General features: G+C 46.5%; 2 protein-coding genes and 1 long non-coding RNA gene across 4 annotated transcripts in view; 2 read left to right on the top strand and 1 right to left on the bottom strand.

Annotated features, from left to right (window-relative positions):
- Positions 1-353,183, top strand: part of BRICD5 (BRICHOS domain containing 5) — a 530,375-nt gene extending 177,192 nt beyond the window's left edge. The window contains exons 4-7 of the mRNA XM_069646484.1: positions 141,499-141,598; positions 278,623-278,630; positions 319,651-319,804; positions 352,824-353,183. Coding sequence (XP_069502585.1) covers positions 141,499-141,598; positions 278,623-278,630; positions 319,651-319,804; positions 352,824-352,918 — 357 coding nt within the window. The 3' untranslated portion in view covers positions 352,919-353,183. The remainder of the gene's footprint in view (positions 1-141,498; positions 141,599-278,622; positions 278,631-319,650; positions 319,805-352,823) is intronic.
- A 39,311-nt stretch (positions 353,184-392,494) lies between these two features.
- MLST8 (MTOR associated protein, LST8 homolog) lies at positions 392,495-1,062,967 on the bottom strand. The gene is made up of 9 exons (XM_069647345.1): positions 1,062,834-1,062,967; positions 1,022,691-1,022,828; positions 1,022,009-1,022,060; positions 823,287-823,449; positions 755,277-755,352; positions 599,960-600,112; positions 599,432-599,556; positions 508,923-509,086; positions 392,495-393,202 (listed from the first exon to the last, which is right to left on the bottom strand). Exons 2-9 carry the CDS (start codon positions 1,022,817-1,022,819, stop codon positions 393,084-393,086), a joined length of 981 nt encoding a protein of 326 aa, XP_069503446.1. The 5' UTR covers positions 1,022,820-1,022,828; positions 1,062,834-1,062,967; the 3' UTR covers positions 392,495-393,083.
- A 16-nt stretch (positions 1,062,968-1,062,983) lies between these two features.
- LOC138569401 (uncharacterized) lies at positions 1,062,984-1,128,410 on the top strand. Of its 2 annotated transcripts, none has more exons than XR_011303234.1 (5): positions 1,062,984-1,063,101; positions 1,075,202-1,075,302; positions 1,122,396-1,122,528; positions 1,123,419-1,123,622; positions 1,127,945-1,128,410. It is a non-coding gene; the product is annotated as an uncharacterized lncRNA (long non-coding RNA). The 2 variants fall into 2 exon arrangements; XR_011303233.1 differs by having other exon boundaries at positions 1,062,987-1,063,101; positions 1,123,531-1,123,622; positions 1,127,945-1,128,408.
- The last annotated feature ends 25,023 nt before the right edge of the window (positions 1,128,411-1,153,433 follow it).

Raw genomic sequence — 1,153,433 nt, 5'->3', positions numbered from 1 at the left:
AAGACTGGCATTTTAATGCAGCCAGTCTAGCCATTTCTTATTGTGGTATGACATTTTATATTGGGCAGCTTTGATAAAGCAAGCATGACAAATGTTATTATGTAGCGGGACTTGCATTTTAGTGCAGCCAGTTTGGATATGTGTTCATACTTTGGCATGCCTTTTTAATGGTAAAGCCAACTGGAGTATGATTGTACATGGGGATACTGCCATATATTGGAAGAACAAACATGGACATGTTTTCTTATAGTATCATTACTGCCATTATGCGCAAAGCAAACATGGGTATGTTCTTATATGGGAATACTAGAGTATAATAGTGCAGTCATCATGGAAATGTATGGGCACAGCCAGTGTGAAAATGTTTTATACAGGCACATATTATGCGAAAAGGCATCATGAAAATATGTTGTAGAAATGCTCCTTTGCACTGTCAGTGACTTGCATCTATTGGATTTGTTCATGAGTTACCCTACAAAACCAATTGCTAACTGTTTGGCTTTTTACCCAATTTTTCTAAAAAGTATGCTTTACAATGCACCATTTTAACTTATTATTTAAACAAAACCCTTGATTGGCGTGGGGTCTCTCGCTAAGCTTGGTCGCTGTGGCATATCTGGGACAAATATTTACGCCCCTCCAGTTACAAAATTCACCAGCCGTCACTGATCGTAGGGTTGCCCATTTTCCATCATATTTTCCTCTTGTCATGCATTCTGCTAAATGTCTTAGACACCTCGCATCATGTATAGGTATTTCTCTTGCTATACATGTTCTGGCTGTGCTCATGGCATAAGGGATGAGAGAACATACATAGCAGCTATCATCTGATGTTCCTCTCTCCACCTTCCCCATGGGCTGGTACCATAGGTTATTTTTTTAAATGGGCTGACTTATCAAGATATGCATGTATATCCTAATAATCTTCTCCAGCATCCCTCTTGAGCTGATTAATTTGTTTGGAAATATCAGGAAAAATGTCACTCATGCTTTTGTTAGGGATACAAATAGATATATCATTGTTGGGTACTCCATCTATGTTATTGTACAAAATGCAGTTAAAAGAAATATTGCAAAAGAATTTATGCGTCATACTTTGTTTTACACATTAAGTGGCCTTCTTGCTAACAAGGTGTATCTTACAAAATGGAAGATTCTCATTCTCCTTTATCAACCTTTAGTTCCTGTTACTTTTTAGAATAACCACATCATTTCATTAAAGAAATTATAATAATATTGCAATGATAATTCTGAGAATAATGTGTCCTGTCTTAGGATTTCCCAAAAAAAGGTGACAATATCAATGTTTTGTCTCACTAGAGCTGGACAGGATCAAAGTGTGTGTGTGTGTATATATATATATATATATATATGTGTGTATATAGAGAGAGAGAGCATACAACAATGTGTGCAATGTTATAGTCAACATAAAGTGTTGTTTGCTCTTCTTTTCTTCAAAACATTACTTAACAGGAAAACATTTGTGAAGACTGAAAAGTTGTTTCCCTTTACACTTGGGAATGATCGTTCGAATTGTTTCGTTTTGATGACTCTTTTTGGCTCTTGGTAGTTGACCAGCTCTGCATGCGTGGAACTTATTCTCTTGCTGCACTGTTAATGGGTGCTGGAGGGGTAGGTGTCTCCTCTTTGTAGAGCTTTACGCCATTCAGATGCAGCCGGGCTCGTCTTCCTTGAATCTTCATGACAGTGTGGGTGACCTCTTCTACTAGGTACAGTCTTTCGAAACTGGACTTATTACAATTGCAAACATGTTCAGTCTCCAGGATACAAACTAAGTGGCTTTCAAAAGTTTGATAGGGTTGATCGTTTGGCTGTCTTCTTCAATCTTCTTCAATCCTTCCCTCCGATTTGTGGTCATATTTGTCAAATAATCATGCATCAAATCCCCTAATGTTTTTGCTACATTATGGGCATCCGTTTTTATTTGAGTGGGAGGAGCAAGGAGTACTCTCATGCGGCGTCCAGTCACCAACTCATGAAGAGTTAGGAGGTGATTGAGCCAGGCTGGTTTATCAGGGCAAATAGAGCAAGGGGTAGGCAATATAGCAATCCCTTCTTCAAAGACATCTTTATCTTGGCTATCCTCTATTTGAGGAGTCATTTTAAACACTCACAAATACCATTTGTGCGTGGGTGATAAACAGATGAAAATGTATGCTTTATGCCTAATAGAAGTTATCTGTTCAAAACCTCTCATTTACAAAATTCGGCCCATTATCAGACCGCAGGACTTGTCATACACCCTATTTAGATAATACCTCACGTACGAGGAAATTGGCAGCACATGTTTCATCAGGGAGCGTGCATGGACCTGCTTCAGTCCATTGAGAAAAAGGACATACTACTACTACTAACATATATCTGTAGCCATTGCATGTTTGCAACATATCCACATAATCTAAATGCAGATGCTAAAAAGGACCATTGGGACGCGGCATTGCTCCTCTCAATGTTCACAAGGTATGCCCTGTTGTGAATTTCTGACAGACAACACAGTTCAGTATAAATTATGCAACTTGTTCTAAAAAATTTGGTAAAAACCAATCTTGTGCGGTAATGGCAGCAAGATGTTCACAAGGTATGCCCTGTTGTGAATTTCTGACAGACAACACAGTTCAGTATAAATTATGCAACTTGTTCTAAAAAATTTGGTAAAAACCAATCTTGTGCGGTAATGGCAGCAAGATTCTCGCTGCTTATATACGCAGGATAGTAAAGTGGATCCAGCGCAACTTTCAATAATGATAGAGGCTGTAACGCTCACCTGGCTCCCACGGAGGCGCTGGTCTGGTCGGGGTTGCTGTGGCCTCTTCAAGCGTGATGCGCAGAATTCGGACCACCGATTGAACAGGACCCCCAAATCTTGCTTGTCTGGCCCGTAGGAATATCCTTCTGCAGATGAGAAAGGGGATTAACTGTCTGCTGAATAATGTGCTTGCTCCCCCCTTTCCCCCTTCGTTCTCCTCTGACTTCCTCCAAAACCCCCGGTTTAAGTTCACCTTATAGTTTGGAAGGATGAACTCTCCATCCTGCTTCTGGTGCAGGGGCGCGCGTTCGTCCAGTTACTTCACTGGTTTTCAGAATGGCGCTGGCAAATCCACTTGACTTTACTGAGCGATACGCCGTAAGTATGAAGATGCAAAAGTTCAAGTGTGAGCCTCCTTTTATGTTGTCTTTTTCTGTCCTTTATTTCAGGTGCAGAACAAAGGCGATGCTGCATTGAGGGGTTAAATTGCCGGGGTAAAATCAGGTGAGTTAGTGATGAGGGCGACCCCTCTAAATGTCTTTATAATTCCCCAGTAATGTCTTTTGTCCTTTCCCCATAGGGGCCGGGGTGCAGTAGCTGCCAGAGATGTGGCGCCGACCCGAGATGTGGAATGGCCCACCAAGAATAGCCGGTAAGTAATATGGCTGAAAATCCGGCTTTCCTCTTGTGTTCCCTTGCTCACCTTTTGTCTCTTCTTCTCTCCCTTAGGTGCGGTGCAGAGATGTGGCGACCGGCACTGAGAGCCGCGATGGAGCCGGGCGGCGTCTCGGCAACAGGTGAGTGAAGCGCGGCGCTGCAGCGAGCAACGTGGTGCTTTTAAATGGAAGTCTTACTTCATGAATGCTGGCGTGAAGATTCCGGATGCAGGTAAGAAGGTTGAAATAGTTCTTGGTTTTCCCCTTTCCCTTCTCTTATTCCCTTACAGGTGTTCCAGGTTCGAGGCGGGCGTGGCTGGAGTCCAGGTGCAGGAGCAGACACGGTGAGCGTTCAGCTGCTGGGATGCAGAACAACACGAAGCACGTGTGGCTTAAATAGCCTTGGAAGAAGTTCCAGGTGAGTATTCTTCCACAGCCCCACCCAAGTAATAAAATAGTTCCTTCAGAAAAATAGTCCCTCCTAAGCCTCATTTGGCTTGGTTCTTCACGCAGCATGGTCTGCATCAGGTGAGTGTGCAGCATGGTCTGCTTCAGGTAAGTGCACCAAACACTTCCCCTTATCAGCCTGGCGCCTATGGCGCCAGGACTGATGTCCAACATGAGCCTGGCGCCAACGACGCCAGGACAGAGTCCAAAGAGCCCCTATAAAGGGCCGCTGGGCTTTTACCCGGGGGCGTGATGCCTGCTCCCGGGGGTGCTGGGCCTGGCCTGGTGCTCCGGGGGTAGGCATCATGACAGCACTCCCCCCCAAGGCCCCTCCCAAGGCCTTTTCCACAGGAGGTTTCGGTTTGTTCGGGAAATTCCGATGGAACCTTTTTACTAGCCGAGGTGCATGTACGTGGTCGCTGGGTTCCCAAGATCTTTCCTGAGGCCATACCCCTTCCAATCAATTAGATAGAAAAGTTTTGATTTTGAGAGTCCAAAATGTTCTTCACCTCAAATTCAGGCTACCCATCTATCTGGATGGGTTCTGGTGGCTTTATTAATCTGGTTCCTGGTTGCACTGGTTTCAAAAGCGACACATGAAAGACGGGATGAATCCGCATGTTAGCTGGTAGATCTAGCTTGACTGCCACTGGGTTAATTATAGCTTTGATCGAGCAAGGGCCTAAATACCTTGGATTAAAAGTCAACCATACTTGATCCCCTATTTGGTATGGAGGCGCCTCCTTGCGATGCAAATCCGCATTCTTTTTGTATTTCCCTTTCGCATGTTGTAAGTGTGCAGTAGCATCCTTGAAGGCTTGAGTAATCGTAAAATGCAAATGGTCCACTGCGGGCATTTCGAGGCTCAAAGGTGAGTCCAGGTCTGAAGTACGAGGGTGATGTCCATATAGGGTATAAAAGGGGCTCTGACCAGTTCCAGAGTGTATCGAGTTATTGTATGCATATTCAGCCACCCATAAAATGTCCTTCCAATTACCCTCCGATTGGTGCAACTTACATCGTAGATATTGTTCAAGGGTCTGGTTCGTTCTCTCCGCCTGACCATCGGTCTGTGGGTGGTGGCTGGTGGAGAGTCTTACGTCGATTTGTGTCAGTTGACAACACTTTTATCAAAAACGAGAAATGAACTGGCTTCCCCGATCGGAGATTAGTATGGACGGGAATCCATGCAGACGGATGACATTTTCGAGGAATTCCTTGGCAAGAACAAAAGCTGAAGGTAATCCTTTCAATGGAATAAAATGGGCCATCTTGGAAAATAAATCCACCACAACCAGAATAGTATTGTATCCATTACAAGAGGGCAGGTCTGTGATAAAATCTAGTGGCAAGGTGTGCCAAAGTGCTGGTGGAATGTCTAAGGGTTGAAGAAGACCGGCGGGTTTTGTTTTTTGACCTTTGTTTTGGGCGCAAACTCCACAGGACATCACGAAAGATTTAATATCCTTTCGCCAGGACGGCCACCAGAATTGTCGTTTAATTTTTTCCTCTGTTTTGGCAATGCCAGGATGTCCTTCCATCAGAGTATCGTGATGACGGGAAATAACCAGTTCTTGCAATTCCTTTTCTGGCAAAAATAAACGTCCTTGGAAGTAAGGTAAGCCATCGATGATTGAAAAGGCAGACCCCCTTTTGATCCAATCCTGCAAGGCTGAAGAGTCCAGGAATAGTTTTACCCGTGCTTGAATGTCTTCAAGGGTTTGTAAAGTGGTTATCCCCAATATTCTTTGTTCGGGAATTATCGGCACAGGTTCTGAGTTTGTGTCCATTTCTCCCATTCCAATTTGAGATAGCGCGTCCGCTTTGCCATTCTTACAGCTAGGACGGTAGGTGATTACAAAATCGAACTCAGCAAAGAATAAAGCCCATCGGAGCTGTCGTGAAGACTGAGCCTTGGCAGTTGTTAAATATTGTAAATTTCGGTGATCAGTGATCACGGTGATGGTATGCCTGGCGCCAAGAAGATAATGCCGCCAAGCCTTAAAGGCGGACTTAATGGCTAATAATTCCTTATCGGTGATTGCATAATTTATTTCCGGCGGCGAGAACTTTCTGGACCAAAATGCTACGGGTGCAGTTGTTTGCTTTCGGGGTCTCTCTGAGACAGGACAGCTCCCATGGCTAAACTGGATGCATCGGTTTCGACTATATATGGGAGATCAGGACGCGGATGTTTCAAAATAGGTGCGGACGTAAATTTAGCTTTTAATTCCTGAAAGGCCTGTTCAGCTTCCTTGGTCCATTCAAAATGTTTATTCTTCCGCAAGAGTGCAGTGATGGGTTGCACCACCCGTGAAAATTCTGGGATAAACCTGCGATAAAAATTGGCAAAACCAAGCATGCTTTGGACACCTTTCACCGAACTAGGTGATGGCCATTTGAGGATGGCATCCACTTTCCGTGAGTCCATTCGGACCCCTTAAGTGTCAGGATGAATCCAAGAAATTCAACCTCGGTGGTATGGAAAACGCATTTTTCCAGCTTTGCAAACAGTTTGTGCTGGTGCAATTTCTCAAGGACGGCCTTGACATGTTTTCTGTCATCAGATTCCGAAGACCTGCCCTCTTGTAATGGAGTACACCAGAATGTCATCGATATACACGACAACACAGACGTCGATGAGTTCCCGAAGGACATCGTTCATGAAGAATTGGAAAGCAGCAGGCGCGTTGCACAACCCGAAAGGCATCACCTGGTATTCGAATAGTCCATATTTTGTACAGAAGGCCGTTTTCCATTCGTCGCCTTCTTTAACTCGTACCAGATGATAAGCCCCCCGGAGATCTAACTTGGTGTATATGCAAGCGTCCTTCACCTGGTCAAGGAGTTCAGGGATCAAAGGCAGAGGGTAACGATTTTTTAACAATTATCTGGTTCAATGCGCGGTAATCGATACAAGTTCTAAGGTCGCCTTCTTTTTTGGGCACGAAGAACAAAGCCGAGGATGCCGGAGACTTTGACGGGCGAATGAAACCATTGGCTAGGTATTGATCTAAATATTGTCTCAAATGCAGATTCTCCGGCTCAGTAAGGGCATAAATCCTGCTACAAGGGGGTTGTGCACCGGGCACCAGATCGATTTGGCAATCGTACGATCTGTGAGGAGGTAACGTGTTGACCTGTTTCATTTGGAAGACGTCCTGAAAGTCTTGGTATTCCGGAGGTAGTTGCATGGAGACAGAGGTTACTGATGCTAGACTGACCTTCAGATTTTCTGGGTAGCAGGTTCGTGCACACTCTGGAAAGGTTATTCTCTTTGCTCGCCAATCAATTCGAGGATTATGTGTCTCTAACCAAGGAATTCCAAGTATAACCTGAAACTGTGGAGCCTTGATTACATCAAACACAACTGCCTCCCGATGGCCGTCCGGACCTACAAGTGTTACCTCAGCTGTGGAATGTGTTACCGGTCCCGAGGCAATTTCGGTTCCATCGACTGTGGTGATGACATCTTTGCTGGTTTTAGGACGCAGGGGGAGGTTAATCCTGGAGACCAATTCACGATCCACGTAGTTTCCTATAGCCCCACTTTCGATGTATGCCTTTATTGCATGCAACCGCTTAGGCTGTTCCGGATCTACGAGGACCATTGGCACAGTGAAATGCGAGGTCTGAGAGTTCGTTTTCAAGCTCGACAAGGGGACCCCTACGCTTGTCGGGCGGGGTCGTTTCCCGATACAGAGGTTTCATGGATTTTTTCAGCGGCTCCTACCACCTTCCTGGGCGGCCTTGCCGGACAATCTCGTAGAAAGTGTCCAGAGGATCCACAATAAAGACATAAGTGCATCTGCCGTCTTCTTTCACGTTCCTTTTGCGTTAAAAGTCCTTTAACTCCTCCGATTTGCATTGGCTCTGAGGCTTCAGCCCCCTTGAGGTTAGCGTGGGTCTTGACTAACACCCGGGTCTTAAACTTGGACCGATCTGCTTTTCTGTTTTGCAGTCTGTGATCCAATTGGACCACTAAGTCTATATATTCTGAGCACTCTTGGGGCGGATTTACAACTTGGGCCAGGACATCGTTAAGTTCTCCGTGTAGACCTCGATAAAATAATGTGATTCTTTTATCCTCTGGCCACCCAGTTTCCACAATTAGTCTATTAAAGATTGTAATGTAGGAAAGGAGGTCTTGATTGCCCTGTCGCAGAGATAGAAGTTCGTCATCTAGAGCCTGCCCCTTGGAGTGACGAGCAAATAACCTTTCCATGCTTGCTTGAAATCTTTGAAAATCACGAAGAATTGGGTCATCTTGAGTTACCAGTGGAACTGACCAATCGGCAGCACTGCCGCTGAGATATGACAATACAAAGGCTACTTTGGTCTGGTCATTAGGGAAGGCCCCAGGTCTGCACAGGAAATGCAAACGACACTGATTCATGAATACGGCGAATCGTTTGAGGTCCCAAGCAAAGCGTTCGGGAGGGGCCAGCGGCATGTTTCCAGGTAGATTAATCTGCACCGGGTTACTGGAAAGCACAGAAGCGGGGTTCCCTCTGGAACCGGGTCAAGGAGTTTGTCCAGCTTGACCTTGCAAAAGCTGTCTAGCCAGGTCATCAGCTCTTTCCTTTGTTACAATCACTTCCCTCCTGAGAGCATTAGTCTCTTGACGAGCGGCGTGTACTTCGGCCCGTAATTCCCCCAGTAGTTGGGCCAACTGGTCAGTCTCGGAAGTTTCCATAGCGCCTGGGTGGGAATTTGTAGGAAGGCTTTGCGTTCTGTAACGCTCACCTGGCTCCCACGGAGGCGCTGGTCTGGTCGGGGTTGCTGTGGCCTCTTCAAGCGTGATGCGCAGAATTTGGACCACCGATTGAACAGGACCCCCATAATCTTGCTTGTCTGGCCCGTAGGAATAACCTTCTGCAGATGAGAAAGGGCATTAACTGTCTGCTGAATAATGTGCTTGCTCCACCCTTTCCCCCTTCGTTCTCCTCTGACTTCCTCCAAAACCCCCGGTTTAAGCTCACCTTATGGTTTGGAAGGATGAACTCTCCATCCTCCTTCTGGTGCAGGGGCGCGCGTTCGTCCAAATACTTCACTGGTTTTCAGAATGGCGCTGGCAAATCCACTTGACTTTACTGAGCGATACGCCGTAAGTATGAAGATGCAAAAGTTCAAGTGTGAGCCTCCTTTTATGTTGTCTTTTTCTGTCCTTTATTTCAGGTGCAGAACAAAGGCGATGCTGCGTTGAGGGGTTAAATTGCCGGGGTAAAATCAGGTGAGTTAGTGATGAGGGCGACCCCTCTAAATGTCTTTATAATTCCCCAGTAATGTCTTTTGTCCTTTCCCCATAGGGGCCGGGGTGCGTTACCTGCCAGAGATGTGGCGCCGACCCGAGATGTGGAATGGCCCACCAAGAATAGCCGGTAAGTAATATGGCTGAAAATCCGGCTTTCCTCTTGTGTTCCCTTGCTCACCTTTTGTCTCTTCTTCTCTCCCTTAGGTGCGGTGCAAAGATGTGGCGACCGGCACTGAGAGCCGCGATGGAGCCGGGCGGCGTCTCGGGAACAGGTGAGTGAAGCGCGGCGCTGCAGCGAGCAATGCGGTGCTTTTAAATGGAAGTCTTCCTTCAGGAATGCTGGCGTGAAGATTCCGGATGCAGGTAAGAAGGTTGAAATAGTTCTTGGTTTTCACCTTTCCCTTCTCTTATTCCCTTACAGGTGTTCCAGGTTCGAGGCGGGCGTGGCTGGAGTCCAGGTGCAGGAGCAGACACAGTGAGCATTCAGCTGCTGGGATGCAGAACAACGCGAAGTACATGTGGCTGTCCGAGTGTGGCTTAAATAGCCTTGGAAGAAGTTCCAGGTGAGTATTCTTCCACAGCCCCACCCAAGTAACAAAATAATTCCTTCAGAAAAATAGTCCCTCCTAAGCCTCATTTGGCTTGGTTCTTCATGCAGCATGGTCTGCAACAGGTGAGTGTGCAGCATGGTCTGCTTCAGGTAAGTGCACCAAACACTTCCCCTTATGAGCCTGGTGCCAGGACTGATGTCCAACATGAGCCTGGCGCCAACGGCGCCAGGACAGAGTCCAAAGAGCCCCTATAAAGGGCCGCTGGGCTTTTACCCGGGGGCGTGATGCCTGCTCCCGGGGGTGCTGGGCCTGGCCTGATGCTCCGGGGGTAGGCATCATGACAGCGGCATAACTGAGTTTCCAGTACTAGCTTGTCTCCATGCAGCCTCTGTGGGGGATAAAGAACACCCCTGTCTTTTCCATTAATCTTGTTCTTCCTGTGGAGCTCGAACTTGCAGTTCAATTAACTATACAATGGATAACATATTAAAGCCTTAATTTATCATACATCGTTCTGACATTTGCTTAACATGTTCTACTTCAAAATTAGAAACATTGAGAAAATATGCTGCTCTTTTTGCTTCAATGTCTGCTGCTTCGTTACTGTGAGACATCATGTCTGCCCTCTTAGTATGGGCTATGCACTTCACCACAGAGATAGCTAATGGGAGCTTTTTAACCTTAATAGGTTTGTCCAATACCACCACATGTTGCAATAGTGTGCATTCTGCGTGGAGGAAATGCCTCCTTTTCCAGAGTGACAATCCTACGTGTATGGTTAATGTCACATAGGTAAACGGTCACTTCCTCATCCTCATATCTCTGGAGTGCGGCGATAAGTGCTACTAATTCTGCAGCCTGTGCTGAACAATGTGAAGGCAATCTTGCACTTGTCACTACTTCAAATTCACCATTTCTGTTTCACCTTCACTACTGCTGATCTGGTATGTCTTTCTCCTGTTTGATCAATTTTCAAAGAACCATCAATGAATAGAATTTCCCCCACCTAGACCTTTTTCTCTAAAGTGTGGAATATCATCATAAAACTCTGTATACGTTGTCCAGTAATGTACATAATCCTCCTTTTCTACTGGTTCTACTATAAATGTTGCTGGATTCACTACTGTACATCTAACAATTTTAATTGCTTTGTTTGAAATAATCACTTCATAGCCTGACACACTTTGTGGAATCAACGTGCTTTGAGGTATCTCCAAAATGGCGAATAAGGAATGATTGACAAATAACGTCATTGAGCACCACATTGTAATACTTGCAGCGTTTTCAATCGCGAAAGCAGCAGCAGCTAATGCTTGTTTACAGGGGTGATGCCCTCTCATTACTGGATCTAAAATCCTACTCTAGTAAGCTAATGGTTTATGTCCATGCCTTAATGTTGTTTTCTGTGTAAAGGCTGCTGTCATCACCACTCCATTTTAATGTGAGAATAAATACAACTCATTATAGGCTGGAATCCCTAACACATGAGCTGTACAAATCACACTTCTTAGCTCTTCAAATCCTTCTCTCATCTCGTCTGTCCATATTATCTCAATTTTACTTATCTGTTCTTCTTTGAGTCCTTTTAAAAGTGGTCTAATATATGTACTGTAATCAAGAACCCAAGCCCTACAATAATTGCATAGGACTAAAAATTGCTGCATTTCCCTCACTGTTTCAGGTCTTAAAGTTTTCATGATTGCTTTTGCTCTGTCAGAGGTGTCACTTTTCTCCCTTGTATAGAGGGATTAGCTGCCCTATATACAGGACCTCTTCCTGCCAATATTTTAGTTTCACCTTATCCACTTTGTATTATTTTCCTGCCAATACTGTCATTATAACTTTACTGAATCTTTTCTGCATTCTTCTTCTGTCTCACTACACACATCTACATAATGAATTATTGTGCTGTCAAGTTATATGTTACCCAGGTCCATCTGAAGGACCCCATTAAAGACTAATGGGGACTCACAGTACCCCTGTGGTAATCTTGCGTATTTCTACCGCTGGTTTGTATACGTATGTGAGGTCAAATATTGGGGGGAGTCATGATGGGGAATTCAAAAGAAGGCATTTTTTAAATCTACTAGTGTAAAATATTTGGCTGTTGCTGGGATATTACATAAAACAGTAGCCAGATTTGGAACTAGAGGAAACACTGCTTGAACAATTTTGTTTTGCGGGTGTAGATCCTGAATCTCCATGACCACCCGTTGATTTCTTTACTGAGTACAAAGACGTGTTACATAGGGAATTTGATGGTACCAATATTCCCTGCTGTATCAAAGCAGAAATGGTTTCAAATGTACCTTGATCTGCTTCTCTGGACGTGGGGTACTGTTTTGCTCATGGTAAAATTGTTCCTGGCTTAAGCTTTATTTTAACTGCTCCTGCTCCACTAAATAGACCCACATCATATGGACCATTGGTACATACAATGCTTGGCACCCTTTCCAAATCTCCCTGAAAGAATGACGGTTTCTTTTTTACCAGTGACATTCTCTGTGGTATTTCCCCATTCTCCATTTTTATCCAATATGTAAGACTTATGAAAAATGTTAATTCATCATCTGAATTATCATCTCTAAACAACTCCTTGTCCATCAAGTCTGTTAATCTATACCCTTCGTCAAGGGCTATTGCTGTTCTACCTGTGCTTCCTTCATCATCCATCCCATGAACAGCCACCCTTCCTCTCTTACTATCACTGCCTCCAGTTCTATGGGAATATTCTGTCCTTCCTCGTTATCCATAGGAAATTCTGGCCTAAACAATCATTCATCAGGTATCCTCAGCAATTTACCTATCAATCAAGGAAGCCATGTCAACAAAATATTTACTCCATACAAAAATACTTCTGGATCTAAAGGGACACCTTGTAATGCTTTTTGGCCTTTAAATATAAATATAAATTCTCTTACATTCATATAATGTATCCCTGAAGTGGAACATATTATCCCTTTGTCAGTAAAAGATATTTGGCCGAGTAGGTAAGTAAGCTTAATGGCACCCTTGTTTCTCGACCGCCACACTACGAGTCTGTCTGCAGGGGCCATTGCACCCGGCAGGGTCACACCTGCCGGGCGCTACTGCCCCGGCAGGCAGACTTTTCACAGAAGCACCGGCACCGTTTGCCGGTGCTTCCGTCTCCGTCTCCTCAAGGACTCCACGGGAATGGGGAGTTACTGAATCTGCCGCCTGACTTCCTGTGCCGCCGAAACTTGTAATGTCCTGGTGGCACCGGGAAGTCTGGTGGTGGATTCACCGTTTCCGGGTCGGTGGCGACCTCGAAATGAGGCCCATTGCCATATTGCGTTTTGTCATCGAGTCACGTCTTAATATGTTAACTGGCGTCTGTCGAGAATCCCGTAATGGTATAGATACGTCATGCTCTACTATTGAAAGTGGTAATTCATCAGTAAAAGGAACCCATCTCATAGCCCCAGAGAATCCCTGCGTATTAATGGCGATGCCAGACATTGGATTTTTTCCCTCCCAAACACAAGAGGGAGTCGCTCCTGTGTCTACAAGAAACAAAAATGTCTTGCCTCCTATCGTTGCCGTGACCCTCGGTTCTTCTTGTGGGTCTGGTGTCACAGATAGTACTGAACACATCAGGTTACTCTGTGTCCTTTGCTTTTGTGGATATAAATTCATCCCTGTAGCCATAAAAGGATTCCCTCTCAGTACTGTCACACTCCCTATCCTGGGTGTAGGTGTTTGTGGGGCTCCTGTATTTGCCTTCCATTGTGGCATCGTCGCCTGTTGCATTGGAGTGTACAGTTGGGTCTGTGCTTGTTGTGTTTGCATAGGTGCTTGTTGAGGTTCTCCTTGTAGTGACTGTGATTGTACCGGAATCTGCTGCCTTTGCTGTATTTGCGGTGCATTTGTCTGATACTGCGTGAGATCTTGGGCAAACCAATCCAGTGTTTATGTATTTTAGGGTGGAACATAGCACATCCCCCCTTCTCAGAGCTTGCAGGTTCTGCTGCATGCCCCCCTACTTCTACACGTGCAGGCTATATGTCTCATCCTCCCACAATTCCAGCACTGTTGTGGCTGTCCACCAAATCCTCCTCCCCTTGAGGGTTTTGAAATCCACCTCCTCGTCCTCAACACTTTTTTATGAACTAACTTTGCTTCCTCAGGGTTTCTGTTTTCAGCTTTTTTCTTCTTCTCTTGTAACAATCGACAGTGATGTACGATAGTGGACCGTATTTCTGGCCATGCCTTTGCTTCCATCCCTACCTGTTTTTACATCTGCCTTTGCACTGGTTCGGGGCAGCAAAGTAATGCTACAATTTTATCACATCGTTCCCTTGACTCAAGTCGGCAATTTTCTTGAATATCCTGAACATAAGCAACAGGATCTTCGTTCTCTCCCATTTTTCGTGTCATAATCCTGCTCACGCCTGACGTATCACGATATTGTGCTCCAAGTGCCCTCCATATGTCTGCTCCACAACTATTCAATGGCGCTCTATCATGTCATGTTTTGCACTGTCACACACTCATATCCTGCTCATCTCCAAATGTCATCTGCTCTCTCCCCTAGAATAGCTGTGAGTAGGCCTTTTATGTCACCCACTGCTAATGTAATTCCCAATGTCGTTCTTTCCAACTTATAAATCATTGTTCCCGCTACTGCAATCAAACCGGGTAATTTACATTTCAGATTATCTTTATCCATTTGTGGCCACGGTATGTATTGTGGTCATCCTCCCCTTTCTCTAATAACGGGAACCATGCTTCTTGTCTTCCAGGTGGGACTAGTTTCACCCGCTCATCTTCTACCTGGAAATTACCTCAATCTACTTACATAAGGCGGGGACTTTTCCCCTACGCTATGCAACCGTCCTTGTGGTCATTCGGGATATGATACAGGTTTTGGTGTTTCTCCTTCAGACTCTTCTAAATCTGACCACTTTACCCCTCTTTCTTTGTTTGGGTCTGTCGAGGAGCCACATGCGCCCTCTCCTCATGCTATCTCATTTTGTTCCCTTTCTTTGTCTGACATCATTATACCCCAATCGGTATGGCTTTTATCCCTTCCCTGGTCATCCAGATCTGGTCTGCTTAGGGACAACGTTCTATGCTTATCCATCATTACGTCATCCAATCTACCTCTGGTTTTTCTCAGTGGAGATCCTTCGATACTCCATCTCGTCTCATAACCCTCATTTTTCCTCATCTGCCTATATAGTTCTCAAATTCTTTTTCCAATGCCTTCTGCCTCGGGGTAATCAGCCCATGTTGGTACTCTAGGTATCTCGTACAGCTCCCTGTGGGGCGGGCTTTTGTGACCTCCTCTCTTCTTCTCATCATTCTCGTTCTTCAACTGGTATTATACATCTATTAATGATGTGATCAATTTCATCATCCCTTTGTCCTCCACTTCTCATGTCCTTCTCTTCTTCCTCTTCCCATCTTCTCATCCCCCTCTTCTATTCCTCTTCTCGCCTTCTCTGCAACCTTCTTTCTTTCAATCTTTGTGTTTCTATTTCCTCACGTTTCTTTTTCTGCCCATCTTTTCTATTGCCTTTATCGGCTCTTCATACCTTCTTCGTTATTCCTTTCCCTCCTTTTCCTTCTCATCTTTATATGCCTTTTCTCATTCTTCTCTTTACCATCGTTAATACCCTTTCCATCTAATTTGAGTAGAATCTGACCTCCCATCCATTCATTCTGTACAATTGTCACTTTGCTGACTATCTTTTTCTCCTTTTTGTCTCTTGTCCTCTTCTTCTATCTCTATTAGTCTGTCCCTTCTCTTGTTACGCTCTTCATATTTACTACATCCCGACAGATATTTACTTCTTTAATCTTACTTTCTTTTGTACTATCTTCACTCCTTTTTGTCTCTTGGCCTCTTCTATCTCTATTAGTCCGTCCCTTCTCTCATTACGCTCTTCATATTTACTACGTCCATACAGATATTCATGTTCTTATATCTTACTTTCTTCTATTCTACCTTCACTACTATAAGCGGGGGGTGCATAAATCAAATTAATACATACAGTTGCTGCGTTTAACTTCTTTAAAGGATAAAATCCATGTTTCTCTGTGGTTGTTCTATTGTCTTCAGACGGAACAGAGGGCGCTGTGCCTTCCCCTTCATGGTGATTAAGCATCCACTCCTCCTTTGCTGGGTCTTCTTTCTTGCTCTGATATGTTTTCCATAGTTCTAAAATAGCTAACCTTTTTTGTTACCTTTTCCCTGTGTATGCAACATGTAAATATGTTGTTATATGTTGTAATACTGTTCTTGATGGGGAATCCTCTTGAGGCCATGAACATTTTGTCAGCCGTGCCTTTTACCCATTCAGCAAATTTCCTAATCTTCATTGTGTATCTCGGTAATGTTTTGCAAAAGTGTACAAGGGGCGTGTCCCACATGATGACAATTTGCTTTTAACTGTCAATACCTATTGGATTTTTTATTTTGATATTTATATCACAACAATCAATTCAGGCATGCACCATCAATCACTGCCCATTCCTCAAAACCAATTCTCCAAACACCTTTCCAAACCTATACAATAATATTCTCTTCACTTCTTTGTTACAATTCTATTGAGTCTCACTAGCCTGTTGTTTTATTATGGACTATCTAAGAATCTTGTTTTATTATGATATTCCTTCTCAACTGTTACCCTCCTTTGGTGCCAATCACTTGTTTTTAGGGTCTGATAAGCAGTCAAATTATTACTATCGTTGTAATATGTTTTAATATATATCTTATTTATCGCAACTAAGAAAAGTCATTTGTCTACTTCAACCAAATCAACTTCTTACACTAGCATATTCATACCCCCCAAATAAATGTTCACAACAAATTCTACGATTGTCTTTCTCTAGTAAAAGTATCTCATCTCCATTTTACCGCATATCAGTGACCATTGCATAGTTGCATAGACCCTCATGATTGGCACTCTCTTACCAACCTTGGACATTCGGCTCGCTAACAGCACGTAAGCAACAAAACCAGGTGTGAGGGAATGTCAGACAAACTGCCCTGGTTAATTAATTAGCCTACCATTTCTCATCAGTTAGGCCCTAAGCCAAGGCTTCTTCTTTGTAGGTGACCTTGCTGACTATTCTCTTCCTCAGAACCTTAAAGGGAGTGAAGGTACATTGCTATCTTCATCTGGAGCCTTATGAATAGGCCTTGTTTTCCAATCTTGAATCACATGTGAGGAGTGCATGATTTTGTCAATTTTGCCCTTCCAGTGAATGTTATTTGATTATATTAGGTGCTATTACTCTTATTGGCCTCTGGAGACTTGATTGCTCCATTCTGCATGTTCTTTCTGCATCTTTGATTGAACAATACTTGGCACTTGCAATTGTTCACTCCTTTTCTTAATCTAAGAGAAATATGTACTGCGTACATAGCTTATCCTCTTCGACTCGTTTAGAGCCTTGCAGTTGCCTCTTGCTGTGGCATCCTTTATTCTGAGCCAAGCAGATACCCTTTGTTCTTGCACAAATCTGTATTCCAGTGTCTGTCAGCTCTGCAGCCTTGGTCTTTCTCCTCTCAAGACTTCTTGCTTAATATTACATGATGCTAATGTTCATTTTCTTAAAATGGCTGCTTTACCCACATTCTATTTCCAACTTTAACAAGCTTATACCTTGTCTTATCTACCTTGCGTTTCTGCGTGTATACATTTATCACATCTCTTGTCACTTATCTTCTTAGGGTATATGATTCTTCTTTATATTCACATATATGTTTACTTTGTCACTTCAGTCACATCTTCATTCTTTAGATGTCCACACATTGAGTTCAGTGCATCTACGCGTCTTCTCTTCTTTATGACATCACTTCACATATGTCGACCGTTCCTTATAGTTCTTCTAATTCCAATGGTATATGCAGGCTTATGTCTACTGCATCTGTTTGGGAATACATTCAATACGGTTGTCTGAGCGTATAACGTCTCTCATATCTCCCATGTGGAATTGGGATAATACCTGGTGTCATGCACATTGTTCTATTGCTGTTTTTCCAATATGACGGAGGTGAGGAGATGGGCTCTATAAATGATGTGTATGTATGCGTCTCTACAGTAGTAGGTGAGAGAAACCCAGGAACTGCTTTCCTTTCAATTAAATAAGATGCTATCCCTTATTCCTAGGCGACGAGCCAGAGTGACCTCTTTGTAGTCAGCTTGGTGCTGCATTTATGAGAATATGTGGGGAGTCGAAGCAGGCGCTTATCTGTGCCTGGGGCTAATGAATAGAGAGTGTTCTTGAATTATGGGTCATGTGTGACAGGACCATGTTCTGAATTATTTCACCCTGCATTTATTGAGATTTTAGCTAATGTCAATATTATTACTTTGCTGACCACTAGAGACCTGGTCGATCCCTTCTTTATACAGTTTTGGGCTCATAATTATTCTGCACCTCGCATTCATAGGCTGGTTGTTCTTTAATGAATCTCGGAGATATATGTCTTGTGCCATGGGAATTTCTTATCTGGTGTTCTTCATCAAGCCATCCCTACACTCCCTAATTTCTCAATAACCTTGGAGCTATTGTCTGTGCCCTGCACTGATCTGTATTTCAGTAGGTTCAGCAATTTGAGTCTCCATGAAGCCTCAAGGCCTCTGATTCATTTCAATGCATGCTGCGACTTTCATTTTGGAAAATATGGCTGATACTGCTGTTGCGTTTCAATGTTAGTAAGCTACGTGTATCAATCGTGTTGCATTTCAGCTTATACATTGCTTATGTTTTGTTGTTCATGTCTTTATGTTTGAAAGTGATTTTCTTTGTGTATAAATGCATATTTAACCTGATGTCTGCGTTTCTTCACAGTGAGTGCATATTTGCTTCAGGTTTATTGCATGTGCATGTGTAAATTAACAGTGAATTTGTTTATTCTTGCCATCTTTAGTACATCAGGTCAATTTCTATCTGTCTAGGATAAGGCTGGTATGGTTGCTTTAATGCGTAGCGTTTGTCACCAGTGCGACATTGGGGCCGGGGGCAGTAGCCATGATTGATGCATTCATTTGCCCATCAACATTCCCCCCTCTGGTCGAGTCCTCAACTGCACATCTTTTAATATCTTCTGTGATGAGTCAGGATGGAAGGGGGGCACAAGTTTGTATTATTTTTAAAATCAACAAAAAAATGGGTTGGAAAACACCTCTCTAGCCCTATTCTACAGGGGAATTTCCCTGCCTCAAAACTAGAACTAAGGATCTGTCTGGGTCAAGTAATCAGTAACTTAAAAGCCGTCCTTGTGTCCAAAACATTCTAAGTTGACCCTAACACTAGAACCAAAACAACCAATGGGTTGGTCTAGCCCAGCATTTTGCCGAACCCACACACTTTTTGGCTAATACTCTAGAGCTCATATTTGCCCCTGAGGCACTAACCTCCGTTTTCTGTGCTCTCTGCTGCTTGATCTGATCATCATAGTGTGCCATTTTCTGTCTGATTTCAAGCCTCCTTTTCTAATATTAAGAGACAGAAGATTTGTAATCATAGATGTCATTCTGCCTCCCGGCAAGATTTAGGCACTCATATTGCTTCATTCTGTGCTGATGTGGACCCTTGTAGTTTAACTACCATAACTCAGGGGCTTAGTAACGCTGCTGACTCTATTATTCCTCGTAAGCTGTGCACATTAAAAAAAAAACTGCATCTGAACCATGGTATACCGATGATTTGAAACGTCTTAAACTCACACCAATTTGAATTTTCTTAAGCTCAAGCACGGGCAGGCTGAAAGAAAATGGAGAGTCGGCTGCAGGCCGGTTCACAAAGCATTATTTTGTCAAGCCACAATTATATATCAGAAGGCTATTCTTGCTGCTAGGCAATCTTTTTTCAGGGGGAAATTTGAAGGCGCAATTAATTAACCTAAGGTATTATTTAACTTATTACAATCTGCGTCTTCTCTGTGTTAGACACAATCTGGCATCACCGCTTCACAGACTCTCTGACTCTTTATCCGATTTCTTTGTAGAAAAGATTGTAACCATTTGGAATCATATTTATGACTCTTGCTCTCACTCAAGTAGTTTTAACACTGCCCCCACTGACAGTAGGTCAGGTGTGTTGTGGTCTACTTTCCCTGTCTTTACCCTGCAGGATATACTGTCAACATTAAACAAGTTAAAATCCACATCCCCTCTTGATCCCATTCCTCTCTCCATTCTTAAAGACATCTCTGTCGCCATCGCATTGTGGATTAGCAGTTAATAATTCTCTTACCTCTGGACATATTCCTGATGAATTGAAGCATGCGTTAATCATCCCCCTGTTAAATAAGCCTCTCCTGACTCCCAAGATGGCCGCCATGAGTAGTGGACGCAACTGAGAGCCTCTCCCCACAGGGCCGCAAATGTAGCTTACAAATCAGCCTCAGATGCTTCCAGCAACCATCCCGAAAAGCAAAAGAACCCCAGGCAATATCACGGCTCTGGCGAAAATGGCAGCCACTCCATTACAGAAGAAATAGGCAGCGCGCCCCGTGGTGAGGGATGGGCCAGCTCAACGGGAGGCAGTGCCCGAAAAGGGACAGGACCAGCAACGTGAGCAGACCACACCAACGAGACTGGGAGCCCATGGTGAGCAGCTCCCCCCCGTCCGAGGCTCCTGTGGCATTCACATTCCAGTGACAGCAGCCGTCTGCCACTGAGGAAACGCACAGGGGGAGGAGCAACCAGCACAACCCCTAGTGAGGGACGGGCCGGCGCACCAAGAGGCACCGACCAGCGAGGGACAAGACCAGCAGCACAAGAGGCACCACACAATTGGGAGTGGGGGCCTGCGACGAGCAGTGCCCCACCCCAATGCCCCGGTAGCACTACCGGCCCGAGCCAGGCAATATCTGGAATACCGGCCCGCCCGCCACGGAGGAAACTTTTGCATAAAAGGGAGCGAGGCACTCCTCTCTCATGGGGAAGGTGCGAACCACCAACAACATAGCAGGCACGCCAGTAACAAAACACAAGCAATAACAACAGATCAGGCTCATTTGATTGAGACCCTTGGCGGACCACTGCAGGCAGCCAGACAATGGTAAGGAAGGCGGGCACCCAGGCACGAGGACAAGCCAACTGAAACTCTGCAGGAGTACCTACAAGGAGACAAAACCAGCTAGATCGAGACGGGGAGCCACTCACTAGCAGGGGAAGCAGGGGCCCCAATCCACATACAGGGCACACAGAGAAGACATCAAAGAGGGCAGCCCAGATTGAGACCAACCAAGGACGAGAGGAGCAAAGGCATGAAGAACCTCCAATAGAAGCCAGGGGAGAGCATTGCAGCAACAGCTGAGACGTGGGTTCCCGAACAGGAGAGAGGGCGCGTCAGGAGAAGAAAACCACCAGGAGACAAAGGTGGGAAAAAGCCTTGAAGAGTGAACTGCAACCCGGCAGGCTAAATAATATGGAGATCCAATAATGGACACCTCGGACAAGGGTTACTAATATAAAGGCAACAGTTCCCGGAAGAGAAGCCCCCACCAAAGAAGGGACGGAGATCCGGTAGGGCACAGCAGTACCCTCAAGGGACTCAAACCTGGGTGTACGACGGCCCCCACGGAGAGCAAGTTACGAGTGAGGATGTGCTTGCAAATGGAGAACACACAAGACATTGAAAACGCTACAAACCAAATAGCCCCATGTCTAAGACCAGAGGGAAAACGATAGCGGTGCCACCATAACATACACCCCCCGCAAAACAAACCTCGAGTATAAAGGATTGGTGGGGCACAGACCCAGCGACAAGCTCAAGGGGCGTAAGAAACAGCCAGAGCACATATCACCAGGATACCAGCTCAGACGTAAACATGGCAATGCAGAAAGAAGATATGCAAAGCATAAGGAGTTCCAGGACCAATTTATGGCCTCCTTCCAAACGCAATTTGAATAATTGAGAACAGAAATAAAATAAACAGTACAGGAACTGAAAGTGGACATGACCAAACTGGAAGAAAGGACGGGCACAGTGGAGAGGGCCATCCAGGAGCTGGAAGAGGAATCCAGGAAAACAGAAGAAACCCTGGAACACTTCACGCGACTAACGCACAACTTGGAAATACAATCCGAGGATCTCGAAAATCTGCCACAGAGGTCAAATGTCAGAATCAAGAACCTCTCGGAAAAAGTCGAAGACAAGGATCTGAAAAGCATGCCCCAACAACTCTTCGCAAAAACATCCTAGCGACAGACTTAATACCAGGGGTTCAGATCAATAGGATACATAGAGTGGGCTCAAGCAGAGCAGGTGAACCTGGGGCACGCCACCGAGATGTCCTGGTGGCGGTCACCTCATATGAACAAAAAGAACAAATCCTGCGCAGGGCAAGGCTGGCAGGCCAAGTCTGAATCAATGTGGAGGAAGTCTAGCTCTATTAGGATTTAGCACAGGTCACCCTGCAAAAGAGAAGACAGGTGGGTCCTATAGTGCGCTTTTTAACTTCAAAGCAAATATGGTACAAATGGACCTTCCCCTTTGGGCCACTCTTCACGCGGGAAGGTACTCAGCACAGAATCACCACATGTGACGAGGGAGAGCTCATTCTTAATCTGCAAGGAGACATCCAGGGGACAAGCGAGGGCCCATGGAGAGGAAAAAAAACCCACAGGAAACCGTGGCAATGGAAAAAGGTCACAAGTAGCGGCAAGACACCCAACAAGAAATGACAGGACAAAGATGCTGGAGTCTGAGAACACTAGAACATAAGGCGGTCAAGTAAGAAGGGCTATGGTAACCTACAGTATAACAGTGAGGAAACACAGACCGTTATAAGGGAAGGCGGCCCAAGGAGGGGCGGGTTGGGAGACGGTTGATGGAACACACAGTGGGGTTTAGTAGCTCACACAACAAAATATATGTTATGTTATGTTACTTGGCATTTATATAGCGCTTTGTATATCATTGGTATGACCCCAAAGCGCTGGTAGGTTGAACGCCCCCAGGAACTGCAGTTTAGGTCAGTAGAGAGAGATGGTGTCATAGGGTGCGTGGGTGCACCAGTTATGTGTGCATCTGATGTAATTATTGGATGGTAGCTGCATCCTAGCGTTAGGTGTGATGTTGAAGATATTAGTTGGATGTGTAAGCAGTCTGGTGGGTAGGACATTCAGACTGGGTTTGGCTGCTTTAGGCCTGATGGGCGCTTATGTGAGCAACTAGGCTGGAATGTCATGGGATAGCTGCGTTTTATTAGGGTGATAAGATGTTCATGGGGTAGTGTTCGTATGTGAACAGCTAGGCCGAATTTATCAGGGGTATAGTTGTGTTCTAGTAGTGATGGTGTATAGTAGAGAGTAGACGTAGTGATGTAATTTGATATGATGGTTCATCTTTAAAGTGCCCGAGACCAGGCACGTGAACAGGATGGCAGGCAACATATCGACACATGGGCATACAGTGACAGTGAGGTGGTCTTACGTTGACATATGAATATATAGCAACAGCATGGGGGAAAGCAGAGAACCCAGTGACACATGGGCACAGCGGGCATACATGGTGACGAGAGGGTTAGGTAATACATTGGGATACATAGCGATATCACAGGAACAGGATGGCAGGGAACTCAGCGACACACGGACACACAGTGACATGGGGCTGGGCTTACAGCGATAGGATGGGACAAAGGGATATATAACAACCGCATGGGAACAAGAAGACAGGGTACACAGAGACACATGCACAGTGGACACACACAGGAACTAGAGGGTAGTGTAATTCCATATATCTATTCGATCACTGCATCCATCCATTTCTTCCATTTCTTCATCTATTAATTCCATCAACCATCTATTCCATCGATGCATCAATACATTTTTTTCATTTCTTCATCCATTCATTCCATTTATCCATTCCATCAGTGCATCCATTCGTTTCTTCCATTTCTTCACCCATTCATTCCATCCATTTGTTTCATCCATCAGCTGCCTTCCATCAATTCCATCACTTCCATTCTATCCATCTATTACATCCATTCCGCCCATTCCATCCATCAATTCCATATACATCCATTCCATCCATCAATTCCATATACATACGTTCCATTCATTCTGCGTGCATCCATTCCATTCATTACATCCTTTCCATTCATTCCATCCATCTATTCTGTCCATCCATCCATTCCCTCCATCCATTCCCTCCATCCATTCCATCCCATCCATTCCTATCATTTCCTCCATTCTATCCATTTAATCCATTCTGTCCATTTCATCCTTTCTATCCATTATATCCATCGAATCCGTCCGTCCATTCCATCCATCCATTTCATCCATTCTGTCCATTTCATCCATTCCATCCATCTATCCATTCCATCCATCTGATCCATCCATCTATTCCATCTATCCATTTCATCCATTCTATCCATTTCATCCATACCATCCATTACATCCGTTCCATCCATTACATCCATCCATTCTATCCATTTCATCCATTCTATCCATACCATCTGTTCCATCCATTTCGTCTGTTTCATCCGTTTCATCCATCCATTTCATCCATCCATTCCATCAATCCATCCATTCATCCATCCATTCCATCCACTCTATCCATTCGAGCAAATCCATCCATTTCATCCATTCTATCTAGTTCATCCATTCCGTTCACTCCATCCGTTCCATCTATCCATCAATTCCATCCATTCCCTTCGTTCTATCCATTCCCTCCGTTCCATCTATTTCATGCATCCCATCCATCCATTTCGTCCATCAATTCCATATACATACTTTCCATTCATTCGACATGCATCTGTCATCCATTCCATCCATTCGTTCCACATGCGTCCATCCATTCCATTTTTTCCATCTACTCCATCCATTCCATCTATTCATTCATCCATTGTATCCATCCAATTCCTTCCATTCATCCATCCATGCCATCCATCCACCCATTCCATCTTTCCATTCTATTAATTTCATCCATTCTATCTATTTCATCCATATACATACCTTCCATTCATTCCTCATGCATCCATGCAAGATATTCCATCCATTAATTTCGCATGCGTCCATCTATTCCATTCATTCCATTCTTTCCATCCCCATCCATCAATTCCATCCATCCCTTTCATTCATTCATTCCATCCATCCACTCCACTCCACTCCATCCGTCCATCCACTCCATCTGTCCATCTATCCACGCCATCCGTTCAATCCATCTTTTCGATCCTGTTGGTAGGATCTAAAGATCATTGTTCAGTGTTCGTATATGGTTGTCTATAGCCCAATCAGTGGGCGTATTCATTGAAGACAGGTTGAGAGTCCCATTGTGTGTTAGTCATTCGGTTGTTGGGATTTCAGACGCCTCTTTAAGTCTGTTGTTGGTGCTATGGAAAGAGCCATGTTTTAGTAGTTTGCGGAATGTCATATAGTCTTGGGTGTGATGGATGTGTGGTGGAAGCAAATTCCACAGAGTCTGGGCCGAAGCTGAGAAAGAGGATCCTCCAATCCTTACGGAGTTAGTGGTTGGGATCTCTGAAATGAGGGCAGAGCTTGATCATAGGGCCCGGGGCGGGAGGTAAGGTTTTAACTTATTTTGCAGTATAGTGGGCCGGTCTTGTGCACTGCACGATGAGTGATGCACAGGGTCTTGAAAGTGGCCCTTCGTCTGACTGGGAGCCAGTGGAGGGTTCTGAGAGCTGGAGAGGTGTGGTCTCTTGGACCGAGGGCGAGGAGCAGTTTAGCAGCAGAGTTTGTGCTCTTTGGAGTTTATTAAGGTGGTATGCCAGGCCTCCTAGGTAAAGGGAGTTGGCATAGTCCAGTCTCTACATTACAATAGACATAACAACGGCAAGTCTGTTCAGGAAGGAGAAGTAGGGAAAAATGTGCCGGAGAATTTGGAGATGGTAGTGACATCATTTAGATACGTTTTTGACCTGTCGGAAGATGGTTAGGCCAGAGTCCATAGTGCATCCAAGGTTTTTTACTGTGATGGAGGGGGAGGGGGGATGACCTATGGAAGGGGGCCAAGGAAGTGGATGAGGTAGAAGCTTGGTGTTGCGGCACACCTTGATTTCAGTTTTAGTGGGGTTTAAGAGGAGGTGCTGATGGTCATCCAATGATCGATATCTAGGAAGCAGGCTGCGAGGTTGGGCTGGAATGGAGTCTGAGTTGTGGATTTTAAGGATGATTTGGGTATTGTCAGTGTAGTTGTAGTACAAGATATTGTGCAGGCGGATGATTCCAGGGAGGGTGGACATATAGAGGTTGAATAGGAGAGCAGATAGACATGCGCCTTGCAGTACTCTAGTGTTAACTGAGCGAGCAGCTGAGTCAAAAGGGGAGAGGAGGGTTATTTGTTTCCTGTTGTTGAGGAAGGAGACAATCCATTTGAGAGCAGGTCCACGGGTTCCAAAGGTGTATAGACGGTCAAGGAGGATTGAGTGATTAATCGTGTCGAAGGCTGCAGACAGGTCGAGGAGAATTAGTGCAGCGCATCCTGCAGTGTCTGCTGTGATCTTAAGATCGTCCCAGATTGTGGCCAGAGTGGTTTCGGTTCCACGTCGTAGTCTGAAGCCTGATTGGGTGGAGCCGAAGAGGTTGTTGAATTCAACAAAGGCGTTTAGTTGGGTGTATGCTGATCGGTCGATGAGTTTTGCAAGGAATCTGTTGTTCGAGTTGGGTCTGTAGTTTTTGGGGTCAAGGGGGTCAATGGATGGTTTTCTAAGAAGAGCCTTGACATGTGCAATTTTGAAGGTATCCAGAAAGATTCCAGAGCTGAGGGAGTCATTTACAATGGTTCTTGCATGCTCTCCTGCGCAGGTGGACGAGAATATTTCTTTGAGAACTGAGGCGGGGTAGGGGTCTGGGGGAACCAGATGGTTTGCTAGCAGATAGAAGGTCAAGCCATTCTTCTCTGGAGATCGGTTTGAAGTATTCAAAGGTGGGGGTTGCAGCAGCGTGGGCTGGTTGTTGGAATGGTCGGTATTTGGGGCGGGGAGAGGAGGGACAGTTTGTTGTTAAGGGAAGTCGTCCTGTCGAGAGCGATGGTGTAGAAGTGGAGAAAGAGTCGCAGAGCGATTTGTGTTGGGGCCGTTTGGGAAGCGGTGCAAGTGGGTTTGACGAATTCAGTTATGATTCTGTGGAGTTCTTTGCTGCGGTTTCCACGGTTGAGAATTCGATTGTTGTGGTAGGCTTTTTTGGCTTTCCGGATTTCTGCTTTGTAGTTGTGATGGTGCAAGGCGAAAGTGGATCTGCTGAGACTGTTTTTTTCAGCTCGCCATTTGCGTTCAGTTCGGGAGTAAACCATTTGGGAAATGGTCTGAGGCGTGAGGAAGAGGGGCCCGAGGGGGTGAAAGGAATTAGTGAATCATTGAGCCATGAGTTGAAGAGTTGACGGTTAAGGATCTTTCAAGGGGGTTTAGGGGGGTCTAAGAAGAAGGGCTTCGGCTAGGTCAGGGACGATCTTTAGTTTGTTCCAGCATTTGCGATGAAAGGGAGAGGTGGGTTGGGGTGGGGGGTGAGGGGTCGGGAGAAGGGAGGGGATGTAGAAATGAATGACTAAGTGGTTGGACCAGATGAGTGGTAAGGGGGGGGCTAGATGTAACGGGTCATGGGAGCTGAAGATAGCATCTAGGGTGTTAACTTTAGAATGCGTTGGACCGTTCATATGAAGGGAGAGGTTGAGCGCATCAAGAATGTCGACCAGTGAATGGGTCATGGGGTTGGTGGGAATGTCCAACCAGATATTGAAGTCTCCTAGGAGAGTCAGGGAGGGGTGATTTACTTGAATGGTGGCTCGAGAATCACAGGGGTTGGTTGTGAAATGGCTGTCGTAACCAGGGGGTCTGTAAATGATTAGGAAGCTGTGGGAGAAAGTCAGAGGTAGTGAGAGTTTAACAAGAAGGGATTCGCATGATGGAATGCATGTCTGAGAATCAACAAGTAAGACGGAGAAGTGAGATTTGAAGAGGACTGCCATGCCGCCTCCTCTTGAGGGTCTGTTGAGAGGGATGAGGGAGTATCCGGGGGAGGGGGGACTGCCTCATGTGCAACATGGGCAAAGTCATCGGAGAGCCAGGTTTCAGTGATAAAGACTATGTCAGGTTTGTCAGAGGAGATGAGGTCGAAGATGTTGTGTCTGTTTTTCGCTACAGATCGGGCATTAAAAAGGATGCACTTAACTTTGGAGTGGGGTGTGGTCATGGCAGATGTTGGGGTGTGAGTAGGAGGTGTGCGGGGGACAATGGGGAGACGGGAGGGGTGGGGCGCTCAAGGTCAATGAGGCAGGGAGAGGAGGGGTATTGGGATGTTAGGGTGTCAGTGGGCTCTGGGTGACGAAAGGTGGAGGCAAGTTGGTGGCGGCAGGGAAGAGTAGGCAGGCGGAGGAGGATATGTGGGGGGTGTGGCTAGAGATTAGGAGGGGCGGGCGAGTGGACAGATGGTCAGTGGGCGGGGTGGAAATTGGAAGAGAGAGTCTCGAGTGAGTCTCACAGGATTGAGGGAGTCCGGTGTCCAGGAACAGAAGTCGAGGGAAAGGGGGTGGAAGCAGGGTGAGGGCAGGGGGGAATGTAATGGGGAGGGAGAGATTGGGAGGTTGGGTAGAGGTAGAAGTGGTGAGGAGTAGACAGTCATGGAGGGGGACCAGTCTTGTTTTCTACTTTTTAAGGGTTTCTGTGCAGTAGGGGTGTGAGAGAGGGTGGGTGGAGGGAGGGTCGGAGGCTGAAGGAGATGCAGCTACTGTTCTTGCGAGGGCGAGATGTGCTGTTTTTAGAGAGGGGAAGGGATATGGTGGGGGGTTGTTGGCATGTGTCGAGGGGAAGTTAAGTGGGGGTGGGGGAGGGAGAAAGGGGTTGTGGGTGGGAGGGTTGGCAGTTCTGTGATGGGTTAGTGGATAGGGACTGGGGGGAAGAAGGGGAGGGATGAATGCTGGTGGGTGGGAGGAAGGGTTAGAAGAAGGTGAGGGTTTGAGCTGTTTGGAGCACCAGCGGGCTCCTCTGGCTTGGGAGTTTGATAGGGGGTGGGGTGTCATGGTGAGGGATGTTAAGGAGTTCTCAATAGTGGTCAGAGGGAGGGGGAAAAGGGGTTCAGGGGAGGGTGGGAGTTTGGGTTGGAAGGGGGGAAATCGGCTTCCGAGGAGGGAGGCGGTTGGCGTGCCAGAGTGCGGCTCTGATTTTAGAGTTTGATGCAGGGTGGTGTTAGGGGATTGGGTGAGTGGCGTTATGCTGAAGTGAGGTGGGCGGGGGGATTTCTCCAGATGTGCTCAGGGAAGGAATGATGGGGGCTCGAGAAGGAGGGTGCTAGTGTGCCGGTGGCAAGCCGTGAGGACTGAGTGAGGATGGGATGGAGGGAGCAGGGGGTTCTTGGGATCTGGACGGGTGTGAGAGGTGGATACTTGCGAGATGGGGTCGCCATTTAGATGTGACACATTGTCACTAGGTAGAATTCAACACAGTAAACTTTCAGTGCACTATCTAAGAGGGTGGAATGTGACACAATATCACTTGGGTACAACATCTAGGTGTGACACATTCTTAAGAGGCAAAGTACAATACAGGAATCTTTGAGCGCACAATCTAGATGTGACACAGTCTAAAGCAGTAGAATGTGACACAGTATTAAGAGGTAGAGTAGAACTCAGTAAACTTTTCAGCATTCTATCTAGATGTGATACAGTCTTAAGATGCAGAATACCACACAGTAAAGCTTCAGCACACTATCTAGATGTGACAGTCTTAGGAGGCAGAATATAACACAGTAAATTATTCAGTGCACCGACTAGATTTGATAAGCTGAGAGTGTGGTATGCAACACAATATCTCGATGTGACACAGTCTAAAGTGGTAGAATACAGCACAGTAAACTTTCAGCCCACTATCTAGGTGTGACAGTCTCAATAGGCAGAGTACAACTCAGTGAACTTTCAGCCCACTATCTATACATGACACAGTCTTAAGAGGTAGAATATAACACAGTAAATTATTCCCAGGTCCAACTTGGGTCCTTCCTCTCCGACATCTTTTTCTCTACCTGTGGTGTCCCCCAGGGATCTAACCTCTCGCCCTGGCTGTTCAACCAATACCTGTCACTCCTTGCCCACTGCATCGCCTCTCTCTGTCCTAACTTTCAGTGCTATGCGGGTGATACCCAGCTCAATTTCAGGCTACCTTCGGCCTCCTCCTCTCCTTCCCTCATCTCTGAATGTCTGTCTGCCATCCAGGAGTGGTGTGCCGCCAACGACCTCTGCCTTAATGCCAGTAAGACTGAGATTCTACTCATTGGCACACTCTCTCCTTCCCTGCAGTTTTCTGGCCGGCCTCTCTTGGCCCTCTTCCTACTCCCACCTGCAAGGCTAAAAGCCACGGGGTCGTCTTCGACTCCGCACTCTCCTTCTCCCCTCACATCTCTGATGTCTCTTATAAGTCACACTACTAGCTGCACCAACCTAGAGGTATTCTTCCTTTCCTCTCCTTCCCCCAGAAGCTCACTGTCTCTAGAGCCCTGATCCTTTCTAGGCTGGACTATTGTAACAGCCTCTATCTAAATCTGCCTGCCTCTACTCTCCGCCCTCTGAAACTTATCCAGAACAGGGCTGCGACACTTGTCTTTGGCCTCAAGCCCAGGGATCGTATCTCTCCAGGACTGAAACCTCTGCATTGGCTCCCAGTGGCTGCAAGGATTAAATTCAAACCCTCTGCATTGTCCACAAGGCCTTCTGGGGCCGCAATACCTTCAACTCTCTCTTCTTAAATATCTTCCTTCTTGAGCTCTTCACTCATACGCCTCCAACTCCCTCAGGGTCAGTCGCTTCTCCAAGCAACGAGTTGGTGGCAGATCACTCTCTTCGCCAGGGGCCTCTCTCTGGAATAGCCTTCCTGCCTCCCTGAAACTCGAGGAGAACCATCTCGGGTTCCGGAAGCACCTCAAAACCTTCCTCTTTGCTTCTGCTTTCTCTCCCCCTCTCCCCTGCTGAATTCTTGACTGAAACTGCACTGGTTACCTGGCCACCCTTTCTGATCTCTGGCCCAGGCCCCGTCATTTGCCCACCTGCACTGCCTCCCTGGCAACCCCTGCACCTGGGGACTGTTTTTCTGTATCCCTACAGTCCCCCTACCAGCACATATGTCTGCACTTCCTTGCACTTGTCATCAGCTGGCTGTTTTATTTATCTCATTTATTCCACTTTCCCATGTACTGCACTTCCCCTCTTGCTTCCCCCTCGCACTTTTCCTTTTCCCCCCTTCCCATGCACTTGCGCAATCTGAATGACACCTGGCCTAGTAGGATCGTTGTCTGTCTCCCCGCTGTCCCCCCTCTTGCCTTGTCGCGCCTTGAAACACTTGTGTATAGGCGTGTTATAAATGCCATATCATATATCATATCATTCAGTGCACTGACTAGATTTGATAGGCTGAGAGGGTGGTATGCAACACAATATCTCTTGGGCACAATATCTCGATGTGACACAGTCTTAGGAGGTAGAGAAAACACAGTAGGCTTTGGCAAGCAAGCAATGCAGTAGTTTTAAGGGTACGCTATCTAGGAGTGGAGAAGGGGCGCAGTTTTAGGGGTCAGGTGTGTATACCTATTAGCACAGGTCGGACTGAAATACTCAGCAAGGTGGCTGGCTACTGGCTTCCCCTGCTGACACCTGCAGACACAGTCAGGAGCCCCCTCTGAAGGACGCGCCCTTTGCCTTGGACCCTTAGCCACGGGGGCTGCCGGACAGTGGGCTGCCCTGGGGAGTCAATTAAGACCAGATGAATAGGCCAATCAGGGACGATGGGTGGGCATGGAGGCGGGAGGGAGAGGGAATCCAGGAAGAAAAGCAGCGAGTGGATGCGGCACACACAGGCTCAGAGAAGCCTTTCCTCACAAATTCACGGGCCAAATTATTTTCTTAAGGGCGACAAAGGGGCACTGCTCTCACCTGCTCCGGTGGTTCATAGGAAGGAGCAGGCTGGCAAACACGGGTCACTAGACTCAGAGCTCAGCTGGAACAAGCCAATCAGGGACGGTGGCCGGGCAGCATGGCGGGAAGGAGAGGGAAACCAGGAAGAAAAGCAGCGAGTGGATGTGGCACACCGGGGCTCAGAGAAGCCTTTCCTCACAAATTCACTGGCCAAATTATTTTCTTAAGGGGCACCAAGAGGCACTACACTCACATGCTCCGGTGGTTCGTAAGAGAGAGCAGGCTGGCAAACGCAGGTCACTAGACTTGGAGCGCAGCTGGAAAAAGCGAATCAGGGACGGTGAGCAGACACGGAGGCGGGAGGGAGAGGGAAACCAGGAAGAAAAGCAGTGAGTGGATGTGGCACACAGGGGCTCAGAGAAGCATTTCCTCACAAATTCACTGGCCAAATGATTTTCTTAAGGGGGACAGAGGAGCACTTGCCTGCTCCGGTGGTTCGTATGGGAGGACAGAGGGGCAAGCACGATGTACGCTTCGTCCGAGCGGTCATAAGAACCTGGGCCTTCCTCAGTGAGTTGGGAAAGGGGGGTTAAAAAGTTGGGGGAGTGAAGGGAATTTGGAGTTGGAGAAAGTTGGGAACTTACTAAGTGGGGCGAGGGGGGATGTGGAATCTGGACACATGAACCAATAGAGACATTATCTCCAAGTAGATAGGATGGCACCATCACAAATCCTCACATATAACATGAGAGGGCTAAATACCCAAATAGAGAGGAAAAAAGTTGCACAGGTGACTAGGAGGAAGAAGGCGAACATTATAACGTATCGGGAAACTCACATCAGGGTAGCAGACAAAAAAACTCCTGAAGATAAGAGTTTTCTCAGACTTACCAAGCAAATGCAAGGGAGAAAAGGGCAGGTGTGCTGATAGTGATACAGGATGGACTGGGAATACAGTTGCAGGAAAACCCTACAAGACGGGGAAGGTCGCTATCTCTTTTTGAATGCCATTTATGGTAACCGGAAAATAAATCTGGCCACGATATATGCCCCCAATACAGGGAAACACAGGTTTTTGAGGGGGACTCTCTCACAAATAGAAGGATTTGCTATGGGCGGGGTGGTCTTAACAGGGGATTTCAACATAGGTTGGGACCCACTACAGGACAGAAGCACCACCACACACTCTGGGACACCGGTACCATCAAAAGCACTGAAACAGAAAGTGGAAATGTTAGCACTACATGACATATGGAGGGAGATCAGGGGACAAGCACACAGATTCACTCACTACTCCAACGTCAACACCTCTCAATCTAGAATAGATTGCATCTTGGCTGGCACAGGGTTGGTGAGGAAAGTTACGGACATATATCTAGGGTCCATCTGCCTATCGGACCATGCCCCAATAATGGCAACGTTCAACTGGGGGCACAGCAAGGGGGGGCCTATGGAAGTGGAACTTTCCCTTGGAATTGCTACATGATCAGGTGACAGTGGACACCTTAGGGAAAAGATAGACCAATACTTTACCGAAAATGATACAGGGGAAACACCACTAGGCACGGTCTGGGACTCATTTAAAGGAGTGATAAGGGGGGACCTAATAGTCCTAAAAGTGGGTAAGGATAAACAGAGACACAAATGGGAGCAGGAATTGGAAGGGAAGATGAAAGAGATCCAAGGAGAACTCTCCATGAAACCGAGCAAAAAACCGCGGCTGGCACTGAGACACGTTCGGGGGAGCTGAGTGTCCTCTGCACTAAAACGGCAGAAAAATCACTCCTAAACCTGAAACACTGGTATTACATAAGGGCAAACAGGGCAGATAAACTCCTGGCTTGACAGCTCAAATCTACGGAGCGGAATAGAAGCATAATGGAACTCCGGGTCAAAGACATACAGCTTAAGACAAAGGACGAAGACATGGGGGATATCCTAAGCGCGAGTATTTCCAAACGTACACTTCGGACAGCAGGACGAATACCTAGGGAGTCTCATCCTCCCTGGATTTCGGGGGAGGAAAAAGAATCCCTAGAAGGTAACATAATGGTGGAAGAAGTGACAAAAGCAATTAGAAACCTACTGAGAAATAAAGCACCGGGACAAGATGGATACCCGAACAGCTTTTACAGGAAGTTTCAAGATATACTGGTCCCTAGACTAATTGCACTTTTTAATACATTTACCGCACAAGGCAACATTACCCAAACGATGAACGAGGCGAAACTGGTAGTCTTCCCAAAACAGGGAAAAACCCATAACTCCCAGGTTCATACCGTCCTATTGCCCTAATAAATCTAGACCCAAAGCTGTACACGAAGATACTGGCAGAGAGAATCTCGCACCTACTCCCATCACCCATAGCTCCAGAACAATCAGGCTTTGTACCGACAAGGCAGACATTTGACAACACACATAGTCTGTCATCTAATGGAAATAACACAAACACCGGCCATCTTAGTCGCACTAGATGCAGAGAAAGCATTTGACAGGGTAGAGTGGACATTATTGTTCCATATTATGGAACAAATGGGATTTGGACAAAATGTCCTCAAAACGGTTAGTACTAACTACAGATCGCCCCTGTTGCGGGTGTCCCTTAACGGAATAGTCCCGGGTCTGGTAACTTTGGGGAGGGGGACGAAGCAGGGATGCCCACTCTCGTCACTGCTGTAGAAGTTGGTGGCATTGACAACCCCAGAAAACTCCTTACCAACACTTACGGTAGAACTGGAATGGTTTGGGGCAATTTCTGGTCTTAAAGTCAATAGACAGAAGTCAGAGGTGCTAACCTGATCAGCAAACCATGACACAATAGAGACATTAACCCAAAACTTACATCTGCAGCTGGCAAAACAGGGTATAACCTATCTAGGGGTAACATTAACAACATCACCAAACACAAAGTATAATGCTAATTACCCGACCCTGCTGGAACAAATCAAATTGGACATTAGGAAATGGAACCCACTAATGACATCCTGGTGGGGGCGCATGGTAGCAATCAAAATGGTCGTCCTGCCAAAACTGTTTACCTGTTTGAATTCCAAAAATATTCTTCAAATCGCTGAATAAAGCCATCAAAACCTATGAAAACCTATATATGGAAACACAACCCACCAAGAGTAGCAATAACAATGCTGACGCCGCTCAGAAATGAAGGAGGCTTATCACTCCCCCACTTCCGCAGATACTACGAAGCGTCTGAAAGAGGGTAGTGAAAGAAAGGGTAGCAGACACCCCAACTCGAATATGGGCAAAACAAGATAGGGCGGTGGTGGGGATCCCACTTCAGGGCCTGTTATGGCTAACAGGACAACATAGACATGCGAATATTAAGATCTGGGAGGTGATGAGGCGAGTGTGGAGGCATGGGACGAAGCGATAAAGAAAGGGGCCCTGTCGACTCAGCCCTCCCCCTACCATCCGATGTTTGGGAACCCAGAATTCCACCCACGGATGGCCACAACATTTTAAAAGGGGACAAAAGCAGGATGCAAGACGATAAGGTATATGTATTAGGGACAAGACTTACTGACTTTCCAAGTTTGCAAACGGAACCTATGACTTACAAGTAAAGACACATTCAAGTATACAGAACACACGCATTGGCTCTCTCCGTCCCACACATAAGGCAAGACACTTGACACCATTTGAGCAGTATTTAATGACAAACATGGGTTCAAGTAAGCAAGCCTCGAGCCTCTATATATTCCTAAACACCCAGGGGGAGGAGATTAAGTAGGAACTATGTGGTGAAATGGGAAAAGACTCTGGGTGAGGTGATTACCAGGAAGCAATGGGAGTACATATGGGGGAATTGTCCCCAAGCTAACGTGATCCATACAACTCAGAGAGATGTGGCAAAAAGTACTACTCCAATGGCATTACTCACCGGAAAGACTCCATGCAATGTTCTCGACTGCATCCGATAAATGCTGGAGGGGTGTGTGCAGTAAAGGGGGACTGGAAACACATTTGGCGGAGCTGCCCAGTGATACAGCTCTTTTGGGAAGGGATAAAACAACAGGCGGGCAAGATGGTCAGAAGTTCAGAAAAACGTAAGGCAAGGGTCTGGTTAGTGGGGATGTGGGAACCTGTCCCGAGAAACGTCACTATACCACAGAAAAGGGGCTTTATGATGCTTATTATAGCATCTTGGCTGATGATAGCTCAGCACTGGAAGAGAGGCATGCCACCCTCAACTTACGAATGGCTACAAAAGGTGTGGAACTTGGTTTTCCTGGAATGGATGACATAATGTACAAGGGGCCCAAGACACATTCACAAGAGACTGGGGATACCTGCTGGCACACCTCCAAAGTGACTATATGCAACAGTGGTGGCCACACAACATCAAAATAATGGACATAATACACTGAAAAATAGACTTATTGGAGTGTCCGGAATTCTACTTTAAGGGGTGGGACTGGAGGGTTGGGGGGAGTTTAAGACTGTTATATAATCAACGTGTTGAAAAATTGTTGAAAATCAATAAAAATGTTTTTTTTAAAAAAGCCTCCTGGATCCTTCTGTTCTGACTAATTTCCATCCTATCTCACTTTTGTCGTCCTCTATGAAGCTGCTTGAATCTCTGATTCCCCCTCTACTTGGCTCCTTTCTTGAGTCCTCTGATTTTTTCAATCATTTTCAGTATAGCTTTTGACCTGGCCGAGCTACAGAATCTGGTGTTGTCTCTGTGGTTGATGATCTTGCCCACCTTGTGAATCAGGGTGGCCTGAGTGCTTTGATTTTGTTAGACCCGTCAGCTGCTTTTAACGCTGTCAAACACACCCCCTCTGATCACTCGGCTGTAAGCAGGTCTATCTGGCCAGGTGCTTGCCTGGTTTTCCTCTGTTCTTTCTGGCCACACACAGTCTATCTTCCTTTCTCTTTTCTGCTCTAAACCTATGCCTCTGACTTGCGGAGTCCATCAGGGCTCCGCCTTGTCTCCCATCCTGTTCAACGTTTGTATCCAGCTGCTCGTCGGACTCATTAACTCCCACAGTTTCATGTGCTACTTCTATGCCGACGATACGAGAATCATTCTGCGGCTTGACCTGCCTCGGCTGGAAACGGCTGTACGGCTTAGGATTTGTCTGGAGGCCGTGGGAGGCGGGGCGGCCGAAAACTGGCTCAGGTTGAACGGCACAAAGATAGAGGTACTGGTTGTGGGCTCTGCTCTCCCCTTATCTTTTTGGACTCTGGATTTTTCCCGTCCTGTGCTTGGGCCGTGTCCACTTCGAGTAATTACAGTGACAGACCTAGGCATCAGAATCTCTGGCTCTTTAAAAATGAAAGATCAAGTGGCTTCAGTCTGCCAAGTTGGGTATATTAAACTGAGGACCCTCCGTAGGCTCCTTCCATATATTCCCTCACATTTTCATGCCCCTGTGGTCTCATTCTTGGTGATGAGTGGGATTGATTACGGCAATGCACTTTATCTGGCCCAGCCTGCCATCTAATTCACCATCTTCAGCTGCTGCAGGATATGGCATCCATAGTTGTGTTGCACCCCCAGCGGCACACATTTGTCACTGATTCTTCACCAGTTACACTGGCTTCCTTATCGAGAAGCGTGTTATATTCAAATCCCTGTGTATTGTACAAAGGACTTTAAATAAGTTAGAGGCTGAATAGCTCTGTACTAAATTCTGTCCTTATGTTCCTCCTAGAGCGCTTTGATCCCACTCTTTCTTGACCATCCAGGTCCCTCGAGTGAAGCTCTCCCATGTAGGGGGGCGGGCCTTCTCTGTATCTGCAGTGAAGGCATGGGATTCTCTCCCGTTTGTTCTTCAGGCTATTGAGAACCATCTTTCTCTCCATCGCTCCCTGAATAGCTTTTTGTTCCAGTTCATAGGTCTCTGCTGTCTCTGGTCAATATCTGTTGTGTTAGCGCCAAGATGCCTTCAGGTGGATGTTGCGCTCTACAAATTTACATAACATAAATGGTGCAAGGAAATGTTGTTGACTTGATACCAGCAAAATGGGTTCACACTCAAAATATATTGATTACTCCAAATAATTACTTCCAAGAAAACATCCTTGGGTCCAGAGGGTGGTTCTCTTTCCCTAGATTTTTAGGTAGGATGGCAAAAGTGTCTGTTTATGCAACAGTTCGTTTTGGGGTCTTTACTGGGTTCACAAAGTTCTTGTTCAAATAATGAATTCCAAAACAGTCTTTCTTTAACTTGGTCAAACAATACATTCCTTGACAGTCTTTCTTCAACCCGATCAAACAGAAAGTTCCATAACAGCTTTTCTTTTCTTTAGCTTGGTCAAACAATAAATTCCATGACAGTCTTTCTTCAGGTCTTCTTGTAACTTTTGCGGATTGCCTGGTATACTCACCTGCCAGGACTCCTTCTATGGGCTTTTCATATCGCCTGCTATACTCCACTGCCAGGTATCTTCCCACAATGTGTGCATTTCTATACAGGGTTTCTTTATACAACTTCAGGTGCTTGGTATTTTTGCCTTGCCAGGACTTTCTTTGTGGACTTCTCAGATCTCCTGGTATACTCCCCTGCCATGTATCTTCCCACAATGTCAGAAACTTTATACATCTTCAGGTACCTGGTATTTATGCCTGCCAGGACGTTTTTGGTGGACTTCTCAGATCCCCTGCTTTACTACCCTGCCAGGTATTTTACCACAGTGTCAGAGACTTTATTCAACTTCAGATGCCTGGTATTCTTCTCGGCCAGGACTTCTTTCATGGGCTTCTCAGATCCCCTGTTAAACTCCCCTGCCAGAGGGTGGCCAGGTGACCAGTGCGTGGAGCAGACGGGTGATCAGCAGGGGAGAGGAAGACAGAAAGCGGAAGTGAAAAGGAAGGTCTTGAGTTGCTTCCGGAACCAGAGATGGTTCTGCTCAAGTTTGAGAGAGGCAAGGAGGCTGTTCCAGAGGGAGGCCCCAGCAGAAGAAAGATCTTCTCCCACCTCTGTGCTTGGAAAAGCGACTGACCCTCAGAGAGTTGGAAGTGGATGAGCAGAGAGCTTGAGATGGGAAGAGAGAGTTGGAGGTAGTGCGGTCCCAGGCTCCAGAAAGCCTTGTGGACAATTCAGAGGATCTTGAACTTGATCCTTGCCGCCACTGGGAGCAAATGAAGAGATTTCAGAGCTGGAGAGATACAGTCCCTGGGCTTGAGGCCAAGGGCAAGTCTTGCAGTCCTGTTCTGGATAAGTTGTAGAGGACGGAGAGTAGAGGCAGAAGGATTTAGAACAAGGCTGTTGCAGTAGTCCAGCCTTGAGAGGAACAGAGCTCTGGAAACAGTGAGCTTCTGGAGGAAAGTGAGGAAAGGAAGAATACATATGAGGAGGTGCAGCTGATAGTTTGACTTCTTAGAGACATCGGAGATGCAAGGAGAGAAGGAGAGGGTGGAGTCGAAAATGACCCGAAGGTTCTTAGCCTCACAGTTAGGAGCAGGAGGAGGGCCCAGAAGGGGTAGCCAGAGAGAGAGGGGGGGAGGGAGCTGGTGTTCCAATGAGGAGGGTCTCCGTCTTACTGGCATTAAGGCAGAGATCATTGGCAGCAGACCACTCCTGAATTGTGGACAGACAGTCTGGAATAAGAGAAGGAGTAGAGGTGGCTGGGAAGAGCCTGAAGGAGAGCTGGGCTTCATCCGTATAACACTGAAAGTTGCAGCAGAGAGTAGCAATGCGGTGGGAAAGAGGTGCCAGGTATTGGTTGAACAGCCAGGGAGGTAGGTTAGGCCCCTGGGAACACCCCAGGTAGAGAGAGAGAGAGAAGAGAGGAAGGACCGCAGTTGGACCTCGGAGGGCCAGGCAGTTAGAAAGGAGGTCAGCCAGGCAAGGGCCTGATCAGTGATACCTAGGTGATCACAGAGGCTCTTGAGCAGGATGGCATAGTTGACCATGTCAAAAACAGAGGAAAGATCGAGGAGAATGAGAACAGAAGGAAAGTTAGAATCAAGGTTAGAGAGCAGGTCTTCACAGATGTTCAGGAGAGCAGTTTCCGCTCTGCAGCCAGACTTATGGTCATGGAGACAACCAACAGATTCATTGTGAAGGTTAAGCTGGGAAATGGCCAGCTTTTCCAAGTGTTTGCCCAGGTAAGGAGTGATAGAGATCAGGCGATAGTTAGCCAGAGAGGAAGGACCAGCAAAGGGCTTCTTTAAGAGCGGGTGAACAACGGAGTGCTTCAGGTGGGAGGGTAAGGTTCCAATGGCAAAAGAGTGATTGCAGAAATCGGCCAAGGTTGGAGCAAGGATGTCGATGTGGTCCTTGATGGTTCTGGAAGAACCGGGAAGAACCTGTTTTGATGAGACTTTCATAGATTGGACTTGTCTAGAAACATTGTCAGAGGTGTACAAGGAAAAGGAAGAGAACTGGGGAGGAGAGGCGGCAAGCAGGCCAGCAGTGGAGCAGGAGGTAGAAGAGGAAGATAGGGTGGACAGGATGTCCTGAGTTTTAGTGATGAAATGAGAAGTCAAGGCAGTCCAGAGGGCCTTGGAGGGAACATGAGAGGTAGAGACTGCAGCAGGATTTGCCAGCTCCTTGCGGATTTTGCAGTGTTCGGCCAAGTTGTTAGATGCCGCAGAGACACGGGCCTGGATGTGAGCTTTTTTCTAGGCGAGGACAGAGAGTCTGTACTGTCTTTGGAGCAGGTGGCAGACCAGTTTGTCAGAAGTGCACCTGTTGCCCTCCACTTCCTCTCTGCCACCCTGCACTTGTGTTTCAGGCTGTTGAGGTCAGAGTCATACCAAGAGTTGCACTTGGATCTGGGCTTCAAGCGGATCCTCATGACAGGGGCAAGTACATCAGGAGTGTCGGATAGAGAAAGATGAAGGTTGGAAAGCGCTGTGTCAGGGTGTGAGTCAGCCAAAGGTTAAGAAGGAGGAGAGAAAGTAGAAGCAAAAGCCTTCACTGACACTCGCTTCATGGGTCAGATGACCGAGAAGGTAGGTGGCATTGCTGGAGTCGACTTGGTCTGAGGGGTAGAGAGAGAGAGATGGGAGGATAGGAGAAAGGAATCACTCCGGGAGAGGGGAGTGGTGAGAGGGTTGGAGAGGGGGAGGTCTGAGGAGATCAGAACATCCAGGGGGTTTATAGTCATAAAGTCAAATGTCATAATGTCGAAAGTCAAAATGTCTAAAAAATAAAGTCGAAAAAAAATGTTGAATTTCTTTTTTTGGTTGCTTTTTGTTCGAAATGGGGGGTTCCCCCACAACCCCTCTTTTTTGTTATTTTTCTTTTTGTTTTGCCCCCTTTTTTTACCCCCAGAACCCAAAAAAACCATTAAAAATTCTTTTTTTTTTTTCGACATTATGTTTTAGACATTTTTGTAATTCGACATTATTTCTTTGACATTATGACTGCACACCCATCCAGGGCGTGCCCTGCAGAGTGAGTCGGGCCAGAGGGAAGAATCGAGAGAGAGGGTGTTGCAGAGTTTGTGAAAGAGTCCTGCAGAATGACAAGAAGCATCAAAGTGGATGTTAAGGTCTCTGAGTAGGAGAAGTTGACAGGTAGGTGCTTGATATATTTGCCTAGGGTAAGACTTGCTTTATTTTTCCCCCACGTTGGCATCTCATGCACCTGTACTTGTTTGTGGTTTGTTTTTGCACTTTGTCTCATCGTAATTCGAATATTCTGCTTCTTAGATATTTGAAACAGTATTGCTTTTTGTCTGCATTCAACCACTTTTTAATATTGTCCGTATTTGCAATTTCATAACACGTAGTCACTTGATTCCATGCACGTCAGTATGTCCTGGGGTCCCCAATGACTTTGGGCAGACTCACTGGTTTTTCACATCATCACCAACTCTTGGCGTGCCTTTATGATGATGATGATGATGATGCTAGCTTGCTGGGTCGGCTTCTTACATGGTGCAGACATTTTCCCAGCATTTCTTGCAGCTCTGCAATCACTCGCCGGCTTCCCTCTGTGGCCTGGACCAAATAATGCTTCTTCTCGGCACAACCGTACCTCCAGGAGCTCTGGCTGCGGCTCCCAGTGCTTCCATGGTCCTTGGGGTGTGCCTGCTGTAACTCTAACCTTTCTCGCCATGCCTGTATGTGTGCCTCGTGTTTGTGAGCTGCAGTAAGGATTTGGACATCCTCTCGCTCACTGCTTTCCTCTGCCCAATCTTCTCTCATTCTGCCTCTGCCATTTTTAAATGTTCTGTATACTTTAGGTCTAGTAAAACAGCTTGCCTGCATGTTAGACTTCGGGCTTCCCTTGATCTGCATAGACTCCTTCCTCCTCTTCTTCGTCTCAGTACTTGAGGATTTGTGGGAGTTGAAGTACATAGATGTCCTTGGATTTCTTCGATGTTGTTCAAAAGTCTCACATAAAGATGCATCAAAACCAGAAGATTTATTTTATTTATTTATTTAATACATTTGTTACTCGCCCAGACCCTGGGGTATCACGGCGAATGGATACAGAAGGTAGTCAATTAATACACAATGTTACAGTTTCAAGACAGTAATATTTTTACAGACGTTACAATGGAAAATATGGTCCTAAATCAGATTACAATTGGTGAGATAGTTCAATATTTATTGAATAACCAGGTTTTCAGAGCTTTTTTAAAGTTTTGTAAAGATTCCTCCTTTTTGATGCTTAGAGGAAGGGCGTTCCAATGCGAAGGGGCTAGAACTTTGAAACTACTTCCTCCTGCTCTCCTATATTTGAATGTGGGAACTTCTAAGAGGGCCAGATTGTTGGATCTCATTGATCTGCAAGCCATTTTGTTTTTGATAGAGTTGTTGAGGTAGCTGGGCGCTTTGTTAGTGGTGCATTTGTAGACAATGCTAAGGGTTTTGAATATGATCCTTGCTTCAATAGGCAGCCAGTGATTTTCTCTTCTAATGTTAGAGATATGTTCTGATTTCTTTATCCCTAGAGCCGCTCTAAGGGCTTTATTCTGCAGTAATTGGATTTTGTTTATATTGGTTTTGGATGTTCCCAGGAAGAGGATGTTACAGTAATCTAGTTTTGTTAGGATTAGGGCTCTAGCCAGAGTGATACAATTTGCAGGGGTGAGAAATTGGCGACTGAGAGCAATAAGTTTTGCTGTGTAAGCTGTGGATGAGGAGAGGGCTGCTATTTGTTTGTGCATGGAGAGGTTGGCATCGATGTAGACACCTAACGTTTTGACTTGTTTAAGTACTGGGATCCGGGTACCGTCGATGTTAATGTGGGAGTAGTCCGGCTGGAGGGTGCTTAATCTTTTTTGGGAGCCCACAATGAGGATCTCCGTTTTCTCATCAAGATGTTATATAAGGTGGAACTGTTAATGACAACAAACCATTAAGGACTTAGGTAATATAGGATCTTCCGCAGGGGAGGGTGGGATATATACAGTGTCTCATCCAATGGAGTCATCTCCTCCCCCAGGTAGTTGTCTCCTCCCATGTGATCCTCCCTCAAATACCCGCCCCCAGGTGTAATAGGGTTTTCCCTCACTTGGGCATGATCTGGGACTTCTGTTTGGGTATATTCATGTGCAGGAGCATTTAAATCTATTATTATTTCCATTCCAACTACACCTTTGGCAGCCTTTTTACACCCATTTAGTACTATTCTTAGAACACAGAAGGCCCGTAGTATGAATACTACTACAGCAATTAGTATCCTAAATGTATAAGCCTGCCAGTAGGGTATCCTAGAGAACAGATAATCCCACCAGAATCATTGTCAGGTTCACCCACCTCCTCCACCATATTTGTTTGTAATTCTGTTAAGGTGGCTATGGCCCCTGTGAGGGTTCAGTTTTTCACATCGCAGGCAGGTGAGTATGTGCAGCAAGAAGACCCAATTTATATGCACACATCACCCTCCATGGCCGTTTTTAAATCAAGGACATACCTGCTCTGGAGGGTCATAAGCCTGATGGCTCATAGCTCCTAACATATGGCACTGAAGCCTTTCACGGTTGCATTCATTGTTTGCAACAACTCCCATCTTATTATTTGCAGCATTTTGCATTTGTGGATGCCTGCAACCTGGAAGTGAAGAGGGAAGTAAAGAACACTACCATCTTACTGAACAATTTATGCTAATCTTTTATGTCATCATAGGCCTCTATTGATTTAGCCGAAAGATATTTTTCCCTTTTATTGCATTCAAGAATAAGGGACCTTTTCTTTCTTAAAAGCGCATTCATTTGGGTGAAATCAGCAATTTGTATGTCACTCTGGGTTACCACCAGTTTCACTGGAGCATCTTATTTTGTTCTATTCTAATTCCTGCCCCATTTGTTTCAGGTGGTATATGTCTTATCTGCTTGTGGCGTGTCTCTGCCTTTATCATCATTTTCATCTTTTGTATGTCATTATCTTTAGATTTTGCTTTGTTTACCGATACTAGCGATACAGTCTGACATTGGAACTGTCCTCTGGTCAGGCAAAGTGCAAGGTGTGTTAGGCAATGCGCTGCGGTAGTGGGTACTTATGTAGCTAGTAAAACTCTGGATGCGCTCATGGCATAGGGGATAAGAGAGCATACATAACAGCTGTCATCAGACATCTCTCTCCCCATTCGGGTCATGATACTGCTGACAAATCAAACAATTCACAACAAAGTAGGCAACATGCTCTGCCAGATTCAAAGCTGCAAAACACTGTTGTGTTGCATGTGCTGGGTGGTGTAGTTGATATAATTCTACTTTAATCCCAAGGGCATAACTGGTTTTCCCTGTGCTGTCCTGCCACCACATTGCATCTGTGGGGAACAATAAGCACCCCCCTTTCTTTCCTCAATTCTTACTCCTCTGGTCGGGCTCATCCCTGTAATTATGTGATTTGGGCTATGGGTAGTGTATTAAAGCCTCATTTCATTACCACGTTTCATACTTGTGTGTATTTATTTGGTGCAGTGTCGAATTCAGATATTTCAGGGAAATACACTGCCTTTTTTGCTTCTAAATGAGCACCCGTGAGAAACTAAATCTGTAACTTTTAATATGAGCTGCGCACTTCACCACGGCGATGGCCTATGCAAGCTGTAGTACATTTATGAGCCTGTCCAATAATAGTGCATGCTTCACTGGTATGCGTCTGCACGCAAGAAGCCACGCCTCTTCCAACGTGACAGTCCTGCATGTACTGTTGATGTCATGTAGGCGGAGTTAGAATGCCTTGTTACCGCCTCTTCATGTGTTTTAAGTGCAAAATGAGCGCTACCAATTCTGCTGCTCGTGCCCAGAGGTGTTGTGGCAATTTCATCATACTCACTACTATTTCAAAGCTGTCATTCAATCTTGCTTTTACCAGTGCATAACCAGTATCCCTTTCACCCGTGCTCTAATCGATTGACAAACATTCGTCAATGAAGAGGATTGTCCCTCCTTGTAGGCATTTTCGATAATGTGTGGGATCTCGTCATGTTACTCTGTATTTGGTGCAGTCAAGTACATTGTCTCCGTCTTCTACTAGCTCGGCTGTGAATCTCGCTGGATTCCCTTCTTTACATTTGATCATTTTGATAACTGGATTTCATATAATTACTTCATAACCAGAGGCTCTCTCTGTGGTTAATGCGCTTTAAGGCTTTTGAAGGATTGAAAACAGGACATACTCAACATATGATGTTACTCTACAGCCCATTGTGATACTAGCAGATTTATCAATTGCAAAGGCTGCAGCCGCCAATGCTTGTTCACATTAAAAATCACCTCTCATTAGGGGATCTAAAATCCTATTGTAAACTGCTAGTGGTTTGTGTCCCATGGTAGTTTTTTGCACAAGGACTGCTATCATCACTACTCCATTTGAATGAGAGAATAAGATCAATTCTGCACTGTAATCAGGGATCCTTATTGCCACTGTTAATTTGTCAACGTCCTCTATTATTTCACCTGTCCAGGCTATGTCACTGTTATCCTTCTGCGGTTCCTTGAGGTCTTTTAAAAGTGGCCTGACATATGTACTGTAGTCAAAGACCAATGCCCTGCAGTAATTGCAGAGACCAAGAAATTGCTGCATTTCCCTCACAGTTTTTGGCCTGGCTATTTTTATAATCTGTTCTGCTCTCTCAGGGGTCACTTTTCCACCTTATTGAGATATTAACAGACCTATGTACAGCACTCCTTTCTGACACTATTGTAATTTCTCCTTGTCTACTTTGTACCCCTTCTCTGCCAAAACTGTCAATGACCGTATTTACTGCCTGATTCATGGAATTATTTGCATGAAAAATGCAGATTTGCACGCCTTTCTGCCCAAAAAATATATAAGTCGTCAGTGAAAGGAACCATACTTGTCAGCCCTGAAAAACCTTGTGCATTCATGGCAATGCCAGACATTGGGTACTTTCTTGCCTAACACAGGGCCGGGTCGTCCCTGTATCTACAAGGAAAGAAAATGTGTTTTCACCTATAGTTACCCTGACTCTCGATCCCTCTTGTGGGTCTGGTGTAACTCTTTGTGGGCTGTCATATTTTGGATATAAGTTAATTCCTGTACCGGTAAAATGATTCCCTCCTACCAATGTCACACACCCTATTCTGGATGTGGGAGTCTTGTGGCACTACATTTGTGTTCCATGATGTGATTATATTCTGTTGCACAGGTGCTTGTGGTTGTGTCAGAATTTGCTGTGTCTGCATGGGGGCTTGTTGTGCTTACACTGGTGCTTGCTGCATTTGCATTGGCCTTCCCTGTTGTGCAGGTAGCATTTGCAGCACTTGTGTTTGATACTGTGTGTGATGTTGGGCATAATATTCAGGTGGCTCTGTGCTATACGGTGGGGGAAATGCTGTACCGCCTCTTTGATCTGGCCAATTCTGTTGCATCCCTCCTATACTTTTGCACATTCCGGAAATGTGTCCCATTTTTCCCCATGTCCAAAACAGCTGGACCTGTCCTCCAAACCTACATTGTCCCCCCCCCCCATTCAATCCTCCTCCTTGCGGAGACTAAAATCTGAACCCTCTGCCTCTGGGTGGACCCCCTCTTCCTCGTGGGAATTAATTATATTCTCCCCTTCCTGCAAAGTTTCCACCGCCTATTGGCTGTACCTGCTGTGCTTCCTGTGTAATCACTCCCTCCCAAATGGGTAACACTGCTCCTTGCACTGAAAACTTTGATACTTTTTTTCTGAACTAGTTTTGCTTCGTCCAGATTTCTATCCTCAAGTTTCTTTCTGGCATTCTCTTGTTTCAACCTACAGTGGTGAACTATGGACGACATACTCTGGCCATGGCTTCGCCACCATACCAACTATCTTTTTCAATTCTCTCTGTATTGCATCAGACAGCCCCTGGCACAGTATGTATTAAAAAATAGATATAGTTTTATCCCACAGCTCTCTCATTTTGAGCCACCATTTCTCTGGAATATCCATAATATAAGCAACCGGGTCTTTGTCATCACGTATTTTGTGTGTCATGATTGTGATGCATCAGGATACTGCACCCTAAGTGCTCTCCATACATTTGCTCTATAATTATTAAAAGGGGCTCTGTCATGAGTGGTGTTTTGAGCCATCACTCCAGAGTAACCCGCTCATTTCCAAATGTCGTCTGCTCTCCTATTATAGCAGCAAGCAAGATCTTTGTCACCCAGCGCTAATGTCATTCCCGCTGTCATTCTTTTGAATTCATAAATCCATTTGCCTGCTCCTGATGTCAACATTGGTAGCTTACAGACTGAATACTTTGTGTCCATCTGTGGCCATTGAATATATTGCGGCCGTGCTCCGCCTTGTCCAGTAATGGGAATTGCGTCAATTCTATGTTCTGCCCAACCGCAGTAAGTCCCTGTGTCTTGGGTGTCACGTCTGTCAAGTTCATTTTCTTCCACCCTGTTAAATTTCTCAACCTGTTCACATAAGGTGTTCTGTCTTCTAGACTTCTTGATCACATTTTCAGAAGCCTGGAGTTTTCAACAGGCTGCAGCATCCTCTCTGATCCTTCCAAACCTAACCATGTTCACCCTTCCCCTGTTCTTAGGCCTGTGGAAGGGGTTTGTGCAGACTCTTCCTCCTGCTAGTCTCAATCTCCCGCTCTTTCCTCATCAATAAACGTATCGCCACTTTCATAACTTCCATCATCTTCTCTATCCTCAAAGTCTAGTCTCCTCAGGTGAATTGTCCTGTACAATCCACTCGTCACTTCTTCCAATAGACTCCCTTCCCCCTTTGTGGAGATCGTTTTGTACTCTTTTTTTACACTATGGACACCTCTGTCCCTCCTGCTTCTGTACAGATTACTAATCCTCCTTCGCATGGCTTCTCCCTCATCTTCATCGCAAAGGGTATGTGTAACTTTAAGCTACTGAACCAACCCTACCTTGATAAAGCCTTTCATAGGTCTTTCTGGAGGCCCACAAAATACACAATGTAACAGTATAATAGCAGTTCCTACCTTATCTTCACCCTGACCGGAAGAGTAAGAGAATCCTCCTGGAACTCCCTGCGTGGTCAGCTCTAAAAGGCTATCCCCCGGAGAGAGCCCCAGGGAAACCCTCGAGGGGGGGAAAAAAACCCTGGGCTGAGCTGCTAGGGAGCGTGCGTAAACACCCTCCTTATCTTGGACAGTGTCGGGATTAGTCTTGCTTTCCGGACTCTGGAATGACTGCGTTCTATATCTTGCCCAGCTGTAGATGAGTTAAAGGACAGGCATTACCTAAATGGACAGCCCAAAGAGTAGATAACAGATATAAATAGAAAGCTCTTTACCCCTTACCGAAAATGCCAAAAAAGACTGTCAATTCAATGGTGTAGCGCGGAGAGGCGGTTCCTAATCACTGCGCTTCCTAAACAAACAAAACAAAGGTTGCAAGTCGTCGGCCACCAAAGATACTAAATACTAAATCAAATAACAAAGAAAAGCCTCTTAACCTGAAAAGGGGAAAAAACCCAAAACCCTGGCTAGAGGCCAACGGATTTTGAATGGTATGATGCTGGGGATTCTGGGAGTAGTAGTTCTTATTGCTGAAAGGAAAGCTTCAGTGACAAATGCTGCCTTCTAAACAACAAACAAAAACCACAGAGTAATGTTAAACTTCAGCGCCAGCGATTAAACCAGGAACTATGTGAATACAATTGCGATCAAGCAGCGCCTACCACAACACTGAAAACCAAGCCTCAACAACGAATCTAACGGAGCCAAACTGAGGACAGATCGTAAGCGACCCCCGATGCAAGCACAAATTCCTACAGGAATGCGGAAAGAAGAGAGAGTAATTATACCAAAGGGAAAAGATTTGAGTCAAAGCTTAAACTGGAAAAGAAATTCAGAATAGCCCTGGAGTGTACTCACGGAGTGTCTCGCAACCTATAGTAGAGTAGTGATGCAACGTGCAGTCCGCTCTCATGTCTTTTAAAGAAACCACATCCCTTGTTGTGGGCGTGACGGCGTTCTCCCGACATACTGCTACTTCCGGTGAACAAGTAAGGAACATGTTAACAACTAGTCCGGTAACGTCTTCCGTCGTAACCAAGGTAAAGCTCCGATTCCTGCACTCATCGCGTGATGTAATGGAAGAAACCATTACAGTATGCCCCTTCTTAGGCCGAATCCCAAAAAACATTATGTCGATCTATCTCTTTATCTTCGCAACTCTAGACATATTCTAAATTTGACCACTTTCCAACCCCACAGCATTTCTGAAAACTCGCACAACATAACAGGATCAGTATAAAGTGGCTCTCCTTTCTTTGTGATCACAACTCTTCTTATCCGAACCCAATCTTCGACTTCTACTACGGTTCTTTTTCTTGGATGCTTTTCATTAATTTTTTCTACCCATTTGTCCTTGCAAGCATCCATCCTTCTTCTCACAACATCCACAACAACATCCGTCTCTCTTGCTCTGCCCAGCCAAGCTGGCGATACCAAAGTGTTCGCCCTTTGGCCTCTCATCAGTTCAAAAGGGCTTACTCCTGTTTCAAGACCTGGAGCCATCCGCAATGCGTATAACCTTTCTCTCACAGCCACTCTCCTGTCTAGACCACAAACATTCGCTCCTCGGATAGCTTCCATGATACATCGATTAACCCCTTCGATCATACCATTTCCCTGGAGATAATAGAAAGGCGTTCTTTTGTGCCCAATCCCACATTTATCAAGATATTCTTGGAACAGCTTCCCCGTAAATTGCGGACCATTATCTGTGAGAATACTCCTGGGGTAAGCCTTCCCTCTCAAACATACTTTCCAGAAATTCTATGATATTCTTACATGTCACTTCTCTCATGATCTTGAACTCAGTCCACCTCGAGAAAGTGTCAACCAAAACAAGGACAAACCTTCCTCTACCCAAACCCATGTCAACCGGCCCCAAAACATCCATTGCTAAATCCTGCCACACCCCCTCAGGAGCATTAGCCTTCCCCATCGGCTGGGACACCGCCAATAAATTCTTTCCCGATTTGACACAATCAGCACATGCACCAACCACTCTCTCAATTTCGCGGTCGATCCCTGGCCACCAATAATGTGCTTTTATAACTTCTTTAATCTTACACATACCTATGTGTCCTTGATGAGCAGATTTTATCAACCTTTCCCTCAGACAACCGGGAACAACCAATTTGTCCCACCGATACAATAACCCCTCCTTCACTGATAGTTCATTCCTCACTTCCCATAGTGATCTTTCCTCCCCAGACAGTAACCTTTTCTCTGGCCATTCCTCTTTTACAAAATTTATAATGCGTTTTCACATTTCGTCAGATTCCAAAACGCGAATCCATTCTTGCTTTTGTATAATACCTTCCACTGTAGCAAAAACCATATGACTCTCGCCACATGTTTTGTTACCTCCTTCACTTTCACAATTTTCCAATTTTACTCTGGAAGCATGATCAGCTTGCACATTCTCTTTACCAGCAACCACTTCTATATTAAATGTGTGGCATTGTAATCTTGTCCCCCAACAGGCAACTCTCCTTGAGACTTTGTCAAGGCCTTTACTCTCAAATATCGACTTTAACGGCTTATGATCAGTTCTTAATGTAAACTCCTGACCCCACACAAAGTTCTTTAATTTCTCTACGCCCCAATGGCACGCCAAGGCCTCTTTTTACAGAACCGAATAATTAAGTTCCGCACCTTTCAACATGCGAAATGTGTGCATCACCACCTCCTTTGTGCCATCAACATCGGGCTGTACCATCACAACACCTATGCCCGTATCGCTGGCATCAACAGAAAGAATAGTCCTCTTCCTCGTGTCAAACATCGCTAAAGGTTTCGCCATATCAATCTTCCTTTTAATTTCTTCGAATTCTCTCACACACTCCCTGTTCCAGTCAAAATCAACACCCTTTCTCAACAATGTCCTTAAACTAGTTACACAATCGGCATAATTCTCAACAAACCGATGATAAAATTCAATGGTACCCAGAAATGACCTTAATTCTGCTTTATTCTTTGGTGGTTGGGTTTTCATAATGGAATCAACCAACTCCCTTTTTGGTTTGAGTCCATGCTCTGAAATCTCATGACCCAGGTATTTGATAACCCTGGCCATAAAAACACACTTTTCTCCCTGCAACGTTAGGGCGCACACCAAGCAAGTACCACAAGTACCTCTTTGCCTCAGTACTTTGGACGCGGATTAGAAACGAACGCTGCTTCTGCCTCTTTTCTACTGCAACATTGTATTCCATAAGCTGCTGGAGTGACGTGTGCAGAGCCACGCCTCCTTTGTGCAGTTCCCTTAAAAATGGACGTGCGCGCGCACCTGCGCGCGCGCACCAAGCAAGTACCACAAGTACCTCTTTGCCTCTTCGCCTCGTCGTTGAGACTCGAGGCAGGCCTTGTGGTATGTTAACACCATTTGCTTGTATAGACAGGTAACAGTAACGTGGCCCTGCACATTTTGATTGTCTGTGCCGGTTGGTAACGATGAGAACTTTCGGCCTCAAAACTGGAATGCCGCTGTCCCTCATCACCCGCATGAACTCTGAATCTGCTGTTCTTCAACAAGTAAGCACAAACTTGAATTCTACACCTAACAGGACTATAGGATTCAAAGGGGGGTTGCCTAACATGGACATACGGCAATTTTGTAGTGGTTCTTTGTCAGCTCATAGAGATAAAACTCTGCGGGCAAACAAACAGCCAATTCTTGATGAAGAGAATTATGTCACTATGCCCGCTGATTCTGTACTAGCCAAAGACCTATGTAATGAGCAGTCAGCGAATGCCTTATCTTGCCATTCTATAACGGATACCATATTGCTTGAAAATATACCTGCGACTGCGCAGCACACAGCAAAGACTCAATCAGTTTCATCCTCTAAAGATGTAGTTATAATTGATTTAGATCCTAATGATTCTGCATTTTCAAACAAATAAATGTCTGAAAACCTATCTAAATCACCAATAATGTTCTCTGACGTGTCATCTATCATGACAGAATCTAATACCTCCATTTCAATATCAGAAATAAGTGTCGTTCACACCAAAACACAGGGATTGAACACTTCATTCTCTTATGAAACACCAGATTCATCTTTAAACATCACGTTACAAGCTATGAATCTAGCCATTCAGGCATTAGGCCATATATATCAAACAACAGATGCACGGCTGGTGACACAAGAGGCCTGCATGCAAAAAATGTTATTATTACATGAAATGTTAAGGAGCGACAGTCAGTTGAATAATGCTCAGAGATCTGTGAGCCCAGTGCCAAGCACAACTACCAGCACCATAGCTTCTCAAACTGACCATGACTATGAGTCCAAAAATCACAGTCCCACCCTCCCTGTGAATAGGTCAAGTAAAGGTATTACCAGTGTCCTTCCCCATATAGCTACCATCATATATGATCCGTGGGGGAGCACCAAGAGCTTATCTCAAGCAGAAAATGTGATCCCGTTGGGGAAATCGAACGTGCCTCCAAAAGGGGCTCTGTATCCGCACATCGGCAATATCGAGTGCAAGTAAGCAAAACAATAAGAACAATATTGATGCAATAGTTGTATGTGGAGAGACCCCACAACAACCGAAGAGCAAAGCATCTCAAAAACCTAAGACAGGGAATGTGAAATTACCTAAAAACGAGCACTCTATGAAGCACAAGGGAAGTGCTGCGACAAAACGTTTTATAAAAGCAATCACACTTCCGAAAAAAAATCAAATACTTATTTCCCAGGCAATCAAGAAAAAATATGTGCAACAAATTCGCAATAAGAGAAATGAGGATGCATCCTCCACTCAATCTGCCCAAGTTTCGGATTATTCCCCCTTGAATGAACTCATACAGGCGTTATGCCCTCAAAATGCAACTTGTCCTCTGCCAGCTTGCAATTCGACAGACATTAACAACCTGAAGTCAAATGCGAGCAAAAATATTGGTGATAATATACAAAACAGTTATTGTGATAGATCTGATATCAGGAAGGCAGTTGATGCCTATATGTCAAACCGTCAACAAGTCCTAATAGAAATACCCAGGAGAGCTTGTGAATGTATCCAAAATAAAGATAAACAAGATCAGACTAACTCAAGCTCGACACTGAGTCAGGAGCTGGTAGCTCAACCCAATCAAACAAACACACCCACGAACATCCAAAAAAGAGATCAAGAGGAGTCTAGAAAAAGTAAAAGTTGTCTTAAAGAATCCGCTATAGCAGAGGATAGCGTCTTAACGAGTGACCTGTCGGATACTATTAAGCGAATGATTGAAAATGCTCTGGGAAATTCACATCCCACTCCCACATTAATGAGGGAGTCGGCCTGTACGAAGAAACCCGGGAATAAGATCGAGACAGGGAAAAATATCTCTATCAAAGCGAATCCAGCTCCTCACTCATTGATTTTAGCATGTAAGCCTCCGCCATTCACCCAATACGACCTAAACCGTAGGGCTGTTATGGCGATATTCTCAGACATCCAACAGCTTGAAGACGTTGTGTCAGGTGATTTGGCTCTGGTGGAATTTGTGGAACGCAAAAATGTGAATATGGTGAGACTCTGGATACAGTCGAGGGTGGTGCAAAATCTAATCTGGCAATCAAAGGATGCTTTAAACTCATTGGGTTTTGACCTTAGTATTGACCGTATCATCCAAGATGCAACCAAAAATCAACAATTGCATGTGGATCAGTCAAAATCTATAACACATGCTAAAACACAAAATCATGTCTCATTTAATCTACCCTGTTCTTGCACACATAATAGTGAGCGTAAATAGCTAAGCCAAAAAGTTATCCAATCCCTCACTTTAATCAGCTGGAATACCAGAGGTCATAAACATCTTGCCAACAATGATTCACATCATTTGAATAGTTTTGACCTAATACTTCTGCAAGAAACTTGGTTGATTAATCCCCCAATTTGGGACAGTTATGAAGTACATTTGAATCTGCTATTAAGACACAAATGGGTTGGCCAATGTCGGGTCTCCTTACAGCAGTCAGGAAAAGATGTGGTCTTCTGTCACAATTATGGGCAATACCGAATGATTTCATGATGTTGGTCAAGGTTTCCATTTCCAGTGATGTTGCTTATGCCGTGCTAAACTTGTACTGGAACTCACTCGCAATTACTGATGACTGCTTCTTCAGAGATCTAAACAGTCTACTAGATATGGTGGCTAGTGATCGGCACACAAGCTCACTCATACTCGCCGGCGACCTAAATTTGAGGTATCTGGAGAATACGAGTGAGCCGGTTAATCAAAGACATAGACGTTGGCTAGCCCTAGTTCAGCACAGAGGGTTGCATGTTTTGAATGGAGCTTTCTCAGCAGACATACCGCCGGCTGCAACTTGGCACAGAGGTCCCAAGTCATCTATTATAGATTACATCTATGTAAACACGGTTTTATGGCCGGCTGTCCGTAATTTTTCTGTCATAGCTTCAGAAGCTGGTGACCATAACATGCTGACTGCCGTTTTAGGAGACCAAATGCAAAATGAAATTGCCGCAATGGGGTCAACGGAGGGTTGCTTGGTTGTAAACTCAGGAGGATGTCGTCTATGATGGTCGGAGGATGCCCTTATACATTTTAGTGATCTCCTTAAAGAGTCAAGTTTTAGCAATAAGAATACAATAGATAATTCGGGAATTGCATATAGTAATATGCTGCAAATATTTCGACAGACAAAAAATATTACAAGTAAACAACAAAATGAAAAACATTTGCACACATTTGACAACTTGGTAAGCGCAAGGAGAACAGTGTATCGTGCGGAATAGAGGAAACTTGTAAAGCATCCCCCCGCCATTCGATTACATCTTCCTGGGAAGTTACGCAATGAATATAAAAACTGGATTAGGTGTCATCGAAGTGCGCTCTATCAGAAAGATGGAGCGGAAATGCAAAAAATACTTGCTAGTAAGAATATTTCAAAAATGTGGGCAGAAATGAATCAATCTGTTGGTCTACGTCAGGTCTGTGGTCAGTCAACGACTGTGGATACACAAACTTGGGTCTCGCATTTTACTAAACTTTATGCTGCACCTCGAGGTAGCTTCCCTCCTGGTAACCCTGACAGTATTATCCCATTTAACCTGTTGTTTAACAAGGCTGGGATATTCCAATTGATAACAACTGCTAGTAAATCAAAAGCAGTGGGGCCAGACGGACTGTCTAACTTTGCTATGCAAAAGCATCCTGAAATATGGGCAACTATTTTGCATTGCATTTTTACTGCAGTTAATTTTCATCAGAAACTTCCTCCAACATGGTCCCAGGCGATCACAGTTCCAATCTATAAAAAGGGCGATCGTCAGTCTCCAGATAGCTACCGCCCGATATCACTACTAGATGCCCCAGGCAAAATTTTTTGTTTTTTGTAGGATTATACTGAATGAACTTAATGATTGGGTTGAAAAAAAATCATTGCTAGACCCTTTCCAGTCAGGATTCGTTAGGGGACTAGGAACAATCCCCAATATATTTGGCCTCGCTATGATACAGGCTCAGCAGCTAAAGTGGGGTTTACCATTTTACCTTGGATTTATAGACTTTAGAGCCGCTTTCGATTCAATTGATCGGGAGCGACTCTACAGTAAACTCAAAAAGCATAATAGTCCGAGCACTTTACTTTCCTTGATAATCTTGCTTCATTCGAATACATCTATGCAAGTACGTACAACCCTTAATGGCCTGTTATCGCCGAGGATCATAACACAGAGAGGTCTAAAACAAGGATGTGCCATGGCATCCTTTTTGTTCAATTTCTACATACTTGAAATGGGTGTATTTCTGAACAACTGTGTAGGGGACCCACCGAGAATAGGATTACAGCGAGTCCCATATTTATTATATGCAGATGAACTCGTCCTCCTGTCACAGACTCCAGGGGGATTGCAAAACATGCTAAATCGATTAGGTGAATATGCTCAGGACAACAATCTAAATATCAACGTACATAAATCCCAGATAGTTTATGTAATTCGAAGAGACACTCAAGAGTGAGCAACTTTAAATGGCACCTGCAGCAAACTAAAATGGACATTGTTAGTCAGTATAGATACTTAGGCGTTATGGTGCAACACAAAAAGAAACTGGAGCAATATAAATGCGAGATAGAGATCAAGTTACAATCTCTGGTGTCTCAATCCCGAATACTCCTACGAAAGTTCGGGAAGTTTCCAGTGATGCACATCATCACGTTTTATAAGATGAAAGTTACACCCATTTTACTTTATGGAGTTGAAGCCTGCTCACACAAGAAACGCATATCGTGGGATAGTATAGAATCCTCCTATTGGAAACAAGTATTGTGTCTTCCGGATTGTGCACCGATGGCGTTAATTCGCTTTGAACTAGGACTCACATCACTCTACTCACAAGTAGTGTGGAAACAATGTGCATTCCTACGAAAAGCATTAACAGGCCTGGAGAAACCAACTATTTTGAAGGTTGTAGCTCACATCAAATTGCACCTTCCCTCGAAAATGGCGCAACCATACGTTAGATGCACTTAGTGATGCGGCAATAACCATTGATTTATTGATATCAAATCCTGATCGGGCCAAGGTAAAAATATTTCGGCATGATTGGTCTGAAAACATCATTAAATGTTCGACCTATAAGGATTTTAACATTGCCCTTTTCGGGTTGAAGAAGCATGGCATAATTGCATCCTATCTTATAAAACATCCAAGCTCTCACTTTAGGAGAAAGTATATGAGGTTTAGGTTGAACCTATACAGCACTGGTGATACTGCACAGAAGAAAGATCATTACAAGTGAACAAAATTATTGCAGACATTGTAAGAATAGAGAACAGATTGAAACTATACAGCATCTGTTAGTTGATTGTGAAGCTGTAACAGAGGCAAGAAATAGGTGTTTTAAGAATAAACTGACATTTCAGAGTCATGTAACACAATTTCAGAAATGGCAAATGCTTTTCTCTAGTCCAAGAATTTCAATTCAAATAGCAATCACGCAATTCTTGGATTTAATTCTACTAGATGATCACTCAAATGAGCTTGAAAAATTTGATACTCATAAAGTGTAATCTATCTATGCTGTATTTAATCTAATGGGAAAGCATTACGTATTGCAGACATAGAAGAAGTGTCGAGGAGAGTTGTATTAAGAGTTTAGATTCATTCTTTCCTACTTTTCTCTATGTTTTTAATGACAAAATTGATGAAATAATGTTGATTTGTATCATGTAATTGATTTGAAAAGTTGTTTTACGACTAAACAAATTAATTAAAAAAAATAATTAAAAAAAAATACCTCTTGCCTTGAAAATTCCCAGGACTACCTCAAGCCTTCCTTTCAATTCTTGCTCATCCTTACAACATATGAGGACATCGTCTTGGAAACACCATACTCCACTGACATCCCTTAACAACTTGTCCATAACCTTTTGAAATACAGAGGATGCTGATATCAATCCAAAAGGCATGCGCCGAAATTGATATATCCCCTCATATGTAATAAACGCAGTTAGTTTGCGCGATTCGACATCCAAACCGATTTGGTGGTACGCACTCGCCATATCTAGTTTTGCAAAGAACTGCTCAAAATTCTGCTCAACAGTTCTCCCATGTTTGGAAGTGGGTGGCGATCAGCCACCACACACCGATTGAGTTCCCTTAAGTCAACACACATTCTCAAATCCCCATTACCTTTCTTCACCACCACCACTGGAGAAATCCACTCCACTGCCTTTGCAGGCTCAATGATGGCTTCTTTTTCTAGCTTCACAAGCTCCTCACACACAGCCTTCCGCATTGACAACGGTAATGGTCTGAGTTTAGCTGCAGCTGGTCTACTTCCCTCTTTCACAACAATCTTGTGCACCATCCCTTTGAGACATCCTACACTTTTCCTAAAAACCTCTGGGTATTTCCCTATCATCTCATGACCTTTAGAATGGTTTCTATTTGACCCCGGTATATTGGCCACATTAAGTACTTGTTCCTCACTATTGGGATCCAACTTAATGCATAACCCCTTCTGCTCCCTCCATCCAAGCAAAGTTTCCCCTTTCTTAGTAAGATAGATTTTTCTGTGTGTCACTCTGCCTTTAAACTTGAACTCAACATTACAACATCCCAAAATATCTATTTTGTCTCCATTGTACCCAGCAGGGGTCTTGCCAGAGGGAAACAAATGTTTCATAGAACCACCTATCACATTCTCAAATACCACTCTGGACATCAATGTGATTTTTGAACATGAGTCTGCTAACATTTTCACCTGATGTCCATTTACTTCTATCCAGGCAGAAGGGTGTTCACATTCATCAGACCCGGTGCATCGTACCATGTGCACAGTAACAATTTCATTCTCTGACAAATCACCTTCCTCAGACGACACACCATCATACTCTTCAATTAGAAGGGTCCCTTTTCCACCACCAATACAATAATTCTTACAACAGTTTTCAAAATGGCCCCATTTGTTACAAATACCACAATTCACATGCCTTCCAGGACATATGGGAGATGTGGACAAGTGGCGTGCACTACCACATCGAAAACACAACCTATCCTCCCTTTTTATATTAACTTGGGTGGTATCCTTCTGGAAGCGTCTATTTCCTTGTTCGCCACCCCACCTTTGCTTTGATTAACCTCATACCGTTTACTAGGTCTGAATTTCTGTTTCTTTTTTTCTTTTGGAATAGCCCCTTTTTTATCACCCACCCTCAAAACCTCAGTACTTTGAGATGGTTTACTCTCCTTAACTGACAATTTGGCTACACACTGTAAAGTATGCTCAATCCTTTTTGCAATACTTATAACCTCCTCCAAATTTGGATCATCTTTCAACCAAATGTCTTCACGAATTTTATCATTTGAACAGTGGAGCATAAACTAATCCCTTATGTGTTTATCTAGTCCACCACCAAATGTACAATTTAAAGACAAATGCCTTAGAGCTGTAATGTAATCTTCAACAGATTCTCCTTCGTGTTGGCACCTAATGGTACCGTTCCAGCACAGTGCTGGTTTTGGATTCAAAATGTCTGTCTAATTTAGCCAAGGCTTCATCAAAGTCATTTGATCCCCCATCCACGTCCAGTTCAGGAATGTCTGGGAGGGTGTCATATATCCTCTGACCCTCATAGCCAAGAAAATGCATCAACATTGCTACTTTACGTTCCACTGACATCCCATTCCCATAAGTGGCCTTGACATAGTGCAGGAAACCCTTTTTCCAGGGGGCCCACTTGATTCTGGGTGGGCCAGGAACTCCAGAAAGCGCCATAACTAGAACTTCACTCCAGAAAGAAATTGCAGTACGTGACAGTAAGATCAAATACCTCTTCTCCTGTACACAATTATCGCTGCAATACTTTTCCAGCAGGTAGCAAACAACCAAGTTCACAACTTCCTGTAAATTTCTGTGCACTCCCACCAATTTGTAATACCGAATGCGGTGCAGAACGAGATTGGAAGTAAACCACTTCCAGCCGTACTCAATCTCACCTGTAGAAATCAGCACAAACGGCCTCTGCACACCGCCTTCCCGGTTGGGCCCTGGGCAGATAGTTTCTCTCACCTACTTTCAATTGCCGTCCGAAAAAGCAGACGAGCAGCGGTGGCCGTACCAACAACGCAGAATCACACGCTCCTTCCGCAGTGCTCTCCGCAGTGCCTGTCTGGCCCTGGTGCACGTGCCTTGATCACGTGACAGGCGTGCACCACGTGAGCAGGTGAGCAACGGTGTCCGTACCAATAACGCGGAACAGGTGCTGCTGCTTCCGCAATGCCTGCCTGGCTCAGGTGCACGTGACTTGGTCACATGGGAGGCATGCACCGCCTCACGTGTAGCTCCTATTGGATGGCCGAAACCATGAAAAACTCTGATCCTTTGTTATTGGAGCACTCCTCTAAATGGGTGATGGACACCCACAGGCGCCCTTGTCGCAGGACGGCATGCACAGTGTCTCCCTCCCGTGTCCGAAACAACGGAGCGTTTTCCAATCTTCTGATCTGTTCTGCTGCAGTAAGCCAGGGACAGGGGAACACACGACCTGATCCACACAGCCGCTGCCTGGACTTCAGTTTCCACCTTCGGTACGACACTGGAGGCAAGTGTCGTCCTCTCCCGACCTGGTGTTGGGGGTCTCGTTCTGGGGGTCTCGTTCTCGTAGAAGCATCCAGGGAAGCTGTGCTCACATCACAGGGACTCACATCCCATCCTCGTCGCCATTGTGATAAAGGTAAACAGGCCGGTAATGTTTACAAAGTGCTTTATTAAGTCATATGAAGAGCAATAGATAGAGACCCCCAACAAACCCAACAACCAAAGCGCTCAACTGACAAAGCTTGAGCAAAAACAAGATCAGGAACACTGCATTCCAGAATGGGTTTACCTCACAGGCTCACTCTAGAATGAGCCTACCTCACCCATCCATAGTCATTTCTTCTCATCAGACCTACTGCACAACTTGTCATTTATACAACAGTCTTGTCAGGATGACTTCGATGAAACGCCCTTACCAATCGTGGAGCATGAATATCTTCCGCTCTTTCCCAAGATCTCTCAGCTGGGGAGTACCCTTTCCAGTCTATTAGGTACTGGAGCTTCCCGTAATGATGTCGGGAATCACAGATTTTAGCTACTTCAAATTCAGGGCCAGTGGAAGTCAGAAGAGGAGGAGGATTGACAGTAGTTTTAGGATGAAACGTACTCCTTTTGTCCGGTTTTAGTTGGGAAACATGAAATACCAGATGAATCCGTAACCAGGAAGTGGGAAGCTGCAACCGAAAAGCTGCTTGTCCAATCTTGGAGATAACTCAAAAAGGTCCAAAAAATCGAGGTGACAGTTTCGAAGATACCAGATGCCTAGGGAGGAATCTTGCTGATAGCCATACACAATCTCCCGCCTTAATATCAGGTGCAGAAATGCGATGGCGATCTGCATACTTCTTGATTCGTACTTGAGATTCATGAAGGGTCTTCCTGGCTGCAGTATGATATTTGTTCAGCTGATTAACCAAATGATCCATATCAGGAAACTGTGAAGAGGAATGACTGGAAATTGGAAAAGATGAAGGATGAAATCCATAAGTGCAAAGAAATGGGCTCATCTTAATTGAAGAATGAAATGAATTATTATACGCATATTCTGCGATAGGTAATAACTCTTTCCAGTCATCCTGCGCTGCTGATATATACATCTTCAAGTATCCTTCAAGTGTCTGATTCAAACGTTCAGTTTGCCCGTTTGTTTGGGGATGGTATCCTGAACTCATTGCTCTTGAAATTCCCAATTGAAGACAAACTTGTTTCCAATATTTGGAAGTATACTAAGATCCACAATCAGATATAATCTTTTCAGGGAGACCATGCAGAGAAAATATTCTCTCGATGAAAAATCTTGCCATATCTGAATCTCCCGCCTTAATATCAGGTGCAGAAATGCGATGGCGATCTGCATACTTCTTGATTCGTACTTGAGATTCATGAAGGGTCTTCCTGGCTGCAGTATGATATTTGTTCAGCTGTTTAACCAAATGATCCACATCAGGAAACTGTGAAGAGGAATGACTGGAAATTGGAAAAGATGAAGGATGAAATCCATAAGTGCAAAGAAATGGGCTCATCTTAATTGAAGAATGAAATGAATTATTATACGCATATTCTGCGATAGGTAATAACTCTTTCCAGTCATCCTGCGCTGCTGATATATACGTCCTCACGTATCCTTCAAATGTCTGATTCAAATGTTCAGTTTGCCCGTTTGTTTGGGGATGGTATCCTGAATCATTGCTCTTGAAATTCCCAATTGAAGACAAACTTGTTTCCAATATTTGGAAGTATACTGAGATCCACAATCAGATATAATCTTTTCATGGAGACCATGCAGAGAAAATATTCTCTCGATGAAAAATCTTGCCATATCTGATGCTGATGGAAGTTTACTCAGGGGGATGAAATGTGCCAATTTTGAGAAATAGTCTCTAGTGACCATTATTGTAGAACATCCCCCAGAGGAAGGTAAATCTACAATAAAATCTGTGGAGATTATTTGCCATGGTCGAGATGTTAGGGACAATTGGACTAATTTTCCCACTGGGGGATGCCTTGTGGTCTTAACCTGCAGACAATGCAGACAAGAATTAACATATTCTATAATGTCCTTTTTCCAGGACAGCCACCAAAAATATCAGGCTAATAGTTATTGTGTAGTAATTGTCCCTCAGTGTCCTGCTACCTTAGCATCATGAAATATTTTTAGGACTTCCCTTCGCAAGGAGTCAGTTGGAAGAAAAATCTGATGCCCAAAATAGTAACATCCTTGTTCCTTGACCATCTTCCAAGAAGTAAGTTCTTCTTGTTGTTGTCTTGTCATCCTTTTAGTTTGATCCTGAATTTCGAGTTAAGAAATCTTTAATGACCACCAGGGCCACTTGAGTTTGAGGAAAGATTGATTCAGATCAGAACTGCTTCTGGGGTAAAATCTCTTTTCGCGAAAGAGCATCTGCCCGTAAATTGTTGGTTCCAGGAATAAAATAAAAAAGAATTCTGAATGGAGAAAAAAAATGGGCCCAGCGGGCCTGTCTACTGTTGCAGGTTTGGGCATGCTGGAGTGCCCTCAAATTATGGTGGTCTGTTCTGACCTCAATGACCTGTTTGGCACCTAATAGTAGGTGCCTCCACTCTTCAAAAGCCTGTTTTATCGCTAAAAGTTCTTTTACCAAAACGGAATAATTCAGTTCTGCAGGAGACAAAGTTTTGGATAAATATGCGATCGGGCGTTCTTGATCCTGGGTGTCCTTCTGTAATAACACAGCTTCTAGTGCATAATGAGAAGCAACGGTTTCCACTATGAATGTATTATTTTGATCTGGATTCATTAATACTGGAGCAGATGTAAATCTTCTTTTCAACTCTTCAAAGGATCTTTGAGTGGTATCTGACCATTGAAATGGAACCCCCTTCTTCAAAAGTGAAGTAAGAGAGTGAGTTAGAGTGGAGAATTGCGGAATGAATCTGCGATAGAAATTGGCGAATCCAACAAATCGTTGGATCTCTTTCACCGGGGTTGGCGCCGGCCATTCCTGAATGGATCTTAGAAGGGTCCATCACAATACCTGAATTTGATAATATGTACCCCAAATAAGAAACTCAGGACTGATGAAATTCACATTTGTCGATCTTGCAATACAAATGGTTATGTTGTAGACTGGAAAGTACTTCCCTAACATGCTTCTGATGTTCTGGCAGAGATTAAGAAAAGATTAGAATATCGTCTAAATAAACAATGACATAATGGAGAAGGACATCAGCAAATAGATGGTCCATAAATCTTTGGAATATTGCAGGTGCATTTGACAATCCAAAAGGCATTACCTGGTTCTGATAATGACCGAAGGGAGTGCGAAAGGCGGTTTTCCACTCATCACCAGGTCTGATGCAGATGAGATGATAAACCCCTTTTAGATCTAACTTGGTATACACCTTAGCACCCTTGACTGCTTCCAAAATATCGGGTATTAATGGCATGGGGTACTTGTCTGGGACAGTAATTTTATTGAGATCCTGATAGTCAATGCAAGGACGTAATTCCTTTGTATTCTTTTTAGGAATGAAAAACAGCGAAGCAGCAGCAGGAGAGGTGGACTCCGTAATCAGGCCATTCTTTAAATTAGCCTGCAAATAATCTCGCAGAGCCTCTTTTTCGGATGGTGATAGTATGTACATTCTGCCAAAGGGTAATGGTTGATCTGGAATCAGCTCGATAACACAATCATTCCTTCGATGGGGAGGTAGCTCTGAGTATTCTGATAATGTGAATACCGATTGAAATTCCTGTTACTCCTCTGGTAAACCCGCTACCTGGTTAAGTAAGAGAACCTTTGAAGGAGTCTGCATCGAAGAGACCTTTCCAGTGGGTACCGCTGAATGACTCTGTATACAATGTTCCAAACAATATTCAGAACCCAAGAAAAATGATCCAGTCGACCAATTAATGAACGGGTTATGTCTCCGTAACCACGGTAAACCAAGAATAACTGGATAATGAGCCGCTCTTATAATGTCTAGAGTGAGTCTCTCGGAATGAGAAGAAATAATCATCTCAATAAGATTTGTCTGATCCTTGATAGGGCCGGAGACTAATGGACTTCCGTCCACATTTTCGACCGGGATGGTCACATTCTTGGTGGATCTAGGGATCCCTTGTTCCTTAGCCCATAGATCGTCCACAAAGTTTCCTGCAGCCCCACAATCAATTAAGGCGGGAATATTTTGAACCTCTTTATTCCCAAATCGTAAGGATACCTTCAAAACGATCATTCCTGTATCTGAAACCCCTGCAGATATAGCTACTGGGGGGTAGTAAAGCATGTGATGAGGAACTGGTGTCCACCAAAGGTTCCCGAACCGTAGTTCCTCTTATGGCCAGGCACTGGCTTTTCCCAATTTCCTAAGAGGAGCAATTGGGGAATCCTGGACAGTGTGGGTATTTGCCCCACAGTACATACATAGTCCCAGGGAACGTCGGCGAGACCGTTCTTCCGGAGATAATGGACCCCTAGAAGCTGCTCCCAATTGCATCGGTTCTTCTCCTGAAGAGGAAGGCTTGGATGATGAGGCAGTCTCCAAGGACGGTCTATAAATCTGTCTCTTCTTCCTTTCTAGTTGTATTTCTTTAAGGCGATAATCTATTTGTAAAACCAATGCAATTAGATTCTACCAAAGTCTGCGGTGGAGGTACTCGGGACAACTCTTCTTTGAGGTCCTCAGAGAGTCTTCTGCGAAATATGGTGAGTAAAGCGTCATCTGACCATCTGGTTTCTCCTGACATCTGTTTAAAACGAGTAATGTTAGACAAAATGTCTTGATTTCCCTGTAAGTGTTCTTGCGCAGCTACTGTAAGTTCCTGGCGACCAAACATAGTTTTGATGCTATTGCAGAATGCTGTATAAGAATCCAGAATTGGATTGGTGGAGGTCACCAAAGGAGTAGCCCAGGCTAAGGCTGGCCCCGTCATCAGGGAAATCATGTAACCAACCTTGTCACAGTCAGTGTGAAAATAAGCTCCCTTAAAAGCAAATTGTATAGAGCAGGAGTCTAGAAACTCGTTTACCTTGTGGGGGTTCCCATCGAACTGCCCCCCAGGTAAAGGACCTGATGGTACTTCCGAACAATGAGGTGTTCGATTTCCCTGAGGTAACTGTAACTGCTGTTGTCTTAAGGCCGCTGTATCCTGTTGCTGTTGTTGCCGAAGATTTACATTCTCCTGCTTCAACTGCTGGACCTCTGCGGTCAAGGACTGAACAGCAGCAATAAGCTGCTGAATTTGTTGGGCTTGTTGTTGTTGTGGGTCCATCCTTAGAAATTAGATCTTCTAAGTGATCTACGAATACAATGGGCGTCACTAACTGTAACTTTAAGATACTGAACCAACCCTACCTTGGTAAAGCCTTTCATAGTCTTTCCGGAGGCCCACAACATACACAATGTAACAGTATAATAGCAGTTCCTACCTTATCTTCACCTTGACCGGAAGAGTAAGAGAATCCTCCTGGAACTCCCTGCATGGTCAGCTCTAAAAGGCTATCCCCCGGAGAGAGCCCCAGGCAAACCCTCAAGGGGGGGAAAAAAACCTGGGCTGAGCTGCTAGGGAGCGTGGGTAAATGCCCTCCTTATCTTGGACAGTGCCGGGATTAGTCTTGCTTTCCGGACTCTGGAATGACTGCGTTCAATATCTTGCCCAGCTGTAGATGAGTTAAAGAACAGGCATTACCTAAATGGACAGCCCAAAGAGTAGATAACAGATATAAATTGAAAGCTCTTTACCCCTTACTGAAAATGCCAAAAAGACTGTCAATTCAATGGCGTAGCGCAGAGAGGCGGTTCCTAATCACTGCGCTTTCTAAACAAACAAAACAAAGGTTGCAAGTCGTCAGCCACCAAAGATGCTAAATACTAAATCAAATAACAAAGAAAAGCCTCTTAAACTGAAAAGGGAAAAAACCCAAAACCCTGGCTAGAGGCCAACGGATTTTGAATGGTATGATGCTGGGGATTCTGGGAGTGGTAGTTCTTATTGCTGAAAGGAAATCTTCCATGACAAATGCTGCCTTCTAAACAACAAACGAAAACCACAGAGTAATGTTAAACTTCAGCGCCAGCGATTAAAGCAGGAACTATTTGAATCCAATTGCGATCAAGCCGCACTTACCACAACACTGACAACCAAGCCTCAACAACGAATCTAACGGAGCCGAAAAGAGGACAGATCGTAAGCGACACCCGATGCAAGCACAAATTCCTACAGGAATGCGGAAAGAAGAGAGAGTAATTATACCAAAGGGAAAAGATTTGAGTCAAAGCTTAAACTGGAAAAGAAATTCAGAATAGCCCTGGAGTGTACTCACAGAGCGTCTCGCAACCTCTAGTAGAGTAGTGACACGACATGCAGTCCGCTCTCATGTCTTTTAAAGAAACCACATCCCTTGTTGTGGGCGTGACGGCGTTCTCCCGACGTCCTGCTACTTCCGGTGAACACGTAAGGAACGTGTTAACAACTAGACCGGCAACGTCTTCCGTCGTAACCAAGGTAAAGCTCTGATTCCTGCACTCATCGCGTGATGTAATGGAAGAAACCATTACAGTATATCATTTGAGTATTCCATCCACTTCCTTACAACGTCTTTCTTTTCATTTCCACTCCAGTTCCTTGTCTTTCTCTTGGAGCATATGCCCCTTAACAATCTCATCAATTTCTTTTTGTTGCCTTTCTTACTCTTTTCTATTTCTAGCTCTATCCCTCTATCTTTTTTCCTTCCTTTTCTTCTCCCTTTCCCTTTTTCTGTTTTCTCGCCCTTCGCTTTTCCTCTTCATTCTGCTCTTTTCCACTGTCTTTCTCCTCTTCTTCCCTTCTCCTTTCTTCTTTCCGCTTTCTCTCCTTCTCTGTCTACCACTCATTCCCCTTCCTTCTCTCTCTTATACCTTCTTTCTCATTCTCTTTCTTTCTTATCCTGTTCTCTCTTGTTCCAATTTCTGTTGTTCTCTTTTCTCTTCCTCTTCTTTTTCCCCTCTTTCTCTACCTTCCCTGCCTCTTTCACATTTCTTCCATCTAATTTAAGCATTATTTGTCCTACCCTCTCATTGGGGCAATCGCCATCTCCTCCCTATCGTCCTGCCTGCCACTCGGACCCCGGATATCCTCTTCAGCCTCTATCAGTTGCAATTCACAGCTTTCATGGTATTTGTCACGTATGGACACTGAATTTGGTTTAATTATTTTTCTGCTGTAGGCAGGGAGGCATATGTGGGGTTAGTGTATCCTGCCGCTGCTTTTAATTCCTGTAATGGGTACAACCCTTGTGTTTCGGGAGATGGGTTGATTCTCTGGGGAGGAGGAGAAGCCGACGGTGCTGTGCCCTCTCCTTCATGCTGATTAAGCATCCATTCTTTTACGGGTGGCTCTTAAGTCTCTTCCCCATACAATTTCCACAGTTCTAGAATAGCTAATCATTTTTCTAACTTCTTCCCTTTGTATGCGGCATGCAAATATGTTGTCATGTGTTGTAGTACTGATCTCGTAAGAGTGCCTTCCTGCGGCCAAGGCATTAACATCTTGCCCACAGTGCCCTTCACCCACTGTCCATGGTACTTAGTAATTTTGTCCTTGTACCGGGGTAATGCTTTACATAAATGAATTGTCATGATCACTGCTTTCAAGGAGTCAGGACCTACCCAACACCCTTGGAAACAGGCTCATAACATGCCTTATCGGCACCAGCAAGTCCCAATAGGGACCTTTTGGACCTTGTCCTGGCACCGGTGGTGCCAGGCTCATAGTAAGGACCCGTCCCGGCACAGGAAGCGCCGGGCTCATATCAAGTGTAAAAGTGCTTGGGTGAACCTACCTGAAGCAGACCATGCTGCTTACTTACCAGCCAGATGATGCTTTACTCTCTTCTAACAGGGACTACTTTTCTTTCTGGGTGGGGCAGGCACCACTCCCTGGATTACTGATGCTGGAACTCTTCTGGAAGCAGGAACTCTTTTACCTGGGCGCGGCTGCGGTGGAAGAAGACACCTAAGTACTCCTATGGGCTATTTAAACCACACCCGATTGGTACCACATGCTTCGCGTTATTCTGCATCTGCAGCAGGACGCTCACCGCGTCAGCTCCAGCGAATCTTCAGCTCCGGATCCTGTAGTTACGAAAATTACCTGCTGGGAACCAATCTTCAATCTTCAGCAGCTCCTGCAAAACAAAAGGCACAGGTTAGACAAAGGCAAAGTTAGCGCTTCAACTCACCCGAGCCATCGGCAGCATCCAAGTCGTTTTCTTTTCTGCATTCCGCGTCCGGCATCGGGCCTGCAAAGACAAAGAACATTGGTTAGTAACGTTCAGTTACAATACTGCTTACCTGTGTTGCGCTTGCTCCAACTTTGTTCGCGCTGCATTCCGGCACCTGTAAAAACAAAAGGGGACATTAAGGTGCATTCTGCGGCCCTAAAGCAGTCTTCCTACTTACGTGCCTTCGAATTCACCATCTTCTTGTTACGCTCTCTGCCACGAATCTGGGAGAGCATCTTCTTTGGCATCGACAGCATCCTAAAAGCAAAAGACATAGACATAAGGAAAAAGACATTTAAAGAGAGCAATCCAAGGAGAACTTTAATACTTACAAGTCACGCTCGTGCAGCAAAACGGCGGCATCGCTCTCACCTTCCCTCTGCAATCAAGAGGGGGAACTCACATCCAGTGAAGTAACTGGACCCCGCGCCCCTGCACAAGACGCAGGATGGAGAGCTCAACATTCACTTATTTAAGACACCTCACTCTGCAGGTCAAGCTTTCGGTGAGCAAGGGGCCAAATCCGGGAGCCAAACGAACCCTACGCCTAACTTTGAAGACGTTTGCAGCGCCCAGCCCAAGACCAGCGCCTCCGAGGGAACCAGGTGAGCGTTACATGAATAAGGGGAGAGTCTCCCACGATTGCAAGTCACAATTTAGTCTGCCGATACCAGTCACCCTTCCTTTACACTTTTACCCCAACAATATTTCTCTTTTCTGCCCCCCAACACTTCTAATTCTCCTCCCCACACCACACTTTCTACAAAAAAACAACTACCCGGGCAAGCACTACAAATGCCGCCCACGCTCCAGACCACACCCTTTGGTCCAAACCACAGCTTCCCGTCCTCCACAATATACACTAATATACCAAAACATATCTTTTCACAAACCTAAACTACCTTTACACCCAACAGCTGGCACCGCAATCACTACCTAAATGAATATATTACAATTACACTACGGCCATCTTTCCAACACCTGGTGAGGTAATCTTCTCTTTTTATCATTCCCTGGAAGGGGGTTTAAAATGTACTCTTCTGTGACCTTGGCCTGGGAAATCCCACTGTTAATATTTAGTGTGATGTTTAGTGCGTTGTCTTCTGCGACCTTGTTGCAGGTATCCCACTATATCAATTCTTTATTATTTCACAGTTCCCCAATATACAAACAATTCCCTCCCCTGTTTTGGCAAACCAATGCTATATACGTACATCCGTGGATCAGCGAAGACCTTCGGTATCGAACTTCCCCAATCAGTCAGCCGCCTTCCAACTTGGGGGCGCCGACGCACGTGGTACCGTTTGCACAGAAGAAAAGAGTAGACTCCTCCATTAGCCTCGGCCCTGAAGTCCCATTTAAGGATGCTTCCTCGGTTGCTAGGCTGGTGGCACCATTGATTAATACATCTCATAGGGATTTACATCTCAAAAAACGTACAATGGCAAAAATCAGCAATCCCACTTTGAGTAGTTTTGTACTGGACTCTAGAAACTTTATAATAACCAACGTAGAGAAATCAACTCATCATGAAACAAGGGAGGCCCTAATGAATAAAATCTTAGCTTAGCTTAACATTAAAGTGGCCCCTAACTTTGTAAAATCCTCAGATTTCAGGGTCCTTCGAAAAATTCACATTGATGATTGGTGTAGTGTGGACAATACCGACTGTATTGTGTTGGGATGCGGATCAAGTAGCTTACCTATGTTCCTTCACAGACTCTCTAAATTGAACCACTTATCATCGATCTCAAGGATGAATATTGTATTGAACTGATTTCCCAGATGTAGCCATCTGTTACTGGCCTTCCTTACAAACTCTGGACTGTATTTTCTGGATAGTATTAGCGCCTTTGTTTGTTACCTGTTTGTGATTCTTTGTATTAGTTGCGTATTTATTTATGTATTGTATGTTTTGTTGCACCATCCATGCCTATAGGTTTGTTGTGCACGGTATGAATATAATAAAGTAAAGTAAAAGTGTTACATGTCTTTACATCGAAAACTTTCCAACTAAATGAAAATGCATTGAAAATTATCCAACGAAAAAAAGTGCATCAAATGCATTTTTTTTGTATTTTTCTTTTTTTTGGGGGGGCCCTCCAACCCCCCTGTTTTTTACCCTTAAAACCCCACCCCAACCAAAATTAACCCTTTACCCCACACAAATATGCATTTGATGCATATTTTTTCATTGCACAAGTTTCGATGGAAAAACTGCATACTGCCCCTCAGAGATTGGACAGGGATTTCTCAAAGGGGGCTCCTGTCGACTTCTCTCAGTTCATGTGTGAAACCAGTCTCCAGAGATCACCATCTAGTCTTCAGGCCAAGGCAAGGAACTTTGATGATCTGAGTGTCCTGGCCAACCATTCGTCCCGCTACCAAATATATAAAGATAGTCTGGAAAACCCCAGTTTAAGCAGAAATGATAGGCTGGGAATTACCAAACTCAGTAACGGAAATAGTCAAAGTAAATGGCAAAACCTGCTTTATGAACAATCTACAAAAAGCAGGGACAGTATACAAGCATCAAGGATTTTACAACACTCTAAGAGCTTCTCATGCCGAACAATGGATTACAATGGTTCTCTCTAGGCTAGACTACTGCAGTAGCCTTCTCTTGAACCTATCCTCTTCCTCTCTACGACCCCTCCAGCTAATCCAGAATAGGGCAGCAAGACTTATCCTTGACCTCAAGCCGCATCTCTCCTGCCCTAAAAACTCTTCACTGGCTCCCGGTTGCTGCAAGGATCAAGTTCACATCCCTCTACATCATCCATAAGGCTATCTGGGGCTGGGGACCACTCTATCTGCAACTTGCTGTTACTAAATACTCTCCCTCTAGACCTCTACTTTCTTCTGGTACCAACTCTCTGTGGGTCAAGAGTATCACTAAACAGAGGGCAGGAGGCTGATCTCTTTCCACAGCTGGCTTACTCTTATGGAACAGCCTTCGCCTTCCTCTTTGTCTTTTGCCGGACTGTCTAAATTTCAGAAGCTCCTCAAGATTTTCCTTTCAACTCCTCATTCCCTTCTTCCTTCCTCTGCTAATCTCACAGTCACTGTGATTGGTGATCAGGGCCGTTGTGTCCTTCAGGGACCTGGCCTCCCACACCCAATCATCTTTAGCCTCTGTCTACACACAGCACTTGCCTGGCACTTTCTGGCCTTTGTAACTGTAGGCCTGCACATACCCATACATTTATTTATTTTTATAGATGAAAGCTCCCTAGCACTTACTACTCTGGGCACTTACACCTGCTGCTCACCGCACCCCTGCACTTATCCCCCATCTCCCTCTTCTCCTCTCCGCTCCTCTCTCTGCAGTCGCACGCTCTGAATGCTCACAGGCCCAGCAGGTTCGACCTATCCCCCAGTGTATTATTTGTTTTCTATCACATGTTCCCTCCCTGTTGCCCTATGGGTGCTTTGAAACAGAATGTACTTGCTGTATAAGCACGTAACAAATGCACAATAAATATATAAATAAATCAAAAACACGTCATAACTGACGTCGTACTACAATCTTAGTTACAAAAACCTACGGGGTATGGGGATTGGTTAAAGGAACAGTGTGCGCAGAAATATTATTGTCCCCAGGGTTCGGGCATGTGTTTTTAAGCATACGTTGATCGATCGTACAAACATTTCCTATGCACCTTACTGTAGTTTTTCACTTTTGTACACATGCGAAATCAGGCTGCAGGGTGCAGCCATTTTGTAATAATCTGATCCGTTGCCGCATCGCCCAAGCAGGACTGCCCTGGTGGCACTAAATCATATCCCCCTAGTGATATTCTCTGCCTTTCTCCATGACGTTACTGGGCAGCGTAGCCAAACGCGCCCTCATCACCTACGTGGCGTGACGCAGAACCCGGAAATCAACACACATCGTCTCACAACACAGCACGTCACAATTCGGAATATAAAACTGTACTTTAAAATGAAATAGCAAGATTGTACAATTTGTAAAGTACTTTTATTTCACAATAAACGCTGAGAGAATATCCGACGATTGCAATATTCAATCAAATGGGTAATTTATTTCTTTTTTCTCGGTCCACAAATGTTTATCGTGAGTCACGCAGTGTTCCTTTTTGGTACACAAGGTGTTTGTTTTGGGTAAAAGAAGCGCTTTGGTCACACAGTGAATTGCATCAACTTGGCGCTAGACCACCGTAAAGGATGTTATGCTGCTCCTAATCACTGGTACCGCGTAAGGGCACATCGGCCCTTGGCGGTCATCCTAAAAAAGAGTCAAAGATATCCAGCTATTGACATGTATCTGCAGCTGCCGGTTGAAAAAGCCATTAGTTGGTATCTGGAATCGATGACAATCGCAGAAAGGCAGGATGTACCTGTTTGGAAAACATAACAGAAATGTGTCTCATTAGCCAATCTTTATTACAATTAATCATTTTAATTATTAATTTGGCATCGTGTTAAAACGAATGATTAGCACAGACGTGAAACAATGTGAACAAAGAGAAAACAACGTGGAAAGTACTCCACAATTTGCTTCGGAGGATAGTGCGATGGCGTATGTTCAGCTCTAAATGGGATACAGAAGCTGACGCTAAAATTTGAGGTGCACATAGATGGCATTTAAATAAAATATTAGCGTTCAACCTGGGGGAACCGAGTGTTGGTCTACATGCATCTCGATGCTGGACTGCCCATGTGCCCGGTAGAAAGACCAGTACACAGAAAGGTTGTACTTGCGTTTCATTGCAATATGCATTAACTGACATTACATGTTCCTTAGTCCAGTTTTGGAATGGAGAACCTTATCATATCTATGTTATTACACCCTTCCTTTAATTCAATTCCTTTCGGAATGGTCCCTTTCTCTCAAGGTCAAAAAACAATTGAACCTTATACTGTGTGCGATGCATGGGCTTCCTTAGCTCGCAAACAAAAATTCAAAGCTGGTGACCTTCACTCAGAATGAAGATATATTCTTAGTTTGCAAAATCTTATCTCACCACATCCAGGAGAACTGGAATTGTGAAGCACAGGCACAGGAGGAAAAATGTGGGGGCTGTCATTGCTCGTTGCTCGTGGCGCTGCTGAGGGGTAGGGGAAACTTCGCAATGACAGAATACGCCCTACTCCAAAATTGTAGTCGAGGGTACACAAAATGGAGTCAAAGTGTGTCTAGCAATAGCCTCACCACTGCTTATGTCAGGGCCTCCGTCCCCATGGCAGTAAATTGGCAAAGGAGGCACCCAACGCGAGTGCAAGATCAGGATGCCACTTTCACATATAATGTATGTTGGCCGGGGGCTCAACCGACCGACCCCTTCCTTACATTAGAAACGACCCCCAACACATGCCCCCATGAATATTGGTCAGAGTGCTTCTATTTCTCACCAACAACGCACTTTGATGCGCTGTTTTGTTCACAGTAAGTACTTCTTGCATGCTGAGTATCTTATGTAGCCTAGGTCTCATCCCTTTTGTGGGACAAGTAGTTATTCAGCTATTTGGCCAACTGTATGGTAAGGCAACTGCCGAACCCCAAAGTTTCTTTCACACTGTTATCCATCTGGCCCTCCCACGATCAGTGAAGGTCCCACAGTAGCTCGACGAAACTGTGAATTGTGAAAGCACAGCGTTGCATTGTATGTCAATCGTAAAAATGGCCCTAGTTGAAAAATAAATTGACAAAGAGGATACATTTTAAAACCGGGAAGTCAACTGATCATGTGTAACGCTCACCTGATTCCCATAGAGGCGCCGGTCTTGACTGGGCGTATACCGTATCTTCAAAGGTGATGTGCAACACACGGCTGGCTCTTTGGGCTGGACCTCTGTGCACTGTATGTCTGACTTGAAGGGTAAGATGTCTGCAGATAGAAAATATGGGATTAAGGAACTGGGTTATTGAATGTCTCTCTCTTCTTCCCTTTCTCTTCTCCTGTAGAACCCCAAAGGTTAACGCTCTCACCTTAGGTAAGTGAACGCCGTGCTCTCCATCTGCCTCGGGGCAGGGTGCTGTAACCAGTTTCTTCACTGGATAAGGGGAGCAGGCCTCTTGACTTCAGAGGACTGCTGTCCGTCGTTTACTGCACGAATGGTAAGTTTCGAGTAACTCTAATGTCTTTAAAGTCTTTAGTAATGATGTTTCTTGTTTTGCAGGGTTCCGGCGATGGCGGATGACGGGCTGAAGTGAGTTGAAGATGGAGCCCGTGTGATGAATAGAAGCGCCTGGAAGCACGTAAGTAAGCGCTTGTTGCCTGCTTCACGATGCGCCCTAACTGTCTTTTTATTTTGCAGGTACAAGTTCGGAGCGGCTGCAGGGTGCCGGAATACCCACTGGGTTAGATGTGGAAAGGAGTAATGGCACGTGAGTATTAAAGTTCCCCAATGTCTTTAAACGCACCTTGTTTTGTCTTTCAGATGCGGGATGCAGCGCCGAAGGCCTCCGGAGCGTGCGAAGAGTTGGTAAGCTTTTTGTCTTTCAGATGCCGGAATGCAGTGTGAAGACCTCCGGAGCGCACGAAGAGTAGGTAAGCCTTTGTCTTTCAGATGCCGGAATGCACCGCGAGGCGTTGGTGACAGCCGATGGACCAGGTAAGTGAAGAGCTGTCACTGAAGACCGTAATGCTAACCTGTTCTTTCTTGTCTTTATAGGTGTTGCTGAAGACTGGATTCAGGATGGTAAGCCTTTTTCCTTAGGCCCAGGATCAGATGCAGAAGACACGATGAGCGTTCTGCTGCAGAGGATGCAGAATAACGCAAAGCAAGATTCATCCATCGGGTGTGGTTTAAATAGCCTCCTGTAGTGCTTAGGTGTCTCCTTCCACAGCCACGCCTAGGTAAGAAAAGAGTTCCTGCTTTCCAGAAGAGTTCCAGTGTTCTGAATCTAGGGAGTGGCTCCTGCCCCACCCAACAGGAAAAGTAGTTCCAAACAGAAGAGGATCAGAGGCTCAACTGGCAGGCAAGTAAGCAGCATGGTCTGCTGCAGGTAAGTCCACCCAAGCATTATGAGCCCGGCGCTTCCAGCGCTGGGACTGGGCATATTTATGAGCCTGGTGCCACTGGCGCCAGGACTGGGTCTAAAAGGTCCCAATTGGGACTGGTTGGCACTTGGAACCTGGGTTATGGATCTGCTTCCAAGGGAGTTGGGAAAACCCTGACCTTTTGGAAGCAGAGATCATGACATCATGAGCTCTGCTTTAGGTGGACAGGGCACTTTGGCAATGTTTTGTGGCAATGTATGTGTACTCGGAACAAAATTGTGCACAATTCTGCGATTATGCATCTCCAAAACATTAATAATAAGATATTTCACAAAATCGAATTCCATTTCATCATATACTGGCTTGACCACCCATTTTTTTGCTTTTTTTGGTAAAGGCCATAGTGTAGCGAAGCATCCCAAAGTATCCCGCAGTCCTCGATTGTTCACGGCCTACATTCTTGTTATGCGCTAATACCACTAGTAATGTCCTATACTTCATCACTTCTATGCCGAAATGCAATCTCTTTGGCCTGTACTTTAGGCACATATTGTGGAACACCTCCAAATCTCCCGTGTGACAGAATTCTGTGAGTCCCTTCAGATCTCTTTGCTGAAAATCCGGGGCTGTCACACTGTCCATCGCCAGCTAGCATGAACCGTTTTTCGGAGAATGTACTTTGAATAGACAATTGTTCAATTTTCCAAGCTTCACTAATGGCAGGGAATAGATACTGATGTTGATATTTGTAGTAATGCATTTTAGAAATGAAATGGAGTCCCACAAATTGACAGAAACTGGACAACTTAATGAAACTAGAGCCACTGAAAAGTAAAGCTGCTGCACACAGTAAATTCCCACTTGGCAGTTTCCCCAGCATCGGTTGAGCGGACCATGAACATTTTTCATGGGACATTTCACAGGTGGCATGTATTTTGAGGTTACTGCCTTGTGATACATGAGTCACATTCACCAATGGCTTCCCACATACTTCCCCTCTCACTGAATGCACGCATTTCAGCATCATTATAATCTCCATCAGGCTGCTGTTGAATACTATGTATTTGGCCTCCTTTAGCCTCCTTTATTAGACTGTCGTCCTGCATTAATGTTTTTTCTGACTGAACTGTGGTTGACATATCAGCCAAAATGGATATACTGTAGTCGAGATCTTTGTCTAGTTCCTTGGTCAATTGTATTGATGCTTTAATCTCTGTTATTTCAGCGTCTGGTACTTGAACGTGAATCAGAGAAATCATCAATGTCGATTGATTTTTGGTTGCCCTTTTTTGGTGGGTGTCGATTGTGTCAAGTGGTCTGCGACTAATTCAAAAGCATCTTCAATGCATTCAGTTTCATCTTCATCTGATGGAGCAATCGCATTCTAGCAATGGTCCAAAAAAACTTTGCTGGCTTCGCCCGACACATTAAATTAATTTTCTGGCCATTGGGCAAAAGCATCTCGAGTCTGCTTATTGATTCGAACACGCTGTGCCTCAATTAATAGGTGCTCCATGGTGAAATCAGTTTGGCAAGCAGCATCTCTCATTTCTGTCGCTGTCTGTGTCTGCATAGTTCGTACACCATCGGGCAACTAGAAGACAGGTTGGAAAACGATGTTCAATGTAAATCCAACATACAGTATTGGACAATTTACATTTAAAAAAAGCATGTTATGAAGGCGCCAGCAAAAAACACTGTTTAAAATTGAAATTGTTTGTAAATTACCTTATCTTTCTTGCTTTTATTTGAAACCTTCTTTACTGTAACGTCAGCAACAGCAAGCCGGTTCATGTTCCTCCTCTTCTATATCCCGATCTTGTATACATCCCTAGAAAAGAGTATCCATTTAAAATAAGTCATTTGTATTAGAAATCAAATTATTCCTTTGCACACATAGCTTACACAGATAAACTCATACATCGTGTACGTCATTTAGTCAAAATATACCTTTAGAATTTCACCTGAATGATGGCTAGTTTACTCGATCAAAGTTGACTGTGCGAAATGTTGCACTCAAGCAATTTGCAAAAACTGCTTGTTTCTAATATTGTCACTGTCTAATAGTATTAGGTCTAGGACTAACTTTCTTTCATTCGAGGGAACTGTCAGTACGCATACCTCTGGCTCTGGATCAACTACCAGGGATGATGTAATTGTACTTGTATTAGTATGGATGAAAACATTTGAAATTTAACACACACAATGTGACAGAGAGAATGGTACATATCTATAAAAAACCATGAATTAAACATTGTGTAAATGAACGACACGATATGTAAATATGATGAGATTATCTCATTCGAGGGTACGGTCAGTAAGCATACATCGGGCTCTGGATCAACTACGAGGGATGATGTAATTGTATTTGAAGCTTCAGCATCTCTCTGTAACACAGTACTTGTATTAGGATGGATGAAGATATTGAAATTGAACACGCACATTGTGACGCAGACATTGGTACATGTCAATAGCAAACCACGAATGAAACATTGTGTAAATGAATGACACGATGCGTAAATATGATCAGATTATCTCAAATTCCATGCATAAAACGATTCCGGAACTGAATAGCTAAGTAAGACTACCTGATATGCGCTCAAAGTGGTTGTTGACTCCAGGCAAGACATGGATGCTGAATCTTGCTCCTTCAGTCATGGAGTTGTAAAGGGAACATTTGATTTGATTTAGAAATGCTAATCTTAAAAATTGGCATGTAAGGAGACAGATTCCGAAAACATTATGCTTATTTGAAAGGGCTGTATAGCATAGTTATCTGTGCCCATAAATCGTTTTCTATGATGCTCCTAAAACCAAGGACAGATGTTTAGCAAAATGGTCTTTATTTAAAAAGCAATACAATCTTGTAACTATGAAAAGTATTATAAGGGACATTTACACCTAAAACACCAATCCGTCCATTTAGTTACCTGTTCACTACCCCAAGGGCTACAGCTAAATCCGGAACCGTGACTCACCTGAGGCGGCCTGTGAACGAATAGAGTCGGAATTGCATTTGGGAGCAATTTACGAGTCGTTCTGAGTCGATTCTTCTTTGTGTACATGGATGGGTCATACATATTCGTGGTAAAGTGCAGGCTGCAGACGCGGAATCGATCACCTCTCGTATCCTGCAAGACTTCTGCCACTCTACTTTCAAGCTCTGCTGGCGCAATTCCGCAATATCTGACCCATTCTCTTATTGCATCTATAGTCATGCAATGTAGTGCCTTTGGATTTCTCATGGGTCTTAGAAGTGCAACTGAAAATCGCACATGCAGGCATTGTTGGAAATTCTGCAAAAAAAAAAGTCTACTTTATTCGAAAATTACTATGCATAAAAATGTGAGATAGAAGGAATTATACCATACATTCTTCTATGCAAGCTATGGTTTGGTCACCGCAGGAAAACCAGTGTAGCGTGGCCTGCTGTATTATAGGATAACTTTCATAAACAATTAATTGATGTGACGAAAATCAGAACATGTTAATCGTCCCTTGAATGTACTATCGTGCATCAATAGGAAACATGCTTATAGACACGATCCGCGAAGGATGCAATTCGATCCCAATTGACACTGATGACAGTTGATATATATCGATAACATAACAAATTAAAATCAAGCCAATGAGATGAATGAACATAACACTACTGGGTACGTTCGTTCAAAATAGATAGCAATTTAGAGATCAAGGAGATACGAATAGTTGACCTGCCCTTACTTTGACCAACAAACAGTTAGATTCTGCAAGCAGGGTAGTTAGCAGCAGGAGAACAGGGAGATGTTCACAGTTAGCACGACGACGAGCTGACTCGTAGTGGTCACAGAAGTTCTCAGGTAGCACCTTCACTAGTTGACTTGATGTTCTCATGATAAATATCAAGTGGTTTATAAAGAATTAGAAAAGAGGGTGTGTATGTGAATGAATGATGTGTATATGTCGTGGTTTTATGTAGTCTTATGTGGATTGTAGGGGCACGGCCTGCTTCAGGGGATCCGGCCTGGAGACACAGGGTCTGAGGAGGGCATGTGATCAATGACCCCTGCGCGTAAGATACCTTTTGAACTGTACATGGTTTTTGGGACCTTGGCTGCTCCAACCCCTGCCAGCCCCATTTGGCAGCGCACATCCACTGGTGCCATTTGCCTTTGATAATGGAGGGGGATGGACGTGCCTGAGGGGTGCAGACAAGGCTCGGAACACTGCTGAATCGAGACACACTTATGTGGATTGCAGGGGCGTGGCCTGCTTCAGAGGATCTGGCCTGGAGACAAGGGTCTGAGGAGGGCATGTGATCAATGACCCCTGCGCATAAGATACCTTTTGAAGTGCAGATGGTGTTTGGCACCTTGGCTGCTCCAGCCCCTGCCAGCTCCCTTTGGCAGCGCACAACCACTGGTGCCAACTGCCTTTGATAATGGAGGGGGATGGACGTGCTTGAGGTGTGCAGACAAAGCCCGAAAACACTGCTGAATGGAGACACGCGTATTTGAATTGCAGGGGCTCGGCCTGCTTCAGGGGATCCGGCCTGGAGACACGGGGTCTGAGGAGGGCATGTGTACAATGGCCCTTGTGCGGAAGATACCTTTGAAGTGTACATGGTGTTTGGCACCTTGGCCGCTCCGACCCCTGCCAGCACCCCTTTGGCAGCGTACATCCCCTAGTGCAAACTACCGTTGATAATGGAGGGGGGATGGATGTACATGAGGGGTGCACACTAGGCCCGGAGCAATGCTGAATGGAGACACACTTGATTCACTGAAAAACTGAAACAACCATTGATAAAAGTTCTGTTGTGCTTTATTTTGTTTCTTATTTTGATGGCACAAATGTACTACACATTGTAAAGTTCTGGTTGCAACACAGTGGGGGAAAATCCCCTATACTGACCGCTGTCACTGGAGAAAGTTTCTTTAATGGCACCAACGACACAGATGGGTGTTACTCGTCTAACGCGGTTTCCAAGCCTCCCATGAAGCCACCATGTGTACGAACGATAGGCTACCAGCCTGTACCACCTGTGAAAGAGAAAGATACAAACTGTTTTTAAATGACCAAGATAAGTGTATTAAACATTAGTTGCAAATGACAATTCCACACAGAACAAACCAGTACAATGTAACCCAGCAATAACGGTCAGCTAATGATAAATTGACTCGTTCGGGTATAAAATCGGCGAAAGTCAAACTTACATTATATTTGGCATTTCCATTCTCTTGGCGTAACGCAGACCGTAACGCAGACTCAGTTCGGATCAACGATTTTTCATTAACTGACATTACATGTTCCTTAGTCCAGTTTTGGAATGGAGAACCTTATCATATCTATGTTATTACACCCTTCCTTTAATTCAATTCCTTTCGGAATGGTCCCTTTCTCTCAAGGTCAAAAAACAATTGAACCTTATACTGTGTGCGATGCATGGGCTTCCTTAGCTCGCAAACAAAAATTCAAAGCTGGTGACCTTCACTCAGAATGAAGATATATTCTTAGTTTGAAACATCTTATCTCACCACATCCAGGAGAACTGGAATTGTGAAGCACAGGCACAGGAGGAAAAATGTGGGGGCTGTCATTGCTCGTTGCTCGTGGCGCTGCTGAGGGGTAGGGGAAACTTCGCAATGACAGAATACGCCCTACTCCAAAATTGTAGTCGAGGGTACACAAAATGGAGTCAAAGTGTGTCTAGCAATAGCCTCACCTCTGCTTATGTCAGGGCCTCCGTCCCCATGGCAGTAGATTGGCAAAGGAGGCACCCACCGCGAGTGCAAGATCAGGATGCCACTTTCACATATAATGTATGTTGGCCGGGGGCTCAACCGACCGACCCCTTCCTTACATTAGAAACGACCCCCAACACATGCCCCCATGAATATTGGTCAGAGTGCTTCTATTTCTCACCAACAACGCACTTTGATGCGCTGTTTTGTTCACAGTCAGTACTTCTTGCATGCTGAGTATCTTATGTAGCCTAGGTCTCATCCCTTTTGTGGGACAAGTAGTTATTCAGCTATTTGGCCAACTGTATGGTAAGGCAACTGCCGAACCCCAAAGTTTCTTTCACACTGTTATCCATCTGGCCCTCCCACGATCAGTGAAGGTCCCACAGTAGCTCAACGAAACTGTGAATTGTGAAAGCACAGCGTTGCATTGTATGTCAATCGTAAAAATGGTCCTAGTTGAAAAATAAATTGACAAAGAGGATACATTTTAAAACCGGGAAGTGAACGGTTCATGAGCTCTGCTTTAGGTGGACAGGGCACTTTGGCAATGTTTTGTGGCAATGTATGTGTACTCGGAACAAAATTGTGCACAATTCTGCGATTATGCATCTCCAAAACATTAATAATAAGATATTTCACAAAATTGAATTCCATTTCTTCATATACTGGCTTGACCACCCATTGTTTTGCTTTTTTTGGTAAAGGCCATAGTGTAGCGAAGCATCCCAAAGTATCCCGCAGTCCTCGATTGTTCACGGCCTTCATTCTTGTTATGCGCTAATACCACTAGTAATGTCCTATACTTCATCACTTCTATGCCGAAATGCAATCTCTTTGGCCTGTACTTTAGGCACATATTATGGAACACCTCCAAATCTTCCGTGTGACAGAATTCTGTGAGTCCCTTCAGATCTCTTTGCTGAAAATCCGGGGCTGTCACACTGTCCATCGCCAGCTAGCATGAACCGTTTTTCGGAGAATGTACTTTGAATAGACAATTGTTCAATTTTCCAAGCTTCACTAATGGCAGGGAATAGATACTGATGTTGATATTTGTAGTAATGCATTTTAGAAATGAAATGGAGTCCCACAAATTGACAGAAACTGGACAACTTAATGAAACTAGAGCCACTGAAAAGTAAAGCTGCTGCACACAGTAAATTCCCACTTGGCAGTTTCCCCAGCATTGGTTGAGCGGACCATGAACATTTTTCATGGGACATTTCACAGGTGGCATGTATTTTGAGGTTACTGCCTTGTGATACATGAGTCACATTCACCAATGGCTTCCCACATACTTCCCCTCTCACTGAATGCACGCATTTCAGCATCATTATAATCTCCATCAGGCTGCTGTTGAATACTATGTATTTGGCCTCCTTTATTAGACTGTCGTCCTGCATTAATGTTTTTTCTGACTGAACTGTGGTTGACATATCAGCCAAAATGGATATACTGTAGTCGAGATCTTTGTCTAGTTCCTTGGTCAATTGTATTGATGCTTTAATCTCTGTTATTTCAGCGTCTGGTACTTGAACGTGAATCAGAGAAATCATCAATGTCGATTGATTTTTGGTTGCCCTTTTTTGGTGGGTGTCGATTGTGTCAAGTGGTCTGCGACTAATTCAAAAGCATCTTCAATGCATTCAGTTTCATCTTCATCTGATGGAGCAATCGCATTCTAGCAATGGTCCAAAAAAACTTTGCTGGCTTCGCCCGACACATTAACTTAATTTTCTGGCCATTGGGCAAAAGCATCTCGAGTCTGCTTATTGATTCGAACACGCTGTGCCTCAATTAATAGGTGCTCCATGGTGAAATCAGTTTGGCAAGCAGCAACTCTCATTTCTGTCGCTGTCTGTGTCTGCATAGTTCGTACACCATCGGGCAACTAGAAGACGGTTGGAAAACGATGTTCAATGTAAATCCAACATACAGTATTGGACAATTTACATTTAAAAAAAGCATGTTATGAAGGCGCCAGCAAAAAACACTGTTTAAAAATGAAATTGTTTGTAAATTACCTTATCTTTCTTGCTTTTATTTGAAACCTTCTTTACTGTAACGTCAGCAACAGCAAGCCGGTTCATGTTCCTCCTCTTCTATATCCCGATCTTGTATACATCCCTAGAAAAGAGTATCCATTTAAAATAAGTAATTTGTATTAGAAATCAAATTATTCCTTTGCACACATAGCTTACACAGATAAACTCATACATCGTGTACGTCATTTAGTCAAAATATACCTTTAGAATTTCACCTGAATGATGGCTAGTTTACTCGATCAAAGTTGACTGTGCGAAATGTTGCACTCAAGCAATTTGCAAAAACTGCTTGTTTCTAATATTGTCACTGTCTAATAGTATTAGGTCTACGACTAACTTTCTTTCATTCGAGGGAACTGTCAGTACGCATACCTCTGGCTCTGGATCAACTACCAGGGATGATGTAATTGTACTTGTATTAGTATGGATGAAAACATTTGAAATTTAACACACACAATGTGACAGAGAGAATGGTACATATCTATAAAAAAACATGAATTAAACATTGTGTAAATGAACGACACGATATGTAAATATGATGAGATTATCTCATTCGAGGGTACGGTCAGTAAGCATACATCGGGCTCTGGATCAACTACGAGGGATGATGTAATTGTAGCTGAAGCTTCAGCATCTCTCTGTAACACAGTACTTGTATTAGGATGGATGAAGATATTGAAATTGAACACACACATTGTGACGCAGACATTGGTGTACATGTCAATAGCAAACCACGAATGAAACATTGTGTAAATGAATGACACGATGCGTAAATATGATCAGATTATCTCAAATTCCATGCATAAAACGATTCCGGAACTGAATAGCTAAGTAAGACTACCTGATATGCGCTCAAAGTGGTTGTTGACTCCAGGCAAGACATGGATGCTGAATCTTGCTCCTTCAGTCATGGAGTTGTAAAGGGAACATTTGATTTGATTTAGAAATGCTAATCTTAAAAATTGGCATGTAAGGAGACAGATTCCGAAAACATTATGCTTATTTGAAAGGGCTGTATAGCATAGTTATCTGTGCCCATAAATCGTTTTCTATGATGCTCCTAAAACCAAGGACAGATGTTTAGCAAAATGGTCTTTATTTAAAAAGCAATACAATCTTGTAACTATGAAAAGTATTATAAGGGACATTTACACCTAAAACACCAATCCGTCCATTTAGTTACCTGTTCACTACCCCAAGGGCTACAGCTAAATCCGGAACCGTGACTCACCTGAGGCGGCCTGTGAACGAATAGAGTGGGAATTGCATTTGGGAGCAATTTACGAGTCGTACTGAGTCGATTCTTCTTTGTGTACATGGATGGGTCATACATATTCGTGGTAAAGTGCAGGCTGCAGACGCGGAATCGATCACCTCTCGTATCCTGCAAGACTTCTGCCACTCTACTTTCAAGCTCTGCTGGCGCAAATCCGCAATATCTGACCCATTCTCTTATTGCATCTATAGTCATGCAATGTAGTGCCTTTGGATTTCTCATGGGTCTTAGAAGTGCAACCGAAAATCGCACATGCAGGCATTGTTGGAAATTCTGCAAAAAAAAGTCTACTTTATGCGAAAATTACTATGCATAAAAATGTGAGATAGAAGGAATTATACCGTACATTCTTCTATGCAAGCTATGGTTTGGTCACCGCAGGAAAACCAGTGTAGCGTGGCCTGCTGTATTATAGGATAACTTTCATAATTAATTAATTGATGTGACGAAAATCAGAACATGTTAATCGTCCCTTGAATGTACTATCGTGCATCAATAGGAAACATGCTTATAGACACGATCCGCGAAGGATGCAATTCGATCCCAATTGACACTGATGACAGTTGATATATATCGATAACATAACAAATTAAAATCAAGCCAATGAGATGAATGAACATAACACTACTGGGTACGTTCGTTCGAAATAGATAGCAATTTAGAGATCAAGGAGATACGAATAGTTGACCTGCCCTTACCTTGACCAACAAACAGTTAGATTCTTCAAGCAGGGTAGTTAGCAGCAGGAGAACAGGGAGATGTTCACAGTTAGCACGACGACGAGCTGACTCGTAGTGGTCACAGAAGTTCTCAGGTAGCACCTTCACTAGTTGACTTGATGTTCTCATGATAAATATCAAGTGGTTTATAAAGAATTAGAAAAGAGGGTGTGTATGTGAATGAATGATGTGTATATGTCGTGGTTTTATGTAGTCTTATGTGGATTGTAGGGGCGCGGCCTGCTTCAGGGGATCCGGCCTGGAGACACAGGGTCTGAGGAGGGCATGTGATCAATGACCCCTGCGCGTAAGATACCTTTTGAAGTGTACATGGTTTTTGGGACCTTGGCTGCTCCAACCCCTGCCAGCCCCATTTGGCAGCGCACATCCACTGGTGCCATTTGCCTTTGATAATGGAGGGGGATGGACGTGCCTGAGGGGTGCAGACAAGGCCCGGAACACTGCTGAATCGAGACACACTTATGTGGATTGCAGGGGCGTGGCCTGCTTCAGAGGATCTGGCCTGGAGACAAGGGTCTGAGGAGGGCATGTGATCAATGACCCCTGCGCATAAGATACCTTTTGAAGTGCACATGGTGTTTGGCACCTTGGCTGCTCCAGCCCCTGCCAGCTCCCTTTGGCAGCGCACAACCACTGGTGCCAACTGCCTTTGATAATGGAGGGGGATGGACGTGCTTGAGGTGTGCAGACAAAGCCCGAAAACACTGCTGAATGGAGACACGCGTATTTGAGTTGCAGGGGCTCGGCCTGCTTCAGGGGATACGGCCTGGAGACACGGGGTCTGAGGAGGGCATGTGTACAATGGCCCTTGTGCGGAAGATACCTTTGAAGTGTACATGGTGTTTGGCACCTTGGCCGCTCCGACCCCTGCCAGCACCCCTTTGGCAGCGTACATCCCCTAGTGCAAACTACCGTTGATAATGGAGGGGGGATGGATGTACATGAGGGGTGCACACTAGGCCCGGAGCAATGCTGAATGGAGACACACTTGATTCACTGAAAAACTGAAACAACCATTGATAAAAGTTCTGTTGTGCTTTATTTTGTTTCTTATTTTGATGGCACAAATGTACTACACATTGTAAAGTTCTGGTTGCAACACAGTGGGGGAAAATCCCCTATACTGACCGCTGTCACTGGAGAAAGTTTCTTTAATGGCACCAACGACACAGATGGGTATTACTCGTCTAACACGGTTTCCAAGCCTCCCATGAAGCCACCATGTGTACGAACGATAGGCTACCAGCCTGTACCACCTGTGAAAGAGAAAGATACAAACTGTTTTTAAATGACCAAGATAAGTGTATTAAACATTAGTTGCAAATGACAATTCTTGGATCCAATGGCATTGTTGCCAGTACAAATGCTACCTAGACACTGTACAATATTGAACGACTATTATACGACTATTACTAGAGAATTGCAAGACTAAATTTGTTTGGCAGTGATATATTAAAGTTACGACAATATAAGAGACCACCATGAAATAGTAATGGCCTAAGTGACATCACGACTAAAGTACACTTTCGTTACTTGGATTCCGAGGGCGAACTGTTGCGCGAAGTTCGTGCATAAGCACCATCATAATCCTCAACACAGACCTTGTGAGGCAGGCTGCCCTGAAGTCTGGCAGTTCGGTAACGCATTGCGACCGTGTCTCGGCTTCCGATATGTAGGACAAGCAACCAGAGTTTTCTCGGCAGCAGCATTTCTCCTCCTCGGTTGGCATTAGCTCGCACCGATTGCATGTGCACCAGGTGGAAACGCTGTCCATGCGACTAGGCTCAGGCTCTTGATCTATTGAATCATCCTCCCCACTGTCGTCCGAAGCCACATCGTTTCTGCATCTTTCTCTTTCGGGTAATTCCGCCTTGGAATACTCCGGCTCGTACTGGTAGGACTGTATTGTTGCCATTGTGGGTGAAACGAAAATAATATATAGTAATGGTACTGGTATCTGTTCACCCGGGCTACATGCAACGAAGGTAGCTGACCAGAGCACAGAAACGAGGCATAGAATACTCAAAAAAAAGACAGTGAGAGGAATGGAAAACAAAATCTGATGTTGTCTGTTGTGAAGCGGTCTGTTTATACTTTTAAAAAAAAAACTTTTTATGAATTTTATTCAAACCAAACAACAATACAAACAAACCCAACATGCAGTGCAGTTTACAACAATTCCATTAAACACCATTTGTATTTCCATTTTGCCACTACTCCCCAAATCCCGCCCTCCATTATGAGCCTATTTGTTCTTCGCATTCAGTATCTACTACATGTGGCCGGGTCTCACTATCCTCGGATTCCGTTGGGTCTGATGTAGATCCGAACAGTTCCGCTATTAATAATTTCCATGCCATCAGGGCACCCACTTCTTCCTCCCCACTCATGTTGCTCGCCTCCTGACATACTACCGTTTCGGCCTCCGCCCATTTCTGTAACTCCTTCCACCATACCTCCACCCGTGGCTTTAGGCACTTCTTCCATCCCATGGCGATCCTCCGTTTTGCTAGCACGTATGCCAAGTCTCTCAGTTTCTCAACATGTTTAAGTTTCCGTCTTCTGGGGAACCCTCCCAGCAAGCAAGCCCAGGCCGTATCTATGACGAGCGTGACCCCCTTTGTCGCTAATTTTTGTACCACTTCACCCCAGAAACATTCGATTACTGGGCATGACCAAAACATGTGTGGCATGTAAGCGTTTTCCATGTCGCACTTAGGGCACGCCTGTCGCCCAGCATTTCGGAACTTGGATATCCTCAGAGGGGTCATGTATGCTCTATGCGTTATGTACAGCTGTATTTGTTTAAGTCTGGCGTTTCATGACTCTTTCTTGTGATATCCCAGGGCGCGCTCCCACATCCCATCTCCCATTGGGGCCCCCACCTCCTCCTCCCAATGAAGTCTCAAATGTGTCAATTCCTTCCCCACCTTGGTCATCACCATCTCATACAATCTAGAAATCTCATGCCCCCCTTCCGATATGTCATATATTGCCCCCACAGTAGCATCTGGTTCCTCTGCCAACACTGTTTCAGGCCACGTTTTCCGAATTTTCTGAACCATCCTATGGTATGTAACATATTGGCCAGTATGTAATCCCACCTCCTCCCCAAGTTATTCAAAATCTCTAATGGTCCCGTCATGCCAGATGTCCCCTAACGTTACCAGCCCCACCGATTCCCAGTAGGTTCTGATAATCACCCTCAGCTGCTTGTCCCCTCCTGCTAAAACGACCAGCGGTACTTGCGGGGAGCAGGGTAATGGGTCCTCCATCATCCGACACGCTCGACGCCACATTTTCCACCCCAACATCATCATCATCCTAAGGCGCTCCTTCATATCTGACTCAGGCAACCATATCATTTCCCTTAAGAACATGGGGTAGAAACCCGCCCAAACAACCTATATTCAGGGGTCGCTTCGTTGGAGAGGCAATTGGCCACATATTCTAATTGGCTTGCTACATAGTAGACCTCAAAATTTGGCAGCTTGATACCCCCCTTTTCGTAGAAGTTCTGCAACTTCCATAGCGCTACTCTATTCCGGGTACCATGCCATAGGAAGTCCCTGCACCCACTATTCAGTTTAGCGAAGAACTTCTTGGGTATCATATCTGGAACATTACTAAAATAATGTAAAAGCCTAGGTAGGACCACCATCTTAAGCATTGCCCCCCCGTCCCATCATAGCTAGGGGCAACTTCTCCCCAAAACTTCATGCATTTCTGGATTTTCTCAACAGCTACCTCGGTGTTGTGCTTATGTTCCTCTTCTGCAGTGTGATACACATCTATGCCAAGGTAACGGAAAGAACCAATCACCCATGGTATCTGTAACACTGGCAACCTTTCCTCCGGGGTCCCCTTATAGCTACCTAGCGGGAATATACTAGATTTTTGAGGATTTACCGCTATGCCGGGCAACCCCACATACTCCTCCATCACTTCAAGGATATATTGAAGATTCTCTTCTGGGTATTTCAAGTATAGTAATAAATCATCTGCATATAAGGATATTAGATGCCGCTCCCCCCAACCTCAATACCTATCGTATCATATTGCTGCCTGAGGTATATCGCTAGGGGCTCCAGGGCTAGAATGTAAAGCATCAGGGACCAGGGGCACCCCTGCCTGGTGCCTCTACTAAGCTGCCATCTCTCGGATATCAGTGATCCCGTTTGAACTCTGGCTAGCGGCTCACTGTATAGCATTTTCGCCCACCTGATATAACCCGGCCCTACTCCGTAACCTCCCAGGACCGCTAGCAGCCATGGCCACTTAACGGAGTCAAAAGCTTTTACTGCGTCTAGGGATACAATCGCCATTTCGCCTTCATTCCTATCCGCCCATTCGATCACCCGGTGGAGTCGCCTATGATTGTGGGTTATATTCCTATTCGGGACATAGCCTGTTTGGTCTGGGTGGATTAATTTGCTAATTACTCTCTGCAATCTGTTTGCCAGGACAGCCGTCAGTATCTTGCTGTCCTGGTTCAGCATCGACAAAGGCCTGAAGGAGCTACAGCTATACCCGGTTTGTTGGGTTTAGGGAGCGGTATTATAATCGCTTCTCTGAGTGACTCCGGCAACCTTCCCATCTCAAACGCTTCGTTAAGCATGTCTAGCATTGGGGGGAGCACTTCTTCTCTATATACTTTATAAAATTCGCTAGGGAACCCGTCTGCTCCTGGGGTCTTACTGGGGGCAACTGCCTCACAACCTCCTCCAACTCCTCCAAGGTAATTGGTGCATCAATCGCTTCTCTTTCCTCATCACTTATCTTGGGTAGCCCTATATCTTCTAGTGTTTAGGTTATCTCCTCTTGACTACCCCCCTCCTTGTCCCCGTATAGCACCCTATAATAATCCGCAAATTCCTTGTTGACTCCTTCTTGAGTGTCTACTACATCGCCATCTTCTCTAGTTATTGTCCTAATCGGGGGTCTAGGGGTTTCGCTCTTGTACAGCCACGCTAAAAGCCTACCCGTTTTATCTCCTCCCGTGTGCTGTCTTTCTACATACTTTTTATAATTGAGGTTACAGAACCTTTCCCAGTGTTCCGCACATTGCTGCTGTAGTTTAGGTACTAGCTCTGTGTCCACACTGCCATTTTCTAATGTTCTTTCTAGTTCATCTTCAACTCTTTGCAGGTCAGCCAGAACCCCTCCTTGCAGGCCCTTTGATTTAGCTATCGCTGCCCCCCACATCACCACCTTAACAGCTTCCCATAGTGTACCTGCCGAGTCAACACTACCAGTATTCGTCTCAAAATAGTTAATGATCTCATCTCTTATGTCCTCTCGAAAGACCGGATCTTTGAGTGCCTCCGCTCGGAGGTGCCATGTCGGGATCCGCGCCCTCGGGGGGCAGTATTGCCACCCGAGGACCAGGGGCGAGTGATCTGAGAGGACCCTCGCCTTGTATTCTATTTGAGTGCTCTCTGCCATTACATCCGGCGTGGCAAAGACATAGTCCAATCTCGTGTGTAGCTGCTGCGGGGCTGAGTAATGCGAATATTGCCTACCATTGGGATGTTTTGTTCTCCATACATCTACCAAGCCGAAATCATCTAATAACACCTGCAATGCTTTGGCCGCTGGGGTGGGCCTGTCAATCCTGCTATCAGATCTGTCCACCTTCGGGTTCATTACACAATTGAAATCCCCACCCCAAATAACTGCGTTTCCCACACACATACTAAGGTTGGTGCACAGAGTCCTGAAGTATGCCGCCGTGTTATGGTTGGGGGGGTACGTATTTACGATGCATACCTCTTTATTCTCCACCAGCCCTCTCAATATAACCGTCCTACCGTCATTTTCCGCCACTTCCTGTAGTAGCTGAAACGGGACATGCGGCGCCACCCAGACAAGCACTCCCCTAGTGTAAGCAGAGTACGACGAACCCACCACAATCCCTTTCCATTTTTTCCCAACTAGCTCCAGCTTCTCCCACGTCAAATGCGTCTCCTGTAACAATGCAACATCTATCTTTTGCCTTTTCAAATACAGCATGACCTTATTCCTCTTCATATAACTGTTAAGTCCCCTGACATTCCACGTTAATATCCTGAGATCTCCCATAGCGCACTGATATCTTCCTCCCCCATTTCCAACCGAACCCTCCCGGTCATGCTATGCAGATGCAACCCTTCATCTCTTCCATGTAGGCTCATGTTTAAACTTAAACTCCCCAAAACTATGTACACCCCAAACTTCCCATCTCCCTTCCCTCCCCCACCCAACCCTTCCGCAACAACGCCCCCTCCAACTGTTGCCCAGCTCCATCCCTGGATCTCAGGCACCCCCACATCTAGCCCTGTCCAGCACAAACTTATGCTCAGGGCTCAGTAGGGTGAAGTCGCCCTAATGGCCACTTAACTATTAGTATTTCGGGGGGGGGTTGCTTCCATCCTATTGCTCTTATTTCCAAATTTATTACGCATTGTGTTAACCCTATGCAGCTTCCAATTACATTTTACCCGCTATATTTCAGTCCATGCCGAGCACAAGGCCTAAATGCTATCAAGTGTTCAACCAGTCTTGCTTCCCGGTATAATCCGGTACCCCCTCCCACTTACCCCCCAATGTCCGTGGCACCAGTTTTTCAGTCGTCCTGTTCCTGCCGGTCACGGTCCACTTCTTGTTCCGGGCAGCCTTGCAGATCCAGCCACGTTACCATCTCCTCAGGAGTGTCAAAAAAAGTGCTCTGCTCTTAAGTAGCACTTTCAGCTTTGCCGGGTACAGGAGCATGTACTTGATGCCTGCTCCTCGCAGCCTCCTCTTGACGGCCACGTAGCTGTATCTCAGTCTCTGCACCAGCATTGTGTAATCCTGGTATGCTGTAATATTGGCGGATGCTTTCCTGTATTGTTCCACCTTTACGAAAATATTCCAGGATCTTCTCCCTATCTCTTTAGTTCAAGATCCTCGCGATGATAGGTCTCGGCGGAGCCCCAGGTCGTGGGTTCCTCATTAAGGTGCGTTGCGCCCGCTCCACCGTGAATCCCTACGAAAGCTTGTCTGCTCCTATTTCCTGTAGGATCATGTTTTCCACGTAGTTTGTAGGATCTAAGCAGCAGATGCATCCCAACCCTTACGAGGCTGCTTCACGGTCCACCAGTGTAATCCTTTGTTCAGGGTCGGTCGCCATTTTGTTTCGGGCGGTACAGGTCTCAGCGTCACTTGTTTTGTCCGTGTATGCTCTTTCACTCCTCGGTGCGGCTTCGGGATGTAATCCCTGCGTGCCCGTCGCTTCCAACCTATTGTGGGTACGCTGTCATTCCTCTTGTCCATTTCGTGTATACATCGTCCCGGTTCAGTGGGAGCGCCGAGGACGTGTTGCCTCATGGCCAGGTGACCCGACGCTATATACGTCCTCTCGTCAGTCCGGGCTATTCGTGAGCTTCTCTCAGGTAGTCGGCCACTCACTGTTCCATCAGCTGCTGCACGCCTGCAGCCCATTCACTACCCGCCTGGCACTCGATTTCAAGTGCCGCCGGGGGTCTCTTTGTGTTGGCACGCCGCCATCTTAGTATCGTTTCGCTCCTGGATCAGGACACAAAGTAGCCTAATTCCCTCTGCTGTGTCCACTTTATCCCGCTGATACGCTCATCTGCTGTCTGAGGTATTCACACAGATACAGTATCTTTTTTCTGCTGGAATCAGCCGTCAACACATGCGTTTTGCTTCGGATCAATAAGTCGGATCACAGAGCTCCAAGGAATCGCAGCCTACTCCATGGCTGCTTGGCCACGCCCCGCTTAGCGGTCTGTTTATACTTATTGAGGAAAGAGGCGTACTGCCATTTCCATGGCGACACGTCATTAGCTGAAGCGCAGAGAACGTTGACACAAGGCGTTCTTTGGCGTTGTGAAATGGGCGCTACGCGTCTAGTGATGTCAGGCTCAGGGGCGGGGGATATGATTTAGTGCGCCAAGGTAGTCCTGCTTGTCCGATGCAGCAACAGATAAGATTATCACAAAATGGCAGCGCCCTGCTGCCTGATTTCGCATGTGTACAAAAGTGAAAAACTATGGTACGGTGCATAGGAAATGTTTGTACGATCGATCAACGTATGCTTAAAAACACATGCCCGAACACTCAGGACAATAATATTTCTGAGCATACTATTCCTTTAAGGGAATTTTATACATATAGAAAATATAGGGATTAGTCTTTTTATTGGTTACAACCTATCTGATGGCTCCACCTGAAACCACCTCTAAATGACAGTTTATTGTTTGAATGGTTAATGCAACATGTACTGGGCGGCACAGCATTGAGAGAGTCTATTGGTTGGCACCTTACTTACCAACTTTGAGAAATTGAAAGGTCATCAACACATGAGCCAAAATGGGATTAGGGTGAGAGAAGCCCATGAACTACTTTCCATTCAATTAAATAAGATACTATCCCTTATTCCTAGGTCATGAGCCAGAGTGACCTCTTTATAGTCGACCTTGCTTGGCACCACATTTCTGAGAATATGTTGGGAGTCAAATCAGGTGCCTATCTGTGTCTGTGGCTAATGAATAGACAGTGTTATTGAATTATGAGTCAAGTCTGAGAGGACCATGTTCTGAATTATTTCACCATGCATCCATTTAGATTTTAGCTAGTGTGAACGCAAGTGTTATTACTTTGATGACCACTAGAAAACTTGGTCGGTCCATTCTTTATACAGTTTTGGGCTCGTAATTGTTCTACACCTGGCATTCAGTGGCTGGTTGTTCTTTAATTAATCGCTGAGAAATAGGTCTTGTGCCTTGGGAATTATTATCTCATGTTTTTCTCAGAGCTGCCCCTGCATTCCCTAATTTCTCAATAACCTTGGAGCTACTGTCTGTGTCCTGAACAGATCTGTATTCAGTCAATTCAGCAGTTTGGGTGTCCTTGAAGCCTTGAGGCTTATCAATTACTTCAATGCATGCTACAACTTCTATTTTGGAAAAGATGGCTGCCTATTACTGTTGCGTTTCCATGTTAGTAAGCTATATACATGTATTGTACGTGTTGCATTTCAACCGATACATTGCTTATGTTTTGTTTTTCATGTCTTTATGTTTGCAAGTGATATTCTTCATGTATAAATGCATATTTAACCTACTGTCTGTTTCTTCATGGTGAGTGCCTATTTGCTTCATGTTTTTTGCATGCATGTGTCAATTAACAGTGAATTTGTTTATTTTTGGCATCTTTAGTACATTATGTCAATTTTCTCTGGTATCTGTTGCGATAAGGCAAGTATGGTCGCCTAAATGCGTAACGTTTGTCGCCAGTGTAATACTGGGGTGGGTGAGGTGAGTAGCTATGAATGATGCACTCACCTGGCTGACAACACTTTATTGATCATTCTTTTCTGTACTTTAGAACTTGTTTTGGAACTCTTAAAAGAAGCTGCAAGTGTACAGCTCGCAGACATCCCTATTTCCACATTTTATTAAGTTTAGTGTATGAGGGTCGGTTTAGGATTTTGGACACAGGACAGAGAACTTTCCTGATTTAAAAACATCCTTAGTTTTGTTGAGTCAGGGAAACCCCTCTTAGAGTTAGGAATAGGTAGGATTTCCAAAACCCCTTTTTTCTTTTGTGATAATAAGTCTGTATCCAACACCAAAACATGTCACTGTGTCTGCGCCTTACTCTTGACCCCTTACAATACGCTAAGGCAGCCTTTGTATCTGTTAGAAAGTGTGGCTTGTCATCAAATATGACCTTCAGTTTGTTGGGTAAAGAATAGCATATTTCCCCCTCTTCACTGCAGTATCATTTTAACTTCATAAAAGTTATTTTTGTGCTTTCTGATCCACTAATGTAAAGTCAGAAGAAAAGCTGATTTTGGCTTTTCCCAGCTCCACATTTCCCTCCTCATTGGCCACCTTCAGCACTGCATCTCAATCACAGTACCTTACAATTTTGGACACAATAGATTTTCCCCTGGTGGAGGCATGGGTCTCAGTGTTTCCTTTAAATGATGAACACTTTTGATGATCTAATGACAAGAAGCACTTTTCTCAACCTCTTTTCCACAAACAATAGGTTCAAAGGCTGCCTTCTTTGACACAAGTAGGATGCAGAGATTACTCTAGTGTTCTCTCCTCTCCTGGTCTTTTAGCCTGGGTTGCACTCACCTCTCTGGTAGAGGTTCATATTCAGTCCTCTAGTATGCCGATTGTGTCCTCAGTGGCTCTTACTCGGTCGCCACTTTTGCCATCCTGCCACTAAGATCATCCGTCTGCCACTGCATACGATCCAACTTCATGCCCATGTGTCTAATTGCACGGATAACACATCTTGGATTGATCTTATCTTGGCCAGTACAACTGTCAACTGTGAGGAGGTGCCATCAATTGCCAAGTTGGTCTCTGCAGCTATATTCCCTGCTATACACCCACAGTTTTGGGAGAGTTATTTGCTGCTGTGAATTACTCTATGCTCTTTTGTCTTTGGGTAGATGTACCCATTAGGGCAGTTGGTATGCAATGTATATGTAGCCTGTGATACAAAGTTTACAGAGCAGTTGGATCTGATCCTGCACTGATCCTCTTACATGTCTATGTTACGTATACAAAGTGCTGCTACCATTTCTCCAAAAACATCATACCTTTTAATGATGAAACATGCACTAAAACACCTACTTTGTCAGAACAGGTGCACTTACAAGTAAGTTTCATGAATAATAAGTCATTAGAAAACAGTTTTACAAAACATTTTTACAAAATTGTTTTACAAATTACAAATTTCTGGTATTAATTTCAAGGAACATCTCCTATAACATTTTTGTTTTAATTTCTTAAATTGCACTTATTTGGGAATTATCATAACCTATGGTAGAAACCAGTATTTGTCATTTCTATCTGTGACCTTTTTAGCTATTGTTATAGATCTAAATGATAAATCTTTTATCTTGGCAATTGAAAAATCTTGTTTTGCCTTTGTATTTGTTACTGATTTTTTACATTTTATTTTCCACAATTTCCTTTGTCTCTTTTGTTGGTGAGGGTGAACTCATTCATTGAAATTGCTATGGCTTGATGAGAACAGCAATAGCAATAAGTTTATCTATTGCAAGAACATATTGTTTCTTCCGTTTGTTATGTAAATGTCCTTTACGTAATGAAGATCATGAAGTTACATACTATGTAGAGCGGTACTTTATGAATACACATTCACTTTGTTGTCCTTGCTTAATCCCATGATTGTAGTCTTGTATTTAAAAAATAATTTTTGACTTTCTCAATCATTTCTCTTTATCCCCACCTATTTCATTAGGGTTAACTTTCTCCAAGCCAAATAATCTTATTTTTGAGATTTCTTCAAGATGATGATCCTCCTTCCAATGTTCTACTTAGAGAAATCTATCATCCTTCTGATGTGTTCTGTAATTCTTTCTCTGAATCTCCTCTTGGTGCTACCAATATATATTTTGTAGCATGCACAGACAATTACATAGATGACATAGGTTGAGTTTCAATTAATAGACTGTGTGATTTGATATGTGTTATTGTGTTTTTACGTGTATGTTATCAATTTGTCCATGGTATATTTACAACTTGCGGCACCACCCGGTGTTGCCCGGGTCTGTAGTTGACATGCATGTGGGTGTCTGCTATAGCCTTGTGTATATTTTATTTTGCCATAATTTCCTATGATTGAAAAATCACAAAATCTCCCGAAATCACCTACATGGATAGCACAGGCAGGACCCCACTCCACCCCTGTGCAGGGCGAATGGGTGGGTTTGGTGACATTTCACTATCGCCAGTGCACCCCAGACTGGTATGTCGACCTTGGGCCAGAATTTCCGCCCACTAACTGTTATGGGACAGGAGCCAACCCCAAGCATACAAACACACTTTCACAAATATATATATATTGTTATATTTACCATATTTATTGAAGTCCTTCCCCTCCATTCTCATCCATGTTACATTGTGTGCTTTTTGTCTAACAAAATGACTCAGAGGCAGTATCTTTCTCAAAGTCTTTGCTTTTTTAAATGTGAATTGTGGTGTCATTTGTAAGATATCCTTAACCACTTCATTGAGTATCAAAACATTCCAGTGTTTCCTTAGCCATGTATATATAAGTTTGCTCCCTGAACTATACTTTTTAATGAACCTAACTTTTTGCACACTGCCTCTTGTTCTTGTCGAACATGGAATAACTAGTTTTGATCTTGGATTACTGTCCAGACTCTATTCTGCATGCTTAAAACCTTAGGTTTGTACCGTCTGTGTCAAAATCTTTTTTGAATAATTTCTTTCTCTTTAGAGTATTCTTCCTGTGTGCTCCAAATTCTTTTTGCTCTGGTTTATTCTCCCTTTGGAATATTATTAATCATGGATAATTGATGGCTATTTGTGTTGTGTAATGTTGTATTAGCTTCCATATCTTTGCAATATGCTTTTGTGTGTAATATCCCTTGCTCTTCAAAGATCAATAGATCTAGGAATGACATATCTTTCTGACTTTAATTAATGGTGACTATAATTATAAATATAATCCCAAACCAATTATTGTTCAAATATCTAAAGTATTGCAATAATTCATCTTTCACACCACTCCAAATTAAGACAAATGTCATGTATATATCTGATCCATTTTTGAATGCCTGTAGTGTCATATGTGAGTGCATGGGTCTGTTCGACTTCGGCCATAAATAAGTTTGCCATTGAAAGCACACATTTCAAGCACATAACTCCTAAGATTTGCTGAAAAACCTGTCCATCACATAAAAAATAATTATTTTTTAGAACATGATCTAAAATGTCACATATCGTTAACTTTTCATTGTAGTGAGATGCAGAGAGAGCATTATAATGGTACTGTAACTTTATAGTGTTTTTACTAATTCATGCTCAACTGATGTGTAGAGAGTCATTACATTTAAAGTCACTAGCCAATAATTATTTTTCCATACATTTTTCTGTATGATTTTAACAACATGCATTGAAGCTCTTACATACAATAGTATTTTATTCACAAATGGATTTACGAATGCATTGGCGAATTCAGATAAAGATTGAGTCATTGAATGTATACCACTCACTGTTGGTCTTCTCCAAAGTTGTTTTTCAAATGCCTTATGCAGTTAAGGTAAAAAGTTAATTGTTGTAACCACTGGACGTGTTACCCATAAATATTATTTTTCTTGCTTTGTAATGACACAGCTAGTGAGCCAATTTTGTAAACGTTCCTTGTACATAGCTTTACATTCTTGAAAATCATTCCTATTAACTCTTCTATACCATCTTGGTATGTTCAGATGAATAAATGCTGAATTGACATACTCTATTGTACTCATTATAACACTATTTCCCCTCTTGTCTGCCTGTATGATTACAATGTGTTTATCCTTTTGCAGATTAAGTAATGCTCCACGTTCTCCAATAGATAAATTATGATAACATCTATTCTTTCTCTTCACTGATTTATCCTTGTATTTGTAAATATCTTCTGCGACCAAATCATAAACATGTTTATAACATTGCCTGCTGGGAAAACGAGAGTGCATTTTGATCTCTTCTTCTTTTCATAGGATTGTGTAGTGCCTTGTTCTGTATTTAACTCTTCCAAGATTCTAACCTGATTTATCAGTTTCCTCTTCTAAAGATACTAAAAGGTCTGTATTTTTTATATCTGTAAGTGTAGATATTTCTGGTATAGGCACTATTTCCTCTATAGTGCATGTTATTTTGAGAACATATATTTTTGTTAAATGTTTTGACAACATTTATAAAGGTCCACATGACAAATCCATGCGATTTATACCTGTATTAGGGACAACACTTAAGGACTCATTATGTGTTTGTGGGTATATGGTAAAGGTGACGGTAATAGAATTACTGCCACTTTATCACACTGATGAATAAGAAGTTGGCGCTAATTTTGTGTGTGGAATTACCACCAAAATATGGTGGAATTCGCCCCGGCTCTAATTCTGCCAATAGAATTAGCGTCAAGAGTGAAAACAGTATTTCCGCTGTGTCACAAGTCAAAGTACCACCGAAATACTACTGAAATTGGGCAGTAATTCCACCAAAAACACAGTGCAGTTACCAGCACCTAAAAGGTGAAGGTAAATGCATGCAGGTGATGGAAAACAAGTCAAAGGTGCACCCAATCCACTCTGAAAGTCTACAAAGGGTCTGCACCTGACCAAAACACACTTACCAATACCATGCTGCCGCTAGCTGTCACTAACCGGGACATGCAGCTCCCCACACACAGAGGACTACAGGAACCACAATGCAAGGGGGCACATACCTACAAATCGGATGCCACAGCTCAACACTCCACTTATACAATGTAACACTAGCAGAGTAATGCCATGTAATCTGGTAACCATATATGTGAAGCCATAACTGAAAGAATGCAGACACTGCAAATATGCACAAGAACAAAAATCACCCATAAACGCACATGCATGAGAGCAACGTACAGGCCCAACACATGCCACATGCACTCTGCTATGCCAGTCACAGACCACAAGAGTGATGACTGCTATTTGTGAGCTGTGCGCATAGTGTAACACCACAATGCATATGTTCCCCCATAGTGAATGGCTCTGTATCCAATAAGTGATGGCAACCATGTTGTAGGAGAATACATGGAAAATGCATGCACAGGTTATCCTTCAAAATGTCAATAGAAAAGGCAACATCTGCACAATGCACTGACTGACACATGTGACTTTTGCCCTTGCAGGCGACTGTGGATACCCCGAGCTACTATGGCTAATGGCACCTGTGTGCAATCCACATACACCACAGGAGATGGCTTACAATGTGGCACACATCAGGACCAGGCTGTGCATTCAGTAGACCCTTGGCCTACTGAAGGGCAATTTTCGGTGACTACAGAGGATCGGAGGGGGATTGATGGACAGGCCAGAGTAGGTTGGACACATAATTCTTGCCTGTGCCATGCTGCACAACATCTTCCTCAGGCGAAATGTCCCCCTACCTCCTGATAAGGCCATGCATCCCCCATAAGACATTGACTCGCCACCTGCAGGTGCAGTGCTGCCACACTGTGAGCGGGAGGAGGAAAAAGATGGTTGTTTGGTGCGGCAAGAACTAATTTATAATTATTTCTGAACACATCAATAATCACCTGCTGCTCACCTTTGTATATAGCCATGCCCTGAATACATCACATTTACACAATAAGGATTGTCCTTGCATTTCCACCTCATCCCCAACACACCATCCACAACACCCCTCCCCACCCACCTCTCCCATCCCCTACACCCTTCCATCGACCCCTTCATCCGAAACACACCATCCCCAACACCCCTGACCACCCACCTCCCCAATCCCCACCACACCGTCCCCAAAACCCCTCCCCACCTACCTCCCCCATCCCCAACACCCCTCCCTAAAAATCCTTACCATAACCCATGCCATGACACTTCTGTGGCCTCTTTCCCTTGCCAGCTTGCTCTTGCACTGTTGGGGTCAGATGACTCAAGGAGCAGCGCTTTGGGTGCTGGGCAATGATCTCTATGTGGGAGTAATGGAGATGGAGGGCTCAGACTCATGGCCCAGAATGTGCTGCAATGTCAAGAGAATGCAGGAAAGGAGTGATTCAGAAAAGGCTGACATTACCTCAGTGTGCTCCCTCATCCTCTACCCAACATTGGTGATGACAGCAGTAGACTGTGATAGCTGCCGGCACTGGCGGTGCAGGGACTGGGAAATCCTTCGGGATGGTACCGGACACGGTCCCTAATTGCCTGCAGGTGCTGCACCTGCTGCCCTGCAAGTGGTTCAATGGATACCTGGCACTGGTCCATGGCATCCAGCCTTGCCCATATTGCTGCCAGTGAGTGCGTTGGCACTGGCTCTGGGCTCTGGAGAGGACCAGGGCTGAAGCAGGATGACCTGAAGCATGTGTCTTCCTCCTCCTCATCTGGGGAGTGTGAGGGACCAGAAATGTGAGGCAGACAACTTGGTAAAGTTTGTTGATAAGATGCCACTTTATTAATTCAACAGGGTTTGACAAATGCCTCACTATCCCTACCCTGAAGAGGATTTCCCTGCCTATCAAAATAAACTAAAGGAAACACTCTAACAAAACGAATCTGTCCCTCACACATGTGAATATATATGGCGATTAAAATATAACCGTAATAACAGTTATGGTCAACATAAACCTGATAACTGTTTCTCCTTGTAACCGGGGTGAGATCCCCCTTTCCCAGATTTAAAGCAGGATTTTCAATCAACAGTTCACAATTAGAAAAGTTCAGTTCACAACCAAGGTCTGAGTAGAAATGTCTTCTTGCTCCAAAAGTCTTTCACTTGGAATCTGACCAACAGTTCAAACAGACGACAAGTCTTTATCTATCAGCTTGCATCAGAGAGTTGAACACTATTTCTTCTTAGGAACCAAGAACACTTCCCCAATTCGTCTGTATCGTCAATAATGATGTGTCAGGATGATTCCACAACAGTCCACAAAATACTTTTAGTGATCTTGCCACTTCTTCTTCACAGCCGTCAACCACAATGCAGTATTTCAATGACTTATTCCTGGTCCACCCACCTGGCAAGACTACCACTACAAAGTCCCTGCCTTGATATACTCGCTTGCCAGGACAGAAAACAAACTCCTAACACTACTACAAGTATGTCTGTGGTAATGTTTACTTCAAACAACTTAGCAAAGTCTTTTGACATTTCAACAACATCAGTATTGACTACTTCTTCTGGGAAGACATGAGACACATTGGTGCTGTGTGGTCCACTCTTGTGATTGCCACATGCAATGCAGGTTATGCTCATCTCCTGCATACTTTCTATCAGAAGAACTGCTCTCCTGCCACTCTTGTTTTCACACTCTTACATCAACCAAATGCTGGTAATGCTTTTCTCTCACACTTGCTCTTCTTTGTCTTAGACAATACTTGGTTAGGTTTTTTCCAACTATCGCTCTTTGTCACTCTGGCAATAGCGGTTACAATCAACTTTCTTCGAAGGAATTGTGTCCTCTGACATATTCCACATCTATGACAGTAGTGTCCACAGCTGTGCACTTTGGAAACTTTTTAGCAGAGGACATCTTGCGTCGATGGCGTCGAGCCGACGTCCCTCGAGGGCCTTCTTCGAGGGTCGACGTCACCGGATGTTATATATAGGACACACAGCGCCCGTTGCCTCAGTTCCGTTTTTTCCAACAGCGAATGTGTTGTCTTCATGAAACTCGGCACGCCTCGTGGATTCATTGATTGCTTATGATGTCTATTTCTTCGACCCCACTGACTCCAAAGTCCGGGTTCAAGACTTGCGGGGACTGCAAGTCCAAGATGTCGTTGCCCGACCCGCACCGTATTTGCTTATGGTGCCTGAGTGAGTCGCACGACACCGACGACTGCTCCAAATGCCAGTCTCTAACAGCCAAGGCCTTGCGTGAAAGGAAGGGGAATCTCCGTGCAGGTAAGCTAGGGTTTCCACCAACGACTCGAGGGGCGACTCTCCGCGTCGGGAGGAAGTTCGAGGTTCTCGGTCTCGGAGTGGTTCCCGGCAAGACCGTTGCAGCCTGTGGAGGTATCGACGCCGGCGTCGACTCGTTCCACGCCAGGCCAGTCAGACTCAGGACGGAACAGCATTGTCCATCAGCCCACGCCTGAAGCAGCGTCGATGCTTAAGGTCTCGGCGTCTACACCCTCGGCGCGGATTTCGGCGTAAAAGCCCTCATCGGTCTCGATGTCGATGTTCTCCATGTCCTCGGCGTTGATGTTTTCGATGCCTTCGGCGTCGGCACCCTCGGCGGCTAGGCTTTCGGCACCCTCTGTGCTTTTTGGGGGTAATATGTCTGATGAGTTTCCTGGGGCTTCCTTGACATCTGGGAGGCCGGTATCACTTTGGCTGGGTTTTCCAAACCTTTGCCTGGCATTTTTGAAGAGGAGGAAAGGTCAGACATTGAAGATCCTGTTTCTCAGGATGAGGCTCCGGGATTGTTGGGTGACAGTCCATTGGAGGAGTTGTGGCAGTCCCTACATGATGCCAGTGGCCTGGATAGTTGAGTTTGGTAGGCCTGAGCCGGGGGCTCATGCAGACTCTTCCTACAGGTGGCTCATGTCTAAGGTCTCCAAATACCTGGGGTGGTCCAGTCCTCCTGAGGATTTTATTCAGGATGACCTTACTGACAGCTTGGACCAAGGTCCCCCCTCTGACCTGGTATTGCCCTTCCATCTTACATTACAAAAAAGGGTGTCATCGGCTTGGCAGGCCCCGGAATTGCTTCCGGCGGTCAATAAGAATTAAGTAGAAAAAGTACTGCCCATCTGTTAGCGACCCCAGCTATTTGTCTACTCACCCCACTCCTGAGAGTTTGGTGGTTCAGGCGGCTACGCCCACCTCAAGGCAGCAGGCGTACCCTACCATCCCACCGGAAAGGGATGACAAGCGCTTCGACGGATGGGCTTGGAAGGTCTTTTCTTCAGGGAACATGGCACTGAAAGTTGTCAACTCCACATGTGCCTTGGCAAGATTTACACACACTCTGTGGACCTGTGCTTCCTTCGCGGCTGAGCATATTCCCAAGGGGGAGGAAAGGGATGGCTTCCTAGCCCGGGTGCATGACGGCACGGATGCATTGTGTGAATCCCTTCATTCGGGGTTGGACACGGCAGACTGTGTCAGCCGGTCCATGGCTGCGAGCACCGTCCTACGCAGGTTTGCGTGGTTGCGGAAGTCAGGGTTTGCTCCTGATGTGCAAGTATGTCTTCTGAACATGCCCTTTGATGGCATTCATTTATTTGGCAGCAAGGCTGACGAGAGCCTTGAGAGGTTGCAGACCTCCAAAGCTGCAGCGAAGTCTTTGAGCACTGCAGTACGTCAACCTCCTCCTTTTCGTCCTAGGGGACAGCAATGGAGGGGAGGTTCCTTTTGTTTCTACTCCTCTTTTGGTAGATCGAGAGGAGCTAGGGGTAGGGATACTTGGGGTGGCACAGCCGCTTGTGCAGTTGCCTCTTTGCCCTCAGGCACTGCCGCAGCCGCTCAAGCTCAGTCATGAGGCCATGTCCCATGGTTCGCTGGTTGGGGGCAGACTTGCGCAGCATCTTGGAGAATGGCATGCTATTACTTCAGATGTGTAGGTTCTGGATATCATAGCCCATGCCTACTGCCTTCCCTTCCTTCAGCGGCATCACGACAATCCACCGGAGAAGCTATCTTTGAAACGTATGGATCCGCTCCTTGCGCAGGAAATCTTATCCCTTCTGGAGAAAGGCACCATAGAACTGGTGCCTGTAGCGGAGAGGAACAAGGGATGGTATTCCCCTTATTTTTTGATCCCAAAGAAAGACGGGGGATTGAGACCCATCAGGAAGGACAAGTTCAAGATGGTCACTTTTTCTCAAGTCCTGCAGGCCCTGCAACTCCAGGATTGGATGGTGTCTCTGGACCTCAAGGATGCTTACTTTCATGTGCCGATTCATCCCAAGCACAGGAAGTACCTGGGGTTCGCGGCTGGCGACTTGCACTTTCAGTTTCGGGTCCTGCCATTCGGATTGACCTCCGCCCGGAGGGTCTTCACCAAGCTGATGGTGGTTGTGGCAGCGTACCTGAGGAGAGGGGGGATTCACGTCTACCCTTACCTGGACGATTGGCTGATCAGGGCGCGTTCTCCCGAGCAAGCCCTGGATCATCTATTTATCACCTGCCATTTCCTTCACAAGCTCGGCTTCTCCCTAAATTTAAAGAAGTCGCATTTGACACCTCCCCAGCGGCTCCAATACATCGGAGCAGTGCTCGACACATCCCTGGGGCAGTGTTCGCCTCCCCAGGTGAGGGCTCATCACATTCTGCAGATGGTGGACAAGTTTCAACGTGTCCAGAGTCTCACGGCTTTAGAATTTTTAAGGTTGCTCTGCCTCATGGTATCCTGCATTTTTCTGGTGCCAGAGGCCAGACTGCGGATGAGATCCCTGCAGTGGGCTCTCAAGATGCAGTGGTCGCAGTTCTCCGGCAAGATGTCGGATCCCATTCAGATTCCGCTCTCGGTCGCACAGGATCTTCTGTGGTGGACCGACACAGGAAATCTGATGAAGGGGGCACCGTTTTGGCAACCATGGCCGGAGGTGACAATCGTGACGGATGCCTCCCTCACAGGATGGGGCGCTCATGCCAATGAGTTGACAGCCAGCGGCCGTTGGTCTCCGTCGGAGCCACCCTTTACTGTTTTCCATAAGGACAGGGTTGTCCTGCGGGTTCGACCTTCTTTTCTTCCGAAGGTTGTGTCCGAATTTCATTTGGGCCATAAGGTGGTTCTTCCGGCTTTTTATCCTCCTCCGCATCCTGGTAAGGAAGAGGAGAGGCTCCATTGGTTGGATCCTAGGAGAGCTTTGAGCTTTTATCTTTCATGGATGTCCCGAGTCAGAGTGGACAATCAGCTCTTTGTAGATTATGCTGGACACCGCTTGTGTCAGGCTGTTTCCAAACAGACCATGTCCAGATGGATTGTTTTGACTATCAATGAGTGCTACTGTTTGGCGGGGAAGGACCCTCTGGTAGGCTTACGGGCTCACTCGAGTAGGGGTGTGGCTGCCTCCACTGCTCTACAAAGGGGTGTTCCTATTTGGAATATTTTTGAAGCAGCCACATGGCCCTCTGTCTATACTTGTGTTAAAGACTATTCCCTGGACTCCATCCATGGGCAGGATTTGGCCTTTGGTAAGGCAGTCCTCTATTCAGCCATTTCATTGAGTACTCTAAATTTCACATTCTAAATTCTTTCCCTCCTCCATAGTGTGGTACTGTTTTGGAAGTCTGTCATAGATGTGGAATACATCGGCGGACACAATCCCTTCGAAGAACAAGTCACTTACCAAACCGGTAACGTTCTTTCGAGGGACATCGGCTCGACACCATCGACGCAAGACGCCCTCTGCTGAAAAGTCTCCGAAGTGCAGAGCTGTGGACACTACTGTCATAGATGTGGAATACGTCAGAAAAACATCTCATCGAAAGAACGTTACCAGTTTGTAACTTGTTCTCCTTAATTGCCTTCCCTCTGCTTTGGCATTGTTGGCTCTTATTAACTTGATTTGGTATTGCCCTCCCTTAACTTTGGAAATAATAGTTCTTGTTACCTTCTTGTAATATTGTCCTATTTTGTCTTTGGCAATTACTTTGGGAAAGTTGGTTAAGGTATTATCCCATTGCTCTTGTCTTGATCCCTCTGCCCCCATGTGATCCTCCCACAGAACACCACTCCCAGAGTCACGATCAGGAAGCATCTGCATTTCCCTGGCCACATAGACAAGGGTCTCAGGCCAGGTGTCCTATTGGAATCATCTCTGATTCATCACAGGACCCTGGCCTTGAGGTAATTCCACCTCTTACAGCAGTATTCACTGTACCGTGGGACAATGGCCACTGCCACCGCCTTATTCATGATGGTGGTCCAGATGGCAACCGTCCTCTGGCCAGAGGTGCTGCGCTGCCTGCTTCCATAGAACTCCTGAGTGTGGCAGACAACCTCATCAAGTTCTGCCTCAGTGAACCTTTGATTTCCACAGACTCATCTCTGGCACCTTAAGCTTCACCTTTTCCTGTGGCATGATTGTGGCAAGTAGTGTCGCCGGATGGCAACAGGAAATGGGAGATTTAGAGTGGATTGTACTTTTAAAGATGGCCTCCAGGCTTCCTGTTCTATTTCAGCCAGCAGTAATTCCACTAGCTGTAATTCCGCTGGTGGAATTACCACAGAATGGGGCATCTGTTACGGTAATTCTGCAGTTTCTTGGCAGGAATTACCATCAGAAATTTATTTTCAGCAGTAAATGTGCCAGAATGAATTACCGTTACCGCCAGTGGTGTGTGCATGCTCCCACCAAGTTGTAACACAGCAGTAATTCTGCCGGATACCATACCACTAACTGTATTACTGCCTAACTCATGATGACGGCCTTAATCAAGACCTTAATTTAATGCACCATTAATATTTTATACGATAGATTGACTACTGATTGTTCTAAAGAGTTTTCCTGGATCTCATAATCATTCCTGTGTCTGCCCTGTGTTCGTCTATGCTTGCTCCTCTTGTTCCTCTATTGTTATGTCCACTTGTCTGGAACTTATTTCTATTCCCTCTTGAAATGTGACTCTTTTTGTTTGATATTGTTGTGTGTTTGTTCTCCTGTATCTTTTTAATACTGATAAAAACTGCTCTTTCTTGATGGTTGAATTTTGATTTCCTCACTACTCCTCGTCATTTCTCCTCCACTCTGCACTTTCTGGATCAGAGCTAATTGGTGAACTACCTGGGTGCTTTCTCTGGAGCTGTGCTTGGAAGTTCTATGATCATGTTTAGGTTGATAAGTCTATCTTTCTCATAGTCCCATTGGTCCCTAAAGATGTATTGCTTCAATTTGACTTCATCTTGAAATATGATTCATTGTGGCATGGATTCCAGAGAATCAATTGAACCTGTGATATATAGACAAGTGTTATATAGAAATGTGTTATTTTAGTCCATTGTAGACTTTGTTTGTGGCTTGTATCACATTATACTCCCATTGTACACAAACTTCATTATCATCTACCACAGAATTAGAGAACAACAATATTCTAAAACCACTCGGAAAACGCTCATTTTCCAAATATTGTTTAAGGGAAACTATCTCCCAATATTTAGAGTTTTCCCTTTTGGACAGTCTTTTCCAATTTTACCAATGTTTCCCTTAGGGTTTCAGTGTGAGATGCTAAATTACAAAAAAGGGGTGGGCAGTTGAGCCCTTTGGTGCAAACAGTGCCCTTATGTCTTCTTCTCAACATTCTCTATAAGTTACCATCCTGAGGATAGCTGCTAGAGGTTCCATGTCATTTTGCGACCATTGATTACTTCAAAGTAATTTACAACAAAGTATTTACTTTGAAATGTTACTTCAATTTTATTTTTTTAATTGCGTTGGTCCTCCCCATACCTCTCATTTCCCTACATTACGACCCCTACCCCAAGCCCCCAACCTCTTTTTTTACCCCTTTACCCACAACACCTTATTAATTTCCAAAGTATTTTCAATGTAATTACATCAAAGTAAATTACTTTGAAGTAATTACTGCCGTTGCAAATACGGGATACCCTGCTAGATATTAGATACATTTCTTGAAAATAATACAATGTTTACAGATAGATTGTATCTAATTTTGCACTGAACCTCTTACATGTGTTTGTTATGTATACAAAGAGCTGCTACCATTCCTCCAAAAACATCATAGCTGTTAAAGATGAAACTTACACTAAACAAAACTTTCTTTTGGAGAACAGGTATGATTACAAGTATGTTTTATGAAAACTAAGTCATTCGAAAATGTGGAGCGGGGCAATCCCATAATATTTCTGGAGATAACACCAAATACTCTACTCAACTTGGATCCTAAAACACCCTTGGAAATGGAAAGGGCTCACAGATTACTGAGTCAAAAACCTGCACTGGGTGGGAGACTGAGACACTTCATTGTGAAGTTTCAGAGATTCCCCATTAAAGAGATGATTTTTAAAGAAGGCTTGTGAAATTGCTGATCTCTCTTGGGGTGGGAGGGGTCTCAAAATAACGATATTTGAAGATCTAAGCAGAGATGTATTGGAAAAGTGAAGAACATTTGATGTGGCGAAAGAAAAGGCTAGAAACAAGAAGTTAAAATACTACACTGTTTATTCTACAATATTCTTTATTATTTTGGATGGAAAATTGCACTCTTTCACAGATTACAAAGGTACAGAAGCCTTCTTTTCAGATCTTGATACTGAACCCATGGAGGCAACTTCAGATGTGTAGAAGAGCACTCACACCAAAAAGAAGAGATAGCGAGTTTATATCTATGTTTCTGCCACGAGGAGTTGGGGAGTGCCACGTGGAATTTGAAGATTTGTAAAGACTTTTACTGTGTTTTCATATGCGGTATCACTTTGTGGTACTACCTTTATTATTACCTTTATTATTTAGGTCTCATTTAGCAGTTTAGGTAAAAATGAATAGTGCTTACTTTGGTGACCGTTGCCTTTGACGGTTGTCATGTTTGTTTTTATAACTTGATCAGAGCATGACGATGCAAGCATTAGAGAAAAGTACTTATCTTGCATGACACGAGCCGTTGACTGGAGTTCCGATTTGATCTCTGCTACATTCGCTTTCTACTAACTTGCATGGCACACACCCAAGACTTATGTTTTCAGATTGAGTCATGATACTGCAGCTTATGAACCGGCTTTCGGAACGTGATGGAGTAAGTAGGATATGCTGGGTAAAGCTCGGAACGGCAGATTGAGTACACAAGGACTAATGATGTGATCTAGCACACTCTGGAATAAAGGAGCTTCTGGGATTAAACTGTGAGGATGTGCTATTGGTGAGGGAGGTAAGGGTAGTTGGGGATGTACCGACAGAGCGCTAAGTGAGAATTTAACAAGTTATTACCAGGTGATCTTTGGACATGGCATTTAGCTTTACATTTAGACATTGACGCATCTCAGAATTGAGGCACATTGGCATTAAGCTCAGATAATTGGGCAAAGCGTGTCGGAAGCGGCCACGTTACGCGACACTTTGCGAGTAACTGTTGGTGCGGCTTGACGCGCGGCCCGATGCGATCTAACGCGATCTAACGTGAGAGCGTAGGAGCGGCTGTGAGTGCTGGGTCCGCTCCTCTAAGGCCGCGCAGCTGGAAGCGGCGATCGGCGGTGCTCGCTGGTGCTCGGCGAGACGCGGAGCGAAGGACAAGATTGCGCGGACCATCGAGGAGCCGAGGAGAGGCCCTGGTCGGAACGTGAGGAAATAAAGACTCGAGGGTGAGGTGTAAGGCGAGGTGTGATGCGAGTGCGGCAAAGGGGAGAAATTGCGAGTGGCGAGCTGAGATAGTGATCTCCCCCTCCGCCTTGCAACATCTATCCCCTCCCGCAACGCCTATCCCCTCCCGGGTGAGCGAGTGAGCAGGAGGCCTCATGCAGGGAGATTGAGGCGTGCAGGGCTGACTTGGCAGCCCAAAAGTGAGAAGCGGGTTTTGGAGCCAGAAGAGCGAAAGCACGCGGAAGCTAGCCGCGCTGTATACAGCCGTGGAATTTCTTCCCCTGCTGTAATACAGCGCGGCGCGGTGGCTCCCTGTGGCTTCTTGTGACACTTCTTGAAGTGGGCTTGGAGTGGACCCTGAGAAGAAGGAGAACTTGTAATCTTCTACCGGAGACTGCGGGCCGTAGCCTTTGATCCGGGCTTGTAATTTTTACCGGAGACTGTAAGCGGTAGCCTTTGATCTGGGCCTACAAGCCCCCTGGGTCATTATATTGGTGGGGGGGGTTCCAGTAAAAGGTGGGGAACTATCCATAGTCACCTCACCAGGGCAGTTCTAGAGGTAAAACTTTTCCTGGCCTCTAGTAGCAGCCCTTACTACCTTACTACCTTACCTGCCTGGACTAACCTGCACCTTCGGGAAATAAACTCTCGAAGTGAAGTGAGCCTTAACGTAGACATGCAGCGGGGAAGAAGAGCACCCCACTCGATTTATAATCTACGTAAAAATAAATCTCAACCCATAAAGGAACCTAAGGAATCCCACAAGAAAGGGGGCAAATCCAAAAAGAATGCCAAATATGCTACTCCGGTGGCGCAAGGGGCTATAACTGAGTTCTTTCCTGTGAACCCTCCCCCGGCCACAAATTCCACTGTAATTGAGGAAATACCGGCACCGATAGAGAGTGACGGCATTTCTTTAAATACCTCCAATTTTGACGACATTGACAATAATTCCCTCTTAGACCTATGTCTAACGATACAGAGAGGGATGCGAACACAAACGCCCCTGAGGTCACCCAGTGGCATAATGCCATTAAAAGAAAACAGCATGAACAGTGTCTCAGGGGTGCATACCGGTGGAGGAATTAGCGGACGTCTGTCTGCTTCTCCAAATCTGGTAATGGCGTCAATGGAGGACGAACCGGATAATGTGAGGGAAGATAATATCGAATCACAGCCAAGCTCATTACAGATAACTGAACTACAATCATCGGTGGCTGCTCTTCAATTTGCCCTCAAAATACTCCTACAAATGTCATGGCGAATTTTGGCCAATACTAACACCATCACATTGGCTTTAGAGAAAAAGGATCGCCTCCGAGAAGAGACGGAAATGAATCTATCTGATGCTTGACAGATAGTCGAGGAGAGTGAAGGACAAGAGGATGTGGTGGAGGGGGTGAAGCACAATATGTGCCCAATAGTGAAAGCATAATTGAGGAAATCCCTGTGGAGGCTGGCGATCCAGAGCATGAGCTAAGCCCCCGGTGCCCTCCCTCACGGAAACAACAAAGACTGGCAAAAAAGGCACTTAAAAACAAGTCAACTGCAAAAGGGGCCCAACCACCTATAATAGTGCCCAAACCGGCACCTGAGACCGGCTCAAAAAAGGCCAGGAAAAGACTGGTGAGAGCAGCTCAAAGGGCGGCAAAGGCTAAGGGACCATTAACTGACTGGCTGATACCGGAAGAGAAGACAATGGGAATGGACCCAGATGATGATTCAGTTATGACCTTTGAGCCTGAGTTGGAAACCAGTATACATAGGCAGCCGGAGCCTCTCCCTGAAATACGGGCGGTGGAAGAACCTACCGAGCCCTTACCAATGGACCAGAAGAAGGAAGTGAAGGACATAAATCCGACCCGTATTTGTTTCATTAAGAATTTGTACCCAAGCAGCAAAAATCCCTTGTTATCACGCTCAGAATTATTAACAAGATTATATCATATACCTCAACTTCGTGTCCTAAAATCAGAGGAGTTCTTATTTGTAGAACCCCTGTCGGGCCCCAACCCTAATGTCTCTGCCTTACATTGCATTTTTCCGACTACGGCGCAACTCATCAGAAAATACAAAGAAGATCGGAATGCAGTGGACATTGACATTGATGTGGACCCGCTGGAGAAGGTACGCTCGGATCAACCAGAGGACACTATGGTAACAGCTCCTGTGGCTAATGTGCTCAAATCGGGACTAGGGGACAATCCTGCGTTAAAGGAAATACAGCAAGTCCTGAAGTCACTTTTAGAATCCATCCCGCAGCTGTTACAAAACCACTGATGTGTGTCTTTACTTTCTTGGAACTGCAGAGGCTTTTCCCATCTCTTGAGGTCGGAAGGCTCAGTAGACTTACTGTCCCAGCATAGTTGTATATGTCTACAGGAGACATGGTCTCTCGACCCTTTACTGTTAGATGGTTTTGTTATACATCAAGCGTTTGCTAAACGGGGCAGCAAGGGACGTCCATACGGTGGTTTACTCACGGGGGTATCGAATATGTTTATGTCCCGAAAGATTCAATGCAAATTTGAGGAGCTGCTATTGGCATTAGAGGTCGAACATCATGAGGAAAACGGCTCGGGAAGGTTCCTTTTAATTAATCTGTATAACCCTCCAGGAGAATTGTTTCGGGATTCACTGCAAGAGGCAATACAAGATCTATTGTCTATATGGCTGCTAAGAATGGGCAATGTTGCAGTGGTGGTTATGGGTGATTTTAATTGCCATATGACGGACGAGACTCTTATATCTTCTAACCCTGATCTCAATGAAAGATGTTGGATGTCCCATAGAAAGAGGGAGGCCGAAGGATTAGGCTGGCTGCAATAGTTTGAAGCCTGGGATATGGCTATGATTAATGGCCGTACTCCAGGAGATCGACCGGGGAGACACACGTGGGCGAGTGGGACATCCATGAGCACATTAGATTATATATTCATGTGCCCCGTGATGCAGAGTAAGCGACATGATAGTCAAGCCTAATAAATGGAGCGATCATGCGTCGCTACAGTGTATATTTAGTATACCTATACCATCTCCCTCCCCTGCTAACATGGGTACCATCCAAGCTAACCAGGCAGGATCTAGAATAGTGTGGTCTGAGAAGAACATAAGATTGGCCACAGAAGCTCTGGAATCCATCTTAGAGTGGGGCTCCTGTGACTTTAAACATATGACGGCAAATGAAATTGAAGATTGGATATCGGGGTTCTCAGGTCAGCATGCCACGGCCAATAAAAAACATATGCTAAAAATTGGGGGTGCAATACTCCCCTTTAATAGGGAAATCAGGGATGCCAAGAGAGAACTAAGAAGGTTAATCAGAGGCCTGAAACACATGAATTTATCGGGAGCTTTATACTGCGAAAAATTAAGAAATATCAAAAACCGCTATAAAGCGAATAGTAAGAACATTAAGACAACAGAGAAAAATACCAGATATCAGCAACTGATACAAACGATTTGTACGAGAAATTCTCGTAGTATTTGGCTATTACTCAATGAGAATAGAGAGAAGGCAAAAGGCCCTTTAATTAACCCTATATGTGAGGAGACATGGGTAAAATTCCTACTAAGCCGAAATTCAGGGGGAGTGAAACCCATGAGCAGAGTATTGGAGAGGGCTCCTATCCATCCGCCTTTTGATGTATCAGCTGAGGCAATTCTGAATAAAATAGCTACCCTCAAGTCCTCCAGAGCCCCTGGCCCGAATGGCCTAGCTAATGTAGTGATTAAGAACCACCCTCTTTTTTTGGGCCGATTTGCTCTCTTTATTATTCAATAAGGTCCTAGTGCAGGGGATAATCCCCCGGTCCTGGCAGACAGCGATTCTTATTCCTGTATTCAAAAAAGGCAGCCGTTCTGATCCTAATAACTACAGGCTTCTATCCATGCTTGATATTTCAGGCAAACTTTTTGCCTCACTATTGCTTTGTGAGATGCAGAAATGGGTAGAAGATGCCAAAATACTCAGCAGATTCCAATGTGGCTTCAGACAAGATTTTTCCACCTCACATAACCTCTTGGTCATGGAAATACTTCTAACACGGGTGCTTAGTAAGGGGCAGCCCCCGTTGTACGCTCTTTACATCGATTTCCAGGCCGCATTCGACTCCATCCCACGCAAGAGGTTATGGATTAAGCTAGAGAAATTGGGATGTCCGCCCGGGTTATTATACTACCTTAGATTACTCCATCAAAATACTACGGTGCGCCTGAGGTTAGATCAGGATGGAAATATGACCAGAAATGTGTCCCAAGATAGGGGGGTAAAGCAGGGATGTGTCACTGCCCCCCTTATTTATAACCTATATGTATACGATATTCCTGCAGTATTAGCTGCGGTTGACAATTGCACTCCTAAAATTGGTGATGTATCGTGTGCTGTATTAGCATATGCGGACGATCTGGTTGTATTTGACAACACCTTAGGGGGTTTGAGACATTCCGCTACTGCCCTATGGGATCATGCCAGGATAAACGGATTGACCATCAATCTGGACAAAACAAAAGTCCTTAGATTTACGAGAAGAAGAGTTTCGCGAGTAAATTTGATAGTACACCATAATCTTATACCCTATGCTCCATCCTATCGCTATCTTGGAGTCGAAATTGAGCCCCTTGGTGATTACTTATTATGCAGACAGGGTCGCATTACTAGGGCGATGCAAGCGATAGCATTTATTTCTGCCTTTACAAACAAGCAGGGTGGCTTTACCCTTTGGGGAACGCGCCACCTTTATATCCAAGTGTTTGCCCCAATGATTATATATGGCCTGGAGTCGTTGCACACATTAGACCTAGCATGGCTGCAAGTGCTGGAGGGCAAGTTCTGGCGACGGATATTGGGGCTATCCCCTGGGGTACCTATGGCCCTGATTAGACTGGAACTGGGCCTCCCCTCTCTGAAGGCTATGGTATTGAAGAAAAGAGCAGGGTTTTACCTTAATATGATAGGTAGCACTACGAACCCCTTACTAACGGTGATACATCCGGAGGTGACCAAAAAATACACTACATCTCCCCTACATAAAGATATGACAACATTTTTGGCGGATATTGGATGGACACATAGAGGGGCTACTATTACCAAGGAAACCCTAAATGCGCTAAAGAAAAAAGTAGACCTCTGGGATTGGCTCGAGAATTTTACACATATAGACAGTCTGAAGACATATCAATTTGTGAAATATAGATTATTCAATTTTATGAAACCACAAGCCTATCTATATCTATGCCCCTCTAGAAGACTCAGACGCTTCATTATACTGTTTTGTTGGAACAATTGCCTACCCTGTACATCAGAGGAGCATGGGACAATATCCTGGTTGCTGAGCGTATATGCCGTCTGTGTAAATCCTCAGAATGTCTGGAGACAGCTAGACATCTTCTTACGGAATGTCTATCTATGAAGAATACAATCCTACGCTACCTGGGGGAATTTGCGCACGACCCTAAAACTATATGCGAATTAACATTCTGGCGTTATTGCACTAACACCTGCAATATGCATTTATTCATTGCATTATATAACGTTTGGCAACAGGTAGAAATTAGTCTGGCCCGTGAACTGTAATTATTCCAAACACTAGGGGTGTCAAGGAACTCACTGAGTAATCTTTATGAGATAGATATTGTTTAAGGCCTAAAAATACTTAATTTAAGTACATCTGAGATGTTGGCCGTCTTATGTAACATATTTGGATATGAATTTTTATGTAAATAGCTTAAGGAAAGTTGTTTAATTGTCCTTTTTAGTTGATTTTATGCTATATGATTATTAATTCATGCTTTTGGTATATTTATGAATTATGTATAATGTTTGTAATTTGTAATATGTGTAAAGTTTGAATTTATTTTCAATCTATACCACATTAAAGAATTAATTAATTTAGCTTTACTGAGCGCAATGTACATACTGTAATATGGGCTACCTTTATCTCGATGTGAATAACCTTGTCTATGGAGGGAAGTTCTAATGTATAATTGTATTGCAATAGACTGGATACTAACATGAAAAATACTATGAACAAGGATTTGAATATGTATGTTTATGCAAGTAGAGTAACAAGGGTTTGGAATACATTACAGTAGTCATGCAGTGGGCATCATACGTGCACATTGAGGGGGTTCCCTATAATGGTAGAATTGCCTTCTTTCACCATGTGGATTGGGATCTCACATCTAACACTTCTATTGTTACATTCAGAGGGCTGCGCTGTCCATGAATTGAATGGTTCAAGGGGATTGTGACTTCTATGGTGGTGCGATAGTGGTAGGTGAAATGCTCTCTCATAACGGAAGAATTGTTAAGTGAGCTGATTTGATTGTCATTGGTGTATGCACTATATGAAGTTGTCATGTTTACTAGTGGACAGGCTAGAGGGAGATGAATATGGGTGACATCGCTGAAGATACAGGGCATGGAGGTCTGGAGGGATAGTTCAAATGAACAAATCAAATGTATATATTTGTACTGACAAGCAAGCAGTCCATTGAGTTATGGATTGAATTTGTTGTAAATGCATGTGTGTGTATATGTTTTTATGTTGTGTGTTTGTCTTCCATGTGGGGAAATAGAACTTGCTCCTATTCTGCTACATATCTAACAAATGACCACAATGTATTATATTTAAAACTTGCATTGGAATATGGACAGAAATATGATGATAGAAAGACTAGACCCTGTAAAGGGGGGATGCAAGTTCTTCCAAGGGCTGATTAGATTCTCTTTATCGATGAGGCAATCTCTGCATGTAATGGGCATGAAGCCATCTGTTATGCATAGGTATATGCATGTGGAAATGTATGTTTTTGAAGGAAAATATTTTCAAAGGGGTTTTCTCTAACAAGTTCATTGCCACTAGAAACCTGCAATGTTAAGGGGCTGAATTGTTTGCGATGGAGAATGGAGGTATTGTCAAAAGTTTGGAGAGAAAGGGCAGATGTGGTGTTTCTACAAGAAACGCACCTAGTAGACAACTCTAGAGGGCCTCTTGAAAAATCAAAGGTATAATAAGGTGCTCTTGAACTGTCATTCATCAAATTCAAGAGGAAAAGGCTGGGGATATCAGTGGAAAAGGTTGCAGTGGATGATGAAGGCATAATCATCCCGGTAGATGTGAGCTCATTGCTACGGGACATGTGTGGGGAATACATGATTTTACGAGGGGATTTTAATTGTGTACTTAATCATAGGGTGGACCGGTCCTCTTGATGCAGGTTCACAAACTCGAGAGGAAGTAGAGAATTTCAGAGTGTTAGATATATATTTGATCTGGTTGCTGCATGGAGGGTTCTTCTTTGCAGGGAAAGAGTATATTCCTTCTACTTTCCTGTACAAGATTCTTCTTCAAGATTTGACTAATTCCTGGTCTCAGACAGATTAGTGGAGAAAATGATTCATGTGGACATACGGGAATGAGGTTTATCAGATCATTCTCTTAGTAGCATGAAGTTGAACATGGATAATCGAAGGTGTGACTTCCTTAGATGGCGTCTCAAGCTATTTGTTGTGAATGATGATGAGGCTTTGAAACATTTAATTATGTTATTCTTTGAGGAGAATAATGCATCATCATATTCTCTGATAGTTTGGGATAACTTCAAGGCTTCTATTTGTGGAGAATTGATGAACTGGACATCGCGGATAAGGAAGTCAGGGTTAAAAGACTTAAAGAGAATAGAGAGTGCCCTTGGAGAATTACAAAGGCAATATGAGTTATCAAGGAATAGAGTAGACACATTGAAGATGGATAGGGCTAGGGAGACACTTAAATGCCAAATGGATTCACAGGCAGAGAGGGGAATATTTGTTCTTAAAAATATTGGGAAGATGGAGACCATGGGGGTCGATTTATGGCAAATAAATGAAAAGGCATGGTGGAGAGGTTATATGTCTACAAGATAGATAATGATTCAGGAGAAACAGTGGTCAAAAGGAAATACATTTGTGAGTGTTTCCAATCATTTTTTGCAACTCTATACAAGGAAGAGCTCTATCCCTCTTGGTTGGATCTAACTCGTTTCTTCGAGAATGTGAACATTCCTTGTTTGCCCAGTAAGAGTAGAGATTTGCTGGATGCCCCTGATTAATGTTGCAGAGGTGTTGATGGCTATAAATCATCTTATTTTTGGGAAATCACCCTGTATTGGTGGATTACCTGTAGTATTTTACAGATCGTTTAGTTCTGAACTTGCTCCAATTCTATGTGGATTATTTAACAGCTTCATGATGGATGGCATTTTGTGTCCGTCCATGAGGGAGGCTATGGTCACGTTGATACCAAAGCTGGGAAAGGATAGAACTAAGTGCAGTAATTATCACCCAATCTCATTGCTTAGCGTAGACTCTAAGCTGTTCACATGTATTCTGGCTAATAGATTAGACACATTTATGGGAGAACTAACAGACCACTCACAGGTTGGATTCATGAGACAGAGGTATGGGTATGATAATACCAGGACAATCATAGATATTATGGGGCTTCCAAAGGGTGAAGTGGAACACGTAATATTAATATTTATGGATGCTGAAAGAGCATGGGATTGGGTTAATTGGACACTCTTTAATTTTACGTTGCTTTAATGGGGTTTGGGTCTCTCAATCACATATTACTGCTAGAATAGGGGTGAATGAGGAAGTTCTACATCATTCCCGTTATTTAGGGGTACTAGATAGTGGTGTCCATTGTCACCTTTTCTTTTCAATCTAGCATTGGAGCCCTTAGCAGCCTATATTAGGCAGGAGTCTAGCATTCATGGTCTACTAGTAGGGGACAGAGAGGTTAAAGTGCTTTCCTATCCAGATGACATGACAGTAATTCTGGCAAACCCAAATGAGGGGGGACTTTACTGAAAATCTTATTTGAGGAAGTCGGTCGACTTTCGGGACACAAAATTAATTGGGGGGCAAGTCTGTGGTTTTTCCGCTTAAAGAATCGTCTGTATGTAGTGGACTGTCAAATTGGAATTGTCAGCAGGTCAATTCTAGTGTGAAATACCTAGGGATCTATCTAGTTCGTGAAGTGAAAAAGGTAGTTGAGTTTAATACGAATAAGTTGATAGAGGTACTTCAACAGGATGTCTGAAAATTAGAATGTGTAACCTTAAGTGTCTGGGCAAAAATGAATGCTATTAAGATGTTGCTTCTTCCCAAAGTATTATATATTATCCCTCCCTTCCACTGAACTTCCCCAAGCTTATGCTTAAGCGTATTGACAACGTTTTTCAGGGATTCCTCCAGGGGTACTAGGAAAAGACCAAAAATTCCAAAGCATATTATGGTTAGAAGTGTAAGAGACGGTGGTTTGGGTTATCCGATATTGGAAAACGTTTTGCAAACGTACCAGGGACAACCAACCTGGCCGTTCGCTTTGATCAGCCGATCAGGCTAGACTCCAACAACCTAAATTCAAACTGAAACGTTTTGCCAGTACCTCATTTAATGTCCAGGCACCCTTGGCGTGGAATACACTCCCTCCTGATTGAAAAAGACGGCTTCGCTGTCGGACTTCAGGAAAAAAAGTTAAGACTCATCTTTTCAACCTTGCATAAATTGAACCTCTCCTCCATGTTCTTCTTCTGATTTATCTTTTGTATGTGTTGTGCGCCCTGAGACCTACAGGTGTGTGGCGTGTTATGAAAATTTAAATAAATAAAGGTTTCTTTTTGAAAAAGTCTGCCAATTACTTTACGAATACAAATGGGCCCGAGCCGTTGTAGATGGTAATACAGAGGGAGAAGTGTTCACCATATTACCTAGATAGCTTGTACTCAATTGGTAAAATGCCCAGATTACCAGCTAGATTGCTGTCTATTTGTGCTACCGAAACTGCACTTGAATCATGGATCAAAGACTGTAGTCAGAGTCTTTATATGCACTATGTAGCATCTATCTGGCATAACCCAGTTTTACAAATAGATAATAGAACGTTAATATGTCTAATCTGGGTTAATAGGGGTATTATGAAGGTTAAAGATGTATGGCAGGATGGTAAAATTGAGCAATTTACAGTTCTCGTTCATAAATATGGACTAAACAAAAGAGAATTTAGGAGATATAAGAACTTAGAGGTGCTGATGCCAGAGAGACAGAAGATGCTGAACACTCTCATGGGAAAAAGGCCCGAGGCCTGTGACCTGTTTGACACGTATGCTGTTGACCTATCTCACGATGATGCCGACAGACAGCTTGTATTTAGCTTAGAGGGAAAAATGGGGGCATGCCTGGATAGAAGAGCTGGATAGAAATGTAACGACAAACTAGTGCGAAGGGTTGTGTAGAGTAACTATGAAAGTGAAAATGGACCTAAAACTACTTTATACACATCAGAGAATCCTAGGTCGCCTAAACGGAACCCTGGTCAGGATGTTTGGGCTGGGTATGATTGATAATGAGTCATGCTGGGGATGTGGTGGGGGAAGAGGCACCTTTCTGCATATGTCATGGGACTGTCTGTGGGTTGTCGATTTCTGGAGGGAAGTGTTGAATAGGCTTGATGGGTGTGAGGTTTCTGAAGTTCCCTTCTACTGTTATTCTGCTTTCAATCCAGGGTAGAAGTGAAGTTTCCTGTGACCGATCAGGCTGGATTGATAGAGCACTTCGGGTGGCGACGAAGAATATCTTAAGCGTGTGGAAAACGAGGAAAAAGCCTTTACTTGAAAACTGGGTGACAGATTTGCAAACACTTTCCAGATATGAAAATTATAGGATGAGGAAACAAAATCGGGAGGGAATATATCTGGAATCTTGGGGACCCTTTAATGACTTATATGGCTGAGTGCAAGTTATGAGCAAAAAGTGAGAAGGGAAGTTGATCGTTGGTATATGCTGTTGGTGCGTAGTGCGGATTGGCGGGTTTATGTTTGTGATATGTTTGATTGTGTTTGTGTGGTATCTTTTTGTGTTGTCTACGTTGTTTGTTCTGTTACATTAATAGACACAGTGTATAGTATATGGTGGTGCTGGGGTAAACTATTTGCAATGTATATAATTGATTGTATATCATTCTTATGGGACTGTTTATCTCATGGTGTTTAAAAATCTAAATAAATTGAAAAACATTACAAAACATTTTACAAGTTACACATTAGTTTGGCGCCAGCCCCATTTTCACTGAGTCCCATAGGACCTCACGGAAATGGGGACACAGAAGCACTGGCACTGTTGCTTCGTGACAACCATGCCGGTAGGGACCTGAACTCCGGGCAGGTCAGGCCTGCTGGGAGATCCGTGGCCCTTACCGACATCTTTGTAGTATGGCGGTTTGGAATGGGTGCTGGTACATTGCTACCGCCACCCTTATTCCCAGACCGCCATACTTGGAATGAGGCCCATTTTTTGAGACTAATTCCATGAAACAATTTATTTCCTGAGATCACAATATTGCTTGCTTAAATCACATTTTGAAATTAAACAAAATTTTCAGTAAACTCGCTGAGACTTGTTTTGCACTAATGCAGATAATGGTATACTGTAGGCGTGCTTCTTAAGAGCCAATGCTTTAATATATCATTCTACCAAATGTATAATTTCTAAAAAATTTCTGTAAAAAATGTTTGTAAAAATTATTTCTTATTTTTCTTAAAATATACTTGTAAGCGCACCTGTTCTCCATAAGTAAGCTTTTGTTTTTTGTGTATGCATTCTACATTTGATTTTTGCTCTACAGGCACTCAAAAGAATGGGAAACTTGTACTTATTTTTTTAAATAGAGTGGGTATATTCTCACAACCTGCTGCCTCTTCACATGAGTGCTACACATGACCCCACCTATGACTTGTCCTTTCAACCCAGATCCATGTATTGGTAAATTCCCTGGGTGCTAACGTAGCTTTCCTTGCATTGTATTCAGCCCTTTTCACTCCAACCATGTGTATTATTGACCTTGCTTTTCTGGAAAGTACTAGTGGATATTTCAAAGCTCTGAAATGGTTTCTTTGGAACTCTTCTCCCTTGGAACTGCAGGGATAATGTGCTGTACCTCGATATGGTACGGTGTATTCCTTTCTAAACTTGGGTAGGTTTCCAATTTGCAGCATTTTCCGCAGAAGTATAGTGATAGGCTGTATGCTATATTGTTTTTTGTGTCGTTTGCCTACGTTTCTTTCAGTGGGGGTGGTATTGTGAGCCATGTCATTCACCACATCCTTCTGTTGATCCACTAACCTGATGTGGCTCAGTGGATCTGGGGTTGGGGTGGTGGACCTTGCTTCATTGAGGCACACAGGCATGGCAGCTGCAGGTTTAAACTAAACGTAGGATGCGTCCAGCAAGGCAAGGCCCGTAACACGGAAAACCCAAAGGTTCCAAAGTTGTTACTAATTCCGATATTCATTGTCGCATATAGTGTTCATCCGGAGATCAGTAGGGTCTTTTGAGAGCAGAATTGTGTGGTCAAGCCAAGGTTATTTGCCGAGAGCAAGTGAGACTGACTTCCAGTTTTCACTTCATTTTTAACCAAAAAAGGATAATTTTTGTGTGGTCTCCCCAAAATCTCTTCAGTCAATGAATTTCAATTACAATGGTATGTTCGATCAGCATTTCAGTGTTGGAAGACTTCATTATTTATTTGATTGGTAATGTGCTTAGATGCGGAATAAAGTAAAAAAAGACCATCAGAGTGATTCTTGTACTCTTGGTGTTTGTCTCCTTTACAACTTCTTGGGAATGTCTGCACCCAAAGGCATGACCAAAAAGGTTCGCCAAAAGATTCTGCGCTCCCAGTGTGGGGATTACTTCATCTTCTGAGACCATGCCTACCACCAGTGAGTCACCAACCATCACGTTCCAGTGCCTGCATATTTTTCCCTGCAGGCAAGGTTGTAGCACATCATATGCAGTGAGGGGATTGGCTAAGAGAGCATTGGAATGAGATAGAACAAGGACTAAGAGCAGGGGTATACTGGGAATCAAAAGAGCCCGGAAATAGTTTTCAAAGTTGGCCACATATTACACATTTTCAGCAAGCCCAACCCTTCTTTGAGAAAATGTGGACCTAAAATAGGTTACCTGACAAAAAAAAAACGATGGTGCAGAGGCCCACAGGGAAATCTCCAGAGTTCACTGTAGGACAGTCCACCCCTGACTAAGAGTACCATAATCACCAGGAATGCAGGAAGCTTGTTTTTCCTTACTCGTATATCTTGCTCTCCCTCCTTCACAATTGGTTGGGAATCTGATATTAGAGAGCAAAAAGGGGTTTGCAGGATGTCAGGATATGCCCTGACCAGGGTCAAGCAAAGAGGTTGTGCAAGATGTCCTGGTCAAATGTGACACCAGTCCTGGAAGAGTCATCCAGTGCTCTGCGATGCATTACAATACTTACAAGAAGCAAATGTTGCCCACAAAGCTGCAGATAGCCACGTGTCTTTGAATGGTGACTGATGCCGCCTTAACTTTGAAGGAATGGGTTTGAAGCTCCTGAGGAATCTGAACCCTCTGATTTTGAAATACAAGAGACTGTCCTTCTGGAAATAACAGGCCTAGCTGCCTTAATACCAGGAGAAAGTCCATTATATGTGACAGAAAGATGATCAGATTTTCTGAAAGATTTAGTCCTACGTAGGTAGACTTTGAGGCCCCTGAAAACATCTAGATTGTGGAATGTTGGTTCAGCTGAAGAAGCACGGGCCTAGGCTGATTTTACTGATTTGTGGTTGAATTCCTTTAACACACAAAAACAAACTAAGGCCTTTTGTCTCTATGGAAAATGAAGCAGGGACCTTCCCAGAGGTAAATCTTGAAATTCCCAGTGTGCCTGGCAGAAGAAATAGCTATCAGTAACACAATTTCCAAGACACAGTTCTAAGTCACAGGATGCTAAAGGCTCAAAAAAGGTCTGGGTATAATAGAAGCAGGAACTGTATTTAAGTTCCAGGGAGGAAATTGAGACTTAAGTGCGTCACTCGCACCCACACTGGCTCAGCTCCACTTACCGGTCAGCGCCCAGACCCACACGTCATCACCCACCCAGTTCCAACTCTCAGGCCATGCTTACACACACACTTATCTGCAAGGAGGTGGTCCCTAGCATATGTATCGCCGCTGGAGGTTGGGCAGACCACAACAATGCATGGCGGACCGCCGTGCCCAAACACTGGGTGCCGTCATCTTGCCTGAAAACCCCCATGCATGGGAGACCAGCATTAGGTCTCTGCGCATGCACGATGCAAGGCACGCTTGTGGAGAGCCATGGCAACCATGCAGTGACGTTTGTTTCCCGGGCTGGTTTCAGTATTTACACAACCCGAGAACCTTGGTCCTTGCGTAGTATCGCTCCATGTCGGTAGTGTTCTTCTACCTCTGCCCTCCACATTCCCCTGGTTCGCCTGTTCCTATTCCCCCTTTCTGCTTTCTTGTTTTCCTTGCCTGGCAGTCCCTGCTCCAATGTCCTCCTGTCACTCCCTTCACTTTACTCCCTCTACTATCCTTGGTTCTTGTCCTTCTGCTCTAGCATTCTCTGGGATTCCCTGCCAGTTCTTAACTGCTCAGTATGCTAGTTTTTCCCTCTCTCCCCCCTTTCTATTCTCACAACTAATTATTTATTTTGTGAGTACATGTGTCCTGTTAACATTATTTCTCATATGACTACCCGTTAAACTCTCTATCCCACCTTAAGCACATTCAACCCTAAATGGGCACTGTCAGATGACAAGGCTCTCAATGTGATACCTCACTTACGGTGCAGTGCATTGAGTGAAAACAGCAGCAGCAGAATAAAATGGCATGTCAACTTGCCATTTCAGCATTGGTAGAAATGAGTATGGACTCAATAAATGCACCGACTATTAACACTGTATTTGAATACATTTTATTATGAAAATGAAAGTCACTTCCCAGCCTACTCTTTAAGAAAATTGCCACAAGTCAAAGTCAAATCTTTTCTAATACAGTTGAAACATTTATCAGTGCATCAACCACAATTATTGAGCATATACCTTTCTCATCACTTTCAGAGGAGGTGCTAAAAAATAAAAGCCAGCCTTCCATATTAAGACACAAGTAGCTGCTCTCTGACGAACTCCCACAATGGGCTAATCACAACCTTTTGGTATTACCAAGTCATGGTAAAGTCAAAACACCAGGATGCTTGCAAAACGCTTGTCTATCCAATATGGTGAGTCGATCCTAAAGCATATATCCCGTTCACAATGCTAAACCCAATGCTAAAGAAAGCTATCTCCAAAGAGCATGCCTTATAAGGCAGTTCCATTTACCAGTGAACCTAATAAAACCAAAGCATCAGCAATGAAAACCAGCAATGCAGAATAATGCTAAAGCATTCAACGTGTAAGGCAAATACATTCACTAAATAATTAATCTAATAGACCCAAAGCTTCAGCAATGGAAATTGGAAGCACCCCTCTCCATTTCAGACATGTGCTCTATTCAGAAATGCAGGTTCATAATGCTTAAAAATCTAACACAAAATAATGCTAATGACAATCGTTGCATTCAGTTCAACCTTTAAATACTAGAGCACATTTCTAGATTGGAACATATTGGACATTGTATGGGCCATTGATCAATTCAAGAGCCTATACCCAGCAGATCACTTAGTGAGTGTTCCCTGTTCTTTTAGCAGAAACACCCCTGAGAGTCTGTCATGGAAGGACAGAGTCATTAGGACTGCTTCTCCCCATCAGCACAGCCGTCCTCCCATCTGCTTGCCTTCCAGTCTGCTGAATAGAGGCTGCTGGCCATTTGTATGCCTTCTTGATAGAAGTCCCCCAAAACACTTTATTTGATGGGCAGTGATGGGCAGTGATGGACAGCTGCCTGTGCAATGTAATCCTGTGAAGCAAGGCTTCTGACACCCTACCCTGTCCAAATTGAATTGTCACACCCCTAATCCGTAAAATGTGTTCACCCAATTTATATTGTTGTTGCATGAATCTCTTACTAGTGTCACTTCAGCTGATGCAAGCCCTGTCACAAATTTCTATGTGCGATTTTAGGTGGCACATATTATCGCTTTACCACTCGTTTTTACTGTGTACAGAGTGCAGGAAGAAGCATACCCTGCAAGTCACTGTATGGATCCCTTTTTGGAAGGAATTAAAATGAATTGTTTTCCAGTTATTGCTTGGTGCTTGTTTTAATGTTCAGTGCAAGATTACAATGAGGGCTTTTGCTTAAAAGGCCCAGGTTAAGTTGCAAAAGTGCGAAGTACTCTTCAAGAGTATAGCGCTTTCATTGTTTACCTGTCTATGCAAGGTGCTATAGTATTTGTATCACTAGGCACTTGGTTGCATAAATCATATACGTGTAGCAGGAATTTAGACACCATTGCCTTTCATTAGAAACTCCCAAGCTTAGCCAGTTGAAAGATGAGGGGAAGTCCGACAGGAATGGTACCTCATGCGCTCATTACCCCTCTTTTGGTAGACTGGGTCAAATTGCATGTCAGTAGCACGCAAATCAAGGGAAAGCTTGACTGTGGTACAGGGAGTCAGTCCAGCGTACCTAGGTTATCACCTCCTAGGTACGTTGGGTTGGCTTCCTGTGTCCGCATAGCAGGTCAACTGTTTTGAAGTGTCAGGTATGCAGCACAGGCATAACGCAGTGCGTGACTAAGTGGCAGAAAAAGGTGTAATAAACCATCAAAATATCACTTAACAACCAATTTCTCACTGATAAATACATTCCTAGGTACCATTCAAGTAAACTGAAAAAGGGTAAAGGTTAGTGTTTCCATCATGATACCTCTACTTGTAAGTTAAGCACATAATTAATGGTAAGAGATCATCCAGTGATGCTTTCATGGTTTGATTTCCGGAGAGCCCAGTGAAAAATTCTTAAGTCTATGCTCGTCTCGGTTCTATCCTGGCCCTGCACCTTATGCTAGGGTTCTCCTCTGAATCACACAATTTTGCATAAGCTAGCTTTTTTGGTACCCGGCCCACCCATTATGCAATGGGAGGGGTGAAGAACTAAGGACTCCTGATGAATTAAGAGATTCAGAATCTGATGAAGGATCTGCTATTTGCCATTCAATAGAATGGTGAGTTCTGAAAGCATATCTGGCGAGTCCAGGCCAGAGCTATCATAATCACTAATGTGCTATGGACTTCTGCAATCTTTTATGAGTTAATGGAGGCAATTCTTGGAGGAATTACCATAACCAGACTAAAAATAGAGTATCCCTTAGAGAAGGTTCCCCTATGCCGTGGTGCGAAGATTACTGCTGCCATTGGGAATTGAACTACTTCACACAGAGGTCTCTGGGGAAATCCCAGTTCCAAAAGATCTGACAAAACTGATGCATGGTAGATCCATCTTACATGTGTGAAGGCATCATGAAGCAAGACACAGTCAACAGATTCACTTTTCTTAACAAAAGTATTTTTTATTTTAAATGTCAGGATGAAGTATGGCCCAACTTGCCCTATGATAAGGTGGGGTTTCCCTACCTAAAGAAACAATGTGCAGGGATGTCAGCTCCAAAAGAAACAGTGGCCAAAATAACATTCTGAGCTTCTTCCAGCTCTGGTTTGTTTCACCTTCCTCTCCCCCAAGTTCAAATAGTTCCACAAAAAGGCTTGGGGTTCGCTTCCCCAAGTGCAATACAATTCCAGTATATGTTCTGGATTATACTCCCAAGTTTAACACAATTCCAGGATATCTTGGGGTTACTTGCCACAAGTTGAACACAGTTCAAGTCTCTTGACTTTCAATAATACTTCCAGTCTCACTTTATAAGCCTTTAGACTTTGTAACAGCTCGAACAGATGCTTTCCTTTTACTTCAACACTTATACCACAGAGCCTTTGTCTCTTGGCTTCTCTTGGGTCTTTCCCAAGTCAGGCTACTCGGTCTAGGCGCAGTTGTCGGAACACACGGTCCACCCATTACAGGTCACGTAACTGATAACCCTTGGCACTTTATGTGCTTGGCTTTTCTTGACCAACACAGGTTTTCCACTTTGCACCTTTGTCAGTAATAAACATATTCTGTGGTATACATGTTGTATTTTACAGAATACTTGGCAACATGCTCATAATTCAATGTTCTTTCATTCATGTTTCAAACCCCATTCTTATACGTTTTGGTTTGTTCGATACCAGCAAATGTCCAATCCCCACACCTGGAGTGCCCCAATATGAGTGTTCCTGTCTCGCACTCCCCGGGGCTTGTCTGCTCCTCCAGGCATCTTCCTTCTGTTCTCCGACTTCCACTTCACTCCCGGGTATGCGCTGGGAGCTCCAGCGAGCAGCACTCACCACCGGTGCACGTCATGGCAGCAGTCCACAGTACTTCGAAGTCTTCTGTGTTGCCCAATGCCACGTGTGTGGCATAGGGGATTGCAGGGGCTCTGACCTTCTCAAAGCCCGTTCGGGTCATAGTGCCTCTCTCACCCCTCTGCAATTCCCAACGTCCCCTCTATCGGCCCCTCTCTAGCATGCTCCTCGCCTCACAGCTGCGTCCTTCTCACCAGAAAGGTTCCCCTCTGCATGCTGCTGGGCTCTCCTTTTAAGCACCTGTGTCCTGTCAACGAGTTACAGGTACGAGTTCTTTGCCTGGCCACAATTGTACCAATGAACTGGACATGTCTGACCCTCCACAGTCATCTTCCTCGTCTCAGTACAATAGTGGTGACATTGACTAGAAGTGTGCATCACTCCTAGTTGCCTCTTCCTCGCCCTTATCTTAATGGCATATGATTGTGGAACAGTGGGTGTCTGTGGAAGGGATAACGACTTACAATACCTTATGAAGAAGGACAATACTCCCAGGGGGAGGGGAGGACTAATTCCATTATGGGAAAGCAGGATACCATGTCTCACCTGAGGACACCCACTTCCCACTCTCTTAGGACCACTTAGGTAATCCTTGCATCGCAAATCCACCCCAGGATCAGGATCCAAAAGCAATGGCCTTTCCCTGGCCACCTGAGAGGAGTAGATGGGAGGATGCCCTCAGGTTCCTCACCTATGTATAACTAGTCTCCCAGTTCATCTCCCATTTGTGTGGAACATGCTGAAGCCTGCTTACGGAGTCTGCATCCATAGCTGTCTTCCTCGAACGGTGTGAGGTCATAGAAAAAACCTGGTTCTAAAGGGCCCAACCCCATAGTTGTTTTGTAAGAAGAAAACAGGAATGAGATTATTTGCTTGCTTGTTTGTTCAAATAAAACCCTGCTCCTGTGTTGTCCATAAGAACTTGAGCATGCTTTTCAGGCTTGAGAAGGAGGAAAGAGATGAAATCCAAAAAATAGGCTTTCAATTCCAGATGTTTAATATGGTGCTTTATTTCTTGGATTGGTCATAGACTGTCAATTTGCATATGATGGAAATTAGTTCCACAATTGAAGAGGCGGGAATCTGTCATCATTATGATTTGAGGAGAAAGAGGATGGAATAATGAATATCTTAGAGGATTTTCATCTCATCTTGTACCCACCGCTGAACGGAATTCTGAACTGATCGAGAGATACGTATCTATTTGTATTCTGGTTCAAATAGCTGATTCTAATGCTGCCATAATGCACCAGCAGAGGTCTTGTCCTTGATCTGGCAAGTGGTACCACATGAATACATGAAGTCATAAGATCCATGAGCCTCTGGAACCACCAGGCTGATGTTTCACTGTGCATGAACTGGGATTTCATTTGATTTATTGAAAACTCCAGGCTGGGGACAATCCTGTATTTCAGTTGAATCCTGGTCCAATTGTGACCAAGTGATGGGGCTTTGATGAACCAGTTGCCCAGGTACAGTAAACTGGGAATTTCCATCCACATAATAGCTCACAGGTTAAGCACTCGCCTTTTTCATGGGGCCAATCTGCACTGCGCAAGTTCAGATCCCTGACCTAGGTGACTCAGTCCTTCATCCTTCGTGGTCAATAAATTGAGTACCATTAAGTTGAGTTATAGCAAAAGCAATTATTGCAGTTCTTAGAAACAGAATTAATCTGGCACAAAATGTTAAAACAAAATCTTTAAAAAATAGTATTCACAGATGAGTAGTTACCACAGGAGTACCTTTACAAACACCCTTAAGGCATGCTTTCATCCAAGAGGTAGAAACTTGTAAAGGCACTGCTGACCTTCAATTGTGAATGCTCTTTCCCAACGGGGATGTGAAGGCTGGCATCCTGGAGATCCACTGAGTTTAACCAGTTGTCTACTTGCAAAACCTCAGGAATGTGTGCCAGGGTTGCCATATAGTCAGTGTTCACTTGAAGACATGGGTTCAGGTATTACAGATCTAGAATAAACTCCATGTTCCCCTTCCCCTGCTTCTTGAGCACAATGAAGAAGCAGGAATTGAATTGGTTGCCTGTCTTGATCTCTAGCATAAGCTCTCTTGATCGCTATTGAATCTTTTGCAGAAGTTCCAGAGAGTGTAGGTCAGCCTTCATAGTTCCACCGTCAGCATCAGCTGGCGGGGCACTGGGCCTCGATTCTAACACCCCTTTATTCGGCAGAACTTGTCTATCAGTTTGTTTCCTTTCCTTACAAACTTGTCCCAGTTTCACAGAGAGACCTTCATGTGTAATTGACCTCCCCACTATTGGGAGTAGGGGATGGCCAGCCATGTAGGCATCCACCGCTCTCCTAATTTCCAGACGATGTAGGTAAATGGAATCTAGGTTCGCAGATGGGTTACAAGCAGGTTTGATGGAGAGGTCCTTTCTAGATGCATATGTTTCATTAGAACTACTGTTAACTAATTCTCGAGCAGAAACAGCTTCAACTAATTCATCCAATGGGGCATAGGGGATTATCTCCTTATTCATGGTAAACGAATAATGACTAGCTCTAGCTTGAGCTTGTAGCTGATATTTTTTTGAGACAGCATTAAAAGCTATTACAGAACTTTTGTTAGGTAGTTTTATAGATTGAAAAAATTGTTTCGTTTTTGTTGAGAAGTTTTTCTTCACATCTTTTTGAATTTTGGGCAACTTCATCTGTGGAGGTACTCGGGATTTCTATTTGGAAGGGTTCGCAAAGATTGTTTGTGTATTTTTAGAAACTCCCAACGCCACAGGTGTGTGGAGGGGGTCATGTTGTCATCAACCCTAGGTTGGGCGGGCTTTTTCGTAAATAATTCCATCATGCAAAGGTACCGGAAAACACAATTTGGGATGTATTTGCAATGGTGCTACATCAAGCACATTTGTTTGACTATCTACACATGGTGAGGTTTGGCAGGAAACTGTAGCACACACAATACTCACATTAGATTCAGCCTGAACTTTTCTCGACTTCTGGCTCAACAAAATACCCGTTTCTTCTTGCCATAACAACATTTTTTTCAATTTGAGTGGATTGGGATGTTAATTTTATATCAAGAGACTCATATAATTTACTCAATGAGTGTACTGTCAAATTCATGGCATTCAATGTTATTTGTAGTAATTTCGAGGCAGAGTCCATTTGCAGTGGGGTGGAGAGGTCCAATATGGGACCATTCGCTCTCTGCGGTGTTGGCGCATAAAATGAGGCCACCGATTCAGAGTTCGATTGCCCATTTTCATCAAACAGAATGGGCGAACCTGAAAGCTTTAGAGACAGGCGGTGAGCCGAAAATCGAGAGACACTCAAATCCAAATCAAGTATGGCTACATCTGGCGGGACATTTGTGCACGGTATGTTAATTTTGCCCGTTTCAGCAGTAGGGGCATTCTGCAATAGGGCACTATCAGTCAATGAGGAATTAAGTGCATCTCTTATACCCTCTGCCCTCTCCTTTTGGGCAGTTGCAGGGTATGCCAGGGTTTCATCTATGGAAATTTGTGGAGAAGCATTAGGGCACTTATCAAGTGTTCTCATAGGTGACTGACTTTTGTCCAAAGCCGTCGGAAACAGTGATTGAGGCATCATGTTAGAGATTGACAAATTTACTGCATTTGACATCGGGGCAGTCGCAGGTTGAGCCTCTTTACAATATTTGCATATGTCAGGCGATGGACCTTGTTTAGGGCCAAATTTTGCAGCTTTACATGTTCGTTTCTCAGTTGGTGTGAACGTCGAGTGATTCAAAGGTCATTTCCGTGAGCCAAGCGACTGTGACCTTTGTCTAGACGCTCTTTCCGATGGACTATGTATAACAGGCATGCCTATTTTCAAGGTAGGCACCTTGAACTGCAACATAGTGAAACGAGACAACGGAGCTTAACAGGAAGTAAATGGAGACGTACCTCTCCGCCGCCTCGTCGCAACTTCGCGGCAAAGAGGTACTTCCAGGTACTTGGTGCACAATTTTAACTCCTTCACGCCCTAAAGGGGCAGGGATTCTGATATTTAGCCGTACAACAGCGATTATCCACACTAACCAGAAAAGAAAAGGATGTGAATATAAATAACAAGATGACACGGCCCATATTAATATCTTGAGTCTCTGCTGTTATCTGTGATAGATATACTGTGAATAGTAGATGCAGGTCGAAGTTGTAGCAAATATCCACGACAAGCAACGAGCGAGGCAAAGAGGTAATTCCAGGTACTTCGCCTTGTGTGCGCGCGGGCACAATTTTAACTCCTTCACGCCCTAAAGGGGCGGGGCTTCTGATATTTAGCACTACAACAGCTATTATCCACATGTGAGGAGTAGATGCAGGTCAAAGTTGTAGTAAATATCCACGACAAGCAGCGAGCGAGGCAAAGAGGTACTTCCAGGTACTTCGGGGGATTAATAATCTGGTTTATGTGTGCAGACAATCCTATGTAGCAATGTCATCTCTACATTACGATATCCAGGACAAAGCCTTGGATTTACCTTTCAATGGCAAAACTGTTTTCTCCTTCGACTTACAAATGTCTAAAATGTATTTAGTAACAGCTTACAACTTCAAAATTAGGTATGCATTAGCCTTCTCAATCTTTTAATGCTCCATAGCTAGCTAGACAGGTGTCTAAAAATAGTCCACCTACTACTTCAACATCCAAACAAAAGAAAAGATTTTGTTCAAAATCCAGATTTTTAACTGCCAGAACCGACCCTTCCCAAAAGTAAGCAAGAACACCAATTTGAGTTATTTTCAACAATGTTCATGGGTTTCTACATTCAACAAAACAGGTTGAAATTCGGGCTCATTACAATACCGGGGGTAGCCGTGCCGGTATAACAGGCAGGGTTGCCGCCGGTTTCCTTTTTTTCCGGCGCCCGTGAATGGGCAATTACCAGGTCATTAATTGCCATTTACGGGCACCAGAAAAAAATGCTCCCCATTCCCATTGAGCCAGAGAGGTTCCTTTTTCAATCAAGGAGCATGCAATCATTTTGGAGGAAGGATTTTGGCTTTTTCCCCATAAACACTCATCCATTGTCCAGGACCATTGGGTTTTGAATATCATAAAAGAAGGGATTTCTTTTTAATAACTGTTCTGTGCTAGTCACCAACAAGGAAATAAGCATGCCCTTTAGTAGCTCTCTGAATAAACAAGGGGAGTCTATACTCAAAAATGACAAAAAGATCTCACAGCACCTAAAACGGCCTGTCGCACATTACTTAAATCTGGCATGCAGACCAAGTCCATGCAAGCAGTATGACTTAAATCGACGATCTGTCCTGGCCATATTCTCAGATATTCCTCGACTTGAGGACATTGTCTCTACTGACATTGCATTAGTGGAATTTCTAAATGTCTCTAGGTTGAACTCTGTTAGAATTTGGATGAACTCACAAGTAATTCAAAACACTATATGGTTGGCAAAAAACCATCTACATTCACTGGGGTATGAAATTTCAATAAAGGCTCCTTTGTCAACTTCCCCTAATAGCCCAAAGCTAGAACTGGAAAACAAGGGACTAGATCCCTTTCCCGCATCTAACAGAAATTCGTCCATGAGAAATCAAAATGTGTGTGTTTGCAAATGCCTTGGATCCTCCAATTAACTAGACGTAGCCATTACTGATGTGGAGGTTTCCTTGCTTAGCTGGAACACCAGGTGTTTTAAGCATCTGTTAAACAACAATGAAAATTCGCTGGATGGTTTCAATGTCATACTATTGCAAGAGACGTGGCTTACAAAGGTCCCGATATGGGACAACTATGACATCTATTTGAATCCTGCCAGTAAAACAAACCGAGGAAGACCAATTTCTGGTCTACTTACTGCAATAAAACGGGATTCAGATTTAAAATCTGAGCACTGGGCTAACCCAAACATCTATATGCAATTGATAAAAGTATACGATATTAAATGTGCTTTGATTAATTTGTACTGGAACCCAGTGGGAATATCTGATCCTTGCTTCTTTAAAGATCTGAATGAATTGTTTAAGTTGATTACTCTCGAGCCTGCAGTCTCTTATACATTAATTGCAGGTGATTTAAATCTTAATTGTATAACTGAGAAATTGGCAATCAACAAGAGCAGATTGCTAAAATGGTATCATCTCATGAAATCACATATCTTGTGTAGGCTTAACGGAGCATTTAAATCAGATATTCTCCCACACCCAACATGGCGAAGGGGAGTGAGTCATTCCACGATTGATTATATCTATGTTAATGCCACTCTTTTCTCATTAATCTTGGATTTCTGTATTTTTGAATCAAATACAAGTGACCATGACCAATTAACAACCAAATGGGTCATACCCAACAGCAATCCATCTATTGGGAGCTCTCACCAACAGGGCTTTCTCACATTGAACACTGGCCATAATAGGCTATTGTGGTAGGAAGAGTCGTTGGAGAATTTCAATCAATTACTGTCTGAATTGAATAGAAAAAATGTAGGAGGTAACTTGCATAATGTTGTGTACTATGATATGATGTGACTCTTTCAAAATAAACCTTCGAAGTCCACTAGTTGTAAAAACCAACTTCCCAAGCTACATGTTTACAACCAGGATGTGAGAATGCAAAAACATTGTTTAGATCTCAAAAACGAGAAGCCTTAAAACAACCCTTATCGGTGAGAGCAGCTATTTTAGCTCGCCTCCGAACTAGGTATAAGAAGTGGCTTCGATCCAGACGGGCTGAGTTATATCAGGGATATGGAGCAAAAATGTTAAGAGTGCTTCAGACCAAAAACATTGCCAAGACACGGTCCTTACTAAATCAGGCTTTACAAGGACCACAAATTGTCATGCAAGCTAATGGTGTTATGGAGCAGAACTGGATTCAGCATTTCTCTGGGCTCTACTCTATTCCTGAAGGTTGCTTGGGCCTTGAATCTCTCGAGGCACCCAGAGAACTTTCTGTTAAATTTGATCTGGATGATGTGCGACTTTATATTAAGAAGGCGAGTAGTTCCAGAGCTTGTGGCCCAGATGGCCTATCAAATCAAACTTTGAAAAAGCATCCAGAAATCTGGGCTAACATATTGTTTAACATCTTCACTGCAATAAGTAAAACACAATCACTACCGCCTTCTTGGAGAAATTCCATTATTTTCCCCATTTATAAAAAGGGCGGCCGGCAGCTCCCAACGAGCTACAGACCCATAGCACTTCTGGATGCTCCCGGGAAAATATTCTCCCGATTAATACTAAGGGACTTCAATGAATGGACTCAAAGAGCCCAGTTAAGAGATCTGTACCAATCTGGCTTTGTTATTGGTCTGGGCAAAGTTCCTAATATTATCACTTTAAACATGATCAAATCTGATTTTGCAGCTTGAAATCAACTGCTATATTTAGCGTTCATTGATTTTTGAGTCGCGTTTGACTCCATCGACCGCTCTCTTTTGTATCATAAATGAATCTCCTATAATTGCCCTCAATCACTTTGTACGCTTATCTTGCTCCTACATACTAAAACAACAATGCAAGTCAGATTGACAACAGACGGACATCTCTCTTCGACATTCTCAACACATCGTGGCCTCAAGCAGGGTTGCATCCTGGCATCCACTATATTTAACATGTTTATATTAGACATGGGTAAATCTTTTCTAAAAGTGGTAAGTGATCCACCAAGATTGGGTGAACAGAAAATCTGTTATCTATTATACGCCGATGATCTCGTGCTATTATCTCAAACACCAGTTGGCTTACAAAATATGTTAAAAGTACTTGATATTTATGTAAGGAAAAATAATCTTGTGATAAATATAGACAAGACGCAAGTCATGGTCTGCAGACCAAACTCCAGAGCTAAGTAGAGGCTCTATAAGTGGAAACTGCAAAATGTGGAATTTGCTAAGGTCACCCAATACAAGTACTTAGGTATCACTATAACTGACTCTATGAATCTCGATGCAAATGAGATAGAATTGAAATGTAAACTGCAGACCATAATTTCACAAGCCAAAATAATAACAGGGAAATTTGCAAAATGTTCACTTAAACATACCACTCTATTCTATCAACAAAAGGTGATCCTGACTCTGACCTATGGAGCAGAAGCTAATATCCCTAAAGGTCAATAGTGGTGGGATAAACTTGAATCCCGCTTTTGGAAACTAATTCTATGCCTTCCCAACTGTACGCCTCTCCCACTGATACGGTTTGAAGTAGGGTTGATATCCCTCCATGCCCACTTGGTGTGGAAAATGTGTGCTTTTCTAAGAAAAGCACCTGCTGGGCCTTAATGCTTTGAATATTTTGGGAGCAGCAGCACAATATTTACTAACTGCGCAGCATATGTTTCCTAAAAAATGGCTTAAGTACACTGCAAATGCATTGACTGATGCAGCGGTTGATTTAGCTCTGCTAATTCAAAATCCTGATCGTGCTAAGATAAAAATCTATTAGCATGACTGGATCATGAATCGAAGCTGCTGCTTCACATATAAGAATTTTAACACCCTACTGTTCGGCCATAAAAAATGTCGAGTAATGGCTGACTATTTGCTTAAGTGTCTGTCTCCATACATAAGCACACAGTATCTACGATTTAGGTTAAATTTATGGCCAACGCAAGATGTGATGACAAGAAGAAATCAAATATTACCTGAATAAAATTATTGTCGATTCTGTAAAAATCTAACAGAGAGAGAGAGACACTTCAACACTGTATCATAGCTTGTCCCGGGTTAAAGGATAAGCAAGACATGTTTTTTAAGAATCTTATTGTTAAACACTGCTATATGGAGCCAGATGAAATATGGTATTGTCTTTTTACAAGTACGAAATTAGCTGTCCGCATTGCGATAGTTCAATACCTAGACTCTATATTTCCCAAACCACCAAAGCAGCATAACTAAGCCCTTTAGTGATTGTATTTCTGTTGAAATAATTTCTATATAAGTTCATGTAATTTTAATATGATTTTATGTAAGAAATGTAATCATCCATTGATTCAATTGTAAATTGTATACTTGTAATCTGTCAAATGATGTTTATAATTCTGTATGTATATTTGAAAGGTTGATTTTTATCGACCAACCAAATAATAAAAAATAAAAAAATAATCCCCTTGACAACAGTATCTCTAGGGTCCTTATGCACCATAACTACTGGTGGACAACATGTTTACCAAATGATAATAGTGACATTCTTCTGCTGCTTTAGGAGGAAGAATATCTGAGAATGTATCCAGAGTATCCCAGTTTTGGAGATTATGATATGATAAAATAAGGCATTTATAATGCGCCTATACACAAGGGTTTCAAGGCGCGACGAGGCAAGGGAGGGGGAACAGAGGGAGGACAGACAACGATCCTACTAGGCCAGGTGTCATTCAGATCGCGCAAGTGCATGGGAAGGGGGTAAGGGACAGTGCAGTACATGGGCATAGATAAATAACAATAAGTGAAAGTAACGACCAGCAAGTGGCAAGTGCAAGGAGGTGCAGACAGCAAGCGTCAAGTTCTGGTAGGGGGTCTGTAGGGATACAGAAACAGTCCCCAAGTGCGGGGGTTGCCGGCAGGCAGTGCAGATGTGAGAGAGTGGTGGGGGAGGGACCTGGGTCCGAGATCAGAGGGTGTCCAGGTGATCCAGTGCAGATCCGGTTACATTCAGGCGGTCAGCGGGAGAGAGGAGGAGAGAAAGCAGAAGCAATGAGAGGTTTTGAGGTGTTTCCGGAACTGGAGATGTTTCTCCTCAAGTTTAAGGGAGGCAGGGAGGCTGTTCCATAACCTACTGGAGCTAAAGCAATATTAATTTGGCTCAATGCAGAGTAAGCAATCAAAAAGGACTTCTTCCCTTGCGATTCCTTTACTTATGGTGCAGAAACAACCAGTGTCTGGGATGAAACATTTCCTGAAAGAACGGAGGACTCATCTTTGGGAATCTATATTAGGAATCTAAAACCTTTGAAATAGAGAACTCATCCAGATTAGAATAGCTTGTTCCATGATGGACGTCTCTTCAGATAAAAGAGGCTTTTCTGGAGATGTTAAGGAAAGTGTTCAAAATTATCCTGACAATAAAGGTCTTTGGAGCTGCATAATGTTCATGGCCTGCATTGGTTTTTGGATTGCACCAGAGAGCTGTCGATCTAGATGGACTGGTTCTGATTCATCCTACGTTGCAGGAGAATCAGTGTCAACCTGCACCATAGCTATCTTCTGAGGGGCTGGATCTAAATGGATGCCTCAAAAGGAAGATGTGCCACCAGTATCGGGTATTTTCTCATGGTCAGTCAGCAAGACTGTTAAAAATAGTCTGCAAAATATACCGTATGACTGTGTCTGTTATTGGCTTAGCTCATTTGTATTCCTGTATATGTAGAACTATGAGATGAGTCTTCTCAACTCGACATGTGCAGCATGGGAGATGTCCCTGTTTCAATAGTAATTGGCTGGGCAGAAGGAAGAGAAGATGAATACCCTACCTACAGAGTATTATTGTAAACAATTACCATAAGAAATCTTCGTTTCTTAAATTTTATTAAGAAGAATAACCCAAATTCAGAGATACTTCAGGTCAGGGTCTGGAGCAATTACAATCCTCACAGGAATAGTAGAATATGCTTGTGGTGGAACAATAAACAAGTTTGATGGGTCAAAATTCGAACAAGCCTCTAAACCATAGATGCTAATAGGCTCAGATGAAATCCATTACCTTTTGCCACACCTTGTGACTCAGTGCATTTCTCCCCAAGAGAGACTCGTACGTACGTACAATTAGTGTGTCCAACTCCACTCCTAAGTATGTAATAGGAGACCCCAGAACAAAGATGGTGACCATCTCACTGATAGCAAGAGACTTTCCCGACTCAGGAACCAAGTCTGCTCCCGAATACCCCTTTATTGAAAGATAAGATGATCCTCATTCTTGTTTAAAGTCCAAAGTGGCCTATGGAACAGGACATTTCTTCATCTTGGACATGGGACTATTTCTCAGTGACCTCATATTTCCACCACATACATTAGAGGAACTCACTAGATGTAATTTTGCAAGACAGTCAGGCTTGGTCAGAGTGAGACACTGAGAACTCCTTACTGCATCCAGTACACTGCTTAACTTCTCTGGTCATCGACGTGCATAGCAGAGTGGGGCACTTGTTTTTGAAAAAATAGGATAAATAGACGGATTTCTTCTAGAAACTTATTTCTTTGAGAAAAGGTGTACACAGCAATGAAAAAGGGCACTGCCCAAAAGGTGTGGCAATACCAGGAGAAAGGTTCCCTGAGACCAAATAAAAGGTAGACAAGTAGGAACTGGGAGTTGATGCTTGGTGATATACATGAACAGGTTGAGCTCCAATTCACAGAAAAATTACCTCACTTGGAGCCCAATACCACAATATTGAAAGTGACGCTATTATTTAGAGAAGCTTTCCAGTCCTGACTGTAGAGTCAGACATTCCCATCTAGTTGGTAAAGAAAGAGAGCAGGAGTAAAGGATGGCTTAATATACAACTGTCTAGGTCTGACTTCAAAACATTCTGTCAATAATAGATTCATTAAGAGAATAGTTATCATCTCATGCTTCTGCTTTGTGATTTGCCAGGAGAGAACACAGAGATCTAGCATTTCTGTGATTGCACACGGGGTCATCAGGGAACCTACTACTTCTCAAATAAAACAATTCAGAAGATGCATTTGCTCTCAGCCTTGAAGTGTCTGTTATGTTCTTGAACTCAGAAAGGCAATCGGAGCACCTGCAGCTGGTTTGAGATTTTGTAATCATGGTGATATTCATAGCACCTGCAGTTGGTCTGATTATAAAGGCTGGTGAAAATGTCCAATGGTGGAGATTTCCTGGTGGGCTGCTGCACCATGAGCCTCTTTTGTGTGGGGGTGCCCTGTGTCACAGATTGCCTGAAAAAGTCACTGAGTCTCAGGGATGTTTCAAGGGATTTATTAACAAATGTAGCAAAGGTGTTGGTTGATTCGTGAAATAAGGAGATTTATCAGGACAGAGACAGGTCATTGTAGGATCGAAAAGGCACCGGCAGGAAAAGGGGTTTGGAAAGTGACACTGGGGTTGGCCCTCTCTCTCTTGCCTACCATGGGACTCCCTCCCTTCCCCAGACATCCTTAAACTCTGGCTAGTGATACTGACACTAGCCCCGACTGCCTAATAGCTAAGTGCAACTAAGAATGGGTCTATAATACGCTGGCTTTCTAATCTCCCTTCTCTCTCTCTCCCTTCCGACATGGACCTGCACTATTGATGGTGTTAGTACTGGAGGATGGTACATGTGTGCTGTTAGAGCTTCAAACTCTCTATATCTGCTTACTACTCTCTGCCTTTGTCCGACGCCACCCACCTCTTCTCCTCCCCATGTCTTTCTCCTCTATCTCTCTGATGTTTCCGTCTCTCTTCTTCTCCCACCTACCCCTGCCTTCTGATGTTGCTACCTACTTTCTCACAATCCTCCTCTCCTTACTCCACTTGACTACTACTCTACCATCTCTGTACAACTACTACTCTCCCTGCACTACTACTACTATTCCCAATGCTAATACTCTCCCTCTCTGCACTTCCCTCTGTTGACATACACACCTCTAAACCTCGCCTCTACCCTTTGCTTTTACTACTCCATCTGTCCTACTATTACCACTCACTCCACACCTCTACTGCTCTCCTTCAATCTACTAACCTGTTTCTCTCTTGTACTGTGGGCTGGAAAGTTATGTATCTGCTTGGATGGTGAGTTTTCTGCTTTTCTGGGGTCCTTGTCACTGTTGGGTTGTGGTGCTGGTTTGCCAACGACTGCATTCAGATGGATTCAGGGACAGAGTGGCACTAGGGTTGATATTTTCAGCACATGTGCGGATTTTGGCAGGGACTGAGGACCACCAAACTCCAACTTCACAAATCTGTGACAGTGATGGTCCTGACCTTTGTTTTAGTGAGCATTCTGCCCCAGGTTGAGAAGAGGCCCTATTCACAGGGTCATAACCTGGTGCTATGCTCCTCTAACCCCCCTCTCTTCCTCGCACCAGACCCCTTCCTCCCATCCATCTCTCCTCATCCCCCACATCCCTTTGAAGTAAATAATGTGTTATTTGCTATAAACCTTCCAGTTTGTTATTCCTCACTCTTAACACGTTATATGTCTCTTTTTTGTTATACTTAACTACCTTAAATCCCCTATGTAGGAATAAATGTTCTTTAACATTTTATTTTCCTAGTTCGACCCATTTCTTCCAAACATTCTTCTGGGAGAACTTCCCAAAGCCAACCTAAAGGGGTTGGGTTTGGTTTGCTTGCATGGTGTAATATGGGGCCACTCTGAAAAAATATTCCAGGAGCACTATTGTTTCCCAGTACACCCCTGAAAATGTCTGAGAATGCACGCAGAAGTCAGATCTCTTGCAACTGCTGTGTGCTTGTACCTGGGGCGAGGTGGCAGGGGGTTAGAGGCAGGGCGAGGGTGTCACAGTGCATAATTATGGGATCTCTGTCGCTCACCCTCATCTCACTTTCTACCTCACAGAGCCTTGTATGCTATAAGCCAGCAGAGGAGAAAGCCTGCTTCCTGCGGAAGATGGAGTCTCGCGACGTTGAAAACATCAAAACAAGTGTAAACATCTCGGGTCATTGGGTAAGGTTTGCCATCCTGGCTGGAAAATCATTCACACTGCTTCAAGGTTCCAGAAAAAGCCTGGCCCCAAGAAACATTTTTTAGAGCAATGCCATGTTCCCTCCATAATTCTAACCCCTACACATTTTTAAATCACATGACTCAGTGTACAGTGATCATATCCACCCTTTATCACTTTCTACTGGTCTATTGCACCCTCCAGTCACTTTAAATCTAGCCTGCTATATTGTCTTTCCCCAGTCTATTTATCACCTCATGGCATGAAACCACTTGTTTTTCACACACCCACCCAACCAGCAATCTCTACACTTAATGCTCCTGCTTTACCGTGTGTTCCAACATTTTCCAACTCTTACAGGATTCCTCTGAGTCTTACAACACTCATAACAATCTGCACAGCAGATCAAGTCTACATGTAACTCTATTCTCTCGATTCACGTCCCAGTTGCCCCATGAGACTCCTGGATTCAAGCCCAGTCACAATCTCTTTAGCCGCTCGACTGGCGAGTTATTGAATGCCTTCTTGCCACCCATCAATATTCCTGTCTCACTTTAAGTTACTCAGCAAAACCTACCTTTTCAATAAAACCTTGAACCTCCATTATCAGGCCTCTTAACAATTCTGCTGTCTCATTTAATGTTTGTGTGTATATGTAATTATGAGACTTAAAAAGCTCAAACCTAGCTGGGAGGCAACTGAGCAGTGTACACAAGGGGCACACACAGAGGGATACAAGGAAGGGTCCGGGGGAGTAGGCGGGTAAGAGAGGAGTTAAAAAAAATTGTAGTTATTCTTGCCAGTCGTTAATTTACTGAGTAAAGTGCCAAGAGTCCTAAGGGTGAACATGTACACTATAAATAACACATGCACAACCATAATTATGTCTGTATCATGCTTGCTATGACCTGTTTCCACATGGGAGTGGACCTCTCTTAGAAAGTGTTCTTCATTACTAGCATTTTCGGGTGGTGCATGTGTCTTGGGTGGACTTTTGTTGCTGTGTGGTCCATTGAGTACGGTTTTAATGACTCTTTCCAGTGTGGCTGCCAAGAAAAGCGGAGTATTCTGGCTCTAATGGTAGTTTGAGCGGCTTCCGGGGCTTTCAAAGGTGGCCACTGCTGTGAGAGCTCGTTCTTGAGTCGGGAGATGTTGGGTTTGTTATGGTAGTATGGGAGAGTACCTTTAGATGTGATTTGAATGGTATCTTTCAATATAGTCATATTGGGGGTGAGATTAGTGATTAGTAGACATGGGCAGTGCTGTTGACTGTCCCATGTGTCAAGAACTTGAGCTTAGACCATTAAAGTAGGGGTTTTATTGATTTTATATTTAAAAAATATGCGTTAAGATATGTGTCGGGGAACTTGGTTTCTTAAGGCTTATCTCTCAGAGACTCATCTTCCCCCGTGTGTAACAGTAGAATTATGCAGAATTTCCTACAGGCTTATCATCAGCCTCTTGTGGCATTATTGAAATACGCTTTCTGGCAGAGACTCACCATCAACTCTTGTGGGCATTAGTGCAATATCCAGTCTCTGAGAGGCTTACCATCAACCTTCTGTAATACAAAAACATTTTAATTGGGTTTTCAGTGCCCCATCTTGCAGGCGGCTTCCAATGATGCCATATAAAAATTGAGAATTATAAGATCATACGAAATAGGGTGAGGAGCAGACACTGTATACACAATATATTTAATTCTCTGTGTCCTTATTTGAACATTTCCACTCTACTTTTGTTGAAAAACAACCCTGCGTGGTTTGCCAGTTGCCCAATTCTCTCCCTAGCCACAAACCTCCTTTCAAATGTGGCATACAAGCGCACTGTTAGCCAATGTTCTTGGAACTCCAGAATATCTGCCTTGCTGGCCCATTCCTGAAATTCCTGATATGATTTCCGAAGAAAGAATCCTTAGACTGTCAAATTGCTGGTAATACAGATAAGGTATCCTTCCAACCCAGGCAAACTAAAAATGTCAGCTTCCCCCTTTTTTCAAAAAGCCATACATTCCATCAGTAGTCATTCAATCTAATCCAGCAACGATCCAGCGTGGAAACATCCATTCAAGTGGGGCAAGTCAAAAGGCTACTCTTTATATCACCTGCATGCCCCCACTGGGTGTCCTTGCTGAAATGATCACTGGATCGGTTTGACTGCTAGCCTCCTTCATTGTCAAAGTTTCAGCCTGGGCTTCTATTGCCATCTGTAAAATTGTGGCCGTTGGGGAGGGGCGGTTTATCTGAAATTGGAGGTCTTTACTATACCAATTAGGATAGCTTTTTATGGGGCGATATGACCTAGAATCAGATGTTAAAAACAGTCTCGCTTTTTCATTATAATGTCATAGGCTACCAAGATTCTAATATCTGCACCCAGAGACTTCTATGCTGCTTAGGCAGGCACTAATACATTTGCCAGTGATACTTTTCTTGTCAGAAGTTGACAAGAAGTCAAACGAAGAACCAGTATTACCCAAGCCAGTAGATCAAACCCTGGTAAAGTGAAGCCATCTCAATTAAGGACTGAACACCATTGTTTCAAAGATGCTGAAGCTGCTGTAAATGCAGAGTCCTCTGATACAAGGGCGACAAGGTTATTCAAGGCTGGAAGAGTGGCAAAAAGGCTTTTGGGTAGCTACTGAAGACAAGGAGGTATATATGAAGCTGGGGAAGGGAGCTGGGTACTTCTTAAAAAGAACTCATTCACATTAGTAGAGCTGAGACTGTTAAAGTTAAGAAGCAGCAGTCTGGGAGCTAAAGACAGATTTTCTGGTAACTGCAAGACAGAAAGTAAAGGCAAAGAGGCTGCCATTTCTGGCCATAGAAGAGGCAAGAGTGCCTTGCCAACCTGTAGAGGTCGAAGAGTTGTTGAAGTTGTCTAAAATACAAAGTCGCCGTAGAACTGTTGTTGTCGATACTTTTGTCAGAACATTACTATTTGAAGGTAGTAGAAGCAGAAGCAAACTGTGGGGCAAGAGAGCCTGCTCTCACAGTATGCTATGTTATGTTAACAGAATTTATAAAGCACAGCAGCCACCCAACGGCGGCATGGCGCTAGAATCAAAGGAATGGAAACAGAATGTACACATAAATTTAGAACAGAAAAGTCTTCAAAGCATGACTAAAGGACAAATCTTTCTCTGTTCCACGGCGGACGAGAGCGAGAGAATTCCAGGCCTTCGCTGCAACTACAGAAAAAGCATGCCCACCTACATGAGAAAGACATATACGGGGAACTTGAATGGTTAAGGAGTATTGAGAGCGAAGTGTTCTTGAAGGGACATAAGGACAGAATTTTATCTGAAGATTTAAACAGCACACGCTTCTCAACAGGAAGCTAGTGTAACTGGCATCGAATAGGAGTAATGTGGGAGACATAGGGAAGTTGAAACACTGCATGTGCCGCCATATTTCACAAGAGTTTTTTTTTTTTTTTTTTTTAAAGTTTTTTATTGATTTTTCAACGCAAACAACAATACAAACCAAACAGCAGTGCAATAAACAATATTCCAATAAACATATAACCATTAGTGCGCACTACTCCCCTGATCCCTCCCCCCTCGCGAGCCATTTTCCATGTCTTGTTCCGCTTCTGTTGCACATGAGCGGGCATCGTCATCATCTGGATTTCCCAAAACCCCTGTCCCGAATATGCAGGATATCAATGTCTTCCATGCCATCAAAGAGCCCAGTTCCTCCTCCCAAGACATACAACTCGCCTCTTGCCACACCGCTGTCTCAGCCTCCGCCCATTTCTGTAGGTCATTCCACCACACCTCAACCCGTGGCTTGCTACATTTTTTCCAGCCCATGGCTATTCGTCGTTTGGCCAGCACATACACTAAGTCTTTCAGTTTGCTTACATGTTTCTGCTGCCGAGGTCTGGGAAACCCACCCAGAAGGCATGCCCAGGCGGTGTCTATGGCAAACGTGACCCCTCTCTCTCTCAGCTTGCGCGCCGCCTCCCTCCAGAACCCCTCAATCACTGGGCACGCCCAAAACATATGCGTCATGTCCGCATTTTCTTCGTCGCATTTGGGGCACGCCTGTCTGCCTGCATTCCGAAATTTGGATATCCTCAGAGGGGTCATGTACGCTCTGTGCGTGACGTACAGTTGTATTTGCTGCAGTCTGGCATTTCGAGACACTTTCCTGTGGTACCCCAAAGCCCGTTCCCACATCCCATCTCCCATTTCGATCCCCACCTCACTCTCCCATTCCAATCGTAGGCATGTCAGTTCCTTCCCGACTTTCGACATCACCATCTCATACAGCCTAGAAATTTCATGTCCCCCTTCCGTTGTATCATATATCCCCGCCATCGTAACCTCCGATTCGTCTGCCATGATATTCTCAGGCCACAGTTCCCGAATTTTCTTCCCCAATCTGTGGTATGTAACATATTGGCCTTCGTGCAATCCAATCTCCTCGCTAAGTTCCACAAACCCCTTAATAGCACCCTCCTGCCACACATCGCCCAATGTCACCAACCCCACCGATTCCCAGTAGTTCCTAATAATCTCCCTCAGCTGTCCATCCACCCCCGCAAGGGCAACCAGTGGAATTTGCGGAGAACACGGAAGTGGGTCCCCCATCATTGTACATGCCCGTCTCCACACCTTCCACCCCAGCTTCACCATCGCCGGGTACCTTCTCGTGACAGCCTCGGGCAACCAAATGACCTCCTTTAAGAAAAATGGGGCACAATCTTGCCCGAATAGTCTGAGTTCTGGGGTCTCTTCGTCGGACAGCCATTTAGACACAAACTGTAGTTGGCTCGCTATGTAATACGCCTCAAAGTTTGGGAGTTTAACTCCCCCCTTTTCATGAAAGTTCTGTAACTTCCAGAGCGCTACTCTGTTACGAGTACCATGCCACAGAAACTCTCTGCAAACCCCATTTATTTTAGTGAAAAAACCCTTAGGGATCATGTATGGGAGGTTGCTAAAGTAATGTAGCAGCCTAGGCAGAACTACCATCTTGATCATCGCCCCACGCCCCATCATCGCTAGGGGCAACTTCTGCCAAAAGCTCATACATGCGCGTATCTTCTCAACAGCCATCTCTGTGTTGCGCTTGTATTCTTCCTCCACCGTGTGGTAGATGTCTATTCCCAGGTAACGGAATGTATTGACTGACCAGGGCACCTGGAGCACCGGCAGCCGCTCCTTGGGAACACCCCTATAGCAGCCCAACAGGAAAATGTACGATTTCTGGGGGTTGACCGCTATGCCCGACAACCTCGCATATCTCCCCATCACGTCCAGGATATATTGTAAATTCTCCTCCGGATGACTCAGGTACAATAACAAGTCATCCGCATACAGGGATATCAGATGGTTTTCTCCCCCCACCTCAATGCCCACGATATCATACTGCTGCCGTAAGTACAGTGCCAGAGGCTCCAGGGCCAAGATATACAACATCGGGGACCAAGGACACCCCTGTCTGGTGCCTCTACTAAGCTGCCATCTCTCGGATATAATCATGCCCGTCCGAACTCTAGCCAGCGGAGCGCTGTACAGCAGCTCCGCCCATCTAATATATCCTGGTCCCAGTCCGTATTCTCTCAAGGCCGCCAGCAGCCACTTCCAGTTAACCGAGTCGAAGGCTTTAACAGCGTCCAACGACACTATCGCCATTTCCCCATCACTGTTAGATCCCATTTCAATCACCCGGTGGAGTCGTCTATGGTTTTGGGCAATGTTTCTCCCCGGGACATATCCCGTTTGGTCCAGGTGTACCAGTTTGCCTATCACCCTCCGCAGTCTGTTGGCCAGGACAGCCGTTAGTATTTTGCTGTCCTGATTCAGCATAGATATTGGTCTGTACGACCCACAACTATGCCCGGGTTTATTAGGCTTAGGGAGCGGTATAATAATCGCTTCCCTGAGCGATTCCGGCAACCTCCCCTTCTCGAACGCCTCATTAAGCATATCAAGCATCGGGGGGAGTACTTCCGCTCCAAAAGTTTTATAAAATTCACTGGGCAGGCCGTCCGTTCCTGGGGTCTTGCTAGTGGGTAGCTGCCGGACGACCGCCTCCAACTCCCCTAGTGTTATTGGGGCATCTAGTTCCTCTCTTTCCTCCGTGCTTATCCTGGGCAGCCCGAAATCTTGCAGGGTCTCCACCATTTCCTCCCGGTCGCCGCCGCCCGGATCCCCATACAATGCTTTATAGTAATTTACGAATTCCTCATTGACACCCTCCTGGGTATCTATCTGCTCCCCATCCTCTCTAGTTATTGTCCTAATCGGGGGCCTCGGGGTTTCTCTTTTATATAACCATGCCAAAAGACGACCCGTTTTATCTCCTCCCGCATGTTGCCTTTCAATATACTTTTTGTAATTTAGATTACAGAGCCTCCCCCAATGTTCTGTACACTGCTGCTGCAGTTTAAGCACCAGTTCGTTATCTATATGCTCGCTCTTCAGCACCTTTTCCAGCTCTCTCTCCGCCTTCTGTAAATCGACCAGGGCCCCATTCTGCAAACCTTTCGATTTAGCAATCGCCACCCCTTGTACCACAACCTTAAAGGCCTCCCACAGAGTTCCCGCCGAGTCAACGCTGCCAGTGTTGGTATCGAAATAGCTAACTATTTCCTCCCGCATGTCTTCCCTAAAAGCCTGGTCTTTAAGCGCCTCTGCGCGCAGGCGCCACGTCGGGATCCGCGCTCTGGGGCGGCCATATTGCCATCCCACCACCATAGGCGAGTGGTCCGAGAGGACCCTCGCTCTATATTCCGCACTAGACACATCCCCCAAGACGTCCGACGTGGCAAAAATATAGTCTAGCCTAGTGTGCAACCGCTGCGGGGCCGAGTAATGCGAGTACTGTCTCTCATTGGGGTGCTTGGTCCTCCACACGTCATCGAGCTCAAAGTCCTGCAGCAGCGTCCGCAGCACCCGGGCTGCCGGGGCGGGCCTAATCACCTTATCGTCGGATCTGTCCATCCCCGGGTCCAACACACAGTTAAAATCCCCTCCCCAGAACACCGCACTCCCCACACACCAACTCAAGTTGGTACTCATGGTCCGGAGGTACTCTGCCGTGCCCTGGTTCGGGGCATACGTGTTCACTACACACATCTCTCTGTTCTCGACTACCCCTCTCACCATAGCCAGACGCCCCTCAGTATCCACACGTTCCTGCTGCAGTTGAAACGGGACATGCGGCGCCACCCAGATCAGCACGCCTCTAGCATAAGCTGAGTACGCGGATCCTACCACCGTTCCACCCCACTTTTTCTTCACCAGCTCTAATTTGTCTCGGGTCAAATGCGTCTCTTGCAGTAATGCGACGTCTATCTTTTGTCGCCTCAAGTACAACATAACTGTATTCCGTTTAAGATAGCTATTGAGGCCCCTGACGTTCCATGTCAACAATTTTAGCTCCCCCATGATGTACTGATATCTTGCACTCTTCCCCCCGACCATCCCTGCTCGTTCATGCTATCCAGAAGTCTCATCCAAAATCTTCCCTCAGGGCTCGCGATCCCGTTCAAACCTCCCAACACTATGTACACCCCAACTGCCCCCACACCCCCCATTCCCCCTGCCCATCCCCTCCCCCCCAACTCCCTCCCCAACTGTTGCCCAGCTCCGTCCCGGAAACTCAGGCCCCCCCACATCTAGTTCCGGCTGTTACACACAGAGCCCAGTAGGGTAAAGTCGCCCTAGCGGCCACTTAACTAAGAAATACTAAACGGGGGTGAATGGACCAGCCCTGAAAGGTTCCCATGTACGACAACAATTACAGTGCAAACAGTGCATTTAACATCCAGTTCCAGGCCCGACCTCCCCAGGCCATAGCAATAACTATAGTCAAGTCCCATAGTCTCCGGCAACACCCTCTCTCGTCGTAGAGCACTTATCTCTCATTGCCACCTTCATCCGCCCGGACCTCCGACTCCTGGGGGCTGCCCTGCATGTCCAGCCAACCCATGGCTTCCTCCGGTGACTCAAAAAACAGGGATCTATTATTGTGGATCACCTTTAATTTGGCCGGGTAGAGGAGCATATATTTCTTCCCTGCCTCTCTCAATCTTCTCTTGACCGCCCCGAAGTTCATCCGACTCCTCTGCACCATCATGGTGTAGTCTGGGTAGGCCGTTATAGTGGCCTCCCCCCTTTTAATGGTTCCTCCTTTACGAAAATGCTCCAAAATCCTTTCCCGGTCACGGTAGTTGAGGATTTTGGCTATCATTGGCCTGGGCGGACCGCCCGGTGGAGGCCTCCTAGCCAATGCTCTATGTGCTCGCTCCACCGCAAAACCCTGCGACAGCGCACCCCCGGTGATCTCTTGGAGCAACATATTTTCAATGAAGTCCGTGGGGTTATGACCCTCCAATCCTTCCGGGATGCCCACAACACGGATATTGTTCCTTCGGGCGCGCCCCTCCGCTTCTTCGGCCCTGTTCTCCAAGTTGCGTACTTTCTGTTCCAAAATATGCAGGTCGGCCTTGTGTGAGGCACAATCTGCCGTGTTGGCGCTGCCCTCCTTTTCCAGACTCTCTGTGCGCTCCGATAGGGCCTTCACATCCTGTCGAAGTAGGTTCACCTCCTCCCGAACCTCTCCGACTTTGAGGTCGAGCGCTGTTTTCAGGTCCGCCACCACCATTTCAAGCTTGGCCTCCCAAGCGCTTTTCAAGTCCGCTTTCAGTTCAGCGAGAGCAGCCAGCACGTCCTGGTTTGGGCTAGCCGCGGCCATGGGTGGCTTCTCCTTGGTCCGAGCACTCTCTGGGCCCGTCGGTGTCTTGGTAAACTCGTCCAATGTGGGCTGTTTTGCTCTCTGTCTGACGGCTTTATTCGCCATTCCTCAGCCGCTGTAAGCCGTGGGCCCGTACACGCGACCCCGTCGTAGGATCAGCCACTATCCGAGTGTCCCCCAAAGGTCAGGGCCAAAGCACGTAGTCCGTTGCACCAGTCAGCTCAGGCGGGTCCTAGTGCCGACCGCCGACCGTCGCCGACCGTTTCCCAGGCCCGCGTTAGGTCATCGGTGCCCACAGAGACGCGCTGACGCTCTCCCAAAAGCTTATCTGTATCTCCACGGCCTGCACCGCCCACGTCGCCGCCGATCACCGCGAGGGTGTTCCTTTAAACGCGTTTGTGTCCCCTCCATTGTCCGGTGTGGCCGCCATTTTCACTCCGTCCGGTCCGCGACTCCAGGAACTTCGATGGCATTTATCTACCGTTGCCGGGCTTGTGGAGGTTTCAGCTCTTCCATAGTTGTGCAGCTCACATTCATGGACAGGTGCTCTCGTTTCTGGCCTGCGGGAGTTAGTGCCAATGCCCTATTGCACAGGATAAATGTAGGATCTCCGGGAGCTCTCCCAAGAGCGCGTCCTCTCACATGGCTTCCAAGCCACGCCCCCTCCATATTTCACAAGAGTTGAAGCCGATAAGTAAAATGGGCAGGTTGGCCCAGACAGAGCATGTTGCAGTAGTCAATTCCACTCATCACCAAGGAGGATATAACAGGGGCATGGAATTTAGAGGGAATGTAGGGTAGGACCTTGCGAAGGGTCCTTAGCTTGAAATGACCAGCTTAGCAGACAGAAGCCACCTGATCCGACATTGACAAAGAAGCTGAGATTTTAATACCCAAATCTTTCACTAGAGCAACTGGAGACGGAAAAAGTCCAAAAGTAGAGGGCCAGAAATCTGCAGTCCTAAAGGATGAAGGGTGACCAGAACCCACAACCAGTACCTCTGTCTTTTCACTGTTCAAATTAAGCCAGTTCTTGGTCATCCAACCACCCACAGCCCCTAGGCACTCCCTAAGGCGTGAAACCATCTCAGGCCGAGACAGATCAAGCCGTAAAATGATCTGTGTATCATCAGCATAGGAGTAGCACAGGAAGCTGTGGGAATGGATGAGACCAAGAAGTAGCTGGAAGTAAATGTTGGATGTAAATGTTGAACAAAATGGGCGACAAAGCAGAGCCTTGAGGACAGAGGGGCTGGTTTAGAAGAAAAAGGAGAAAGAAAAATAGGTTGTGTACAACCAGAAAGGAAGAAAGATAACCAGGTAAGCACTTGGCCAGACAGGCCTGCAAGAGACACTCGGGTAACCAGGGTAGGGTGGTCCACAGAGTCAAATGCAGCGGAGAGAGCTAGAACTATAATTGTATTTCGCAAATTATGATGGTATTCTGCACTATAATTGCATCCTATCTCTAAAGGCCTCCTGCACTATGACTACATCCCAAATGTATTCCTAAACGTATTCTGCACTATGATTGCATTCTATCCCTTTATGTCAATACGTCTGCCCAGACTGACCCGTGCCTTGCCTATAATCTGCAACTGACCCGCAATTAATTTGTATCCTAGTGCCAGCTCAGTCGTGTTTAATCAGTACATTTAAGCAATTCTGGATACTAGGACATCATCCTTGCATGGCACATTACCGCCCAGCTGATATACTAAAGAACTATTGGGCAAGCCTTAGTTCGTGTCGGACTTGCCTGACCTTGCCAGTTTCCCGCATTAGAACTCTCACCTGACACCCCACACTGAGATCTGTGTCACCGCACCTAGACCCCACCTTGAACATGAGCTTTATAACGCTTTCCACGCCTAGCCACCTCCCAGACTCCAGCACCATCCCACCTACTTGCTTCCTCCCACCTGGCTACACTCACCACCCTGCTCTATCACAGCTACGATGCACCCCAACCCACCCAGACAACAAGAGGGGACCTACCCACTTGTATCATGCCACAAAAACTAGCCTCCCGTGTCTACCAATGGCCAGAAACCAGAGACTAGCTGTAAAAACCAAGATCAGTAGGGACTCCCTCCATACTTCCACCCCACTGACCTCCAGAACGAATGCGCACCTCACCTACAGAACTACTTATTGCCTGCTAAGAATACTAAGTACAACAGCGCCGCCAAGAACTGGACACCACAAACTTCGAACTGAATCATTCTAACCACAAAACTTAACATGCATGCCTCCCTCAAACTTAAGTCCTCATTAAACTCTACCGAAGCCCCTGATCCTAACACTATGAGCAAGCAAACACAGATCAAAGGAGCTCTAATCAATGCCAGATCACTCCCCGCCCATGCCCTCGACATTGCTGGCATCATCTCTACACATAAGGTGGACTTCATGACGATTACAGAAACCTGGCTCCATGCAGCGTCAGGCCCCGCACTTGCGCTTGCAGTCCCAGAAAACAACATGATCCTCGGGACAGACAGACCCACGGCAAAAGGAGGAGGAGTACATATCATTGCAAATAAAACTCCTTTAGCATTAGAGAGACCCCAAACACCACCCCAACATCCGACAAACTACTCTCAGCGAAACTGGCCCTCTCCCCCACTGCCACACTTAGCATTCTCCTCATTTGCAGACCACCCAGCCTCATACTATAATTCGAGGAGGATATATCCCAACTCCTCTCATTCAACACCAAAACCAACTCCCAAATCCTACCTCTGGACAACTTCAACCTAGGCCTCAACGATCCGCTGGACAAGAAAGCGCGCTCCCTGGCCAAAGCCATCTCAGCTTCTGGCTTCTCACACCGCATCCAAAACCCTACACACACCAAAGGGGGATCCTCAACTGGATAGCCGACCTGAACTGTAAAGCTGACATCACCTCCAACACCCAGTGTCCATGGTCCGACCATCACCGTATCACCTTCAACATCACCAAGAGCGCTGAGCCCTACAACCCCCGGCTGGTTGCTCCAGCAGCCCTCTTGAGAAACAAAAGAAACATCATGGCAAATATTATATCACCCTTGCTGCACCCTATACTGACAGACCAAGACTCAGGAACCAATGACCCTTCCATGATGGTGGAACTCTACAATAAAACTGTTCTTGCTGCAATCAACAAACTAGCCCCTCTTTCCTTGTGCATAGCCAAACCAGCAGCACACATCAGTTCATGGTTCACGCTGACACTCAAAGCACTGTGCAGTTCTAAGAGAACAGTCAAAGCCATCTAGAAAAAATACCCTAGCGATTTTAACAAAACTAAATTTGCCAATGGAGCTCACCACTACAAACAGGCTATCCTCCAAACAAAAAGTTTCTCCTTTAACGATAGAATTACCAACGCAAAATCAGGAACCAAAGAACTCTTTGCTATCCTGAGAGAGCTAGAGTCCCTGGTACCTCCAGTAGATGTCTGCATTAAAGACACAAGCTGGTGCATCAACATTCAGAATGCTCTTTGATAAAATCTTGCTACTGCAAGCCAAAATCGAATCTAAAAAGACCACTATCTTACCTGACCAACCACTGCATCAAATCCCGACTCCCCTGGGCAACAATACCATTCAACAATTTTCATTCTCCCCTGTCTCGGAGTCAGAAGTACTCAAAATCATCACCAGCCTCAAACCTTCAAACTGCCAAGGTGACCCCTGCCCTGCAATGGTCATCAAGGATTGTGCCACCGAACTTACTCCCTTCATTACTAGCCTTATCAATGCCTCATTTGGTAACAGTACTGTCCCCAAAAACTTAAAAAATGCCTGGGTACTTCCGCTGTTAAAAAAGCCATCACTTGACCCCAATATACCAACCAACTATCGGCCTATCACCACAGTGCCCTTTCTACTCAAAATACTGGACAGAGGAACTGTAACGCTCACCTGGTATCCACGGGGACGTCACTCAGCCTGTTCTGACCTCTTACGACCTCAAAACCTTCCCTGGAGACTCTTCGACTGGAGACTGGGCCTGAAACACAGGATTGGTAGAGTTTAACTCCCTATTGTCTCTGTGTGCTTGAATCCCTTCTTCCCAGGGGTCCAACCCTTCCCTTTGATCCACAGCTCACCTTGTTTTCTTGATAGTGTGCTCTCCGTCCTGCATTCAGCGCAGGGGCGCGTTGATTGATGCAGGCTTGTTGCTGCCTAGTTACTTCACTGGCAAGAGTCTGACAGGTAAGTATAATGAGTCTTTTGAACAGTTCTCTAACTTCGTTCCTTTCCTTCCTTAGATGATGGCCGGCGTCCGGGGATGGCGGCGTGCTGCTGAGATGAGTAGCGCTGAAGGTGACTGAGAGCGCGATGTGCGATGCACCCCTTTTGTATTTGCATTGAACTGAGTTTTTTTTCTGTGTCTTTTAGGTGCTGCGACGTTTTCAGCGTGGATGCCGGTTATGAAGAACAAATGCGGTTGGTAAGCGCGGTATGCAGCGCCTCTAGATGTTTCTACGCTAACGTGGAGTGTCTTTTCCCTCTTGCAGATGGATGAGAAGTTCCAGAGAGAGAGATCCCCCAGAGCGGCTGGGATTCAGGTAAGCGTTTGAAGCTCGTACAGTATTAAAAAATAAGCGAAGATTTGCACAATGCTTACTAATGCCTTTTTTCTGTTCTTTTCCCTTTTTCTTAGGAAGCGGCGTGCCGGGATGGGAATGACACCGCCGAAGATGCCCACAGAACAGAAGGAGCGATGAATGATGGGCAGAAACGCCGCAAGGTAAGGCTGTTCCTAACAGTGTTCTTGTTCTTGCAGGAGCTGAGCGCAGAAGGAAGATGCAGGCCTACTGGAGACCGATCAGAACACGGTGAGTGTCACGCTGCAGGTGCAGAAAACGCAAAGCTTGTTTCTCAGCCAGGGTGTGGCTTAAATAGTCTCTGGATATCCCAGGTGTCTCTGGGTTGAACCACACCCAAAAGACTAGACTGCACATGCAGTTCTGGGAACCGAAATATGTGGGGGCAACCATCTTGTCCCCATCAATGCGCTACAAGTCCAATCCCCAATGTTATCCTATGGGAGTGAGTGAGTCTGGTGCCACAAGCGCCAAGTCTGACTCCAAGTGGGTCTTTGGAGGGATGGAGAGGCCCTTGAGGGCCATGTAGGTGATCGTGGCCTGGCTCCAGGCTGACATCTTGGAGGGCTGGGGACATGAGGGGCAGGAATCATGACAGGAACCTATCTCCAGATCCAAAACTATCTGGAAGTTAACAAGTTCCTCTGCCTTTGCCAGTCGGGCTTCTGCCCAAGACACGGGGGGGGGACTGCACTCCTGGATTTGAAAATGCAGATGGATGAGTGCATTGACAAATGCAAACTAGCATTGCTTCTCCAATCGACCTCTCTGCAGCATTTGACCTGGTCAATCATAAAAATCTATGTAGTCATTTGGAATCAGCAGTGCACTTCTCGCCTAAAGCTATTCAGTGGATTCCATCATTCCTCTCGGACAGAACGAGAGTCTTGTCCCCACGTGCAGCAGCCCAACCTAGTCCTGTCACTTGTGGCATCCCACAAGGCTCTTGTGTCTTCCTGACGCTCTACAATATTTTTACCAGACCCCTATTTGACCGACCTTGACGACTTAAGTGTCACCTACACTAATTATGCAGACGACACCCAAATCCTCATTCCCATCACTGGCTCTCATGACCTTGAATCAGCCAACCTCAACGTCATCTATCAAACTATCCAAACTTGGATTGCACACCACGGTCTATGCTTAAATGACGATAATACCGAACTCCTCCTCCTAGGATCTCAACTCCGCCTAAAAAAACTCTAGGACTCCTTCAAGGCCTTTAACATAGTTGGCAACATCATAAAGGTCTCGAAAGAAGTAAAAACCCATTTTTACCTAGACGCTTCCCTGACACTCTCCAAACAAGTTAATGCAACTTCCTCAGCAGCAGCCTACACCTCTAAGCTGATTAAAGCCTGCAGGCTCTTCCTATCTCCTGACAGCTGCACCACACTGCTAGAGCTCTCATTTTGTCCAGACTGGACTTTTGCAATGCCCTCTATGCGGGCACTAAGAGTCAAAACATCAAAAAACTCCAGGTCCTACAAAACAATGCCCTCAAAGCCGCTTTGAATGTACCTAAAACATCTCACATCTCCAACATAAGTAGCAATGCATATTGGTTTCCTGACCAATAGCGCATTATCTTTAAAACTCTCACACTGATACACAAATGTCTAAATAACCAAGCACCTACCTACCTGTTTGCAAAGGTAGCGGGCGCCCCTCTCTCGACAGAACAAGGCCTGATAACCTGTTCAGTGGTTATTAACCACTTGAGAGTTCGCAGCCACTGCTTTTACTCACTGTGCCTTTCACAGATGGGAAATATCCATTTGCATATCAGTCTTTGTCCTTCCCAGGGGCAGTCCAGCACCGAAATGCAATGGCAATTCCAACCTGAATGAGAGTACCACCAGCAACCCCATACACGTGTTTCACCCTTGTTGGGGATCATCAGTGAGGTGAAGCTGATGCCTCTCTAAGCACAGTGAGAGGGAGACCTAGGGTTACCAATCCCAGGTTCCTTGAAATTTAGTTTGCAAAGGTAGCGGGCGCCCCTCTCTCGACAGAACAAGGCCTGATAACCTGTTCAGTGGTTATTAACCACTTGAGAGTTCGCAGCCACTGCTTTTACTCACTGTGCCTTTCACAGATGGGAAATATCCATTTGCATATCAGTCTTTGTCCTCCCCAGGGGCAGTCCAGCACCGAAATGCAATGGCAATTCCAACCTGAATGAGAGTACCACCAGCAACCCCATACACGTGTTTCACCCTTGTTGGGGATCATCAGTGAGGTGAAGCTGATGCCTCTCTAAGCACAGTGAGAGGGAGACCACGTCTGGTTGCCCCCAGGAGACCTAGGGTTACCAATCCCAGGTTCCTTGAAATTTAGTTTGCAAAGGTAGCGGGCGCCCCTCTCTCGACAGAACAAGGCCTGATAACCTGTTCAGTGGTTATTAACCACTTGAGAGTTCGCAGCCACTGCTTTTACTCACTGTGCCTTTCACAGATGGGAAATATCCATTTGCATATCAGTCTTTGTCCTTCCCAGGGGCAGTCCAGCACCGAAATGCAATGGCAATTCCAACCTGAATGAGAGTACCACCAGCAACCCCATACACGTGTTTCACCCTTGTTGGGGATCATCAGTGAGGTGAAGCTGATGCCTCTCTAAGCACAGTGAGAGGGAGACCACGTCTGGTTGCCCCCAGGAGACCTAGGGTTACCAATCCCAGGTTCCTTGAAATTTAGTTTGCAAAGGTAGCGGGCGCCCCTCTCTCGACAGAACAAGGCCTGATAACCTGTTCAGTGGTTATTAACCACTTGAGAGTTCGCAGCCACTGCTTTTACTCACTGTGCCTTTCACAGATGGGAAATATCCATTTGCATATCAGTCTTTGTCCTGCCCAGGGGCAGTCCAGCACTGAAATGCAATGGCAATTCCAACCTGAATGAGAGTACCACCAGCAACCCCATACACGTGTTTCACCCTTGTTGGGGATCATCAGTGAGGTGAAGCTGATGCCTCTCTAAGCACAGTGAGAGGGAGACCACGTCTGGTTGCCCCCAGGAGACCTAGGGTTACCAATCCCAGGTTCCTTGAAATTTAGTTTGCAAAGGTAGCAGGCGCCCCTCTCTCAACAGAACAAGGCCTGATAACCTGTTCAGTGGTTATTAACCACTTCAGAGTTCGCAGCCACTGCTTTTACTCACTGTGCCTTTCACAGATGGGAAATATCCATTTGCATTGGGCAGGACAAAGACTGATATGCAAATGGATATTTCCCATCTGTGAAAGGCACAGTGAGTAAAAGCAGTGGCTGCGAACTCTCAAGTGGTTAATAACCACTGAACAGGTTATCATGTCTGTTCTTGCGAGAGAGGGGCGCCCGCTACCTTTGTAAAACTATTATTTAAGGAACCTGGGATTGGTAACCCTAGGTCTCCTGGGGGCAACCAGACGTGGTCTCCCTCTCACTGTGCTTAGAGAGGCATCAGCTTCACCTCACTGATGATCCCCAACAAGGGTGAAACACGTGTATGGGGTTGCTGGTGGTACTCTCGTTCAGATTGGAATTGCCATTGTATTTCGGTGCTGGACTGCCCCTGGGCAGGACAAAGACTGATATGCAAATGGATATTTCCCATCTGTGAAAGGCACAGTGAGTAAAAGCAGTGGCTGCGAACTCTCAAGTGGTTAATAACCACTGAACAGGTTATCATGTCTGTTCTTGCGAGAGAGGGGCGCCCGCTACCTTTGTAAAACTATTATTTAAGGAACCTGGGATTGGTAACCCTAGGTCTCCTGGGGGCAACCAGACGTGGTCTCCCTCTCACTGTGCTTAGAGAGGCATCAGCTTCACCTCACTGATGATCCCCAACAAGGGTGAAACACGTGTATGGGGTTGCTGGTGGTACTCTCGTTCAGATTAGAATTGCCATTGTATTTCGGTGCTGGACTGCCCCTGGGCAGGACAAAGACTGATATGCAAATGGATATTTCCCATCTGTGAAAGGCACAGTGAGTAAAAGCAGTGGCTGCGAACTCTCAAGTGGTTAATAACCACTGAACAGGTTATCATGTCTGTTCTTGCGAGAGAGGGGCGCCCGCTACCTTTGTAAAACTATTATTTAAGGAACCTGGGATTGGTAACCCTAGGTCTCCTGGGGGCAACCAGACGTGGTCTCCCTCTCACTGTGCTTAGAGAGGCATCAGCTTCACCTCACTGATGATCCCCAACAAGGGTGAAACACGTGTATGGGGTTGCTGGTGGTACTCTCGTTCAGATTGGAATTGCCATTGTATTTCGGTGCTGGACTGCCCCTGGGCAGGACAAAGACTGATATGCAAATGGATATTTCCCATCTGTGAAAGGCACAGTGAGTAAAAGCAGTGGCTGCGAACTCTCAAGTGGTTAATAACCACTGAACAGGTTATCATGTCTGTTCCTGCGAGAGAGGGGCGCCCGCTACCTTTGTAAAACTATTATTTAAGGAACCTGGGATTGGTAACCCTAGGTCTCCTGGGGGCAACCAGACGTGGTCTCCCTCTCACTGTGCTTAGAGAGGCATCAGCTTCACCTCACTGATGATCCCCAACAAGGGTGAAACACGTGTATGGGGTTGCTGGTGGTACTCTCGTTCAGATTGGAATTGCCATTGTATTTCGGTGCTGGACTGCCCCTGGGCAGGACAAAAACTGATATGCAAATGGATATTTCCCATCTGTGAAAGGCACAGTGAGTAAAAGCAGTGGCTGCGAACTCTCAAGTGGTTAATAACCACTGAACAGGTTATCATGTCTGTTCTTGCGAGAGAGGGGCGCCCGCTACCTTTGTAACACCTACCTACCTGGCCTACAAAATCATCAGATCGCAATCGATCAGGCCCACGCGTACCGCACACAGAGGGCCTCATTACAAGTCCGACGGTGACCGTGGCGGTAAAACCGGCAGGTTGCTGCCGGATTTGCAAATTTTTCCAGTGCCTGACTTCACGGAAACACTGGGGCATTACAGCCCCGGCAGTCTGTGAAGTCAGGCACCAGAAAATGTAGATCCCCATTGCCATTTGAGTCCCATAGGACTCAAAGGGAATGGGGAGCACCAAAGCACCGGCACCATGTGCAACAGTGCCAGTGATTCTGTGAAAGTCTGGGGGCAAGTGCCGTTCCGCTGGCCCGGTCTGACCCTGATAGGTGGGACGGCACCCGCCCGCATACTAGTAGTGTGCCGGTCCGGTAACAACAGTGCCGGTAGGCTTACCAGCACCATTGTTACCGGACCAGCACACTTGTAATGAGGCCCAGACACACACTAGTCACACCTAGATTCAAGTTTCAAAAAGCAGGAGGCAGTAGCTTCCCCACAATAGCTGCAAAACACTGGAATACACTACCAGCTAGATTAAGGCCTGAAGACTCCGTCTGGACCTTCAGAAAACAGCTGAAAACACACCTCCTTTTACTGTTATCCAGTAATTAAGGTATACGCCCTGCTCGCAATCACATACTGATGTGGCTAAAACGGCATCCTGTCCTCTACCCTCTAAGTTTGTCTCTACCATCAATTTTGGCGTTTCATATAACTGCAATGTATATATATGTTACTCTCTATATTTGCTGTATACTTTATATTTGTTACACTGTCTTTTTGGTTCCATGTACTGTCGTCACATGTAAAGCTCAGCGCCCAGATGTCCCCGGGTTAGGCACGCTATATAAATTGGTAAATAAATAAATGATAGAATAAACGCCCCTACCCCACCCAGGTCCGCCAAGCGTGCAAGGTCATCCATCACTGAAACCAGGACAGATTCAGTACCCCAGCCGGGCCGAAAACCAGACTAACAAGTGCCTTTTCATCAAAAAAAGTAGACAAATAGTCACACAGATCTTGTGAAGGAGTAATACTCAAATGTATTTTGGCAGGCGAGGAGAGGGACTGGACCAGATTAAATAGTGATTTGGGTTGGTTAATCAGTGGCAGAAAGGATTTGCTAGAGAGAAAGTAAGCCCTAAGAAGAGTCATCCTGACAAACTGCATTCAAAGACACTGGAGAGGTTACAAGAAGAAGAGCTGTTGCTAAGCAGAAGTAGTACTATTGTCTTAAACATTACTCATTCTTTCCTGAATGGGCGATATCCAGGAATATCATTGATGCTGTTGTTTTCTTTGTGGACGTTGGAAGGGGAATCAACTGTTACCAGTGGATTTTTGATTGTGTGAACTTTTTTTCTTTTGAACTTTTCAAGACTTGATTTAAGACTTTCTTTTCCTTGGAGAAAATTGACTTTGGGCCATTCCTGGGGGAGCAAGATCTGCCCAGGACAAGTAGAAGTCATCTAAGACACTGGTCATGTTTCTGTTTAGCGTATGCAAGGAGGGTTTTCCTTAGATCCTAGACTAGGTAGGGAATCCTTTGGCAGAGTAGGTTTAGTTGGGGTTTATTTTCTATTTTTGTGTAAAATAAAATGTCAAATCTTGAGAAAACTAAAAATGTTCCTGAGTCTCAGATTACTGACCCCTCACAGTTAATGCATTCACATACCTTGTAATATTTTAGCGCTAAACACCTGTTCCAAGGTTTGGAATGGGTGTTAACGGCCTGGGGCCTGAGTTAAAGGCCCAAGTGAAGCAATTGAAAATACTGTCTAAAGATGACCGCCATGGATGTGGAAGGCGGGACTCCATATGGAGCCCTCTTCCATTTCCATGGCGGCCACGGATCAGCAGTGTGGCGGCAGCAGAGGGGCCACCGCGGGGAAAAAAGAGGTAGGTGGGGGGAGGGCAATGAAGAAAAAAAAGATAACGGAGGGTGGGGGGAAGATGGCAGTGCGAGCCAGGTGAAACAGCCTTCAGGTTCCATGGAACGCAGGCTGAGATGAACAGTTTCAGCCGGTGATTCAATGAACCTGATTGGGTTCTCCCCTGCCCTGCGTACTAATATAGCATTAAGTACCATTCTATGGGCTATACTGGGGGTGGAGGGTAATGGCCTGAGGCCCGAGTTAAAGGCCTGAGTGAAGAGAAGGATGCCCTGGGATGTTAACACCTGGTCCAGCCCTTGGAACGGGTGCTTAATGGTATTAGCATCCCGGGTTTCAAATCCAGAAACCCGGGGTGCTAAGACAGTTGTATTTTCAGTCAATGTACAGAATGCCGCGTGCGTCCCGTTCATTGACTGAAAATATGGTGTAAAGATGGCCACCAAGGATGTGGAAGGTGGGGCTCCATACATAGCCCTTCTTCCATGTCCATGGTGGCCATGGAGCGGGGGTAACAGGACAGCAGAGATAAGTAGGAGTGGGAGGGATGGGGGAAATTAAGTTAAGGGAAGGGAGGGTGGGTTGCAGAGCAGGGGAAGCAACCGCCATGTTGGTCAGAACGTTGCCTTGGATTGTGGGATTCAGTCTGCGATCCGAACATCCTGATTGGTTGTTTCCCCCTCCCCAGGTACTATTGCAAAAAACGACTTGTGTTCTGTGCCGGACAAATTATTTGCTTATGATGTATCATTTTTTATCGAAGGAGCCTTAATATTGAGTGGTAAGTGTTCCCCAAAGTAACTAATTTATTTTACTTCTCATTTCCTTGTATGTGTTTTATTACTGTTGTTTCTCAGAATATTTGTTTTTTTTTCTTTGTACTGTATTCATTATTCTTTTATGATAGTTTTTGACCTTCACAATAAAGATAAGTATTAGTATTCTGTTTTCTCTCTCCACTTTTTCTCATCTTTTTCCTACCTCCTCGATTTCTTTCTGTCTCGTTGTCTTGTCTAGGTTCTTCTTCTTCCTTCGCTCTTGCTTCACTTTTTGTTTCCTCGGTCTCCTTCTCCACTCTACCCTTTTTCTTCACCGATCGCCCCTTTCTCCTTTTCACCTTCTCCCAGCTTCTATTTCCACTCTTCACGGTCTATGCGCCCCTCTCTTTCCTCCTCACTTCCTCTCCCTCTCTTTCTCTCTCAACCTCCTTCTTCGGTCTGCTCTCTCTTTGCTTCCTCTACTCCTCACTCCTTGCCTTCTACTCCCTTCCCACTTCTGGCATCCTCAGCACCTGCCTGATGCATTGCTTCATTCTCTCCTTTCTCACTCTTTGCCTTTCCTCCTCTCTTCCCTCAATCCTTTCCCCCTTCTCTTGGCTAACTTTGTGCCTCTTCTTCTTATGGTCTTTACACTCTCCTTACTTCCTCCTCATTGATGTGCTGTGCCCTAAATTCTTCTCCAAATTCTATACTCTCAAATACTAAAACCATCCCACTCGGGACCCTTTTTTATAGCTCTGTATGTTCGGGTGGGATGATTTGAAACCACTGCCTGTGTGTGATGCATGCGAGGAGCCTGATTCGATTGGGACTCTACAAACTAAAAGTCAATCAGCTGAGTACCATTAACAAGCATACCACCTCACAGATCCTCAAGGAAGGTTACTGTAGAAAATGCAGTTGCCATTTTGAATTCCTACAGATCGTTTTTTCTGTTTATGTGTGGAGGGCCGGGCCTCCCCTCTACCAATCTGGCACCCACAAAACTGGTATTCTTAGTTTCACATGTGAAATGTGCAAATCATAGGGACGGTCTTACAATTGGACCCCAGGAAGCATCATTTGCGCCCTCCCCAAAACCCCCACAAAATGACAAGTGAACAGGACTGGGACCGACAGAATGGAGTGATTACATTGCAGGAACAATAAAAGCTTGGGGACCAAGGAAAGGTAGTATAAAAAATAATGATAGGTACTTCTCCCTCTGTATCCGATTACCACAACCATGTTCCCTTTAATGGCTCCATGAACAGGTATGTATTATTGTTTTCATAAATTGTTTTGTCAAATTAAATATAAATTTAAAAAATCCAACCCTGTAATGTAACCCCACCATTTTGCTAAGAGGCTCAAACCTCCCCATTTACAACTCCCCCACTCCTTTCTGCAACAAATGGTTTGCCCTGGCTACATGGGGGGTCTAGCAGTGCACAAGGACCAAACTAATATATGCCTTTACTAACACGCAAGTGTAGCATTGCAAATCGGAGACAACCACTGGCATCAACAGGTACAAGGTGGAGGCAAGCAGTGTGAGACAAACATGTTTGTCATTAGTCAAAAAAGTGAATTTTAATGAAGGGATATGTATACTCACAATCTACACCCTCCGCCTCGTCGCCTTATATGCTATAACACCCTAAACAATATTCTGACGTGAAGCTGGATTGTGAACATTTCAACTTGCGTAACTGCACGTCTGACCGGCACATAAAAGCAATAACAGGGACAAAGGCCAACATGACAACTCAGAATGTACCAATGCTCCCAAATACCCTGAGGGAGAAGCAGAAGGCCCCTCCTTGCTGCCCAATTACGTTTAACGAATGCCACATAACGTAAGCCAAAACTGTGCTTGTATTTTATGTCAGCATTAGCCAGGTACTGCCTTAATTACTACCTGGCCGTAAAAAAATAGCAACAGCTAAAAAAATTATGCAAGAACATGGGCATATGAGGTCAGTTCTTGGCATGTACCTTCGAATGCCTATTCAAAGGAGGTCAGAGCAAGGAATAGATGTGAGGACAGATTGCTTATAGATTACGATGATCAAGGCACACTTACCATTCATTACCACTGAAGCTCATTTACTGCTGCAATTAACTCTCAGGCGTCTGTTAAGAAACAATTCGAGCAGGCCATAAACAGCAAAAAGCTTGACGTTACCGCTTGTTAGAGCTACCTCTAAGGCTAAGAGATCCCAGCAGGGTGCATTCTGGGTAGGAAAAAACAGGTAGTTGGTGGGACGGGCCATAGGGATTAGCAAGGCCAGTCAATGGGTGGGTTAAAAATCTAAACATCCACAAACTCTGTATCTTTGCAGGCCATGCTTGGGGTACAGTGCTGATGGCACTGTGCTTGGAGGCTACGACCCTGGGCTTAGCTCCATGTCTAGATGCAGTGGTAGAAGTGTACGAAAAGAAGTAGTGCAACTATGTTTGCTGCTGGCTTGCCCCTCCCCCCACAAACCCCATCGCCACACCCCCTCCCATGTGCAATCCAAACCCCCAAACAAACACGCCTGCTTTTTAAGGGAATTTTCAGTGCAGTGCACTTAGTTTCAATTTCTTCCTACAATTTTATTTTAAAACGAAAACATTCCAAAACCGTTTCTTTTTAAAATAAAAGTATAGGTAGAGTAAAACCTTTTTTTGTAAAGCACCGCTCGCAAACGCTCCTGCCCACTTCGACCCCCGCCTAGATGGCAGGGCAGCCGGTGAGGCCGTGCAGGCGCATTTTGATGATAGGCTGCTGCGGACAGTCACTGCGGCTAAGGGCCGTGCATCAGTGCAGGCAGCAGCCCTTGCCTGGGGGGGGGGAGTGTCGGCTGTGCTAGTGCATAGCCATGCCCTCCTGGCACTGAAGCGAAGGTCACTTTCTCGGGGATATAGTTAATGGTCATGCTGTGAGGAAACAGTGCAAAAGAGACACTGTGCTGACGGCACGGCTAAAGGCCACCCTGGCGCATAGTTCTCGCTGGCCAAGGCCCTCAGATATGCCCTGTGAATGCTGCAGCTTGATTGTACGTAGTAGATGGCTTTGGACGCTTTCAGCATTTGACTTAAGGCTGCATACTTCTCTAGGGCCCATCGACGTCTACTGTGAACCTCAAGTACACTCCATTTCCCCCCCATAATATTAGTCCATATTATTTCTATTATCAAATGCCACAAATTATATGTACCATAGTTATATACAAATATGTGTTATTTATTGTTTTGCTTCTATTTTATTTAAAGTTGTTAAATATGTTGATTGCTAAAGCACATGCATTACAGGTACCCGACTCACTCAGCAACTGTATGAAACCATCGCTACAGCCAAATGTCATTCCTTAGTCAGCGTTTAGACATTTCAGGCGAAAATACAGGCTTGACTTTTCAGAATCTGCCATCGCTGATAAAACTCAAGTGCTTCAACTACCAAATTACCTTCCAGTCACTTCTTTCAGATAGGTAACGCCTCACATTTAGTTCACTCCCAGGCGCTACAAACTCCAACCCAAGAATGTCTTCTGCTCCTCAAAATCGTCAGAGCCAGGGCCACTCTGCATGCAAATCAAACCTTTGGCTTGCAGATGTATCAAAGATATGTTTGCTTCTGACCTCACCTTTTGCATCAACAAATCCTTACAATGACAATTTAGTTGCATAATGCCTCGAGAATGCACTTGTGGCAGAAATCATCTCTCAACAGTGAAAATGGCCACAAACCTCAGACCCATTTTAAAACGTCCCCTCAATGAAGAGATGCTGTTTCAAAGAGATCAGTCTGCTTGCGTCCTAGGCACAGCACAGAATCAGCCCTTCGTGATGTCAGCAAATTCATTCTTGATGAATCAGGTAGTGATCCTTTTCTTTCTTGGTTTATCTGCAGACTTTGACAATGTAACCCACACAGTATTATTGACAATCCCAAAAGATTGGGTCAAATTTACCAGCACAACACAATCCTGCTTTAAATGTTTTCCCACCTACACCCCAAAGTGTATAGAAAAGAAATTTGAGCGGACTAAAGGCCTATTTATTCGAGGTTGATGGGTCTATCCCGTTTGCAGGTTGGCCAACACAAACTAATGGTTGGTTGTGGATGGGGTGAGACAAGCCCATTTAGTGTGGCTCCTGGTGTTGAATCTAATACCTCAGTTATTATGGGTTAATTCCAAAAGTGCTTGCATTCAACAGTGATATTCACTCAATTTTTCACAGTGCCTAATCTGTGTACCCATTTCTGTTCCAATCTGGTCAAAGATAGATTGATGTCTCCCCCTCACTTTTGGGGGGTCAATTGTTGTATAATTGTCCAAGTAAACTTTTCATTGATGTGTCTTTTCTTCGTGAAATGTTTGACAAGTGGTTTGTCAGCCACTGCATTCTTGATGCATGACCTGTGTTCCCCGATCCGTTGTTTGATGGGCCTGATTGTCTTACCAATATAGATGAGGTCACACAGGCATCTAATAACATAGATGACAAATTTACTTTCGCAGTTGGTATAATTCTTCAGAGTCCAGTGGAAGTCCTTGTAAGTGAAGGTTTTGCTGGATTTTGTGTATCTACATGCCCACATCGGCCGCAGCTGAAGTGTCCAACCACGGGTGGTAGATTCCACATTTCTTTCTCTGGTTCTAAAAAGTGTGTACCAGTTTGTCTCGCAGGTTTTTGTTCTTTTTGAAAGTAAAAAGGGGCTTTTTCAAGAGGGTCCCCTAATTTTTGATCAGGTAGCAATGTTTATTGATTGCGGCTTTTGTAAGATTGATGATGGGATTGAAAGTAGTATGATATGATATGATATGATATGGCATTTGTAACGCGCCTATACACAAGTGTTTCAAGGCGCGACAAGGCAGGGGGGGGAACAAAGGGGAGACAGACAACGATCCTACTAGGCCAGGTGTCATTCAGATCGTGCAAGTGCAAGGGTAGGGGGGAAGGGAAAAGTGCAAGGGGGAAAGGGAGAGGGGAAAGTGCAGTACAGGGTTATTAGCATACAAGATAAATAACAAGGGCCAGCTGGTGGCAAGTGCAGGCAAGTGCTGGGAAGGGGGGCTGTAGGGATACAGATACAGTCCCGCAGGGCAGGGGTTGCAATGGAGGCAGTGCAGGGGAGAGTGGCTGGTCCAAGGACCGAAATCGGTGAGTGGCCCAGTTGCAGATTCAGTGCAGTTTCATTAATTTTAGCAGGGGAGAGGGGGAGAGAAAGCGGAGGCAAAGAGGAAGGTTTTGAGGTGCTTCCGGAACCGGAGATGTTTCTCCTCAAGGAGACGCAAACCGTTCTGTTGATAGGGTTCTTCTCTTTGAGGGTAAGGCAGATGGTGCGGTCTCTGTGTTGGCTGCTCTCTTTTTCGCCATTTTTATCGATTTGTTTTTTCGGGTATCCTCTCTCTGTAAGACGTGTCTGCAGTTGTTTGGCATGGTACTCAAATGTATCTCTTTCAGTGCAATTTCTACGTACGCGAAGGAATTGGCCGTACGGTAAGTTAAATTTAAGTCCTTCGGATGGTAGCTTGTAAAATGCAGAAGGCTGTTCCTGTCTGTCGTCTTTCGAAAGAGTTTGGTCTTGAGGTTGCTGACAGAGCGATATATATGTAGATCCAAGAAATTGATTGTCTGGAAATACCATTCAAGGGTGAATTTTATGTGTTAGTTCCGTAGATTGAGCCATTGATGTAAGGCTATATATAAGTTGTTCCTTGCCAAATGAGGAGGACATCATCTATATAGCGTCGCCATACTTGAATGTTGTTTTTATAGGGATTGCTGTTGTTGTAGATGTGGTCATCCACATACTGGTCCATGTATAAATTGGCCACATCCGGAGCAAAGGTGGCACCCATACCTCCCTTTACTTGTTGGTATATTTGTTTTTCGAACAAGGAGAAGTTTTCAGACATGGCTAAACGGATGCATTCAAGGATGAAATTGGTCGGTGTAGTGGCAATGTCAGGTCTTTCGTTGAGGCAGGTGGTTAATGCTTCTAATCCTTTTTGTTGTGGGGTGGAGATATATAATGACTCTACATCCATGGTCACCAGAATACAGTCTGGGGACAGATCGAGAGTCTGTAAAATCTTGATGGTGTCGGTGGTATCTTTTAGGTACGACTTCATTTTTCCAATGAAGGGTTTCATGAAGAAATCTGTATATAGTGAGAGTGGTTCCAGCAATGAATCGCAGGCTGAGACAATTGGTCTACCAGGAGGTTTGGTGTCATGTTTATGTATCTTTGGTAAGATGTAAAATGCAGGAATCCTTGGGTGTGTTTTGTTCAGGAATCTGCGTTCATCCTCGCAGATCCAGCCCTCTTCTTCCGCATGTCTTGTAAGGCTTGTGATCTCCTCTTGCAGTCATTGTGTGGGATCGCTATTTCTTTTTTTTTAGGACTGGTGTATCTGCTAAGAGTCGTAGACATTCTTTGTTGTAATCGGTGGTGTCCATGAGTACTATCCCGCCTCCTTTATCAGCTGGTTTGACAGTGATGGATCGATCAGTATTCAGTGCACTTATAGCTTTTCTTTCTTCCTGGCTTAGGTTGTCTTGGTAGAAGTTTTTTTGGGATAGTCCTTCTGTGACAGTCTTCATAACTATCTTTTCAAAAGTGTCGAATTCCACAGGGATGGTGTGAGGTGGTGGCATGAAAGTGGATCGGGGTTTTAGGCCAGTGACATTGTGTTTTTGTTGTGAAACACATATGTTCAAAGTAACATTATCGACGTGGTTCAGATGATGCTGAGTGTAGAGTACAGAATATTTAGATACACCAATTCATTTACATAAATAGGTTCAGAATTCGGCTATACCAATTCATTTCCATAAATAGGTTCAGGTATACGTACTACAGTTGCCGAAACACAACAGTGTTGATCTGTGACACAACGCCTTGTCCTACTATTCTCTTTATACATGTTGTGTGTTATTTTTTCGAAAACCCATGGACTACCAGCAGTCCTGAGCAGCACTTACTCTTTATTGTATCAAAATGTCTCAATCTTTTGCTAGAGACTGTGCACTTATGTGAGGTAAATACCCTCGATATTGAAGAGGTTGGTACTCAGCAGTACCCACATTGTTAACTGAAAAACCTGTCCGCTCACTGTTGTTTCGTGAAAAAGTTAAAACCTATCAGTTTGCTACCATTTTGAGATTAAATAAATTAATCCATAATTGTGCTGTTTTGATCTCCCAGCCTGATTTTCTTCTTCATCATTAATTGCCCGTCCTATAGTCCTATTGAGCGGCTAGCAAGATCAGATCCATCGCATTCTATTTATTGACCCACTGGTTGATTTGGGGTAGAGACCACTGGCACAATACACACGTATTTTAAATGCATTATTTGTCTATGGTAAAATATCCATGATTCTTTGGCACTGTCTGTCACTACAACCAAATGATCTTACTTACCCAAATAATCATGGAGCACCGTATGGGCAGCAGCTTCTCCCTCACTGGAGCAGAGCTGCTGGGCCTCCCACTGACCTGCTGTCCCCCGGCCCCCTGTGGACCTGCAGGCTGCTCCTATGCCTGGGCAGCTGCTGTGCTGGGCCTTGATCCTCTGAACCCAATGATGCTGAATTGGTGTGGCATCGCAATTAATCTAAAGTGTCTTTAGAGTGTCCGTCCAGTTCCTGGTGAAGAGCTCTGGAATAAACACATCCCCCCCTCAGACTGCTGCTGCACATTATGAATTGGAATGATGCTGGTGCAGCAGCATCAAGCATCATGACGCAGTGTGTGTTTATAATGCATTGATCCTCTTGGCGCCCCCTAGAGGCTGGCACATCAGGTAGCTGCCTGCATGGCCTTATGCAAAGACCGGCCCTGTGCAAATGCAATCATACAGAGTCCACTGACCTGTTCACGCACAGGGAATGCAGACATTTACGTCATAGATATTATGATTTTCTCAGTGCTATTGTGGGCGTCTGGGTACCCGCAGGAGCAGCCTTTGAAGCACAAGTCTCACCTTTTTAATGCTGGCATCTTTCCACTGATACTCATCGTTCCCGAGTAACCCTAGCTGCCCCCAGTGATTGGTGCAATGTCTTCACACAAGGCTGCGGATAGAGTGGGGACTTGTAGATTACTCTGTGTACTGCCTCCTTGGCGTACATCAAGGAGTGGGTGGTGGCCTTTGCTCCCAAGCTCACCCTACTCCTATCCACCAGCCTCTAATAGTGACTAGTAGTGACGTCCTCACAGTCAGTAAAACCCATTTATGTGTTAACCAATGCAGGCATTTGGCCTCGAAAGAGTACTCAGACTATAAGAATTGGATCCTTGATGCCCTACCTTAAGGTAGTATTCATCCACAATGTTTTTTTTTTCCCTCATGTGCCGGTTAAGATTAACTTACGAGTTAACCAACAGAGTTTTACCTTGAGCGAGTCCTCAGACTCTATCTGCCTACCATTTTTGTCAGCAGCTCTGTTTTTATAAGAACCACTGTTCACAGGCCAAGGAGAAACCTAAGCTTTATGGCTGTTGTCTGGGTCTGCCTTCATTGCATTCCTAGGTGGACGTTCTGACAGTAGTTCTAATATTTTAAGTTTGCCTCCATACCTGGGCTTGAAGCATGAAGTTATTTGCTTTGCACAGAATACCCCCTTCATAACTACCCTTTGTTATAGAATGCCCTCACAGTGCTAGTAGCTTTAGTTTGGAGATCTTCCAGATTCCTGGTGCCCTGGTGTGGAGGCCGTGGAAGATGCCTCGCCCCATAGGTCGGCAGTCAGAGCGGGCACGGATGGTAAGAGTGGATCCCCATGGCGGGAGCAAACTACAGGGAGAGGGGTGCGATCTCTATGGGTGCGGTGAGAAACCTGAGCGTATTCTCACTCCTAAACCCCTGGGATCCTCTGCGCAGGTGGTCAGGGAAAGGTCATCACTATTGGATGCCGACCCTGGGGGCGGAGAAGCCAGGGAGGATCTCCTCAGTATGGGATCCTTGAGAACTGGGAGTAGAGTGCCCTTGGGCGAGACATGGTATCCCCATTCCCCAAGGAAAGCCAACCCTTCTACAACCTTCATGGGTTATTGTGAGTGAGTTCCCTTATTTCTTCACACATGACCATTGACAGTACTGGGACGAAGAAGTAGCAACTAAGAGCAATGAAGACTATACATTTTTTACCACTCTGGTACTGGGATGAGGAAGATGCCTGCTGAGAGTTGGAAGTGTCAGGCATGTCCCTTTAATTGTGCTCAGGCAAGGCTAATTGTACAGTCACACCTACAGCCTATGAAAGGGCAGCAGGTGTATAAAAGGGACCCAATTCCTTGTGTGAAAAGGAAGGTGGAAGCAGAGACAGAGTAGAAGAAGCAGCAGCAGAGAGGCCAAGAGAAAGCTGGGAACCTTGGTGAAGAGGCACGCTGAGACGCTGAGGTCTTCCGAGGGAGAAAACCAGTGGAAGCGCAGTGTGCAAGCTGAAGCCCTACGGAGTGGAGTGAATGCTGGAAAGGGAGCCATGCACAGAGGCTGTCCCTTTTCGTGGAATTTGAAGTGCTCATTCCCCCCCTGTGGTCAGAAGGTGACACAGGACTGTCTGAGGGGCAGGAATTTGATCACTGATGTGTAAAGCTGAGGGCCGATTGATCTGCACTGCTGGGAGGTTCTTAAGCACAAACAGGAGTTTCGAGCAAAGGAGAAACCCGGTATGCAAGTGTTTGAACTTCCTGCGAGGAATACATTGTTTCAAAGTGGTCGTCTGTGAGATCAAACATGTTATCGAAGGTCTCTGAGCATTGGGTATTTCCTTTAAAGCTGAACAAGGAAGTATTAACCTTTTTAGAGGAATACATTGTAGCAGAGTGGTTGCATGCAAGAAATACCACGTTTTCGAGCATTGGACATTTTCTTTTGATGTAAATAAAGAAATATTAACAGGCTGAAGAGAAAAAGGGGTTTGAGGGCAACCTGTGGTCGTAGAACACCAAATTTACATCACGGGTGAAAAAGGTAAGCTGTGTGCTGAATACGACCCCTGCCCAGTGAACTCTCAACTAAATGAAACCTTAACAAATACAACTCCACACGTATTGAATACCAAACAGGGTGAAATCTTTGTCAAAGTAATTTAAAATTCCTAATGAAGCCATAAAACTGTATCTTACAATGAAGTACCATTTGAAGCATAACTAATTAAGACTCTGACGTTGTTTTGAGTAAATTTCACACTTTATATCAGATCCTTTAACTATACAGAGAAGACCCACGAGTGGCAAAGACCTATACAAAGACAAAAGATAATTTTGGGTGTTGCTGAACTTAAGTCTTGGGGAAGGGAACCCTGAGGCTGGAACTATTACTATGTTTTTGTGTGTGTCGAACTTAAGTCTTGGGGAAGGGAACCCCTCAAGATTCATTGGTACATGGATTTGTGTTACTCAGGACTTGGAGAAGGGAACCACATGCCCTTGTGAAAACTACATTATTTTAATTTCACGAGAGGTTACTTTGAGACTTTTGCTTAAACTGTTTTATACATGGGGAAGGGAACTGGTGGGAAGCTGCAAGCGCAAAGAGGCTCTGAACTGTATGTTGGACACTGTTCCTTTTGGATGCTGACATCCCTGCACATTTTATAGATTAGCTGTGAGGGCAAGTATAGGTTTTGGACACAGATAGATTCTTCATTTGAACTCTTTGACTCAGACTTTCCTTAGTTTTATCTAGGTAGGGAAATCCCAATTTAGCATAGGGCAAGTTAGGCCTTCTTCCATCCTGACATTTACGTTAATAAAACTATTTGTTTTGAATTCCAAATCTGTTGTCTGTGTCTTTCCTCATGATTCCTTCACAGTGCAGAGGAGCGGCTGCCAAATATGGACTCATTGGAGCAAAAGTGGATGAGATGTGCAGAGCCCTGAGTGCGTACCTCAGGTAAGAGAGGTTATACTGCGGATTGATCTAGGCCCAGGTAGAGCCATCAGACAGGCGAAATTTGGACTGAGGCTGATGGTAGTGACCTAGTGGCAGGGTTCCATCCCTGGTGAGGGTGGCAAGTGCAGGTCCCTAACAGCGACAGGACATCCGTGCTAGTGTGGGTGCTGTATTAGAGGGGCCTCTGTTGCAGGTCTGGATACTGGGTGGAGGGGTGAGCAGACCTTGAGGTGGTGCTGGACTCATTTGCTAATGGTACACACTTGGAGGGAGCATGACGCTTGGCCCCCATGCCAGACTTGATGCCAATGGGCAGGGCCTAACAAACCAAAATGGATTCCTTTTCACAGAAATGTGCCCTGAAGGCTGAACATGTCACTGCATCAGGGGTGGGCCAGGCGCCCTTGCAACATGCTGTGAAGGTAATGACAGCCAGATCCTGGAGGTGATAGCATCCTTGAGAACCTCAGTGGAGACCAGAATTGATCAGTTCAGAATAGATGTGAACCTACTGAGACAGTATGTCCGGGCACGTTGCAGAAGGTAACATAACTGAAGTTACGCATAGTGCGAAGGACCCCCAATCTACGGTGCAGGACCTTACCACAAGGATGAAGATACTAAAGCACAGAGCTGAAGATGCGGAAGGGAGGGCCAGCAGGAACAACATCAGGATACTAGGACTACCATAAGGAGAGGAGGGTAGAGCCCCTACTAACTACATTGAAAATATGCTGCTGCAAGAGACTGGACCTGGTTTGCTGACTAAGGGTTTTACATTGGAGCGGGCACATTGAGCGTTGTCTACAAACCATCTCCGGGGGGCCCACAGAGGCTGATGATGGCAAAGATCCTGAACTTTATGGACAGAGAGAGAATCCTGGCATTCTCTTGAGAGGGTGGATCCATACACAGGGCGTCGTCTACGCTGGCTGTTTACCCAGACTACACAATGCAGGTCCAGCGCAGGAGGAACATGTTCAGCCCTAACTAAGGAGCGACTCTGTCAACAAGGCCTACAATATATGCTCATCTACCCGGCATGCTTGAAGGTGCTGCACAACGGAAAATCCTTCGTTTTTGACAGGCCAGAGGAGGTGCAGAAATGGATGGATACTAATGAAATGAAGCCGCTGAAGGAAAAACATAGGAGTAGATGTTGATGTGACTATGTATCCTGTGAGGTCGCACTGCCGGGGTTCCAGGCCCTGAATGGTAGACACTCTGGCATAGACATAATGCACATGGAGTTTATTGGGTTTGTCAGGCCGGTTGCAATGTGACTTTTCCTTTTATTTGTGTTTCATTAGTATAAGCTAGGTTTGACCTCCCCCTAGGAGTATTTGTGCTCCAAATTGGCATGTACGCTGAGTTGGGTACTCCAAAGCCTACCGCTACTCATGTTTTTGGTTAGGAAGGATAGGCCTACAGGCTTGAATAACGGGGTACTGTTGAGCTTAATATTTGTTGTAATTTTTTGGTTGTTTTGTTACTGTTGTCTGTCTCCACTTCGCTATTTGCACACACTACAGCATGGTGGAATATTGGGATTAGCTTCCACAGCCCCATAAATGAGAATGTTAGAGGACATGTTATTTGTTTTTACACAGGGTGAGGAATCTTAAGGTCAATGTGTAAGGCTAAATACGATGCGTCTTCCAGAGCATGGTGCGACTCATTAAGATGGGCGGTGGGAGGCCAGGTGGACAGTCTTCGGGCATACACTAATACAGTGGAGTTGAATGTTGCAACCTGGAATGTTAAGAGGCTGAAGAAATACCTTAAACAAAAAAGGGTAGAGCTGGAAGAGAGTGGTAATAGCGCTTCTACAAGAAACACACCTCACAGAGGCCAGACAGGATGCGCTGTTGCGTAGATGGGGAGGAGTAGGGTATGGGTGGTGCTGCAGTGCTTTTTCAACTATTGGAAGTTTGCAAAGATCGGGAGCATAGGCTGGTGGTGGTATGCGGATATGTAGAGCGCAGGCAAGGGTGTATAATCAACACATCCTCCTAATCATGATGCACCCAGTTTCTTTCAGTCCCTTGTGACACAGCTGGCTCCATTTAGAGATGCTTTATGGATTTGGGGAGGTGATTTCAATTGCACATTGGACCTTTTTCTTGACAGGTCGGATGCTAAGCACGCACGTCCATCTCCGATGGCACAGATTATAGGTAAGATGCTAGATGATATGGACCTAGTGGATGTCTGGAGATCTGCGAATGGGCAAGATTGGTTTATTCGGCTGTGCATCCTACTTACACAAGCATAGACAGTTTTTCACTGGGTCAAACATGCACAGGACTTCTCCAATGCAAATTATATGGGCAGAACACTTTCGGACCCTGCTATGCTGCTTACCACCTGGCGGTTGCATGCTGGTCTACCCCAGATTCCAACATGGAAATTGAGGGCTGAGTTACTGACTGATGTGGTGTTTAGGGAACATATCTGGCGTTGCAATTGGTGCATTTTCGGAGGAAAATACGGGCAGTGTGCAACACTATGGAATTTCTTTAAGGTTGTGATTAGGGGGGAAGCAATAGTCATGGCAGGAGGGGTCAGGAAGACACTGCTAAAGGAATTGTCCAATATTGAGGCAGAGATAGGTCACCTAGAGAGTAAAGGCGGGGCAGAAGGGGACTCTGAGAGGACACTGGTGGACCTCAGAAAGAAATGCCTTTGCGCTTAGGAGAGGTTGAGAAAGTATGATTTTGCAGTATATGCAGAAAATATACATGAGCAAGAGGATAAAACCAGTATGTCACTTGCTTGGTTGTGTCGCGGGAGACGCCATCTTATAGGATTAGTGAGATAGCAAATGAATGTGGGGTGGATGATACAGATGAGATAGAATATACGCCGTCAAAGACTAGGCTGCCTCGCTTGGCGCAAGAAGAAGCAGATATACTGGAGGTCAGGGCTGATGGACTCCCTACAGAGTTTTATATAAGGAACGGGTGGGCCGGGACTGTTAGAGGCGTTTCAGTGGGCGTTTGTCTGTGGGGTGCTCCCCCCCGAGTATGAGGGAAATTAGTCATAGGGCCTGTGTTGAAATCGGAGAAGCCCCCTGACAGATGTGAGTCACTCAGACCCCCTCTCCATGCTGAATCAAGACAGCAAAATTATTACTGCAGTACTAGCAGGCAGACTGAGGCCGGCGACTGCGACACTAGTACACCCAGATCAGACAGGATTTGTGCCAGGCAGAGTACATCAGGATCAGGAAGGAGTTTGCAGAGGTGGGGCTGACAGTGGACGGCTCTGCACACATCATTTCTGTTAATGCAGATGAAATGTTGTATGTTCGTAACCTGGAGTGTAATTTGACAGAAATCCTTGAGGTGTATGATTCTATTCTATTCAAAAGAATGTGTATATAGTGCCAACCCACCCGCAGGCCTCAGGGCGCTCACTTGACCAAAACAACAGAAACACAAAAAGCAGTATAAGGGAGTGCGAGAGTATGAGAGAGGGGGATGGGAGAGAGGCAGAGTCCTAGACTCCTGCATCAAACAGATGTGTTTTCACGTTTTTTTTTAAATTGGGCGATTGATGGCAACTTTTTCAGGTACTGTGGAAGATCATTCCATACCCTCTGCGCCCCAGCATTAAAGCTCAGGCCTCCAAAACATTTTAAGGAGAATCTAGGCTGCATCAATAGATCCATGTTGTTTGAGCGTAAGGTGCGCCTATGCGGAAGCCTCATAATACGTGAGGTTAGGTAGCCTGCGGCATCAACTGCTAAACATTTCTACACCAAACAGGATGTTTTGAAGCAGATCCTCTGATGGACAGCGAGCCAATGTAGCTTCCTGCGAGCAGCAGTGATATGATTGGTGCGCGCCAGTCCGCACACGGCTCTAACTGCACCATTTTGAATGGTTTGTAGTCTCTTCACGTTTGCTTGTGAAGAGCCAACCAGTAGCCCATTATAATAAGCCAACCTGGAATTTATTGTAGATGTCGCTATCAGAGCCCTATTTTCTTCCGATAGATACAGACGTATCTGCCAAAGTAAATGTGTCATGTAAGCGCAGTAGGAACTAAGGTAGGACACGTGTTTGCTAACATTCAGGTTGCTATCAAAGATGACCCCTAGCGTTTTCACATGGTTGGAGACTGATATTTTAGTGCCCCCAATTGCAAAGGCTTCATATTGGGCATTGAGTTTTTTCAGCTTTGCAGCACTCCCAACGATCAGGATCTGTTTTCTTGTCATTAAGAGCGAGACAATTCTCCACCATCCACACCTTAACAGCACTGAAAACCTTGATTTTTAGTGCATCTGCTTCATAGGATCCAGTAAGCTCCACATTGATCTGAGTGTCATCTGCATAATTGGCGAACTTAACACGCAGGCCATCGAGCAGATCAAATAAAGGTTTGGAATAGATGTTATAGAGCAGAGGTTGAGACACAGGGGCCCTGTGACACTCCACAACTAAGTAAGAATTGCTGTGACTGGAAGTCCCCTCTAACCACCCGGGCCATCCGTTGCCCTAGAAAGGATCTGAACCAGTTTACTGCTAACTTAGAGCAGTTACCGTCCTTGGCCAGCCTGTCCGCAATCATATCATTCATATCATGATAACTTTGCTGCACTCTCTGGGATCACACTAGTCGTGATAAGTCATGTATTTTTGTGCTTGGGGCGTTAGCAGGAAGCAGAAGGTTGCACCTGCCTGATTTGGGGCTGGCTTGTCTACCGAAGCATTTAACTACTTAGGAGTAGATATCTGTCAGGATATGAGGACCTCACATGAAAGTAATGCTGTAAATGTGGTGAAGGGTATAGAACAGTCCATCAGGTTTTTCAGGAAACCTCCCTTATCCGTGATGGGTCGGGCTGCATTGTTTAAGATGGTGGTAGTTTGTTTCTTGGTGGCTGGATGACGAGAACACACTGGACACAAAACGGTTGCTGCCAGCCATTCGGCCGTATATGCAGAAGGAAGCACTGTGGGTGTATACTAATAGGTTCCGGGAATGTCTCTCAAATTACTTGGTATACAGGAACCTTATTCACCCAACATGCCTTTCACTTCCTCTGTGCAGCAGACGAAGGGTGGCACTCAGATGCGTAGACCCCACTGGGAGCCAAGAGGGTTGCTGTGTGCGTAGATATGTTCCGGGGGATCTATGTGAAAATACTGTATTTTTTACTGCAAGATTGAAAACCTTCAAAGCAAAACAAAGGTTTTAGGTATTTTAAATGTGGGGAGACCCTCTGCAGCCCCAGCCCCACCACAGCCCCCTGCTTCGAGAAAAATACCCCAACCCCCCCCATCTATTTTTGGGGGGAAATTTGTTGTTTTCCATTTGAGGTTTCTACCTCGCAGTAATAGGCTTCAGTATTTTGGTGTGATACCTGTTCCAGGACGGGAAACTACTAGACTTCCTGGATGTTATGGGGGAGTGTGGACTACATGCTGGACATATTCTGACATATATGGAGTTGGTGAATGTGGCCAAGTCGCGGTGGTAATGCCTGCCAACTGAACTGGGGGCAGTTGAGACCCTGTCACTGCTGAATGATTTGACTGAATGGGGGCATGAGGTCCATAGGATGTACAAGAAGATGCCTGAAGGCATGTATAAGGAGGAGCAGAAGGTGATGGCTAAGTGGAAGAAAGATCTAGGTCGGGAGCTTGGGGAAGTGGAATGGAGACATGCATTGCTATATGTGAGTAAGGTGTCCAGAAATGCACACCACAAATTGATCCAGTTACTTATCCTCCTCCATAGGTAGTATATTGCACCTCTGAGGATTTCTAGGTTCGCACAGAGGGTGTCTCCTGGCTGCCCCAGGTGTGCTGATGACAATGCTGATTTAATGCCCATGTTCTGGTCTTGCACAAGCGTGCACAAATTCTGGTTCCATATCTGCTCATAGCTGGAGGCGGTAAGAATCAGCCGGTTTGCTTGGCATATTCCCTCGCCCGAAGACCAACAGACATGTAACTAAGCTACTAGATCTGGCATGTAAAGTGGCTAAACGGAGAATAGCTATGGCGTTGAAATCACTGGAGGGGCCGAACTATAGTGCATGGTGAGCAGATTTACTGATCTGGTCTCTGGCTGAGACTAAGGTGTGTTGCAGGTGTGCGTGCAAGAATAGGCAGGAGGTGAATGATAATATACTGGCCTGGAATTTCCTCATGCAATCGATGTTCGCCCGTCCGATGACATGCCCCCGTGAATGTTAGGGCGGTCGAGAGATGAGCGATTAACCGAATAGACGGGATGGCCATGGGGAATATGGGTCTGAGATTGTGAAATGTGGTAAGAGGTAGATGTGTATGGGAGAGATCACAGGCAGTTGGATCACTACGAGTTGGAATGGGCTTGGATATGCGCAGGAATATAAATAGGCTGTTTTGTTTGGGTGAAGTTGCATATGTTTGCTTTTAAGAGTAATTGGAGAAAGATCCAGGGAAAACAAATTCCGATGATAGTAACTTTCCAAGGAAAAGAATAGAAGCACTATCCGGCTAAGGACCCCCACCTCTCAGTCATCTGGACATTCAGAGGATGTTTGCCAATTATAGCATCACCTCCACATGTTTTTTGCCAGTTTGCCACATGCTACCTCAGCCACTTGTAAGAACCAGGGCTAGCCACCATAGTCTTCTGAGCTTCTCAGGATGATGCAGATATGGAAAAAAGCCCAAAGAATTTGAATAGGCATGCAGACAGATCGGTCCATGCAGACAAAGTGAAATAGAATCAAAGAGCACAGATTGTAGCCACCTCTGGCCAGAGAGTGGCTATCTGGTAAGTTATCCACTAGGCCAGTTTACAACCTGCCATACTGACCTGGGCCTCTTTGCTTCCTACGATAACCTTTATGAGGCTGGTTCCTCCCACCTCTAAACAGAACTCGAGTTGGTACTGCAGACTAGAAAACATATCAAACAATGCTAGCGATACCCCTACAGACATGTCAGCACCTACAATATTAAGCAAATATCAAAAGTAAGGCCCCGGCAGAACCCACTTACTTCATATTTCTACATTTCCCCCTTTCTCAACGGATCAGTGATTATCAGTACTGGGCGCTCAGCTTACTGTAGCATTCTGGGTTCTGCATTTTGAGGTTTTTGGCATGCTGTGCATAGTCAGCATGACAACTTCCAAGCAACAATAAGCAAACAGAAGCCTCATGTGCATCCTGTGTTTCACCTCAAATGGACTGGATCAGGTCCACACCACAAGCCAAAAGCCCCATGCACGCATGTATGTGTAGTCCCTTCTCCGGCTCCAAATAAGATAACAGGGATAGCTCTTCGGATTATTGCATCCCAAATAGGACGTACCTCTGCAAAGGTGTCTCCTCTTGCATTCGGAATAGGACACACCTCTAAAAAGGTGTATCTCAGTGGATACCAACTACCCTCAGCAGTTCTCATAAAATACCATATGACACCTTAGAGTTGCGCATACTGACCACCTTGGGTATTCTTAGGAAAGCTTCAGAACCCAGGTTTGAGTTAAACGATAAAATAAACCCCGGAAGTACATTGGTGCAGTGGGGCATAGGAACTAAACCAGTGTCCAGTGAGGAGGTGGATGCTTACTGGCAGGTATGCAGGATTTAGGTGTGTTTCTGTCAACCATTATTGTGGAAGTGTGATATCCCTAAGCAAGTGAACCCATTTTATCTTATGTCTTTCAAGCGGTCCTGAAGGAGGACAGCACCTCTCCCCACTGAGGAGGAAACAACCTCTATCCGTGGTATCATGCACTGATAACAGGAACTGTGGCCATATCTTTTTTACGAAACGTGTGACACCAACAGAATTGAACTATATTGTATGCAATGTGAAAGATGGAATCAAATTTTCAATGTTTGCAGAGCCCGGAAGAAGAGCGTAGCTCGAAACATGTGTAGGCTCAGTTAGCTAAAACAGATCAGCAATCGCTAAACTTATAGCGTAATAAATCACGCTGTTGTAAATCTTAAGGTGTGTTTGGTTCGAATTGTTTATCAATCATTACTTCACAGCATAATAGATAATTTCGTTAAAAAAATTAGAAAACAAATAGAGAGTGTGTATCACATGATCTAATGGGAACGCGCTTTTAGAAACCAACAAAAAAACCTTTTTATGTCCATCATTAATGTCTTTCGGGTAGCTGAGACTTGAGTGCAGGGTTATCACTGGGCAGTTGCTATTCCTATTCCGGACAGAAAAAGAGGTTGTTCACAAAAACCAAACCATACGAGTATGAGGCAGTAATGCATTCTTCCTTTCATTGCTGATTTCTTTTAAATAACTTTCTGGTCTTTCTGCAAAAAGGGCTTGGGGGGAACAATACCTGCGCTGTGTACCCAAAAAACAATCTATGTGGAATTGCCTTCTAGTCTCCAGTACTCATTGGCGTAATGTAAGCTTTTCCAAAATTTCTCTGGAATGACCTAACCCCTCAGATGTTTTTAAACTCTCCATTATTTATTATTATTGTGCGTCTAATTAAGTGTGACAAATATTCTGTAATGGGTTAACAGTTAGAAAATGTAAAACATTGTCCAAGGTCAGAGCCACAGAAGCTTGCCTCTGATGGAGCGAGGCAAGGCTGGGAATTAGGAAGGAGAGCTGGCAGCATTGGCGGGCCGGATACCGGATCCTCCCCTTCACCGATTAGGACTCCGTGTCCGTCCTCGCCCGACAGCCCTTACACATTCCTCTCAAAGCCCAGTTACACATTAATGAACCAGCTTTGCTTCATTGAAGAACAAGAAGTCCTTGTGTGGGCCGCCCGGAACTGTCCTCCAGAAAGTAACAGAATCTGGTCGGGTGCTGGCAGAGATGCCGGAAACGTCACCAGCTGCCGGAGCAAGGAGCAGGTGCTCACCTGCACGACGCTATCCCGGAATTCTATCTGCGACATCGCATGCGAAGTGCAACACGAGCAACGCCACCTATCCATCTCTGGTGCCAAATAGCTATAAAACCAGAGCCGAGTAATGTGACGTGATAGGTCATCCTGACAACAAATAGGCACATTGGCGCCACTAAGCCTCTCCTGTGTTCGTTGTCATACATGCGTTGAACTAATTAGCCTGCTTGGGCTACCGTTGTTATACTGCTTCCTTAAGTTAGGATGCCATGTATAGGGTCAAAGCCTCACCCTGGAAGCCTTTATGATATATCACAATCATGAGGTCCTATAGTTGTGCTTGGGGACTTACTATTTGGAAAAGTCCATAGAGCATACCCCGTCTAAGTGTACCCTTTTCGGTTGCCGGGCAGACATTTCCGGAAACCTTGTTTCTTTGTGAAATGTGAAATATTCTGGTTAGTCTGACCTGGTCATTTGCAGAATACGTTGCCAAATACCTGAGCCATGTAGACGGAAAGAAGCGAGAAATAAGCATTGGCGGTGCCAACAGTTTGGGCTTTCGTGTAGGCATGGAAAAGGTGCTTGCCAGGCACTGCCGTAGTGGTATTAACGGGCCATTGATGGGAGCAGGTGCAAAATTGTGCGAGTACCTGGGCATATAATAGCAGTACCTGCAAATGCCTAACACGTATACACAAGCCAAACATGTTGGCTTTGCCAATGCTTGTTTTTAACAGGACGTCAGTGAAGGGCACCCAGAGTGCTTGTGTAAATCGAGAGACTGAAGGCAAACCTGATTAAGACATTTTCATCATTAACTATTACAAGACTGCTTTGAAAAAACACTGGCAGGCACTTCTAGTGCAAAGCATGATGGGAAGGCTTGATTTAAGCGAGCTCAAAGAGTTCCCATGAGGAGGTGTTTCGGGTTGGGGGGTGGGGGGACCATAGTGATTAGGGAGGCCACGGGCGGTCAATGGATGGGCAACTAACCAAACAACACCTACAGGCTGTGCCCCCCCCCCATATGCCATTTCTACCTATCTGTAATCCAGTGCAATAGTTTCGTGCTTATAGGGGTCGCAAGCAACACCTAATAGGTCAAACAAAAAAAGGCTTTGAAAGTATATTAGTGGCACAAATTCCATCGAGTCTGCCCATGCCCCTGCATGCTTTAAAATAACTAGCCAGTTGATCTTCATTTGTCAGAGTCACAACACAAAACACCCTGACATCAGCTAATAATCTACCATCCACTTTAAAAATCTTCATGATCTATGAACTCCTTATAACATAACAGGCGTATTTGTAAAGCGCACGTTCACCCCCCTAAGGGCATCTTGGCGCTAATAAAAGATGTTATTGTTACCCAACTTAATGGTACTCATTTTATCGGCCTCGGAAGGATGAAGGGCTGAGAGGACCTGCTGGAATTCGAACCTGTGACCATGAGATCAAACAGACGCCTCTGTAGTGGATGCATTAGTCCACTGAGCCACAGACCTGGCATTAATTCTGTCCCTGGCCTTTTAACATTGAGCGAGTGGCCAGGGAATGGCCCTCTCAGGTACCCCACCTCTGGCATTGCAGAAGGTTCCCGGTGCATTTGGACACTGTACGTTTGTCACAATAATTTGAGGCATACTTTCTCCTGTTCTTTTGAGCGTTTGACATATTTTGGTTGTCCTCATATGTATATACGCAAACTATGTGGTAATCTTGTTAAGGGTATATTGTACTGGAGTGCGACATTTGAACATATCACCATTGTTTACGGTTGTAACACAGACATATAGGAGCTTATGTTTTTGGGGAGCGTAACATGAATAAAAAAAGGCGTAAAAGGCTGGAGTAAAGCTTTAACGCCTTTCATTTACGTCACGCCCCATTTTCAAGCATTTGTATGGTGGATAGGAGGGACCAAACGCAACTTGCATAAAGCAGGCGGACCCCAATGGGATGCACGCATGGCAGGCAACGTGTGCAATTACAACTAAACCCTCCCGACATACTCGCAATCACAATTGAAATTAACTGCTCACCATGCGTGCATGGTAAACAGCGTTCCCAGTGGAAATCAAACCCTCCCCAACGAGGGTTGCATTTTGATTGTGAGTGCCGCCTGCCAGGCAGCGTTTACTCACTTTGCACTGCAGAGTGCAAATGTGAAGGGCAAAAGGCGGCATACACGCTTGTAGGCTGCCTTTTGCCCTTTGCATTTGCACCCGCAGTACAAATGACGAAAATGTTGCGGCCGGGTGCCTCTTACGTTACAGTGTAAACGTAATGGCTCCCCACTGTCAAATTACGGTTTTGGGTAACATGAGCCCCATAGTGCTTTTTGCTTCCAGAGTCTCCTCGAGGGGTGGCTAATGCATCATTGGGATGCACTCCACCCCTTTCCCAGTGTGTAGCTCGTTGTCATTCAACAGAACCTCTCATGCCTGCACATGGATATGTGCCTCTCCACTACACGCGAATGCGTTCTGAAGCAGATTCAAATGCGCTCATCTAGGCCTCTTTGCAGACGTAGTGGCCAACAGGTTAGAACACGCTGTGGGAATCCAGCAGCACCAGGAGCTGTGGGTTGGACCCCCCACCAATCATCTCCTATTTTTCGAAAGGTTATTTTGATTGGGCAACACAAACAGGGTCGGACTGGGGCATAACATTGTCTCGGACACCAATGAAAAAGTGGCCCATAGTTGCAAAAGGCAATTCATTCCTGATGTGACAGAGTGTTTGAATAGTACCCAAGGGGGTGGTTTTTGATAAAATGTGATGAAAATAGAGCATTTTAAAGAATATTCATTCAGTAACACTGGTCAAAACTACTAGCCGCTTTGGGAAGTAACTTATCAAAGCAGCACACTTTGACCCAAAAAACGGCCGCACAATTGCATTTTGCATTTCTGGTTCGGGGATTGACCTATTGCACTAGAGGCCAGTCCGAGCCTGAACACAAATCATTTTCGAGTGTTTTGCAATTCTTTTTTGAAAAGCCCTGTCTCCACTGCGAGATAGTATTTCTTCCATTTCCATGTTATATGTAATTTATTTGCACATGCAATCTGCTACGACAGTCTCCAGACTTTCAGGCTCACTTATCTAATGCCAATGTGCTGTGTGCATGCTGTGTCGTTTTTTTTTATTCCGGGGACAATCCTACTCTTAGCGCTTTGCTTGTCTACTGCATTCATCCATGGACGATACTACCAGCTGGCAGCTGCCTTATGTAGCAGCTGAACGGTGGTTAGCCCTTAAACATCTGCCTCCACCCCCACCCTCTCAGAATAGCTATTTTGGAAGCAAGCTCGTATATCAGCCCTGCTCTGAGGACAGCTAGCAATGTGTAAAACCTCCAGCGGCTCTCTTGCTCTGTCCACCATGCCCACAGATGCACGATTTTCATGTCCATAAGCACACGGACATGCACCATGCTGAACGAGGCGGTGCCCCAGAGTTTAGCACACTCACCTGCGAAGCGACCAGCCCTAGGGGCTGTTGGTTCTATCGTCTCCATTAACGATGTCCTTTTTTCCTAAATTTGATTGCAATAATGTTATTGTGTCACACTTTCTAATGTATATTATTTGCCAAGTGTACAACCGGTGTTTTTGAAAAGACCAATCCCCAGTTGCGAATCACTGGGTTTTCTCTTTTAGTGAAAACGACCCCGTTTTACTCTTAGTCCCGGGTTTTCCTACTGTATTCCCCCATAACATCCCCTGGCGCAGCAGCCACCCATGAGCCGTGGCTCATGGGTGGCTGCTGGTTGCTCGTCTGTCCCCTCAACCACTCTGAGAAGTGAGAACAATAGGAAAGCGGACAGATGGCTTGGATAATCATAACCACTTGCCTCTCTCCTGAACTATCCTTTCTGTGGTCATTATTTTCTGGGAGGTATCGTTTTGGTTCACCTTGATACGTTGCACTAAAGTAAAAGAAGTGGCCAGGACTAGAATATTTTCTCCTTAGCAGCGGGTGTCTTCTGTAACTTAATGTCAGACTCCTGAGTGAATACCCCACACTCCTCCTCACCTGTATCCTCTATTCAACTGTCCAATGCTTCTGAAGCCTTCTTTCTTCGCGGTTTCCTTTGTTCTGCAGGTTTTTTCTCCTTCTTCTGATGAAGATAAGGACGTGCTCCCTCGGAGGCCACTTTCACTGAATGTTTTAACCAGACCAGGTGAACCCCAGGGAGCAGGACCCAAAAGTCTCAGGGAAAAAGCCTCCTGGCTGAAAAAACCCTGGTAGACGGAAAATGGATGTTGGTTCCAAATCTTGACTTCAGATGGAATTGTTAAGCACTGTGATAATTCGGTTCTTGGCAAGTAGAGATGAACTGTGGGAATTGTGGTCCCACAGGAAGTAAGGTCTTCTGACTGTCTTCTTTGTAACAACCCGGGTCTTGGTAAGTAGAGATGAACTCTGGGAATCATGGTCCCACAGGAAGTAAGGGAAACTGACTGCCTTCTCTATACTGCAGAAGGATAGAAGGCTTGCCGCAAGGACAGGTAAGTATACTCAATAGGATAAAGGGAAAGCGGTAAGAGAGAAATGAGCCTAGTTAATGGATACTGTAAGAAAAAGGTAATGTCTGAGAGCTAAGGTGTTAAGAGAGAAGAAACAGAAGTAAACGGCTCTGAGGACGGAGATGAACAACTGGAGCCGAAGAGCAGAAATGAAACGAGGAAAGAAAGAGTGTTCTCGTAAACGCCTGATATCGGAGGTAATGGCGGAGGAAAAGTCGTTGCGAGAAACAGAAATACAGAACGGCGCAAACTTAAAGGTAAGGAAGTTCGAACGCCGAGCAGATCAGATATACAGCCACCGGAGTCAGAAGGCTTCGGTAGCTATAGGAAAAAGCAACAGGGAAATAGAAAAGGAGTTCGGCAACGAGTTCCCAGTCTGCCCCAGTCCCATTGTGATTTTCTCAGAGGAGCTGCACGACGCGAGTTGCGAGTCCTGCGTTTGTGTTTACTACATATATTGACTGTGGGCGCGGAGCGCGGCGCAGAGTTCGGCAACGAGTTCCCAGTCTGCCCCAGTCCCATTGTGATTTTCTTAGAGGAGCTGCACGACGCGAGTTGCGAGTCCTACGTTTGTGTTTACTACATATATTGACTGTGGGCGCGGAGTTCCCAGTCTGCCCCAGTCCCACTGTGATTTTCTCAGAGGAGCTGCACGACGCGAGTTGCGAGACCTGCGTTTGTGTTTACTACATATATTGACTGTGGGTGCGGAGCGCGGCGCGGAGTTCGGCAACGACTTCCCAGTCTGCCCCAGTCCCATTGTGATTTTCTCAGAGGAGCTGCACAACGCGAGTTGCGAGTCCTGCGTTTGTGTTTACTACATATATTGACTGTGGGCGCGGAGCGCAGCGCGGAGTTCGGCAACGAGTTCCCAGTCTGCCCCAGTCCCATTGTGATTTTCTCAGAGGAGCTGCACGACGCGAGTTGCGAGTCCTGCGTTTGTGTTTACTACATATATTGACTGTGGGCGCGGAGCGCGGCAACGAGTTCCCAGTCTGCCCCAGTCCCATTGTGATTTTCTCAGAGGAGCTGCATGACGCGAGTTGCGAGTCCTGCGTTTGTGTTTACTACATATATTGACTGTGGGCGCAGAGCGCGGCGCGGAGTTCGGCAACGAGTTCCCAGTCTGCCCCAGTCCGCACCATGACGGACGTAACAAGCAAAAAGGCAGGGCCTCAGACCCGCCACAAAACGCTTCAGCAACGTCGGATGTTGAACCCATGGACAACCCTGAGCAAGGACAAACCATGTGAAGGAAAGGTAAGCAAAGAAACTGAAACTGTAATCTTGCAGATCCCGGTTTCTATAGGCGAAATGACAATTCTGCAGGATATGAGCACTGAGACAGGGCTCAGTGTCGGTGCCACGAAATTTCAAAAGCCAAACACTGCCTCTTCCAGTAACATAAATGGAGACACATCTATCATTGCTACGTCCCCAATTATTGCCCAAAAAGATGCGTTAGTACATAGTGAACAATTTGAAATTCTATCTAACTACAACAATGGAATTCTGCCGAATTCAGAGTCTGGCGAAAAGCTTATCACGCCAAAGGCAATCCAGCCTGAGATACGATATGTGACTCCATCGGTGATAACATCGCCAAAAATTGTCTTATTAACTCTAGACAATTTAGAACCCATATCACAGTCAATTTGTGAGTCTCATGAGAAAAATTGCTGCATGACATCGCAAGAAACGTTCTACTCACCATTTGAAATCACAGACGCCGACATGATGGCTGCCGCACATGTTCCCTCTTCCGCCCCAAATATGTGCGCAAAAACATCACGCAATCTTGTGAACGTCAGGACGGTTCAGAAAGTGCCCTGATTATTGAGCGTGAGCCTGTGGAGACAACACAATTGTTAGTCGGCAATCAAACAGAAGATCAAACCGATGTGCCAGAAAAAGTAAATCAGACATGCACTCAGTCCAAAATTAAAACCAACGCAGATGTGAGAGAGTTGCGAGAAGTGAGAGCGACGAAAAGTGGCCAAGCTGGAAGCTCAAAAGAGCCCCTCTGTGAGTTTCCAGACGTAACAATGCGTAATCTGCATCGAGTTCAACTTCATGGAACTCACGGGGGTTTGACTCCAACTGGAGGCAAGGTGATACGCTATCATCCCCCGCCAATTGGACAGCGATTTGACAAAGGTCCAAACCATATCTCTACTCTCTCATCTCTGCCAACATCTTCCGTGGACGAATTTCTTCGAATTCCTATGTTGGAAAGCATAGCTTTAACTTCTAATGGAACTCCTATGTCTCCAAGTCAAGAAAATAGCATTGCCAAGATCACTCAGACGATGAATAGGAACTCCCTGAAAGGAGTAATAGCGGATTCACGTTTGAAATAAACAAACCAACTACAAGCACCCCTGTGGTGCCAACACGGAAAAGCAGAAATAACAAAGGGCCGGAGGCTGCTCGAAAAACTGATTTAACAAATGAAACAAATGCTCAAAACAAAGACGCTTCAGGTCTTTGAACTAGTGGAGGAGAGACTATTGGACTAACTCCAGCCAAAGCCAGCATTTCGTCAGCCGCAGCAATGCAAATCCATAATAAGGTTTTGGCAGCATCCTCCCTGGCAATGATTCCTTTAATTAAATTATATGAAGCATTAAATGAACGGATACAGGACCAAGGGGCACTACTATCGAACCTGATTCAGAAAACGACAGAACTACAAAAATCTAACATCGATTTAAATGAAAAAATTCATGTTGATGCAGAACGCATGGCAACATGGCAAAGAAGACAAAACGACTTGGCTACTCGTAATAGCAGTCACCAAGAGAAATTAGTAGGAGGCTTGATTGAGGCCCTGAATTTAACGCAAAAATGTCATTGTTGTATGACACGCGAAAATGATAGTGTAAGGACATTGTCGCAAAACACGGATTTCTTTAAGGCAAAAGAGGTTGGAAACTCAGTAAAAAATAATGCCGACAAAATGGATGAGGACTGTGTGATTCTATCTGAGGCAAAAGGGGGCTGAAAAAACTGCAACAACCCAGTTATGGCTGAAAAATCAAAGTCTCAGCCTATCTCCTTGGAGGTCGCGACCACGTCTGGGAGTACAAACTGCAATGACATCCATGGATCCCAATCAAGGGAAAACAACCCAGAAGAGAATATCAATGTACCGCATAAGGCTGACACTCAAGTGAAAGTGGCTCTACCAGGATGTCATTTTTCCTCATTTGGTATCTTTTCTGGTACCGCAAAAACAACTACAACTGCTATAACAACAGATGATATTAAAACTGTGCACAAAAAGGCAAGTGGTAAAACCAAAAACCTTGGAAAGGATACCAAACCAACTGGCTCTTCCAAGAAAAAAGCGTTTTTAAGAAACTTATCAACTCCACCATGTTTGAGTTCATTTAATCGCAAAAACGTCCAGAATAAGACCAAACCCGAGGCTGCCTCAAATCTGGCTTCCCGTATGCCTTTGACTCAAGCGTTCCATAAACCATCTTTGAAACGGAGAAAAATCATTTCTGATTCTGATAGCAGCTCGACCACAACCGCATCCACCTCCATAGACCTCTTCGACCTATCCACGTATTCAATTGCTGAGGTTCAAGATGCCGAAAGCAGTCAAAAGGGTAACAGAGAGACACCTATTCAGACCTTTGCCGATGTTGTAAATAAACGATCTGCAAAAAAGGTGAAATCAGTAGGTCAAGACTCGCAATCGTGTAATGTGGGTGCTGGAAAATCCACCCAGGCCCAGTCTGCAGATATTCAGCTGAATCCGAAATTCACACAGAAACAACGAACACAGGGTGTTCAATTCAAAAGCAGAGTTCATGAGAATACTTACTCTCAAAACACCCGCGACTGCCAAAAACTACGCCTGCAAAACATTCAAAGCGACGATGTTGAAGTAAACCTGAATAGGGCAAATATTATGAAACTCTTTCAATGTGTGCCGTCGCTACGCACAATTGTTTATGAGGATATACGCACAGTTGAGTATGCAACCGAAAAAACCTCTGTTCAGGTGTTACTGCACATTAATTCAGCAAGTGTTCGTAGTACACTTTTAAAGGCGTGTGACGAATTGTTGTTCTTTGGTTTCGAACTCTTGCCCGAACTCGATCAGGATGAGTGTATCCGATCAGAAAGAACAAACGTGGGAAAAAGTTCTTCAAGGAAACCTGTTGACGCAGATGTATTAAGACAGTCTATGAGCATTTCCTCGTCATCTAGCCCGGTCCAGCTGTCGCAAAAAAATGCGTCTTTCAAAAAACAGAATCCAAATCATTATAGGAAGCAGCATTAGCCATGACTAACTAAAGGAGAAAATCCAACTGAAATCATCTCCTGGAACACACGTGGCTATAAACATCTATTCAACAAGTTTGAGACACCATTAGAGAACATTTTTATAATATGCATGCAAGAAACCTGGCTTTGTACATGGCCCATTTGTGATGGATTCACGGTTTTATTGAACGCAGCAGTCAAAAATGTCAAAGGCCACCCGAGTTCGGGACTTATAACAATGGTGAGGATCACTCAAACTTGGTCATCGCCGATTCCAATAAATCCAAATCCATATGTGCAAGGAACCATCATGCACACAATGGAAAAAAAGATCACAGAGCGACAATATTTACTAATCATAAACATCTACTGGAACCCAACAAAGATCAGTACAGACAGGATCATCTCTGCAGTCTCACACCTAATTGATGAAGCGATGGTAGCTTATAATAATCTTTCAGTTATTTGCTGTGTGGACATGAACTGTACGTGATTCCAGTTTAATCAATCTTTGAAAAGCTACCAGCAACTCCCAAAGGAAGCGCTTCACGAAAGAGCGAAAAGATGGGAAACTGCCATGGGTGTATGTGACTTTCAAATTTTAAATGGAAACATGAAAGGAGATGTTCCAGCAAACCCAACATGGATTCGAGATCTTACACATAGAATTCTTGATTATATATGGATCTCAAGTAATCTGGTACATAAGATAGTCGACTTGAAAATAAAGAAAATGAAATACAGTGACCACTGTCTTGTTAATTTACGCATCATGTTAGACATCAATCTGCTGACGAGGCCATGTCAGGTAAACCTAGAAAACAACTGTCGCGGAAATCGTATACAAGTAAGTGGTAGGCAAATTGAGGGGCTTGGGGTAAAGCTAATGAATAAGTCAGCCCCACATGCGCCTAATTATAGTCCACTTTTGACTGATTTCACTATCTCTGGAAATTCGTTCCAAAACTTAGGGCGGACTAATCGACATATATACTGCAAGGTGCTACATGATGCCAAAAAGGCCTTGCGAAAAGATCTGAGAAGCCTAAAGAAACGCATTCCTAATATGGAAATTCAAAAAGCCATACATGAAAGGCGCAAGAGATATCGAAATTGGGTAAAGTCTCATGCAGTCATAATTGAGCAAGAGCGCGCTGAGCACATGTTACAATTGATTCTGACTAAGAATACACGCGAGATTCGGAAACTTTTGAACATGGAGCCCGTAAACGGCACCCTAAACATAATCAACACCATAACTAATGACGTATGGAATAGGCATTTCTCTTCGGTCTTCAAAAGACCAGATTCCGAGATTGCGTTACTAGTGAGCTCCAATGAAACTAAGTGGGACGTGCAGATGGAACATGAGGAGATCATTCGAGCAATCAAAGTCCTCAAGAGCTCACGAGCTGCTGGTCCTGACTTGATCTCGAACATCGATCTAAAAAAACACCCATGTGAGTGGGCAGATTTCATTGGAAAACTATTTAGAAAAATTAGATTTCTGAAAAAATTGCCCGAATCTTGGAAGTCTGCAATTGTAGTGCCAATTCACAAGCGAGGCAGTTGGGACGATCCCAACAACTATCACCCAATTGCTCTGCAAGATACGATCGGAAAAATCTTCGGGGCAAACCTGCGCCTTAAACTTGCAAAATGGGCTGAATCGTCACAGATAAGCGATATACGGCAAACCGGATTCACGAAAGGGACTGGAGTGGATGTAAATTTGCTTATCCTGACGATCTTAAAATTGGAAACCTTAAACAAGAACGGCAAGATGCATTTCGCATTCATTGACTTGAAACAAGCGTTCGACGGAGTGAATCGAAGCTTATTATGGGCTAAATTGGCAAAATGGTGCTGTCCGCCTGCAATTCTAGAGCCAATTATTGCTATGCACGAACATACGTCAATTAAAGTACGGCTAAATTGCAGCGGTGTATTGTCTAAAGCCATTTTTACCCACAAGGGCGTCAAGCAAGGTTGCCCCCTAGCCGCAGAACTATTCAAATTATTCTTGGCTGACCTTCCAATCCATCTGAACAAAATTCCATGTTTCCCACCCAAGATAAACCAAACATCAATTAAATGTATAGTGTATGCGGACGACCTGGTCCTGATGGATAGAACCCAAATTGGGCTACAGCGTCTCCTATCGGGCCTGAAATCATACATGGATTTAAACCAATTGTCAATAAACACCTTGAAAACCAAAATCATGTCGATTGGAAACATAAGAAGTAAAAAAGATAAAGCATTCAGGTGGAAAATTGCCGAAACCAACTTAATAACTGTTGACTCGATAAGATATCTGGGTATACAATTTAATAACTCCATTTGCGAGCAACAATGGGCTGCTGAACTAACATCCAAAATGACAAAGTTAGCTTTACAAGCTGCAAAAATCAACAGGAATTTTGGAAAATTTTCATTAGAACCAGTCCTCAAATTTTATCTACAAAAGGTGACTCCAATCATAATATTTGGGGCTGAGGCAGGTTGGAACATAAGTGTCCAAACTTGGCATCTCTTAGAAGGCCGCTTCTGGCAGAAAGTACTGCGAGTGCCGCAAGCAACGCCAATTACCGTCCTGCGACATGAACTAGTGATCAACTCGCTGCATATGAAAATGGTTTGGAACTCTATTGCAATAATGAGAAAAATGGCCTTAACATCATCGGCCCCGGCTTACAAAATCTTTGCCAACAACCAGACTTCGAACAATCACGATCTTCTCAGCATATGGTTTTGTAAATTGTCGGCTTTCCTTTTTGCAGCAAATATTACCAACAAGGAGATGATAAATCGCCCACAACATGCAAAAATAAAATTTGATAACTGGGCATGGATTACTAACAATGATGCGAGATCTAAAATAAAATCGATGAAATTAATGGAAGGTGTGCATAGGAAGCTAAATGAACCAGCACGTTACTTGCTGCACTGTCCCTCGAGGCATCACCGAGACCAATTTCTTAGGTTTCGAATTAATGCTTTAAAGACCAAAGAAATTCTTTGGCAAAGAAAGGACAAATCCATTAAAGATAATCTTTGCCGCTTCTGTAATCAGTCGCCCGAATCAGCTAAACACCTGTTAATTGAATGCACTCAGACTGTTACTCAACGCACACTACATCTGGGTAATTTTGCACCGATAGATGGAGACATGGAGTGAAGGTGGGGCGGATCATCTCTGGACACAATACAAATCTTGTATGTGCAACTGTGAATTATTTTGACTCGATTCTGAAAGCGGAGAGCTAAAGCTAAACTTTGGTATCAGGTGGGAGGCCGGTGTGGAAGCCAGACGGAGTCAGTAACTGCATGCTTTCATCTGTATGTTTGCCTGCTTTTCTGTCTTCTGTTTTCTTCTCCCTGCTTGTTTTTCTTCTTGGATTTTGATTACTCTTATGATGTGAGAATTGAGGTCTTGTTTGAAACAAAAGTTTGTCTCTTGAATTCAAACTGTAGTTTTTCAATAAAATAAAAAAAAATAGAAAAGGATTTGTGAAAAAGTAAGCAAAGCGAAATGAAAGTAAATAAACACTATACCTCAATGAGATGAAACGATCACCCGAGTGCACAGAGAGAAATACAGAGCGAAGGGAAAACAAAACAGAGAGGAAGTAGCAACCAGTCACTGGAACAACACAGAAACTCTGAGTAGGAACCATAGATGATACAACGCAAGGATTGTATCCCAGATCCTCGTACATAAACAGTAGGCAGCCATGTTGGAAATAGACTAGAGTGTCACTGTGGAACTCTGGACCACCATGTTACGTGTATTTCCACTTTTGCCAGCACTTCCAGGGGCGGTGTATGACAGTATGCCCCATTCTGTACCCGACTCCACCCGGTTTGCCAGGGTATCTGCTGTGAAACTGTTGTAGAAGTCGGGGAGCATGAATATACCTTCTGGGTTCCCAAGACCTCTCTGAATCGGGATAGCCCCTCCAATGCACCAGATATTGAAGAGTGCCTTTGTGGTATCTGGAGTCGACTAACCTGGCAACCTCATACTCTTCAGGCTCCTTGGGCTTGGGAACAAAGCTTCTCTGAACAGCCCTTTTAAAAGGGTCTTCCATGTAAGCCTTCAAAAGGGAAACATGAAACACTGGGTGGATTAGGTAATAACATCTTGTAAGTAACTGGGTTGATCTTAGAAAGAATCTTAAAAGGACCCAGATATCTGGGAGAAAACTTTCCCAGGTGAGTCCAAAGTGGAAGATAGTGGGTGGATAGCCATACCTTCATCCCTGGTTTCCATTCAGGGTTGGACCTGCATTTGAGATCTGCATATCTTTTATACTCTTTCCGACTTTCTTTTAAGCTATCCAAGGCCTCTTTGTGTGTCTTGTTTAACTCAAACTAAAGTTCTTCCACCGCTGGGATCTTGGAAGCTGCCAGGCCTGACATGGGTATGAAACTAGGATGTATACCATATGTACACTTCAACGGACTTATTCCTATGGCATTGTGGAACGTGTTATTATAGGTGAATTCAGCCAGGGGAAGCAACCCGGCCCAGTTGTCCTGTCTTTTATTGCAAAAGCATCGTAAATATTGTTCAAGGTTGGCATTGAGACGGTCGGTCTGACCGTTAGTCTGCGGATGATATCCTGATGACAATGCCCTATGAATGCCAAGTTGATTGCATAGTGCAGACCAATAATGAGAGGTAAATTGGGTGCCTCTATCGGTCACTATAGTACCAGGAATGCCATGGAGTCGAACAATGTCCCTTAAAAAAACCGAAGAGGTTTCAGAGGCAGAAGGAACTCCGGGTGGGGCTGAGAAGTGTGCCAGTTTGGAGTATGAATCCACTGTCAACATAATTGCTGTCTTTCCTTCGGAAGGAGGAAGTTCGACTACAAAATCCATAGAAATATGTTCCCACGGTCTAGACGGCAATTCACCTTGTTGTAACAAACCCAACGGTCTCTGTCTAGATATTTTGTGAGCTGCACAGATGGGACAAGCGGATACATATGCCTGTATGTCTCGCTGCATGGACGGCCACCAGAAGACTCGAGACAACAATTCTGTTGTCGCTTTTTCCCCTTTGTGACCTGCCGTGGGTAGATCATGACAAAACTGTACGGCGTGAAGTGTCGGAAGGGAGAAATAGTGCTGATATGTGAAAGAGAAGTCCATCTTTTCGGCTAAGGGCGTACGCCGAATCTCTGTCGAGCTGAAACCAGATGCCGCTTCTGGACCTCTTTAAGAAACACATTGCATAAAGCCAGTATCCTTTCTTCAGGAATCAAACGTTCAGATGTCCGTAGCTTGTCAATTTTCTTCAACCAACAACGAGATAAAGCATCTGCTACTATGTTCTGTGAACCAGGAATATAGGTGATAGAGAAATCGAACCCAGAGAAATAATAAGCCCATCTGGCATGTCTGGCATTCCGACACTCCATCTGTTTAAGAACCTTAAGATTTCGATGGTCGGTTTGTACTACAAAAGGATTCAAAGCGCCCTGAAGTAAGTGCCTCCACTCTTCACAAGCCAACCTGATGGCTAGCAACTCTCGCTCCAGAACAGAATAATTATTCTCGCTTGTTGTCAAAGGCTTGGAATAATAGGCGATAGGATGTTCGATACCAGTTTGATTCGTCTGTAGTAAAACTGCACCCACAGCACCATCCGAAGTGTCAGCTTCCAAAATGAATGGCTTGGATTGATCCAGCTGCATCAATATAGGAGCCGTCGTAAACAACTCCTTAAGCTGCTTCCAGGTTCCAAGAGAATATCACGTCCTTCTACAACAAGGAGGTTAAGGGTAATACCACGTTGGAGAATGCAGGAATGAAACGACGATAAATGTTTGCCAACCCCAGAAACCTTTGGACCTCCTTAACAGACTTTAACTCTGCCCATTGTAGTATTGCCTTAACCTTATCCGGATCCATGCGAACACCCTCTGCGGAAATAACGTACCCTAGGCAAGAAACCTCAGTGGCTTCAAAAATGCATTTTTCTGGCTTAGCGTACCGTTGATTAGTCTTCAGCCGATGGAGAACCTCCTGCACATGATGGGGCTGTAGATCAGAAGAAAAGACTAAGATATCATCCAGATAGATCACTACGGAAATATACAGCATATCAGAGAATATTTTGTCAATTAATCTCTGAAAAACAGCTGGGGCATTCACCAAGCCAAACGGCATCACTCAGTATTCGTAATGACCCAGTGGGGTCCGGAAAGTGGTCTTCCATTCATCTCCATCTTTTATCCTAAGCAGATGATAAGCACCTCTCAGATCCAGTTTGGAGAAGATCCGAGCACCATGTACAGCCTCCAAAATATCACGAATCAAGGGCATGGGGTACTTGTCTCGAATTGTGATACTGTTAAGACCTCTATAGGCTATCCATGGACGTAACTCTTCAGATCCCTTCTTAGAAACAAAAAAGAATGAAGTACTACCAAAGGATTTGGATTCTTTGATGAGTCCATTCTTTAAATTGACCTTTAAGTACAGTCTTTTCTCGTTGGGAAAGTGGGAACATCCTGCCAAATGGAAGAGGTACATTTTCCTTAAGATCGATGGCACAGTATTCGAGATGGTGAAGTGGGAGGAGTCGGGAATGACATCTTCAAAGACTTCAGAGTAAGCTTGATAGTGAACTGGTATTGAGGAAATAGAAGTCTTTGATAATTCAATAAAGCAACTCGCGTGTGTCTCTCTCCTGGGATCCTTTATACAATTCTGACCACAAAATTCAGAATCAAAGCTGAGTCAGTTGGCACTCCAGTCAATCCTGGGATTGCGTAGACGGAGCCAAGTGATTCCGAGAATAACTGGAAAGTGAGTGGCTCTGATCACATCGAAGGTGATCTTCTCAGTGTGACCCTACATCACACTTTGGACAGGATAAGTCTCCATCTCTATGGGTCCACAAGATAGAGGCCTTCCATCAACTCCTTCTACAGGAATGGCTTGGTCCTTTCGCACCAGAGGAATGTCATGATCCTTGGTCCAAATAGCATCTATGAAGTTGCCGGCGGTCCCACAGTCCAACATGGCAAGCGCCTTAATGGACAACCCGGTAGATGTGGATAAAGTAATTAGAAAGACCATTAAGTGGTTGTCCCCTTGGTTTCTGGTACAACTGCAAGTGTTTGAACCTGCCTTCCCGTTGCTTCCCTTGCATAAGTACGTGGGGTTGCTCGTTTCCCTGACGGCGTGGAGGGACATCAGGGCAATTGTGCAGCAAATGTTTTGAAGAACTGCAATACCTACAGAGGTTCAACTCTCTTTGCCTCCTTCTCTCTTCAGAGGTTAGAGGACCCCTCGTGACACCAATCTGCATGGGTTCCTCAGTGTTCGGTCATTCCTTAGTAGTGGTCGGATTGTTGAGAGGAGGTGGAAACCCACAGTTCTTCCGTTTCTCAAGTCTTCTCTCGGTTAGCCGGAATTCTATCTGCAAGGACAGCGTTACCAATTCCTGAAATTAATTTGGGCGAGCAATCCGGGCCAACTCATCCTTGATCTCTTCCTGTAACCCTCTCCTGAAGATGGTCTGCTGAGCAGTGTCGGGCCATCCCGCATACTGTGCCAATCTCTGGAATTGGGAAACATACGTCTGGACATTCTGATTACCTTATTTTACGTCCAATATTGCTTCAAAGGTGGAGAATTGGACCTCAGGACTCTCAAATCGGTCTTTGAAACTCTGGATAAATTGGTTACAATTACCAATCAGTGGATCATTTCCGGTTACCAATGGTGAAGCCCATACCAATGCGCTACCAGCCAGATTTGACACCAAGAACCCCCCCCGGGCCCTGTCTCTCTCAAAAGCTTTAGGTCTCAAGGAAATGTAGACGGAATAGGCATCCAGAAATTCTTTCAATTGTCTTAGGTTACCATCATATTTGCCATACGAAAAAGGCATAACTGGAAGGTCGCTCTTACCCTCCTCCCGGGCAGCAACCTGTTGTAGCATTTTCAGCGTGAACAGCCTGCATCTCGACTCGTAAACCTTGAATGGCATTTCACAACTCTTGATACTGTTCAAATGAGGCCATTTGGATTTCTGGGCGTTGTATACTGTCAGACTCCTGAGTGAATACCCACACTCCTCCTCACCTGTATCCTCTATTGAACTGCCCAATGCTTCTGAAGCCTTCTTTCTTCACGGTTTCCTTTGTTCTGCAGGTTTTTTCTCCTTCTGATGAAGATAAGGGCATGCTCCCTCGGAGGCCACCTTGACTGAAGGTTTTAACCAGACCAGGTGAACCACCGGAGGCCACCTTGACTGAAGGTTTTAACCAGACCAGGTAAACCCCAGGGAGCAGGACCCAAAAGTCTGAGGGAAAAAGCCTCCTGGCACTGTGATAATCCGGTTCTTGGCAAGTGGAGATGAACTCTGGGAATCGTGGTCCCACAGGAATTAAGGTCTTCTGACTGTCTTCTTTGTAACAACCCGGGTCTTGGTAAGTAGAGATGAACTCTGGGAATCGTGGTTCCACAGGAAGTAAGGGAAACTGACTGCCTTCTCTATACTGCAGAAGGCTAGAAGGCTTGCAGCAGGAACAGGTAAGTATACTCAATAGGATAAAGGGAAAGCGGTAAGAGAAAAATGAGCCTTGTTAAAGAATACTGTAAGAAAATGTATGAGAGGTAAGGTGTTAAGAGAGAAGAAACAGAAGTAAACGGCTCTGAGGACAGAGATGAACAACCGGAGCCGAAGAGCAGAAATGAAACGAGGAAAGAAACAGTGTTCTTGTAAACGCCTGATATCGCCTGATATCGGAGGTAACGGCGCAGGAAAAGTCATTGTGAGAAACAGAAATACAGAACGGCGCAAACTTAAGGGTAAGGAACTTCGAATGCCGAGCAGATCAGATATACAGCCACCGGAGTCAGAAGGCTTCGGTAGCTGTAGAAAAAAGCAACATGGAAATAGGAAAGGATTTGTGAAAAAGTAAGCAAAGCGAAATGAAAGTAAATAAACCACTATACCTCAATGAGATGAAACAATCACCCGAGTGCACGGAGAGAAATACACAGCGAAGGGAAAACAAAACAGAGAGGAAGTAGCAACGGGGCGCTGAATAGCCGAAGTGAGTCACTGGTACAACACAGAAACTCTGAGGAGGAACCATAGACCATACAACGCAATGATTGTATCCCAGATCCTCGTACATAAACAGTAGGCAGCCATGTTGGAAATAGACTACAGCGTTACTGTGGAACTCTGAACCGCCATGTTACGTATATTTCCACTTTTGCCAGCACTTCCAGGGGCGGTGTATGACACTTAACTCTTGCTCACCCCCTCTTCGGAATAACACACTTAATGTACAGTAGGTATTTAAAAGCTGAGATGCAGGCTCAGCCACGGCCTTGGTAACCTCGGGAACTGACAAAAGCACAAACATGTGTTTTGTTCAGTGGCATTTGTAGATCATTCAACATCCATTGGCATGGCCTTAAACCTCTGGAGCAGACTGGGTTTTCTATGACAATAGGGACTCTGGTCTGCCTTTACTAATTCATAGATAATCAGTAGATTACATATAGAATCACATTTAACAATTGTAAAGAAGTGCTATACAAGCATTACTATTATCAGAATGGAGAGTATTTGCCTATGTTATAGTGATTGAAGGCATGATGTGTTACATAGGGCATAACCCTATTGGTTGATTAGGTGGCAGTGGGCTTACGGTGGTACATGCAGAGTCAGTTATTGTTACCTTTGTCTATACCGAAGCAGCTGATTACAGCTGTGGGCTCTGCATAAGGTCTGCACCATGCTAAATAGTTTCATTTACTTTTTTCTTTCTTGGTGTACTCGAAGCAGGGAAAACCAGGACAGCTGCATGTCACTTGAGGGAATGTAAAGCTATGGGATTGGAAACACGCAGGGAAACAGGAAGCAGTAGATAGTAGAATGATTCAGATGTTTTCTGTAAGGCAAAGCATTTATGTATAGAACAGTTAATTGAGATCTTGGTGGATAGGTAGGATCACACAGATGGTCAGGATAGTTCAGAGTGATTCTAAAACAGGGCCAGGGATTTTACCCTGCCAGGGGGGGGGCGGAGTACATGAATGCCTCCCAACCTGGGGTAGGGGCTCCACCAAAGTGTATACCAGAGCTGATCCTACCCCAGAGGCAGAGTAAATGAGTTGGGAGGGCCCCAACCCCTGGACACCCTCACTGTTTCAAACATACCTGTGATCTTGGTAGTGTTATCTATTGAGACCCGACCCCTGGGGAAAAGAAAGTAACAGATTGACCCGAAAGGTCACATGGGGGTAAGGAAAAATGGGAATGGGAGGAAAAGGTACGGGTATAACAAACTTGTGGCCAGAGAAGGGCAAAGGCTGTTCTGGTGAGGCCAGAAGGAGAGACCAGGTGGAGAATAGAAATTGGAGTGTTGTACTGAGGAGCTGTTGGAGATTGTGGAATAGAGTGCAGGGTGTGTATTGTGTGTGTGAAAGAGTGGTACCAAGTGTGAGAGTTTGGAGTGACTGTGGTGAGAGTGAGTGTCAGTCTGAGTGAGAGGGAGAAAGAGGCGAAGGTCAGGAGAGAGTGAGAGTACAGGAAGAGTAGAAGGAGAGATTGGTCTGATGAGAAAGTGAGTGAAAGGAAGAGAGCGGATGTGAGGATGAAATGGAGAGGAGACAGATGTAGAAGGTGGAGGTTGGAGAATTGGAGGTAGTAGAAGAAGGGAGAGAAGGGAGCAAGGAGGAGAGTGAGACATATCAGAGGGACAGAGAGAGAGGGAGACAGCATGATGAGAAAAGGGTAAAAGGAGGAAGAGGTAGGAGAGAGAAAGAGTAAGGACAGGAGGAAAGTGAGAAACCTCAGAAGGACATGGAGAGGGAGCGAAGAGAGAAAAGTGAGTAAGACCTGAGGGAGATGTAGTAGAGAGTAAAAGAAGGGGAACAGAGAAGAGGTGGGTAGAAGTGAGAGTAAGCTAAGAGTAGGTGGGATCAATGATGAGGAAGAGAGAGGGGCAGACCAGGAAGAGAAGAGGGTTGGAGTGAAAGAGAATGCAAAACGTGAGAGGAATAAAAGGCATACCTTTGCGCATCAAGTATACGCTCTAAGTAGCGCTGTTTGCTGGCACCAGACCCGGACCCTGCATGAGACCAGAGTGAGAAAAACACATTGTTCAAAACAGTCAAACAAGCAACATCTGCATCCATACGATCCTACCTGTAAAGCGATGAAGCGGGAAAAAAACAAAGCGCTAAGACAGCTGAGAAATAAAATGTTTACTGCAGGGAATTACCAAATACTGCGAAATCGGATCTTGGGCGCATACAGACAAAACCTCAAACATGCACAGATATTGAGATACAATGAAGAGAATTGCACACTAATAAGAGCCATAACGGCACATTTATTACGCACACAATATTGCGCACAATTAAAAGCAATCGAAATCAAGTGACACTAGCAATGCCTAACTGCATATCAGAACTGGTATGGCATGATTATATGAAATTTCAGCTCCCGTACAAATTTACAAATGTCCCTGGAACATTACTGTGTTACAGTGAGGTTCGCCGGCTGGATTGGTCAATTGACGATATTAAGTGGGCTATTTCCAGACTTACCTAATCCAAATCGGCAGGCCCTGACGGTTTCCACCATGCTTGTTTAAAGAAGATCCAGACTTGTGGGCTGTATTCTTAAAAACAGAATTCCAAGCCATTATCAACTCAAGAACCATGCCGCCATCCTGGGTAACTTCCAACATTGTTCCTATATTTAAAAAAGGAGACCCTGCTCTCCCACAGAACTATCGCCCTACCTCCTTGATAGACACGGAGGCGAAGCTCTTTGCGATTTTGCTGCTATATGACCTGGAAAAGTTTATTGAAACTAATGCCCTATACTCAAAATATCAAACCGGCTTCCGGAAAGGGATGAGCACCACGCTAAATGCCACAATAATGGCGCATGTAATAGCAGGAGCAAAAAAGAAAACCTCGAACCCTGTGTACATCGCCCTGATTGACATGACATCAGCATTCGACAATGTAGTGCGTAACCTGCTGTGGAAGAAATTGACTACTATGGGAATTCCAAAGGTGCTACTGTATTGGTTTATTGAACTACACACCAATACCTCCTATAAAATCAAAATAACAGCAGAAGAAAGAACCACCAAGCCAATTACAACATGTTTGGGTCTAAAACAAGGAGGCAATCTTGCTGCAACCTTTTTTAATTTATACCTTGCGGATCTCAATAAGACATGGCAAAAAAAAAATGTATTCTCTGTGAAAGTTGGTGCTATCCAATTAAAATGGATTGCTTTCGCTGACGACCTTATTATATTCGACTCAACCCCAGCAGGACTCCAATTAAAACTACATCTATTTGAAGAGTTTGCCAGGGATCACAACTTAGTTCCTAATCCTCCCAAAACAGCCATTATGAAATTCAGTGCCCAGCAAAAACATGGAAGATATCAGTGGAAGATTTTGGAAACTATGATACCCTGCATTACAAACACAATCTATTTGGGATACAAGCTATCGGAACAAAATTAAATTAAGGCATGGTCCAATTTTATAAAATGTAAGAGTAGACCACTCCTATCGCAATTGAAAATTATATATTATAAATATTGTACATTTTCACTAATTCCTTTTATCGATTTTTTAACACTCAAAATTGAAAGTGTGATTTTATATTCATTGGATATATGTCTATGTGAAATGAGTGCAATACTTAATCAATTGCAGGATACCTTGTTGAAATCCGCTATGCGCCTTCCAATGTCTGTACCTAATGCTTTTCTACGCCACGAGTTGGGGTTGGTGGCGTTATCTTGTCGATGGAAATGGAGACTACTTACAAACTATGCAAAAATATCCTTTCCTCCAAAGAACTATTTAAACGTTGATATGAAAAAAACTCTAGAATCTACCAATTCTGTTTCAATTGCACAATACCACTCCAAATTACAAACAATATTGAATGAATTACATATCACGGTGGATGATGTGTACTATCGACCAGGTTATGCAAAGAAAAAATGGTTTGAAATGGATTGTTGCCTAACTATAGAACAAATTGCAAAATATAAAATGTATAAGGAGTATTATTTGTTCACTAAGAAGCGTATTCCTAGATACGACTATATTAACCTATTTCCATGTAATTGTACGAGAAAAGCATTCTTATGGTACAAACTGAACTTATATTATACAAAAGAAAGGACTGCAAATTGGAAGGAGAATGAGAACAAAATAAATAGAAGTAATTGTCGTTTTCCTTTATGCACTGAATCCAATCAAACTATGAAACATTTGATTTTATATTGCCCCTATTTTAAGAACATGAGAACAAAATGACTGATGAAATTTGTGGATATCCAATATGTAAGGCATAGGAAGAAATCCTTCTGATCCTCAGGTTAAACCATCTTCGGGACCTAAGGCCAGCATGTGGAAAGAGTGATTAATAAAAGATAATGGGCCTCATTCCGAGGCTGGCGGTAAGGGTTAACGGTCACCGTTAATGGCAACGGTGACCGTTAACACTTACCACCATATTCTGAGTTCCCTTTTGCGGGTTGGCATTTAACGCCTGCTTTTAGCAGGCGTTAAAAATCCAACCCGCAAAGGGACCTTGGAGTAAATTACGGCACCGTAATTTACGGTGCCGTAATTTACTCCTTCCCCATTCCCATTGAGCCCTATGGGGGCAGGAATGGGGATGGGGAACCGGTATGGTGAATGGGGAATTACCGGTCCCTCCAACCTTGGAATGGACCGGTAATTACTCCATTCACCATGCCGGATTTCCATGGAGTAAATAGCTCCATGGTTGCTTACCATTGTGCTCTTTACTCCATGGATAGCGCCAGCCTCGGAATGAGGCCCATTGTTGTTGTATTTTATTGAAATATAAGGAAATGCAATGAATTATAATGTTTGTTTTAGGAAGTTTTAATAGAATTGTAATTTTATGATATATGACATAAATATGGATTTGTGATACATATGGCAATTTTGTAAAGGTTCTATTTTATGTAATTGAACCAACAAATAAATAAAATAAAAAAAAACATACCTTGGCCATCAGTGTCTTGGGAGAATATCAGGGTGGCTGGCCTTTGGGACTTCTTGGAGGGAGTGAGGTAGAGGCGGCTGTGGCCTCTGGGTCCTCACCTATAGAACAGATTAGTAATAGATAGTAGGGGTTCTCCAGCATGGGGTCTGGCATGGATTCACATGCTAATGAATATTCCCTGTCGTCAGGCTAGGAATCCTCATTAAAAGAAAAAACTGTTTCACTTTCACCTACAAACTGTATTTCTCCTCTAAACCAATACCTATCCTCTGGGTCATACTGTCCCATCCAATGCCAGTCCTCTCCCTAATCCTAAACTCCTCCTCTGGCACTCATCTTCAGATTTTTACTGCACGCTTCAGTGTTGGGAGTCCTCGAGTTTTCTCTGCAAGCTACTTCTATGTTTTTGTGTGATTTTGACGGAGAAAGGTTCTATTTTTGTTCCGAAAGAGCCTGTGTGCTCTCTTCTCCATCTGCTGACATCAGGGATCCGTTGTTGGTGAATTTCAGAGCCCCTCGAGGGCAAAGATCGTTGAAGGTTCAAGAAGGCATCGCGCCTACTTCACGCCCTCTAGTGCTTTAAGTGGGGTAAGAAATGGAGGGTGGGGGGCCCTCATTTGGGGGTGGGGCTTGTCTGATGGACGTGGCCTAAAACCTGAAGGCGTGGCCTAAAGAAGAGCATGTAAAAATGAAGAGGGGTGGTCTCGTCTACATAACTAAGCACATACTGCAACACTGCTGGTAGAACCAAAACGTGTGGTCCTGGGCAAATCATTTAATTGCACTGTGTCTCTGCAGCACTTAAAGTCCTGGTGTAGTAAATAGTGACAGAGTTCGATATAAGGCTACACTATACAGCAGTGTAGCCACACATAGTACAGTAGCACCTCCTCCATGTGAGATTATTTTGTGAGTCTCCTCTTGTGAATGCAGAAATTACAAGAACCAGAATGCAAAGTTAAGGGATCATAGAATCCAATAGTGGCTGGTCCTTTCTTACCTGAAATGGGACAGGTTGTGTTTTTGATAGCGGTTTGCTCATAGCTTTTAATCCCCATCCTCTATAGCACATACACCTTTCCAACTGCTTCACATCTCTGGGGTTTGTCCATGCCAGCGACATTAACGTTCCTTGTGGCTTCTACACTCATACAGTAACTCAGAGCACAAGCTCTGCTACATACACATTCCTTGTGATGTCTAATCTGTGTTTGCGTCTACACTGGGGTATGTACCTTGTTCCTATTGCTGCTGACCTGTGTCCGGTATCTATGCCACAGCCCATATAAACTCTTTGTGACTACTACTGTTAACACATGGCCGAGCCGTATGCTAGAATAGAGTACCATCATTGCGGACTGCTAATGCTACCCTTAAATTACACTTTGGGCAGGTGAAAGGGGGTAAGGGCACTTCTGCGCTTTGCCATGCACTTTAAATCGCTGCCAAGGCAGTTAATACCAGTCACTGTGCGTGGCGACTAAAACTAAAGGGGGAACTGGAAATCGCAGATTCTAGGATCACTCATTTTCTTTGCTTTGGTTGGGGCCCAAAATGTGTCCATTAACCAGAAGTACTGTCTTCCTAAGTCACAATGTGGTTCTGGATGTAGTTTTAGTTTATTTTGTCCTGGTCATGCTTTTCCATCTGGCGTCCTTTATGCTTGTTTGATGCTAGTGTTCTTGTTCAGTGAAATAAGAAAACAAATATTATGATATTTTAGACGTATTGTCAGTCAGTCAAACAAGTTTATTCGGATTTAAAAAAAAATCCATCAAACACAAGAAATACAAAATCACAACACATAAAAATTACCATCTGTGCTCCATATCCAAATTTGATAAATCAAAGGTTCTAGGAGGGAGAATAGGATCAACCATAGGCCCCCCTTACATTCCATAATGTCCCTTTAATAGTCCAAAGAGACACAAGACTAACATTCCTAAAAACCAGTTTAACAGAGTCGGAAGAGTTTATACCCTCACCAGCCAATCTAACACACCCCACCATAGCTTCCCTGGCCACAAAGGGACAATTCCCAGCTGTACGAAGCCAGTGCAGGCATTTATTAGAGAGGGCATCCCTTGGTTCTCTCCTGCCCAAAAGCAGTTTTGGTACCCCATGCAGAAAAACAGTAGCGGTTCTATTCCCCCCAGATACATGGCTCTTGGGGCTGCGCACCCTTGAACAGTTTCCATGTGCTCCTGTATCTCCCTCCCCAAAGGGATTTGTTCTCAGGGAGCTAGGGGTACCCTCCACCGGCATACTTGGCCTGGTACACCCAGGAGGGTGACCTCGAGCAGCGTTAGAGTACCTCAACTGCACATCCGGAATGAGGCTCGTTAGAGCAAGAACAGACCCTTCGCAGGATACAGTGTTCAGAGGTTGCTGTGGAGGGTTGGGTCCGTTATTAGCAAAAGGCATGCTGGAAGACTCCCCCAGCGAAACCGCTCCACCGTTCCCCTCCCCGCTCCTCCCCTGGGCATCGATCAGTACCAAAAGTAGATTTTTAATGACAGCTAGTTCGGAGAGCACCTGTGCGCAAGGGCAACTTCCGACAGTATGCACCTCCTTGGGTGTTGGACCAGAGGAGGGATGACTGCCGTGGGTGATGGACTTGAGCGCCCTAAATGATGGTAAATTAAGAGAGGAACTGGACCCTAAGGTCAATGCAGGTTGGTTCTCATTCCAGGAGCTGCAGATGGACCTGGGAGGGTGATTGTCTTCGGTTGCTCTAACAGTTTCTATGTTCATTGGCTCCAGGGTAGCAGCAACAGTGATTCGGGGGGGACAGTCAAGAACAGAACCCAAGAAGGACGGGAGATCAAGGGGCAAGCATGGACTTGCAAGGTGTGGGCTGAGTGGGGTGGTAACTGGTACAACAGGTGCCAGGGATGCTGATGAAAGAACTAACACATCATGAGCCCCCTCTATGCAAGTCCCAGGAGCTTTAGCCAGCAGCAAAGTATCTGGATTCCCAGTTTCGGCGAGCAAAGTCTCCTTGCAGGCAATGGTTTTGTATTCCAGACTTGGGGGACTGACATTGCAGCTCAGTGCTGGGAAGCTAGCAAGATTGCTGCAGGCCCCCACCCCACATTGTGATCCTGGGGTGGATGCTTTCATACCCTCCACAGTGTGGATGGGCCCTCGGAGGTCCAGGTCAATGTCCAGGTCAATGTCAGGGCATGAAGATGTGAGGGTCTTTGCTTTGGCTGTTACTCCCTGTTGGCATCTTCTTTTGACAGCCAGGAGCTTTTGCGCTGTAATATGTGTGGAATGGTTGGTGGCGGGCTCGCACTCAGACTCGGAACAGTTCAGGAGTGGGGGCGGGGTGGATGGCAAAAAGCTGTCTGTTTTCCTGGCCGGTTTCCTTGGTACGGCACGGCCCTTAAAGGACCTCAAGGATTTTAAAAGGGACATAACGGAGGCCCCCCACAGCTGGCCTGATAAAGCTGGGCTGATTTACTGAGTGTGGACCCCAACAAACTTCTCAAGCTCAACCCCTTGTAGGAGACAATCACGAACAGTCAAAAGGTGTGTAACACTTGTCGGCACTTACTTTTCTTGGCGCCCCGTCCAACAGCCCTCACAGAGAATGCCTCTCTCTGCGGCCGCCGAACACCTGCGGCGCCAAACACCGCGCCCTTGCCCCGCCGCGGGCTTCACCGCTGCGGGGCTAGCGGCCGCGGGATAAGTCCAAGGGGGCGTGGCCACAGCAACAGGACGTCCCTCCGGGGACCAGATAGGTGCCAAACACCGCGCCCTTGCCCCGCCGCGGGCTTCACCGCTGCGGGGCTAGCGGCCGCGGGATAAGTCCAAGGGGGCGTGGCCACAGCAACAGGAAGTCCCTCCGGGGACCAGATAGGCGCCAAACACCGCGCCCTTGCCCCGCCGCGGGCTTCACCGCTGCGGGGCTAGCGGCCGCGGGATAAATCCAAGGGGGCGTGGCCACAGCAACAGGAAGTCCCTCCGGGGACCAGATAGGCGCCAAACACCGCGCCCTTGCCCCGCCCCGGGCTTCACCGCTGCGGGGCTAGCGGCCGCGGGATAAGTCCAAGGGGGCGTGGCCACAGCAACAGGAAGTCCCTCCGGGGACCAGATAGGCGCCAAACACCGCGCCCTTGCCCCGCCGCGGGCTTCACCGCTTCGGGGCTAGCGGCCGTGGGATAAGTCCAAGGGGGCGTGGCCACAGCAACAGGAAGTCCCTCCGGGGACCAGATAGGCGCCAAACACCGCGCCCTTGCCCCGCCGCGGGCTTCACCGCTGCGGGGCTAGCGGCCGCGGGATAAGTCCAAGGGGGCGTGGCCACAGCAACAGGACGTCCCTCCGGGGACCAGATAGGTGCCAAACACCGCGCCCTTGCCCCGCCGCGGGCTTCACCGCTGCGGGGCTAGCGGCCGCGGGATAAGTCCAAGGGGGCGTGGCCACAGCAACAGGAAGTCCCTCCGGGGACCAGATAGGCGCCAAACACCGCGCCCTTGCCCCGCCGCGGGCTTCACCGCTGCGGGGCTAGCGGCCGCGGGATAAATCCAAGGGGGCGTGGCCACAGCAACAGGAAGTCCCTCCGGGGACCAGATAGGCGCCAAACACCGCGCCCTTGCCCCGCCCCGGGCTTCACCGCTGCGGGGCTAGCGGCCGCGGGATAAGTCCAAGGGGGCGTGGCCACAGCAACAGGAAGTCCCTCCGGGGACCAGATAGGCGCCAAACACCGCGCCCTTGCCCCGCCGCGGGCTTCACCGCTGCGGGGCTAGCGGCCGCGGGATAAGTCCAAGGGGGCGTGGCCACAGCAACAGGAAGTCCCTCCGGGGACCAGATAGGCGCCAAACACCGCGCCCTTGCCCCGCCGCGGGCTTCACCGCTGCGGGGCTAGCGGCCGCGGGATAAGTTCAAGGGGGCGTGGCCACAGCAACAGGAAGTCCCTCCGGGGACCAGATAGGCGCCAAACACCGCGCCCTTGCCCCACCGCGGGCTTCACCGCTGCGGGGCTAGCGGCCGCGGGATAAGTCCAAGGGGGCGTGGCCACAGCAACAGGAAGTCCCTCCGGGGACCAGATAGGCGCCAAACACCGCGCCCTTGCCCAAGTCCAAGGGGGCGTGGCCACAGCAACAGGAAGTCCCTCCGGGGACCAGATAGGCGCCAAAGACCGCGCCCTTGCCCCGCCGCGGGCTTCACCGCTGCGGGGCTAGCGGCCGCGGGATAAGTCCAAGGGGGCGTGGCCACAGCAACAGGAAGTCCCTCCGGGGACCAGATAGGCGCCAAACACCGCGCCCTTGCCCCGCCGCGGGCTTCACCGTTGCGGGGCTAGCGGCCGCGGGATAAGTCCAAGGGGGCGTGGCCACAGCAACAGGAAGTCCCTCCGGGGACCAGATAGGCGCCAAACACCGCTCCCTTGCCCAAGTCCAAGGGGGCGTGGCCACAGCAACAGGAAGTCCCTCCGGGGACCAGATAGGCGCCAAACACCGCGCCCTTGCCCCGCCGCGGGCTTCACCGCTGCGGGGCTAGCGGCCGCGGGATAAGTCCAAGGGGGCGTGGCCACAGCAACAGGAAGTCCCTCCGGGGACCAGATAGGCGCCAAACACCGCGCCCTTACCCCGCCGCGGGCTTCACCGCTGCGGGGCTAGCGGCCGCGGGATAAGTCCAAGGGGGCGTGGCCACAGCAACAGGAAGTCCCTCCGGGGACCAGATAGGCGCCAAACACCGCGCCCTTGCCCCGCCGCGGGCTTCCGTACGTATTGAAGTGTTTGGGTGTTGAAATGTTACAGCGAATAGTAAAGCTGATATGAAGACAGCAGTTCAAGTTTTGGGGAGTGATTAGTGTACAAGAGAACACAACATTAACACATCATTAACACAAAGAATGGAATTTCTAGAGAGCAGTCGGCAAATAAACCCGTTCTTAGGTGCATAATACCCGTTAGTGGGCCACAGAGAATGTAATGATATGAAACAGGCTTTCCGGGAAGTCAAGGCTTTCAGAAGCTAATGTCTCCGCCATGGGGTTAATGGGTCAAACATGAACACCCTTTTGTCTCCACTCCTGTTGTGCCTGTTACAGTGCACAGTTGAAACTGAATTCTTACTCTCAGCCTTATGCTGTAAAAGGCACAACAGGGAGTGGAGACAAAAGCGTGTTAATGGTGGGGACGCTGTGCGTTTACTGAGCTGTGACTAACACAAGTGCCAGCCAGCCACACCTTCACGCAAACTAGTTTGAGAAAAGCTGTGACTGCCCTGCACTTCTGTTAGTCACAGCTGCCTGACTTAATGACGGTGGGCTCATCTCCCGTCGCGGCTGCGGCGGTGGTGGGACAATGACCTGCCGTGAAGTGGTGGAACAGGGGGGCCCCGGCAGGGCTCCGGCTCAGCCTCACCTTTTGCAGACTGCCAGGGCCCGACCACAGCAGGCCCTGCCCCACTTAAAACACTGGCGCTCTCCAATCATGATGGAGGAGAAGAAGGAAGTGAGATCCCTCAGACAAGGGATGTTCTTTGTTCCTCTTCACTTAGCGGGAGTTAAGAATACCATTGCAGACTGCCTCAGCAGGGAATTGCGCTCCTGCCACGAGTGGGAACTTCGGCAGGACCTGGCGAACCGCATCTTCGTCAAGTGGAGCAGGCCCCAGATCGATCTGTTTGCGACTGCGGGAACTCCAAATGCCAGAAGTTTGCCAGCAGATTCCACCAACCGAGGAGCCAGGGGGACGCGTTCTCCTTCCCGTGGGAAGGCCTGTTTCTGTACGTGTTTCCTCCGTTGACTCTCCAGCTATGAGTCATCAACACACTCAGACAGTGCCAATGCAGGATGATACTCACTGCCCCGGCGTGCCCGAGGCAGATTTGGTACCCGGACCTTCTCAGCCTGTCAGTGTCATCTCTGGTGAAGCTGCCAGTGGTTCCAGATCTTCTCACCCGAGAAGGAGGTGTAATCCTTCACCACGACCCAGGATCGCTGAACCTCAGGGCTTTGCTCCTGCGCCCTAGAATTTTGAGGATATGAGTTGCCTGTGGACTGTAGAGAGGTCCTCGCCAAGGCCAGGGCATTGTCAAATTTTAAGTGCTATAGTCTCAAGTGGAAGCATTTCGCTACTTGGTCCCGGTCTGAGAAGATTACCCCGCTGAGGGTCACAGCCCTGCAGATTCTTCCATGCTTCCTATCCTTGGCCAAAGTCGGACTGGCGCACGCCTCTATCAAGGTGCATCTGGCGGCTATCTCTCGCTACACCAGGTCCCCAGGAAGATCTTCAGTTTGGTCTCACTGACTCATCAAGGAGTTCCTCAAAGGACTATTTAGATCTTTCCCGCGATTGTAGGCTTCTGCCCGTGGTCGGAACTCAATGTGGTGCTGATGAGGCTCATGGGAGCCTCTTCGAGCCTATGCATCAGGCCCCTCTCAAGTTCCTTTCGTAGAAAACGGTTTTCCTTGTGGCCATCACCTCTGCCAGAAGTGTAGGTGAGATCCAGGCCCTATCCAGAAAACGGCCATATCTGACATTCCACGAATCGAGGGTGGTGCTGTGGATGCACCCCTCCTTTATGCCGAAGGTTCAGTCGGAATTCCCCCTCAACCAGCCTTTGGTGTTACCTATTTTCTTCCCCAAAGCCTTCATCCCCGGCTGAAAGGGCCTTGCACTTGCTGGACGTTGCTCATGAAGTTGTACCTGACACGCGCAAAGAATTTTTGGAAGACTTCTGGACTGTTTGTGAACTTTGGTCCTGTGCACCAGGGGAAGGCCTTGTCCAAGGTGTCCATCTCAAGGTGACTCTCCGGCTGCATCATGCACTGTCATTGGTCGGCGAACTGACTGCTGCCCGGTCATCCGAGAGCCCACTCTACCAGAGCCTATCACTGCGATGATGGTGTTCCTGTCTGGTGTGCCCCTGCTGGACATCTGCAGGGCGGCTACATGGAGGTCCACGCACACCTTCACGAAATGTTACTGCGTCGACAGGGATTCCAGGGAGGAGTCCAGAGTCGGCCAAGCAGTGGTACGCAACCTGTTCGCTTGAGGTGAGTTTGTTCCAGAGGTAAGTGTTGATTGCTTCTGTTGAGCCTTGCCACCTACTTTAGTGGTTTGTAACGCTCACCTGGTATCCACAGGGACGTCACTCAGCCTGTTCTGACCTCTTACGACCTCAAACCCTTCACTGGAGTCTACAAGACTGGAGACTGGGCCTGAAACACAGGATTGGTAGAGTTTAACTCCCTATTGTCTCTGTGTGCTTGAACCCCATCTTCCCCGGGGTCCAACCCTTCCCTTTGATCCACAGCTCACCTTGTTTTCTTGGAAAGTGTGCTCTCCATCCTGCTTTCAGCGCAGGGCCGCGTTGATTGATGTGGGCTCGTTGCTGCCTAGTTACTCCACTGGCAAGAGTCCGACAGGTAAGTATAATTAGTTTTTTGAACAGTTCCCTAACTTCGTTCCTTTCCTTCCTTAGATGATGGCCGGCGTCCGGGGTTGGCGAGGTGCTGCTGAGATGAGTAGCGCTGAAGGTGAGTGAGAGCGCGATGCGCGATGCGACCCATTTGTATTTGTATTGAACTGAGTTCTTTTTCTTTGTCTTTTGGGTGCCACGATGTTTTCAGCGTGGATGCCGGTTATGAAGAAGAAATGCGGTGAGTAAGCGTGGTATGCTGCGCCTCTAAATGTTTCCACGCTAACCTGGAGTGTCTTTTCCCTCTTGCAGATGGATGAGAAGTTGCAGAGACAGAGTTCCCCCAGAGCGGCTGGGATTCAGGTAAGCGTTTGAAGCTTGTACAGTCTTTAAAAATAAGCGAAGATTTGCTGAATGCTTACTAATGCCTTTTTTCTGTTCTTTTCCCTTTTCCTTAGGAAGCTGCGTGCCGGGATGGGAATGACACAGCCGAAGATGGCCGCAGAACAGAAGGAGCGATGAATGATGGGCAGAAGCGCCGCAAGGTAAGGCTGTTCGTAACGGTGTTATTGTTCTTGCAGGAGCTGAGCGCAGGAGAAAGATGCAGGTCTACTGGAGACCGATCCGAACACGGTGAGTGTCACGCTGCAGGTGCAGAAAACACAAAGCATGTTTCTCAGCCTGGGCGTGGCTTAAATAGTCTCTGGGTATCCCAGGTGTCTCTGCGCTGAACCACACCCAAAAGATCAGACTGCACATGCAGTTCAGGGAACCAAAATATGTGGGGGGATTCAACTTGTCCCCATCAATGCACTACAAGTCCAATTCCCAATCCTATGGGAGTGAGTGAGTCTGGTGCCACAAGCGCCAAGTCTGACTCCAAGTGGGTCTTTGGAGGGATGGTGAGGCCCTTGAGGGCCATGTAGGTGATCGTGGCCTGGCTCCAGCCTGACATCTTGGAGGGCTGGGGACATGAGGGGCAGGAATCATGACATGGTTGTGTAATGTTATATTGCTATGTATTCGTTATTCATGAGCATGTGAATCCATGGCAGACCCCATGCTGGAGAAGATACAAGTTACCTACCTGTAACTATTCTCCAGCATGGGTCTGGCAAGAATTCACATGCAAACCCTCCTTCCGTCCCCTCTGCGGCTCTTCTTGGTCATACTGCCAGTTTGCGTGCTTACCATATCTGAAAATGGCTGCCAGTGGAGGGGCTTAGGGAGAGGACTGTGTTATTGGATGGGGGCAGTATGACCCAGAGGACAATGATTGGTTTAGAGGGAAAATACGATTTGTTAGTGAAAGTGACCAGCTTGACGATGGGAAATATTCATGAGCATGTGGATCCATGCCAGACCTATGCAGGAGAACAATAGTTACAGGTAAGTAACTCGTTTTTGACCTGTTTCTAGTCCTGATGTACAGACCTCTGATGAGTAGGGAAATCTGAGCATGGGCAGAGGGTGCCTACAGCGGATTGAGTCTTGGTTGGGGAATCCCTACATTTGGCCTTCGTGCCGTCCAGTACTGTCCAGTATCGGAAAACTGCTAATAAAATCCTTAAAAAGATCTAACAGAATTGTGAGTTCTAGAGGCCATCCGTGACAGCCACTTTATTAATTTATCATGCGAAGGAGTGCTTTAATCAATATTGGGACTGAGAATGGGTGATATGAGGGTGATGTAGTGAGGCTGAATGAGCCTGTGTTCCTGCCTGGGCTTTTAGGGTTTGGTTGGAGTGCTGAAGAGAAACGAGTTATGCAAGGGGGATTGGATGAAGGCTCTGGAGATTTTTCATTCCCTAATGTTATTTAGGGAACACAGTTCACAAATTTGAACTAGGTAGGTTACCTTACCGTCTACTTTCTCGTGATTTCAGTATTATGGTGATTAGGGACTGTGGTGTTCGCCGGTGAGCGGAGTTGGAGTGGCTTCGTCTACTTCCTTCATCTTCTAGTTTATTTAGGGGATGCGCTTATCATGTAGCAACGGTAGTCTGTGCTCATCTGTCGCAAGTGATGGTTGTCTTTTCAGTCCAGGATTGTGGAGCAGGTGGTTGTGGGCTTGAGTGCCTTTTCAAGACCGTGCCCATCTAGATTAAAGAAATGGATAATAGACGTTGTAGGAGAGGGAATAGCCAGATTTTCAGTCTCTTCACAAAGGAATCATAAACGTCAAATGAGCTGATGTTGGCGGGGAGCTAATTCCATTCAGGACAGAGAGGATCCTTCCAGTTGGGCGGATCTGTAAGTGGGATAACCACATAGTTTGCTTTGCAGGATTTGAGGTTATAGCTAGGGATGCACTTGGAAATGTTTGTCTGGAGCAGGGGTCCCCAAACTTTATCTCTCTAGATGTTTTGGACTGCAACTACTGTCACCCTAGCCAGCATAGCAAACAGTGCATTTGCAAGGGTCCAGTCTGGCACTCCCTTTTACACATCGCACTTATCCACAGACAACTCTGCTAGCATGTGCATGTTTATCCTTGACTTGACCAGCGCAGCTACCCAAATGCTGCCTCTCTGTGTGCTGCCAGCTGTGCTGTATCTTCAAGCACGAGCCTGCCTTCATGGTTCCACTCCTTGCTGGGTAGCAAGATCCTTAAATGCAATGCCACTTGGAGAAATAACTCTGATAACTCAGCTTCACTGCTAGATAAACACATTCAATAAACAATAACAGGGGTCCTGGACATAGCTGCCACCATGACCCATTCCAATCTGTAGGTGCTTATCCAGTCCTGTTTTTTTCTTTGCATTCTGAGACCTGTAGTCTGAGTTTTATAATGGGAAAAGCAGAACTACACATCCCAGACTACAAAGAAAAAAACAGGACTGGATAAGCAGCTACAGATTGGAATGGGTCATGTTGGCAACTATGGTCCTGGATGCTTTATGGTGCTATCTATAATGCTACAGCTTGCATAGTGTTTCAAGAGCTGCTTCGGTGCTGACTCGCCCTTTGTTCACCATATCAGGAGAACAAGACTAAAGTGTTGATTTTTTAAAACTATAAAATGCAAATAATTGACAGTACATCAGCAATGCCATTGTCACTTGATGTTTGCATCACAAACATGTTTCAAATAAACATCTTGCTATGTACCTTTTCCTATGGATCTTCTTTCCGCACCCATTAAAAAAGAGTAGGAAAATAATGGCTGCCTGGCCATATTGTGTGTTGAAATGTAAGGGAAAGTGCAAGTGGTATAAAGATGACCGTAAACACGTGTCCAAGCATTTTTAAACTCAACTCATGCCTGAATGCTTGAAGTGCTAAAGTTGACGTTTCCCAAGAAGGGGAAAGTCTAGTATCTGTTGTGGTCTATGCTCTTTTCACATGTGCATACAATTCACATCTAAGCGCAGTAAAACACAGATTTAAATCCCAGGCTTATTGAGAACTCAATGGGTTGCACCCTCCGCTGAGATCTTTTACAACCTGAAAACCACATGTTTGAATACAGGCACAACCATTTTATTATTCTAAGGTGGAGTACCTTACAACGCAATATTAGTAACATTTGTGGAATTGTTGCACACCACAAATCCCAAGCACAACATTGAACTGTTATGTTGCATTGTGCAGCTTTTTTTAATTTTTATTATCAAAACTTCCTGTCAGTTGTATTGAAGGTGCCAGTGCAAGGGTAATTAGGGATAGTGACAAGAATGAGGGATGCTGTAGGTAAAGGTGGGCTAAGACTAGGATGAGGGATGCCTGGGTAATGAGGGACTGTGATGTGGATGAGGAATGCTGGTATTATGAGGGTCTTTAACAAGGATGAGGAATGCCTGGATAAGAGTAATGCTGGACTGTGACTTTGATGAAGGATGCCTGGGTAAGGATATTAGGGACGGTGATGAGGATGAGGGATGCTGGTATTATGAGGGTCTTTGACGAGGATGAGAAATGCCTGGTTAAGAGTAATGGCGGACTGTGACTTTGATGAAGGATGCCTGGGTAAGTGTATTAGGGACTTTGATGAGGATGAGGGATGCCAGGGGTATTGAGGGACAGCGACGAGGATCATAGATGCAGTGTAAGGGTAATGAGTGACGAGGATAAGGTTTGCCGGGTTAATGACGGACTATGCAATGGTAATGAGGGACTGTGATCTGGATGACGGATACTGGCCTAATGAGGATCTTTCACAAGGATGAGTGATGCCGGGGTAGGGGTAAAGAGGGGCTATGACTTTGATGAAGGATGGCTGGTTAAGGGTAATTAGGTGCTGTGATGAGGATGAGGGATGCCAGGGGAAATGAGGGCCTGCAGCGAGGATCATAAATGCAGGGTAAGGGTAATGAGTGACGAGGATAAGGAATGCTGGTGTTAATGAGGGACTGTGAGGAGTAGTAAGGCTGCCATGGTAAGGTAATGAAGGACTATGATGAGTATGAGGGTTACAGTGGTAATGATGCACTGTGACAAATGTGAGGAATGGAATGGTAGCACAGGCATCCCTCAACCCCAGGTTGGTAAATACTGATTATTGTAGATGAAGACCTAAAGGCTGTTCACGTTTTTATCTATACTCCTTCAGACTGCCACCACCTCTCACTATACTTCCTACGTCTTTCTCTTTCATCCCCCCAATGCCCCTCTTTCTAAGTCTCATCTCCACCCTTCGATGTTACTACTCCCTCCTCCACATTACTACTCCCTTCTCCCCAATACTTCTCCCTTCTCCATACTACTACTACAACAACTCGACCCACCTTTTATTTGGAAACCCTCCTTTCAATCACACACAAACACTTCATAGTGACTCCTTACACTGTCTCACCTAACCACACTCGTTACTCTTCCACACACGCTCACAATGCAGTAACAGTTGCACTCACTAACCAATAATACACAACAGGTCAATTATTGTTATCTCGCCTCAACGATAACACTGGGGTTCCTCCACCCATTGGGCGTATACATCTATCACAACAATGGGGTGGAACAGTCCAATACTTTATGAAAATGCCCTATTTCTGAACTTTATCTATCCCCCAGGAAGAGCTCTGCTATCCCTTGGACCAGCTTGCCCTAGGATACACTGGTGCGCCACCTGTCTAATAGGGATAACAAGAAGAGGAACCTCCCTATTTCTAAACTGCACTAAGCACAATTGACTGTTAAACATGTTTTTGCTGGTTTTCTTCCGCATCACGAAAAATACTTGTTTCCCAAATTGTACTAATAAAACCACCAAGCAGGCGTGTCGCAGTGCAAACACCTCTGTTGGTCTGCCAGTTCTCAGCTATGTATCCCTATATTTCAAAATGGATATCAGTTATCATGGTCGGTCGACCAGTTTCGGTGGGCCAACTAGTTTATGCCACCTTCTTCAGGACTGATATTGATATTTTATTTCTATCGCACTCATACACAAGTGTTTCAGAGCGCGACAAGGCAAGGGAAGGGGAACAGGGGAGCACAAAAACAACGATCTTACTAGGCCCAGTGACATTGAGAACGCACAAGTGCAGGGTAGAGGGTGAAGGGGGAGAAGTGCACGGAAGGGGGAACAAAAGTAGAGTGCGGAGCGAGAAGGAAAAAACAAAAATAATAATAAATAATAAATAAAAAGGCAACAAACAATGTGAGTGCAGCCAGCAAGTGGCAAGTGCTGGGTTTATGGCAGCAGGCCGTGTAGGTCTGAAAGTGCAGGAAGAAAAGGGGAGGGCTGTATGGGTACAGATGCAGACCCCAGTGCAGGGGGTGGCCCGGAGGCAGTGCATGAGGGTGGCAAGATGAGCAGGTACCTTGGCCCGGAGGACAGAGGGTGGCCAGGTGCATGGTGCCGAGGGAGAGTAGAATCAACAGGGGAGCGGAGAGGAGAAGGCAGAAGCAAAGAGGAAGGTTTTGAGGTGCTTCCGGAACTGGAGATGGTTCTCCTCAAGTTTTAGAGTGGCAGGGAGGCTGTCCAGAGGGAGGCCCCAGCCGAAGACAGAGATCTACCACCAGCTTGTTTCTTTGAGAAACGACTGACCCTGAGGGAGTTAGAGGTAGAGGAGCGGAGTGCTCGAGTTGGGAGGTATTTGCAGAGGGATAGCTGAAGGTATGTTGGACCCAGGCCCCAGAAAGCCTTGTGGACAATGCAGAGGTTTTTGAATTTAATATTTGCATCCACTGGGAGCCAGTGGAGAGATTCCAGAGCTGGAGAGATACGATCCCAGGGCTTGAGGCCAAGGACAAGTCTCGCAGTCCTGTTCTGGATAAGTTGTAAAGGACGGAGAGCAGAGGAAGGTAGATTAAGAAAGAGGCTGTTGCAATAGTCCAACTTAGAGAGAACCAGAGCTTGGGAGACAGTGAGCTTCTGGGGGAATGAGAGGAAAGGAAGAATACCTCTGAAGAGGTGCAGTAGGAAGTTTGACTTTTTTGATACATCAGCGATGTGGGCGGAGAAGGAGAGTGTGGAATCAAAGGTGACACCAAGGTTCTTGGCCTCGCATGTGGGGATAGGAGGAGGGCCAAGGGAGGCCGGCCAGAGAGTGAGGGGAAAGGAAGATGATGGTGTGCCAATGAGGAGGATCTCTGTCTTGCTGGCATTAAGACAAAGATCGTTGGTGGCACACCAATCTTGAATCGCAGTTAGGCAATCAGTGATGAGAGAGGTGGAGGAGGTGGCCGAGGGCAGCCTGAAAATGAGTTGAGTGTCGTCTGCGTAGCACTGGAAGTTTGAGCAGAAAATGGCAATACAGCAGGCGAGAGTTGCCAGGCATTGGTTGAAAAGCCAGGGCGAGAGGTTAGACCCCTGGGGAACACCACAGGTGGAGAGGAAGATAGATGATAGGAAGGACCCAAGTTGGACCTGGGAGGGTCGATCAGAGAGGAAAGAGGTCAGCCAGGCCAGAGCCAGATCGGTGATGCCTAAGTTATCCCGGAGACAGTTGAGCAGGATGGTATGGTTTACCGTGTCGAAGGCAGAGGAGAGATCAAGTAGGATGAGAACAGAGGGAATGCTAGAGTCAAGGTTGGAAAGCAGATCTTCACGGATGTTCAGGAGAGCAGTTTCCGTGCTTCTGCCAGATCTGAAGCCAGACTGATGGTCATGGAGACAGCCAACAGAATCAGAATGAAGGTTTAGCTGAGAGATGGACAGCTTTTCAAGGAGTTTGCCTAAGATGGGGGTAATGGAAATTGGGCGATAGTTGGCCGGACAAGAGGGATCCGCTGTGGGTTTCTTGAGGAGAGGATGCACAAGGGAGTGCTTAAAAGGGGAAGGATCCAGAGGCAAAGGAGTGGTTGCAGAAGTCGGCAAGGGCCGGAGCGAGGGTATCAATGTGGTCCTTGAGAGTTTTAGAGGAACAGGGATGAACCTGTTTTGACAAGGCTTTCATAGATTGGACTTGTCTAGCGACCTCATCAGGGGAGAAGAGAGGAAAGGAAGAGAAGGTGGGTGGGGGGGTGGCTGGAGGAGGGTCAGTGAGTACCGACCGAATGCTTACTAATGCCTTTTTTCTGTTCTTTTCCCTTTTCCTTAGGAAGCTGCGTGCCGGGATGGGAATGACACAGCCGAAGATGCCCGCAGAACAGAAGGAGCGATGAATGATGGGCAGAAGCGCCGCAAGGTAAGGCTGTTCGTAACGGTGTTATTGTTCTTGCAGGAGCTGAGCGCAGGAGAAAGATGCAGGTCTACTGGAGACCGATCCGAACACGGTGAGTGTCACGCTGCAGGTGCAGAAAACACAAAGCATGTTTCTCAGCCTGGGCGTGGCTTAAATAGTCTCTGGGTATCCCAGGTGTCTCTGCGCTGAACCACACCCAAAAGATCAGACTGCACATGCAGTTCAGGGAACCAAAATATGTGGGGGGATTCAACTTGTCCCCATCAATGCACTACAAGTCCAATTCCCAATCCTATGGGAGTGAGTGAGTCTGGTGCCACAAGCGCCAAGTCTGACTCCAAGTGGGTCTTTGGAGGGATGGTGAGGCCCTTGAGGGCCATGTAGGTGATCGTGGCCTGGCTCCAGCCTGACATCTTGGAGGGCTGGGGACATGAGGGGCAGGAATCATGACATGGTTGTGTAATGTTATATTGCTATGTATTCGTTATTCATGAGCATGTGAATCCATGGCAGACTCCATGCTGGAGAAGATACAAGTTACCTACCTGTAACTATTCTCCAGCATGGGTCTGGCAAGAATTCACATGCAAACCCTCCTTCCGTCCCCTCTGCGGCTCTTCTTGGTCATACTGCCAGTTTGCGTGCTTACCATATCTGAAAATGGCTGCCAGTGGAGGGGCTTAGGGAGAGGACTGTGTTATTGGATGGGGGCAGTATGACCCAGAGGACAATGATTGGTTTAGAGGGAAAATACGATTTGTTAGTGAAAGTGACCAGCTTGACGATGGGAAATATTCATGAGCATGTGGATCCATGCCAGACCTATGCAGGAGAACAATAGTTACAGGTAAGTAACTCGTTTTTGACCTGTTTCTAGTCCTGATGTACAGACCTCTGATGAGTAGGGAAATCTGAGCTTGGGCAGAGGGTGCCTACAGCGGATTGAGTCTTGGTTGGGGAATCCCTACATTTGGCCTTCGTGCCGTCCAGTACTGTCCAGTATCGGAAAACTGCTAATAAAATCCTTAAAAAGATCTAACAGAATTGTGAGTTCTAGAGGCCATCCGTGACAGCCACTTTATTAATTTATCATGCGAAGGAGTGCTTTAATCAATATTGGGACTGAGAATGGGTGATATGAGGGTGATGTAGTGAGGCTGAATGAGCCTGTGTTCCTGCCTGGGCTTTTAGGGTTTGGTTGGAGTGCTGAAGAGAAACGAGTTATGCAAGGGGGATTGGATGAAGGCTCTGGAGATTTTTCATTCCCTAATGTTATTTAGGGAACACAGTTCACAAATTTGAACTAGGTAGGTTACCTTACCGTCTACTTTCTCGTGATTTCAGTATTATGGTGATTAGGGACTGTGGTGTTCGCCGGTGAGCGGAGTTGGAGTGGCTTCGTCTACTTCCTTCATCTTCTAGTTTATTTAGGGGATGCGCTTATCATGTAGCAACGGTAGTCTGTGCTCATCTGTCGCAAGTGATGGTTGTCTTTTCAGTCCAGGATTGTGGAGCAGGTGGTTGTGGGCTTGAGTGCCTTTTCAAGACCGTGCCCATCTAGATTAAAGAAATGGATAATAGACGTTGTAGGAGAGGGAATAGCCAGATTTTCAGTCTCTTCACAAAGGAATCATAAACGTCAAATGAGCTGATGTTGGCGGGGAGCTAATTCCATTCAGGACAGAGAGGATCCTTCCAGTTGGGCGGATCTGTAAGTGGGATAACCACATAGTTTGCTTTGCAGGATTTGAGGTTATAGCTAGGGATGCACTTGGAAATGTTTGTCTGGAGCAGGGGTCCCCAAACTTTATCTCTCTAGATGTTTTGGACTGCAACTACTGTCACCCTAGCCAGCATAGCAAACAGTGCATTTGCAAGGGTCCAGTCTGGCACTCCCTTTTACACATCGCACTTATCCACAGACAACTCTGCTAGCATGTGCATGTTTATCCTTGACTTGACCAGCGCAGCTACCCAAATGCTGCCTCTCTGTGTGCTGCCAGCTGTGCTGTATCTTCAAGCACGAGCCTGCCTTCATGGTTCCACTCCTTGCTGGGTAGCAAGATCCTTAAATGCAATGCCACTTGGAGAAATAACTCTGATAACTCAGCTTCACTGCTAGATAAACACATTCAATAAACAATAACAGGGGTCCTGGACATAGCTGCCACCATGACCCATTCCAATCTGTAGGTGCTTATCCAGTCCTGTTTTTTTCTTTGCATTCTGAGACCTGTAGTCTGAGTTTTATAATGGGAAAAGCAGAACTACACATCCCAGACTACAAAGAAAAAAACAGGACTGGATAAGCAGCTACAGATTGGAATGGGTCATGTTGGCAACTATGGTCCTGGATGCTTTATGGTGCTATCTATAATGCTACAGCTTGCATAGTGTTTCAAGAGCTGCTTCGGTGCTGACTCGCCCTTTGTTCACCATATCAGGAGAACAAGACTAAAGTGTTGATTTTTTAAAACTATAAAATGCAAATAATTGACAGTACATCAGAAATGCCATTGTCACTTGATGTTTGCATCACAAACATGTTTCAAATAAACATCTTGCTATGTACCTTTTCCTATGGATCTTCTTTCCGCACCCATTAAAAAAGAGTAGGAAAATAATGGCTGCCTGGCCATATTGTGTGTTGAAATGTAAGGGAAAGTGCAGTGGTATAAAGATGACCGTAAACACGTGTCCAAGCATTTTTAAACTCAACTCATGCCTGAATGCTTGAAGTGCTAAAGTTGACGTTTCCCAAGAAGGGGAAAGTCTAGTATCTGTTGTGGTCTATGCTCTTTTCACATGTGCATACAATTCACATCTAAGCGCAGTAAAACACAGATTTAAATCCCAGGCTTATTGAGAACTCAATGGGTTGCACCCTCCGCTGAGATCTTTTACAACCTGAAAACCACATGTTTGAATACAGGCACAACCATTTTATTATTCTAAGGTGGAGTACCCTACAACGCAATATTAGTAACATTTGTGGAATTGTTGGACACCACAAATCCCAAGCACAACATTGAACTGTTATGTTGCATTGTGCAGCTTTTTTTAATTTTTATTATCAAAACTTCCTGTCAGTTGTATTGAAGGTGCCAGTGCAAGGGTAATTAGGGATAGTGACAAGAATGAGGGATGCTGTAGGTAAAGGTGGGCTAAGACTAGGATGAGGGATGCCTGGGTAATGAGGGACTGTGATGTGGATGAGGAATGCTGGTATTATGAGGGTCTTTAACAAGGATGAGGAATGCCTGGATAAGAGTAATGCTGGACTGTGACTTTGATGAAGGATGCCTGGGTAAGGATATTAGGGATGGTGATGAGGATGAGGGATGCTGGTATTATGAGGGTCTTTGACGAGGATGAGGAATGCCTGGATAAGAGTAATGGCGGACTGTGACTTTGATGAAGGATGCCTGGGTAAGTGTATTAGGGACTTTGATGAGGATGAGGGATGCCAGGGGTATTGAGGGACAGCGACGAGGATCATAGATGCAGTGTAAGGGTAATGAGTGACGAGGATAAGGGTTGCCGGGTTAATGACGGACTATGCAATGGTAATGAGGGACTGTGATCTGGATGACGGATACTGGCCTAATGAGGATCTTTCACAAGGATGAGTGATGCCGGGGTAGGGGTAAAGAGGGGCTATGACTTTGATGAAGGATGGCTGGTTAAGGGTAATTAGGTGCTGTGATGAGGATGAGGGATGCCAGGGGAAATGAGGGCCTGCAGCGAGGATCATAAATGCAGGGTAAGGGTAATGAGTGACGAGGATAAGGAATGCTGGTGTTAATGAGGGACTGTGAGGAGTAGTAAGGCTTCCATGGTAAGGTAATGAAGGACTATGATGAGTATGAGGGTTACAGTGGTAATGATGCACTGTGACAAATGTGAGGAATGGAATGGTAGCACAGGCATCCCTCAACCCCAGGTTGGTAAATACTGATTATTGTAGATGAAGACCTAAAGGCTGTTCACGTTTTTATCTATACTCCTTCAGACTGCCACCACCTCTCACTATACTTCCTACGTCTTTCTCTTTCATCCCCCCAATGCCCCTCTTTCTAAGTCTCATCTCCACCCTTCGATGTTACTACTCCCTCCTCCACATTACTACTCCCTTCTCCCCAATACTTCTCCCTTCTCCATACTACTACTACAACAACTCGACCCACCTTTTATTTGGAAACCCTCCTTTCAATCACACACAAACACTTCATAGTGACTCCTTACACTGTCTCACCTAACCACACTCGTTACTCTTCCACACACGCTCACAATGCAGTAACAGTTGCACTCACTAACCAATAATACACAACAGGTCAATTATTGTTATCTCGCCTCAACGATAACACTGGGGTTCCTCCACCCATTGGGCGTATACATCTATCACAACAATGGGGTGGAACAGTCCAATACTTTATGAAAATGCCCTATTTCTGAACTTTATCTATCCCCCAGGAAGAGCTCTGCTATCCCTTGGACCAGCTTGCCCTAGGATACACTGGTGCGCCACCTGTCTAATAGGGATAACAAGAAGAGGAACCTCCCTATTTCTAAACTGCACTAAGCACAATTGACTGTTAAACATGTTTTTGCTGGTTTTCTTCCGCATCACGAAAAATACTTGTTTCCCAAATTGTACTAATAAAACCACCAAGCAGGCGTGTCGCAGTGCAAACACCTCTGTTGGTCTGCCAGTTCTCAGCTATGTATCCCTATATTTCAAAATGGATATCAGTTATCATGGTCGGTCGACCAGTTTCGGTGGGCCAACTAGTTTATGCCACCTTCTTCAGGACTGATATTGATATTTTATTTCTATCGCACTCATACACAAGTGTTTCAGAGCGCGACAAGGCAAGGGAAGGGGAACAGGGGAGCACAAAAACAACGATCTTACTAGGCCCAGTGACATTGAGAACGCACAAGTGCAGGGTAGAGGGTGAAGGGGGAGAAGTGCACGGAAGGGGGAACAAAAGTAGAGTGCGGAGCGAGAAGGAAAAAACAAAAATAATAATAAATAATAAATAAAAAGGCAACAAACAATGTGAGTGCAGCCAGCAAGTGGCAAGTGCTGGGTTTATGGCAGCAGGCCGTGTAGGTCTGAAAGTGCAGGAAGAAAAGGGGAGGGCTGTATGGGTACAGATGCAGACCCCAGTGCAGGGGGTGGCCCGGAGGCAGTGCATGAGGGTGGCAAGATGAGCAGGTACCTTGGCCCGGAGGACAGAGGGTGGCCAGGTGCATGGTGCCGAGGGAGAGTAGAATCAACAGGGGAGCGGAGAGGAGAAGGCAGAAGCAAAGAGGAAGGTTTTGAGGTGCTTCCGGAACTGGAGATGGTTCTCCTCAAGTTTTAGAGTGGCAGGGAGGCTGTCCAGAGGGAGGCCCCAGCCGAAGACAGAGATCTACCACCAGCTTGTTTCTTTGAGAAACGACTGACCCTGAGGGAGTTAGAGGTAGAGGAGCGGAGTGCTCGAGTTGGGAGGTATTTGCAGAGGGATAGCTGAAGGTATGTTGGACCCAGGCCCCAGAAAGCCTTGTGGACAATGCAGAGGTTTTCGAATTTAATATTTGCATCCACTGGGAGCCAGTGGAGAGATTCCAGAGCTGGAGAGATACGATCCCAGGGCTTGAGGCCAAGGACAAGTCTCGCAGTCCTGTTCTGGATAAGTTGTAAAGGACGGAGAGCAGAGGAAGGTAGATTAAGAAAGAGGCTGTTGCAATAGTCCAACTTAGAGTGAACCAGAGCTTGGGAGACAGTGAGCTTCTGGGGGAATGAGAGGAAAGGAAGAATACCTCTGAAGAGGTGCAGTAGGAAGTTTGACTTTTTTGATACATCAGCGATGTGGGCGGAGAAGGAGAGTGTGGAATCAAAGATGACACCAAGGTTCTTGGCCTCGCATGTGGGGATAGGAGGAGGGCCAAGGGAGGCCGGCCAGAGAGTGAGGGGAAAGGAAGATGATGGTGTGCCAATGAGGAGGATCTCTGTCTTGCTGGCATTAAGACAAAGATCGTTGGTGGCACACCAATCTTGAATGGCAGTTAGGCAATCAGTGATGAGAGAGGTGGAGGAGGTGGCCGAGGGCAGCCTGAAAATGAGTTGAGTGTCGTCTGCGTAGCACTGGAAGTTTGAGCAGAAAATGGCAATACAGCAGGCGAGAGTTGCCAGGCATTGGTTGAAAAGCCAGGGCGAGAGGTTAGACCCCTGGGGAACACCACAGGTGGAGAGGAAGATAGATGATAGGAAGGACCCAAGTTGGACCTGGGAGGGTCGATCAGAGAGGAAAGAGGTCAGCCAGGCCAGAGCCAGATCGGTGATGCCTAAGTTATCCCGGAGACAGTTGAGCAGGATGGTATGGTTTACCGTGTCGAAGGCAGAGGAGAGATCAAGTAGGATGAGAACAGAGGGAATGCTAGAGTCAAGGTTGGAAAGCAGATCTTCACGGATGTTCAGGAGAGCAGTTTCCGTGCTTCTGCCAGACCTGAAGCCAGACTGATGGTCATGGAGACAGCCAACAGAATCAGAATGAAGGTTTAGCTGAGAGATGGACAGCTTTTCAAGGAGTTTGCCTAAGATGGGGGTAATGGAAATTGGGCGATAGTTGGCCGGACAAGAGGGATCCGCTGTGGGTTTCTTGAGGAGAGGATGCACAAGGGAGTGCTTAAGAGGGGAAGGATCCAGAGGCAAAGGAGTGGTTGCAGAAGTCGGCAAGGGCCGGAGCGAGGGTATCAATGTGGTCCTTGAGAGTTTTAGAGGAACAGGGATGAACCTGTTTTAACAAGGCTTTCATAGATTGGACTTGTCTAGCGACCTCATCAGGGGAGAAGAGAGGAAAGGAAGAGAAGGTGGGTGGGGGGGTGGCTGGAGGAGGGTCAGTGAGTACCGACAGAGAGGGGAGAGGAGAGGGAGTGGAGGAGAGTGTGGACAGGATGTCCTGGGTTTTTGAGATAATGTGTGAGGCCAGGGCATTGCAAAGAGCCTGAGAGGCAAGGGGAGGGATAGAGACTGCAGCAATGTTGTCCAGCTCCTTACACATTTTAAAGCGTTCGGCCGAGCTGTTAGATGCCACAGAGACACAGGCTTGAATGTGGACTCTCTTCTTGGTGTGGACAGAGAGACGGTATTGCCTTTGGAGCAGGCGGCAGGCCAGTTTGTCAGAGGATGAGCAGGTATCCCTCCATTTTCTCTCAGCCGCCCTAAACCTACGTTTAAGTGTAGATAGGTCGGAGTCATACCAGGAATTGCACTTGGCTTTGGACTTCAGGCGGATCCTCATGACAGGGGAAAGAACATCAAGAGTATCAGAAATAGAAGAATAGAGAGAAGACAGGGCTGTGTCAGGGTGTGAGTCAGCCAGAGGAAGAGGGGGTGGGGAGAAGGTAGAAGCAAAAGCCTTGACTGACACACGATTCATGGGCCGGATGTCCAGGAAGGTAGGTGGCAGTGTTGGGCTAGGCTTGGCTTGGGGGAAGAGAGAGAGAGATGAGAAGAGGTAGTGGTCACTCCAGGAGAGGGGAGTGGAGAGATGGATAGATAGGGGGAGGCTAGAGGAGATCAAGACATCAAGTGTGTGCCCTGCAGAGTGCGTTGGGCCAGAGGGGAGGATAGAGAGGGAATCACAGAGGTCGCGAAAGAGCAAAGTTGAAAGACAGGGAGAATCAAAGTGAATGTTGAGGTCACCAAGGAGGAGGAGTTGAGTGGTTGAGGCCAGGAGAGAGGAGGAGAGGTCAGCCCACTTAGAGAGAAAAGAGGTGATTTGACCAGGGGGCCGGTAGAGAGTGGCAACAGTAAGAGAGTGGCTAGGACAGATTGAGAGCCTGCAGATGAGGCATTCGAGAGAGGAATAGACCTGAGTGGGAATTATAGTGGCAGGAATCCACTCAGGAAAGATCAAGGCTACACCCCCTCCAGGGCGAGTGGATCTGGGTGTGGAGAGGATCTTGTGAAACTTCAGGGAGGAGAGCGTCAAAGTTTGTGACAGAGCTGGCTGTGAATCATGTGTCGGCATTGCAGATCAACTGCCCGTTGTCTCCAAATTCTTTTAGGGTGCCACAGGGTATTACTCTCTACCACCCAATCTTCTTCTCTGGACCTTATTTGAAAATGGAAAAATCTCTTTTTTCAGTGATGCGTATGAAAACGATCAAAAACTCACACAGTAAAAGAAAATGTAACAGTCAATTGTGCTTAGTGCAGTTTAGGAATAGGGATGTTGCTCTTCTCACTAACCAATGCCTCGCCTCCTCCAAAAATTGTCTTCTCCGTCCACTCCATCATCTTTCCTTCTGCTGGTCCCTTGGTCGGACATCTCCACTTCCCGTGACTTCACTCAAGCAACCCACAGCTTCCTGGGGGCTTTCTTATCCCCCTCCCTGACCTCTGATTGGCGGTTTGCCCATATCCAATTGTACCCTGTCTTCCCTGCCCGGGAGGTTTTACAAACAAAGAAAGTTTTAAATGGCCGGTTAATCCCTGCCCCTTTCCTCCACATAGGACGGATGGGAGATAGCAATGGCGGCCTGTTCAGGTTTGTGGCGGGCTCCCCTTTGGGCGTCCCAAGTTTGACGAGTGGAGGGTGGCTGACCGCTCGGCCATGTAGGAGCTTCAGCTCCACTCTCAGTTCCTCCTGCGGTGCTGACAACAAGGTGCGTGTACTCTTGTAGTTGCAGGAACTGTGTCTGTGGTAGTGCATCTTCTTGCATCTTCATATTTTTTAATTTAGAAGAGCACTCTGTGCCAGCTTTTATGTTCACAGGAATGGGATGATGCAATTCAGTACTGCACATAAACAGATTGGCACTTGTAGGGGCGGGCATCGGGGCCCTCTCAACTGCCACTTTCCTCCTCATGGGTAGTACTGGCCCTGGATTTCTCCCTGGTAGGCATCCCACCCCGAGCTGAGAGGGTTTCTCGCCCCCCACCCCCAACCCCCTTGACAAGGCCAAATTACAAACCTTTCACAAGGGGGTAATGATGGACTGTGTTGAGAATGGAGGATGCAGGGGTATTGAGGGTAATGAGGGACTGTGACCAGGATGAGGGTTTCAGGCGTAAGGAGGGACTGTGATTATGATGGGGGATATTGGAGGATGCAGGGACAATTAGGGACTGTGATGAGGATGGGAGATTCCAAGCTAGGGCTACTGAGGCACTGTGACAGGATGCAGGAGTATCAAGAGACTGTGACAAAGATAATGGATGCAGTGGTAATGAGAGCCTGTGATAAAGGTGAAGGATGCTGTGGTAATAAGGATGGTGAGGAAGATAGGGGATGCAGGGATAATGAGGGACGGTGACGAGGAAAGGTAATTCTGGGGAAAGGGTACTGAGAGACTGTGACAGGATGTGGTGGTAATGGTAAAGGTAATGAAGTACTGCGACGAAGAAGGAAGGATGAGGGGTGCAGCAGTATTAAGGGAATGTGAAAAGGATGCGGATGCCATGGTAAAGGTAATTAAGTACTGCGACGAAGAAGAGAGATACTGGGGTAGGGGTAATAAGGGACTGTAATGAGGATGAGGAATGCCAGGCTAAGTGTAATGAGGGACTGTGACCAGGTGTAGGGAGGACAGGTTAATAAGTGATTGTGATATGGAGGGGAAAAATGTAGGTACATTCCTGCTTTTTACAACTTAATATCTTGAGTTTGGCTGAATCGACTTTTAACATTTTTGTAAAATAACCCTAATTCACAGTGAAGTGTATATGTGTGACAAAAGCTTTGCAAAGTGAAGTTTTGCAGAACTGTGTTCTAAACTTTCCATTTCGCAATGAAGATCTCCATCTTAAGAAAGTGAAGACAAATAATTTCAACTTCTAACATTTGGTCAAGTTAATGGATTGTTACCATATTCGGCATGCTAAATTGTTTCTTTCAGTAGTTTTTGAAATTTGGTGAAAAACTATCCACAACTTGAAAAGTTATAGTAGGAGAAAGTGTTTTTCCGCTCCCCAGACTGGAAATTTTGTGAAGCATTGGTTGAAAGGTGAAATAGTTTCAGCCTAGTCCCATTCATTTTCCCATATAGAAAAAATGCATCGATTAAACACCTGCAGCATGAAAAACGCTGTCCGGATTTGGACCAAATAAGAAACAACTTGGACACAAAGTGGTGCAGATATGCCTTTTGCTGGGTTAGGGTAAATCCTTCCAGTAGTTTTTACAATATTCAGCTCCAGAAGACTTTGATATATCTCTGAGGTTCTTTGCAGCAGAGGGGCTGCTAGGCTTTTCAGAAATGAAAATGTGTCATTTTTTATTTGCTTGAAGCAAGTGATTCCTGCAGAGACGTAATTTCACCAAAATGCCAGGGGTAGCAGAAGTAAATACAAACAATAGGTGTGCCCCAGTGTGCATGCGTGGGCAGGGGCAGTATCAACATTCAAAACAAAGAACCTAAGAAAGGAACCCACGCCGATGACAGTCCTAAATTCTGTCAATAATTTTGGTTAAATCTCCATATTATTATAAGGTGTGTGCTTTCAAAGAAAGTCACAGGAACAACACAACCAAAGGAAAATCCTAGGAGTTCATGAAAATAAATTTATTATACAAAAAAACATATTTTTTAAGAATTTCAGAATGCATTTTACACAGGTTTAAAAGACATAGCAAAAAAATGAAACAAACATAAAGCATAACATTCATCATGTGTACATTATAAGTTCGTCAGAGAAATGAAATAGGATATTATGCAAAAAAACAATTAATGAAAGAACAGAAGCCCAACAGGAAAGCAATTGTACCTGTGGGCTGAATATCACCCGGGTGTGTAAAAAATTACCCTGGTTTAGACAGAGTGAAATTATTCACAATCAACTTATGTCATATGGTTATTTTGCCATATAATTAACTGCCAACATGTATTGAATATCGAAGATTTGTTCCCAAAGTGCTTCCAGAAGGGAGGGGAACAAAGCGCAAGGAGAAACAAGTTTCGGCGGGCCTATACAGGCTAGTGTGGTCGAAGCCTTCTTTAAGGCAGAATAGATGTAATATGGTGATTAATCCCCAAAGGGGGCAGAAAAAAATTGAACATGATTGGTACAACTAGTACTCTATAGGGAAAATTACAAAGGAGTGTCAAGGTTTTTTGATACTGTTGACAAACGGACGCGGGACACTCACCCTATGAATATATGGAGGGCAGGGGAATGCCGCGTGGTTGCTATCCCGGTGTGCCAGGACTCTTATACTGCTTGTGAAAATGGCCAGCTGGGCAGGGCCAGGGCCAGGGCCAAGACTTCTGCTTGCTGTGCTGGAAATCCAACAACTATAGAAGCAAGCACATGAAGAAAAGTAGATCTCAGAAAAGAGAGAAGAGGTCATTATGTTTAGTATTGTACAAAAATGCATGCAGGCATCAAAGGATGGTGTGATGGATTATACTACTGTACATGCACCATGTGTCAGAGACTGCCTGAAGAGAGGATACGGGCACGGAGGTGACCATATGCTATTTAAGGAAATAGATGTGTGAGAGAGACTAGAGAACGGCAGACACACTAATAGGTTCCATGTGCAGGGTGGCAGAAGAGGGAAAGGGGCGCTACCCGTGAAAAAATGGTGGCCGGTGTGAGACACACTAAGTATACAGGGGTACGGACAAGATCATGAGAAGATTACCTTGGAGCACGGTATCAATCAGTGCTGGGTGGAGAGAAGCTGTGAACGCCGCAGGTCAGTCCAGGAGAAACTGATGTGGCGCGGTCGACATTCTGCAGTACAGAGATTACTGTGAAAAAGAGAAGAACAAAAAACGCCTGGGTCGAGCAGTTACAAACGGGACATTAGATGCACGTTTGCATGGGTGGCAAAGACAATATAGTTGCAGCGCTTATAAAATGGAGGGTTGGATCGCCTGTAAGAGTAGAATTGAAGGCGGCCTCATGTTTGCATAACAAGAAGAAATGGTTCGTGGGGAACGCAATGTCTTCCACAGAGCACACAGTAAATGTCCCTTTACAAAAAACGTGCTTGGTATGCTTACCGTTCGCGCTTAGAGCAGGAGTGTAGAAGACGAAGGCACACGGCGAAAAACGGAAATGCCGTGTCATGCAGGAAACTCACAACGAGGGAGCTTGCACCTGGCGAGCAGCTGAAGCCGAGTAACGCTGCCTAGCGTACTCGCGTGGTGGTTGTCATGACAACCTGCCTGCAAATAGCTTGGAAGGGGGTGTGACTGGCGCCAAACAGTGCCTACGTCTCCTGGTAGGAGCATATCTAGTTGCATCGCGGCCAATGGAGAGGGGGGTGGGGCACGTATTGTGTCACAGTGCCTCAAGACCAATGGTGCAAGGGGCGAGGCAGCTGCCTCGTCGAGAGTGAGCACGGAGAAATCGTGGATACGTAGCTCAGTAAGGTAAAAGGGCTGCGTAGGCGTTTGTATGAAAACGGCAAGCAGAACCCATATGTGAAATGGTGTGTAAACAAGGGGAGGAAAGATGGAGCCTGGTAGAATGTTAGGCTCAAGTTGCACACGGACCCTGCACAGGAGGGGAACAGCCGTAGTCACAGCCAGGGTTAGTGGAGCACCCTGAGAAGGGGGATCCCCGTCCCTGGTGGCAAGGGCTGCTACCGACGACAGGATCGTCTAACAGGGTTGTACGTGAGGTCAATCACGGAGGCGGGGGCTGCACAGTCGGATGAACCAGACATGGCTAGAAAACAAATCCCCAGAGTCAGTGGAAAAACCGGGGTAGCTGGCAGATCAAAGGGCAGGAAAAGGATGTCCCAAAAGTAAGGAGGGCCATGAAAGGCCAACTTACATGGGGGAGGATATATGCAGAAATGTCGGCCAGCTGGTAGGCCGGTCAAGAGGATCATATTGGAGGTATGAATTCCTCATTGAGTCCATTGTGAAAAGAGTCCAAGCGATGGATCCAGCGGGCTTCTTTAGATAGAAGACTTGCAAGGGCATTGGTTGAGTTGACAACTATGTCAATAATCCACCACGCAATGTCATCAACAGAGTGATGTGATTCTATAAAGTGGCATACTAATGGGGCACTCATGATCTTGCATCGGATTCTGGAACAATGTTCACAAATCCTGATGTGGGCTGGACGCATCGTCTGGCCCACATATCTGAGGCCGCAGGGACACTCAATCACATACACCACTTGTTTGCTTTTGCAATTCGTGAGGTTATGGAGGGTCCAGGGTCTGCCGTTGACCAAAAAGTCTTTGGTTTTCCTGGTGAATTTACAGGCTGTACAATTGCCACATGAAAAGTGTCCCGCAGCACTCCTTAAAATCCATAGACCCACCCTCGGTGCTGGTTTTATGAACCTCGAATGAACGAGGTGGTCCCGTAGGTTCTTGGCACGTTTATATGCAAATCTAGGGACTGGCTCATCCTGTAGACAAAGTCGAGTCAGTGGCCAGTATTTGGAAATTAGTTTGCGTATTTTCTGTGAGTGGGTTCCATGTGTAATCACACAGGTCGTCCTGGTGTTGAGGTCCGGGGTTTGAGTATCAGGTGTCAGTAGGGCTCCCTATTATAGAATATGGCACGCTTTTTAGATTTAGAGATTATATGCCGTGGGTATCCTCGCTGTGTCAGTCTGTTGTCGAGGTCCTGTGCATGGTGGTAAAAATCTTCAATCTCAGAACAATTGCGTCTAATTCTGAGAAACTGGCCAAATGGAAGATTCTCTCTGAGGTGTCTCGGATGGTCACTAGAAAAGTGAAGTAGGGTGTTTCTGTCACTTGATTTACGGAAAAGATTACTTTTATAAGCCCTTCCTTGTGTCGTATTTCTAGATCCAAAAAATTCACCATGTTGTTGCTGGCTTCCATAGTGAATTGGATATCAGTGTTTACGTTGTTGAGCCACACTAAGAAATTAGCAGAAGTGACATCACACGACCCTTGACCTCTGATGTCATCACAGGAAGTGATGTTATTTGACCCCACCCCGAAGTGATATTGCGGGAAGCGATGGAACACGACCTTTCACTCCTTCACAAAACAGGAAGTGGCATCACATAGCATTGTTCCGAAAGTACACTATGAAAAATATGTTAACGATATCACTATAATGTGATATACATTTCATACACGAATATATCACCATATGTATCATTAAGATCAGTGTTTATATGCCCATATTACCAAATGACTGTAAATGCAAGCCGGCGTCCATGGCCAAATGATAATGATGTGTAATTATATAGCACTGTTGTTCTGTGAGTGGCTTCTACCTCTTTAGCGCCATGATGCCTACGGCGACTGTGCGCTCTACAAATTGCCATAACATAATTTACGCTTAAGCGCTTTATATAGAAAAAATATACATACAATATCACCCAGCCTGTGCTGGTACTCATTTATCGCACTCAGAAGGATGAAAGGCTGAGTTGAGGTGTTTAAGAACAAACTAAATCAGTGACTCACCCCCTGAAGTGTTCCTGAAATAAACCTTTAATGAGTCTAGCAATTATTGTATAGAATTCCAGAAAGACACATTATTTGGTATTCCTATTCTTTCTTATTTAGGGTCACTGTTTAAAGTGTTAGACTTGTGGAACCTCTGTTCTTTTTTTTTAAGAGGCCTGCACAAGAAAGCCAGCCACTCCAGAAGAAAAGAGCCACATAGGGCTGATCACAACCCTTGTGCTTACATTAAAAAAAAAAAGAAAAGAAATGTTTTAAATTTTTTTGTCTTCTTTTTTTAGGGGTAGCAAGGGAGACCTCAGGGGTCGCAGTTGCGACCCCTCAATGACATCCCTGGATTCCTGTGGTAATACCAAAGGAAGTTGAAACTGCTATTTGAAGGGGGGAAGGGGTTGCATTCACGTCTGGTTAGAGGTCTGGAGGGGGAAGGAGAACAATATGTGAAGTGGGGGAGTTGGGGGTCAGCTGTGGAGCCAGTTTGGGGAGGACAATTTTCAGCTTTTCTGGGGGAATCCCAGGGGAAAGTCGCATGATAACTGCGGTCACAAATATTTCTCGCAAACCGTAGCATGAAAGTGGGTAATGGGATAGGCCCATGAAGGGAAAACACAATGAAGAGGAATGGGGGGGGTACCAAAAAAAAGACTGGGGGGCCTCAGGCTGAGTCCCAGTATGGATGAGTAGACTACCTGTTACCGCGGGAAGCAGCTAACATTACGTTCCCACGGGAATCAACATACTCAGCGATCATTTCCAGGAAATCTTTGCGGGAATAGGAAGAGAGGAAAAAGAAGACACTGGAATGCCCTTTTAAACCTGCACAGATCACATTTACAAGGCAGGGGGAAATGGGTCTTTGGGATTCATTGGTGCAACATGTACAATGGACACAGTCGTTGCCAGTGGGCCCTGCAGCCATCAGCCATCGCTAGTGGGCCACTGGAAATGGCCCGAAGACTTGGGAGTTATGAGCCTCAGCCAGTAGGTCGTTGCAAAGCACAAGAGGACATACATGATATTGCAAAAGGGATTCATCATGACATATAAAATTACATATTGGGGACATCAACAGGGAGGGAGATGTTTCCGAGTTAAGATGGTCATCACTTTCCACAGCAGGTGAATTTCAAATATACATATATGTAATCTCTATATAAACCTGTAACTATGTAGCAGTATTTTGCGTATATATTTTTCTTTTCTCTTCATGTTCACAACTTTAAGTTAAGGTTACATGTCACTTTACATTGGAAAACCTAAAATAAAGGTGTTTATTTACATTGGGTCTTACATAGACCCACAAAACCTACTTTCATGACGAATATCTCAAATTATCCATTGCGATTTTCAGCACAAACCGAGCTTGAAGCTTGACCACCTGCATGCTGCAACTATTGTGATAATCGGATCACACAAACTCGAGATATTAATGTATCCATACAATCAAAGATGCGCAGTAGACTGGAAGGGACACCAATACATGCCAGCAGAACAAAACACTAAAAGTACAGAATTAATGGATGTTAACAAGCATTCAGCAGATGAAATAGAACAAAACAACAAGCAATAAGTGCCAGCAGATCAAAACACCAAAGTGTGTACTGAACGAATGAAAACACCAGAGTTGTAGCGACACCAATACACTTCAATTGAGAAAAAGCCCCTACCATCAAATTAAAAAGATGAAAATAAGACTCTAGTGGAGTCACATTTAGGTGTGGGGGGCTGTGGGAGTTTTCACAGGGACTTTGGGGACCAGGTAAAGCCATCTGTTTGGTGATGCGATCCCTGAAGGCCAGGGTGGACTGGGACTCAAAAGAGGCCTGGAAATAATTTTCAAAGTGGCCCCATTTTACACATTTCCAGCAAGCCCTAATAGCAAAGACGCTTCAGCAGCATGTGCTGTCACGGAGCGTGTGTTCAATAATAGTAAAAACGGGGCCGTTGCACAGGAGTCTGAGCGTGACGACTGTTTCCCCTTAGGCGAAGGAACATCTCCCCGAGCCATCAGCCAACCAGTGCGGAAGCACGAACAAGGAGGAGCCAAGGATAACAAATCATTCCTAGTATAGCAGCGAGCCCCTTCAACCCCGGCCATCGCGTGGACGGGCACAGACGGGCACCCGTCTGCTGTGCGGGCGTCTCACCACACACATAAGTGCTGATGTGCCGAGGGGAGGGAGCAAAAGCCTGCCCCTCGCAGACAGCAAAAGAGGACTGCCTGCAAATGCGGCGTTAAAGTAAAAGCACAACGAAATTAGTGTGCACACAATGAACCACACAATTATTAAAATGTTCTAGGTCTTAGCAGCACCATAGTGGCTTTAAAATGGCAACTCTACGAGCAGCCTCACCTCTCCATAGAGTGTGAGGCACAGAGCTAGGATTCTGACATAGGACTATAGACATTTGTTTTTGACATCCTGACAGAGACATTTGTATTTTTGTTGAGACAGGGAAACCTCTCAGAGTTAGAGCAAGATAGGGTCTTCTTTTCATTTTCTCACATTAATAAAAGTCTTCAATAACCACAATGGCTCCGCCGTGTTAAAGTCTTACTTCTGCACCCTTACAATATACATATTTAATAGTGCAATCTCACAAAAACATAATAAAAAAACAATTTAAAGCTCACTGAGACATCTATGGGGCTTTATCATACATACAGGGGATTTTCCCACACACAGGATAATGGTGTAATGATTTATGGAGTTTTCACATATATAGGAATTACACTTTAGAAGAAGATCTAAATATTGGTCTCTGGATTAATCATTGACTGGCTTACTCCAAAGGGGATACTTTTTAACCTGGTATTAGGTTTATTTGACTGTGCGGTGAATTTGACTGTATGCTTTCTTCTCTGTAAAATATGTCAGATGTATGTTTTTGATCATTTGTTTTTTTTAATGTTAAAATCTTCATATTAATATTTGTATTGATTTTTTCCTAAACTTGCAAATTGTCTTTTTGAATTCAATGGCAACACAGGTTTTTGAACATCTATTATGATTTGTTGTTTGGGTAGTTGATAACTTTACCACTTTTCCATTGTTATCCATGTTTCCTCTACCCACGTCCCCTTCTAAAGCACAGAGTGCTGCAGCACCCTTGTGCCCAGTAGCTGATCAAATGTATTATCACCTGTGCCTGCTCATAGTTTAACTGCAGCACCCTTGTGCCTAGTCGCCGACCGAGTGTATTTTCATCTGTGCCTATTCATAGAGTAATAGAAGCACGTGTCTGCACAGTCTCCGATCGAATGTATTCTCTCCTGTGCCTGTTCATAGTTTAACGGCAGTACCCATGTGCACATTACCATTACTTGTAACCATGCTTGCTCAGTCGTTAACTGCCTCATGACCCCCCACTGTCTTACATTCATCTGTTGGTAATATTGTGCCTAGTGTTTTAGCACCTCCCTCTATATATGATAGTGCAAAAATTAACACACCCAAGTTGCATGCCCAATCCTGCACTTCACCTGGCGACGCGGCACTCAACCCCGCAATTATGCAGTACACTCCACGATTGTCACCGCAAATCTTCCGCATAGTGCTAGCAGTAGGACTAACAATCTCCACATATTATATCGCTGCTCCTATCACAATGTCTAACTACAGACCTACCACTCTGGCCTCCACACGCAATTGCCAACTTCACACCAACTCTGTAACACACGCACAACATGCGCAACCCATTTTTGTCCACCCACAGAGCACACCTGCAATCAACTGCATGACACCAGCTCTGTCATCCACACTATCTAGGCTCAGCTCACGCACGGCCTCCACCTATTTCCTGAGCCTCCCCAAACCCACTATCATCAGGAAGCTCAGCCTGAGTACCCAAACTCAGCGTACCTACTCCTCCAAGCACTCCATAGTCCCCAAGCTACACGCTTGCACTTTTTTCCAAAACCACAGACCTCACACCGAACTGCCCCACACTAAGCCATTTAACATCGGCCAAACCCTAGAGAACAGCATTGCCCAGGCCTCGAGCCCACTTAAACCTAACATCACTTCACCACCCCTCCACTCAAATGTGCCATCATTAATGCTCGCTCTCTCCCTGCACACGCTCTTGAAATCAACAACCTCCTCTCCGTCCATGACCTAGACCTACTAGCCATAACTGAAACCTTGTTTCATGACGCTTCAGGTCCAGCAATATCCCTAGCCATCCCTCCTGGCTACTCCATAATTAGAAAAGATAGACAACAGATGAGAGGAGGAGGAGTGGCTCCTCATCACTAAAGACTCGCTATCCATTAGGCAATGCAACACCCCATGGGAAGGTCAGGCCGACCTCATCTCTGCTAAATTGTCCCTATCGCCTAGCTACACCATTAATATCCACACCATCTATCAGCCATCCACCCCCACCCAAGAGCTCCAAGTTCAGCGCCTGCACCTATTAGGAGTCAACCTCAAAAAATCCACCAAAACATTGTTACTAGGGGACCTCAACCTTGCTTTCAATGATCCCAATGATAAAACTGCAGCAGCGCTAAACAAAGAACTCACTAACATGAGATTCAAACTGAATGTCACTACCCCCACACAATGCAAGGGCCATACCCTCGACTAGGTGATGGATCATAACTGCATTACCTCTATTACGTCTATTGCTGCCCTCCCTTGGACAAACTACAATTGCATTCATTTCTCCATCCCGGCAACACAATCCACCAGAATTCTTACACATGCGCCACCAGCTCTAGTCAGAAGCTCCAAAAAACCTACCAAAGAAAACCTCCTTCACTTCCTGGATTCCCCCAAACTCAAGCTGCCCTTTTCCAAGGACGCAGCCACCCTTGCGAACATTTACGCCCTCACAATGACCAATGCCATCAACGCTATTGCGCCACTTGAAAATAAGAAAGAAAAGAAATCTATACACTTCAACACATGGTTCACGGATGACCTATCCATATTAGGGTCCACCAAGCGTGATGGCCTGGCCTCGTGGCAATCTGACCCCAATAACACTACCAAAGAACATTTCAAACAAATATCCTGAGAATATAAAAAGGCTATCACGCATGCAAAATCTACCTCCTTCAATGCACGAATCCTAAAAGCCATTTCTCAACCGAAGGAACTATTTACCATTTTTAGAGAATTTATCACTCCAGCCTCTAGCCCCGATGTGATTGTCAAAGACGCAGCTTGGTGCTCCAGCATTCAAGCAGCCATGCTAAAAAAAAATAGAACTGCTTCAGAACAAAATTTCAGTACAATCAAAAGACCTGCCCAAGATCATCCCCAACACCTCTCATATCCAAATGCTCGACGGGCCCCCCAACAGCTCTTCACCTTTCAAGATGTCACTGAACAAGATGTCTTCAATCTCCTTAAACATCTCAAACCATCCATGTGTAAAGGCTACATCTGCCCCCCTAACCTAGTCAAAGACTGCGCCAAGCAACTAGCACCACTCCTTAAAGCATTCATCAATGCTTTGTTCACCTCTATTTAAAAAAAAGAGGAGGGTGAGGTGCACACTCTAGTTCCCAGCTCTGTATACCTTCTGCAGTCCAGTTGCTCTTCTCCTCCTAGCGCTTTCATGCCTCTTGCAATCTTCAGGGAGGCAGTCTGTTCAGGTGTAGCTGATTAGTACCAATTTTGGCCTCAGGGAATTCTGGTAGCTGTAGTCAATGCTGGCAGCCAGGAACCAACTCCCCTCCAATAGCACAGTTTAAATCCCACGGTGGGAGGAGGGGGGAAAAACCAACGATGTGGCTCTCCTAAGTAGGGTATGTTGACCCTGGTGCTGCTGCCTATGGAGCCCGGGACTCCCGAAACCATATTTAGAAAAAAGTGGGGAGTGAGGCGCGCACTCTAGTTCCCAGCTCTGTATATCTTTTGCAGTTCAGTTGCTCTTCTCCTCCAAGCGCTTTCATGCCTCTTGCAATCTTCAGGGAGGCAGTCTGTTCAGGTGTAGCTGATGAGTACCAATTTTTGGCCTCAGGGAATTCTGGTACCTGTAGTCAATGCTGGCAGCCAGGAACCAACTCCCCTCCAATAGCACAGTTTAAATCCCACAGTGGGGGGTGGAACCAGCTATGTGGCTCTCCTAAGTAGGGCATGTTGACCCCAGTGCTGCTGCCTCTGGAGCCCCGGAACTCACGAAACCATATTTAGAAAAAAGAGGGGGGTGAGGCACGCACTCTAGTTCCCAGCTCTGTATACCTTCTGCAGTTCAGTTGCTCTTCTGCTCCAAGCGCTTTCATGCCTCTTGCGATTTTCAGGGAGGCAGTCTGTTCACATCTATGTCCGTCCCAGCCAGCCTTAAAGAAGCCTGGATATGCCCCCTTCTAAAAAATCCTTCACTACACCCACTATCACCAAACAACTACCGTCCTATCACCACTGTCCCCTTCCTCTTAAAAATTCTGGATAAAGCATCTCATAATCAAATCCAACTATTTCTTGAGTCCAATAATATCCTCGGCAGAAGACAATCTGGGTTTCGCAAAGGACACAGTACAGAAACTGCCCTTCTTGATCTCAAAAACCAAATCACCTCAATCACGGACAAAGTCAAGCCGGCTCTCCTCCTACTCCTGGATCTGTCAGCTGCCTTCGATCTCGTAGACCACAAGACTTTCACCTCTCACCTCATCAACACAGCCCAATTCTCCAACGAGGCCTCTAGACGGATTACCTCTTTCTTAAATGGAAGAGCCATGAAAGTGTTCTCTGACCAGGCTAACGCCGTCCCCACAACCATACACTGCAGAGTCCCATGGGGCTCCTGCACAGCCCCCACTCTCTATAACCTATTCACCAAACCGCTCTTCAACAAACTCGACTTGCTCGGCATAGCCTATACGAACTATGCCGATGATACTCAGGTTCTTCTGCCCCTCTCTGGATCATATGACCAAGACGCGGCTGCACTCCATCTTATCTACAGCACCATCCAATCATGGATGACCACAAATGGGCTGTGCCTTAACAGTGACAAAACTGAGATAATTATAATAGGCCCATCAGAGATCTTAGCAAAACTAGACCAACAATATTGCAACTTCACCGTAGACAATTCAATCATCCCTGTCTCACCATCTGTCAAGACACTAGTGTCTACCTTGACTCTACCCTGTCCATGGCACACCAGGTCAGCGCCATTGCCTCAGTTTCCGTCCACACTACGAAGCTCATCAATGAGGTTAAACCCTACCTATCCAAACAAAACTGCCTTGCTATCGCCAGAGCCACTGTCGGAGCTAAACTAGATTACTGCAATGTCCTCCTTGCAGGAACCTCCACAAAAAATCTAAACTGTCTGCAGGTTATCCAGAACAACGCCCTTAGAGCCGCTCTCAACCTACCTAAAAGGGATCATATCACGCAAGCAAGGCGTGACGCGCACTGGCTCCATGTGAAAGATCGAATCACGTTCAAGACGCTCACACTTAAGTGTCTCACACTGAATGCCCCACCCTACCTCTCTGACACCATTGCACGAGATGTATCCACTCACCCAAAAAGAAGCTGTCACGCCATCAAACTCTGCACCCCGACCATAAAAAGGTCGAAAGCAGGAGGGGTTGGCTTCCCCCATATTGCACCCAAACTCTGGAATGCACTCCCCAATCCACTGAGAGCAGAACCATCCCTCTCAGTATTCAGGAAAGCGCTAAAAAACTGCCCTATTCAACTAACCTCCTGCCCTTTCCACCTTCCTAGTCTGTCTCTCTTTTCCCTTTGTCTCTGCAACTAATTATGTACTGTATGCTCTTCCTCTGTCATGTACTATGTAACTAAGTTTGAATATCCTGCAACAGCGCCACGATGCCTAAGGGCTGTTGTGCGCTCTACAAATGTGAATAAATAAATAAATCTTTTGTATTTATTTTTCTCCTCTTCTCTTTCTAATGCAACTTAGAAATGTCTATGATTTTATCTGATACCATTGTTACATTCATTATAATCTGGTGTAATGTATTTGCCCACCATTGGTAATCAAATTATTGAGAAGTATATACTAAGGAATCTTTAAAAATATTTAACACTTGGAACACTGTTTTGTTATTATAGTACTATATCCTGAGTTCCAAGGTGAAGTATGGGTACCCTTCTGTCAGTACCAGCAGAGTGATTTAGCATCCAAGGAGCAACTGCCAAGAGCAAGAAGGAAGTATGCCGGGATGTTCTAAATACCTTAATGCTAGGTGAACTGAAGAAAGCGATAGGGTGGGGTGACGCTGGCTTCCTGTGATTTAGTAAAGGGAAATAAACTCGGAAAAGGGACACCAGGTTGTCATGATGCCTACCCCCGGGCATCAGGGCCAAGCCCGTCAGCTCCGGAAGCAGGCATCCAGATACTTACTAAAACGCCAGCAGCCCCGGCTGCGGGTTGTTTGGGTTCAGTCCTGGCGCCTTAGGTGCTAGGTTCATCATGGAAATAAGTCCTGGCGCCATAGGCGCCAGGCTCATAGACTTTACTTACCTGATGCAGACCATGCTGCTAGTGAGTCCAAGCCAACGTGAGGCCTGGATGGAACTATTTTTCTACAGGGACTATTTTTTTACTCGGGCGTGGTTCTAGGGAACTTCTTTCCTGGAACTACTTTGGAGGCTATTTAAACCACGCCCGAACAACAGCACACACTTCGTGTTATTCTGCATCCAGCAGCGTAACGCTCACCGTGCCTGCAGTCTGCATCCAGTCTTCTGCCACGCCCGCCTTGAATCTGGAGCTCCTAAAACCAAGAGGAAAGAAAAGGACAAGATTAGAAAACAAACTATTTCGAATTCCTCACCTGATTTCGGATCCATCTCGCCTCCGGACCTGGAAAGAACATCATTTCAGTACGCCTCGCATCTCCAGCTGCAGCGCCGCGCCATACTCATCAGTCCTCGCAGCATCTTTCGATTCGGCGCTGCCTCCATCATTTATTCGCCGAACTCCGGCACCTGAGGGACAAAAGAAAACAAGGTGAGCCGAGAAAACCAACAAATAAAACACTTATCATCATAGACTTACCTGATTACCACCGGAGGCCTTATTCTATAACTCTCCACATCTTCATGAGCCGCATCTGCAAAGAGAGAGAAAACAACATGTTAAACACCGGCAACATTTACCGGACGGAGTCGGGTAACACAGACTCTTACCTGAGCGCCACCAACTGCCACGAAGGGTTTCTTCTCACGATCTTAGTCGCAAGACAAGTAAGGAAGGGGGGAACAAGAGTGAATCATCGGACATATTGAACTCTATGAACTTGATACTTACCGAACCTTGCCAGGAACCTCAGAGTCAATACTCTCCGGAACTCTCCCACGCCTTCAAACCAGTGAAGTAACTGTCATCAACGCGCCCCTGCAATCCACGCAGGATGGAGAGATCATCATTTAAAAACATAAGGTGAGGTTCCTAAAAGGGGATATCGGAGGTGACAAGAAGGGAGAACGAGAACAGTGTGAGGGGGCTATCACTCATATCCACGGGTGGCTAAATCCCTTTCTCCACTTGCAGGAGAATACTTCTACGGACCAAGCAGACGAGATTAGGCGGGCCAGTCCAGACAGTCATCTCGGCACTACACATCACGTTGGTGGAGACCGCAGCTGTCCGGGTCCGATCGACGCCCCTGTGGGAACCAGGTGAGCGTAACAGAATGCGAAGCCTATCTACAAATCCCCACCCGGGCGTCATGGAAACCTCAGAGACTGACCAACTAGCCCTATTGTTAGGGGAACTTAGGGCAGAAGTGCACTCTCCGCGCCAAGAAACTAATGCCCTCAGGAGAGAACTGATTGTGTCAAAGGAGCGCACCGATCTTGCTAGACAATTGCTGCAAAACCAAGCTGGGCAAACACCATTACCTGGACTCGGGGGGAATCCAACTCCTGTTTCATCGAGAAATCCTGTGCAAGTGGTTCTACCAGGGAGCATTCCTTTAGCTCCACCCGAACGTTTTGCTGGGGACCCGAAAATATTCGCCATGTTTATAAACCAATGCCGCTTGCACTTTTATGCAGACCTGGAGCTTTTCCGAACGACCAAGCCAAGGTAGCCTTTGTACTATCATACCTTAGTGGTAGCGCAGCGGAATGGTCAATTCCACTAGTCAACCAGTATGACCCTCTTCTTCGGGATTTCCAAGGGTTTCAATTGAGCATGGAGAGACTATTTGCCAGACATTCACAGGGACACGCCCTGGATAACGAACTCTTATCCTTATGACAAGGAAACCAGGATCTACTAACCTATATCGCAACCTTCAATAGGTTGGTGGTGGAAACCGGATGGCCAGAAGTAAAACCAATTACATTATTTCATCGTGGACTTCGGGGTGAACTCAAAGATGTTTTGGTCCAAGTTGTGAACCCACCTCAGGATTGCGCAGAATATATAGACTTAGTGGTCAAGTTAGACCACCGACTTCAGAATAGAAAGGTTGATCGAGCTAAATTCGAGAATCGGGTATTGGTTAAACCCAATGTTGCCCTCAAAGGAACAGATGCACCAGAACGGATGCAGATCGGGGGTTGGGGGTCAAGGGACCCTTTACTCAAAACGAAAGAGAAAGGGAGACGGCAGATGCAATTATGTCTGTATTGTGGGGCCTCAGGACATTTTCAACGGGATTGCCCTATAAAACCATCCAAAAAAGTAGTCAGAGTTGCTGATAAAAATCAAACAGAGCCTGATTCGGGAAACGACCACGCCCGACAAGCGTAGAGGTCCGCTTGCCGAGCTTGAAGAAGGATACTCAGACCTCGCACTTCATCATACCAATGGTCCTTGCGGATACAAGGCAGCCATCACGTATGCACGCAGTAAGGGCATAAATTGATAGCGGGGCCATAGGAAACTATGTGGACCACGAATTGGCTACTAGGATGAATCTACCTCTCTGCAAAAAGACCACTTCGGATGTCATCACCACAGTCGATGGAACTGAAATTGCCTCTGGGCCTGTAACTCATTCCACCACAGATATGACATTACTGGGTCAAGATGGGCATCGAGAGACTATTGTGTTTGATTTAATCAAAGCCCCGCAGTTCCAAATAATACTGGGGATACCTTGGTTAGAAACACATAATCTTTGTATTGATTGGCGAGAGAAGAGAATAACCTTCCCGAATTGTGCACATACTTGTTACCCGGAAAAACCCTTGAACCAAGGCCTGGCCACAGTTGCTACTCCAGTTGTGCAGTTACCTCAGGAATTTCAAGAATTCCAGGATGTTTTCCAAAAGGAACAGGCCAACACCTTACCACCTCACAGATCTTACGATTGTCAAATCGATCTCATACCCGGTGCACAACCTCAATGTAGTAGGATCTACGCCCTTACGGAACCCGAAAACCTTCACCTGCAACAATACTTGGACCAATACCTTGCTAATGGCTTCATTCATCCATCCAAGTCCCCTGCATCTTCAGCTTTGTTCTTCGTGCCTAAAAAGGAAGGTGACCTCAGAATGTGCATAGACTACCGCGCATTAAATCAGATCACGGTTAAGAACCGATACCCATTGCCTCTGATCCCCGAATTACTAGAGCAAGTAAAGGACGCTTGCATCTACACTAAATTAGATCTCCAAGGGGCATATCATCTGGTACGTGTAAAGAAAGGCGACGAATGGAAGACTGCCTTTCGCACTAAGTACGGGTTATTCGAATACCAGGTGATGCCCTTCGGGTTGTGCAATGCACCAGCAGCCTTCCAGTATTTTATGAACAATGTCCTTCGTGAACTCATTGACATCTGTGTTGTCGTGTACATAGATGATATTCTAGTGTACTCCTCCTCAGAACCAGACCATGTGAAGCACGTTCGTGCAGTCCTTGAGAAACTACGCTAGCACAAGTTATATGCAAAATTGGAAAAATGCGTTTTTCATGCTACGGAAGTTGAATTCCTTGGATTTATCCTTACTCCAAAAGGAGTCCGAATGGACTCTCGAAAGGTGGACACAATTCTCAAGTGGCCATCATCCAGTTCAGTTAAAGGGGTACAACGCATGCTCGGATTTGCTAATTTCTACCGCAGATTCATTCCGGATTTCTCACATGTTGTACACCCTATCACAGCACTTTTGTGAAAAAACAAACACTTCTTGTGGACCGAAGAAGCTGAAAAGGCCTTCCAAGAGCTGAACGCGAAATTCACGTCTGCACCTGTCTTAAAGCATCCACGCCCTGAACTTCCATACATAGTTGAAACTGATGCATCCAGTTTAGCCATGGGAGCGGTCCTGTCCCAGAAGGATCCTGAAACCGGTCAACTTCACCCAGTAGCATTTTGGTCCAGAAAGTTCTCGGCACCAGAATTAAACTATGCGGTTACCGATAAAGAGTTATTAGCCATCAAATCCGCCTTCAAGGCCTGGCGGCATTATCTTCTCGGTGCCTGGCATACCATTACTGTAATCACCGACCACCGAAACCTGCAGTATTTAAAAACTGCCAAGGCCCAATCGTCGAGCCTACTTCGATGGGCCAATGCAGAGTTCTTTGCAGAGTTCGATTTCGTGATCACTTATCGACCAGGCTGTAAAAATGGCAAGGCAAATGCCTTATCCCGAATAGGAATGGGAGAAGCATATGCGAACTCGAAACCGTTGCCTATAATTTCAGAACAAAGAATTCTTGGCATAACTACTCTACAAACACTAGAGGATTTCAGGTAAAGATCCAACAACTCTTCGATCCAACAGCCCTGCAGGACTGGGTAAAGAAAGGCCCGGAGTACTCAGTCATCAATGACCTACCTTATTATCAAGGGCGACTATTTCTACCACACAAGGAACTACAAGAACTAGTCATCTCCAATTATCATGACACCCTGATGGAAGGGCACCCAGGTATCGCAAAAACTGAAGCTAAAATTAAGCGACAATTCTGGTGGCCTACCTGGCGAAAAGACGTAAAGTCATTTGTGATGTCTTGTGGCATTTGTGCCCAAAACAAAAGCCAGAAGAAAAAACCAGCTGGCCTTTTACAACCTTTGGATATTCCACCTACACCATGGCACACCTTATCTTTAGACTTTATTACAGATCTACCTCCATGTAATGGATTTAACACCATTCTAGTTATTGTGGATCTTTTTTCCAAGATGGCCCACTTTATTCCTTTAAAGGGATTACCTTCTGCTTCAATTCTGGCCAAGGAGTTCCTCGAGAACATTGTTCGAATACACGGATTTCCTTCCGTATTGGTCTCTGACCGAGGTAGTCAATTCATTTCACATTTTTGGAAGAAATGTTGTCAATTGGCGCAAATCGACGTGAGGTTATCAACCAGTCACCATCCCCAGACCAATGGTCAGACGGAGAGGACCAACCAGACCCTTGAACAGTACCTACGTTGCATGCTACACCAGACCGAAAGTAATTGGAAAGATATTTTATGGATTTCCGAGTATGCATACGATAACTCTGTACATTCAGGAACCGGACAAAGCCCCTTTTATACCATATATGGACATCACCCTCGAACCTCAGAACTAGATTCGCCTCAGCATTTAGAAATGCCTGCAGTTAGTCATTTGCACTCAACTATTACAAACGCCTTTAAAGAGGCAACAGAACATTTGAAACAAGCAAAAGAGAAATATAAGAAAAATGCTGATCAACATAGAAGTGAAACTCCACAATACCAGATTGGGGATCAAGTTTGGCTGGCTACAAAACACATACTTCTGAAGGGAACTCGAATGTTTAACCCTAGATATTTGGGACCTTACACCATTAAGGCCATTATCAACCCGGTGGCCGTCAAATTGGAATTACCCTCTAATATGCAAATTCATCCTGCCTTTCATGTTTCACTTTTAAAACCAGTTCAACCAGGAACAAGATTAACCAAACCACCCGACCCCATCTTGATAGATGGAGAACCTGAATTTGAGGTAAAAAATATCCTGGACTCCAAGATGGTTAAATCAAAACTTTTTTATTTAATCGATTGGAAGGGCTACGGACCACAAGAAAGGTCATGGGAGCCTAGTGACCACGTTCATGCACCTCGGTTAGTGAAGAAATTCCATTGGGACTTCCCAGACAAACCAGGGCCAAGGGGAAGAACAACTTTAGGAGGGGCCTTGGGGGGGGGAGTGCTGTCATGATGCCTACCCCCAGGCATCAGGACCAAGCCCATCAGCTCCGGAAGCAGGCATCCAGATACTTACTAAAACCCCAACAGCCCCGGCTGGGGGCTGTTTGGGTTCAGTCCTGGTGCCTTAGGCGCCAGGCTCATCATGGAAATCAGTCCTGGCGCCATAGGGCCAGGCTCATAGACTTTACTTACCTGATGCAGACCATGCTGCTAGTGAGTCCAAGCCAACGTGAGGCCTGGATGGGACTATTTTTCTACAGGGACTATTTTTTACTCGGCCGTGGTTCTAGGGAACTTCTTTCCTGGAACTACTTTGGAGGCTATTTAAAACACGCCCGAACAACAGCACAAGCTTCGCGTTATTCTGCATCCAGCAGCGTAACGCTCACCGTGCCTGCAGTCTGCATTCAGTCTTCTGCCACGCCCGCCTCGAATCTGGAGCTCCTAAAACCAAGAGGAAAAAAAGGACAAGATTAGAAAACAAACTATTTCGAATTCCTCACCTGATTTCGGATCCATCTCGCCTCCGGACCTGGAAAGAACATCATTTCAGTACGCCTTGCATCTCCAGCTGCAGCGCCGCGCAATACTCACCAGTCCTCGCAGCATCTTTCGATTCCGCGCTGCCTCCATCATTTCTTCGACGAACTCCGGCACCTGAGGGACAAAAGAAAACAAGGTGAGACGAGAAAACCAACAAATAAAACACTTATCATCATAGACTTACCTGATTACCACCGGAGGCATTATTCTATAACTCTCCACATCTTCATGAGCCGCATCTGCAAAGAGAGAGAAACAACATGTTAAACACTGGCAACATTTACCAGACGGCGTCGTGTAACACAGACTCTTACCTGAGCGCCACCAACTGCCACGAGGGGTATCTTCTCACGATCTTAGTCGCAAGACAAGGAAGGAAGGGGGGAACAAGAGTGAATCATCAGACATATTGAACTCTATGAACTTGATACTTACCGAACCTTGCAGGGACCTCAGAGTCAATACTCTCCGGAACTCTTCCACGTCTTCAAACCAGTGAAGTAACTGGCATCAACGCGCCCCTGCAATCCAAGCAGGATGGAGAGCTCATAATTTAAAAACATAAGGTGAGGTTCCTAAAAGGGAATATCGGAGGTGACAAGAAGGGAGAATGAGAACAGTGGGAGGGGGCTATCACTCATATCCACGGGTGGCTAAATCCCTTTCTCCACTTGCAGGAGAATACTTCTACGGATCAAGCAGACGAGATTAGGCGGGCCAGTCCAGACAGTCATCTCGGCACTACGCATCACGTTGGTGGAGACCGCAGCTGTCCGGGTCCGATCGACGCCCCTGTGGGAACCAGGTGAGCGTAACACAGGTCCCCTGTAGTATATAACCAGGCATATGACATTGTTCAGCCTACATCCTGACAATCTTACTGACGATTCTCCCTCTTGTGTTTTAGATATTTTTACCCATGGGTCCTACAGGAATTCCTCCAACTATTATAGAGAGAAAGTAAAGGTGTTGAACTGTTTTTTGTACACACACCCCCCGCCCCCCTTCCCTTCCCATGTATGCTGCTGTGAAGATATGCTGATGAGTATGCCCACACAGAAATACGTGGTGCTGGAGGAAGGAGTCGGACGAAGGGGCTGCATGAAATGAACATTTCTTTATTGAATAATAATGAAAAAGGCCTAACGCTCCCTATTCTAAAGGGTATTCCCTACCTGACTAACGAAAGCCCGGGTGCTTGTCGTCATGGTAGTTGTCCAAATGAAAATGTCCTGTCCTCGGTCCAAAACTACTTAACTCTACCCCTTCCACTATATACACAAACAACATAAAGAAGACCAGGAAAATGACTCCCTTCTCCTGGTTCACTGTTATCCACCTTGGGGATTGTGTTTAAAAGTCTGAACTAAGAGTTTATGTACCACAAAGATCCAGAATACCAAGAGGATGACTCCCTCCTCCTAGTCCAATAGTTACGGGTCTTTGGCGGTATGTTTGGAAACCTTTTCCCTGGTATATGAATCAACAAAACTGTTTTGGGCGGCCAGAACAATGACTCCCTTCTCCTGGTTCCTTTGACTCTTGATGACAATATTTCTTAACAGTTCTTATTAAGCTTTGTACTTCTTTCCAGGCTTTCTCTAGAGTGGATGTAAGTGTTCCTGCTTCTCTTTGTTTACTATAACTCCAAGTATTGTTGTGAGGAAGAATACTCCAGAGTCCTTGGTTATTTTTAGCAGAATCACTGAGAAGAGGGAGATCACTCCAGAGGCATTGGTCAGCTTTGCAACAATTATTGAGGTGGGAGAAGTCACTCCCTGTGCTTATTCCACATTGCTTCCTCTTACCACAAGTACTGCGATGAGGGTGATCACTCCCAGGTTTTAGCCCATCTTGGTTACTTTTAAAACCATTATTGAGATGAAGGAGAACCCTCCCAAAGCTTTCTTCTCTTTGATTGGTTTTACCACAATTATCGAAATGAGGTAGATCACTCCTGATGTCTTGATTAGGTTTGCAAGAATTACTGAGATGAGGGAGATCACTCCTGATGCTTTGATCCGTTTGCAATAATTACTGAGGCGAAGGAGATACCTCCCAATGCTTTAATCAGTTTTACAACAATTACTGAGACAATGGAGATCCCTTCTGATGCAACCGTTATTCTCCCCCAATCTCCTCCTGGGTCTACTGTGGATCCTTTTACCTCTTTCTTCCTGGGCCCATGTTGCCATTTCTTCCTAGGATGTTGGAGCCTCTCTTTTGCTTTGGCCGTTTGTCACCACTCTTTCCTTGCTTCCCTCAGCCCCGGTTAGGTTCTGCAAGGCCTCTGGTTCACCAGTATCAGCGTTGTTAACGGACCAACCGGTCACCCTCGCTGAGGTCACGCCACCTCTAGCAGGACCCTCGCTTCTGCATTAGTCGGGTCCCCTTCTAGTTCCTGAGGGTTCCTCAGACCTTCCAGGACTTGACCGAGGACTTGTTTCTCTGTCTCGCATCTTAGTGGCCGGATTTGAACTTCCTGGGCAGGTGCGTCTTCATACTGGCTTCTCTCTGGATTTCCCTGGATCACCTTGAGGCAGTCTTTTGTCTATTTTTATGGCCAGTAGCTGGGTCCTCCCCAGTTAAATTTCAAAGTCCCTTTGTCTGTATCAATGATGCACTCTTCAGGCCTCCTCGGGCCACCTTTTCTCAGTACTTGAAAAAGTAGTTTGCATAACTCCTGTATTCTTCTTCTTCACAGTATTTCCATAACACAATAAATTAGGTTTTATAGGAAGAAAGGCAGGCATGTCACAATAACATACAGTGGTACTATCAGCAGCTTTCTTCCAGACCTTAAGGATTTCGTGGACACAATGGTAAGAGGGTTAGGGAGTTCCACCATGGAACGGGAGTCACCAACCCCATGACAGAAGTCCCTCCCTGTGAGGTACTCCTGCTTTTTACCACCGCTAGGTGGAATATCGGGTAGCAACATCACCTCCCTAGCCTCACAGGGAAGGGATTCCTCATGGGGAGAAGTGACATGATCCCGCAATTCGTCAAAGCTCCCACCAGCGCAGAATGAACGTGGCATACACTTCAGGGAGAGCAACACATTCAAAAAGCATGCACATACCATACCCACATAATGTTTACCCGCATCCCTTAACTTCAGGATGAATAGTGAAACGCAAAAAGGGGAAATCAGTGGAAAGAACAAGTTACTTCTTACCTAGTAACGTTCTTTCAATGGGATGTTCCTCCGACGTATTGCTTATCTTGATAGATCATCTCCAGCTTGCTGGCCTCGGAATTTTTTTTTCAGTAGAGGGCGGTGCGCGTCGACATCCCTCGAGCTGATGTCCCTCGACAGCCTCCGTATCGGCGCTGACATCATCATGCGTATAAATAGACTCGAGCAGCGTCCGTTGCTCAGTTCCGTTTTAACGTTTAACAGTTGCTTTACATGAATTGGTTATTGACCCTGAAGGAGCGTAAACTGTAACCACAAGGGAAGTTTTACTGAGGGGATAGATGGGAGGGGCAATAAGGAATACGTCGGAGGAACATCCCATCGAAAGAACGTTATCAGGTAAGAAGTAACTTGTTCTTCGAAGGGATTGTGTCCTCCGACGTATTCCTTATCCTGATAGACTCCCATAGCAGTGGTGTGTAACTGGAGGTGGGAGTAAAACTGCCATGTTTCCCTTCAATAATGAACAGAGTTCAGCACAGCTTTGCCAAATCTAGTCTCTTGGCTAGAGGAGGAATCCAGGTTGTAAAATTTTGTGAAGGTATGCGCAGACGACCATGTGGCAGCCGCACATATGTCTCGAATCGGTACCCCTCTTTGGAGGGCCGAAGAGGCTGCGATACCTCTGGTTGAATGAGCCCTAAGATTTTGAGGAGGCTCTTTCCCTGCCAGTTTGGAACATTCCAGAATGGCCAAAATAATCCATCTGGAAATGGCCTGTTTTGTTATCGGTAATCCCAATTTGTGCCCTGAGTAACCTACGAACAGTTGGTCTGCTTGCCTAATGCTAGCAAGTCTGCTGATGTAAAAGCTCAAAGCCCGCCTTGGGTCCAGCCTATGTAGCCTTTCTTCCTCTTTCCCCGGATGGGGAGGGGGATAGAATGAAGGTAAGGTAATCTTCTGAGTGATGTGGAATTCAGAAACCACCTTTGGGAGGAAATTAGGCTTCACTTGTAGGACAACTTTGTCTTTATGAAAAATTGTATGAGGGGGTTTACAAGATAGAGCTTGTAATTCGCTCACCCTCCTAGCAGATGTCAATGCCACTAATAAGACAGTTTTAAGGGTGAGAAATCTTAACGAACAAGAGTGGAGTGGTTCAAAAGGAGTACCCATTAGGAAATTTAAGACTAAATTTAAGTCCCATAAGGGAACTTGGAATGGTCTTGGAGGATAGACATTGGTTAATCCCTTCAGAAATTGTATTACTAAGGGTAACTTGCAATACGATGGTTCCTCTGCAGTGCATTTGAAGATCGATAGCGCTGCGAGATAGCCCTTGATAGTGCCAACCTGAAGGCTCGAATTTGCCAAATAGAGTAGAAAAGATAACACACCATTGGTGTACCACATGAAAAGGGATCGATATTCTTTTCTCTACACCAGCTGCAAAATTTGTTCCAACGGCAGCGGTATAAAGTCTTTGTTGCTGGCCTTCTGGCCGAAAGCAACACCTCCATGACGTCATCTGGGGGGTCCCAATCCTTGTATCTCAACCTTTCAGATAACAAGCGTGAAGGTTGAGGGTTCTGATGTCTGGATGGAGAACCTGACCTCCCTTCTGCGAGAGAAGATTCTCCTTGAGTGGAAGGCGAATTACAGGGCAGATGGACATGTCCAGAAGGTCCGGGTACCACGTTCTCCTGGCCAAGTCCAGGACAATTAGGATTATGGCTTTCCGGAACCTTCTCAACCTCCTGAACATTTGAGGAATGACAGGGACTGGAGGAAACGCGTACAGAAGTGGAAACTCCCAGTCCACTACGAACACGTCTCCTAGAGCTCCTCTCGGGGGAAATTCCCTTGAACAAAACTGATCGCACTTCCTGTTGATGCTTGTGGTGAACAGATCCACTTGAGGGGTTCCCCAAAGGGTGAAGATCTGTTGAAGGACTCAGAGCGTCCGCCGTCAAGTTTCTCTCTCTGGCTAAATGAACTGCCGATAGAGAGATTCCTTCTTGGATTGCCTAAAACCAAAGCTGCATCGCCTCTCTGCACAGAGGCAGTGATCCTACGTCTCCTCTTTTGTTGAGGTAGTGCATGGCCACTGTGTTGTCTGTCATTATCAGGACATTTTTCCCCTGTACAGATGGCAGACAAGCCTTCAGCGCTAGTCTGATTGCTCTCAGCTCTAACAGGTTGATATGTAGTCTGGACTCCGATGGAGACCAACGATTGCTGATGGTCAAGTCGTTGATATGGGCTCCCCACCCCGTGAGTGAGGCATCTGTGACTACTGTTATCTCTGGCCATGGTTGCCAAAACAGTTCTCCTTTCAAAATGTTCTCCTCAGGGGAGTTGCTAGGTCTGGAAAAGACCCGGGGCTACGCTGATGTCGGAACTGTTGGGACTGGGGGCTAGCTAGTCTTTTGGCTGTAGCTTCTGAGATTCTATCCGGGGCTACAACCAAAAGATCAGGGGCTATAGCCCCCTTAGCCCCCCCTAGCAACGCCCCTGGTTCTCCTGCCAGGCCCACCACTGAAGGTCTCGAGCCACCTTGTCCGGAACCTGAAGGAGATCTGTCATTCTCCCTGAGAATTGCGACCACTGAGTTCTTAGTGCCCACTGAAGAGATCTCATTCTCAGGCGAGCCTCTGGCACAAGGAAGATGCAGGATGCCATGAGGCCTAGCAACCTCAAAAAGTCGAAGGCTGGGAGACGTTGGGCATTTTGAAACGTGGTGACCATCTGCAGAATATCTTGAGCCCTCACCTCTGGTGGCGAGGCTTTTCCCAGGGAAGTGTCCAGGACTGCTCCAATGAATCGGAATCTCTGTGATGGTATCATCTGTGACTTCTTTAAATTGAGGGAGAAGCCCAGTTTGTGAAGGAAGTGGCAGACATAATCTAGCTGGATCTGAGCTTGTTCGGGAGGTACAGCTCTGATCAGCCAATCGTCCAGGTAGGGATAGACGTGAATCCATTCCCTAGTTAGACTTGCAGCCAATACCGACATTAGCTTGGTGAAGACCCTCGGGCGGAGGTCAGCCCAAATGGCAGAACCCGAAATTGATAATGAGAGCCGCCAATTGCGAACCTCAGGTATTTCCTGTGTTTGAGATGGATGGGCACATGGAAATAAGCATCCTGAAGGTCCAGAGATACCAGCCATTCCTGGAGCTGGAGGGCCTGAAGGATCTGAGAGAGAGTTACCATCTTGAACTTGTCCTTCCTGAGGAACTTGTTCAATTCTCGTAAGTCCAAGATAGGTTTCAGTCCTCCGTCCTTCTTCGGTATTAGGAAGTAGGGGGAGTACCAGCCCTTGTTCCTCTCCGCTACAGGTACCAGTTCTATGGCACCTTTCTCCAGCAAGTCTACAATTTCCTGCAAGAGGAGCGGATCTGGAACTTTCAGAGAGCTGTTCCCCGATGGATGACTCTGAGGAATGCGTAGAAAAGGCAGGCAGTAACCTTGGGCAACTGTCTCCAATGCCCAAGCATCTGACGTAATAGCCTGCCATTCCGTCAGATGTTGAGTTAGCCTGCCCCCTACTGGTGTTCGCAGAGTGATTTAGAGGCGGCTGATGCAGATGCCGAGGGTAAAGAGGCACCTGCTGCTGCGGCTTTTGTATTTTTACCCCGTTGACCTCAGGTGAATCTTTTTTGACCTCTTTGAACCGACTGTCCTCTGCCTTTTCCGAATGTGGAATAAAAGCGAAAGGACTTACCTCTCCAAGAGGTTCCTGAGGGGCGATATGGCGTTTGGCGGATTGCAACTTCAAGGGATTTTGCTGCTGCTTTGGATGTCTGTAACTTTTCTAGACTGTCATCCGCCTTCTTACCAAACAAAGAAGAGCCGTCAAAGGGCATATTTAAAAGTCTGGCTTGTACATATGAAGCAAACCCAGACTTTCGCAACCATGCAAATCTGCGGGTTGTAGTACTTGCCGCCATGGCCCTACTGATACTGTCAGCAGAATCAATGCCAGTTTGAAGGGATTCGCACATTGCGTCTTTACCATCCTTAATGATGTTTAGAAACGCTTCCCTTTCTTCTCCCTCTGGGAGGCAGTCAGCCGCTGATGAAGCACACTCCCAAAGTGTGTGGCTGAACCTTGCGAGCGTACAAGTAGCGTTAATAGATTTCAACGCCATGCTACATGCAGAAAAGACTTTCTTAGCCATAGAGTCGTATCTTTTGTCATCCCTGTCCTGTGGAACAGTAGAGTATGCCGATCTTCTGCCTGATGCAGTTGCTGCTTGAACAACCAGACTCTCTGGAGTTGGATGTTTAGACAAAAATTCAGGGTCAGAGGCAGATATCTGATAACTTCGTGTTAACCGCCGGTATAACCTCAGGAGTTTCCCAGTTAGCCAATATTTTTCTTTGTAATGCAGCGTGAAATGGAACCACAGGATCCTCCTGTGTGCCTTTAACTAAAATGTCTGTAAGGTTATCCTGTTGGAATGCAGGTGAAGATGTAGACCAACCCATGAATTCTATAATCCTTGCCATTAAAATTCTGTAAGGGGTCTCGGCATGTTCCCCTGGGTCTGGTTTGGCAAATTCTATTTCTGGGGAAGTATCTAACCCGCTTGCCTCATGTTAGGATTCTCGAAGGTCCTTTAACCTATTTTCCTCAGAGGTAAATTCCTCTGGTTCAGGTGTTGTAGTTCTCTGCAACCCAAAGGGTCTTTCTTGATCTGAATCCTCCCCTTCTTCATAAATTGAAGACAAAGGTCTGAAATTATCAGACCTTGGAAATGGCTTAAATCCCATTTCAAGAGCAGAAGCGGCCAAATTTGTCACAATTGGTTGAGAAAACTTCGACGCGGTCGACGCGGACGTTAAAGGCTTTGAAAACACCGAAAAAGGCGTCGAGAAGATCGGAAGAGGCCTCAAAGAGCTTGAGAGGATCGGAATCCTACTCAAGGTTGTCGATGACATTCTCGAAGTCGTATTAGAGGCCCTGGGTATGACCACTGGCTGTGAGGTAGTGACGGCCGTGGGTTTGTTCTTTTTCGATGTCGAAGACGGCGTCGATTCGATCGACCTATGCATCGAGGAGCCCTTCGATAATGGCGTCGATGATGCAGATTTATGGGTCAAAGGGACTTTCGATGATGGCGTCAATGGCACAGTGCCTTTGCTCGAGGGTTCGTGACGCTCTCGAGTAGTTTCTTTCGCCGGGTGCAACGACTTGCAGTGTTTCGATTTTTCGGGTCTTTCACCCAGGGTATCACCCTAAGCTGTCTTGGAGGGGGTCGAGGCCGCTTTCTCGAAGATGCTAAGCACCTTTTACGGAATTACTCCCACTCAGCCTGAGAGCTATGTTTTGTGGGGCAGGTCACTCTTTCTGGGGAAACAGAAGAAGACGACGAGGAAGGGGATCTTCGACGTCTCTTACTCGAATGCTTGGATCTCGAAGAGTGGTGGGAACTGCTTCGAGACCTAGAACGAGAATGTTTCCTGTGTCGGCGAGGAGACGAATGTCTCGACTCTGCCGAGGACATTTTCGAAGGAGTTTTAACTGTCTTACCTCTCTCAAGCTTCCCCTTACGCTCCTTCAAGGCTTTCGCCGTCATGGACATGCAGTCCTCGCACTGCGAACATTGGTGCTCCCATCCCAGGCACCACAAACAGATCCTGTGAGGATCTGTCAATGACATTTTCTTTCCACAGTCTCGACATTTTTTGAAGCCGTACCGTGGAGTCGTCGGTTCGGATGAGGAAGCCATCGAGTAAGAGTTGGTATTCTCGAGGAATAATGAAGAATATATCTGACTAACGAACTGAGCAACGCGATTCTGAGGCCCACGAAGTGCGGAAAAACGTAACTGAGCAACGGATGCTGCTCGAGTCTATTTATACGCATGATGACGTCGGCGCCGATACGGAGGCTGTCGAGGGACATCTGCTCGAGGGACGTCGACGCGCAGCGCACTCTACTGAAAAGATTTTTACGAGGCCAGCAAGCTGGAGATGATCTATCAAGATAAGGAATACGTCGGAGGACACAATCCCTTCGAAATAAGTTTACTATCTGTAAACGTATTTTGTTTACAGGTAGTAAGTAGTCTACACACATTGAGAATGGCAACACTAAGTTACAAAAACGTACCCCAAGGGTACATACATGCAATCCAAATAAACAAACTCTTTAATACAAACAATGTTCACCGCACTGTAGATGTAATATTTACTCACTCTATAACATTACCTCGCAGCACTTGTTATAAATATTAGGTCTACTCAACCATGCTATTTTTAAAGTGAGTATTATGAAGGGTTTTTTAATCTGAATTAAGGTTACAATTTTAGTGTTTTTTATCACAAAAGGAAGGCAAAACAACAACTGTGTGTAATGATTCTTACAATGCAGTAAGTCTTCCCTATACCAAAAGGATCTCAAAGGTAGTGGCCTGGGAGTTACAAGGTTATTATCGAAGACAGAAGGATAGATCGAGTTACTTACTATCCCTGCCTCACCCTAAGGGAAATTCCCTAGAAGGCGCTGATGTGCCGCTTATCTAAAAGGGACAGGAAAAGAGAATAAAAAGAAATAATTTTTGAAAAAACTAACAATCTGATGATTGTTACAACCTTGTTTGTCCCAGGTCACTAGTATCCTAATGGGTAAGTATGAGCGAAGAAGTGTTAAAAAAAGGTTAACACCTAAGGCAAAAGCTCAGCCTTCTACTTTGGGTACATAGTGATTTAATATCCCGTATACAGGCTGAGTAATCCTAGGGTAACTCAGGTTAAGAACTAGTAGCTCAAACCACAGAGGCTATGCCAGAAATAGGAGAGTAACTGGCGCTACATATCTCGATGAGCTTCTAAAACATATAACGACCCACATCATCTGTCTATTAGATGCTTAATACTAGACAGAGTATGAGAAAGCTAAAAAGAGGGTTTTTCAGAGTGTAGGTAGGTTTATTTTTGCCTCCACCGTGTCACAACCACTGTCTACCGGTTTCAGTGGTACGGATATAGATATGACCACTTTCTTCAGGACAGTCTTCTAAAAAACTGATAAGTTAAAACAGTAAATCACCAGCATTGCCATGGGGAATATAGTTTACCCCACTTCTTGTTGCCATAGAAAAGGAAGTTCAAGAGAGGAACCTACGGACAAACAAACATACATGGCCACTTCTCAATTACTGCTCCAGGCTAAGTTGCTTATAGAGAATACAGTGTTTATCATGTACCTCTACATAGTACAGTGTGTGTGCAATACATCAGTATAGTACACATTTTACTCCAATGGTAAAATAAAGCAAGGCTGTTAAATGCATATTCTTATTGTATATCATGTATTACAAACAAAGGTATCACAAGCACAAAAGATGTGGATATGTACTGACCTTCCATATGTCGTTGGTCAAGATAGATGGCAATGTCTCTTACTGTGGAAACAACAAAATGAATCACTACAGAGGTGGCATGTGTAGGTGTAAGTACCCCTAAGCCTTTTCTAGTGATTGTATGTCCAAAACTGGGGGTGCTCAAGTAGATATATCTGTATATATTGGCCTATGTTTATGTCTCCTTTGAATGTAACTTCCATATAACAGATACCACAGTGAAGGTCAGTACATACCCACATCTTTTGTGCTTGTGATACCTTCGGCCTAAGGGCATTTGCAGTAGGAGTTTTAAAGTCTCTGTTAATAGTATCAGGGGAAGTCCAATACTCAATTAGACCAATGTGCTGGAGTTCCTTCTTCACGAAAAGGAACCATGGTAGAGACCCACCCCCTTCCTGAGAACTTTGATCTGCTGGTATTGCATCCTCTAGGAGGGGGGCACGTCCCGTCAGTTGATTTCCCCTAGAATTGAGTCAGTGACTTCCATGTTGGTGGCTGCCATATCCCTTGATGGGGGCTATGTCATCTGTTCTGTGATAACATCCCTTGGTGGTTTTGCAGGGACAAGAGGGAGACATTGCGAAGACAAGGGCCCATCCTTAGTAATCATTCTATAAGCTAAGGTTCCCATCCTTAGTAATCGGTCTATGAGCTAAGCTGGAAACAACAGAGCCAGCAGAAACAATCGTATTCTGGTCCTTCTGCCATTGTTCAGCTGGCCCCAAGCTCCCTCTACTTCTGGGTGCTGTGCTCCCTCGCCTCCCACTCCATCCCTTCCCATTAATTGGGCACATGATTGAACCATTTTCCAGGCGGGCCAAAGTGATTGCAATTTCCAGGCCCGGTGGGGGTGGGGGGGGGGGGGGCGGGGAGGGGGGAGTGCTCTCTGCTCCATGCCCAAAATACCCTCCCAACAATTGGCTGGGGCTAAATAATCTACAATAAAATCCCTGTTTAGGGAAAATGAGACCCTGCAAGGAGCCTGCTAGGAGCTATTACCCAGAAGCTGAGACCACTGATATAGAGGAGAATTTCCATTAGCTTATTGGTGTGCGTGAGTGACAAGGTGGACTGTCCGGCTATGAGGGTTAGGGATGGGGTGCGCAAGAGTTCTGGGCACCACCATCTACTATGCGATACACGGCTAGAGGCAGTGTGGGGAGGATCCAATGCTATACCCACCCTTGGACTTGCCACAGTGTACAACCTGAAGACATTAGCCCTTTACGAAAGTCCCCTGAAGTCAGCCATTATCATGTTTTCTCTTTCCCCTTCTGAGTGACCTAACGGTTATCCGAAACACTGGGAAGACCAAGTGAGATATGAGTTTTAATGCACAAGAGGCCAGTGGAATCGTGTCTCCCGCTCCTTGATACTGAGAGCCCCAAGGGAGGGCAGAAACAAGATCACTGCTAGTTGGCAATGTCCCATATTTTGCCCTAAGGGTGTGCATGGGGGTGGCACAGAGAGCTGGGACCCACCACCTGCTCTGGGATGTGGTGCCTAAGAGTGGCATGAACCCCCTGGCCCCCCCACAACAACTGGGGAATGAAAAGGGGACCACCACAGAAAGTCTACTACCACTGTAAACCCACTGAATCTGCCCAGATGTAAAGCAAACACAACCACCAAAACCATCTGTCCTGCAGACCTGTGAGAGGTGAATAGTGATAAGGAAACAAATTACTGGCCCTTTAAATCATTGCTTATATGAGGTAGAAGCAACCACCAGGGCTCATAGTCATACAGACCTTTGTAAGGGGGAAAAGTGACAACATATAAGAATTATCAACCTGAGATCAACACAGAATGTTGTTTTGTTTTCAAGGGTGCTGTAGCCTGCAAGCATAATACAGAGAGCTTGCAGCCCCAGCTCAGACGTGACCATGGTGCCCCCATTCAAACTTGCATATGCGTGTGCGAAAACTGCAAGTTGGCAGACCAACCTATTGAAAGGTTGCTCTGTTGGGTGAAACATGCTGTTAAAAGCACACATTGAATTCACCCGAATATTCGCTACCTAACAAATCCCCATCATTACACGCATTTGCAGGCCATAAACAAATTTCCTGGCATAATAGGAAGGTTTGGAGTCCACTAATTAGCAGATAAAGCATTAGCGTATGAGTTTTTGGAGCAGTGGAGTGAACAGGCTTGAAGAAACAGAAGTAAATGGATAGCTGACAGTTCAGTAGGACGTTGAGGTAGAAAGTAATGTAACCCTATATGGAGTTAGAGAGGATTTAGACCAGAGGAATTGCGCTTAATCAATTTGTTGAAATAAGAGGAATATTAATCCAACAATTTAAATCATCAAAGTCTTCACAATGAACAAAAATGACCACGTCTCAAATATGGAATCAAGCATGTCGTATGTTCAGTTTCCTAATTGCCCCCTCCGACATGTGTTTGGACCCAAACGGTCTCTGTGCCGTTTGCAAGGATTGCAGTAGACCTAAGACATTAGTTAATAATGGGGACACAAACTGTTTGCATCTATGCAAGACCTGCTCCACAAGATAGAGATTAAATAAAATCTCAGATGTTCAGACATATTTTACTGTATAAATTAGGGTTACAACAGGGAAACCTGCATATATATTGCTCACTCATTGTGCCAGAAGTAATTATCAGCACAATTGATTCAACTTAATATGGGATCAAAACCTATTAATATCAGCATGACCGCCACATTTTTATACTGTAACACATTACAAACCAATGCTCCGGGTGCCTGGATGGCACCGGGCATCTGTTTACTTACCATTTAGATGTTGCGGCAATGACGTTACACATGCGTGTTGTCAATCGCATCATAAACAGACATACAAAAAGACATCCGTGAGTGTAAACACGCGGGACGCCACGCAGCAAGGATGTACCTTAAACGGGCATCCTACTCTTATTGAATGTCTCAAGAAATAAAGGTAAGGATCTGAAATATGATGATCAGGATTTGAGATGATAATATCATTGAGCAGTAATAGATAGTTTTACTAGAATAAACCAAATTTAAAACCAGTTGCTATATGTTATATATCCTTGCAGATGGATTGTTGACTCTTTGAATAAAGCCCAACAAAATGAAATTTGAGGATCAGTCTCTGCACAAATGAGATAATAATTTTTGAACCAATGGGACATTGATACTGGTGAGTCACGTAACGCCCATTAATTGGCTACACAAACATAGCTAATATCTCACCAAAAGCTAATATAAGCCTATCCATCCATACATATAAGAGCATTGGTTAATATGAGGATGAGATTTAGGAGACTATATTTTGGATAAAGAGTAATACTGGTCCTATGATAAGCTGTACTGGGAACCTATGTATCAAACAGATACAGGCATTTAAGTTGACGTGTTATTTCCTTTTCTGTTTATGTTTTGATGTCTGTCTGTACCTTTATCACATGGTATAATTTGGAATATGTTTATTTTCATGTATATATGTCTTATATGTCTTATTGGAACTTGCCATCGACCCATATTCAATCTTTGGGATGTATTTTTTAATGTGTCCATTTAATGATGTTTTGTTACTTGCATTGTAGGAATTTCAAACCCATTGTTTGCCTTGACAAAGACCAATTGTGTCAAAACAAGTGTCAGCGGGGGCTTTTAGGAAACTGAAAATAGGACATGCTTGATGCATATTTTTTGTTCATTGTGAAAACTTTGATGATTTAAATTGTTGGATTAAAATTCCTCTTACTTTATCAAATTGATTAAGTGCAATTCCTCTGGTCTAAATCCTCTCTAACTGTGAATTGTCATCAGGCAGGGGTTTAGCCTGATTAGACCAGATACTGCAGCTAACCACAAATTGACACCTTTTTGCTTAATAACAATTACCTAAGCACACTACTTTGCCTGATCTAAACCCCATTGCCATTAGTAACCTTATACGAACGTTGAAAGAGAGAAGAAATGAGAATTCGCTCATAGAGGGGGAGGCTGGTAGGGCCATCTCCCACCTCCCTCCACTAGGTGTTGGTCATTAAAACACCCCATTTCTGACCCCTTCGAGCATAAACTCCCTGGCCCCTGTTGAATTTGCAGTCTCATAATCTGAAGGATTTCCATCTAACAAGGGTCTGAGGGGGGCGCTCAAGAGCAAGCAACCACCGCTGTCTGAGACCCATTGGAGGTGTATGTGAGGAGGAGGCCCATGCCCGCTGAGACCCTGCTGTGGAGTAGCTAATGTGCTGCTGACCTGCATGAGGCGTTGCTGAACACATAGCTGAGGTTTGGGGTCAGACAATTGCAGCGTCTTCGTGAGACGGCCAGGAATCTGTGGGCCCCCCCTCCGTAGTGGATGAGCGTAGTGTGGCACTGGGAGATGCCGCGCGGGGGAAAGGGACCTGTGGCCTTGCTCTGAGGGCCGGGCTGGTGCTTCAACGGGTTTGTGGAGTGGGTGGAATGGCCCCACCTGAACTGGGTCAGTGGGGCCTGTGCTGATCCTCGCTTAGACCGGCACCCGTCTGGCAGTGCAGGCCAAAGCAAGTCCTCTAACTGCCCGGTTTGCCACTACACCAAAGGACGCGCTGTCCAGGGCTCGGTTGATGGAGGGGATATCGATTCAGGTTGTAGTTAAGCTACGGCTGTTGTGTTGATGGTGGAGGTGGGGCTCGGCTCCCCGGTGGTGAGTGCTCCTGAGCCCCGACACGGAAGCTGCGCAGAGGGACAGGAGGGTTGACTGGGCCTCTACAGGGGCAGGTCAGAGCCCCCTGGTGGGGTAGAGGCGTTGTGATAACCTGTTCCTGCGGAGGAGGGTCAGGTAAAGCCCCTAGTCGGCAAGTATTTATGTAACCCAGCAGCACGGGGGCATGGATCGGTGAGCAGCCTATGGTGGTCCCTCCCACATAGACACTAGAGGAGAGTTGGGGGTTGGGGGAATCTGTCGTCACGGCCCACACTGTCTATGCTGCCACCACCAAGTAAGCAGGACCACTGCGAAGATTCCGGGTTGATCTGAGCATGCCAGTGCACCCATGAGTGGGGAGGGCACTTGGGTTGCAGAGGAGGAGCTTCAGTGTGAGTTGAGCTGGCCTAGCTGGTGGCTGTTGTCTTATGGAGGGTAAGGCATTGTAATTTGGTTCCCGGGCGAGCTTAGAAGCAGCGCCAATACCGAATGGCAAAATGAAATAAGAAGCAGGGATGCCTTTCATTCACGCAGCAGGCAGCGCTGGCGCTGTATAAGGGCTTCATGGCTTCACCTGGGACCATTGGGAGTGTGGAGGAAGTAACACCTAACTCCAACACAAATATCTCTGAGAATACCACAGGGCAGCCATCTCAACTGAGTTTAGTACTAGCTGAAATGAAGAATGGATTTGCAGCAATGAATAAAGAACTGGATGGTATGGAGTATAAAATGGACAGAATGCAGGATAGAATAGAGAAGGTTAGCGGTCGACTCTGAGAAGCTGAACATAGAGTAGGTGTGCTGGAGGACACGAGTAGTGAAGTAACGGCTGCAATCCGGGGTCTCTAGAAGGAGGTGAAAGAAATTAGAGATTAAAATGAGGACTTAGAGTGGAGATCTCGCCGAACAACGTCAGAGTGATGGGGTCCCGGAATCAGTGGTCCGGGTTGAACTTGGTTGCCCATAGCCAGGCCGTCCTTCTCATGTCCATGGCGATGCGGATGACACGGCCTGAGGTGTCTATATGCGCAACAGTGGACTCCATGATGTCTTGAGCCACCATTTTAGCTTCTGCCAGCCCCTCCTTGAAACGTGCCTGACTGTGCACCGGAGGTTCTGGAAGGAAGTCATCTATTTCCCGCCAAAGCCTCTGATTAACGCCTGCGAGCATGGCATCCACATTAAACTCACAAAGGCGCAGTGAGGCATTGGAATAAACCTTCTTTCCATAAGCCTCCAAGATCTTCTCCTCCTTGCCTAGAAGCGCCGAAGACGAGGTAGCCGAGGACGACTTAGACTTGGAGTAGAGTGAGGGCGCGGCAATCACCGATGAGTGTGGTTGAGGGTATGCCGACAGCAAGAGTGGATCCCCCTCCAATTGCCTGTACTTGGCGTTGAGGCGCCGAATGGTAGGCTGCGCTGAATGGGGTTTAAGCCATCCCTTTTTGGCCAAGGCGACTGTGTCCTCTTGCATCGGGATGCCTGTTCTGGCCACCTGGCGTAGAGTGAGGACCTTGGCCAGGACCCCTGCCTCAGGTTGTTCCACCTAGGGTTGTGGAAGCCTCAAGTATTTGGCCAAACCTGCAAGTCGTTCATGGAAGGCCTTGGCTGAACATGGCGTGTCGGGGTCCTCCTCCTCGTTGGTGTCCACCAGGGTGTCTGACTGGTCTGGCGCCGGAGGAGGAGTGCTGGGCACCGAAGGAGACCAGAGCCAGAGGCTGCTGTGGAGGCTGGTACAGAACCGCCTGAACTGTAGGAGGTAGGGAAGCCAGAACGGAAGGACCCGGCGTGAGCAGCTGGGGCTACGCTGGAGCCTGAGGCACTGGAGCCATAGGAGGAATGACTATAGGAACTGGCGGTGGGACTGGAGGCAGCATGTCACTGATCACATCCCGAAGGATGGCGCCCATCTGAGGGGATCTCAAAAGCGTGAGAATTTCTTGAAAAACCTCACAGGCTGGTGGGGTGGCAGGTGGTATTGATGGAGTCGCAGGCAGCTGCTGAGGCCTGTGCATGCTCTGCCTGGCTGGTTGTGGGGTATATCTGCCCTGCGACGCTGAAGGATAAGCTGTAGGCCACGTACCTGGCGAAGACCAGTCCTACCTGCTCCCCGAACGGGGGTGGTGTCGGACGAGCAGACATTTTGTCTGGCCCTGTGGCCATTTTGTCAGGCTGCATGCCACGTGTCTGCGTCATGGTGCTTGCCTCGCTGGGCCTGGCCTCCTCCGGGACTCTTGGCGGTGGAGCTTGAGGGCTACCTTGCACCTCAGGATGAGGACCAGCAGGCGTGCTGCCCCCGCCTGTGTTGCTGGTAGTGCTGTGTACTGGTGCCCCCTCAGACATTTGTCCAGTACTAGGGCGTAGCCCCTAGTGTGGACACCCGGTAAAAGAACCCTGCGGTCCCTCAGCACTGTCTCTGGAAGGTTCTAGCTACCCCTCGGCCGGGCGGCCGGTAGCTGAATGAGCCTCGCTACCTGTGCTGGTGTGAGGAAGTGTACTGTCCCTCCCACTCGGACGTTCCTAGGAAAGGAGTCACCCTTGCGGGGTGCGATGGAAAAAAGCAGCCCTACCTTGGGCCTTAACTTGTGTTTGACGAAGTTCTTCAAGTCCTCTGAAGGTGACTTCTCAAACAGCTCCCTCTACCGAGCTAACCTGTTCTTCAGAGCGTGTGGTGTAAGCGTGTCACACGCAGTACAACCCTCCCAGCGGTGTTCATGCCAAAGGCAGCGGAGGCAAAGAGTGTGGGGATCAGATGTAGGGAAGAGCCCCTCGCAGGCTGGACATTTGCTGAAACCCGATGATGTCGACATGCGCCGGGGAGGAGCCGCTGCACCAGAGGACCAAGTACCTGATTAAAGACAAAAAGCCAAAAGACAGTATCTGGGTAAGAGCGCATGGAATTACAAGGCCAAAGCCAAACCCAGGAGCGCTGGTTAAAGCGGTCTGTTCCTGTTGAAGCAGAAAAGAGGACTGGGGCGTGGCACCTGCTCCCAGGGCCGTGCCCCCACGCGCCTCTAGATTTAAAAGGGGAGAAGATTATTTTTCTGGTGGAAAAAGGTTCTGTCTCCCATCCCTAGCGAGGCACGCCCATATAGTATGGAGGAAAGGGGACGGGACGTAGGAGTAATAGTCGCTGTGGCTATCCGAGCCCTATTTCCTTCTGACAAGTATGGCTGAATCTGCCAAAACAATTGAGTCATATAAATACAGTTAGAGGTTAAGTAGGAAACATGTTTCTTGAAGCCACGATTGCGATCAAAGTTCACACCCAAGGTTTTAACCTGGCTAGAAACCGGAATACTAGCCCCACTAATCAAGAAGGCCTCATACCGAGGGCCCAGTAACTTAAGCTTAGCTGTGCTGCCGAGGATTAAAATCGGTTTTCTTGTAATTCAGTGCCATGGAATGATTTCCCATCCAGGCTTTAATGGCATCAAAGACCCCACCAACCAACTGTAAATATGCCTCATAAGAGCCTGACAATTCCAGGATGATCTGGGTGTCGTCAGCATAATTTGCATATTTGACACTCATGCTATCCAAGAGATCGAAAAGAGGCTTAGAATAGATGTTGTACAGCAGTGGGGACACGCTGGATCCTTGTGGGACACCACAATAAAGGAGGACCTCTTTAGACTTAAAGTCCACCCAGGCTACTTTGGCTCTCCTTGGACCAAGAAAAGATCTGAACCAGGTAGCTGCTAACTCAATCCGCCTATCCGCCAGCCTGTCATGATCAGGGCGGCAGACAGGTCCAACAACAACATAGTCAGGCTAGACTGATCGCCAATTCCAGTAAGGGCAGACTTGACTTCCACCAGAGCCGTTTCTGTTACGTGGTTTTTCCTAAAGCCAGAATGGCCATAGGACAAGATGTCCCTCTCTTCAACAACAGCGTTGGACTGCATGCAGGCAAACTTGTCGATGATTTTCAGCAAAAAAGGGACATTCCTTCCTGAGGATATAGGCATTCCTTTTTTAGTAAATTGGTGATCCAAGATTCCTTAATACAATAAGGAACGTTCCCCTCCTGGAAAGAACGATTTATCAAGGATGTGACTGATATGGCAATACTTTGAAAAGTATTCTTTAAACAGTGTTGCAGGAAAAATATCCCCTTTACATTGTGTGGGTTTCAGTTTAGCGAACATTGCTGATAGCTCATGAACGGAGACCTGCTTAAATGAGAAAGCATCTTTATCCTTTTCCGGATTAAAGGTTCTCGTGTCCATGCCTGCCGCATGAAAAGTGTGGGGATTTGTTGGTATACTCTTTTGGTGCTGTCTGACCTTTTGTACAAAGCTGTCAGGGATCTTGTGGCACCACGCATCGTCCATGGCTAACTGTGGCTCTTCAGTTTTTCCCTTTAGCTTGTTCAAAATTTTGACCAGCTCGCTAGTGCTAGATTTTGCTCCAAGAATGCGCTCTTCCAAATGAACCTTTTTTCTGTCAGGATAGTATCCTTATAATTGTTTAGCTGCTTCCTTATACAGAACTAAAGTATTTTTGTTTTGATTTTTCCACCCTCCTCTTTCCGTGGCCCGTTTGAGCTGTCTGGCTGCCAAAATATCAGGGGAGAACCACTGGTTGGCGCTAGGATGCACTTCTTTCCTTGCAAGTGAGAGTTTCAAGGGCGCTAATTTATCAAATGCGACATTTAAGAAATCTTGCAGCTGAGCCGTGGATGATTCCAGTAAGCCCTTGCCCTCAATAGCCAGCAGTTGGGGAGAACCAATAGACTTGAAGGCCTCTTGTGAGACATTACGAGTACCTCTGCGCAGAGTGGATTTAGGGCAAGTACAAAAATTATCTGCAGCATAATGATTGAAAAAAGAATAAAAAGATGGTCTGTCTTTCCGACTCGCCGGCTGTGCTGTCTTTACTGGTGCTGCTTTGTTGTAGGAGCCAAGGACTGTACCACAGCAGCAAACGCTCCTCCCCACCTTGGTTATCGCCGCGGGAGAGCACCGGGTACCTCCGACACACAACGCAGGTTTCTTCAGCTTTTGGCCCAGGTCTTAGCTTTCTTACTTTCCCAGGTTCATGAAAGTAACAGTCTGAAAAGTTCAAGGGCACTTCTCTCCTTGCAACCTTTTCTGGTCTCGCCATCTTTTCCCTCATATTAAACTGCCATCTTGCAACTGCTGCTTCCTCATGTGCTTGCCTTGCGCAGAGTGTGCTTTCGTGCTCCGCCTTTTATCCATGTGGGGAAGTGTGATGGAAGTCAGGTGTGTGTAATGATTCATAATTTCCTGACCTTGCCTGAGCATTGTATTGAGACATGTCAGGTATACGGCTCTGGTGTTAGTTCGTTTCCGCTCACGGTGAGCTGTCCCTGAGAAAGTGTTTGTGTCGGGAAGGGGGCTGCGGGGACTGAGTTCCTAAGTATCCAACCTAATAGGATGAGGAAAAGATGTTACAGGGAAGGGGCTATCACGTCTCACCATTCGGTGTTCCACTGCCTGAAGACCCCTCAACTAGGTGATCTGGATCCAAAAGCGATGGCCGTGTCCTGGCCACTTGGATGACAGATCCCCGGGGACTAGTGGGTGAGACACCTGCAGGTTTCTCACACTATTTGCATGATACTGGCAAAACGTTGTATTTTGATGCGCTGGTCCAGCTCAGCACCACCAACATTGTCGAAATGGCTGCAGGATCTGGCGTGGTGTTGTGATGTGCAGCATGAATTTGGCAGACTACAACACTCAGGTGCTAGACCAGCGGACATTTGGGATCCAGTGCGTTCTATGCTAGCACTGAGGGAGGCCGAGAACCAGGACAAAGGCCTGTAGAGGAGGGTGTAGCAAATGTGACTGTACACCGGAGCATGTGGCAAATGAAAACTGTACAGTGGCTCTGTTGTCATTTTAAGGGTTTGGGGGAAGTGAGGGAGGTGCACAATTCCATTTTTATTGCATACAAAGCCTTGCCGGATGGGCAATTTACTTTGTTTTTCTTTTTTCTGCATTGTTATTACTGTGCATGCTTTGTAAGTTGCAATAAACATGAACCTTAATTAATAAATAAAGTTGGCAAACAAAAATAAAATAACAAGGGTGTGGACACCCCTGCTTTTTTTATTTGTATTAATAAAATGATGTAGGTAATCCATCTCAGAAAGGGTGGTCTGCTAATCAGATTCCCATTTCAGAAATCTACAGGCCAAAAGCATTGGCATTGCGCACATCTCGGCCGTGCTGCATCGGTCTCCTTGATCTGCTTCACCTGCCCTTGAGTGGCACAGAGAAGGTTCAGATGTCACAGCTGCTCTGTATTGACAGATGCTGTAACAACAAAGTCACTGCAGACAGAAGTACCTCTGACCCAAAACCATAATAATTATAATAAACTACCACCTGGTTGCAGGGTAGTATTGAAGTATAAGCCACACCATAGTTTTGGTATGGTAGTTGGTAGTACACTTAATTGCTAAAGCCACATCTGATTTGTAGCATACACATGTCAACACTGTGAGATCAGGCCTGTCGGGGAAAGGCTGTGTGTATTCTAGCCAGATTGCCTGATTCAGCTCAACCTACAGAACAGTGTACAGGAAGACTGTACCTCTCTTTGATCCCCTGTGAGTTGGGGTAGCAGGGCAGTTCCAAGCAGAAGCCCCCCTGGGAAACAAGCTTCAAAGGGCACACCTTAAACAAAAGGGACATCATCACACCGGGATGTTGAATAGTAAAGGACCTTTAAAGTGCATGCTTAGGAACATGGTGGGATTAGGCAGTGAGACAGAACAGAACAGAAGGGAGGCAGGATTCCTACATCTTGGCTTTCTGTGGGCTTCCCCTTCCATTTTGTCTCCACCTTTTCCTGCACAGCAAAGCACTTTGGGTGCATTGCCATAAGTGAGAAGTCACTGGTTACCTTAACAGGGAATGGGCTTGCTTTTGTCCAATCCTGGATGGTCTTTTTCCTTTATAAGGAAGTACCCTCCCACTCCTTCTTGGATTCCCCTTGGACCTTCAAAGACACCAGGAAGAATTCATGTTGACCTGTTGGGAGAGCAGTCCTTTCCAAAGCTGTCTGCCGTAGGTGAAGATAGGTACTGTAGGACAGAAGCAAGTTCTGATCCCTGCTCATCTCCAAGGCACATTCTGGGTGAACTGCTGTTGGATCAGACCTGTCTCTCTTCCAGCTGCACTGGCAAAGGCCTCCTGCAGATACTAGCTAACCTCCCTGGATTTGGAGTGAAGAGAACCAGTCTTGTCCCTCAGACCCTGGATTGGGACTGTAAGGAACTCATGATCGCAACAGTAAAGACAAACACAAGTGATCACAGTTCAAAGGTTTTATTAAACTGTATAATTGGGTTGGAGAAATGCCTAATCTAAACCTAAATCTAAGATGGGAGCACACTACGACCGTCAAATAATAATAAGGAAGTCCTGGTGGCGTCTTGTCAAAAAAAGGGCCTATACTAAAAAGAAACTATTGCCAATCCTTAGAGCTAATTTCACAAAGAGTGTGGGATAATGGTCACAAGAAAAGAAAGAAGTGTTCACAAATGATCAGGATGTTTTGGGCGGGGTAGGGGGTCTCTCTTCCCCACGGTTTTAGCACTGGACAAGGTAGAGCCTTTGAGCACAGCACACTCCTGGGTCTCACCAGCACAAGGTTACAGTTCCTTTCAATGATGCCAGGACCTTCTGGGGCCAAGTATCTTTCCTGTAAAAGGCTCTTACCTTAGAAGGCCGGCTGTACCATAAGAATAAACAAACCAAAAAGTTTCTTTGTCAATCTTCTCACGTTGGGTGACTGCTCTTCGCCTCTTCGATCTCCCTCAGCCGGGCACTGGTCCTTCTTGCAACGTTACAATGTCTCTTCACCAGTTACTCTGAATTCACAGGCACGTGTTCACGCTTGCCATAGTTTCACTAGACCCCTCAGGTTCTCGTCTTCCCTAAGTCCGGGTCTCAGCTCCCTGACAGATGTTCTCAGGGTGTTATTGGTCACCCTATTCCGTAGGCATCACTCAGTCGGGTTCACGTTTGTCAATTCTCACATCTCACTTGGTGTTCACCATGTGTCAAAACTCTTTTGACTGTACGAGGGAATTTTCTTGACCCTCATTTAACCACTTTGACACTACACACAGCCTCCCTTAAGGCCCCTTGGTCTTTGTAGTTTCATTAGCAAGGAATACCATACAGAGTCCTTCGAATGAGCACCCACGTGGTGCCAGACCACTCTATGGGCTTCATTACAAGTCTGGCGGTAGCCGTGCCGGAAAAACCGGCGGTAGCCGTGCCGGAAAAACTGGCAGGCTGCCGCCGGACCCGTAATACTATTCCGCCTCCGTGATTACCGGAATCACTGGGGCATTACAACCCCGGTGACCCGGTAATTCTGGAGGCGGAATTCTGTAAATCCCCATTACCATGGAGTCGCATAGGACTCCATGGGGATGGGGACCATGGAAACACTGGTTCCGTCTATGACAGAGCCGGTGTTTCCGTGTCCGCCTGCAGGCGGGTGGTGTTACTCCCGCCAGGTCAGACCTGGTGGGAATGACACCTCCCATCTGTAGGACTCGGAATCAGCCGGTCCGGAAACAACAGTGGCGGCGAATTTACTGCCACCGTTGTTTCCGGACAGGCTGACTCGTAATGAGGCCCTATGTCTGGTTCCAACTTCACTCACAAAAGACCTCTGTCTATTATCTTATTTCTGTATATACAATGTTGCTACGGCAACCTTGGGCTCAACACAGACCGGTTCACTATCACTTGCTTTTGACTCACTGTCTTGGTTGAACTCGTTGGCATTTCCTTTTGGCACTGGAGTCAAGGACGGTACCACGTTGAGAATAGTTTCTCCCCGCCCTGGCAATCAGTGCGGGAGGGTTCCACATACCGCAGACATACAATACGCCACTCGCCAGCTGCGACTCCCGGTCTAACATTTGCTTTCGCAGAGGCTTTGTGGTTCTGGGTTGAAAAGGGCAAGGGCAAGTCCCTCCTGGTTGCCCTTTTAGATCTCTCCGCCTTTCTCCTCCTCTTGGACTGCCGGTCCGGAATGGCTGTGTCCTTGTGTGTTCGGCCTTGCTCGAAGTGTTCTTTCGTGCTCCGCCTTTTATCCCTGTGAGGAAGGGAAAGGGCCGTCAGGTGTGCATAATTATTGTTAATTTCCTGACTCTGCCTGACCCTTGTGTTGGGAGATGTCAGGTAAACGGCCATGGTGTTAGTCTGCTGTCTGTTTCAGTGTAGGAAAGTGTTTGTGTTGGAAAAGGGGGGTGGGACTTCTGAGCGTCCTATGTGGTAAGATGGGGAAAAGGTGTTATAAGAAAGGGGGTACCGCGTCGGTGTCCCTCCTCCACTCCTGAGGACCCCTCATCCAGGTGATCCTCCCAAACTGGTCCACCTCCAGGTACTGGATCCAATTGCAGTGGCCATGTCCTGGCCACCTGGATGATAGAGTTCCGGGGACTAGTCATGGAGACACCTTCAGGTTTCTCACAGGACTCACAGCACCAGAAGAAGCAAAACAGCTGTTCTAGTGCATTCTACAGCATGGAACCGTCATCAAACTCAATTCAACCACTTTTGGATGCCTTTGAAAAGCCAGTGCTAACATTGCTGCTTGTGGCCCTTCTTTGCTGCATTCATCTAACTGGCTCAACCACTGCATTGTACCCACATAGTATGTCACCTGCTCGCCTTTGTGGAAGACTTCGAACCGATGCCTCTTTGAATCTCAAATCGAATCATCAGGATCCCAGCTTTGATCCATCCGTTCATCGACTCAAATCACTGGAAGCATTGCATCAGCCCTTGAACTGACCCTATTGAGCCGCCAAACTGAATCGTCAAATGCTGCCTTCGAACCACACAGAGCTCCACTTTGAACCGGCTCCACGCCAATCTCGCCAGTATGACTCACTGCATCCGAACCTGGTTCAGCCCACATCTACAGCATCCCGAAGCCTGGTTTGAAACTGTTGAACCACCAATGATTGAGAAAGGTACTGTTGAGAGGCCCCACTCCTCTTGGTCCACTTTTGGGACCCTAGAGATGTCTAACCAAGACATATCATTTTTGGTGACATTGTTGTGATTTCTTGTTTTTCACATCTGCTACATTACCCAGAGTGCTTGCAGTATCTACATTCTGCATATTCTGTGTTCTTTCTACAGGTGTGGGTTTTTGTTAGTGATTTATAGTACAATTAAATGCATATGGTGTGTTTAATTAAAGTACATATATTTGTATAGAAAGTTGATTACACATTCCTTTATTTTGGACCGTTGTACTCTTGCTGTTTGGGTTGCTACTGTATCTCTTGACTGTGCCTGTTCACCTTTGTGATTGAGATCACTGTTGGTTTGTAGTAGTGTGAGGGCTGAGTAGGCAGTTTGCCCACTATTCATCCTTTTTCTCCTGTTCCTTTGAGTTCTGCCCTAGAGTGACTTAGTACACCAGTACATCCCAGTTCTCTCTTGTTATGGGTTACCTTGGCTCCTTCCACTTTCTCACATCTGGCAATGGTATCTTACCCTGTAGCACTTTCCACACTGCCACAGGTGTTAAGGGAATCCACCTCTCTCTTCTTAGGGGTTGGGCTTCTTAATTAAACCTCTTGCCTAACCTCCTCACCATTCTCTATCTCCTGCCAATAGTCTGCCTCCTCCACTCTCCACAAACCTTTCCCTCCTCCTCCACATGGTGACAACTTTCCCCTTTTACAACCTCCTCCACTTCTCCCCCTTATGACATCTCTTTTTTACTTCATATTCTCCCTCCAATATTCAGCTCTCTCTCCTTTCCTTCTCTCAGTTTTCCTCTTTCTCAACACTTTCTGCCAAATGCCTTCCTCTAACTCCTACTCACACAACCAAACTGATCTGGCGTCTTTTATCGTACTATTTCACTCCCCCTTGAGTGGTGGTTAATGCTATTGGGAACAGCTGTGCTCTGAGAAATGTGCTGTTAGGTGATAAGATCATGGTTTGGGGGTCATGTAACTGGCTCCCATTTGTCTATATGAGGGCTGGCTGCCATCTTGGACTTCACAAGATTCATGTATAAGTGTGGAGTCCCTCTCTTTGTTTCTAGGAGCCCTGTTGTCAGAGTCTGCATGGGCTCTGGTATTTTCTTCTTGCCTAGTGTTTAAGTAAAAAGATGGAAAATACCTTGTTAAGTGCAGGAAGCTCGTCATTATATTTTGTCTTTTTTTGTTGTTGCAGGTAACATGCAAGCATGTATTCCCTTCAAAGGTAGTAGAGTAAGATCTACTTGTTTTCACGCTAGCACGTATGATGCAAGTCCGCTCCTTTGTGTTGGAGCACAACTGTGTAACAGCAGAGCATCTGCAGGCCATATGCATATGTGTCATAGTGTGCATTGGTTTCTCTGGCACGGCACCCATACTGGAGAGAGGAATGTATTTCCTCACTCGTTGGGGACACTAAAATATTGTAAGATTGGTACTTTAAAGCGAGAGGTTTCTTTTCTCAACTCAGTCGCTTGGGTATGGCCACAGTGCTGAAACAGCTCTCTTGGCGCACCTACTTTATGGGAAGGATTCCCTCTAAAGGTCAGCACTATATCCCTGCCCTGGGTCGACCACTGACTAAACAAGGTAGTGGGCTGGTAAGGGTGCCCGTTTTTCACCCCAGGGTGATGTTTCATGACTATTGAGGCAATCGGGGTTTGAACATTCCTGTGTGTGCCCACCCCTAGAGTGTGAACCCAGCCGTGGAGGCCTGGGGATCTTCCATGTAACTCCTTTGGGCTCCACATCCATTAGCTCCGTGTGGCACATGACCCCACTGGGGGTTGTCAAGATTAGACAGAGAACCTTGTCACATGCCTTAAGCACTCTACAAACCCTGTGGCCACAGGCAGAAACCCACCAGAATCCATCATGCCATCCGTGTGTGACAAATTGTGCCAAGAGACTATGAGTGACACTCGGGAAAGACCTTGAGAGACTATCATTGGAGAAGAACTTTTTGTTGCTTTGAAGACCAAAAGTGTGGTACAGAGACAACTTGAACCCGAGACTTTGTTTTGTGGCGAAATAATTTGTTTTGTTAATTGTGTTTCTCCCTAATCACTTTCTCCCTTTCATAAAAGGACCCAGTGGCTGAAGAATATTTTGAAATAATTGGTCCTGCTTGTCATTAGGGGCATACACAGAAATCAGGGTGAACAAGTGTTAATTTAAGATGCAAAGTCATTGTATATGCATCCGGATTTCTCTTGGGCCATAGATCCGGGACTGACAAGGACGTGGCAATGAGGTGGCACAGAGACTAAAAGGCACACGTGATCACATTCACCTGGTCAGTGGGAATGGAGAGCAAACCCAGGGGGAAGAGCAAGAACGCCATATAAAGGCCAGGCCTGAGCAGAGTAAAGTGGGAGTTTGGAGTGTGTGGGATACCAAAGGAGGGTAGAGGAAGAGGACTGTTTGGCAGAGGTTGGAGTGGAGGTGAGGTGGACGTTTGGGGATAAAGGTGGTTTGGAGGTGAGGGATGACGGAAACAAGGAGAGCAGAAGGAGGAGGATGTGAAGAACATAGGAAGGTAAAGTTGAAGTTAGAGTAGGGAGAGGAGGAACAGTATCGGGAAGAGGTGGTAAGAAAACAGAAGTGGAAGAATCAGAGGCTGTAGTGAAAAATAAGGAGGAGGTGTGTGGAATCTGAGGGCGTCCTCACTTTTCCCCCAAAATATTCTCCTCCCAGAGGGTCAGGGAAAGGCTGTCGCTATCGGATCCTGACCCTGGGAGTGGATATGCGAGGGAGGTTCACCTGGGTGGTGGAGACTTAGGGAGTGGGGATGAGGCACCCTTGGATGAAACACAGTATCTCCCATTTCCATTTTGTAGTGAACCCAACATCCCCCAGACCTTTATAGGTTACTATTAATCCCTTCCCTATTCTATCCATAAATCATGCCCCAGTGAATTTCAGGCAGGTACTGGTATGAGGAAGAGACACACCAGAGACATACATTCTCTCTTGTACATTCTAACTCAAATGAACACCACTTAGGTACTGGGACGAGGAAGCCAACATTAACACAAAAGACAGACTGGACAAAGGAGAGAAGTCCGGGGAGAGGCACAGAGAGAAGCCCAGGGCAGCGTGAGAAGGAGAGTTCCAGGCCAGAAGTTGTGGCGGTAAGGAGGCACCTTCCCAAGATGCTGAAAGGTTTGGAAAAGTGTAGTCCGGTGCAGCGAGCGAGAGGGCCTTGCTGGCAGTCTGAGGTGTAGCTGAGGAAGCAGTCTGGCACATAACCTGGGCATTTGTCCATTAGCTATGCCACTTGTATCAAACATTTCTCATTTGCAAGCCCCTTTCTTTTCCCCTCCAGTAAGGTGCTGCATGAGACATTTCCTTTAGTTTGGCATAACAAGGCCGCAGATTTATTTTTACATATACACAACCACTGCAAACAGGTATTGAAAATAGCTCCAAAAGTGTGGTGACTGCTCCTCGTCCTGCTTCCCCCTTTACCTCCATGTCCATTGCAGGCACAACTCCCCCAAGGCCTTCGAGTCTGAGAACCGCCTGCCCCTGCAGGTCTTTGCGGACTGGGGGAGCGCCGTTTGTTGGGGGGAAGTTGAGCCCCAATTGCTACCGCCAGACACCCCCGCCGTTTAGGCTCCCAGGAGGCGCTGTCTAGAATGGGCGAAGCCCCTTCCGGTTTAGCAATGGCTCATTCGGAGTCTTTGTCTTATCATAGGTTGCCACAACCCGCCTGATCATCCTGCGACAACGATGTCCAGGTTCCGCCATAACTGTAGGGTAGGAGGGTGGGAAAACGAAATCCTCCGATTTCGGCGGGCGCCCGGCTGCTGGAAGAGCTGCAAGTGCTCCTGTGCCGGGCGCCCGCCGCTTATGTAGCCCAAGCTCCTCCCCCTTCTTTTGTTGCCCTTCGCGGGCTTCCGACGCCCTTTCCATTGTTGGCCTTGCCGCCCTCTCCCCTGCCCCTGTGGGGGGAGGGACGAGAGAGCGGAAAGGAGGAAGGCCCCTGCCCCGGTTATCGGGGTGCCTCCTCCATTCTCTTCGCTCCCCGTTCGTCACCTTCAGAGCGAAGGTACCAGGAGCATTGGAAGGACTCACAGGTGCAGGACCACTGACTGCAGACTACCAGAGCTTCACCAGAAGCAGCAAGAAGCGAGGAAGCTGTGGAAGATGCTGTTCACCCGAGGGAACTAGCACGAGCAGACCTCGAGCGGAGAAGAGTCTCCAGAAGGCCGCAGAAAGCAGACAGTGACAAGACCAGTGAGTCCGCCTAGGTGAAAAGGGAGCCACAGTTACGGTGGATGGGCGGCCTAGTGGAAAAGACTTTGAAGTTTTGTCTGAATTGAAGGTAAGAGGATCCCAATGTGAAATCGGAATGAGTACATTCAGAAACCATGAAAGCCTGCATAATCAACAGTTGAATAAACAAGCATTGCAGGTCCCGACAAGAATTAGTATACCTTTGTTGGGGCCATCTACCCAACACCTGTTGGTGTGTTTCCTAACATGTTTTCATCTTTATCGTCCCCTCAATTGGGAGACAAAGGTCGAATTTATGACTACACTACTGAGGGTGGCAGTACGGAGCTTGCAGGCAAATCCAATTTGTCGTCTACCGATCAGTCAGACCATTCGGATCCTTTGGCCTCAAGGGACGTGCTGCAGTTTGCTATAAAAATGTTATTATAATTGAATGGCCATATTTATGAAGAAGTTAAGAAGCAGGGAAATCAAATTTAAGAAATTGAATCTCATTTTAGGGGCAGCTGATTGGCAGTGCCTGCTGGGATAACTAGGAGCGGCTTGTTGCTATGGCAATGTGATATTACTCCAATAGGCATCTTGGATCGGGACGATATGGCAAAAAATGGTCAAGAGGAGGAAACAGTTCAATCACGGCTAACTTATCACACTCACAAGCAAACCCAGACGATTGCAAAAATAAAGAAGAGAGCAGTCACTGAAAATGTACTTACACCAGTACTAAGTGAAGCCTGCATTCTCCCACTTAACTCAACAATTGCCACGGTTAATAATCATAAACAAAAACCCAGAAAAATAAGAAAAAGGCAGTCTGAAAAAAGAAAAGACAGCAACTGTTAGCGGGGATGCTGACCAGCTGGCTGCTGAAGCAAAATGACACAGGTGAGTCAGATATCAACACCTTGCAGGGCAATAAAAGTGTATCTTCTGTTAACGCTGATACACTTGATTGTACGAGGAATAAAAAGTAAATAGGAGCTCCTGGCGCTCTTCTGGGCTTGAGTGGTCCTGAGTGTTTGGCTCCCCCTGCAGCCTCTCTACAACCCAGTTCAGGGGCGCCACTGGTACTGGACATTTGTATAGTAACAATACACAGCAAGGGGCATGTCAACAGAGCTGAACTCTTGAGAACCTTTGCCAAAATCCCAGCATTACGTATTTTAAACTCTACTGACTTCGAGTTTGTTGAACTGTGAAGTTTGTATCAGGTGGTATGAAACGAGTGCACTGTCATCTACCTGTGACCGCGTCTCTTATTAGAGCTCAATTTGAATCTCTGGAATTTCTGGGGTACGAAATGGACATTGTGCCGGATAAGATTGAGGTTGTATCCTGTTGCGATCACTGCAGACATTCTCTGAAATCTACTCTACATGGTGCTCCTAAACAAGAAACCGTTCCAAATGTTCTTGATAATGCAGCTGGATGGAGAGGGCTGAAGAGCATGCTCCCTGATTCTGATGGTGTGAGAAAATGAAAACGTATGATGGCCTCTTAGAATACTAAAGTCCATTCCCATTTCCTCGAGAAAGGCCCTTCCTTGGATGTTCTACTTAATCATACTGTGTTTGTGTTACATGGTTGACTGCACTTTTCCTGGTGGACGGGTTTGTTATACATCAGTGTTTGGCAAAAAAGGTTCTTAAAGATCACCCTTTTGGTGGCCTGATGATCCGGGTGAAACAGGAATTCAATTCTAACCTTATCACCCCAATGGATGTGGAGGGGAATGTATTGGCTGTAGAAATAACGTGGAAAGGGCATGTCAACAGTAATCGTTTATTTTATTGGTAATCAATGTATACGACCCCCCCCCCACCTCTATGGGACATGTATCTGAGGACGCTTTTGTATACATTGACTTACTAATAACAAACTGGGTAAAGGACCCTTGCAATGACCTTATTATACTTGGCGGTGACCTAAATGCCAGAAGCGGGGATCATTGCTCTACCGGTACTTATGAGACAATTGAGGTGGGTAGCTTAATGGTATTAATGGAAGTGAACGTATGGGACTGGAAATTAGAAATCCTGAAGGGGAGAACAAATGGGGATATTCCCGGCAGGCCCACGTGGATGTTGGGCCAAATGCGTGCACTCTTGACTATCTTTGTGATAATATGCCCTTGTTAGAAAGAGTGTTCAGTCTAAATGTCAGCAAAAGGGATTTCAGTGATCATGCAGCGTTTAGTTTTGTGTGGAACATTGAGAAATCTAATGGATGGAGGGGAGGCCTGGTGGGATTAAAAACGAATCAAGGCAGAAATAGACTGGTATGGTCCGACCGTAGCATACATAAAGCCTGTCCTGGATGGAATACTGTACATTAATTCTCTGACGAGTTTGAAGCCTGGCTGACCTCTTTTGCTAATAACATCAGCACGATAAGGTAGACAGCCAGAACCTCAACTGACAAGAAAAATTACATATTTCTTTGACATAGAAATACAAAAAGCAAAGTGCTTTTTGCGTAAAGAGTTGAGGGATTTAAAAAAAGAAACTAATACCGGAAAAAACATTATTGAGGGAGACTCAACGACTAAAAAACCAGTATAATAAATGGCTTAAGAGAAGACCCCTTCGGTGCTTAAGTGTAAATTGGCAGATGTTGTTAGGTGTGGTAAACTGTGGTGACCACAGACAAATGTGGAGAGCACTGACTGTGGCAAGAGGGGCAGTGGAGCCTGCTACTCTAAACCCCATCTCTGGGGAAAGTTGGGTTAAATTTATGTAGTACAGGATGCATGATACAGAGTGCAAGAACAGGGTGGAAACAAAAGGAAACCACAAATGGCACCTTCACTTCTGTCCAGAAAATATGAGTAGGCACATAGAGAGTCTAAAAAAACGCAAGGGCTCCAGGGTCTAATGGGATCTCTGCAGCCCCACTAAAGGGGGATATCCATCTATTGTTGGGTTTAGTGAGTAGTCTGTTTCACAACGTATGCGCTGATAGTATGATCCCTCGGTCTTGGGAGAAATCGATATTAGTCCCTTTATTTAAAGCAGGAAACCGCCTATTACCGGGAAATTACTGGTTATTGTCATTACTTGATATCACAAGTAAAATTGTCTCCACATTCGTATTGGAGCATTTACAAGTATGGGTCACTATGAATAATCTATCACACCCTTTTCAAACAGGATTTCGCATGGGGTCCAGCACAGTCCATAACATCCAAATGCTGGATACAATAATTACGCGGGTAACACTGCGCAACGCTCCCTCTGTTTACATACCATTTGTTGACTTCAGGTCAGCTGTCGACCAGGTAAACCGGAAAATTCTATGGAATAAAATGAAAAAATGGGGTTGCTCTGGGTGGCTACTAGAGATTGTGGTGGCCTTACATACTGAAACCATGGCTCAGATTTGTCTGGATAATGGTGGGAATCTGGCAAGACCATTGCGTATCAACAAGGGTAAAAAGCAGAGGTGCATGCGCCCCTATATATCTCTGACCTGTTAGCCCGCTTGGCTAAAAGTGCTAACTGCCCACCAAAAATTGTGAACATCGTTGTGTCTGTGATGCTTCACTCGGACGATTTGGTGGTATTAGACCATCTGCTGAGTGGCATGAAAGCAATAATGAATGAATTGGGTTGTTATTCCCGGGAGCAAGAACTGTCGGTGAACTTAAATAAAAAAAACATGCTAGTATCACATAAGAAGGTAAACAAACACTTACTACAGTTTTGGGGAAAATCGAATATACCGACACCTATAAATATCTAGTTCTAGAAATGTCCTGCAATGGCAATACAACGCCATTATCGAAGCCAAGAATAGAAGATCAAAGCAGATTAATCATTTGATCTGTAAACATGGAAATGATGAAGCAGGCTTTTCTATGAGGAGCGCACTTGTTTTATATAAACAGTGGTTCTGCCCCTCGATTTTGTATGGATTTGAGGCTTTAATCCATGGGGATGTGAAGTGGCTGGATACAGTCGAAGGGTATTTTTGGCTTTGTGTGCTGGGTTTATCTCGGAACAGAGGGCCAAACTATTTCTCAGGGCAAGAATGTCCCCCCCATGCCCTTTATTGCTGATACTTGGAGATTGTTGCGCAAAAGTGGAGGTTGCAGTTAGGGTTGACCCTTTTGTGGTACTATTTAATGATTTGTGTTTTACGATAAATTGGTACCTGGATTTTAAGAGATGCACCAATTTCGTTGTATTAAAGGGTGCCTTGGGGCATAGAGTGATGAAATAGGACTGGCTCAATAACTACAGGCATTTGTCACAGTTGCATATGTATCCTATGGTGTCCCAGGTAATGCATAAATATCTGACTCCTCAACAGTATCTATTACTATGTCCAGACCCTGCGGTCCGTAGGTTTCGCCTACTGATGCGTACCAATCAGCTGCCAGTACTCGTTACATATAGGGCAGGTAGAAGTTACCCCTTCAAGCTAGATTCTGTAGAATATGTATGATTCTAACAAATCAGGAATCAGTTAAACACCTACTGACAGAATGCCCTTGCTTGGGGTTGCTATACATGACCACATTGGGAACATTTGTTTATAATCTTGAGGCCATTAAATCAAGCAAGTTTTGGGTTTACTGTCTGAACACAGAATTGGCGGCGCTGCACTTAGCACATTATACGGTCTGGAAGGAAGTCCAGAAATGCATCCAGGTTTGTCAAAATTTACTGTATGAATTAAATGCGGGTTTGAAATGAAATGAAGTACAGTGAAATTATATTAAATGAATTAGGAATGTCTTGAATGGTATGATGATGCATTTATATTTAAATGCATCATGTTATTGTCTGCTTGTCTGCCTGTACGATTAGGTTAAATATACTGTTTGTTTATGAAATTTTATATTTAATATTTGATATTTAATTTAATTAAGAGAATCTTTTGTAAAACATTGTAAAGTTCTTGATAGAACTATATACAATACAATAAATACAAATAAGAATATGTTTCCTAGCAGGATCGTGTACTGGGAAGCTTATGAGGAATTGTGCAAAAGAACTGTGATAAGAATTGGGTTTTGCAGCAGGAGAGTATACTGGGAAGCCTTTGTTGGTTTTACAAGTGTAAGCTGTTGAACAAGTGAATGATGAGCAAACAAGTCATAACTCAAGCTTCAAGGGCACTGTCAGAGTGTGTAAAAGTTCCGTCCCCCTGAGACTCCTCACCTGGTACTTCAGCAGGGTTTGATGACTTTGGTCTCCTTCTTCTTTCTGTCTGGGAACTCCCTCTTTCGTCGTTTGACTGGTTAGTCCTTCTTCCCTTCTTCCGTTGGAAGAGATAGGGACGGTCTCCCCCCGAGGCCACCTTGCCCGCCGATGGATCTGGCAGTCAGGTGAACCCAGGGGAGTCCGCTCCTCAAACAGGGAAAAAGCCTGTTAAGGCAGAAAAAACCCTGTGTGTCAATTGATGGTATTGGCAAATCCGATGTGAAGACTGGAGACTGGAGATTGGAGATAGAAGACTGGAGATAGGAGACTGGAGATAGGAGACTGGAGAGGCTGGCGTTGTCCTGTATCGGCTGAAACCGTAAGTTAGCAGAAGGTCTGATTTCCCCGGAAAGGGGTTTGTTCCAAGCGAAGCTCTGGGAGAGAATGGGGTTCGCCCTATCACTGGAAGCGAGAAACTGTTCCAGACGGGAGGCTTTAAAGAGGAAGGATTGCCACAATAGGACTCTGGAGGAAGGTAAGAGAGGAGTGAACGATGAAAGAGGAAGAGATCGTGAGAGAGAGAGAGAGAGTGCGAGCGCGAGAGAGAGAGAGAAAAGAGAGAGTGCGAGTGCGAGAGAGAGAGGGAGAGCGAGAGAGAAAGAGAGAGAGAGAGAAAAGAGAGAGAGTGAGAGAGCGAGCGGGAGCGAGAGAGAAAGCGAGCGGGAGAGAGAGAGAGAGCGAGCGGGAGAGAGAGAGAAAGCGAGCGGGAGAGAGAGAGAAAGCGAGCGGGAGAGAGAGAAAGAGTGAAAGACACGAACGTAGTAAGGAGTCGCGGACACAGAACACACCGCAACCGGGTGACAGGGAATACGAGCATAAGAAATACTCAGTCGGAGCGGTCAGGAAAGCAAAGGACCAGAGGGAGCAAGGGAAATAATGCACCCTGGACAGGGCACTGCTGCGCGGGCGAAAGTCAAGAGACTAACGAAAGCGAGTTGCAACGCGAGTTGCAGGGGGCGTGGTCTCTTGTTATACCTGCCGGTCCAAGACGACTAGCGCGTCAAGCGGACCGGCACAGAGGCTCGATACCGCCTCCATCTTGCCCAGAGTTTCCACGGCCGCGGTGTGACAGTATGCCCTCTCTTCATCGACTCTCCCCCAGGTTTCCCCGGATGTAGGCGATGGAACTGTCTTAGAAGTCGTGGGGCGTGGATGTGACTTCTAGGCTCCCAGGACTGTTCAGCGACAGAATATCCCTTCCATTGAACCAGATATTGTATAGTTCCATGCCTGTAGCGTGAATCCACCAGCCTCTCCACCTCATATTCTTCTGGTTCAGGATCTTGGAGTATAGAAAAGGGTACACGACGGCCCCTGGGATCTGGGAGATAAGCCTTCAAGAGAGAGGTATGAAAAACAGGGTGTATCCTTTTCAGACTGGATGGCAGACGTAGTCGAAAGGCCACTGGGTTCACTTGAGATAAAATGGGAAAAGGGCCTATAAAGCGGGCTGAGAATTTACCAGGATGAACCCAACGTGGGAGATATTTGGTAGATAACCAGACCTTAGTTCCCACCTCCCATTCGGGGTTTGGAGATCTCTTCTTATCAGCATACTTCTTGTATCGAGTTCTACTTGCCTCCAGCTTCTGAGTCGCTTCCTTCTGGATGGATCGAAGATCAAACAGGCGCTGGTCTACCGAAGGGACTGAAGTTGGAGGAACCCCAAAGAGAGGTATATGCCTCGGATGATAACCGTAGGTGAAGTAGAAGGGGCTGCAGCCCGTTGCCGAATGTTTGGTGTTGTTGTAGGTGAATTCTGCTAATGTTAGAAAGGATTTCCACTTCTCTTGTTCCTGATGACAAAAACAACGGAGATATTGTTCGAGGGTGGAATTGAGGCGTTCTGTTTGTCCGTTGCTTTGGGGATGATAACCAGAGGATAAGGCTCTCCTTATACCCAAAGTGCTACATAAGGCTGACCAGAATCGGGATGTGAATTGGGAACCCCTATCGGAAACTATGGTCCGAGGTAGACCATGCAACCTGACTATTTCACTCAGGAACACTTCGGCGGTTTCGGATGCAGAAGGCAAACCAGGCAAGGGAGAGAAGTGAGCCATCTTGCTCAATGTATCCACCGTAACCATAATTGCGGTGGATCCCATAGAGAGAGGGAGATCCACGATGAAATCAGTGGAAATGTGTTCCCAGGGTTGTGATGGTAGAGGTTCTTGCTGGAGCAACCCCATGGGTCGATGAGTAATGGGTTTATTAGCCGCACATATCGGGCATGCCTTCACATAAGTTCTGACGTCCTGATCCATAGTTGGCCACCAGAAGTATCTGGATATCAGATGGAGTGTTGCCTCTTGGCCCTTATGTCCAGCCGAGGGAAGGTCATGGCACCAGAACAAGGCTTGCGTCTGGAGTTTCTCAGATGGTAAATACAGTGATCCTTGATGAAAGAATAGCTTCCCTCTCCTTTCCATGAGGGTCATGTGGTCGGGAGAGACTTCAGAGGGTCTGGTCGAGCACTCTACTTCTTGTAGGAAGGAGTTGATCATTCCTAGGATTCTCTTACCCGAGAGTATCTCACCCAGGCCCTGTTCTTCCTTGGGCTCCAGACTGCGGGACAGAGCGTCAGCTAGGGTGTTCTCCTTTCCTGGAAGGTAGGTTATTTCAAAGTCGAACTGGGAAAAAAAATACGCCCAGCGGGCGTGGCGAGAATTGCGGCATTCCATCTGTTGTAATACCTTCAGATTCCGGTGGTCTGTGCGAACCAGGAATGGATGAGCCGCCCCCTGCAGTAAATGCCTCCACTCAATGCATGCCTGACGAATCGATAGTAATTCTCGTTCCAACACGGAGTAGTTCCGCTCACTAGGTGTAAGAGTTCTGGAATAGTATGCTACCGGATGTTCTGCTCCATCTTTGCCTGATTGTAGGAGAGCCGCTCCTATGGCACCTCCTGAAGCATCCGTCTCTACCACAAAAGGAAGAGACTGATTTGGTTGCACTAGGATAGGAGCGGTGGTGAAAGTCCTCTTAAGTAAAAGAAAAGCCTGATCCGCCTCCTTATCCCATTCGAACTTCTGACCCTTCTTAAGCAAACGGGTGATTGGTAGAACGATATCCGAGAAGCTAGGAATAAATCTTCTGTAAAAGTTAGATAATCCCAGAAATCTCTGTATATCCTTGGGATTCTTGGGAGTAGGCCATAGAAGAACTGCTGTAACCTTCTCCGAATCCATCTGTACCCCCTCCTTAGAAAGAATGAATCCTAAATATGATACTGAGGAGGCTTCAAAAACACATTTCTCGGGTTTAACCAGTAGTTGGTGTTCACTCAACCTTTGAAGGACTTGCGTGACGTGTCTTCGATGTTCAGAGAGGGAGGAAGAGAAGATCAAAATGTCATCTAAATAGACCACCACTGAGATGTATAGCATATCTGAGAAGATTTTATCTACAAAACGTTGGAACACGGCAGGAGCATTCACAAGTCCGAAGGGCATTACCCTATACTCAAAATGTCCCAAGGGAGTTCTAAAAGCCGTTTTCCACTCGTCTCCCTCCTTTATTCTCAACAAATGATAGGCTCCTCGCAGGTCTAACTTTGTAAAGATTGAGGCTCCTTCCACTGCTTCCAGTACCTCCTTAATGAGGGGCATAGGGTACCTGTCTCTGATGGTCAGGCTGTTAAGCCCACGGTAGTCTATACACGGTCTTAATTCCGTAGTCCCCTTCTTGGGAATGAAGAACATTGAGGCTCCGGCCGGAGAACGGGATTCTTGTATTAAGCCGTTTTGCAGATTAGCATCCAAGTACTCCTTCAAGGCTCTTCTTTCCGGGAGAGACATAGGGTACATACGACCAAAAGGTACCGATGCCTCGGGTTTTAGCTCGATACCGCAGTCCTCGGCGCGGTGTGGGGGTAGAGTACGAGGTAGCCTATCTTCGAAGATTTCAGCATACTCCTGATAATACGGTGGAATCGTTTGGATAACTGTGGTGGATGTCGAGAGTGTGATCCCCTTCCTCATCAAAGGAGAGGGTTGTGGTAGACATTCCTTCGTGCAGTACTGTGACAAGAAACAGACGGTATTTGCCGACCAATCAATCCTGGGATTATGTTTACGTAGCCAGGGTATGCCCAGGATGATTGGGAAATGGGCTGCTCTTATAACATCAAAGACAATCCGTTCTTGGTGCTGAGACAAGGACATGTTAGCCGGGACCATCTCCTTAATGATGGGACCGGATGAAAGGGGAGCTCCATCTACCCCTTCTATAGGCAAAGGGAAGGCCTTCCGGCGTAGGGGTATACCTTGTTCTTTAGCCCACTGGATATCAATAAAGTTTCCGGCCGCACCACAGTCCAGCATTGCTAGGACTTCTACAGAAGGAGAGGATTCAAATGTAAGGTGCACAGAAAACACCATAAGGCTGTTATTGTCCGCAGAAGGATCCTGGTGGGTGGAATTGCAGGGATTCTTCGACTCTGCCCGGTTCTTTTCCCTGCTCAAGACCGGGGAGGCGCGTTTCCCGGACGTCTCGGGGGTACTTCTGGACAATTCCGGAGCAAATGTTTCGAGGATCCGCAGTACATGCAAAGACCTAGGTCTCTGCGTCTCTTGCGTTCGTCGGGGGTCAACGGGCCTCGGGTTGTTCCTATTTGCATAGGCTCCTCCTGTTGTGGTCGGTTAGGAGAACCTGCAGTGGGAATCCCTCCTGGAGGATGGTGTTTGAATCTCCTTCTTTCTGACCTTCGTTCCTGCAATCTGTACTCCAATTGCAGGGATAAAGTAACTAACTCTTGAAAGGAGGTGGGACGCGCCATCCTGGCTAGCTCGTCCTTGAGCTCATCCTGTAAGCCTTGGCGAAATAGAGTCTGCTGGGCCGTATCTGGCCATCCAGAGTCTGTGGCCAATCTGGTAAAAGTAGAAGCATAAGTCTGTACATCATGATAGCCTTGACGGAGATCTAGAAGGGTTTCATAAGAAGAATATTGGACCTCTGGTCTCTCAAATCTGGTACGCAGCAGTTGAGTAAACTGAGAGTAATCTGCTAAGGCTGGATCTGCGAGGGCTATCAGTGGAGTTGCCCAAGCCAGTGTGTTACCAGCAAGGTTGGAAACAAGAAATCCTACCTTGGTTCTATCTAATTCATATGCCCTTGGTCGAAACGTGAAATAAACCATACAGGCGTTCAGGAATTCCTTTAGGAGTTTCGGATTGCCGTCATACTTCCCAAAAGAAAAAGCCAGGGGAGGTAAGTCGCCTCGGGATTCTTCTCGTGTTCCTACTTGTTGGCGTAGGTTAGTGTTCTCGGTTCGGAGATTCAGAACCTCGGCTTGAAGGCCCTGAATTGCTGTCACCATCTCTTGGTATTGTTCCAGTGAGGCCATGCCGGTAGTTAGGCGTTGCAATCTGTCAGAGTGTGTAAAAGTTCCGTCCCCCTGAGACTCCTCACCTGGTACTTCAGCAGGGTTTGATGACTTTGGTCTCCTTCTTCTTTCTGTCTGGGAACTCCCTCTTTCGTCGTTTGACTGGTTAGTCCTTCTTCCCTTCTTCCGTTCGAAGAGATAGGGACGGTCTCCCCCCGAGGCCACCTTGCCCGCCGATGGATCTGGCAGTCAGGTGAACCCAGGGGAGTCCGCTCCTCAAACAGGGAAAAAGCCTGTTAAGGCAGAAAAAACCCTGTGTGTCAATTGATGGTATTGGCAAATCCGATGTGAAGACTGGAGACTGGAGATTGGAGATAGAAGACTGGAGATAGGAGACTGGAGATAGGAGACTGGAGAGGCTGGCGTTGTCCTGTATCGGCTGAAACCGTAAGTTAGCAGAAGGTCTGATTTCCCCGGAAAGGGGTTTGTTCCAAGCGAAGCTCTGGGAGAGAATGGGGTTCGCCCTATCACTGGAAGCGAGAAACTGTTCCAGACGGGAGGCTTTAAAGAGGAAGGATTGCCACAATAGGACTCTGGAGGAAGGTAAGAGAGGAGTGAACGATGAAAGAGGAAGAGATCGTGAGAGAGAGAGAGAGAGTGCGAGCGCGAGAGAGAGAGAGAAAAGAGAGAGTGCGAGTGCGAGAGAGAGAGGGAGAGCGAGAGAGAAAGAGAGAGAGAGAGAAAAGAGAGAGAGTGAGAGAGCGAGCGGGAGCGAGAGAGAAAGCGAGCGGGAGAGAGAGAGAGAGCGAGCGGGAGAGAGAGAGAAAGCGAGCGGGAGAGAGAGAGAAAGCGAGCGGGAGAGAGAGAAAGAGTGAAAGACACGAACGTAGTAAGGAGTCGCGGACACAGAACACACCGCAACCGGGTGACAGGGAATACGAGCATAAGAAATACTCAGTCGGAGCGGTCAGGAAAGCAAAGGACCAGAGGGAGCAAGGGAAATAATGCACCCTGGACAGGGCACTGCTGCGCGGGCGAAAGTCAAGAGACTAACGAAAGCGAGTTGCAACGCGAGTTGCAGGGGGCGTGGTCTCTTGTTATACCTGCCGGTCCAAGACGACTAGCGCGTCAAGCGGACCTGCACAGAGGCTCGATACCGCCTCCATCTTGCCCAGAGTTTCCACGGCCGCGGTGTGACAGGCACTTAAAAGGAGATTAAATGAAGCCTCATGGTGAAGCTGAAACAGTGCCAAGATATTTATGAAACAAATGCAAGTAAGATGTGTCGGTTGCATGACCTGTAATGGGTGGACTGTGTTGGTCCGACATCTGTACCTAGACGGAACGTATCCACCTAAGGAAAAGCCACTTTGTGATTGTTGTGACGGAATAAAGAGAAAGGAAGACAATCTGTGTGAACCTCAATTAAGGAACTGAACTTTATGTTTTGGAACATTGAAGATCCCAAGGAATGGTGTTTTTGTGAAATCTTGAAAGACTTGAAAGTGTGGGTAAGGGAACCCCTCTTTTGGAACCTGAACAGTTTGAATCTTGGGGAAGGGAGAACCTTTTTCCATTTAAGAGCTGTAAGAAGTTCTGAGCTTTTTATTTAGAACACTTTTCATTTTGATGCTGACATCCCTACACATTGTATACAATTAGATGTGAGGGCAAGTATAGGTTTTGGAAACAGACAGATATTTACTTTGGACTTCCTGACAGAGACAATCCCTAGTTCCATTTAGGTAGGGAAATCACACCTTAGCACAGGGCAAGTTAGTCCTTCTTCCAACCTTCTTCTTATTTGAATAAAAGTTTGTAGCCCAAACTTCTGTCAGTTGTCTGTCTGCTTCACAATGCCCTCACAGAGGCAGTGTAACAAGTTGAGGTGGGAAGATAACAGGAGGAAGGAGTGGGAGAGCTGTGGGGATTCGTGATTAATCAAGAGGGTTGCAGAAAGGACGAGAAGGAGGGGTGGGGTGGGGATGTAAGAACAGGAGGAGGGAGTAGGAGAGCAGGAGGAGGGAGTAGGAGGTGGTGCAACAGCAAGAATATATGATCAGAGAGCAGGAGAAGGTGGTGACACAGCAAGAAGAGGCAGTGAAAGAACAAGAGGAAGAGGAGAAAGAATCGGACTATGTGTTGAAAGACTAGGAGGAAGGAGAAGAGAGAACAAGAGGAGGCAGAGAGATATTAGCTGGAAGAAGAAAGTCAGGAGGCAGTATGAGCATGTGGAAGATCAATTAAGTGGTAGCAGGGGCTCAGAGTGTGGCACAGTGTAGTATTAGAGCTCATGGTGGGGCAGGTAAGAGCTCCTTAGGAATGACATCTTGTCAGAGACACAAGGATCGTATCCAGAAGGGAAAACAGGTGGTAGTAAGATATTCCCCAGATCTGGACAATAAAAATGCCTCGCCCACTCAGCCAAGAGGGGGACTGGATTTTTAAGGATGTTAAAATCCTGGAACCTTTCTTTTGATTTACTTGATTGAACCTGGGCAAAGGAGATGTTTCTTTATCCTGATCCTCTTATCCTGGGCCTTCCCCATGTTTACCTTCCTCCTCCCTGTTTATTAGTTTGGCCCGCTAAATACAACAAAGCCCAAGAAGAACTAAACATAGTCCGAAAATGTAAACATAGTCTGGCTGATGTTCGATCCAAATCAAATTTGTGAAAGGGGGTATAGCCCTGATCCAGATGGTAGCCCTGAGACCATCAGCATTAAAGAGAGAGAAAAGTATTGACACTCTGCTGGGGTGTGAGGCTAGCAGGTACTGAACATCTTGAGAGCTGGCGAAAAGCCTGTGTTGGAGTCAATCCCAGGATGGTGTTCCTTGGCTGGTGGTTAACAATAAAAGCAGTCTGAAAATAACCTAGTCACTTTTTGGGGGGGGGGGTGATTCCTGCCATTATCTGTAAACTGCTTTCAAGACCCCCAGTGCAAGGAGGGCATTACAGTCTTTCTCCAGTAAAAGTGTGCTGTAACCATGGCTGCAGACCTCAGGAGGGTGACTCAGCTGGAGCAACAGTTAAGGCCATGAAAGAAGCCTGCTGGGGGGTTTAAAATACCCCAAGACACTTAGTGAACGGAATGATGCTTCCAGTGTGTGACAACCGTAGGATAATGTCTGCACTGTCATGCCAAGCTCCACCCACCATTGTGAAAATGCCACAATATATTAGTGATTGCTTATGATATGCTATATAACCTGCGCTCTAAGGGCTGCCCCTTCAGAGCTCCATGTGATAACTGTGTTTTCCTGCTTATCAGCTGATCATTTCTCTGTATGCTGCATACTTTGTATTTAATACAAGAAGCTTGGTTTGCCATCAATATGGTGTCTCATCTCCTTATTGAAGCACGCTGAGACTGAGTTGACCCTTTGGAAACTGCCAACCTTGGCTACCACAGAATAGTGCCCTCGTCTATGGCCTAACTGCGCAGGAGTTTTCTGTGGGCTGCCCTTGACCACGACGGCAAGGGCGAGTACACAAGGCACTCGCCATACCAGAGGTCGCTTGTATAAGCATGGCATACCAGTTGACTGCGAAGTTGCCAAATATGCAGTGTGGTATGAGAGGTGGGCCACAGAGGATATGCAGCGCAGCACAAGGCTGTGAGCCTATTCCCTCTGGTTGATGGGTAAACACAACCTTCCTTCCTCTTATTTTCTGTCACTTTGTTTTACTAAAGAATTGCGCTGTATTTTGCATGTTATCATTCTACTTCGTGCCAATCACTTTGATGTACTGCTCTGTGACTAAGCGTTGATTTGCCATTTCATTTATTGGCTGTCTCTTCATCTACACACCCTGGTATATTTTGCTTTCGTCTGTATATAAATAGCTGCACTGCAGATATTTTGTCTGTCGCATTCACTGTGTCTGTTATTTTCATAGGCAGTGTTTGCTGGCTCCATTGTAGGGATATATGTTCCAAATGAGTGCCCACGTTTGAATGTAGTGCCTCAGGCTTTGCTGTGTGTAGTTATTTTTGGTGCCATCGCTGAGAGACCATTAGGATTATGAGTCTGTGTACAGCGATCTTGGCAGACAAGTTAAAAGCAGTTAGATTTCCCACTGTAGTTTATCACAGCAGCACCCTGCAGATAGGGAAGCACTGGCAGGGTGGATGCCACAGTCCATGACTCCCTCTTTTCCCTGGAGGAAGAACTGCACATTTTAAAGGGCCGTTTTTACAAACCGCTTGCCTACCGTGTAGATGTAATTACTGTGCATCTGCTGCTGTTCATTTTATTATCGTATTTCTGCCAGTGATGTTTTGATTCTTATTTGTCATGTTAGTTTTAACCGTTTATGTTGCTGTTCGTTTTGTTGCCTCACACTGTTTGAAGATGTTTTGATCCTCATTGCGTTTTTTGTGTGATTCAGGCCTATGGCCCTGTGTGACATCACAGTCTATTTCCGGTGTTTGCAAACTAATGGGACATGCTAATGTCTCAAGATTGAGTGAGTTTCAGAGTCACTACACCCATGGTTAATGTGTGACACTACATAACCACGATATGTGACCTGGGTGAGGGTACAGATTGGGGGTCCAGGTGTGTTGTTGCATGGCCCCAGGATTGGCTGCAGGTTACAATGCATTTTCCCATTGTTGTCTGTTAAGAGTTTGCAGGGCCGTCTCTGTAAGATTGTAAATGCATTCCTGGTGCTGCCGTTTCTATGGTCGCATCTGATTGTGTTGCCTTGTTTTTGGCCTCCGCCACCGTGTTATTTTTGCCTTTCTCCGCTCCGTGGGTTGCCACTCACTACTAAAGGTCACTGTGGTATGCCATTACCACACATATCCTTGGCCTACTCCAGACAATTATTAATTGCTGCCTGCAGGGCTGCGTTGTTTAGGGAATTTCCATATTTCTTGGGGGTACTTGTGATTTTTGGTTGATGAATTGACTTTGTGTTTTCTTTCTTGATTTATTGTGGGCATTGTCAAGATTTTGTGCTACTGTTCATCAGCACCCTTTCCATGCTACAGACAGATTAGTGCATAGACAGACCTACATGCTTTGCTACCATGCTTGGGGGTTGCCGTGATTGACAAAAACAAAAACCGATAACTACATTTTCACGATTGGCCCTTCTTCATTACTGTATCTACTATAACATTTAGAGCCTTGCGGTCTATATCTGTGTTCTTGTTTCAACTAAAGAGGCAATGCTGATGGAACTCGGCCATTCGGGAGTTTATTATTTATTTGTACATTTATAAAGCAGCACATAAAGCCCATGGGCATCTAGGTGCTGGTTGCAGGAAATGGAGAAGAACAGAGATTAGGGGGAGGGAAGTAGCCTGGCTACCAGAAGGGAGTTACACAGGTAAAGAGTGTCAGTTGAACAAGAATATTTTGAGGTCCTTCCTGAAGCAGTAGTAGGAAGGTTCACATCGCATGTGGGGGGGAAGCTTGTTCCAGAGGGTGGATGCTCACACTGGTAAGCTGGCACCCCCTGTTTTTTTTCTGGTGGAATCTTAGAATACTGAGGCGATGGGCATAGACAGATCTTACTGGCCTAGTTGCGGAATGCTTCTCGATTTTCTGGGACAGATGGGGGAGGGGCGTCATTCGAAAGGCATCTATGGGTGATGGATACATTTTTTAAGTGAATTCTGTCCTTAACCGGGAGCCAAAGGGGTGGGTTTTCTAGCCTGCGAGATGTGCTCCTATCTGCCAATGTCAGGGGCATCCCTGAGGGCATTGTTTTGTATGACTTGTAGTTTGTGTGCGTTTTCTTCGGTGGTGCTGCATAGGAGCGAGTTGCAGTAGTCGAGTTTGGATCCTATAAGGGCACATAATTCTTGGGTGAAAGGAAGGGTTTGCTGGCATTAATGAGCTTAGTGGCGTAACCTGATGATGCTGCAATGTGGTTGACTTGGCGGGTTATGGTTAGTGTGGAATCCACCCAGAGTCTTGACAGCGGTGGTTCCCGGGACTGTGTGGCCCTCAATGGTGAAGGCTTTATAGGCTTGGTCCAGTTTTGAGAGGCGGGCTGGTGGGCCTATGACGAGGAGCTCACTTTTCTCGTTGTTGAGACAAAGCCTTTGTGCGGCCATTCAGGATTGAATGGCTACGTAGATAGATGATATTTTGAGCGAATCAGAGGGGTGATCTCCAGTGAGGGGAATAAGGATTTGTATGTCGTCGGCATAGTTTGGATATGATATGCCGAGGGAGTCCAGTTGGTCAAAAACAGGCCTTGTGTACACGTTGTAGAGTGTTGGGGAGATACACATGCCTTAGGGTACACCACAAGGAGTGGGTGTAGGGAAGGCGGCGGCATCTCCAGCGAAGACAGAAGAGCTTCTGTTAGCCGGGAGGGAGGCAACCCATTTGGCCGCTTATGCTGAAAAATGGGCCGAGGAGGTGAAAGTCTGACACAGGATCTCATGGTCAACAAGGTCAAATGCCGCAGAGAGGTCAATCAGTAGAAGAAGGGAGAACTAGCCACGGTCGTTGGCTTCGTTTGGTGCCATGCTTAGGACGAAAGCCAGACTGCAGTGAGCCAAGTATGTGGTGAAGCTCCAGGAATGCCTGGATTTGTAGATAGGCGACCCTGTCCATAATCTTCAGGAGGAAAGGGACAGTTGTTACAGGTTGATAGTTGGTGGCAAAGGATGAGTTAATGATGGCAGCGATTAGCAGGAGTAATGGTTCTACACACTACTTCACCAATGAGGCTGGACAGATGTCTCCTTTGCAGCGTGAGGGTTTGAGTCCAGCAATGGTCTTCGAAAGGGTGTAGGTGCACACAGGTTGGAAGTGGAAGAGAGGGGCATCACTTTGGTCGTTAGGTGGAATGGCGCTGTATGGCGTGTCTGATGTGCGGATTAGCTTGGCTTTTATCTTAGATTGCAGCTGAATGATTTTCCCTGTGAAGGCATCTTGAATGGAGTTACACCAGGCATTGTCTTTTGTGATGGTGGAGGGCAGAGTGATCAGAGTTTTCAGTTCTTGAAGAATCGAGAAAAGCTGATCTGAGCTTCAGATTGCTTTGGAGATTCTCTCGCTGTAAACAGCTGCTTTGGAGTTCTGGATGGCAAGTTTGTAGTGCTGTAAAATTCCGGCGAGGCGGCCCTTATTAGCTGTGGAAGGTTCTTTGTGCCAGGCAGCTTCAGCAGCTCTTTTGGAAGTGTAAGTGGCACAGAGGTCTGTGGTGAACCAGGAATTAAGATGTGTTTGCTGCTTGGTTTTCCTAGTTTTATAGGGGGCAAGGAGGTCGACAGTCTTGCTGAACAGGGTGTTGTAATGCTCAACCAAGAGGGTGGTGTCTTGGGTGGAGGGGAGGGCGGTGCTAAGGACTTGGTCACTGGTCATGTTTTGAGTGCTGCAGGCCAGGGTGGTGGTTGGGCCTGTTGCTGGTTTGGCTGGTGCAGTAGGGATGGAGAAGGTGATGCTGTGGTGATCAGACCACGGACATGGTGTGTTCGAGATGATGGAGATGTTACTGTCGTGGTCAACTATCCAGTCAAGGGTGCGACCAATCGAGTGTGTGGGTGCATCCAACGGCTGTCAGAGAATTGGATATGGTGGTGGCATCAGAATCAGTGGGGTCATTGAATCCAATATTAAGGTCACCCAGGAGAAGGAGTTGTGTGGTGGGCTTCATGTTGGTGGACAGTAGGTGGATGAGGTCGGTCTCAAAGGTGTTGATGTGGCCTGGAGGTCGATAGGCGAGGTGGATGGTGACAGTGGCATTGTCGGATAGTTTGAGCTTGGCTGATATTAGCTCACAATTAGGGAGATTGCTAGTGTTAGAGGGGTGAAAAGCAAGGGAGTCCTTATAATTAAGGGCAACGCAAGCTCCTTTTCTGAGTGTTCTATCACAGCGCAGCATGGCATAGCCTGACAGGGAGGCTAGGGATAATGCTCGGCCAGCTGTTGGAGTTAGACATGTTTCAGTTAGGGCAAGGATGTCGAGATGATTCAACGTGAAGAGGTCCAAGAATTCATGGGCATGGGCTGTCAGCGACCTAGTGTTGAGGAGAGCACAGTGGCGTTAAGTGCCAAATGTTATTGCTGGGCTAAACCTGAAGCACTTCCTCTAGTACATCTTGTGTACTACTTTATCTTTATATTTAGCAACCTATATCAAACCTTGCTTGCTCCTGTCTCACCTTCTGTGCCACCTCACTTATTTGTCTTTCCACTGTCACCATACCAATTATCGTTAGGCTATGTGCACCACCCCTCCTGACCTGCTCTACCTTCAGGCCCATCTCCCTTTCTGTCTCCATGCTTTTTTAATTCCTAGACTTAACAATGGGCTCTGAGCCATCCAAAACAATACCTACACCTGCAGTAGGAACCAATGCATTCTTCATGTTTTCCAGTTATGGGGCATCGACCTGTAAATATCTGAAAGATTGGAATTTTTTTACCCGCTTTCAAAAGGACCTTCAGTGGCCTCTTGAGGGCTTGTTTGATACTGATCATCTTGATCTTTTGCGCTGGGCTTTGGAACAAAGGAAGTGTAAGGTGTCTGATGGTCATTGGTCAGTATACTTCGCTTGGCACAAGGAATCAACAATCGGATTATGTGACAGTCAGACCAGATCACTTAGGAATTCTCAGGCTAGACTAGAGAAGGAATTAAAGCAATACAAGCATGACTCCAAGGCAAGCCGGCCAAACAGTAAACAAACTCACAAAACAGGCCTCTACCCAAGTGTTTCTGCAGACATTGTTAAAGACTCTCATTCAGAAGCACCTTCAGCACCACCTGTGGATCATTTAGACAAACTAGCACCATACTCACCTCTCCTGATTGCCCGCAAACCACCTACTCTGCATCAAATGGGCCCACCACCCCCCACACCACAGCGAGCTGCCATGCCACCCCAGCCACACGCCCCTGCCCCCTAGAGCCCTCCTCTGACTCCCACACCACCCCCGCTCCCCATTCACCACTTCACTTTTTTCATTCTAGCGCCAGAGCCAAACCTCTAGCTTCCTCCACCCCCATTGCTCCCGGCCAACATAACCGCCGTCACAGCCTGGAGCCCAGGTGGACCACTGACTATTTACAAAAATCTCTTGCGGCACCTGACCCAGGCTCGCCACTCTACAATGATTTGCAACAACTAACTAGAAAATAATTCCACTTGTCACATGCCCCATGTCTACACTCCCGGCATTGCACACAATGGATGACTCATCATCCACCACTGCTGCCACCGCCCTTATGCCGATGCGCATTTACCGTCAGGCCAATACTGAGGCTTAACCAATGAGAATTCACACTCCCTGGAGCGCGACTGACTTATACCATATGGCACAACAATTCCCCACTTTGCCTGACAACCCCTGGGCTTTCATGGAACATTTGAACACAGTTATTGCCTGTTATGATCCCACAATTGGGAACCTTAAACAACTCTTATGAGCTATGCTCATACACACTCTATACAAACAAATTATGGACAAACTACAATGGCCTGACACACTGGCGGAAGGTGATGCAATTACTGCTAATATTACTGCACTTGCTGCACTCATCAAAGAAAAATACCCCGTAAAATCTGACTAGTCAAAAAAAGCAGCCTGCAAGCGGAACAAGTCTGAATCTCCCTCTGACTACCTATCTAGATTGACTGACTGTTTGACTAAATACTCTGGTATTGCAAACGCTGGGGAGCAAGCTTAACCTGCATTAGTTCTTCATTTTGTGAATGGTCTCCTTCCTGAAATTTCAATCAATATTCAAAATTTTCAGATTGGGTGGCAAGCTTAATGTATTGAAAAATCTTTGCAAGCAGCGCAACATTTCCTTGACAAGCACAAACGTCAGGAGCAAGATGGTGTCACCTGCCTCACGGCTTTGCAAATACAGCAAGCTCGACAAATAACTGCCTCACCGGCGGCCATTTTGAAAAACACAATCCATATAAAATCACCCAGTTCCTGTTGCCATCCGGTCACTGTAACACCGGCATCATGTCTGCAGCATCGAAGTCACGTGTCCCAGGTGCCCGCTAGGGGAAACCACGCTTCACATAGCCAGAATTGTCAGTGTTAACTGACACAATTGTGGCTAATGCTGTGGAACTCTTTGCAATAGACTACAGGCGGACATACCAAATGCGAAAGTCTGCAATATGGGAGGAGGTGGCACAGAATGCATCGGCTGTGGGCCCTGTCCACCGTCCACAACCTGCACTCAGCCCACAGGAGGGAATGCATGTCAACTGAGGCAGGATGGCCTCCCCAATCAAGTTGATGTCCTAGGAGGAGACATGCAGCACTGTGCTGCATCTCAAAGTCATTGAGGGAGTCAGAGTGGCAGAGGCCGGCGCAGGGACTTATGCAGAGCGTGGTGAGTACAACTTGCCACATCAAAACAATTAAACAGAGTGGATAGATAAATGCACCACACACTACATGGACTCATGTTCAACTGCATGACACCATACCACAACCACCACATGAAATGGCCCAAATAACATTTCCATAGTCCTGGGGTTCCCAAGCATTTCTCCCCAAAAACATTCCAACACACATATGGCCACATGAGTGCCGGTCATGTGCACAAAGTGAGAACATGGGAAGCAGCACATAGTAAGCACACACCTGACCAAGTTGGCGTACCTGCACTACGACCATAGTGCCCCCATACCACACACACAAGCAAGCATGTATCAAAGCTGTCCTGACGCCATGACTCCATGCACAGGAAGAATTTCACACAATGACGTAACTGTATGTTGCAAGTCCATTTGATGACACAGAGATGATTAACAGCATGCCCATCTTGTCCCCACAGGCACCTCGTCGGATAGCGAGCATGGTAGACCGTCGAGATCACAGCCACCCATGCAGAGGAAGAGGTCCACATCCTGTACCACCACAGCTAAAACAACACCAGACCCAGCAAGGCCTCCTATGTGCCCTGTGTGCCAGACAGCTGCCCCTGTGGCCCAGCCAACATTCACCGAGGCACAGTCACCTGCTCTTGCTGCGCAGCCATCATCCACAGTAACCTGCCCTTGCTGCATAGCTATTAGCTACAGAGGCACAGTCACCTGCCCTTGCTGTGCAGCCCTTAGACAGAGGCACAGTCACATGCCCCTGTCATCCATCCATCCGGCCCACCAAGAAGGCCACTGGCCACCCAACTCAACCCACCCACAAATGTGGCCACATCCACCGATAACGATGCTGTGCAAGAAGGCGGGGACAGCACAGAGGGGTCAACGGACAACACGCCTTACCATCACCCTGCATTTACAGTTCACCTCCTCCACCGATCCCCAGCCTACGGGACATGGATGCGCACATTTGCAGGATCGAGCACGGGCACGACGAATGACTGATCTTGTAAGGCAGCAGCTGAATAAGTCAGGCATGATGCGTGAATGTGTGCTGGCCACCTGAAACCTCTGTGCAAGCAGGACCATGGCGGAGGTAGAGCGGCCCAGAGGGTTCGGGAGGGGTGCAAGGTCATCTCCGCACTGGCAGAGACCCTAACCCTGCAGGCGGCCCTAGACCGCAAGGATTCGCATGGATTCGACCCCTCCTCCACCATCAACACGCCAGCCAACTTTCACCAGTGCAGCCCAAGGTGCCACTCCCTGCGGCTGTCAGGGTCACCAGGGTTCGTGGATCACATGTTGCGTCATGCACATTTTCTGGTCAATACATATAGTTAAACACATGCAGTAATGTCTGGACATTCATTTTTTATGTGGTCTGCTTTATTGTTGCTTCGTGTCACATGCAGTGAGGGCCATGGGTTGTGTGCAGTGGATGGGTGGTCAAAAGAAGTTCTCAGTGAGATCCTAACAGGCTGAAAGCACATCCCTGACATCCCTGTGTTGGGGCCGTTTCATGTCTTCAACTGCATCCCCATCGTCTTCAGCGTCCACTGAAGGCATGTCCATATCCGGGAGCAGGGGTATGTTTCGCCTGATGCACATATTGTGCAACATTGCACAGGCTAGGACTATCTTCGCCACCTTCCCTGGCCTGTTCATGAGTATCCCCCGCCCCTTGAACGGTGAAGGTACCGAAAACATGCCTTCAACAGTCCAAAGGTCAGCATGATGGCCATCCGGGGTCAGATGTTTGCACAATTGTGGGCAATGTCATGCTGAGTCTGGGGATTTTCACAGGGGTCATGAGCCATGGCAGTAATGGATAACCAGAATCACCTGCAAGGGATGGGACACAAGGAGGGCCATTACATTTAAGTGACTGCACAGTGCATATCTATGGATATGTGTGTGTGACACATGCATCTGGGTCTGTGAACTGGTGGGCCCTCATGTGCCCTGCTGCACCCTGTGACAAGCAATGCTGGACATGCTGTGTATGCAGGGTCTATCACCCAGGGATAGGTTGATGGGGTGGGTGGGGCTGTGTCGAGATACGCTATGTATTGTGACATGACTGTGATGCATTCTGGTACCTGTAGTGCATTTCATGTGCCTGTCGATCTGTGCTCAGCTTGTGATGGTGTGTCACTATGTTGACACGTGGTAGATGTTAGTTTTGAACACCCACTTGTGCATGCCGATTGTGTCTCTGCATTGGCATGGTGGCTGTGGGACATGCACTGGTGCCAGACAACACCCCCACTCCCCGTGGACTGGAAACCAAATCAACAATGAGTGTGTGTAGATGCTTTCACTCACCCAAGAGCCAGGTTCGCTGTCCTCCATAACGCTCGATTTGCGCAGGCAGAGTGCTGTTCAACAGGACCATGGAGTCGTGGTTTGATCCCGGGAAGCGAGCACAGCAGTGGGTGATTGTTAGGTCCACATCACAGACGACCTGCAGATTCAGTGAGTGGTGCAGCTTACTGTTCCAGTACACATCCTCTGTGGCATGGGGAGCCACAAGCTCGACATTTGTGTGCAGCGCACTGCTGCCAACACATTTGGCATGCCCGCAAGTGCATAGAAGCAGGCTCTGGTGGCGTTGACATGTGCCTGGGTGGTTGGATGGGCAATGTGCCTGGACACATGGTTCAGGAGGGCATCCAGGGCCTGCACCAGCACTGTTGAAAATACAGGCTGAGAGATGCTAAGCAGCTCGCTGTCTGCTGAAAAGTGCCTGTGGCAAGGAAGTGGAGCACTGACGCAACCTTTAATAGGGGTGATATGGCTGTCCGGATGCCTATGCTGCTCTGGATGTCATCTTGGATGAGCTGCACCAGTTCCAGGATGTTCTCCCTGTTCAGAAGGTACAGGGTATAGATCTGCCCGTCAGTCAGGGCCTAGGGTATGGTATTGTTCATCATCATTCTCCTCTTAGTCGTCCACTGCCTGTCCTCCTGTTACCACTGATGCAAATCCTGCTCATACAGCTGCACTCCTGCATGCAGCACCTCCAGGTCCATAGCTACGACTATGCGTAGCAGCATGGTTGTGTTGGCCAGTGTGTGTGGTGTGGGTGTGGTTGCCTCGGACAGCTCTTATAGTCGAGTGGCACATTTGGACCTGACGATAAGCCACTCCACTGCCATCAACTTTGTAATGGCCTTGTAAAGAGAGACTAGTTGGTGAGCGATTGTGTGAAAGCCACAAAAGGCTGTGCCCTTCCTGCCCTCTAGTACCCACACTTTGGTGCACCATGAAAGCGATCATTTACATTGCCACCATTCCCCCAAAGGCATTAAAGTTAAGGCGATTGGCAATCTACACCCTGATGTGCATTTGGCTGCAGGTCACAGATGGTGTTGAGTGGGGAGGATAGGAGGGGCCAGGCAAGTAATTTCCATATATGTTCAATGTATTAGCATGAACAACGCAACACTAATATTTGAAAACGACAGTCTGTGATAATGGCGAGCTGAGCTCTAGGACACACAGTTGCGTTTCCACCCATGAACAACATTAGCATTGCCACTACCAATAGGAGAATATGTTGCTATTCAGGATCATCACACTGCAGCATGCATGTATCTTCAACCATCAGCTCGCCAGATGTTTTTGACTACATTTCCCATTTGTCCCAGCCAGCATGGTCAATGGTGAGGGGTCAGGGGAGTTGCAGCACAAAACATCGGGAGAGGCGCAGGTTGCAGACTTCAAATTTTCTTACGTTGTTATGTGCTTACTATACAGTTAATTAATCCCTTAGTATTTATATTTAGTTGAAGAAAAGGGATGTCCAGAAATTATTTATAAAAACACATTTAAAGAAGGTCAGAGGCATTCCCACAAAAGGGTGCCTGTACAATAGCACAAAGATAGGAACCAGTGGTGAGCCAGTTTATGAAGGTGTAAAAAAGGGAATTGGCCAATTTGACCAAATATATTTTACTGTATAGCATAGTTGACCGAATTTAGGCTTTAAGCAATGATCGTACAACCAAAAATTCAGTCAACTAGGCCATATGGATCCATTATAGCGAACAAGGGGAACGGATGTTGCGGTGGTGCCCCCGCTTCCCTTGCTCACTATAACAGGAACTGTGGTTGCGGGGGACTTAAAAAAATAAATCTTAAAACAAAAACAAAAAAAAAAACAGAGAAAGGGACCCTGCTGCGTCAGTTCTGACCCGCGGTGCAGGGACTCAACTAACGCTGCAGGGTCAGATGGAAAGCCGACACTGAAAGGTAAGTAGGGCGAGGGTGCATGGACTAGTTGATTTTGACCGCAGCAAAATTGTGTTTGCAGCAAAATTGACTACAGTCAATTCCGCCACAATCAATTATGCCACGGTCAAATCATACCAATCCCGAAAAAAGTGGGATATATAACAGGGACAAAACAATACAAATAGAATAAATTGTGTCCAGTCAAAGTTTTGAAACAATAGTTTCGAATGACAAAAGTTCTGACACAAAAGTGTCGACAAAGAAAAGTTTCGAATGTATTTTTTTTTAATATTAAAAGGGTTTATTTTAATTTCGTATAGTTAAATAAGTGTTAAAAAAAACAAGGGTTTGGGGGGGAAACCCCCCCCATCAAAAAAAACAAGAAAAAAAACTAACCTTTTTTTTTCGACACACTTTTGTCATTCGAAACTTTGACTGTTGAAACAGTCACTATGAACCAGAATAAATATATATACATATATATTTTATTTATTTATTGTTCACTTGCTGACTCTTATACAGCAAGTGAATATTGAAAACAGGGGACTTAAAAGATAACATTAACCTAAGGGGACCAGTGCTTCAAACTAAGGAGGAGCACTATTTAAACATACAAAATTAAATTTTTACGCATCGCTGGAGGCAATGTTGGAGTTAGGCAGGGAGGATAGGGAAGAGGGCCAGGGGACCTCCCTCATTTGCAATTAAGTGATGTCTAAGCTGACCTTTGAAGAGTTCCACAGTTGGGCTGGCTTTGATTGTTATGAGCAGTGAGTTCCAGTGGAGCGGGGCAAATAGGTAGAAAGCCCATGCATCCCGGGTCTCAATACCGGGGATCCATTTTGGAATTCCTGTGCTGGAGTCTGAAAAATACAAAGTTGTGAACACAGTATTTTTATGCTGATCATGGAAAGGGCAAATGCAAATCGTGTGTGTGTGTCATCCAGTAATTCGCTGCTCTATTTCTACAGCCCAATCCTTTACTTACCTGTTATTCAGTGATCCATTCTTACGACTTACCGGAACTTGCTATTGCTGCTCAATTCTGTTGCTTACCGGAACAGTTCTTTTTTTGTGATATTACTTTTTGCCCAATTGAAGGACTTACCTCTCAGTGGTCCCCGTGCCCTGCCTGTCTTGTCAGGTAGACACTGTGGCTAACGGGGAGAGATCGTCTATATCTCTTCAAGGAGAGCCTATTTGCAAAGATGAAGAAGTTGTCGGGAAGAAGGATATCTGAGGGATCTACATCCATGCAAGAACTACAAAGAGATGACGGTGCTTGCCATATTGTTGAATATGAGAGTACTGCACTATCGACGCAGTAAACTCTCTCCCCCCACTCCACCATTACTGTTCAGTACACTGCTACAGTAACATACTGTACTGTACTGAACTGGACTGGGAGGGCCACCAACCCGAACTGCAGAGTGGATAAAAGCTGCAACTTTGACACCTGCTATTCTGACACACAGCAACCGGATGCAGCAGATGTTCTCTGAGCTGGAGGTTCATGAGAAGAAGTCTTGTCTGCAGAGTCTGCCTCATCAGTGACAGTTTGCAAGGTAGAGGTGCTTGCTCCCAACTTTGAAATAGGAATTGTAAAGGAGAATTAGGTTAGAGCCCCTAGCCTTGTTGCTTTGTCTTCTCCTCATCTGACTCAACTCTTTTAACCCACACCTTCTTCTCAACCCTCCCCACCCTGTTACCCCCTCCTTCTTCTCCTCACAAACCCCACCCAACCCTCTGCCTTCTCTTCACCTGCCCCCAGACTTGTACCCCCACCTGCCTTCACCTCACCAACACCAAGGTTTGAGGGTTGCCATACCCAGCTTTGAATTGTTGTGAATGCAGAACGAGTTGCCACCCCTGACTCCCCTCTCCTGATCCACCATTCCCAGGTAGTCCCCTGTCAACCTTCACCCTGCATCCAACCCAATACTCCTGCCCTTGCCCCCTGTGACTAATAGCAGCTGTCAACCTTTCCACCTTTCCACAGCCACCACCCCTGTCCTTGGCACCTAACACTAGTGGCAGCTCTCAACCTTTCCCTGGACTCCACAAACCACTCATGCTTTGTCCCCAAACACTAGTGTCAGACATCAACCCTCCTCCCCTTCCGACTCTGACTGTTCCTTCACCTTCCTCTACCCCTCCCTCAGTTACACCTAGTATGAAATAATTAGCTTTTACTGAACACTTATCCATACTGTGCTGTACTTTATGTTTTTGCTGGCAATAAAAGATTTGACAACAATTCTAGTACTCTATGCACTGATTTATTCTATAATGTTTACAGGGTCGCTGGCACAGTATAAATGCTGAGAAGCTGAGTAACTTAACATAACGGTATGAGCATTCAAATGTAGACGCCCTGCAGGAGTTCTTACTTGTTGGTAGGCTTGCGGACATGCTTGAGGAATGCTTTAAATCGTGCAAAGATCAAATCAGTCAGGAGATTATGGGGAAGCTGGAGCCCAAGTGAACCCCTAAAGGCCTGTGCAGAGGAATGTGTTTGGTCATTATCCTGCTTGATTTGTAATTTGCTGGTGTACTCTGGATCCTTCATCCTAAACAACAACATCCCCTACATAATTAAGATCTCTTTAAAGAAGGCTGTGTCCATTCTCCCCTTAAATAAATCCTTGTTCTTGGGCCCTTTTTGGAGATGCTTGCCTGGACATGAACTTTGCTGCTTTGGGGCAGACTTGCGTGAATGTGCCCTTTTACACTGATTGCCATCCTGTTGAATCTTGTCAGGACAAGTGCCGCATCCATGAATAAGACCTCCTCAAAGAATGTCATTGCCTCTATCCAGACCTTCATGTGGGCCACCTATTGTACCTTATTGATGTTGTGGATTGTAGGGCAGAGCTTTTGTGCAGCATGAGCAAGGCATGGTTATACTAAAAGAAATCAACAATGTCGTGGGTGGCATACGTTATTGTGGGTAAGTGAAGTGAGGTAGACTTGGTGAGTAGGGTGAGGATGAGTGGTGTGAGATAGAATGGGTGAGTGGTGTGAGGTAAAGTGTATGAATATGCTGGGGAAGATTGGGATGCGGTAGAGTGAGGTGCAGTAGAGTGGGTGAGTGGGGTATGGTAAAGTGGGTGAGTGGGGTGACGTAGAATAGGTGGGGTGAGCTACAGTGTGTAATGTAGATTGGGCAAGTGTGGTGAGGAAGAGTGGTTGAGTGGGGTCCGGTAGAGTGGGTGAGGTTAAGTGGGTTAGCAGGGTGAGGTAGACTGGGTAAGGTAGAATGGGTGAGTGGGGTAAGGTAGAATGGATCAGTAAGGGAAGGTAGAGTGGGTCAGCGGAACTAAGAAATAGCGGGTGAGTGAGGTGCTGTAGAGTAGCTGAGGTAGAGTGAATGAATGGTGTGAGATTGAGTGGGTGGGTGGGGTGAGGCAGTGGAGGTGGATGGGGTGCTGTAGAGTGGATGAGTGGGGTGAGGTAGAGTAGATGAGTCATGTCAGGTAGAATTGGGTGAGGTGGCGGCTGGGTAATTGGGACCGTAAGAGTGGTAGAGACTGAGATTGTACATGCTATACATTTACTGGCATATCATCGAGGAATACACTTAATAAAGTTGTGGCTGTCAGGTCATGATACCCCAAGATACAGTGAAGGAAACTCCTGGTGGAGTCCAACACTGACTGACTCCAAAATAGCAGCTAGATTGCTCATAGGTTAAGGTCAACATGTGCCCACAGAGGCACAATCTTGGGCCGTTAAGGCTCCAATTGCACGCAGAGCTAGCATATAAAGGGAAGTGGAGCCAGATGCTTAGGGGGTGTATGGAAGATAAGAGGAGGCTGCCGGTTGTAGTACAGAGTGGAAGTGTAGAAGCCAAAAGAGAAATGAGAGGAGTATTTATTTATTTATTTAGAATTCTTGTTCCATCGCACCACAAGCCTGCAGGCCTCGGGGCGCACGAACAACGAAAAATAGACAATCATAACAAAAAGTACAGGACAATGCGCTAAGAAGGCCAGGGGCGGAACTCAGTAGTCGGAGGAAGCAGGCCAAAGGGTAAAGTTGTACTAATTAAGAGGAATGTTGAAGAGGAATGTTTTCAGCGCCTTCTTAAACTTTGAGGGTGTATCCATCAATCTAATACTAGGCTTTAAGTGCATTCCAGCCACATTGACCTTGGGAGTTAAAACTGCGCCCACCTGCCTTCACCAGCTTAAACCTTGGTTGTATCAGTCTATCATGATGTTGTGATCTGAGGGAGCGATTCGGGACATATGACTGGATGCGCGCTTTGAGATATTCAGGGGCAGCATTCAACACACATTTACGTGTTAGTGTTCAAATTTGGTGGGTTATGCAATGTTTTACTGGCAGCCAGTGTAAGCCCCTTCTGGCCATAGTGATGTGAGAGCGTCTAGCCAGGGCTGCAACAGCCCGTACTGCACCATTCTGTGTGACCTGGAGTGCAGCTATGGCAGAAACACTGCAACCGCTGAGCAGGCTGTTGCAGTAATCTAGATGAGTATTTACAAGTAGTGAAGCTAAAGTCGCCAAATTCTCTCGTGTAAGAAACGGTTGTTTGTTATGTAGTAATTTATTTATCAGACCACAGGAGGATCTTACAGCAGCCACATGTTGACACATGTAAAGTTCGGCATCCAGGGTCACACCAAGGGTTTTTACTTTTTGTTTCACTACAATGGGCGTGTCCATAATTAGAACCTTCGCATACTCTCCTGAGAGAGATCTCAGCTTTTGGCTGGAAGCAAGAATAAAAAGCTCAGTTTTGCTTGCGTTTAGGTCCAGAGAATTGACGGCCATCCACACATGGACGGTCCTGTAGACAGTATTAAAAATTTCCGAGTCTGCAAGGTACGAGCCTGAGAGTTTGATGGTAACTTGGGTGTCATCAGCATAATTTTCCATTAGCATACCCAAGCCAAGTAACAGGAGCAGATCATGTAGATGTTAAATGGCATCGGAGCAATTCAAGACCCCTGAGGAATGCCGCAGGTGATAAGCGAAGGAGCAGCGAAGACATCACCTGCACTTGCACATGCAGTTCTTGGTCCCAAAAATTAAGAGATCCAGAGCACGGCTTTAGGCGAGCAGCCCGCAACTGGCTGATGTCTCTCTGCAAGTAGATCATGGTCTATGAGATCAAATGCCGAAGATAAATCTAAAAGCATCAAAGCTGATAAAAGCCCTTGGTGCTTATTCTTGAGCAAAATGGCCTTGAGATCCAGCATACCCGTCTCAGTTCCAAAGCCTTTCCTAAATCCAGATTGTCAGGAAAGCAAGATGTTATGAGCCTCAACATAATGTTGGAGTTGCAAATGTGCTACTTTATCCAGAATTCTCTGCAAAAATGGCACATTTGAAATAGGCCGATAATTATCTGGAATGAAGGGGTCCAATGATTCCTTTTTTTGAAGGGAGTTACGCAAGCCTCTTTTAAAAAGAGAGGGACAATACCTTCAAGGAACGATTGATTAATGAACTTGGTGACCCATGGGCTTAGGGTTTCTTGAAATTTTATGAACAAGCTTGCCGGACAGGCCTCGCTATGGCATGACGTGGGCTTCATGACGGCAATAGTTTCTGATATGAATAATTTGGTGCAGGGAGTAAAATCAAAAACAAAAGGTTCAGGCTGAGAGGAAACCACTACTTTGTGAGCTACTGCAGCTATCTCCTGTGGTGAGCACAAGTCCCTAACCTGCAGGGTAGGTGGTTTGTTGCGTGATGACCTTCTTAATGAAGACATCATGGATGGCCTGACACCACAGCTTATCTTTTACGGGAAGGGAAGCTGGGGGAGGTTTGCTCTTAAACTCGCTCAGAATGGAAAATCATTCTTTAGAATTGGAGTTGGCACTCTGAATTCTGCTGTTATAAGTATCAGACTTGAATTTTGTAATAGCCTCCTTGTATTGGTTAACAAAGGTCTTATAAGTGGCTAATGTAAGATCAGATGGGTTTTTGTGCCATTCACGCTGCGCATTTTTGCTGTCTAATTGAGATGATATCCTCATTAAACCAAGGTGTTTTTTATGGCTTCGGATTTAATGCTATGAAGCTTGAGAGTCACCAACAAGTTGGTCACATCAGTAAGTGATTTGGTTATGTGATGCGCTAGGTCGTCCAAACTCTCAAATTCCTCGAGAAGACCCAACGTCTTTGAGAGAAGTGGGACAATGTTTTCTGGAGTAAGGGCTTTCAAGTTGCGCATACCTATTTCTCTCCTAGGATTGGAATCAAGTTTGGCCGGAGGAGCTGGGGAATGATGTCAAAAGTTAGCAAACAGTGGTTTAACCAAATACAATGTGAAATAACTAAAGAAGACAGAGAGCTGTTGAGCTAAAAGCCAGTCCAGAATATGGCCTGCACTCTGTCCACAAGTTGTACATAACCAATGGAATTGCAGGCTTCCACAAGAGATCTAGTGGTGGCATTGTTAAGACATCATACCAAAGATGAAAGTCTCCCATAACTAAAACTGGGGACTGAGGCTTAGTAAGAGAATTTAGGAGAGTATTTAAAAATTGCTCTTCAAAAAGCGGCATGACCGTTGGGGGCCTATAAAGAACAACTAAAGTAAGCAAGGTATTGTCCATTCTGATTTTAATGACCAGGCTTTCACAGTCTTCTAAGGGCTTGTGAGGCACAGTGTGGAACTGTAAGGATTTATTTAAAAAGAGTGCAATGCCCTCACCCCTGTACAAGACGCAATCAGCCCGTATAAGTAAATGACAATGGGAAGTGGCCAAAAGCGCTTCCGTCGGTAGAGCTTGGTCTAACCAGGACTCTGTTAATGCCAAAATATCCAGATTTGCAGAACCCAATAGATCTAAGATGTCTACACCATGTTTACGTAGGGAACGGGTATTCAAAAGCCTGGCTTGGAGTGTCAGCAAATCATGCTTGCCCCTTCCAAATGTAGCTAAGGCACTAGGGGACAAAATAGGAGATGCCTCGAAATGGAGGGGGCCCAACTCCTGCTCAGAAGTTTGTAATATGCTTTTCATGTTAGCTGCAGTAGAATGCATAGGGGAAAGCACCACTGTGGTAAGAATGTCCACTTGTGTGTCCATGGCTGAAGAGGAGAACTCAGTATGTGTCAAGGGAGCATTAAGGAGCTCGGAGTGTGAAGATACAGGAGGACAAGCAACCTCAGCATGCTCACTACGCATCGCCGACAACCTTAACTGTCTCCTCATTTGTATGGACAGTACGTGGTTTTCGCGAGCAGAACAATTTGGTATAAAAGCCATGATTAAAGCAGTTATAACAGGAATGCTTACCCTGAAACGAACCGGAACAAACCGGCGCCAACGTGCCAGCGCTTATTTGCCTGACGTGAAAATAAATACATGTTCGAACTACAAATCTAGGAAGAGAAGAGAAGGTGCAGGAAGAAACAGATCTACTACAGTAAGGAGGCAAACAGAGACGGCATGGATATATTTAATAGAAGAACAAGAAAGGGAGGAAGAGAGTGTTTGGAAAGCAAACCATCAGATAAGGGAAGGAGGAAAAAGGGTGGTAGGTTGGAGGCTAGGAAAATGGTTGGGAAAAGTGAAGGTGGGAACAGAGAGAGCAGGGGCTAATGGGTGAGAGAACAGCAGGGTGAGGGAGGCATTTAGGAAGGTAACAAGAAAGAGGAAGAACACAACCCTTAGAAGACATGTTGGCAACAGTAAAGAAAGACACAAGTGATCACAGTTCAAGGGTGTTTATTAAACTGCAAAAATGGGTGAGATAAACGCCTAACCTAAACCTAAATCTAAGATGGGAGCAATGTTCGACCATCAAATGAAAATAAGGCAGCCCTAGTGGCGTTGTGCAAATAAAAGGGCCTATACTAAAAAAACTATTGCCAGTCCTTACGCTAATTACAAAAAGAGTGTGGGATAGAATTCATAAGAAAGAAAGAAGTGTTCCCAAATAACGTGTCAGAATGCAGTACTCAGGGTCTCCCTTCCCCACGTTTTGGGCACGGGATAAGGTGGAACCTCTGAGCATAGAACACTTCTTATGCTTCCCCAGCACGAGATGACAGTTTCACTCTCAACCTTCAAGAACCTCGATGGCCAAGTCTCTTATCCTGCAAAAAGTCTCTTGCCTTAGAGGGTCAGAAAATAACAAACCAAAAAGTTCCTTTTACACAGTAGTTAGGGTGAAAATGGCTCACCCTGGGATCTCCCTTGTTCGGGCTCGTATCCCTTTCAGACGTCAGCCACCCTCTGCCGGGTTCCCTATGACCTTTCTTACTTTCACGAGTCTTAATGTCTTTTCAAACAATTCACTGTGGACATCCCTCTCGGCCGGGTTCACTCCTATCAACACACTGTTCATCGGGACTTCATTCTTCGCCCCTTTTTGTCAGGATCCCTCTGCCGAGTTTACTCTTGCCAACATCACCAAGCAGGATTAATTTCCCTTCACTTCACAATCATCTGTCCGTCAAAGACTTCCAACTATACAGAGGATTTTACAAGACCCCTGTTTGATCACTTTGACTGTTCCTTTGCGGCATTCCCGAGGCCTTCTGGTATTAGCAGTTTCAACAAACACTGGACTGACCCGACTCTCTCAAGTAAGCACCCACGTGATGCCAGATTCCTTTGCAGCTGGTCTCCCCTTTATTTTAACAGTTCTTTGAACTTCCCTTAAATTGCTACTTTGCAGCTTTCGTTCAACACAGTTCGGTTTTCTTATCGGTTCTCCCCTTGATTCACTGGCTGTGATGAACCGCTTGGCTTTTCAAAATATCTGGAGTCAAGGCCAGTACCATGGTAGCTGGCGCCTCCCTCGGTCCTGCTTATCAGCGTAGGCACGCTCTGTGTACCCTTGACATCTGCTGCAACATACTTGAGCTATTGTCCGTGGTTTTACGATTCCCTGTGCGAAGGTTTCACAGGTCTGGGTCGAAAAAAGGCAAGGTTGTGTCTCTCCTTGTCAGCCTCTTGATATTCACTGCCTTTTTCTTCCTCTTGAACTGCCGTGCCCCGATAGCTGTCTCGTCTTGCGGTCTGCCTTGCTCATCGTGTGCTTTCGTGCTCCACCTTTTATCCCTGTGGGGAAGGGAAAGGGCCATCAGGTGTGTGTGATTCTGGTCGATTGCCTGACTCGGCCTGACCCTTCTATTGGGACATGTTAGGTAAATGGCTCGGGTGTTAGTCCGTTGTTTGTGGTGTGTGAAAGTGCCCGTGTCAGAAAAGGGGGCAGTGTTTTGGAATATGCCACGTGGTAGGAGTGGGGAAAAGGTGTTGAAAGAAGGGGGATACCTTGTCTCAACCGTCAGTGTCCCACTTCTACTCCCCAAGGACCCCCCATCCAGGTGATCCTCCCTCACTGGTCCACCTCCAGCAACTGGATCCAATAGCGATGGCTGTGTCCTGGCCACCTGGATGACAGATAGCCGGGGACTAGCTAGGGAGACACCTTCAGGTTTCTCACAGCAGTCTGCATGTCAGTAAAGCACAGCATCACCCCAGAGAAGAGGCTCAAGGGCCCTTACTGGAGGGTGTTGAAAGAGAACCCTGAGTTCCACTAAACTCTAGGTGTCTGGTACCTGCCCTCCTCCTCCTCTTTGCCAGACCGCATAAGGATGCCAGAGTGATGTGGTCCTGCTACCGGTTAATCTGGGAGGGCAACAGTAAGACTGGCAAGAATGGTCACCAAAAGACCAAATGAGAATTATCTTGGAGTCCTTCAAATCTACCATGGTCTGTCAAGGGCCATCTGATCTACCAAGCCGATGATCTAACATGTTGTTACACACAGTAGAGCAAGCATATCATGCCGCTTTGGTGGGCCCATATAGACCAAGAAAAATTATCAGATCTCTAAACCCAGGAGTCCCAAAACAGTGTTAGTTGCAGGAGGGCAAGCACTCCTTCTCACTCGGATGAACCCAGGCAAGCCAAGAAAGGAGTGTTCAGCAACAAAACAAATTGCCTGGGACAATAAATGACTATTTGATTTATGCAGGGGAACGTGGCTTGACACTAGAGATGGGCAGGCATTAGAAGCACCGTCCTAAGGCTTTAATGGAAAACACAGAGCAAAATGTATACATAAAAACACTTTTTTTGTTGAACCCCCCTCAAGAATAATTAGACTTTAACACAACCCCACCATTTAGAATAAGAATAAAATAGAAAAGGTCAAACAGCACTGTGTGTCAAGTCTTCTGTTGATCTCCTGTCTGTGAAAATAGCCAGTAGAGTGGGGTGGTAAAGGAGGTGTTGCAAAGCAAGTAAAGAGTCAGCCACAAATGTTTTCCCCAAGTGCTGGGAGTTGTACTCCTAGGGGAATGCAGGTAGGGCAAGACACAGTTGGAGGAAGGCAACCATAGGCATCAAGCAGTGCAGTTTAACAGCAACAGGCATTAGAAGGTTGAATGCAAGAAGTAGGCTGTGGTGGTGTAAGGATTGGCATAGCAGGTGGGACTAGTATCTACAGGGGTTCTCTGGTCTTTCCCAAAGTCTTAGTCTAGATGGCTCTGCAGTATACTTCATCAGAATCGACCAGAAATAGCTGTGAGGCAGGCATGGTATCAAGAGGTAGACACAGACACAAAGAGGCAAGTTTGTAAAACCTTTATTAATTTGAAAAAGGGTTGGAGACTTCCTAACTGGTCCTATTTCTAAATGGGAGTAGTCGCAACCATTACACCAAGTCAAAAGGTAGTCAAATGTCTGTCAGTCAAATTAAAAAAGATGTCTGTATCGAGCCTATGATTGCCCTCACTTTCTTCTAGAACAATAATGTGTACGGGAATGGATCCAAAATAAAATTGTGAGTCAAAATAATATCAGGATGGCACTGGAACTTTCCCACAGCTCACTTGCCCAAGATTGAGTTATTTGGGACTCAACAAAGGTGAATCCCAATGTTGGGTTGAAATAGTTCACACAAAGATCCTTTAGGTTTCTAAGGGCTTTCTTTCTCCACAGACTTAGAAGCCATTCTTGCCACCTTCTCTCAGGAATTTCGCAGTTCACATTATTTCGCTTTCACAACACTCTCTTGCTCTGGTTTCTTCAGGGGTTTCCTTCCCCTACAATTCCAACAACTTGACAGTTCAATAGTTTTTCTTCACACTAGAGTCTCTTGTTAGAAAAAATGGGGTTTCCTTCCCCAACAGTTCAACAATTCTCAACAACTCTTCATATCAGAGACTTTCGCAAACAGGGTCATGCTCCAGGCACTCTTTAGCTTCTTCAATTTCACAATGAGCTTTTCTTGGGGTTTCTGCCAGCTCTTCATGTCTCGTGCAGCTCCCCTCTCATCCTTGCTATTTTGCTCCTACTTCAAGCTTCACACAGCTCCCCTGCACTTTTGGGGAGTGATTCAGTTTCAAAAGAGTATTTCAACAACGTGTAAACGTGCACACGACCACTCTGTCACCTCGTTTCCTTCCCTTTCACAATTATCATTTCACATTACAGTTCACAATGGACAATGAAGCTTTCTTTTCAGCGTTTCTTTCATCCTATGCTTGTCCTTCTCTTGCAACAAATTATCTGTTGCGCTTCGCGTCTTTCACCAACCGGGCTCCCGTCTCTGTTTGAACTCACCGGTTGTGATTACTTCAGCGTATCTTTTGCGGTTATGTAATGTCGAGGTCAGGGCTCCTCCCCTGCCCTTCAGACACTCCTGGGCTGCCTCGCTGGCACAGGGAACAAGCACCTTTTCAAGGATTTCTCTACACAGATCAGCATACCACACAATCAACTTCTGGCTCCTTGGAGACACTGCTCTCTCGCCACACTTTCTCTAGCCTTCCCAAACCATGGGCTCTCAGCATCTGGTTGCTCCGTTCTCTGACAGCAGGTCTCGGGGTGCTCAGGCTTTCCCAGTTGCCCGTTAGCTCGTTCTCTGACTCGGGTTCCTTCTCTGGCTCCAACTCGTTCTCTCTATTTCTTGCTGCTACTCCTTTTATACACCTGTGGAGTATTGACAGGCTTCAGGTGGATATAATATTCGCCCAGTGCCTGACTTCGCCTGACCTTGTTAGTGGGACATTCATGAAAATAGTGGATTGCCTCTGAATGCAGTTTATTTGTTCTAATGGAGTTTTCGCCATGAAGAGTACAGCGAAAAATGGGCGTCTGGTGAATAGTATAGGCTGAGGGAATGTCTGGTAGTGGGATGTTCAAAAAAGGGGTATACCATGTCTCACCTTTGGGTAATCCCTGCCCAATCCCAGAGGATTCTCTACCCAGGTGATCCTCGCTAGTCCACCCCCAAGGTCGGGATCCAAAAGCGATGGCCCTCCCTGGCCACCTGTTTACAGGATCCCCCGGGAGTGGGAAAACCCTCAGGATTTTCACATAGCCAAGAGTCCTGATGCAATACTGGCTATTTGTGGCGAATTCTCATTATTCATCCAAATTGGAATGATAGTGTAGCTTCTCCATCTCTGTTTACTTGTTAAAGGTCCAAAGTAATCCCTTTTAAGATAATATTCCGGGACATCGACTTTAGGAATACTGTTGGGCTTTGGTTAAACAAATTATTAAAGACCAGAATAATTCCACTTCCATTTCTTCAAGAGATGCATGGGTAGGCAAAATAAGTCTGGCCAAGTGTGCAAAGCCCAGCATTGTACCCACTCTAACTCATGGCTACAATGTTAACCCTCCTTTTCAGAGTCTCTCTCTCAGTAATCAGAGATCACTACTTAGGGTCATGCCTAGAGTTGGCGTCATGCCTAGAGTTGGTTTCAATTATATGATTTTTATAACACAAATGTTATTGCTATCCAACATTATAATTACATAGAACAGAGATCTAATGAACAACAGAGGAAAGTGATGTGCCAGAAACAGCTTTTGTTAAAAGAGGCTTATTTGAAGTGTTAAGATTTGAAACAAAAATATGCAGTTCAATTAGTTAAATATTTGGAGTTCTGAAATATATTGTTCATTTCAATTGTTCGTAGGGCATTAGGTAAATGTTCAATACAACTAGTTTTGAATACAAAGGATAAGCCTCTTTTAAAAACTCCCAAATTTGGAAGATAAGGTGGGATACAGTAATTTGTCCAGGATCACAAAATGTTATCAACTGAGGAAACTTGGATTAGCTCTATGGTGTCTTAATGCCACAAACAACGCATTAGGCAGTATATATACCACCTTCTCTGCAAGGCTGCTAAACAGCAGCTGCTATACAGTACTTGCACTTTCCAAAAAAGCCTGATATACCCTTCCTAGGACAGTACCAGCACTTGTTAGCAGGGCTACTAAACTTTTAACAAGATGTTTACAGCACTCCTGCTTAGTACGCCTGCTGCACTAATGCAGTTTAGTGTAGAAAACTACAATACAAGCTGAAGTAAGTACTACACATGATTGTAAACTGTCTATGCAAAGCCGAAAACTATTGACTTTGCAAAAGCTTTTCTGCTCTGGAAGGTGCAACTGATGCCATCACAAGAGTGCTGTAAGAACTGCACAGCACTTAATCACGCTTTTGTTTCTCAGAGATGCATCATGCAGGTATCACTGCAAGAACTTTCTACCCGGTTTCTCATACTATCATTAATTCATTACTTTAGCCACCTAAAATTCAGCCACCTTAAATTCAGAAAATTGCTAAAAACATGGCTATTTAACTCTCCTAGTTAAGTAGTTAACACTGGTGAAGGGAAAAAGCCCAAACAACACAAAAGAAACATAAAAAAACAAAACCTAATCAACCAAAACTTTGAAAATCCAACAAAATAAAGCTTTTTAACATCACACACCCTAGACGTACATGAACCCTGCCATACCAGCATAACCATAGCATAGAAGGACACAGAGAACACCCATAACTAACCCTGCTAAAAACATTCCTATATCCTGCCTACTCACTCTCAAACACTGAAAAAACTCACACATACCTCTACCGCAGCAGATACCTTAAACTACCACAAACTGCTCACACTCTGCAACACCCAACTAAATATAAACTAAACCAATTACACACATCTCTTCACATATTCACTCATGCACCAAACACCATGTAACCCTTACCAACAAAAAACAAACCCAGCACACAGCAACTGTTTTTTCCAAAACAGAATCTACCAACAGCACATCAAAGCTCCCTTGCGCTTTCCCCCTTGATCCCACTAACAAAGCCCTCCCAGCTCTCTTTCCTTTTCAGATCCTCCAGAGCACCTGAGACCATGAAAATGGCAGCAATGCTCGATATAAATCACAATAACATAAGTTAACATAACCTTTCTTATTGAAACTTGTTGAAAGTAACACCTCCCAGTTTGCTCCTCTTCCCTTGCTTCCCGGTTCAATATGTTTGCCAAGGGCACACTCAGTTACCATTGTGAAGTTGACACTTGCCTACTTGAAGTTAAACTCCAGTCCTCAAAATAATTTCACATATGTAACCAGACTGACATCAGGTAACAGCTAAGTTTAAATCTCTAGAGCAGGATTAGAACCAGTAAAATTAGAACAAAGTCTAATAATTTCCATGTGTACCCAAAAGAAGAGCATTCAGCAAATCAGGTGGCTGGAAATCTGTTTATGAACTGCCAGTGTACACCTGCATTTTTCCAGCCACCCAAGGCCCTTCCCTGGGTGCTACCATCTTCATTATGGGGGGGAAACGAGGAGCCCCTCCCTGTTGCATCCCCACCCCCCATCCATAAGACATCCCACACCCTTCCCCCTTCTTTCCCACTTATCTACTGGACCAGAGCTTTCTGCTCTGATCATGGCCTCTGTCATGGACCACCATTGAAATAGAAAAGGTACTCAGTCTCCGTTCTATTTACTATGGCAGGGGCCATCTTGCTTTTTTCCCCACTGGATATTGGGCATAATATGCGTGGAACCAATCTCCATTCAAAAAAATTAAAACAATTTTCACACCGTACAGAGCTCTGGGTACGAATAACTATCATCCCATTGTTAGGGGGTTTATAGGGCCTTTAACGGCCCTGAACCCTTGCTGAGGCCCACGATTTGCTCAGACCTGCTTAGGCTCAGGCTGGGAGGCCCTTACCAGCCATGTGCACCCCCCAATGAGGGGGTGATTGCTACATTCAATTGGAAGATGATTATCTTGTAAAAATTGCTCCATTGTTCTGAGTTCTGTCTTTTCTTTCCTCCTTTAGAATGAGCAACCACTGCTTCAGCACAATCAAACCAAATACTACAGAGAGTTTCTGGGAATCCTGGGTGGACGCAAGGTGAGCTTGGAACTGGTTGGGGGACCTGTGCAGACTTTGTGCGAGAATCTCCCCATCTACTGGGTAAAGAGAAGTGATGGTGAGTCTAATGCACTAATGGAAAGTCTTGGTATAACAAGAGAAGCGGTAGATGTAATTTAAGCTGTGGTCTCATGTTAGGTGGTGCATAGTTGTAAAAAGAGGGGTGGTTTTGTGAAAACATTGATCCCTCTACATCTGGCCACGCACTAATTAATTTCACTGTTTCTGACCCCTGTTCCCCAAATCTCCCTCAGCACTTCATCCCCATCACAAAATGCAAATTCCCACCCGACTCCTAGGCACCTTGTCTTAGCCACCTCAGGTCCACTCTTCAAGGTCTCGCTCCCCCTTTCACTGTTTGCATCAAGAAGACCTTCCTGGATTTCAACTCCTCATGGCCAATCTATTTGAGTATCACTATTAGGATTACTATGCAACTCTGTCCACGTCAGTGGTGTAAAACCTGATTTCCTGCAAATAATATCTCCATGCTACTGCTCTGGATTCTGCCAAGCTCTTCCTGTGTACAAACCTCATCACTTTTCTTCATTCCCATTCTTGGAAGATAGCCAGAACTCTTCATGTTATGCCCCACTTTCATCTCTGCTCTTTCTCCATAACTTTGCCTCCTATTTCTTATCCAAGTTTTCTAAAATATGTGATAGCCTTACTAAACTTTCTCTCCCTTCTTTTATCTTCCGGTCCCACCTTCACACCCATACCCTCTCCACCTGGGTGGCTTTCCCTTCTACCACAGTGGCTGAACTGGTAACCAATCCAACGTTCCAGTCCTCCGAATGACTTTTTCACCTCAAACTGTTAAGGAACTGGCGCCCCTAACTGCCTACCTAAATGCTTCAATCTATCGCTTGCCTCTGGGATCATGCCAACCTGCTTCAATGAGGCCAATGTTTTACCCATCCTTCAGAAACCTACATATTCCTCAAACAACCCTGCAAATGATTGACCTGTCTCCCTTACTCCAAGGTTCCTCAGTATGTGTACTTCACCTATGTCACAATTTATATGGAGGTGAACAAACTCTCTCTGACATTCATTACTAGATACAGCTCTGTTAACTGATGCTTAACTTGTCTAATGAAGCGATTACGCTGTTGCCCATATCCATGATAGCTTAAGACTTATCCAGAAACTCTGTTAATGCACCAACCACCTTTGTTTGATGACACTTGTCCACTATTCGTAGCATAAGCGCACTCAAGTACTAACCAAACGTCGGCCCAACGGCTATCACCTATGATAATACAATCTATTCTGCCATTGTAAGTACATATGCTATACTTGAACTAGCTTATTTGCTATTGTTACTGAATGTACGGCCTCAACCGATGCAATGCTAACCTGTCTTTGTGAACACCCATGCCACAACTGTTTATGCCTATTGTTACTGTAAGTATCTCTGCCACAATTTGATTTAGCATAATCCTGCTCCCTTACGGAAAAGTACATACCTATGCTCCTGTCACCTATGCCTCCACAAATACATGTGTTATAAACAAACCCAAACGCCTATATTGTATGCATCTACGAATGTGCTGAGTCGATCCAGCCTATCCTGCCACTTACACTTGGCCCAGCCTACTGCCCACATTGTGCAACCTACATGCATAACGGTGTGATGAGTTTATTTACTCAACTGCTAATAGCCTCTATGCCAAACTGCTAGCTCAGCCTTTTCGTTTAATTGATAATGAGCCTTATGCAGGAATATTACACTAGCCTATTTTCCTAAATACTAATAGCCTTCATACTTACATGCTAGACTAGTTTATTTGACTACTGGTTATCTTGTCCCTCAGCATAACCGTGTGTCTAGTTTACTTGCCGAAATGATAATATACTCATGCACATAACGGCTAAAGTATACTATTTGCTCTAATATCCTTCAGTCTACATACAAAAGTATCAAATCTGCTTATTGGCTCTAAAACCAAACAATTCACATGCTAGCTCACTAGCATAACGGCCAGACAAGCCTTTACGTTTACACCACTATTGGACTAGACTCACCCAACCACACAGCCGCACCTAATCATGCTAGGCTGTCTAACTATCATTATGTTCCCGTTCTGCTTTATCCCGAACTACATCCCTTGCGTGGGAAGCCACTATAAGGCACACAAAAATGGCCTCTCTAATCCAGCCTGCCCAAGGCACCATCGCATCCCATGCCCCACGCCATACATACCCTCTCTTTCACCATTCCCACTAGCTACCAATGATGCCTTTACTACCAAACCCAAGGACAATATCCAGGCTTTCACCCATAACCTCCCCACCGCTACTAAGCCACCAAAGTTCACACAGAAATATAGAAGCTCAGAAGAAATCCAGTCCATAACTGTCTCTGGAAAATCTAGATCACGCTTAAGAGCACGAACCCAACATCAGGCCAACCATCATACATTTCAAGACACACCAACCACTACACTACCTACTAAATCACCCCCTACTGGCTATCCCTCCACGCCTAAAACCAATTCCAAATGAATTACTACCTCTAGATGCATGACCACAAAAACAGAGGAAACTCACATACTCAAACTCCCCTCCACCATCCAATGTGCCCTCATAAATGCCAGCTCCTTATGAGCCCATGCTATTGAAGTACATGACCTCATCATAGATTCAAAACTTGATATATTAGTCATCACTGAATCATGGCTTCACCAAGCCTCTGGCCCCTTCCTCACTTTAGCCATCCCCCCAGATTATACTATCGTCAGAACAGATAGGACCCATTCTCATGGAGGTGGCGTGGCCATCATCGCAAAGACTAATCTCCAATTAAGATCATGCCAAACCGATAGCCTAACAGGCTACGAACTACTGCTAGCCAAACTCCCCAATAAACGGAAAAACAACTATCAATATAGTAGTCATTTACAGAGCCCCCATTTCCACCAATTCCACCAATGAGACAGACATTCTGCTACTATTAGCACCCCTCATCAGGCCCAACACTAAATGTATCCTCTTGGGAGATTTGAATTTAGGATTCAACGATAGCCATGATCACAAAGCAGAAGCCCTACACTCCTCCATGAAGGACATGAGCTTTACTCAGCTAATGTACTCCCCCACTCACATCAAAGGAAGAACTCTTGATTGGATCCTCTCGCTCAACACGGATATCTCTATTGATTCCATAACCCCTTTAGAATGGTCAGAACATCACAATATTATGTTCACCATGAACACCTTTGAATCTCCCGCAACCACCTCTAAAATTTCTAATTCTTATGAAACCAGAAACTTTCGCAAACTTACTTCGGAAACCCTAGAACCACTGCTTTCCAAAGCATTACACACGTTGTCTATCTCTGATGACAATCCCAACACACTAGCAGATGCCTACCACAACTGCCTCACGTCAACCATTAATGCAGTAGCCCCACTACGACAAAAACCAAGCGCTCAGAAAAACGTTTGTGCTTCTGGTTCAATGAGGAACTTGTAGCACTCAGGAGAACCAAACGTGCCCATGAACACACCTACAGAAAATACCCTTCACCAGAAACTGAAATAGCCAACCAGGAAGCTAATAGAACTTACAAAAAGCCATCATCACCCACAAAGCTAATGCCTTTAACGCACAGATCAGTAATGCTGTATCCGACTCAAAAGAACTATTCTCAATTTTAAAAGAATTGGAAAATCCAACACCAACCACCAATTGCACAAATTCTAGCAAAGAGTGGTGTACCACTATTCAAGACGCACTTGCTGCCAAGATTAACCTCCTTCAAAATAAAATCCAAACTAACAAACAACTCCTAGTACATAAACCTGCCACTGGCATTCACCTGCCCACCGTTAATGATTATACCAAACCAACTTTTCAGATCACTTCAGTCTCACAAGAACTAGTGTTCAATACCATATCCAAGCTTAAAGCGTCCAACTGTAAGGGAGATTCCGTCTCTGCAAAAGTAGTCAAATCATGTGCCCACGCACTGACACCCATCATAACTACATTTTAAATGCATCCTTTGACAAAAATGTGGTGACAGCTAGCATCAAGGAAGCATGGGTCACCCCGTTGCTAAAAAGCCCAACCACGACCCCGCTGTGCCTACGAACTATAGACCAATAACAACAGTCCTGTTCCTACTCAAAATCCTTGATAAAATAGCTTACAACCAAGTCAAAGCACACCTGGAACAGAGCCAACTCCTTGGCACCAGACAATCTTGTTTGCACCCCAACCACAGCACAGAAACAGCCATCATGGATCTCAAAATCCAAATGGATACTATTAGAGACTCAGGAAAGCTCTGTATCCTACTACTATTGGACCTATCTGCAGCATTCGACCTTGTGTACCACAACAAACTGTGCTCCACCATAGCTAAAGATTTCAATTTTTCCAAGGACGCCATCACGTGGATCAAATCCTTCTTGGCTGAATGAACTTCTAGAGTGTCCATAGGCAAAGAAGCTGTGGATCCTATACCAGTCCCCATAGGTGTCCCACAAGGATCATGCCTTTCACCCACACTCTATAACGCATATATGAAGCTCCTCTTCTCAGCATTGGATGATATGGGTGTCATCTACACTAACTTTGCAGATGACACAGAGATCCTTACCCCCCTTTCAGGGAACTACATTCAAGACACATCCATCATAAATAAAATCTACTCCATAATCCAAAACTGGATGGCCTTAAACAGCCTCTGCCTTAACGATGAAAAGACAGATTCTCATTGTGGGCTCCCAACCCAAAATAAACGCCCTTCAGCCAGATTACGCCACCATTAACATAGACGGCACCATTATCCCAGTACTCAAACATGTAAAAACATTAGGAGTTTACCTAGATTCTAACCTATCCCTGACCAAACACATCAACGCACTCTCATCCTCCACATTCTACACCTCAAAACTGATCTCCCTCAGCCGCCAATTCTTGACCCCCACCAACTGCATCACTCTAGCCAGGGCCCTGATCCTATCAGGACTTGACTATTGTATTGTACTTCTATTAGGCACCTCTACCTCCAATCTCAATAAAGTGCAGATGATACAAAACAAGGCCCTGAGGGCTGCCCTGGGAATAAGAAAATCTGACCATATATCCAAAACCAGAAGAGAGCACCATTCGCTGCCCATTAAAGCCAGAGTCATATTCAAAATGTTGTGCATCACCTTCAAATGCCTCCATGATAATGCTCCCATCTACCTAAACCACGCAATAACCAAGAAAACAAGCACCAGATGCCTAAAATCAAATGACCATTCACTACTGGCAATTCCTCACTACAAAAAGACTAGAGCAGGGGGTGCCAGCTTCCAATACCTAGCCCCCAAACACTGGAATTCTCTTCCGCTTTCCATCAAAAATGAGGAAACCCTCAAAGGGTTCAAAAAACGACTGAAAATTTGGCTATTCAACCAATACCAATAACCCTAGCCATCACAACATTCTGTAAATATTTCTTCCCCTATGTATATACTTCTGTGCTGCGAACATTGGCCCTCTGCCAATGTATGCATTGTTTGCCAATATAACTGTGTCATACCTGCACCCTTAATGTATGTATTTTTAAGCTGTCTGTAACCTCGCTGTGATACCCACCGGTCTGGGCGAGTAACAAATGTAATAAATAAATAACATAAATAAAATAAAGATCTTCCCCCGTCTGCAACCCACAACCATTTTGGCACCTCATATTGACTTCCACCCCGATTGCCTCACCGCAGCCACCAAAGCTTGCAACCTAGGTGTCTTTTTGACAGAAATCACAAACATCAACCGTTCATTACATTTACTGCTTCCAGGCTCAACCTACTGAATATCTGTAAAAGCCGCGACCCAAATCACTGATCCCTCTAACAATCTAATCTGCACAGTAGACCTCAGTAGACTTTATTACTGTTCCAGGCTTCTCATGGGACTCCTCTATTCATTTGTCCCTCTTAATGTTCTGGACTTTGCCTCAGGTGTGCTCCACAAACACGTACAATCCTTATCGACCTTTTTTACACCACTTCCCTGTGAGCCAGCTCTCCATGCAAAACTACTCCCTATTGAAACCTACTATAGTCTTCAGATCTATTCATAGGCTTCCCTCATCTGGCTTACTATTTTCCTTTACTGCTTGCTTTGGTCTCTAGCATCCCAAGCCCACCTCAACACCACCACCTCACATCCACCATGTGCTATCTCATGTTTCTGCTCTTTTACACGTGTTATCCAATTGACCCTTAAGTGTATCCCAAAAGAGACAAGACCACTCTACAACTGCACTATAATTGTGTATTGAAAGAGCCTCTCAGGCATGCTTGGGGATCAATCCTCCTCCATGATCGATGACCCAATTCTCAACTGCAGCTACTTTTATATACCGTAAATTTGATAAACTGTATAATGAAAATATGTACTCTTTGACTGTTTGCGCTGTCCCAATTATATGTTTCCATCATCTCCAATCCAACAGCAGGTTAAAGCATTATTTATTACTTAATTGCTCCACTGCTGACAAGCATCCAGCAATTGGACTGCTTCACCACCAGTATTATACTTTGCAATGTGGTTCTACTAGAAATACAATGTTCTTTCACAATTAAGCAAAAACAAGAAAGAAGAACTGGGTTTGAGACAACCTGACCTAGCGAGGCCAGCGTCCCTTGTACAGGCCCCTCAAGTAACAGTGATGACCATGAGGAAGTGAAATCTGGCATTATTCACTATAAATGGCTCAACCATGAGCATTGCATAACCAGGGCCCTGCTCTTGAGGACTTGTGGCTGCCTCTATTGATCCTGCCCACCATTTCCTCCTAAGATCACTCCTGTCTTGTTGTATCTACTTCTTATCCTAGCAATCACGCTTTTCCTTTCTTTCATCTTGTGTCAGAACAAACTGCTGCATAGTTAATTGCTCGAGTTAAACCCACTGGTGCACTGCTTGATCCCCTCTCTGGATCTTTGATTAATTCTTCATTTTCTATTCTCTCATCCTATTTAGTGACTTTGTTTAATATTTCTTTTCAATCAGGAAGGTTTCAAATAGTTCTAAATACGGTATTGTTAGCCTGCTAATTAAAAACCTAATCTTCACATATCTAATCTTTGCCACTATCATTCTGTGAGTCTTTTGCCTTATTCATCTTAATTATTTTGAGGAAATTGTTCATTTGCAACTCTCTGCTTTTCTTAACACTGATAAATAATTGTCTCCACTAGAACAAGGTGTTCATCAGGCCATTTAGCAGGACCAGCTGCGCGTGCAATATCTGATTCTATTCTTCATGCACGTCCCCAAAAGCTTTCTTTCACCTTAGTACTTCAGGATCGGTCTGTCGATACCGTTGATCACCCTACAGTCTTAATATCTCTGTCTTCACTGCACTACTTTCATTTGCTTTTCTTTTTATTTACAAAATCTGTTTTTATTGTTTCTTTGAAAGGCTCTGCTTCTCAATCTTTTTTGTCTATTCAGCCTCTGTCGGTTTTTATTTTTGATTAATCTTTTTCTTGTCAGGATCAAATTTTATCAGGAACTTGTTCTTGCCATTTTCAGTTATCACCATTTACTTACATTTTCTTCCACCAAGTTCTTATTACAAATTTTATTCTTTCTCAATAAATAGTTTTTCACGCCATGTGTGTTACTCCTTGTGCATCTTCCAATTTTTGCTATTTTCATCTTTTGGCTTCTAGACTATGGAACATCATACCTTTACACCTATGACTCCACATTATTTTAACACTGTTTAAAAAACATATAAAAGATGAACAGAAGTTAAAATCTTTGGGTTGTTTGGTTATGTCTTATTCTTATGTTATTAAAAATATGGTATTCATAATTATTTTACTGCTGCTTTTTTCATGTTCAGTGCTTTAGGTAAATGTGCTATAAAAAGCAATAAAACAAATAAATAGAATTGAAAAGCCACAGGTTAAAGGCACTTTTGTTCAAGCCTTTCAGTTGTGGAACTATGCGCTCAATCACATTGGGATCCAAGACCCTTCTCTTGTAACTAGTGGACTTATCTTTGCCACTATAATGTAGAAGACATCCTCTATGCTTTGGTTTATTTTTGTTGGGATCCCAGATCCTTCTTGTGTTGGCACTGGACTCCTCTTTCCCACTGTTATGGTGCACAGGGTTCCAGACCCTTCCCTGGATGCCAGTGGACTTCTCTTCCCCATGGTTGTTGTGGACTGGGGGCCAGTGGGTTTCTCTTCCCAACTGGTATGAGGAAGAGAAGGTTGGCTATGCTCGACCCTTCAGGAGTCTGTCAGCAGTATGTCTAGTACGAACCCTGGTAAGGATTGCCTGTGTGTCTCCTGCCTGTGTCCCGTACAACCCTTTACCCATTTTCAGGCCTCGGTAAATAACAGGGCTTCCAGGGATGGCGGGCCGATTTCTTGGCTGGTTGGGCATTCCCCATCTGCTTCTGCGGCTCTGCGATGTTTCCAGATGCTGGGCCGCCCAACTGTTCTTGCCCTTGGTATCGTGCACCGGTTCACTACTGCAGAACCCTGTGAGGACTCATGCGACCGACCGCCGGCGCCCTCAGTTCCTGTTCTCGTCAGGTCAGCAACCAGACTTTGGATTTTCCATGCCAAACGCTCTCCATGTTTGTTGCTTCTCCCAGCAGGTGCTGCAGCTGAGCTCCATGCTGGGATCGACCAAAACTGTTGTCTATTGTTTGTCTTTATGCATTGTAGTCTGTTCATGAGGGGCGGGCTGTCAAAGTCCCTTGTTACTTTTGACAGATTGATCTCTATGCCTCCTCTTGGCCACCTCGTCTTGGTGTTTTTTCGAGGCCATTTGTTTCTTTTGCATCACAATAGTACATGGTTCTGCTTTCAACAAGAAGGTTGGGGATGGAAGGATGGGCTACAGAATGTGAAGATGTTTTAATATTTGCTGGACTCACCCCGAGATGATCGTCCTTGTCCCGAAGGAGGGAGTCCTCCCTGCAAAGTCCTCCTGCATGTTACTGCCCCTACCGTGAATATTGGTTATCAGCTGCACCGCCCTAGCCTTACAGGGAAGGGCTTCCTCCTGGGGAGAAGGTTTAAGTTACTTGCTTGTATCTATTGTTCTCCAGCACAGGTCTGGCATGGATTCACATGCTCATGAATATTCCATGTTGTCAGGCTGGGAATCCTCAGTAAAAGAAAAAACTGTTTCACTTTCTTCACTTTCACACTGTATTTCTCCCCTAAACCAATCACTGTCCTCTGGGTCATACTGCACCCATCCAATGACAGTTCTCTCCTTAAGCTCCAAACCTTGTGGCCATCTTCAGATTTGGTAAGCACGTAAAGCAGCAGTAAAGTGGCAGTATAACCAAGAAGAGCCACAGAGGGAAAGGAGGCAGGGTTTGCATGTGAATCCATGCCAGATCCATGCTGGAGACCAATAGTTACAGGTAAGTAACTTAAACCTTCTCCAGCACGAAGTCTGGCATGGATTCACATGCTCATGAATAACAATTACACAGCAGTACATACACACAACCACGGGAGGTGGCAAGGCTCAACAGAAGCAATACACACTCGCCTCTGGAACAGACTCACCTAAAACAAACAGGTTGCGTAGCACTGCTTGGCCGACTCAGGACTTCTCCCTGGAATCCCTGTCCATGCAGTAGAACCTTGTGAAGGTGTGCATGGACCTCCACGTAGCAGCCCTGCAGAGGTGGAACAGGGACACACCAGGTATAAACGCTGTGTTAGCTGCGATGGCTCTGGTGGAGTGGGCTCTCGGGCGGCCTGCTAGCCAGTCGATGACAGTGCATGAGGCAGCCCGAGAGCCACCTGGAGATGGAAGCCTTCTACATTGCCTTTTCCTGATTTACAAGTCCAAAGTTGACGAACAACTGAGAAGTCTTCTGAAAATCCTTCATACGTGCCACGTAGAATTTCAAGGCAAGAGCAACGTCCAGCAAATGCAAGGCCCTCTCCACTGGCGGCGACGGATTTGGAAAGAAGACAGGTAACACCAAAGGTTCGTTGAGGTGGAATTCGACAGTACCTTTGGCATAAAGGTGGGGTGTGTACGCAGTAACACCCTTGAAGTGTGGAAAGACAAGTAAGGCTGCTTGCAAGACAGGGCCTGAATCCCCCTGACCCACCCGACGAGGTGATAGCCACAAAGAAAGCCGGCTTCCACGAGAGAAACTTGAGCGGAGCCTAATGCATAGGTTCGAAGGGTGCTCCCATGAGCTTAGGTAGCACAACATTGAGCTTCCAAGCTGTCATGATCCCCACTATCCCTAACAAAACATTGGCAGATATTGTGGGAAAGACTTGGACATTAGGGGTTGCTGGCTGGAGAAGGCAGCAGTTTATTGATATAACTGCCTCCACCAAGATGGCCCCCAAAGCAGGATGCCATAAGGAAACCAAGATGGTCCCCAGATATCCATGTCCTAAGAGTCCTTTGTGGTCTAGTGGTGCTAGGTGTAGCCCAGGGCTATATAACCCCACCCTGGGCCACACCCGGTGCTTTGCGTTCTCTTTGGCTGCTGAGTAGGCAGCGTAACACTCATCTCCAGTAACTCCACGTGCTGCAACCTCTGCAAGCTGTCGGACCTCCCGCTTACCTGTTTTCCGATCTCGCAGTCCTCCGGAGCTGCTGTTGACATTTCATACTTACGCAGAGCCCTGTTCTACGTGCGGCGTGTCGACACCTGGAAAGACACAGTGAGCATTATCACAGGGTTTCAACCACAGCCAGCATATTACTGCAAACATCCCTGCAGCCTGTGTTTAACCCGCTCACCTGCAGCGTCCGCTCTACGCTTCCTAGGATCTTCAAAGGACATCCGGGGCATCGGCAGTTCGGAACACTACTACATCTTGAAAGTTCTGTTCCGCAGCACCTGAAAAGGAATGAGAAAAGCCATTAAGTAACGCAGCGTTGCTCCTGAACCGTTTGCCCTGCACAATACTGAGAGAGACATTTAATACGGTCCAAGACATACAGAAAGTCACATCCAAGATGCTCTGGGACAAGAAAGGACATTTAAACAGAGAAGACAACCAAGAAGGACACCTATAACGGCAGGACAAGCTGTTTAACAAGGAGACTTTTAAGGACACTCACCTTTATTACGGCCTCCGGTGTGCCGCAGCAGGCCTGGACCACAACCAACAGTGAGGAAACTGGAACTGGATGCCCACTTTAGGCCGCAGGCCTAACTTCAATAATAAAGTGAGCCAGACCACCAGCCAGCCAGCTAGCACACCCTGGGAGATCAAGGGGAGGAGGGAGGAAGGTTAACACAAGCAGTCACTTCCATTCTCCTCTTGTTTACTCACAGATACACTCACCTGGCGGCCTATCCTCATACTCACGACATTGAGAGTCCTACCAAACCACTCCTTATCATACTGTATGCTGGACAATTGCCATTCAGCGAAGCAGAGGGGAGAGAGTGCTTTGGGTTTAGCATCCAACCTCAAGGAAACCCGCTTTGGCGATCCGGACTAGGCACTCCTGCAGGGCACCAGAGGTAACCGTTACACAAGCTGGGGCCAGAGCATTCACTGGTGGGAACATCCTGAAGAGCCCCTTGAGGAACTCCTTGAAGAGCCTGTGAGACCACAGCGAAGGTCTGCCCGGCAAAATGGTGTTCCTGGATATGGCGGTGAGATGCAACTTGATAGAGGCGTGAGCCAGTCCTGCTTTTGCTAAGGAAAGCAAGTATGGTAGAAGTTGCCGGGCATGACATGCAATCTTCAGAGTCTGGAACCACACAGAGAAGCAATTCCATTTATGTATGTAGCACTTCAACGTTGACGATTCTCCGGACCTGGCCAGGATGTCCTTACATTCTGTGGGTAAAGCATAACCTGCAAACTCTAGGGCTGCAGGAGCCATGCCCTCAGGTTCAGAGACACTGGGTCGTGATGCTGAATGCCCCCCCCCTTCTCTGGTGAGAAGGTCCGGGGACAGCAGCAGCTTGATGGAGGGGGCCACTGACAAACGTTAAGTCCGGATACCAGATTTCCCTCAGCCACTGTGAGGCGACTAGTATCATCTTGCAGTGGCACTGTCTGAGTGTGATCACACGTAAGAGGAGTGGAAACGGGGGGAAGCACATAGGAACCATCCATCCCATCTGAACGAGAACGCGGCCCCCAAGCTTCTCGGTTGAGGGAACCTGCTGGCAAACCTGTGGCACTTAGTGTTTGCTGCCGTTGCAATGAGATCGCTCTGGGGTTGACCCCATTTGTCGAATCAGCAGATTCACCTGGTCCTGGTCGAAGCTCCCACTCATGGCAAGAACGCTGTTCCCTGCTGAGCGAGTCCGCAATGGTGTTTTAGACTCCCGCCAGGTGAAACAGACTGAGGAACGTGCCTTGATGAGTGGCCCACTACTACAAGTCCTGGGCCTCTTTTGAGATTACCAGAGACCGGATTCCCCCTTGTTTCTGGATGTAGAACATGGTTGTGGTGTTGCCCATGAAGATCCTCACCACCTTGTCCTTCAATAACGGCAGAAAAAACTTGAGGGCCCAGAACACGGCCCGAAGCACTGCCCAGGACGTTGATGTGCAGATCCCTTTCCTGTGGTTGCCAGCGGCCTCTGGCGTGCAATTGTCCGGTGTGGGCTCCCCACCGCTCTATAGAGGCATCCGTGGTGACCATCTGGTAAGGAGGAACCTGAAACAGAGCTCCCAGGAAGAGGCACTGCCGAACACCCCACCACTGTATCGCCCATCAGAACTCTTTGTTGAGGGCGATCTTGTCCGTAAATTACGCCGACACTTGCATCCAGGAACTCCTGGAGAGGTCTCATGCGCAATCTGCAGAGGCGAACGAGGTTGGTACAGGTGGACAACATGTCCAGAAGGGATTTCATGGACAGCACCGTCGCTGCCTGGGCAAACGACAAGTGCTGCACTTTGCCTTGTATGGCTTTCAACCTCTGCTCTGAGGGGGATGCCAAGCACGTCACTGTGTTGAGCCGGGTGCCCAGAAATAGAGCGTCCCGAGATGGCTTCAAGCAAGACTTTGGATAGTTTATGGAGAACCCCAGCTCTGTCAACAGACGTACGGTTTTGGCCGTGTGTTCGCTTGCCAAAGATTATGAGCGGAACGCACCAGCTAGTCGTCCAGGTAGGGTATGCGTGGATGCCTTGCAGACGAAGATGTGCCGCCACCGGAACCAGGCATTTCGTAAATACCCTCAGGGCTGACATCAGGGCGAAAGGTAGAACCTTGAACTGGTAGTGCTGACCCTGAACTACGAATTGCAGGAACGTGCAGTGCTTCTTGTGAATGGGGATATGGAGGTAGGCGTCCCCAGGTCAAACAACGTCAGATAATCTCCCTGTTCCAGCTGGCCGAGTACGTGCTGTAGAGTGACCATCCAGAACTTTTGGAACTTTAAGTACTTATTGAGACGACATAGGTCCAGAATCAGCCTCTAACCCCCTGTCTATATCCCAGAGCCACGGAGCTACTGGGGGACGGGCTCTATTGCCCCTTTCCGTAACATGGACCGCACCTCCTGCATAAACTGTGCCTGTGTAGTTCTTGCCGCTGTATCAGAGGGATATGAGGACACCTGCATTGGAAATCCAACGTGTGCACCTGTCCGAGAGCATCCAGCACCCATCTGTCCATGGTGATCTTTTCCCACGTGCTGACGAACTTCAACAGGCGGCCTCTCACTGGGATGCGTAAGTAGGGGCCTGGAGCCGCGGCCGGTTCAAGCCTGCTTGTGGGGAGGTGTTCAGAATTGCAGGCGGCATCACCGCTGACCTCCGCTGCCTTGAGAGTGCCCCTGTACGCTTCTCGAGTGGAAGAGTGTGAAGGTTGCCTGTAAGGGGTACTATAACCCTTTGAATATCTTCCTGGCTTTCCTCTGGAGGAGCAAAAGGACGAGGATTGACGCTGTTGCAAAGTTCAGAGGGAATGTGCCGTCTCCGTGTCAGTCTTTATTGCCTGCTAAGACTCATCGAAAGCCTTTCTGAAGAGGCTCTCCCTGTTGAACGGCATATACAGCACCTTAGTCTGAACGTCCTGGTGGAAATTTGTACCCTTCAACAAACCTTGATGGTGTAGAGACACCCTGTTCTCTATCTGGTGAAAAAACAGTGACAACAATGTCTACCGCCACCGTGATCCGAGGCCACTTCCCCTTCCCGAAAGAGTTCCAGTGCCTCAACCTTCTTGTCTTCGGGGCAGGAAGACCAGGATAGGGCCCAGCTTGTACCAGAGTTCCCGGTTATAATGGGACAAAACGGCTAGGGCGTTCGCTGCCATGATGGTAGTGGACCACTATACTAAGAGGCACGCAGGCAGTAAAAAGAGCTGAATTTACACCGACCCGTTGAGACGCAAGCCTTTATATCCAGAAGACGTATGTACGCATTTTGACAGTTGAAGCAATTGAGCGGTTACGCGATGGAAGGTATTGTGTAACTGCGGTTGGCAACGGCTGACTGAACAAGTCAAGGTGCCAGCAGAGATTAGAGTGAAGTGGATATATCGCCAAACTACTAGGGAACCCACCCACAAGTGTGTGCCAAGGTGATAATGTCTCAATATCCATCTGCTGACTGAAACACCCCATTACAGATGGTTCAGTCTAGGACTCCCTCACAGTACAAAGGAATAAATAAGGAGGGAAGTGGCGTGTGCAATACAATCTGTTCAAATTTCCTTGTGATACATGAATAGTGACTGAAACAACAGCTCCTGAAGAATGTTCACCACGGTGAGGATGGAAGAGCAGAAACATGGTGGGCAGTAGAGAGGGTTGATGTTATTATAGATCACCCTCTATATTGGGTCTCTGATTCGTTAGTGGTGATGGAAAAGAGTGGGGGTATAGTGTACGAAAGAAGTCACTCTAGCACTTTAAGTAACAGATGTGTTTGGTATTGTTATTTTCTTGATTTTTATTAGAAAGTGTATATTGTGTTTTTATGATATGTCTTTAAATACATTTTGATCTATTTTTAAGAAGAATTTGGTTGTTATTCCTCCATTCCAGGTTATTTGTTTATACCCTGTATACTGCGAAGGACAATTAACATGCGTTTCACCCTTTGTTTTACTGTATAGTGTTTTTGTGTTTTTTGTTTACTGTGCCTTGTAAATGTTCCTCTTGCCCATCGCATCCAGCTTCTTCCCCTCCTGTTCCGGAGATACCATGGCTGCCGATTACAAGTTCGCCAAGTCTTTCCTAGCTGCGGCCGAGACCACCAGATCCGGCAAAGGGCTGTGTAACTCACCACCAGATGGACTGGCTGGGGCGTTGAGACGACGGAGTACCATATGGACCGTAAAACTTCTGTCACTGCTGAGATTAGCCCAAAAGGACCCCTCAGACCGGACTACCTCACTTGAGGCAGCTCTTTACGACAATGGACCCCCTTGACTGTACAAAAATAGAACAGGCAGGTTGGTGTATTACCCAAAAGAGCGGGGAAAACCACGCCACCACACCAAGCTGCAAGAAACAAAAAAATGCAGGTTATACCACAATATGTACCAGAACTATAAGAGGTCTAGGAAGTAAGGAGGTAGCTGAAAAGGTTTGGCAGCTAGTTGTATTGGAGAGATCGTAAAGAAGGAGAAGAAGAAAAGGTTCACACAATTGAAGTTCTGTTCGCATGGGTAGAATAATAGTAGACTATGGAGAAGCCTTACCCCCCTGTAAGATGAAAAATGTCCATAAAGAAAACAACGAAGGTATAAAATAATAAACAGATAGGGTTAGTAGAGGGTGACATCCCGAACGGCACGAGAGTCGCAGCTAGAGTCAGGATGGTGCAAGGAATACAGCACAGCGTCCAGCTTGCACGTGTGGTAAAACCCAGAAGTCCTATAAAGTCTAACAGGTTACCTTCACAGATGACTGAAAAATTGAGGAACACAAAAGTCACAGATGGTTGAACGTTCTTACCGTGGATGTATACTTTGCTGACACCAGGAAAGTGGCTTAGGGTAAGTGAAGTTTCAAGGAAGTACTCGTGGAGCACCACAAGAGGTGCACAGGAATGCGCAGCCAGACGAATGAACTGTGGCACAGTAACGAGTTCAGGAGTCTTTGCGGATTAGTATTCAATAGCCGAGAAGGAACAAACAAGGCAGGTCAGAAAGCGTTCCAGAGTCAGAAAACAGCCGGTGGATCCAATGGCAGACAAGGGACACGCGGTAGCAAGGTCGGTTAACAATTCCGGGATCAAAGTAAACAGGAGAGAGTTTGAATCAGCACAAAGGTAAGGTAGTGAAATACAAACGCTAATTAGAAGTGCCGAGCTTCATGTCACGTGAGTATTTATGCGGAAGGGGACGTGAGCTGCCTACGCGCGTTGGTCCGCTGAGGCAGGCATCAGTCAGCTGATCAGGGGACTGCCGTTCAGCCGTCCGACGTGGTTTCCCCAGTAACCGCCAACACTGCCAGAACGGGGAAGCCAGGAATGAGACCCGATCCTTCAGGTGTCGGAAATGCTGCGGGCCGAGGTGCGCGGAACGGCGCCTACGTATAACAGGCTGAGACCGTAGGCACCTGGGAGCTGAATCGAGCACCCTATAATTCTTTTCCAGTCTGTCCTGCTTGGTCGGGCCGTACTTGGATTTTTCATTAGGGCTAAGCCCTCCTCCCAGATGTCGTCCAGGAACGGAATGGACATGATGGTCTTTCTCCTCGACTTGCGTCATTGGTACAGGAAATCCTCCGGGAACTAAAACAGTTCCGAGGCCCTCAGGATGGCCGAATGAAAAGATCCAACTTCGTCCGGAGGGGAGGCCCTATGGGGCTCGTCCGCGTGAGGAGTCTACACGTCTGCCGCAATGAAATAGTCGTCCACGTCGGTACCAGTAGCCGTGGAAGCTTTGTCCGTGCCCGTGTCCGGAGCTCCAGTAGGTGTCTTGTTGTGACGAGGTGGTGGCGGCGGCGGATATGATGCTGAGGACCAGTGCCCCCCTTGGACTTTTTCTTCTGCAGGGGAGAGTTTACCCTCTGAGGTTCTGGAGGTGCAGGCCCCGATGCAGCATCCTTTGCTGGATTTCGGTGACCATTATGTGTAAGGTTTAGAATGTCCAGATACACGTCTCTAGGTCTAGGGGTACACTGAGCTGGCGAAGTACGATCCAGGCTAATGCGTCTCCTGTTCCGCACAGGGGACTGAGGTCCTTCCTCCGGTCCTCCCCCTGCGTGGTCTGAGCAGCACCCATCGTGTGGATCATTGTCTTTGTTGGTATTAAAATAGTTCTGCTCTGGTCGTTCTTCAGTAGCCTGCCAGTCCGCAAACCTGGGAGGCTCCACAGGTTGGACCGTTTCCCTCTCCCTCTCAGGAGGCTGTTGGGTCAGAGCAGCCGCCTGTTTTTTCCCTGGCCCCGGTTCCTTTGCTGCATCTCGCCTTGGGGGCAAGGACATGCGTGGGGTGGCTGCCGCTCCTTTCCTAGACCTGCTCTCTTTCAGAGCTGCGGTGGACGTTGTTGACTTAGACGATGATGTGCTTGTGGCTGCTTTCGTTGATAGCACCGTAGTCTACTCGACTGACTTGGCCTTGGTTGAAGCGTTAGCTGGCTTTGACAAGTTCTCCCCAGACTTTTCCCTTGTCAGACTATCCACGGACACACAGAGTTTGGAGTTTGGATGGGGTTAGTGACTTTCTCTTTGAAGATGCTCCTTTCGTTGGCAGGCTCCCCATAGAGAATGATGGTGATGGCCATACGCATTTTGTACGAAACGGGACCTGCATCAGCTGCAAACCCAGTGGAACTAGCGATTAGAGATTGGCCTTCTCTTGGACCCCCGCATGCGGGCCATCCTCAAAGGATCTCGGCCTCCTCCCAGAGAGAGAACGCTCCTCAGACCGGCCAGTCCTGGATGAGGCTTGACCCTGCCCTGAGGCTGCATCAAAGGCCTTGCTCGAATTGAGCCACGCCGACAGTCTCCTGTATCAGTCTTTTTTGTTTTTTTTCAAGAAACCACGGCACACCTTGCATCCCTCCTCATCGTGGTCCGCATGCAGAATGTAGAAGAATTTATGGTGTTGATCTTCCAGGAAGATGTTTCTTAAACCACACTTCGCGCAGAGTTTGAAGAGGCTGCCACCTTCCTTCTTCTCCTCAGCCATGCTGAAAGGGCGTGATGTAGGCCCCAAGGCCGGGCCTTCTCCAAACTTCAATGATCCGACGATTGCTAAAAATCCTCGCCTGTAGAGGAGCACTGCTGCTGGTCTTTATCTTTCGTCGAAGACGATAAAGCAACAAACGGTCAAATTCGAACTATTTTGCAAACATTTTACAAAAAAACACGAAATTAGCACGGAGAGCAACTTGAGGACACCCAACACTGACGCGTGCAGTAAACATCTGAAGATGGCCACCAGGCGTGGAGCTTGGATGGGGGCATTGTGACCTGACGACAGGGAATATTCATGAGCAAGTGAATCCATGCCAGACCCCATGTAGCAGAAGTGACGTCATTCAAAGATTCCTCACAATTACCATAACTGAATTTGCGCAAGGGCCTGTTAGCAATGGTAACCAAACGGCATTACTGACATCACAAACCAATTGTAATAACTTAATACTGTTGAGCTATAACGTGGCAATGCTGATTCCTTAGCCAGCAAAGAGCACAATTTCAGCTGCATCTAGAGCATTTCATTAAAGGTGCGCCGGATTATTAAAATCCCTTTCTTCTGAATTGTCTGGGACAATTCACATCCATTAGTTGGTAAGGGGACAAGGGGATGTTTTAATGCACTGCTGGAGTAAAATACGACATATTATTAAATCTACTTACAGTATTTGTTCATAACACTTTACAAATAGTGTCTTGGTGTTTTTTCCAAACTTAAACAATTCTACATTTATTCTATATATGAACAACTGGAAGTTAACTTGCCAACACTGGAGCAGAAGAGTGACTAGCCAAGAAATATAAGTAATAAAATTCCCCCTAGCATATGCAAAAGGGATATTTCAAGTGTAAGGAACTCATGGTGGCAACAGTAAAGACAGAAACAAGTGATCACAGTTCAAGCGTACTTATTAAACGGCATAGGGTAGTGGACCACTATACTAAGAGGCACGCAGGCAGTAAAAAGAGCTGAATTTACACCGACCCGTTGAGACGCAAGCCTTTATATCCAGAAGACGTATGTACGCATTTTGACAGTTGAAGCAATTGAGCGGTTACGCGATGGAAGGTATTGTGTAACTGCGGTTGGCAACGGCTGACTGAACAAGTCAAGGTGCCAGCAGAGATTAGAGTGAAGTGGATATATCGCCAAACTACTAGGGAACCCACCCACAAGTGTGTGCCAAGGTGATAATGTCTCAATATCCATCTGCTGACTGAAACACCCCATTACAGATGGTTCAGTCTAGGACTCCCTCACAGTACAAAGGAATAAATAAGGAGGGAAGTGGCGTGTGCAATACAATCTGTTCAAATTTCCTTGTGATACATGAATAGTGACTGAAACAACAGCTCCTGAAGAATGTTCACCACAGTGAGGATGGAAGAGCAGAAACATGGTGGGCAGTAGACAGGGTTGATGTTATTATAGATCACCCCCTATATTGGGTCTCTGATTCGTTAGTGGTGATGGAAAAGAGTGGGGGTATAGTGTACGAAAGAAGTCACTCTAGCACTTTAAGTAACAGATGTGTTTGGTATTGTTATTTTCTTGATTTTTATTAGAAAGTGTATATTGTGTTTTTATGATATGTCTTTAAATACATTTTGATCTATTTTTAAGAAGAATTTGGTTGTTATTCCTCCATTCCAGGTTATTTGTTTATACCCTGTATACTGCGAAGGACAATTAACATGCGTTTCACCCTTTGTTTTACTGTATAGTGTTTTTGTGTTTTTTGTTTACTGTGCCTTGTAAATGTTCCTCTTGCCCATCGCATCCAGCTTCTTCCCCTCCTGTTCCGGAGATACCATGGCTGCCGATGACAAGTTCGCCAAGTCTTTCCTAGCTGCGGCCGAGACCACCAGATCCGGCAAAGGGCTGTGTAACTCACCACCAGATGGACTGGCTGGGGCGTTGAGAAGACGGAGTACCCAATGGACCGTAAAACTTCTGTCACTGCTGAGATTAGCCCAAAAGGACCCCTCAGACCGGACTACCTCACTTGAGGCAGCTCTTTACGACAATGGACCCCCTTGACTGTACAAAAATAGAACAGACAGGTTGGTGTATTACCCAAAAGAGCGGGGAAAACCACGCCACCACACCAAGCTGCAAGAAACAAAAAAATGCAGGTTATACCACAATATGTACCAGAACTATAAGAGGTCTAGGAAGTAAGGAGGTAGCTGAAAAGGTTTGGCAGCTAGTTGTATTGGAGAGATCGTAAAGAAGGAGAAGAAGAAAAGGTTCACACAATTGAAGTTCTGTTCGCATGGGTAGAATAATAGTAGACTATGGAGAAGCCTTACCCCCCTGTAAGATGAAAAATGTCCATAAAGAAAACAACAAAGGTATAAAATAATAAACAGATAGGGTTAGTAGAGGGTGACATCCCGAACGGCACGAGAGTCGCAGCTAGAGTCAGGATGGTGCAAGGAATACAGAACAGCGTCCAGCTTGCACGTGTGGTAAAACCCAGAAGTCCTATAAAGTCTAACAGGTTACCTTCACAGATGACTGAAAAATTGAGGAACACAAAAGTCACAGATGGTTGAACGTTCTTACCGTGGATGTATACTTTGCTGACACCAGGAAAGTGGCTTAGGGTAAGTGAAGTTTCAAGGAAGTACTCGTGGAGCACCACAAGAGGTGCACAGGAATGCGCAGCCAGACGAATGAACTGTGGCACAGTAACGAGTTCAGGAGTCTTTGCGGATTAGTATTCAATAGCCGAGAAGGAACAAACAAGGCAGGTCAGAAAGCGTTCCAGAGTCAGAAAACAGCCGGTGGATCCAATGGCAGACAAGGGACACGCGGTAGCAAGGTCGGTTAACAATTCCGGGATCAAAGTAAACAGGAGAGAGTTTGAATCAGCACAAAGGTAAGGTAGTGAAATACAAACGCTAATTAGAAGTGCCGAGCTTCATGTCACGTGAGTATTTATGCGGAAGGGGACGTGAGCTGCCTACGCGCGTTGGTCCGCTGAGGCAGGCATCAGTCAGCTGATCAGGGGACTGCCGTTCAGCCGTCCGACGTGGTTTCCCCAGTAACCGCCAACACTGCCAGAACGGGGAAGCCAGGAATGAGACCCGATCCTTCAGGTGTCGGAAATGCTGCGGGCCGAGGTGCGCGGAACGGCGCCTACGTATAACAGGCTGAGACCGTAGGCACCTGGGAGCTGAATCGAGCACCCTATAATTCTTTTCCAGTCTGTCCCGCTTGGTCGGGCCGTACTTGGATTTTTCATTAGGGCTAAGCTCTCCTCCCAGATGTCGTCCAGGAACGGAATGGACATGATGGTCTTTCTCCTCGACTTGCGTCATTGGTACAGGAAATCCTCCGGGAACTAAAACAGTTCCGAGGCCCTCAGGATGGCCGAATGAAAAGATCCAACTTCGTCCGGAGGGGAGGCCCTATGGGGCTCGTCCGCGTGAGGAGTCTACACGTCTGCCGCAATGAAATAGTCGTCCACGTCGGTACCAGTAGCCGTGGAAGCTTTGTCCGTGCCCGTGTCCGGAGCTCCAGTAGGTGTCTTGTTGTGACGAGGTGGTGGCGGCGGCGGATATGATGCTGAGGACCAGTGCCCCCCTTGGACTTTTTCTTCTGCAGGGGAGAGTTTACCCTCTGAGGTTCTGGAGGTGCAGGCCCCGATGCAGCATCCTTTGCTGGATTTCGGTGACCATTATGTGTAAGGTTTAGAATGTCCAGATACACGTCTCTAGGTCTAGGGGTACACTGAGCTGGCGAAGTACGATCCAGGCTAATGCGTCTCCTGTTCCGCACAGGGGACTGAGGTCCTTCCTCCGGTCCTCCCCCTGCGTGGTCTGAGCAGCACCCATCGTGTGGATCATTGTCTTTGTTGGTATTAAAATAGTTCTGCTCTGGTCGTTCTTCAGTAGCCTGCCAGTCCGCAAACCTGGGAGGCTCCACAGGTTGGACCGTTTCCCTCTCCCTCTCAGGAGGCTGTTGGGTCAGAGCAGCCGCCTGTTTTTTCCCTGGCCCCGGTTCCTTTGCTGCATCTCGCCTTGGGGGCAAGGACATCCGTGGGGTGGCTGCCGCTCCTTTCCTAGACCTGCTCTCTTTCAGAGCTGCGGTGGACGTTGTTGACTTAGACGATGATGTGCTTGTGGCTGCTTTCGTTGATAGCACCGTAGTCTACTCGACTGACTTGGCCTTGGTTGAAGCGTTAGCTGGCTTTGACAAGTTCTCCCCAGACTTTTCCCTTGTCAGACTATCCACGGACACACAGAGTTTGGAGTTTGGATGGGGTTAGTGACTTTCTCTTTGAAGATGCTCCTTTCGTTGGCAGGCTCCCCATAGAGAATGATGGTGATGGCCATACGCATTTTGTACGAAACGGGACCTGCATCAGCTGCAAACCCAGTGGAACTAGCGATTAGAGATTGGCCTTCTCTTGGACCCCCGCATGCGGGCCATCCTCAAAGGATCTCGGCCTCCTCCCAGAGAGAGAACGCTCCTCAGACCGGCCAGTCCTGGATGAGGCTTGACCCTGCCCTGAGGCTGCATCAAAGGCCTTGCTCGAATTGAGCCACGCCGACAGTCTCCTGTATCAGTCTTTTTTGTTTTTTTTCAAGAAACCACGGCACACCTTGCATCCCTCCTCATCGTGGTCCGCATGCAGAATGTAGAAGAATTTATGGTGTTGATCTTCCAGGAAGATGTTTCTTAAACCACACTTCGCGCAGAGTTTGAAGAGGCTGCCACCTTCCTTCTTCTCCTCAGCCATGCTGAAAGGGCGTGATGTAGGCCCCAAGGCCGGGCCTTCTCCAAACTTCAATGATCCGACGATTGCTAAAAATCCTCGCCTGTAGAGGAGCACTGCTGCTGGTCTTTATCTTTCGTCGAAGACGATAAAGCAACAAACGGTCAAATTCGAACTATTTTGCAAACATTTTACAAAAAAACACGAAATTAGCACGGAGAGCAACTTGAGGACACCCAACACTGACGCGTGCAGTAAACATCTGAAGATGGCCACCAGGCGTGGAGCTTGGATGGGGGCATTGTGACCTGACGACAGGGAATATTCATGAGCAAGTGAATCCATGCCAGACCCCATGTAGCAGAAGTGACGTCATTCAAAGATTCCTCACAATTACCATAACTGAATTTGCGCAAGGGCCTGTTAGCAATGGTAACCAAACGGCATTACTGACATCACAAACCAATTGTAATAACTTAATACTGTTGAGCTATAACGTGGCAATGCTGATTCCTTAGCCAGCAAAGAGCACAATTTCAGCTGCATCTAGAGCATTTCATTAAAGGTGCGCCGGATTATTAAAATCCCTTTCTTCTGAATTGTCTGGGACAATTCACATCCATTAGTTGGTAAGGGGACAAGGGGATGTTTTAATGCACTGCTGGAGTAAAATACGACATATTATTAAATCTACTTACAGTATTTGTTCATAACACTTTACAAATAGTGTCTTGGTGTTTTTTCCAAACTTAAACAATTCTACATTTATTCTATATATGAACAACTGGAAGTTAACTTGCCAACACTGGAGCAGAAGAGTGACTAGCCAAGAAATATAAGTAATAAAATTCCCCCTAGCATATGCAAAAGGGATATTTCAAGTGTAAGGAACTCATGGTGGCAACAGTAAAGACAGAAACAAGTGATCACAGTTCAAGCGTACTTATTAAACGGCATAGGGTAGTGGACCACTATACTAAGAGGCACGCAGGCAGTAAAAAGAGCTGAATTTACACCGACCCGTTGAGACGCAAGCCTTTATATCCAGAAGACGTATGTACGCATTTTGACAGTTGAAGCAATTGAGCGGTTACGCGATGGAAGGTATTGTGTAACTGCGGTTGGCAACGGCTGACTGAACAAGTCAAGGTGCCAGCAGAGATTAGAGTGAAGTGGATATATCGCCAAACTACTAGGGAACCCACCCACAAGTGTGTGCCAAGGTGATAATGTCTCAATATCCATCTGCTGACTGAAACACCCCATTACAGATGGTTCAGTCTAGGACTCCCTCACAGTACAAAGGAATAAATAAGGAGGGAAGTGGCGTGTGCAATACAATCTGTTCAAATTTCCTTGTGATACATGAATAGTGACTGAAACAACAGCTCCTGAAGAATGTTCACCACAGTGAGGATGGAAGAGCAGAAACATGGTGGGTAGTAGACAGGGTTGATGTTATTATAGATCACCCCCTATATTGGGTCTCTGATTCGTTAGTGGTGATGGAAAAGAGTGGGGGTATAGTGTACGAAAGAAGTCACTCTAGCACTTTAAGTAACAGATGTGTTTGGTATTGTTATTTTCTTGATTTTTATTAGAAAGTGTATATTGTGTTTTTATGATATGTCTTTAAATACATTTTGATCTATTTTTAAGAAGAATTTGGTTGTTATTCCTCCATTCCAGGTTATTTGTTTATACCCTGTATACTGCGAAGGACAATTAACATGCGTTTCACCCTTTGTTTTACTGTATAGTGTTTTTGTGTTTTTTGTTTACTGTGCCTTGTAAATGTTCCTCTTGCCCATCGCATCCAGCTTCTTCCCCTCCTGTTCCGGAGATACCATGGCTGCCGATGACAAGTTCGCCAAGTCTTTCCTAGCTGCGGCCGAGACCACCAGATCCGGCAAAGGGCTGTGTAACTCACCACCAGATGGACTGGCTGGGGCGTTGAGAAGACGGAGTACCCAACGGACCGTAAAACTTCTGTCACTGCTGAGATTAGCCCAAAAGGACCCCTCAGACCGGACTACCTCACTTGAGGCAGCTCTTTACGACAATGGACCCCCTTGACTGTACAAAAATAGAACAGACAGGTTGGTTTATTACCCAAAAGAGCGGGGAAAACCACGCCACCACACCAAGCTGCAAGAAACAAAAAAATGCAGGTTATACCACAATATGTACCAGAACTATAAGAGGTCTAGGAAGTAAGGAGGTAGCTGAAAAGGTTTGGCAGCTAGTTGTATTGGAGAGATCGTAAAGAAGGAGAAGAAGAAAAGGTTCACACAATTGAAGTTCTGTTCGCATGGGTAGAATAATAGTAGACTATGGAGAAGCCTTACCCCCCTGTAAGATGAAAAATGTCCATAAAGAAAACAACGAAGGTATAAAATAATAAACAGATAGGGTTAGTAGAGGGTGACATCCCGAACGGCACGAGAGTCGCAGCTAGAGTCAGGATGGTGCAAGGAATACAGCACAGCGTCCAGCTTGCACGTGTGGTAAAACCCAGAAGTCCTATAAAGTCTAACAGGTTACCTTCACAGATGACTGAAAAATTGAGGAACACAAAAGTCACAGATGGTTGAACGTTCTTACCGTGGATGTATACTTTGCTGACACCAGGAAAGTGGCTTAGGGTAAGTGAAGTTTCAAGGAAGTACTCGTGGAGCACCACAAGAGGTGCACAGGAATGCGCAGCCAGACGAATGAACTGTGGCACAGTAACGAGTTCAGGAGTCTTTGCGGATTAGTATTCAATAGCCGAGAAGGAACAAACAAGGCAGGTCAGAAAGCGTTCCAGAGTCAGAAAACAGCCGGTGGATCCAATTGCAGACAAGGGACACGCGGTAGCAAGGTCGGTTAACAATTCCGGGATCAAAGTAAACAGGAGAGAGTTCGAATCAGCACAAAGGTAAGGTAGTGAAATACAAACGCTAATTAGAAGTGCCGAGCTTCGTGTCACGTGAGTATTTATGCGGAAGGGGACGTGAGCTGCCTACGCGCGTTGGTCCGCTGAGGCAGGCATCAGTCAGCTGATCAGGGGACTGCCGTTCAGCCGTCCGACGTGGTTTCCCCAGTAACCGCCAACACTGCCAGAACGGGGAAGCCAGGAATGAGACCCGATCCTTCAGGTGTCGGAAATGCTGCGGGCCGAGGTGCGCGGAACGGCGCCTACGTATAACAGGCTGAGACCGTAGGCACCTGGGAGCTGAATCGAGCACCCTATAATTCTTTTCCAGTCTGTCCCGCTTGGTCGGGCCGTACTTGGATTTTTCATTAGGGCTAAGCCCTCCTCCCAGATGTCGTCCAGGAACGGAATGGACATGATGGTCTTTCTCCTCGACTTGCGTCATTGGTACAGGAAATCCTCCGGGAACTAAAACAGTTCCGAGGCCCTCAGGATGGCCGAATGAAAAGATCCAACTTCGTCCGGAGGGGAGGCCCTATGGGGCTCGTCCACGTGAGGAGTCTACACGTCTGCCGCAATGAAATAGTCGTCCATGTCGGTACCAGTAGCCGTGGAAGCTTTGTCCGTGCCCGTGTCCGGAGCTCCAGTAGGTGTCTTGTTGTGACGAGGTGGTGGCGGCGGCGGATATGATGCTGAGGACCAGTGCCCCCCTTGGACTTTTTCTTCTGCAGGGGAGAGTTTACCCTCTGAGGTTCTGGAGGTGCAGGCCCCGATGCAGCATCCTTTGCTGGATTTCGGTGACCATTATGTGTAAGGTTTAGAATGTCCAGATACACGTCTCTAGGTCTAGGGGTACACTGAGCTGGCGAAGTACGATCCAGGCTAATGCGTCTCCTGTTCCGCACAGGGGACTGAGGTCCTTCCTCCGGTCCTCCCCCTGCGTGGTCTGAGCAGCACCCATCGTGTGGATCATTGTCTTTGTTGGTATTAAAATAGTTCTGCTCTGGTCGTTCTTCAGTAGCCTGCCAGTCCGCAAACCTGGGAGGCTCCACAGGTTGGACCGTTTCCCTCTCCCTCTCAGGAGGCTGTTGGGTCAGAGCAGCCGCCTGGTTTTTCCCTGGCCCCGGTTCCTTTGCTGCATCTCGCCTTGGGGGCAAGGACATCCGTGGGGTGGCTGCCACTCCTTTCCTAGACCTGCTCTCTTTCAGAGCTGCGGTGGACGTTGTTGACTTAGACGATGATGTGCTTGTGGCTGCTTTCGTTGATAGCACCGTAGTCTACTCGACTGACTTGGCCTTGGTTGAAGCGTTAGCTGGCTTTGACAAGTTCTCCCCAGACTTTTCCCTTGTCAGACTATCCACGGACACACAGAGTTTGGAGTTTGGATGGGGTTAGTGACTTTCTCTTTGAAGATGCTCCTTTCGTTGGCAGGCTCCCCATAGAGAATGATGGTGATGGCCATACGCATTTTGTACGAAACGGGACCTGCATCAGCTGCAAACCCAGTGGAACTAGCGATTAGAGATTGGCCTTCTCTTGGACCCCCGCGGGCCATCCTCAAAGGATCTCGGCCTCCTCCCAGAGAGAGAACGCTCCTCAGACCGGCCAGTCCTGGATGAGGCTTGACCCTGCCCTGAGGCTGCATCAAAGGCCTTGCTCGAATTGAGCCACGCCGACAGTCTCCTGTATCAGTCTTTTTTGTTTTTTTTTCAAGAAACCACGGCACACCTTGCATCCCTCCTCATCGTGGTCCGCATGCAGAATGTAGAAGAATTTATGGTGTTGATCTTCCAGGAAGATGTTTCTTAAACCACACTTCGCGCAGAGTTTGAAGAGGCTGCCACCTTCCTTCTTCTCCTCAGCCATGCTGAAAGGGCGTGATGTAGGCCCCAAGGCCGGGCCTTCTCCAAACTTCAATGATCCGACGATTGCTAAAGATCCTCGCCTGTAGAGGAGCACTGCTGCTGGTCTTTATCTTTCGTCGAAGACGATAAAGCAACAAACGGTCAAATTCGAACTATTTTGCAAACATTTTACAAAAAAACACGAAATTAGCACGGAGAGCAACTTGAGGACACCCAACACTGAAGCGTGCAGTAAACATCTGAAGATGGCCACCAGGCGTGGAGCTTGGATGGGGGCATTGTGACCTGACGACAGGGAATATTCATGAGCATGTGAATCCATGCCAGACCCCATGTAGCAGAAGTGACGTCATTCAAAGATTCCTCACAATTACCATAACTGAATTTGTGCAAGGGCCTGTTAGCAATGGTAACCAAACGGCATTACTGACATCACAAACCAATTGTAATAACTTAATACTGTTGAGCTATAACGTGGCAATGCTGATTCCTTAGCCAGCAAAGAGCACAATTTCAGCTGCATCTAGAGCATTTCATTAAAGGTGCGCCGGATTATTAAAATCCCTTTCTTCTGAATTGTCTGGGACAATTCACATCCATTAGTTGGTAAGGGGACAAGGGGATGTTTTAATGCACTGCTGGAGTAAAATACGACATATTATTAAATCTACTTACAGTATTTGTTCATAACACTTTACAAATAGTGTCTTGGTGTTTTTTCCAAACTTAAACAATTCTACATTTATTCTATATATGAACAACTGGAAGTTAACTTGCCAACACTGGAGCAGAAGAGTGACTAGCCAAGAAATATAAGTAATAAAATTCCCCCTAGCATATGCAAAAGGGATATTTCAAGTGTAAGGAACTCATGGTGGCAACAGTAAAGACAGAAACAAGTGATCACAGTTCAAGCATACTTATTAAACGGCATAGGGAGGTTGGAAAACACCTAATATAAACCTAAATCTAAGATGGGAGCAAGCTACGACCATCAAAAATTAATAAGGTAGTCCTAGTGGCGTCTGGTCAAATAAAAGGGCATACACTAAAAAAAACCTATTGCCAGTCCTTAGGCTAAATACAAAAACAGTGTGGGATAATGTTCACAAGAAAGAAAGAAGTGTCACAAATAATAAGTGAGGATGTGGTAGCCGGGGGTCTCCCCCCACATTTTGAGCACGGGACAATGTGGGATTCCAGAGCACAGCACACGCTCGAGCTTTCCCAGCACAAGACAACAGTTCCGCTCTCAGGGCCTTCAGTGGTTAAGTCTCTTTTCTACAAAAAGTCTCTTGCCTCAGAGGACCCGATGTATCCAAAATAATAACCAAAATGGTTCCTTTCCGCATGTACTCTGGGTGATGACTTTTCATCCTTCTTCTGGGGTCAGACCCTTCTGAAATATCAGCCCCCCCTCCGTTGGGTTCACTATGGCTTCTCAACACAATCTCTGTGACATTCACAAATCTTAATGTCTTTTTAAATAGTTCACTGTGGACATCCCTCTGCCGGGCTCACTTTTGTCAACGCACTGTTCATTGGGACTTTAGGCTTCTCCCCCTTTTCATATGAACTTTGTGACTTGGAGACAAGCTTGTTTTCTGAGGTCGGTGAGAGGACCAATACTTTTTTTCCTATGGAAAATGATCTTAAATTCACGTTTTTGACATAAGCAGATTGTTGGCGGCTCTGGGCCTTTTCCATATGAGTACAAACTAAGTCTCAAACCAATTTCATGTGTTCTCACATTCGGGTGGCAGTCTGCGAGATGAGAATGGGGGCCTCCTCTCGTTCTTCCGAGGTCTCCCGCAGCATGTCAAGGACATCTCTTGGCTCTCTACCATAGAGTAGTTAAAAAGGAGAGAAATGTGTGGAAGCTTGAGGGTTTTCCTTACAGCAAATAGGGCCCACAGGATCATTTGGTCCCAGTCTTTCCCCTCCTTATCTACCAATTGTCGTAAAATTAGCTTCAGGGTTTTATTGAATCTTTCTGCCAAAGCATCAGTTATGGGGTGGTACACAGAAGTTCACAAGATGGTAATGTGGAATAGCTCTTTGACTTCGGACATGAGCTTACTCATAAAATTCAAACCCTGGTCTGTTAGTATTTCCCTAGGAAAGCCGACCCTGGAGAAGTACAGTAGAAGCTGCTTAAGGATCTGCTGTGTGGTGTTATTTTGCATTGGGAATGCCTCGTGATATCAGGTTGCATAATCAACGATCACAAATAAATATTTATTGCCTACTGTGGATGTCTCTAGAGGTCCAATTATATCCATACCGATTCTTCAGAAGGGGATTTCTATGATCGGCAATGTGTTCAGAGGGGCAGATAATGGGATATGCGTGCTGGTCTTTTGATATATCTCGCACGTCTGGATGAAGCTCTTTATATCGGAGTGGATCCCGGGCCAGTAAAACTTCCCACTAATATGCACCTGGGTTTTATATGGTCTTAAATGCCCCTCAGTAAAATGGGAATGCGTGATCTCTAGTACAACCTTTCGGTGGCTCTTGGGTATTACCAATTGTGTTTTTACTAAACCTTCTGTGGATGTCCCTCTTCTATAAAGCACTCCTAGTCGTTAGAAGAAAAAGGACTTCCCTTCTCTACACCTTCTCCTTCCGGAATTGCTTATAGAAAAGCTTCAGCAAGAGCTGGATCATTTTGCTGGGCGAAGACTAGGTCGGGATAGATAGTAGGCTCTTCTCTTTCTTTTCTTCGATGTTAAGAGATTTATCAGCTTCCCTAAAGCCTAAGTTACCTCTGTCTGTTTTATCTGGTTTACATTATTTAAACTGAGGAAATAGAGCTCTCTCTGAGATTCCCTGGGCAATTTGATCTCCACAATGAAACTCAAAGGGAATCTCCCCATGATTCTGTAAGATAACCTTCACATCTCCCCGGAAGTCGGGATCCATATTGCCTGCTAAGACATCTATCCCGAAACTCCACGCTAATCCAGATTTCGGGGCCAATCTTATGTAGCACTGCACAGGGGTATCAAAACGAAGTCTGTAGGAATCATTCCTCTTTTCCCCGGGTGAATAATTGCTTCACTACTGCTACAGATATCAAAACCTATTGATTCCTTGGTGACAATTGAAGTGGTAGTAGCTCTCTGGCTACGTTTTTGAAATTGTAGGGTTCCCCAATTTGTTTCAATTGAGTCATATCCCACTCTGACACCATATGTAAGGAATTCATGGTGGCAACAGTAAAGACAGACACAAGTGATCACAGGTCAAGGGTGTTTATTAAACTGTATAGGAAGGTTGGAAAAACGCCTAATCTAAACCTAAATCTAAGATGGGAACAAGCTATGACCATCAAATAATAATAACAGTGCTAGCTGCATCTGGTCAAATAAAAGGGCATATACTAAGAAAAACGTATTGCTAATCCTTAAACTAAATATATAAAGTGTGTGGGATAATGTTCACAAGAAAGAAAGAAGTGTTCACAAATAATAAGTCAGGATGTGGCAGCCAGGGGTCTTCCGTCCCACGTTTTGAGCACAGGACAAGGTGGGAATCCGGAGTACAGCACACGTTCGCTTTCCCAGCATGAGACAAAAGTTCCACTGTCAGCGCCTTCGGTGTTAAGTCTCTTTTATACAAAGAGTCTCTTGCCTCCAAGGACCTGATGTATCTGATGTATCCAAAATAATAAACAAAAAGGTTCCTTTGTGCATGTACGGTGGGTGATGACTTTTCACCCCTGGGTCCCCCTCTTCCAGGCTCAGATGCTTCTCAAATATCAGCCTCCCTCCATCGGGTTCACTATGACTTTTCAACACAATCTCATCTGTGACATTCACCAGTATAATGTATTTTTAAACAGTTCACTGTGGACATCCCTCTGCAGAGCTTAACTCTTGTCAAAACACTGTGCATGGGGACTTCAGGTTTCACCCCCCCCTTTTCATCGGCATCCCTCCGTCATATTCACTCTTGCCAACTTTTGCCAAATCACACAATTCCTTCTACTTTCTTGCGATGCAGAATTCACTTTGCTTAGCTTTACAATCATCTGCCAGCCAAAGACTTTCAACTGTACAGGGTTCCATGTCTTAAAATCGCTGCAAAAATGGCAGTGTATACAAAATATTGCGGCAAAAATGCTGTGGTTTTGCCGCCACAATCATGTAAAGGATGTGGGGGACACCCCCCGCAACTCCCTCTTCCCTTAAATGGTATAATGGAGTACACCTTTACTGGGTCAAACCACAGCATTTTTGCTGCAATTTCTTTTACCAGCAACATTTTTGCCGCGATTTTATTGCCTGATACCCTGTACAGAGGATTTTACTAGACCCCTGTATGACCACTGACCACTTTCTCGCGCCTTTCCCAAGGCCTTCTGGTAACGGTAGTTTCAACAATAGAGTTATCGCCCAGAGTTTCCTGAGTGAGCACCCACGTGGTGCCTGACTCCTCTGTAGCTGGTTTTACCCTCTAGTATTAACAGTTCTTTGTACTTTCTTCAATTAGCCGTTTGCTACTTTTGTTCAGCACAGTTCGGTTTCTTATCCGCTCTCCCCTCGATGAACCGCTTGCCTTTTCTTGTCTCTGGAGTCAAGGAGGTTGCCACAGTGGCAAGTGTCTTTTCCCTGCTTGGTTATCAGCAGAGGAGGACCCTTGTGTACCGTTGACATCTGCTGCAACACACGTCAGCTATTGTTCATGGTCTTACAATTGCTTCCACAGATGTTGTGCGGGCCTGTGTTGGAAAAGGCAAGGTCGCATCTCTCCTTGTCACCCTTCCGGTTGTGGCCGCCTTTCTCCTCCACTTGAACTGCTGTGCTGGGTTAGCTCTCTTGTTGTGCGGTCTGCCTTGTTTGTATTGCGCTCTCGTGCTCTACGTTTTATCTTTGTTGGGAAGGGAAAGGGCCGTCAGGTGTGTGTGATTCTGGTCAATTGCCCGACTTTGCCTGAACCTTGTGTTGGGACATGTCAGATAAATGGCTCTGGTGTTTGTCGTCTTTCGTGGTGTGCGAAAGTGTTTGTATCAAAAAAGCGGGGGACAGTGTGTTGAGTATCCTACATGGTAGGATGGGTAAAAGGTGTAATAAGAAGGGGGATACTGCATCACACCCATCAGTGTTCCACTTCTACTCCCCAAGGACCCCCTATCCGGTGATCCTCCCTCACTGGTCCACCCCCAGGAACTGGATCCAATAGTGATGCCTGTCTCCTGGCCAACTGGATCACAGATCCCCAGGGACTAGTCAGGGAGACACCTTCAGGTTTTTCACACAAGTCACCAGAGTATGGTAATGTTTGTTCCTAACTTAGCACATATTTATAAACACCCTACAGCCATTTACGTCAGAGTGCAGAAAGGAGATTCATCTGAAGTATTATGCACAGAATGTTTCCAACTCAGATTCATGACTGTCTCCCATGCCATGGACCGTTGACTTGAATAACTCAGCATTTGTGTGTTTTCTTTTCTCAGGCCCTGGCAAGCAAAGGCTGATTTACCTGTGCATCGACATCTGCTTCCCCAGTAATATATGCGTGTCTGTCTGCTTCTACTATCTTCCCGACTAAAGCCTGACAGGCATGTTTGGCTTCACACCGGCTCACTTCTCACCTTGTACTTGAATACAACCTCTGCAAGACGCTGTCAATGACATGGCCAAGATCACCCGATCACGGAACTGACACACTGGGGAATTTTGCTTGCTGGGAGTATGCCTTGGCTCCCACAGGACTCAATGAAGATGAGCCAATTGACCATAGTATCGCTGCAAAAGGGGGAACTCATTGAAAGTGTTAGCTGATGTTTGAGGGTGCAGTTTATGGGAAACTAACATTATGTAGGGATGTTTGCTCAGAATGCTGTGCAGGATACTATTTTTCATATTTTGTTATAAAAAGCATTTCTTGAGTGCCATTCTTTAGATATGGAGACCATATATCAGGTAGCCTTTCATACTGTGGTAGAACAATTCATGTAATTTTGACTTAACCCTGTATAAAAAGCATTCATTTCACTGAGATCCAAGTGGCAATGACCCTATTAAGTAGACATAAACGTGTGGCATCTTTGTAAGCATTACTTCATGTTCTTCAACTACAGCTATGAAGTAGCAGATCCATTAATTCTAATTTGTAGTAAAAATAAATACCACCTAAAAAAGCATCATCATAGTCTACAGCTGAGTAAAGAAAAAGATGGCTTCAAAATCAGACAAAAAGAGAAAACAAAAAATGGCCAGTCGCACATCTCGGACACTACACTTGATAGCATGCAGCCTCCCAACATTGGGGACAAATTGTACCATCTCTGATGATCTAAGACTCTAACTTCAGACCTCTGCTGCATCAGTAGATACTAGCATTAAAAATAACCCAATATGGTTGGGCCAAATATGGTTGGGCTCATTCTGACAAGGAAGATCACGGGTAACCAGCTAAGACTGAATACGAAATAAGACCTGAGATTATAGTGATACACTCATCTCAGTATCTGAGCAGCAGTAGTCTGCACCAGTTAAACCTTCCAAGTCAATCACAAGAAGACTTTGCTTAAAGTGTATTCCCATTGCCAAGATTTGACCATGCAAATTTATGGACCAATGTTCTTGATCTTCACGACCCTAAGCTTCATCATGTGTGGCTACATTTGCATACATTTTAGGAATGCTGTGAAAGGCGACCCAGGCATTGCACACCTAAATGATTGGGAGTGGATTCACACCATTAATTAACAGCAAAGTAGATTGCATTCCCTTTAACCCAATCTCAGGTGGGTCTTAGAACACACACTCATCAGTTTGGTCTTGTTAAGATTGATCTACAGAGAATGTGTCTCTATCCAGTTGGCCACTTTAGCTAATCAAGTTGTCTGCAACACAACATGAGTTTCAGGGCTGCATTTAATGATACACAGAACTGAGTATTAGCAGATTAGGTTTGCTACAAGGATTAAAGCAGATGCATAGAAGTAAGTAAAGCATTCTCTTTGATGGACAAATCGGGATAAGGTACATCACCATCTCCTCCACGCAAGATAACCACAGGCTCTCACAAGGCTCACCAATACTCCTGAGATCTCTGAGACTATCTGGGTAATCAATGTACCTGTCCCTTTTCTTAAATGGGGTTTGCAGCCCATTTAAGCAACCAAGGTCAGTGGCTTCCTGGGTAGTGGGGGACTCTCACCAATGCAACACGATTTACTACAAGATCATCAGTTTCATGAGCTCTACTTGCTTTCATGCCTCTGCATCCTCCCGAACCACCCTCTCCCTTCTCATCACTCCGCATGCAGTGGCCAGCAGAGTGCCATTTGACTGCATGCACAATAACATGCCCATCAGCCAAATCAAGCATACACAGTTCAGCTCAATTACTTAAGGACTGACACACAAAGTCCATACATTTAGTCTTTTTCAGGATCAACAGATGATTTGAAAGGCCAGCCGGGCTGACGGAACAAGCTTTATTGTGCTGTACGCACCATGGTAGGATCAAAAGTAAAAAAACACAGGAGAAGGGTTCATGAATACAGTGAGAGCAGCAAACAGATAGTCTCTGTTAGGGTCATCAGCCTAAATTGTAGTTCAATAAATGTTCATAGGAAAGTGCTCCTAAAAAAAAGTCACTACCCGTTTGAGTTAGAATGTTTTGTTCTGGATACAATAACAGGGTCTCTCCCTGCTCATTGGGGTCACAAAACAAAGCCACAAGTAAAGCCACAAGCTGTCCTGTGATTATCGGGCCATGTTCCGCAAGTCCAGAGTGAAACAGTAACTTCAAATATATTTTGAGTCTGGGTCCTTAGGTGCACCTTTTGTTTCTTAGTGAAGTCTGATCCTCCTGGACCACAAAGTACCCTGCCATTGATTGAATGTTCTCCCCACCTGTCTCAGGAATTTTGAGGCTTATATCTTTATCGACCACCTCGTCAAGTGCAATCTCTCAAGTTAGCAATCGCTCAAGTTACTTTTTATGCTGCTGATAAGTTTGTGTGAGCATATTCCATGCTCAGCTCTTCTCTTGTACTTATGCAACTGGGCTCGATCCACTAGTCATAGGTTCCCAAGGGAGCCTCTGGATTAGCAGTCACTTGCTTTGGGACAATAGGCAAGTTTGCTTTAGTCTCTTGGTCTTGACAGATCCAACAAATCTGGCTTTGGGCTTTCCTGCATTTCAGTCTTTCCTCTTGGGTTAAGCCATAATATGGCTGCCAGGAATCCCTCTTGCTTGCATGTTCAGCAGTGTTTGGGTCCTATCTGTACATGGCTCCTGGTCAGTAAGGCTTTCCACTCTTTTAGACCGGGTATTCTGACCCCTCCTCACCTCTGACCCCACTGGCTTTGGCTTCCACCTCCAGTCTCCCTGTCTCTTCTCTCTCTCCAGCTGGTTTTCATTCTTCGACCTTCGGATCTCTCCCTTCTCAAACATCTCCCATCCCCTGCCTGTACCTTCCTCCTTCCTCTTCTTGTTTTCCATCTCCTTCCTCCTCTTATCTTCTTCTCTGCTCCTGCTCTCACCCACAACATATTCATTCCTCTGCCTGCTCCAGTCTTGGCTCTGCCTTTTTCTCTCTGGCCTTCTCTGAACTCCCACATGTACGCAAGCATTTGGCCCTCTTTATACTAAGGGCTAGGAATTCATTAAACTTCATAAGTGTCAGAAAAGTTGCACTTATGGGTACTCGAACATCAGACTAAAGGAATGGCTCCATTCTGCCCCCATCCAATGACAGCCCTAAGCCCCTCCTCTGGCAGCCATCTTCAGATTTGGTAAGCACGTAAAGTGGCAGTATGACCAAGAAGAGCCGCAGAGGGGTCGGAGGGAGGGTTTGCATGTGAATCTATTCCAGACCTATGCTGGAGAACAATAGTTACAAGCAATTAACTTGTTCCTTCTCCAGCATGGGATCTGGCATGGAGTCACATGCTCATGAATAACGTATACATAGCAGTACAACATTACACAACCACGGGAGGTGGCAAGGCTCAACAGAAGCAATGAACTCTTACCTCCGGAACATACTCACCTCAAACTAACAGGTTGCGCAGCACTGCTTGGCCGACCCTGGACTCCTCCCTGGAATCCCGATCGACGCAGTAGAATCTCGTGAAGGTGTGCGTCGACCTCCACGTAGCAGCCCTGCAGATGTCCAGCAGGGGCACACCAGATAAGAACGCCGTAGTGGCAGCGATCGCACTGGTCGAATGGGCTCTCGGACGGCCTGGCAGCGGTCGGTTTGCCAACCGGTGGCAGTGCATGATGCAGCCGGAGAGCCATCTGGAAATAGAAGACTTCGAGAGAGCCTTCCCTTGATTCACAGGTCCAAAGTTCACAAACAGCTGTGATGTCCTCCGGAAACTCTTTGTGCGGTCCACGTAGAACTTCAGCGCTCTAGCCACATCCAGCGAGTGCAAAGTCCTCTCGGCCGGCGACGAAGGAGACGGGAAGAAAACAGGTAACACCAAGGGCTCGTTAAGATGGAAGTCCGACGGCACCTTGGGCATAAAGGAGGGGTGCGTCCTAAGCACCACCCTCGAGGCATGGAAAGTCAAGTACGGTGCTTTGCAGGATAGGGCCTGGATCTCTCCCACTCGTCGTGCGGAGGTAATGGTCACCAGGAATGCAGTCTTCCACGACACAAACTTCATCGGTGCGGAGTGCATCGGCTCGAATGGGGGCCCCATGAGCCTGGTCAGCACCACGTTAAGTTCCCACGCCGGGGCCGGGGCCTTCACCGGCGGGAACGACCGGAACAGTCCTTTCATAAACTCTTTTACCAGTCGATGGGACCACAGGGACGTCCGTCCTGTGGTTCTGGTATATCTGGAGATCGCCGCCAGATGAATCTTAATGGAGGCATGGGCTAGCCCAGCCTTTGCCAGCGATAGCAGGTACGGCAGCACTTGAGGGGCCGTAATCCGTAGGGGGTTGATCTTCTCTGCTCGGCACCAGATAGAGAACCTCTTCCACTTATGACCGTAGCATTTGAGAGTCGAGGACGCCCTGGCCTTTGCAAGAACCTCTCTGCAATCGGCCGGTATATCGTAGCCTCCAAACTCTAGCGCTGCAGGAGCCAAGCCTGCAGGTTCAGCGACGCCGGGTCGTGGTGGAAGATGGCGCATCCTTCTCTGAAGAGAAGGTCCGCGTCCGCCGACAGCTTGATGGGAGGGGACGTTGACAAGTCCAGAAGGTCCGGGAACCAGATCTGCCTCGGCCACGCCGGTGCGACGAGGATCATCCTCCACCGGGACCTCTTGAGCTGGCTGATGAGTCGAAGCAGCAACGGCAACGGAGAGAACGCATACAGGTATAGGCCGTCCCAGGGGAATGAGAACGCATCGCCCATGCTTCTCGGCTGGGGAAACCTGCTGGCGAACCTCTTGCACTTCGAGTTCGTCGCTGTTGCGAACAGGTCGATTTGGGGTTTGCCCCATCGTCGGAAGAGTTGATCCACCTGATCCTGGCGCAGTTCCCACTCGTGACACACGCGCAGCTCCCTGCTGAGCGAGTCGGCGATGGTGTTGCTTTCTCCTGCCAGGTGGAAGGGAACCAGGAACATCCCCTGGGCGACCGCCCAGTGCCACAGATCCTGTGCCTCCTTGGATAGGACTGGGGATCTGGTGCCTCCCTGCTTCCGTATGTAAAACATTGTCGTGGTGTTGTCCGTGAAGATCCGCACCACCTTGCCCTTGAGCGACGGGAGGAACGATTTGAGAGCCCAGAACACGGCTCGGAGTTCCAGGACGTTGATGTGCAGGAGCCTCTCCTCCGGGAGCCAGAGGCCTCTTGCGTGGAGTTCTCCGGTGTGGGCGCCCCAACCTTCCAGGGAGGCGTCCGTCATCACCGTCTCCTGGTACGCCGGCATCTGAAAGTCCTTGCCCGCCGTGAGGTGCGCTCGAACGCCCCACCACTGAATCGCCCGCCGGAACACCTCGTTGAGGGGGACCCTGTCTTCGAAGGTGCCCGTCGCCTGCATCCAACGGGCGTCGAGAAATTCTTGAAGAGGGCGCATCCATAGTCTGCAGAGGCGCACCAGGTGGATGCAAGAGGACATCAACCCCCAGGAGAATGGTCTTCGTCCGTTCTTCCAACGGGGCCGCCAGGCACCTCACTGTATCGAGCTTCGCTCCCAGAAAAAGGGCCACCTGCAACGGCACCAGGTGGGACTTTGGGTAGTTTATGGCGAATCCCAGGTCTGCGAGTAGCTGGACGGTCCTCGTGGTGTGTTCGACGGTGAGTTCCCTCGTCCTTGAGTGGATGAGCCAGTCGTCCAGGTAGGGGTAGACGTGAATCCCCTGCAGGCGCAGCCGTGCCGCCACTGGTGCTAGGCACTTGGTAAAGACCCTGGGGGCCGACTTCAATCCAAACGGCAGTGCTCTGAATTGGTAGTGGCGTCCCTGGACGACGAACCTGAGGAACTTTCGGTGACTTTTGAGGATGGGAACATGGAAGTATGCATCCTCCAGGTCCAACGACGATAGAAAGTCGCCTTCCTCCAGCTGTCCCAGTACGTGCTGGAGGGTGACCATCCTGAACTTTTGTGATCTGATGTATTTGTTCAAACGACGAAGGTCCAGGATGGGGCGCCAGCCGCCCGTCTTCTTCCTGACGAGGAAGTACCTTGAGTACACCCCGGAGCCTCTTCGGGACAAGCTCGATGGCGCCTTTCCTGAGCATCGCCCGTACTTCCAACAGCAGTTGCGGGACGTGATTTTCCTTCCTGGCCACAGGTGGAACGTGAGGGCACTTCTTCAGGAATTCGATAGAGTGTCCTCTTGCCAGGGTATCCAGCACCCAACGGTCGGTGGAGATGGACTTCCACACGCCGAAGAAATTCGTCAGCCGGCCTCCCACCGGGGTGCTTCAGTGGGGGCCCGAGACCACGGCCGGTTCAGTCCTGCTTGGAGGTGGTGGCCTTGCTGCCCTGGCCACCTTGCCGATGGCGGCGAGGCGCTCCCTGCTTGCCGCGACCCCTGTAGGCCTCCTGAGACGAGGAGCGTGCCGCCTGGCGGTAGGACGACGAGCCACCGCTGGATCCCTTGGAGGCACCCTGTCTGCCTCCGGAGCTCCGAAAGGGCCGTCGTTGCTGAAGGGCTCCTAGGGCGCGGGCCGTCTCCGTGTCTGTTTTTATGGCTTGGAGGGATTCGTCCACCGCCTTCCCGAACAAGTTGCTGCCGTCGAACGGCATTTCCAACACCCTGGTCTGGACGTCCTGACGGAAGTCGGTCGCCCGGAGCCAACCCTGTCATCGTAGGCAAACACCGTTGCCCAGCTGGCAGAACCCGGTATCGGCAATATCGGTTGCCACCGTTATGGCGTGGTCCGACGCCACCTCGCCCTCTTGCAGTATTTCCAGGGCCTCGGACCTCTTGTCGTCCGGCAGGAAGTCCAATATGGGGGCCAGCTTAAACCAGAGCTCCCTGTCGTAACGGGCCACGATCGCCAGGGCGTTGGCCGCTTTGATCGTCGTCGCCGCCGACGAAATGACCCGCCGCCCCATGGCGTCCAACTTCTTTCCCTCGCCGTCCGGCGGGGAATTCAACGTCGAGGCTCCTGACCCCGCCGCTTTCTTCTTCGCCGCCGCCGAGATGACCGAGTCTGGCGTTGGCTGGGCCCTGAGGCACAGGGAGCGGTTTCGGGGACCCGGTACTTCTTCTCGTACCGGTCCCGTTTGGCTGGTGCCGTGGAGGGGTTTTTGAGAACCGACAGGCCCTCCTCCCAGATGTCATCGATTAGAGGCACCGCGATGACAGTCTTCCTCTTGGCCTCCCGGCGCTGATAGAGGAAACCTTCCTTTTTCTGCTCCTCCAGGCAGAGCTGGAACAATTCGGACGCCCTGGCGATCATGGCGTGGAATGAGCCAATCTCGTCGGGCAGCGAGGCCCGTGCGACGGGAGACCCGTTCCGTCGTCACCCTCAGAACCCGTTGTCGAGCCCAACGCACCGTCATCTCCCGACTCGTGGGAGGATGAGGAGGGAACTGTAGGCCTTACGGGGGCGAGCGGAGGAGAGGGTTGGGTCCTCCGTCGTTTGTTCTGAGGACTTCCCGACGGGCCAGGTTGCGGGTCCTCCGGCCTAGGCCGTGGGAATCTCATCCTTATCTCAGAGCATAAGGACTGGATCGCAGACAAAATGGCCGCCGAGCCATCCTGAGGCCTAGGTTCCGGCTGCGCCGGAAGGGAAGGCTGCTCTTCCTCGCCATCGTCGTCTTACTCAGTTATCTCCCGAGGATCTTCCTTACGGGATCGAACCTTCCCGAATTGGACTTCGAGGTTCCTCACGGCCTCGGTCAGTTCCTCCTCCGAGGCTGACTCCGAGCTCGAGGAGGCTACCGTGCCACCCCTCGCTTCTTCCATCATGGCGGCCACGACGATGGGCTGAAAAGAGGATTCCCTCCTTGGCGGCAGGGAAACTCTAGTCCCGGAGGCAGTCTCCGCTGGCGGGGTCTCTGCCGGCTTGGCCAGAGTCGCCGCGATCACCTCGGCCTTTGCCTGCTGGGTAGGGGCCTTCACCACCTTAGGTGCGTCCCGGCCTTCTCCTTCGGGGGAGGGGCGACGCCTCGCTCCCCCTCTTCCGAGATCGGACGGGGCTTCTCCCGAAGCTTACCCGGGGTCTCGGACTTTCTCTTCCCCGAACCCGGAGCGCTGGCTTGTGGTTGACGGTGCCGGGGAAGGTGCGCCCTGCCTGGCGACCGAAGAGCCCGACCTTTCGGCGCTCCCGGAGCCAGCGGACTCACAGCACTTGGCCTGGTGTTGGGCCCCCGTCGCCGGGGCACCCGCACAGGACTTAGAAGCCCGCTCTGACCCTTTCTTCTTCTTCTCACCCGTTGAGCCATTCTCCAACCAGCTGGCGAGACGGGATCGACGGTCCCTCATGGTCCGCTCCGACAAGTTCTTGCAGAACTGGCAGTCCTTCTCTACATGAGTCTTGTCCCCATGAAGACAGTAGAGGCATCGCGAATGTTCGTCTTCCTTAAACACATTCTGCAGCCCGAATCCAGGGCAGCTGCGAAACAGCTTGGGTCCGGGCGACGAACTCGCATCCTGGGCCATCTCGAAGTAGGCCGCGAATCTTCTGGAATCCTCCAAGAAGTTGATTCGACAAAATCTTCACCGTTGAGGGGCTTAGGAAAATCCCGCAACGGGTAGCCGTTAACGGGAGTAGAAACGGTGGCGCTTCCGGCTCGATTAACCGAAAAAATGTGAAAATTCACCTGAAAAAGCGCGAAACACGCAGTAAAAGCTCGAGAGCTAAGCACGAGGACTCCCAACACTTGAACGTGCGGTAAAAATCTGAAGATGGCTGCCAGAGGCGGGGCTTAGGTAGAGGGCAGTCATTGGCTGTGGTCAGTCTGACGCAGAGATCAGTGATTGGTTACTACTACGAAAGACAGATCAGAAACGAAACTGATACTGATTTTTTCTTTACCGAGGATTCCCAGCCTGACGACGGGGAATGAGCATGTGAATCCATGCCAGACCCCATGCTGGAGAACACAAGCTTCCTATACTGTTCAATCGGGTTCTGAAACAGATACCCCTCTTGAATCACAATCTAGTGTGGTGTTGCAAATTCCTTATCAACCACAAAAATCAGATGTATGTTGTTGTCAACCATGATACCACATAGGCAAACCTCCTTGGAAACAAATCGGAGAAGAACAAACAGATATCAAATCATTTGCATTCTACTAGGTGAGACAATATACCATTCTAATTGTTGTCTTCCAGCCATAATACTCTTGAGCGCTAAAGTTCCTAGTTTCAACTAATAACCTGGATGGTGCTAGTTTTCCTCAGAACTGATTTCCTGTTTTTCAATTAAATCAAGAAAGTGCACAGTGTTCTGTTGGTGTCAGGAGATCGCTCGCAGAGCCAAGCCGGGTGGACACAATGGTCCTCGTTAAAGATGAAAAGACCCAGTGGTGCCTGGGCTGCAGAGGGAGACCCATCGGCATAACACTGTACAATGCTGCCGTTCCCACTCATGGCATGAGCGCAACTCTTCTTGATTCCCGCTAGGTGAAGAGGAACATCTCTTGTCCGACGGCCCAGTGCCACAAGTCCTACGCTTCCTTGGAGAGTGCTGGAGATCGAGTGCCCCCTGTTTCTTGATGTAGAACATTGTGCTGGTGTTGTCAGTGAAGATCCTCACCACCTTGCCCTTCAGAGATGGAAGGAATGACTTGAGGACCCAGAACACTGCCGTTAGCTCCAGGATGTTGATATGGAGATCCTTCTCCTCCGGCAGCCACAGGCCTCTGGTGCGGAGACGTCCGGTGTGGGCTCCCCAGCGTTGCAGGGAAGTGTCCGTGGTGACCTGTTCCTGGTATGGAGGGTTTTGAAACCCTGTACCCTGGGCGATTTTGGAGCAGATGCCCCACCACCCTATCGCCCGACGGAACTCCTCATCGAGCGGGATCTTGTCCGCCAAGCTTCCAGACACCTGTCCAGCGAGCGTTCAGGAACTCCTGAAGAGCTTGCATCTGTAACCTGCAGAGCCAAATGAGGTAGATGCAGGATGACATCATACCGAGCAATGACTTGATGATTTGCACCCTGGTGGTCTTCATTGACAACAGCCGCTGCACCCTTTAATGGCCGCTACGTCTCCTCCGAGGGTGAAGCCAGGTGGGACACCGTATTGAGTCTGGCTCCTAGGAATCACCTCCTGTGATGGTGTCAAGCAGGACTTTGGATAGTTGAAGAATTCCAGATCCATCAGCAGTTGGACGGTCGCCTCCGTATGTCTGACAGCCAACTCTCAGGAGTGGGCCCGGATGAGTCAGTCGTCGAGGTACGGGCATATACATGTATACCCTGTAGACGCAGATGGGCCGCCACCGGTGCCAGGTACTTTGTGAACACTCTTGGGGGCTGACTTCAAGCCGAAAGATAGGGCCTTCTCTGGACTACGAAGCGTAGAAAGGTTTGGTCTTTCCTGTGAATGGGGACGTGGAAGTAGGCGTCCTTCAGGTCCAGTGACGTCAAGAAGTCTCCTTTTTCCAGTTGGCCGGGCACATGTTGCAACGTGATCATCCGGAATTTGTGGGACTTGAGGTATTTGTTCAGACGTCGTGGGTCTAGAATGGGCCTCCAGCCCCCTGTCTTCTTTATGACCAAAAAGTATCTGGAATCGACTCCGGAGCCCCAGAGTCACTGGGGAACTAGCTCTATCGCTCTATCGCATGGCCTGTACCTCCTCCAAGAGCTGAGGGATGTGCTGCTCCTGACGGGTCACCGGAGGGATCCGCGAACACCTGTGCTGAAAACTCCAGGGTTTGTCCTTGGGTGACAGCATACAGCACCCATCTGTCGGTGGTGATCGTTTTCCACTCGCTGATGAACTACGTCAGCCGGCCTCCCACCAGGGTGCACGGTTGGGGGCCCGATGTTTTGGTTGGGTCAGGCTTGCTTTGGCGCCGGCGTCCTGCCCTGCGGGCAACGGCAATGCTGCATTGGAACGGCCTCTGTAGACTTCCTGAGTTATGGATCTGGAAGGCTGATGGTACGATGAGGAGAAACCTTTGAAAGACCTGCTTGACTTTCTTCTGGAGGAGCGACTAGAAGAGCGCTGCTGCTGTAGGGTGCCCAGGGAACAGGTCGTCTCTGTATCCGCCATGATGGCCTGTAGGGACTCGTCGACGACTTTCCCAAAAAGGTTCTCAGTCGAAAGGCATGTCCAGTAACTTTGCTTGGACCTCCTGGTGGAAATTCATGGCCTTCATCCAGCCTTGGCTATGAAGGCAGGCACTGTTCCCCTTCTGTAGGAACCCTCTGTTGGCAACGTTCAGCGCACTGTGATGGCGTGATCCAATGCTACCTCCCCTTCCGGGAAGTCCATCTTCTTATCGTCAGGGAGGAACTCCATAATCGGACCCAGTTTGTACCACAGCTCCCTGTCGTACCTGGCTAGGATCGCCAGTGTGTTGGCAGCCTTGATGGTGCACGCCGTGGTGTAAATCACCTTCCTTCCCATGGCATCCATCTTCCTCTCACTGTTTGGATGGACTGGAGGCGACGAGGACGGGTTAGCCGACTGTTTCCCCCTGGCTGCAAAAATCACCAAATCCAGCAATGGTTGCAACCTCAGGCACTTGGGTGTGGATTCCTGCACCAGGTACTTTTTCTCCAGCCTATCCCATTTGGGCCGAGCCATGCAAGGGTTCTTCCACAGGGGCAGGCCCTCCTCCCACACATGGTCCAGAAGGGGCACCACCATGATTGTCTTCCCCTTTGGCTCACCGCTCTGGTACAAGAAACCCTCCTTCCTGGTTTCTTAAAGGCACAAGCTGGCATAGCTCGGAGGCTCTGGCTGGGTCCGCTGGGGCCCGATGCGGATGGGGAGGCTGAAATGGGGATGTCAGGTGACGCTTCCTCTTCTTCACCGACTACTGATCATGGCCCTGTGGCATCCTCTTCTGGATCTCCAACACCAAGGTGTGGAGGGTCGACAGGATGTCCAGTGACAGATCCCTTGGCTGAGCTGGCTTGATCGGAACACTAGGCCTTGCGCCGCCGTCCTCTTCCATGTCCTCGTGGAGTATCTGGGCCAGGGCTTGGGACTGATCCGGGGCCTTTTGTCTCCCCCCCACCCATTTCCACCCCGAGTGGCTGGTACAGGGTTCTGAGACGGTGCCCCCTTTTCCGGCATGCCAGCAGACTTTGTGAAACTCATTGCAGCACTTACGCACTTCGCAGCCATGGATACCTTCTGCACTGCGGGGGCTACCTTCACAGGGTCAGCCCCCTTAGCCATCCTGAGAGCAGCCGCCACCAACTCTATCGTCGACAAAGTCTTATCCTGTGCCGATAGGGCCTTCTTGGGCAGTTTGGGCTTCTTTTCTGTCCGCGGCTTCTCAGGCTTCGCCCGCAGTTTAGCCAGCCGGGTTGGATATGTTCCTTTTTGAGGAGGAGCTCGATTGCCGGCTGGCAATGGAGACGGAGGGTGATGTTGATCGCACCCTGTCCACCTTGGGACCCGCTTCTGCGGCGCACCTGGTGGACCCGGACTTTCGGTTCTTGGCCTTGTCTTGGGCCCCCACAGATGAGGCGCCCTCAAAGGACATAGAAGACCGCTCCTTGAACCAGCCGGTCCTGGGTGAGGCATGACCCTACTCGGAGCACAGGGGAGAGGCCTTGGAGTTCAGCCACGCCACCAGTCTACTGTGCCTTTCCTACGTCGTCTTTTTGGAGAAACCGAGGCATATCTCACACTCTCCTTCAATGTGGTCTGGAAAAAGCCGGTAGAGGCATTAAAGGTGCTTGTCTTCAACAAACACATTATGTAGCCCGCACTTGGTGCAGGACTTGAAGAGGGATCTTCCCTCCTTCTCCTTCGTCATAGTCGAAGGGCGCGAAGAAGGCTTGATGGCCTTCTGGAATCTTCCATGATCTTCGCCCTTGTGGGGCGCTGCAATTCACTGACAACGGATCGCCGCTGTCGGTATATGGAGAAGAGAGCACAGGCTCTTTCATAACAAAAATGTAACTTTTTTCTGTCAAAAGCATTATGACCCAAAGGACAGTGATGGGTTTAAAGGAGAAATACAGTTTGCAAGTGAAAGTGAAACAGTTTTTTTCTTTTACTGAGGATTCCCGGCCTGACGACAGGGAATATTCATGAGCATGTGAATCCATGCCAGAACCCATGCTGAAGAAGATAGTGATAGCACACCTGCCACGACTGATGGGTTTGGTTTCAAGCCTACTGTAATGCTGCATCTTGTACCTCACATTCAGCTTAATGACAGTCCAGGAGATCCAACGCATGCTTGTATATTCACTAATTACTATATTTCATCCTGAACATTAAGAGTGTATGCTTAAAAAGGAAAATTACCCCAACAACTTGGTGACGTTCATCAGCTCTTTAAAATAATTATTTAGAAACCACAGTTACCAAGAGTAACAATCCAATTACTAAACTTACAGTCATGAGCAAGAAGTCAGACAACTACAAGAACATGCTGAGAAAAAACAGATACTTCAAGTGGCAGAGTCAAGGTTCAAGCCGATTCTAAGTCAATTATTTTTTACCTGAAAAATCTGAAAAACTCCTTCAAAGTGAAGTTTTCTTACAACTTCATTTTTTTTAAAAACCTTGTCTTACAGCTACATTTATTTACAGTCATCAGCCGCATTAACAGAATAACAATTTCCAAGCTAATAGATCACAAATGTATATAAACACCCGTTCTACTTCCCAGCATAAAGCAATCCCCTTTACCAGTTCAAGTCCTAGACAACTTCATTTTTAATTTTTGCCCTTAGTTATTAGACCTAGTTTACAGACAGACCATATATACTTGGCTGGCTTGGAAGTTCTATTAAAATAGGGTATTCTTGGATTTATCCGTTTTTTTGTTGTCTCTGAATGTTTTTGACTTGTGTCCTTGGAACCACAGATTGAGTAACCTTTGCCACCACGTGCTTTTAGAATGCACTATTGAGCCCCAAGCCTCTCTTTCCTCCTCGACCAGCATATTTCCTGCAATCCCCACTGTAGACACACACACACACACACACATTTACCTGATCCACCGCCCCCTCACTGCCCCACCTCAAACACCCCCCTCCTTTCTCTCTCTCTCACACACACCCTTCACCCCCCGCCCCTACCTCCCCTCCTCCACCCTCCCCTCTTCGGGCAACCGCAACTTCCTTCTTATGTAAGCCCCTGCGCACATTCTTGTTTGTCCAGGAGCCTAACAGTTTGATTTAGAAAAACCGCTCTCGAGCAGTATTTCTAAATCGATTTTTTTTCTGGTTAAAAAATAGAGATTTTCACTCCACACCTTTAGCATCAGAGTTCAGCAACAATGTTGGTCTGTGTGATGAGCAAGCCTCCAGGTCCTTAACTGTTTTGCTTATTAGAGAAAATGTCGAGTCCATCATAGTTTGACTGAAAATAATTACGGGAAAACCTCACATAAATATGTTCCTCGGAAGAAAGGACCAAAACCATCCGGACCTGAAGATTTATTATTAGGAAAAATCTTAGGGGCTCATGTTCCGTTTAGCGTAACGTTCATGGAAAGCGTAAAAGCCTTACATTAACATTATCTTCCTTTTTCTCCTGGCACAGAGGAGGGGCGTAACGCAACTTCCTCTCTGCCATACAAATGCTCCAGCATCTGCACCGGCATGAAAGCCGGCGCAAATGCTGGCGATCCTTATGACGCCCGCCTGATTATGCACCAGCATAAAGCAGGCAGACCTCATAAGGATTCATTGCACACGCTATGCTAGCATGGCAGGGAGCGTTTTGTCAGGGAGGGTTTCATTTCAATTGGAAACGCTGCTTACCGTGTACACATGTAGTGTTACAAGTTGAAAATAAACCCTTCCTGACGTGCGAACATGTCGGGGAGGTTTTCATTTTCGGGCGCTGCTTGCCCTCACAAACAAAAGTTATCACTGACTGTCATGCCAGGCAGCGTTTACTCACTTTGCACTGCGGAGTGCAAATGTGAAGTACAAAAGGCGGCATACATGCTTGTATGCCGCCTTTTGCCCTTTACATTTGCACCCCTCAGTGCAAATGACGAAAATGTGGCGGCGGGGAGCAGCTTACGTTACAGTGTAAACATAACAGCTCCCCAATGTCAAATTACGGGTTCATAGAAAATGAGTCCCTTAGTGCTTTTTACTTCTTCCACCATGTTCCTACCATCCAAGTGCTCTCTTTGCTGAGGTGACAAAGCAGGTAGTCAGATATTCTAATTTAAGAGATTTCCACGTAATGTGTTTTTCGAAATTCTGGTTGAATAATACTCGACGCAGACCCTTAATTTCTCCCATTTGTCACTGAAGTCCCTCCACCCTGCAAATCCATTACCTGTCTAATGTAGTTCCTGTTCCTTTTGACGAAGATGGCATAGGATGGCAATCAATCAGCTTTCTTCCCTTTCTCATAATAAAGCTGATATATGTGATATAAATTAAACCATTCTCACTATAGTAACTACTGTACTCCTAGCCCTTAATTTCCTGTCCCCAGACAGGAGAAATTACTTACCGCTTTCTATGGATTCTTCTTCCATAGATTCCTCATCTTGATGGATATCCCATCCAGCGTCAGCTGCTCTGAATATTTTGACAGGGGGCATAGTGAGGCTGGACGTCGTCTCTCGACAGCCTCGTGTTCAGACACAACACTCCTCGACTCCAAACATTACACTGATCACAGTACCTAAGGGATGCAATATGCCCCTTACCTCAGTTCCCCACCTATTTTCTCCCGAGCTCAGCCTTCGAGAGAAAAACTAATGCCAAATGGAAGAGGACTGTAAAAACCCTCTGTTAAAAACAAAGACCTCTTTTTTTGGTGAGGAACAAAAGCACCATTGAGGTGGCCCAATTTAGTGGTACAACAGCAAATTGCATGCCTTAATCATATACGTTGATACATCTGTGTGTTTTTTGTTTCTTTGAGCAATTCTTCCCCTTTATATTCACACTCAAGAAAGAGACAACAGGCATGTCAACGAAACAACGTAAGCTTCCAAGCGGGATAGGTTGGAAAGGCGATGAGGAATCTGTGGGGGAAGAATCCAAGTAATTTCTTCTTTAATGGATTGCATTCTCCCATAGATTCCTCATCTTGATAGACTCCCAAAGCAGTGGCCTCAACAGAGAAGAGATGGAAGCTAGATAAAAAGCTCTGTAGTGCGCCCTGCCAAAACAGGCGTTGGCCCCTCAATTGACGTCCAAGTTGGAACGTTTGGCGAACGTATGCAACGATGACTACGTCACTGCTTGGCAAATGTCTCTTACTAGCACCCCTGTTTAGAGGGCCAAATAAGCTACCACTCCTCTGGTTGAATGAGCCCTCAAACCTGGAGGCACGTCCTTGCCTGCATTCCGGTAACATTCTGAAATGCACAGTACTATCCAGCGGGAAAAAGTCTGCTTAGCAACAACCTGGATTGTGAAAAAACAACCAACAACTGATTGTCCTTCCTGAAGGCATTCGTTCTAGCTAGATAAAAACTCAACACCCTCATGGGATCCAACCTGTGGAGCATTTCCTTGTCCTTGGAAGGATGTGAAGGGGTAAAAACACTGGAAGGTCTGCACTTCGAGCAATGTGAAATTATGTGGTAACTTTCAGCAAGAACTTGGGGTGTACTTTCAGGAAGGGCGGCTTACACAAGACTGCTTGTAGTTCATGGACACGCCCAGCCCATGTCATCGCTGCCAAGAAGGCAGCCTTCAGTCTGAGAAGTCTATTAGAAGTGGATACATTTAGCTGGCCAAGCTGGGCTTCAGCCCTAAAACTAGTCTATAAGGAGTGATATTTGCAGACACAATCAGGTGTAAACCATACAAATAGCTTTTCACTGAACTAATCAGATTACAGGCTCACAGAGGAGGAAAGGCCCAGGTGATGAATAGCTGTCCTAGATGCAGGAGACCATCCTTTGGCAAATAGATGATTTTGAGGCTTTAGTTACCAGGGACATTAGCCAAGACCCTAACAAAGTCTAGTTGGCTTCCTGAAGTATTTGGTGTGACAGGGCCAACAACTGTGCCTTGTCAAAGGGAGGGTGGAAACCCCTCCAAGCAGGAGATGGGTGGCCTACTAGGATTAATGCCAGAGCCAAACCTACCCCTGAAGTGGACGGTAGCAGGAGAGGGGCCAAATTCCTGCCTCCCCCCTTTTGTGCCTATGCAGAACCATGTATCTCGCCTTGCCTATGTATAATGGTCAGTGTTTTTTGACATTTCATACACTTACCCTAAAGAGATAAAAGAGGAGAAATTGGCAAACCCCGAAGACTCATCGAGCAGTGAGGAAAAGAGAAGCCGGAAGGACAGACACTTGCATGAATGACGTTCCAGCCCCACAGAAATCCAATAATTGCGGTGGAGCGCTTGGTGGGAGATGCTGACTGCAACCGCACAGCATTACAGAGCAGAAGAAAAGCGAGCGGAGCAGAGGCTTGGATCATCCTGCAACGAAGTACAATCCACTAGACCACCATGTACTAGAAAGGGGGGAGGAAGCTGAAGCACGAGTGCTAGCCCATGGTGCCCCAAAAACAAACTTTAACATTGTTTTCCCAGCACCGCCAAAAACCCCTGGGCGGCGTGCCCACACAAAAAAAGTTGGTGCGGCTAAGAGTTGCTTTTACGTTTTTGACACACACACATCCCCGGAGAGGAGAAGGAAGAAAAGACATTGGATGTGGACAATTAGTCATCCTTTACTGGTGGAGGGATATATAAGCATGGGACACGAAACATGAAGTGTAGGTGTATGGGGTGAGGTCACTGAAGGGGGTAGATGCCAACCAACAGACCAGCAAGAGAAGAGAGGGAGTGGGAGATTATGGAGAATAGGTTTGTAGCAGGTGAGGCATTGGCTTAGGGGTGATAGTGGTTCTGCAGTGTGAGATCACTATGTCTGGCGAGGATAGTGTAAGTTGTGAATAAGAGATGATTGGTACAGGGTGTAAGGAAGGGTACGGAGTAGCAGTGTGGGGGCAGTGGTAGTGTTGAAGGAGATAAGAATTAACATCAAAGGGTGGAGGCAGAAGAGAGGAGTGAAACATCAGAGGCTGTGTTGAGAAGACAGGGGAGGAGCAGCAGGCTGAAGTAAAGATGGCACCAATATGTACAGAGGAATAAACCGCTAGACAGAATGGTTGTTTGCAATGTGTTCCCCCGAAAGTGTGGTAGTATGCTGAGCATAAAAGAAGGAGAGTTAGTATAGTAGAACCTGAGATAACCTAGCCCATATGGCCACAAAATAGCCGGGAAGCTAAAAGCGGGAAATAGAGGAAACCAGAACCTGAATTGTCCAAGCTAAAGTGGCTAAACAGTAGAAAGGGGAGACAGAAGGGGGTGGCTGGGTCAGTTACATGACAGCTAGAGAGAAGCCAGACTGTGAAGTCAGGCTAGCAAAAGAGGCTTGATGAGAAGTCAGGCCCAATGAGGAAAATAGGCCACCACTTAAAGCAACAACTGCAGTACAGCCATATGTGGGCTGTAACTCATGCTCTGGTGTGAGTTGTGAAGCCATCAGCCCTAATAAAGATGTCTTGCACAAATGTGACATCCCAGGTAGAGGGTATAACATCCTACCCATAAGTAGCAAGTGGGGCAAAGGAGAATACCTGCCAGAGCAGCAAATATCCAAAGCAAAAGAGGGGTCCGATATAGATGTGAGGAGTCAGAAATGAAAGGTGGACACAAGTTACACATGGTTTTGGCTAAAGACTTTCATTTAAAAGAAAAGGAGTGGGGAAATGCCTCACTGTCTGTGCTCTAGAGGTGTTCCCCTACCTAAAACAAAAACTAAGGATCTGTCAGTGTCAGACTGTTCAAAACAAAACCGTGCCGTGTAAAAAGTACTATTCTCACCCTCACATTCTAAAAGAAAAAGAATTCTAAGGTGAAAAGGGTGATGCCTTTGGCCTTAAGTGCTTTAGAAATGTTCAAAAAGGTAAAATGTATAACTCCAACAAAAAGTCTTTGAAGGATCGGATCCTTGTTCCAGAGGGTACTTTCCTTCCCCTGGATTCTTCTTCACAGTCTTATTTATTCACAAGTAACAGTTCCTGGTGTCTCTCTCGATTCAACAACAAAAGTTATACACAAAACTGTTGTCCTTTTCTTATCAGGATACCTGGTGTACTCGCCTACCCGGTTTTAACGCCTTATTCTCTGGTTTCACACAGCTCTTTTGGCTAGTCCTGTTATATCCTTTTCAGGACCCTTTTAACTTCTGTATTCTACTCAGCGTGTCCTTGCCTGGTATATTTCTCTACCAGGACTTCCGATTTCCTTCACACTCTTACAACTGCCTGGTGTACTCTCCCTGCCAAGGCTTTTCTGTATTTCACACACTTGCCACTGCCTGGTATACTCTCCTGCCAGGGCTTCTTGAGCACACGCCGCAAGGCTGCCGCTCCTAGAAAAGCAGGACCTACAAAAGCACAAACAGGTGGCGCCTGATACCGCAAAAGGATTCAGTCCTCTTCATATCTGCTGAACATGTCCATGCCACCCAAACCCTATCACAAGGAGCAGTGACCTTAATGAAGTACGGGTCAATCTTAATATGGGCAAAAGGCTTTCCCTTCCATTTTCTGATCATTTTCAACAGAAACCACAATATACGAGACATTGAGTGCCAACGTTTTGCGACACACACTCTAAGGGTACATTTCGCCAAAACGTTTCTGCAACATCCCAGTAATTGTGGGGGGATGGAGGGGGAATATACCATAAGCATTTGCCATCAGAAACATCAACTCTCCTGTTCCTAAACTAACCCCTTTTCACATTTATTTCTCTTCTCTTTTTCAAATTTTCATTTATGGCTGTAAATACAAGTTTAGTCTCTGAATATGAAAGAATGTATGTACAGGTTCACAGTAAAATTACTTGTTCATATATGAAGTCTGAATTGTATTTCTTATGTTTGAAAACTTGCTTTACAAATCCAATTTTAAACAAATAGGGAATTTTGACTTAATCCAAACATCAGTACGGATTGGTACGCGGTTAATAATGGGTCGGAGTAGCCATAGAATAGCACTCTAGATGAGGCTTAGAGAAATAATTAGAAAATAACAAAAACGTGTATTCTGTCGTTGGTACCTTCATGTTGTTTATTGGTTAATATTTGCCCCAGCAAACGCCAGTAGGGGCCTTCCCTTCAGTAGCTAGGGCTTCTTGTAAAAACACACTTGTAACTGCCTGGTATACTCTCCTGCCAGGGCTTTTCACTGGTGAGTTCTTGCTCACAATTCCAGACTGGATAGTCCTTGTGTTTGCCTTATTGGCGAATATATTCTGCTTGATATATATAATCGTTTTTCATATACATATACTGTCTGCATTGGCAAATTTGAAAGTCTCTCCTTTCTGGATCACTTTCCCTTTTTGTAAAATTTTCTTTAACCCCTTCTCTCTTGGGTTTTACAAAATGCTCTTTTTCTCGTTCTCTCTCGATTCCGTTATTCCTAACTATTTCAATTCGGCTTGGCCGCCAATACGCCCCAATGTCCCCGCTTTGCCTGGGTGGACTCACCTGATCTTAAAGGTGTTCCTTGTTCCTACTGCAGCCAGCTGGTGATGGTTTTTTGGTGATTTCTCTCTTGTGACCGTTATACTTCAGCATTTCTGCTCCTTGCAGCTTCAGCTGGGCTTGGTTGCTTCTTACAGGACTGTGGTAAGTGAAACGCTGCCTCCCGACACCTACAGACGCCAAGGAGTCCTCCAATCACTTCTGGCGTTCCCGCAGCGTGTTTTCTGCTTGGATCAGCTTTCCTTCCCTCCTTTCTCGAGCTGGTTGGCTCAGCTGAGTTTCTTTCAGCCTGTCATCTTCCCGGTTTGCATAGCGAGGACTAGCTCTCTCCCGCCAGCAATGGAACTTTCCTTCCTGCTTCGGTGGTTTAAATGACCCTACCACAGGTGTGTGCTCCCAGTGACTAGAACACTATGTGTTCTCCTGGCTTCCTTTGCTCTGCATTACTCCACTCCTCTTCCTCGACCCAGAATTTTGGCGGTTGTGGAAATGGTAGTTCATTCTTGATGAGTTGCATAAAAACCCTGGGTGAATGTTCTTAGTGTAGATGGTAAGTCAGTCTTGGAGGATTGGTATGTGGAGTCTGGGAAAGGTGCTTTTGGTGGTTTACAAGGCACGTCAGATTGAGGGTTGGCCTATGGGTCTTGACAAAAGGTTTTCAAAATTCGATGTAGGTGAAAGAGGGGAGGTATGACAATATGCCATTAGGGCATTCAGGAGGGAAGGTCTATCCTCTGCAGAAAAGGGGGATACCATGTCTCATCCGATGATGCCACAACACCTCCCCGGAGGTTGTCTCCCCCATGTGATCCCCCTCATATAGCCAACCCCCAGGGTCAGGATAAGGTAGCGGCTGCCATCCCCTTGTCACAAGGAAGGAGGTCATTGCCAGGAAAGGAGTGATGCCACCATCAGATTAATCACATAGGGATTGCTGTGGTAACAATGCAAGGCTGACTATGTCCTATGGTTCAGGACATGAACCCTAACCAAAGCCAAGCCAAAGACACTGCCAAGACCAAGTCAATAACCACAATAAAGGCAACACACTAAGGACATGAATTAGAAATTGCAAAAGAAGAGGGCTGGGACACATTAAACCAGTGTGACTTTGGGTGACGTGCAGAGCACTATGCTGGGTGGATAGCCAGGTTTTCTTAACTATGACCAGGGATTAATTTGGGATATTAGGCTCTGTAGTTTAGCCCTGGGCAATGCATATTCTTTACCCATCCTTATTCTCACTGTTTGCCTAGATTCTTACCTAGCCGTTAGGCCATCCTCGAACCATTCCCATGCTAAAGTGGAATAAAGGTGTTGAACGGTCACAATGGTGACATCCATCACCAATCAGGCCAATACAATGCAGTTTAAACTAGGTTTCTTTATTCTTGGTAACACACACAGCGTAGGCAGAGCAATAAAATGGGCTCTGTAATGTAAATAAGGAAAACGGAGTCTCTTCTTGTGCTGCAGGGCCTCTAGAGGTAAACACCCTGAGCTGTTGAAGTCCAGATTTAAAGGGGTACCTTCACCCTTGGTTCGCTTCTCTTCATACGGCTTCACCCTTGTAGCCTCAATTCGGGATTAAGGGTTTCCCATATCCTGCTCCTTGAGATCTTCTCTTCCCTGGATCTCAGTTCTAAGTTAAAAGGGATTCCCACGCCCTTCTTTTTTGTCTTTTTTTTTTTTAATTGGGTTTTATTATTTTCAAAAGGTCATTGAAAGGTAAAAGTCAACTGGAGGACTCATGCCCTCACCAAATACATAAAACGCTGAAACTTTCGTCCCCCCAAAGTCCTTCAACTCACTATCCGGCTTATTCGTAAACTTTCAGGCAATAGATAAACATTTCAAACCTGTGGTGGTCGGGCCCCCTCCCATAGAAAAACGATTTAGGTCCCGTAATTGCTCAGACCTTTACCTGGGCTGAGCTGGACATTTTTTATTGTGAGGGTGATTTAAAAATTGCTGCCATTCCCCTTCCACCTCTGCACTTCCACCGTAAATTGCTGCTGTGATTTTTTCAATAAGATAGATGTCCTTAGCTGTGTCAACCCATTCCTTTAACGTAAGGAGAGGTCTCCTCTTCCAGTATTTGGCTCGACATGCTCTCGCTGCCAATAGGAGAAAGTGAACCATGGTGACTAGGCGATGCCATTCCTCCTCCTGCCAAACCAATCCAAATAACACCAGCATGGGTTCCATGGTCAATTCCCTCCCCCACACATCCTTGATCTACTCCAGAACTTCCGTCCAGTACATCTGAGCCATTGGGCAACCCCACGTGCCAGTAATTGGCCCTACCCCCACAGGCGTGCCAGTATAAAGATTCACCGTAGGGAACATTTTAGACAGCCTCACCGGGTCATATTGCCACTGATGCAGCAACTTCAGGCCATGAAGTTTATATTGGCACGATATTGATGTTTTCAACGCCCTCCTACACATTAGTCGCCAAAGGCGCATATCCAGATCCAGGCCCACGTCCTCCTCCTCTGTTGGATGCCCTCCACTGGATTCCCCGTTGTTTCCACCAGAGCCCCATACAATAGCGAGATAAGCCCCTTCATCTCTGTGTGCCCGTCCAGACCTTTTCCACTGGGGTGAGGTCCCTTTGTATCTTTACCCTCCATTTCTCTGCTGTGAAAACTCCTTTCAGACAAAGGTATAGTAGTACCGGCAGTTTTCCAATACCCAGACTACGTTCCAGCTCCTGGAGACCTATACAGTTCCCTTGCTCCCACAACTGGTTGACGGTAGACAGTCCCGCCTCGAACCATCTCTGGTATCTCTCCAGCTCTGGTATCTCATCCCGAACCAGAGGGGCCCATATGTGGCTCATAGGGGAGGGCCAAGAGTTGATTTTTCGTGACTCGTGTCCTCATTTAGCACCTCCCAATACACCCCCAGAAACTGGTGTTCTCTGATTCTCCTAGGGAGCCGACCACTGGGAACCCATAGCCATTCCCCTACCATTTCCGGGTTCATATGTTGGGTTTCCGGGAAAACCCATTGTTTCGCAGGGTCCTCATTCAGGTGTGGAACCATAGCTCTGAGCTGTGCCTCCATTTGGTACAGCATGAAGTCTAGGAGCCTCACCCCCCCTTGGGTCTTTCGACATTATCAACGTATCGTAACCTATCCTAGTTTTCTGGTTCTGCCACAGGGACCGCATCATTCGGGCTTTAGCTTCTTTAAGGAGCGTCTCGGGGGCCCTAACAGACAACATCTGAAACAGGTACATAACCTTTGGTAGCAGCTTTATTTTTAGGGCATTGAGCCTCCCCATCCAAGAGATCTGTCCCTTGGCCCATCCCGCCATTTCCTTAAGCAAGGTGTTAAATAAAGGAGGGTAATTGGCCTTGCCCAAGTCATTTCCTAGCCTAACTATGTTCACCCCCAAGTATTGTAAGCTTTCCTGTTGAATTTCCAGCCCCAAATGCCAGAACGCTTCTAGTCCCTTTGGCCATCCCCTGAGAAGGGAAATCCCACCGACTTGTCTTTGTTCAACTTGAAGCCTGAAAAAACCCATATTCCTCAATGATTTCTAGGGCAGTAGGGGTTGAGCTCAATGGGTTCACCAGGTGCAGCAAGATATCCTCTGCATACAACCCCATCTTGAATATCCTTTCGCCAACCCCGATCCTCTCAACCTGTGGGGCCCACCTGAGCTGCTCAGCCAACATCTCCATCGTAAGGGCAATCAGGAGTGGCGAGAGGGGACAGCCCTGCCTCGTGCCCCTCCTCAATTTAACCTCCCATAACAATCTCCCGTTAACCGTGACACAAGCCACCGGGGAGTCGTACAACGCCCATATCCCCTTCATAAATCGGTCTCCGAACCCGAACTTCTGCAAAACCATGTAAAGGAAGTCCCAGTCAACCAGATCTTATGCTTTCTCAGCATCAAGGGAAATCAGTACTGGCTTACCCTCTTTTTTCACTGCCTCCTCCATCAGGTAAAGTGTTTTACGTACTGTATGAGCCCCTTGTCTTCCCTGAATGAACCCCACCTGGCCAGAATGGACCAGTTTTGGCATGAGCCCCTCCACTCTCAAGGCCAGAATCATAGTGAAAATATTAGCATCCACATTTGAAAGAGATATAGGACGGTATGATTTACAGCTCTTTGGGTCCCTCCCCTCCTTGGGTATGACTGTTTTCATCAATGCTCTATCAAACGTGGGGGGCGCCTTCCCAGAGGTCAGGACACTATTATAGAGTTTAGCCAGGTGCTGGGCCAAACAGCCTGCAAACTCCTTGTAAAACCCTGCCGTATAACCATCTTCGCTGGGGGCTTTCCCTACCTTTAGCCCGCTAATGGGTCTCAGCACCTCTTCATGCGAAATCGGTTTTTCCAGGTCTGAGGCCTCACTTTCCTGGAGAGTTGGGAGGGTGACCTCGCCCAGGTATCTATCCAGGTCCTCTTCATCCACCTCCCTCTCCTTCCTGTACAGTTGCTCATAGAACATAGCAAATTCCTGGGCAACTTTACCTGTCGTGGAGTGTGAGTGTCCCCCCCTAGTCCACAATTTCAGAGACCCACCTTTCTGCTCTCTGACCCCTAAGTCTTGACGCTAACGGGGCACCTGCCTTGTCCCCAAGCTCATAATACCCTTGTTTAAGGAACTGTAGGCCTGAGACCACCTTCCCTATCTCAAGCACCCTCAACTCGTGTCGTTTTTCCCTGGCCGCTTCCAGTTTATTATCCTCCTTCTCTCCTCCCTCAGGTACCTCGTCTTCCAACCTGCGGATCTCCCCCCTCAGTTTCTCCTCTTGGAGGGTCCTAACCCTCTTCTTGGAGGCACCTTGCCTCGTTAGGAGGCCCCTCCATGTGGCTTTAGCAGCTTCCCAGAATATACACAAGAATACCTCTCCCGTGTCATTTCATCTAAAGTACTGCTCAATCGCTTCTCTCATTTCTTTGGCGAAAGCAAGGTCCTTTATTAGGATTTCATTGTAGCGCCATAACGATTCTCTGGGTCTAAAGCCCGCCAAGACTACACCCATATCGACCATGTCATGGTCTGACCAGCTGATGGGACTAATGCCGTTAGTTGTTACTCTCTGGGCATCTTCCCAGCGTACAAATAGTCAATCCTTGTACGGGGCCCATGGACTGGGGAAAAGAAAGTGAAACCTCTTGTGGCTGGGTGGCACTCCCTCCAAACATTCATTAAACCCTGGTTGGTCATATATCCGAGGAGGCCCCATCCCCTTGTGTGCCTCCCCTTCCACTTTTGTCCTGGCCCCCACAATGATCCATGAGCCGGTCTGCCCACATATTGAGATCCCCTCCCAACCGGAGGAGACCCATCGTCCTTGCGAGTATCTCTCCAATAGCTCCAGTGAGGAACTATAATTGGCCCATATTCAGGCAATATACTCTAGAAATGGCCACCTGAACTCCCTCCACAGTCCCCACTACCACCAAGGCCCTCCCATTTTCCAGACCTGTGGCTCACTTTAACCAGAATCCCTACCCCTCCCTTCTTGGTGGGTCCAGCTGCCCAGAATGTCAGCCCCACTTGTGCCCCAGAGATGTGCCTCTCCCCCCCCCGGATCAACCTCGTCTCTTTAACCAACAACAGATCAAGACCCCTGTTTTGAATTCCCTGCACAGCAATGACCGCTTGGTGGGTGAGTTAAGGCCCTTAACGTTCAAAGTTCCCATCTTAAGTCTATTGGCTTGGCCCCTACTTCAAGTCTTGCCATTTTGCAGATTAATCAGGTGACCCGACCACTCTATTCTCAGAGCCCCCTGAAATCGTACTGTTCCCGGACTATCCCCTTCCCCCCACAGTCCCCTCCCTCCCCACCCCTTCCCTCTCACGCCCATCTGCTTCTCCCCTTTCCCCCTGCCCTGTCCCCCCCTCCAGTCCCTCCTGTCCCAGGACTCCTTCCTTATCTGCGAGACGCCCACCGTTCTATGGGCCATCATAGGTGACTGATGCCTCGCCCACCGTCTCCATTATAATCTCCCTTCCCCCCTTATGCACATAAACTCAGCCACCCCCCCCCTGGGAACTGATGTCCCAGTTCAGGCCACGTTTCTCCATCCAGTCCTCAGTCTCTTTTAGCTGTCGGCGGGGTATTCAGCTTCTTATATTTTCTGCCCCCCCGGCATCCTTTTCTTGATGCTATGAAACCCTTCTTGGCTTTGTCCCAGCGGTGTACCACTCCTGTCTCCTTTGGTCTCCATGTTTGAAGTCTCCTCCTTCAGCACCTGTAGAACCTGTTTTGCCTTCTGGCTGCTCATGATGTGGTAGTCCACTTCCCCTCTTTTGAATGTCATTGTGAAGGGGAAGGACCAGCAGTACCTGATGCCCCTCTCCGTCAGCTACTGAGTGAAGGGGCGGCAGTCTCTTCGCCTGGACAGGGTAAGGGCGGACAGGTCATGGAACACTTTCACCGAGTCACCCTCAAATAATATGCTGCCCAGACCCTTAGCTTTTCAAGCACATCCATCTTTTCCCTGTACCTCAAGAAGTGGACCATTATGGACCTCGGACCTCCACCACCTCTATGGGCCCTTTCCAGCTGGACCTCCTTCCCTCCGTCTGCCGCAACTATGGAATTAATCAAACCCTGGACTTTCCTTCCTACATCTGCGACCATCTCTCCCCTCTTTTATTCCGAGGATGCGTAGGTTGTTGCAACGCTCTCTGTTCTCGAGGTCGGCTAGTTTCAGCAACATTTCTTCTTCCCTTGACTCCAGGTCTGTTTAGCGCGCCTCATATTTCTTGTCCAAGAGGTCCACCTGCAAGTGATTATTTTCCATCCCTTCCATTTGGTCTTCCAACTTATCCACTTTTCCCTTGAGGTCACATATTGATGCTTGAATGTCAGTCCGGAATGCCTTGATTTCCTGAAAAATGTCTTTCAAGTCATCCCTGCTCAGGGCTGGCGTGTTTCCACCTCGGCAATATTGTCCTTTTTGGTTGGGATGCAGTCTGGGGCTCCTCCTGGTCGCCTCTAAAACATTAAAGGGTCGCTAGCCCCGCTTCTGGGCCCTTCTGTCATGCGATCTGGTACTGGGGTAGCTCCAGTGTAGCTATTTTGTGTTTGAACTACTTTGGGACGGGTACGGTCCGTCCCGCCAAGCCAAGCCAGGTCCAGCAACACCCTGCGCTCTGTACGTTCTGGTGTGATGGATGTGCGAATCCCCTGTGGCCGCCTCACCGGCCCCTCCTACCGTACTTCCTTGTTATGGGAAGGGCGGGGGAGTGACCCCTGTGTTCCAAGGCCCGTTTCTATACTCTGGTGCCGTTGGTCCGTTGGGACGTTGGGGGACGGCTCCTCGGCTGTTCGCAGCCCCATTGCCACCAGTGTGTCTGGGTATTATGGGGCGGACACGCGTCTGACCTTTGTTCAGCCCAGTTCTAGCTCTCTGGTCCGGGCCCTGTCTGGTCCCCCACTAATTTGAGACTTGTCCGGGCACCGGGGCCCTGGGTCCATCGGGTAAAGCGCTCCTCTGCAACTCCAGCTACATTTGCTTCTGGTCGGGGTGGGCCCTCCTATATTCCTGAATGTCCCCGAGGAGCACCAGTCCCCCCGTCCAAGGGGCAGATCGCAATTCAAGTCCTTGCCACTAGATAGGTATGCCATCTCCTTCTCTTTCCTTCTCTGCCTCTAGCTCCTGTTCCCCAGGTCCTCCGATACTGCCCAGCACGTTGTATTTAGCTGTGGGTAGAAGGGGGGGCCCAGGCTCAAAATGCCCCGGTCCGGAGGCGGTCCTGGGTGAACTGTCTGGCGCCCCCCCTGTGCAGGTTACTAGGTCCCTGTACCTTGAAGGCCTTGGCTGGGGCCTGGTACCAGCTTCAGTTTCACCCCAGGAGGCCTGAGGGTCCTCTTCACCTTCAAAACTTCCTTTGACCCAAGTCAGGGGTCATGCAGGTCCCACACCTCCGCCAACGTGGGTGGGGTGGTCCCCCACTTCCCTTGGGACCCCTTCTATGCCCCGGGTACCTGCAGTGTACCTGCAAACTGGCACGCGTGGGGCTCCGCTTCCTGTCAGCTCTTTGCTGCCTGGGTCCGGGGATCCTCCAACTCTGTGTCTCCTCCATGGCCAGAGACACCCGCCGTCTCTGCCAAACCGAAGCGCTCTGCTGGGGTCACCCACTCCGGTTTCCTATGGATCGGGTGCCTGTCCCTCACATGCTATGAGGCCGCTGGCCTTGCGGATGAAAGAGGGGGCCTGCTGGGCCTCCCTGATCTCCTCTGGCACAGCGCGAGGCATATAGGAGCCCTCCCCTGGGACCGGAAAGGCCGACCGTGCCGTAGTCGCTGCGGCCGGGGCTCAATCACATGTTGGATCTCGCTGTCCGACCCCGGGGCAGCTCCTCACCATCAGACTCCGCCGCGGTCCGAGGAACCAGCTGTCTACCGACTGTGCCGCAGGGAGCTAGACGCCTCCCTACAATGGGTGAGGGTCAGAATTCCTCTTGGGTGCCTGTGGGGTCCAGACAATGCTATGGCTCCACGCTGGGTGTTCCGGCGGCCTCAGGGTTCCGGCTTCCGTGCTTCCCTGTCTGGCCTGGCCTGCTTGCCTCTGTCATCTTTGGGGGTTGCTAGCTCTGCAGCCGTGTGTGGCACCGATCTCTACTAATCCCCTACATGGGGGAATGCTTCTCTAAGCTGCGGGGGGTAGCAGATATTGCACTAGATAGACGGTTTCATGCAGAGCCTTGTCTCTATGCGGCCATCTTGGTCCGTGCCCACTGGTTGTCCCCCCACGCCCTTCTTAACTGAAGTTTTTGGGGGGAGACATTGGGTGTTACATTCCTTGAGTACTCACCAGGGCTGACTGTAAGGGGCACTCCATCATCTCCCTGCCTCCAATCCTCTTTACCAACTCACTACTCCAGATCTGGCTCTTCACCATCTCAAGGTAATGCTCATTGCTCTTGCCACCATGGATGTGACCCTGTTGGGTCAGGGTCCCATGCCTGTGTACTGCATTGGAAAAGTGTGCCCTCTTATTCCGATCTAATATGACTGGCTAGGTTTTTCTCTTGACCGCCTGATGTTCCTTTACTACCTCCTCCTTATGTTCTGCTGCCACCTCCTCACAGAACTCACGAAACTCTCCTCCTTTCACCCCTTTTGATCTCTTCATTTAATTTCGGATGGTCTACTCCTTTCACTCCAGGAGGGTCTCTTCCTTTGAACTCCTGATGTTTACCAACCTCCTCCTTACATGTTCCTACTGCCTCTTTTTCATGCCCACCAATCTATTCCTTACTCTCACCTATCAACTCCTGTACTCTCTACCTCCTTCTCTCCCTCTAGTCTCTGACCTCATTTTCTCCAACCATCAGCTGCTTTCCAAACTCCTTGTGCTTTCCAACTTCGTCCTTCTCTCCAACCTCCACCTTCTTTCTAACTCATTGCCAACTCTAGCTACTTCATCAAACACTGTCAATGGCCACTGAGATAAACCATTCCCTTTGATTGAACTTGGGGAAAGGGTTTGCAGCTGAGCCAGTAGATGGGATAGAGGCTGTGATTGGCTAGTTGTAAGAGGTTGACATGTAATTACTGAGGGTTTCTGCGGCAAGACCAAGACTTTAAAAGGTTGGTCTGCCACTTTGGATTTTACTTTTCCATTGTGGTTGTTTGTATGTGCCTGCTGGGCCCTGGTGCATGGTTTTATTAGTGTCTGTGATATGGACTTGTGCAGATAAGGACGGAAGAATCTATTTTCAATTTGACATTCACAACGAGTGAGTGCCACAGAAGGTCATCTGTTTCTGGTGTCTGTGCGAAATGCCTCTGATGTCTGCATAGACATGCTCAGCGAGCTGCAGAGACTCAAATTACCCCCAATGTCTGAGGGGTCTGCTGTTAACGGTAGTGGGAGAACATTAATTGTAAACTAGAGGATGTGGCTGCTGCTCTAAATTCCTTTAAAGAGACCTCATTGTCTATCTTGTTAGGTCCCTGGATAGTGAGAGTGTGTCCTTTGGAGGACAGGGGACACCTGTCATTAACATATTCATTCATTTTAGTAAAAACAACCGCTCACAAGAGATGTATCCCCCTGAGCCACCCACAACATTCTTCTTTAGGACTCAGGAGAGCTTGCTTTTGTCTATACCTTAAAGTCCGGGCTCTCTAGTGGGGGAGTTTATCACCCGTGAAGGAAAATTAGTGATGACAGCAACTTGAGTACATATATAGGAAGAGTCTTGGCATAACAGCCTTGCCCATTGGTGCATATGGTGGGCAGGATCTTTAATCAGTGAGGGCCTACCTCCCAGGAGCTAAAGGGTGAAGCTGCCTGCGAGTGTCCTCTGCCAAATGAAGGGAATCAATCGTGACCCAGGGATGCTCCCCATAGCGCCGCCAGGCCCATCATACACAGGCTCGGAGAGAGAAGCCAAGCCCCTTTTGTCACTCCACTATATATATAGGGGATTACATTAGATATGTCCCCTCTTCTCTCTGACCACTCTTTGAGAATAGGAGTAGATTTCATCAGCCTTCTTTGAGGTTATCCGGTTCTAGGAAATCCCAAGGCTACAATATGGTCAGGGGTTGAGTCTTGCCAAACCAACCAACCAAGACTTTGTCCTGGGATGATGATTCTTCCACTTTGAAAACTCACCAAACTGAGGCAGATTAGCATCTAACATCAATTATTCAGATAACCCAGGTAGCATAGCCATTTGAGATTTATATGCCCGTCTCTTGAAGCTGAACTGCACCCATGCCTTTTAGGTTACCTTTTGGCCACAGTCAACAGGGTCCTAAGTGAAAATATAGTTTTGGAAAAAACTATTAAAAAAAGGATCATTTTAGAAAGACCTGTGACTGCATAGAGTGTTATTTCTAAATCGAACTGTCAGCCCCTGTGACTTACACGAGTGCGCGCGGCTGACAGGCACGGCGAGACCCGGAAGAGGAGTCGCAGGAGTGTCAGTGTGTGTTTATGTCTGAAAATAACGGGTAGGGGCGAAACGGAACTGTGTGTTTGTCGGTGGGGGAGCATGGAAGTAAGGAGGGAAGTGGGATTTGGGGGTGAATCGTCCCGAATTAAAAGAAAAAGCCTTACCTATGTGCTTTTTCCAGCTTTTTGCGGGCTGCACACAATCAGCTGAAATAAATGGCTCTTTTTTTGTGGAGCCTTTAAAAAGCGTGAAAAAGACAAAACCATGAACACAGGTGACTGGTACCAAGCTTTGGGAATTCACTTGTTTGGCTAGGACCAGGTCAGAATGGATGGTAGTCTAGCAGGTTCCTGAATCCAACCATGGCCATCACTTGCTGCTCTTGTAGCTGGATTGGAAGGTAATAGGCTCCACCCAGCTTTCCCTATGCGTTTATCTGGCCTCATTGGCAGTTTGGAGGGCATAAAACTTGGGTTGTCCCAATTCAGGCTTAAAGTTTTCCGTACCCGTATAACCAAAAACCAAGAGGTGATGGCTGGAATACAAACTGCAGTCCAAAAGTTGCCTTCTTTTCTTCCAGCATGCGAGTGGCTCCAGAGCCTCCACGGCCAGAAATGGCCCCCTGTAAGAAGCAAGCAGGTTCAGGCAGGTCTGCCTCCTCTACAATACGCTCCTGGATGCACTCTTGATCTATCTCCCAAAAAGTCTGCTCTTCAGCGTTTTACCAGTTGCTTTTACTCTCCTCTGACTAGGGCTTGGTTTCTAATCCTTTTGGCCTCTTCTTTTATCCCTCAGGTTTAACCTCTTCTACTCTCGTACTTAACAAAAATAACATCTCTATGTCTACTCCTATCTTTTAGTTTAAATATAGTATCATTTCTATTCTTAAAAAGCCTTCTATTGAACCCTCTGTTTCTAATTTCCGTCCTATTTATCTTTCTCTTCCTTATATTTCTAAGGCTCTTGATGGTATGATATACACCAAAGTGTTCTCTTAAATTAACTTTGATTCCCTTCAACAATTTTGTTTATCTGGTATGGTATGGCAATGAGATTTATAAAGCACAGCATCCACCGTCAAAAAAATCCACAGCGCTGGAAAAGAATCCACAGAACGGTACCCTGACCAGTATATAAAAACCAAGAGAAAAATGAATGAGAAAACATAAAGGTCTTTAATCTCGCTCTGAAATTCAGATGGTCTGAGATAAGGTGGAGGGCGAAAGTCAGAGCATTCCCAAGTTTAGTTGCTGGACAGAGAAAGATCGTCCACCCCATCTTTCATATCTAAATCTAGGCATCACGAAAGGTCTGCCAGAGGCGACTGGAGCACTCTCGAAGGTTGGTAGCGGTGGAACCTAGTACAGAAAATAAGAATGGCAGTGTTGTGAAAAAGCTTATGCATAATGCAGAGTGCTTTAAACTTTACACAATGGTCAACAGGGAGCCAATGCAATGCACGCTCGGAAGAACAGATGTGGTCTCTACGACCCAAGTGAAAGAGAAGCCTTGTAGTCGCATTTTTTATAATTTGTAGTCTATGAATGACACGTTTGGATAGACCCAGCTAGATTGTTTTACAAGAATTTAATCTGATAGACACAAAAGCATTAAGCAGTTGTATTTTATGAGAGAACGTGAACTAGTCCAGGAATGTCTTTAATGAGTGCAGATGAAAAAAGCACGAACTGGCTACCGTGGAATTTTGGCTGCCTAGAGAAAGAAGCGGATCCAGCCATACTCCAAGATTAATAACCTTAGAGGCAAATGTTGGGAAAGCTCCTTGCGATGCAGGCCATAACCGAGTTGTCCACAGGTGTCTGACACTAGAGGTCTGTCCAGATCACCAAGACTGATGATTTAACACAAGTGAAGGGCATGACAGAATTTCCGTTTCTTGAATATTAAACTTTAGGCGATTAAGGTTCATCCACCAGCCAATCTGTTTCAGACAGTCCTTAAGAAAGTCTGAATAGGTGCCCATTCAAGATGAAAGATCAGTTGGGTGTCATTGACATAACTGTAGAACAGAAAGGTTGAACAGAAGGGAACTAAGAGCTGAGCCTTGAGGAAATGGCTTTAACAGCTGATTCAAAACGAGTCAATACTTTCTGGATTTTCTCTTTCATTCTACAGAAACAGTCTCACTATATGTTTCAAATTGTCTACTCTCTGCACACTATGCTAAGTATTCGTCTCTTCTTCTTTTGCTTGATTTTTATGCTGCCTTTAATATGATTGAACATTCTACTCTTCACTCCACTCTGTTCTTCCATGGCTTTGTTCTTATCTTGTGGATTGATTGATTGATAGATATTTTATTTCTATCGCGCTCGTACACAAGTGTTTCAGAGCGCAACAAGGCAAGGGAGGGGAACAGGGGAGAACAAAACAGCGATCTTGCTAGGCCCAGTGACATTGAGAACGCGCAAGTGCATGGGAGAGGGGGAGGGGAAAAGTGCATGGAAGGTGGGAGAGGTGGAAAGTGCGAAGCAGAGGAGAAACAGATAAATAACAATAAATAAATAAATAATAAAGGCAACAAACAGTGGTAATGCAGTCAGCAATTTGCAAGTGCTAGGTTTAAGGCAGCAGACAGGGTAGGTCTGATAAGTGCAGGAAGAAAAAGAGAGGGCTGTATGAGTACAGATACAGACCCCAGTGCAAGGGGTGGCCCGGAGGCAGGGCGGGAGGGTGGCAGGATGAGCAGGTACCTGGGCCCAAAAGACAGAGGGTGGCCAGGTGCACGGTGCCAAGAGAGAACAGATCAGCAGTGGAGAAGGGGAGCGAAGGCAGAAGAAAAGAGGAAGGTCTTGAGGTGCTTCCGGAACCGGAGATGGTTCTCCTCAAGTTTTAGAGTGGCAGGGAGGCTGTTCCAGAGGGAGGCCCCAGCCGAAGACAGATCTCCTCCTAGCTCGTTTCTTAGAAAAACGACTGACCCTGAGTGAGTTGGAGGTAGAGGAGCGAAGAGCTCGAGAGGGGAGGTATTTGCGGAGGGATAGCTGAAGGTATTTTGGACCCAGGCCCCAGAAAGCCTTGTGGACAATGCAGAGGGTTTTGAATTTAATCCTTGCACCCACTGGGTGCCAGTGGAGAGATTTTAGAGCTGGAGAGATACGATCCCAGGGCTTGAGGCCAAGGACAGTCCTGTTCTGGATTAGTTGCAGAGGACGGAGAGTAGAGGCTGGTACATTTAGAAAGAGGCTGTTACAATAGTCCAAGCTAGAGAGAACCAGAGCTTGAGATACCATGAGCTTCTGGGGGAAGGAGAGGAAAGACAGAGTACCTCTGAGGAGGTGCAGTTGGAAATTTGACTTTTTAGAGACCTCAGAGATGTGGGCGGAGAAGGAAAGGGTGGGGTCAAAGATGACCCAGAGGTTCTTAGCCTCGCAGGTGGGGGGTAGGAGGAGGGCCAAGGGAGGCCGGCCAGAGAGTGGGGGAAAGTGTACCGATGAGGAGGATCTCCGTCTTGCTGGCATTCAGACAAAGATCATTGGCGGCACACCAATCTTGAATGGCAGTTAGGCAATCAGAGATGAGAGAGGGAGAGGAGGTGGCAGAGGGCAGCTTGAAAATGATTTGAGTGTCGTCAGCGTAGCACTGGAAATTTGAGCAGAAAATGGCAATGCAGTGGGCGAGAGTTGCCAGGTATTGGTTGAAAAGCCAGGGCGAGAGGTTAGACCCCTGGGGAACACCACAGGTAGAGAGGAAGATAGATGAAAGGAAGGACCCAGTTAGACCTGGGAGCGTCGATCTCAGCTGCCCTACACTTACGTTTAAGTGTAGCTAGGTCAGAGTCATACCAGGAATTGCACTTGGCTTTGGACTTCAAACGGATCCTCATGACAGGGGCAAGAGCATCAAGCATATCAGAAATTGAAGAGTAGAGCAGAGACAGGGCTGTATCAGGATGAGAGACAGCCAAAGGTAGGGGGCGGGGGGGAGAAAGTGACGGCAAAAGCCTCAACTGAGACACGCTTCATGGGCCGGATGTCCGAGAAGGTAGGTGGCAGTGTTGGGGTAGGCTTGGCTTGGGGGGAAGAGAGGGAGAGATGAGATGAGAGGAGGGAGTGATCGCTCCAGGAGAGAGGAGTGGTCAGAGGGATGGAGAGGGGGAGGTCAGAGGAGATCAAGACATTGAGTGTGTGCCCTGCAGAGTGAGTCGGGCCAGAGGGGAGGATGGACAGGGAGAGGGAGTCGCAGAGGTCACGGAAGAGTACAGAGGAGGAGCAAGGAGAGTCTAAATGTATATTTAGTACTTACTCTGCATCTTGCTCTGACCAATTCTCCTAAGTGCGCCCTCTCTGGTATGGGATCCTTCAAGACCCCATCCTTGTCCCGCTTCTTTTTTCCCATCTAAACTACTTCACTATCTCCTATTATTTCCTCAATCTATCATATTAATTCTATGCTGATGATTCTCAAATCTTTTTTCTTTGTTCTTACCCTCTTCATGTTCCCCTTTCCACCTATACTAGGTATCCATTACTGAATGTCTGCTAATTTTGTTCATCCTTATACCTCTAAAGCTGAAGTTATTTTCTTCCCTCCCTCCTCCTCTACCGCCATCCTTTCTTCCTGCCTTCTCAACTCTCTCTTTATGCCTGAACACAGTCATTGCATTATCTTTGATTCTTTTCTCTCTGCATATTTCTAATTCTGCATAGGCCTGACACTTTCATCTGTACAATGTGCACAAAAGGTCGGTCACTACTCTCATTCAATGCCACTAACCGTTTGTTTCCTCCTTAATCTTTTCTTGGGTTGACTGTTGCTCTGCTCTCCTGCTTGGGTATCTCCACTTTGTTCAATTTAAAATTCTTCTGTTCACCTACTTTGCTGTCTTTCTAACTGCAACACTTTATTTTTCTGGCTTCTCTTTAGTCCAGTCTAATATTTCGCATGCTCATGATCTCGCTCCCCCTTGTCTCTCGACTCTGATATCTTTCTATGTCCCTCCCCTCTCAGGCCTCAGTCTCAGTTTCTTCTAACACTTCCTAGATTCCATGTGCCCAGTCTCGTTTTCTCTTTTTTCCCCCCTTTTGACTCCAAAGAACTTGAATCAACTGCCAATTTCTAACAGGTCTTTAACCTCCTTATCCTTCTTTCGCTCCCATTTAAAAGAGCATCACCTTTCACTCTTTTATTACGGTTTACACATTTTGTTTATCGTCTGAAATTGTAGTTTCTTCCAGACAGTTCAGCGCTTTGGTAAAAGCTCTATATAAGCCAAAAATAAATATAAAAAATACAAATTTCAACCCGCCCTGGTTATTCCTTATTTCAATTTGAATACTAACAGCTGATTGGTTTATTCTTGGATCTGCCTAAATAGGATTAATTATTGATTCATTATTAGTGTCTGCACATTGGTTAATTACTTTAGTAGCTTTTGGCCACTTGCATGAGACTGCAGACGGTTAAGGGCAGCCACGCGTGTGAACACACTTTAGAATCCTTCAAAGTGCGGCAAGTGGCTTCACGTTGCTCTGCAGCTCCTCTGCTCTCGTCTGACATAGACCACGTCGGACACCAAAGCACACAGGCTCTGCAAGATAGGGTTAGTTAACATTATTGCTGGTAAGTCTTTTCCTCAGTTACCTTTTAGTTAGCCAACTACATTTATTTCCTCACCAGTTACCAGTTATGAATTGTTCCTCCGCTCCCTTGTCTATCACCATGTTTTACAGTGTTTCCTGGGACACATAGTCTTACCAGCCATAACTCTGTAGTGTTGTACCTGTCGTACAATGTCTCATGGCACATCAAATCCCCGGTGGCTTGTTTCCCAGTCATACCTGGATTGGGAGCTCATCCAACTCGCTACAGGGTGCTGTTGTTAACGGTATCAGGAGAAAATTAATTATATGCTACATAATGTTGTTACTGCTCCAAGCTTCACTTCGTTAAGGGGACAGCATTACCCATTTTGTAAGGCCCCAAACAGTATCCGCGCTGAAGGATTGGGGACACCTGACATTAGTACATTCATTACTTTTTAGTGACCCTCTGGCATGTTCAGTGTTTCTTAAAGCAACTATTCTTTCTTGAGATCTATGTGTATCCACAGTATTCCTTCATAAGACTGGGGAGATCATGCTTGTGGCTATGCCCCGACATCCGGGATCTCTGCGTAGGGGGGTTTATCTGTCGAGCAAGGAAAATTAGTGCTGGCTGCAACTTGAGTACATATATATAGTCAGGGTCTTGGAATATTGTCCGGCCAGTTGGTGAATTTGGTTGAAGTTGGAGGTAGGATCGGCGACCAGTAAGGGCCAACCGCCTAGGAGGTAAAGGGAGAGGCAGCCTGTGATTGTGCCCTGCAAAATTACAGGAATAAAAAGTTCGTGACAAGAGTATGCTCCCCCATTCTGCCTCTGTCAGGCACCCAGCCCCCTTTGTCACCCACTTTACATCCCCAGAGTCAGTGTGGTAGATAAATGCCAGCAATTTCCGAATTAGTCATTTTTACCACGCTGCTGGGTTATAAATTTGATCTTTAAGTGGAGGGTTTATCACCAGCAAGATGATGAAGGAAAATCCTCAACTTTAAAGCCAAAAATAGTTTTTTTTATACACTAGTATTACCACTTGTGGTAAATCCTCTAAAACCCCTGGGAATCTTATGGAATCCAAAAATGGAGACTAGCACTGCGTTATCACCACTCATAGTCTGGTGGTAAATTCATGGAGCTGAGTGGTTGTAACTTACCAGGCCGAAATTCGACAATCATTTTTGCCAAATTCATAATATGGCTCTTTGACACAATACCTAATTTTGCTTGCATGCTCTATGTTTGCCACCCATGACTGTGGTTAAGACTACACGCTGACACACTTTGGATTCCTTACTGTGGTAGACTAATTCTCAGGCAACTGCGTGCACACTCAGTGGTCCCAGATAAGAAGGTCTGGATATCCCATGAATCAGTATGGGGAAAGAAACCTATTGTACGGCTACTAATTTCAATTCTTATCGAGCTGTACGCAATTGTCAATATGTTTTGCAGTACTTTATGCAGTCCTTCTTTCGTTTACAGCACTTACTGGGCTAATGTCCCCTTTCTTATCCCTGGTCTATGTACCGCTTTGTTCACATCCTCATAAACTGGCTTACCACTTGTTCTCCTCCTTGCGCTACTGTACAGGGACCCTTCCAGAAAATGACCTTGCCATCGGTAAAGCTGTTATGTGGAGTCACTTCTGATAAAAATTGACACCCCTCTTCTTCAAATACATACAAATACAGCCGGAACACCAATTTCCTGTGACATAGCACAGAGCTACTGAAATCTTCATGTGTTTCCCTCTTAAAACTGCTTATGGCTGCATCTCAAATTGTATCTAAAGACACTTCTTGGGAGGCATTCCACTTGAAATAATCCTGGTTAATGTTTGTCTGTTTAGCTTTAAAAACAGGGTCAGTAAAAACATATCAATGGTTTCAAAATAGTTTTTTTTTGCAATTGCAACCCTCTCTTTCATCCCCTCTCCAAGCAGATCATAATCCAGGCAGAAAGATGCTATTTGTCGCTAGACAATTCACACAACTAAAGGTCCACAAAAAGATGGCATATTGTCCTGGGGGGGTTGGGGGGAATCCGATTTTAAAATGTATGTGTCAATATCAACATCTCATTGCCCACGTTATTCTGTTGGCCTAAGCCCAGTTCTCCTTTCTGTGTCTTTGCACCTCATTATACCTGTCTTATGCATGATTTTCTCATCTATTCTTGGGATCATCGACAATGTGTCGGTTTCTAGGCTTTTCCCCCAAACGGTCTTCCTTCTGGAGGTCTCTTAATTTGCGTTATCTTTCTTTCCCATGATTGTCAGTTTGAAGAATCCCCAACATTTGGTATGATGATTCTCTTACTTGTATGTGTTCCAGTGGTCTTATCCTGTTGATCTTTTATTGGGCTCTAAAGCCTGCATGCAAGTTCCTTTAGAAACATACGCTTACCTTTTCTCCTAACTAACTTGGACTTTTTTTTTCCCTTCTATCTGTCAGGTTCCTACCTATTTTGACTCCCATTCTGGTTCCTTGTCTGGCTTTATACATGTTCCTGGTCCTTCTGCAGTTCCATTCTATCTGTTGTTCCAATGTTTCTTAGCACATCGGATTGATTGTTATAAATACAGTAAACAAACTGCAAGATAAAAAGGAGAGGTGATGTAGAAATCACATTTTTGAAAAGCAAGGGTATACATTCTCATGTTTATTAAGTGAATCAGGGATTTGAAAAAGAAAATGTCTATATTCAGTCTGGCGCTCGAAACAATCTAGTAAAAGAGCAGTACAGTCACAAAACCCTTGTGCAGGGCCAAAGCTTCAGCCATAAGGTTGAAAATCCCAGATCGTTTGGAGAACAGTCACAGATGTGTACAGAAAACACTCATCTTTTAATCTTTCAAAAAAGCCATAGTTCAGCTCACAAGGTAATGGTGAACCATGGCAACAAGCTCCTTTTTGTATGCAGAAGATTTATTTTGGTGAATCAAGGATGGTTTGGCGAAGTCTCCATTTTCATTCACTCTAAAACCATCTTTGCTTTTGAAACACTTTCCATACCAACTCATTTGTTTCTAGCTCTCCAGTCTTTTGGTGACATTGCAACGGTCTGCATTTTCATTCACTCCAAAACCCTCTTTGGTTTTGAAACACTTTCCATACCAACCAATTTGTTCCTAGCTCTCCAGTCTTTTGGTGACATTGTGATCTTGGAGAAATGCTGCAGGGCAACGACAGAGGAGCACCTTTATTGATGACTGCCAAGTTACTCTGACGAGGAAGGTCATCCGAGAACACTGTCATTGAATGCTAGGCAGGCAATAGCCTTCTGGTGTCCGCTGTACTCCCGCTTGATCTCCCCCGTCTCCACGCACCAGAGCCTGGCCAGGTTGTCTGAAGAGGCTGAAAGAAAGAGAGGAGTGCTAAAGACAGGAATTCCAAAACATGCTATTTTGACCTAAGCTCATCTGTGTATGTACAAAGTGTCCTAAACAACTCTTAAAATCGAACAACATAACATGACCAACCTAACATCACTATGCATATGCATACAGATTACAAAGGTTTTGCCAGGTTTAAATGTTTTTCTTTGCCATTTGTTTTGATTAGTAGCATCCCTTCATGAACCACTTGTCCCATCTAAGGTGCAAGTAATACATCTGAAGATAATTCTGCTGGTCTATGTCTGGACGATAGATACATCTTTACATAGCGATCGAAGCAAAGAAAAAGTGCTCTGTTGTAATCCCAATCCTGCATCCTCCCACGGCAAAGAAATTGACAGGCACACAATGTACGTCGCTATTCAGAAGATTTCTGCATTAAAATTGTATTTTGTTGGTTTCAGTGTAAATGTCCCTTAACATGGTTGATTTTGCGCTCCCTTTAGTCAAACCATCTAGCTTCAAGCTCTCGTCATAGAATACTTTAGTAAATACCTTCATGTTTACGTATAATTTGAAAGACGCCTAGATGTTAAGATATAGAGCATTTATTTCAATACAACACAGATCTGTAACCTAAAAAACGCAATTAACCATTGTTCTACACCAACTTCACTCCTACTGCTGTGACAAAGACCCCTGCCTGGATCTGTGGACGAATGGCCTTGGGGGCCTGTTACTTGAACACTCCAGCAGAAGATGGACTCGAAGTAAAATGTGGAGGATCTTAGACGCAGTCTCCCACTGTCCAGGCCACTTGGCATGTGACAGTCACCCCGTCAGTGCCACAAGAGTCCATTTCCAGACCTCTGAAATAACCCCAACCTATCCCACAAGTGTTTGCGATTTGTGGGCTCCCTGAGGGTTGCATGTCCACTCACATCACAGAGTTTATGCATGTTAGCAAACACATACTCAACTGCTGCATGCCTGCGAACGTGCAAGGGATACGCTGAACCTCTAGATGATATAAGAAATCCAGTGGGGAAATGCCAAACCCCATGGGAAGCAGTTACTTACAGTCTGTACTCAAATAGTTAGCTTACAACTTCTCCCTGCACAACCAGGCCACCGAAGAGAATACAACATGGTCACCATAGCAGATATAACTTAAGGCTGGGCCCATCAGCCTCTTCTCGCCTGCATGGAAGGAATAAGACGGGCCAGTCCTCAAAGGTTCAGTCTAACAGATGCACCCCCTCAACCCGAGTCTGACCTTGGGGAGGGAGGACCTATAAAAGCAAGGCACAGCAGATCTGGTTTGTGGATTGTAGGAGGAGGAAGATTACGGTGAAAGTGGAAGGTTGTGGAGAACGAGGAGAAGACAGAAGAGGGGTGGGTTTGAGAGTGGGAGGTAGAGCAGAATCAAAAGGCGGCGGGAGTGGAGGAGAAGGCTGGAGAGAGTGGGAAAAGGAGAGGTAGTGGGGGGAATTACATCTACAGGAGGAGGTGAATGCTGGAGTTAGTTGAAAGAGGAAAGGTGGCATCGAGAATTACATCTGGACGAGGAGGAACTGGGAGGTGGAGGGCAGAAGAAAGTTGGTGGCGGAATGAATAGCAGTAGGAATATGTGGTAGAGGACTTAAGAAGCAATAGATGTAGCTGGAGTTATAGATGAGAAAGTGGGCATTTTGTTTACAATTATTATTGTAGCGCAATTTGGTTAAAATTAAGTACAAATGTAATAAATAAAAAACTCTAATAAAAGATAAAACAATCATGCAAGTTCATATTACAATCCATAATTATTTCATTGAGATTGTGAAGTGAGCCTAGATTGTATGAGGAGCCAGAAACAAGTAAGAGCAAGCGACAGACCAATTTGCTGGCCGCTCATAACAAGCCCAGAAAGATTCTGTTGAAATAAAATATGGATCATGAACACATTTTTCCAAAATATGAATCTGTCAGTAATAGTTGCAGGACAGTAAAGAAATACATCTCAAAGAGTTTCCAGCACATTTTCAGCATTGCATAATCAGCACCAATGTTTTGATTTGTCCAGCCCAATTTCGGGCCCCACAATATCCAGCGTTTGTGGCATGTTGAGTCTGAATTTCACAAAAATGTCACAAAAGGTTTTATGCAAGAAAGAGGGTGTATATTTGTAAGGTGAGCCCTGGCTGAATGGTGGGTGTTAAATATCTGCAATTTAGGATTATTTCGGATAAATTACCTGTTATTTATGTGTTGTACATAGCTTTATTTGGTATAAAACCATAAAAGCAATTACATATCACATTCTAAACATAATGCATGAAAAGTAACAGCTCTTATTGGCGATACACATTACAATTTTAAAACGAAAATAAAAGAAATCTGGGGTGCACATTTATTAATCACATTTCACCCTATATAACCAGGCTCTATGTACAAATTTAGCAATGAAATAAATTAAATTCACATCTGATGTATTCTTACAGAAAGTTACAGCCAGATCTGTTGTTCTAATATCTTTCAATCGAAATACTGGCAATAGATAGCACTTTATCAGCCGTGTATAACCTGGGCAAAACCATAAGAAATGCTTGATTGACTCTTTGGAATTGCCACAAACTTTACAAAGCGTCCCCAGGGTATTTAGCCATCTTGCTGTAAATGTGGCCACTTTGAGAGTATTTGTGCGTAGTTGTATATATAAAGCTTGGGCATGTGCAGGGGTTACACAATCTAGGTACAATTCTAATCCCTCTACTTGTTTCAACATTATATAGGGGGTGCCCGTCTTCAGCACAGGACAGGCACTTTTCATCTGGCTTATTATAACTTTGTGGTACTTAACTTTAATTTGGGCTTTTGAGCTCTGAGTTGGGCCATCTGGCTTAAACTCAGAGCATGAGATGTCTTATTGTCTATGAATTTAGACAATAAAAGTGTTATATTGAATATGTTATTGCTTACTGATATCTGAAATGTCATATCATACTATAAATATAGCCACTAATTGATCATAAATGTGTTATATTGAATATGTCACTGCTTATTGATATCTGAAATTTATTCCATGGTAAGGTGCAACCTAAATGCCCAATACACCAGAGAATAATAAGTGATAATTGCATTTTAAATCACAATTGAAATCTATATTATGGTAATGTATAAACTATGTTCAAAATATCACTATAAAATATGTGACAATCGTAACAGTTGAATCCATGCCTATGAAGACTAATTATATAAGTCAACATAAGCATAGATTCACAAAATGATTCTGTACATCTGTGTCTCCCTTTCAATATATAATTTCACAAGCTTACTTTAGTGGAAAAAGAAGTGGAAGCAAACAGTAGACTCTTAACTTGGACACACTTATTACATACAATTATACTCATGTCGCCTCGTATGGCGCCTTGTAGAACACATCACTCTACCCCAGTAGTCACGCTAGCTGTAGAAAATATCCACGCATAAAAATGGCATTTAAAATGGCTGCCAAACGCGATTTACGTTAAAACATCATCACGTCCACCTACGTGATGACATCACAATGCTGGAAGTATAAAACCAGAAGTGGACACGAGTATAGCCACAACGCGGATCCGGGCGTTGAGGGAAAGACAATCAAATCTTTCAATTTAGCAACCCAAAAGGAGAAATGTAAGCAACCAGCACTGCTTTTACTAGAGAGCAGCACTCTACTCTTTAATATATTTATCCATTTACAAGCAACCAGCCCTGCTTTTGCTAGAGAGCAGCACTCTACTCTTTAATATATTTATCCATTTACCAAAATAACTTGTACTATTTCAGTTAGAGAATAGCACGCTATTCTTTGATCTACACATTTACCTAGTAAGGTTTCCTAGACAATCAAAATGTACAGAAAGCTATTGCTAAGTGAAAAATCACTCTTAGATAAAGAGCCATTGAATACCTTAGATAAAAACAAGATAATTCCTAATCTTATAAAAAATTGAAAAATGAGGAAAGAAGTGTTCTAAGTGACAATGGACCAAGAATTATGGGCACACTCTAGCAAACTTTAACACTGAACACTAAAAGGAAGATAGGCTATAGAATGAACTTAATTCCTACTTAGAATCCAATTTACTCTTATAGGAAACAAGACATAGAAGATACAATTGAATCTCATGAAAAATACTGTGGATAGCTTTCTAAGTCCCATTTAGAAGAACATAAATCTGTTGGGTGAGTAACCAAAAAACTGTGGAAAAACTCATATTAGAAAACCTATTTTTCATTTCTTTTACTTTGACTCACCATCCTTCTTGTTGATGTCTACCACTCTAAATTGCAGTATCTCTCCTGAAGAACCATAGGAACCATTATAGGGAAACACGTGTTGAGAGATGATTGAACAAGAGAGATGATTGAACAAGTGTATGACTAAGCAATCGAAGAAAGTAAATTGTATGAAACCAATACAATACTACTGAAGACTAAGTGTATGAAATCAATACAAAAGCAATTGAAGTAATTTAATTGTATGAAACCAATACAAAAGTAACTGAAGAAAATGAACGATATGAAACTAATACAACATAACGGAAGTTAAATCAAATAAACAGAAAAAAGCACAAAATCAAGCATGTATGTGGTTTTTGAAGTCAAATTTTCAATTTTGAATTGTTAGCGCACAGTCCAAAAGGTAGCGCACAATATTTAAGTATTCCGTTCTAATATTGTTACGGTCACAATAAGGGTACCATGCGTGTAGATAACAGTATAACTACAACACATCACTACTGTGGACTCGCCCAAGAGAAAAAGAAAAAGCTGACCGTGACTGGAATCAGTGTAAGAGAACAATACTCCATACCCCAATTCAATACAGCAACGGCTTGGTGGCAATCACTTAATTTAAGGGCTTAAATCCACATTCCCATCGCAAATTTGCCGTTGGGTCTCCCTTAGGTTGCTTTAATGTGCTCCACAAAAAACTATTGTCCGCCACACTTCGCTCAGATGAGGGGCAATGACCCCACAGTTCCGCCCCATACATTGCAGCTGCCCCTAAAACCTTATCATAAAGGCAGCAAATTACGCCGCTGTATTTCTCCAAGGTCGCTGTGGCCTTAACTAGATGCGCTGACCATGTTAGATCTTCTAAAAATCAAATCCCTATATCGTCATAGTAGCACACCTGTTCTAACACATAATCATCTGCCAGCACACTCAACTTGATTTTCTTCTGGTTCTTTATACCAAATACCAACACCTTTATTTTCTCTAGATTCAATGACATAGACAAATCTTGACCTTTCTCTATGAAAATGTTCAGGTTGTGTTTCAGCCCTATTTGGGTTGCGGATAGTAGTACAGCATCATCAGCATAGAACAGTACTGGGAACCTGTCCCGCCCAAGCTCAGGCGGGTCGAAACAGGCAACCATCAGTTCCTCTATGATTAAGTTTATATACAGAACAGAATAAGAGAGGGGCCAGCACACGCCCCTGGTGAACCCCCCCTCTACACTGCAAAATATTCAGTAAGCTCCCCGTCCAACCCTCACCTTATTGCTGCCCTGTTATCACAATAAAGGGATTGGATATTAGCCAAGGGGGCATCTGGAATGCCCTTTTCTCTCAGTACCGACCATAGTTTGCTGCAGGATACACTGTCAAATGCTGTATGAAGGTCCACAAAAACAGCATAGACTCTGGTCTGCTGGACTGTAACATATTTTGTCAGAATTACATTTAGCCTGAGACATTGTTCCACGGTGCGGATACCAGTGCAAAACCCTGCTTGGAGATGGTTCAGTATACTGCTCTCAGTGGCCCACTTTTGTAGGCGAGTTGTTAACACTTTTAAATGGTGCATCCAAAAAGCGAAATAGGTCTATAAATACACAGCTTCATATAGTACTGCTTTTTAAACATTGGCACAATTATAGCGGTTCACCAGGATTGTGGCACGTTCCCCAGTTTAGCAATACAATCAAACCGCATTTAACGGCTGCTAAACAAGCGAAAATTGCTGGGAAGGTGTACGGCACAACCTACTCGGCGTACGCGTGGGGTGCATTCATATGGGTGGCTCCCTCCGTGCCCTTCAGGATGATGGATTGGAAATGTGACAATGAAGGTAGGATGGTAGTTCTGCACGGGTTCCTGGAACAGAGGGAATGCTACATTATAAACACATATGCGCCCAACCATGAGGCTACGACCTTCAAGACAATGGGCCCCAGACTAATGCAGTATAGGGGAGCCATGTGGCTATGGGGAGGGGACTTTAATTGCAACCTGGATCCAACCTTGGATGAGTCAGACGATAAGAGACCGGAAGCCGGCACCGCCTCCTAAAGCACTGAGAGACCAGATGGAGTTAGGTCTCAAAGACATATGGAGAAGCTGCATGGGAGAAGGAGGGGTTATTCCTATTACTCCAGCCCACATGAGGTGCACACACGCATCGATTATATGCTCACAGGAAAGGAAACGCTGGGAGAATTTGTGGCTACAGAATATAAAGCTTGGGTCCTATCGGACCATGCACCACTGGAAGTGACGTGGCAGAGAAACGCAGTGAAGCCCCCAGTCCCGACCTGGAGATTGTGGGCGGAGGCATTACTGGACGAGGGGTTCAGGGTATAAACGGGCCCGGCGCATGCCGAAGTCCACATCTCCGTCTGATTGCGGCAACTGCTAACATTCACAATTCTATCTAAGTATGGCACTTGGTAGCGATCATGGAATGGGTCAGGTAGTTGGATGGAGTTGGGCAGGGGTGCCAATTCTGTCCTCATGGGGTTGTCACTTGTGTAATATTCCACCTAGCGTCGTCTCTCTCGTTATTGTAGGAGTTTCCCTTAGTCGGTTCTGGATGTTTTCTGTGTCTAAATTCTGTCAACCTGTTCTTTGTGTTTCTTGTTCGATTGTTTAGTTGTTTCAATTTGATTCTGCAGTGTTGAAGAGCCAGGTTTTAGTAGTTTTCTGAATTGTAGATGGTCTTTGGTGTTTCTTATTTCTTTCGGGATGTTGTTCCAGGTTTTTGCAGCCAGGTGGGAAAAAGATGAGCCCCCTAGTTATTTCTTGATGTATGGTTTTGGTTCCAGGCGGATTTCATTGCTTGATCTGAGGAGTTTCGTTTTAGATTGTTATTTTCTTTTGTAGGAATTCAGCTCTCTTTCCGCTGATTGCCCTGTGTTTTATGCACATTGTTTTGAAGGTGATGCAATGTTTGACTGGGAGCCAATGTAGTATTTTTAGTGCTGGAGTGATGTGGTCTCTTCTGGATAGTTTGAGGAGGAGTCTGGCTGCTGCATTTTGGATGCGTTGTAATTTCTTCAGGAGGTATTCTGGCATCCCGAGGTAGAGGCTGTTTGCGTAGTCAATTCTTGACATGATGAGGGCGACGATTGTGAGTGTTTTGTGGGTGAAGGAGAGGAAAGGTAAGATTCTTCTTCTTGTGTGTAGGAGGAAGAAGCATTTCTTGATTATTGCGTTTATTTGTGGTTCTAGGGTTAGGGTGTTGTCCATCAGGACTCCCACATTTTTTACTACCTTAGATGATGTGGGCTTGGTTCCCATTATTATGGGCAACAGTATAGTGCAGGAGGGGAGAGGCACGAGGTGGAAATACAGGAGACCCTGGGGAACATAGCACTACCGTGCTTAGAACCAGAGCAGTCAGAAATGATGGATGCACCATTGATGGAGGAAGAAGTGAGAGATACCATACTATCATTGTCCACTGATAAGACACTGGGGGCTGATGACCTTACTGGGGAATTTTATAAAGAATACGCCAGTGAGTTAACGCTGCATCTCTTGCGGATGCTGGAGGAGGCATATGAAGTAGGAACATTACCAGGGAGTCACTCATAGTGCCAATCCTTAAACCAGGGAAACCACTGCTGGACTGTGGATCCTACAGGCCGCCCTCTATGATTAACGAGGACTGTAAAGTCTTGGCCGCGCTTCTGGCTAATAGACTGCAGAGGGTGGTAACGACGCTTGTACACACAGATCAGACTGGGTACGTCCCAGGTAGAAGCACCTCCTGGAATCAGCATAGGTTACACCACATAATAGACAGAACCAAGGGGGAAGATGGGGACTATGCAATGGCATCCCCTGACGCAATAAAGGCGTTTGATTCAGTGCAATGGGTATGGCTGCATGCAGTGTTGGGGAGATTTGGGATGGGTCCTGGATTTACACGGTGGGTCCGATTGCTCTATCAGGAACCAATGGCTAGGGTTAAAATGGGCAGACACATCTTGAGACTTGGGAATTGAGCAAAGGGACCAGGCAGGGGTGCCCTCTGTCCCCTGTGATATTTATTTTGGCACTAGAACCTTTGGCGGCTCTGCTTTGAACAGACTTTAAAGACGCAGGCATACAAGTGGGCGACAAGACACATTTGATTTCGCTCTATGCAGATGACATGCTATTATATGTACGAGACCCCGAGGATAACCTGCCGTACATCTGGGAGGTATTGGATGGGTTCACGAGACTGTCTGGCATAACCATTAGCAGGGAGATGTCGAGCATGTTCCCCCTGGCGGGACTGGCCAGGCGAGATCGTGAGCGGTTACCAAACCTTGGACTGAGATGGTAAATGGAGACGTTCCGATACTTAGGGGTGGACATCTATCAGGAACCAAAGTGGGCATGAGGGGAACACATTGAAGGCACTGAAGAAAATGCATGTTTATTTGGAAGAAATTGCTGTTATCAGTGATGGGCAGAGCTGCTATATTGAAGATGGTGGTACTGCCACGCCTACTGTACCACTTTGTTAACATGCCGTCTGTAATACCAAGGCAGTTATTCCGCAGACTGGACTCACTGGTTAGATGGTTCGTCTGGGTAGAGGGGAGATGTAAGATTTTGCTGGATACACTACATAGGGACTATGGAGCAGGGGGGATTAGACTGCCTAATTTCGAAGCATACCATTTAGCCGGACAGCTAATATTTGTTATGACTTAGTTAGCAGGCAAGGGCTCACTAGACACGGAACTGTTGCAGGAAGAGGCCAGGAGGTGCTGTGGTTTGGAAATGCCAGTTTAAGAGGGTCGTCCGTGCTCATGAAACTAGGGCGCATGATCTGGCACAGAATATGGAAAATGCTGGGGAGGCGAGATGCTTACTCTAGCAATATACCCCGGACGGCCATATGCGGTAGGAACTCAAACGAGGTGCGCAACCTTTGAGTACGCTGGGAAGCGAAAGGGGTGGCCACGGTGGGGGACCTGCACAGAGAAGGAACCTGGGTGGGCTTTTCAGAACTGGTGGAGGAATATGTCATTTCCAAGGGACAATTTCTGTTGTATCGTAGAATAGCGAGGATGGCCGGGGCTGAGAAAAAAGGAGGAAGAGGTTGACATGTTAAATACATTTTACGACGGGAAAGAAGGGGGACACGTGATCTCGAGGGCCTATGAGGCAATTTTAGAGGGGATGGGACGGGTGGAACTGCGTGTTAGAGGAAAATGGGAAAAAGACTTGGGGAAACCGTTCACAAAGAAAGAAAGGGCCAAAGCACTGGTGTACACGAGGAAAGTGCCCAGAAATGCCAGATCCAAACTGACAACTGCAAGTCACACATAAGGCATATCTGACCCCAGAAGTCATCTCAAAGTTCCCGGGAGCAGGACCACAAAGATGCCCTAGATATGGAAACTAATCGGCGGGGATGATGCATATGTTTTGGTCGTGCCCTGTAATTGAGGCCTTCTGGCAAAACATAGTGGACAGGGTTTGGAAGGGGGCAGTAGAAATGGGAAGATGGACGCCTGAAGCATATCTGCTGGGACAGTTCCTGCAGCGGCGGGGAGAAGCGCCTCTGACCAGGATGCGTCCTGGCTAAAAGAAGGATTGCAATGGCCTGGAAAGCAGCAGATGGCCCTCACATTGAGGTGTGGTGGGCAGATCTGCGAAAATGGGCAGTTGCTGAAATGGTAGTGTGGCATAGGGCAGTGTACAGAGGCCAACGGGAGGTTAGCAACGATGCGAGAGCATGGAAAGCACTTGTGTAGGGGATGTTTGCCACCCCTCAAGACGGTAGGCCTGGGGATCAGGAATGAGGGAGCAGGTGGTATGGTCGGCCACGATACTTGAAGCAAGGGGATCGAGAGACAACTAAGGGGAAACAGGGAGGCATGCTCAGTTAGCAGTTGGGGTAGGGAGGAGGGTTAATACATTGTTACAGTAAAGGAAAGGCAACCGGGAGACAGTGGGGCAGGGTTATGAGTGGTTAGAAGTGGCCAAGGATGCTATTGGAGGTTCAAGTGGGGGGGCTACTCATACCTGAAGGACTACACTGAAAGGGTGAAGGAACCAATGTCATGCCTGCACTGATGTCTTGGATGTTTCCTTTTTTCTTTTAAGCAAAGGGGCCCATACACGGTGTTCATCCTTGAATAGATCAATTGGCAATCCATCCGGCCTTGGTGCTTTCCTCCCTTCCAAGCCTATAATGGCCTCTTTCTCTTCAGGTAATATGCATGCCTCTGTCGCCCACAATTTCACAAAATCCGCTATATACTTGGGGTACTTCCTGGCCTTTTTCATATAGTGTGCTGAAATAATGATACCATTCACTCGGGGGAATATGACTTAACGACTGGTTTCCAATTTTCCTTTCAACCCTCACCACTGACTTCCAAAAATTGACCTGAACACCTTTCTTACAGTAATTTAGTAGGTTGTCCCATTTTTTCTCGTTGAACTGAGCCTTTTTTTTATAGCTACCATCATTTTATAGGTGGCCCTTAATTTCCTCAGATGTGGCTTATCTGAGTTGCATTCTTTATGTAAGTTAGTAAATCATTCTCAACTTCATGACAGTCAGTACCAAACCAACCCTTATTGCTCAATGCATGCTTCCTTATTTGCCCAACCGGTTTAGTAAAAAAAAAAAGAACAGTATGTTTGTCAGTTTATGTACAAGTCTTCGACACTCCTGGGGATTTCACATTTTAAACAGATACCATCAATATGAGGTTCAATGCTGTCATATATTCTTGGTTTAATTAGGCACAGGTCAAGAGACAACCATTTTAGAACCCTTTATAAGTGCCCCGTAACCATAATAGAACTCCCATCCCTCATTCCTCTTAAGTTACTTCCACCATGTTTCCCATAGTCACAGTACAACTCAAGGGGTAATGATCGTTAATCGCTAAATCCAATCACTTCCATGCTTTAAACCCTAGACCAATCTGACATGTTGATTGTTACATAATCAATCAATAAATCAATCAATCAGAGATCTGCCCTGATGGCTTGCATAGGTGGACCTCCCGGGATTATCAGGGAGCACTCGCTCATTACATGCTCTCAAACCTAACTCAAGCATTAATCTCGCCATGTCTACGGCGGGAGGGTGACTTCTAACAGGTTTAGCTGTCTCTAGTGCAGGGATCCCGAGTGCTGTATCTTGATCATGCCATATGCCTTCCAATACTTCCAAAGGTTCATATTGGACATTAAAATCCCCCATTGCCAGTATTATTGGAGGGTTATTGGTTGATGACTGTATTTTTTTAAACTAGTAGAGTCATGGCCTTCAGACTTTCTAAGCTGTTCTTACCACCAACTCTATTATAGATGTTAAATACCAGCAGGCGTGTCCCTTTACTGCCGGTCATATCAAGGCACATAAGATCATCAGAGCCTGAGGGAATCAGCTTGGCAGACATGTCCATTGCGGGGCTAGTAAGTATTGCCAGCCCTCCCTTTGGCCTGCCTCTCAGACCTTTTGTTGCATTCATGCTGCGAGTGCTAAACTCCAAGAACTCAAAGGAATCTATTGCCCATGGTTCTTGTAGGCAAGCTAAGTCATAATAATGTAAGAAGCTAACCCACTCAGTATCTGTCAGTAATCTATTCACCCCAACCACATTCCAGGAGAGTACTTTTATGTTTAGCTTCCCAGAATCTCCCTCAGGTTGTTGGTCAATGAGCCAGTGGGGAGGATGGCGCCCTATCAGTGCTAAAGAGTCATTCTACCCTGTCCATCCCTTCCACACTTACTGTTTCTGAGGCTGGTGGTACAAAGGTCCTGTTGGTTAAACTTACTGCACTACGATTTTGCAATGGAGCTCCGGGGCGGATAGAAACTAGGGTACTTACAAGGGGGGATGTTCTTAAGTCTATGGACAAAAGGCCCTCAGCAAGGGCTGTCTTTCAATGTTATTTCCTTGTCCCCCTTGGGCATCCTGCCCCATGCACAGTACAGTATATCTTCACGGATTACAGATTTGCCTCACCTCACAAATCGTAGCCAGTGTATACATTTATTTACCAATGCGGATTGCACTTCAGAATTACCTTCCCTCAATCTTGGGGTGTCATATAAATAGGCATACCATACTTTCCGCCTTGGTGGCAGCCCCCGAAAACTGCAGGGTTCTCCACATTATCCTGTACCCGATAATGGCAGTTATGTGAGCCATTAGAACTATTCAGGGCGGGTTACATATTTTTATTCCTGTAAATAAGGTCTCTGGGGATTGCTGACACAGGTGATAGGGGTCCACTGGTTCATCAAAAGTGGCATCTACACTTTTACACTTTACAAAACAGGGTTCCCCAGCAGGAGGCCCAGATCTACCCTTCCTCTCCACCAGGTGGTCTCTGGGTATGTTCCCATTTTGTCGAAGATTATGAGAGCACTATTTCCCAGCTCTCTACTCGAGGGGACAGGCAGAGCCTGTTCACTATATGTGGCCACAAGTACAACCCTTTGTACCCCCCGGTCTCGATGATCAAAGAATCTTTCGACCACACTTTTCAGGGAATTTACTTCTTGGGTGATATTAGACTAAGCAGCCAGTATATCATGTTGCCAATTACAGTTGCTTACTACAGGCTCACCACTATATGCTGTAGCCCCCAGGTTCTGCCTCTTTCTAGATATGCCCCTTCTGACAGCTGGGCTAGTAGACTTTGTCTTTACTTTAGGTATCTTTTTCCTCCCAAACTTATTTACCCCACGCTTTTTCCCCTCCTTTAACCCAGATAAGATCGTCCTTTGAATCAGCCTCCCTACTCAGACCATCAAAATGGTTTGATAAAGGTATATCAGTCACTGGGAATTCATAAATGACTATAGGCTGCACCAGCCTGCCCACATCATGAGGTCGATCTGGGCAGGCCGCCTGTTCATCAACGACGGGGTTCAAGCATTGTGTGGGCCTTACCTGGTCACAACCATAGAAGGTAGAACATCCTTCTCCCTCCCCCCGACCTCCGTCTCCTGCTCTTTTTGTAAGGCTGCAATATTCCTAGTTGACACACCAATCAACTCTGCACCAATTACAGGTATTTACTGGGGTAACAGGGTCAGATGACATTCAATGGGCCCTCTCCCCGGCCGAGAAGCTGAAGACTGGGCTGGGATTACATATTTCCTACCTTCTACTTGGGAGGGGGTTTCAGAACTTTAAACGCTTCCAGCGGATCAGTTTTCCTCTTGTCCCACTTTATGCTCGATGCACAAAGGGGCGCTCTAGAGGCAGGTCAATCACAAGGACCAGTCTCCTAGCAGTCAGCCTGTATTGTTAACGGTTGCATAGCATTAGGGCTGACACTACAATTCGTAGACAGAGTGCTTAGTAGATGGTCCAACTAAATTAGGAACAGCGCCCTTTCTCATGTAATCTTTTCCACTATTTGGGTCAATAACTACTATATCACCCAGGAAGTCTTATCTCTGTTATTAGGACATTTACTTCCTCTATCAGTTGAAACAATTTGAACAGTTTTCTTTGGCCCTCTACTGGGGACAGTGGGCTAGAAGCTTTCCATTTCCCCATATTTGATGCAAGAATTACAGGACGTTATTCACAATAAAATTTAGAATACACTGTTGCAAACAGTACCTATACGAATGGTGCCAATCTGTATTAAATTGGGTAAAGTCTGTGCAAGCTAAGGGCAGTTTGTATAATATTCTGCAGTATCTGTCTGCAAATTCAGGCAAGAGTCTGTACAAGTTGAAGCAAATATGTGCAAAATGGGCAACGTCCAAGCAGGGCTAGATGACACAAAACTATCTGTGCAAACTAAAGCAACTCTGCAAAATAGCATAAAACCAGTGCAAGACTGGGACAAAATCAATAACAATAGCTGCAGGTCTGGTCAGAGTAAGTAGGTTTTAGTCCTTTCAGTCCTTCCAGTGCAGCGTCGGACTTAAAGCTGCATAAAAGAAGCAATGAGCTACAAATTCTCATTTCTAGATCATTAAAACTATGTAGCAAATATAAAAATGGTATTCCACAAAGTAGGTTCACTGGGCATAGCAAAAAGGAGCCGGAAACCAAACAAAGTTTAGATAGGGTATTTGCCGCACCTTGACTGACAAACCAGTAGTCTAATGCCACATCCCCAGATTAAGGTTTGGTAAATGCTTACCAGCAAGCAGGCTAGTCTGTGTCGAATCCAATGTGCCACAGCTTTGTAGGTATACTCAGCTAGGGGGTGACTCCTTGGTCGCCGACCGTCGCGGACGCCGCAGACAGCAGCGCCCTTTCCACAGCAGGATTAGGCCACAAGGGCAAGCCTGTTAGGGTTTTGTAGGTGCTGCTTCCTCCTTCCTCCCCAGGTAGGGGCATGGCCAATCCTCTGGTAGTAGCAAGCAACGAGGCCAGCACACAGCAAAGACACCGCAGACAGCAGAGCCCTTTTCCCCAGTGGGTTTACGCCACAAGGGCGAGTCCGTTAGGGTTTTGTAGGTGCTGCTTCCTCCTTCCTCCCCAGAAAGGGGCATGGCCAATCCTCCGATAGTAGCAAGGAACGATGCCAGCGCACAGCACAGACACCGCAGACAGCAGCGCCCTTTCCCCAGTGTGCTTACGTGTTATTTATGCAATCGCACTGTTTGGCTTTGCTTTTGGAGTTTTTTTACAGTAAGTTCCATAGGGATCGCTTCATTGTATACAAAATCAAACTTAAAAAAAAGAAAATGATTAGCATCCCAGCGGTATCTATGCAACTGTTTCGATACATTTTCAACTATTGCTTTTTTCAGTAGGTGTTTTAAGTCTCCTTCTAAGGATTTCGTAACTTTGATATAGAACAGAGGTTATATTAGGAGAAAGAGCAGAGGTGTTGAAGGTAGTAAACATGAAGATGACAACAAAAATAGAGGGTTGGAGGGAGGAATGTCATACGGTCGGAGGAAAGAAAGAGGAAGCTACACAAGGACAGATAAGGAAGGAGGCAACTATGGGAGTGAGTCTGGGGGTCAGACAGAAATCGTTGTGACATAAGGGGCATGGCAGAGAGGATGCACCACTGCAAAAAAGTGGCTCGCAAAAAGAAGCACCACTGGATGATAGATGTTGGGTACCCTTCTCCTTTTTGGAAAAAGCAGTTCATGCTACCCCTTTAATTGGTCAGTGTCAATAAACCCAAATAAAGAGCTAAACCAAATCCATAGTCTTTGCATCCTTCTTGATCCATACTGTCCTCTATGGCATCCTTTATTTATTGAGCAAGGGTCATTGGTCATGTGACATCATGTGCCCTTTGGTAAAATGGCAAAGTAAGGACCCGTAGCAGATTGACATTACTCATCGGTAAAGCAATGAAAGCAAGCATAGAGGGGAACAAAATGTTTATTTGGTTCTATGTGATTTTACTGAAAGAAATGTTAAAGCATTTTTTAACGGGTGAAAAAAAGGAGAAAAAAAAAATCGAAATAAATCACCTAACCTTTTTATTTACTGGCGAGTCCCCCCGCTGTTAAGGATTTCAATCGGGCGACACACACCGGACCAGGAACCTTGCCCTTAGCCTTTGATGTAGCGTGCAATTGGAATGCTTTCTCTTTATTTTCTGCAAATTAAATTTGAGATGGCAGACAACCCGTCTCACATCCCCTTTTACAAATCCCCCGGGTCACAATGGACCATGAACCAGGCCGGTTGGTGGGAATGCAATATTTATTTGTTTTAAAATTCAAAGAAATCCCACACATTTTAATATTGGGCAGCAATCACCAATGGGGTGATAATTACAATGGAAATCACTGAAATACACTTGGTTAACCTTCTACCAGAACAGATCCAAAGCACAAATGAATAGGAGCACTTTTTCAATTACGATAGATAGCACCCAAGTTAAGGTTTCTCCCTGCAATGTTCCCTCAACCCACAATTACTCAAATTCGGTGGTTAGAAAGAAGCAGCAGCTAGTCAGGGATATGAGGCAGCAAACAGAATCAAAATCTGACCTTGCCTCACAAAATCCCCAGCACTGGATTATTAAAGGTGCTGTGGACTGGACGAATTATCCCACAGGCCTCAAGGATTTTGATGATTTCCGTCAGGGACTCCATGGATGCGAGAGGCAAGCGATATTGCTTCACAAACAGAGGAGTCATTCTAAGGACCATAGTCGTATGAGTCCACAGCAAAGAGATCTTGAAAATCTAAGAAAACCAGTTTCAACTTTTGCTTTTGCTTTTGCTTCGGAGTCTCACAGGCATCAGCTAGGTTGACCCGCTCTTCAACCATTTGCCTGAAACCTGGAAAGACTTCCGGTTTTGCTATCTCAGCGGTCTTCTACAGCTTGGTGGAGAGGTCTCTGGTTAGATTATTGACCTCGACAGAGGGTTTAAGTTAGGAGAGGCAATCATTGTGGACCTGGAATATCACCTCATCCTGCCTGATGTCACAGGTCACCTCTTCCTCCCCGTAAGGGCAGGAAAAGTACACCAGGAAATTCCCCCCTTGCCGGGTGAAGATCCTGTCTGGTGCTAAGTCATTGTCACTGTCATCGTCAAAACAGTCATTGGGGATGGGTCCTATCAGTTCATTTCCTAGATCCATGGAAAAATGTCGGTCATCAACTGCCATTCCAATAATGGTGCCTGCGCCTAGAGTGATACTTCTAGGGTCACTGTTAGCCATCAATATTGGAATGGTGGTGTGTTCTACATTGACTAATGGTGTTGGGTTTAACCCCAACCCCTGCTGTTGGAGATGGGAATTGAGGTGTACATATGCGTCAGGATTTTGCAGTTTCTGTCCTCTTAATTTATTTATTCAAGTGGGAATTGTCAGGTCCGTCCTGGGATGGTGACTTCCTCTCCAATTTGAACTTCCACCGCATATGGCAGCAATTGGGCTGACCAAAATGCTTTTCCAGAATCATCAAAGCCCGTGGGATTGCCCCCTAGTCGGGACCAGGCTTTGTAATTTATCAGGTCCAAATTAATGGCAAACCGATTGAGAATGTCACTGCCTAAATAGAATGCAGCAGGGACAACTCCCACAACCCAACAATTATGTTCTATGCTTATGTTACCTATAGAAATGTTGAGCATACACCTGCTAGGCAGGAGATGTTTGGTAGTGGGACTTTCCAGGCCCATTTGCCACTTATCGATCAATTTGAATGTGGGAATGGCTGGATCTTTTGGGAGCTTTCTGAACATGGCTTCGCTGATGAAGCTCTTTCCGTTGTTCACGCAGACTCGGGCGAAACAGACTCCTTCCCCTCATTTAACTGAATAGGGATGAACAACTGTTCTCTAATTTTCTGAATGTCAGCTAAACTTTGAGCTGTTTCTCATCACTTTTGACTATAGAATTGGGATTTTCAGATTGGGAATCGGTATAAAATTTCAAAGTATTTCCTTCCAGTGTGGAATGCCACTTAAAACTGGAAGGAAAGTTGATTTTCAGGAATGGAGAGGAGTTCCCATCACCCGTTTGTTTTCCTACAGCAATTACTGTCACATCAGGTATTTGATTATTCTGGAAATGAAACTCATTATGATCAGATTTTTGTTCAACCATGTTGCATGTGCCATTTAAACTAACATGGTTGACACTGTTAATTTTATTGGCCTATTAGTCTGAGTAGAGAGGACCTTGTTCACACAGTCTATTAGGGGGGGTACAACCTGCGTAGGATGTCATTCCCTAGTAGACAGGGTGTTCCCTCTGGAGTCACAACTATGACCGGGTGTTTCACTTTGTGTCGCCCAATTTTTATTTCCAAATCCACAGTCCCCTCGAAAGGAATTTCATTCCCGTTGAAGTTCTGGAGTTGTCCAGGAAGAGGGGTGAGAGGGATCAGTTATCTCTCCCCCCTTGCTGAATTTAGCTGCTCAAAGGCCCTTTTTGACAGAAGAGTGGCTTGCGATCCAGTGTCCACCAGTGCTGAAAAGGTACATTGCCCTTGCACTTGTAGCAGGGCATAAAATCTCCCCTCCTTCTCCTCAAGCGGACAAAGGTAATGTGCATTTTGGGCAAGCTGGGTGGTCAATTTCTTTATTTTGGACTCTGACGCGGTGGAGTTTTGGACAATTTTCAGTGCCGGAGTCTGGGAATCTGTAATTAAAATTTGGCATCCTGAAATAGTGGAGATTTTGTAATCCCCCGTTTCCCTTCGCTCTGTGCTGCCCCGGCTTATCGGGTGGCAGTCACTACACCCAATTTGTGGGGAGGATCCCTCCATTACTATTCTTTTTATAAGGATGAAAATTCTGTGGTTCAGGGATGGGGGACTCTAAATCAGTCCCCATACCCACCCAGTCTTCATTTAGATCTCTTGGGACCCATTTTTCTTTGTGAGGAGTTCCTCCGTCCTTGAAGGAGAAGATTTCTTTCCCAGAATCCTCTAAGGATTCTTCCCCTTCAAACTGGAGGACACTAACCACCTCCACAAAATGGCCCTTTTTACTGTGTTTATTTCTCCTACCCACCCTGTGTTCCCTGGGTTGCAGATTTTCAGGGGCAAGAGATTTTTGTTCCGGTTCCTGGGTGTACAGGGGCTTTTCACGGGTGAGGAAGGAAGCTTCCTCTAGTGCTTTACACCCTCCTTCCCCCGGTGCCTCATCCTCTGGAACCTGTGAGTTATCAGGGTTCTCTCCCCATCATTGTTCTGGGCTGCTAGACCCTTGGTTTGAGGGGTTCTGAGCCGCCATGTTCATCTGAGGGTTCTGATGAGCACCCAGATCCTGTGTGAGGTTCTGGACCTGGCGCTCCAGTTGGGACACCAGTTCAGGCTGGTACGGGGGTCTCTGTTCATATCTAGGTGGTTCTCAGGAAGGGTAACTATCCCTTCTCCCGGAGTATTCTGGGAGTTGTGGATTTTCATAACCCTTCAACCTTGGCCTCCCCTCTCCCGGATTGCGTTGCCTGGGCTCCTGAAAGCGGGGAAAGAAAGGAGGGTTGTCCTGCAGGTTGGGGTTTTGTGGATACAGGGGAAAGAAGCTTAACCCGGTATTTGGGGGATTACTGCCCTCCTGGGCGAAGTTTGGAGGGAAGTTTCCTGGGGCAGTACTTACCTGATTGGATCCCTCCCCTTGGGCTGGGGAAGTCCATACATATCCCAAGATCAGTCAGTTTCCCTTGTATCTGGGACTGATATAATCAGGAGAGTTAAGGGTCCCATTGGTGGGATGGCATCCCTGACCGCCACCTGTTTGTGATTGGCCTGAAGGCCTTCTTGGCCCCTGGTTCTGCTGGTTTGGGATTGCTGCATTTTTAGGCTCCTCCATTTCTAGGTCCAAAATGGGGACAACCGTCACCTCTGCCACATTAGCAGCAGCAGCGATGTTGGTTGGCATGGAGTTTTTAACCTGATTTTTATTTTCTGCAGGTTTTTGGACTTCATATATCCGGGTAGCCTGCTCTATTACCCAGTCCAGGGATCTTTTATCATGCAAATCCCTCACCAGCTGGGTCATAATGTATTATGGGAGCGCATGAAAGTAGATAGTGATAAACTCTCTGCTATCCGTGCGCACTCTCCTGGTGGTTTGGGCAAAGGCGCCTTTTAATTCCTGCACAAATTCTCATGGGGCCTGATCTTCTCCACAATGTAGATTGTAGGCCGCTTTGCAAGCCTCTTGGTGGTTTCTATGGGTGGAGAAGTGCTTTAAGATGGCCGCCTTGTAGGTGGACCATCTTGAATGTTTTTGGTCTTCCAGTCCAGCAAAGAAGCTGGAGTACTCTGGAAAGAATGTCCATTTGGCATAATCTATACAGTTCTGGCTATTTTTTATGTGAAATGTGTCCATCATTTGTTCATAGAGTTCCAAATGCTCCCAGACAGAATATTTTGCGTTTTTATTGTACAGTGTCATGAAATTCCTGATGTCCTTGATCTGCCTAATGGGGTCTTTCACCAGAACTCTTTTTTGTTTATCTGCCTTCTTTCGCTGCGTCACCCGAGCCCACTCGCACTCAGATTCAGAGGCGCTGCTGTTTGAGGTCCCCTCATGATCATCTAGGCGCTCCCTGATTCTGTGAGCTTGGGAGGGGCTCGCAGAAAGGTGGGGCCTAGTTTCTTCTCCCCTGTGGCGCTCAGGAGAGTAGTCTTATGACTCCTCCCTGCTTCCAGGGTTGGCAGAGTATCCCCCCCACTGCCCTTATTGGGTGGAGGTCTTCAGGATGCTCTTTTGGGGCCTCTTTTCCTGTTGTTCTTGTGCAAATCGAACCAACTGGTCCCCTTGAAGGTAGTGATTCTGCAGATCTAATTCCCTGACTTTCTCCTCATAGGAGGTTTCCCGGTCCGAGCCATCAGCCATTATATTTTTGTATCTATACAGGGACACCCTTCTATCAATTTCTGGGGGGCACTGACGTGTCAGCTCCATCATGCTAGGCCTATTTAATTCTGATGGCCCATGGTTTCTGGCTCATGTGAACCAGTTGACATGAAGTCAGCAGTGCACACAGTATTAAATGGGTTTGAGTCCCTAAGTACAGAGGTCATCATACTATGATCAGGGCTTTTCCTGTCCCTCTCTACCTGTTCGGGTTCACTCCAGTTTGGGTTGAATCTAGTATACTCTAGCTCCAACCTCGCTAGTTTTTCCTCCTCGGCCCCTATCTCTTGATAATAGGCAAAGATCTGAGCCTTTTGCTCGGCTATCAGGGCTTTACTGGCCTCTATGACCCGTCCTTGCGCTGCCACCTGCTGGTGGAGTCCATTTTTCTCCTCACACAGGGTCTCATTATCTCTTTGTGCTGTCTGTATAGTTTGGGAACACTGAGCCAGTTTTTGTTGCAAGAGACTCGCTGTCATGATCTCTGCTTCCAAAAGATCAGGACTTGCCCGACTCCCTTGGAAGCAGACCCATAACCCCGGTTCCGAGTGCCAGCCAGTCCCAATTGGGACCTTTTGGACCCTGTCCTGGCACCAGGCTCATAAAGATGCCCAGTCCCAGCGCTGGAAGCGCCGGGCTCATAATGCTTGGGTGGACTTACCTGCAGCAGACCATGCTGCTTACTTACCTGCCAGTTGAACCCCGGATCCTCTTCTGTTTGGGATACTTTTCCTGTTGGGTGGGGCAGGAGCCACTCCCTAGGTTCAGAACACTGGAACTCTTCTGGAAAGCAGGAACTCTTTTCTTACCTCGGCGTGGCTGTGGAAGGAGACACCTAAGCACTACAGGAGGCTATTTAAACCACACCCGATGGATGAATCTTGCTTTGTGTTATTCTGCATTCTCTGCAGCAGAACGCTCATCGTGTCTTCTGCTTCTGATCCTGGGCCTAAGGAAACAAAGGCTTACCATCCTGGAATCCAGTCTTCAGCAGCACCTGTAAAGACAAAGAAAGAACAGGTTAGCACTACGGTCTTCAGTGGCAGCGCATCTCTTACCTGGTCCATCGGCTGTCACCAACGCCTCGCGCTACATTCCGGCATCTGAAAGACAAAGGCTTACCTACTCTTCGCATGTTCCGGAGGTCTTCGCACTGCATTCCGGCATCTGAAAGACAAAAGCTTACCAGCTCTTCGCACGCTCCGGAGGCCTTCGGCGCTGCATCCCGCATCTGAAAGACAAAAGAAGGTGCGTTTAAAGACATTGGGCAACTTTATTACTCACGTGCCATTACTCCTTCCCACGCCGAATCCAGTGGGTATTCCAGCACCCTTCAGCTTCTCTAAAGCTCCGAACTTGTACCTGCAAGATAAAAGGGACAGTTAGTGCGCATCGTGAAGCAGGCTACAAGCGCTTACCTACGTGCTTCCAGGCGCTTCTATTCCTCACGCGGGTTCGATCCTCAACTCTCATCAGCCCGCCATCCGCCATCGCCGGAACTCTGCAAAACAAGAGATATTACAAAAGACTTTTAAGACATTTGAAGCGCCCAGAACTTACCGTTCGTGCAGTTAACGACGGACAGCAGTCCTCTGAGGTCAAGAGGCCTGCACCCTTATCCATTGAAGGAACTGGTTACGGCACCCTGCCCCGAGGCAGATGGAGAGCTCGGCGTTCACTTACCTAAGACATCTTACTCATCGAGTCAGACATACAGTGCACAGAGGTCCAGCCCAAAGAGCCAACCGTGTGTTACACATCACCTTTGAAGATACGGCATTCACCCAGTCAAGACCGGCGCCTCTGCGGGAATCAGGTGAGCGTTACACTCGCCTCCTGAGTTTGTGCATTTTTAGTTTGCGTGTTCTCTTCCAATGCACCTTCTACCCATCGGGTGTGCTCCAATAACTTTCCATATTCTGTTTTGAGCTCATTTAGTTTCTGGAGGCCCAACTCACTTTTCTGTAAATCTGTTTTTAAATTGCTTACTTCCTGACACAGGGCATCTTTCTCCCGATTTAGGGTGCCCCTCTGTTCAGCCAGGTCATCCCTTTGTTGCTTGATGGCATTTAGTTTCTGGCATTCTTGATCAAAGTTTGTCTGGAGATTAAGTTCTCTATTTATTAATTCATTACTCTCCCTCTTCCAATTTTTTTATCTGATCCTGTAAAGTGACTATTTGCTCTGACGTTATTGTATCTCACTTGTGTTACTTTCAGTTGCATTTCTTCCAAAGAGTGAACCTTTTCTTGACACTCCATTCTTAAGGCATTTAATTGGGCCTCTTGGTCTACATTATTTTGCTGTTGGAGAGCCACGCCATCTTTTAATTATTTTGGTAATTTCCAGATTCTGCCTCAGAATCTTGGCTCTTTTGCCATTTTTGTTCCGCTAATTTCAGTTCAGTCTGGATTTTAGTTAAGAGTTCAGATTGATTTTGCGCAAGAGTTGTATTTTCCTCTTGCTTTTCCTGCATCACTCCCATATGGAGATGCATGTAGGCCGTGATTTTGACAATTTTAATCTGCTCCTCTTTAATTTTCAGAGTCATGCACAACTCGCTCAAAGCTTGATGTAATAGGCCACCGTCCTGTCATGTGTCCATCATGGCGGTGACCTGTTGCATCATTTCTTCTAGCCAGACTTTTTCATCTTGTTCTGCCCATTCCCCTCTGACAAATAACTTGTGCAGAAGGTGCTCCGTGGCCATATTTATCTCTACCGTGGTCATTTTGGAAAGTGTTCTTTCTTTATTAATTTATTTATGTAAAGGTAATCTGTATTCTGTTGCTTTTTGTCTATTTTTGGGATTGATTTAGTTTTAATATTATACACTAGCCTGGTACTTAGGATATTTGTTTTGAGGAGGCGCTTCTACAGTGTAACCCAGTTTTCCAACCACACAAAGTATCACTACCTTGCAGGTTAGTCTGCTTTGTTAAACTGCCACGGGTGGCAACACAAAGCTAAATCCCGGATATAAGCCCCCAATTTTGTTAAGGATTTTAATCGGGTGACACACACCGGACCAGGACCCTTGCCCTTAGCCATGGATGTAGCGTGCAATTGGAATGCTTTCTCTTTATTTTCTCCGAATTCAATATGAGATGGCACACAAACCGTCTCACACCCCCTTTTACAAATACCCCGGGTCACAATGGACCATGAACCAGGCCGGTTGGTGGGAATGCAATATTTATTTATTTTAAAATTCAAAGAAATCACACTAATTTTTAAATTGGGCAGCAATCACCAATGGGGTGATAATTACAATGAAAATCACTGACATACACTTGGTTAACCTTCTTCCAGAACAGATACAAAGCACAAATTAATAGGAGCACTTTTTCAATTAAGATAGATAGCATCCAAGTTAAGGGAGGTTCGGTTTTGGAAAAATAAAGCCGTCAAACATAGAAAATCGGTTTGGAAAGAAAAAGACAAAGTTTACTTATACTAGATTATCAAGAAGATAGCGCTGCCCATGAAACAGGTTAAGCGGCCGGATTAACCCGCTCCACGCCGCTTTTCTCTTTATGTGGAAATTACTTAAATTAAATATTATTAAAGAGTTATAAGATGGGGTAAATGAAAGAATGGCACTAACGCTAGGGAATCACAGACAAGATGCACAGAGAATTCTGACAGTTGGACAAATTACCAAGGCATGGATAGGATTACTTAGAGAGTAGAACAAAGACAAAGTATCAAGATGGGGTAGGCTATGTGTTGCTATGACAGTCCACGCTTCAGTTTGGGATTTTGGGACAGTCAACCATGTTCTGGTCACCGCACGGCAGGCGCTCCTTACAGCAAACAGCTGGGCAATTCTGGTCCCTGGATGACAAAGGTACAGCTGGATGGCAAAGGTACCACTGGATGGCAGGGGTATGGCGGGCATGCAGTTAGTGGGACACAAGCCGGTCTGGTCGCAGGATGCTCCCCAAATAGGGTACCACAGCTTTTCCCTTTTGTTACTGGGGTTTTTAGTGGGATTTCTGGATCAAGGCCTTGCTCAGATAGGGTCAGCTATGCTTTGGCCTGGCAGGAGAATCTGGAATCTGGCAAGATTAATGTAGAATATCAGGATACACAGGCGCTGGAAATTCAGGAGAGAGTGTCTAGAGTTCTGTCAGCCTCCCTTATTTATAAGGCATGGTGACATCACAGGATTATATGGTGGGGCAGGCTTAGCTGGGCACGCCTCTTGCCAACTGGATTGCTCAGGGGCGATTGTTACCGCCTTGCTGTCAGCTGGTTGGATTTTTAGGGACATGACATCAGCTTTATGATGTGGCTTTACAATGCAAAGGATCATCCCACAGTTACTTTAGCTAAAATAATTCTTCATGTAAATCACACAATTACGCAATTGTGGCATTTTTACAAATTATCTAGGCATATTACATATTTCACTCAAGAGCATGTTGTTCCCACTCCCAGGTCTGTACGCCATTGTTTCGCCCTTCTAATAGTTTTTCGCGATTTTAGTGAGAACCGCTTCACCCAAAATCCCACAACTTTAGGTGTGTGTGCATATTATCATAGGGCATATTTCTTTTAATTTTTAACGTTCCACCATATGTACTTTCCCCATGATTTACATTCTCCTGGCGTAAGTGTCCCATACATGCTATGAACGGCGTCAATATCTTGTTTAGAAGCCACGAAAATCACCTTTAAACTGTACAACTTTTATATTTCTGCGCTGTCCGGTTACAGAATTAACAGTCTTAAAAGTTTATTCATCAAATAGTATTTTGAGACAGATGGTCAGCCTTTGTCCTTCAACTGGGACAATTCTTTTTCTTCATCTACCACCAACTGTCAGTTTCAGCCCAGGGTGGCCATACAGATTTCCCAGTTTGATTGAATGTTTATTGCCACTTCCCCCACTTGACACATGGCTATCCCAGATCTATTGTCTCAAGCTGAAGCCCCGACAAATGTCTGACGAGCGAGTGACATTTCTTTGTCTTGGTCCATTCAAAGTTTTCAAAGGTAGCAATTAACAGGTAGATGTCCCAGAATCTATTGTGGCTTCTTTTCGGGGAAGGCCTCAGTTTAGCCAGCAGAAAAGCCTGTTCTGGAGCTTCCCCAGTCAAACCAATGCATTTACTTCTTTATTTTATTTTGTTCTGAATCAGAAGTAAGTCTGTTGAATAAGACATCCCCTACACTATATGTTTCCCAGCAAAAGCCCCTTTACATTGCTAGGCAAGGGTACGTTTTTATTCAACATTGTACTTTTAAAATAGGCATTTTTCTTTTGGTTTGCAAATGCCCTTTTTGACACATGGTGAATGCTGCTGGGAGTTCTCTCTCAAATTCAGTTTTTCTCTTCCAACTGAATTCCCACATTGTTCTTCAGCCCCAGCCAGTTTCTTTGATACAGCAGTTTGTTCAAGACACAGGTTCACTGAAATTGACATATGCCCATAAAGCTAGGGTTTTTTTGAAGCATCGATTTTTGACATTTTGTAACCCAAAAGACAAGAGTTTTCCCATGCGGCTGAAAGTAAAGCTTTTGTTAATTTCTGGCCTGACACAGCCAGTCATACATGGATAATGCTCTCTCCGCACAATCTGGATATGGATGGGCATGGCAGGGCCTCATTGATAAAAGCAATGTGATGTTGAATATATGAAATTAGCGTCAGGGTGGCCTCATTTTAAATGTAACATATTTCCCTTTTTCCAGGGGAAATGTTGTGCTAGCAGCAAAGCAGTGCTGCTTTTCCATTTTCTTCTTGGGTGCATGTAAGAAACACACTGGCAGGTGTTCTCAGTGTGCCCCCTTGTTCCATCCTGCCCAAGAGGTGCTTGGCAAACAGTGCAGCCATCCTTTTGTAGCTGCAAAACACAGTTTTGATACAAGGCAGTGGTTCTCAAAGGAGACAGCGCAGCCATTTTGCTGTTAACTGCTGAAGTGCAGCTTGGTTATGGATGGGAATTCTGCTGAGTGGGTCAATGTATCCCACACCCCGAAAACCCCCTTTTCCTTTCGTTTATAACCCCACCCCAAACCCCTCACTACCCGTTTTAACCCCTTACCCCTACCCCATATATATATTTTTAAAATCAATGTTTTTTGGATTTATTAGTTTCATAAGAAAAGAACAAAAAAAAAAACACTGGATACCGTTTATTTTGTTAACTACAAGAGCTGTGAGAAGAACAAATGACTTTACTTTTTGGGTTTTCTTTCTGACGGATGTGATTTTCCTACTACAGATTCTGTATCGTTTGAAATAACTCCTAGTGCAGACTGAACCCAGAAATCTTTAAACGTCCAACAACAGGGTGCATGCATGTGTGCGGCTCCCTGGGGGGCTCTGTGGAACTGCATGTGCCCCTATACCTCTGTGTCACCCAACGTCCAACATTCCACACGGCCAAAATGGAACAGTAGAATTGCCATTAAAAAAAGCATATCACATGATTCACATTGATTTTATTCACTACATTTGTTAGAGTGCCCAATACCCGAAGGTATCACAGCGCTAGTACCAGTTACAAAAAACAACAATCAGTATCATAGTTGAGGCATCATATAGACGGTGGCATGGACAGTAGGTGAGCCAGGGAAATGTTTGGGCATAAGCTCATTACAGTCTTGCTGTACGGTGCCTCAATGGTATTTAACGAAGAGCCATGTTTTTTTGGATGTTTCTGAAGATGAGATAGGAGGGGTTGTCTCTGATGAATGGAGGGAGAGAGTTCCAGAGTGTAGGGGCTGTGATCAGGAAGCTAGATCATCCAGCTTGTTTTTTGTTGAACCTGGGGATGAGTGGTGATAGGGAGGTGGCATGAAGATGTTTTTCTGTGGATGCGGATGTTGAGATAGGAAAGGGGCTGTTTTGTGAATAAAATGGTGGGCAACTGTAAGGGTCTTGAATTCTATACATGCTTTGTTTGGGAGCCGATGGGCATCTCATCTTGCCTGTGAGATGTGGTCAGTGTGCTTAAGACCCCAGGCAGCTCTGAGAGCATTGTTTTACAAGATTTGGAGTTAAGAGTTTCTTAGCTAAGGTAAGGTTCAACATAAGCATCTCTTACCTCCTCACCAGGTTCAACTTCAGGCAAACATGTTGCTCAGCGCTGCTTGGCTGACTCTGGCCACCTCCCTGGAATCCCTGTCGACGCAGTAGAATCGCGTGAATGTGTGCGTCGACCTCCACGTAGTAGCCCCGCTGATGTCCAGCAGGGGCACACCAGACAGGAAAGCCGTAGCTGCAGCAATCACTGTGGTCGAATGGGCTCTCGGACGGACAAGCAACGGTAGGTTTGCTAACCAGTGACAATGGGTGATGCAGCCGGAGAGCCACCTAGAAAAGGAAACCTTGGAGAGTGCCTTCCCATGGCTCACAAGACCAAAGTTCACAAAAAGTTGCGATGTCTTCCGGAAACTCTTTGTGCGGTCCACGTAGAACTTAAGCGCTCTAGCCACATCCAGCGAGTGCAAAGTCCTCTCAGCCGGCGATGAAGGCGTCAGAAAAAATACAGGCATGAAGGAGGGGTGCGTCCTCAGCACCACCCTTGTGTCGTGAAAAGTCAAATAAGGTGGCTTGCAGGCCATGGCCTGAATCTCACCCACTCGTCGTGCAGAGGTGATGGCCACGAGGAACGCTGTCTTCCACGACAAGAACTTCAATGGAACTGTCTGCATAGGTTCAAATGGAGGCCCCATGAGCCTAGTCAGTACCACATTGAGTTCCCACGCCACGGCTGGAGCCTTCACCGACGGGAATGAACGGAACAGTCCTTTGACAAACTCCTTAACCAGACGGTGTGACCATACCAACGACCGTCCCGGGGATCTAGTGTAGCGGGAGATAGCAGCCAGATAAACTTTGATGGAGGTATGGGCCAGTCCTGCTTTGGCCAACGACAGCAAATACGGTAGCACCTGAGGAGCCATGGCCCTTAGAGGGTCGATCTTCTGTGTAATGCACCAAACGGCAAACATCTTCCATTTATGTCCGTAGCATTTCAGAGTAGACGATGCTCTGGCCTTGGCAAGTACCTCCTTGCAGTCCGCTGGGAGATCGTAACCCCCGAATTCTAATGCTGCAGGAGCCAGGCCTTCAGGTTCAGCGATCCTGGGTCGTGGTGCAGAATTGCTCCTCCTTCCCTGGTGAGAAGATCTGCAACCACCGGAAGCTTGACTGGAGAGGATGATGATATGTCGAGAAGGTCTGGGTACCAGATCTGCCTCGGCAACGCCGGTTTGACAAGGATCATCCTGCACCGGGACCGTCTGAGTTGATTGACTAGTCGAAGAAGCAACAGCGGGAATGCATACAGAAACAGGCCGTCCCAGGGGAAGGAGAATGCGTCCTCCATGCTGCCCGGCTGGGGAAACCTGCTGGCGAATCTCCGGCACTTGGTATTCATCGCTGTCGCAAATAGATCGATCTGGGGATTGCCCCATCTGCGGAACAGGTGATTCACTTGGTCCTGCCCAACTTCCCACTCATACCAAGAGCACAACTCCCTGCTAAGGGCGTTGGAGACTGTGATCTTCACTCCTGCCAGATGAAACAGGATGAGGAACATCCCCTGGGCGATGGCCCAATGCCAAAGTTCTTGCTCTTACTTGGAGAGCGCTGGGGATCTGCTGCCCCCCTGCTTCCTGATGTAAAACATGGTGGTGGCGTTGTCTATGAAGACCCGCACCACCTTGACCTTCAGGGACGGAAGGAAATACTTGAGGGGCCAAAACACAGCCCACAGCTCCAACACATTGATGTGCAACGATTTCTCCTCCGGCAGCCACAGGCATCTGGCATGAAAACTTCCAGTGTGAGCTCCCCCTCCTTCCAGGGAGGAGTCCGTCGTGACCATCTCCTGGTGCGGTGGAATCTGAAAATCCGTGCCCCTGGACAGATGTGCACGCACTCCTCATCACTGTATCGCTCGATGGAAGCTTTCGTCGAGTGTGATCTTATCCTGGAAGCTTCCCAACACTTGTATCCAAAGTGCGTTGAGGAACTCCTGCAGTGGACGCATCCGTAGCCTGCATAGTCGGATGAGGTAGCTGCATAACGACATCATGCCAAGCAGCGACTTGATGGACCTCACCATGGCGACCTTCAGGGCCGACAGTCGTCGTACCTTGCCCAAGATGGCCACCATCCTCTCCTCCGAAGGAGACGCCAAGCATGACACTGTGTTGAGTCGGGATCCCAGAAACAGCACGTCCTGCGATGGAGTCAAGCAGGACTTTGCATAGTTCACTGAGAACCCCAGATCCATCAGTAGGCGAACAGTCCTCGCCGTGTGGTCGACGGCGACGTCCTTCGAACTGGCCTGGATAAGCCAATCGTCCACATAAGGGTAGACGTGGATCCCCCGCAGTCGCAGCTGTGCCGCTACTGGTGCCAGGCACTTGGTGAAGACCCTTGGTGCCGACTTTAATCCGAAGGGAAGGGCCTTGATTTGGTAGTGCTTTCCTTGAACCACGAAGCACAAAAACCTGCGGTGTCCTTTGTGAATAGGGATGTGAAAGTACGCATCCTCCAAGCCCCGCAGCCTCTTTGGGACAAGCTCTATTGCACTTTTTCTTAACATAGCCCGCACCTCCAGCAGCAGCTGAGGGACGTGGTTTTCCTGCTGGGCCACCGGTGGTATTCAGGGACACTTCAGTTGAAATTCCAGGGTGTGTCCGTGGGCGAGAGCGTCCCGCACCCAACGGTTGGTGGAGATGCTCTTCCACGCACTGACGAAGTTCATCAGCTGGCCTCCCACCGGGGTGCACGGGTGGGGGCCCGACGCCACGGTCAGTTCAATTCTGCTTGGACGTTGAAGGGCCACCTTGGGGACCCCAGCGACAATGACGTCCTCCTCCGAAGGCCTTGGAGTGGCCCCTGTTGGTTTCCTGGGCCGAAGAGCGGGAGGTTTGGCGGTAACTAGAGGATCTACCACCGAAACCCTTGGAGGAGCCTTGGGACTTGCTGCCTCAGGGCCAAAAGGAAGGCCTCTGTTGTTGAAGAGTGCCCAAGGCCTGCACCGTCTCTGTATCTGTCTTTATGGCTTGTAGAGACTCATCCCGAACAAATTGTCCCCGTCGAAGGGCATGTCCAACACCTTCGACTGAACGCCCTGACGAAAGTTGGTGGCCTTGAGCCAGCCATGACGACGAAGGCAAATGCTGTTGCCCATTTGGCAGAATCCCACGTCGGTAATGTCCGTGGCCACCGTGATGGCGTGGTCCAACGCCACTTTGCCTTCCTGTAGAATTTCCAGCACTTCTGAACTCTTGTCGTCGGGGAGGAAGTTCAGGATGGGAGTGATCTTGAACCACAACTCCCGGTCGTAGCGCACTACGATGGCGAGGGCGTTGGCATCCTTGATGGTTGTCGCCGCATAATAGATGATCCGTCGTCCCATGGCATCTAACTTCTTGCCCTCGCTGTCCGGAGGGGTGGAGGCTGCCGAGGAAGAAGCGCCTGAAGACTTCTTCTTGGCTGCCACTGACACCACCAAGTCTGGAAATGGTTGGGCCTGCAAACTTTTGGGCGCAGAGTCTGGCAACCTGTACTTCTCAAGGCGATCCCTCTTTGCCGGGGCCGTAGAAGGGTTTTTCATGAGAGACAAGCCTTCGTCCCAGATGTCATCCAGGAGCGGGACCAAGAGGGAGCGAGTTGGAAAAGTTCTGACGCTCTGGAGATTATCAAGTGGGACGAGCCTATCTCGTACGGCAGTGAAGATCTGGGGGAGGGGGAGATGGGAGGTCCCCTAACCTGCCGTCGTCGTCCACGTCCATCGTTGCTGTGTCCGATTCCGTCTCATCCCGCCGGGGTCGGGGGGAGCGGGGCGAAGGGTGGCAAGAGGGTGGAGGGTGAACTCTCTTCTTCTTGGCCGGAGGCTCCCCCGTTGCCAGGGGGTCGGCCGTTGCCGTGGGTGGGGCCGCCGGCGAGATAGGCATCCTTGTCTGAATCTCCGAGACTAGCGTATGCAGTGCCAATAGAATGTCCACAGAGAGGTCCCTAGGAGGTAGCTGAGGTGGGGTTGGCAGCTGAGGTGTAGGCGGAATAGGCCGCTGGGGCACCGGCTGTGAGCCCATGCCCTCGTCGCCTTGCTGCTCTTTCTCGACGGTGTCCTTGCAGTCGTCACCTTCGTTGGTACGCTCGTCGTAGGGCCTGCTTCCCACGTTTTCCTCCTCCTGGATGGCTTGCAGACCGGTGAGATATTCGTACCCTGTAGGGCCACCCCCCCTTCTTTGCCTCCAGAGGGGAAGGTCTCAGGGAGATGATCGGCATCTTCTTCTCCAGGGTCTTCTCTATGGGCCAGAACGTAGCCTCCCTCCAGGAAAGAAGGGATACCCTCGTTTTCGGGGTCACGCCCTTGCCAAGCCGACTCAGCGGCCTTCGCAAGCGATGCTTCTACCCCCTCGATGGAAGGCTGGGCCTTCGCCGGGTGCACCTGGGCCTTCACGGTCAGGGCCGGAGCCTTGCCCTGCTTGGCCTTCTCCTTAGGGGGAGGGTCTGAGCCCTGATCCCCCTTGGCCTTCTCCAGCAGGACAGACTTGGGCTTCTCCTTGAGTTTGCCCAGATGATTCGACTTCCTCTCGGCCGATGATTCTGAGCGGTGACGGAGGCCGGAGACGATGATTGCATCCTGGCCGCTGAGGAGCCTGTTGCAACGGCGCTCCTGGAGGCAGTGGACTTGCAGTGCTTATCCTTCTGTTGGGCCCCCGCGGCAGAGGCACCCTCAAAGGTCTTAGAAGCCTGCTCAGAATTCTTGGAGCAGGGAGAGGCATGCTGCTGGGACCCACCCAGAGCAGGGGCCTTGGCCTGTCGCCACTCGTTCAGCCTCCTGTGCCGATCCTTCATCGTGCGAGGGGCCATCTCCTGGCAAAACGCACAATCTTCCTCCTTGTTCGTGGGGTACAGGCAGTAAAGACACTAGGAACGCTTGTCGTCTGAGAAGACATTCCGCGAGCCGCAGCTGGAGCAAATCCTGAGCTGGGGAGCTGAATCCTTATTCTCCTCCGACATGGTCCACGCGGCGTAGGCCTGAAGAATCTTCTGGAAGCCTCCACGAAGAAACTCGATGAAATTCACCCTTGAGGGGCACGGAAGAAACTGAAAAACGAGTCGCTGTTAATCGGAAGGTTGATCGATGGAGCACAAGGCTTGTTTGACCGGAAAATAGAGTAAAACTCTTCCAAAAAGCGCAAAAACACAGTAAAAGCTCGAGAGCTAAACACAAGGACTCCCAACACTTGAACGTGTGGTAAAAATCTGAAGATGGCTGCCAGAGGAGGGGCTTAGATAGAGGGCAGTCATTGGCTGGGGCAGTATGACCCAGAGCTCAGTGATTGGTTGTTAGGAGAAAGACAGTTCAGAAACAAACAGATTTTTTCTTTATCGAGGATTCCCAGCCTGACGTCGGGGAATATTCATGAGCATGTGAATTCATGCCAGACCCCATGCTGGAGAAGGTAGTGAATCGGGTCAATGATAGAGGGAGTCTGAGTGGAGTTGGAATGAGCGAGACGGTGTGGGTTTTGAGATGACGTTGGGTTGCTGATTTCTCTGGGAATGTTGAGGTTGCTGGGGGAATATGTATTAAAGAATTTTTTCAGGGTGGACTTGACTGGATTGGGGGAGTTGAAGGACAATGGAATCGTGTGGGTAGGAAAGGTGAGGTGCACATAGATGAGATGGAATGGGTGTTACGGATTCTGTGTTTGGAGAGATTCTTGGGTGCCTGTGTGTGTGTGTGTGAGTGGGTCGTGGGTCTGTCGAGGAGGGGGCGTTGGCAAGGGATGCTTGGGTGACACAGGCATGGGAAGGCTCAGGTGGAATGCTGTCTGGGGATGGTTTGAGGGGGCTGGTATGGTTGGCGGTGAGAGGTGTGGTGGGGAGTATTCCCCAGAGGGCAGCGTGAGGGTGTTGCAAAGGGGTGGGCGGTTGGAAGGGAGTGGTGGAAGGAGTTTTTCCAGAGGGTAGGATGTGTGACGAGGGCAGGGGCTTAAGGGGAAGGTTGGATGGTCTTCTGGTGCGTCAGAGAGATCCTCTGGTCTGTGAGTTAGTCGGCATGATATGTTCAAACATTCAGCTAAATGCAATTCAGGGCTCTATTCAAATGTTTAATTGGATGCAATAGAGGGCTATACTTAAATGTTCAGTATGAAGAATCACAGGGTATTGTCACTGCTTCCATGGGGGAAGCCCCTTCCCATGAAGCCAGGGAGGTGAGGCCGCTACTCGATAGTCCCCCTGGGGGTGATACTCAGCAGGATTTCATGGGGAGGGAATCCCTCCATGGGACCAGTGACGATTCCCTTAGGAAAACGCGGTACCCCCCCCTTCAGTTCTATTACCTCCTTCCTTGCACCCACTCAGTACACTGTACTTCTATCTACCTGTGTAGAGTTGAGGAAACAAAGTCCCAAACGAAGTCCAAAGAAAATACTTGTCATGATGCCTACCCCCGGAGCACCACGCCAGGCCCAGCTCCCCCGGGAGCAGGCATCATGCCCCCGGGTAAAAGCCCAGCGGCCCCTTATAGGGGCTCTTTGGACTCTGTCCTGGCGCCGTTGGCGCCAGGCTCATGTTGGGCATCAGTCCTGGCGCCATAGGCGCCAGGCTCATAAAGGAAGGTGTTTTGTGCACTTACCTGATGCAGACCTTGCTGCAAGATTCAGGCCTCCCTGAGACCTGAAAGGGACTATTTTTTCATTGGGACTATTTTGCTACTCGGGCGTGGCCAGGGAAGGATACTTACCTGGAACTACTTTGGGGGCTAGTTAAGCCACGCCCAGACAGTAGCTCAAGCTTCGCGTTGTTCTGCATCCAAGCAGCTGAACGTTCACCGTGTCTGCTCCTGCATCTGGCCTCCAGCCACGCCCGCCTCGATCCTGGAACACCTGTAAGGAAAGAAGAGAAGAGAAAGGTGAAAACCAAGAATTTTATCAAACTTCTTACCTGAACCTTCACGCCAGCGTTCCTGAGAAAAGACTTTCATTTAAAAGCACCGCGTTGCACGCTGCAGCGCTGCGCTTCACTCACCTGTCCTCGGGAGTTCTTCTGGCTCCACCGCGACTGTCTGCTCCGGTCGCCACATCTCCGCGCCTAGGGGAGAGAAGAAAAGACAAAAGGTGAGCAGAAGGAACATATGAGGAAAGCCTAATTTTCCGCCATAACACTTACTGGTCTTCTGTTGGTGGACCATTCCTCATTTCGGGTCGGCGCCGCTTCGTTGGCAGGTACCGCACCCCGGCCCCTATGGGGAAAGGACAAAAGACATTACTGGAGGAATATAAAGACATTAAGAGGGGTCGCCCCCATCGCTAACTCACCTGAGTTTACCATCGGCAATTCAATCCCTCAACACATCGCCTTCATTCTGCACCTGAAATAAAGGACAGATCACAGGTTAGGAAGGCAACAGAAAAGGAGGCTCAACACTTGAACTTTTGTAATCTTCATACTTACGGCGTTCCGCTCGGAAAAGTCAAGTGGATTTTGCCAGCGCCATTCTGAAAACCAGTGAAGTAACTGGACAAACACGCGCCCCTGCACCAGAAGCAGGATGGAGAGTTCATCCTTTCAAACCATAAGGTGAGCTTCAACCGGGGATTTCAGAGGAAGTTAGAGAAGAACAAAGAGAGGAAGGGGGGAGCAAGCACACTATTCTGCAGACAGTTAATCCCCTTTCTCATCTGCAGAAGGATATTCCTACGGTCCAGACAAGCAAGATTTGAGGGTCCTGTTCAGTCAGTGTTCCGAGTTCTGCGCATCACGCTCGAAGAGGCCACAGCAACCCAGACTAGACCAGCGCCTCCGTGGGAGTCAGGTGAGCGTTACAATACTGATACGAAGAAGGGTACTATTGAACTCCATGGGGATCATTAGTTCAGTACTGTGACGAGGAGGAAGGGTGGAGTAATGAGGAATATCGATCAGAACTAGACTGTGCAGTCTAGTTGTTGGAAACTGCCTATTGGCTATACAGAGTACAAATCAGAGGAAGAAACACGGGGAGAAGCTGCGGAACCGGATGCCGGTGGAGGAAAACCACAGTCTCTGGAGCTGTTGCCAAGAAGGGGCAGCGCATGGGAACCTGAAGCAAAACCAAGTACATGGACGACTTGGGACTCCTACAGGAGCGAAGCCATGCAGGCCGTCTCGCTGGAGCGGGAACAGGGATGCGGACCACAACGGCTGCAGAGAGAGAAGGATCGGAGACTTGCCCAGAGTGTCAGAGAAGCCCGAGCAGGATGCCACACATAGGGACCCCAAAAACAAGGTACGTGCTGGGGAACAAACAGAGGGAGCCTAAGAAGGGTCGGGACCTGATAAGAAGTAAAGCTGATAATACACGGGTCAAGGACCCTAAGAGAAACATAAGGACAGAAGCATATGCCACATCAGTAAATATACATGCCCAGGACCATAAGAGAAATATAAGGACACAAGCATATGCCGCATCAGTAAACACACGGGTCAAGGACCCTAAGAGAAATATAAGGTCAAAAGCATGTGCCACATCAGTAAATAGGCGGGTCGAGGACACAGAGGAATATAAGGACACCGGCATATGCTGCACCAGAACACACTTGGCAGGGGAGTAAACCAAGTGTCCTGAAGGACCAGCACAAAGGTCTGGGACCAAAGCAAAGAGGCTGATTACAGATGGGTCAAGGACCCTAACAGAAATATATGGACATAAACATATGTTGCATCAGAAGACTCTTGGCAGGAGAGTAAACCAATTGTTCTGGAAAATAAATGCAAAGTAGTCGGGACCCAAGTGAACCACAGAGGAAAGGTCAAGATGGAACCCTGAGAAGACTAAGAAAAGAGAAATTGAGGCAAACTGTTTTAAATATACTATGTCGGAGGCAACCAGGGGGCGCACAGGCAATGGCTGCCTGAGTGCACAGCTCCCGCCGAGGCCCGGGTATCCGAGGGGATTGAGCCCCCCCCCCCCCGAGACCCCCCTGCGAGCACAACTGGGGTGACCGACTTGGCGCCCCCCCGGCCCCCCGACGGGAGAAAGAACGGAGCGCGAGCTCCCCGGGGAGCCGGAATACCAAGCCTGCGGCGCCTGAGCGGGAGACACAGCAGGACAGGAGCGGCCTCGGGACCGCGAGCGAGGCGGTCCCACCCCGGGCGCACACGGCACCCCAGCCCGACTGGCCTTCACTCCCCCCATCAACACCCCCCCCCTCAGGGTGCGGGGAACGACCCGGCCGAGGTCCGGGCCCCCGGGACTTCGGGGACGCGGCAGTGGGCCGGCCCTCTCTGCCCCTCCCCCCCGCAGCCCAGACCAGAACGAAGAGCGCCGGGGCGGCAAGGAGGCGCCAGCAGGGGGATCGGAGCAGCGCTCCTGGGGAGTCGGCATCCGCCCCCCCCCCCGAGAGTGAAGAGAAGGAGCGGGGCGGCCCCCCCCTAGGGACGGCAGCGCAGGCGATCACGGCCCGCCGGAGGCCAGGTCAGCGTAGGAGGCGGCACCCGGGGGCCTGGAGCGGCGCCCCCAGGGACTCGGAGCCCCCCCTCCGGGTGTGAAAGAAAGGAGTGGGGCAGCCCCCCCCCCCTTGGGGGTTACCAGCGCCGGAGCCCAGCACAGCACAGCAGAGCAAGGGGAGCCCCGGCGGGCCGGGGACTCGCCCCCCCACAGGTAAGCGCCCCGAGCGGGGCGGAACCCCAAAAGCAAGAGGACCAAAGGTGGGGTCTGTGGACCAGGGCCCCCCCCCCCCCGGAGACAGCAAGGCTCGAAGCAGGGGTGACCAGGGTGAGAGGCCCCCGCCAGCAGTTGGTGGGGCGTGTGCCCGCCCGGAGGTGCCCCCCCCCAGGACTCACGGAGCGAGCCACAACGTCCTCCCCCCCCTTTTTTTTTCTTGGATTGGAAGGTTGGGCCCCCTTGATCCACCATCCCCCCCCACTCCAGGAGACCGGAGGAGGCCCCAGAAGACCACGAGGCACTTGAAAAGGGTGTGAGGCCCCTGCCTGAGAACAGGTGGGGCGTGTGCCCGCCCCCCCGGACTTTGCCACCCCATTTGGGACACCTGTGGAGCGCACAACCCAAGCAAGGAAGGACGGGCCAGTAGGGGACCCCCCGCCCCCCGTCGGGGCCGCGGGGATCCAGACGACAGGACACAGGGAAGAACCACATGAGCTGGAGGGAAGCCTTGCAGAGATACCGCTTCCGGGGGGTTGTAAGAGGTGACAAAGGCTTAACCCGCGAAGGAACCATGGCCCAATCGGGGGAAGCTTCCCCCTCCACGGCGGCAATGGAAAGGGGCTTTGCCTCGATCCTACAGGAAATAAGGGACATGCGCTCCGACATTGCCCAAAAATTTGAAAAAATGGACCAGAGGGTGGACAAGATTGAGGACAGGCTCCTTCAGGTTGAATCCAACCAATCCTCCATAGCAGTCCAAGCCATACAATATAGCATGAGGTTGGAGGCCCTGGAGAGGAGGGACGAGGAGAGGGCCCGACAGATGGACGATTTCGAAAACAGGGAGAGGAGGAATAACCTCAGAATCTTTGGGGTGCCCGAAATAGAGGGGGAAACAGAGAGGGACGTCACCCGAGCAGTACGAGACATCATTACTCTCCTGTTCACGGAGGAAATGACAACCGAGCCAACTTTCGACAGGGTGCACAGGGCGGGGGGCAGGGCCGGGGCCCCCCGGTCGATTCTGGTCCGGTTTCACTACTACTCAGAGAAGACGAAGGTGTTGGAGGAGGCCAGAAAGGCTAGGGAAATCACCTATAACAACGCACAAGTCTCGATATACCAAGACCTCTCCGCCTACACGCTGGCCAGGCGCAGGATGTGCCTCCCTCTCACACAGGTGCTCAAGGAAAAGGGAGTGCGCTACAGATGGGGCTACCCCTTCTCCCTGACTTTCGAATACATGGGCCAAAGATCGACCCTGATCACGGAAGAGGACATAAGGGGAGCCATACAAGAATACGCAGTGGACACGAACCCCCGGAGGGGCCCATCAGGGCCGGAGCACGGGAGACCCGGCGAGAGGAGAAAGCGCACCGGCGCAAGGAAATTCAGGAAAATCAACACCCCCTCCCCTTCAAAGGACGGAGAACGTAACGACTCCGAGGACTGAGCACGGGGGCACCCTGGCGTGCCCTGGTCGGAGGGACGCAGACTCAGAGGATTCAATACTATCAACGTCCCCCCGACCTGCAAGTAGGTGGGGTCCGCAGAGGGGTCACAGACGCGGGGATCTCAGGGGGCTCAAGGAGATGAGCTTCTAATGCAGATTGCCTGGCCGAGGTGGGCAGGCTGGTGGTTCGGCCAAAAGCCAGCGATGGCAGAACTACTTGGCTGGACGCCGGGGAGGGGGGTGGGGGGAACCACGGGAGTTGGGGAAGTTCAGTTACGGTTTGGGGAAGGGGGGCAGTTGGGGTTTTGTCATAAGCCCACCCAGGGGGAGGGGGCGGGGGAAAAGGGGAACACAGAGTTGATATAACGGAGCACACGGGGAGGAGCGCAGGGGAGGAGTTGATCGAGAGAGAGAAAAATAGCGACTATGGCTGACGGGCTGCCCGCCCTGGGAGTGGGCTCACTTAATGTCCGTGGTTTAAACACCCCCACCAAGAGGTCCTTGCTCTGCAGGGAATTTAGAAGGGCACACCTGGATTTTCTCTTCGTTCAAGAGACTCACTGGCCACAGGGGAAGGAGCCCAAAATGCGGGGAGGGGGAATTGGCGAGGTCCACAGTGCATCCCACAAGTGCAAAAAAAGAGGGGTCGCCATCCTGGTAGCCAAACATGTGGGCTTCGAGAAAGAAGCCACGCTGAAAGACCCGGGGGGCCGTTACCTGCTGGTGCGGGGGTCCCTGCAGGGGGCCCCACTGACCCTAGCGGCCATCTATGCCCCAAACGAAGGCCAAGCCCAGTTCTGGGAGGAGGTGGGGGACAAACTCAAATATTTCATCTATGGCACGGTGGTGGTGGGGGGGACTTCAACATGGTTCTGGACCCCACCCTGGACAGGAAACGAGTAGGCCCGCAGTCCTCAAGGGAGGCGGACGAGATCATGGCGCGCACCTTCCAAAAAGTCAACCTAGAATTGGGCCTGTTGGACACGATCCCCGTCCCTAGAACAGACTCCCCCTCCTTTACATATTACTCAGCCATCCACACGTCGTTCTCCAGGATAGACTACATCCTGGTAGACGAGACCCTACGTCCATTTGTCCCGGGCCACAGGGTAGACCCCGTCCCCTGGTCTGATCACGACTTGGTCCGAGCTACAATAGCAAGGGGAGGTCTACACGACCGCAGAGGGAGATGGAAGTGCAACGACTCTCTGTTAAGGGACGAAGTCCTATCCCAGGAGGTCCTCGAGGCCATCACTGAATTCTTTGAGCTTAATGACAACGGGGAGGTGGGCCCACACACCCTCTGGGACGCCTTTAAGGCAACCTTACGGGGAACCCTGATTAGCAGGAGCCCAGAAAAAAAGGCAAAGGGAAGGCCAGGAAAGGTACCTCAGGGAGAAAATCGCCCTACTCCAACCTGGGGGTCTCCCCACGGTTCCCCTAGACAGCGAGCAGGTGACCGCATTGGACGACTACAGACTCCAATTGAAGGATCTCCTTCTCCACAAGACGGAGAGGAGTCTCCAACTGGTCAAACAAAAGTACTATGAAAAAGGGGACAGGGCGGACAGTATTCTCGCTTGGAAACTGAGGGAGGTGCAGAGAAGCCGATTAGTGAAAGAGGTCAAGAACGAGGTGGGAAAGGTAGGCTACGACACACCCCACATTGGCGAAGCCTTCCGCCGATACTATGAGAAATTATATTCGTCCGAGTACGATGGGGAGGAGGCGGAGATAGTGGGGTTCCTGAATTCAATCCAAATCCCGGCCCTGACCAGGGAGATAGCGGAGGGGTTGGAGGGCTCGGTGACCGAGGACGAGGTAGAGCGTGCGATTGGAGGAATGAAGGTGGACACTTCCCCGGGCGAGGACGGGTACTCTGTCTACTTTTACAAAAGGTTCCGCTCGACCCTCTCCCCCCATTTGGTAAAAGTGTTTAAGGCGGTGCTGGAGGGGGGGTCTCTCCCGGACTCCATGATGGAGGCAATTATTGTGGTGCTCCCCAAGGACGGCAGGGACCCTAGGGACTGCTCCTCCTACCGACCCATCTCCCTGTTGAATGTTGACGTGAAGATCTTGGCCAAGGTGCTTGGGGGACGGTTGGAGGGGGTCTTGCCGAAGCTGGTCCACGGCGACCAGGTAGGATTTATTAGGGGGAGACAGGGCCCAGACAACATCCGGAAGACCATAGACCTGATGCACTATGCCCAGAGGTCAGACTTGGACGCGAGCGTCCTTTCCCTAGACTCGGAAAAGGCATTCGACAGGGTGGAGTGGAGATTCATGGAACTTACCCTCCAAAAAATGGGCTTTGGTCCACACATCAGGGACTGGGTGGCAGCTTTATATAGGGCCCCGAGGGCCAGGGTCCAAGTCAATGGTGGGTTGTCGGAGCCCTTCCCCCTGTCGCGGGGGACAAGACAGGGATGCCCACTCTCCCCTCTAATCTATATCCTCTCCATGGAACCTCTAGCCATAGCAGTCAGAGCCCACTCAGAGATTAAGGGGATTAAGAGGGGGGAGGTGGAATTTAAGCTCTCCCTGTTTGCGGATGACATCCTGGCTTACTTAGTAGACCCGAGATCCTCGCTGCCCCCGCTCCTCTCCTTGATGGCTACCTACGGGCGTTTCTCTGGTCTCAAGATCAACGCGTCCAAATCAGTCCTGCTCCCTATGAGAACCCGGGACCCGGGCTTGGACGCCCTCGCCAGCCTGGAAGGAATAACGGTGGGAAAGGCCTCCATTCGATACCTGGGAGTCCTCCTTACTCGGGACCTAACCAATCTAGCCCCTGCTAACTATGATCCCGTTGTGGCGGCAATCACTGCAGATTTGAGGAGGTGGAGGTCAATGATTCTGTCTTGGTACGACCGCATGACGGCTGTGAAAATGAACATTCTCCCGCGACTACTATATCTGTTCACCGCCCTCCCATCTGTAGTCCCTGACCGGACCTTCAGCCCCTTCAGAATGCGGTGCGGGAATTCATATGGCAGGGTAAGATCCCGAGAACTGCCAATAGGGTCCTGACCTTACCGAGGGAGGAGGGAGGGTTTGATTTACCAGATTTTCAACTCTATTTCCGGGCAGCCCAACTACGCGTCCTCCTAGAACATATGAAAGAGGGGATGGGCACTTACTGGTTATACATGGAGGACATGGACGCCCACCCACTGAAGATTCGAGACCTCCTTTGGGCCCCTAGCAAGTTTATTCCGAACAGACTCAAATCCCACCCAACCCTGGGAGTCCTCTGGACGATCTGGAGGGAGGGTCCCCAGACGGCACACCTAACATCGTGGCCATCACCGATGTCCTCTCTTTGGGGTCTGTCCTCTCTTTGGGGTCACCCCCTCAAACTGGGAAGCAGGGGGTTCCGCAACGCCCAGTCGTGGTCTGACATGGGAATGGAGTGGGCGGGGCAGATGTTCAGAGAAGGAGAATTCCGGCCATATGAGGAACTGAGGGACGCCCTCGGTCAGGGGTCCCTCTCCATATTTGAATACATCCGCCTGAAGGGAATTCTATGTGACCAGGCCTGGGGCCAGAACCTGAAAAGGCAGCTGACCCCCTTCGAGAAGCTCCTGGACTCGGCAACCTCCAGGAAGGGTGCGGTATCAGGGATGTACAAGCAACTGAACACGGTTAACCGAGGGGAGAGAAGGGGGTTCTGCTCGTTCTGGAATGACTTAGCGGGGGATGAGATCTCGGAGGACGCCTGGGCGAGAATATTTAAAATAGCCTTCCATGGGAACTTATTCACGGCGGACATGGAACACAACTTCAAGATTTTACAGGGGTGGCACAGAGACCCAGTGAAGTTGGCTAAAATGTACACCGGAGTGTCCCCCGCATGCCCAAGGGGATGTGGCCAGGTCGGTACGAGAAGGCACATGTGGTGGCACTGCCCGAAAGTCCAGGCATACTGGGAGAATGTGAGGGGCTGGATCGCCGAAGTTTCTGATGAGCTTCTCCCCCAGAACCCCCTGACAATGCTGCTGGGCCTCCCCCCGGAGGACTCGGACATTCCCCAATACCCTAGGATGTGGGAGACAATGCTAAGGGCGGGAAGGGTAGCACTGGCCCAGAAATGGAAGAGCCTGGAGACCCCATCGAAGGAGGACTGGCTAAAAAAGGTAAAAAACATGTACCTGATGGATAAACTGACGGCAATGATGAACAATAACTTGAGCTCTTTCCATGCAAACTGGTACGAGGCACAGCAGACATGGGGTTGGGATGTGCACTGATCCTCAAGGGGGACAAGGAGCGGACAGGGCCCTCGGCCCGGGGGACGATGGTAGTTCATCAGCCAGTTCTAATAGTCAATGCTCTAGCTCTTCCTGGAGCTCCAGACTCTCGGAGCTTACACAGTGGCTCCCCAGCAGAACGTTTCTATGAGGACCAAGTTTTTTGGTTTTTCCCTTTTTGGCGGGGGGGGGGGGGGGGGGTGGGTGCGTTTGGGGCGGGTGAGGGGGGGGGGGGTTGGGGCCTGTTACTTGCACAATTTGTGAAAATGTTTTGCGCCCTTTTGTTATAGTATGAAAATGCCAATAAAACAAAGTTGGAAAAAAAAATATATATACTATGTCGAGCAGTACCTGGCAGGGGAGTACACCAGGTCTGTTCAGTTGGACATAAGTAGAAAACCCCAGAGGTAAAGCCAAAGTAAAGGTGTCTGGGATCGTGAGAAAACCATGAAGAGGGAAGGTGAAACAAACTATTTAAAGTATCCTAGGTAGAACAGTAAGTACCTGGCAGGGAAATACACCAGGTGTGTTCACTTGGACACTGAGTAAGATTGGGGTGGAGAACCTGTGGAAGCAACACAGCAGGGTCTGGGATCCATCTGAAGTTAGGCAAGGCCCACAAAAGCAGACCACAAGGGTCAGGTACCCACAACACAAGAGCAAATTGAACAAATAATCAAGGGTCTGAGGCCCAATGCAAGTGGAAAATAGCCCAAAGGAGTCTGGGACCCACATGAAAGAGGAAGAGAAATGTAATCAGCAGAAACAAGGGGTCGTGTACCCATAACCAAAGGAAGAGATTTTCTAGGTTTTGTGGTCAGGTCTGGAAGGATAGTGCACAAGACTTGGCGCTTCAGTTGTGAGTTGGAATAAGATCCCAGGGAAAGAGGTCCCCCTTTTACAAGGAAAGTATATTTTGTGCTAAAAAAAAAGTCTATAGCTAAGTCTGGCCGGATAGTAAACCAGACTTAACACTATAGGCCTCATCACGAGTCTGGCGGTAACCCTCAAATGCGGCGGCAGCGCTATTACCGCCGCATTTAAGGGTCTGCCAGATCATGGCCTTGGCGGATTTCTCCCCAGCTCTAAGCTGGGGGGAAATCCGCCGAAAATTTGCGCTCATACCGCCGGCGGGAAATCCGCCGGCAGTATGAGCACGAAATTTCCCCAATTAGCCCAAAGGGGAATTCCCGAAAGGGCGGAATGGGGAATTCCAAATCCGCCAAACCCGTGATCCGGCGCTAATAGCGCTGGTGGGTTTGGCGGTAGGGCAGATAGTGCCAGCGCTATTAGCGCCGGTGTTATCGCCCAACTCGTGATGAGGCCCTATGTTTGGGAATTGAAGACAAGAACAGGGGGAAGAGACTCAGCCCCCTCTTTTTGATACTTGAGGACTGTGTTTGGAGAGTCACTCATTGTGATTTCACTTGATGAACTGAACATCAAAGGTCTGCATCCAGAATGAGAGAACCCTTCTTCTGGATTAAGAAGATGCCCAGTTTTCGTTAGTTTAGTGTAAGGGACGGAAAAAGGTTTGGACACAGGACGGTGGACTTTATATGTTACAAGCCATCCTGACAGAGTCCTTTGTGTTTTGTTGAAGTGGGGCAACCAGTATAGAAATAGGGCAAGATAGGTTTTTCCTTTTCTTTGTTGTATAATAAAATCCTTTGCCCACAAGCATACCACCACTGTGTCAGACTTGTACTTCTGCACCCTTGCATCCGCTAGATGCAATACAGGGCTATACTCACATTTTCTGCTAGTAGCAGTACAGTGTTATATTCAGCTAAGTGCAAAACAGGGTTACATTCAACTATTCAGCTAAATACAATACAGAGCTACACTTGCATATTCAGCTGGCAGCCGTACAGGGTTATATTCAGTTATAATGATAAATGCAATACAAGGTTATATTAAAATATTCAGCTAGCAGCAATACAGGGTTATATTCAAATATTCATCTAGATAGAATACAGTCTACACTGAAATATTCAGCTAAATGCAGTACAGATTTATATTCAACTATTCAGATAAATGCAATACAGGGTCATATTCAGCTATTCAGCTAAAACGATAGAGGCCTACACTCAAATATTCAGCTGGCAGCAATACAGGATTATATTCAAATATTCAGCTAGATGCAATACAGTCTACACTCAAACAGGGTTCGAAATTGGGATTTGATGAGCAGGAGCTAAAACCAGCTCCTGGGTGTCCGGCATTACCCTGTAGGCAGGAGTTACCGCAGGGGAACCAGGAACTACCAGAACTGCTCCTTTAACTTTTTGTCCATTTTGTATGAACAAATGTGTTTAAATGTGTATTAGATGTGTTCTAATTCTACATTATCAACATTCTTAAATACCTAAAGTTAATATCACATTTACATGGTTGGAAGGCATCAGTTGTGCCCTAGGAGCCAAAAGTAGCTCCTAATAGCTGTTGGTTTCAAGCTACCCAGGCTCGACTATGCTAGAAGCAGGAGCTAAATAGCTCCAAGCTCACCTCAATTTCGAACCCTGCTCAAATATTCAGCTAGATGCAACACACGCTACATTCAAATATTCAGCTAGATGCAATACAGCCTACACACAAATGTTCAGCTAGATACATTCAAATATTCAGCTAAATGTAAGACAGGATATACTCAAGATAGTCAGTTCGATGCAGTACAACATATACTTAGGTTATGTAGATAAGAGCGATACCGAGCTATCCTTAAAACATTCAGCTAGATAAGGGTATAGGGCTATACTCATACTATTGACCTAAATGCAATACAAGATGAATTCCAGTAAACAGCTAAAATGCAGATTACATGCAGGAAGCACAATTTGGATAGGTGGCTATGTAAAACGATGGTCAACACTCACCGAAAAGTTGCAGCAGACCGCTTTTAAGGATTGGCATGGGCTCCCACAGGCAAACGGGGTGGGAGCTGCCCTTTCCCATTTTGCCAGCTGCCATTGCAAGGCTGCCAATGGGGTAGTTCCAAAAGTACAAGTGTTCAGGGCACGTACGTGAGTGCTGGGATGACCAATCCGCACTGGTGTGGGCAGCCGGTGGGAGAAAAGGGAGGCAGGACAGGGGAGGCTGGGTTAAAAACAAATAAGCTGATAGGGAGCAGGGGCACAGAAGGCCAAGGAGAAGAGGGCAGAATGGAATGGCACTCACCAGAGGATATTCAGCACACAGCCTGGGTGAGCAAATAGGCTTTGCAACTGCGAGCACAGAGAGTAATCTCTGATGCCGAGACCTGTTCCGGTCACATGGGTGCTGGGCTGGCCAATCCACATTGATCTGGTTGGACGGTAGGAGGCGGGACCGGAGGAGGCTGGGTTAAAACCAAAAAAACAGGTAACGGAAAGGAGCAGGGGCACGTATGGCCAAGGAGAAGAGGGCAGAATGGAATGGCACTCACACAGGATATTCAGCACACGACCTGGGCGAGCAAATCCTCAGAAAGGTTCCAATCTTGGTACCTCAGCCTCTCAACATACAGGCATGAAAGTTGAGATTGGGCAGAACAAAATGAAGGATTTAACCCCCACAACAGAAGACTGCTTCCTAGATGGGGCCTCCACTGAGGCCAAATTGCCAATTCCATGAGCTTGGAACGTCATGTCCCTCTTTCTAGTATGGTGCTAGAAAGGTTGTGGTCACTGTTATGACAGTTTTTCTGAAGTCCAGTTAAGGGCCTAGTAAAACCATTCAACTGAGGCAGTACAAGACTCCACTCTTAGTATAAGACCGTACCACCTGAGTACATGGTAGCGTAGGCAGAGCAGCCAGGCTTATCTTAGGAGGGAGAGAGGGCAGTAGATACAGTACAAGTGAAAATTGTAATACAAATGATCCAAAGAAACACTGAAACACTATGTATTATAAAAATAAAGGATTTATTTAAATACAAGTAGGCCCAGATAAATCTAGGGGTTAAGTAAATAATGAAACATTATATGAAATCACAATATAACACAACACTATACTTGAAAGTACACAGACCCAAGTATAGACCTTATTTGGAACACCTAACAGTAGTTCTAGGGAAGTCAAAACCTTGTTATACACATTTAGTATAGGCCAAGCCTATTCTTTGGGAGTAAAAGACCAATGGTTACCTTTTAGATTACTTGTGGTAATACAAGGACAGTAGGCCCTTCCAGTTGTACAGTGACTCTTGGAACAAGTCACATAAACAGTCAACTGGACAATATACTTTTGGTGAATAGTGAAACACTTATTCTAGGTGCAGTAAAAACCTATAACTACTTTTGTCATAACACACAGTTATACCAGGTGAGCTAAACCTAATGGATGTAATATATCATTACAGATGCTTTGGAAATCAGGGAACCCCAGATTGAGGTAAGCAATAACTCTTGTAACTTGTTTTGGATGGCACACAGCTAACACAAGGTAAGTAAAACCCACTTACTTTAACTTCACAATGAAGGGGAAAGTAAAACCCAATGTCACACTTTACTGAATAGATATTCTAGGTAGGCAACAACCTAATGTAGACTTATTAAAGACAGGCTAGCAGCAAGTCAGGGGAAGCAAGACCCAGTTGGGGGACACTAATACAGTTATCCTAGCAGGACTAACCTGGTGATACCAACAGTTGGAGGACACTCATACAATTACCCTTCAGGAATAATCTGGTGAAACCAACACATTACTTTTGTAAAAAGGCACAACCTAATCACAGGAGAGTAAAATACCTTCACATCTACTTTCTTTTAGACTGGCAAAACAGTGGCTAAGGAAGGAAAGATGTTAACCATACTTTTAAGAATAGTGCATCACACATCCAAGATCAGTAAGAACTTTTGTAACTGTTCACTCTTAGAATTACAGTTACCAACCAACTCTTTACAAGTAAGTAAAAACACTTGATTTCTTTTCTAGGCAGAAGTCCCAATCCCTTCAAAGTCTTTTCCCTTAGAGCATGAGTGTTCTCAGTGGCAGAAGGGGGTCACTAGGACTAGTGACCAACAGGCAGTGTTAGAATAAGTTCTTTAGTAGCAAAAGCCAGAGTTTCCTTAGGAAAACTGGGCAAACAAGTGAGTACTTTACTTCTAGGGTTAGAAGAGGGTCCAGGGGCTTCACAGAAGACACCCCAGCAGGATTCTAGCAGTGGGACTGGGTGTACTGGACGAGGGACCTCCCAATCACAGAAAACACCCCAGGACTACACAGAAATCCCAACAGGCTTATGGTAAGTATATACCCAAGCCAACACAGTACCTCAGCAATGAAGAAGAGATTGCAGCAGGAGAACTTCAGGGACTGCAGCCAAATACCCGGTCACTGGATTCCTTGTCCTGGAAACTGAACACAAGACCTCAGAAGGGACTTTGCAGCAGGGATCGATGAAGAAGGCTCTAGGCAAGATTTCTCTCGCAGCTGAATGCGGTTCTGCGGGTTTGGCGCCTTTTCAAGGAGCACAGAAGAAGACAGAAAATCGCGGTTGAATTCTCGTCGTTTAAAAGGTCCAGCACTCTTTTGAGGGGACTTTCTGGACTCGATTCGTGTCTCTGGAGATAGACCAAGATGCCCACGAAGTTTCAGCGAGATTCGGAATTCGGAAGACCGTGCACCGCACAGTGGCAGGAGGTCCCAGGGTATTGGGGTATTGCAAGAACGCAAGGTCGCAGCAACCCGTGGGATGGCTCAAAATGCAGGTCGTCTTGATTCTAGTGGGTCTCACCAGGCTCTGGGTTCGGGTCGTCGTTTTCGGAGACCCCAGGTCGATCGGAAGGAAGGGCTGCAGCAGGCTCCGGTTACAAAGCAGGCTCTCCGGCCGCTGGAAATCATTCCCGCCGCTTTTCCTTCGTCATCCTCTTCGGTTTTCGGTTCCAGTGGTCGACATGACTTCAGCTTCCAGGTTTCCAGTATTTATCAGGAACTGCAACACAACCTCTGCATTCTCTCTCCGCATTTTACAAGAAAGGGGCGTTTGGCTGTCCAATCAGGACAGCCAACCCCCCACTGGGATTTGGCCCAGTTGAAGGAAGACCTAAGACAAAGGAGGGGGAAGTTTGGGACCCCTCGCCCACTTCCTGTGCTTACAGACTGACTGGAGCCTGGGCGGGGTGTCCAGGGGACTCCCGCCAAAGACAAAACTCAAACAAAGGATTTTCCCGCCCTGGATGTCAGGGGAAGGAACAAGAACCGACAAGAAACACTGAAATGGCAGAAAAAGAAGACAGGGGCCATTTTGGTAAAAATGAGCACCCTTAGGTGCCTTTACTGCAGCTGTGATTACAGCACGCGGTAAAGGTGCACCAAAGTAGTAAAAGGTATCACTGCCACCAGCCATTAAAGGTAAGCTTGTCACTGTAACAGAATTGTTACAGTTTAAATGTGAAAGGGGATACATTGTATCTCCCCAGCACTCCACATAAGGTGGGGTGTGCTGGTTTCACAGAATAAAATTTAAAAGGGATCCAAAGATCCTTTCTACCCTTGGGAACTGTAGTTCACTCAAGGTTAGCACAAGAAAGTTAAATGGGGAGCCCCTAGGGCAACCCAGCAACAACAGGCACTTATTGCCAATAAGTTGTTAGACATGATAACTTTGAAAAGACGCTATGGAGAGTCTTAAAAATGACACCCATAAAAAGAGTTAAAGACAGGTGAGTGTGGAAAAAGGTTCCCACTCACTGAGGTATTAATGGAAAATATCTCACTAGAAAAGCAAAAAGTTCTGGAGTTGAACCAGGCAAGGAAGATTTACCAGCCCTGTGGAAATCTTACCTAACAGTCACCCTGAACCACCTCAACCATCACAATACGAATCAGAGAAACAGGTGTAAAATAAACTGCCTGGACCAGAGCAGGGGGAAATTGTATTTTTGGATGTAGGTGTACCGTTCAACTTGAGCGTGACCCCACTTGGCAAACATATAATCAACCATCTCCTGATGAAATTCCAATCATAGGATGTCCCCTCCAGCCTGCCCAGGGTGTCAGCATGGTCATACCTCCTCCCAGGCAAATGAGATACAAAGAAGGAGCCTGTTATTTCAGAGCCCGCAACCAGATGACATGGCCCTCTATGCAGAGGAAGTGATCCCTCACAACCCCTTTTGAGGAGGTAATACATCACAGTGATGTTGCCTGTCAAGATATGCAAGAACGTTACAGAGATGTGTTGTCCTTTCTTCCGCTCATCCGTGTGGCTAATCACCAGGAAGTTGTGGAGATGGGCTCCCAAATTGTAGAAGGAGATGACCATCATCATCATCAGTGGCAAGTACTGTGGGGCAGAATAGGCAGTGAAGCCAGTGTGGTAAGTCATAATAAGGAGACAGACAACTCAATGTGGTTTTTAACATAACTGTTTTATTGAAAGCATGCTCTCCTCCTCCATAGTGAAGGCCATCACAAGTGAAGCACTTACACCACTTCTCAGCACAATCAATGCATCTCTCTCCCAACGCACCTTTCCAGATGAACTGAAAACACTACAGATCCTCCCCAGCCACTATACAGTTGCAAGAAAGGATCACTCAGCACAATCACCTGCAGGAATACCAAACAATTTCCCACCACGTTGAAGCACAGAGACTGCCACCACTGAGTTGATGACACTACATATATCCTGGACAAAGGAGAGTCCTGCTTACTCAACCTTGTGGACCTCTCGGATGCCTTTGACACCATAAGCTTTGATGGAATAGTCCTGCAGTGGGTTGCCTCCACCTTCTCAAAAAGAGACCAGCACGTCCAAATGAGCCCCAACAGATCCCAGCAACGCCCGTAACCTGCTGAGTCCTACAACGCTCCACCCTGTACCCTCTCAGTTTCATCCTCCACATGGAACCTCTGGGGGAACTCCTTGCTGCACCAACAGCTTTCCCTAAAGACACATTGCATAAATAGCATTCATTGACACAAGCACTGACTGCCCCATATCTAAGCCTGCAAAACAAACGCCTACCTAAAGCTCAACCTGAAAAATACCAAATTAATTGTCCAAGGAAACCCCACAAAGCCTGCACTAGTTAAAAAACTGGCTGACTGGCACTATGCTCAATGGGTTCATGCCTCAACTCTCAACTAGTGCAGGACAAAATCTCTTGGCTTTATCATCGGCAGTGGCCTCTGTGAGAAACCTTAAAAAGTGTCTCCCTAGCTAGTCCCCGGAGATCTGTCATTCAGGTGGCCAGGACATGGCCATCGCTATTGGATCCAGTTCCTGGGGGTGGACCAGTGAGGGAGGATCACCTGGATGGGGGGGGGGGTCCTCGCAGAGTGGGACACAGAAGGGCGAGACGCGGTATCCCCCCTTCTTCCAACACCTTTTCCGCAGTCTACCATGTAGTATATTCCACAACACTGCCCCGCCCCTTTTTCCACACGAACACTTTTGCACAATACGAAAGACAACGGACTAACACCAGGGCCGTTTACCCGGCGTGTCCCAGTACCACGGTCATGCAAAGTCAGGCAATTGACCAGAATCACACACACCTGAAGGCCCTTTCCCTTCCCCACAGGTATAAAAGGCATAGCACAATAGCACAGGTCGAGCAAGGCAGACCGCACAGGTGAAGGCTAACTCAGTACGGCAGTTCAAGAGGAGGCGAAAGACGGCAAACATGGAGAGAGTGACAAGGAGAGACGTGACCTTGTCATTTCTGGCCCCGGCTCGCGAAACCTCAGCAGATGGAAACCTAAGACCGCGAACAAAGGCCAGCGTGTGTTGCAGCAGATGTCTACGGTACGCAAGACCCTCCTCCGCTGATAACCAAGCCGGGGAGAGACACTTGTCTCAATGGTACCAACCTTGACTCCAAAGCCAAGCGGTTCATCACAGCCGATGAGCCGAGGCGAGTGTCGATACGAAACCGAACTGTGTTGAACTAAACGTATCCAAAGGCTAATTTGATCTTTTAAAGATATGATTGAGAAACAAAGGGGGAAAACCAGCAATAGAGGAGGGCGGCACCATGTGGGAAACTCTGGCCGATTACCTGATGGTAGAAAAGACTACCGTAACCAGAAGGCCTTAGAAAGAGGTGAAGATAGGTCAAAGTGGTCATACAGGGGTCTTGTCAAATCCTCTGTAGCGTTGAAAGTATTTGACCGGCAGATGCGTGAGAAAGTTAAGAGAAGTGAATCCCCAATGGTGAACTGTCTTTGTGCAAAGCTATAGTGAGCCTGGAAGAGGGAGGATCCAAACTGAGACAAATACTCGAAAGGGGTCTGCGCCCAGCACAAGGGGGATCCAGGGGTGACGAATCCTCATCTCAAGTGCAAAAAGCAAGAAGTATTGCAGGACAAGGGGAAGGAAAGTGTCCCCCTTGTCAATTAGGATTCGAGCCCGGCCGAGGGAGATACAGAGGTGAAGCCGTCACCCAAAGTTTACGTGAAGCAGAACTTTGTGTTGGTTTGTTGAATACATCTGGCCTCGAAGGAAACAGACTTTTTATTAAAGAGAGACTTTACCATCGAAGAACCTGATAGCTAGAACTGAACTATCAGCTTGTGCTGGGAAGGCTCGGGCCTGTGCTATGCTCCAAAGTCGCAACTTGTCCCATGCTAATACCGTGTGGAAGGGAGACCTCAAGGCAATCACATCCTGACTTATTATTTGAACGCTATTTCCTTTATTTTTGATACCATCTCCCACACTCTTTTCTGTAATTAGTTGCAAGGAATTGTCAATAGTTTCTTTTTTAGTATAGGCCCTTTTATTTTGACACAACGCCACTAGGACTGCCTTATTTTTCATTTGATGGTCGACGCTTGCTCCCATCCTAGATTTAGGTTTAGCTTAGTGTTTTTCTAACCTGCATTCATTGTTCAAGAAACACCCATGAACTGTGATCACTTGTGGCCATCTTAACTGTTGCCACCATGAGGTCCTTACACCACTCATTAAAAAATGCGTCACAGAGAAGACAAAAGCAGCATGGTACCAGAATGCATTCCTCTTCAAATTCAAACCGTTCATCCCTGCTCTAAGTTTTAGAACAGTTGTCCAGCCTCTGGTCATATTCCATGTGAACAGTGACAAATGCCTAATTGCAGGAGTCCCAGATACTGCCTTGGCCCTTCTGAGAGCCCTCCAGCACGCTGCAGCATGCCTCACTACAGGATGAAGAAATTGGACCACATCCCCTCACCCTCAAGGAGCTGCACTGGCTACCCCTTCAAACACACTTTCCTGTATGCATGCATCACCTACAAAGCAGTCACAACTAAATAAATACTATATCTGGCCAGGAATCTACACCATTCTGCCTGCCCATGATACTCGCCTTTTCTGGAGAACAGCGTTCACCAGAAGGCATGACAATGCCATGCTGGAACCAAAGGAAACAAACAGAAAATAGGCCCTTTCCTGCTGCACACCATGTCCCTGGAACAGGTTATCAATGCAAATAACACTGCCCCCCTCAACTCTACACTTCAGGATGATTAGAAGACCCTACTCTTCAAAGAACATCACACCAATCGCTCCACTCAACCCCATCTTTCCCTCTCTGAAGTTCTGCCTCCCATGTTCCCTTACCCATCCCAGCGCCTCTGCTTACCTGCACCATAACTGTAGGGACCTTGAATCGTCCCCAATGTTCACCACAATGTTGCTTCCCAACTACTTTTGGGCTTTATAAATCCCATACATAGTTACATATGTTGGGTGGCATCAATTATAACTGCCCACTACCGTGGGAGTACAGGACCAAAGTGCAGGAAGCATTGGCCACAAGCGATTCCATGCCACCAGAAGGAGACCTGGTGTTTGCATTCCCAGTCCAAAGGAAAACTAGGGAACAGGTTGGTATTAGATAACGAACTGGAAACATGGACTACTAGATTCTCAGGAATGGGTCACATTGTCAGAAATACATGATTTCTTGGAGTAGGACTGCAACCTACACAGGAAGGTCAGAGGAATAATTATCCCAAAGAGGCACTACTGTCTTTGGCAAAGTCCCCATTGAAGGGGGTAAGGCTTTCTTGTCTGGTATACAATTTCAGAATGTCCAAAACTTTGCGGCCAGTTGTGGTAGCGACTAGGGCCAAAAGCTTGAGACCCGCTTTAGGCATGACCAGACTGAAAACCAACACACTCTGAAGAGTCAGGCAACAGTACATGGAAAATCAGATTGGGATATATATATACACTTATCTGGCATCCTGAAGGCCCAATGCCAGGACCTTCATGTCATGATCAGACATAATAAGTAGTCAATGGCACTCAAATTCCTATGTAGTATGCTTAAGAGCGTTGGTAAGCTCAAGTATCATCACCACCACCACCACCACACCGATACACTCGAAACAGACCAAAGCCTGTTTTCTTGAGAATCTCACAGAGGAAGAAATGTTTTTTGGCACCTAGGACCGGGGCAACGTTAATATGGGCGAGGCAGTGGTGACAGTTTTAGGGCGAGTTGGATCGCAAAGAGCTGCCATGAAAGAGCTAGATACTAGACAGATTGACAATGGGGACCTAAACACCAATTTGGAAGAAGTATGGTGTTTGGTCCCAGGCCTTACAGCACTGTCCAATGAAGGTGCAGCAGGAGTCTCACGGAACAGCTGTAATGTTCTGCTGAAAGATAGCAAGCATGGACTGCCAGAAAAGCTTACCTGTCACCTGGAAAGGATATCTTAGATAGGAACTGTATCTACTGTTGCATTTTCCCACATACTGTTCTTCCTCACAAAACTATGATTCAGAGTTCTGTGATTTGATCTGATGGCACTGGTTTGTCTGATCAGATGAGGAGTGGTTACTAAGAGAAGAGGATTTGCTTGTAAATCTGGGCCTCCTGGGCTGTATCGTCATCTTCTAGTTAACATTAACCAACCCTGAATCCAAGCCCTGCCATTGAAACAGTTACAATTTGCACCATAACTGGGAAGATCCAGAAAAGCTCCTCGTGCCTCTACCTTTAGGGAGCTCAAAGGAGAGGCCTAATACGTATAAAGTGGCAGGATCCAATGTGATATTTGTTGTAATCCGTGCCCAAAAAAAAAACACAGTTCTTGGGACCAAACATCCACATCAGTTGCTTGCAATCCTTGCAAAGACTGATCCCTTAAATCCATGGGGGAAAAAAGGAATCGAATCAGAAGTGATGAGTTCCCATTGTAGTGTCTGAAGCCGTCATGAACTGCTGTACATAAAACTGATTATATAATGTCTTAAAAAGATTCCATTTCATAAGATAAACATTGCACAATTGTGTTGAACCTTTTGAAATACTCAAATTAATTGAAATCACCAGTCTGCTACTGCATTAGAAAGTAAATATGCCTGCTTTACACGAGTCAGGCTGTATTCCCTCAGAAAGAGTTTGAATCTGGGAAGGTTCAACCCCATGCATGCGCTACAAAATGAATTATATAGAAAGAGGAAAAGTGTATGTTTAGTTTATTGAAATCATGAACCAAACTGATTGTATGCAATTTCCACAGCCACCTATATAGTTTACAGCGAGTGTTAGTGAGTGACTCACATACATTTCATGTTCACATATTGTTGTAATTGACTCCTGTTTTTGGCAATAAGGGAGAATAAGAGTCCCTCAGAAAGAGCACAGCAGTGTCAGAGAGAATGACAAACAGCCCAACTTCATATGAAAGTGAACAAATTACACTGACCCATGACTGACTCAGCACAAATCACAACCTCACCAGGTCTGGTGCGTCATAGTTAGGGCTTCTGAAATTGTTCGAACTCCATTAACGATAAACCACCAGGCAGTGGTACGTTACCATATCTAAGCGAGCTCCAAAAACAAATATAAGCAGCATGGATCGGAATGGGTTCCCTGGATATTAAATGCATTCGTCACCAAATGATAAAGTTTTTCACAAAACAGATTGTAACACGTGAAAGACAACCTTCAGAAATGATTCTCTTGAAAACAGTACATTTTCTACAAATGTCCCCAAATATGTTACCAGTATAGAGCCAATTGAAGAACCAGAAGCTTAAGCTTTACCAAGCAGAGCATACAAAGTCACACGCAACAGAAAATTCCCCTGCTTCTCTATCGTTTCCGTTAAAAAGGTCTTCCACTGGCTTGGTTGACCGCAAACAATGGAAATAATTTCCATAAGGAAAAAGGACTTGAGGGTGTATAATTAGTAGCTGTGGCAAAGTCACAAGTGGTGTCCCTTCTCTGTGGCCAAAGGATTCCCACCGGCTAGGTAATTATCTAAAGGTGGAGTATAGTGGGTTTCCCAGAGACCCTCCACTCACCTAGTCCGCTTGCTTAATGGGGAGCAATATAAATGCCACCCAACACCTCCCACCTTGACCACAAAATCTAAAGAATCTGGACAGATATTTGAAATGTGACTCTATCCAAGTCTTTCAATTTTACCAGTACCACTTCCCGAAAACCTTTATCCAATGTTATGGAAATGGTCGCACATGGCTGATATTGGCAAAATAAGTCACATCCAAAGCATGGCGTGACTAAGTTCCCTGCCTCAACTTACTGCGGGATTGCCACGAGAAGGTCCCAAGAGGCTGGGTGACAAGTAGTCATAAGGCTCTAGGAGATAACCAGAGGGCTGTGGACAGAGGAACCCAGGAGGCTGTGCTGTGAGAGACCCAGGAGCCGCGGGCGTGGCCACGCAGCGCGCCATGTGGTTGTGCCTGCCGTAAACTCTATATTCAGGGGCCTGATTGAGCCATTTTCAGTTCCCTTTGAAATTAAAATCTGCCGCAAAACGAATTCGGAAGGTGCCCAGACCCAGATCCGACAGGCGGAGGCAATATTCAGTCGTGGGAAGTTCTGAACTCCGGGGGCCCGCGTGACAGTAGCGCTTGGCCCGCAGCAAGAGACAAGATGGCGGACGGGCTGCTGGAGGGGGCAGTGAGCCCATTGGTCATCTCATCTGGTGCAGTGCTGGCCCTGGGCGGCCTTGGCGCTCATGATTCGAGCCAGCCCGCATGGGGTGAGGACCCCCTCTGACCTCAGCTGAGCTGCTGAAAGAAAAGGAGTGCGCGGGGCGGAGACCCGCTCCGGCTGCCGTCGAAACAGGGATTGAGTGCGCTAGAGGTGAGGAGGTAGAGCGGGTGGCATTGGTGACTGTGGTGGGGGCCCCCTTCCTCCTCCTCCCCTCACCTGGGGACCCAGAGTCTGGAGCCGCGGACCTGCTGCTGATGCTGGGGATCTTCAGTGGCTTGCTGTAGCGGGCCCTGGGGCTGTAACCGCAGGCACCAGGAACACAGTGCATAGCCCAGTAGTAAGAGAGGAAAATCAGCCCACGTTGCCAGCTATGGCTGACGCACATGGTCGGCATAGAATAGGACCTAGCCACAGATGCCCAGCTGAGCTTGCGACCGTTGAGCTCAGAGCGCACGCTGTGCGGGCGACTCGCTCGTGAGAGAGCCTTCAAGAAAAGAGGGGGTGCGGGAGCGGGAGTCATCAGCGTCAGAAAGATCTTGCCTGGGCAGCGAGATTTGTTGCTGCAAGAAGTCATCCTTAGAAGCTTTTGCCTGCAGAATTTACACTGGGGCTAGCCCACGCTCGATCGCCGCAGTTGGGGGAGCGACTGCGCCGTGGCATGCATGCATGCAGGAGGGCAAGGGTAGATGCGCTGCCTGGATTGTGGTGACCAGTGTTTGCCCACTTACTCTCTTAAGAACAAGTCAACGGAAAAGGCACCTTTCCTGATTTCAGGAGAACCCCTTGTGCTGAGCAATACCTACATCTCTGTACAGCTCAACAAACCTCCAGAGAGTGGGGCTGAAGCGCTGCCTAACGCCACCAGGCTGGTTAGTCTTGTTTGCTGAGACATTGACAAGCGCTGCCGGCCAGATCACCATTGATATTAATAAACTCTCCTTAACAATGCCCAAAACGGCGCAAAAGAATAAAGGGAACGGAATCACAGCTTTTTTGACACCTCATGCCTCCCTGGCCCAGAAGATGCAGGCTACAAGGGCTGATGCCCATGCACCCCAGGAGACTGCCACGCTTCCTGAATCGGCCCTTTCCAAACAATATTTTGAGGAAAATGCTTAAAGCTCTTAAACAGGACATCACGCAAGAAATAAAAACAGAGATAAAATCCTCGAAGGACTCCCTAGCTCCATCTATCACTGATCTGAACACCCACTTACTGGGGTTGGAGGCTAGAGTCAACAATTTAGAGAGAACGAAGAGCCTGTGAGAGAAGAACCAGGAGGTTGGTAAGTCAAGGAACCAGGTTATTAGAGTAGTGACTATGGAGGCTTTAGGGAGAAGAAGGAAATTGCAAAGCTAGCTCTGGTTACAGAGGTGCCTAAGGATGAGGTGGTGAGAGAAGCTAACAAGGAGGGGGTGAAGAAGTCAGCACTTAATAAAGCAGTGCATGAGGAAGAGAGGAGACAGTTAATGAGAAGGGTGATCAGAGAGGTGGAGCAGAGAATTACCAGGAGTTGGAGACAGGAGTAATAATGGAAAATCAGTTGAGCAAAGAATAGCAGGAAAAGAGGGAGACTGTCAAGATCAGTGAAGCGCGGGGTACGTGGAGAAAGGCAAACCATGAGTTTGAAAAGGAGGCACATGGGAAGAGTGGAGGACTGAGCACATGGTGAAAAGTGTAGAAAGTGCAAGTGAAGCATGAGGACAAAGAGGGATAGAAGAGAATAATTTGAAAAGGCATCCCACGTATGAACGAGAGAACATAAAGGAGGAGAGGGAATTTGGATGTGGTGGCTGTAGAACCAAGACTCAGAGAGGGAGTTGGTGAGAGACCTAGGGATAACCATGTAAAGACCATTGGGTGCCTTCCTGTCGTTCTATGGCTCCCGATCATGGTTTAGGGCCAGCTCCAATGGGGCAACATCTACAAAACCATGCAACAGGACATAATCTACAGAACCAACCAACAGACTCCACTTTGCACTTGAGATCAAGAAGTTCTCCACACTGTACAGTAGCTTCAAAAGAACATTACCAATAAACTATGAATACCACAGACCTTTATCCATACTAAAGCATCTAAAGCATAAAGAAAGAAAGGGAACATGAGACACATCAGGAATAATCATGAGTAAAATTCTTTTCTTGGAATATTTTGCATTGTTTCAATCAACACGCACATCCACTGACATATATTTTCTTCTGTAAAGCTGCAGAGAGAGGCCAGGACCCAGCTGAAGAAACATTTGCTTTGGGGCTTTTTGAAACTTCTGAGAGAAACATATTTATGAGTTAACCCTATGTACTTATCACACCCTGGTCTGCTATCCTGACCAAGTTTTTATTTTGCGAACATTCTTCATTAGGGAACTGATTTGGTTAGCCCTTGTAAGAACCCTAATAAAGTTTTGGGAAACATATTCCCAGTCCAACCCATGTTTGAGTCTACTTGTCAAACGAGAAATGATATCGTGCCTCCTATTGTGACGAATATATGTATATTGGCCTACGCCAAGCTGCTTTTAAGCCGCTTGCGAAGAAATCCGTGTTGCAAGGTCCTGACCTTAGAATCAATGTAAGCCGCCATTTTAGGTCAAACCGCCATTTAGGTTCTCTCTGCAAAGTCACACTGTGAGCTAAAATGGTGGACAGTGTCATTCCGAAAATGTAACATGGCCGTCTTGACCTCTATGTATAAAGTAATGTGTAACTTGTCTGCAGGCCACTTGTTAGGGACATGAACCAAGACCTTGTCCTTCGTTGACCTGTGTGTAAAGGATTACTTGTTTCAATGAAGCTAATCCGCGAGCATATGTTACGAACAATGTATTCAAATACTGAAATGTGAACACTTGTTTGACTACATTGTATAGATGTTTAAGAAGGCTCAACACGAGATCCTAAGATACACTGTTACTAGTAAAACTTGTTGGTGAATACATTAAAAGTAAACCCTAAACGTATAGATGTGTGAACTCGGCACGAACCCTAGATCCGTAATGTATTAACCCACAGTAGGGTTGGACATCATGTTTTCAAAGGTATATAAGGTGTGACTATTCTAATGTACAGTCCCACTCACTGAGCACACCGAACCACGCTGGAGTTCATTGTGTTGTACTGAGGGCCGATAGCTATCTGTTGTTTTTGTCCTTTGAAACTGTTCAGTATAAAATAAAGATCTTTGTATGTCCCTTTGTAACCATTTTCAGTTCAGACCCTTTGAAAGGGATTGAAGACTTGGCCTCGGATATGTCTGACAGCTGTGACAAAGCCCCCAGCTTAGTGCCATGTGATGGGACAGTCACAGTGCATCTGGGCTTCACACCGGCCCTTAAAGCTGCAGATAGAGTCTCTCCACATCAACCATGAGGATAATTCCAACCCTCCCCCGTGCCCCAGTAGAACCAATTGGACATCTAGGTACACTTCTTTAAGGGAATTCAGGAACAGCAGTTATGTGTTACCAGCAGTGCCTATGTGCTGGGCTCCTCTTCGCCGGGTGCAGAAACAGCTCTTGAATCGGCAAAGAGTGATAAGAGCAGGGCAGTGGAATCCAGAAGGCAGCCAATCAGCCCCAAGCCTCATCTCAAAACTGGAAGCCACCATCAGAGGAGGTACCTTCTAGCCAATGCTTACACCAGTAATCTAATAGGAAGAGGGAGTTTGTGTTACGTTCACATGGTTGTAGCGCAGAAAGCGTAGGGATCCCTCACGAGCATGGGAATATGCGTCCCAAACCAGAGGAAAAAGCGCCCACTGATGATGAATAAAGAGCTACCCTATAACAAAAAATAGAACACAGATGTTTTTAGCATACGCTGAAAGGTAAGGTGATCAGCCGTCATGCGCAGTGGAAGGGGAATAGCATTCCAAGCCATGGCGGCAGCCACAGAAAAGGCCGGCCACCTGTACACGTCAATCTAAACCGGGGGACCTTAACCAAGAAAGCAGAGTGGGAGCGGAGACATCGTGTTGGTACGTAATGGGGGAACTTTACTTGAATATATTCAGGCCCAAGGCCGTTGAAAGCCTGATGTACCATACACAAGGATTTAAACAATATCCTCTTGTCCACCGGAAGCCAGTGGAGCTGCCTCAGAAGAGGGGTAATGTGGGCTCCAATAGGAGGCCGAAGAGTAGCTCTGACAGCGGTGTTCTGTAGTAGCTGTAACCGATGAATCACATATTGGGGCTGGGCAAGATACAGTGAATTGCAGTAGTCTATACCACTCAATACGAGTGCTGCTACCACCGGAGCATGGCATTTTTCCGGCACAAAAGGGAATACCTTCCGGAGTATGAACAGCTTAAAATGACCGCTCTTACATACTGCCGCAACCTGGGCATCCATAGCAAGAGAGGAGGAAATAACCCCCAAATTCTTTACGGATGCCACAGAGACCGGGAGAGGGCCAAGGGAGGCTGGCCAGCACTCACTGGTCCAATAAAGGAGTGGCAAGGTGGTACCGACCACCAATACCTCCGTCTTGCTACCATTTAATTTGAGCCAGTTAGATGACATCCATTCCCCAACCTCCGGAAGACACAGCCTAAATCGACTAACTGTATTGGCATGATTAAGGTCAAGACGGACCAGAATTTTGGTGTCGTCAGCGTAGGAATAATAGCGGAAACCATGGGAGTGAAGGAGAGCCTGTAGATGTCTAATATACAGGTTGAAAAGAATCAGGGAGAGGGCAGACCCCTGCGGAACACCGCACAACAATGCAACTGGGCTAGAGCGAAAAGGAGGGAGAGACAGATTGTGAACGGTCGACCAGGAAGGAGACAAACCAGTCCAGGACTCTGCCAGACAGCCCATCAGTAGAGAGGCGGGAGATCAGAGTGGGATGGTCAACGGTGTCGAACGCAGCTGAAAGATCTAAGAGAACAACTGCGCCGACACCCCCCTGGTCCACCAGGCGGGCCAAGTCGTCGAGCACAGAGTTCAGGACTGATTCAGTTCCCCTGCCAGGTCGAAACCCAGACTGAAATGGATCAAAATAGGACGTGGATTCCAGGAAAGTGGAGAGGAGAGGGGAGACCAGGGCTTCCAACAATTTCATGAGAAATGGGAGTAGCGAAATAGGCCGATAGTTTGCTATCGATGATCACAGAGGTGTCCAAAATGCCTCTGAAAATGTCATTCAGGAAGTACTGGAACACGGCATGGGTATCACATAAGCCAAAAGGTATGACGAGGTACTCGTAATGCCCATACCTTGTTCTAAAGGCGGTTTTCAATTCGTCTCCCGGCGCCATCTTAAATCAGGTTGTATGCTCCTCGTAGATCCAATTTGGTATACAGGTTGCTGGTTTGGGCTTAATCCAATAGTATTGGATAAGAGGTAAGGGATATCTATTCTTGACTGCATTAGTGTTGAGTTTATAGTCTATACGAGGTCTGAGTTATATCTTATCCTTCTTGGGTATAAATAATATTGGCGCACCGGCAGGCGAGGTTGAATCACGAATGAAACCCTTTTTTCAGGTTGTCTTCTATGTATTGTTTTAGGATTATGTTTTCCTTTTCAGATAAAGCATAAGTGTGACCATAGGGTATCTTAGCTTCTGGTAGGAGTTCGATATGACAATCATAATCCCTGTGTGGGGGAAGCTCCTCTGATTCTTTGGGGTCAAACACGTCTTGATATTCTTGATACTCCTTGGAAGGGAACCTTGAAAGACTAGAACGGAATTCCCCATTGGGGTATGTGGCAGGTATTCTTTTGTCCTCTTGTTCAGAGGTTGGTACACTTGTGCACAAGAGGGGGGACATTGGCCACCTTGAAACCTTATTGTGTTAGGTCTCCAATCAATGGCAGGGTTATGGCAGCGTAGCCAAAGTATTCCCTATATTATTTGGAAATGAGGAGCAGCGATGGCATCAAAGGTAATTGTTTCGTGATGGTAATTTGCACATATCATAGACAAGGACTTGGTCTCTAGAGTAAGAGGTTAGAGATTAATAGGGAGCCGTCTACTGACAGGATGATTTCGGCCTTATACTTGGGTATCAATTGAAAATGGTTAGAATGGGAAAACGCAATATCTATGAAATTAGCCGTGGCGCCACAGTCCGCTAAGGCAATCACTTGTTTCCACTTTTTTCCTTTCTCTGAGAGGTCCACCTGGATCTATAAATGCGAGGATATGGTAGGTAACACTGGACTCAGGGTTTGGCGGGAAATACCCGAGCTCCTTCCTTTATTCCCTATTGAGGGCAAGTCTGTGCATTTACCGAACTTGAAAGAAGACGGGGACAAGAACGGACAGCATGATTGGTTTCCCACAATGGAAACAAAGTTGAATGCATCTCCTTCTTTCTCTTTCTTCAGAAGAGATAGGTCTACGAAGGCTCCCTAATTGCATGCGTTCAGGGTCATTAGGCGAATTCGAAGGAATTGGTAAAGTAATCTGATTTTTCTCCCATCAAGAACCATTTCTATAGGATTCTTTTCTTCTTTTCTCCCCTATTCTATCTTGTATCCTTTGATCAACCCAGATAAGCAGGTCTGTGAACTCTGATAGCAAAAGCAGAGTATCTACCACGTGACTCATGGCATCTTTAATCTCCTCTTTGAGCCCTCTATAGAAAATGATGATCTAAGGGTCTTGGGGCCATCGTGTTTGAGTTACTAGCCCTTTAAAATGGGCGATGTATGCAAGGAGGTCCGTGTTGCCTTTTTTAACATCAAGTAACTCATTTCTTATCATTTGGTTCTCCGCTTGCCTATAAAACAAGTTCTTGAATGCTTCTAGCATTCGGTTAACAAAGGGTGACTGTTATCGATATAAAGTGTAGCCCATGCCAATGCAGTCTTGTCAAAATTAAACAACAGGAAGGCTACTTTAGCCTGATCAGAGGCCTAGAGTTGGGCTTGGTTCAGAAAGTGGATTTTGCATTGGGTCAGAAAGGACTTGATGTCCTTTGGGTCCCCATCGTACTTAGTTACTTAGTGGGCCTGGGAGGTGATGGAATGCCTATGTTGGGCATGGGATCATGAAGCATAGCAGGGGTGAGCACCAGACGGGTATCTGCTTTAGCTAAAGTACTTGATGTCCCAGAGGTAGCCCCACTCCCTGAACCCCATTGGTTGCTGGTTACTGGCTTTTTACTCAGTTGATCCATAGCCCCTTGGAGGGCTGTCATAGATCTATATTGAACAGCGTTTTCTTGTCGTGATGCCGTAACCTTGGCCTGGAGTTTCTGTACTGTAATAGTAAGGTCGTTCAGTAATAAATCCATGCTCAAGAGAGATTTTAACGGTTCTCGCAATTTGTTAGGCTCATTTGGTCGTAGCGCAGAAAGCGTAGGGATCTCTCAGGAGCATGGGGATATGCGCTCCAAACCAGAGGAAAAAGTGCCCACTGATTGAATTATACAATACAGTGTACACCTTCTGCGCTGGCATAAGTGCTACGTGACACACCTCCTAAAAGAACTTCAAATGGGGAGTATAGGAACAAGGGAAACACTAAGTATAGTAATCCCTCTGTATACACACACATCAATATGACAGTTAAGAATAATACCCATGCTTACTCTCCTGTCTTGTACTCCAGCGTTGTACCTAATCGCAGTAATAAATCTGGGGTCAAAAACATGAAAGCAAACTAACAGCAATCATAGAGTAACCTAACAGCTAACGTTAATTACCTAAGGGGTTTAGACTTACTAGTCAAAACCGCAGAATCCTGGATTCAACACTAGGAAACCGTTGCGAGAAAGCTGTAGCGTCTTCTTGGAAAGCTTTTTGTATTTCCTGACTTGTCATCATGTTACGTGCGGACGTGTGCGGGCACATTGCATGCTTGTTTTGTGATTGGCTAAGAGGAGCGTCCTTGGCTGTTGCTTGGCAACTACCTGCTCGCGCACAGGGCACAACCTTCTCTGTATCAGGCGATAAGCACTTCAGCAGTAATGGGGAAAGGCTTGGAGGGTGCGCGCAGGAGGAGGATAGTTCCTAACAGTTAGGAATTACAAGATGACAGACCTTATTCCTGAGGCTGTGGTCCAGCAGACACTGGAGACCCGCCCAAGCCCAGAAAATAACTCTCAAGCACTGTATACCAAATCTGCACACTTGAGTACCCTTTCACCAAATAGAGGCTGGTAGGTGGGGACAAGACCCTATAAGACTCCATGGCCTCAGTCAGTCATTGTGGGTGTTAAGAAGAAGGAGGGTGGCAGCTGGAGGCAAAGGAGGAAGGAGGAGTGAATGAGCTTGAGCAAGGCATGGATAAGGAGTTGAAAGGAATTTGGAGAAGGAGGTGGAGGAAGAGGAGTTGGAAGGCCAAAGTGGGAAGTGGCCCTGGTGGAGAGCTGTGAAATTGTTACATTGGAGGAGATGGAGAAAGAGCAGAGAGGTGTCAATAGAATACAAGGAGGAGATGGAGGGTAAGGACATAAAGGATGAGACTGGATATTTGTTTCTGCAAGAGAGGGTAGAACCTTTGTTGGAAATGGTGTTCGGTGAAGTGATACAGGAGAGTGTGCAGCAGAAGCGGAGGGGTTACGAGAAGAGATCAAGGGCGGAGGAGAGTCACAAGTAGGCTAAAGGAGGAGGAGAACCAAATAAGGTAGAGTATTAAGGCAGTGGTCAGAGAAGACATTAAGGAGGTTGTGGTGATGAACTAAACAACCAGAGATGTTAGATATTGGAAGGCAGAAGAGAAGGAGATCAGGAAGTGGAACATGCTCGAGACAGTACGAGGAGATGAGAATGTTGAAGGAGATAGAAGCTGAGCACATTTAAAAGATATTAGAGGGAAACAGTGGGAGAGTGTGTAGACCGAGATGTACACAAAAAGAAGGATTTATGGAATGCCTTGTGCCCAGACAGCATTGAGAAGTACTAGAGAGCCTGGATAGCCTTCAGTAGACAGAGGTCGAAGGAGGAACAGACAGTGGTGAGGATGGAGCTTACCGTATAGAGGTGACTGAGACAGGGGTGGCTGGAACCAGGGCAGGCTTGAGGGCCCCTGTATGGATGCCAGGATTCTCAAGAGGCCATCACTAGCCTGAGCCAGCTCACTCTCCAAAAGAAACTGTAACACTCCCTTCAAGATAACTGTTTAATGTTTTCCACCCGTGACGGATGAACCTTTTCCTTTCGCAGAGTCCTATTTCAACTCGAACGATTGGACTGTGTGCTTCACGTTCCCATTTGGTGGGACTATCTTCGAGGTGCAGTCGTGGTTGTTTATGAACCATCCCTGCAAGGCTTTTGAAGTTGTATCACGCCATCTCCAGCCTCGGTCTTCTCATGCCCTAATGCCGCATAGAACAATTAAACCCCATTCGTGGACCATATATACGATCAATGACATGAACATTTCAGAGATTTTTTCCTTCATCATGGGTACATGCAACAATACAAGCGCATGACCAGCACACAGACGGAGGAGCGCATCCGCTCACTCGAGGGCAGCGACGTTTCCTGGCCGCTGGTGCAATCGAGCCTGTAGAGCTTCTTACAACATCCCTGGTAAGTGGCTGCAGGTCTCGTAAAAGAACTTGTACTTCAATTTCATCCTCCAGTTCTGAAAACTTTTTTGATTGCCAGGCAATTAATTCACCTACATTTGATGTCACTTTGACACTGGTAACAGGACTTGCACCCTGTTTCCCTTATGGTACGATTCTAGAAGAAGAGAATGTAAAGAACAGAAGACACGCTGTGTCCGAGGTGCATCTGGAGGTTCATCCGGCGGCATCCTCGGAAATGGATTCATCTGTCATTGAGTGAGGTACAAACCCAAACAGTCATCAAACGGCTGCCACGGCAGACTCCCACCAATATGGAGCTGTAGAGCTGCTGTCGACTGGATCCTTATTAGCCTCAGCGGGCTGCATGTTGGAACAGGACAATGTCCACATGAAAGTGAATGAGTGCAATCAACCTGAAATAGTTGGCACTCCGGTTCGGCTATCCAGCAGCTATGATTTATACATGTGCAATAAGAGCCTCCCAGCTCAAGCCGAGAATAACGCTCTGGCAGAAGTCAGAGGAAATATGTTAGCTGATGTTGCAATCGACATCAATAAAAACGTTGGGAACAATGTAGATGAAATTCAAATACAGGAACCACTAGTCACTACTGCCAAGGATATGAGGAGTCCTAACCGGTGGAGCTCGATTGCCATAGCCGACAAAGTACTTAAAGACTTAATTGAAATAAACACGAGACTGGCAAGTCAGCAAACCTATTATAACGAGGCGGAAGTACCGTCTATGGAATTGCCACCGGCACCGGATGCCGGATGCAGGTGCAAACATTTTTTGCCGTGGAATGCCCCAAAGCAGTTACCGGAAACATGGGAGTTTGTTGAAAAACGGAATCCGTGGCTAAAACTTATGGTGAAAAGGAAAAGAACCAACTTCATAAATGATGACTCTACCGATCTACTCTTTGTATCCCAAAAAAGACATACTAAAGAAGGACATTTAACCGGTCGTGATGAAATGGGGATGAGTCATACTTATCATCACTACTGACAGTCGGTCCAAACATAGATAAAATATCTACCAAAGAAAGCAATCCTTGGAAGCCAAAGTCAACAACATATAGTCTGAGATCAAAGATCGCCAAGAAAAGAAAACTTCAAACTCAAACTCAAAGTATAGCAGAATGCTTATCTAAGGAAACCACCAGAGAACTAAACACACTAATAATGGCTGCTCACACGATATCAATGTTACCATACATGAAATGATATGAACAATTGAACGACAATATAAAGGATCAAACATCACTTTTCGCCATGTTGAATACCAAAATGAGAACTGCGGAGCAAGATCTGACGAGAACTCAACAAATGTTGTCAAATGAAAATCTAAAATCTGAGGCTAATGTGAAGATCATACTAGAGCACACTATGAACAGTGCGACTGATAAACGTCTGTTTGCAGAAGTAGCTCGAGAAGCGATTGCTCTGTTAAAACACCAGAAGACGAATTTCACCTCCATGGAGCAGCCAGTGAAACAGAATGGTGATTGCTTTGACATGCGTGATGAGATAATATCTGTAACTAATAGAGTACAGCAGACTGAACAAACTGTGGAAACCAAGACCGATAAAGAACCAAATCCAAATACTCAAAAGACACGTCATGGCAGCGGATCTACGAATGATCTTCCGTCCAAATGCAAACAAAAATTGAAAAGACCAAAAGAAGCTGAGGAAAGTAGTACCATTAGCGTTAACAGCGAATCACACCCAGTCCACACTCCTGCAGTCATTCTGGAAAGTTCATTGGATACTACGTTGGAGCAACTGGTGTGTGCTAGCTCCATTGTGAAAACGGACCTGACCCCGTCTAATAAAGGCGCATCGAAGTACGCGCTCCAAGTAGCGCTGTTTGCTGTGAGGAAACGCTTCTCAAACAAGAACTACGACACCCAACGTTCCCTCTTTTGGACTTTCATGGTGGCTCTGCCCCTTTACCCAGAAGCCTACTTAGACTGACTTGCGCGCGCATCTGCGCGCGCGCATCGAAGTACGCGCTCTAAGTAGCGCTGTTTGCTGTGAGGAAACGCTTCTCAAACAAGAACTACGACACCCAACGTTCCCTCTTTTGGACTTTCATGGTGGCTCTGCCCCTTTACCCAGAAGCCTACTTAGACTGACTTGCGCGCGCATCTGCGCGCGCGCATCGAAGTACGCGCTCTAAGTAGCGCTGTTTGCTGTGAGGAAACGCTTCTCAAACAAGAACTACGACACCCAACGTTCCCTCTTTTGGACTTTCATGGTATTACTCTGCTAATATTGTAAAGGACATTAACATATTGAATGTATATGCTCTATATTCCTATATAAGCTAGTAATACTGTTTATATCTGCATTTATTTAGGTGACTCCGCCCCTTTACCCAGAAGCCTACTTAGACTGAATCGCGCGCGCATCGAAGTACGCGCTCTAAGTAGCGCTGTTTGCTGTTAGCTGTTAGCTGGCAGCTGGCAGCTGGTGGCCCCCTACCTTACACTTCCTATATTAAGTAAACAAGAGACACCAAGATTGTTTACATCCTCAAAGCGTCATTAACATAACCAGGGTGAACGACACCAATAAAGAAAGTAAGTCTGTAACGCTTCGGGGCTAATTGGGTTTTGTCACGCACGTTCTATTAACATATGAAAGGCTAACATTATTGTCTTCCTGCCACTGTAAATATGGCGAATGGCCTTCGAAGTCAAAAAGGCAATATAATTACTCCTTTTCTGCTTTCCATCAGGAAAATCGACTCGTTGGTTTGTCCGGGGAATTCTGCTTATCTCGAACCAGCAGCCTCAGATTCCCAGGACATGATATCTGATAAGGCAAGCTTAACTCTGTCCCCCTTGGTTCCTCAGAGTGCACAAATTCACACGCAGGGATCTCCACTTGCTATTAAGCATACCTTATGCACGGATCCCTTAATGCCTTCCTCCCCCGGCCCTTCTATTAGCCCCGAGGTGCGAAAGGCCATTGATGACTTTAGAAGTTGTTCCGACTCTCCGCTGGCCTATGAATCAGACAAAAGGCAATTTGATGCTACAATGGAGAAGATGGAGGCACTTGACCGGACGGTTTGCCGCTCCATAGGCACTCTGACTCAAATTGTATTCAACTCAGTAAAAAAACGTATGTCCTTTCGCTCACATTTACCTACCGATCCCAAAAATGTGCATATGAGTATTGAGATGGAGGAAGATATGAATAACAAGTGCTCCCCACCACAAACCATTTCACAATCAGAACTTGGGGGATCCCCACTCAAATTGCTCACCACTCACCTTCTCCAGAGGTGAGCCCAAGTCAGCACTCTCCGGGCTCCTTTCCTGTTATGATACGGATTTTGGACCTCCTCGACAAAGGTTATGACCTGACCCACCTTGACCTAAAGGAGATCAAAACCATGCTTATACACATGTCCTCAAAGATGGACCGCATTGAGGGTTTTATTATGGCTGCTGAAACCCTAAAAAAACTCAATGCAGTTCCAATTTCCATGGTCTCAAAGGAGAGCAACCTAACTATGAAAAATCAAGAGTCCCAGTGCTGTCTCGAACCATCCTCCACACCCCGCCAAACTGCTATGATAGATTCGCCAATATCAGCATCATGCACTTGCAAAAATACTCAAGTAGAGCTAAAAGAAGTCACAGGAAGACTGAATGAGATCATGACGCTACTCACTTAAAGATCATCCATGCCTCCAAATGGCGCAGACAGCCCAACTCAACTTCTTAATGCATTAGATCAAATGTCTAACGAGGTTCCTGAACAAGTTCCTGAGAGAAAGCCTACTAGCTTCATGTCTCGGAGAGCCAACAAACTACATCAAAGAGCTCTCAAAAGGCATGCTAAAAGATCAAAGATCACAGTGGCTGTAGACTCGAACTTGCAAAGCAACATAGTGGCTCAACCTGCCTGCATAACTTCAGAGGAAATCATAGATATAGACCACATCGACGTCCAACAACTTTCTAAAGAAAGCCAAGAGGCCTTACTTTTATCCATCAATCCCTCATGCGAAACAGCTGACACTGCCATACACACATTAGCAACTCAAACATCTCCCAGTAAATTAATTCCTTGAAGGAGTCCAGTGCCACGAATTCTGTTACGATAGTATCTATGGCTGACTCTAATGAGATTATTCAATCGTCACGAATATCTAAACGGAAAAATAATACAAAAATAATAATCATGTGCCACCCAAGAATGTAACGGAAGGGGTAAACCTCTCTACCGTAGAAAATATTCCTAAATTGTCTAGTACCAAAACGACCTTAGTTAATTATTTCCCAATATGTGGCAGAACGCGTACAATGCGTCAGGAGGACACCGCATTTAATGGGTGCCCCCCCAACCCAATGATCAAAACCTATAGTGAAACCTGTTCTATGAGTAAGGGAGCGGCGGAGCTTTGTAATCACATTGGTCCAGACTTCTTGATAATTGACCAAGCCAATTGCTCCCCTGCCTCTATCTCGTCAGGTGATCATTCATTACCCTCACACTGGAAGAACAAGAATGTGATTGGCAAGACTCCACCAACCTTGGCTCTTAACGAATTATCCACGACCCATGGTCTTCCCGCCAATAGCACTAAAATCGACCTCCCCATATTGGTGGGACCAGGGATAGTTATTAATGGACAAGGTAAAACAACTGCGATCTCAACTCGACCTGTAATAGATTCTCCCTTCCTACTAAGAACTACTTTAGAGCAACAGAATGTACCATCAGTGATGGAAGCCAATGGCACTATGTTACATGGCCCCTCCCAACATAGAGCAGCTTTGGAATCACAACCATCATTGTTGCTCTCCCATCATGATATCTTAGATATCTTAAGAAAGGAACTCTATGAAAGATCGAACAAAAGTTCCTTAGAAAATCAAGAAATTAATCTAAACTCAAATAATGTTTATAAATCTGTTACTTCTGCTGACAACCAGCTTGAATTTCAAGCTAAAACGAGCGACCAACAGACGAAGGAGACTTCGCAAACCATTACAGAAAAACAGCATTTGGTAGGTTTTGAAGGAAAGCGCGATCTGCTTGGGACCAACCGTATTAAGTTGCGCTTTTCTTTTAGCATTATTTAGTCGGATTCCACAATTAAGGATGTTTAAATCAGAGGACATACTAACTGTTTCATTATTTACTGAAAATAATTACCGTGCAGTATGTCGCCTATCCACAGAAGCAGTACTGAAATACTTATGGTTTAATAGGGAAAACATAAAAGAAGAAGGCTTGATTCTAGCCTCATTGGAAAATGAACAAGAGGCTTCAAAATTTGTGCAATATAATTGCCCATCGATTTCCACCTTGGATCCACATGCCAACTTGCTACCCACAATCAAGGGAGATGAAAATGGAAATATTAATGAACTGCTAAGCAAAGTGGGCACTGCCCAGGGCTTACCGTGGCTGGCCCCAATGCTGAATTCCATTCTCAAATCCAATGATTCTCTGCCTAGATCGTAGCCGTCATCCACAACGTTTTTAACGGTTCTATCTTGGAATTCATGTGGTTATCAGAACCTTTTGAAATGGCATACGAGGCTAGATGACCATCAGCGACCATCTATCATAATGATCCAAGAAACTATGAAAACGAATGTATTTACATTGCCTAATTATACCACACATTGTATCCCGGCCATTCAATCCCCAGTTGGCCGTCCTTCTGGAGGCATTCTGATTGCTGTGGACAATGCTTTAGGGTTTACCTCCAACATGGTGTGGCAAACAAATAACCTGTGTGCATTACTCTTACAGACTAACCTTAAGCAGCATCAACACATAATTGTAATTTCTATCTATTGGAACCCAGTGAACATATCCATTGATGCGATGTTAGACCAGGTGGAGAACTGCTTGGAATATATCACCAATGAATACATGAACACAGAAATTATCTTTGGAGGTGATTTTAACTGTGACTGCAGGACGACCACCGAGCGTGGAAGTTCTATTGGTAGCACTTTATCCAAGAGCAGAGGCACTAAATGGAGGTGCTTTTTGAGAGACTGGGATCTCGAGCTTATTATTCCCGAACAGACATCTACCTGGACTACATGGTCTAGAGATACCAAATCCTCCACAATTGACTTTCTATTTATAACCCATAAATTACTATCAATAGCGGTCCCGCTAAGGATTATTTCTATGCCCTATGGCGATCATGCTCAAATTTTGGGGAAACTAAATATCAATGTTTCCATTGGTGCACCTGATCATTCAATCCCACTTTGTGAAATCGATCGCCCTAATTTGTCCATGAGATGGAGCCGTACCCTTTGCAGACAATTTGTCGAATATATAACACTGGCGATCGCGAATTACCCCATCTCAAGGAAATTCTCTATTAGCAGCTTAGATTCAATCTACGCCGAAATAATTCAGATGGCTCTACTACACTTTAGCAAAATTAGGAGAATGCCTATTACACATCGGCATATGTTTGATCCACTCTGCAAAAACCACAAACGAGAAAAAAACAAAGTCCTGAGAGCCTTAAGCAAAAACAAATATACATCATGTGAAAGATACCAGCAACAGCGTAGCCGTATTATGGCGACATATAAACAAAATCTAAAACACATAAAAATCCAAAGATACAATGAAATGAATTGCAATCTTATTAGGGCCATCACCAACCATGATACAGGCACGATTTGGCGTACCATCAAGAGCCAACAGAAGCTAGTTCCCCTCTCACAAACCAATGTCATATCGGAGCCCATATGGCACTCCTACATTACTCAGAAATTTTGAATGCCAGATCAGTTTAGAAACATGAACATCACTATGCCGAGATACCAAGATCTCCAACAAATAACTTGGTCCATAGATGATGTAAAATGGGCCATTTCCAAACTCAATTACTCCAAGTCTGCTGGCCCGGATGGTTTTCCCCCCTGTTTGTATAAAGCAGATCCAGACCTATGGGCAATAATTTTACAATCTAAATTCCAGGCTATTCACAATTCAGGAAGTATCCCAAGATCTTGGCTCTCGGCCAACATCATTCCGATCTTTAAAAAAGGGGATCCCTCTTTGCCCCAGAATTATCGGCCGATCGCCTTAATTGACACGGAAGCAAAATTATTTGCAAGACTTCTCCTCCATGATTTGGAAACATTTATTGAATCACACCAATTATACTCCAAATGCCAAACGGCTTTAGGAAAGGGATGGGGACCTCCTTGAACGCAATGATAATGGCTTTTACCATTGCTGGAGCTACGCAAAAATGTGCAAATCCGGTTTACATTGCACTCATTGATATGTCTTCCGCTTTTGATACAGTAATCAGGAACTTATTATGGATCAAACTAAAGCAATGGGATACACCGTTAGTGCTAGTTTACTGGTTTAGAGCTCTATACTCTAACACATCCTACAAAATTAAACTTACATCAGAGGGCCGCACTACTAATCCAATCGCCACGGAAGTAGGCCTAAAACAAGGCTGTAATCTGGCGGCCACGTTCTTTAATTTATATCTAGCTGATTTGGACAAAAGATGGGATGAGGAGTGTTTGTTCTCTGTAAGGACGGGGCTCTTGAAACTAAATTGGCTTGCCTTTGCAGATGACATTATTCTCTTCGATCCTACTCCCGGGGGTTTACAAACTAAGTTACGCTTATTTGAAGACTTCGCCATTAAGCATAATTTATCCCCGAATCCAACAAAAACCGCTATAATGAATTTTGGTGTCCTGAAAAGAACTAGGAAAGCTCAATGGTACATCATGAAAACCATCATACCCTAAATATCGACACCATTTATTTAGGATATTATCTAGCAGGGAAAAATTCCATCAAAAAATGGACTGAATTACTTAATACGAAGATCCGTCCACTTACTTCACAGTTAAAAATCATATACTCCAAATTTTCACTAACTCCACTGACTGAATTCCTCACATTGAAAATCGAAACTGTGATGCTCTATTCATTAGACATTTGTCTGTGTGAAATGGGAGTGACACTGGACCAATTGCAAGGGTCAGCTCTGAAGAGAGCAATGTCCCTCCCACTGTCACTACCCAATGTAGTGCTAAGGCATGAGTTAGGTATCATAGCTTTATCTACTTGTTGGAGATGGCGACTCCTGACGAATTATGCAAAGATTATGTACCCTAAACCAAATTCACTATATATTGATATGAAACAATCAATCGATAAAAGGCCAACGACTGACATGGTCTGATATTTGACAAGGATACATACTATACTGAATGATTCTAATATAACAGTGGAGGATGTCCATAATCGATCTGCCTATGCTAAAAAAAGATTATTTGAAAAGGATTGGTCTAACTCTATTGATCAGATAGGATCTTATAAATCGTTTAAAGAACATCATTTGTTCACAAAAAAGCGTTTACCCAGATATGACTACATTACGATATTTCCGTGTAATCATATACGCAAGGTCTTCCTTCAGTTTAAATTTAATTTATTTTACACGAGTCCTGGACTAGTAATACGTTGTACAAAACGAATAAGAGTTGTAGATTTCCTGTATGTAATGAACAGGTGGAAACGCTAAAACATTTGATTTTATACTGTCAGCATTTTAAAGATCTTAGAACTGTTTGTTTTATGGACTTTGTCAATATCAATTTTACTGATTGTTTACCATTCCTATGGGCTCATATGATGCAAGGAAATCATAAACCGCTTATTTATGCTCTAGGGAGATTTTGCAAAGCAATAGAGAAAGAACTCAACAATTACAGTAATCTGACGATATGCATAAATGGGATGCAAACTGAGAGAAGGTAGAATGATTTATTAAAATGATAATGTAGGAGGCCACCAGGGGGCGCACAGGCAATGGCTGCCTGAGTGCACAGCTCCCGCCGAAGCCCGGGAATCCGAGGGATTGAGCCCCCCCCCCCCCGAGACCCCCCTGCAAGTTTAACTTGAGAGACCAACTCTGCGCCCCCCCGGCCCTCCAACGAGCGAAAGAGCGGAGCTTTAGCTCCCTGGGGAGCCGGAGTTCGCAACCCGCGGCGCCTGGGCGGGTGACGGAGCAGGACTGGAACGGCCTCGGGACTGCGAGTGAGATGGTCTCTCCCCGGGCGCACACGGCACCCCCGCCCGACTAGCCCTCACTCCCCCTTCAATAACCCCCCCTCTCGGAGTGCGGGGAGCGACCCGGTCGGGGTCCGGGCCCCCGGGACTTCGGGGACGCGGCCGCGGGACGGTCCTCTCCACCCCTCCCCGCGCGGCCCGAACCAGAGCATAGCGCGCCGGGACCGCCCGCGCGGCGAGGAGGCGGCATCCGGGGGCCTGGAGCGGCGCCCCCGGGGACTCGGCGTCCGCCCCCCCCGGGAGTGAGGGGAAGGAGCGGGGCGCCCCCCCCCCCCGGGCGATATCATTCACGGCCCGCCGGAGCCCAGGGCAGCGGAGGCGGCGGCATCCGGGGGCCTGGAGCGGCGCCCCCGGGGACTCGGAGTCCTCCCCCCGGGAGTGAGAGGAAGGAGCGGGGCGGTCCCCCCCGGGAGGGCGCTCGCAGCCCGCCGGAGCCCAGCGCAGCAGAGTTGGGGAGCCCCGGTAGGCCTGGGACTCGCTCCCCCACGAGTGAGCGGCCCGTGCGGGGTGGAACCCCAGGAGCAAGAGGGCCAAAAGTGTGGACTACGGGCCGGGGGCCCCGGACCCCCTCCCTCAGAGACAGCACGGCCTGAAGCGGGGGTGACCAGGGTGCGAGGCCCCCGCCAGCCGCTGGTGGGGCGTGTGCCCGCCCAGAGGTGCCCCCCCCCCAAAGACCCGCGGCGTGAGCCACAACGTCCCTTCCCCCCCTGGCTCTGCGGGAAGGGCCCCCTTGGACTGGAAGGTCGGGCCCCCTTGAACCACCACCTCCCCTCCTCAAGGAGACCAGAGGAGGCCCCAGATGGCCACGAGGCGCTTGAAAAGGGTGTGAGGCCCCTGCCTGGGTACAGGTGGGGCGTGTGCCCGCCCCCCCGGACTGTGTCACCCCATTCGGGACATCTGAGGAGTGCACAACCCAAGTAAGGAAGGACTGGCCAGCAGGGGACCCCCCACCCCCTGCCGGGGCCGCGGGGATCCGGATGACAGGACACAGGAAAGAACCACATGAGCTGGAGGGAAGCCTTACAGAGATACCGCTTCCAGGAGGTTGTAAGAGGTGACAAAGGCTTAAACCGCGAAGGGACCATGGCCCTATCTGGGGACGCTACCCCCTCCTCGGCGGCAATGGAAAGGGGCTTCGCCTCGATCTTACAGGAAATCAGGGACATGCGCTCCGACATTGCCCAGAAATTTGAAAAAATGGACCAGAGGGTGGATAAGATTGAGGACAGGCTGATACAGGTCGAATCCAACCAATCCTCTACAGCAGTCCAAGACGTACAATATAGCATGAGGCTGGAGGCCCTGGAGAAGAGGGACGAGGAAAGGGCCCGGCAGATGGATGATTTCGAAAACAGGGAGAGGAGGAACAACCTCAGAATCTTTGGGGTGCCCGAAATGGAGGGGGAAACGGAGAGGGACGTCACCGGAGCAGTACGAGACATCATCACCCTCTTGTTCGTGGAGGAAATGACAACCGAGCTAACATTCAACAGGGTGCACAGGGCGAGGGCAGGGCCGGGGCCCCCCGGTCGATTCTGGTCCGGTTCCACTACTACTTGGAGAAGACGAAGGTGTTGGAGGAGGCCAGAAAGGATAGGGAAATCACCTATAACAACGCCCAAGTCTCCATATACCAAGACCTATCCGCCTACACGCTGGCCAGGCGTAGGATGTGCCGCCCTCTTACACAGGTGCTTAAGGAAAAGGGAGTGCGCTACAGATGGGGCTACCCTTTCTCCCTGACTTTCGAATACATGGGCCAAAGATCGACCCTGATCACGGAAGAGGACATAAGGGGAGCCATACAAGAATATACAGTGGACACGAACCCCCGGAGGGGCCCATCGGGGCCGGAGCACGGGAGACCCGGTGGCCCTGGACCGTCCGGCGAGAGGAGAAAGTGAACCGGCGCGAGGAAATTCAGGAAAATGAACACCCCCTCCCCATCAAAGGACGGAGAACGTAACGACTCCGAGGACTGAGCACGGGGGCACCCTGGTGTGCTCTGGTCGGAGGGACGCAGATTCAGAGGATTCACTACTATCAACGTCCCTACGACCTGCAAGTAGGTGGGGTTCGCAGAGGGGTCACAGCCGCGGGGGATCTTAGGGGGCTCAAGGAGATGAGCTTCTAATGCAGATTGCCTGGCCGAGGTGGGCAGGCTGGTGGTTCGGCCAAAAGCCAGCGATGGCAGAACTACTTGGGTGGACGCCGGGGCGGGGGGTGGGGGGGACCACGGGAGTTGGGGAAGTTCAGTTACGGTTCGGGGAAGGGGGGCAGTTGGGGTTTTGTCTTAGGCCCACCCGGGGGGAGGGGGCTGGGGGAAAAGGGGAACACAGAGTTGATACAACGGAGCATGCGGGGAAGAGCGCAGGGAAGAAGTTGACCGAGAGAGAGGAACATAGAGACCATGGCTGACGGGCTGCCCGCCCTGGGGGTGGGCTCACTTAATGTTCGTGGCTTAAATACCCCCACCAAGAGGTCCCTGGTCTGTAGGGAATTTAGAAGGGCACACCTGGATTTTCTCTTCGTGCAAGAGACTCACTGGCCACGGGGGAAGGAGCCCAAAATGCGGGGAGGGGGAATTGGCGAGGTTCATAGTGCATCCCACAAGTGCAAAAAGAGAGGGGTTGCCATCCTAGTAGCGAAGCATGTGGGCTTCGAGAATGAAGCCACGCTGAAAGACCCAGGGGGCCGTTACCTGCTGGTGCGGGGGTCCCTGCAGGGGGCCCCACTGACCCTAGCTGCCATCTATGCCCCAAACGAAGGCCAAGCCCAATTCTGGGAGGAGGTGGGGGGCAAACTTAAGTACTTCATCCATGGCACGGTGGTGGTGGGGGGGACTTCAACATGGTTCTGGACCCCATCCTGGACAGGAAACGTGCTGGTCCGCAGTCCTCCAGGGCAGCGGACGAGATCATGGCGCGCACTTTTCAAAAAGTCAACCTAGAACTGGGTCTGTTGGACACGATCCCTGTCCCCAGAACAGACTCCCCCTCTTTTACATATTACTCAGCCATCCACACGTCGTTTTCCAGGATAGACTACATCCTGGTGGACGAGACCCTACACCCATTTGCCTCGGGCCACAGGGTCGACCCCGTCCCCTGGTCTGACCACGACTTGGTCAGTCACTATAGCAAGGGGAGGTCTATACGAACGCAGAGGGAGATGGAAGTGCAACGACTCCCTGTTAAAGGACGTAGTCCTAGCCCAGGAGGTCCTCGAGGCCATCACAGAATTCTCTGAACTTAATGACAACGGGGAGGTGGGTTCACATACCCTCTGGGACGCCTTTAAGGCGACCTTACGGGGAATCTTGATCAAAATGGGAGCCCAGAAAAAAAGGGAAAGGGAGGCCCAGGAGAGGTATCTCAGGGAGAAAATCGCCCCACTCCAACCTGGGGGTCCTCCCACGGTTCCCCTAGATCGCGATCAGGTGACCGCACTGGACGACTATAGACTCCAACTGAAGGATCACCTTCTCCACAAGATGGAGAGGAGTCTTCAACTGGTCAAACAAAAGTACTATGAAAAAGGGGACAGGGCGGATAGGATTCTGGCTTGGAAACTGAGGGAGGTGCAGAGAAGCCGATTAGTGAAAGCGGTTAAGAACGAGGCGGGAAAGGTAGGCTATGACACGCCCCACATTGGCGAGGCCTACCGCCGATATTATGAGAAACTTGGTAGACCCGAGATCTTCGCTCCCCCCGCTCCTCTCCCTGATGACTGCCTTTGGGCGTTTCTCTGGTCTCAGGATCCGGGCTTGGACCCTCTTGCCAGCCTGGAAGGAATAACGGTGGGGAAGGCCTCCATTCGATACCTGGGAGTCCTCCTCACCCGGGACTTAACCAATCTTGCCCCTGCTAACTACGACCCCGTTGTGTCAGGAGTCACCGCAGATTTCAGGAGGTGGAGGTCAATGATCCTGTCCTGGTACGGCCGCATGACGGCTGTGAAAATGAACATTCTCCCGCGACTACTATACCTTTTCACCGCCCTCCCAACTGTAGTCCCTGACCGGACCTTCAGAGTCCTCCAGAATGCGATGCGGGAGTTCATATGGCAGGGCAAAACCACGAGGACCGCCAATAGGGTCTTGACCTTACCGAGGGAGGAGGGAGGGTTTGGGTTGCCAGATTTTCAACTTTATTTCCGGGCCGCCCAGCTGGGTGTCCTCCTAGAACACATGAAAGAGGGGATGGGCACTTACTGGTCATATTTGGAGGACATGGACGCTCACCCACTAAAGATTCGAGACCTCCTGTGGGCCCCTAGCAAGTTCATCCCGAACAGACTCAAATCTCACCCAACCCTGGGAGTCCTCTGGACAATCTGGAGGGAAAGCCCCCAGACGGCACACCTAACATCGTGGCCGTCACCGATGTCATCACTCTGGGGTCACCCCCTCAAACTGGGAAGCAGGGGGTTCCGCAACGCCCAGTCGTGGTCCGACTTGGGAATGGAGTGGGCGGGGCAGATGTTTAGGGAAGGAGAATTCTGGCCATATGAGGAACTGAGGGACACCCTCGGTCAGGGGTCCCTCTCCATATTTGAATACATCCGCCTGAAGGGAATCCTATGTGACCAGGCCTGGGGCCAGAACCTGAAAAGACAGCTGACCCCCTTCGAGAAACTCCTGGACTCGGCAACCTCCAGGAAGGGTGCGGTATCAGGGATGTATAGGCTACTGAACATGGTTAACTTAGGGGAGAGAAGGGGTTCTGCACGTTCTGGAATGACTTAGCGGGGGAATGAGATCTCGGAGGACACCTGGTCGAGAATATTTAAAATAGCCTTCCATGGGAACTTATTGACGGCGGACATGGAACACAACCTCAAGATCTTACAGGGGTGGCATAGTGAACCAGTGAAGTTGGCTAAAATGTACACGGGAGTGTCCCCCGCAACCCCAAGGGGATGTGACCAGGTCGGTACGAGAGGGCACATGTGGTGGCACTGCCCGAAAGCTCAGGCATACTGGGAGAAGGTGAGGGGCTGGATCGCCGAAGTTTCTGAAGAGCTTCTCCCCCAGAACCCCCTGACAATGCTGCTGGGCCTCCCCCCGGAGGACACGGACATACCCCGATACCCTAGAATGTGGGAAACAATGTTGAGGGTGGGAAGGGTTGCACTGGCTCAGAAATGGAAGAGCCCGGAGACCCCTTCGAAGGAGGACTGGTTAAAAAAGGTAAAAAACATGTTCCTGATGGATAAACTGACGGCAATGATGAACAATGACTTGGGCTCTTTCCAAGCAAACTGGTACGGGGTACAGCAGACATGGGGCTGGGATGTGCATTGATCCTCCGGGGGAACAAGGAGTGGACAGGGCCCACGGCCCAGGGGACGATGGTAGTTCATCAGCCATTCATGTAGTCAACGCTCTCGCTCTTTCTTGAGCTCCAGACTTTCGGAGCTTTCATAGCAGCTCCCCAGCAAAATGTTTCTATGGGGACTAAGTTTTCTTTTTTTTTTTTGGGGGGGGGGGTGGGTGCGTTTGGGGAGGGTGAGGGGGGGGGTTTGGGCCTGTTACTTGCACAATTTGTGAAAATGTTTTGTGCCTTTTGTTATATTATGAAAATGCCAATAAAACAAAGTTTAAAAAAAAAATGATAATGTACTCGTTTTTCTCCACTTTACGATGCAAAGAGGAATAACATTCCTACTTTCTCTCATGTAATGCTATATTCCGCTGAGTCTGGCAAATCTACATTTCTTGGATATGTTTTTGTGTTTTTATATGTAATGTTGTTTCTTACATGTTTTAAGACAGATAATGTAATGTTTGTTTGTTATTTAAAATTTTGTAAAGGCTCTGTTACGTTTGTAGTAGAACCATACACAAATAAAAATAAAAAAAAAATAAAAAAGGCTCATTACCTGCAAAATTGCCAGACCCTAAAGCTGCCTTGACTGACCATAAATCCAGTTACTGGTAGTGATCTGAAAGACACCGAAGCAGCCTCGCAAAAGCAGTCCATATCTACTTCAAAGGATGTGTTTTCAATTTTTTGATCCTAAAAAATCAGAGATTCAAAAAAAAAATAACCCAGAGGTGCTGATGGCCTTGAAAAAAACCAAGAACAAGAGAAAGCGTAAAAACCAAAAAAGATCCAGTGTGCGCTCTTTTCTAAGAAATATAAAAGGCTTTAGCATTACAACAACTACTAAGCAACTCCCTGGAGCCATCACTAATGACGACCCCAGTACACAAATGTTAAATCTACCTGCTGGGCAACAGACTAGCCGTGAAGTTGAAAAAGGCACAATCACCGGGAAGGAGAGCTCTCTAGAAGATCTATTAGATCTCTCGACATACGAGCAGAGCAAAAGCGACAAAAGTGGCTGGACTGACACTCCTGATCCAACACCGAATGAGGAGTGTGTATTGGCAGAAGCAGGATTGACCTCAGATCTCCATTGCATGAAGGGAAATTACCTGAGGTCAAGAAAACCTGCAAGAAGCAGCCTATCCTTCAAGATATTCCATTTGGCAAAATCAGCGGGTTGGTAACTAAAGAACCCAAGCATCAGCAAAGATGTGTCACCATGGAGCTAGCAAAGCAAGACAGTTCCTTCCCAAAACCTGCAGGGAAAGCTCCAACGACTTGTATAACGCTAGAGGAGAAAAGAGCGTTAACCATAGCCAATAAGAATCGTGAACACTCCAATTTACATCCCGAAATCTGGATCTGTGGAAGTACGAACAAGAATTTGAGGCTCTGGAGGCCAAAATGGCCCTAATGGATGCCGGACTTATACCAGCTAAGATCTTTGCGGAAACAAAGTCTAGAAATGAAGATGATAATTTAACCAAGTCAACTCCTTTGCAACAGACCCAGGGACATATGACGCAATCAAAGATACCTCCTCACTTACATCAAGCAATGTCTGAGAAAATCCAGTCCAATGCAAAAACGAATACAACCAACAGTAAAGAGCCTGGTCCCCAAATCCGGAATTCCACGAAACCATGGAAATATCTCCTGCGTGTGGAGTGAATAGTGAGAGAAAAAGATGGCCTCTTACTAAACAGGAAAAACGTGATGAGACTAATACATGACATCCCGCAACTCAGAACAGTGGTTTCCGAAGACATTCAAGTAGTCGAATTTGAGGATGAAAAAAACAACGACTGTGTGATACTTCACATAGCCTCTAAACTCATTCGGGACTCCCTCTTACAGACTGGTGCAATTTTCAACTCCCTAGGGTTCGACATAAATGATATCCGATATTCAAAGGAGAAAAAACCACCAAAGGAAAAAAGATCATTCCATGATTCAAAACCAACGAAAAACAAAAGACCCGCAAGTGAGGTAGAAGAAGATACCCTGAAGAACAAATATGCCGCCCCTGAGAGAGAAATCTCTGGGAATAAAGAAATGAAGATAGTTTCAACTGGAACAAGGACTGGAAAATCTGATACCAAAGGCCAGAGGAATTCCTTCTCGAGAAACGAAGATCTTGACTGGACGGGTTGCGAAAACCATCAACAACTCTAACAATAGTTAATGCCGAAAGTCTTATGAGTCCCGCAAGATATGCATGGCCTCATGGAATACAAGAGGCTACATGCATCTGCTTGGAAAGATCCCAAATGAACTAAAAGATATTGATTTATTATGCCTACAAGAGACATGGCTAATGGACACTCCAATTGCAGATGGTTTTGAGATTGCCTTCAACCAGGCACTAAAAGGGAAAAAGGGACATCACATGTCAGGAAGGTTGACCCTTGCAAAAATCAAAAGTGGTATACGCATCTTATCTTCAATTAATGTTTCATCGTACATACAAGTCTCCAAGATCAAATTACCGACGAGTGCAAGGAAAAATGAGAACCTATTAATGTTGATAAATATCTTATCGAAACCATCTCAGAAATTACCTGCAACATTAAGAGGACTGAAAAAGATGTAAACATCCTAATATGTGGCGACCTTAACATAAACTGCCCATCAAGTGGACAGGACGAGAAAGAAATAGATGGAGAACAAGCGACTAAGCTATGGATGAATGAAATGAAATCATGGAATCTACAGATGCTGAATGGGGAAGTCACGGGAGACATCCCCCCTTAACCAACTTGGCGGAGAAATGCGTTAAGATCGACAATAGACTATATGCTTGCAAATGAAAGACTGAAAAGCGAAGTTACAAGGTTAAAAATTATCGAAATGAAACATAGTGACCACAGTTTAGTAAAAATGTACTGGAAGTTACAACATATGGAAAGCCGGTCCGATACTGTCAAAAATGATTTAGTGGTAGAACCTGGCCGTAATCGATTACGTCTAAACGCGACCAAAGTGAACTCACTGCTAAAATCTTTGGAAGAAACATCAGAGGTAGACAAAATTGAATATATAACCTTTCTAGAGTCATATCGGGAGAAGAAATCCTCTAAAGCCAGATCGGACTTCAGAAACCAACATGTATGGGATGAGGAACTCAATGAAAAGAAAAAAAAGCTGAACAAAGAACTAAAAATGCTCAAAAAGAAACCGGATCTGAGCAACGAAAGTACGGCAAAACATCTGAAACAAATCTATAATAACTGGCTCCTCAGCCACAAACATATAATGCTGCAACGGGATGCGGAAAGCATGATGAAAACGTTAGCCAAAAGAAACACAAGTGAGTTCTGGTGCTATCTGAATAACATCTCAACTCCCCAAGGTGCCATAATAAAAAACACAATACCAGAAGAAGCATGGGTGAAGCACTATTCGGGAACATTCCACAATAACAATATCAAGACAGAGGAGTCTACTACATTGGAGAGTGAGTGGTCAATTGCAATAAAAAAAGAAAATATCTCTCGAAACATCATGAGACTAAGTACATCAAGAGCCCCAGGACCTGATGGGTTAACGAATCACCTGTTAAAACAACAGCCTGAATTATGGACAGAGTTCTGTTATCTGCTGTTCTCAGCTATCCTAGAGAACCGAAAGATTTCTACAGCTTGGAAGAGCGCTATTGTTATACCGATTTTTAAAAAGGGGAAGCGTACTGACCCAATCAGTTATCGGCCCATAGCGTTCCTTGAGGTGGTGGGAAAAATCTTCACTTCTCAGCTTCAAATCCAACTAACAAACTGGATTCACGATTCCAAACGATCCGAACCTCGTCAATCAGGATTGTTAAAGGGGTTGGATGTGGCCTGAACTTGACGATTCTGAACTTCTTAAAAATGGAAGCCATCCGCCAAAATAGAAAAATCTATGTAGCGTTTGTTGATCTATCTAGTGCCTTCGACACAATTGATCGAGAGCTACTTTGGAGTAAGATGAAGAAATGGAAATGTCCTGAAAATCTACTACAACCAACAAAAGAACTGCACACAGACACAGAAATTAAGGTCAGACTGAACTCCAACGGAACTCTAAGCAAGGCAATACGAACAAAGCAGGGCGTGAAACAAGGCTGTCCTTTGGCAGCCACGCTGTTCGCCCTGTTCTTGTCCGATATTGGAGAAAGTCTAGAATCCATAATCTCCTTTCCACCCAAAATCAATGGATCATGGGTAAATTGGATGCTTCATGCTGATGATATTGCTCTACTAGACTTAACTCCAATCGGTCTGACAAGAAAATTAAGAGCTCTAGAAAGCCATGTGGAGAAAAACAAATTAAAAATGAACTCCGCAAAATCGGAAATAATAATTTTTCAAGACCTTACAAGAAACAACAAACAAAATAAAAACCGTGCACCTAAATGGACCACACACAAAGACAACTTGAGATGTGTGAAAAAAGCAAAATATTTAGGAATGTGGATCAACAGTAACATAAATGATGCACCCTGGGCAGAGAACGCAAAACAGAAATGTAAACAACTAGCATGTCAAGTAGTGATCATAAATAAAAAGTTTGGGAAATTTTCTCTCCTACCCGTTCTGGCCCACTACAATTAGAAAGTTATACCAACACTGATATATGGCGCGGAAAGTGCATTGGGGGTATCTGCAACCCAATGGCCAGAACTGGCAAATCAATATTGGAGGCAAGTTCTACACCTACAAAAGGGAATCTCGAGCGCCTGCATTCGATATGAACTTAATCTAATATCTATGCAAGCCCGAGTCCTATGGAACATGCTATCCATATACAGGAAGATAACTATAGCTGATTGCACCCCCCAGTTTAAAATACTACAGGATGCCCTGAAGGGAAACCCGGAAACAGTTCTGTGTAAATGGGCAACCGGATGAAAAAACAAGCTAGTGGAGCTAGGCACTGATCAAAAAACCCTGGAAACCAAGCCGAACTTCGTCAAGCAAAAGTTATGTTAGCTGGATTGGTGCTTGACAGTTGACGATCGAAATCGGCATAAACTAATGAAAGATGCCGCAATAGAAGCCAAAGATCGGAACATAATGTTACAATATCTGACGAAATCACTGAGTGCTAGACATCGAGTGATCTATATGAAATTCCGAATTAACCTATTTAACACAAGGGTAAGCCATGCCATAAGAACTCGGAATGTGTCAGCACTACTAAGTTGTCGCTTCTGCAACAAACAGCAGGAGACGCTCAAACATCTTGTATTGTACTGCGAAGCCTGAAAGACATGAGATCCGTGCATTTAGGAAATTTAGTGAAACAATACTCTACCTTGTGCGGAGATGAGTTGTGGCGAAAATGTTTCAACCCGCAAGAAAAGGACATTTTTGGGTTGACTAATTTTCTACAAAACCTGGAGAGCATGATAAAAATCTAAATCAACTTGGGTAACACAGCAGAGATAGAAGGCTTATATGTGTCATGGAAGCAGAGACTGAATAGGGGTGAATAAAGAAAACCGGATGACCCACACATGGAAAGAAACAGAATCCTCAAACTAAAATATGGACTGGAAAAGTGGAGCTGGAAGGCTAGCAAGAAAGGACATCAAAACTGTTGCATAAGCCAACGTGATTGAGATGTATTCTGTTTCTACTCTGCTTTTCTGACACTATGTAAATGTGAGATGGAAATCCTTTTTTCAAAAAGTTTGTACAAACTAAATGAAATAAAATAAAATAAAATAAAAATTAAAAAATACAAATAAACGTTTCTCCAAATAGGAGCAGACATTCCTTTACACGTGCACTGGGAAAATCAAAGAAAAGAGCACCTCTGCTGAAATCTCTTGTGAACCATAAGATATTTTTTGGTTGCCTTTGTCCACACCGTTTGTTGTTTTGTCCTCAAAATGCAAGAATCACAGAATAAACCCTTGTTGCACTTCATATTTGATTCTGGTTTTATGTTCTTTCCCGCTAGCCATCCAGATATAGCTTTGGTCTATGGTAGGCTGATGGAACTTAAGGCTAGGCATTACCACTCAGAAAAATTAATAAATGCTCGCCACTGCCCATCTCACACCAGGACAGACAACAGACTACATATATATACAAAACAACTGACAGCAAGTCCACCTAAAAGGCATCTGCCAAGAATAAACAAAAGTAACTAATTCACAATCAGTATTGTAAACATCTGGGATACTTATCCACACATTATAGCTATTATATGAGGTGGCTGCACTAATGGGAGAAAGATACATGGAAAATGGTGGGAGTTGAGGCATGTGCATGTGTGTATAAAATATATGGTCCCTCACCGGAATCCTGCAAGGATGGCTGGCACCAGCAGAAAAAACACTAGAAACAGCAATCAAGAAAGCATTGTTTTTTCACTTACAATCTCCCCGTCTTCCTATACCAAGCAGAGGATTTTTTCCAAACAAGCACATGCTATCTGTGGCATGTCGGAAGAAAGAGTCAGAGACATTGAGGAAATGTTACCTTTTCTTTAATGAAAATTATAAAACAAAAGGCCTATCTTTTCCTATTAGTAACGGATCACCCTGTCTATCTAAATAAACTAAATGTGCTTGTCTGTCGTCAGGAAGTCAAAAGTATTTGTTGTCCTGTAAGGGAGGCATGTTATCACAAGTATGACACTGACACAAGAGCTTCAAGTTTCAAAACCTTTATTAAATTCTTGGGGTTTGGAATAACTCCTACTTTTCCCTATAGCTATGATGGGAGTCGTCTCTATCATCAAATAATAAAAGAAACAGTCCTAGCCAGTCTATGTCAAATCAAAATGGTCTATAATAAAAAAAAAACGAATACCTGCCCTATGTGTAAAGGGGAATGTGTATGCAAAGGAAAGTCAGCGTTATAACAAATGTTCAAAATGGCTGAGTCAGCTCTCCTCCCCATGTTGGACAGCACAGAGTAAGGCTGCCCCCGTAGACAGGATGACACGCTGGCTCTGGTCATTTAAAAAAGGCAGCTCAAAACGTGGGTCGGGGCCTGCTTGGCCTGCCACGTTAAAGTCTCTTAAGTTCACCAAAAGTCATTTCACGGTTCAACAAAAATTCACATAGGTCTCCCTCTGGCGGGCTCGGACCTCTCAAGGCATCAACAGTTCACGTAGGTCTCCCTCAGTCGGGCTCGGACATCTCAACAAAAGTACCCGATTCAACGTAGATCTCACTCATCCGGGCTCGGACCTCGTAACCACAGCACTTGCAGGGGATCCCTTCCCCAAGCTTTATACACATTTGTGAGGGGTTGCCTTCCCCTAACTTATTTCATGTTCCAGGTCTCCCTCAGTCGGGCTCGGGCCTTTAACTGATGTCGAAGACTTTCAAATATGCAAGACTTTTTCCCATATGCCTCTGCAAGACCATTTAGACATTCACTTCAGGTCTCCCTTATGGTATTTACCCCAGTGTGTCTTGGTCTTGGTAGTTCCATAACACAAACAGAGAAAAGTTCAAAGAAATCTTTCTTTTAAAGCAATCACCTTTTAACATCCACTTTCGTCTGGGTTAATATGGACTTTTGCGCATTTCAGTTAATTCACTTTGTCGCTTTATGACAAAACATCAAACATTTCGCAAAGACTTTCAAGTGGGCTGTTTACTTTCACTGGACCACTCTGTATCACTGACTTCACAGTTACCGGTGACTTTAAATTTCACTACGTATTTGCTTTATTTCGCGTCTCATCAGCACGCGCGCAACTTTCAATTTGGAAATACACTGTTGCGGCTTCCATCTTTCCTTGATACAAACCGGCCTTTCATGTTTTTCGGTAACTCACCGGTTGTGTGCATTCCTTTCTGTTCTCTGCAACTTTGATTCACGTGTCAAGGTTGATACCACAGGCTTGTCCTCACCTCTCATACTCTGCCGTTCACCCAGGAGGGTCGCTGGCGTCCTTGAAACACAATACAGGCTTCTTCTTGTCTGGGATTTGACTTTCTCCGAGTGTCCTTCCTGGTTTCCAGGAGGCAACAACCTCCTGCAATGATCTTCAGGGTTTCCTTGCCTCTCGCTCTGGTCCCTTGATCAGTCGTCCTGCTCCAGTGGGAAGATCTGCTCCTTCTCATGCCTCACCTTGCTCCGAGTGTCTCCATGTTCCGCCTTTTATCCGTGTGGGGGGAGCTAATGGGTATCAGATGTATGTGATTAAGGTCAAGTGCCTGACTTTGCCGGACCTTATTAACGAGACATGGGCAATGGGATATGCAAGTGTTAGACTATTTACTCTCAGTTCTCCTCTTCCTCGGCCCAGTGTTTGCTTAGAAAGGTGGGGAGGGGAGTTGGAAAGTTGGAGAATCCTATAAAAATGGATGGGGTATGGGTACAGGAAAGGGGGGGATACCGCGCCTCACCATCGGTTGTCTCACCCCCCACTCCACGAAGATCCCTCACCCAGGTGATCCTCGGGCACTGGTCCACCACATGGGTCTGGATCCAAAAGCGATGGCTGTGCCCTGGCCACCTGAGAGATCTCCGGGGACTAGCAAGCGAGACACCTTTTGGCTTCTCACAGTCCTTAGTCCCAATCCTAACTCTAGCTGACCCTACAACTGACATGAATAACTCAAAATAGGCCAAGAGACTGTCTCTCTTCTGCTCGTGATTCTTCCCAGTGGTTTTCTCTCTTTAGAGCTATATCTTCACCCCTTTGGTTACTGATACCCAATGTCTCTCTTTAGCATATAGGATTCTTCAAGGTATTTTCCCTGATACTCTCTTGATGTTTCCTTCATAAACGAATGTAACTCTCCACAAAAACTTGTGGGTCTGGTATGTTTCTTATATGCTTGAGGGTTCACAAACCCTAGGTTTTGTATGACCTCATCCAAACTGTGTGTCCCCATCTCCTGAGTTTGTGGTATTGGATTATCTCTTTTAGAACTGAGTTCTCTAGACAGTTTGATTTCTCAAGACTTATACTTATTTGCTGTGGGTTCTCTCCTCTCTTGAAACCTTACAAACTGGGGGCTTTCCCATTGCTCGGAGGATATTCATTTCCACTTCTTGTCTGTTTCCCATACAGCGTTGTTTGTTACTTTCTGTATTAGTTTCAGACACTACCAACTCTGTTTCCTTAATGTTCGTTTTTCATAAGTGGGACGTTGAGACTTTTCTCTGCTTCCATGACTTCGCCCCAGCAGCCTCCCATTCTCCCTGGTACCTTTTCTGACGCAGGGGAACCTCGAGGTGCTCAGTGCTGTAAGGAAGGCATGGTATCAAGGTAATGATAACAATGTTAACAGTGATGTAGAGGAGCACACCTTTCTTATATGGGCTTATTCGCTTTGGTGCATACATTTCAACTCTATTCCTCACAATTTTTAGGTGCTAACAGAGTCAGATTCTGGACTACAGAATCTAATATACATGGAACAATTTTGGGATCACTTTAGCAAAAATGACCTTGGCTCTGTGCACACTTGAGCATACAATTACGCAAAAATAAATACTGTACTTACTTATGATTTCCAGCAATTTTAATTATTAAAACAAAGTTTATTTGGTGGTAACTAGTGTACCCCATTCGTTTGTTAATTCTTTCAATGTTCCAAACTTAAATTGTTACACACATTTTTTAGCATTACCCCATGCTTAACAGTGTATCAAAGTAAAGAATACTTAAAACATTTCCATATAAGTCACAATTCACACAACAAAGTGTAACACTTTCTTCATCTATAGATACATTTCCTTTCCTAATATTGTAAGAGAAACTTTTTTTAGTCCATATATCAAACTTGTAGTTGGCTAGCAAGCCAATCGTTCTTTTGTCTGAGGGTTTCTCTAATGCACTACGTGTTTCGGGCTCTGAATGCCCTTCATCCGATGCGGATCGGTACCTCGTATCAATGATTTGAATTCTGAAAATTAAAAATAACATTTCTATTCAGTTCCTTCATCATTGTTTATTCAGCAAATATTGTCATCATGGTTGCTAATCTCATTTTTCGCAATATTGATTTTGGACCTAAAATACCTTTAATTCTGAAGATTTTATCTTCTTAAAAACATCTCAAACATGTCAGTGCTGCTTTTGCAGTTGAATATGGCTCTATGATTGCTCTTCCTCAAAGTACCGGTGGATCTTTCGGTCTGTGAATGAAAACAAAGAATGTTTTTTTCTTTTGAACTGTCTGTGGCTCTGTTGTGTGTGGGTTATGTGCTGGGAACAGTCGCTAGATCATAGCGCTATGCCCCAGTCGCAAAACCCTGATTAACTGATTCTAGAGTATATTGCATTTTTCTATGTCCGTGTGGTTGGCGCTGCTCACCTCTGTCTGATCGTTTCCCCGGGTGGCTTTGTTTCCTTTCGCCAATCCGTCTAGCGTTCTTGCCTCCAGTCTGATAGTGTTTGTTCACTCCTTGGTTTGTTCGTCCTTTCGTGGCGTTCCTGGCAGTGGAGGGAGAATTCTTCGCGTCGTCCGGGTTTGCTAATCGCATTCCCGTGGTTTTGTTGGTTGTGATGGCAACCGTGTTCTAATTGGTCCTTTTTCTCTTTCCATGTGGACACGAGTGTCTATTTTTGTGGTTTTCACCTCGCGCCATCTTGTAGAGACTACTGATGACGAGTTGCTGTATTGGATGATACTGATTCTCTCTCATAATGCGTGTCTATAACTGCTTTGCTGGCGTTTTACAGGGCTCGGACTGATGATATTTATTAAATTGTTTATGAAGATGGACACTTCATTCATCTTTTGATTATATTCGCAGAGTTTTGTAATCTTGGAAACCAACTGTTTCGGGTGGCAATCATTGTTCAAATGACTTATGCTCATTAATGATTCATCCTAAAACGCTCACGCTGTGGTTAATGAAGTGTGCATTTCAACAGTCATAAATCGTAATGCAGCAATTTTCTTCAAAACTTCTTTATATGTTATAAAAAACAACTTGGGTCTCAATCAGCATTCATGCCATTTGGCTGCATGGAATTCAGTTTCTTAATCCAGTATGTTTCTTTCTGTAGTAACATCTTATTGAGGTTTCCTCCTCTCCTCGGTACTTTTATTTGTTCAAAAATAATAAATCTTATTTGGGCAATATCGTGTCTCTCTTTTTTGAAGTGTTGTGTTACTGGGAATTTGATGGTGCCTGTTCTTATGTTGGACTTGTGTTCTGACCATCTTGTTTTTACTTTCCTTGTTGTCATTCCCACATAATATAGACCGCATGGGCATCTTATGCCGTATATTACATTCTTGGAGTCGCATGTAGATGAGTGATGGAGATTTATCTTGTATCCTTTATGAGGATGAGTGATGGAGTTACCTGTAATCCGGTTACTGCAGTTATTGCAGTTATGACATGGTGTTGTACCTTTGAAATTTTCCTGAGTCTGACTTTCAGCAGAGAAATCAGCCTTGACAAAACCTTCTCTGATTGACTTACTTTTATTATAGGCAAAAAGTGGGGGTTCTGGAAAGAGTCTTTTCATCACAGGATCAAGTGTGAGAGTTGTCCAATTCTTCTTGATGATTTTCTTTATTTTCGGACTCTGTTGGGAGTAGGTGGTAACATATACCAGTTTCTCCACTTCTGTTTTTTCTTTCGGTTTCAATGATTCTTCTCTGCTGATCCTGCTTACTTTATCAGACTCATGTTGATGTTCATTGGTTGATAGCCTCTTTTTTGGAATTTGCTTTTGAGGACTTCTATCTTGTTTTTCTATTCATCTTCTTCTGAAATAATCCGTCTGTATCTTAAGAATTGGCTGAATGGTATACTTTCTATTGTTCTCTGTGGATGAAAGCTGTGTGCATGTAGTAGACTGTTTCTGTCTGTTAAATTTGTGTAAATTGTAGTTTCAAGTTTGCCTCTTTTCTTGTATATTTGTACGTTTAAGAAATCAATTGTTTCTCTGCGGGTCTTCATTGTTAAGTTTATCCTCTGTGCCATTCTGTTCAAATGTTGAAAAAATATCTCTAGTTCTTCTGAAGGGCCACTCCAGATGCCGAATATGTCATCTATGAAGCGGTAAATACATTTTAGTTGCTTCGTCCACCTTTCTTCATTGAAGATATTGGTATCTTCTAGATATGCCATGTACGTGTTGGCATAGCTGGGAGCCATAGCGGCCCCCATTGATGTTCCTGACGTTTGCATGAATTGCTTGTCCTCGAACATAAAAAAGTTGTTCTGTAAAAAGATTTTTAACGATTTTAGGATGAACAATTTGTCTGCTTTACAATCCATGTCTGATTTTAACAATAGCCACTCCATGGCTTCCAGTCCACCCTTGTGGGTGATATTGGTATAAAGACTTACAATGTCCATCATGAAGAGGATATCATGTTCTTCATTTATTTTGATGTTTTGGCACAGTATATAGACCGGGCAATTCAACCCTCGATTCACAAATTCAAAACCTACATTAAAGATACAAAAGATTTTCTGAACAAATTAAAAAACATCAGAATAAATGAAGAACATGATATCCTCTTCACGATGGACATTGTAAGTCTTTATACCTATATCACCCACGATGGTGGACTGGAAGCCATGGAGTGGCTATTGTTAAAATCAGACACGGATTGTAAAGCAGACAAATTGTTCATCCTACAATTGTTAAAAATTGTTTTACAGAACAACTTTTTTATGTTCGAGGACAAGTACTTCATACAAACGTCAGGATCATCCAATGGGGGCCGCTATGGCTCCCAGCTATGCCAACACATACATGGCATACCTAGAAGATACCAATATCTTCAATGAAGAAAGGTGGACAAAGCAACTAAAATGTATTTACCGCTTCATAGATGACATATTCGGCATCTGGAGTGGCCCTTCAGAAGAACTAGAGATATTTTTTCAACATTTGAATAGAATGGCACCGAGGATAAACTTAACAATGAAGACCAGCAGAGAAACAATTGAATTCTTAGACGTACAAATACACAAGAAAAGAGGCAAACCTGAAACTACAATTTACACAAAATTAACAGACAGAAACAGTCTGCTACATGCACACAGCTTTCATCCACAGAGAACAATAGAAAGTATACCATTCAGCCAATTCTTAAGATACAGACGGATTATTTCAGAAGAAGATGAATAGAAAAACAAGATAGAAGTCCTCAAAAGCAAATTCGAAAAAAGAGGCTATCAACCAATGAACATCAACATGAGTGCTGATAAAGTAAGCAGGATCAGCAGAGAAGAAGCATTGAAACCGAAAGAAAAAACAGAAGTGGAGAAACTGGTATATGTTACCACCTACTCCCAACAGAGCCCGAAAATAAAGAAAATCATCAAGAAGAATTGGACAACTCTCACACATGATCCTGTGATGAAAGACTCTTTCCAGAACCCCCACTTTTTGCTTATAATAAAAGTAAGTCAATCAGAGAACATTTGGTCAAGGCTGATTTCTCCGCTGAAAGACAGACTCAGGAAAATTTCAAAGGTACAACACCATGTCATAACAGCAATAACTGCAATAACCTGATTACAGGTAACACCATCACTCATCCTCATAAAGGATACAAGATAAATCTCCATCACTCGTCTACATGCAACTCCAAGAATGTAATATATGGCATAAGATGCCCATGCGGTCTACATTATGTGGGAATGACAACAAGGAAAGTAGAAAACAAGATGGTCCGAACACAAGTCCAACATAAGAACAGGCGCCATCAAATCCCCAGTAACACAACACTTAAAAAAAGAGAGACACAATATTGCCCAAACAAGATTTATTATTTCTGAACAAATAAAAGTATCAAGGCGAGGAGGAAACCTAAATAAGATGTTACTACAGAAAGAAACATACTGGATTGAGAAACTGAATTCCATGCAGCCGAATGGAATGAATGCTGATTGGGACCTAAGTTGCTTTTTATAACATATAAAGAAGTTTTGAAGAAAATTGCTGGATTACGATTTATGACTGTTGTAATGCACACTTCATTAACCATAGCGTGAGCGTTTTAGGATGAATCGTAAATGAGCATAAGTCATTTGAACAATGATTGCCACCGAAACAGTTGGTTTCCAAGATTACAAAACTCAGCGAATATAATCAAAAGATGAATGAAGTGTCCATCTTCATAAACAATTTAATAAATATCATCAGTCGGAGCCCTGTAAAACACCAGCAAAGCAGTTATAGACACGCATTATGAGAAAGAATCAATATCATCCAATACAGCAACTCGTCATCAGTAGTCTCTACAAGATGGCGCGAGGTGAAAACCACAGAAATAGACCCTCGTGTCCACATGGAAAGAGAAAAAGGACCAATTAGAACACGGTTGCCATCACAACCAACAAAACCACGGGAACGCGGTTAGCAAACCCGAACGACACGAAGAATTCTCCCTCCGCTGCCAGGAACGCCACGAAAGGACAAACGAACCAAGGAGTGAACAAACACTATCAGACTGGAGGCAAGAATGCTAGATGGATTGGCGAAAGGAAGCAAAGCCACCCGGGGAAACGATCAGACAGAGGTGAGCAGCGCCAACCACACGGACATAAAAAAATGAAATATACTCTAGAATCAGTTAATCAGGGTTTTGCGACTGGGGTACAGCGCTATGATTGAGCGACTGTTCCCAGCACATAACCCACACACAACAGGGCCACAGACAGTTAAAAAAACAAACATTCTTCGTTTTTCAGTCACAGACCGAAAGATCCACCGGTGCTTTGAGGAAGAGCAATCGTAGAGCCATATTCAACTGCAAAAGCAGCACTGACACGTTTAGGATGTTTTTAAGAAGATAAAATCTTCAGAATTAAAGGTATTTGAGGTCCAAAATCAATATTGCGAAAAAATGAGATTAGCAACTATGATGACAATATTTGCTGATTAAACAATGACGAAGGAACAGAATAGAAATATATATGTTATTTTTAATTTTCATAATTCAAATCATTGATACGAGGTACCAATCCGCCCCTGATGAAGGGCATTCAGAGCCCGAAATGCGTAGTGCATTAGAGAAACCCTCAGACAAAAGAACGATTGGCTTGCTAGCCAACTACAAGTTTGATATATGGACTAAAAAAAGTTTACCTTAGAATATTAGGAAATGTACCTATAGATGAAGAAAGTGTTACACTTTGTTGTGTGAATTGTGACTTATATGGAAATGTTTTAAGCATTCTATATTTTGATACACTGTTAAGCATGGAGTAATGCTAAAAAATGTGTGTAACAATTTACGTTTGGAACACTGAAAAAATTAACAAACGAATGGGGTACACTAGTTACCACCAAATAAACTTTGTGATAATAATTAAAATTGCTGGAAATCATAAATAAGTACAGTATTTATTTTTGCATAGTTGTATGCTCAAAAGTGTGCACGGAGCCTAGGTCATTTTTGCTAAAGTTATCCCAAAATAGTTCCACGGCATCAAGGTAAGACAGACACAAGTGATCACAGTTCAGGGGTGTTTATTAAACTGTAAAATGGGTGCGATAAACGCCTAATCTAAACCTAAATCTAACATGGGAGCAAGCTACGACCATCAAATAATAATAATACAGTCCTAGTAGAGTTTAGTCAAATAAAAAGGGCCTATACTAAAAAAACATATTGCTAATCCTTACCGCTATGCTACAAAATAATGTAGGATAATATTTGCAAAAAAAAGAAAGGAGTGTTCACAAAATAGGTTAGGATGTTATGGCTGGGGCCTCCCTTCCCCACGTTTTTAGCATGGGACAAGGCAGCACACTCCTGGGCTTCTCTGGCACAAGCTTACAGTTCCTTTTCACTATATCGGGGCCTTCTGTGCCCAAGTCTTTTTTCATACAAAGTCTCTTGCTTCAGAGGGCCTGATATGCCAAAACAACATAACAAAAGTTTCTTCTGATAATCTTCACGTTGGGTAATTGCCCTTCACCCTTGGATCCCTGTCAGCCGGGCTCTGATCCATCTCTCAGTCATCAGCCTCCCTCAGTCGGGCTCAGACTTTCCAAAGCACTTGCCAATTTTAAACAGAGACTTCCGAAGGGCGATCATGTCTCGCAGGGTCACTGTTAGCCTATGGCAAGTGCAGGCTTTGCAAAATCACAGTTCGCACAGCGTTCCCCTCAGCCGGGGGCAAACGCCTGTTTTACAATTTCTTCAGTCGGGTTCACAATTTCACAATCGTCAAAACTTCTGCACCGTGTCAAGGACTTTCGATTGTACAAGGGGCTTGGCTTGACCCTTGTATGACCACCTTGACACCTCACGTAGGCCTTCCCTATGGCCTCTTGGTACTTGTAGTTTGAATACTTTTGCAATCCCACATTCTCTTTGCTCAAGAGAGGGGTACCACCTAGAGACCTTCGAATGAGCGTCCACCTGGCGCTGGACCACTCTATCTCTGGTACCAAGTTTGTTTACAAAAAGACTGCTGTCTTTTAATCTTCTTAACGTTGCCACTGCAACCTTGAGCCTAACACAGTCCGGCCCCATATTTTATCCGGACTCACCAGCTGTGCTGCAGTCATTGTTGTTTCTTTTGCCGCTGGTGTCAAGGACCCTACCATGATGGCAACTGCGTCTCCCGGTTCCAGGTACCGCTGACATCCATCATATCATTCGCCAGCTGCGATTCCTGGTGTTGTGTTTCCTTTGTCGGACGCTTCACAGGCCTGGGTTGAAAAGGGCATGGGCAACTCCCTCCTTGACGCCCTTTCAAGTCTCGCCGTCTTTCTCCTCGGTTTGAACTGCCGTCCTGGAATAGCCGCTTCTTCGTGCGTTGGGCCTTGCTCAGAGTGTGCTCTCGTGCTCTGCCTTTTATGCCTATGGGAAAAGGCAGTCAGATGTGTGTAGTCATCAATTGCATAACTCTGCCTGATCGTTGTGTTGGGACATGTCAGTTAAAAGGCTTCGGTCTTAGTCCGTTGTCGCTCACGGTGTGAGAAAGTGTTTGTGTTGGAAAAGGGTGTGGGGTAAGGGGGTGGAATTTCTAAATATCATACTTGGCAGGATGGGGGAAAGGTGTCATAAGGAAGGGGATACCGTGTCTCACCCTTCGGTGTCCCGCTTCCACTCCCCGAAGAGCCCTCATCCAGGTGATCCTCCCTCACTGGTCCACCACAGGAACTGGATCCAATCACGATGGCTGTGTCCTGGCCACCTTGATGACAGATCCCCAGGGACTAGAGAGTGAAACACCTTCAGGTTTATCACAGGGCGCACTGGAGTACTCAACTGCTCTTCTCGGTGCCTGGATTCACTGGCGTAATTTTATCGACACCTTTGACTTCGGGTGCCATCTATGGACGGGGGCTGAAGGTAACTAACAGAATTCGCTTCAACGATGGTCTCAGTGTCATTCATTTTTGCATCTTGCCCACTGCAAAGCAGCTGTGGTCACACCACCATGCACAGGTCCTAGGTCCCCATTCACGCAACTATTCTCCTGTTGCAGGATTCGTCGGCTCTCCAGCATCTTTCTCTGGCGTTCCTCGCCATTCCAAAAGTTGCGACTTTGCTCTTATCCGCCTCTCCAAGGCGTAATCACGTAAGGGGGCTTCCCCTGCATACTATACTCTTTCTCCTCACAAAGGTTACTCATTCCAGTTATATGCACGTCTCCTTTTAAAAAGACATGTCGTCTTTCTGGATATGGCTGTTTCGTTCCCACATTGTCTGAAGCCACCAAACATAAGGATGAAAGATGGATTTTCATTCCAAGCAGTCCCGTGCATGCAGATACGGTATTGGGTTTATGGAATTCCTCCTCAGAATAGGAGTCTTTGTACCCCAAGGAGGAGTCACTTCCATTGAAGTCCCACTTACCCATAGCCCTAGGGAGCGTCTTGCTGAGCAGGCTTGCTTCCCTATCCTCAAAGGGGATGGCTCTCCCTCGGAGACAATGGAAGAATACCCTAGATTCGTCACATATCCTAAGAAGCATAGTGGACTCGCAAGGATAAATTAGGTTATAAGGTGAGACAGATGCAGAAATGAGCAATAGGATGTCCTGAAGGTAGTGTAAAGTAGTCCTACAGAACACATGCTGCTCAAATGTGTTAACCCTTGAAAATGTAGACCAGAACTTCAATTGGGTTTGAAAAAACACATATCTATTCCTAAATCTAAAGATGGGAGCTCGCTACGATGATCAAATAATAACACAGTCCTAGTAGAGTCTGGTCAAAATAAAAGGGCCTATACTAATAAACCTATTGCCATTCCTTACTTCTAAATACAAAGGGTGTGGGGAAAAAATGTTATACAAAAGAAAAGTGTTCAAGAAATTATATGTCAGGATAGTTGAGCCGTTAGCTTCCTTTCCCCACGTTTTCAGCACAGGACAAGGCGGCACACTCGAGCTTAGCACATACTCTGGCTTTTCTAGCACGAGGATGCAGCTCAAAATCTCAGTATCAGGACCTTCTGTGCCAAAGTCTATTTGCCATTCAAAGTCTCCTATTTCAGAGAGCCTGATGCGACAAACAAACATTCCAAGTTCCTTTCTCCTCAGGATTGTCATATGCACAAATTCTTTAGTGATCACTGGTCATCCCAGGTCTCCCACCGCCGGGCTCGGACCAGATTTCTCATTTTCCAAACGTTCTTTACCATATCAAAATCAAAGACTTTCGACTGTGTGCGGGATTTTGATTGACACGTCGCCAGACCACTTCGATTCACAATTCTTTGTTCCCTTCTGAATGTCACCCTATAACTGACTTCTGCCACTTCTCAGCTGGATACCTTACAGAGACCTTCAATTGAGCAACCACGCTGTGCCGGACCACTCTGTCAAAGGTATTGTATCAAACTCTCTTCAAAGTTCAAACACTTATCAGCAGTTCAACATTTACTTGCATCTTTTCTCAGACACGTTTTAACATTGTTCATTCCAGCGCTCGCCATACAATGTTGCAGCTTGCAACCGTAGCTTCAACACATACCGATCTTCTTGTATCTGTCTCCCCAACTCACCGGCTGTGTTGATTTCACTGACGCTGTGTTGTTCTTGGAGCCAAGGACGGTATCACGGTGGCTGCTGCTTCTCCGAGCCTTGATTAGTGACGCGGGTATCTCTGACACACAATATAGGATTCTTCAGCCTGGTTTCCTGGTCTTGCGCTTTCTAATCTCAAGGGCTTGTGGAAGGTACTGTCTCGGAAAGGTAAAGGGAATTTCCCTCCTTGCAATCCCCTCCTGTTTTGCCGACTTTCTTCTCTCGTTCAGCTGCAGTCTCGAAACTGCTTCCTCGTGTGCTTTGCCTCACTCACAGTGTGCTTTCATGTTCCGCCTTTTATCCGTGCGGGGAAGCTTAATGGAAGTCAGGTGTGAGTGATGGTCAGTAATTGCCCGACCTCGCCTGACTATTGTGTTGGGGCAATTCAGGTATACTGCTCAGGTGTTCGTCTGTTTTCTCCCAGAGCAGGGTATCCGTGTGAAAGGGTTCATGTAGGAAAGGGGAGAGGGTTCGAGTTCCTACGTATCTTATCTGATAGGATGGGGTAAATGTGTTACAGGGAAGGGGATAACGTGTCTCACCATCCGGCGTCCCACTCCCAATTCCTGAAGACCCCTCATCCAGTAGCTCCTCCCACACTGGCCCACCCCCAGGAAATAGATCCAAAAGCAATGGCCGTGTCCTGGCCACCTGGATGACAGATCCCCGGCCACTAGTGGGTGAGACACCTTCTGGTTTCTCATACTAACTGCCAGAATGGCCCCTTTTAGGACAAAGGGCCTCATTCCGAGTTTGCCAGAGTGGCAAAAAAGGATTTACCTCCAGCATCATGCTGGAGGTAAATCCTCCACCTTCAGCATCATGCTGGATGTAAATCCTCCACCTTACTGATATAAAAATTAGCAAAATTGGCAGAATTACCACCAGTGGTAATTCTGCTGAATTCCTCATGGGGCCCTATGAACTCTGATAAATGGGAACTTACATCACCTACCACCACTTGTAATCTAGCAGCACTAAGTGGAAGTTACAGTATTTCCGGTTGGGGGTAGTTCAGCAGAATTGCTGCCGAACTACCACCAAACTTGTAATGAGGGCAAAAGAGTAGATTTGCAGGGAGACACAAGAGTAAAATCTGGGGAAAACCAAACCCCAAAAGACAAAATCCAAGCATGGACTGTCCTATTGATACTTTGTAGGCCCTGCGGCCGAAACAACTTTTTGTCACGCGCTAAATCAATAACCCCTGCTTGCCCAAACATTACCCAGTGGGTCCAGGAAAGCCAAGAGAAGAAAGCTCAGCGCCCAGTGACGGCCAGAAAATCCTTCTGATCACACAAGCTGTCTAAAAATCCAAGCTAACCGGGCACCTCTAAGAAGAATTGGTCTATGGAGAATAAAGGGGCAGAGCTGGAGCCACGGACACCCAAGGAAAGAACACTCAAGAAGAGACCTGTCCTAATCACAAACTCAGGATGCTAAGCATGCACACACACCTGAAGTTGATAGTCTGAAGAGCAATCCCAGGGGTGAAGTTAAAAGAATATAAAAGGCAAACAGAGGAGTTTGGAGAGTGATGCAAAATAAAAAGGATCATGCTGAAGGCAAGGACGAGATTAGTTTGGAGGTGGGTGAAGGGTAGGACAGGAGGTGAATGGAAGAGAAGAGGAAGAGGGAAGGAAACACCATATGTTGGGGAGGGAGAAGCCCCAGATGTTGGGAAGAGAAAGGCTGCAAAGGTTGGGGAGAAAGAAGACTTAGGGGGTGCAGAGAGAAAAGCACTAGATGTTGGGCAGAAAAAGGCCCTAGAATTTGGGGCGAGAAAGACCCTGCAGGTTGGGGAGAGGAGCCTCAGAGGTTAAGAAAAGAGAAACCTTAGGAGGTTGGCGGGAAAAGCCTTGAAGGACGCTACCGAATTACCCACCCCCACAGGGCCAATAAACCTCACATGGTAAGCCTGTTGGAGATTAGGTCTCTTTTAAATTAGCTTGTATTGTTTAAAAAGCAAGCCATATCCGAAATCTTTTACATTTGGGCAAGAAAGTTAAGATTTATAGAAACTCTAGAGGCCTCCATAGTCTTGATACTTTACATCTGGAAGTTCCTAGATTTAAACACTCAATATCATTGAAAAGATCATTTTCTGGTGCGGTGGTTGCCTGTTGGAGTACTCTCCCACCAGAAGTTTGTTTGAAATATTGGACTACTTGACTTTCCAAAAAGCATTACAAAAACATGGTATTGGAACATTTTATATTAATTTCCGTCACTTTTCCTGTTTCTTTTCTGTCATTTTCATGATGTGATGGCTTGCATTTTTTTTATTGTTTTAAATGTTTTTACATTTTTTATGTTCTATTGTATAGGACTCTGATGCATTTGATGCCTTGTTTGCACATTAGAAAAATCTTGAATGAACAAATATATCTGGGCATCAAAGGGTACAAGGACAGGGTAGGATAAGCAGGGAGTAGCCAACTCGGACACAAAACTACCACACAGGATCCCCATACCAACCCTACAAACCTGAACCAAATAGGCAAGAAGCCATTCCAGGAAGTGGACCAAGAACTGTATAAAGAGATGCTGGGAAAACAGAGGAGTGTGGGAGTTAGGAGTTAGTTTGGAGAAAGGTGGTGGAAGGAGCAGGCGACTGGAGACAGAAAGAGAAACCATGGGGCTGGGAATCACTGGATTCAAAAAGTTAGAATAGATACCCAGGATACTTGAGAAAGAAGCAAGCAGAGCTGGATCAACAGTCAAGAAGTGAAAGGGTGGTGGCTAGATAAAGTATAGGTAGCCAGAAGGAGGGAATCAGGCGACAGGAAACTGAAGATGATACCACATGTAGTGAAGGCGGTAAGGAGGTTGTCAGAAGAGGGGAAATTGAAAGTAGAGATTCAGCGGGCAAAGAGGGTGAAGGAACAAGCTACTTACCTGTAACTGTTGTTCTCCAGCATGGGTCTGGCATGGATTCACATGCTCATGAATATTCCCCGTCGTCAGGCTGGGAACCTTCGGTAAAGAAAAAATCAGTATCAGTTTTGTTTCCGATCTGTCTTTCTTAGTAGTAACCAATCACTGGTCTCTGGGTCATACTGTCCCCAGCCAATGACTGCCCTCTCCCTAAGCCCCACCCCTGGCAGCCATCCTCAGATTTGGTAGCACGTAAAGTGGAAGTATGACCAAGTGAAGAGCCGCAGAGGGGTAGGAGGGAGGGTTCGCATGTGAATCCATGCCAGACCCATGCTGGAGAAGAACAAGTTACTCTCTTACCTGGTAACGTTCTTTCGATGGGATGGTCCGACAACGTATTCCATATCTATGACAGTAATCACCACAGCTGTGCTGCTTCGGAAAATCTTTCGACGTCTGCGTCCTGCGTCGATGACGTCGATACGCCGTCCTCGAGGGCTTCCATCAAGCCGACGTCACCGGATGTTATAAGTAGGGCGCACGACGCCCCGTAGCCTCAGTTGTAGTTTTTTTCCCAGAACGTGTGGCACCAATCTTCTGCCAGTAGGACCACAGAAAACCTTGCGGAAACGTAAGCTGCAATCGCATAAGAAATTCTGTAGCGGGGAAGGCAGGGAGGGAGCGATATGGAATACGTCGTCGGACCATCCCATCGAAAGAACATTACCAGGTAAGAGAGTAACTTGTTCTTCGAGGGGATTGGGTCCTCCAACGTATTCCATATATATGACAGACTCCCAAAACAGTACCAACGTAAGGAGGTGGGAAAAGAATTTAGAATATACAAATTTAGAATGCCCAATCAAATTGCAGAGTAAAGGACCGCCTTGCCAAGGACCGCCTTGCCAAAGGCCAGATCCTGCCCATGGACAGAATCTAGGGAGCAGTGACGTACAAAAGTATGGACCGAAGCCCAAGTGGCTGCATCACAGATGTTGCGAATAGGATCACCCCTCTGCAGGGCAGTAGAGGCAGCCATACCCCTAGTCGAATGGGCCCGTAAGCCTAAAGGAGGGTCCTTACCCGCCAGGCGGTAACATTCAGAACTTGCCAAGATAATCCATCTAGACAAAGTCTGCTTAGTCACAGCTTGTCCCAAACACCTTCCAGTGTAACCAATAAAGAGCTGACCCAGGACATGCGTGAAATGTAGAAACTCAAAGCTCTCCTAGGATCTAACCTATGGAGCCTCTCCTTGTCCTTACCAGGATGCAGAGGAGGATAAAATGCCGGGAGAACAACCTTCTGGTTCAAATGAAATTCCGACACCACCTTCGGAAGAAAGGAAGGACGAACTCGAAGGACAACCCTGTCCTTATGAAACACAGTGAAGGGTGGCTTAATTGAAAGTGCCTGTAACTCACTCACTCACTCACTCTGCGAGCGGAAGTGACCGCAACTAAAAATACAGTTTTAAGGGTTAACATCCTCAAAGGACAAGAATGTAAAGGTTCAAAAGGAGCACCCATTAGAAACTTGAGAACAAGGTTCAAATCCCAACCGGGCACCTGGAAAGGTGACGGAGGGAACACATTAGTGAGCCCTTTCAGAAACTGAGAAATAAAAGGAATTTTAAAATAAGTACACTCCACAGACAAGCGCTTAAATATGGACAGCGCCACCAAGTAACCTTTAATGGTACCCACTTGCAAGCCCCTGTGGGCTAAAGAAAGCAAAAAAGATAGAACTACAGGAATGTCACATGAAAAGGATCCACATTCTGAACCCTGCACCAGTCGCAGAACTTTCTCCAACGGCAACGGTACAGGGACTTAGTTGCCGGCCGTCTGGCCAAAAGCAACACCTCCATCACGTCTTCAAAGAGGTCTCAATCCTTATACCTCAACCTTTCAGAAGCCAAGCGTGAAGGTTGAGGGAACTGACCTCTGGATGGAGGACCTGACCCCCTCCCGTGAGAGCAGATCGTCTCGGTAGGGAAGATGACGTGGAGGGCAGATGGACATGTCGAGAAGGTCCGGGTACCACGTCCTCCTGGCCCATGCCGGAGCAATGATGATCATCCGGAAACCGAACCTCTGTAACCTCTGCAGCACTTGCAGGATGACGGGGACTGGAGGAAACGCGTACAGCAGTGGGAATGACCACTCCACCATGAACGCATCTCCTAAGGCTCCTCTTGGAGGAAATTCCCGCGAGCAGAAACTTTCGCACTTCCGGTTGACACTGGAGGCGAAGAGATCCACTTGAGGGGTCCCCCAAAGGGTGAAGATCTCCAGGAGAATCTCCTGAGCCAACTCCCACTCGTTAGAGATCGCGCTCTGCCTGCTCAGAGCATCCGCCGTCTCGTTTTCGTCTCCGGCCAGATGAACTGCCGAGATCGAAATTTCCTGCTGGATGGCCCAGAACCAGAGCTTCATCGCCTCTCTGCACAGAGGAAGTGACCCTGCCCCCCCCCTTTTTGTTGAGGTAGTGCATGGCCACTGTGTTGTTCGTCAGAATCAGGACATTCTTTACTCGCACAGTCGGCAGAAAAGCCTTCAGGGCAAGCCTGACGGCCCTCAGCTCCAACAGATTGATATGGAGTCTGGACTCCGACAGAGACCAACGACCACTGACTGTCAGCTCGTTGGCATGAGCTCCCCATCCCGTGAGGGACGCGTCCATCACGATCGTCACCTCCGGCCAGGGCAGCCAAAACGGAGCCCCCCTCATCAGATTGCCTTTGACGACCCACCACAGAAGGTCCTGGGCGACCGAGGGCGGCACCTGAATGAGGTCTGACATCCTGCCGGAGGACTGTGACCACTGGAGCTTGAAAGCCCGTTGTAAAGATCTCATCCGCAACCTGGCCTCTGGCACCAGAAGAATGCAGGATGCCATGAGGCCGAGCAACCTCAAGAACTCGAACGCTGGGAGACTATGGGCATGTTGAAACTTGTGCACCATCTGCTGAATGTGGTGAGCCCTCACCTGGGGAGGAAAACACTGCCCCATGGACGTGTTGAGTACTGCTCCGATGTACTGGAGCCACTGAGTTGGCGTCAAGTGAGACTTCTTTAAGTTGAGGGAGAAGCCCAGCTTGTGAAGGGAGTGGCAGGTGACGGACAGATGATCCAGGACTTGCTCGGGAGAGCGCGCCCTGATCAACCAATCGACCAGGTAGGAGTAGACGTGAATCCCCCCTTTCCTGAGATGCGCTGCCACAACCACCATGAGCTTGGTGAAAACCCTCGGGCGGAGGTCAATCCGAACGGCAGGACCCGAAACTGAAAGTACGAGTCGCCAACCGCGAACCTCAGGTACTTCTTGTGCTTTGGATGGATCGACACATGAAAATAAGCAACCTTGAGGTCAAGAGACACCAACCAGTCCTGAAGATGAAGGGCCTGGAGGACTTGAGAAAGAGTAACCATTTTGAACTTGTCCTTCCTGAGGAGCTTGTTCAAACCGCGCAAGTCCATGATGGGTCTCAATCCTCCGTCTTTTTTCGAAGTAAAAAAATAAGGGGAATACCATCCCTTGTTCCTCTCCGCTACAGACACCAGTTCTATGGCGCCTTTCTCCAGCAGGGATTGAATTTCCTGCGCAAGGAGCGGATCCGGACTCTTCAAAGATGGATCCTTGGTGGATTGTCGCAAGGCCTCTGCCGCAAAGGAAGACAGTAGCTGTGGGCTATGATCTCCAGAACCCACACATCTGAAGTAATGGCACGCCCTTCTACCAGATGCTGCGCCAGCCTTCCCCCCAACCGGAGAAGCATGGGCCTCATGACTGAGCTGAAGCAGCTGCTACAGTGCCTGAGGGCAAAGAGGCAACTGCACGCGCGGCCTTGGCACCTCGAGTACCTTCTTTTCCACCTCTGGCACTCCTACGGTTGCCCCTTTGACTTGCAGCTCCTCTCGATTTACTAAAGGGCGAGTAATATCGCAAGAAACCTCCACTCCATTGCTGTCCCCTAGGACGAAAAGGCGGAGGTTGGCGGACTGCAGCGCCCAACGACTTTGCTACAGCTTTGGAGGTCTGCAACCTCTCAAGACTCTCGTCAGCCTTGCTGCCAAAAAGATGTTCACCATCAAAGGGCATGTTGAGGAGGCGGGCCTGCACATCAGGAGCAAAACCCGACTTCCGCAACCACGCAAACCTGCGTATTACAGTGCTCGCCGCCAAGGACCAGCTGACGCAATCAACCATGTCCAGACCCGACTGAACGGATTTACACATGGCATCCTTGCCATCCTGCACGATAGCAGGGAAACCATCCCATTCCTCCCCTTCGGGAATATGATCAGCCGCTAGGGAAATACAGTTCCACAGAGTGTGCATGAAACGAGACAAGGCACAAACGGAGTTGGCAGCCTGAAGGCCCATACCCCCAGAAGAAAACACCTTCTTCCCCAGCCGTCAACACGTTTGTCATCCCTATCAGGAGGGATGGTAGGGTACGACGCCTGCTTTGCGGGGGCCGTAGCCGCCTGCACCACCAAACTTTCCGGAGTGGGGTGCGTGGTCAATTAGCAGGGGTCGCCACTGGCTGGACGATATTTCTTCGGCAAGGACTCGCTCACTGCCGGGAGACTCTCCGGAGAAGTCCAAGCCGCAGCCACCCTTCTCTGCAAGGCCATATGGAATGGCAGCACCGGGTCAGTTGGTGGACCCTGGCCCAGGATATCAGTCAGGTCATCCTGCTGAAAATCCCCAGCAGGGGCAGACCACACCAGGTAATCCGTGACCCTCGACAACAGGCGCCGATAAGAGGAGTCGGCATGCATGCCAGGTTCAGGCCTACCAAATTCCACCTCCGGAGAGGTGTCGAGCCCACTGGCGTCATGCAATGACTGGCGCAGTTCCTCAAGCTGGCCATGCCCAGAAACAATGTCATCAGGGACCTCTGCAGGAACCACCCCTTCCTCAGACCCCTCATCCACCTCTGAAATATAATCCAGAGGCTGGAAAGAGGGAACCGAAAAAGGAACAAAGACATGTTTTGCCTTAGCCAGAGCTTTTCTAGGGGGTTCCCCCGTACCACGAGGCATCCCCGACAAAACCGCCTCGAAAGGCATCAAGGGTGTCGACACAGGCCTCGAGGGTGCAGCCCCGAGCGTGTCTCTCGACAACCTGGGTGCCAACGACTTCCTCGGAGGAGGGGCCTCGAGAGAGTGCATCGACGACCTTGGCGCCGCCAGCGTCAATGTCTTCCTCGAAGACTACATAGGTTCACACGGTCTCGATGGCGTCGAGGACCAGGACCTGGAACGGGCATGTCTAGAGTGGCCATCCTTGTCCGACCGGGACCTCAAAGCCGCCCGGTGGTCGAGACGACTGCTTGAGGCCGAAGGCGGACGAGCGGTGTCTCTAGCACGGCCACGACCGGCGTCCTCAGACGGCACGGACGGACCAGAGCCCTGCGATTGGAAAATCGCCAATATCTCCTTTCGGAGGGAATCCCATTCCTCAGGAGTGGAATGCTTGTTGGGACAAGCAACCCGCCGACGGGCGGAGTCCTCGGAAGAGGACGGGGAAGGCGACCAGTGACGGCACTTCCTGGAGTGCCTCAAAGAGGCAGAGGAATGGCAGGACCAACTCCCAGACCGAGAACCCCCGGACTCCCGACGACTATGCGGAGAGTCGCCCCTCGAATCGTCCGTCGAAAGACCAGTGGAACGCGACTTCTGGGGCTTGGCCACCTTACCGACCGACAGCTTCTTCTTACATTCCCGCAAGGCCTTCGATGTGAGCGATTGGCAGTTGACACAGTCGTCCGTATCATGGTCCTCCCCGAGGCAAGCGTTGTGCGTATCCATCAGCGACATCTTGGACCCGCACACCTGACACTTCTTAAACCCGGATCGCGGGGTGGAAGAAGCCGAAGACGACATATTCAATAGCAATGAAGAAACAGGTTCAAAGAACCGAAAGAACAGGATTCAGTAGAATCGAAGCGCACCGAGGTCTCCGAAGCCAACACATTCGCGGAAAAAACAGAACTGAGGCTACGGGTGTCGTGTGTCCTACGTATAACATCCAGTGACGTCAGCTCGACGGAGGCCCTCGAGGACGGCGTATCGACGTCATCGACGCAGGACGCAGAAAGATTTTACGAAGCAGCACAGATGTGGTGATTACTGTCATAGATATGGATGGAATAGTCAGAGGACCCAATCCCCTCGAACAACAGTTACAGGTAAGTAACTTGTTCCTTCTCCAGCACGGGGTCTATATAAGAATATGTAGCAGTATACACATGCACAACCACGGGAGGTGGCAAGGCTCAACATTAAGCATTACATAAACTCAACATTAAGCAACTCTTACCTCCTCACCAGGCCCACCTTCAGGCGAACAGGTTGCGCAGCACTGCTTGGCCGAATCTGGACTCCTCCCTGGAATCCCGGTCGACGCAGTAGAATTTAGTGAAGGTGTGCGTCGACCTCCACATAGCTGCCCTGCAGATCTCCAGCAGGGGCACAACAGACAAGAACGCTGTAGTAGTAGTGATCGCTCTGGTCGAATGGGCTCTCGGACGGCCGGGCAACGGTCGGTTTGTCAACCAACAACAGTGCATGATGCAGCCGGAGAGCCATCTGGAAATGGAAGCCTTCGAGAGGGCCTTCCCTTGATTCACAGGTCAAAGGTCACAAAAAGCTGTGATGTCGTCCGAAAACTCTTTGTGCGGTCCACGTAGAACGTCAGCACTCTAGCTAAATCCAGCGAGTGCAAAGTCCTCTTGGCCGGCAACAAAGGCGGCGGGAAGAAAACTGGCAACACCAAGGGCTCGTTGAGGTGTAAGTCCGACGGCACTTTGGGCATGAAGGAGGGGTGCGTCCTCAGCACCACCCTCGTCTCGTGGAAAGTCAAGTATGGAGGCTTGCAGGATAGGGCCTGGATCTCTCCCACTAGTCGTGCGGAGGTGATGGCCACAAGGAACGTTGTTTTCCACGACAGAAATTTCAACTGTGGCGTATACAGAGGCTCGAATGGCGGCCCCATGAGCCTGGTCAGCACCACGTTGAGCTCTCACGCCGGGGCCAGAGCCTTCACCAGCGGGAACGATCGGAACAGTCCCTTCATAAATTCCTTCACGAGGCGATGAGACCACAGGGATGACCGTCCCGTAGTTCTGGTGTAACGGGAAATCGATGCAAGATGGATCTTGATAGAAGCGTGAGTTAGCCCTGCCTTGGCCAGCGACAGCAGGTACGGCAGCACCTGAGGGGCCGTAATTCGCAGAGGGTTAATCTTCTGTGCACGGCACCAGACAGAGAACCTCTTCCACTTGTGTCTGTAGCACTTTAGAGTTGAGGACGCCCTGGCCTTTGCAAGCACCTCCTTGCAGTCCGCCGGGATATTGTACCCTCCAAACTAGAGTGCTGCAGGAGCCAGGCCTGCAAGTTCAGCGACTCTGGGTCGTGATGGAGGATGGTGCCTCCTTCTCTGGAGAGAAGATCTGCGTCCATCGACGGTCTGACTGAGGGGGACGCTGACAAGTCCAGAAGGTCCGGTAAACAGATCTGTCTTGGCTGCGTGGCCGAGACAGATCTGGTTACCAGGATCATCCTGCACTGGGACCAATGAGTTGGTTGACGAGTCGGAGCAGCAACGGCAACGGAGGGAACGCATACAGGAACAGGCCGTCCCATGGGAACGAGAAAGCATCACCCATGCTCCTCAGCTGGGGAAACCTGCTGGAGAACCTCTGGCACTTGGAGTTCGTCGCCGTCGCAAACGGCCGATCTGGGGTTTGCCCCATCGTTGGAAAAGTCGGTCCACTTGATCCTGACGCAATTCCTACTCGTGGCACGAGCGCAGCTCCCTGCTGAGTGAGTCGGCGATGACGTTCTTTGTTCCTGCTAGATGGAAGGGCACCAGAAACATCCCCTGGGTGACGGCCCAGTTCCACAGATCCTGGGCCTCCATGGACAGGGCAGGGGATCTGGTGCCTCCCTGCTTCCAGATGTAGAACATCGTGGTGGTGTTGTCAGTGAAGATCCTCACCACCTTGCCCTTGAGGGACGGGAGAAACGACCTGAGGGCCCAGAACACTACTCGGAGCTCCAGGATGTTGATGTGGAGTGAACTCTCCTCCGGGAGCCAAAGGCCTCTCGCGTGCAGATCTCTGATGTGCGCACCCCATCCCTCCAGGGAGGTGTCCGTCGTCACCGTCTCCTGATGTACCGGGGTCTGAAAGTTCTTGCCCGCCGCGAGATGCGCGCGGGTGCCCCACCATCGGATCACTTGGCGGAAAGCCTCGTTGAGCGGGATCCTGTCTTCAAAGCTGCCCGTCGCTTGTATCCAACGGGTGTCGAGGAATTCTTGTAGAGGACGCATCCGTAGCCTGCACAGGCGCACCAGGTAGATGCATGAGGACATCATTCCGAGCAGGAACTTGATGGATCTCACCCTGGCCATGTCCAAGGCCAGCAGGCACTGCACCTTGCCCAAGATGGCCTTCGTCCTTTCCTCCGACGGCGAGGCCAATCGCGCCACTGTATCGAGTTTAGCTCCCAGAAACAGTGCGACCGGCGACGGGACCAGGTGGGATTTCGAGTAGTTGATGGAGAATCCCAGGTCCGTGAGAAGTTGGACGGTCTCCGATGTGGGTTCTACGGCGAGTTCTCTTGTCCTTGCCCGGATGAGCCAATCGTCCAGGTAGGGGTAGATGTGGATCCCCCGCATGCGCAGCCACGCTGTCACTGGTGCGAGGCACTTGGTAAACACCCTGGGAGCTGACTTCAGCCCGAATGGCAGGGCCTTGAATTGGTAGTGCCGCCCCTGGACTACGAATCTAAGAAACTTTCGGTGTCCTTTTAGAAGGGGGATGTGGAAGTAAGCATCCTCCAAGTCTAGCAACGATAGGAAGTCGCCCTCCTCCAGCTGTCCCAGCACGTGCTGGAGGGTAACCACCCTGAACTTTTGCACCTTGATGTACTTGTTTAACCGCTGCAGGTCCAGGATGGGGCGCCAACCGCCTGTCTTCTTTCTGACGAGGAAGTACCTTGAGTACACCCCGGAGCCACGGAGCCTCTTCGGGATGAGCTCGATGGCACCTTCCTTGAGCATCACCCTTACTTCTAGCAGCAGTTGAGGGACATGATTTTCCTTCCTGGCCACGGGAGGAATGCAGGGGCACTTCTTTAGAAATTCAAGAGTGTGCCCGTGGGCCAGGGCATCTAGCACCCAACGGTCGGTGGAGATGGACTCCCACACTCTGACGAACTTCGCCAGCTGGCCTCCCACCGGGGTGCTCAGGTGGGGGCCCGACGCTACGGCCGGTTCAGTCCTGCTTGGAGGCGGCCTTGCCACCTTGGCGACGACGACGAGATCCTCCTGACTTGCCGCGTCCTCTAGACCTCCTGCGACGAGGAGCAGACCGCCTGGCGGTACGTCGAGGAGCCGCCGCCGGATCCCTTGGAGGCACCCTGTCTGCCTTCGGCGTTCCGAAAGGGCGGCCGTCGTTGCTGCAACACTCCCAAGGCCCAAGCCATCTCCGTGTCGGTCTTGATGGCCTGAAGTGACTCATCCGCTGTTTTCCCCAAACAGGTTGTTCCGTCGAAGGGCATGTCCAAAACTCTGGTTTGCACGTCCTGGAGGAAATCAGTTGCCTTGAGCCATCCCCGCCGTCGAAGGCGAACACCGTTGCCCAACTGGCGGAATCCGATGTCAGCAATATCCGTGGCCACCGTTATGGTGTGGTCCAACACCACCTCACCTTCCTGTAGGATCTCCAGGGCCTCCGACCTCTTGTCGTCCGGTAGGAAGTCCAGCAGGGGAGCGATCTTGTACCACAGCTCCCTGTCGTAGCGGGCCACAATCGCTAGGGCGTTGGCCGCCTTAATTGTCGTCGCCGCAGACGAGATGACCCGTCGTCCCATGGCATCTAGCTTCTTTCCCTCGCCGTCAGGTGTGGAGGTCGAAGTTGAGGATGACGCCCCCGCCGCCTTCTTCTTGGCCGCCGACGAGACGACCGAATCCGGGGTCGGTTGTGCCCTAAGGCACAAAGGGACAGAATCGGGGACCCGGTACTTCTTCTTGTACCGGTCCCTCTTGGCAGGCGTTGTGGACGGGTTCTTCAGGAGAGCAAGTCCCTCCTCCCAGATGTCGTCAATCAATGGTACCGTGAGGACTGTCTTCCTCTTGGCCTCACGCCGCTGATAGAGGAAACCTTCCTTCTTCTGTTCCTCAGGGCAGAGCTGAAAAAGCTTGGATGCCCTGGCAATCATGGCGTGGAAGGAGCCAATTTCGTCGGGCGGGGAGGCCTGGGGGAGTGGTGATGGAAGGCCCATCCCGTCGTCACCACCGTCGTCATCCGTCCCTGTCGTGGCCATATTCGTTCCCGTGTCATCCCTAGGCTCAGGGGAAGGAGAAGGCTGAGTGGGCCGTGAGGGCTGGAAAGGCGGGGGGGGGGGGACTAGTGCGACGGTTGCTCCTCCTCCACGGGAATCTTGTCAGCGCCACTGTCGCTCTCTTCGTCCGCCTCCTAGGGGTTCCCCCCTTTGGGACCAGACCTCCTCGAACCTCTTGTTGAGGCCCTTCATGACTTCAACCAGCTCCTCCTCAGAGGCTGTGTCTGTGACGGCCAGTGCCCCCCCCTCTTTTTCCACCGGGGTCTTCACGGGGGTCTTATCGATGGGCTGAAAAGAGGATTCCCTCCGTGGCGGCAGGGAAACTCTGGGCCCCGAGGTTGCAACAACTAGGTTAGCCTCCATAGGCTTCGCCAGGGCCGCCGCGACTCCCTCAATAGAGGCCTTCACCGGGTGAAACAAGGCCTTCACCACCTTGGGCGTGCTGGAGGCCTTCACATTGGGGAAGGGGTCACCGCCTCGCTCCCCCTCGGCTTATCCCTTCGAGATCGACCGGGGCCTCTCCAGAAGCTTAGCCGGGTTCTCGGATTTTCGTTTCCCTGAGCCAAAGCGTTGGTTCGTGGTTGATGGTGTCAGTGAAATTGTGCCCTGCCTGGCAGCCGGGGAGCCCGACCCTTTGGCGCTCCCGGTGCCCGCGGACTCACGGTGCTTTGCCTTCTGTTGGGCCCCCGTCGCTGGGGCGCTCTCACAGGACTTAGAAGACCGCTCTGACTTCTTCTTCTTATCACCTGCTGGGCCCTTCTCCAGCCAGCTGGCGAGGCGGATCCGACGATCCCTCATAGTCCGTTCCGACAGGTTCTTGCAAAACGCACAGTCCTTTCCCATGTGAGTCTTGTCTTCATGAAGGCAGTAGAGACATCTCGAATGCTCATCCTCCTTTCTGTAATCTGCATCCAGGGCAGTTCCTGAACAGTTTTGATCCGGGTGTCGAGCTTCCCTTGTCCTGGGCCATGTCCACGAGGTAGGCCTCAGATCTTCTGGAATCCTCCAAGAAGTGTAACTCGACGAAAACTTTGCCCTTGAGGGGAGTAGAAAATTCCAAAACGGGTCCCCGGTGATCGGAAGTAGAAACGGTGGAGCTTGAGGCTCGACTGACTGAAAGAATGAGATAAAACTCCTTGAAAAAACGCAAAACGCAGTAAGAGCTCGAGAGCTATAGCACGAGGACTCCCAACACTTGAACGTACGGTAAAAATCTGAGGATGGCTGCCAGGGGCGGGGCTTAGGGAGAGGGCAGTCATAGGCTGGGGCAGTATGACCCAGAGACCAGTGATTGGTTACCAGAGGCGTTGCTGGGGGGGGCTAAGGGGGCTATAGCCCCTGGTCTTTTGGTTGTAGCCCCGGATAGAATCTCAGGAGCTACAACCAAAAGGCTAGCTAGCCCCGAGTCCCGAGAGTCCTGACATTAGCATAGCGCCGGGTCTTTTCCAGACCTAGCAACACCCCTGTTGGTTACTACTAAGAAAGACAGATCAGAATCGAAACTAATACTGATTTTCTCTTTACTGAGGATTCCCAGCCTGACGACGGGGAATATTCATGAGCATGTGAATCCATGCCAGACCCCATGCTGGAGAAGGGGGTCCAAAGAAGGGGTCGAGTGGGAACCCCAGGAATGAGGAGAGGAGCCCAAAGGGGTGAAGAATAGGAGAGGAATGTCACTGTTTGGGCAGTAGGGAGGTACATTGAGGGGTGATGAAAGAAGGAGACACATAAGAAACATGGAGAATGGGAAGGAGACTTCCACTGACGAAAGGCAATTAAGAAACGAGAGAGTTGGAGGAAAGAGACAAGAAGTTTGTCAATGAGTTAATCAGAAAGGTGGCTCGAGCAGAGAATTGGATTACAATCAGGTGAATTGAAAGCAGAGGTGTTTTGAGGTAGAGAAGGAGGTTGAGAAAGGTCTTGGTATGTACTGAGAAGAAGAAACGAGTGAAAAAGTTGAGCAAAGTGATCAGGGTAGTTTTAAGGAAACCTGTAAGGCGAGCAGAGGTCAACTTGGATGCACGGGAGGTTGAGACACTGGTAGGAAGTGAGAGACCAAAAGAAGAGACTGATGGAGGTATTGAGGTGAACCTCAAGTCCACAAGGGGTGAACAAGTAGTGGAAGGGGGATGAGCACCAGGTGATTGCTCAAGGAAGGAAAAGAGAACAGGTTGCTAGGAATAAAAGTTGGTACCCGAAGGCGGTGAGGTATGGTCAAAGTAAATAAGCACCGTCTCAACCGACATACCTCTCTTGACCTGCACCTGGCACTTTGAAAGTTGTTGCAATCCCGGCCCAGGGCCTTCATTGCCATGCCTGTGCGACTCAAACCAATATCAGAGGAGAACCTTCACAAGAAGCAAATTGTTGAGTTCGCCAAAAAAAGAAAGTATGGAGGACTTGAAAGACCAAGTCCCAAAGAAGTATGATGAAAAACGGTGATAAAACCCCTTTGAGACTACTACTGGGTTATGCTAACCAAAAAGCTTCAGAAACAAAAACCTGATCATGTGAAACCAAACCCTGGGACATTGAATAGAGACTTTTTTTTTTTTTACAATACCTCTCCTGAGAAAGGAACCCTGGGAAAAGCCTGCTGCTGAATAAAAGCCATTTTGAACTATTATTTATCATAGAACTTGTAGTCAATTATGCCAATTGGATCAATCCAGAACATTTTGTTGAACTTACTCTGCCCCATTTGTTATTTTTTTTCCGCACTGTAAAGAACCCTTATTTAATCACACAAAACTTGAGTTTGCATTCTTGTCTGAACCTTTGATACATGACTACCATGTGACAGGAACTTCATCACACTGAGTATGTGAGGTTCTTACCAGTGACGATATACTGGGAATCGCCAGAGAAGGCACAGTCCCACATCCATCCTCGTGATGTTTCCCCGGGATTGTTACTCTTGATGCTCAGTTCTGTCATGAGTGAGAAGTTTGATGTCCTCCAAATTTTGCATGTCTGGTCGGCCGAACAAGTAGCTAGGAGCCTGCAAAGAAAACATGTCAATGAACATATAAATATGCTTTTTGAATAGAATTCCGCCAAAAGAACAGGACACAGGAAAGCCAATAACAATATTCAGGAAATGGAATTGGCAGAGGGCAGCAATGTGGTTGATGTTAAAGTAAGAACAAGAGAAATAATGAAATGTTTTACATTTAACACTAACTCTCCAGTGCAGTTATCTTCCTCATACTCAAACATTATCCCCTTCCCCTTCACAGGGAGATCTGGCTGTCAAAGAAGTCAGTGAAGATGTTTTACATTGATTAATGTGAAGAGAATTCTATACTGTAGAAAGTTCTCGGTTTAGTTTGCTGCCAAAAATGTGTAAAGTTAGTGGTTACCTCATTTCCCTATTCGGTTACATGTCTAAGATGCATGTAGTTCTCGCAGGAGCTCATGTGTGTGTCCCGTCCCATACTTTTCTCCAACCTCTAGCTGTCTGCATTCGTCCCAATTGCCTCACCTGCAGTTTATTTAGAGCAGCTGAGCATTCGAGTAATGATAACAGGGCTGGAAATATGACTGCAGTAGTGTTGCATGTGGGAGTGAATGACTACCACTACGAAATTGAGTGTTTGGCAGAGTGTTTGGGTTGCCAGCATTCACATTTGTCTTCTGCTACGTTTTGACTGAACTTCCAAAGGAACACTGTGAGTCTGTCTTTACCTGCTGCAAGGAGTCCGTTTTTCCTTGCCATACGTGCCAGAAGGAGGAGTCTGCCTAAAAACACCCGCCAAAGCAGAGCGTGGCGGAGTGTTTGGCAGAGTGTTCGACAAGAGGGTTCAACAACGTGCCAGAACGCACCAACATACGATCGCTAAGAACTGCAGAACGAGAAGGGTAAGGCAACTAACTTTTGACTCCTCCCCTTAATAGTTTACTGTCCGACAACAGGAATTTGATGTTCAAACATTGACACTACACTACGATACGCCCTGTAACGACCCATTATTGACATCCGTCTTTATAACGAGAACGAGTAACACAACCAAATAGTGACTCCTCCGCCCAACATCGAACTATTCGACAATGTACTACAAACACAGAGAACATAAGTGTGATAACCCTCGAATCAACTTAGCCATTCCAATAGTTCCCTTCACTCATTCTAAGTTGAACACCCTTAGACTGTTAGATCTCCTATGGCATTCTAAGGTGCATTTTAAAGTGCACCCGATAAATTGAGAGATCTGGAAAAAACATAGGAAGATTGAATAACATACTCCAAGATTTTGCACAGTGCCAACAATTAAGTGACCTAGGTCACGAATGTACCAACAACTACAACACTGGTGGTTGCATTGTGCGACAATTTAATTGCGGGTACTGACTATTGAATCCCGACACAAGTGACTAAGAATTTAAAAAAAAGAGTATCAGAGGATATAGTACTTGGGGGAGACTGCGGGCAACGTTGTCTTTGATCCCCTTTACGCAAGTAACATTCGATTCATCAGATCCTAAGGGGACGATTACTCCCTCATACTATTAATCACTCCCACCACAAACTATCTGGTGCCAACGTCGTTTCATTGGAGTGTGTCACTGTGTTATTGGGCCTCAGTTGATTAGGCCGCCTTCCGCTTTTGCATTTTTAGAAGTTGCATTCCCATCCAGTGTGGAGTGGAATTTGGCGGGAGACTGACTAAAGGTGCTTACACTTGTGATTCCATCAAGGAAAAGGCCTACTACAACTGGACCGTGCACGAGACAGCACGCAAAAAGAGATCCCTTGTGGCACCCTCTTCTTTCATCATTCGCCGATTTAACCCCATCACTTGGTAATCAGGGGAAGTTGAAAGAAACGACCAATTGAAATCAGGAAACCAAATCTTTGGTGTTCTCCCTTATACAAGCTAACGTGGAAACGCCGAAAGAGTTTAAGCTGAATGAAACAGTGACAGAAGACCAAAATGTAATCCGGATAAGGGACAATATCGTCAACAAACCTACAAACCCTCAGTAATAAAATTGAGAGGTCAAGCAAGGAAATTCCTATTTATAAGGAGTGAAACGAGGATGATGACGTATTCCCTGATAAGAAAGAGAAAACCATCTCAGAGATTAGCGAATTACGATCTAATAACTTTAAATGCAAGGAGGCTCACTTGGAAGGGTATAAAATCTGCAACAATCCACATCAACCTGTTGTGGAGATCTCCAGAGACGACCAACTCACCAAGATGACACCCATCACGCATTAAATGAGACAAACATTTCTGATGAATTGGAGTCTGTACCTCAACAGGAAGATAACAGGACGCCGTACTCTGATCAAAAGAGTAAAACAATTCAAGCGAAATTAACCTGGAAAGAAAATTACGACAAGTTCAGAAAACAAACATCAATGTTGAGAAAGTCGCCAACTATACAGAATAAACGTATTGAGCAACTCTCGCTTGATATTACAGAAATTTCAGGTTTAATAGAAAACCATGAAAAACTGAATGAACTATTCGGTTCAACTCATATATGGAAACTGATTTCTCAAAATATAATGACGACTTCGATGCCTCTGCAGCAGATACCAAAAGAATGAACTGAAGCAGCAGCATTTAAGCAGTTGAATGCCCATAATACTGGGCAAATAAAAGAAGAAATGAACGAAAAGATATCGCAAGAAGCTAGTGATGCACTAGAAAATGACCAGCAAGATAAAAGCCAAGAAAAGTGCAAATGTAATCATATTACCGATCCTCCTCGTGAATTCATCCCGACCTCTATGGTCTAACTGCAAAACCTGATGATAGCTGTCACAACACATGCATTTAATCAGTTTCTTACGTTGTATGAATCAAAAGGAGAAACTATGAAAGGTCAAGCTACACTCCTAGCAATAATTCATGCTAAACAATTGTTCCTTGAATCTTTTGCCATTAAAAGTGAAACAAGATTGAATATAGAAGCTGAAGCTTCCAACCAATGGCAAATAAGATTGTTTGACATTGCTAGGAGCGACAGGGCTGATAAGGCCCAAATGACCAAAGCAATGTTGGAAATTCTAGCGGACAAACAGACGAGAAATATTCAGATTCCGGACCTTGAAGTGCGCCAAAAACCTGTCCTTCAACACAATAGGCAGGGAAATAAAGACACTTCAATCTTGGCAGTGAACACTGAGAAAGAAAAATACAATAATACAAATAAGGAGAAATCAAGCACAATAAATCTACCCTTAAAGGCTATGGAAACAAGGATGTCAAATTGTCGAAAGAAAGACAAGCCACAAAATCAGGCACTAGAGGTGGATAAAATAACTAAAATCCCAGCAATACTTGGTCCAGAAACCTTCCCTATATTCGAACGACAAAAGAATTTACAGAAGAAGCCCTCACCAAAGACGATACCTAACAAAAGAAACAAAGAGCAACGGGATACAAAGAAATCTACAACTAACGTTATCATAAGTGATGAAGAAAATGTCATGATGCCTACCCCCGGAGCGCCAGGCCCAGCACCCCCGGAAGCAGGCATCATGCCCTCGGGTAAAAGCCCAGCGGCCCCTTATAGGGGCTCTTTGGACTCAGTCCTGGCGCCTTTGGCGCCAGACTCATGTTGGACATCAGTCCTGGCGCCATAGGCGCCAGGCTCATAAAGGGAGGTGTTTTGTGTACTTACCTGATGCAGACCATGCTGCACGCTTCAGGCCTCCCTGAGACCTGAAAGGACTATTTTTTCATAGGGACTATTTTTTCACTCGGGCGTGGCCAGGGAAGGATACATACCTAGTTGGGGAAGGATACATACCTGGGACTTCTTTGGAGGCTATTTAAGCCACGCCCAGACAGCAGCTCATGCTTCGCGTTGTTCTGCTTCCTGCAGCTGAACGCTCACCATGTCTGCTCCTGGACTCCAGCCACGCCCGCCTCGAACCTGGAAGACCTGCAAGGAAGGAAGAGAAGAGAAAGGTGAAAACCAAGGACTATTTCAAACTTCTTACCTGCATCCAGAATCTTCTCGCCAGCATCCCTGAAGAAAGACTTCCATTTAAAAGCATTGCGTTGCTCGCTGCAGCGCCACGCTTCACTCACCTGTCTTCGAGACATCTCCCGGCTCCATCGCAGCTGTCAGCATCGGACGCCACATCTCTGCACCTAGGGGAGAGAGGAAGAAACAAAAGGTGAGCAGAAGGAACACAGAAGGAAAGCCTGATTAACAGCCATAATACTTACCGGCTTTTCTTCCACATTTCGGGTCGGCGCCGCCCCGTTGGCAGGTACCGTACCCCGGCCCCTATGGGGAAAGGACAAGAGACATTTCTGGGGAATGATAAGGACATCTAGAGGGATCGCCCTCATTACTACTCACCTCGGCAGTTTAACCCCTCGATGCATCGCCTTCATTCTGCACCTGAAATAAAGGGCAGATCACAGGTTAGAAAGACAACATAAAGGGGGCCTCACTTGAACTTTGAACTTTCATACTTACGGCGCATCGCTCAGGAAAGTCAAGTGGATTTTGCCAGCACCATTCTGAAAACCAGTGAAGTAACTGGACGAACACGCGCCCCTGCACCAGAAGCAGGATGGAGAGTTCATCCTTCCAAACCATAAGGTGAGCTTAAACCGGGGTTTGGAGGAAGTTAGAGAGGAACGAAGGGGGAAGGGGGAAATGGGGGAGCTAGCACACTATTCTGCAGACTGTTAATCCCCTTTCTCAGCTGCAGAAGGATATTCCTACGGGCCAGGCAAGCACGATTTGGAGGTCCTGTCCAATCGGTGTTCCGGGTCCTGCGCATCACGCTAGAAGAGGCCACAGCAATCCAGACTAGACCAGCGCCGCCGTGGGAACCAGATGAGCGTTACAGATAAATCCTTAATTGTTGTTGACGAATACGAGGAGGGCCACACGATAAACAACGAAACAATCAATCTCTCATGCAAAAGTATTACAGAGGATGAAACTGGCTCAATAGAACTAGACTATAGCATTATATCTGAAGTGTCGTTCATAGACCACCGAAGAGCTATTGCTCCGAAAACTCATGATGATTCCAATTCAACTCACGCACGAAGTCTGATTGATTCTCGCCTCAAGTTGCCCATCTTCTTGAATCGTAGACTGAATACGACATGTACAATGATAAAGTTGGAACGGGCGATTTATAAAGACGATGGGTTAATATTGAATCAAACAAACATTCTCCGCTTATTACAAGTGATCCCCCAGTTAAAAGATATCAAATCAAAGACATAAAATTGGTCGAATTTTCACATGAAGAAAAAACCGACCAAGTTAGGGTACAATTTGAAACATCTCAAGTGTTACCAATGGTGACAAACAATTCGGAGCAACTTATCAAATTAGGCTTCTCATGTATGCAATGCGAAAAAGAGGAACCTAAAAGAATTAACAACCAAAATTATGTTAACAGAGAGGGATGACCAAACCTTTTCAAAGATAAATGAGGGAGTCTGATCAGAAATATAATGATGACCAAGAGATGGGTCGAAATGATGACAACAGCCTCAGCTGTAAAAACACGAACTCGCCTCGAAGAGTCCGAAGAATTAATTCACCTTACCTCCCTATCCGAAGTGAATTTGAATCATGGAAACTCTGAGATCTTTCTCGACAAAGATCCAACCAATAAAAATTATCAGATAATCAAGGATCAAAGATAGCGATTTGTTCCTGGAATACCAGAGGATCAGGACATTTAATGAAGGACGGAAATGAAGATCTCACAGAAAACCAAATAATTTGCCTCCAAGAAATGTGGCTTTACGATCCGCCAACCTGTGATGGATATGTGGTTTGTATGAACCCTGCAATAAAGCAGCCCAGAGGACACCCAGCGTCAGGTCTGCTGACATTAATTAAAATAGATGGCAAACAAACATCCAACGCTAACCCTTGGATTCAACTAACCAGCGTGGAATATAAAGTACAAGATCAAAATCTAAAGCACGAAGATCAAAAAGATTGGAGATTATAAATCTGTACTGGAACCCCACATCTATTTATACTGATGTATTCATTTATACTGTGTTATCCTCCATCGATGGTACCTGTCGTAATAACAAGCATATAGATATAATAGACTGTGGAGATCTGAATATGCACCTATTTGCACAAGACGGAACGAAAGTTGAACAAATGAAATTGATGCCGAGGGCGCGTCTATGGACCAAAGAAATGGAGAAACGGAATATGACTATGATAAATGGCAATTGTGCAGATGATCATCCTGCAAAGCCAACCTGGAAATGAGGCACATCGACTGTGGTTCTCGAATATTTCTACATTTCTGATGGCATAGTAGAGAACATTATAAAATTCACGAACAAAACATCAGCCCAAAGCGACCACAGTAAAATATCAATTGAATGGTCATTGAATATGCCTGCAACGACCAAAATACAACTTCCCGTTTTAAAGTTAAACAATGGAATTAATCGTTTAAGAATTTCAAAGGTTCAAGCCGCAGGCTGAATGAACACATTCCAACTGTCTCTTCATAATGACAATGATAAATTAGAATATAGATAGCTGCTAAAACCATTTATGATACCAACAAAGAAAAACCAAAATCAATTGAAGAACTATACTCATATATACAATACCCAAATAGTGGAAAAGAAAAAGGATCTACGTATAAAAAATTTAAAACCACAATATAAGAATTCATTGAAAATGCTTAAGGCAGAAATTATGCAAAATGACGCAGAACATATGTTAAGTGCTCTTCGAAATCAAAACACTAGACATCTATGGAATCTGCTGAATGAAAAAGCAGATCAACAAGACAAACACATTTTGTGTGTCCCGGAATTTGAATGGATAACTTATTTTTCATCATTGTACAAACAGCGAAAGGACCAACCCGAAGAGTCATCATGTACAAAAAAAATATATAAATGGGAGAGTTGTTGGGATTTTGATGACATACTGAAACATATCCAACAGCTAAAACCATTGCATGCCCCCGGGCCTGGCGGCCGAAGAATTGAAAAGCTGAAACAAAACCCAGAGGCATGGGCGAAATTGTGCATGGAAATATTCTCGATCATTAATGAAACTAATATTATACCAAGTACGTGGAAAACAGCCATCCCGATTGCTATCTTTAAACATGGAGACAGAAAAAACCTGGCGAACTACCGCCCAACAGCACTCTTATACCCGCTTGTCAAGGTGTTTGCAACCATTCTACTAAACAAACTCAAACTAACCCAGTGGGCAAAGAGCACGGGTAGATGTGACCCGAGGCAAGCAGGATTTACAAAGAATGTAGGAACCAATGTCAACTTGCTCATACTCAATCTATTGAAACTAGAAGCAATGAAAGACAGAACTACAACACATGCGTCCTTCATTGACCTACAGCTTGCGTTTGACGCCATCAATAGGACAAAGTTATGGGACAAGCGTAAGTGCTGGAAATGTCCAAAGGACATTTTAGAAACTATCATAGCATTGTATTCGAATACCTCAATCAAAATAAGACTGTCGCAAAAGGGTCATTTATCTGCAGAAATCATTACATGCAATGGATTAAAGCAAGGTTGCCCCCTAGCGGCAACCCTGTTCAATCTTTTTACATCAGACTTTGCAGATAGTCAAACGAACATCTCTACTAATCCTCCAAAATTGAACAACACACAAGTATCATATTTTTTGTATGCTGATGACTTAGTTATTCTTGATAGAACCCAAGTCGGTCTGCAAAAAAGAATGCACGAACTGGAAGCATATGTTAAAACGAACGAATTTAAGATTAATTTAAAAAAAATCACAGGTGATGATGCTCGTAATCCACCCAAATAAGAAAAATAAAACACTAGCAATATTCCTAGAAGGAAAGAAACTAGAAGTGGTGACGACAATAAAATACTTGTTCTGATCAATCAGTCTGAAACAGAAAAGGAATGGGTATAGAAGCCAAAAGAGAAAGCCTTGTCATTAGCACGGCAGGGAAAGATCTTGCACTACAAGTACGGAGTGTATTCAATGATGCAGATCATTGGGGGTCATTCCGAGGTTGGAGGTAAGGGATTACCGGCGCCTGTAAGGGCACCGATGGCGGTAATCCCTTACCTCCGTATTCCGAGTTCCCTTTGCGGGTCCCTCTTTACCTCCTGCTTTTAGCAGGAGTAAATTACGGGACCTGCAAAGTGACCTTGGAGTAAATTACGGCACTGTAATTTACGGTGCCGTAATTACCTCCTTCCCCATTCCCATTGAGCCCTATGGGGGCAGAAATGGGGATGGGGAAGGGCTATGGTGAATGGGGAATTACCGGTCCATCCAACCTTGGAATGGACCGGAAATTACTCTATTCACCATGCCGGTATTCCATGGAGTAAATAGCTCCATGGTTGCCAACCATTGAGCTATTTACTCCATGGTGTAGTCCTAACTCGGAATGAGGGCCATTGCCTTTTACAGACAAAAAATAATGGCAATATTGACATATGGCTCAGAAGCCATGCTTAATGCTCCCCGCGACATTTGTATCCGTCTAGAAGGCATAGTATGGGGAAAGATCTTGTCCCTGCCTCCTGCATTTCCTGTACCATGGATACACTTTGTTACAATCAATGGAGTCAGCCATTATTTTGGAAAATTCTAACATTATATAGAAAGACACTGATAGAAGACGATATCCCGGCGATTGAAATCTTAAGAGAGAAAACATTTTCATCAAAACAAACAGTACTAATGATGTGGAAAGAGGCGTTAGGACAGATAATGAACCAAAAGGCTATAACTATAGACATGCTTCTCAGCCGTTCTCAGAAAGCGAAACTAAGAAAACAAAGAAATGACTGGAATTGTACATTGCAGCAAAAGGAACAATATGAACTTGCACTTAACTGTGAACTTGAGGTGCGAGCAGTGAACCAATTGCCGCAATATCTGAAACGATTTCTGGATCGGGCTACGAGAGACACCTTCCTGATGTTACTACTTAATTTGCTTACGACCAGAGAAGTACTATACTAAGTCCAAACAACTGCCAGCTACACTGGAATTCTGCATATTTTGCCTCCAAGAGGAACAAATTGAAACTTTACAACATATAATTATGGAATGCACAGCGCTTCAAAGAAAACGCCATTTGTTCAGTGATATGTTGCCCCAAACTAGAGAGCAAGGTGAAGCAAGACTGCGTTGGGCTCAAATTTTAAGTGGAAATGATAGATCATTGACAATTAGAGTTATCCAATTTTGGAACTCCATAATGTCCACAAATCTCAATGGAATGATAAGTGAACATTTTTAATTGTTAAATGTTTAATATTTTAAAACAATTATACTTTGTCTTTTACAATGAAAGAATACATTTACAATATAAGAGAAAGATCAATGAGTGGAAAAGTTTGTAATAAACTATAACATTCAATAAAAATAAAAATAAAAAAAAAGAATCACTGCATGAACAACTTTTTTTCATTTTGACATGCAGTACAGTATATTCCCTTTAAGCAGCAAGATTTCAAAACAGATAATGAATGGAAGATGGAATTAATTCAGGTGACAACGTAATTGTCCAAAGCAAGCACCTGCCCTGCAGTGCATGCCAACAAAAAGCATGTGGATTAGCCAACGTTTGTTGGGTACGTTGCCTTTTCCATTATTACCAAAACATCTCCCTTTGCATTGGCATACACTCCACGAGGTGTTCCGTGGAGTCTGTCATGAAGCCAAATATCAGTGCAGTTCCTAAACCCTTGTGTTTGAATGTCTGGGGCTCTGAGCTGGTACTAGGGAATGGAGGAGTAAAGCAACATGCCCCTTTTTTGTGGGAAGAAAATGGGGCAGTGTAAGTATTGAGTAGTTATATCGACTCCACTGTGGCGAGCCCTAGGTTTGAGGGGCCACTGATGGACCTGCCATTGTAGGAGGGGTGCCGGTGGGTACCCCAGCGAATCTATATTGGGAGCCTGCTTGTCTCCATGCTTAGGAGTCACCAGAAGCCTTCCCTCCCTGGTGTCCGAGATTGGTTCCTCTTGGGAAAGTTTAACAGGACCTGGAGAGTTCTGTTTGGCACAAGCCCCAAGTACAGCGGGTGGGGGCGGGACACTTAGCCAAGGATGATGTGATGCTCCAGGGAGGCAACCGTGGAAGGGTTTCAGAGTGCACAGGTGGAAGCAGAAACATACAACAATCTCAACAATCCTTAGAGTGTCATCTAGTGGCAAGGTCCTTAATACTTCTGGGCAAGCAGAACGCAGTGAAGAACCTCTCAAGCAGTATGGTGAGTTACTCAAGCCCTCAAAAGTGTTTACAGTGTTTCTGACTTGCCATCCTACAGATGGAAGCATCCTGATGAGTGGTGGAACCTATATGAGTGAGGCAATCTGCCTTTCCTGTACCACTTTGTTAAGTGGTGGGTATGGGACCCTTCTCTGTGTTCATGTCTCCTGGGTTCATCCTTTGTTCTCTCCATGGAGGACATCCAAGTAGGCTTCACTGTAAGACCAGCAGGTGACGGGTCTGCCTGTGGGGCATGGTCGTAGATCTTGCACATGTGAAGGAGATCATCCTCAAAATAGAGGATCTGTAAATTCGCCTTGGCATTGAGATCACAGTTTCCCTCTACTGTGACCATCATGAGGGCAAAGCACTCAACCACAAGCCCCTCTTTTACTAGAATCTTGACATCGGGAAAGTCGAAGTTATTAACATCTTATTAGCGAAACCCTAAGTCCGGAAGGAAACTCCTCAGGGGCATGCAGAAACCCTCTGAATATCAAATGTTGGAGAAGCCTGACCAGAGTTGGACAAAAGAAGCAGCCTATTGGGCCCAGGTTTGCTTGTAATGTGTGTGTGTCTTGGTCTCTGTGCTTCAGTCTACCAAATGAAATTCTTGGGACAGTTTTCAGTGAAGAGGTTATCTGCCAGACAGTAGATACATATATCGTGAACAGCCCCGTCTGCAATTTTTGTTCTGCATTTTAACCAGCTGTTAGACAGGGTTGTCTGCTTGACTGAAGAGAGCATGGCCTAGCAAGAGGGCAATACAAAACTGACTGAATTTTCTTTTTCTGTCAACAAGCTTGAGTTGCTAATATAAATAAAAATCAAAAATGTGGAAAGCTGTGAAAAAGTTCTGCTCTGATAAACATTTATGAAGAAAATAAAATGAGGCCTTTAATGTTCATAGACCAAGTGAGTGGAACATTTCAACTGCTACTATAGTAAATAATGTGCTTCTCTTGGTTGCTGGCACTTACAGCTGCATTGTCCACTTATTTTAAAAGCTTTTATTTATTTCAATTCTTCTTTTCATTCTACTGCAATAAATCAAAACAGACCCTGTATTTGGCATTTAAAAAGTAAACATACATTTTAGTAATACATGCCAAGATTGTGCACGATATTCCCCACTCCTTTGCCTCACTAAACTCCCAAAGCTCCCTTTATAGGATTTGTTCGATAAATGGTCAAAATTCATCATACCGATCTAACTGCATCAGGTGAGCTAATTGTTCAGTAACTTTAGTGCACTAAATCTAGGAAGGCACATCATGGAATTGCAGTCCCTGGCCAAATAGCCCAAGAAAGACAATAACGTCTAGTTAAAGTTGTATGGTGCCCCTTGTAGTGAGTGTGTCATTTTTCCAAGGCAAGCCGATTCCACAACTTCAGACATAAGTCTCATAGGCATTTCTGGTTTCCACCCAAAAGAAACCATACACTGATTTTAGCCAGCAGATGAGTAAACAGCTTTCTTAGATTGCCTCCTAAAAGTTCTCCGGCATCGCGTGCAGCTCATGTGAGCCATCAGAAGGCCCACATAAGATGTACAAAACGAATGAACTCAGAAAGTGTGGTCCACAGGATTTTTACTAAAAAGTCAAACCAGTCAAATAACAAATTGGAAGAAATGGAAAAAGTGATGAAACCAAAACCAAGACTCACATTGGGTTTGATACTGTCTCAACTCCCAGTGGCGCTGCAGGTTTCCATTTGGTTCCAAAACCCTGCCGACGGTCCTGATTCCACAAAACCTCCCTTGATCAGTTTACTGTCTCATTGACCAGCCGATGATATCAGGGTGCAATGCAGCCAGGAGCCCCTCTGCGACCTAACAGCATGATTTCCCTCAGGTCCGGTCCCCTCTTTCAGAAAGCCAGAGACTTCCCCACCTTTGTTGTACTGATGAATTCACCTTTGGCATCCTTGCCTCAATCTCATTACTCCGCCTGCCTCCTCAGCGTGCCTTGGGTCAACCCAGTCTCATTGTGCCCTTCTCTTCTGACTGACTGAGGCTCTACCACCTGCCGCGTCCTTCTTAGTTTGGTTCTCAGCCTCTAGCCTTACCCGTTCTCTAAGGCCTTCTTGCCCTACGAGCTTTGCCACCTTCTTTTCACTTCCTTCCCCTCCTCTATACTTCCTTCACAGCCAGATGTTCTCGTTGCCGCCTCTTCTGCACCACATCACTACATCACCTGCTGATGATATAGATCTATATTGTGGGCTGAGCAGACCTAAATGCATATGGGCTCATGATGAACTTAATATCAACAAGCAAAATGAAAAACGGGCTGAGAGAATTAGATAAGGAGAGGAGTTTGAGCCTTTAGAAAGGACCACAATGACTGTGAAAAGAAAAATTGCAAAGGTGAGGTCAAGCACGGCAAACCTTCAATCTCCTTTTGCACTGAGAGGAGGGGATTCACAGCAAGATCTTACTTTGGGAGCAAAGGGATCTGATGGGTACATACTGTGGGATCCTATTAGCCAAAAATGCAAACATTGGGAGACCATGCACAGCAGCTTGAAAACAAAACTTTGGCGAAACAACAACCAGACGAGGGACCATTGATAGCATGAAAAACTACAAGATTTAGGAAGTTTGAAGATCAAGCAGACTCAGTTGACCTACCGACAGTCTGGCAAAAATGTAGTTTGCGTAATTGAACTTGGAATTGTTCAGGGCACAAACTGCCTCACTGTAGTCTTGCACAAAGATAAACGGAAGAATCTGCTTCAAATGGTGCGTCCTGAAATATGTAGGTTTCACACTGTACTGACTTGAGAGTTTAGGCCCAGGTCAGAATGCCAGATAACCCAGATGTTCTTGCCTTGCATAAGAGGTGGGTAGACTGAACAGCATAGGGGTGCTGCGCCTGCTCGCAAAGTCTTCCAACAAATGTTTGGGACCTAAGCTCTGTCTTTGCCGAATTATGCTGGAGTTCATTCAGAAACGTCCTGTCGCTCAGTTCACTGAGACAGGTTATAAGATCTGATAACCCTTCCATTGGGTCTGCGATTCTGAGATAAACCTGCCCGTCACCAGCATAAGACTGATTATTAATTTAGAATTTAGCAAACAATGCTATCAAAGGTTGGATATAGACATTGAAAAATCTTTGCGGCAAAATGTGTAAAAAATAAAAATAATTCAAGCAAATGGCCCTCAAACAAATTATCTTGAGCAAACATCATAGAATCCACAAGCCCTTTCCAGTTTCTTGTCTTAGGTACAGAAAAAGTCTCTTGGACTTGAGGTTTTACCCTATTTCACGATAGGTCCCTCCTGACCCTTGGCTTCCATCAGGATTCTCAAGAGGTCCTTCTTGGTCCCTCCTGGACTCTGGCTTCCTCTCAGGATTCTCAATAGGTCCCTCTTGGATCTTGGCTTCTTTCACACTAGGGTGCTTGACAAGCAGCGTATATTTTTTCCTGTTACAGGTTTCGAATTTCACCATTTCTACCTCAGAGTCGCTGGTGGAAGTCATGTGACTTCAATTCTCTTCAGGTTTGCGAGTTCTTCAGCACATACTCTGATTAACTGTTATCTCCCGGATCTTCAAGTGTAGACCACTTACGCCCTTGTTGGTTTCAACCTGTTCCAGAGGCTTCTTGCCTTCTTCCAAGCATTCTTTCTCTAGATTCTATCTTCAGGAATCTCCTCTTGTATCCAGAGAGCGCCGGTTGGTATTTCTGCCTCCTATGGGAGTCTCTCTTCATCTTTGTTTCCCCAACCAACGTTGTATTCCCTGCAATGGGGCTTGGCTTTCAATCTCCCCCCCCTGATAGTGAATTCAAATACCAATGAGGAATCACCTAAGCCAACTGTTTATTCCAGGGACAAGTATAATCCCTCATTACACCTTTATTAGTAGGGTCTTCAAATTGACTAATTGGTTGATAGTCTCTCGGGCTGTTAGCGCAATCCTGCAACACTTTAAAGATGGTTGCAGTGTGCAATGCCATGTTGAAATACTCTGACGCAGAGAGAGGTTCCATGTTAATCCACAGCTACTTAGCCAGTTTGTCTTTAATGAGACTGACCACCCTGCCCCCTCACCAGGGAATTTGCACTTGTTCTGCTGCTCATACCACTATTACCCTCAGCCTCATTGGACATGGACCATTTCTCTGAGGTTTCCTCTGCCTCCGCTCATCCCTGCTGCTCCTCGGTCAGATGTGTATCCAATAGTCAACAACCTCCCTCTAAGGTGGAAACAATCACCTTCTCATAATCTAGACTAAATATTACATCAGTGGGGAGGACCATCTGTATTTTATTTTGCATGCAATGAGGGAAGTAGTGATTTTCATGCCCGCTGGATTATGGAGAATCAGGGTGAAGAGGTCCTGGATGCACATCATCTTCATTCTCAAAGCCCCTGTAGAGTGACTTAATGACTTAATCGTTAGGTTTCCTCCTCGCATAAGATTCTTCAGGTATTCCCAATTATCCGCCAAAGCACAGAGCGATCTTGGAGCGTTTGAATGTCAGAGCCTAAGCGTGGGATTCTCTCTCTTAGGTCAGCAATGTCTGCTTCCATGGTGTTGATGCACTCCTCAGATCCTCAATTACTTCTTGTGTTTTGTGATGGCATTGGACAAATCCTCTGTGTCTAAACATAATCTCTTATGATGTTTGAAGGACTGTTCTGAAAGATAACAGTGAGACTTCAAATATTTCACTGGTCAGTGCTCTTTTGTTGGGGTCATTTTGCTGCTTAAACTGCTTTTGACCCACAGCCCTTATGTCCCAGGTTGGCCACCTGGTTTCTCTTACAGGAGACCCACAGGTCGGTGGCACACAGAAAGAAAGGACAGCTTCCCTTTGGAATATAAGGAAAAGGAGGCTCCACCTGACTACTTCACAAGGTACTGGAGGGCATACTGCCTTGCCGCCCATCTGTCACTAGGCAGTCATAACAAAATTGTTGTTGCTCCCAGTTAGTGCTACCTGTGTCCCTTCACAAGTCTCCCAGCCTGCTACAATCTGCACCCCTCTGTGTTCTTATCCTCGTCATTCTCACTTAGTTGTGTGATGAAGGTTTGTGGTAGGGCTGCCCCAAAAAAGTACTGGAGGTCAAGGATTCCCTTTCGTAAATGTTGTTACTGCAGTTTGGATTTCTCAACCTATTTTAGGGGAGCGCTGAACCCACGAACAAAGCTACACTTCTATTTTAGGCATGACTGTCACCAGGCCAAATTCAGAGCCCACTCAACCCGAAACTCTTCTTTGTAAGCATCTTCTATAACAGGGGAGACCTGGAATCTCAGCAAGTCCCTCTTCACATGTTCACCAATGGGGAATGTCACAGGTGGATAACAAAGGGATAGAATGGGCAAGGAAGCTGCTGAGCAGTTGAAGCGCACGTCCACTCAGCCAGACATCTTAATTACGCCCCAGAAATAGCTTAAAAATAAAACATTTCAGTTGCTAAAATTGCAAAGACAAATTTCTGCCAGTCTTCAATTTTTCGATGTCACTTTTTTTTGCACTAATAGTAGAGCTGTGGGATATATTTACCCACTCAGCAGTACTTCCCCACATCACCAAGCTGCACTTCAGCAGAACCAGCAAAGTGGCTGCGCTGGCTCCTTTGAGCACCCTTAGACCCAAACTGCATTTGCAGCGACAAAAGGATGGCTGCACTGTTTTGCCAAAGCGCCATAGGGCAAGATGGAACAGGGAGCACCCCGGGAAAGGTTACTAGGGTGTGTTCTTGTTTGCCTTAAAGAAATGGAGGGAAAAAGAAGCGCTGTTTTGCTGCAAGCCCAAAATTCCCATTGAAAAAGGGAATATTTCACCTTTAAAATGATGCTGCTTTGATGCTATTTTTCCCTGTTTTCATCAAACTGCTTTTATCAAAAAGACCCTGTCATGTCCAGCCATATTCACATAGTGCTCCATCAGAAAAGAGCCTTATTCCTGAATGACATGCTGTGCCAGCCAAACCTGAGAAAATCAACAAAAGCCTTCCTTCAGCTACACGGGAAACACTTAAATTTTGCTACAAAATGTCGAAAAAATCATTGCTTGAAAAGAAAATCATAGCTTTCTGTGCACATGTCAATTTCATGATGACTTTTGCCTTGTACTGACTGTTGTGTAAAACAAGCGGACTACAGCTACAAAACCATGTGGGAATCCAGATGGAAGAGCAAAACCGAATTTACAAACCAGACAAATAAGAATGCCCGTTTTAAAAAAGTACAACGTTGAATGAAAGCTTTTCTGTGCCTAGCAATATAAAGGGGTTTGTTGCTGGGGAAACATATATGGGCTGTTTTATTCAACAGGCTTGTTTTGATTCAGGACAAAATAAAATTAAAATAAAACTGTTAAACTGCATGAGCTGGATTTTGCAAGCTCCTAAAGCAGGTTATTCAAGTTGGTCAGAGCTAAGGCTTCCCCCAAATGGGAACCACCATAAACTTCCAGGACACCTGGATGATAATTGCTCGGTTGGAAAACTTTGATTGGCCAAGACAAAGAAACTTCACATACTAATCAGACTTGGGTCTGGGCTGAGCCATCTTACAATGGAACTTCTAGGACACGGATGTGCGAAGTGAAAAATCACACTTCCTCGTGACTTTTACCAGAAGCTTCAAAGGAAGTCTCTGTGACAACTCTGGTTTGAGGGGGTAGCCTTGGAAAGGCATGCCCTGATATTGGGAATAATACTGACATTTGCCTCCAAGGACTATTTATTAATAAAAATGTTAAAGACTTTTATCTCTGCAGCAGGACTTTGCAAAAATGTGAAAAGTTAACTGTTTAAATGTGATTTTATGGGCTTTAATTTAAGATGTCATAAACTTCACTGACACATGTGGAATAGAAACGGCAGATAATTGGGTATTATAAGGGAAGTATCCATGATGCCATTACAAATTGTAATACTTACATGCCTGACGATAATCCAGACACGCGTGTACAGTTACAGAATGTTAGGTCAAATATTTCATACTCAAGATGACTAAAAAATATTAGAAGGGTGAAACAATGTCTTACAGATTGCAGAGTTGGACTGGTATGTTCTGCATAAAATATGTAACCTGCTTATGTGATTTGTTAAGATACTTCAACTGTATAAATGTACCAGTTGTGGCAAAATTGGATTTTAGCTAAAGTAACTGTGGGAGGTTTTGAACATTGTAAAACTCACATCATAAATCTGACATCCTGCCTTTGAAAGACAACCAGCTGAGAGCGAGGCAGGGACTATCACCCCTGACCAATCCAGTGGTTTAGAGGCGTGCTTAGCTAAGCCTGCCCTACCATATACTTCTATGATGTCATTATGCATTATAAATAAGAGTCCCTGACAGGACTCTACACACTCTGTCTCCTGAATTTCCTGTGGCTGCGTTCCTGATCTGCTCCATTCATCTTGCTGACTTCAGATTTCACAAGACCAAAGCATTGCTGATCCTGTCCCAGCAAGGCCACTGATCCAGAAAAAAACGACTAAAATCCCATTAAAAAAAGGGAAAAGCTGTGATACCTTTTGAATCCTGAAATCAGACCAGCTTGCTGCCCACTACATGCATGCCCGCTGCAACCCTGCCATCCAGCTGTCCTTGCCATCCGGTGATCAGAAGAACAAGTTACTTATCATATCTGGTAACGTTCTTTCGATGGGATGTTCCTCCGACGTATTCCACATCTATGACAGGTAATGTCCACAGCTGTGCTGCTTCGAAACATTTTCTGCAGAAGGCATCCTGCATTGATGGCATCGATCCGTTGTCCCTCGAGGGCCTCCGTTGAGGGTCGACGTCACCAGATGTTATATATAGGACGCACAGCGCCCGTAGCCTCAGTTATAGTTTTTTCCCAGAATGTGTGGCACTAATCTCCTGCCAGTATGACTGCAGAAAACGTTGCAGAAACGTAAGCTGCAATCGCATAGAAAATTCAGTAGAGGGGCAGGCTGGGAGGGTGATGTGGAATACGTCAGAGGAACGTCCCATCGAAAGAACGTTACCAGATACGGTAAGTAACTTGTTCTTCGAGGGGATTGTGTCCTCTAACGTATTCCACATCTATGACAGACTCCCAAAGCAGTACCAATTTATGGAGGTGGGAAAAGAATTTACAATTTTAGAATGCCCAATCAAATGGCTGAATAGAGGACTGCCTTACCAAAGGCCAAATCCTGCCCATGGATGGAGTCCAGGGAATAATGTCTCACAAAAGTATGGACAGAGGCCCATGTGGCTGCTTCACAAATACTGCGAATAGGAACGCTCCTCTGTAGCGCAGTGGAGGCAGCCACACCCCTAGTAGAGTGAGCCCGTAAGCCTACTGGAGTGTCCTTTCCCGCCAAACGGTAACAGATCGTCAAAATGATCCATCTAGAAAAGGTCTATTTGGAAACAGCCTGGCCCAAGCGCTTGCCAGCATAACCAACAAAGAGCTGATCGTCCACTCTGACCCGGGACATCCGTGAGAGATAGAAACTCAAAGCTCTTCTAGGATCCAACCTATGGAGCCTCTCCTCTTCCTTACCAGGATGTGGAGGAGGATACAATGCTGGAAGAATCACCTTCTGGCTCAAATGGAATTCCGACACAACATTCGGAAGAAAAGAAGGCCGCACCCAGAGGACAACCCGGTCCTTATGGAAAACAGTAAAGGGTGGGTTGGCGGAAAGTGCCTGCAACTCACTCTCCGTGCGGAAGTAACCGCAACTAAAAACACAGTTTTAAAGGACAACAGTCGCAACGGACAAGAATGTAAGGGCTGAAACGGAGCTCCCATTAGGAACTTTAAAACCAAATTCAAATCCCATCCCGGCACCTGGAAAGGCGACGGTGGAAACACATTAGTTAGCCCTTTTAGAAACTGAGAAATCAAAGGGATCTTAAAATAAGAACATTCCTCAGACGTAGCGCTTAAATATGGACAGCGCCGCCAGGTAACCCTTAATGGTACCCACTTGCATGCCCTTGTGGGCTAAAAAAAGCAAAAAAAGACAAAACCAAAGGAATGGAACATTGGAAAAGATCCACATTCTATACCCTGCACCAGTCACAGAACTTTCTCCAACGGCAACGGTACAGGGATTTCGTTTCGGGCCTTCTAGCCGAAAGCAACACCGCCATCACGTCTTCGGGGAGGTCCCAATCCTTATACCTCAACCTTTCATATACCAAGCATAAAGGCAGAGAGTCTTGACCTCTGGAGGGAGAACCCGACCCCCCTCCCGTGAGAGCAGATCGTCTCGGTAGGGAAGACGGCGTGGAGGGCAGATGGACATGTCTAGAAGGTCTAGGTACCACGCTCTCCTGGCCCACGCCGGAGCAATGAGGATCATACGGGAACCAAACCTCTGTGTTACTCTCCGGACGGGGAGTATACCAAATCAGTGGCCGGAAGGCGCAGGACTGACTATTGATTGAAGAGCTAGATCGGGGCCTCCAACCTAGCCTCCTCTCTGTGAGGGCACAAGACCATTTTAACGATATGACTCTCTGCTGGGTAGGACCAAGCAGAGAAACTGATCGCTCAAAAGGGCGGGGAGAACACGCCGCCACGAACCCAGCTGTAAAGGAAAAACAAGAGGTGAGCAATTGGGAATACAGAAAGATCCCTTTCCCTCGATACTTCTTTCTAGTAGTACCTGAACTATGCCCTCCCCTTGATTCAAGGCAACCGGAATCCACCTACAAGTAAGAGAGGAGAATGTAACCTGTCCTGACTATAGTTGTCAATTAGCGAAGGAAAAATTAATAACCACACAAAAGAAACCCTTACCACTAATGTGCTGTTGAATCTGTAATATCCAAAGAGTTCATGACAACGGAAGTGCAAAATAACAAATAGGTAGGTTAGTTAGGGAAACTGAACCCGGGCGGAACGAGGGTCGCACTAGAGTCGGGTAGGTGCACTATCCGCAAAGCGTCCCTGTGCACTACTGAAGAAAGTCCAATGGAAGTCTGACTGTGGCAAGAGGATGGTAAGAGCAACAGCAAAGGACACAATTGAGTTGGAGTGTTGCAGGTGATATAGTTCAGCGGCAAGGTACAATGAGTACAGGAGATGTGCTTGTTAGCAAGTGGTGAAAAGAAGAGTCTTACCGATGCCGTGATCACAAGGTTCCAAAGCGGCAGGCAAAAGCAGTCCGTGAATGAAGAAACAGGTCTGGTACACGAGCAAGTAGATTTCCAAAAGCGGCAGGCAAAAGCAGTCCGTGAATGAAGAAACAGGTCTGGTACACGAGCAAGTAATTTCCAAAAGCAGCAGGCAAAAGCAGTCCGTGAATGAAGAAACAGGTCTGGTACACAGGAAGTACCGGAAATGCTACTGGTCTGAAAACACCTTTCGTTACAGACAGAGGAAGGGAATTGTACCACCTTCCTGGCCCAGTCGATGTCAGGATTGTGGTGCTGTAACCACGGAATGCCCAAGATTACACGAAGCTGGGGGCCTTAATTAGGTCAAATGTGAGTGTTTCAGTATGTCCGTCGTCCGTCTGCATACGGACAAGAGATGTGCTTTGAGTAACCAGACCCGAGACCAGAGAAAAGCCGTCTACAGCATGTATGGCTTCAGGTTGTGGTTTAGAAACCACAGGAACGTTATTGCTCATGGCATAGTCACAATCCATATAATTCCCAGTAGCACCGGAATCAATTATAGCCTGAGAGAGAAAGAACAGTCAGTTGTAGTGGTAAATACCACTGGCAGACTAACAGGTATGGTAATTGCCACATTCGAGTCCAAAGATAATACCCCCGGCGTAGGGACTCCTGCTATCGCCGGGTTCTGGTGTTTCCCGCCTTCTTAACGGGTCTTTTTGGACAATCCTTGAGTTGGTGCTCAGACGAACCACAGTACATACATAAATTGTTGGATCGTCTGTGTTCACGTTGTGCAGGAGACAACGGACCACGCACTGCCCCTATCTGCATAGGTTCAGAAGAAGCAGAGGAAGGAGGATTAACGGAATCAAGGGAAAGGGGTACTGGAGCCACATTTTTCCGTTCTCCCTTCCTTTCAGATCGTCTAGCGTCTATTTGTAACACCAAATCAAGCAACTCCCCAAATGTGGTAGGAATTACTGGCACAGTAGCCAGGACGTCTTTTAGCTCTTCAGACAATCCTTTGTAGAATACCGCAGATTTCTTCTCTTCTGGCCAATCCGTCTCGGCTGCCAACTTATTGAACCTAGTGAGGTATGCAAACAAGGAAGACGTACCCTGACGTAAATTCAAGAATTCTAGGTCCGTGGCCTGTGACTTGTACCGGGTATCAAACACCCTATTCATGGCTGTGATAAGAGCGTCACAGTCATACAAAACATAGCTATTGGATTCAAGCGGGGGATTAGCCCAGGCTGCCGCCGTCCCTCCAAGGTGTGAAAGGACAAAGGCCCCCTTCGTGGTAGGATTGGGACAGGCAGAAGGACAACAAAGAAAATGCAATTTGCATTGGTTGATAAATGTCCGGTATTGCTTTGGGTCACCAGTAAAACGTTCCGGAGGGGCCAATGGGAATTGTGTGGCCATCAGAACAGGGCCAGAGGTGAACCCAGAGGCGGAGGCTGTATGGGCTCCAAAGCCTGAGGCAGTAGCACCGGACGGATCAATCCCCAGAGTCTGGGGTGTAGGAAAGGGCGTCAGGTTATCAATCCGATGGTTAAGGCATCATGCGCTGCAGTCATGTCTGCCCGTAGTTCGGATACCAAATGAACCAGAGTGGCCAAAGGATCCGCTTCTTCCATGGCTTCTGATTTTGTTACTCACCAGATGGGGAGTATACCAAATCGGTGGCCGGAAGGCGCAGGACTGAACTATTGATTGAAGAGCTAGGTCGGGGCCTCCAACCTAGCCTCCTCTCTGTGAGGGCACAAGACCTTTTCAACGATATGACTCTCTGCTGGGTAGGACCAGGCAGAGAGACTGATCGCTCAAAAGGGCAGGGAGAACACGCCGCCACGAACCCAGCTGTAAAGGAAAAACAAGAGGTGAGCAATTGGGAATACAGAAAGATCCCTTTCCCTCGATACTTCTTTCTAGTAGTACCTGAACTATGCCCTCCCCTTGATTCAAGGCAACCGGAAACCACCTACAAGTAAGAGAGGAGAATGTAACCTGTCCTGACTATAGTTGTCAATTAGCGAAGGAAAAATGAATAACCACACAAAAGAAACCCTTACCACTAATGCGCTGTTGAATCTGTAATATCCAAAGAGTTCATGACAACGGAAGTGCAAAATAACAAATAGGTGGGTTAGTTAGGGAAACTGAACCCGGGCGGAACGAGGGCCGCACTAGAGTCGGGTAGGTGCACTATCCGCAAAGCGTCCCTGTGCACTACTAAAGAAAGTCCAATGGAAGTCTGACTGTGGCAAGAGGATGGTAACAGCAACAGCAAAGAACACAATTGAGTTGTAGTGTTGCAGGTGATATAGTTCAGCGGCAAGGTACAATGAGTACAGGAGATGTGCTTGTTAGCAAGTGGTGAAAAGAAGAGTCTTACCGATGCCGTGATCACAAGGCTCCAAAGCAGCAGGCAAAAGCAGTCCATGAATGAAGAAACAGGTCTGCGACACGAGCAAGTAGATTTCCAAAAGCGGCAGGCAAAAGCAGTCCGTGAATGAAGAAACAGGTCTGGTACATGAGCAAGTAGATTTCCAAAAGCGGCAGGCAAAAGTAGTCCGTGAATGAAGAAACAGGTCTGGTACACGAGCAAGTTGATTTCCAAAAGTGGCAGGCAAAAGCAGTCCGTGAAAGAAGAAACAGGTCTGGTACACGGGCAAGTAGCGTAGGGTTGAAGACGGAACTTCTAAATACCGGGATGCAACTTTTAATCAGAAGCAGCGTTTCGTCCGGTTCCGAGGTTTAAATCGGGAAGGAGAAGGCGGAACCGGACGAAACCGAGGCTCACGCGTCATCGCCTCTGAGCTGACAGAGGGAGGCGGGAAGCTGGGAATTGTAGTCCAAAATTGCCGCGGAGTGAGCCGAAGCCACTATTCTCCAGGGCAGTTGCCAGTGGGTATAGAATGGGTTAGCGCAATGACATACCCTTCCGGAGGGCAAGAACCTTCCTGCGGGCCTGCTGAGGCGTAACAGCATCCACCCCCAAAGGCGGCACCACCCCCCTACGGGCATGGAAGCGGCGAAGCAGGGCCGGGGCATGGATATTAGATAAAGGTTCCCAAGACCTATCCTCAGGGCCAAATCCCTTCCAGTCAACCAGGTAAAAAGGACCACCCCTCAGAAGCCGAAAGTCCAGGATATCAGCCACCTCGAACTCATCATTGCCATCCACCCGCACCGGGGGTGGGCGGACCGGCAACCGCATGTTGGCTGGGCAAGGCTTCAGCAGACTGACATGAAACACTGGGTGCTGTTTCCAGGAAGAGGGCAATGAAAGACGCACAGCAACTGGATTTAAGACCTTTGTAACAGGAAAGGGACCCACAAACTTGGGTAAGAGCATTCGTTTACCAGGTATTCCAGGTTGCGTGATGACAACCAAACCTTCATACCCACACGGTAGTTGGGTGCAGGTGTCCGATGTATGTCTGCATATTTCTTTGCTTTTGCCTGAGCATGCAGCAGGTGTTGACGAACGACCCCATGAATGGACTTGAGGTCCTGAACACACGCATGAGCAGCTGGATTGTCAATGGAAAGGTCAGGATCCAGGAAACGCATACAGCAGTGGGAAGGACCACTCCATTGCGAAAGTGTCCTCTAAGGCTCCTCTTGGAGGAAATTCCCGCGAGCAGAATCTTTCACACTTCCGGTTGACACTGGTGGTGAAAAGATCCACTTGCGGGGTTCCCCAAAGGGCAAAGATCTCCAAAAGAACTTCCTGAGCAAGCTCCCACTCGTGAGAGACCGTGCTTTGCCTGCCTCTTTCTTGAGATACGCTGCCACCACCACCATCAGCATGGTGAACACCCTCGGGGTGGAGGTCAATCTGAACGGCAGGACCCGAAACTGAAAATGCGAGTCGCCAACCGCAAACCTCAGGTACTTCATGTGCCGATTCATCCCAAGCACAGGAAAGTAAGCATCCTTGAGGTCCAGAGACACCAACCAATCCTGAAGATGAAGAGCCTGGAGGACTTGAGAAAGAGTTACCTTCCTGAGGAGCTTGTTCAACCAACGCAAGTCCATGATGGGTCTCAATCACCCGTCAATCACCCGTCTTTTTTCGAGATCAAAAAATAAGGGGAATACCATCCCTTGTTCCTCTCCGCTACAGGCACCAGTTCTATGGCGCCTTTCTCCAGCAGGGATAGGATTTCCTGCGCAAGGAGCGGATCCGGACGCTTCAAAGAGAGCTTCCCCGGTTGTCGTGAGGCCTCTGCCAGAAGGGAAGACAGTAGCCGTGGGCTATGATCTCCAAAACCCACACATCTGAAGCAATGGCCTGCCATTTTCCAAGATGCTGCGCAAGTCTACCCCCAACCGGCGAACCATGGGACATGGCGTCATGACTGAGCGGACCCGGCTGCGGCAGTGTCTGTGGGCAAAGAGGCAACTGCCTGAGAGGCTTTGGCACCCCGAGTAACTTGCTTTCCCCCCTGGGTACTTCTACGGTGTCCCCTTTGACTGGCAGCTCCTCTCAATCTACCAAAGGATGAGTAGTACCGAAAGGAACCTCCCCTCCATTGCTGTCCCCTACGACGAAAAGGCGGAGGTTGACGTACTGCAGCGCTCAAAGATTTCGCTGCAGCTTTGGAGGTCTGCAACCTCTCAAGGCTCTCGTCAGCCTTGCTGCCAAACAGATGAACACCATCAAAGGACATGTTCAGAAGACGGGACTGCACATCAGGAGCAAACACAGACTTCCGCAACCACGCAAACCTGAGTATCATGGTGCACGCAGCCATGGACCGGCTGACACAGTCTGCCGTGTCCAAACCGACTGAACGAACTCGCACATGGCATCCTTGCCATCTTGCACGAGGGCTAGAAAACAATCCTGTTCCTCCCCTTCAGGAATATGCTCAGCCGCCAAAGACGCACAGTTCCACAGAGTGTGTGTAAATCTCGCTAAGGCACAAGTGGAGTTGGCTGCCTTCAACGCCATACTCCCAGCCGAAAAACACCTTCCTCGCCCAACAATCAAAGCGCTTATCGTCCCTATCAGGAGGGATGGTAGGGTACTCAACCTGCTTCGAGGAGGCCGTAGCCGCCTGCATCACCAAACTCTCCGGAGTAGGGTGCGTCAATAAGTAGCATGGGTCACCACTGGATGGGCGGTATTTTTTTGGAAGCAACTTATTAACTGCCGGTAGACTCTCCAGAGCAGTCCAAGCCACCGCCACCCTCCTTTGCAAAGCCATGTGAAATGGCAACACCGGGTCAGTTGGTGGACCTTGATCCAGGATGTCCGTCAAATCATCCTGAGCAAAATCAACAGGTGGAGCAGACCACCCCAAGTATTCCGTCACCATTGACATGAGATGCCGATAGGAGGAATCTGCATGCGCCCCAGGTTCACGCCTACCAAACTCCACCTCCAGAGAGGTGTCAAGGCCACTAGCGTCATGCAATGACTAACGGAGTTCCTCCATCTGACTATGCCCAGACAAAAGATCATCAGGGACATCGGGAGGCACAACCATCTCCTCATCAGACAGTTCCTCAACCTCTGAAATATCTAAAAATAACTCCAATCTAGGAAGAGGAACAGAATAGGGCTCAAAAACAGGCCTCAAAGACTTACTGAGAGCCTTCCTCAAAGGTTCCCTAGCCCTCCGGGGCACCTCCGGCAAATCCTCCACAAACGGCGTCGAGGGAATCGGTGGTGACAACTTCTTCGAGGGCAGAGCCTCGAGAGAGAGCCCCTCGACGAACACAGCGCTGATGGCGTTGACACCTTCTTCGAAGGCTTCACAGGTTCCGACGGTCTCGATGGCGTTGAGGACCGGGACCTGGATCTGGCACGGCTATGGCAATCTCCCTTGTCCGAACAGGACCTCGACGGCTCCCGATGATCGCGCCAACGGCCCGAGCCCAAAGGCGTGCGAGTGGTGGACGGAGCCCGTTCCTTGCCGGCTTCTTTCGAAGGCGCGGATGGAACTATGCCTTGCGATTCGAAAATTACTAACATCTGCCGGCGGAATTAATCCCATTCGGCCGGCGATGAAGACTTGGTGGGACAAGCCAACTGTCTGGCGGAGTCCTCCTCTGACGAGGACGGGGAAGGCGACCGGTGACGGCTCTTCCTAGAATGCCTCGACGAGGCAGAGGAATGGCGGGAACCACTCCTAGACCGAGACCCTCTGGATTTTCGCCGACGAGGAGAGTCGCCCCTCGAGTCATCGGTCGAAAGCCAAGCGGACTTCGATTTATGGGGCTTAGACACCCTACCTCCCGTCAATTTCTTCTTACGTTCCTGCAAGGCCTTAGACGTCAGGGACTGGCAATCCTCGCAGTCGTCGGTGGCGCGGCTTTCGCCGAGACACCAGAGGCAGATGTCGTGCGGGTCTGTGATGACATCTTCGAACCGCAGTCCTGACATTTTTTTAAAGCCCGACTTCGGGGTAGTAGAAGATGACGAAGACATCGCTTTCGAAGAGAAGAATCGAGTTCGCCGAGATTCCGAAACAAACACGTTTGCGGAAAAAACAGAACTGAGGCTATGGTCGCCATGCGTCCTATATATAACATAAGGTGACTTCGACCCTCGACGGAGGGCCTCGAGGGACAACGGATCGACGCCATCAACGCAGGATACCCTCTGCCGAAAATGTTCCGAAGCAGCACAGCTGTGGACATTAGCTGTCATAGATGTGGAATACGTCGGAGGACACAATCCCCTCGAATTGCCCAGCAGTTAGCTGTAGAATCTCTATTCATGCATGTGCCCAGCTTCTTTTTACACGTGCAGAAACCTTGTTACAGAAATTAGAGTATAATAAGGCCCTGTTGAAGGAAGTTTTTTCCGAAATGCATTGGCCGTCCTTATGGCACCTGCATGAATAGAGATTCTAAAACTCAGATTACTATGAATAAATATTTGGCAAAATCATATAAAACTAATTGAGTATGTGATTTTTCATACCATGTATATACACCTACTACAAACTTAAAGAAGCCACATAGTGGACACAGGTGTGCAGCCCGCACCGCTGGCTTCACAGCCATGGTCTTTGAACGACAGGCAGTGGTAGGGCACATTGTGTAGAGTTGCATTTGGATGGTGCACAGAGAAGTAGGATGCTCGACAAGCGATCATTGTGGACGTGGTGTCTGAGCATCTGGTTGTTATGGTGCAGAAGAAAATGGATCTGCAAACGTCTGAGGTCATCCGGTCACTGTTTGCCAAGATTGGGTTATCTGCAAAGACAACAGGTCTACTTTCTTTTAAAGGTTTGGCTGAAGGATGGCTGAGACTAAAGTCCATTTATGTTTGTATTGGATCTAGCTATGGACAATGGGCCGGCCTGAAGCCTTGTTTGCAGCATTGTTCCCCATCTCTGTGTGACCTCTTCCAGATCCAAGTCATCTGATGAGAGATGATCAGTCAGAAAGTTCTTGCAAACCTTCAAAGTCAGTGTCAATTGAATGTGGTACAACCTCATCTGGGAGAACTGCAAATGCTTGCAGTGGGGTGTGTAACAGGGTCAGGGCCATGAACATGTCAGAAGGAAGCAGGGACACCTCTAATCCTTGGTTGACGGACTACCTGAGAAATTTCAAGAACCTGTCCTACCCAAGAGGCGGGGAAAGGGAGTTGACGGGGAAACCCACTCCATGATTCCTCAGAGTGGTTACTGGTGTGTTGTGTGATGGGACAGTGGTTGATACCATTGTCCCATCCACACTGCCTAGCACACACTGTCCTCGTCAGGTTTCCTGTATTTTTCTTTCAGAACTACTTCCCCCAGGCAACAGCAAAGAAGACCCAGACCAGAGCTGCTGAAGTGAACTAACTGCCACAGAATGCCTGGTCCAGGATCTCTGCAAGACGAGATACAGGAGCCCCAAAACCCATCATCGTCAGAAAGACCAGTAGCGAAAAAGAAAGATAAACTCACCTATTTGGGGAAGCAGACGCACTGAAAAGAAGTGGTTTTCCAAAACAGTGTCTGAACAAACACTGGAGACCAAAAACAGGGTGGGTCTAACCAGACTATTTAAAGACTTCAAAAAATCAACCAAACCCCATGGGGAAAGCACAGGAAGCAATTGGCCCAACAGGGCAAGGGGCTGGAATGGCCATTGGGAATAGGGAGGATAACCAGAGCAGGAGATGATGGGCTATAAAGGCCCAAGCCGGCCAGTCATGGATGGAAGGTGTTCCGGTGAGGTCAGGACTGGAGTTGGTGGACCGAGTGACCAGGTGGTGGAGAGTGGATTGTCGAGAAGAATGATATAGAGACTATGGCGTTTGGTACTGTTAAAGGGGAGTGGTTTCAATTGAGAGTATTGTTGCGAACTGTATGAAAGGTGAGTCAGAGACCGATCGGGAGAGAGAAAGAAGAGAGAAAGCGTAGAGTGAAAGTGAGGGGGAGTGTATGAATCATAGTGTAAGTATGAGAGGGAGAGAGTGTGAGAGCAGGGAGATCGAGGAGAAAAGGTAGAAGTAGTGGTGAAGGAAGAAGGTAGTAGTAGATGAGAGGGGAGTGTTGCAGCATCAGGACACAGAGGGAGTAGACTAGGGTGTAGAGGAAGAGAGGTGAGAGAAGGAAGAGGGAGGAAAGAGTGAGAGCAGAGAGAAGACTTGAGACGAGCAGAGGAATGGGGACAGGCAGTGAGGGGGGAGTGATTCAAGGGGAGGAGCGTTGTTAGAAGAAGAGAGGGAGACTCTGAAGATTTAGGAGGGCAGAGTTTGAAGGTTGAGAGAGAGGCACAGAGAGCGAGAGGTAATGGCATGAGGCAGGAGATTGAGGGAGGAGATAGTGGAGAGAATCTGTGGAGTTGGCCATCAGAGGGATACAGTTCGAGAAGACCATGGCATTTAGGATTCCACATCAGTTAAGAAAAACAAAGATAGAAGGGGTTACTGTTCTATAGTACAGCATCAGGGCCATTGTGGTGTTACATACGCCTGGGCTAGGCTAGAAGGGGAACCAGGAAGGTTGACAGAACCATACGGAACGCCCTAGTCGGACTAACCCAAGTCTCCCTGATATACTCACAGTTTGTAACCAAATAAAGACCAATAAATCTATTACTCTAGTCCATCTGTAAGGTCATCTGTGACAGGTGACAACTGATACATACAATGAGGCAGAAGCTGCTAGCACCTCAGATGATTCTAGGCTATCTAGGTCTACCATTCAGCCTTTACTTTAGCCCTCCTGGAAAGTCTGGTAACTTTCATCATTGACGGGGTTCCAGCCGACGATGCACTTGAAGGTGCCACTCAAGACAATGTTGCTGTTGACAAAGCTGCAGCTGTTGCCACTGACGGAAGTATCGTTTTTGGAGTGGTCGAAATGCATTTTGACAGGTCAGTCTCCTTCTCAGACTTTGATGATGAGCGCTTCGACAACAGATGTTGCTGTTGCGTGTCACATGTCAATGATGACTTTGTGGTTGACTGAGATCATCATGGACAAGGCCTTAGACAACTGATGCACAGACAATGGGCCTCATCACAAGTCTGGTGGTAATCCTTAAAACCAGTGGTAACTGTAATTGCGCTGCCAACACCACCCGCCGGATCATGAAATGGCGCAAATGCCGCCTTGCTGTAAAAGCAGCCAGCGCTACTACAGCTAATACACACAAGGAGCAAACACAGCCGCATCACAAGTCCATTGTTAAGATGGATTTCTAAACTCTGACCTGGTGGGCAGAAGTTCAGGAGGCCACCCCAGTTTAGTGGAAGAGGGGAACCTTCTGAACAAGCCAGACCAATCATAGTAGCTTGGCAGGCAGTCAAGACTAAGTCTCAGGAGTAGTGAGAGTGATCGGAAGCCCACCATGAGCACACACAGTAAAACTCCACAGAATACGCTTAGACAAGTGTATATAAAAAATACATATACATTTCTTATAGGCTTAATAATTAAACATGAATAAACCACAGAAATATAAAAACAGTTAACCCACATTCCTTTCACTATTTAACACGTTTCGCCTAATGCAGTAAAGGGGAAACAGCCACAACCTGCAACAAAAGGGTATGTTAAAAAAAATATAGCATTAGGTAGTTCTTCAGAATCGATCCCTAGTACGAAGTGGGGGGACTTATGCTCAAAAGTACAGCAGTGCATTGAAAACGTGCGGTTGTGCGTAATGAGAGAACGCGTGTCCTCTTCAAGTAGCTTTAGCAATTCAGGAAGGGGCTTGAGGTGATGAAGAACAGTGTCCTACTATTCGAGGAGGGTCTACCCTTGCAGGCATAGCGACTTGCAAGTTTTGGAAATAGCTAGGGAGCGCAGGCTAGCCCAGCTAAGGTGAGTATCTATTTAGGGACTCATGCGTAAAGAACAACGGCTGTGCCAGGGGGCCACCCGTAAGTGATGCTAGTACCCACCGACCCTCAACACAGTCCGGGCCAAACTTTGCCAGTCTAGGCCAGGTCGCTTGTCGGTTCAACCCCTGCAGTTGCATGTCGCTCTGACTCTCAGTGGCTGCGGGACAGGATCGTCCGTGGCGGGAAAGTAGCCTTTTCTCAGCTCTCGAAGAAAAGAGGACAGTTCCAGTGCAGCACGTCTAAGGGCACAGGGGGACAGGCAGGCAAAACTCCTACAATGACCGTCACCACAGCAGGGCCACATAGAGACCGCAAATGCTCGCTCTGAGGCACACTATCAAATTGTGACCCAGAGGAGCTAGGACTATGATATTTGGCGGGAGAGGGCCCAGGCCCACAAGCTGGCGATTCCTTAAGTCTCGAGTGTCAACTCGGAACGGCGGCGCTCCTAGACGATACCTTGGGTTTGAGCTAGTCAGTTTGCTGGATGGCCTAGGAACACTTCCGAAGAGGCTCTATTGGAGGATAATCAGGAGGTGCAGAGTAGTTGTTCCCACTACTCCAACGGGTCGAAGTGCCCTTGCAGGCCTTCAGTGATCGATGCAAATACAGGGGTCTGACGGGACAACAGCAGGCTTAGGGTACCAAACCTTGCAGCACGTCTGCAGCGGTTCCACAGGTCTGCTTTAGTGTTTCAGGATACTTGGCTCCTTCTGTAGTTCAGTGTGAACTTCAGGTGATCGACCTGGAACGGATGCAGAGCCCCTTCTCTTATCCAAGGTTAATGTTGTGCTCAAATCTGGGATAACCAATCAAAGATCTGCTCTCTTGTATTCACGGCAGGCGTGGGCCAATCATGGCCCACGGTGGTTCCAGTCATTCAGGAATACCAGACATATTGGCACCAGTAGTGTGGATTGGGACCAGACAGTCCCAGTCCTTGTCCTGGGCACTAGCACATGTGACATGCAGGAGCCCGCAAAGGTTGCAGTTTTCGCAGGAGGCTGAATGCCTAAATAAGGAATTCACAGGTCTGCTCGACGGGGGGGAAGGCAAAGGGACAAAATGGCCAAAGGACAGAACAAAACACTTTGTGGCATGGCCATTTTCAGCACTGGCCACAGTCTCAAGCCAAATGCGGTAAACGCGTAATGGTTTGTTAAAAAGAAATCAAAATACTATAAAAGTAAACTGCTGCCTCCAGTTAGTCCTAGGCACACTTGTACAATCACAAACAAATCCTTAGAGGGTGTCTAGGGCCATAAAACAAAAGGAGCCGTATGCGCGGCACTGTAAGGTACTTGGCACATAGATAAAAAGTTACCAAGAAATGGCAACATAGTCAAACTAAGGGAAACATATTTTCCCAGTACAGGCAGCCTGAAGGACGTGTCAGTTTCACCATAACAGCTGAGCAAAAGCCAAGATGAGCGCAGCTCAAGGCTGTGCTCCACTGGCAAAGGTTAGGTTAGGTTAACCTAACAAAAGCATAAAGTATGGGGCGTCCATAAATGGAGGGAAAATTGCACCCAAGGGAAATCTTTCCTAAAATCCATGTCCGATGCTATTAGCTCCAAAAACACGGCGCATTTACTGCCAGCCTCCATCTGGAAGTAAATGGACTCAGGAGGCAGAAATCAAGGCACAGGTGCAGGTGCAACCAATGCACTCCAAATGGCTACATAAGGCACACCCCTACTCCAACCATGTTTCTCACACCATGCTGTCATTAGCCTATAAAGTCGATAATGGTAAGAGCAAACAGAAACCTTCCAGAAATTGTTCCATGCTGAGTTAATCAAACTCAAAAAAGCGAAAGGATGTAGGGAGAGTAGGTGGCTTAAACATCCCACAGAAGCCAACAAAGAGTTGTGGAAGTGCACCGAACAACTCTATAAAAACGAGATTAGGGAGGCCAAGAAAAACCTTTACAATGAGCAGATTACATCAGCATCAAACTCCACCAGCAAATTATTTGACATCTTAAAATCCATCGATAAGCCCAAAGATTTGGCCCCTCCTTTCTCTCCGTCTCAGGAAGACTGTGAGAACGTACAAAAGACCTTTGACCATAAAATCCAGAAGGCCAAGGACTCTATTACAGCAGCCAGAGATACCCCCAATACAGAGACATATATACTCACACGAGAACACCATCGGCAGGATGCTGATTAGGTTCTTCCGCAAAACCTGAGGAACTCATTCTTCAGTTAGAGAGATTAATATGACGTGAAATTAATCAAAGACTACACGCCACAACATTGTCCCAATACTTCAGATCACAAAGAATACCTAGAGGATTGAGGATTGAACTCGAACCGACCTTGTGTAAGGAGAATCCAGAATTCATTAAGAGGTGGAGACTTATCCTAAATAAATGCTCACTTGATTTAATTATACTGACGACTGAAGAGTTATCTAAATCATTGATTATGATTGAAGCTGACATTGAAACTGTTAAAAAGTCACTAACATCTTTTGTGACAAAAGAAGAACTAACACAGCTATTGGAAGAAGTTAATCTGAAATTGAAGGACTACAAAGCGGGTATAGAAACTAAAAAGATCAGTAAATTCAGAAGGGACACCCTCAATTATAAACTGGACATTGTTTATTCCTGGAAAGAATATTATAATCAATTGAATACACAGACAGGGTACAAACATTCAAATAATAGAAATAAACATCCTCGTAATACACCTCCATCTACATCTACATCGGAGCCCTCCAGTACAGAACCAGAAGTCATTCAAGAAGCCGTAGAACCACAACAACCGATCGAGAAGGATCGAACTCCAAGAAGTCAAACTCCAAGTACCTCTAAAGCATCAGACTCTACCTCTAATCCAATATACTCTTTTTTAGACCAGCTAAGGTCAGAAGAAGCAAAAAAAAATAAGTCAACCGAAAAAATCCAGTCCATTAGTCAAGAAGACTTAGTTGTGAATATCTCAAAATATAAATTGAGTAAATTCGAACGACAAACCCTGCAGAAAGGCCTGTCATTTGTACCGCATTATACTAGTACACTGTTGAAAGAAAAAATTAATTTCTTCAAACTGATGCACAAGATGAAGTTAAAAGTGTTTTTTGACTCCATTGATATAACAGAAAGCAGACAAAAATATGAATATTTGGAGATGAAACCGAAGAGCAATTTTTCTCCTCCAGTGCAGAATTGCATATTAGAAGCTTTTCAGAAATCAGTGCTGAATGACTTGAAGAAAGTGTACTTTAAAAAAGACAAAGGACAAACTTGACAGCAAGGGAGAAACAAGCATTGGACAGACTCTGGCAAAATTCTGACATCATTATTAAGCCGGCAGATAAAGGTGGAGCTTTAGTAATTCTTGACACTATCAAATACAAGGAGGAAGTCGTCAGACAACTGAGTGATGGAGACACTTACTTAGAGGTGCCGAACGACCCTACAGAACAAGTGAGGGCTATCATTAAGAAAGCTCATGACAAAGCAGAAATTGAAAAATATATCTCGGATAAGACCAAAGCCTTCTTGACCAACTCACATCCAATTATGCCAGTAATAAATGTGCTTCCAAAAATACACAAAAATTTACAGAACCCTCCAGGACGTCCCATAATTGCGGCTACCAACAGCCTATTGGAACCATTAGCACAATATCTTCACAAGATCATTCAACCATTAGCTCAAAAAGCAACCTCGTATGTGAACGATACAAATCATTTTCTAGCCAAACTTCAGTTGACTTTGTACCACATGCAGATATACTTTTTTCAATGGATATTACCAGTTTGTACACCAACATTACACACCAGTCTGGAATTGAAGCAATGAAATGGGCACTTCTGAGTAACCATGATCAAATAGGTAGCGATACATTATTTGTAACACAGCTACTTACAATTGTACTTAACAACAACTTTATGTTTGAAGACCAATACTTTATTCAAATCTCTGGTACTTCTATGGGTACAGCGATGGCCCCAAGTTATGCTAATGCATACATCAGATATTTGGAGGAGACAAAGGTACTTAACAACCCATTATGGAAAAAGCATTTTATGTCGGATACATTGACAATCTCTTTGGCATTTGGTCAGGTACTGAATTGGAATTACAAAACGTTTTCGAATATATGAAAAACCTGACACCAAGGATTCAATTCACATACAATACCAGCACTACATCTTTAGAATTCCTGGACGTTTTGGTGTACGTTGAAGAAAACAGATTGGCGACGACCATCTTCACGAAACAAACTGATAGAAACAGTTTACTTTTGGCATCAAGCTTTCATCCGAAGAGAACAGTTGAAAGTATACCACTGAGTCAGTAACTGAGATGCAGGCGGATAGCATCCGAAGAAGATGAATTTGATAGGAAGGCAAATTAACTTATGAAGAAATTCCTTCTGAGAGGATATGATCCTATACGAATTTAACAGGACCTTGCAAAGGTGAAGGGAATGTCAAGATCCGACACCTTGCAGACAAATAGAAAAACTGAAGAGGAGAAGTTGGTATTTGTAAACACATATTCTCAACAAAGCCACCAGATCAAGAAAATCATTAAGAAGAATTCGGAAACTTTAACTATGGATCCAAAACTGCAACAACTTTTTCCGACAGTACCTTTGTTCAGGTACAGTAAAAGCAAATCTATAAGGGACCATTTAACCAAATCAGACTTTGGTTACCAAAAAGTGAAGTCGATGTTGTTTAAGGGTACTTTACCCTGTAACAATTGTAACTGTTGCCACAATATCATCAGAGGCAACTACATACACCATCCGCATAATGGTAACAAGATTTTTCTTTGACACACCTCAACATGTGATACAAAGAGTGTCATATATGGGATAAAATGCCTGTGTGGACTGTATTATGTAGGTCTCACGGGCAGAAAAGCTAAACAAAGATGGGTTGAACATAAATCCAATGTGAGGACAGGTTCAGTTAAATCCGCAGTTGCACAACATTTTAAAGATCTTAAACATTCTGTGGCCCAATTGCAATTTGTTATTCTTGAACATGTGGTATTACCCAGACGAGGAGGTAATCTCCAGAGACTCTTACAGCAAAGAGAGACATATTGGATTGAACATTTGAATTCAATGTACCCTAGGGGAATGAACCTCGAATGGGACCTGCACTGCTTCTTGTGATCTGAGATATGGTTTGTTATGTTCTTGTATATATTCTTTTTTAATCTGACATGTTGTGAAATTTGAAACCTACAGAATTGTGAAGTTTTTGAAGCTCTGCAGAATATTTATCAATATATAATGCTTCTTGACATATGGCTGAAATGCATTACTATTACAATACGGGAATGAAGATATGGCACCTGGTTTGCATGATAGCCACGTTGTCATTGTGTAACTGTTATTGAAGAAACATGTTTTGATCGTTTGTTGCCTAGAATGAGTGTCTAGGCAATAGTGTTTTGTAAAGGTGTGTACAGATCTCCAGGTTGCCGCTTTGCAAATGGACTCTAGGGGAACATTTGCAATGAATGCTATGGATGCCCCAGTGCCTTGAGTAGAATGTGCTCTAGGCTTGAAGGGCTCTTTGCAAGAGTGTAACATAGTGTGATGCATTTGACAATCCACCTTGATATTGGTGATTTAGAGACAGGGTCCCCTTCTCTACCAGCTGCCACTGAAACAAAGAATTGTTTAGTTTTCCTCAGTGGTTTAGTTCTATCCACGTAGAACATGACTGCCCTGCGCACATCTAGTGTGTGAAGGCTTCTTTCGGCCATGTTAGTAGGTCTTTGGAAGAACGTGGGTAGTTCGATTGACTGGTTCACAAGGAACTTCGAAATACATTTCGGTGCAAATCTGGGATGAGTGCGCAGAACTACCTTATCTTTGTGGACTGTAACAAAGTGGTCCAAAACCGAGAGGGCCTGTAGTTCGCTAACTCTTCTGATAGAATTGACAGCTACCAGAAAGGCTGTCTTGAAGGTCAGGTCTTTCAGACTAGCTTTATGCATAGGCTCAAAAGGGGGTCCCATGAGCCTAGTTAAAACCACATTTAGGTCCCACCCAGGGGCTGGGTGAGTGATGGGGGGATAAATCCTTTTAACCCCTTCCATAAAGACTTTAATCACAGGTATTTTCCACCACAACACCTTCTGCTGTGATGTGGTGTAGGCTGACAACGCCGCTAGATGAACCTTTAAGGAATTGAAGACTAACCCAGAGTCTAACAGATGGGTTAGATATAACACAATGTGTGAAGGCGAGCAATCGGTGGGATTGACGCCTTTGGAACTGCACCAGATGACAAAACGTTTCCATTTGCTGGCATAGCAATAACGTGTGTTAGGCTTTCTTGCCCCCCTCAGTATGTCCATGCATCTTTGAGGGAGTTGCAGATGTCCAAACTCTAAGACCTAAGGAGCCAGGCTGCTAAATTCAGAGTTTGTGGGCATGGGTGCAGAGTCTCCCCCCTGTCCTGAGACAACATGTTGTACGGGCAGGGCAGCTTGACTGGTGGGGAGAGGGACATTTCCATCAGGTGCGCGAACCAAGGTTGGCGGGCCCACATGGGAGCCACCAGAATCATGGTGACTGGTTCCTGGTGCATCTTGTGTACTATCTTGTTCAGAAGGGGAGTCGGGGGGGGGGGAAAACGTAGACAAATTTCCCCGACCAAGTTATCCAGAGACCGCTCCCTTTGGATCAGTTCTGGGGGTACCTGGAGGCGTAGTCTTGGCATTGGGCGTTCTCCTGAGTAGCGAACAGGTCAATCTCTGGAAACCCCCATTCTGCGAAGCCATTGGATACAATGTCTTCGTGCAGTCGCCATTCATACTCTTCTGGCAGAGAAAATTCTCTGCTGAGTACGTCTGCCAGAAGATTGAGTTCTCCTGGAACATGTTGGGATATCAGGAACATCTTGTGTTTGAGAGCCCATATCCAGATGTTTTGGGACAGCTTGGTTAGCCCTGGAGAGTGAGTGCCCCCCTGTTTGTTCAGGTAATACATTGCTGTTGTGCTGTTGGTTAGGACCAGCACTGTCCTCCCTTGCAGTTGCTCCTGAAAGGCTTTCAATGCTTTGAACACTGCTAGTAGCTCCAGTAGGTTTATATGATTGGACGCTACCTGAGGGGACCACACTCCGTGAGCTGTCTGTTGAAGGAGGTGAGCCCCCCACCCCGTGAGAGATGCGTCTGTCATGAGAGTGGCTTCCACTGCAGGGGTGGTGAAGGTTTTCCCCGTCAAGAGGTTCTCCCTCGACCACCACTGCAGAGAGAGAACGAGGGCTGGCGAGACAACTAACAGACCTTCCCATTGTCCGCTGGCCTGACACCACTGGCTGTTGAGCCACTCTTGCATGGGACGCATGCGCAGCCGCGCGTGGGGAACCAAGTATATGCATGACGCCATCATCCCTAGCAAACGCATAGCTTTGCGTACCGTCACCTCTCGATTGGCTACATACTGAGGAACCTGAGAGAGCATGTTCTGAACCCTCTCGCTGGAAGGGAAGACTAGACCGTCTTCCGTACGAATTAGAGCCCCCAGGAACTGTTTTACTGGGCTGGGGACTAAGCTGGATTTCTTTTCGTTGATAGAAAATCCCAGGCTGAACAGTAGGTCTACTGTTTTTTGGGTGTTCGAAAAACAAACGTCGAACGAGTCCCCCATGATGAGCCAATCGTCGAGGTAAGGGTAAACTGGAACTGAAAGTCTGCGCAGGTGTGCCGCTGCCACTGCCAGGACCTTGGTAAACACCCTTGGCGCCGAGACTATGCCGAAGGGGAGTACCTTGAACTGGTAGTGTTTGTCCTGAATCACGAACCTTAGGAATTTTCTGTGCGCTGGAAGCATTGAAATATGAAAGTATGCATCTTTCATATCCAATGTTGTCATGAAGTCCCCCTGTTTTAGCAATGGGATCACCTCTTGCAGTGTTACCGTGCAAAACTTCTGGGGCTTTATGAACTTGTTCGCTGGGCGCAGGTCTAGAACAGGAAGCATGGTGAGATCCTTTTTGGGTACAAGGAAGTACAATGAATAGATTGTTTACCTGAAGAATCGGGACGGCTTCTATGGCGTCCTTTTCCAGCAGCGCTTCCACCTCTTGGATCAAGATCTGCAGATGTTCCAGTGAAAGGCGTCGATGTTTCGGCGGTCTGAACTGTGGAGGTCGGGCAAATTCCACGCAGTAACCGTGGGCAACCGTCTTTAAGATCCACTGGTCTGAAGTTATCCCCTCCCATGCCTTGAGGAAAGATGTTAATCGCCCCCCCGACCGGGGAGACATGGGAGGGGACCTGGACTTGGTGGTCATTTCTGACCCAAAGTTGACGCTCCTCTGGAATTGGAGCTTCTGCCTCTATTCTTACTGCACTTCTGACCCCTCTGGGGGTAGTAAGTGGGGCATGCAGCAGGTTGACTTGAGTTGAAGTTGCCCGTGCCGAAATTGTTTTGAGTGGCGCGGGCTTGTCCTCGAAAGGACCGCCGAGAATTACTACCCCTCTGTGAAGAGGGTTTCTGGGAAATTTGGTGCAGCGACTTAATAGTCTCGTGCTCCTTCTTGGCTGTCTCCAACGCATCGTCTACAGCCTTCCCGAAGAGGTTGGTCTCTTCGATGGGTTTGTTGATAATAGATGCCTGGGTCTCAGGCCTGAAGCCCGACGTGGGCAGCCACGCGTGCCTCTTTAGGAGAGTAGCCTGTGCGAGAGACCTGCCTGCTGTCTTTGTGGTGTCCAGGGTATTTTTTACAAAATTCTGATTGACAAGTTTGCGCTCCGAGACAATGGCGAGAAGCTTCGCTCTGGTTGGTTCCGGAACCTCTTGAAGGCCTTCCTGGTGTAGGTTCCATTGGGTGTCGACGTAGCTTGCCAGTAACGTCGTGTTATTGGCAATCCGGATGGTATAGGCCGCCGCCGACGGAACCCGTTTGTCTAAGGCATACAACCTTTTGGACTCCTTGTCCAGGGGTGACTCTCCCGTGGCAAGGGGGAACCCCTGCTCTCTTGCGATTGTTGGTCACCACCAGCAAGTCTGGGATTGCGTGTCCTTTGATATAAAGCAGGTCGGTGGGGGAGGGTCAGAAATGTTTTTCGACCCTTGGGTTCACAGCCCTAGTCTGAGCGGGTGTGAGTAAGGAAGGGGCCAGCCGTCTCTTTACAGAGCTCAAGAGAGGGATAGACTGGCTTGCCGGAGGCTTTTCATTAATAATGTCCTCTGCGAAATCTTGTTCGGGCAAGGCTTCCAGTATGGCAATTTTAAAGAATTCCGCTGCTTTTTTCAACATGTTGTTGAAAGCCATTTGATCATCCACTGGGGAAGCTTGTCGTATCGGGGTGGATGGGGGAGAGTCGAGGCAAACGATATCAGAGTTGTGATCGTTCTGCTGGGAGTCCTCCCAGTTGTCCGTTGCCCCTTGATCTTCCCCATAGTTGTCCAGAAAAGAAGACTCCTCTTCTTCTGTATAGATGTCTCTATATGTGTCCATCTGGACATCTTCTGATAGTCATCTAGGTGTTGGACATCTTGTGTTTGAGGGTTAGGGTCTACCCAAGCTTTTTTCAGCGGAGGTTGATCAGAAGCCCTGAAAAACTGCTCCAGCCGATCCATACACCCCTCGAATTGCTCTGTGGTCCACTTGGATGACCCAAATGGACCTAACTGAGTAGGAACCGTGTTCTCCGTACTAAGGTGTTGACAGGATCTCCTCAGGGTGCTTGAGAGGGGTAACTGGCTTTCTTCATAAGAGTCTTCGGGATTGTCTTACCAATCAGTGGAAAACGTTTCGGTGGATTGGCCCATAACTGTGGGCGGAATCGGTACTAGGCCCACCGCCGTAGCAATCCTATTGATGCTCTTACGGATAGTCACCGAATCTTCGGGAGACAACGCCTCCGATGATGTGTCGGCAGTGAAAATGTCTTCCGCGGCTCCAGAAGGGCCAGCGGATGGCTTCTCGGGTAGAGGCCTACTCGTAGTTTTCGGGCCCGTAAGGGCCTTGGAAACCTTGGAATCCGTCGAAGTTTCTTGTTCTGAAACTTCGGGGCGTGTAGTTTGGGGAGTAGCGCCCTTGTTATGTTTCTTAAGCCCAATCGTCATGCGCTGCTGCGGATGCGGGGAAGGCTTCGGATCAGACCACCAGGCGGACCCGTTGGCGCTTTCGCCTTCTTCGACAAAGTCGTCGAGGAGGGCGCTTGGGTTGTGTGTTTTGTGCGGTGTGATTGTACACCCCTGTCACCGGGTGTGGTCCCTGTAGCAAGACCGAAGTCGAGCCTGGAAGGGTCGGGGACGGGCGTGGCGGCCCTAGAATAGTCCGCCTCAAGGTCTATAACGTCCGCGTTGGACGTTTGGTCATCCGATGTACCCCCGTCACTTTCGGCTGGAGTCGCGGCAGGGGAGGGAGGCTCCACGCGTGACATTCCGTACGGGGCCCACTGCTTCAACCGGCGCTCCTTAAGGGTTTTAGGCTTAAGGATTTTACACTCCGAACACCGCTTCTCGTCGTGCTCTAGGGGGGAGACAAGCGTTACACGACGTGTGCTCATCTTTCCACGGATATCTGACCCTACACACAGGTCAGAATCTAAATGGAGTCCTTTCCATAGCAGAAGGGAAGGGTGACCAGACCAAAACGGAAAGCAGTGGAAAAGAGGAAAGACATAACAATATGGCAAACCCCGAGCCCACTCTCCCTACTGTGTAGGATGGCCAGAAGGCCCGACCACGTGGAAGTCCGAACGCCGGATCTTATGCGCCGGAACCCACAGCCTTAGAGAATTCCCCCGTAGTCTTTGTCGAAGATGTTCTTGATGGGCGAAGTGACTTAACAGGGAATAACCGACAATTCGGTAAGATAAACAATGTCTCATGAAGAGCTCCGCTATAGGGCGAACAGTTATCTGGGTGGAAAAAAACAATCTGAGGGACCAAGGCACGTGAGGGATTTTGGGTACTACACACGTCACGATAGGGATAGTGTTTCAGACACGCCTATGCCGACGTCCCCTTTCGGTCCCCCGAAAGACAAGATGCAATACTCTGCGGTTACCACTGGACGTCGGACCATATGCACAGCATGTGATTCTAAGCAGATTAACAAGCATCAGAAACTATCAATCCTATAGAAACCGGCATCGCCATGTCTTATTCAAAGATGGCTGCCATGAATACAGACAGGTAATCCAAATCCCTTACGGACAGAATAGCTGCCATTTGTCTTACAAAGATGGCGTCTTGTAAGAAGTCCAGTGAAAGGTCTAGTTATAATTAAATGACCCAGAGCCAGCGATTTGCCTTCGCTTCGGTACGGCGGAAGGGTGATAAGAACAAGTTACTCTCTTACCTGGTAACGGTCTTTCGATGGGATGGTCCGACGACCTTATCCATATCTATGACAGTAATCACCACAGCTGTGCTGCTTCGTAAAATCTTTCGGCGTCTACGTCCTGCGTCGATGTCGTCGATACGCTGCCCTCGAGGACCTCCTCCGACGGCCAATGTCACTGGATGTTATAAGTAGGACGCACGACGCCCGTAGCCTCATTTGTAGTTTTTTCCCAGAACGTATGGCACCAGTCTTCTGCCAGTCTGACCACACAAAGCCTTGCGGAAACGTAACATGCAATCCCATAAGAAATACTGTAGCGGGGAAGGCAGGGAGGGAGCGATATGGAATACGTCGTCGGACCATCCCATCGAAAGAACGTTACCAGGTAAGAGAGTAACTTGTTCTTCGAGGGGATTGGGTCCTCCGACGTATTGCATATCTATTATAGACTCCCAAAGCAGTACCAATGCAAGGACATGGTAAAAGAATTTAGAATACAGAAATTTAGAATGCCCAATCAAATTGCAGAGCAAATGACCGCCTTGCCAAAGGCCAGATCCTGCCCACGGATGGAATCGAGGGAGTAGTGACGTACAAAAGTATGGACCGAAGCCCAGGTGGCTGCATCACAGATGTTACGAATAGGAACACCCCTCTGTAGGGCAGTAGAGGCAGCCATACCCCTGGGTAGAATGGGCCCGTGAGCCGACCGGTGGGTCCTTACCCGCCAAGCGGTAACATTCAGAAATTGCCAGAATAATCCAGCGAGACAAAGTCTGCTTAGTCACAGCTTGTCCCAAACGCTTTCCAGCGTAACCAATGAAGAGTTGATCGTCCACTCTGACCCGGGACATGCGTGAAATATAAAAGCTTAAAGCTCTCCTAGGATCGAGCCTATGGAGCCTCTCCTCTTCCTTACCAGGATGCAGAGCAGGATAAAATGCCGGAAGAATAACCTTCTGGCCTAAATGAAATTCCGACACCACCCTCGGAAGAAATTAAGGACGAACTCTAAGGACAACCCTGTCCTTATGAAACACACAGTGAAGGGTGGCTTAACTGAAAGTGCCTGTAACTCACGCACTCTGCGAGCGGAAGTGACCGCAACTCAAAACGCAGTTTTAAGGGTTAACAGTCTCAAAGGACAAGAATGCAAAGGCTCAAAGGGAGCACCAATTAAAAACTTGAGAACAAGGTTCAGATCCCAACCGGGCACCTGGAAAGGTGAAGGAGGGAACACATTAGTGAACCCTTTCAAAAACTGAGAAATTAAAGGGATTTTAAAATAAGAACACTCCTCAGACGAGCGCTTAAATATAGACAGCGCCGCCAGGTAACCTTTGATGGTACCCACTTGCAGGCCCCTGCGGGCCAAAGAAAGCAAAAAAGACAGAACCATAGGAATGTCACATGAAAAAATATCCACATTCTTAACCCTGCACCAGTCGCAGAACTTTCTCCAACGGCAACGGTACAGGGACTTTGTTGCGGGCCTCCTGGCCGAAAGCAACACCTCCATCACGTCTTCAGGGAGGTCCCAATCCTTATACCTCAACCTTTCAGAAACCAATCGTGAAGGTTGAGGGATCTGACCTCTGGATGGAGAACCTGACTCCCCTCCCGTGAGAGCAGATTGTCTCGGTAGGGAAGACGACGTGGAGGGCAGATGGACAAGTCCAGAAGGTCCGGGTACCACGTCCTCCGGGCCCATGCCGGAGCAACGAGGATCATCCGGGAACCGAACCTCCGTAACCTCCGCAGCACTTGCAGAATGACGGGGACTGGAGGAAACGCGTACAGCAGTGGGAATGACCTCTCCACCACGAACGCGTCTCCTAAGGCTCCTCTTGGAGGAAATTCCCGCGAGCAGAAACTTTCGCACTTCCAGTTGGCACTGGAGGCGAAGAGATCCACTTGAGGGGTCCCCCAAAGGGCGAAGATCTCCAGGGGAATCTCCTGAGCCAGCTCCCACTCGTGAGAGATTGTGCTCTGCCTGCTCAGAGCGTCCGCCGTCTCGTTTTCGTCTCCGGCCAGATGAACTGCCGAGATCGAAATTTCCTGCTGGATGGCCCAGAACCAGAGCTGCATCGCCTCCCTGCACAGAGGAAGTGACCCTGCCCCCACCTTTTTGTTGAGTTAGTGCATGGCCACTGTGTTGTCCGTCAGAATCAGGACATTCTTTCCTCGCACAATCGGCAGAAAAGCCTTCAGGGCAAGTCTGATAGCCCTCAGCTCCAACAGATTGATATGGAGTCTGGACTCCGACGGAGACCAACGACCGCTGACTGTCAACTCGTTGGCATGTGCTCCCCATCCCGTGAGGGATGCGTCCGTCACGATCATCACCTCCGGCCAGGGTAGCCAAACGGAGCCCCCTTCATCAGATTGCCTTTGACAGCCCACCACAGAAGGTCCTGGGCGACCAAGGGTGGCACCTGAACAGGGTCAGACATCCTGCCGGAGGACTGAGACCACTGGAGCTTGAGTGCCCATTGCAAAGATCTCATCCGCAACCTGGCCTCTGGCACCAGAAGAATGCAGGATGCCATGAGGCCGAGCAACCTCAAGAACTCGAACGCAGGGAGACTCTGGGGATGTTGGAACTTGTGCACCATCTGCTGAATGCAATGAGCCCTCACCTGGGGAGGAAAACACTGCCCCAGGGACGTGCCGAGCACTGCTCTGATGTACTGGAGCCGCTGAGTTGGCATCAAGTGGGACTTCTTTAAGTTGAGGGAGAAGCCCAGCCTGTGGAGGGAGAGGCAAATGATGGACAGATGATCCAGGACTTGCTCGGGAGAGCGCGCCCTGATCAACCAATCGTCCAGGTAGGGGTAGACGTGAATCCCCCCTTTCCTGAGATACGCTGCCACCACCACCATGAGTTTGGTGAAAACCCTCGGGGCGGAGGTCAATCCGAACGACAGGACTCGAAACTGAAAGTGCGAGTCGCCAACCGCGAACCTCAGGTACTTCTTGTGCTTGGGATGGATCGGCACATGAAAATAAGCGTCCTTGAGGTCGAGAGACACCAACCAGTCCTGAAGTAGAAGGGCCTGGAGGACTTGAGAGAGAGTAACCATCTTGAACTTGTCCTTCCTGAGGAGTTTGTTCAAACCGCGCAAGTCCATGATGGGTCTCAATCCCCCGTCTTTCTTCGAAATCAAAAAATAAGGGGAATACCATCCCTTGTTCATCTCCGCTACAGGCACCAGTTCTATGGTGCCTTTCTCCAGCAGGGATTCAATTGCCTGCGCAAGGAGCGGATCCGGACTCTTCAAAGAGAGATATCCCTGGTGGATTGTCGTGAGGCCTCTGCCGGAAAGGAAGACAGTAGCAGTGGGCTATGATCTCCAGAATCCACACATCTGAAGTAATGGCACGCCACTCTACAAGATGCTGCACCAGCCTTCACCCAACGGGCGAACCATGGGACATGGCCTCATGACTGAGCTGAAGCGGCTGCAGCGTTGCCTGAGGGCAAAGAGGCAACTGCCCAAGCGGCCTTGGCACCTCAACTACCCTGCTTTCCACCTCTGGCACTCCTACGGTGGCCCCTTTGACTGGAAGCTCCTCTTGCTTTACCAAAGGATGAGTAATAACGAAAGGAAACTACCCTCCATTGCTGTCCCCTAGGATGAAAAGGCGGAGGTTGGCGAACTACAGCGCCTAACGACTTTCCTGCAGCTTTGGAGGTCTGCAACCTCTCAAGGCTCTCGTCAGCCTTGCTGTCAAAAAGATGTTCACCGTCAAAGGGCATGGTGAGGAGCCGGGCCTGCACATCAGGAGCAAACCCTGACTTCCGCAACCACGCAAACCTGCGTATTACGGTGCTCGCCGCCATGGACCGGCTGACGCAATCTGCCATGTCCAAACCCGACTCAACGGCCTCACACATGGCATCCTTGCCATCCTGGACCATAGCAAGAAAACCATCCCGTTCGTCCCCTTCGGGAATATGTTCAGCCGCTAAGGAAACACAGTTCCACAGAGTGTGCGTGAAACTTTACAAGGCACATACAGAGTTGGCCGCCTGAAGAGCCATCCCCCTGAAGAAAACACTTTCTTCGCCCAACCATCAAAACGCTTGTCGTCCCTATCAAGAGGTATGGTAGGATACGACGCCTGATTTGCTGGGGCCGTAGCCGCCTGCACCGCCAAACTCTCCGGAGTGGGGTGCTTGGTCAAGTAGCAGGGGTCGCTACTGGCTGGGCGGTATTTTTGCGGCAAAGACTTGCCCACTGCCGGGAGGCTCTCCGGAGCAATCCAAACCGCAGCCACCCACCTCTGTAGAGCCATATGGTACGGCAGTACTGGGTCAGTTGGTGGACCTTGGTCGAGGATATCCGTGAGGTCATCCTGAAAGTCCCCTGGGGGAGCAGACCACCCCAAGTACTTGGTGACCCTAGACATAAGGCGCTGGTACGAGGAGTCGGCATGGGTGCCAGGCTCAGGCCTACAAAACTCCACCTCCGGAGAGGTGTCCAGACCACTGGTGTCGTGCAGGGACTGACGCAGGTCTTCAATCTGGCTATGGCCCGAGGGAATCTCATCTGGCACCGTATCAGGAACCATGCCATTATCAGAGCCCTCATCCACCTCCGAAATGTACTCAAGATGGCGGAAAGTGGGCACAGAAAGGGGAATAAAGCGATGCTTGACCTTGGCCAGAGCCTTTCTAGGGGGTACCACCGTGCCCCGGGGTACCTCCGACACCACAGCCTCGAAAGGCATCGAGTGAAACGGCGTCAACGCCGAACACGGCGCCGACAGCATCGATGGCGTCAACACAGGCCTCGAGGGCGGAGCCCAGAGTGTGTCCCTCGACATCCTGGGCGCCAATGGCGTCGACGACTTCCTCGGAGGCGGAGCCTCGAGAGAGTTTGACGACCTCTGCGCCACAGGCGTCGAAGTCTTCCTCGAAGACATCACAGGCTCACACGGTCTCGAGCGCATCGAGGACCGGGACCTGGAACGGGCATGACTAGAACGATTCCCCTTGTCCGAGCGGGACCGCTCCCGCGAATCTTGCTGACCACCCGGCCCCGAAGGCGTACGAGCGGTGTCTCTAGTCCGATCACGACCGACCCCACTCAGAGGCGCGGACGGACCAGTGCCCTGCGATTCGAGAATCGCTAGCATTTTCTTACCGAAGGAAGCCCATTCCTCTGGCGTCGCATGCTTGGTGGGATAAGCGACCCCCCAACAGGCACAGTCCTTGGATGAGGACGGGGAAGGCGACCAATGACAGCGCTTCCGGGAGTGCCTCGAAGAGGCAGAGGAGTGGCGGGACCCTCTCCGGGACCGAGACCCACTGGACTTCCGACGACGATGCGGAGAGTCGCCGCCCCTCGAATCGTTTGTCGAAAGCCCCGTGGACCTCGACTTCCAGGGCTTGGACACCTTACCGACCGACAGTTTGTTCTTGCGCTCCCACAAGGCTTTGGGCGTAAGTGACTGCCAGTCGACACAATCACACAATCATCCGTGTCATGGGCCTCCCCGAGGCACCAGAGGCAGGCGTCGTGCGAGTCCGTCACCGACATCTTGGACCCGCAGTCGCCGCACTTCTTGGAGCCCAGACGCAGGGTGTAAGAAAAGGTAGACATCTTGAAGACTTAAACTTCACAAATGAACAAGTTCGAAGAACCGAAAGAACAGAAATTCCAAAGAGTCGAGGCGAGCCGAGATCTCCGACGCGGACACGTTCGTGGAAAAAAACGGAACTGAGGCTACAGGCGTCGTGCGTCCTACTTATAACATCCAGTGACGTCGGCCGTCGGAGGAGGTCCTCGAGGGCGGCGTCTCAACGTCATCGATGCAGGACGCAGACGCCGAAAGATTTTCTGAAGCAGCAGAGCTGTGGTGATTACGGTCATAGATATGGAATACGTCAGAGGACCCAATCCCCTAGAAGTATAGCTTACCGGTGTCCCTTTGCAAACGAGTTACTATTGACATACGTGGGTGTATTTGAATACGAAAACGCCAGGCTTAAAGATAACGATTATCCTGGATGCGCTGCACAATTCCGGACCCGTGATACGGGCCAACAGCAGTTTTTGGATTGGATTGGACAGTGAAAACAGTCGGTCAACTTTAAAGGTAAAAACTCATTCGGTACCATTCCCTGTGGGGATGTTAGTGTACATTGATCTGAAGCAAATTGGCAATATGTATCCTTATTTTCAAAACAGGTATTTCAAACGTTGGATGCGCAAGATCAGAAGGTTCAGACCCATAACCACCCGTGTCTCTTTCCATAAATGAATAACCGCGCCAAAACATTAGGAACCTAACATAGTTATCCGCAGGTATGCTTTCGCATCATTCTAAAATGATCATTTAACAATTATATGGTCCAGAGAGGTGACGTTTGGATACATATTTCCTTCACAGCTCAGGTTTTCGACCTTATAGAGTACTCTGTCAACAGAGCATATCCCGTTGAGGACTCAACTCAAGCAGAACAGACACCCAGAGGTGAGCTCACATTAATTAGTGATGACTTATAAACAATCACATGTAATTCAAGTACCTCAGAAGATCTGTTTACTGTGAGGGACACCGCGCCTTATAGCGAAATATCCCGCCTCAGATTTTCTGTGTGGTACAGTTAACACACTGTTGTGAAGTATTAAACTCTGAGGTTTAATCTCTGAAGCTTAATCCTATTACTATTATTTGATTTTAGGAGTGCTAATCATGCACCTGACTGATAACGTCGTATATATCTGATTGATGAGTGTAGAAGATACAGGTCAGTGTATGGAACCACAGAAAGATTCTCATTTCCTTGATTCTTTTAATTTAACAGTCTATATTTACATTCAGTATCAGAAACGATTACTGACACATTTATTTATTTTTATTAACTTAATAGGAAGACTTATAACGATACCAATACCTGAAGAAGGGCAATTAGCCCGAAACGCGTAGTAATAGACTAGTGGAACATATTAACACAAGCATCAACAACAGACTCCTGGTCCAGATAACGTGACATATGCATGAAGTCAAACTAATAATTGAAGTTGATTAGTAATCAAATTTAATTTCAAAGCATATTGATTCAATTTTTGTTATGAATTACTGTGATTGTGAACAGTTTTTATTATGTGAATTTCTTTTAAATTAATTTGGTTCTCATGTGAACCTCCACTTTGTGACAGTGCTTACATTGACTGTTATGAATTTATTTGACCTGTAAGTCATAAAACTATACATTTAAGGTTTATGTATCCGACATTCATTAAGATTAATTAAGAGAAGAAATACTTTTGCAAACTTGATTGTATTAGCAGTGCACCTATTTGTGTCTCAGTCTGATTCTGTGACACCTTGTTTGTTTTTTAATGTTCGTCAGATCTGGTAGCACAGATCTAATAGGTAAGCACCTAGAATCCTTTGGTTACTAACTCAATTTGTTTAACGTACTTTTCTTTACTCTGTGACATACGAGTGCACCTCTACAACCAATCCATGCTAGGATCCAGTTTCTTCCCATCACGGAGGAAGAGATGATCAAAGCCCTAGCAGCCATGAAGCCCACCTCATTCACCGAGAATATCACCCCCCACCCCCAAGAATAATCCTGGACAATAAGGAGATATTCGCACCTGTAATGACGAAAATAGCAAATGCCTCCTTCAGAGACGGAATCGTCCCTAAAAGCATCAAATCAGTTAGTGTTACGCCGGCTGTGAAAAAACAGGGCTGAATCCCAAAGATCCAGGGAATTTGCGACCAATCACAAACTGCAACTTCTTGCTCAAAGTGTTAGATAAAATCACAACAACGCAACTACAAAAGCATGTGGAAGAAAACCATATACTGCATGATCAACAATCCGGTTTTCAGGCCACACACAGCACCGGGACGGCCATGTTTGATCTGCAGACTCACATGCCTAGTCTGCTGGATAAGGGCAAGATGGGGCTATTAGTGTTCTTCTATCTAAGTGCGGCCTTTGACTTAGTAGACCACCAATTGCCCCAACTGGTATTGGAGAAAGTGGCGGACTGTTCCAAAGGGGCCACTGCATGGTTGGCATCCTTTCTTGTGGCTAGAGAGGCTAAAATCCATTGGGGGGAGAAATTCTCTAAATCCGCATACATCAGATATGGGGTCACGCAGGGGGCCAGCTTATCACCTCTCCTCTTTAATCTCTATATGAGATGCCGCTGTGAGGTACTGGAAGGTATCAGAGCGTTTTGTTTACAAAGTATGCTGACAATACCCAGATGGTGGTTGAATTAAGTGGTAACTACACTGAGGATAGCGCTAAAATCACAACGCTATATAACATCATAGAGAAATGGATGGAGAGCAATTAGCTGTGCCTTAATGGCAACAAGACGGAGATGATGATGATTTTTGGCACCCGTCAAGCCCGAGCCAAACTAGGGCCCAATCATGAGGCCTTCTCTATTAAGGACACCCTCATTTAGGTCTCGGGGAAGGTGAAAACTCTCAGGCTCATCCTAGAAGCCTCCCTGGGAGCAGACGCTCAGGTTCAACATCTTCACAAGAGCTACCTATAAGATCTACAACTACTTAGAGCCATCCAACCCTTCCTGAGCAGGAGTAACTGCGCTACGATTACGAGGAACACCATTCCGTCCCGTTTAGACTATGGAAACGCACTCATGCTTGGGGCTAGCAAAAGTTGCGTGGCGAAATGCCAAGTTATGGAAAACAATGCAGTTCGCATAATAAGGAGAAAAAGGAAAAGTGAACACATCACCATGGACAGAAGAGCACTCCATTGGTTGAAGATCGAAGACAGGATCCAATTTAAATCTTTAACTTTGGTTCACAGGTGCCTGCATGGTAGGGTACCAGACTATCAGAGCCTTTCCGATTTTGGTAGCAAAGGAATGGAATAGCCTCCCACTAGCCATGAGACTCAAACCCAGTTATTTGGCTTTCAGAAAGAGCCTAAAAACACACCTCTTCAAGTAGGTACCCCACCTTCCTAGGTAGAATACAGTATACAGCTTAGGCTTGTCTGTATCCTTGATGTTGAAACCCCGTTTCATATTTTATGCGCCTGATACCCGCAGGCTTTCAGTGCTTTATTAGCACATAAATAAATAAATTAGCCACTGTGAGCTGGGACAGGCAGTTGCTCATGCTGTGTCTAGAAGCAGAGATGCAAGAGGAGGAGACCAGGGCACAGGGAAAACAGGGGGGCTGGAGGGGAGGTGGAGAAGTAGAAGAGCACAAGCAAGGCGTGTACCCATCCCCAGGCCCTCACTCTCGACCCTCACTGACACCCAGTTGGTGACCCCTGTACCGGCTCTATAGGGTGTCCATTGCTGAGCTGCTCAGTACAATACATGAGGACATAGGGAGCAGGCTAAACATCCGCACAACAGTGCCCCCACGGCTCAAGCTAGTATTAGTACTACAATTCTTAGTTACTGGCAACTTCCAGCACTCTGTGGCCATCATGCATTTCTTGGCCTGTTGCTGGATACCTTTCTGAGGCATGTGCAACACCACATCGCAACTGTCTACCACCCCAGCCCAGGTCAATGCCATGAAGGCAAACTTCTATGCCGTAGCCCAATTGCCCAATGTGATTGCATACCTGGACTGCATCCATGTTGAGTTGGTGGCCCCCCCCAGGCCCACGAAGCAGTGAACCGTAATCGCAAGCACTACCACTCCCTCGATGTGCAGGTTACCTGCAACCCCAACCTCATCACCCACTGCTGTGCCCGCTACCCAGGTTCAACCTTACGGAACAGCATACTGCCAGGATAGGATACATGGAGAGGCACAGAGGACAACTGACCTGGATAGTGGGTGAGTACAACTGCCAGCACCTATGCACTGTGAAGCTCCTGACCAGATTTGGGCGAGAGGGTGTGAATAAGGACACAAAACATGCATGACAACTAAATACAAAACCAGTACCTGGCTAGCTCTCGCACCAATGACAGGGTACAGCCCAGGGAGCATGCACATGTTGAACACAGCTGGACGGACATGCAGATGCACATACAGGTGCAATTCATTCCACACACATGACCACAGGTACCGCAATGTACCATGCTTAATCAAAAGCAATAACAATCAAAGTTCTACATTGCAGCACATAACTGCAGCACTGCCAGTGTCGCACCCATGTACACCCACTCTGCAATGCTGACCACTGCCTCCCCAAGCATAGGCAATGCTGATCGAAATCCCAGCAAGCCACATGCACGAGAGCAATACCCAGCCACATGACAGTCACCAGGTACACATGTCACTGACAAGGCACATCATGATACATCTGCTGCAATGTAACTGGTTGCATGTGATGTCAATACAATGCATGATACCAGTGGCACAGCATGCACATACATTGTACAGGCACATGGCATGTGATGGAGTCCCAAATGCATGCACATGATTACCATTGCCATGATGCAGTGTAGATCCACCCCCACTAATTTCATAGTGACTTTATGTATGTACCTCTTCCCAAGCAGGTGACTCTGGATACCCGCAGCTGCCTTGGCTAATGACCCCTGTGTGTGAACCACGAACACCGCATGACATAGCCTACAACCATACACACAGCAGCACCTGTTTGTGCATTGAGCACACCTTTGGACTGCTAAGGCATGTTTTTTCTGCCTAGATCACACAGGCAGAGCCCTCATGTAGAAAGTAGGGAGAATAGTGCTTGTTTGTGTCATGCTACACAACATCTGAATGAGGAGGAATGTGTCACAAGGGTCGGCTATGTCCTCTTCTTCAAAAGAGGTCTCCGTCTCGAATCTCTCCCCTTCCTCCTCACCTTTGTCTTTTCTCCAGGGTTTCCTTTGTTCTTTGATTCCGGGTCTCTCCTTTTTTTTATGCAGGTAAGGACAGTTACAGAAGGACGCCACAGTGCCACCGTATAGGTGGGACGGTGGATGATTCCCCGTGACCGTCAGCAGAAGGGGGAAAAAGCCAAAGGCACAAAAAAAACCCAGATGAAATCCTCAGGCTGTAGTAGAGAAGTCTGAAGTCCTCGGAAAACCAAGATGAAGTCAGGAGTGGTGGGAGAAGGTCCAAGGAGTCCACGAGGGTGGACCAGAGGAAGCACTACGGATGGCAAAGGCAGTCCAGTAAACAGGCCGGGTCAGATTCACAGGTAAGCAATGCGTGCACAGATCGGGAGGCAGGAGCAATCCAATAAACAAGCCGGGTCAGATACACAGGTAGACAATGCGGACACAGATCGGGAGGCTGAGACAGGTAAGAAAACAGGCAGGGGTCAGGGTACCAGTGGTAGCGGGAAATACAGAGGAAGAGAGAGTAAGCTAGGAAGAGGAGGAAACAGAAGCAAAGCGAAGGAAAGAGACGGACAGAAGTCCGAAAATGACGGGAAGGATCTCGGGAAGAACCCCGAGCGAGAGGAGGCAGGAAGGCTAGAAAAATGATCGGGAGGAAGAAAAGGTAGAATCAGAGGGAGGCTAAATGGGTGAGGGGGAGCAAGCCAAAACGGGAAAAAACGCAAGAGAGGTAACACGGAGTGCAGGCAACCAAGGAGGAACCAAGGAAACTTTGCAACGCGTACGTAACCCGGAAGCAGGGGAATAAGTGCTACCGGTTACGTGCGCGACGCAAAGAAAGCTAGTCCCGCACCCTGCGCTTGGAAAGTCGTGGTGGAACATTCAATGGCGTACCGCGACGCCAGCGATCCCAAACTCGCCATCTTCCCCAAGATGTGACAGTATGCCTCCCCCGGAGACTCGCCCCCCCCCCCCCCCCCCCGGCTTGCCGGGATGAAAGCGGTGAAACTTACGTAACAAAAGAGGGGCATTCATATGAGATGTGGGCTCCCAGGAATTTTCTGACCAGGGGTACCTTTTCCATCGTACCAGATACTCTAACCTACCCTTGCGATACCTCGAGTCACAAATCTGGGCAACTTCATATTCGTCTTGTGTAGTGTCTGTAGGTTTTGGGCTGAGTTTAGAGCCACAAGAACACTTATCCTCTTGAAAGGGTTTTAATTGGGATGTGTGAAACACAGGAGGTATTCTCCGAAGACCTACAGGAAGACGAAGACGAAAGGCAACAGGGTTTATTTTGTGAGTAATCTTGTAGGGTCCTAAGTACTTGGGAGACAATTTCGAGGGATGTATCCACCGGGGTAGAAATCTAGTAGAAAGCATGACTCGGAATCCTACTTCCGACACTCGGACAGGTCTCCGGTGTTTGTCTGTCTGAGACTTGTAGCGATCTTGCGCTTCTTGGAGGCACACCTTAGCTTTCTCGTAAACTTCTTGGATAAATGCGAGGGAAGAATCTACAGAAGGTATGTTAGTGGAGGTTATCGAGAGGGGTTGAATGGAATGCGGGTGATAACCATAGGTGCAATAAAATGGGCTAACACCTAAAGCAGAGTGAGTGGAGTTGTTATAGGAGAATTCGGCCAAGGGCAAAAGAGAGACCCAGTTATCCTGTTGTTGGTTTATAAAACATCTCAGATAGTGCTCGAGGGTACCGTTGAGCCTTTCAGTTTGCCCATTAGATTGAGGGTGGAAGCCTGATGTTAAAGCCCTCTCAATGCCTAATCTCCCATAAAATTTCTTCCAAAAGCATGAGGTGTATTGACTACCACGATCTGAAATGATTTTTGTGGGTATTCCATGTAACCGAAATATGTCCTTCACAAACACTTCAGCCATTTCGGTAGCAGAGGGAACACCAGGCAGGGGAGAAAAGTGAGCCAGTTTGGAGAAAGAGTCCACTACCACCATGATACAAGTGCAACCCTGAGACAAGGGTAGTTCGACGATGAAATCAGTCAAAATGGTATTCCAAGGCCCTGTAGGGACGGTGTCAGGTTTCAACAATCCTATCGGTTTTTGACGTGGTACCTAGTTGCGGAGGCAAACCATACAAGACTGGGCATAGTCTTTGATGTCTTCTTTCATGTTAGGCCAGTAAAATTGCCTTTGTACATAATCCTGGGTACCCTTGATACCTCTGTGTCCTGCAATCGTGGAATCATGGCACCATGACAACGCTGTTTTCCTTAGGGATGACATAGGTAGATACAGTTTATCTTTCACCAGGTAGAACCCATCCTTAATATCATATGAGGTATCTTTGGGGTGTCGTTCCACCTCAAATTTACCTCCAGAGGATTCTCTGACTTGTTGGAGAAACGTAGAAAGTTCACCAATGCACTTGGTACTGGGAACAGAAGTTCTTTTGGGTCATCAGTTTCCGCTGTGTAATCACGACGACGTGAAAGAGCATCCGCCACTAGATTCTGCTCACCTGGTATGTAGGTAATGTTGAAGTGGAATTGGGAAAAGAAATGCGCCCATCTAGCCTGGCGAGTATTGTAACTCTCGAATTGCCTCAAAACTTGCAGGTTCTTGTGATCCATCCTGATGGTAAAGGGATATTCGCCTCCTTGAAGTAGATGTCGCCACTCTAGACACGCCAACTTCATAGCAAGTAGTTCACGTTCGATGACTGAGTAGTTTTTTTTGCTGGCATTGAGTGTTTTGGAAAAGTAGGAGATGGGATGTTCGGTACCCTGGTAAATCTGTAGAAGGACTGCTCCAACTGCTGCCGCAGATGCATCGGTCTCCAAAATTAAAGGAAGTCTCTGATCCGGCTGACGCAGAATGGGAGCGGAGAAGAAGGCTTCCTTGAGCTGCTGGAAACTCTCTTCGGCTGCTGCAGACCAATTGAACGGAACTGAGGACTTCTTGAGCAGAGATGTGATGGGCAAAACTCTTTGGGAGAAGTTCGGAATGAACTTCCGATAGAAGTTTGTTAGACCTAGAAACCTCTGTACCTCTTTGACTGACTTAGGTGAAGGCCAATTTAAGATCGAAGTAACCTTCCGAGGATCCATTGAGATGCCCTAACTGAAGATAAATCCCAGATAGGAGATGGAGGAGGCTGAGAAAACAAATTTGTTGAGCTTGACTGAAAGGTGATTGTCTTTTAGTCGTTGGAAGACCTCCCTGACATGTTCCTTGTGTTCTTCAGGCGTTCGAGAAAACACCAATATGTCATCCAAGCAGACTATGGTTGTGTGGCACAGTAGATCAGAGAAGAGACGATCCATGAAACGCTGGAAAATGGAAGGGGCATTGACTAGCCCAAAGGGCATCACCTGGTATTCGAAAAGTCCAAACGGAGTCCGAAAAGCTGTCTTCCACTCATCACCTGCTTGAACCCGGAGCAGGTGGTAGGCATTTCTTAGGTCTAACTTGGTGAATACCGTGGATCCCTAGACAGCTTGAATGCTCTCCGCTATGAGAGGTATGGGATATCTATCCTTGATGGTCACTTTATTTAAACCCCGGTAGTCAATGCAGGGGCGTAATTTCTGTGTCTCTTTCTTGGGGATAAAGAACAAAGAGGCCCCCGCCGGAGACTTTGAAGGCCTAATAAGTTTGTTGGATAGATTTTTGTCCAGGTATTCTCTGAGATGGCGTCTTTCTTCTAAAGACAGAGGAAACATCTGACATAAAGGAACAAGAGCCCCTGGAGTGACGTCTATGCAACAGTCTTCTGGACGGTGGGGGGGTAGTTCCAGAGGTATCTTTTCGGTAACTACCTCAGTGTACTCCAATAGGTAATTGGGCAGACAATGTACTGCTCTGGGTTCACAACTGCTTGCAGTCTTAACTGTTTCAAATTGGGGTCCGAGCAGACATTCCACCTTACAGGTAGCAGATTGGAAGCTAAGAAGGATTTTAGTCCAGTTTATAGTAGGGTTGTGCTTCCGTAACTATCCTATACCAGGGATCAGTGGGAAGTGAGCCGCACGGATGATGTCAAAGGCGATCTTTTCGGTATGTTGTATGGACATGACAAGTTCTTCAGTAGTGTGAGTGATTAAGCCGGAGCTTAAAGGCTCGCCGTCTACACCTTCCACTTTCTGGTCTTCCTTCTTGGCGATGCGGGTCACACCCTTCTGTGCAGCCCAATGAGTATCCATGAAATTGCCGGCTGCACTGCAATCCAATAGAGCCAGAGACTGTATCTCTGAATCGCCCAAAAGTAAGGTCACTGAGAGAATCAGACTAACATCTTCAGGTATCTTCGGGAGGATACGGAGAGGGTGACATAAGGACTTGCAGAGGCCCCTCGGAAGTGAGTCCTGACACTTACCGAGGGCGATCGTTTCCCGACCGTCTGGGAGGGACATCTGGACAGTCCCTAAGTAGATGAGTAGAAGCTCCACAATACATGCACAGACTCCCTTCTCTGCGCCTCTTCCGTTCCTCAGGAGTAAGAGGACCACGAGTGGTTCCTATCTGCATCGGTTCTTCTCGGTTAGATCGCAAGGATGATGAAGAAACAGGAGGAAGGGGCTCCACAAAAGGAGACACATAGGGTTTAGATTTCCTTTTCTCAGCCCGACGCTCTGTCAAACGAAAATCGATGTGAAGGGTAGCCGTAACAAGATCATCAAAGGTTGTAGGGCGAGCTATCCGGGCCAACTCGTCTTTGAGGTCTTCCCTTAGACCACATCTGAAAATGGCATACTGTGCTTGCTCTTGCCATCCTGCTTCTGCTGCGACTTGTTTGAAGTTTGTTATATAAGTAACCAGGTCTGAGTTGCCTTGGCGTATGTCGAGTAGATCTTCCGATGCTAAGAAGGTACTCTCGGTACGCAGAAATGTCTGCTGCAGCAAGGTCTTAAAGGCACTGTAGTCTTGCAGAACAGGGTCGGTTTGATTAACGAGAGGGGTAGCCCATGCAAGGGCATCGCCAGTCATGTGGGTAATCATAAATCCAATTTTGGCGTGATCCGAGGCAAATGTAACGCTCACCTGATTCCCACAGAGGCGCCGATCTGTTCTGGACTGCTATGACCTCTTCTAAGGTGATGCGCAGGACTCGGAAGACGGACTGGACCGGACCCCCAAACCTAGCCTGTCTGGCCCGTAGAAGAATCCTTCTGTAGATGGAAAAGGGGATTAACTGTCTGCTGGATAATGTGTCGGATTCCCCCCCTTCCTCCTCTCACACTCCTCGAACCCCCTCCGCGATTCCCCGTAGAGTCTCACCTTAGAGTCTGAAAGGACGAGCTCTCCATCCTGCTTCCGATGCAGGGGCGCGTTGATTTCCAGTTACTTCACTGGATCTCGGGTTTGGTGAGTATTCAACTCCGCTTGACTTTTCCGATATGAGGCCGTAAGTATTCAGTTGCAAAAGTTCAAGCCTTAATTGTCCGTTGTCCTTTTCTCTATTTCAGATGTAGGATGAAGAATCCGCGTAGAGGAATGGATTCGCCGAAGGTAACTCTGGTGAGTCTTTTTGATGGATGGTTCCCTTAGTGATCTTGCTTTCACCCACTAATGCGTGTGTCTTTTTCCCCTTAGGGGCTGGGGTACGGAAGTGCCAAAGAAGCGGCGCTGACCCGAGGTGAGGAAAGATTGTCCCAACAATAATCAGGTAAGTCTTAAGGTGGAAGAATCAGGCCTTCCTCGATTTGTTCCTTCGCTCACCTTTGTTTTGTCTCTTTTTCCCCTTAGGGGCCGGGGTTCGGCAGTGCCAAAGAAGCAGCGCCGACCCGAGGTGTGGAAAGATTGTCCCAACAAAAATCAGGTAAGTCTTAAGGTGGAAGAATCAGGCCTTCCTCAATCTGTTCCTTCGCTCACCTTTGTTTTGTCTCTTTTTCTCCTTAGGCGCTGAAAGGCGACGGATGGTGACAATGGTGGCTGAAGAGCCCGAGGGCGCCTCGTGAAGGTGAATGGAACGCAGCGCTGCAGCGAGCGATGCAATGCGCTTCTAAAAATAATATCTTTTCTCAGGATCGTCGGAGTGGTGGTTCCGGACTCCGGATGGAGGTAGGTAAAGTTCAATTATTCACCTTTCCCTCCTTTTCAGGTGTTCCAGGTTGCAGGCGGGCGTGGCTGGAGCCAGGATGCAGGAGCAGACACGGTGAGCGTCCAGCTGCTAGATGCAGAACACAAGCGTGAGCTGCTGTCTGGGCGTGGTTTAAAAAGCCCCCAAAGTAGTTCCAGGTTAGTATTCTTCCTCAGCCACGCCCAAGTGGTAAAATAGTCCCATAGGTAAAATAGTCCCTTTCAGACCTCAAGGAGGTCTGGATCCGGCAGCATGGTCTGCATCAAGTAAGTCCATCCAAGCACTCCCATAATGAGCCTGGCGCCTATGGTGCCAGGACTGATGCCTTCTATGAGCCTGGCGCCAAAGGCGCCAGGACAATGTCCAAAGAGCCCCTATAAGGGGTTGCTGGGTCCCTCCCTGGGGACATGATGTCTGCTTTCGGGGACGCTGGCCCTGAACTGGCTTCCCGGGAGTAGGCATCATGACAGCACTCTCCCCCAAGGCCCCTCCCAAGATAGTTCCCTCCGGGGGTTTTGGTTTGTTTGGGAAGATCCAGTGGAATTTCTTAATTAATCGAGGTGCATGTACATGGTCACTGGGTTCCCACGACCTCTCCTGAGGCCCGTATCCCTTACAATCAATTAGATAGAAAAGTTTTGACCTTAACATCTTTGAATCTAAAATGTTCTTCACCTCGAATTCAGGTTCTCCATCTATTTGAATGGGTTCTGGAGGCTTGATTAGTCTGGTTCTAGGTTGCACTGGTTTCAAAAGTGACACATGAAAAACAGGGTGAATTCGCATGTTAGCTGGTAAATCAAGTTTAATGGCCGCTGGATTGATTATGGCCGTAATGGAGTAAGGCCCCAGATATTTTGGATTAAAAGTTCGAGGTCCCTTGAGCGATAAGTGCCTGGTAGCCAGCCATACTTGGTCCCCAATCTGGTACTGAGGTGCTTCACTCCGATGCAGGTCAGCATTCTTCTTGTATTTTCTCTTGGCTTGTTGTAAATGTGTAGTTGCTTCTCTGAAGGCTTGGGTAATTGTAGAATGCAGATGGTCCACTGCGGGCATTCCGAGGCCTTGAGGCGAGTCGAGGTCTGAGGTTCGAGGGTGATGCCCATATAAAGTATAAAAAGGACTTTGCCCAGTTCCAGAGTGTACCGAATTATTATATGCATATTCGGCTATCCAAAGAATGTCTTTCCAGTTACTTTCAGATTGCTGCAACATACACCGTAAATATTGCTCAAGGGTCTGATTCGTCCTCTCTGTTTGACCATCGGTCTGAGGGTGGTAACTAGTCGATAATCTTACATCGATTTGTTCCAATTGACAACATCTACGCCAAAAGTGGGAAATGAATTGGCTTCCCCGGTCTGAGATTAGTACAGACGGGAATCCATGAAAACGAACAATATTTTTAAGGAATTCTTTGGCTAGAACTGAAGCTGAAGGTAAACCTTTCAATGGAATGAAGTGGGCCATTTTGGAAAATAAATCCACAATAACAAGAATAGTGTTATATCCTGAACAAGGAGGTAAGTCCGTAATAAAATCCAATGGCAGGGTGTGCCAAGGTGCTGGCGGAATGTCTAAAGGTTGAAGGAGACCGGCTGGTCTTTTCTTTTGGCATTTATTTTTGGGCGCAAACACCACAGGACATCACAAATGATTTAACATCTTTTCGCCAAGAAGGCCACCAGAATTGTCATTTCACCTTTTCTTCCGTCTTGGCAATACCGGAGTGCCCCTCTATTAGTGTATCATGATAACGAGAAATAATGAGCTCTTGTAATTCCTTGTGTGGCAGAAATAAGCGCCCTTGGAAATAAGGTAAATCATTATTTATAGTAAAGTCTGATCCCTTTTGTACCCAATCCTGCAAGTCTGTAGGGTCCAGGAGTTGTTTAACTCTAGCTTGAATGTCTTCAAGCGTTGTAGAGAAGTCATGCCCAAAATTCTCTGTTCGGGAATTATCGGTACAGGTTTTGAGTTAGTATCAGTTTCTCCCATTCCTATTCGGGATAGAGCGTCCGCTTTGTCATTCTTACAGCCAGGACGGTAGGTGATTACAAAATCGAATTCCGCAAAAAACAAAGCCCAACGGAGCTGTCGAGATGACTGAGCCTTGGCGGTCTTTAAATACTGTATGTTCCGGTGGTCGGTGATCACCGTGATGGTATGTCTAGCGCCAAGTAGATAATGCCGCCATGCTTTAAAAGGTGGATTTAATGGCTAACAGTTCTTTGTCAGTGATTGTGTAGTTAACCTCGGGTGCCGAGAATTTTCTGGACCAAAATGCAACGGGATGCAGTTGGTTAGTTTCGGGATCTCTTTGAGACAGGACAGCTCCCATGGCTAGGCTGGATGCGTCAGTTTCGACGACATAAGGGAGATCTGGGCGTGGGTGCTTCAATACAGGTGCAGAGGTAAATTTAGCTTTTAGTTCCTGAAAGGCCTGCTCGGCTTCTTCAGATCATTCGAAACGTTTATTTTTCCTTAAGAGCGCAGTGATGGGTTGAACAACACGAGAAAATTCCGGGATAAACCTGCGATAAAAATTGGCAAAGCCAAGCATGCTTTGAACACCTTTCACGGAGCTAGGCGATGGCCATTTGAGGATAGCATCCACTTTTCGTGAGTCCATGCGGACTCCTTTAGGTGTCAGGATGAAACCAAGAAACTCGACTTACGTGGCATGGAAAACACATTTTTCAAGTTTAGCAAATAGTTTGTGTTGGCGCAATTTCTCGAGAACTGCCCTGACATGTTTTCTATGATCAGATTCCGAAGAGGAGTACACAAGAATGTCATTGATATATACGACAACACAAACGTCGATGAGTTCCCGAAAGACATCGTTCATGAAGTATTGGAAGGCAGCCGGTGCATTGCACAATACGAAAGGCATCACCTGGTACTCGAATAGCCCATATTTGGTGCGGAAGGCAGTTTTTCATTCATCGCCTTCCTTTATTCGCACCAGTTGGTAGGCCCCCCGGAGATCTAACTTGGTGTATATGCAGGCATCCTTCACCGGGTCAAGGAGTTCAGGGATCAGAGGCAAAGGGTATTGGTTTTTAACAGTTATCTGGTTCAATGCGCGGTAGTCAATACAAGTTCTGAGGTCGCATTCTTTTTTAGGCACGAAGAATAAATCCGAGGATGCAGGAGACTTAGACGGGTGAATAAAACCATTGGCTAGGTACTGATCTAGATATTGTCGTAAATGAAGATTCTCGGGTTTGGTAAGGGCATAGATCCTGCTGCAAGGGGGTTGTGCACCGGGCAATAGATCGATCTGGCAATCGTACGACCTGTGAGGCAGTAGAGTGTTGGCCTGTTCCTTTTCGAAGACGTCTTGAAATTCTTGGTATTCTGGCGGTATTTGCAAAATGACAGGGGTTACTGTAGCTAGGCCAATATTTGGATTTCCTGGATAACAGGTTTGTGCACAATCTGGAAAGGTTATCCTCTTTGCTCACCAGTCAATTCGAGGATTATGTGTTTCCAACCAAGGGATTCCTAGAATTACTTGAAATTGCGGAGCCTTGATTACATCAAACACAATTGCCTCCCGATGTCCGTCTTGACCCAACAATGTCACTTCAGCAGTGGAGTGTGTTACCGGCCCAGAAGCGATTTCAGTTCCATCCACTGTGGTGATGACATCCTTACTGGTTTTAGGGCAAAGAGGGAGGTTGATCCTGGAAGCCAATTCACGATCCACATAGTTTCCTATAGCCCCACTATCAATGTATGCCTTAATGGCATGTAACCGCCCAGGTGTTAAGAAAGGAAGAAGGCAATGAATATGGCAAGGGAAATGTGCACGGAATCGCACAGTGAACAACTTTGAATCTAACAACGTGCATACAATACCCAAGACTCGTGTATACTAAAACCCAGGAGTGCAAATAGAGTGAAACAATAATACCAATATATGAAAAGGGATGTGGGGTAAGCACTTAGAACCTCCTTATGACTGAAAGGAAAGTCGGCAAACTCCTTACCCACTATGCTATTACAGACACTGACAGCGCTAAGCCCACGTAAAGGGCAAGCAAGGACAGGATCTGTGAGCCGACACTCTGGATGATACTGAATAAGGAACTTAGAAACAGTACTCACGAGGACCGGAAAGACCACTTGAATGTCAGTAAATTCACGAACCCAGTAGATCAAACAGGGACCCAGAAGGCTATAACAGCAATGGGTGGAGGATAACTAAATTCATAAGACCCAAGTCAAGGGGCAAGTAGGAATTGTGATTGTAGAATAGTGAGGAAAACAAAAGGCATTCACACAGGGACTAGTTACAACAGCACCCCACACCTAATAATCAAATGGGAAATAAATGCAGAAGTGCAATGGAAAACATGGAATGGATCCCAATAGAAAGTAAGGATCAGGAGCAGGGAAAATGATATCACAAAAGGAAACCTTTCCCACCCATCCAAGGAGAAAAGGCAGGAAGCTAAATCTATAAAGGGAAAGACTAATGCATCAAGTTTTTCAGTAGCCAAGGACAGCATCAAAGAAACAGAGAACATAGGCAAACTGGGCTGCATCAAAGGGTAAAGCACAGAGAAAGGCTGCCTGCAGACAGAGGAAGACAGAAAGGGAAATCCAGAAAGCAGAAATCAATTAAGCACATGAATCCGAAATCCAGGGCAGAGGAACAAGAAACAGGAACTAGGAACTAGGCACGAAAGCTAGGAACAAGGAACAAGGGACCAGTCACAACAGGAACACTGCAACAATGACCAGCGCTGGACTGAAGCAAACTGAGGCTTTTAAAGCTGCTTAATGAGCACACCCCTCAGGTCTGCCGCCTGCTGCACCTGCAGCCACAGGTGTTGCCTATCCTCCACCCAACCTTGTCCTGCAAGGGAGGAGGTGAAGCAGTGAGCCAGGCATTCTGGGAAGCATAGTCGTTTGATTAAAGTAGCATGCTGGCTGCCAGAAACCTGGAATGGATCCGGAAGGGAAGTAACTTGGAAAATAAGGTTTTAGCGCTCCCAATTCATCACAACACTGTAGCATAAGGTTCGGAGGAAATGTCCAGTAGGGAATAAACCCCAAAACATGCCCCCAAGTGGCGGGAACGGGAGCGAAGGGAGCGAGCCGTGACAGTATACCCCCTCCCACGGCCGACTCCAGGCGATCGTCACCCGCACAAAACATCTTCCTTCCATGACAGGAGCGCTTTGTCTTCGGAGGTGGCACTGACGGAAAAGATGACCCGCGGGCAAAAGCAGAAGGACTGGAATGAATAGAATCAGGCCGCAGTCTAGAAGAGCCATAGGCAGGTTTTCGGTGAGGAAGAGACTCATGGGTCGAAGAAAGGCATGAAGGACTTGCAGGACCCGAAGCAGAGTTGGAAGGTCCAGGAAGCTCAGACACTGGGAGCGAACACTCATACATCATTGAGGAGGGAGGCAGGCTGGTGCAACACGCTTTAGACAATGGTAGATGCTCTGGTAGCCTCCCTGCCGAGAGCGGACACACAGGAGGTGAGAAAATAGCAGGTTTCAGGAAATGTTCATGTTCAGAAAAAGAAGGTGGCGGCCGAGGTAGAGGTTCGGATCTTCTCCCGTCATCCATCTGGGTAAAGGCCTGTGGTTGAGGGTGACCAAGGTTCGACTGCATCTGTTCCACGCCTTGGGGGCCTGGAAGTCCAATGGGTTGTACGAGGCTGGCACTCCTGGTGTCAGTCATGTAGCCACCTTGTTGCACGTGGGATACAACCACAGGGACGTTTGGCCTACCGATAGGAGTGATAGACGCAGTACTTGGTACATCAGGCACACTCGCAGCAGGAGCAATAACAGGCACATCTTGAACTGCAGCAGTCATACCCTTCCTTTGGCTACTTGCACCCGACTGGTGCTGCAGCTGGGGGGCCGTGCCCGTCCCCTCCCTCAGGCTCATGTGGGATCCGGCAACAAGAAAGCTGTCAAGCGGCTGATCCAAACCGGCCCCCAAATCCGAACCGCCCAGCCCGCTATCCTGGTCGGCTACTTGTTCGGTGACTGGGCCATGGCGGATCGTCTCCCTCTTGTAATACTCCAGGCTAGTCCAATGGCCTCGCATGTAAGGCCCTCCCGAGTCGTGATCCAGCTTGATGTTTCTGAAGAGAGAGCTGGCAGAAGTCTCAGACTCAGATGTTGCATATTCGGGAGCTACAGTCAAGCAGTTGGGAGAATCAACTTGTGTAAAAGGCAGGCATTCTGGTGATCCCCCTGAAGCATAAGAAGGGCAGGCTGGACGTTCATCCGTAAGAAATGGTTGGGATTCAGGAGGTAACTCTGAAGTAGAAGAATATGCAACATGATCAGACAGAGTAGACAGGTGCACCTCCGATATTGGCAGCAAGGCTGAGCAGGATACAGGTCTCTCATGAACTGAAGCCAAACTAGCAGTAGGCTCTGGGACTGAAGACATGCACTCAGGATGTGCTACCGGAGGCTCCATGGCTGAAGGATAACCCGCTGGATGAGTCACTGTAGCCGAAAACAGGCATGCCAGAGGAAATTCTGAGGCTGAGGGCATGCAAGCTGGAGCCATCTCGTTAGCTGAAGACAAACTTGTCAAGGTCTTTGGCTCTGACCACGTACATGGTGAAGGCTCTTGAGTGACTGGCAGGCATAGCAATTGTTCATTGATTGAAGACACGTGTGTCAACGATGACTGTAGAGCCGTGGACTGGATAATTGAAGAGTCCATGGTTGTAGGAGGACAGACTGGAGTCCCAGAAGTCGACAGACACATTTGTGGCTCAGGAATGGAAAGCACCTTTAGGGCGGTTGACTCCTTGGCACCAGTAACCAAAGACTGAGCTGTACCCATGCCGTCCCTCTCCTTAGTGGATGACACAGAGTCTCTTCCTTTGTAGAAGTCAAAATCAACCAAAGGAATCACCATAGTAAAGTCTCTGTTAATCAGGATTTCGTCAAGTGTCCATTCCTCTGTTTTAGCTTCTGAAAGTGGCATATTAACAATCAACAGTTCAGGAATCGCCTGCCGGGTCTTTGGTTCAGTATACTGTGGAATGAGTCCATCAAAACAAGAATTATGTACTGTCTTTGACTGTTCGTTGTGACAAAAATTGGCAGAAGGAGGAGCGAACACAGAGGTAGCATCGTTTTCCACATCAGCTTGAATGTCTACTTCAGTCTCAGCAGCTAGATCAAGGGCAGAACCTAAGCCTACAGTAGTGACTGATTCTGTGTATGCAACCATTGTGGATTGTGTTTGGAAATCAGAAGCATGTATGTGTTCAAGCTCAGAATTATGACAAACTGCTACACAGGAAATCTTAGGTAAAGGAGTGGCTTGTAAATCTTCAGCTAACAGCAATTCCTGACAAACGGTAGAACAATTGTCAGAACCTGTGCCCTGAATAAGTGCTCTGCTAGAAAAAAGACTTTCACTCCCAATACATTTTACATATTGACAAGTATCATGACCTACAGAAATCTCCGCGCTCAGGGACTGAACAGTATTCACTTCATCAACGGATAAAGTTTGAGGTGTATTCAGAAAAGACTAAGCTTTTATTCTCCTCTAGTAAAGTAATGTATTCTTGTTTTAACTCCTCAAATTCAGCTTTTAGCATGCCCCGCCTTAACTGTACATCCCTATCAGTAGGCACAGGGGAAGGCATGGTGGCATCAGGGCTGGATCCTGCCCTAGCCATCCGGATGTGCACTGATTGTACGTTGTCATTTACTGCTTGCAGGTTTTGTGACCTATACTCTCTCTTACCGACTTGGTCTGTGTTTCCCTTAAGCAGACTATTGACATCAGACCTCTTAGCATTAGGGACTACAGTAAGTACTTGTACAGAGGAGTAAGCTGTAGACTGAGGGCTGAAAACAGAAGATATGCAAGGAACCCCTCCATTCTTTATGTTTGAATCATGAAACTGTTCAATCTGAGATAAAGCACAACCGGAATCATGGGGTTCAACAACAGAGGTACTTGTGTGTAATAAATCTAGCAGTGTGTTGTTTTCCGCTGCTAAGGCTTGTGCGGACATTGAATCTGGATCAAAATTAAAGACAGAACTAGGATCAGGCAATGTACGATGGGCCATGCTGTGGGAAAAATACTTTGCACGTAAATACCCATTCGTGTCAAGGAGTTCATTTAAGTCAGGATCAGTGATTTGATTGTCACAGGTAAACGTAAGGGAAGCTTTCTGTACAAACTTTTAGTGGCCTTGCTGCCTTTCTTTCTTAAACTGGCCATATTCAAACGGGAATAACGGCTGGTCATTCTGTTAAGAAAGGAAGAAGGCAATGAATATGGCAAGGGAAATGTGCACGGAATCGCACAGTGAACAACTTTGAATCTAACAACGTGCATACAATACCCAAGACTCGTGTATACTAAAACCCAGGAGTGCAAATAGAGTGAAACAATAATACCAATATATGAAACGGGATGTGGGGTAAGCACTTAGAACCTCCTTATGACTGAAAGGAAAGTCGGCAAACTCCTTACCCACTATGCCATTACAGACACTGACAGCGCTAAGCCCACGTAGAGGGCAAGCAAGGACAGGATCTGTGAGCTGACACTCTGGATGATACTGAATAAGGAACTTAGAAACAGTACTCACGAGGACCGGAAAGACCACTTGAATGTCAGTAAATTCACGAACCCAGTAGATCAAACAGGGACCCACAAGGCTATAACAGCAATGGGTGGAGGATAACTAAATTCATAAGACCCAAGTCAAGGGGCAAGTAGGAATTGTGTTTGTAGAATAGTGAGGAAAACAAAAGGCATTCACACAGGGACTAGTTACAACAGCACCCCACACCTAATAATCAAATGGGAAATAAATGCAGAAGTGCAATGGAAAACATGGAATGGATCCCAATAGAAAGTAAGGATCAGGAGCAGGGAAAATTATATCACAAAAGGAAACCTTTCCCACCCATCCAAGGAGAAAAGGCAGGAAGCTAAATCTATAAAGGGAAAGACTAATGCATCAAGTTTTTCAGTAGCCAAGGACAGCATCAAAGAAACAGAGAACACAGGCAAACTGGGCTGCATCAAAGGGTAAAGCACAGAGAAAGGGTCCCTGCAGACAGAGGAAGACAGAAAGGGAAATCCAGAAAGCAGAAATCAATTAAGCACATGAATCCGAAATCCAGGGCAGAGGAACAAGAAACAGGAACTAGGAACTAGGCACGAAAGCTAGGAACAAGGAACAAGGGACCAGTCACAACAGGAACACTGCAACAATGACCAGCGCTGGACTGAAGCAAACTGAGGCTTTTAAAGCTGCTTAACGAGCACACCCCTCAGGTCTGCCGCCTGCTGCACCTGCAGCCACAGGTGTTGCCTATCCTCCACCCAACCTTGTCCTGCAAGGGAGGAGGTGAAGCAGTGAGCCAGGCATTCTGGGAAGCATAGTCAGTTGATTAAAGTAGCATGCTGGCTGCCAAAAACCTGGAATGGATCCGGAAGGGAAGTAACTTGGAAAATAAGGCTTTAGCGCTCCCAATTCATCACAACACTGTAGCATAAGGTTTGGAGGAAATGTCCAGTAGGGAATAAACCCCAAAACATGCCCCCAAGTGGCGGGAACAGGAGTGAAGGGAGCGAGCCGTGACACCAGGCTGCTTCGGATTTATGAGGACCATTGGCATGATGAAATGCGAGGTCAGAGAGTTAATTTTTAAGCTCAGCAAGCGGACCCCTACGCTTGTCGGGCGTGGTCGTTTCCCGACTCAGATTCCATCAGGTTCTTATCAGCGACTCCTACCGCCTTCTTAGACTGTTTTATAGGGCAATCTCGTAAAAAGTGTCCAGAAGCCCCACAATAAAGGCATAATTGCATTTGCCTTCTTCGTTCACGCTCTTTTTGAGTTAAAGGTCCTTTAACCCCTCCAATTTGCATAGGTTCAGTAACATCGGCACCCTTGGGGTTAACATGGGTTTTGACCAAAACCCGGGTCTCAAACTTGGACCGATCTGCCTTTCTGTTTTGAAGCCTGTGATCTAATTGGACCACCAAGTCTATATATTCAGAGCAGTCTTGGGGTGGATTTACGACCTGGGCCAGGACATCCTTAAGTTCTCCACGTAGACCTCGATGGAATAACGTGATTCTTTTATCCTCCGGCCATCCAGTCTCCACAATTAACCTATTGAAGGTCGAGATATAGGCTAAGAGGTCCTGGTTACCCTGTCGTAGGGATAGAAGCTCGTTGTCTAGGGCCTGTCCCTGAGAATGCCGCGCAAAAGGTCTTTCCATGCTTGTCTAGAAGGCTTGAAAGTTCCGAAGAATTGGGTCATCTTGAGTAACCAGTGGAACTGACCAATCCGCAGCACAGCCGCTGAGATATGATAGTACAAAAGCGACCTTGGTTTGGTCGTTAGGGAAGGCCCCAGGTCTGCAGAGGAAGTGCAATCGGCATTGATTCATGAATACGGCGAACCTTTTGGGGTCCCCGGCAAAACGTTCCGGTGGGGCAGTGGCATATTTCCAGGTAGATTAATTTGCACGGGGTTATTTGAAACCACTGGGGCGGAATTACCCCCAGAACCTGGTAAAGGAGTTTGACCAGCCTGACCTTGTAATAGCTGTCTGGCAAGATCATCAGTTCGTTCTTTAGATACAATTAACTCTTTCCTGAGGGCATTCGTCTCCTGGCGAGCGGAATGAACTTCAGCCCGTAATTCCCCCAATAGCTGGGCCAGCTGGTCTGTCTCGGAAATCTCCATAGTGCCCAGGTGGGAAATTGTAGGTAGGCTTCGCGTTCTGTAACGCTCACCTGATTCCCACGGAGGCGCCGATCTGTTCTGGACTGCTATGACCTCTTCTAAGGTGATGCGCAGGACTCGGAAGATGGACTGGACCGGACCCCCAAACCTCGCCTGTCTGGCCCGTAGAAGAATCCTTCTGTAGATGGAAAAGGGGATTAACTGTCTGCTGGATAATGTGTCGGATTCCCTCCCTTCCCCCTCTCACACTCCTCGAACCCCCTCCGCGATTCCCCGTAGAGTCTCACCTTAGAGTCTGAAAGGACGAGCTCTCCATCCTGCTTCCGATGCAGGGGCGTGTTGATTTCCAGTTACTTCACTGGATCTCGGGTTTGGTGAGTATTCAACTCCGCTTGACTTTTCCGATATGAGGCCGTAAGTTTTCAGTTGCAAAAGTTCAAGCCTTAATTGTCCGTTGTCCTTTTCTCTATTTCAGATGTAGGATGAAGAATCCGCGTAGAGGAATGGATTCGCCGAAGGTAACTCTGGTGAGTCTTTTTGATGGATGGTTCCCTTAGTGATCTTGCTTTCACCCACTAATGCGTGTGTCTTTTTCCCCTTAGGGGCCGGGGTACGGAAGTGCCAAAGAAGCGGCGCCGACCCGAGGTGAGGAAAGATTGTCCCAACAATAATCAGGTAAGTCTTAAGGTGGAAGAATCAGGCCTTCCTCAATCTGTTCCTTCGCTCACCTTTGTTTTGTCTCTTTTTCTCCTTAGGCGCTGAAAGGCGACAGATGGTGCCAATGGTGGCTGAAGAGCCGAGGGCGCCTCGTGAAGGTGAGTGAAACGCGGCGCTGCAGCGAGCGATGCGATGCGCTTCTAAAAATAATGTCTTTTTCTCAGGATCGTCAGAGTGATGGTTCCGGACTCCGGATGGAGGTAGGTAAAGTTCAATTATTCACCTTTCTCTCCTTTCCTTCCTTTTCAGGTGTTCCAGGTTGCAGGCGGGCGTGGCTGGAGCCAGGATGCAGGAGCAGACACGGTGAGCGTCCAGCTGCTAGGTGCAGAACAACGCGAAGCATGAGCTGCTGTCTGGGCGTGGTTTAAATAGCCCCCAAAGTAGTTCCAGGTAAGTATTCTTCCTCAGCCACGCCCGAGTGGTAAAATAGTCCCATAGGTAAAATAGTCCCTTTCAGACCTCAAGGAGGTCTGGATCCGGCAGCATGGTCTGCATCAGGTAAGTCCATCCAAGCACTCCCATAATGAGCCTGGTGCCTATGGTGCCAGGACTGATGCCTTCTATGAGCCTGGCGCAAAAGGCGCCAGGACAATGTCCAAAGAGCCCCTATAAGGGGTTGCTGGGTCCCTCCCTGGGGACATGATGTCTGCTTTCGGGGACGCTGGCCCTGAACTGGCTTCCCGGGAGTAGGCATCATGACAGCAAAGGTCTGAGCTCGAAATGAGAAGTGGAGGTTGCAAGCGTCCAAGAATTCTTTAACCCTCTTGGGTGTGCCATCGAATTTGCCCGACACCAAAGGGAGTGGAGGTAGATCTGTCAAAGAGCGTTCTCTCTCAGTCAGGCGCTGCTGTAAGGCGGTGTTGGCACTCTTTAAATTCTGTACCTCTAAATTTAGATTCTGAACGGCGGCTACAAGTTCCTGAATCTGTTGAGGTGTCGCAATGCTAATGTCTTGGCGTTGCAAACTGTCACAAGGGTCGGCTATGTCTTCTTCCTCAAAAGAGGTCTCCGTCTTGAATCCCTCCCCTTCCTCCTCACCTTTGTCTTTTCTCCTGGGTTTCCTTTGTTCTTTAATTCCGGGTCTCTCCTTTTTATTATGCAGGTAAGGACGGTTACGGAAGGACGCCACAGTGCCATCATATAGGTGGGACGGGGGATGATTCCCTGTGACCGTCAGCAGAAGGGGGGAAAAAGCCAAAGGCACAAAAAAAACCCAGATGAAATCCTCAGGCTGTAGTAGAGAAGTCTGAAGTCCTCGGAAAACCAAGATGAAGTCCGGTGCGGTGGGAGAAGATCCAAGGAGTCCACGAGGGTGGACCAGAGGAAGCACTACGGGAGGCAAAGGCAGTCCAGTAAACAGGCTGGGTCAGATACACAGGTAGACAATGCGGACACAGATTGGGAGGCTGAGACGGGTAAGAAAACAGGCAGGGGTCAGGGTACCAGTGGCAGCGGGAAATACAGAGGAAGAGAGAGTAAGCTAGGAAGAGGAGGAAACAGAAGCAAAGCGAAGGAAAGAGACGGAAAGTCCGAAAATGATGGGAAGGATCTCGGGAAGAACCCCGAGCGAGAGGAGGCAGGAAGGCTAGAAAAATGATCGGGAGGAAGAAAAGGTAGAATCAGAGGGAGGCTAAACGGGTGACGGGGAGCAAGCCAAAACGGGAAAAAACGCAAGAGAGGTAACACGGAGCGCAGGCAACCAAGGAGGAACCAAGGAAACGTTGCAACGCGTCCGTAACCTGGAAGCAGAGGAATAAGTGCCACCGGTTCCGTACGCGACGCAAAGAAAGCTAGTCCCGCACCCCGCGCTTGGAAAGTCGTGGTGGAACATTCAATGGCGTACCGCGACGCCTTCGATCCCAAACTCACCATCTTCCCCAAGGTGTGACAGAATGTGCCCCTACCCCTGACGTGGACACGCCACCCCCAGAAGATGATGACGAAGTCCTGAGGCAGAGGCCACAGTAGGTGACGTCTGTCATGATGCCTGCCCCCGGAAGACCAGACCAGGCCCAGCAGCCCCAGAAGCAGGCATCATGCCACTTGGAGCATGCCCAAAAGCCCCAGTTAGGGGCTGTTTGGGTGCAGTCCTGGCGCCTATGGCGCCAGGCTCATAAAGAAAAAGTCAGTCCTGGCGCCATGGGCGCCAGGCTCATTATTGATAACTTAGCTGAAGCAGACCATGCTGCATACTCACCTGAGGCAGACCATGCTGCATGAAGACTCAAGCCAAATGAGGCTTAGGAGGGACTATTTTACTGAAGGGACTATTTTGTTACTTGGGTGGGGCTGTGGAAGAATACTTACCTGGATCTTCTTACAAGGCTATTTAAACCACGCCCGGACAGCCACACGTGCTTCGCGTTATTCTGCTTGCTGCAGCGTAACGCTCACCGTGTTTTCAGCAGCTCCAGTCTTCAGCCACGCCCGCTTCAGTCCTGGGACTCCTGAAACAAGAAGAAAAGAAGGATAAAGGTTAGAACAGGAGTTTTAACTTTAATCCTTACCTGAATCCTGATCCATTTCGCCACGGAACTGAAAGACAGAAGTCTTTGAAGCATTGCTTCGCATTCCTACGGCGCCACGCTGAACTCACCTGCTTGGCGGTACTTCAGCATTCCATCACGCTCTCTCCATCTCGCGGCCGCCCTCCGACACCTAAGGAGACAAAGACAGCAAGGTGAGCAAGGGGACTCTCTAAGGCTATACAAGCTACCCCCAAGGACTTACCTGATTTACCACGGGAGGTACTCACCTCATCTCGGGTCGGCACAGTCAACTCTGCTTCATCGCCGTACCCCGGCCCCTAAGGGGAAAACCACAATAGACTTACCTGAATCTTACCAAGTGCCATTTGGAAATCTTCGAGTGGATTAATCGGCAACCTGCAAAGAATCGGACAGAGTGAAGATCAGACATTTGAACTCTTATGAACATTTGGACTTTAGAGTCAATACTGGAACTCACCAATTCCTCTACGCCAGTGAAGTAACTGGTCATCAACGCGCCCCTGCGGTCGACGCAGGATGGAGAGCTCATCCTTCCAAACCATCAGGTGAGACTAAGGAGGGGACATCAAGAGTTATCTGTGGGAAGACAACGGGAGTGGGGAAGGCGGGTTGACACTCAATTCCACGGGTGGTTAATTCCTCTTCTCCTTTGCAGAAGAATATTCTTGCGAGCCAGACAAACTAGGCTGAGCGGGCCAGTCCAGTCAGTCATCTCGGCGCTACACGTCACGCTGGTGGAAACAACATCGGCCCAATTCTGGTCGACGCCCCCGTGGGAACCAGGTGAGCGTAACAGAACGAGAAGCCTACCCACAAATACCCACCTGGGCGTCATGGAGACCTCGGAAACTGGTCAGTTGGCCCAATTATTAGGGGAATTAAGGGCCGAAGTGCATTCCGCCCGCCAAGAAACCAATTCCCTCAGGAGGGAACTGATAGTGTCAAAAGAACGAACTGATGAGTTGGCCAGACAACTATTACAGAGCCAGGCTGGACACACACCTCTACCAGGACTTGGGGCAAGTCCAGCTCCTGTACCATCGAGTAACCCGGTGCAGATAAATTTACCTGGAGCCGTTCCTTTGGCTCCGCCTGAACGCTTTGCCGGAGACCCAAAAGGGTTGGCAACATTCATGAATCAATGCCGCTTGCACTTTTTATGTAGCTTTCCCAAACGATCAGGCCAAGGTAGCCTTTGTACTGTCATATCTCAGCAGCAGTGCAGCGGATTGGTCCATTCCACTAGTTAACCAGGATGACCCGATTCTTCGAGATTTCCAGGGTTTTCGAACAAGCATAGAAAGACTATTTGCCCGACACTCCCGAGGACAGGCTTTGGACAACAAACTTTTATCCCTATGTCAAGGTAACCAGGATCTTTTATCTTACATTGCAACTTTCAATAGATTAGTAGTGGAAACCGAATGGCCTGAAGCCAAGCGAATCACATTATTCCATCGAGGACTTCGGGGAGAACTCAAAGATGTTTTGGCCCAAATCGTGAACCCGCCTCAAGACTGTGCTGAATATATAGATCTAGTGGTCCAGCTCGATCACAGACTTCAAACCAGGAAGGCTGACCGAACCAAGTTTGAGAACAGGGTGTTGGTTAAAACCCACGTAAGCTCCAAGGGAGTAGATGTCTCAGAACCTATGCAAATCGGGGGGGTTAAAGGACCCTTAACCCAAAAGGAGAGAGATAGAAGACGGCAACTGCAATTATGTTTATATTGCGGAACTACTGGTCATTGTCTTCGGACCTGCCCTGTAAAACCACCCAAGAAAGTTATAGGAGCAGCAGACGAAAACCATGTGAAATCTGACTCGGGAAACGACCACGCCCGGCAAGCGTAGAGGTCCGCTTGCCGAGCTTAAAGAAGGACACTCTGACCTCGCATTTCACCATACCCATGGTCCTTGTAGATCCAGAGCAGCCATCACGCATGCATGCGGTAAAGGCGTACGTAGACAGTGGAGCCATAGGAAATTATGGAAATCTCCCTCTCACTGTGCTTAGAGAGGCATCAGCTTCACCTCACTGATGATCCCCAACAAGGGTGAAACACGTGTATGGGGTTGCTGGTGGTACTCTCGTTCAGGTTGGAATTGCCATTGCATTTCGGTGCTGGACTGCCCCTGGGCAGGACAAAGACTGATATGCAAATGGATATTTCCCATCTGTGAAAGGCACAGTGAGAAAAAGCAGTGGCTGCAAACTCTCAAGTAGTTAATAACCACTGAACAGGTTATCACGCCTTGTTCTATCGAGAGAGGGGCGCCCGCTACCTTTACAAGCCATAGGAAATTACTTGGACTGGGAATTGGCTACCAGGATGAATCTATCTCTCACCCGCAAGACCACGGCCGATGTTGTCACCACTGTAGATGGAACGGAAATTGCCTCTGGACCCGTAACTCATTCCACTGCAGAGATGACATTGCTGAGTCAAGATGGGCATCGAGAGGCTATGATGTTTGACATAATCAAGGCCCCACAGTTTCAGCTGATACTGGGGATACCTTGGTTGGAAAAACATAATCCCTGTATTGATTGGCGAGAAAAGAGACTAACCTTCCCAGAATGTGCTCACACCTGCTACCCAAGGAAAACTCAAAACTCAGTCCTGGCCCCAGTAATTCCAGTAGCCATACAATTACCTGTTGAATACCAAGACTTTCAGGATGTCTTCCAAAAGGAACAGGCAAACACCTTACCACCTCACAGATCGTATGATTGTCAAATAGATCTTGTACCTGGAGCACAACCACCTTGCAGCAGAATCTATGCCCTTACGGAACCCGAAAATCTCCATTTGCGCCAGTACCTAGACCAGTACCTTGCTAATGGCTTCATTCGCCCGTCCAAGTCCCCTGCATCTTCAGCTTTGTTCTTCGTACCGAAAAAGGAAGGCGACCTTAGAATATGTATAGTCTACCGCGCACTGAATCAGATAACCATCAAGAATCGATACCCACTGCCTTTGGTCCCAGAACTACTAGACCAGGTGAAGGACGCTTGTATATACACGAAACTAGACCTTCGGGGGGCATATCATCTGGTACGTGTCAAAGAGGGTGACGAATGGAAGACTGCTTTTCGCACCAAGTACGGACTATTTGAGTACCAGGTGATGCCCTTCGGACTATGCAATGCACCAGCAGCCTTCCAGTTCTTCATGAACGATGTCCCCCGAGAGCTTATCGACGTTTGTGTGGTCGTTTACATCGACGACATCTTAGTATACTCTTTATCAGAATCTGAGCATGTAAAACATGTCCGAGCAGTCCTAGAGAAGTTACGCCAGCATAAATTATATGCTAAACTGGAAAAGTGCATCTTCCACACTACGGAAGTGGAATTCCTTGGATTTATTCTGACCCCGAGAGGAATCCGGATGGATACACGAAAAGTGGATGCCATTCTTAATTGGCCTTCGCCAAGTTCAATCAAAGGAGTTCAAAGCATGCTTGGCTTTGCCAATTTCTACCGCAGGTTTATCCCGGACTTCTCGCACATTGTACATCCCATTACAACGCTATTGCGAAAAAACAAACGCTTTGTGTGGACAGAGGAAGCCGAGAACGCCTTCCAAGAGTTAAAAGCTAAATTCACATCTGCTCCCATATTAAGACAGCCGCGCCCCGAACTTCCCTACATAGTGGAAACAGATGCATCCAGTTCAGCCATGGGAGCAGTCCTTTCCCAAAAGGATCCCGAAACTAACGAGCTTCACCCAGTGTCGTTTTGGTCAAGAAAATGTTCAGCCCCCGAATTAAACTATGCCATAACCGACAAGGAGCTGCTGGCCATCAAGTCCGCCTTCAAGGCTTGGCGGCACTATCTACTGGGTTCCAGACATACCATCACGGTCATCACTGATCACCGCAACTTACAATACCTAAAGACAGCTAACGCCCAATCTTCGCGCCAACTCCGTTGGGCATTGTTCTTCGCCGAGTTTGATTTTGTAATAACCTATCGACCAGGTTGTAAGAATGGTAAAGCAGACGCCTTGTCCCGGATTGGAATGGGAGAAGCAGAAATAACTTTAGAACCCGTACCCATAATTCCGGAACAGAGAATCCTTGGCCTGACATCCATACAGACACTGGAGGACATTCAAAACAAGATCCACCAACTCTTTGATTCCGTTGCCCTACAGGACTGGGAAAAGAAAGGTCCAGAGTACTCTGTCATCGATGATTTACCTTATTACCAAGGCCGGCTATTTTTACCGCAAAAGGAACTACAGGAACTCGTCATTTCCCATTACCATGACACCTTAATAGAAGGGCATCCGGGTATTGCAAAAACCGAAGCTAAAATTAGGAAGCAATTTTGGTGGCCCACCTGGCGAAAGGATGTCAAGTCATTTGTCATGTCTTGTGGCATTTGCGCACAAAATAAAGGGCAAAAGAAAAAACCTGCTGGATTATTGCAACCATTAGACATACCACCTACCCCTTGGCATACCTTGTCATTAGACTTCATCACGGATTTACCCCTGTACAAAGGTTACAATACCATTCTAGTTATTGTAGATCTTTTTTCTAAAATGGCCCACTTCATTCCTTTAAAAGGGATACCTTCAGCTTCAATCATGGCCAAGGAATTCCTTGAAAATGTTGTCCGCCTGCATGGCTTTCCTTCAGTGTTAATTTCAGATCGGGGCAGTCAATTCATTTCACATTTTTGGAGGAAATGCTGCCAACTGGCACAAATTGATGTTAGGCTTTCGACCAGTCACCACCCTCAGACCGACGGTCAAAAGGAGAGGACCAACCAGACTCTTGAACAGTACCTCCGTTGTATGCTACATCAGTCTGAGGGGAATTGGAAAGACATTCTGTGGATCGCAGAGTATGCGTACAATAATTCCGTACACTCAGGAACTGGACAAAGTCCTTTTTTTTACCATTTATGGGCACCATCCTCGAACCTCGGATTTGGACTCACCCCAGCATTTAGAGATGCCCGCAGTGGCCCATCTCCACGCTGTTATTACACAAGCCTTTAAAGAAGCAACCATCCATTTGCAAAAGGCTAAGGAAAAATACAAAAAGGATGCGGATCAGCACAGAAGTGAAGCTCTCAAATACCAAATAGGGGACCAAGTATGGTTAGCCACTAAGCACTCAAGGGGACTCGGACCTTTAACCCCAGGTATTTAGGACCTTTTTCTGTCAAGGCAATTATTAACCCAGTGGCCGTCAAGTTGGACCTACCTGCTCATATGCGAATCCATCCCGTCTTCCACATGTCTCTTTTGAAGCCAGTGCAACCAGGAACTAGGCTAACCACTCCACCTGAACCTATCCTCATAGACGGGGAGCCCGAGTTCGAAGTCAAGAATATTTTGGACTCAAAAAGAGTGAGATCAAAACTCTTTTACCTAATTGACTGGAAAGGTTATGGTCCGCAGGAAAGGTCTTGGGAACCTAGTGACCACGTGCATGCACCTCGTTTAGTGAAGAGGTTCCATCGGGAATTTCCAGACAAACCACGGCCAAGGGGGAGAACGACTTTCGGAGGGGCCTTGAGGGGGAGTGCTGTCATGATGCCTGCCCCCAGAAGACCAGACCAGGCCCAGCAGCCCCGGAAGCGGGCATCATGCCACTTGGAGCATGCCCAAAAGCCCCAGTTAGGGGCTGTTTGGGTGCAGTCCTGGCACCTATGACGCCAGGCTCAAAGATAAAGTCAGTCCTGGCGCCATGGGCGCCAGGCTCATTATTGAAAACTTACCTGAAGCAGACCATGCTGCATACTCACCTGAGGCAGACCATGCTGCATGAAGACTCAAGCCAAATGAGGCTTAGGAGGGACTATTTTACTGAAGGGACTATTTTGTTACTTGGTGGGGCTGTGGAAGAATACTTACCTGGATCTTCTTCCAAGGCTATTTAAACCACGCCCGGACAGCCACACGTGCTTCGCGTTATTCTGCTTGCTGCAGCGTAACGCTCACCGTGTTTTCAGCAGCTCCAGTCTTCAGCCACGCCTGCTTCAGTCCTGGGACTCCTGAAACAAGAAGAAAAGAAGGATAAAGGTTAGAACAGGAGTTTTAACTTTAATCCTTACCTGAATCCTGATCCATTTCGCCACGGAACTGAAAGACAGAAGTCTTTGAAGCATTGCTTCGCATTCCTACGGCGCCGCGCTGAACTCACCTGCTTGGCGGTACTTCAGCATTCCATCACGCTCTCTCCATCTCGCGGCCGCCCTCCGACACCTAAGGAGACAAAGACAGCAAGGTGAGCAAGGGGACTCTCTAAGGCTATACAAGCTACCCCCAAGGACTTACCTGATTTACCACGGGAGGTACTCACCTTATCCGGGTCGGCACAGTCAACTCTGCTTCATCGCCGTACCCCGGCCCCTAAGGGGAAAACCACAATAGACTTACCTGAATCTTACCAAGTGCCATTTGGAAATCTTCGAGTGGATTAATCGGCAACCTGCAAGGAATCGGACAGAGTGAAGATCAGACATTTGAACTCTTATGAACAATTGGAGTTTAGAGTCAATACTGGAACTCACCAATTCCTCTACGCCAGTGAAGTAACTGGTCATCAACGCGCCCCTGCGGTCGAAGCAGGATGGAGAGCTCATCCTTCCAAACCATCAGGTGAGACTAAGGAGGGGACATCAAGAGTGATCTGTGGGAAGACGGGTTGACACTCAATTCCACGGGTGGTTAATTCCTCTTCTCCTTTGCAGAAGAATATTCTTGCGAGCCAGACAAACTAGGCCGAGCGGGCCAGTCCAGTCAGTCATCTCGGCGCTACACGTCACGCTGGTGGAAACAACAGCGGCCCAGTTCCGGTCGACGCCCCCGTGGGAACCAGGTGAGCGTAACAACATCAGAGATGACGTGAGAGATGGGAGACTGGCTCGCCAGGCACTGATAGACAATTTATTTTAAGTCATTTCACTGGCACATGCCAAGCACCACTGTGTGACTGTCACTTCTGTAAATAAACTCCACAACGACACAATCAGAAATGTCCTCGCATTGATGTAGTTCAACAGTTTTATTCTAACTATATGCCCTAACTATCCTCCCACCACCAACTCCCCAGCACACTACCCCCCACTTAACAAAAACTCCCCAGCACACTATCCCCCCCTTTCCCCTCCCACCACCAACTTCCCGGCATGGCTACTCATGACGGTCAGTGTCCCAGTGTCATTCACTGTTGTCTCCCCTCCTGCCGACCCCAGGTGATCTCGGGCACAGTAGTCGCTGCGACTGTCGGCGCGGCGTGCCATGCTGTGAACCCTCAGTGGGCGTGGTGGAGGGGACGAGTCCTTAACAAGGTTCTGCTGTATCTCATTGCCCTGCCGTATGGATTCTGCTAGGGACTCAGTCCTTTTGATTTTATTTTTTAAAATGTATTTATGGGTTTATACCACGCAGCAGCCCGCAGGCATCAGGGCGCCCAAATAGACAAAGATGCTTTACAAATAGAACAGGACAAAATTAAACTCAATTAAAGGTGTTGGAGTACTTTTCATATTTTTGTGCTACTCATTTAAAAAGATATGTTTGCAGCTTTTTTCTAAAACTGTTGTGGTTTCTTTCTATTCTAAGCTCAAGAGGAAGGTTGTTCCAATTTTGTGCTACTCTCACAGGGAAGGCTCTGCCCATTCCATTTGAGCGCTTGAAAGACTTGATATGATTTTGTGCTTCAGATCTTAAAGATCTTGTGATTACGTATTGGGTGATCATCTCTTTCAGAAAGATTGGGGCCTGTCCGAACAGGCATTTATGTGCCAGTGTCAAACTCTTGAAAGAGACCCTATCTCTGATGGCGAGCCAGTGCAAGTCCATTCAATCCTTTGTGATATGGTCTCTCCTTTTTTTTCTCTTTACTATTCTTACCGCGTTGTTTTGGATAACCTGACAGTCCGGCATCTCTGGCTTGCCCCCAACAACGGCGCTTTTCCATAGTCCAGTCTTGATAGGAGTGTTGCTCTGGCTACAGTAGCACTGTTCTCCTCATTTAAGTAGGGTTGAATGTCCTTCAGTAGCCGAAGATAGTATTGGCAATTTCTGTGTAGATATGTGATCTGTAACTCTGCTCCCCAGGAGGCTTCTAAGTATAGGCCAAGTGTTTTTACTTTCTCACTGACGGGGATGACGGCATCCTTGATAGTAAAGGACTTAAACTCTTGACTGAGTTTAGATCGAGCTTGTCTAGATCCAAAAATCATCAGCTCCGTCTTTCTCCCCTTGAGGCACATCCAATTTTGCACCATCCATGTTTCAATGACTCTATATGTGGCTTCCACTTTGGCGCTGTCTTTGATGTAACACCCGCTCAGCTCAACCACCAACTGGGTGTCGTCTGAAAAGTTAGTAAAATAAGCTCCGGTGTTAACAAGCACTATGCACAGACACCACAGATATAGGTTGAACAGGAGCGGGGAAAGACAGGTGCCCTGTGGCACACCACAGTCATTCAGATTTTCTGTGGAAAAGCAGTCCCCCAGTGGATTTTTGACTTCCTACCAGAAACAAAGGAAATTATCCATCTAACTGCTTTTGCTGTGTTTAACAAGACCCACTGGAGCTGTTTATGATCCCTCTGTCATTTCACAAACACGTTGTGCATAGAGAGTCGGGGTGGACGCGTTTGCACTGGTCTCTGCCCTGTTCCGCACCATCTGACACTCTACCCTACGGGTGGCCCCCTGAATACAGTCCCTGTTGGCCTGCAGGTGTGCATCGCGAGTGCTCCCAATCGTTTCCATCTTGCACTGCCTGCCCTCCATCACACGCAGCATCTGAAGCAGCATGCTGAGAGATAGTCTACAGAGTCTGGGAGGGGGGGCTCTGCACTGTGCCAGGGCAGCGGGTAGCTTGGGGTGACCACATCCGGCTCGGGTGTCATCACGTGCTGGTGGCAAGGAGGGCTCCCTAGGGATTGATGGCCTTCAGCATGTGGTGACTCCAGGCTGCTGTACCCCTGTGGCTGCTCAGTGTCTGTGTCTGCAGGTGTTGCCTCTGTCTCCGTGGCTACGGTTGCTGGTGTTGGGGATTGATCAGTGCTGCCACCTGCAGCCCTGGCCTTGCTGGGTGCAGACACTGCACGGCGGTCCATGCGCCTAGCCATGGATTGTGTGCGCCTATGTGGGGTGGTCGTGGCAGACCTTGAGGGTCTTGAAGCGCCACTGCGTGATGGGCCGGCAGCCTCCTCCTGCTCCTCCGAAGCTTCTGGTGATGCCTGATTGCCTGCAGGGGACATAGGGAACGTCGTCAGGTATGGGTCCCCCACGTGTTTTGGCATGCAGACACAATTGCTATGGTACAGAGTGTGACTCACACATGGGAGGATGCATGTGGGACCACCGTCATGGTGTAGCACGAGGAAATGGGTGTGTGGGCCATGGCCTGTTGGTCATTGATCTTTGTTTGGGTAGGGCAGGGTGCCCATCTTACGCTCACCTGGCTCCCACAGAGGCGTCGATCTGAACTGGACAGCTGCGGTCTCCACCAATGTGACGCGTAGGGCCGAGATGACGGACTGGACTGGCCCACTTAGCTTCGTTTGGTTGACCCGTAGGAATATTCTTCTGCAAATGGAGAAAGGGAGTTAACCACCCGTTGAGTTGAGCGTAAATCCCCCCCCACCCCTGCTGTTCTCCCCACAGATCACCTTTGATGTCCCCTCTTATAGTCTCACCTGATGGTTTGAAAAGATGAGCTCTCCATCCTGCATTGAGCGCAGGGGCGCGTTGATAACCAGTTGCTTCACTGCCTCGAAGGAATTGGTGAGTTCCAGAACAATATTGACTCCGAAAAGTATGTAGTTCGTAAGAGTTCACATTTCTGACTTTCACTCTTGTCCGATTCCTTGCAGTTTGCAGCTTGATCCCAGCAAACAGTTCCTCGTGGTAGCTGACGAAGTTCAGGTAAGGATTTGGCTTATCCTACACAGGTCAATAAAATAAGGCCAGAATGTAACCTGTTGCTTGCTCCCTTATTCAGGTGTGGAGAGAAAATATGAAGTTCGGGGAATAATGCCTCTGGCAGTAAAATTAGGTAAGTCTATTGTGGTGAGAAGAGTTCCCCTTGTTTGTCCCTTTATCTCACCTTGTTGTCCTTTTGTTCCCCTTAGGGGCCGGGGTACGGCGAGGATGCAATGGACACTGCACCGACCCGTGAAGAGGAATAGTACCCCCGGCGGTAATCAGGTAAGTCTATGGGGGTAGTTACTATTGCCTCTTGTTTATTCCCTTGGCTCACCTTTGCTGTTCTTGTGTTCCCCTTAGGTGCCAGAGTGCGGCGGGAACATGCAGAAGGATGCGGTGGATCGTGAGGATACTGCGAAGGCCCGTGAGTTCAGCGCGGGGCTGCAGCAGGCGAGGCGGCACGCGTAAAATGCTTCTTTCTTCCAGCTCGAAGGCGCGGTGGATCCGGAATTCAGGTAAGGATCAAAGGTTTTGCTCTTATTCTAACATCTTCTCCTTCTGTTCCTCTCTTTTTCTAGGAGCTGCAGACTCGAGGCGGGCGTGGCAGAAGACTCGATGCAGGCTTGCAGACACAGTGAGCGTTACGCTGCTGGATGCAAAATAACGTGAAGCGTGTGCTGCTCTTCGGGTGTGGTTTAAATAGCCTCCAAAGTAGTCCCAGGTAAGTATTCCTCCCCAGCCCCACCCGAGTAAAAAATAGTCCCTAGGTAAAATAGTCCCTTACAAGCCTCATTTGGCTTGGAGCTCTGCAGCATGGTCTGCATCAGGTAAGCTTGCAGCATGGTCTGCATCAGGTAAGTTCTACTCTATGAGCCTGGCGCCAGGACTGACTCTCCATATGAGCCTGGCGCAACAGGCGCCAAGACCGCACCCAAACAGCCCCTAGCAGGGGTTTTTGGGCTTGCTCAAAATAACTTGATGCCTGCTTCCGGGGTTGCTGGACCTGGTCTGGTTCCCCGGGGGTAGGCATCATGACAGCCCATGCTGGGGCGAATATGGTCAAAAAAACATGCTTGCGGTCCTTCATGGCCCAGCATCCCCTCCCCGGGTGGCAGTGACATGGAGGGGTTAGGGGGTGCCCTGCACCATGGCTGCTCTGGGTGTGGCTAGCCGCCCTATCACTGTGCCCTGTCAGCATGCCTAGCTTCGTGTTCGGCTGACTTGTGTCCCTGTCCCCTGGGGCTTCTTATACTGCGCTGTCATTGGGGGGGGTTCACTAAGCTCCTGTCTCCCGCCTCTGCACTGCCGACTCCCTCTATCCCCTCGAGGTCGAGCACCGTACTGCATTTCTCACCCCATGCAGTGAGGACCAGTGGCTCACCGGTGCCGCCTCCTGACGCCAGCCACTGCTGGCGGTGTTGGTACAGCAGTCCCTGCACCTCTATCCTCAGGTCGTTCCACCTTTTGCGGCAGTCCTCACCATCACAGGGTACACAGGCAACTGCTGTGACCTTCTGGGCGATGTTGTGCCATATTGCTCTATGCCACTGCCCACTGGTCTTTCTCTGCTTGGCTCGATACAGCTCCTCACAGTGGGCCACTACCTAATCTGTGAGGACCACAAGCTCACCCTTGCCAGATTTGGTTTTTCTGAGGCGATTTTCAGCACCTTTGCCTCTTAGCCTCTACTGACTCATTTTGGATGGTTTGCAGTGCTGGATGGCTGCAGGAGGTGGAGATATTTCATGGATTGTGTTTGCTTACCATTCTGGCAGTGACTCAATTTCCACCAGTGCTAATATGGCCCGGTTCGCTGGTGGTAATGCTATTAGTGCAGCTTACTTGGCGGTAGCCCTCATTCCGACACGATGGCGCGAATAGCGTTACCACCGGAGTCAGGGGAGCGTTCACGCCAGCTTGTGATGCAGTACTGATTCTGCCACACAACCAAGCGGTAATGCTATAAGCCCTGGCTGTAATTGCGCTGCATTACCAGCGGACTTGTGATGAGGCCCATTGTCTTCATGTATGACTGGTCCCTATGCCTGACTTGGTTGATTACTTGTTCGTCAGCATAATACTCGTCAACAACCCTGAGCTCGATTATGTGCATGCAGCCTGATGACATTGGCCGCTTGGATGTGGGAGTTGTTGTATGCACCGATGAAGTGGATGTCTCTAAAAGAGCAGCGTTAAAGAGAAAAAATGAGCAAGGTCATGGGTTACCTGGCTGATGAACGAAGGGTGACATGGGCCTAAGTCAGAATGGAGCATTTTCCCAGTTTCTTTCCTTAGACCATGGCATCTTGTGATCCAGTGTTCTCTTCAGGACTCTCCTCTTTTTAAGAAAGCTAAGGGGGACCTTATGGTGGATTGTTTTATATCTAGAGCATTACCACCAGGACTGGAGGAAAGAGTAATCTGCAGTATTTGGAAATCAGTAAATGATCTCTGTCAAGAATAGCGCTTACAGTTGGAAATGTCTTAAACTGGCCGTTTTTGTGCTGTGTCTGAGTTTATTTCTATAACCTAAACTCTGTCACAGCATGCAAACTGCCTGGCTGCCCATCATACAAAATTAGATTTGAGAAATTTGTTTGAGGACTTGTGAACCTATGAAATGAGTTAGCTAGAATAAATAATAAGGGGTGCTGTTGCGTTGTGGTGGTTATGTGTAGTACAATCTGGAAAGCAGAACCATTAATAAGTACCAAATGACGACCAAATGGAAAGCATTTCAAAAGGAATTTTGCATCAGTGTGTACCAAATAGAGTGGATTACCATACATGTTATATTAGGATTATGAGGCCGTACCAAGACCCACAACTCACCAACTCAAAATGGAAGGTGATGGGGAGTGTCACTAGGTTTCCTACCATCCCTCCATCTCCGCCTCATACACACCTTGACTCACCAACCATGGTTCAGGATGCAAAATTGCACAAATACATCATCAGGAAAACAAGAATGTGTATGAGGGTTGCTACTCAGGTTAAGGTGGAATCTACTCCTGATAAAGGACATACTGCTTAGGCGAAAACAAATAACCAAGGATGAGATTGGCCGTCTCCATTGCGGACCTCGGGTCCCGTCTGGATTGGGACTCGATGACATCTGACGGGTTCCTCCAGCACTCTGCTAGCCTCCACAGACCCGTGGGTGATTCTACGGCTTTCTCCTCGCTGGTCCCTCCGGATTTGTTCTGCTCCCTCCCGCCGGCGCTTTCTGTTTCATCCAACGCTCTGTGGACCGTTGGGTGGTTGTGCTGCTTGTCTGGTTCCTCCAGCGCTTTTTGGACCTTTGGAGGACTGTCCTGCCTCCGCCCGCCGACGCCTGTCTGGTCCCTCTGGCGCTCTGTGGTCCTGTGGGATTTGTGCTGTTCCCTCCCGCTGGCAACTTTCTGTTTTCATCCAACGCTCAACAGACTTGTAAGTGATTGTACTGCTTCCCCCGCCAGCACTTGCCTTGTCCCTCCAGCACTCTTTGGACCTCTGTTGTCTGTCCTGCTTCCACCCGTCGATACCTGTATGGTCCCTCCGACACTCTGTGAACCAGTGGGGGACTGTGCTGCTCCCACCCGCTGGCACCTGCCTGATTCCTCTTGTGCTCCATTAACTTGTTGGGATTGTCCTGGCACCTGAACATCGCCTTCGCACCTATTATGCCGTGTGCCGCCCCGCCTGAGTCTAACCGTCTCCTCCTCTGTCTTGCCGTAGGGCTGCACCTAAGTAGGGGTCAAGGTCTCAACTACAACCTGTACTGTCTGTATACTACTGGTGCCTCCACACCACTTCTGCCTTCACCTCCTTACATCTTTCCCTCTCAGTAGAAAGAGCAACTGGTCAAGATCTCAGTACCTGCCCACTCCCCCCCATTTACTACCCTAGTCCCTCCTCTGTTGCCCCTACACTGGCCCTGATTCTTCTACCCAATCCCCGGTTCTGGCCCATCTCAATACTTCCACACTGCTTCCTATCCTCGCCTTCACTAGTACCTACTGCTACGGCCCTCCTGACTTGCATTATTTTTGAACCCTTGTTATGCAATACTCCAAATCTTCTCCTCGCCCTCCTTTCTCCACTCCCCCCTCCTTCCTCCACTCTCACTTTCTCTTCTCCCTCCTTTTCCCTCCTCCTTATGCTCCGTCCTCTCCCTTATCCCCCCCATTGCCCCTCCCGAACCTCACCTTCTCTCACTCACCGCCCTAATCTTCTTTAAACCATTCCTGTCACATGAACCTAGCACTCTGGAACGCCAGATCCATCTGCAATAAAACCGCAGCAACTCTTGACTTATTCTTTCGCCTCAACCTCCACTTTCTTTGCTTAACTGAAACCTGAATCCCCCCCATAACACTTCTGTCCCAGCTTCCTTAACCACCTCCTCCTTCTCTCATACCCCTCGTGCTACCGGCTGTGGTGGAGGTGTTGGCCTCCTCTAGCACCCTAAGTTTATCTCCTCTCCCACCTCTCCAGCCCTCCCTTCCTTCCCTTCCTTTGAATTCCTTTACAAATCCTTTTCCTCTCCCCACCCTATTTCTCTCCTGATTATCTATCGACCCCCAGGCCCACTTTCTTCCTTCTATGAAGACCTGGATCACCTCCTCTCGCTAATTTCTCCCTCCCACTCTCCTCTGTCAGTACTTGGCGACTTTAATCTTCATCTCCCCACCCCGCCTCAATCCTCTCCCCTCCTCTCTATTCTTGATTCCTACCTCCTTTCCCCTCTCCCCCTCCCCCCTCCCCCACCACTCCTCCGGCTCCACCCTTGACCTCATCTTTAATTCTTCCTACCCTTCTTCGCCTGTCTCTACCCTTCCTGTCTATCTCTCTGACCATGCACTACTCTCATTTTCCCTTTCTCCTCTCCCTCACTCCTCCTCACCTTACCCTTCCGCTCCAGTCTACTCACAACGCGACTTCCGCAACTTCTCTCTTCGCCGACACCTGCACTTCTCTTCTCCCACCTATACATAACTACTCCTTATTATCAGCGAATGATGCTCTTTCCTCCCTTTCATCTGCTATTTCATCCTCCCTTGAAAATCTCTGTCCTCTTTCGTCCTTCCGCCCAACCCGGAAACCCTCTCAACCTTGGCTCACCCCTCACTCACCTCCTCTCTATGAGACGCCTTCTCAGACGTCTCGAGACACTCTGGCTCAAAACCCCCTCGCTATCTAACCAAACCTCTTACTTCTCTTATCACTCCATCTAAGAGGCTTGTCTGGCCTCAGCTAAATCCTCTTATATCTCTAACCTACTCCAATCTCAAGCGACTCACCCTCGCCACATCTTCCAAACTCTCTCTCGACTCCTTTCTCCCCCCACTCCCGATCCCTCCTCTAATTCCTCACTCTCTCCTTCTGACTTTGCTAACTTCTTCTCTTTTAAGATTGTCTCCCTTCGGCAAAAAATTCTCACCTCCACCTCTAACTTCCCTGCTTCTTCACCCCCGCCTTCCTGTATGTCCTCCTTCTCACCTGTCTCCCCCTCTGAAGTCTCCACCCTCCTATCCAAAGCCCATCCCACGTCTGCCCCTACTGACCCTCTCCCTTCCCTTCTGATCCCTAAGATTTACCCTCTTCTTGTCCCCTACCTCACCTCCTTCTTCAACATTTGTCTCTCCTCCGCTACCTTTCCCTCTGCCTTTAAACATGCCACGGTCATCCCCATACTAAAGAAACCTTCTGCTGACCCATGCCTCACCTCGAATTTCAGACCTATCTCTCTTCTCTCGTTCCTTTCCAAGCTTCTCAAACGCCTTGCATACTCTCAACTTTCATCCTTCACCACTAATTTCTCTATCCTACCACCCTCCCAATCAGGCTTTCGTCCTAAACACACCACTGAAACTGCTCTCACCTCTATTCTGAACTCCCTTCTTACTGCCCGTCATGCTAAACAATCCTCTATCCTTATTCTCCTTGATCTCTCTGCAGCCTTCGACACTGTTGATCACCCCCTCCTACTTCACACTCTCTCCTCCTTTGGCTTCAAAGGCTCCGTCCTCAACTGGTTATCCTCTTACCTCTCCTCCCGCTCCTTTACAGTCTCCTCGGGTGGTCGGTCCTCTCCTAACTACCCTCTTGAGTATGGCGTACCCCAAGGCTCTGTTCTTGGCCCTTTTCTCTTCTCGCTATACACCTCCCTCATTGCCCCTGTTATCTCCTCGTTTGGCATCTCTCACCAGTTCTATGCCAACACTCAACTCTTCCTCTCCTTCTCCTCCTTTTCAACTAACCTCCACCTACAGCTCTTGTCCTGCCTCACTGCCATCAAGAACTGGATGTCTTCCCGATTTCTCTCTCAACACCGATAAAACAGAAGTCTTATTCTTTCCCTCTAACTCTCTTCCCCCTCCCTCTCCTCCCCCTTTCATTCACTTCCCTCCCTCCAATCTCCCTAGCTCTTCTCAGGCTCGCAACCTAGGCGTTCTCTTCGACTCCTCTCTTTCCTTCTCCCAACACATCTCCCTCACTTCTCGCTCCTGTCGCTTCCATCTCTTCAATATTCGCAAAATCCGCCCCTCTCTCACTTTCCACGCTACTAAACTCTTAATCTCCTCCATTATCTTCTCCCGCCTCTTCTACTGCTCTTCCTTACTCTTTGGACTTCCTAATTCTCACCTTGCCCCTCTTAAATCTATCTACCACTCTGCTGTATGCACCCTTTGTCTGCTTACCTCCCGTGATTCCATCTCTTCCTCTCTCTCCTACCTTGGCTGGCTTCCTTTTCACTCACAACTTAAATTTCAATTTCTCTGTCTTGTCTTCAAATTTCTTCATGGTCTTGCCCCCCCTATCTCTCCTCCCTTCTCTCCTTCTACTCTCCCTCCCGTTCCCTCCGATCAGCTGACCATTTCCTTCTCACTTCACCTCCTCCTCCCTGTGCCTCCTCCCATTTTCGCTCCTTCCAGCTTTTAGCTCCTTTACATTGGAACTCCCTTCCTCTTGCCATCCGTTCTTCCCTCACCTTCCCTTCATTACGCACTTCCCTGAAATCTCTTCTTCTCCATCCTCCTCCTTGAATCCCTTAACCCCTTCTACTTCTCCCCTTCTTCTCTTTTTCCCTGACTCTCTCCCTCCCCTCCTCTATCCCCCTCTTCCCCCTCCCTTTCCCCCTCTTGCCCTCCTCCCCCTTCACTCCACCCCCAACCTGTCCCTTCTCCCTTTTCCCCCTCCCCTTTCAGTTAATTGCTCTTTCCATTGTTTTGTTGTTTGATTCATATGGTTATGCTTCCACAGTTTATCGTTCATGTTTTTATGTATCATGTTGTTCTTTGTACAGCGCTTTGGCGTAAGGCGCTTTATAAATCAATAAAATACAAACACAAATATTAAACCAGGCAATACATCAACCATATTGTGATTAAGACTATGTCCGTCATATTGCCCTGCAGAGTATGACATCGTAGTTTGCAATGGAACATCAATCAAGCACTGCCAAAGAATAACTCTGTCAAATACTGGCAGAGAATATGCCCATCAATTAATTCAGAAGACTATGACAGATAAAAAGTAGCAGAAAATATGCCCAGCAAATATTGCCAAGGTACAAGCACACCGAATTGTGCCATTGAAATCCAGAAGTTCAGGCTCAGTGTGCTTTCTGTGGAAGCAATGACCTGGCATGTTATTTGTGATTCAAGGAGGCGTTTTAAGTTTCAAATTGTGAGAGCTGTATACAATTACAGATGACATTTTACTCACGTGGAGTCTGGACTAAATCTGCATTGCAATGCGTAACGTTTGTGTGCTGGGATTTTTGTCTTTGGAATGAGTTGTGTAACTTCCTCTCCAATGCCTCCTGTTAAGTTCCACACATAACAATTCCCCTGAAAAGAATACAAAAATATAGAAATAGCTTACAAACACATGCAATGATTCTGTGAACCTTTTTTGGAAATAGTCATATAATATTGGGACCACAGACTCATTCGTGAAAGCAATAAGGAGAAAACAGTATATGTATGGCCCACAGAGTAAACCAAGAATGAGAAAAACGTGTTATACTTGGGGAATAGGAAAAAGGGGTACCAATAATATCATTCAGAATGAACACCAGATTAAACTACGGTTCACCAAACCAAGGGCAAATCTGGAAGACAATCTCTTCTCAATCCAAGGTTCTTAGCGACCATTATCACTTTGGATAATCAACAACCAAGTCTCCCTCACTTTAAACAAAAGGCAACTACAAGGACCAGAAGCCAAAGGAGACTATATAATGTTACTCACAGAGCTGTTGACAGCAGCCATGTAGCTAGCATCAGGGTCAATATGAACAGAGTTGATGGACACCTCAGGCTCTGGAATCAGCTGTTCGTTATGGTCCGTTTTTAGGTCCCAAATGTGTATGGCTCCACTCTGGTCTCCAACAATCAGCTCTGCCTACGAATGAGGGAAAGGGGAGAAGGCTTATAAAAATCAAACACGTTTGACCTCCAGCAACTGACGAATCTTCAAAGAAAGCGGTATTAACCAAGGGAATCCAACACAAGCGGATGATCTCAAGGCTGTCAACTGAAAGCACGACTCTTAGAGGAAGGTTAAGGACTGAAAGTTCACTTATCAAAAACATCCTCCAGGTTATATTTTAGCCAAACTTCTAAGTGGCCTGCAATCCTGACACTTAAGCAAATGACCGAAAACACACCCTTTTGCGAATTAAAGCAAATGACCGAAAATACAACTTTTTGTTACTAAAACAGGACACATATGGGGCTTGTGGTAAAACCAGCAACTATTGATGATAATACTATTACATTATTTCCACAGTTGAGAAAGTCATGCTAGACTGCTTCTGGGAAATGTAACTTTGATGAATCAGGTTTTTCTAAGAAGTAACAAGCCCTACAATTTAATCACAGTCCTACAGTGTATGTATGTCCAGGAAACTGTTACCATCATTGCCGTTTAACCTTTCTAGTGCCGAGAACGGTTATATTGCGTTTTTGGAACTACTTTCTGTGACAAGTCCCCTGGCTTGTTTCAGGGGATATCGAGTGAGGTGACTGAGGGGGGCCTGGTGCCTCACCGACTTAGTGGATGATGGACCCAGGGGAAGATCCACGGTCATCCCACTTTGTCCTCGCCAGCAGTCAGGAGACCGTCACATTTGGGAAAAGTAACACACCATAGCGACTACTGTACACTTATCCCCTCCAAACTTATGGGAGCCCCCGCAGAGTGCACCTACCCCTTAGAATTTGCACCGAGAAGCGGGCAGTATGCGTGTAATGCAGCCATGCCCTTGACTCCACGTTCACATGTCACGAACCCTCAGTCCCTTTTTCCATCAATAGGACCAGAAGGACTAGTTACGTATTAGGGGGTTGGAGGCTGGGCGTGTGAAAGAAAGTAGACTTAGGACTAGCAGTTGAGTAGTCACTGCGGTGAGTAACAATTCCTTTCTCCTACGTCCCATCTTCTTTCCTCCACACTTACGGAAGACTTCCAAGCAATGTATCGCTCTCTGTGTGGAAGGACCCTAAACTGATGCCAAAATGTTACGCAGAACTGCCTGCCTGAATTGGGCTTTCGCTTTAGGACTGCTGTCAAGCGAGTAGTGCCTGCAGAAGGCTGATGGAAACACCAAAGTGGCCGACTTACAAAATGCCTCCCATGGCAGGTGTCTGAAATGCCACTGCAGTGCTTTTTGCTCTCGTCAAATGTGCATGTAATCCAGTCGGAGGGCATTTGTACTGAAGGTCATAGCTAGGGGTAATGCAGGAAGCAATCCACCTTGCTATAGTGGGCTTTGGTACCCGTCTGCCTGGACTGGGAACCCCAAAAGTGACAAAAAGCCTGTCTGACGCTCAATGAGGTCTAGTTCTCTCAAGAAAGAACTTCAGAGACCTGCGAACATCCAGACAGTGCAATATTTCTTTCCGCAAGGCCTGGGGTCTAGAAAGAATATCGGGAGATTTCCTAATTGATATGAAACTCTGAAACCACTGTTGGGAGAAAAGAAGGATGCGTTTGAAGTACCACTTTATCTCTGTGAAAGATAATCTAAGCTCTTATGAGGAGAGAGCTTGTAACTCACTAATCCTACAAGCGTTTGGTATTGCTACTAGGAAGGCTGATTTCCAAGAAAAAAGCCGTAACTCCAACACACACATTGGTTTGAAAGGCATGTGTGCTAACTCCATCAAGGAAATATTCTCACAAACATAAGGGAAAATATGTGAAATTAAGGAAAAAGTCCACCTAATATGAGATGCTAGATACCACCAAAGAAAGGGGAACGTTCTGTACTTCACCAAGTGCATGAGTCACTAACACTGTCCCTCAAGAAGAAATACGCAATCCCTGATAGTGGTTACTGCCCTTAGATTGTGGTAGTGTGTCATCAGTCCAAAAGGGATAGAGTAGCTTCCGAGTGACTCCTTCCAATTATTACTAGATATATGTATGCTATACATCACCCTAGTCTAACCCAATTAAACTCACAACTGGGGTGACATTAAAAACATATGAATGAAAATACATTCAGTTGGTAATTGTAGATCATTTATTCTACCCACATCTGAATATGTATTTGCAATAGACTCAATAATTGATAAAAACAAAAAAGACTGAAAGAGAGGGTATCTCAAACAAATAAAGGCTATCCCATCAAGGTCGACTGAATTCTGCAATTATTTTAGTAGTGTTGCATTCATCAGGACCAAAGAACAAATTAATCATCTAATTTCCGGGTCGAGGAACCACTCGTAGTGATCCACATCTCTTTAATTTCTTTTAGTTTCTATATAGAGGGAACATAGAAAGACAAAACATTCACAAACAACTTAAAGTAAAACCTCAGTGTGCAAGATCAGAAAAAGTGTGCTATTTTGGTTCAGAATTGCGTGACAAAGAATGACATGCATTACGCAATAATGCAATAGCATTTCCAATGATTGTATCTGCTTAGATTCACATGCTGTGTATATAGTCCGACATCTAGTGGTAAACGCGGAGTATTGCATCTTGTCTTTCGAGGATCGAAAGGGGACGTCGACATGGGCGTGCCTGTAACACTACCCCTAACGTGACGTGTAGTGTAACCAAAATCCCTCACTCGTCGAGGTCCCTCCAACTGTATCTTTTCTGCCGTGAGGGAGCCTTATGACTATCGTGAGTGAGCACAGAGAGAGAGAGGGAGAAAAGTATAAGACGTCTATGTTCCTTCTACCCTCAGCCGGAGGAAGGGTGGGCGAATGTGAATCCTGACTGGGCTCCCAGAAGCTCAGTTGGCTCTCCTTAAAGCAGTCCACCACCCTGCAGTATGTCTTCATACTGGTGTTTGGAAGTTTGACCGAATCATCACCATCCTACGCAAACTACATTGGCTTCCTCTCCAGGCCAGGATGCTTTTCAAGACTGCATACATCATCTACAAAGCAGTCACAAATCGCACCCCAGGGTACGTGGTGGCTAACCTCCACATATCAGGTGGCACACGCTCCTCGCCCAGCAAATCAACCAACTGGCTTTAATCATAACTCATCTGCAAAGAGAGGACCCGCAAAACAATCCTTTTCTCATCACGCATCCACCTTGTGGAATTTGATCCCGGTATCGGCTCCGCATGCCCTCACAATCTGCCAATTTCGCAAATCACTCAAAACTTGTTTTTTCCCTCCCAACAACACCTGACCAAGTACTGGGGGCGCGGATTGGCACAGACTGGGGTGGATGTAGGGCTCAAGAGCTCTGCCCAGCACCCAATACATCCTGGTATATACTGCCCCCCCAATACCCTGAGGGCCCCGGATCATTGCCGGGTGTGCTGTGATGTCCTCACTTGAGTTTGGGCTGCTGTGGCAGTGCAGCGACGAAACGCACCCTTGGGTGAGAGAGAGGCGATTGGTAGAGCCTCGCGGCCAACATACTGTGTTCCTCCAATGAGGAGAAATGGCACTGGTGTAGTGCAGCTGGCATGGGCGCGCAATGGCGGCTTTCTCTAGACCCCGAGGTAGCTGCAGGAAAGCAGAGCCATGTCAAAGCATGCAAGCACCTGGATGTGAGGGCAGCTGCATTGAATGCCCCTGCAGGCCTCAGTGGCTCTCCGAAGCAGCAAAGGAGAGCCACCTGGACACTGACCCATACTGGCCCATGACATTTGAGGTGCCATACAAAGGGGCCCATGGTTGTGCTACATTATTGGAGCAGGGGCCTTAATCACAGAGACTAGCTTATAGACGTGACATGGCTGGGGCAGCGTTCTGCATTGCTGGACATGACAACATGTCTGGCAGAGATGGTTAAAGACCAGCTGCAAAAGATGGATCATTGTGTCGGGAACAAGGGGCGGCAGCCCATGATACCCCAGCAACAATCGGATGATTCTACGAAGAGTACTCCGGAGGTTGGTGCTATCACTGTGGCGCAGGTGAAGCAAGTCATTACAGAATCCTGTGCTTCTCTGGAGAACCGTAGGTGTGGAGGTGTCCCTGGTCCGAACAGACTTAAAGAAGGTTAACGGAAGTTGAACAGAGGGTCAGTGATTTGGAAGATCTACCCACTGGCTTGCATGCCAGAATGAATGCCCTGGCTACAGCAACGAGTATTCTAGAGGACATAGCCGAGGGTGTGGAAGGCTGCTCAAGGTGAAAGGTACGTTTTCTTGGAATTCCTGAGGGAGAAGAGGGGCAAAATGTGGATTTGCTCCTGGAAAGGTTTAAGCTTGATACAGTCCGGATTGAGGGATTCTCCAAATACTTTACTATCGAAAGGGCCCACAAAATCCCTGGGACAAAGCCTCAGGTCAGGCTTCCTGTGCTATAATTGTCAAGTTCCTTAATTGCCGGGACCAGGATGCAGTGCTGCAGGATGCCTGACGACGAGTAGCATACAAGATTGTTCTATTCCAGGATCCTAATTTTCCCAGACTTAATGCAGGAGATACAGCGATAGAGGAAAACATACAATAGGGTGAAGAGGAAGTTCTGAGACCTCAACTTCAAATATATTATGTTTACCTGGTGTTAGGCAGAAACCTGTTCAGTTCCCTTTGGGAACACTGCAAAAGATTTAGGACTACAGGTGTTAGCAGTAAACCCACTTGGTAGCAGTCTGTACCACCCAGATTTACCTGGTAGCTGTGGCTGAGCAGTCAGACTTCCCTCAAGAAGAGTTAGGCAGTATGCAAAGTATACACAATAGGCACTCAGACACAATAATACAAGCAAACACTGACCAGAGCATTGGTATCAAAGTATAGAATTATTTATTTAAAAACACACTGTTTGAAACACTCCAGCACTCTTAAGGTAAAACACTCTAAACACAATTACTATTATAATATATACAACCCTTATTCCTTATTAGATAAGTCTTAGTTAACGCCACTTATTTTCATACAGAGGTGAGCGCTTAACTATAGATGGCACTCCAATAAGTTCATGAAGAAGGGAGGGAAAAAGACAGAATATGGAGAGATACACCACTCTAAGATTTAGGAACACTATAAGCAAGGCAGAAGAGCAAAAGTCACTTGTGAGCCAAAGTCCATAGGCTGGGCCCACTCTTAGAGAGAGCCGAGCACAAATGCGCCCAAGATCACACAGTTACACTAGGCTTAGAAAGTCTTGCAGAGAGTTCGAAAAGGGTTTAGAGAGGCTCAGAAAAGTTTAGCCAGGGAGTCCCAGGCTAACCCAGGTTCGAAAGCCGGGGGCTAAATCTACCCCGTACAGTCGGTGGCAAGGGAAGCCCGGGCGGGACACGGTACCTTAAGTGGGAACGATCCTCCAGCGGTGGCAGTTGTTCCTGGCAGCGGGTGCAAGTCTCGTATTCGTCCAGGTGAAGCGAAGATCTCGACTTGTAGGAAAGATGAAGGTGGTTGCACTGCCAGGGAAGAAACCAGCCGTCGAGTTTTCCGGTTAAAGGTATTTCCCTTTAATTCGCGGTCGTGGTAAAACGTGGTATCCCGGTTGCCGGGGTGCTTGGCACAGGCAAGGCGGCCACGAGATACGTCGGGAAGGCGAAAAGCCGGTGAAACTGGTTATCCCCACCAGTCAAAGGAAGAAGACTCTCCGGCGGGAGATCTCCTCTGTCGTTGGGAAAAGTGGTGAGACGGTCCAGCAGGGCTCCACTGGTGGTGTCGTCGTGGCAGGTCGGCTCAGCTTCTCCCTCGTCGGATTCTTAGGTCCTGTAGCGACTTCTGAAGTTCCAGTCCCCAAAGCCCTGCTTTTATGCAGAAAACCCCCATTCACTCAGCCTAGCTGTCACTCAAACATGCTAAGTGGTGAGCAGGCCGGCTCACCACTTGGGCCAATCATGACGGAGTGCGACTTGAGTTGCCTCGGCAACTCAGTCCAGGGTGCCTAAATCCCCCTCCACCCCTCCTAAGTACCCCAGACAGAGTGGCACCACTTTGGAGGGCTTCTGTGGAGAAGCCTGCCAAAAGGTGGAACAAAGGGCTCGACTTGGGTTGGAGTCACAGAAGAGAACACAAATGCCATTTAAGCACCGAGTTTTGGCAAAAAATACCAACCGGAGAATTAATATTAATTAAATAAACCGGCGGTATGTTCGAGGCTATCGTAATTAAATAAAGATAGTAGCCTCGAACAATGGGAAAATCCCATAGAGAAATATTTGCGGTTGAATATAAAAAGTAGTATCCACTGCCACCAGCCAAAACTCGATCAGGGGGGACGGAGACGTGCCCCCTCGACTAACAGACCCCGGGGCAATTGAATTGCCCCAGCCAGTACGTCCACAATATGATGGTTTGTACTGGTTCTGTTCAGAATTTAAGACTAGTAAAGTCAATGATGACTTTACATGTCCTGGGAGACAGTAGTCAGTCCCAGGGTATGGAGTCTATACTGGGGGGTCACTATGACACCCCTGTGTTACTGCACTGAGGGTGCTGTGTAACACACATCACAAAAACACATGAAACCCTATGGAGTAAAAGACCTCATAGCCCATTAAACACATCTAGAGGCAAAGAAACACACTCAAATCATGCCCAAGAGTGAGGGTAAAAGAGTCTCAGTCTTGGCAGGAGAAAAAAATAAACCCCAAAAATCCAGCAAAGCTGCTGGGGGACTCACTAGGTTAGGAAATTCAGCCTAAACAGAGAATTCTCCCTAACACCTGGCACAGAAGAGATTCCTCTTTGTCAATAACGTAAGGATGCTTGGGACTGGCTGAAGGAAATGGGGCACGGAAGCTCTGGAACTGGTCACATAAATGTTGCCTCGACCGGCACGGACCCTAGCCGCATGCCACTGCCAAAACCAAAACCTGGTGGGGCCAGAATAGTCTTGGCGAACCAGGATGTAACACTGGCACTGGTGGAAGACATGGACACATCTGGGTCTGTGGAGGTGGTTGTTCCACAAAGTTGGACCAACCCAGATGAGGATGTATGGAATGCTTGAACAGGGCATGGCTGCTACTTGGTGTCAAGGGAAGGGAAGGGATGACTTAATGAAAGGCTATGCGAGCAGCGAGATCGGGCTGTTTGTTGTTATGCAAAGGGTGGTCTATATAGGAGTGGGGTGGCACTGAAAAGGGCGTGTGGCGGTGAGGATAATTGTTTATGCAGGTGGTTTTGCAGGCACTGCACTGATCGGGGCTCGGCCTGCCCCTGAAGTGCTTCTCTCCATGTCTCTTAAAGTATAGCTCCTAAAGGGTACCCAGTAGTCCTTGGGTCTGCTAGCCAGGGGCATCATTAAATTATACAGCGTCTCCTTACGTTCACAACTCTGCATAAGATTTAACCAATGTTGATATGTGGGAGCCCTGACTGCCCCCCTGGTTCCTGCCACCAGACATCTGGCCACCACGGATGCCATGCCCATCAGCCTCTTCTCACTCGGGGATTCTGATTCGACCATTGCTAGCAGCCAAATTTCAGGAGAAACTGGCACGGATGTATCTACCATCTCAGACGCTGCCTCCGCGATACCTTCCCACAGTGGACGCTTCTGCGGACAGAGCCAAGCCACATGAAAGAAATCTGCGGATGTCTGTTGGCACCTCCTACAATTAGGGGATTTAAGTGGATAAAGTTTATAGAGACTGAGGGGTGAATAGTACAGTTGACGCAAACATTTTAAATGGATCAGGCGGAACCTATTGCTATTAGATATGAATTTAGTCTGTGCACAAGCTTGGTTCCATTGCTCATCTGTCAATGCGTACCTAAGGCATCCCTCCCACGAGCCCTACTTCGATCTAGATCTGGGGGCTTAAGAGTTCAGGCCATTCCATAAAAAATCGAAATAAACTTTTTGGTAGAGGTTGGGTTGGTGATGTATTCCAACAGTGGGGAAGTGGTGGGAGCACCTGGGAAATCCGGCCATTTAGTCCTCATCACCTCCCGCAGATGAAAATAAAGAAGCTGCGAAATAGAATTTCATTTCCCTTTGGACTTGAGATCATCCCATGAGATAAACTTACCCTCTGGAGCGATATCGCCCAATGTATGTATCTGCATATTAGTGAAGTGCTGTATGAAGATCGACTCATGCGTGAGAGGTAAGCCCCGGACACGATATAAGGACATAGCAGGGGAGTACCATTGTCCCTGTCCCATCCACTTTGCAAGACAATCCCAAGCTTTAAGTGAAACTTCCAACAGTTGCACTTCCGACTTTGCCTGACGTTGTCATGCAGCCTACAAAAACCCCTTGAGGTCGTCTGGGTTGGTGATCGCCCTCTCCAAGCTCGTATGGGAAGGTCCTCCGTAGGGGACCACCACCAGACCGCGTAGTGAGCTTGGGCCACCAAATAATACAGAAAGAGGTCAGGAACGTCCATTCCCCCCTGAGAGCTCGGGCGACATAACGTGTCTAGTGAGATGCGAACCTGCTTCCCACCCCATATCAGCCTATTCATTATGCTCCTCAGGCGGTTCCAGAAATTGAGAGGGGGCCATATTGGGACGTTAAAGACATAAAGCAATTTAGGTAGTAACACCATCTTAGATAATGAAATGCGGGCTGCCTAAGAGATTGGAAGCCGCACCCAAGTGTCCACCCTATGTTCCAAGTATTGTAATGCCGCCAAGTAGTTATCCTCGTACAGCCTAACGGAGGAGGTGGACACCCGAATGCCCAGGTATCGGACACCTCTCGGGCACCAGGCGAAAGAGTCACTGATATTGTGCGGGGAGACTCCAGCAGTAAGGGGGAGTACCTCCGATTTTGACCAATTAATACCTAGACCTGCTAGGATTCCGAAGTCAGTGATCTCTTCCACCACTGGGCTCAGGTTATCTATCTTGCGGGTGTTTGACGTATACTAACATATCGTCAGCATATAAGGAGATGACAGACTTGTGCTTACCAAGTGTCACCCCCTCTGGGCATGGTACTCCCTCAGCGGGCATGCCACCGGCTCTATCGCTAGGGCGAACAGGATTGGGGAGAATGGGCAGCCCTGTCTAGTGCCCCGGGATGGCTAGATAGAGCTGGACTGCCTACCATTGGTATACACCAGGGCCCGAGGGGCTGTATATAACATTCGTACCCAGTGTAAATACAAGGTACCCAGGCCTGCACCACGGAGGACTTCAAACAGAAAAGGCCACTCAATCGAATCAAAGGCCTTCTCAGCATCCAAAGCGGCCACCGCGATTGGACCTTCACATTATGCATCATGGTGAACAGTCTCCGCAGGTTGTTTTGCGTAGAGCGACCCAGTATAAAGCATGCCTTGTCAGGAAGGACCAGGGCTGGCACGTGGGGCAAAAGCCTATCGGCCAGGAGTTTAGCAATCATTTTATTGTCGGTGTTCACCAACGACAGGGGTCTGTACGATGCACACAGCCTGGGGTCCTTACCAGGTTTAAGCACGCCGGTAACAAGGGCGGTTCTGGTAGACTCCGGGAGCACGTCCGCTGTACTAGCCTCCTCCAACATCCTACGCAGGTGAGGTATAAGTAAGGTTGGAAAGGCTTTATATAGTTCAGCGGTGATGCCATCTATTCCCAGGGCCTTGCCATTGGGGAGAGAGCGGATGACCTTAAGAAAATCCTCGTCTGTAGGAGGGGCGTTTAACTGCGCTCATTCCTCTGGATCTAGCCACCCCAATGCAACTCTAAGTATCGCACAATTTCATTGTGTCCAGCCGTGCTCTGGGCTGTATAGAGATTCCCGTAATATTGACGGAATGTATCATTTATTACCTCAGTGTCTCTGGTGTACTCCCCCGACGATGTTTCCACTTCCAAATAGGTTCTAAATGCTTTTCTTGCCTAACCGCCCATGCTAAGGTCCTACTTGGCCGATCTCCCTCCCCATATCTTGCGGCCACGACAGGGTCGCCTATGAACCTATCCTCACTATCCATTAGCATACTGCTCTCGTGTCTCTTGGCTTCCAGGCTTTCTTGGACATCAGAGGCGCCCTGAGATCCCTGACGAGTCTCCACATCCTTTAGGCCTTTCTCTTTTGATACCAAGGCTCTGCGAATACTCCTTAGGACCCCCGCCCCCCTTCCTGGGAGATGCACCAACCCTGAATATATACTTTAAACGTTTCCCAGACCACCGTAGGATCTGGAACTGAGTCTTCATTTATTAGGAAGAATTCAGAGATAGCTTGGCGGATATCCTCTCGGAAGGCCACGTCCTCCAGCACCCGAGCCCGAAATCTCCAGCGTCGGTGCCTAGGGGGGACAATGGGGCCGGTGAACTGTACCAAGACTGGCGAGTGGTCAGAGAGCATTCGGGGCAATATCAGAGCCTTAATGGCAACCCTGGCTAGTTCGGGGGACATTTGAATGTAATCAATCCTAGTGGAACTCCCATGCACAGCCGAATGGAATGTGTATTCACGACCATAGGGGTGAAGGGGATGCCATATATCAACCAGGGCGTAGTCTGCAGCAATAGAGTGCCATTTCTGGGCCACCCAGGACCGTGTGGTTTGTATGGAGGAGGAACTGTCAAGCGACAGTGACAATGCTATATTGAAGTCCCCCGCCCATACCACCTCGTACCCCGGGAAAGTGCAGAGATACTCTGAGCATGTCTGGAAGAATTCCGGGCAGTAATAGTTGGGGGTGTAGATATTTAAGAAAAGAACAGACCATGCCGCAATTTCCCCTGCTATCAGGATAAATCGCTCCTCTTCATCCGCCACAAAGCTGTGTAGTTTAAATTCCAATGACTGATGAATATATATCGCAACTCCGCGGGAGTGAGTGGTAAATGATGACCCATACCTGTGAATTCCCCACCCAGCCAAACTAGGGAGTTTATGTTCCTTCCCCAAATGGGTTTCCTGGAGGCAAAGGGCGTTCCTCGAATGTTCCACGTAAGCAACGTGATATCCCTACTAGGCGAAGGTACCGTCCCCCTTAGGGAGTATCAAGTTATGGCCAGAACCAGGACGATGATTGCAAGAGAGGCCTTCAGCAGGCTGGGATCAAGATGAATTAGTCGATGCATAAGAAATGTGGCGCGAGCCAGGAGCTCTAAACTTCCGTAAATGGGTACCCATCCATTTTCCCCCATATAAACCCGTGAACCAACTTGTGATGAAGCATTAACACCCTCTCCACCCCACTCCCACGCTAGAAACACCAACCTACCGGCCATTGCTGCCCACCCCCCACCACAAACACAGCAAACAACATCCCTTGTCAAAATTACTTTGGCACAGGGGGAGTTGGCGGCCGTCGTGCATCCTAGTGATGGAGGTGCATACCCACGTATGTGAACCAGGATTGGGCTTCCGAGTACCTTGGGTAAGCCAATATTCACCACCACAGTCACTAGCTGAAATTCTGTAAGGACCTCGAAGTAGTTCTCTATGAAGAGCCCGACCCACCCCCACCCTGGCCGTCACCGGAGGATCCCTGAGGCTCTCGCTTGGATCTGGAAGTTCAGAGGCAAATCGTTCGCAGGGTATATCATAGAATAATTAATATTTTTCCTCTTTAGAACATTTTTGGCTGCCTGGAAGGGCTCCTCTGGTCCTGGACTTGCTGGATAAAGTCCGGAAATAGCCTAATCGTTGCCGAGACCAATTACAGAGTCTTCTTCTCTCGCACCGCCCAGGTCCCGGTAGTTAAACATGCGGGCAATTATGGCTCTCTCAGGGGCCCCAGGGGGCGGCCTAGTCGCCAATGAGCGATGGGCTCGTTCCTCCATGAACAAGGGCGAGACGGGAGGATCGTCTAGGACGTCCCTGAGCAATTTCTCCAAAAACGGTTCCATATTTTCAATTAATGTGGATTCCGCCACCCCAGTGATTCTTCTATTATTCCTTCTCTACCTCCCTTCGAGGTCATCATTTTTTGCCAGCACCTACTTGATCGTCTGCTGTAGTGATGCAACCTGTCACTGGAGTTCTGCGATTTTGTCCTCCCCGTCGCCGATCCGGTGCTCCGCCTCCGACATTCTGCTGCGTAATTTATCAAGCTGCTCACTGTGTGCACAGTCATGGGGGTGATTACCCAGAGGAGTGAAGTTGGTCTGGAGAATCCGTGACAGTGAGGGGGGAGCAGCCCCACAGGCCACATCACGCCCGGCTGGAGAGGGACAGAGGCTCCCAGCCCTGTTCGCCGGCCCAGTTATGGGCCGCCCTCCCGCCTGCAATATGGAATGGAGCACGTAACAGGGCTGAGGTCAGGGGGAGGGGAAATGGCAGTGTCCTCCGGTCCCCGCCCCCCCACTCACCGTGCAAAAATCCACTATGAAGGTCCCTGAAGGTCTGGGGCCACACCTCTGCTCCTCGCAGGCCGCACCCCGAGCCTCGCTCGGAACGCCTCCAAAATGGGGCCGCCCACAGTCGCTGCAGCAGCCGCCCCACCAGAGGGACCACCTCGCAGCAGAGAGTCCAGCAGGCCGCGGGTTGGTCCAGACCGCAGCAAAGCCCTCGAGCGTAGAATGTAGAGCGGCGAGAAGGCGGGAGCCAGGATCCGAAGACTCCTCAGGTAAGGAGCGCAGCCAGGGCACAACGCCGTGCTCAGCTCACCTGCCCGATCTGCAGAGCCGCAGGGGCCAGTCGCCACTTAATCCGGACCTTTTGCTTAACTACTCCCCCGCGAGTGAGCCGCGATGTCCGCAGCGGTCCAACTGCCTCCGGAGGGGGGATGGGCCATCCAGCGCACCACAGCGACCCACATACATCGAATTCACAAGATCCATGGCGTTCTCAGGGTTCAGGTCGGTATCCTCGTGTGCAGGGGAGGTTCCGACGAAACAATCCGATAATTCTTTATCTGGTGACCGCGTTTAAGACCAGGTAGCACGGCTGGATGTCTGCGCCTCCATCAGTGCACTTTCAGGCAGCGGCCATTTTACGAGCCACGCAACAGCGCCCCCCGCTCCTTCCCTTTTTGATTTCTGTCCTCTTAACCTTCTCAAATTTCTACTTCACATCCAGGGGGAATTCTCCCACGCTCTCGCACCCCTAGTTTATTCTCCTTTAAGTTCTTGCTACCCCGTTACTTAAACCGGTTTCCAACTCCTAAGGGGGACGGCTCGTCCCTTGAATTTCTTCTAATCGTATAGTATTTTTGGACATACAGTTTCTCGCTTTTTAGACCTCAAATGTAATTTTCTCAAAAGGGGTATGGTTCTTCCCTTTCAGACTTTAACTGTTCCAAATTTCACTATTGGGGAATTCTCCCCCTCGGTCCTTGTGCCCATGGTATACTATCCTGCCAGGGTTTTTATTTCTTTCACACTTGGGTGCAGGTCCCAGACTCGCAGTATGCAGGGTTCGAAATTGAGATTAAATAGGCAGGAGTCAAAACCAGCTTCTGAGTGTTGGGCTGATGCCCATTAGGTAGGAGCTACCCGCAGGGGAACCAGGAGTTACCAGAGATGCTCCTTTAACTTTTTGTCCATTTTGTATGAACCATTGTGTTTAAATGTGTATTAGATGTGTTCCAATTCTTCTTTATTAACATTCTCAAATCTTCAAAGTTAATGTCACCTTTACAGGTTTGGAAGGCACCAGTTGGCCCTATGAACCAAAATTAGCTCCTGGTAGCTGTTTTCAAGCTAAACAGGCTCTACTATGCTATGCTAAGTGTATGAAAAGAAGTAGTGGAACTATGTTCCCTGCTGGCCTTCCCCTGCTCCACAAAAACCCCATTGCCACAACCCCTCCCACACACAATACATCCCCCCCCTCCAAACACTTGCACCTGCTGTTTAAGGGAACGTTCAGTGCAGTGCACTAAAAGTGAAGGTTTCAACTTCTTCCTACACTTTTATTTTAAAACAAAACCATTCCGGAACGGTTTCTTTTCAAAATAAAGTATAGGAGCTGTACAAGGCAATTAAAAAAAGTATAGGAGCACTGCTCCCGACCGCTCCCGCTCACTTCGACCACTGCTCCCTGCTCACTGTGCTCAGAGAGGCACAGCTTCACCTCAATGATGAGGCCTAACAAGGCTGAAACATGTGTATGGGGTTGCTGTTGGTACTCTTGTGAATTACCATAGCATTTCGGTGCTGGACTGCCCATTTGGGCGGGACAAAGACTGATATGCAAATGGTTATTTCCCATCTGTGAAAGGTACAGTGATCAAAAAGCGTGTGCTGCAAACTCTCATCTCAGAACAGGTTATCATGCTATGTTCTTTCTGGAGAGGAGCGCCTGCTACCTTTTTTTGAAATGTTCCGCTAGGTACGTTGGGGCAGACTGGGAGAGGCATCTGTGTATGATAGTGAGGGCCTTGAATATTATGCGCTCCTTGACGGGAACCAGTGGGCATCTTTCCTCGCCTGAGAGATGTGCTCTCTCCTGGGGATACTTAGGGCCGCTCTAAGGGCATTATTTTGAATGGTTTACAGTTTATTGATGTTATTGGCCCATGTGCCTAGGGATAGGATGTTACAGTAGTCTTCTGGAGAGTGTTGAGGTCTTGCTCATAGTCACCTGTTGGCGGGAGAAGAATTTGTGTTTCAGCATAGTTGGTAAAAGCTATGCCGAACTCTTCTAGGTCGCTGAACAAGGGTAGATTGAAGAGATTATAGAGGGTGGGGGAGGTGCAGTATCCTTGTGGAACTCCACAGCCAATGCGGGATGAAGTGGCTGATGCCTGATCAGAAAAGACCCTCATGGCTCGGCCCTCCAAGAAGGATGTAATCCAGGTGGTTGCTTCCTGGGAGAAGTGAGCAGTGTCCGAGAGATGTTCACACAGGATCTTGTGGTCTACCAGGTCAAAGGCAGTCGAGAGATCCAGGAGTAGAAGGAGTGAGGATTTGCCTTTGTCCATGGCGTCAAGTAGCTTATTCTTAAGATCAAGTAAGGCTGACTGTGCCGTGACGGGGACGGAAGACAGATTGGCCCTCATTACGACCCAGGCGGAGGACCATGGTGCTATTAGCACCATGGTCCATGCCAGTGTCCGCCATGGCGGAATGGGGAATCACCACCCCATTCCGAGGTTGGCGGGGTGGTAATTCCCCCTGCTGCCATGGCCCTTCCCCATTCCCATTTTTGCCCCATAGGGCTCAATGGGAATGGGGAAGGCGCTAAGTACGGTGCCGCAAATTGCGGCACCATACTTAGCACCAAGGTCCCTTTGCGGGTCCCTACTTTAACGGCTGGTAAAACCAGCCGTTAAGGTCGGGTCCCGCAAAGGGACCTAGTAATTAGGCGCTAATAGGTTAACGGCGCCGCAGCCTTTTACGGCACTGTTAACCCATTAGCGCCTGGGTCGTAACGAGGCCCATTGTCTTTTGCCAAGGATGTTGTGTGCTTCCAAGTAGGACTGGATCTGCAGATACGCAGCTTTGTCCCGAATTTTCAGCAAGAGCGGAACGGTGGTAATTGGACAGTAGTTGTTGGGGGAGTCAGGGGAAGGGAAAGATATGCCGAGCTCAGGTGCTTGGAGCAGATGTTCTGATAAGTGGGACACTGTCAAGGGTTGTATGGTTGATAAGCTGTTGATAAAATGAGTATATGCAGGAGTCAGGTATATGCATGTGTATGCAATATGTGATACACTGTGCCTGTTTGTAACATGAAAATCCACAAAAGAGGTTTATAATAATGATAACACCTGACCAAGTACTAATCCCAATGGATGCACAGATTGCAACTCACAGCACTGTGCTACTGTTAAAAGATGCCACCTAAAATTCAGGCTACCCACATTCTGTAGAGCTCTGCGCTGCTCTCGAGCTAGGACCGTGCTTTAAACAATAAAATAACAAAAAAAATTGAAATATCTCTCTGCGGAAGGCAATGGACAGTAATGTCCAGTGGACAATTCACAAACCTAATATACAAATCTGGCCCCCCAGGGATACACAGAAATCCAAATTCAGTTAGGCCGAATGATGCCTTCACGTGGGTATGTGTAGTGAGGGTTCCCAGTCCAGAGCCACCTGCATCTTGCTCTTGAGAGGTTTTACCTTTCCTACACCTACAACGTGATCAGGGTAGACCAATCAATGACCTATGTCCTATCTGCCTTTGGCTGTCTTGATAGAGAGCTTAGCCTTTTGTGTGGCCTGCAACACACACTTCAGGTGGGACAGATGTTCTTATGAGATTGAACTAAAGATAGGGATGACATCCAAAGCACCAACACAGAGGTCCTCTAACTCAGTAAGGGCATAGTTCACCTTTCGTACAATTTGTACAAGTCCTTAGGGATAGAAAATGTGTGTTTCTCCTCGGCACGATTGGTTAAAGCAATCTGCCAGTAACCAAAAGTCAAGGTAAAGGTGCTCAAAACTTTGCAGCACCAAATGTGTTATTAAGCACATCTGTGGAAGCAATGGGTAGGCCTCTTTCTTGATGACAGCAATGAGGCACCTGAAGTCCAAGCAAAACTGAAGATACAAGGTTCCAGATTCAGGACATATGGCTATGGGACTCAACCACAGACATTGGAAAGGCTCAATCACCCCAACATCTTTGTGACCTGAGCTCTGATGTAGTAGTTGAACTTATCTGTCATTCTGCAACTCTTACTCTTATCAGGCATGCGGCCTCCAGTGTCTCATGTCTGCACCATAGTGTTACATTTGTAGTCAGTGAGACTAAGGGGTCAGCTGAAGCAAGCTCAACAGGACCCTTGTGGCCCCAGATGTTAGTTTTTCAGCCCTTGTCATGCATGGCTATCCGGCAACCATTCAGACGGCTACTAACTTGTTTCTAAGTAAAACATTTGCAGGAACATTTTACCGAACCCAAATCAGAACAGTGGATATTTTGTCTTCAATCTCCTTCTAGAAGCTTCAGCTCGTCCTCCTCCAAGTCTCTGAGGCTGACCCTTTTTTTTAGAACAGAGATTTGGGGGTACATCTTTATCCCAGGCAGGTGCCTCCCTCTGGAACAGCCTCCCTGCCTCTCTCTGTCTTGAGCCAGAGCACCTTCAGTTCGGGAACCTCCTCAAGACCTGCCTCTTCTCTTCCTCCTTCTCTCTCTCCCCTGCTAACCTGTTCTTTTTCTCCTCCCTAACTCTGTTCAGTTTTTGCTGACTGGTTGCCTGGTTCACCTCCAGAGCCTTAGAGGTCCCAGGCTCCCCTGCCAGTCTTTTGCACTTGCCTCCGGGCCGCTGCACTATGTTCAGCATTGCTGCACTTTCAGCTTACGCTTCATGAGTGGGGCAACCTCTCTACACTTCACCCAGGGTCCTGCTGGAATGGACGCGCTTGTTCCCCTCCACCCCCTTCCCTCGTACCTCCGTCTGTACGCATTCATGACCTGAAGTACTAGGACTAGTTAGTTTTTTGTCCTGCTCCCCCCTCACCTTTTATCCCCCCCCCCCCCTAGCTTGGCCGAGATTGTAACACTTCATGTACTTGTGCTAGAAGAAATGCCATCAGTCCTAGTATGCTAGTTTTTTCTGCCAAGATCATTTGGAAACTTCAAGGCCTAAGAATGATTACTGAATTCCCCTGCTCCCTTCCAGCCTTGAAGCGCTTTGAAGCACTCCACCTGTGTATAAGCACTGTATAAATAAACAATTACAATTTACAATCTGAATGGTCTTGTGACTCTAGAACATTTTCAGGGAGGGCAACTAGGAAGTCAGGTGGTCTTCAGGAAACCCTTTCCCTAGTAAGGCAGCTGTTCTGAGCAGTCTCCAGCCTACTAGCCTGGGTCCAAAGTCTCTTAATGCAGCTGTTCTCTTGCCATTGATAAATATACTTCTCAGATACTGCTGAGTGGTCTTTTCTCTCATAAGACCTCCTGGTTGTATTCCTAAACCTCAAGGGCATTAGTACAATTAGGACTTCTTCTGAGGCGATTTCTATGGGTTCCTATTGAGACTTGAAATTCAGGGTGGCAGCCTGTGCCCCAATGGGGTGAGTAGGATCCCTGCAGTCAAAACAGCCTTATGGACGGTGGTGGTCTTCGATCCTACTACCTCCGAATGTCTGAGTTTTATTACTCTCCTGGGATTTGCCCCTACTTTGGAAATCAGAAGGTGAGGAGTTTTATAGGGCTACTGCTTTAGATGATCATACTGCTTCTGATGGGCTTCCTAGCCCTTTTGATTTACACAATCAGAGACCCACTGGCCTGCAGCCACTACATGCAGTTTGTGGTATAAACATCATGGAGTCAGCAAGAGGCTGACATGGGTCAAGCATACAATAGGTTTGGTATCTGCAAACAACTGGAGCCAGGCTTCCGCACAATATTCTACAATTTGGCATCCTTTTTGTGCAGGTTAGACAAAGTAGTTGAGCAGACAACAAGGTTAAATAGGAACAATGGGATCTGCTTGCAAACTCAGCTTCCAGTTAGGATGGTACATTGATTCAAGCATTTGGTGGACACCAATAAATATTGGTCACCAGATTCAAACTTCCCCAGGAATTCCAGGCAAATATTCAAGATGTGTATTCCGTTAAGAATCCCAAAGATCATTCAAAGGGGTAGTTTGGTCAGAAATGTTATTGGCCCAATCTTTCAGGCAAGTATTTTAGCACATACATCGATCCTTCTTAAAAAGAATTCCAATGCAACTTACCTGAGTTTTTATCACTTTAACACATGCAAAAACGATGGTTGGTAGAATCTTGTGCTAATCTTATCCGTTTGATCCATCGACTTCAGTTCAAGTGCCCTTGCAGCACTAATTAAGATCACCCGCCCCCAACGCTGACTTCACTAGAAGCTCATGATGAGCTCCACCTATTTTAAGGACGTTAGTGGGCAGCATAGCCAAACATATCCTGTCATCATCGTCATAACGTTATCTAACGCAGAACCAGAAACATAAACACACAAATTTACAACAGTCGCAAAATGATAAAAACAGTTTATTTTGAAGAAAACAGCAACAGTCGGGAGAGTAACAATTACTTTTAATTTTGACATAACGCTGAAAAGAGGTAATTAAGTCAGCGAAAACATGGGTAACTTATTCTAATAGAGGTTATAGCTGGTGGACATTGCATGGTTCTCATTTTTTGTTTAGCTGTGAATAGCGATCTTATGATGCCGATTCCGTTCATCTATCGATTAATCCCAGTCTTTGCATTCTTCTCAGAAAATTATTCTCTTCCATCACCGATTTCTGATCGAGGCACACAGTGTTCCATTACAGAGAAGAAATTAGTGGTTTAAATTTCAAATTTTCACCTCTGCACATTTTCAGAACCTATAGGCTGCTACGCTACTCCTTATCACCAACTGCAAAAGGACAGATTTGTGTCTGGCGATCATCCCAGATAATGGATATGTGGTTTTATGGGGCATGAATAATAGGCGAGCTATGTTGGATTTTTTCTTTTTTTAACAATGCATGTCTAGTAGAAACAAAGCGGAGTCCGAATCCAGTAGAATCATGCAGGCAATCGTATTTTTTTGGGACCACCGGACATGTCCTAAGAGCTAACCTATTCCTCTCTCAATTTATGTCACTGGCTAAGGCAAGGAAGGAATGGTATCAAACAGTGAAGACAGACAAGTGATCACAGTTCAAGGGTGTTTAACCAACCCATTTAAAGTTCAATAAACGCCTATCTAAACCTAAATCTAAGAATGGGAGCAAGCTACAACCATCAAATAATAACGCAGTCAGAGTCAAATCTCTGTCATAACAAAAGGACCTATGCTAATAAACCTATTGCCAATCCTTACTTCTAAATACAAGAGGTTGTGGGACAATGGTGTATACAAACAGAAAAGTGTTCAAGAAATATAATATGTCAGAACGGTTGAGCAGTTGGCTTCCCTTCTCCACGTTTTCAGCATGGGGCAAGGCGACATGTTCCAGCTTCACACACACTCTGACTTCTCGGTAACAGTTCAAAACATAGGCATCAGGGCCTTTCTGCCAGTCTCTCTCTCTCAATTTATTTATTTATTTATTGGTTTTTAGGCGCTTATACAATAAGAAAATACTGTTCAAAGTGCCCACAGGGCAGGGAGGTAGCGAGCGTGGGAAATACATTACAGCACAATGATTAAGAGCAGAGGACACCGATTCAGCAACTGTGGGATTTGCAACTGAGGGATTAGCAGAGGAGAGGAGGAAAAGAGGAAAGTTTTAAGGAGCTTCCGGAATTTTAGAAGATCCTGCTCAAGGCGCAGGGAGAGGGGGTCTATTCCAAAGGAGGGAGGCTGCAATTATAGTCTCTTTTTGCAGAGGGCCTTATGTAACAAACAAACACAAACATTCCTTTCTCTTTATCAGGATTTTCACATTCACAAGTTCACAATTGTTGGCTACTTAATGGATTGGTGCCTTGAGGGCCATTCAAGGGATAAAAAGGCTTGCACTTCTTCCACAATGCCCATACCAGTAACAGCCTCAGATGAGAACAGTGATACAGTGATGCAGACCCACTGGCTAACATTGCAGTTTTGAAGTTCAGATGTATTGGAACCTCACAGGAATACAGCTTCAAGCTTAGCACCTGCATTATATATATATTTTGTTCTTACTGTTTTATTCTGTTTTCTCCTCCTCTCCCTCTCTCTTGCCGCCCTCCTTTACTTTTTTATATGCACTTACTTACTCTATCAGAATTGTTCCTGGACCTAGTATGATTTTCTCTTCCTCCCTCCCTTTACTTGTCCCCCCCCCCTCCAGCACTTTCTGAAATGTTGTCAGGCCTAGTACGATAGTCGCTGGTTTAGTTCTTCTCCCTCCTTTCTCCTCCCCCTCCCTCACCTCTTGCTAATCTACGGCTCTACCAGAAATGTCTTCAGGCCTAGTACAGTAGTCACCTGTCTTTTTCCCATTTCTTCCCTATCTGTTTTTTAGCTCTTGCACTATCTGAAATGTCGTCAGGCCGAGTTCGATAGTCAATTTCACATTCTGGTTGTTCATGGGCTGTAAGAATGTCCTTGTATTTTCCCTTGTTCCCTCCCTTGGCGTGCAGCGATTTGAAACACATTGTGTATAGGCGCTATATAAATAAACTATCATATGAAACTATCGTATCACAATTGGTCTCCCTCGTTTGGGCTCGGACCCCGGATCTCCCTCGTTCGGGCTCAGGCCCCTTTAGCACAATACTCACAATTGGCCTCCATCGTTCAGGTTCCGACGACGGATCTCCCTCATTCGGGCTCACCTTTAGCACAATGTTCACAATTTCTGGGTCTCCCTCATTCAGGCTCGAACCCGCTTCAAGCGCAATTTCTGGGTTTCACTCGGGTGGGCTCGTAAACGTTGGGTTCGCAAAACGTTCTCACAGTTCACTTCCGTAAGGCTTCCCTCATTCGGCCTTGGGCCTTATTGCAGTGCACAAAGTCTTTCGAAGGGGCATACTTTTGTTTTCTGCCAGACCACTCTGTTACTTTATTTTGCAGTTGCTTTTACTTCACAGCCATCGATCTCCCTCGGTTGGGCTCAGACCACTTTAATCTTGCTTTCGTTTTGTTATCAAAATTCGAAAACTTTCGACTGTGCAATGGGATTAACTAAAACCATTGCAGGACCACTTCGATTCACTTAATTAAATAAAAAACGTCCCATAATGCCTTTTATTTCCTGCTTTCTTTCCAAAATTCAATGTGCAGGTTTCCGCAAAACCACACAGGCTCACTGAGATTTCCTCTCTCTTGCCATGAGACTCACCCGTTTAGCGCAGTGCTGGTGAGCAACTTCTTTGGAGCTTTCTGGGTCGAGGTCAGGGTCTTCCCACCTGCCCCTCAGGCACCTGGCCTTTCCTTCACATGCCCAGTGGAAACGAGTACTCCTTTGGAGAGAGTCAGCAGGATGTGATCTGCCCCCTCTGGCTCTTGGAAGGCACAGCTTCTGAGACCTGCTGCAGCCCTTCAACAACAAAGGATCAATGTCTTAACTCCCAGCTCCCTTCCTGACTCTTCAGGGTTCCTTAAGCACTCTCCTCTGCTCTTCAGCTGCTCTGGTCCACACGGCATCCCCAGCTCACTCAAAGTGTGTCTCAGTGCTCCACCTTTTATATTGACAGGGAGTGTTAATTGGAGTCACGTGTGGGCGATTGAAAAGTGAGGCCTGACTCTGCCTGTCCTCATTAATGGGATAAGATGGAGACTGCTCAAAGGAATCTATGCTGCATTGGTTCCTATGGGCAATCTTCATAGCTCTGTTTCTCTTCTTCTTCGTCCCAGTGGTTTTGAAAGAAGGCAATGGGAGGAAGTATGGGGGTTGTAGTTTTCCCTTATGGAGGGAAACCTTTGTAAGTGTCGGGGTGAAGGGGGCAGATGTCTGGTTGTACAGGAATGGGTTGTAGATGATAATGTCCCATAGTGAGTGTGGGGATGTTGAATAGGGATATATTTCTTCTCCTACGCCTCCTTTTATTGTTAGTACTTGTTGGAATTGGGGAGGGGGCAACGGGACAGGATCCATACAACCTATAAAGGTGGAGGAAGTGTCGGGTAGGGGCTTATCAGAAAGGGAGGAATATCGAATCTCTCCGGAGGGCATTCCTCCAACTGTCCCCAAGGACCCCCTGCTCAGGTGATCCTCCCGCACTGGTCCACCCCCAGGGTCTGGCTCCAAAGGTGATGGCTGTGCCCTGGCCACCTGAACAAAGAATCCATGGGGTTCATAAGAGAGAAAGCCCTCCGGTTTCTCACAGTACTTTGAACGGTAATCAAATTGAAGACTGGCTTAAATGGCTAGCGGTCACAACTGGATCCAATCCCAAGGGCCACTTGGTAGTAGTGGACAAACATGCTGATAATTTTGACATTGCCATTCGAGAATTGAAAAGAAAAACGAGAAGGAAGTTGAGAGCTGGCAACCTGATCAAGGGTGAATACAAGTATTGGCTGAAACACTGGAGATTTTTGATAAAAAATAGTCATTGGCAAAATATGATTAGGGCTCTTAGAATTGGTGATACCAAAAATATATGGTCAATTTTAGCACGGGCCAAGGTTGAGAGTAAAAAGAAAACTCTGAACCGCAATAAGGAACGTTTATGGTTTACTCACTTAAGTGAAAAAGAAAGTGGGCCAACACAAGAGATTGGGTTGACATTTTGTTCCGGTGGATGGCTACTGTTGACATCATATGAGGATATTGAGGTCATCATTTCGAAACTTAAGAATTCTAGAGCCCCTTGCCCGAATGGGCTTGCCAATGTAGTCTTGAAACAGCACCCCAAGGGGTGGGCTAAGATTTTTAAAATCTTATTTGATAAGGTATGCCTATCACAGGAGATGCCTATATCATGGCAGCAATCGATATTGCTTCCAGTTTATAATAAAGGTGACCGGCTGTTGCCAGAATACTATAGGTTATTGTCTTCTTGGAAGTGACGGGGAAAAATGTTTTCATCACTTGTCTTGAGGGCCTTGCAGACATGGGTCAACGAAAACCATCTACATCAATTCACACAGATGGGATTTCGACCAGGCAGTTCCACCACCCTTAAACTCAGGGTTTTAGACACATTGTTTTGCAGGGATGCAGTGACGGGAGGGTGTCCATTGTATACTATCTTTGTAGACTTCTGGGCTGCATTTGACAGGCTTAACTGTGCAAAGCTCTGGTGCAAAATGGAGCGGTGGGGTTGCCCAAGGTGGTTGATGTGTATACTGAAGGGTTTGCATCATAATACGGTGGGCGGAGGGGTGTGCGACTGGATGACTCCGGTACTACCTCAGCTAGGGTCCAGATCAGTAAGAGTCAAACAAGAATGTGTATTGGCTCCCTGCTGTTTAATATATACTTGGCTGATCTTCTTAGCCGTTTTTCTGCAGTCGTTGGATGCTGCCCCAGAATTGCAGGATCGTCGATCCCATGTATGCTCTATGCAGACGATTTAGCGATGTTTAATCACACGTATTGTGGGGCAAGGGAGATGTTTGTTGAATTGATTAAATACATTACATACACAGCCAAAAATGACTTGACCATTAACATGGAAAAAACTAAAGCTATGTTGGTAACAGCTAGGAAGGTCAATCAACCTATCTTTTCCACTAGTTTTGGCAACTTAACCTATGTCGAGAAGAACAAGTTACTTACCTGTGGTAACGTTCCTTCGATTGGATGTTCCTCCCACGTATTCCTCATCTTTTGATATATCCATATCTAGCTGCTTCAGAAATATTTTCCAGCAGGGGGTGCTGCACGTCGATGCCCATCGACTCGTTGGCCCTCGAGGGCCTCCGTCTTGATGTCCACGTCATCACTGGTATATAGCGCTTGCAGCGGCCGTTGGCCTCAGTTCCGTTTTTGTGTGTTTTTCCAAATTGTTTTTGGATGTACCTTACACAAGACAGTGACTCACCCTGAAAGAACGTAAACTGCAATAACAAGGGTAATTCAACTGCAGGGTAGGCTGGGAGGGGCGATGAAGAATAAGTGGGAGGAATATCCAATCAAAAGAACATTACCACAGGTAAGTAACTTGTTCTTCGAATGGATTGTGTCCTCCCACGTGTTCCATTTTTGGAGGAGGGAGTAAGAATTTAGGAGTTCCTTATTGGCTTTTGTGTACCGAATGTAACGAGGCCTTCCCAAATCTACCTTCCCGGCCTGAGGTAGAGTCCAGACTATAATGCTTTTTGAATGTGTGAGAGGACCACCATGTGGCCACCGCACAAATTTCCTGAATTCAAACTCCTCTCTAAAGCAGAGGAAGTAGCCATGTCCTTGGTCGAATTAGCTCAGAGGCCCTCAGGAGGATCTTTTCCAGCTAATCTGTAGCATTCAGAAATTCCTACGATGATCCACCTAGATAAGGTTTGTTTTGTGACCGGCATACCCAATTTATGGGATGTGTAACCAACGAAAAGTTGATAATCCGGTATTAACTTAGACATCCTGGTTATGTAGAAGATAAGTGCACACCTTGGATCAAGACTGTGTAATCTCGCTTCTTCCTTTCCAGGATGGGGTGGAGGATAAAAAGACTTAGTATAATTTTTGAGTTAAATGAAAATCAATGTGGTTTAACCTTAAAAACCACTCTATCCTTAAAGAAAATAGTGTAAGGAGGTTTGCAAGACTAGGCTTGAATTTCACTCATCCTATGGGCTGATGTAAAAGCAACCAAAAGAATGGTCTTCAGTGTTAGCAATCTTAAAGGACAGGAATGAATAGGCTCGAAAGGAGCACACATGAGAAATTTCAAGACTAAGTTGAGATCCCAAACCGGGACTTGAAAGGGGATCAGAGGTAACATGTGCCAATCCCTTCAGAAATTATATCACTAGTGATATTTTGAAGAAAGATACCTCTTCAGAGGAGCGCTTGAAAATAGATAGCGCTGCTAGATACCCCTTAATTGTGCCAACCTGGAGCTCTAGATTAGCACGGTGCAATAAGAAAGATAAAACCATAGGTGTGCTGTATGTAAAAGGGTCCACATTCTTATCACTGCACCAGCTGCAGAATTTGTTCCAATGGCAGCGGTATAAGGATTTTGTTGCTGGCCTTCTGGTCGAAAGCAAAATCTCCATTACATCGTCTGGGAGGTCCCAATCCTTATATCGCAACCTCTCAGAAAGCATGCGTTAAGGTTGAGAGACTTGACCTCTGGATGGAGAACCTGACCCTCCTATTACGAGAGAAGGCCCTCTCTTTGTGGAAGACATATTGGAGGGCAGATGAACATGTCCAGAAGGTCCAGGTACCATGTCCTCTTGGCCCAATCCAGAGCAATTAGGATCATGGATTTCCCAAACTTTCTCAACTTCCTGATCACTTGAGGAATGATGGGGACTGTCGAGGGCTTCGACAACTGAGGTGGCGAAGATTTATTCGACAAGGATGTTGACTCTTTCAGCATCTATGACATCAAACATGTTCCCTTCAAAGGAGTTTCTTCTCAACTCGATGGAACCTCCGAAGGGACACCCAGGCCCGAGGGTGCACAGGTTTTGTCCTTGACCCTTTCTTTGTCCGGTTTCTCGACATGGGCCTGACTCTCACTCTTCTTCTTGGAGGGGGTCAAGGCAGCATTCTCGAAGACCTAAAGCATTTTCAGTCTGAATCTCTCCAATTCAGCTGGTGAGGCCGATTTGGTCGGGCAAGCAACCCATTCAAGGGAGGAACTCGATGACAAAGACGGCGACTTGTGACATCCTTTATTCGTACGTCGTGAAGACGAGTGCTGAGACCCACTTCTAGATGGCATTTTAGCTTTCTTCTGACCAGGAGGGTCGCCTCTAGAGATCGCTTTTTGACAAGAGTCGTCGAAAGGGATTTATGTGACCTACCTGCAGCTAACTACCCTCTACATTCTTTCAGGGCTTTCACTGTCATCGAAAGGCAGGATTCACGCTCTGATGTCTTGTGATCAAATCCGAACACCTGTGAGAAAACAAAGAATGTCTCACTTGCTAGTCCCCGGGGTTCTCTCTCTCAGGTGGCCAGGGCATGGCCATCGACTTTGGATCCAGATGTTGAGGATGAACCAGTGCGGGTGGATCACCTCGGTGAGGGATCTTCAGGGCGTAGGGGTGTGACATCCAGTGGTGAGACACAGTATCCCCCCTTTCCTGTTCCCATACCCCAGCCTATTTTGAAACACTTGTGTATAGGCACATTATAAATGCCATATCATATCATTTTATAGGATTCTCCAACGTCCCCAACCCCCCTCCCCCTTTCTACACAATCACTGGGCCGAGAAAGAGGAGGACTGAGAGTAAAGAGGTCAACACTTGCATATCCCATTGGACATGTCCTGTTGATAAGGTCAGGCAAAGTCAGGAACTTGACCGTAATCACATATGTCTGATACCCATTAGGTCCCCTCACACGGATAAAAGGCAGAACATGGAGACACACGCTGTCCAAGGTGGAGCACGAGAAGGAGCAGATCTTCCAGGGTGAAGGTGAACCCACTGGAGCAGGACGACTGATCGAGGGACCAGAGCGAGAGGTAATCCCTGCACGAGGTTGTTGCTTCTGGTAAACCGTGAAGGACACGCAGTGAAAGCCAATTCCCAGATAAGAAACCTGCATTGTGTTTCAAGGACTCCAGCGGCCCTCCCGGGTGAACGGCAGAGTTGGGGAGGCGAGGCCAAGCCTGTGGTATCAACCTTGCCTCCTGAATCAAAGCAGCAGATAACAGAAAGGAATGCACACAACCGGTGAGTTAGCAAAAGACATGAAAGGCCTGTTTGTGTCAAGGAAAGATGGAAGCTGAAACAGTGCATGTCCGAATTGAAGGTTGAGCGTGTGCTGATGAGACGCAAAAGAAAGCAAACCTATAGTGAACTTTAAAGTAAGCGGTAACTGTGAAGCCAGTGATCCAGAGTAGTGGAGTGGTCCGGCGAAAGGAAATTGGCCCACTCGAAAGGCTCCATGAAATGTTTGATGTTTTTAAATACATTTTTTTAATATTTATATAGCGCCAACACGCCCGTAGGCCTCAGAGCACACCACACAAATTAGAACTACGATAAATGACAAAAAATAACTAAGTGTTCAAAGCCTGGATTAAACGAATACAGAACTAATATAAAAGGAAAATAGCTCAGTCAATTATAATTCTTAAATTGGTGGTGGATGCCAGATTTCCCAATTTATTGCAGTGTCTCAAAAAGAATGGAAGGTTACTGCAGCCACAACCAATGACAACACAGTCTGTATCGTTTGTCAAGGCCCAGCCCTTAATTTGTACTCTCCGAAGAAATCTAAGATCATGAGTCCTAATGCAGCTCCCCCCAAATTTTGACTGCATCCAAGCCAGGGCTTTGTTATGAAGTGGTTCTCTCAGCTCAAATCTTTCCTGGCGTGCTAACATTTGTGATAATTATATTTCTTCGATCTGCCATAAGTGCTTTTAAATATGGGTCCATAATCTCTTGTATTAGAGACTTTTTGATCCGTACATCCTTCTTCAAGGGGGGGATAACACGATTATTAGTGTCAGGGGTCGTAGATGTAAACAGGTTTACCAGATTACGAATAGCACTACTGGCAGGGACAATAGGTCCACATAGTAGAGTCATGCCAAGGGCTGACCCTCGTTATTCGGTATGGTCTATTAAGGGAACATTATTGTTCACTTTAGGGCTACTCAATCCTTTCGACTCAGGGTCAGTTTGGCAGGATACATCCAATCTACTTGTCACTGCCTGGACAAGGCAAAAGTCTGCTTGACATCCTTTATCCATCCTGTTCAGCTAAAGTATTATCCTCTCAAAGGAGTCTACCCACTGTGAAAGTCCCTAACTTTGTTACATTGATTCAAATCCCCAATAATTATTTCCTTAATGATTTGCCATTTTGCTTTTTCTCCCATGTGGAGTTTACAAGAGACTCAGCAATGACTTCACCCATACTCTTTGATGGGGATTGCATTTAAATAAGTAAATAGCCCTATCTGTTCAACGTACCCTCAATCTAAGCTACCCCGACCCCCACCACTCTGACCTCGACCTTGGTGTCTTGTTGTTTCGTTCTTTGTGCACCCTGATGCCCTCGGGCGAGTTGGCGGCCTACCAAAAATGTATATAAATAAATAACTAACCTTACTTACTGCTAAAACTAAGCAGTCAATTTTTCCAGTTTAGGTTTTGGAAATTCCCACCTCAAACCGATTAGGACGGTCAGACTTGAGGGGCTCAGGTGGCTCTTCCAGACCACTTTGTTGTTCCAGTGAGATCTCATTTTGTTTTATTAGTTCTGGGCTGATTGACAGGGGATCCATAAGGAGACAACAATCATTTGCGAGTTGCCTTCTCTCCTTTTGAAGCTGCTGTTTCCTTCACAAGGATCTAGCCAAAACCTCTAGTATGCAATGATCACCTGGGGTTGCTGGACCACTGGCCAGTCCCAGGGAGGCTTGTACTGGGGATCCCCCCTTACAATCATAAGGTTCTAGCTTTTTAGTCGTCAACTAGCTCGTAGTTTTAGGTGTCAATAGGGAGCAAGTATTGGGGGACCCGAAGTAGTTTTTTTCACATTCCTGCTGTAGTAACAGGCATTAGGTCAGGAGGGACCAGGATGCAGCGGGGAAATCGCCGGCAAATACCCCTGCTCACCTCCCAACAGGGGGCCTATATGGCAGATAGTGAGGGAAATGTACAGGACAATAAAGCCCAACTCAACCGACGTCACTAAGTTCTCATTTAACTATAGCAGGGAACCACGGCTTGCGGCGCATACACCAACTGCAGACAACCTCATGTGCACGCACATTAGGAAAGTTCAATACAGCGCCCCTGCGGTAGGATGGGGTGCATATATCTTGTACATTCAACGGCAGCAGGGGCTCACCAAAATAATCTACTTTCCACTCCCCTCCTCGATGCTCAAATTTTCCTCCCACCGGCCCCGCTCCAAACCACCGGCAAGTCACCTAGTCGAGGTCGAGGATCTGCCGCTGTTTTCAATGCACGCCGGATGGCTCACTCCAGCTCCTCGACTAACGAGCCGATGTTTCCAGAATTGCTAGAGCAGAGGACCCTATGCCGTCGAGCCGCCTCCAACAACTAAATGTATTATAAAGCGACAGTGAACAAACTCTGAAAAACGCAAAGATCAAAATGAACCCCGACGAAAGGGGAAGTTAAAGGTGATTGTTTTAAGAGAAAGATTTCTTTGAACTTTTCTGATTGTGTTATGGAACTACCAAGACCAGGAGACACTGCGGCAAATACCGTAAGGGAGAGCTGAAGTGAAAATCAAAGTGGTCCTGCAGTGGTTTATGGAAAAAACCTTGCACATTCGAAAGTCTTCGGCATTAATTAAAGGTCTGAGCCCGACTGAGGGAGACCTGGAACAGGAAATAAGTTAGGGAAAGGGAACCCCTCATGAATGTGAATAAAACTTGGGGAAGGGAACCCCTGCAAGTGCTGTGATTCCGAGGTCCGAGCCTGACTGAGGGAGACCTACGTGAACTGTTGATGCCTTGAGCGGTCCAAGCCCGACAGAAGGAGACCTATGTGAATTTTTGTTGAACCATGAAAGAAGTTTTGGTAAACTTAAGAGACATTAATGTGGAAGACCGAGCGGCCTTGACTGATTTTTTTAACTGCCTTATTTTTGATAACCTGAGCCAGAGTGTGTCATCCTGTCGACAGCGGCCGTTTTACTCCGTGCTGTCTAACGTGGGGAGGAGAGCTGACTCAGACATCTTGATCCTTTATGTCATAACACTGACTTTCTTTTGCATACGCATTCCCCCTTTCACACTTTTTGAGATAGGGCAGGTATTCTTTTTTATTTTTTATTTTAGCAAAGGCCATTTTTATTTGACATAGGCTGACCAAGACTGTTTTCTTTATTATTTGATGGTAGAGGCTACCCCCATCATAGCTATATGGCAAAGTGGGACTTTTTCCAAACCCCAAGAATTTAATAAAGGTTTTGAAACTTGTAGCTCCTGTGTCAGTGTCATACTTGTGATACTAAGCCTCCCTTACACATCATAAACACACCCAATGGGGGTCCGTAAGGGACATTTTCGCCCCGCAGTCGTGGCATTTCTTAAACCCTGATCTGGGTGTCGATGATGCCGACGAAGATGCCATATTTTTTCAAAATAACCGTAGATTCACGAACAAACCGAAGCACGCTGATCTTCTGAAGCGAAAAAAATGGAACTGGAGCCAACGGTCGCTGGGCACGCTATATGCCAGTGATGACATCGACATTGAGACGGAGGCCCTCGAGGGACATCGAGTCGACAGGCATTGACACGCAAGCACCCCCTGCTGGAAAACGTTTCCAAAGCAGCTAAAGCTGGATATGGAGATATCAAAACATGAGGAAATGGGGGGACACAATCCATTCAAAATATGTTCATTTGGTACTAGAAATTAGTGCTAGAAAGGACTATTCACCAAGGCGATCAAGGCGCGATGCCTGACACATATGATTGACATATTTGCTTTTTTATTGCAGGGATAATTATCCTATATAAAAAAAGCTGTTGTCCCATAGTCTTGCATGGACTGGAAGCACTGGTTATGGGTGATTTAAGCTGGTTGGTTAAGTTGGAGGGTTATTTTTGGAGAAGGCTGTTAAACTCCCTCCCTCGACCTCAGTGGAATATTTTAGGCTTGAATTGGGTTTAGTTTCCTTGAAGGGTTTACTGCTTGCAAGGCGATTTGCACCTAAAAGCCAAATCTAACCCTAAATGCCAATTATTAGTGGTCGGGGCGGGGGGGGGCATAGGAGGGTAGAGTCAGGGCAGTGGTGAGGCGAATTTAAACTCCTAAATGAGAAGCAGTATCAGAACATAAACTGGCACCCGAATTTTGATTGGGGTACTAAGTTTGATAACCTGGAAACCCTATTTAGGAGGAAACTGGAGCGATGGGACTGGGCTAACAACTACGCCCGCCTATCGACTCTGAGAACTTATGACTATGTATAAAAAGTAACACACTTCCTAAAAACCCCCAAACTATTTGCGGCAGTGCCCAAGCCTGGCAGTGCAGAATCTAATGCTTAGATTGCGCACAAACCAGCTGCCACTTTGTATTTAAGGGCGCACTCCTTAAGATTCCATTAGCCCATTGGACATGCTGTACTTATACGTATATACCAGGATTAATTGAGACACCAAAGCATGTATTCACCGAATGTAAACTTTTGGGGCTAGTGTACATAATACTCAGTGATTACGCACCATTATGACTCGATAAAGAAAGCAGATTTTTGGTCTTATTGCCTCAACAGCGAGAAAGAGTGTTCATCTAGCCCTGTATTGGGTGTGGCGCCATATTGAAAAATTCTTATCATCAAATAGGGAGGTTCCAGAGTAGGAATAGTAGTTTCAAATAGCTTTTAATAACATATTTTGTAGTACATTTGGTTTTTAGATTACGCATAATAGTGTTTTTATGTGTTTTACGAATTTCTAGGAAACTTTGCACTAAAATGTGTATTTTTACATACTTAAACATAGTAGACAGTGGGTACTAATGCCTTATTTTTTTTAGGTCTTGTTCTTTTATTTTTTTTTTACTTGGGAACTGTAATACATATATAATTGGCTTATTGTCACTGAAACAGGGGCAGTTCATGTGCTTAATTAATAATGATGAATTGTACTCGATACTGTGATCTTGTAGAGCACTGTTTGTAAATGGAATGTTTTATTGTTTGGTGTTTGTAATGGTTCTTTAAGAATCAAATAGAAATGCATAAAACTAATACATAAAAAGACAATGGTTATCACAGATGCCTTGTTGATTTTCTGTCGACCGGTAAACTGTACCTATGACAGGTACACATCAGTATGATATAACTATGTAAAACCAAGAATGTAAAAATATATTTCAGTACCCAATTTATAATTGTATATACACAGTACATATTTATGTTAATTTAAGTTACAATTAACACGTACAATGTCTATTATTTGCGTCAAATTGAACATTCATCTGTCACAACGTTAATCATGTAGCATACATGTTGGGACTCTGAGAAGCACGAAACATAAAACCATGGTCAAGATCAAAGACCTAATTTATATACTGGCTAAACGCAGCATAGCCGTGCAGTGGAAAGCCACTACAGGACCGAGCATTGATAGATGGTGGGAAGACCTGAGGAAATGGGCAACAGCATAAACGGGAGTGTGGGAGAAGGCACTTGGTGAGCAGAAACAAGAACTGCGAACAGACATTCTGCAGTGGATTGCTCCAACTGTAAAAATGTTTAATCAAACTAAAGGCAAAAATGCGTTATAGACCGCACAAGACTGAGCCGACGAGAGTATCGGAAAATGGGATATAAGATTGCAAACTATAAACAGGCAGTTGGGGGGGGGGGAATTAAGGGGGGAAAATGGAATTGAAGCTTGAAGTACATGTATATTTGTATCACTGCATTGTAACTGTTTAAAACGAAGATATTTTAAAATAAAATCATGTAGCATACAGCACAATTACAATCCTCACTTGCATAAATATTATTTAAAACTTTGCTTACATTGCGTCTTGTCTTTCCATTCTCCCTATGTGACGGATGACCAACTACTTCGAAAGACAGATCTCAGCAATAGAACCGTAACATTCCTACGTAAGCTTTCAATATAATGAATCTTATCACCTCTTTGTGGATATTCGACACATTTTGGCCTTCTAATTGTTAGTGCAGTGGATTCAAGGACAAATAACAATGAGACCCTTCATCCAGCGTTCATAGCGTGTCAGAGGGAGTTTCTATTTGGTAACACATGCCACAAAATGTTACTATATTAATGTCAACCTGTCCAGTCAAAAACAACTAAATATTTCAAGTATCCACCTATGAAAATATGTACTTCCATTTGAATGGAAGATGACCCTAGGTGAGGTGCAGACAGGCTTGGATTTCCCTTTACTACAATAGGGCAATGCCCGAAAAAATAACAAATTAATAGTGTGGGGGAGTTTTTTGGGCCAAAGTGGATCACTACTTTTCTGACAAAAATAGAATTCGAATACAAAAGCGGTGGGTTAATATATAGAGACGGCACAGCCGGACCGTGAAGGTGGGAATGGGGGAGAGAGGGGCGATTTTGCAGCAGGCTGGGTAGACTGTTGCAGCCAGGGCAACACGGGCAATGAGCAACAATAAGAAAAAAAATGTACATCACTAAAATTCCAGCATGCCTCGAATGAGTTCAGTTTTGAAAGGCTTACTGGCTTCTGTGTATATCTATTCCAGCAATCATAATGATTTCTGCATTGATGCATGCGCCCCTCACTGTCCTCCATATGTGGGCCTCCACAGTAAGATGGAAATGTGCAAAGGCCACAGGCGCATGTTCGTAGTACACAGTGGCAAGATATATTGCTTTTCTTTTTATTTCAATGTTGGCTAACACTGTGGCACAAACCTTTGGTCTATTGCTATCTACAACCATTTATCATGATTCCTACTTTCCAGCAAGGTTAGACTTTATTTATTGTATATTTGTAAAGTGCCTATACAAAAAATGGTGTTTCAAGGCGCCACAACACAAAAAGGGATCGGGCAGGGAACAAAAAAACATTAACGGTCCTACTAGGCCTTATGTCACTCGGATCATGCAAGAGCAGCAACAAGAAGTGCAGGGGAGAGGGCGTTGTAGGTTGGGGCAGAAGTTAAAATGCTAGGGTGGAAGGGAGGTGTGGGGCAAGAGGCGGTATACAAGTGCAGGGGGGAAGGAGGAGGAGGGGAAGAACAGGGCCAATGGGGTTAGGCAAAAGCTAAGCGCAGGCCAGGTGGGCAAGTGCCAGGGGAAGCAGAGAGTGAGGACCACATGCAAAGCAAGAGGACGAGGGAGGACCAGGCTTGGCAGGGATGCACACCATGTCAGGAGAATGGGGCTCAGATGGGCAAGTGCAGGTTGTGGGGGAGGGCAGGAAGACAGGGTGCCAGGGTATACTGGGAGAGGAGGGCCTAGTGCCCTGTGGAGCTCAGAAGGGACCAGGCAGCCAGTCAATGCGACAGAGGAGGGAGCATTAGCGGAGGGCGTGGGGGGGTGAAGAAGAGAAAAGCTGGGTCTTGAGAATTTTCCAGAATGTAAGGAGATCAGGCAGAAGTCTGAGAGGGCCAGGGAGGCCATTACAGAGGGATGTTCCTGCCGAGGAAAGAACTACCACCCCCCCCCACACTTTGCATGGAATAGCATCTGATCTGCAGAGAATTGCAGCTAGATGACTGAAAGTCTCTAAGAGGGAGGTATTTACAAAAGAGTTGGTTGTAGTGGGGTCACTGGCCCCAGAAAGCCTTGTGGATGATGCAGAGGGTCTTGAACGTGATCCTCACTGCCACCAGGAGTCCGGGGAAATATGTTTGGGCTTGAGAGATGCCATCCCTGGGCTTGAGGCCAAGGGTAAGTCTCACAGTATTCTGGATTAGTTGAAGCGAGGATCTGGGCAGATTGAGGAAGTGGCTGTTGTTGTAGTCCAGCCTGGAAAGGACCAGAGATCTGGAGACATTGAGTTGCTGTATGTCTGCTGCTCCATTTTTCTGCTTAGATTCTTCAACTATTGTGAGTTCATTACAAACAGGGCTCAAAATTAGGATTGGATAAGCAGGAATTAAAAGCAGTGCCTGGGTTTCCAGCAGTAACTGGTCAACAGGAGCTACCTGTAACGCTCACCTGACTCCCACGGGGGCGCTGGCCTGGTTCGCGCTGCTGTGACCTCGTCTAAGGTGATGCGCAGGGTTCGGAAGACGGACTTGACCGGCCCCCAGATCTGGCTTGTCTGACTCGCAGAAGTATCCTTCTGTAGGTGAGAATAGGGGGTTAACTGTCTGCGGGGTAATGCAATCGGCCTCCCACTTACCCCTCTCACCCTCCTCAAAACCCTTCTGTGCTTCCCTGTAGCGTCTCACCTTAGGATCTGGAAGGACGAGCTCTCCATCCTGCTTCTGATGCAGGGGTGCGTTGGTATCCAGTTATGTCACTGGATTTTCGGATGGGTGAGAACCAAACTTGCTTGGCTTCCAGGTAAGTTTTTCTATAAGTGGTTCCCCTTGTGTCCATGCATTAATGTTCTAATGCTAATGTCTTTTTCCCCATAGGGGCCGGGGTACGGAATGCCGGGGAACAGGCACCGACCCGAGGTGAGCGGTGAAATCCTTGTGGAAATCAGGTAAGTCTTTAATGAGTGTTTTGGTAATGTCTTTTCATTCACTCATTAACGCTGATGTCTTTTTCCCCTTGGGGGCCGGGGTCCGAAAATGCCTGGATGAGGCGCGGACCCGAAATGAAAAGGGAATGACCCAACAGGTAAGTCTTGACATGGAGTTTTAGCTTCCCTTTTCCCTTCTTTCTCTCACCTTTGTTCTTGTCTTTTTCTCCCTAGGCGCGGGGGCGCGACTGCGAATCCGGATGGTCGCTGCTGAACATGGAGGCGCCCTGTAAAGGTGAGTAGAATGCGGCGCTGCAGCGATCGATGCGATGTGCTTTTAAAAATAAATGTCTTCCTTTTCAGGATTGTCGGCGAAATGTCTCTGGGATGCAGATTTAGCAGGTGAGGCCTTTTCCTTCTTCTGTTCTCTTGTTCCCTTCCTTTGCAGGTGATTCAGGATGCTGGCAGGTGTGGCAGAAGTCAAGATGCAGGAGCAGACACGGTGAGCGTCCAGCTGCTAGATGCAGAACAACGCGAAGCACGTGTGGCTGATCGGGTGTAGTTTAAATAGCCTTGGAAGAAGTTCCTAGAATGTGTCCTTCCTCCAATCAGGTATGTATCCTTCCCCGACCACGCCCGGGTGGTAAATGAGTCCCACAGGTAAAGTAGTTCCTTTCAGGTCTCAAGGAGGCCGGGGTTCTGCAGCATGGTCTGCATCAGGTAAGTGCACCCAAACACTTTCATAATGAGCCTGGCGCCTATGGCGCCAGGACTGACGTTTTCCATGAGCCTGGCACCATAGGCGCCAGGACGCTGTCCAAAGGGCCCCTATAAGGGGTTGCTGGGACCTTCCCCGGGGACTTGATGTCCGCTTTTCGGGACGCAGGGCCTGAGCCGGCTCCCCGGGAGCTGGCATCGTGACAGCACTCCCCCCCCCCCCCCAAGGCCCCTCCCAAGGTTGTTCCCTCCGGGGGTTTTGGTTTGTTTGGGAAGAGTCGGTGGAATTTCCTGACTAATCGAGGTGCATGCACATGGTCACTGGGTTCCCACGACCTCTCCTGAGGTCCGTACCCCTTCCAATCAATTAGGTAGAAAAGCTTTGACCTAAACATTTTTGAATCTAAAATGTTCTTCACTTCGAATTCGGGTTCCCCATCTATTTGAATAGGTTCTGGAGGTTTGAGTAGTCGGGTTCCGGGTACCACTGGTTTCAGAAGTGACACATGAAAAACAGGGTGAATTCATATTAGCTGGTAAATCAAGTTTAACCGCTACTGGGTTAATTATTGCCGTAATAGAATAAGGTCCCAGATATTTTGGGTTAAAAGTTCGAGGCCCTTTGAGCGGTAAATGTCTGGTAGCTAACCACACTTGATCCCCAATCTGATACGGAGGTGCTTCACTCCGATGTAGGTCAGCATTCTCCTTGTATTTTCTCTTGGCTTGTTGTAAATGCGTGGTTGCCTCTTTGAAGGCTCGGGTAATGGTAGAATGCAGATGTTCTACTGCGGGCACTCCGAGGTTCTGAGGTGAGTCGAGGTTTGCGGTTCGAGGGTGATGTCCAAACAAGGTATAAAAAGGACTATGGCCAGTTCCAGAGTGTACCGAATTATTATATGCGTATTCGGCTATCCAAAGAATGTCTTTCCAGTTGCTTTCAGATTGCTGTAACATACACCGTAAGTACTGCTCAAGGGTCTGATTTGTCCTCTCAGTCTGACCATCGGTCTGAGGGTGGTGACTGGTCGATAATCTTACGTCGATTTGTGCCATTTGACAACATTTGCGCCAGAAGTGGGAAATGAATTGGCTTCCCCGGTCAGAGATTAGTATAGATGGGAATCCATGTAGCTGAACAATATTTTCGAGGAATTCTTTGGCTAGGACAGAAGCTGAAGGTAAACCTTTCAAAGGAATGAAGTGGGCCATTTTGGAAAACAAATCCACAATTACCAGAATGGTATTGTATCCCGAACAAGGAGGCAAGTCCGTAATAAAATCCATTGATAGGGTGTGCCAGGGTGCTGGCGGTATGTCTAGAGGTTGAAGGAGACCGGCTGGTCTTTTCTTTTGATCTTTATTTTGGGCGCAAACACCACAGGACATCACAAAAGATTTAACATCTTTTCGCCAAGAGGGCCACCAGAATTGTCGTTTCACCTTTTCCATTGTCTTGGCAATACCGGGGTGTCCCTCTATTAATGTATCATGATAACCTGAAATAACTAGTTCGTGTAAATCCTTGTGCGGCAGGAATAAGCGTCCTTGGTAATAAGGTAAACCATTATCTATGGTAAAGTCTGATCCCTTTTGTATCCAATCCTGTAGGACTGTAGGGTCCAGGAGTTGTTTCACTCTGACTTGAATGTCTTCAAGCGTCTGTAACAAAGTCATGCCTAGAATTCTCTGTTCAGGAATTATTGGTACTGGTTCTGAGTTTGTATCAGATTCTCCCATTCCAATTCGGGATAAGGCGTCTGCTTTGCCGTTCTTGCAGCCAGGTCGATAGGTAATCACGAAATCAAATTCAGCGAAAAACAAAGCCCATCGGAGCTGCCGTGATGACTGAGCCTTGGCGGTTTTCAAATACTGTAAATTCCGGTGATCAGTGATCACCGTGATGGTATGTCGAGCGCCAAGCAGGTAATGCCGCCAGGCTTTAAAAGCGGACTTTATGGCTAACAGTTCTTTGTCAGTGATTGCGTAATTAATCTCTGGTGCCGAGAATTTTCTGGACCAAAATGCTACGGGATGCAGTTGGTTGGTTTCAGGATCTCTTTGAGACAGAACTGCTCCCATGGCTAGGCTGGATGCGTCAGTTTCGACGACATACGGGAGATCTGGACGTGGGTGTTTCAATATAGGTGCGGAGGTAAACTTAGCTTTTAAATCCTGGAAGGCCTGCTCGGCTTCTTCAGACCATTCAAAACGTTTATTTTTCCTCAAGAGTGCAGTAATGGGTTGTACTATGCGTGAATATTCCGGGATAAACCTGCGATAGAAATTGGCAAAGTCGAGCATGCTTTGAAACCCTTTTACAGAGCTAGGTGATGGCCATTTGAGGATGGCATCCACTTTTCTTGAGTCCATTCGGACTCCTTTGGGTGTCAGGATGAAACAGAGAAACCCAACTTCTGTGGTATGGAAAACACATTTCTCCAGTTTAGCAAATAGTTTGTGTTGGCGCAGTTTTTCCAGAACTACCCTAACGTGTTTTCTGTGATCAGATTCCGAAGAGGAGTACACTAGAATGTCATCGATATAGACGACAACACAAACATCGATGAGTTCCCGAAGGACATCATTCATGAAGAATTGGAAGGCAGCAGGCGCATTGCACAACCGAAAGGCATTACCTGGTATTCGAATAATCCATATTTTGTACGGAAGGCTGTTTTCCATTCGTCGCCTTCTTTTACTCACACCAGATGATATGCCCCCCGGAGATCTAACTTGGTGTATATGCAAGCGTCCTTCACCTGGTCAAGGTGTTCAGGAATCAGAGGCAGAGGATAACGGTTTTTAACCGTTATCTGGTTCAATGCGCGGTAATCGATACAAGTTCTAAGGTCGCCTTCTTTTTTAGGCACGAAGAACAAAGCCGAGGATGCCGGGGACTTTGACGGGCGAATAAAACCATTGGCGAGGTATTGATCCAAATATTGTCTCAAATGCAGGTTCTCAGGTTCGGTAAGAGCATAAATCCTGCTACAAGGGGGTTGTGCACCGGGCACCAGATCGATTTGGCAATCGTACGATCGGTGAGGAGGTAACGTGTTGGCCTGTTCCTTTTGGAAGACGTCCTGAAAGTCCTGGTATTCCAGAGGTAATTGCATGGAGGCAGAGGTTACAGATGCTAGATTAATCTTCAGGTTTTCTGGGTAGCATGTTTGTGCACAATCCGGGAAGGTTATTCTCTTAGCTCGCCAATCAATTCGAGGATTATGTGTCTCTAACCAAGGAATTCCAAGAATAACCTGAAACTGTGGAGCCTTGATTACATCAAACACAACTGCCTCCCGATGGCCGTCAGGACCAATAAGAGTCACCCCAGTAGTGGAATGTGTTACCGGTCCAGAGGCAATTTCAGTTCCATCGACTGTGGTGATGACATCTTTGCTGGTTTTAGGACTGAGAGGGAGGTTAATCCTAGAGGCCAATTCACGATCCACATAGTTTCCAATAGCCCCACTATCGATGTATGCCTTTATTGCATGCAACCTCTTAGGCTTTTCTGGATCTACGAGAACCATTGGCACAATGAAATGCGAGGTCTGAGAGTTAGTTTTCAAGCTCGGCAAGCGGACCCCTATGCTTGTCGGGCTGAGTCGTTTCCCGAAACAGAGTCTTCATGGTTTTTATCAGCGGCTCCTACCGCTTTTCGGGGCGGTTTTGCCGGGCAATCTCATAGAAAGTGTCCAGAGTTCCCACAATAAAGACATAATTTTAACTGCCGCCTCCTTTCACGTTCCTTTTGAGTTAAGGGTTCTTTAACCCCTCCAATTTGCATAGGCTCAGAGACATCAACTCCCTTGGGGTTAGCGTGGGTCTTGACCAACACCCGGGTCTCAAACCTGGACCGATCTGTTTTTCTGTTTTGAAGTCTGTGATCCAATTGGACCACTAAGTCTATATATTCTGTGCATTCTTGGGGCGGATTTACAACTTGGGCCAAGACATCTTTAAGTTCTCCGCGTAGACCTCGATAAAATAACGTGACTCTTTTATCCTCTGGCCATCCCGTTTCCACAATTAGTCTATTAAAGGTTGCAATATAGGATAGGAGGTCCTGATTGCCCTGTCGCAGGGATAGAAGTTTGTCATCCAGAGCCTGCCCCTGAGAGTGTCGAGCAAATAACCTTTCCATGCTTGCTTGAAATCCTTGAAAATCACGGAGAATCGGGTCATCTTGAGTAACCAGTGGAACTGACCAATCGGCAGCGCAGCCGCTGAGATATGACAATACAAAGGCTACTTTGGTCTGATCATTAGGGAAGGCCCCAAGTCTGCATATGAAGTGCCAACGACACTGATTCATGAATACGGCGAATCGTTTGGGGTCCCCAGCAAAGCGATCAGGTGGGGCCAGCGGCATGTTTCCAGGTAGATTAATCTGCACAGGGTTACTGGGAACCACAGGAGCGGGGTTCCCTCCGGAACAGGGTAGAGGAGTTTGTCCAACTTGACCTTGCAAAAGCTGTCTGGCCAGGTCATCAGTTCTTTCCTTTGATATTATTAATTCCCTCTTGAGGGCATTAGTCTCTTGACGAGCGGCATGTACTTCGGCCCGTAATTCCCCCAGTAATTGGGCCAACTGATCAGTCTCAGAAGTTTCCATAGCGCCTGGGTGGGAATTTGTAGGAAGTCTTCACGTTCTGTAACGCTCACCTGACTCCCACGGGGGCGCTGGCCTGGTTCGCGCTGCTGTGACCTCGTCTAAGGTGATGCGCAGGGTTCGTATGACGGACTGGACCGGCCCCCAGATCTGGCTTGTCTGACTCGCAGAAGTATCCTTCTGTAGGTGAGAATAGGGGTTAACTGTCTGCGGGGTAATGCAATCGGCCTCCCACTTACCCCTCTCACCCTCCTCAAAACCCTTCTGTGCTTCCCCGTAGCGTCTCACCTTAGGATCTGGAAGGACGAGCTCTCCATCCTGCTTCTGATGCAGGGGCGCGTTGGTATCCAGTTATGTCACTGGATTTTCGGATGGGTGAGAACCAAACTTGCTTGGCTTCCAGGTAAGTTTTTATATAAGTGGTTCCCCTTGTGTCCATGCATTAATGTTCTAATGCTAATGTCTTTTTCCCCATAGGGGCCGGGGTACGGAATGCCGGGGAACAGGCACCGACCCGAGGTGAGCGGTGAAATCCTTGTGGAAATCAGGTAAGTCTTTAATGAGTGTTTTGGTAATGTCTTTTCATTCACTCATTAACGCTGATGTCTTTTTCCCCTTAGGGGCCGGGGTCCGAAAATGCCTGGATGCGGCGCGGACCCGAAATGAAAAGGGAATGACCCAACAGGTAAGTCTTGACATGGAGTTTTAGCTTCCCTTTTCCCTTCTTTCTCTCACCTTTGTTCTTGTCTTTTTCTCCCTAGGCGCGGGGGCGCGACTGCGAATCCGGATGGTCGCTGCTGAACATGGAGGCGCCCTGTAAAGGTGAGTAGAATGCGGCGCTGCAGCGGTCGATGCGATGTGCTTTTAAAAATAAATGTCTTCCTTTTCAGGATTGTCGGCGAAATGTCTCTGGGATGCAGATTTAGCAGGTGAGGCCTTTTCCTTCTTCTGTTCTCTTGTTCCCTTCCTTTGCAGGTGATTCAGGATGCTGGCAGGTGTGGCAGAAGTCAAGATGCAGGAGCAGATACGGTGAGCGTCCAGCTGCTAGATGCAGAACAACGCGAAGCACGTGTGGCTGATCGGGTGTGGTTTAAATAGCCTTGGAAGAAGTTCCTAGAATGTGTCCTTCCTCCAATCAGGTATGTATCCTTCCCCGACCACGCCCGGGTGGTAAATGAGTCCCACAGGTAAAGTAGTTCCTTTCAGGCCTCAAGGAGGCCGGGGTTCTGCAGCATGGTCTGCATCAGGTAAGTGCACCCAAACACTTTCATAATGAGCCTGGCGCCTATGGCGCCAGGACTGATGTTTTCTATGAGCCTGGCACCATAGGCGCCAGGACGCTGTCCAAAGGGCCCCTATAAGGGGTTGCTGGGACCTTCCCCGGGGACTTGATGTCCGCTTTCGGGGACGCAGGGCCTGAGCCGGCTCCCCGGGAGCGGGCATCGTGACAGCACCACTATAGAACAAGGAGCTTGTTTATAGCGTTACATTAGTTGCCCTGGGGGAGCCAAAAGTAGCTAACTGTTGGCTTAAAGCTCACCTGTCTCTTCTACATTTGATTCTATTTGAGTCAGATAGTTGAAATAATCAGACTGACATTCATTGTTCTGATATACATCTATTATATTGATGGTAATAAATACACAAATCAAAGAAAAATAGAAATGGTAAAACCCATCTAGTGACAGTAATTCACAAACAGTAATTAATTAAAAATACATTATTTAACAATTACATCTCAAGTGACATACTATTCCATTTATTTGTACAATGAAAACAGTTTCAAAACACTGTGCAAAAGCTTGAAACTGGCTTTGTTAAACACTGTGAAGAGAGCCACACATCATTTGAATCTTGAAGTAAACCTTTCAACAAGTTTAAGTTTGGTAGCGCAAATCTCTTTTGCAATGTTCCGTGGCATAGACTGGGCCCTGGAAACCAAATCTGGATCAATTTCATTTGTTTGCATGGCCAGCACTTTCAATGTCAGATCTTTCCCAAATTCAAAATCCATCTGCTGGGAGATTGACTTTGCCACCAACTGTTTTCTTCTTTTGCTAAACTCGTAACAAGGCATCCTGAAAATTCCTGCTTGTTCCCTTCTAATGTTCTTGTTGTGTGCACGTACAGTCAGTCTTGTTCTGGCCTCCATACCATCTATACCAAAATGCAACTTATTAGGCATTTGTGAAATGTTTGTTTTCTTTTCAAGAGTGTATGTTAGAACTATGGTCCATCAATGAATGCCATTTTTCAAGCAGAATATCTACAGACCCATCACAAGTTTTCGAGCTCCATCAAAGATGGTTGCTGATAGAATGTGACCAGTTTAAAATATTTTCTGTAGCCTTTCTTTCCAGCAGCTGTAATTTATTTCAAAATTGATTTTGCAACGTGCCATACATCATATTGATGCTTTATGGCTTGGAACTGCTCTTGCATGGCCTTGGTTATTGAAATGTGCCTGTCAATTGCTATTAGGTCTATTTGCATTCCACTGGATTGCAGAAGTTGAAAGGATTTAATGAAACCATATTTTTCCATGGCAACAGAAGAAGTACATTCAGATACTTGCACAACAACTGAACTCACTATTATTTTGGTTTCCATGCAGTGGTAAGTGAATTATTTAGCAGAAAGTCCTGGACTGTCACACTGTCCATCACCAGCAAGCCAGAGCCTTTTGCCAGCGAGAGTATTGTCCATTGACATCTGTTGGAGTGTCCATCCCTGGCTAACAGCGGGGAACAAGAAATCCTTCTGATATTCGTAGTGATGGGTTTTTTAAAGGAACTCTCGAATCCCACAAAGTTAGAAAACTTGAAATTGTACTGTACATTGATCCGCTAAACAACAAAGCAGATGAACAAAGTACATTTTCAACAGGCACTTTTCCAAGTATAGGTTGAGCAGACCATGAAAATGAGTTATGGTGGTGTACACAGCTACCCTTGATCTTCAGGTTGGTGCCTTTTACTACACAAGTAAACTTTGCCAGTGGATCCTGTGAGAAACCAGATGTTGTCTCACTTACTAGTCCCAGGGGATCTCTATTCCAGGTGGCCAGGACACGGTCATCGCTATTGGATCCAGTTCCTGGGGGTGGACCAGTGCGGGAGGAACACCTGGATGAAATATCCTCGGGGAGTGGAAGTGGGACTCTGAAGTTTGAGACGCAGTACCCCCTTCCTTATAACACATTTTGCCCATCCTACCCCATAGGATATTTGGAAGCTCTTCCTCCCTCCTCTTTCTGATAAAAGCACTTGCTTACACCGTGAAAGGAAACAGACTAACACCAGAGCCATTTACCTGACATGTCTTAACACAAGGGTCAGGCAGAGCCAGGCAATTAACAATAACTACACACACCTGACAGCCCTTTACCTTCCCCACGATAAAAGGCGGAGCACAAGAGCACACATTGAGCAAGGCAAACTGCATGAGAAGGCAGCTATTCCAGGACGGCAGTTCAAAAGGAGGAGAAAGACAGCAAGAGCTGAAAGGACGACAAGGAGGGAAGTGCCCTTGCCCTTTTTGACAGAGACCTGCAAAAACTCAGAAAAACCAATCATAAGACTGGGAATTACAACTAGCCTGTGGTGTAACAGATGTCAACGGTGCATGGGGCCCTCCCACATTGATAACCAAGGCGGGGAGAGATGCAAACAGGGTACCACCCTTGACACCAGAGACAATAAATGCCAAACGGTTCATCACAGCCGGTGAGTCGCAGGGAGAACCGATAGAAAACCAAACTGTGTTGAGCAAAGGTTGCAAACGGCAACATGATATGAAAGAACTGTGAACAAAGAACTGGTATCTTCCTGAACTTTTAATAGCATAAGGAAAGACCAGCTGTAGACTGGTACGGCGCCACGTGGGCGCTCATTCCAAAGACTGACAGGTCCCCCTATTGTTGAAACTACCGATACCAGAGGGCCTTAGAAGAGCCGACCTAAGAGGTCAAAGTGGTCATACAAGGGTGGAGCAAAAACCCCTTGTACACTTGAAAATCTTTGACCCGTAGCCAAGAGCAAAGGTGCAAACTAAGGCAAGTGTGAACCCGACGGAGAGAGAAATCTAGGGGAAGGGAACCCCTGCTTTCTGATGAGATGATAGAATCATGAACTTTGCTAGAATGACTATGTGAACCGGACTGAGGAATGCCAGGAAAAAGCTAAGGTAAGTGAATCCCACATTGTGTTGAAACCAAGGTGAACTGTTGAGTGAGGCAAACTTGAACCCGACTGAGGGATGCCTGTGAAGCGGGGTGAAGCATAATAACCCTTTGATCATTGTGCTGACAAGAGTAAACCCGGCTGAGGAATATCCACAGTGAAAGGTTGTTTTAAAAGACACCAATGAGACTTGTGAAACAACAGATGAAAATATTGTCAGTAAAAGGGCGTAGTGAACCCGATGGAGGGAGGCTAACGTTCAAGAAGGATCGGAGCCCAGTTGAGGGGGATCCAGGGGTGAAGAGTCATCACCCAAAGTAAAAGGAACTTTTGTTTTGTTACTGTTCATACATCAGGCACTGGGAGGCAAGAGACTGTGTTAAAGAGACTTGGCCACCGAAGGTCCTGATATTGCTGAAGAGAACTGTAACCTCGTGCTGGAGAAGCCCAGTTGTATATGGTGCTCAGAAGGCCCACCTTGACCCGTGCTAGAAAACGTGGGGAAGGGAGACCCCCAGCTATACCATCAATTGGTGAACTCTTCTTTCTTTTCTGGTGAACATTACCCCACACTATTTTGTAACTTATTGGTAAGGATTGGCAACAGTTTTTTTTAGTATAGGCCCTTTTATGTGACAAGATGCCAATAGGACTGCCTATTATTTGATGGTTGTAGCTTGCGCCCATCTTAGATTTAGGTTTAGATTAGGTGTTTTTCTCATCCATTCATGGAGTTTAATAAACACCCTTGAACTGTGATCACTTGTGTCTGTCTTAACTGTTGCCACCACGAGTTCCTTACAATCCCCACACATTCTCCTATGCAATTTATGATCACATTTAATCATTTTCATAATCTCGATCAGGCAGCAGTCTAACACAATGTATTTTGGTTCCTTTAATATCAAAAACATCCAGAATTATACTGGTTTGCGATTCAATGGTGGTGGATAAGTCCTCAACACCAGGAAGAGTGAAGTCTACATCACGAGCACAATCGTCAATTAGTAGCAAGGATGCTTTGGTTATTTCTGTGTGTTAAACCTCCAATTTGTCCACATGTATTGGGGAAACGGGGAACATGGTCTGTTTCTCAGATAGCATTTGTGTGAGTGGTTCTGCAAGCAGTTCTGAAACATCTTCTGTGTTGTCTGTTTCTTCTGAGTGACGTGTGTTGTAACGATGATCCTGGGTTACTTTCCATGGTGCACTGCTGACATTCAATAAAAATTCCGGCCACTGGACATCTGCATCATAACACAGAATCTTGCGAAGACCATGCTGAAGCTCAAAATGTAGCTGCTCCCAAGTGACAACTGTTTGGCAAGCGACATCATTAGTTTGTGTAGATGTCTTTGTCATTATGCTCCTCTTCTTTCTAGGCCTCTAATCGGAGAGAGGAAAATGCTCAATTTATAGCACACATACAGAATATATAAATTACATGAAAATGTCATATCAATTAAATAACTGATAAACAACTTATTTTTTTAAAAAACCTTTCTGTTATGTACCCTTTTTTCTGAATTTTCCTTGAAACAGTCAAATTGGATTTGCCGACCACCAGACCAAGCTGAAAAACAGGATTTTAAAATTGAATAAAACTTTAAATGTGCTCTTCCACTTAAAGAATCATATGTACATACATAACAAAATTTCAATATAAAAACCATTAGAACATATCAAATATTACATCACTGTTAAAATGGGTGATAACTGATATTATTACAATACCTTATGTATACCTTTTGTCCATGTGTCTCTTTGATTTCGACCGCTTCAGTAGTACATTCCCTGTACATAACAAATTCAAAGAACATTGATTACATTGTTAAACAATGTAATGTTAAAATCTTTGATCTCACAAAGTACATCTTGAGAAAGATGATTTAAAGATTGTCAACCTTACAATAGAAGTTAAACTATGTAAAAAGATACGGTTAATCATCTCATTAAAATTTTAAATTAGTTTTGACATAAGGTCGAACACTGCATGTAACATTTTAAAAAGCCATATTTGAAAACTGTACCTGATAACCTTCAGAGATGTCGGAGAGAGTTGGTGCGAGATCATCCTGCAAAATATATTGATTTAATCGTGGCCGGTTTAATGCGTTAATGTTATTTTGTTTCAACAATGCAATTTTTCGCTAAGCAGCTAAAGTTTATAAACAAAAAAATACACCATTCATATAGTGAAAGGGTCTATAATATTCAGTGACAAAGTTCATTTTTCTGAAGGTTTGCTTTCCTTGTTGTATGTGTTTCTGCGATAAATACTTCAAGGTTATTGATCAAATGCTTTGCAATTTGCTTAAATGTACTAGAAATATTGTTAATCAATAACTATTAGTGTCAATCAATAAATGATCACTTCTCCAAATCGGTTGCAGTAGAAGAATAGTACGTTGTTGAAATTCCAGGCTCTGCCTACATAACAGTAATTTTAATAATAAAGATGTAACATCAATAAATAATTACATTTAAAAGATGGTCGATATTCACAAAGAAGCCTGCAAGCCTCTTTGTATCAAAAGCTAATATCATACATAACAATGATCAATATGTTTTGAGTTAAACTTGAACAAATACATATTTTGTATAGTCGCATCTGAAGGAATCTTAGGTAAGTGAGGTTGCTGTTGACGCCTGAATAGTGATCAATGTAGCATCATGGTCCGTTAATCGATTCATATGTTCATACCATTGTTCAATAGAAAATGAACATTAGTATTATAATGTGGACCACATCAAAAACGATTAAGAAAAGTTTGAGGCCAAGTTGCTTGGTCTCACGATTAGGATGTTGGGCGTGTCTGTGGTTTCCTCCATGGTAACGGTCTGTAATTCCATCAGTGCGGTCATTTAATAAAAATACCTATTTTTAAAGGATGCAATGCTAGTGTGTGTTTGGAAAGGCTCCCATTGCACTGAGCTATTAGAGTATTTCTAAAGTAGGGATACTGTAAGGGAGGCATGGTATCACAAGTATGACACTGACAGAAGAGTTACAAGTTTCAAAACCTTTATTAACTTCTTGGGGTTTGTAAAAACTCCTACTTTGCCCTATAGCTAGGATGGGAGTAGTCTCTGCCATCAAATATTAAAGAAAACACAGTCCTAGTCAGTCTTTGTCAAATCAAATTGGCCTATACTAACACAACCTAATGCCTGCCCTATCTCTTATACAAAAAGTGTGTAAATGTGTATGCAAGGGAAAGTCGGTGTCAGAACCTAAAGGATCAAGGTGGCTGAGTCCGTTCTCCTCCCCACGTTGGACAGCACGGAGTAAGGCAGACCCCGTCAACAGGATGACACTCTCTGGCTCAGGTTATCAAAAAAATCCAGTTCAAAACGTGGGTCGAGGACCACTTGGCCTTCCATGTTGAAGTCACTTATTTTCAGTTTACCAAAGGTTCTTTCACAGTTCAACAAAAGTTCACGTAGGTCTCCCTTTGTCGGGCTCAGACCTCTCAGGGTATCAACAGTTCACGTAGGTCTCCCGCAGTCGGGCTCAGACCTCGCAAACACAGCACTTGCAGAGGATCCCTTCCCCAAGCTTTATTCATATCCGTTAGGGGTTCCCTTCCTCTAATTTATTTCATGTTTCTGGTCTCCATCAGTCGGGCTTGGACCTTTCAACAAAACCTTTTACTGATGTCGAAGACATTCGAATGTGCGAGGCTTTTACCATAGACCTCCACAGGACCACTTTGACTTTCACTTCAGCTTTCCCGTATGTTATTTGCCCCATATGTTATTTGCCCCAATGTCTCTTGGCTTTGGTAGTTCAATACCACAATTAGAAAAGTTCAAAGAAATCTTCCTCTTAAAGCAATCACTTTTTAACTTCCCCTTTTGTCAGGGTTAATCTTGACCATTCTGCATTTCAGAGTTCGTTTACTTTGCCGCTTTATTACAAGACATAAAACATTTTGTGGAGACTTTTGAGTGGGCTATTTCCGTCCGCCTGCCCAACCCGCTACTCTGTATCACTGGTTTCACAGTTATTGGCATCTTAAAAGTTCACTATTGGTTTGTTTTCTTTCACGTCTCATCAGCATGTAACCAACCTTCAATTGTGAGATACACTGTTGCGGCTTCAATCTTTACTGGACACAAACCAGCCTTTCATGTCTTTCATTAACTCGCCGGTTATCTGCATTCCGTTCTTGTCTCTGCGGCTTTGATTCACGAGTCAAGGTTGATACCACAGGCTTCGCCTCGACTCCGCAACTCTGCCAATCACCCAGGAGGGCCGCTGGCATCCATGAAAAACACAATTCAGGTTTCTTCTTGTTTGGGATTTGGCTTTCTCCATTTATCCTTCACGGTTTCCCAGAGGCCATGACCTCCTGCAGGGACCTTCAGGGTTTCTCTATCCTTCGTTCTGGTCCCTTATCGGTCGTCCTGCTCCAGTGAGTTTGCTTTCGCCCCGGAACATCTGCTCCTTCTCGTGTTTCACCTTGCTCAGAGTGTGTCTCTATGTTCTGCCTTTTATCCATGTGTGGGGAGCTAATGGGTCTCAGATGTATGAGATTACGGTCAAGTGCCTGACTTTGCCTGACCTGGTTAACGGGATATGTTCAATGAGATATACAAGTGTTCGTCTCTTTACTCTCAGTCCTCCTCTTCCTCAGCCCAGTGTTTGTGTAGAAAAGGGGGCGAGGGGGGAGTTGGAACGTTGGAGAATCCTATAAAATAGGATGGGGTATGAGCACGGGAAAGGGGGGATACCGCGTTTCACCATCGGTTGCCTCACCCTCACTCACCGAAGATCCCCTACCCTGGTGATCCTCCCGCACTGATCCACCCCCAGGGTCTGGATCCAAAGGCGATGGCTGTGCTCTGGCCACCAGAGAGAGAGATCCCTGGGGACTAGTAAGTGAAACACCCTTTGGTTTCTCACCATACACAAAGTGATCTAAAGTTCAAAATGTACAAACCACAGTACATCGTGTTTCAAAGGAAACTTGTGTAATAAAACACCAATGGACATATTCCCCAAAAAGTGAAAACCATTCAGTATGTTACCTCTTAACAGACTATTTCAATATATTGAGTGTCATTTATAAGACATATTATACAAGCACATTTAGAAAATGGTAAAGTACATTTAAAAATTCAGCATCCACTACTTACCTGGGTCAGCGTGTGCTGAAATTCAGTTGGAACTGCATTGGGAAATAATTTGCTAAGGAGTCTGGGGTGATGCTTTTTAGTGTACTGTGATTGTTCGCACATATCTTCTGAGAAGTGCAGACGCGGAATCAATTGCACCTCACGTCATCCAAGACATCCTTGGATTTGCTTTCAATTTCGGACACTGGAACTCCTTAGCTCAAGAGTCATTTTCTTATTAAATTTAAATCCTTTGGAAATACAGGCAGGACTGTATACTCTGACTTTTAGCATGGCTGTTATTAGTGCAACCTTAAACAATACACAAAGGCATTGTTGGATTGTTCCTATGATCTGTTAAAGAAATATAAATATTACTAGTAAAAAAGTATCATAGTGAGTAAATCAAACATCATATTCCTTTGATAATAAAATAATTTACTTTAATAAAAAAATGGCACCTAAAGCAAACATGCATTGAAAACATGCACTACGAAAGATTACATTTGGAAACAATACTCTGTAATGTTATGTGCTAACTACAGAGATATAAATGTATAGGACGGTTGATAATGGTGTAGACTTTTTCAATAGAATAAAATGAGAATAGGGTTTACATTGACTATAAAGCAATAGAAAGTGGCCTAGCAGAGTATGTTGACACTACAGAAATCAATAGTAAAAGTTGACAAATGGGTACTTAGAAGAAGAGATGAGACGACTCAGCAAGCAAGGTAAAAAGTGGATAGCTGGCGATATCCGTTGTGGATCTCACAGATGTTTTCTTGTTGGATTACAGAAGTGGGTTTGTAAGTTAATGTCTGACTTGTTTGTTCACACCCACCAGGCCTCTATGACAATGTCTGACCTCCTCAATGCTACCAGTGCAGCCCCCTTCCAATCGCATGCCCACAGGTGCGAATTGTCATTGATAGCGGAGGGGGATGAATATGGATGAGGCGAGCGCAATAGGTCCGTAATACAGTCAAAGGACAAAGACATATGTTGATTGCAGGGACAGGGTCTTCAAAGAGGATCTGGGTTGGCCATGTGGATTAGGATCCCCATGCAAAAGAATCCTCGGTGGTGTCCATGATATTCGGCACCTTAAGCATTCCCATCCTTCCAGCCCACTTGCGAGCGCACGCCCACAGGTGTGAACTGTCATTGATAGCGAAGAGGGACGATGTGGATGAGGCGAGCGCAATTGGCCCGGGACACAAACATATGTTGATTGCAGGGAAGGGGGTCTTCAAAGGGGAGTCTGGAGACACTGGGTCTGGGGTGGTCATATGGATATGGGTGCCAATGCAAAAGATCCCTTTGGGGTGTACATGCTATATGGTATTCCCATCCTCCCAGCCCCCCTGCAAGCGCATGCCCACAGGTGCGAACTGTCATTGATGAGGATGTGGGTGAGATGAGCGCAATAGGCCAGTAAACTTGTCAAAGCACACCAATCTTTTACGATACTCTTAGATGTTTGGATGTGTTGTGGACTTACAAGAAATGTCTAACAACTGTTCAGATTAACTCATTTTTAAATATTTTTATTTAGTTTAGTAAAGTGGATGGCAATGACACTACAAATGATACTGCTGCGGTCGAGGTACTGTCTGTATAAATCCACAGTATTGTCTGTGGTCACTGGGGAATTCATACGAATGGTTCAAACCACACAGGCAGGTATTACTCCTCAAACGCGAAATCCCAGTCTTCCATGAGTCCACCATGTGGTTCATAGACATAATTTCGAATACAAAATATTCGAAAGTCAAAAAGTCGAAAAAAAAATGTCGAAAAAAAAATGTCGAATTTTTTTTTAATGACATTTTTTTTTCGAAATGGGGGGGTTCCCCCCCAACCCCCCTTTTTTTTATTTTTACCTATTTTTTTCACAGAAACTAGAGCCAAAAAAAAAATATCGAAAAAAAAAAACAATTCGACATTTTTTTTTTCGACATTTTTGATTCGACTTTTTTTACTTTCGAAATTATGTTTTCGAAATTATGACTGGACACCCCACCATGTAAAGGCACGATATGCCTCAAGTCTGTACCGTACTACCTGTGTAAGAGATACAGAAATAGTTCACTTGAATGAACCCAATAATTGCATTTCTTTTGTTTGCACTACCATTTTAAATTAGAAATGTGAATGCACATTCTAGCAAAAACAGTTTGGGAGATACTTCCAAGTGAAAGAAACAATTGTTCAGAAGATATATCTAAAGATGAACACTATGGTTTCAGATTAGAATGAGTAATTTATTCAAAGTTATATTAAGGTAGGGGAACAACATATTATGTTAGCCATCCTGGTCGTCAAACACACAACATATATATAGTGAACATACTTGTTACATGGATTACGAGGGTGAACTGTAGCTTGAAGTTCATGCATAATGACCATCATCATTCGCAACATGGATCTTGTAAGGCAGGCATCCCCAAAGTCATGCAGCTCGGTAACGCATAACAGTGGTGTGTCGTCTTCGACAATGTAGGCCAAGCAGCCAGAGATTTCTCTGCAACAGCAGCTCTCCACCAGAGTAGGCATAAGCTCACCACGATGGTAGGTACACCAGGTGGAAAGGTGTTCCATCAAGCGACTGGGTTCAGGCTCCGGGAATTGATCCTCATGACTCATCTGATTCCACATTGTCTCGAGTTTGTTCTCTTTCAAGGATTTCCTCTTCTGAATATTCGGGCCCATACAGGTAGGGCTGAATTGTTGCCATAGTTCCTGAGCGTTACGGGGAGGTAATCTGAATTAGTGCTGCAAGGGCATATGAACTTCAAGCGATGGATCAACACATAAGATTAGCACAAGATGGCGGCACCCGACCCATCGTTTTGTAAGGAAGGCATTGCATGAACAGTAAATCAGACACAAGTTAACACAGTTCAAGGGTGTTTATTGAACCTTAAATGGGTTTGAAAAATACCTATCTAATCCTAAATCTAAAGCTGGGAGCAAGCTACGATCATCACATAATAATAACACAGTCCTAGTGGTGTCTTTTCAAAATAAAAGGGCCTATACTAATAAACCTATTGCCAATCCTTACCTCTAAATAAAAATATGTGGGAAACAATGTTATACAAAAGAAAAGTGTTCAATAAATGATATGTCAGGATATTCAAGCTGGTGGTTTCCCTTCCTCGTGTTTTCAGCACGGGATAAGACAGCACACTCGAGCTTAGCACAATCTCTGGCTTCTCTAGCATGATGGTGCAGTTAAAAACTCCAACATCATGGCCTTCGGTGCCAAAGTCTCTTTGCCAGTCAAAAGTCTCTTTTTTGAGAGGTCCTGATGCAACTAACAAATAACAAAAGGTCCTTTACTTTCACGATTCTCCTACGCACACTTTTCTCAGGTGATTTACTGTTCACTTTGGATCCCCCTGCCCCGGGCTCAGATCCACTTTAACACAAAGCTCTCAATTGATCTCCCTGTGCCGGGCTCAGACCAACTTTCTTACTTTGCCATCAACTTTCTTTACTGTATCGATATCGAAGACTTTCGATTGTGCACAGGATTTTGCTTGACCCATTGCAGGACCACTTTGATTCAAAATCCTTTGCCACTCTCACTTTTGTCAACTCTCAGCTGGACACCTTACTGAGACCTTTGATTGAGCATGCACGCGGTGCCGGACCTCTTTGTCAAAGGTATTATATATTTTGGCTTCAAAGTTTCAAAGTTCAATCACTCATCTGCAGTTTAACTTCACTTGCGTTGGTTATCACTCAATGTTCTCAGATCAAGAGCTCGCCATACAATGTTGCTGCTTACAACCTTCGCTTCAACACAGACTTGTATCAGTCTCCCCAACTCACCAGCTGTGTTGATTTCATCGTCGCTGCTTTGTTGAAGCCAAGCACAGTACCACGGCAGCTGGCGATGCTCCCCGCCTTGATTATCGGCACGGGATTGCCCTGATAACCTCTGACACACAATGCAGGATTCCTCAGCCTGGTTTCCTCGTCTTGACCGTATCCTGATACTGGGGGCTCTGAAATCCATGCCTTTGGCGATATTGGAGCACACGCCCCACCACTGTTAAGCTCACCTGGTCTCTGCGGGGGCGTTGAGGCAAGGTTGAAGCCCTCTCTGGACTTGGCTCTCCTGGATCAGGCTTCTTCCCCTGCTCCGGTAGTGTGGACTGCGCTGGTTGCAGACACTGCCCCTGAGAGAGCACGAGAGGCCGTAAGAATGCTGTGGTCGGACTGTGATTTCCCTCGTACCCTTCTTCCCAGAACGAGATGAGCATGCATTTACCCATATAGTCTCACCTGTTTATTTATGAGGATGAGCTCTCCGTCCTGCTTCTCAACTGCAGGGGCGCCTTTAATGAACCTAGTTTCTTCACTGGTCCATGTGCGTGGCAGCCAGACCGGCTGATCCACTTCTAAGGTAAGTGTTTCTCAACAATGATTATTGTCTGTATCCTTTTGCAATGTCTTTTTTCCATGATTACTGTCTGCAACCCTTGTAATGTCTTTCCTTCTCCCCAATAGGTGGTGAAGGGCCCAGCGGAGTCGCAGTGTTGGAAGCAAGTCCAAATGGGGGCCAGAGGAGTTTACGATGTCCCAAGTAGAAGGTAAGTTTGGTTCTAAGGTCAAGAGCGAGGAATGTGTTGCGCGCGACTTTAGCATAAAGTCTTTATGTTGTTTCTAACCTTGTTTGTCCTTGTCTCCTGCAGGGGTGGCCTGGCGACGTCTGATGAGAGGCAGCTATCCGAAGGCCTGGAGGCGGTTGCTGGATGAATGGATTTGTGAGGATGCTGAACGAGCCGAGCTCCCGCATAGCTTAGACACCCGGAACAGGTGAGGATGCGCCCCGACAGCGGTGACTACTGGAATCAGGCAAGGTGAGCTTCAGGCGATGGTTTAACTGGAATCAGGTAAGATGCGCTTCAGGCGATGGTTTTGCTGGAATCAGGTAAGATGCGCGCTGGAGATGATGTTGCTGGCGTTAGGTAAGCTGCGCTTCAAGCGATGGTATTGCTGAAATCAGGTAAGAGCGCTTCAGGGGGGCGGTGAGCGTTACGCTGCTATAAGCAGGCTAACACGAAGCGCTTGCATGCGGGCGGGGCAGGCTTAAATAGCCTGGTCCCAGCCACGCCCCCTTGGCTCTGCTTTATGGCCCCACCTTGCCGCACCCGGAGGATGCTGCACGTGCAGCCCAATGTTTTCCTATGGCCACACCCGACCTGGATGCACGTGGGGGCCCTGCAGGGGCGGAAAGAACATGTGCACACTTTCTCATGAGCCTGGCGCCAAAGGCGCCAGGACTGGGTCCACCTGGACCCTTTATATGATGGAACTAGTGGTCCTTGTCTAGTGGTCATGACAACCACCTTATCGCTTGAAGGAACTCCTCGTCGAGTGCGATCCGGTCAAGGAAGCCTCCGGACACCTGGACCCAACGGGCATCGAGGAACTCCTGTAGAGGACGCATCCGCAACCTGCAGTGCTGAATCAGGTATATGCATGACAACATCATTCCCAGTAGAGACTTGATGGTCCTCACTGTGGCGACACTGAGTGCTAACAGCCGTTGCACTTTGCCCAAGATGGCCGATATCCTCTCCTCTGACACCAGGCAGGACACTGTGTCAAGCCGGGATCCTAGGAACAGAGCGTCCTGCGATGGAGTCAAGCAGGACTTTGCATAATTCACTGAGAACCCCAGTTTCGTCAGCAGTCGGACGGTCTTCGCTGTGTGGTCGACGGCGATGTCCTTTGATCTGGCCCAGATGAGCCAGTCATCCAGGTAAGGGTACACGTGGATTCCTTGCAATCGCAGAAGAGCCGCCACCGGAGCCAGTCACTTGGTGAAGACTCTGGGCGCCAACTTCAGTCTGAAGTGAAGAGCCTTTAACTGGTAATGCCTCCCCTGAACGACGAATCACAGAAACTTGCGGTGTCCTTTGTGTATGGGGACGTGGACGTATGTGTCCTCTAGATCCCACAACAGAAAGTTTCCCTCCTCCAGCTGGCCGAGCATGTGCTGCAGCGTGACCATCCTGAACTTCTGGGACTTTATGTTCTTGTTGAGCCTTCGTAGGTCGAGGATGAGCCTCCAGCCCCCGGTCTTCTTTCTTACGAGAAAGTAACTTGAGTAAACTCCGGAGCCCCGGAGTCGCTTTGGAACTCCTCTATCGGCCCTTTCCTTAACATGGCCCGAACTTCCAGCAGCAGCTGAGCGATGTGTTGTTCCTGACAGGCTACCGGTGGTATTCGAGGATACTTCCCTTGAAACTCGGTGTGTCCGTGGGCGAGAAGGTCCAGCACCCAACGGTCAGTGGAGATGGTCTCCTAGACGATGACGCTTCCCACCAGGATGCAGCGGTGGGGGCTTGACATCTTGGCGCCGCCCTGGGAGCCTTGACGATGCCGGAGGCCACCTCCAAAAGCCTTGGAGCGACCCCTGTTGGCTTCCTGTGCCGAGGAACGGGAAGGTTGGCGGCAAGAGGATGAGCCCCCAACCGAAACCCTTTGAAGATCTGCTAGACTTTCCTCCTGAGGAACGAAAGGATGGACGGTGTTGTTGCAGGGTGCCCAAGGCACGGGCCGTCTCTGTGTCGGTCTTGATGGCCTGGAGGGATTCATAGACGGCCTTCCCAAACAGGTTTTCTCTGTCAAACGGCATGTCCAGGAACCTCGTCTGGATCTCCTGCCTGAAGTTGGTGGCCTTGAGCAAGCCACGACGGCTAAGGCAAACCCTGTTGCCAATCTGGCGGAAACCCTTGTCCGCAATGTCCAGAGCCACCATGATAGCGTGGTCCGACACCACCTCGCCTTCCTGAAGGATCTCCAAAGCCTCGACCCGTTTGTCATCGGGGAGGAAATCCAGGAGTGGAGCCATCTTGTACCAAAGCTCCCGGTCATTCCTGGCCACGATCGCTAAAGCGTGTGCCGCTTTCACCGTCGTCGCCACCGAGTACATTACCTTCCAACCCATGGAATCCAATTTCTTCCCCTCGTTGTCCGGGGGTACAGATGAAAAAGACGATGAGCTTGACGACGACTTCCGGGCGGCCGCCGAGACCACAGAGTCTGGCGACGGTTGAGACCGCAGACACTTCGGCGCAGACTCCGGCACCCAGTACTTTTTCTCAAGCAGGTCTCTCTTTGCTGGGGCTGAAGCAGGGTTCTTCAGCAGGGCCAGCCCCTCCTCCCAGATGTCGTATAGGAGCGGCATAGACAGGATAGTCTTCCTCTTTGCCTCCGGGTGTTGGTACAGGAAGCCCTCCTTCTTCTCCTCCTCTGGCGTGAGCTGGAAAAGCTCCAACACCCGGGCAATCATGGAAAAGACCCCACTTTGTCCAGTGGAGAAGCTCTCAGTGCCGGTGATGCAGGATCTCCCAGTCCTGCGTCATTGTCCGTATCCGTTGTCGCTGTGTCTGTCCCTGTCCCCCATGGGAGGGTGCGGGGGGGGGCAGCGACGGTTGGAATGGAGGCATAGGGTGTATCCTCTTCTTCACCAGTGGCTGCCCCGGTATCAACGTGGTCACCGGTGGTGCTGCTGGAGCTTGTGGAGCCGTCAGCAACCTCCTCTGAATCTCCGACACCAGCGTGTGTAGTGTCGAGAGGATATCCTGCAACAAATCTTTAGGGGGTAACCTGGAGAACTGTGTCACTGGGCCCAGCGCCCCGCCCATGTCATCACCGTCGACGATATTGACGTTGTCGCCTCCAGCGGGCATCTCCACAACGTCGTCACCACCGTGGATGGTGCGGACGGAAAGTATTTCCTCCTGGTTGGACGAAGAAATGTCTGTGCCCTGGAGTTCTTCTCCCCCCCCTTTCATGATCCGGCGCGGTGTAAGCCTGAAGACTTCTGGAAACTTCCAAGAAGAACACGCAACAATTTCTGCCCTTGAGGGGCGATGAAAGATGCCAAAAAATGGGTCCCTATTAATCAAAAGAGTAAGCACACATGCGCGATTGACCGGAAAATACAATTTTCCTATCACAAAATCGAAAAAACACAGAAAAGCTTGAAGAGCAAAATGCGAGGACTCTCAAAACTTGAACGCACAGTAAAAATCTGAAGATGGCTGCCAGAGGAGGGGCTTAGGTAGAGAGCAGTCATTGGCTGGGGGCAGTATGACCCAGAGCTCAGTGATTGGTTTATAGGAGAAAGACAGTTTAGAAATGAAACTGAAACTGTTTTTTCTTTTACCGAGGATTCCCAGCCTGATGATGGGGAATATTCATGAGCATGTGAATCCATGCCAGACCCCATGCTGGAGAACCCTAGGACTCAAATTGTTTTGAAACAAGCCCATGCTATAATTCTGAGACAATGGAGTAGTTTAGAGAACTTTGGGGAAGGTCAGTATTCTCATAGATAATTAATCCATCCTGACACTTTCATGATAGCAATCCTTATTATTTCTAGTTTGTTATCCCTAGAAAAAAAATCGGATTTACCCACACCCCTCCTAACAAAGCCAATACAGGTGTTGATCTATAATTATGACTCATGTGTGATCGGTTACTATGCACAGCAGAAATGAGAATAATTTAAATAATTTGGTGATTTATTAAGCACTTCATATCAGATTCTTCCAGTTTCTAAGCACTGTAATAAATGTTATCACCACTATTATGCAATCATGGAACTCAATGTATCGACATCGGGGAGAGGAGTGAAGAGCTGAGTAGGAACAACCAAGCAATCAATTGCATGTCGCTTTGCAACGTCCTATGCCAAAGGCAAGCATCTTGGTCTTCAACTATCTGCCCAGGCCCTATGCTACATAGGGCACACGCACTGGCAGACTTTGGAGACCCTAGTTGCATGCGTATTGGAAACAAGATCTGGCTATCCACTACTGTAAAGGAGGATACTAAGCAGCTGTTTAGCCTCACGGAAATTCATATCACTAGTTTTCAAATGAAACACTTTTGTTTTAGTTTAGACTAGCCCACGCTAGCTGCATCATAACAGAGATATCTAATGCAAAGAGCCTATATGACGCAAGCTTGCATTATTGCAATTGGTTATACTGTGCCTGCTCTGGATGTGAGAGATGCGTGCACTGCTGCTGCACAAGTCTTTTTTAGGGCATGTGTGAGTGTGTGTCACAATTATGCTGGCATATCCCATCTGTTGTACCTATACGCAGATCCAAAAAGTTATGAAGACAAAGGAGTTCATTAGGTGTTAAAAGCAGTTGAGATTGATGGTCAAAGAATATAATCGCACAAGAGGACTTCATCATCTTTTGAAAACAAGAGCTCAGTGGGCCTGTGAATGCCAGTTTCATCCCTTGAAGGATTAAAGGTAAATAGTAAACAATGCAACCAGTATTTGTCGAGAAAGAAAATTGACAAGGAGCGTGGGAGCCCCTCTACTGAGAACGAACATAGGTCAAATACTCTGTTTTATGGAATTTCTTGCACTCAAGAGGATCTGCAACCACGTTTTAGCTCACTACACCCTTCACAGAGGAGAAATATCCATTTTCATATCAGTCTGTGTCCCACCCACAAGGGCAGTCCAGCACTGAAATGCTAGGCAATTCTCATCTGAACAAGAGTACCATCAGCAACCCCAGACACGTGTTTAAGCCTTGTTGGGCCTCATCAGTGAGGCGAAGCTGAGCCTCTCTAAGGCATAGTGAGCTCGTTCTCAGTAAAGGCTCCCACACTCCTTTTCTATTTTGTCAAACTTGGGGTTTCACCCTAAGTAACCAAGGGTAATCGAGACTTGGACCCCTTGCTCACTGTGCCTTTATAACTGAACTGTCCTGTGCACCAACCATGCTTGCAGGTGAGGGAAACAAGGGGGAGGGGGTATGTGTCTAGGTCTGTGTCTAAAGCTTATGGTAGTGTTGTGCTGTGTCAGACTTGTGTGGCAACGAGTTCTTCAGTTACTGACTGTGCTGTATATCTCGGTGCGTGAAGGAAGCGATCTGTGCTCTGCACCCATCCTGTGATCAAATGAAGCATGCATGGCTGCTTTCAGTGGACACATTCTGTGTGTGTGAAGTAAGCTGGCAGTGCTCCTGCTTGGGCTGCACCTGTTCTGCGGTTATGAAGGACTTTAGCTTTCAGCACTATCAAATATGCCACTGTGGAACATTAGCTTCGCCAGGGAGAAGGCCGCACTGCCAGTGAGGCGCTCAAAATGTACAGGGGACATCAGGATAGATGAAAGGTCAAGAGAAACCAATCCCAGACTCTTTGGAAAGGAACAAAGGCAGCCAGTGTTAAGGCGGTGAGGCACTACTGGAAAAGGACGGCATTGTTTTCCCTCTTTAAAAGCAAAACAAGGATTCCCTCTAATTACAAATGATGCATTTCCGGTACAAGTAACCGAAGAACGAACCCAGGCATTTCTCCAATGGCCCTCTACAGAAGGCAACCCTTCTAGGCAGTGATCAGGTTCTTATCTACAGGTGATAGAGTAAGGGTTAGAGAGTCCGATCTCTAAAGCATATATTCGCAGAGTTGATTCCCTAAAGTATGAATCTTTTCTGAAAGGGAACATTCCGTTCAGGTGAGGAGAAACAGTGTACCCATCTGGCAGACAAACACAGAGCTCCAGATCGAAATAATTCCATTGGAGGAAATGGCACCACGAGCGCTTTGGTGGTCCATATACTCCAGTGGTATTCAAACATGTTTATGCTCAGCCCCAACCTCCACTGATAAAATCTATTGAGAAACAATATGGTTGTTGATCCCTGCCCCTCCACCCCCAGTGTTGCCGGCCGCCCCAGATGCCATATCTGCTTATATATTTCTAGTAAAAGCAGTCACCATACCCACTTTTTGAAGAGCCTCGTGCACCCCCTCCTGGCCATTCCTCAGCTCCCCCTTGAAGACCAGTTTGAAGACTAGCGTTAGTCATTCACCATATCACATGGTGCAGAACAGCGAAACCCTGGCGTTCCCTGGGTTCCCGTGCCTTACAGGTGCCTCATGCTGTGAATGCAGTGAGTACTCATTTGCCCACGTGTGATACTGCTGGCTAACTATTGGTGAGCTCTAAACCCTCAGAGCCTGAATCTGAGCTCTGCTTTAAAGCAAAAGCAAAATGGAAAACCGACATTCTCCCCTCCAGTTTTCAGAACCACCATTCTGAGGTGGGTTTTAAGGATAGGAGCAGAGCTGGCTGCTTCCCAGCTGCAAAACACCTCACAGTACGTCGCTGTCGGGGCATGGTGTACTATAGTGTCACTTCGTGCATTTCTCAAAACTGAAATTTTCTGATTTCTGAGCATTTCTCAAAACTGTCATTTTCTGATCTACGAAAGTGTCTTTAAGCTTTCAGTAAATCAGAAAAGTGGTACAGCCATCTGGGAAATGTGCAGCTTACCCAGGAAAGACTTGTACAATAAATGTTAACGATACCTCAGAGGCGCCGTATTTTAACTCCTTTTTTAAAATGCAAAAGCAGCGCTCTGCAAGGAGAATCCCCTGGCAGCGCCAATGCGTTGCATCGAGACAGAATTGTGAATGTTAGCAAGTGCCACATTTGTTAGAACGATGAACATTACACTGCGTCGCATCCACTCTGTAGGACTCTCAAATCTAGGTGTAGCCTCCACCTTTGTCTATTTTATGGTGAAACGTAATACATTGTGAAGCCTAAGCCCCTCTCCCACTTTACGGGACTCTCAAAACTTGATATAGCCTCCATCTTTGTCTACTGTATGGTGAAACGTAATGTATTGTGAAACCTGGGCCTCCCCTCCCATTTTACAGGATTCTCAAACCTAGGTGAGCCTCCATCTCTGTCCATTATATGTTGAAACCCACTTACCGTGGAACCCAGGCCTTCTCCCATCAGACAGGACTCTCAAATCTAAGTGTAGCCTCCACCTTTGTCTATTGCAGCGGTATTCAAATTGTGGGGCGTGCCCCCGCAGGGGTCCATGGCCGCATCCCTGGGGGGCCGTGAGATCCCAGAAGAATTTTTTTTTTTTAGATTCGAAGAAATGGGCAGGGGTGGCTCACATGGTCGGGCTGAAGCATGAAACTGTCTCAGGTACCAGTGAAAAAGTGGCCTGCATCTGTAAATGGACATTCATTTGTTTAGTCACAGACAGTTTAAATAAAACCCAAGGGGGTACTTTGTGTTAAAATGTAAGTAAATTGTGATATTTAAAGAATATTTATTCAGCAACAATGGTCACAATTACTAACTGCATAGTGAAGTAACTCATCAAACTAGCCCACATTGGCCAAAAAGGTAGCCCATTTTAACTGGCCCACACTGGCATTTTGTTTTTTCGGTACAGGCATTGCCCTACAGGCCAGTCCGGGTCTGGTGGCTCATCCATAATAGGGAGGGGCACCCAACCAGTGGCCCCCTTACCCATTATGGAGGAGCTAAGGTGGATAGAGGGGGGAAGGAGGGTTGTCGAACAAAGGCATTTTAAAAATGCCTAAATGCCTTTGTTGCACAATCCCCCTACCCACCTACCAAAATCAGCTCTCCTTCTTAGGCGCTGTGGAGCCCAGGGGACAGGGATGGTATTTATTTTACTGGATTTCTATCATAGATGTCCATTAAAAAATGCCACGCTTTCCCCCTTGGCACCGCCTTGCATACACACATAATCATATTGATTGTGTTAGGCCCAGTGAGGCCCATGCGCCAGGGATGGTATCTTTTTACTGGACATATATCATAGATGTTCAGTAAAAAATGGCATGCCTGTCCCCTGTACCCCCTAGCACCAATTGCAAACGGTTTGGCTATTTACCCATTTTTTTTAAAGTATGCTCTACAATGCAACATTTAAAACCATTATTTAAAAAAAAAAAATCACGGGGGGAAACCCCCCCCGAACCCCTCTTTCTTCAGTGTTTAGGCCAGCTTCAGGACGAAGCAGTTTTTTCAAGAAAATTAATTCAATCCCCAACTGGTAGATCCTCTGATCTATAATAACAGATACAAATCTATTTTATTTACAATAACATGTTAAAACAATGGAGTGCCAAAATGGCGGTGTCTTTAAGGTGATGTCTCACCTGGTGTCCGTGTCCACACTACTTTGTTAGGGACGTCCCTAACAAAGTAGTGTGGACACCAGGTCAGTTATCGGGTCGGTATATCTAAATGATATGTGAGACATCACCTTAAAGACACCGCCATTTTGGCACGCCATTGTTTTAACATGTTATTGTAAATACAATAGATTTTTATCTGTTATTATAGACCAGAAGATCTACCAGTTGGAGATTGAATTCATTTTCTCGAAAAAACTGCTTTGTCCTGAAGATGGCCTAAACACTGAATTGAGTGACAGCACTTGAGATGGTGCAGTACATACGATAAAGGCCGAAACATATGTCGACCAGCTAGGAAATACGTGTCTGTTGTTTCCTTATCTCTTTTGCAAGACCGAACATTGTTTTGTTAGAAAAAAAGTGAATTATTTAGATACACCAAAAAAAGCCCAATATTCAAAAAGAACTCTTGAATGATAGTGGCTATTATTAATTCAATGAAGCAATATACCCAAATGAATTGTTATGGTATATGTTGAATGTTTTTTTTCATGATCTATGAATATGTTGTAAGTGATCACATGTTTTTTTAATGTTTTAAAAAATAAAGTGAAATGAGTAAATACAATTGTAAACTTTACATAAAAGGTGTCGCAGTTGATAAAGGTGTATAATCTACCAAATGATTAAGTAGCATAACGATTAAACTGTCTGATGTTCATGAAGGGACTTTAGAGAGGGTTAGTCGATCTGCCATTCCCTTAGTGCAGGCTATATCAGGGACATTGGAGGCTTTGATGTCTGTACCCCACATTCTTAATGTCACAGAATACGGTGCTTTTGGAAAAGTGTTGTTCAACGAAGGAACAATATTTTTCCAATTTTACATGGACTTCAGAATTGGGCCCACGTTTCTGTTAAGTGAAACGCACTTTAAATTTAAAAAAAGAAGTCCCTGCAGCCCAGGAAAGTTGGTCTGTCAGGGCAACCTCACCCAAGATGTAAGCTACACGGGGACGGTACAGTGAAGGAAATGGAGAGCCCTCCACCAATGGTCCCATACCATGACCTGTACGATTTCATATCGAGAGACAGTCATGTCTACATTGCCTGAATGCTGCCAGGTCCGGACTGGCCTATAGGGCAATGGCCGAAACAAAAACAAAAAATGCTACTGTGGGTCAAAAAAACTGGGGGGCCACGTTTTTTTGGCCCATGTGCTCCAGTTTAAGTTACTTCACCATGCGGCTAGTAGTTTTGACCAGTGTACTGAATAAATATTCTTTAAAATGGCCACTTTGCATTACATGTTACCAAAAACCTCCCCCTTGGGTACTAAACTGTCACAAAAGGAATGAATTGCAATTTGCAACTGTGGAGCTCTTTTTCATTGGTGCCCGAGACAATGTTGTACCCCAGTCTGACCTTGGATGCTGCCCTTGCGCCTATATGTGCATTGAGGTGATAATGCAATCCAAACCTAGAGATGTCCGCTTTAGCAATGGGTTAACGTCCCTAACTCTGCAGTGCATTTAGCATTACAGATTGTGGGGAGGGGGGCTGTCGACAGACACTCAGTAATGCTTGGTAGCGAGTAGATTCTGCAGTACAGAACCACAGCCAGTTGGGGAAAGGCACATGAGCAGACTAGCAGGGAGACCTGCTCACGAAGCAAGAAGTGCACACGTCAGCGCCGGGAATGTATCCGTAGAATGAAGACGAGCAGCAGCAGAGGGAAGCAGAGCTCATTGCAACTTGTGGAAGCTTGATGGCCAGAGGGAGCTGAGGCAGACAGCTAAGGACCACTATCGAGTCATCTTGGAGGCGTCATACTGCCTGAAGTAAAGATGGACACTGGGCATTGTATCAGTTCAGTGCAACAAACCCACAGAAGAGGGGGCAAGTAATGAGCATAGCCAAAATAGAACCCTAACAAAAACCATACAATGAGAAAGCAATCAGAAACAGGTAGAGAATAAGGATCAGAGAAGGGCCAATAAAATGGACAACATGAGCCACCAGAGACAGGAGTGGTGGCAAGAGCGGCAGCAGCAAAACAGAGAAAAAGCATAAGGAGGCTAGAGCGGAGAAGCAGCAGTCAGGACGAGGAGGAGGGGAGCCAGGACTCCAAAGCAGGAGCAGTAACAGACCAGGAGTATTGAGAGAGGTGCGGGCCTGCTAAGAAAGGGCCATGTACTGTAAACTCGGACGTCACTGGGAAGATAGTCTTATAACTGTGGATGCATCTGGGGAAAAGCCTCGACAGATGTGCCTCTTGAACCCCTTGACTGGATAACCGGTGTGAAGGGCACCATAGCTGCCACTGTTAGACGGGCAGAAAGGTAGAGGAACCTAGACGGTGAGAAGGGAACAAGATCCCTTATAGAACTAAGAAATGTGGAAAGGAAAGACGCCCGAGATTGTGCTGTACTGGAGAACATGGAGAAGACTAGCATCCCAAGTTAGAACAAAAACAGAACACTTTCTTTCTTATTTGACCCATCAAGATGCTGTCAGAATAAGGCAATCTGTGGGCGTCAATGCCTATTTGGTTGTAGCTAGACTCTTAGAGCTTGTAGGTGTAAAATCCTTCTTATTGGGGCCAAGAAACATCTGGCTGCTAGATCCCCGAGACAATGATGTGTTCGAGAACCTGGGGCAGAGCATAATCTCCAAGACAGATAAACCCAGGCAACTTTCCTATTTGACCCTTCCAGGTGGTTAGAATAAATAAATCCCAGTAGATGAATACATTTTTGGTTGTAGCTAGACCTTTAGTCCCTTTAGGTGTGTATCCCAACAACTCTATGCGTATCAATAAAGAAATACGTTTGAAATGTAATCTTCTGAGTAATTTGGTGCGATTTGTGGATCAACCTCAGACACACAGCATCCAAGGGTGGGAAACTACAGCCATACTCTGCTGAAAGACCCAGTCAGCTGGCACACCAACCACAACATCCAATAGAGAGAGACATTCAGTGTTCAAAGGCAAGGGCATAACAGTATTATCGGAATCCATCAAAGAGAGAGAGTTGTGGTGTCCAATTACCGCCACATCCGAGACAAAGTGACACCTAGACAGCATAGACAGCATATTAAGAAAGAAACACAGCAGCGAAGGCTCAGAACAGAGACATAGTCATCTAATCTAACAATATAAAAAAAGGCCAGATGTATGTTTGTCCCTGTATCTTTGTACGATGCAGTTATAGCTTCGCCTGTTGTTACCACTAGAGGGAACTGTTGCCTTAGATATATAGAGACGCCAATTCGCATAGCTTCACCTGTTGTCACTGATGGAGGGAGCTGTTGCCTTCCATAACGGTCTACTGTGTTAATGAAAACCTGCACTTTAAGCTTCTGTACACTGGCTTCTACACTAGGAGGCTAATAATGCTACACCAGGACTTAGAAGTGAATTACAGTACCAGGCACACACAAAGAAAAACATTTTGGAAGCAGTCCAAATATGTGAAGGGAAACAGAATTATTTTTCATATTTCTGCAGCCAAACATAATTAACTATGACGGGGAAACCAGAAAACTATCAGAAATGATTTAGTGGTGGATTCAGTGTTTTCTTTTCTTCTTTTTTGCGACTATCAAATGCTATTACTTTGGAATCTGTTGTTTTATTACTATATTTCTTATAATTTTCACTTTTATGGTGTAGAATATATTCAGTTTCTGTCAACTTCTAGCGATTTTATTGTTGTGTTTAAAAAACAAGAAAGAAATTATGGTGAAAATGTCCTTAACGTTATCTCAATTTAATGCTCAAACTGCACTTTCTATATTTAACCTCACCATTCCCATATTTGGGGAAACAAGGGTCTGCTCTGTTGATAACCTCTGTCTATCTCTGACGCAGTCATTTCTCGTTCCTTTATGATTCTGCTGCCTTTGCTCTACCTTGAGGAGCGGGCAGTCTGGGAAATTTAAAAGGCACAGAGAGAAAATCTGCTGGAAATCTGTTGAGATAACCGAACATCTTTGCTTGTTGAAAAATCTACAAGTTGACAGAAGAGTGTCACTGGGTCAGGGATCTGACCCCGTCAATAGCTGACTGGTACCCCTCTCAATCTGGGGTGGAAGGCCTAGCAGGCTTTTTACCAGAGCCAGTCCTGCCCCAGAGGCGGTATTGGGAGTTGGAGGGCCTAAGTCCCTGTCCTTTCTACTCATGCCTGTGTACATGAAATGAGTACCACCTTTTCTTGCCCCAGGCATGTAATGCACAATGCGGGTCATTCTCGTTCTCTTCCAGTAGGACTTTGGCAACCAGCATGCCTTCAGATAGAAGAAAGAGGAGACAGTGAGGAACAGCGGAGCAACCCGCACAGCAGACCGAACACACTACGTACCACGGACCAGTATGGAATAATTAACTTCACCTTCAGTGAGCATGCATAGAGGTCCGCACAGAAAATCGGAAATCCAAGCACCCCACGCAATAACCACAGAGACAGATTCCTTACTTACGGCAGGGCCACGGAGCCGTCCCCCAGTGTCCAACCGGCATACCAAAAATTCTGCAAAACCCTAACATAAACACGAACATTGATATTGATTGTAGCAGGCCACCATTTCCAAATACAGGTGGACCTGCTGGCTTAAACCAGACGTTATGTATTTGCTAACCTGTAACACATCCACTTGGGAAAAGAAGGCCAGAGGTTGGGTCGGTGTGTCAGGTGAGGGAGAGAGCCAATTAAGGGAGCAGGAAGAGGAGAAAAAGGGTCACGGGAAACAGGAAGGTGTGGGTTGTTCAAGTGAGGTAAAGGGAGGAAAGGGAGGACCAACAGACCAAGTGGAGGGATTACGGCATAGAGTAGTGTGGAGGAAGATTGCTGAAGGAGTGTGACAAGTGAGGGACTGATTGGTGGGTGAAAGTGATACTTGGATAGGAGTGCACACGTGCAAGGAGTAAGAAGTGAGACTAGCAGAGTAGGGAATGAATGAGAAGGTGACTAGAAGAGTGAAAGGAGAGTGACTCTGGGCGAAGGTGTGTGCAGAGTAGTAGTGTAGCGAGAGAAGAGCAGTAGTGTGGAGAATAGTATTAGTGTGGAGAGAAGAGATAAGTAGTAGTAGTAGTGTGGAGAGTAGTATTGGTGTGGAGAGCAGTAGTAGTGCAGAGAGAGGAGAACATTAGTAGTGTGGTGAGTAGTACTAGTGTGGAGAGGGGAGAGTAGTACTAGTGTGGAGAGGGGAGACTAGTAGTACAGTGGGGAGGTTAGTTGTAGGGTTACTTGGGGCGAGTCATAGTGGTGTGGCGAGGGTCAAGTAGAAGTAAGTGTGGCGAGGTGAGATTAGTGGTGTGGAGAGGGGAGAGTAGTGGTGTGGAGAGTAGTGGTTGAGAGAGGCGGTTAGCAAAAGAAGAGAGCATCGAAGTGAGAGGGAAGAGCGAAAGAGAGGAAGACACAAAGGAGAGTGGGAGGAAGAACAGGGAGGAGGGCAGAATGAAGGGAACGGATGGATAGAATATCAGGGAAAGGAGTACAAGGGCATTAAAAGGAAGGACCAAGAGGGGGCCCGAGTGTCTGCAAGGCAATTATCCTTATACTAAATTGTATGCCCAGGATCAGATATCAAAGGCTCAAACCGCTCAGGCCACTTACGATCAGCTGCACATTAAAGGTCATACCAAACCTCACATAATCCTTTAGTTTTCAAAATACCTCGATAGAGGACATATTGAAAGTTCTGGCCTCGATGAAGCCCACAGAGTGCGCAGAGAACATTCTGCCCCCTAAAATGTTATTGGATAACGCAGAGATATTTGCCCCTCTACTTGTGAGGATAGTCAACACATCGTTTCGCGACAAGGTAGTGCCCCTTAGTGTCAAGACACTCACAGTCACCCCTCTAGTAAAGAAGCCCAACCTCGAGCAACGGGATCCTGCCAACCTAAGACCCAGTACCAATTGTAACTTCATCCTCAAGGTGATGGAAAAGGTTGCCACTGCTCAACTACAGGCCCATGTGGAGACTAATGAGATACTACATCACCAGCAATCCGGCTTCCGTGCTGCACACAGCACGGAAACCGCTATGTTGAACCTCCAGACACACATGTTGAACATCATTGACAAGGGGAAGACGGGACTCCTCATACTTCTTGACTTGAGCGCAGCGTTCGACCTCCTCGACCATGGTCTGATCCAACACGCTCTGGAAAAAGTCGCCAATTGCTCAGAGGAAACAATCAGTTGGCTCTTATCTTTTCTTGCCAACAGGAAATCAAAGGTTCAATGGGGAGATCAATTCTCCCACGTAAAGGACATACTCTGCGGAGTCCCACAGGGAGCCAACATATTGCCCCTACTGCTTAACTTATATCTAAGACTACTATGTGAAGTCCTCGATAACATCAAAGTCTTTTTTGCCAATTATGCTGACGATACTCAGCTGGTATTGGGACTGAGTGGAAATTACTCTGAAGACAGCGATACCGTTTCATCTTTGTACAATAACATTGAATCACGGATGGATCACAACTGACTATGCCTTAAAACAGAGCTAATGATATTTGGCTCCCACCAAGCGCGGGCCAAATTACCTCCCCAATACCAATCGTTCCTCATTAAGGACCTCGCAATACAGGTTGTAGGGAAGGTTAAGAAGTTGGGAATGATTATGGAGGCCTCTATGAGTGCCGATGCTCAGGCCTCGTATCCGAGTAAGAACTGCTCTTACTATCTCAGGCTATTAAGAGCAATCAAACCCTATCTTAGCAAAGAGAACTGCACTACGATAGCTAGAGCAATCATACTCTCGCAGCTGGATTATGGGAATGCACTAATGTTGGGCGCAAACAAACAGTATCACAAAATTCCAGCACATCCAAAACAATGCTATCAGGATCATTAAGCAGACATCCAAGTCTGACCACATTAGCAACGCAGGAAGGGAGCTTCACTGGTTATAGGTTGAAGACAGGGTCTTAAGGCCATGACGCTGGTCCATAAATGCCTCCACGGAAAGGACCGGCCTACATCAAATCCAAAATCTCCAGATATGTGCCAGGTTGCACATTAAGATCCGAAATCTATGGGCCAAATCACCATAGCCCCCCACAAGAGATCCAACAGATTGGGTAAGTCATTTCCTACATCCGCAGCTGCTAAATTGAATAAACTACCTGCAAATCTGAGATTAGAATTCAACTTTCTTCAGAAAAAAATGAAAACTCATCTGTTTAAACAATTCTCAGTTATAATCCCAATCTAAGTCATTAGTTACTTGATTTCACCAACTGTCCTGTCCCCATGTTTTTGTTTTTTGTTAGTGGCATCTTTGTTGCGCCCTGATGCCTGTGGGCGACCGGTGCGGTAAAAATAAATAAATAAGTAAATAAAAATGGAGGACCCAAGGTAGGGACCACCTAGATTGTTGCAAGCGGGAGAAAGTTAGAAGAACTTACCCCTGGTAACGTTCTTTCGACTGGATGTTCCTCCCACGTTTTCCTCATCGTTGATATCTCCAATATCCAGCTTCAGCTGCTTCGTAAAAAAGAATTTGGCAGAGGGCGCTGTGCGTCGATGCAGTCGACTCAATGTCCTTCGAGGGCCTCTGTCTCGAGGATGTCATCAAAGGCATATATAGCACGCGCAGCGCCCGCTGGCTTCAGTTCTGTATTTTCATGTCATTCTCAAGTAGAACTACCAGCATCAACACGGGTTTGACCGTGCTAGGCTCTGAAGGAGCGAAAGTTGTAATAGCATGGGAAATTCACTGATGGGTAGGCTGGGAGAGCAATGAGGAATACGAGGGAGGAACATCCAGTTGAAAGAACGTTACCAGTAACTTGTTCTTCAAATGGATTGTGTCCTCCCACGTATTCCTCATCTTGGATAGACTCCCAAACCAGTGTTTGTTTTGGTGGAGGGAGTATGAATTTTGGCATCAATGGTTTCCATGAACAGAATGGAGGACAGCTGTTCCAAAGCTTCCACCCTGACTTAGGATAGAATCAAGGCAGTAATGCTTAGTGAAAGTGTGTGTTTTAGACCACGTAGCTGCCTCACAAATGTTTTTAATAGGAACACCTCTTTGCAGAGCAGAGAAAGTAGCCATGCCTCGAGTAGAATGGACCCTCAAGCCTTCTGGAGGATCCTTGCCTGCCAACCTGTAGCATTCTGAAAGGGCTAGTATAATCCACCTGGATAAGGTCTGCTTTGTTACAGCCTGACCCAGTCTATAACTCGTATATCCTGTGAATAGCTGGTCATCCAGATGAAGTTTTGACAACCTTGAAATGTAGAATCTCAGAGCCCTACGTGGATCGAGCCTGTGCAATATCTCCTCCTCCTTGCCAGGATGAGCTGGAGGATAGAAAGTGGGTAACACAATATTTTGTCCTAAATGAAAGTCTGAAATGACGTTAGGTAGAAATGAAGGCTTAACCCTCAGGATGACCTTGTCCTTATGAACTACTGTAAATGGTGGTTTAGAGGATAGTGCCTGCAACTCACTCTACTGGTGAAGTTAGTACTACCAACAAGATACTCTTGAAAGTTAGTAACCTTAAGGGACATGAATGGTGGGGTTCAAATGGTTGACACATAAGAAACTAACACCAGAATGATGTCCCAAACGGGGAGATGGAGGAAACACATTAGTGAGTCCCTTCAGAAATGGTATTACCAAAGTTATCTTAAAATATGAAGTTTCGTCAGACGAGCGCTTGAAGATGGATAGCGCTGCCAAATAACTTTCAATAGTCCCAACCTGGAGCCCCACATTGGTTAAGTACAGTAGAAAGGATAACACATTCAGTGCTTTGCACAGCAAAGGGTCCACATTATTGTCCCTGCACCAGCTGCAGAATTCGTTCCAATGGCAGCGGTACAAAGACTTTGTTGCTGTCCTTCTGGCCGAAAGCAAAATCTCCATTACGTCATCCGGGAGGTCCCAAACCTTGTACCTCAGCTTCTCAGAAAACATGTGTGAAGGCTGAGTGTCTTGACCTCTGGATGGAGAACCCGACCCTCCTCTCACGAGAGAAGGTCCTCTCTTTGTGGAAGACGTATTGGAGGGCAGATGGACAGGTCTAGAAGGTCCGGGTACCACGTCCTCCAATCTGGGGCAATTAGAAACATGCATTCCCCGAACTTTTTCAACCTCCTGATAACGTGAGAAATGACAGGGACTGGAGGAAACGAGTACAGGAGTGGAAACTCCCAGTCCACCATGAACGTGTCTCCTAGGGCTCGTCTTGGGGGAAATTCCCTGGAGCAGTACAGTTCGCACTCCCTGTTGACACTGTTCGCGAACAGATCCACTTTAGGGATTCCCCAAAGGGTGAAGATCTCTTGAAGGACTTCCTGAGCTAGTTCTCACTTGTAGGAGACTGTGCTCTGCCTGCTCTGAGCGTCCGCCGCCGTGTTCTCCTCTGCGGCTGGGCGAACATCTGGTAGAGAGATTCCTTCTTGTATTGACCAGAACCAGAGCTGCATTGCCTCTCTGCACAGTGGTAGTGACCCTAGACCTCCTCTCTTGTTGAGGTAGTACATGGCCACTGTGTTGTCCGCCATTATCAGGACATTCTTTCCCCGTACAGAGGGCAGAAAAGCCTTCAGCACAAGTGTGATTGCTCTCAGCTCCAACAGATTGATGTGTAGTTTGGACTTCGATAGAGACCAACAACCGCTGATTATCAGATTGTTGGTGTGGTGTCATGACCACTGTGAGTGGGCACAAGTTGTGCCACAAGCAGGCTCCCACCAGAACTCCAAGGGCCTTAAAACCACTGCAAAAGGGCTCCTGGAGCCAGTCCTTGCACCTTTGGCACCAGGCTCATATGAAGGAAGGAAGGGCTGTTCAAACTAGGTCCCATTTATGTACATGGGCCTTTAAATCCAACATGGATGCAACTGCATGGCTCAGTTCCTGTGAACCAAACCATGTGGTCTAGTGTCTTGGGTGTGGCTGGGGCCTGGAACTACTTTATCTGGTACTATTTTACAGGGGGTATATAAACCACACCCAGGCTGCAGAACACGCTTCGCATTATTCTGCATCTAGCAGCGTGACGCTCACTGTGTCCAGCTCCTGGTCTTCAGCAACTTTCTGCAAGAATAAGGTTATTCTGCCTTACCTGAGAATTCACCATCCAACACTCAGCATCTCAACCGGGCTGCAATCTGTGGAAACCGAGAGAAGAAGAAACATCACTCACCTGTAAGTACAAGCTCAAGGACTTCTGGCGAACCGCTACCATAGCTGCTGCTCGAACATCGCGACCTGCATTAACGAGAAAAGGAAAAACAACATTAGAATGCGCGCGCTTCCAAAACATCGAATTCTGTTAGTCTCACTTGAATTCCATCGCGCTACCCTGCGCTGCCATCCGGAGCACCTCAGCAACATCCTCCAAGGTGAGCGTAACATGTGGACTCCCCACCCCGTGAGTGAGGCATCCGTCACTGCTGTTATCTCCGGCCATGGTTGCCAAAAAGGTTCTCCCTTCAGAATGTTGTCCTCGCAGGCCCACCATAGGAGATCCTGTGTGACCCTGCTTGGAACCTGAAGTAGGTCTGACATGTTGCCTGAGAATTGAGACCATAGTGTCCTCAGAGCCCATTGAAGGGATCTCATTATCAGGCGAACCTCTGCCACCAGAAAAATGCAGGATGCCATGAGGCCGAGCAAACCTCAAAAAGTGAAAGACCGGGAGACATTCGGCACTCTGAAATCTGGAGACCATCTGCAGAATGTCTTGAGCCTGCACTTAGGGTGGCGAGCTCTTTCCCAAGGATGTATCCAGTACAGCCACAATGAACTGGAGCTTTTGAGATGGTGTCATATGGGACTTCATGTAACTGAGGCAGAAGCCCAGTCTGTGAAGAGAGCGGCAGGGATGAACCAGGGCTTGTTCGGGAGAACGCACCCTGATGGGCCAATCGTCCAGGTAGGGGTTGACGTGAATGCCCCCTCTCCTGAGACTCGCTGCTAACACTGGCATCAGTTTGGCGAAACCCTCAGGTGCAAATCAGCCCGAATGGCAAAACTCGAAACTGATAATGAAAGCCGCTAATGGCGAACCTCAGGTACTTTCTGTGCTTGAGATGGATTGACACATGAAAATAAGCATCCTGAAGGTCCAATAACACCATCCTATTTTGGAGTTTGAGGGCCTGAAGGATCTGAGAAAGTGTGACCATCTTGAACTTGTCCTTCCTGAGGAACTTGTTCAAGTATCTCAAGTGCAAGATGGGTCTCAGCCTGCCATCCTTCTTGGGGATTAGGAAATATGGAGAATAACATCATTTGTTCCTCTCTGCTACAGGGACCGGCTCTGTAGCACCTTTCTCAAGAAGGGTCAACATTTCCTGCACAAAGAGCGGATCTGGAACCTTCAAAGAATGGCTCCCCGATCGATGGTTCTGAGGTCTCTGAATGGAGGGAAGGCAGTAAACGAGGACTATGGTTTCTAATGCCCAAGCATCCGAAGTAATGTCTCACCATTCTTTCAGCTGCTGAGACAGTCTGCCTCCCACTGGGGTGTCGTGACTCAAGACCTCCGAGATTTTGAGGTGGCTGAAGCAGTGGCTGTTAAAGATACTGCTGCTTGAGCAGGCTTTGCACCTCTCCCTCGTCCACCACGAGGGAATCTTCTTGGGCCTCTTTGACCAGCCATTCCTCTCGCTCTTCCAACTGAGGAGTATTAGCGAAAGGATCTACCCCTCCATGACGGTCCACTGGGGTGAAAAGGCTTAGGCTGCCTAATAACGGCACCCAAAGATTTGGCTGCCGCCTTCAAGGTCTGCAGCTTCTCAAAGTTTTTGTCAGCCTTGCTGCCAAAAAGATGAGATCCGTCAAAAAGGCATGTTAATGAGTCTAGATTGCAAATCAAGATTTCCTTACCCATTGTGAATTACGGTGCTTGCCGCTATGGCTCTGCTGTTGCTGTCAGCAGAATCTAGACCCGACTGAAGAGACTCACACATGGCTTCCTTGCCAGGCTTGATGATGGCCAAGACACCGTCTCTTTCCTCCCCTTCGGGAATATGCTCAGCCGCCATGGAAATGCAATCCCATTGAGGGTATGAAAACTTTGCCAAGGCACATGTGGAGTTGGCTGATTTAAGAGCCATGCTCCCAGCAGAAAATACCTTTCTTGACCAGGCATCTACCCTTTTATCATCCCTATCCGGTGGGATGGTCGGAAAGGCTGCCTGTTTCGAGGTAGCGGGTGCAGCCTGCACCACCAGACTTTCTGGGTTATGGTGTTTCGATAAGTAGCTGGGGTCACTACTTGATGGGTGGTATTTCCTTGTCAAGTTCTTACTTACTGCTAGACTTGAGTCCGGTGTTTCCCAATTGGCACTTACTCTCTTCTGAAGAGCAATGTGAAAAGGTAAGATGAGATCCTTTTGAGGACCATTATCTAGGATGTCTGCAAGGTTATTTTGTTCGAAAGGGAGGGCAGGTCTGCTCCATCCCAGGTAATCCACTACCCTGGTCATCGACTGCCTGTAAGCAGCATCTGCATGCTCATCTGACTCAGGCTTTCCAAATTCTAATTCTGGTGAAGTGTCTACTCCACTGGCTGTCTGCACATTTTCATATAGATCTTTCAGTCTGGACTCCTCTGAAATTAAGCTATCAGTGACATTTGGTGTGCCATACTGCAAAAGGAACAAGTTACTTACCTGTAACTGTTGTTCTCCAGCATGGGTCTGGCATGGATTCACATGCTCATGAATATTCCCCGTCGTCAGGCCGGGAATCCTCGGTAAAGAAAAAATCAGTATCAGTTTTGTTTCTGATCTGTCTTTCTTAGTAGTAACCAATCACTGATCTCTGGGTCATACTTCCCCCAGGCAATGACTGCCCTCTTCCTAAGCCCCTCCCCTGGCAGCCATCCTCAGATTTGGTAGCACGTAAAGTGGCAGTATGACCAAGTGAAGAGCCGCAGAGGGGAAGGAGGGAGGGTTTGCATGTGAATCCATGCCAGACCCATGCTTGAGAATAACAGTTACAGGTAAGTAACTTGTTCCTTCTCCAGCATGGGGTCTGGCATGGATTCACATGCTCATGAATATAAGAATACATAGCAGTATACACATGCACAACCACGGGAGGTGGCAAGAGGCTCAACATTAAGCAATACAACAACTCAACATTAAGCATCTCTTACCTCCTCACCAGGCTCACCTTAAGCGAACAGGTTGCGCAGCATTGCTTGGCCGACCCTGGACTCCTCCCTGGAGTCCCGATCGACACAGTAGAATCTTGTGAAGGTGTGCGTCGACCTCCACGTAGCAGCCCTGCAGATGTCCAGCAGGGGCACACCAGACAGGAACGCCGTGGTAGCAGCGATCGCTCTGGTCGAATGGGCTCTCGGACGGCCGGGCAGCGGTCGGTTTGCCAACCGGTGACAGTGCATGATGCAGCCGGAGAGCCATCTGGAAATGGAAGCCTTCGAGAGAGCCTTCCCTTGATTCACAGGTCCAAAGTTCACAAACAGCTGTGATGTCTTCCGAAAACTCTTCGTGCGGTCCACGTAGAACTTCAGCGCTCTAGCCACATCCAGCGGTGCAAAGTCCTCTCGGCCGGAGACGAAGGCGACGGGAAGAAAACTGGCAACACCAAGGGCTCGTTGAGGTGGAAGTCCGACGGCCCCTTGGGCATAAAGGAGGGGTGTGTCCTCAGCACCACCCTTGTGTCGTGAAAAGTAAAGTATGGAGGCTTGCAAGATAGAGCCTGGATCTCTCCCACTCGTCGTGCGGAGGTGAGGGCCACAGGAAATGCTGTCTTCCACGACAGGAACTTCAACGGCGCCGAATGCATAGGCTCGAATGGGGCCCCCCATGAGCCTGGTCAGCACCATGTTGAGCTCCCACGCCGGGGCAGGGGCCTTCACCGGCGGGAACGATAGGAATAGTCCCTTCATAAATTCCTTCACCAGGCGATGAGACCACAAGGACGCCGTCCTGTAGTTCTGGTGTATCGGGAAATGGCAGCCAGATGTATCTTGATGGAGGCGTAAGCCAGTCCAGCTTTGGCCAGCGACAGTAGGTACGGCAATACTTGAGGGGCCGTAATCCACAGAGGGTTAATCTTCTGTGCACGGCACCAGACAGAACCTCTTCCACTTATGTCTATAGCATTTGAGAGTTGAGGACGTCCTGGCTTTTCCAAGAACCTCTCTGCAGTCCGCCGGGTTTATCGTATCCTCCAAACTCTAGTGCTGCAGGAGCCAAGCCTGCAAGTTCAGCGACTCCGGGTCGTGATGGAGAATGGCGCCTACTTCTCTGGAGAGAAGATCCGCGTCCGTCGCCAGCTTGATAGGTGGGGACGCTGACAAGTCCAGGAGGTCCGGGAACCAGATCTGTCTCGGCCACGGCAGTGCGACGAGGATCATCCTGCACCTGGACCTCTTGAGCTGGTTGATGAGACGGAGCAGCAACGGCAACGGAGGGAACGCGTACAGGAACAGGCCTTCCCAAGGAAAAGAGAAAGCATCGCTCATGCTCCTCAGTTGTGCAAACCTGCTGGCGAACCTCTGGCACTTGGAGTTCGTCGCCGTCGCGAACAGGTCGTTCTGGGGTTTGCCCCACCATTGAAAGAGCCGATCGACCTGGTCCTGGCGTAGTTCCCACTCGTGGCACGAGCGCAGCTCCCTGCTGAGTGAGTCGGCGATGGTGTTTTTTATTCCTGCCAGGTGGAAGGGAACCAGAAACATCCCCTGGGCAACGGCCCAGTGCCACAGATCCTGGGCCTCCTTGGACAGGGCTGGGGATCTGGTGCCTCCCTGCTTCCGGATGTAGAACATCATGGTGTTGTCGGTGAAGATCCTCACCACTTTGTCCTTGAGGGACGGAAGGAACGATTTGAGTGCCCAGAACATGGCTCGTAGCTCCAGGATGTTGATGTGAAGAGACCTCTCCTCCTGGAGCCAGATGCCTCTTGCGTGGAGATCTCCGGTGTGGGCCCCCCATCCCTCCAGGGAGGCGTCCGTCGTTACCGTCTCCTGATACGGCGGGGCCTGAAAGTCCATGCCTGCCACAAAGTGCGCACGGGCACCCCACCATAGAATAACCCGACGGAACTCCTCGTCAAGCGGGATCCTGTCTTCGAATCTGCCCGCCGCTTGAATCCAGCGGGCGACGAGGAACTCTTGTAGCGGACGCATCCGAAGTCTGCAAAGGGACACAAGGTAGATGCATGAGGACATCATCCTGAGGAGGGACTTGATGGACCTCACTCTGGCAACATCCGTGGCTAACAGGCGCTGCACCTTGCCCAAAATGGCCTTCATCCTTTCTTCCGACAGAGATGCCAGTCGCTTCCCTGTATCGAGCTTCGCTCCCAGAAACAGTGCCACCTGCGACGGGACCAGATGGGATTTGGGGTAGTTGATGGCGAATCCCAGTTCCGTGAGCAGGCGGACGGTCCTCGCTGTGTGTTTGACAGCGAGTTCTCTTGACCTTGCACGGATTAGCCAGTCGTCCAGGTAGGGGTAGACGTGGATCCCTTGCAGGCGCAGCCACAGGTGGAGGCACTTGGTGAACACCCTGGGTGCCGACTTTAATCTGAACGGCAGGGCTCTGAATTGGTTGTGACGCCCCTGGACTACGAATCTGAGGAACTTTGTGTCCTTTTAGAATGGGGATGTGGAATTAAGCATCCTCCAGGTCCAGTGACGATAGGAAGTCGCCCTCCTCCAGCTGTCCCAGCGCATGCTGGAGGGTGACCATCCTGAATTTCTGTGCCTTGATGAACCTGTTCAACCGACACAGGTCCAGATGGGGCGCCAACCGCCTGTCTTCTTTCTGACGAGGAAGTATCTTGAGTATACTCCGGAGCCCAGGAGCCTCTTGGGGACGAGCTCGATGGCACCCTTCTTGAGCATCGCCCTCAACTCCAACAGCAGTTGAGGGACTTGATTCTCCTTCCTGGCCACGGGAGGAATACGAGGACCCTTCTTTTGAAATTCCAGCACCCAACGGTCGGTGGAGATGGACTCCCACACGCTGAGTAACTTAGTCAGCCGGCCTCCCACCTGGGTGCTTCGGTGGGGGCCCGACGCTACGGCCGGTTCAGTCCTGCTTGGAAGAGGCCTTGCCTCCTTGCCGACAGCAGCGAGACAGCAGCGAGACCCTCCTTGCTTGCCGCGGCCTCTGGAGGCCTCCTGGGACGCTTGGCGGTAAGTAGAAGAGCCGCCGCTGGATCCCTTGGAGGCTCCCTGTCTGCCTCCAGAGTTCCGAAAGGGCCGCCGTTGCTGAAGGACTCCTAGGGCATGGGCTGTTTCCGTGTCTGTCTTGATGTCCTGGAGGGACTCATCCACCGTCTTTCCAAACAGGTTGTTGCCGTCGAATGGCATGTCCAACACTCTGGTCTGGACATCCTGGCGAAAGTCTGTCGCCTTGAGCCATCCTCGTTGTCGGAGGCAAACCCTGTTGCCCAGTTGGCGGAATCCGGTATCGGCAATGTCCGTTGCCACCGTTATGGCGTGATCCGACGCCACCTCCCCTTCCTGCAGAATCTGTAGGGCCTCCGCCCTCTTGTCATCCGGTAGGAAGTCTAGTAGAGGAGCTATCTTGAACCAAAGCTCCCTGTCGTAACAGGCCACAATCGCTAAGGCATTGGCCTCCTTAATCGTCGTCGCCGCCGACGAGATGACTCGTCGTCCCATGGAGTCCAACTTCTTGCCCTCGCTGTCCGGCGGGGAAGTGGAAGTTGAGCCGCCGGACCCGCTGCTTTCTTCTTGGCCGCTGCCGAGACGACAGAGTCCGGCGTGGGCTGGGCCCTGAGGCACAAGGGGGCGGCATCGGGGATCCGGTACTTCTTCTCGTACCTGTCCCTCTTGGCGGGTGTCGTGGAAGGGTTCTTGAGGATAGCCAGCCCCTCGTCCCAGATGTCGAGCAACGGCACCGCGAGGACCATCTTTCTCTTGGTCTCTCGTTGTTGGTAAAGAAAACCTTCCTTGTTCTGTTCCTCAGGACAGAGCTGGAAGAGCTCGGATGCCCTGGCTATCATGGCGTGAAAAGAGCCAATTTCGTCGGGCGGAGAGGCCCGAGGGGGGGGGGGGGGCGTGATGACGGGATGTCCGTTGTGTCATCACCGCCGTCGGCGTCCGTCCCCATCGCTGTATCCGTCGCCGTATCCTCCTGAGGGTCCGGCGAGGGGGATGAGGGGTCCACAGGCCTCGCGGGCACGAAGGGCGGAGCGGGGTGGACTCTCCTCCGCTTGTTTCGAGGGCTTCCCGACAGGCCTGGTTCTGGATCCTCCGTCGGGGTCTGTGGTAACCCTGTCCTTATCTCAGTACATAAGGATTGGATCACCAACAAAATGGCCGTCAAGCTATCCTGGGGCTCGGGTAATGGACGGGATGGCTGCTCCACTGGGCCCTCGTCGTCGCCATCGTCGCTATCTTCGATCACCTCAGCGGGAACCTTCCCCTGGGATCGAACCTTCTCAAACCTCTTGTTGAGGCCTATGAACCTCTCGTTGAGGCCTTTCACGGTTTCCACCGGATCTTCCTCCTCAGAGGCTGAATCCGAGTCCGTAATGGCCACCGCCCCCCCCCTCTTTTTCCGCCGGGGTCTTCACGGGGGTCTTAATGATGGTCTGGAAAGAGGATTCCCTCCACGGCGACAGGGAAACTCTGGGCCCCGAGGCCGCCTCCACTGGCGTAGCCTCTGCCGGCTTCGCCAGGGCCGCTGCGACAACCTCGATAGAGGCCTTTGCCGGGTGGATCAAGGCCCTCACCACCTTAAGTGCGTCCTGGGCCTTTGCTTTGGGGGGAGGGTCATCGCCTCGCTCCCCCTCGGCTCCCTTCGAGATCGACCAGGGCCTCTCCAGAAGCTTACCCAGGTTCTCGGACTTCCTCTTCCCCGAACCAGAGCGCTGGCTCGTGGTTGATCGTGCCGGGGAAGTCGCATCCTGCCTGGCAGCCAAGGAGCCCAACTTTTCGGCGCTCCCGGTGCCCGCGGACTTGCGGTGCTTGGCCTTCTGTTGGGCCCCCATCGCCGAGGCGCCCTCACAGGACTTGGAAGACTGCTCAGACTTTTTCTCCGCCTTCTCACCTGCTGTGCCCTTCTCCAGCCAGGCGGCGCGGCGGGAACGACGATCTTGCTTGGTCCGTTCTGACAGGTTCTTGCATAACTCCTTTTCAATCTCTTCAATAAAAACCCTTGAACTATCTCTGAGGCAAAGGCACCATGCTTATAGATGAAAATACAGGCTGTATAAAAAATGCAAGGCATCCAAATAAGGAGGAGTTTCCAAGGGCACACCATTTGAGGCATACAGAAAGAGACATGACAAGTGTCCAGGGGTCACGTAGTCAAAGAAACACAAGAAATTAAACACTGATAGGCCCCTACCCAAGGCACTGTGACTAATCAAAAACAGCATGGATAGGCACAGAAAGAGACAAGAGTGACAATGTATCACAGCATCACAAAGACACATGAAGAGAAAGGGTGTCCTCAAATATCAATATATCAGAAATAGAGGGAAACAAGCAGTGTTAACTTCAATATCTAGGCCTTTGTAAATCTAGAGTACAAGGAGAAAAATAAAATATGACCATCTACATTTACTGAACCAGATCAGATCTACTAGCTTTGGCAATACTTGTTGACATAGTAATCCCACCACTAATGAGATCAAAGAACAAGTTACTTTCTTACCTGGTAATGCTATTTCGATGGGATGTTCCGACGTTGTATTCCATATCTATGACAGGTAATCACCACAGCTGTGCTGCTTCGGAAAATGTTCTGCCTAGATGACATCGATACGCTGTGCTCGAGGGCCTCCGTCAAGCCGACGTCACCGGATGTTATAAGTAGGACGCAAGACGCCCGAGCCTCAGTTGTAGTTTTTTCTCAGAACGTGTGGCACCTATCTTCTGCTAGTATGACCACAGAAAGCCTTGCAGAAACGTAAGCTGCAATCGCATAAGAAATTCTGTAGCGGGGCAGGCTGGGAGGGAACGATATGGAATACGTCGTGGGAACATCCCATCCAAAGAACGTTACCAGGTAACAAAGTAACTTGTTTTTAATCGGGGATTGGTTCCTCCGACGTGTTCCATATCTATGACAGACTCCCAAAGCAGTACCAACGTATGGAGGAGGGAAAAGAATTTAGAAATTAAGAATGCCCAATTAAATTGCAGAATAAAGGACCGCCTTGCAAAATGCCAGATCCTGCCCATGGATAGAATCTAGGGAGTAGTGTCTTACAAAAGTATGGACCGAAGCCCATGTGGCTGCTTCACAAATGTTACGAATGGGAAAACCCCTCTGCAGAGCAGTACAGGCAGCCACACCCCTAGTAGAATGGGCCCATAAGCCTACCGAAGGGTCCTTACCCGCCAAGCGGTAACATTCAGAAATTGCCAAGATAATCCATCTAGACAAAGTCTGCTTAGTAACAGCTTGTCCCAAACGCCTTCCAGCGTATCCTATAAAGAGCTGATCATCCGCTGATCGTCCACTCTGAACCGGGACATGCGTGAAATGTAGAAACAAAGCTCTCCTAGGATCCAAACTATGGAGCCTCTCCTCTTCCTTACCAGGATGCAGAGGAGGCTAGAATGCTGGAAGAATGACCTTCTGGCTTAAATGAAATTCCGACACAACTTTCGGAAGGAAGGAAGGACGAACCCCAAGGACAACCCTGTCCTTATGAAACACCGTGAAGGGTGGCTTAACAGAAAGTGCCTGCAACTCACTCACTCTGCGAGCGGAAGCAACCGCAACTAAAAACACAGTTTTAAGGGTTAACAGTCTTAAAGGACAAGAATGTAAAGGCTCAAATGGAGCACCCATGAGGAATTTTAGAACCAGGTTCAAATCCCAATCGGGCACCTGGAATGGTGACGGTGGAAACGTATTAGTGAGCCCTTTCAGAAACTGAGAAATTAAAGGAATTTTAAAATAAGAACACTCCTCAGACGAGCGCTTAAATATGGACAGCGCCGCCAGGTAACCTTTAATGGTACCCACATGCAGGCCCTTGTGGGCTAAGGAAAGTAAAAAGGACAGAACCACAGGAATGTCACATGAAAAAGGACCCACATCCTGAACCCTGCACGAGTCCCAGAACTTTCTCCAACGGCAATGGTACAGGGACTTTGTTGCAGGATGTCTGGCCGAAAGCAACACCTCCATCACGTCTTCAGGGAGGTCCCAATCCTTATACCTCAACCTTTCAGAAGCCAAGTGTGAAGGTTGAGGGATCTGACCTCTGGCTGGAGAACCTGACCCCCCCCCCTCCCGTGAGAGCAGATCGCCTCGGTAGGGAAGACGGCGTGGAGGGCAGATGGACAAGTCGAGAAAGTCTGGGTACCACTTTCTCTGGGCCCATGCCGGAGCAATGAGGATCATCCGAGAACCGAACTTCTGTAACCTCCGCAGCACCTGCGGAATGACAGGGACTGGAAGAAACGCGTACAGCAGTGGGAAGGACCACACCACCACGAACGCGTCCCCTAAGGCTCCTCTTGGAGGAAATTCCCGCAAGCAGAACTTTTCGCACTTCCGGTTGACACTGGTGGCCAAGAGATCCACTTGTGGGGTCCCCCAAGGGCGAAAGGGCGAAGATCTCCAGGAGAATCTCCTGAGCCAGCTCGCACTCGTGAGAAATCGTGCTCTGCCTGCTCAGAGCGTCCGCCGTCTCGTTTTCGTCTCCGGCCAGATGAACTGCAGAGATCGAAATTTCCTGCTGGATGGCCCAGAACCAGAGCTGCATCGCCTCTCTGCACAGAGGAAGTGACCCTGCCTCCCACCCCCCTTTTTGTTGAGGTAGTGCATGGCCACTGTGTTGTCTGTCAGAATCCGGACATTCTTCCCTCCCACAGTCGGCAGAAAAGCCTTCAGGGCAAGCCTGTCGGCCCTCAGCTCCAACAGATTGGTATGGAGTCTGGACTCCGACGGCGACCAACGACCGCTGACTGTCAACTCGTTGGCATGAGCTCCCCATCCCGTGAGGGTTGCATCCGTCACGATCGTCACCTCCGGCCAGGTTAGCCAAAACCGAGCCTCCTTCATCAGATTGCCTTCGACGGCCCACCACAGAATGTCCTGGGCGACCGAGGGCGGCACCTGAATGGGATCCGACATCCTGCCGGAGGACTTTGACCACTGCATCTTGAGAGCCCACTGTAGAGATCTCATCCGCAGCCGTGCCTCTGGCACCAGAAGAATGCAGGATGCCATGAGGCCGAGCAACCTCAAGAACTCCAACGCCGGGAGACTCTGAGCAAGTTGAAACTTGTGCACCATCTACAGAATGTGATGAGCCCTCACCTCGGGAGGGAAACACTGCCACAGGGATGTGTCGAGCACTGCTCCGATGTACTGGAGCCGCTGTGTTGGCATCAAGTGGGACTTCTTTAAATTGAGGGAGAAGCCCAGCCTGTGAAGGGAGTGGCAGGTGACTGACAGATGATCCAGCACTTGCTCAGGAGAGCACGCCCTGATCAACCAATTGTCCAGGTAGGGGTTGACGTGAATCCCCCCTTTCCTGAGATACGCTACCACCACTACCATGAGCTTGGTGAAAACCCTTGGGCGGAGATCAATCCGAATGGCAGGACCCGAAACTGAAAGTGCGAGTCGCCAACCGCAAACCTCAGGTACTTCTTGTGCTTGGGATGAATCGGCACATGAAAGTAAGCATCCTTGAGGTCGAGAGACACCAACTAGTCCTGAAGTTGAAGGGCCTGGAAGACTTGAGAGAGAGTAACCATCTTGAACTTGTCCTTCCTGAGGAGCTTGTTCAAACCATGCAAGTCCATGATGGGTCTCAATCCCCAGTCTTTCTTTGAAATCAAAAAATAAGGGGAATATTTTTCCCATCCCTTATCCCTCTCCGCTACAGGCACCAGTTCTATGGCGCCTTTCTCCGGCAGGGATTTGATTTCCTGCGCAAGGAGCGGATCCAGACTCTTCTAAGAGAGATTCCCTGGTGGATTGTCGTGAGGCCTCTGCCGGAAAGGAAGACAGTAGCCATGGGCTATGATCTCCAGAACCCACACATCTGAAGTAATGGCACGCCATTCTACAAGATGCTGCGCCAGCCTTCCCCCAACCGGCGAACCATGGGACAAGTCCTCATGACTGAGCTGAAGCGGCTGCGGCAGTGCCTGAGGGCAAAGAGGCAACTGCCCGAGCGGCCTTGGCACCTCGAGTACCTTGTTTTCCACCTCTGGTACTCCTACGTTGGCCCCTTTGACTTGCAGCTCCCCTTGATCTACCAAAGGAAGAGTAGTATTGAAAAGGAACCCCCCCCCTCCATTGCTGTCCCCTAGGACGAAAAGGCAGAGGTTGGCGAACTGCAGCGCTCAACGACTTTGCTGCAGCTTTGGAGGTCTGCAACCTCTCAAGGCTCTCGTCAGCCTTGCTGCCAAAAAGATGGTCACCATCAAAGGGCATGTTGAGAAGCCGGGCTTTTACATCCGGAGCAAACCCCGACTTCCGCAACCACGCAAATCTACGCATCACAGTGCTCGCCGCCATGGACCGGCTGACACAGACTGCCACGTCCAGACACGACTGAACGGATTCACACATGTCATCTGTCATGATGCCTACCCCCGGGGACCCAGATCAAGTCCAGCAACCCCGGAAGCAGGCATCAAGTTACCCCAAGCAAGCCCAACAACCCCTGCTAGGGGCTATTTGGGTGCAGTCCTGGCGCCTATGGTGCCAGGCTCATATGGAGAGTCAGTCCTGGCGCCATAGGCGCCAGTCTCATAGATTAAAGGTTACTGTCATGCCTGCATCATATGGATTGCTTCATACTCCAACACGCTCCCGCTTACCGGCGCCTGTGGCCTTCAGAACGGCTAGACCGTTCTACACGTTGTGGAAACTATCTGGAAGGCGCCGTTAAAATCAGCGGTTGCTATCATACTGTTTACAAATTTTCACTTCCTGGTTACTAGCCCAGGTCACATGACCAATGCTTCGTCATCACGTTGGTCAGGCGTTTTGTCAACTGACTCTATTTAGCTGTGCGAGCTCCGAGCAGAGACGCTTCAGATTGCGTTTACGTACTGTAAAGTTCCGGAGACTTCCCCTGCTATTATGAGCAGACGCTCCTGCTGTTCCTTCGTCATCAGGGTGATTGTTTCCAGCAAATCTTCCATCTCGCCCTGATATTCCGCTCTGTTCCGTACAGAGTTTCTATCGGGTTGCCTGCGCAGCCCAATCTAACGTTTCACTCCCCGCGGAGCTTACATTCCTGCCTTGGTTCCACCCACGGACTCTCGTCAACCTTCCGCTCCCTGCGGATCCTCCAGTCTGCCGCGTTCTACACGGACTCTCAACAATCTCCCGCTCCCGGCGGAGCCTCCAGTCTACCGCATTCCACATCGGACTCACACTTACCTCCCACTCCCCGCGGAGCCTCCAGTCTGCCGTTTCATCTACGCAGTTTCTATTAATCGATTTCAACTTCATAGGATTCTTCAGTTTGGATCAAGGACCCAATTGCTCCAAGTGCACTGAACTTTGGACGCTTTCCGGGGTGCACCAACTCGGATCTAGTGCGACCCTCGTTTCGTACGGGTTAGTCTCCTCACTTACCCTTCCTGTCGTTTTCCTGGATTTTCTTCTCATCTCTGGACTCCTGCAAACTTCCTTTGACTTCTTCAAACTTCCCAGAAACTTCCAGTTGGCTCATTGCAGGTTAGTGCATAATAGTTAGGTTTTATTCATTACCTCTCTTTCAAAATACCATTCTGATAGTTTTCTTATCTCATCTGCATCCTGGTGCTACTTGGTTCACTCTCGCCCTTCCCTCTAATAACTCTCTCTGACTGCTGACTAAATCCGGTCAAGGAGTGGCATTAGTTAGAAGGTTTTTATTGACTGCACTACGTTCCACTTCGCTCTCCACCCAGTTGGGAAAAGACGCCAAGTGTATCCTTTGCTACAAGTTTGTATCCTTTTCGAAGAATCCAATACCTTGTAAAGTATATCCTGTGAATCTGAAATCTGTGTCATAAATCTGTGTCTTAACACTTACCTGATGCAGACCATGCTGCAAACTTATCTGATGCAGACCATGCTGCAAGAGCTCCAAGCCAAACGAGGCTTGGAAGGGACTATTTTACCTAGGGACTATTTTTTTTACTCGGTGGGGCTGGGGAGGAATACTTACCTGGGACTACTTTGGAGGCTATTTAAACCGCGCCCGAAGAGCAGCACAAGCTTCGCGTTATTCTGCATCCAGCAGCGTAACGCTCACCGTGCCTGCAAGTCTGCATCCAGTCTTCTGCCACGCCCGCCTCGAGTTTGGAGCTCCTAGAAAAAGCGAGAAAGAAGGAGAAAAGGTTAGAACAAGAGCAATACCTTTGATCCTTACCTGATTTCCCGATCGATCGCGCCTTCGAGCTGGAAGAAAGACGTTATTTTATGCGCGTCGCCTCGCTTACTGCAGCGCCACGCTGAACTCACCAGCCTTCGCCGCATCTTCACATTTCACTGCATCCTCCTGCATGTTCCCGCCGCACTCCAGCACCTAAGGAGAAGACAAGAACAGCAAGGTGAGCCAAGGGAATACACAGAGGAATACCCCCCATAGACTTACCTGATTTTACCACCGGGGGTACTATTCTTCTTCACGGGTCGGCACAGCTTCCACTGCATCTTAGGCGAACCCCGGCCCCTAAGGGGAAACAAAAGGACAAGGTGAAACAAGGGTCTAACAAGGGGACCCTCCTCACCACAAAAGACTTACCTGATTTTACCGCCGGAGGCATTATTCCCCGAGACTTCATACGTTCTCTCAGTGCCTGAATAAGGGAGAAAGTAAAAGGTTACATAGTGAAAGTCAGGCATTTGAACTCTTACGAACTACATACTAACGGCGTCTTGCCGGGAATATCGGAGTCAATATTGTCCTGGAACTCACCAATTCCTTCGAGCCAGTGAAGCAACTGGTTATCTACACGCCCCTGCGCTCAATGCAGGATGGAGAGCTCATCTTTTCAAATCATCAGGTGAGACTATAAGAGGGGACATCCAAGGTGATCAGTGGGGAGAACAGCGGGGTGGGGGGGATTTACGCTCAACTCCACGGGTGGTTAATTCCCTTTCTCCATTTGCAGAAGAATATTCCTACGGGCCAAGCAAACAAAGCTAGGTGGGCCAGTCCAGTCCGTCATCTCGGCCCTACGCGTTACATTGGTGGAGGCCGCAGCAGTCCAGTCCAGATCGACGCCTCTGTGGGAGCCAGGTGAGCGTAACATCATCCTTGCCATCCTGTACAAGGTCAACAAAGCCATCCCGTTCCTCCCCTTTGGGAATATGCCAAGCCGTTAACGAAACACAATTCCACCGAGTGTGAGTGAAACCTGCTAAGGCACACACAAAGTTGGCTGCTTTCAAAGCCATACCCCCTGAAGAAAAGACTTTCATCGCCCAACCGTCAACACGTCAAAACGTTAGTCGTCTCTGTCAGGAGGGATGGTAGGGTACAATGCTTTTTTTGCTGGGGCCGTAGTCGCCTGCACCACCAAACTCTCCGGAGTAGGGTGCATGGACAAGTAGCCGGGGTCGCCACTGGCTGGGCGGTACTTTTTCAACAACGACTTACCCACTGCCAGGAGACTCTCCGGAGCAGTCCAAGCCGCCGCCACCCTTTGTTGCAAAGCCATATGGAATGGCAGTACCGGGTCAGTTGGTGGACCTTGGTCCAAGCTATCTGTCAGGTCATCCTGCAGAAAATCTACTGGTGGCGCAGACCACCCCAAGTACTCTGTCACCCTCGACATCAGCCGCCTGTACGAAGAGTCAGCATGCGTACCAGGCTCAGGCCTGCCAAACAACCTCCGGGGAGGTATCAAGACCACTGGCGTCGTGCAAAGACTGACGCAAGTCTTCAATCAGGCACCTCATCCGGAACCAAACCTTCCCCAGACCCTTCCTCCACCTCAGAAATATAATCCAGAGGCTGGAATAAATCCCTGGAGGAGGGCACAGAAAAAGGTTCAAAGAGAGGTCTCACCGACTTCTTCAGGGCCTTCCTCGGGGTCTCCACCTAGGCACGGGGTACCTCCGATAAAGCATCCTCGAAAGACGTCGACGGAATCGGCGTCGATGTTGTGCGTGGCGCCGATGGCTTCGACACAGGCCTCGAGGGCGGAGCCCCGAGCGTGTCCTTCGACGGCCTCGGTGCCAATGGCATCGTTGGCTTCGTCGGAGGCGGAGCCTCGAGAGAGTCCCTCGACGGACATGGCGTCGATGGCGCCGACGTCTTCTTCGAAGACCTCACAGGCTCCGACGGTCTCGAGGGCATCGAGGACCGGGACCTGGAGCGAGCATGACTAGAGCGATCCACCTTGTCCGATCGGGACCTCGAAGGCGCCCGATGATCGTGCCGACCACCCGAGCCCGAAGGCGTGCAAGCAGTGGACCTAGTACGTTCCCTGCCGGCTTCTTTCGAAGGCATGGACGGAACAGAGCCCTGCGATTGAAAAATCGCGATCATCTCCGTGCGAAAAGCATCCCATTCCGCAGGAGTAGAGTGCTTGTTTGGAAAAGCAACCCGCCGACGGGCGGAGTCCTCGGACGAGGAAGGCGACCGGTGACTGCGCTTCCGTGAGTGCCTCGAAGAGGCAGAGGAATGGCGGGAACCACTCCGGGACTGAGACCCCCTGGACTTATACCTACAACACGGAGAGTCGCCTCTCGAATCGTCGGTCAAAAGCCCAGTGGATTTCGATATCCAGGGCTTGTAAACCCTAATGACAGAAAGCTTCTTCTTCCGCTCCCGCAAGGCCTTAGATGTTAACGACTGGCAATCGTCACAATCATCCGTGGCGTGGTCCTCACCGAGGCACCAGAGGCAGGCGTTGTGCATGTCCGTAAGCGACATCTTGGAACTGCAGTCCCCACACTTCTTGAAACCCGGCCGCGGGGTAGAAGAAGACGAAGACATGATGGTCTTCACAAACGAACAAGTTCGAAGAACCGATAGAATATAACTAAGAAGAACCGAGGCATGCCGAGATCTCCGAAGCGAACACGTTTGCGGAAAAAACAGAACTGAGGCTACAGGTGTCGTGTGTCCTACTTATAACATCCGGTGACGTCGGCTCGACGGAGGCCCTCCAGGACAGCGTATCGACGTCATCGACGTAGGAGCCGAAAATGTTCCGAAGCAGCAGAGACACGGAATACGTCGGAGGAACCAATCCCCTCGAAACACAGTTATGAAGCTGCAATGCAGATTGATACGGTTTGGGTCCATTATACATTTTATTTAACTGTGGATGGAGATACCTTTGTATTGCATTGTATTGTAGTTGTCCTTTATACAGTACCTTCTACCATTATTATAGTCTCAATGCGCTAGTGGTGGGAACGCCTTCGGGATCGAAGTCCGGTGTGTTGGAGATCACAGAGTAGGATTAGAATGTGTGTGTGCATTTGGCCAAGGCGTATGAGGGCTGCCCGGGCTCTGATAAAAAAGCATCCCACAAGTTCAGGCATGTGAATGGGTGCTGAGATGGGTCAGGAAGAGACTTGTTATGTGTCCAGCTGGCCCAAATTTGCCATAGGTCTTCGCTGCACACTAATGGCAGAGATGTTGAGGTGTAGTCTGGGGTTAGTGGGCGTGTAAAAGCAAAAAGAAATATCGAGGCTGAGTACCCCAAAAGGAAATACACCAAACACAGGTTTACAAAGATTCACAGATCTTTATTCTATAACTGTACAGTTTTACAGAGAAACAAGGTATCAGATAGCTATCTGGCCCTCAGTACATCCCAGCGAATACCAGCCCTTTCGGTATGAGAAGTGAGAGGTACCTGACGTCTAAATATTCACATCTTTTATACATTTTCCAATCGTAATGTCCAGCCCCTCTGCAGGTTAATAATTCTCGGTCTAGGGTTCGTGTCGAGTTCACTTCTAATTTAGTCCAACTATATGCATACAGATTATTTCCAGTTTGTACACCGACAAGTCACAATGGCAACAGTGTATTCTCGAATTTAACATTAAGCCTTAGTACATGTCTTATACAATGCAGTTCAACAAGTGTTCACGTTTAGTATTTAAACAACATTGTATTTGATGTATGTCCGCGGATCGGACTTGTTGGCGCGGGTAATCCTTGATCTACAGGTCAAACGTAGGACAAGGTCTCATTACACGACCCAAACATTTCGCCAACGGGCAGTTTATACATTAACTTAAGTACAAAGGTCAGGAAGGTTACGTTACATGCGAGAAACACTGTCCACCATTTTAGAACACAGACTTACTATTGAAATGGGAATCAAAATGGCGGATGGACCCAAAATGGCGGCTAAGTAGATTTTAAGTCAAAACTTTGTGACACAGATTTCTTCGCACAGCGACTGGGCTTAGGCCAATATATACAATAAAGGAGGTACAATATGATATCCGTTTAACAAACCCTCTTTTTGGCCTAAGCGAAGCGCTAAACTACTTCTAGTCACTTTACGAGTAACTCCACGTCTCAATGTCCATACATCCTGAATCACTATCGGAGATATCAATTGCCATGAGGTCAGATACTAGATTTCTTTCAGCAGAAATTCATTGGAGATTTTCTCTGGGGCGTATACCTTGTGCCCTAATGCACCCATCGCTTGTGCACAACATCCTCCTAACATGGAACACATACCAGGAAGACATTGTATACAGCAGCAAATAAACAACAGAATACCTAAAATAATCAGCAAGACCGAAAGTAGCTTCCAGTCCCAAGATCGTACGAGGTCCCAGAACCAAGCACTAAGATCCCAGTTTCCCTCGGGAACATGCACTTCTGAACTGAGAACATGCAGATTTTGAATCGCCCTAAAGATTGTTGGGGAGGAATCTGGCACGAAAACACAGCAAGCTGGCCCCACTAATTTACATACCCCACCACGTTCAGCCAGGATGACATCTAATGCCATCCGTTTCTGAAGTGCCACTAACTTTATTGCTTTCTGTTCTAACGTCATATTATAGAGTATGTCAGTGGTCCGGTTGATGGTCCTCTCCAGCACTCTCGCTAGTCTCCTGATATCTTCTGAGTTCCGTATTTGTCCCCCAAATGGCACAAAGGATTTAGCTACATCGCCCAGAACTTGTGCTGAAGTATCGCCATTCTCGTCCCGTCGTGAACGAGCCTTTGAGATTTCTACAGTGCTAGCAATGAATACCCCGGGTAACAGAATCCCTAAATAACAAGTTCCCTGCCAATCCCTGGGTAACCATGGAAATGCTACATTACCGCAAACAAAGTAGACAGGTTCGCCTACATACAAAGGTCTGTCCTCACTAGTCAAATTCGCAACATTGGCGCAACCCTTAAAATCACCCATTGACTGAGTACCATTCCTTTGTATGCTGAAAGAAACTGAATCGGGGCTGTAGTTGACAGTATAAGAGGGTGGTGTGGCATCCCTATTGCCTATAGGAGCCATCTTGAAAGAGATCAAGGATTGAAAAGGACGGGACAGCCTGTCAGAAGGCCTAATAGAAGCAACATTTGGCTTGCTCCTATTCACAAAGAGTGAGCATCCCAGGAGCATCAGAACACGTTTTTCAAAATCATTCAAGTTAGTCCCATCGAAGTTCCCTGAGATGCTATCATTCCATCGGCCAAAGAATAGTGCTCTAAGAGAAGCATAGCAAGCAGTTGTCAAAGGTAAAGGATGACTATACCAACCCAGCCCCTTATCCCCGTGTTGCGGTAAATGCGAACAAGCCCAACAATTGGAGCTATTATAAATGGTATTTGTAGCGTTCATAATGAGTAATAGAGTGTTGTTGTGGTAACTCTGTCTGTGCTGTGAGTCTCTAGGAGATAAAGTGTGCAGATGCACGAAAGGAGTAGAAACAGTGGGTACATTTTCAGTGGGTAACACATTTTCAAGCGGATGTACTTCTTCCAGATACCAGAATCCTAAGGCAATGACTATTGTAAAACCACACAACATTATCACTAAACAATACGTTTTCGGGGCCACACATTTGAGTGTTTGTTTCCGTAGCTGGTCACACAGTCTCTTATCTGTTCTGTACGAGCGGGAGCGGTTGCAGGCATTGTTCTTCAAACGATTTGCACCAATGTTTTTTTTGCTGGCGACCTCCAGGCCGAGCGTCTTCTTAGTTCTTTCACAAACCCTAGCCAACAGAATCCCCTTATACACAAATGATCGGGCCAAAAAGCCAAGCCCTTTGATGACGGTCTTTGATGGCACAGCCGAACTGTGCAGTAGGTCTATTTCCTCGGACGCAGATCGTACCTTGTGACTCCTGGTACTCAGAGATCTGTGAACAATGTGTCGTCACTTCCCGATGGAAGCGACAAATCCAAAGCGAGATCTGATGCAAGATCCGGAACAAATTCTAAAGACAAAACTGTTGGTGTGTGGAGGTGAAATGGCTGTTTCCCCAGGCCTCACGGGCTCAGGGAGAGTCTCGGATGCACTCTCGATGCTGTTTACTGCTTCGTGATTGTTAGTTGCAGTACTGGTGAGGGGTTCTGTATCTTCTGTAGCGTGTGGCACAGGGTGTGGAATTCTCTTGATGTGGGATGCGTGGATCCAATGCTTCTTTCCTGCCACCCACACTGCCGTCTGTGTGACCAGGAGGGCCTGATGGGGCCCTGACAACGAGGTGCGAGGCAAGAGGATCGCTCGAATGCCTTTGTGAGGACCCAGTCTCCCAGCCGTATGCTGTGACTGGGGCCCTTGTACCTAACAGGTAAAGCCTCTCGCACCTGGTGATAAATCAAATACAGATTATTAGTTAACTGGCCACAATAATCAGAAAGAAGTACATTTTCGACCTTGCGTAAAGAACGGGGCTTTGGGACATTCCAAATGTTGGCTGGCCTACCCATGACTACCTCAAAGGGAGAGATCCCAGTCTTAGTTTGAGAGGTGGTCCTCATGGACAATAATACAATCGGTAAGGCGTCCGGCCATTTTAGTTTGGTGCCGGCACACATTTTAGGGAGCTTGTTCTTAATGATGCCGTTGTGTCTTTCTACTAGTCCAGCACTCTGTGCGTGTCTAGCCGAATGGAACCGTTTATTGATCTGTAATCCCGTGCATATCTGCAGAATTACAGCAGCGATAAAATGTGGACCATTGTCCGACCAGATGACTCTTGGCAAACCAAATCTTGGAAAATATTCCTTCGGCATGGTCTTTGCCGTGGTCATGGCTGTAGCATCTTTGCCGGTAAAAGCTTCAACCCACTTACTAAGAGCACAGATGACAACTAACACGTACTTGAAGTTATGACAACGCTCCATTTCAAAAAAGTCAAAATGAATCACTTCAAAGGTGACAGACGGTGGACCAAAACTACCCCAGTTGATGTGCCCTTTCCCACATTGTGCTGCAAACAAATCAGACACCCCTGAACAAAGCGTTAAGCTACCTTAGGGATTTTGTCATTTACCCACACATTTTGCAACATTTTGGTGACCTTACGAGCACAAATATGGGTAGGACCATGAGCCATAACAACCATCATCATAATATACGCGTCGGGCAATAACCACTTCCCTTCAACTTTGTCCACCCAACACCCGTCATCATCCAATTTTGCCAAACCCTCAGCCCATTTCTTAGATTCCTCTAATGTGGCATCAGCTTGAATGTTCTTTACAGAGTCAATGCCCTCATCCAAAGTACAGGCATTTGTAGCTTCCCTTGAAATATATATTTCTGAAGAGAGATCAGTGGCAGTCTGTTTGGCTATTTGGTCAGCGAAAGCGTTCCCTTTTCCTACATTTATCTATGATTTTCTGATGCGCTGCGCATTTCATAATAGCTAGCTGAGTAGGGAGTGCAAGCACTGAGAGTAACCGTACTATAAAGGAGCCATGGTGGATTTTAGTGCCATGTGAGTTCAAGAAACCTCTTTCTTTCCAAAGTCTGCCAAAGTTTTGAACCACCCCAAAGGTATACTGACTGTATATATGTTTACGGTAAACCCTTCGGAAAGTTCACAAGCTCGGGTCAATGCTATAATCTCTGCGGCCTGCGCAGAGTTATGCATGATTCTTTTGGTCTCCACGACCGTGCTCAATGTGGGGATTGCATAAGCAGCTGTGGATGTACCATCAGGGAGTTTGAAACAGGAGCCATCACAAAACAGCTCCCCTTGTGGATTGTTCAATATCTTTTGGATCGATTCTGCCTTTGGTCTCTTGCTCTGTGGTGTAAAGACAGTCATGTGACTCTTCGTCACTGCAAGCAGTACCTTGCCGGTAAGGTAAAAGTTCAGCCGGATTAAGAACACAACACCTCTTGATTTGGATGTGCGGTGAAAACAAGATCAATCCGTATCTCGTTAATCGTGCGGAGGTGAGGTGTTGCGTTTGTGTTCTGTTTAGTAGAAAATCTACAGAGTGAGGTACCATCAGGGTTAAAGCATGGCCTAGGACCATTCTCTCGCTCTGTTTTACTGACACAGCAGCAGCAGCGACAGCTCTCAAACATCTTGGCAAAGCGCATGCAACAGGATCAAGGGCGGAAGAAAAGTAGCCACGCGGCCTATTCTTCCCTCCATGTTCCTGCGTTAATACAGCCAAAGCACATCCATCAGATTCATGCACATACAACACAAAGGCCTTTTCATAGTTGGTGTGCCCAAAACTGGTGCCGAGCACAATGCAGTTTTGAGCAGATCAAATGCTCGCTGGTGTTCCAAGTTCCACGGCAATGGCGAAGAAATTACCTCCTTCGTCAAAGCCAACATTGATTTAATCACTAAGGAGAAATTCGGGATCCACTGCCTACAGTAAGAAGCCATTCCTATCAAGGCTCTAACTTCTTTCTGTGTATTTGGGACAGACATGCTAGAAATTATTTTTATCCGTTCAGGCGTCAACCTTCTTCCCTCCTTTGACAGGAGATAGGCTAAACAGGCGACCTCAGGTCGACAATATTGATATTTTTTAAGCAAAGCTTTGTGTCCATGTTGTGCTAGGTGAATAAGCAACAACACGGTGCCCTCCTTACAAGCGCTTTCTGAGTCAGCAGCTAAGAGTAGGTCTTCAACATATTGAAGCAGTGTACAAGTAGAGGGCAACTCAAGGGTATCGAGCTGCTCTTTCAATGCCCTGCTATAGATGCTAGGACTTTCCGTGTAACCTTGCGGTGCACGGGTGAAGGTGAACGAGCGTCCCCCTAAGGTGAACGCGAACAAGTATCTACTGTCCTTATGTATAGGGATACTAAAGAAGGCGTTCTTTAGATCCACAACACTAAAGTAAGTAGCTGAAGCCGGAATCATGGTCAATATTGTTGTCACATCAGGCACAATGGGAAATTGTGGAGCAACGATCTTATTAATGGCACGTAAATGAATTGCATTATCGCCTTTTTTGTACATGGGCAAAATCGGACTATTGCACAAACTACCTGCAGTTTCCTCAATCACCCCTCGATGCACAAAATCGAAGACTATGCATTTCAAAGCTTGCTCACCATCAACCGAGATCTTATACTGGGGAATACGTGGCAACTTTACTCCATGTTTCAAAATAATCTTAACAGGCTCAATTTGTAAAACATCAACCTCATTGTCGTCAATTGCCCACAAACACTCTGGAACATCACTAAATTCCGGCGGCAAAGGTCTGGTCAAGAATTGAGAGACAGAAAGTTTCTATGGTGAAATCGTCAAACACACTCCGTCAGAAGAACAATGAATTACTGCATTTAATTCCTTCAACAGATTCAACCCCAACAAATTCTCTCCACGATTTGTAGTCAAAAGGAATGGACAGTGGTCTGTAAATGGACCCAAAGAAATAGATACTGGCGAAGAAACCGGACAAACGACTGGTGTGCCAGAGAACCCTACAGAGACATTGGTTTGCCCTGACAGAGGAATGTTTGGAACCCGTGAATGGTCAATGGAACACTTCTGTGCCCCTGTATCTATCAAAAGTCAATTTTTTTTAAAAACAATTTTATTGATTTATTCAAACAAAAACAATACAAACCAAACACGCAGTGCAAATATCAACAGCTCAATTGTTCATTGCTTAATTTGGTCACTGCTCCCCTTATCCCACCCTCCCTTACAAGCCTATTTATTCCACGCACTCTGTATCTGCCTCTTGTGGTGGGGTCTCACATTCCGTGGATTCTGTCAGATCTTGTGTCGTTCCAAACAATTCCGCTATTAATGATTTCCATGCCATCAGGGTTCCCGCCTCCTCCTCTCCCCCTACATTGCTTGCCTCTTGCCATACCATGGTTTCTGCCTCTGCCCATTTCTGCAACTCCTTCCACCACACCTCCACACGCGGCTTGTGACATTTCTTCCATCCCATGGCAATCCTTTTTTTGCAAGCACATATGCTAGATCTTTCAATTTACTAACATGCTTAAGTTTCTGCGATCTGGGGAACCCCCCCCAGCAAACAGGCCCAGGCAGTATCAATAATAATCGTGACCCCCTTTTCCACTAGTTTCTGTGCTACTTCACCCCAGAAACGCTCAATTACTGGGCATGACCAAAACATGTGTACCATGCCAGCCTTTTCTTCGTCGCATTTGGAACATGCTTGTCTTCCAGCATTTTCAAACCTAGATATCCTCTGGGGTGTCATATATGCCCTGTGCATAATATATAGTTGTATCTGTTTCAGTCTCGCATTTCTTGACACCTTCTTGTGGTAGCCCAGGGCACGTTCCCACATCCCGTTCTCTATCGAGGCTCCTACTTCCGCTTCCCAGTCTAGTCTTAGTTGTGTTAATTCCTTCCCAACCTTGGACATCATCTCGTACAGTCTAGAGATCTTGTGCTCCCCCTCCGTTATATCATAAATTGTATCTATGATAGCATCTGGTTCTTCTTCCAGTACCGTTTCGGGCCATGTTCTCCTAATTCTCTGCACCATTCTGTGATACGTGATATATTGGCCCGTGTGTAACCCCGTTTCCTGCCCCAGCACTTCAAAATCTATGATGGTCCCCTCTCGCCAGATATCTCCCATCGTCACTAACCCCACCGACTCCCAGTGGTTCCATATTATCATCCTCAGCTGCCTATCTCCCCCTGCCAGTGCAACTAGTGGTACCTGCATGGAGCACGGGAAAGGGTTTTCCATCATCTGACATGCCCGGCGCCACATCTTCCACCCAAGCATCATCATCTTAGGTCGCGCTTCCATTTCTGTCTTGGGCAGCCAGATCCTCTCTCTTAAATAAAATGGGGCACAATCCTATCCAAACAACCTGGATTCGGGGGTATGTTCATCTGAGAGCCATTTGGCAACATATTGCAGCTGGCTCGCTACATAATAAACCTCATAATTAGGCAGTTTTATCCCCACTTTTTCAGAAAAAGTTCTGCAGCTTCCATAGTGCCACCCTATTCCGGGTACCATGCACAGGAAATCCCTACACATGCTGTTCAGTTTAGTGAAGAACTTCCTGGGTATCAGGTATGGAATAAGAGCCTAGGTAGGACCACCATCTTAGGCATTGCCCCTCATCCCATCATTGCTGGGGGCAACTTCACCCAGAATTTCATACACTTCTCGATTTTCTCAATGGCTACCTCGGTATTGTGCCTGTGCTCCTCTTCCACCATGTGGTACACGTCTATCCCAATATACCGGAAAGTATTAACCGCCCATGGTGTTTGTAACACCGGCAGCCGTCCCACAGGGATTCCCTTATAACTGCCTAACGGGAAAATACTGGCTTTTTGAGGATTCACCGCTATACCAGACAGCCCCGCATATCTCTCCATCACTTCCAGAATGTACTGGAGATTTTCCTCCGGGTGCCTCAAGTACAGCAGCAATCATCTGCATATAAGGAGATCAAGTGCCGTTCCCCTCCCACCTCGATACCTATAGTATCATATTGTTGTCTGAGGTATATTGCTAGGGGCTCCAGGGCTAGTATATAGAGCATTGGGGACCATGGGCAACACCGTCTGGTGCCTCTACTAAGTTGCCATTTTTCTGATATCACTGATCCTGTTTTGACCCTGGCTTGCGGTTCACTATATAGCATCTTCGCCCACCTTAAGTATCTAGGCCCCATACCATAGCCCGCCAGGGCCGCCAGCAGCCATGGCCACTTGACCGAATCGAAGGCCTTTACTGCGTCCAAGGACACAATTGCCATTTCGCCCTCCTTCTTACTCCCCCATTCGACAACCCGATGGAGTCGTCTATGATTATGAGTTATATTTCTATTCGGGACATGGCGCGTCTGGTCGGGGTGTATTAGTTTGCCAATAACTTCCCGCAGTCTGTTTGCCAAGACAGCCGTTAATATCTTGCTGTCTTGGTTCAACATTGGCAAAGGTCTGTACGAGCCACAGCTATGCCCAGGCTTGTTTGGTTTGGGAAGCGGTATTATGATCGCTTCTCTAAGTGACTCCGGCAGCCCTCCCACCTCAAACGCTTCATTTAACATTTCTAACATTGGGGGGAGCACTTCCTCCCTATATACTTTATAAAATTCACTTGGGAGCCCGTCCGCCCCTGGAGTCTTACTAGTAGGCAGCTGCCTCACCACTTCTCCCAACTCCTCCAAAGTAATCGGTGCATCTAGCTCCTCTCTTTCCTCAACACTTATCGTAGGCAGTCCTATGTCCTCCAGTGTTTTTATTATCTCCCCATGACTACTTCCCTCCTCATCTCCATATAGTACCCTATAATAGTCTGCAAACTCCTGATTAACTCCCTCTTGGGTGTCAGATACACTACCATCTTCTCTCTTTATCGTTCTAATCGTGGGTCTGGGAGTTTCACTCTTGTATAACCATGCCAAAAGCCTTCCTGTTTTATCCCCTCCCGCATGCTGCCTCTATATATATTTTTTATAATTGAGGTTACAAAGTCTCTCCCAGTGCCCCGCGCATTTCTGCTGCAGTGCAAGTATCATCTCTGTGTCTTCCTTCGGGTTACTTACTTAAAAGTGCCTTTTCCAGATCCCTTTCTGCGTCTTGTAGGTCAACCAAGATCCCACCTTGCAGGCCTTTAGATTTTGCAATGGCCATCCCTCTCATCACAACCTTGAAGGCTTCCCATAATGTACCTGCAGAGTCCACACTGCCAGTATTAGTCTCAAAATAGTTAATAATCTCTTCTCTCATATCCTCCCTAAAAAGGGGGTCCCTGAGTGCCTCTGCTCGGAAGCGCCATGCCGGGATCCTTGCTCTCGGGGGGCAGTATGGTCTGAAAGGACCCTCGCTTTATATTCCGCCTGTGTTATCTCTCTCAGTAGCTCTGATGTAGCAAAGACATAGTCCAGCCTTGTATGCAACTGCTGCGGGGCGGAATAATGCAAATATTGCTTTTCTTGGGGCTGCCTCATCCTCCAAACATCTTCCATACCGAAATCATCTAGTAATGTCTGTAGCGCTTTCGCAGCTGGGGCGGGTCTATCCATCTTCCCATCTGATCTATCCATCCTCGGATTTAGTACACAGTTAAAGTCTCCCCCCACAGATCACCGCACTCGCCATACACATGCTGAGATTAGTGCACAACGTTCTGAAATATGCCGCTGTATTTTGATTCGGGGCATATGTATTTATAATGCTCATCTCCCTATTCTCTACCAATCCCCTTATTATGACCATCCTTCCGTCCGTCCGTCTCCGCTGTTTCCCGCAACAGTTGAAACAGGACATGCGGCGCAAACCAGATATGCGCAACCCAGATATGCACTCCCCTAGCATAAGCAGAGTATGACGAGCCCGCCACAACCCCTTTCCATTTTTTCGCAACCATCTTCATCTTTTCCCTTGTCAGGTGAGTCTCCTGCAACAGTGCAATGTCTATTTTCTGTCTTCGCAGGTACAGCATAACTTTGTTTCTTTTTAAATAGCTATTCAGCCCCCTGACATTCCACGTAATTATTTTAAGGTCCCCCGTGGCCTATTAGAGTATCCTCTCCCCCCCTACCGGTGCAGTCCAAATCGCACTTCCATCTCAATGCATATAGGCTCGTTCCCCCAAATCAAACTCCCCTTAACTACAAACACCCCAAACTCCATCTTCCCATCCCTCCCCCCTCCCTTCCCCAACTTTACTCCCCCCAATCCATCCCTGGATCTCAGGCACCCCGAATCTAGCTCTTTCTGGCGATAGCCTGTACTCGAAGCTCAGCAGGGTGGGGTCGCCCTAATGGCTATCCTGCTACTACTACTACTTGGGGGGTAAGGTGCCCGTATCCTGCCACTCCTTGCTACAATTCAACCACGCAATGCTGACCAATTTACTCATATATTCAATACTCTATATTCCAGTCCGTTACGTATCAACCCAATCAGGAATGTCACAACCTGGCTGGTTGATCTGGTTTCTAAAAGTATTTTGTCTGCGGTGCGGCAGTTTTATTTCTCTATCTCGCCGTACCGCCAATGAGTCACTGTAGGTCAGGGCTGTTATCCTCGGTGTGCCCGTGTGGATTCATATGCATTGAGCATTGTCCCAGGTGGGTTATGTCCTCCCGCGTTTTAAGTTGGCACTATGCCGGTCCCTTTGTTCTTTGCACAGCTCGATTTGCCACGCATTAAATGTTTTAAGTGACCTTGGTTTGCTTAGTGATGCTCCGCGAGTGGTTGCTGCCGTGGGCTCAGGGGGCTGTCAGTGTTCACTCGAGGCTTCTCCGCCTCTTACCAGCTCTGCACCCCGCTATTATTCGGCGCGAGAACCTCTCTGCCGTTGTCAATTCAACCCAGTATTGGTTTTATGCAGCAAGGGGCGCCTCTATGTAATGCCCGCGTTGTTGTGCTCGCGCTTGTGTGATGGTAGCGCTTCACTTCAAGTATTTTATCATTTGATTCTACCTATCGTGCAGGAAAAATGTCCAGCAAGGTGTGCAGCTCCTCTTTTCTATTCGGTCTAACGCCCAATAAATCTCTTGACTCAGCAAGCCTCCTCAATACAGCTGTCTTGCTCGCGCGGGTGCCCCCATGTATTAATGGAGCGCCCGATGCGCCTTCATGGAACTTTCGTTTCCTGCCGGCATTACTCCCGGCAGCTGTTCTGTGCATGGGCCATCCGCCGCTCCTCTGCTGTTGTCTTGCGGCTCCAGCACCTTCAACGTGTCTTCACAAACAGGTGGCAGGGAGCCGCTCGCACAACAATCCCCTGTAGCTGAGGGGGCCGCGCAGGCTCCAGACGCCGGTCCCCTCCTTTCTCAACGTGCGGCTCCCTGTCATGCCTGCATCACCTGGCTCATTCACAATCCCTACGCGCTCCCGCTTACCAGCGTCTTCACAATTGAAGCTATCTGGGAGGCGCAGTTAAGGTCGGGGCTACGATTGTATTTGCGTGTCATTTCACTTCCTGGATTTCGAGCCAGGATCACCTGACCAACGTCTCGTCATCACGTTGGTCAGGTGTACGTCAGCTGACACCATTTAGCTGATCAGATCCTAAGCACCGGCGCTTCTGATCGCGTTACTTGGCGTAATTGAGTCTGGAGCTCACTTCTGCTGTTATCGAGCAGACGTTCTTTCCTTGCCTTTTTCCTCCGCACGGGGTGATTATTCCGTGTTCTTTCGCGACGCCCTGGCATTCCGCTCTGTTTTCTATACGGAGCCTCTGCCGTGTCTCATACGCAGCACCATACAAACACTCTGCTCCAATTCCCTGCGGGGCATCTAGTCTCTGCCGTGTATCCTACGCGGCACCATACAAACACTCCGCACCAATTCCCCACAGAGTCTCCAGTCAACGCTGTGTCTCCTACACGGCCCCAAACAACACTCCGCTCCAATTCCCTGCAGAGCATCCTGTCATCCAGCCACAGCCGTGTCTTCCACGCGACGCCAAACATCCCGCTGCTTCCTAGTCATGTCCCACACAGCACTTTGCAACTCCCAGCCAAGTTCTACACGGGACTTACAGCAACGTGCCCATGTGGCATTTCCATCTGCTCCAACCTTATAAGGAATCTTAAGCTAAAAGACTACATTCCTGGATCAAGTTCTTCACCTACTCCTCCTATTTGTCTCCTATCTAGTGCACTGAACTTTGGACGCTTTCCTGGGTGCACCAACCCGGCTCTAGTGCGGCCCTCGTTCCATACGGGTTAGTTTCCTCACTTACCCTTCCTTTTCGTTGCATCCCTGGACTTCCTCGAACTTCCTTAGACTTCCAAATGACTTACTAAAGGTTAGTGCTTAATAGATAGGTTTTACTGTCCTTCTCATTAGTCTACTATCCTGATACATATTTTTCTCTGTCTACAGCTTGGTGAAACTTGGTCCACTCACGCCCTTCCCTCTAATTACTCTCTCTGACTAGAATCATTACCAGTCAAGAGTGGCATTAGTTAGAAGGTTTTCATTGACTGCACTACGTTCTACTTCTCCCATCATATGGTTAGAAGGAGACGTCAAGTGAATCCTTTTTCGGCTACCAGTCTGTATCCTTTCCAAAGAATCCAAGGCATTGTATTCTGTATCCTGTGTATTTCAGATCTGAAAACCTGTGTCTTAACACTCCCGCACTCAAAGCCTTGGTCCGCCCGCTGCTCTGTGCCCGGCACGGTAGCACGCAACCTTGCTGCCACTCGCCGCTCACCGTTCTGAAAGCAAAGGTCCATGCGACCTCCAGGATACAATGTTTCCACATTCGCTTCACGCTCGGGTCTTATTCAGCTGATCTTGCCATCGCGGCCGCTCGTCCTTTGTTACCCGCCATCTTGGATATTTTGTTTCAGGGATGCCGAGAGCTTCGATGTCAATTTCACCTCTCCTGCTCACACGGTCAGCTCAGTTTTCATAGTAATGGCAGAGCATCTGTTCACACGCTCGTGTTTCCATTCTTGGAGTAGGTTGTTCATTTTAAATTCATGTTCTTACCGATCGATGTCGGATCCCTGGAGCAGCTCTTACAGGCACGTCCTATTACATGGCTAGTTAGCCACCTCTATCAAAAATAGATGTTCCCTATTTCCCACTATCATCTCAACATAGGGACCTTTCTGATTAACGGGAATAGGCGTTGGTTCCAAACCCTGCTTCGGGCAATCCTAGCGAAACAGAAGGTCATCAAAAGGAAGTTCTTCAGAGAGGTAAGCAGCAGAAGGATGATCAAAAATGTTTCCATTGTCCACACTTGGTGCCTGATTGTCCTGTGAAAAAGGTTGCTGTGAATCCTGTGAAGACCGACTTCTGCCAGGACCCGCTACCCCCGAGCGGCCCCTGGATCGTCTACCCTTATTCCCGAATGCGTTATTCGACCTCTGCTGGAGGATCGGGCATTGTGCACGCCAATGACCCTCTTGTCTGCAATAAGCACACTGGTTTATGTTTACAGGACCCAATGGCACATTTCCCTGTGGAACTTACTGACCCCTAAATTGCGAATTACCCCCTCTAGGGCCTCTAACAATTTGCTGCAATAGTACTTTGGTCTTTAAGTCACCTTTTCTCTTTTCAACTCTTTCCTTTTCGTTATTGACACGATTCTCATAGTACTGAGCCATATGCAGTACTTCTGACTGAGACTTCGCTTGCCAAGCGCTCTCGGAGGACATAATCTGTGACTGGATGTCAGGCAACAATCCACGCACAAATTTGTCCACGAATAGTCATTTCCCAGACTCTGCTTAAGTCTTGCCCACTGTAATCTGAAAATACTTGTTCGAACCGGTTAAAGAACTCAGTAGCACCCTCAGATTTTCCTTGGACACAGGCTGTAAACTTGTCCCAAATAATCCTTCTCTCAGAAATTATAGCTTTCAACTTTGTAACTATTCTATCTGGCAAAGTTAGTATTACCTGTGGCAGTCTCTCGCCAGCTGGCCTCTCTCTATCGAGTCTAATCAAATGAACCCATGAATCTCCTAATCCTGGTACTTCGTCTACAGTCCTACTCTGTTTCCATAAATCAACAGGCAGGAGTACGGGAAATAATAAATCAATATCACTCAAGGTGAATTCTGATGATTGCAAGACAGACTATTTCTTTGTAGAACCCTGTCGGATTCTCCTAATATCGGGAATAGATTGTTTGATGGTGTTCACTTCCTGTCTTGATAACGGGACGTGAACGAACTGCGACACATAATGTGCAGGAATATCTTGAGCAGGTGCACCCGTTGCAACGTTAGCGGGAATATCTACTTTTGGGACAAATGTCGGAGGAACCTCTCTCATAGGCAACTGAGAAGTAGGCAACTCCGAATGCTTACTAAGCAACAGAGCTAAATCGAGCGCTAAAGCAGCTGAAGAAGTGTCAAACGAAAAAGCCCTCTTATAAATACTCAATAACTCTGCGGGACAACAAATCTTCCTTTTTATGCATTCTTCCTGTAGGTACTCCACCATTACCTGTATCACTTTCCTCTGCATTTCTGGCGTATCCTGACTATACGTGTCATATACTTCAACGGGAGTTATCGACGTATCTGAGATCCACCTAATCACATACTTCGTACAAATTCGTGTTTCCTCATTCATCAATTTACGACAAGGAAAAAAACGTTTCTGTACTAACATAGCGTCCAAACTATCACCATCTACATCTTCATTCTTTAACCTTTCCAACTCCCTTCTATACACAAAAACCCTCTCGACATGCTCTTGTACTTTCTCCGCAGTATCTCTAGAAAATGCTAAAGTATTCAGATCCCTTAACCCTTGTGGGAGATCTATATCACTTAGCCTGTTCCACATTACGCACAAATGAATTCCTAACCCCTCAATAAAAACGTTTTTCTCAGGAAAATTGTCTAAATTACAGAGTGTGGCAAGAACATCAGCTTGTTCACTCTTCTCCATGCAATGCTTAGCCCACGCAGTTAATTCACGCTTTTTCTCTGAAGGCACAGTATTACGAGTTACAACCCTCAATCCCGCTCCCCGATCTACTACAAGCGGTGTAGAACCACTTGGAAGAGGGAGAGTAGGCAAGTTTTGAACATCCGGAAACAGAGGTACTACCACTGGCGCGGCAGGCAAGCCCACCAGACCCGTAACAGCAGGCAAAGGTGGAGGAACATGTGGAGGAGCAATGATAAGAGAGGAACGATGGCCGGAAGAAGAGGAACATTAAGAGGAGCAATAGGAGGAGCAGGAGGAACAACGGGAGGAGGAGAATAACAACAGGAAGAGGAACATACGGAGGTGGTGCAGTGGCATCAGGCCTTCGTTCATTTAGAAGTTTATAAATAAGTTCATCGGATACATAAACGTCTTTAGAAGGATACATTTTCTGGATACCAAGTGAAAAAGCCCTATACATATTCCTAACTGACTCAGACTGTTTATTCTGGTCATATAACAACGCTTTTTCGGTGTTCGTCATATGATGGTGCACATGCTTTTCTCTACTCTTAAGCTGCTGCATAGCATCTTTCTTCCAATTCTGTAATACATCGAATGCTGCAGGTCTAGTCTTTTTCTTCAATAATATCGATTCTAAATATTCAATACGAGGAATTTCAAAACTACCATTGACTGGCCACTGAAGTTCGGAAGCATGTCTAGTTTGTCTGTGCCAAATATCATTAAATACTAAACTACCAATGCCGTGCTTCCAGTACATAGTACACACCGGTGACCCATCCATTGGCGCTGGTCGGCCAAATTCCAAAGATTGTCTGTCACTGTGGAATAATGCCCTGAAGCAGGCAGACAATTTCCCAGGCATATCAGAATACTGGTGTTACCTGGTCAATGTTGTACTCGCGAGTGCAATACGCCAAAACAAATTATCAGGATACTTAAGAATCGGGTCACGACTCACCTGATCAAATCCTAAGGATTACAAAGTTCTAACTGAGGTCCCACGTGGTTGGTGATTTTGGCAAATCTGCCCGCCTCGATATATGGACCCTCGTCAAGATGCCGACTCGGACCGCGTGCTCACCGTCCAGGGATCGGGTTGTGCAGCGCTGCTGACGTGTTGCGTCTCATCCAAGAAAGGGGCCCCCTTTTACACCGTCCAATCCCGGTCCGATAGCCGCGTTAACCTTCAACGAGCTGGCATCAATCTTGAGGGTCCCTATTCGGGCGCCATCTATAAAAGCAAAAAGAAATATCGAGGCTGAGTGCCCCAAAAGGAAATACACCAAACACGGGCTTATAGAGATTCACAGATCTTTATTCTATAACTGTACAGTTTTACAGAGAAACAAGGTATCAGACAGCTATCTGGCCCTCAGTACATCACAGCGAATACCAGCCCTTTTGGTGTGAGAAGTGAGAGTTACCGGACGTGTAAATATTCACATCTTTTATACAGTTTCCAATCGTAATGTCCAGCCCCTCTGCAGGTTAATAATTCTCGGTCTAGGGTTCGTGCCGAGTTCAATTCTAATTTAGTCCAACTATATGCATGCAGATTATTTCCAGTTTGTACAATGACAATTCACAATGGCAACAGTGTATTCTTGAATTTAACATTAAGCCTTAGTACATGTCTTATACAATGCAGTTCAACAAGTGTTCACGTTTAGTATTTAAACAACATTGTATTTGATGTATGTCCGCGGATCGGACTTGTTGGCGCGGGTAATCCTTGATCTACAGGTCAAACGTAGGACAAGGTCTCATTACACGACCCAAACATTTAGCCCACGGGCAGTTTAGACATTAACTTAAGTGCGAAGGTCAGGAAGGTTAAGTTACATGCAAGAAACACTGTCCACCATTTTAGAACACAGTTACTTTTGAAATGGGAATCGAAATGGCGGATGGTCCCAAAATGGCGGCTAAGTCGATTTTAGGTCAATACTTTGTGACGCGGATTTCTTCGCAGAGCAACTGGGCTTAGGCCAATATATAAAATAAAGGAGGTACAATATGATATCCCGTTTAACAGGCGGAACAGTTGTGTGACCAGCAAGTCAAATTTATTGTGGTCGTTGCTGTATTCTGATGTGTGGGGGTAGCCATGCCGGTGTCGTTTATACGTACCTATAAACCTTGATGGATATTTTTTGTAGATGCACCCGTTTGTTCAGGTAGTGTCATTGTCTGTCAATTCTTGCAGCTGCGACAGATAGTGACACAGGCTAGCATTCACAAATTACCACTAGTACCAAGGCCGGGCGCAATGGGAAGCTATTTTGATGAATCCGGTGGAGTCATCACTGATTTCCTCTCAGGTGGCAGGGGACAGCAGCCGCTACCTGATCCTGACCAGGGGGCAGCAATATTAGGGAGGAATACATGGGAGGAGACGGCCTCCGGGGAGATGATGGGACTCCACCTGGAGAGACATGGTATCTCCCATATACCCCTAAAAAGAACCACCCCATGCCTGAAACCCGCATGGCTTACTGCCATGTTTCCACTCCCGTTTGCATAAAGAACAGGGAAACCCATTTGAGTAAATCGAAAGCCACGCCGCCGGAGACTGGGGTGTCCTCCTGAGAGCAGCAGGGACAACGGGACATATTGGTCTACACTGCGGATAAAAACAATTTAATGTTATTTACATAAGAAGAAGCAGAATTACAGACATATTGAGAAAAGGATATTTGATTCGAAAATAAACCCTTTACTGATATGTAAATAGAGGAGACATTATCAAATCTTATATATAAACATCTTTTGGGGCGGGCGAGATCCAAATAAGCAGAGGTTCAGGCAGGGGAGTAAACCAGGCCGTCACCAGTGTGGAAAGCAGAAGTCCTGGCAGGAGAGTACATCAGGCAGTTTGAAGTGTGTAAAAGTGTGGAACGCAAAAGTCCTGGAGAATATACCCGGCAGTATTAGGTGTATGAAACAAACGTCCCGGCAAAAGAGTGCACCAGGCAATTGGAAAACGATTCTGTGAAATAAAGAACTATTCGGAAGGAAACCAACACTGTGAGGTCAACAAAGTTTGTGTGCAAGTATTGCATTTGGTCAACAGAGACCCCAAATTACGGTCCTAAAAGAAACAAACATTGTGAAAGCCAAACAAAGTACGGTATGTAAATGGTATCATTGGCACAGGAAAATCCAAGGAATTGTTTGGAAAGAAATTACAATTTTTGTGCTTGGCCAAGAGAGGCACAAAAGTGTTTTTGAGAGAAACCAAGATTATGAAACCAGACAGTTTTTTCTGCAAGTATTTGTCATGCATGCTGGACATATTACCTCTGGACCTGGAACAACATCTTCACGCAGAACGAGTTATGCTCATAGAACTGAGAGACCGTTCTATTCTAAATGGAGATTGTTTGATGCACTGCCGGGAAAACGACGTCTGCATTATTCCCGTCGTTAAATTCACGCGATTCAGGTTAGTCATGTGTATTATGGCAGTACGTTCATAAGCAGCGTGGATACGTCGCTCGCTGCTTCTGATTGAACCAATATGGCGTTTGGTAGCTGAAATCCTTGATCTGCGTCTTGGCATTCTCTTCAGTTACTTCCTTGGCTTCTTCGGCGTGTTTTCTTCCACACGCGAATTCCTGGAGCTGCTGCCTGGAAGTCACAGGTTGGCCGCACTGTCTGCGTGCTCTTCAGTCGCATGTATTCTGACACGCGGGTTCCTGATTTCTTCGCATGCTGCTTTCCTGACTACGTTAAGTTTGGTTGCGTGTAAATCCCACGCAGACGTTTTGTCCAAGCGCGGCTGTCCTGGGCTGTGTGTACTTGGGTCGCGTGTTAAATCTCAAGCGGACGCTAGCGCGGCTGTCCCAGCTGCGTGTACTTTGTTCGCAGGTAATACACACACGGACTCTGGAACTCTTCAGGTACGGCTGCTCTGACTGCATGCACTTCTGTTTGCGTATCGCACACGGTCTACTCTACTCTTTACACGCTGCGGTCCTAGTTGCGTGTCCTTGTGTTGCGTGTGAATCCTCACGCTTGCAAGAGCGGCTGTCCCGGCTGCGTGAACTCGGTCACGTGTAAACCTGCACACGGGCTTTTGAACTCTGTTGAAACGTGTAATTCCACACGCATACAATTCTTTGCTTTGGAGTGAATCCCTGGCACCTGTGTTGAGATAACAGGTGGACTCATTTCATCATATTTCTATTCTACGTGGGAAAGGAAGTATTTCTTTTTGAAGGTGACTGTGCACAGTACTTTGGACGCTATCCTGTGGTACACCAACCCGATCTAGCGTGAGCCTCGTGCCGTTCGGGATAAGTCTCCCTTACTAACCTTCCCCTCCTTTTCGTTGTTTCAACTCCTGGATTTCTTCAGAGACTTTGATGGAGACTTCAGTTCTAAGCCTACAGGTCAGTGTTGTTAATTAGTGCTCTTGCTGTTCTATAGTTGATTTGGGACAGTTTCTCATGATACTTTATTTATCCTAGGCTGACTTCCTATAAAGCTCCCACGCCCTTTCCAGTGATCCCTCTCTCTGCCTGTTTCACCAGTCAGAGAGTGGTATCATTTGGAAGGTCTAATTTGACTTTACTACTATCAAGTCGTGTAAATAAGGATCCGGAAGAGCCCTACCAACTGTATCCTTTTTGGTTACTGTATCCTTTTCATAAGATACCTTGGTGATTTATGACAGTATTACACTTGGCCAAGAGACCCCAAAAGACAGTTGTGTGTGAAAACCCCTCAAGAAGTGAAGAATCATCCAGGGGAAGGGAACTACCCCCTGGAGCCAAGAACTTTAGCCTTGAAGAAACGTTTGAGTCATTTTTCCTTTATGAACACTTTTTCAAACCCATCGAAGGTTAAAGGCATTTCCCCTTTTTCAATTTAAGAGTTTAGTTTTAGTGTGAGGGTCAAAATAAAGGTTTGGACTCTGGACAGTTTTCGTTTTGACACTCCGACATCGACAGTTCCTTAGTTTTGGGTTTAGGTATGGAAAATCTTCATAGTACAGGGACAGAGAGGCCTTTTCCCAACCCCATTTATTTTAATAAAAGTCTTTAACCCAATCTATGACTGCCTCGTGACTTACTCTCATTTCTGGCTTCTCACACTATACTGACAGAGCTTTAAGTGCAGACGGGGCAATCCTAATACATCTTCTAGGTGCAAATATAGAGTGTGTCCTCAAAGGACTTCAAAGCGCATTGGCCGGTACTCCCTATGATCTTCAGAGTGCTTGGGAAAGGACATCATCATAAACATCTGCGTAAATGGATAGGATAACAAAGGAGTGCAACACTACCCCCCCCCCCAGCCCCTGAGAATCCATCTAGGTGCAACACCCTTCCCAACACCAACAATCCATCCAAGTGCAACACAATTCCTACACCCAAAATCCATATAAGTGCAACACATTTCCTACCCCCAAAATCCATCTAAGTTTGTCGCATTTCCTACCCCCATAAATCCATCAAAGTGCAACTCATTTCCTACACCCAAAATCCATCTAAGTGCAACTCAGCGGGTATGGCAGGGTAGGCAGCAGCCCTCGAAGATGAAGTGGCAGCCCGCACTACTATTCCCGAAACAGATCTTTGTTGAAAAATACATAGAGATATGCAGTTAGTGACTGTTATAATTAAAAACTTGAATTTTCCCTTGTAAATTGTTTGAAAAATGGGCTACAGATGCAGGATTTCTGGACATACAGTATTTCTTATAAAGTAATAGAGTGTTTTCTTTAAAGATTTGATTAGTGAGCAACATAGTATGCATAACACACACTACAAACAGAATACATTTTTGGCACTCATGCAAAATGGGATATGAAAAACAACAAGCTATTTTAAGGTCACCAATGTAACATTGATCCCATTTAGCCATAGTACTGTACCCTTTCCAATTTAATCAAGAATTAACTATCCTCTGTAAAGGTGGCAGAAGTAAGGCTCAGACACAATGGTGGCATATTTTTTGGTACAAACTTTTATTAATCAAGAAAGGGTTGGAAAAATGACTCTCTTCCCCTAAAGCTAAGAGGGGTTATGGGTGTGGGTCCCAAATTCGCAATCTGTTCTCAGGGCCCCAGACCCTCTTGTTCCAGCTTCGGTTTCACCCCCTTGCTTCCCTCTTATGCCTCAGGGGTAACCTGCATACATGTTTGCTTCTTCATTGCAGGTACTGGCGTTTCCCGAGCAGCTGTGCTGCTTCTCGAGACTACGGTAGCGTTCAGGTAATCAGCAGGGTCTGCAGCGGATCTGCAGATGTCTGACTCTGCCCGGCTGCACATCCTTGCTCGCAGGCGCTTCCCCGGGGTCTGCGACGCCCATCGGTTTGTCTCGGTAGCAGCCTGAGCGGTTCTTCCAGTTTACACCAGGTTTGGGGCCTTCTTCGCCTCCGTTCACAGCTTCCCTTTCGGCTCTCGTCTGCTCACCCGGTGCACGGCTCCCACAGTTCCTACTCAGATTACCACTCTCCTCCTGTGTCCCCCAGCTGAGCTCCTTTTCAACTCCCACGCTGGATTGTTGCATTCGTTTGAGCCAATGACCTCCCATGAGACGCTAGACAGCTCACTCTGCTTCTCTAGAGTGTTCTTTGGACTCTTGTCATCTTCTTCACAGTACTTCTTTTAAAAGTAGATGCAAGGTATTTGGTATTATTTGGTAATTATTTGATACTTCAGTCTTGTCTAGTATATTAGGTTGACTTGGCAACAGAACACAATGGCTCTATCTAAAGAGGGGGAAGGAGGACATGGCATTGGAGAAGGGGTTGGGTGTATTAAGTGGAGGCATACCACGTTCCCTGAGAATAGTCGCCCCCAAACCCATAGGGGACTTCCTTCCCTATGTGATCCTCTCACGGTGCACCACCCCCAGGGGGACTATTGAGCTATGGACGGACTGCCCTGACCCCATGGGAAAGGTCTCGCCTCAGATTCGTCACATGCCTTTTCCCCTTCCTTTGGGCTACTCCGTCAAAGTCCCCCATTGGATTTTGCAGTGTCTGTTTGTTACATTGGATTCTTTCTGATCTTCCCAATCCCAAACCGGTAGAGAGTCAACTATTTCCATCTCCTCCCAAGAGTCTATAGGAGAATATGGTCTGGGGGGAGGAAAACGTAGGCTATGATTTGACCGAAGATGGGGAAGTCTGTCCCGATAAAAAGTTCCTCCGGGAGACCAAGTATGATGGCCCAATTAATGATGACCTCCTTATCTTGTATGGAAATTGAGACTGAAGTTCTCAAATAGATTTCTCGATCACCATGAACACAGGTCACAAGAATTGGCTTCCCCCTTTTCATATCTTTGGGCTGTATAAGGTTGGGTCGGATGGCAGTTTGTTTGCTCCCAGAGTCGAATAATGCGTAAGCAGGGTGGCCATTTATCTTTACAGGTTCATTTTTTTTTATGGCTCTGAACACCGTGCCTCCTGGTCCAGCCTCTCATCGTCACTTCCTTGGAACTGATGATGACCAATGTTCCCTGTGGCAAACCCAGGGAATTCCTCCCTTCTTCCCAAGAGGGAGCCACTCCCTTTGAGACTAGGGAGGGGAGCCTGCTGCCCAAAACACTCCCTAGGAGACAGAGCAAACGGGATCTCACTGGGGTTGACCCCATCAGGACTCAAGGACTCCCCTGTGAACAAGTCTACACCCTCTCCCTTAGTACCAATGTCCTAAGTGTTTTCAGCCTATATGGCAACTGAAGATGACGATATAGGGGGACCTTTAAATGTGATTGGTTGTGCTTTTGACCCCTCTAGAGGCCTGACCCACAGGACCAATGGTGTTGTGTCTCTCGTTGTTAGAAAACCAAGCTATGAATGGGAGAGGGCCAGCCCGAGCAACGCTGTGCACATCGTGAGCAAAGCATGTAGTGCGTGGGACCACGCACAGTATGTGTGGGCGGAGAACCCGCGGAATTCCACCCGAGCCCAGGAGAGCTGCAAGACCCAAGCTCCAAGGTCTCCGGTGGAGAGAGGCTGAACCGCCGCCGACGCTGCACCAGAGAGCATCAAATCATGGTGCCCGACCAGAGGGGAAAAAGCGACAAACTGACAACCCGAAATGAACGGTTTAGACACGGTCTGAGCAGCTGCCTCTCCCGACTAACACCACCACAGAGATACAGGTACGCGGTTCATGCAGGGAGCAAAACCAACACCAAGTCAAGGGAAGTAACAAAAGGCCCTGCTGGGGTATCAGAGACCAAAGACAAACAGACAGACGCAAAAGGGGTGAACAGAAATGCAATAACCAACGAGGGGTTAAGAGAAAGTTGAACTTAAGGAACTTATCAAAAGAAGGGGATATATGAAGTCTGGTACCCCTGAAGGGGTTACCAGAAATCGGAAGACAAATAAAATACCCAAAAGGGGAGAATCTGAAACTGCCACCCTGAGAGGGGTCCCAAAACAAGTGAAAACATGTCTGAGAGCTAAGAGCCCAAAGGCCCAGCCAGGGCTGGGAAGCAACTCAGTGAGGGTGGAAAACCAGAGCAAGCCAAGCCCTCAGTTAGAGTCTGCCGGAACATTTCAAGAGACAATTTGGGGGAAGGGGTCATGCACCATCCAGCACAAACCAAAGAAGGGAAGTAAATAACACTTCTCTAGGTTGAGTTTTGTTTTTCCTTTATTAGTGGTAGGGCCGGTTAGTATCATAACATAGGTCTGGACAGAAGAAAGGTTTTTGATTTGTGTAAGACATCCTGACAAGCACCTTTTATTTATTTTCTAGAACAGGGAACCTTCACTGTATCAATAAGGCTAAATGAGGCATTTTCTTGCAGCTTTCTTTTATTTTATTGACCCGGGAACCTCCACCGTAGCAAAAGGGCTAGATGAGGCATTTTGTTTACTTTGTCTAGTTGTCTATCTCCTGTGTCTGACCTTCCACATCCCTTAAAGTCATCTATTAGTAGCACTCAGATATAAGCCGAAGACCTGTATTAAAGTGTGTTTCCTGGTGGCAGTGCTGTGCAAAGGACTCCAGTGCAGAGGCGAGATAGCTGTAGCAAACGTAAAGGAGTGCAAAGACATCCTGCACAACAGCTTACCCATGTATTTATTTATTTTACATATATAAAGCGCACAAAACCATTGGGCATGACTACACTGTTACAACCGATTAAACTCAAAATGGGCGAAAGTCAGATACTTATGGCTTGGGTGGTAGCCAGTCAAAGCTGAATAGCCAGGTTTTCAGAACCTTTTTGAAGGTCCAGTAGGAGGGTTCTTCTCTTAGGTGAGCCGGAAGGGCGATCCAGTGGTTAGCTGCCACAAGTGGGAAACTCGTACCTCCACTCTTTACCTTTTTATATTTGGGAAGCATTACTCTGTGGGTATAAGCCTTTCTGATGGGTCTGGTGGATTGGGCTTTTCGGAAGCTTTACACAAGGTAAGGCGGGGCAGAGTTGGATATGCATTTGTGGGTGATAGACAGAGTTTTAAATATAATTCTTTCCTTGACTGGCAGCTAGTGGATGTTCCTTCTAGCCTCGGTTATGTGCTCTCTTTTGAGGATGTTAAGAGTCGCACGTATTGCATTGTTTTGTATCACTTGGCGCTTGTGGATGTTGTGTGTCGAGGTCCCTGCGAAGAGGGCATTGCAGTAATCCAATCTAGCCTTGATAATGGCTTTGGCAATAGTGAGGCAGCTATTTGGGGTAAGGAATGGTCTGGCTGCAGTAATTAGTTTTTTTGTGTAGGCTGCTGATGTTGCGATAGAGTTGACCTGTCGTGCCAGGTAGAGTGTAGAGTCGAGGTACACTCCTAGTGTTTTCACTGAAGTTGAGACAGGTATTTGCAATCCGTCAATTCTAAACGTGGTATATTGGGGGGATCAAGATTTTTGATTACTGATGAGGGCCCAGCTAGTAAGATTTCTGCCTTCTCATCATTGAGACAGAGGCCATTGGCAGCCATCCAGGCTTGGATTGTAAGGTAGATTCTGTTTAGGGTGTGAGAGTCTTTGATGAGGTTGCCTGTGAGTGGTAGGAGAATGAATTTGACTGTCATCAGCATAAGTTGTACAGGAAATATCGATGGAAACCAGAAGGTCGCAGAGGGGCTAGGTAAAAATGTTGTATAGTGTCGGGGACACACAAGATCCTTGAGACACCCCGCAAGATATGGGGTTTGGTGGGGCACAGGCAACGTCGGAGAACACTCTGATAGACCTGCCAGCCAGGAAGGAGGCGATCCAGGATGTGGCTTCAGGAGAGAAGTTGGCAGCTGAAGTGAGGTAATGGCAGAGCGTTTTGTGGGTGGTCCACTAGGTTGAAGGCGACCAATAGGTCTAATACCCATGGGACAGCAAAGGTATTGCTGGCAATATCTTCGGATTCAGAGGCAGAACTTCAGCTTCAAGATGAACCTCTAGCTTGGTGTCTCATGGGCAGTCTAAAGAAGCAGAGAGATCTTCCACAACCTGCCATGAGAGGACAAAGGCAGTGAATATGGCAAGGGAAATGTGCACAAGATCACACAGTGAATAGCTTTGAGTCAAACATGCACACAGATGAAGCACTCCCTTGTGCACCCTCTCAAGAAACCCACAGCTGACCCCCCTCCTGGCCGGCTAACTGTCCTCGAATCTCCATCACTCCGTTCCTGGGAAAACTCCTGGAAAAGCTGGCCATCTCCCAGCTTAATCTTCATACTGAATCTGTCGTTTGTCTCCATGACCACCAGTCTGGCCTCAGAGCCGCCAGAAGCACAGAAACTGCTCTCCTGAACATCCGTGAAGACCTGCTCTCCAACCTCGATTCCAACACCTCCATGTGTTCTCATCTTACTTGATCTCTCTTCTGCCTTTGACATGGTCAACCATGCTATCCTGCTCAACCGTCTCCGTGATAACCTGGGTATCACTGATCAGTCCTTGGCTTGGCTGACTACTCCCTCTCCGAGTGACCCTCGCAGGTCCAACTTGGGTCCTTCCTCCCCTCTATCTCTACCAGTGGTGTTCCCCAGGGGTCTAACCTTCCTCCCTGGCTGTTCAACCAATACCTGGCACTCCGTGCCCACCGCATTGCTGCTCTCTGCTCCAACTTTCAGTGCTATGCGGATGACACTCAAATCATTTTCAGGCTCCATTCCACCACTTCTTCGCCTTCTCTCATCTCTGCCTGTCTGTCTGACTGCTATCCAGGAGTGGTGTGCTGCCAATGATCTCTGCCTGAATGCCAGTAAGACCGAGATTCTCCTCATTGGCACACCTATTCCCTTTTTTCCTGTCACTCTTTGGCCAGCCTCACTTGGCCCTTTTCCTGTTCCCGCCTGTGAGGCTCAAAACCTCAGGGTCATCTTCGACTCCACACTCTCCTTCTCTCTTCACATCTCTGATGTCTCCAAGAAGTCACACTTCCAGCTGCACCTCCTCAGAGGTATTCTTCCTTTCCTCTCCTTACCCCAGAAGCTCACAAAAATGGCAATTTATTCTTGTAGTAATCAGCGGAACGAGTTTATTGAGGTGGGATTGTACTTTATTACATTATCAAGGCCTGATGTGGTTGGGCTTTGTGGACAGTTGAACGCTGCTTTCCTTACAATCGTAGACAAACTAAAGGTGGTCAAATTAGCGTACAGGTTTAACGTGGCGAACCCTCTACCTATCCACATTTTTAGATCCCATGTACTGCACTGCCCCCTCCCCCCTCTACCCCCACACTTCTCCCCTTCCCCCCTCACATGCACTTGCGCAATCTCAATGTCATCTGGTCTAGGAAGATCGTTGTCTCTGTCTTCCCTCTGTTCCCCCCCGCCCCTTTCCTCGTCGCGCCTTGAAACACTTGTGTATAGGCACGTTATAAATGCCATATCATATCACATCAACCAAGACACATGTACACTAAAGCCCAGGATGTGCAAGTAGAGCGGGATAACAATACAAATATATGAAAAAGGATGTCGGGTAAGCACTTAGAAGCTCCTTAGGATTACAAAGAAAGTCGGCAAGCTCCTTACCCACAATTGCTGTTAAAGGTACTGACAGCGCTAAACCCAAGCAACGACAGGATCTATGAGCTAACACCCTTGATGGTATTGTATAAGGTAACTTAAAGACAATATTCCCGAGGACGAGAAATACCATCTGAAATGTCAGCGAAGCCCACGAACCCTGTTGATCAAACAGGGACCTAGAAAGGCTGTAACGGAAATGGGAGGATAACCTAATACATAAGACTCACGACAAGGTGCAAGTAGGACTAGTGATTTGTCATGCGCCCCCCCACCTGGCGCTTATGGGATTGTTGGCGGTCTCACCACCATTGATCGTGCCACCATGCTGAGCTGCTACCCTGCTCGTGCGGTCTAGTCTATTCCAAGATGGTCGCCACGGGAGGTACTTCTATCCAGATCTCCCGGCGGTCGGCGCGTTTCAACCCGTGAGGTTCCTCCTCCTCCTCCTCCTCCTCCTCCTTCCTCCTCCTTCCTCCTCCTCCTTCCAGCTCCTTCCTACTCCTCCTTCCTCCTCCTCCTCCTCCTCCTTCATCTCGGGGGCGGGGTCACTGGCCTGCTTGCACTACAAGCAACCATTGTGGCGTCCTCCCGAGGTAGGCCATATCTTCACAAAAAAAAGGACTACAGAAAGAAGAAGATCCCAGCACTCAGCTCCAGCGGCTCATGTGAGGAGGTGGGGGAGTGCACGTCAGACAAGGATTCTGACATGATTACAGAACAGTCAAGAAGAACAAGTTACTCTCTTACCTGGTAACGTTCTTTCAATGGGATGGTCCGACGACATATTCCATATCTATGACAGTAATCACCACAGCTGTGCTGCTTCGGAAAATCTTTCAGTGTCTGCGTCCTGCGTAGATGACGTCGATATGCCATCCTCGAGGACCTCCGCCGACGGCCGACGTCACCGGATGTTATAAGTAGGACGCACAACGCCCGTAGCCTCAGTTGTAGTTTTTTCTCAGAACGTGTGGCACCAATCTTCTGCCAGTCTGCCCACAGAAAGCTTTGCGGAAACTTAAGCTGCAATCGCATAAGAAATTCTGCAGCGGGGAAGGCAGGGAGGGAGCGATATGGAATACGTCGTCGGGCCATCCCATCGAAAGAACGTTACCAGGTAAGAGAGTAACTTGTTCTTCGAGGGGATTGGGTCCTCCTACGTATTCCATATCTATGAAAGACTCCCAAAGCAGTACCAACGTAAGGCGGTGGGAAAAGAATTTATAATATAGAAATTTAGAATGCCCAATCAAATTGCAGAGTAAAGGACCGCCTTGCCAAAGGCCAGATCCTGCCCACGGACGGAATCGAGGGAGTAGTGACGTACAAAAGTATGTACCAAAGCCCAGGTGGCTGCATCACAGATGTTACGAATAGGAACACCCCTCTGTAGGGCAGTAGAGGCAGCCATACCCCTGGTAGAATGGGCCCGCAAGCCGACCGGCGGGTCCTTACCCGCCAAGCGTAACACTCAGAAATAGCCAGAATAATCCAGCGAGACAAAGTCTGTTTCGTCACAGCTTGTCCCAAATGCTTTCCAGCGTAACCAATGAAGAGTTGATCGTCCACTCTGACCCGGGACATGCGTGAAATATAAAAGCTTAACGCTCTCCTAGAATCAAGCCTATGGAGCCTCTCCTCTTCCTTACCAGGATTTGGAGGAGGATAAAACGCCAGAAGAACAACCTTCTGGCCTAAATGAAATTCCGACACCACCTTCGGAAAAAAGGAAGGACAAACTCTAAGGACAACCCTGTCCTTATGAAACTGTCATGCCCGCGCCACTGGCACATGCACTGGCAACCATCATGGACTACTTGGTACTCATTTATCCTCCTAATACTCCTTGAACAACTCCTTTTCACGCCTTGGTCTTTTATTTCCATTTGCTCAACTTTGGTTCTTTCTTATTTTATTCAATTAACTACATTTACCATAATGCACCTGGCTACAGTGCTCAATTCCTGGCTATTCTCATTCATCGTTATTGGGACCACAATCCCCAGAAGCCCTAGCGGCCAGTGCTGCTTCCACCTGCTCAGGACCAGAGAGGGAGGAGGCAGATTGTCATCAGGTGTGCTGCCCCAGGTGCTGTCAATTAGCCTGCCTCAGAACAGGGCAGGGCTGTATATAAGCAGCTGCCTGCAGGAGCACAGTGTCTTGCATCTTGAGATCTCCCCGCTCCTGTTTGCCTTGACCTGCTACATTGTATGCTGTTCCTGTTGCTGCATTATCCTGTTTTGATCCAGTGCCCTTTCCGGGCTCCCTGCTCTGCAGCCTGCCTCACTCCGGCTGCCTACAGTCCTTGTCCTCTGGGCTCCCCGCCTACAGCCTGCCTCACTCCGGCTGTCTACTGCCCTTGTCCTCTGGGCTCCCTACCTTGCAGCTTGCAACACTCTGCTGTCTCCAAGCCCTTGTCCTCTGGGCTCCCTACCTTGCAGCGTGCACCTCTTCGCTGCCTACAGCCCTTGTCCTCTGGGCTCCTTCCTTGCAGCCTGCTCCCTCCACTGCCTACAGCCCGTGTCCTCTGGGCTCCTTCCTTGCAGCCTGTCTCCCTCCGCTGCCTACAGCCCTTGTCCTCTGGGCTCCTTCCTTGCAGCCTGTCTCCCTCCGCTGCCTACAGCCCTTGTCCTCTGGGCTCCTTCCTTGCAGCCTGTCTCCCTCCGCTGCCTACAGCCCTTGTCCTCTGGGCTCCCTGCCTTGCGGCTTGCTACACTCCTCTGCCTTACAGCCTGTTTTACACTTAGCTACCTACGGCCCTGCTCCTCTGGGCTCCCTACCTCGCGGCCCTATTCTTTTGGGCTCTGTCTGTCGCCTTCTACTAATCTCTCTCTGTCCTGTTCTTCTGGACTCCCTGCCTTGCAGCCTACTACAGTCCTCCGCAGTCCACTACAGTTTGCCTGCACATATTGCCACTCTTGACTGCAGACCTGCTTCCTACTTTGCAGCCCTTCTGTTTTCCTGACTGCTGCTCCCTTGTTCTCTTCCTTGAGTCCTCTGTACTCCACCTTAGGTTATCTACTTCAGTCTAACTGCCTTTCCTTCATTTCCTTCTGCTAGATTGCTCATTGACTTCCTTTTCGCTGGATATATCTGTTCTTGTCTTCTCATGTGTCTTATGTAATCCCTTGGTACAGAGCTTGCCTGTTGGTTTCCGGCAGTCGCGTTTTCAGTGTTACAGACACCCACTGCTGTTGTTCCCAGCCATGAGCATACAGCGTGGGCCTCTGTTATAGCAATCTGTGCAGAAGGCTGGAGTTTCCTAAGGTTCGTGGAACACTCTTTCCCATTTCAGCATACACCCCAAGAGGGAATCCAGTTTGTTTGTACCTTTGTATCTTTTGCCCCTTTTGGCTCACAGCTACAGTTTCCTACTCTTCTTTCTTGTTTAACTGCCTGCTGTGTGTGCTTATCGGCTACCTTACTTCGGCACAGCCACCCAAAATCTACCTGGGTACCCCGTGCCACTCTTGACAGAGTGCCATTCCTGACAGAAACACAGTGAAGAGTGGCTTAACTGAAAGTGCCTGTAACTCACTCACTCTGCGAGCGGAAGTGACCGCAACCAAAAATACAGTTTTAAGAGTTAACAGTCTCAAAGGGCAGGAATGCAAAGGCCCAAACGGAGCACCCATCAGAAACTTGAGAACAAGTTTCAAATCCCAACCGGGCACCTGGAAAGGTGACGGAGGGAACACATTAGTGAGCCCTTTCAGAAACTGAGAAATTTCAAAATAGGAACACTCTTCAGACGAGGGCTTAAATATGGACAGCGCCGCCAGGTAACCTTTAACGGTACCCACTTGCAAGCCCTTGTGGGTGAAAGAAAGCAAAAAAGACAGAACCATGGGAATGTCACATGCAAAAGGATCCACATTCTGAACCCTGCACCAGTTGCAGAACTTACACCAACGGCAACGGTACAGGGACTTTGTTACTGGCCGTCTGACCGAGAGCAACACCTCCATCACTTCTTCAGGGAGGTCCCAATCCTTATACCTCAACCTTTCAGAAAGCAAGCGTGAAGGTTGAGGGATCTGACCTCTGGATGGAGAACCTGACCCCCCTCCCGTGAGAGCAGATCGCCTCGGTAGGGAAGACGACGTGGAGGGCAGATGGACAAGTCGAGAAGGTCCGGGTACCACGTCCTCAGGGCCCATGCCGGAGCAATGAGGATCATCTGGGAACCGAACCTCCGTAACCTCTGCAGTACTTGCGGGATGACGGGGACTGGAGGAAACGCATACAGCAGTGGGAATGACCACTCCACCACAAACGCATCTCCAAAGGCTCCTTTTGGAGGAAATTCCCGCGAGCAGATCCTCTCGTACTTCCGGTTGACACTGGAGGCGAAGAGATCCACTTGAGGGGTCCCCCAAAGGGCAAAGATCTCCAGGAGAATCTCCTGAGCTAACTCCCACTCGTGAGAGATCGCGCTCTGCCTGCTCAGAGCGACCGCCGTCTCGTTTTCGTCTTCGGCCAGATGAACTGCTGAGATCGAAACTTCCTGCTGGATTGCCCAGAACCAGAGCTGCATCGCCTCCCTGCACAGAGGAAGTGACCCTGCCCCCCCTTTTTGTTGAGGTAGTGCATGGTCACCGTGCTGTCCGTCAGGATCAGGACATTCTTCCCTCGCACAGTCGGCAGAAAAGCCTTCAGGGCTAGCCTGACGGCCCTCAGCTCCAACAGATTGATATGGAGTCTGGACTCCGACGGAGACCAACGACCGCTGACTGTCAACTCGTTGGCATGAGCTCCCCATCCCGTGAGGTATGCGTCCGTCACGATCATCACCTCTGGCCAGGGTAGCCAAAATGGAGCCCCCTTCATCAGATTGTCTTCGACGGCCCACCACAGAAGGTCCTGGGCGACCGAGGATGGCACCTGAACAGGGTCCGACAACCTGCCGGAGAACTGAGACCACTGGAGCTTGAGTGCCCATTGTAAAGATCTCATCCGCAACCTGGCCTCTGGCACCAGAAGAATGCAGGATGCCATGAGGCCGAGCAATCTCAAGAACTCGAACGCTGGGAGACTCTGGGCAAGCTGAAACTTGTGCACCATCTGCTGAATGTGATGAGCCCTCACCTGGGGAGGAAAACACTTCCCCAGGGACGTGTCGAGCACAGCTCCGATGTACTGGAGCCTCTGAGTTGGTGTCAAATGGGACTTCTTTAAGTTGAGGGAGAAGCCCAGCTTGTGGAGGGAGTGGCAGGTAACTGACAGATGATTCAAGACTTGCTCGGGAGAGCGCGCCCTGATCAACCAATCGTCCAGGTAGGGGTAGACGCGAATCTTCCCTTTCCTGAGGTGCGCTGCCCCCACTACCATGAGCTTGGTGAAGATCCTCGGGGCGGAGGTCAATCCGAACGGCAGGACCCGAAACTGAAAGTGCGAGTCGCCAACCGCGAACCTCAGGTACTTCTTGTGCTTTGGATGTATCGGCACATGAAAATAACCGTCCTTGAGATCGAGAGACACCAACCAGTCCTGAAGTTGAAGGGCCTGGAGGACTTGAGAGACAGTAACCATCTTGAACTTGTCCTTCCTGAGGAGTTTGTTCAAACCGCGTAAATCCATGATGGGTCTCAATCCCCCGTCTTTCTTGGAAATCAAAAAATAAGGGGAATACCATCCCTTGTTCCTCTCCGCTACAGGCACCAGTTCTATGGCGCCTTTCTCCAGCAGGGATTGAATTTCCTGCGCAAGGAGCGGATCCAGACTCTTCAAAGAGAGATTCCCTGGTGGATTGTCTTGAGGCCTCTGCCGGAAAGGAAGACAGTAGCCATGGGTTATGATCTCCAGAACCCACACATCTGAATTAATGGCGCGCCACTCTGCAAGATGCTCCGCCAGCCTTCCCCCAACCGGCGAACCATGGAACATGGCCTCATGACTGAGCTGAAGCGGCTCCGGTGTTGCCTGAGGGCAAAGAGGCAACAGCCCGAGTGGCCTTGGCACCTCGAGTACCTTGTTTTCCACCTCTGGCACTCCTATGGTGGCCCCTTTGACTGGCAGCTCCTCTCGCTTACCAAAGGATGAGTAATAACGAAAGGAACTTCCCCTCCATTGCTGTCCCCTAGGACGAAAAGGCAGAGGTTGGCGAACTGCGGCACCCAACGACTTCGCTGCAGCTTTGGAGGTCTGCAACCTCTCAAGGCACTCGTCAGCCTTGCTGCCAAAAAGATGTTCCCCGTCAAAGGGCATGTTGAGGAGCCGGGCCTGCACATCAGGAGCAAACCCCGACTTCTGCAACCACGCAAACCTGCGTATCACGGTGCTCGCCGCCATGGACCGGCTGTCGCAATCTGCCATGTCCAAACCCGACTGAACGGCCTCACACATGGCATCCTTGCCATCCTGAACCATGGCCAGGAAACCATCCTGTTCGTCCCCTTCGGGAATATGTTCAGCCGCTAAGGAAACACAGTTCCACAGAGTGTGCGTGAAACGTGACAAGGCACATACAGAGTTGGCCGCCTGAAGCGCCATACCCCCTGAAGAAAACACTTTCTTCGCCCAGCCATCAAAACGCTTGTCATCCCTATCAGGAGGGATGGTAGGATACAACGCCTGCTTTGCCGGGGCCGTAGCCACCTGCACCACCAAACTCTCCAGAGTGGGGTGCTTGGTCAAGTAGCAGGGGTCGCTACTGGCTGGGCGGTATTTTTGCAGCAAAGACTTGCCCACTGCTGGGAGACTCTTCGGAGCAGTCCAAGCCACCGCCACCCTCCTCTGTCGAGCCATATGGAACAGCAGTACGGGGTCAGTTGGTGGACCTTGGTGGAGGATATCCGTAAGGTCATCCTGAAGAAAATCCCCTGGGGGAGCAGACGATCCCAAGTACTCGGTGACCCTAGACATAAGACGCTGGTACGAGAAGTCGGCATGAGTGCCAGGGTCAGGCCTACAAAACTCCACCTCCGGAGAGGTGTCCAGCCCACTGGCATCGTGCAGGGACTGCCGCAGGTCCTCAATTTGGCTATGGCCCGAGAGAATCTCGTCTGGCACCGTATCAGGAACCATGCCATCATCAGAGCCCTCATCCACCTCTGAAATAAACTCAAGATGGCGGTAAGAAGGACAGAATGTGGAACAAAGCCATGCTTGACCTTGGCCAGAGCCTTTCTAGGGGTTTCCACCGAGCCCCGGGGTACCCCTGTCGAAACAGCCTCGAAAGGCGTTAAGGGCGTCGAGTGAATTGGCGTTGATGCCGAACGCGGCGCCGATAGCATCGATGGCGTCGACACAGGCCTCGAGCCCGGAGCCCCCGCGTGTCCCTTGACAGCCTGGGCACCGATGGCATTGACGACTTCTTCGGAGGCGGGGCCTCGAAAGCGTCCGTCGACGACCTCGGCGCTACCGGCGTCGACGTCTTCTTCGAAGACACCACAGGTGCACACAGTCTCGAGCGCGTTGAGGACCGGGACCTGGACCGGGCATGACGAGAACCATTCCCCTTGTCCGAGCAGGACCTCTCCCACTCGGAGGCGCGGATGGACCAGTGCCCTCCGATTCGAGAATCGCTAACATTTTCTTCCCGAAGGAAGCCCATTCCTCTGGCGTCCCATGCTTGGTGGGATAAGCGACCCGCTGACAGGCGGAGTCCTCGGATGAGGACGGGGAAGGCGACCGATGACGGCGCTTCCAGGAGTGCCTCCAAGAGGCAGAGGAGTGGCGGGACCGACTCCGGGACCGAGACCCAATGGACTTCCGACGACGATGCGGAGAGTCGCCCCTCGAATCGTCCGTCGAAAGCCCTGCAGACCTCGACTTCCGTGGCTTGGACACCTTACCTACCGACAACAACTTCTTGCGCTCCCGCAAGGCTTTGGACATGAGCGACTGGCAGTCGACACAGTCATCCGTGTCATGGGCCTCCCAAAGGCACCAGAGGCAGGCGTTGTGCGAGTCTGTCACCGACATCTTGGGCCCACAGCCACCTGGGCTTCGGTATATAGTTTTGTACGTCACTACTCCCTCGATTCCATCCGTGGGCAGGATCTGGCCTTTGGCAAGGCAGTCCTTTACTCTGAAATTTGATTGGGCATTCTAAATTTCTATATTCTAAATTCTTTTCCCACCTCCTTACGTTGGTACTGCTTTGGGAGTCTGTCATAGATATGGAATACATCGGAGGACCCAATCCCCTCAAAGAGCAAGTTACTCTCTTACCTGGTAACGTTCTTTCGATGGGATGGTCCGACAACGTATTCCATATTGCTCCCTCCCTGCCTTCCCCGCTACAGAATTTCTTATGCGATTGCAGGTTACGTTTACGCAAGGCTTTCTGTGGGCAGACTGGCAGAAGATTGGTGCCACACGTTCTGGGAAAAAACTACAACTGAGGCTACGGGCGTCGTGCGTCCTACTTATAACATCCGGTGACGTCGGCCGTCGGAGGAGGTCCTCGAGGACGGCGTATCGACGCAGGATGCAGACGCCGAAAGATTTTCCGAAGCAGCACAGCTGTGGTGATTACTGTCATAGATATGGAATACGTCGGAGGACCCAATCCCCCTCGAAAACATAGGCATTCACACAGGAGCTCGCTACAACAGCATACCACACCTAATAACCTAGAGGAAGCAAATGGAGAGGTGCAAGGGAAAACCTGGAATAGTTTCCAAGGGAAAGTAAAGGAACACGAGCAGAGAAAACGAAATTACAAAGGAAAAACCACCCCCTCCCTATCCCCATCCAGCGCAAAATGCTAAATCTATAAATGGGGAGAGACTAAAGGATCAAGGTTTCACAGCAGAATAGAGCAAAGTCAAAGAAATCTAGAACACAGGCAAACTGGGCTGCACATAAAAAGGAAAGCACTTGCAAGTGCTGCCTGCAAAACAGAGGAAGACAGAAAGGGAATCCAGAAAGCAGAAAATACTGATAAGCACACGAAATCCAGGGAAAAGGAACAAGAAAATATTTGATCCTCCCTCATTTCAGATTTTTTTATGTACTTTTGTTTGAATACTCCGTACAGCGCTTTGGATAAAAGCGCTATATAAGCTCTAATAAAATACAAATACAAAATAGAAACTAGGAACTAGAGACTAAGCTAAGAACCAGGAACAAGGGACCAGTCACAAACAGGAACAGTGCATCAATGACCAGTGCTGGACTGAAGCAAACGGAGGCTTTTAAAGCTGCTTAACAAGCACACGCCTCAGGCGTGCTGCTTGCTGCACCTGCCAGCCACAGGTGTTGCTTATCCTCCACCCAACCTTGTCCTGCAAGGGTGAAGATGAAGTAGTGGGCCAGGCATTCTGGGAAGCATAGACTTTTGATTAAAGCAGCATGCTGGTTGCTAAAAACCTTGAATGGATCCGGAAGGGAAGTAGCATGGAAAATAAGGATTTAGCGCTCCCAATTCACAACAGCACTGTAGCATACGGTTCGGAAGGAAAGTCCAGTAGGGAATAAACCCCAATTCATGCCCCCAAGTGGTGGGAACTGGAGTGAAGGGAGCAAATCGTGACACAACCCCATAAACGGCAGACCAAAAATGTTCAATGCAGGCACTGAGAAAGGAAATAATCAGGATGAACGCGTTTGGAAACCACCAACAAAAATGTCAAAGAAATGGTTCAAGTAATCAAATTGATCAATATCAAGATAAAATAGCAAGAAGAGAGGATAGAAGACAAAGAACGCTGCATAAACTCAAATGAGGACAACGTCGATATGGTAGCCGGCCAGATAGATATGGCGATTAAGGAAATCCAAAAAGACTCTGCCAAACTAGAGGTCCAGGAAAACACAGCAAGGTCAACATCCTTCTGGTACTTGGCCTGTCAGAATCTGAGGAGGGTCAGGCCACAATTGTTTTCATGAGGGTTCTCTTTAAGGACACACTTAAAATTGCAGATATAGAAGAGATAATTACAGAGAGAGTGTACCACCGGATCCCAATACCACGACCAGAAAAGGGTGGAAGATCCCTCACAATCATAATGAGAAACCTCAAATACCAACAGAAGGTTACCATCCTGAGGGTCTTCATGGCCCTTTCTGAAGTAAAGTGGGCGTGGCAAAGTTGCAGAACTTTAATGATTTCTAAGTGAAGTCCTCAAGTGAAGGCGAGACTTCAATAAAGTCTTTGAATGCTTAAAGTGCTCCTCCAACTACTATATTTTAAAATTCCTCTGCAATTGTTTGTAACTGAACATCAACACCACTTTGAGGATCCTCAGGAGGCCCTGGCATATAGTGAAGGTCATGGACTTACTACTTCATCAAACTTGGATAGCGGAAAGCAGGTTCCCCACTTCTCCCTGAGTTAGATTGGCATACCCAACATTAAGAAGGCCGTCAACACACAGCAGCCCTCCCACAGATCAAGGAAAAGATCAAGGTGAAAGGATCAGAGGAACTCGCCTTCGCCAGCCCACTCGACTAATGTTCAGTAAATACCTCACACCCCACATAAAAGCAAGACCTATTAGACTGATGGTAGATTAGGTAGCACAGGGACACTAAACTATATGCACATGCCCAGTGCTGCCCCTTTGCCTGGTACAGTGAATAGAGTTAAGTGGTTTCAGTCTTAAGGGGGAAAGAATGGCAACTGTGTATTGCAAGATAGACACAAGGAGAATGTGTTAGCCCCAGGGCCTGCGCCGAATTACACCATAAGGAAGGACCCTACGATGATGACCTGCTATTGTGTTCAACAAGTTACTGATTAAAGGAAGGGAGAGGGGCTAGGAAGTCCATGAATTAAAAGATGTTTGTAAAGGGTTAACGGGTACATCTTTTTATTCATCACATCTGTTTATTAGCATCTCTGTACTCACATCAAAACAGTGAAATAGAGACGCAATGAATGTTCCAATAACCATAATCGTATGAGCAGTCTCTCCATCTTACAAACATGAAAAATAATTGCCTGCCCCCCCACCTGAAAGGACCACATAACAACCAGTACCAGTTCCCTCAAATCCGACCCCATAGATGTCACTTGGTAAATACCATGCATCCACAAATAACTTGCCGATGCACATTATCCCTGAACATAGGCAGCAGAGCTCAATGAACCCCTTTACCAATACTCTGTGTAAGTTTAATAGCATTAAAGGAGGGCATGTTCAATAAATCACCCACTCCATACCACACAATGTAATTGACCGCCTCTTGCCCCCACCGTGGCCATCAACACTGACATCCACTTCGTTTAAAAAAAGAATTTAATGTGTTTTTTGGTTTAAAAATAAACCTTATATCGGCCACCAGGGGGCGCACGGATGAGCTTCACCTCCGTGTGAGCTCTGAATCCACTGGTCCAAATAGTGGTCTGAGCCCCCACTATATGGCCCCCCACCCTGCTAAATTTGAGTGAACCTTCAATATGAATATGCCCTAAAGCTGATTGAAATTTTGGGGAAATCGCTGCAGAATTCATAGAGAAATCGACTGTTCTCTGGACGCGTGGTGAGCTCTTGGCCCGCCTTGACCCGTGCGATTCAAACCGAAAGCAATACTACATCAGCTACGCACTTCAATTCTTCCGGCGAGCCCACCGATTCGGGGTCACCGAAGAATAAGTGAAAGACCTCTCGCCCCCCGGCGGATGCTTGACCTGCAGTCTGTGAGAAACGAGACCCCCCCCCCCTGCGTGTTTCTTGTGGAGAGGAGGTGCAGTGACAGACCCGATTGCAGAGCAGCGCCACATACAAAAAGTGACGGTGAGCCGCCCAGCCCTTGCTCCCTTCCGCCCCGGTGCTCCTGCGTGCCCCTCTCTCCCTCGAGACAGGGCGCATGCTACGCGGGAGGGGACACTGAACGCAGAGATGCGTTCTCCAACCGTAGGTCCTCAGGCCTGTGCGCGGCGAGCAGCGCATTGCCCCACACCGCTATGGGGCGTGAGAACCATGTCTCACAAATCGAACGCTCGTCTGAGAGGAGGTGGACCGTTGTGGATGGGAAGATGCCCTCTCAGTAAGAAGCGGTCCGCACACAATTTGTTCCAAGTGTACCTCTGGGTACCCTCTGACCCGGCGGCGATCAAATTGAGTCAAAACCCCTACTCGAACTGAACTAATGGAGGAGGGTTCCTCCTGGGAGTGACGAAGAGCGGATTCTCCCTTGCAGAGAAGAGCAATCACAGTTACCAGTTCCTTGCTGTCACGGAACCCAGTGAGTAACTGCTACAACCTGGTATATGATGGCGTTAGACTGCCTAATATACACTTGTGTTTTAGGGTGACGAGGTCTGAGTCATACCAGGAGTTACACTTGGCTTTGGGCTTCAGGCGGATTCTCATGACAGGGGCAAGGATATCAAGAGTATCAGATATAGAAGAGTGGAGCATGGAGAGGGCTGTGTCAGGGTGAGAGTCAGCCATGGGGGGAGGAGGGGGTGAGAAGGTGGCGGCAAAAGCCTCAGCTGACACGCACTTCATGGGTCGAGTGACCGAGAAGGTGGGTGGCAGTGACGGAGGTGGCTTGGCCTGCGGGGTAGGGAGGGTGAGGTGGGAGGATAGGAGAAAGTGGTCACTCCAGGAGAGAGGAGTGGAGAGAGGGACAGAGAGGGGAAGGTCTGAAGAGATCAGAACATCGAGAGTGTGCCCTGCAGAATGAGTCGGGCCAGAGGGGAGAATGGTGAGTGAGAGAGAGTCGCAGAGGTCGCGAAAGAGTTCAGAGGGGGGACAGGAGGCATCCAGATGGATGTTGAAGTCTCCAAGGAGGAGGAGTTGAGTGGTAGAGGCCAGGAGTGAGGAGGAGAGATCCACCCACTCAGAGAGGAAGGAAGAAATCTGACCAGGTGGCCGAAAGATAGTAGCCACAGTAAGGGAATGGCTAGGCGGGAGAGAGAGCCTGCAGACGAGGCATTCAAAAGAGGAGTAGGCCTGCGTAGGAATGACAGAGGCAGGAATCCACTCAGGGAAGATAAGGGCTATGCCACCACCAGAGCGGTTGGGCCTGGGCACAGAGAGGCTCTTGTAACCATCAGGAAGTCAAACCTGGTGACAGAGCTGGCCGTAAACCATGACTCAGGGAGATCGAGGACATCGAGGTCAAGTTCTTCAAGAAGGCGGCACATATCAGAGGAGTGTTTGACAGCGGAGTGGGAGTTAAGAGTGGCAATGTGGAGAAGGTTGCCCTCCTTGAAGGACTTCCCGGGAGGGGTACAGATCAGAGGTAAGCCCTGCGGAAGTGTAGAGAGCGCTCGAGAGGGGGCAGAGAGCAAGGGGCAAGGCAAGGTAACCAAGGAAAGGGGGGAGGGGACAGTAGGAGAAGAAAGGAAGTTGATGAAGTGCGGAAAGCGTGTATCTAAGAGATGAAGGTTGACCTGAGGGCCTTGGACCAAGACGGTCCCATTAGAGTAGACATTGATGATGACCTTAGAGGATAGGAAGGAGGCCAGGAGGGCGTCCCAATGGGTACCACCATTAATGGGAGAAGAGGAGAAAAGAGAGAGAACAGAGACCATGTGAGGGGTCCATAGATCAGGTGAAGGAACGACAAAGAGGATGTTGGTGAGAGTTTCCTTGGAGGAGGCACTGATGTAGGTGTCGGCGATAGGGAGGCCTGGGTTGGAGACCAGGATGTCCTTTTTAAACTTTTTCCTACCAGACTGTTGTGTCATGCTGATTCAACCTCAAGACTACATAGTCGACAGATTCTCTTGTCTCTAGGGAGTTTAGTCCATCTACCTGTATGCTCCAGCTTCGGAAGTATACTAAGTCGCAGGTAGATAATAAATCTACAAATTGCAGCCGAGTATGATTTATTTAAATTCGACGAGGAGCATTCTTACAAAAACCCTGGGTACTATATCCTACATACATGGTCATGGAGGACAAACGATCTATGTTGCTATCACCCAAATTGGATTTCTTTTTTAAAATAACTGTCAGGTTGGGTATACTTGACAAATCATTCAAAGGAATATTCAGATGGCTCCACCTCTACTGATTACAGGAAACCTAATATAGATCTCAATATCTTGCCTTCTAATTTGTCCATCCAAACCATCAAACGTTCCGGTAGGGCGGCCAAACCATATAGTATTCCAGGTACAATGAAAGAGCAATTTGTACTCCGATATTGTTGCCACCCTTGGGACGAATACATTTTTTATAGAGAAACCATTTCTTCAATATTTTAAAACAGATAACATCATTATAGAGTTCTGACGTTGGGGAAATGCAAATAGGGGAACCCAAATACACATATTGGTGAACAATTGCCAAGGTCGTACCATTCGTAGACTATGTCAACCCAACTTTCCTAGATTGTGCCCCAATAACTAATATTTTTGTTTTTTGGGAATTCATTTTTTAAATTATTGTTATCAGCACTTTACAACCTACACCTAGAACCACTAGATCTTCCAACTCCTTATGCCTGTTAGTGCCCAGATTTGCCTTAAAAAGAGCAGGAGGCACTAGCTTCACTGTGCTAGCCTCCCAACTTTGGAACACCATACCGCTCAAAATTAAAACCACTGAATCCTTCCCGATCTTTAGGAAACTTGTTATTGGCTGGTTACTGAACAAAGAGTAGCATTTACCCCCACCTCTAATAAGCTAACAGCCGCAACCATACTTGTATTATATGTAAATTGTTGTATGTAAACCCTTGTTTTGTAAATTATTGTACTTTGTAAATGTAATGTATATGTTATTCCTGTAAGCGCCTTCTTAAGCGCCCTTCTACCCACGGGTCCGGAACGCTCTACAAATAAATTAAACAAACAAACAAACAAGCATAATTTGCTAGAGCATTTCAGGAGTGCGCCAGCCCAAATGGCGTGCAATCCAATACAGCAGTGTCATCAGCATAGCTGAGCCAGGGTACTGCCATAGATCCTAATGCAGGGGAAAACTGGGGACGGAATGAATTGCCTTGTTCATGTCACTGACACAGATTTTATATTCGAGGCACAAGGACACATCCCTGCTTTACGCCAATATTTACAGGGATATCTGTAGAAATGTGACCCTCCTGGTTCATACGAACTACCACAGTATTATCTGTGTGCAAGAGTAATAAAATACAATAGGAAATGGTCTATACCTCATTGATGCAATTTCCGCCACAGCAGTGGGTGAGATACGGAACGAAGGCCTTACTAAAATCGATAAAACAGAGATAAAGCTTTTCCTTGGGAGTCCGTTTACAAGCAGCAATGGCATATTGGAGAGCACAAATATTCTGCAGAGTCTTATGTCCCTTCCGAAAGCCCGTCTGACACAGGGACAACGAACCTGCTTCTGCCACCCATTTTTCAAGTTTTTTCAATAAAATCTTGTAAAAGATCTTTTGGCTTACATCCATAATTGCCAGTAGGCGGTAGTTGGAGGGGTCGGCCCTGTTGCCCTTCTTATGGACAGGGATCAGAATTGATCGCCTCCAACTAACCGGGATGGCACCCTCCCGCAAAACCTTCCTAAATATGTGTGCAAGAACAAATGCCCAAAATTCGGGACTCTCCTTGAGAACAGCATTGGATAATGTGTCTGGAACTGGAGCACGCAAATTGTTCAAAGATTTAATAATCAGTATTATACCATTCTGGGAAAAGCACTTGGCAAAGCCAGGGGAACCTACTTAATTGCAATCAATCACATATTGATATGATATAAGTCATTTATAACATGCCTGTACAGTGTTTCTAGGCGCAACAAGACAAGGGCGGGAAGACAGACGGAGGACAAGACAAACGATCCTACCCAGCCTTGTGTCATTCAGATCATGCAAGTGCCAGAACGTGAAGTGCAAGGGGAAAGGAACGGGGAGTGCAAGGAAGAGGCGAGGGAAACACAGGGCAGCAATGCACTGAGCACGTGCAGCCAGAGCAGCGCGGCTCTGGGCAGTGGAAGGAGATCAAGGGACTGTAGGATTACAGTTACAGATCCTAGGTGTGTGGTAGGCCCGGAGGCAGTGCAAGGGTAACTGATCAAGAAAGAGCCTGGTACCCAGTGAGACTCTGAGGGTAGCCGAGCAACCAGTCAGTAGAGCAGACAGGTAGGTCAGCAGGGGAGGGAGAGAGAGAAAGCAGAGAAGAGGAAAGTTTTGAGCTGCTTCTGGAACTTCAGGTGGTCTGGCTCAAGTTTGAGAGGGGCAGGGAGGCCATTCCACAGGGAGGCACCTGCAGAGGAGAGAGATCTACCCCCCACTCTCTGCCTGGAGAAGCGTCTAAACCTTAGAGAGTTGGAGGTAGCTGAGCGAAAGGCTCGAGAAGGAAGGTACTTTGGAAGAAAGCGTTGTATGTAGTGCAGGCACTGCCCCAGAAAGCCTTGTGGCTATAATATAACTTCCTAATGGTCACTTGCCATTCCAAAGCACCAAATGGATTTAAATGTACATTTTCCTTAGTATTAAAAAATCTTCTCGACAAGGCCCAGAAACTTTTTGCATCATTATTTTTAAGATTTCCAAAAAGTATCTCCAATTTGCCGATCTCAAGGAAAATGTACGGCTTTTCAACCAATTCCTATATCTGGTTTGGGCAAGTGTCTTTAATTGCCTGTTTTCCAAATTGGAATAGATACCAACCTTATTTATTGCAATCTGTTGCTTCCGGAGCACGTTCTTTGCCTGCTGGATTAGTGAATCAAAACAATTGATAGGATAGATATCTCAATTGGAGTTTAAGCAAGTTATTTAACTTAAGCATAAAATACCATATATTCCAATCATTTGAACAAACTTAGGGTGGCATTACCATTGATGTTTATAAAAGGCACTAATCTTGAGAATGTTCCTATTGCACCAAACAATACGATTGCTCTGACCATTAATAGTTACCTGATTAAATATTTTACTAATTTTAAGCGGCTTAGAGAATGTAAAGGACCACGTCAAGATAGTATGCTCACTAAAGGGGGCAAAAGTAGCAGCAATGTTTCCACAATCCCCACCCCTGTAAGTCTGTCCATACATCCATACATACATACATACATACATACATACATACATACATAAACCAAACAGAAAAAACTGGTGCCATTAGTCCAAGCATAGGGCAACTGCTTTTCATTTTCATGTTTATAATTTAAACAGACCAGGTCAAACATGTTCATGATCATCGCCCATGCAAAATCACTGCCCTGTTTAGCTGGCCAATGTTTTTTAAGCTGCCCCAAATCTAAATCCTCAGTAGGAGAGACAGCCAGCTGCGGTGCATTAAAATCGCCCCCAACAATAACTTTCCCCTCAGGATGTTTGTCATACCAGCGACTCAATATTCTTTCAAGTGTGCTTAACATTTCTTTTACCACAGTCCCACCCTTTGGTGAATAAATGTTTATAATCAGTATATATATATATATATATATATATATATATATATATATATATATATCACTTGATTGAATGTTAATTGTTGCTGATCATACATGTTGAGCCAGAAAGGGTGACAATTTGATATGAGATTGGGCTCCAATGATAAGCACTCCCGATGGGCGGCCTTTAATTCCACGTACTGCCGTCTAGATAGTATATTATAGCCATCAAACAGGTCTTTGGTCACCAAAGTTTCCTGTAACATAATTGAGTCACTCGCTCTTACGCCTGTGGATCCTAGTGGATGATTCATAAATGAGCGAAAACCTTGCGTATTCCAGCAGAGCTTTTTTATTGAATTCAAGTGAGAGGAATGTCAGTATGTTTCAAGCTCCATTTGATCTTTAGAAATGACGTTATCAGGCCCCCCTCCAACTGCAGAAAACGCTGATATTTTGACTTTGTGTAGAAAGCAGTCGAGTTAGCAAGATGGTCTGGCATCTCTTGACCAGATTTCATTAGTACTGGGTATTACAATCTTCCCCCTTCATCACAATCGTCTCTGGGGAGAGGTGGGGGGTGGGGGGAGGCACAGCAGAATGTAAGTGTGAATCCCATTGTCTGTAGGGCACTGAACACGAGCATAGCAAGGAAGTAATAGCTGAGGATACCGGCTGAATAATCGCCCAGTTGGAAACACTATCCCATTTCGGAACCTCAACGCATTGTATATTACTGTTCTTAATTGTTCTAAGCCACAGGACATTTTTCCATAGTAAAAGTAGCCTTGATCTATTTAGAAAAGGGCTATCCAACGCTGGATCGATTTCTTCCAATTTTACCATTGTTCCCAATCGCATATGTGCGTGCATATTAGTAGAATGATGATAATTACCTAGCATAGTGAATCAATATTTATTTGCTTTTGGGGGCCTCTGCTTGGGCGACCTGAGAGGAGCGATGGGCTGCTCGTGATGTAACAAATGAGTGACAATCTTCTCTTTCACCCGTACACCTATCCTTCATTTTGGAATATGTCCTCGTGCTCCAGAGTTTTGTACACATATCCATTTATGCAGAGAGCCTCTTAATTCAACTTGTCTACTAGAACCATTACCTTGACCCTGGGTACAATAGATGTTAGCCTCGTAGATGATGTAGCTCTCCCCTCGAAAACATCTTGTGCTCTCTTAAATGACATATCATTCGAAAATTCTACTAGTTTTAGAGGACATTATGTTTTTCCCATTATTAGCCGCTTCCTACGTTCATTCTTTTTTTTGGGAGAGCTTCTGAGCAGCGATATTTCGTTGCAGAGCCTCTATGGCCTCCTCCTCAGATTCCGCCGTGACCTGCAGAGATTCATTCTGGTACTACTCCAATGTCAGGCGTTTTCCAGATTTGAGTTTTGGTTTCCCTCCTTGCCTATCCGATGGTTAACTGACACAGTGGTCACCACGGCTGAGATTGAATTAGCCACTGTTTGGACAGGTTGGGTAATTAATGGGACTTGGTTGCTAGGATCACAATGACCACTTTAGCTGTAATGCCCTTAAGATCTTGCTGATCCAGACCAGTTTAAAGCACAAGGTCAACAGGGTATCCAGCTTGTCCGTTACAATTGCTATATATGCAGGTGGTTCAGCGGTCATCCCTGGATTGGTCCGCTGTATAGTAATTACCTCTTCAACCTCTAGAATGGTTTCTTCATACAAAGCTTCCGCACTTGATACACGTGCCTCCAAGTTCGGGCTCACTGATAGATTCGAGCCAATTATATTGTCACAATGGAGTAAGAGCCCAGTGATTTTCGTTTTAAGTTATAGCACATATACAACAACAAACCATTATTGTCAATAGTGAAAGAATGGGCTGAGTAGTTTATGTCTGGGTTAGTAATGAGTGCCTTTGATGTGGCAGTTACTAGTGATCAGTCAATCGCCAGAGCGTTCACAGGACCAGACTCCAGGAAATGTGTGATTTTAGGCTGCTTATTAAATGCAAATGTATTATTTAATCTGTCCTTCGCCCCTTTCTTTGTACGTGGGGCACCTTTTATTGAGCCAGGGTTCCTGGCCGGACTACGTGCTCGCTTGCCGTGCATAATGCATGCGCTGCATAGACAATATTTACCTTTGCCAGAGTCTTTCATGACTGTAAAATAATAATTAGAGGATGCCTTGAAAGGCTTTCCCGCCCGCCAGTAAGCGTATCGTGTCTCCATTCGTGCAGCAGGGGAGGTAAAAATACTGAGAAACCACCTGGCCCGTCATTGATAGCAAACTCGGCCAAGGAGATACTCCAACCTCCCACCCACACAAACACAGAAATGCTCAACCCGCTTTTAGAGAGAGCGGATTAGTCAGATTTGTAAGCATGGAGACACACAAGCAAAGAGGGGATGCCAAGAACTCAAAACAACCGCTCAATAAATCTCCCTTACACACGCCACTGTTTAGGTTCATAAGATGCGACTTAACAGTGAGAACACCTAACAATAGATCTGTCTTAGAATCATGTTGCAAGGTCTCAAAGACCTTCTTGTATGTGTTCAATATGTGTTCAGTCCGCAGTCACAGTATGCAGGGCTCAGCACAGCTCACCAGCAATCTCTGAGAGTCCTAGATGGTCCTAGGTCACTTATCCGCGTTCCGTAACTAGCAGGGTGCACACATGGGTGCACACACAAGGTCACAGACTGGATGGCAAATACACAGAGGATGATTTCCCCACAGCGATCCAGACAGCAACAGCGCACCAAGGAGCTGCGTATCAGGAGGTGCGAGATTAGCGAAAAGAACCTAACATAACAAAGCTGTGTCAAGCTGCATATCAGCTAGTCTGAATCCGCCTCTGACACAATCCATCTTCAGCTGTGACCCATTTTTTAACATCTGCCAGCCACACAACGTACCTCGACCCATTGGTAGATGACTAATCCATCTTGGAGCATAAAGGATGTTTCCGCCAGAGGTAGACTGCCTGATCTACCCATCCCATTGTAACCCACAATGCCAAAAATATTAAGCTTCATTGATCTGTGAAAGGGCATAATTTTACAGCAGACATTCTGCATGGCTGTTTGCCCAACTCCCTTACTGTTGGAACAATTTGAGAAGTGTGGCGTCAGGAAATATCAGCTGCGGGGTGGGAGTGGGGGGCCAGCAGTTGAAGACACCCTTTATTCAGGTTTTATATGTTCATGTGGTCATGTGCACTGCCATACCTCCAAGAAGGAGCTGCTTGTGTGATATCCCCTCATGCACACCTTGACGTGCATACACTACATGGCGTAGAGCCAGATGTGGTGAAGATACTATATCCGACTTCATGGCAGAGTTATTAATAGTCTTTTGGCATTTTAAGGGTTAGGTAAATAGGATCAAATGGCATAGAATCATAGAGCATATTAGGTGGATAAAGGTGGGTTATACCTTCCTGTAGGAGAACCATAATATTGATATTTTATTTATATCGCGCTCGTACACAAGTGTTTCAGAGCACGACCAGGCAAAAGGGAGGGGAACAAGGGAGAACAAAAACAACGATCTTACTAGACCCAGTGACATTGAGAACGCGGAAGTGCATAGGAAAGGGAAAAGGGGCAAGTGCATGGAAGGGAAAGTGGAAAGTACGGAACAGAGGAGAGAACAGAAGAAAATAAATAAAAATAAATAAATAATTAAAGGTGGTAGTGCAGCAAGCAAGTGGGAGTGCTAGGTTAATCAGATAGGTTATATCTGATAAGTGCAGAAGAGAAGTGGGTTGGGGACTATATGGGGACAGATACAGACCGCAGTGCAGGGGGTGGCCAGGAGGCGGCCAGGAGGCACTGCAGGGGGATGGCAGGGTGAGCAGGTACCTGTGCCCGGAGGACAGAGGGTGGCCAGGTGAACGGTGCCAAGAGAGAAAACAGATCAGCAGGGGAGAGGAGGGGAAAAGGCAGAAGCGAAGAGGAAGGTCTTGAGGCGCTTCCAGAATCGGAGGTGGTTCTCCTCAAGTTTCAAGGTGGCAGGGAGGCTGTTCCAAGGGGAGGCCCCAGCCGAAGACAGAGCTCTACCCCCAGTGCGTTTCTTTGAGAAACGACTGACCCTGAGGGAGTTAGAGGTAGCGGAGCGAAGGGCACGAGAGGGTCGGTATTTACAGAGGGATAGTTTAAGGTATTTTGGACCCAGACCCCAGAAAGCCTTTTGGACAATGCAGAGGGTTTTAAATGTAATCCTTGCATCCACTGGGAGCCAATGAAGGGAATTCAGAGGTGGAGAGATACGATCCCAGGGCTTGAGGCCAAGGACAAGTCTTGCAGTCCTGTTCTGGATTAGTTGAAGAGGGCGGAGAGTGGAGGCAAGAAGATTTAGAAAGAGGCTGTTACAGTAGTCCAACCTAGAGAGAACCAGAGCTTGTGAGATAATAAGCTTCTCAGGGAAGGAGAGGAAAGGCAGAGTACCTCTGAGGAGGTGTAGTAAGAAGTTAGATTATTTAGAGATGTCAGAGATGTGTGCAGAGAAGGAGAGTGTGGAATCAAAGATGACACCAAGGTTCTTGGCTCGCAAGTAGGGGTAGGAGGAGGGCCAAGGGAGGCCGGCCAGAGAGTGAGGGGAAAGGATGGTGCAGGTGTACCAATGAGGAGGATCTCGGTCTTGTTGGCATTTAGACAAAGGTCGTTGGCGGCACACCAATTTTGAATGGCGATTAGGCAGTCAGAGATGAGGGTAGGAGAGGAGGTGGTTGAAGGAAGCATAGCACTGGAAGTTAGAGCAGAACAAGGAAATACAGTAGGTGAGAGTTGCCAGGTATTGGTTAAAAAGCCAGGGTGAGAGGTTAGACCCCTGGGGAACACCATATGTAGAAAGGGAGATAGAAGATAGGAAAGACCCAAGTTGAACCTGGGAGGGTCGATCAGAGAGGAAAGAGGTCAGCCAGGCCAGAGCCTGATCGGTGATGCCCTGGTTGTCACAGAGACGATCGAGCAGGGTGGTATGGTTGACTGTGTCAAAAGCAGAGGAGAGATCAAGTAGGATAAGGACAGAGGGAATGTTAGAGTCATGGTTGGAGAGCAGATCTTCACGGATGTTCAGGAGAGCAATTTCCATGCTTCTTGCTGCTCTGAAGACAGATTGGTGATCGTGAAGAGAACCAACTGAGTCGGAGTGAAGGTTAAGCTGAGAGATGGCCAGCTTTTCCAGGAGTTTACCCAAAAAGGGAGTAATGGAAATTGTAGTTGGCCGGACAAGAAGGATCAGCTGCAGGTTTCTTAAGGAGGGGATAAACAAGGGAGTGCTTCAGAGGGGAGGGGAAAGATCCAGTGGCAAAGGAGAGGTTGCAGAAATCTGCAAGGGCTGGAGCGAGGACATCAATGTGGTCCTTAATGGTTTTAGAGGAACAGGGATGGACCTGTTTTGATGAGGCTTTCAAAGATCGGACTTGTCTAGCAACCTCATGAGTGGAGAAATTGGGTGGGGGGGTAGCTGAAGGAGTGTCGGCAGGCAGAAAAGGAGGGGAGAGGAGAGGGGGCAGAGGAGAAGGTGGACAAAATATCCTGGGTTTTAGAGATAAAGTGAGTGGCAAGGGCATTGCAAAGGGCCTGGGAGGCAAGAGGAGGGTGGAACCTGCAGCAGGATTGGCCAGCTCCTTACCGATTTTAAAGAGTTCGGCTGAATTGTTAGAAGCCTCAGAGACACAGGCTTGAATTGGGCTCTCTTCTTGGTGCAGACAGAGAGTAGGTATTGCCTTTGGAGCAGGCGGCAGGCCAGTTTGTCAGAGGATGAACAAGAAGCCCTCCATTTCCTCTAAACCGCCCTACACATATGTTTAAGTGTAGCAAGGTCAGAGTCATATCAAGAATTGCACTTGGCTTTGGACTTCAGGCGGATCCTCATGAGAGGGGCAAGAGCATCAAGAGTAGCACAAATAAAGGAGTAAAGGAGGGCCAGAGCTGTGTCAGGGTGCGAGTCGGCCCAGGGTGGAGGTGGGGGTGGTAACAAAAGCCTCGACTGACACACGCTTCATGGGACAGATGTCCGAGAAGGTGGGTGGCAGTCTTGGGGTAGGCTTGGCTTGAGGGGAGGAGATGGAAAGATGAGAGGAGAGAAGGCAGTGATCACTCCAGGAGAGAGGAATGGTGAGGGGAATGGAGAGAGGGAGACAAGAGGAGATCAAGGCATCAAGTGTGTGACCAGCAGAGTGAGTCAGGCCAGAGCGGAGGATAGAGCGGGAGCATGAATCACAGAGACCGCGAAAGAGCACAGATAAGGAGAATCGAGATGGATGTTGAGGTCACCAAGGAGAAGGAGTTGAGTGGTTGAGGCCAGAAGGGAGCAGGAGAGGTCAGCCCACTCTGAGAGGAAAGAGGTGATTTGACCAGGAGGACGGTGGAGAATAGCCACAGTAAGAGTAGCTAGGAGATGGAGAGCCTGCAGACAAGGCATTCAAAAGAGGAGCAAGTCTGGGTAGGGACGATAGAGGCAGGAATCCACTCAGTGAAGATCAGGGCTACGCCACCTCCGGGTGGATCTGGGGTCGGAGAGGGTCTTGTAGACATCAGAAAGGAGAGTGTCAAAGCTCGTGACAGAGCTGGCCGTGAACCATGTCTCGGTAAGACCAAGGACAACAAGGTCAAGTACTTCAAGGAGGTGGCAGAAGTCAGGAGTGTTTGACAGCAGAGCGAGAGTTGAGAGTGGCAAGATGAAGAAGGGTGCCAGCCTTAAGGACCTTCCGGGGAGGGGTACAAATCAGGGGTATGCCGTGCGGAGGTGTGGAGGGAACTTGAGGTAGGACAGAGGAAGAAGGAAAAGAGGGCAGGTTAGCCAAAGGAGGGGAGTAGGGGACAGCTGGAGAGGAGAGAAAGTTAATGAGGCGAGGGAACCGCCTATCGAAGAATAGGAGGTTGGCCTGGGGACCTTGCACCATGATAGTGCCATTTAGGTAGACATTAATGATGACCTTGGAGGAGTCAAAGGAATCCATGAGGACATCCCAGCGGGTGCCACCATTAATGGGAGAGGAGGAGACAGGACAGAGCACAGAGATCATATGAGGGGTCCAGATATCTGGCGAAGGAACGACAAAGAGGATGTCGGTGAGGGTTTGTCTGGCTGAGGCGCTGGAATAGGTGTCAGCAATAGGGAGACCTGGGTTGGAGGCCAGGATATCCTTTTTAAATTTCTTCTTGACAGACTTAGTGAGAAGGGAAGGATAGTTGATAGAGAAGCAGTTGGAGTAGATAGGAGAAACAGATAACACCATGGGCAGGTAGAGGGAGGAGGCAGTAGGATGAATATGCAAGTACAGCTGTAAGGAACTGTCACTGGGCTAGCAGGTTACAATTTAGGGCCAAATTATTTGACTCTTTACAAAACACCCAAATTTGACTCTTCACAAAACACCCAAAATGACTGCATGATAAGACTCCAAACCCCACAATCGGACTAGCGAGGTGGATGGGGACGTGCTGTCGTGCTTCATATACAGCACAAACAGGGAGGGGTTACAATTATAATTGCTAAATGTGTCCGCTTTATTGAAGATGTTACTCTTGTGGATGGGAATGGGTGAAATCCATAGGCACAAATGTCTCTCTAATCCCGGAAGCATACATTACTAAATGTATATGCACGGGTGGAATATACACCAAATCTTTTTGTGGAAATGCTGGAGAAGTGTGTACCCTGTCTCTCCTGCCCTACTTTAGTTGGAGGGGATTGTAACATACTCTTAGACCCAGCTAGGGAAAACAGACACTGGGTCAAGGCGTTCCTGCAAAGATCTCCAGAGCCCATGGAAAGCCTGAAGTGGGTGGATATATGGAGAATGAAGAATCAGCAGAGGATTTCACCTTTTACTCTGCACTGCACGCCTACTCAAGGTTGGACATAGGATAAGGGAAGGTACTATTCTTCCTATGGTAATGTCAGACCATGCCTGGGTCAAGTTAGTGATAGAATTTCCTATTAGCCTTCAACCTCTGCACGCATGGAGTTTGAACACAGCATGAGGATATACATATTCAGATCTCCAAGTCCTTAGATGAATTTAGGGAAACAAACCTCACCTCAGAGATCTCAATAGGCACATGCTAGCATGTTTTGAGGGCATATTTAGGGGGTCAATGCATGTTACTGTGGAACTCCAAACTTAAGAAAAAGAAACACTTAACAGAAATAACACACTTGGAAGCTGAAGATCAGTGTAATGACTAAGCTTCCCCTGGACCCTGAGTAGAATGCATGGAATGTTGGAGTGAGTGACAGAGAATGCAGCCTGAGAGAATGTTGATGTATGAGTGGTGATCTGTGAGAGTCAGTTGGAGATGTAGACCCCCTGAGAGAGAAAGCGGGTGCATGTTGCCCTTAACTTATGTGTACCTGACCTTATGTACCTGATGTAATGTACAAGGAACTTATTAAAAGGAGTCACTGGAACATCCCAAGATGTCAGAGTCATCATTGGCCAGGAACCCATCCTTACAATGGCGACGAGGATCCTGGCTGTGCTGGGGGGACAGCACAAAGGAAGGGACGTGCACCACCCCCCAACCAAACAAAAAGATCCTCTCTCAGGTAGGGGCAGCGCTGTTTGCTGGTAGGCGCAGAGAAGGCTAGCGCTGGATGTAGAGGGCAGCGTGAGGACCAGGCGCCAGTGAGGTGCCCGCCAGCAGGCAAAAGGGACATTGGATAAAGGAGCTGTGAAGATTTAGTGCCTGGGTGGGGGTGAGGCCCCATAACATGAAGGGGCTTGGAGCCCATTGCTGTGCATTGGAGGGGCTTGTAGCTCAGTTGCAGCAATGAAAGGGCTTGGAGCCCATAGCAGCACTTTGGAGGGGCTGAGAAGCTCGAATTGTGACTTTGCTGAGGAATGAAAGCACTACAGGAGTAAAGCACAGCGTTGTTGATTCAGTACTGTGAGGCTTGAGGGGCGAACTGGAGAGGAAGCCTTACCTCATTGTGGGTGCTGCTTGTGGGCGGCACTGCTAGGGTGTTGGGCAATGCAGAAGATAAAGAAAATTAAGCGAATGCCGGCGAACAACTGCAGTACGCTGGGCATTCACAGAAGAGTACTGGCAGAGTTATTGGAAATAGCTGGTCAAGAGTCCAGTGGGAAGAGGGGCCGTGGCCCCAGAGGTACTTTTGTTTCAGGTTGATGCTGACAGGAGGAACAGCAATGAAGACAAATTGGTTTATTTGTTTTGGTTAGGGTTACTAGTTGTTATAGTAGTAGTGATGTGAGGTCAGTAGATATTCTATGATGAATGTGATGAGATGGTGAGTGCAACTGATTTTGTGTGCACTGGATGAGTTGGGGAGTCGTGGTCTCTATTAGGAATGCACAGTAGTGAAGTGGAAATGTGTGAGTTAATAGTAAAAGCAATGTTTAACAGTTTTTTCCCACAGATGGACTTTAAAGATTAATAGGCAGTGTGCACTGGTTCGTTTTGCAGTAAATGGAGTTCAGAAACGTGATTTGTGAAATTTTGCCACACTAATGATTTTGCTTTTACAGGTGGGACTTTTATTCATGGTACAGAACTTGGAAGTTTAAGAATAGAACTCATTGTTGGTGGAAATGCAAATGTATTGAAATTGTATGACATGTTGAAGTGTTAGTGAACAAACCTGTTGTCTTATGTCCTGTGGTATGATGAATAATTGTATGATGCGGTGAGTGGCGTTATAAAGAGCTGCCTGTAGTTGAAGAGGTGTGTGTAGAAGGTGTTTTTCAACACGGGCAAATGTGGGATAGTGACACTGAGTGTTGTGGTGTTGGCTATCCGGGTATTCAGAATATCTAGCCTGGTTGAACGGACAATGTGGTGTGTGCAGCCAGTGAGTTCTGATATGGAGAGAGTTGTGAGGGACCCAGGTGAATGATGTGATGTTGTGCGCTGTGAGATGAGAAAACTTGTAGAAGGGCTGGTATGCCTGATAATGTTTAGGAGTTTGGAAGGGTATCTTTGTTGAGGGTGTCTCTTCTTTACTGTGTAGAAAAGGGGAGAGACATTGTTTGTAGAAGCAATTGTCCCACAGGGCAAGGACGGTTTTAGGGTTTGTGTGTGTAGAGTGTTTCTGTTTTGAGGTAACAGATGCACGTGCATTGGATGGTGTGTGTTTATGAGTGTGTGTCTTTTAGGTGTTGTTTGTTATTATTAAGGGGGGGGATATGTAGTGACTAAGCTTCCCCTGGACCCTGAGTAGAATGGAATGTTGGAGTGAGTGACAGAGAATGCAGCCTGAGAGAATGTTGATGTATGAGTGGTGATCTGTGAGAGTCAGTTGGAGATGTAGATCCCCTGAGAGAGGATGCGGTGCATGTTGCCCTTAACTTATGTGTACCTGACCTTATGTACCTGATGTAATGTACAAGAAACTTATTAAAGGAGTCACTGGTACATCCCAGGATGTCAGAGTCATCATTGGCCAGGAACCCATCCTTACAATCAGCGAAAGGGCTCAACCACAAAATTGAGAGCACTTAATAAGGCAAGGATACAATTGAAAGAAGAGACTAAAGATAGAGGTACAAAGTATTTCACATAGCAACAACAATCCTTTTTTGAAGACAGAGACGGATCAACCCATTGGATGGTTTACACCCTTAGGAAATCCCAGCAAGCAAACACAATAAATATGTTGTGCCATGTACAGTAAAGGTCACTGGTATATGAAGGTAATGAAATCAATGATTTATTCTTAGTGTCTATAAAACGCTATACTCAAGGTCACATACCAGCACAGAGAGAAATTAGTGGGCTTTTCTGGACCGGTTGAAGTCCCAGAATTTACAGATGAGGATCGGATCCTGCTAAACTCCCCTGTAACTAAAGAACAAATAACAGCAAGCCATCACAAGCCTGTCCAACAGGAAGGTGAGGGCGGCACTGATGGGTTCCACAGATGTATACGCCACCTATATTGAACAGTTTGCAACCAAACTGGAAAAGGTATTCTGACACATCCTGAACGAGGTGGCCCAAACGAGCACTATTAGAGACAACTTGTATTTTGGGGCTAGTAGAATAACAACCACACTGAGTGTGCATTGTATAGACGGATATCTATTTTGAACACTGACACTAAAATACTAGCTAAATGTTTGGTGTCCAGATTGGAAAATATTTTAATGAAATTCATACACTAAGACCAGACAAAATGTATAAAAGGGAGACACTCAGTAGATAATGTGCACAGATCATGAACATTGCATATGGAGCAAAAGGTGATAATTTCGACTAGATGCAGAAAGGGTTTTTACAAGATCCAATGTGACTATTTGTTCCAGCTTCTCGATAGGTTCAGCCTCTGTGGTCCCATTAGAAAATAGCTTGATGCATTATATAATTTACCACTAGCTATGCTCTTAAACAATGGCGTAGTCTTGCAACCGTTTCTGTTGACATCAGTCAACGGACAAGGCTGTCCCCCTAATTCCCATCCCTGCTGTTTGTTTTCTCTATAGAGCTCTTGTCACCAATGAGCCAGCAGATAAGGCTATCTATCAATAGGTATAATTTTAGGGGGAACAGAGCAGAAAATATCTCTTTATGCAGATGATGGTCTAGTCTACCTCCCTGCTATCACACACTCAAACCAGTACTCAGACATCCTTCACTTATTCAGGGCAATTTCGGCATATAAAGACAAGCTCCATAAGTAACAGTCTATACCATTAGATACCTTCCCGGCGCTGAACACCATTTTCAGACAAGGCTAGATAAAATTAAGTATCAAGGTATTTGGATTCCCAATAAAATATCCAAGCTGTATACAGTAGACTCCCAGCCTGTTATTGGTCAAATCAGGGATGGCATTAACTAATGGGATGTTCTCCCCTGGCCTATCACAGCCCATATAAAAGCCCTCAAGATGATGTCAATGTCCAAATGTATGTATCTTTTGCAGAGGGTGCCAGTCGAAATCCCTGGAAAGGATATTACGCCACTGAAAAAATCTATTTAACACATTTCCATGAGTGTGACACAGTCAGTGGGCTGACCCCGTCAGGGGATGACCAGAGACCTCTCACAACGTGGGACAGGGAGTCGCCTCTCACATGATTCCTTCAGGTACTGTTTCTCTTTTTTTTTTCTCTTTACTATTGCAGAATCACAACTGCCAGAATGCACCTGGGAGCAACTAAGGAAACAGAACCAGGGAAATGAAATGGAACAAATAGGAATGGACAGGGACTTTTCCTGCCAAACAGAAAAGAAATATGAAATCCACCACACAACCTACTAGCCCCAGTGAATCCCAGGCGAATGATTGGGCAACAGAAAACAAACTGGGAATGAGGAAAGACTGCAGGGGAACAAGAGACAGAGAAACCCTTTCCAAACTGGTAACAATACTCAAGGCACATGAGGAAAGCCACATGGAAAGTGAGCAGCTTGAGCATCTGGCTTCTACCCTGCAACAGAGACTGAAAAGGGGAAGGGTGAAAAGGATGTTTTAAAGCTTTAGACCTGCATAGCCCAGACCCTGGAGAAAAGCCAGGCACGGATTGGACTATAGAGTCAGGTGAGTTTTGGAACCAATGGAAGGAGGGAGTTAAAATCAGGAAGAAAGTGTATATAGGAAGTGAATGGAAGGCCGACTGTGCGTTGCAGGGGTGAGGCCAGGAGGTGTGGAGGTGGACCAAGAGACAGCAGATGCAGCGGAGTGCTGAGGATTTGGTGGCAGAATTGGAGCAGAGTACAGGTGAGGTATTGATTGTGAGAGAGAGTGTGGCAACATTTGTATGCAATGTAGTGGGAGGAGGGGGTGTAATAGGTGAGTGAGAGAGAGAGAGAAAAGAGCTAGGGAGAGAGAGGGGGGAAGTGTAGAGGGGCATTAGAGAGAGTTATAGAGTGTATGGTAGGAGGGTGTGGAGAGAGTGCAAGGCGGTAGTGGGATCAGTCATGATGGCAAAGTAAATTTGGAGAGGCATGTAGATTAGAGTTCAGGGGATAGAGACTAGAGAGAAAAAGAGAATAGAGTGGAGAGTACAAAAGAGAGGGCAAGGAAAGCAAACAGAGAGAGAGTGTTAACATCGGTGGGAAGGCGTACAGAGGGAGTTGAGACAAGACGGGAAAGAGAGAAATAGTATAATAAAGGGTGTAGGATCAGGGAGAGGCAATAAAAGGAGCAAGTGAGAGAATAAACTGGACATGGGCGTGTCTTCTACTGGCATCAACTTGGCATCATCAATTGGAATCTGTGGGGAAAGGTTTGGGATCCCTTAGGTAGTCCCAGAGCGAGTAATATAGAAAAGGCCTGTACCTTTAGGCCTCCACCTATTGTCAGATAAGATTTTAGATACTAGGGGTTAAAAATATCTAGAGGAAATCAGTCTGGGGACTATAGAAGCATGGGCAAGGAGGCAGGGAGACGAGCGAGAAAAAGACGTGCCTATGGAGCTACTCTACCACATGAAACAAGTCATGTACATCTGTTAAACAAAAACCCTTGAATCATCACCCTGTTTCTGTGGACTAATAAGGCCATCTTTGGAACAAAACACAAAACGGCCAAAAGATACACAAACATCTTGAAAGCCAATTAGCCTGTGGGAGGGCAGGTCCTGCCTACTTGGTGGGCATATCATAGGGCATCTCACTCCATAATGGCCAGAGGTGGCAAAAAAGGAGAAATTATCTGGCATGCAAGTCTGTTGAGAGTGTGATTCAAGCCCCCATGAGCTAAGAGAACTTATGTTCTTACATTAGTCCAAATTCCACACCCATATGAAAAGACGAGCCACAGTGGGATATACGTTCATACGTTGGAAAAAGAAACTTAATATATGCATGGTACTCACCTCCGCGCTCCTCTCAATCGGGAGTCTCTGTTGGATTTATGCAAAACACTGGAAGGAGTACATCCGACCAAGTGGGGAATTTAATATCCAGGACTTATTACAGGAACATAAATCAATACCCTACAAAGTGTTGCATGATCGATGAGATTGTCACATTGTGGGAATGCGAAGTGATGACTGAAAGGAGTTTGTCACCTCTGGTCTAGGTAGGTGAGCCCGCTATACTTAGCACCCCATAAGGGACAGGATAAGCGGGATCACTCTGGAGGTGACTTGCCCTTATGGGGCAGGGAAACCCCAGAGAAGGGTATAGGTCACCATCCCCCCCCCAGACACTAACACCTTTATGAGGCGTGTAGGGGGTAAGGTTTATGATAATCCTATAAACCCTTTGATAATGACTGACTCATCTTCTGGCCCATGCTGTGGCCAATTTGCCTGGAAGACAGCTGAAAGGTGAGTAGACCGGCCCCCTAGAGGAGCATCATTCAAAGAACCAATCAGCAGAGAGTCTTGGCGAAGCCGGCAGATTTCAACTGCGCTAAAACCCAGGAGGGGTGGCTGGTTAGAGATAGAGAGAGAGAGAGAGGGATAGAGAGAGAGAGAGAGAGAGAGATAGAGAGAGATAGATATAGAGAGAGAGATATAGAGAGAGCTAGAGAGAGAGAGATAGGTAGAGAGAGACAGAAAGATAGATAGAGAGATAGAGAGCTAGAGTGACAGAGAGCTAGAGAGATAGAGAGCTAGAGAGATAGAGAGCTAGAGAGCTAGAGAGATAGAGAGATAGAGAGCTAGAGAGAGAGAGAAACCGAGAGAGAGAGAGAGAGAGAGAGAGAGAGAACGTCTGACGTGGTATTCCCGTCCCAAAGTGCATACTAGGAAAGTGCTGCCAGGCACCGAGGATGAACAGCCGGAACAGTACAGAGCAACCACGGGAATGAGAATGTAGTATCCTGGAGGGGTGAGGCAAACGCCTGACGAGAGGCCTCCTACAGGTCCCCTCCCTGAGCGTGCGAGAAAGAGTTGCCAATGGCTGACACAGACTCCAGTTGACGACTTGCGTAAGCAGCTCTGCTAGAAAATGAGGTTGAGGCAGGTTCCACACCCCTCCCGAGGCGCACCGCTCAACGCAAGCAGGTATGCGGTTGCTCCAGTAGAATGGGAGGCAAGATGGGAAGGAAAGAGACAAACCTCGGAATGGGGAGAGAAGGAAGCAACCCCAACAGGTGGCATGGGGGAGAGGTAAAAGCCAAAGGGGGGAGAGAGAAAAGACAGAGTGGGGAGCATGGAGAGACCCCAGAGTGGGGAGGAAGAAGGCAGAGAACGCCTTGGGTGGGTGTTAATAAGAAGATCCCCAGAACGGAAGGAGACTGAAAGAACGCCCAGGTGAAGAGAAAGGAGGAGAATAAACCCTGCAGTGGGGAGAAACCAAAAGAAACCCAGAGCGGGAAGAAAGAATAAAATAAGCCCCAGACAGTAGAGAGATGAAAATACTCCCGAACTGGGAGTGAGAATAAAAGAAACCAGAATGAGGAATGAGAAATAAAGAAACTCCAGAGCAGGAAGTGAGAAAGAAAGAAGCCCCAGAGTGGGGAGTGAGAAAGAAAGAAAGCCCAGAGTGGGGAGAGAACTAAGAAGCCCCATAGTGGGGAGAGAGAAAGTAGCAAACCCTGCAAGTGGGGAAAGAACAAAGAAGGCACATGGTGTGGGGGAGAGAAAGAGGCAAACCTCAGAATGGGGAGAGAAAAAAGAAACCTCATAGTGGGGAGTGAGGAAAAGGCGAGCTCACGGGTGGGAAAAGAAGACAGAAACCTCAGAGTGAGGAGTGAGAAGGAGGATCGCCCTAGAGTGGGAAAAGGTGGAAAGAACCACAGAGTGGGGAGTAAGAAGGAGCATAGTTTCAGATTGGGGACAGACTGAGGGAACCCCAGACTGGGGAGCAAGAAAGAAAAGTGTCCCTGAAGGGAGAAGGACAGAGTAAACTAGATTCAGAAGGGAAGCAAAAAGGCTTGGCTGGAATCCTAGGACTGCACTCCAGCATGACATGAACTGTATCCCTGGAACTGTAAACATAGGCAAAGGCCTATGGTAAAGAGACACCGGGTTGGGGGGTCAGAAGCCAGCAGCCTATTCTTTCAATGGGCAGTTCCCAAAGTATACCATTGTTATTTTGTCATTTCCTATTTAGAGGTAGGGAAAGAGACTAGATTAGAGTAGGAATGCAGACCGAGGACTTCCTGATGAGCACCCTTTTCTTATTTCTGGTATAGCGTAGGGCGTGGTAATAGGTTTAGGGGAAGACTAGTCATGTCTGAGCTGAAGATGAATACAAACTCCAAAACACTGTACCCAAGTGTCCTCCTTCTGACCTTTCACATAAAGGAGTATTAGCCCTTATAAGGGAAATTGGGAGGAATGAAGGGAAAATGATTAAACTGTCTTGCTGGGAAGAGGCATTTGAGGATACAGAGGACAAGTACCCCAAGATCAAACACTGCTATAGGATGTCAAGCCCTAACAGTGAAATAAGGTCTTCGCCTTGTATTTGTATTTATTTTGATTCATAAAGTGCCTTACACCAAAATGCCTTTACCTGGACAGCAGAAATAAGTGATGAAATTCAGGATGTAGATACGCTAACATACTGGCACATGACTCCAGACGTGTCGATATTCCTCAAAACACAGGAAATTCAATGTAAGATATTGCAGAGGGCATATTACACATCAAAAAACTTGTCAGGCTGGGATTGTTCGGCTCTCGTTATTGTTGGAGGGGGTGTCAGTGGCTGGGCATTCTGGGGCATATGCTATGGTCCTGTCCTAAGCTGAGTTTCTGAAAGGGGTTATAAATAAACGGGAGTCCGTTATCAAGACATGGCTTCTGTGTTTTCGAAATTCTGGCAGTTTGGGGGGGTTATTCCAATCCTAAACCTTGAATATGCTCGGGGGTGGGTGGGAGGTGCTCCACTCTAAGCTATTGGCAGCAAAAAAACTATCCTCATAGATTGGAACCAGATACAGCACCCATTATCACTAAATAGCTAACAGTCCTCTCTCAGTTGGGTGCAACAGAAGGAGCTGTGCTAGAAAAAAAAAATCACCCGTGAAAGAGAAGTACTGCAGGTTCTATTAGCCTGCTAAATCTATGCACTTGGTCTTGGATACTGCTTTGTTTCTGCCTGGCTAAAGGACGCTACTGAGAGGGGACCTAAACTGGGCGGCTAAAGCAAATGGGGTACAGCAGGTCAATGGCTTAGGGCACAAATGTTTGTTTCTTAATGTTTCTTTCACATTTCCTTTGTTTTAGCGGTTTTCTAAAACTTCTTTGAGGTGATGGCTAAGATACTGTCCTATAAAAATGTGGTGTTGCCAAGTTTGCACAACTATAAGGACCTTAAACAGTTGTGTTATGTCTATATACAAACGACAGGACAGAAAGAAATATGGTAATATGCATATGTACGATTCATCAACATGTAATAACAATGCCTACCTTTTTTATGGAAATATTGTATCCAGTTTTAGGTTTTACTTAGAAGCGTTCTCCCTATGATGGAAAGTTGCATTTGCTAAAAGTTGTAATTTAAAAAAAGATACATTCTCCATTATAATTAATTTGGCATTTATATAGCGCTACGAACCCTCAGGTATCTGAGCGCTGCTTATTATTACCCACGGTGTGTGGTGCTCATTATAATGTACAAATTAGAGTCTCAACTATGATTCCAGCTATTTAGCAGGTTGCTTGAAGGAGTTTCTCTAATTCCTTTGCCATTTCTCCCTTAAAGGAAGAGGGCCTTTGGCTAATGGTTCATGAATGCAAAACAACTTCCACAGGATCCTTTAAGAGTCACCTTCGAAGGACCATATATGACAGAAGACAGTGGGTGGCTGAGGTTGTCCTTACTGTAAGGAAATCCAGGTTTTTAGTTGACTCTTTAGCTACAGCTGCTGTGACGATTCACAAGATGTCGTCACTTCTCCCCAAAGGGGAGCCCTGTCCCATGAGGCTAGGGAGGTGCGGCCCTACCCAATAGTGCCCCTAGAGGTGATTTTATGTGGGAGGACCTCATGTAGAGGAACTCCTCCGCTGGGGACAAGGGCGATCACCTAGGGTACAGCCCGTTCAGCCACGTCACTCCCCAACATTCCCTAGCCCCCCTTCCATAACGAGCTATTTAATCGAAAGTAAGCCTGTGTATTTTTGTAGCACACAGGAAAGTGCCAGAACAGAACATACTGCGACGAGGAAGAACACAGCAACTATGAAGAGTAACCAACCCTTAAGTACCTCCACAAGGTGGCTCACCGGAGGCATGCGGAATGCCAAAGAGATTATCTGCAGGTGTTGACGCTGCGCCGGAGCAGAGTCCCCGAGATAAAAAAAAGGAAAGAGAGGAGGGACTAAAGGAAATCCGATCGCAGGGAAGCCAGGAGCCCATGAGTTTAAAACTCTGAGTGGGGGCTGGAGGAAAGGCTGTGCAGGGGACGCCGGCAGCAGGCTCCGAGAGTCCATTGTGGATCTGAGAGAAGCAGACCTAAATGCGAGGCCGAAGGGAAGAAGCAGTAGGATGATTGCAACCATGTGGACCGTCGGGTGCCAGAGCGGAGCCAAGACTGCGAGGAGCGGAGGACCACAAAGGTGCACCGGGATCACCGAAGTGGACAAGAAGAGTAGCGGAAGTCGCCGACAAGAAATCCCAGGAAGGACCAGTGACGTGCCACATCCCACAAGAAGGTAAATGGAGACATGGGAGACCCGGTAGGGATACGGGGGAGGCGAAAGAGGGACACAACATAATGTTCCTCACCCCAGTGGCAGCTATAGGACTACTGGGGAACAGAACAGTGTAGAGTGCATCAGGGAGGATCTGTCTCATCCCAGTAGTAACAAAATAGGTACTGGACACTGGAAGAGTGAACCAACCATCCGAGGAGAGCTTTCTCGTCGCAGTGGTAGCCATAAGTCCACCGACCACCAGAGAAGGGTCTGGGACCCTAGCACCAGTGAAGAAAGTATACAAGAACGTCTTTGTGGCAGTAATAACGCCCAGTGATCACCAGAGAAGAGTCTGGGACCCTCCAGAGAGTGGACCAAGCATCCGAGGAGAACTTCTGTATCACAATGGCAGTAATAAGTCCTCTGACCAATACAAGGGATCTGAGAGCCTGAGGAAACTTCCTTGGCAGAGTGGTAGACAAGCCCATTGACCATCAGAGAAGGGTTTGGGACTTTGCTGGTGCTGAAAGATAGTGGAAAAACATACAGCACTCTGAAAGACACGAAAACAAACTTTTCAAATACCAGGAGAAGGGAATCATTCTCAAGGGGACGACACAAAACCCGTTCAAACATACTCAAAAGACGCCAGGGGAAGGGAATCATTCCCCCTGGCCCTATTGTAAACTGTACAAACCATTTCTAGTAGAAGGGAGTCATTCTCCTGGTCCAGAACGTGGAGTGGGGCAAAGAGTGTTGGAATACGCAAGAAGAAGTGAGTCAGCTTCCTTCTTTGACACCCTTGCACTGCTCATTCACCTATATTCCCAGGTAAGGGAGGATTACAGAGGGAAAAAGGAGTCTGAATGAAAATGGTGCTATCACTAAAACTCTGGATTGTGGTACAGATTACATATCAGTTTCCAGGTACTGGATGCCCCAAGACTTTTTCAGGCAAGACATGAGCATGCACCGCAATGGCAAGACCTTATTTCAGTGGATGAACATTTTTGAGCCAAAATCTGACTTTCAAAAGGCTAATAGTACAGCAAATACAGATAGAACAGAAGAAGCAAACCAGCATGAGGGTGATCCAAATGTCTAGCATGTGGATATAAATAAAAAAAAATCACCTGAAATGTATTAATCTTTAGAAGTCTCAGGAGAATAGCTCAGCTGCAACGTGCCCGTCTTGGAAGCAAGGCGACACTGGGCAACACTGGTTCGATGCCCGTGTCTGCGCTTAGAAACCTCTGGGTATTAAGCGCATAATAAATAACCTATCATATCATATCATATCATATCAGGAATTGCCATATCTGAAAAAGGGATACATTCAGCATCAACACTGTCAACTCGAACACCAACAATTGTATGAAGTAAAAAATGTATATACATTAAAAGTATGCATGATGCGCTGTAACAGAATTTATAAGGATGAAATCAGGGCTGGAGAGAAAGTCAGTATCCTACCCTTTAGCTTGCTAAATGCCCGAGGCCTGCGCCATCATTCAAGAATGACCTGGTTTGTGCTTAATAGCTACAATGTGGGAAATTATGAGTTTTGCTTTCTAGCAAGGAAACTACAGAACAATGCAGTAACATTGGCACAGATCCCAGGCACCTGGCACCTACCTGGTTGGGATGCAAGCAGACACAGTTTATGGGAGCGTTGACTTGGAATATTCTCTGACACTGAAGGTTCCGAGATCTGGAAAACAAAATACCAGTCTGGTGTCAGGATCGCTTCATGATCTATACATGGTGCCTAAGGATAGACACTACAAATGTACATGCTTTTGTTTCATTTACTACTCATGCTATTCACGTTGGCGCAAAGTACTGGCCAAAATAACCAACTGAGAATGAGCAAAAAAACAAAGGTTTTGCCATGATGAAGGGAAATCAACCGCTAATGGAAGAAACTTGGCACAACAAAACAAGCTCCTCTCAACAGGCTTACTTGTACTGGTCTTTCAGTTAGCACGTAAATTACAAAACACCTCGCACACGGGAAGTACGCGAAGTACGACTGTTGACTGTTGGAACGTTGGCACACTGCGAGCCGTGAAGGAGAACCTGCGGTTTGATCGAGGAGCGGACGTCTATGCAAGCAACACGGAAGTTGCCTGTCCCCTACGTGCCTCAAAGTACTAACTCTAAATGAACTTCCAGCTGTTAGTTTAACAAAGTTAAATGCTCTAGTTGGTTCTTAACATCCATTTTCTATACCTCCCTCTACAGATGTTTTGATTGGTTTGAGGCTTCCCAAGCCCGCCCTGACCCCGCCCACCCTCTCAATTGAAAAACGTGTGCGTAGCGCACTCGCGCGCGCACACGGGAAGTACGCGAAGTACGACTGTTGACTGTTGGAACGTTGGCACACTGCGAGCCGTGAAAGAGAACCTGCGGTTTGATCGAGGAGCGGACGTCTATGCAAGCAACACGGAAGTTGCCTGTCCCCTACGTGCCTCAAAGTACTAACTCTAAATGAACTTCCAGCTGTTAGTTTAACAAAGTTAAATGCTCTAGTTGGTTCTTAACATCCATTTTCTATACCTCCCTCTACAGATGTTTTGATTGGTTTGAGGCTTCCCAAGCCCGCCCTGACCCCGCCCACCCTCTCAATTGAAAAACGTGTGCGTAGCGCACTCGCGCGCGCACACGGGAAGTACGCGAAGTACGACTGTTGACTGGTTTGCTGCTTTGTGCAGTGGGCAGACTGGTTGTACATATATGTGATTTTCCATTAGATGATACAAACTTTCATGTGGCCCTTAAAGAACGTGGGATTTGTGTTTTCAGATCAACTGGAGATATCATACGGAGCTATCTATAGTGTGAGGTAAGCAATTGTAAGGGGCGTGTGATTGTAAACTCTGTGCGTGGTTAAGAGGTGGGAGGGGACTTACTCACTGAAATTGTGCAGAAATGAAAAGAAGGTTCATCGGTGGTAAACAAGATATGACAATGCCAACGAATACTATTAAGACTAGGCGTATGAGCATGGCTCATGCAATTGCACTAGCGCTTCCCGTTTCTTCGGATTCGGATGAGGACTTAATTGAATGCGCTCAAAATGAATCCGCCAAATTAAGTACTGAAAGGCAGGATGTGGTTACCCAGGACTCCTCGCAGTCTCTATTCAATGAGGAGCCGAGACTGAGAGGCGATGTTGGGACTGCTACCTGCGGCACTGAATTGATCGAGTCACCACAAGGGCGGACCGTGGAGTCCTTCTTAGATACACCCCCCATATTTGCTTCCGAAGAATTGAATTTGTTGGGTTTATCGATATATCCTGGTTCATCTACGCAATGCCCCAATTCTACGAACAGCACGGGAGTGACTGCAGTAGTTACGAATGAGTGCAGGGGGATTGAAGGCCCGCAACCGATAGATGGAAATGACGGTATTCAGGGGGAAATACTAAGAGAAGTAAAGTCGCAGACTTGCATATTGAAAGAAATACTGCTTGCCTTTACTGCTTTCCCAAATATGTTAGCTGGAATTATGGCAAAGACAAATGCAACGAAAAGCAATGGTGTAATTGATAAACAAACAGAGATCCTAAATAATGGAGCCCAGGCTTTGAGCGATGTTCAACTGTGTGGTCCCAAGACTGTGATTGAGGCGAAAGATCTGAGTGTATTTGAAGTGGATAATACTGGGATGAACATTAAGGGGGCGGATGATTTAATAATGCCAGTTGTTGAGAATGAGCCTATAAAGGTTGCGGATATATTTAACATTAAGATATCTAAAAAAAAATTGAAGAAAAATAGGCAAAAACAAGCACGTGCTCAAAAAGCCTTTAATGTATCTTCATTAAAGTTCTTGAGAGAAACTAATATTTGTGACTCCGATATGACTATTCTGAAGCAAGGAGTAACTGCACAGGCAAAGAATGTATCACTGGGTGGCTCGAATGGATACGAGGTGCTTAATGAAGGGTTTAGGACAGTAGTCCCTTCACTGAGTCCTCGGGCAAATAATATAGAGGAGACTCTGGGGAAGAATACGACTGAAAAAGGGGTAGGTGATGAACACAAGGTGATGGGTGGTCTTGGGAGGGGGGATACCAATAACACAAAAGTATCTGAATATTCCGACGCAGTAAACAAATTATCTGACGCTTTGAAAAATAAAATAGTTACTGATAGAATTGACACTAAGCTAAGGAATTTGGAAATGGGCATGCTTGATATTTTTGATCTATTCAAGAATCCCGACGCGCAGATGCGTATAAAGATACCCGTAAGAGACACAAATGCCCCTCCTAATCACAATCTGGATGTGGAGAACATGACTAAACTGAAAGCCAGAGCTAATGAGCAAAAGTGTACAACAGATGGCGAACAAGATATCGCTGACTATAAGGCGAGTATTTCGAACTGCACCGATGATACATCGCTACCGCAAGTAAGGGAAAAAAGACACAGTCCGACATCTAACAATCATGACCTAGAGGATAGAAATCAGCCCCTGACTGATGCGTATGTAAGAGATTTATAAAGGAAATTTTGGCCGATAAGTTAATGAACACAGAAAAATTACATATAGGCAATAATTCTCCTATCGACAGCAGTAATCATGATACAAGAAAAGTTAATGGAGGAAATTTAAAGGATGTAGTGAGCGCTCCGGGGTGTACCAATAGTAAACTTAGAGGTACGGTGAGAGATAGGGAAGCCTTACAAGACCTCGTTTACCCACAGAGAGTGCAAGATCTAGATTACGATAACTATGCGATAGGGAAAAGCCAGATTAGCAATCACAACGTTAAAATGCGAAGGACGGAGCAGCCGTCAGAAGCAAGTTTGATCCTATATTATGTGTTTAATGATGGCCACTCTCCCATCCTTAATAGATCATATGTCTTGAGTTTATTTCGAGACATCCCAGAGTTAGCTCTTATATCATCATGTGACATCCAACTGGTTGATTTCATCGACCCGCATAGGATGGACTTCGTACGTTTAGTAATTGCTTCATCAATGGTGCGGGCTCTGATTCTTAAGGAAGCTGGAGCGCTGCAGAAGAGGGGCTTTGATACGTACGAATATGTGGACCACAGTGACTATTTACCAGAGAAAAACGAGGAACAAAGATCTCGAAATTACAGTTCAAGAGAGACTGAAAACGAGACAAATCAAGCTGGCGCTGGCCAGTTATCTATAAGTGACATAAATGAATGGAGAGCTATGGCGATTTCACTGAAGGAGACTCTGGAACATTTAAAAGGGATGGGAAAATCCAGCTAGTAATGACAACCTATTTAAACTGGTGTCCTGGAATTCCAGAGGACATATGCATTTGGTACAAAATAAAACAGTATGTAAGACTTTAGAGAAATTTGATTTTATCTTAATACAGGAAACATGGGCTTGCGGTCCTCTGCTATGGGATGGTTTTGTTATGCTTTGCATGTTTGGCCAAAAAGGCAAAAAAGGCCGGCCCAAGGGAGGTTTGGCAATTGCATACAGAAATAACCATGAAATATCAATGATTAGGGAGATACATTTACACACGTCTTGCCTTGCAGCTATCTTTAAAATTGCTTCAGAGAAGGGTATTATCCAGCTCATGTTGATTAACATCTATTGGAATGATGCGGAAAATGACGATACTATACTTGAAAAATTGCTGCAGGACTTGAACACACTAATAGAGGAGTGGATAATTTCTACCCCAAATGGCTTAATGATCCTAGCAGGGGATATGAATGCGGATTGTGTACAATCAAGCAGTGAGAAAGCCTGGAATTTAAGTGGAGAGGGGCTCAATAACACGGAAAAAAATAATAAAAAGCATAGAGGGGCCCTATGGTGTAACTTTGCTTATTCTTGGGGTTTGACTCAGTTGTATAATGAGAGACCGACCTGGAATGCCCGGGGGGCTTCGTCTATCATTGATTACATCTTTGCGAGTGAAAATCTAATTGGTAATATGCCAAATATGCTTGTTGAAGTTAACTCTGAAAGCGATCATGCCATGCTATCAATGAATTTGAATATAAAGAAACAAAGTAATACTAGCAATTTATATTGTCCTCAAATAACTGTAAATGTTAGGGGCTCCAGAATAAAGTGGAACTGGAAAAAGACAGTGAAATTTAATAATCTAATGCAACTTGATTTTGAGAACTGTTCGTTGGAGGCTAAAAAGACTCATTATTCGGTTGACAAATTTGGTGAGTTTCTGAAGTCAATGATGACCAAGTTTGAGCACCCTAAATTGGTGGGGATTGCAAAGAAAAAAACTCATAGGCATGCCTTCGATCTTGATATGAAATTACAAAGAGCATTGTTGAATAAGGACCTCCGAGTTCTAAAAAAACAAAAATTCAAGCTCCCTATAGATGTGTTTGCTGAGAAATGTAGATTGAGGCGACAAGCATACAAGAACTGGAGGATTCATCACCAGGCCTGTGTACTACAGAGGGATGGTGAAAAAATGCTTAAAGCAATGAAAGAAAACAACTCGAGAAATTATTGGGCTCTGATCAATAGTACCGAGCTTACTCAAACCCAACTGAACACTAATCCCATTAGCGAGATGGTGTGGTGCGAATATTTTGAGAAATTATATGCACGCTCCAGTAATGAGGACTTCACGATGGATCAATTGAATCATAAGTGGAACCTAGATGTATCCATCACAAAAGTTTTATCAGTAATAAAAAGAATGAAAGCCTCCGGCACTCCGGGACCCAATAACTTGTCGATGGTATTGCTAAAGCAAAATGACTCTCTCTGGGCACATATTTTGCATATGATTTTTAATGATGTAATTGTGAATCAGACCATGCCTGACTCATGGAAATTATCATACGTAATACTAATTTTCAAAAAAGGTAACCGTCAGAGTCCGAATAACTATAGACCGATTTCTCTGATAAATATTGAAACTAAGATATTCTCCGTCATAATTTTAGAGAATTTGTTAAGTTGGATTGAGGATAATGATATTCTTGATATCCGGCAGATCGGATTTCGTAAAGGCATAGGAACTGATGCTGGGAGCTTAATACTCACTATATTGCAGAATCAATCTTCAAGATTGGACAATGCACCAATTTACGCTGCATCTATGGACCTCTCTGCTGCCTTTGATATGGTGGACAGGCCTCTCTTATGGCAAAGACTTGTTAACCTGAAAATAGAGAGGGGATTACTCTCCATGATCATCCATCTGTATACAAATACAATTTTAAGGGTACGACTCAATAACGAGGGTCTGATGTCAAGGGAAATTTGTGCAAGGAATGGCCTAAAACAAGGTTGCGCCTTGGCTGCAATTTTATTTAACTTATATGTTTCAGGAGCCAAGGATAGACTGGATCCATCAGGTTTAATAGCCCCTAAGGTAGGGGGATTCATGATTAAATGGGTGTCGTACGCAGATGACTTCATGCTTTTTGACAGAACAAAGATTGGCCTGCAACGGCTTATTAACGCGTTTGTGGGCTTTGTTGGTGATATGAAATTAAAAATCAATCCGAAGAAAACTGTAATAATTAATCTGGGAAACAGCAATAAGAAATGCTCAAACCCGGTATGGTTTGTGGAAGGTACAGCTATTCGCCTACAAAAAGCATTTAAATATCTGGGTTATGCCTTTGCAAGTAACTTGACAAATAGTTTTGTGAAAAAATGTCTTGAAGTTAAAGCGAATGATGCGGCAAAGCAAATGAGAGTTATAGAAAGCAAATATGGGAAATTCTCAATGGGAGCAAGTAGGGACTTTTACTTGATGAAAGTGATCCCAAGGCTGGCATATGGACTAGAGTTCTATCCCGAGAAAGAAAGACTATACTTAAAATCTATGGAATCAAAAATTTGGAAAAAATTACTCTTCTTTTTACCGAAAAGTATACAGATCGAACTAATAAGATATGAGTGTGGATTCAATTCTTTAAAATGCTCGATGGATTGTAAAAAAGCAATGCTCTATAGAAAGTGTTTACTTGCTAAGCGTAACTCCTTGTATCAGGTCTGTGGAAACGATACTGGGAAATACATGTCTAATTTTAAAGAAGAGGTTGAAAGCATTATGAGTAATATTGGCGTTTCAATGCAATGTTTGTTGGAGACCTGCTAAAACTAGAGCTCTGATTAAAGCATTTGACTGGGTTGCTAACAATTCTGTGATAATGAACTCAAAATTGTATGCTCAAGCTTTATCGTTCTGGAAATGGTTCCCTGAACCTGAACGATACTTGGTAAAATGTCCCTCCAGGAAACTGCGGCACAGCATTATGAGATTTAGATTTAATGTAATGAATACAAATGAAATAGCTGCCGTAAGGAAATTGATTCCTGAAAATATGTAGATTTTGCTCGAATGAGGACTTTCCCGAAACACTTGGTCATTTGTTATTAGGCTGCCCTATGCTCAAGAGAGAAAGATTTGCCTACTTTGCAGATTGCGTATTTGACACCTCTTGTGTAGTCAGAGAGCATTTATGGTTTGAAATGCTGCATGGTTGTAACATCTCGTTGAAAATAAGGGTGATAGCCTTCCTAGAAAATGTTTGCAAAGTCGTATAACAGTAGCAATGAAAAGGTAACTAAGCAAAGAGTTTATGGTCAAGTTTTGTAGTTGAAGGAAAAGGCAAAACAGTGCTAGATAGGGAAACTGTACCAATCTAATCTGAAGACAAATTAATTGAAGAATTGATAGAAAATATTCACGAAAAGAATGGCTCAATTGTGTGATATATATTTTAAATTGGTTTTATACATATGAAATGAAAACGGATTTACGAGTCATACTAAAGAGAAAACAAAATGAATTTCTATTCTATATATGCAAAATGATGTTTTTAAAGGCTTGTGCTAATGAATTGTTAATTGTCTGTGTGGAAAACGAGAACTGTTTTTATAATTGTTATAATGATGATTTTTCTACATGTCTATGTGAAATGAGGTTTTCTATTGGTCTTAAATGATAAGTGTCTTTCTTTTCAAGTTTAAATTTGTAAAGGTTTTTTCAAACCAATATACAATAAAGAAATTAAAAAAAAAATTAAAAAAACAAAACACCTTAAAAGCTCACTTTTCGTAATACATGCACAAAATCAGGGTGTCCTTTTTTTAACCACTTGTTCATACTAGGACACGTTTTGAAATCCTCCAAGATTGCTGGTAAAGAGCTGCAACTAGCGCAGTGGGCAAAGGTCTTTTCAAAACTGCCAGTATGGTTAAAGGCTTGGGGCAGGCGAAAGATAAAATGACTCGCCTGACTTTAGGTTTTGCGTGACAGGAGGGCCAAATCTTGCTGCTGCAACAAATTTCAAATCACTATGGGGAGCTTTCTGGAAAGATAGGTCAGGTTCTCCAGTGACTCATTAGCAGGATCCGTTGTATTTTATTTTAGTTTACATTTTCACGTTTATTTGCCCAATGCCTTCACCTGGAAACAGTTGGATTTCCCATGCCAGAGGATTTCTCAGTAAGTGGCCTACTTAACAGAAACTGATGAGAGCAGTACAGACAACATACCCCCCTAAATAACTGAAGGCAGCATCACAAAATATTGAATTTATTACAACATATATGACACATTCTCTTGTGTGGTCCTCATTGAAATAATTTGCAAGATGTTTACAAAGATGAACCAAAAGCAGACATCTAATAGTTTTCTTAAGTATTTGGGAGAAATATTTGCAAACCTGAACAAATAGTCCTGGTCGCTAATATGTGTGGAAAATGTGGAATTTCAAAGAAATAAAAGAATGCAGTCTGTGTTCAGGGCCAACCTTTGCCCAGATAGTGGACTGGATGAAAGCATAATTCCCACAAACCCAGAAAGAAATATCTCTACACCTCAATACATCTAACAGCAACATTATATAACAACATAATACACACTACACACATTATATATGTCCTATGTGCCATAACACCATGGATCGCTGATAAGAACACATTCTCTCTGGTGTAATCTGCTATTTTTTTAATTGCTCATTCATAAATCATATTCAACCATCGCCAACACGTGTTTCGACCTTTAACACATTGGTCTTCATCAGGACTTAAATACCTAAATTAAACATTACAAAATACTATTTTTGTTTGTTGTACAAATAAATATACATTTAAATAAGAAATATACAGTCCGACAGCTAACCAGCGATGTGTCGCGTTGGAGGGGGTAACAGCAGATAAAAAATGAGAAAATAACTTTTCATATTTATGCTTTGAGAGTGTTGGTGGTGGACACACTGGTGAACGTATTGCTATTATGGGGAAGGAATGTCTTTCGATGCACAGGGAGTAAAATACAAATATTAGATGACATTGTGATTTTGTAAAATATTGATTATGTAGTGACTGACATTGGTTAGAAGTAGTTTTGTGTTTTCTCTTTTTTCATCTCAGTGTAATATGTCTCATATTTTTTATTTTGTCATTTTAGATCTGCTGTTACCCCCTCCAACGCAACACATCGCTGGTTGGCTGCTGGTCTGTATACTTCTTATGTAAATGTGTGTTCTTTATCTTTGTACAACAAACAAAAATGATATTTTGTAATGTTTAATTTAAATATTTAAGCCCTGAAGAAGACCAATGTGTTAAAGGTCGAAACACGTGTTGGCGATGGCTAAATATGATTTTTGAATGAGCAATAAAAAAAACTAGCAGATTACACAAAGAAAGTGTTCTTATCAGAGATCCATGGTGTATGGCGCATAGGACAGATATAATTTGTGTGTTGCGTCTAGTTTAAAGACTTTGTGTAGGGCTGTAAGTCATTATCTGGAACCAATGCTGCCCAATTACACAATCTAAGAAGGGTAAGTACTAGGAATTGCAGAACCCATTTATTTTAGGTTGGTTAGCGCAGTGGAGTAAGGCCCTGGTATGAAGTTTTTCCATTATTATTACGTTAAACCATGCATTATCTGCCTTTGCCTCCTTGTGCTGCATTTTACATGTTCACAAAGTATACATATGTAGTGGTTTGTCTAAGTATATAAAGAGCAAAGCCTTTTATTGTAGAAGCGCATTTAAGGATGTGACGATATATGTGCTACATGCTTAATTAAAATGTGAATATTTCATATTGCAAAACATATTTTTTTCATGATGCGTAACAAGAATGACTATTTCCTGCCATTTGCAACCACTGGCAACAGTAGGTGCAGGATGCAGGTCATGTGACCTTGCCTCCCACCTCCTTGCCCACCACCCCAGTACTCCAGCCTCCTCGGCCATGCCCACCTCTGGCTTAATTAATGCTACAATGGCCTAGGGCCAATTACCACCACAGGCAGCAGCAGAAGCGAGGTGCCAGCCACGTGACCTTGCTTCTGGCATGCTTGCAGACTGTCACCAGTGCTCCAACCTCCTCAGACACACCCACCTCGGGTTTATCAACAGTCTCCCCACCTAGGCTTCTTCAGCACAGGGCATCTTCAACAAAGGATGTACGAAGATGATGACGAGGCATGTTTGTGCCTGAGGCCCAATGTCCAGACAATTTCTTTCTCTCCCTAGGAAGTCATCACAATATGTCTGCTAACAGCCCAGCCCATCCCCACACTCTCCAGGTACCAACCAGTCAAACGGTTACCCAGCCTCCTCCCTTTTAGACTCCGTTTGTGAAACCTCAACGGAGTTGGCCGACACCTACATGCCAATCAAACTAGGCTGGGTCATTATAGGAACAGTAGCGCAAGGCACACAAAACAGACCTCTTAGCCCTTAAGGTCCAACTGTCAGACCATTATCACCAAAGCAAATGGGACCTGTTTCACCAACGCATTACAACAGCCCCTAATAGGAGCAAAGCCCTCTTTGTAGCCGTCAAACAATGCTCTAACCCCACGCTGCACCCAGTGTTATCAGATTCACACAAAAATATGTGCAGCTATCAATTACTTTTTCATCAACAAAATTAACAACATTAGGTCACACATTGAGTCATCTAGGCAATTAGATCGCCCTGATCACAGTCCCCCTGTGATCTGTGCAAGCCTGGGCTGACTTCTCCCTCAAAGCACCTGAGGACCTTTAAAAAAAGTTTGCTTCACCAAAGCCTACTGACTACTCAAATGACTCTCGGAGAGCATCCTCAAAGAACTTAGTGGTCCCGCCTTTAATGCCCCTTTCAGGGCATTCAACCAAGAATACCCGTGCAGTCTTCTGATCCCTAGCTGAATCACTTTTCAGGGCATTCAAGACATCTGTTAGCAAAGCCACTTTTACAGACAGACTAAAAACAGGGCTCATATGCGCTTCTCTTTAAAAAAATACAGCCTTTCATCTAAAAGATCATTGAGAAGTGTGACGAATCTGTAGGTTTTGTCCCTTCTTCCCTGGGTGGTGCCACCCCATTCGAGGCTGGGGAGATGAGTCCGATGGCAAAACCTGCCCTAAAGTTTTGGGAAAGCAGGACCTCACTAGAATGACTCCCCACCTGGGGGCAGGGACTCCCATTCCATTACGGCACTCCCTATTACTGAGACTTTGTGCAAATACATGGAAATACCATAATTGGATCTGTTCAATTAATGCAGGAAATACGTTTAAACAGTTGGCTCAAGACAATGGTGAACTTTCAAAGGGCTGGACAATTAAAGGGAAAGTTCGGTCAAAAATGTTACTGTCCCAATCGTTCGGGCATGTATTTTTAGCCATACTGTAATCGATCTTAAAATTGTTCCTATGCATCGTACCTTAGTTTTCCTCACTTTTACAAATGCAAAATCAACGTGTTGGGCGCAGCCATCTTGTGCTAATCTTATCCATTGATGCATTACCCCAAGTTTAAGTGACCTTGCGGCAAGAAACCAGATCGCCCCTCAAACTGACAACACTAGACGCTAACGCCCCTTTTCACGATACCAATGCAAGTCTCGGGTAACGTTCTCTGTGCGCAAGCTATTGACGTGTCTCCATGGAAATGCCAGGCCGCCTCTTTCCTCAACAAGTATAAACAGACCCTTTCTGAGCAGACAGCATTATGGTTGCTTTTTCAATCGTCTCACAGTATTTAGTTTTGATCGCCCGTGACTCGTTTTTGCTCTGTTGAGATATCTTCCTAATACAACGCCCGTGAACAGGTACTTAGACTAGCAGAACTGATTTCACTCGTTACTTGCGTTTAATTTAAATATTTGTCATATTATGTACCAATGTCTTCACCAAACCTTATTTAATTTCGAAATGTCATAGTTTGTGCCGATTGTCCCTTTATTTGCTCTATGGATATATTTTTTTTTGTCAAGATCTTTTTATTGAAACATCGGTGCACATTGATATCTTAACAATATAAACAGTGGCAACGTTATTTGAATGTAGTTCAACAGTTTCATCAAATTCGCCAGCTTAAACCTCAGCAATTGTCGCTGTGACCAATTAATTTAACAATGGATTGACATTTCATTTGAACAATTATAATTCCATTTGTGGCATCACAATTACTCTTGGGAATGTGTTCTTGCAATTGTATGTAGGAGAAAGAAACTAAAGGAAGAAAGAAAAAGGAGCGAAAGAAAAAAGAAAAAAAAAAAAAAAAAGAACTTCACCAGCACTCTCTATAGTCTAGACATTATCCTTAGTGCCCAGTGTCCTCCTCCAGTTCTGGTACCCGGTCGGCAGTGTCCCTTCTTTACTCTAAATCCCTCATGGCTGGAGAAGGCACTGGACCAGTCTTGGTTGGAAGAACATGTGTTCCTTTTCTTCCACATAGTCTAGAAATGGGCCCCAGATTTGTCGGAATTTGTCTGTTCGGTTCACTACTGCGGCTGTTAGCTTCTCCATTCCCAGGAGTTCCCAGACCTTGATCCACCATTGTGCAATGTGGGGGCCCTCAGGTTCTTTCCAGAATCTTGCGCACGTAAGGCGGGCCGCCATCAGTAGTTGAGTGATTAGCTGCGCTCTGGGACCAGATTGTGGTTATGAGCCGTCCTCAGGGGAATCGCCCAACACCATCACTACAATGGGAAGGAGGGAACCACAAATGTCCTTAATTTTGGAGCAAATCTCCAATCAGAAGGATTGAATAATCGGGCAGTGCCACCACATGTGTCCCAAGTCTCCTTTAGCCCCACACCCATGCCAACAAGTATCAGGGTAGTCTATATTCATAGCATGCAACCTCTGCGGCATGAAGTACAAGCGATAGCATATTTTAATTGCACATTCCCTCACCGCCGTACATCTAGAAGACTTGTGTGCTCTGGCCCAGATTCTTAGCCATGATTCAGAAGCAATTTCCCTCCCCAGCTCCCTCCCCCAAGCTTCCATGTAAGGCAGTTTTTCCTCCTCTGGGGCTATTTCTATGAGGCGGTAGCATGTCGCTACTTTGTGGGAGCACTGTCCTTCCGCAGCGGTTAGCTCTAAGCCTATGGGTGGCCTGATAGCAGCTTTTTTAACACAGTGGTTGGTGATCCAGTGCCTAAGTTGTGTGTATTTAAACCTTTCGGTTTCTGGGAGATTACATTTCTCCTTACATTGGATAAATGTCAAGGGGGTACTATCGGCATATATCTCCTGCAGCCTCAGGATCTTTGTACCTGCCCAGTTATGGAAAGATCTAGGATGGAGCCCCGGTGTGAAGACAGGGTTCTGTGTGATCGGAGTCATGGGGCCCAGACCCGGGGTCAACCCTCTCAAGGTGATCTGCCTGTCCCAGCATCTGAGCGAGGAGCTCGTTGTTGGGAGAAGCGGGAGTTTTGAGGCCCGCGTCTCCCGCGGCAGGAAAGGGAGGTGGGAGAGGGGGGCCCCAGCGAAAACCCGTTCTATGACCTGCCATTTGGGGGGGTCCTCCTGGATGGCCCAGCCCAGGATAGGAGCGATTTGAGATGCCCGATAATATCTTACGATAGAGCATTTATTGAGAAACCCGAGATCTGCGCAAATCCATCCAGTAGGGCCATGAGCGGAGGGACCGAGGTCTGCGCCTCTCTCAGAAAGCAGAGCACGTCATCTGCATATAACGCAACTTTATGGGTCTGATCTTTTAATTCGAACCCTTGTATTTCAGGATGTAGGCGGATATGTTGGGCCAGCGGTTCCATTGCTAGCGCAAATACCAGAGGTGATAGGGGACAGCCCTGCCTGGTCCCTCTGCCCAGATAGCATATTTTAATTGCACATTCCCTCACCGCCGTACATCTAGAAGACTTGTGTGCTCTGGCCCAGATTCTTGGCCATGATTCAGAAGCAATTTCCCTCCCCAGCTCCCTCCCCCAAGCTTCCATGTAAGGCAGTTTTTCCTCCTCTGGGGCTATTTCTATGAGGCGGTAGCATGTCGCTACTTTGTGGGAGCACTGTCCTTCCGCAGCGGTTAGCTCTAAGCCTATGGGTGGCCTGATAGCAGCTTTTAACAGAGTGGTTGGTGATCCAGTGCCTAAATTGTGTGTATTTAAACCTTTCGGTTTCTGGGAGATTAAATTTCTCCTTACATTGGATAAATGTCAAGGGGGTACTATCGCCATACATCTCCTGCAGCCTCAAGATCTTTGTACCTGCCCAGTTATGGAAAGATCTAGGATGGAGCCCCGGTGTGAAAACAGGGTTCTGTGAGATCGGAGTCCTGGGGCCCAGACCCGGGGTCAACCCTCTCAAGGTGATCTGCCTGTCCCAGCATCTGAGCGAGGAGCTCGTTGTTGGGAGAACAAGTTACTTCTTACCTTGTAACGTTCTTTCGACGGGATGTTCCTCTGACGTATTCCTTATCTTAGATATCTCCTTCGAGCTCTGCTGGCCTCGGAAAATTTTTCTCTAGAGGGTGCTGCGCATCGACGTCCTCCGAGTCGATGTCCCTCGACAGCCGCCGTATCGACGTCGACGTCAGTTCCGTTTTGTAGCCCACAATAATTCTTTCTGGACTAAACTAATCACCCTGAAGGAGCGTAAGCTGCAACAACAAGGGAAGTAGAACTGCGGGGATGGATGGGAGGGTCGATAAGGAATACGTCGGAGGAACATCCCGTCGAAAGAACGTTACAAGTTAAGAAGTAACTTGTTCTTCGAAGGGATTGTGTCCTCCGACGTATTCCTTATCTTAGATAGGCTCCCATAGCAGTATTCTATCAATGGAGGAGGGAGTACTGACTTCACGCTGTCTTCTATTGATGAATACAGTGCAGTACAGCCCTTCCAAACCTAGTCTCTTGACTGGAGGAGGAATCCAAATTGTAAAATCGTGTAAAGGTATGGATAGACGACCATGTAGCGGCCGCACAGATGTCTTTAACCGGCACACCTCTTTTGAGGGCCGATGAAGCTGCAATACCTCTGGTCGAATGAGCCCTAAGGTTTTGAGGGTGCTCTTTCCCTGCCAGTTTATAACATTCCAGAATGGCTAGAATGATCCATCTGGAAATGGTCTGCTTAGTTATTGGTAACCCCAGCTTGTGACCTGTGTAACCTACAAACAGCTGGTCTGCCTGTCTTATCCTGGCTAGTCTACTGATGTAAAAAACTTAAAGCCCTTCTAGGGTCTAGCCTGTGTAACCTCTCTTCCTCTTTCCCCGGATGAGGAGGAGGATAGAAAGATGGTAGGGTAATCTTCTGAGTGATATGGAATTCAGAAACCACCTTTGGGAGGAAATTAGGCTTCACTTGCAGGACAACTTTGTCTTTGTGAAAGATTGTATGAGGGGGTTTACAAGAAAGAGCTTGTAATTCGCTCACCCTTCTAGCAGATGTAAGTGCTATTAATAAAACAGTTTTAAGGGTAAGGAATCTTAACAAACAAGAATGGAGTGGTTCGAAAGGTGAGCCCATCAGGAAAGTTAGGACTAAGTTTAAATCCCACAGGGGAACTTGGAATGGTCTTGGGGGATAAACATTGGTTAACCCCTTTAGAAACTGTATTACCAAGGGTAACTTGAAATAGGATGGTTCTTCCGCAGTGCGCTTAAAGATGGATAGCGCTGCGAGATAGCCCTTAATGGTGCCAACTTGAAGGTCTGAATTCGCCAAATATAGTAGGAAGTCAAAACCATTGGTGTACCACATGAAAAGGGGTCAATATTCTGTTCTCTACACCAGCTGCAAAATCTGTTCCAACGGCAGCGGTATAAAGACTTTGTTGCTGGCCTCCTTGCCGAAAGCAACACCTCCATAACATCATCAGGGAGGTCCCAATCCTTGTACCTCAGCCTTTCAGAAGCCAAGCATGAAGGTTGAGGGTTTTGATGTCTGGATGGAGAACCTGACCTCCCTTCTGTGAGAGTAGGTTCTCTCTGAGTGGAAGTCGAATTGGAGGGCAGATGGACAAGTCTAGAAGGTCCGGGTACCACGTTCTCCTGGCCCAATCCGGGGCAATTAGGATCATGGTTCTCCGGAATCTTCTCAACCTCCTGATCATTTGAGGAATGAGAGGGACCGGTGGGAACGCGTACAGACGCGGAAACTCCCAGTCCACTATGAACGGGTCTCCCAGAGCTCCTCTCGGGGGAAATTCCCTTGAGCAGAACAGATCGCACTTCCTGTTGACGCTGGTGGCGAACAGATCCACCTGAGGGGTTCCCCAAAGGGCGAAGATCTCTTGAAGGACTTCCTGAGCTAGTTCCCACTCGTGGGAGACTGTACTCTGCCTGCTCAGAGCGTCCGCTGTCAAGTTCTTCTCTCCGGCTAGGTGAACTGCCGATAGAGAGATTCCTTCTTGGATTGCCCAAAACCAGAGCTGCATCGCCTCTCTGCACAGGGTTAGTGATCCTACGCCTCCTCTTTTGTTCAGGTAATGCATGGCCACCGTGTTGTCCGTCATTATCAGGACATTTTTCCCTTGTACAGCTGGCAGGAACGCCTTCAGCGCAAGTCTGATGGCTCTCAGCTCTAACAGGTTGATATGTAGTCTGGACTCTGATGGAGACCAACGACCGCTGATGGTCAAGTCGTTGGCGTGGGCTCCCCCACCCCGTGAGTGAGGCATCCGTGACTACCGTTATCTCCGGCCAGGGTTGCCAAAACTTTTCTCCTTTCAGAATGTTCTCCTGACAGGCCCACCACTGAAGGTCTCGAGCCACCCTGTCGGGAACCTGAAGAAGATCTGTCATTCTTCCTGAGAATTGTGACCACTGAGTCCTCAGTGCCCACTGGAGGGATCTCATTCTCAGGCGAGCCTCTGGCACTAGGAAAATGCAGGATGCCATGAGGCCTAGCAACCTCAAAAAGTCGAAGGCTGGGAGACTTTGGGCATTTTGGAACTTGGTAACCATCTGTGGAATATCTTGAGCCCTCGCCTCTGGTGGCGAGGCTTTTCCCAGGGAAGTGTCCAGGATCGCTCCGATGAACTGGAGTCTCTGCGATGGTATCATTTGTGACTTCTTTAAATTGAGGGAGAAGCCCAGTTTGTGAAGGGAGTGGCACACGTGATTTAGCTGGATCTGAGCTTGTTCCGAAGATACAGCCCTGATCAACCAATCGTCCAGGTAGGGGTAGACGTGAATCCCTTCCCTCCTTAGACTTGCAGCCACTACCGACATCAGCTTGATGAAGACCCTCGGGGCGGAGGTCAGCCCAAATGGCAGCACTCGAAATTGATAATGAGAGTTGCCAATTGCGAACCTCAGGTATTTCCTGCGTTTGAGATGGATAGGCACATGGAAATAAGCGTCCTGAAGGTCCAGAGATACCAACCAGTCCTGGAACTGAAGGGCCTGGAGGATCTGAGAAGGAGTGACCATCTTGAATTTGTCTTTCCTGAGGAATTTGTTCAATTCCCGCAAGTCCAAGATGGGTCTCAGTCCTTCGTCTTTCTTTGGAATGAGAAAGTAAGGGGAGTACCAGCCCTTGTTTCTCTCCACTACAGGTACCGGTTCTATGGCACCTTTCTCTAGCAGGTCCAAAATTTCCTGCAAGAGGAGCGGATCTGGAGCTTTTTGAGAGCTGATCCCCGGTGGATGACTCTGAGGTATGCGTAGGAAAGGCAGGCAGTAACCTTGGGCAACTGTTTCCAATGCCCAAGCATCTGACGTGATAGCCTGCCATTCCGCCAGATGTTGAGTCAACCTGCCTCCTACAGGTGTCCTGTGAGGGAAGTCCTCAGAGTGGTTTTGGGGCGGCTGATGCAGATGCCGATGGTAAAGAGGCACCTGCTGTTGCTGCGGCTTTTGAATATCTACCCCGTCCACCTCGGGTAGTTCTTCTTTGTCCCCTTTGAGCCGGTCGTCCTCTACCTCTTCCGAATGCGGAGTAGAAGCGAAAGGACTTGTCCCTCGCAGAGGTTCCTGTGGGACGAAAAGGTGTCTGACGGATTGCAGCGCCTAGGGATTTTGCTGCTGCTTTTGAAGTTTGCAGTTTCTCTAAACTGTCATCCGCCTTTTTCCCGAACAAAGAAGAGCCATCGAATGGCATGTTCAAGAGTCTGGCTTGCACATCTGGGGCAAAACCAGACTTTCTCAACCAAGCGAATCTCCTGGTTGTTGTACTTGCCGCCATTGCTCTGCTGATACTGTCAGCTGAATCAATGCCCGTCTGGAGGGACTCGCACATAGCGTCTTTACCGTCCTGTATGATATTCAGGAACGCCTCCCTTTCTTCTCCCTCCGGGATGCAGTCAGCCGCTGTAGAAGCTCACTCCCAAAGTGTATGGCTGAATCTAGCAAGGGTGCAAGTAGCATTAACAGATTTTAACGCCATGCTACATGCTGAAAAAACTTTCTTTGCCATAGCATCATATTTTTTATGGTCCCTGTCCTGCGGGACGGTAGGATAAGCCGTCTTGACGATGCTGCCTGTACCACCAGACTTTCTGGGGATGGGTGTTTTGACAAAAACTCCGGGTCTGTAGAAGATACCCTGTATTTTGTAGGCAGTTTTTTATTTACTGCCGGGACGACATCTGGGGTTTCCCAGTTCGTCATAATCTTCCTCTGAAGAGCTTTATGAAAAGGCACCACAGGATCCTCCTGTGGGCCTTTGTCAAGAATATCCGTGAGGTCATCTTGTTGGAAAGATTGTGAAGGTGCAGACCACCCCATAAACTCTGTGATCCTGGCCATTAAGGCTCTATAGGGGGTTTCAGCATGCTCCCCCGGGTCTGGCCTAGCAAACTCCACCTCAGGGGAAGTGTCTTACCCACTTGCCTCATGTAAGGAATCATGAAGATCCTTTAATCTGCGTTCTTCAGAGGAAAATTCCTCTCTAATTGGGGTTACAGGTCCCTGCAACTCAAATGTGTCTTCCTGTTCAGACAATTCACCCTCTTCCATAATTGAGGACATAGTTCTCAATTGTTCTGAACTCATAAAGGGTGTAAACCCCATTTCCAAGGCAGAGGGTGCCGAACTTGTCATAATCGGCCTCGAAACCGTCGATGTCGTCGACGCCGACGTCGAAAGCTTCGAGCGTGGCGTCGAAAACAAAGGCGGAGGCCTCGATGACTTCGACAGAATTGGGATTCTGCTCGACAATCTCGATGCCATCGTCATCGAGGCCCTGGGGACAGTCACTGGTTGTGTCGTAACCGTGACTTTTCTTGGCGTCGACGCCGGTGTCGAAGCTGGTGTCGAGTCGACAGACCCGTATGTCGAAGGTCCCTCGACAACGGCGTCGAAGACACCGACCTCGGCGTCGACGGAACCTTCGTCGACGGCGTCGACGGAACCTTCGATGAAGGTTTTGAGGTCATAGTCCTACTCGAGGGTTCGAGACGCGCTCGAGAGGTTTCCTTCGCCGGGTACTGCGACTCGCGGCGTTTTTGACCTTCGGGTCTTTCGACCAGAGCATCGCTCTCGGCAGTCTTCGAGGGGGTCGAGGCCGCTTTCTCGAAGACGCTCATCATATTTTTGCGGAATTCCTCCCATTCAGCCCGGGAACTATGTTTCGTGGGGCAAGGGATTCTCTTTGGAGAAACAGAGGAAGAGGAAGACGGAGAAGGGGATCTTCGACGTCTCCTCTTCGAGTGCTTCGATCTCGAGGAGTGATGGGACCCACTCCGAGACCTGGAGCGCGAATGGTGACGAGGAGACGAATGTCTCAACTTCGTCGAGGAAGAAGAAGCTTTAAAAGTCTTACCTTTCTCCAGCTTCCCCCTACGCTCCTTCAGGGCCTTAGCTGTCATGGACATACAGTCCTCGCACTCCGAACAATGGCGTTCAGCTCCCAAACACCACAGACAAACTCTGTGAGGGTCAGTCAGCGACATCTTTTTTCCACAATCTCGGCATTTTTTGAAGCCGGATCGAGGAGTTGTCGGTTCCGACGAAGAAGCCATCGAGTACGGTATCGAATAACTCGAGGTAAATAGGATTAACCTGACAAAACTGAGCAACGGTATTCCGAGGCACTGAGTAAGCGCGGAAAAACGGAACTGAGCAATGGACGCTGCGCGCGGCCTTTATAGGCAGGATGACGTCGACGTCGATACGGCGGCTGTCGAGGGACATCGACTCGGAGGACGTCGACGCGCAGCGCCCTCTAGAGAAACATTTTCCGAGGCCAGCAGAGCTGGAAGGAGATATCTAAGATTAGGAATACGTCAGAGGACACAATCCCTTCGAAGCGGGAGTTTTGAGGCCCGCGTTTCCCGCGGCAGGAAAGGGAGGTGGGAGAGGGGGGCCCCAGCGAAAACCTGTTCTATGACCTGCCATTTGGGGGGATCCTCCTGGATGGCCCAACCCAGGATAGGAGCGATTTGAGATGCCCGATAATATCTTACGATAGAGCATTTATTGAGAAACCCGAGATCTGCGCAAATCCATCCAGTAGGGCCATGAGCGGAGGGACAGAGGTCTGCGCCTCTCTCAGAAAGCAGAGCACGTCATCTGCATATAACGCAACTTTATGGGTCTGATCTTTTAATTCGAACCCTTGTATTTCAGGATGTAGGCGGATATGTTGGGCCAGCGGTTCCATTGCTAGCGCAAATACCAGAGGTGATAGGGGACAGCCCTGTCTGGTCCCTCTGCCCAGAGGTATGTGTGGAGTCCAATGGGCATTGACTCGAACCTGGGTAGTGGGAATCTGGAAGTTGGCTAAGATCATCTTGGAGAAGTGCGAGCCAAAGCCCTTCAGGACTGAGTGTAGGTAGTCCCATGACATGTTGTCAAAGGCCCGATGGGCGTCTAATGATAACAGGGAAAGAGGGCCTGATATGGAGGGGGCCAGGGCTATTAGGTCAATTGCTCTGCGGATATTGTCATGGGTCGATCGGCCCTTGATAAAGCCCGTCTGGTCTCGATCTATTAACATAGGTAATACCTCCTCCAGGCGACACGCAATGATTTTGCTGAAGAGCTTGGCGCCAGTATTAAGCAGAGCTATTGGCCGATAGGAAGCGGTGTCTGCCGGGTCTTTTCCAGGTTTAAGAATTAGGGTGGTATATGATTCGGCCATAGATCGGGTAACTGATCCCGAGTCCCACAGGGTATTGAATAGTTTAGTTAAATGCGGTGTGAGTTCTTTTGCGAAAGTTCTATAAAATTTGTTTGTGAATTTGTCTGGACACGGGGCCTTCCCAATGGGGAGGGATTTGATGACCGCTTCTACTTCCTCCCCCGATATTGGGGCTTCCAGAATTTCCTTTAGGGATTGGGGTAACTGTGGGAGTTCCGCTTTATCTATAAACTCTTTAGTGAGGTCCGGGTTTCCAACATGCGGGGTCACATGTTCCTTGAAAAATTCTTCTATGATGTGACATTTGCCCTCCTCCGAGTATGTGCCTTTGCCTGATCTGTCCCTCAAAAAGTCTTTTCTATTTTGCTTGGTCTGCCTTCCTATTTTGGCCGCTAGTAATCTGTTCGCTTTATTCCCTTTCGTGTAGAAAAATTGTTTGGTGCGCATCATGCCATAGGCTGCTCTCCCCACATGATGTGCTTCCAACGCTCTTTTGGCCACCCTCAGGTCTCTTAGTATGCGCCGAGTGGGTTTCTTCTTATGTGCCTCCTCAAGTCTGAGAACTTCCCCCTCTAATTGCTCTTGCAGCAGTTTCCTAGCCCTCCCGCGTTGTGCCGCCTGCTCTATTAGGTGGCCCCTGAGTACCGCTTTACCTGCGTCCCAGATAGTCCCCCCAGCCCATCTCTTGTGTGTCATTTTCCCTATAGTATAATTCCATGGCTTCTCTGATATGGGCGCGAATCAATGGGTCATCTAGTAGAAAGTAATTTAGCCTCCAGGTGGGTTTCGCAGGGGGGGTGACTTGGGGGGGTGATGGACAACAGGACCGAGGAGTGATCCGCTAAAGCCTCTGGGAGAATTTCCACCTCTAACACATTTGGGATCAATGAGTCAGCTATAAGGAACATACCTAGTCTTAAGAAACCCCCATGTACTGCTGAAAAATATGTCTAATTCCTCTCTTCCTGATGACAATATCTCCACACCTCGATCAAGGAATGATCTCTCAGCACAGAGGTGAGGGCCTTGAAGTTGTACCCATCATTTACTGTTGGCGGAAGTATTTTGTCAACCAAGGGGTTGATTACAGCATTAAAATCCCCTCCTAGAATCACCTCCCCCTCGGCATGGTCAAACAGGGCTTTGGACAGCTTCCTAAAAAACTGACTTTGATTAGTGTTTGGGCCATAGATGGAGACCAGGGTGACTTTGCGGCCATCTAATGTGGCGTTAACCAGCAAAAACCTCCCCTCCTCATCTCGAAACTCTCCGTTGGACTTAAAAGAGATCCCGTTGCGCACCAAAATGGCAACCCCCCGCTTCTTCATACCACTCGATGCAAAGAATCTAATGGGGTAAAATCTGTCATTCAGGCGGAATTCGTCCGCCAGGCGTAGGTGGGTCTCTTGAAGAAACGGAAAAGAGGCATCTAAGGACTTCAATCTATGGAGGAGTGCTTTTCGTTTCAAAGGGGAATTCAAACCCTGCACATTAAGTGAGATCAATTTGTAGCTAGGGGTTGCCATGGTTCGGTCGCTCAGGTTTCATGACCAAGTTGGGTCTCCCGGCCAGCGCCGGAGTGATACATTTCCTAGAGTGGAATTGAGCAGAGCATCCAGAATGAGAGCTGTGGTGAAACAAAACATAAACTCTCTCTGGCACCGTCAGAGAAGAGCACAACCTAAAGAACTCAGTAAGGAACTTATAAAAAAGGCATGTAATATTGATTGCGCTAAATATTTCCATCAAAAATTGCAACGTTCTTACTCCCCAGGGCAATTTAAATCAGAAAATACCTTTGCAGGGCACCATCCAATCCCGGTGCCCAAGTCAGCTACTAACAGAGAATTTCCAATACCCAGAGTACACCTAGACTAAAATTCGGAGGTAACAGGTAACCGGTAAAAACAGTAGTTAAACAGGGTTTCAACCCAGAGGGATCAATCCCCATCTGCAGTCTGATTGCAGGCCTCAGGTGAGCCCTTCAAAGGAAACATTCCTGTGCAGGGAGGGAAGCTTCTATTGCGAGTTATACTCCCCACTCCCTCGACAAGTCTTCCTCATCGGGTCCTAGCATGGATCCGGTGGTGTCCTCGCTGGGCAAAGTCCCCCTCATAAAGGTGTAACTTGGACCTCTTGCATTCAACCTGTACAGATCTCTGCCCAACTTTTCGCTTCCGAGGATGCTGGCGACGGAGCCCCGTCGGGAACTTTAGTTGTTTTCTCCAACTCTAATTCGACGCTCGGGACCATGACGGGCTGTGGTCTACGGCGGGATCTCCCCCTCCTAGGCTTCGGCGCCGGAAGGGTGATGGACCCGTCGTCTTCCGGGGACCGTGGGTTGTGGTCCACGCTGTCAGGTGTCTCTTCCATCAGGCTTTTCGCTTCTTCCTCCGAGGATATTATATGGTGTTGATTGTGGAGTTCGAACAGCAGCTTACATGGGAACCCCCATCGGTAACGGATCTTCCGATCCCTCAGCCAGGCTGTTACTTTGTGCAGGTGTCGTCTACGTGCCAGAGTGTATGGGGCCAGGTCCTGAAATAGGTGTATCTCAGTGCCCTGAAAACGAATGGAGTCTGAGCCCCTGGCTGCCACCATAATATCCTCCTTCTGGCGGTAGAAATGCACCCGGGTAAGCACATCTGGAGGTAAGTTTTTCCTCAACTGGGATGAGGAATACACACAGTGGCTTCTGTCCAATTTTAGCTCTTCATTTGGTGGCAGCTCCAAAAGGGCCCTAAAAAATGTCTCAACATATTCCGCTAGGTCCCGGTCAGGGATCTTCCGGGGGACTCCACGGAGGCGTACGTTGTTTCGTCTCGACCTATTTTCCAGGTCAGTTTGTTTCGCCCAAATGTCCTCTAAGTGTTCCTCAAGGACCTTCACTCTTCCCGCCAGGGCTTCGCTGTCATGAGATTGTACACAGGTAACATTCTCCAGGTCATTGACTCTGGATTCTAGCCCCCCGAGGTGGGACGTAAGTTCTGCAAGCGACTGGGCCAAAGAGTCCTTGGAGGTTTTGATCTCCTTCTTGATTTCCTGGGTGATATCTTGCTTAAAGGACTTAAGCATCTTCTCCAAATCCTCTCTGGACACAGCCATACTGGTATCCAGCTCCGGGGTTAGAGCAGGAGTAGTGGATGGGTCTCTTGGTTGAAGCGTCAAATAGGCTTGTATACTGCATATTTTCTTTCTGTTCCCAGATTTGGGCATCCCCGGCGGTGCTGTAGATGTCACTTACGTGGCTTTGCATGGAAACCCCAGACGCCTTAGGAAAGGAGTATGTAGAAGCACTCAGCCCGTACCTTGTTAATATTATGAGCTTTTAACTTATTGTGTGCTGGCGCAGTTATATTTCAGGGGGACCAAACCAGGCCGTTTGGACCCTCCCGAGGGATTTCCTCTTAACAGTGGCGCTTTCCCCGGCTCCTCTTAGAACAGCTCCAGGACCCCCTGGTGTATTTATTTGTGGTCCCTCTACGCTCCGTACCTGTATAGATTGCTGTCTGTGTCTGTTGTCATACAGTCATGGAGGTCGTATGGATTCACCCAGATCCACTGCGAGGCAGATTGGGCTCTCAGTGCTCTGTGGTCCTGATCCCTGGGGGGGGTCGCGGGGGGGTTTGGGGGAGGGGGAGAGCGCCGCAAATCCATCGGGCCGGTGAGGCAAGCTGAGTCCCACTCTGCGGAGCCTTCAGAGTTGATCTTCTTAATGCAGGCACCGCGGCTGCAGCCCTGGCTTCAGAGCTGGGATGGGCTGGGATGAGCGGTAGCCTGCAGCGGCAAGTGAAGGTCCCCCGAAGATTCGTCCGCCCCGTGCCGCGCAGCCCCGAGCAGCGCTCCCAGGGGGGGGCAGGGCAGGCGAACGCCGCGTTCTTGGTGGGACCAGAGGCCGGGGGGACTCACCCGCAGGGAGGGTCCGCAATCGCCCAGCCACGCTCTCCCGTTGGGACCCCGAGTGCAGCTCCCTGGGGCCAACAGAGCTTACACTGCGGTGCCGCCGGGGGCCAGAGACCCGGCGATGAAAACTCGTCCGCTCCAACACTCGAGCGAGATCAGCTGGAGAGTCAGCTGCAAAGTAGCTTCGTGGATGAGACCTCCCCCAGGCGCCGCCGTCCTCCAGCCGAGCCGTCCCGAGCGGGGCTCGCAAGGGGACTTACGATCGCTGCCGCCGGGATGTTTGAATCCAGGAGACCGCGAGCTTCCCAGGCGGACTCCCCCGGCCGAAGCTCCGCTTCCTCCGATGCCTTTCGGGTTCGTTCGCCTCGGGCCTCGCTCTTCTGCAGCGCTCAGCGTCGCCCGTGTATCCGCTCCACCATCGGTGCCCTGTGTCTATTGCTGCAGTAGGGGCCATCCGTCAGGGCCCCAACTCCGGCGTAGCTCGGGTGAGAGAGTCTCCCCGCAAGGATTGCTCAAAAAGGCACGCTCCGCCATTTTGGGTTTCCCGGTGCCAGGATCCACAGCTCCGAAAGTGCACTAATCATGGGTCTTCCACCTCCAAAACTCGGCAACGGGCTCCTCAACACATTTTTTCAGCTCGGTTTTCGTGTGGGACCGAAATTCTTCATATGAGTGGCTTAAAAGGGCTGACTTGGGCACTTCAGACCGGAGCTCAGAGGAGGCACGTCCGCATGGTGCGCCGCCTGGCCACGCCCCCCCGCTCTATGGATATTTTTAACATTGCAATGTATTTTCTTCTTCTTCTTCTTTACCAGTAGTTGCTACATACAAACAAAAATGCCTTTATTTTTCTGACAGAGGATTTTGTACTTATTCAATTTACAGGAACTATGGCAACAATACAGCCCTACCGGTATGAGCCTGAATATTCAAAAGAGGAACTGATTGAAAGAGAAAGAAGCGGAAATAATGGGGAATCGGACGATAGTTATGAAGACGAATCACCGGAGCCTAGTCGCATGGAAGACGTTTTCACCTGGTGTACCTGCAATTGTTGCAAGTTCATGCCAACCTAAGTTGAGAACTGCTGCTCCAATAACACTCTGGATGCTTGGCCTACATAGACGAAGAAGGCACACCACGGCTATGCGTTATCGAGCTGCATGATTTCAGCGCAGCCTGCCGCACAGGGTTGTGTTGAGGATTATGATGGTGCTTATATGCACAAACTTCGCTCAACAGTTCGCCCTCGCAATCCAAGTAACGAGTTAGTATACTCTAGATGTGATGTCATTTTGACCACTTAAGACGACTAACATTTTATGTTGTTCTCCTACATTTTCCTAACTTTGATCTACCACTAAATTTAGTCTGTAAATTGAATACATTTCTCGCACTTACTGCAAATCAGAATTTTCATTGCTTATGTGTCTTTCACTTTTGACTAAAAGAAAATTTTCACTATGGCCCAAACTGTTCAGGCTTGAATGGGTGTTTACTTTTGTAATGTGTCAATACATCAAAGCACAAGTACAGTTACTTATCTATGACGTTGAATTTAGGATGCATTTTCAAGTAAGGTGGTACACTTATCTGTTTCATTCAATTAAAATATGTATGTTTCTCAGGTGGTACAGGTTGGTGGCCTACCGTTCGTTTACATGGTGGCTTCATGGGAGGCTTAGCTTCCACTTTCGACGAGTAATACCCGCCAGTGTTGTTTGAGCCATTCGCGCCAAATTCCCCAGTGACAGCAGAGAGTCCAGGGGATTTTTAAACACTGTGCCGCAACCTGAAGTATACAATTTGTAGTTTGTTTGTGCCATCAACATCACCAAACTAAATAAAATACAAATGAGCATATACGAATAGTTGTTTTAATTTGTCAGCGAGTCAAAAACACTCCCAATCGTCAATGAGGGTCATGAAAGAATGGTTGGTATCCTTTTGTGCTCACCTCGTTCCCATCCATCCCCCTCCAGAAGTGGGTGAGTTGGAACGCTCAAGGTGCCAAACACCATGTACAACTCAAAGGGATCTTCCGCACAGTGACCATTGTCCACATGGCCCCCCCAGACCTGGTGTCTCCAGACTCCCCTCTTCAAGACACCATCCCTGCAATCAACATAAGATTGTGTGCCTTCAGCAGTGTTCCGGGCCTTTTGCACTCGCCTCATGCCTATCCATCCCCCCTCCAGTATCAATGACAGTCCGCACCTGTGGCACTGTGTGTCAAGAATCCACCTGCACCCATGCTGTTTTGTGCACGGAAAAGAACACCTTCATACTCCTTGGCACGATCCATGCCAGGGAATGCACGCTCCCGACGTCATGTAAGGCTTTCCCCGCATAAGCGAAGAGTGCCGTTTCTTGCGCATCAGGGGTTGCCTTGGAAACTATGGAAACCATGGTATGCGCGATGTCACACGGCCCGAGTGAGAGAGCACATCTCTGCCGGTCACATGAAACGGGCCAGGAGCTTTAGAGTGATTAAGGTTGTTAATTGCCCATACAATGTCCTGTTTTGTCCATTGAGACATTGCCTGTCCTCATTGATCGCCTGCCGGTATTTGATAGTAGTAAAATGCACTGGCAATCTAAATTTCTCGGCTATATGCTTTTCCCATACGTCAACTGAAATAACATTCTCCATGTATCCGCTATGATCTAGATTTGGCTTACGTATCACTGACCATATTGTTCTTGTATCATGGTTACAAATGGCTCTAATCAGATCACAGTTTATTTTGTTTATCTTAATAATTCAAAGAGATCCGAGTATATTTTTGTTGCATTGTAGAGTGTGCTTTTTTAAGTATAAATACTGCTCATTATTTACTGATACTTTTTAATGGACCAAAGTTCCTTGTTTTTATTGCATTTAAGCAGTTTTATTTCCATATCAAACTAATGCGAAGATACTATAGGTTTGGGTTTGGGTTTGACCTGGAAAGAGGAAAGATCTAATTGCATTGGAGACTATGGGCCTCATCACAAGTTGGGCAGTAACGCTGGTGCTATTAGCGCCGGCGCTAATAGCCCTACCGCCAAATCCCCCGGCGCTATTAGCGCCAGATCACGGGTTTGGCGAAAGGGTTATTCCCCATTGGGCCCATTTGGGAATTCCTCATTTCCCGCCGATAATCGGCAATTTTGCAGCGGAAATCCGCCGAAGCAATGATCTGGCGGACCCTTAAATGCGGCGGTAATAGCGCTACCGCCACATTTAAGGGTTACCGCCAGACTCGTGATCAGGCCCGATATCATCAATAATGTTTTCCCTCAAGTAGCAACAAAAACTAGGATGCAATATTTGATCAGCAATGCTGTTGAGTTCTGACCGCACCCTCTCTGTTTGTTTATGGCAGAGGACAGAGCTCCATCTGAGAGAAATATTTGGACGATCAATCACAATCAGTGGCAGAAGCTCATCAATCATAAGTCCAGAATAAGACATCCTCAATGTTAGTTGGATGGGAGCATGATCGCTGTGCTCAATAGAATGGATAATTACTGGATCCGCACAGTGGATCAGGAGATATGATATTGCAAAAAAGTAAATCATAGAGGAGTACCGGCCCGACTCCATGTGCGTTTGTGACATAGGTCCGAGCAATCTACAAAAGTACTCTCCCAATTATCAAGGTATGATACCCATCTTTGGCCTCTTTGTATAGAGCTAGATGTACCCTCTGTTTGTACATTCGCAGTAACTTCATTAGTAGACAAACACATTGGTCCTCATTACGAGTCCGGCGGTAAACACAGTGGTAAAACCGCCTGGTTACCGCCGGACTCGTATTACCATTCCGCCTCTGTGATTCCCGGAATTACCGGGGCATTACAACCCCGGTTTCCCAGGAATCACGGAGGCGGAATGGTGTTAATCCCCATTCCCATTGAGTCCTATGGGACTCAATGGGAATGGGGATTATGGAAACACCGGCAGCATCTCGTAATGCTGCCGGTGTTTCCTCGTCCGCCTGCAGGCGGGCGGTGTTAAACCCGCCAGGTCAGACCTGGTGGGAACATCACCTCCCGCCTGGAGGAGTTGTGTTCGCCCGGCATGGAAACAACGGTGGCGCCGGGTTTACCGCCACCGTTGTTTCCATACCGGGCGATTTGTAATGAGGCCTATCGTGTTAAAAACACTGCCAATGATGATTTTATAATTGGAATTGTAGGTCAATATACTCTCTAGACAATGGTCTAACCTATCAAACATGTTATCTAGGACCACTTTCAAGGGATTCCAATAGAACGTTAACAACAGAATGGGATCCTGTCATTTGTCATGAACGTCCCATTCAACCGCGAGGATATTTTCGGCCTTATACATGTATCTTGACTTACATTGCATATTGTTATTAATAGCAATTGCCAGTCCTCCCATTGGTCGAACCTCATTACCTTTAGTTGCCTGGATGTAATAGGTACTGAAACCTTCCAACACTATTTCTCTGGTGCTCATAGTTTCTTGAAAGAAAATAATATTAGGAGTTTGAGAAGAGGGAAGAGAAGCCATCCATTTATAGAGGTTTAGGTGACCACATGAGTTCCATGATATAATGGTCAACTCATGTTTCATTACTTGCTATAAGGAGGCTTATCAGTTTTGATAGTAAATATAGATTGCAGCAATGGTTCAACCCAAGCTAATTCTGTTTTTCCTGAGGCAATTGAAAGCAATTGGGATATGCATAATTTCTCATCTACAGTACCCCCCGAGCCTTCATGTAATGATTCCTCTTCCCTTTCCCGCTGTGGACATGGTAAGGCTAGGAACTCATTTGCTATCAGCTCATTATTAAAGGTGTGTAATTGAAAACCCAACTCCAGCGAATCAGCAGGATAGCCCCAAATGAATTTCAAAACATTTGCGGTAGGCAGATAACCGCTCATCCTATATTTGTTTTCAGGAGCTAAAGAAATTCTCTCAAAGTCGCTACTAGTTAATATTCGAAGGGAGGGAATACGGGCAATCAATTCCAAGAAATAACCACGATTCATTCTCGCTCTACGTAAAATGTCAGGGTTACCTTCTAAACAAATAATATTGTAATCATTAATTCCTTCATCTGCTCTTTTAGTTGAACCAATTTCATTCGCCAAAGTTTTTTGGTGGGTCTCCTTGGGATTTGGTTCATGTTCAGCATGATGATAGTGCATAACCACCCCTTGCCAGACCATCGTTGTTTTTGGGTACATGTATACCCGCCAAATTACCAGATTCAGGTACAAACACTTTTGCATCATATCTAGATTTAGTTCATTCATTAATGAATCTGCCTTTAATACACACACTGCAATGCTGCTTTCAAAGAGCTCATTATTGCAGCATGGGAGACTGTGTTATTCACAGGGCATGATAAATTATTATTTGAAATTGAAGCCAATTCCACACTTTGACCACTGCTAACTGGTTGGAACTGGCCAGTCAGACAATCACTGATATTCCCTAAAGGTACAGATGATTTAGTGCTAGTGGCCATTCTCATCATCGTATCACTTAACTCCAAGGCACTATTTTGCCCAGCTTTTTCAAAATCAATATAGGAAGACTTCGATAAGGATCTTGATTTCCCAGGCCCACTAACTATCACAATCATTTTGTGGTAGCAGATTTTTGTCATTTGGCTGCGTGTGTAAAGTGCTACATGCTTCTGCATAGGTAGCACATACAATGGGTTGAGAATTATGCATCATCAATTTAGGCTTTTGGCTACGCCTCACCACATCCAGATGTTGATGTTCAATGTGGCTTACTGCAATCTGTTGGGAAGTAATTCATCAAATGCTTTTGTTTTTTAGGAATATCAGCAGTGGGTGATGGATAAATGGGAGCTTTACTTGCCGGATCTCGCTCCACCTTTCCCTTGCTTCCATTCCGTGTAGCAATATGTATTGGCGCAGCATGCTTGACCGTTTTCACGTTATTTTTTATATCAACGACAGGCTGGTTTGGAATGTCTAAGCCCACAATGACTTTGGGTGGCAAAAAACCGCTTGGCTCTCCTCAGTAAATTGATCAACGTCAATTATATCATCCTCAGCCATGTGATGATCTGATTTGTTATCACCAGATTCCAAGGATTGATTCACATGCTGAGCTTCTTCTTTTTCCTTTTTATGACTTTTTTTTATTGTTACTATTTTTAGTAGGTTCTGTGCTATCTTTCCTGCATTTTTCCGCTCTTGTCACTGCTCGCAATTGCTGTTTTTTAGAGCGTCTTGAAAGAAAACCCGTCTTTTCATTTAGCGGTTCTCCCGACATCTCATCATTTTCCATCTGCTCTATTATTTTCGTACAGGCAGAGGGACTATCGGGTGTTATTACCTCTTGCTGGTGTGGCACGATAACCTTAGAATTTTTAAAGGCTACAACGTTCATCCTAATGTCATTAAGATCATTTTTGATGGAAATAATGTCCAGAATCAGGCCTTCCCAATTCGGACTCGGTGGGGATGCCATTGGAGCAGACAAGGGTTTATAAATGTCCTCGTTCTGCGCCAAATCTCCAAAGGATCAGTATTTTCACAATGCTGAGTATACTTATCAAAAAGAATTTTAGTTTCATACATGGGGCCGGTCTGATTGTTTCCAGGGTATTGGGAACGATTAGAATGGTCACTGGTTTCTTTTGCCATAATAAATCCTTCCAGTCAATTTAATTTCATAAGGATGTCACGGGATGCTGTTTTTAACTCACAAATTTCAAGGTGCGTGAAATCGTGGCCCTTGTCTAATAAGTCCAGTATTCTTATAATAACAGGGAAGGAGTAGGGGCTAGCCGTGTTAGATGCAGACAATCTATTTGCTTTCCCTTTCTTCAGCCTACAGATATAGAAAATTACAAATGTTTTGAGTGGGAGTCAGATTGTTGTCAAAATCGGATGCTGTAGGTTTCACCATAGATTTACTCGCCTCAGCTTCATTACCCTTAACAGCGTTTTTCTTCAACATTGGGCTAGAGTATTGTGAACATGGTGCATAATTCATGGGTGTAATCTAGTAGTTTGTTCCAAATGGTCGTTTGATACCCCATGAGCGTTGTACCAAGGGTGTCAATAGGCCGATGGAGTGGCAAATGCGTTTGTTCAGTTCTTGCCGCAGGGCCAGTCCCTAATACCTCAATCCCAGCTCCACTGCTGGTCATTGAAGAGTTCTGTGAGCTAGTGTCAGGTATGAACCTCCCCTCTAGATCCAATAACTCCCCACACGTAGTTATTGCTTTTGCCAGATTCACATTAAGCCTTTTAACATTATCATCATCAGAATGCACCTGAACACTATGGATAACATGATTGCTCTTCTGAGAATCAGCTGCAATATCATCATTCGCCGCAAAGGGTAGATTTAAAGCGGCAGGAGCATAATGCGATGGCTCGGCATCTTCAATAGTGTAAGGAGCGCCATTCAGGCCTCCATTTATCTTTGTGTTATTGGGTACAGGATCTGTTAAATTCCCTGGACACACAAGTGCATCGATATTAAAGGAACTAATAGGTCGCAACTCAGTGAGACATTCCGCTACGCAAAACGGAAGCCATGCTCCCAGTCTTTGATTCTGCGACTTGCTATGGTATTAGAAAAGGTGGTCTCACCTGATATTTATGATGGGATGCTCACAATGAAGACCAGAATTAATCAAGAATCACAGGAAAAAACTTCCCACCGGCACCATCACCCTCCACCCCAACAGCCCAACAGCCAACACTTTCCAGCACTTCGGATGTGCGCGCAGGATGCGCGTGCACCGGTGCTACGTAGTGACTGGCTGATGAGATTGGGCGGGTTCAGCCTCGAGGGAGGGGCTGTTCACAGCAAAGACCCGCGAGAAGACCCACGGTCAGGGCATACTTGTAGTAACAATATCAGAGAACATTAGTCCAATTACTTAGGAGGCAGTCCTTGAGAGAGTTACGGCTCGCTAGAAGCTTCTTCTTGCCGACGGCACAGCAGGCCACGGGCAGATATGGGACAAGCAGAGTGGTCAGCCCAGCAGCCAACACTTCCCAGCACTTTGGTTCCAATTCTACCAGCTCTCATTCAGTGTAACAATATGACAGTGAGGATTCCTGTCAGTATTCAGAATGAGGTGCCTTGGAGAGGCCTGTTGGGGAATGATTTAAAAGCTCTAGGAGAGGAGTAGTGTCCAGTACCCCCAGGCCTCCCAGTAAGAGGAAACAGGACCAAACCAATTTGGCTAGAGAGGCAACCTTAAGAGACCACTCTGAGCCTGTGGGACCCTCTACAGAGACCCCCACTGTAAGCCCTTTTGTTATTAAGTTGACCTCTAAACAAGGCAAATCTGAGGCTTGAATAGTAGGGAAATGGGAGCCCCAAACAATCTCCATCATTGCCCATCCAGTTTTAAAGTCTATGACCCCCCCTGCTTCTGAGGAAGAGGTGGGTAGACCACTTGGACCCCTCTCTAGGCCTGTGCGAACTGATCATTCTCAAAGCTGGAGGAAGACCAGGAAAGATAGGTCTAAGGCTAAACACCTTAAGACAGTTGGATCTACTACTGAAGACTCCAGTGTAAATCCTAGTGTTAGGTGGGAAAATTCTAAACCAGGTAAAACCAGATCTCAGAGGAAGTGGAAGCATGTACGTTGCTTGACCTCAGCCCCTCCCAGCCAAGATACCCGAGACCCAACCTGCTCTTGTGAGAGAGGTGGTGAGGAACCACGGAGGCCCCTCTAGGTCTAAGGGATTCCTTTCTAAGGACCCCTTGAAAAAGCCTATTGTAGGTTCAGAGGTTGTCACAACTTCTGAGGGACTGTTAGAACAGATCCCCTATACCTTAAATAAGAGACATGTACCAAACAAGGTGTGTAGGTCATATAGCTACAAATGAAAACACCTGATAAAAAGTGCCATAGCAAGGGTTACAAAAGGTTGCTGTGTACTCAGCAGGCCATTTAACCAACTTGCAACAGGAGATCCATCCTGGTGGGGATTAGATCCTCCTGTCCCTTAGTCTGGGGGAGACGAGTGTTAGGAAGAATTCTCAAAAATGTGCTAATTCCTCTCTACCTTAGAGACCCCAAGCTCTTTTGCTGAACTTTGGGACTTTGTACTTTTAATTCTAAATGTTTTCTGTGTTTGTTTCTTTTTGGTTATGGAGTCTAACCAACTCCATAAGCATCATTTTTTCATTTGTGTCACACAGCACCCTCAGTGCAGTGGCACAGGGAAACCTTTTCTGGCTTTCCCAAGGTTTAAATACCTTCTCTGGGATAAACTACTGTGTCCCAGAGTAAGTAAAGTGAAATTGACTTTACTCGTCTTTTTAAATTCCTAGACCCAGGACACCCTATCTTACAATAGAGTGCTGGAGGGGTTACTTAGTATCCCCTGTGTGTAGATACTCATGTAGCAGTCAAATGCTACCCTTTCCTCTCGAAATGGCTGGTGGCAGTGGTTTTACAACAAACTACCATGATTTTTCCCGACCGCGAACACTGGTAGCGTTAAATCGCGGGAGCCATATTTTTCAAGATGGCGTCTGAGCCCCCTCTGTAAAATCAGGTCCCGGTCTTCTTTTTTCACCATTTCTTTGTGGAAAGGTCCTTCTAGAGTTTTGCTCTGCTCGCCAAACCAGGTTTGGTTCCTTTGTTCATTCGCTTTTGGTGGGCTTCAGGAGTGAAGACCGCCTCTGGCCCCCGAGTGTCTGGGGTGGGCAGCAAGTGAGGGAGGTGTCCGAAACTCCCTGTGCTTAGTCTCCTAGGAGACCCAAAAGCACTCTGTGATGATTGGCTGGCTGACTGTCCGGCAAGGACAACCACCCTGCTGGGTGAGTGACAGCTAGGCTGGAATGAATGGGAGAGAATTGAATAAAAGGCGAGTCTCATGGCTTGGAAGGCAGTGTCGACCACTGGAACGAAAGAACCAAAGTCGAGCTTGAAGAGGATGGCTGCTGCAACTCCTGGGCTGTTGGTTTGCCCGGTGAAGCCCTGCTGCAGGTCTGAATCGCCAAATTCACCTCGACAGAGAAGCCCCTTCAAGGACGACTTCTCCCTTTGAGTTGGTGGGACCAATCAACTCGACAATAAGCCACCTGTACACCTTATCTCGGAGCTGGTTGAATTTCCTCAGAGTGCTGCAGGAAACCGTATAACCAGGGAGAGGGACACCAGTTTGTGTGCTTTACTCACAGGAACCGAAATTGAAGTTTGCCAAGTGTCAGCCTTTGACTGTCCCAGTGCAGTGCAGGAGTCCCCCCCTCCCCCCAACGTCCTCCCTCTTGTCCCCACAACTGAGGCCCAGGAACAGCGAGATTTGCAGGAACTGCCAGGAACAGAAGTCTTCATTTGCATCTTTTTCTTCATTTGTAAGGTACTGTGAAATGAGACAGAGTACTTACCTCTCGCGGGGAAAGTGCTTGAAACGTATGCAACTCGCAGGCCTAATCAGCTACCCAACATATGATTCTTCTTTTTACAAGCTACTTCTGAGAACTTTTCCGTTTACTTACCAGAACTGCTTTATCCTATCGAAGACTTTAGCCCATTGACTATGGCTTAGCCTATTGAATTGAATCGACTGTTCTGGTGAACTCAAATAAGAAATAATTGTAAGAAATAATTGTATTCTTTTTATGTTCTGATAACCTATGCCTTTTTGCTCCTCCTTCAAAGTATTCTGAATGCCTCAGAAACTTAGAGTGTACAGTACTGAAGTATATTTGTGTATGATATTTAACTGCCTCCTTCTAGTATTTAACTGCCTCCTTAACTGCCTCCTTCTAGTGAATGTTTTATAACTGACAGTTAAATAAATTAATAAGTATTTAACAAAGAAACCTCGAGTGTAAGAGTTTATTTGAACACCTGTGATTGTAGACCTCTGTGTAACATCATTACTGCTCACATTCCCCTCTTGAGATAAGCCTGGCTGCTCAGTCACGCTACAAAAAACTGTGTAGTACAGACTTATACCAAAGGTTGGTTTTGCTTACACCTGTAGTTCTAGTTCTGTGTAGTGGTCCCAAAGGGTACTGCATACAAACTTTGCCGAACAGGTGTTTATTGAACAATAAAAGCAGGGTGGAAAAATGCCCAAGCTAAACCTAAATCTAAGACTGCAGCAAGCGTCGACCATCAAATGAAAAATAAGGCAGTCATAGTGGTGTTGTGTCAAAATAAAAGGGCCTATACTAAAGCCACCTATTGTCAATTCCTTAGAACTAATTATAGAAAAAAAGAGTGTGGGATAGGGATTCAATAAAGAAAAGAAGTGTTCCAAATAATAAGTCAGGATGTGATTGACAGGGGTCTCCCTTCCCCACGTTTTCAGCCCGGGACAAGGTGGGACCTTGGAGCACAGCACACAATCGAGCTTTCTCAGCACGAGCCGAAAGTTCAGTTTCAGCTATCAGGTTCTTCGATGGTAAAGTCTCTTTGCATTACAAAGTCTCTTGCCTTTGAGGCCCGATGTGTCCAACAAACGCAAACAAAAATCTCTTTTTCACAGTTCACGTTGGGTGATGGCTTCACCCATGGGTCCCCCTCTTCCGGGCTCCGACCCCTCACGTATCATATTCAGCCAATCAATTAAACAGTTACTTTCTCAATGAACTTTGGGTGATGACTTTTCACCCCTGGATCTCCCTCAACCAGGCTCGGACCCACTTGACAAGGGGGACAATTCACTTCCCCTGTTCTTCCAATATCTCTTGTCTTAATGTCTTTTTAAACAGTACTTCGGGCTTCATCTCTGATTGACGGCTTCCCTCTTCTGGGTTCACTCTCGCCAACTTTTACCACATACTGTTCATGCGCTCATTTCACCAAACGGGATTCATTTCCCTTAGCTTTGCAATCATCTGCCGGTCAAAGACTTTCAATGGTACATAGGATTTTACGAGACCCCTGTATGACCACTTTGACCTCCTTTCGCCTGTTCCAAAGGGCTTCTGTGTCTGGTAGTTTCTACCATCAGTTAATCACCCAGAGTTTCCTGCTTGAGCACCTTTGTGGTGCCGGCCTCCTCTGTTGCTGGTTTCCCCCCCCTCGTTCCTCAATTGTATCTTTAAAAGTTCAAATTAGCCGTTGGCTACTTTTCGTTCAACACAGTTGGTTTCTTATGGATTCTCCCCTTGACTCACCGGCTGTGATGAACCGCTTGCCTTTCTTTATCCCTGGAGTCAAGGTTGGTACCAACGAGACCAGTGTCCTTCCCCCGCTGGCTTTTGTTAGGCAGAAACCTGTGCAGTTCCCTTGGGGACCACTGCAAAAAGTTTAAGACTACAGGAGTAAGCAGTAAATCCAATTGGTAGCAGTCTGCACCACCCAGATTTACCTGGTAGCTGTGGCTGAGCAGTCAGACTTCTCTCAAGAAGAGTTAGGCAGTATATAGAGTATACTAGAGTATACACAATAGGGCTAAAAATACAGTAGAACAAGCAAACACTGACCAGAGCTTTGGTATAAAAGTATATAGTTATTTATTTAAAAACACACTTATGAAAATACACTGGCACTAATATATCAAGCAAGTTCAAACACAGTCACTATAAGTATATACACCTCCCTAGTTAATTATTCGACAAGTCTAGGTTAAGACACCACTTATTTAGCAAAACAGAGGTGAGCGTGTAACCGTAGATGGCACTCCAATAATTTGTTTAAAAAGGGAGAGAAAAGGCAGAATATGGAAATAACACAGTACCAACACTTAAGAAACCACAGCAAGTCAAGAAAGGCAGGGTCTACTGTAGAGCCAAAAGTTCATAGGCCAGGCCCACTATTGGAGAGAGCAAGGTGGAATGTGCCCAAGATCACACAAGTGGAAAGGCACTCAAAGTCTTTGCAGAAAAGCCAAAAAGAGGTTGGATCAGTTCAGAAAGGCAAAGTTAGCAGGTCTGAGGTCACCCCAGTTGGAAGGTCAAGGATCTACAGGACACCTTGGACAATCCGTTGCAAAGGAGACCAGGCGGGACACAGTACCTGAAATGGTGAGAAAGCTCGAGCGGTGGCAGTTGTTCCTGGCAGCGGGTGTAAGTCATGGCTTCTTCCAGGGGAAGAGATGATCTCGACGAGGAAGAAAGCTGGAGGTCCTTGCACTGCCAGGGAAGAAACCAGCCGCGGAGTTCCCGATTAAAAGGTACAACCCTTTTATTCGCAGTAGTGGTGAAGCGTGGCTATCTGGCCGCCGGGGTGCTTGGCACGGGCGATTCGACCACGAGACGTCCAGGAAGGCAAAAAAGGCAAACTGGTTGGTCCCACCAGCTCAAAGGGAAGAAGACTCTCCTGGAAGAAGATCTCCTCTGTCGTCGGGGAAGTGGTGAGTTCGTACAGCAGGGCTCCACCAGTGGTGTCGTCGTTGTAGATGGCTCAGCTTCTTACCTCTTTGGATTCTTTAGGTCATGTGGCGACTTCTGAAGTTCCAGTCCCCAAAGCCCTGCTTTTATGCAGAAAAACCCCCATTCATCATCCTAGCTGTCACTCAAACGGGCGGCTCACCACTGAGCCAATCACACAAGAGTGCGACTTGAGTTGCCAAAGCAACTCAGTCCAGGGTGCCTAATCCCCCTCGAACATATCCTGTAGACCCCAGACAGAGTGGCACCATTTGGAGGGCTTCTGTGGAGAAGCCCGCCAAAAAGTGGAACAAAGGGCTCGACTTGAGTTAGAGTTTCAGAGGCGAACACAAACGCCATTTTAAAACCGAGTCCTGGCAAAAAGACCCAACCGGGGAATACATATTAAATAAATAACCCAGCGGTATCTTTAACATTGCACCAAAAAGTGGTGCGTTTAAAATCAATGGGAAAATCCCATAGGAAATATTCTGGTGGAATATTTTGCGTGGTATCCACTGCCACCAGCCAGAAACTCGACAAGGGGGGACTGGACAGTGCCCCCTTGGAAAACAGACCGAGGGGCAATCGAATTACCCCTACCAGTACTTCCACAATATGATGGTTTGTACTGGTTCTGTTCACAATTTGAGACTAGTAAAGCCAATGGTGACTTTACATGTCCTGGGAGACAGTAGTCAGTCCCAGGGTATGGAGTCTATGTTTGGGGGTCACTATGACACCCCTGTGTTACTGCACTGAGGGTGCTGTGTAACACATATACCAAAAACACATGAAGCCCTATGGAGTAAAAGACCCCATAGCCCATAAAACACATTTAAAGTCAAAGGACATCCTCAAATCATGCCTAAGAGTGGGAGAAAAAGAGTCTCACTCTTAGCAGGAGAAAAAAATAAACCCCAAAAATCCAGCAAAGCTGCTGGGGGACTCACTAGGTTTGGGAAATTAGCCTTAACAGAGAATTCTCCCTAGCAGCTTTTGTTCCCGATCTTATGTTTCCATCTGCAGAGGTTTCACTGGCCTTGATCGGAAAGGGCAAGGTTACTTCTCTCCTTGTCACTCTCTCAGTATTCGCCATCTTTCACCTCCTCTTGAACTGCTGTGCTGAGTTAGCTCTCGCGTCGTGCGGTCTGCCTTGTTTGTCTTGTGCTCTTGTGCTCCACCTTTTAACCCTGTGGGAAAGGGTTGTCTGGTGTGTGCGATTCTGGTCAATTGCCTGACTTTGCCTGACCCTTGTATTGGGACATGCCAGGTAAACGGCTCTGGTGTTAGTCCGTTGTCTTTCGTGTTGTCCGAAAGCGGTTGTGTGGGAAAAGGTGGAGCAGTGTTTTAGAATATGCTACGTGGGAGCATGGGGAAAAGTTGTTGAAAGAAGAGGGATACCGCGTCTCACCCGTCAGTGCCCCACTCCCACTTCCCAAGGACCCCCCATCCAGATGATCCTCCCTCACTGGTCCACCCCCAGGAACTGGATCCAATAGCGATGGCTGTGTCCTAGCCACCTGGATGACAGATCCCCTGGGACTAGCTCGGGAGGCACCGTCAGGTTTCTCACATGCCCTTCCTCCATCCGATGTAGCCAAATTCTTTTCACAGGGGAACCGGGAAAGAAAATCCACATTTCCCTGGTCTTTTCCTTTTCGGTGTTCCACTGTGAAACAATAGGGTTATAGGTCTAGAAACCATTGCATGACCGTAGGGTTGGAGTCTTTGCGTTGGCTAATCCAAACTAGGGGAGAGTGGTATGTAACGAGTGTGAACTTTCGTCCCAATAGGGAGGACCTAAAATGGATAATGGCCCACTTGATGGCCTGGGCCTCCAGTTCCAACACAGAGTTATTTGTTGTCACGTGGGAACAGCTTGCGGCTGGTGAATAGGATGGGATGTTCCAATCCATCGCAAACCTGAGACAGGACGGCTCCTAACCCTGTAAGGGAGGCATCTGTCTGTAAGACAAACTCCTTTGAGAAGTCGAATACCTTTAGGATTGGGTTCTGACACAAAGTCTGCATCAAGGAGTTATAACATATCTCATCCTCGTCATTCCAATGAAGTTTCTGGGGTTTGGCATTCTTAAGTTTATTTGTCAGCCGGGCTGTTTTATCCGAAAAGTTTGGGATAAACCTTTGGTTGTATCCTATTAACCTGAGAAAGGCTCCAAGATCTTTTTTTGTCTTGGGAGTTGGTGTATCTAAGACAGCTTTTACCTTCTAATGTCGTGGTTGTACAGTCCCGTTCCCTACGAAAACACCCTGATATTTTACGGCTCATTGGGCCAATCTGCATTTAGCTGGATTAGCAGTTAGGCCAGCGTTCCGGAGGACTTTCATGATGGTATAAAGATGGCAGAGATGATCCTCTCATGTCTTACTATAAATGACAATATCATCAATATAAGGCCAACAAAAGGGAGTAGTTTCTTACCTATAACTCCATTTCTCCAGAGTTGGTATCTTTCATGGATTCACATGCTGTGAATATTCCCAGTCAGGCTGGGAAACCCTGGTAACTTTAATATAGTAGTTTACCTATGGAAAAAACGTTCTTGAGTGTCCCATAGACATTGTTCTGGGTGCTTTAGGCAGCACCAATGGGACGTTGAGTGTATAGCTCTGCCCCCGCAGCTTCCCCACAGATTTTAACCTCTGCAAATGGAGGATGCATTAAGAGGAATGTTTGCTTGAGGGGGAAGGCTGGAGGGCGCATGTGAATCCATGAAAGATCCAACGCTGGAGAAATGGAGTTAAAGGTAAGAAACTACTCCCTTCTCCAGCATTGGATTATCATGGATTCACATGCTGTGAATAGATTTTGTAGCAGTAGAAATGTTTGGAGGTATATATCAAGCAAACAGGAAGCAAACCTTTAATAATATGACATTGAGCGAAAGCATATAACTTTAAGGTAAACAACAAGAGCAAACACCCCAGAAGCTGCAGTGCTTACCTTACTGGAACAGTCGTTGGAGAACTGCCTGTCCCATTTGCACATCTTCGGCATGTTGGTGCGTAGACAGTAGTGCCTGGTGAATGTGTGGGGCACTGCCCATGTTGCTGCCTGGCAAATGTCCCCGATCGGTACCCCCGACCATAGAGCTGCTGAAGCCGCTGTGGACCTCGTGGAATGAGCTCTGGGAGCTGATTGTAATGGTCTTTTGTCCTTTTTGTGGAGGAAGGATATAGTAGAAGCCACCCATCGTGAGATACCTTGTTTTGAAATGGACTTCCCTTTATTGGCAGGGCCAAAGGCCACAAAGAGATGATTCGAAGATCTAAACAATCTTGTGTGGTCTAAGTAGTACTTCAATGTTCTTTTAACCTCTATAGAATGCAGGCAGAGCCTTTTCAGCAGGAGTAGAGGCATTAGGAAAAAAGGTTGGAAGATCGATTGTTGCATTTTTATGAAATTCCGATGGAATCTTAGGAATGAAGTGCGGGTTCGTAGAGAGAACCACCATGTCGCTCTTGAAACGCAGATATGGTGGATCAATGACCAAGGCCTGGAGTTCTGATACTCGTCTAGAAGACGTAATAGCCACCACAAAAATTACCTTCCAGGTGAGAAACTTGATGTTGGCTGTTGACATAGGCTCGAAAGGAGGTTTCATAAGGGCTGTTAGAACTAGGTTAAGACTCCAAACAGGAGGAATCCTTTTCCTTGGGGGAAAGGTTCAAAAAAAGGCCCTTCAAGAAATGTTTGATTAATCTATCACTGTAAAGTGGGCTAGATGTTCTTTTCCGTGTAAATCTTGATATTGCTGACAGATGTACCTTGATAGAAGCTACCGTCAAACCCTATTTTGCCAAAGACAAAAGATAAGAAAGGAGTTGTTGAGGTGTTATGTTTAAGGGTTGTAGATTATGTTGTTGTGTACACCAAGCACAAAATCTCTTCCACTTACGGCCATATGAGATGTTGGTGGATGGGGCTCTTACGGTCGCCAAGATGCGGCGACAGTCTTGAGGGATATTTAGATTTCCAAACTCTGATTCGTCAGGAGTCATGCCGCCAACTTGAGGGAGTCTGGGTTGTGATGTAATATCATCCCTTTGTTCTGAGAAGGGAGATCCGGCTGGGATTCTAGGTGAAGCAGATCGTCCACTGCCAAGTGAAGCCGGTCCTAGAACCAGGTATGCCTGGGCCATAACAGGGCCACCAGGATGATCTTGCAGGGAGTCTCGCAAATAATTTTTATAGTTTTCCTTATGAGAGGAAAGGGGGCAAATGTGTAGACAAACATTCTGTTCCAAGGGAAGGAGAATGCGTCCCCCGGAAATTCAGATGTTGGATCCTGCTGACAAACTGTTGACACTGCTAGTTTTCAGGGCTGCCGAAAAGGTCCAGAGGGGGAAGGCCCTATTTCGCGAACATCTTTGCCACCTGGGTCCTGTTCAGTTGCCACTAGTGTGTCTGGGAGGAATCCCTGCTGAGGTTATCTGCCTGTACGTTCTGTATCCCTGGAAGGTGGAAAGCCAAGATTTGAATGTTGTGCTGAATGGCCCAGCGCCAGATTGTTTGTGCTTCCTTTGCTGGGCGCATGTGAAGGCGGCAGTTTGGAATCCGAGGGATGCATGATGACATGGTACCAATGAGAGCCATGTAAAGAGCGGATTGTGATGGATTTGTTCAGTGTAAATTAGCCCTCAAGAGCTAGGAGCTTCTGTACTCTTTCCCCCCAAGGGTTTTATCTGATTGTTGTTTGTCAGGAATTGTGCTCCGAGGAAAACCAAGTTCTTTGAGGGAGTCGAGCAAGATTTGTTGTAGTTGATGGCGAAGCCCAATTGGTGGAGTAGAACTTCTGTGCTGTTGAGAGACTCCAACTTCTGTTGGTAAGTTGACCCCCGAACCAACCAACCATCCAAGTACGGGTAAACGAGATGGCCCTGCCTCCGGAGGAAAGCTGCTACAGGAGCCAGACACTTGGTGAATGTTCTGGGTGCTGATTTTAAGCCAAAGCGGAGAACCCGAAACTGGAAATGGCTGTCGCCCACTAGAAAACGGAGACATTTGCGGTGCTTTGGGTGAATTGGTATATGAAAATATGTGCCCTTTAGATCTAGGGACGCTAAGAATTCTTGGGGCTGCACTGCCCTTACTACGTCTTGCAACGTTATCTTGAATTTTTGTTTTCTTATAGAATCGGGCGCCACTGGTTTCTTGACCACAAAGAATCTTGAATACACGCCCTTTCCCCTTGCCGAGAGGCCCTTTTCTGTTTCATGAGACGTACCTCTCGTCTCAATATGTGAAGGTGGGATTGAGATGCCTTTATGGGTGGAATGAGAAATTGCGGGTGTTTGAACTGCAACAAGTGGCCGTACTGGATAGCATCTTGTACCCATCTGTCCGTGGTTATTGAACGCCACTCGTTGAGGTGGAACGCCACCTTCCCTCCTAGTTGACTGCCTTTGTGGCAGTCATTGTTGGTGTTTTGTTTTGACGGCCTCGTTGGGAAGAGAAAGAACCTCTCTTCCTTTGACCCTGGTAGTTTCTGCTGCATTGGGTGGCCATACAATAAACCGCTAAACTCAAACAAATATTTCTGGGGTTGTAGATATGTCGGGTGGGGATGAGTTTGTTACTGTAGAAGTAACGAAGGGGGGAATGTTGGGGAGGAGCTAGCGCTTTGGCTAGTGCCTTCCTGCACCCCTCAAGCGCTTTACAATGAGGCAAGATTTCTCTAAGCACTAAAGCACTGAGAAAGCTTTTTCATGCAAATATAATCACATACAGGCGTGGCCAGCCACTAAATGAAAATAGTACTGAATATAAGGCACAAATCATTATTTAGCTGAATATATTAGTAAAACTGTTAAAGGGTAGTTAGCTTTGCTTAAAGCACACAGTGAATGTAGCCTGTGCTAAAAATAGAATACATGCATTGCGTGGGGCACGGCTAGCTCTAGCAGAAAGCATGAGGTAACTCAGCAGCTGTTCCTGTCCATCACAAGCCAATGCAGATTAAAAAAGATTCTGCACGACATACAGCGTAGTATGAGAAAACAGGGTTTTTGTAAAAATTACTGGACCAGATCAAATATAATTATGTTGAGTGAAGTGTTGAGAGAATGGCGGGAAGATGTGTTTATGTATGAATGTTTGTAACATAGCAAATGATGCTAATCAAGAGCGACAATGCATTCCTGCAGAGGCAGCATTATGTTAAAGTAGTCTGTCCCAAACCGAACGCAGCCATGCCAGAAGGAAGAACTGCAGCATCCCTTGAAAGGCAAGAAGGACAATTTTGGATGAGCTCTGCTGGTATCCACTAACCAAGCCAAGAGTATTTAAGCCCCAGGCCCAGCACCAGTCTTCAGGACCTGGGAGCGGTTGAGGGACAGAATATACCGCTCTGGGGCAGAGTTCTTTGCCAATCCTCACTTCTGTACAGATTAAATTTGTTATCTTTTTTAAGATAGACTCATGGCCTTAATTCCCTAGAGGGGTGCATTTACTTGGGTGTGAGGGTGATAGGGGGTACCCCAAAATATTTAAGGGGTACTCCTGTAAATTGGGGTTCACTTTCAGGGGTGATGACCCGACATGATACTTAGTTTCTTGCCCCCGTACTTTGCGAACCCCAAGGCAGGTCAGCCATGCCCATCTGTCGTGATCAGACTCCCAAATTTAAAAAAACATGTATCCTGAGCGACTTTAGTAGAAGCCATTTTAAAAGAAATCCTTTCTGCTCACTGGAGCAGGCCATGGCTCCAGAACTACAGGCCAGCATGGGACTTCATAACGGAGGGAAACTCAAGTGAAGCATACACAGGTGACAATACTCTTGCAAGTGATAACAAAATGGGAACATGTATGTATGATTTGGTGATGTGAATGCTACTATGATGATGTGGAGGATGTTGTAAGAGGTCAATGGAATAAATGGAATAGGACTTGGTGATGCATTATGGCATAGGACATTTGGTGATGTTGTATTGGTGATGTATGAAATAGGACTTTTGGTGATAAGGAATAGATAGGATGGATTGGATTGGATTTCAGGTGATGTGTTGAGGAGTAGATTGGATAGGAGGTGGGGTATATATTGAAATTGTCACCTATTTCTGTTTTTCTACTTTTTATAATGGAAAGGGACCCTTAGCATATAAAAGACTGAGATGAAAGGGATCCCTCAGCATATAAAAGACTAAGATGAAAGGGATCCCCAGCTTATACGGACTGGGAGATAAGGGATTCACAGCCATAACAGGTTGAGAAGCTAGTACCACACATTATTCTTCTTATGACGATAAAAGCAATAAGTGGTATTACAAAAGTAGTGGCTCAGTATAAAGGAATGGGCCTGGATTTTAGTCAATCATTTTTTGTATATTTTCTCTTGCTGTCTTTTGTGGTAAAAAAGGAAGGAAGGTGGATGAGTCGTGGTGTGTATGTGTGAAATCAAAGTGAAGAAAGTGTAAAAGGGGGTGGGGAAAAAGTGGGTTGATCTATATTTTTGAAGCACGTGCAGCATAGCAATAGGGTTTAAGTGAAGCATTAGGGACGCGCGCAACATTATGGAGGATAAAACACATGCATAGGGTTCTGCCACTGTATTGTGACAGAATAAATAAACAATTGATAGTAGAAACAAAGGAAGGGGGGGGGAACGTCCTGCTCCTGGCCAGAGCAGGGCTCCCATAACAGGAACATGCAAGAACAAATGTCCATCTTTGTAGCAGCAAAATATGAAGGGAACAAGTCTAAAAAAAGAGATTCTAGATCTCTGTCAAATAATGGAGGATGGTATATTAATGCCGTCTTGAGAGGGCGCTAGAGAGCCATCCAAGATGGCTGCCTCCTAGAGAGCTCCGTGTGGCTCTCCATTAATCCTGCGACATCCTTCCCTCTGCGGTGTTCATTTCTCCCGCAAACACAGACTGGAGCCTTCAGGAGACACCGAACAACATTTTAAGCCCGATATTGTCTTTGGCGGGGAAGCGGCGGCCGAGTCCCGGCCAGGCAGCAGGCCTGCGGTTCGTGCCGGCGGTGAGCCTGGGACGGAGGAAGGAACGAGAAAGAGGCGCAAAGGCTCCCCTTCGAAGCTCGAGCGGCGGCGCTGATGTGTCACCCGACACCCAGAACCTACAGAGATCCGTGGAGTTGAAGAGCTGGGCCGCGTCAAGCAGCGGGTAGACGTGCGCGCCGGTGGCGCCAAGAGACACACAGTCTCCGTCCCTGCAACGGCCCAGCCGACGCCCAAGAAGCAGGACGACAAGCGGTGGTGCTCTCGCCGAGCACCCAGGTAGGAGCTCCCCCCAGCGTGCGCAAGCTACCTTCCCGATCCCCGTCAAATCCCTCGGTGAATGAAGGAGGCATAGCAGGGTACGCCTCGCCAGCAACCGTCTCCAACGCCCAACCGGCTGCGTCCCTCCAATACGAAGAGCGCGCTTGACCGGCTCCGAACAACCGGGGATATCTCCACCATCACCCGCGGCCACAGCGAAAGCCACAGCGAACAGCCCATTTGGCCAGGGCCAATACAATCAAATCCCAAGGCCGCCGATTTGCAGAGCCCAGTTCAGAGACCCTCTGCGCCCCATAGCATATAGCATAATTCGGCAAGCAGAGGAGACCCAGACTGACAAGATCACCATTAGGAGGTTGGCTACGATACAGGGCCTAACGTGCCACGACTCCTTACACTGCAGCTCGATAAACACTCGACGGCTCACGCCCAGAATATCGGCAGCCAGAGGAACACAGCGATCCCGTCTGAAAACCTCAAAAGTCGCCTCCCCCCACGAGAACAGCACTAACCAAAGTAACTCTGGTGGTCCCAACCCCCGAGCCAACCACAGACCCAAGGATCACTGCCGTAAAGAGAAAGGACGGCTTGTGCAGGCCCTACAGAATCAGGGGGGAAAAACCACCTCACAAGGAATTCACTCCAAACCACCCCCAAATAGCAGCCCAGCGCAGACCCGGCAGCTGCCCCAGCGCAACACCACAACGAAACCAATAGACGCCACTCAAATACCAGTGTTTGGCCCACAGTTACCAGTCGGCCCCATTGTTGAGTGCCCAGAAGCAGAAGAAAGTTTAATATGGGGAAATTAGACAAATCCCAAAAGAAACTGAACTTTGAGTCTGGCTCCACCAGCAAACCGCACTCCGAGGCGAGCGGAGTAGTGTCACCAACACCCACTACGTCCCCGCCAGAAGAACAACTACCATGTTTCGATATCAGAGAAATCCTGATGGACCTCAAAGCGGGAATCGGCGACTTGGGCAGTAAACTCGACAACCTATCATCGAAAGTAGACCTGCTCCAACATCGCCTCGACAAGCACGCCGACAGGCTAGACACGGTGGAGCAACGAGTATCCGACCTGGATGACGGCGCAACAGGCCTTGCCACACGAGTCACCGCCCTCGAGTCCCAGATGAAGTCTGTCAATGCCAAGAATGAAGACTTAGAAGGACGCTCACGAAGGAATAATATCAGAATCATCGGATTCAGAGAACAACAACTCCAAACGAAAATGGAGGACCATGTCGAACAGATTTGCATAGACCTTTTCGGGAAAGAGATCCTCTCCAAATTGTTCGTAGTCGAACGAGCCCACAGAATTCCGAGCGCCAAACCAATCCCAGGCGCAAGTCCACGGCCGATTATTGCAAAACTATTAAATTATAAAGATAGAGATGCGATACTCAAGGCTGCCAGAGAAAAAGGGAAAATTCAATATGACGGAGACCCAATTCAATTTTTCCCAGATTTCTCCCCTACCGTTCAAACACTGAGGCGCTCCTTCACGACAGTTAAGAGAAGGCTGCAAGACAATCAAATACAATACTCAATGCTCTTCCCAGCAAAGCTTCGCATTCAACATGATGGGAAAGCACTCTTCTTCCACACGCCTGAGGAAGCCAGCGACTACCTGGATCACGCCGGCTACAGATCCGCCGCTAATAACTCCAGACCGCAGCGTGAACACCAAAGACGCAGAGAACCGCCATAACGTTCAACCCAGACACCCAAGGAAACAGAATCCATATCCTAGGTAACAAGACATAAACCTAATACCGCAGAGACTAACTCCTAGTGTAAAGGAGAGCCACCCTTCCCTCTCGGGAGGCACAAGTGCCCCAAGCACAGCAACCTGTTCAGTTTAGTTATGAAAAGGGAACCTTGCGGGTCAGTTGGGGGTTACCCGCGTGTGGGAGGGAAGTCACAGTTACCATACCACCTCCAGTTGAGGTGTACATCCTCACCCCAGTTTAGCCGTAGGAAACGGCCAAGTTTTGCGCCACCAGTTCCACGCCATCCTCCGACCCTGAGCCCCCTCCGCTCACCACCACCTCTATCTCACCGTCCATCCATTGAACCTCCAAGCAGGACCAAAAGGAACAAAAAACGAATCAAAATGGTCCCCGATCAGTTCTATTCAAAATCATAACCTGGAATATAAGAGGAGGCAACATCCCATCCAAAACCAGAAAAATCCTCCAGTACCTTAGAAGACATGAAGTCGACGTTGCCATGCTTCAAGAAACTCACTTACTCCCGGAGAAGGATCACCAGTGGGCCAAGAGCTGGGGGTGCCATAGATATTTTTCATCGTACTCATCTTACTCCAGAGGAGTCGCGATCTTAATACACAAAAGGATCAGCTTTCGGCTTGTCCACACCACAAAAGACGCCGAAGGGAGAACTCTTCTGGTGAGTGGCATTATAGCAGGTCAGAGAATCACCTTTGTTAACTCCTACGCACCGAACATAGACGGCCCCGACAACTTCGGCTGGGTACTTTCCCGTCTACCATCTCATGAACCAGCGACTATAATCTGGGGCGGAGATATGAATACAGTGATGGATCCGGTGAGAGACAGATCTAGAGCAACCCCGCAATCTCCATCCAAAGCCAGCCTCCAAATAAAAGAAATCTGCAAAGCATTCAATCTGAAAGACGCATGGAGAACGTCTAAAGGGGAGCTGCGCGAATATACTTTCCACTCTGCCGTACACAACTCGAGTTCCAGGATCGACTATCTGTTCATCTCTGTGAACGGCCCATGGACAGGCGACCCATGTGATATCCATCCAAGAACTCTCTCAGACCACTCCCCGGTGACTCTCGTACTAAACCCAGCATGCCCCAACCCCCCTCTACAGCGGTGGCGCTTCAAAACCGGCTCGATGCGAGACGAGGTGTTCGCTGCCGAACTAAGAGAAGAGATTGCGGTGTTCCTCGAAGTCAACACAGGTTCCGTAGCCTCACCCAGCACACTGTGGGAAACTCTAAAGTGTTTCGTCAGAGGGGTCTGCCACGCTAAAGAAAATGGCATATTGAAACTTATACGACGGGAGCTGACAATTTGTGAAGGGAAACTAAAACAACTCGAACTTCAGCGCGTGAGCGCAACCAACCCGAACATACCAGTCGCTCTGAGAGAAGAGCTACAAAAATTCAATAGCGCAGCAGATCGAGAAGTGAAATTTCTAAACCGCAACAGCCTAATCAGACAATACGGCGAGGGTCAAAGACCGGGCGCCCTCCTGGCAAATCTGGTCAAGGCACACAATAAACTAGCGCCAATTGAAAGGATTCAGACCAGGCAGGGACACTTCGTCCACACTGATGAAGACATAGCAGAGGAATTCAGGCTTTTCTATCAAGACCTATACAGCAACAGCCACAACAACGACCCACAAGTCTCGTTGGAATACCTCGAAGACGCAGAGTTATACTGGGTCGAGCACTCCCTGCGGGAACCACTGAACGACCTAATCACACAAGAGGAGATCACAGAAGCCATCAAATCCCTCCCTAGCTCAAAAGCTCCTGGCCCAGATGGCCTAACAGGAGAGTTTTACAAAGCCTTCGCCACCACCCTCGCCCCCCTCCTGGCGACAGTATATGCCGAAGCACTAGAAAAGGAGACTCTCCCCCATTCCTCCCGTGAGGCCAACGTCATCCTCCTGCATAAACCAGGCAAGCCACCAGAGGATTGTGCGTCGTACAGGCCCATCTCCCTCCTCAACCTCGACAACAAAATACTCGCAAAAGTGCTTGCCAACAGGCTACTACCATTGATGCCCACCCTCGTCCTAGCAGACCAGGCAGGCTTCATTCCTGGCCGCAACACGACCTTCGGCATCAGGAGGCTGTTCAGCGTCATTGAAGCACTAGATCCCTCAACTCAAGCAATAGCGGTCCTCCTCGACGCTGAAAAGGCATTCGACTCGGTGGAATGGCCATTTATGTTCGCTGTACTCACCAGAATGGGTCTGGGAGCCCGCTTTGTCAAACTAGTTTCGTTATTATACAACGAGCCACGCTCCAACATCATTATAGGCACGGCAAAATCGGCTCCAGTGATACTCCAGCGAGGCACCAGACAAGGCTGTCCACTTTCAGCATTGATCTTCGCCCTGGTGATGGAACCGCTGGCCTCCATCCTAAGAGAACATCGACAACAAAGAGGTCTTGTTATCGGACCACACAAGCTCATAATATCCCTCTACGCAGACGACGTGGTCCTATTCGTCCGCAATCCCGAAGAGAACCTGAACCCTGTCATGAGGGAAGTAATCAAATTTGGAACAGCCTCTGGCCTGAAAATCAATCAGTCAAAGTCCATCATCTTCCCGCTGACTCCAGCCACCAAACCCTTTGTAGATGACTTCCAATTCACTTGGAAAACGTCCAATGTCCGCTACCTGGGAATCCAAATGTCCTTGAACTATCACGAGGTGTTCCGTGACAATTACGAAGAGGTGACCAAGTCCCTCCAGGAAAAAGTGACAAGATGGAAGACCCTTCCACTAACGCTCTGGGGAAGGGTCTCCCTAGTTAAGATGGTGATCCTACCAAAATTACTCTACCTGTTTTCCAATATTCCAATATTCCTTCCTCAAACTTATCTGAAGAGACTGAAGAGCATGGTCCTTGAACTTCTATGGGCAAATAAACCGGCCAGAGTGGCATATGCAACGCTAACACTTCCGGTGACAAGTGGTGGCCTTGCCCTCCCGGACCTGGAAAAGTACTTCTGGGCAGCGCAAGCACAATTTCTCAGTCACTGGTACGCCTCCCACACAATCAGACCCCACGTTCAGGTGGAACGGGCGCTGGCAACACCGAATCTGTTAACCGCAGTAATCTTCAGTCAAATTCCCATTCCCAACTCCACCATGAACGTAATGCTCTCAACTTACAGAGTGTGGCTGCGACTGGCCCAAAGGCAAGGGGTAAAAACGAGATACTCCCCACTGTTACCAGTTAAATTCATTCCAGGAGTTCCACTCACATCTGAAAAAGTGTTTCATCAGTGGGCCGAAAAGTTGAAAATTGAGACTCTGGGGGATCTCTTCACAGAAGACGGCTTTATAACTCCGCAACAAGCTAAAGCGAAAGGAGGCACCACCGCACTCGATGTATTCCTCTACTTCAGGACCCGTTACACATTTCAAGCGATCCTACCAGATTTCCCAAGACAGCCACGGACCTGGCAATTACTTCACAACGCCATTCAAGCGCAGGGTGAAGGCAAGCTAGTGTCACAAATCTACAAAGCTATTACTACCGATACATCACCTAAACTCGGCCAAGCAAAGACCAGATGGGAAAGAGCCCTGCACAGTACAATATCAGCGGAAGACTGGACTTTCATCTTGAAGCAGACTCAAAAAATCGCCCTCAACACACGCTTTAAACTAATCCACTTCAACTTCCTACACCAGACCTACTATACACCTGCGAAAGCGAACAAACATCACCCTGAAACAGCTGCGAAATGTGAGAGATGTGGGGAACATTCGGCAGACTTCGTCCATTTGGCATGGGACTGCCCCGAAATAACACCATTCTGGAATCAAGTCTTGGAGACAACAGCAGCAATAGTGGGAGAGGCGATACAGCCGAGCCAGACTGCGGCATTGCTGGGTATGACGAGGCTGCTCGCTGCCCCGACAAGGAAACTGACAGGTCTTCTGTTGACACTGGCCCGAAGGAGAGTGGCCATGTCCTGGGGCCGAGGCCCCCCTCCATCGTTCAGCGCCTGGCGCAAAGATATCCTTTACTGCCAGGATGTGGAAACAGACTTTGTCAAGCTACTTCCCCTACATGCCCGACCTCCAGACATCTGGGGACCGTTGATAACATTCTTGCTAAGAGAATCGGAGGAGGTCTTTACCAGCCAACCAGTTGCCTCAGACACAAGAGAAGGGTCTCAGTGAAGGCACAGGACTAGCAGCACTATTTCCATGCTACATCGACCTGGAAACAAGATAGCACGAACAGTAGAATCATGGGCCGAGCGAGGGGGTGGGGAGGGGAGCGGTGGGAGGAGGACAGGTGTGTGGGACATGGCGCAGAGTTAAGTCCACCCTAATGTGGGTGTGTATTTGTTATTATGTCGTTACAGGACTACACAAAAACCAAAAATAAAGGTTTTAAAAAAAAAAAAAAAAAAAAAAAAAAAAAAAAAAAAAAAAAAATAATGGAGGATATGGGGGATCAGAAAGGTAACAAAAGAGATCCAATGTAAGTGGATATGTGAAGCTGATAAAATGAGATGCCTGGTTTTATTATCATTAGAGAATCAGTACTCTTTGTTAGAGAACCATTACTCATTGTTACCCAGTATTACCCCTTTAGGAATCCAGTTATTCATTCATCATGTTTAGTTATCCATTATTGCATCCTGTTTAGTAGTACATGAAGGAGTAGCATAATTATACTATCCACATTATTAGACTACCACTTTGTATGCATTAGCCATTTGCATTATGCATTTGAAGAGAGAAATAGGCCCTGTTATATGAAGGGTTTGCTTAGTTATGTTATTGCCATATATGATTGAAAGAGATGCTTTTAGAATGATATGTTTGCATTATAGCGCTTGCCATTAAGAAGGAAACGTGCTAGGCACTAGAGAGAACGAAAGAGGCCTGGAATGACACACTGTCATATTTGAAAATGCCACATAGAGCCATTTAGAATGACACATAGTTATGCTTTGTAGTTATGTATGTAGAGACACCATGTAAGTAGAGTGTGCACTTAGAATGAGTTTGTATGTAGTTAGCGCTTGCATTGCGAGAAGAATAGAGTAAACGCTAGGAAACATTTAGCTGGCATTTGAATCCATTTCTGATGGAGACAGAGGAGTGCAGCGGCACTGCGGAGATGTTATGGTACACTGTGATAGAAGGAATGTAAACAGTTGCTCGTCAGGCAGACAGATAACACGAACTTTGTCTGAGTGGAGATGGTCTGGCTAATCAGCTTGAGCTTGTGTGCCGCGGAGACAGCAAACGGTGGGAGGGAGCGTGACATGGGGAGATGGGAGAGAAGCCTTTTCAGGCAATGAGATGCTTTGAACACTGGCACAGTGAGAGGATTTCGTGAGGCAGAGAGAGCCAACAGTGGAGTGAATGGAGGAATAGATGGAAGATGGTGTTTTGCACCGCACACAGATGGCCATGACAGAGATATGCTTTGGAATGTCACTTTGACACAGAACACATAGTGACCAGAACACGAAAGAACATAACACAGACTTTCAGGCACATTCATATTTATAGAACGCTGACAGACAGAAAGAAACATTCTTAGCTTAGAGAACGAATGTAACCATGGGGGATGAGTGTGTCATTGGATTAGTATAACCAGAAGTGAAGAGAGGAGTTTTTATTAGTCTAGTTGCTGTGGGAGATGGTGCAAGATGGAGTTCGAGATGCGATGAGGGAGAGGTGTCTTGGTGCAGCAGAATCCGTTGGCTTTGGGAGATCGAGAGCTTGGCAGAGCTTGGCAGTTACCAGATCTTGAGGCCTGCCACTGACTGGCTGATTGCAGAGTCGTGCATAGAGGAGAGACTTGACAAAGACAGAGCTGGAGAGAGGAGAGAGAAGCAAATGGGAAGTATGGTTTATGGCCTAGACTAAACTGATTGCTTAGAACAGGCACTCACACAAAGAGCTTTGGGTTTGTCAGAAGGGGAAATCAGACAGGGATTGTCCTAAGAGAGTGAGTGTGAAGTATGGTGTGGATTGGTGTGGATTGATCCTGCATGAAGGAGAGGGATGCTGACAGGCTTGAATCACAGGCTTGCATTAGAAGCCTGTAAGGCTTATAGTTATTTACTGCATGGTAGATTTGCACCAAAAGTATAAAAGGTGCAAATTAGATGGTTGCAATAGTTTTTAGTATTGTTTGTAGTAGCTTTGCTGTGCATAAATAAATGTATTCCATTGTTATAATTGAATCGAGTCATGTGTTTTCTTTGTGTCTTATGTTATTTGTGTCCACAGTAGTAAGATAGGAGTATGTTGGTATGTTGTTAGAAGTAATCTAGGAGTAACACAGTGCACATAGGGCCTAAAATATGAAAGCAGGGGGGGGGGGGTATAGTGATCCACACCCCCTAGGAGATTGTCTAAGATTGTCTAAGACCGGTGCATGGTTGCCCGGGGGGGGGGGGCTAGACCGTGATTAGGATTTGCAGTAAAACCTGCAGTAGGGTATAAAACCCCAGTCTATAAGCCTCGAGAGGTAGGGAGAGTGTCAACAGAATTATCAGGATTAGCCCCCCTGGGGGGGGACTCACAAGCTTTTGCACCTCCATATTACCCCATCCACAAGCTCTAATATGCCCGTAGCATTGGTGTACCCAGAGGGTCTACAAGTAGACAGACAGTGAGTTAAGAGCATTGCGGGAAAGGTTGGTCAGGTTACAAGAACCTGAAGAAGTATCACCAGAAATAAGGGTACCAGTGCAGAAAACAGGGGATTGGAACCCAGGAGAATTTTTTTTTAGGTTTAACCCTGGGGCAATAAGAAATGTTTGTGTTGAAAAAGATGATGGGGAGAGGGTATCGATGTTCCTGGCACAAGAAGTAGAACAAGCAAGGGAAAATGAATGGGAAGATCAAGGTGGTAGAAATAATGAAGAGGCAGAGGAAGAAAGAGATCAAGGAGAGGAGGCAGTGAGAAACCTGTCCCTGCCACAAGAGGCAGTGGGGAGGGACAGACCAAGAAATAGACCAGATTTAATCATTCAAGATCAGAAGAATACTAAAAGGGTAGAAAATAAAATAGATACGCTGATGCCTCTAATACATAAAGAAGTAGGGTTAGCACAGTATGTGCCATGGCCTCAAAAGGACAAAAATAATTTGACTAAAGCTCTCCCCCAGCTTATAGACGGAGCTAGTAAATGGATCTATGAATATGAAAAACAAACAGCAGGGGTAGCCTTAGCACTAGGAAACCTTAAGAGTTTACTGGTCACCATAATTGGGGACCAGGCTGGGGACATATGGGCAAGGGCTGGGGTAAGTCTTGCAGATAATGAACATGATGGAGCAGCCTTTGATGAGGTTAGGGCAAGGGTATGGGCTGCCCTACGAAGGATGTACCCAGATACCCCTGACTTACATTCTTTAATGCAGTGCACAATGGGTGATGATGAGGATCCAGTTATGTTTATTCTTAAGTTACAGGAAATGTGGAGACAGTACAATTTTTCTATTTTATTGTAAAGAGGGCACGACCAAAAGAGGTCCAGAAGGTACTAGATCAAATTGTGGGAATTGAAGCCAAAGGGTGGGCACAGGTACAAAGTATAATAGTCCACAATTGTAAGACTTGCAGCCTCCGATCCTGGTGAGTGTTTGTGTGCCCCCTGAAACCTTGTGAGCCCCCATTTTGCAGAATCCATGCGCCCCCAGCCCCGTTTAGCATCCCGTGCAGCATCCTTCCCTGAGGCGGCTTCCCCTTCTGTGGTTCATCCACTCCCACCTCCCAGCCCCGCCCACCATTCCTGATTGGAGTGCCCGACGATCATTAGTGACCCTCCCAGGGCAGCCCTCTGCCCGTGCAGCCCCTGCGGCTAAGGGCCCAAGGCAAAGGGTGGCTCCAACAAAGGCGGCTCCAGAAAGTGTCCGCAGGGGAAGCCAGTGACCAGCCGTCGACCAGCAACAACTTTCCTAAAGTAAGTGTGGCATGGGTGGGGAGTAGAGCTACTCTACTCCGGAAAACCCTGCCACTCAACATTACCTTACCTCAGAACTGTGAATGTTAGCTTGCGCCGGACCCAGAAATGTTTGTGAGAATTGCCAACATTGGCCTGCGTCACATCTAGATAAGATTGTGAGTGTAAGCAATGCCGCACTTTACTAGACTTGTGAACATTAGCCTGCGCCAGACCCAGACCCAGACAGGATTGTGAATGTTAGCAATGCCACACTTGGTTCGAATTGTGAATGCTGGCAATGCCGCACTTAGATAAAATTGTGAACATTAGCCTGCGCCAGACCCAGACAGGATTATGAATGCTAAGTTGCCCAACATTTGAAGAGAATTACAAACATAAGCTGCCACCTGACCCAGGTAGAATTGTAAATGTTAGCAAATGCAATACTTAGTTAAATCTGTGACCATTAGCCTATATCACATCTAAACAGGATGGCAAAATGTAGGCAAGTGCCACACTTAAATAGAACAACAAATATTATCAGTAGCTTCAACCTAGAAATTGCTCCTGCTGCATTGCCTCATAAACCCACACAAACACTCCCATCCCATATCAATACGCTTACTCTACTCCATCACACAATTAGAATGCAGCTATACGCCTGATCAATTCGGCCTAGCTGTTCACATACGAACATAACCCCATGAACACCTCATCATTCTAATAAAACGCAGCTATCCCATGACATTCCGGCCTAGCTGCTCACATAAGCGTCCAACATGCCTAACGCAGCCAGAACCCTGTCTGGATGTCCACCCACCAGTCTGCACACATTCAATTGATTTCATTTCCACCTGACGCTAGGATGCAGCTACCATCTGGCAATTACAACAGCTGCACACATAACTGGTGCACCCACGCACCCTACGACACTTTCTCTCTCTACTGACCTGGACTCTGGTCCCCGAGGGCGTTCAACCTACCAGAGCTTTGAGGTCATAGCAATGATATATAGAGCGCTATATAAATGCCAAATAACATAACATAAGAGAATCAAGGATCGGGACAGGGAGACAGCCCAGAAGCAGCAAATTGATGAGGCAAAACTAGTGGAAAAGAAACTAAATAAGGTTGTTGTTCAAGCATCGGCTCAGGAGGAAAGGACAGGAGATTTTCAACAAATTGGGAATGCCACAACTGCAGCACTATGGGGTGAAGGAGGACAGGGACAATGGGGTGGGACGGGACAGTACCGCCACCCACAGTGGCAGAATGAAGGAGCACCAAGGGGAAAAGGAGGATTTTGAGGAGCACGAGCAGGAGACTTTGGGAGGATAGGGCATTGGGGAGGAGGATTGGGGACATCACAGCGCTGGTATTGCAGAAAATGGGGGCATTTCGCAAGGGAATGCAGGAACAGGCCTGGGATGAGATTTTATTATGGGCCATCACCACCAGGGCATGGATTCCAAGGGCCTCAAGGAAGGAGACAGCAGCAATTTGGGCGAGGGGGTCAAAATCAGTCCCCTTATGGGGCTGAGAGGCAAGGGCAACATGGGAAACAACTACAGCAGGATGAGGGAACACAGTTTAACAGAATGGCAGGGGGAACAGGCGCCCCATTTCAAGGAGTTGCAATGGCGGGGGCGGCCCTTTTTCATTCCCCAGGACAAATACATATTCTGATTAGGACAGCCTACAGAAAGCACTTGCATGTCCAATCCTATTGATAACTGCACACCCTGAAGAGGAGCCCTTGGTGGAGGTGGAAAAAGTAAACAGGAAATTTACATTTATGGTAGATTCTGGTGCAACCAAATCATGCATCATGGAGGGGAACTTTCCATTATCAGGTCAAACTCTTTCCATGCAGAACCTCTGGGGCTATTTCTACAGTTCCATACACTGAGGAGCTGGATATAAAAGTGGGAGGGGAGGTAGTATGAGCTCCCTTGTTATATTCAGAGAGTTCCCCTGTGAACTTGTTGGCTAGGGATCTGCTCAGTACAATAAATATAACTATTATTCACAGATCAAGAGTAGTGTGTTCCACTCCTGGGATGTGTGTAACTCAAGCAATGGTAATAATCAATGCAATAGCAAGGGTGTCAGTAGTCCATGGGGTTCCTGTGGTCCTAGATATATTTATTTGAATGGTATTAAGGTATTAGTAAAAGCAGTGCCTCAAATTGCGAAAATGTGTTGGCGAGTACCTACAGATTTTATTTTCCGACCCATGGTGCCACCCGAGATTGTGACAGGGACAATATTGTCATTAAATTTACAAGGACTAGTAGTGTCAGAAAAAGAGCAGTCATAATTGGAACAGACCATGTTGGGTGAGAGTGGCGCACAAGATTATGTATAGACCCAACAGTGTATTCAAAGGAAATGATGGAAAAGGAGTTATTTGAAGACAGTGAGCAAAATGGGGAAATTATTTTGGAAATCTGCATCCCGTGATATCATGGTGCAGTATAGGGGGGTACAGTGCCCCCTGATGGCAGTGGTGACCCAGTCGTTTTTATTTTTTGAGGAGGACATGCGATATGTGCCAGCACAATTATGGACTGTTAATCCACATGATGATGGGTTACTTAGAGCTGTGAGCCCAGTACAGATTACATTGAAGTCAGCTGCTTAGCACAATCATCCAGTATGTGGATGATCGGTTGGTATGTAGTGAAAAGGATCATCAGTGCAGGAGGGGTTCTGTTGCATTATTACAGTTGCTGGCTCATGAAGGGTACAAGGCAGATGCAAAGAAGCTATAATACAGCCAACAGGAGGTATTATTCTTGGGACAATTCATTTTTGCAATGGGGATTTTTTTTTTTAACCAGATAAGGCAGCAGCAGGACGCGCCACCCCTAGGCCCAGTACTGTGAAGGAAATGCAGCAGTTTTTTGGGCTTATGTAATTATTGTAGGGCATGGATCCTAGACTATGCAGTCTACACAAGGCCACTGTTACAAAGTTTCAGGGAAGGACAGAGGACTTAAAAGTAAATTAAAATGGACTGACAAAATGACTAGATAATTTGAGGACTTAAGCTATTTGCACGGTCCCTGTTTTAGCAACTCTGGATTATATACTGGAGTTTTATATATTTTACCACTCTGATGAACGGCTCATGCATTGATGGAAGGAGACATTTTATATGGTGATGGGTCATAAATAATTGACATGGGGACAGGATGGAAGCATACAGGGGCGGAAGTGGTGTGCGGTAAGGGTGGGGGGAGAAATAGTGACCACCCCTGTATAAAGCAAGACCATAGTTCCATACACAGCATTGCCCATATTACAACTGGACCATTATTATCTGGGGAACTTATTAGACCCAGGTCTAAAGGTCTATATGAGGTGGTGTTCTGTACTCCTCTCGCCATTCGTATGAAAGAGTTAGATATTGGGTACATCTCTCAGATGTCCTCGGAGCACCTGAAACAAGGCAAAGTTTAGTAATAATAGGCACATTCCAGGCACATAGTGTGCAGTTGCGAAGCATTGATCTAGACCCAGTGTTATGCAATGGCAACACAAAATACTGCCAGTGTCTACAAGGACCATATTTCTCCTTGGGAGGCTACTCAAATGACAAAGACAAATGGTAGGGCACCACAGTGATGTGCCTGGCAGATGGGCCGATCAAGTACAGCGGAGAAGCAATATCCCAAATAGAGACTGTGTGCGCAAATATGGTCCCAACACATCACAAGGCTGACACGGATTGCAACAATGAAGAAGCCACTGCGAATAGATAGAGCCAAACATTTTGAAGTTTATTTTAGCAATGAAGGAACAGTTCCTGGTGGCGCAAACACAGTGCAACCACACTCTTGTGATCCCTGGTATGACGAAAGGTACAGCAGCAGTGATGGATTACTACTGGGTTTGTGGCAGACAAGGCTACCTGCACCTCCTGCCAACTTGGAGGGGCAAGTGTTCACTGGCCACCCTGCACACAGTACTACTAGTAATCCTGGAAGAACAGTTGAAGGGAGAAGAAATGCCGGGCTTGGTGCCAACAGCTACTCTAGCACCTAAAGAAGCAGAAAGAAGCTTGCAGATCACACAAGAATTTGGTATGCTGCCGAAAAAGGACGATTTCAGTGGCGGGGAAGAAAGAAGAGCTCAAACTGTCTAAAAAGACTGTTCCACACTGCTCAGAGGAAAACCTGACGAGTATCGGCTTTTTAGCTCAGCGGAGACTTTCTTTTTCATCTTTTTTGGCTCCTGGGGTACATACCCGCGGAGGATGCTGAGAATGGGTCACTATCCCACGTCATGAAGGTGGTGCACGATCTAGGTGTTCAAATGAAGAAAGAAGGTGGCGTTCAGAACGCAGATTGGCTATCGCTTGCCTTTGATTGGGTCCTGTCATGGCTAGGGGCAGCAGTAAACGTACTGATGCCTGTGATCGTGTTCTTCTTGGTTCTCTTCTGCACGTGCCAATGGATTCTCCGATGATGTGTTCCTATACTCCCTAACAGTGCAAAGATGATGCTATCAATTGGGGGATCTAAAACACCTTGCCATACAATAAACAGCGAAACTCAAACAAATATTTCTGGGGTTGTAGATATGTCGGGTGCAGATGAGTGTGTTACTGTAGAAGTAACGAAAGGGGGGAATGTTGGGGAGGAGCTAGCGCTTTGGCTAGCGCCTTCCTGCACCCCTCAAGCGCTTTCCAATGAGGCGAGATTTCTCTAAGCACTAAAGCACTGAGAAAGCTTTTTTCATGCAAATATAATCACATACAGGCGTGGCCAACCACTAAATGAAAATAGTACTGAATATAAGGCACAAATAATTATTTAGCTGATATTAGTAAAACTGCTAAAGGGTAGTTAGCTTTGCTTAAAGCACACAGTGAATGCAGCCTGTGCTAAAAATAGACTACATGCATTACGTGGGGCCCGGCTAGCTCTAGCAGAAAGCACAAGGTAACTCAGCAGCTGTTCCTGTCCCTCACAAGCCAAGGGAGACTAAAAAAGATTCAGCACGACATACAGATTACTATAGGAAAATAGGGCTTTTTGCAGAAATTACAGGACCAGATCAAATATAATTAGGTTGAGTGAAGTGTTGAGAAAATGGCAGAAAGATGTGTTTATGTATGAATGCTTATAACATAACAAATTATGCTAAACAAGAGCGACAATGCATTCCTGCAGAGGCAGCATTATGTTAAAGTAGTATGTCCCAAACTGAACCCAGCTATGCCAGAAGGAAGAACTGCAGCATCCCTTGAAAGGCCAGAAGGACAATTTTGGATGAGCTCTGCCGGTATCCAGTAACCAAGTCAAGAGTATTTAAGCCCAAGGCCCAGCACCAGTCTTCAGGACCTGGGAGCGGTTGAGGGACAGAATATACCGCTCTGGGGCAGAGTTCTTTGCCAATCCTCACTTCTGCACAGATAAAATTAGTTATCTTTTGCAAGATACACTCATGGCCTTAATTCCCTAGAGGGGTGCATTTACTCTGTTATGAGCGTGATCAGGGAGTACCCCAAAATATGTAAGGGGTTCTCCTGTAAGTTTGGGTTCACTTTCAACCTTCTCCTTGCATTCAGCGGTTAGTGTCTTCCAGACTCCGGCTCTGTTTGCCGTTTTGTCAACTCCTGCAAACCTCTCCCTCATAACGCAGTAGGATTTTATTTCTTGCCTTGGTGCCAGTCACATGGTCCAGAAAAATGGAAACAGAAAGGTACTGTTCATGGAGGTCAGTTCACCACAAAGTGTGAATTCCATTTGTCAAGCTCTGCCTCGTTGCTGACCTTTGCATGTAAAAGCTGAACTCTAGGTAGATCCGAAACAAACTGTTTTGTTGGAATTTACGGATAAATTAAGTGTATATGAAATGTTGCATACTGAAGAAAATAGTTGAGAGTACTAAAAAACATGCATTTTGAGTTACTGAAGCAAAATGAAATCATTGCACCTAGTCATGAAGTCGGTACCTAGGCACGACTAAAGTGACATACACTACAGATGAAGATTCCAAACTTAGGTCAAAAAAGTACAATATTAACTTATAAAGTGATGTAGAAGAGCACTGTTAGAAAGCTGGATATTGCAAAATGTGAAAAAGCCTGTACAAGAATCTACTATATTTGGCAGGTGTGCACTACAATGGATTAGTAGAACAAGTTACTTACCAACTGTAAAGTTCTTTCGATTGGATGTTCCTCCCACGTATTCCTCATCGACCCTCCCATCCTACCCCTCCGTACAGTTCATGCCAGTTGCACTCTAACTTCCTTAAGAGCCTAAAGACTTAAAACCTGATCAACTGGGAGGGTCGATGAGGAATAGGTGGGAGGAAATCCAATCGAAAGAACGTTACAGTTGGTAAGTAACTGGTTCTTCAAATGGATTGTGTCCTCCCACGTATTCCTCATCTTATGATAGACTCCCGTAGCAGTGGTAATTTTGGAGGTGGGAATACTAGAATTTTTCTTTCAATTATGGACAGAATGAAGGACAGCTTTTGCAAATAGTCCTCCTTGGTAAGAAGTAGAATCCAAGAAGTAGTGCTTTACAAAGGTGTGCATTGATGACCAAGTGGCCGCAGCACAAATATCCTGCACAGGGACACCCCTCTGAAGGGCCGTGGAAGTTGCCATGCCTCTGGTTGAATCCATCCAGAGGCTCTTTTCTAGCCAATTTATAGCACTCCGAGATGGCTAAAATTATCAATCTGGATAGAGTTTGCTTAGTTACTGCAAGGCCCAATTTGTGCGCAGTATATCCAACGAATAGTTGGGTCACACTGTCGGAGATTTGTGAATCTGGAAATATAGAAACTGAGAGCCCTTTTTGGGTCCAGTCTGTGTAACCTTTCCTCTTCCTTACTAGCGTGAGGAGGAGGATGAAAGGAAGGTAGAACAATCTTCTGTGACAGATGAAAATCAGACACTATTTTAGGCAAGAATGATGGCTTGACTTTTAAAATGACCTTGTCCCTATGGAAAATAGTGTGAGGAGACTTACAAGACAGTGCCTGCAACTCACTTACCCTGTGGGCTGATGTTTATAGCCACTAACAGAATTGTTTTGAGAGTGAGCAGTCTTAATGGACAAGAATGTAAAGGCTCGAAAGGAGCACACATGAGAAATTTTAAGACTAGATTTAAATCCCAAATGGGCACCTGAAAAGGTGTTGGAGGGTATACATTTGTCAACCCTTTCAAGAATTGAATGACTAAAGGCATTTTAAAATAGAACACCTCTTCCGAGGAGCGCTTAAAGATGGATAGCGCTGCCAAGTAACCTTATATTGTTCAACTTGGAGCCCCAAATTGGCTAAGTGTAAGAGAAAAGAAAGTAGTGTTGGAGTATTACAAAGAAAAGGATCCACATTCTTATCCCTGCACCAGTTACTGAACTTGTTCCATCGACACCGGTATAGGGATTTTGTTGCTGGCCTTCTGGCCGAAAGCAAAATCTCCATTATGTCATCCGGGAGGTCCCAATACTTATGACTTAGCCTCTCAGAAACCATGCGTGAAGGCTGAGTGTCTTGACCTCTGGATGGAGAACATGACCTTCCTCTGGCGAGAGAAGATCCTCTCTTTGTGGAAGACCTATTGGAGGGCAGATGGACATGTCCAGAAGGTCCAGGTACCACGTCCTCCTGGCCCAATCCGGGGCAATAAGGATCATGGTTTTCCTGAACTTTCTCAACCTCCTGATTACATGAGAAATCACGGGGACTGGAGGAAACGTGTACAGGAGTGGAAATACCCAGTCCACTACGAACGTGTCCCCTAGAGCTCATCTCGGGGGAAATTCCCTTGAGCAATACAGCTCGCACTTTCGGTTTGTCCCGGTCGCGAACAGATCTACTTGAGGGGGTTCCCCAAAGGGCGAAGATCTCTTGAAGGACTTCCTGAGCTAGCTCCCATTCGTGGGAGACTGTGCTCTGCCTGCTCAGAGCGTCTGCCGCCGTGTTTAGCTCTCCGGCCAGGTGAACTGCCGATCGAGAGATTCCTTCTTGCATTGCCCAGAACCAGCGCTGCATTGCCTCTGTGCACAGTGGAAGTGATCCTACGCCTCCTCTTTTGTTGAGGTAGTACATGGCCACTGTGTTGTCCGTCATTATCAGGACATTCTTTCCTTGTACAGAGGGCAGAAAAGCCTTCAGCGCTAGTCTGATTGGTATCAGCTCCAAAAGGTTGATGTGTAGTTTGGACTCCGATGGAAACCAACGACCGCTGATTGTCAGATCGCTGGTGTGGGCTCCCCACCCAGTGAGTGAGGCGTCCGTCACTACCGTTATCTCCGGCCATGGTTGCCAAAACGGTTCCCCCTTGAGGATATTCTCCTTTGGTTGGGACTTGTAGAAGATCTGACATCTCCCCCGAAAACTGGGACCATTGAGTCCTGAGGGCCCATTGAAGGGATCTCATCCTCAGTCGAGCCTCTGGCACCAGAAAAAGGCAGGATGCCATGAGGCCTAGCAACCTTAGGAAGTCGAACGGCGGTAGATGTTGGGCATTCTAAAATTTTGTTACCATCTGCAGAATGTGGTGAGCTCTTTCCTCGGGAGGCGAGGCTTTCCCTGAGGTGGTGTCCAGGACCGCTCCGGTGAATTGGAGTCTTTGGCTCAGAATCATTTGTGACTTCTTGTAATTGAGGGAGAAGCCCTATTTGTGAAGGAAGTGACAGGTAATGGCCAGATGTCTCTGGGTCAGTTCGGGTGAACTTGCCCTGATTAGCCAATCGTCCAGATAAGGGTAGATGTGAATCCCCCCTCTCCTGAGACTCGCTGCCACTACCGCCATTAGTTTGGTGAAGACCCTCGGGGCGGAGGTCAGCCCAAATGGCAGAACTCGAAACTGATAATGAGAACCACCAATTGCGAACCTCAGGTACTTTCTGTGCTTGAGATGGATTGCCACATGAAAATAAGCATCCTGAAGGTCCAATGAAACATGAAAATAAGCATCCTGAAGGTCCAATGAAACCAGCCAGTCCTAAAGTTGAAGAGCCTGAAGGATCTGAGAAAGGGTCACCATCTTGAACTTGTCCTTCCTGAGGGACTTGTTCAAGCTTCTCAAGTCCAAGATGGGTCTCAATCCTCTGTCTTTTTTGGGGATGAGAAAATAGGGGGGAGTACCAACCCTTGTTCCTCTCCGCTACAGGTACATGTTCTCTTGCACCTTTCTCTAGCAGGGTTAAAATCTCCACAAGGAGCGGGTCTGGAATTTTTACAGAGTTGGCTCCCGGTGGATGATCTTGAGGTCTCAGATGAAAAGGAAGACAGTAACCATGGGTCACTATCTCTAGTGCCCAAGCATCTGACGAAATGCCCCGTCATTCATTCAGATACTGAGTGATTCTGCCTCCCACCGGGGTCTTGTGGGTTAAGATCTCAAAGTGGCTTTGTAGCGGCTGCAGCAGTGGCTGAGGAGGTAGTAGCCGCTGCTGTGGCTGATCTAGCACCTCTCCCTTTTCCACCACGAAAGGGTTTTCTCTGTTGGCCTCTGTGACTGGCCTGCCTTCTCCCTTTTCCAAAAGAGGAATAGAAGCGAAAAGGGCGACTCTTCCAGGAAGAAGATCCTGCGTAAGAGTGCTGTTGAGGTTGCCTTATAGCGGCGCTGAGTGATTTTGCTGCCGCTTTCGAGGTCTGCAGCTTCTCCAAGCTTTCATCCACCTTGCTGCCAAACAAGCTTAAGCCGTCAAAGGGCATATTAAGTAATCTAGTCTGCACATCAGGTGCAAATCCAGATTTTCTCAGCCATGCGAATCTTCGCAAGACTGTGCTAGAAGCCATGGAACTGCTTATACTATCCGCTGTGTCCAATCCTGACTGAAGGCATTCCTCCATAGCCTCTTTACCATCCTTCACTATAGCCAGGAAACCATCCCTTTCCTCACCTTCCGGGATGCGTTCAGCCGCTGATGACATACAGTCCCACAGGGTAAAGGTAAATCTTGCCAATGTGCAAGTTATATTAGTTGATTTTAGGGCCATGCTGCCCGAAGAAAAGGCTTTCCTGGCCCAAGCATAAACTTTTTTGTCGTCCCTATCTGGTGGTATTGATAGGTAAGCTGACTGCCTCGTGGAAGTTGCAGCTTGAACTACAAGGCTTTCAGGAGAGGGATGCTTGGACAAATACTCTGGGTCTGATAAGGCTGGTCTATATTTTGGTACCAGTTTTTTATTTACTGCTGGAATCCAATCTGGGTTATTCCAATTTGCCATTACCCTTTTTTGTAAAGCCTTATGGAATGGTAAAACAGGATCTTTTAAGGGACCCTCTCTCAGGATATCAGTCATGTCATCCTGGTCAAAATCTGGGAAAGCTGCTTTCCATCCCATAAAATCTATGACCCTTCCCATAACATTTCTATAGCTAGGATCAGCATGATCTGTAGGGTCTAGCCTTTCAAATTCCACTTCAGGAGAAGTGTCCAAGCCACTTGCATTTTGTAGGCAATCATACAAGTCTGTTATTCTTGACTGTGGGTCCACTAGTTCTTCAGGGACCTCTCTGGCCCCAAATCGAACTCCAGCTGGAGTGACATCCGCTTCAGAGGAATGCTCCTCATATATAGAAGACATGCACGTAAAGAATTCCTGTCTAGATTGAGCGTGAAAAGCCTTTTCAGGCAAGTAAGGTGGTATTTGCCTAGGCATAGAAAATGGTGTCGACTTGGGCCTTGGAATTAGCGAAGGCCTCGATAAAGGCGTCGAAGGCGTCGATAAATTAGACGCTGGCTTCAACAGAGTCGAAGGAGGCTTCGATGCAGTCGAAGAGGCCTTCGATGCTGTCGAAGAAAGCTTCAATGCTATCGAAACTACAGGCGTCAACGCCATCTTCGTAATGGATTTTGACCCTATGGTCGTCGATGATCTCGAGTCAGATTTAGTCTTCGACTTCGACGGCGATTCTTTTTGCCCTGATTTATGCACTGTAGGCTTAGATTTAGAGTGAGGTGTTGGGGAACTTTCCCGTGATGATACTCATCTCTTTTTCAACCGTTGCGTGTTTGGATCTTGATCTTCCTCTGTCACCTTTAGAGTGAGTAGAGGCATGCTCACCATGCGGCAACTTCGAGGGGGTCTTGGCCGCTTTCTTGAATATTTTCATCATCGAAGCCTTGAAGGCCTCCCATTTTTCGGGGGCATCATGTTTTGAAGGGTATGTCACTCTCCTCTCTGAAGAGGACGAGGAGGAAGAAGACCTATGACGTCGCTTTCTTTACTTTTTCGACGAAGACGAGGAAGAGTTCCCCGAGCGACTTCCCGATCTTGATCTTCTCGACTCATGATGAGATTTTCTAACGGATTCGTCCGAATCCTTTTGTCTTTTTGAAGATTTATACTTTTCCTCCCCCACCGCCAGCTTACCTCTGTGTTCCTTAGGAGCCTTATTTGACATGGCCTCACAGGACCCGCACTCATCAATCCGATGGTCTGGGCTGAGGCACCAGAGGCAATTGTGATGGGGGTCGGTGATAGACATCTTCCTGCCACACTTTAGACATTTTTTTAACCCTGACTTCGGTGTGGAGGGAGTAGAAGACGAAGACATTGTCGAAGTTTTAGATGTGCCGTTCGTGACACAAAGCAGTTGCGTCGAAAAAACAGAACTGAGGTAGCAGGCGCTGCTCGAGCCCTTTATACAGCGGATGACGCCGACGCCAGCCCTCTAGGGGCATCAACTCCGCGGTCTCGAACACAGTGCCCCCTGGTGAAAAAAAATTCTGAAGCAGCTGAAGCTGGGATAACGATCATCATAAGATGAGGAATACGTGGGAGGACACAATCCATTCAAACAGTATTTATTCTACTAGCCCGGTAGGGAACTAAAGAAAAGTACATTGGCATTCACACGTGTTCAATGTTTTTTGCCGCCAAGTACCAGATTTTTCAATGTGAGTCTAAGTTCTCAAGTAATGTAAATCCACAGTATGCCTAAAGGAATTCCCACTTTACCGGAACAGAGAACCAACACTGTTACGATGCCAACCGAAAGATGGTAGTTTGAGCTGCTATCATAAAGGAAGCAAAAGGGCACAAGAGCAGACAATGTGATAGCAGGAAACAACAACCAAGTGAAGAGTTATTAATGAACCATAGTGTCTGAACACTCAACTGAAATATGAATTAGGGAGGGTAAAGAGAAAGTAATAGTAGAGATGAGTGGGAAGGGGAACAAAGCCATTACCTGAGGTCCCATATCCTTGCCATGCAGTCCTCCCCTCCTGTGTACATCCAGCGTCCATCCTCGTGGAATCCGACTGAGGTGATATTCTTACTCACTCCATCATAGTTGATGACAGGGTTGGGGTTATTAGAGTTGAGGTCATACATGCGTATGTGTTGATAACCTGAAGGGAGAGAGGGGAAGCCAGTCAATAGTGTATTCTATGCAAAAAAAGTCTGCTTCACACAGAAACAGCTGAAAGCACTGAAGACAAGTGTGCATCAAATTGAGGTATTGTGAGCCAATCTCTTCTCTGTGGTTGCTTTGTGCACTGCAGCCTGCAGAGTTGCCAACTGAGCCAATGTCGTCATGGGAGATTACATTCTATTGAGTTTTGCCTTTTTTTTTTATAGACAATACCCCTTTGCATGTTGAGACTCGGAGCCTGTGCTTATGAATGAAAATAAGAAACAGATCACAGCTTACAACATACTGCTGCCTTCAAAGCCAGACTAGATCAAGATATCCTTGATAATATGAGGACAGTTTGCAAATCTCTGTTTTGCGAAGAAAGGTGAACATGGGGAATCAAAATGTTGACTTAAACAGTTGGAAACACATTCTCACTATGTGTCAGAATGTACCCAAGTATTAACTGAAAAGGATACAATACTCAAAAGGATACAGGAGGTAGGGTCTTCCGGATCCCTGTTCACACGATTTGATAGTTGTGAAGTCAATTGAAGACCTTCCAAATGATACAACCCTCTGGCTGATAAAACAGGCAGAGCGATGGATCACTGGAAAGGGCGTGGGTAAGGTATAGAAAGCCAGCCTAGAACAAATTAAAGTATCATGAATAACTGCTCCAACCTGAGTATGATGAATTAGATAATGACAGGAATGTTCACACTGACCTTTAGTTTAGGGTAGAAGAATCCAGAAGTCTCTTGATGAAAAATGAAAGTAGAACAAACGGCAAGGAAGGGAAAATTAGTAAGGGAGACTTATCCCGAACGGAACGAGGCTCACGCTAGATACGGGTTGAATTCACCACAGGATAGCGTCCAAAAGTTCAGTTCAATGTCACCTTCCAATAATCCTTGAAAAGCTTCCTTCCCACGTAAAGTAATGTCTAAATGTAGGGATCAATCCTTCTGTTAATCTCACAGATGCAGGAGTTAGAAATAGCGTTCTTTTTGAGGAAAAAACAAAGTACACGCGGTTATAAACAGCCGCGAAGAAAATAACGTGTGCGTGTGGATACACGCGGGCAGGATTCACGCAGTCTTGGCAGCTGCGCTTGAAGACAACATGCGCGTGTGGATTTACACGCGGGCAGGATTCACGCAGTCTTGGCAGTCGCGTGTGAAGACAACATGCGCGTGTGGATTTACACGCGGGCAAGATTTACGCAGTCTTGGCCAGCCGCACTTGAAGACAGAGTGCGCGTGTGGAATTACACGCGGGCGGTGTTCCCGCAGTCCGGAACAGCCGCGTTTAATGACAACGTGCGCGTGTGGGATTACACGCGGGCAGGATTCACGCAGTCTGGGCCAGCCACACTTGAAGACAGAGAGTGCGTGTGGATTTACACGCAGGCAGGATTTACGCAGTCCGGGCCAGCCGCGTATGAAGACAGAGTGTACGTGTGGATGTACACGCGGGCGGGATTCCCGCAATCAGGACCAGCCACGCTTGAAGACAGAGAACGCGTGTGAATTAACACGACCTGTAGGAATAGCTCCAGGAATCAGCGTGCGGCGGAACACACGCTATAGAAGGTCCATAAGTAGCTGTAGAAATATGCCAGGATGCAGATCAGAGGTTCAGCTACACAACGCCAATAGATTCGATCAGAAGCAGCGAGTGAATTTTCTACGCTGCTTAAATACGTAATACCGTAGTTCACGTGACGAAGCAAAAGTCACGTGAAGTTAGCGACGTGCGAAGTGCAAACGTCGTTTTCCCGGTAACGTATCGAATAACCTCCATTTGGAATAGAACGGTCTAGCTGTTCTACGAGCATAGCGTCCAGCATGCATGACACTATGATGGTATTTGCTGCTCCATATTCTGAGCAAGGCTGAACTTGGAATTTTATTTTCCTGAAAACATTCCCATTTGTTGGGTGTCACAAGGCCCACACAAGATGCACAGAAACACTGGTCACAAGAAGTATGGTTCACTGAATTTATTTACACCCAAAAATGTACAAAAGGAAGGAAACAACAAAACACTGAGAAAATCAAACCGAGTCCCTTACACGGGATGTGATGTCGTGTCACCTCCTAGTGGGGTTGCAGGGTTCTCAGGGGTTCCTGAACCTTGTCACCAGCCCTGACTCCACAATAAGTCTCTTGGGCAGTTGGTCCATCTCCTCAGCCAACTGCTTATATAGGAGTAGCTTCCCTTTTGGGCCAATATGATGCCCTCGCCACCTAACATCTTGCTTATCCCCAGGGTCGGTCTCCCCTGCTTCCACAATTCTCTGGAACTCCGACCTTTGGTTGCACTGACTAGTCATTCAGTGGCCTACTTGTCTTGGTCACTTTCTTCCTCCCACTTTCTGGTCCTGCATAGGGACAACTTGGCCCACTGAAGCCTTACTCTTCTCTATAACTACAGGATTGCCTGTACTACTTCTGCTGAAGTTTACTCTCATTGTCCATTGTTACCACCTCCTCCTCTGCTGTAAACACCTCCTTATCCTCTGCTTTTACTACCTCTTCCTCCTTAGCAGTTAACTCGCAATTCCTCTTCTGCTCCTACCACTCCATCAGCAGATACCACCCTCTTCTCTGCTGTGCTTCCTCCTCCACTTCTGTGCTATCCACCCCCTCTCCTTCTCTGGTGATACCATCTTCTCATCCACTTAAACCCTCTGACCTCCACTACCTACAACTCCTCCTCAGCAGCTTTCTCAAATCTTGTCAACACTCTCAACCCGCTTCCCACAGTCGCCTTCTCCAAGAAACAATAATGACTAACTGCAGTCTCCACGTTTGCCCTCCCTCCTACTCTTTGCATGCTGACACCCTCCAGTGCTGTCTGTGCAAGACGCTAATCTCTCGTTTCATGAGCATGTAATCTGTATGCTGGAGCTTTTAAAATCCTCTGAATTTATAGAAAAGGCTGGCCCGCAGTGCGATTGTAACATTACACCTTTGATAATTGGCTGCTTTTCCGAGAGACAATGAATTGATAATTTTTAATCACAAGTGGAAGAACCTGTGGCCAGAAAGCCACCAACTTGCTATATTAGATCAAGTGCAGAGCTCACAGAGTCTCTTGCTGGGGACTGAAAGTGAAAGCTCTGGCACAACGCATTGGATTGCAACAGTACCAGGATGAACACTACTGATACGATTACAATAAAATGGATTCTCTTTAAAAATAAGCATTTGTTTTTAATTTCTAGGATTTTAGGTCTATCTAGAAATAGCTCCAGGCTCTCTCAATCAGGCACCGAGTATATGGAAGGGGGTTCTGTGGCTGCCCCCTGCCATGTGAGGGGGACCAAGTAAGGAAGACCGGGTGGTGTGGTCCTCGTCATATTGCCCATGGGCCTATCATCGACTGATTTGGGTAGGCACCTGGCCCCCAGAGTAGCACTGTTGATGTACCCGGTAAGGTAGTCCAAATTTGTTTGCAGGCAGGCTTCTAAAACTAGAGAAGAGCTGGAGGGTTGGCGTCTGAGCAACCATCCCCCTACCCTTTCTTTGGTCTCCTTTGTCCTTGCCAACCATGTAAGACAGGCATGCTCTGTGACCAAAATAAATTGCCACCCCGTAATATAGTATTTGAGCACCTCTATAGTCCATGAAACATCGAAGCACTCCAGCTCAATGGTGGCATAGTTGTCCACTGGTCATTCTAGTGTCCAAACACCAGGGCAGTTGGAAGATTTGCAATGGTTTCTGGAAGGTGAATGAGACTTCTGAAATTCAATGCTTAGCTAATTCAACGAATCTACATTTGATCTCACTGCCCAGAAGGTCAAGAAAAAACAGCCTGTGTCACACACATGGGCCCTTTTTACTTCACAGTGTTTCCATTATGCTTCCATGGAGCGGCAGCTACCTTTCAGAGTGATGGGTGTGGTGTGTCAGCCCCATCAGACCTCCTCAGATAACAGTGCTCTACAGCAACAGTTGTGGAAATAATGTAAAACGTATATGCATAGTGCCACGAAATCGCTGGAAGGCCAGACGGACATCCAAACTAGCTAAATGCTACCTAGTCTTGTAACCGGTCACGTACAGGGGTTTTTCTGTTGGCACGGGTAATGTACAACATCAGGCATCCAAGGTGAATAGCATCCAAGACATTCCCATCCGCAGCACCACGAAGAATCTCTCAAACTTAGATGGCCCGTTAGTTGATCAACTCAAAGAATTAAAGTTTCATGGGATCCAATGGTAGCAACGCATCATCTGCTGTTACCACCACTTCCAGTCTCTTCTCCACTCTCACCTCTAGCCCCTATTACTCCTACTCACCAGCCTGCTTAAATCTCTCAATCGCTTACCAACCGCCCTCTATAGCATCCAAAACTGGCTGACTGTAGTATCTGAGCTTTACAGTGCTCTCCCTACTCCTTCTGTGTTGAGCTTTTGGTGAGTGTCTGCACCTGTTCTTTCAATTGGGCAGGGGTTGGATTGGATGCTGCCCCTGGGTGTAACGTAACTGGGCTCACTTTGAGTTTAGGGGGCAACAGCAAGCCTTCATCTGACCTGCATGTCATCTTGGATTGCACTATCCACTTCCTGCCACCGTTTAGTAGTACCTGTGCAGTTTTTAAAACCCGCTGGATGTATAGAGAATGCTGGCTGAAGGCGACGTTGTATTAGAGGAGGGGATGCTCTGCTGGAAGAAAATGTATTAATAACTTTGTATCACACACAGAAAAACCTGTGACTAGAAATCCATAAACTGGCAACCTTGTATCACTCACAGAGTGTCACTTGGGGCCTGAAAGTGACTTCTCTGATACCATTAGTTGGACTACAACAGTATCAGGACAAACGCTTCTGATACCAGAATACAATTGACTATGATAGTAAAGCGTTTGTTTTTGCTTTCTGTGATTTTGGGTTTGCAGAGAGAGAGGTTTAGGCTCTCTGTCGGGGAAGGGGTTGATTTAAGGGGTTCTGGGACTGTTCCCTGCCATGTGACAGGGACCAAAGGAGGGTGAACATAGTGCCCTCCCCATATCACCCAGGCCCATCATCCACTTACTCTGGGAGGTACCTGTCCCCCTGAGTTGTCTACTTAGTCAAAGTTAAGTGCTTGATTCAGACATGATGCCAACCACCTGTACCTTGAAGGTTCTGATACTGCAGAGGGTTTGTTTGTTTGTTTGTTTGTTTATTTATTTATATTGCGCACCAGACCCTTAGGTTACCGGGCGCAGCAACAAGTATATGCGAAGCTTACAATGTTACAATGTTATATAAATGAATTTACAATATTACGCCATATTACACAAATTACTAGAATGTACAGATAAAGAGTTGCCGTATTTACATGAATGTACAGTTAACAATATACATGATTAGCAGTAATAAACATAAAGGTTGATGTCGCGTCGGGGTGCATTAGGTAGGACTACGCTTGTGAGTGTTCGGGTGTTAAGTCATTGTTGGCGATAATGTGTTTGATAAGGTTCCTTCTGAAGTGGGGGAAGGGTTGGTCAGCTCTAAGGTTAGGTGGCAGGGCGTTCCACAGGTTAGCAGCTTTCACAGGGAAGCAAACGCCACCAATTTTGGCAAGTCTGAATCTAGGTACTGCCAAACAATTGGAGTTGGCGAGTCTCATGGGTCTATTGGAAGTTTTTCTTTTTATTTTGTCCATCAAGTAGCTAGGAGCAGCATTATTTAAGGCCTTATGGGTTAATGAGATCGTTTTTAGCTGGATTTTATTCTCAGTAGAAAGCCATTTATGTTGCCGCCTAGTCGAGGAGATATGCTCCCTCTTTCTTATTCCTAATGCAGCTCTGAGAGCATTATTTTGTAGAGTTTGAAGTCTTAGGGTAGTGGCTTTATTGGCGCTACTGTATAGGGCATTACAGTAATCAAGTCGGGAAAGAATTAAGGCTCTAGCCAGGATTAGGCAGCTGGTATTGGACAGGAAGGGCTTGCCTGCTCTGATCAATTTACAGGTGTAAGCAGTGGTGGAGGCTAAGGAGTTTACCTGTTTAGTAAAGGACAGGGTAGAGTCGAGATAAAAACCAAGTGTTTTTACTTCCCTCGAGACTTTAATGACATTTCCGTCTATGCTGAAGGCTGAGTAATCTGGGCCCAATTTGTTAATATTGGCTTGTGTGCCCAGAATGATCAACTCTGTCTTATCATCATTCAGGCAAAGACCGTGAGTGGCCATCCATGCCTGAATGATGAGATACACTCTATTCACCAACTCCCCATCCTCACTGTGATCCCCAGAAAGTGGGAAGAGAATCTGTGTATCATCTGCATAGTTAGTGTAGGTGATACCGAGATTGTCCAAATCATCGAACAGAGGTTTGGTGAATATATTGTAAAGGGTCGGAGAGACGCAGGATCCCTGAGGGACACCACAAGTAATGGGTATAGGGTCAGCTGCTGCCGAAGGGGAAAAGACTCTCATAGTTCTCTCACTCAGAAAGGATTCTATCCAACTGATGGCTTGGGTGGAGAAGTGAGCGGCAACGTCCAGGTGTTTGCAGAGGACTTTGTGGTCCACAAGATCAAACGCAGCTGAGAGATCTAGTAGGAGGAGGAGGGCTGTCTTACCCTGATCTCTCAGTTCGTCTATTTGGGCCTTTAAGTCAATCAGGGCTGTTTCCGTTCCGTGTAGTGGGCGGAAGCCAGATTGTCTAGATCCTAGTAGTTTGTGCAGTTCAAGGTAGTTTTGAATCTGTATATAGGCCACTTTGTCCAGGATCTTTAGCAGAAACGGAACTGTGGTGATTGGACGGTAATTGGTGGGGATGAGAGGATCTAAAGTTTGCTTTTTAAGCAACGGGAGCACCCAGGATTGTTTTAGGTTAGCTGGGATGATACCTGTGGAGAAGGATGCATTGACAAGTTTGGAGATAAATGGTGATAGGTCTCTGGCAGCGTCTTTTATTAGCTGTGCTGGGCAGATGTCACCTTTGCAGTTGGATGGTTTGAGGGTGAGGATGATTTTTTCAATCTCGAGTGTGGAGGTTTTGGTGAAGGAGAATTTGGTATGTTGAGGCATATGGATCGCCTTAAGTGGTGACAGTGTAGGGAGTTTAAGCGAGTCTTTTTTAAGTTGAATTTTGTTTTGGAGGGTAGTAATTTTATTAGTTAGAGCATATTGGATGTCAGAACACCAGGTCTGATCTTTAGTGCAGGTGTCTGGTATGGCAATAGGTGACTCAAGTTCCTTTAGGATGGAGAAGAGTTCCTTCATGCTTGATTTGGAGTTGGCGATGCGATCGTTGTATGAGTTTTTCTTAGCCAGACAGACTGCGTTTTTGTATTGACGGGAGATAGATATTAGGTTAGCCTTGTTCTCAGCAGTTGCACATATTTTCCAGTTGGATTCATATTTTCTCTTGGTGAGACGTAAAGCCTTGAGTTCGGGCGTGAACCATTTATTTAGATGGGCTTTGGGTTTACTTGTACGCATTTTAAGTGGGGCAATTTTGTCCAGAGTATCAGTCATAATTTTGTTATACTCGTGAACTAAAGTGCCGGGGTCTAAATTGTCGGGCAAGGCGTTTAAGGTTGGAAGAATAGCGGGTATGACATTATCTATTGTCATATTCTTTTTGTTTCTTGTGGGGCATGAGGGTGCCATGGGGACGACTGTAGAGGATGGTTGGGAGGTTAGGAGGTCAAAGGACACTAATGAGTGGTCAGACCATGATAAAGCTGAGATAGAGGAGATGACTGTAGTACAGTTAGAGTCAGCGACCCAGTCTAATATTCTACCTTTCGTATGGGTAGGGTTGTTGACTTTTTGGGAGAACCCTAGAGAGTTAATAGCTTGGGAAATAGTCGCGGCATGCACATCTGTTTTGTCATTGAATCCTAAGTTAAAATCCCCTAATAACAACAATTGAGAGGTGGTTTTAGCATTGAGGGTTAGTAACTTGTGTAGATCCTCTTCGAAGGTCCCAAGTGGGCCTGGAGGTCTATAGATTAGGTGAATAGTTAGGGATTGATTATTATTTATAAGGAGTTTAGCAGTGAGGGCTTCACAGGATTGTAGCGTTAGTGCAGGGGCTAGTCTTAGTGAGAGGCTTGATTTAGAGATAATGGCAATTCCGCCTCCGCGGGTGCCCTCTCGGTCTTGTCTACATATAGTGTAGCCGTCAGGTATGGCTAGCATGAGTGAAGGGCCTGCTGCCTGGTGTAGCCAAGTTTCAGTTATAGCAATGAAGTCCAGGTTATTCTCAGTGATTAGATCAGCTATCTCAAGGGCATGTGCAACTAGTGACCTGGCATTGAGAAGTGCTCCTTTATAGGAATGTTCCTTAGTTTCCTCTTTGGTATGTGTAGGATTAGGAGTGTTTTTCGCGCTGGATTTTGTCTTGGGCACAGATATTTGGGTAAGCGTTGAAGCTCGGGTGTGGTTAGAAGCGTAGCCTGTATTGCCAATTTGATGTTTCATTTCAGATTTTGTAGGAAGGAGTCGTCGTCTAGGTGTCTCATGGAGTTTGTTAAGTCTAGCGCGTAGTTTGCTATTTCTATCGTGGGTGGAGCTAGGCTTGGAAGTGTAAACTAGTGGTTCTAACAGAGTTTGGTGTTTAGAGTCAGTGTAGGCATGAGTGTTAGTAATAATATCTGGTGATATATGTGATAGAGGTGCATGTGAGTAAAGTGGGGTTTCTGTGTAGCTGCTTTCTGTGCTATATAAAAACAAGAAAAGATGGCTATTATTCCTACCTAGGTATCATAAATTCAGACACAGATGTCCTTACCGGCATTTCAGCAACTCCGACAAATTTTCTAGCAAACAAGGATTTCAGGAGACCGTAGGCAAAAAGGTCTCATTAGGAAGAAGGGAGATTACTGATCACTTATGAGCTTGCTGCTGTAAGTTTGAACAAAATAAGAGAACCTCCCATTTTTCAAGGAGAAAACAAAGTTTGCTTATCAGCCTAAAAGCTGCAGCGGTTCAATACAAAAATGTCTTTCAAATTTAAAGTGTTCCGAATGCTATGCATAACCAGTGACATCCATAGGAAATGCTATAATTGTTGATTACCTAGCAGTTTCACCATAAAATCAAACTATTTCTTTCATTTCTCAATACTGAGGGAAGTTGCTCTTCAAAAATATGCAAATTTCCGAAAGGCTCAAAACAACAGTTTTCTATAAAAGGAACATGAAGCCAAAATGTTAAGAGATATAGCAAAAACCAATTAAAAAAGGTAATACCTGCACTTTGTTTCAAGCAAAGATGCATGGCATTTAAAAGGAAGTGGTCAGGGTGAAGTATTAAGGGAGAATATATCTTGCATTTAAAAGCATTGCAAATGGACAGTGGTAACATAAGCAACCAGGCTGTGATTGGAATATAGAAGTGTATTCAAACCCTCGCTGAGTGAGATTGTGCGTTACCTTCAAGTCACTCTTCCACATCACAGTCCTCACAAATTGAGGAGGATCCCATTTCAGAGACAGGAACCACTGTTGCTTTACATTAATTTCAACCCCTTTCAGGATCAACCCAGCCCACTCCTCCAGTGGAGGAATAAAAAGGACTGAAGTATGCAGAAGCCTTCTGTTTTTTCACAGCTATTTTTGCAGACAGTGTTGTGCTTGTGCATTGTGTCTAGCATTGCAGCCAGTGTTGTTGAGTCAAGCATTTTGTTTAATGTCATTGTGACCATTATGGTGGTCCAGGGCGTTTGGGGCTTCATAAAGACATGATGTGTCAGGACCTTCCTGGTGTCACAGGGAGGATGACAGAGCATCATGGTATGCGACTTTGGAGCCATTTGGTGACACTTCACACATTATGGAGACGATTAGCCTTTGAGACCTCAAGTAAAGTATGGAAAGGGACTAAGAGAGCTATTCAGCTGTGTCTGCTGCACAATGCTTTCTTTCCTTTCAGTTGTGTTGCTAAGGTTTGTTTTCCCATTTTAAGATGGCCAGTCGTATGCCCTATTCCTGTCACATGGCTCATGCAACTTATTAAGCAATAAAGACAGGATGGAAGAACATCGTAACTTTTATTGCCGAAATGGTTGCTAATAAGACTCCTTACCATTTGATTCTTTGTTTGTTGTTTTCCAAAGCTCTGACTGGAATCAGTGAATTGCTCAAAAACTATTTAGTGTGAGAAGGCCAATAGTATGGCATTGTAGAGAGGGGACGGGAACCACTCTGAAACAGAATTAGCAGGCCTACCTGGGAGAACTATAGAGCTAGTCCTTCACACGAGATGGACTTTCGCAGCTGAGAGGGCCACAATTCATGTCCCCCCCTTGTGCCAGTCTGTTTCTGAACAGTCCAACTTTGTCTCATGCCGTACTTCCTCAACAAGATGCTTGCCAGTGTTTTTCTGTTTGTTCTACTGACTAACCAGCAGAGCAAGAAACCAACCAGAAACAGCAGAATGAGAGCCTTTGTCCGGCACCGTACGGCAGCTGCAGAAGGGTCCAGACCCAACCACCAGCCAATGGCACCCCAGTCTTCTAAGATCGAACTCCAGCATAGGAAGGCCAGCGGGGAGAGAGAGAGGGACACGTCGTCTGCACACGGCGAACAGAGAAGCCGGGTAGTGACAATAATCAACATAGCACTGCCACCTTCTTGCATCCTAGATCAGCAGGGTGTCAATTGAGGGACCCAAAACCTCGCTACCGTGGGACTTACAATTGGGTGCCGGAAACAAGACCCCCTAACACAAACAAAGACTTTTAAGTTACCAGGTCGCCATTGCTATTCTGTGGCTCATAGCAAGTGGGCGGGGCTTAGTGTGAGGAGTTGCCATCTGGAAAGGATGTAGAGGTTCTAACCCTTCTTCCAAGTAAGGTCCCTACAAATTCTAAAGGGAAATCCCAGACCAAGGGTAGGTCAGGTCGGGAGGATAGCTCAGCGGCAACATGCTTGCCTTGGAAGCAAGACGTCACGGAGCAACACAGGTTCTATCACCGGTCCGCGCTTAGAAACCTCTGAGTATTAAGCACATTATAAATAACCTATCATATCAACTCTCACTACAAAGCAGAGTGTGGGCACCTCTAGCACTGAGGCACTCACACACTCAACAACCAAGGGTTGTTTGCAGTGTGGAAATTTGACACATAGGAAGGGAGATCATCCCTGCAAGGGGAAACCCAAGCAGGCCTTAGTGATTGTGGGTCCCATGGTAGAGGAGACCACAAAATGAAGTCTGACCAGTCCAGGGAGTGGCTAAAGGTTCCCTCACACTGAGTGGGAACGGTTCTTGGTCCTTTCAGAGGGCCCCCATTCCCACCAAGACTCGGATATGTCTCCAGAAATGGGGAAAAGTCTCCCACCTTCAGTTCCACTGCTGCTAGTGTCACAGCTGTCAAGCCACTGGTGAAGGCAAGGCAGTACTCCCAAAGACCAAACCTGCAGGTGAGAGGGTTTGATAGTCTGAAGTACTTTCCCTTGGAAACAGTAGGGTTTAGTTGGAGGAGTGAAATCTCCCCGCACTGTGGTGCAGTCAAGAACTACATTCCAGTAAGGTGTCTGTTGGGTAATAGCATACCTGGCCCAGAGATGGTCATGGCAGTTACTGGAGCGGAAGGTCTGGGAGCATTACAGGAGGAAGCGCTGGAGGGAAGCGTCCCTGAGGCTTCCTCAAACAGAAAGCGCAAGCCAAGCCTGTCCAAGACTGAAGTCCCCTGAGGTGTCTAATTTTGCAATAGAAGTCCCAGTGACCACTGAAGGGACTATTGTGTTAGCATCAGGTTCAGTGATTTCAGGGGTGCCTACTGGCATAGAAAAGGAACGTGGGCTGGCAAACAGAGGTTTCAAGCCTGTAGAGCCTGTTGGAACTGAGTGTATTGTCCTCAGCTGGAGTCCCAGGTCAGGCTGACTGTTGCCTGGGCCACCACTTAAACTGGTCTGTTGAGGCAGACCACAGAGCAGGTGCAAGGCCGAGATCCTGAACTACCCCAACAAAGGGATCAGGCTCAGAGCAAATGTCCTGGCATGTGCCAAAAACAGAAGGTTTCCTCTGGTGGAGAGTGCGAGAGACCGGTCTCAACAGTAGCTCCCAGTCCAGGCCTGAAGTCCCCAGAGGCTCCTTGTGATGAATCCTACAGATCCCTCACTGAAACCCCTGCCTAAAGTCTCCTCCCAGGTGGCCAGGGAAAGGCAGACGCTTTCTGATCCTGACCTTGGGGGCTGGTGTACTGCGGGAGGATAACCTGGGAGGAGATAGAGCCCTGGGTGGTAACGATCCTGTGGGAGGAAACGCAGTATGTGTCCTCTGAAAGGAAGAACCTTTCTGGGTTGCCAAAACAGGTAATATCATTATGTCATTAGAATGTCCCTGACCCTCGTAGAAGATCTGCGACCCGGGGTACAAGTTCTGTTAAATCTGACCAAGACTTATTAACAGAAAGATCTTCCAAGGTATCTCAGGATAAACATCCTCCTTACTCCTAAAGGTATAATGTAAAAGGGTCTAGAGAAAATGCCTTAGATCCAATGTCTTCCTCTGTAACAACCAATTCTAATAGTCTATCATTTAATGAGTTTAACGGATTGAAATCTATCCTTAAAAGTAACTCAATTGATAAAAGAGCTAACTTTGCTCACAGGGACTACAAGTCCCATAATATCACTGTACTGGGACGAGGAAGGGGGCTGAAGAGGCATGCTGTAACAGTAGTCAGGCAATTAAGCCAAACAGCCCACACCTGAAGGAACCTGGGTGGCATAAAAGGCCCCCTCAAGTGCAGGCAATTGGAAGCAGCTGGAACAGTGACTGGAATGTGAGCTGTAGCAGAAGTAGCAGAAGGAAGAGGGCATGAGGATGGCAAACCAAGCAGAAGTGGGAGAACAAGTCGGGATGCCGGAACGTGGAGACAGCAGATTTCACCTGCTTGCTCTGAAAGGGTCCTGGTCCCCCAAACTCGGCAGAGGCTGCACAGCGGAAGGCGTGCAGGAGAGCTGTCTTTCCCCATGTGAGGCTGATTGCTGTGGTTGCAGCGCAGAGAACGTGCTGGAGACCGAGGCGAGGAGCAGTTGTCAAGCCGTGGGTCTCAGGAGCGAGAGGGGCTCCATAATCGAGTAGCCGGACAAGAGGCACCTTCACAGAGGAAGGGTGTGGGTCCCTAAGAAGCCAGAAGCAGTAGAAATTGTGGCAGAAGTCGTGGAAGCAGTGCGTCCCGCAGAGCAAGTATTAAAGAAGCTGGTGAGTGAAGCACATCGTTCTAATACCTTGTGCAAGCATTGCTGGACAGTATCCAGTTCCCTATTCACTCGCATTTTTTTTTTAAATCAAATTTTATTGGCATTTTGGTTAGAACACAGGACAGTATTAATACATTCCCTAATAACTCCAATGTTGAAATCACCCACTCTTCACCTCCCCCCATGCCATGGATTCTCAATGTGAACTTCACCAAAAAATTGGACATTTAATGATACCTCTTCTCTAAATCCGGGTTCTCCTCCTGGGTACGCCTGAACACGAGGCAAGTGAATCTCTCCCCCAGCCCTCACCGTGGGTCACCAATCCATCAATGAAACTTTCCTGCAAGGAAACTGTCCTTTTCCACCCCACCCCCCTCCTATTCCTCAGCTTCGCCGGCCCAACCGCCTACATTTCTCAAAGAAGGGCAGCCAAACACCCTCAATGTTAAACCTAGATTCGGTCAAAAGGTGGGTTAGGTATCCATATCGTACATGGCACGGATATTGGAGACCCATTACTTCTCCACCGGCATTCGCTGGATCTTCCACAATTGGGCCAGGCAACACCTCGCCGCAACCAACATAATTTGAAACATATGACCCTGTTCCGTTTCAGGTTCCTCCTCCGTGCTCTCTCCAAAGAGAACGAGCCATGGGGAGAGGTCCCTCTGAATCCCATCAACCCTCTTAATCCAAGACAGGACCTCCCTCCATTATGCCCGCACCTTAGCACATCTCCACCACATGTGTATGTATTCTCCCCTTTCTCTATGGCGTTCCAAACAGTGTGGGTCATTTCCCTCTGTCATCCGGGCTATCATCGCAGGGGGGATAGTGCCACCTATGCAGCAATTTAAGGGCCTGGTGTTTATATTGAAGGGATGCAGTGGAGCGATGAGCCCACCTGCACATTTGAACCCACAACGGGTCTTCGATATCTCTGCCCAGGTCCTGTCCCCATTTGAGTCTCGAAGAGGGGGGGTTCCCCCGGGACTGCCAGGAGAAGCAATTTGTATAATCCAGCTATCAGCCCTACGGACCTAGTCTATGTAATCAAGAATCTCTCATAATTAGCCAGTTCCCTCCTGAGATTTTCCCCCCACCTTTCCTCGGACAGGACCCCTTTAATTGTAGGAAACGAAAGGGCGGTAGCTTGAGTAGACCCAGGGCCTCCTCCAATCCCCTCAGAGATATAAAAGCATTTCCTACCCATAATTGTCCCACCCTGCTGAGCCCAGCCTTATACCATGATTGAAATGCCAGTGGTTCCTCAATCACGTCCCTAAGTGGAGGTTCCCAGATGCAGCTCATAGGTGAAGGCCACATTGTGAGCCACCTGTTATCCCCTCCTTTCCAGACAGAACACAAAACCTCCAAAACCGGGTGGTGCACGACTCTATTCGGGATGCAGGCTCTGGGAACCCACAACCACTCGTCCAACGTGACCGGGGCCAGTACCTCGTTGTCCATTGCCACCCATTGTTTCCATGACCCCGGGTTGAAGTGATCTACCATGATTCGCAACGGAGTCGCTATGTAATATGTTACCAGGTCTGGAAATCCCACTCCCCCCTCTTCCTTTGGCCGAGTTAGTGTCCCATAGGCAATCCTATGTTTCTTCCCCGCCCAGAGGAACCGCAACATGGTTCGCTTCACCTCAGCTAGGAAAGACACGGGTACGGGTATTGGCTGCATTTGAAACAAAAATAAGAATTTGAGGGCAACCACCATTTTTATAGTTTAGCCATGACATCCAAGACAGCCCTAACCCCGCCCATTTCTCCATGTCTCGTTTCAAGGCTGCTCAGAGGGGGAGGAAGTTACTAGGGAAGAGATCCACAGGGTGTCGTGTCACCTTGACCCCCCAGATAGCGGAACGTCTCCTTCTGCACCTTAAACGGCAGCCCGGCCGCATAGTTCCTCTCCTCGTCTGACAATCCCCCAATTGCAAACACCACCGATTTCACCAGGTTAACTTTGAAGCCTGACTGCTTCCCATAGTACTCCAGACTTTGCAACACATGAGGAACCGAGTGCGTTGGGTCGGTGATATAGAATAAAGCATCATCCGCAAAAAGGATTATCTTACAGTGTTTCTCGCCCACCTTGACCCCTCTGATCTCCCCATTGTCTCTAACCGACGCCACCCATGGCTCAATCACTAGCGCATAGATCAACGGGGACAGAGGACACCCCTGGCACGTACCCAGCCTCAGATGAAAAGGGCCTTGATTCATTCCGTTCACCACAACCCTAGCACTGGGCTCCGAGTATAGGGCCGATTTCCAACCTGTCCACCTTGGGCACCATTCCTAGAGATGCAAAAAACTCTCCCATAAAGGCCCAGCTCACCCGATCAAACGCCTTCTCAGCGTCTAGGGATAAAAAAAGCGGCCCCTTCTCTCGTACCGCCTGCAAGCTCATGATATGGAGAGTTTTTCGCATACTGTCCGCTCCCTGCCTATTTAACACAAAACCCACCTGATCCGGGTGAATCAGTCGGGGGAGGTATGTCTGCAGACGCGTCGCCATTATTCTAGCAAAAATATTGGCGTCCACATTGAGGAGGGAGATAGGCCTACACGAAGCACAGTCAGCTAGATCCTTCCCTGGTTTTGATATGACAGCTATCAAAGCCTGGAGAGATGACGGTGGTATTGTGTCCCATCCCCTATTAGGCTAAACAACTTGGCCAAAGGCTTCGCCAGTAGGGACTGGTACTGCTTATAAAAATCTGCCATGAAGCCATCCCCTCCCGGGGCCTTCCCTACCTTCAACCTCTTGATGGCTCCCAGCACCTCCTCCCCAGTCACCTCCCCCTCCAAGGCATTCCTCTCCAACCCTGTAAGCTTGGGGAGGTTTCGTCCGGCCTAATACTGCCGTTATGTCCTCCACAGATTCCTCCGTCTGTCTAGCATATAATTCTTTGCAAATATTTGCAATGCATCCCGCTATGTCCATACCTCCCTTCTGGATGTTCCCCCCCTCTGCCCCGGACGCCCTCTACCCTCCTTTCCACTCTACAACCTCTCACCCGGTTTGCCAGGAGTGTCCCCACCATATCTCCCTGCTCATAGTATCTCTGTTGGGTGTACCTCATCCTCTTAACGACTTCCCCAATTAGGACTGTATGAAGTTCTTGTCTCTTGTCCCTCATATCACTCAGTAGAGCCTCCGTATCTACGTCCCTCTGATTGAGCTGCAGGCGCAGTACTTTCAGGTCTTCTCTGAGCTTACTTTCTATCAGCGCCCTTTCACGCTTCCTGCGGGCTCCCTCTGCGAGGAGTAGACCCCGGAAGGTGGCCTTGGCCGCCTACCAGACCATTGCCATTAGTTTCGAAATAGGCCTGTATCTCCCTCCTCAAAAATTCACAACACCTGGTCTCTCAACAAGTTATCATTACATCTCCACCTATAGCTCCACAGGGATTCTGGTAACCGCCAGCTCACCACCCCAAATTTGTGGTCTGACCACGTAATAGGTTCCACCCTTGGAACACCAACCTCACCCTCCTGCTCCCTCATAACCAGCAGGAGGTCAACGCTGGTCTATGACTGATGTGGGCAGGGGGAGAAAAATGTATTGCCCCCGGGTCCCGGCCACGACCTGCGGCACACATCCACTCAGAAGTGGCCCTGCAAAAGATCCCTCAGGGCGAGGTCATCTCTTGTCGACCCTCTCGGCACCAGTCCCTTTGCTGACCACCAGTCCAGCTGGGGGTCAAACATCAAGCTAAAATCTCCCCCCATTGCTCCTTCTGCCCACCCGTCCATCACCGTAAACATCTGACGTAGGAACTCCACCGGCCCCACTTTCGGCGCATAGAGGGTGGCAAGCGTGATCTGTGTACCCTCATATGTACCTTTTATACCCAAAAAGTCCATGCGTAAGTTGCATGTATTTAATTTATTGTAGGTCAGCCCGACACGTGTTTTGAGGTATGTGCGCTACGTCTGAGGCTGAACATATAAACAAATGAGTTTTAAAACCACATCAAAATAATGTTTCCATTGAGGTAACACAAACCAAAAGACAGATTATCAGGGCAGTGTGAATGCAACCTTTGCTCTATAACTTCTAACATAATAGTACAAGCGCTCAGGTTTACAAATTTCTCCTTCTGCCAAACTACCTCAGTCCTTCCTTCTTAGAGGTTCTATGAGAAGCCCAAAAATTCACACCTACCGCTTTGCCTTTTATTGGTGATTCCGCCCCTTGCCGAAAGTGCGTTTCTTGTAGAAAGAGGACCAATAGTTTCTGTTTGAGGAACATGTTACTGGTGAAGGATCGTTTGTTTTGAGAATTCAAACCCTTTACGTCCAGCGTACCGACCATCCCCTCTACCATTCCCCCTCTTCACCCTTCACCCATTACTCCTCGTGTCCAACGAGGCCCATGGCCTTTTCAATTTATGGGATCCATAGCATGCCCTGCCCCCCTCTCCCTCCACTGCCACCCAGCCCAACCCTCCCCACCCGTCCCTCCCACCCATCCCCTGGATAGAGGCGTCCTTCCCCATCTCCCAGTCGTGCAGGGCATGGTCAACTAACCATCGTCCCTAGTCTTGGATATCATGCTAAGCAGTTCTTCCACTCTTATCTCCCTGAGCCAATCGGGGGGATGTTTTAGGCCCCGTTGGCTCCAAACTCCCCGGTTCCCCCTCCTCGACCATGTACCCTGAACCCACAAAGCACACTTCATTTTTAGCAACTTAGATCTCTAACTGTACAGCTGGCCACCCACCCACCAGCAGAAAACAGCTAAACAGTGGCTACCCCAGTTTCAACAGCCTCCCTCAGGGCCCGTAGGCGCATCAAGGGCACCGCAGAGAGGGTGTAGGTAAACATAATTTTGTGCCTCGCCCCCTCAGGAGTTCTCGTTCCGCAGATGGGGGCGGGGGTGTTCAACTTCTGAAACTTCCGTCCGCCTTTCGCCCTTCCCTTTCCTCGCACGGAGTCCGGGCCTCTAGGCCCACGGGTAGGGGCCAGCCCCTGCCCACCATGCTCCAATGAGACCCTTTCGACTGCCAACCAAGTCATCTGTGATCCTCTGAAGGTCCTCCTCTGCCACCAGATGATGCCTCTCCCCCTCCTATTCAAACACCAGTGAGAATGGGTAGCCCCAAATGTATTTAACCCCTTTTTACTGCAGCCACTTAGTGGGGGCCCCACACTTCTTTTGCCTTAGCAACGTGTGGGCCAAGAGGTCCTAAAAAATAGCCACTTTTGAGTCATCATAGTTTATTTCCCTTAGACGTTTTGCTTTTTCCAGGATCCTCACCTTGTCCCCATAGTAGTGCATACGCGCTAGGACCGAGCGTGGTTCCCGGGCTCCTCCGCCTGCCCGATGCGCCTGGTCTACCGTGACCCTTTCACCTCCCTCTGCGCCAAGGATCATCCTGATTATGTCGTGCACCTTGTGCTCCAAGCCCGCCGGGGTCTCACCTTCCACCTCCAGCAGCCCGAAGATCCTGAGATTGTTCCTTCTATCGATATTTTCAATATCATCCACCTTGAGGCGCAGCTCATCTTCACGACTTTCCATTTCCATGAAGCGGGCCTCCATCTCTGTGATTCCAAGAGCCCAGTGGACGTTTGCTTAGCCTCAACCCCCTCCATTCTGTCTTACAGCGTGGACACCTTAGACCACAGGTCGGCCAGTCTCGCCCCCATGTCCGTCCTCATCCCCCTAATCTCCTCGAGGATGGGCTGTATGTCTGTTTTTATGGAGCCCAACTCGGCCGGCGCTGAAAGCACACTCCCGGCTTCCATCGTGGTGCCCTCAGTGTGAAACAGAAATTTCGCCAAGGCCCCATTTCAGGTCATAGAATGTTCGCTCCCCCCCTCCTTTATTCTCCAGGGATCTCAAGTATGGTTCTACCAATTCACAGACACCCCTCCTAGTGCTAGATCCTGTTTCCCTGGGCGACACACCTGTTTATTTGAGATGGGGGGAGGCACTGATATCGCTGGGGGTGCCCCGTGGCGCACAGGGGCTATCACCCGGGTTTTCCACTCTAAAGGTCTCTCCCCCAACAGATTCCTTGTCTCTGGGTTCGGTTGCCGTGCCCTTCAAGCTGGTCGACACTGGGATAGGCGCCTCCCAGGCGGAGCGTGCGCTACAAGGAGTCTCCCCACCCCACCCTCAAAAACTCCTCTAGTCCTTTTCTTTCCCCTGAGCTTGGGGGGTACCCCGAGTAGGGAACCTGGTCACTCATTGCCCACCTCTGTGGGATCGTCTGTAGCTGCTTGACACCTAGCCCTAAAGGTCAGCTTCTCACGTTACGCATATGGTTTAAAGTGGAAGCTGTGATACCTGAACAATGGAATATGAAAGTCCTTCTACTCAAGTGAAAAGCAAACGCTGCTTAAATCCATTGTTCAACCCTAACTGTCTGAAGGAGTGGTCGTGTGTCACTAATTTGGAAGCGTGAACGTTGTAAAGACCATTACTGAAGATTTAACCTTGATAATACAATTGTTGAAACCTTTAACTTGTAGAAATTACATCAATGAGTGGTCGTGTGTGCCTAATTGTGATTACCAAAGACTGAACTCTATTCTTTACTTTAACGCGGCATACCTTTCATATATAAGAAGTTAAAGTGCATATATTAATGAGGAAGAGAACAAGCATTGCCCAAGCCAAGAGTCTCCCCATATTAACAGTGGAACCAACCTTTCTCAGAGTTAAGAGGCAATCTAACTGTTAATGTGAAGTTAATAACAGTTCAACTGGCCTACGATACATATGTGCAAGCATTAACTGAAGCTAAGAGGGTGGCACCAAGGCTTCTGGGTAATTATTTGGGCTGAGAAAGTTGGGGAAGGGAAACGGCCTGAGACTTTTTTGAAGTTGATATAACCTGTAGTGCCAGAGTCTGTAGAAAACAAAGAGAAGTGAGTCTTAAAGGCAAACCCAGGTTATTATTGTGGCAGATAGACAAGAAAGGCAAAGAGGCTGCCCCTTGTGAGGAGAGATATTCAGAGGAAGAGTGCCTTGCCTACTTGAAGTACTTAGATTTTATATATATTTTTATAGTAAGTATTTTTTAGTAAGTATATATTTTTAAGAAGCCTGTCTAGACGTACAAATCACTGAAGCTGTGGTAGTAGTCCAAAGTACTGACACTGTGTTGGTATATCTGGTTGTCAGTAGATGCAACGTTGTAATAGTCCCCTCGAAATTGTATGAGAGAATCCAGTGTGTGATGGTGGCCCCCGCCACATACTGAAAACCCAAACAAAATCCGTGGAGGGATCGTGAAGATATCTGTCCTCCGGTGACTTGGCAGGAGCGTACGATGTAACCACTGGGCCAGCGTCGCCCAAACCAAACACTCAAGAGCTTCCACGCCGGCCAGAAAACCTCTGCTGCCACGCCGGCCCCGAGGCGACACTCTACCTCGCACACACGGGGAATCAGTGCAACCTCTCCCCACCCCTACGACTAGCTGCGGAAGGTACAGCGGTAGCCATCTGGATTGACTTGAGGTAACACGCAAGCTTCAAGAGGAACCTGCCTTCTCTGGTGCGCCTGTAGAGGCCTTGTCTTAACCTCATCCCGTGTGCTGTTGGGCCACAAGGGGAAAGATATGTGACCGGGGGCATATCTCTCGAAGGGGAAAGATATGTGACCGGGGGCATATCTCTCGACGGAGCAAACTCCAGGATACTCGGCGTGCAGAGAGACACCAGATCAGCAGGTCAGAGACTCCTCGACAAACGGGTTAGTGTCTCCCAACTTGCTAATATGTGCCGCCGACCTTGACACACCGAAGGTGCCTTGAACATAGGACTGTATTTTTTCGACACACTAATGCCCCCGATTAGATCACTGGCACCAGATGGCCTAGCCCGTATGACTGCCCCAACCCCGTCAAACGTTGAAACTTAGGGTGCCCTCTCCCGCGCACTAAGAAATAACAACACTGTTTGCGAACAAGAGGATACAAAACAGGGTAAACGAAACCACGCAGGCGTGCCTTATGTGCCATTCCTTGAGACGCGACCTACCCACCGGATCCGGCCAGAGGCTTTGTGTGCTCCACGCTCCTAATCTGGTGCCCTATTTCACGATAAATGATGCTCCGGACCCGGCATCTGACTGCATGAAGCCCCATTTACGATGAGGAGCATAACCACAGTGTGATTTTTTCGAATATCGCAGAGGCTCCCTACCGCGCGTACCGCGCACTGGAAAACGCACGTGGACCGTCTCCATAAACAGCGGGTGGAAAAGCGACCACGCAAGTGATTCGAGGGGATTAAGTCCAGCAACACATACAACGAAAGATCCCTGCAGTCACAAATAGCCTCAGAGTTGAGCGTGGCACTGGAATCACTCTGAAATACACCCGAGACTCGATAGCATCGTCCTGATTATTCGGTTGCACTTGGTCTCTCTCAGACAGGAGGCGAAGGGAACAGGGATACTGGCAACTATGAACCTTGATGAACGGGCGTGACCGATAAGAGGCGCACACTAGAAGGCCCCCCTGTGCTCTGCCATTCTACAGGATCTCAGGTGGCGACGAAGGCCAGCAATAGGCTATGTACAAGTCAAACTTGATTCCCTGAGGTGAACAAATCTCATGTTTGGTGCATCTATACCATCTGAGGAGCAGCACAACTGAACCCAGAGATAACCCAGAAATCCCCACATCAAGGTACACTCACTTTGGTGCGCAACATCAAGTGCCAGTAGAGGGTTGGGCCCCTGCTTGACAGGGTGTGTGCCCTCTTCAGAACCGCTCTTTCCTACTCAGAATAAGGCTGTCGTTTTCCACCCATGAGCGGGATAAATGTGGGGCTCTAGCGAACTTGTTACTTCATCCCTATGAGAAATGTGCTTGTTGTTGGAGAGTTCCTAAACCAGTGAGACGATTATAATTTCAACGGTGGTGCCACACATCGAGCCTATGACCATCTCCACTTTCGCCTCTCCTGCCATAGAGAAGGTTGGGCCCCCACACCAGGGGCGTGTGCCCTCTTCTCCCGGGTGCTATTGAGGTGCCCAACGCCGCCATACAGGACCCTGGTACACCATACTGAGCATCACCCTCGGAGACGCCTTAGACCTGGTGCACATGGACATTAGAGAGAAGCTCGCGCCTTACAAGTTCTCCCCCCACCGTCTGGATTGCAGCCTCCCCCCGAGTCGTCATAATGATGTCTCCAGGACCAGAAGCAGCCGCAACTAAAGCAGATGTAGCTGATCTTTTAAACGAAATTAAGAGTATGAGAGCCGACATAGGGGGAAAGGTCGATAAGATAACTCCGAATAGACAAGATGGAGGAGAGACTGGAAGAGGTGGAGAATAACCAGACCCCTCTCACCACGCTCGAATCCCAAATGGACCAGAGGATCGCGGATATTGAAGCCAGAGAGGAAGAACTTCGCTTGAAGGTCGACGACTTGGAGAACTGCGAACGACGCAATAATATACGTATTTTCGGCATTCCGGAAAGAGAAGGAGAAACCCAGCATGTTCTCAAGAGAACCTTGCACACACTAATGAAACTTCTATTTGAGGAGGACTCCATAGTTGAGTCCAAAATTGACCGCATTCATACAGCAGAAGGCACATCCGGCGGCCCGAGGACAGTATTGGCGTGGTTCCACAACTATGCAGACAAAGCAAGGGTCCTTGAGAAAGCCTGTAAATGCCCAAAAATTGCCCTCGACACAGCGAATGTTTCAATTTACCAGGACTTATACTCCCTCACATTTGCAATGAGAAGGAAATGCCTCCCACTCATTAAATCGCTCAAGGAAAAGGGTGTGCGATACCGTTGGGGCTACCCATTCTCACAAACGTTTGAGTGGGGAGGAAGCACAATTAGGCGGCAATCTGAAAAAGATATCCATACCTGCACAACTTACCTAGTAGGAGCCCAGGATGAAGGAGAAAACCAAGTCGGTAGAAGAGAAGGGGACAGAGAATGGCGAATCAAAGGAACAAGGCGGAGGAAGATACCAGGTTCTAGAAAATTTAGGAGGATGAACAATTCCCCGGACAAGGAACATTGAGGCCCTCCCATGTTGCATTGACGCGGTCAGGGTCGAGGCCAGGACCGAGAGCCCAGTCAGCCATTTTAGGCCGAGGGCTCCAATGTGAAGGTCACCAAAGATTACAAAATGGATGATCACGATTGCAGTACTGAGGATGGCGGAAAGGGTGACAATGACTGAGTCATGGTAAAGGGGGAAGGGGGAAACAGGGGGCTCAATGTTGTTGAGGTGTTATGGTTTTGGGCTGTAAGTTTCACGGTCCTTACTGGTGGTCTGAGACTACCTGGGTGAAGATAACCCAGTTAGACCTGACGCCGCATGGGGGGGGAGAGGAAGGGATGGGGAGGGGGTGGGACAGACACAGGATTTCATGCAGGTACGCACAAAGGCGTATTGAGTAAAATGAGAGGTATTTTGCTGAGGCCACTTGATAGGCGACTACACGATAGACATGGCCAAAGCAACAAATACAAAAATGGGTAGATCCGAATTGCTCAGGGCTGGCACACTTAATGTGAAAAGATTCAATTCTCCCACTAAACGGGCATTGGTTTCCCCAGGAATTTAGAAGGGCTAATTTGGATGTCCTCTTTCTCCAGGAGACTAAATATATGCAAGGGAAGGAGTGCAAGGTTCTCTACTCCAGGGTTGGTCTTGAATATTGGGGTTCTGGTCCCTTGCGGAAAGCAGGAATGGGTATTCTCGTAAGGAAGGGACTTAACTTTGAAGTCACTAAGGTTTGGTCAGATGTAGAGGGGAGGGCCATTGTATTAGGGGGTAGAATGCACGGCACCACCCTCACCCTTGCTACTTTATATGCCCCTAACTCTGGACAATCCCACTTCCTTCAGCGCATGGTCCCGAAGATAACGCTTGAGGCAGCAGGAGAGGTTATACTTGGAGGGGATTTCAATATGTGGGCAGTCCCTTCCCTCGACAGACATGCTGGTAACCCAGTGGCAATTGTACCTTCTGATAGTGGCCGCTCTGAGGTGGCTAATATGATGAACCTATATGGACTGCGGGACATATGGCGGTCACTCCACCCCAAACAACTGGGTTATACATTTTTCTCTGCCCCGCACTCCACGTTCACCAGACCGACTACATATACCAACTGCGGGTTTGTATGAGGCTGCGGCAGCCGCAGCACTTACCCCGATCGCATGGTCAGACCATGATATGGTCACCACTGATATGAATCTCTTTGCATTCCCACGTGTGAACTCAAAATGGCGCTGTAATGAAACATTATGGAAGGACCTCGTCTTCCGTGAACAAATGGCTGATGAGATCACAGAATACTTCAAAACGAATCACACGGGTGGGGTACCCAAAAACACAGTATGGGAGGTGGGGAAGGCAACATGGAGGGGTATATTGATAAAAGAGGGAGCCGACAAGAAAAGGGAGAGAACCCTGGTAGAAAATAGACTGAGACATGAAATCACATGCCTGGACCGTGCAGCACAAGGCAACAGTGAATGGAGAAGGGAGAGGATTGCAGAAGCTACCCAAAAGAGGGAGGAATTACGTCAGTTGCAGGAGGGGTTGACCATACGCAGGCTCCAATTCCTCAAACAAAAACAATATGAAAAGGGGAACAAAGCTGATGCGCTCCTGGCCGCTCGATTAAGGGGACAGAGGGCTGAGCGGTGGGTAACGGCTGTTGAAGGGGGGGCCGACCCCCAATCGGAGCACCCAAAGGGCATCCCTGAAGTCTTCACTGACTTCTATGAGCAGCTCTACAAATCCGAGACTGCCCAAGGTGAGGTGAATATAGAACCGTATTTGGAAGGTATAGAGATGCCAAGACTTTCCCGAGATGAGGCAGAAGTATTAGATTCACCCATATCGGCTGACGAGGTCGAGAGGGCAATTAGGAGGTTAGCGACGGGAAAAGCACCTGGAAATGATGGGTACACCACCGGCTTTTAGAAGACTTTCCTTAAGACCCTCCTCCCATTTATGGTCAAGCTGTTTAATGCTATTTTACAAGCTGGTGTTGCTCCCGAATCATTCTCACAGGCGTTAATCTCATTGATCCCTAAAGAAGGCAAAGATCCCAGACAATGTGCATCATACCGCCCCATCTCCCTCCTCAATATAGATGCGAAAATGTACACCCGTGTATTGGCGGCCAGGCTGGAGGCCCATATGCCTTTTCTGATACACCCCGACCAGGTCGGATTCATTCTGGGGCGGCAAGGCGCTGACACAACACGCAAAACTCTCCACCTAAGACACGAGTCAAAGAAAATGTCAGATCACCCTTCACTATTGTCCATTGATGCTGAGAAAGCATTCGATAGGGTGGAGTGGGGCTTTCCTGAGGCAGTGCTATGTAAGGAGGAACTAGGCCCAACATTTAGAGAAGGGGTCAGGGCGGTCTATACATCCCCTCAGGCATCCGTCATGGCCAATTTGGAATACTCAAGATGTTTCATCTTGAGAGAGGCAAAAGGAAAGGTTGCCCCCTCTCGGCAATATTATTTGCACTTTCCCTACAGCCCCTAGCTCAAACACTGAGAGCCGATTGTCGAATAGATGGAAAGCAATATGAATTAGCTCTTTACGCCAATGATATCTTACTACATGTCAAGAACCCTATGACCTCGATACCTAGAGCTATACAACTAATAGAAGCGTATGGGACGTTAACGGGTTTTAAAATTAATCGGTCAAAATCTACACTCTTTCCTTTATTTGATCCAACTCCGGAATCTGCTAAAGAACTTTCCCAGCTGAGTCTTGTCCTAGGGGGTTCCTCTCTGCGCTACCTGGGGATAAACTGGATGAGAAACATGGAAGATATGTATGAGGAAAACTTCTCCCACATCCTTGCCTCATTCCGTGCAGACCTAACGGGATGGCAGCCTCTTGCAAACTCTTGGGTGGGGCGACTCAATGCGATCAAAATGGTATGCCTCCCACGTTTTCTGTACCCCTTCCAGGTCCTCCCCTTAAAAATTCCAGAGGTATTCTTCCGAGACGTAAAAAATGCCATAATACGCTTCTTATGGCAGGGGAAGAAAGCCTGAATATCATATGAAGTACTCATAATGCCTAAGGATAAGGGTGGGGTGGGCCTCCCGGACATCAAATTATATTACCAGGCTTTCCAATTGTGCGTCCTGATCCCCCACCTGAGAGGTAGGAAAGACCTGCAATGGGTCCATCTCGATAATCATAATCTAGCTCCTGCCACGGTCGCGGAATGGCTGTGGGTCCCCAGTGCTCAACTCTTGAGGAGACTGCGAGACCACCCCATATTAGGTACTCTGTGGGACATATGGAAGGAAGGGCCTGACATGAAGGGAGTTACTACTACGTGGCCGTCCCCCTTAAGCCATATATTGGCCCCTGGGGTCCGTGAAGAGATTCCAGACCACCCGCGATACCAGTCCTGGTTTGATGCGGGCCTGGAAAGGGTCAGACAGCTGTGGAAAGGGGGGACCTTCATTAGCATTCCAGAATAGATGATGCGCTGCAGATAAGTCCGATCCCGGTTTTCCTCTATCTGCGACTTAAGGGGGTACTCACGAGAGAGGAATGGCGGGTGAAAAAACAGAGGGAGCTCACACCTTTTGAAAAGCTGCTCGATACGGTTACTGAACTCAAGGGCCTGATCACGGGCATGTACAGGGCGCTGTTAGATAATGGCAAGAGATCATCCGCTAAGATCAAACGCGGGTGGGAGCTAGACCTAGGCTGAGATTTAGATGATCATACGTGGACCAAGATATGTAGGGCACCTTCACAGGTTTCGATTGCTGTACAATACAAACTCCATGCTATTAAGTTGTTATATAGGTGGCAATACGACCCCTATAGGTTGTCAAAAATGTACCAAACCACCAGCCCCCTGTGTTGCCGGTTATGTGGAGAAAGGGCTGATACTGGCACATGTGGTGGGCATTTGCTCGCGTCCAAATATATTGGCATGAGGTTCTGGGCTGGATTAAGCAGATTGATGGGATCTCCCGGGTTTCAGCACCTCTTCTCATATTGTTTGGGTTAGCAGAATGTGATGATGAGGTAACGAGAGCAAATGGAATTGTGTCCCCCTTATTACTCACCGCACGCGCCTGCCTGGTGATCAGGTGGAAAGCAGAACAACTTCCATCTAAGAAAGAGTGGATCGGTGTGGCCACAAATATATATTCCATGAAAAAGATTACAGCAGCTCTACATGAGAGGGCTGCCCAACAGGAGATAGTGTGGAACGACTTTGCAAACTTGTATACCTCCAATCCCACAGGAAGCCCAGCACAAAGGGAAGATGAGGAAAATGAATGATAGCACCGAATAAGGAGACTGACAGGGAGTGCGAACTCGGGCGGTCAGGGAGAAAACCTATTACTAAAACTGAAATGTTTCATCTAAACATGTTGGTTGGACAAACCTCACTAGTGATCTTCAAATGACTTCAATATGCATGTATATTATAGCGAATTCATAATTTAGAGATCCTGTTCTAGGGGACTGGGGGGAAGGGGAAGGGTGAGCAGACATTAAGTGGTGGGTTATGTAACTACTTTTGGTGGGTGGGAGAGATGGATATCGCAGAACTCTATTTTGACTTGATTGCCAAATGTAAAATGTATGTCTTCACTGTTTAAAACTCAATAAAAACCAAATTTGGAAAAAAACAAAAACGGGGGAAGGGAGTTGGGGTGAGGTTATAAGCGTGAGGAAACAAGGGGATTGGGGGGGATCACACCAAATAAAAAAACAACAATTCAGTATTATTTCGATGTAAATGTTTCTCTGAAAAATAGCTCTTTGTAATATTTTTCAGTAAAATCACATAGAACCAAAAGCAGCAGCACTGAGAAGTCATCCTGACAAATATACCATTGTGAATTCTAAAACTATAACTAATGAAAGATTGTTATCCAAGAACTGTGCATCACTGACAGTTGTGGATATTGCATTTCTTTTGGACTGTGGTAAGTCTTCTTGAAGAGATGATTAATCATTGTGGTTGGGATTACCATTGGTGCTATTTTGTGGCAGTAGAAAGTGGATATTTCACCAAGAAGAAGAGATTTGCTATCATTGGAATTTTGGTTAAACTTTTACACATCAAGAACTGTTTTGAGACATTTCTTTCTTGGGTTGAACATTAGTAGATTTGATATTGAATCCTGGGGAAGAGAAAATTACCCAGGACATTATAAGGTTATTCAGAAACCGTGAATATTATGATAGGCCATTTATAACGCACCTGTACACAAGTATTTCTAGGCATGACAAGACAAGGGAGGGAAGACAGAGGGATGACAAAACAAACTATCCTACTAGGCCTTGTGTCATTCAGATCGTGCAAGTGAGATATGCAAAAGTGCAGGGGGATGGGGGGAGTCCCAAGAGGAGGGGAGGGGAAAAGTGCAGTCAGGGCAGAGCAGCTCTGGGTAAGTGTAAGGAGGCAGGGGACCGTTGGGTTCCAAATACAGCCACTAAGTGCGGAGACGGCCCGGAGGCAGTACAGGGGCTACTGGTCATGGGGAGCATGGTACCGCTGAGACTGAGAGGGGAGCCAGGCAACCAGTCAGCGCAGAAGACAGGTCGGTCAGCAGGGGAGGGAGAGAGAGAAAGAAGAAGCAAAAAGGAAGGTCTTGAGCTGCTTCTGCAACTTCAGGTGGTCTGGCTCAAGTTTGAGAGGTGCAGGGACGCAATTCCAGAGGGAGGCACCTGCAGAGGAGAGAGATCTAACCCCCACTCTCTGCCTTGAGAAGTGTCTGACCCTCAGAGAGTTGGAGGTGGCTAAGAGAAGGGCTCGAGAAGGAAGGTGTTTAGATGTTGAGTTCATGTTGTTCATGTTGCGTTATATTGCCATACACTTTCTTTGTGTATTTGTTGCTTAGTGTGAGGGCCAGTTATCCTGTATTAGAGTGTTTCCCTTTAGCTTTAGTCAGGTAGGGAAATCCTCAGAATTTTTTATCATATTTCTTTTGAGAATAGAATGCCATGTTTTGATAAATCATCAAACAGTTGCCCGCCTTGCATTACTGACCCTTCACACTCCGACTCTTGCGAGAGAGTACTTGACAGCCACTGAAATGACTAGGAGTTAGTGTAGGAATCAGTGATCTCAGGGTTGCCTACAGGCATAGAAGAGATACCCGAGATGGTGGACAGGGAAGCGTCAAACCTGATGGGCCTGCCAGAGCTGGAGGAGATGTCCACAACTAGAGGCTCGTGTCAGGTTGACTTTTGCCAGGAACAGAGGGACTGTCCCACACTGGCAAGTCTGTTGAGGCAGACAGAGGAAGAGGGGCAGGGCAGAGGTCCTGCACCACTCCTACAATGTGAAGCGGCACAGAGCAAAAGCCCCGGCCTATTCCAAAACCAGGAACCCATGTAAGGCGAAAGCTCTGGCCAGTTCATAACCAAGGAGCCAAAGAATACTGGGGCAGGGCACGGCCATGAGTTCGTTGTCCTCCCATGCCCCAGGAGTTTCTTACTGGACTTGGTTCCTGACAAACCTGCTGGCCACTTATATATGGCTGGGACATCTGACAGGTTATCAGACCATTTCTGTAATCCCTGTGTGGATTCAGAGACAGAAACTGTGCGTTCAGACCAGTCCTGAATAGGCACTCACAGGACAGGAGAGGCACCCCAGACACATTTAAATGCACTACCTGTGTTTGGGTGGTCTTGTGAGAGGAAATGTAACTTCTCTCCTGTTGGAACCCCCAAGAAGATGTCAATGTCATAACGGGCAGGGGAAACCCATGTCATCTCTGTGCGTGTAGAGACACCACAGAAACCTCAGCAGGCCAAACCAATTTCCAGCGCTGGAAAGCTGGCTTAAGCAGGGCCCCAGTTCTAGAACTCCCAGACTATGAGTAGGGAAATAAAAGCCAGACAGGAACCTGTAAAAAATGGAATTGGAGTGGACTCAGAGCAAGAGCACCTGACCTTAGAAGTCACTGATCAGCCCGTAATCTGCATTCACAGTTGGGGTTAGAGAAAAGTGGGGCCACAGTTGAGAAGAATCCAGTGCTTGGGTCTTGGGTCATCGGTTTACAGAGAGTTCAAATTGACTTTCTAGTGCAGATGGCATCCCTATATTTTCTCGTCTTGAGGATGAGCAAGACCCTTAGAAGGGTGGTTCTCAAACTTTTTGGCTGAGGGGGGTGGGAAGAATTGCCAACTGGCAAGGGTGTAGAAACCCTTTTTTAAATGTTTTATTAATTAACAAAATGGTGCGGTTAATGACATCTCTGAAAGTGAAATCAGCTGATCAGATTCACCTTTCATAAGCCGCATGTCAAAAGCATAGTGTGTACTTGTACCCTGCGGCATCAGTAGTCTGATTTGCAGTGCCTGCTCTACCAGTGGCACAAAGCAGGTTCAGAGGTCACAGGTGCCCTCTTGACAGCGGCAGTGACAGCCCAGTCTCTGCAACGCAGGGGATGCCTTTAAGAAAGGCACCCCTGTTCTAAAAACTGCATAACTCTAAGGATTCTGTCCTGGTGGCACGTTAAACTGTAAAAATAAGCCATACCGGAGTTATGTGATGAATCATGCGAAGTCATCACTGATTCCCCAGTGATGATCATCAACCACATGGGCAGGGGACAGCAGCCTAGTGGTAGTCCTGAACCTGGGGGTGGCATTATGAAGGAGGATCATGTTGGAGGGGACGACTTTCAGGAAGAAGTGGTGACTCCACTAGAAAAGACACAGTATTCACCCCACCCTTCTGAAACTATAGTTTCTAACATACTGATGGCATACCGCTAATCTGAACAAATTAGCATTACACATAACACACACTTAACATCTCATATTTTTGATGGTTTTGCTTCAAACAAAGATTCAAAACAACACAGCCTTAAAAAGTCAAACTCCTATGGACTTCAAATCCCATAAAGCCGCAAGTATTGAGACGAGGAAGATTAAGGAGTTAATGAGTAACAAAGGAAACATCAACCTAAACATGCAGACTAGTTTTCGTAATAGAAATCAGATGTGCAGGACATTTAAACCTGATGAATACCTTCCATTCAAGAGAGGTGAAGGAAGCTGCAGAGCGAGCCAAGCGGGAAGTGGCATAGACAACAGAAGCAAACGTGAGGAGGTGAACCGCGCTAGGAGAAACAGATGCTTACGAGCACCCGCTTGGAAGCACACTTACCCAGAGAGACTTGAGACTGGGAAAGGTGCACGGATGCTTTACAGGGACCACTGGAAGGTCGACAGCAGCGGCGAGGCTGTTGGAGACGCAGTCTTACGAAATAGCTTTAGTTCTACCAGTACATGAACGCGGATCTGCCGCTGGAACCTGTTAGGCAGAAACCTGTGCAGTTCCCTTAGGGACCACTGCAAAAGGCTTAAGACTACAGGTGTTGGCAGTAAACCCAATTGGTAGCAGTCTGCACCACCCAGATTTACCTGGTAGCTGTGGCTGAGCAGCCAGGCTTCTCTCAAGAAGAGTTAGACAGTATATAGAGTATACAAGATAGGTACCAAAATACAGTAGCACAAGCAAACACTGACCAGAGCTTTGGTATCAAGTATATAATTATGTATTTAAAGACACACTTAGAAACACTCTAGCACTATTATTATAAGTAAGTTCAAAAACACAGTCACTATTATTATATATACATCCCTTATTCTTTATTAGACAAGTCTTAGTTAACACCACTTATTTCCAGACAGAGGTGAGCGCTTAACTAAAGATGGCACTCCAATAAGTTTAAGAAAAAGGGAGGGAAAAGGCAGAAATTAGGAACAGCACACAACACAATCCTTTAGAAGCACTCAGCAAGGCAGGAAAGTCAAAGTCTACTTGTGAGCAAAAAGGTTCAGAGGCCAGGCTCCCTCTTGGAGAGAGTAGAACACCAATGCACCCAAGATCACACAGTTTGAAAGGCTTGGAAAGTCTTGCAGAGAGTTCAGAAAGGAATTAGTTCAGTTTAGAAAAGTTCAGTTAGCCAGCCTAGGGCCAACCCAAGTGGTAAATTGAGGCTTTAAGAGTCACCCCACACAGACCGTTGCGAGGGAGGCCAGGCGGACACAGTACCTTTAAAGTGGAGAGGATCCTCCAGCGGGGGCAGTTGTTCCTGGCAGCGGGTGCAAGTCACGGCGTCGTCCAGAGGAAGAGATGATCTCGACGTGGAGGAAAGCTGAAGGTCGTTGCACTGCCAGGGAAGAAACCAGCCACGGAGTTCTCTGGTAAAAAGGTACTACCCTTTTATTCGTGGTAGTGGAAAAACGTGGTATTCCAGTTGCCGGGGTGCTTGGCACAGGCAAGGTGGCCACGAGATGATCCGGTAAGGCGAAAAGGCGGGCAAACTGGTTATCCCCACCAGTCAAAGGAAGAAGACTCTTCGGGATGAAGATCTCCTCTGTCGTTGGAAGAAGTGGTGAGTCGGTTCAGCAGGGCTCCACCGGTGGTGTCGTCGTTGCAGGTCGGCTCAGCTTCTCCCTCTTCGGATTCGTTGGTCCTGTGGCGACGTCTGAAGTCCCAGTCCCCAAAGCCCTGCTTTTATGCAGAAAACCCCCATTCATCAGTCCTAGCTGTCACTCAAACATGCTAAGTGGTGAGCCGGGCGGCTCACCACTGGGCCAATCACACAAGAGTGCGACTTGAGTTGCCGAGGCAACTCAGTCCAGTGTGCCTAAACCCCCTCCCACATCCCCTGTGGTACCCAGACAGAGTGGCACCACTTTTGGAGGCTTCTGTGGAGAAGCCCGCCAAAAAGTGGAACAAAGGGCTCGACTTGGGTTGGAGTCACAGAAGCGAACACAAATGCCATTTTGGAACCGAGTTCTGGCAAAAAATACCAACCGGTGAATTAATATTAAATAAATAAACCGGTGGTATGTTCGAGGCTATGTTAAAAAGTATTAGCCTCGAACAATGGGAAAATCCCTTAGGAATATATTTGCGGTTGAATATAAAAAGTAGTATCCACTGCCACCAGCCAAAACTTGCTCAGGGGGGACTGCACAGTGCCCCCTCGAACAACAGACCCAGGGGCAATCGAATTGCCCCTACCAGTACACCCACAATATGATGGTTTGTACTGGTTCTGTTCACAATTTAGGACTAGTAAAGCCAATGGTGACTTTACATGTCCTGGGAGACAGTAGTCAGTCCCAGGGTACGGAGTCTATGTTTGGGGGTCACTATGACACCCCTGTGTTACAGCACGGAGGGTGCTGTGTAACACACATACCAAAAACACATGAAGCCCTATGGAGTAAAAGACCCCATAGCCCATAACACACATTCCAAAATCAAAGGATATCTCAAATCATGTCTAAGAGTGGGAGAAAAAAATAAACCCCAAAAATCCAGCAAAGCTGCTGGGGGACTCACTAGGTTTGGGAAATTAGCCTTAACAGAGAATTCTCCCTAACAGAACCTAATGAGTGTCTGAGAAGCCGGGGAAGCCTTCCCAAGTTACAGCTTCACTGCAACAGCGTGCCACGGTCCAGAAACGCCATCAAACACCAGTGAGTATGTCCATAAGGGTTGCAGCCCCCGGGGCGTACAGACAGGCATATACACAATTAAACAATTCTTTTGAATAACGACTAAGTAAATTGAAAAGACAGAACTTGCACAAATCCTAATGGGAAATAGGTCAATATGGGGAAAGCTGGAGTAAATGTTATCCTCAGTAGATAAACATTAATGAAGAGGTTGAAAGGCTAAATGTGTACAAGTCTCCTTCAATGTGGGGAAAATTGGAACAAGCATTGCCACAAGCAAAAGAGTACTAACGAAGAAAGACAGTCTCAATTTATGAGATGTCAATATGGGGGAAGTTGGTATAAGTAATACCTGAAGTTAAAGAAGTATAAACTGTGAAGAAGTACAACTGTGTTATACTAAAAGGCAAAGAGAATATTGTGAGAAGTCCTGGTGAAAGAAACACATCAGGCAGTCAGTCCTTTTGGAGAACGAGACCTGGCAGGAGTGTATCCCAGGGAATCTGCAAGACCCAGAAGAGGGGAATTCCTGGCAAGGGCATATACCAGGTAATCCACCCAAAATTCATGAAAGGAAAAGACTTGGTGAAAAGGTACCTTGCAGGTGAGTACAGTAGGGGATCTCAAGACTTTATTAAAGAAGGAGAGACACTCTTTGATATCATTTAAAGTAGAAGAGACACTTTTTGCCATGCTTACAAAAACCACAATTGCTTTGAAAAGACATTCTTTGTTATTCTTATGAACGTGTTGCATAAAAGAGACATTTCTACTGCTAAATTGTGTTATCATCCGTAAGAAAGTGTTAAAACACCATTACTTAAGTTGCCAAGAGATACTTTTACATCCTTAGAACACCATTGTTTGGATGAGACACTTCATCTTCAAGGAAGCGTTGTCCGAGAGACATTTCTACCACTCTTCAAGAACTACAGTTTGAACTAACACTTCCAATATTCTTCTGGAAACATTTCAGGGGAAGGGAGTCATCCCCTGGAAACAAGGATTCTTTTGTTGGATTTATACACTTCGTTTTTGCACTCATTTATCGGAGTTTAAAGCAGAAACATTTGCCTTGCACATTTTGTTGTTCATTTTTAGTGCACGGGTCAGACACGTTTTGGATACAAAGACAGTTTGCTTAAATTGGACTACTAGACACAGACTGATCCCTAGTTTTGATTTCATGGGCAGGGAAACTCATTACGATAGGGACAGGAAGGCCACTATGCTAACCCTTTTATTGTAATTAAAATGTATAATGTTGAGAACATTACAACTTTGTGGCCGCCTCTCATTTCTGACCCCTCACAGTTAGAGTTCAGCTGTGAGCCGTTTATGTGTATTCGTTCCAAACTAGGCTCCCTCTGCCCATTGGCAGGACTGTTGCATTGGGGGATCGCATCCCTTTATTCCTTTGTAAAGACAGGTAACACAGTTTCCCCAGGGATAGCCATTCCACAAGAAGCTAGTTTGGAAACAGGAATCAAAAGACAAACTGATTCAAGAAAGGGCTACGCCTCATACCAGTGTGCTGCATTTCTAAAGGCCTTTGATTCAATTTAGCAGGGAGGGGGTGGGTGTACTGTAGCCAAGGAGACATCTGTACAGTGGAGTAAAAAGAGTTCCATCTTGTTTTTCCCTACCTCGCTCTCTCCTTCGTGTCCCCTCCATTTCCTCTAGAGCAAATCACTTTGGGTGTGATGCAGAAGGGCAAAGTCCATGTCTTCCAAGAACAGGGATTGGTCCACTAAGGCAGGCTAGCTTTAGTCCAATCACCTGTGTATTTTTACCTTTAAAAGACGTGGTCTCCAACAGTTTCTTTGAATTATCTCTGGAATCCAACGCAGGAAGAAGATTTTGCTGGACCCTGATGAGAGAGCAGTCCTTTATAAAGTCCTCCAGTTGTGAGGTGAAGGCAGGTGTTCCAAGGCGGAGGCAAGCTCTGTCCCCTAACTACCCTCATGGATCAGTGAGTGTGAACTCTGCTGCTGGACCAAGTCCTGCATCTCTGACTGTCACCCTGTTGCCTATGGTCTCACAGTGTTGCAGATCCCTAAATTTGTATAACAACCCTCCCCTGTGCTTGGGAGCTGAGAAAACGACTAACCTTTTCCCTTGTGACCCTGGAGTGGGACCCATAGCTCCTGAAAGCCTGAACAGTCAAGCGCACTGTATTGTCGATGTCAATCCGCTGCAAGTCTTGATTCAAACGTGTTCGACGCTGAGCGATTCTCCAGGACCCTTTGAAGCTGTCCTTTGGCATTCATCGTTCTCTGTACCGCCGATTATTGTTCGACTCTGCTTGGCGCTGCACCATGCCAGCTGAAGCATGCCGCTGCCTCGGCTCGACCCAGCGAAGTACTGCTGCCTTGTATTTCTTGAGTCACTGCTGAAAGCACAGATTCATCACTGCTCCTGTAAGTTGATCGACCCGCCCCTGGTGTCTCCCGAACAGCGACCTCCAAGCCCCTGCATCGTATTTATTTTATTTATTTACTTATGAAGTGCCGAAGCCCACAGGCATCACAGTGCCACACATAAAACAAGGAAAACAAACAACACAAAACCAAAGCAGATGAATCAAAGGGACAGTAGGGGAGGCCAAATCAAACACAGATTCAGATTCTAGTATTATTAAAACTTCTCAAACAGCAGAGTTTTAAGTCGCTTCCTAGACACTAAGAATGTAGATGTTATCTGAATATCCAAAGGCAGATCATTCCAAAGAGTGGGAGCAAGGGAATAAAAGGATATCCCCTTGCCCTGCTTGGCAAACTCTGGGACAGGGGAGCAGTGCTTGAGAATTAGACCAGAGGGAACAAGTCGATTTATATGGATGAATGGCTTTGGCCAAATAACTAGGAGTCTGACCATTTAAGTATTTAAAAACCAGCGAGAACACTTTAAATTCAGCTCTAGCTTTCAACGGGAGCCAATGCAAGGCCTTCCTATTATAAGAAATATGTTGCCTGCAATTAATGCAGGCAATAGTTCGAACCGCGTCATTTTGTAGAATTTGCAGTTTTGGAGTATTTTTCAGCGGAACGACTCTGAAAAGCTTGGTTCGATGCCGTTGAGCCACCAAGACATTCGCAAAAGGTATTACTGACTGATATCAGCCCCCACAGTCCATCTTTGGGCCCTAGATACGACTAGGCCATTTGAATCCTGTTTGCAACCTCAAGAAATATCCTTTTTGAACATTGTGGTTAAATATTTTTACAGAACTTTGATTGGACATTCCTTTATTTTGGACGGTTATACTTCGCTGTTTGGGTTGCTACTGAACCACACTGACAACCCTCTTGAGAGTATAGCCTTCCCTCAGCCCACATTACTGGCAAAGGAGGTATGTCTCTTGACTGTATATTATGGGGCATTTGTATAGTACCTTTTGTTACCATTGGAATGATATCAAAGCATTGTGTTTTAAATGCCCTCATAGACCGTAGTCCGGGTGAGTCGAGAGAGTGGGGTAATAGATAGTGCATTGGTGCACTCAGTATGTGTGCAGCCAGTGCGGTTTAAATGGTGTGTAGCTACATTCTAATGCTAGGCGTGGTTTAGTGGTTGTGTGAGATCAGTAGAATGTGTGCAGCAAGGCCGAAATTACCTCAGAATCTGCATTCTGGCACTGGTGGAGCTTGTGTATGAGATTATGTGTGCAGGTAGGCCGATTTTCCGTGGGGTATAGGTGCATTCTAAAGACTGTTGAGGTGTTCATGGAGGTGTATAGGTATGTGTGCAGCTAGGCCGAATTTGAACGAATTCTATTGTTTGTTGGTGTACAGGAGAGTGAGCATATTGGAATGGGTTAGTGTCTGTGCGTGTTGGAGGGAGACCCCTGTGTTCCAGATTACCCTCCAGTGCCTTCCAGGGTGACTGTATCTATTTTAGAGGTTCACAGCCTTAGTTCTCTGAGACATTCTCAGTCTATTGTGGAGTTAGTTATGATTACCAGGCTTGAGTGCGACTTTCCCTGCTTGGCAGTGTCATTACTGTTGAGTTGCCGGATTCCAAAACTTTACTGACCTAAGCGTTTGAAGGTCTGTGGTCGTCCCTGTGTCTCGTTGGATCTGCAATTGTTTATTGGATGACATGTTCTCACTGTGCAGTTACATCCAGTTCTGATCTATCAGACTTACGGTGCAGCAACAGGCCAGGCTGTGTTAATCGTGGTGTGTCTGACTGACACGGTTATGTGCAGCAGAGGTTGGAGTGTTCCTGGTCTGGTGACTGATTTGAGTATTGTTAGCAGGTGAAGGCACATCAATGTCACTTGCAGGAGCTCGCCTTGCCAGGTTCATTGCCTGATTTAGGAGAGTATTCCCTTGAAGGTCGAAAGTCAGTCCATTTTGAATGTTGGAGTACAAGTGCTAGCGGACCCATTTTTCTGAATCTCGGGTATTTGTTTACAATGAGTCGATGGGTAATTCTGTCATAGTTTATGGTTTGAATTGTGGAATTATGCCAGGTCATTGTCCCATGCGAGAGCCGAGTGTGCTAGCATGGTCATATGATAGGAGATCATAGCGCATATCCACAATAGACAAAAGAGCAAAGTCCAAACAATGCTTTAGAGCATAGGTGATACTGGGTCCTGGGTAGAGGAGTTCAGGGCATTCATTCCCAGACAGATCAGGGTAAGCATCACTTGATCAGAGACCACATTGCATACCCAGTGGACAACAAGCACAGGCCCAAACGTATTGTTTGAACATAAGTGCTATTAGGCCATAGGTTTGTAGTTCTGCACATTCATTCCCAGCTAAGTAAGATAAACAGAGATGGACATCTCCTGGACTGATAACGTAGCGCATACCTGGAGAGAGATAATTATGAAGCTCAGTCATGGCTTAAGAACATAAGAGCTAATAGGACTTGGCTTTGGAGTCTTGGGTATTAGTTTCCAGATAGACAGAGATAAACATCTCCTGCTCTGAGAATGTAGTGCAAGCTTGGTGGAGGACAATGAGCAAGTCCAGTCATAGCATACAAGCATAAGTGCTACTATGTCTCGGGTTTGGGGTCCTGGGCATTCGATATGTCGACTGGTTTAGGGTGGCACATTCAGTGTGTTGGTGCATCGGAGCAGCAAGGTGATTAATGCCAAGCCTGTAGGGGGCCAGCATGTGCCTAAGGATTGAAAATTAATTGATCAGTAGAACCAGCTTCCGTGTCCCGGTTGTTCTTACCTGCCAGCATTGATGAGGTTCCAAGCCCTTTCTGGCCGTTGGTGCTCGATTGAGTGGCCAAAATGGTTCCTTACATGATTTTAGGGAAAAAGCCAGGTTTTCATGCTTTCCGGAAAGTCATGTAGTCTTGGCTGAATCGAAAGTGGGGAGGCACCGAGTGCCACAATGTTGGCACCAGGGTTGCATAGGCGGGCCATCCAATCATGGCGGAATTTGAGGCGGGAACCACTAAGAGGTGGGCCGTGCTTGACCTTAGGGTGTTGGTTGGGAGATAAGGCATAATGTGTTTTCTTGTAGGTATTTGGGGCCGGTTTGTGCACAGCTCGGTGAGTGATGCACAGGATTTTGAAGGTGGCCCCTCGTCCAATTCGGAGCCAGTGTAGGGTACGGAAAGCAGCTAAGAGGTGATCCCTTCATCCAAGTGGAAGAAAATGTTTGGCAGCCGAGTTTTGGACTCTTTGGAGTTTGTTTAGTTGGTAGGCTGATGCGTAAATTGTGTTCACATAGTCAACTATGGACATGACAATGGACATAATTGCAGCCAGTCTGTTGGGGTAGGTGAGGCAAGGGAAGATGCCGGTCAGACGACTAAGGTGGAAGTGACAGGATTTGGATACATTATTGATGTGGTAAGACAGGCTAAGGTCAGAGTCCAGTCTGCATCCCAGCTTTTTGACAGGTGGAGGAGGTGCGTGGGGATTGCTGAGGGAATGTGGCCAGGGAAACGGATGCGGGAATAGAGTTGTATTGCCACACAGCATGATCTCCGTTTTCCCTGGGTTCAGAAGGAGATGGTTATTCGTCATCCAGAGGTCAATGTCTGTGAGACATGCTGCTAGGTCAGGGTGGGGATTAGAGGTCGAATTGGGAATTCTCAGGATTATTTGTGTGTCATCGGCGAGCAGGTGAGGTTGCGAGAGCAGACGATTCCTAGCAGTGGGGTCATGTAAAGGTTGAAGAGAATGGGTGAGAAGAATAAGTTACTTACCCCTGGTAATGTTCTTTCGACTGGATGTTCCTGCCACATATTCCTCTTCTTTTGACATAAGTTGTCCAGCTTCTTCACCAGCTTCTTCTGAAAAGAAATTTGGCAGAGGGCGCTGTGCGCCGATGGCATCAACTCAATGTCCCTCGGAGGCCTCCGTCGAGGAGGATGTCATCAAAGGCATATATATATATGTAGCACGCACAGTGCACGTTGACTTCAGTTCTGTTTTTCCCCCCTTTACAGCACAAATACCTGCAAAAGCATACTCACCCTTCAAGGAACGAAAGCTGTAATAGCATGGGAAATTATACTGTGGGGTAGGCTGGGAGGGCGATGAGGACTTGATGTGAGAGGAACATCAAGTCAAAATAACGTTACCAGGTGTAAGTAACTTGTTCTTCGAATGGATGGTGTCCTCCCACGTATTCAGTAGTATTTGATTTGGAGGAGGGAGTTGAATTTGACTTTACATATTTTCATGAACCGAGCGCAGGACTGCTTTACCAAAGCTACCATCTGGACCAAGGGAAAATTCCAGGCAATAATGCTTTGTGAATGTGTGGATAGTAGACCACCTTTCCGCTTCACAAATGTTTTTATTGGTACACCCCTTTGCAGGGCTGTAGAGGTAGCCATGCCCCTGGTGCAATGGGCCCTGAAACCTTCCGGAGGCTCCTTTCTTGCCAACCTGTAACATTCTGAAATGGCCAGAATGATCCATCTGGTAAGGTCTGTTTAGAGACAGCCTGGCCCAGTCTATAACCTGTATATCCAATGAAAAGTTGGTCATCAATATACAGTTTTGACATTCTAGATATATAAAAGCTTAAAGCTCTACGAGGGTCCAACCAATGTAGTCTTTCCTTCTCCTTACCAGGATGAGGTGGGGGATAGAAACAAGGCGGAACAATTTTCTGTCCTTTGTGGAAATCAGAAATGATTTTGGGCAAAAACGAAGGTTTGAACCTTAAAACAACTCTATCCTTGTGGGATAGTAAAGGGTGGCTTGGACGAAAGTGCCTGCAACTCGCTCACTTTACGGGCTGAAGATAGAGCTACCAATAGAATGTATTTAAAGATTAACAACCTTAAAGACCATGAGTGTAAAGTTCGAAAGGTGCACACATTAGGAATTTTAGGACCATATTAAGGTCCCAAACTGGAACCTGGAAAGGAGATGGGGGTGGGTGGGAACACATTGGTGAGTCCCTTTAGAAATGGTGTCACCAGTGGAATTTTGAAGTAGGAACATTCCTCAGACGAGCGCTTAAAGATGGACATCGCTGCCAAATAGCCTTTAATAGTACCAATCTGGAGCCCCAGATTGGCCAAAGATAGCAGAAAGGATAAAACATCTGGTGTTTTACACATAAAAGGATCTACATTATTTTCACTGCATCAGTTGCAGAATTTATTCCAATGGCAACGGTATAAAGACTTTTTTGCTGGCCTTCATTCCGAAAGCAAAATCTCCATTACGTCATCCGGGGAGGTCCCAATCCTTGTATCTCAAACTTTCAGAAACCAAGCGTGAAGGTTGAGTGTCTTGACCTCTGGATGGAGAACCCGACCCTCCTCTCGCGAGAGAATGTCCTCTCTTTGTGGACGACGTACTGGAGGATAGATGGACATGTTCATAAGGTCCGGGTACCATGTCCTCCTGGCCCAATCCGGGGAAACTAGTATAATGTGCTTCCTGAACTTTCTCAACCGCCTAATCACTTGAGGAATGACACGGACTGGTGGAAACACATACAGAAGTGGGAATTCCCAGTCCACCACAATGCGTCCCCCTAGAGCTCCTGTAGGGGGAAATTCCCTGGAGCAATACAGATGGGTTGCACCGGTCGTGAACAGATCCTCTTAAGGTTTTCCCCTAAAGGGTGAAAGATCGCCTGAAGGACTTCCTGAGCTAGTTCCCACTCATGGAAGAATGTGCTCTGCCTGCTCATAGCGTCGCCACTATGTTCTCCTCATCGGGCTAGGTGAACTGCTGACAGGGAGATTCCTTATTTAATTGCCTAGAACCAGAGCTGCATTGCCTCTCTGCACAGTGGTAGTGACCCTACACCTCTTCTCTAGTTCAGGTAGTACATGGCCACTGTGTTGTCCGTCATTATCAGGCCATTCTTTCCCCGTACAGAGGGCAGGAAGGCCTTCAGCGCTAGACTGATTGCCCTCAGCTCCAAAAGATTGATATGTAGTTTGGACTCCGATGGAGACCAATGACCGCTGACTATCAGATCGTTAGTATGTCCTCCCCACCCTGCGAGTGAGGCATCCGTCACAGTTCAGTCCATGGTTGCCAAAATTCTTCTCCCTTCAGAATATTGTCCTCGCAGGCCCAACACAGAAGATCCTGTGCGACCCTGCTTGGAACCTGAAGTAGGTCTGATATCTTTCCTGAGAACTGGGACCATTGACTTCTTAGAGCCCATTGAAGGGATCTCATTCTCAGGTGGGCCTCTGGCACCAGGAAAATGCAGGATGCCATGAGGCTGAGCAACCTCCAAAAACTAAGGCCAGGAGACGCTGGGCATTTTGAAACTTGGTGACCATGTGAAGAATGTCTTGAGCCCTCACCTCGGGTGGCGAGCTCTTTACCAAGGATGTATCCAGTACAGCTCAGATGAACTGGAGCCTTTGAGAAGGTGTAATGTGGAAATTCTTGAAAGTGAGGGAGAAAACCAATCTGTGAAGAGAGTGGCAGGTGACGTTGAGAGGATCCAGGGCTTGTTCAGGAGAACGCACCCTGATCAGCCAATCATCCAGGTTGGAGTAGACGTGAATTCCCCCTCTCCTGAGACTCGCTGCCACCACTGCCATCAGTTTGGTGAAAACCCTTGGGCGGATGTCAGCCCGAATGGCAGAACTCGAAATTGATCATGAGAACCGCCAATTGCGAACCTCAGGTATTTTCTCTGCTTGAGATGGATCGGCACATGAAAATAAGCATCCTGAAGGTCCAATGGCGCCAACTAATCCTGGAGTTGGAGGGCCTGAAGGATCTGAGAAAGTGTGACCATCTTGAACTTGTCCTTCCTGAGGAACTTGTTCAAGTATCTCAAGTCCAAGATGGGTCTCAGTCCTCCATCCTTTCCTGGGTAGTGGTACATATGTTTTCTCAGGAACTATGGGTTTTGTCATTAATGGATTCAACGCTGGAGTAGTCGTCGAAACTTTCTTTATCGGCGCTATTGGTTCAACTGGGGGCGACGACCTCGAGTTATTCTTGCGACTTGACTGATCCTTCAATTACAATTCATCGGATCGAGGCCTCACGATGCAGATCAGGCCTTTGTCCCAGGCTCGAGGGGGCACAGGATTTAGGTCGAGCCCTTTCCTTCCCAGCTTCTTTCGAAGGCGCTGCAAGAGCATGGCTTGGAGGCTTTTGTTTTTCAAATATTTTGAGCATCTCTGCTTTGAAGGCCTCCCACTCGGCGAGAGTGGACTTTTGGGTTGGACAAGCAACTCTCTCGGGGGAAGCGTTCGCCAACAAAGTCGATAAAGGCGATTTACGGTGCCTTCTCTTCGATTTCTTCGAAGAAGAGTGGTGTGAGCCACTCCTTGATCTCGACCACTTGGCCTTCTTCCTCCATGGAGAGTCGCCTCTCGACTCATTAGTCAAAGGTTTCATGATCAGGGTAGGATATTTAGGGATTCGGCCTACCTTCAAATTCCCCTAACGTTCCTTCAAGGCCTTTGTAGTGATAGACTGGCACTTAGAGAAGTCTGAGGTTTAATGATCCTCCCTGAGGCACCACAAACAGATTTGTTGGGGATCTGTCAAAGACATTTTCGACCCACAATCCCAACACTTTTTGAACCCGGACTTCGGGATTGTCGGTGTCAATGATGAAGTAATTTCAATCTCGAAATATCAAAGTCGTCACAAAAGTGAAGAAGCGCGCCATATTTCTCAAAGCTGTCGCAGAAAAACGGAACTGAAGTCAACGGGCGTGCGTGTGCTATATATTCCTTCAGTCACATCATCCTCGACGGAGGCCTTCGAGGGACATCGAGTCAACGCCATTGAGACACATTGCCCTCACTGACAAAAGAAATCACTGAATCAATAAAAAAGAAATTTGAAAATCCTCCAAGAAGGTAAAAGGCCTACAGGCCCCCCCCACTGAGTACAAATCTGAAAGACCAAATAATGTGGAATGACATGAACCCAAAGATAGAAAAACAAATAAGCCTTCCAACCGTGTGAGGTATGGAAAAAACAAGAGGACATGTACCATGTGGAAAATGTAAATGTTGCAACACCACAACAAGATCTAAAGAAATAGACATAGGACTGAAGACTAAATGGCAACAAACAATATTGACTAATTGCACAAACCAATTTCAACTATCATATGCTGAAAAACTAGAGGGGATTCATCATCAGCCCGCAACAAACTCTCCAAAAAACTGGAAACAGAACTAACTTTTACAAACGTTCCACCTGCTGGCGAAACCCATTGGCACTTTGGTCAACCCAAAACATCTAGCACCAATGGAGAGAGTTTCTTTCCCAAAGTACAGTCAATTCAACCACAAGGTGAGGGGGGCCTCCGAGGAACAGAAACAAATGTCTTCACAAGGAATAGGCCCTCAGAGAACGAGAAGACCAACCCGGGGCAGTTCACTCGAGTCCCGACATCAAACTTTACAGCCTCCGACATAAGGGGCAGCAATGGGGCTGAACCAGAGGAGGTCTCCCTAAATCACAATGATTCTGCAGCTTTAAAACAAAGAGAAAAGAATCTTAGGCCGAAACTGACACTACGACATTACAGAGATGATACCCCAGTGGACATATCTCAATCACTCCAGTCCACTCCATCCAAAGAAGAGTGACAAAGAAACTTCCAAGTCCTCTGAAAAAAACTCGCCTGGCAAAGAATTAGACATCTTTGCCATAATGTCAACGGTGACCATAGCTTTGGCGCCTTTCGGAAAGCTTTATGAATCACTCAACGAAACTTTAAAAGATCACACATCGCTGTTAGCATCTGTAAGCTCAAAACTGATCCATCTGGAAGGGTACATAATCGCTGCTTGAGCCTGGAAGGAGAACACAAGAGATCAAGGCACAATGACAGACAAACAACAAACACCTAGTATCCCGCTGCACTACCAAAGACAAGAGGTTTTTCAATTTAAAAAAAAATCCCTTACCATCGGCACTCAAACTTCCTGACACAGCACTTCAGAAACAATCACAGAAACGTACCTACCAGTGACGTCTCAGGATAGTCACCCGAGAGACGCCCTTACAAGCTGTCCTCAAAAGAACTTGGGGAAAACTCAAGTGAATAAACTCACTAATGCGAAGGAAAAACCACTCAAAGAAGACCCTAATAAGCGAAATCCAAGAAAAAAGGAGTTATGTGAAAAGGACAGACCTGACCAGAACAAACAAAATCCTAAATTGAACTGCGAAAGAAAAATCAAAAATCTGAGTCCACCATTAGAAGCTGGGACAAATGGAGACAGGTTTACTAGACAGACGTCCTCCAAAAAACAGACGTCAGCTCCAGTAACCAAAAGCCCAAAAACGCAACAAATTCTGTTGCAAACGGAGACTATCGTAAAGCCAAAAGATACCATGACAAAATGGATAAAAAGAGAACGTACTGTCCCAAAGGTGTGAGGAGCTCCACAAAGAACATGAAGACAACTCGATTGACTTATTGGACATTAGCGTCAATTCCATCGAAAATTCAGAATCAGAAATTCCAAGTGCAAAACCAAAAAAAAGGAAGGTGTCATTCAGGCACGATGACTTAACAACGGAAACTTCAGGGCGAAATGATCCGGAACATAAAGCAATGCCTCAAAAAAATCATCGAAAAAGCAATAAGAGGCAGTGGTCTAATCAAGAAAGGGGCACCCTACACCGGCTTTCCGGACAAAAATTAAATAAAGGCCACCCTATCAAAGAAAGGAATCACAGTGGACACAACACACTGAACTCAAGAAGCGAGATAACTCGCACTTCTCTTGACTCAAGGCCCAATGAAAGAATGCCTAATAGCAAAGGAACATACAGAGAAAACCACGCAAACGCTAAGGAAACCAAAGCAAAACCTGATTACCACAATGATCGAAGACATCGCTCCTTTACCAAAAGCGATAACTCGGAAGTCAACTCCTTTGATAAAAACAACAGATATCAACAAAGAACTTCCAGTACGCCTTCTTTTTTCAACCAAACAAGAATGTCAGCTCTCTATACCCATAAAAGCAAGTCAACGAGAACACTGAAACTGGAAAACAGTCAGGTTCAAGAGAGAAAATACTATTAAAACAGAAGAGCAATGTTGAGACTGTTTGATAAAACTACGAAAGATGACCGTATTCGAACCACTGACATAAAGGTGGTCGAATTTGCCCACAAACAACGCACTGACAGCATCTTCTTGCACATTACATCACATCCAGTAACGAATCTTCTGTTGTCGGTGGCTGGGGACCTCCAGAAGAGGGGATACTTACTTCGAGAAACAACGGCCGAAGAAAGAGGCCTCGATGTATCTAATACAAAGAAAACAGAGAGAGCCAGATACAACAGGAGCATGGTCCAGCGGGGGAAAGATCTAACCAACCCACCATCAACTGAAAAAAACAGACACGAAAAAAACTGAAGAGAAACCAAACTCTGGGAAAAGAAGAGGCAACTAGAGACACAGTGGAAAATCGGTCTCGAAAACAGGCTGGTCCGATCTACCTGGAAACAAACAACGGAAAGAACAGAGAAATTTCAACTCCGACATCGCTAACAAAAGGACAACAAAAAGTTAACAAGAAAAACAAAAAGGTGGGCATGGATCCTTACCGCGCTCGCTCGATACACAAGGAAATGGCAACCAACTAGAGCGGCCATGAGTACCAATAAAGAACCACCTGTGGAGAAGACGGTTCCTCAAAAACTCACCATTGGCTCACGGAACACCCGAGGACATATCCACCTCACTCCGGCTGGAGGGAGCAATATAGGCCTATTTGATCTCCTAAGCCTTCAAGACACTTGGCTTCAACTACCTCCTAGCATAGACGGCTTCGAGACTCCTCTTTCTCCAGCACTTAAAGGAACCAAGGGTAGCCCGACATCGGGCCTCCTCACAGCGGACCGCACAGGAGGAAGCCTGCGAATAAAAAGAACTTTGGCGTCATCTGCTTTTATACAAGCTATAATCCTAGAATGGGACAAACACAGTAGGCCGTCAGTGAGTAAAACGTGCGATCTTATACTTCTACTCAACACTCTACTGGAATCCTGCGGCGATCTCCACTAAAGACTTTATAAACAAGATCGAAACAATCTTAACTGAAGCAACAACCAAGTTCAGCATGAACCACACATTGATTTGTGGAGACCTAAATGCCATCTGTCATTTCCAGAAGGAAGACATTCAGCGAGTACCCTGCAAACTAATCATAGCCTACAAGCGAAGAAAAGAGCCTGTGCATGATCAGAACTAATGGACTCTTGTGACCAGCACAACCTCAACTCCCTGGACACAGTCTTCCCGCCTGCCACGACATGGGAAACATCGGGATACAAAAGTACCATTGATTACATCTTCGCTTCACTCCCTAACAGAATAATTCAAGGTAATAAAAACTACCAGAAGCGACCACAACCTACTTACAGCAACTTGGTCCTCATTCAAAGAGACGCCAAAAGAAATGCCATATCAGCTGGAAACAAACGCCCAAGGAAACCGGCTAAAACTGACAAAAGAAGCCATTAGTTCCATCACGGCAATCTATAATCAAAAGAAGGAACCAGACACTGAAGAACAAAGCCGAGTATACTTGGACTATTGCCCACTCTTAGTCCCTTACTTACAACCTAGGCCTCTGAGAAAAGGTCAAGAACATCACACCTCCATAAATACAACGAGGAACTCAGGGCCAGGAAAGCGTTCCAAATGAAAGCCTCAAGACGCACTCAAAAACATCTATCTAAGGAAAACATAGCGCTTGCATTCGAACAAACAAAAGGCTACAAATGAAACTACCGAAGGAAGCTATATCAATATGACGCAGAGACTATGCTAAGAGCAGTTTGCGGAAGATCTTCTAAAGACTTTTGGTCTCTAGTCAAAAACTCAACAGCGCTAACATACACGATCATCTCAAACAGTGTCAGTGAGGAGAATTGGCTGCAACACTTTAACAATCTATTTGAAACGACTGGAGACCATGAAGCGATAAACAACGCCGAGTGTGACTGGTCACTTAATTTCAACAAATCAATAATCATGAAAAAGATTAAAAAAATCAAAAAAAACTCAAGAGCTCCAGGCCCTGATGGAATTTCAAACGTCCAATTAAAACAGGACCCCGAAACGTGGGCAGTTTGGATCACGGAGATATTCAATAGATGCCTTGAAACAAGATCTATCCCGGAAACTTGGAAAACGGCCAACATCGTCCCAATCTTTAAAAAGGGTCTGAAGAATGAAACCAAAGAACTACAGGCCGATAGCCTTATTGGATGTCATAGGGAAGCTATTCGGATCTCTGATTCTGGATGACCTGAAAGAATGGCAGAAAGAAGCTAAAACAGCAGACCCGTTCCAATCCGGATTTGAAAAGAACCTGGAAACATCTATTAACATCATGATGATCAGTATCTTAAAGGCAAGAGCTTGGGAAGGCAGGTTAACAACATTCATAGCTTCCATAGACTTAGTGCAAGCTTTCGATCGGGTAAACAGAAAAAGACTGTGGAAGAAACTAGAAAGATCAAAATGTCCTCCTTCCATCATAGCACCTATCAGAGCTTTACATAGTGAAACTTCGGTGAGAGTATGTCTAAATGTGGCCGGCTTGTTGTCAAAACCAATAAAGACAGCAAGAGGGGTCAAGCAGGGTTGCCCTTTGGCCCCTGCTCTGTATAAAGCTTATATTGCCGACATTGTGGATTCGGAAAACGATACCGTTCTTTCCCTCCCACAATAGTAGAATCTAAGGTCACAAGGCTCCTCTACGCCGAAGAAATAATTTTGTTGGACCAAACTACCATCGGTCTACAGTGCCAATTAGACAGCCTCTCAGCCTACTTAAAAAAAAAAACGATTTGGACATCAACACAAGCAAACGAAGATTATGATCATCGAAAAGTCAAAAACATCAACAAAAAAACATCATTGGTTCATAAACTCAGAAAAATTGGAAACGGTAGAAAGCTTCACATACCGGTGGGTCAAAATCTGCTGCCGTAAAATCGAAATTTCCATGCAAGAACACCTTTTCGCAAGGACAAAAACTCTTGAAGCCCAAGCCTTGACTCTGGACAGAAAGTACGGTAAATTTTCACTTCTTCCAGTGAGAAACTTTTTCAAAACAAAAGCCAGACCGGCGATAACATACAGAGCCGAGGCCATGCTACAACTTCCTGCCACATTATGGGGCAGACTTGAAGGCCTATTTTGGCGTAAAGTACTGAAGCTGCCAAACTCGACACCAACTGCAGTAATCAGACGTGAGCTAAGTCTGTCATCAATGAAATACGTGATCGAGGGGAACAGTCTCCTATTCTTGGGGAAAATACTAAGAATGCCACGTCCTCAAATTTTAGACATCATCTACAGGGAAATGATTAGCGAAAAGACCCAGATGTTGACCGCTTGGTACAAAAACCAACAGGAACTGGCGGAAAAAATTGGGTGTTCAGAATGGGACATTGAAAGAATACCGGAAAAAAAATCAAGGACAGGCTGAAAACTCAAGATTGGATCGAAACACTTGACAAGGCAAGTGAATATACGGAAAGGCCACAGACCAAATCTCACACGGAGAGGACAAAGTGGCTTGAAGACAAAGATTTTTAGAAAAGAAAGAAAAAAAGATTCAACAAAACCAAAAATCGCACCAAGTTTGTAAAAATTGTTAATAACGATTAAACACACATAAACAAAATGGACTAATTGCAACTCAGAAATGGTAGCAAACGCCATCTGGTGCCCGTGTCCTTTGTTATGTATTGGAAAAACCATTAGGAAAATCCGGACACTGATAAGTGAACATAAGAGTTACATCCGCAATAAAGTTGAGAGGCACCCATGGTAGAACATTTCATAACGCATGGCCATAGCTGCGATGAAATAAAATGAACAGTGATACACAAAATATCTAAAAGCATAGACAGCAATTCGAAAAAGGAACAAGAGCTTATTTTTCTGACTAAATGTGACCAAGTGGGGCTCACTGAGAATATTGAATGGTATAAGATCAAAATTTAAATACAAAAACATAACCCTGAGATATCTTTCACTAGGGGCACATGTTAGGTGCAAAGATCAATATGCTTATGCTCAGTTTTAGACATGCTGAGTAGAACACACTAGTGAAAGAGGACTCTTCAGAAAGGATATGTAGAAATGAGGGGCCACTAAGTCTTTATTTCACTATATGTAATGACGATTAGGAAGAAGATATGTCAAGTAAGCTCTAGATGACAAGAAAATGCTAACACTAGGCAGGGTCATTGAGATAACCAGATGATGCTGCTTGATATAAAATAAGAACAGGACATAGCATCATAGGCATTGAAAAGAGACAGAGAAGGAACTGTTGCCATGATGACGTCTGGGTCCTTCAGAGAGTAACGAGAAAAATCTATCACACAATAGATCCTCGCCAGGAATCTAACTACTGAAGCTGGGCAACTTATGTCAAAAGATGAGGAATATGTGGGAGGACACAATGCATTTGAAGCTGGCGCTTTGGGGTACTCCAGTGCTCACTGGGCGTGCGGTCGAGAAGAAAGGGGGGAAGATAGGTGATTTGCTGTCTGTTAGTGAGGAATGTGGCGATCCAGTTGAGTGCTAAGCCTCTGATTCCTAGAGAGTGTAGTCTGTCAGGGAGGATCGTATGGTAAATGGTGTTGCACACTGCCGAGAGGTCAAGAAGAACACGTGCTGTGCATCCTTCTGAGTCTGCCGAAATGTTGAGGTTGTCCCAGACAGAGATCAGTGTAGTTTCTGTTCAGCGGCGCGGACGGAAGCCTGATTGAGTAGGGTCTAGGAGGTTCTTGGATTCCACAAAACAATTGAGCTGTGAATATGCACAAATACTTATCATTTATGTTTGTAATATACGCCCAAATGCAATATTTGTAACAACAGTATGATTTCTTGTATTACTCATAATGTGCCAACAATCGCTATCATATGTACCATGTAACTAAGTTATTGCAAGTAACAGCGCCTCAATGCCCCTGGGCTGCTTGCGCGCTATATAAATTTAAATAAATAAATAAAAATAAAAATGCAGTGCGGTCAATGAGCTTTGGAGTGTTGGTGGGAGTGGAGAGTGTGGGTGGTGGATCCGGGTGTTGGAGATGGGTCTGTAATTAATCGATTGGAGAGGGTCGAGGGATGCTTTCTTTAGAAGGGTTTTGACATGTGCGATTTTGAAGGGTTATGGGAAATTGCCAGAAGTAAGGGAGTCATTCAGTATGGACCTTACCAGCTCTCTTGCATAGGTGGAGGTGAAGATTTCTTTGGGGAGAGAGGCGGGACAAGGGTCGAGGGGTAAACCGTGGGGCAGGAGCGCTGTCGGATAGTAATTTGACAAACTCCTTGCTCGAGCTAGGGATGAAAGAGCAGAACAAAGGGGTTTCGGAGGGCAGATTCTTGAAGAGCAGGTCGGGCGGTTGGAAAGTTTGGCGTTGAGGGCAGCTATCCTGTCTAGGGCTGTTTTGTGAAAATGTTCAGATAGGGAGTTGCAAAGCGTTTGCGAAGAGGTGGGCGGGGCAGAGGTGCAGGAAGGGTTCAGGAAATCTCTGATGATCCTGTGGAACTCTTTGCTACTGCTGTGCAGCTCCGGTTCTTTTTATAGCAATATGCTTTTAATATGCTTTTATGGCCTTTCGATTCTCCAATTTGTAGTTTTGATGATGGTGGGCTAACACTGATTTGCTTTGAGGAATTATGGAGGCTCAACGTTTGCGCTCGAGGGAACGATTTTGGGTTTTGAACGCCTTCAGGTGGGGGCGGGGTGAATCACTTGGGGGTTGGTTCTTTGCGGGAGGGAGTGGAGCTGGAGGGTGTGAGAGGAAGGAGTGTGTCGTTTAGCCAGAAGTCATAGAGCTCAATGGGTACGGGTCCATCTGTGGCTGGGAATGAAGTGAGGGTGCATAGCATGCCTTCAGCCAGGTTAGGTGATACCTTGACCTTGTTCCAGCACTTGAACTGAGAAGGAGGGCAGGAGGAGGACTTGGGAGGTGGGGGTGGTGTGCAGAGAGAAAGGTATGGCTGAGTGGTCTGTCCAGATGAGGGGTTTAGGGGTAGATGCCGAAAGGAGGCCAGATGAGCTGAAAATGGCATTGAGGGTGTGGCCTGCAGTGTGCGTGGGTCCTGTGATATACCGGGTAAGGTTGAGTGCCTCTAGACTGTCGACCAGGGGTTGGATCATGGAGTTGTTGAGACCGTCAAACCAGATATTGAAGTCCCCCAGTAGGGTGAGCGCTGAGTGGTTAACTAATGTAGTCACATAGGCTGTCGGCGAAATGTCTTTCGTATCCGGGAGGCCTGTAGATGAGTAAGAAGCTGTGCGAGAGAGTGGGCAACATAAAGAGTTGGGCTAGAAGGGATTCACAGTTAGCTGTGCAGGGCTGTGTTTCGCTGAGGGTGATGGAAATGTGTGGTTTGTGGAGGATGGCTACTCCGCCTCCTCTAGATGGTCTGTTGTGGGTGATGAGTGAATAGTCGGGTGGGAAGGCTTCGTGTGCGATTGGCTTGAAATCGTCATAGATCCATGTTTCAGTGATGAAAATGAGATCAGGATTGTCGAAGGTTAGGAGGTCCAGATGCTGTGTCTGTTTTTGGTTACAGGGTGGGCATTGAAAAGGAGGCAGATGACTTTCTAGGAAGTGGAGGGAGGTGCTTCCCCGTGTGTCCAGGGCTGGCATGACAGGGTTGGTCAGAGTGTACGGTGTTTGTCACTGGGAAGGACGGTGTGATCGGTTGGACTGGGTCTGTCTGTGTGACCAGAGGGATGGTGTTGGTCGTGTTGAGGAATTCCGTTGGTGGGAGAGGAGAGTGTGGGTGGTGGATCGGGTGCAGGAAGAGTGAGCAGGCGATTGTCAGTCTTCACGCGAGGAATGGCGTGGGCTCAGTGGTTTGTGGGGCTGTTAAGTGGAGCTGGGGCGCTTGGTGGTGTAGCGCATGGTGCCGTTTGAGATTGGTGCCCAGAGGAAGGGTGAGGTGTTGAAGTAGTGGGTGGTTGTATATGGAGGGGGAAAGGTCATGTTCTGGGAGGCACGGGTTGCATAGTGGGTGTGATTGAGGGACTAGGAAAGGTGAGGTGGGTGGACTGATGTAGGGCTGGTGAGGCATGTAGCGTTGAGGGCGAGGGGCAGTCTCTGCCGCTGTGTGTTTGGGTGCTAGAGGTATGTGCGAGAGGGGGGTCTGGAGAAGGCAGGACATGCCATACTGAGTGAGGGGAAAGAGGTGGCTGGGAGTGGCCTAGGGGGGTGGGGGATGTTAATAGGTTGGGGTGATGTTTGTAGTGGGGGTGTGGACAAGGCAGGTGAAGTGGATATTAGGTCGGTCATGTTGGTTGCGGCAGAGGTGGGGAGCAGTGCGAGTGGGTTTTGGCTTTCATGGCATTGCTGTTTTTTTTGGAAGTGGGGTTGGAGAGGGTGTGGTATGGGTCAGAAATGCATGGTAAATTGGGTATGAGTCCAGAGAGTGGAGGAGGTAAGCAAGGTTTTTTGGGGTGAAGTGGAGCTCCCCTTGTAAGAGTGTTTGACAAAGTGTGATGTGCAAGGTTCCCTAGAGTTCTGGCTGTGGAGGAAAGGGATGGGAACGGAAAGACTGAAGTGAATGGAGAGTTCCTGAAAGTTGGAACAAGGATTGTGGTGGTGGCGGGGCAGATGTGTTTTTGTAACGCCAGAGGGCTCCTCTGGTCTGAGAGTTGGATGCTGGCCGGTGTGTGGCTGAGGGTGGGTGTGGGTTTTATATCTGAGTACGCGAGAAGGGGAGGTGGGAGGAGGAGAGGATGTGAGCGGAGGTAGATGGGCAAGGGACGAGTTTAGGGTGATTTTTGGTGGGCAAGAGAGCCCCTGTGGTGTGGGAGTCAGAAGCCTGACAGTGTGTGGAAATGGGAGGGTGTTGTTGTTCCAAAAGGGTTAGCGGGAAAGAGGGATTGGAGATGAGGAGTGGGTGGGCAGAGGTAGTTGAGTAAGGGGCAGGAAAGGGGTGATTCTTGGTGCGCCAGATAGCTCCTCTGGTCTGAGAGCTGGAGGGTGTATGGTGAGAGGCGTTGGCATGGGGTTGGTCTGTAGGTAAGGGTTGAGTGAAAGGTTAGAGATGCAGTGTGTATGGAGGGTTTATGAATGAGGGTGTGAGGGTAAAGGAGGCAGAGCGGATGCAGTGTTTTTTGGACTGCCAGAGAGCATCTCTTGTTTGGGAGTTGGAGGGTGTGTGGTGAGGGGCCCTGTGAGGGGAATGTGTTCTGGGCAAGTGGGGTTCTGATGGACGAGAAATTGGTGGAGGGGCAGTGGTCTCAGTTGTAGATGTGCCCAGTTCCAGAGGAAGTTGGCAGTCATGGTTGTGTGAGAGTCTGGCTTGGGGGGAGACTGGGGTTGAGGGGCTGGGACAGGGAAGCTAGGCCAACCCGTTTGAGAGGGGAGTAAAGGGAGGAGTGCCTGGATTACAAATCCAGCTATGAAGGGAGGCCTCTAGAGTTGAAGTACATATCTGGCTAGTGGGAGAACGCCTACATTTAAGACACAACGGAAAGTGCCGAAATTAGAGACACAGCAGTAGGTAAAAACAATTAGATTTGAGATACCTTCTTAGACTAGAAACCAGCCTGGACTACTATTATAGGTAGAATGCACTAAACTCTCATACTCGTCAGATTTCAATTCATTAGATAATTTAATAATCAATCGATAAAAAAAACCTCACCCTTTGGTTTGACATTTATAGTACATATAAACAAGTCAACATTAAATATATCAATCCATTTAAAAACACATATAAGAACTAATATAAAGTGCAATTGTGCTAAAGTGTCACTGTCTCAAGTCTTGAGTACTATTCACAAACCCTACCTCATGTGCAAAACTTACAATTGTTCTCTATATCCTTTTAGAGATCCATACATTTGTCCTGTGCCCAACATGTTTCCTTCTTTTGTCATAAGAATCAATCTATAGAACTTCTTCAGGGGCTAGTACCCCTTCTCAAACCTATTGTACAATTTACTGTACTCGGGTGATGTGTGCCTTACTTCTCTATGCTGCCAAGAGCCGTACAATCTTAACACTCCACCTTCCAGCGTGGGCTAAAGGCCGTGCAACTCTTATACCTGTACGTGCTACGGGTGCTTTGTAACCCTTCATATTATTTCCTCATTAATAATAACAGAAGGCTGATTTGTAATTATCAGCGTTTGGCTTTGATGGCCTCATCTACAAGCTCTTCAACTTGGCTCCACTACAAGCTTTTCGCTTGATGTCGTCCGTGACTATCTGTGGATAAATCATATTGCACATGGATCAGGAGTCACTCTTTATCTAGTGTTAGAGCTCTAGAAAATACGATGCTTAGGTCTACTTCAAGTGCCATTCACTTTTCCATATTCCAAAGAAGATTATAAATATCAAGAAGGTGAAAGATTTCAACAAATACACACGAAAAAACACGTACGATTTGGTAATACGTCATACAGCTCGAACGAAGGAAGTTCAGGAGACGAACAAAGATACCATGATCAACACAACCAATACAGAGGCAGAAATCAAAAGGGGGTCTTACAATAACCAAAGGCCAAGAGGACGCAGAGGAAGAGTAAGAAGAGGACAAGATGAAATATCTTTTTTACATCAGGACCACAGAATATGGGAATTGGAACCCAGGATAACAAGGATTGATCAAACCTTATTATTCCCAGTGAAAAGATTTTTTATAAAGATCATTTCATTAAAAGGTCTCTTTAGAAAGACAGATCTGTGATCGCAATGGGGGGGGCTTGGTGAGTGAAACCCCCTGAATATAAAAAAAAAGGGAAAACGCATTTTAAAGGTCTCAAAAGAAAAAGACCTTTACAGTAATGGTTTTCCGATCAAAAGAAAACCCGGTCAAAGTAAATTGTTCTTTTTATCTTGAGACCTTTAAAGAAAGGTCATTTCACATAGAACCAACTTTAAAATGAATCTACCCTCCTACAATCTGATGCTGACAGAATCCTCAGTACTGAAACAAGGGACTAGATTTTGTGACCACAAAAAAAAAACAGCTTCAACTTTAGAGTTGAAGTCAAACAATTCATGCAGAAAAACATCACCTGCAATTTTTTCAAAATTAGACATGAGACTGCACCCAACGAATCAAGTTTAAAACACCCGTTTGATTTCATTCCCCCCTCACACAGCAACAGTGCAGAAGACAGTGTTTGAACAAAGAGTTATCGCTGATCTAGAAAAAATTGAAAAAACTAATTAAAAACAATTTCTAAATATCTCCCAAAAAGGAAGAGAAGCAATAGACAGTCTGGCAAAGAACGAAAGAATCATCATACAGAGAGCCGATAAAGGAGGAGGAATAGTCATGATGGACAGAGAAGACTACATCAACTGAATGATGAAACCTGCTATCTTAAACTAGATACAGATCCCACAAACAGATGACAAGGGACTATTAAAACCAAAGTAGAGAAAGCACTGGAAAGAGGATGGATGTGTAAACAAGAGGCAAGACTTCTTAAAAATTACACACTGAGTACCTGTGTTTTATACATTGCCTAAAATATATAAGAATTTAGACAGACCACCAGGCAGACCTATTGTCTCAGGTATCAATTCAGTTCTGGAACCTCTATCGATGTTCTCAGACATCTATCCAAGACCTCTAGTAAAACAAATGAAGTCAAATTTCCAAGACATCAACCCAGTTATCAAACTAGTAGAAGGGATGATGCTCGACCCTCCAAAATAAACTTTGGTGGGCCTAGATATTGTATGTTTGTGCAAAATGATTCCAAAAGTCAAAGCATTACAAATGTTGGATGAACTTCTGTACCTTAAAGGAATAGTGCGCTCAAAAATATTATTGTCCCGAGCGTTTGGGCATGGGTTTTTAAGCATACGCTGATTGATCGTACAAACATTTACTATGCACCTTACCGTAGTTTTCCTCACTTTTACACATGCAAAATCAGGCAGCAGGCGTGGCCATCTTGTGCTAATCTTATCCGTTGCCGCATCGCCCTAAGGTGAACTGCCCTGGCGGCACTAAATCATATCCCCCGCCCCTGAAGCGGACATCACTAGACACGTACGGCCCATTTCACAATGCACGTCTCGTGTCAATGTTCTCTGCGCTCCAGCTAATCGCGTGCCTCCATGGAAATGGCAGGATGCCTCTTTCCTCAATAAGTATAAACAGACCGCTTCTCATTAGACAACATCAGAGTTGCTTTTTCAATTGTTTCACTGTCTTTTTTTGTGTATCCTGTTTCTGCTCTGTTCAGCTATCTTCGTTGCTCGTAGCCCATGGAAACAGAAACTACTACTATCATTAATATCCATTTTGGTTTTGGCGCATAATGGCAACAATGCAGCCCTACCAGTACGAGCCGGAGTATTCCGAGGCGGAATTAGTCGAAAGACAAAGATGCGGAAACGATGGGGCTTCGGGCGACAGATGGGTGGACGAATCACCAGATCAAGAGCCTGAGCCTAGCCGCATGGACGACGTCTCCACCTGGTGTACCTGCAATCGGTGCAAGGCCATTCCAACCGAAGGAGGAGAACTGCTGCTGCCGAGTAAACTCTAGACACTTCGCCTACATATTGGAAGACGAGACACGGCCGCAATGCGTTATCGAGCTGCATGACTTCAGGGCAGGCTACCTCACACGGTCCGTGTTGAGGATTATGATGGTGCTTATGCACAAACTTTGTGCAAATGTTCGCCCTCGCAATCCAAGTAACGAGTAAGTGTACTCTAGATGTGATGTCACTTAGGCCACTAACATTTCATGTTTGTCTCCTAAATTGTCGTAACTTTGATCTATCACTGCCAAATGAATGTAGTCTTGCAATTCTATACATCACTCGTGATTTGCGGAAATCATAGTAGTCATCTTATATGTCTTTCACGTACAACCAAGTAACAATATTTCTCTGTGTCCCAAATGTAAGGGAATGCATAGTTGTTTACTTTTGTAATGTGTCTACACTTTAAAGTCCAAGTTGATTGATTTGTGAAGTAACATTTGTACGGGCAACAATGCCATAGGATACAAGATTGCATTTTCAACTAAGGTTTTATACACTTATCTTGTTCATTTAAATACAGTTTGCATCTTTCTCCTCCACAGGTGGTACAGGCTGGTGGCCTATCATGCGTTTACATGGTGGCTTCATGGGAGGCTTGGACACCACGTTCGACGAGTAATACCCACCTGTGTCGTTGGTGCCATTTGAGACACATTCCCCAGTGACAGCGGTCAGTACAGGGGATTTTCTCACACTGTGCTGCAACCCAAAGGGGGCTGGTAGGGATGGGAACGGCCAAGGTGCCAAACACCATGTACACTTCAAGGGTATTTTACGCGCAGGGGCCATTGTTCACATGGCCTCCCCAGACCCAGTGTCTCCAGGCATGCTCCCCTGAAGCAGACCGTGCCCCTGCAATCCACATAATTGTGTCTCTCTCTTCAGCGCTGTTCCAGGTCATGGTCTGCACACCTCATGCCCATCCATCCCGCCTACATTATCAACGGCAGTTCGCACCAATGGAGTGCCCTGCCAAAGGGGGCTGGCAGGGATGGGAACGGCCAAGGTGCCAAACACCATGTAAACTTCAACGGTATCTTCCGCGCAGGGGCCACTGTTCACATGGCCTCCCCAGACCCAGTGTCTCCAAGCGGGCTCCCCTGAAGCAGGCCGTGCCCCTGATATCCACATAAGACCACGCCATATACAAGTCACTCATTCACAGACACACCCACTTTTCTAATTCTTTATAAACACCTTGATATTTATCATGAGAACATCTGTGAGCACTGCAAGTCAACTCATGATCGTGCTACCTGAGAACATCTGTGATCACTGAAAGTCAACTCGTGATTGCGCTACCTGTCCTCCTATTACTAACTACCATGCTTGCTGAATCTAACTGCTTGTTGGTCAAGGTAAGGGCAGGTCAGCTAATCATCTCTTCTTGATCTCTAAATTTCTATCTATTTTGAACGAATGTACCCAGTAGTGTAATGTTCATTCATCTCATTGCCATTACCAATAACTTGTGTTTAATTTGTTCTGTTCTTGATATATAGCAATTGTCATCAGTGTCAATTGGGATAGAATTGCATCCTTCGCGGACCGTGTCTATAAGCATGTTTCCTTTTGATGCATGAAAGTACATTCAAAAGGACAAGTGACATGTTACGATTTGCGTCACATCAATCAATTCTGTATGAAAGTTATCCTATTGTATAGTCGACTACGCTATACAGGATTTTCTTTTGTGACAAAAACAAACATTGCATAGAAAAATGTATGATATAATTGCATCTTTCTCACGCATTCATGCAAAATCATTTTTTAATGATGTGGAGTTTTTTTAAACAGATTTTTCAACAATGCCTGCTTGTACGGTTTACGGTTGCCATTCTAAGACGCATACCAAACCCAAGGGCACAATAATGTATATATTCCTGAGGAATATAGATATAATAAGAGAATGGGTCAGATATTGCGGATTTGCGCTGGGTCAGATATTGCTGATTTGCGCCGGACGAGCTTGAAAGTGGAGCCCAGGATGTCTTGGGGGACTTGAGGGGCGACCGATTCTGCATCTGCAGCATGCACTTTACCCCGAATATGTATGACCAATCGCAGTACACAAAGAAACATTGACTCGGAACATCTCGTAAATTGCTTCCAAATGCAATTCCAACTCTATTCATGCACACGCTGCCTCAGGTGAGTCATGGTTAATGAATTAGCTGTAGGCCTTGGGGTACTGAACAGGTAACTACATGAACGTATTGGTGCTTTTGGTGTAAATGTTTCTTACTAAACTTTGCATATTTACCAGATTGTATTGTTTTATAACTATACCCCATTTTACTAGACATCTGTCCCTGGTTTTAGGAGCTTCATAGAAAATTATTTATGAGCACAGAAAACTATGCTATAGTGCCCTTCGAAATAAGCATAATCTTTTCATAATCGGTTGCTTCACATGTCAATTCTTTTAGGTGAGAATATTGACTAAAGCACAGACTATCGGTAGTGACGACATCACTGACACGTCTAATATACCAATGGTGAGCCACACAGACTTGCTGAAGTTCATATTCTTGAGAGTTGGATCTTCCCACATAGCTAATGCAAATCTAGTTTTCCCTTTACCACTTCGTGACAATGCACTGAAAATGAAGGAGCAAAATTCTGCATCCATTTCTTTTCCGAAGTCAACAAAAACTTCGAGTGCCTATCAGGTTGTTTTATTTCGCTTTTCGACTACGCAAATGTATGTATGATATGAAATAGTTTACGTATCCTGTTTGTTTACATAATGTTTAATTTATGGGCTTCTATTTATATGTAACATTGTCTGCATCCTATTGTCTGTTCAATTTCACTGTTTTCATCCATACTAAAACAAGTAGTGTGTTACAGGGGGATGCTGGTACTTTGACTACAATTACATCATCCTTTGGAGTTGGTCCAGAGCATGAGGTATGCGTACAGACAGTTCCCTTGAATGAAAGAAAGTAAATCCTACATCAGATACTATTAGACAGTATCATTCATATAAACGTGCAGTGTTTCAAACTCTTATCATTTCAGTTCTAACGTTACAATTTCTACCCTAATGCAGAATACAATGCAAAATGCTTGAGTGTAACATTACAATCAGTAGGTTTTGCATGGTGATCTCTGATCGAGTGCACTTGCCATTATACTGGTATAATTCGAAATGTCTATTTTGACTAAATGACGTACACTGTTTACGAGGGTACGGATGTAAGCGATGTGTGCGATGAAAGACTTTGAGTTCAAATATGATTGACTTTTGTTTTTTTAATGAATATTCTATTCAAGGAAAGTATACAAGGAATTAAAAGAGGAGGCACATGGATCAGAGGTGGTGGACCAGTTTGCTGGTGCTGCCGTTACAGTGAAGAGCACAGTTTCACCGACAATCAAGAAAACAAGGGTAACTTACAAACAATGTTGTTTACTAAAAGTGTTTAGGGCTGGTGTTGTCTTAATAACATGTTTTTTTTATCTAAAGTGCTATATGCTGTATGTTGGATTTACATTGAACATGTTTTTACAACCCATCTCCTAGAGGCCCAGAAGAAAAAGAAGTATGAAGACACAGACAACAAAGGAAACCAAAGATGCTGCTTGCCAAACAGATTTCACCATGGAGCAACTATTATTTGAGGCGTAGCATGGTCCAGTCAATAAGCAGATTCGAGATGCTAATGCCCAATGGCCAGAAAATGAATTGAATGTGACCGGCGAAGCAAGCAAAGTGTCTTTGAACCATTGCTACAGTGAGAGAACTCGACAAGATGAAGAAGATACTGAATATAAGGAAGATGCTTTTGAATTACTCAGTGACCACTTCACACAATCTACACCCGCAAAAAAAGGGCCACCCATAAACCAATGACATTGATGGTTTCTCCAATTCGTGTGTAAATAACATAATCTGAAATGACAGAAACTGAAGCCTCAACGGAGTTGACCGAGGAACTTGCCAAAGATCTCGACTTCAGTGTGTCCTGTTCGGCCGATTTGTCCACCATAGTTGAGTCACAAACCACAATCATGCAGGACGATAGTCTAATAAAGGAGCACAAATACATTGTATTCGACAGCTGCCTGGTAGAGATTATACTGATGCTGAAATGTGTCCATCCAGTGAGGGGGGGGAGGGGAGTATGCGGACAGCCATTGGTGAATGTGACTTGTGTATCACAAGGCAGTAACATGAAAATCCAAGCCACCTGTGGCCAGCTCCATGCTACATTTTCATGGTCCGCTCAACCGATGCTGGGCAAAGTGCCAGCTGGAAATCTACTGTGTGCAGCAGCTTTACTTTTCAGTGGCTCTACTTTTAGTAAGTTGTCCAGTTTCTGTCAATTTGTGGGACTCCAGTTCCTTTCTAAAACACAGTATTACAAATATCAACGAGAATATTTATTCCCTGCTATTAGTGAAGCTTGGAAAATTGAACAAATGTCAATTGAAAGGATATTCTCTGACAAACGGTTCAGGCTAGCTGGCGATGGACAGTGTGACAGCTCTGGATTTTCAGCAAAGTACTGCACATGCCACTTTCAGGACATGGAAACTAAATAAATTGTGAGTTCTGTGGTCGTGCATGTGTCCCAATGTAAATCCTCAGTGGCCGTGGCAAAATATGATTTTATACAATCCCTGGAAGATCTCCAATCGAGGGGAATGCAAATGGACCTCACAGCCACCGACAGACATGTTTCAATAGCCAAGGCCATGCAAGAGCAGTTTCCAAACATTTGCCATCAATTTGATGTACGGCACGTTGCAAAATCAATCAATAAACAAATCACAGCTGCTGGTAAAAAAAGGGGTTCTGAAAATATTTTACAGTGGTCCCAGTCTTTGAGCAACCATCTTTGGTGGAGCAAACCTTGCAAACGTGCCCTGTCCACCCAAAGCAGACCTTGTGGAACAGTTCACTTCCCGGTTCAAATGATTAGCAGCTATTTATTTGTTCAACAATGTTTATATAAATTGTCCAAATAAAGCATCCAAATTGTCTTTTGAAATGTATCCTCTTTGTCAATTTCTTTTGCAAGAAGTGCCTTTTGGAGGGTGCCATACAGTGTAACACTGTACTTTCACACTTCCCGCTTTCGTCGAGCTCTTGTGGGTCCTTCACTTATCGGTGTGGGTCAGATGGATATCAGCATGAAAGCAACTCTGGGGTTCTGCAGTTGCCTTACCAAGCATGTGTCCAAATAGCTGAATAAATACGCGTCCCACAAAGGAATGAGACCTAGGCTAGATAAGAAACTTGGCACGCAAGAACTACTGACTGTAAGCAAAACAACACATGAAAGGAGGTTGTTGGTGAGAATTAGGTGCATCCTGACCTATATTTTTATGGGGGCATGTGTTAGGGGTCGTTGATATCGGATGCCTTATCAGAGGGGCCGATCTTTGATTTGCGGCCTTTGGAGTCTTACGATTTCAAACGCAGTGGGGATAGGTTTCAGTGTTACCAAAATATATGACCACTCCTGATTAGGTCTATGGGAGGTGAATTTGAGGTGGTGCGGGGTAGGGTCTGGGAACCAGATGAGTTCAAAGGGAACAGGGGTCATGGGTTCAGGGGACAGCGGCCTGGCAGGAGGGGGTTGGAGATGGCATGAGTCAGTGAGCAGAGACGGATTGTGCACTAAGGTTGGAGCTGGGCTTGCACTGACATTCTCGTACAAGCACATTTTGTCAGGGCTCGAGACTCGCTACTTGCAAAAATGATTAGCTGCATTGCCGTGAGAACAGGAGACGGGCTCAGCTGACAGGTGGTGGGGGCTGGCTGTGCGAGGCACTGGGAGAGTGAGCAGTTCAACAGAGGGACTCTAAAAATAAGGCATTTGGAAATAAACGAACTAACGGTTTTCATTAAAAAAAGTAAATCACTAGAAATTTTGCACGGCTTTGGTGGATGCCACAAACAATACGTTTGTTTTTCAAAAATATTTCAAATGCCACGATGGTCTGCAGGGCTATTCGCTCCCATGGGAGTGAAGGTCAACGCATTTGAATTTCGCTTGTGAGCTGTGCAAACCCACACATCCTACACAGTATAATGTTCGGTTGTTTTTCGTCCTTGGAAGAAAGGGAGGATTCGGAATGGAATGAATGAAGGGAGGTATGTAATACTGTCAAATATGATAAGGTTCACCATTCCAAAACTGGACAAAGGAACATGTAATTTCATTTCATGAAAATTTGTTATCTGGACGGAGACTCTGCGTTATGCCGAGAGAATGGAAATGCCGAATGTTATGTAAGTTTTACTGTAGGCGATTTTATAGACGAACGAGTCAAGGTTTCATTTTCTGACCGTTATTGCTGGCTTACATTGTAATGGTTTGTGGTTTGTGACATATTGCAACGACACGCAAAAATAACCTGTGTCTACTTGTCTTTGTCCTGGGCACATGGGCAGTCCAGTACCGAAATGCATGTAGTCCACATCTGGGTTCCCCTAGGTTCCACCAACGCCAAATTCTACGCTAATATTCCGTTAAAATGCAGTCTATGTGTTCTTCAAATTTTTCCGCCAGCTTCTGCATCCCATTGCGTGCTAAACATGCTCAATAGCACTAACCTCTCAAGCACATTGTAGACTCCAACTTTCCACAATGTTTTCTCAGTGTTTCCATTGTTTCACGTTTGTGTTCCTCATTAGTTTTCACAAGGAGCAGAATTAATGGGTAAATTGATAAATTAGAATAAAGAAAGGCTACTGAGATACATTTCTGTTATGTTTTCTACACAGCTAAATCCTGCCTTTCTGCGAATGTCATCGATTCCAGATACCAATTTATGGCTTCATTAGCCGGCAGCTGCAGATACACTTAAATGGCTGGATTACAATGATGCTGTTTTGGGACGATTGCCCCGGGCCGATATGCCCTTTCGTGGTACCAGCCATAGGGAGCAACCTGACGTTGTTTACGGTGGCCTAGCGCCAAGCTGATGCCAAAGTCTTGCAATTCACAGTGCGTCCAATGCGCTTCTTATACCCAAAGGAACACTGTGTGACTCACGATAAACATTTGTGGATCGAGAACAAAGAAAGAAATTACCAATGTGGTTGAATATGGAAATCAGCTGATGTTCTTGGAGCATTTATTGTGAAATAAAAGCACATTATAAATTGCAGAGTATTGCGGTTTCCTTTCAAAATAATGTTTTGTATTAACAATTGGGACGCGCTGTGTTGTGAGGATGTGTGTTGATATTCCGGGTTCTCCGTCAACCGACATCAACACGTAGGTGATGAGTGGGCACATTTGGCTACGCTGCCCAGTAACATCATGGAGATAGGCAGAGAATATCTCTAGGAATGGTGATGTCAGCTTCAGGGGCAGGGGATATGATTTAGTGCAGCCAGGGCAGTTCACCTTAAGGCGATGCAGCAACGGATAAGATTAGCACAAGATGGCCGCGCCCTGCTGCCTGATTTCGCATGTGTAAAAGTGAGGAAAATTACAGTAAGGTGCATAGCAAATGTTTGTACGATCGATCAACGTATGCCTAAAAACACGTGCCCGAACGTTCGGGACAATAATATCTTTGAGCGCACTATTCCTTTAAACAAACTCCAAACAATACCCCTAATTCACTTATACAATGGTGCAACTAAATGACCTTGACAGAAAACAACTTCAGGTTCCTAGATACTTTCCATCGACAAATCCACGGGACTGCAATGGGAGCCACAGTAGCTCCTAGTTTAGAAAACCTATATTGGGAAATGCTAGAAGAGACGAAGATATTTACAGGCCAAAACCCGTAAAAAAATCAAATCAAACTATGGAAGAGATACATCGATGATGTGTTAGTCATATGGGATGGGAACAATGAGGAAGAGATTATCGAATGTATGGAATGCTTAAATAACCAAGACAGAAGCCTACAGTTTACAATGTTCTGTGATAAGGCGCAGATTCACTTTCTAGACATAACCATCTTTGCAGATATACAAAACAAAAAACTGGCATTGAAACCAGACAAGAATGCACTGTTAAAATTTGAAAGTTTCCGCCCTAAACACACAAGGGAGAACCTTCAATTTGGACAATTGCTCTGACTAAGAAGAAATAGCACAGCGAAAACAGATTATGAAATAGAAGCCTAAGTGCTGAAAAGTACATTGAATTTTTAAAAAAGAGGCTAGACTAAAGTTCTTGAGACAAAATCTTGTAAAAGAGCAACAAATAATAACAGGGAGGCGATTGTCGAATACAACAGGAACAAAAACACGAACTACGAAAAAATTGTATTTGTGAGCACTTTTTCAGACCAGACAAACGAAATCACCAAATCAATCCAAAAAAATTGGAACATTCTCCAAGAAGGTAAAAGGACTACAGGTCCCCCACTGATGGCTCTTAAAATGAGTACAAATCTAAAACACCAAATAATGTGGAATGACATGAACCCAAAGATAGAAAAACAAATAAGCCTTCCAACTATGTGAGGTATGGAAAAAACAAGAGGACGGGTACCATGTGGAAAATGTAAATGTTGCAACACCACAACAAGATCTAAAGAAATAGACATAGGACTGAAGACTAAATGGCAACAAACAATATTGACTAATTGCAACTCAGAAATGGTAGCATACGCCATCTGTTGCCTGTGTCCTTTGTTATATATTGGAAAAACCATTAGGAAAATCAGGACACTGATAAGTGAACATAAGAGTTGCATCCGTGATAAAGTTGAAAGGCACCCATGGTGAAACATTTCATAACGCATGGCCACAGCTGTGATTAAATAAAATGAACAGTGATACACAAAATATCTAAAAAGCACAGACAGCAACTCAAAAAGGAACAAGAACTTATTTTTCTGACTAAATGTGACCAAGTGGGGCTCAATGAGAATATTGAATGGCATAAGATCAAAATCAAAATACAAAAACATAACCCTGAGATATCCTTCAGTAAGGGCACATATTGCGTGCAAAGATCCATATGCATATGCTCAGTTTTAGACATGCTGAGTAGAACACACCAGTGAAAGAGGACTCTTCAGAAAACATATCTAGCAATGAGGGGCTACTAAATCTTTATTTCACTATATGTAATGACGATTAGGAAGAAGATATGTCAAGTAAGCTCTAGATGACAAGAAAATGCTAACACTAGGCAGGGTCATTGAGATAACCAGATGATGCTGCTTGATATAAAATAAGAACAGGACATAGTATCATAGGCATTGAAAAGAGACAGAGAAGGAACTGTTGCCATGATGACGTCTGGTGCTGTCAGAGAGTAACGAGAAAAACCTATCACACAATAGATCCTCACCAGGAATCTTACTACCGGATAATCAAGTCAGCACGCCAGATTGAAGACACACGCGCTGTGTTGCAATTGTAAATAAGAAGAGAAAAATTTGATTTTAAAAGAAAAGACTTTTTTTAAATTGGGGTTTTAAATGTATTCGTAGGCAGCAGGGCGGGCTGCAGTTAAGAATAGATACCGCCGTGAGTGCTGTAAGAGCTATCATTAGAAGTAGGGCCCACCCACCCAAGGGCCCACCCACCCATGTAAGCTAAACTTTAGGCAATGCAGAGCTGGAGTGCACAAGATGTCGCCCAGATTAGCAGTGAGCCCAGAGCCATAGTAAGCACCAAGTGATCATGGTGCCCATGACAACCTAGCTACACAACAGAGCGTGAGCGCGCCACAGTGGTTGGCGGTCTTAGTTCAGAGAGGTCTTAGCACAGAGAGCAGACCAGGTATAAGCAGACCACCGTTCTGGTAAGTGTTAGAGTTAGCTAGCACTGTCTGAGTAATGGGATAAAACACATAGCCTAATGAGTATTCACAAATGACAAAGGGATACTTCTGATTTATTGCAGAACAGCAACAACTGCAAGGATAGCATTTACATGGAAGAACGCTATAGACATAGGGCTAACCAGAGCGTCCACTGTCAAACCCAAGAAGTATGGTAAGAGAGCTACTTGTAAATGCCAGAATGCTTAAATGCAAACAGATATAGCAATACTCTTAAGAAACACTGCTGTATCCACTATAGATTCCAAGCTACCACTGCAAATCGTGAACCCTTTAATCTCCAAACCAGACCAGGAGCCAGCATCCTCTGCATAGGTATGTAAAACATAGCATTTGCAAGATAGGACTGTATGGCTAGCAGGGTTAAGATGTGGACACAGAATAAAAAAAGCCACAAATAGAGTACTCAGAGACTCAGGCTGTGATTACATTTGTTTCTATGTGAAGGTGGACGTTTGACACTTCACTCTCAAGAAGAGCCACAATAAATGGCACTTATGTAAGTAGACTTAGGCATAGTCTTTTCTCGAGCTCCAATACTAGATAAAGAGTGACTCCTAATCCATGTGCAATATGATTTATCCACAGATAGTCACGGATGACATCAAGCAAAAAGCTGGATGTCGAGCCAAGTTGCAGGGACATCAAAGCCAAACACTGATAACTAATAACAGAAGGCTGATTTGTAATGAGGAAATAATAGGAAGGGTTAAAAATCCCCCGTAGCATGTATAGGTTTAAGAGTTGCACAACCTCTAGCCCGCGTAGAAGGTGGAGTGTTGGGATTGTACGGCTCTTGTCAGCATAGAGAAGTAAGGCACACATCACCCGAGTATAGCAAATTGTACAATAGGTTTGAGAAAGGGTAGTAGCTCCTGAAGAAGTTCTATAGATTGTTTCTAATGACAAAAGAAGGAAACATGTTGGGCACATGACGAATGTATCGATCTCTAAAAGGATCTAGAGAACAATTGTACGCTTTGCACATGAGGTAGGGTTTGTGAACAGTAGTCAAAAGACTCACCACAGTGACACTTTTGCACAATTGCACTTTACATTGGTTTTTATATGGGTTTAAATGGATTGATGTATTTAATGGTGGCTTGTTTATATGTACTATACCTTCATGTCATACCGAAGGGTGATATTATTTTTATCAATTATTATATTATCTAATTAATTGAAATCTAATGAGTGAGAGATTTTAGTGCATTCTACCTATACTAGCAGTGCAGGCTGGTTTCTAGTCCAAGAGGATATGTAACCAGGGATAACCTGTCTGCTGCTGTATCAAAAGTCCTTGGAATCTCTCAAGGTATAAGAAATATTTGAGATACCTCGCTAGAGAGAGAAGATGCCTAAATATCTGGCACAGCAGTAGGTAGGAAAACAGTTAGAATTGAGATACTTGGCTAGTGGGGGAAAACGCCTAAATTAGAGGCAAACAGTCAGTGGAAAACTCCTACATTTCAGACACAGCAGTCAGTACAGAACGGTTAGATTTGAGATACCTGGCTAGTGGGAAGGAAACACCTACGTTTGAGACAATGTTAAAATATAAAAAGATTTCCTTAATAAGGAGTTACTGGATCAACAATTTGTCACAATGTATGTGCAAAGGTAATATATGATTACTGGTTAAAACTGAGCATGGTCATCACATTTTAACAGAGAGGAATTATTCAATATAGGGGAATGTTTATCCCAATTCAAATTGAACTTACTTATTTTATGCATTGCCTTGTGTGATAAAATAGATTGAACCTAACAAATACAATCTATTAGGTTTTTCTGATTTAGAATGTATTTTTATTGTAACGTGACACTGACCACTTAACAGACTCAGTGATGTCTTTATGGGAGGGCAAAGGGGGCACTTGCCCCGGTCCCCCACCTTGGAGGGGGGCCCCCACAAAGATGTCTAATCTAAAGAAATGAGTGACCATTTTTTTTACAAAACTTAAATAGAACACATCAAGATATTGTATGGCGTGTTGCTGAAAGCTCGGAAACCAATTGCCGGTCTGTTGTAACAAATATTTTCTGCTCTGATCAATTAATCCTGTAATGCTTTCTGTGTTAACTGCCCCACACATAGTTTGTGTGTTCACTACGACAACTACTGTAGCAACCTCACCTTTCTATGGGAATTATATTTATCATGTGCAATAGCCAAAGTTAAAATGCATACTGATAAATGCGAGTGTGACGTTGGTTCAGAAGATAGCTCAGTGTGTTAAGCACTAATTGCAGAGATTTGTGTTCATATGCAAGATTATAATACTGAATTCCAGCAAAGCCAACTCTGCCTTTCCTATGTTTGAAGTTGACCAATTTGCAGGTGTGTGTACTTTGTTTTGTAGCGCAACAGGTGCTATTTTCAGCAGTGTACCTGTGGTTGCTATAAAAAAAACTAATATAGCATCAGTATGGTGAAGGTATAGAAATTGGTTTCTGCAGATGGAGGCTTGTAAAACCTGGGCAGCCACCTACAAATGAAGACTATAAAGTGTTAGTCCGAGAAGTGATTAGGTATGCAAATTCAAGACTGTGGAACCAAAGCGTTCATGCTTCTATCCTGGCTTGCCCAGCAGACGATACAGTGACCCAGGACAAAATCAATATATTTCACTGACATTACTGTACTTTCTTCCTTGAAAAGGTTGGCTTCTCACATGCTGGGGGAAATGTTTAGCCCATTCATTACCAGATCTGACTTTTTATGTAGGTCATTTCAGCGGAAGGGATCCAAGACAGAAGAGAGCGGTTCAGATATTGCAGGCCTCTGGCAAGCATATTTTATGGTATGCTCATTTGGCACAAAAAACTGTTTGCTTTTTTGTACAACCGAAAGGTTTTTGGGTATGTTTATGAATAACAATTTCACAAGCCTGTGTTTTGGGGCAATTTGAAGCAGTAAAATACAAAAGAAAACCCAGATGTAATATTTTAGGATCACAACATATAGTATGTTGGCGCCTATATACTTCCCTTGATGATCGTGACAATGAAGCTAGAATCATTCCCATTTTGAATAAGCTTCTATAACATTTTGTTTTTTAAATTGTCATGTTAGGTTATGTGATTTGTCTAGTTTCTAAATCAGATCTATAAGATGGGATTATTTTTGTTCATGGCGCGTACTAGAAAAGCAAGTGGTAAAGTGCAGAAATTGCAGAATGGGTGCAAATCCCAGCTTCACCTTTTAACCAATGTGAAATCCTGTGCATCTCATTTAATCTTGCATTGCCTAAAATGTCAACATTGGCAGTCCCTAAACCATTCACAATTGTCACCCTTCTGAGTGATTTTGTTCTCAGGGTATGATCTTCACAACCGCTTCACTCATGGTTTGACTGGCTATAGTGTTGCTTCCTCTATAATAATAATGAGCATTGATATATTGCACACCACAGCCACTTGTTTCTTTGCTCTCTAATGGTAACCCTACTTGAAAACCATGCATTCCCTTGCTTCCCATTGGTCTTCCGTGTCCATGCTTGAGCATTTCTGCATTCTGTGAGGCAGCTAATCTGAGTCAACTGTCTATTCTGGATTATGTGCACCTTTTAGATACAATCTGGGTCCTACATTTATACTATGACTGGTGTACCTTCCTCGTGGATGTTAATGAGTGTCCTCTACCTATGCTAGAATGCAAGTAGCCTTGTTGTGGACTGCTGATGTTGGCCTTGAAATGCTACTTATTTAGAATTCCTATTAGAGCAAGAATTAAGAGGGTAAGGGACTGAAAAGGAGGACCATTGGCTATTTTAATCACTGCAAGGTAACATGCCAAGCTATGTGTTGTGATCGCGATGAGGGGGGCACGACTAGATATTCTGGATACCTTAATTCCTTCGGCTCGATGGAGGGGGCCCCAAAAGTGCTTAAAATGGCCCTGAACAGACTTACATTCTGTGGTATTGTAAATTCATCTCACTGCCAACAGGGCGCAACATTTGATTAGCTTGTTACTTAATTGTTAACACAAGACGTTGGTAACCCGTGATACAGGGTTAACTGGTATAAAAACGTTTTGCTATTGTGGAAGCGGCCACAATTAACCATTTTAGCACTTTAAGAGCAGTTAAAAAAGTGGTTAATGGTTGTCTAATAAGATCACCATGATGTTTGGAAATAACTAGGCAACAAAGTCCGAATTGCGTGATTACCACGCTATACGTTACTATATACGCATGACGTTGGACGATCGCATCCGATGCCATGGCAACACTATAACCAAAGAGACCAAGGTAACGACATTGCAGAGGTTATTTCACTTAAGCTATTAGGAGCGCCATTTAGTAAGCAAGACTCGTTCTGTATTTAACGTACTTGTGTAATGGTGAGTGTGGAGGAATACTAATATTATGGGCTGTTGACTCGAAGGCCATTTCATGTTAATTTAGCACTTGGCAATTAGTGTGCCAACACTTTTGAGTGTTTGTTTTTACATTTTAGAGATTGTGGCCATCCATTTCAAGAGTAGGTTGGTGATTGTGTTTGTGGCTACTGTTAATTTACAGGAATCTGAGAAGTTGAAGATTGATAGCATGAATAGAAATGTTGTGGATTTATTGTACTTTGAACAGCGATTGGGAGGTAAGAAAAATCTTAGTGAAGCACACATTGCATATAGGTTGTAGCCACTTTATACAAAATCATGTTTGAGAGAGTGATTATGTTGGGTTATTTGGACTGTTTTGATGATTTTTAGGTTTGGTATTGATTAGAGAAGATTAACAGTCAACAGAAGAACTTTAGTATAGTGGATGATGTACTTAATTAAGAGTCTGCTAAGGTGTGATTTAAAGAGGTCGCCCCTTTTGAATCATTAGGATGTTGGCCTTTTTTGAAGATATTAATAAATTTATCTAGTGGTTGGCACTACATGCATTCTATCTCATTAATCAATTCTTTAGTTATTGGCCCAACTTAATCATTGGTTAGTGGTGGACACTTGGATTCACTGTATCTGGGAAATGCGTACTGTCACTCAATATAATGGTTATTTTACCACACTGATGGAAGCATAAGATATTGAGGGAATTGAGAGAATTGTGACGAAATATCAATGTTCAAAAACATAATTGTGCCTTTTCCGTTTTTTCTTTTTTTCATTATTGTCCGCCCCACCCCCCGCTGTGTAACAGCATTGATCATCCACTGTCTGGTTGGTAATACTTTTATTTACAATTTGTTAAAATAATTAGTTTTATTGCTTGCTGGAAACATGTATGATTGTGCATTACTTTCGATATGTATCATCCCTGATGAAGACCTGCTTTTGTAGAGGTCGAAACACATGTTGGCAAGGCCAAGCACATTATGAAATTAGTATATTGTATTAAATACTGAGTTTGATGAATTAAGACTTATATTTATTGTTTGTATTAGAAATTGAGTGGTAGGCGCATTGGACAGACCATCCAATCAATTTAGTTTCTTCATTTGAGACACAGCAGTAGGTACAAAGTTAGATTTTAGATACCTGGCTAGTGAGAAAAAAGTCTTCATTTGAGACACAGCAGTCGGTGGAAAACACCTACATTTGAGACACAGCAGTCAGTAGAAAACACCTAAATTTGAGACACAGCAGTAGCTAGAAAACAGATTTCAGATACGTGGCCAGTGGAAGAAAACAGCTACATTTGAGACACAGCAGTAGGTAGAAAACACCTAACTTTGAGACACAGCAGTAGGTAGAAAAGAAGTTAAATGGAGAGCCACCTCCAGTTGGTACACAGCAGAGGATGGAGTACTTCTTACTAACTGGCTGATATGGGTGTACGATGTTCTGTGATGTAATAAGAGTGGCATTGCTTTTAAAAGGAGTGCAGTAACTGGTGTGCTCCCCACCGAGGCATTTACAGAAAATAGATGCATACGGGACAAATGTAAAGCACAAAACCTCTATAAAAAACATATTTTAATAATAATAAATATACACATAAATTCATTGCCTAGATAGCATGCCAGAAAAGTTACTTTGTTCAATTGTTGTCGGACATGAATAAACATATAACCTTGTCAAATATACAATACAATTGTTAACATAAACATTTCATCATACAGAAGACATTAATCAAAAATATGAACATAGACAGAAAAATACCAAAGTATATAAAAACAGCGTGGAATAGTTCATTCAGGTTTAACAATATCTAATGATGAATGCATCAAGCGTAGATGATTCGCTTATGCATTGCAGATGACGACTTTGGCCATCTCGAGAGGGGAGATGCGAGAGACATTATTTTAAGTGAAATATGTCCTCAATAGTAACAAGGAACTCACTGACGTGTACTAGGGATTATTTAAGCACGTCTTCATCAGGGAGCAACAAAACTGTATAGAACGGAAAATAAAAACTTAATTTGCACTGCACTAGCTGCATATTATTTAATGGATATAATGATTTCATCCCATTCATACTCAAAGTCCTTCAGAGTCCTTCAAAGTCCTTCAGCCGTTAATGCCTCCCCTACCCTCGATTGACCGCCGCCTACAGAGCACATGGTCTGCAGGAGCAGCCATGCTCATCCGTACAGCGCTGCATAAGCAGCCGCTGTGAAGCACCCCCTGTGCTTTCCTAGATGCCCCTCACTCTCGAGTGCCCAGTGATTTCCAGGCAGCCCAGGGACACGAAACACAGTGCCCGCACCACGCCGCTGAAAAAAGCCTCCTAAAATGGCCGCCGCAATTTTTGTTTATTGCGTTACCTAGCAACACGTCTCACTCTTCTCTGAGCCAGCCTGCCGGCAGGCAGAAGCCAGCCCATCTCGAAGAAGGCCCAGAGAGAAAGGCCCTTCCTGTTTGCCCCTGTTCGCCTCTGGAGCCACGGGACCTCCACTTCCTCACTGTGATCCAGCTGGGACTCATGGGATACATGAGTAGAACTCCCCTCTCCAAGACTGCCACGCATTACCATTGCCCAGCCCCCTAGACCGTGATTTGCGTAAATCATATGATTCTATAATATAGACAAGTCCTTTGCATCAATACCTTGTAGATGCACATGTTGTAATGCATTTCTAAATCGCGTATTCATGACTGAAAACTTTATTCACGCACCTGTATACTGTGATTGCTCTATACACATTTCCACCATCTGATATTGCTGGCCAGCTAGTCACTTCGCACCACCTGAGCCACCTCTGCTCCATCTCGCCTCCCTGAACACGCACAACAAGTACGCCAGCATGTTACCAGGCCTACACCACCAGATTAACATGCTACTACTCCTAGGCGCACTACTCTCTACTGCACTTTATGCACAATGGTAGCTAAACGTCCGCCTACCCAGCTCCAGCATCATGGCACCGTCCCTCTCAAACTCCACACCCCCTCATCCCACGCACATCACGTATCCTCACACATTTACACCCAATAGCTGCACCAGATTGTACAGACTGAGGGCGCGTACCCTACCCAGGTCGTTCTCCTCTCACCACATTCACACAGAAACCACAGACTAGGTTCCCGTACTTCTGCCCCTCACCAGCTCTCGCCCAGCTTCAAACCTAGTACCAACCTCACACCTAATTCTATATCACCCATCCCCTCCAAACCTAAGCAGAAAAAACTAACCAAACAACAGCATCCAAACACAAGCCAGTCGGCGCCTATACTCAAATGCGCATTACTTAACACTCGTTCGCTCACTGCCCATGCCTTAAAAATCAATGAACTTATCTCCAGCCTCGACTTAGACCTGCTAGCCATCACTGAGACCTGGTTGCATGAAGCTTCAGGCCCCGCCATTACGCTAGCCATTCCGGAAGGCTACTCCATTCTTAGGCAAGACAGACCAACTAAACTAGGTGGGGGGGGGGTCGCCTTAATCTATAAAGATGTCCACCATATCAGACTCACACCCCACACATGGGATGGGAATGCAGATATACTTTCTGCCAAACTACCTCTCTCTCACAACAACACCATCAACATCCACGTCTACCGGCCCCCAGGACTCCCAGATGACTTTCAAGGGCAAATCACTCACATTCTCAGCGAAAATTTTAAAAATATCCACCAAAACCTTACTCCTAGGTGATCTCAATCTAAGCTTTAACGATCCCAAGGACAAAACCACAGCCTCCTTCTTTAAGGATCTCTCCAACCTAGACTTCACACAAAAAATTGTGTCGCCCACTCACACCAAAGGCAGAACTATAGATTGGATTGCTGATCATAACTGTAACTCCTCTATCACATCCAATACATTCCTCCCCTGGACAGACCATAGCTGCATACAATTCTCTATCCCCACGATCCCAACCCAAAAAAACATTGGTACATAAATCTGCCACCGTATCCAGAAGCTAAAAAAAAACTAACTGCAGACAACTTACGCCCCCATCTCAACACCCCATGCCTCGCCCCACCTTTCTCACAAGATCCTAACATTCTAGCAGACATTTTCAAGGAAACGCTCACTAATGCTATAAACTCCATTGCTCCTCTAGAGGAAAAAAAAAGAAAAAAGTCCTTCCATTCCAACGCATGGTTCACTGAGGACCTCCTAGCTCTGCGCAACAACAAGCGCCAAGCTCTTAAAAACTGGCATGCCAACCCATGCAACACTACCAAAGACCTATTCAAAGACATCGCAAAAAAATACAAAACTGCCATCTTCAATGCCAAATCCGAGTCATACAACCATCGAATAGCAGAATCCGAGTCCCATTCAAGGGAACTCTTATCTATTTTCAAAGAGCGTACAGTGCCTCCCACCTCCAATGACGAGATCATTAAGGACGAAGCATGGTGCAACAGTGTCCAAGCCGCCATGCTTGATAAAATAGACCTCTTACAAAACAAAATTCAAAACCATTACAATACCCTGCTGAAACAAAGTCAGCACTCACAACCTCAATCCTCTAGCAAAACCTTTAACATCCCTAAATTTGCTTTCAACAAAGTTTCGGAACAAGAAGTCGTGGACATTCTGAAATGCCTGAAACCATCGACCTACAAAGGCGATATCTGCCCCCCTAAATTAATCAAGGACTGCGCTGAACAACTTGCCCCACTCATTACCGCATTCATTAATTCCTCTTTCATGACCTGCTCCGTCCCAGACAATCTCAAAGAAGCCTGGGTGCGCCCACTTCTAAAAAAAAAACACTCTTGACCCCACGATGCCCAACAACTACAGACCTATTACGACAGTCCCTTTCCTCCTCAAGATTTTAGATAAAGTGGCACACAGCCAAATCCAACTATTCCTGGAAACAAACTCCATCCTAAGAACCAGACAGTCAGGTTTCCGCACAGGTCATGCAACGGAGACTGCCCTACTGGACCTAAAAAAACAAATAACTAAGATACTGGACACAGGGAAATCTGCCCTTCTACTTCTCCTCGACCTATGAGCGGCATTCAACCTAGTGGAACAATAGGACCCTCACATCACACCTTTCCCACCATGCACATTTCTCTGACAAAGCCACCGTCTGGATGACATCATTCCTCGAAGGGAGGGCCATGAAAGTTTTTTCTAACACCTCTAACGCCACACCTTTCACAATAAATAGCGGTGTACCACAAGGCTCATGTACAGCCCCTGCACTGTACAACCTATTCACCAAACCCCTGTTTGATATGCTGGATGCACTTGGGATTGCCTACACCAACTACGCAGACGACACCCAAGTGCTCCTCCCACTAACTGGCTCATACCATGCAGACGCCTTAGCCCTTAAACACATATACGCCACCATTCAAGCCTGGATGGCCACTAACGGCCTATGTCTTAATGGGGACAAGACGGAGATCCTGATACTCGGCCAAAAAAATAGACTGGCTAAACTAGATAGCTTCTATGCCATCTTTAACATCAACAACTGCATTATTCCAGTCCTATCTTCTGTGAAAACGCTAGCGGTCTATATTGATGTATCTTTGTCTATGGACAAACAAGTTAGTGCCATTATCTCCGCATCTGCACTGAGCACCAAACTCAACAACACCATCAAACCATTCCTCACCCAAGAAAACTGTCTCTCAATAGCTAGAGCTACCATAGGCGCCAAACTTGATTATTGTAACGCACTCCTAGCCGGCACCTCTGAGAAAAACCTAAACAAACTGCAGGTCACCCAAAACAACGCCCTGAGACCAGCCTTAAGCATCTCCAAAAGGGAACACATCTCACTTGCAAGACACTCCGTTCACTGGCTCCCTGTCAAAGAACGCATCACCTTCAAGGTTCTGACTATTACACATAAATGTATCCATCACACTGCACCATCATACCTCTCAGACACTATTCGCATACCGACTTCATCCAGACCGACCAGACTGTGCTACACCAACCAACTCACTATACCCCGCATCAACAAGACCACAGCAGGTGGGCGGGGTTTCCCCTACATAGCTCCTAGACTCTGGAAAAATCTCTGCCATGCTCTAAGAGCAGAATGCTCCCTGTTGGCGTTCAGAAAAAAGCTCAAAACCTCTCCATTTGATGAGATTGCCTTCTTAATTTGCACCCGTAGTGTAGACGAAGAATACTACCATACAATGTAACCCTGTGTCTGGATACAAGTAAACCAGCACCAGGGATCAATTGTTTGGAAGAATGGACCCAAAAAACGCGTGGCAGTAGACTCCCTCGGGTGCGACAGTATTCCAGTTGACACAATTAATGCTTTTTATGCCGACTTCACAAGGACCAGAAAACAGCTGTTACAATACACAAGAAACAAGAATCCTTAATACTCACACAACGTGAAACAAAAAGCAGAAACAAGAATAAGGACAGACACTCTTACCATGGGATTGACAGCAAGTATTCCAGAAACAACCAATGCTCCAGTAAGACCGCCAGGTACAGGGGGGTAGGGCTATTCCCGCCGGCACGTGTACGCCTAAGGGTCAGAAGTACAATACCCGACGAAACAAGGACGCTCCAACCTCAGCCCCTGATGGTACCACGGCAGTCTCTAGTCTGTACCGGGGAAGAGGAGAGGAGTAGTGTACTGGCAGTCTGGTTGAGGAGCAATAGTCACGTGGATCCCAAGAAACAGGAGGCAATCCTATACAGTCCAAGATGATGAGTTATAAACAATGTTGATCAAACGAGAGGCAATAGCAATCCATAAGGCAGTCCGGGTCAATAACTGAAGGAATTTCACAGGACAAAACGTGAGGCAAAGCAATCCAGGAGGAATTCCGATTCGGCAACGGGAGGTATTGATGATTAAAAGTATGAGGCAAGTGGCAGTTCCTGGGTGCGGTCCGGCAACAAGAAGCAGCGGAGCGGAACGGGAATAGTTCCGGGTGTAGGCTGGAAGGATGGAAGGAGCAGGAAGATAACAGGTAAGGGGAATAGCATAGATAGGAGGAGGGAGAACAATGGAGATTCCAATCACGGAGGCCGCAGCTTCGAGGAAATTACGAGTGCGAGGTTGAAGCAGGGGCAAAAGTATCGAGGCAGAGACAGAAAGGCAAGAATCCAAAATAGCAGGCAAAACAAGGAACATCTCAGGATACGTAGCAGACTCCAAATTCAAAATCAGAAGCAACGAGTTTGCTGTCGGCTGGAGTTTATCTAGCTGCGGTCACATGACCTAAAGGTGCAGCTGACGTGGTGCGGGTCGACGTGCCTGCCCTAATCTCCATGGCAACTGCCAACGCAACAACACAGAGGGACAAGGTTTTACCACCTTCTTGTGGCCTTAAGTAACCCTCTTTTACGAGGAATCCGAAGGGATCGTGAGCGCTGACACCATGTAGAGTATTCCTGTTGTGTCTGAGACGATGGGGAGGGAGCCGGCTTAGTTCGACTCCTGTTGATCTCGGACCGATTCCTGACAGCACCTCACCTCAAAGAACACTTCCCTCTACGGGAAACCCAGAAATCCCTTAAACAGGTAAGAGCGTGAATGTTTTCCAAAGGCTCCCACGTCCGGTCTTCCGGACCATACCCTTCCCAGTCAACAACAAAGAGACGGATACCACGACAGACCGTGGTATCCAGAATCTGATGAACTTCGTACTCATCCGAGCCAATGACAGGTAAGGGATGTTTTGGGACCAGTAACCTAGAACCCCCTTGAACAGGTTTCAGAAGCGAGACATGGAAAACAGGGTGGATCTTCCCAGTGGAAGGAAGCTGTAAACGAACAGCCACTGGGTTAATCAGTTCAGACACTGTGAAAGGACCAGAGAAACATGGTAGGAGGGAGCTACAACCAGGTAAGTGCAAATTCCGTGTGGATAACCAGACCTACATGCCTGGGGAGTAAATTGGAGATGCCGAACGATGGGCATCCGCATGTCGTTTGCTATGCCGTTGGGCCTCCAACAGGTGTTGTCTCACTCGGGTATGCAAAATCGTAAGTGACTGGACACAAGAATTAGCTGCCAGATTACTGGATCCAGAGGACAAAGGCAATGGCAAAGTACGTGGACGATGTCCATAAAGAGCAAAAAACGGGGTGACCCCTGTGGCGGTATGCAAGGAATTATTATATGTAAATTCAGCCATGGCCAAAAAAGATAACCAAGAACCCTGGTAATGGAGTAGAAGACAACGGAGGTATTGTTCCAGAGTTGCGTTGATTCTCTCCGTTTGCCCGTCAGTCTGAGGCTGATAGGCGCTGGAATACCTGCCTTCTATGCCCAATGACAATGTGATAGCCCGCCAGAAACGCGACGTAAACTGGGACCCCCGATCCGTGACAATGCCACTAGGAAGACCAAAACGCCGGAACACATGGGTAATAAACAAGTCAGCTAGGACTGGGGCAGAAGGCAATCCCGAACAGGGTATAAACAAGGCTGAATTCGTTAAATAATCAACAACAAACCAGATGGTGTTGTGGCCATTGATTGGTGGCAAATCTACAATGAAATCCATAGATATCATAGTCCATGGCAACCTGGGAACAGGCAAAGGATTCAGCAGTCCCATAGGTTTTGCATGGGATGACTTGCCTTGAGCACAAACAGCACATGTCTTGATGTATTGGCTAGTGTCAGACTTCATGGTAGGCCACCAAGTCCATCTCTCCAGTAGTTCCATGGTTTTTCGAATCCCTGGGTGTGCAGAAAACTTAGAATCATGGCACCAGTTTAATGCCATGGAACGGGTTGAATCGTTGGGAAGAAATATTTTCTCATGAAGGTAGGGTAGCGAATTCATGACTGTGATACCCTCATCCTTAATGATCTGTGGGTTTTGTTCAACCCAGTTCTCTAGGAGAGTTCTTAAGGTTGCATCGACCGTACACCCACAAATCACCTGATGCGGGAGCAATACTGGAGTAGGAACCGGTTTAGATGCATCGATTCCCGGAATCCGTGATAGGGCATCTGCCTTGGAGTTACAAGAATCAGGCCGATATGTGATCGTGAAATTGAAAGCGGAAAAGAACTCATGCCACCGAGCTAGTCTGGCAGTGGTACATTTTACAGAGCGAATGGCAACCAGATTGCGGTGATCAGTGTAAACCAGAACACCAAGAGTGGCACCAAGCAAATGATGCCTCCAGACGGTGAATGCGTCCTTCACCGCCAAAAGTTCACGCTCAGTGATAGTATAATTCCGTTCATGAACAGAGAGTTTCCTGGAAGGGTAGGCTACAGGATATAGAGCCGTAGAGTCACGACAAGCCTGTGATATAACGGCTCCTACTGCTGTATCGGAAGCATCCGCTTCAACCACATATTGTTGAAGTGGATTGGGATGTTGGAGTACTGGGGCCGTAGTGAAAGCTAATTTGAGGGTTTCAAAAGCGGCATGAGCTTTCTGCTCCCAGGCGAAAGTCTTTTTGCTGCTAGTCAAGGATGTCAAAGGAGCGACAATTTCAGAGAAGGAACGTACAAAAGGCCTGTAAAAATTGGCAAAGCCCAAGAATGACTGCAAAGCTTTTAGATCCTTAGGAACCGGCCAATCCAGAACTGCCTTTACTTTGGTCTTGCTCATTTGTATTGCCTGGTCTGTTATGTCATACCCAAGAAACTCCACAGATTTCACGTGAAAGATACATTTTTCTCGTTTAGCATAGAAGGAATGTTCCCTTAATCGTTGTAAAACTTGGCGAACATGTTTTACATGATTGTCATAGGAATTGGAATTAATGAGGATATCATCAAGATAAATGACAAGAAAACGATCAGTCATGTCTCTGAAAATGTCCTTAACGAAATGTTGAAATGTAGCCGGGGCATTGCACAGCCCAAAGGGCATTACACAATACTCAAAAAGACCATACCTGGTCTTAAACGCCGTTTTCCACTCGTCCCCGTCCCTCATTCTGACTAAATTGTAAGCCCCTCGTAAGTCTAGTTTAGTGAAGATCTTGGAAGAACCGAGATGGTCAAGGAGAACAGATATTAAAGGAAGTGGATATTGATTTCTGATGGTAATGGCGTTTAGAGCACGGTAGTCTACACATGGTCTGAGATCCCCTTCCTTTTTTGGTACAAAAAACATTGGAGAAGCTGCCGGTGATCGTGAGTGACGGATAAATCAATTTTTTTTCAGGTATTTATCGATATACTCCTTTAGAATACCTTCCTCTTTCTGCGTCAGAGAGTAAATACAACCGACAGGTATTTTGGCCCCAGGAATCAGATCGATAGGACAATCATATGGTCTACGAGAAGGGAGGATCTCTGCTCCTTTAGCATCAAAGACATCCCCAAAGGAAGCATATTCTTCGGGTAGTTGATTAGTGACACTGGCTCCGATAGTGGAGATACCATGCAATAATGGCCGACAAGGATTCTTTGATTCAGATATCGAGGAAAAACATGAGGTCTCCCAATAGGCGGACACAAACTCCAGTTCCCCGGAGTTCCAATCTACCACCGGATTATGCCGTCTCAACCAAGGTAACCCAAGATTAGTCGATATTGTGGTGCTGCGATCAAATCGAAATGAATTGTCTCTTCATGTCCCTGGCAGGTGGTCAACAATAAATCGACCGTTTGTTCCGTAACTAAGCCAGAAAGCAAAATCGAACCATCCACAGTATTGACCATTTCTGGCTGAGACTTGGTAACTACTGGGATGCCTAATTTCTTGGCGAACGCCTCATCAACAAAATTTTCTGGTGGCTCCAGAATCTAAAACTGCATCAATGAACCATTCCTGGTCTGAAGAAAGGGCACAACGGGTAGGAACAATGAAAGGCCTCTTAGTCGTTGGAGTCAAGAAACGTTGAGCTCGGCAGAGTGACTCCCTCTACTGCCGGGCTTTGGCGTTTCCCTGACGCTTGGGTTTCTCAGTGCAGGTTTTTAACAGATGTTCTGATGACCCACAGTAGAAACACAGATTGTTCTTTTTTCGGAGCTCTCGTTCTTCAGGAGTTAGAGGACCCCGAATAGCTCCAATCTGCATGGGTTCTGGTCCACCCTGAACGGGAGTTGGAGGTAAAATAGCCAAGGGGGTCAGAGCCCTCTTTTCTCCTTTCCTTTCTGCTCTCCTTGAGTCAATCTGGAGTACTATAGCTAGGAGGTCAGGAAAGGTTGTGGGTACGATAGGAACCGTAGACAAGTTATCTTTCAAAGAGTTGGATAATCCATGATAAAACATAGAGGCCTTCTTGTCCTCAGGCCACCCGGTTTCGGCCACAAGTTGATTAAACCGGGCCAGATATGCCAACAACGGGGAATCACCCTGATGTAACTTCAAAAGTTCGAGATCCGAGGCCCGGGTCTTGTACCGGGTATCAAATACCCGGCTCATAGCTGCAATCAAAGCATCACAGTCAAATAATAATGGACTACCCTGTTCAAGTAATGGGTTAGCCCATGATGCGGCAGTCCCACCAAGATGAGACAAGAGAAAAGCCGCCTTGGTTTTTGAATCAGGGAACGAGGAGGGTCTACATAAAAAATGCAGACAACACTGATTCAGGAAGGTACGGTAAGTACGAGGATCTCCCGTGAACCTTTCGGGTTGGGCTAAAGGGAAATGAGCTGTCATAAACACAGGACCTGATTCCTGCCCTGAACTAGCCATTCCTGAACCTGAGGGGGCCATAAGTCAACTACAGGGGGGGCAGCAGGAACCATCCCTGCCTGTATTTCATTGATGCGCTGTTGGGTATCTGTATGAGCTGCCGTCATATCCGCCCGTAAATCCGTAACCATTTGCATGATCTGGGTCAGGGCATCGTTTGGGTCAATGGAGAGGTATGTTAAGAGGCTTCTGATTATGTTGAGATTGCCTTCTTAATTTGCCCCCGTAGTGTAGACGAAGAATTCTACCCTACAATGTAACCCTGTGTCTGGATACAAGTAAACCAGCACCAGGGATCAATTGTTTGGAAGAATGGACCCAAAAAACGCGTGGCAGTAGACTCCCTCGGGTGCGACAGTATTCCAGTTGACACAATTAATGCTTTTTATGCTGACTTCACAAGTACCAGAAAACAGCTGTTACAATACACAAGAAACAAGAATCCTTAATACTCACACAACATGAAACAAAAAGCAGAAACAAGAATAAGGACAGACACTCTTACCATGGGATTGACAGCAAGTATTCCAGTAACAACCAATGCTCCAGTAAGACCGCCAGGTACAGGGGGGTAGGGCTATTCCCGCCGGCACGCGTACGCCCAAGGGTCGGAAGTACAATAACCGACGAAAGGAGGACGCTCCGACCTCAGCCCCTGATGGTTCCACGGCAGTCTCTAGTCCGTACCGGGGAAGAGGAGAGGAGTAGTGTACTAGCAGTCTGGTTGAGGAGCAATAGTCACGTAGATCCCAAGAAACAGGAGGCAATCCAATACAGTCCAAGATGATGAGTTATAAACAACGTTGATCAAACGAGAGGCAATAGCAATCCATAAGGCAGTCTGGGTCGATAACTGAAGGAATTTCACAGGACAAAACGTAAGGCAAAGCAATCCAGGAGGAATTCCGATTCGGCAACGGGAGGTATTGATGATCAAGAGCGTGAGGCAAGTGGCAGTTCCTGGGTGCGGTCCAGTTTGGCAACAAGAAGCAGCAGAGCGGAACGGGAATAGTTCCGGGTGTAGGCTGGAAGGATGGAAGGAAGGAGCAGGAAGACAACAGGTAAGGGAAATAACATAGATAGGAGGAGGGAGAATAATGGAGAATCCAATCACGGAGGCCGTAACTTTGAGGAAATTACAAGTGCGAGGTTGAAGCAGGGGCAAAAGTAGCGAGGCAGAGACAGGAAGGCAAGAATCCAAAATAGCAGGAAAAACAAGGAATATCTGAGGATACGCAGCAGACTCCAAATTCAAAACCGGAAGCAACGAGTTTGCTGTCGGCTGGAGTTCATCTAGCTGTGGTCACATGACCTAAAGGTGCGGCTGTCATGCCTGCCACCCCAGGATCCTTACTTACCCCAAACGCTCCAATTTTCCGGCATCCTCAGCCTTCAGAACGGCCAGGCCGTTCTATACTCAATGGAAATTGGCCAGGTGACCCTACTGAGAGAGCTTGCGTCACATGACCAACGTACGCGTCATCGCGTTGGTCAGGTGCACGTCAGCTGACATTATTTAACGAGGCTGATGCCTTACAGCTGCGCTTCTGATCGTTTTTGGTATCTGCGTTCCGGAGCCTGCTTCTGCTGTTCTTCGCAGACGCTCTTCTTTTCATCGCAAGAAGCGGTTGCCTTCCCCGCGTTCCTACGCAGTTTCAGGCAATCTCCCAGCTTGTCTTAGAGCTACTCCTTCTTCCGCGTTCTTAAGCAGTTTTCTACTAACTTAATCTAGTTCCAATACGGAGCCCCGTAGCATTCCTACGCGACGCTCTTCAACCTGTTTCGTTCCAAGATGGAGCCCCGCCACGTTCCTATGTGACATAGCAATTTCCACAGACTGCAATCAACACCCGGCAGAGTTCCACTCCATATCCATCCAATTCGGCAATACTATTAACCTCATTACTCTTTGTCATTCTCCGTAGACATTTATTTCCATTGTGGATATACTTCCACTGCTAAATCCCATCCAACTTGCAGGAGAGTTTAGTCTGACAGTCTTTGTACTCACTCCTAATCAGGACTCAACTGGACCTTCAACTATTGTAAAGGGTTTGTCTTCCTGGATCAAGGTTTTCTTTTCCTCCTCCTACAAAGTGCACAGAACTTTGGACGCTTACCTGTGTGCACCAACCCAACTCTAGTGCGGCCCTCGTTCCGCCCGGGTTAGATTCCTCACTACCCTTTCCTTGTCGTTTTTCCTTGGATTCATCGGACATTGTTGGGACTTACCTGTGGCTACATCCAGGATAGTGTAACATAGGCTCTTACTGTCCTTTTGTGCCAATAACCTCCTAATTAGTCCACTCTCTATCGACAGCCTGGTGAATCTTGGTCCACTCGACAGCCTGGTGAATCTTGGTTAACTCCTGCCCTTCTCACTAATAGCTCTCTTTGACTGTGGGTTTTACTAGTCAGAGAGTGACATTAGTTAGAAGGTTTCTCTTGAGACACTACGTTCTACCTCTGACAACAGTAGATGGGAGAAGACAGAGTGTATCCTTTGCAACTACCAGTCTGTATCCTTTAAGTGAACCTTAGATATTCCTTCTGTATCTGTTGTGTTTCATTATCACAAACCTAGTTATAACAGAGGCTGACATGGTGCAGGTCGACGTGCCTGCCCTAATCTCCATGGCAACCGCCAACGCAACAACACAGAGGGACGAGGTTTTACCAACTTCTTGTGGCCTTGAAGTAACCCTCTTTTACGAGGAATCCAAAGGGATTGTGAGCGCTGACACCATGTAGAGTGTTCCTGTTGTGTCTGAGACGATGGGGAGGGAGCCGGCTTAGTTCGACTCCTGTTGATCCCGGACCGATTCCTGACACTATTTAACTAAACCTTCTCTACCGACAGCCAATTTACACATACTGCAAATGCCTTTGTATAACACTGTATGCTGTGCTGTTTTGTTCACATATTGTAACTAAATCGCGCTATTTCTGTAACCAGCGCCACAATGCCTCAGGGCTGTTCCTGTGCACTTAACAAATACGAATAAATAAATAAATAAATAAATAAGATTCAACCAGTAAAATGCTGGCCTGGAAAAAGGGGGAGTGGAAAAACTAACCTTATTAAAGTGTTCCATCAGCCAATTAATAGATCAACACCCAAAGTGCACAACCAACTGAATACTCACAGAACACGCTGAAGGCTGGGATCTAAAGAGGAACTGTAAATCACAAGCCAATAAGTAATGTGCCAATACTTGGACTAGCGAAAATCATATAATTAAATTAAACGCCTACTTGAAGTGTGCTTGATTAAGAAGAATTCAAAACACATTTAAAGTCCAATACGCAAGCTGCGTGTGAAATGAGGGCGTATGGACAGCTTCTCATTAAGCTGCAAAACAAAAAAACTCCATGATGTGATATGATAGTTTATTTATATATCGCCTACACATAATGTGTTTCAAAGCGCTTCAAGGCAAGGGAGGGAACAAGGGAAAATACAGTTACATTTTTACAGGCCATGAACAGTAAGGATGGGAAATTAACTATCGTACTAGGCCTGATGACATTTCAGATAGTGCTGGAGGCGGGGGCAAGCAAGGGGATAGGAGAAGAGACGGATGAAGTTGCTATCATACTAGGTCCAGGGGCAATTCTGATAGAGTAAGTGCATAGAAGAAAGTAAGGGGGGAGGGGAGGAGAGAACAGCGAGTAAGCAGTCAAAAAGGGTGGAGAAGCAAGAGGGGAGAGTGAATACAATTGCAGAAGTCAGTAGTAACACATAATGTTGCAAGCCTGGATACAAGATGAAGATGGGAACAGCATGATTCAGGGCCACCATGAGAAAGGGTGACGCACCGTGAATCAATGAAGCCCATAAAAGTCAAATCCAGCATTGGCCACAAGACTGATGGTGAAACCAGAATGTGTGAGGACAGACTCCTGCAGAAATAGGCTGGAGGTGGGGAGGGGGCGCAGGGTAGAAGAATCAAGCAAAACAGTGTGCGAGAAGAGGAGGCACAAGGGAACATCACAGGGAGATCAGAGGGGGTGGGGATGGCCTGTGGGGACAAAGGGAGTAAATACATGTTGGTGCATGTCTACCTGCTGCCTGGGCAAGGGGGTCGGGCCCTGGGTACTTCTGGTCCTCCAGGTCCAAACAGGAATTGCCCTTTTCTTTGCCCTTCGCCTCAGACGCCCGGCCGAGAGACGCCCTTGATCTAAGAGTTAAGAGCAGGAAGGAAGAGGCAGGGCTAAGAAGGTGGCCAGGGCTTAGGCCAGGTCACCTAGATCCAAATACACTTGATCCCCATCTGCAAAGTAAAAGAGGCTGGAGGGCTCCTTAAGTAGGGAAAAAGAGCAGCAACCAGGAAGGCACCAGGTGGGCGGGGCTTATGGCAGGTGACCTAGATCCACTTTCACCTGCTCCCCATCTGCAAAGAAAAAGAAGCTAGAGGGCTCCTTAAGTAGGGAAAAAGAGCGGCAACCAGGAAGGCACCAGGTGGGCGGTCTGCAAAGGAAAAGAGGCTGGGAGGCTCCTTAAGTAGGGAAAAAGAGCGGCAACCAGGAAGGCACCAGGTGGGCAGGGCTTAGGCCAGGTGACCTAGATCCACTTGCACCTGCTACCCATCTGCAAAGGAAAAGAGGCTGGAGGGCTCCTTAAGTAGGGAAAATGAGCTACAACCAGGAAGGCACCAGGTGGGCGGGGCTTGCTAAGTGGAAATGAGTGGTAACCAGGAAGGCACTAGGTGGGCGGGGCTTGCTAAGTGGAGAAAAAGAGCGGCAACCAGGAAGGCACCAGGTGGCCGGGGCTCAGGCCAGGTGACCTAGATCCACTTGCACCTGCTTCCCATCTGCAAAGGAAAAGAGGCTGGAGGGCTCCTTAAGTAGGGAAAAAGAGCAGCAACCTGAAAGGCACCATGTGGGCGGGGCTTGCTAAGTGGGGAAAAACAAGCGGCAACCAGGAAGGCACCATGTTGGAGGGGGTTAGGCCAGGTGGTGGCTCCTGAAGTAGGGAAAAAGTGCGGCAACCAGGAAGGTACCAGGTGGGCAGGGCTTGCTAAGTGGGGAAAAAGAGCAGCAACCAGGAAGGCACCAAGTGGACGAGGCTTAGGCCAGGTGACCTAGATCCACTTGCACCTGCTCCCCATCTGCCAAGGAAAAGAGGCTGGAGGGCTCCTTAAGTAGGGAAAAAGAGCAGCAACCTGAAAGGCACCATGTGGGCGGGGCTTGCTAAGTGGGGAAAAACAAGCGGCAACCAGGAAGGCACCATGTTGGTGGGGCTTAGGCCAGGTGGTGGCTCCTGAAGTAGGGAAAAAGTGCGGCAACCAGGAAGGTACCAGGTGGGCAGGGCTTGCTAAGTGGGGAAAAAGAGCAGCAACCACGAAGGCACCAAGTGGGCGAGGCTTAGGCCAGGTGACCTAGATCCACTTGCACCTGCTCCCCATCTGCCAAGGAAAAGTGGCGGTAGGGCTCGTTAAGTAGGGAAAAAGAGCGGCAACCAAGAAGGCACCAGGTGGTGGGGGGGGGGGGATTTAGGCTAGGTGACCTAGGTCCACTTGCACCTGCTCCCCTTCTGCAAAGGAAAAGAGGCTGGAGGGCTCCTTAAGTAGGGAAAAAGAGCGGCAACCAGCAAGGCACCAGGTAGGCAGGGCTTAGGCCAGGTGACCTAGATCCACTTGCACCTGCTCCCCATTTGCAAAGGAAGAGGTTGGAGGGCTCCTTAAGTAGGGAAAAAAAGCAGCAACCAGGAAGGCACCAGGTGGGCGGGCTTGGGCCAGGTGACCTAGATCCACCTGCACCTGCTCCCACCTGCAAAGGAAAAGAGGCTGGAGGGCTCCTTAAGTAAAGAAAAAGAGCGGCAACCAGGAAGGCACCAGGTGGGCGGGGCTTAAACCAGGTGACCTAGATCCACTTGCACCTGCTCCCCATCTGCAAAGAAAAAGAGGCTGGAGGGCTCCTTAAGTAGGGAAAAAGTGCCTCAACCAGGAAGGTGCTCAATACATGAAATAAAAGTGCCTGGACAACTTAAAATTAAACTGCAAGACAAAACAAAACCAAGCCTCCATGTACTTGATATTCTCACAACATAACCTATTCAATGGAGACACGGGTCAAAGCGTGCAACACCTTACCTGAAGTAAGAGCCACGCTGAGCATCTGGTTTATTAACAGCACCCCAATCTGTTAACTGAGTTGTCCAGGCTCATAGCGTTTCAGTTAGAGGGACATCTAAAGTGTCTGGCTTGTCAGGGTGTTTGACCAGGGACGGGTTTGCAAGTTGATTTTAAAAGGTGCAGTATGTGACTGTTTTGGTGTGACGAGAGTTCTGAGTTCTTTAGCCATTTGTGTTGGCGAACATGTCGTGAGTGAGGGTGGTTGAAATGGGAGGCTGTTAGTGGGTTGTGTTCTTTCTAATTGGTTTTGGTTATGTAGACATTTTTCAATGAGGATACTTAACCTTTGTTATGCTTTTGGGTGACGTTTCAAAGAATATTGATTAATTATGATTGGTGCAACTGCCTTACATCGGCACCAATCAGGCTAGCCGGCAGGCGAATGCTGGCCTGCCTCCAAAGCCCAATTCAAGGCCCCTGTTTGTTTCCTGTTTGGTGCCGGTTTGTGAGGTAAGCCCCACCTTGGCCCGTGCTGCTCCCGGTGTTCCCCCACCCCCTCCGTTGCCACGTGCTGCTCAATGTGTTCCCCCCGCCCCCTCCGTTGCCCCGGGCTGTTCACTTTGTTCCCCCCACCCCCTCTGTTGCACTATGCTGCTCCCTGTGTTCCCCACACCCCTCCGTTGCCCCGTGCTCCTCAATGTGTTCCCCCCACCCCCTCCGTTGGCCCGTGCTGCTCAATGTGTTCCTCCAACCCCCTCCATTACCCTGTGCTACTCTGTGTTCCTCCCACCCCCTCCGTTGCCCCGTTCTGCTCCCTGTGTTCCCCCCACCCCCTCTGTTGCCCTGTGCTGTTCCCTGTGTTCCCCCCACCACTGCCCCGTGAGTGTTCTCCATGCCCCCCTACCCCTTGCCCCTCTTGGGTGTTCTCTAAGCCACCCACCCCTAGCCCCCATGAGTGCCTCTTTGCCCACCTCCAACTCCCTGATCGCTTTTTAGCTCCCTTTGCCCACTCCCCTTCACCGCCCCCTCCCTCTTCCTACCCCCCCTTTCCCTTCCTTTCCCTCCTTCTATTCAAATTCCGGCACTACCTCAATTGTCGTTTGACATAGTAATAGTAGACGCCCTACTGTGCAGCCACCCACCCTCCCCTCCTGCCTGTCCCTCCCCTTGTCCTGTTAAAGATTGGCACTACCACAATTGCCATCAGGCATAGTAATCGTAGCAGCCTGTCCTTTGCAGCTGCCTGCCCTCCCCTTCTTCCTTTTCCCTCCCTCTGTCCTGTGGAAAGTTCGGCACTACCTTAATTGCCGTCAGGCATAGTAATAGTAGCTGCCTGCCTTTTGCAGTCCTCTTCCGCCCTTGCCCCCGTCCCCCTTTTCCTTAGCACTTAGTCTTATCATTTGTCCCTCGACCTCTGATAACAGCTTGTCTGTCTCCCCCCTTCCCTCCTTGTCTTCTCTTCTCACTCCCTCCCTCCCCAGCACTACCTACAATAGTCGCTGACCATTACAGATAGTCACTTGTTCTGTTCCTCTCCTTACCCTTTCTCTCCCTTTCTCACCTCCCCTCCTCCCACGCCTCTTGTCATTTATGCACTGCAACAATTGTCATCAGGCATAGTAATGTTACTGCTAGTCTTGTTCCTTTTTTATCTTCCTCCCCTCTCCCTTATTGTTCCATGCACTTGTACTATCTGATATGATAGTCTTTTTCACATTCTGATTTGTTTCAAGGACCTTTAAGAATGTACCTGTATTCTCCCATGCTCCCTTCCTCCTTGAAGCACTTTTAGGCGCTATACAAATAAACAATCAATCAATCCTACTTTAAGTGTGCTGTTCCTGGATGGCATGCTGGTCAACTACTTTGAAACAGGTTGTCACGACTCGCTCCCTTCGCTCCCGTTCCCGCCACTTGGGGGCATGTTTTGGGGTTTATTCCCTACTGGACATTTCCTCCGAACCTAATGCTACAGTGCTGTGATGAATTAGGAGCGCTAAAACCTTATTTTCCAAGTTACTTACGTTCCGGATCCATTCCAGGTTTTTGGCAGCCAGCATGCTACTTTGATCAAATGACTATGCTTCCCAGAATGCCTGGCTCACTGCTTCACCTCCTCCCTTGCAGGACACGGTTGGGTGGAGGATAGGCAACACCTGTGGCTGCAGGTGCAGCAGGCGGCACACCTGAGGGGTGTGCTCGTTAAGCAGCTTTAAAAGCCTCAGTTTACTTCAGTCCAGCGCTGGTCATCGTTGCAGTGTTCCTGTAGTGACTGGTCCCTTGTTCCTTGTTCCTAGCTTTTGTGCCTAGTTCCTAGTTCCTATTCCTTGTTCCTCCGCCCTGGATTTCGGATTCATGTGCTTAATTGATTTCTGCTTTCTGGATTTCCCTTTCTGTCTTCCTCTGTCTGCAGGCAGCCTTTCTCTGTGCTTTACCCTTTGATGCAGCCCAATTTGCCTGTGTTTTCTGTTTCTTTGATGCTGTCCTTTGCTACTGAAAAACTTGATGCATTAGTCTTTCCCTTTTTAGATTTAGCTTCCTGCCTTTTCTCCTTGGATGGGTGGGAAAGGTTTCCTTTTGTGATATCATTTTCCCGGCTCCTGATCCTTACTTTCTATTGGGATCCATTCCATGTTTTCCGTTGCACTTCTGCATTTATTTCCCATTTGATTATCTAGGTGGGGGGTGCTGTTGTTAACTAGTCCCTGTGTGAATGCCTTTTGTTTTCCTCACTATTTCTTTAATCACAATTCCTACTTGCTCCTTGACTTAGGTCTTAGGTATTTAGTTATCCTCCACCCATTGCTGTTATAGCCTTCTGGGTCCCTGTTTGATCAACTGGGTTCGTGGGTTTACTGACATTCAAGTGGTCTTTCCGGTTCTCGTGAGTACTGTTTTTAAGTTCCTTATTCAGTATCATCCAGAGTGTCAGCACACAGATCCTGTCCTTGCTTGCCCTCTACATGGGCTTAGCGCTGTGAGTATCTGTAATAGCATAGTGGGTAAGGAGTTTGCCGACTTTCCTTTCAGTCATAAGGAGGTTCTAAATGCTTACCCCACATCCCTTTTCATATATTGGTATTTTTGTTTCACTCTATCTGCACTCCTGGGTTTTAGTATATATGAGTCGTGGTTCTTGGGTGCACGTTGTTTGATTCAAGGTTATTCATTGTGCGAATCTGTGCACATTTCCCTTGCCATATTCGCTGCCTTTGTACTCACCTGATTAATCCTGATACAGGTTCATTGCTTGTTCACCTTGGTCCACATGAGGCTCAGGTAATTGCTTATATATGCAATATATAGAGCAATCCACGGCCAAAGCGCAGAGTTCCTCAGAGAGAACATGAACGTCTACCATCCAACAAGAATACTCAGATCTAGCAGCGACATCCGTTTGGAACCAAAACCATACAACAAAAGAAGATTTGGAGGATCCTCTTTCTCTCACCTTGCCCCAAAAATCTGTAACGTGCTACCAAAGAACATACGTAACACAAGAGATCACCTTCTATTCAGAAAACTACTCAACTCTTGGCTCTTCTAGAAGGAATGCCTATGGGGGCACATACGTAGCTAAAACAATACTCAGAGGAAACCAATCCTCCCTATCACCCTAAGCTAGCTTTCCTAAACTGAGTAAAGGTAAGAACAATCTACGGCATATCACTTACCAATTGAAAGATAGATAAGCTAGAAGCATACTAGAGAATGATCACAGAGAGATCAGGAGGGAAGGATAAGAATGACACGTCAACACCTTGGTCGACAAGGCAAACACAGGCAGCAATGGATCTCCACAACAACCTTATAGAGACGTGGAGCCAATTTAACGACGTGATGACCAGGCCCCTCACACAACAATGGAGGACAATCCTATAACAAGAGATCACTTCGCGTCACTGGTTACCCCTTCGGGTGCCCCCCAGGCCAGAATTACCTAGTACTTGTAACAAATAGGTACTAAGTCAACACATCATTTATATATCACAATTTTATTTAGATAATCACATATTTTTATCACAATTTATAAAACACATTTTCTAAAAATACAAAAATTCCTAAAAAACCTAATACAAAAATGTCTCATAAAAACCATTACCATACATAAAACAACCTGTGTTGTGCTTAACCCCGTGACATCCTACCTATACAAAGCTGAATCCTGTATAGTATTTTGAAGGAGAACACTGTCTCTAAACACACAATGGTCGGTAGCTTACTGGTTCCTGATTATTAAAGGAGACCACTCATCACATCTAACATTGATTCAATATAGTTCTACCCCAACAAGTGCTACCCAGGGGTGAAGTCTAACTAAATTTCTACTATTTATACTGTATCATCACAAAATCACAATACTATAATTGCCCAACATGTTTCGTTCAACAATACTGTTCAACACAATGTTAAAGAACTTCATCAGGGGGACCATCTGTACCCTTCAACTATCTCACTTCTTTTTTAGTTGGTTCAATCCTGCCCAACTCATCACTCTAAAAGATGTTCACAAGCTATAACTGACACTACAATATCTGATTCTTGACCTGGGGACACACAAAACAAGAAAGAGGGGAAAACCAAAAACAACAGTCAGTAATGTACAGTTTTTTTTGCTGTTGGTCAACTTAAACAGTACCTAAGTTTACTGAATTAAGGCTTACCGTGTTGTGCTTTCACAAAGTCACTCGACAACGGTAACTTAAGGGGAGAGCCCCAGCAATTATGCCGGACTACTCAATTCCTAAAAAACACAAAAAACAAAAACGCTCGATCGGTGTGGATCCTGAGTAAAACTTACATGCTATTACCAAAACAATCAACATATCAAAAATGGTTTTTTCTTCATGTTTCCTGGTGTCAACCCGAAGGCTACCCAGGACAACGCTGTTAGTCGATCTCCCTGTGGTGCAACAACCTAAGACTGTGTTGACTACTGTTACTACTCATCAGTGACCAAAGTTGTATCGTCAACGTATGTGACAGCGTCGCTCATAACTCACTCTGTGAGGCCCATAATAAAGTGTACAATTGCCTAACACCATGTGCAAAACGCAAGACGATGTCATTACCTGATGTCTGTACGGAACAGCTCTCCTTAGAAACTGATTCCTATATGCACGAAACCAGCTCCCTTAATGCCGCATATGGGATCAAACTTCCGCAAAGCACCAATAACGTTCCACTCATGTCGTCCTGTGTTACGCCATAAGAAGAGTCCTATAATTGAAGATTAAAGTATACAAACGAAAAATCAGACCTATCAGCGCCCTTTCTACGCGTCAGTAGCACGCTTACTATTTCTTTCTGTCCTGCTCATACCTGAACGGTATGAAGTAGACTTACGTTCTCTGTAGCCTGTATCAATCCTGTCGCTGTCCCGCTTCAATGTAGCATACTCTGTTGCTCCTGGAACATTGTTTAAATTTTGTTCCCCCTAGTCACGTGAACACTAGCAGTGTCACGTGTCTAACAGGACATCTCGTGACATCTAGATTCTCTCGTCTCACGCGTCACGTGTTCCACGTCTCGCCACGGACGTACGGTGCTTTCAACACCAACGTGACCCGTAGCAAACGTCAACACAACCACCGACACTCAGGCCGGCCCAATCCGCAAACCGATTACTGGACAGTAAGTGCAGCCACTGTATACTCTAGCACTCATGCATATCACTAAGAGTATTAACCACAACGCTAAATGTCACGTGACAGTCCCGTACGCCACTGCCTGTTTCAATTGTTCCTTCGCTGGCACTTATCTCAAGCTTTGTTAACTTCAACTTCTGAATACCTCCCTGTCCCGATTCATCACGATCATGCATTTTAATAAGGTATGCTTCCAGCTAGGTGACTAGTATATATATATATATACACCACGTATCCTTATGGGTATGCCAGTGGACATAAGTACCACAGAACGCAGGACAAGAACAGAACCCAGTATATGTTGTTGTCTGAAGTTGTTGTCGCAACGCATACTGACACATCCAAGAATCACAATATTGAATGGGTCAGGGTACCACAATCAGTATTTCCAATTCTCAAATTCATTGAGTCCTTTAGTAACTGAATCTGTAAGAACAATCAACCATTGTTCCTTATACTGTAATTTCCTTACATCTGCATCAGGGTTGCTTGTTCTGTTTAATTTCCACAAGACTGTCCATTTCAATTCATCTGCATCATGGTTCATAATAGAGAAGTGGTTTACCATTGGGGCTGCTATGTTGTGGTTGCGAATGCAACTCCTATGTTCCCCTATACGTGTAGTCACTTTACGTTCTGTCATGCCAATATAAATCTTATGGCATGGACACCATACTGCATATATCACATGAGTCGAATTACAATTGGTAAATGCCGTTTGATTCCACACTTGAGGAAGTCCCAAATCTACCTCTCTCGTTCTGCTGGTAAATTTACAATTTACACATTTACCACAAGGGGCATGCCCTACTAATGTGGGTAGACCCCATGATTGTGTAATACTAATTTGTTCTTTGGGTCTTTGAGAGATATCATTTCTGGTTATTAATTCTTTCAAATTAGGTGCTCTCTTATACGCACATAGTGGACTTTCCAAAGGACTTTCTCCCCCTGCAAGTACGTGCCAATTCTTTTTGATAATCTTAATGACCTCATTTGTTCTTTCGTTATAGGTACTCACAAACACAATATCATTTCTATTCTGTTTTTTGGGACGATATTCTAATAGGGCCTCACGATGGTTATTAATGGATCTTTTGTATGCTCTTTTGACTATTTTTTTGGTGTAATCCCTATTCATCAATTTCAATTTCAATTGTTCAGCTTCTATATGAAATGTCGAATTCAGCGTGCTGTTCCTTTTCAGCCGAATGAACTGTCCAAATGGTAGATTTTCTCGCGTATGTCTTGGGTGGAAGCTGTTAAAACTTAACAAGGCATTCTTATCTGTAGTCTTGTGAAATGGTTTAACTTGCAATTTGTTCTGTGTTTCATCAACCCAGATCGTTATATCTAAGAAATCAATTTTCTCTGAACTCTGTGTGCAAGTAAACTTTAAATATCGATTCTGTTGATTGATCCATTCAAAAAACTCCAAAAATGAACTCACCGTGCCATCCCATATTATCAATATGTCATCAATAAATCTCCGCCATAAGGAAATATTCGAAAAAGTAGGGATTGGTTGTTTGATAGATATGTTCTATTTCGAAATTCTCCACATACAGATTAGCCGCCGTGGGTGCCACAGGGGAGCCCATGGCCGTGCCATGTATTTGATGGTATAATTCATTGTTGAACATGAAATAACTCTCTGTTAGAGCCATTTCTGCACACCACAGAATAAAACTGTTGGGTGTGACCCCTGAACTTCTCTTAGTAAGTAATACATTCTCCAATACTTCAAGTGTGTCTTGTTGGGGAATGCACGTATATAAAGCAACAACATCTAGGCTAACTAACAATTGGATTTTAGGATCAAAGTTCATATGTTCAACACTGTTTATAACATCAGTAGTGTCTTGTAGGTAAGAAAACATATTAAGGACAAACGGTTTCAAAAATTTGTCAGCAAATTTTGCTAGTGGTTCCAACAATGACCCTGTTCCAGAAACAATTGGACGGCCTGGTGGATTGAGCAAAGATTTATGCATTTTAGGCAAAGTATAAAACTTTGGAACCGAAGGTCTGGACACTATAAGATAATCATATTCCTGCTTACAGATCCATTCTCTCGACAAAGCTTTATCAACTTTTTCCTCTGATGAGGAGGGAAAGTTTATCTGTGGGGTCCTCAGTTAAGCTGCGGTAGTAAGAACTATCACTGAGTTGTCGCTCACATTCAGCAATGTAGGCTACCCTATCTTGAATCACCACTGCCCCTCCTTTGTGTGCTTTGCGTATAATGATACTTTGATTCTTAGCCAGAGATGTTATAGCTCTCTTTTCAACATTACTTAAATTTTGAAATTTATGAGGAATATGTTCTATCTCCAGACAGCTAAGGTCATGCCATACTCTTTTGGCAAATACTACGGCCTCTGGGGTGTAACTTGCTACAGGAGGATCGAAATTAGATTTTTTCGTTAATCCACTTTCATTCACAGTTTATCGAACTCTTTGTCCATAAAATACTGTTTCAGGTGAATCTTCCGGAGCAACTGTTCTATCTCAATCCTCGTCTGAAATTTATTGTAATGTGTGGTGGGAACAAAACCCAACCCATGGTTCAAAACTTTACTTTCGACTGCACTCGGACTATAACAGGATAGGTTAACTAATAAGGGTGATTGCTGCGAGTTCTGCGTTCTTCTGTTCCCCATTGGTTCATATCCTCTCGCTCGTCCAAAAAAGAGATCGTGGATGTGGAGGATTGTTGTTGTGGCGGTGGGCCTGAAAAATATTGATTGTTCATCCCTCTTCTTCTCTGTGTACGCCTGTTACGGTGGCTCCCTCTCTGTTGTCTACCCCTATTCCTAAAGGGTCTTTGACCTTGTCCACTTAGAAAGCTCCCGTCATTTGAACTACCCGAGCTGTACGACGTGTACCCTTTCCTATTCTGTTTTTGTTGTCCAAATTTCCCTTGTTGTTGTTGTATTCCAGGAGGTATATACCCTTCTTTTGTATATGGAAACGCATTCTCATGTGAGTAATGTATCAAATCCTTCTTCATTCGTGCAATTCTGTCCTTAGTACAAAAACTTTTAAAATCCATCATTTCACGAGTTATCTCTTCAAGCCGTTTTTTGTATGTATCTAATGGTACCAATTTTTTGATGGCTTCTCCCATAGTGTCAAGGTCTCCTGTAATTTTTAATGTCATTTCTCTCGCTGTATCAATTATCAGGATCACCCAATCTCTGCCACATTTATTAGCTATATAGCTCCATTGTATGATGAATTCCTTGTTATCCAAAAATAGACGTGGTTCATTCCGTACAATTAAGCCGGTAGGCAGGGTGCCTGACCGTAGATACTCGATCATAATTGAACCATGTAGTTCCGTGCGTATTAGCCTCTTTTTGATTTGTACTAATTCATCCCAATTGCTCAGATTAACCGATAATGGTCCTTCGCCTTCTTCGGAGAAAAAAGATGCTTGTGCCAATAATTCTTCCACATATTTCGCATCATCGCTCTTAGTTTTATCTGCCGCCATTATGCAAGTAAGTCCTCTGGATTAATTCTCGTCAAACCGCTCGCAATGACTTAAAACCCGAATTAGTCTCAAGTCCATCAACTCAGTTACCGTCGTTCTTCTCACTGTTATTCGTGTTTTTCATCTTAATTATAATGAACCCTACTCATCATGTCTCACGGGATTACCCGCACATAGCACACAACAACCTTATAGAGACGTGGAGCCAATTTAACGACGTGATGACCAGGCCCCTCACACAACAATGGAGGACAATCCTATAACAAGAGATCACTTCACGTCACTGGTTACCCCTTCGGGTGCCCCCCAGGCCAGAATTACCTAGTACTTGTAACAAATAGGTACTAAGTCAACACATCATTTATATATCACAATTTTATTTAGATAATCACATATTTTTATCACAATTTATAAAACACATTTTCTAAAAATACAAAAATTCCTAAAAAACCTAATACAAAAATGTCTCATAAAAACCATTACCATACATAAAACAACCTGTGTTGTGCTTAACCCCGTGACATCCTACCTATACAAAGCTGAATCCTGTATAGTATTTTGAAGGAGAACACTGTCTCTAAACACACAATGGTCGGTAGCTTACTGGTTCCTGATTATTAAAGGAGACCACTCATCACATCTAACATTGATTTAATATAGTTCTACCCCAACAAGTGCTACCCAGGGGTGAAGTCTAACTAAATTTCTACTATTTATACTGTATCATCACAAAATCACAATACTATAATTGCCCAACATGTTTCGTTCAACAATACTGTTCAACACAAAGTTAAAGAACTTCATCAGGGGGACCATCTGTACCCTTCAACTATCTCACTTCTTTTTTAGTTGGTTCAATCCTGCCCAACTCATCACTCTAAAAGATGTTCACAAGCTATAACTGACACTACAATATCTGATTCTTGACCTGGGGACACACAAAACAAGAAAGAGGGGAAAACCAAAAACAACAGTCAGTAATGTACAGTTTTTTTTGCTGTTGGTCAACTTAAACAGTACCTAAGTTTACTGAATTAAGGCTTACCGTGTTGTGCTTTCACATAGTCACTCGACAACGGTTACTTATTGGGAGAGCCCCAACAGAAAATGGATAAGAAGTGAGTGGAGGACTGTAAAATACAGCACTGATACCAGAGCGTGGGACAACATGTGCCTCAACCTGGTACACTAAAGTCAGAAATAGCACAGTTGAAAACTTGACATGCCGTCACTCCTAACAATTAGACGGACAGACTAAAAATGCCAACTCCATAGGACAGATACATAGAACAAGAAATACATCGACTAAGAGACTCACATTTCTGCATACATATCTCACACAAAACCCACACAACCACCTCTTCGCACAGCAAACCGGACTCACTTCACCACACCACAACACATGACTCACACCAACAGTACATGAGGACTCGCATCGATCCGATACTCACACCCAAGCTCAGCGCACAGTGAAAACCCACCTGAAGCTGCCAACAGCACACCACCTTCTCACTTTCCTTCTCCCTTTTCACCCTACTAAACCTCACCCCTCCTTCTTGTTTTCAGATCCGCCAGAGTGCCTGGGTACCAATTCCGTTGGTGACGGGGCACAGTACAAATACCTTTAACATTGACATATGTCATACCCAGCATGTCGTAAGCAGTGGAATAAGAGTGTCTTTACATTTTACTGAAAAGTTTGGTCCACGCACTGCAAGCACATATTTCATAAACCCCTCATTCTAGTCTTTCAATTTCACAGCAGGTTCTTTGGGCAAGGGTAAGAATAGCGCAGGTTCCGGAATGATTGCCATATAAGCTAATGAATGTGCTACTTGATGTTCTGTTGTCCTTTTTACCCTATTCCTTTAATGTGGCTTATCCTGACCGATATCATCTCCTCGGTGTCCACTAGATGGCCCCACGCCTCTATGTTGCTTTCCTTAGGGCCGTCTGCTTCCCTTTTTTTTTTTAACGAAGTAATGATACCAGCCACCACTTAATGGCCATGTGCACCCGCCAGCACGTCACCTGCGACTTTCAACCGTGCCGCGTACCCTGGCGCGGTAGCTGACTCATCGGAGACCACTGTGTTGCCTGGAAGATGTTTTGCTTAAATTTCATTTAGGTTCTATTGCAGGTGTGCTACTAGTTGCTCACTTGTTTCCCTGTTTTCTAACTGGTGATAATTGTTCTCGTTAGGTGGGTCTAAGGGCTGTCAATGGCAGTAATGCAAGATGAGTTCTGTCTGTATGACATGCTATCCCAAAGAGATTAGAGTTTGAGGAATTGTTTTCAGGTTTTTTTCAGTGGTCAACGTGTACAAAATAAAGTAGTGAAACGATGTTCCTCTGCCCCAGCCCCTTTTATGCCCCACCCCTTTTTCTGCTCCCTTAAATCCCCCACACAGTCATCCCTCCACCCCCAACCCCTCAATTCAAACACCCTACCTGGGACCTTCCTGTCCTTCCCTCCACCAAAAAGCTGTCATTTACAAACGTTCTCAAGACCAAAGAAAAAGCAGTGAAAGAATATACATTTAAATGACCACCATTAGTGAATAATTGCCCCCTCAGCATGCAGTTTTATGTGGCCTCCCCTTCCCTTCATCCACCCACCATTCCCACCACTTACGGCTGGGGCATGTGCAGCCACTGATATGCCCCTCCCGTTACCTTCAAACACTTCTGTGACTACAAGCCCCTTGCACCTACAGCAATTCCTAGATTGGGAATGGGCTTCATTCGCAAGCAGTCCCTTTAAATAAACAAAGCTTCGGCAGCATTTACGAAATAGCACAATGAGGTTTAAACGCAGTATTGTTAACGCAGAGCATATGTTCAAATCCCCAGCAGGGAAACTGTTATTTTTTTTTAAAGCGTCCTTTCCTACCGTCCTGGAACGGAACTCCAGGTCACATTAAGAAAGGGAACTATGGCCGATTTCTCTGAGAAGTAAGGGAACGTAGTACCCATTAGTTCCCTCCCACGTTGACCTCTGGGTTTGTTCTTGTTTAATGTTTGCCCTTTTGGTCATTCTAGTAAGACCTTGGTTGGGTTCCAGGTCATTTGATGGTGATGCTTTGTGGCTGCGTGCATTAAATTGTTTTGTTTTTTTTGCTCAACTGCAAGTTACACTTTCTCCTGGTGTATGTGTGGTATATTACTAGTCCAAAGAATTTTAATTGCCATTTGAGTTTGCTTGTAGATTTGTTTTCTGTTGCTTGCACCCACCGTCATCAAGAGGTGCATGCTCAGATGATTTACTGGTCATCTTCATTACTCCTTGCCCCACTCTTCCTCGTCACAGTACTCCCCTGTGAGGGGAAAACCTCCTACTTACCCACAATACACCAGTACATAGCAATCCTGGACAGATCCCGGGACCTTCCACACCACGGGAGGGTGCGGAGGGTCAGCAGTACTGTGATGAGGAAGAGTAGGACTAGGAGAAATGAAGATTACCAGTAAGTAATCCTGGTATTACCTCCACGTCCCTCTTCCTCGTCCCAGTACTCACCTATGAGGCATACCCAAGCCAAAACAAGTGGAAGGGCCCAAAGGAAACAGGAAATCAAGAGGACACCCAGGATCAATGCAAAAACACCAAGTTTATTGAGCAACTCAACAACAGAACATCACAGCTGGGCCACAGACAACACCCCCACACCAAAGGAACCATCCCTAGAATTGGCCACATTTAGCCTGTAATGGGTAATAAAGGTATGGTGGTCCGCCCAGGTAGCAGCCCTGCAAATCTCATGCAACTGAACACCCTGAGCATCTGCCCAGGAAGCAGCCATATCCCTTGTAGAACGACCCTTCCTCCCAAACAGGACACATAGACCAGAGGCCAACTACGCCATAGAAATCACCGACATGATCCAGCGACTAATGGAAACAACCAAATTCTTTATTTTTTTAAATTTGATTTAATTGTATAAAACAATTTTTACAAAAAGAAAACAAACATTCTTGATACTTTAATCCTAGTTCCCACTTTTTGTCCGAACTGTTTGATAGAGGTTTCTGATCAGCAAAGAGTTACGTCCGCAGTTAGGGATCGGGGCATCTTCAAGCGGAACGCTAGTATACAGACATCTGTCTCGTCGCTTTTGTTTTTACACTTATGATCCAAACCGATCATCCTGAAGAATCCCAGCACTGCTATGACCCAGCTGATTTTTTCTCCGCTCATTAAGCGTGCCCACCAGTCATCTTCGCTATAGTGATGGAGATCTTTGAAGAAATGACCTAGCCAAGTGTTTCTTTCTTCGTTTACCCCCAAGCAGGCTAATATGAGGTGCCTTACAGTTTCCACATGATTTGGATTTTGGCAAAACCGACATTTGTTGGAGGTAGATTTTCCTCTTATTGCTAGGATCTCATTTGTACTCATCAGATTGAAACGGATTCGTAGGAAGCTTTGCCGTACTCTTATCAGGAAGTTTTGCTAAATATGGCATGATTTCGTTTAATTTCCTGATGTTCACTGGTAGGTCTTTAGTGAGTTTGAAGTTGTCTGCTTCTTCCCGTGTTTGAATCCAGTCGAATTCTGATATTTTCTTTTTCACTTTTGTTGGATTTGTTATCAGTTCCTCCTCTGAGCTTCCTATATTGTCCAACAAGAGCCTGTTCTTTAGTCTCCATGATTTTAGCATTGCGTTTTGCCCCCCATCCATTTCTCTTTTGATGATCTCAAAAATAAAGTGGAGGTGAAGGGAGAATGACCTTTCTGTAGAGCATTAGGGTGTTGCGCTCTACAGTTGCTCTGATGGACATTAAGCTTAGTTCTCGTCGAATTACGGCCATGGGGGTCAATTTAGGCAGAGCAAACGCTCTACGCCAAAGGAGGCCTTCCAATTTTTGCCAGATATCTGCCGGGATGTTTGGCATTGCTTCCACTCCGTAGATTAATCCTGGTACCACCTTGGCTTTGTAGAAGTCCAATGTAGGTATCAGTGAGAAACAACCATATTTTCTGTTCACTGCTTTAGTTTGGGCGGTCAATGCTTTGATCTTCATATAGAGGTTTTCCTGCATCAGTGTTTCAATTCCACTATTGTTTAGGATAATTCCTAGGTATTTGAAGCACTTGACCTTTTCAAGTTGTATCCTATCTACGAACCATCTCAAGTTTTCCTTAGTTTTCACTGTCTTTTCAAATGACATAACTTTTGTTTTTGCTTTGTTCAGTTCCAGATGATTTTCTTTTACGTAGACTATCAGATTGTTCAGATGCCTCTGTAAGCCTACTGGTGTTTGGTCTATTAGGATGATGTCATCAGCATAAAGTAGTCTTGAGAGTTCGAGGTTTCCTAATGTGGGGGGGGGAGGCTCTGATCTTCTGGTGGTCCATGAAGTCTGCTATATAGGAATTATACAAGGCTGGCGCCAGGGGACAGCCCTGTTTGACGCCACATGCCGTGATTATGGACTTTGATAAGAGGCTCGCTCTGCTCAATCTCACTCGTATTGTTATCTTGGAGTATATGGCCTTTATCGGTTCCAATATTGGGCCTGGGCACTTTAAATGGTCGAGTTTCCTCCATAGTATTTCTTGGTTGACCTGGTCCAAAGCCTGGACCAGGTCAACGAATGCCAAAAAAAAAACAAGGTTTACCCTCCTTTACCTTCGCCTTCAAGGTGCTGAGTAATAAAATGTTTGCTGTAGTTCCCATGCCCCTGACAAAAACCCGCCTGTAGAGGATCATCATTTTCAGTTTGGTTAGTCCATTCCTGAAAATTGTCAAGGGCAAAAGATCCAAAGATGTTCCCAATTGTGTCTAACAATGCAACAGGTTGATAATGGCGGGGGTTGTCTTTTGCACCTTTTTTAAAGATAGGAACTACATTTGCTGTCTTCCATGAGGGTGGTATTTCTCTCATTTCTATGCAGTTCTGGAACACTTCACTAACGAAGGAGGTCCATGCTTCTGGATGTTCATTTTAGATCGAATTTGTTATCCCATCAGGGCCGGGCGCTCTTGAGCTATTCAGCTTTCTGATCTTCATTGCGATTAGCTCCGTGTCGTAAGGAATTTTCCATGCAGTCTTAGGGTGGAATTGGCAGGTTGGTGGTTCACTCGCTGGTTTTTTATAAAGGGTCGTGAAATGGTTTACGCATTTGTGTTCAGCCACATTGTTCTGCAAAGTTTAATTTGTCTCTTTTGGGCAGGATCTTATTAATGCCCAGAAGTCTCTTGATTTCTTCCCATTCAGAGTGCGAAGCATCTCTTCCGAGTCCGCCTGGTAAAGTTGGTACCGTTGGTGGCAAAGCCAGGTTTTGTAATTTTTCTCGGCTACCTTTGCGTCGCCCGTCAATTTGGCATTTTGTGAATTTTTTGCCAATCATTTTATTTGCATTAAAGATCTCCTTTTATCCACCAGCGTCTGGTTGTACACATGGATGCTAGATTTAGAGGTATATAGGTTGTTGGTCTTCTTTGATTTGTAAGCTGTCAATAGAGGGTAATAGTCTATCTCTTGTATAACATTTGAGTTACCCTTTACATTAGAACTCTGATATTTCTCTGTCAGGGTCTTGATGGCGTTTTCCTTTAGTCTAAGACACGTGTTGCCATTGCACTTTTCTACCTCTGCTGACATTTTAAGGGGTGCTCTGCGGGTGGATTTCCATACTTTGATCAGTATGTTATGATCGCTATGTTTCGTTCTGACTACTTCAAAGCTCTCAATTAAAGTCAGGAGATCTTATGAAACATAGGTGTGATCCAGTGTTAATCCTATGCCGTTTCGCTCCCATGTCGGGACTGGTGGTTTTGCTTTGTCTGTCATCCTGTGTAAATTATGAAGATCATTTGAATCCATCAAGTTATTCCATTGGCTCCCTCTTATCGATGACAGAGCGCAGTTTCTGTAGGGATGTTTTCGCTCCCCCTCGTCCATACAAACTGCGTTTAGGTTGCCACTGATTATTATATAATGTATTTGATGGAGGTCGTTGGCCTCCTCATTGATGTTTTCCATGGTCTTTAAATAGTGCTGGGTGGTTTGCTGCTGGATTCCAGTATGTATTTAATAGTAGGATATTTTCCACTTTGTCCTTGTTCTTTAGCATGTTAGGGACTAACCAGGCGATCAAGGCTGCTTGAATTAGTTCCGTTGAGAATAGTACACTCACCAGTTGCAGTCCACAGCCCGATCTAATGGTTGTGAGAAGACCGGAAGTCGGGCGGCCTTTCATGCCCTTTACAACTGGCCTGAAGGCCAATTCGTAACCGTCTAAGGTCGGTTTGGATGTCAACCAAGTCTCTTGTAGACATAGCACGTCAAACATTCCCAGTTTAACGTCGCTAGCAGAGATGTCCGAAACCTCTAGTGTTCCATGGGCCCATTATGATTTTTACATCTTCTGGTGAGTTATTCTCGGGTTCCTTTTTCGGTGCCAAAACACCTTTGTTCCTGTTTTTTTAGTGGCTAATTGTTTTTTTGTGATGAGTGAACCCTGGAGGTCCAAGTCAATTTTTTGTTGTTGAGGGTCTTTGGCTTGCAATTGGCCCACCGTGTTGTTCTGCTTCATCCTTTTCACCTCAGATAGCTCTTGATCAAAGGTTATTCTTAATAAAGGGAGCGGACCTTTTGGCAACCTCTCAGGGTCTCTACTGTTGGTTTTTGGTTCCTTATTGACCACGGTGCGCACGTTATGTTTTTCGTCATCTTCTTTTGATTGTTCCCCTGGCATATATCTCTTGTGCTCTGTTCTCTTGGAGTGGCAGAGGTGGTTTTGCGAGGACTCATGGGGTCGCTTTTGGAGTAGAGGATCGCACCTTGGCGATCTAGCTCGCTCTCTTTTTATTTTTAGGGAGTAGGTCCTTGAGTAATCTCGAAGTCTCGATTTGATTTCCTTTCTTTTCAATGGTTTTTTGTAGTCCCGTCTGAATTGATTTCAGTGAGGTCATATCCCAGAATTAGCAGGTTCTCGTTGCTTTTCAGCATCAAGTGCTTTACTATGGGTGTATCAATGTATAGATATGAACAATCTTTACGCCCTTTTTGGCTAGGCTCCACAATCCTTATATCGTCCGAATGAAGGTGTCTCAGACCCGGGACATGATCAAACAATTTCATTATTGTTCGTCCGTTTAGGATTAGGTTTTCTTCCCTATTTGAAATTCTTTGTAGCTTAAAGGTTCACGTATCTTGAATTTTCCTCTCTCTGTTAGTTTTTGGTCTTTCCTGGTCATTTGTTTCGCCTTCATGTCTCCTCAGGTGTGATTTTGTGTATTCACAATTTTTGTGATATTCTTTTCCATTAGTATCCCAGTGGTCGTAACGGTTTCTGATGTTCTTAGGTTGCTCTGATGAGTACTTTCTTTTTTTATTGTGTCTTCATTTGAAAGGGAGGGATAGTGGTCACGTTTCCATCCTTTTCTACTTTCTGACTGACAATATGACTTGTCACGGTTCCGTGATTTTTCAATCGGGTCTCTGTGTTCATTAGGTGTTGGTATTGATTGGTAACCGTGAATCAGTATATGTTTCTCATCGATTGTTCGGAAAGTCGGGGGGGGCGGATCCCAAATCAGGATTTTCCTTTAGGATTCTAATGGTAACGCATCCATCAAGACATCAGTTCCGATTCCGAGTCTTCTACTGTGTAGATACTCAGATTCCACAGGTCCACAGATTGCACCTTCACATCGTCGTCTGTGGCTCTGTCATGATCTATTCCCTTACTTTGCGACTGATGTTCTAGTGAGTCTGTTATTGACAGTTGAGCACTTTGAACTGGCCTTTTTTGCGTCTTCAAAACCACATCAGGTTTTTCTTTAGAGTCTTGGGATGTTAAGTTTATTGGGTGGCCAGATTGTGAGTTTGCGTTTTCTTCTTTCTCACTTGTTTCCGCTTAACTTTCGTTGGATTTGTGTGAGAAAATTCCATATATTGCTGTTTGTAAGGCAATTTTCTCCCGTCGAGGTCTTTTTGTAGATTCTTGGCAGGGTATGGAGGCTATTTCTAGCTGAGATGACAAAGTAGAAAGAATTGAACCATTGCCTCTCAATTTTGCCAAGGGATTCCGATTAATCAAGCGGATGACTTTCGTTGTTTTCCCAGTCTGATTGTTTTGTTTAGATTCTCCCATTGGTTTGGTGTTTGATCGTGTATCCTTTGGAGAGGCAAAAGATGAATCTATCCTTGTAGTTGCCATCTTGTTGTCCGGAGTGGTCGTTGTTGCTTTCAGTTCCGTTGTCTGACTGGTCAGATTTGAAATTCGTTTTCTTGTGGTCACCATTATCATAATTCGTTGTCTTCTCAGTTATTAGATCCATTGTTGTCGTAGATTGATCTTTTAACTGCGGCTTGTGACCAGTTTTTGCTATAACATATCCCTCTAAATAGGACAGTTTGGTATGCATTAAAGCCATGAAAGTGGTGTGGTCCTTTAAGGTTTCATTCAGCGCTTCATACAGCTTGCTGAATGGGGCTAATGCTATTGTGACAGTCAACAAAATGGTTAGTAAGCCTGTTTTTTTTTAATGGAGATTCTTTCGGTGTTAAGGTTGAAATTTCACTCAGACGTCTGTTCTGGGCGTCGTTCCTTTGACCGTGCCTCGTGATGAAATGGACTCTGGAATATTTCTTTTTTTTAATTATTCGCTTGAAATTGTCAATGATTTGTCCTTTGTGGTGTTGGCTATCTTCCGTTGTTAGACTCAAGTCGTCTTTTGAGATCTGGCTGCAGAATTCTCTGGGCGCAAAGTCAATCATGTCCCCGGAGTTAGTGTGTTCTTTCTGCCGGGCATCCGGAATTCTTGGGTCTCTAGGGGTATGCATTTAGTCTCTTTCCGTTCGTCGCGACCGGCCCAGCAATGCTCAGATGTTCTTTTGGGGCAATGCAGTCTCTTAGAACATTTAAGATGTCTGGGCAATCCGAGTCCTCCCTCTCACTTTGGACCTTTAACAAAGGTTTCCCGAAATGCCATCTTTGGGTTGCTGATGTTTTGTCTATGGAGTCCGCCCGGCGTTCGTTGTCTCCTTGAATTACTGGTGTTTTTTTTATGATGTCCGCTGGGCGTTCCTCATCTCCTGGGAGGGACTCCAATACAGTCGGTGCACTAGGCCTTGGGGAAGCGTTCAAGGCTTCCACTCCTTCAATGAGCTCGGTGTCTGAGATTTCCTCTGTGCAGACGCTGATTGCAGAGACTGTTGGCGAGCAGAGAAGGGAATTGCCTTGCTCTGCTGGCACTTTGCTCTGTTCACGGCGTGTCCCGATTTCCTTATGTTCTTATTTGCTCTGTGTTGCTGCGCATTGTGAGTTATATGGCTCTCAGTAGTTTTTTTTTTTCTTTTTTGGGTTAGCCGGTTCCTTTGCTTTAGCAGGCTTTATGGTTTTAACTGGAGAAATGTTCTGGGAGTTTAACATGGGTTTTAAACTCTGCAAGTCTGCTGCATCCACCGCAGACTGTTCGTCGAGTGTCAAAGGAGGCCGATTAGCTTTCTTGCATTTAACGGAAGAATTCAGGATTTTAATTTCTCGGTCGTTGGCGCTGTCTTCCCACTTCAAAGTAAGCAAGTAGGTCTGATTACAAAGAGGACTCACTAAATCCTCTCTTTCGATCATCGGGTGTATGTCAATGTTTATCGTCAGTTTCTCTTGACCCGAGCTAGAGTTAGAAATACCAAAGGTCTCTTGCTGCAGACTAGTCAGGTTTTATCCTTGTATTGTGGCAGTATCCGGGCGGGTGGAGGGGAATAGTTTCTTAGTTAGACGCCCCCATCTCCGTCGTCCTGTCCCCATTCAGTTCGGCTTGTTCGCCGTCCTTTGCAAACCTCTCCACGCGCTTCAGCATGGCTTGAACATGCAGTGTGATCACGTTCACAGTCGCAGAAGGTGTGTCAGGTAGGAGGGGCAGAAGGGGGGGGAAGTCCGCACCTCAGATGCAAATTTAGTTGTTGTTTTGTGTATCGTCAAGTAGTTGAGGTAATTGAGAAGGGCTCAGAGGGGGGCTTGAAGAGTCAGTTAAAATAGTTGCAACATACGCTTCTGTCACTGATTGCAGACGCCCTCTCTTACCTGGCGCAGAAAAGTTGTCAATCAGCGGTGTCTTCACGGCGGGTTCTCTCGCGCCTGGTTCCATGATACGCTGGCGACCGCTCCGCAATGGCCGTCCTTCGTCTTCCACATCGGACATCGCCACAGAGGCCATAGACTGCCAAAGACAGCAGTTCACTCAGCAGTCCACTCCACGGCCGCTCCACGGCCAAATGCTGTATTAGAAGGCAAAAGTGGGTCATCCCACAATTGAGTAGACACAGCCAACAGACTAGGAAAAAGCACAGGAAGCAAAGGGTGACTGCCAAAGACTGCAGTTCACTCAGCAGTCCACGACGCCAAATTCTTCCTCCCCGCACCAGCTGCCCCAAAAGTCAACAGAAGACTGTTGGAACGCCGAACAGGTTTCGTCCTGGCCAGATACTCCAGGATCACCCGACGCACATCAAGGGGGTGCCACACCTCCTCCTCAGGGGACAGAGGCCCAGGAAAAAAGGCCAGGAGGACCACTCCCTGTGACAGATGAACCTTGCCGCCTACTTAAGGCAAGAACCAGGGATCACACTGCAACACCAAGCAGTCAGGTAAGAAAGGACAACAAAGGAGATCCCCAATCACCCCCAGACGTCGTGCAGAGGTGATGGCCACCAGAAAAGCCGTCTTGAGCATAAGGCGTTTAAGATCAACAAGGCCAATTGGTTCAAAGCGACTAAAAAATATGCAAAACCACGGGCAGATCCCCAGGGGGGAACCCCGAACACACAGGTGGCTTAAAAGAAGCCATGTTCCTGAGGAACCAACTCACCAGACCCAAATCCAACAGAGGAACACTGTAACCCTCCAACAGGGTCTTCAATGCAGCCCACTAAGCCCGCAAAATGTCCACTGCCAACCCCTTACCAAAACCATCTTGCAAAAACGGAAACACTCCCGGTACACCACAACACTGGAGGCAAATTCCGGCCCCATCACACAAGCTAAGAAAATGGGCTCAATGCATATGATAGGGCTTCAAGGTACTAGGACGCCTGGAATGTAGAATGCCTTCCACCACCAGAGCCGAGAAACCCAAAGTCAATAACCTTGTTCTCTCAGGAGCCAAGCTGACCAGCGGATCACAGGCAATCCCCTTCACCGGAACCCGCGGAAGAGGGCAAGGCCAGCTGGGAATCTTCAAGACCTCCCGCATCTGGAGATCCATGAGCAACGGGAACCACCCCCCACGAGGCCAAAAGGGAACCACCAAGATCACTAGAGAAGAACTATGGCGGATTTTCTGTAACGCCTTGGAAATTACAGCAAGAGGAGGAAAGGCATACAGGAGACCCTGAAGCCACTGGATATTGAAGGCACCCACATCCCCATGGCCCTAGTGACTGAAACCAGGAGCAAAACCTGGGAACCTTGGTGGAGGAGGGGGGAAGCAAACAGATCCAACACTGGCATCCTGAACCGGAGACAAATACCCGCAAACACCTGATCGGACAATATCAACTCCGGGCAGAATGGAAACACCGGACTGAGATGATCTACAACCATATTCTCCACCTCCGGAATGTGTACTGCCTCCTGGGAAAGCAAATGCTTCTCGGCCCAAACTCTTATGAACCCCGCCACAGAATTCAGGGCCCCTTACCCCGTAACTCCTTGATTGTTGACATAGGTCATGGCAGAGAATTGTCAGTCCGAATCAACACAGCCTGGCCCTGCAGGAGAAGAGCAATCCACAGGAGAGCCCGATGAATGGCCACCAACTCCTTCCAATTCGAGTACCATTGAGCCCCTCCACGTCACACTCAGCCTGAGCAGAAAGAGACCCCATGGAGGCCCCCTATCCTAAGCCGCTGACATCGGTGATCAGAACCACATGAGGGGATAATCCAACTCCACCCCCCTCAGTAGGGAAGAATTTCTCAACCACCAACCCAGAGAAACCCACAAGTCCCCCAAAATTGGGATGCGCAGCACGAGAGACAGAGAAGGGGGACCAGAAAAAACAAGAAGCCATGTGCCCCTGAACCACCAGGAACTCCCGTGCAGAAGCCCAGGCACGTTGAAGTACCTTGGAAAGGAGCAACTGGAGCCAGAGAGCCCTGGCCCTGTGCAGAAAAAAAGAGTTACTTAACCCTGTTAACGTTCTTGACTGGATGTTGCTCCCACTTATTCCGTTATCCAACTTCTGCTGCTTTGGAAAAGAAAATTCCGCCAGAGGGCGCTGTGCGTCGATGGCATCCACTCGATGTCCCTCGAAAGCCTCAGTCTCGAGGATGATGTAATCGAAGTCATTATATAGCACGAGCAGCGCCCAATGGCTTCAGTTCTGTTTTTTCCCCTTAGAGCAGAAATACCTGCAAAAGCATGTGAATGACCGTACTCAGCCTTGGAGGAATGAAAGCTGCAATAGCATGTGAAATTCTACTATGGGGTAGGCTGGGAGAGCGATGAGGAATACGTGGGAGGAACATCCAGTCGTAAGAACGTTACCAGTGGTAACTTGTTCTTCGAATGGATTGTGTCCTGCCACATATTCCTCAACTTTTGACAGACTCCCAAAGCACTATTTGATTTGGAGGAGGGAGTAGAATCTGACTTTACATGTTTTCATGAACCGAGTGCAGGACTGCTTTACCAAAGCTAGTATCCTGACCAAGGGAAGACTCCAGGCAGTCATGATTGTGAGCGTGTGCATAGTAGACCACGTTGCCGCTTCACAAATATTTTTTTTCTTTTTTGAAAACTCTTTTTATTGAGTTTTATGATGAACAACAATAATCAACATTCCCTCCAACCCATCTCCCTACTTCCAATCAATCCCCCCCCCGACATCGAGCAATATCTCCCAAATCGTTGCCCTCTCGAGCACACACCCCATGCTCAGTGTAGGTCCAATAGCCTCAGGCGCTGCGGGCACCACATTACCCTAAAATCGTCTCTAAGGAAGTTCATGATCTCTCCCCATTCTGCTGCAAAGTTCTGCACTCTGTTGTCCTTGGCGAACGTAGCCCATTCCAGAGCCGCTATTTCCCAAATCTTCCGGTACCAATCTTGATATTGAGGCACCTCCGGCCGCCTCCATCTCTGAGCTATTAACAACATAGCTGCCAGGACCAGAATAGTTTTTGCCTTTTCCCTACCTCTCGTTTCCCCCTGGTTCAGTGATTTCCGAAAGCCTAACAAAATATGTGCAGGAGTTCTTTTGTCCGCCTCTCCGAAGGCCTGTTCCTTCGCCTGTCGAATTTCTTCCCAGAAAGGCTCTATCAAGGGGCACCCCCACCAAATATGATCTGCTGACCCTATCATCCCACAGCCCCTCCAGCATTTTTCCGATTTTCCAGGGAACATCCTGTGTAGCCGGACTGGTGTGTAGTGCCACCCAAAAAGAACCTTACACCAGATTTCCTGTAACTGGGACGCTTTGGCTAGTTTGGGAATCCTCCTCCATAGTGTCTCCCATTCCTCCCTAGTGATCTCGCGCCCTACAGTTTGATCCCATTCCCTCATATAGGGCCAGTTCGAGCCTATTTTATCTTTGTCCAAGATTTTGTAGATGTTGGATATGAGGCCTTTCGCCCCCATCATTAGTAAGAAGAAATTTCTCAAAAGGGGTGGGTTCTCGTGTAGCTGCTTGTTTGACACCTGGGTGCAGAAGCCAATGCCGTATTTGCGCATATCGCAGCCGTTCCCCCTCCTGTACCGCAAATCCCCTCTTACAGTCATAGAAGGACAGTAACTCCCCTCCACGGAACATATCAGCCAACTTTTTGCAACCGCCCTCCCGCCACTTGGTAAATGCTCCCTTTTCCAAGCCTGGGGTGAAATCTCCATTCTCAAAAATAGGTGTGAAGGGAGATGTAAAAGTGGTGATTCCCGCAGATCTCGCTAGCTTATCCCAAGTATCGGCCATAAGCTTGGTAATAGCACTTTTATACAGGTGCTGGGGCCTATGCGGTTTGGGGAGCCATAGCACTTCTGCTAGGTTGCGATGAACCACTGCTCTGTCCATTCTCACCCATAACTTGCCATGCGTCGCCTCCTCTCCCCTCAGCCACTCCCTGATAATTCGAATTTGGGTCGCTTCATAATAGCGCTTAAAATTCGGTAAGGCCAAACCTCCCTCCCCCCTAGCTGCCCGTAGGAGCCTAATTCCCCCCCTGGGTCTTTTCCCCTCCCATATGAAACTCTTAGTTAGCGCCCCCAGTTCTTTAAAGAAACTTGCCGGGATCGGTTGCGGGATTGCCTGGAATAAATATAAAAGCCTCGGGAGAGTGACCATCTTTACCGCCGCGATCCGCCCCAACCATGATACCCTGAGGCCCTGCCACCGCTGGAAGTCTTTCCGAATTACCTTAAGAAGAGGAGGGAGATTAGCCCCATACCAGCCTGCCAAGGAGGCCGTGATTTTCACTCCGAAATAGCGAATCCCACCCGGGCTCCACTGTAAAGGGGTACTGCCTCTCAATCTATCACAATCCGTTACCTCCAGAGTTAAGTTCAGAACCTCTGACTTGTTGGCATTGATCTGCTAACGCCCGAGGCCGCACCAAAATCTTCCAAGAGGGCAATACTAGCCCGAAGTGAGTCGCTTGGCGCTGATAACATAAGCAGCATGTCGTCCGCAAACGCTGCGACTTTGTGCTGCTCGCCTCCAAAGAGAACGCCCTGGATGTCCGCCGCTTCCCTTATTGCCTGTAGAAGCAGTTCCAAATAGATCGCGTAAAGGATTGGGGAAAGCGGGCAGCCCCGTTTAGTCCCCCTATGTATGCGCACCTGTCTAGAAGCCGTGCCATTCACCATTATTCGAATGGACGGAGCCTGATAATTGGCCCGGACCATTGTCAGAAACTCCCCTCCAAAGCCCATTTTTTCCATTACTCGAAATAAAAAGGCCCACTCCACAGGGTCGAAAGCTTTCTCCGCGTCCAGTGCCACCAAGACTGCAGGAACGCCTGTTTTCTTAACTTTTTCGACTATGTGGGCCACTCTCCTAATATTGTCTGCGGTCTGCCTGCCCCTAATAAACCCTGCTTGATCCGGGTGAATCAGGTACGGGAGGATGGAATCAAGCTTATTCGCCAGGATCTTAGTGTATATCTTCGCATCTGTATTTATTAAAGCTATGGGTCGATACGAAGCTCTCTCCTTCGGGTTTTTCTGTGGCTTAAGGACAAGAGTAACCTTAGCTTCTTCCATGGACGGAGCAACTCGACCGGTCTGACGAAACGAGTTGTATAATGAAGTTAAGTGTGGGGCCAGCTGCGTAATGAACAATTTATAGAATGCGGTAGTATAGCCATCCGGGCCGGGTGCTTTATGTGCCGGGAGCGCCCTTATATACCCCCCTAACCTCCTCCTCAGATATTTCTCTGTTAAGGGCTTCCCTCTCGTCTCTACTTATTTCCCGCAGTCAAACCCCCTGGAGAAATGATTCCTGTTTATCAACCTGGGGATGTTGGGAGGCATACAGTGAGTCACAGTACTGTGCCAGGGCGTCCTGCAAGTCTTCTTGCGTAGCGATCCGCTCCCCCGGGCCCAGTTGCATAGCCGAAATAGCATTTCTTGCCTTTTTGCTCCTCTAGAGGCGGGCCATTAGGGCGTCTGCCTTATTGGCCTTCGCATAATATTGTTGCCTTACTGCCAGAAGCGCCCCCTCAGCCTTTTTAGTTCGCAATAGCTCCAATTGGCCCACCGCCTTCCTATATGTGCGCTTCGCCCTTCTCGAGGGGGTTCCACCCGCCTGCCTAGCCGCTTCCACCTCCGGTTCCAATTGAGTTTCTAACGCTCTTAGTTGCTTAGCTCGGTGAGCAGAAAGTGCAATTATTTCTCCCCTGAGTGTCGCTTTATATGCATCCCACCTAATGCCTTCATCTGTATCCCCTATCTTATTAGTGACAAAGAATGGTCTCTTTTTTTCTTCAAGAGTGCCCCGGGCCACAGCGTCCCTTAGAATGGCTCCCGGGACTTTCCATACCCACACCCCCTTCGCCCTCCGACCAAGGTCTAATACCACCGAAACCACTTTGTGATCCGCAATGCCGATCGGGCCTGTGTGTACCTCCCGTATGGCGCCCATCAACCCGGCCGAGACCCAAACGTAGTCGATTCTGGATTGGGAGCCATGTACACCTGAGAGGAAAGTATAACCCTCCTCCTCCCCCCTTATTTCCCTCCATGCATCACGCAGCCCCATCTTACCAATCCTGTTTTTCATACTCGTGGACATTACCGCGCCCCCCGCCCGTCTCTCTGGTTGCCAGACCTATCCCTCTCCCTGTCCCATGCTATATTTAAGTCTCCCATTAAAACTATATGGCCCCAAGCCCGCTCCTCTAGAGTGTTCAAGACCTTCTGTAAGAATTGCTCCTGTCCAGTATTAGGAGAATACACTACCGCAAGAGTGTATTGGGCCTCGTGGTGCGTCCCCCTTACCACAATATATCGACCTTCTTTGTCCCTAGTTATGTCTGAGATTTTAAAATCGACTGTATTCTTAATAGCCAGGGCCACCCCCCTCGCCTTAGTATGCCCCGAAGCATGTAAAATTCGATCATAACCGCGCAATTTCAACCTGCTCTGATCCTTGTGTAAGAGGTGTGTCTCCTGAAGCCCCATTATGTCCGGTCCTTCCTTCTGTGTAAAGAGTTCAAGATTCTTCCTCTTTAGCGGGGTATTTAAACCCCTCACATTATGCGTCAAATACTTGAGACGAGCTCAACCCAGAGGATAATGCCCCTATGTGAAGGTGTTGGTCTACTCTTCCCCTCTATCAATTGCTCGATATCAACCCCCTGCCCACTTCTCTCTCCCTCCCTCCCCTCCTACCCTTCCTCCCGCCCCTAGAAGGCCATAACCTTCCCGCACTCCCTCCACTCCCGACTCGGCCATCTACGCCCTTACAGATTCCAGCATGGATGCTCCCTGTGAGACCACTAGCCTGCCGCAATCCTTTGGGGGCCCACCACCCCTATGAATACCTGTGCAATCTAAGACTTAGCGGGAGAGCCGCCTCCCGCGTCCCCCAGCTTTCCTGTATTGTGGAGGTCGCCGCTCCGGGGTCTCCTTCTTTTCTTGTCACCAACTGTCGACCATTCCCACGGCCTTGGTCTTGAAGGTTCGCTCGGCGCCCCCATCCCGGACACAGAAGAGTTCCCCCTGCGGCCTGGGGGGGGCTCTCAATGGGGGACTGCGCCTCTAACCGCCAAAGATTCGTCCTGCGCTGCGTCTCCCCCCTCGCCTCTCCTGGCACCCTTACTTCCTTGCTGCTCCGGGGGGGGCAGGCCCAGCGCCCAGTTTGCCCCTAGGGTCCCCAATGGTATCAGGCGATTCCTCACCTCTAACCGCCTTATCTTCCACACCCGTCAGCCTCAGAAGAGGTCGAACGAATTTTACCTGAGAGCCTCAATTAGCTGCTTACTCTCAGATGCGGCTTCAATGGCTGGAAATGCTCTCAGCTGAAAAGGGCGTCCTAGCCATCTCCTGGACCTTGCTTCAACTTGCCATGGAGCCGAACGATCGCCGGGCCGCTCTTGCTTGCCTCTCTCTCCCAAGACGGCCCGCGTTCACCCGCAGGTACACCCGAAGCGGGTATCCTCTCACCACGAGCCCCTCACTGGAGGGCCCGACTGGACCCCCGCTTCACTGCAGCGGGCGCCGAACCTCCAGGGGGGTGCTCACACAAGCGGGGCACGGGACAGCCTCCCCCGCCGTGCGGTCCAACGGGGGATCGTCCGCCGGCACGGGTCCGCCCTCTCTCCTCACTCTTTTAATGGGGTGTCCGTGCCCCGTCTCGGGCTCCACCGGAGCAGTGGTCCTCCCGCCGAAGTATCCCCGTGCACTTTTCTTCCCGTGGGGCGGCCGCCTCACCTCGCTGTCCCAGACTCCGCAGGGCCTCTGGAGGGGCTGGGCCGCGTGGCTCGCCAAGGCATTTCGGCGCTGCTGCTCCCAGCTTTTCCCAGCACGTCGGCCGCCACTTCCTCGCAGATCGAGGCCGGCCAGAATCTTCACCGTTCCCCGCGACTCCGTGGCGACGCACCTGCTACCTGTGGGGGACCTCTAACAGGGTGGTGGGCACCTTTGTTTAGCTGGTCCGCGAGGAGCGTCGTCGGCACGTCAGGCTGTGCCGGCGGCCATCTTGGAATCCACAAATATTTTTATAGGTACATCCTTTGCAGGGCTGTAGAGGTAGCCATGCCCCTGGTGGAATGGGCCCTTAAGCCTTCCGGAGGCTCCTTCCCAGGCAACCTGTAACATTCTGAAATGGCCAGAATGATCCATCTGGATAAGGTCTGCTTAAGAGACAGCCTGACCCAGTTTGTGGCCCGTATATCCAATGAAAAGCTCACCATCCGTACAGATCTTTGGCAGTCTAGATATATAAAAACGTAAAGCTCTACGAGCGTCCAACCTATGTAGTCTCTCCTCCTCTTTGGTAGGATGAGTGAGGGGATAGAAACGAGGCAGAACAATTTTTTGTTCTATGTGGAAATCAGAAATGATTTTGGGTAAAAATGAAGGTTTCACCCTAAGGACAACCATATCCTTATGGAAGACAGTAAAGGGTGGCTTGGACGAAAGTGCCTGCAACTCGCTCACTCTACGGGCTGATGTTAGAGCTACCAATAGAATGATTTTAAGGGTTAACAACCTTAAAGGACATGAATGTAAAGGTTCAAAAGGTGCACACATTGGTAGCTTTAGTACCCGATTAAGGTCCCAAACTGGAACCTGGAAAGGAGATGGGGGAACACATTGGTGAGTCCCTTTAGAAATGGTGTCACCAGTGGAATTTTGAAGTAGGAACATTCCTCCGACGAGCGCTTAAAGATGGACAGCGTCACCAAGTAGCTTTTAATAGTACCAATCTGGGGCCCCAGATTGGCCAATGTTAAGGATTTCAATTAGGCGACACACACCTTGGTCTCGGCCTAGTATGGAGCGCACGACTGAAATGCTTATCTTTTCATATTTATTCAATATTGAGATGGTACAGCACTCATATCACACCCCCTTTTCAAATACCCCGGGTCACAATGGACCATGAACAAGGCTGGTTGGTAAAATACAATATTTATTTATTTTAAAATTCAAAAGAAATCATACACTTTTTAATATGGGGCAGCAATCACCAATGGGGTGATAATTACAACGAGAATGTGAGCAATGCACTGGGTTTAACCTGCTAGTGGAACATAGACACAGCACAGCGGAATAGGAGCACTTTTTGGTTTAGGAAAGATAGCACCCAAATTAGAATTTCCCCCTGCAATGTTCCCTCAACCCACAAATAATCAATTCCGAGTGGATAAACAGAAGCAGCAGGTAATCAGGAATAAGAAACAGGAAACGGAATCCAAATCTAACCTTCCTCCCACCGCCAAATAAGACAAAAACGGATTTGAAACCCCTTGCAGTGTTATGAAATGACACTCGGACATTGACAAATAAATAATGAATGTGTGTTAAAAACTTTGAAGCAAATATAATTCCTCACTAAAGCAACAATGCAAAGACACTAACAATCACAAAGAATGGATTACCAAAAGCATACAGTTCGAAAATGAGTGGAAAGTTTAAAATAGATTGCAGCAAAATGACACATTGATAACTGCAATTTTTCAATTCACTCCTGAAATTACCCAAACGGTATTTAATAAATACAGGTGAAAAACACTGATTTGGGGTGGGGGAATAGAGGTATATCCCAGGTACAATATGGAAGTGAAAGTAAGTCTCTAGCTGGTAAATTGAGAGAGATATGGAAGGTAGAGTGAGGTTCGTTTTTAGGAAAATAGAGCAGTGAAAAGAGGAATCGGTTTTAAAATTGAAAGGCAAATCTTACTTAAACTAGATTTAATGGCTAAGAAAAGAGGAACGCCACCCGTGAGTATTAAAGTTACGCTGGAGTTGTAACCCTTCACTGAGTGTACCCCTTGTCTTAAGGGAAAATTAATTCATTTAAACACAATATCGCTAATGACTTAGGATCTATGCAAGACAGAAATGAAGAGAAACGTGGCGCTAACACTAGAAACCAAGGGCAAGGTTGCATGGATAATTCTGACAGTTTTACAAGTTATCATGATAGGATGATTTAGAGTGGGGATAAGGACCAAGACAAGGAATACTATGGGTTTCTATGGGATGGTGATTTATACTTACAGTCCACTTTTAGTTGGGGATTTTTGGACCGTCAATGGTTCTGGTCGCTACACGGCAGCGTGCCTGGCAAACAGCGGGGCAGTTCTGGTCATCGGATGGCACTTCTGGAATGGCCATTCGGGTCTCTGGATACTAAAGGTCAAGTGGATGGCAGGATGACAGCGGTTAATGGGCAGAAAGCCAGGCTGGTTCCGGATGCTTCCCAAAAGAATACCACAGCTTTCCCCTTTGGTTATTTGGGAATTTTAGTGGGATTTCACATTTTAGGCCTTGCTGGAGCAGCATCAGCACTGCTTGGGTTTTGCAGAGGGCCCTGGAGTAGGGTCAGCAAAGCTTTGGCCTTGTAGTTGGGATCTGAAATCTGGATGGATCGAACAGGAACGCAGCGCAGGAACATCAGGAAGAGTGTCTGTCTAGAGTCTTGTCAGGGACTGTTATTTATAAGGCATAGTGACATCATAGACTATGTTGGTGGGCCGGCTTAACTAAGCACGCCTCTATAAACAACTCGATTGGACAGGGGTGCTAGTCCCCGCCTCGCTCTAAGCTGGTTGGATTTCCAGAAAATGATGTCAGATTTATGATGTGAGTTTTACAATGTCCAAAAACCTCCCACAGTTATTTTACTAAAATCCGATTTTGCCACAAAAGTAGATTTATACAATTGCAATCTCTTAGCAAATTATATACACAGGTTACATGTTTTGTGCAGCACATAGCAGTCCAATCCTCCAGTCCGGGAGACCTTCTTTCGCCCTTCTACCAGTTTTTCGCGATTTTCAATGGGAATTATATTACTCAAAATTATATAACTTTATACATGGGTGTGGGATTATCCTAAGGGATGCATGTACAAAAATGCACATTTGCAACATGGATGCTTTTCTTATAATCCGCAATAATTTGCTATTTCTGTCCCCAAGGTGTCAGTGAATTCTACCATGTCTTAAAAGAAAGCCCAAAAAGAAATCACTTTTAAACTGCGAAAATCTTACATTTCTACAAAGTCGTGCTGCAGAGATAACAGTCTTTAAAGTTTATTTATAAAATAGTATTTGGAAAAAATAGCAGTCCTTTGTCACTGAATCATTTCTTTTTCTTCCTTCAAATGCTACCAACTGTCATTTCCTTCAAAGCAAGGTGGGGGTTTCTCAGCTGGATTGAAGGTTTATTGCCCCTTCACACTTCAAACTTCCTTGCCCTGGGAGTTCCGTTGTCAGTGGGTTAGCCTAGACTAGATTCTTTCCAACCTAGTAATTATCAGGTGTTAGTATCTGCTGAGAGTTTATGGTGCGGCTCCCTTCCTTAGGGGGGGGGGAGCTTTTAGCTCTGCCGTCTGGAATATCCTGTTTTTGAGAGCTTGCAAATCCAGCCCACGTGGTTTAACATCTTGATTTTCTTATTTTGGGTCCTGAATTAAAACAAACCTGTGAAATAAAATAGCCCATGAGTGTATTACCACCAACAACACAACCCCTTCACATTGCTAAATAAGGCAAGCTTTCATTCAACAATTTACTTTTTAAATGGGCCATTTTTTTCCTTTAGTTTGCAAAGGCCCATTTTTATATGTGTGGTGAAAAGCTAGCATTTCTTTCTTTAACTTCGGTTTGGCAGCTCCATCAGATTCCCACAATGTCTTCGCAGCTATAATCATTTTCTTGAATGCAGGAGTTTTATCTGAAGCACAGATTCATTGAAACTGACGTGGCTCAGATAGTTAGAGCCTCATTGAACTGCTGAATTTAGGACACTTTTGTAAAGAAATAAACGCATGTTCCCGTGCTAGTAAAGTGAAGTTCCTTGTTGATTTCTTTCAGAGTTGGTTTGACATGACCTGTCATCCAGAAATCATGCCTGGTTTTGCTGAGGCACAATGAAATATACTGGACATGGCAGGGCCTTATTGATCATAGTGGTTCAGGAAAGAACAGATGGAATTAGCAACAAAGCAGCATTTTTTAAAGGGCGAAAAAGTTTCATTTTTAAGAGCAATTTTTTTTTTAGCAAAGCAAGGCTGCCTTTTCACTTTCTTCCTTTTGTATATGTCGGAACAAACTGGCACGCTCTTTCAGTGTGTCCCCTTGTTCCATCCTGCCCAATGTATGCTTGGCAAGAAGGTGCAGCCATCTCTTTGTTGTTGCAAAATGCAGTTTTGAGCCCATGGCACTCACAGGAGCCAGCGCAGCCATTTTGCTGTTTCTGCGCAAATGCATCTTGGTGATGTGGGGAAATCCTGTTGAGTGGGTCAATATATCCCACACCAATGATAGCAGAATGGATAGAACATCCAGTGTTTTACACATAGAAGGATCTACATTGTTTTCTCTGCACCAGTTGCAGAAATTATTCCAATGGCAAAGTTATAAAGACTTTGTTGCTGGCCTTCTGGCCGAAAGCAAAATCTCCATTACATCACCCGGGAGGTCCCAATCCTTGAATCTCAACCTTTCAGAAACCAAGCGTGAAGGTTGAGTGTCTTGACCTATGGATGGAGAACCCGACCCTCATCTCACGAGAGAAGGTCCTCTCTTTGTGGAAGATGCATTTGAGGGCAGATGGACATGTCCAGAATGTCCGGGTAACACATCCTCCTGGGCCCAATCCGGGGCAATTAGGATCAGGTTTCTCCCAAACTTTCTAAACCTCCGTTTACTTGAGGAATGACGGGGGCTGGAGGAAATTCCCAGTCCACCATGAACGAGTCTCCTAGAGCTCCTCTTGGTGGAATTTACCAGGAGCAGTACAGTTCGCAATTCCAGTTGACACCGGTCACAGACAGATCCACTTGAGGGGTTACCCAAAGGGTGAAGATCTCTTGAAGGACTTCCTGAGCTAGTTCCCACTTGTGGTAGATTATGCTCTGCCTGCCTGCTCAGAGCATCCAGCTAGGTGAACTTCCGACTGAGAGATTCCTTCTTGAATTACCCAGTACCAGAGCTGCATTGCTTCTCTGCACAGTGGTAGTGACCCTACACCTCCTCACTTGTTGAGGTAGTACATGGCCAATGTTTTATCCATCATTATCAGGACATTCTATCCCCGCAGAGAGGGCAGGAAGGCCTTCAGCGCTAGTCCGATTGCCCTCAGCTCCAGCAGATTGATATGTAGTTTGGACTCTGATGGAGACCAACGACGGCTGACTGTCAGATCGTTGGTGTGGGCTCCCCACCCCATGAGTGAGGCGTCCATTACTACGGTTATATCCGGCCATGGTTGCCAAAATTGTTCTCGCTTCAGAATGTTGCTCTCGCAGGCCCACCACAGAAGATCCTGTGCGACCCTGCTTGGAACCTGAAGAAGGTCCGACATCTTTCTTGAGAACTGAGACCAATGAGTTCGTAGAGCCCATTGAAGGGATATCATTCTCACGCGGGCCTCTGGCACCAGAAAAATACAGGATCCCATGAGACTGAGCAACCTCAAAACAATCGAAGGCCGGGGAGACACTGGGCACTTTGAAATTTGGTGACCATCTGAAGAATGTCTTCAGCCCTCACCTCGGATGGCGAGCTCTTTCCCAAGGATGTATCCAGAACAGCTCAGATGAATTGGAGTTTTTGAGAAGGTGTCTTGTGGGACTTCTTTTAATTGAGGGAGAAGCCCAGTATGTGAAGAGAGTGGCAGTTGATGTTGAGATAATCCAGTACTTGTTCGGGAGAACGTGCCTTGATCAAGCAATCATCCAGGTAGGGGTAGACGTGAATGCCCCCTCTCCTGAGACTCGCTGCCACCACCGCCATCAGCTTGGTGAAAACCCTTGGGGCAGCACTCGAAATAGATAATCAGAACCGCCAACTGCGAACCTCAGGTATTTTCTGTGCTTGAGATGGATTGGAACATGAAAATAAGCATCCTGAAAGTCCAATAACAACAACCAATCCTGGAGTTGGAGGGCCTGAAGGATCTAAGAAAATGTGACCATCTTGAACTAGCCCTTCCTGAGGAACTTGTTCAAGTATCTCAGTCCTCCGTCCTTCTTGGGTATTAGGAAATAAGTGGAATACCAACCCTTGTTCCTCTCCGCTACAGGCACTGGTTCTATAGCGCCTTTCTCTAGCATGGTTATAATCTCCTGCACAAGGAGCGGATCTGGAATCCTCAAAGAGTGGTTCCCCGGTGCATTGTTCTGAGGTCTCTGTATAAAAGGAAGGCAGTAACTGTGGGCTACGGCTTCCAAAGCCCAAGCATCCAAAGTAATGTCTCGCCATTCTTCTAGATGTTGAGACAGTCTGCTCCCCACTGGTGAACTGTGACTCAAGACCTCAGAGAGGTTTTGATGCGGCTGATGCAGCGGACGATGGTAAAGAAACCCCTGCTTGGGCTGGCTTTGCACCCCTTCTTCGTCCACCACGAGGAAATGTTCTTTGGCCCCTTTGACTGACCATTCCTCTCGCCCTTCCAACTGAGGAGTAGTAGCCAAAAGGCCATGGAAATGCAGTCCCATAGAGTGAATATAAACTTTGCGAGGGCACATGTGGATTTGGTAGATTTGAGTGCCATACTCCCCTGCGGAAAATGCCTTCCTTGCCCATCCATCTACTCGTTTGTCGTCCCTATCTGGAGAGATGGTAGGGTAAGCCGCTTGCTTGGATGTTGCAGTAGATGCCTGCACCACCAGTCTCTGGAGTGGGCTGTTTCGACAGGTAGTCGGGGTTACTACTGGAAGGGCAGTACTTTTTGGTTAAGTTTTTATTAACAGCCGGATTGGTCTCCGGTGTCTCCCAATTCGTTGCCACCCTTTTCTGCAAGGCAATATGAAATAGTAACATGGGATCTGACTGGGGACCTTTATCTAAGATGTCAGTTAGATAATCCTGTTCGAATGGAAATGGAGGCTTCTCCACCCCATGTAGTCCACTACCTTAGACATGAGCTGTCTGTAGGACACATCTGTATGCTTCCCAGCCTCTGGTCTCCCAAACGCCAACTCAGATGAGGTATCTACCCCACTTGGAGTCTGTAGGTTATCATAGAGGTCCCTTAACCTTGACTCCCCCGCAATAAAACTCTCAGGTACATTAGGCGTACCAAATGGACTGCTAATTTTCCTCATATATGGAAGAAAGACTTAAAATAGTCTTTCCTGGGTAGTGGTACAAACATTTTCTCAGGAATTAGGGATTTTGCAAGTAATGGGTTTGACGCTGGAATAGTCGTCAAAACTTTCTTCACTGGCGCCGAAGGTTGTACTGGGAAGCTCAGCGTCGATGGCGTAGCTGGCAATGATGGCATAGCTGATGTCGAGGTTTTGGCTAGCGTCGAAGGTGTCGATGACCTCGACCAATGCTTCCGGTACGAGTGATCCTTCAATGAGACTTCATCGGATCGAGGCATCGAGGGCTCTCGATGCAGATCGGGCCTTCGTCCCGGGCTCGTGGACAAGTGGTATTTAGGTTGAGCCCTTTCCATTCCGGCTTCTTTCGAAGGCGCGGTAGGAGCATGGCTTAGAGGCTTTTGTTTCTCAAATATTTTGAGCATCTCTGCTCTGAAGGCCTCCCACTCGCCCACAGTGGACTTTTTGGTTGTGCAAGAAACCCTCCTGGGGGAAGTGTCCGATGACAAAGTCGAGCGGGCGACCTACGGTGCCTTCCCTTCAACCTCTTCGAGGACGAAGAAGAGTGGTGGGAGCCATTGCTCGATCTCGACCGTTTGGCCTTCTTCCTCCGAGGAGAGTCACCTCTCGACTCTTCTGTCGAAAGTTTCTTGGTCGGGGAAGGGGATTTAGGGATTCGGCCTACCTTCAACTTCCCCTTTCGTTCCTTCAAGGCTGTTGCAGTCCTGGACTGGCACTTGGAGCAGTCGGAGGTGTTATGGTCCGCTCCGAGGCACCACTAACAGATACAATGGGGATCGGTTTAAGACATTTTTGACCCGCAATCATGACACTTTGAAGACATCTCGATTTTCGATAATAACCAAGTTTGTCACGAAAGTGTTGACGAAGCGTGCCGTATTTCTTCGAAGCTAAAGTGGTCACAGAAAAACAGAACTGAAGCCAACGGGCGCTGCGTGTGCTATTTATGCCTTCGATGACATCATCCTCGAGACGGAGGCCTTCGAGGGACATCGAGTCGACGCCATGGGCGCACGACGCCCTCTGCCGAAAAATAATTTTTGCGAATCAGCTGAAGCTGGATAACAAAGAGGAATAGTGGCAGGACCCAATCCATTAAAAGGTTTCGTACTCCTGGTGCAGAACCGAGCCCCAATGTACACCAGGTCCTGGGAATGGGTCAACTTAGACTTCTCCCAGTTGATCAGGAAGCCCCACTCCTGGAGCGACTGACAGACATGTAGAAGGTGTGATTGAACAGAGCATCAGAGATCCAGCCACTCATCCAGGTCTGAGAACAGCTGGATCCCCTTCAGATGCAAATGTGCCACCAATAGAGCCATCACCTTTGTAAAGAGCCTCGGAGCAGACTTCAATCCAAAGGGAACCTTAGGTACTGTAGGTGCGACAGGTGAATGGGCACATGATAATAGGGATCCTGCAGATCCAAGGAGACCATACAGTGCCCACGTTTCACCAGAGGAATAACTTTCTGGCAAGACTCCATCCAAAAATGAACACCCCTGACAAAGGCATTGAATAGTTTCAAGTTCAAGATCAGATGGAAACTCCCCTGAGGCTTTGGGACCAAGATCACCAGAGAGTAGAACCCCAGACCCCACTGGACCCGGGGCACAGGCATAATGGCCACCTTGGACAGAAGCTAGGCAACTGCCAAGGACATGGCCGCTTTCTTGGCAGGGTGTCATGATCCAGGACGGCTGAAGAGGAGGAGACAAAAATACTATCCGGTAACCTTCCCGGACAATCTCCAGGACCCAAGCATCGGCGGATCACTGCTCCCACAAAGGAAAATAATGCTGGGGACGGTCCCCCACAGTAACTGTCAGGGCTTTAGATGGGCCTCCGCCAGCTTTGGACCCCCGGACCTGGGATGGAAGCCCCTGGAGTGATGAAACAGGCCGTGCCTGCACCCGGACCTCCTGCTGCGAGGCGCAGCTGCCGAAGAACGACAAACCTGTGGAGCTGGCTTACGCCACAACCTGTGAGCATGCTTGTCAGCCCGGGACATCTGGTGAACCTTGTCTTCCAGAGTGTCCCCGAAAAGCTTACTGCCCATAAAGGGAAGCTTAAGAGCGGCATCCTTCTGGGAGTTGTCAGATTTCCAGTCCCTCAAATGAAGTGGACGACGAGCAGATACGCAAGCACCCAGTTCCAGGTCGGTTCCCTGCACGCCATTATAAGAGAGATCTGAAAAGAGTTGGACTTTGCGCTGCATATCATCACGCACAGGAGCGCAATCTGAGCCATCTTCCATTGCCTTACGGAGAAGCCGGTAGCCCCCCAGAACCGTCTCTGCCGTATATGAACCGTAGACATTGGCCCCGAGTGCTAGATTGGAAGCCTCATGAGCCTTCTTCAAAGCGGCATTCGTCTTACCGTCCACCGGGTCTCGAAGGCCAGCCTCCTCCGCAGCCATGGTGAAACAGCCCACCAAACTGGACAGAATATCATCGACAGCCACCGTGTCCAGGAGAAAGTCATCAGCCCCTTTCAAAGGATAGAGACGTGCCATGAAGCGTGGCATGGAGACGTGTTCGGGGTCCTTCCATTCACGGAGCACCTTTGTTTTAATATCCAATATTAGGGGAAGCCCCAGCTTTGGAGTGTGCTCATATTGACGAATTTAGGGTCAGAGGAGCACTCCCCCTCCACCGGGACAGAACGCCCTGTGGAGTCCCAAACCTGAGATATTACAGTCCCCACTTCATCCCTGGATAGATATTTCCCTTTGGTCTAATCATCAGAATTGGACCCCATTGAAGAATTGATAGAAGCATAGAAGGGTGAGGGGGACGTGAAGAAGCTGAAGCTGAAGAGGAAGGGCTGGCCCTATGCCTGTGCCTGCCCCTAGAGCCCTCATGCTCTTCAATGGCCTGCTTCAAAAGAGCTTTCATGTCCTTCTGTGACAAAGAAAACGTTAATGCCATGGGCTTTTTGGGTTTCTTTCTGGCGTGGCGTCGGTCAGGACTCTGAGACCCAGCAGGAGAGTCCACATGCCCTTGTTTTCCAGATGCTTGCCAATTAACACAGTCAAACGCCAGCCCCCACTACCTGCAGCCCGTCGCTGAAGCGTCTCCAGGCAACAGGAAGGAAAACCAGAAGCAGTGGGAAGCGGCAACCAGCACAGATATGCCCGACCAGCTCCGCCCCCAGTCAGGGCTACCGGGAGAAAACAAGACCTCCCAGGCAAGCAGAGACCCAGAGAAAACCCTGCCTGCAACCAGGCTCGAACAGGAAGAGGGGCTGGCGGGACCATAATGCACAGCGCTCTGCACAGCCGTATCAATAACCCAGCGAACCTGTCACACTCAAAAAACAGCTGCGCAGAAGGACCCCAAGTCCCGCAACCGCTTAACTGGGCTCCAAGCCCTGCAGGGAGCCTCGGAGCCTGTACCTCAGCATGGGTCAGCGCCGCCCCGCAGGAGATGCCAACATGGAGGAAATTGCAATGACGATACCCGGAGCCCCGCACCAGGAGAATCCAGACCCTGTCGGAGACAGGATAAAAAGAACTGGAGTATTGTGAGTTTGTGAGTAGGAGGTTTATGCCTCAGAGAAAAAAACACCCCGAAAAAAGTTCCTGTATGGGAGGCAGGGCCTCATAGGCGAGTACTGTAACGAGGAAGAGGGACATGAAGGTAATGTAGAAGACTCATCTATAGCCGGCATGAATACTAAGGCTATGCACAATAACTTTACCCACAAAGGGGAACCGTAGGCCCTCGTTGAGCATGCAGGCAGGGGAAAGAAATCAGATTACATCATTTTTTGTGTTGTCAGATAGTTGAACCAGCAGGATTGAAGTATCAGTCTGCTCAAAAGGAATTGTGTTATTGTGATCGAAGCAATACTGTCTTGGCCTTGTTCACTGAAAAGTACAAGGTTTTGAAGCAGTCTACAGTGAGTCGCTACAAATTAAACACTTTGTAATTGCTGCATGCTTGGAACAATCAGCCAGCCAGGCAAGGACAAACATTTAGCCATTGTTCACATGAGTCATTTTGTGAAGCCTCTAGGAGCTGATTAAAGACCGAAAGGCAGAACTGGTAATGACGGTCATTCACAATGAATCACAGAATATTTGTGATTGGCATGGAAATGGATATGAAAGTATGCCTCATCAGCCCACTGACCATGAAACCCCCTTTTTTTGAGATGTAGCCTCCAGTTTAAGTTGGGGCTCAAACCAGCATGCATGTTTAGGCATACCTTTTCCCCCTTAGGGCCGATAACTCATAATGACAAAATTCTTTTTAGTACATTTGCCTGGTTCACTGGGTCTTTTTTAGGAAGCGATGTTTTGAGAGTTGTTTTATACTATTTTAGGATCGGTCAACTGGGACATTGGGATATTTGAAACGATTATATAATTGTATTTTGTATTTATTAGTCTTGATTTAATGGAGAAATCCAAATAAAGATATTTGATGATGATAACTGGCAAGCAGAGTGTTAATATTTTCTTTTCTCCTGCAGGGCAGTGACATCACTCCCAGTGGTCAGTTTCATTAGTTACCTGAGGTAACAGCAGTACTCCATGTTTTCCATTAGAGTGCAGGATGTCCCCCCAATGACATCGCATAACCAGGGAGAGTGTAGTCAGACTGCCAAGTACATTAGCCATTCAGAGTGCAGTGGTTTGACAGCTCGGTCTGCCAGGATATGTTTTCTGTCCAGAAGGAGAAGGGTGAGAGAAGGTGTTTGGTAAGAGGGTCCATGACTACACCCCTGGTTGAGAAAATGTAAATTCCTCAACTCCAGGGCTCCCCTCCTTTAGATATGGGAGGGGAGTTCCCCCACCTCCCCATATACCTGGTTGTGTTTTATGCCCTGGTTGTATGACCCATTTGTCCAGCAAATTAGGTTCTTCAAAAGGTTGTATCACTACAGTAGGCAGGACATAGCCCTGATGGTCATTAAGGACTGATTTGAAGTGGACATTACCTCCACGTCCCTCTTCCACGATTAAATAAGTACATCACAAATCCAAAGACTCAACTGTCATTCTTTTTTGCTAAGGCAAAATACCCAAACTCTGTTATAATCTACAGTTGGCGTGAAAACTGTGCTCCTTGCTCCATTTTTCTAAGAAACAACTATTGGGCAGACACAATATTTAGAGTACCAGGTCAGCAACAATAAACACCAACATTAAAATCACGTTGCTCGCCACATGTTTGAATTATGTCTGAGACACCCCAGAAATTTAGAATACCTAACAAACCTGGAGCCCGGATTTGGAGAAAAGTCCTTCATCTACCATCTTCTGTGCCTCGCGCATTCATTCAATACAAATTGGGCATCACCTCCTTGAAGGCCTGAGCCCTCTGACAATATTTAACCTTCTATAGGAAAATGATTGTTAGGTAAGAATTAGAGCAGTCCAAATCGTGTGGGACTACACAAGACATCTCTTGGTGTTCGGTAACCCACCTTTTAATATAGGCCTGTACTAAACAAGTTGGTAGTGTGACTGAGCAGCCAGGCTTATCTTAAGAGGGGTAATGTGAGCTGTAGAGCTGCACAATGAAATCAGTAAATACAGGCATCCAAGTAAACACTTACACACAGTTATATAATACATTATTTATATACAAAGATATTTAAAGCATTCTTTAAAAAGCACTAACTAGCAGTAACATTAATCCCAAGTTAGGATTCAATTCAAAATGTGAACAACAAAGCAGGCGAGCAATTCATTCATATGTTACACATGTTCCAGCACCCAGAGGTGACGTCATTTGAGGTCCCAAAAACCTTGTTTTTATGCAAGTTCCCATTTATTCACAGCCCTAGGCTGTCAATCACACAGCAGGGTGGCTGCCCTCCAGGACAGCCAGCTGGCCAATTGAAATTGGTTTCACTCAGTCACACCTAGAGACAAAGGACAGGGACATTTACGGACCCTGCCTCACTTCCTGCCTTTCCAGACACACTGGAGCCTGGGCGGGCTTCAGGGCTGAAGCTAGCCAAAGGCAAAACACACAAAGGACTCAAACCTGATGCAAACAACAGAGTAAAAGCCCAGAAGAAACTAACAAAAAATGGCGAAAAAAGAAGGCCGAGTCTATTTTGTGAAAATGGTCACCTTTGGGTGCTGTACTGGAGCTGAGGTATCAGCCTGCAGATACAGGTCACTAGGTAGTAAAAAAGAAACCACTGCCACCAGCCATTCAAGTGAGTTAGAGTAACACAATTTTACATGAGGAATGGGTTAAAGGAGTTACTATGTAGCCCCCTAGCATTCGACATAGGGTGGTGTGGGCTGGAACCACAAAGTAAAGGTAAGCAAGACAGGGGTCATCTTACTATTCTTGGGAACATTAGTTCACCTAAGAAAATGTAGTTAAACATTAAGAGAAGTCTGGGGGACTTCTCAGTGGCACTGCACAAAAGGTGCTGTGTGTCACAATGCAAAAGCAGATGCCTATGGAGTTTACCAGACTCCATACCATAAAACAGTAAGAAACACAGATAATCTTAGTCAGGCAAACACATGAGTGAGTGAGAAAAAGGTCCCACTGACTCGGGAGTAAAAATTAAAAAGCCCAGAGTCAAGCAAAAGAGCTGGGGGTCTCTAAGTTTAAAGGGAATAGAAATTAAAACGTTCCTGAACACTCGTCCTCCCCCAGACTAAGGGACAGGAGGATTTAATCCACTCCTGGATGAATCTCTTGTTCCAGTCGTTGATACTTTCTGGAGAGACTATCAGCATTTTGGTGATTGCATCCTGGCCTATGCTCAGTGGTAAAATCAAACCCTTGGAGGCAGATAGACCATCTAAGAAATGTAGGATTATCCCCCTTCATTTGCATTAACCATCTCAAGGGTTGGTGGTCAGTTTGAATAAGGAAAGTAGAACCATACAAGTATGGCCTAAACTTCTTCAAAGACCACATAATGGCAAAGCACTCACGCTCTATAGTTACCCACCTTGTTTCACGGTCCTTCAGTTTTCTACTGATGAAGCAAATAGGGTGTTCTCTGCCTTGCTCATCCAGTTGACTTAAGAATGCCCCATCCCTATATGAGAGGCATCTGTTTGTGCTATAAAGGATTGGCTGTATTCAGGAGCTCTTAAGACTGGTGCTTTGCAGAGGGCTTGTTTCAGCCCTGCAAATGCCTTGCCATACTCCTCATTCCATCGGATCTTGTTAGGGAATTTTGGAGAGGAAATGACATTCAGGGTAGAAACTATGCTCCCATAATTCTCAATTAAATTTCTGTAGTACCCAGTGAGGCCGAGAAAAGCTCTTGCTTGGGTTTGAGTAGTGGGTGGGGGAGGGGGGAGGCAGTCCTGTACAGCTTGTACTTTAATAGGCAAGGGCCTCATCTCACCTCCCCCTACCTCACGTCCAGTGTAGACCACTTTGCTCTGACTGATTTGACATTTATTTCCCTTTATGGTCAGATGGGCCTGTTCAAAAGCCTGCAATACATATCCAAGATGGTGAAGATGGTCTTCCCAAGTGGGGCTGAACACTGCAATGTTATCCAAGTATGCCATGCAGAAGTCCTCTAACCCATTCAGAACCTGGTTAACCATTCTTTGATATGTAGCAGGTGCATTCTTTGGTCCAAAGGGCATAACCCTAAACTGTTATAAGCCTCCTGGGGCAGTTTTCTCCTTGGCATGGTCTGTCAGTGCTATTTGCCAAAAGCCTGAGGTCAAGTCAAATTTGCAGAGGAACTTGGCAGATCCAGGTTTGTTCACCGGCTCATCAGTCCTTGGTAAAGGATGGGCATCAGTCTTTGTGGCTGCATTGAGAGCCCTATAGTCCACGCAGAATCTCAATTCCTTGGTACCAGCTTTTGGCACTAGTACAACTGGACTACCATGGACTGGTAGATGGCTCTCTAAGCCCGAGGTCAAGCACCTTGTTAACCACCTCGTTTATATGAGTTCTGACATGATCAGACATTGCGTAGCTCCAGCTTTTGACAGGGAGACTGTCACCAGTGAGGAGATAATGCTGGCCCCAAGGGGTCAAGCCTGGTGTCAGAGAAATCAGAGAGGCAAACTGAGTTAACATAGCTTTGCACTCCGCTTGTTGCTGCAGAGTCCGATCTGAAGAGAGTTGACTCCTTCAATTGTCTCATCTGAAGGGTGTTTCCTGAGGAGATCAGGGAGAGGCTCACTCCCCTCCTCCTTCTCTTGATCAGAGGCTAGAAGCAAAGCTCCCCGTTCTGGTCTAGAGACATAGGCCTTCACACGGTTAGTGTGAAAGACCGTAGGGGCCTCCTTGGGGTTGCCTAAATCCACTAAATAATTCACCTCTCCAAGTTTGCCTACAACATTGAAGGGTCCTATCCATTTGTCCTATAAGGCCCTATGCCTTGTAGGAACCATAACCAATACTAACTGGTCTGGAGTAAACTCCACCATGTTAGCCTTCTGGTTATGCCAATGTTTGACCAGAGCCTGACCAGCTTTCAGGTTTTCTGTTGCTTCAGTCATCAGAAGTACCATCCTCCTCCTGAGGCCTAGTACATAATCAGTGACACCGACTGGCTTTAGGGATGGATAACTCTCCAAACACTCTTTAATCAGGACCAAAGGGCCTCTGACAGGATGCCCATAAAGGAGCTCGAAGGGGCTGAAACCCACTGTAGCTTGAGGCACCTCTCTATAAGCGAAGAGAAGGCATGGCAGTAGAAGGTCCCACTTTCTTCTCAGGGGTTCTTCTAGGGCACCTATCATGCTCTTCATTGTTCTGTTAAACCTAGCTACCAACCAGTTTGTTTAAGGGGGGTAGGCAGTTCAGAACTTTTAAGTTACTCCACAGTTCTTCCACATTGTCTGCATGTAGTGGGGCATACAATTATATCCCCTGTCAGAGATAACCTCCTTAGGAAATCCATCCCTGCTACAACATACCAAGGAGAGCCTTAGCCACTGCTTGGGCAGTACAATCCTCATAGGTATAGCCTCAGGGTGTCTGATATCATGGTCTACCACAACAAATTTAAATTGATTGACGAAGGAAATAGGAGGGTCTAGGGGACAAACAATGTCAATCCCCGCCCTCTCAAAAGAAACTCCCACCACTGGGAGGGGCCCTAAAGGTGCTGCATTCTTGGATCCACTTTTGCCAGAGTTCTGGCAGGTGTGGCAGCTTCTACAATGTTTGTCAACATCTGCACCTATCTTGGTCCAGTAAAAGTACAGAGAAAGCCTCTCTTTGGTCTTCCTGGAACTCAAGACACCAGCCAGAGGTATCTCATGTGCTAATTATAGTAGCTTGGATCTCACCTCCTGGGGTACTACCAGTCGCCTGAAGTCCACAGGGGTAGATTATGTAGGCTCAATGTCGAAGAGTCCATCCTCCTTGTATAGTCTATGCTTCCCTGGCTCTTGCCCTTCTAGCTGGGAAGCGGTCTGTTGTCTCAGACCATCTAGAAAGGAACGCTCTCTCTGTCCTCTGCTGAAATCTGCCCTAGAGGGTCCACCTTCTGCAAGCAAGGTCTGCAGCTCAGGATGGTCTCTAGGATCCAGATCTTCCCCAGTTCTGTTTCACCAGTAGCTGGGTTTTCAGGAGTTGGTTCGTCCATGTCACGTTCCTACTCACCTGCCACCCAGCACCGCTACATGTGCACATTCAGAGACTCTGTTTATGGTATACTGGCAAAGTTTAAACCTGCAAACTGCCTCTGCATTCCGTTACTTGTTTTACCGTTGCAGTTTTGGACCAATCTAATTTCATGTTCCATTCTGGGTTTTGGGTTAAAGCAGCAGATGCATTCAGGTACATGTATGCTGTCCAAAAGGCAGAGGGCTGGAGGAGGCATACTAACTACATTTGTTTGCAGCAAGCTACTAATAGCTGGAGAGGCCCTGATTGCATTCACCTGTTCCAAGTTACTGCAGGCTAGGCTGCATAGAGCGGGAGGCCCTTAATTAGAAACCACTGCTGCCGGCTACTGAAGCCAGGGCTGGGCTTAATTGAACACAGCTACCTGAGACTGCAATCAGCTCCACCCAGTTGGCCTGCTGGCTGGGAGGGCCTTTATAAGTTCACTGTGAACAGAAGCAGTTGTCAGTCAACTGCTTCCACTGGGAGTTCGTGTTTGTGCTCCTGTTACCAGTTTTTGACCTTTCCTAAAAATCCTCATTTTGGCTTTTGAATCCTGTTTGCTGTTGCTGCTTGCTACACCCTTTCCAGTCTGCTCTTGCAGTCTGCCTGTTTTTGAATCTTTCCTTGATTTCCAGCTTTTGACTTCTGTAACATTGTCTTGTTTTGCTGTTAAAGACATTCAGTTGTTAACCGATTTCTTTTCTGCCTTTCTGAGTTTCTATAAACACCCTGTTTTCTGTAAGCATTTCTGCTTCACAGACTTGTCCTATTTCTGCCTTGCTTTTCTCTCTTTTTTTCTGCAAACCCAGCTTTTGAGGTTTTCCTGTTTGTTCCTTGCCTGCAATATTTCCCGACTTCAGTCCATAGTTCTGGTGCCTGTTCTTAAGTACTTGAGTGTCCTGAATCACGCATATTCGCTGTGTTGGCAGCAACCTATCTTGCCTTAGTCCTGTGCCTTGTGCATACTGATATTCCAGTATCTGCTTTGTACTTTGTTTCTCTATCCTCTCCTATACCTGGTTATTTCTTTCAACGCTACTTTCTACCTATATTACATCTTGGTCCACTGTTGTGCCTCCATTTTGAATCCGTTTACAGTGTGACCCCTGAGTTGGTCTCTGTTCGGATCAGATAAGGGAAAGACTTCTGTTGCCTTCGCCTTTCCGTTGTAGTCTTACTTGCCTCAGTATATGGTCTCCAGTTTTACTCTCGCACTGAGTACAACAGTTTCTTCGGCATGTCTAACACATGACGCTGCTGTATGACTGTTAAGAGTAATCTGCTGGTACCAATCCCAAAGGCTTTCCTTAAACCCTGGAGACCCCTTATGATATTCCAGTACACCCTTTATTCTGATCAATCCGTGTTGCCCAGTGTATTTGCTTGTCTTTGCTTTCTCTCGGTCTCTGTTTACAACCAGCTTCTGCCCCTGCAGTTCCTGTGAATACCTGTTTCAACTCTGAGCAGCTTGGTATGTACCCTGTTTCTGTTATATGCTCGCAGTGCCCCTGGAACTCCCCTAATCTACAGTGCATACTGTGAGATATAGGCTTTGCCCTGTGCTCCCCGGCCAGACTCCCGATAGTCCACCCACTCAGTCTCAACTGGGGATGTGGTCACTGGCGTGACCTGGCACTGTCCTCGTCTTCAGAGCCCTTTTTCTTTCCAGAGACTCTGGATTTCTCCTTGGTTTCTTTCTTCTTTCTAGAAGTGGAAGTTTGGCCTGTCCGTTGGTTAGAGATACTGGATTTCACCCTGACCTCAAACTGAGAGTCTTTCAAGGTTTCCTCTCTGGCCAATCATGTCAGCTCCTGTTTCGTTTTGGCTGGGAGGCCCTGGGTTACTGGACACTACTTCAAGAGTTTTCAAGCCATTTCCCAACAGAACTCTCCCAGGCAAAAAATAGGAACCATTTGGATAGGGCCTCCAGCAATTTTAGTGGGACCTTTGGGTGCCTTAGCCACATCTTCAGGTTTGAAGAAAGTTTCATCAACCACCGTTATGCTGGCCCCAGTGTCTATGATGGCAGGAGTCTCCTGGCCATCTACACATACAATGTCCTCATAATATTCTTTTGTGTTGTCAGGTACTGTGTTATACACATCTATATTCTGTTGTTCCCACAGACCCAAGGACACTAAAAAGGACACTAAACACTAGCTTGACTACCAATGGGGTCATCAGCTAGTAAGTGAAAGTGAGCACCTGTCATTGGAGCTTCCTCCTCAGGAGTGAAGCCTAAGGAGAGAGTGTGGACCAATGTTCCCTCTAAGGTGTGCGCATGTGCGCTTGCCCAGCTTCCTTCTGGGTACCGCTCAGAAGAATTTTAGCAGCGCACACAGACAATTCCCACCAATTTAAAAAGATTTAATAAACGCACAAGCCACAACAGATACCTAATATTTTCTTTCTCACAAAATAAAGCTAAATTGGACTAACTAGTCTTGATATTCTGGCCTAGCCTATTTTCATTGCCCTACTATGCAAACTGGACCTTAAAAACCTAAAAATCCTAAAAACAGAATACACCCACAGGAGGTGAAAAAGTGGCTCCACGAACAGAAGATATTGCTAAGCTATACCTGTGGACATTAACCAAATAAGCTGCCCTCCCCACCCATGACTCCTATTACTTCACTCTATCACACTTACGCCTTATGACACTAACTTCCGCCCCACATCACATTCAGATATTTCAAGAGAACAGTGACTATACCTCCCTTGGCTCTTCAAACGTTTACCATGCTTGTACCTGCATCCCCTTGTTTTCTGTCTTTTATAATATGAACAACGTTCAAGCACAAGAATTTCTGTTACTCATGGTGCCTTAGCAAAAGCGTCAACCAGACTATGTAACCCAACTGTCAGCTCAAATATCGGATACTGACAGTAAGTAAGCAGGCTACTTAGATGTGTAACCTCATCCCATACTTCCTATTCTTTGTACATATGTCTCACAAGCACTTTGTAGTGCCCCCTTGCAAGTTAATGCATTATAAAACCACTCAAATATCAATTTGCCCTCTAAAGACTCGAGTAGGCAAAATTCATGTTCAGCGTCTCCTACTTTAGCATTGCTAACATGACCTTATAAGTGGAGAACAACATTCATTTACTTGGCCTGCAAGGAATAATAGGTATGGGCTGTGCCTGGCATTATTTATATATAGTATCAGGGCAACAGATATTCAAATAACTAGCATGCTTTTTACACCCTACGCATCCTTTCCATGTTTTCAGAGTTCCATGGGGCATAGACTGTAACATATTATGTGGTAATTTGTTGCTTTACAAAATCAGTTTCACTGAGCACTTATCCTACCCAACAATTTAAAGGTGGGGTATGTTGCAAACAATCTTGCATTCAATTCATAGTAATTGTGCCCGTGCAGATTCATTACATGTTTATTACATGTTCTTAAACTGCAAATAATGTCATGGTGATGCTTTAAATATGTTTTGCTTGCAAAGTATTGTGGGTATGTAATTATCTCAGTTAGTGTTTTGCTACTACAATCCCTCACTTTTTACAGAGGACCGTCAACCAGTATTGGAGGGTAGCACAGGAGCCGTAGAGGGGTACGGTTGGAAGGGCACAGAGAATACTCCTTCAGGATGAAGAACAAATCAGCAACTTTCAAAAATCAAATCACATGTTTTGGCAGTACAGTATAAGGAAATGTGCAGTTTGTTTGCTAAAGGATAAGAAACCCTATTAACAGTATAGGAAACTGCATCTTCAGTTTCTATTCTCAGCTGCTGGGGGCTTTTCAATATAATCATGTGTTTGCGTTTATTGCCTCTAGCATCCCCATGCATCTTGTTTAAATTATATCTATGAATTTCAGAAGAGGGATGCCTAGCCAAAGAAAAAGGCACTCAATCTGTTGTACTCGTGAGCATTGCTGCTATTGGATTAAAAGGCAAATATATATGCGATATTCTTCAGTGGGGCTCCTGAAGAAACCCCAGTAAGGTTCTTTTTGAATGTTATGTAGGCTGTGGCGAGGAAGGTGGGCAGAACTATAAGCTGCATTATGTGCCCTGTCATTTCACCTCTTATGTCAGGGTTAAAAACAGGGCTCTGATACGATTATACTCCCTACTTGGAATCAAATGATTTTTCAGGGAGTAAGAAAATTATTAGCTTTGACAGTAGGGATATGTCATGCTTATTAAAATATGTTCTTTCCCCTTAAAATTCCTATTGACATCGGGTAGTAATATTATTATATTATTAGAGCTCCTACCTATGTCAATGCTCTGCTGGTCACAGATTCAAAGGAGTATCAGTGGAACCTTGTGGGTAGAAGCAGGGGGAAATGTTCCTGTTTTTAGAGAGTAAAAATTGATGGTCATATGCCTTTTAGCCATAAGGCTTGTTTTGAGTAAATGTTGTCACAACTCACAGGACAACGCAATGCGGATAGTAAGCAGAGACCTAGGAATTCTGATCATATTCTGTGGTGCAGTTGTTCTGGTGCAATTATTGTCCTTACACAAATAGTCATGTTCCCCTGGCCAATGAATTATTACATTAAAGTGGCACATGAACTCCTATTGGCATGTGTTCTTACACACTCATTTTAGTTGCCATTATTCGTTTTGCCAACCACATCCGTGATAAGCAATATTTATTTTTTGTAATAAACAAGTGTATTTCAATGGCAATAAACACTTTTCTGCATTGTCTCTGGGCGGTGTCGACTTATGAATAGGCACAACTAAACCTATTGTTTACCCTGAGGATACAAAGCTTTTTCTGTGCATACACTTTTTTCACTGCACTGGAGTACCTTAGGTAGATACTATGGCATATCTTGACAGGTTGGATTGGTTGATAAGCTCTCATTCTATAGCGAGACAGGAGGCAAGCATTATGCTTTTCCTTCTTTATTACTCCAAGTCAGCAATTTCAAATCTTCAACATTTTTCAACTTTTTTAAACTCTTTAACTGGCTAAGCATTTTGTTTCTTGCATGTTGGAACCAAAATAGGGTTGACAGTTCAAGTTCTTTTTTAAAAAGTTTTCTTCAACTACAAATCCCATGAGTCCTTGCTCTCCTGTAGGCTCCCTCTGACTCCAGCCTCCAATCAGGTCCTGCTCTTGGGTATATATCCTCTGAACTATAGTCCTTCTCCTCTTTCTTTGTTGCTGGCCGAGTCAGTTAAGTGCCTCTATGTTTTTGCAGTGTAGGCCTTTATATGTATTTATATGTATTTATTTGAAATATACACAAAATAACAGCACAGCGTTTACACTACGATGTAATTTTAAGGGAGATGTATTTACAACGAGTTACCATTTTCGCGTCATATATTTTGGCTATTTTGAGAAGGTTGGAGCCAGTGTCGCAGGCGAACGCACCTGCGTGAGGCATCCGGCTCCTCCTTCTCCCTCAGCAGCGCAGAAGGAGTTTCCCTCCTCGCTTCACGTTCGGCGCGCGAGGGCCTTAGGACCCCATGAGCGCCGTGTGAGGGAGTCCCCTCACGGTTGGAGGCGTCGCGATCAGACCGCGCACACGCCAGCAGAGGGATTCCCTTGCAGACACGGCACGCGAAGGGCTCTAGGACCCAGCGGCCGCCGGCAGGGAATTCCCTCTGCTGACACGACGCAACGTATCTCGTCACTGAGATTTCGTTCGCACTCGATTGAACAGCCGTTTGAAGAGGCTGAATACTTCTCTCCACGGCGAATATTCACATTTATATAAAAAAAAAAGTAAAAAAAAGGAAAGTGATCATTCAAGTGTGGAATTCACTGCGTGTAGGCATAAGCCTGTGATCCCTCTAACAGCTTTTAAGCTCAAGATTGAAAATGTGGCACAATATAGCTACACAGCCACACGCAGTACATCTCCTGAGTGGAGTGCTGAGGAGTGGGAAGAGCATCATGTCCAAGAAGAGGACCTCTCACTCAGCTTCAAGAAGGTTCTGGGTGATTTTCTATCACAAGCAGTGTCGCAAGGCATGATGCCCCTAACACAGAGGCTAGATCACCTTGAAGCCATCTTGTACAAACAGAAGGCAGAGGACAAGATACCAGAAGTAAGAGGGCTTTGAACCCGAGGGAGGGAACATCAGGGAGACACCCCGATACAGGGGTAGAACAAGGCAGTAAAAAGGCTCGGAAGAGGACCTCCTCTTTGACGCCCCCGAGCACAACAGAAGGGGTGGACAACACCTCAAGAGTCTTCCGACCCAGTGAGCAGGCTTAAAAAAGCCTTTATGATGAGGGCGGTAGTGCCAGACTCTCGTCCCCCTGCCCCAGGGGTGGATAATGAAGGGGATGAGGAGGATCCAGGTTATTCGCCAGACGATGAAGCCGAAGAAAACATTATAATGCCTCAGCCAAAGCAGGCTACACACCCTCTAGAAGAGGAGGAAGAGGGCCTCCTAGACATGTTTGACCCGGAGGCCATTGCACATCCTAGATCCTCGGAATGGGTGCCGTCACCGAGAGTGGCTCAATATATGGCGCAGCACCTACGAAAGCCGCTGGACAGAGAAGTAAGAGCAAAGATGAGAGCGGAATGCCCTCGACCGTTCCTGCCAGGGAAAGTAACAGACAACCCGGAGCTGGACCCCAAGATGGCGACGTTTGTCACTAAAGCGACCAAAGATGTAAGAAAAAGAGTAGACAGAGCCTGGCGAGGGTGCCTACACAGGGTCCTCGACCTGGTGGGGCCGCTTGCCAAGATAATGGATCTGGCGGAGAAGGCTTCAGACACTGGGAAACCAGTAGACGCAGTGGCCCTAGGTAACTGGGCACAGAGAGCCGTTTGCCTCCTAGGCAAAGCTAATTGCGCTCTCTCAGCCGAGAGATGCTGGGGAGTATTGCTAAAAATTGACAGCAAGTTCAGTGACCTCGCCTCATACGAAGCGGGAGGAGAAGCAAAAGGTCTACTGTTTGGCGACACGTTCGCAAAGGAAATGTCCCAGTTTGTGGGGACTTACTCGGCGCTAGAGAAAGCACAGAGTTCTATCAGGCGGATATTCCCAGGTCGGGTTTTTGCCGGGACCGGACGGCAGAGAGGTCGGGCGTCCGGTCGCTTTGGACAATTTAGAAGACCTCCAAATAACAGAGCCCAATACAGGGAGAATCGTCAGCAAGACAACTTCTTCCCGTCCAGAGCTCGCTTCCCTAGGAATCGCAGAAACAGGGGAGCCTACAGACAAGCCAATGCACCACATGGTGAGTGTTCACACGCCTCCCCTTCCTACTATCGGAGGCAGGACGCGCTGGTTTTTGAATGCATGGCGAACATTATTAAGCGATGCTTGGGTTCTGCAAGCGATAACAGGGATGCGCTTAGAATTCGTAGGCACTCTTGCGCAGGTGCGAGAACCAGCGACAATTCATATACCGCTAGAAGAGCAACAGCAGCTATTCGCTGAGCTATGCAGTTTAGCAGACAAGGAAGCGATAGAGATAGACCCCACAGAGGAGGTAGGTTTCCTCAGCAATATGTTCTTGGTGCACAGAGGGGAGAAAGTAAGGCCAGTTATCAACCTAAAGAGTCTCAACGAGTGGGTAGTATATCGCCACTTCAAAATGGAAGGCATACACCTTCTCCAAGACCTGCTCAGAGCAGGAGACTGGTTAGTGAGACTAGATCTAAAAGGCGCTTACCTTACCATTCCAATTGCAGTTCAGCACCAGAGATATCTCTGCTTCTGTTGGGGAGCGGAAGTGTGGAGGTTCACGTCTCCCATTCGGACTGGCATCAGCTCCTTGGGCTTTTACCAAGATCATGCGTCCAGTAGCAGCTGCTATTCGAGAGAGGGGAATCAGGATGATCCTCTACCTAGACGATATCCTCATTCTAGGACAAGACGCCACAAGTATGCAAGAACAAGCGTCTTGGGTATGTCGGCTCATGTCCTCACTCGGATTCATAGTGAACGAGGAGAAGTCCGACCTACAGCCCACTCAGAGGATGGAATTCTTGGGCTTCATGATAGATACCAGGAAAGCCACCTTAGAGCTCCCGCCAGCAAAGATAAAAGGGATAAAGAAGGAGCTCTGAGCTACAGCAGCAAAGAAAGTAGTTTCCCTTCGCAGCCTAGCCCATTTAGTAGGACTGCTAGCGGCATCCATACAGGCCATATTTCCCGGGCCCTTGCATTACAGAGCTCTTCAGAGGCTGAAGATACATCACCTCAGAGGAGGTTTAGGCTACCACCAACTAGTAACGTTGGATCAGGAGGCCATCACCGAGATCCATTGGTGGTTGCACAACATGGAATCCTGGAACGGCAGGGCCATTTTCGGAGACACCCCGGACCTCGTGATCGAGTCAGACGTGAGCAGACCCGGGTGGGGAGCTTGCTGCGGGTCCCTAGAAACAGGAGGTAAAGAAGAATTGTCCCTACACAAACTGCCTGGAACTCATAGCGGGGTCCTTCGCGGTGCAAGCCTTTACCAAAGAGCGAGTGAAATGTTGCGTACTGCTCAAGATGGACAACATTTCGGCAGTGCGATACATCAACAAACTAGGAGGCACCTCCTCCAGGATGTTGGCCGAATTGGCGAAGGATTTTTGGCATTTCTGCCTCGATCATCGGATATCAGTATCAGCAGAGTATTTGCCAGGCAGTCAGAACACCGTAGCAGACTGGAATTCGTGCTATTTGGTAGACTCCAGCGACTGGAGACTTGCAACAGATGTTTTCCAGAGATTCCAAGAATTATGGGGCCCTCTGGACACATATCTGTTTGCTTCCAGACTGAACGCTCAAGTGCCGAGATTCTTCAGCTGGAGGATAGACCCAGCTGCAGCTGGGACGGACGCATTCCTACAGAACTGGGCGGGAGCGGTCCACTACGCCTTTCCCCCATTCATAATGTTGACAAGAGCGCTAGCGAAAGTCTGCAGAGAACAAGCGGAGCTAGTGATAGTAGTGCCGATGTGGAAATCACAGCCATGGTTTCCAGTAGTGATGGAACTTTCTACGGATTTTCCGAGATTGATTCCTCACAGAGTAGACATTCTGCAGGGGCCGAACGGGCAGTTCCATCCACTAGTACTGGAAGGAGCACCGAGTTGGATGGTCTCTAGGATTTCGGGCAGAGATGGCAACTCCCAAGCATTTCGCATTTCGCTGCCGAGTGCATCAGAGATTCGTGGGCTCCATCAATCATTAGGAGCTACGGTGCCGTGTGGAGGAAGTGGAACACTTTCTGCACAGGAGTTAATGCAGATCCCGTTTCGGCCCCTGTAGTGCAAGTGTTAAACTTTTTAGCTCAGAGATTTGTGGAAGGAGCAGCCTACAGAACAATTGGCGTGTACAGGTCCGCCATCTCAGCCGGCCATGTAAAAATTGAAGGAAAGCCAGTGGGAGAGCATCCTACAATTTTAAGATTGTTAAAAGGAATGAAGATGCGTAAACCGCCAGCTCCCAGATATTCGGCTTTGTGGGACGTGAAAGCAGTCTTTAGTTTATTCCTTTCATGGCGACATAACAAAGATCTCTCCCGATCTCAGTTATCCGGGAAGCTAGCCATGTTACTGTGCCTCATATCGTGCAGAAGAGTATCTGATGTAAAAGTCTTGGAAATAGACAGGAAAATGTTCTACCCAGATGGAGTAGCGTTTAATGTAGCGAACAGAACAAAGTCAGACTCAACAATAAAATCTTATCCATGCTTCCCCGATAACAGCAAGTTATGCGTGGTGCAGTGCATTAAAGATTACTAAGCAGCTACAGCTTCAGTTAGGCCGAGAGGAGTTACACAGCTCTTGATAGCGCGCAGGAAACCTTTTTATGCCGTGGCAAAAGCGACAATAGCGCGTTGGGAGCGAGAAGTAATGCATTGGGCAGGCATCGATTTATCGCAGTTTGGAGCACACTCAGTGAGGGGGCGCAATGGCTTCTAGGGCATTTTCAGCAGGCATACCATTACAGGATATTATGAAAGCGGCAGATTGGTCAAATGAGGCTACGTTTAAGACTTTCTATTTTAAGCCCATTTCTCAGATAGCGAATACAGTGATTAACAGCTTTGAACAAGCATAATGCTTGCCTCCTGTCTCGCTATAGAATGAAGATTGCCCATGCTGAGAGTGCTGTACAGTCTTGATTCTATTAATGACAAGGAGGCGAGCATTATATCCCACCCAGGGATACATGATATGAAAAGCATATTTGTGTATAGCACTCGAAACATTAGTACAATGACATTATATGTACCGAACTGTGTGAGGAACCCCCCCCCCCCACTTATAATTTTTATCTATTGGTTTCAGGAGAAGATCAGAAGCAAACTTAACTACAGTGAGCTCGAGAGCGAGTGGTTGATTGTTCAGTTCCGCCAGAGCAGGGAGCTACAAGAGGGAGTTCCAGTTGAGCTTATGGCAGAGTTACAGTTGATTTAAAGAGTTACATAGACTTTAACATCAAAGAAAGAGAAGGACTATAGTTCAGAGGATATATACCCGAGAGCAGGACCTGATTGGAGGCTGGAGTCAGAGGGAGTCTACAGGAGAGCAAGGAGTCACAGGATTTGTAGTTGAAGAAAACTTTTTAAAAAATAACTTGAACTGTCAAACCTATTTTGGTTCCAACATGCAAGAAACAAAATGCTTAGCCAGTTAAAGAGTTTAAAAAAGTTGAAAAATGTTGAAGATTTGGAATTGCTGACTTGGAGTAATAAAGAAGGAAAAGCATAATGCTCGCCTCCTTGTCTTTAATAGAATCAAGACTGTCCAGCGCTCTCAGCATGGGCAATCTTCATTATAATCACATAAAATATTTATTTTGTTAGCCTATATATGTTTGAAAACATGTTGCAAGATACACCTATTAGACTGATTTGTAAAGAATTACAGTGGTTAGGAAGGGAAAATACCCTTCCAAACTCGGAGATGGTAGCTCACTAAGTATTCATGGTCACAATGTGGATTACCTTGTTATTAAGTTGCGCACAGGGAAAATTAAAGTGCGCACAAAAGCTAACGATTCCTGCACTTAGGGGAAAAATAATTAGAGGGAACATTGGTGTGGACCCCTGAAGGTTTACCCTTACATCTGGGTTCTCCTTTCACATGGTCACCAGACCCATAAACCACACTTTTTACCAAAGATTTTCTGGAATGGGCGTTTCTGGCCCCAGAGGTTTCACTAGCCCTGTGAGGTTTTCCATGAAATGCAGCCTTATAGTTTTTGTGGCCCTATTTAGGTGGTGAAGGATTAGAATTTGCTTTACCATCTTTCTTGTGCTCGACCACCCCCCCATCCTTTTTCTGAGTTGCCACAGAATCCTTATGAGTGGCCCTGTTGGCTACCCATAAGTCAGCAGCGTGAGCTAGTCTCTTGGGATCAAGTTCCTTAGAGTCAGCCAGGTGCTGTCTCAGCCCAGGAGAGCAGGCATCAAAAATGTTCTCTAGTAAAAACAAATTCCTCATTCCTCCAAAGGAGTTTACTTTGTAACCCTTAACCCAACCATCTATGTTTGTCAGGCATTCACAAACCCAGGTAGCCCAAGTGGTACCATCTTTCTTTTAATGGTCTCTAAACCTTTTAAGGTAGTGAGAAGGAGTCTTCCCAAATCTGGCAATAAGAGCCTGTTTGACTAGTCCATAATCATTTTTTAGCCTGTAGCACTCAATTCCATAATAGCATCACAACCATTCTGGGGGAGCCCAGACATGACCCATGCAACTAAATCATTCCCACAAATATTCTGCAATCCATAAGTGAATTCAAATGTACTCAACCAATCCAACACGTCAAGTTTAGGATCATACATACTGCAAGGAACTCATGGTGGCAACAGTAAAGATAGACACAAGTGATCACAGTTCAAGAGTGTTTATTAAACCGTATAGGTAGGTTGTAAAAATGCCTAATCTAAACCTAAATCTAAGATGGGAGCAAGCTATGACCATCAAATAATAATAAGGCAGTCCTAGTGGCGTCTTGTCAAATAAAAGGGCCTATACTAAAAGAAAATAACTATTGTCAATCCTTACAACTAAATGCAAAAGAGTATGGGATAGTGTTCACAAGAAAGAAAGAAGTGTTCATAAGTCAGGATGTGGTAGCCTGTGGTCTCCCTTCCCCACGTTTTGAGCACAGGACAAGCTGGGACTCCCGAGCACAGCACACTCTCGAGCTTTCCCAGCACGAGAAAACAGTTCAGTTTTCTGCTATCAGGACCTTCGGTGGTGAAGTCTCTTGTCTCTGAAGACCTGATGTGCTCAAAATAAAAAATAAAAGTTTCTTTCTAAACGTACGTTGGGTGATGAATTTTCACCCCATGGATCTCCTTCTTCTGGGCTCAGATCCACAAAAGTTACTATCGATATCAGGACCTTCGGTGGTTACGTTTCTTGCTTCAAAATAATAAACAAAAGTTCCTTTCTGATTGTACTTGGGCGATGATTATTTACCCCTGGTTCCCCCTCTTCCGGGCTCAGACCCCTCTTGAATATCAGCCTACCTCCGTCGGGTTCTACTCTGGCTTGTATTCAAAAAGATTTCTCTGCTGCATTCACTTGTTGATGGGGTGCTGGCTATTCACCCCTGGATACCCCTCTTCTGGGCTCAGATCCCTTTCGAATAGCAGCCTCCCTCTGTTGGGTTCACTACGACTCATTTATACGCATTCTCCTTTTGCATTCACAAATCTTTGGGCAATGCCTTTTCACCCTTGGACCCCCCCCCCCTCTTCTGGGCTCCCTTCTAGAATGTTACCCTTCTGTCGAGTTCACTATGGTTTGGTATTCAAAACAATTTCACCTTTCGCATACACAAGTCTTAATGACTTATCAAACAGTTAATTGTGGACATCCCTCTGTCGGGTTCACTCTTGTCAACACACTGTTCTTTGGGACTTCAGAATTCACCCCATTCCATTGGCATGCCTCCGTCAGGTTCACGCTTGCCAATCATACAGTTTTCTCTTTTCTCGCTATACAGGACTCACCTCCCTTAACTTTTCAGTTATGTGTAGGTCAAAGACTTTCGACTGTACAGGGGTTTTGCTAGACCCCTGTATGACTACTTTGACCTTCTCCTTCCGTCTCTCCTAGGGCCTTCTGGTATCGGTAGTTTCAACAAACATGGGAACAACCAGTCTCTCTAGAATGAGCACCCACGTGGTGCCGGACCTCTCTGCAGCTGGTTTTCCCTTAATGTTAACAGTGCTTTGAACTTTCCTTAATTTTCCATTTGCGACTTTCGTTCAACACAGTTCGGTTTCTTATCGGCTCTCCCTTCGACTCACCGCTGTGATGAACCACTTGCCTTTTCTCGTCTCTGGAGTCAAGGCTAGTACCACGGTAACAAGCGTCTCTCCCCGTTCTGATTATCAGTGTAGGCGTGCTCTGTGTACCGTGACATCGGCTGCAACACACGCTGGCTATTGTTTGCGGTTTTACGAATGCTTTCAAGGAGGCTTCGCGGGTCGGGGATGGAAAGGGCAGGGTTGTTTCTCTCCTTGTCGCCCTTTTGTGTTCTTGCCGCCCTTTTCCTCTTGAACTGAGGTGCTTGGATGGCTGTTTCGTTGTGCCATCTGTCTTGCTCATCGTGTGCTTTCGTGCTCCACCTTTTATCCCTGTGGGGAAGGGAAAGGGCCGTCAGATGTGTGTTGTTCTGGTCAATTGCCTGACTTTGCCGGATCCCTGTATTGGGACAAGTCAGGTGAACGGCTCTGGTGTTCGTCCGCTGTCTTTTGTGTTGTAAGGAAGTGTTTGTGTCGAAAGGATGGGGGGGGTCAGAGGGGGTTAGGGTTTCTACGTATACTGCTAAAAAGGATGGGGAAAAGGTGTCATGAGAAATTATATCCCTCCTCCTAGGGGGTTCGGTAAGCTCGGAAGGGTGCATTTGGTAGGGTTTGTGAAATAAATAGGGGGGATTGTGGGGACGGTGGTGTTTTGTCAAAGTAGTCTGGGAGTTTGGAAAGTAATGATCAAAGGGACAGGGAGGAGAATGACTAGGAGTATCCGGGTAGGACTCAGGAAAACAGGGATTCTGGGAGAGATGGTTTCTGAGTGCAAAAGGGTTTGGGTTCCTTGGGGATTTGCCATTTACGGAGGGGTCATTGGATTTGGACAAGAGAGATCCAATGGGAGGCACATGTGGTACAGCCTAGAAAGGTCTCGGGGATCTCGCCCTCCTCTCCTTCGTACCCCGTATAATACTGCATAAAACCTAGGGTACTTCCCCAGGCACAACCCCAGGCTCCCCATCCAGGTGATCCTCTCGCTCACCGCCCCCAGGTTTGGGGTCTGAGCATGTCAGCTTTTCCCTGGCCACCTGAATAAGGGATTCTCAAAGTCTACTTGGGAAAATACCCTCAGGTTTCTCACAATACTTACAGCCTCTTTTGGTAAGCGAGGTGTCTTGGGACTAGTAGACCGAGAAGACCCTGTGAAGGAAGCAGAATCAAGTGACATCTTTTTCATATCATACGCATGCTGCATTCTCCTCTCTCTGAGACTTCTCTCCTTGTCTTTGTCCTCAGACTGTACTACAAGTTTCTTGAATTCGAGCTCCAGTCTCATTCTTTCAAGTGAGCGATATTCTAGGCTTATTTTGTGACCCACAGGGTCATGATAGGAATTATAGGAGCAGGCTGAAGAGGGGGGTTATTCACTCCTTGAGGATTCTCCTCACCTTCTGAGCCATTGGCAGATTGGAGCTAAGTTCTAAACTTTCATTTTCATCAATTTCTTCCATATCAATGTTGGGAGTAGGTGTAATGGGCCTGGTCGCAGGGTTTTGGTGATTTGACAATTTAGTAATCAATTCATTCCTTCTACCCTTTAAACTTGGTCCCCTGGTCCTACATAAATCTTTCAACTGTTTCATTGTAAGTGCAGTAAGGGACTGCTCATTAAAATTATCAATTTTTGGCATTAATTTCTGTTGCAGGTTTACTTTTCTTTTTGGTGGAGCTAGCCTTGTGGATGGTTTATTTGGGCACAAGTATAACCCGTAACCACTGTGTCCACTCTACACCAATCCCACCGCCTGCCACCAGTATAAGGTAAAAATTTGTGCAGTCCAACTGGTGTGGGACTATACAAGCTCATTTCTTGGTATTAGGTAACCCACCATTTTATATAGGCCTGTACTACACAAGTTGGCAGTGTGAATGAGCAGCCGGGCTTATCTTAAGAGGGGTAATGTGAGCTGTAGAGCTGTACAATAAAATCAGTAAATACAGGTATCCAAGTAAACACTTTCACACACTTAAAGTTATATATTATTTATTTATACACAAAGATATTTAAAGCATTCTTCAAAAAGCAGTAACTAGGAGTAACATTAATCCCAAGTTTGGATTCAATAAAAAAAAGTGAACAATAAAGCAGGTGAGTAATTCATTCATATGTTAGACATGTTCCAGCACCCACAGGTGACGTCATTTGAGGTCAGTATAACACTTCCTTTGTATCACCTTTGCAGTATTGAGTTATTAAGGAGGGAAAGGTTTGGGTTAGATCAGAACAGACTGATATTCTACAAAAACAGTTAGATTCTCCGAAAGGGAGGCAGGCAGTCTATTATCCCAGCATTAAAGTCTCAACATTTAAAACCTGTAAGGGAACAAGCACTGCCAAAGCCAATAGGTTCAGAAGGAGGCCTTTTAGATAGCGAGGACAGCCAAAGTCAATAGGCAAAGTCAAAGTTCTGATGCTCTTCTTCTTAGAAATATTTTCTTAAATAGTCAGTGAAAAATAAATCACAGCAACTCAAGAGAAGTCACCTTCAAGAAGCACAAGCTGAAAGGCCAGTGCAAGTGAGTTGAGGTCAACTCAGAGTAGGGTTAAATAGCACTCCCAAAAGGTAGGAAGCACCCCAAATGGCAAAATATAATATACCCCAATCCCCACAGTACCTTTGAACTGAAGAAGTTGTTCGAGCTGGATGCAATGTAGCAGACCCTTGTTCCTGTTCATTGGTCGTGGTGATGAAAGGGAGGACATCTGGTGGGCTTCTGCAGCAGCACTCCAGGGAGGGACTCGGCAGCAATGAATTTCCGTCAATTCACGGCTCTTTGTTGTTTTTGCACCTTTTTCTCAGCGCCAAACAAGAACGAACAGCTCCGGTTAGATGTTCCTTGATCCCTCGGTCCTGGACTCAGGTCAGGGGACTCTGGACAAGGATTTCCTGCGTCTGTATGGTTCTCTGGATGCCCACATAATTTTGTCCAGATTCGCACTTCGGAAGACAATGCACTCACGGATAGTCGAGGTATCCCGGGTATTGGGATTCTGCTGCCTTGAAAAGTCGCAGCAAGTCAGGGGTGTGCCAAAATAGAGTTTGTCTTGAGGCTAGTTGGTCCCACCAGCCTAACTGAGGAAGTCGTCCCCATACAGGTCTTCCGTGTCGATTCAAAAACGGGGTTCGCACAGCTGCAGGCAGGGCATCACCAGGCACTTTGCAGTCGAGTATGGTGCTGCTGGCATCTTCTATCATCTTCTGAAACACTTGTGTATGAGCGTGATATAAGTAAAATATTTAATTTCATTTCTGCTTCGGATGTTGTCCTCCAGTGGTCGACTATGCAATTTGCTATTCATTCACAGCCCTAGGTTGCCAATCACACAGCAGCGTGGCTGTCCTTCAGGACAGCCAGTCGGCCAATGGGAACTCGTTTCACTGAGGCACAAATAGAGACAAAGGATTGGGACGTTTCAGTACCCTGCCTCACTTCCTGCGTTTCTAGACACACTGGAGCCTGGGCGGTCTTCACGGCTGCAGCCCGCCAAAGGCAAAACACAAAAAGGACTCAACCCTGATGCAAACAACAGAGTAAAAGCCCAGAAGAAACTAACTAACAAGAAATGACGAAAAAAGAAGACAGGGCCCCTTTTGTGAAAACGGTCATCCTTGGGTGCTGTACTGGAGCGGAGGTATCAGCCTGCAGATACAGGTCACCAGGTAGTAAAGAAGAAACCACTGCCACCAGCCATTCAAGTGAGTTAGTGTAACAAAATGTTGCATGAGGAATGGGTTAAAGGAGTTACTATGTAACCCCCTAGCACTCCAGATAGTCTGGTGTGTGCTGGGCCCATAAAGTAAAGGTAAGACAGGTGTCACCTTACTATTCTTGGGAACAGCAGCTCACCTAAAAAAATGTAGTTAAACATTAAGAGAAGTCCCAGGGACTTTGCAGTGGCACTGCACAAAAGGTGCTGAACGTCACAATGCAAAAGCAGATGCCTATGGAGTTTACCAAACTCCATAAAACATTATGAAACACAGATAGACAACCTTAGTCAGGAAAACACATGAGTGAGTGAGAAAAAAGTCCCACTCACTCAGGAGTAAAAATGAAAAAGTCCTGAGTCCCGCAAAAGATCTGGGGGTCTCTAAGGTTAAAGGGAATTGGCACAGAAATATAAATTCTCCCCAACAATGATTTTGCATAGGAATGTGAGTGGGTTGGCTCTCAAGCCTTACAAGATCTTAGGGGGCTTGCACTTCTATCATTGGCTGAAACGGGCTGCTCAGTGAGTGACCTGAAAGGGAATACTGATAAAGTTAAAAAAGCCATTTTCAGGGCGGAGTGGTCCAACACGGTGACAGAATGTCAGTCTTACTCCATCCTTGATCATCTTAAAGCCGATCACAAAAAGCAAAGATGTCTGGCCCCATATCTATCCATCTATTCGAGAAAGGCCGTGCATTCTACTTTTTGAGATTCCATCTTAATCTGATAAAATCAAAGGACACATGATTAAGATATGGTTTAGTAACGGAGGCCACAGCCTTTTGCAGATTTTGTAAAAACGAATCTGAGAGAAACACACGCATGTTTTGTTAGACTGTGTTGCCCTGAAACAGCTGCATGATAAAGTGTTCCATAAACCTGGAATCAAAGTCACCCTGGATATTGATGCAATGTGGAATTATTGTTTATCAGGTGTCACAACATCCACTGTAAATGCAGTTGTATCCTTCATTGAGTCAATTATTGACCATACAGGTTGATTTTTTTTTCTTTTGTGAGGCTGTCCTCTTTTTTGCAGAAGTAAGCTTTGTTTTTTTCTTTGCCTTGTGCTTTTTTTCCTGTTTTTAGTTTTGTTGATATGATATTTTGGAGTATGTAAAGTGTTTAAATATATTATTGTTTGGTTTCAGTGTAAATTGTAAATTATTAAAGGTTGAATACATTTTTAACCAATAAAACAAAAAACAAAATTATTTATAACTTTATAAACCCAGCACACACTATCTTACAATAGGGTGCTTAAGGGGTTACTTTCCCTTTGTCTATCTTCTCATGTAACATTTTTATATTACCCTTTCTACAAGTAATGGCTGGTGGTAGTGGTTTACTTTTTTTACTACCGTTGAGTGTTTCTACCGCGGGCTGCAAGTGCAGCTGCAGTAAAGCACCCATGGGTGCCCATTTTGTCAAAATGGGCCAGATCATCTTTTTTTGCCATTTTTTGTTGGAAAGGTCCTTCTTGAGATTTACTCTGCGCGCCAAACCAGGTCTGATCCCTTTGTTAATTTTGTCTTTGGCGGGGTTCACTGTTAATGCCCGCCTCTGGCTCCAACGTGTCTGGCAGGGCAGGAAGCGAGGGAGGTGCCCAAAACTCCCTGTGCTTAGTCTCCTTGGTTACAGGAATGCACCTAAAGGTGATTGGCCGACTGGCTGTCCTTGGAGGACAGCCACCCTGCTGTGTGAGTGACAGCTAGGCTGCAAATAAATGGGAGAAACCTGCATAAAAGGCGAGGTCTTTTGGACAGAAGGTAGAGTCGACCACTGGACGAAGGAATCCGAAGAAGAACTTGGAAGAGACGCTTGCTGCAACTCCTGGACTGTTGGTTTGCATGGTGAAGCCCGGCTGCAGTGCTGAAGCTCTGAATTCGCCTCGACTAGAGAAGCCCTGCAAAGGACGACTTCTCCCCTTGGGTTGGTGGGACCAATTGACCCCCAAGACCTACTCCTCTGGAAATCCTCTTGGAGCTGGCTGTACTTCTAGTGCTGTTGCAGGAACTGAGTGCCAGGGAGAGGAACACCAGAATCGAGTGCATCGTTTTTAAGTTGGACACGAGCTCCAGGAAGATCCTCCGGACTCCCTCGAAGCAGGACTAACCAAGCCTGAGCCCCCTCAACAGAGTGCTGGACCCCAGAAGCGAGGAAAGCCCATAAGGTATCCGAGAACCGCTGTGGTGCTATTCGCGAGAAGATGAAACCGCAAAGTGCCACTGATCTGAAGTTTGCCCATTGCTGCTGCCAACCTTCGAATCATAGTACAGGAATCCGCAGACGTCCTCCCTCATGTCCCCACGACCGAGGCCCAGTAACAACAGCATCTGCCATAATACAACAGGAACAGAAGCCAGCTGGAACCAATTTCTTCAGACCTAAGGTACTGCACGTGTTGTGTAGCCTTGCTAGCTCTCAGTTGAGACTTGCCTTTTGCAGAGTTGCTTGCAGCTTTGCCCTTCACAAGCCTCCCAGCTTGTGGCCCAACAGTGATTTCATTTTCTACAAAGATTTCTAAAAACATTGTGCAAGACTTTTTACTTACTTTCAAGAACTGTTTCAGCTCCCCTAGACTTTGCTGAAGTGACATTGGCTGTCCTGGCTCTCTGAAAGACTCTTCTAACCTCCGACTTTGTGTTTTAACTATCCCTCCAAAATGTTGTACATTCTCTACTTGTATAGCTGGTAAAGGGTTAATCTACATTGCATTGGGTGGTTCAAAAGTACTTACCTGCTTAAGAATATTTGTTAACCATTGTTTCATTCCCTTACATTTTCCTTATGACACCAAACTCAGTATTGCTCTAAATGCACCAGTGATATATTAATGTCCACAATGAATTAGTAGAATGCGATAGTGGGTGGGCGGTGTGTGTGTGTGTGTGGGCTAATTCCGTTGGTCCAGCTTGCCGACACACATTTCAAACAGTGAAGCGACAAACCAGAGGGCTGACTGATAACCGTGTGCTAAGAATTTCTTGTGCGTATTATGTTCACTGTGCTCCTTTTTATGGTAACCATGTGTCATGTAATCCTGCTGGTCAATATGTATAAAAATGAAGACTTTGGGACAAGAAGACACAGTTATGGACAAATGCCGTTGCTGTCATTTTGCTCTCTGTTTAAACGCATTCTGAATGAATAAACCTTTGAATATTGCTTTGCCGGTATATCATTCTTGGTGTGTCTCCACGAGAAGGCATTATGAATGGATTATTTCCCACACGTATGAGTGAGTGGTGGGAGGAATGAGTAGGAATGTGATAGTGTGTGTCTGTTCTGGGTTGGTGGGTGGGTGTTTTCCTGTGTGGAGAATGCAGTGCGAGTGGACGTGAGAGAAGGTGTATGAGTGAATGTAACTTGTGGGTGAATGAGAAGAAGTGTGATAGTGTGTGTTTGAATGTTCTTCATGGGTGGGTTGGTGCTTGTGTGCAGAATGCAGTGAGTGTGGATGTAAGAGAAGGTTTATGCGTGAGTGACTGGTGGGTGAATAAGTATGATAATTGAAGGCTGCATGCGTGTGGATGAGACGTGAAGAAAGGCAGAACTGTGGTGAACTTTAAATTACCGATAACAGAGAAGCCAGTGCTACAGAGCAGCAGAGTGGTCCGTCGAAAGGAAGTAACCCACTCGAAAGTCTTTGCGAAAGGTGAAATGTTTTTGTTATAGAGCAACGAAGTGAATGAACTTTAAAAAGCGTGATGAATAAGATTGACCCCGGCAAAAGGGGAAGTGAAAAGTGAATACTGAACTCTGGTGCTTATGATACTGAACTACACAGACCAAGAAACACTGGGGTAAATAACACTAGAGTGCGAGCTGAAGGGAAAGTCAAAGTGGTCCTGCGGAGGTCTATAGTAAAAGCCGCGCACACTAGAAAGCCATTGACATCAAAAAAAGGTCTAAGCCCGACTGAGGGGAACCGGAAGTGTGATAAGTTAGGGGAAGGCAACCCCTAAAGAATGTGAATTAAGATTGGGGAAGGGAACCCCAACAAGTGCTGTGATTGAAGGGAACGAGCCCGACAGAGGGAGACCTATGTGAACCTTTGACTTTTAGCGGTCCAAGCCCGATCGAGGGAGACTTGTGTGAACTTTTGTTGAACTGTGAACGAACTTTTGGAACACTAGAAAAAGTGACTTTAACGTGGAAGGCCAGGCGGGCCTCGATCCACGTTTTGAACTACTTTGTTTTGAGAACCTGAGCCAGAGTGTGTCATCCTGTCTATGGGGACCGCCTTATTACGTGCTGTCCAATGTGGGGACGAGAGCTGACTCAGCCAGTTTGATTCTTTATAATCTAACACTGATTTTCCTTTGCATACATATTCTCCTTTATACACTTTTTGTATAAGAGATAGAGCAGGCATTAGGTTTTGTAAGTATATGCCATTTTGATTTGACAGGGACTAACTCGGACTGCATTTTCTTTATTATTTGATGGTAGAGACTACTCCCATCTTAGCTATAGGGCAAAGTAGGAGTTTTTCCAAACCCCTGAGAATTGAATAAAGGTTTTACAAATTGTACTGCTTGTGTGGGTGTCATACTTGTGATACCGTGCCTCCCTTACAAGGCAGAGGGAAGTCTCCTCCTGTTTTGATGCTTCTCCCAGGTCGAGAACGTGAGGGGGAAGAGGAGCAAGCACAGCAAGTAGAATGGGAATATTCCCTTCTCTCACCTCCAACTCAAAGTTACATTTGAAATCATGCTTAAAAACAGAGGACAATACTGAAAAATCTGTCTTTTTACTCTGAGCTGTCATCTTCCCATGGGGAGTAGCTCCCAAAATGAAACCTATGCAGTGGTACATTTGTAAGAGCCACTAACAGTTTGGCCTCGCATCAATAGTTCCCTGGGTTTCTCTGCCCCAGTCGCTCCAGGTACAGCCAATCACTGCCTCCCAAAATCTGGCCAGGGTTTGCATTTAACTCTTGAAAGGCACACAATTCCCAGGCAGTTCCTTTTGGGTTGACTGTTCGTGTTCATAGCTATAATGCAGCTACGAGTAAATTATGGTGTTCCTCAGCCCCTTCTCACCATCAACAGTAACGACCAGTCCTATTTTAAGATGGCCGGCTCTCTTCTCAAATTGTCATTTTGTACTAATTCCTAAGCCGTGCAGAATTCAAACCTTGGTCGAGGAAGTTTGTGCATGGTTCGTCAAATGAAGGAGGAAAAATAATGCTAGTATTACGTTGTTGTGATGCAAGAGAGCTTGTGCCGTAGGGTTATGGATAGTGAATAAGGACGATCATCAGATAAATGTTCTGCTGGAGGTGCCTTTTGTAAGTGTGACGAATCAACTTCCGGGGCACCTGTGGTCCAGGGATGAATATCGGTTTCTAAACCATCAATCAGCCCCACACCTCTAGTACACCAGAAGGGATCCGAACAGATTGGAAACACAAGCAAATTATAAACATCCTTGTTCAATTTTGGTAACATGGACGGAACTGCGGCTTATCTCTGCAAGATTGTGGATCGTTGGTTAGTTGCAACACAGCGAAAATACAATTGTTACCCAATGATACAAGGGGCTGTCCAGTCAAGGTTGTATAGAAATATCTACTTTATTATTATCAAAACAGACACTTCTAGCAGCCTAAAAAATACAGCCCACCCTGTAAAGGAATGCAGAGGACAGACAGTTTCAAGTAGGAAAGGGGATGCACTCTGGATACTGACAGGAGGGTAGGCGGTAAAGCAATAAATCGCAATAGTTCAAGGATACTTGGTTTCAGCACAAAGGGAGGAATGGGTTATAACATTTCACTAGGGGCCTTTGGAGAAGGACCAGGGGGACAGAACTACAATACCTTGTGCTTGTAGAAGTTCTTGGTGCTCGACAGGGTCGAGTTGGTTTCAGGGCGCATTGCGGCTTCTGCAACAGAGTTCAAGACGGGAGACAGCCGCGGGTATCAGGCCGCAGGCAGTTCGGAAAGAGGCTGGACCGACGGCTGCAGGATGGCCCAGATGGCGGCTTGGGGTCAGGAATCGGTGTCTCAGTGCTGGTTGGCGGGTCTGAAGCACTGGTTGGGGCATCTCGGACATCATTAGCGACGGCGGCGTGACAAGAGTCAGTGGTGCAGTCGGTTGCAGCTCGAGGGGCTCGACTAGCTTGAAAATGTCCTTTAAAGCGGATGCTTGTTGATACTTGTCGATGCACTCCTCCTAGCTTCTTCACTGGGCTCCTGTCGTCCTTTAAGGTGGACGCGCCAAAACTGAGGGGATTGTTGCAGGCTACGGACTTGTCCTTGGTTTGGTTCAGAGACTCTCTGGCACTTCCCACCGAGGAAGCTTGCTGCAGAGTCTGGCGGGGCACGCTGTGTGCTGGCTGGGTGCCGGTTTTGGAGCTGCTTGGATGGTCCTCTGGATTCAGTATCTCCCTCTGTTCCCTAGAAAATGTTTAGGGGCGGGATCTTGTTTCCTTCTTGAAAATTCTGGACTTCCTTCACTGGCGGAAGCTATAAGGCCGACTGTACCTTCAGCCAGGATCCAAATGAGTTTTTCTTATTACTCCTTGCAAAGCCTTCAAATGATCTCCCAAAAGAGAGGCTCGCCCCTCTTTTAAAGCCAAATGGGCCCCAGTGATTGGTGTAGGGCAAGCCTACCATAATGAATCAATCCTGGCTCCCCAACAACAATCTCCTATTTGCATGAGGTCATAACCAGAATGCTTTGCAACAGGAAAGGTAAAGAGGTGAAAACATGTACTACTAAGTCCCACCCATCTACCTGTCTGTATCAAAGGGTTTCTCTGGTTAATTGAGCTCTCTAGTTCCAGATTAAAGCAGCAGGTCTCCCTTGAAGCTGCGGCTAGACCTGAACTTGGGTCGCCGGCAAACCACATACTTGTACCTTCTGAATGGGATCTCCTGTGGGGAGGACTACTGTAAACAGCTGTCCCAGACATGACATTTCACTGCCCTTGATACTAAAAGGCGTGAGCTGGTTTCAGGTTGACACAGATGCATATCAAAAGGTGTTGGGGTTTCCTGTATTTTATAAACCCTGCAACCAGGCCGCTCGTGGGCCTGCTTAAATTAGCTCTCATCAGGATGCGTAGCTGCCACCAGCAGGGCCCAGGACAGGGCGGATCCATGGGGCCCTTGTCATTTATTCAGGCTGGCCAGGGTAGGAGGAAGGTGTTGCCGTCCCCGTTTTGAGATGCCTTGATGCACTCCTGGCTGTCACATTCCAACTAAATGTGACGTGGGGGCGGCTGTAGGCTGTGTCCACCCAGAGTACACGGATCTATGAGTTTTGTCGTGCGGTGAGCATTGGACAATGTGTGCGGATTAGCCCCACACATTTTCCAGAAGTTGATCTAGCTTCATTACATTTCATATTAAATTTCAAAAAAAGCCCAGGCGAGTGCAGATCTACCGTGCGGATGGTCGAATTCCTCACATGTCCCCCAGCCTCAACATGTGAACCCCCACCCTACTGAGGGTCTGGTTCGTCATCAAGGGTGAAATTACCAGCTGAGGCCATCTGCATTTCCATGCTGGGAGCCTGGCTTGTGCTGGATGTACATATCTAAACTATGTAGGTATATGGCCCAACACAGAAGCTTAGGGTTCTATGCTTGCATGGCCATTAACCATCGAAGAGGCCGGCGGTCTGTCTGGATCGTAAAATGTTACCCAAAGATGTAGGGTTTCAGCTTCTTTACAGCCCACAAGACTGTGTAACCCTCTTTTTCGATGGCAGCCCAGTTTGTTTCCCTTTCTGTCAATTGCCTGATAATGCAGGTAGCAGGTTGCTCGATCCCTTTTGAGTTCAACTGCGCGAACACTGCTCCAATCTCAAAATCACAGGCGTCTGTCTGGATAATGAACTCCTGACCATTTCCTGGCACTTTCAGAACTGGGGCCCTGCACAAACCATCCTTTAAATCCTGAAAGGTTTGACAGACTGGGGTCCAAGATACCTTCTTCAGCATTTCATGAAAGTTACATCATTCAGGGGCATGGCAATGGTCCCATACTCCTTGACGAATGGCCGGTGGTGAGACCTAGAAAGGCTCTCACATGTGTCTGTGTGGTGGGGATGTCCCAAACCTTCACAGCCTGCACCTTCGCTTCGAGAAGTTGTTTCTCACCTCCACCGACCAGGTAGCCTAGGTAAGTCACTGTACCCCGCGCTATCTGGAACTCCGTGGCCTATGTAGTCAGACCTGTATTCTGCATCGCCTAAAGCACTTGTTCCAGGTGGGATAAGTGATTCTCCCAGGTGTGGCTGAACACAGCAATGTCGTCTAAATAGGCAACACTGAAGTTTTCCAAACCAGACAAAACATGGTTAACCACCCGCTGAAAAGTAGCAGGGCATTATTCAATCCGAAGAGCATCACAGAGAACTGATAATGTCCTTCTGGGGTGAGAATGCTGATCTCTCTCACTCCATCTGTCAAGCCGACCTGCCAATACCCTGCCGTGAGGTCAAAGGTACTCACTTGGCAGCGCCGAGCTTGTCAATTAGCTAATCTGCCTGAGGAATGGGGTGAGTATCTGTCTTCGTGACAGAATTGAGCCCCCTGTAGTCCGCACAAAAGCGAATTTTAGTCTTCCCACCACTGGTCTTTTTAGGGACCAGTACCACTGTGCTAGCCCAGGGGCTGCGGGATGGCTATCACTCCTAGGGACAACATCTTGGAAACGTCCTCCTTGATGGTGTCCCTGACCTTAGCGGACATCTGGCAAATCCTACTCTTCACCAGCTTACTGTCTCCAGTGTCCACATCATGGGTGCACCAAACGGCGTGACATGGAGTCAGAGAAAACAGACTGTTGCCATTTACTGGAACAGTTTGCCGGTCTGTCAGTTGCTGTTCTGACAGGTCTGTTGCACGGTTGACACCTTCAGCTGACCCATCTGTGGCTTCCATGTGCAGGAGGTCCTGGAGGGGATCGGTCTCCTCAGTCTCTCCGTCAGTCACTAATGTCATGACCAAGCCATCCCAGCTATAATGGGGTTTTAGCCGGTTGACGTGAAAGACATTGCACATGTGTTTAGGTCCTTTCACGTCAACGAGATAATTCACTGACTTTTTCCAGCACACAGTAAGGCCCAGTCCACTTGTCCTGAAGGGCACTGGGTTTGACGGGCTCCATAATCCACACCCACTGGCTTGGAAAATAGACTCTCACTGTGGCCTTCTGGTCATGTCAGTGCTTCATCAGCTCCTGACTGACCTTTAGGTTTCTTGTTGACTGTTCCATGTACTTCGCCATTCTGCACCGAAGGCCAAGAACATAGTCCACCACATTTTATGTAGGGGATGAGGGGTTACTCTCCCATGCCTCTTTAACTAGACTGAGGGGACCTTGTACAGGGTATCCAAACAGAAGCTCAAAGGGGCTAAACCCTACTCCGTTCTGTGGCACCTCCCTGTGGGCGAACAGCAGGCAAGGCAGAAGAATATCCCATTTCCTCCCCAGGTGCTCTTCCAAGCCACCTATCATGCCTTTCAGGGTCTTGTTGAACCGCTCGACAAGCCCATTTGTTTGTGGATGGAGGACACTCTTCCCACAGAGTCTTCATATACGCTAATATGAAGTTTGATCCCCTGTCAGAAAGGACTTCCTTGGGGAATCCAACACCGGCAAATACCCCAATCAGAGCCTTTGTACCTCAGAGGAACAGCCTCAGGGTACGTTGTGGCGTGGTCTACCACCAAAAATATGCATCTGTTCCCTGAGCTAGTTTGAGTATCCAAAGGACCCACAATGTCCATGCCTATTCTGTCGAAAGGCAGCCCAAACACAGGTAGTGCAATTAGGGGAGTCTTTGTGGCACCACTTGACAAGTCGGGCAGGACCAGACAAATTCCTTAACCTTTACGCCAAACTGGGGCCAGTAAAAGTGTGCAGACAACCAGTCTGCTGTCTCAGTCACTCCTAAGTGACACGCTAAAGGAATTTGGTGAACCAAATCCAAAAGGAACTGTCTGTGGCACTGGGGAATCACCAACCTTCTGGTGCCCTCGCCATATGAGTCTTTTGGCTCACTGTATAGGAGTCCATCCTCCCAGTACACTTTAAACAGTCCAGGGGCCTCGCCCTTAGCCTGCTCCTCTGCATGCTTCCGCAGACCTGCCAGAGTGGGGACACTCTTTCTGGGCTGTGAAGAAGTCAGTCTGACCTGGGCCCCCAGTGATGCACACTCAGCTTGGGTAGGCCCTTCAGATCTGCACCCACCTGGTCCTCCACCTCAGGTTCCTGCACTGCGACAGACAACTCTGAAGTCACTGAGTCCCCTGCTACCAAAGTAGGGTCCTCAGTGGCTACTGGCCACTCTCCCGCAGGAGTATGCGACTCAGCCGTCTGTCGAACTGGACTAGGGTCTACCGGCCACGTCGGGCCTTCCAACAAGCCCTCTGGAAGCACTCCAGGCCTGAGAGTGTTCAATCTGACCATCTCTTTGGCACTCGATCGGGTAGCCGATGCAACTATCTCTGGATCAGGAAGAGCATTACCCAACAGACACGGGGCAGAGATGGAGTCTTTCACCGCTACACAGCACCGGGTCGTTTCACCTCGACAGCTAAACTCTACTATCACTAAGGGGCACTTACTCTTTCCGTCAAATCCACTGACGCTTCTTTACTTTCTGTTCTGGGCTGGCTCCCCTTTCACTCCCAACTTAAAATTTTACTTCCTCTGCCTCGTTTTTAAATCTCTTCAGGATCTCGCTCCCCCCTACCTCCCTTTCTCATTTCTTTCTACACTCCTTTTCGCTCCCTCCGGTCTGCTGATCTCTTCCTACTCACTGTTCCACCTTCTCCTTGTGCCTCTTCTCGTTTCCGATCCTTTCAGCTCCTTGCCCCTCTGCACTGGAACTCTCTTCCTCTCTCTATCTGCTCCATTTCCTCGTACTCCTCCTTCCGTGCCTCCTTGAAATCTCTTCTTCTTCACCCCCCGTCCTGACATCTCTCTTTAATTTCTCCTATCCCCCCCTTTATCCCTCTTTCCATCCTTCCTCCCTACAACTTCCCTTCTTCCCCATTCCTACTTCCCCTCCCCCTGTAATCGCATCTTCCTCCCCTACCCCGACCTCCCTTACTTCATCCCTATTTCCTTCCCCTGATCTATATCTCTTACATTAACCGTGGTAAATTGTTCCGTTTACTGTTTTTGATGGTTTGTTTCATGTCTTGTAATTTGATGCTTCTATTGTCCTATGTATTCTCGTTGAAATGTAAAGCGCTTTGGCGTAAAGCGCCATATAAACTTAATAAATACAAATATAAATACAAATCAGGCCCATCAATATACTGGCCTGGCTGTACCCACTGGCGGGGGACAGCAGTGACCCTAGCCGTGGTGTCTGGGACCGCAGGAGTTTTGTGAACACACTCTCTGGTCCTCAGCATGCACTTTCTGAAACACATTTATTGAATATCAAGAATTTCTCCAAGGAGCTAGCATATCGCTATTTGAGCCCTGACTATCAAGGACCACAATATTGGAAGGACCAAGACAATAGCACTATGTGTGCACCCACCAGAACTAAGCGAGTGGCTTTCTCCGACACGTCTTCAGATGACAGAGATAGTAGCCAAAGGGGCCAAAGAGGCAACCAGTACAACCCTAGACAGAGAAATAGAGGGCGTGCGAGGGGAGGCAGGAGAGGATTCCAGAATTTCTTCCCCTTTTCCCCCCCGTACGGCTATCCCCAAGGGTTTAATATTCAAGGTCAAGGTTTGCCTTTTCCTCCCCAGGAACTCCCTTTTCCACCTCAGAAGGTAGGACCACCGCCTTTACAAAATGTGTTCGAAACAAGAAGAAAGTCTTACAGAAGGTAAGTTCACCTTCTTCAGTATTTAATCTCTCTAATAGAACACTTTCTTTAGAAGAAATGTCACTTTTGGAAAAGGGCTTCTCCTTTATCCCTATGAAGAACCCAAGCCAGATGGAGACAGAAATAGAATTACGAGCCTTCTTGCGTAAAGTTAGACTTAAAGATTTCTTTGGTGCTAATGAAACGAATAGTCAAATGACAGGGGTTAATACCCCATTTAAACCAGCTTCCTCCTTTATCCCACTTTGAATATGATTTCAAAAGGAGACAGCAACCTTTGAAAAAGCCGTATTACGGGACTTTGGGGCCATCTATGAAAAGAAAAATGGTGAAAAAAAACACAGAACATAGTTTCAATTTCTCCAAAACAGCCTGCAGTCTTTAAGAAATGACAAATCTGTGGTAATTAAAAAGGCCGACAAGGGAGGAGGAATACTTGTTTGGGATGCACATAAGTATGATGAAGAAATGATGAGGCAATTAAACAATACTGATATATATGTCAAACTACAAGGTAGTCCCATTGAGTCCATTTTGAAGGACATAAGAGAATTATGCAATACAGCTCTAGAAAAGGGTATCCTAAACAAAAAATAATTTTTGTTCTCAACTCCTAACAAGACGAGGACTCCTTTAATATATATTTTGCCAAAAATACATAAGAGTACAACTAATCCCCCTGGAAGGCCCATCGTATCCCTTTGTGGGCTATTTTAGAACCTATTGGTCAATATCTGGACTTTTTTATGAAGCCTTTGGCCAGATTAACACCTACTTAGCGGATTCCACCGGTGTGATCAGAGCTGTGGAACTATTACCTTTTAACGTGGATAGTGACCTTTTGATCACTCTTGATGTTGAGTCTCTATATTCTAACATTCCGCAATTAGATTCATTAAGAGTCATTAATAAATGCTTAGAGAAAAGGGCAGACAAAGATACAGTACCTAGTGACTTCTTAGTTGAGCTTTTAGAGATTGTGTTGACAAAAAATGTCTTTCGCTTTAAGAATTTGCATTTTATGCAGATTAAAAGGTACTGCGATGGGGCAGCATTTGCCCCTAATTATGCAACATTATATATGTGGGCCTTCGAAGAGTGTAACATTTTGGCAGACCACAATCCTTTCACAAAAGCGTTGAAATTCTACAAAAGATACATTGACGACATCCTTGTAATATGGGATCGAAGAGAAGGTGATCATCTTGCCTTCTTTAAGTGGATAAATGAGTTAAATCCGAACCTGAAATTCACAATACAGTCAAATATCAAGGAGATCCCATTTTTGGATCTACTGATTAAAGAAGCCAATGGTGTTCTATTGGTGGATTTATATAGGAAAGAGTCAGATAGGAACACCATCCTCCATCATGAAAGTTTACATTCACATGCGCTTAAATCCAATATCCCATATGGTCAGTTTCTTAGAGCCCGCCGAAACTGTTCCCAATTAGAGGACTTTGGAAAACAATCTAATATTATTGAAAACAGATTAAAGGAGAGAGGATATCCATCTAAACTACTTAGAAACTCCAAAAAAAGAGCCAGGTACCAACACCGGGAGATATTATCTAAAAAAGATAATGAACAAAGACCATCAAATGACCGACTTTGTTTCTATCAGTGTACCCTGAGCTTGGGTTAGACTGAGGAAATGCCTAGTCCTCTTTGTATCTCCTTTATGTTTGAAGGAGCAGTCATGCGATTGGCAGATTAGAATGCAAGTTCCCCTTTAAAAGGAAGCAGGAAGTAAACCTAATGTCCAGTTCGGAACAGCCGACTGCCGCGGTTCTGTTTCTCTGCCGGTTTTCGTGTGTTCCTGAGTAGACGAGGCCCTTCTTTTTGAAGCCAGCATTCAAGGTAAGCTAACCTAGGACCTTATCTCGCATACAAATTCTGATGCTAAACAAAGGGCTAAGTCCATTGACTATCCTTCTTTCTCATCACCTTCCCTTTTTTAGTCTAATACTGGTGGGTGAATTTGACAGCGGGGAAGCAAGTGTGTCCCAGCACGCTGGAACACTTTTTGAAGGTAAAATGACCTTTTTCATGTAAAAATCTAAGACTTAAAGCGCCCTTTCTTAGACGAATTCTGATAAGCAAATGGAAATGGAATTATGGGATATGTAGTATCACACATTAGAAATAAGTCCATTGACTATTCTTACTTCTCTTCCCTCCTCTTTCTCTTGGTAGTTTATTTACTGTTGAGCGAATTCGGTAGCAGGGAAGCAAGTGTGCCCCAGCTCGGTAGAAACATATTGAATGTAAATGACTTTTTTCCTATGCAAAAATCTGGAAATATCAAAAGCACAACTGGACTATACCGTTCTTGTTAAACAGACACTGTTTTTTGCTAACTAGAGACACACTATGCTTCAGCTAACATGTATCTATTTTATACTATTATATTTACAGGAATTGTATTTAGTGGAATACTTTGCCTTTGAGGCGGAGCTATAAATATTTCACTCGCTTACTGAACGCTAGTGGAAAGACACAGTGGGAAACCACAGGAATCGGAACTTTTTGCAAAGTTGCAAAAAAAACTTTTTCTAAATGGACGTTTAAAAGGCACAAATGAGATTGCCTTGCTTTACAGATATCTTTAACCCTGGCCCTCTGTAAGGTGCACCCTTTTGGGGATTATAATTGTTTGAACTGACAGGAATGTACAGCAAGGGGGTTTTTGTCATGATCTCTGCTTCCAAAAGGTCAGGGTTTTCCCAACTCCCTTGGAAGCAGATCCATAACCCAGGTTCCGAGTGCCAACCAGTCCCAATTGGGACCTTTTGGACCCAGTCCTGGCGCCAGTGGCACCAGGCTCATAAATATGCCCAGTCCCAGCGCTGGAAGCGCCGGGCTCATAATGCTTGGGTGGACTTACCTGCAGCAGACCATGCTGCTTACTTGCCTGCCAGTTGAGCCTCTGATCCTCTTCTGTTTGGAACTACTTTTCCTGTTGGGTGGGGCTGGAGCCACTCCCTAGATTCAGAACACTGGAACTCTTCTGGAAGGCAGGAACTCTTTTCTTACCAGGAACTCTTTTCTTACTTAGGCGTGGCTGTGGAAGGAGACACCTAAGCACTACAGGAGGCTATTTAAACCACACCCGGTGGATGAATCTTGCTTTGCGTTATTCTGCACCCTCTGCAGCAGAACGCTCATCGTGTCTTCTGCATCCGGTCCTGGGCCTAAGGAAAAAGGCTTACCATCCTGAATCCAGTCTTCAGCAACACCTATAAAGACAAGAAAGAACAGGTTAGCATTCCGGCATCTGAAAGGCAAAGGCTTACCTACTCTTCGTGCGCTCCGGGGGTCTTCACACTGCATTCCGGCATCTGAAAGACAAAAGCTTACCAACTCTTCGCACGCTCCGGAGGCCGTCGGCGCTGCATCCCGCATCTGAAAGACAAAACAAGGTGCGTTTAAAGACATTGGGGAACTTTAATACTCACGTGCCATTACTCCTTTCCACATCTAACCCAGTGGGTATCCCGGCACCCTGCAGCCGCTCCGAACTTGTACCTGCAAAATAAAAAGACAGTTAGAGCGCATCGTGAAGCTGGCAACAAGCGCTTACTTACGTGCTTCCAGGCGCTTCTATCCATCACACGGGCTCCATCTTCAACTCACTTCAGCCCGTCATCCGCCATCGCCGGAACCCTGCAAAACAAGAGACATCATTATTAAAGACTTTAAAGACATTTGAGTTACTCGAAACTTACCGTTCGTGCAGTAAACGACGGACAGCAGTCCTCTGAAGTCAAGAGGCCTGCGCTACCTATCCAGTGAAGAAACTGGTTACAGCACCCTGCCCCGAGGCAGATGGAGAGCTCGGCATTCACTTACCTAAGACATCTTACTCAGCACGTCAGGCATACAGGGCACAGAGGTCCAGCCCAAAGAGCCCACCTTTGAAGATACGGTAGTCGCCCAGTCAAGACCGGCGCCTCTGCGAGAATCAGGTGAGCGTTACAGTTTTCTTGGTTTTTATTTGAAGACAGTTGTGGACGGAGTGGCCCAATTTTAACAATGGTAATTCATTTACCCCCGTTTTTTGCATTAGGAGGTTAACTAACCCCGAGCATCTTGGGTCTGAGTTTATAACACAATTGAAGTTTGCTCCCCATTTATGAAATAACAGTAGCATACTGAGGGAGCTCAGAGATTGTGTTTTTTTAACAATGTTGTTTGTCTATGTTTTTAAGCATTATTTAATGTTTTAAATCATGGTGTTGTTGTTTTATATGTTGTAGCACTGATAAAGCCTTTGAATAAGTCTACTAATCCTGAAGAAGACGTTTTCTAATGGTTCTGTAAAATCTGGCCAATTGATGTCAAGTCGAAACTATACAAAAGGAAATCCAATGATGAGAGGAATACTACTAGAATAATCTTGGATACTTATAGTTGATACATAATGGTGGACTGTCAAAGTAGGAATATTACTACTGTAAAAGTTATTTAGAATGTCTCTATACAAACTAGATTTGATTGTGAAGATGAATGGTAGAATGGTGTGTTAGTGATATACACATAGGAGAAATGTCTACACAAAAATGTGCTATTTGTACAAAAAAACTTGTTCACAAAAAAACAAATATATGTTGATTGGAAATGAATTGTTGTCTTATAATTGTTCAAAAATGTATTTTTTTATGAAATTGTAACAGAATAAAATGATATATTTTTAAAAAGAACACACTCTCCGGTCCTCAGCATGTGCTTTCTGAAACACATTTATTGAATTTTTCAGCACATAGGGCATCCTCTCTGTTTAGTATGTAAAGCGCTATATAAACTTAATAAATACAAATATAAATACAAATCAGGCCCATCAATATACTGGCCTGGCTGTACCCACTGGCGGAGGACAGCAGTGACGCTAGCCGTGGTGTCTGGGACCGCAGGAGTTTTGTGTCCATGATATACACATGTTCTAAATAGAGTTGAGTATTATTGGGTACCGGGTTCTCTTCTGGAGAACCGGTACCATTTCCACTCAGTGTAACTAATCCACATTCGGCCACTACTTCGCCTAGTGGAAAGTCCTCCTCTAGGAAGCACACACTAATGATGACCTCTTCCAACAGTCACTATGGCTTGCTTGGGTAAACCCTTGCAAGCAGGATGGCCTTTCCTATGGCCCAACTCCTTACAAACAAAACAACTTTTGGGGGGTGATAACGCAGGTCTCCCAGTGTTAGGGGTGCCTGCGCTCTTCTTTTCAGTGTGTACAGCTGAACTAAAATTTGGGGATTTCCCTTCATTCTTTTGGGAACCTGACTTTGAAGAAGAGTGGGTGGGATTTTGTCCTTCCCATCCTTGTTTACTTTTTTGTCTGAAGATTTCTCTCCTGGTTTGGGTGTGCTCGCCTGAGCCTTTTTCTTGACTTGAGTACTCACAAACCTGTCTGCACCCACTGCAAGCTCCCTAGGGTCTGTGATAGTCTTGTCAACAAGATATTGGTACAGGTCAACCTCACAATTCTTCAATACATGCTCACACGCAATCAAACTGTACATCCCTTTAAATGTGTCAACTTTGTTACCAGCCACCCACCCACTCAAATATTTCAACAAGTGTGTGAACGCTTCAAATGTCTGCCCACTTTTCTTTCTGAGCTCCCTGAAGCTCTTGAGATACTGTTCTGGGGTTTTACAGAACTTCCTGAGGAGGGCCACCTTCATGCTGTCATAAACTGGCCTTTCCTCAGGAGTTCAAGAATTATGTCAGTCCCTGGTGTCAGTAATCGACTCATCAGGCCTGCACCCCACAGCACCTCGTCCCCCTCCTGAAGCTGAAAAGCCAGCGAGAGCACTTCAAACCAGTCAAACATATCCTTCCCAACTTCGTAAGCCTGCACTAAGTCTTTGGGGATGTGCTGCCGGGGCTTATCCCAGGAACTCTGCTTTGAGCCACTACTGCTGCTTTCGCTAGAGGTGTATCTATTGGCCTCCTTATTCTATTCAAGCGCCAGCTTGCGCAGCTCTATGGTGACAATGTCCCGCTGTTTCTGTTCCTCTAGCGCTAGTCTCCTCTCCTCGAGCAGGAGCTTCTAGCCGCTACCTCGTTAATAGCCAGAACAATTACTGGGCCCCTTAGAGACTGTGCTGAGGCCTCGGACATGAGGGATGCAGCATTAGACCCTGACCTCACTGACACTCTAGAGCCAGGGTCTACAACCAGTAGATCGTGAGCTACTGGTAGGTCACCTGATGTTTCCCAGTAGCTCTTTGCTATCCTTGTTGAAATCCTAGATGCAGACGCACCATCCAACAAAAGGCAAATGATGTACCATTTCGATCCAGAATGGGAACCCATTTCTTTTTCCAGTGTAAAAAGAAAATGTGCATCTTTAATCTACGGTGCCAAAGTTACAGTGGGGAGAAAAAGAGTAACGTTGATGGGCATTTTTCATGATGCACAGAAATTATGAAAATAATGTTCCCAAAAGAGGCTGTCTGCAATCCTAAGTAGCAGCCAAACTCAACACTGCAATGTTAATTCTGTTATAGAGGTATCCTTCAAAATTGCTAATTATGTGATGAAAAACAAATGTACGTTTACAGATGGTGCAATGATGGCTGAGTCTGTTGTAAGAGATTTTAATAACTGTGCTGAAATTATGCCTGGCATGTCAGGTGTGCAGTTAGGTGCAATCACCATGGCAAGGACAGTATCTGAACTATCAGCCCATCTGATGTCCTATCTCTGTGAATCTGCCTTTTTCAGACAAACTACCTGCAATCAAAGCTTTGATCCCATCTGACAGCATCCGGGTGTTGTTGATGCTTCAAACTACACACCAGATTACTGAGCACAGGTGGAAAGCATGCAGTGGCTGCTTCACAGTGAATGTCCCGATTGGTTTCCTAATTCTGATATGCTAGACAATTTTTAGGAGACAGCTACTAATACAAAATAATAAAGTAAAAATGTGTTTGAAGTTTTTAATATATTAAATGCACATGTTATTCTTTTTATATTAGAGCAAATAAACCACCCAAAATAATCTTGGTACAAACTCTCATACTCCATGGACATCACCACCGCAGTAGCTCTCGCCAGTAGCTCCCGTGTATTGGCCATTAACTACAAGTAGCTCATGCCAACGTAAAGGTTAGAGACCCCTGCTCTAGAGTGTTGAGAAACCACGCCTGCCCCACAGCGGGATGGTTGGCGAGAAACACTGTTCATACGGTCTTCCTCGCCATCTTTTACTACTCCTCCCGCAAGGTCCTCTTCATTCAGGTACACAGGGCCTACGCAGTCTCCTGGGGTCTTCTCCCCACCCACCCTTGCTTCTACCCAAGCTTGGAGGCTGGTCAGCAACTCAGGTTTATTCACCTTGGTGTGAAGGGGAAGTCCCCTCTCTACATAGGACGAGCAGGACATTCTTGGTCATGCCTTTCACAGTCTCCATGTCAAGATCCATGATTATTACAAATTCCGAGCAGTGTCTAAACGTTGCCTGCAACAGTACTTTTATCGTTGGGTGACCAAGCTGTGCGCAAGGCTCCAACTAGATCTGACCGCTTGCCACCAATGTGACTAATCAACTTCCGAGGCACCAGTGGTCCAGGGATGAATATCGGTTTCTAAACCATTAAATCAGCCCCACACCTCTAGTACACCAGAAGGGATCCAAACAGATTGGAAACAAGCAAATTATAAACCTCCTTGTCCAATTTTGTTAACTTGGACGGAACGGCAGGCTTATCTCTGCAAGTTCGTGGATCATTTGTTAGTTGCAACACAGCGAAAATACAATGTTTAACCAAAAGTGATTGTCCAGTCAAGGTTGTATAAAAATATCTACTTTATTATTATGACAACAGACCGTTCTAGCACACTACAAAACACAACCCACCCTGTAGAGGAAAGACAGTTTCAAGAAGGAAAGGGGGTGCACTCTGGATACTGACAGGAGGGTAGTCAGTAAAGTAATCACAATAGTTCAAGGATACTTTGATTCAGCACAATGGGAGTAACAGGTCGTAAAATGTCAGGGGACTTTGGAGAAGGACCTGGGGGACATAATCACAATTTACCTTGTGCTTGTAGAAGCTCTTGGTGCTCCACTGGGTCAAGTCGGTTTCAGGGTGCTTTGCAGCTTCTTTGACAGAGTTCAAGGCGGGAGACAACTGCGGGTATCAGGCAGTTTGGCTAGCGAGGCTGGATGGACAGCAGCAGGCTGCCCTACACAGCGGCTCGGGTCAGGAATCGTCTCAGTGCTCATTGGCGGGTATGAAGCACTGGTCGAGACGTCTTGGACGACATTAGCGGCTGCGGCGTGACACCAGTCAGTGGTGCGGTCGGTTGCAGCTCGAGGAATTTGAGGGGCTCCACTGGCTCGCAAATGTCCTTTAAGGCGGATGCTGGTTGTTGCTTGTCGATGCACTCCTAGCTTCTTCACTGGACTTGTGTCGTCCTTTAAGGCAGACTGCCCAAAGCTGAGGAGAGTGTTGTCGGGAATGGCCTTGTCCTTGGTTTGGTTAGAGACTTTCTGGCACTTCCCACCTAGGAAGCTTGCTGCAGAGCCTAGCAGGGCATGCCGAGTGATGGCTGGGTACCGGTTCTATAGCTGCTTGGAGGGTCCTCTGGATTCAGGATCTCCCTCTGTTCCCTGGGAGATATTTAGGGGAGGGATCTTGCTTCCTTCTTGGAATTCATGGCCTTCCTTCACTGGCAGAAGCTGTAAGGCAGACTGTACCTTCAGCCAGGGTCCAAATGAGTTCTTCTTGTTACTCTTTGCGAAGCCTTCAGATCTCCCAAAAGAGGGGCACGACCCTCTTTTAAAGGCAAATGGGCTCCAGTGATTGGTGTAGGCTACGCCTACCGTAATGAACCAATCCTGGGTCCCCACCAACAATCTACTCTATGCGTGAGCTCATAACCAGAGTGCCATGCAACAGGAAAGGTAAAGGGGTGAACACATGTACTACTAAGTCCCACCCATATTCCTGTGGGTTGTGGATCAAAGGGTCTCTCTGGTTAATTGAGCTCTCTGTGGTTCCCGATTAAAGGCAGGTCTCTCTTGACGCTGCGGCCAGACCAGACTTTCGGTCGCCGCTAAACCACATACTCGTACCTTCTGAATGAGGTCCCCCTGCTGGTATGACTACTGTAAACAGCTGTCCCAGACATGACATATCACTGCCCTTAAGACTAAGAGGCGGGAGTTGGCTTCAGGTTGACACAGATGCATATCAAGGTGTTGGGGTTTCCTGTCTTTTGTTAGCCCTGCGACTAGGCCTCTCGTGGGCCTGCTTGAATTAACCCTCATCAGTGTGCATAGTTGCCACCAGCAAGGCCAACAAAGGACAGGGCAGATCCATGGGGCCTTTGTCATTTAATCAGGCTGGTCATGGCAGGAGGAAGGTTTTGCCCTCCCCCTTTTGAGATGCCTTGATGAACTCCTGGCTGTCACATTCCAGCTAAACGTGACAGGGTGGGGAGGCAGCGCCTGTAGGCTATGTCCACCCAAAGTACACAGGTCTATGCGTTTATCGTGCAGTGAGCATAGGAAAATGTGTGTAGATTAGCCCCACACATTTTCCGGAGGTTGATCTACCATCATTCCGTTTCATATACAATTGTTTAGAAAAGCCCAGGCGAGTGCACACCCAGCATACAGATGGTTGAATTCCTCACAATAAGGGTAATGTTCTTAAAATAACAGCTGGAGGCAAACATAACTTAACAATTCCAGGGCAAGATAGGTCGGAGCTCTTCTTCGCCTAAGTTCCCAGCACTTCAGGGATCATCCCATTTGCATTCTTCAACATTGTTGTGTGAAAATGATGCCTATAGTTTGATCTGCCAAGCTTAGGTAATTGTCAAACCTCATTCCCTACCACCAAAGAGGTGCAGGTACTCCCATCTATGCCTTATGCGTTTCCCAAAATTGTGGTCACAGTGGTCCAGCCATTTCTTTCAGAACAGCTGTCGATATTTAATTTTAGTTCGGTCGTTGTTAAAGGTGTTCAATTGGGACGTGAAACCAAATTTCTCTGGTCCAATCAGATTCACAGACCCCAATTATATCTTTGCCTCACTCATGTTATGTTGATTTGTACCACACACCGCTATCAGCCAGGGGTAGTGTCCAGGCACTCGCGCAACTCTGCAAGAGAAGGGAGTGGGGCTTAGTGGGGAAAAGGGTGCGAGGATAGATTCAGAACCAGGAGGAACTGGCGTCTGAGTGTTGTTTTGCATGTGGTAGTTTTGTGAAAGGCTTCATGCATTGTATCCGTATGACTAAGATTCTGTGCCTGAGGTGTGTGCTAGTGTTTTGTGTTGGTGTTAGTGTGTTCTGTGGTTATGATGGGTTGGTCGTGTGTACTGGTTAGATAATGTCCATTAGGGATCCAGAGTCACAGGTGGTCGTAACTAAGATAATCTGGCATTTTATAGTGAAAGTGTCCGTTGGAAATAGTTGTCAGAGCGAACCCCTGCATCTACTGCAGGATCAATACCCACGCATATCTTACACTGGAGGTTGCCGTGGTGACTGAAGCATCATGGATCGTAGTGAACTACGTTTCCCACCATGGCATACAGCGAGGACGCTCATCACGTCATGACATCACATCCGAAGTGCATTCCATCCCGGAACAGTTACAGCAGCACGGCAGTGGCTGTGGGCCGTTAAAGGCCATTTTTGCCCCCCACACAGTTCATCGGGGTGCAAATGGGATTTTCCTGCCTCGGGAGATTGGCATCATTTGCGCAGTCAAAATCCTGAAGGAAAATAAAAATGAAAAAAAGATGCCCGCCGCCACAGGGAAAAGGGACTGTGTCCCTTTTCCATTTCTATGGCAGAGGACGGGACGAGCGCCAGTCGAGCAGGTAAGTGGGGATGGGGCAGGTGTAAGGATTGTTTTGCGGGGGTGTGGAGGCTCTCTGTTGCCTCCAGACATTAAAAGATTGTTCTTAAAAATGGCACCACCCGGGGAAGATCCTCGGGTGGATGGCAACAGCGGGCGGAGAATGTGTACTTCCAGCCTCCTGATTACTAACATTCTAGATTTCTCTAGATACATGAGCCAATCTGCCTCTTCATCTTTTCAAACCCTTGCAGATGCCTTTTTAAAACGAAAGAACTGGTAAGGTGGAAAACTAGCACTAGAGTTTCGATTTGTTCCAGATTTCGTTTTGTCTTCAGTAAGAGATTTTTAAGCATCCCTGAGGCTTGGATTCTCTTGGTTAGGAATGTTTGCTTGCAAACTAATGTCTTTCTTCCAAGATGTTGACAAGTGTGTGAATCATCTTCAATTGGCCGCAGATGCCATTAGTTCTCACAAGAGTTTGACTGCATCTCTACCTTTCCTATTATTCTCTCTCATAATTACAATAAGGCGGAGAGCAGGTGCAAATCCACCTTAAGGGTTTCTTTTAAGACTTTATTTTTTGATACAGGCCTTTCAGACTTCTTCCTTCACCTGGAATGGGATGTGCTAGGAAAGACTGTTCTTTTTGCAACTTCCCTTCCATTGGCATTAATGGAACTCCCAGCTATTTTGCTACGCCTTGAATCCTGACCAGACATAGGAGGTAAATAAAACCTTTATTCTTCACTTACCTCGCTCAACTACTTTATTTTGGGGTCAATGGTCAGCCCTTATGGTTACCAATGTTGGGGGACTTTCACGATTGTTTTTAATGTAGTACACATCACCTTACAGTGAAGTGATGCAGGGTTAATTTGTATCCCTTTTCTTTTGTTGTTTTCAATAACATTCTTTTACCTGTTGTGTGTGCCTGGAACTGGATGGTGGCAGTAAATCATGTTTTGTACATTTTCCAGTACACATCCATGTACCATCTCTTTTTTTACTGCATAATGATATTTTGAGTAAAATATATTCAAAACGTCTGCGCCATGCGGGTTAAGCCCTTCCCTTTGGCCTTCTTAATGCCCTCTCGGATCCATATATGGCATGCACTTTCCCAGGATCCATACCAGAGCATGTCTGCTGCTGGGCAGATGTTGAGTTTGAGGTTGTCTATGATTGGAGCGTCCTTACTAGTCTGAATGGTGTAGGTCATTGCCATTGGTGGGCTGGGGCAGCCACAGCCCGAATTCGAGATAAGAAGAGGAGCCCTGCAGCCATTTCTCAGATCATTCACGGGAGCCAGGAAATTGAAGAAGGAGTCCACATTGAAGACCCAGAAGACTGCTGCTAATGACAACTAGCATTGTCAAAGCCATCTTCCAGTAAAGTGGAGGTAGTCTCACAATTAGACTACCGACTGTGTACATATAAGTATGGTTTTGGGATATAGGTGTGTCTTCATCCGCTTAAATGGTGAAGGCCTAATAAACGATAACATGTTTGCCCTACTGCGTGAACTCTAATTTGATTGCTTTGTGTATGGTTAGCTCTACAGACACCCCATATCGCCTGAAGTCTGCCTTACTGCTCAGTCTATGATACCTTGAGTTTGGCTAGACTAAGGGCCTCATTACAAGTTGGGCAGTGCAGTAAAAACCACCTGTAATAAGGTTGTAATACTGTATATCACTGCATTACCACATCGCCCAACTATGAGTTTGGGGGCATGGTGGAGGAAAAAGCTCCAGCAAGAAGCAGGAGGTAATTCCTTCTCCTTCCCGCCCTCATTGGTAGTATTACCATTGGCAGAATTACTTCCGGCGGTAATGCCTCTGAAATCCCCCATGGAGTCCTATGCACTCTAATTAATGGTAAAACCGCCAGACCAAGTGGCGGTAACGGTAATTCTGTTTGGTGGTATCTCGGCAGATTTACCCTTGAGATACCACCAAACTTGTAATGAGGCTGCGAGTCCCTGAAGCTGAAGTGACAAATCTGGACAACTCATCCCTTCCCCCCAGAGGGAAGCCCCCCCCCTTTGAGGCCAGGGAGGTGAGCCTGCTCAGAAAGACCCTCCGTAAAGGTCTGGACAAGTGGGACCTCATTGGGAAAGCAAGCCTATCAGAAGGTCATAGGCCTTCAGCGAGCCCAAAGAAACTAAGATTGTCATAGCTGGGGAAGCCGGCAAGGTTATTGGAGTCTGATAAACCTGAGTGGGCAGACACCCTATTTAAACCAAATTGCAACAGGGGTAATAGAAAGTAAGAGGAGTTTGGGGAGTCCTGAGAAGCAAATAGACTAACATTCGAGGCTGGGAGAGCCATCAGGGTTGCAGGCTGAGGCCCCATTGACTCTGAGAGAAAGTAAACCGGTCAGAGAAAGTAAACCGGTCAGAGAACTTTGGAGAGTCAGATAACCACAGAGTTAAGAAAGAGAACCTGGAGGGTTACAAGCACCTAGTCGAATCTGGGGAAATTGTTTGAGTAAAACCTTCATTTTCCTGAGGAAAAGGAAACCTTATGAAAGATATTAACTTTTGACAACTGAACCCAAGAGAGGTTGTGAACAGTGTTTTGGAACATTGCCAAACTTTGTACATAAAGAAAGGGGATCCAAGTGATTAGGTCAGGCAGAAGCCGAAGACTGAGGCCATTGCTCCAGCCTCCTTTTTGTTGGTTTTCTTCTAAGTGGTAGAGCCAGTTAGCTTCTAGGATTTGAACTCAGGACTATTTATTTTTGGACTTTGACGAGAACCATTCGTTTTGGTTTTATTAGGTGACTTCCCGCATAGCGATAGAGCTAGATAGGTATTTTCTTTTTATTCGTATACAAATTCTTCACATGATGCAAAGTAGGCCGAGTCCTCCTTCTGGTTCGCAACACTCGCCATAATCTCTTCCCACCACGTAGACCTGCATAACGCCTGACCTGGTCCTCTGGAACCTTCCTCTTCTAGACAACTTATTTTCCCATACTCAGACTCATGATGAGCTCTTTAGTCACGTCCGAGTAGGTCTGGTCAATTGCCCCCTCCACCTCTCATCCACCAAAGACAATTCTTCCTCCTCTATCTCTTCCACTTTTTCCTCAACCTCCACACTGATCATCCACAGTTCAAATTTCCTTGATCTCACTCCGAGATATGTCTATTCCAACCTCCTCAGCTTTCCAGGTCTACTACCCCTTCTTTGCTTCTGTGGTTAACTCCTCATCCTTGTCCTTCGACGTCTCCTCACTTCCACTCTGTCTGGTACATATGAACACCACCTCCTGGCTACCATCTCAGGCTGTCCTGGATGCCAACTATTTCACTTTACAACCATGAGTTGTTCTTTTTCTAACTACATCCTACAACATCTTGGGCAATTTTCCTCACCACCATCCTGTTTCCAACACTGTGGGCTGTTCCCTCTACCACTGCTTTTCCTTAATCACTTGCTTCTCAGCTGTTACCACCTCCGCCCCCAGTGTCCTTACCACCACTTTTCATACAGATCTCGCCTACTACTTTTCTCTCCTGGTGCCACTTTTCCACCTCTCGGCCACCTTCTCCAGCACTCTCCAGTCTCCAGCATTCTCTGAACATTAGCCTCTTACTCCTGCAACCCAGAATTAATTGCATTTATAGACTGTTCCCTTCTCCCCTTCATGTGCTTCTCATTGAGGATATGCACCTACGAATGGTGAATGAGCAAACACTGCCATTGTCTGGTTTCTGAGTGCACCAGGTACTGAATTGGGCTTAGGAGGTTGGACCAAGCCTTGACCTGGTCTGTCCATCATTTGGGATTTTAGAATGGTTCCTTTGACCCACCTTGAGGCTGCCGCCACCAAGCAGAAAGTGTTTACTTTCCCAGCATGTGAATTTGACACTGGAAGCATACAGGATAAGCCTTCTACACTCATCAGTTCGCTGTATAGTCTGTGGGCTCGAGGAACTCGTAAAACTGTATTCTTGGCAGGGACTTTTGTTTGTAAATTTGCTTTTATTAGTTTTACAAGTGAGAGTCATGTTACAACAGATATTTCAGAGCTCAAAACAAACCCAAAAGATTACACACAAAAAAAGAAACATTATTTTCAGCACCCATCCCCATGGCTGCCTTGATCTTAATTGGGTCATGTAAGAGTACATGTTTTCCTCTCCTCTCTTTCCCTCCCCCCACCCCACTTCCCCCTATGGGTCATGCAGCTCATAGCTCAGTCATTGCAGCGTGTTGTAGCTGAAGATCACAGTTTGCGTGTTTTGTAGGGAGCACTGCCAGAGAGCGGGTTCATGAGAGTAATGCTTAGGCTAATTTTTTAGGTTGCTTCTTGTCCATCACCCTTGTGAGTGTCAATTCTGTTACGAAAGAGTCCACTGGGGAGGTATTTGTTCTTAAAGTCCATCCATAGGGCCTCAGTCTGTGCCGATTTGCCATGTAATGTGGCTGTTATGTGTTCCATTATGCATATTTTGGTGGAAACATTGATCCATTCACTTTTGGTGGGGACTGACGCAGATTTCCACTTCATGACAAGTGTCGCTCGAGCTGCTAGTAGTAATTGTGGAACGAGATCTCTTACCCTGATCCATTCATCCTCGTCTTTCTCGAGGCCAAATAGTATGAAATGAGGATCAGATGCTCTGGCAATACCGGCGATCTCTTTGATCCAGCCCATTCTAGAAGACTTTTATTTGTGTGCACCCCCACCACATGTGCCAATAATCGGTGTCTTCGCCGCATCCCCGCCAGCATTTTGGATTTGTTGTTTGGAACATTTTGGAAAGTCTAACAGGGTCGTATTGCTATCTGTGTAGCAATTTGATCGCATGCAGCTTATATTGACACAAGATGGATATTTGTGTGGCAGCGTGGCACATTGTGTCCCATAGGTCCGGGGTGATCTGTTCCCCAAAGTCTTTTTCCCATCTGTCTTTAAAGGAATCCGTAGACCCGCCTCCTCCCCTTATTAGTTCCTTATACATTGCTGATATTAGGCCTTTCATTTCTGTTCTTGAGTCTAGTATCTTCTCAAAGAGTGTGAGGTCTCTCATCAGTTTGGGCTTCCACATTGGTCTTGTCAGAATGCCCTTTATTTGTATATATTGGAAGGTTGATAGCGGGCCTATTCCAAGGGCTTCAGACAATTTTGGGAGTGATATGAAGGAGTCCTTCCTTTGTAGTTGTCCAACCCTCTCTAGGCCGGCTTCGTACCATGCTTGGAACCTTCCTACGTTTGCAATGTGATCATTGCAGGCCATGTGTGATGTCTTGACGCAATGCTTTTTTAACTTGCTTTTCCCTCCGATACAGTGCCCAGTCGGATGCTGCAGCATTGAAACCCTATCTGCTGGACTGCCAGGTTCACTGAATGTCTTGCAGCGAATCCAGGGAATTTGTCCCTTCTCCCCAAGGGGGAGCACCCCTGTGAGGTCGTCCCTTTTCCCCAAGGAGGAGCCCCCCATGAGGCTAGGTAGCTGTGCCTGCTCCGCAACACCATCCCTAGGGGTCGAGGCAAGTGGGACCTCACTGGGAGAGACGCCCCTTTTGGGGACAAGGACTTCCATTCCCATGGGAAACTCCCTGAGCCATCCCCCATGTTGGCATATAACGGATCATCCAATATGAAGAACTGCATAAAACGCAGAGACTTGACTGAGGATTATACACATTGGTACGGACAAGGAAGAGGAACTGCCTCTTTAAAGATAGACCTCCTTTGAAATAGGACAGAGGAGATAGAAGAGGACAACATGCCAAGCCGTGGGGAAGCTGAGAGAGGCGTACACATGGAGGGGAAGCCCGCAAACAGCGTAACACAAGAGAGAGGCAGAGCCGAAGAGACCCGCAGAGTGTACGACTTTCGATGTAAGAGCAAGACGCTAGAGGTTCTGCATCTAAGCGGACAGAGAAGCCAAGGAGACAGGTACTCAAGTCCCAGTGGTGGCATGACCACAAAAGCTTTGTGGTGGGCAGGGCGTCCATATAACAATGCAGCAACCTCTTATCTTAGGAATCAGCAAGACAGCCTGTTACACATAGAGATATGTGACCAACGAAAGGGAGCTGATAGAGCGAGACACAGGCAGAATCAAGAAGCCAGAGAACAGGAACGAACGAAGAAGACCCGAGCAGGCACCAGCTACCGAGACGTTCCCCTGCAGATTTAAAGTTAACAGGGAGAATGGGAGAACCCGGGAGGCTGCTGGGGAATCGTTACAAATCAGGAGAAGCTCGTCCCAGTGAAACTGACGAGAACTGGAATATAAAGTTAATGAAGTGGAACTGTAATATTCTGAGAACACATTTCTTCTTTAAACTTCAAAGAGAGACTATTCAAGCTGAGGCAAAAGTACTCTGGGAAGAAGGGAAAATACCAGGTACCTTAAAGACTGAAGAGCGAAGCAAATCAGATGGAGAAAATACTCCATTAAGAGAAGATGCCTATAAGAGCGAAGACACACAAACCAAATGACCCCAGGAGAGGGAGAACATGAGCAGTCAAGTAAGTATATACCCCATAAGAAAGTGTCTGTTAAAGAAATCCAAAAGGCAGATCAGCCTAGGAGAAAGGATAAGACAGAGAGCTACAAGGGATTTGTGGCTATCAATCCCGGGGAAAGAAGGAAACCCTAAAGACCTTATGAAAGAGTTGCAAGAACTTGTACAGAAGGTGACACAAGACTATTTTAAAATGGCCTACTAGCAATATCTTTGAAGCAAAGGAGAACTCTACGAAAAGGACAATCAGGATAGTGAGGGGGGGGTTGGGCGGGAAGAGGTCTCCCTTCCCAAGGTCTTTCTAACGGTTCTCTTGGCAGTTCACTGGACAGCCCTGGTGTATTCTCCTGACAGGTGCTCCTCTTGATTGTTCTTTAGGCAGCCCTGATGTGCTCTCCTGCCAGTGTCTGCCTTTCCAAAATGTGTGTCCAAGACCCCTTCTTCCGCTTCTCAGACTTGTTTTGACTTATCTGCGTGTCCCAGACCCCTTTATTCAGGCTTAAATGTGTGTCCCAGAGCCCTTCGTATTTGTGTTCTTAAATGCGGGTCCCAGACCCCTTTGTATTGGCTTCTCAAGAGTGGGTGCCAGACCCCTTTATAATGGTTCTATGTCCTTTCATCGCCGGTAATTTCAACCCCTGGCCTTTAAATGTGTACATAATTACGAAAATGTTCATCACATTTTTTTAAAACTTTTTGGGGGGGGGGTTACAAGTGCTACCCAACTTCATCAAAGCCATTCAACTGAGGCAACACGACTCCAATCTTAGTATAATGCTGTACCCCCTGAGTACATGGTAGCGTAGACAGAGCAGCCAGGCTTAAATGATTTATTTAATTTAATACAGGTAAGCCCAGATAAATCTAGGGGTAAATAAGTACTATCACACATTATATGTAATCACAATTATAAAAACATAACACTATACTTGAAGGTACACAGACGAAAGTATAAACCTTATTTGGAACACCGAACAGTAGTTCTAGGGAAGACAAAACCTTTTCATACACATTCAGTATCGGTCACACCTGTTCTTGGGGAGTAAAAACCAATGGTTACTTTCACAATTACCTTCAGTAATACAAGGGCAGTAGACCCTACTAGTTGTACAGTGACTCTCAGTACAAATCACATAATCAATCAACTGGACAGTATATATTTTGTGAATAGTGGAACACTTATTCCAGGTACAGTAAAAACCTATAACTACTTATGTGATAACCCACAGTTATACTAGGTGAGTAAAACCCAAGGTTGTAATATTCAATTACAGGTGCTTTTGAGATCAGTGAAACACAGATTGAGATAAGCAGTAACTCTGCCAACTTATTTTTCGATGGCACACAGCTAACTCAATAAGTAAAACCCATATACTTTTTTAATCTCACAAGCAGTCCAGCTTAGATCTTTCCCAACTATACAAGTGACTGATGTAGAACGAATATGGGACAGTTAGAACCACAGACTCTGGGTTAGATAGCACAGGGGAAGTAAACCCTAATGTTACACTTTACTGAATGACTCAAAGTTATTCTAGGCAGGCAACAAACTAATTGTCAGGAATACGTGCTCAGAGCACGGTGCGCACAGATCAAGCTTTGTAAAGTCCGCCGGACGAAACACGACCATTGTGCAAAACAAACAAATTCGCAAGGTTAGGAATCATGTACGAGTATTTGGTTCCTGGCGTCTAGGAGTCAGGAAGTCTGTTTTTCATTGTAATTGGAAGTTGCCATGGAAGCTATGGGCTCCGTTGTCAAGGGGAGGTAACTCACGTCTGGGACTCCGACATCATCGTCATGCGATTTCCTCTATTTCAGTCCTGCATCGTCAACCGCTTGTTGCTTCCGATTAGCGTTCTTTCTGAATCCTTGCCTATTGTTACGTTTCTTGACCAGTCAGTCATTTTGCTTCTTGGACCTGCCTATGGATTTGCCCTTACCTGTTTTGTTGAACTTCTGACTTCCTGGTATTACGGACCCTTGCGTCGTCCCTCGACTTGTTTTTTCTTGCTCCTTGTGTGTCTAGAGATCAGCTGGTTTACGACCCAGACCAGACTCGCTCCTGTTGCCTTACCCCAGTTCCTTCTGCTACGTTATGGACTGCTTGGGGGCTAAGCTACCTTTTGCTCTGTATTGTTCTGCTTGGATCAATTGTGAACTTTCACTTTTCTATCCATTCCATCTTACCTCTGTCTATCCTCATTCCCGTGGATACAACTGGAGAAACAGCACCGCTGCCGGAAACAACTGGAAAATCAGGACCACTACCTGTACACACGGACTAGAGACTGTTGGAGATTTCGTGTGCTCTTCAGGCTTCCTCGTGCCGCCGGTGTAGGTTAGGAAATTGTAGGCGTCCTTGTGTCTTTTGGAAATAGTCGATTGTCTACTCACCCTTGTACTGCAAACAAACCTTGGAACATTTCGAACATTCTATTCTCACGGAACCCTTTGGTAATATCTTTCCTGTTCTTTAGAATACTTTATTTTCTTCCCTTTGTTCTCCGTACACTGATTATTCTTTCATTTTCTTCTGACCTTGATACAGAAATTGTAAACTCTCACCGTGCATGTGGTTCTAACTACTTGTTGGAGTTATTTTGATACTAGGGCACAGGTTAGTGTATAAGTTGGTCTCAGTGTTCTTTGATAATTGGTATTGCATACAAACACTAACCAAAGTGTTTCCTTTGCAGCTGCCAGAGTCTCGGTGGTACCAGTCTTTCAATTAATTGACCCCTCTGTATGTTTCATTTTACATCCAGAGGGTTACATTAGTAGGAAGAATTCTTTTCTTCACTACGAGGGCAACATTTTGGAAGGAGAATTCTGACATAATCAGAAGCCTTATAAAATGGATCCCAATGAGACTTTGGCCATCCTCCTTCAGTTGGTGGCAGATTTGCGGTCCGATATGGCTACAGCTCATGCCGCTACTCAACAACAGATATTGGCATTTCAGGCTGCTGTACAACCCATGTCAGCATCTGCTCCTCCACCTGTGGCTCCATCTGGATCAGGTGTAGAACCCTCACGAGCAGAAGCTGGACCGGTATACGTGGCATCTCAGTTCCCACTAGCCCCTCCTGAAAGGTTTCATGGGGATCCCAAGCACTTTAGAACCTTTTTGAATCAATGCCGTTTACATTTTTTGTGCCGGCCAGGTTATTTTCCAGACTCTACCATGAAAGCCTACTTTCTTGTTATCCCATTTGGGGGGTACTGCCGCAGCATGGGCCAATCCTTTGCTGGAAGAGGGTAGCCCTCTCTTGTTTGATTGTGATGTCTTGATTGAGGCTATGAGTAAAGTGTTTGATACCCGTTACAAAGCTCAAACTATGGAATTAGAGTTGTTAAGTCTGCAACAAGGTGACCTAACATTACTATCCTATTTAGCTAAATTGAATCAGTTGGCTGCTGAAACCGGGTGGCCCGATGATAAAAAGGCTTCTTTATTTTACAAGGGCTTGTCTGACTCTTTGAAGGACACCCTCGCCTTGGTACCTGTTGTGCCGGCCACGTTTCCTGAATTATTGGAATTAGTGCTACAAATAGATGCACGGAAAGCAGCCAGAAAGGGTGAAAAAAGAGGCGCTCTGCCTCCCACATTGTTGGCTCCATCTGGATCAGGTGGAGAACCCTGTGGTTGTTAATGAGGTGGATGGCACTACTCTGTTGTCTGGGATGATAACGAATTAGACTACAGAGTTAGTCATGGAAACTGTACATGGTCACTCCGAGAGGATCTTTTTTTATATCATTTCTGCTCCACAGTTCAAGTTCATTTTCGGCATTCCATGGCTTAAGACCCATAATCCACTCATCGATTGGCAAACTGGCAGTATTGATTTTCTGTCCAAATATTGTGAGAACAATTGTTGGGGTTCAGAACATCAGGTAAATAATCTGTGTCGGTCCTTACAGGATGTAGCTCCCACGATAGGGGCAGTGGTAACGGAAGTGTTACCTTCTGAATATCATGATTACAGTGATGTTTTTGATAAAGGGGGTAGCACAGTTTTGCCGCCTCACAGGCCATATGATTGCACCAGATATCTTGTTCCGGGTGCCAAGATAAGATACCAGCAGGAAGGATCTACTCTTTAGCACAAAAGGAGGATCCAATTCTAAAAGATTATATTGATAAGGCTATGAAATCAGGTTTTATTTGCCCATCTCGATCTCCTGCGGCTTCACCATTATTCTTTGTACCTAAGAAAGAAGGGGAGCTCCGTCCATGTATCGATTATAGGGCTTTGAATGCTGTTACTATTCGGAACCAATATCCTCTTCCTCTTATCTCAGTCTTGTTGGACCAATTGGGGTCTTCTGTTATTTTCACTAAATTAGATCTCAGAGAAGCGTACAATTTGGTTCGAATACGAAGTGGTGACGAGTGGAAGACAGCCTTCAAGACCAAGTATGGGTTATATGAATATCGAGTAATGCCCTTCGGGCTTTGTAATCCGCCGCAACTTTTCAATTCTTTATCAAAGATATCTTTCACAACATGTTGGATCAATTCCTGGTCGTCTACTTGGACGATATTTTGATTTATTCCTCATCCTATGATCAGCATGTGATTCATGTGACCAAAGTTCTTCAGAGACTTAGAGAAAATAGACTCTTCGCTAAATTAGAGAAATTTATTTTTCATGCCACTGAAGTGGAATTCCTTGGCTATGAAATAACAATAACGAACAAGGGAGTCCAAATGAGTATGTCAAAAGTAAATGTTGTTTTAGAATGGCCTGTCCCTACTTCCTTAAAGGCCCTTCAATCTTTCTTGGGCTTTGCCAACTTTTATAGACGCTTCATCAAGAATTTTTCGGCAGTGGTTGCTCCGTTAACTGCCCTTACCAGTAGTAAAAGAGTTTCAGTGGGATGATGAATCAAGTCAAGCCTTCCTCGCCCTTAAAACCGCATTTACTACAGCCCCTGTTCTCCAGCACCCTAATCCTTCTCGTCCTTTTGTGGTTGAAGCTGACGCTTCTGACATTGCTTTAGGAGCCATTTTGTCACAGGAACGCCCGGAAACCAAAAGTCTCCATCCAGTGGCGTTTCATTCAAGGAAACTAACCTCTACAAAAGAAATTACACGATCAAAGAAAGGGAACTTTTGGCAGTAAGGGACGCTTTCCTGACTTGGCGTCACCATTTACTAGGGACCGGTCTTCCCGTCCAAGTGTTTACTGATCATAAGAACTTGTTGGCGTTATAGTCTGTGAAGTGTTACACAGCACGTCATGCCAGGTGGCATGAATTCTTTTCCATGTTTCATTTCAATATTACCTACAGACAGGGTTCTCTTCACACTAAAGCTGACGCCTTATCTCGGATGCATGGGGTTTCTTCTGTCAACAAAATCAATGGTCCTATACTATTACTCCATCAAGCGGTGTGTAGTTGTACCCTGAAGCCTACTCTTCGTACGGATCTAGAAAAATGGGTAATGGATCACCCAGGTGAGGTTGATCAACTCCATTTAGAAGTCATTCATTCTTTGCCATATACTCATGGTTTGTTGTATCTGCCTGACATAGATTCACGTAGAAAAGCGATTCAATGGTGTCATGATTCAAAATGTGCTGCCCATCCTGGCATTAAGAAAACCCTAGACCTTCTAAATCAATGGTGTTTTTGGCCATCTATGAAAAAAGATGTGGTGGAGTACATTGCTTCTTGTTATGTTTGCGCACACTGTAAAAATACCAACACCAAACCGGTGGGTCTCTTACAATCCATGTCCATACCGAATCATCCTTGGTATATGATTTCCATGGATTTTGTGGTCGAATTGCCTCCTATTTCAGGTTACGACACTATATGGGTTATCATTGATTATTTGACTAAAATGGCGCCGTTTGTCCCCTGTCAAGGTCTCCTATCGGCACATGTGTTGGCAGATTTATTCTCAAAGAATATGTTTTGTTTCTTTGGTCTTCCTTCGGTAATCATCACCGATAGGGGTTCGCAATTCACATCTCGTTTCTGGAAATCTCTTACCGCCTCATTCGATATTGATGAGAGGTTTTCCAGTTCCTATCATCCTCAGACGGACGGTCAGTCAGAAAGGTTGAATTCCACCATGGAACAATATCTAAGATGTCTGACCCATCAATATCAGAAATCTTGGCTTGCCGTTTTAAGTATGGCAGAGTTTGCATATAACAACTCCATTCATTCTTCCACTCAAGCATCCCCATTCTATGCTCTGTATGGTCGCCATCCCAGGTCTTTGTCTCCCGTTCTGCCCTCCTCAAATCCGGCAGCTACCGCCTGTGTCTCGCAGTTGGTGTCTATACAGAAGCAGGTTAGGCAACATTTGCTGACTGCACAAGAACGTGTCAAACAATATGCTGATGTACATCGCTCTCCTGCTCCTAGGTACACAGTGGGAAGTAAGGTCTGGTTGTCTATGAGGAATTTGCGTATTCCAGGCCGTAGAGCCCTGTTGCCTCGTTTTGTTGGCCCATATACAGTAATTGCCTTGATAAATCCAGTAGCAGTGCGTTTACTACTACCTGATAAGTGGAAGATACATCCAGTTTTTCATGTGTCCCTTTTAAAACCCTTTCATCCTGCTACCCGGGTTCCCTTGCGGCCTCCTCCTGTTCAGGTCCAGGGTGGGGAGGAATATGAGGTTTGTAACATTCTTGCCACAAAGGTGTCCCGGGGCAAGAGGTTGTACTATGTAGATTGGATGGGATATTGTCCCGAGGACCGTACGTGGGAACCTGTGGACAATATTCATGCCCCCCAGTTGATTGCTAAGTTTTGGGCCTTGTGGGGAGGGGGTCCATCTTTAGGGGAGGGTACTGTCAGGAATACATGCTCAGAGCACGGTGCGCACAGATCACGCTTTGTAAAGTCCGCCGGATAAAGTACGACCATTGTGCAAAACAAACAAATTCGCAAGGTTAGGAATCATGTACGAGTATTTGGTTCCCAACGTCTAGGAGTCAGGAAGTCTATTTTTCATTTTAATTGGAAGTTGCCATGGAAGCTATGGGCTCTGTTGTCAAGGGGAGGAAACTCACGTCTGGGACTCAGACGTCGTCGTCATGTGATTTCCTCTATTTCAGTCCCGCATCGGCAACCGCTTATTGCTTCCGATTAGCGTTCTTTCTGAATCCTTGCCTATTGTTACGTTTCTTGACCAGTCATTTTGCTTCTTGGACCTGCCTACGGAGTTGCCCTTACCTGTTTTGTTGAACTTCTGACTTCCTGGTATTACGGACCCTTGCTTCGTCCCTCGACTTGTTTTTTCTTGCTCCTTGTGTGTCTAGAGATCAGCTGGTTTACGACCCGGACCGGACTCGGTTACTCCTCTTGCCTTACCCCAGTTCCTTCTGCTACGTTATGGACTGCTTGGGGGTTAAGCTACCTTTTGCTCTGTATTGTTCCGCTCGGATCAATTGTGAACTTTCACTTTTCTATCCATTCCATCTTACCTCTGTCTATCCTCATTCCCGTGGATACAACTGGAGAAACAGGACCGCTCCCGGAAACAACTGGAAAATCAGGACCACTACCTGCACACACAGACTAGAGACTGTTGGAGATTTCGTGTGCTCTTCAGGGGTCCTCGTGCCGTTGGGGAAGGTTTGGACATTTTAGGCGTCCTTGTGTCTTCAGGAATAGTCTGTTTTGGATTGTCTACTCACCCTTGAACTGCAAACAAACCTTGGAACATTTCAAACATTCTATTCTCACAGAACCCTTGGTAAGATCTTTCCTGTTCTTTAGAATACTTTATTTTCTTCCCTTTGTTCTCCGTATCCTGATTATTCTTTCTTTTTCTTCTGGCCTTGATACAGACATTGTAAACTCTCACCGTGTCTGTGGTTCTAACTACTTGTTGGAGTTATTCTGATACACAGGTTAGTGTATAAGTTGGTCTCAGTGTTCTTTGATAATTGTTATTGCATACAAACACTAACCAAAGTGTTTCCTTTGCAGCTGCCAGAGTCTCAGGGGTATCCAGTCTTTCAATTAATTGACCCCTCTGTATGTTTCATTGTACATCCAGAGGGTTACATTAGTAGGAAGAATTATTTTCTTCACTACGAGGGCAACAATTTGGAAGGAGAATTCTGACACTAATACATACTTATATTCTGTACAGGCGAACAGCAAGTCAGGGGAAGCAAGACCCAGTTGGCAGACACTCATACAATTATCCTAACAGGACTAATCTGGTGATACCAACAGTTGGAGGACACTGATACAATTACCTTGCAGGAATAATCTGGTGAAACCAACACATTACTTTTGGGAAGAGGCACAACCTAATCACAGGTGATTGACATACCTTCACATGTACTTTCTATTAGAATGGCAAAACAGTTTCTAAGGAAAGGAAGATGTTAACCATACTTTTAAGAATAGTGCACCACAAATCCAAGGTAAGTAAGAACTTTTGTAACTGTTCACTCTCAGAGTTACAGTTACCAATCCACTCTTTTCCAAGTAAGTAACTTTTAAACACTTTTCTTTACTTGGCAAAAGGACCAATCCCTTAAAAGTCTTTCCCTTATTCTTGGAGCATGAGTTTTCTCAGCGGCAGAAGGGGGGGGTCACTAGTATCTAGTGTCCAACAGGTAGTGTCAGGATAGGGTCTTAAGTAGCAAAAGTCAGAGTTCCTTAGGGAGACTGGGCTAACAGGTGAGTACTTTACTTCTGATTTAGAAGAGGGTCCAGGGGCTTCACAGCCTAGCAGGATTCTAGCGGTGGGACTGGGTGCACTGGATGAGTGGCCTCCCCATCACAGAAAACACTCCACAGCTACACAGAAATCCTAAGAGATTTACGGCAAGTACATACCCAAGCCAACACAGTACCTCAGCATTGAAGAAGATTTTGCAGCAGGAGGACTTCCGGGTCTGCAGCCAAATACCCAGTCAGTGGATTCCTTGTCATGGTGACTGAAAGCAAGACCTCAGAAGGAACTTTGCAGCAGGGATTGATAAAGAAGGCTCTAGGCAAGGTTCCTCTCACGGCTGAATGCGGTTCTGCGGATTTGATGCATTTTCAAGGAGCACAGAAAAAGACAGAAAATCACAGTTGAATTCTCGTCGTCACCAAAGGTGCAGCACTCTGTTGGGGGTACTTTTCAGACTCGATTCGTGTCTCTGGAGATCCACCAGCATGCCCACAAAGTTTCAGCGAGATTCGGAATTCAGAAGACCGCGCACCGCACAGTGGCTCGAGGTCCCAGGGTATTGGGGTATTGCAGCAACGCAAGGTCGCAGCAACGTGTGGGATGGCTTAAAATGCAGGTCTGCTGGAGTCTAGTGGGTCTCACCAGGCTCTGGGCCAGGATCATAATTTTCCGGAGTCCTGAGGTCGATTGGAAGGAAGGGCTACAGGCTCAGGTTACATAGCAGGCTCTCCGGTTGCTGGAAATCGTCTCCGCTGCTTTTCCTTCATCATCCTCTTCGGTTTCAGTTCCAGTGGTCGACTTGTTTTCAGCTTCCAGGTTTGCAGTATTTAACAGGAACTACAGCACAACTTCTGCATTCTCTCCCTGCCTTTTACAAGAAGGGGCGGTCCGGATGTCCAATCAGGACAGCCAGCCCCCACACTGGGATTTTTCCCCATTCAGGCAAGGATTCACATGCTCATGAATATTCCCCGTTGTCAGGCTGGGAATCCTCGGTAAAAGAAAAAAATCAGTTTCAGTTTCTGAACTGTCTTTCTCCTAATAACAAATCACTTGTCTCTGGGTCATACTGCCCCCAGCCAATGACTGCCCTCTACCTAAGCCCCTCCTCAGGCAGCCATCTTCAGATTTGATAGCATGTAAAGTGGCAGTAGGACCAAGAGAAGAGCCGCAGAGGGGTAGGCGGGAGGGTTCGCATGTGAATCCATGCCAGACCCATGCTGGAGAACAACAGTTACAGGTAAGTAACTTGTTCCTTCTCCAGCATGGGGTCTGGCATGGATTTGCATGCTCATGAATACAAGAATACATATCAGTACACACATGCACAACCACGGGAGGTGGCAAGGCTCAACATTAAGCATTTCAACAACTCAACATTAAGCATCTCTTACCTCCTCCCCAGGCTCACCTTCAAGCGAGCAGGTTGCGCAGCGCTGCCTGGCCGACTCTGGACTCCTCCCTGGAATCCCAGTCGACGCAGTAGAATCTCGGGAAGGTGTGCGTCGACCTCCACATAGCAGCCCTGCAGATGTCCAGCAGGGGCACACCAGACAGGAACGCCGTAGTAGCAGCGATCGCTCTGGTTGAATGGGCTCTCGGACGGCCGGGCAACGGTCGGTTTGCCAACCGGTGACAGTGCATGATGCAGCCAGAGAGCCATCTGGAAATGGAAGCCTTGAAGAGGGCCTTCTCTTGGTTCACAGCGCCAAAGTTCACAAACAGCTGTGATGTCTTCCGAAAACTCTTCGTGCAGTCCACATAGAACTTCAGCGCTCTAGCTACATCCAGCGAGTGCAAAGTCCTCTCAGCCGGCGGTGAAGGCGACGGGAAGAAAACAGGTAACACCAAGGGCTTGTTGAGATGGAAGTCCGACAGCACCTTGGGAATGAAGGAAGGGTGCGTCCTCAGCACTAACCTCATCGCGTGGAATGTCAGATATGGAGGTTTACAGGAGAGGGCCTGGATCTCTCCCACTTGTCGTGCGCAGGTGATGGCCACAAGAAACGCTGTCTTCCACGATAGGAGCTCGAATGGAGGGCCCATGTGCCTGGTCAGCACCACATTGAGCTCCCACGCCGGGGTCGGAGCCTTCACGGCAGGAACAAGCGGAACAGTCCTTTCATGAACTCCTTCACTAGGCAGTGCGACCACATCAACGACCGCTCCGGAGTTCTGGTGTAGCGGGAGATAGCCGCCAGATGGATTTTGATGGATGCATGCGCCAGACCCGCCTTGGCCAGCGACAGCAAGTTCGGCAGAACTTGAGGGGCCGTAATCCCTAGATGGTTGATCTTCTGTGCACGGCACCAGACAGAGAACCTCTTCCATTTATGTCCATAGCACTTAAGAGTCGAGGACGCCCTGGCCTTGGCAAGTACCTCTTTGCAGTCCGCCGGGATATTGTAGCTTCCGAACTCTAGTGCTGCAGGAGCCAGGCCTGCAGGTTCAGCGATCCTGGGTCGTGATGCAGGATCGCGCCTCCTTCCCTGGCGAGAAGATCTGCGTCCGTCGGTTGCTTGACTGAGGGGACGCTCATATCTGCCTCGGCCACGCTGGTGCAACGAGGATCATCCTGCACCAGGACCGTCTTGAGTTGACTGATGAGTCGCAGAAGCAACAGCAATGGTGGGAACGCATGGAGGAACAAGCCGTCCCAGGGGGAGGGGAATGCATCGGCCATGCTCACGGCTGGGGAAACCTGCTGGCGAACTCCGGCACTTCGTGTTCGTCGCAAACAGATCTATCTGGGGATTGCCCCATCGTCGGAATAGGAGATCCACTTGATCCTGCCGGAGCTCCTACTCATGGCACGAGCGCAGCTCCCTGCTGAGGGAGTCGGCAACAGTGGTCTTTACTCCTGCCAGGTGGAAGGGTACTAGGAACATCCCCTGGGCGACGGCCCAGTGCCACAGGTCCTGCGCTTCCTTGGATAGAGCTGCGGATCTGGGGCCCCCCTGCTTCCGGATGTAGAACATCGTGGTGGTGTTGTCAGTGAAGACCTGTACCACTTTGCCCTTGAGGGACGGGAGGAAGGACCTGAGGGCCCAGAACACGGCCCGGAGCTCCAGGACATTGATGTGTAGAGACCTCTTCTTTGGGAGCCAAAGGCCTCTTGCGTGGAGATCTCTGGTGTGTGCGCCCCATCCCTCCAGGGAGGCACCCGTCATCACAGTTTCCTGATGCGCTGGGGTCTGGAAGTCCATGCCTGCCGCGAGATGCGCACAGGTGCCCCACCACCGGATCGCCTGCCGGAAAGTCTCGTTGAGGGAGATCTTGTCTTCAAAACTTCCCGTCACTTGTACCCAGCGGGCGTCATGGAATTCCTGCAGCGGCCGCATCCGCAACCTGCACAGTCACACAAGGTAGATGCATGACAACATCATGCCGAGCAGGGACTTGATGGACCTCACCCTGGCAACCTCTGTGGTCAACAGCCATTGTACCTTGCCCAGGATGGCCTTCATCCTCTCCTCCGACGATGACGCCAGCCGTGCCACCGTGTTGAGTCTGGATCCCGGGAACAGGGCGTCCTGCGATGGCACCAAGAAGGACTTCGCAAAGTTTATCGAGAACCCCAACTCCGTGAGCAGGCGGACGGTCCTCGTTGTGTGGTCGACGGCGAGTTCTCTTGACTTCGCTCGGATGAGCCAATCGTCCAGATAGGGGTAGATGTGGATCCCCTGCAGGCGCAGCCGCGCCGCCACCGGAGCCAGGCACTTTGTGAAGACCCTTGGTGCCGACTTCAAACCGAAGGGCAGTGCCTTGAACTGGTAGTGCCGCCCTTGGACCACGAAACGCAGAAACTTTCGATGTCCTTTGTGTATGGGGATGTGGATGTAGGCATCCTCCAAGTCCAGCGACGATAGGAAGTCGCCTTCTTCCAGTTGTCCCAGCACGTGCTGAAGTGTGTCCATCCGGAACTTCTGGGATTTTACTAATTTGTTGAGGCGGCAGAGGTCTAGAATGGGCCGCCAGCCGCCGGTCTTCTTTCGGACGAGGAAGTACCGCGAGTATACTCCAGAGCCCCGGAGCCTCTTTGGGATGAGTTCTATCTCGCCCTTCTTCAGCATTGTTCGTACCTCCAGAAGCAGCTGTGGAACGTGGTTTTTCTTCCTGGCCACTGGTGGAAAATGAGGACACCTCTTTTGGAACTCCAGAGTGTGCCCGTGGGCCAGGGCATCCAGCACCCAACGGTCGGTGGAGATGGACTTCAACACGCTGACGAAGTTCTCCAAACGGCCTCCCACCGGGGGAATCGAAGCGTTGCCACCTTTGGCCCCTTGGCGACGTCGTCCACCGGCCTTGTTGCGGCCTCTGTAGGCTTCCTGTGATGGCGGTACGACAAGGAGCTGCCGCCGAATCCTTTGGAGGCACCTTGAGACTTGCCTCTGGAGGTCCGAAAGGACGGCCGTGGCTGATGGATAGAGCCCAAGGCAAGGGCCGTCTCATTGTCTGCCTTGATGGCCTGCAGTGACTCGTCCACTGCCTTGCCGAACAGGTTGTTCCCGTCGAAGGGCATGCCCTCTTGTCGTCTGGGAGGAAGTCCAAAGGGGAGCGATCTTAAACCACAGCTCCCTGTCGTAGCGGGCCACGATCGCAAGGGCGTTGGCCTCCTTGATGGTCGTCGCTGCCGACAAGATGACCTGTCATCCCATGGCTTCCAGCTTCTTCCCCTCGCCGTCTGGTGGAGAAGTGGAAGTTAATGCCATCGCACCTGCCGATTTCTTCTTGGTTGCTGCGGAGATCACCGAATCCGGGGACGGCTGTGCCCTGAGGCACATAGGAGCAGAATCTGGGATCCGGTACTACTTCTCGTACAGGTCCCTCTTCGCAGGGGCCGTGGACGGGTTCTTCAGAAGGGACAGTCCTTCGTCCCAAATGTCGTCCAGTAGCAGGACTGAGAGGACGTCTTCCTCTTGGCTGCCCGTCGTTGGTAGAGGAACCCCTCCTTCTTCTGCTCTTCGGGGCACAGCTGGAAAAGCTCCAATGCCCTGGCGATCATGGCGTGAAAGGAGCCAATTTCGTCGGGAGGGGAAGCCCGTGGAGGGGGGTGATGGGAGATCCGTTCCATCGTCACCCCCGTCGTCCGTCCCTGTCGTCGCCGTCTCCGTCTCTTCCCTCGGTGGGGGGGATGGAGGTGAAGGATGGAAAGGTGGGGTAGGATGGACTCGTCTCCGCTTGGGTGGAGGACTCCCCGACAGTCCAAGCGCTGCTGGATCGTCCACCGGAGGCAAGGGTAGCCTCGTCCTTATCTCGCTGCACAGGGTTTGCAGTGCCAGCAAAATGTCATCCTGCCTGTCGGTCGGCGGTGGCATTGGTTGCAAATGGTAGCGACGGCCGCGGTGTGGTGTCCGGTTCCTCGTCAATCTGCCGTTCTTCGTTGGCTCCACCCTCGCTCTCTACGTCTGCCTCATCGGGATCCTTCCCATGGGCTCTCTCCTCGAACCTCTTGTCCAGGTTTGCCTTGACGATAGACAGCTCGTCCACGGAAGAGGTATCTGAGTCCGTTAGGGCTACCTCGCCCCCCCCCTTTCTCGTCCCGGGCTTTCACGGGGTCTTCTCGATAGGTTGGAAAGACGATTCCCTCCGGGCCTGGAAGTCATCTCCACTGGGGTCGCCTCTGCAGGCTTCGCCAGGGCCGCCACAACTCCCTCAATCGAGGCCTAGCTGGGTGAATCAGGGCCTTCACAACCTTAGGCGCGTCTGAGGCCTTCACCGTGGGGGTGAGGGGGGTCACTGCCTCGCTCCCCCTTGGCTTTCTCCGTCGGGACCTGCCGGGGCTTCTCCTGAAGCTTAGCCGGGTTCTCCGACTTCCTTTTCACCGAGCCGGAGCGTTGGCTCGTGGTTGATGGCGTCGGTAACATCGCGCCCTGCCTGGCAGCCGAGGAGCCCAAACCAACGGCGCTCCCGGTGCCCGCGGACTCGCGGTGCTTTGCCTTCTGTTGGGCCTCCGTCGCCGGAGCGCCCTAAAAGGTCTTGGAAGACTGCTCAGACGACTTCTTCTCACCTGCTGCTGGGCTCTTCGCCTCCAGCCAGTTAGCGAGTCGTGTACGACGGACCTTCATGGTCCGGGCGGACATGTTCATGCAGAACGCACAGTCCTCCTCCACGTGCGACTTGTCGTCGTGAAGGCAGTATAGGCACCGGGATTGTTTATCCTCCTTGAAGACGTTCTGTAGTCCACATCCTGGGCAGGTCGTAACAGCTTGGATCAAACGGGCGTCAAGTCTCCTTTGTCCTGGGCCATGTCCATGCGGGGTAGGCCTCAAAGATCTTCCGGAATCCTCCAAGAAGTTAAATTCAATGAAAATCGCCCTTGAGGGGCGTAGAATTTACCAAAACGGATCCCCGTTAATCGGAAGATGAAAAGGTGGAGCATGAGGCTCGATTTAACTGAAAAATAAAGAGTAAACTCTTTGGAAAAACGCAACACGCAGTAAAAGCTCGAGAGCTAAAGCATGAGGACTCCCAACACTTGAACGTGCGGTAAAAATCTGAAGATGGCTGCCTGAGGAGGGGCTTAGGTAGAGGGCAGTCATTGGCTGGGGGCAGTATGACCCAGAGACCAGTGAGTGGTTATTAGGAGAAAGACAGTTCAGAAACGAAACTGAAATTGATTTTTTCTTTTACCGAGGATTCCCAGCCTGGCGACAGGGAATATTCATGAGCATGTGAATCCATTCCAGACCCCATGCTCGAGAATGTGTGTTGGACCGTGTTGGCTCCTAATGTCCTCCCCGTCTCCCAGAGGGGGAACCCCTCCCCATGAGATGGACCCCGCTGAGTACCCCAGGCCCCACAGGGGGACTATCTGGTAGCGCCCTGTGACAAATCAACCTCCGGAGCAACAGTGGTCCAGGGATGAATTTCGGGTGCTAAACCATCAATCAACCCCACACCTCTAGTACACAAGAAGGGATCTGAACAGATTGGAATACAAGTAAATTGTAAGATATCCTTGTCCAATTTTGGTATAATGGACGGAACAGCAGGCTTATCTCCGCAAGGTCGTGGATCGTTGGTAAGTTGCAACACACGAAAATACAATTATTACCCAATGATAAAAGGGACTGTCCAGTCAAGGTTGTATAAAAATATATACTTTATTATTAATACAACAGACAAGGCTAGCACTCTACAATTACAACCCACACTGTAAAGGAACACAGAGGACAGACAGTTTCACAAAGGAAAGGGATGCACTCTGGATACTGATGGGAGGGTAGTTGGTAAAGTAATCAGTCTTCTAGTTCAAGATTATTTTGTTCCAGCACCAAAGGGGCAGAGGGTTGTAAATCTCTCTAGGGGCCTTTGGAGAAGGACCAGGGGTCGAGGGGGCAGAACCACAATGTACCTGGTGCTGAAGAAGTTCTTGGTGCTCGACAGCGTCAAGGCGGTTCCAGTGCGCTTCACAGCCCGTGAGCCAGAGTTAGTAGCGGGAGAAAGCTGCGGGTACTAGGCCGCAGGCAGTTCGGCAAGCAAGGCTGGACGGACGTCTGCAGGCTGTCCGGAGAGGCGGCTCGGGCCAATGAATCGTTGTCTCTGTGCTTGTTGGCGGATCTGGAATGCTGGTCGAGGCATCGGATGGCTCTGGGGACTGCATCGTGACAACAGCCAGTGTTGCAGCCGGATGCGGTTCGAGGACTCGACTGTCTTCGAAATTGTCCTTAAAAAGATGGATGCTGGATGATGGTTGTGTGGCACTCCTCTTAGCTTCTTCGCAGGGCTCATGTCCTTTCAAGGTGGACGGCCCAAAGCTCAGGAGGGTGTTAGCAGCCAATGGCCTTGTCCTTTGTCCAGAGACTCTCCGGCACTTCCCACCTAGGAAGCTTGCTGTCAGAACCTAGCAGGGCACACTGTATGCTGGCTGGGTACCGGTTCTGGAGCTGCTTGACGGGCCCTCTGAGTCCGGTATCTCCCTCTGTTCCCTGTGAGATGTGTAGGGGAGGTATCTCGCTTCACTCTTGGAGCTCCTGGGCTTCCTTCACTGGCAGAAGATGTAAGGGAGACTGTACCTTCAGCTTGGGTCCAAATGAGTCCTTACTCCTTGCAAAGTCTTCTGATGATCTGCTAAGTGAGGGGTGGAACCCTCTTTTAAAGCCAAATGGGCCCCAGTGATTGGTGTAGGCTAAGCCAACCTTAATGAACCAATCCTGGGTCCCACCCAACAATCTTCAGTGATGCTTCAGGTCAGAACCAGGGCGCTTGGCAACAGACAGGGGAAGGATGACAACATATACTTTTAAGCCCCACCGATCTTTCTGTCTGCTGTACGTTAGAGGATCTCCCTAATTAACCGATCCCGCGCTTGATCACAACATGGGCCTCCTTTGAAGTAGGGGGTTTCAGGCAGACTTTTGTCTCCTACAATTCACATACTTTCCTGCTCTGAAAGGAGTGGTTCCAGACAGGACATTCACTGCCCTTTCATATCAAGGAGGGGTGTTAGTACCAAGTTGACACATTGCATTACAAAGAGGTGTCTGGCGTTTGGTCTCCATTGTCACGCCCTGCACCCCGGCCTTCCCTGAGGCCTGCTAATTAACATTCTTCAGTATTTGCCCCCACTAGCAAGGTTTCACAATGGAGATGCAAATCCATGGGGCCTTGAAATTCTAATCAAGCTGCCCATGGCCAAAGACTTTTGATGTACCCACGGATGTCAGGTGTCAGCTACACATGACAGGGGTGCGCGGCGCTGGTAAACTGTGTCCTTCCAGACAACATGACTATTTTTCTGCTGTGCCGTGAGCGTGGAAAATGTGCGTGGGAATGACCCCATCATTCATTCTTTTTAAACAAAAAAGCCCTGGCGAGTGCACTTTTCCCATGAGGATGGTTGAATTCCTTACACGCCCTCACCTCCCTGGCCTCTTGGAAAGGGTTTCCCCCTCAGGGAGCAGGGACAGCATTGTGAGATTCATCACAGTTTACAAAGGGGTGATAACTTTATCACTCTAGCAATACTCTTTCTTGCCCCAGTCCATACATCCTACCCACACTCTCCAAGGTCACACTCCACATGCCCCATTAAGAGCATTGACTGGGTAGCAGTCAGGAGGTTTTTGGGTAATGTACCTCCTTTTATGCCTCTTCTCTTGGAAGGGGTGTATCTGACCCTGAAATGGGTTGAAAAGTATTCCAAGCAACAGGGTTTCCGTCACTGGTGGGACTGTTAAGATGAATAGTGCAACTTGAGCAATAACAATTACCAGAAAGTAATCTAAGCATTTCCTTTGGGTACAATGAAGCCAACCCTACATCATGAAATTTGGGATCTATCCATAAATCTCGATCAGGAGTAGCATGTCTGTACAACTGGCCAGAATGGCAGACACTCACCTGCAGCTGCGATCATGCTACGATCAGGTGTGATCTCCAGGGAATTCACTTGCTGAATGGGTTGGTTAAAGAATGGAATATGTTTATTAATTTGATTTTTTGTTTCTGTGCTCTCCACAAGTTTTTAAAACTTGAAAGGGAAAACAAATGTTTTACAATAGTTTGAACAAAATGTGTCCTATGGTCACCTTATACCATAATACTGTGTGAATTCTATCATAAGAAAAACATTACTGACTAATTTTGAGAAAACTGGTGACTGCTTCATCCAGGTCTCAATGAGGAAATATAGCCTGCTCAGAATGACAGGCATGCTGCGAATGGATGGGTGATGGTGTAGGCATACATGCAGAAGAGATGCTGTTGGATGGGGAAAACTGAATGTTCAGGCAGTGAGAAGCTCAGAGAGTTGAGTGTACAAAGTAGAGATTTTATGCATACCATGAAAATGACAAGTTCAACACCAAAGCTAATAAAATGGCTACCATTGAATTGGACCAGTAATACTACCTTTGGTTTACAGCACGTCGAAGCTGTATGCCTATGGCAGTAAGCAATATGAACATGATACATTTTTACTAAGTCAGAAAACCCATGTATTTGCATAAACAGATTTGCATTTTGCTGCAAATAAGATAATGTCTATTACAGATGCTAATGCTAGGTAATATAATAAGGATACAGAGTCTTGGTGTTGCACAGTGCGGGTGCATATTCCACTGTGAGCCTGCCAGAAGCGTACTGTGTGATCGTAGCCAGCCGTCGCCAAGATCACTGGGTCGCTGCCAACCGTCCCCTGACTTGAGTTCATGCTTCAAATCTGCACCAAAAGGAACAAACAAATATTATGTTGATGTCCTAAATGTTAATTTAGTCCCCAACAACCCAAAATGGTAGAAGAAGCTATGTGACAAGACACTGAGCGTTGGGCTACATGCATGGTTTAAGTGCTTTAAAGCTTGGCAGAGTTAAAATGGGACTACACAAGGAGACTGACTTGATGTCACAAAGCAGCATATCACATCACATTCTCTTTTTAATGCTGAATGAGAAGATTGCCTTGGATACCAGCGGCATTTGCAGGGCTTATCCAAATGCAAGATTATCTGTCAATTCTTGCATTTCAGTCTCCCATGAGATACTTCTGCTGACTCATCTGTAAAACTGCATCAAACTACTCTTGCAGCATTTATGCCGGAATATTATTAATGGTTTTGCAAGGGCTTGTTTGTATCTGCTATCCACAGTATGCAAAAAATCCAATAGTTTTTTGTCACTGCTGTAAAAGTACAGGGACCCGCAGGATACTCAAACTATGACAGAATTGCATTACACTAAGACATGGACCTCATTACGATGTTGCTGCGGGTTGCCGCCGACCTTGGCCATTTCCGCTGGCTGATATCCCGGTGCCACCAGGATATTAAAAGTCCCAGTGGCCCGGGATGTCAGGCGGCAATAACTAAGTCCCCATTCCCGTGGAGTATCATAGGACTCCACAGAAACGGGGACATGGAAGCACCAGCACTGTTCCAACGGTGCCTCTGTGAAAACCATAAATGCAGGGGCCGGTGCCCCCAGCAGGTCATACCTGCTGGGAGCACAGGCCCCTGCAGGCATTCTTCTAGTCCGACGGTCCAAAAAGGGTGCTGGTACTTTGCTACCGGCACCCTTATTTCTAGATCGCCAGACTTGTAATGAGGCTGTTATGGCTGCTATTGTTGGGCTCATTGGCTTTTCAGCTGGTAAAGAAGCACTAGCAGGATGGTAGTGTCTTCATTGTTATATGGAATATCTTAACTTGAAATAGTGGATTTCCAAAACGTTTGAGAATATGTCTGCCATATCCGAACACCTGGGAATATTTATTGCAAGGATTCATCCTTATGTATAAAATACATCTTTGTCCTGGGAAGAGGTTAAAGGAGGAGATATATTAAAAGTTCTAATCATCATGCAACCACAGACAATAAGGCAAAGCACATTACTCTGGGACCACTGTGCACAAATAAACAAATTGGCTGGTCTTTAATATATCCTGTAACATAATTACCTTCTACGTTGCGCTGGAACCCCTTGAAAGGCAGCCCGGGGGAAGGAAGAGGAATCCAAGAATGACACTTTTGATTGTGGCATAACTAAACCATCTACAGCAGGCCGATGCTTTGGCAATGGAATAGTTGACTTTGAAAGCTGCTCTAAAAGAATTTGATTTGCAGAAATGTAATCCAGGCACATTCTTTTGGGCCTCTTGCCTCGGTCTGTGGCATTCCCATTTACTGATAAAAAAAACAATAATGTACATGGAATTCTGTGGCAGCTGTGGTGAGGTGGAGTGAGGAGCCGGACAAAAGGGTGGCATGTTTCAACAAAGCTTTATTAAGATTTGAAAAAAATATCCTACCTCTCCCTATCTGTAAAGGGTTATCCCTCCCTAAACGTATCCGTCCTCTGACTAAAACCTACTCTTACCCTACCACTAATCTACACAAAAAGGTTCGGCATACAAGTGAAGAATATTACCATGAGAATGACTCCCTTCTCCTGGTAAACTGGTTCAGTCTTTATCTCTTTCCCAGAAATCCTTTGCTTTAGTTTCTGATTCAACAAAGAAAGCGTGGTCAGGAGAATGACTCCCTTTTCGTGAGCCACCTTTACCAGCCTTGAAGGATGTCTTGGAATAATCTTTAGCAATAGTCCTCAAAAGTCCCTTTACTTCTTCCCAAGGGTTTCTGAAAGCTTGCTTTACAGTTCCAGTAATTCTTCCGAAGATTACCTCCAAACAGCTCTTGTCTAATCTCTTTAATTCTATTTGGATTATCACTGCGACGAGGGAGACTCCTCCTGAAGCCTTCCTGATTCTTGAATCCTGAAATATCATCATCATGACAAGGGAGATTACTCCCAAAGTTCTCTTGGTTCTTAATGCTTTGGTTATCACTACTGTGATGAGGGAGATTACTCCAGCGCTTCTCTTGACCAGGAACTTGACTTCCGACGTCGAGCTCAGCTGACCGTTCCTCTGCGTCTCCGCCACTGAGCATCAGCGTTCTTGCAGTTTTGCAATCCCAGGTTCGAACTTGCCGGGCTGGGCTGGCTTCACGCTCGGTGCTCTCTCTTCTTCTGAGTCCTTTCTCACTCTTTATTTCCTGGGGCTGGATCCTCCCCAGCCCAGCGGTCAAGTACCAATTTGTTGTTGTTTAAATGATCTTAAGGCCTCCTTGAGGCCAAATCTTCTCAGTACCATGATTAGAGGTTGAGATGATCTTTATGCCAACTCTTCTCAGTACCATATCCAGGCAGTCTGCTATTACTGGCAGGAAGGCATGGTATCAAACTGTGAAGACAGACAAAGTTCAAGGGTGTTTATTGAACTTCAATGGGTTGGTTGAACGCCTATCTAAACCTAAATCTAAAGATGGGAGCAAGCTACGACCATCAAAAAATAATACTGCAGTCCTAGTCTGTCAAAATAAAAGCACCTATACTAATAAACCCACTGCCAATCCTTACGTCTAAATACAAAATGGCGTGGGACAATTGTGTATGCAAAATGAAAGTGTTCAAGGAAAAATATGTCAGGATAGTTGAGCAGTTGGCTTCCCTTCCACACGTTTTCAGCACGGGGCAAAGCAGCATGTTCGCTCTTCGCACACACTCTGGCGTCTCTGCCACGAGAATACAGTTCAAAGCATAGGTATCAGGGCCTTTTGCCAAAGCCTCCTTTCCGATAATAGTCTCTTACTGCAGAGGGCCTTTCGTAAAACAAATAAGCACCAAAGCTCCGTTCTTATCAGGGTTTTCACATGTACAAGTTCTCGCTTCCAGTATTCATTATGGGTCTCTCTCCTTCAGGCCTGGACCCCTTTTTACCACAACAGCGGGCAGCACAGGGGAAACAGGGGATTCCGAAATCCCATCTATTTAAGGATGTAAAATTTTTATTACAGATTGCAAGAAATTCACCACCCAGCTTGCCCGAAAGGCCCATTACCATTGCCCACTTGAGGAGAAGGAGGACATTTTATGCCCCCGTTCAACTGCAAAGGCCATGTGCAATTTCAGCACTGGTGGACACTGGATCCCAAGCCACTCTTCTGTCCAAAAGGGCCTAAGAGTAGCTAAATTCATGAAGGTTGGAGAGACACCAGATCCCTCTCACCCCTCAGTCTGGACAACCCCAAAACTTCAACAGGAATGAAATTCCTGTCGAGGGGACTGTGAATTTGGAATAAAAAATGGGCAACACAAGGTGAAACACCCGGTTAGAGTCGCAACTCCACAGGGAACACCCTATCTACTAGGGAATGACATCCTTCGCAGGTTGTCTCCCCTAATTGACTGTGTGAACAAGGTACTCTGGACTCAGACTAACAGGCCAATAAAGTTAAAACAAAGTGTCAGCCATGTTAGTTTAAATGGCACGAGCCACATGGTTGAACAAAATCTGATCATATTGAGTTTCATTTCCAGAATAATCAAATACCTGACGTGACAGTAATTGCTGCAGGACAACAAACTGGTGATGGGAACTCCTCTCCATTCCTGAAAATCAACCTTCCTTCCAGTTTTAAGTGGCATTCCACACTGGAAAGTGATGAGAAACCAGCTCAAAGTTTAGCTGATATTCTGAAAATTAGAGAACAGTTGTTCCTCCCTATTCAGTTAAATAAGGCAAAGGAGTCTGTTCTTGCCCGAGTGTGCGTGAACAACGGAAGGAGCTTCATCAGCGAAGCCATGTTCAGAAAGCTCCCAAAAGATCCAGCCATTCCCACATTTAAATTGATCGATAAGTGGGAAATGGGCCTGGAAACTCCCTTTTCCAAACATCTCCTGCCTAGCAGGTGTATGCTCAAAATTTCTATAGGTAACAAAAGCATACAACATAATTGTTGGGTCGTGCAAGATGTCCCTGCTGCATTCTATTTAGGCAGGGACATTCTCAATCGGTTTGCAATTAATTTGGACCTGATAAATTACAAGGCCTGGGCCCGACTAGGGGCAATCCCATGGGCTTTGATGATTCTGAAAAAGCATTTTGGTCAGCCCAATTGCTGCAGTTTGTAGTTGAAGTTCAAATTGGAGAGGAGGTCGCCATCCCAGGACAGACACGACTATTCCCACTTGAATTAAAAATTAAGAGGACAGAAACTGCAAAATCCTGACGCATATGTACTCCTCAATGCCCATCTCCAACAGCAGTGGTTGGGGTTAAACCCAACACCATTAGTCAATGTAATACACAACACCATTCCAATATTGATGGATAACAGGGACCTTAGGAGTATCACTCTGGGCGCAGGCACCATTATTGGAATGGCGGTTGATGACTGACATTTTTCCATGGACCTAGGAAACAAACTGATAGGACCAATCCCCAATGACTGTTTTGACAATGACAGTGACAACGACACACCACCAGACAGGATCTTCACCCGGCAAGGGAGGAATTTCCTGGTGTACTCTTCCTGCCCTTGCGGGGAGGAAGAGGTGACTTGTGACATCAGGCAGGATGAGGTGATATTCCAGGTCCACGATGACTGCCTCTCCTACCTGAAACCCTCTGTCCAGGTCAATACTATAACCAGAGACCTCTCCACTCAATTGGACGAGGCAGCTGAAATAGCAAAACCTGGAGGTCTTTCCAGGCTTCAGGCAAATGGTTGAAGAGCGGGTCAATCTAGCTAATGCCTGTGAGACTGCGGAGCAAAAGCAAAAGTTGAAGCAGGTGTTCTTAGATTTTCAAGATATCTTTGCTGTGGACTCCTACGACTGTGGTTGCACCGAGATCCATACAACAAAAATTCCCTCGGACCCTGGAATGACTCCTGTGTTTGTAAAGCAATATTGTTTGCCTCTCGCATCCATGCAGTCCCTGACAGAAATTATCAAAAACCTTGAGTCCCGTGGGATAATTCGTCCAGTCCACAGCACCTTTAATAATCAGGTGCTGGGGATTTTAAAACCAAATGGCCAATGGAGACTCTGCGCAGACCTTAGGGAGCTAAATAAACGGGTCCACATGTCCCGATGGCCTCTCCCCTTCATTGAATAGGGGCTGGCCCAGATCCAATGGTCAAAGGTGTACACTGCCATTGACCTGACAAACGGGTACTGGACCGTGCCTGTCAGTAGGGAGGACCAATACAAGCTGGCCTTTACCTTCGGGGGCAGCAGTACACGTGGACCCGGACTCCCTTCGGATACATAAACTCTGACAACAAATTCAACATCTTCCTACATAAGGCCATGCCCGACTTGGGTGAAAGGGGTAACCAGGCCTATGTAGATGATGTCCTGATAAAAAGTTCAGCTGTGGAGGAACACATAGCGGAAATCCGTTATGTTCTGACCCAGTTGAGGGTTGCTGGAGCAATACTGTCCTTCCAAAAGGCTCAGTGGTGCAGAACCCGTGTCAACTTTTTGGGACATGAAATAACTTCTGAGGGTCTCCGTCCCCAGGAGACGAAAGTGGAAGCACTCCTAAAACTAAAAGACCCCACAACTCTGCGTGAGCTAAGAAGCCTCCTTGGATTGACTAATTACAGTAGGAAGTTCATTGAGGATTACGCAGAGATCACAAGACCCCTGATCCATCTGTTGAAGGGGGGGGTCAAGTGGGAGTAGGGGTCCAGAACAAGCCGAGACAGTAAAAACAATTCAAAAGAAGTCTCTCACAAGCACCTTGTCTAGCTTACCCTGTCAAATACAAGGAGTTCTTCTTGGAGACAGGGTTCTCGAATACATGCTTGACAGCAGTATTATATCAAAAGCATGACAAGGTCAATAAAGTAATCTCCTATGCAAGCAAGACTTTATCCTCGGTGGAGGAAAAATTCAACAATTGTGAGAAGGCACTCCTGGCAACGGTGTGGGCATTGAAGAATTACCGCCCGTTCATCCAGGGGGAACACATCATAGGGGAGACTCCACACCAGCCTTTGCAATACCTCCAAAGTGACAGAATCTGGGCCGGAAATGTGAGTAATTCCAGAATTACTTCCTGGATTCTGTCAATGCAAGGCTTTTCTGTGGAGGTCAGATATGGCCAAAACAAGAAGAGTCCCCTCGCGCAAGGTCTGGCTGACTTGCATGATTGTGCCAGAGAAAACTGTCTTGAGGACGTAAGTCTTAATACCCAGGACAACATGGAGGCGTACCTGAATTCCCCACACAAAGTCTATGAAGAAGACAAGTGCCAGGGAATGGCCACCGTTTATGTGGACGGGTGCTCCTACCATGTTGACAACAACGGGAAAAAGGAACCGGTGGTCGGTGTTTGGCATGCCCGGGTGAATGATGCCCCGGAACCCTACTCTGGGTACAAAATCAATCCCAACAGTAGTCAGATGGCAGAGTTGATGGCAGTTCATCAGGCCATCCTCACTGCCGTCCAACCCCAACTCCACGAACTGGTCATAATCACTGATTCAGATTATGTCCGGAACGGGTTCGTGGAGCACCTGGTTAATTGGAAAACCAGAGGCATGCTATGTGCTAATAACAAACCTCTCAAACATGGCAAGCTAATACAAAATATTGATGATCTGTTCACCTCTAATGGGATGACCATCTATTGGAAGAAAATCAAGGGTCATTCCAGAACAGAGGGGCCAGACAAAACTGGAAACGACCTAGCAGATCAGCTGGCCAAAACCAGAGCCATCCAGGGGGATCTCCTCGAGATCGAGTCCCTGTTGGGGGAAATCCAGGTCACTGCTGTCAATAGGTCCCAGACAAATGCTCACAATGAACTCTCAACTGCCCAGTGGAGTGAGGAGACCCCAGATGCTGATTTAATCACGGCACAAAAAGGGGATCCGATTATTGGGAAATGTTATCAACACATTGAGAACTTTCCTCTGATGGATACCAATTACATTGGGAAAGAGGACCTCAGGGTGTTGATGAAGTGTCCCAAAATGTTCCGAATCCAAGACGGCTTGTTGGTAAGGAGATACATATCTGGTTGTGACCAGTGGGTGGTCCCTACATCATTCTGAAGCCTGATGCTTAGTTACGCCCATGACGCGGCCACAGCCGCGTCATGGGGGGGTTTCACACTACTCTAGAAACTTGCGGGAGGTTGCATACTGGCCACACATGGGGCAGGACCTCGACCAATACTTGAAGGGGTGTCTTGTGTGTGCACAATTTCAGCCAACTTCGCTCGTACACCGAGCTCCCCTCCAGAAGAGGGGATGACACTGCCTTGGTCAGATTTACAAGTAGATTTCATCAGGCCCGTGATTCGCTCTTCTAGGGGGAACAAGTACATGTTAACAGTAACATGCTTGTTTACCAAACGGGTGGAATGTCTCCCGGCCCCAAATTGCAAGAAAGAAACAGCAGCTGCCCTGATGATCAACCACATCTTCTCGCATTTTGGCCTACCCCAAAGGATTGAGTCAGACCGAGGTAGTGACTTCACCAACGAAGTGATGACAAAGATGTGGGAGATACTTGGGGTAAAAAGGAAACTTCACATTGCACACCGCCCATCCTCTAGTGGGGGAGTTGAGAGGTACAACAAAACCATTGTGAGCATTCTAAAAAAGTTTATGGCAGATTCTGGGCCAAGTTGGGACATCCAATTACCGCTTGTCCTGATGGCCATCAGATCAACACCTTCTTCTGCGACCAAAATGTCTCCATTTGAGCTAATGACTGGGCGACGGATGGTGCTACCTCAGCATCTATTCTACAGAACACAAGAGCAGACACTGATAAACGCCTCCACGACTCATGAGTATGTTGAGAATCTAAGAAAACACCTTCAACATGCTTTTGCGTATGCTCAGCGGAATCTGGAAAAATCTGCAGAGGGGATGAAGACTCAATAGGACTTAAAAACTAAAAAGGAATACCAAATAGGAGACAGGGTCTACTTGTACAATTTCCAAAGGAACCAGACCAAGGAGCAGAAATGTCTCCCCAGCTGGTGCAGTCCTTTTGAAATTGTAGATAAAATTTCACCTGTAGCCTACAGAATCCACATCCCCAAAGGAGAGTTGGCAGAAGAGAAATGGGTACATATTAATCAGTTAAAGAGTTGTCACCCCAGACATACTTTGCGGCGGATTGAGGAGCCAAGAGAGGAGACATCTGCAGAATAAGAACAAGAAAAAGAAGAACCAGAAAGGAACAGGTAGGTTTATAGGTATCATTATTTAACAGGGAGTATTTTTCTTCATTGGCAGTACGAAAGGGATCCTTAAAAATGCTGGTAAGACCAATAGTTATCTGTGTCTTGTCAGTGATTATTTGTCTTTATCATTTAAGTACTGTAATGATCGCAATGCATGTGTGTCCCACTGCTGTCAACCTTCCGGGAAGGCAGTCAGTGGAAAAATGTAGTAACCAGTTCTTATTTATTCACTAGATTCGTACTGGTTCCGCCCATTCATAGACCAAGGAGGACCTCCCCGGGGACCTGGAATGGAAAGATCAAAGAAAGATCTGGGGGTGTCACTCCACACCACAAAGAAAGACCTAAGGGAGAGCTGTAGGTGTCGCTCCACACTCCAACGAGAGACAACGGGAGGATTGTGGCATGCCGTTCCCTGAGGGAAGAAGGACTCTACCTGATGAACCCCACTTGGCCCTACTGATTAATCCCACTTTGCCCTACTCTCCCTCGACCAGAAGTTTCAGAAGAGTCAGGGGGGATTTGTGGGATACATTGACCCACTCAGCAGAATTCCCATCCATAACCAAGCTGCACTTTACAGTTAACAGCAAAAGGGTTGCGCTGGCTCCTTTGAGCACCACTGCTTCGCATCAAAACTGCATTTTGCAGCTAAAAAAGGATGGCTGCACTGTTTTGCCAAGCACCATTGGGCAAGTTGGGACAGGGAGCACCCCGAGAAAGGCTGCCCGGGTGTGTTCTTGTGTGTACTAAAGAAGCAAAGTGAAAAGTGAAAAGCTGAGCTGCTTTGATGCTAGCCCAAAGTTTCCCATTGAAAAGGGAAATATTTTACATTTAAAATGATGCCGCTCTGACGTTCTTTTCATCTGCCCTACATTACTCTGCTTTTATCAGTGAGGCCCTGCCATGCCCATCCATATTCCAGATTGTGCTCCAGCAGAAGAGAGCATTATCCCTGAATAACAGGCTAAGTCAGGAGAAATCTGTAAAATTACAAACAACTTTACTTTCAGCCGCACAGGAAAAACGCTTGCCTTTTGGGCTACAAAATGTCAAAAATCAATGCTTCAAAGGAACCCTAGCTCTAAGGGCATATGTCAATTTCAATGGACCTGCGTCTTAAACAGATATGCTGTATAAGTGAAACTGACTAGGGCTGCAAAACAATGTTGGGAAGAGAAAACCTTTTGAAAGGGATACCCCAGCAGATTTCACCACATGTTAAAATGTGCTTTTGCAGATAAGGAAAAATGCTGGTTTTAAAAGTGTAATGTTGAAAGAAGGCCCTGTCTTGGCCTAGCAATGTAAAGGGGATTTTGCTGTGAAACATACATGGGATGTTTTATTTCAACAGGCTTGCTGCTGATTCAAAACAAAATAAAATAAAGAAATACATGTTTTTGGCTGTAATGGGAAATCAGCCCAAACAGGTTTTCTGCTGTGGCCCAAGGGACATTTGGGTGCTGATAACAGCACGGCCCTACCGCCAAGAGAAGCCACAAAAGATTTCTGAGACAAATACGTGTTAATTGCTGCCTTTGAAAACTTTGAATGGTCCAGGAGGATGCATATCACACGCTCATCAGACTTCTGTCTGGGCTTCAGCCCGAGACAATAGATCTGGGACACCTACATGCGACTTTTGGAAGTGTCACTCAAACTGGGGAAACTCCAGTGCAGCCCTCGGCTAAACTGACATTTGGTGGTAGCCTGAAGAAAAAAATGGTCCCAGTTGGAGGACAAAGGCCAGCCCATTTTGGATGAAAAGACTAGTTTATTAATAAAACTTTGAGACTTTTATCTCTGCAATTGGACAACGGAGAAATGCGAAGGTTTCACAATCTAGATGCAATTTTGGTGGCTTTAAATTAAGGCATGGCAGCCTTCACTGGCATATAAGCGACAAAAAATGATAGAGAATTGGATATTCTGAGGAAAGTGTATATGGTGCCACTTTGAAATTCAATATTAACATGCCTTATGATATTATGTACACATGTATAAAGTTATAGAATTTTAGGTATAACATTTCTCACTGAAAAGGATGAAAAATTATTAGACGGACGAAACAAAGTCCTACAAACTTGGAAGTTGGACTGCCATGCTCTGTGTGAAATATGTAATCTGCCTATGTAATTGGCAAAAGTGCCACAACTGTACAAATGTGTGATTTATGTTTAAATTGATTTTTGGCAAAAAGGACTGTGGGATGGCTTCGCACCTCATAAACCACAACACCCTAAACTGAGCCCCCTCCTTGAGGAGGCCACCAACACAGGCTGACCTATCCGGTTCTTGGGGGTAGGTCTAGGTTAGTTCTGCCCAACAATACATACTGTGATGTCACCCGTTTTATAAATAAGAGAGGCTGACACACACTCTAGACACACTCTCTCTTGAATTTCCAGAGCCTGCGTATCCAGACATTCCAGATCCACCTTTGCAAGATTCCAGACCCTACTGCCAGGCCAAAGCATTGCTGACCATATCCCAGCAAGGCCATTGATCCAGAAACCCCACTAAAATCCCAATAACAAAGGGGAAAAACAGTGGTACCCTTTGGGACGTATCCTGTGACCAGACTGGCTTTTTGCCCACTACCTGCATGCCCGCTGTATCCTTGCAATCCAGTAACCATACTTGCCCAGCTGTTTGCTTTATGGGCCGCCCGCCTTGCTGTGACCAGAACCTTTGAGTCCAGAACCCGGTTGGCTGTCCCAAATCCCAAATTCAAGCGCGGATTGTGAGTATTTCCTCATCCCATAGCCACACATAGTCTACCCTATCTTAAAACTTTGTCTTTGTCCTATTTTCTAAATAACTTGGTAACCTTGGTAACTTGTCCAAACCGTAAGAATTCTCTGTGCCTCCTGTCCTTGATTTCCCAGCGTTAGCGTCACTTTTCTATTCATTTCTGTCTTGCATAGATCATAAATCCTTAGTCATAAGCATATCTCACACTTAGATGGAATTTAAGAAATGTGATTGCTAGCATATGTCATTCTTAGCATGCACCACACTCAGAATTCTGAACCTTGCTTGCATCGCATCTAGGCAGAAATATGATTGTTAGCATATGTGATTCTTAGCATGCACCACACTTAGAATTCCGAACCTGGCTTGTGTTGCATCTAAATAGAAGTGTGACTGTTGGCATGTGCCAAACTGGTATGGAATCTGGACTTTGGCTTGCGTCGCATCTAGATAGAAATGTGATTCTTAGCATGCACCACACTTCTGAACCTAGCTTGCGTCGCATTTAGATAGAGGTGTGACTGTTGGCATGTGCCACACCTAGATGGAATCCCACAATTGCAGGGACAGCAATGCCAACTAACCAACCAACTAACAATTCCATCCCTCTGCATACGCCTCTCAAACTATAAGCAAACACAACCACAAGCCTAAAACGCAGCAATCCGCACAAACTTCACAACAACAAAACAAACCACACAGACTTGCACAGCAGCACACAATGACTACGGACCATAAAACACCCCAAGCCCAGCCAACGGACCCACCGGGCTGAGGTTGCCAACAGCACATCACTGTTCTCTTGCACTTTTCCAGCTTATTCCCACTAACCCACCCCCTCTCCTCCCCTTTTTCAGAGCCGCCAGTGCGCCAAGGGAGCACTTCGGTGGTGATTGTGCACGGTACAAATGTCCTTTAATATTAACATATTTTGAATAATCAAATTAATTTGCACATGAAGTTGAACGCGGGGTGAAAAGGTTGACGTCGCGAATGAACCTTGGAGCGTACGTGTCTTTCTTTAACAATATAGTCTTGATAATCTCTAAGTAAAACTTGCCTTTCTTTCCCAAAACCGATTTTCTCTTTGTAACTGCTTTATTTTACCAAAAACCGAATTTCTTTCACCTTGAAAATCTCATCCAATTATCCAGCTATAGTCACTCTTTCACTTCTATATTATCCTTGTGATGTGCATCTATTACCCAGCCTAAAAACCGCATTCTGATTCTGTGTATTTGACCCGTTTAAAAAAAACAAAAAAAAAACGTTTTGACATTTAAAACTGAAAAAAAGGTGAAAATGCTAACTTTCACACGTATGATTTTGACTACACCGGGGTTCTCACTTTCAAATTGCTTTTGAACTGTATGCCTTTTGTGATACATTGCTTTATAGTTGCTAGTGATATTACATCCCGGATACTGTGATAAAACGTATGTACCTCATTCCTTAACCACATATAATTAATTATTTGTCAAAGTCCCAGTGTCATTTTAAGCAATTCCAAAGGGTTTTGCCTCTTATTTTGTGAGGTCGGAATTTGATTCTGTTTGCTCCATAATATCCCTGACTCCTTGCTGCTTCTTTCTATCCACTCAGAATTCGCAGGGGGAAACCTTAACTCGGGTGCTATCTATCCTAAATGAAAAAGTGCTCCTATTCACTTGTGCTTTGGATATGTTCTTGTAGAAGGTCACCCAAGTGTATTTCAGTGGTTTTCATTGTAATTATCACTCCATTGGTGATTGCTGTCCAATATAAAAATGGTGTGATTTTATTTGAATTTAAAATAAACAAATATTGTGTTGGTACCCACCGGCCTGGTTCATGGTCCATTGTGACTCGGGGGGATTTGTAAAAGGGGGTGTGAGACGAGTTGGGTATAGGCTCAATTCGAATTCGTAGAAAATAAAGAAAAAGCATTCTCATTGCATGCTACATCTAAGGCTAAGGGCAAAGGTCCTGGTCCGGTGTATGACGCCCGATTGGAATCCTTCACACACTTGACTGTTTTTTTCACTATAAAAAGGTATGGTTTTACACAGATGGATGAACGAGCTGGAGAGGCATTTTGGACCATAGAACCCACGAAGGTGGGAGCTGCAGGAAGAAGGACCCGGAGAGAGCGGCATGCTGCAACACTGGCCCGCGGGGCTGCATTGTGGCTAGGAAGCAGTCTCGCCTGAGTGCCTGAGCAAGGTAGCTGGGACCCTGCTGGCAGAGTCTGTGCAATTGCTCGTTCCCTTGGGCCGTGGGGCAGGTCATGAGACCCTCACCTCGACCCAAAGCATCCGAGAGAGACCGTTTGCCAGCGCTATGCTACCTGGTGAGTTTTGCATGAGAGAGAGAGAGAGAGAGAGAGAGAGAGAGAGAGAGAGAGAGAGAGAGAGAGAGAGAGAGAGAGAGAGAACCCAGGAGCGTGCGGGTGACTGGAGCGGGAAAGGGAGCAAAAGCAAGATTGGTAAAACGGCACGAAGCGGAAAGCAAGAAGCAGAAAGTAGAAAGAGAGAAAGTAGGCGAAAGAAAGTAACAGAAGAGAAACAGTGCATGCGAGCGGTGCAGAAATAAGACGACAGAAAGCAAATAGCTTTGAAAGCAAGGGCAAGCGGCCCAGATTTAATTTTAAAAGCGGACAGAAGGAAAGTAAGAGGAAAGTGCAAGGGTGCACAAGAAGGTCAAGAGAGGGCAAGCTGCCTGAAAGGAAAGTAAGAAAAAGGTGCCAGTGACCACACAGAAGGAAAGTGACAGTTTAAAAGGTGCAAGGTTGCACGGCAAAAGAAAAGAAGTGCAAGTGTGCACAGCCAAAGGAAAGGAATAAAAGATAATGCAAGTGTGGACGATAAACACCTGAAGATAATAATAGGTACCAAGGACAGTGCAAGTAAGAAACAAAGGGAGAGGCAAAGGATCAGAGTGGTTGTGCTAAGTAAAAGCAAAGAGTCTGGCGTTTTTTTCCGAAAGCCTCTGCTTCTACCCTAAGAGAAGGTTGTATGTAAGAAAAACTCTAGATAAGAAAAAGGCATATCCTGACCAGCTGATTTTGTGTTTGGAACTTGAGGGGCCTACACTTGGGGAAGGGCACCCTGAGAAACCTAAAAGGAACTGTGATATATTTTATTTTGTGTTGAAAATGGGAAGAGGCCTGTGCTTGGGGAAAGGAACTCTAACAGGCCCGACCAAGTAGGAGACTTATTGGTTTGCGTTACAGTGTTGAAAGAACTGAAGTATGGGGAAGGGAACCCAGAGAAGCTTAAAAAGGAACTATGATACATTTCTTTTGTGGTGTTTGCAACTTGAATTAAGTTGAAGCATGGGGAAGGGAACCCCAAGGAACTCAAAGACACTGAAGGTATTGGAATTCACTGCAAGAACCCTGTGACAAAAGTCTTGCAAGTAGCCCTGTTTGATTGAACTCATTTTGATAAGCTTAAAACCACGCCTGGCAAGAAAGCCACTGGAAACCAACCCAGGTTTTCCTATTTTTCTGTTGAACCACTACTTTTCATTCTTGATAAAAGACCCCCCCACCCCACGCCAACACATTTTGTATAGAATGAGGGCAAGCATGGGTTTCAATGCAGACTGACTTTTTATTTGGCCTTTTGGACATCGACGGTCCTTAAAAGCATCATTTATGGGAAACATCCCTTTAGAGTTAGGACTAGTTAAGTAGTACACAACCCTGAAACTTCAAATAAAGGTTTTGAAATCTTACCTTCTGAGTCTGTATCTCTCTCGTCACCATGCCTGTCTCAACTGTGAAAAACAAACCTTGTTTGCATCTGGGGAAGAGGAGTTCACCCAGTACATGACAAGAGACATTAAATGCACTGTGAACCAGTTTATATGTTGTCTACATTTGTGGAACTGAGCTGCCATATTATACCTTTTTGTGTTGATTGCTGTATTAGTGTGAGGGGTAGAGACCCCCTGGTTAGAGTGTTCCCTTTTAGTTTACAATAGACAGGGAAATCCACGTTAGGGTAGGGACAGCGAGGGGTTTATTTAACTTGTTTTATTTTATAAAATGGCAGAAGTTAAAAACTCCTTACAAAGTTGTCCGCCTTACATTTCTGACCCCTCACAATGGAAAAGCGCCGGTGTTCCAAAGGCTCATGAATGTCATCTTAAAGCCTTACAGCCTTAGCCTTCCTCTAAGGCATGGACTCCGCAATGCAGCAACCTAACCCACATCAGCCACAACATGGACGTTGAGGCTCGCCAACGTCCACTGAGCTACCACCCATGCAGCAGACATCGTCTACCTCATCACTACACATCACCAAGACTTGGCTGACATCCACCTCCACCCACATCCTAGACATCCTTGTACCGGATGGCTACAGCATCCAACACAGAGACTGGCCGAACAAGACAGGCGGAGGCCTCGCAGTCATCCACAAGACCTTGTGGCCCTGCACCAAACTTGAATGTGACAACATTGGCTCCTTCAAAGTCCTCTCCTGCCACTGGTCACCTTCAATCTCATCTACCGACCACACAAACCCATTGATGCCTTCATCTGAGACTTCACCGACCTGGTCACCATGTACTTTAAGCATGCCAACAACATCTTCATAGTTGACTTTAACCCCCTAGGTAGCAAGGCCACCAAACCAATGAAGGAAGCTCTCCTTGGCCTGTTGATACCCTCAGCATTACAAAGCACACAAAAGACCCAACACATGAGAAAGATAACATGCTCAACCTAATCATCACTACCTTAGCTCCACTACAGCTCTCCTCTCCTGCTTGACTGGTCTGATCACCTAGCCATGCCTTTCAACATCCTGCACAGCACCCCAGTCAAGCACTCCCAGCAGAAGCTCAACAGACAAACCTTCAGGTCCTTCTAGAACTTCACAATGGAAGCCCTCAAGGAAGATCCTGCCAACCTCCACCTTACATGGACTGAACACCCCCAACCAAACTCTGACTCTCTACTGGAAACACTCAACGTCACCCTCTCAGCCTCTATCTACTGACATACGCCTCTGAAACAACGCACCTGCCAACCGAAAACGTCAGCTCCCTGGTGCACGCAAGATCTCAATCTCGGCAAAAGAGTAATCAGGAAACATTAGAAAACCTGGCATTTCTCAAGACTGCATGTGACCTGGTGCTCATCAAGGAACTCAGAGCAACCTGCCTCGAACTAATCAACACAGCCAAGGCCTCCTGCTATCAAAATACCATAGCAGAAGCCGACAACAAAATCAGATTCCTCTTCAAAGCGGTCAAGCACGGCGTCAACCCGCTACCCGAGCCTGCCATACCACACTCCATCGAAAAATCCACTGCCATCAACACCTTCATTGACAAATTCAGCAAGAGTCACCAGCACATAGACACTAGCTCTCCATCCACAGACCCACATGTACCCAGAGCTGCGCTGCCCGGGCTGCACTTACTCAGAGCATTGCGACCATGTTTTCCCCTCCCCTCTCCCTTGCAGTCCCTCACCCACATCGAAACCAACAATCTCCTTCAAACCTATTAATCCAGGTTCAGACCCAGATGCAGCATGCACAGAGAAAGTAACCATACAGGTGGTCAACGATGCCCTCAACATCCTTGATGATGGCCACCCCTGACTCCTGGTTCTACTTGACCTCTCGGCCGCTTTCAACGCAGTAGACCACCAGGCGCTTACGGGCGCCCTACATTGGCTTATGTGGATCAGCAACCTTGTCATGCACTGGTTCAAGTCCTACCGCGCCAACTGCCAGCATTTTGTTCAGATGGGCTCCTCTAGATCGCCAATGCTACCCGTCACCTGTGGAGTCGCGCAGGGTTACATACTCTCCCCAGTGATCTTCAATCTATACTTGGAGCCGCTGGGAGCAGTCCTAGCCGCAGACAACATCCACATACACCAATAAGCAGATGACATACAGCTATACCTCAAGATCGACTCCATCAAGGACATCCACAGGCTCAAAACCTGCCTCTCGCTGATCCAGTCTTGGATGTACAGTGCATACTTGAAGCTCAGCCCCTCCAAGACCGAATTCCTATTCCTCACCAACACTACCGAACAGCCATACATACAGACCTGGCTATCAACCATCAACTCTGAGGACGTCACACCCGAGTTCACCTCCTGCGCCAAGTCCCTCGGGTTCCACACTGACAAACACCTTTCCTTCAAGACACACATATAAGAAAACTCAAGACAGCTGTGGAAAGTCAAGCCCTCCCTACCTCCAGACAGCTTTAGATCCACCATTCAAGCACTGGCCTCATCCCACCTGGGTGGGGGCAATGCACTCCTCAACGGCCTTCCCTGTCATCGTCAATTGTGCGACCACATCACCGAGGCCCTCATCGACCTTCACTGGCTCCCACTGCACACTCGAGTCACCTTCAAGTCTTGCTGCATCATCTAGAAGGCAACCGCCCTCAAGTCACCCAGCTACCTCGCAGAGAAACTCAGCGTCTCCGGTAGACAGCGCACCACCAGAAGCCAGGACATATGCAGACTGGACATCTGCTGCTGCAAAAAGGAAAGGACTATAAAACAAGCCTTCTCTGCCTACGCCCCAAGACTATGCAACCTTCTCCCAGTCAGCATCAGACTCGCCCGACACGGAGGAGGTGAAAAGAAAATAACTCAAGACCCACCTCTTCAAGGAGCCTCTCCACCTCAACACCTAGGCCATTACATTGCCCCTAGCACCACCCGATTTGGTAGACACCACCACCCTTCTCTTCCCCGCCACCCGGTTAAGCTGTAGCCATCCTCTGGGCCACTCTTGTGTCCTATCCCCCGGCTGTACATCTGTTTTGTTATCTCTGAAAAGCACTCTGTTGCTTCTCAAAGCTTTGTCTGTGTTAAATAAATACCATAATACTAATAATAATGATTACAAATCCGTTTCCGGTGCATATTTGGATGCCATAATTATCTACAATTCCACCTCGCTCAAACATCTGTACAACCTATATGTAATAACAGAGAAGTATTGTTATGAAGGAGGATTGTAACAATGAGAAGGACTGTGACAAAGGACTCTAATGAATGAGTTGGACTCTGACAAAGAAGGATTGTGAAGAAGAAGTAGTACTGCTGAGGAAGTACTGTGACGAAGGAGAAGGGCCAGGACAACTGTGACGCAGTGGAAGGACTGTGACGAAGTAGGACTATGACAAAAAAGGACTATGGTGAAGGAGAAGAGTTGCGACAAAGGAGAAGGACTGCAAAGAAGGATAAGAATTGCAATGAACACTAGGACGAAGGACAGTGTAAAACAAGCAGGACTGTGATGAAAGAAAGATTGCTATGTAGGAAAAGGACTGCTGAGGAAGGAGAAAGACAGTAACAAAGGATTATGATGAAGGACTATGACAAAGGAAAAGAACTATGACAGACTTGGTGGAAGGAGCAGGACTAATGAAGGACCGTGACAAAGGAGATGGATTATGACAAAGTAATGTGACAAAGTACCACAATATCAGTCCCTAGGTCCTGCTGTGGTCACTCTGGCAAGTTGGAAAAGATGCTGCTGAAGTTCCGCTACACAGAACCACTATTAGCGGTCTAGTCTTATGCAAGATGGCTACCGCAGTACTGTCTCACTTCCAATACTCTGTGTTTTTAACTTTCACGCTGGTGTTGGATAGTGACAACTTTGCAGAAAACCCACCTGTGGTCTGACGTTTGTATACTGTTCCTTCCTTCTACCCGCTTCTGTGGGTTCCACTTCCCTGGTTTTTCCTTCCATCTGTCCCTTTTCTCACAGCTTCTGATCCTTCTAGTATTAATTTCCTTCCTTCTGGTTCCTCATCAGTGCTCATTGGACCTTTGCAGATTCCTCCATCTGGATTCCGGTCCCATGAGGCAGCCAACTATAAACAGCTGTTCTCCCAGTTGGGAGACTTCTGTTCTTCTGTACCATCCTGCAAAGAACTTCATTAGCCAGAGATGTTTTTCCATGTCTGGGTTTTCCTCTGTTAAGAAAGTGTACCATCATTCCTTCCTCTACCATTTTAGGAGAACACAGTGGCATCTGGGTGAGATCGCCCTTATCGCTTCACTCCAAGAAACCATCACAGGGTTAGGTGAGACCTGATCATGAGTAAGACTATGATGTAGAAGGACTGTGATGAAGGAGAAAGAGAGACAAAGGACTGTAAGGAAGTAGAACTATGACAAAGAAGGACTATGACTATGAAGAAGGGACTGTGACAAAGGAGGATTACGACGGAGGATTAGGATGAAGTTGAACTAGGATGAAGGACCAAGAAAATAAAAAAGGTTATCAATACGTAGAAAGACTATGAAAAAGGACTTTAAAAAAGAATGAGTTGGAGGACACCGCAAAATAACTGTATGATGCAGCCAATGCATGCCAATGGAATTGCCAGTTGCCATGCCAACCAAATATTCTTCTCAACACACTTCTCTATAGCATTGTTTTGGCAACAAGATGGCGCAAAAGTGCATCATATGTGCCAAAACCAAAATCAACAAGATAGTATGTATACACTAAGCTTGGATGCTTGCAAAGGATGGAAAAACAAATTAAAATGTATATTGACACCAATCTGGAAGCCCATATACATAGGGGTAATTGGCAAGGTTGGCTTTGCCAACTTTCAATCCAAACCGAAAAAGAAAGTTATTTTAGCCCTGTTTTTTACACTTTTACCAAGATGATCACTTGACTACCATGACTCCACCCCCTCATCACTCACCCTGTATTCCTAGGGTAATTTTTTGCATCTTCAGTACTGAACAAGCTGTAGCGTGTGATGATAAAGAGGGACACTGGGCAGCTTAGGTTCAGAGGGCATCTAAAGGAGGTGTGAATAAGGATGCACCTTAAAGAGAGAGTTTTCATTTATTTTCTCTACTGTCTGTGGGTGGGCCCCGTTTGATGGCAACAAGCATAAGGCTACACAATCTGGGGGCAGTTCATTTTGCATTTCTGCTGCTCTAATCTGGTCAGATCTGGACTTCTGGTGGTGCAACGACTGCCAGAGATGGCGACATCTCTGCGGTAGGCGGGGGCAAGCAAAGTAACTGCGTTTTACACAATGCAGCTGGCTTTGAAACTGATGCATGCTTGTAGGGCTAGCCAGTGAACTTCAAAGAGTGCAGTTACTATTTGGATATATTTGCACAGAACTTTAATAAAGTGGATAACAGCATGGAGGACGCTTCTCATAGGTGCTATGGTGGTGGTGAACAAGGCGTTTGCAACACCAAGGTGAGCTAGTACCATGGCCTGTACTTCGGATCTGAAGCTGGTGTGCGGTAGGAAGGAATGGATTTTTGGCAGGAGGGATTTCTGGTACCATGCTGCCTGAGTTTTGTCCATTATGTGTGTTCTGAAGAAGATGCGACAGCATCCTTAGAATCCTAGAGCCTTGGCAGAGTGTGTCGGCTGCAGAGGTGAAACCCTCACAGTTCATAGCACACAGTAAAGTCTGATGTGGGAGGGTTTGGTGGTGGTGATAAGGAGCGGGGACTTTGTCGAGGTGAGGTTCAGATTTAGGTAGAACAAAGATATCCAGAAATTGACCAGTGAGAGGCAGACCTTGAACAATAAATGATTGCCTGATTTGATGAGAGCTTGGGACGGTGGCACACTGGATGGTGCCAGGCAAGGGCTTGGGAGGGCTCGAGTCTTCCCACTTTGAGGCATAAGGGTTCAATCTCAGTTATGGCAAGCCCTTGGCTCCAACGGCAAGAGCTTGTCAAGTTTCTCACCTCATGATAGCAGCAGCTAACATACAGTGACAGAAGACAAAAGTCTGCCCAGGCAAAATCAACAGACCCCCCCTGCAGTGGTCTTCAGACTGTGGGGTTTGTAATGAATCAGAGGCGATTATCCCAAAACCCAATGCCTGGGACCCTTTTCATGTGGCCAGGGAAAGGCAGACGCCTCCTGATCCTGACCTTGGGGGTGGCGTTCTGCGGGAGGATCACATGAGGGGGGACTAAGGTCAGGACAATTGGGAGAACCTGCTATATAACTTCCGTAGTGATCCTACAGTTTGATGGCCTATTGTAAAATTGAGGCTTTTAAAGGAAAAGGAAACAAGAACATTGGGGACCTTGTCCCACAATGCCCTAACACTGGGACAAGGAAGAGGGACTCAGAGGTGCAGAACTGCATTATGCAGTCTAGTGGTTCCAATGACCCACACCTGAGCAGGGCTGTTCAATATTTAGAGCCCCCTCAGGTGCAGCACATTAGAACAAGAAGGTGGAGAGGCAGAGGAAGTTGCAAGCCACAGTTGCAGCATCAAAAGTGGAAAACCGAAGACACCGGAGCCACCGCTGTACCTGAAGCGTGTATCGGTCCTGAGAGGGTCTTTGTTTTTACAGATCGAAAGTGCAGAGGTCGCGCAGTGGGAAGCACTGTTTGGAAAGGCTTTTCCCATGGAGAGACTCCCCTGATTGCGCGTCTTGTCCCGTTGGCCGGCGAGCACCAGAGAACTTTAGGAGCGAGATGAGCTCCTTTCCCTAATGGCATAGGCTGTGGGAGAATGACTGAAGCCATCTGAAGCAGCAGAGTTGGATGCAGCAGTGGATCGAGCGGATGCGTTTACGGAATTTGGTGAGTTTACCGTTGCTAGCTAATCCCGGAACACTCTGTAGTCGACTGCTTGCTATTAATCCTTATTGTGAAAACAGAACCAATGAAAGAGAATCATATTTGCATTATAACAACTTTTACAAAGAACAAGAAAGTAAAGGTTACGATTACTATTACCCAAGCCAAGAATATTGCCCAATCAGAGCAAAAGCAATATTGAAGCAAAATAAAAACACACATTGGCAAAGCCAATATCATAAAAACAAAGAAAGAGAAAGATATCACAGATAAATTGTAACCATTATTACAAGAGTGACGAAGAGGCAATAGTTAAACAAGATACCGACAAGTATTGCCTAAGCCAAAGAAGGGCAAATGTCAAAAGACCTTGTCAACAGTTATTTGATGTGAAAGTGGTAAATCAGAATTGGCAGGAGAGAAGCCCTCCTTGGGACAGGTACCAAAGAAGAGAGGAATAAAACCCGTCTTGCATGTGTCAAATGAAGCAGTGGAATAAACAGCACAAATATAGGTTTACAGAAGAAGTTGTGAATCATTAAGTTGTTAAAAGTCAGAGACTTTCCTAACAGCTTGAAGAACTCTTTATCACATAGTACTTGTAGAAGTGTTAGGCGTTCTTGTCCTGGCAGATGAGTATACCAGGAAATCGATTTCCAGAGGTTGTCCTGGCAGGTTAGTGGACCAGGAAGAAGGCATTGAAGTACTGCATAGTGGTTAGAGTTTGTGAAAGAAGGAAAGCGGCGAGGTCACTAATATGTTTGATTAACTGTGAAAAAATCATAGAGGTACATAGAGATGTGTGAGGCTTTCCTAAACAAATACCCACATAACGCACATTTTGTAATTATAATTACTAAGCATGCACCTTAATTGCCATCTACTAGTGGCTTTTATCTAAGAGAATGGTTGCTCAAGTGATCCATGACCAGTGTCCAGGGCACAGTTTTGTATCAGGCAAATGTCGCCGCTGCACCCTTATATGCATCGGATATACAAAGTGCTAATTTAGCTAGGAAGCAGCAGAACAATGTACACAGGGGGAAACACCCATGGCATTACAGGTAGCAGAGATAGATAGAATGTATAGGGGAATCATCTGAGAGAGGGTTCTAAAGAAGGAAAGCTAGAGTTGAGTGGACCAATCAGCTCTTCTCACAAAGAGTGCGGCAGATGGCTGAGAGGCCGACACAAAATGTACGCGTGTGGTGGAAGGCTGGGTGTAGAAGAAGAGTACTGACAATCATTGTAGTGGCTGGGCACACGGTAAGAAAAGCAACACTTTTTTGGTACTTTTCTTTTTGAGGGGCAGACCAAGATTGAGTAATTGTCTCTGCATTGACATAAAAAGGGAGGGCCTAATAGGGATTGCGCAAGCTAAATTTTCGTGGGGTTGGGCACCATTACACCAGCAGTCTTAATGCCGTGAGGTTACAGAGACCACCTGGGGCAAGATTTTAAAAAATGTACTTTACTTTTTATCCAAGTAGGCAAGGCTTGGCTCATGTTTTGCCGAAGTACTGGTAAAATGGTGACAGAGACTACAGCTTGTTCACAACATGTTGGAACGAAGGCACTCCTGCCAAATGTAAACTTTCAAACTCTGTGCTACAGATGGATGGTGCAGTCCACCACAACACAATGCAATGCACCATTTTGTTTATCAAATCTCTGACCCCTTCATCTTTTCCACCGGTTTCTCTAGCCCACCCTGGTCCCTGAGCTCCAATCTTGAAATGTGCAGCACCTTTTTAAAAACCTGGATCCACCACTTAGTGTGAGAGAAGCAAGAGATTGAATGAGTGGAGAGGAGATGGAGGGTAAGGAAAATAGGCAGAGAAAAAGACATATATAGACGGAAAGAGAGGGTGAGAGAGAAAGAGGGAGAGAGAGACACACACACACAAAGAGATGCTGAGCTATACCGTTTCCTATGTGGTATATAACATGGTCATCCAGTCCAGGATCTATTCTTTGCATACAGTGAACCTTTAGTCTTGCTGGAAAGGAAATATCAGTGTAGGATCACCTACTCATGGATGGCATGGGGAAACATTAGTGCTCTGGAGAAAACGGGAGATGAAAATAGAGCAGACTAAAAGGAGAAAAGAGGACAGACAGATTGGGAGGAAGGGAATAGCGATAACAAAAGGGAGAGAAAGAACACAAAAGTATGAAAGAGGATGTGAGAAAGGAAGATCCAAGCGACTGAACAAAAGAAAGAGTGAGTAAAGAAACAACATTGACGGGAAGGAGAACCAAGAGACTGCATAAGAGGGAGAGCAGAGGGAACGGTAGGTATAAAGGGAAGAAACTTAACAAAATGTAAAGTCAGGATCCGTGGTCGAAGTGAGCGGGAACGGACGTGAGCAGCGTTCCACTACTTCTATTATTTTTTACTGTGAATGGTTCCTCTACTTTTTGTAACCATTTTAACCATTCCAGAACTGTTCTTTGTGAAGATAAATCACACTTCTCTACTTTATCATCCAATAGCAGATACAGCTAAACTGAAATCTGTTTCAACTCGATTGTCATGAATATCAGGCTTATCACTCAATTCGTCGGAGTCAGAACAGTCTTTATCCAGAGCCCACTCCTCCTCAGCTGATTCTTCTGTGGATATCTCGTGTCTTCGCCCTCTTCTCCTTGATGACTCCTTTTTAGAGAAGAGAAATGGTCTTCTGCGGTTAGAAGCCACCCTGTCCTGTCCCCCGGGTAAAACAGGGAAGCAAGGGACTCCTTTCCCGAAGAAGCCACAAGAGAGGGAAAAAAGCGTGTGCTTAAAAAAAACCTCTCCCGAGTGTTGGAGTCTTGATGCGGTGTAGGATTACCAGACAAGGATCTATTCCAGGTAAGTGGTTGATTCCGAAGGTGTAGTTGTTCCAGGTAGTAGAAGAAATCCGTGACCGCCGAGGATCACGTGAGAGTGGAGCCGGAGCCGAAAGCGGTGGTAGCAGGGTCACCGCAAGAACGGAATGCCGGAAGAAGGAGGTTGAAGGGCTAGAGTCGCCAGAAAAGGTAAGCAGAAGAAAAAATAGAAAAGAAGGAAGTATTTGAATACCTCTACCCTGTGATAAAGCTAAAGTCTTAACTGCTGTGCTCAGTTTTTAGACGCCCCACGCCTCCAGTAATTAGAATCTTTGTGAAACTAAATAGCATCTGGATTGGGGTGAAAGATGCAGCTAATGGGTCAAAGGAAGTTGAAATAGCTATTCATCCTCCTGGGCTCAGAGGGAGGGGCTGAGACGGTCAACAGTGCAATGGATTTAATGGACCCACTCACTACCAGCTTTCAAAACAGCCATCCAGCCTCCTTCTCTCCCCCCCAATGTTGAGGCTGGCTTCACCCCTGGACGGCACTGTTAGGAATGATCCCTGACGGGACTCACTAAAACCGGCACACCGCTGAGTTCCCAACGTTCGTTTGCCTGGTGCCTCTACCCATGATGGAGCCTTTTGGGACAGCGCCAAGCTTGGGGATTGCTGATGCGCAACCAAAGTAAACTAATGTTGCTACCGGTGCGCTTGGACAAGAACATATGACGCAACAAACACAGCATCTGAGCAACAGATGAGGTTATATGCTCTAGCACCTTGGGCCTCCCTGGTCTAAAAGGATGACTTTAGAGACCATCCCGGGGTCATCTGATGATCATCTAACTACACTAGAAGTCATTCCCACATCATCAGACGTCATCACGCTGTTAAAGTCAACAGCAAGTATCTCAGAATGGTGGATGATGATTTGTGGATGAGCTTAGGATGACTTAATGAATATGCTTACATTATCCCCATTTTAGAAAACTCTTTGTTCCTGATGCTTTTAGGATGACCTACTGATCACTTCAAGAGATTGCACGTTTGTCCCTGATGATTTGGGGATGATTCTGGGATGACCTGCTGATTACTTCAAGAGCATTGCCATGAAACATGTTTGTTCTTGATGATTTGGGGATGACTTACTGATTACTTCAGAACATCAGAGTTTGTAGGATGATATGCGGACCAATACAGAATGTCATTCTGCTTTTGCTTAGTTGCACTTATGCTGAATGATCCCCCACTGTGGCAAGTGTAAAGCATGAGACTATGTTGGGCCAAAGTAGAAGCCAGAGGCCTAAACACAGCATGCACCCGTGAGAATCCTTCGCCATCCCAGTCAAAAGCAGGCACCCATCACCCTCACAATCCCCAATGTGGCATGGATAAAGCCTGAGACGATGTTGGGCCAAAGTGGAAGAAAGAGGCCTAAACATAGCATGCACCCCCTGGGTGAGAATCCTTTGCCATCCCAGTCAAAAAAAGGAACCCAGCACCCTCACAATCAATACATTTCCATGCTGACTTGTTAGGTAAGAATTGGTGTTGTCCCACTGTGTGAGACTACACAACACTTATCTGCTTGGTATTAGGTAAGCCCACCTTTTTGGTATAGGTCTGAACTACACAGGTTGGCAGTGTGACTGAGCAGCCAGGTCTATCTCAAGAGGGATAACTGAGCTGTAGAGCTGTACAAATGAAATCTGTAAATACAAGTAGCCAAGTAACACTTACACTCAAGGTTTCAGTTATAAATAGTTATTTATTTAAACATCATTTTTTAAATTAGCGTTCTTTAGAAAGGCAATTCATTTAACAATGTAAATATACTTTTAAATTACTTTTCAGAATCAGAGCAAGTTAGTGGATAATCTTTGGATATGCTTCATACACAATTGCTACACCATGGGATGACTTCAATCACAAGGACAGTAATGGCATTTATATATCACACTTGCAGATTCTGAGGTTGCAGAAAAGAAAGGTTTAAGGAAAGAAAAAGGTTAAACAGGTTCTCAGTATATGTGCGGACAAATAAATCTTCCAATGAAATCTAGACAAGCCTTTCCCAGCAGTAACCATCTAAAACAAGTTACCACCTATGAGGGACAAACCATATCAAAGTCAGTGGGCTACAAGAGTCTGCAGGGACCCAGGACAGCCAAAGTCAATTTGAAACAGTCTATGGAGCCGAGGCCCTTCTTAGAATCAAATGTCTTGCAGAAAGTTAGCGAATTTGTTAGAAAATCACTTGTAGGGTCGCAAGCTGTGAAAACAGAGTTTGAATCAACTCTAAAAGTAAGCCACTGCAATTCCCAACTGAGAAAAGCAAGGCTACAAGACAGTGAGGTAAGTACCCTAAGTCTAAACAGTACCTCTGGTTTGAAGAAGAGTGGTTCCAGCTGGCTTCTGTCCTGCTACAGCATTGCAGACCCCCTATTCCTGCGCCTTAGTCGTGGGGACAAGAGGGAGGACATCTGTAGGGCTCCTGCGCTGGTACTTCGGAGGTCGTTGGCGGCTACAGGCTCTTTTCGGTTCAGCGGCACTTAGCAGGTTTCAGCGCTTAGTAAACAGCACTGTTGCGTATCTCTGGTACCGGTTGGGCTTCCTTCACTACTTGGGTCTGGTGAGGGGACTCTTTTTTTATTTAAAAATGCATTTGGTTTACATCTTAAACCTTACATTTATGAATCATTCGAATTAATTATTTCACATATTAAAATCTTTAATTGTCATGCTCCTGACTGCTGCTGTCGTTTCCTGAGGTTATAGTTTCCCAGAAATGTATGATCGCCGCAACCATCTTTCTATTATTTCCCATGAGGATTTGACTCCATCATTCCTCTGTTTCCATTTCGAGGGGTGGACTTTGGTATTTGTCACTATATAACTTTTGATTGAGTGCTTCGCATTCCATTATTACATGGTAAAGGGTTTCTGTTTTCCCCAATGTTAGGCAGAATCTGCAGTCCCTGTTCGCATTTTTGTTTAAAGTCCATTTTCCCCACCCTTCTCTTGTGGGGAGTAAATTTTATCTCAATCTTAAGAACTTGTCAAGAATTCTTCGATCGGGGTATAAATTGAGGTAATGGGGGAGTTGGTTAAGTGCACATGACTCTCCATTGCACTTTAAGTTCAATTTATATCAGTCTTTCGTTTCTTGTGTCGTTATCCAATCAAGTCGACTAAGCTTTTTTTATAACAATTTGTGGCATTCGTGTTAGAGTCTCCAGTGTTGTTCCCTTTCCATTACATATGCTCATTGACGCTTACTTCCATTTTTTTTAAGTGCTGTATCGTTCACTTGTAACTCTGTTGTTCTTAGAATTTCTACGGCCGGAATCTTCTCTTCGCTATTCAATTTTCTGAATAAATCCAATGTTTTCCATTCTATTATTGATTGCAGCGATTGAAGGCCCAGCTCATATCGTATTCGTGCCATCAGCATATTTTGAGGTAGCCCTAGTACTTTCCGCCAGTAAATCGCCTCCAGCTTTGTCCATATTGATCTATCCAGATTGATCATTGCTTCTGCCCCATACGCAAGTATCGCGGTAACCATTTGATCATTGCTTCTGCCCCATACGCAAGTATCGCGGTAACCTTTTGTTTATAAAATGTTACTAGCGGCTTTAGCGAGAATTTTCCGAATTTCTTATGAATCACCAGACCCTGTCGTGCAAGTGCTTTGGTTTTGGATTTCAAACGTTGAGCCCATGGAATTTCTGTGGATGATATTGCTAGATACTTGTACGTAGTAACCTGTATCAATTTCTCCTGTTGTAAATAGTATGAAAACACTTTTTTCCCCTTTTTGCTTTCTATATGTTAGGGCCATGCTTTTTGTCTTCTTGATGTGTATTGTAAGTTCGTTTTTTTCCAAGTATTCTTACGTTTTGCTGAGTGCCGTTTGGAGTCCACACAGTGTTTTTGCCAGCAGAATAATATCATCTGCATAGATCAAACATGGCACCGCAGTTGCGTTTAGTTTCAGAGGGTTAATGTTTGGTACATTTATCGACTCTTCGAAGTCCGATGTAAATAGGCTGAACAGAGCTGCTGCCAACGGACATCCTTTCTTTAGCCCGTGCCAGGTGTTAATTTGGTTAGTTATGATGCCTTCTGTTGTCATTCTTACCTGTATTTTGGTGTTAGTACACAAGAGTTTTATAGGCTCCAGTATGTCACAGGGACATCTCCATTGCTCAAGTTTGATCCAAAGCACGTCTCGGTTGATTTTATCGTAGGCCAGGCTCAGATCGACATATGCTACAATTATGTCCGTTTTGGTTCTTTCTGCTTCATGCTTCATCAAGTTTAGAATTGTCAAATTTGCATTCGTGCAAACATTGCATACAAATCCTGTCTGTCGAACTGCGAGATGGTTATTTTGTTTTGTCCAAATATTTAGTCTTGTGAGTAGCAGGTTAGCGAAAATTTTCCCCAGGGGATCCAAGAGTGCCAATGGTCGGTAATTCATTGGATCTTTGGATGATCCTTGTTTGTATATAGGTACGAGTGCTGCTAATCTCCATGAATCCGGGATTCTTTTGGTGCGATTGATCAGATCGATAATTTTGCTGCAAAATTGTGCCCAGATTTCTGGGTTCTGTTTTAATGTTGCATTTGACATGCCATCAGGCCTGGGGGCTCTTGATGCATTTAGTTTTTTTATTGTGTTGGTCAATTCTTCCATATTGTATCTTACACTCCATGTCTTTCCCGAGGGGTGCGGGATTTTGTTTCCAGCTGTCGGTCTTTCTTTATAAAGGTCTGTGAAATACTTTACCCAATCTTCTTCCGAGACATCCACTATCATTGCATCCTCTGTGTTTTTATCCTGTTTCAGTAGTTCCCATAGGCGTCTTGCATTGCTGTTTTTGAGAGTCTTAATCATACGTTCGGCATTTTCTTGTTCTTGCATCATTTTTGCATTTTTTAGCCAGTTTTAAAATGTTTGTTTTGCTTGGCTGATCATTCTTTTTTTAGTTTGTGGGGATTCCTTTTTAGCTTTCTTAATTTCAATTTTCTTTTCATGTTTCTTTTCCACAATTACTTTATTATATGTGTATTTTGTTTCAGACTGTAGTTGTTTGTTCTGTCTCTGCTTTAGTTGGAATTGGTTCAATAACCATCCATAATTGATGTTGCTAACATCATCTTTCTTTGTGTTCTTTAAGAAGTCTGTAATCTGTTAGTTTGCTTTGTGGTATCCTCAGACGATTCATTCTGTTTGTCAGGGTCAATGAGGGAATATTTATTTGAGCGTTCGTTAGTGTTCATTTCCCACGAGCGCTTAAGTATGAAGTGATCTCTATGTGCAGGCCTCCAGATAAGGTGCGTATTAGGCGTTTTTACGCATGAAAATCTTGTAAATACGACAGCTTTATTATTTTCCTGTGTACATTTACACACAAGTTGTGAGCAGAAGGCAGTGCAAAGCTCAGGTTACTTGACAGAAGCCAGAACGCTTTCAACACTTAAATATATACAGGAGAGATCAAATGGCCAAACATTAGAGAAATAAGGAAAGGTGTATTCTGTCACAATGCAGAAGGCTGGCCCATAGCAATGATTTCCATACGTCGGCTGGATGTCACATACATTTTACTCTCTTGCAAAGGAGAAAAGTCATTTTTACTTTCTTGAAATCACATTTACGCTCAAAGTTTAAAAATAGGGAGTAAAATACTCCCACCTCAAAATCTTATCTGGAGCACTGTCTATGTGCACTAAACACTTTCATGGCTTTGGTTTTAGTTTGCGAGATTCCTTTGCTGAAGTAAATGTAGTCAATGATTGACCTAGTTTTCCCACGTGACCATGTAGGTGTCGGTCTATTCGTTAATGTGTTTAGTGCATCCCATCGTTCAAAGTTTCTACTGCATGTTTCTCTTGTCCATCTTTGGGCTCTATGTTAGAGCAAAGGTTCTTCTATTATTTCTCCTTTGCCATCAAATAGATGCAAATTGAAATCGCCACATATGATGAATTCTACACCTTGATGTTTCTGTGCGATGTTATCGATCTTGGTCAATATAGATTCTATTACTGTTTCTTCATTAAATTTCCTCGGATTCCAGTAGACATTTGTGATATTTAGGTATTTGTCACTTGTTGACATGGTGGGGTTCAGTTGTTGTTTCTTTGTTTGCGTCTTCAATAAAGTGTTTTGTGCCCAATTTCCAATATTTTGGTACTCAATCAGTTTGAATGCCGCGTCTTGTCTGATTAAGATAAGGAGGCCTGCTGACGGTCTACCTGCTATTTTGGATGTTGCAGGGTTAGTGTATGTGAGGAATCCTTCACATACCGGTGGTTCAGTTAACCGCGTCTCCTGTAGACATATTACATTTGCTATATTCAACTCCGGTTGTTCACTTTGGAAAAGGTGTGCATGGCCCCTTGTGTTCCACACACATAATGTAAGTAATGTATTAGTACTTTCTGTTCGTTGTTATTGCATGTTTTTTTTTTGGCTTCTCTTGCCTGTTTTCTTCTGGATTAATCTCTCGCCAAAAAGGGGATGTTTCATAATTCCATCCTTGTGGTATTTTGTCTATATGCTGGCTGGGATTAATTCGTTTTTGGTTATCTTTGTGCCATTTTACCTCTTCCTTTCCTTTCCATTCTTCATTTTCGTAGGTCTTGGTACTAAAGTCGGAACTGATGTCTGAGTATATGCTGTTGGTATCCTGCCTGGACGCGTTGGTGTTTTCTTCGTCGCTACTATCTTCGGTATCTTCTGTCTTTGTTATGAATCCCAGACATTCTAGTTCTTTGGCACATGATGTTATTAAGCTCTGTAGTTCCCATGAATGGCAGTGTATCCAAATTTTGTCGAGCCTTATTTCGTCTATGAACTCGATTAATTTGAGGTCTTTTGACTTCACCATTTTCAGTTTTGGAATTACCTTGAACAGTCGGAGAATATTTGCTCTATTCATCACTATTTTGGCCTCTTTCTCAGATTTCCCTTCCAGCTTTATTCTGATTGCTTTTTTTGTAATGTGGGTCTATGAATCGTGGTTGTTCAAGATGTATACTTTCCGAGTTGGCATCTATGTTCTTGCTCCGGTCAGTGTGTTCATCACTTAAACTGATTTCTTCTATCTGGTCTGATCCCTCAATCCTTGTCGAACTCAAAGTGTCGTTTTTAGAGTTCAGTTCTTCGTCTGAAATCTCCTCGCAGGAGAGCTCTATGGATATGTGCGATCCAATGATTGTTTCCTCATAGCAATCAATAACTATTATTGAGGAGGTGTTTGTTTGGTCTTCCAGTATCGCCGTTCCACTGCTTTCTTCATTCTTGGCACTCTCTGCTTCGTATGTCGAATATGTGGATAGATTCATTAAGGATTCGATGTTTCCCTGGTCAGTAGGTGTGGAGCTAGGGGATTGAGCGCTTCTGCCCCTATCCGTGCTTTCTTTGTTTTCAATCAGCTCTTCTGTTTCTTCTTTCCTAGTGGCCATATTCTTAGTTTCGTGGTTTACTGTTCTCGTTACTTTTGATTATCGAAGTTTGGCTTTGTCAGTGATTTTTTTTAGCGCTCTGTGACAAGTTTCTAAGGAACGCTCTTGAGCCTCTTTGTTGTTTTTTGGTGAGCTTTTTGGCCACAACGTTTTCACTTTATTTGAATTGTTCTGAGGGAGATGTTCAAATATACTATAATTTTGATTCCCTATGACTGATTTTTGATGCACAATGCTTCTGGATCAGATTAGCCGGCTTAGTGCTTATTCCGTGTTGTAAATCTTCTGTTGTCAGATCTATCAATAGGATATCCTCGTCTATATTCAAGCTTACTGGGTGATTCTTTCCGTTCTTGATCTGTGGGAGTGAGGAGCTTATCTTAGAAGGGAGTGTCCTTATTGCTTCGTCAGTATGTTCATTTGTCTTTTTTATATTTTTCTGTGTGTCGTTCTTCAATGAGATTAAGGCTTCTGTTAGTGTTGCTTTGTCCATTCTGTCTTGCTTCGCTATGTCTGCTAGACGTTGTTGCCAAACATAGCTCTTTTCCGCTTCAATGCTAAGTCGTTCTTGTATCTTATATATAAGTTGTTCAATGGTCTTCTGTTTGGTGAATATGGAACCCAGTATAGTAGTATGTTCTTGGATTGTTTCGTTGTTAGCCTCTTGTAATTTTATGTAGGGTATCATTGTTTGCGTTGTTACAGCTATCAGCATATTTTGGAGGTCAAGCATTGACGTGGCGACTGATTCTTGTTGTTTTACTGCATTTGGTGCACCTTGATAAGAGAGTTCTTCCGTCTTATAGGCTCTTTCTTTTATTTCTGCTTCTGTATTCGATGATTGTGTCCTGTTTTCCGCTACATTGCTTGAATCCAAATAACTTAGAGTATTGTCACTCGCCTTATTTATTTCCGTCGCTGTACTTGTTAGGCTCCACTGTCGTTTATTTTTCCTGTTTGCTTGTTGTAATTCCATGAGCGCTTCTATTTCGGTGTTACACTTCAGGCTTCCCCGCGGGCATCCTTGCAGAATACAACTTCTTTACAGGCTCCTCTATGGTCCAGGTACAAGCTACCATGGCGTCTGTACAAACGTCGACGCACTCCAGGTCACCTGACACGTCTTGTACGTGGAAGACGTACAGCAAGCCACGGCCCTCTTACGACTATAAAACCACCGTCTTCCAAGGGGCTCGTTGCTGCTAATTAGCGTTACCAGCTACACGCGGTTTTGTCTGTTTCCTCTTCGTGTCTCCCTACAAAAATCCTTATCTGAACTCCTGGTTTTGACCTTTTGCCTGACTTTTGGATTGCCTCGTCTCCTCCTTTATTCCTGTCATGCTCGTCTGGTTGTTGGACTCGGAACGCTACTGGATACGGCTCTCTTCTGTGTCTTGCGGTTCTTTCCTGGTTGCCGCTCTGAACATCAATTTGCTGTCTACTATCCGGATCATCTCAACAGCTACTCAACTATACTCGTGTACTCAGGTACATACCTATTGTCTTCCATGGATATTGTCTTCTGTTGGATTCTGGGACATTGGATTCTGGGACATTGAGTAACTTTCCTGTGAGATTGCTCTTTAGTGCATATGAACGCCCTCCTGAACTACACCGACCCGGCACTAGTGCGTCCCTCGTGCCGTTCGGGGTTACTTACCTGTACTAACTTCCCTGTTTGTTATTTTCTCCTGTTGTTGTCTTCAGAATCCTGGACTCCTCTTACTCCATTTATCTTTACTCAGGTCAGTTGTTATCAATTCTATAGCTATAGTGGGAACCGATACTGATTTAGTTCAATTCCACTCATTTGTGTTATTCTTTGTAGATCATCCCAGGGAAACTCAACTCCACTCCAATATCTATCTAGGTAGTTGTCCAATCATTTCAACTGTTCTAATCACTTGTATAATATCAACACTGTCTAATATCTTGGTATTCTTTTGCAGCATTGGTATTGGCGGTGTGTGTTCTCCCCGCTCTTTTACTCAATTGACATCTCTGTCTGTTCTAACTGAAACAGCAGAGAGGTACATTGTGGAAAAGAGCCCCTCTTTGAGGAAGCCTGAGTCTTGTACTCAGGGGAGCTGGGATGGAAGGCTGAATTCGGAATCTTATACCACCAACATCTCCAATGTCATTTTCTCTGCATCTTCGGCCTATTCGGAGTGGTGAGTAACATTCGAATAAATCAAGCGAGAGTCGTTCTAGTCGACATTGACTGTGGAGCGGTTTCTTTAACAAGTCGTTCTGATTTAGTTGCTCTTTGGTAATATAATTTCCATTGTTCCTTTGCTTTGATGGCTTTCTCTTTCTGTGAGAGTGGTATATTATCAGATTTGCTAAGATTGCTTACTTGAATTACTTCCTTTGTGCTGTTATTTGAATCAATGTCTAATTCAGGCTCTCTGTTTTGTAAATGTATAGCCTTGTGATCTTGTTCAGATCCCTGTTGCAACTTTGAGGTGATTTTTTCTTCCGTGTTTATTTCATTATCACTTTGCCCCTTTTTGGAATGCTGGGGTGAAATATTTTTGGAATCATCCTGTTGCTTTGCTATTTCGTCTGCCTTTCCTGTCTCTGTTATATGCTGCTCTGAATCAGGCTTTTTTTCTTTCATATTACCCATTGCATTGGTGTCAGGTTCTGTCTCTTTAAGGTTCAGGTAGCCGAGGACTACAGGCTGATACACCCCTTGTTCTTCCTCCATTGTTCTACTGCTGCTTCCTATGCGCTGTAGCAGTTTCACAGACATTTTCTTTTTCTTAGTCTTGTGTTAATTCCTGTTAAATGTTTTGTTATTGTTGATTTTGATTCCTCTTCTCCTCTCGTCATATTTATTAGTCTCGAATTTGGGGGCAGAGCTTGTTCTTGCTCTGTTGTTCACCATTTGCCTTCACTCTCTCCCCCTCGCGGTCAGCAGCCGTCGCTGCAACTATACTCACCCGCCCCTCCTCCTGCACGGGGGCTCTCTTCCCTCGTCTGCCCGCGACTGCAGGTTATTGGCGTCCACAAGCTCGGTGAGCTGTAATGGGGCGGGAGGGTGTTTCAGGGGGTTGTTTCTAGAAATTTAATTTGCTTTCTGTATGCGTCTTGCGGCATGAGGGGGGTCAAAGGACCTGGTCCCGCAGTCCCCCCACACTAGTCTCGCTGGATATTCAGCGTACTCAGAGTCTATGGGGTGATTTCTCCTCTGTATTCTCCGCCCTTAAAACGCTCGAATTTTTCAAACTTAGGATGTTAAATGGATGTGGGGTTTGAGATACGGTTCCCTCTGTTTCCCAATGTTTTCCTACTAAGTTTCACAATCTACTGCTAGGGGGTCAACGGCAAAAAGTCTGTTGCTGGTTCACTCCTCCTTCAGTAGCCACAGTAAACAGACTTCACTCCGGCAGACTCCACACTCTGCCTCCACACTCCGCTACATAATAATTTGATGTCACAAACTAATACCAAAGTAAGTGATTCAGAAGACGGTGTCCCATCAGAACTTTCCAAAGAATACAACACAAGAGATACCATCTCTCGTCACAAACAGAAATCCACAGCCACCTCAGACAAGAATGGGGATGATACTTCTGGTCTCCTCTCATACAACACAGAAGCACTAAGTCAAAAAAGACAGCGGGTGAAGAATAATAGTGACACTGGAATCACTTCCGATGTCAAGGCGGACTCTAGCTCTGGTCATCCTGCTTCTGGAGGGTCCTTAGGAGACTCCTGGAGCTTCTAGCCGATTTCAGACGTTTCACTCGACTACGGATTACTCGACCCCTGGCACTTGGTTCTTGCAGCAATGAAGAAGTACAGCTAGACTGGGAAGATGGTCCAGTGGAGTTCGTCTCTGGGTTAGTTGGTCCCACTAACCCAAGGGGAGAAGTCCATTCCGGAGCTTCTCTGTCTGAAAAGGGAGTTTCAGCACAGCAGCAGGGCTTCACCGGGCAATTCAAAGGTCCAGGAGGATGCAGCAAGCTTCGTTCACGGTTCCTTCGTCGGGTGTTTCTCCAAGTGGTCAACTCTGCCTCTAGTCCCAAAACCCTCGACTTTTAAGCAGGTCCACCTATGCACAGCCTAGGCTGTCAATCACACATCAGGGTTGCTGTCCTGAAAGGACTGCCAGCCAGCCAGCCAGCCATTCAGGACTGGTTGCATTTAGGCATTCCTAGAGACAAAGGACAGGGGAGTTTCGGGACCCTCCCTCACATCCTGTCCTTCCGGGACCCTCCCTCACATCCTGTCCTTCCAGAAGCACTGGAGCCAGAGGCGGGACTCAGGGCTCAAGTGCGCCAACAGCAAGACAAACAAAGGGCTTCAATCTGTTTGATGCACAGAGTAAAACCCAAGAAAGACCTCACAAACAGAAAATGGCAAAAAAAGAAGACAAGGGCCGTTTTGATAAAATGGTCACCCCTGGGTGCTATACTACAGCTGAGGGTTCAGCCTGTGGTAGAAAAACACAATGGTAGGAAAAATTAAACCACTGCCACTAGTCATTTAAAAGTAGGGAGGGCAACATACAAATGTTACATGAGAATGTAGGATAAGGGGCTACTAGGTAACCCCACAGCACTCCACATAAGATGGTGTGTGCTGGACCCACAAGGAGAAAAGGTAAGTAAAGTCATTTTCACTGTACTATTCTTGGGAACAGTAGTTCACACAAGAAAAGGTATTTTAAACCTTATGAGAAATCTAAAGGATTTCTCAGTGACACTGCACTGAAGTTGATGTGTGTCACAATACAAACAGTAGATGCATATGGAGTTTGTCAGACTCCCAAAACAGTGAAAATACATAATCCAAAAGGTCAAAACACATGATGCAGTGGGAAAAGGGTCTCACTCACTCCAGGGTTAAAATTAAAAAGTCCTACAGTCCAGCAAAAGAGCTGGCGGTCTCTAAGGTTGAAGTGAATTAGCACAGAAGTGAGAATTCTCCCTAACATGACTGCACCAATATATGCCAGTATTCACATGCACTCCTTCACACAATATTCATGTTTGCTTTGCGCAAAATCCAATAATCAACAACCATAACGAAAAGTACGTCCAGGATAAAATAAATCAAAAGAAAAGGATCCAAAAAAGAAAGAAGCAATAAACAAACGGAACCACAAAATCCCATCAACACTACCCACAACCTACAAAATACAAGCAACAACAAACCACATACAGCAAAGACTAAACCCAAAAGACCATGAAAAACACCAATCGAAAGAGGACGCCCACTAAGGAACACAACCCAAGCATCATGCCTCGCCACAAGAAAGACAAAGAAGCCAGAAAAGACAATAGAAATAATGCGAAATCCCAAACCACTTGGGAAGGCATGGACCAGCATGATCCCACAACCCCAAAAAACTCGACAAACATCTGAGATGGGCCAAGAGACATACAAATAATAGAGCAAAGACCAGACTACAAAGCTTGCTACCTGCCCACATACGACAACGTGGTAAACAAAACCAGCACAGCAACAATGAAGCGACAGTAAACAAGCTTCACGACTACAGACCCAACCAGGACACCAAACGGATGACAACTAATAAACCATCCCAATCCAGTCTCCACCATGGACAATACCCCAACCAGAACAAGGAACAAATTGGAAACCATCACACTCACTCTACACCCCCTATATCACCAAGACTGGAACAACAGAGGGGTAGCGACCCTATTTACCACCCAGAAACAAACCAACCCCAACATAAACCTTATCGGTCTACTCGACAAAGAGACTGACCAACAAAGAACCACCCCACCCAAAAGACTCCACCGGGAAAAACCACCTGGAATGGAAAACCAACACACACACTGGTCAGAACAAGCAATACTAACAACAACACAAAAGAGAAATCCAGCAAACTACACTGCAGCCTCCTCAACATTAGATCCATGGCAAAACACTCAACAGAAACCAATGACCTAAGCGAAGGAGGCACTGACGTGCTCTTCCTTACAGAAACCGGGCTATCAGACAACTATAAAGCCATCGCGAATGAAGCAATACCCGACAATTATAAATTAATACACGCCAACAGAGAAAACCGAAGAGGAGGTGGAATCGCAATTATACACACAAAACACACCTGAGCATCTCGAATCATCACAACCAACGCGGAATACTATGAATCCCTCCTAATCAAGCTAGAACTCAACGACCAATCCAACATAGTATTCCTACTGATCTACAGACCATCTTCTTACAACCCCAACTTTGCAACAAAACTAGCGGACGAGGCCGCCATGCTATCAACCCACCACGACAACCTAGGTGAAAGAGATCCCACCGATACAAACATAGATACAACAGAAGACACACTCAACAATTGGATCACTAAGGCCATTGACCAATTAGCACCAGCTAAAACATTCAAAGCAACACCACCAAGAAAAATGGTTCACAGAAGAAATGAAAACACCAAAAAAACAACTGCAAAATGGAGAGAACAATACACCAGACAAGACTAAATAAAATACCAAAGACAACTCAAACTGTACAAAGCAACAGTCCTCAAAGCAAAGAAATAAAACTACTATGCCACAAGAATCGGCAAACAATTCATAGAAAGAACTCCATCACCCCTACACAAACACTTTGTGAAAGTCACTTACACCAGAGCAGGGTCTGTGTACTAGCTGCACAGCAGTTACTGCCTTTTATCGGGCATTAGCCTGCACAGGTATTATTATATATGTAGTCATTTGCACCAGAGCACGGTGTGTGTAGTAGCTGCACAGCAGTTACTGCCTTTGCGAGCATTATCCTGTGCAGGTATAATTATATATGTAGTCATTTGCACCAGAGCACGGTGTGTGTAGTAGCTGCACAGCAGTTACTGCCTCTGCGAACAATATCCTGTGCAGGTATAATTATATATGTAGTCACTTACCATAGAGCAGGGTCTGTGTAGCAGCTGCACAGCAGTTACTGCATCTGCGAGCCTTAGCCTGCGCAGGTATTATATATGCAGTCACTTACACCAGAGCAGGGGCTGTGTAGCAGCAGCACAGCAGTTACTGCGTCTGCGAGCCTTAGCCTGTGCAGGTATTATATATGTAGTCACTTGCACCAGAGCAGGGTCTGTGTAGCAGTTGCACAGCAGTCACTGCCTCTGCGAGCCTTAGCCTGTGCAGGTATTATTAGATATGTAGTCACTTACACCAGAGCACGGTCTGTGTAGTAGCTGCACAATAGTTACCGTGTCCGCAAGCATTATCTGGCACAGGTATTATGTATAGTAACTTACACCAAGAGCAGGGTCTGTGTAGTAGCGGCACAGCAGTTACTGCGTCTGCAAGCATTAGCCTGCGGAGGTTTTATTATATATGTAGTCACTTACACCAGAGCACGGTCTGTGCAGTAGCTGCACAGCAGTTGCTGCGTCTGCAAGCATTAGCCTGCGCTGGTACTATTATATATGTACAGGGTCTGTGTAGTAGCTGCACAGCAGTTACTGCGTCTGCGAGCATTATCCGGCGCAGGTATTATTAGATATGTGTCACTTACACCAGATATGGGTCTGTGTAGCAGCTGCACAGCAGTCACTGCCTCTGCGAGCCTTAGCCTGTGCAGGTATTATTAGATATGTAGTCACTTACACCAGAGCACGGTCTGTGTAGTAGCTGCACAGCAGTCACTGCGTCTGTGAGCCTTAGCCTGCGCAGGTATTATTAAATATGTGTCACTTACACCAGAGCACAGTCTGTGTAGTAGCTGCACAGCAGTTACTGCGTCTGCGAGCCTTAGCCTGTGCAGGTACTATTATATATGTACAGGGTCTGTGTAGTAGCTGCACAGCAGTTACTGCCTCTGCAGGCATTGCAGAGCCCGAACCGTACCGTAAATGAGCTTCGGATCAGCTCCAAAACCAGATGTTTAGAAAATCACGTACTTACAATATTTAATTTCAACAAGTGATAAGTGCAACGTGCATTCCTAGAAGTTGCAAAACGGCTCCTCTTAACAATATAACAAAGGGATAAGAACGTCTAAATCGATGGATGCTAAAAGAAATGCATATAAAAGTCACTACAAGAGCTGGATCGCATGCACTCACCTAATGCTGCCTGGAAACTGGACATAAGCGTTTTGTAAAGGGTAGTTTTCTAGTTCCCATTCAAGAAAATGACAATAGCAACACTCCGCCTCCAGCTGCTCTGCATCACGTGGGTTTCAACGTCCGCTTCATCACGTGGGCTGCTCTGCATCACGTGGGTTTCAACGTTCACGTCATCATCATTTTTGCACGAGCTGGAAGGCAAGGCGTCGCGAGAGAGATGCCTCCGTTGCAAAGCACATTTTGTATAGTTGTTATTTGGTTTCTGGTAAGTCTTAACATTTTCTCATGTTGATTGTCAATATTGGGTTTAAAGTACAGGCGGATTCCGTTTTTTTTTCGTTATTTCGGTGTATTTTAGGGATATGAAACGTGCATCACATGTGTGAGGGAATATTGGGGAGTGGGTATTGTGTATTTTGGGGGGCGAGATTTATTTAAAGTACAGGTGGATTCAGTTCGTTTTAGGCTTTTCTCATGCAGATGTGCGACGTGTTTTATGGAGTGGGGATGGGCACATTGCATTCCTCCCGTCCCAATGGGACTTCCACTGTACCAGTGAACAGTACAGCCAACAGTCGTCCTCCTCGCTGGAGGGGCAGGGAGAAGGTTGGAGGATTTGGTATGTGCAGCAGATGGGTATATGTGTTTTATGCAGACAGACGCATATGGGTACGAATTTCCAGCATAACTGTTAAGTTTTTTATTTCTCCTGCGCGGGGTGGGATGGGTGATTTTGCATTCCCCAGGGAGGGGATTGTTCATTTACCCCTTTGCAATGTGTGGTAAGAAGGCTAAACGGAGACCTTGTATTGCTTTCATTATCAATCACAAATTTAAAGTCCCTGTGAGACCCGCTAGCATTGTGTGGTAACTAAGCCTCCTTCACATAATCAGAACACCAGAAGGTAAGTAGTTTACATATAGGTTTATTTCTCTTAGTTCATAAGTAGAGAAAGCACTGGGACATCCAGCTCAGCACATTAGGTCCAACTGACACCAGTAGAACCCAGCACTCCAAACAACCATCAATACTCCACATGACATCACCACACCATCATAACACACACATGGCCATAATCAGGCTAGCACAGATTATGACCTATTTCCCTCCCTTCCACTGACACATCACAACACCCAAAACACTGCCCACCACAAAGATGAATGAACACCCCCAATCATCACACAGAACTAAATAGTTCATACCAGCTCAGAAACAGCTCCCAACTGAGCCCCTATGCTACACCACAAATCTATCCAAAATCTTAATTGAAAACACTAAAACCCAACCACAGGCCCTCCCCAAAGCCTGAAACCACTCCGCTATCAACCCACTGAAGAACAACAAGAGTGGAAGGAACCCAGAAATAAAACCTTCCCCGGTGGAGACCCCACACACCACAACCAACTACCCACTCAACTTCTAAACCCCACACAGACATGACACCATGTCTCAGTCCAACTCTCTAAGTCAAACTCCAACCAAAACCCTGATCCCACCACAAAACCTCACATCAACACGCTATCCCCAAAACTTACCGAGACAGCACCTAACTGCCCCTTGACCCAAACATGAACAGTACGTACCTCACTGCCCCTTATCATAATATGGACAGCACCTAACTGCCCAAAAAAATCTTACCTATGACCAGACAGCACCAAGCTGCCCCTTAACCAAAACATAGACAGCACCACACTGCCCCTTAAATGAACAAACCGCACCTCACTGCCCCTTGGAACCACCAAGCAGCACCTCCCTACCCCTTAACATGACCAGACAGCATCTAACTGCCCCTTAACCAAAACATGGACAGTGCCTCACTGCCCCTTAACCACAGCATATAAACAGCTCACCATTGCCCCTTGAAACCACCAAACGGCACCTCACTGCCCCTTGAAATGACCAGACAGCATCCAACTGCCCCTTAACCTAAACATAGGCAGCACCACACTGCCCCTTAATTTGACCAAACCGCTCCTCATTGCCCCTTGAAACCACCAGACAGCACCTAACTGTCCCTTAACCAAAACATAGACACCACCTCAAAACCCCTTAAGTACAGCATATTGGCAGCACTAACTACCCCTAACCGGACAGTAGACAGCACCTCACTGCCCTTAACTCAAAACATGAGCAGCACTAAACTTGAAACCACCGGACAGCACCTAACTTCCCTTAAAATGACCAGAAAACCCCTAACTACCCCTTAACCAAAACATAGACAGAACTTCACTGTCTCTTAACCACAGCATATAAGTAGCACCTCACTGCCCCTTAAAATAACCAGACAGCACCTCACTGCCCTAAAATAACAACAACACCTAACTGCCCTAAAATTAACAATGGTACCTCGCTGCCCTTTAACCACACAAATAGACAGCACTAACTGCCTCTTATACCTAAAACAACTAGGTGGCAGCACCTCACTAAGCCACCCCAAAATCACTCCCTAAAATGAATATATGCAACTCCTGCCTTTCCTAAAACAACAAAAACATCAGCACCTCACTAAATCTCTAAAAACCCAGGCAGCTCCTCACTACCACTTAACACCACCCGAAAGCATGTCAATACCCCCTTTAAAACCCAGGCAGCATCTCACTACCCTTTTTAAAATCCCAGGCAGCACCCACCTCCCTGCCCCTTAATGGTCATAACCTCACTACCCCGTAAAACCATTGGACAGCACCTCTCTGCCCTTACATAACCAGACAGCACCTCACTGCACCTAACTGCCCTTTAACCAAAACATAGACAGCACCCAAAAATATGACCAGGGGACATGCCTCTACAAACACACAAATAACATCACAAGACAACACATAAAACCCTACAATAACCAATCAACGGCACCAAAGTCCCTGCGCCGACCCCAACATGTCCATGAAATGAAAAACACAAAAATGCACAACCCATATGGAGTGGCACAAAAGTCCCCTGCGCTGGCCCCGCACCCACATGTCCATGAAATGCAAGCAAATAAAATAGCATAGCGCTGGAGTCCCTGCGCCATCCCCACAACCACACGTCCAATTGGACCCATCCTGCAAGTGGAACATTGTTCAAAACATTATAACTGCCCGCGTACCTCCAACCCCCGAGTTCATACTGCAAACCCAGGGGAATGTCCTGAACATTAGGCCACCACATAAACACCACAACAATACATAAGCCGGCCTTAAACTACTAACATTTACCCAGGACCAACCCATGCATATACTAACCCCGAGGCCACAACATATCCACGACAGCATTATAACACCGGCCTCCCCAACACCTACCTCAGATTAAACCTCCAACTCCTTGAACACTGTCAACCTTGAAAGACCCCTCAAGTCAGGATCGAGCTCCCGCAACCGTCCTGCGAGACCCCAGAACTTTTCACAATATCTTTGACGCTGGGACATTCTCCTGGAGCACTTGCAACCAATGTCCTCCACCCATACCGCGTCTCCATGCTTTTCCTCTGACCCAGAAAACTCCTCACAAGTCATTGATTGGATCCTGAATGCCCCAGTGCCAGGAAGTACATCCCCCAATGTACAATGGACCAATGCCTCACTGCTCCCGCTTCCGTCAACAATACCCTTTACTTCCGGTTGCTGAGTGTCGAAAGCAGGAATAAAAACGTCCGCACTGTCCCAACACCTTGCCTCCAACGAAACCTGTGACGCATCCGGGAAGTCGCATAAATCGGCTTCTCCCCCACACATCCTCCTCCGACGTGTCACCATCTTCAGCAGGATAAGCTACACCCTTGAAAGACACCCCTCTACAACAGGGTGCAACTGGACAGCTCTCCACGCCTGCAGATAACCAGCACAACTGCTCGGAAAATGCACCAGGACATGAATGCAAAACTCCGGCATTCGATGAAACGGAAACAGCACATAACGTTCCGTCCGTAGCGGGTAGTTCCTTGCCATGAATGCCCACTGCTTTGGATTGCGCACCGTTGGTAATGAGCACCTCCTTACCTCGGACGTCCAACGCCATGCACTGCACATCTAGCATCATGGACAGCACATCTTTTGTGCTGGGCGCCTCCTTGCCATGAATGTCTCACGCCCTGGACAGAGCTCCACCCATACCAGACACCTCCTTGCACCGCACATCCAGCATCATGTACAGCTCATCTTTTGTGCTGGGCGCTTCCTTGCCATGAATGTCTCGCGCCCTGGACAGAGCGCCAATCGTACCAGACTGCACATCCAGCACCATGAACTGCAGATCACTCGTGCTAGGCACTTCTACGCCATGAGTGCTTCGCGCCACAGACAGAGTGCCGTTCACGCCAGGCACCTCCCTGCCTTGTGTGCCCAGAACCACGGACATGTCCATATGTGTAAGCACCGTCTCCATGGAGGCTACACTGCACTGTTACAGTCCAGTCCGCCGCAAACGCAGAACCTCAACGCAGACCCGACACAGCAACCTCCGGTCACAGCCGTTGGGAGACTTCGATTACACAAAATAAGGGTATCCCGACACCAACAGTCCCAATACCGACCGTCCTGACCCAGCACCACAGACCTCACAGGATGATTACAGCCACAACTTCTGGCCACTTGGACTAGACTTGACCTGCACTGGACTCTCAGGATCCCTGACTTGAATCCTGGCCTGGACCTTTACTGCACCGCCCAGCCTGCAGCTACCAACTGCTGAATGGATGCCTCCCTGGAAGGAAGTGCTTCTCACTTACTGCCCCTTCCCAGCAGGACCATCCTCGTCGCCAGTGTGGTAAACTAAGCCTCCTTCACATAACAAGAACACCAGAAGGTAAGTAGTTTACATGTAGGTTTATTTCTCTTATTTCATAAGTAGAGAACGCACTGGGACATACATCCAGCCCAGCACATTAGGTCCAACTGACACCAGTAGAACCCAACACTCCAAACAACCATCAATACTCCACAAAGATTGTCAATGACATCACCACACCAACCCTCCACATAGAATGTCATTGACATCACCACACCATCATAACACACACATGGCCATAATCAGGCCCAGCACAGATTATGACACATGTTTGTTTTAAAGTTTGCCAATACTTTCTGAAATGCTTTTACGGCTTAATGACGTGTATCTGTTGCATCGTTGTGACGTTTTCACGTGGGACGTCTACGTGCTTAGGAAGAGGATCGCAGAGGCAGGAGCGCTCCACGCCGTGCACAGGCAGGTATTTATTTTTTATTGCGCATTTATAATGCGCTTATAGAGAAGTGTCAGGTATATTTAATGATGATGATATTTTTATTTACATCGAGCTCATACGCAGGTGTTTCACAGCGGGCAAGAGAGGGGAACGGGGGAGAACAAAACACAGATGGGTTTGTTTTTCCTATTTGCACACGCCGAGGAAATTTCAGGGCAGATTTGGCTGCTGCCATCTTCACCCTTATCCAGTGGTGGAAATTGAAAAAAATTGGTTGGGGGGGGGTGGAGTTGAAGGGGTGGTACCCAAAGAGGCGGGGTTTGGTGGGGGTGGAGCTTGGCAGTTGACCTCCGATCAAAGGAAATGCCCAAAATAATATTTCAAAACGGCGCAATTACTTTCATGCTGCTTCTTTTCCAAACTATATATCAATTCCACTTTAAACCACTTCCATGGCACTGGCGATGAGTTACTTCACTATGCGAATAATAGTTTTGACCAGTGTTGCTGAGTAAATATTCTTTAAAATGCACAATTTGCATCCCATTTTATGGAGAAAAAAAAAACTCCCCCCTTGGGTACTATTCAAACATGGGCAGAAAAGGAATGAATTGCCGTTTACAACTATGGGCCACTTTTTCATTTGTGCCCGAGACAATTTTATGGCCCAGTCCGACCCGCACTTATACAAGGGAGCAAACCGTACCATCCATCTGTGCACCAAAACTACCTTCAGCAATGTTAGTCCACACTGTGATCTGAGCTCATACAGAGGATTATTCTAAGCAGACTGTTAAAGAATCATTAAAAGGAGCAATTACTCTAGCTAATGTTATGTTAAAGGTACTTGTATAGCGCACCGCCACCAACGGAATTGGTCCCCAGGCGCTCTGGCGGATCTGTAAACAGGAAGGGCGGGTAGGGTTATTCGGATAGAGGGGAGGAGGAGAGTGGGAGAAGTGGTGTGCTGTTGGCAGCTTCAGCTCGGTATACACAGAGTGCTGGGCTTTGGTGCTAGTATCGGATCGGGCGAGGCCTCGAGTGTTGCGGGTGAAGTTTATGTGTTTTTGATGCAGTGTGGTAAAGTGTGTGCGGATTGCTGGGAGAGAGATGGTTGTGTGGTTTTGTGTGGGTTTAAGTATGCAGAAGATTGAGAGTGGGGTCTGTATCCTGATTCAGGTACTTATGGTTCAGTTAGTTGTATACCTGTGGGTTGGGTTGTTGCCGGTTCCTCGTGGCCCGACTCGCTTTGGTGGTGTTGCACTGATCCAACTGTATCCTATTGAGTATAGTTTGGATTGGTCGGTGCGTCTGAACCTAATCTTAAGTTGTGGGGCTGGGTAGGTAATATCTATTCTCAGGTTATCTAGTGAGACCCTGGTCGGTTAAGGCTTTGAATGATTCAGGGTCAGAGTCGTGTTGTCCTAGTGGATCCGTTTTGGTGAGCCTGTGTATTCAGTCATTCGTATCCTTCTGTCCTGACTGGTTCATTGGTTTCCGTGGGGTGAACTTCCTTGGGACTATTGTTTAGTTGTAGTTTTTGTGTGGTGGGGCATTGTTTCCTGCTGTGTGTTGGTGGACAGTGTGTAGTGATGAAACATTCTGTTTATCACCCACTGGATTGGGGCTTGTGGTGCAGTGCTTCCTTTCCCTCTCTATATTTTGTCCTTAGGGCTGTTGGGGAATGTAATGGTTCTGGTCATGGTCCTCTTGATGATTCGTCCTAGTGTTTTTTTTATTAGTTTGCTATATTTACTGTCTTTGATCGTATTGCGGCTGTCTCCTGTTTAGTCGTTTCGTATGTCGTGGAATATTTACCTTGGCTTTTCCCCATTGATTGAACGGTGTATATTGCGGACACTCTATGTTCGTTGATGTTTGTTATGTCAGTGCCCCTGTGACCGGTCTTTTCAGTTATGACGCGAAGAGCCAGGTTTTGAGTAATTTCCTGAATAACGGGTGGTTTCTTGTGTTCCGTATGTACTTTGGGAGGTCGTTTCAGGTTTTCAGGGCTTGGTGAGAGAAGGAGGATCCTCCAAGTTTTCTTTTTTTATAGGGCTTCGGTTCCAGGCGCATGTCCATGCTTGATCTGAGCGTTCTTGTTGGTTGATGTTGTCACTTAGGAACTCAGCGTATTCGTTGTGTACTGCTCTGTGCGTAATGCACATTGTTTTGAATTTTATTTGTTGTTTTATTGGTAGCCAATGTGGTGTTTTCAGCGCTGGTGCAGTGTGTTTTCTTCGGGGTAGTTTCAGAAGTAGTCTGGCTGCTGCGTTTTGAATGTGTTGTAGTTTTTTTTAGGAGTCGTTCAGGCATGCCTAGGTATAGGCTGTTGGCGTAGTCTGCTTTGGACATGACGAGGGCGATGATGGTGGTTGTTTTGTTGGCGAACGATAGGAACGGTAAGATTCTCTTTGCCGCTCGCAGGAGAAAGAAGCATTTCTTGAGGAGAGCGTTTACTTGTGGCTCTAGCGTGAGATTGTTGTCCATCAGAACCCCTAGGTTTTTTTTTTACAATCGCCGCGGGTGCTGGGGTTGTCCTGAGTTCCCTTGGCCAAGTGATGAATCGGTTTTCTGCTCCATTTTTTTTGTGACGATCATTATTTCAGTTTTGCCTGGGTTGATTTTGAGGGAGTTGGAGTTTATCCAGAAGAATACATCACAGAGGCAGTTTTCTAACGTTGAGTTTCGTTCTGCGTTGTCTTGTATTTTGAAGATTATTTGTGTATCATCTGCGTAGTGGTAAAAGGGCAGATAATCTGTGGGGAAATCCTGGTTTAAACCGAGGGATTATCCTGCAACCTCATTCTTAAAACCTGCTGATTTCTGTTCACCATAAGCAACGTTTTCTTTTACTTGAACCACACCCGGCATGGCTCCTGCAGCTCCCCTCTGAAAGCAGTTGGGTGGCTGCATCGTGTGGGATAGTTTCAATGATAATAGGGGTATTCATTTATTCATGCAATGTTTGACGGCTACCTGTATATTTATTTTTTTATGCAATGTTTGTCGGATACAAGTATCCGACAAACATTGCATAAATAAACTGGGTCGTGTCCGAGGACTAACTTCTTCTGGTGACCCTGTGCACCCTGCACGGGGTTACCAGAGGAAGTTATTTTGCTTTTCCTGCAGCTGTGACCTGTATCAAAGTCCTGCTGTGTACACGTAGGGGGGCGGAGCCATCAGATCGCTCATGGCGGCAATGAGCTGCTCCGCCCCCCTCAACCCCCCATCTCTGTGCGGGCGCTTTCTTTTTTTTCCAAAGTAACCCAGCACAGAGCATGGGTTTGGGGTTTGCAGCAGCTGACTCTGGCCGGATCCCGCGATCCAGCAACACATCTGGTGCCGGATCTCGGATCCAGCAAGAGCTGGCCCAATGACCAGTGCTGCCGTTATCTGCGCAACACGGCTTTCACTGTTCTAACAGCAATGAGCTCACTACGACGGCATGCAGTTCCTGTTACTCACCGGCCGGCGAGTGGTTCGGGCAAGCAACCAGGAAGGAAGTACTGGAAGTTGATTGAAGAGCTCGAGATGGAGCCTCCACATGAGCCTCCTCTCTGTTGAGGGAATAAGCTCTTTTTGATGATATGACCCTCAGCTGCACTAAATTACAGACTGAGAGACTGATCACCCAAAAGAGCGGGGAGAACACACCGCCACAGACCCAGCTAAAAGAAAGACAATTTGTAAATATTTGGAAAAAGCAAAGATCATCAAAAGAGAAAAGCCTTTCAAAAGCGGAAAGTACCTGGGTCACCCACTCCCCTTATCATCGAAAAGGAACAGAAATGGAATTTCGCCTCTAAATACAGAAAAGAGATTAACTTCTATTTTGAGGATTCGGGTAAGAATTAATAGATTCAGATAGGAGTCAATAAATAAAGTGAAGGAAGTCTTACCAGAAGGAATTGGAGAGCAATTGAAATAACCTATACTAGAACAACGGAGGTACAAAACAATAAACATGAAGGTTAGTAGGGAAGCTATACCCGGGCGGCACGAGGGGCGCACTAGATACGGGTAGGTGCACACTTCTCAGTAAGGCGTCCCTGTGTGAACTTTCAGAAAGAGTTTTTGTGTATAATCAGCAAAGCGTCCTTGCGTGCACTTGAGGGAGCAAATCCAAAACCCCGAAATGGAGACGAAATCCACAATAGAACACTGGAATTGGAGAAGGAACAGTACCCAGTACTTGGAGTCAGCTGGGAAGGTGAGGAAAACCAGTTGAAGGCGGTGGTAGGTAAATCAGGACAGAAGGAAGGCAATCCAGTAAAAACAGGCAGTGATCCGATACACAAGCGGGCTAATGACAGTACAGAATCAGGAAGAAAGCAATCCGTAGGACAGGCAAAAGTCCGGTACACAGGTAGGCAGAAAACAGTACAGAATCAGGAAACAAGCAAACCATAGAGCAGGCAAGGGTCCGGTACACAGGAAGTCAAAAGTGTTTGAGAACTCTCAAGGTAGTCCGTAATTGGGGAAACAGGAATTGGTACACGGGAAGGCTGGAAGGCACAGAAGACGAAACTTCGGATGCCGGTTGCAACTTTAATCAGAAGCAGCGTCTTTACCGCTGCAGCGCCTAATATACTCACGAGGCGGAGCGCCATAAGCCCGTCAGAGCTCACGTTCCGAATAGTCGGAACTACACGCAAAAAGTAGGTTTCCTGGGAGTTGTAGGCAAAGGCTAAGTTGTCGATACCTTTGATGTTGTTAAGCCCAATCTCCAGGGTAACCGCCACCGAGAGAAGTAAGGGGCTGAGAAACGTCGGATATTGTGGCGAAGCGTCACAACTTTGGTAGGTACCTCAGTGGTTTGTTTCACTTGGCGTGATGAAGAGGTGCGTGGGTCACTCAGACCCCGATGTGTGACAGTTTCCTTGGTATGATTTCTGTAACTTTACTGCCTTTACGAGGTGAGGGGTTATGAACATTGCAGGAAGATGTGCCTGACATTACCGCTCAGTGCTGCCAGGCAGTGCATTGAGCTGTACCGGCCAGAGTCTCTACCACAAGATGTCTCTTGACCCCCGCCCCCATATTTCTTTCTTTCTGTATAGGACCGACTTCCTTCATTTCCCTGCTTTGTCTCACTGACTAGGTGCCTGCATGTTGCTTTGCTAGTATACAGTGAAAATGCTAACTCCTATGTAGTCTTGCCAGCAAGATAACCATGAGTATTTAGCCCTAAAAAATAGCCATACTGTAGGCAGAGGTCTTCAATCTGCGGGGCGTGTGATTCAGGAAAACGAGAAAATACATGCTCAGTCAGTGCAACGTGATGAGGGTGTGGGAAATAAATGCAACCTGGAAGTGCTCTTTCCTGAATTTGGATTGCGTGCCCACGCTGCGTTGTTGCTTCCTGCTGGTGATGCCAGCGTCTTATTGCCTGGTAAGGGATGCCGCTTCTCGCTCTGACCGCCACACCACAGTTGGACGGAGTGCAGGGAAGCAAGCGTTTCAGGCCTTTGTCGGTCCCTCTGCTTCCCTCTCCCCCTTTGGACCCACGAAGACTAACATGTGTGGAAAGGTGAGCAGAGGGGCTGGGTGACTGCAGTGCTGGTTCCCCCCTGGACTCCTCTCCCTCTGTGCCCCCACCTTGCTTGGCCATGGGGGAAGAAGAGGCGAGCAGCGACGGAAGCACGCATTGCCAGTGTTGTATGATATCCAGCTCCCCCACAGCAGATTGCTGGGCTCTCCAGCAATCTGCCGTGGGGTAGCCAGATATCGTACAACACCGGTCCCCTCTGCCTCGTCACCCCTCTGGTCCATGGGCCAGCGCTGGCCGGGTCTGAGATCCGGCATCAGATGTCTGGCCGGATCTTGGGACCTGGCCTGCCTCAGCCATGACCAGGCTTTATCAAGCCCCCAGCTTTGCAGAGGGAAGCTGGGGGCTCGGTGACCTAATCTAAGCAGGGCTCCTTTCCCCAGCCGTCACTCGGGCATTTTCTGGCTGTGTTTGCTCATCCCGTTTGTTTTTTCTGTCCTGAAAGGGACACCACGGAAATCAATGGTCCATGAACATCACTGTGGCGGGGAGGGGTGTGGTCACTGTTGAAAGCAGGCATTCTACATGCTGGACACATTATTGTTCAAATGTGCGTTTTACACATTCAAAGGAAAGTAATTTCCAAACTCAAAAACGCTGCATAAACTTGCGTTCACTATCTTTTTTTTTTTTTTTTTTTTTCTGAGCACCACACCAATACAATTTGTGTGCCCCTTCCTTTGTGCTTTATCACAGGTTATATTCATAAAGATGTTATGTTTACGAATAAATGCTTCCATTGTGCTCACAGCAGTTATTAGGAAATTAAACTGGGTTCATGGGTGCCAAACGGAGACAGAAATACCCCAACCCATCCCTTGGCCAAACACATTTTATAGCACTTCTTTTTTTTTTTATAAGTAATAAAGCCCGATCGATTAACAAGTTTTGCATTTTTATTTTTTATTGTTTTGGTTAAATTCAACCTTAAACAGTCTCAGCAATGGTCTGTCAACCTGCTGAGCTACCCTGGGAGCCATCTACTATAGAGCAAGTCTATGCATCCCATGATATACTAAAATCGCTGCATTACCAACAGTACATTTGTTGCACCGCTGCCACAGAAGTGATTTTAAAGTGGAATTCATGTATATCATCCTGCTGTGGGTGCCAGGCCTTCGCCAGCATGTGGCACCATATGTTGCAGAGAAGCCAGGGGCCATCGTGTATGGCATGGCAGCCGCGGCAGTCTGCTGCTATGTCAGTGCTGTCACCTAACTGTATAAGCTACATGGCTATTACTCGATGTTTCCGAAAGTTGGCTCGGCGAGTTAAGAACTCCTGTGTCGTAGTCTATGTAAGCTATGTAGATGAATGATTTTAATGTCAGCAAGCTGGACTTCACAACTGTTATGGGTAACCTGTAACAAGCTGATGCTCTTTCTCTCGCTTTGCTCGCTCTATTATTTTGTTTTGTCTCTGTGACTGAGTATGAGTCACGTTTTCAGGTATGTGCTCTTGACTGCTCTCTACCAGCTGGGGTGGACTGGCCTATAAGCAACTTTTGGAGATTTCCCGGTTGGACCCTGCACCCTAGGTCCCCTTTGTGTGCGGGGGAGGATGTGTGCCGACTGGCAGAATGTAGTGCGCACATATTGGGACGGTCAATCTGGTACGTTTATATTTTTTTTATTGTACTTTTTCATTTGCAGGAACACAAATTGTCTTAATCATCCCATCTTGGACAGCAAAGGCCCCAGCAGCAATGGCACCATTAAAAAAATCCCGATATCTGTATTAGGACTTTCCGACGGTAAGAACGTCTTTCTTTTTTTTAATTTTTATAAACAACTGTATTTTGCTGTGGGTGATGGTGGGGTCATTTTAAAGGTATAGTAGGAGTCACAATCTGGGATTTCAAACCTATTTTTGAGGCTGTTCCTTATGTCCAGTTTGGGGCAGTACTGAAAGTTCACGTCTCATGTCGGAGTTGCATTTGCAGTGCACTGTGTACTCTCCTGGTTTCCCAGGGTTACGTCCTGCTTACTAGCTGATGCCTAACACCCACAAGCTGGTTTTAACCCCTGCTAATTTTTGAAGTCTCACGGCGCACTCTCAACGGTATGTACCCATACATATTGTTATGTGTGCAGCTACACTGAGTTGTGGGTAGCTGCCTGGGGAGGGAGGGAAAGCACCAAAAAGAGCAAGAATAAGCAAAACTCAAAGGGGGCGGATAGGGTCACGCTTAAGGGGAGTCACCCCAGTGTACAGCTCAGGCAAAATGTTTGTTGTATTGGTAGTCACATTATGAAGTTTCAACTTGCCATTTTCATACCCGCAACCAAGAAACAATATTAAGACACAAGAAACATTTGATGAAATAACGAAAAGCTATAATTGAGGCATTAAAAAGAAAGGTAGAGGAGAAAAAGCAGCTACCGGTGGAATCTGGAAAAAGAAGATGCAGTGAAAAAAACAAGAGAATTATATTGTAAAAGCTGATGGGTGAAAACTGACTATTCCAAAATGTTCACAAAAGCTGGAAAACCTTTTTGGCAGGGATGGCTAGTGTTCTTTCTTCCTCAGAACCTGCCTATTACTTCACCTGGACAATTGATAGACAAGCATTAAATCAGCAGATGTCTGTGTAATGTTGCAGTTCCCGAGATGTAGCTGTGCACAACTGCAAAATATTGGACCATAAAGTAACCCGTCAATTGTATGCTACAAATGTTTTGTCGGACAGATCTAATTTGACAAGCTCAACTCTATCACCACGTCTTCTTAACAGTGTGTTCTTGTTACAGTATGACAGTCATACCTGTTGTACCTCACATGCTGTTCTGTGAAACTGAAGATGCAAGGGATCTTGTGTGTAACTATTATAGTTGATCTGGTGAGATTTGTAGGTTGGTGCCAACTTGTAAATGGTACATGTTTTTGTGCTATTGGATTTCTGTTGGGGGGGTCAGCTAATGTTTTCTTGGGTGTGGTGAATGGTCGAACAAATTGCTTGCTGATCATAGTGATATTGGGTGAAGTGATCGACAGTCTTGTCATGCAGGTAGACCTTCTGTTTAGGTCACTGAAAGTGTTTATTTTAGTGCAGTGATTTGTAATTGTGGGAGTTTATTGGGTGTGATGCCATTTTAGCTAGAGGTGAGATATGAAATGAGGGAGTTGTTGGTTCGTGACGGGTGGATTTGTAGTTTTGTATACTAAATCAGCAAACCTTGGTTAATGACATTTGAGTGCTCTAGCAAAGATGGCAAGTAACGGCTGCAAATTCCATGTTTTCCAGTACACTATCCATAAGTCTAACCCTATAGTAATACCACCCATTTTACACACAAGGAATCAAAACCCTTTCCTAAATCGTTTAAAAGCAACATCCTCCTGAAGTTGTCTGCAATAATCGTTCACAATTTCAAACCCATCCTAAAGTTGTCACAGGGTCATCCTGGAGTAATCCCCCCACCTATCCTGAAGTTGTCATGGGGTCATCCTGGAGTAGTCCCCACCCATCCCTGAAGTTGTCATGGGGTCATCCTGGAGTAATCTGCACCATCTTGAAGTTGTCATGGGGGTCATCCTGGAGTAATACAAGATCCTCACTGGAAGTAATCAGAACTCCTCTTGGAGTAGTTTCTGTGATAACTCTAGAGTCATCTCATTTGAATATTTCAGCCTATACACATACTTAAGGATGGTTTCGGATGATCTCCCTGAACTAGCCATGGATGACTCTAGGATGGAGTCACCTGATGACTCAAGAATGATTCCAGGAAGATCTTCCTTTTTGACTTGGGCTCCCTTGCTTACCCACTGTGACATCCACGTTCATGCCTCGCACCGTGAGTATATATGTTAGTGAGGGATAGCAAGAGATTTAGATCTTAGAGAGAATGCTATTATGTTCCCTATCCATGTTGCCCTAGTGTGATTTTGTTTGTATTCTGTCCCTTTACCCTTTTTACCCTTTTAACCCCTCATCCTGTTACCTTGTGTGAATTAAACCAGTAATTTCCACAACTACGATAGGTTGTATCGTATATAAACTTGTATCCACAATGATACTAGCAAGTATTAAAGTGGGGATATCTAGCATGTGAATGATATATCCCATGGTACTAAATCATGTATGTCTCTGTTACAAGAAGTGATAGAAAAATGATTCCAAGTTCTGAACACAATGGGGCTCATTACGGGTCTGGCGGTAACCGGGCCAGTGCTACCGGCGGGTTGCCGCCGGACCTGTAAATATTTACTGGTGCCTGACTTCCCAGTGCCACCGGGAGATTACAACCCCGGCTGCCCGGAAAGTCGGGCGCCGCTAAAATGTTGTTCCCAAGTGTCCTATGGGAATGGGGACACGGAAGCACTGGCACAGTTGTTAACAGTGCCAGTGATTCCGTGATGGGTCTGCCTACTGTGGCCGCTGTGCCAGGCAGGGTCAGACCTGTCGGACACAGCGGCTCCGACAGCAAGACCTGTAATATGCCAGTCTGGAGACAACGGTGTCGGTAGGCTTACCGGCACTGTTGTTTCCGGACCAGCAGGCTCAGAATGAGCCTCAATGTCTTCCTCTTTTTGCTGTGGACCGGGGAGGGGGTGTAACCCGAGTATTCTGTTTTTCATCAAAACTGCTTTTTAGTGTCACATCCTTTCTGGTTCACAGCATATTACACCTGGCAGTGACCCATAAGGTGCAACACTAAGAACCCCCACGAGATTCCAGGTACTGATGGGCATGAATATCCCAAGATCAAATCAGCGTGGGCATGGATGTCACAAAAAAAATGTGGGCAATGACACCTCAAGATATAAATGGGAAGTGAGAATTGTCAAAAGAGTCAGTAGGATGGGGCCTACGTTTAACAATAGATTACCAGTGAGCAGGCAGCAACGGCAGAAGAGCCAAATGGGTATCAATGCAATAAGTAAATAATACAAATAGGCACTGAAGGGGGTGGATAATGATGCCACAAGGCGAGGGTGGGCACGTATGATGTGATCCGACTTGGTGAACACTGAGTGATACAAGAGACAAGTAGAATGGGCACTGACAGCGCAGAAACATAATAAGACTGACCTCTGGGGTTAAGATATAGTGGTAACTTTTAACACATGTACAACAGGGCACTGAAGTCAAGAATCAACAGGGGCAGATGACACTGGTATCGAAAGATCATTGTGGCGTTACAAGTGGACCATGGGCATCCATGTCTTAAGACTAGTGCGTAGATAGTGTCTGAGGTTGTCAAGATGTAAAAGGGAAGGGGTGTGACAAATGGGGCTGTCGCTCCGGTGTGGGGGAACATGACAAATGGGTCCATCACTCCACTTCTATCACCCCAGTGCACAAGGGATAATTCTATTAGGGGGATGGTAGCAATTAATGTGACTGTGATTTGTAAAATAATATCAAAGGGCTCCTGGTGGAAGCAACCCTATTCTGCCCAGGAAGGCTAAAGTTACTAGAACAAAAATGAATGGGTTGGAAACCAATCTTACTATGTAGCCTCCTCCCTTCTATTTTTCACTCCCAAGACAGCAAATATAAGTATATAGAATCATACTCGGAGAATTTCAAATTTTATATTTGAAAAGATTTTAGAATTTCTATTTTTACGTAATGAACATCGCATCAAAGGCAAAACACATAAGCAAACACAATTTGCATGGTCATAGCAAAACAGAAACCTGTATTTAGAGGGTAATATAGTTAGACAAACATTAATGCAATTACTACTGTCGCTACTGTAAGTATACGACCGGCGTCAAACACAAAGTGAACAAATAAACTAAATCAAATCGTACAACTTTCTAAAGAACACAAACAATTGACAATGATAGTGTTTGTGTTTTTGGTACAAAAGCGTCTACACCAGGTGTTTCAGCCCTATAACGGGGCAAGGTGAGCCATTTCTTCCTAGGGCCTTCATCAGGACGAAGAGAGAACTGTGTGGTCAGGATGTTCAGGGAAAGCTGTAAAAGGAATGGAGAAATTTGATAAGGGGAGGCTCAAAACTTATTTGGTTTAGGCGTGACATAAATCACTATGTCTAACTTCGAAGTAGAAAAGACATGGCTTTCCCATGGGGACAGACGTCTCACCACAGGTGAAGGTGGTGTAGATAACCTGGTAAAAGAATAGACAATACCCATTGAATACATCTGGTATTGTGCAGCTCAATAATAGAGGAAAGAGTGGAAAATAAGATCCACATGCTTGCTGGATAGATCTTACCTATTAATGGTGGCTGTGCGTCCAAGAGTCAGCGCGCTATGGCATCTACCTCTTCACATATAGTACTAAAAACAAGGAGATATGTGTTCATTCTAAATATGAAATCTATGTAGTGCGGTGTGCACTCAGAGAAAATAAATCAAAGGGCCATGTTGACATGCTTACCCAGTTCAGAGGGGGGGTTTCTCACACACGCAACTGCTTGGCCTCGGAAAACGAAACCATCTAATGGAGTCCCGGGCGCGGATTCTAGACAAATTGGTAAAAAACATGAAGTCACGATTCTTTACTGACAAAAGGGTTGGCACAAGTGCTGAGCTATTTAAGACACAAACGTTCTGTTAATTACCTGTGTCCGTGCTCCACAGTGGGGAGCAATGGGCAGCCAGCTGGTGCGCGATCAAGGTTTACGTGCTATTGCCGACGGGAGAGCTCTCAGAGATGTGCTCTCTGCAGTGTCTGTACGAGTCTGGAGGACACACGCTTGCGGCAGAGGACGCCCTTGCTAAGTGCCGATGGTCGTTTAGCAGGCGCCATCTTCAATCGGGACTGGTTAACTAATAGCGCCGAAAGTCCCGAATTCTCAAAACTAAACGTGCTAAAGAGGCACATATTAGTCAGAGTCATAGGGCAGTGCATGCTGCTGGGTTTAATTAAAAAAGGCTCTGTATTCATGAACGTTGCCATGGCAACCCAACATTGTTTACATGAGAGGGGGAGTGGCCCTCAGTACGATCAAAAAAAAGGGAAAAAATACCTAGACCTAACACAGTGTTGTGTGGTTACCTGCTGGAAGAGTATAAAAAGGGTTAGGACGGAATCAAAACAATGAGGTGGTGGTATCACCTCCTGAGCCAAAGGCGATAAGTGAAATGTGTAACAACATATCCCGAAAGATAAAAAACAGGAAAACAAGATAAATGTGTACATTTGCTTTCAATACATATTGTCATAATGCCACTTGTAATACATAATGTCATAGTCCACCACTTGCTTTGAATAAAACTGCAGCTTACAAGGTATTCCTGACTCCCCCAGTGCAAAGTCATGATCTGGTTGGTATCATAGATCTGATTGGTATCATGAATAAATAAAACAGCCCCTATTTGAGTAGTAGTCATTCCCAAACTCGTGGATAGTCGTGTACTTCAGCCTACATTACAGACACAAAAAGGGGGTTATCTGCAATAGGTGTATTTTAGGAGGTAGGCTAAAAGGTACATCCTACAAAAAGGATTTCCATTCGACAGAAATATTTAACCCTGTCTTCACTGTATCTAATCTGTGCACCCACCTCTGCTCAAGTTGTGTAAGAGCTCGATTAGGGTCACCCCCTCTAATCGTAGGTTCAAGTTTCTGGATGATGAACCATCTGAGGTCCACATCTTTATGTTTTAGGAGTCCAAAGTGCTCAACTAGAGGTTTGTCCGGAACATTGTTTCGGATGCAAGAGCGATGTTCAGAAATGCGCATTTTTATGGGTCGAATGGTTTTGCCAACATATAAAAGGCCACAGGGGCACTTGATGAGGTATGTGTCGTGAGTGTCCCTTTCAAGTTCTTATACTCAAAGACTTTTGTTTGTAAGGTTAGAGGGCATGCCACGCATTGACCACATTTGTAGTGTCCTACTACAGCTGGTAAATTCCATAGTGTATTTTCTATTGGTGGTACTGGTTCTACAAAAGTGTGGACAAGAGTGTCCCTTAGATTCTTGTTGTTCTTGTAAGCAAAACATGGGACTTTACGGAGTGTTCCTTCTTGTTTGACTTAATGCCAGTTCTTCTTGACCGCTTTTTGAATGACATCACTCAACGGGCTGAACGTAGTAACACAGACCAATCTGTCTTAGATCTTTTTTCGGTTTTGTCTCAAGGCAGACTTCCCTTGGGGTGTATGTTGCTCTTTTCTTGGCATCTCTTATAGCTTTGCAGGGGTATCCTCTTGCAGTCAGTCTTCCATGTAGATCTTCTGAATGTTTTTTAAACTTCTCTGTCTCGGTGCAATTTCTCCGGATTCTCAAAAACTGTCCATACGGTAAATTGTATTTTAGACTGTGTGGGTGGTAGCTATCAAAATGGAGTAAACTATTCTGATCTGTGGGTTTTTGGAATAATTCCGTTTTTGGTAGATCTCCAGTCCTGTAGATGTGTAAATCGAGAAAATCTATCTGATGATGATCCCACTGTATGGTGAACTTGATGAATTAATTGCGTTGATTAATCCAAAGGTGAAAGTCCAGAAGGGCGGCTGATGTACCGTTCCAGATCAGGATGACGTTGTCGATATAGCGTTTCCACAGGGCTATTTGCCAGAGGAATGTATTATCCGCACAGTAGATGTTGTCCTTTTCATACTGTGCCATGTAAAGATTCGCAATGTCGGGGGAATCTGTTTATATTTCTGCTTGTGGAAAAGGAAATAATTTTCAGACATTGCTAGCCTTGTACACTCCAGAATGAAATTAGTGGGAGTTGTGGTGATGTCATTTCTTTGGTCTAAAACCATTCAAATGGCTTCTAAACCTTCAGCTTGGGGGATGGAGGTATACAACGCCTCTACATCCATGGTCACGAGGAGGCTGTTATGTTGTAGGTTGACGTGATTAAGTAGATTGATGGTACTAGTAGTGTCCTTAAGATAAGAAGGCATCTTGATGGAGAAAGGCTTGAGAAAGAAATCTGTATAAAGGGACAGAGGCTACAGGAGTGAATCACAAGCGGACACAATAGGTCTTCCCGGGGGTTGAGAGGGATTCTTATGGATCTTGGGTAGAATGTAAAATGCTGGAGTACCGCGGTGTGTCTTGTTGAGGAAGCGTTGTTCATCCTCGCAGATCCATCCTTCCGCCAATGCGTGAGCTGTTATTGATTTCTTCTTGCAAGATGGTGGTTGGGTTGTGATTTAGTAGTCTGTAAGCTTTTAGATTGTCAAGCAAGCATAAGCATTCTTTGTCATAATATGAAGTATCCATGATGACTATACCAGCGCCTTTGTCGGCGGGTTTTATGGTTATGCTCGTATCTAGGCGTAAGGTCTGTAAGGCAATTATTTCTTCTTGCTCTAAGTTATCCTTGTAAAAATTCTGCTTGTGGAATCCAGTCATCACTGTTTTAAGCACTGTTTTCTCAAAAGCCTCCACCTCAGAAGGGATGGTGTGAGGAGGAGGATAGAAAGTAGATTTGGGTTTTAACCCAGTAGTGTTATCTTTTTTCTCTCTTGTAAGACACCTGCTGGGGAGTTCTGACTCATAGCGCCAATCAGAAAGAATATGCCAATGAAAGTGGGGAAGCATGGGTAACTAACTGCTCAGTAGCAGTACATCTATCAATAAAGCTATACCTCTTGATCAATTCGGCCTAGCTGCTCACATACGAACATTAACACCTCATCATTCTATAAAACAGAATTATATCGCATGACAAACAGGCCTAGCTGCACACATAAGCGTCCTTCAGGCCCAACGCAGCCAGAACCCTGTCTTGGTGTCCACCCGCCAAACTGCACACATTCAACTGACATCAATGCTAGGATGCAGCTACCATCAGGCAATTACATCAGCTGCACACATAACTGGTGCACCCAAGCACCCTACGACACCTTATTCTCTCAACTGACCTCGTCTACGGTCCCCAAGGGCGTAATTACCAACCTATGTTTTAGATCATAACTCAACCCAAACTCTCACCTCCCATATCGCTACGCTTACTCTCTTCTCTACGCCATCACTCAATTAGAGTGCAGCTATACTCCTCCATCAAATTTGGCCTAGCTGCTCACATACGACCATTAACACGTTAACACCTCATCATTCTAATAAAAAGCAGCTATATCCCATGACAAACCGGCCTAGCTGCACACATAACCGTCCTACAGGTCCAACGCAGCCAGAACCCAGTCTTGGTGTCCACCTGCCAGACCGCTCACATTCAACTGATATCAATACCACCACACCTAATGATAGGATGCAGCTACCATCAGGCAATGACATCAGCTGCACACATAACTGGTGCACCCTACAGCACCTTATTCTCTCAACTGACCTGGACTACGGTCCCCGAGGGCATTCAACCTACCAGCGCTTTGAGGTCATACCAATGATATATGGAGCGCTCTATAAATGCCAAATAATATAACATAACATGACTCATGTCCGCTCCCTGTAACCCTTGAGCGATCCTCCATGAAATTGTAACTAAGTCACTTGCCTGCAACAGCGTCTCGATGCCTTTAGGCTGCAGCGCGCTTTACATATTCAAAAACTAAAATAAATAAATAACATAAAGAGGGGGCAGATATCTGTGGTAAACAAGGGGGTATGGCGGAAATGTTTAATCAAAGTAGAGAGGAGTTAGGTGGTTGGGGTTTAAATCAGTATGAGGCAGTCTAGTCGGTGGGTATGTCAGCAAGGACTGTAGTTCAATGACAAATGGAGTTGTAAACTTGGGGATGGTGCTTGTGTCTGAAAGGTGGAACGGGCAGGCAGTATTGGTAAAGCAGTAGAGGCTTTCAATTATGGTACACATCCAGTGGGAGCTCTGCCGATATGGGTCTCAACCTTTCGGTTTTAATACAGGTCTCCTCTCACAAGATCTCAGAGACTAATACCACGCTTGGTGTGAGTGGTTCATCCATCCAGTACTGTAGTTCTTTTTGACCTTTTTCATTCTGAAACTGGTTTCTCCACATTTTCCATGGAGGGGCAAACTAGAACTTCCTGGATGCAAGGAAAAAACCCTGGATGAGGCTGTTTGAGTCCTGATATGGGAAACCTCGGGAGCTGTGTGAAATGCTACGCCACATTTAAGCAAGATTAATTCATCTCGATGGGCATTTGAGCGGCTCGAAGCAAGCCATCGATCACGTGCACTAAAACGTATGCTACAACGTGAGTCTGAAATACCAAACGAAAATCATTTGTGAGGTGTTTGGTCAGCGAAACTTGAATTCAGAGTGAGCAACATGATTTGCAGTCTGAGATACGAGGTGGGTACAGTTCTACCTGCTAGGTTGGCAACTTCAATGGTAATGCCAAACTCTTATTAGAGGAAAGGCCAGAGAACCGAATCCTTCTCACGTGACTTTCACGTTATGTTTCCTGCTCAGTGTGTCCTACGTGATCTATTTTGCCCGGTGACCCACCCATGCATTCTACAGCAGACCACAGCTGCTCATCATTTTATGTCTTGAACTCTGGGCGGAACGTAGGAATCTGGCGTTCCTCTGGCAGAGAGAATGGCAAAGCCAGTTCCCTGTGTTATGTAATATTTGGGCTCGAGGCAACTTTCTTTAGGTCGCAACCTTTCATCCTGATCCGCAAGAAAGTGCCCTTATTGTGTCTTCCAATCTTTTCTGCAGCATTGTGTCTATGAATGCTGCATTTGTGAGCATGTTGTGTACATTGCACTTCATGGCGTATTTTGTGCCTCTGGTTACCGTTACAAGGGTGTGACATAAGCCTCGTTTGGATAAGCCCACATGGCATCTACTGAACTCCCTGTATTGACGCACTCTGCGACCTCTCTCGGGACGAGGCAACGTCAGACGTTCCCGGTTATGGAGTTTTTTTGTTTCCGAGGGTGGAACAAATGCGTGGTTGCTTTATCATGCAGTGGATCCCAAAACGCAGTTTGCTACATGCAACTGAGCATGTAAATGTTGTATAATAATAATAATGTGCAGGAGACTGCTGGGTTGCTGATGGGACTTCTTTATTATGTTCTTTATATCAGCTTCTTCAATGCATAACAACTCTGCTACAAAAGACTGGGCAACAGGCCCTACAACTCTGCTCTCTGTCCATGAGCCTTTGGGCTCCAAAGGTAAGCTTGATGTCAGTTAATTTGAGGAGCGCGCGGGAGCCGCTCTTCCGCTTTCCGTCGCGAGATCTCGCGAGACCCAGAAGTCTCGCGATATCTCTACACACCTCCCTTTGATAATGCAAAACAGGTTACTGCAGGACATAGTCATTGTATCTCACTGGTCTTCTGTGTTCCCTTCTCGGCCGGTTATCCCTCTCGCCGCTGGCGTCCTGCTTATGATCGTCTTCTTGCATCAGAGTGGGTGCATCTGCTTCGACTTCTTCCTCTTCGACTTCTCTTCTGCCTGTCTCCGGCTCTTGTTCTCTCTCCGCCTCTCTGTCCGGTGCTTCATAGGTTTCAGTTCTTCATGTGTCTTTTCTCTCTCTTGACTCTATTCGAACATGGCTACTCTCTGCGTGTTCCATGTGCGGCCGTCCTCGGTGCGGACGTGGTTGGTTCCTCTGTGAATCACTTTTATGGGTCTGCTGAACCTTGGGCCAGTCATTTGGTCTTTGGTCGGTAAACGTATTTTAATCCAATCTCCTTTTGCCTCCCACCCTTGTTTCATCCTTCTTCTGTCGCTCCACCTTTTCATGCATGCTTTGCTGTTCTCTATTCTCCACACTACTTCCGACATGTCTACTTCATCGTCTTCTCTTACTCTGGCCAACCATGGTGGCAATAGTGTGGTGGAGGCTGCTCTCCTCCCTCTCAACATGCGAAATGGGGAGATTTGGGTGATACCATTGGGAGTCTTGAGGGGATCAATTCCCGAGGCGGTCGCTAACTGGATGGCTCCTTTGATAAATCTGTTGGCCCTCTCCACAAGCCCATTGGCTTGAGATGCTGTAACGCTGCTTTCTTCTGGTAAATGTTGTGTTTCTTCAGGAACAACTCCATGTCTCTAGATATTAACTGTACTCCGTTGTCTGTCACTAACTCACTGGGGAGCCCTTCCCTCTGGAAGATGGCGGTAAGGACTTCTATCACGGTGGAAGTCGTGATGTTGGGGACGAACTCTGCTTCGACCCACTTCGATCGGTAATCCACTAACACTATGCCATATCGGTGTTCGGGCGCCATTGCTTCCAGTGGTCCTATAAAGTCCAGGCCTACTTTTGACCACAGTTTCGGGGATTTCAGTAGGAATCATGGGCGCTTGTCTGATAAGCGTTTGTCACTGTTGAGACACTCATGGCATCTCTCGATCATTGTACGAATCTCCTGATCCATGGAGGGCCACCAGTAGGCTTCCCTCACTCTGCGTCGCGTCATGATGTTTCCTAAATGTCCTGCATGGGCTCTGCACAGGATGGTTTTCCTCATGCCTGTGGGCGGGATCACCTGGTCGGTTTTCACGATTATGCCGTCAGTCTCTGAGATTTCATCTGCCACTTTCCAATATGGTCTCATGGCACTGCCCTTTCATCTGGCCATCCATTTTTGATCCATTCCCTGATTCTCACCATTGTGGGGTCTTTCCCATCTTCTTCCATCCAATGTCTTTCGCTCAGCTCTAGGTAGTCTGGATCCCTGAGATCTATAATAGATGCTACAATGCATTCTTCTTGCAAGAAGGTGGTGGCTTTGTCTTTTCCTTCTGGCAATCTTGACATGCAGTCTGCCTGCAAATTCTTCCACCCCGCGATGTGTTGTACCTCGAAGGTGTATTCTTGCAGCTTGGCTGCTATGCGTGCCAACCTGGGTGTCGAAACTTTGGTGCCACCTGGGCTGAGCATATGGATGAGGGCTTGTGGTCGGTGACTAACTTGAACTTTGTGCCCCATACGTACATCCTAAAGTGTTCCACAGCCCATGCGCAAGCCAGCATCTCCTTCTCGACTGTGGAATCATTTTGTTCAGCTGATGATGGGGCCTTGGAGGCAAATGCAACCACATGTTCCGTGTCTCCTTTTTTCTGGGCGAGGACGGCTCCTAGTCTGTACGCGCTGGCATCCGTGGTAATGACTGTGCACCAGTCTAGATTGAACGGTTGCAGGCACGATGCTTCCACTATGTGTCATTGATGCTTTCCACCGCCTTCCTCTGAGCTTCTTGCCACGTGTACTCTGACCCTTTTTTGAGAGCTCACGAAGCGGCACTGAGGTTTCTGAGAATTTGGGAATAAATTTGGCCAGACCTAGGAATGACCTCACCTCATCTTTGTTGGTGGGTTCGGGAGTTTTGATTATGGCTTGCAGCAGGTTTTGCTTGGGGTTTATGCCTTGCACTGATACCTTGTACCCCAAATATTCGACTTTTTGTGCTTTCAGTACACATTTCTCGTACCTTAGTTTCACTCCCGCTTCTTGGAGGTTGGTAAGGACCTTCTTCAACGTGGCATCAAGTGTTTGTTCGTCTGCAGCGTATACCAGGATATCATCCTGGAAACGCTGAGGCTGCGGATGATAGGCCGAACGGCATCTTCGTGAACTGATAGGTGCCAAACGAGGTGATGAATGCGGTCAACGGCTTGGAGTCTTTATGTAATTGTATTTGATGGTACGTGATCCTCATGTCCAACTTGGAGAACACTCTGGCCTCCTTCATCATGAGGATTAACTCCTTGATGCTCGGCAGGGGGTAGCTGTCTGCGATTACTTCCAGGTTTAGACTGCGGAAATCAATGCATACCCTTAACTCTTGTGAATTTTGTTTTCTGATGAGCACAACCGGGCTCAGCCACTCTGATGGTTCGATTTCTTCGATGGTGCCTTCTTTCATCATTTTGTCCAGTTGGCTTCTGAGCGTGTCTCTTGCAGTCGCAGGTACTGGCCTTACTCTGTGTTTGACTGGGACTGCGTTGGCTTTGAGTAGTATTTTGTGGACGAAGCCTTTGATGTGTCTCTAGCTACCGGCGCTCCTCTTGAACTGACTGACAATACCTGGTCCTCTGTGCTGGGGTCCAGCTTGATTTTCAGTTTTGCCTGATCATCCCAACCTAATACTGCTGGGCCTTCTTGACTGAAGTACACTTTTGTGGTGGTCTCTCTCCCTTTGAACTCCACCTTTCCTTTGATGTAGCCCAGTAAGTCAATAGATGCGCCTCCGAACACTGAACACTGCCGCGTGCTGAACACTTTGACTGTCTCTGTGCTCCCCATCTCTTTGTACGTGTGCAGGGGTATTATAGTTAAATCTGAGCACGAGTCAGCCATGACTCTCGTATCCAGTCCGTTTATTTTGATGGGACAGTGGAGCTTTTCTCTCCTGGCCCGTGGGCTGTTTATTATAACAGTAGGTCTCCCCTCTTCGTCAGAGGACGATTCCCTCTCCGTGTTGTGTTCAGCGTTGACATTGATGACTTTTTTTGTTTTGCCATCGGCACACTATTGAGAAATGTCCAATCTTTTTGCACACTGAGCATTCTTTGTCCCTTGCTGGGCACTCTTTGTCAAAGGCCAAGTGTTTTGTGCTGGTGCACCTGTGACATTTTAACGGTTCTTTCCTTGCCCATTTCCCTTCTCTCGTGTCGAAGATCAGCTTCTCCTTCTTTGGGCGGAAAGCTACCGCTTGTACTTCTGCCGGGCTGTGCCCACTTGCGTATGCTTTCCTTCTCCCTGCAGTCTCTTCCACTGCTCTCGCAATTTCGACGGCTTTTTCTAACTGCAGTTCTTTCTCTAGAATGAACTTGTCTTGCACCTTCCTGCTGCTGGTATGAAGCACAAGTATGTCGCAGATCAATCCTTCTGCCTTGTTTCCGAAGTTGCACAGCGCAGCCAATTCGCGTAGTTTGGTCATATAATCGTCTACTGGTTCTGACGCTTCCTGTTTGCGGCTGTAAAACCGTATCCTTTGTAGAACAGAATTCTTCTTGCTGGCAAACCTTTTGACTATTCTTCTAACAGCTTCCTTAAATACGTCATCATTGTCGCCGGCCACTGGCTCAGGGGTGAGACTTTCAAACACTCTTTGGCCTTCGAAGCCCAGGGCATTCAGTAGCATCGCTCTGCGTCTCGCTGCCATGTAGCCTGCACCACCCAAGGCCTCTAGATACGTGGTGAATAAGGGTTTCCATTGTGGCCAAGGAATAGCAGGCCTACCTGGTGTTTGAAGGAATGGCGGTGGTGGTGTTGCTCCTTGCATGGCGCCACGTGGCTTTGTGTTGATCCTCGTCGCCAATTATGTTGTATAATAATAATAATAATGCGCAGGAGGCTGCTTGGTTGCTGAGGGGACTTCTTTATTATGTTCTTTACATCGGCTTCTTTAATGCATAATAACTCTGCTACAAATGACTGGGCAACAGGCCCTACAACTCTCTGTCCATGAGTCTTTGGGCTCTAAAGGTAAACTTGATGTCAGTTCCTTTGAGGAGCGCACGGGAGCTGATGTTGTTCCGTGCCCTCTCTCCCGCACACTCCGCGCTGGAGCCGCTCTTCCGCTTTGCGCCGCGAGATCTCGCGAGACCCGGAAGTCTCGCGATATCTCTACACTAAACTTTCTAAATAAATACATCCTAGGAATTAAACAAACTAGAATGAATGGTTAATGATTTGCTTTATTTTGGCTACACAGGCAAGCGTGAGTGGGACGGGGGCAAGAGTCTTTGCATAAAGTGGGTTGCTGCAGGCAGGGGGTGTAGCCAAAGTGTTTGTAATGTGTACACCTACACTTCCTTAACCACCTATGAATGTGAACCGAGCCTATGCATCATTTTCACTCCCACATCTACGAGTGCTGTAGCTTTGCAAAATCGAAGTCGCCGACTTTCTTTGTTTTGTGCATTGGGATCAGCACAGGCGTGTTTATCTGCCCAACCTCTCAGGCCTGTTACAAAATAGAGATCTGTGGTCAGTGAAAACCTGCAAAACAATATTTTATAAGGTTAAACATGGTATACCCCGGTGTGCACAGCACTTGTGAGGTGTTGGTATCATATACCTAAGCGCTTACACCATATTCCATTCATTGGCATCCTTGTACTATTTGCCAGATTTTGACTTAATTTGCCCAGTTCCTCATTCCACTTCCAATTGATTGCCACCTCATGTCCTTGTGCTACCATCATTTGTCAAGTACTTGTATGATATGATTAGGCTCTCGCATATTTCAGTTGGACTTTTAACAAGGCTGCATCATCCTAGGGTAAAGACATTCCCATCATTACTATGTATTGCCAACTAGAAAGCTATGTCTACGAACAAATCTTGGAAATGTAGAAAACTATTGGTTATTAGATTAAGCACAAGTTCCTTCAGACCCATGACATAAATGGAAACTGCACTACTATCTATATGGGAGGATCTAAAGACCAACGCAGACTTCAATGCCAACTCCGCACTAACACTACTCGATCTCTCAGCAGCCTTTGACACAGGTAACCACGACATACTGCTAAAAAAAAAGAAGATATTGGGATCAGTAACACCGCTCTCCTCGGGCTAAAATTCTTCTTAACAGAAAGAACAGAACTTGGATAGCACCATTCAAGTCAGCACCTCAGAAAACATGTAAGTCCCACAGGGCTGATCGCTGTCACTGCTACTCTTCAACTTCTACGTGTACCCCCTGATGAACCTCATCAAAAACTTGGCCTCACCTGCTACAACTACGCAGTTGCCACTCAAATCATTTATAAAATCAGCTCCAGCGGATAACGAAACCCAACACCCACCAACCGCTTCATTGAACTAAACCAGTTGATGAGCACTGACAACCTTAAACTCAACCCGGATAAAACCGAAAATTGTGATTGCACCCAACGACCCATTGAACAACCATCACGTTCCATGGCCCACCAAGCTGGCAAACCCACCAGAACCATCCAAAGTGGTTCCAAATCTTGGAATCCTAATGGACAACGAACTAACACTAGAGCCACAAGTCAATGCAGTAGTTAAGAAATGCTTCTACCTACACACGATCAAGAAGATACTCCCTTTCTCCTTCACACACGGAACATTCGCTGTCATCTCTCTCGTTATGTCAAGAATAGACTACGCCAACAGCATCATCTATCTCGGAATGCCAGAATACCTTATGAGGAATCTACCAGAAATACAGAACCCAACAGCAAGACTACTCCTTAGACGCACTAAAACAGAACACATCACCCCAGCGCTAAGAACACTCCATTGGTAGTCAAAAACCAAATCATCTTCAAAACTCTGCATAACACACAGCGATCCACAGCCAAGGAGTGGAGTTCATACAGGAAAAAATCACCATCTACAAACCACCACAAACACTAAAGCCTAGCAATGACGTTCGCCTCGGACTGAAGCAATAGGTAAAACAATTCGGTGGATCCGCATTCTCCTGCATAGCAGTGAAACTCTGGAACTCACTTGCAAGGGAAATGCGAAAAACAGATCACCTAAAATTCAGGAAACTATTAAAAACCTGCTTCTTTAATGCATCAAGATGAAGAAAGAACACCAGAGAGCTAAATAGGGCCACTACAACGCAAGAGAAATCTACAAAACTGGACCCCCGCCAAGAGAAGAATCTGACCCCGAACTAAATAGGAACAAGGCCAACCGAATAGGTGAACCAAACTAAAAAAATAAGTTAAAAAAACCCTGACTAACCCTGCTAAAAGCTTGCTAACACTCTGCATACCCAACACAGAAGTAGCATGATGCAGATCTTTGCCACAAACACCCAAACTACAGGTACTCTACCAACTCTCCACAACACTCAAGAAGCACCTAAAACACCTGTATGCAACAACTCGCAAGCCATCGGAGAAAATTTCTGTAAAAATAAATCATACCGGCACACAGTGACCAGTTTTTCCAAACTGAAGCTAGAACATCACATCAAAGCTCTTGCACACTTTTACCTCTCAAACAAACTAACCACACCAACCCCCCTTCCTTTCAGATCCACTACTTTTGACCACTATTGCCATCCTATTTTATTGAATAGCTGCAATTTTTGGTTGACATTTTGCCTTCCTGCCTGTAACTGCTACAAATGTGTCTTTTCTAATTATTATTTTTGGCTAATGAGTGCATGTTTATGTTGTGACTCCTTTCCGTAATTGCTCCATGTGCGTGATTTAAGAAAATAGCGCGCTACTGATTACTGCGCAGTCTAGTGCGGTCAGCTCTGACCATTTAGCCCTCATGCTGCTTAGATCTTAATGATTCTGTTTAAAAAATTGGGCCTTATTAGAGTTACAAGCCAGAACCTCTCATCTTTACTTGCTCACATATTTCTATGTAAAGGATTTTATTCAGTAAACAGTTTGGAATTTGAATCATGACAAAACGATCTATGTTTGAACTATTGCTGAAATAATGTTTTCTTCTGTAAACATTTTGCAATGAACAATCTTTATCTTGGCAAAAAAATATAGCATTTATTTACATCCAAATATTATTTATTAAATATCATTTAATTACCTGAGTTCCACGTTGCGTACAGGTTTGCCCCTATGTTTTGATTATACAAATGGCCCTAGTTCAGGACAAAACAACCTTCATCTTTCGCAATGTTTTAATCTTAACTCCCATGATCCCTCTTCATTGAATTTGCTGGCTACGGATGAAAGGAGATATAGTCCAATACATCTAAAGAGACAAATGTTGCAGACTCCCCCTGCCCTAGTTCAGCAGGAAATTCTTCAATACGATTTGCCTATTTTGGATTTGTGCGTACTTTATTACTCATGTGAAGCAGTACTTTAGGTTGCCATTCTGTAAGAATATTCCTTCTGGCTGGCATGTTAGTAGTTGGTTGTCAAAGAAAATTGTGATTCGTAGTCATGGGCCTAGGTGATTTTCATGTTTATCTCCTGGGCTGACTACATCCTGCCCATGAGCCCCAGAACGCATGGAGCTGCATATGTGATCCGCTCTGTGTGGCCCTTTCAACATGGCCGCCACGCTCAGCCTTCTTCCAGTGACCACCTGATTTCGCTCGCTTATTCAGCAAATGGCAGCCTGACCTGTGGGCCAGTGTCTGCCATTAAGGGCATTTATAGACCGTATCTGGGCCTGTCCAGGCCCTGCAGGGGCCCCCACCCTCCGCTCACAGTAACCAGCCAATACATGTCCTTAGATATCCCCCAGCACGCTACACAGAGCTGGTAAGGCACTCCTCCCTCCCTCCTTCTGACCCACTCGTTTCCTCTTGTGAGCGTCTGCACAGAACCCTGCTTCGCTAGACTGCATGTCTCCCCTTTGTGGTGGCTTCTCTTGTTCCTTAGCTAAGCCCTGCCATTCCCTCCATCTCTCCCATATAGTCTCCTAGCTTTATTCAGTTCCTTCTCCCTCCCTCCCTGTGCCACATCTCATTAGCACCATGGTATTCCTAACCTCGTTCAACCCCCCCCCCCATCCTCTACACTCCGGCTACAACTATATTGACTTCCTGCACTGCCGCTTTTTCTTTCACGGCCCATACATAGCAGTCTCCATCTTTTTCATTGACTACCTCTACACAGGCCTTCTACCTTTTTTAATTTGTTGCTCTTTTGGCATGCATTCCGTAGTCACTTCTCACCTTCATACTAGGCCGAATCCTATGAATGATCACAGTATATTTCGAATCTGTATGTATTTTGCAACTACCTGCTTTGTTTAAAAGTTGACTTTTTCATCGCCTGTAGGAAATTAAAATCAGCCTATTTGCAAATCTGTAGGAAAGACAAATCTGTTTGCTTTTACAATTGCTGTTGTTTTTAGCTTCTAGACTCCCCCCCCTATCCCTCTCTCATCTCTGTTGTTCCTGCTCTTGCCTCCAATATTCTTGCTCTTCTGCTATATGTTGTAACCTTGACTCATCCTTCTGCTCTTGGCCTGATTGGCTAGTTAGGTCATGATCTGCAGTTCGTCCCCATGCACCTTCCATCTCCCTGCATTCTCTGCAAGGGTGCTATTAAATGGTGCTCTCAATCGCCCCCATCTTCTCTAATTGCTTCTCTGTCACCTATCCTACCCATGTGTCTAAGACTGGAATGAAAATGTTCAAGAAGGTTCTCCTAGTCTCCAACCCTGGCCTGCCTAACGCTGAAACCTATGTGAAGGCCTCTTCCAGGCAGACCCTCAAAGACACCCTCTTTGTCGTTCCTTCTCCAGACCTTTTGGGTGCCACACATGGTCTCTGTACTCTCCCCTTTCTCTTCCTCTCCCATTAATGGTGGCACCCACTGGGAGGTACTCTTGGCATCCGTCCTTTCCTCCAGGGTCTTCATTAATGTTTACCAGAATGGCACTACATGGCCCAGGGATCTTTGCCCAACCTCCTCCTTCTTGGTGGGTATCTCCCACCTCTCACCAACGTCCCCCACCCCTCTTCTGCCTCCCCTTCTTCTGTCAACCCTCTGGCTCCTCTGCCATCTCCAACGGGTGTACCACACTCCCGTACCCCTCCTCGGAAGACCTTCGAAAGGGGCAACCTGCTCCACCTAGCTGCACTCAGCTCTCAATCTGCCGTCAAACACTCTTCTGACATCTGCCACCTCCTTGAGGACCTCGACTTAGATGTCCTCACTCTCACTCAGACATAGTTCACGGACAGCTCTGTCGCAGGTTTTTACACCCTCCACCGTGAGGGCTACAAGATCCTTTCAAAACCCAGGCCTTACCGGCCCAGGGGGCAGTGGGGGTGGCACTCATCTTCCCTGAGTGGGTCCCCGCTACTGTTATATCCACTCAGACCTACTCCTATTTCGAATGCCTTGTCTGCAGGCTTTGCGTCTCCCCTAACCTCTCTCTGACCCTGACCACCCATCTACAGGCCCCCTGGCTATGTCTCCCACTTCCTCTCTGAATGAGCCAACCTCACCTCTTCTCTCCTGACCTCCTTCTCCAAGCTTCTCATCCTCTCAGACTTCAATATTCACCTTGACTCCCCTGATGCGGCCTCTGGTTTTTCCGCAACCTCTGTGACTTTCCCTCTCCATTCTTCCCTCTGGTTCGACGCACTCTGCCGGACGCACCGGTGATGCTGTCATCTCCTCAAACCTCCCCATTTCCAACCCGCTCTCTACTCCTCTCTCCTGGACTTCACTCCCCCACCTACCCCTTCCACTGACTCTCACTCTGACACAACCCTCACTAACCTTCAACTCTCCATTTCCAACACTTGACATCCTTGCCCCTGCCATGAGGATCCTCATTAAACCTGCTTCTAAGTGCAACTCCTGGTTTGACTCCGACCTAGCCGCACTAATGCTCCAGTGTAGAGCGGCTGAGCGGAAGTGGCAGGCTCTGAGCACATCCTCTGACAAACTGGCCTGCCGATTGCTCCAAAGGCAATACAAACTTGCTATCTGCTCTAAGAAAAGGGCCTACATCCAAGCCCGCATCTCTGCGGCCACTAACACGCTGAACTTTTCAAAATCTGCAAGGAACTCGCCAAACCTACTACAGTCTCCACTGCCTTCCCTTGCCCTCTGCACTTACCTAGCCTCCTACTTAATTTCCAAAACTCGGGACATCCTCTCCTCACTTGCCACTACTCCACATCCTTCTCCCTCTGCTTCTCTTGGGCCTCCCTGTTCCCCCCCCTCTCCCCATTTCTTCTATTCCCTCTTTTTCTCCCACAACACCTGATGAGGTTTCTAGACAAGTCTGCTCTACGTGTCATGACCTACAGAACACGCCCCTTTTGGACTTCCTGGTCCTTGTCTCAACACACTCCCTGGTACTCCCAACATGGCCGTCCACTGTGAAACACCTTCCTCGCTCTACACGTTGGACGTAGCGTGTTCTATTAATAGACCGCACCAACCACGGCTCCGCGCGTAATGCTATTGCGAAGTAACGACCAGACGTGTGCTCCGTAGCTCGCAGTATTGTTTTCCTTGCTTCTTTCCCAGCCAACCCCATTCCTAGTCCTTTTCCTTCCTTTCTTGATTCCTGGACTTGTGTGCTGAGTAGCGCACTCTGTATATTTCCCGGATTCCTGGATCTTTGAATCCCGGGACTTTGAACGCACGCTGGAGTCGGAAGAGACTCGTGCAGCCTTATTCAAGACCAGATCCGTCCACAAAAAGGCATCGACCAAGAAATCCAGCAAAGATCGAACTCGGGTGAGAAGGGGGGGGGGCTCCTTGACACTACGAAAGTCTAATCCATGCCCCCATGCTCATCCAGAACTATTAAGGATAACATTGTCTCCCTTGCTCCAGCCTTAGCCGATTTCTTCAATCACTCCTTTGCCATTGGATCCTTCCCCTCTCTCCTCAAGTACTCCCTTGTGCACCCTATCCTCAAAGAAACCTTCTGCCGCCCCTTTCTGTCTGGCAATTTACGGCCCTATCTCCACTACCCCCTTCCTGGACAAACTCTTGGAGAAGCTGGCCATCTGCCAGGTTGTCCACCACACTGAATGAATCTGTTGGTTGCCTCCATGACCACCAGTCTGGCTTTAGAGCTGCCAGAGGCACGGAAACCGCTCTCCTGAACACCCGTGGAGACTTGCTCACTTATCTCAATTCAAGCTCTTCTTCCATTCTCATCCTTCTTGACCTTTCCTCTGCCTTTGATGCAGTCAAACATGCCACCCTGATTAAGCGGCTCCATGACTCTCTTGGCATCAAATACCTAGCTCTGGACTGGTTGCCCTCCTTTCTCTCTGACCAACCTTCCCAGGTTCAACTGGGCCCTTTTCCCTCTCCACCATTTCACTCTCCACCTGTGGTATCACCCAGGGCTCCATCCTCTCGCCCTGTTTCTTCAATATCTACCTGGCCCTTCTAGCCCATTTGATCTCCCCCTTCTATTCTAATGTCATTTTTTCTGCTGATGGACATGCAGCTCTCTTTCAAGCTCCCCTCTTCTGCCTCCTCCTCTTCCTCTCACATTCCTGACTGCTTGTCTGCTATTCAGGCATGGTGCACCACTAATGATGCCAGTCAGACGGAGATCCTTCTCATAGGGACCTCTGCTCCGTCTTTTCCTCCCACACGCTGGCCATTCTCCTTGGGCCCTTTCCCTCCTCACCCTGCTGTGAAGCAAAAAACCTTGGAGTCATCTTCGACTCCTCTCTCTCCTCATATCATGTACTTGGCCAAGAAGGGCCACTTTCAGCTGCACCTCCTCGGAGGCATTCTCCTCTTTCTCACCTTCCCCCAAATATTCAATGTCTCCAGAGCTCTGGTTCTTTCCAGGCTGGACTACTGCAACAGCCTCTTCCTCAATCTGCCTAACTCCTCTCTTTGCCCTCTTCAACTAATCCAAATAGGACTGCAGGATTTATCCCTGGTCTCAAGCCCAGGGACCGCATCTCTCCAGCCCTTAAATCTCTCCATTGGCTCCTGATTGCTCCGAGGATCAAGTTCAAGGCCCTCTGCATCATCCACAAGGATTTCTGGGGCCTGGGACCCCCCTACATCAAACTCTCTCCTCTGGTAGGTATTTTCAAATAATTTCGGCCAATAATTTCGCCCACGATACCCAGTCCATGCCCCCACCTCCCACAAGCGTCCTACCTTTGAAGTGCATTTTTAAAAATCGGCCTGCGTTACTGGCCCGCGCCCCACCGAAGTGTATGTAACTAATGATCTGCCCCATCTGTTCACACCGTGTCTTTGCAGCGTTCCATTGGGAGGACTAGTCGTGCCTGACTGAAGTGTTGTACTCCGGTGAGTAATCAATTACCTTTTTGTAAGCCGAGCGCACTCCCACACTACGTGTTTGGAAAGGGTTGAGGGAACACAGGAGTCTGCTGCATCCTTGCTTTAGCCCTCTTTAATTTCTTTATTCATGACGTACTACAAGCCTTTCTTCATGTCTGTTCAGACTCGCCAAAGATGAATGGTATAATAATTAAAGCTTTGTAGTATGCGGACGATTTGGTTTTAGTTTCCAAAACCCCGATAGGCTTGCAGAAACTATTGTCCGCATTGAGTGTTTACTTGGATGATAATGAGTTCGTCATCAACCTCAAAAAAACACAAATAGTCATTTATGCTCCTAGACTCACCAAAAGAGCATTAATTGATTGGAGAATCAAGGATGTGAGTTTGGAAGTGGTACCAACCTACCTTTACTTAGGCATTTTAATTGATGGCATGCCACAAATTGACTCACACCTAAAGACGTTAGATCATAAGATAATGTCAGCTATCTCTCAGACAAGGATAATATTACACAAATTTGGTAAATTTATGATCAGGCCTGCTATTATATATTGGCGCCAAAAAGTTTTACCAACAATTTTGTATGGTCTAGAAACTAAAGACATAGTCCAATCTACATTTCTGAATAAACTAGAAGCAAAATTCTTCCACAATGTGTACCTGGTCCTTGGCTGCGTCACGAGCTAGGTCTAACATCTTTTACTGCTGAATATCATTGGAGGCTGTGTGCTTTGTTTCGTAAATGTTTGACCTACACAAGAACTGACAACATGCTAGCAACGCTATCAGTTTATATGCTGTCTTCCTGTCATGTACTTGTTAAATCATGGACTTCTTGCATTTCAAGATTTTGGCAAGGGCGGATATAAGTTTGGATATTCTTATCTTGAACCCGAACAGAGCAAAAGTTAAAATATTCAACCTGGACTGGATTGACACCAGAATTGGTTTGCATCTTGTACAAAGACTTTCAAGCTATAGCGTATGAGCACAAAAAGCTTAAAGAACTAACTCCTTATTTAAATCAAGCCCCGTCGCCACAATTGAGAACGCCAATACTACGCCTGCGATTCAACCTAATTCCAACACGAGATATATTGACAAGAAGAAGGTTGATTGACGCAAAAGAGAATTCCTGCAGATTTTGTGAGACCACTTCTATCAGAGAGACTCTTAAACACATTATAGTTGAATGTCCATCGCTAATTGAGCTAAGAATCAAATATTTTTGGAAACATATACCATACTTTAGTGCAATGCTCCCAGAAAATCGATGGTCGGTTATTTTGTCTACTAAAGCCATAAGTATTCACATTGCCACTCACAACTTGTTAACTGCTTTGAACCTAGATGTTGTTCCTGTTCCAGCTATTGTATAGGACACTATTGACACTAATCATGCACAGAATCATTATTTGGCTAACGGTATTAATATTGTATCAGGATGTTCTGTTTGTTCGAACCATGTAAAATCCTGTGGCGTGACAATTGGAGATGATGCACTGTGAATATTTAGATACTTACATTTATTAATTTTATCAAGTAGGAAATGATTGTCGATTTATAATTTACAGTCTCAGTTGATAATCATAATATATATGCAAAACCTTTAAGCTAAATGTAAGGCTAACCCATTTAATTTTGTTTTTACATTTTTATAACGGTGCTCTGAAATTATTGTTTTATTATTGATTTACAGTATTTTAGCAATGTATAACTGAAATTGTTTACTTTTGAAAAAGTTGAGTTTTCTCAGCTATATTCAATAAAAATAAAAAGACTGCTCATTATCAAAGCAGTCCTTAAGTGGGTGTTTTTAGGGAAAACTTAACTACTTTTAACATGGAAGGATCACCAGAATAGTCTCATTGGAATGTGTAAAGAAGTTAGCTGCACCCACACATGTACGTTTGCCCCGCTCCGCTTTCTCTGAAGTTAATGCCTCCACCATTATTGGAAGGGTTGCCCCCCCCCCCCACCCCCCCCCCCCTTCCCGGAATTGTAGCCTAGGTGCACCCCTGGAAGGGGCTGATGTGCGCACTTGCTATTGGCAGAGAGGTGAGGACGGAAGCATTCCCTGTGACTAGCAGCATTTTTACTGTGCAGATGCAGAAAAATGTACTTGCACAAACACAGAAACTGTAAAGCTGCTACTTTCATGACATCCATCGCCCATCTCCCTCAGCAAAATCAAATGCTCACATCGGCCCCCTCTCCACGGATGCGAGCCAACATATAACCATATCATGTGTACTTTCACATCCAAGGGTAGGGGCTTATGTGCACACTTGGTTGTTTCTTCAGCATATGTGCTATGTGGCTAGAATAGCATTTTGGTGCAATTAGTCTAGTCACTTATTACTATGGCATGACCTTATATTTATTTTCTTTGCATGGGCATCCATAATAAACTATGCATGGCATCTGTGAAAACATGGCTACACTGGCATTTTGATGCAGCCAGTCTAGTTAATAATTACTGTGGCATGACCTTATAGGTACAAGTGTCATGGTGTACAGTCTCGTTTTTTTTCTCAAGTTCCTGTCCATGGCATATACAAATTATCAAAAGGTAACTTAATGTGTATGTTGCCCCTAACAGCCTGACTCAACAGCTGTGGCTTCCACGTTACATATAACCCTCTGCCAAGCTACCCTGACAAGCTAACCTGCTTCCTTTCTCACCCTCTGCCAAGCTACCTACCCTAACAGGCAAACCTGCTACCTTTTTGACCCTCTGCCATGCTACGCTGACAGGTTAATCCGCTGCCTTCTGACCCTCTGGCAGGCTGGCCCTCAACCAGTCTTGGACTGGCCTATAGGGCGATGCCCAGTCCGAACCTCAAATGCATAATTCTGGTGTGGGCCACTTTTTTGTCCACTGTCGGCCAGTTTGATAAGTTGCTTCATAACGCGGCTTGTAGTTTTGACCAGTGTTGCAGAATACATATTTTTTTATGTACAATTGCCATCACATTTTACCAAGACAGCCCCATGTCTATTACTCAAACAGTGTGTCACAAAAAGAATGAATTGCCCTTTGCATCTGTGGGCCACTTTTTCATTGGTACCCAAGACCATTGTAGGCCCCAGTCCGACCCAGCCCTGAACAACTGTGGCTTTCATGTTACATATAACCATCTGACAAGCTAACCTGCAACCTTTCTGAATCTATGCCAGTCTGTGCTACCCCTCTACCACTCTTTATTGCTGTTAACCCCTTGTCAGCCTAGCACAGCGCCAGGCTGACTCTGACCGCCTCTGGGTTCTGTTAAATATAACCCTCTGGCAAGCTCTCCTCCTACATCTCTGACCCTCTGCGACTCTTTATTGCTATTTTAACCCTCGGCCAGCCAAGCCCTCTGCCATTTTTTATTGCTATGCTATGCCACCCTAGCCCCATTGTCATGTTAACCTTGCCTAGATATCTTCTGCCAGGTTATCCCCTAGTCGCATGTCCCATTAGCCGCAGTATCTTGTCTAGATTGGCAAAGGGTAGGAGCACAGGAAACCATAGGGCGAATAACAACTGAAAAAGGTTGGCAAGAGGAAAGAGTGAGGGATGAATAAACAGTGGCAGGTAAACAAAGGGATGAAAATGGAACAAAAGCAGCAATAAAATAAATATATTGCCATCAGGAGGGATGACCGGCCTGGCCAGGGGCTACTCAGCTTTGATCAGGGCAAGGGAGGATCTCCTCACAGCAAAGATAAAATTAATTATTTTAAGTGTTTTCAGCGATCTTTTCAGATGGACAGTTATTTTATACCATTGACAGTCATTTAGTTGCACTAAGAACACACCCTCTGTCAAAATGACCAGATGCTCAGTTATGAGCCTTGGGTATTTCCATGTTCAGTATGCCCAAAGTCATGCAAAAGCGCCAGAGACCACATAACGAGATGGGACTTTTGACAGTGTGAATTTATGTTTTAACTTACTCTGGTGCTGTACTGTTGTACTTTGTGTTAATCCAAGTAATTTCACAGTTTAACAGAGGTACAAGTGGACTCCAAGAAGAAATAGCAAGAACCAAGATGTATTCATCTTTTGCAAGGATGTCGTTTCAGCAGTGCGGAATACAGGGGAGCTCGGATCGTAATGATCACTGTCTGAACAGGCTGCTAAATGCACTGATATTTAATTATGTTTTTATTTAGCTGAATGGGAGTGCTAATGATCAGTGCCAGGCGTGTGATTGAAGCTACTGCTTTTAAGCCGTGTTCATGTTCTTTTATGTTTAAGAAATACACACCTGCCATGTAAGTGGGCGTGGTGAGTGGGTTTTTTTGGCGGAGTGGAGGCAGAGTGACTGTGTGCTGCTTGGAAGCTTCAGTCTGTCTACCGTTGCTGTTATTGACACGTGTTTCCTGAAGTACCTTCATAATCCCCCTGGCCGGCAGAGCTGAGCCGGAGGGAAGCCAGAGTGACTGTGTGCAGGGTGCATGGGGAACGGTCCGGCCACTCTGCTACCACACTGCGCTGACATCAAAATCAGAACGAACCAGGTCGCGGCTGCTTGAAAATGTCAGAGGAGACAGCCGATGAGTTGCCGGGGGAAGCGAGAGCCGCTATTGAGGAGATGATGCTGTTGCGGTTCCAGCAACAGAGCGAGAGGCTGTAATAACAACTGGCTCTTCCGCGGTAGCTGAAACATCTCCTGCGGCTGATGGTGGGGATGTGAATGATCGCAGCCGCTGCTCGGTGGAGTCGGCGTTGGACTCGGCGTTGGATGCAAGGAAAACAAACCGGGCATTGCAAGGCTCCAAGGTGAGTGTTGAAAGAAGCAAAGAGACTGTGATGACTATACCTGTGAAGCCCTTTCTTCCTGGCCACCACCCTCCTCCGTTTATTGTGGACGTTCATGTGGCGGCCAGTACAGCAGCTTATATGTAGAGCGCTGCAGCAGGGTTTATGATGGAGATCTGTGATCACCTCTCTATGGCTTCAACCTCTGTCCTAACCTCTGCCGTGGGTGCCGGTGAGTGTATCTTGGTCCCCTGGTGGTGGGGGGAGAGATGACTAGGATATGGAAAGCCGCTAACGTCGAGAATGAAGATAAAGGGGATTTGTGTATTCATCAACAAGGGGAAACCGGTTTTGTTGCAGAAGGGACGGCTCAGCTAAATAACGCCTCCAGAGCGACGCTTTTGACTGAAACCATTATGGCCTCGCTGGAAAAGGCCCAGTCAACCTCGACCTTGACTCCAGGTAATCTGCCCTCACAGCCACGTAGTGAGAGCGAACAGTGGCGGGGGGAATGGTTGGGAAAGGTGGAAAAGGTTGCCAAATGAACGATCTGGCCCCTAAGGAGCGGGAACTTTTAAAGCCTAAAGACAATCCTTGATGGAAACAGTCATCCCTCCCAAATTATTCATTAAATAATATCTGGAAGCCGAGGTGGCTTGTACACAATGGTAACTTTGAACAAAGTGTGTTTTTCTACAGAAAATACGTGAATGCTACTCCAGGTGCTTTGCTAATCAAATAACAGATTGTGGAAGAAATGCCGGATCACTTGTTGCAAAGCACACTAGGAGTTGAGCATTCATCTCAACCTGAGACTCCAGTACATCCAACCCAAAACCATCTAAGAGCGATCCAAGGTGCAGATCGAGCTCCACTGTGTACAGAGACCTGTTAGGGGTGGGCAGAAGAGAGTTGAAACTCCATACTATCCATCCTTGTGCCACCCAAAGGTATCTTCCTCAAACTCTAGTAATCCACCCACAATGGCAAACAGGGTGAACCCAAATGGTCTTTACAAAAGATCTAAACTAGAACCGATTGAATCGGAAGAAGACAAAGTGACCACAAATCAGGCCTCGACCGAAACAGATCAGGCTGAAGGAATACCGATTTTGGCGGAAGAGCATAGTACAAACACAGGGGCTATCCAAACAGACATGGCAAGCCCACCACCTTAACAAGGAGAAGGGCTTTGCTATTGTTCACGTGAGTCAGATTTTCAAACAATCACGACTCTGCCGTCCATAATGAATCTCTTCATGAAACCCTTCATGAAACATTGTGAGCAGGTTGGCTAACAGTTTAAGGACCAAACAACCATGTTAGCCATGCTCCATTCAAAGGAAATATGTGTGGAAAGCTTCACAGGGGTACAAAACAGCCTGGAGACCAGCATGGCAAGAGTAGCAGAACTCCTACCTACCATCCAGGACCTGATCATTAAAAAGAAGGAAAAGAGGAGAGTATAAACGCTACTCGACGGGCTAGATGCCCAGCAGTTGGCCAGTGCTCCGGCAACTTTGAACTCGCCTCTGGTCAAGTCTGTTGAATCTCTTGGTCGGTTGGCCGTCCAAGTGAATCGGTCTGAATCGGTCGAGAGAGAGAAAAAGAGGCCAAGTGGGCCCTCCACAAAAGAACAAACCTACAAACTGACAACAGGAAATCTGCTGTGGGAGTGGAAACAATCTTGCTACCAGCCTCTAATTCTGCTCGAGAGCCATTCATTCAGGCAATTGAAGAGTCTACGACTGAGAATGCCAAACTGTCAATTCTGAAAACGAATCATTGTCAGCTTAGAAAAAATGATGTCCTATTTTTGCCAAGAAACAATTAGCAACAAGGGAAAGTTGCATACCAGAGGCCTCTGAGGACGGCAAAATACTAGAAGAAAAACTAACAAGGAGCAGGCCAAAGCCTCGCGAGAAGAGTGCAATAACAAAAACTAAGAACATGAAAACTCCAGCTACACCATTCAAGTGGAACTAGAGTATTTGTAAAAAGGCTTACTGTGCCAAAGCAACAAGCAAAAAAGCAAACTGGCGTGGCCAAGTTCATACCAGAGTCTAATAGGCCTTTCGCGTAAACACAGCTGAGCCAATCTCCTATGGGCCAGGAATTTCTGGAGGATACTGATGACCTAGAAGGCACGGGGAAAGCGAATACATCAGAAACCGCTCAGGGTCAGCAGTATGCAACATTACAAGAGCAAAAGCTAAAATCAACAACGGGTTCTGTTAATGTGCCAGTGGTGAGCAAGGTAGCAGGCTTAAGGGAGATCTTGAGGACAGGGCCTGATACCAATGGCAACTCTCCCTGCTGCACCCTCAACTCTCATCCAATCTCCTCACTTAAACTCCCGCAAGTAAAGGAATCTACAGAGGAAGGGAGACATAAAAAAGGGTCTCGGGCGAGGAAACTTTACAGCGAAAGAAGACCACACGAGGTGTCATTCCAGTGGCGGAATCCTCTATGCCAAGATGGATTGCTGTTAGAATGGATGGAGCCAGTGGAAGATGGTCTGATATTGAAAAGTGCGAATGTGGTTCGATTGTTCCATCATGTGCCAAGCTTGAGGCTTTTTACCTCGGACGATCTGATAACAGTAGAATTCTTTGATGAACTTCGAACAGAGTGGCCATTTATCCATCAACGCCCCTATTAGCCAGCTTTTGAAGGAAGAAGCTAGTCGTTTGAGACCACTGGGGTTTGATTTGTTGGAAGTTAACCCCCCTCTGAGACATCCAAGACTGGCGATCTAGAAGCAAAGATCACCTATAAATTATGTGCAAAGTAAGAGACGCGAAAGTGGCAACAGTAGAAGAACTCCTCAGTCGAGAAGAAGGAACTCTAGATCGAGATCTCCAAGACCAAGAAGGGTCCCACGCCATTCAAACGGACAGAGTCAGGGAATCCAAGCTTACAAAGATAAAGATTCCAGTCAGCGATTGTCCAGGCGTTCAGAGGCGCAAGGGACAACTCGAGTGGGGACAATCTAACAAGAGGAAAAAAGTCAGGAGACTTCAAGGGGTCGGATGACAACTGGAAGTGGCTGGTGGGTCTCCTAGTCGATAAAATCCATATGCCATAACTTCAACCGGTGACAGAGGAGGCCTTGTTGACATTGGCTAGCTGAAATACAAGGGGCTTCATGCACTTATTTTCTGCCGGGGACCCATCCCTTGGTGACCATGATGTGTCTCCAAGAGACTTGGTTAAGGTATTAGATGGATATAAAGTCTACTTAAACCAAGCAGTTAAAGGTCACAAGGGTAGGCCATCGTCAGGCCTACTGATCACTTTCAAAGATCTCCTAGGCTTTCAACACATTGAATCCATCTCATCCAACCCATATATTCAGACAGTGGTGGGCAATCTGACTGTTGGCAAGAGGAAGAAGGCCCAGCCATTTGTCCTTATCAATCTCTATTGGAATTCGCCCCGCCCTGAATGCAGGGATTATCTTGATCAAGTGGCTGATCTTATAGACGCACAACGCCTCAAATGGAAGGAGCCTTGGTCTATCTTATGCGGGGACCTGAATTGTGTCTGCTTTGATGCCATAGGGGTTCTATGTGAGTTTGACTGTTTACAAACAACTGCTGCAGAAACGCGGGGCCTAGGGTGGCAACAATTGTTGGCCTCAAAATAATTATTAATGTTAAATGGCTGCATTGATGGAGTCCCGAGGAGAGTCCAGTCTTCCCCAGTCCCCATTTGCTTTTCTTTTTCATTTAGGAACTGCAGCAACGTTTTCGTATCAGCTTGTAATCACTGAAAGTGATTTTGCCGTGTTATTGCTGGAGGACGTAACTGGAGCCTTGTGCCTTTAACATTCAGCCCCTCCTATAAAAACTGACTCCAGGCGCGGAGTCCCGAGGAGAGTCCAGTCTTCTCCAGTCCGATCCACGGACGAGAACGGCGGGACAAGGTAAGCAACATTGACGTGCAAATTGACCGCTTCTGCCTGCTCTGCACTGCACTGTTCACACAATACTCTACTAATACTGTCTAGACCGTGAACGCTCGCACAGTCTTTCATCTTGTGGTTACTGATTGCGATACGCGAGGCATGTGAGCAGACGCCATTACAGACAATCCTACACGTGTAATTGACCCTGAAAATCAAATACATCTTTTCCAAGAGACCCTAAAAGTCCCACGTGAACAATGGTGAACACCATAATGCCAGCGCAAAAGTGTCCACTGACAAGACAAAGGGCCTGATCATGACTTTGGCAGTAACGCCGGCGGTATTACCGCTGGCGGTATTAGCCCTACCGCTGAACACCCCGGCGCTAATAGCGCCGGATCACGAGTTCGGCGGTAATGTAATTCCCCATTGAGCCCATTCGGGAATTCCCCATTGGGCTCAATGGGGAAAATTTGCGCTCTTACCGCCGGCGGATTTCCCGCCGGCGGTAATAGCGCAAATATTCTGCGGATTTCCCCACAGCTCAGAGCTGGGGCAAAATCCGCCGAAGTCCTGATTTGGCGGACCCTTAAATCCAGCGGTAATAGCGTTACCGCCAAAGTCGTGATCAGGCCCAAAGACTTAAAACACTCTCAGCTACCGATGCCTCATTGTCTCTTGATGACAACGAAATAGACCTGAATACTGCAGCACCCAGCACTCAAGTAACACCCCAGCATGTAGAATCTCAGTTGGAGGGAGACGAGGCGGCACTCGCTGTACTCACCGACTTGGCGAGAGATGGAGCTTCGCCCGAATGCGCCCCCCTCCCGAGAGACCACCCGACGTGGAGATGCGAGGCATGGCAGCTTCTTCAGCCTCTCACTGTCTGCACGCATCGACTTCAAGCAAAGCCGAGCTGAAACCATTGCCAGACGATGCTGGACACCAAGGCAATAAATTAAAAACGGAACAAATCATAGTTCCAGACCAATCTGGCCTCCTTACGTTAAAAGAATATGATGCTGACTTCAAGAAAATCTGATGGGAAAAAAAACATCAATAATTGCAAAGATATCTTATTGCTGCAGACAAAGTCTCTAAACGTGCGAAATGAGGGCTATATCGAACTTGCACCCCCAAAACCCTCTCTGATCGGCCAAAGGACTTCTATTGCCGACAGGAACGTCTTGGGGAATGAGTCGCATCAAGAGTTCTATGTACTCCCGCCGGTTAATTGGGAATCATCCCAAAAAAAGAAAACTCTCCTGGCAAAACAACGCTGGCAAATAAAGCATGGCCAAAGAATGAAATCTGATGACGCAAGACCCTCTGCTTTCCACACGCCGAGCACGCGTGTAGCTCGACTCTCACTTGACATCACAGAAATGGAGGTACTCATGTCAAATCACGAAAAAAGGAAAGGGGTCTTTCTGGAAACCAAGGGAAAGGATATACAATCTCATCATTCAACATCAACCCCATTGAGTACGAATTCTGTACATTCACAAGCAATTCCAAAGCAAAATGGGATTCAATCAATGCCAATAAAGCAGGAGAGTCCAGTGATTAGCGATCAGGAAACTGCACCATCACTTGAAAAATCCATTGGAAAATGCCAATGTACCCCCACAAATGAATACCAACCGAATCCAATTCCGACCACAATGCTGGATCTCCAAAACCTGCTGATTACAACAACAACAGAAGCATTGCTTCCCCTTTGGAAATTATACGAGACAAATGTGGACACAATGAAAGATCATGCCACCTTATTGGCTCTTGTTCACTCAAAACAGATCTACATAGAAGCATTTATAGACCGAATACAAGAACGAATGAATATTGAAGCAGAAACAAGTATCCGTTGGCAGAACAGACTGTTTGATCGCATGAGAAATGATCGTACTGACAAAATTGAATTGAACAAAATACTAAGAACTATGCTGACTCTAAACTCTAACTGATAAATTGGCATCGATAAAACGAAGCATTGCCCAACTTAATGATCAACTTACCAATTGCTCAATTGAACTGCCATCACTCCCCATGACCTGTAACCCCAACCATGAGAATCCCCCAACGAAACGGGAATGTGGAACAAATACCGTTAATTCACACCATTCCTATTCAAACACTAAAGGAAACAGTAAGACAGATTAATTTAGGTAAGGCTGATGAAGTGCTCCAGCCATGCTTAAATGTACAGCAAGCCGCCGACCGGAACAATTCGCTGATAGAAAACAATGACATTTTTGTGTCAAACCCAGCACAAAAAAAGAGCCCCAAAAACAAGCGCAAACAAGAGCCCAAACCTAAATTAAAAAAGAATCAAAGGCTCAGGGGCCTTTCTGAGAAACTTTACCTTACCAGCGAACGACTCCAAGAAACAGCAAAGCAGAATAAATAAGCCTCTGGAAACTGCAAATAATACACTGCCGAATCTAATGAAATCCACAACAAAGCTGCAACCAGTACCCAAAATAACACTAACTGCACAGAACGCTCCAGCACAACAGAAAGAAGATAATGATACATCTCATTCACCGATTAGGAATGACCCCAACTTGAGCTAGCTGATAGTTCTCGACCAGTATGACGAGAACGACCTGGAAGAACGGAGGGTGGACCATTTATCCTGTGAAGAGATATCAGATGATGACTTCCAAAATTCTATGGCAGACTATTTGTGTGAAGATGTGTCTAATGACAGTCTACAAAGCACTTATGGAAACCGAACGAAAAAGCGAAAGGAGCACAATTCACACGCCCAAAATTCATCGACCCTAGGAAGAAACAACTGGAGAACAGAATATAGATACGAGTATCCAAAGACAACAAAGGGCTAATTTTAAACAGAGCCAACATAATAGGTTTGTTCTGTGTGATTCCACAGCTGACTGCTATATCCTCTGATATAAAATTAGTACAGTTCTTTGATGACCACGTGCTGGACGATGTATGGGTGGATTTCCATGATCCAATAATAATGACAAATGTACTGAAACATCACAACTCATTACACCAACTTGTTTTTTTTTTTTTGTGAACAATATCTTGAGCACCCTGTAGCTGAAACGGAATCAGGCAGAAGACGGCAATCCGAACAAACTTCTGACTCAACACAAGAAATAAGTATTGATGAAGATCCAACCCTGCAGTCATCACACAACGAAGAAGAGCGAACATGGAGCAATCACTCGCACGCAAGAAAAACGAGTATTCAGTTCTCAAAACACCCGATATCAAGAGACCTGAATTACATCGAAATGTCACGATCGGAACCAGGTTCTTTCAACCGTTAACAATTAATCCGTGAAAGGGGCGACGAGATCTCCCTGTGTTCATGGAACACTCGAGGCCATTCTCATTACCACCAGAATATTTTAACATCCAACTGTTCTCAGATTATCTGTCTTCCAGATACATGGCTTACCTAACAACTGGTATGTGAAGATTATCTTACCCACATGAACCCAGCGATACAAGGACAGAAAGGTCGCCCGGCTGCTGGCCTTCTGACTCTGATAATAGTTGATGCGAATTTCGAAATCCTGGATTCCAGAAATTTAAATCCTTGGATTCAAATTACCACCTTGAGTTATTAATCTGCCACTGCTATTCTTGAAATACATGGACTTTTACCAACTGGTAAAAAGATCTTGACAATTGTAAATCTCTACTGGAATCCGATAGCGCTAAACGACGTATTTATAGATGCCGTATTTACAGCTATTGACAACACCACTGACCGCTTTCAAAAAACAGAATTTATTATATGTGGAGACTTAAACCTACACTTATGATTGCCAAGGGAAATTCTTAGACCCATGCTCTCCCACCCCCAGAGCAAGACGTTGGTCTAACGAGATGGACTGTAGACATCTCTCGCTTATAACCAAACCGCTAAACAACAAAGGGGAAATGCAGCCGACCTGGTCAAGAGGTCCCTCGTCAGCAATCATTGATCACATGTACGCTTCTCAAGAGATGAGACGAAATCTTCTGAAAATTGACACCATTCACTCCAATAAAAGTGATCATTGGATGCAACCTCTAACTTGGGCATCAAAACATCAAATAAGACCAAAACTGACGCTACCAATAGTCAAATTGGATGAAAGACAAATGAGCTTGCGCTTAAATCCAAAACATATAAGCTCACTCCCTCAAATCTTCCTTGCTACGCAGCGAATTGGAATGGGTAAGCTAAACTACGAGTGGCTCTTACTGCCCTTCCAAAAAAAAGGAACATATAAGACAAATCAACCTGTGCAACACCTCTATGGCTTCAATTCCCAACAAAAAGAGAAAAAACAGAAATGCGTAAGAACATCAAAATAATCATCAAAAGTCAAGAAAGAAACAACTCTTGATTAAAAGGGCGAAACATAAATCTAGAAATTGGAGTAAAAACAATAGATACCTATTAGCTCAACAGGATGCAGAAAGAATGCTTGAAGCCTTGTCTCAAAAAAACACTAGGAATTTATGGAATATCCTAAACCAACTTGATAATTTCGGATGTACCCGAATCCAGTTGGATTACTCATTTTATGGAACTATATAAAACATGTGATTCAAACACGAAGGTGGAGGTGGAGAAACATCCGGACAGATGGTCACTTGAGTTCAATCAAGAGGACATTGCTGAAGTAATATCTAATTAAACATGTCTCGTGCTCCCGGCCCTGACGGGCTATCTAACGCGCTTATCAGACAGAATCCTCAGCATTGGACGAGGCTTTGCATCCAATTGTTTGGCCTGATCTTGGATCTAAATGCCATACCCCGAACATGGCAATCGCCAATTCTGGTCCCCATTTTCAAGCAGGGAGATAGAAAACAACTGAAAAATTACCGTCCTATTGCCTTGCTTGATCCGCTTGGGAAAGTGTTTGCTTCGTACCTATTGAAAAAGTTATCCAACTGGGCTGTTAACAATCACAGACAAGCAAAAAGACAAACTGGATTTGTCAAAAGGGTCGGCACCAACCTCAACTTGTTTCTATTAAATCTCCTAAAACAAAACGCCATCCAAGGTAAAAAAAATGTGGTCTAAACTGAAAGCTTGGGGTTGCCCCCCAGATATTTTGGAGCCAGTCAAACTACTATATACCAACACTAGTATTCAGATACACATGTCAGCACTGATGGGGCCTCCACCTCCTCACCTGAAAGTTCGGGCTGATGTGATCTCGGTTTCCTTCTGTTGCGAACGGCAGATCCTTTTTTATGTAAATACGGCCGACCGCGGAACAACGCCACCTTGGTTTCCGAAAGTAACCCCGGTTACCAGGGACGCCGGTCCGCAGCCGCCTAAGGGGAAAAAGCCACAGAGGCAATAAAACCCTTCTCGAGGAGGCCCGGAAAGGTACCCCTCTTTCCTCGAGTCTGGTGCACAGGAAGGCGAGGGATCCACTGGAAGGATGCTGAGGAGACTTCTCAGGGGAAGCCGGATCAGGTGGGAGATCGGGAAGAGTACCAGTGGGGGTCCAGAAGTGTTGGCAAAGGACCCAAGGAGCCAGCGAAAGGGGAGGAGAGACCAGTGAGAAACAGAAGAAGGAACCAGGGAAAGAGAACAGAGAAGGGCAAAGGAAAGCGGGGCTCAGCAGAGCCAAGAGAAATGACAATGAGCGTCGGCAACAAAGCGGAGGTAAGCGCAGTTGCAACGCAAACCCTGTCGGGTGCACAGAGCCGAAAAAGCTGGCGGCGGCCATCTTGGAATGAAAGACTAGACCGCAGGACACGTCGAACGTGATGGAACTCTTCTATGGCGTCCCCTTCTCCACCGATCCCATAGGCGCACATAGAAGGGGCGCATGACAGTATGCCCCCCTCCGGAGAAAGAAAACCCGGGTTTACCAGGGTGAGTCCGGTAGAACCTCCTTATCAATCGGGGAGCAAAAACATTAGAACTGGGTTCCCAGGAATCCTTTGAAGAAGGGTAACCTTTCCAGGACACTAAGAATTCCAATCTCCCTTTGCGATAGCGAGAATCCCTTATTGCTGCCACCTCATATTCTTCATCTTCCTCAGACGTCCTGTTCTTTAAAACTGGCCTCACTGGGCCGGAGGGTACCTTCTCCAAGGCTGGGTACAACAAAGAAGAGTGGAACACAGGATGAATCCTTTTCAAACTCTTGGGTAGCCGGAGTCGAAAAGTCACCGGGTTGACCTGAGACAACACTGTGTACGGACCAATATATCGAGGAGACAATTTAGAAGGATGGTTCCACCTCAGTAAGTACTTGGTAGACATCCAGAATCTTGAGCCCGGACCTATCTCCTTGATTTGGGAGCGCTTTCGATCGGCCCACTTCTTATAACCCGCTCGGGCCTCGTCTAGGGCTAATCTGGCCGTTCTTTGTGCTTGCAATATCTTCTGTAAATGATCCTCGATAGGACAGACCGAGAGAGTAGAGGAGGTGGGGATGATATTCCTGGGATGTTGGCCAAAGGTACAATAAAAGGGACTAAGTCCGGTGGCAGAATGCCTAGAATTATTATAAGCAAACTCTGCCGTAGGTAAGAGATCAAACCAATCATCTTGGGACTGATTTACATAGCACCGACGGTATTGCTCCAAAGTTCCATTTAGTCTCTGTTTGTCCGTTTTGTTTGCGGGTGGAATCCAGAAGATGGTGCCCTTTCTATGCCCAATTGGAGACATAGAGCTTTCCAAAATTTGGACGTAAATTGACTCCCTCTGTCTGAAATGATCTTCGTGGGTAGACCATGGATGCGGAAGATGTCCCGGATGAAAGTCTCTGCCATTTCTGACGCCAAAGGTAACCCTGGGAACGGGGAAAAATGTGCCAACTTACTGAGAGAATCAATGGTTACCATGATGCAGGTATGGCCTCTCGAAGGTGGAAGATCGACAATAAAGTCTGTAGATATCTGCTCCCATGGGACCTTTGGTAACGGAATCTGTTCCAGGAGTCCTAAAGGTCTTTGGTAACGGTGTTTATTGCGGGAACATTGTACACACTCTTGAACATACTTCTTTACGTCCAAGGATAACCCTGGCCAGTAAAAAGATCTCCTGATAAGGTCTTCAGTGTTCTTGGCACCTCGATGACCCGCTGTAATATGGTCATGACACCAAGATAGAACCTTATGACGTAGTTCTGTGGAAGGTATATACAGTTTCTTGTTTACAAAAGTGAGGCCCTCTTTAAAGTGAACTCGGTCCCCAGACCAGGTAGGTTCGGGGAGAGGTGAGAGGGAAGTGGCATCCTTGACTTGGGAGAGGAAGGTCGCGGTAGTAGCGATAAATGCCTTCTCAGGAAAAATCCTTTCCTTGTAGAGGGAGTTAACATCCTCAACCGTATCTCGGCGGGAAAGGGCATCTGCCAGAATGGCTACCAGGAAGGTAGGTAATTTCAAAGTCGTACTGGGAGAAGAAGTGGGCCCATCTGGCTTGTCGGGAATTTGTGCATTCCATCTTCTGCAGGGAACTGAGATTGCGGTGATCTGTACGGATGATAAAGGGGAAGGTTCCGCCCTGGAGAAGATGTCTCCATTCTTCACAAGATTCCTTTATAGCTAGGAGTTCCTTCTTGATTACAGAATAATTCCTTTGACTGGGCGATAGGGTCTTAGAGAGATAAGCTACAGGGTATTCCAGGCCCTTGTGTTCTTGAAGGAGGACTGCTCCAATGGCACTTGCAGAAGCATCGGCTTCCACAATGAATCTCTTAGATTGATCCGGTTGTTTTAAAATGGGTGCGGAGCTGAATCTTTCTTTGAGGAAACCAAAGGCTTGTTCTGCTTCGGTAGACCATTTGAACGGCAAATTTTCCTTCTTCAGAAGAGAAGTGATTGGAACCACAATGTCTGAGAAATTTCGGATAAACTTCCGGTAAAAGTTCGCGAATCCCAAGAATCTTTGTACCTCTTTGACCGAGGTAGGTGAATGCCAGTCTAATGCAGAAACCTTTCTGGGATCCATCTTGATGCCCTCCTGAGAAAGGATAAATCCCAGGTAGGTACTGAGGTAGTCTGGAACACGCATTTACTGGGTTTGACCAACAAATGATTGTCTCGTAGACGGCTAAAGACCTCATGCAAATGAGTCGAGTGTTCCTGGAGGGTCTTTGAAAATACTAATATATCATCCAGATATATGATTACTGAGTGAAATAGCAGGTCAAATAAAATCCGATCCATAAATCTCTGAAAAACTGCAGAGGCATTTACCAATCCAAAGGGCATCACCCTGTATTCAAAAAGACCGTATGGTGTTCTAAACGCTGTCTTCCATTCATCCCCGGCGCGAATGCGCAATAGATGGTATGCATTGCGGAGATCAAGCTTGGTAAAGATGACCGCCCCTTTAACAGCTTCGAGAATATCAGAAATGAGGGGCATGGGATATCTATCCCGGATGGTAACCTTGTTGAGCCCTCGATAGTCGATACAAGGTCTGAGTTCGGTAGAATCCTTCTTAGCAATAAAGAACAACGAAGCCCCTGCAGGGGATTTGGAGGGTTGGATAAGACTATTCTTAAGATTAGCATCCAGGTATTGGCGTAGAACAGACCTCTCTTTAATGGACAAGGAGAACATTCTGCCAAATGGTACCAGAGCATTTGGAACAAGTTTGATGTAACAATCTTCCGGACGATGCGGGGGTAATTCATGTTCTTCTCTTTCCAAAAAGATTGTAGCGTAGTCTGTAAACTGAGATGGGATGGAATGGATGGTCTTTGTAGGTGACTCCGGTGCCAGCAATGTTGCAGTCTGATACTTCCGGGATGATAGACAGTTCTGCAAGCAGAAAGGGGAACTGAAGGAAAGAGAGTTGGAAGACCAATCAATGGTAGGGTTATGACGATGCAGCCATGCAATACCCAAAATCATGGGAAAGTGGGCTGCCCTGATTATATCGAAAGACAAGTCTTCTCGATGGTGACCTGAAGGATCTCGGTGGAATGGGTAATGGGCCCTGAAGAAAGGGGGGTGCCATCCACACCTTCGACCTTAAGATCTTCCTTATTCTGAATCCTATGGATACCCATCTTGTGAGCCCATATGGTATCCATGAAGTTGCCTGCCGCTCCGCAATCAATCAAGGCCAGAGTATCGATCTCCTTGTCTCTCCAGGAGAGGTGCAGGGATATCACCATTAGTCGAACATCATCTTCTTGGCGAGCAGGAGTAACGGAAAGAGTTACGTAAGGACCTCTTGTAACCCCTCGAACCGTGATCCTTCCTAGGTTCGAGGCCTGGCATTTTCCGAATGCCTGGGTGGAACTTCGGGACAGTTGCGGAGTAGGTGGGCTGCAGAGCCACAATACATACACAAACCTGAGTCCCGGCGTCTCTTCCTTTCTTCCGGAGTTGACGGATTTCGCATGGTACCTATCTGCATGGGTTCCTCTTTGGAGTCTCCCGAAGGCAATACCAAGCTGGGAGTAGAATGAGAAGAAGATGGGTTCCCTTTTCCTCTTTTTTTCTCCATCTTGCGTTCATTAAGGCGATGCTCTATCTGTAGAGAAACGGACATCAATTCTGTGAAGGAAGCAGGCCTAGGAATGCGAGCGAGTTCGTCCTTGATTTCGTCTTTCAATCCTCTGCAGAAGATTGTAAACTGGGCCGGTTCTTGCCAGTTAGCCTCTGCAGCTAATCGTTTGAATTTGGTGATATAGGAGTAGAGCTCCATCTGCCCCTGATGAACTTCAAGGAGTTCTTCCCCGGCTAGATATCTAATCTCAGGTCTTTCAAAGGCTTGTTTAAATCTTTCTAGGAACATCTTCCAGTCCCGTAGAACAGTGTCATCTGAAGTAACCAAGGGATTTGCCCACGCCAGGGCATTCCCGGTTAAATTGGAAATAACCAACCCCACCTTACTTAGATCCGTAGAAAAGGTGGAAGGTCTAAAGGTAAATTGTACATTACAGGCCTCTAAGAACTCTTTCAGATGTGTAGCAGATCCATCAAACCTTCCGGAAGAAAGTGGCATGGGAGGGAGGTCAGTACTGCGAAGTTCCCGATCCGCCACAATCTGTCTGAGAACTGTGTTTTCTGCCTTGATCTGCTGCATCTCCTGATTCAAATTTCTTACTTCAAGGTTGAGTGATTGTACTGCTGCCACAAGTTCTTGAACTTGTTCCGCCGTAGCCATGGTAGGATTCGATTGGCGTTGCAATCTGTCAGCACTGATGGGGCCTTCAGTGTCAACTTCGAAATCCGACCCCAACTCCACCTCCTCACCTGAAAGTTCGGGCTGATGTGATCTCGGTTTCCTTCCGTTGCGAACGGCAGATCCTTTTTTATGTAAATACGGCCGACCGTGGAACGACGCCACCTTGGTTTCCGAAAGTAACCCCGGTTACCAGGGACGTCGGTCCGCATCCGCCTTATGGGAAAAAGCCACAGAGGCAAAAAAAACCTTCTCGAGGAGACCGGAAAGGTACCCCTCTTTCCTCGAGTCTGGTGCACAGGAAGGCGAGGGATCCACTGGAAGGATGCGGAGGAGACTTCTCAGGGGAAGCCGGATCAGGTGGGAGATCGGGAAGAGTACCAGTGGGGGTCCAGAAGTGTTGGGAAAGGACCCAAGGAGCCAGCGAAAGGGGAGGAGAGACCAGCGAGAAACAGAAGAAGGAACAAGGGAAAGAGAACAGAGGGGCAAAGGAAAGCGGGGCTCAGCAGAGCCAAGAGAAATGACAAGGAGCGTCGGCAACAAAGCAGAGGTAGGCGCAGTTGCAACGCGAACCCTGTCGGCTGCACAGAGCCGAAAAAGCCGGCGGCGGCCATCTTGGAATGAAAGACTAGACCGCAGAGCACGTTATGCCGAACGTGATGGAACTCTTCTATGGCGTCCCCTTCTCCACCGATCCCATAGGCGCACATGGAAGGGGCGCATGACAACACATGACCGCTGATGGCATCGTCTCCCAACCAATAATGACATCAAACAGCCTGAAACAGGGCTGTCCCTTGGCGGCAATACTCTTTAGTCTTTTTACTTTCGATTTTGATGAGCATATGAACATCCCGACCCGAAAGCCACCTAAACTCCACGCTACAGCACTACCAGAGATGATGTACGCAGACTACATTGTGATCTTCGACAAAACACAGAGAGGTCTCCAGATTTGCCTAGATCGACTCGAAGACTACATGACGCTGAACGAATTAAAGATTAATATTGAGAAAACTCAGATCATGCTGCTAACCAAGAAAACAACCTAAGTCGAAGCCTTCATGGTTCCTAAAACACAAAAAACGTGTCCAGGTTAACTCTGTGAAATACATGGGGGTATGGATTAATCAATCCAAATCTGATATAGAATGGGGTGTGCATCGTAAATCTAAAGCATACGCCTTGGCGAGACAAGGCATCTTCGTCCATAGAAAATATGGAAAATTTTCTTTGGAACCGGTACTCACTTTTTCCACCAGAAAGTAGTAGCGATGCTCGCCTACGGAGCTGAGGCTATACCTTGACCCAGATATATGGCAGCAGCTTGAGGCCATATTCTGGCATAAGGTTTTATCACTGCCGCCATCTTTCCCTATGGTTAGGATTCAATCACTGCAGTCCATTGTACTATGGAAACATCTTGATATGTTCTGAAAAATCCAGAACAAAGATCAAGTTCCAGCTATGGAAATTCTTTCAGATAACTCAATCGTAAGCAATACAAGCACTCTAAACAACTGGAAAAGGATTGTGAAACTTGCACTTGAGAAAGCCGAAATCTCAAACGAAATGTTGATTCAGCACCCACAGCATGTGAAAAAGAAAATCATGCTCAACGACTGGATCCATACAATGCAAGCCAAAACACAATATCGCATGAATCTCAACTGTATATCAGAGACTAGGGCTATTAATCAGCTTCCGAACTATCTGAAATTGTTCCCTGATAAAGATATACTTGACCTATTCCTGCGATTACGCCTTAACTTGTTGCCAACCCGCAAACGATTGACGAAAACAACTCAACTACCAACTGGACAGGCGTACTGCAGATTTTGCAAAGATCCCGAACATCCTGAGTCTCTTTTCCATCTAATAAAGGCATGCAAAGATCTGTCGGATCTGAGAAACACTCACAGAGAAGTGTATTTGAAACTCACGATACGGTTGGATGCAAAAGACCGATGGGACCAGATCCTCCTAGGCAATAACAACAAAATGATATTCACAATCATTCAATTTTGGAGAAATATTCTAAAGAAAGACTTGAAACCATAGGATATAAGTTCTTAGACTCTGGATTAACTCTATTTTAATACCAGTATGTAAACAAAGAATTGTATATGAATGAAAAGTTTAGAAATAAACTAACATTTTAAATTTAAAATAAATAAGTAAAGGAGATATCCCAGGAAAGGCAACTAGAAACGATTCAAAAAATGGCCAAATCTTGGATTATATTTGCACGTCAAAATACATGATGTCAACTATACGAACGCTGTCAGTTATCAGGGAGAAATCGAGTGACTACAATTTGTTAAGCTTAGCATGGCAAGCAGCCCACCAGGAAGGGGCCAAAGACGGACACATTGCCTTAGAAATAACAGAAAGAATTAAGCAAAATAAAATTAACCAGTTAACAAGGGAGCTGGAATTGGCAACTGATCTCGTGAAATTAACACAAGGTAACGAGCGATTGAACTAACACTTCCGTTCAATGCCTTTGATGTGGAAAAGGGTAGAGTCACCCGACAGACATACCAGCATACCCATGTTTATGATCAAAGTGTTGCAATAAAGGAAAAGATCTTGAAACAGAACATTAATGAACTAAAAAAAAGAAATCTAATGACAGTGGGGAACAAATTATGAAATTAGGAAATTGAAACAACAATACAGAAACTGGGTTAAAATGTATAACAAAATGTTGCTGAGAAACTACACAGAAACTATGCTGGAACTGATTAAATCCCGTAATAGTGGCGAAACTGGTCATTTCTAAACCGACTAGATACACCTCAGGAAGCACTGCTGCTGATTTCCATCTCAGCTACTACCTGGCTCGACTATTTTAAGAAGTTCTCAGATAAGGCGCCTGTGTGTGCCCCAATCGGAAAACCAGCAAAATCAAAGTGGGATGGGCTTGACTTGGCTCCTGAATCGATTGTGTTTGCATCAACAAGCTCAGTAACTCACGAGCCCCAGGGCCCGACGGGCTGACTAACGGGATTCTTAGACAAAACCCGGCACAATGGGCTGAATTCCTTTTGGTTTTATTTACGCACATCACATAAGTAAAGAAGATACATCTGGCATGGAAGGCATCAACAATTGTACCCATCTACAAGAAAGGCCAGAGGTCGGGCCCCGCTAACTACCACCCAATAGCGCTACTGGATGTGGCTGGCAAACTATGTGCCACCCTACTGCTAAAAAATCTATTGATGTGGGCAACAACATCAGCCCACAGGGATGAGTGGCAGTCCGGTTTCGTGAAGGGAATAGGAACGACTGTTATCACTGTTAAAGATGGTAACATCTTTATTATAAACATCCTCGAAGCAAGATCTGAGCAAAATAGAGCCAAGAAAACATACCTGGCATTTGTAGACTTAACCGAAGCCTTTGACACCAAGCCTTGTGGCTGAAATTGGAGCAGTGGGTTTGCCCTGATAACATCATGGAACTACTGAAAGACTCTACTCTGACACGACGCTAAGGGTAAGGGTTAACACCAGAGGTGTATTATCAAGACCAATATCCATGACAAAGGGACTTAAAAAAGGAAGTGAGTCGACTTCTGTTCGCAGATGACATCACATTGGCCGACCGGACGCCGGTAGGCCTCCAAAGGCAGCTGGACGATCTGCAAACATATATTTCAACTAATGGTTTGCTGATAAATCCATTAAAATCAAGGATTATGGCCTTCGGAGAATAAACGAACAGAAGCAAGAAAGGGATGAAGGCATGGTATCTGCTAGGAGAAAAAGTGCCAGAGGTAAAACCTCTAACTTACCCGGGTTTTTCCTAAATACATGTGTTTGCAACGCTCCTAAAGTGGCTTCACTTCGTAACAAAATGAAAATTCTAGCATCACAAGGCAAAATAATTTTGAAAAAAGTCTGTGGGTTCTAGATGGTACCACTGGTAAAGTTTTACAGAATGAAAGTTATACCAATCGTAACATATGGCGCTGAGGCATCATTGAACTTCGATGATAAAATATGGCAATCAATGGAAGGAATATTTTGGAAGAAGGTTTTGGGCCTACCGAAGAGTGTTCCGATCCAGGTCATAAGGATGGAACTTGGTCTCACCTCACTTACAGCCATTGTTATGTGGAAAACTCTTCAGTTGTTTAGGAATTGTAGCAAAGCCAAGGGATGGATTCAGGGTCCTCCAGAAAGCCCTAACGGAAAAATCTGAGTGCTCCTTACGAGAATGGGAGAATGCCTGTATAACGGTTCTTTCCGACCTGGGGGAGACAGTCGTAACACTTGTGCAAAACCATGATAAGGTGAAGAAAAAACTGTACAGGCTGGACTGGATCAAGACTCGGGATGAGAGACTAGTGTTTAAGCTTTTCGGAACGCCTTTGGGAGAAGAAAAAAAATTGAACTGCCTACCAAAATATCAGCAGCTGTTCCCTAGTTGGTTTTTTCGATCCCAGTTTCTGAGAATACGTCTCAATTAGTTCCCAACAAGGGAACTTTTGAGACCACGAAAGCAAGACGATGGATCAGTCATCTGCAGATTGTGTAAAGAAAATGCGACGATCGAAACGCTTAACCATCTTGTAATGTCTTGCTCAGTTAACAAGAGACTTAAGGGTGACTCTTATGTCAGGAGTGGTTAAGAGGTATGGCCGCATTCTTCTAAGGAAGAATGGTGGAGAATCTTATCAGGAGAACGTGTGCCAATCACCTTGGCTTTGGTTAAATTGGTACTTGCTATTTTTAAGCTGTTCGAACATACCATATAGTAATCGACGAACAAGAGGGTCAACTTTAGGAAGGCCCTGTACTCTATATGGTATTGGGACAACATTTTTACTGGATGTGGGTTTTGGATTTTATATGTGGAATCAACTAGCTTGTAGGTTTTGTATTGTAAAACCATAAATGGGCAATAAAAAAATAAAATAAAAGTTATGGATTTTTTGTGTGCGATACAGGGTTCCAGCAGGCAGGTGAATCAAACCAGCTTGTCTGGGAGAAGGGATGAGGGGACCTTGGCAATCCAAATGTTGCTGTGCCTTGCATCATTGCTGCAGCGGGTCCCAAGCTCTCCAACCTAACACTGGGCCTGACACATATTGGGCCTCATTACGAGTTCACGGTACTGGTAAATTGCAGGTACTATTATTTGCAGACTGGCAAACTACGAGTTCTGCGAGCGGGGGCCCATCCGCCCGCTAGGTCTGACCTCGCGGGCGGAATGGCAGCCGCTCCCAGACCTTGACTGATGCACCGGCACTGTTGCGCACAGTTCCAGTGCATCCGTCCTCCCCATTCCCATTGAGTCCAATGGCGCTGGAAAAAAATATATATATATATATATATTTTTTTTATAAATACCGACGGACTCCTACTGACCCCCATTGTGTTGTTAAATGGCTTCATTAACTGCTGCATTTGTTTTGGTATTTCAACAACTATGCAAATGGTCTCGTTGGGACTGAAAGCGTAAATACAACTCATCATTCATGTATTCTTACAGACCAGTGAAGTCTCCAAAATGTCTGTGCCAGTTCAGTGAATGATCTGCAGCCTCAGCTCTATATCCCGACCCTGGAAGACACCAAGCCAGCTCCCAGAGCAAGATGCCAGAACGTAGAGACCTTACACCTGAGGTATGACTCGGCAGCACGGATGTAATACACTAATGCAATATATAGTGGACACATGGAGTAAACCAGCTATATATCGGGCAATGAGAGAACAGGGAACATTTACTAATAATCTAGTCTTGAATTCATTAGTGAAATGTTCCTAATTTTGCAATACTTTCATGTTCTGAGGGCTTCAAAGGCCGCTAACGCCCTGGTGTGCAGCTTACATGGCCGAGTGAACCAAGGGCCTCAACGTCGTACCCCTGTGCCGTTGATGGGCTGGTGAAGCCTGCAGAACCAATTATGTTATGCTTTTAGCACCTCCAGGCGTCGCCTTAAGGTACTAATAGCAATTGAGAAAAAACCCTGGCTGCGGATTGCTTTTCTGACCTATTCTCATTACTGTGATGGCATTGTTCTAGCTGTATGCAGACATTTTTTAAATTGGTGTGACCGGGCAATTTTTTTACAGCTTTGTAAACTTTGAAGCTAAATTAGGAGACGTTTTCAACTTCCTAAGTAGCAAAGTCTTTCCAGATGGGTTTACAGGCCCACAAAGGTTAAACCTGAGATGTTATACATCCAATTTCTTTCTAAAAGGTGGGTATATTTGCATGTTTAATGTGTGACCATCACAATTCAGGATGAGTACCAATTTTGCGTACACTTTTACTGGTGTGTTATGTGCGGCTTATCGACAAACTCCTAATGAGGCCCTATGTGTTTAAGTAAGTTATTGGAAATGTTTGCTTTCATATTGTACATGTGTGACACTAATATGAGTACTGAAAGAGTGAGCATGTGTTGCAAGTGGACTATTATTTTAGTATTTCTTCTGATAAGCAAATAACATATGTAACATCCTTAAAGTGGCAGGCCCAGTAAGTCTGTCCCACCTCTTTCCTTTTTAGGGTGTATTCCATCCTCTGTCTATAGTGTTTCCTGAGGGAATAGCAATGTCAGTTTGGCTTTGAGGAACATGTTTGCTGACCATTGTCCATGTACAAACTCCCTCCTTTCCAGAGGTAGAAGATGTGGCCACATTGAAAGGACGACACTTTGCTGATTATGTTCCTGTCCCAACCATGAAGACACAACCAAACAGAAAATGTAAGGTGTGTACAAAACAAGGAATGAGGAGGGATACTCTGGTGTACTGTCCCCAATGTCCTTCCAAGGCAGCTCTCTGCCTACAGCCTTGTTTCCTTTTGTGTCATACAAAGGAAAAGTATTGGGAGATCGACTGATTTCCGGGAATGCCCATCATTCCTTGAAATGGACCCTTAGGCTCTGAATTTGTGCATGCCTTACAAAGGAACGGTAATCCTGCTCCCTGCACTGGAGGTGTACCTTAAATAAAAATGCAACAGCATTTCAACTCACTTCACTTTAGAGTGCCTTCACGGGCATTACAAATTTGCCGGGGCTTGTGGGTAATACATTCTGGGGTAATTTGTGCATGTCAGACCTCTGTGGATTCCCACGGGTGTCCTCGATTCGGAAATGCATGGGGTTCCCTGTTTTCCTTGATGGCTTCGACACCCTAGGCCCAAATCTGTAGGTTGTCCACATGAGCAAAATTCTTGAAAATCTGCTCTGCCGAAAGACTTGGGGTTACCAGTGTTTTAGCCTTTTCCCTTTGTGCCCAGGTAGGTGCACCCATACATGTGAGGTACCGTTTTCTTCCTGACACCTGTGGGAACGCAGGAAGGTACGACATTTATTGTGTTTCTGTGGTTTTCATAACAATTCAACACACTTGCTGCTGCACTTTGTCACACAACCCTTTCATTTCCCAAATGTGACCTACAGTTAGTCGCTGGTTTAGTCACTATACACTTTTGTAACCTGCGCAAGTCACCTACCCTTCAAAGGTCTGCCTGTGCTCTTTCAAAAAAGGTATGCCTGCCCTTCCTCACCACATTTGTTTTCCTTATTTACACATGCTAAGTACATCTGTTTAGGCCGTAAGCATATAAAACGTGTGTACCATGGCTCAGTTTTTGGCTTGTGGTATTCTCAAAATTCCCAGAAGCCATTTGCCTTACCAGCTCAACCATGTCCACCACATACCTTTCTTTTCTGTTATTTTCCCGACACTATGGAATTTTTCCCTAAATAGTTGTTGCCTGACCTGCGCAAATCACCCCTTCCTAAAGTTGGAATTTTGTCTACTTTTAGGAAATGTATGCTTTTCTGTCTTCCCATTCAGCTTTCCTACCCTTCTCTTCCATTCCATCCACGCATGTCCTATTGGACAAAAAAAGCCAAAATCGCCTATGTCTCACAAAACGGCTGGTTAGCATATCAAAATATGTTTGTTTTTTTTGGTTTCCAATCAACCTGGTCTTGACAGCCTAGAAAATGACGAGTTCAGCACAGCAAGCCATTTGTTCCTAGCTTTTACATGGAACAAACCACAGGCTTCTTTGTACATCATTTTATTGCCATTTTCTGAAAAACCCTAAATGTTCTCCCTTTTTGGTTATTTTCTCTCACCCCCCCCTACAGCAAACTAGGATTCCTTGGTGGCGTTATGACCACCTACATGTGGGACAAAATGGGGCCAGTGTAGGGCATACCCTATGTAGCAAACAATAATGTACTGTTACTAGGAAAGATGTCCATGCATTTGTTTAGTGGACTATATTTAAGAAACTATCAACACCCAAGTTATATAGTTAAGCAGTGAATTAAACAAAGTAACACTTCTATCTCTCGCAGGCAACATTGACGACTACTGTATGGCTTGTAACCTCATTGACTCAAAATGCTTGGATGAAGCAATGGTCAGTTGTATATTTTTTTAAATAACTTTTAAGAAGAACAATTTAACCGTAAATGTGTACCCCCACCCCCCTTTGACGGTAGTCCATAGTGCTCAAGTGCCGTCTCCGGGCTTCGTTATCCGGTGTCATGAGTCAGTGCTGCACTGCATGCTTCTGTTCAGTCCTCGGGTCACCTCCCCTGTACTAGCTCGATCAGAGGCTATCCTACTATGCCCAAGAGGCACATGTTCCTTGGACACCAGGCACCCCTCGATCCTTCCTGTAGGAACTCCAATAACCTTGACCAGTCTGTGCGGAACCCTCTTGTATGCTCTCCCAATATCTCTCTATTTTGGGGCAGTCCCACCATGTGTGCTCCAAGTTCCCTGCACATTCCCTCCAACAGAATTTCAATTCCCCTGGGTACATTTTGTAGAGTCTTGAGGGCGTTTGGTGCCAATGGAAAAGCAGTTTAACCCAGATTTCCCGAATTTGAGGGATCTTGTGAGCTTGGGAATGCTCGCCCATAGTTTCGACCATTCGCTCTCTTCTATTGAGTGTCCCGTGGATAATTTCCTTTCTTTCATATAGGGCCTCAGAGGGGGATATTCACACGCTTTTAGGTGCACGTATATGGACACGACCACCCGCATGTCGATGGGATCCATATTCAGGTATTTTTCAAGGGGCGTTAGCTAGCGTGTCCCTGCTTGTTTCATGGAAGGGTGGAGTAACCAGTGACTCAGTTGTGCATAGCGAAATCTCTCCCTCTCCCCACTTCAAAGTCTGCCGTATATTGGTCGAATTGTTTGAACTGGTTCCGCGCAAACATATCTCTGATCTTTTGACACCCCCCCACCCCCCGCTGCCATTTAGTGAATGCAGCGGTTTTGTGTCACGAGGTGAATTGTGGATTGTCCAATAACGGCGTGAATGGTAATGGGTGACAGGCGATGTGTCCCCTCTTCGTTGCTTCATCCCACGCGTCGTCCACTAGAGCCAGAATCGTGTTACAGTACATTTGGGGTGGTCTATCTGGTTTGGGTTTCCATAGTATCTCTTCAAAGTTTTCCCCTGCTACTGATCGGTCCATTGGCCTCCATATCTTTTCCCCATCTTCATTCTGCCAATCCTGGATAACTCTCATCTGGGCTGCCAGATAGTAGACTTTAAGGTCTGGTTCCCCCAACCTGCCTTTATCAAACCATCATCAAAGAAGCCGACAAGGGTGGAAACATAGTTATCATGTATAGGGAGGACCACATCCAGATGGCCCTGACACATCTACAAACACCAGGATGTTATGAGACTCTTCCATCAAACCCCACTAACACTATCAAGGAGCAGGCAGACATTCTCATCAAAAAATGGCATCTAAGACTAATCACGGATGATGAGGCCAAATATCTTAAAACTGACCATCCAAGGATTCCAACCATTTACTTTCTACCCAAGGTTCACAAGCCATATACTAAAATACCTGAAGGAAGACCGATTGTGAGTGCAATTGGATCCATCTATTAACCTTTTTCCAAGTATGTTAATGGTGCCATAGAAAAAGGTCCCGAAAATTCCAACCTACTTACGGGACGCCATGCACACATTGGCAGTTCTGCAAGAAGTCAAATGGCACCATCTCCTAATCAAGAAAAACTGCAATAAATCACTAATCAAATACAAAAGAGTACTTTGTGGACCATACTTATTACGCTCAACAGAGTGAATGGAGTCGACACATGATCAAATGCACCAGCGCCAATTGAGTAGAAACACCAACCAAATCAAAAAGAATTGCACTTTGGGCACCAAGAGCGCAGTCCCTATAGTTTCTACCAACCGGCTGCAAGTGCAAAAAGACCAGACGGAACACTTTTGAGTAAGGCGCAGCCACCACCAGCTCCTAGTGCTCTTCTCTCTCTTTGGACATTACACATCTATTGTTGATTATCGGTAAAGAGTTAATCTCTGTAACTTGAATGCACGTTCTGCTTACTACTCTATTGCTAAAGTTATCAGTGAACTGAAATACAAAGAAACTTAGATTGGTGTTTTTCTAATTCATAAGCGACTTCATTTGAATGTTAAAGATTGTGGTTTTAAATGCTACATACAACTACTCTTGTGCAATGCAAGAGATGGGCGCATTTCAGTTGTCTTCCATCAACCATTAACACTTAAGACCTACAGTTTCAAGACTCGCACTTCCTGTGTTGGAAGTTTACAAAAGTGCATTGACATTGTAAGTGATATACAATTAGTACTTCCACTGATTGAATGTCACTGTTCATGCTGTTGCTTTGTTTGTCTTCTGTTTCTCCTGGCTGAGGTCAGGTTCTCACCTCCTCGCCTTCACACACTTCTGGGCTCTTCCTCTATGCCCAGGGGAATGAGCAACTCATTAGGCTCACTAAAGGGATTGCAGCGTCTTTGGGCTAGCTTGTCATTACTCTGTTTACCTGGTGTGAAGACTAAACTGCTTACTAGTGTTGCAACAACCGGTAATGTAAAGACCGTTAAGCAAAAATAGAAATCTAATGTGCTTAATGTAAGATAAAAGAAAAAATCTACTTATGTGAGTTACGCGATAAATATTTCCTAGGAGACGCTTACACATAGCAAAATAATGCAGTACTAAATGCACAGAGCACTAACAGCCTTTGTTTCTTTAGTGCGTGCCTTCACCATCTACTGAAATGGCACTTGGAACGTCATGCAAGCACATAACTGACAATCCCGCCTAGATCTACAAGCCAGAGCTAAGTAGCCTTGTTTATTCATCAGTGCATAACGTGTGTGCATACCAATGTTACTTGTATGAGTCACAACTGTCTCCGTGCACTGAATGGCCATAATTAATGTGTTATATGCATGCTGCACAGTAGTGAAGCACGCACTGGGTAAGGTGTTAGGCGGTCTCTTGTCTCAACATAGTGTCAAGGTACTGACGTGTGTGTGTGATGCGCACAGCCTCATGAGCACAGAGATTTATCAACAGTCATGGGATCATTGGAGGAGAAGCAGAAGTCATCGAGGAGCATTTCTCCAGCATGGAGTTTGGCATGGATTCTGAAGCTTGTGAATAGTCCCCGTCGTCAGGCAGGGAATTCCCGGTAAAAGAAAAAACTATTTCACTTTCGTTTATAAACCGTCTTTCTCCTACAAACCATTCACTGAGCTCTAGGTTATACTGTCCCCAGCCAATGACTGCCCTCTCCCTAGGCCCCTCCTCTGGCAGCCATCTTCAGATTTTTACTGCACTTCAAGTGTTGGGAGTCCTCGTGTTTCGCTCTTAGAGCCTATTGCATTTTTTTGCGCTTTTTTGACTTGGAAATGTTTGTTCAATCGAGCCTGTGTGCTCCATTGTTTCTTCATCCGATTAACGGGGATCCGTTTTTCGGCTCTCCCCCTCGAACTGAAGTCGGCGCCCAGAGTATTTGCAGAGTGCCTGGCTCGGCTGGCGGCCCATCTGCGACTACAGGGAATTCATGTGTAACCATCCAACCACTTGAGGAATTACTGGACTCCCGTTGGATGCAGATGTCCGGAAGCTTCAAGGACAGGATCGTGCTCGATAAGGAGTTCCGTCGAGCGATAAGGTGGTGGAGCGTGCGCTCCAACATCGCCAGGGGCACAGACTTCAGAGCCCGCCGTACCAGGAGACAGTCACGTCGGTTGCTTCCCTGGAGGGCTGGGGAGACCACAATGAACGTCTCCACGCCAGAGGCCTGTGACTACCGGAGAAGACTACACATCAACGTCCTGGAACTACGGGCAGTGTTTTGGTTCTTCAAGCCATTTCTTCTGTACCTCAAGGGCAAGTGGTGAGGGTCTTCACAGACAATACCACCACAATGATTTACATACGGAAGCAGGGTGGCACGAGATCCCCGGCGCTCTCCAGATAGGCACAGGAATTGTGTCACTGTGCCATCACCCAGGGGATGTTTCTCATTCCTTTTCACCCGGCGGGAGTCAAAAACATTGACAACTCCCTCCGCAGGGAGCTGCGCTCTTGCCACGACTGGGAGCTTCCGCAGGGTGAAGTGGACAACCTCTTCCTCAGGTGGGGCAGTCCCCCCATCAATCTGTTTGCGACGAACACCAAGTGCCGGAGGTTTACCATCGGCTTCCCCCAGCCGGGGAGCATGGGGAACGCATTCACCTTCCCTTTGGGAAGGCCTGTTCCTGTATGCGTTCCCTCCGTTGCTGCTGCTACTACAAGTCATCAGTCAACTCAGACGGTGCCGGTGCAGGATGATCCTCGTCGCACCAGTGTGGCCGAGGCAAATCTGGTACACGGACCTTCTCAGCATGTCAGCGTCCCCTCCAGTCAAGCTACCAGTCGTTGCAGATCTTCTCGCCAGGGAAGGAGGCGCAATCCTGAACCACGACCCAGGATCGCTGAACCTGAAGCACTGGCTCCTGCACCATTCGAGTGCAGTGGTTAGGAGCTGCCTGCGGACTGCAGGGAGGTCCTGGCCAAGGCCAGGCCATTTTACAGACACAAATGGACGCGTTTTGCGACTTGGTGCCGATCGCAGAAGATTAACTCTCTGAGGGTCACAAGTCCACAAGTCCTTCCAACTTGTTGTCGTACACCAGGGCTCCAGGACAGTCTTCGCTTTGGTAGCACCGTCTAGTCAAGGAGATCATAAAGGGACTGATCCGATTGTTCCCGCCGGTGAAGGCGCTGCCCCAGTGTGGGAACACAACGTGGTGCTGACTAGGCTCACGGGGGGGCCCCTTTCGAGCCTATGCATAAAGCTCTGCTCAAGTTCCTGTCTTGGAAGACCGGTTTCCTCATGGCCATCACCTCTGCCAGGAGAGTAGGTGAGATACAGGCCCTGTCCTGCAAGCAGCCTTATTTCACTTTCCACGAGACGAGAATGGTGCTGCGGACGCAGCCCTCCTTCATACCCAAGTTTCCGTCCGCATTTCCTCTCAACGAACCCTTGGTGTTGCCTGTGTTTTTTCCGACGCCTTCATTGCCGGCTTTAAAGACGTTGCACTCGCTGGATGTGGCTCGAGGGCTGAAGTTTTATGTGGCCCGCACGAAGAGTTTCCGGGAAACTTCTCAGCTTTTTGTTAACTTTGGTACTGTGAACCATGGGAAGGCCTTGTCCAAGGCTTCCATCTGCAGGTGGCTCTCCGGCTGCATCACTCGTCACTGGTTGGCAAACCAAACACTGGCTGGCCGTCCGAGAGCCCACTCCACCAGAGCGATCGCTGCAAAGATGGTGTTCCTGCCTGGTGTGCCCCTCCTAGACATCTGCAGGGCTGCTACGTGGAGGTCTACCCACACCTTCACAAAATTCTACTGCGTTGACAGGGATTTCAGAGAGGAGTCCAGAGTCGGCCAAGCAGTGCTACGCAACCTGGTTGCTTGTAGGTGAGGAGGTATGGGTACTTCCTTCTGTTGAGCCTTGCCACCTCCCGTGGTCGTGTATGTATGTACTGCTATGTATTCTTTATCCATGTGCATGTGAATGCATGCTAGACCCCATGCTTGAGAAGGAACAAGTTACTTACCTGTAACTGTTGATCTCCAGCATGGTTCTGGCATGGAATTGCATGCAAAAACTCCCTTCTGCCTCTCTGGGGCTTTTCTTGGTTATACTGCCACTTTACGTGCAACCACATCTGAAGATGGCTGCAAGAGGAGGGGCTTAGGGAGAGGGCAGTTATTGGCTGGGGGCAGTATGACCCAGAGTACAGTCATTGCTTTATAGGAGAAAGACAGTTTATATAAGAAAGTGAAACTTTTTTTTTTCTATACCGTTGATTCCCAGCCCGACAACAGGGAATATTCATGAGCATGTGATTCCATGCCAGACCCATGCTGGAGAACAACAGTTACAGGTAAGTAATGTGTTCCTTACCCTAATTGCCCCTTGCTTTCCACACCCTCTACCTAACTCTTTCCGGTTACCCTACCTCCCTGTGCCATTCCACTCCAACAGACCCTAACCCTCTATCCCTGAGGGGTTACAATGTACTACTATAGTGAAGGTACCATAACCCTACGGGGATGCATGAGTTTGTGCTGCCCCTGCGTAACAGAGGAGGACCCCTGACACCTGGAGACACGGCTTCCTCACCACACTTCCTTTCACTGCCTCACTCTGCAGTTGGTAAGCATCTCAGCATCCCTTTCTCCGCCCTCTGGGCAGCTGCGGCTCAACTGTTTCTAGTTTGGGGAGGTTCGTGGAAGTTTACTAAGTTAATGGGACAGGAATAACAATATCCCATTAAACTAGAATGCACTCACAGGCTCCAATATCACAGGCTCCAATTATTGTACGAGCACCTGGGACCGAGAACAAAGGAGAAAAGAACCTCAGACCTGTGGGAAACAGGGTGCTGGAGAGAATCTGTGTGATTTTTCTGCAACAGAAATGTTCGAGTGAGAAATGACCGAAGATTATTTGCCTGAAATAATCTTTGGTCATTTCTCCCCTGAACATTCCCGATGTGCGCAAACCCCTACCCACACCCTTAACCCCACCCCCACCACATCCTCACCCCACCACCTTACTTGCCTTCCGTCTCGCTGAACCCTGAGACGCCTGTTCCCTTTCACTTTCGTGATCGGGAACCGGTGCCGCAGGGTCATTTCTATTTATTTATTTTTTCAGGCAGCTGCAGGGGTGTCCCCTGCAATCCCTGCTCACTATACTGTATAGTATGGTGAGCAGGGTATTGCAGGGGATACCCCTGCCGCCTCCGTTTTATTATTTTTTTTATTTTTTTACAGACCCCCACCAAAAAATACATACCACAAAAGGTTCAAACTTTTTGTAGTTCGACCTTTTGGTGGTATGTATTTTAGGTCTTTTGGTGGGATCGGTAATTTGTATACAGTAATTTTGTCCTATTCCGCTGGAGCACCTCAGGCGAACAGACCCCAAGAACTGTGAGATTAGGCTCACAATTTATTGTATGATTTGCCACGGGATACCTGGGCCTGAACTTGCAGACCATTGTGCTTACTGTGATGACATGCACATTGTAATTTTGAATTTCACATTACTATTATAAATATGATGTGCCTTGATACACCATTTGCTGTGTAGGTGCATTATAAATACCCAATAAATTATTGATTAATATGTTAATGCTGTCATAAGTTACATTTTGGTGGCTATTGTATGCATCCCAATCTTTGTTGAGCCTTACGTTTTTCATCTCTTTACACTTAGAGAGAAGTCATCCTCGTTGGAGCATTCAGCGTTGGCTTGTGTGGGTGAACTGAATTTTGCACCAACCTCCTTCTGAGTGCCATTGCTTCAAAGTTGTCCAAAAAAAATGTTTTTGACGACTTTTGCAATTTGTTTTCTGTTAATACATATTTCATTGTAAAGAATAAAATAATCAGCGTAAAACTTGATTGCTTCTCTACTACTTTGCTTCTTTGTGTTAACATTGATCAAATCAGCGTAACTTCTCCGGGTACAAATGGCCTTCAACTATACAGAATGTGGGCCAATAAAGCAAATTGGGGCTTGTACATCTATGCTTGCTGACAGGAGAAACCGAGTGGGATGGAACATCACATACTGTTCAGTAGTAACTATTTTGCTGTGCTTTGACACTTCAGCCTGGAGAACTCCTTGGTAGTGCTAAAGAAGATATAATTCATAAGCTATACAGTATATATATTTTGAATCAGTTATATGACACTCAACATGTTTGACTGGGGTGTATGTCTAGGCAAACAGCCTGACACTCTTGGGCCCCTATTGTTATGTTAGTTGGCTTTTATATAGCGCTCTATATATCATTGGTTTGACCTCAAAGCGCTGGTAGGTTGAACGCCCTCGGGGACTGCAGTCCAGGTCAGTTGAGAGAGTACGTGTCGTAGGGTGCATGGGTGCACCAGTTGTGTGCAGCTGATGTAATTGCCTAATGGTAGCTGCATCCTAGCATTAGGTGTGGTGGTGATGAAATCAGTTGAATGTGTGCAGTCTGGTGGGTGGACACCCAGACTGGGTTCTGGCTGCCTTTTAGGCCTGTAGGACGCTTATGTGTGCAGCTAGGCTGGTTTGTCATGGGATATAGCTGCGTTTTATTAAGAGTGATGAGGTGTTCGTGGGGTAGTGTTCATATGTGAGCAGCTAGGCTGAATTGATTGAGGGGTATAGCTGCAGTCTAATTTTGTGATAGTGTAGAGTAGAGATGATATGATATGATGGGTTTATGGTCTTTCCATCTAAAACTTTCCAACTAAAGTTTTTGCATCGAAAACCTAACCATCGAAAATATTTGCATCAAATGCATTTTTGGTATTTTACTACCCCCTGTTTTTTACCCTTCAAAGACCACCCCAACGAAAATCAACCCTTTACCCATCACATATATGCATTCGATGCATATATTTTCGATGGATAGGTTTCGATGGATAAGGTTTAGCTGGAAACCTTTTCGATGGAAACACTAGATACCTGTTACTCACCAACCAGAGGATGAGAATAGGCAGGTGACCGTGTCTGGATTACTCAGGGTTTTGATTGAAGAGCTCAGTTGGGGCCTCCCACCGAGCCTCCTCTCTGTGAGGGTATAGATCTTTAAAATGATATGATCCTCTACTGAGTTAAACAGTACAAAAGAGTCTGATCACTCAAAAGAGCGGGGAGAACACACCGCCACGAAACCAGCAGCAAATAAAGTGGTGAGATTTATGTGACAGATATACAGATAGTATTGCTCAAACGGTTATGAATTATATCTGGTATTCTATCTTGCTACTGAGGCACAGATCTTCCTACCTAAAATATAGATGATCAATATCAGGACTGCTCAGGAAAACCCTATGATTAATTAAAAAAGAAAAAATAATCCTTACCACTTGGAGTATTGGGACTTGTCCAAAGGAGAACAACGACAGTATAAAACAACAAACGGGAAGGTTAGTGAGGGTTCTAACTCAATCGGCACGAGGAGCACACTAGGTACGGGTTGGTGCACAACCTGTGCAGCATCCACTTATGCACTTTTGGAAAATTATAGAAAGTATGTCCCAATATCTTGTAGTTAAAGCAGGACAGCAATATCCCCGTAAGACCCCAGGTAGCAGGTTCCAAAAAAGGCTGGTATGCAAGCTATCAGAGTAACAGTAGAGGAAACATTCACAATGAAAGTTAAATTGCAGAGCCTCACAGTAATACAATGAACCCCTGCAGTCACCGTGTTAGAACACTGTCAGATGTGTCCTGTCTGAGGCTAAGGTGGCAGGGTCCAATGTACAGACGACGCTGCTCTTACAAGTGGGGAATGCCTGAAAGCAGCCAATTAGTCTGTGAGGCAATCCTTGCAGAGTGTAAGGAAAAAGTAATCCAAGAAAACAGGCAATGTTCTGGTAACGGGCTGGCGGCAAAAAGACACAACGTTAGGCAAAGCATTCCGGGAAGGCAGTCCGCATAAGTCCTGGTACACAACTCGGCAGCGAGGATGAGAGCAAAAATCAGGGCGGTCGGTAAGGCAGGCAGAGGTCAGAACCAAAAGATCCAAAGGTAACGAAGGCGGAACTTCACAGTCAGTGTCAACTTTAATCAGAAGCGGCAAACCGAGTGACAAAGTTTCTTTTATGAAACCGAAAGCAGCGCATCACAGCCCCATGATTGGAGGAGCAGGGCACATGACAACACCACTGGAGCAGCATGGGAAGTGTAGTTTAAGATCCCTGACGCAATCTCCATCGTGCAACGAACGGGGAGATAAAGCGCCGCACACCATGAGGAAGGGAAACAGATTTGTGCGTGCTTTTTCTTAAACAACCCCTTCCTCTAGCACGATGCAGACGGCGAGTTGTGACAGTATCCACCCCCAAAAGCGGCACCAACCCCCTATGGGCATGGAATCTGCGTACAAGGGCAGGTGCATGTATATTGCGCACAGGCTCCCAAGATCGGTCCTCAGAACCATAACCCTTCCAATCAACAAGGTAGAAGGGATGACCCCTTCATAGACGGTAATCCAGTATATCGGCCACCTCATACTCCAGATCACCATCCACGTGTACCGGAGGAGGACGAGACGGCAGAGGCAGAACAAGGTTTCAACAGGCTGACCTGAAACACGGGATGCACTTTCCACGAAGAAGGCAAGGAAAGACGCACCGCTGCAGGGTTGATCACGGCCGCAAGTGGAAACGGACCAACAAATCACGGAAGGAGCATACGTTTGCCAGGTATGCTCAAATTGCGCGTGGAGAGCCATACCTTCATGGCCACCGTGTAGACGGGTGAAGGGATCCGATGCCTATCGGCACAACGTTTACCTCGTTTCTGGCCTTGCAGCAAGTGTCCACGAACAGAATCATGCACCATCTGTATATTCCTGACACAATCCAGGGCTGCCGGATTGTCGATTGGAAGAGCCGGATCAAGAGGTAAGGAACACGGGTGTTGTTCGTATAGAGCAAAGAAAGGAGAAACACCGGAAGACGAGTGCACAGAATTGTTGTACGCGAATTCGGCTGGCGGGAGCATCACCAACCAATCTGACTGGAACTGAAGACAGAGAAACCTAAGATATTGCTCCATGGTGACATTGACTCTTTCCGTCTGACCGTCCGTCTGCGGATGAAAGGCTGAGCTGAAACGGTCTTCGATGCGAAGGGACGCCATTAGGGCTCTCCAGAAGCGTGACATGAACTGTGTCCCATGGTCTGAAATGATGATGGAGGGAAAGCCAAAGAATCTGAAAACGTTCTTAAGAAAGAGGGTCGCCAAGACCGGAGCCGAAGGTAGTCCAGTGCAGGGAACAAACAATGCCAACTTCGTGAAGTAATCAATCACTACCCAGATGGTGTCGAACCCATTCACAGGAAGTAAGTCCACTACAAAGTCCATGGACACCATGTACCATGGCTTATGCGGTACTGGAAGCGGTCGTAGGAGACCCATGGGCTTGGAGCGAGAAGTTTTACATTGGGAACAGACCGAACAGGAGGCAAGGTAGTCAATGACATCCTTAGACATTGAAGGCCACCAAGCCCAACGGCTAATAGATTCAAGAGTCTTCTGTTGACCCAGATGAGCTGCCAAAATCGGGTCGTGGGACCAGGACAGAGCACGAAGACGTGCCTCTCCGGGGGGGTAAGTACAGTCGACCTTGGATGTATGGCAACCCCTGAACAATGTCCAGATTAAGGTCGAGACATTCCTCCGTATGAGTGGCAACCCAATTAGCAACTAGGGAACGCAAAGACGGATGCGCCGTACATCCGCAGACCATCCTACAGGGGAAGACCAAAGGACAGTCAGACACTGCATGCTGAGGATCATGAGGCAGACGAGACAAGGCATCAGCACATGTATCGAGACGGGCAGGACGATCGGTGATAGTGAAGTTGAATTGTGAAAAGAAGAGATGCCAACGAGCCTGACGAGCAGCGAGGCACTTCATAGATTTAAAAGCCAGAAGACTGCGATGATCTGAGAAGACCGTAACAGGATGCCGGGCGCCCAGCAAATGGTGTCGCCACTCGGAAAAGGCATCTTTGATGGCCAACAACTCCTTTTCTGTGATGGGATAGTTCTTTTCATAAGGAGTGAGTTTCCTAGAGAAGAAAGCGATAGGGTGTATCTCACCAGAATCAGGACAACGCTGGGACAAGATGGCGCCAACAGCGGATCCCGAGGCATCCACTTCCACCAGGTAGGGCAACAGTGGATTAGGGTGCTGTAGTACCGGAGCAGAAGCAAAGGCCTCTTTAAGAGCGTCAAAGGCCCCTTGCGCCTCGCGATTCCAATGGTAGGGTTGCTTGGAGATGGTCAAGGCGGTCAAAGGGGCTGAGATGGAGGAAAAGGAGTGTATGAAACGTCTATAGAAATTTGAGAAGCCCAAAAATGACTGCAGTGCTTTGACTGAGGTAGGAATAGGCCACTCCAAGACCGCCTTGACTTTAGAATGACTCATTCTGATACCATGATTCGTGAGATCATAGCCAAGGAATTCCACCTCAGTCGTGTTAGATACATTTCTCGGCTTTAACGAATACGTGGTTTTCCCGCAGTCTCTGCAGAACAAAAAGCACATGTTCAGTATGTGCTTGTCTAGATGAGGAATATATCAGGATGTCATCCAGATAGACTACTACAAACTAGTCCAGACAGTCACGAAAGATATCATTCATAAAAGCCTGAAATGTGGCCGGAGCATTGCATAGCCCGAAGGGCATGACGAGATATTCGAATAATCCGTAACGGGTTTTGAAAGCCGTCTTCCATTCGTCCCCCTTGTGTATGCGCACAAGGTTGTACGCACCCCTCAGATCCACTTTGGTAAAGTCAACAGATATACCTAATTGATCCAAAAGAACAGAGATTAGCGGAAGGGGATACTGGTTTTTTACTGTAACAGAATTTAACGCCCTATAATCGAAACAAGAGCGAAGGTCGCCCTCCTTCTTCGGAATGAAGAAGAGGGGAGAGGTGCAGGGGATCGGGATGGCCTGATGAACCCTATACGCAAGACTTTATCAATATATTCCTTTAATATCTTGTCCTCTGGTAATGTAAGGGAGTACACTGCCAGCTGGAATTCTGGCCCCAGGTATCAAGTCAATGGGGAAATCATATGGATTGTGCGTGTTAAATGGTCGGCTCTGCCTTTATCAAAGATGTCTCGAAACGCCTGATACTCCAATGGAATAGTGATATCTTTAGCAGTGGTAATAGCCCCAATGAGTGATGCGGATGCGACTAACGCCTGGCAGGAGGAATCGGGCGACACATTAGTGCTCTGGAAGCATTGTTCAATACAGACAGGGGACGGGAACTGAACGACCCCCTTGGCCCAGCCAATGGCGGGGTTGTGTTGCTGAAGCCAGGGTACCCCCAGGATGACCCGGAACTGGGGGGCCCTTGATCAGGTCGAAAGATATGTTCTCCGCATGTCCTTCTTCGGTTTGCATTCGCACGACAGAAGTGTTTTGGGTGACCAACCCAGATACCAGGGAAGTACCGTCCACTGCATAAACGGTTTCAGGATGTGCCTTAGATACCATAGGTACATTGTGATAGACAGCATAATCATAGTCCATGTAGTTCCCTGTGGCTCCAGAGTCAATAATAGCTAAAGAAGAAAGAGATGTCAGGAGTCGCTGTAAAGATCACCAGCAAACTGACAGGAGCAGAGGTAACCCCGTGTGAGTCCAAAGAATGTATCCCCGGCGTAGGGACTCTAGCTAGCGCTGGGTTCTGGTGTTTTTCCCGCCTTCCTGACGGGTTTCTTTGGACAATCTTTCAATTGATGGTCCGCTGAACCGCAGTACATAGAAAGATTGTTGGATCTGCGGTGCTCCCTTTGAGCAGGGGTTAGGGGTCCCCGTACAGCCCCCACTTGCATGAGTTCAGGGGCGGACGAGGGAGGAACGGTGGTATCCAGAAGCGGAGGAGCCAGGCCTGCCGGTTTGCGTTCCCCTTTTCTTTCGGCTCTTCTGGCATCGATCTGCAGAACCAAGTCCAAGAGTTTGCCAAAAACAGTGGGAACTATAGGCACAGTCGCCAGTACATCTTTCAGTTCCTCAGATAGCCAATTTTTTTTTTCTCTTCTGGCCAGTCTGTTTCGGCTGCCAATTGATTAAACCTAGTAAGATAGGTGAATAGGGAAGACGTCCCTTGGCGTAAGTTCAGGAACTCAAGATCCGTGGCCTGTGATTTGTAACGGGTGTCAAAAACCCTCTGCATAGCTGCGATTAGAGCATCACAATCGTATAACAGATAGCTGTTTGACTCGAGAAAGGGATTTGCCCAGGCTGCCGCATTTCCACCAAGATTGGAAAGAACAAAAGCAGCTTTAGTCGTCGAGTTGGGGAAGGCCGTGGGACGACAAAGAAAGTGCAGCTTGCACTGATTAAAAAATGTCCTGTAGTTTTTTGGATCTCCAAATAATCTCTCAGGAGGGGCCAACGGGAATTGGGAAGCCATCACTACTGGGGCCGCAGCAAACCCCGAGGCTGAGGGTACAGAAACCCCCAAAGCTGATGCAGAAGTGTTTGAGGCGTCTATCCCCAAAGACTGCGGAAAGCTCTGTAGGTTATCAATCCTGTGACTCGGGAGCATCATGGGCCACTGATATCTCAGCCCGGAGCTCTGCTAACAGACGGACCATGGCGGCCAAGGGATCCCCTCCTTCCATGGTTTAGGCTTCTGATTCTGTTACTCACCAACCAGAGGATGAGGACCATGGCGGCCAAGGGATCCCCCCTCCTTCCATGGTTTAGGCTTCTGATTCTGTTACTCACCAACCAGAGGATGAGAATAGGCAGGTGACTGCGTCTGGATTGCTCAGGGTTCTGATTGAAGAGCTCAGTTGGGGCCTCCAACCAAGCCTCCTCTCTGTGAGGGTATAGATCTTTAAAACGATATGACCCTCTACTGAGTTACAGTACAAAAGAGTCTGATCACTCAAAAGAGCGGGGAGAACACACCGCCACGAAACCAGCTGCAAATAAATAAGTGGTGAGATTTATGTGACCGATATACAAATAGTATTGCTCAAACGGTTATGAATTCCACCTGGTATTCTATCTTGCTACTGAGGCACAGATCTTCCTACCTAAAAGATAGATTATCAATATCAGGACTGTTCAGGAAAACCCTATGATTAATTAAAAAAGAAAAAATAATCCTTACCACTTGGAGTATTGGGACTTGTCCAAAGGAGAGCGACAGTATAAAACAACAAACAGGAAGGTTAGTGAGGGTGCTAATCCGATCGGCAAGAGGAGCGCACTAGATACGGGTAGGTGCACAACCTGCGCAGCGTCCACTTGTGCACTTTTGGAAAATTATAGAAAGTATGTCCCAATATCGTGTAGTTAAAGCAGGACAGCAATATCCCCGTAAGACCCCAGGTAGCAGGTTCCATAAAAGGCTGATATGCAAGCTATCAGAGTAACAGTAGAGGAAACATTCATAATGAAAGTTAAATTGCAGAGCCTCACAGTAATACAATGAACCCCTGCACTCACAGTGTTAGAACACTGTCAGATGTGTCCTGTATGAGGCTAAGGTGGCAGGGTCCAATGTACAGATGACGCTGTTACAAGTGGGGAATGCCTGAAAGCAGCCAATTAGTCTGTGCGGCAATCCTTGCAGAGTGTAAGGAAAAAGCAATCCAAGAAAACAGGCAATGTTCTGGTAACGGGCTGGCAGCAAAAAGACACAATGTTAGGCAAGGCAATCCGGGAAGGCAGGCAGCATAAGTCCCGGTACACCACCTCGGCAGCGGGGATGGAGCAAAAAGCAAGGCGGTCCGTAAGGCAGGCAGAGGTCAGAACCAAAAGATCCAAAGGTAACGAAGGCAGAACTTCAAAGTCAGTGTCAACTTTAATCGGAAGCAGCAAACCGAGTGACAAAGTTTCTTTTATGAAACCGAAAGCAGCGCGTCAGAGCACCATGATTGGAGGAGTAGGGCACATGACAACACCACTGGAGCGGCATTGGAAGTGTAGTTTAAGATCCCTGCCGCAATCTCCATCGTGCAACGAACGGGGAGATAAAGCGCCGCACACCATGAGGAAGGGAAACCGGTTTGTGCATGCTTTATGTTAAACAACCCCTTCCTCTAGCACGATGCGGACGGCGAGTTGTGACAATACCGATATGATGGTTCATACACACGGCGCCTAAGCCCAATGCGCTTCAAAGGCGTTCAATGACAAGGGAGGGCAAGGGGGAGAAAGCAAAGACACTCCCACAGGGCATGAACAGCACAAATGTGAAGACTAGCTACTGCACTCGGGCTAGAGACACTTAGACAGTGCAGGTGCTAGGGCACAGACAGGAGGGCATGCCTGGGATCTGTGCACGAAGACCGGAGGGTTTGGGTACACAGCAGCATCGCAGGGGACTGGAGGGGGAAAGGGCACACAGGGACATCACAGGGACTTGAGGGCCTGGTCATACAGCGACATGGGGCCAGAGAGGTATGCAGTGGGGGACCAGAGGTGGCTGGGGTATGCAGCGATAACACAGGGAACTGGAGGGGTGGTCATACAGCGACAGCACGGGGAACCAGAGGGGTACACAATGACAACACGGGGAGCCAGAGGGTCGGGGTACACAGCGACAGCACGGGGGACCAAAGGGGCACATAGCAACATCAAGGGGGCTAGAGGGGGCTGGGCATACAGTGACGGCAGAGGGAATGCCTTCACCAGCTACTGAAATGGCACTTGGAACGTCATGCAAGCACAGAACTAACAATCCCGCCTATATCTACAATCCAAGCCTCGTTTATTCATCAATGCATAACGTGTGTGCATACCAATGTTACTTGTATGAGTCACAACTGTCTCTGCGCACTGAATGGCCATAATTAATGTGTTATATGCATGCTGCACAGTAGTGAAGCACGCACTGGGTAAGGTGTTAGGCAGTCTCTTGTCTCAACATAGTGTCAAGGTAATGACGTGTGTGTGTGTGTGTGATGCGCACAGCCTCATGAGCACAGAGATTTATCAACAGTCATGGGATCATTGGAGAAGCAGAAGTCGTCGAGGAGCATTTCTCCAGCATGGAGTCTGGCATGGATTCTGATGCTTGTGAATATTCCCCGTCGTAAAAGGAATCCCTGGTAAAAGACAAAACTATTTCACTTTCGTTTTATAAACAGTCTCCTATAAACCATTCACTGACCTCTGGGTCATACTGCCCCCAGCCAATGACTGCCCTCTCCCTAAGCCCCTCCTCTGGCAGCCATCTTCAGATTTTTACTGCACATTCAAGTGTTGGGAGTCCTCGTATTTCGCTCTTAGAGCATTCTGCATTTATTTGCGCTTTTTGACTTGGAAATGTTTGTTCAATCTAGCCCATGTGCTCCATCGTTTCTTCATCCGATTAACGGGGATCCATTTTTCGGCTCTCCCCTTCAGACTGAAGTCGGCACCCAGAGTATTTGCAAAGTGCCTGGCTCGGCTGGCGACCCATCTGCGACTACAGGGAATTCATGTGTACCCATCCAACCACTTGAGGAATTACTGGACTCCCGTTGGATCCAGCAGGTGTCCGGAAGCTTCAAGGACAGGATCCTGCTCGATGAGGAGTTCCATTGAGCGATAAGGTGGTGGGGCGTGCGCTCCAACATTGCCAGGGGCACAGACTTCAGAGCCCGCCGTACCAGGAGACGGTCACGTCGGATGCTTCCCTAGAGGGCTGAGGAGACCACAACGGACATATCCACGCCAGAGGCCTGTGGCTACCAAAGAAGACTACACATCAACGTCCTGGAACTACGGGCATTGTTTTGGGTCCTCAAGCCATTTCTTCTGTCCCTCAAGGGCAAGTGGTGAGGGTCTTCACTGACAATACCACCACAAAGATTTACATCCGGAAACAGGGTGGCACGAGATCTCTGGCGCTCTCCAGAGAGGCGCAGGAATTGTGTCACTGTGCCGTCACCCAGGGGATGTTTCTCATTCCTTTTCACCCGGCGGGAGTCAAAAACATTGACGACACCCTCAGCAGGGAGCTGCGCTCTTGCCATGACTGGGAGCTTCCGCAGGGTGAATTGGACAACCTCTTCCTCAGGTGGGGCAGTCCCCACATCAATCTGTTTGCGACGAACACCAAGTGCCGGAGGTTTACCATCGGCTTCACCCAGCCGGGGAGCATGGGGAACGCATTCACCTTCCCTTTGGGAAGGCCTGTTCCTGTATGCGTTTCCTCCGTTGCTGCTGCTGCTACTACAAGTCATCAGTCAACTCAGACGGTACCAGTGCAGGATGATCCTCGTCGCGCCAGTGTGGCCGAGGCAAATCTGGTACCCGGACCTTCTCAGCATGTCAGCGTCCCCTCCAGTCAAGCTATCAGTGGTCGCAGATCTTCGCAATCCTGTACCACGATCCAGGATCGCTGAACCTGAAGCACTGGCTCCTGCAGCATTCGAGTTCGGTGGTTAGGAGCTGCCTGCGGACTGCAGGGAGGTCCTTGCCAAGGCCAGGGCGTCATGGACTCTGAAGTGTTAGACACAAATGGAAGCGTTTTGCGAATTGGTGCCAATCGCAGAAGATTAACTCTCTGAGGGTCACAGCCCCACAAGTCCTTCCAAACTGTTGTCGTACACCAGGGCTCCAGGACAGTCGTTGCTTTGGTCGCACATAAAGGGACTGATTGATTGTTCCCGCCGGTGAAGGCGCTGCCCCTGTGTGGGAACACAACGTGGTGCTGACTAGGCTCACGGGGGCCCCTTTCGAGCCTATGCATAAACCTCTGCTCAAGTTCCTGTCTTGGAAGACCGGTTTCCTCATGGCCATCACCTCTGCCAGGAGAGTAGGTGAGATCCAGGCCCTGTCCTGCAAGCGGCCTTATTTCACTTTCCACGAGACGAGGGTGGTGCTGCGGACGCACCCCTCCTTCATGCCCAACTTTCCGTCCGAATTTCCTCTCAACGAACCCTCGGTGTTGCCTTTGTTTTTTCCAACTCCTTCGTCGCCGGCTTAAAAGACGTTGCACTGGCTGGATGTGGCTCGAGGGCTGAAGTTTTATGTGGCCCGCACGAAGAGTTTCCGGAAGACTTCTCAGCTTTTTGTTAACTTTGGTCCTGTGAACCATGGGAAGGCCTTGTCCAAGGCTTTAATCTCCAGGTGGCTCTCCAGCTGCATCACTCGTTGCAAACCAACCACTGGCTGGCCGTCCGAGAGCCCACTCCACCAGAGCGATCGCTGCTACGACGATGTTCCTGTCTGGTGTGCCCCTGCTAGACATCTGCAGGGCTGCTACGTGGAGGTCTACCCACACCTTCACGAAATTCTACTGCGTTGACAGGGATTTCAGAGAGGAGTCTAGAGTCGGCCAAACAGTGCTACGCAACCTGGTTGCTTGAAGGTAAGGAGGTAAGAGTACTTCCTTCTGTTGAGCCTTGCCACCACCAGTGGTCATGTATGTATGTACTGCTATGTATTCTTTATCCATGGGCATGTCAATGCATGCTAGACCCCCATGCTGGAGAAGGAACAAGTTAATTACCTGTAACTGTTGATCTCCAGCATGGTTCTGGCATGGAATCACATGCAAAAACTCCCTCCTGCCCCTCTGGGGCTCTTCTTGGTTATACTGCCACTTTACGTGCAACCACATCTGAAGATGGCTGGCAGAGGAGGGGCTTAGGGAGAGGACAGTTATTGTCTGGGGGCAGTATGACCCAGAGTACAATCATTGGTTTATAGGAGAAAGACAGTTTATATAAGAAAGTGAAACTTTTTTTTTCTTGTACCGAGGATTCCCAGCCCGACATCAGGGTATATTCATGAGCATGTGATTCCATGCCAGACCCATGCTGGAGAACAACAGTTACAGGTAAGTAATGTGTTCCTTACCCTAATTGCCCCTTGCTTTCCACACCCTCTACCTAACTCTTTCCGGTTACCCTACCTCCCTGTGCCATTCCAATCCAACAGACCCTAACCCTCTATCCCTGAGGGGTTACAGTGTACTACTATAGTGCAGGTACCATAACCCTACGGGGATGCATGAGTTTGTGCTGCCCCTGCGTAACAGACGGAGGACCCCTGACACCTGGAGACACGGCTTTCTCACCACACTTCCTTTCACTGCCTCACTCTGCAGTTGGTAAGCATCTCAGAATCCCTTTCTCCGCCCTCTGGGCAGCTGCGGCTCAACTGTTTCTAGTTTGGGGAGGTTTGTGGAAGTTTACTAAGTTAATGGGACAGGAATAACAATATCCCATAAAACTAGAATGCACTCACAGGCTCCAATTATTGTACGAGGAACTGGGACAGAGAACAAAGGAGAAAAGAACCTCAGAACTGTGGGAAACAGGGTGCTCGAGAGAATGTGTGATTTTTCTGCAACGGAAATGTTCGAGGGAGAAATGACCGAAGATTATTTGCCTGAAATAATCTTCGATCATTTCTCCCCTGAACATTCCCGATGTGCGCAAACCCCTACCCACACCCTCAACACATCCTTACCCCACCCCCTTACTTACCTTGCCTTCCGTCTCGCTGAACCCTGAGATGCCTGTTCCCTTTCACTTCCGTGATCGGGAACCGGCGCCGCAGCGTCATTTTTTAAAATGTATTTATTTATTCGGGCAGCTGCGGGGGTGTCCCCCGCAACCCCGCTCACTATACTGTATAGTATGGTGAGCGGGGTGTTGCAAGGGACACACCTGCACTTTTTTTTAATTTTTATTTTTTTTACAGACCCCCACCAAAAAATACATACCACAAAAGGTTCAAATTTTTGTAGTTCGAACTTTTGGTGGTATGTATTTTAGGTCTTTTGGTGGGATCGGTAATTTTGTCCTATTCTGCTGGAGCACCTCAGGCAAACAGACCCCAAGAACTGTAAGATTAGGCTCACAATTTATTGTATGATTTGCAACGGGATACCTGGGCCTGAACTTGCAGACCATTGTGCTTACTGTGATGACATGTACATTGTAATTTTGAATTTCACATTACTATTATAAATATTATGTGCCTTGATACACCATTTGCTGTGTAGGCGCATTATAAATACCCAAAAAATTATTGATTAATATGTTAATGCTGTCATACGTTACATTTTGGTGGCTATTGTATGCATCCCAATCTTTGTTGAGCCTTATGTTTTTCATCTCTTTACACTTAGAGAGAAGTCATCTTCATTGGAGCATTCAGCGTTGGCTTGTGTGGGTGAACTGAATTTCGCACCAACCTCCTTCTGAGTGCCGTTGCTTCAAAGTTGTCCAAAATAAATGTTTTTGCCGACTTTAGCAATTTATTTTCTGTTAATACATATTTCATTGTAAAGAATAAAATAATCAGCGTAAAACTTGATTGCTTCTCTACTTCTTTGTGTTAACATTGATCAAATCAGCGTAACTTCTCTGGCTACCAATGGCCTCCAACTATACAGAATGTGGGCCAATAAAGCAAATGGGGGCTTGTACATCTATGCTTGCTGACAAGAGAAACAGAGTGGGATGGAACATCACATACTGTTCAGTAGGAACTATTTTGCTGTGACTTGAAACTTCAGCCTGGAGAACTCCTTGATAGTGCTTAAGAAGATATAATTCATAAGCTATACAGTATATATATTTTGAATCCGTTATATGAGACTCAACATTTTTAACTAGGGTGTATTTCTAGGCAAACAGCCTGACACTCTTGGGCCCCTATTGTTATGTTATGTTATTTGGCATTTATATAGCGCTCTATATATCATTGGTTTGACCTAAAAGCACTGGTAGGTTGAACGCCCTCGGGGACTGCAGTCCAGGTCAGTTGAGAGAGTACGTGTCGTAGGGTGCGTGGGTGCACCAGTTATGTGTGCAGCTGATGTAATTGCCTGATGGTAGCTGCATCCTAGCATTAGGTGTGGTGGTGATATCAGTTGAATTTGTGGAGTCTGGTGGGGGGACACCGAGAGTGGGTTCTGTCTGCGTTAGGCCTGTAGGACGCTTATGTGTGCAGCTAGGCTGGTTTGTCATGGGATATAGCTGCGTTTTTTATTAGAGTGATGAGGTGTTCGTGGGGTAGTGTTTGTATGTGAGCAGCTAGGCCGAATTGATCGAGGGGTATAGCTGCAGTCTAATTGTGTGATGGTGTAGAGATATGATATGATGGGTTTATGGTCTTTCCATCGAAAACTTTCCAACTAAAGTTTTTGCATTGAAAACCTAACCACTGAAAATATTTGCATCTAATGCATTTTTTGTATTTTATTTTTGGGGGGGTTTCCCCCAACCCCCTGTTTTTTACCCTTCAAACCCCACCCCAACGAAAATGAACCCTTTACCCATCACATATATGCATTCGATGCATATATTTTCGATGGATATTTTTCGATGGAAAAGGTTTAGTTGGAAACCTTTTCGATGGAAACACTAGATACCGATATGATGGTTCATATACACCGCGTCTAAGCGCAATGCATTTCAAAGGCGTTCAATGACAAGGGAGGGAAAGAGGGAGAAAGCAAAGACACTCCCACAGGGAATGAACAGCACGGATGTGAATACTAGCTACTGCACTCGGGCTAGAGACACCTAGACAGTGCAGGTGCTAGGGCACAGACAGGAGGGCATGCCTGGGAACTGTACACAAGGGCCCCAGGGGTTGGGTACACAGCAGCATCGCATGTGACTGGAGGGGGAAGGGGCACACAGGGACATCACAGGGACTTGATGGCCTGGGCATACAGCGACATGAGGCCAGAGGGGTACGCAGTGGGGGACCAGAGGTGGATCGGGTAGGCAGCGATAACACAGGGAACTGGAGGGGTGGCCATACAGCGACAGCACGGGGAACCAGAGGGGTACACAATGACAACACAGGGAGCCAGAGGGTCGGGGTACACAGCGACAGCACGGGGGACCAAAGGGGCACATAGTGACATCAAGAGGGCTAGAGGGGGCTGGGCATACAGCGATAGCACGGGGAACAGAGAAGTACATAATGATAACACCGGGAGCCAGAGGGCAGGCGGTACATAGTAAAGACACGGGGGACCAATGGGGCTGGGGGCACACGGAGAGATCACAGGGACTAGAGGGGCTGGGCATACAGCGATAGCACAAGGGACCGGATGGGTACACAGTGACATCACCGGAACCAGTGGGCAGGGGGTAGACAGCCACAACACGGGACAAAATGGGTATGGGGGGCACACAGTGTTACACAGTGGACCGGAGGGGATGGGGCATATAACAACATCATAGGAACCTGAGGGGTATGGGGGTACCCAGGTACAACACAGGAAGGCAGAGGGGGGGTGGTTGTACTTGGGGACATCACAGGGGCGGGAAGTGTATCTGAGGCGGGCAGGGAGTGTTGAGGATCTAGTATAGTGAGGAGGCAGCAGGGATACTGGCAAGGATATGTGAATATTAGTAAGGAGAGGGAATTGCGTGGAGTTATGATCTAAGGAGATTATTATTCTGCATTTCAGGCACGCAGTAGTTTAATAGCCAAATTAATGAGCGTATTGATTGATGACATTGTTGGGAGTTTCATTGTGCATTAGTCATCGAATTGCTAAGGATTAAATCGTATCAGAGGTCGTGATTGGTGTTTATGGAAAGAGCCACGTTTTTAGAGATTTGCAAAATGTCATATAGTCTTGGGTGTGTGAATATGTGGGGGAAGCGAGTTCCACAGAGTCAGAGCCAAGGTTGAGAAGGCGGATCCTCCGATCCTGACCAGAGTTGGAGGTTGGAATCACTAAGAGGTGGGCAGTGCTTGATCCTAACGTGCAGGATGGAAGGTATGGTTTTATCTTTTCTTGCAGGTATAATGGGCCGGTCTTGTGCACTGCACGGTGAATGATGCAGTGCATTGAAAGTGGCCCTTCGTCCGACTGGGAGCCAGTGGAGGGTTCGGAGAGCTGGAGAGATGTGGTCTCTTGGACCCAGGGCAAGGAGCAGTTTAGCAGCAGTGTTTTGTGCTCTTTGGAGTTTAAGATGGTAAGCCGGGGCTCCTAGGTATAGGGAGTTTGCATAGTACAGTCTCGGCATTACAAAAGACATAACTGCGGCAAGTCTGCTCGGGAAGAAGAGGTAGGGAAAGATGCACTTGAGAAGTTTGAGATGGTAGTGACAGCATTTTGACACATTGTTGTTCAGACGGGAGAGGGTTAGGCCAGAGTCCATGGTACAGCCTAGGTTTTTTTACTGTGTCAGAGGTGTGGGGGTGGTTGGCCAGGGACGGGGGCCATGAGAGTGGATGAGGTAGAAGGGCAGTGTTGCCGCACACCATGATTTCGGTTTTAGTGGGGTTTAAGAGTAGGTGGTTTATTGTCATTCATCGGTCAATATCTCAAAGGCAGGCTTCGAGGTCAGGTTGGGGGTTGGTACCTGAATTGGGGATTATTAGGATGATTTGGGTATCGTTAGCGTAGTTGCAGCACGAGATGATTCCGGGAAGGGTGCTCATATAGAGGTTAAACAGGAGAGCAGATAGGCATGCGCTTTCCGGTACTCCAGTGTTAACCGAGCGAGCAGCTGAGACAAATGGGGAGAGGAGGGTTATCTGTTTCCTGTTGCTGAGGAAGGAGGCGATCCACTTGAGAGCAGTGCTGTGGATTCCAAGGGAGTGGACACGGTCAAGGAGGATTGAGTGGTTAACCGTATCAAAAGCTGCAGAGAGATCAAGGAGAATTAGTGCAGCGCATCCTTCAGAGTCTGCCAGATTGAGGTCAGAGTGGTTTCAGTTCCATGGCTTGGTCTGAAGCCTGATTGTGCGGGTTCATGGAGGTTGTTGGCTTCTACAAAGGTGTTGAGGTGGGAGTATGCTGTTCGGTCGATGAGGTTTACAAGGAATCTGGTGTTCGAGATGGGTCTGTAGTTTTTGGGGTCAAGGGGGTCGAGGGATGGCTTTTTTTAGAAGAGGTTTGACATGCGCAATTTTGAAGGCATCGAGGAAGATGCCAGAGGTGAGGGAGTCATTTAGGATAGCTCATGCATGTTCTCCTGCGCAGGTAGACAAGAATATTTATTTTAGGACAGAGGCGGGGCAGGGGCCAAGGGGGGACCCAGACAGTTTGCTGGCGGATAGTAGGTCAAGAAACTCGTCTCTGGAGATGGGTTTGAAAGAGTCGAAGGTGGGGGAGTTTGGGGTCGGGCGAGGGGGGAGTTGTTGGATTGGTCGGTTGTGGAGGGGGGGACAGTTTGTTGTTAAGCAAGGTTGTCCAGTCAAGAGCGGTGGTGTAGAAGTGTAGGGAGAGGGAGTCGCAGAGTTATTGGGACTGGTGGATTGGGTAGAGGTGCAAGTGGGTTTGATGAATTCAGATATGAATCTGTGGAGTTCTTTGCTGCGGTTTCCACAGTTGAGAATATAGGCTTTTTTGGCTTTTCGGATTTCAGCTTTGTAGTTACGATGGTGCAAGGCAAACCTGGATCTGCTGAGATCAGTTTTTATGCTCGCCATTCTTAGGGGGCTAGAAATTGGACTGAGTCTGGAAGGGTTCGGGGGATCTGGTGTGCAGGTTGAGAAGTCGAGAGAGACGGAGTGGAAGCAGGGTGAGGGCAGGGGGGGGATGTGAGGGGTTGGGGGAGGGAGAGATTGGGAGGACGGGTTGATGTGCTGAGGAGTAGAGAATCGAGGAGGGGGACCAGTCTTGTTTTCTATATTTTGTGGGTTTTGGTGCTATAGGGGTGTGAGAGAGGGTAGGGTGGCCAGAGGGGGAGGGAGATGAAGCTACTGTTCTTGCGAGGGCGAGGCGTGCTGCTTTCAGAGAGGGGAAAGGATATGAAGGGGGGTTTGTTGGTGGGGGTCGAGAAGCGGAGGGTGCCAAAGGGGGGGTGGGCAAGAGGGAGGGGAGTTCTCAGAAGGGTTAGGGGGGAGGGATGGGGGAGCAAAAGGGAGGGAGGGATGTTTATTGGAGGGTGGAGGGAGAGGTGGGTTTGCGCTGTTTGGCATTTCAGCAGGCTCCTCTGGCTTGGTAGTTTGATAGGGGGGCATGGTGTCTTGGCGTGGGGTATTAGGGAGTTTTCAATAGTGGTCAGAGGGAGGGTGGAGGACAGTGAGGTTGGGTGGGAAGTAGGGTGGGGAATAGGCTTCTGAGGAGGGAGGTGATTGACGCGCCAGAGTGCACCTCTGATTTTAGAGTTGGGTGCAGGGTGGTGGTAGGAGAGTGGGCGGCGGCGTCTGGGTGTAATGGGGTGCGAGGGGAGGGAAATGGGGGGTCTCGAGAAGGTGGGGCTAGAGCGCAGGCCAGGTGGTGAGAGGGGTGAGTGGGGGCCAGAGTGTACGGGGGAGGCTAGGGATCGCTACGGGTGGGAGAGGGGAATTCTTGTGTCTCCATCTGGTGTTGGGTAGATGGGGTGGAGGTCTAGATGAGGAAGGGCGCTTGCAATTTAAGCAAGTGAATTACAGTACTATATCATGGGAGTGGGCAAGGGAGAAAGAGGTTGGGATAGGGTGGAGGTCTAGATGAGGAAGGGGCGCTTAGAACTTAAGTAAGTGAATTACAGTACTATCACAGGCGGCACTTGTAGTTGTAGGGGGAGAGAGTGAAAGCAATTTAATTCTGAAGCATAGGTAGGTAATCACAGTGCCACCTACGGGGTGATTTCAGGATCAGAAGCAGAGTAAATGTTCCAGGTTAAACCTGGATAATTATGGGAGTTTGGGACTGGGAGAATGTTGCACAGAAAATCTAAGGATCTAAGGTTTACTATCTAGATGTGAAGCAGGCTGCCAGAATGATATCTCAGGGATTGAGACCGACAGAGTCCCGGAAAGCAGAATCTTGGTGCACTATTTAGATGCGAGACAGGTTAAGGGGAACAATTTAGGTGTGTGTATCAGGCAGAAACAACACAGTCTTTGGGCACACTATCTAGATGCGAGACAGGCTAACAGGAACAATTTCTAAGTGTTTTCGACTGGCAGAATATACCACAGTAGTAACAAGGGCGCAACAATTCTAGGAGTGTGTGAGGGGCAGAAAACGACACAGTAATTTCTAGGGCGCACTATCTGGATGCCAGACAGGCTAACAGGAACAATGTCTAATTGTTTTGGACTGACAGAATATTCAATTTTAACACAGGTCTGCCTGAATTGCTCAATAAGGGTTGACGTAGGCTAACATTTAATGAGATTGTATAGTTTGTAGGTGGTAGGCACATAGGCACACTTGCCTTACTAGTTGCTGCTGGTTGACGGCTGGCCACTGGCGATACCTGCAGACACAACATGGAGCTGCCTCTTGTAGGAGCCGGCCTTTGCCTTGGGCCCTTCGCCGCTAGTCTGTCGGGCAGGGGCTGCCCTGGGAGAACTAGTGATCTGACCACTCTGGGAGGCGGGTGGGTATCAGGAAGAGGAAGCGGTGGGGAAGGCAGGGAGAGGGATTCACTGAGGCACGGAGCACAGATTAATACAATTAAATGGAAAAAACAGGCTCGGAGGAGCTTTTAGATGCTTTCCACTCACTTTGCTTTCACAAAGCAAAGAAGTGAGCGTGAGCTGCTGCTGGGCACTAGCCCTGCACAACTCAGGGACTTTGACCAATTAGGGAGGTGGGCGGGGATCAGGAAGAGGAAGCGAGTGCGGAAAGCAGGAAGAGGGATTCTCTGAGGCACGGAGCACAGATTAATACAATTAAATGGGAAAAACAGGCTCGGAGGAGCTTTTAGATGCTTTCCACTTACATCGCTTTCACAAAGCAAAGACATTGGGTAATAACTGTATTTTCGCTGTGTTGCAACTAATCAACGATCCATGACTATTCGAAGATAAGTCTGCCGCTCCGTCCATGTTACCAAAATTGAACAAGGAGGTTTATAATTTGCTTATGTTTCCAATCTGTTCAGATCCCTTCTCGTGTACTAGAGGTTTGGGGTTGTTTGATGGTTTAGAAACCAGTATTCATCCCTACACCATTGGTGCACTGGAAGTTGATTCGTCACATTATGCCTCGTATCCCAAACAGAACGGCTCTCCTAATTGGCTAATAGTCACCAAAGAGCTATAAACCCAATCCGAGGGTTTGGCTAGCCAACAATTATTCTATGAAGGCCACGTGCCTCAGGAACTAATACAGTTGTGTGCTGCTGGGAGCAGTTAATGTCAGGTAAAGGAGGAGTGCTTCAGTCGGAAAGTGTTTTGAGTGCAGAGGCAGTCAGGCACATATGATGTGGCCTTGAGGGATGCAAGGATGGCAGTGAGTGTCTCGAAAATTGTCCAGGTAGCTGCGGTTTTGCAAGATGGGATGTGTAGTGTGCAGCAGAGGACGAGGCGGACCCCAACCACCATTTCCTTGATTGTTAATGTATCTACACATGTTCTCACCAAAGATGAGGAAAGCATACTCCAGAAGGGTTTGTCGTTTGTGCCTTCAGCCATCTACGACCCCTTCCAAACCAGAATAGAGATATGCCAACTCATGAGGAAGATACGCCTGAAGCAATTCTTTCAGGATGCCATGGAAGATGCACCAGATATCACAGGATTTAGGGAGGAGTCTAAATTCTTTATACCTATCCATACCAACACAGTGGAATCCTCTACATTTGAACAAGCTCTCCTGAAAAGTTTAGAAAAAATGGAGGAGAATATACCTTTCATACATTCTAATTGCACCAATGCTGAACTCCATGCACTCACAGGTCTGGCTAACAACCATATAGTGACCATAAAACCTGCCGACAAAGGCGGCGCTATAGTTTTGATGGACACCAATGAGTATAACAACATGG

This window comes from Ambystoma mexicanum, chromosome 2q, assembly GCF_040938575.1.
Source record: "Ambystoma mexicanum isolate Mex_15411 chromosome 2q, UKY_AmexF1_1, whole genome shotgun sequence".
NCBI classification, from domain to species: Eukaryota; Metazoa; Chordata; class Amphibia; order Caudata; family Ambystomatidae; genus Ambystoma; species Ambystoma mexicanum.
The sequence above is the reverse complement of the archived record's forward strand: the minus strand, read 5'-3'. Positions and strand labels throughout refer to the sequence as shown.

Excerpts from the sequence above, each read along its gene's own strand:
- MLST8 (XM_069647345.1), bottom strand. The coding sequence starts at position 1,022,819 with ATGAACTCAAGTCAGGGGACGGTTGGCAGCGACCCAGTGATCTTGGCG. Across the intron at positions 755,353-823,286 it reads GCAAGGATATGGGACCTCAG|ATCTCGGAACCTTCAGTGTC; the intron begins GTAATGGCTTTG and ends TTTGTTTTCCAG. Across the intron at positions 599,557-599,959 it reads TGGCTGCTGTCAACAGCTCT|GGGAATTGTTATGTGTGGAA; the intron begins GTGAGTAACATT and ends TATTCTTTTCAG.